The sequence below is a fragment of the Lissotriton vulgaris genome, chromosome 5, assembly GCF_964263255.1.
Source record: "Lissotriton vulgaris chromosome 5, aLisVul1.2, whole genome shotgun sequence".
NCBI lineage: Eukaryota > Metazoa > Chordata > Amphibia > Caudata > Salamandridae > Lissotriton > Lissotriton vulgaris.
In genome coordinates this window covers 2,013,730,690-2,014,801,215 of record NC_141693.1, presented here as the reverse complement: position 1 = coordinate 2,014,801,215, position 1,070,526 = coordinate 2,013,730,690, and the positions used below count along the sequence as shown (strand labels likewise).

General features: G+C 47.2%; 4 protein-coding genes and 1 pseudogene across 4 annotated transcripts; 1 reads left to right on the top strand and 4 right to left on the bottom strand.

Moving 5' to 3' along the window:
• Positions 1-106,168: 106,168 nt before the first annotated feature.
• Positions 106,169-140,137, bottom strand: LOC147718023 (torsin-1A-like). Its single transcript, XM_086924841.1, has 5 exons — positions 139,854-140,137; positions 126,608-126,873; positions 125,771-125,946; positions 112,961-113,088; positions 106,169-108,289 (listed from the first exon to the last, which is right to left on the bottom strand). Exons 1-5 carry the CDS (start codon positions 140,032-140,034, stop codon positions 108,039-108,041), a joined length of 1,002 nt encoding a protein of 333 aa, XP_086780967.1. The 5' UTR covers positions 140,035-140,137; the 3' UTR covers positions 106,169-108,038.
• A 109,259-nt stretch (positions 140,138-249,396) lies between these two features.
• On the bottom strand, positions 249,397-275,481 carry LOC147718022 (torsin-1A-like). The gene is made up of 5 exons (XM_086924838.1): positions 275,216-275,481; positions 269,604-269,869; positions 264,833-265,008; positions 264,614-264,741; positions 249,397-251,212 (listed from the first exon to the last, which is right to left on the bottom strand). The coding sequence occupies exons 1-5, from the start codon at positions 275,397-275,399 to the stop codon at positions 250,968-250,970; spliced, it is 999 nt and encodes a 332-aa protein (XP_086780964.1). The 5' UTR covers positions 275,400-275,481; the 3' UTR covers positions 249,397-250,967.
• Positions 275,482-446,865: 171,384 nt separating this feature from the next.
• C5H9orf78 (chromosome 5 C9orf78 homolog) lies at positions 446,866-512,618 on the bottom strand. The gene is made up of 9 exons (XM_086924839.1): positions 510,771-512,618; positions 489,407-489,466; positions 476,040-476,091; positions 469,102-469,169; positions 468,480-468,557; positions 460,521-460,718; positions 460,159-460,295; positions 459,264-459,362; positions 446,866-447,479 (listed from the first exon to the last, which is right to left on the bottom strand). The coding sequence occupies exons 1-9, from the start codon at positions 510,848-510,850 to the stop codon at positions 447,388-447,390; spliced, it is 864 nt and encodes a 287-aa protein (XP_086780965.1). The 5' UTR covers positions 510,851-512,618; the 3' UTR covers positions 446,866-447,387.
• Positions 512,619-512,967: 349 nt separating this feature from the next.
• Positions 512,968-1,069,877, top strand: USP20 (ubiquitin specific peptidase 20). Its single transcript, XM_086924837.1, has 25 exons — positions 512,968-513,133; positions 599,651-599,745; positions 600,158-600,211; positions 601,753-601,815; positions 602,018-602,140; positions 603,136-603,232; positions 605,807-605,876; positions 627,835-627,948; positions 654,018-654,096; positions 732,572-732,932; positions 760,357-760,494; positions 787,413-787,522; positions 868,548-868,720; positions 880,082-880,176; positions 884,746-884,779; positions 887,377-887,422; positions 956,123-956,303; positions 1,002,366-1,002,492; positions 1,011,188-1,011,357; positions 1,011,480-1,011,561; positions 1,011,957-1,012,065; positions 1,031,262-1,031,364; positions 1,055,143-1,055,214; positions 1,066,815-1,067,015; positions 1,067,100-1,069,877. Exons 2-24 carry the CDS (start codon positions 599,665-599,667, stop codon positions 1,066,973-1,066,975), a joined length of 2,643 nt encoding a protein of 880 aa, XP_086780963.1. The 5' UTR covers positions 512,968-513,133; positions 599,651-599,664; the 3' UTR covers positions 1,066,976-1,067,015; positions 1,067,100-1,069,877.
• LOC147718020 (CD63 antigen pseudogene) lies at positions 709,557-710,525 on the bottom strand (annotated as a pseudogene).
• Positions 1,069,878-1,070,526: the final 649 nt, after the last annotated feature.

Below are 1,070,526 nucleotides of genomic sequence, written 5' to 3'. Positions count from 1 at the left end.
CACTAACAAAGTATGGAGGACAATCGGTTAAATTAGTTCTCTTGGAGTATCTCCTTTAAGTACTGTACATCACAGTGGGGGGTGACAAAAGTAACACTTTGGAAAGAGAGACTGACTTCTCATTGTCTTGTCCAGGAGGGGTGAGGAGCCCTACCCCACCCTGGAAGAGACCAAGATGATACTAGAATACAGTATGCCCACCCCTGTGCCCACCCTGGTGGATCCTGGTCCCCCTCCTGCCTACCCTCCCCCAGTGATGGCTCCTGTCCCTCGCCCCCATCTGTGGAGGATCCAGTCTCTGCCCTGGGTGGCTTCTGTCCCAGTCCAGGAATGGTTCCTGCAGGTCAAAAAGGCTCAGCTCAAAATTAATATGAAAAGGTGGGCGAGTGAGTAAGTGAAGGGATGGGTGGATGGCTGGATGAATTAGTAAAAGGGTGAATGAATGGATGAATGAAAGATTGAATAGATGGATAATAAAAGAGGATGGGTGGATTGATGAGTGAGTGATGGAAGGGAGAAAGGGTAAATAGCTGGATGTATGGGTGGAAGGGTAGCTGGATGGGTAAAAGGGCGGATGGATGAGTGAAAGGATGGATGAGTAAAAAGGTGGATGAGTGAGTGGGTGGGTGAATGGATGAGTGAAAAGATGGATGGATTGATGAATTGTTAAGTGCAAGGGTGAATGGATGGATGGATGAGTGAAAGGGTGGATGTAAGGATGGATGAGTGAGTGAAAGGGATGGTAGATGGACTAAAGGATGAATAGATGAGTGAAGGAGTGAAAGGATAAATGGATGAGAGAAAGGATGGATGAGTGATAGGGTCAATGGATGGATTCATGAGTGGATGAGTAGAAGGATGGGTGGGTGGATGGATGGAAGGAAGGATGGCTAAGTGAAAGGGTCGATGGAGAGAGAAAGGGAGGATGGATGGATGACTGAAAGGGTGGATGGGAGTGAGGATGAGTGACTGAGTGGATGGATGAGTAAGTGAAAGGATGGCTGGATGGGTGAAAGGGTAAATGGCTGGATGGATGAGTGAATGGATGATGGGTAGAAGAGTGGATGAAGGAGTGTACAGATGGATAGGGTGAAAGGGTGAAAGGGTGGATGGATGGATAATGGATAGATGAGTGAAAGGGTGGATGGAGGGATGGATGAGTAGAAGAGTGGATGTATGAGTGTACAGATGGCTAGGGTGAAAGGGTGGATGGACGGATAAAGGTTGGATGAAGGGATGGATGAGTGAAAGGATAGATGGAAGGATACATGATGGATAGGTTTGCAAATGGTTGAATATGTTTGGATATGGCTGGGCTTACTTATATACTATTGCGCGACCTCTGATGTGTCTGTAAAACTTATCCAATTGTCCTGAAGTTTTGTCCTGAATTTTGACCTCCTGTCCTGAATTTGTGTCCTGAATTTTGAACCTTTGTCCTGAATTTTTACACTCACCGTCCTGAATTTGCACCAATGCCAGTTGGTCACCCTAGTCCCGGGTCCCGTTATTATGAGCAGCGGTGTCAGCGCTGCGCCATACAGTCTAGGAGACCCGACAATGGCGACGAGGGCCTAACGAGCCCATGCTGCACTACAGGCGGCGACCTGTCACGCTCCGCCACCGCGGAGTCGCGCACCCTGACCTTCAGAGGACCCACACGTGGCTACCGGTGACGAGGCGGTCGGCCTCAATGTGGAGTGGCGGCGCACACCTGGACACACCGCAGGCAGCCCTCAGAGCGGCATCGGCGTTGCTGTGAGCGATGGCGAAGGGCGCGTGGCTCTGGGGCAGACGGCAGTGCACGCTCACCACAACCCAGGTACCTGCGCAGTGCCATTCGTCAAGGGCACAGGCCGGCCCCGGCAATTCCCTCAACTCTCAGAAGGGCGCGCTCCATGAGCCCACGAGTTGGCCACTACTAGCAAGTACTCGCTCCAACACTCCTCAGCGGCCCGCAGAGTGCATCAGGCAGAGTGGGAGCCACAGGCTTGCGTCATCCACCCCTGCACACCTACAGTGCGGCAGATAGCCACTACCCTCCACCATGGCGACCATCCCGCCCATTGAACCGTTTGTGGTCGATGGGGCCACAGCGTCCTTAGCCCCACGATGGAAGGTTTGGACGGAGAAGCTACAATTTTACTTTGAGGGGGCAGGTACAGCGCAAGAAAGGCGCAGGGCACTCCTTCTACATCTCGGAGGGAAAGACATTCATCGGATCTATAAGACCCTGGTGGAAGCCACCCCTCATACCTATGTCACGCTTCTCAATGCGCTCAACGCACATTTTGAGCCGATGGCCAGTAAGGACTACGAACGCTTCATTTTCAGGCAGGCGCGTCAGAAGCGGAGGAATCCCTTGACGCATTCCATGGTCGTTTGAAGGAATTAGCAAGCACGTGCGGTTTCCGCGACGAGCAGGAAGAGATTCGCGGCCAGATCATCCAAGGCTGCTACTCCTCCAACCTCAGGGTGAAGATCCTCCAGGAAGATGGTAAACCACTGGCGGACATTTTAAAGCTATGCCGGTCAAAAGAACTATCACAAGCGAGGGCGTCGCATATGGAAGCCGCGCTCCACAGACCTATCAAGACAGAGCACGCTAATGTGGCTGAGCAAGTCAAAGCAACGCCCATTTGGGAGAGGAAGACCACCAGAACGTCGAAAGGAATGTGGATACTGCGGCGGCGCACCACATCGAGCACAAGACTGCCCAGCAGGCGCGCGGAAGTGCGGGTCGTGCGGGCGCATGAACCATTTCGCATCAGTGTGCAGATCCTCCAAACCAAAGCCTGAAGCAGCCCATGCAGTAAGGGAGGACCCAGAGAGCGAGGATATGGATGATGATGCCAACAGCTATCCCGTTCACTACGTGTTTGCCATAGACCAGCCACAGAGGAAGAAAAGGCGACTCCCGAAATGCCGCATAATGGTACAACACCAAGAGGTGAGAGCAACCATCAACACGGGGGCCTCAATTGAACTCATGGCGGCAAATGTATACCACCAATTGCGAGAGAAACCAGCGCTGAAAGCGGCCAAGATCAGAGTCTTTGCCTATGGACAAAAGACACCAATACCGTTAATTGGGTGCTTCCACACGGAGATACAACATCAAGACCGAAAGACACCGTCAACTATATACGTCACGAAAGAAGGCAGCGGTATGCTACTCAGCGGCCAGACAGCTGAAAGCCTCCACCTAATCTCTTTCGCGATGGCGGTGTTGAGGGAAGAACTGGACACAATTCTCGAAGAATTTGAAGACACGTTCCAGGGCCTTGGATGTCTCAGAGGAAAAGAAGTATCCCTGCACATTGACCGGTCCGTTCAGCCTGTCGCTCTCCGGCATCGACGAATAGCATTTCACCTAAGGAAAAAGGTGGAACAAGAACTCGAGGCCCTTGAAAAACAAGGCATAATCGAAAAAGTTAGCGGGCCCACCCCATGGGTGTCACCGATTGTGGTAGCGCGAAAACCCAAACAGCCAGGCCAGGTCCGCATCTGTGTTGACATGCGCCTGCCCAACGCAGCGGTGAGGAGAGAACGACATCTAACACCTACCATTGACGATATCCTGGGAGAACTTAATGGAGCAAAGTGGTTTTCAAAGATGGACCTAAGGTCAAGGTATCACCAGCTACCCCTGCACCCGGACTCCCGATACATTACCACTTTCTCCACCCACGTGGGACTCCGGCGCTATCGAAGACTGAATTTTGGAATATCAAGCGCCGCGGAAGTCTTCCAAAACACGATCCGGGAAGTCCTGAGCGGCCTAACAGGAGTCCTGAATGTCAGTGACGACCTACTGATATACGCTAACACTGTGGAGGATCATCACCAGAGGCTCAGAGATGTATTGCAAAGGATCAAGGAGTCGGGCCTTACACTGCATCGAGGAAAGTGTCAATTCCTGCAGAACAAAATAAGCTTCTTCCGATACACGTTTTCCGACAAGGGAGCGGCCCCGGAGAAAGTGAGAGACGTGCAAGCAGCCCCCGCGCCGAACAACACCTCGGAGGTGAGAAGCTTCCTCGGGATGGTAAATTTCTGCGGGAGGTTCATCCCGGATCTATCCAATCTCACCAGGCCACTACGGGAGCTCACCAAGTCCACCACCCCATGGCAGTGGGGAGAAGAGCAGGAGCTAGCATTTCAAAACACCAAGGCGGCTCTCTCAGCCAAAACGACGCTGTCCTATTTCGACCATACTAAGGCAACCAACATAGCCGTGGATGCAAGACCATACGGATTGAGAGCAGTGCTAACACAGAGCCAGGGTGGAGAAGACTGGGAACCCATCGCCTAGGCCAGCAGGTCGCTAACCGAAACCGAGCAACGGTATTCTCAGATATAGAGGGAGGCGATCGCAATCCACTGGGCCTGCAGGCACTTCCATGTATACGTCTATGGACACCCATTCACCGTCTCTACTGATCACAAGCCTCTGCTTCCACTTTTCAGGGGATCCGTGTCCAAACCTCCGCCCAGAATAGAGAAATGGATCCTTCAACTTCAAGAGTATGATTACAAGTTGGAGTTTAAGCCCGGCGCAGCAAATCCGGCAGACTACCTCTCCAGACATCCCAGGGAGGCAACCAACCAGGAGAAAGAAGATGCAGAGGAAACAGAGGAATACGTGAGACTAATCCTGGAGCGCTCACGCCCACTACCCATGAGCATCGACATGATCGTGGAGGCGACTTGTGGTAAATAAATTACCTGGACTATTTTTCCGTATAATTATCATTACAAGACAGCTCATTCAAATGAGAGGCAGAGTCCGTGGTATCTGAGTCTTACGGGGTTTATTGGGAAAAACCTCGAGGCTGGAGATCATGTTCCGTCACCACTAGGGTTCGGGAAGGGACAGTCAACGTTTTATTAACATTACACATTATATATAGTAAAGTAGCATCATTGAATCCAATACAGTAGGCGTAACAGGTGAAAAGGAGAAGATAGGAACACATGTGCGTAATAGGAGGCGTGAAAATAGGCGTACACGAAGGCGTGCACTGTACATGTCAGAGGGACGTCACAAGAATCGTCACATGTGGGTTGGTGCATAGAGAAAGTTGCAGAATCAGCAGATAAGTGCGGATGCGCGCGCAGCTAGCATGACGTGACATAGATGTGGTAACCGGGGAGAACTTTAACACTAGTAGAGGAGACAGAAGTCTGGGATGTCAGAACGACCTGGACCTATAGCATATCTGGTATCTTATGTTTGGAGGATGTATTATCTGGAGTAAAAGGTCTCTCGGGCAGAGGCTATTCTATACTGAATGCTAGTGCGTGCATATGTGTCTACATGTCTACGTGCAGGGCCATGGGCCTACTATGGCAACTGGAACTGTAAATTACTTGCATGGAGGCAGGAAGGCTTGCTCTTTGCTCTGCAGCCAGGGAGATGTTTACCTAAATCACTAGACAGGAATGTATTTTCGAGGAGGCTGAACAGATAACTCGAAAGCAAAATACGGCAGGCAGGCCAAGTTGAGCCAGGCACTGCTTCGCTTGGCAGGAAGTAAGGCAGAGGTCAGGGATACGTGTCCATGCTGCAGCTTTCAGAGGCAGAAGGCAGAAAGGGCTCGGAGACAGAAATCAGGGCCTAGCTCGGCAGAGCCAGGAAAAACGTAAAAGTGTACCATGTAAAGACGTTGGCATGGCATGGTTAGGAACTGAATTATCGATCCATTCATGGTGGATCTGAAATAGGACATGTTAACGTTGGACGCAAATGTATTTGCGTCTTCATATTCGGTCATGGAGGGAAATTACATGCACTTTAAGCGCGTACATGGAGACGTTGGGGTACACGTTAGGGGACATACTTGACCATAAAAATTTCAATTACCTCATTCCCTCCTTGTCCCCTACGGACCCTTCATAATATATCTATTTTCATGAGTCCATCTATCTGTTCATATAACATCATTTGCTCATCATTTTTCATTCGGGCACGAGAACGTGCACTTGGACGGGGAATACATGATGTGGCGCACAGGCCGCAAATCGCTGGCCCACATTGTAGACATAGGCAACAACTGAATACTATGAGTAGGGCTATTCCAAGGAAGGATAGGACTTTCCATCCCCAGGCTGATAACACACTCCAGAGCCAACCGGACCATGTCCAGGTGCCTGGATTCTGGTGTATCTGACTTGCAATCTTGTGGAGCCGAGTTATGGCTCTGTATACTGACGGTGCATTATTTGGAATGAAAACACAACAACTGGATCCGATGACTCTACAAGCCCCGCCCCTATCTGCCAGGATGACGTCAAGGACGAGACGATTTTGAAGAACGACGAGTCTCATAGCAGACTGCTCTTCTGTTAAGTTACCTAGGGCAAAAGTAGTTTTATTCACTACTGCTTCAAGGGTTCTAGTCAATTTACGTATCAGTTTACTGTTTGAGACAGTTCCTAAATAAGGAAAGAATCCTTTATTGAAATCTGTATATTGTTCCCATGTAGTTTCAGTGTAATCGACAATTGGGAGATCTCTCTTGGGTCTGACATGAACGAGATGAGAATTTCTATGGTAATCAGGTGGGGCTAGAAAAACAGGTGGCAATAGGAATGCGATGTAACAAGTACCATCCCAGTCTGGAGGTAAACGTATATAAGCTGTATGGCCACAAATGAAATAGGAATGTCGGGAAGCTTTGAATGTAGACTTGCCTTTATCACTGAATTCAATAACTGTATTACAATCGCTGTGTCCTAAATGTACTGAACCATTCTTTCTAACGCATAGGTCACCCTTCACTGGCAGAACTGATATTGAGAGTGAGTTCGAACTAGTTTCTGACTGGACATTCAAAATCATGAGGTTAAGTGTAAAATTACCTAATCCATATACTTCGTTTTCTAGATCGGTACCTGTCATTTGGGGAAGACCCTCCTTGTCAGGGGAACATGCCTTATTCATAACTGTATTCAGGTCTCCCCATATCCAATTACCTTGGGAAACTTTGGACTTGTTATCTAACGAGGACATTAATGTAAACCATGCACCACATGAGCCGTTATGTGTGAACGGGTAAGGAAAAAGAGGCAGGGTTCCCATCATTTTCTGGTAGGGAGGGAGTCGGCCACATACCCAGCAATTAGTGGCATTGCTGGTCTGATGAGAATGATGTAACATACGGATGAAAGAATTGTTACGCAGTGCAAGTCGGTAAGAAAGTTCGTGCGGGGGCAGATCACTAAAGGTGTGGTCTGCAGTGTCATTGAAAGAAGAGTGTGCTTGTATAGGAAAGTATACATGTAACATATAGCTTAGGCATATAATCGTAAGACTCTGAAAGAACATGATAAGTAAAGTAACAATACATCTACTTCGGAGATTCTTGTAATATTTCTGTTTCTTGATCTCCTGTCTATCTCTCTCACTATGGGGGTCTAGCTTGTACATGTCAGGAACCCGTCTAACCGCTTCACCCAGGGGGGACTTAAACAATTAAACTGTCTGACTTACTAGACCTCAACTTTAATTTGTACTCCTGGGACGGAGTTTTCTCTAACAGGGGGAGTTTGGTATCAGTCTCTGGAATGTGAGAGTCCTGGGAATCAGTCTTTGGCGGAAGTCCATGAAAGCGCTTAACGTGGCTGGAATGGACCCAGCCTTTCCTCCCCTCTAGTTTTACTGCAGTCCTGGTTGTTAACAAAACGATCTTTGGCTCCTTCCAACGGGGCTCCAGAGGGCTTGATCGATCGAAATTCCGGACTACGACGACATCTCCTGGAACCAGTTCATGTGGTTTCACCTCGGTGTTGTCTGGGAAGGCTGCCGCAACCTGTGAACGACATGATTGTAGTGCAGACATCAAGGAAGCAAGGTAATCTGTCAGCATATTACTGTCAACATCAGTTATTTTACGAGGCAGAGGCGTCCCCCACATATTCGGTGGCCTGCCAAAAACCACCTCATACGGGGATAGCCCTGTCCTAGAATGGGCAACCATTCGCATATAGAAGAGGGCAACTGGAAGGGCCACTATCCAGTCTACTCCTTTTTCTTTACATACTTTGGCGAGATGTGTTTTCAGAGTCTGATTGTGTCTCTCGACTAATCCAGCTGCTTCGGGATGCCGAACACAGTGGAACTTCCATTGATAGCCTAATAGAAGTGAAACCTGCTTCATGAGCTCGGACGAGAATGGCTGACCATTATCTGAATACACGACACGAGGCAAACCAAACCTCGGGAAGAATTCACGAACCAATTGCTTAGCAGTGGTCACGGCAGTATAATCTGGGACTGGATATGCTTCTGTCCATCTGGATAGGGCACATACGACTACGAGGACATATTTGAATCCTCGGCATCTTTCCATCTGAATATAATCCATCTGGAGGACTTCAAAAGGATGATCGGGAGGATGAAATCCACCTTGCTCTACGGGAATGCCTTTACCTGGGTTGAACTGACAACAGATCATGCAAGTACGCACTTTCTGTTTTGCTGCTGCTCGTAAATGCTTATTGAACCAAAGGTTTTGAATACTGTCTAACATAGCTTTTTCTCCTAAATGTGCAGGACTATGTGCTGTGTTAATGATAACTTGAACCATAGAGTCGGGGAGAAACCAAGTGGCTTTTCCCTTCGTCATCCATCCTTGTTCTGTCTGGACCCCTCCTAGTTCTGTCCATTTCTTGATTTCGTCTGGGGTAGCATGGGTCTGGATGTCAATTACATCTATTGCGGGATCCCTAACTGTCATGCAATGTGTTGGAACTACTGTTTTTGTCATATCAGTCGTATAAGTATGAGTCTGTGCTGTATGTTTGGCTGTTCGATCTGCCAGGTCGTTACCCTGGGAAATGGTATCTGTGACTTTCGTATGTGCCTTACACTTCATGATGGCTATGGCTGTCGGCAAATGTATTGCTTCTAACAGGGCTTGAATGAGGGGACCGTGCTGTATCTTGGCACCGTGGGAAGTTAAAAAACCTCTCTCTTGCCAAAGGACTCCGAAGTCGTGTACAACTCCGAATGCATAACGGGAATCTGTGTATATGTTAACTTTCTTGTTCTTGGCTCGAATACAGGCTTGGGTTAAAGCGATGAGCTCTGCTGCCTGGGCAGACAGGGTGTCAATACGATGTGTTTCTATGACTTTGGTTTCGGTGGTCACTGCATATGCGGCCACCAACTCTCCTGCACTTGTTCTCATACATGAACCATCCACATAAAGTGTCAGGTCTGGATCTGGTAATGCGATGTCTGTCAGATCTTGTCTAGGTTTCGTCATAACGTTAATGACTTCTACACAGTCATGTGAAAAAGGGTCTGTTGTGCTTAACGGTAAAAGTGTAGCAGGATTTAGTGTATTGCAGCGTCTGATTTCTATGTGTGGCTGAAATAACGTCAATTCATAACCTGTCAGACGTGCTATAGTCAAGTGCTGAGTCTGCGTTCTGTTTAAAAGAACTTCCACGGAATGTGGAACCTGTACTGTCAATTGGTGTCCTAATACTATGGAATCACTTTGTCTGATTGCTAGAGCTGTTGCTGCTACAGATTTCAAGCACGCAGGCAGGGCCTGAGCTACTGGATCTAATGCACCGGAAAAGTAAGCACATGGTTTGTGTGAACCTGCTTGATCTTGGGTGAGGACTGATAATGCAGTACCTTCGCGCTCTGTGACAAAAAGTGAAAAAGGCTTGCTGTAACATGGTGTCGCTAAAACAGGTGCTTGACATAGGGCTTTTTTCAAGTCGTCAAAAGCTTGTGTATGTTCTTGAGTCCAAGGGAGGACAGTCGATGACGCTGCCTCCTGGGTTGTCAACTGTATAAGGGGTTTGGCTAGATATGCGTACTGAGGGATCCATTGTCTACAGTAAGAGGTGAGGCCTATGAAGGCCCGTACCTCCTTTTGTGTCTTGGGCTGTGGCATGTGTACAATTAACTGGATACGGTCAGGTGTAAGCTGTCTCCCCCTCTTGGACAGCAAGTGACCAAGGTAAACAACTTGCTGAACACAGAATTGCAGCTTCGAAGGAGACACTTTGTGTCCCTTGTCGGCCAGGAAATATAGGACTGTCAGAGATGCATGTTCACATTCTTGTTCACTTCGGGCGGTGATCAATAGATCATCGACATACTGAAGTAGGGCAGTGCTAGCAGGCATGTGGATACTGTCAAGTTGTCTTTTCAATGCTTGGCTATAGATACTCGGACTTTCCGTGAACCCTTGAGGTGCATGTGCAAATTTAAAGCTTCGGCCATTTAAACTGAATCCGAAAAGGTACTGGCTTTCTGGATCAATGGGAACACTAAAGAAGGCATTCTTGAGATCAATTACAGTGAAGAACACCGCTTCAGAATCAATGGCAGTCAATAGGGATGAAATATCTGGGACCACTGGGAACTGGGGTATGATACATTTGTTAAGCTCTCTAAGGTCAATCACTAGACAATATACAGGAGGTTCTTTTGGATCAGTACGTTTCTTTTCCTAATACCTGACTATGTACATAAGGACCGTCTTGATCCACAGGAATCTCAATAAGAAGCAAGCCAACCTCCCTCTCTAGGCTGTTTCATGAATACTGCTGATAATCGGGGTACTCTGACTGTGCATACTGATACATCTGTTGTGTAACATGTTGTGTTGCGGCAATGGGTTGGGGCTGTGGTACCGCTACGGTCTGTTGCTGAACATGTGGTGGAGCAGGTTGCGGATTCGGTTGAATATTCTGTTGAACATATTCTGGCCTAGGTGGACGTGGTCTTTCTTTCGTTTTGCCTGTAGCAATATTATGTTTCAGAACGGCACAATCACTAATAAAATGACCTGGCTGTTTACAATAGTTGCAATTCCCTTTAACAGGAGCTGCCGAATGACTGGACTGTGTGTTCTGCGTGTTACCCCTCTTCTGACCATCTGCTGGAACAGACTGGGCAACTAATACTTTCATTTTCGTGTCTTTCATGCGTCTCTGTTCATGATCGTGTTCCTCTCTGATTCTGTTCTGATGATACTGTAACATTTGTAACATTTGGGAAGGCGTATTTGCTTGCCATGTACTTTCGACTTTCAATACTCTGTTCTTAACTTGGGGTAAGGAATTCTCAACTAATTTGGTCACAAAAAGATGTGGAAATGACTCGCTACTTGTTTTTAGGCCACTGTTAATAATAAAACATTTCTCGAATCTAGAATAAAAATCACTAGTATCTTCGTCTGGTTTCTGTTTGCAGGCTGAAATTGCATCCCAATCTTCTTTTTTAACTGTCAATAATCTAGGCAAAACCTGTACTAACAATCCTGGTAATGCTTTAGTTTTATCCCCAAGACCTAAACCTGGGGTACGTCCTTTATCTTCATCTTCTAATTCGGTCCAATTAATCTTTTTATCTCCCACCTCCCAATCCTTCTCTTTCAGTTTTTCGTAGATCCCTGCTGGCAATAATACTTTTAACATTTTAAGAATGTCTGAATATGTGTAATCACCCATAAGTAACATATCTTTCAATTCACGGTGGAATCCTGCAGGGTCTTTATCGTGACAAGGTACTATTTTCTTCATTTCCAATAATTCCATTTTAGTCAAAGGAGTATATACAAATACACGTTCAAGCGTATCATCTGCCTTCCGGATTGGATGTACTTCTCGTAAGGGATTCTGTCTGTCTAAATGATATGATTGTCTGGGGCGGGACGGAAACAAGATGTGGAGTCAGGAAAGTTCTGTATTTGTGACGTTGTTCTAAAATAATGTCAATTAAATCGGTACCTAGACCTCTCCATCTTCTCAGGAGTAAGTCTTGCAATAGATTATATAACGGACCTGGATCAGATGCTTGGTTTTCATACTGGGTAATGAGATGTTGGGTCATGTATATACCAGCTAATCGCTGTTCTTCGGGAGTAAGACTTAAGAATGTTTGCACTACTAAATCATCTTTATATATATTGTCATCCCCGGCCCATTGAACTGCTGACCGGGCTAGTTCCTGATCACGTAAGGTAGTGAGTTCATGATAACCTATTCTTTCTTTCAGGATTTTATCAGTAACTTGGAATATGTGTTCAAGGGAACATTGCTCTGGTATCGGGGAAAGGTATCGTTTCTTGCTTTCTAGACGAATGGGTCTGTCAAAAGGATTACCCAAAGGGTACTGTTTAGGAGGCTTCGCTCTACCTACATACGCTACCATATCTTGAGTTACTGGAGCATTCTCTGGTTCTTCCTCCTCTGAGGAATCTTTATCGTCTGACTCGGCTGTCCTTTCGGCATTTTGTCGGGCATGCATAGCTTCTATTGCTTTACGGATTTTCCTAGACATGGCCCCTATACAATTCTCTCTGTCATGTTTACAATCTGCAATATTCTGACTCCATTTAGTCAATCCATCCATCTCTTCTTGATCATAACCTGGTCGATCTCGTTCTCTTATCAAACAATTAATCAAGAACCGTAATATTAAGGCTTGTGTATCAACTTTCTGATATGCCATGGCTTCACGAACACATTCAGGGCCTTCTCCTGTTTGAATAAAATGATATATCCTATCTAATTGTTCGGGCATTCCTGGTAGTGTGACTAAAAAATCTGCAACACGTCTTAAACGTAACGAGGCTAACATCATGGGTCCTGTCTTGCCAGGTACTGAATCATATCTACAATCTGTAAGGTACTGTTTGAGCTTTTCAGCTGGGGTCGCTTTCGGGGTACGCAGTGTAGCTAATTCTCTCATTGTTAGTCGCTGTATTTGTGGCGGGGTGTGATAGGGACCTCCTGTGGCACCTCCTGAGGTGGATGCATGAGCATAACCTGGCTGTAGCGGGGTGGAACCTTGAGCTACATCTGTCGAAAAAGGATTTGGAGGGGGAACAGTAGGGGAAGTGATACCAGGTGCGGGAAAATGCTGACGTGGAGGGGTCGTAGCTTGTGGTAATCGATCAGCAGGAATAAGCTGTGGCGGATTATTATTAGCAGGTTGTACGGGTACGTTGGTAAATGCGGGAGCTACATCATCTAAATAGGAAGAAAGGAAAATATCTGCTGCGGTCTTATGGTGACGTACTTTAGTCGGAATCAAAGGTGGTGGCAAGTTACTGGATACTTCCGGGTTGGCCTTAGGCAGGCCCTCGGCAACTACTGGATACATGCCTGTAATGAGTGCATTTCTTTTACGGTCTAATTGTTCTGATCTGACCTGTTCTCCTTCTTCTATTAACTCTTTTTCTTTGGCTTTTTCGGATTCTTCTCTACTTCTCTCTGCTTTTCTGAATTCTTTTTCTGTTCTTCTATGCGATTCTTTACGCCACAATTCTATGGCATCTTTCTGAGATTGTCTGGCTTTCTTTTTCCATAATGCTTCTTCTACTCTCATGATGCACTCGGCATCCCATGTCCCTGAGACAGGCCATCTAAACTGCTCTTCTAAATGCTTGGTGTAGTCCACCCACAAATCTAAATACAACACAGCGTCTAAGCCGTGCTTGTGGTACATAAAATATCCTGGAGTGTCCCTAGGCGGGACAGGCACTGCTTCTTCGAGTATCCCTTTCCTAGTTCCTATCTGACGCAATTTCGAAAATAACGGCATCTTTGCTTTGACTCGAATACAATAAACACGGTAATGAAAAGCAAACAGTCATTCATACCACGACATGAAACACATTAAAACATTTCGAATAGATACTGTCTAGTACATAAAACACAATACTTAGAATCACGTGAGAATAATGCTAGAAGGCTTGAATCTTGAATCACTGAATCACTGAATTACTAGATGCACTGCTAAACAGTACAGACCGGTCCCATAAAGAGACACGTCATACCGCGCTCACCTAAGCGAACACGTACGGACCAGAACTGTGTACCCAGACCTGTCTTTACCGGACACAAACTAATGCACCCGTCTAGATGCATCCCTAGCAACGGTACTCACCGGGAGCAATACTTGAACTGGAACTTGAAGGCCTCAGACTGGACTGGTTACTACGCATGCGCCTCGACACATCGGAACAGGTGGGCCTCTGGATACCTCGGACACTGCTGCTCTCGGCTGGGCTCTGGTCGGGATCCTCCGCACTCCTCACCGCCTCGTCTGGATGTCGACCGCAGTCTCCGTCACCTCCGTAGGCCTGAGGGAGATACAGGAAAGCCTGCAGATGCGCATAGGTGTCCGTCACGGCTGTGGCAGGGGGCAAGGCCTGCGACGCATCTCCGGCGCGTGGGGTGGGGGAGGGGTCCCTGTTCGGGCGCCAAATTATGTGGTAAATAAATTACCTGGACTATTTTTCCGTATAATTATCATTACAAGACAGCTCATTCAAATGAGAGGCAGAGTCCGTGGTATCTGAGTCTTACGGGGTTTATTGGGAAAAACCTCGAGGCTGGAGATCATGTTCCGTCACCACTAGGGTTCGGGAAGGGACAGTCAACGTTTTATTAACATTACACATTATATATAGTAAAGTAGCATCATTGAATCCAATACAGTAGGCGTAACAGGTGAAAAGGAGAAGATAGGAACACATGTGCGTAATAGGAGGCGTGAAAATAGGCGTACACGAAGGCGTGCACTGTACATGTCAGAGGGACGTCACAAGAATCGTCACATGTGGGTGGGTGCATAGAGAAAGTTGCAGAATCAGCAGATAAGTGCGGATGCGCGCGCAGCTAGCATGACGTGACATAGATGTGGTAACCGGGGAGAACTTTAACACTAGTAGAGGAGACAGAAGTCTGGGATGTCAGAACGACCTGGACCTATAGCATATCTGGTATCTTATGTTTGGAGGATGTATTATCTGGAGTAAAAGGTCTCTCGGGCAGAGGCTATTCTATACTGAATGCTAGTGCGTGCATATGTGTCTACGTGTCTACGTGCAGGGCCATGGGCCTACTATGGCAACGGGAACTGTAAATTACTTGCATGGAGGCAGGAAGGCTTGCTCTTTGCTCTGCAGCCGGGGAGATGTTTACCTAAATCACTAGACAGGAATGTATTTTCGAGGAGGCTGAACAGATAACTCGAAAGCAAAATACGGCAGGCAGGCCAAGTTGAGCCAGGCACCGCTTCGCTTGGCAGGAAGTAAGGCAGAGGTCAGGGATACGTGTCAATGCTGCAGCTTTCAGAGGCAGAAGGCAGAAAGGGCTCGGAGACAGAAATCAGGGCCTAGCTCGGCAGAGCCAGGAAAAACGTAAAAGTGTACCATATAAAGACGTTGGCATGGCATGGTTAGGAACTGAATTATCGATCCATTCATGGTGGATCTGAAATAGGACATGTTAACGTTGGACGCAAATGTATTTGCGTCTTCATATTCGGTCATGGAGGGAAATTACATGCACTTTAAGCGCGTACATGGAGACGTTGGGGTACACGTTAGGGGACATACTTGACCATAAAAATTTCAATTACCTCAGACTCGTGGTGACGAGGTACTCCAGCTAGTCGCAAATGCCTTACGACAAAATGACTGGAAGACGCTCCAAACATCACTAAGCAAGAGGACGCTCGAGGCCAAGCGGGCTCTCGAAACCATCATCAAGATCAAAGACGTGCTGTCAGTGGACAGTCAAGGATGCCTTCTAAGAGGACCACGACTCGTGATGCCGACAAGTCTGACCCTACAGGCCATTGAACTGGCCCACCACGGCCATCAAGGAATGGTAAAGACAAAAAGTAGACTTCGGGCAAAAGTGTGGTTTCCGGAGATGGATGCACGAGTCGAGCAGATGGTCAAAGGGTGCCGCTGGCGCCAAGCAGCTGGACCACCGGAGTCACCGGCCCCTGTGATCACCGAGAACAACCCAGAAAGGCCTTGGGAACGAGTGAGCACAGACTTTGGACACCTTCCGGATGGCCGCTACATGCTCGTTGTCATCAATGATTTTACTAAATATCCAGAAGTAGAAATAATAGCTTCACTATCAGCAAAAGACGTGGTCGCAAAGTTCGAAAAAATCATCGCCACCCATGGAATCTTTGAGCAGGTAAAGACCGACAATAAGCTGCCTTTCCAAGGGCAAGAGTTTGCGGACTACCTCCAAGAATGGGGAATCAAACACCAGAAAATAACCCAGAGGTGGCCTCAAGCCAACTGAGAGGTAGAGCAGTTTATGCGGACCCTCAATAAAGTCATCCGGATCGCACACGCTGAAGAGGCACCACTGGAGAAAGCCATCTACACGTTCCTAAGAGAATACCGGCTCACACCCCATCGCACGACCACAGCAGCCCCAGGGCCGTCAGCAATGGGGAGAATAGTAAGAGACACAATCCCTCATCACCGTACCTCGACCCCAAATGTGGCAAACTCCCAGCAAACTCTGCTCAATCGGAAGCGTTCAAATGACTACGCCAGTTTCAGGCGCAGAGCCAAGGACTCGTCCATAGGAGAACGGGATCGCGTCTATGCTAGAGACCGGTACCCAGGAAGCAAGTTCCGACTCCCATTTGAACCCAGGCCATGGACAGTCACCCGCCGGTCTGGCACCATGGTCACTGCCCAATGTGACGGAGAAACTGTCACCCGCAACGTGTCCTTTTTCAAGCGAGCATCCACTCCACCTGAAAACTCCTCCAGCCAAGAATCCAGGGGGTCGTCGTCCAGCCCAGCTGGACACAACAGTGAGTCACCTGAAAGCGAGCCTGGCACCCCAGGAGGCCAGTCTGCGGGGACCTCGCCGATTGCTGAAAGCCCTGGTACTGCTAGCCCCCATTTGTCCGGGGATTAGCGGTCACCAACTCTCGCCCAGCCAGATGTCCCGCGGAGAGTTTTGTTTCGGGGAGAAGGCACAGGGTATGGGCTGAGGAGAAACCCCGCTCCATCCTCGCAGCTGGCAGACTTTGCAGTGGGCTAAGAGTACAGAACTGATCACCAGACTGGTAGCCGGCTCTTAGCCGTTTTTCATTATATTTCCTAGTCATGCGGCACTAGGTAAAGTTTTCGAACTGTTATGTGTTGTGTTTTTTTTACTAAAGGTGAAAAGGAATGTAATGTTGTGAAACTGCGGGACCGCAGTCTAGTGGTTGCGCACGTAGCCGTGCACTAGCGTGGGCGTGACACGTCACCCCGCGCTGACTATATAATAAACGGGGCGTGGTCTCGGAGTTAGTCCGGACCCCGCGGAAAAGAGTAACGTGTGTCCCGGGTCCCGTTATTATGCGCAGCGGTGTCAGCGCTGCGCCATACAGTCTAGGAGACCCGACAATGTCCAGAGACCGTTTTCTGAAATAACGCCTTGGCAGTCAACTGTCCCGTTTTTGCTGGGACACTCCCGCCAAGTTGGAGACTGTCCCGGGTAATTTACGAGACCGTCCCAGCCCTGTCAAGTGCGACGCATCTCGCTTTAGCATTTTAATTGACTGTACTACCTTACGCAAGTTGAAGGACTGTTGTGAGAAGTTGGCCTGGTATATGATGTCCACTATTCTAGTGGGCACCCTGCACCAGTCCAAACAACCCTTATGGTGATGGTTGTAAAGTCAACCTTATAGACCAGCTATCCTAGTGGTAGCTGTGGAGAGCAGCCTTCAGGCTAAGACTTCAGAGAGCATGTGAAGCCAGCTGTTTTACCAATATTAATCCCTTAAATGTCAAATGAAAGGACACCACACAAGGTATATATCAAATATATATGTATTTATTACTAACACAACCCCTCTGCACTCTTTATTAGGTCAGAGTTCGAGATACGTTACAAATCACTCATTAAGCATACTATAAGTTGCACAAATACAATTCTGCCCTAGGGGCCTCACAAACCATATACTAAGTAAGTGGTATAAGAACCACTTCAGGAAAGGTGAATAGGCCTAGGGCCTAGGGAATCGCTGGGGCTACACTGAACAACCAAGGGATTGGAAGTAGGAGGCCCACGGGAGGCATGTGCAGTGTCTAAATACACACACGAGTTACCATAGACTTATAATGAGAACGTAAAAGTTACAAAGTAGTAGATTTTGGACACTTGTGGATGGACTACGGCAAAACCCTTTTAAACTAGGACACTTGGATAGTTAATACCCACAGGAGCACCTGAGTACTCGAGTTACCTCACCCAGGGAAGCCGGGTGCATAGCTGTTCTTTCATGTCGGGTTTCGTCGCTGATTCCTATGGAGAGCTGCAAGAAAGTGCTGCAGGCGACCAGAAGAAAAGTGTCCCGGTGGATTCGAGTCGAGAAGAACCTGAAAGCAGAGGGGACAGAGTCTGGGTCACTAGCCAGTGACCAGGAAGGAACCAGGCGATGTCGAGATGCAATCAGGTGAAGAGGTAAAGCTTGTCTCTGCAGCCACAAGGACCAGGAGGCGTCGACGACGACCAAGAGCTGGATTTGAGTTGTCCCACCAAGGATCTAGTTGACTGCGGTGTCGGTATCCCGATTGGACCCAACAAGCCTTGGCAAACGCAATCCACGACAGGGCTCGAAAAATCAAAAAATGGTACTAGTCCTGCAGGACTAGTACCTTAAAAAATGTCCTCGACCTAACTGCAACCTACTTGACCTCCGTCTGTGAAAGCGGAGCAAATGTGACAAGATAACAAGATTTAAAGGCATCTTTAGTGCTCATTAACTTTGTGAGCAATAAAAATGCCTTTAAATCTTGTCATCTTGTCACATTTGCTCTGTTTTCACAGACAGAGTACAAAAGTTGGTTTGTTTTCCAACTCGCCAGAAAGGTCGAGTAGGACCTAAAAACAGCTCAACCTTGTTGAATTTAGCTTGACTATGAGAGCGGTCGAGTGGAATTTTCGAGCCCTACCGCAGGATGGGAAGATTGGCTTCAGTTCAGACCGGCAAGGTCTGGTGAGCTTCTCCTTCACAGGGAAGCTGGAGCAAGCCCGGAGCAACCAGGCAAGCGGTGTAGTTTCACAAAGAAGTCTTGGGAGGGCTAACTAGCCAACGGGCTAGTAACCGGGAAGACGTGTCGAGCTGAAATGCAGGCGCAGGACCCACGTGGAGTGTGGAGGGCTGAGCTTCGGTGCAAATGCTGCTCGGGTTTGGGGCTTCTCAAACCCCAATGCACAACTTCGAGGGTACCTCAGAAGCTGCGCAGGTAGCAAAAAGCAGGTAGTCTAGGGTGTCAGGTCCCACGACTCTCCTGCCCGCCACGGGTCTCATCTTTGCTGTGGATGTGGATCGGAGTCGGAGAAGTCTGGAAGTCCAGTTCCTGAGTCGCTAAGTTTTCGGGTTCCGGCGGGAGCGTCGACAAAGCAAACCGGCAAGTTACTGGTGGTGCCTGTTTGTACAGGGTGGTCACTCCTTGACTACAAGGGAGATGTCTTCAGTCTTCTAGTTGATATGGAACGTCGAAGGTCCAAGAGTTTCGTTTCAGAGTTTCTTTCCAGGATAATCTAATGTCTCTAGACACAGCTCCTATCTTTATACTAAACTAAGGGGCTGGATTACCTTCTAGGTCCCTCCTATGGGTGGAAACTGGGAAGGGGGTGGTTACACCCCTTTCCCTTTATCCAGTTTCGCACCAGAGCTGGGGCTGGAGTGCCCCAGCAACTGGTTTGAACCGGGCTATGCATGGAGCACCTTGTGTGCCCCAGGCAGTGTCTGGAAAAGCATCTTTCCATTGAACCCACCCTGCCCCAATCCACTACAGGCTGTCTGGGGAGGTGGTAGCACCTCCCTCGACAGAAAACCTATTGTCCATGCCTCCCTTGCTGGAGTTTCGTCCAGCTGCAGGAGGTCAGACTCGTGTCTGTGGCAGCACCATCCATTTTGTGATGCTGAGGCTTTGTTTAACTTTAACTTTAACCGGGTAAAGCAGTAACTACATATCTTCTCCTAATCCCGCCACCAGGACTGGCGGGGGGGGGTAGTATTCCAAAGTGTTTGACACCTTACACGACATATTTTTATATAGCCAAACCAAAGTTAGCATTAATATAATGCACTCAAGAGTATATGGTATGGCTATATCATAGAACAGCTATAAGGACATGGTTCCGAAATCAGCAGACGGGCAAAATCTCACATAAAACCAAGCACTCTGCCTTCAGGATAGTCAAGGCCTACCATAGGAGTGACTTATAGATATATATGTGTCTATATATAAGGGTAGATAGATACAGGAATACTATATCTAAGCAAGGGGTGATTGCACCACCTTGTCCAAGCTGAGTGATCAGCCTGTGGTGTCAGTTTTGATGGCCAGCCAGGGGTGGCATAATTCATGCTGCAGCCCCTGGTAGGCCTTGGATGCACCTATGCCCTGGGTACCTATGGTACACTATAAAGGGGCTCACAGGGTGACCCAATCCCCAATTAGGTATGTACCTAATGTACATGGAGTCCATTTTACAGAGAGAGCAGATAGCCTGGGGCCCTGAATAGCAGAATCCCAGGCCAACTAAGTCAAAAACCAGCTAAACACTAGGTATAAAGTTGGGGTAACCATATAGTCAGATATCCACCTTCCTACAACTGTCACTCAAATCAGCTTACTAAAAACTGAGTGGATTACCACCTTTAGTTGTAGAATCCACTGTTGTTCCTAAAGCTACAGTGACGCAAGGCCGGCGATGCACAGCAGCCAACGGATGTTCAGTTAACTTAAATGAGGACTGCTAGTTACTCTGATTGGACTGTTTGTGGTTGCCTTATGCAACCAGGCTACCTGCCTAGGCTGCCTACCTCCCCCTGGCACTATTGGTCAGCATTAGTAGTACCCACGTGCGTGCCACCGGAAGGCCTGCTGCTGCCCACCACAATGTGGGTTACTGCTGCCAGGCAGCCAGCGCAGTGTTAGTGTCCATGAACGAAGTTCAGCAGTCGCTTCATCTGTGAAGTGACAGGCTCCAGTCAGCGCAGGCAGGATCATATTTTTAATTTCAAATTCCTGACGCAGCCAGCAATTGCTGCTGCCGGAACTAAATGAAAGGACAAGGAGTGTCATCCAGGACCTTCTTGACACGTGCTGCCTTGCCCTGCTCTTGGGGGGTCGCGGGGACTCAGCTGTGTCGAGTGTCTAAATGCACAGGATATGGCACTGATGACAGCTTGCCCCCACGCCATGCCCTCCCTTCTTTACCCTGGCTTCAATCTCTAGCTCAGCTGCAGATTAGATGTGATGCTGAAGTGACTCCATAGACTGCAGCTGAGCTACAGCGACCAGGCCGAGCAGGAGGACTGGTCGGCACTGTCAGTAACTCTGTTGGTAAGTCAAAGAGAACATGTTATTTAATGTTCTTGCTGGACTGAGAGAGATCAGAGTTTTGTTTAGTGCAAGTTTTGACTCACCAGTAGCACAGAGGGTTAATTGTGCCTCTTGCAAAGAATGAGTATCAGGCATATCACAGAACCTAATGTTGCTAAAAGGAGTTACTGTGGGTACAAATGCATTCTTATTAGTAAAGCTAACCCCAACCACTGTGGTACATCTATCTATGTGTACCCGAGGTCAGTGTACAAACAGTGTTTCTCTTTTTTTGCTACAGGAAAAAACAAAATATCTTTGTGAAGATAAGGTGAGCTTCAACAAGCGTTGCATATTAGATTTCTTTAAAAAGAGATCTGAGAAAGGGCCTGTAGGGCAAAGACAGGCAAATGTTGCTACGCCACCTGATAGAGCAAGCTCTACAGAGGAAGGTTGCACTCCCCCAGCTGAGAGAGCGCCTGAAGAGTAAGGACATGTAAGTGGCACTCCTCCAGCCGATAGAGCTCCTGAAGAGGAAGGACATGTAAGTGGCACTCCTCCAGCCGGGAGAGCGTGTGACAAGGAAGGACATGCAAGTGGCACTCCTCCAGCCGAGAGAGCGACTGAAGGGGAAGGGTACGCAAGTGGCACTCCTCCAGCCGAGAGACCGCCTGAAAGGGAAGGACATGTAAGTGGCACTCCTCCAGCCGGGAGAGCGTGTGACAAGGAAGGACATGCAAGTGGCACTCCTCCAGCCGAGAGAGCGACTGAAGGGGAAGGGCACGCAAGTGGCACTCCTTCAGCCGAGAGAACTCCTGAAAAGGACACGCAAGTGGTACTCTTCCATTGGAGAGAGCTCCTGAAAAGGAAGGGGAACAAAGTCTGATTCTTCCATTTGAGAAAGAGCCCTGGAGAACTAGGGGAAATGAGCCAGAGTTTGCCACTCAAGATATTAAAGTCAGTGTAAACCCTACCACGTAAAGGGGATAAAAAGTGAAGATGGCCTGCCACTTAAAACAGTTGTCGTAAAGTTAGGACAACCAAGTCTTGCTCTACCAGTTGAGAGAGGGACAGCAGAGAGAAGTCACACTCTGTGATATGAACTCGAAACAGCAGAGGAAATAGAAGATTTACCTATTTCTCTGTCAGACTCAAGTGATACAGAAGAGAGAAGACAAGCAAGTGACATACTTCCAGACAGCGATCAGAGTCAACCCGATGTGGGCCATTCTTTATTAGCTGCCCCCGAAAAAAAGAAAAATGTGCTCAAATAGGGGGATAGCTACCAGTGACATAAGAAAAGTTGAGAGGGCCCCCCTGTAAGGTACATGGTGGGGCCCCCGAGCTTTCAGGCCAGAGTACTGTGCTGAGGGGGTCCCCTACAGCTTGGGGGCCCATCCTGCACCGTGGGGGCCTGTGTTCTGCTCTGATAGCTACCAAAATTAACAAAAGCGTTTATGCAGTTTTTAACTCCAAATGGCCATCCCAATTTCTTTTTCTTAAAGCGCGTAGAATGGGTAGTGCATATGCCTTTTGCGCATACAGTTCTAAAGACATAAGAATTGCACTTGGTGGAATTATTGATATTGGAATGCACATGGGAACCCAGGTCCATATAGAAAAGGCTGCCATGTTTTCTGCAGGAATATCAAACAAAAAAATAAAATGTTGAGCATCAACGCCTGATACAGCTCCAGTATATGACCAGGTCAAGAGAGCGGCACTGCTTTGGACCGGTTATTTGATTGAACATAATATTGCATTCCTGTCCAGTGACCATGCAGCAACACTCTTCAAAGAAATGTTCCCAGGAGATGTTACTTCAAAATCTTTATGTGGGAGAACAAAAGCCACACACCTGTGCAATGGTATTATGGCACCAGAAGCACAAAAGAAAGTGCTAAATCATTGGTGGGCACGATTGAAGGTTGGTTTTCCCTGGCAACAGGCGGCAGCTGTGACAGTCAAGACAAACTATTCCCAGTTTTCCTAAGGCACCATGAAAAAAAATCAATAAATGTCCTCAGTTCTTCACTTGACATGTTTCCTTGTAACAAGGCAACTGGAGAAAACATTTTTAATGGAACAAATTATATGATTTTAAAGAAGGGATTGGATTGGAAAAATTGTGTCGCCTGTAAAAGCGACAATGCAAGCGTTATGGTTGGTAGACACAACAGTGGGCTGAGCAGAGCAAAAGCCAAACAATCTTCAGTGTTTAATGTGGGTTGTTAATGCCACTGAGCCCATTGGTTGAGTCAGCGAGCTGCAACAATGTTGTCAGTGAGTGTTGCAGACCTTATTATTGACACCTACTATCAATAATACTAATTACTATCACTTTGAAAAAGCCTGCTTCAGAAAGAAAGATTAACGAGACATGATTCTCTGCAATACAGATGTAAGGTGTAGTGATGATAGGGCCTTATTTGCGTACATTGCTATGTTAGAATAGGCTTATTAGAAGTTTAAACGCCATTTTACCTTTTGCTGCTTTTGCACACGACACTGCATATAGCTGTTGTTGTAAGTTAGGCTGTGCGAATTACTTCACATGAGAATGGCTTGTTTCCTGCATCCCTAGACTTACATCGGGACCCTAGTCTGCACAGTGAGTGCTAAAGCCTCCAAGGTTATCATAACAAGGTAGCTGTTGTTCGGGCTGATAGGCTCACGTTTTAGACATAACACAAAGGCAGCTGCAACTAACTGAGATTCTGCAGCCTTTGATATTGCACCAAGGGCATGATTTCAGGCACTTGGAGAAAATCCGATTCCCAGAGAGAAAGAGCTGTTGCAGATCCTGATGTGATTTACTCCTGCTGATCTTAGAGGTATGGGGTCCACTATTCAAGCCTAAGAGACCTTCTATATTGTATAAAACATAGTTCCTAGCTAGGGAAGGTGGAATACTAGGCATTATAAAACTTGGTTCCATTATCATAATAATATGATTTCTCCTTTTGTGTTTTATGGAATTGTAACAATGCTGATCATATTATTTCTAATCATATGTCTGCTTGTCTTAGCAAAAGTACTGCAACTTAGAGCACGTCGTTAAAATAAATATTTTAAAACCCCCACAAAATTTAGTTGATGCTATTTTAAAAGCTCCAGCACCAGACTGCAAAGACAAACTTCTTTCTTTTTTAGAGTTGTGCGAATATTACATTAAATTTATCATGGACTTTGCATCTAAAATGGAAGATCTGAGAGAATTAAAAAGGATGAATAAGGAATTTGTTTGGTGAGAGAAACCACAGAAAGCTTTTGACAATATCAAATAAGAAATGATTGCTGCTCCCACCTTAAAACCCTTCATTTTGAACAGAATCTGTATTATCACTGTAGATGCAAGCCTTTATGGATTAGGTTGTGTCTTGTCACAGAATGCTGGTAATGAAGAGTGGAATGTGGCATTTGCATCTCGGACACTTAACATGACAGAGAGACGTTATACTGTCATAGAGAGGGAGTTACTAGCATGTGTGTGGGGAGTTGAACACTTCCGGAATTACATATGGGGTGCGCGTTTTGTTTTGAGAATGGATCACAAACCCCTTGTTTCAATTCTGTCACCTGGTGGAGGACAAAATGCTACAGCTCGCATTGCTAGACTCATGTCTCGGTTGCAGGAATGTAGTTTTTCAGTTGAATATGTACCAGGGAAAATGAATGTCCCTGCAGATTGTCTTTCTTGACTTCCTTGTAAAGTAAGTGAAGAGTGTGATATTGAAGAAGTGGTTGCCAATGTTAATAAAGTACTGTCAGGAAGTTATAGTTCTATATCAGAAAATATGTGGAAAAAGGCAATTCAAGAAGATGTTGTTTTGTCGAAAGTTTTTGAATATACTAATGTAGGATGGCCAGTTAAATCTGAGGTTCCAGTTGAATTAATTCCTTATTGGAATATTTCTGATGAACTTGTGGTTGAAGGTGATTTGATTTTCAGGAAGGGAAAGTGTATTCCTCCTGTGTCTCTACAAAATCATATTATTTTTTATTTTTTCATTTTTTTATTGAATCTTTTATGTTTTTATACAAGCAAGTACAAGAGGCAAAGCAATACACTATGTTACATTATACAATGAGAAAAGAAAACGAAATAATAGAACATTCAGGCATTGGCGGATAAAACAGCCTGTAGAATTCATACATTGATATTATCCGGAATCATAACTAGATATCTAAATATTCTTACTCTTTACACCAATCCATCAAAGGTGTCCATAATTTCAGCCCCATACTCTTTTCCTCCGCCCCTTGGTCCTATATATCGCCAGCTCAAGGTTAAATTTAGCTAGTAAACACGCTCGCCAAGTCTCAAAGGCAGGCGGGGCAGTGCTAATCCATTCTTGCGTAATGCAAGACTAGGTAACTGCCATGCAAATAAATAAGAATGGTTTTCTTTCTGGAGGCATTACTTCGGATGTTACTCCAAACAAAACTAATTCCCCCGTAATGTATACTACAGAATGCAGAACTGTAGTCAAGAATTTTTCAATGGAAGAAAACAGTCCCTTCAGTTTTGAACATAAAAAAAACATATGTATTGCATCTGCAGCAACCTCCCCACATCTGCTACACACTGTTCCCACCGAAGTCTGCAATTTCGATATCTTACTGGGAGTATAATAGAGATCGAAAATTGCCATGTAATGTTGTGCTCTGGAGCGCCCTGTAATTAAGACTTAATTGGCTAATTTGATGGATTCCTCTAGATGGACTAATTCCATTTCCAATTTTACAGCCCATTTTCCTGGAGTTGACTCCAAATCGTCGGGGCAGGTTTCTAACAGCAATTTATAATACACGTCGATTGGTGTTTTCTTGTGTAGGCTGTCCATAATAGGTATTCTATCTAGAGGTGATTTTAGTTTAGTAATATAGCTGTGAATTTGCAGATACTTAAAATAATCAGAGCCAGATCGGATACATTTATCCTGTAGGGCAGTGAAAGATAAAAGAGACCCGGATGGATGAAATGGAACTATGATTGACCCATTAAAAATGATATCACCAAGCCAGCAAATGCCCTTCAGCCGCCATCTAGACATCACATTATCTTGCCAAATCGATGGCAGGATGTGCGAAGCATCAAGAGGAGTATATAGTGTTATATTCGATATCCCGCTTTGACGCTTGATTAGTCTCCATACCTTGTGAGCAGTTCTCAAAACCTTGAATCTCGTCTTTTTAAAATAGCTAGGCTCAATTATTTTTGTTAGAGCTGCTCTGTACTCCTTTCCCAAAGCAAATTCATAAATGGATGGGGAATGACACAGAGCTAATCTAGCTTTATCGACAATCACAAATGGGCCTATATACTGTAGAACAGCAGCCAAATAATAATACAAGAAGTGAGGAATACCCCACCCTCCTCTTTCTTTATGTAGAATCATTCTTTTATACGCTCGTCTATGTCGTCTATAACTCCATAAGAATCTGGTCGACATTCTCTCTAGCTCTTTAAAGCAGCTAGGAGGGAATTCTAAGGGTACAGCTCGAAACATGTATAAAAACTTTGGAAGGGGAGGAGCCACGACGGCGGCCAAAATGGCCGCATAGACGCCTGGCTCCGCCGCTCGCCCTCGCCTCCCGCACCATCCTGGCGTACATCCTGCATCCCGACTGCGGCTTCGTAAAGATGAAGGCGTGTGGAGCCCGGCTGTGTGACTCCGGCGCGAAATCCACCCCTGATGGCCGAGAACCGTCGTCCCAAACTTCCCGGCCCTTAAAGTGAGCGAGCCGGGTCCTCGAGTGGTGCAGCAGCCGGCACAGGATTGAACAACATCGGCTCCGATCGGCCATGTTAGTCCGGTGACCCAGACCGGGACTTGTGATTGCACACGGCCATAGACGGTCGATCGGAGCTTAGCGCTGGAGCCCCCGAGCAGCCCAACAAAGGTTTACGCCGGTGCCTGTGATTGCGTGCAAACTCAGCTGCACCTTTCGACACACGGCCAGGATTTGACCTATCTCGGAGACTGCCGGCGGCCGACCGATCTCCTTGAAATGCTGTTTTCTATGGGAGACTCCGGCTACGGCTGGTAAGTGATTTGCAGCGCGGTGGATGTTCGTGGACCCGAGTTTGCCTGATATGACTCGTCCGTGTGTTACGTGCAGCGATTGACTTCCCGGCTGCTTGTGGGGCTTGCTTCCTCTCCTGCTCGGAGGTTCCCTGGAAGAGGGGTGCGCTGCGTAAATTGGTGAAGGGGCGATGGAACCTACAGTGCAGGACATCCTTCTGGCCCTCACTGATCTGCACTCGGCATTGAAATGTCGATGGATGGTAGTGGACGACCCACCGGCAGCGGCGAGTTGCACAATGATGGGCGGACAAAATGTCGATCGGGAGCCCAGCCTTTCCCAGTTTGCTGATGCTGAGGACTCCCTGGAGTGCGTAGAACTGGAAAGTGGAATCAGTGGGTCATGTGGCCGAGCTTGTGTGTCTGCTGACTTTCCTACCCTCCAGCTGGTTATCTCCTCTCCTGCTTTGCAGCACCCAGTTTTCCCGACGGCTAGGGTAACATGGAGATGCATTATCACATTGACTCTCTTGCTTTTACTTGCAGCCGAATTGGCTCCGACAGGGATTGTGGGCTCACCGAACTTGCCTTTCCATGATGTGCGGCGCTTTACTACCTCAGTTCGGACCGGCCAGGGCTGAACCTGGGCTGTTAATGTACGTGGTGGATGTTCCTGGTGCCGGACTGTAACATGGCTTGTGACGGTGACTTAGGGTGATTGGGATGACTGTACATTGCTGCTTGCCCTCCATCATGGTGGGCTTACATGTTTTCGGGATGGGTGGGGGGGTGGGCCTTCCGCGGCATGCAGGGTGGGGGGTGGGGGACGCGACGTATTTTTGTTTTTTCTTTGTCTCTATGGCCCTACTTTTCTTTCTTCTTTTCTTGTTCTTTCTTGGTACATCTTCCTTTCTTTTATATATTTCTTTTACAGTTGGAGACGGGGGTTCGGGTTCCTTGGGAGGATTATTGCTTGTGTCCTTTAAAGCTACGGTATTTTGTTGTCGTTACTCGCTTTCACGAGTGGGACACTGTGGTTCAGTGTGATCGTTATTGGCTTTATATCCTCCTAATGTTTTCCCAATGGTGCGTTCGATTGAAGGCTAACATCCTGTCATGTGAATTGCTTGGTATGTGATGTCGTATACTTGCCTGATGTCCGATCCTTCAACTTTATTATAAATTGGAATCCTCCTATATCCTGTAATAATGTGGACAATTTTGCTTGTCGATCCTGATTTACTGTGGCTGGTCTGGCCGAGGAACACCGTATTGTTATCCTTTGCTGCGAGTGATTTTGACATCTGGAATGATATTGTTCAGTGGCTCCTCGGCCTATATTTGCTTTGTACACCATGTAATGCTGAGGTTTTCCAAATAAATTTTTTTCCAAAAAAAAAAAAAAACTTTGGAAGGACCACCATTTTTAAGATGTTGGCCCGACCAGTTAATGAAAGATGAAGGTGATCTATTCTTTCCAGCATTAAATTAGTTTTTTTTAAGACTGCCTCAAAATTTGTACGCGGGAAATCAGACAATGGTGTGCCAATTTTGATGCCTAAATAGGTAGCCTCTGAGACCGTTTTGAAAGGCGTAGGAGGCAAAGGATCTTCTGCTAGATATAATATTTGGGTTTTAGAAATGTTCAATTTATAACCATAAAAGGAGCCAAATTGACAAGACAAATTTTCTATAACTGAAGTTGTTTTTTTGAATGTTTGTTGTGATTACTATAATGTCGTCTGCATATGCTAATGCTCTATAATTCATCCTAGAAATTTTAACAGGTTCTATATCTTTAGCGGAATTCAGTTTATTTAAAAAAACATCAATATAAAGGGCAAATAAAAGCGGGGAACATGGGCACCCTTGTCGGGTCCTCTAGATATCGGAAGAGGAACGGATTAATTTCCTGCTATTTTTTTTTTTATAAATCTTTTTATTATTTTAAAAACAAGGAAAAGGAATAGACATATCGGGTGCCATACATTCAAACATAATAATAAGGTGAACAGGTGTAAAAACAGGATAAATGCGGAGAAATAAAGAATAATTGAGACGCCTACGCTAACGTTTGCGAAGCAGGATTTGCAACATTACAATCTGCGACCCACCTTAAGCGCAAGCCCTCGGAGCCTGCCCACCCATAGAATCAAGATAGTAAAAGAAGCATGGTCATCAGATACTGGAATACAGTCAAAATCAGGATATTCCACCAACTATACTTATAAAAGAGAAACTGAAAGAGAGAGAATGAAGAAAAAGAAACCATAAAAACGAAAACCAAGACATAACAATAAACCCATCCCCCCCACCCTGCACCCCTGCGTATGGCTATCGCCTAACCCCAACTAGCAGTGTGCCTGTCGTCCCAACTAACTAAATACTAATAGTAGAAAAGAAGTAGAGGAGGAGAGTTTCATACAGGCTCCCGGTCTCCCTTCCCCACGCCAGAAACAAGCAACCCCTGTGGTAACTAAAAAGCTAACAGGAGTTATAGACAGAACAAAACAGGGGAGGTGTTAAACACCGCCCAACCTCCCGCAAGCATACTGGTAGCAAATCCCGTGTCCTCTAAAGCCCCAATAGTAGACCCAGTCAGTCAATCTCATCCTTGGCCCTTCCGATCTTTCACGCGAACTCCATCCGGTAGAACCGCCGCAGTCACAGGAGAATCAAAGTGCGAAAGGAGTTCATTAAAGTTCAGTCCGAGACAAGTCAAAAACGTTAAATCTTTGCAAACCTCAGCCGCACATAAACTCTCCCTCACCGACATTAAGTCCAGATGTTGTTTCTTCCGTGAACGTGGTAAAATTGCCAGGGAGGGAAAAGATGTTGTTGCCATCCGATAGTCGCCAGTAGAAGTCTCCAGGAGTGGAGAACCGAGTAGATCTGCCTCAATCGGTAGCAGTAGTGGTTGCAACAATCCTTTCGAAGCACCAAGTTCGCAATTATTTGTATGCACAATGACCAAGGGCATCAATACTCCTTCCTGCACGGGGCCCTCATTCTCCGTTATGATGTGCATCGTGGGAAACTCAGTTTGTGCTAGATATTGCAATGGATCAGAGCCCGGACTCAGATGCCTTGTTTCGATTACACCAGCGATTATTTTGTGGACAATGGCTTCCAGAAGGCGGCCAGTACTGTCCTCAACGACAGCTCACACTTCATCCGACCCATCTCCGCTCGCTCGATTTCAAACATGGTCGTTTTCCCCGGAGAGCCGGGTCTCTCCGGGGGAATAGAGAAGAGCAGAGCGGACGGCAACGTTCTGCATTATTAATTAATTGGCAGCAATCTGTATTACGCTACCGCAAGCGAGGACCCCAACCCAGCAGACCCCGGCGGCGGCAAACCAGGTCCTCGGGACGGGGACCCCCACCCACAGCCACAGACGTGTCTTGTCACCACTCCTTCAATATCAACCAGACCAAAGGACCGCCATCAGAATCGGGCGAGGATAACCTCCACTGCAAGAGACCGGACCCTGCCTGAGTAGAAGGCCGATGTTGTTCAACTGTAACCCGGCTGGGCCAGCACTCGAGGCCCCGGCTCACAAGCTGGGTTAGGCCGAAATTCAAACCACGATACAACTCCGTCAATCAAGGCGATAAAATTCTCGGGATTGCACCATCAGACTCAGCAACGGTTTATCCACACGGAGGTCGGGCGTAAAATCAGGATATATGACAGGATCATCTGGCTGAAGATGGAGGTCGGCGGAGCCGGGAGCCTAAGTGGCCATCTTGGTTGCTAGCGTAGCTCCTCCATTTCCTGCAATTTTAATGGAGGCAGTTGGCATAATATATAAAGCTTTCAAAGCCTGCAACATTCTAGGTCCAAAGCCCTTCTGGCTCACCGCATCCCACAAATACGACCATGTTACCCTGTTGAATCCCTTTTCGGCATCCAACAGGGTAATTCCTATGGGCGTCTTTGTCGCCTGAGCCCAGTCCATAACAGCAATAAGACGTCGAATATGGTCGGTGATATCCCTATTAGGGATAAAACATGTTGGAAGTTTGAGACTATAGGAGATATTATCTTGGAGATTCTGGTGGCCAGAATCTTCGAGCAGATCTTGCTATCGGCATTTATTAGAGAAATTGGCCTATAAGAGGACGGTAAGATAGATGGTTTATCTTTTTTCAAGGAGGCCATAATTATTGAATGTCTCCATGACTCTGGTGGTCTGCCATTCTGTTCCTCTATAAAAGTCAAGATTATATCTTCTTTTAGTATATTTCGGAACATCCTATAAAATTCCAAAGGAATTCCATCAGGTCCTGTGGCCTTACCTGATGCCAGAGAGAGAATAGCCGCTTCTGTTTCCTCCCAAGTAATATCTCTTTCTAGGATTGAAGGCTGCTCTGTTGTTAATCTAGTCATAGATCCAGCTTTGTTATAGTCCAAAAAGCATTCTACTGTGTACATGAGATTCTCCTCCATATATAGATCAGAATAGTGTTGTCTAAACACTTCTAGAATCTCTTCTAGTTTTTCCACACTTTGGCCAGAGTGATCCTGAATGCTTTTTATTAAATTATTAGCGTCGTTTTGGCGAATTTTCTTAGCTAAGATTCGTCCAGTATTTTCTCCTACTTCATACATTTTAGCCTGTTTTTTTTTGGTACACCACAATTCACTGAGGTCCTGGGTCTCTGTGCACAGTTTTGTGTCTGAGCAGAATCATTGCAACAAAGGAAAGTACTGAATCACTGCACGACACGGTGGCTAAGCCAAATGGAATGCATTGAAAGAATTCTTTCGAAAAGGGTATGCACTAAAAGGATATTTCTCTACTTACTTTGGTGATCGAGAAAATGGCAGGAAAAGAAGTAAGGGAACTGAGAGAGAAAAACGTTTTGTCTCACTGTATAAAAACAGAATTAAAAGGATTTACCCTTTTTTGTTCATGCAGTTCTCAATAAAGTGGATAACTTTAACATAATGCTGCAATCCAATGACCCCAAAGATCATGTGTTACACAAAGAGGAAATTCAGTTGAACAAATATTTCCTCATCAAGCTTGTAAAACCAGAAGTTTTAGCAAAGAAAACCAGAGCATTGTTGATTTTTGATCTGATGAAAACCAAAAAACAACAATCAAATGTTTATTGGATTTGCTGCTCGACAGACCATGAGGATGATCTGGAGGAAAATGTCATCAAAGTCTTATATGCAGATGTGAGGGAATTTTACTGTGCAGCCCTGGGCTACACGAATAAAAGGTTTCCCATGAAGAATGAAATTTTAAAAGCTGCAAGATTCCTTGATCCAAGAAAACGCTTGTTTGTACCATTTGATGAAATAATGGACATGCTCAGTTACTTTCCTAGTACTATTACAGACAGAGAAGCTGATAGTTTGCAGTGTGAGTACAAACTGTACCAAATATCAACAAACACAGCAATTGGATTGACTGAAGTGCAAGATCAAGGTTCAGTGAGGATTGACAGCATATGGCAGCAGATTTCAAGTCTTACCTATCCATCATCTAGCCAGAAAATGTAGCCTCTTCTTTGCAAACTTTCAAAATACTTACCGCTGATTCCTCACAGTACCATGTATTGTGAAACCATATTTAACATGGTGAGAAAGATACAAACAGAAGTGAGAAATCAGTTGGGAAAAGAGACCAAACAAGCATGGACTTCCTCAAGAGTCTATTCAGATTCTACAGGAATTAGAAACACACTTGTTGGAATTTTGACAGCAAAAGTAAATTTATTTTCATCTGTCGCATGTTATGAATTAAAGCTGAGCATTGAACTTGGTAAGGAAGCACAAAGGATCACATACAAAACTCTAAAACAATGAAGAGAACAACATGCTGATGGGACCGCCTGAAGAGGAAGGCCATGCAGTTTAGAAACCTGAACTGTGAACTTCCAGCAGATTAAACTGAGGACATGGACCTGTTTCTTGCACAGACTGATTTAAGCTATATTTCAGTTTTTGTGGATATTAATATACATAATTGAAACAAGTATTTGTTTTATAGCATAACGCAATGCCTTAACAGTTGAGAATATTGGGGTAGATGTATCAAGCATTATTGAGTTTGCAGAATTCGCAGAATCTGCCCATTTGCGAATGCAAAAATTGCTTTTCTAATGCAGCAAACCTAATTTTGCGATTTGGTAACCTGTTACCGAATCGCAAAATTGGTTTGCGATTCGGTATTAGGAAGGGGCCTGTTTAGGGCGTCCCTTCCTAATACCGAATAGCATCGGTTTGTCTGAATGTTTTGTGACCGTAATTATGAAGATTAGGACTTGAAACAACAGAAATCCTCCCAGGTGGATCGGAAACAGGGTGGTGGTAACCGTTCAAAAACATGTGCAGTGGAGTGGCTTCTAAAGACACCCATTAACAAGAAAATTGGAGTGGTTTGAACAACAAGAGAGAACTATGATCACAATGGAATGGTTTACACAGAATATGCACGCATGAAAATTGTCATGGTTTCAACACACTGAGTTGGCATCAGTGTAGTGATTTGCACATACAGCCTTAAATTGGGATTTTTTGAGTGGTTGGTATACAATGTAATGGAACTAAGAAGTGTAGAGTGGGACTTACACACAGACTGGAACTAAGACCAGTAGAGTGGTTTTTACACATTGTGTGTATACTTTCCTGGAGCTATGTGGTTTGCACAAATTGAATTGGCAATAGAAGAATTGGAGCAGTTAATATAAATTGTGTCTGGAGCTAAAATTTATGGAGTAGTTTTCACATAAACAGCCTGGAACAATGAACAGTGAGGTGGATTGTACACACACAGCCTGTAAATGGGAACAATGAGGTGGATTGTACACACAGTCTGGAAATAGGGACAGTGGACAGGTTGTACACACACAGCCTGGAATTAGGGACAGTTGTTTATGCACACATTACGGAACTAGGAATACTGGATCTGAGACTAAACTAATTCTGCAACTAGATATTAGAAATAATGAGATGGTTTGTACAATCACAGGCTGGCATCAGTAACACTGGAGTGATTTGCACAGAATGGAGTGGTTTGCATACACAAAGTCTGAAACTTGAATCAATATATGAGCAACAGCAGTCTGTTATATACACACACACACACCACACAAATCATTTTGGAATTATTATCACACTAAGAACTTGAAACTAGGTTGAATAATTTGTTCACAGAGTCGGCACCTATATACATCAGAAGTAGTCGAGTGATGTTCACTCGCAGACTCCAGGAACTAGGAGAATCAGAAGCAGTGGAGTGGTGACTGAAGCCTCAATCTGAGACATCCTATGCAACATAATAGGTGTGTTGAATTGGTAGCGTGAAAAGAGGCTGCAGCACATCTGCACCATGTCTTACTATATTTGTAACAATGAAACAACAAAAGAGATGGTTGGGTATTCGATGCGAGTTGTTGATAGTACATTTCACAATATTAGGATGCTCATAGGGATATTGGAGATGCCCATCAAATCTTCAACAAACATGTAGACAAAGTCCACACCATTAAGAACAAAATTGTTGTATCCCAAGCAATGAAGGTCCAGAGGATTAGATAAAATCCCCAAAAATTTTCACAAGTGTTCTTTTTCTTCTTTTTTTATATCTCAAAACAGCTTTCAATTGGATCCTAGCCAACACGTGTTTCGTCTTAAAGCGTAGTGCGCCACAGACTTCTTCAGGGCTAGAATATGTAACATAAAACCCATGTTACTATCTCCACTCGAGACAGTAAAATTATTTTAAAGAGACCGACACCATTTATGTGAAGAATTAAGTGAGAATAAAAGTCCCATTTTCCTCAAAACATGCACAAATATACAAAATTATTTTATAAGCTCAGCACATTGGCAAAAAGGGAGCAAATGCCCACTCTGTAACAAGCAGAAATCACCAAAACGTGATCAAATTATAATGTGGGAAGCAAAATTGAGAGGATTACTCCAAAGAGATCCCAAACTTATTGTAAGTGTAAGAAAATTATAAGAAACTAATTTGATATAGAAACAAGAAGAAACTGATAGAAAAAAGCCAAAGCCAAAACCAACATCCAAAGCACAATACGAGGAATAAACTACAAATATCACACTAATAATAGTTGCTATCTCTTCAAACTCACCAGAGATCTGGATGTGTCTGGGGGTGGTGAAAAAAGTCTATGAAGCAGTACGTTCAGTTAACAGTTGCATGCCGAAGAATAAAGACGTGTATTATAGAGCTCCATGTGTGGCATAGTCATTTACGTGCACTAGAGCTGGGGTAGATGCTACAATGCTCTTTTCTCATATGTGACAGCCCTTAAAGTCTGAATTGACCCAGGGGCACTTTACAAGAGACTCAGATACATCTTTATTTATCACAACAAAGTTAGAGGGCTTGCTCAAAATCACAACATAGTGAGTAGAGGCTAGGATTTGAGGCCTCTTCTACGGTTCTGAAGTAGACAGTTCTGGTCGCTAGGCCACATCTTGTGCTGACTTCTCCTTCTCCCTGTACAGTTCTCCAATTAGGCCCCTCTTTTACTGCAGTTTAGACTGACCCAGTATTTTGCATATATTTAGAAGCGTGGTTGTGTGGTTGGACATCCACATCTGTTTAATACCATAGTTTGAGCATGGGTTGCTTTTGTAGATTAATTAGGCAAGTGTGTGGTTTTGTGTTTCGATCTTCAAATCTCTATAGTTTGCTTGGCTTGGATATGAGTTTCTGTGATATTTCCATGTCGTAATATATCAGCAATCCTATACCTTCTCTTGTACATCAGAGCCATCTTGTGGCCTTTGATAAACAGTACTCTGAGCTTAACTTTTATGGGTTCCAGCAAAGTGAGTAACGGGAACTACATGGTTTTATTGCACTTCAGAACACAGTTCAATGCACAGCTTAATCTGATCAAACCAATACTAAATAGTAGGCCGCGTGGGCTCCTGGGTTACAACTGAATTCCTCTCGCTAACATACAGGTAGTTCAGATGGAAAGATTAATTATGTTTGAAGATTCTACTCCACAACGTGAAGGAGTTACCAACAACTGAATGCAACTTGTACCTGTTGAAATTGTTCAATCTACAAATGAAACACAGATCTCAATTCAGCCTAACACCGACATCTATGTGAATATGTCTCAAACTGAGGCATCTGCCAGTTTCACAAAAACTTGCAGAGCTACCAATGATAGATCGAACAGCTTTTGGATACTTCTTCGATTTTGACAATTTCTCATTGGATCAAAGTGAACCCGAGTTACCGCCACGGCCTGTTTCCCAAAAACAACGAATTCTTGATTTCCACCTTTGGCTGAAAAAGATTACCTTTGTTTTTCCCTGGCTACAGCTCTGGATTGCAATTGATCTACTGTTCCTAGGCCTTTGGATTGGTATAGTGACAGTCTTCTTCCTGCTCCTGAATGGACATTACCTCCCAGAACGCTCTGCAGTACAACATGTGAACTTGGTCCTGGAACCAGATGCATCATCAAACTGTGAACAGAGAGACCTGTCCTTAGTAAACATTACAGCAGTTCCAGTTACCGAAGAAATAGTTTGGGACAGAGTTTCCTATGATGTATATGGTCCTACTGAATTATTAAGAATACCACACTTGTTTAAAATAAATTTCTCTTAGTGATATCATCACCTCTAGTACTCTCTCTGATTGGGACATTGAAACTGTGCATACTATGCTGTCTGATTTAGAACAGTCCGCTGCATTTTCAAATGATGAATTGTATGATGGTACATCTAATTTTGACACCATGTTTTGTTACCAAAACTATGGTCGCCATTTTTTGCACAAAGCAAGCATCCCTCATAATGTTTTCACTTAGTGTTGTGCTTAGCAATGCTTGTTAATATGTTCATGATAGAACCCTTATGCCTGGCGGTGGTGCTCTCGAGCGTGGAGGATTCTAGGAGTGGCAGTTGGTGGCTCTCGATGTGAGAGCAGCAGTGGCTCGAAGAACTTACAATAAACACTTGATTGTGTCAACTTACTGTGTCCTATCTTCAGTATGTGCGAGGACACAACATTGTTTTGGCAACGTCTGGGTGAGCCACTGCAACGTTTCTCGGCGCATCTTTACTGGCGGGGATCCGAAGACAGCTTCAAGCATGGCTTGAACACTACGAAGTTGGAGGTTCCGGTGAAAGTCTGTTGTGGATTCCTTTTCCGAAGTCTACCTCGGCATATTGGTGAGGTGAACCAGTATCTGAGGTGAGTCACCACGCTAAGAGAATCAGCGTAAAATCCTAACTTAAGTCTGTCTTAAGTCTGTCTTAAGTTTGTCTTAAGTCTGTCTTAAGTTTGTCTTAAGACAAACTTAAGACAAAATCCTAACTTCTGTGAATACCAAAAGTAGTAAGTGCATTCTGTGAATGCCAAAAGTACTAAGTGCATTCTGTGAATACCAAAATAGTAGTAAGTTTAGGATTGAGTCTTAAGTTCATTCTGTGAATCGGACCCATTGAGTCTAAAGTCAAAGAGTGTGTCATCTGTTGTGGAGCTGAGAAGGGATACAAAGTTGCCACACCACCTTTACAGCCCATTACATTTCCAGAAAAGCCTTGGCTTTAGTTGGGTATTGATTTAGTGGGTCTCTTTAATTTTCTTCCGCATCACTTACGCTTTGCATTTGTTTTGATGGATTTTCACAGCAAGTGGCCGGAAGTCCATTTTTGTGCTTCTCCTACTGCGATTAGTGCTATTAATTTCTTAAGAGAGATTTTTATGAGAGAGGGCTTCCCTGAAGCGCTTGTTTCCCACAGAAACGCTCAGAGGTCGGGTGCCCACGCCCGCCTTACACCCGGCTTGGCTTTTAAGAACTGTTTGTGACAAACTGTCATGCTGGGTGGACCAAGTTGCATTGGAATCTAGGGTTGAATCAGCACAAGAAAAAATGTGTATTGGGTATGATCACAAGAATTCTGTGAAACCTGTTGTATTGTTCCCTGGTGACATGGTTCATGTCAGGAACACTAATTTTGTTAAAAAAGGAGGTGTGCAGCATTTTGTGATCCTGTGTGTGTTGAGAAAGTGTGTGGTGGTGCTGTTATGGTACGTGGTGGGCATTGGTGGAATGCTAGCAAAGTGGTGAAGGTTTCTGGAGCAACCAATCAAGTCACTGTACCCTCAAACCGTGCCAGGTATGAGGTTGAGGTAACTCCTTCCTCTTCCGGTGAACATGGTTCGAGTGTGGTACCAAGGCGGTCGAGTCGTGTGAGACGTGCACCTTGGAAAATAAGATGATGTACCTACAATGCAATATTGTACTTTCAATGCTATTTGAATTTATGTTTGTACTTCTTGTTTACCTTTTTAAGAGTTCTTCTTTCTGGGGGGCTGGGGGTTTTGCTTTCTTCTTTCTTAGGTTTGTCATTTTGAGTTTTTTAAAACAAAAAGAGGTATTATGTTGTGCTTAGCAATGACTGTTAATATTCTCATGTTAGAACCCCTATGCGTGGCTATGGTGGTCTCGAGCATGGAGGGTTCTAGGAGTGGCAGTTCTCGGTTGATGTGAGAGTAGTAGTGGCTCGGAGAACCTACAATAAACACTTAATTGTGTCAGCTTACCGTGTCCTGTCTTCAGTACGTGCGAGGACACAACACTTACCATCAATGGGAACATTGCCATATACTGTCAAAAGGTAGTTCAGCCACATTTGCACAGACGTTTGCTTATTTTTCTGGGTTTAACACATCAGACTCGACCTTTTATAATGACAGGCCTGCACAAACACCTGAAAAATATGCTCACTAACACTACGCTGGAGAAGTGTGGCTCACCGGTTAGAGGAGGCAGACCCAGAAGCAGAGGTTGGCCCGGGACCAGGGTTCAATTCCCGACGCGGCAGGGTTTGGAGCCCAAATGTCCACGGACCTGATAATTCTCGCTTCGGTGCCTACTTGAATCAGGGGTTCACGCTCTGCAACTCTGGGCAATAGCTTGCTCAATCTCCACTACGGCCCCCGCGGCGGGATGGCTGGCTTTCACCTTGGGGGTGCCCAGCTGGGGGCTATCCCACAGGGAAAAACCAGGACGGGGTCCCAAAGCAAGCGCCGAGATACCCTTTGTGGTGATACGTGCGCTATATAAGAAACTACATTACCATTACGCTGATATGCTCGGCTTCCTTTATTGCCCAGCTGTCTATACGTTTCGACTTTTGGAGGACACTGTAGACACAAAATCTGTCTGCGGGACTAAAGAATGGCAAGTTCAGGGAACTGAGGCCTTATTTAGAGCATGCCTCGTAGCCCATCAGATGATTTTTCCTGAACGAAACAGTGCAGCAGACTTCCTGTTTTGGTCTAGCCAAGATTAAGGACTTGAACACACCACAGATTCCCTCGCTTACACACTTTGAGAGTTAGCAAAATTCCACACAACACAGTGTGGATACCTTAGATGCCATGCTACACAATGGTTTGTACATTTCATCTGACCCAAATTGGAAGGGATGGTTGGTTTGGCATATTAACACAAATAAGTGTCAGGCATGATTCAGGGAAACCACTGAAGGGTTTAGTATCCATTGGCCTAATCAGCACTATGTACAAGAAGAACCGTCGAGGTGGTGACATCTTACAGTGTTGGGAAGGTATGCCTAAAGTGGCTAAAGACCTCAACGCCGTCTCAAGGGAAACAACACTTATCCCTTCTCTCAGATACCATGGATCTTAGGGATTGTTTGTTAGGTCCCCAGAAGCCACGTCGCAAGCGCTTTTTGTATGTTATTTACAATAAGCTATGGAAAATCTCTCAACAGGAGGCTGCTGAGAGACTACGTGAGATTGATAGGGTTAACCTAGAAAAGTTTTTGGGGCGGTTGTTGACAATGATAAGAACACACTTTCATCTGAAATTCATTCACTGGGCAACATTGTGTCTTTTGCTATAGATATAATGGAACAGGATTTGTCTATTCTACAACATGGACAATCATAATTGCGAGCCATTCTATTATTGAGCTGGAGGCTACAATCATTGCGTTCTGGCCACATGCCCTGGCGTTACATCCACAGTATGTCTCTTCTCAATATACAATCTAACGGAAAGACATATGATAATGGCATGAAGAGATGCAAAATATACCATGTTGCACATTGAAAAATTAGACCAATCCCCGGACATTCTGTTTCTTACCGAAACATGGCTGACTCCTGATTCCATTCCAGATATACTGACCGCTCTTCCTACAGATTACTATATACTCCACACTGATCGCTCTCCAGGAAAAGCGGGTGGTGGAGTGGCTGCTATTATTCAGCGTAAACATACTTTTACGACTATTACGCCCCTTAATTTGGTTGCTGCAGACAATGTAGTGATCAAGTTAGATTCTGATCACACCTCTTTGATCTGCATCATTGTCTACAGGCCCCCTCAGCCTATGCCCCTCTTCCCCCTCACCTTGAGCGAGCAGATAGCAAACTTAGCAACTAAATACTCAAATATTTTGCTCATTGGTGATTTTAACTACTGGTATGGCGATCCGTTAGGCGGCCCTCATTCTCTCGAATTCACTAACCTCTTAACAAATTTTAATCTTACACAACATCTCTTAACGCCAACGCATCAGAAAGGCCATATACTGGACCAGATCTGGACGACAAACCCGATTATTTCTGCCCTGAGGGTACTCCCATGCATATGGTCTGACCATTTTTTGGTCACATTCCAACTAATTCTGCCCATAAGAGTCAAGTCCCCCCTAGTTGAGGGTGGCTCAGTGAGATGCTGGAATACTATTGACAAGCCAGAATTTATGAACATTCTAACTAGCTCTATGCCAAGCCCTTTGCAGAACGTGGACATTTACAATTCTCAGATCTCGCTGTGGTTAACAACAGCGAGCGACCACTCTGCACCACTAAAAAAGATCAGGATTAATCGAAAGGCAGACGCTCATAAATGGTTTACCAAGGAATTAAAAGAAATGAAACTGACACTCCGCCAGAGGGAGAGAAAATGGAGAGCACGTTATGAATTTATTTATTTTATTTATTTATTTATTTGAACTTATAATGCGCAACAGCTACCCGCAGTGGGTTTCCCGGCGCAAGGGATAGACTGAAGTAGAAAGTAAGGACTCAACAACAGTTTCATGAACCAGCTAGAACGGCAGATAAATCTATTGAAAGAGTAGAGTTTTCAATTTTTTACGGAAACAAAATAAGTCGGTCTCTGATTTCATGGCGATAGGTAGTGCGTTTCAGGATTTGGGGCCTAGGTGGGAGAAGGACCGACCTCCCATCTTTACAAGTTTGAATCTTGGAACAATAAAATCGCAATTAGCAGAAGATCTTAGTGTGCGAGTAGGCTTGTAGGGTTGGACAAGACTCTGTAGGTATTTTGGGGCCGAGCCCTGCTTAATTTTAAAAAGATAACACAGGGCTTTAAATTTAATACGGCTAGGGACTCTAAGCCAGTGTAGGTCGCGAAGAGCCTGTGAAGCCGATGATCTCCTCGGGATGTTACATAGAAGTCGGGCTGACGAGTTTTGTACAACCTGGAGTTTGTTAATGGTAGCAGCGTCGGCACCGAGATAGAGGACATTTCCATAGTCCAGGTGAGAGGTTATTAGCGCCTGGACAACGGTTCTCCTGGTGGCATGGGGCAGCATCCATAAAATTTTCTGGAACCATCTCAAGGTGGTGAAACAGATGGCGGCCACCTTAGTGGCCTGCTGCCTCATAGAGAGTTTGTCGTCTATGAGAAATCCGAGGTTGCGAACCACGGAGACTGGCTGGGGGAGGTGTCCCGTGTCACTGGGCCAATGTTGCGGGCCCCAAAGATCTTTGTGCTTCCCCAAAATAACGATCTTGGTCTTGTCACCGTTTAACTTGAGGAGATGCCTCTGCATCCACTCAGCTACACGTGACAATCCGGTTTTCAAGATCGATACACTGTTGCACTCACTGCTGGAAAGGGAGAAAACAATTTGGATGTCGTCGGCGTATGAAAATATAGTCAGCCCAGCGTCCTCCACGATGGTAGCCAGGGGTCTGATGTAGATGTTGAATAGTAGGGGGCTGAGTATGGACCCCTGGGGTACACCATGCGCCGATGGACATGTGGCAGATGCGGCTTTCGTAGAGAAAACCTGGAAAGTGCGCTCACTTAAAAAGGAGGCAATAGGGGACAGGATCCTTTATAAACAAGAGCAGGTAAAATATAATAAAGCCATTAAAGCAGCTAAGGTAGAACACTTTTCCTCGAGGATTCTTACCTCCTCCAACAAGTCGAGAGAGATCTTCTCGATTGTGGATGAGCTATCTAACCCGGACAGACTGTCACTTAAACCAACTCCTTCATTGGAGCTATGCGACAAGCTGAACACTTTCTTTCTGGAAAAGATTGCAGCTATTAAAGCTAGCATTGTATGCTCTCCATTAACTGAGCCTCCGACTGATACCATCATGAATACTTCTACAATGGACATCTTCCCTATAATTAATGCTGAATCACTCTCTTCTCTACTGTCTAAAGTAAAATCAGGTTCCCCCGGGACTGTTGTCCACCGCACATACTGAGGGATGTTTTTTCCATCACTCCTCAGCCTGCCTTGTCCTTGCTCAATTCCTCATTAACGCAAGGCTGTGTCCCTAAATCGTTTAAAGATGCCATAGTGGTTCCTCTGTTAAAAAAGGTCGGTGCTGATCATTCGGAACCTTCAAATTATCGCCCCATCTCCTTGCTCCCTTACCTGGCTAAGGTGTTGGAGGCACACGTGGTAAAATGTATGTCAGACTTTATGGAACACACTGGACATCTGGACTCCCACCAAGCCGGCTTCCGGCCAGGTCACTCCACGGAGGTGGTTATCTTGGCAGTCCTGGACGAGCTCCGAAGGAAGGCTGATGCTGGAATCCCCCAAGCACTGGTCCTTTTAGATCTGTTTGCCGCGTTCGACACGGTGGACCACAAGATCTTGGTGGACCGTGTCGGACGGGCAGGCTTTCAGGGCAAGGCCTTGAAATGGATCGCCTCCTTTTTGGAAGATCGTACGCAGGCAGTTCGCCTAGCAAATTTTACTGCTTCTAGGTCGAACACCACATGTGGGGTCCCACAGGGATCTTCTTTGTCCCCACATTTGTTCAATCTCTACCTTCTTCCCCTGATTAAAGCTTTAAAACAGAAGAAAGTATCCACATTTAATTATGCGGACGACTTGCAGCTCTCTTTCACCATAGATAATTCAACTGAGTCTATCACCAATTTTCAGGAAACTATGGTGTTTATCCGTCATTGGATGGATCATAATCAATTGAAGCTCAACCCCGGGAAGACGGAGGTGCTATTGATAGAAGACAGCTGCATCTCCTGGGGCCCGCACTACTGGCCTACAGAATTAAGGCCTTTTCCCAAACCCTCCTCCTCTTTAAAAAGTCTAGGGGTAACTATTGATAGAGATCTCTCTCTGAATACTCAGGTGGGTACAGTAGTATCTAAATGCTTCTTTCAATTGCGAAAGATCCAGAAGATACACCACTTGCTCACCCAGGCAGCACTGATACAAGTTGTGATAGGATTGGTCCTGTCTCACCTAGATTATGCAAATTCAATTTATCTAGGACTCCCTTTGTATCAGATCAAGAGGCTCCAGCTGGTACAGAACCAGGCTGCGAGATTGATCTATCAGCAGCCTAAATGGCAATCAGTAAGACCCCTAATAAACAAGCTACATTGGCTTCCACTGCTCCAACGGTCCATTTTTAAAACAGCTTGCCTAACATTCAAGTCCTTAAATTGTTATAGCCCCATCTTTATTAATAATCTGATATTAAGGCACACTCCCACTCGCGATCTCCGTTCCAAATATCAAAATCTGTTAGTGAGTACCAGGTTCAAACGGAAGCGACATGGCGGCCGTCGCTTCGGGTTCCTGGCACCACAACTCTGGAACATACTTCCATTAGAGATCCGCTCCTGCTCTGAGTTACTCAGATTCAGAAAGCAGCTTAAGACCTGGCTGTTCACACAGGCACATGAGTAAATTAGTCCTGCCCGCATCCTACTCTGAACAGCGCCATGACACCTTGGTCTACATGCGCTTTATAAATGGGTTATAACATAACATAACCTTTCACCGTGGCTAAGTCACCTTCCACAGAATGGTTAATCCATGGCTATATTACACTGCCAGTCACGACATTCCAATTTCAATACTGTCTATAGTATCACCAGGTAGGCAGATCTGACGAGCTGGGAGATGGATACATACATGAGTACTGGGAATTACTGTATAGATTTAGATGCAGGAATGGGGACACTGAAGTTTTTTTCAGCGGTTCAAAAAGTGCTTTAAGTGGATCTTTGGTTTGCAAAGACATTTTGCTTCACAGAGCCAGTAATGCTTCCATTGCCAACTTGTCATGTCATTTGAAGGGTTACCCAGCTGCCTTGATTCATCCAGTGTTCGAGTTGCTTTCAAATGGGAGCTATTTGATGCTGAATGATCAAGGCGGTTGAGGGATGATATCAGGCATCACATATCTAGTTACAGTAAGTTCCAGGGTTACTTGCTGGATGCAAGTATTGTTTCCACCGACCAATACAGTTAGGGAAGCAACGCTATGCTTTCATTGAATGTTTCCTTTACACTGTTTGATTCTCTGAGCAGACTAAAAGCCATTTTATTGCAGAAAGATGTGGCCTTAACCTCAGCCCGAGAGACTTTTGATCTCCATGTTGCAAGGTCTTCATCTGAGATACAGGCACTAACATGTACAAACTTCTCGCTCCATTTCAGGGAAATTGTTCATCGTATCTTTAACATGTCTGATAGGGGGATCATGTGCCTATTTAAAAGCATAGGTTCTGGACTATTGAGCACCTTTCAGACAATCTTCTGAGCTATTCCAACATTTATACACTCCGTATTGGGAATCGGTATTCGAGGGCTTTCGCTGGTCCTACTACTTGTAGTGGGTATCCTGGTTTTACTTTTCCTGCAACACAATGGACGGCCCAGTTCCTCAAGAGACGTAAAAAGCACTGGTGCGACGTTGCAGTGAAGGCAAGGCACTCCATCTGGGCACACCTTGGCTTCGGGAGCTAAGTGCGCATTGGTTCCCATCTCTCAGACCACTCTGGGTTGACTGCATCTTGACTGTGCTCAGCTGCCTATTCTGCGTGTTGGACATATGTCTGACTCTTCCATCGTTTGCACCACCGGACATAGATGTACTACGGAACTTCCTAAAGGCCCACGTGTTACAGTGTCCTCAGCGTATTCCCATGTTGCTGACGGCATTATTAGACCGTCCACGGGATGCTTCAGCTCCTGTTGGAACGGACAACGGCTCTACAACAGGTTCACAGGTATTGAGTGTTTCCTAAGCGGCTGCTGTGGGATCTGAAGACAATCACCTTTGCTCCATTGACCTGATACAGGAGGTGTTACAGGGACCATTGTCTGCGCATGCGAGTGACAGTGATGTTGCGTCTTCACACAGGACACATAAACATTTGGCTCACCGTGTGATGGGAACGAGAAGGTCCTTTTCCCAAAACAAGCCAAATTGGAATGCAAAACATTGCGTTGTCTATTTTTTTCTGTTCGCTCTAAGCACCATGGCTTTGATGTGCTCAGTTGGTCTACAGAATATTGACTATTTAGCGGACTTATAGAGTTTTTTTAACTTTAATACATTTTTTTTTACATATACCGTGTTTTTAGACGTTTTTAGACACTAGTTTTATGATAATGTTTTTATGCTTTTTTAAACAGGCATATTTTAGCATTAGTTGACCTTATCGACCTTCGGATGAGGAGTGGGTGTTATGTACCCCATTCTATGCCTAAGTAGCTACACGACCTTTCACCTACATTTGTCCTACCTTGCTCTGCAAAACGGTTCTAGCACTGAACTTTTACCCAGTTATGTGTTGAATAAATGTCGATCGGTTCCTTGAAACTAGCCTCATTTACTATGCATGTGGATAATTAGAAAAGTCCCCTGCACATGACATACATAGCAGGATTAACATACTCTGTATAAAAGTCATGGTCATCTTCATCCTCGGGAGAAATAACTACTTTGCATAGTTGCAGGTATTGATTTAGGCTCATTTACATAATCGTACTCAACTCATATCGATTGTGTTAGGAACTCAGAGGCTATCTTTATGGTATAAAAGAACCATACCTACACTAGATAGACAGAGGAAAAGCTTCCACGCTGACACAAGACACTGAGATCCCGGCCTGCAGAAGCTACAACACACAGCGGTCTAACATCCCTTGTCGGCTGTCCAACTCGAAACCAAGACAGGGTCCTTTCGTTCTCTCCAATCAGGTAATGGGGTTGGCTCTTTCCTAGGGGATTCTTGGCTTTACACCCACATACATGCTAGGTACACTTAGGTTGGGTTGCATCGTAGGATTACGCTCGATTACTGTCATATTTATATGCCTGCATATATTTACTATTTAGCACCATGGTATAATTCTACCTTTTATTTACTCTGTTGGTGCTTGTAATCTTTTACATTTGCTTCTTTCTAATGATTGTTGCAGCAAACATGTTTCATACTAGAATGACGCTGGTTCAATAAATGCTTATTTAAAATGTCCCCAAAGTGTGTTCTATGTATCTCTCTGATACTAAGTAAGTACGATTGACTGAGCGAAAAGTACTGTAATGTTACCACGATCCCTAAAGGATCAACATTTGTCAAGTTCGATAGTTGCCAGAAACTTTTCACTCCTTGGTAAGGTTAGAGGGCTTATGGTGGCACTGTGAGCTAGCTGGTCTAAAGGCTAATATATCCTTCAGGGATGTCTGGAATCAGTCTAGACACCCTTAGCTTATGTTGTCTAAACGCACAGATCCTATGTATCTTTAGGAACTACGCAACACTAGTATCCTGGCTGGGGTAAATTTCCGCTATATAAAATTAGCATATTGCCAAGACTCCTGTACCTGATCCAGGCCTTGCCCATACTACTGCCCAGCTCTTCTTTACCACTCTAAAGAACGCCTTTTTTTAAATGCATCTGGGGAGGGCTCGAATTGCCCATTGGGTATTATGCAGGCCGAAAAAAGATGTGGGGGGGTTCCCCCCCCATCTATTCATACCTTCCATATTGTTTTTCAACTGCAGATATTAGCAGAGTGGTTACATATGGATAGAGCTGATGCAGGGCCCTCCCATTGGATTTAATTTAGGAGCCCAAAAAAGATAGACCTCCAACAAGTACATAGGCTCTCCTACCTCCAAGAACCTTCATATTTGGGATGATACTAATAACAATCTCCAGTTGACAGCATACCCATCCCCTCACATACCCATCCAACTTAATCTAATATGTCCTTTATGTCAGCATTATATCCAGGATCCATCGATGCCTGGCGTCACAACGACTTTCTGAGAGACCGGGACCTGTACCCTAAGAGCGCTACTAAGACATTTTTTGAATGAAAGAAAGAATTTAAATTGAATGAGCAAGAAAGACTTTACTTTGCTCAATTACACAAATGGGTTTTGCATCAAAGAGGTGGTTATGTGGGATTTGCTCTTGATGAACCAATTAATTAAATATATTACTGGCTCAAAGGCGATGATTTCTTCCCTCTATCCTGTCCTCCTTACTGTAAAACTCCACACCATACTTCCTTAAGAAGAGAAGTGGCACGTGTATTTGTAAAGTGCACTATCATCTGAAAGGGCACCCTGACCAAAAAGGTGTGTGTGCCTAGCTCTGCCTACTGTAGGTTGGTCAATTGAAAATCCAGGTCTTCAGCTTCTTGCGGAGTTCAAGAAGAGAGGAGTAGAGGTTCTAAATTGTAGTGGGAGAATGTTCTATGCTTCTGGGACGATCTAAGAGAATGCCCCTGCTCCTGATCTGGTTCTGTGTATGGGTGGGATGGGTGCAAGTTGAACCCCTGCAGAGTGGAGGTGTCTGGGTGGTTGGTGGAAGGAGATGCAACTTTTCATTTAGGTGGGACCTAAGTGGTGTAGCGCCTTGAATGTATGTGTGAGGAGTTTCAAATGAGCATGTTCGAGTATCGGGAGCCAGTGGAGTTCCCTGAGGTGTGCTGTGAGTTCTCTGGGGGGGTTGAGGATGAGTCTGACTGTTGAGTTCTGGGTGGTCAGTTGTCTTCTAGAGAGAAACTTGGTTATCCCAGCACATAGGGTGTTCCCATGATGCAACTTGTTGGTAACTATGGCATGGGCGAGGTTCCTGGTGTGGGTGAGTCAGAGTTTGGCCAAACACCAGTTGGAGTCCCATGGTAAAGTGTTTTGTCGAAGATCACTACTTCTGTCTTGTCAATGTGGAGCTTGAGACAGTAGGCTTTAATCCAGTTACTGACTTTAGTCATGCAGGTGAACTTGTTTCTTGTGTTGGGGATCTTTTTTGAGAAGGGGAGTATGAATTGTGTGTCTTCTTTGTAGGAGAGGACGTTGATGTTGCAAGCATGGATGACGTTGGACAGAGGGATCATAGGCTGGGTGATGAACCTTGAGGCACACTGCAGATGAGTTTGCAGGCTTCCAAGGAGTGAGGTACCAGACTGACAGCTTGTGGGCATCCTTTAAGAAGGAGCATATCATGCGGGAGCGGGTCTTTGAATGGCATTATCATGTTGGTGCCTGATGAGTAATTGAGTGGCAATGCTGACGGGGTCTGGCTCAGTCGAAGATGCTGTTTATGGGATTGAGTTTGTTACAGAAGAATTCCGAGAGCTTGTTACAAAAGTCTTGTGAGGGGTTGATGTTGCTGGAGGCAGCAGGAGGAACAGTGAAATCTTTCATGCTGGGGATGCAAGCTCATGGGCAAAACCCTTACGGAGCGACTGTAGACCCACATTTGGGGTGCTCCACATAAGACCTCACAAAATAGTCTGGGCACAGAACACGTTATAAAGTCCTGTGTGACTGATTCTGATGCGATTACACAAACTACCATTCAGTCCAACCTCTGTGTTGGCATGAATATGGAAATGTGGTAGATTTGCTACATGGGTGGTGGCATTGCCCAACAATACCTCTTTGGAAAGAGATACTGTGTTGTCTTAAAGCTCTACTAGGCTACCCCATTCCAGAAGATATTTTGCTTATCCTATTTGGAGCTGCAGCAGAGCTCCACCAGAACTACCAAACCATTCTAAAGGAGATATGACTATGGAACTGCTTAGGCACAGCAAACATTCGCCATAGCATCTTATTGTATGTGGGACCCCCCCCCCAGACATTCACCAATGGTACACCCACCTCTGGCATCTTTTGGACATGCAAAAACTGCCCTGGTGCTCAAGTGATGATGCTACAGATTGCGATTATGTGGGGGAACCGCTTTTAAACTTCTCATTGGAGGGAACACCTCCAAGAGCTTGTCCGCCTTAATTGAAGTCTCAGCCTTTTTTGATGTGAAATGATTCTACATGCGCAATGCTCTGTTCAATAGCGATTTTAGCAACTTTAACTTTAGCGATTTTAGCAACTTGAGAAATGATGTTTCTGTGTATCATGCTAAGGCCTTAATCTGCTCTCTTGACTGCATATACAATTGTTGTATCTGAAACTGCATACAAAAGATCGCATCTTTTGTGGCAGGTGGCGAGCTTTGTTGTTTGGAGAAGGAGGGCGATTGGATCTTCTAGCCTATATTCATTTGGAACCCTTCTTTGCCAAGCTTGTTAAGTAATCCTGACTACATTTTGGTATGCAGCTGTAAACTCTTTTTGTTACCATGCTGTATTGCAAATAGGAGTTTAAGACTAAATAAAATTATTGTGTTCAAATAAATTACACTCTTGTCCATAAATTGATCAAATCACTGAATTTATGCACATCCACATTTGGGATATGGTGGGATCCTACCTTTTTCACTCACAAATTATTTGTGTAGTTTTAAAGAATATTGAAGCTTTTCATTGAGTAAGTCTTGTCTCATTGGTTGGTGTTTTTTTCTGTTCGATTTCATGTTCGATGTCAAAGCATTGTCGCGTAATGTAAAAATACATCTATTCAGTGCGAGATATTGAGTTACACATCTTAGATAGATGGACTATATGACCCTTGAACACCTCACCCCTCGAGTGTTTATAATTACTTCCAGATGTAGGTCCCTCCCACTTAAAGCGCTGGTGCAGAAGGCATGGCAGGGAGTGGCTGAGCCAGAGGGGAGGGTTGGAGAGGGTCTGGTTGAGTCTCTGGAGCCAGAAGGGAAAATTGATTACTATAGAGTCGGTGCCTCACGCCCTCACTGAGGGTGTGAGGCACTGAAGTAAACAGAAGACTGATGGTAGGATGCTAGAATGCATCTCATCTATTTGTAACTACTAGGGCAGAGTACCAGTCTATCATTTTTTGGCCACAATACCACCTCAGAGTAGATCCAGGCATATGCAAATCAGCTTTGATCCTACTCCGATAGGAACAGGCCAGCACGAGCTGCAACAGGTCTTCTCTATATACCGAAACACAAGCAACCCAAGACCGGTTTCATCCTAGCAGGGGCTCTTCAGTTGGGTGCAATTGATTCTATTGACTAATTGAGCCGGGGTCCCATCACGCTTAGTGCGTTGCATTGATTTATTTAAAATAATGGAGGACTGGGATGCGGCCCGACTAATGACAAGTGGCTAAAATTAATGAAAGCATTCCATTCTTCGCATACCTAGTTACGCAGCAGCAACATAGGAGCATGCCCTCTAGACAATCCTCCTTTTTAGCATGGTCACCCCAGATTCTTCACCTTTTGCAGGACCCTATATTTTTGTTGACATTAGGACTCTGTGTACTTTACCCCTCTTAACCAGTAGTAACGAGCAGACTTATGTTAGGCTGTTTTGAGCAAAGAAAGTCTCTGCATTGCACTCTTACATCTCATTATCCTCTCTCACATCTCATTACCTCCAACACTCACTCTGTCAAGACTCTGTCTGTTTACAGGTTATTTAATGGATTAAAAAATAATAGATTAATAGTGCTATATATTAAAATGTTTTTTTTTTTTTAATACCTTTATTGATGCATTTGAAGTATTACACGCGCAGGCCTACAACCACACGGGCCGGCCGTAAACTCAGCAAATCAAATTAGAATTTATGCATATATCATCGACCCTGGCAACAGCTGCGAAGAAATTACTGCATATGATAGAATGCGCTACCAGTGCAAAGGATATATCAGAGGTTTCGTTTTTTCTTTTTTTAAAGAGACAGTAGTGGCATTACTATAAGAGGCGTCACACCATACTATAAGAAACAATAAGAGATGAGGGGAGGTACCACGCACTGCATTCAAGAACAGGTGACAAATAATACAGCCCTAGTCACGCAACGTCTGCGATAGACAGACAAGGAGGAAAGGTTGATCCATTAGCAGGCGATCTAGTGCGAGCACCATCCAGTAAAACCCACTCTTAGGAGAAGAAAGTAAAAGCTGGTATAGACGCCCAATAAAGCAAGAAGTGACAGAAGGAGAAACAGCCGACCCTACTGAGAAGAGGAAAGGAAAAGAAAGGGACCATAGAACAAAACAAACTAAAATAACAAACCCCCCCAACACCCGCCACCCTGCACCCCTGTAATGGCTACGGCCTACCCCACTAACAGCGTGCCTGTCGCCCCGGAAATTGCCCTAAAGAAAGGAAAAGAAAGCGGAGGAGGAGAACAACATACACACTCCCGATCTCCTTTACCCCCCGCCAGTAGCGACCTCCCCAAGACCTATTAGCAACTGTTAAAAGCAAGTGAGGACATCAATAGAACCACCCGACTCCCGTTACGATATAAGGTACAATCCCGGCACAGATCACATAACGTAGCAAACCCCAAAAGCCAAAGTCAACCCTGACCAGTACGATTCTTTACGAAAGCCCTTGCCACCCAAGCCACAGTCATCACAAGGAAATCGAAGCGTTCATAACAGTTCAAGTCAATGGAATCGGATCGAAGACAGGATACAAGATGGCGACATCCACAAATCCGGCAAGTAGAGATGAAGAAGAAAGGCAAACCTCTCCGATAGTCACTGAAGAACTGTTTGTGGCAATCAAAACCTTTAGCAACGATGTTTCGCCGAGTAGGGAAAGTCAACGATGATCATAGGTGCACCATCCATGAAGCCAGAGTCCTCAAAATGGGCTAAAACAGGCTTCCGCCCGGGGACCTCAAAATGGTGGACAGAGTACTCCACAGGAACCACAGCTTGCTGATAACATGTCGGAGCATCGTCCTCCGGTCTCAAACAAACATTCTCCGGCGGTACAGACATCCGAGGGTACATGACGGTGATTTGAGAGTGGAGCGCCCCAATGGCGGCCATTACGGACCTCAACGATGGTGTGCCGTCCGTCCCCTCCATCTCCTCTCGCAAAGAGACGAAGCAGGATTCGAACCCCGGACACATCTCCGAGGCACCAGGCACACACAGAGCCGATGACAACAGCGGGCGCTCTCAAAACTGGCAAAATCGACACCTTCGCCACCCGCGGGGGCCAAGCCCGTCAACCCCGTCCCCCCAGCAGGGTCTCCGGGCGTCGGACCCCCGACCGCGGCTACCGATGTTCACTTGCATCACTGTACCGTGTCCTTAGCGTAAGCCGGTCACTGAGCTGCCAATTGGAAATGCAAAGAATGATCCAAGTTCGGGAGACCAGAAGCAACCCTGGTCCCACAGCCGATGTTGTGCACTTCCAACCCGGATGGGTTAGAAATCGAGGTCCCGGCTTCAGCCCTGGAGTAGGCCAAGAATAGAACTCGACATAACTTCGTCACCCGGTAAGCTGGAGAGTCCAGGATTGCACCGCAGGATTCAGGAGCACTTCATGTGCGCGGGAGTCCGGCTGGAGGAAAGGATAGTTAACAGGATATACGAGCTGCCGGCGGAGGTCGGCGGAGCCGGGAGCTTATGCGGCCATCTTGGTTCGTAGCGTAGCTCCTCCCTCTCTAAAATGTTTTAATAAACAATTATAGAGACACAGTTGGGGGTCTCTTACCTACTCCTTACTGAATATTATATGCTAGGGGTGGTAAACCCTACCAACACAATAGTGCCTTGTGAAACCTTTAAAGGTTTGAATTACACCAGATTAGTTTGCAGCCCTGCATTCTAACACACCTGAAATGTGAGGATTTAGGCATGCTTGTCATTGCGTTTCTACGGGCTTTGTCTGGTTACATAAAGGTGGTGCTGCTATGGTGTAGATATTCAGAGCTAGTCAATCAAAATGGAGGGAGTGTATATTCTCAAGAGGGATACCTCAGTTCGCCAATAGTGAATACTTCAAACCAACGGTAGAAGTAACCTCCTAAACAAAAGATCGTCAGAGGGGTGGAGGTGGAGGAGAACCTATTACATTTTAATGGACTCTCACCCACATATTTCTGTGTGGCATGCTTCATCACAGAGTCCTTGCCCTGTAAACTTGACTGCGTACCAGGTGGGCTCACCCCACTTTCGGGGGGCACTTTGATTTGCTGAAGGGATACGTTACTGGGACCCGGAGAGAAAAGAGAGGGTAAAAATGCCTCAGGGTGTCCCCTTTATCAGTCAATTTTTTACCGGGCACCCGGGGACGGATCAAAAAACTGAAGAAAGGATGTATGGATAGAGCCAATTCTTCCTGCATCCATAGTTCAACATGTTTCAGCTGATAGTTATTCCTAAACAGGTCAGTCATCTTTCATCAGGACCTCCCCGGTCCCCAATAGTGCACTCAGATTTCCCACCCGAGCTTCATCACGATCATTCCATGAACTCAATCGTCCATATACAGTACAAGGTATTTTTGCTGTTTTCAGGTATTTCCAATATTTAGCATTTTTTCTTAAGGGTTTCTAGTTAGCCCATGGTAGGTTGCCATTGGGCCAGTCCGTATGTCACACAATCGCTAAGGATCCACCTGGCAGTCAATCTGTTTGGATTTGAGCAACTCCTGATGTTCATAGCTGCCAAGTGTCTCTGTGGCAAATGTCTCACTTTAAGTCAGTCCAAACCTATTAGCACATTGTATCCTGGGACTTGAAATGTTGCTGTTAACACCCCAACTATGGGCTCAAACGCCCAAGTATTAAAATGCAGTTGGGTAAAAAGCAAGGATTAGCTGAAGAAATCACAAGTAACAATTGGACATTTTGCAGCTATGAATTTTCTTAGTAGGTGAAAAGTCTTGTGTGATGTTTTCACCACTAACCCATGTGCATGGTGACAGCACTCTTTTCATATCACAGAAACCAGTCACTATACTTGCACTGAGTGTTTAAAGCCTGGGGTGTTTGGCAGGCGACTTGCTATCAATACTGACTTGTTAGAAAAGAATGCTGATATATCAAATACTGTGTCTATGGGTAAATGTGAAATCTGTAAATCCATATTTGTACAGTGTGAACTTCCCACCCTTACGAGTCTCAAGGCGCTGGAGGGCATTGTGGAAATTAAATGAGCTTTTGCCCAGAGTTACATGCTGCTGAGCTGCCGCTGGAGCCGGAGAAAGAAGTGTGAACCCTCTGCTCCGAAGTCAGCTGTCCTTGCCGCTGCACCACACCTTTCCACCATGATAGTACATATTGGCCAAGATTCAGATGAGCTGGTCATTTCACCAATCAGTGAAAGAATTAAACATGTCAAAGATCAAATATGATGCTGGTATATACAGATTCGCTACAGGGTATAAAATAATCTGTTCAGACTTAAAACATGCTTCTAAACGCTGCACCTTTTATCCAAGCACACACAACTGGAGGAAACACAAAGGAAGAAGAAACCATATTTTAGTGACGTCCCTAAGCAACAAAACTCAAGCAGAATAATCTTAGAACAGTCCTTGTTGCTATCTTGTACAACAAACCTACATAGTATCTGCCCCTTCAGGAAGAAATAAACATGACTTACTCTCTCATATTCCTTTCTTCGAATACCATTTTAGTTTATGGTTGTTCAGGTGTTTATTAGTGTTTATATATTCACACTGATGAGGGCTGTTTCCATCTTGGTGCATTTTTATCAGTTATTATAGGTTTCAGTCTAAAATAGGGTAGCCTAAATATATCCAACAGACATGGTTGGGGACTGAACCAATTAGTCACATAAAGGAAGCAAACTAGATGTCCTCCGAAGCCCACACTGACTCAGAAGCCCTCACTGATTTAATGAAATGGAACAAAGTACTGTTACCACAACTCTGCTGCGCGTGGTACTACAGAGAATAATTCTCCAATGTAACAGGACTGTCCCCTTTGCTCTATCCATCTAGTCTTCAAGGGATTATTTGAACTCTCCCTCCTTTTTTAATAACATTTATTTTATTAGCATTAATGTAACAAATACAAACTTAACAAGAATCCCCTACTCAAGAGGACATTTTACACTCGGAGAGAGTGCCAATAATGGTTAAGAGTGATCATGTGATCCTACATTCTCTCAACCCGCTCCGCCCTTGTTCCCGCCTCCCCCTGTTCCACACGCTACGAAATGCATAATTGTTGCTTTGAACATTGTGTGCTGTCTACTTAGTTTTTTTTTGTATATTCCCTTAATCCTCGACTGGAACCTGCCCATCTCAAGAAAACAGCCCCAGTGCCCTCTACCAAGCAGGAAACAAGGATGTTGGCCATCCCCCCAGGAGAGGTGTGAGCAGTTGTATCCATAGCCCCTTAAATACCATGTGAGTTCCTTCAAGATTGCTGGACAGTTACTCCATTGCCAGTCATGGCTGGATGGGGTTCTTCCAAGCACATGTGATTGCTAGCTTTGCCACCACCAGTCCCTGCAGTACCACATGCCAGTCTGGTTTGGCCATATGTGTGCATCTGTCTGGTCTTACCCCTAGAAGGAAGGTCCTGGGGTCTCACTGGAGTGGGGAGCCCAGAAGTATTTGAAGTGTATGTGTTGTGCCCAAAATATGCCCGGTATCCCCTGTCCATCCACATTCCCGCCAGCAATCATTTCGAGGCCGCTGCATACATTTGGTAAATCTTACCCGAAGGATAATGCCAGTTGTAGACTACCTTTGCAGTGTAGTTCCTTATTTTTTACATTTATTGAGTACTTATGCATGTCTCGCCCAAGGACAACCCAGTCTTTCTCGGTGATATGGGTATTTAGGAGTTTGTCCCGCATCCTTCAGTACGCCCAGTTCTCTGATGAAGTGGGCATTTTCAGTCACTTGTATAGTCGAGGCAATCTGCCCCAAAGTCCTATGAGCCTTCCAGTTGTTTGTTAAAAATGGGGACTTGTGTCTAAAGGCTCGCCCTTTATTTCCGCTGCCATCCCCCGCGTCTAATGTGGGCATAGTGTAATCTCCCCGTTTACTCCAACCCAATCTCAGATCGGCTCTCGTGAAGGACTTCATCGCCCTATCCTGAAAAAGGTTTCTAATCGTGTGACTTGGGTGGGACATGGGAGTGAAATCCAGGTTATGGTGTACGGGAGTTTACCGTGCGGGCGATGTAGTGCGCTTCAACCCCTCTACCACCACGTCCTATAGTGCCAGTGTCCTTTCCAGGTGGGCTGATAAATAAGCATTTGGTGGTAACCAGGTTAACTCTCATAAGGGTCTGGTCACAAAGACATGGTCCATGAACATCCAGATTTTCTCAGTCTCGGATCTGGACCACTCTGCCATGATCCTCAGCTTGTAGGCCCAGTAGTGTGCTGTGAAATCTGGCAGCTCAAGGCGCCCCTTCTCCCTGGTCTGTAGGAGCAGCTTCAGCAGTGCTCAATGCCTGATATCTTTCCAAACAAATGTGTCTACCGCTCTCTGTTCAAAGTAACTGTTTTCCATCTGTCTGGATAGGGCTTCGGATACATTAAGCATTCTTGGGACTTTATTAATTTTAACAGTGTTTATATGGTCAGCCCAAGGGCATTGGGTGCTTTCATTTATTAAGCTCTTTTATTCCCTTTGCTAGCAGGCGTGTCACATTCGCCTCATACAGGTGGCCCACATGCAGGGTGATGTGGATCCATACATACTTGGGTCCCATTTAAATGGGAAGGTATCCTTGAGGGCTTGCACCATTTGTGCTGGGAGGATCAGGCATAATATTTCTGAAAAAGTAAAAGGTTTCCTTCGATTGCGGCAGCTGCCGCACTTCCCAAAGTACCAACCCCTAAGGGTCTCCCAGGGTGAGCAGAACATTGTCCGTGTACATGGAAATTGTAAACTCAGTTTTGATCTTTCCCCTCTTCTTCTCTCGGTCAGTGACTCTATGCTCAGCACAAACTGGAGAGGGGACATCAAGAATCCCTGCCTGGTCCCACTCCTGAGGATACACGCTTCTAGAGGCCAAACAATTCAGAGTTCTCTTGACGGAGATGCTGGTGTACGGTACCATCACCATTTTTATAAATTGGTCTCTGAAGTCCATCCTCTACGTCACGGTCCGCAGAAACAACCAGTCCACTCGATCAAGGGCCTTCTCTGCGTCCACAGACACGACTGGAGTTGGAAATCTCTTTTTTGGATGCCACCCCCCTCCCTCTTTGAAATGTGGCCCAAGGTTTGGTGATAATATTTTCTTAATGTTTGTGGTCTGAGCAATGGCTGCGGATGCTCTTGCAGGGAGGGCTTCTCCTGTTCTTGGCCCATCCATGCCACTCCTGGGGGTGAAAATATAAAAGATTAAAATCAAACTGTTTTCTCCCCCTGCATCAGTGCGCAGGCCTGGCTGTCTCTGCAATTTTACAAATTGAAAACGATGCCATATAAATCATGCAACAAAACACATAAAATATCATAATGTCTTTTCAAATTCAAAAAAAGCCTCTGGGCCTTGGTGTCACTGCGTCTGCTGCCAGCACATCTGCATAGCACTAAATGTTGCACTGTCTTTTAGAGGCACTAGCTCACTGTTTTCATGTACTGTGCATGAGCTGATGATAGTACCCGAGGTCGAGCCACTATTCGTGCTGCAGGTGCAGTGGCACCAGAGCCCATTGAACCGCATAACTGCAGCAAAATTATGTGGAACTATTTAAGAAGTGTAACCAGGCATTTAGCCCCATTTTCTTAGAGCAAAAATGTATCCTTGAGTCCAAAATGGACCTGAAGATGTTTTTTGCGCTAAGAAAAGCGCTAAATGTAACAGAACCATAACAGCAGCGTGAGCCCCCACTCATGCGCGATAAATGTGTGGAGCTAGGATTTTCCTCCAAAAGTACTCTCAGCATATAGATCAAATGGTCTTCTAGCGTAAAATGCCCAAAATGAACAAGAGGATGCATTTTGATTTAAGACAATGCGTTAAATGTAAAAGAATACGAATAACACCACGAGCAGCCACGCGCGCTCTCTAAATTAGCTGTTCCTGAACTCATTTATCCCCTATTTTTTATTTTACGGAATTTTATATGTCGGGAACATGACCCGAAGGTATCGGAGCGCTTTACATAGCACCAGTTGCGTTACATGAGGACACATTCATTTTTCTTAGGCATGGGGAGATTAAGTGGTTGTCCCAGAATCACAGGATGTTCAGCGCCATTGCAGAGACTCGAACCCGGTCCCCCAGAGTCGAGGTCGACCACCCTAGCTGTTAGGCCAACCCTACATTTCTCCCTATTACGTGAGCAGGCATAATTTTCATTAATTCCACTCCCAATGTGGAATTATTGAAATTACTTTTATTTCTCTGACGTGATTAAAATATTGCCAAGACTAGTAAATTGCTGTATTTAATTATCCCAACAGCAGTCAAAGTGGTAATTTTTCTTGCTTGCACCAGGGCCCATGGCCTGCTTACTACACTACTAGCTACTAAACTTTTAATCCTGGGGCTGTATTATGATAAAGGCGCACGTTCCTGTTTCCGCCATGGTGCACCTTCAAACAGTTGCGCTGTGCGCAAACAAGGAAAAGTGCGCCCTATATGTTAAATGTGTTCCCCTCAGGGCAGCCGTAAACACGTACAGGGCAGTGCATTCAAGTGAAATACGGACTGGCAGCTTCAAAGCCGCTCCATGTGTCATAGTACAGGCTGCAAACTGCCTGTAGTGTCAAGAGGGATTAGAGATCCCCTTGTAGGTGGGTGCAGACAGTGACTGCACTCACCTGGAAGGGGATGTCTGGGGTCCTGGGACCCCCTTTAATCCCTTGAGAGGGCTTCTCTCAGGGGGCGCACTGACAGTGCGTAAAAATTTCATGGCACACTTTCAGTGCGCCTCCTGACAGTTTTTTTGCCTTTGCACCCACATCTATAATGCGGCACGGGCACAGAGGCAATAAGATTCTCTGGTACCCACCCTTAGACTGTGTTATCGGCTCAGGCCCACACTCCTGAGCAGGTTTTTGGAGGCCTTGAGAAGACTCTGGTTTTGTCTTTGGATTGGACACAATCTTTCCCTTGGTGGGGTTTTACGACCAATTTCTTTTGCCCCTCCCACCTCAACCCACCACCATGAGTTTTCTTGGTTACCCTTTTCTTGACCCAGTGGTCTGACTTCTTTCCCAACTCTTGAGGAGAAAGTGGACCTAGGTCTACCAGATATTGATGTCATTTCTCAGGGAGACAATTACTCAACAGATGCTCTTTCATAATAAGACTATAAAGCCCATCATAATCTTGCACACTGTCACCTTGCAACGAGCCACCTAGTGTTTTCACTGAAAAGTCTACAAATTTGACCCAGGTCTGACTAAGTTTTTCGAAACTCCTGGAACTTGACCCTGTGTTGCTCAGTGGTGGTCCAATGCCCTCAATCAGGGTATCCTTCATGAGGTCCTAGGACTCAGCATCTGACTCATTCAGTGTCTGGAGCCTAGCCTTACACTTTCCTGAGAACAGCTCCCAGAGAAGAGAGCCCCAATATTTTTGGCTGAGCTTCCTCATTTTACAAGCCTTGATTTGTTCCGCATTCAGTCCATCAATTGTGTGCCTTTTGCTTCTTCTCCAACTTAGCAGGAAAGAGTCTCTCCTTTTAACTCAACGATTCTCCACAAGTCCAGGCTTTCCAACATCTTTAGGATCCAAGCTAAACGCATCCTTTCAAGGCACTATCTGCCCATCGCTCTGACAGTCAGAGTCCTGGTTGTCTGTAAAACCCTCTGCCTTCCAAGGGATCCTCTGAGATAGTTCTGTTTTTACTTCAATTTGTGAGAGCTACACATGAACACTTGCCGGGTTGTTGTCCAGTTCGAAGATGGTGACAAACTGCCAGTCTGCTGTCGGACCAGGCCTGTGACCAGACCAAGCTGCTTCTAAAAATGGTTGGGGGATGCGTGGCCAACCATCATTGCCAAACCAACATAATTCTGATCGGCTCCACTCCAGGCCCAGCCGCATGAGCTTATTTTGAGGCACTTCCATCTCCAGAAGTGGGACGCCCAAGCCACTTGGGCACCCAGATGTGTGTGGACTCCCGGGTTGCTCTGTCCAGGAATGTTGCGATGCGAGCTGCATCGTCGAAATTCTGAGCCGGGAGCCGCACGGAGTGAGACAAGATTGCGGACCTCACCGAGAGGAGGAAAAGGGGTGACCCGATTCCAACTAACGGACGCCTGAGAGGCCCGTGACTGATGCCGGAGGGGGGAGGAGCTCCTATGAAGACACACACAAGACCCCGGGAGCCGGGGATGACGACGGTGGGATTCGCTCTGCTGCCTGGGCGTCCAAGGGAGGAGAGACTCTCCTCTTGACAGAGCCCCCCTGAAAAGTGGAGACCCCTGCAGGACAGGGGCCAGCCCCAGGAAAAGTTGCCTTGCAGATAAGAGATGTGGTGAGGCGGGAGCGGGCTACCCAAACCGTCGAGGGATTGCTGGATAAGCCACGGGTCAGAGTTGCCTGACCACAAAATAGTGTCGGTCAGGCATCTGCAAGCAGCCTCATGAGGTGACGCCACAGAGCAACCAGTTTGCGCTCCCTGGCAACACACCTGAGAAGGTCCCGAACTCAACACTACCCAGGCATAGAAGTATGGTGGGTCTGCTGCCCCATGCAAAGTAGGTGCTAGAGACAGAGGGTGGAGCGGGACCGAAGCGCCATTACGGGAGAACCCCACAAGGCCTAGAAGAGAGGCGCGTCCTTGGTGTGGAGATCTCCGGGTGGGGAGCAGATGCCACATTGGGCGAAGGCTGACCCCAGGGAGACTCACTCCGCATGAGAACACTGAGTAGCTATTTGGAGAGCGACAGGGGGTCCTTTGGAATGTGATGCCAGACTTCAGCGTGGCGACGGCCGGACACCCGAATGCAGCCTAATGATGGATTCCCAGGCTGGAGGTTTCAAGTAGCCACAAAACACCCAACCTGAGCGCCTGGCCTTTACGATAGAGAGGTCTCCAGACCAAGTGAAGCCCTGATATAGGGATATTGACCATCTGCTACACAGCGCAGGGAGGGCCCTTAAGCAAATCTATGGAGCGGATTCGAGGTGCCGGTGGGGCGTCCCAGGGGGCCCCAGACCATTTCTTGCGCAGGGAGGCCCGAGCAAACGGAGGGCACGGGTCCCTATGCCACCTAAAAAGGCGCAGTCTGTAAATGTCTCCAACTTTTTCACCCAAGCTAACAAGGGGACAGAGATTGAGGAGACTGCTCGCCCAGGGGGAACATGGCACTCACACAGGAAGATCTGATGAACTAGCTCAGAGAGTTTAAAAAAGAGCCGAGACAACATCAAGGCCGATATGGGGGCCTCTTTTAATGCATTAAAGGCTGAGATAAGCGGCAGACTGGTGACTCTGCAGGTGGACGTCGAATCGGTTGGGGCTCATGATCTGAACCTCGAAGCACAATACCAGGAGCTGGCTGACTGTGTACAGCCCATGGAGGCCCTATCTAGTGACCTATGTGCTCAGCTGAAAGCCACTGTGCTCAGATGCGAAGACCTTGAGAACCGCTCGCGCTGGGATAATATTCGTGTGAGGGGTGTGTAGGAGGGAAGCGAAGGCCCAGATCTGGAAGCTTTTATGGTGGGACTTTTCTCAACGGTGCGGGGAGTCACAGAACTGGAGGTCCGTCTGGAGAGAGTACACAGGGTTGGGGCACGTGCACCAGGAAGCCTAGAGAAGAGCTGGTGAAATTCAGCTCCTTCAAGACCAAAGAGCTGGTCCTTCAGAAAGCATGGGTCCTTGACAAAGTGTTGTTCCAAAATGTGTCCTGTTTGCGGTTTCAAGGCATGGCTCAAGCTACACTAGCCCGTCGCCAACACTTCAGACCAGCCACAGCAGCTTTGAGAGAACACAAGCTGAAATACCAATGGACCTACCCTTTTGGGCTGGCTTTTTCATTGGACAATATCGATCATTGTACTGAATTAGAAGAGACAACGGCCATTTGGGGATTGACACAGGCGGCAGAAACAAGAGATGGGGCACTGAAGTGGGATCGAAGAATCAGGGTGGGGCTCCCTGGTTGCAGCAGACAAAAGTTGGCAAGAACACAACAGGTTGATGCAGGCACGGTCTGGTTGTATGGACAAAAGTCTGTAAAGCCCGTGTGGTTCAGGGTGGCTCGAAGATGGCAGGAATTTACAAGGACCCGGGGTTCATAAAGGGCAGACGTCAACCAATACGGCTCTCATGATGGGGCTGAGGGGGTTGAGATTGGGTGTGGTAAGCTATCATAGTTGCTTAGAGGTCGATGGCTAATGCAATGTTTGTGCGAAAGTTGATGTTATTTGGACCGTACAGGCGGAATTTGGTGTGCCCCAGGTAAAGCTCAAGATGAGGTTTCCCTCTGCGATAGAGAACCCTAGAGCCCAAAATTATGGTTTATATTTGTTTCTGTTAGACTTGTTGTAGGAAGGGGGAGGCTCTAGTTGGCGCAGTGCAACACTAGTGACAAGCAGGGACTCTCTCTTCCTCGTCAGGGCTGAGGGTTACCTTCCAGACAACCTCTGCTTACCCTCTAGGTAGTGTGGCTTAAGCAGTCGTAGGCTAATCTTTGGGGCACATAGGGTTAAACACTTGCAACAGTACACCTTTACAACCAACCCACCACACAACGAGACCAGACTGTATTCTGTAAAAATATATATCTTTATATAGATTTTAAGCAGGCTTGTGAATACAGTCAATGTACTTTATGAAGACGGTTGCAGGTTACTTAATTCGGGTTACCACAGTTCTTATGCAGTTCTCTTGAGGCCCGTAGGCCGGTGTTACTCAAAGTTCTTGTGGAGCCGGCGGCTTCCAGGGGATCTGTCCCACGTCGCGTTGCCTTCCCGGGGTCGCTGATCGTTGCGGCTCTTCAGCCGAGCAGGTCACTGGTCATCCGGGGCAGCGGTGTTCTGTGGCGGCAGGGTCCTCTCCTTGTCGTCCGCTCCGACCCTGGGGGCGGCGGCTGTGCGGCAGTGGCAAGTGGCAGTACGGTCCCCAAGTGCAGGACGTACCCAGCCAAATGTCGGTGCAGCTGTGGCCTCACAGCTGGGCTGTCGGGCAGGCTACCGACTTTGCGGATTCTCGTAGGGCAACTGTCCGTCTTTGCAGGTGAGTGACTGCTCGCTATGCAGTCCCCTCCAGAGCTCGGACCGGACGGGTCCTCCTTCCCTTTGCTCTCGGGCTCCCGGTGCGGTTGCGGTCACGGTGTTCGGGCCAGCGGCGGCTGGTCCTTACTTTGCTCTCGCTGTTGCTTTGGGCCCCGGTCACGGTGGTCGGGATGACGTTGATGCCTTAGAGGAGATTCCTCTGTCGATACTGCGGCGATGGTCAGCACCCGCAGTCGCTTCCTTCCAAGGGGGTAGCGTCCACTGGTCCTGGGACGCTGGTCAGGGGGCAAGTTCAGTTGCAAGCCCTTGGAGATCTCTTTAGCAGAGTTTGGCACAAGTAGAGCAAAAGTCTTTTCGTAGTCTTTTCTTCTTCCTCTCCTTCAGCAGCAAGGCACCAGACACAGGCAAGAGTCAGCACCCTTCCTCGTCTCTCACGGTCCTTCTCGTAGGGCAGAGTCCTTCTGTGGCCCAAACCGGATCTAATTTTCAAGGAGCAGGGCTCCTTCTTTTATAGGCCAACTCTTTTGTTCTCGCAGGCCAGGGGGGCCTTTGCATAGCCACTCTCAGTTCTGGAGTACCCCGGCGGGTGTACTCCGGCTTCTGCTTTCAGTGTGAGGGGCAGGCGCATCAGACGCCCCACAGGAGGTGGAGCCAGCATTGTCCGGACAGGGGTGGCCAGAGTACCTTGTTGATGGGGGCTTCGCCCTTCCTGGGCCAGGTGCCGGCAGAGTCATCCGCCGCTCCCCAGGAGGGTGGAGCCAGCATTGTGGTGGCCGAGCACAGTGACAGTTCGAGTCAAGAGGCACTCCTACCTCCCACTAAGGTGTAATCTGCGCATTCACCACCTGTTATCCCTCCAGCCCTGTCACTCACACATCCCAGACAGTCAGATACACATACCAGCAGAGTCGGCTGAAATGGTTAAGCAAGCAAATGCTAACTTTCTAAAAGTAGCATTTGCAAACCCAGGATACTAAAATAAACTTGACTACAAGAAATATCTTATCATCCTGAGTTCAGGCATACTAAACATGACTCGCTACCATGCTCCTTGAGCCTGCGGGGATTATAGGGTGTAATAATCCTCGCAGCTCAGTCTGGCCTAATGGAGCAGGTAGCCTTCAATAGTGAAATACGGTCTTCGTTGTAAGTCACTACTAGGACATGCCACGCACATCTGGGCTTGTCCTACCTTACACCTACAACGCACCCTGCCCGCAGGCCTACCATAGGGGTGACTAACATGTAGTCAAGGGAAGGGTCGGTGCTGGCAAGTGGGGACACTTGCCCAGCTAGCGTGACAGTACGAGACCGCACGCGGGTTCTGCGGTCGCAGTTCCCAGACACATCTTTACGGCTGCTTCGGTGGGTGGCGCAACCAGCGCTGCAGGCCCACCAGCAGTATTGGCATCTACAAGCCCCGGCACTCTCTGGTGCACTTTACTAGGGACTAACAGTAAATCCAAAGAACCAATCATGGATACCAATCGCATGTACGATTTACAGTAGGGAGCACTTGCACTGCGGCACGGATCAGCCGTGGCGCAGTGCCCTGAGTATCGGAAAACCAGCAAAACATCGGAGGCACATCAGCAAAAAGTGGAAGGGAGACTCACGCCAAGGTGCCAGGTCTAACATGTGTCCCCTCCAGCTGAAATGTGGGGGGAACTACCCTTCCCCAGGGAGTTCCACATCACTAAGGCGGAAAAATCTGGACAGACCGTCAGCGTTGGCGTGATCGGTGCCAGGGCGGTGTTCCACCGTAAAGTCCATACTCTGTAGAGAAATGGAACACCTCAACAGTTTCGGGTTCTCACCCCTCATTTGCATCAACCATCTGAGGGGCCTGTGGTCCGTCTGAACTCGGAAGTGAGACCCAAACAAGTAGGGTCTTAGCTTCTTCAGTGCCCAGACCGCAGCAAATGCTTCACGCTCTATTGCACTCCACCTACTTTCCCGTGGAAGTAACCTCCGACTTATGAAGGCTACGGGTTGGTCAAAGCCCTCCTCAGTCATCTGTGAAAGAACAGCCCCTACACCATGCTCTGAAGCGTCTGTTTGCAAAATGAACTCCTTGGAGAAATCGTGGGCCAGGAGCACGGGCGCCGTGCACATGGCAGTCTTCAGGGTGTTGAAAGCCTTCTGACAGGTGTCAGTCCAAATCACATTCCTGGGCTGCTTCTTCGAAGTCAGCTCTGTCAAGGGGGTCACGATCGTGCCATAGCCCTTGACAAACCTCCTGTAATACCCAGTGAGCCCCAGGAAGGCTCTCACTGCAGTCTGGGTCTTGGGGGGTTCCCAAGCCAGGATGGTTTCAATCTTGGGCTGCAAGGGGGCTACCTTGCCGCTCCCAACTTGGTGTCCCAAGTACACCACTGAACCCTGCCCAATCTGGCACTTGCTTGCCTTGATTGTGAGGCCTGCTCTGCGCAGGGCCATCAACACTTCCCAGAGGTGTCGCAGGTGTTCGGGCCAGGTGCCGCTGAACACCGCGATGTCATCCAGGTAGGCGGCACTGAACTCGTCCAGTCCAGCCAACACCTGGTTGACCAATCTCTGAAAGGTGGCAGGGGCATTCTTCATTCCAAATGGCATAACCCGGAACTGGAAATGCCCATCTGGTGTAGAGAATGCCGACTTCTCCTTGGCCCCATCGGTCAAGGCGATCTGCCAGTACCCAGACGTTAAATCAAACGTGCTGAGAAACCGGGCAGCCCCTAGCCGATCAATGAGCTCGTCAGCTCTGGGGATGGGGTGCGCGTCAGTCTTCGTGACTGAATTGAGTCCTCTGTAGTCCACACAGAACCGGAGTTCGGGTGTGGCTCCCGGCGCAGCAGCCTTCGGAACCAAGACCACGGGGCTGGACCAAGGACTGCTGGAAGACTCAACCACCCCGAGGGCAAGCATCTTGGAGACCTCCTCCTTGATGCAGGCCCATACCCTGTCAGTTACCCTGTAAGCCTTATGCTTCACCGGTAGGCTGTCTCCAGTGTCCACATCATGGACGCACCAATCCGTGACACTCGGAACCAGGGAGAACAGGTCGGGTAACTGCCCCAGCAACTGGCGGCAGTCCTCCTGTTGTTCGGCGGTCAGGGAGGGTGAGAGGTTAACTCCATCCACTGACCCATCCTTCTCACAGGCCACCAAGAGGTCAGGAAGAGGCTCTGACTCCTCCTCCATTCCGTCATCGGTTGCCAACAACATGCCCACTTCGGACCTTCGCAAGTGGGGCTTGAGGCGGTTGACATGTAGGACCCGCAAATGGTTCCTGGGCGTCTTCATGTCCACCAAGTATGTCACGGGGCTCTTGCGCTCCACAACCTCAAATGGTCCTGTCCACTTATCCTGAAGGGCACAGGGCTCCACTGGGGCCAAGACATACACCTCCTGTCCAGGCTGAAGCTCGACCAGAGTGGCATTCTGATCGTACCACCGCTTCATTTCCTCCTGGCTCACTTCCAGATTTGCCTCGGCAAGTTGTCTGAAGCGTCTGGTTTGGTTTCTGAAGGCCAGCATGTAGCTATATACATTCTGGGGAGGTTTCCTGGGAGATTGCTCCCAGCCTTCCTTTACCAAACTCAGTGGTCCTCTCACGGGGTGGCCGTACAGCAGTTCAAAGGGGCTGAACCCTAGGGACTTCTGTGGTACCTCGCGATATGCAAAAAGCAGGCATGGCAAGAGGACGTCCCACTTACGCCTCATCGGACCTTCCAGGCCCATGATCATGCCTTTGAGGGTTCGGTTGAATCTTTCAACCAACCCGTTACCTTGGGGATGGTAGGGTGTGGTGAACTTGTACGTTACGCCACACTCCTGCCAAAGGGACTTCATATATTTCGATATGAAATTGGTCCCCCTGTCGCTCACCACCTCTAGAGGGAATCCTACTCGTGAGAAAATTCCCATCAGTGCACGCCCCACCACGGGAGCCGTCACTGTCCTCAGAGGGATGGCTTCAGGGTACCGGGTGGCATGGTCCACCAAGCCCAGGATGAACCTGTTGCCCATGGCTGTCTTGGGGTCCAGAGGCCCAACGATGTCAATACCCACTCGCTGGAATGGCGTACCGACCACAGTGAAGGGTTGGAGGGGAGCCTTGTTCTTCCCTCCCGTCTTCCCACTTGCCTGGCAAGTCGGACAGGTTCTGCAATAAGCGTCTGAGCTCTTATGCATTTGGGGCCAGTAAAAGTGGGTGACAAGCCTGTCATAGGTCTTGTCCATCCCCAAATGTCCTGCTAAAGGCACATCATGAGCCAGACCCAGTAGGAAGGCTCTGAACTTCTGGGGTACCACCAGCACACGGGCTGACCCAGGTTCAGCAGCCTTAGGCTCCGAATACAGGAGGTCATTCTCCCAGTACACGTAATGTGTTTTGGCCTGAACACCATTGGCCTGGTCTGCAGCCTGCTGCCGCATACCCACGAGAGAAGGGCATTCTTTCTGCTCCCTGCAGAATTCCTCCCTGGAGGGTCCTCCTTCTTGCTGCCAATGGGTCAGCTCAGGCAGGTCCCCCAGTTCGGCGATCTGTTCCCCTGTAGGCTCCAGGGCATCCCCCTCAAGGTCTGCCTCCTCCTGGACCGTAGGAACCTCAGGGGCCGGCTTCCCGTGCCCCCTGCGCCTTCTCCCTAAGGCCGGTTCCTGGGCCTCTCCATCAGGCCCCAGGACCTCTCGATCACCCCTACTGGCTGCCATCGACCGGGTGGTCACGCACGCCCAGTCAGGCAGACCCACCATCCGCAGGTGAGTCGTTTTCTCCACCTTTTCCCAAGGGGAGTGCTCCAAGTCGTTCCCTAGCAAACAGTCAACAGGCATGGTTTTTCTCACACAGACCTGCAGAGTACCAGAGACCCCCCCCACTCGAAGGGAACTTGAGCCATCGGACACTGACTCTCAGAATTATCAGCGTTGATAACCCTACAGTAGGCATGGGGTACAACCTGCTCCTGAGACACCAGGTGCTGCCTCACTGCAGTCACACTGGCTCCTGTGTCTCTAAGAGCCTCGGCTTCCTTACCATTGATGATCACCACCTGCCCATATTTTTTAGTGTTAGAGGGCAGGTAGTTCGTAGGGATCATCTCGCTGTCTCCTAACGAGACCAGGGTCATGTGAACGGGATCTCCACCCCCCGGGACCATCATTTCTTCTCCCAGGTGAACGCTAGTCACTTGTCGGGGCGGAGCACCAGTGGGTGCGGGTTTTCCAAATAGGCGACACTTGGGGTCACTGGATATGTGCCCAGGCTCGCCACATTTGAAACAATTGAAGGGCCCCTTTGGAACAGGTTTACCTGTCGGGCCCCATTCTGCTTCGGGGGTGGGGGAGGCTGAGAACCCTGCTGCGGATTCCCTTGGGAACTACTTTGGGGGCCTTTTTGGAACCCTTTCTGTTTTCCCCCCTTGTCCCCCCCACTCTTCTGCTGGGGACCCTGCCCACTCTTGGCGGAATCTCCCACGGGACCCTTGTGGACCCTGGTGCTGAGCCAGCGGTCCGCCTCCTCAGCAAGCTTCCTCGGGTTGGACAGCTTGCTATCGATCAGGTGTTGGCGTAACACAGGAAAACAGTGATCAGACAAGTGCTCCCATGCAATTAAATCAAAGAGACCTTGAAAATCATTAACTTTGTTACCTTTCACCCAACCATCCAGTGCTCTGCAAAAGTAAGTCACATACTCCACATACGTATTCCCAGGCCGCTTAGTACATCCCCTAAACTTCTGTCTATACATTTCAGGGGTAAGCCCGTACCTGTTCAATAAAGCTTCTTTCATGTGGGCATAGGATCTCTGATTCTCAACGGGCAAATCTAGCAAGGTATCTCTCCCTTCGCTAAGGAACCTTCCCCACAACCCCGCTCCCCAATCCTTGTCAGGGACCCGGTGGGAGGACATGGCTACCTCGTATGCCCTAAACCACTGTCCTATGTCATCCCCCTTAAAGAACTCCTTAACTACGTCCTTCGGGATGTGCACTCTTGACTCTACCTGCACTGGCGATGCGCTGCCACCAGAGGGAGGACGATCCAAGCCTCTCTCCTTGAGACTTATCTCCCTCATTTTCACTTCATAATCCATCTGGTGCTTTCGCTCTTCTAGCGCCATTCTTTTGGTTTCAAGCTCCAGCTGGATCTTCATTTCTGCCAACTTTCTCTCGTGATTCCGGGTTTCCTTCCTGTCCGCCAGCTCCTCTGGCGACAGGCCTTTACCCAAGCTGTGCTCGCTGTCTTGCCTCTCTAGATCGATCAGATCCCCAAGCGCATTCTGCTCCTCCGTCGTATTCTGCTCGGCGAGGACGTCTTGCTCTTCCGGGGTCTTTCTGGACTCCACCCAGGCTTTCAGGGCCTTGTAGAATTCCGGTTTGTTTTTGCAACCAGCGTGCGGAACCTTGAGTTTCCTACAGAAAAACTTCAGTTCCATCTTCGAGTATTTGTCCAGCTTTGCGGCGTCCCACTCTACCTCCAACACCTCGGAGGTCGTGGACTCCGCTCCATCCAGGCTCTTTGTGCCCGGCATGGTTTCTGCACTCGGAATCTCCTTTCGGCAAAATTCAAAAAGCAAAGTCTGTGGCTAAGTAACTGGACTGTAATCCTTGTGTAGTGGTCAGAAGCTCAGGTATAGATATCGCAAGTGTAAATTCGAAATCCTCACCGCTGCGTCCAATGTAGGAAGGGGGAGGCTCTAGTTGGCGCAGTGCAACACTAGCGACAAGCAGGGACTCTCTCTTCCTCGTCAGGGCTGAGGGTTACCTTCCAGACAACCTCTGCTTACCCTCTAGGTAGTGTGGCTTAAGCAGTCGTAGGCTAATCTTTGGGGCACATAGGGTTAAACACTTGCAACAGTACACCTTTACAACCAACCCACCACACAACGAGACCAGACTGTATTCTGTAAAAATATATATCTTTATATAGATTTTAAGCAGGCTTGTGAATACAGTCAATGTACTTTATGAAGACGGTTGCAGGTTACTTAATTCGGGTTACCACAGTTCTTATGCAGTTCTCTTGAGGCCCGTAGGCCGGTGTTACTCAAAGTTCTTGTGGAGCCGGCGGCTTCCAGGGGATCTGTCCCACGTCGCGTTGCCTTCCCGGGGTCGCTGATCGTTGCGGCTCTTCAGCCGAGCAGGTCACTGGTCATCCGGGGCAGCGGTGTTCTGTGGCGGCAGGGTCCTCTCCTTGTCGTCCGCTCCGACCCTGGGGGCGGCGGCTGTGCGGCGGTGGCAAGTGGCAGTACGGTCCCCAAGTGCAGGACGTACCCAGCCAAATGTCGGTGCAGCTGTGGCCTCACAGCTGGGCTGTCGGGCAGGCTACCGACTTTGCGGATTCTCGTAGGGCAACTGTCCGTCTTTGCAGGTGAGTGACTGCTCGCTATGCAGTCCCCTCGAGAGCTCGGACCGGACGGGTCCTCCTTCCCTTTGCTCTCGGGCTCCCGGTGCGGTTGCGGTCACGGTGTTCGGGCCAGCGGCGGCTGGTCCTTACTTTGCTCTCGCTGTTGCTTTGGGCCCCGGTCACGGTGGTCGGGATGACGTTGATGCCTTAGAGGAGATTCCTCTGTCGATACTGCGGCGATGGTCAGCACCCGCAGTCGCTTCCTTCCAAGGGGGTAGCGTCCACTGGTCCTGGGACGCTGGTCAGGGGGCAAGTTCAGTTGCAAGCCCTTGGAGATCTCTTTAGAAGAGTTTGGCACAAGTAGAGCAAAAGTCTTTTCGTAGTCTTTTCTTCTTCCTCTCCTTCAGCAGCAAGGCACCAGACACAGGCAAGAGTCAGCACCCTTCCTCGTCTCTCACGGTCCTTCTCGTAGGGCAGAGTCCTTCTGTGGCCCAAACCGGATCTAATTTTCAAGGAGCAGGGCTCCTTCTTTTATAGGCCAACTCTTTTGTTCTCGCAGGCCAGGGGGGCCTTTGCATAGCCACTCTCAGTTCTGGAGTACCCCGGCGGGTGTACTCCGGCTTCTGCTTTCAGTGTGAGGGGCAGGCGCATCAGACGCCCCACAGGAGGTGGAGCCAGCATTGTCCGGACAGGGGTGGCCAGAGTACCTTGTTGATGGGGGCTTCGCCCTTCCTGGGCCAGGTGCCGGCAGAGTCATCCGCCGCTCCCCAGGAGGGTGGAGCCAGCATTGTGGTGGCCGAGCACAGTGAAAGTTCGAGTCAAGAGGCACTCCTACCTTCCACTAAGGTGTAATCTGCGCATTCACCCCTGTTATCCCTCCAGCCCTGTCACTCACACATCCCAGACAGTCAGATACACATACCAGCAGAGGCGGCTGAAATGGTTAAGCAAGCAAATGCTAACTTTCTAAAAGTAGCATTTGCAAACCCAGGATACTAAAATAAACTTGACTACAAGAAATATCTTATCATCCTGAGTTCAGGCATACTAAACATGACTCGCTACCATGCTCCTTGAGCCTGCGGGGATTATAGGGTGTAATAATCCTCGCAGCTCAGTCTGGCCTAATGGAGCAGGTAGCCTTCAATAGTGAAATACGGTCTTCGTTGTAAGTCACTACTAGGACATGCCACGCACATCTGGGCTTGTCCTACCTTACACCTACAACGCACCCTGCCCGCAGGCCTACCATAGGGGTGACTAACATGTAGTCAAGGGAAGGGTCGGTGCTGGCAAGTGGGGACACTTGCCCAGCTAGCGTGACAGTACGAGACCGCACGCGGGTTCTGCGGTCGCAGTTCCCAGACACATCTTTACGGCTGCTTCGGTGGGTGGCGCAACCAGCGCTGCAGGCCCACCAGCAGTATTGCCATCTACAAGCCCCGGCACTCTCTGCTGCACTTTACTAGGGACTAACAGTAAATCCAAAGAACCAATCATGGATACCAATCACATGTACAATTTACAGTAGGGAGCACTTGCACTGCGGCACGGATCAGCCGTGGCGCAGTGCCCTGAGTATCGGAAAACCAGCAAAACATCGGAGGCACATCAGCAAAAAGTGGAAGGGAGACTCACGCCAAGGTGCCAGGTCTAACACTTGTGGTATCACAGTTTGTTTTGTGCGAACTCTACAAAGGTTTGATGGGGTGAGGAGAGCATCGATTTCAGGGGTGCAGTTAGAGAGGCAAGCAGACACGTCCTGCGGTAATTGATGGGTGTTAATTGTTTAACGTGAAGGGCCTCAACTCCCCCAACAAGAGGCAACGGATCTGGAAATTCTTGCTAGACCATCAGATTAAAATAGCTGCACTCCAGGAAACACCTTCCACGTAGGGAGGAGCAGCGGCTTAAACATAGGGCATTTCCACAGATCTTTCGCTCCTCGGCACACGCAAAGCACAATGGGGTGGTTCTTCTTTTTCACTCCTCGGTCCCATTTCTCCACCAGGATACGAAAATGGACAAGTAGGGGAGGATCTTAATGATCAGGGGTGAACCACGGGGGAGATTATGCACTATTGCCACGATCTATGCTCCCAACGCATGTTTATTTATTTATTTATTTCAAAGGTTTTATATAGCGCTACTGGACCCGAGAGTATCAGAGCGCTTTACAAGGCAGGTGAAAAACAAACATGAAATAGACTAAAATTTAAGCGAGAACGAGTTACATAATGATGCTGTGCCAGCATGTCTAGAGGGGCAGGGAGAAAGGGGTTCGCAAGAGGCAACATTCTATTACTGAGAGACATCAACTTGGTTTGGGACCCTGCCCTTTACACTTCCAACTCACATAGAGGTACGGGGGATGTTCAGCAAATCAGTTAAGGAAGCACTGCAGGGGCTGGGGCTATTAGATGCTTGGAGGCGTGCTCATCCCGCGACACAGGATTATTCCTTCTTCTCGCACTCACACAAGACATACTCCATGATCGATCACGCATTCATTAGTCAATCCCTTCTCCACACATTATCAGGATGTCAGTTCCACCCGATTTGCCTCTCGGACCACGCCGCTTTAGAACGGGACTGTCCCGCTCCGCGCTCCAAACTGGTCAGGTGGTATTTCCACAACTTTCTCTGCAGAGATCGTCTTCTTCTTAGGGATGAGTTGAGAAAGGCAATCGCAGAGTATTTTGACCTTAACGATCCTGCGCAAACCTCTCTAGCTAATAATTGGGACAAGGCAGTCATTAGAGGGAAAATGCATCGAGCTGGAAGCTATGCTCAAAAAGCAACGCAAGGGGGAACTACTACTTGAATGGGAACTCCGAAATACCTAGAATGACCATAATTCTGACCCCGCAGTCCGATCGCTGAGGAAAGTTACGCAGATTAAGGGAAAGCTAGAGGCCATCAACACTAATGGGGCGGAAAAAAACCCTCCTATGCTTGCAGGCCCATAGCTATGAGGGGGGAAATAAGGTGGGTTCCCTACTGACGCACCAACTGATAGTGAGGCAGGAAAAAGAATACATCATGCACATAGTAGCTATGAAGGGGGTTTCCCAGCAAAACGAAGCAGGGAAAGCAAGTGCCTTTGGGGAATTCTACCGCTCCTTGTATTCTGCGGACCCATTGGAGGGTGAAGTCCAGGAACATTACTTAGAGGCTATGGATCTGCCTCAGGTCCTGGCCTCCACAAACTAAGATTTAAGAAGACCTATATCAACTGAGGAGGTTCAAAAGGCAATAGATGCGATTTAGCTCCAAAACGCGCCTGGCCCTGATGGCCTAAATGTCCACTTCTATTGTACCTTTGCACCAGAACTGGTCCCCGTCTAGTGACGCACTTCAATGATATAGCTTCCACGCAACGGGTGACCCCTTTCATGGGGGAGGTGCTGAACTCAGTTATCACCAAACCACGAAAGGATCCCAAAAGTTGTGCCTCTTATAGGCCTATCGTGCTCCTAAACCTAGACGCCAAGTTATACTCTAAAATTCTGGCCTCGCACCTGGAGCACATCATGCCACTGCTCGTCCAACCGGATCAAGCAGGCTTCATCAAGGGGAGGCAGACACATGACAATCTACGGAGGATGATGCACATTATTGAGAAGGTGCAGAGGAAAGGCATACCAGCTGCCCTTCTCTCGCTTGACACGGAAAAGGCATTTGATCGGGTCGATTGGGACTTTGACACGAACACTAAAGAGGTTTGGATTCAATGAGTTCTTTATTGGCATGATACAGACTAATTATTCCGCTTTGAGATCCCAACTCTTGGTGAATGGAGTAGCCTCGGAACCTTTTGATCTTTCCCAGGGAACTAGGCAGAGGTGCCCACTATCCCCCTTGCTTTTTGCACTCAGCATTGAGCCTCTAGCAGAACGCATCCGGTCCAATACAGGTATGGGGGAGGGGGTTCTATTCAGTACAGACGTGCACAAGATCTCTCTTTTCGCAGATGATGTGCTTCTGCCAATCATGAAACTGCAATCCTCTCTCCCAGACATCCAATCAAAACTTGCCTCATACGAACGGGCCTAGGGATTTAATGTGAACATCTCAAAATCCTATCTCCTTAACTTAACCCTATCTAAGGAGACCATGCGGAGTATTGAAATAGCGTCCCCTTTCCAAAGCACACACAAAAGCATCACATACCTGGGCATCAAACTCACTCCCAAGTTAGAACAGCTCTATGGAGCTAATCATCCTCCCTTGCTGCCCCAGCTTAAAGTAGACCTGGCCAGATAGAGAACAGCTTATATCTGCTGGATAGGGGGGAGTCACCGCCTTCAAAATGAATGTTCGCCCTCGGCTGTTGTATCTTTTCAAGGGTCTGCCGATCCCAGTAGGGGTGTGGGGTGCTAACGGAACTGGTTTGGAGTGAACATAGAACAGGGCCTGCTCATTACTCTTACCATACTTCTGTGCTGGCACTCAGGCTCTGCACTCTTGGAATTAGTGAGTGAGGAGTACTGTGGGATTGTTTTCAGTAGGGTCCCCTCACACAGAAACATTCTTGTCCATAAATTGAAATATGCTGTGACAAAACATTCACAGATGTGAACTAAACTATTTACTAAAGCTGGGAAAGATTCTCATTTTAACTAGGTCTCTACTATCAAGCTAGGTGAGTCTCCAGGTAATCAAAACAGGAGAAAAATATCAGACACGGAAGAAAGCAGGAATTGGAGAGGTATGTTTAAAGGATTAAGGATTATGGTGAGGTGCAGAATTGGGAAGGCTTGAGTGTTGCGTCCAGTGTTCACTTATTCTTTTTTATTTATTGATGTTTTATTATTTTATTCATGAACATAGTTCTTATACATTCTATACCATACAATGCAGTCAAAGAATATATTGATAACAGTATCGAGGTATCGAGTGTACATTGTGGAGGTCAATAGAGGCAAGATAAAGGACTCCAGAAACATACTAACAACATCCTATGGCAAGACATACATCAGTAAAATGAGCAGTGAGACAGGTTGTCGATCATCATATCACAACAGTACATTGGTGTAACACATAGTTAGATGGTGTATTGTATTATGTTAATCTGCTTGTGAGTGTGGTGCAGAGCAGAGGAATTGTAGCAGGGGCTTCCATATGTCTTTGGGGCGAGAGGTGGCAGGTCTTAAGTTTTCCTGACAATATGCTAGGTCTTTGAGCCATGCCTTTGCAGTAGGGCCCATTTTGCTTTCCCAGATCATTGCTACTCTGCGTTTGGCGAGCAAAAGTGCTACCCGAATCAGCCTGCCCGTCAGACCCTTTAAGGATGGCAGTAAGCCCAGTAGGCAGACGTGGGGAGTGCATGGGACCTCAACATGCGTCATTTCGTGTAGCTGATGTGTAACCTCTACCCAGAAAGATGCTACTCTAGCGCACTCCTAGGCTAGGTGCCAAAAGTCGGCCCCACTACGTCAGCAGCATTTAAATATATTGTTGTCTCGGAGACCGTATCAGGCTAGGCTGTGAGGTGTATAGTAGAACTGGTGTAGAAACTTGAAATGTATTTTTCGTAAATTCCCATTAGAGGTGAGTGTACTGGTGAGTTTTACAGTGTTCCTGCGATAGCGGTGGGGTGAGGACACTATTCCACTTCTCAAAGCCCTTGTGGTCGTGAGCCGGCATTGTTTCTTCCACGGCAGCCTTATATAATTTAGTTATTAACTTGTGTCTGGTAGGACTGAGTAGAAGCGTGTGCCGGGACTGTAGTATGTGGGGTTCTGTGGGAAACGTGGGAAAGTGTGCACGCAGTGCATTGCGCAATCTGTGAAAAGTGAAGAACAATGGCGTTTTGTTTTGTATGTAGTTTAGATCAGCTAGCGTTAAGAAGGTACCATTGTTATGTTATGTTACATATTTTTATATAGCGCCCAGCTGCCCCAGCCAAGGGGCATCCCGGCGCTGTCAAACAGCAAGGAGGGCAACTGCCTCTACAAAGCACGGCCGGCCCTAGCACGACAATCCCTAGGATCTAGTCTAAGGGAAAAAGGTAAGTCTCTATGGCTTTCCTGAAAGTCAAAAGATCATTTAAGCCACGCAACTGGGACGGCAAGGCATTCCATAATCTAGCAGCCAGATAGCGGAAGGAGCGACCGCCCATCCGAGACCGTTTCACTCGAGGGACCGCTACCAGGTGCTGGTCTTCTGACTACAAAGATCATCGGGGGACATACGGGGTAAGCATTGGGGAGCGCATCTTGCATCTTATCTATCTCCCAGCCAGAGTTAGAGTGTGCATAGCTCCGGGCTCTTGTTTAATTGATGCAGCGGCATGGTGAGCGAAGGGTAGAAGTGGTGAATAAAGCAGGAGTTTCCCTGCTAAGCGACCAAGTGCCTGCCAGGCTGCTATTGTGACATCTATGGGGTTTATTTCGGCTTTCGGGGTGCCCCTGCGAGTATGCGCGAGTATGGATTTCAGGGGGATGGGGTGTGCGTCTCAGTCTTCCACTGCAACGTGTGGGACGAAGTTATGGCTGCTGTACCAATAGTGAGCGTATTGAGCGATGGCACAGAGATAGTACAGGTATAGATCAGGCACACTGAACCTCCTTTGGCATAGGCCAGCATTGGTGTCTGCAGACCCAACTGGGCCTGTTTCCCACTCCATATCATCCATACAACCATTGAGCGCAGTGTTCTGAAAAACAGCATGGGCAGTGAGATAGGAATGTTGCTGAATAAATATAAGAATTTGGGTAAGACGACTATTTTTATTATGGCTATACGGTCAGCTTGAGAGAGGGGTAGCTTTATCCACCTGTTGTTCCAATTTGGTGACCGCTGTGCCGTAGTTCTCACGGATGACAGTGTCAGGGTCATGGTGAACCCATATTCCGAGATATTTCCCAGGGTCCGTGGTCCACAGCAGGAGGAACTCCAACTCATGTGGGGAAGTACATTCGGTCAATAGTACCACCACCGATTTAGACCAGCTTATGGCAAGGCCAGAGAATAGCCCAAATCAAATGTATTCTCTCAGCACGGGTTCCAGAAAGACATGAGGTTCTCTGACAAACAGCAGCATATCATCTGCATAGAGGAATATGCTCACGGGTCTGTGGACGAATCGCAGCGCAGTTGCCCCATTTCGTTGACGGATAATACATGCCAGCGGTTCGAGCACTACCAAGAACAGTAGCCGGTTTTTCGGTCCTGATGAATGCTGAGCTGACTATTGGCTCATTAGCAGAAACATGTCGATCCTTTTTCTTTATTGATTTATAGGACTTTATGGTTCAAATTAACATAACCATTCACATGTCCGCTATTTTCACTGGTATTAATGGAGTTAGAACTACCCTCTTATTAAAAGAATGTTTCAGTTTGGGGAGTAGTCCACACTCCTTTTAATTCACTTTTTTCACCACACTTTTGATACTATTCTTCGTATAAGGACCCAATGAAGACAACTGGCTACCGACTTTCAGTTGGTGCCTGAGGGTTCTTTTCTTTCCACAAAGCATTCTTACCTTACCTCCCTACTGTCTCTGTACTTGTTTTGGTGGTAGAAACTAAACTACTCCATGACCTTTTTTCTCTTTTAAGTTATATTGTCACTCTTTTGTTGATTGGAATCTAATAAGTGCATTGATCGGCTCCCCAACTCAGGCCATAGAACATGGACATGCTGCCTCTTCTGCAGTGGTACTTTGTTTTCTGGGCTAGCCCAAAAGGAACCCCTTTGCTCATTCGTCATCTGCAGACCCAGTCTGTGAGGTTCCTAGCTTTTGCTTGATCACAGGTGCATTCCAGGTATGCAGACATTCCCACTAAAGCCAACTAGGTGATGTGGCCCTTTCTGCCCTTAAGTCTCAAAATGCAGTCCCTAACCTAGGACAACTTCTGTCCCCAAGGACAACCACCAATAGAGGTGACTAACAGCTGGTGCTGTAGAGAGTCAGGCCCCTGGACATAACTGCCAGGAGGAGGTTCCAGTCTCATCTCCAGCTAGGGGCTGGCTAGGAGTCCATCCCTTGTTCCTGGGGTCTCTCTGGCCTCTTGGGTTTTTAAGAGGAGGGGCTACACCCTCTGGTGGTAGACACCCTCCTTCTACGCCTGCCATCTGAGGGGTGGTATCCTGAGACTGTCTTTTCAACCCAGGGTCTGTACACTTGGACTGAACAGGTGCCAGGACAACTGTCTGTCATGCAGGGTTCTGCCTGGAGAAGGCCTCCAGTCCTACATCTCCGCGACAGCAGAGGCCGCACCTCAAGGTTCAAGGTGGCCTTTCCATGGCCAGTCTTGCTGTGCTCTTCTCGCAGAGCAGGGAACTCCTGACCCACTGGTCATCCCACTGTGGATTGCTTCAACCTCCCATCCTTTACTATCCATACAGGCCTCCCCACTCTGTTTGGAAACAGTGCGCTGTAAAATTTGAGGAGTTGGGGCAGCCTTTCACAGGTGAAAATTCATGCATAAGGAAGAGGTCAATGGACATCTGGGGACTCACAATGACCCCCCTTTGGGTCACTTCTACCCGCTGCCCCATTCCAGAGATACCAGGGCCACAGGTAAGAAAGTCTTGCACAGGGGACTGGGTTACCATACATACCTGCCATGTTAGACACCGCTCTGGGGAAGGGAAAAGGCTACTTACCAGTATGCATCTGTTCTTGGCATGTACAGCTGCAGATTCTCACACTGAGCATTAGATCACCACCTGGTGTTGGGCTCAGATGATTTATTTATTTATTGAACTTGTATGGCGCAACAGCTACCCTGAGGGTTTCCCGGCGCCTTGGATCCGAACTCTACCATGAGGAGATCAAGTCTGTACAACATTATTGGTTAAATAGCCAGGCCTGAATGCCTTTCCGAAATTTCCTGTAGCTTGGTTCCAGTCGCAATTGTAACGGGAGCGAGTTCCACAGAGTCGGAGCCATGTAAGCGAATGAGCGGCCGCCCATTCGCGCGCGTTTGAATCTAGGAACAATGAATCTTGCCTGATTTCAAGAACGAAGGTTACGGGAGGGGATGTATTTTTGAACCAGCTTACATAAGTAGTCTGGGGCTTCCCCCGTGTTTATGCTTTAAATTTAGATCGACTTCTCATTTTAAGCCAATGTAGTTTGTGTAGATGATCAGAGATATGTGCTCGCTTAGGGAGGCGAAGAAGTACTCTGGCTGCCGTATTTTGGATGACCTGTAACCAACGGGTTATCTCTTTGTTGGTGCCTAGATAGAGGATATTTCATTAGTCTAGTCTTGAGCCGATAAGGGCCTGGACCACTGTCTTTTGTGCCAGGGAGCTGCCAAAGAATTTTCCTCAGCCATTTTAAGATGGCAAAGCAGATGGATGCCGTTTTGGCCGCTTGTGGTTGCATAGACAGTTTATCGTCAATTTCAACACCCAGATTGCGGGCAGATTTAGCTGGTAACTGGGTAGGACCAATTTCCGTAGGCCAATGAGCCGGTCCCCAGGGCTCTTTTTGCTCTCCAAAGATAAGCAACTCAGTTTTCTCACCATTCAGCTTCAATTTCTTGGCGAGCATCCATTCCACCATTCTTTGCAGCCCATTGAGAAGGGGAGATGTTTCCAATTTGTCTACTGCCGATAGGGAGAAGATCAGCTGCGTATCATCCGCATAAGAAAATATTGTTAGGCCCGCTTCCTCTGCTATTTTTGCTAGTGGAATTATATAGATATTAAAGAGCAGCGGGCTCAAAATTGAGCCCTGAGGCACTCCATAAGAGGAAGTCATAGTATTGGAGGCGTTTTTGGAAAAAACCTGGAATGATCTGTTAGACAAAAAATGTTCTAACCAATTCAGAGCTGTACTTCTCACACCTATCCCTTCAAGAGTCTGAATCAACGTTTCGTGGGATATGGTGTCGAAGGCGGCACTCAGATCTAATAAAATGAGTGCCACCGTACCACCCCTATCCAGTGCTTGGCGGATGGTTTCAGTCACTCCTAATAAGGTGGATTCGGTGGAGTATCCTGCTCTAAAACCGAACTGAGATGGGTGTAGTAGCCTGTTGGTGTCAACAAATTCTGCTAATGGTCTATTAACATGTTTTTCCATTATTTTAGAGAAGATTGGAAGGAGTGACAGGGCGAAAATTCGAAAAGATCTCTGGATCTCCATTGGCTTTTTTGAGCAGTGGTACAACCATAGCATGTTTCCATGTCTCTGGTACCACTGCTTCACCCAGTCATGCATTTAGAAGCGTTCTAATTTCATTTAGGATCCGTTTGGTCAAGTTGTTTTATTATGTGGGCTGGCATGGGGCCATTAGGTGATCCGGATTTAATGCAGTTTAGAATCTCCGTAAAAGAATATGGATTTAATGGGTTCCACTCAGTAAGCAGGTTCCTAGGTGGAACACCCAGTTCATTGGAATCGCTCGGAGTTGGGGTCATGGTTGAAATCGGATTTAAGTCCTCCGATCCCCTAAGAGCCGAATAAATATTAGCGATTTTCTCATGAAAATAATTTGCAAGGAGGTTACATTGTGTAGTGGACAATGTAGGGGGTACTGGTTGATGTGCTGCACCAGCTAGATTTTTTATTACTTTGAAAAGAGTTCTGGGGTTATTTTGTGCCTCCATGTTTTTCTGTATAAAATCTGCTTTTGCGATCTTGTATGACAAATGATAGGCCTTTATGGCTTGTTTGTAAGCCTCTATACTGGCCAAATCATAATATTTCCTCCACTGTCCCTCCAGTTTTTTGCAATTGCTTTTTTCTGTTTTTAACAGTTCTGAAAACCAAGGGACTGGAGGGTTGCAGGATCTTACTCTTCGTGAGTGGGATAATTGTATCTACGGCTTCAGATAGCCATTTATTAATTATATCATGATCATTGATTCTGAATTCTTTTAGATTAGGCATGGAGTTTATTAAATGAGTGTTGAGACAGTCTATATTCAGTTTTTTCCAATTTCTAAACCAAGTAACCTCCGTCCCATCCAAACTCTTAGCAGTTAACATTCTAATTTCAAAGCTGATCAGATAATAGTCAGACCAGGGTACAGGCAATGCAGGTTCACACGTTAGATTATCAGCATTAGCAAATATTGGATCCAACAAGTGGCCTACTGTGTGCGTGGGTCCAGTATTACGAGTGGCATATTAAGAGCTTCCAAGTCCGCTAGAAGGTTCAGATTCATGGGGCAAATACGATCCTCCAAGTGTATTTTAAAATCTCCTAAAATAGACAAAATGGAGGCTTCCAATAATAATGGGGTGATAAAATCTGGGAGAGCAGCCACCCATTCTCCTGCTGCTCCTGGTGGTCGATAAATCAGTATCCCAGAAAAGGTGGTTTGGGGTGTGAGAGTTAATTTAATAAGACCTGCTTCGCAGTTATCTAATATTAGATCTTCCCATTTGCATTTAAATTCATTTTTAAAAATAATGCCTATACCTCCCCCATGTTGATTTTTCCGGTCTTTTCCAACTATGGTGTAATTGGGCGGTAGGGCTATAGCGATGTCCGGATTGCATGTTGTTGTCGTCTTGGAAGAAGTCTTTGTAGTCACGAGATAGGAGACTACTCCCTTGGACGATAGTGCGCATGGGCATCGACTCCATCCTTAGATTGCTTTTCGGGATGATGGGAAATGGAGTTAGTAGAAAGAAAAAAGGATGTCCATGCGTGCATATCTAAGTAAGATAGAACTGGGACAGATACAGGTCCCGGTGAGGCGGGTGGGGGTGTGAGAATCTGCAACTCAACATGCTAAAAACAGATGCATACTGGTAAGTAGCATTTTCCGATCGAGGCAAGTGAGCTGCAGATCTCACCCTGAGCATCGATTATACAGCAGTGTCTCCCCTAGCAGTGGTCACCTGTATGTGTTGCAGTAGTTTGAAAAAGAGTTTTGAGGACAGCATGGCCTACAGCAGCTGGCTGCTTGGCTTGCACATCAACACAATAGTGGTTAGTGAAGGTATGTGTTGTAGACCATGTTGCTGCCTTGCAGAGGTCTTCTAGGGGAATGTTCCCTGAGAAACCCAAAGAGGCTCCTAGTTTGCGTGTAGAGTGCGCTCTAGGAGGAATTGTTAATGTGCGTTTTGCTTTTTGATAGCATATTTGTATACATTTTACAATCCACCTTGCAATTCCAGCTTTAGAGATGGGGTTGCCTTTACATGGTGGAGAGAAAGCTACAAACAATTGTTTTGTAAAAGAATTTGGTCCAGTCAATGTAATACAGAAGGGCTCTTTTCACGTCTAGGGTGTTTAGAGCTCTTTCTGCTACATAGTCTGGGTTTTGAAAAAACACTGGCAACTCTACTGATTGGTTTAGATGAAATGGAGTAATGACTTTAGGATTTGTTCTTAGGACCAACAATTTTTTTACGGTGCAATTGTAAAAATGGTTCTTGTATAGTGAAAGCTTGAATCTCACTCTCCTAAGAGAGGTAATAGCAACAAGGAAAGCTGTTTTCCATGTGAGGAATTGCAATTCACATTTGTGTAAAGGTTCAAAAGGGGGTCCCATGAGCTTGGTAAGAACAATGTTTAGGTTCCACACTGGAGAAGGTGGTAACCTAGGAGGAATGATTATTTTTAATCCTTCCACAAACGCTTCAATTTCAGGTACTCTAAATAATGACAGATGTTGTCTATTTTGTAAGTACGCAGCAACTGCTGCAAGATGTAGAGGTATAGATGAATATGCTAGATTACATCTTTGTAAGTGGAGAAGATAGCAGATGATATTCTGGATGGAAGCATCCAAGGGATCAATTTGATTGTTGGTGCAGTAAATGGCAAATATTTTCCATTTTGCTGCATTGCAAGCTCTAGTAGTGGGTCTTCTGGCTTCCTTAATGATATTCAAACCGTCTGGTGGCAGGTTAAGGTAACCAAACTCTAAGACTTCAGGAGCCAGATCGCCAGATTCAGTCGACTTGGATCTGGATGTCTGATGTCTCTATGGTTCTGCGTTAGCATGGATTGGGTCAGACACAGTCTTTGGTGTGGAAGTAGAGATAGTTCTATCAGCGTTGTGAACTATGGTTGGTGTGCCCATGTGGGGGCTACTAAGATCAGTTTGAGAGACTGTTGTCTTAGCTTGCGCACTACTAGTGGTATTAGTGGGAGTGGTGGAAAAGCGTATGCAAATCTGCCTGAGCAGTTCATCCATATCGCATTGGCTTTGGACAGAAGATGTGGAAACCTGGCGGCAATGGTTGGGCATTTTGCCTTTGTGTGTGGCAAACAGATCTATGTCTGGATGACCCCACTTGTGAAAGAATGGTAGAAGAACTTGTGGATGTAGTTCCCATTTGTAAATCTGTTGTGTCTGTCGACTTAACAGAACTGCAATCTGATTGTGAACTCCTGGAAGATGTTCGGCTAATAGATATATTTTTTGTGGAATGGCCCATCTCCAAATGGGCTGTGCAAGCTGGGACAGTTGCAGAGAATGTGTGCCTCCTTGTTTTTGTATGTAGTACATGGCTGTCATGTTGTCCGTCCGGATGAGGACAGCTTTGTTTTGTACATGTACTTGGAAGGATTTCAGTGCTAGGAATATTGCTAGCAGCTCTAGGTGATTGATGTGGAGCACTTTTTGTTGAGTGGTCTATCTTCCCGAGTTGTATGGTCTAGGAGATGGGCTCCCCATCCTGTCAGAGATGCGTCTGCTGTAAGCACTATTTGTGGAACAGGTTCGAGGAACGGCCGCCCTCTAGACAAGTTTTTGGTGTTCCACCACTGCAGACAGCGCTGTGTGCAGCTGTCTGTAAGTTGTCCTTGAGCCCGATTCCACTGATGTGCTAGATATTCTTGTAATGGACGCACTGCAGTCTTGCATGTGGTACAATAAAAATGCAAGATGCCTATGAGTTGCATGAACACTCTGGCTGGGAGAAAGTGTTGGTCTTGAAACCTTGTGGCTAAGGCTTGAATGCTCTGTATCTGGACTGGACTGGGATAAGCTAGAGCTGTAGCAGTGTTTATTGCAGCCCCTAGATATTGATGTACATGAGGGCTGGAGATGCGACTTGGTGTAATTGATTGTAAACCCCAAGTTGTGCAATGTTTGAATTGTCTGACATGTGTGTTGGACACACTGATTGAATGACTGGCTTTTATCAGCCAGTCGTCTAGATATGGGAAGACATGGATGTGTTGTCTTCTGAGATGTGCTTCTTCTACTGCTAGGCACTTTGTAAACACTCTTGGTGCAGTAGTGATCCCGAATGGAAGGACTTTGAACTGATAGTGTTGTCCTTCTAGTACAAACCTTGGATACTTCCTGTGAGAAGGATGTTTGGGAATGTGGAAGTAGGCGTCCTTGAGATCTAGTGTAATAAGGAAATCGCCTTGTTGCAGCAGTGGGAGCACTTGTAAAGTGATCATGTGAAAATTATCTGAGTGTACATACAGATTGAGGGGCCTGAGGTCGAGAATTGGTCTTAGTGTCCTGTCCTTTTTGGGTATTAGGAAATACAGCGAGCAAACCTCTGTTCCCTGATGTTGTAATGGAACTATCTCTATTGCGTCTTTTTGAAGCAATGAGAGAACCTCTAGTTTGAGCAGCGTATGATGTTCTGTGGACATTGGACGCTGTCTGTGTAGTATATGTGGAAGGATAGCGGTAAGTTCGAGGCAGTAACCACACTGGATAATCTGTCTTACCCACTTGTCTGTTGTGATGGAATTCCAGACAAGTAGGAACTGTGTTAGTCTCCCCCCTACAGGAGTGAAATGCTGTTGAGGGGCGGAAGGAAGAAGTCACTGTTTTGTGGTGGGAGAGGTTCAATTGTTGTTATTACTTCAACCTCTTCCCTTGTTGTGGTTTCTTCTGTAGCCTCCTCTAAAATATCCTCTATTGGAGGATGTTAGTGTATTGGTTTTAAAGGAAGCAGAATTTTCTGCTCCAGCCTGTTCAGAGCCTCCTCTATAGAAGTAGCACCGAAAGGAGCCTTGTGTTTGTGGGGACTGTAAAGCTCCCATAGATTTGGCAGGGTCAGTGTCCTTTTTCATTTTTTCAAGTGCGGTCTACAACGGGCCCAAAAAGCTGCTGTTGGTTAAATGGCTGATTTAAGATAGTGGTTTGCACTTCTCGCTTAAAGCCTGAAATGCGTAGCCATGCATGGCGTCTAAGGAGGACGCTAGTGTTCATTGCTCTAGATGCAGTGTCTGCTGCATCAAATGCACACTTGATTGATGCATTGGAGATTAGCTTACCCTCTTGGATAAGGTCATTTGCTTGTGCTTTATATTGGTCAGGTAGATGTTGCAAAAATGTTTCTAACTGATCATAATGAGCCCTGTCATATCTTGCTAGGAGGGCTTGTGCGTTACCTATGCGCCATGTATTCCTTGCTTGGGCAGCTATTCTTTTACCTGAAGCGTCTATCATTTTTGATTCTTTATCAGGAGGTGGTGCTTCTGTTATGTTATCGGGAGTTTTATTGAGCGCTCAGCTACTCAAGCAGAGTGTCCCGGCGCTGACAGACGAAAGAGAGATTAGAGACAGAACAGCCACGTTTTTAGCTCTTTCCTGAAAGAGGCTAAGTCCTCGTTCTTTCTCAGAGCGAGTGGCAAAGCATTCCAGGCCCGCGGCGCCAGATATCTAAAGGACCGGCTCCCGGTCCGCGCACGCCTAATTGCCGGGACTGTGGCCAATGACAGGGCAGCCGATCTTAAGGCTCTAGCTAGATGGTGAAAGCAGACTCTCTTCCGCAAATAAATAGCCCCAATGCCATGAAGGGCTTTAAACGCAGTGGTGAGAGCCTTGAACCTAATGCGTTGCCGGATTGGCAGCCTGTGCAAGGATTTCAAAAGAGCAGTGGCATGAGACCTGCGGCCAAGGCCGAAGATTGCACGAGCTGCCAAGTTCTGCACAACCTGTAGGCGAGACAAGAGCTGTTCCGGCAGGCCAAGGTAGAGTACATTTAACAACAAGGGGTGGTGTTGGACAGTTTCTGAATTAAGCAGAATACTCTCACCCAGTCAAGAGATCAGGGCTAGATCCAACACCGTTTTTTAGCTCACTGCACCATCCCAGCTCAGAACCCGGCTATATGCAAATTAGTCTGTTCCTGTCCCAGTGCATGATGGGAACAGGGCAAACCAAACTACCAAGCCAATTCTTTCACTGGGAAGGAAACAAGCTTCCGGGGACCGGTTTCTGGCATTACAGCCGTCATCGGCCCGGCTTGCTTGTATCCTGATGGTGCAATGAGCAAGGGACTCACATCTGAGTATACCCTTCCACGCTTAGGGTGGACAAAATATTTAACAACAAGGGGTGGTGTTGGACAGAGTTTCTGAATTAAGCAGAATACTCTCACCCAGTCAAGAGATCAGGGCTAGATCCAACACCGTTTTTTAGCTCACTGCACCATCCCAGCTCAGAACCCGGCTATATGCAAATTAGTCTGTTCCTGTCCCAGTGCATGATGGGAACAGGGCAAACCAAACTACCAAGCCAATTCTTACACTGGGAAGGAAACAAGCTTCCGGGGACCGGTTTCTGGCATTTCAGCCGTCGTCGGCCCGGCTTGCTTGAATCCTGATGGTGCAATGAGCAAGGGACTCACATCTGAGTATACCCTTCCACGCTTAGGGTGGACAAAATATTTAACAACAAGGGGTGGTGTTGGACAGAGTTTCTGAATTAAGCAGAATACTCTCACCCAGTCAAGAGATCAGGGCTAGATCCAACACCGTTTTTTAGCTCACTGCACCATCCCAGCTCAGAACCAGGCTATATGCAAATTAGTCTGTTCCTGTCCCAGTGCATGTCCCCGGAAGCTTGTCTCCTTTCCGGTGAAGAATTGGCTTGGTAGTTTGGGCTGCCCTGTTCCCATGATGCACTGGGCCAGGGACAGACTGATTTGCATATAGCCAGGTTCTGAGCTGGGATGGTGCAGTGAGCTAAATAACGGTGGTGGATCAAGCCCTGATCTTTGGACTGGGTAAGAGTGGTCTGCTTAATTCAGACACTCTGTTCATCACCACCCCCTTTTTTGAATCGTTTTTGGCCACTATAGGTGTGGCAGGGTATACTCAGACATGAGTCCCTTGCACACTGCACCATCAGGATTCAAGCAAGCTGGGCCGACGACGGCTGAAATGCCAGAAACCGGTCCCCGGAAGCTTGTCTCCTTTCCGGTGAAGAATTGGCTTGGTAGTTTGGTCTGCCCTGTTCCCATGATGCACTGGGCCAGGGACAGACTAATTTGCATATAGCCAGGTTCTGAGCTGGGATGGTGCAGTGAGCTAAATAACGGTAATGGATCAAGCCCTGATCTTTGGACTGGGTAAGAGTGGTCTGCTTAATTCAGACACTCCGTTCATCACCACCCCCTTTTTTGAAGGTAGAGTACATTAGCATAATCCAACCTTGGTCCAACCAGAGCTTGCACCGTTGTTTTCCTATGGGCGATGGAAAGGAGAGGGAGGAATTTCCTTAACATTTTTAGTAGGCCGAAGCACTGCCCAACCAGACCAAGAATTTGTGGTTTCAGTGAGAGACAGTTGTCCAACTTGATTCAAAGATTCTTAGCTACCGTAGAATCAGTGGAGGGGGGATACATCCCCACAGGCCACCAGGCCTTCCAGCCAGGGTCAGGGGGGCACCCAAAGAATAGAAGCTCAGACTTGTCGGAGTAGCATTTCAGCTGATTAAGTTGAAACCAGGCAAATACAGCTTCCAGGCAGTTCTTAATGCTCTCGCCATCAAAGTCCGAGTTTCTACAGCATGTGAAAAGAAGCTGAGTGTCATCGGCGTACGAGACAATCTGGGCGCCGAAAGACTCCGCCAGTGCCGCGAGAGGGGACATATAGATATTAAAGAGTGGGGCTCAGGATCGACCCCTGAGGAACTCCCACCTCCAAAGGCGGCACTACAGCAGAATACGGCGGGCCCAGACTGTCTGTTGTCGGTTGGATAGAAACGACTCAAACCATCTGAACACCGCTCCCCGAACACCGATCTCCAAGAGTCTTGATAGGAGGCAATCATGGGGAACGGTGTCAAATGCCGCCGAAAGATCTAACAACACTAACAGGGCTTTCCCTCCATTGTCAAGAACTTCCTTGATGGCCTCTGACACCTCCAACAGAGCCGATTCAGTGCTCAGATTAGCCCTGAAACCGGACAGGGTATAGTGCAGGATCTCATGGGACTCAACAAAGTTGGACAGGACAGAGTGCACATGTTTCTCAGCCACCTTGGCAAGGACTGGAAGCAACAAGATCGGCCGATAATTGGCATGGATACTGGGGTCCAGGGATGGCTTTTTTAGAAGGGGGAGAACCATCGCCTGTTTCCAAGCCAAAGGCACGATACCTGTTTCCAAAGACAGATTTAAGATTGGATTGACGATCGGGTTAACTACGTGTGCCATTTTGGCTAGAAATTTTGCGGGGCATGGATCGAGTGGGGAACCGGATTTCATTTTAGAGAGCACTTCCAGGGAGGTTTGAAGGTCAATAGGGGGGGAAAGGTCACCAGAGTAGGCTGTCCAATGGCCGCTACAGGAATGCCGGGTCGTGGGTTAAGCATACCCCCAGCCACACCAGCTGAAAAAGTTTCCTGGATGCTCGTGATCTTATTCGCAAAAAATATTGCCAGTTGGAGCACCCAAGGTTCCGAAAAGGAGCATTTAGGTGTGATGGCAGCTTCTCCTGAGGTTTGGGAGTTTGCTCATTTTCTAGCATTGGAAACGACTAGGGAATCTTAGGGTACCTGTCCCTTAATGTAGACAGGCCTATATTTCTTTTCTATTCTGGGGTTTATGATCCTAGCACGTACAGGATCTTTAAACACTTCTGGTGCATGCTTAATGACCCCTTTAATCATAGGTAATATTTGAACTGACTTTTGGGATTGTTAAAAAGTATCTAGTAAAAAATCTTCTGCCTCATCGGAGTGCATTGTGACACCATGATAGATGGCAGCTCTATTGATTAAGTGCCCAAACCCAATATTAGCTTCTGGAGGAGATGATTTGGATGGGTATGGGTGTGGATCCGGGATATCTGGTACATCCTGTGGGATTGGGAACTCCCAGTCAGGTGGATCACTTGGGTAGGTAAAAGGGTCATTTGGGCCGTCCCCTCCCCCCATAATATCATTATGAGGTGTATGTAGTGGTGAGAAATGAGGGGGAGAATTTTGAGGTGAAATAGGTGTAGGAAGTGGAGGTGGGATAGAGAGAGGTATAGGAGAAGAAGGGTGCATAGGTGATGTGGCAGAGTCCTTCACAGGCACTGGAGGTGCTGTGTCTAACTTCCTCTTTCTATCTGGTACTGTAGAAACATGTCCTGTCTTTGGATCAATATAGATCTTTTTCTGTCTAGGATCAGAGTGAAAAAGCTCCTCTTCTGAAGGAAATTCTGTTGGCGCCGATGGTTGTTGTTTGTAATGGCAGAGTCCTTTGGCGTAGGTCTTGGCTCCGAAGATCTTGGCTTTGGAGCCGAAGCTGGTTTCGTCAGAAGCCGACTTGAATTTTCGGAGCAGTTTTCTCTTTCCGAGTCGACGGTTTAGAAGTGAGTTTCGGAACCGGGACTTCTTTCGGTTTTGGTGCCGAGGGAGCTGGTGATATCAGCACGTGCGCTTTGCTCAGCCCCTTGCTACCGGAAGGCTTTTGGATTTTCTTCGGAGTGAAGGACCGGGTTTTTAGAACCCAGTGGCGTCAGGGAGAACGCCTGAAACTTTCGAGTTCCCCGGTCTTGGCAAACAGAGACACGGGATACTTCGTGATTACGTCAAAGACCAAAGTTTATTGGCTGCAACCAGGAACAGAGATCTATGAAGCACACACGGGTGGTTCGACAGACTGCACAAATTCAATAAGCGGAGCATGGTCTTTTATGCCAAATATCGAGCCTCAGGCAACATTTCAAATTAGCATTCGGTGCATACAAACTGACCAATGACAATGTAACATTTTGAAAGTAGCAAATGACAACAATCTCAGACAATCCCATTTTCCGTTGTCCAGCCCACCAGAAATGACCACGCACATTCCCAAGTTTCCTGTTCGATCAGGCCGGACAAACCCATCATAAAGCCTTCAACCCAAATCAATGATTAGGTCGTAAAGGAAAGGCAGAAACAGATTGGAAAGGAGATAGAAAGGTGGGAGCAGTGTACCATAAACTTGGGCACGTCCTGCTCTTTGATCTTTATCAGACTAGCTGCTGAACAAGGAACTGGCTCAGCGAGGTCAGCTTCGGGCAAGGAGTCAGTTCGGCCAGGTCACCCAGAAGTCAGCCAAGGCATACGTGTCTCAAGGACTCATTCGGCCACAGTCATCGGGCCTATGTTAGGGCAACCACACAAAATGGCTGCCATATACAAAATGGAACCCGGAGGTTCAAACTAAATCCTCGAATACAGAGTGTTCTCTTATATCGATTCATACGAAGACACACTACACTCGCCATTTGCGGTCTGCTGACACCAAAATCGTCCATTTCCGACGATCTTTATTGAACGGGTTCGGAACCATCGAACCCAGTTCGCGAACCACGGAACCACAGCCCCTCCTTTTGCCCTTACATAGGCAACAGACCCAAACCCATGTTAATCTGAATCCGGATCTATATTCATCAGATCATCGATATGTTGCTGTAGCATCATCCTATTACTTAGTACCTCTCTCTGGACAGGTCTCCTTGCACACGAAGTAGCACAAAGGCCACAAATAGCAGGAGCACACTGTACACAGAGACAGAACATGAAAAGGATTGCTAAGACCATCCCAATGACCATCAAAATGTTCCAACCCCAAGTGGATATCAATCCCCATAACCATCCCATCAAAGACCAATCTCCTTTGTCCAAATGGACAGAATCGGAGATCTTATGTAGTTTGGAAATGGCCTGGAAGACTGATGGAGCGTTGTCTGGAATGAAAACGCAGCAGCTCGATTGAATCAGCTTACAAACTCCACCTCGATCTCCTAAAATAACATCAAGGGCAACTCTATTTTGGAGTGTCATAAGTCTATCCGACTGGAGCTCAGCAGTCAGGTTACCAAGGGCACCGGCAGTTTCGACTATGGTGGACTCAACCACTCTCGTCAACTAGCGACTATTCCTACTGTTAGCCATAGGTCCCCAAAACGGCAGAAAACCCTTAAAGAAATCTCCCAGTTCTTGTCCTGCAGTGTCTTCTTGACTAAAGACACCTCTAGCAATTCTCGTCTTATGGTAATCTGCCGCAGCTGTAAAAGTGGGAGGTAACAGAAAGGAAACAAAACATGTGCCCGAGAAGTCGGGGGGCAACCATGTATACGCTTTGTCATAGCAAACAAAGTAGGTACCCTTAGCAGCTAGGAACGCTGGGGAAGACGGAGACGCAAATACATAAGTCTCAGCGCAAACACTCTTCCCTAACTGAGCCTTCGGATTCTTACAATTGCCCTGCAAACAATAGTGGCCCTGATGGGGCACTACCCAAATTGGTGGAGAACTTTTCGCTCGCTGGTTAACACTCAGACTAACTCCATATCCAGTAACGTCCCAACCACTATATGGTTGTTTCTCATCTTTCGGAATAGTCTCAACTGCATTAGTCCCTTTAACCATGTCGACTATGCCTCTAGCTAAAGCACTATTCTTCGGATTGTCTTTCGGTGAACGTAGGGGATATACACTATGGGCATAGATAAATATCGTTCTATAAGCCCAAATCGAACCATTAAGGCTAAAGGGCAAAACTAAATAAGGAATACCCTTATCGGTTGTATGAGGCATCAAACCACAGATCCAACAGTTTGTCATGTTCATCACTAACTGGTGTTGATGCAAAAGTTGGATGAAAGAATTGTTAGCAAATTCCAATGACTAACTACTTCGTGCTCAGGCAAAGGATGAAAGGAATGAGAAGAAATAGTAGGTGAAGGTGTAGGTTGCACAGTGGGATTAAACGTCATTTTAAAAGAAAATGTTACATAACCAGCTATAAATATCATAAAACTCAATAGTAAAAATGAACATGGTATCAAAATACTTTTCTTCGATATTATTTTACATATTAGTTTTCTAAAAGTCAGTGTCTGTACAGGTCTCTCCAACTCAAAGAAATCCATCCTAAACGAATGTGCTGCCCGTGGTGGTAGGTTGATTCTGCTCAGGAATGCCTCTGCTAACCCAGGAAGGCTGCCTTGAGCCAATAGAACCCTCGACCTAGTGTCTCAGGCTTGCACTCCCAAGACTGGTGGCAACTGCGACCCTAGCAGCGAGAACCGAATGGCGGTTCAAGAAAAACAAAAATGAGTAGATCCTTGGTGGAGAGTTAACCTGCAAACAGAAAAAAAAAATCAACAAACTTTATTAGTCTTTATTATTTGTCCGTAACTCTCGATCTCAGATTATAGCGATTCTCTGCAGCTAATTCTTGATCAGCGAACAAAAGGTGAGGCTGTGTAGTGTCCAATCGATCTGCAGGAGGTACTGATGCTTGCAAAATCCTGTCGCTCTCTTTCTCTGAGTTTGTTCCAATCAGTCGAGCATCGCTGAACGGTACAAACCGTGGGACAAATTCTGTTTCAAAATCTGCAAGTCCCTCCTGAACCCACTTATCGTATGGCAAGGGCAAAGGTGCCCTTTTGGTATGAGATCCGTGGATCCAGTTTCGCTTGCCTCGCACTCGGACCGCAGATCTTGTTGACAGGAGCACCTGATAGGGTCCTGTCCAACGGGGCTGTTCGTTCTTGGTCCGCTGGAAGTTACGTACAAACACCCATGATCCAGGTTCAATAGAATGTCCTGGATCTTCTGCAGCTTGTGGAAGACTGCCATGCACCTGTTGGCGTAAAACACTCATTTTAGTTGTCAGTTCACGCAAATAGTCAAGCAATACAGGATGCTCGAGGTCACTGAACCTCGTTGGTCTTGGTACGCCCCAAATGTTCGCCGGGCGACCAAACACAACCTCATACGGACACAAACACGTACGTAGGAGGAGCAAAATGACCAGCTGGTGTTGGGAGTTCCCTTACCAGGATTATGTATCAAACACACCATACAATTCTTGACCAAATTCTCTGCACATTTGGGGATTCCCACATTCTGCCAAACCGGGGCCAACAACTTGCAAATCCCTTTCACACTAATATGTGCCATTCCATGAGCCATTGTAACAACTGGAAGCACATATGCGTTAGGCAACAACCATCTCTGATGCTCAGACAAATCAGTCCAACCACCATTCGAATCCAATCTACCCTTGCTTTCTCTCCATTCATTCAACTCTTTCTCTGTGGCCTCACCTTGAATAGATTTCACGCTCTCAATGGTATCTTCACACATACTCTTCTCTGGAACCCATCTCGCTGGACCCGCAACATACATTCGACTCATCACGTTTCTAGCAGTTTCTTTAGCAACCTCATCCGCAAACGCATTACCACGACCAACATCATCCGTAATTTTTTTATGGGCACTGTATTTCACAATCGCTACTTGCAATGGTAACGTACGAGATTCAAGAAGTTCATTCACCAGTTGTCCATGCTGTATCTTCGTCCCATGCGATGTCAAGTATCCACATTCACGCCACAAACGTCCAAAACTATGAGCCACACCAAACGCATACTGACTATCCGTGTACACATTCACTCGTTTTCCTTTCGCCAACACACATGCTCTCGTAAGTGCGATCAATTCAGCTGCTTGTGCTGAGTTATGTGGGATACGTGCAGCTTCAACAATCGTATGTAAAGTCGTCACAGCATATGCTGCAGTCATATCACCATTCGCCAACTTAAAGCACGAACCATCAACCCACAAAGCATCATCACAGTCCGGAAGAGGAGTGTCTCTAAGATCTACTCTCCCTTTCGTCTCTTCTTCGGTTCTTAGAAAACAATCGTGGTGCTCTTCACTATCATCATCTGTCTCAAGCGAAATCGACAACAATGTAGCTGGGTTTAAGGTATTACACCTTTTGATGTGCACATGACTCGCTAACAGTGTAAGCTCATACCCTGACAACCGAGCACTAGTTAAGTGCTGTGTCTTGGTACGATTCAACAAGGTATCCACTGCATGTGGAACCATAACCACTAACGTGTTATCCATAACCAAACCAGCAGATTGTCAAATTGACACAGCCGCTGCAGCTCTCAAGCAACTCGGCAACGCTCTAGCTACTGGATCTAAAGTCGACGAAAAGTACGCACATGGGCGTTGCTTATCGCCAAACTGCTGAGTCAAAACCGACAATGCACATCCCTCTCTCTCATGGACATACAATGTGAAAGGCTTACTGTAGTCGGGAGTACCCAACACAGGAGCCGAACACAACGCATTGCGTAATTCAGAGAAACTTTGCTGACATTCATCAGTCCAAGGAATAGGATTTGGAGTATCCTTAACAGTAAGAGCTATCAAAGGCTTCGCTAGTACAGAAAAATTAGGAATCCACTGTCTACAGCACGACGTAATACCCCAAAACGCACGTACTTCTCTCTGTGTCGTAGGAACACTCATTTTCGCAATAGCCTGAATTCTTTCTGGGGTCATTTTCCTTCCCTCCTTCGATAAGAGGTGACCTAGGTAGGTAACTTCTTGTCGACAGAATTGCAGTTTCGAGAGAGACTTTATGATGACAATCAGATAAGTGACGTAATAATGACAAAGTGGCATCCTTACAAATTTCCTCAGTATCGGCAGCAACTAACAAATCATCAACATACTGGATAAGGGCTGCACCTTCAGGTAAAACCAACAGATTAAGTTGTGTCTTTAAAGCTGGACTGTAAATTGATGGACTCTCGCAATAGCCTTGAGGAGCGCGCTTAATGCGGAAACTTCGTCCTCCTAAGGAGAATCCAAAGATATCGCAATCGGGATGCTGAAGAAAGCATTCTTCAAGTCGATCACCGAAAACCACGTGGCTGAAGCCGGAATCAAAGTCAACAATACAGTAATGTCAGGCACAACAGGAAATTGTGGAACAACAATTTTGTTCACTTCACGAAGATCGATGACAAATCTATATACAGGAGGCAGTGAAGGATCAGTTCTCTTTAGGACCGGCAAAACAGGACTATTGCACACATTACCTCGCGTTTCTCCAATAACATCCTTGTCGATCAGATCATAAATGATCGCCAAAAGTGCACGTTCACCATCACTTGAGATACGATATTGCGGAATGCGCGGTAACTTAGCATTCGCCTTCAGTGTCACAACATATGGGGGAATATCTAACAGGCCCACATCATTCGGACCCGTAGCCCACAATGAATCTGGTAACAAAGACAATTCCGATGGAAGACAATCTTTCGATACATACATCGGAGAGATCACATTCTCACCCAAAGTAAGATGTACTCCTGACGGAGAACAATACAAAGTCGCATACAATCTCTTCAACAAGTCCAATCCCAGCAAATTCTCATTACAACCTGTAGTCAAAAGAAGGGGTGCTTCAAACTTACGAGGACCAACAGAAAGGGGCAATGGAGCAGAAATCGGATTCGTAACGGGGGCGCCAGAAAAACCTACAGAAACATTATTAAAGCCAGACAAAGGTGCGCCAGGGAGTTTAGAGTGCATAATAGAACTCTTCGTAGCACCAGTGTCTAGCAGAAAAGGCTCTGACACACCTGATGCAATCACTTCAACGTAAGGTCCACTCTGATCTACTGGAACTGAAACAACTCCCTCACTTTGTCCATGGCTGTCCTAACAATTACTACCATTTGCTTCATCACCTTCAACATAATAATCATCTACATAGTACTGTGCTGTCCTACCAGACGAACTCTGCTGTTGGTCAAAACTATTCATCGAATTCTGCAGAGGCAAAGGACGCACGTTCTGTCCGCGACCTCTACCTCTAGGCGCTTGCTGAGCACCTCTACCTCTCACACCAGAAGCACCATTCGCTCGTTGTAGCAAAACCGGACAACTATTCTTGTAGTGACCTTCTTCTTTACAATACGCACACTGATTAGGGCCATAAGAAAAACGCTGTTGAGGAGTCTCGTCTTTTTGCGAGTTTCTCGAATACTGTTGAGGTTGCTGATAATCACGCTGATTATTAACACGAGGCGGATAAGCTTGTTGTAGAAGAACTTTAGTCTTCAATTCCTTAGTCTTCTTGTCCGCTTTCTCTAACTCATCCTTACGTCTATTCTCATAGTACTGAGCCGTAGTTAGAATCTGCGCTGACGTAGAAACAGGCCAAGCACTCTCAGAATCCTTCAACTTAGTGCATAACTCGGTAAGAAGATTGTGCACAAATTTGTCAACGAACAATCTCTGGCCACCCTCGGTTGCCATATCCTGCCCACTATGATCGACAAAAGTTTCTTCGAAACGCGTGAAAAAAATCTGACAGTCTCATCTTTCTTCTGCTTACATGCAGACAACTTGTCCCAATTAACACGTACTTCAGGCAGAGTCTTCATAAATGTAATAATCCTACCAGGAAGTTCTGTAATGATATTTTCAGGCTTAGAACCTCCAACTTGTCTCATTCGCAGCAACAAGATTAACCCACGAATCACCCAATTCATTATCATGATCCGTATGTCGAATGACATTCCAGATGGGCTGTGGAACAACATTCCCAAACAACATATCTATGTCCGCCAAATTCATGACACACAAACTCACAGTTTGGTAAGCTCTTTATAATATCCTGCTGGATTTTTCCGCGGATCAGCCAAAGTCTGCTTAAGTGCTAAAACTTCAGCACGCTTCCATGGAACATGTACCCACACTCGCTGAAAGTGCGCAACAACAGGTGGTTGAGCTGTCGCATCAGCAGGTCTCCAAACCGGAGTCCCCCTCTCGCATCGGATACTGACGCGCTTTTCTCCCAACTGACGAATCAGGCTCAAACAGCGGCTCAGAAGAAGCATTATTTCGGAATGACAATAACGTCGACACCGCTCTCACGATGTCAAGAAAACTCACAATCGTTCCCTTCGCAAACTCGGAACGCAATCGAAACAACTCTTCAGGAGGTTTACCCACTTCATTCATCCATTGGTCATGGAGGAACGCACACATAATCTCAAAAACATACCGTTGCTTTGGCGCTTCCCATTGCCGAAAAACATCCATGATACCCTCAAGATCGTAGTGAGACGTGTACGTAACCCATCTACGTGCCATGTGATCCAAAACCACTCGCTCATCAGTATCAGGCAACTGACTACGCAACTGTCTACGCTCACTCACAGGAGACATACCCAATTGTCCCAACCAAGGAGTCCGAAAACCAGAAAAGGCAGCGGTCATCCGCTGTCTAGGAGAAGGAGTAGTCGGAAGAATAAGGGAAGACGAAACAGTGGTAGAAGAACCCAAAGTCAGGACTGAAGAAGTATTAGGAACAGGCATAGGAGTAGCAGTTGCAGAAAAGGGCAAAGTTGGCGGCCCCTGAGGAGGCTGCGCCAAAGGAACAGTAGCCAACGGAAGAGCTGGCTGTAGAGGAATCGCAGGAGGCAAAACAACCGGCAGTTGCACAGCCACGACCAGTGGCGGTGGTGCCGTAGCATTCTGCGCATAGGGTGGTGGCGAATTTAACAGATGCGACATCAAAGGATCTTTCACAAGATCTTTCTTGTCTTTCTGCTCTTTAGGCGGCAAGACTGGATAGCATCTATCTACCGCTAACTTACTCACTCTAAGCATCTGTTCACTTTCTTGTTCTTCTTCATTATCTCTATACGCAATGGCAGCTTGCACCATTGACATACCTCGTTCTCGCTTATTCTTTTTCGTTAATTTCATTTCTTTCTGTTTGGCTTCTTTGCGCCATATGCGGAAAGAGTCCACCATCGCCGGCCGGGCTTTCTTCTTGAAAAACTTCACCTCAAGGTTATCTAGAATTTCAGTTTCAAAACAACCGTAACGGGGCCACTGTAGGACACCGTCACTCTTCGTATATTTTACCCAGATCTCATTATAACTAATAGGGCCCACACCATGTTTCACATACAAATCGTATGTAGGAGTTCCGATCGGAGGAACCGGACAAGAATCCTCTAACCGGGAGTCCTTAGATATACCACAACTAAACAAATGTCTAAAACTGCTAAAACCAGGCATCTTGCTCACTAGTCTAGCTTCAAACAACAAGGGAAATCTTGAAACGATAGTCTCGTGAATACACAAATCCCTTGGCTTTGGGGCCTGCAGGTACCAAATCAAAGCGATTCACTAAAGGATACCAAACAAACTAAGGACTAGGAGACGCTCCGCTTATACTTAACTGAAATGTCGATGGCGTCACCAGAAGACCCATCAATCGTCTCGCTCTACAAACGTCTAAGGCTCCAAAACAGGGCGACAGTCAGGGCAGCAATCCTTCGTAGCCGTCGGAAAGCAGGAAACCTCGCAGCAAAGACTTTCGGACCACGACGACATACAGGGGTCGATGAAGTGGTTGGCCTTCCTCCAGAATTTTCACACGAAGCTTCTCACGAACCTCTGGCTTGGACCGGTACCGCTGAAGTCTCCCCACGTTGGGCGCCAACTGAAGGACCGGATTTTTAGAACCCAGCGGCGTGAGGGAGAACGCCTGAAACCTTCGAGTTCCCCTGTCTTGGCAAACAGAGACACGGGATACTTCTTGATGACGTCAAAGACCAACGTTTATTGGCTGCAACCAGGAACAGATCTACGAAGCACACACAGGTGGTGCGACAGACTGCACAAATTCAATAAGCGGAGCATGGTCTTATGCCAAAAATCAAGCCTCAGGCAACATTTCAAATTAGCATTCGGTGCATACAAACTGACCAATGACAATGTAACATTTTGAAAGTAGCAAATGACGACAATCTCAGACAATCCCATTTTCCGTTGTCCAGCCCACCAGAAATGACCACGCACATTCCCAAGTTTCCTGTTCGATCAGGCCGGACAAACCCATCATAAAGCCTTCAACCCAAATCAATGATTATGTTGTAAAGGAAAGGCAGAAACAGATTGGAAAGGAGATAGAAAGGTGGGAGCAGTGTACCATAAATTCGGGCACGTCCTGCTCTTTGATCTTTATCAGACCAGCTGCTGAACAAGGAACTGGCTCAGCGAGGTCAGCTTCGGGCAAGGAGTCAGTTCGGCCAGGTCACCCAGAAGTCAGCCAAGGCATACGTGTCTCAAGGACTCGTTCGGCCACAGTCATCGGGCCTATGTTAGGGCAACCACACAAAATGGCTGCTGTATACAAAATGGAACCCGGAGGTTCAAACTAAATCCTCGAATACAGAGTGTTCTCCTATATCGATTCATACGAAAACACTCAGACACGCTACCCTCGCCATTTGCGGTCTGCTGACACCAAAATCGTCCATTTCTGACTATCTTTATTGAACGGGTTCGGAACCATCGAACCCAGTTCGCGAACCACGGGAGCCGGGCTCGAAGGAGGGTTTCTGAAGTAGGTTTTCGGTCGTGACTGGGCCCAGGAGGCGGAGTGTTGACCTTTGACTTCGATTTCGGTGTTGGGTTTGGGGTAGGGGCAGTAGTACTCGCGCGTTGACCCAAAGGTATGGAGTCATCGGAGTCGTCTGCCTCAGATAAGAGTGAGATCTTCGGAATCTTCCTCTGGAACATCTGGACCCTCGAAGATGTCCACCGAATCCGGAGCTGATCTCTTCATGATGTGTCGATGGGCCCCCGATCCCGAATGGTCTTCTTGGATCGAAAGGATGCACAGGCTGGACAGCTGGACTCGTCATGTTCCGGTGATGAGCACAGGTCACAAACCTTGTGATGGTCACTTTGCGGGAACTTTGCTCCACACTGGGGGCATTTCTTGAACGGCGTCCTTTCCATGAGCTGTAGGCCTCAAAGTGTGGATAGGCCTATCGGCCCGCGTCGACGACCGGAATCGAGCTGATGAAGTCGAGTCGATTGTTATGGATGTCGAAAGTTGTTTAGAAAAGTTTAAGTACGTTTTTACGTGTCGTACTACTTGGAAAGTAGATTTCAAACCGGAGCGGAACAGTTACATCCGAACCCAGTGGCAGAAAAAAAAAAACAATCTAAGGATGGAGTCGATGCCCATGCGCACTATCGTCCAAGGGAGGAGTCACCTATCTTGTGACTACAAAGACTTCTTCCAAGACGACAACATGCAATCATCCAAGCCCAACAGCAGGTGGCGATCTATTTCTCAGTGTGAGATCTGCAGCTTGTGCCTCGAACCCAGCTTTTCTGCCATCATGGTCTGGCAGGCACAGGTATCCCTAAGAGGAGTGGCAGGACCACATTCACTGTGATCTAGCGAAAGTGATGACTAAACCTCAAGGACCAGCAACTTACCTACTGGATCCACCTCCCAACTAAGGGACACTAGGTCCGCTCCCCATGCTCCCAAGGCTCATGGTATCGTAGCGCTTTCTAGCTCATCACCGCTGCTGATAGTTGGTCTGCGCTTCGCTCGCTTTGCTGGCATTACCATTAGAGCTTTTTGTTATTGTTTGCGATTTCGTAGCACTATAGTGCCTTTACATTGCTCTCATTGCCTGCATTGCCATTTGAAGCTGCCTGGTAGCGGGAACCTAGATTTTATTGCACTGCTCGCATTGCTTTTAAAGTGAATTGTGCCCGATTGTGCCTCTGCCCATATCCTGAGACACCACAGATTGTGCCCCAGTCTCGCCCTGTTTCCCTTTTTTTTTCCTGCCACTTTGTTGTTGTTGTGCCTCATAGCCCGTCTCTCCACCCCGCTCCCGCCTCCCAGCTGCTTCTCCCTCGCCCCACCCCCTCCACTATCCACTTATGACAGATGCCTTTGCGCGCAGCGTTCACGCGCAGCAGGCGCGCCCCATGCGCGCCAAAGGTAAGCCTGTCTGCGCCTGGACCGCGCCCAGCGCCTGGCCCCCGCAAAATCCACTCCACCCGCATAACGTACGACTCCACAACCCTCTCAGCCCTTAACCCCGGGCGACCACCAAACTGCTACCAAGCCGCCCCAGGACACACCCATGGACCCTTCACCTGCCACTCCTGCAAGTGGACTGCATCAGGACCTACACCAAATCCTCAAACTCCAAACATGGCTCCAACACTAACCACTTGAAATGCATCCTGCTCAACACCTGCTCGGTCCACAGACACGCCATTGACCTTTGGAACATACTCGACACTACATCGCCTGACGTCTCCTTCCTTACAGAAACCTGGATGAACGCCTCATCAGCTCCCGACATCGCCATAGCCATCCCGGACGGCTACAAGATCATCCGAAAGGACCGCACCAAACAGGAGGAGGCATCGCCATCGTCCATAAGAACACCATCCGCATCACGACCAGTTCCGACGATAACCTCGCTACCGCCGAACACCTTCACTTCCAGATCCACACCGACCCCAAGACCACACTCAGAGGCACCCTCATCTACAGGCCACCAGGACCCCGCACACAATTCAGCGAAGATATCACTGACTTCATCAGCCCACACGCCCTCTCCTCCGAGGACCACATTCTACTGGGAGACCTCAACTTCCACCTGGAAAAGAAAAACGACAGCAACACCACCACCCTTCTGGACAACCTGGCCAACCTCTGACTCGAACAACTTGTTGATACCCCCACTCACTATGCCAGGCACACGCTCGACCCAATCTTCACTTCCAGCAAGCACATCTCCTTCAACCACACCACAGCTCTCCATTGGACGGACCACAGCTGCGTTCACTTCAACTACAAAAAGACCTCGACCCACAACCAATTCCCCGAAGAAACTGGAAAAAAATTACCACCGACCAGCTCTTCACATCACTTCACCAAAACCCTCCTGCCAAATCATCGGACCCAAACCAAGCAGCCACCAACCTCACACAATGGATCACCAACAGCGCCGACGAACTAGAACCCTTGAAAAACCATCAAATCAAGCAAGGTAGCAAAAAAGCCTCCTGGTTCAACGATGACCTTAAGAAATCCAAGAAGTTCTGTCGCACCCTCGAGAAAGCCTGGAGAAAAAACCCAACCACTAACAACCTGGCCACCTTCAAGAATGCCACCCGCAAACACCATCAACTGATCCGATCCACGGATCGACTCGACAACAACGCCCACAACAGCAAGGAACTTTTCAACATCGCCAAAGAATTTACCAACCCCACCGCCGGCACCAACGACATCACTCCCTCCCAAGACCTCTGCGACTCCCTAGCCTCATTCTTCCACAACAAAATCCCCGACATACATAACAGCTTTGAAAACCAGTCCGGAGACCAGTCCACTCCACCCACCTCCGAACCAAAACCCCCCTCTAACAACCTTTGCGCCTGGAATCCAATCACCACTGAAGACACCATCCGCCTGATGAACTCCATCCACTCAGGATCGTCAACCGACCCATGTCCCCACCACATTTTCAACAAAGCAGACTCCATTATCGTACCCTATCTCCGAGACGTCATCAACTGCTCCCTCAACTCCGCTACCTTCCCGGAAAGATGGAAACATGCCAAACTCAGCGCACTTCTGAAGAAACCCACAGCAGACCCCACTGAACTTAAGAACCACCGCCCCATCTCGCTCCTCCCATTCCCTGCCAAAGTCATTGAGAAAGCCGTCAACAGTCAGCTCGCCGCCTTCCTCGAATCCAACAAATCACTCGACCGCTCACAGTCCGGCTTCCAAGCCAAACAGCACCGAAACCGCCCTCATCGCAGCAACAGACGACATTCGAACACTACTGGACAACGGAGAAACAGCTGCCCTCATCCTACTTGACCTCTCCGCAGCCTTCGACACAGTCTGCCATAGCACCCCTCATACAACGCCTCAGCAACGTCGGAATTCAAGGAAAAGCATTGGACTGGATCATCTTGTTCCTCGCCGGAAGAACCCAGAGAGTCCGCCTCGCCCCTTTTAGATCAGAGGCCACCGAAGTCATCTGCGGCGTACCACAAGGATCATCACCCAGTCCCACCCTCTTCAACGTATACATGAGTCCCCTCGCATCCATCGCGCGCCAACACAACCTCAACATCATCTACGCAGACGACACCCAGCTGATCCTCTCCCTCATCAAAGACCGAAACACCGCCAAAACTAACTTACACGAAGGAATGAAAGTAGCCGAGTGGATGAAGAACAGCCGTTTAAAACTGAACTCGGACAAAACGGAAGTCCTCATCTTAGGTTCATCACCCTCTGCCTGGGACGACTCATGGTGGCCACCAGCCCTGGGAACCGCACCCATACCTACGGACCAAGCACGTAACCTGGGCTTCATCCTGGACTCCTCCCTCTCGATGACCAGACAAGTCAACGCCGTCTCATCATCATGCTTCAACATCCTACGCATGCTCAAAAAAATCTTCCGTTGGATCCCCACCGAAACAAGAAAGACGGTCACCCACGCACTGGTCACAAGCCGACTGGATTACGGAAACACCCTTTACGCCGGAACCACAGCCAAACTACAGAAAAAACTTCAACGCATCCAAAACGCCTCAGCCAGACTCATACTAGGCATCCCCCGCCAAGCTCACATTTCCGGTTACCTAAAAGACCTCCACTGGCTCCCCGTCAACAAGAGAATAACGTTCCGTCTCCTCACCCACGCACACAAAGCTCTCTACGACCTAGGACCCGAATGCCTCAACACGCGCCTGTCCTTTTACACCCCCACCCGCCAACTACGATCGTCCAATCAAGCCCTCGCCGCAATTCCGCGCATCCATAGATCCACCATGCGGGGGGGGGGGGGGGGGGGGGGGGGGGAGAGAGAGATCCTTCTCCTACTTAGCGGCCAAAACCTGGAATTCTCTCCCCACCCACCTCCGCCTTACACAGAACCACCCCTCCTTCAGAAAGCAACTTAAAACTTGGATATTCGATAAGTAAAGTACCCCCCCTCCCTCAAGCGCCTTGAGACCCTCTGGGTGAGTAGTGCGCTATACAAATTTAGAACTTGAACTCTCCTAAAGGGGGCAACCTCCCCCCTCAGCCTACCCCTCCACCCCCCTTCAAGGCCATTATGGCCACCCCTGGGGAGAGCCCACCGGTTGATAGTTTTCTAGGAGCGGCAAAGATCCCCTGCTTGTGCACGTAGGCTTGAAAAAGAGTTCTTTAGGTTTCTGCTCTTCAGAACCTCCACCCTTGTGCGCTGAGGGGTTATGGGAATCCTTTACCTTTAAACTCTTTTGCTGCCCTTTGGCGAACATCAGTATTCTCCTGGACATCCCCCCACTGCCCTTTTGCTAAGAAGGACCTCAACCACCCTTTGTCACTTCACTCCACAGTACCCTTGTGTACAATCTAGCGCAGAACCAGAGTTCTACTTCCTTCCCAAGTTCCCTGGGTATAGTGAGTTTAGAATCAATCAGGTGTTGGTGCTCCTCTGCAATACAATTACTACACATGTGCTCCCTCAGTTTTAAGCTGTAATGCACATCATAGTCATTTGCTTTGATGGCCTCTACCTAACCAGTGCCCTTCTGGAGTAATCCACAACATCAACCAATGACTAGGGGTGCTGCTTCTGGCGACCCCTGACCTTCAGGAGATCGTTTTCTGGGGTTAAATCAAACTTCACAAAATGGGCTTCTTCGATGGGGTCAAACCTCATCCCGTTAGTTTTTCAAGGGCAGATGAGGTATTCTTCCACATACTGGACAGCTTCTTCCAAAGGTTTCAGCCTGCAATCCCCTGACCATCTCCCTGGCTCCCCCCTCTCCTAGACTGCCTGCCCTCCTTCCCCTCTAATGTGTTTTACTGAGGCTTTGACTGGATTATAACTGTTTGGGCTCTGTGGCACCAGCCGATGTGGAATATCAGCAGTGTTGCATGTGTGCTCTGGGCTGCATCAGATGAATTCTGTCTGGCGTAGAGTATTATTTCTTAGTGTAAGGTCCAGTCACTGCACAGCAACATCCACATACCGGTCACAGCTGCATAGTTCTGCACTCATTTATGCAGCCTAGCCCAGTGTGCATCTCCACACTAGTGCCAAGACCTAGGAAACTCAATAACCCTACCCAGGAAGGGATAACAAAATGAGACAACAGGGCTTTAACGCAATGGTAAATCTACAGAGAGGAATCTGCCCCTTGCTCCAGCTGTCATTATCCTAAAGCTTCTCCAAAACACAAGTAAACATTACGGTGTCACTCGGTCCTTCCTGAATCCACTCTTAACCTCTCTAGGCCGTGAGGAGGATATCTGAATGCGATCATCGTGTGTTATTCCATTTGATGTCATTTTCCCCCTTTTTGTTACTGGTATGTAATCAGTCCCAGCAGAGGCAAGACAATGTCTAATGTAAATAAAACATTGAAACAAGTAAACCTTTCTTCTTTGTAAAGGTCAGTCACTAGGATCCATTCTATTGCAACCCCAATCACAACAGTGCACCTGTGATCAGCAGAATCTGTTTATTGTCGACGAGAATTCACATCCAATGCATCATAGGTACAAAATCATTTACTCCTCCTGCAAACCTCATACAAGGCACCCGTTTAATCTACAACTTTAAAATGTAAACTAAAGACGCTTCAGTCCAAAGGACACAAGGCCGCGCCTTCAGAGAGCCCCATTTTAATACTTGCAGCAGTACACAAACCAGACTACTGGTAATGGACCGACACCTGCCCACAGACCAGGCTGTCAACTGACCAGGGGGCACGTTTCACGACCATAAGTCACTGGAGGGTGTGCAAATAATTCTCTGGACTCTGTGGGATGACTGTCTTACAGAACAGATTCAGCAGAATTTCACGATTTGACCAGATGGCCCGAGCTGGTCTGTAGTGATTGATTTGAAGGAAACAAAAACTGTACATTCAATAAGTATTTTCATTCTTTGGCTACCTGTGAACATTCATAAAAGTGTCTAAAATTGTATTTAACAGAAATCCTGGAACCCCCCTCTCCGGGGTCCATCAGAGTGGACGTGAAATGTTCCTGTGCATGTAGAACACACAGAGAACAGAAAAGTAAGTGTTACCCAAGCGCTCATCACAGGCTTGCGCTTCTTAGGCTACAAGGAAGTTTCAGTGAGAAACTGGGATCTAATGCAAAATGTTCAAGTTCAGTGAATAAGTGCCATGTGTCCAACATCTTACTGTAAGTGTCAAATCACCAAATTAAAAGTAAAGGAGCCACCATTCCGAGTGCCAATTGGCAACTGTGCTAGGACATGTGAAAAATGAGTCAGAAGACCACTGTCTGGGGTCAGTTGGATACAAGACAAACGCTGCTATCCCATAAGCCTTGAGAAAGCAGCATCAGACAACCCAGTACCAGGAAGACATTGAGGATGCAATCAGCATTGGGGGGGGGTGAATGTTTCATTTATCAGACTCCATTCACATTGGACAGGAGCAGACTCTTCCAAAATCACACCTGATGAAGGTTTAAGCCCCTTCCCTTAAAGCAATTGAAGGACACGATTTGGCAACATTGTACAACACAAACTAATTTCATACAGCTGTGGCCGTGACACTGTCGCTGATGTCAGTGCACCACACTGGAGTCTGGCCCAATCTGGGGATTCCACATCCACGGTTTGGGATGCCACACGTGGACTAACCCATAGGTACTCGTGCATGCAGCAACCGAGTTTAGGCCCAAATGTGACAGGAGAAGTCCATCTCTGCCCGGTAGCAGTCAATGAAAGAACACCTCACGCCTTATAGGATAGGGTTCACAGTTCTTCATCCAATTAAAAAAATGATATTTAAAATACAGAATTAAAAATAAATGACATCATTTAGTGGGATAGCAGCTTAGACACCTGTAAGCATCCACAAAAAATTCAACCTGTAAAACTCACCCTATAAACTAATCAGGGTCAGGTGCCCGAAGCAACTATCAATGAATCTCATTCCGTGAGTGCAAGTGTTCTTGCGTGAAGGAAGAGAGAAAGTACTCCAATCCACCCAAGACTTCCTTCCGATGGCCCCTTCCGACAGGAACCCTCTACAAGGACCCCTCGCCCACCAGGAGAGATGTCAAGAACATGGACAACACATATCCTCGCCCTATGAGGCAGAAGTCCAATGGTATTAAAAAGTGCTTGTACCACACAGGTTCCTCACTTGGTGAGTCACACGTCTGTACACAAACAAGCCTTCACACAATCTGCATGTAGCCCATTCAACCATAAAAAAAATAAAAATTTGGATTCTTAGAACCTGTAGGAGGACTTAAAACTGGAAGAAAAGTGCTTCAGTTGTTGACCTGTCCCTGCAGGCAGTGCAGCAACAGACGGTGCCGCGGAGCAAGCCGCTTAGAGCTCCATGGACAGATCCAACTTGGCTGAGACAGTCTTGCAACCTTTGTCCGAGTAGATCTTTTCCTCTTTAGGGAAGTACGTCATCTCATCTGCCACTCTGGTGATAAGGTCTTCCTCCAGCTCAAACCCACGAGACTGGATCTCCACAGCCACACACTTCTTAACGTGTTTGTACTCCAGAGGCAGGAAAGGCACAAAGAAGTCAATCAGGTTTTTGTCGATCAAGCTGCTGTGCCACAGGCCACCTAAGGAGATGAAGAGCAGGAGTTGACATCAATGATCCTCGTGGCCAATGTTGACCAAAGCCATGCGCGCCCATTTAATAAATCAAATAAGGTGCTTCAACAAGAGTCATATTGCAGCTGCAGAACTTAAAACCACCCAAAAAAATACCACCTCATTTTTAAAATGGTGTAACTAATGAACGAATAAAGTCCATCAAAATTAAGTTAAAAAATGCCCACCTCCCGACCCAAACCAAACTAGGTAAAGGGTTAATTGGGAAAATCCTACAAACTACATTCAATCTGGCAATTTTATAATCAGGGGAACGGCCATTTCAGATACAGGCCCTTGAGAAGTTTGTGACCTGGGTTTCTTTGAGGACCTTTGCTGAGCTCAGCAGGACACTAATATACTTCAATGTATTCTTCCAGTTCAAACTCAACTTCAGAATATACTTTGTTTTAGTATAAAGTTACTGGAAGGGGATATCAGGCCACCTCTAAGCTTTCGTTGAATAGGCAACTAAATCCCAACCTTCTCAGGGACCTATCCAAAACGCAAAAATAAAAAAGCACTGTACAAACGTGTCGAGTTTGGAAGCATTTAAGACTGAAGGTAAAGAAAAGGAGAGGCAGCAGAAGATAAGTAGAGTACGCACATAAATATAGATGCCTGATTTTACCCAAATAGGCTAGAAAACAAAAACATGCAATGGAAATGCCAATAGGTCTCGACCATGGGCAAGCTATTGGCTTTGGCAACCGGGTGGGGTTGGGTAACTAGAGGATTAAAAAGAGACCTAAAAAGTGTCATGGGGCAGCCAGAACTGGCTACTTTATAGTCTAAGAATGAAGGGATGGGGGAGTGGGGGGGAGGGGTGGAGGAAAGAGTACAAGAGGGAAAAGGGAAAAGGGAAACAAGTCAGTGGCAAGAGCGAGAGAGTAGAAAAGGGGAGGAGAGAAAGAATAAGAGTGGGAGGATGATAGGGGAGAAATGGAGAGACTGGAAGGGCGCGAGGAAGAGGCAGAGAGGAAACGAGAAAGAGTAAAGGGGAGAGTAGGTAGAAATTAGAAGGGAAGCGAAAACCAGAGGAAGACTGACAGATAGTGAGGCACAGAGAAGAAGAGAAAAGCAAACGGGTAATTGGGGGGGGGGGGGGGGGGGGTACGGGGGGGGGGGAACATATTAATGAAGCTAAAGGTCACTGGTGAGGTCAGGTGAAGCGGTTACCACCCACTTGAAGCCATTGCCCTCCTGCATTGCAGCAGTGGAGGCCTGGAGGGTGCAGTCAATCTCTTGCCAGGTGCATCTGGAGCTTAGCACTGCATGGATGAACAGACGGCTGCATAATTAGAACCCGTGCGTGTTTATATGAACTACGCCCTCAGGGCAGCAGTGGGCATGGTGGACACTGGAAGTTCAAAATCCCTATTCTACCACCAGCCCTAGAGTATTTGGAGAAAGAACAACTTGACACCATATATTCCAGTCTTGGAATATTTTTGAAAAACGTTATAAACTCCAAGTATTTTTAGGAATGGTTGAAAAGTAGTACTTTTGAAGAACAAAGACGTTCCCTGAGGGAGCAGCAGAGGTGCGGTGGGGAGCATAGGGGGGTTGATTAGAAATTGCATAATTAGATGCACTTTCCACAAAAGTAGTAAGATAAGAGCGACAAGATGCCGAAACCTAATGGTGATGATGAAAACAGGAAGAGAGCACACTTGCAAAACAAGGATAGAACGAACACTACAATACCTTGTAAAATAATTGAGCTCTGTGGGATAATTCACCGGCTGCTATCACGCGTAGCCACAGGTTTCAGATTGGCAACCCTGAAAGCTTACTAATTGTATTGTAATCTGAGCGCTAACGTACAAAAAAAAAGTAACAAGTTGTTTCGTTATAGCTAACACCTGTACTATAAAACAGTATCCAACAATGGAAGCTTCATATGTTTAAAAAAATAAAGCTTGTGACATGAAGACAGAAAATATTGACAAATGTAATGGTTGCTTGCACCTCCCCCTACAAGATTACTTAGCCATAATGTGTCTACTTTGTAATAGGCAATGGATGCGGTGGGTGGGGGAGGGGAACTGGTATTGAGTTCTGCCCTGCTCCTGGGATCTATACGTGATGTTCAATATGTTTTGAGAAATTAAGGGTAAAAAATAATTGCTTATCTGAACGGTTGGGTTCGCAAGAGCTTGAGAGACTCGCGGTGTGCCAATTTAGAAATGGAGGGGTTCGATTGGCCCAGGGAGTTTAATTTCCCTTAGGTCATATCGCTGCTGCATAGCCAACGCTTTGATAGGAAACCAGAAACATGAGAAAAATGTTGCTGGCAGCCATTAAAAGGACTCTGAGACTTAGCGCCCTGTCCTGAAACTAAAAATAAATAAATAGTATATGGGGCAAGGTAGGGACATTTTGACCACCTAGGATCCATGAGGGTGGGACACACAGAGGCATTTTCGGGGAAAAATAAATGTCAGCAGGGATGCATTTATTATGTTTATGCCCCGGGAGGCCCGCTCACGGGGCCAAAATTAGATTATATGGGATATGGGGGGCAGAGTGGGGGAGGGGAAACTTTAATGACCCTAGGAACCCCATCTAACAGGCTGAAAATGTGTTTGCTCTCGCTTTGCAGGTGCATTTTTAAATGTCTCACTGGCGGCAGGAACCGCCTTACCCGCCTCCAATGGGAGGGAGCTTTGAAAACGCTCCTGCCCACTGGGTGTTGACTTTTGATGTTTCCCTGACTATACAGAATCGGGTAGAAACACAGATCAAAAATGCATGGTCCTCATGTAACAAAACTAGTGCTCACGTAAAGCGCTCCGATACCAGAGGTCTCTGGTCTAGTTCACGCTATATAAAACTCTAAAAATAAGGAGGAGCATTGGGGCTGCTCTCTGCGGGTGGGAGCGATGCTGGCTCCCACTGTATGTGGAAGCCGGCAGGGACCTTGGGGCTCCCTCTGCAGCAACCCCCAAACAAGAGTATGGTGGGTGCTCTGGGTGGGCACCCACCTTTAAGTTTGAGTGCCCTGGTAGAGAACGGGTACCAAAGGCTGAAATCAGCAAGGTGGGTTTCACCTCCCCTAAATATCAAGCCCAAGAGATGGGGTCCTTGAGGCCAATACTCAACTAAAAATTAAAAAAAATTTAAATCACGTCAGGCCCTGGGGGGTGGGGTACCCGGAGCTGCTATCGACCAGGGGAAGAGGGGCAGTGTGGTGGTGCCCCCGTGGCGAACCAGGCCCAGGTGGGAGGCAGCACAGCCCGCCCCTTTTCACTTTGATTTACAATCCTGGGGGGTGTGTCCCCAAGGCCTAAAGAGGCTCGGGGGGAGGGTGGAGAGGCGGGGGGGGGGGGGCATGGTCTCCTCCCCTTTAATAGATAAAACCATTTAAAAGGCCCTGGGGTATGCGGTCCCTTGGTGGTGCTGGAGTGTTTTTTCCTGAGTTGTTGTTTGTCCATCTTGGCTCATGGTTTTTTAAATTTTTTTATTGTGCATTTTGTACTGTTGGTTTTTATTCTTGTGTTCTTAAAAAGGGAGGTGGTCGGAGTCTGCTTTTTCTGTTTTTAAGATTGTGATTTATAATCTGCATGAGTCATTGTGGTGGGGGAGTGGCTGAGGCAAATTGAGCAGACTGCTTTACTGTGCAGGTTGGGGGGGGTCGCAATAAATGAATTCACACTTTGCAGTGTGTGGCCCGGCCCGTCTTCACGGATGGCTGCGAAGTGGTTGACCAGTGACTTTTTTGGCCTGCTTAACATGGATGCAGAAGTAACTACAGTTGAACTTCTAAAACACATTTTTAGGTTTCGCTGTGCTTGAGAAATCTATTGTTTTAATATAAAAGTAAAAGAGACTTACATCCAGCCTCCTCTTTTACCAGGCTTCTCATTGGTTCCTGTGCGTGCTACTAACTTTTCCTCAATTTCTATCGGCTGTAGCATATTTTCCTGCTTTTACCAATGCTGGTTCCTCGTCTGCTTCTCTTATAAGTTTCCTGCAGCCGAAAAACGTAACCGCTTTGGTAGAACTATTTTTCTATAAAGTTTTGCTTATTTTTGCTTTTTATTCTTGCAGCATATTTGTATAACAATTTATCACCTGAGAGATTAAGTGATTACATAGAATCACAGGATGTTGTGCCACCGAGACTCGAACCGGGACCCTCAAATACTGAGTCGGCAGCTTTGGCTGCTGCCCCACATCCTCTCCATCCTGGTTTTATTGGCCAGGGAGCTCTTTCCTTCTCCCGAACGATGATTGATAAATACAGCTTTTTATTCATCAAATAGGTGAAACTAATGCATTGCCAATGCTTGTTTACAGTTTTAACAACGCTCTTTAGGCCCCATATGCCTTGGTAACGTAATGCATACAGCCATTTATGTAGTGGAGGATAGCTTGCAACCCTCATTAACTTACTCAGATTGCATATTAACTTTCAATGAAGAATTTCAAATAATTGTCTTAAAGGCCAGAAAGAGAATGAGGGGCTTACAGAATGTCTTAAATGAAGGTTAGTTAAACCACGACTTTTCAAACAATAGTTATGCCTCCCTATGAGAAGCTGGTGAGCCTTCTAGTCAAGAGTGCACTACAGACTACTGCTGAAGCACCACCCACTTGCCTCCCAAGGACGCCCCTGGATGCCGCTACAGACTCACTGTTTTTATTGTTGAAGACTCCAACTGACAGGATGCTCTCTACGTCCTTCAGCTGCAGCTCTTCCCTCCGCTTTCCTTTTTTCCAAAAATCCAAAGCCACCTTCGTTATCAGGTCCCCACCAGCATTGCTGAAAGAGGAGACAAAACAGTACAGTTGTCAACCACAAAAACTAAGGTTTCAGTGAAGGTCCATTCGAACAATGTGACTTTCACCAGGGAAAGAAAACTGGCATATATCTCTGATCAAAGCAAGACTTATGAGGTCAAAAGAATCTGTGCTGCAGTCAAGGAAACAAATCAATACCCAGAAGCAGGGAAAACAAGCATTGGCATAGCCAATAGGTCTTGCCTTTGGGATCTTATGAGTGTTTAGCCATGCAACAGTTGATGTTGTTGCACCAAGAATATTGTGCAGCATAAGTAAATACTTATAAGATCCCAAAGGCGAGATCTATTGCCTATGCCAATGCTGGTTTTTATTCCGCTGGACCACTGGCAGGTGTTTATATTCCTGTGCATGGCTGGCAGGGGTTGTTTATAGTCCTGCAGAAACGGGGCCTAGCAGTTCGGATTGGCTACTGCCTTTGGGGACAGCGCCATAGCTGATCTGCATATGGCCGCCTCCGCTTTGTAAGGGCACAGTATGCGAAACATGAGGGAATAGCATGCTACCCAGGAGAATGGTGACACTTATAAATAACTCAAGTGTTCCATCGAATCCCTTACGTTGTTTGTTCTTCGTACTAATTCCTGAATGGTGACTGCCACGAATATATCCTGAATGATTTATTATGTGCAAGTATCCTGGCCACAATACTGTCTGTACACGTAAAGGTGATAAAACGGTTCAGAAATGTCGGTTTCATTTCTCTCCGACATCGAGAAGCTTGTCTGTTTATTGGATAGAGATAGTTTATACGGTGAATTATTGGGTTGTTCTGTAGCGCTACTCGCGTATTGCTTAATTCCACATAAAAGTAGTGAGGCCAAAATACTATTCAGATTTGAAACCTTGAAGTGCCAGCAGGTTTTATTACTAAAACAAGAAATGAAATCGAATGCATTCATTGTTGCGCGGGTCTAAACACAATTGCCTTTTTAGGGGAAACCAAAAGTCTTTGATCCTTGCGGCTGGGAGTGGGTGATGGTGCCACAAGAACTGTGCGAGATCATTCTAGATGTGATAGGGATGTGTGAGGGTGTCAAAAGAGCTGTGCGGGTCATATGGCCAAGGGGACAGTTCATGTATATGCTTGAGGGCTGTGAGTGTGTGAGGGTACCACAGGGCTGAGGGCTAGGATAGCAGATTGTAAGGGAGGGTGCTATAGGAACCATGAGGGCAGATACTAGATGGAATTTGAGTGGTGAGGGTACCAGAGTGGCTGTGACGGTGTGAGGGGCTTTTGTCAGGATAACAGATGCAACGTGCTTGTATGAGGAAGCTAGAGGAACTGTGAGTGAGGATGCTAGCGGGCATAGGAGTGGTGAGGGTACCAAGTGGCTACCAGGGTGCCAGGAACTGTCTGTGAAGATACTATATGGGGTGTGTGTCTGAGAATGTAGAGCAGGGGTCTCCAAACCGGTCCTGGAGGGCCGGATCCATGCCGGATTTTTAAAATTAGTACATTTGGGGATATCCAAAAAATCTGGCATGGATCCGGCCCTCCAGGACCGGTTTGGAGAACCCTGATGTAGAGGAAGCATGAGTGAGGATACTAGACGGAATGTGAGTGGGGAGTGTACCGGAGCGGCTGTGAGGACGCCGACGGCGGGGCTTTGTTTGAGGATACCAGATGAGATGAGAGTGCTTGAGGAGCCCCCAGGGGTCCTGGGCCAAAGCTTTGAACGTGTGGAGATAGTGTTGCAGTGCTGTAGGCCTGTAATGGGACTGTGTGTATGACGGGGCAGCACGCGACAAATGCGAGAGTGAAAACAAACAAGCTTTACCTACTGGGTCCTCCCCACCTTCTCCTCGGTGTCGGTCAGCTGCTGTCTAGGGCAGCAGAGCTCACCCGGGGAAAGGAAACAAAGACATTCAGCGAAGACAGGGACTGGTCAACGCCGGCACAGCCGTGTCCAGGGTTTAAAGCCCTGCCTGGTGGTGGCGAGGCTTCAGAGACCAGGAAGAACGGAGGGCAAGCAGCTTCTGGAGCAGAGACGGCCACCAGCGGCGGGGAGCCCCAGGGAGAGGGGAGGAAAAGTACTAAGAGCAGGAGGGGGTGAGGCACTGAGTCACCGCCAACAATACCCCTCACATCTGGGCCCCAGAAATACGGCCCCCAGGGCAAGAGGAGCCTCCGGAGGAGAGGAGCCATTGAGGGAGGGGAGGGCATCCTTCGATCGGGAGGGGGAGCTCTTTGTGCAGGCTGCGCACGCGATACACGCAGAGCGTCATTCTCCGGCAAAAGTGGTCACTGATGCGCATGTGCAAGTGTTTATGGCCTATTAGACAAGCCCTGAGGCTCAATCCATGTATGGCGTTTACCTTGCAGGAGAGAGCGCGATAATTGCAAACAGATGGTACAGCTGCTCACTCCCGCAAGGGAAAAGCCAAACGCGCACGAGGGCCCATAGAGAGCAGTGCAAAACAGGCAGGAGTTTTAACAAAGGTGCTGAGCAATTCCAAGAGGTCCCTCTAAGCAGTGCTTGCACGCTGCGTAGGAGAGACTTAAAAAACTTCACAAGGACTATGCTCACTGCGAAATTAGGTAATTTGTCTGATGAAATTCAAGACAAACACAGTCAAGATGGTTTTACGTCAATGTTACCTTCTCCTTAAGATTAAAGGGCTTTATTGACAATACCCTCTCCAGGTCGACCAGCATACCGTTGGCAAGAGATGGGTACTGCAGAGTTTCTAGCACTCCTCATTGCTATTAGAAATATAATTCTACCCCATTTAACACCTCTCAACTCAACCCCATTCCCGGTCACCAGGAACATTCCATCGTCATGCCCCTGTTTGAGAAAGGTCAACTATGCATATGTACCTTAAGGGTTTATTCAAATTCTCATTCAATTTTTCAAGTAAGTCCTAAAAATGAACAATGAAATGTATTAACACAAGGACAGATTCAGCTATGTTTTTATAGAATGAATTTAAATCAAATCTGCTGCCTAGCAACACTGTCACTACTAAAATTATTACACATTTCGTTTAGTAGTGTGACACCCTCTTGCAAACATAGCTAAGTCACAAACAGGTATTTATCACTCAACACCTTTTCAGACAATTCTATATATGACAAATGTCACGCCGAATCTGACAAATATATGCAAGACGGGTGTATGAAAGTCGACGTTTTGGTCTTTAGTTGGTCAGTCTGATCCATAAGACCATCCTCAGGACACAGCGTTGCTTAGTTTCCAACACTTCTCTCTATATCCAATAATCTTTAAATCCAGTCTGCTCGAACATGTACCGATATCAACAGTAACCACTTCATAGGGTTCGTATTATGAGTAACTTGTCTCTGGAGTTAATCACAACAGCACCTGCTCTCCTCGCGTTCACAATCCCTTTACCAGAAAAACGATCTGCTGATCCAGCCACACTTTCCAACTACAGCCCCATCTTCCTCCTACCATACCCAGCAACGGTTTTAGAGAAACTAATCAGCCAATGCCTCACCACCTAAGCAACCGTCATCTCCTCAATGCCATGCAGTTTAGATTCAGGCCCAACCACAGTACAACCACAGTACAGAAATGGCACTCATCACCACCACAGACAAAATCAGCAGGATATCTTTGACAGAGGAGGAAAGGCAGCGCTTAATCTCCCTGAAACATATGATACTGTCTCTCACCCCATTCTTATCAGGCGCCTGCACAAGATGGATATCCAAAGACCCGCTCTCCACTGGATCCGATCCTTCTTAATGGAGAGAACACAAGCGTCAGCCTGCACCTTCAGAATACCACAAACCCAACTGCAGAGTGCCTCAAGGTTCATCGCTCAGCCCCATCCTCGTCAACACATACATGATCCCTCTGGGCAACGTCATCAACATACTCTCCTACATCGACAACACACAGCTCCTACTCTACTTTTCGGCAAAACCCCCAACACAAGAATCAGGTTCCCCGCCAGCATGATCAAAGTTGTTGACTGGATGAAACTCAACTGTCTCAAGCTCAACACAGACACAACAGAAGTAGCGTTCTTCGGAAAGAACACCTCACCATGGGACTCCAAATGGTTGCCGGCCAAACTCGACCCACAACCGACGCCAGGAATCTCCGAATACTCCCCTACAGCAAACTGGACTTGATTGCAGAAGTAAATGCAGTCAATGCATCCCGCTTCCTCACCCAGAAGCCGTTTAGGCAGCCCTTCAAATAGCTCCCATGCAACACCAGGAAAACGGGCAGTCAAGCACTCAGCAAGATAGACAATGAAATACCCTCTACGGCGGGATCACCAAGCTACTCACTACGACAATTCAAACCACCCAGAACTTGGCAGCCAGACTCATCCTCAACCGCCAACACAGAACTCACAAAAAAACCAACCCTTAAAGAACTCAATTGGCTCCTGCTACAAAAACACTCAATTCAAATTCACAAACTCAAGGCACTACACAACTCACGCTTCTCTTACTGAACACTCACTTCCTTCCACCAACTACACATACCGAACACTCACTTCCTTCCACCAACTACACATACACTTCTACTCCGCAGGACACCTACTTGCACACATCCCACAAATGCACCTAACCAGATCAGGAGAATGAGCATTCTCTTACCTCCCCTCTACAGCGTACAACGACCTCCAACTCCACATAAGAGCCGCCTCCTCTCTTCTTGAATTCCGCAAGAAGCTGAAGACCTGGCTTTACAGCTACCAACCAAACATAAGGAGATGGACGGAGCGCTGAAACTTTCCAGGCACTCTCCCCCAGTCACAGATCTGGGTTGAATCCATCATCGTTCTTTAGCTCACTTCGCCACCCCAGTTCAGACACAGTTATATGCAAATCAGTCTTGACCCTGTGCCTCATGGGAACAATCAAGACGGAACTGCCAAGCCATGTCTTCCCTGGCAGTTCAGGCTGGACCTTTCCCATTGGGCGCATGATCAAGACTGATTTGCATATGGCTGGGTCCAAACTGGAATGGCATTGTGTGCAAAAAAACAATGGATTTAAGCCCAGATCTCTGTACTGGGGTGAATGTATGACATTGTTTTGCATTCTGTCAATCAATTTTTCTTTTTGCATTCGTCACGCAGAGTGTCTGGTAGGCTCCGACCTAAAAAGTACTCTCACCATGGTCTGAATACAAGACGACAAACATCCCTAGAGAGATGGGTTGAAAGTTCCTGGCAGTGGAGTTTTCTACTTTAACACCCAGGATCGCTGGGCTGCTCTGCCGGTAGAGTGCATTTCTAGGAATGGTGATCCTTCAGAGAGGAAAGGTCAGTGCAGTTGCCTGTTATATTTTATTTTTATTCACTGTGGTTAAACAAATATTACAAACAGGGAACACAAAAAAAGTTCTGGAAGCATCAGTTATGTTACTAGGGCATCAACAGGTGTTGCTCTGACACCACCCTGCGTTATCAGCTGCCACACAGCTGAGACTAAGGAGAGTATTTTATTGCTAAGGCGTAGACACCTTCACGGTCAATGCCGCATATTTCACAGGCCCTTCCTGGCTGCCTCCTTATGCCAAGTGTGCTCCGAGATAATAAGTCTGCTGGCTAAGTCTGGAGGAGATCAGGAAAGAGAAAAGAGCACTGTGAATAAACAAGCAAGCCAAAGCAAATACCTCTCGGTGCTGCAAGCGCGATTGGCTTTTTTTATTGGCCATAGTGCTGTGAAGCAGACTAAAAGTTGGGGAAACTTTGCTAGGGCACAGCCAGCAGTGGCATTATCACAGCTCTTTTCTCATGAGCCAGTTAAGGGAAAAACACAGACAACAGGAAGGGGGGTAGGGGGAGGGGACAAAACCAGCAAAACAAAGAAGCAGCAGCAACACAGACCACGAGAAAGAGGCAGCAGCAAACAGACATCTAGATAAAAGATGCAACTTGGACAGAGTAAGAAGAAAGAAAAATAGCTTAATCGAGCACAAACAGAAGGACAGCAATCGAGAGGAAGTAACCAGTGGTTGATCCAGGCTCCAGCCGAAAGAAATTAAGTGATGCTGGAATGCACTGGTCAATTAGGAGGCAGCACATAAGAGTGAGGAATGGTTAACTTAAGCAGCCCTCGCTCAGCAGCACAAAAACCCCTACAGGCTAAGCGGAAAAGACGCGACAACAATGTCCAAAAGGCTGCTACAGGCGTGAAAAAGTTTCATACAAAGCCTGGAGTCTCTGCTCCCATCCAAGCCACCTTAACCAGGGCAGACATTGGGGCAATATTACAGGACGTGTGCAAACATCTGTTTACCAACATGGCATCTCTTCTGAAGGACCTAAAATGAGACATTACCATGCAGATTGAATACCTGTGAGACAGAGTGCAAGCACCTACTGATTTCAGTCACTTCTCTGATCACACTTGTGCAACTAATTTTCATCCTGAGGCTGTATCAGTACATGTATGGAAATAGCCAGACATCTTTAGAACCCGCCAATCCCCCTCACTGACGAACCCATCCCTTACCTAGTAATTAATCCACAGCCCACAAATGCTCCCCAGTGGTTAATAACATTCACTCTCACGAGCAAGCTCGTTTAAAGAGCGACCGGGACAGGAGTGTGGGGACCACCTGCAACTTCCACCCGAGTGCACATTGTACGTCATCATACCTGAAGGCGACCCTCCTATCAACGCAGGCGTGCACCAAGAGTGGTATGGCTAAAGAATGACGTTGTCCATTAGTGTAAATCAAGCTCAGGCCGGCAGTTTGACCTGGTGGATGAAATCCTTATGGTTAGGAAGGTCGGCTGGCTAGGATATTCTCCTAAATCTTCAAGCGGCGATGGGTGGTGGTAAATATTAGAATTCCCCGCTTCATAAGCAAACTACTACATAGATTGATTCCTGTGTAAACAGAATGTGTAAGATTCGAGGCTCCCACTGGGCTTCTTTTAATCGGTCCTTGACGATACTACAGAGGGCTTGCAACATGGCGGACCAGGCCTCAACCCAGTAGCTCAGCCCGCCAGTCCCTTTGTTCACAAAAACCGTTTCGCTCCTCTTTCGTGCATGTCGGATGTGGAAAGACTGGCTGTGCTTGCAGTCAACTCTTCTTCTGATCCCCTAAAGATTCGCTGGGGAGAGACTTTGACCAAACCCACCATCATAGTTGACGCTGCCGGGCCAGACAGTCTTCGTTCTATTCTTGGAACATAGCAGGAATCAAAAGAAACTGGATAATGAGGACTGGCTGAACTTATTAGTAAGCATGACACGATATGCTGCCAAGAGACTCGGGCCCTTGAGGATTTTTATGTGGATGGGTTTCGATCCTTCTGCGTGGCCGCCACGCCATCAACGTCAGGCAGGCAGAAGGGGGAGGGGGTTAGGTGTATTCATTCTTTTTATTTAGAATAAGCAATTTGAAAGTTTTAAAGGTGCTGTGTACCCCCTGTTGCCAAGTTTTGCGAAAATGCCATTTCTTGGATGTTTTATTAATTAACTTGTCATTTCTTTTGTTTATTTCTACAAATAATCCTGTCGATCTGATAAGTGAACTGGACTAATTTTTTTATCTAATTATTGCGAGACTGTAGTATTCTCATGTCATGGTATTTCTCCTATGTTACCCTTTCTCTAGCTGCTCCGCTGTATCCATCAACAGTCCCACCAGGAGCAGCCTGCGAGCTGCTCAGCCACATCCATCCAACTGTCACTCTGCTCCAGTCATCCAAGCATTCCCCACTCAACCCACGCACCAACATTCCACTCAGAACACTCACACAGGCTGAGCAGCTAGGGACAAGTCAACATAAGAAACAGATGGCAATGGGAGATTACTACAGAGAGATACCCAGAAAGGGGGGGGGGGGGGGGGGGGGCAAGTCTCTGGACAGGTGATTTTAATATTTCTACTTGCCCTGTCAGAGGTGATCAGGTTGTGGGGTTATGGATTGGCAAGTGGAAAATGTAATATTTTATTCAAACGCCAAATGGATCTGCACTGAACCAGGTGATAACCAAACCGTCTAATTTTCAGTTCAGATTCTTTTTTTTTTTAAGGAAGGTGATTTTATTCTGCCTACTTATACAAGGTAGCGATCTACAGCAGATTTTGTGTTTTCCCCTTTCCCCATACTTTCAGGATCCTTATATTTTTTCCTCCATAATCAGTGGCCATTATCCTATCGTTGCTAGCTTAAAATGTCCTTTGTTCAAATCTCAAACGTGCAGTCTTGCCCCTGGTCTTCATGGTATTCAACACAGATGGGCAATTGTGGATCATGCAAAATTCTTTGAGAGCTTAATCACACTAAACTTAGAAGAAGTGATGTTCTGTCTATCTGAGGAGGCATTGGTTGGGGAAGTTCTTGAGTTTTAAAGTTCTCTGTAAACACACTTCAAGCATGCTGGTTGCCAGGAAAAAGCAAATGGCAACCCCCTCCCCATTTAAATGGTTTCATGCTTGCGCGGTTGCTTTAAAACAGCTAAAAAAAAAAAAGTTTCCAATGCATCACACAGTAATGTTGAGGTTAGCTATGCTATGGCCGTATATAAATCCACTCTAGATAAGAGGAAACAGGAGGTCGGCATGGGAGGATTTGCAAGCTGTTTCTGAACTTCGGGACTCCAGGGCTTTTGCGCAGTGATGACAATCAGCCAAGAATTTAATGTCATACCCCGAACAAGAGTGGGTTGATCACTTTTCTAAATTATTTGGCCACGACTCTCCACCCCACGTTCCAGGTGAGCACCCCCCCCCCCTCTTCTGTCGAAATTCTAGCACCAAGTAATTCTATTGAAGTTAGCGTAGTAACTAGAGGCCATAACAAAATAATGTGCAGAAAAGGCGCCAGGGCTAGATGGAGTGCCCGTTGATATTTTCAGACAGAAACCTACTTTTTGGGCACCCCTGCTGACCAAGGTTTATCATGCAGTGATAAGAGGTGATATCCCCAATTCCTGGAAGAAATCGATTATCTTCCTAATATATAAAAAAAGGAGGATAGAAATGGTCCAACCTGCTATCGACCAATTTCCCTCCTGGATTCCTCTGTAAAGATCAATGGAAAACTTTAAAAGATTGGGCTGTGGAGAAACATTTCTAAGAGAAACACGGCTTTCGGCAAGGGGTTGGGACAGCTGAGCAAACCCCAAATCTTTTTCTATCTGGGAAAATATCCAAGCAAGGGGAGAAGCACTCTATAGGACCTTTAGGGACCTCTGGGGCGTTCAACCCGATTGACAGAGATGAGTAATGGCTGGAAGTCATCTAGTTCTACATTACGAGGATGCCGCAGTTTTAATTATGTGCAATGCAAATGATTTCAAGCCGGAGAGGGGTTATATTTGAGAATAAACCACCAGAAATTTCATATTATCTATGGACCTCAAACAACCAAAGAAAAACACACACAATCCCGCGCCCCCCCCCCCCCCCCCCCAACCCCTACCCCCACCCCAAGACCTACAGCTTTTGGCAGACTTGACAGAATCATTCAAGTATGTCTGGTAAAAGTTAAAGGTAGTTCAGATTGGAAAACAGCCAAGCACCTGCCCCACAATGGCATCTGTAACATATACATGAATGAAAGAAAAATAAAACTAGTGCACAAATATACACTTTCAGAAAATAAATAACGAACCCCACACTTCACTAGCATCTCACTCAAGTGCCTCACTCAGAGGACTGCAGCCTGAGAAGCACTGCACATATCACAACACAGGTGGAGCAGACAAAGTGAAGAGAGGCTGTCCTTCCTCTGTCAAGGCTCCGTAAACTATGGTGGCCATTATACAATAAGGTCAAAGCTAATGTTACAATACGAGTAAAAATAAGAAACAAAAACAGCTGCAACAATTGATTCATTGTGGTCCAACCAGCAACGCTGATAAAAGTGTAGACACAAAAATAGACAAGGTTTGAGTAGCATGATGGTTCCCTCCCAAAGTATTGCACGATTACTCAGATTTTAAGAGACATCTTAAGGTTATGCTCTCTTCATCTGGCACAAAACAGGAGGTCAGCCATTTGAAAGTCATCTAAACATGCTACCAAACTGCCAAATTTCATTTAAATCTGTACCAAAAAGTGTGAAATGTATAAGCAAATAAAAAATAGAATCCTTCAAACCCAGCCTGAGCTTTTTCAAAGAATAGACTCAAGAATTACTTAACGATTTAAGCCAAATCAAGCAAAGAACCTCCACTGTAAAGTTCTACTTTTATAAAGTTTGCCATAACACTGCTCAGTGTGCTGCTAATGAGAATTAAAATGCAACAAGCTAACTATTCACACCTGTTTTTAGGTTTCGCCTGAGCCAGCGCATGCGCTGCTCTGCGAGACATTTAGTGTGTGGGCTTTAAAAACTCGACCACAGCTTTTTGGCTGCCATAGAGTGTGAGGTTACGCGCACAATGACTAGCAGAGGCGCCATCTGGCTTTCCTCTCTCGTCATGGTGGGCGCACATCGCACACCCCTCGCAGCAGCTTTCACTTTTGTCGCTGTGCGTGTACCACTCATGTGCGTTTTTTAAATTTTCTTTTACTGTGCGCACACAACTCCCGGGCTTATGCTTTGTAAATGTTGAGCAAGAAAGCTCGTGCAATGTTGAACCCTCCATGTACATTGGTTTAGAACTGCTTCTAGCACACCTAGTGCATGCACAAGTCCGTGGTTTTGTAGAACACCTTCTGCAGTCCTGTTTGTAGCCATGCTTCCTTTACGTGTTGGTATGTTTACACACACACAATAGTAAGTCCTGGCATGCAGCGTCCTGCCTTGTACAGGCCTGGACAGGGAAAGGTTCTCTTGGCGCTATAGCATGCTGTACTGTTCAGAACGGCATGCCTCGGTGATTCATTTGAGCCCATCTGTTCCCCGATGCTAAAGCATGCAAATACTGGTTGGACAAACATGCACAGACTGACTGTGTCGTGTATCACAGCAACAGGCATCTATTTTGCGCTTCTTATGCCCCTTGTGAACCTAGTAGCAGCAGAGACCCCTGCAGTTTTCAATGTAAAAGTTTTGTTTTCGTGCATTCATTCATGCCGCAGTTGGACTTATTTCCACTTTCCCATTCATTCTTAAGCGCCTCTCCTCTCTACTCCACCACCCCCTCCTCCTCCTCCTCATTCACATCCCGGCACCCTTCTGCGTAGCCTATTGATGCGTGCCCCCCTCCTGCGCTCTGAGATAGCAGGGCAGCAGCTGATGCTCCCGGCCACTGAACGAGAAACGCCACGGCGGGAGGCTGCTGCTGACAAACTAAGGTGGTGTGCATGTTTTGAGGTAGAAACCCGGGAAGAAGACTCAACCATTCCTCTTTCCGAGCTTAGTGACTTGAGGACTGTACATTTGTTTATAGCGTCCTCTATTATTTATAGCGCTTAGGGACAGTAGAGGTATTTTGCACTAAATAAAAAATTAAGTTACTTGTTTTAGTGATCTTGGTCTTAAAACACAACTTAAGCTATTGGGTCACGCGTGTCCACCTTCATCTTCAGAAATTTAATAGCAAGTGGAACTGAAACCAGCGGTGTGCGCCACCCGCCAGCATATCCTTGTTTCATGCATGAGGCCTAGTGCGAAGGCTGCGTCACCGAAGCTTTTAGACGCCGTTTTGCATTCTTCATGCCCAAGCTCCCTGAGAGTCGTGCCGGTGAAGAATTACTGCTCTCCTCCCAAATTTTGTTTTAGAGCCCAGAGTTCACATTTCTGGAATTCCTCAATTCCCAGAGAGAAAGGGGAGGGGCGGCGGGCCGACCGAGAAGGACGTGGCTAAGTAGTGTAACCCTAAGAAATGCTTTTGTTTGAATTGCTCTTGCGGTGGGCAGTGCATGCAGCAGCTACCTGAGACTAACGTTCAGTTACAAGTGGACCCTTCGAGCTCCAAAGCCAGTAACAGTTTGTTTTATGTAGCGTCTTAGTCCACAAAATCAGGGCTCTGAGCACTTAACAGCAGTATGTGAATTGAGAGCGGCGGCAACATAAGGCATTGGCAAAGCCTGTAGGCCTCGCACCCAACTGAAAGCTCATCCTAATTGTTGAGTTGTTAGTTCATTTTGTGTGACGCAGTGGATGGGCGAATGGGCAAATTCAGTAATGAGCCAGTATGTCCAGGCTCTTGCCACATCTCATCCACTCACTTATCCTCGCTATCATTAGGCTGTTAATCTAACCATTAACTCATTCTTGCATTAATCCAGCGGTCCATCCTCAATAACACAGACTAACTCAGCAGCTGATGAGGCATGGGCAGTTGTAAGGTAGACTTATTGATGCAGTTGTAAGGTAGACTTATTGATGCTATCAATGCTTGTTTTAACAATTGGCATAGCCAATAGGTCTCGCCATTGGGACCTTATAAGTGTTTAGCTATGCAACCGCTGATGTTGCACCAAGGATATTGTGCTGGATAACTAAACACTTATATGGTCCCAAAAGCGAGACCTATTGGCTATGCCAATGCTTGTTTTTGTCTGCCTTCTGAGCTGCTCTATGCGGCATTTATAAACTAACCCAGATTTGTACTTTTTATTTCTAACAGATTTGTCAAAGGGTGCCAAAGTATTAAGCAATCAAAAACCACCTTTTTCATGGAAACTCAGACCTATCCTCAACTACAGAATCCTTACCATCAACTCTGGTATTTATAAATCTTAAGGTCATGGCCCAAAGCTCCCTCCTAGTAGGAGACACCCTCTCCATACCTGAGGAAGATGAAGATGGCTTTACGATAGGACACACCATCGATTTCATCATAGTAATCCAGGAAGGGCTTGATGGCATCAATGAGTCCAGGGTGGAGTTTATCCATCTCATCAAATATGAAAACAGAACGTGGGCAGGCACTGACATTTCCTCGGATCCACATCTGAAGTTGGTCCTGCAGAGAGGGTGGAAGGTCATTCACAGCAACGCATAGAGGGAGCTGTGCGCTTTAGAAATGCTCATTATATTACCATCCCAGATCCAGCTGATGGGCGACTGGAAAAACGTAAACCAACCCAATCCATAGCCTGATGCAGCAAGAACATAAGTGGTATATATATGTTTGTTGCCCAATCAACAGCACAGTGACAAGACCGGGACCACAGAATTGCTAGTTTTCCACCCCAGATGTTATGCTCATTAGAGAACAGGGAGTTAAAAATATGTTTTTGTTACCGGATTGTTCATTTTAATAAAATGAAACATGCAAAGCACGGAATTGTATCTAGGTATATAAAAAGATTGTTATACAACGTATTTCCCTACGGTTTGTAATTTCTGTTGTATGACTCGTTTTCTGCAGAGATGGAGTGGATTGGGAACCACCATGGCTTTGAAGCAATAAGGTGGGCATAGCCCCCAGTTTGAGGCATAAGGATGTGGTGGCAGTAGAGATGGAGTGGGATTGGCATGGCCCTTCATTCAGGAGGAATTGGACTGGCATGACCCATCCTCTGTAGGGATCAAGTTAGCATGGCCTGAAGAGAAAAGTAGATTTACTGTTGCAAAACCTCAACAGAATTAAACCAGATGTGAACTGCTGCACCACTACTTGCCTTGTACTTGGGAACGAGGTTGTCGTGTGGAAAGTGCATGGCGGACACAAATACATGCACAAACTTGCTGTTCAGTCCCTGTGGGTAAATGTGCTCAGCGATGATCTTGCTGACGTAGTTCTTGCCGGTTCCGGTCCAGCCATGCAGAGACAGTGTCAGAGCTTTCTTTGGGTCCTGGTTGTTCATGAAGCCCTTGAGTGCTTGGAGGATCACTTTCTTGGCCAGGTGCTGTCCGAACAGCCGCTGCTCTAAAGCAAGCTGTAGAGCTAGACCAGAACAAAGACAAAATAGGTCAATGACAAGCTTTGCTCTTCTCTGAGTTTATGAATAAAATGTTTTTTTTGTACCAACATTTAGCAGTGAAGACATGGGGTTGCATGGTTTCAAATGAGGAAAATGAAAAGCACTCCTTGTAGCAAATAATATGTGACACAACCGGGTATCTGGGGTACAGGGCAGTGAAGAGTTACTAGCTTCAGTTGCATCAGCTGGAGTGGTTCACCGCTGGCTGTCCTGGTGCCCCAGGAACACAGTTGTCACACTGGTGGGTGAGCGGTGTTGATCACTAGACTTCAGACTCAGTGGGCACCGATACCTGGCAGATAACACTGGAAAGAAAGCTGAACTGCAGGACCAGTCCATGGATGAACTAAAGGAAATGTGTGCTGACAAGAGGTGGAGGGTCACATGGTTAAGGACAGGGAACACTTGGTTAGCCACATAGCAAAATGCTTGGAGGGAGAGGGCAGTGCAGAGTGAAGATAAGGTGGAAAGATTTCAGGAGAGCACTTTAGTGCAAGCTTCCCCTAGACGTGTTTCTCCCCCAATTTCTAGTTAACTTTCCCCCTGCCCTAGGATGCACCTCCATTTAGGGTAGGGTAGGGCGGCGGGGGACTGACCTAGCAGAGACAAACTCCAACTGAAATCCAAGAAGTTAAGGATTATCGGAGAAGGGAATTTGAGTGTGAGTAACAAAGGATGGCCCATCAAGCAGATGAGATGCAGCAAAAGGAAAGACAAGAAGGGTGTGCTTGGAAGGAGAAGGAAAGGGAGAGCGGGAGACAGCATTGGATATGGAACAGATTGCCCTGGAGGAAGAAGCGCAGGTTGGCTGCAGAGAAAGACATCAGCTCTGGTGATATGGAGTCCCCCTCCAAGTCCAGGGCAGCACACTGATTTAAATGTCCAGTATTTGTAAAGCATGAACAATTACCCGAGGGTGTCAAGGCGCTGGGGGCCGTCGGGAAGATTAAGCAAGCTATTGGCCAGAGTCACATGGTGCTGGGCTGATCTAGCACCGGGGATTGAACGGTGAGCCCCCAGGTTCCGGAGTCAGCTGCCCTGGCTGCTGCGCCACACCTCTTCCCTGTACCGGTAGTGCTACATGTATTTTCACATTGTGAGATTGTGGTGACCTTTGACTGAATTAATTTGCACTGACACTATTTTAAATGTACAACATAATTGTTGTGCTCTTTCATGATTTTATACCGTCTCGCAGCTTCAGAGTACGATGTTTTAATTTCTTCTAAGTACAGAGCAAAAGAGCCTTGCTGGAACAGATCGTGTGGGATGTGCATTTGAGACACAGGACATCCCTCTCACACCAAGTCAAAACAGAGTTTTGGCTGGCTTCAGTCTTGGCCTTGGAACAGACCAGTACAGTCAGTCTTGGTTTCGCAATAGATAAAGGGAGGGGGAATTTCTAGAAGTCTCTCTCCACGTTTAGTATAAGGTATTAAAGAAAGAAAATCTTGGCGCTCATACAGAATATCACTCGTGAGGTGGACACACCGTCACGGGGCAAGTTTTTATGTCCCATTGAGACTTCTGGATGACCGAAAGGGCTTCCCGGTCAAGCTGACCGGGATGCTGAGCTGTAAGATCTAGGAGTTTCCTTGCTCTGTGATGCTTTCATGTTGTGCTCTTTGTAACTGATACTTTCATTTGACAGAGTTTATTCCTGCTGCAGTGCTTTTTTTTGCATTGGACGTCTATTATTATTATCTGCTTATGTTTTGCTTCCTTGCATTCGACTTGTGACTGTTCAACTATTTTTTTATTTTTTATTTTTTAAAACCTTTATTGTGCAGAAATAGCGAACAAATACGGGCCCACAACCATCCGGCCAGCCTCGATGACATTGTAAGCACATTTGCGAGGTAGACAAATCCCAGCAGTATCGCAATACAAGTTAACAATCAGTCCGAGTTACACTGAATATCATTGAACTGCCGAGAAACAGGAGGTATGAAGGTTAATTTAAAAAAAAAATTAAATATACTATAGAGAATAGAGACTAAGAAGGATCAGGGACCAAACAACCCATCTAGAACCGGAGCGGGCAACTTCCACCAGCAGGCATTAAACAAGCAAAAACATAGTCGATGTAGCGGCACAAAGCAACATAAGGATAGATCATGACAAATCATGCTGCGTGCCGATCGTCAAACCCCCCCACCTAACCACCCCACCGATCCAAAGAAAGAAATAAGAGAAGATCAGGAGTCAAAAAGGAAGAAAAAATAAGGCCCATAGAACTGAAGACAAAAAGAAGCCCCTCCCCCCACCCCACACGCATGCAGAGGCTACGGCTTACCCCCCCCCCTTGCAGTGTGCCTGTCGCCCAAAAAGAGTACCCGAAATACAGGCAAGAAAGAAAAGGAAGAAAAGAGAAAAAGGAGTCACATAAGAACCGAAAGAAGGGCCAAACATGTGTGCTCCCGGTCTCCCCAGCCACGCATACATCCTCCACCCCATGAAACAGAAGCAAAAGTAGCAAATAACAGTTACGAGTGCAAATGGGGAGAGTCATCACATATTGCGCATCCGAATTAGGTACATAAGCATTCCAACCCTATTCTCCGTCAGCCAGTAAATCACAACTACAAAGGGAACCATCTAGCCCTGGCCTGATTGTGGATGCCTCCCGAAACATGCCCCCTGGGAAAAGCCAGCCCCAACCGATACAAAGGGACAAAATGGCCACGAACGGGAGAGGAGAGGCACGTAAATACAAAATGGACGTCGCCAGTCACCATTAGTTCCGTCTTCCTCAATGAATAGCGCCCCCAGGTTCGCCCGATGGCACAAGTTCTACAGTAGGGAGAACGGAGTCCGCAAAGAGATTGCAGGCGAGGGGGCTAGTAGCTGCATAAGAGGGGCCCGAGTCAATAGTGGTGGTAAAATGGACAAGGACTCATTCCTCGGAGGAGGGAGAAACATTGTAGCACAGTTAGAGCTGGCGGACGGCCATCCGCAGGCGCCAGTACAATCAATCAGAGACAATCCACTCCCCGCTGCGACCATGTGGAAACACTGTAGCCCCTTCAATCACCGGCAAAGGCTAATCCATACGTTGCTGGGAGCAGGCCCGCCGTGTCCGCCCCAGTGCAAACGCGATGTCATCAAACTTCTTACCCAGTACACGGGAGCCATCTTCCAGCGCAGACCGTAGATCACAAAGGGCAGCTAGGACGGCCCCACAGGATAGTACAGACTGCGGTCCCCCCATCTCAGCATCACGAGAGGTCTCATGCAATCCGTCCCACAGCTCAACACCAGTCAGGGTATTGCAGTCCCGGGGCAGGGTTAAGCGATCCTCCCCATTCTGTGAGCCATCGGACATGTCCATCCCGTCGGAAAAGCAATGGGAAAACTGGGGCGAGAGCGGCATGGGCAAGCTGCAGTCTGAGCCACTGATGCTAGCATGGCCCACTGCCAGTAAACGACCCTTACAGAGAGCCATCTCGTCTCCGGCGCAGAGCTGGGGCAAATCCAGGAGTGGTCCGCCGATGTCGGGCAAGATCAATAATGGAGTCTGCACGGCACACCTCCAGCGCTCAACAAAGAAGATGCATGCACAGTGGGCCCCCTCCTCGCAAGCGTGCTGCAATCGCATTGTGCGAGAAACAATGTCGGAGCAACTAAATCCGGTCCCTGTCCCCTTCAGGAGGCAACGCTTCCCAACAGCCGGCACCGCCTGGGCCAATCTGGCCGCTGTTGATCCATCAGAGTCCGGCGGCGCACGGCGGCACAGGTCACGGTTCCAGGGCTGCGGAGGCCGCCAGACGGCTTCGCAAATATCTCCGGTCACCAGGCAGGCAGAGACCTCGGGTGAACGTGAGCGATGTCAGCGCGTCTTCACCGGCTAGTGATCAGGATTTCGGTGCGGGGCTCAAGGGCTGGCGGAGCCGGGAGCCTACGCTTCTGCTCCGGTCGCCATCTTGGCTCCTCCGACTGTTCAATTATTATTTGCGTGTTTTACCATTATTATCTGCTTGTGGTTTATCTCATGCATTTGAATTTATGAGCGTTTCATTATTACATGCTTGAGCACATACATCTATATATATTAGCACGTTGTATTCCTGGTTTCATTTGACATCTGTGAAAGTCTGTTAGAGAATGATGCATTGATAAAACCTCAACCTCTATTTTGAAACTGCATTTTGATTTGCCTCAGTGTTGAGCCTTCTTTACAATGTGCGTTTTCTTCTTTTACCGACTGCCTTTTCTTGGGAGGGCTGAATTTCTTTTACTTAGGAGTGTAAAGCAAAATGTTACCCATCCTCAAGAAAGGAATGAAGTTATGATATGTTATCCGGATTTGTAGAGCGCACAGATGTCCCAGCAAAGGGGCGTCCTGGCGCTAACAGGACAGAAAACCGGACAAAAGCAATACCAGGGACAAACACAACACTAGGAATCCAAAGGAAAGAGAAAGGTTAACAGCCTTCCTGAAAGCCAAGAGTCCGTCAATCGCACGGATATGGACGGGAAGAGAGTTCCATAGTCTAGCAGCAAGCACTCTAAAGGAGCGGCCGCCGGTCCTAGACCTCTTGAAGCGTGGAACTGTAGACAGGTGTAATCCTGAGGACCTCAGAGACCGCGTAGGGGCATATGGAGAGATGAGATGCTCCAGGATCTGAGGAGAAGAGTGTTTCAGGATTTTAAACGAGAGGCAAAGACAATTAAACTTAATTCTCTGAGCAACAGGGAGCCAGTGGAGCTTATGATTCGTTTTTTTGGCCGAGCAGTATCTTGGTAAGCCTACCAGAGCCCTGGCGGCAGTGTTCTGAACGCGTTGAAGTCTAGAGAGTTCAGCCCGAATAGCTCCAAGCAAAAGAGAACTAGCGTAATCCAACCTAGACAAAATCGTAGCTTGTACTATAAGCTGTCTGGTGGGAGCATCAAAGAATTTAAAAATGGATCTGAGCTTGCGAAGAGTCCCGAAACACGTAGCGGCAACTTTTTTAGTATGGGTGACAAAGCTAAGTTTAGAATCAAGCCAGACCCCTAGATTTTTAACCTCAGTAGCAAGGATGGGGATGGGACCGAGCTCAGATGGCTACCAATTGTCACCCCAGAGATGACTGCTTTCCAACAATGAGCACCTCGGTTTTTTTGGCGTTCAATTGAAGGTAGTTGTCCGTCATCCAGCGGACCACTGAGATTAATCCCTCACGGAACTTAGCTGCCTCAAGGTCAGAGGCCCCACTTATTGCAACCGCCAGCTGCGTGTCGTCAGCTTAGGATACCATAGTCAGGTTCCAATGCTTGGCGACAGCAGCTGCACATAGAGGTTGAATAAAGTGGGGCTAAGAGCTGATCCTTGCGGGACTCCCTGGACAATAGGATACGGTTTAGATTCAAAAGGTGGAGTGGCAACCTTGAAAGAACGACCAGATAGAAAAAATCGGAACCATTCAAGTGCCACGTTGTCGACACCTGCCTCAAACAAGCGCTGTAATAAAATAGCGTGGGAGACCGTGTCGAACGCGGCACTGAGATCAAGAAGCACTAGTGCCGCAGTATGACCAGAATCTACCAATGTACGTAGATGTTTAACCATAGAGAGTAACACAGTCTCGGTGCTGTGGCCGGGCCGAAACCCGTTCTGCGAAGGATCTAATATATTGTCAGAATGAAGATGGTATTGACATGGGCCTCGGTCAGTTTAGCTACCTGCGGGAGAAGGGAGATGGGACGGTAATTCTCCAGTTTCAGTGGGTCCAGGGCAGGTTTTTTTAAGATGGGAATCACCTGGGCCTGTTTCCAGGTACCCGGGACCGAGCCTGAGGACAACGATAAATTGATACGGTCACGTAAAGGAGGGAGGCAGAAAGGGGCAGATTCTCTGAATTAGGCAGGTCGTAAAGGATCCATTGGAGAACCTGATTTAACTTTCATTACAAGTTTATAAAATTTCTCCATCGAAAGCTTTGGAAGATAAGTCAAAGACATGGTGGTTTTCGAGGCAGATTCCTGTTTCTCCAATGGCCTGGTAGAACCGGGAAAGGAGCGGTAAATGGCCTCCACCTTTTCAACAAAAAAAGCGGCGAGAGCCTCACAATGAGAGGAGGAACAAATCTCAGCAACTGGGGCTCTACTGACTGAGATCCTTAAGCCCCTTGAATATTAATTTAGTCGGGTTAGAGCTGGTACTAAATTCAAGAGAGAAGTAGGCAGCACGTGCCTTACAAAATCGCTCTATGGTACTTCTTAATCCTAGCAAGGTACTGAGTTTTCCTTTCAGGCTGATATGACTTACGCAGGCTCTTTCAGCTTGTTTTCAAGATTTTTTTAGGAGCCGAAGCGAGTCATCGTACCAGGGGCTGGATTCGGAGCGCCGATGCTTACTCTCAGCAATAGGAATCAACCTGTCAAGGGCTTTAGTCAGCCAATTACAAAAGAGATCGTAACCAGACTCCGCATCAGTAAAAGGGCCCAGAGGATGAAGACTAAGAAGCTGATGGAAATCGGCCAATTTCAGTTTTTTCCAGGGACGTCTGAAAGTGACAGGAATAGGGGCTTTAAGGGGAGAGTCATTAAGCATAAGGTGTAGCTCTATTAAATGATGATCAGTCCAGGACATGGGCCTAGAGGGCAACACCTTAGCCATAGTTAGGTTTGTAAAAATAGGGTCTAGAATAGGACCACCAACATGGGTGTGGTGATTAACTAGCTGGAGAGCCTCCAAGTCGGCGAGAGTACTACTAGCCGCAGGGGAGTGGGGGGAATCAAAGTGGAGATTTAGATCACCCACAATACTAAAATTGGCAGCTCTTAAAGCCAATGAGCTGACAGCATCAGGAAGAGCTGCCCTAAAGGCAGCGTCCGGACCCGGAGGCCAGTAGATAAATAGGCCAGAGAAGGTGAATTTCAAGTCTTTGAAAGGATGCCAGAGAAGGGCAATCTGACATGAGCATTTGAAGGATACGCCCATTAGACTGAAGCCAGCCCAATCCTTAGAGGGTCTGTGAGAATAATAAGGCAGTTAAAATAGCGTGTGCTCAAGCCAGTGTTTGCTCAAAGAGACTTCATCAAATCACATGTTTTTACAAGGCACATTGCCGGAAGAGAATCGTACTTTCCCATTATAAAGGCGCTAGTGTGTAATGTGCAATTAAAACTGAAACCAGCATTTATCCTTTTTCCAGAAAGATGGGGGGGGGGGGGGGGGGGGGGGGGGGGTCTGGAACTCACAGCGCCCTCCCTTCTCCGGGACTTCTGCCCATGAGATGTATCCTGTGCGCTTGGTTCTGTCCTCACGCGGGTATGTACTGGCGTCAAAACTGCGTACGTACATTAAGAAGAAGACGGTGATGGCATGCATTCAGAGGAATCATATATTAGATTTAAAAATCGATGACATGCTTTGAACTAAATTAAAAACAGCGATCGCTGTGTTACATTTAGGGCTAGGTTTGGGGTAATTAATAATAATTCAAAGCGATTTAAAACATAAAATTGAAGAAAAGGTCAGTAAATTAAAAAAGCATGTAACATTCACGGCTTTAAATAAAACAATTGCGTATCAATTAAAAAAGTAAAATAAGTTGAGGTGGGTAAGTGGTTGAGGTAGCGTTAAAAAGTGCCTGGAGGCTCTGGAGATGGTATGATGAAGGGGCTGTCGATACAGCAACTGCTACGGATTTCAAAGGCTGCCTGGCTCCCAGTCGATAGACTGGCTAACTTAAGCATTTGAGTTGAATGTAGGTAAAACAGACCATATTTGTATTGCACTTTTAAAGTGAATTTTATTTGGGACAGTTAATGCTAGGTGCTAATTTAATAAATAATGCTATTTGTTTAATTTACAATGAAAAATTAGGAAATACCGAATGAGCCTTCAGCTTTTGAAGGTGGAAACTTGCAGGTTAAGCTGATAAGTGTGAATCCTTTGACCAATCTCACCAGAATGGTAATGCCTCAGCGCAGACTGCAGCACACAGCGCAGCCTAGAAGAGAGGCAAGCTGCCTGAACTTACTGAATGTGTCCGTACTGGAGGCGCTTTAAGACCCTTGTGCTGTCACTCTCAGTAGCGAGAGGAAGGGGCACTACGGTAGAGGGTAGGCGCTGGCTCAGGCGAGACCTAAAAAGTGACTTAAGCGTTGCTGCCTTAACCCAGTGGTGACCGGGCCCGATCTGGTAAAGGATTTAATGTCACGAGACATAAAAACAGAATCCTTAGAAATGTGCGCTGCCGCTCCCCTACCCCTCCCCCCATCCCCCACCCGGTCGAGTGCGGAGGATCTGACTAGCTAGTCCTGCAGCATACGCAGAAGGAAGCGAACGGGACAGTACCACAAGAATATCCCAGAGTGCTAGTCAAATACTCGAGCAGTGGTCTGGAAAAAAAATAAATAAACATTCCAACTAAAAAGTGCACATGCACAAAATGACGAAGTTTTGTTTTTCTTTTAATTGAGTACATTTTCAAAAATGAACAAGAGGCTATGGGTACGTAAATCAATACTGCTTTCTTCTTCAGTCCACCCCCTCTGCTGACCGGCAGCCCCCTCTGTTAAATAAAGACTGACTGATGCTGACCCCGAGTTGCCTCTTAGCTGCAAAGAGACTTCAGTGCTGACCTGAAGCCACCTGTTTGCTGCGACAATCACTCTACTGACCGCAGTCCCCTCCGCTTCTGCACTGACTGTGCAGACGTCGGTCTCCCCTGAGTTCTTGCATGCTCTAGAATTTCACTGTCTCGGTTAAGACATCTGCTGAGTCAAGGGCTGCGAATAGTTTGTAAATGCTTAATAAAAACTTTCACCAGAGTTGGCATTTTTTCATCCCCGATTACTTTTGCTGCAATAACACGTCTTTTTTACTCACATTTTCATAAATAAACGAATTGTGCTTGATTACTATTTAAGCATTTTAAAGGAGTGCTGAAAGTTGAGGTGTGTTTTTGTGTTCCCTGGTAGTTCAGGAGGGCTGGAACTTTTGACCATATATTTAGTACCCTATTTTAACACACATTTTTCAAGTTTTCTGTGATGTTTATAATATGCCTGCCGACCTGCTTGTTTTTATCTCCCGGTTTTATTGCTGTGGATAACCCCGCCCCCCCATTTGACGCAGTTCGGCTGAAAAACTTCCTGCTATATTGCACAGCAGAACAGGCCCAAATATACAACGCGGGACACAATTACTTGTGTGCATATTGTTTTAATTTCTTATCATTGTATACCATTTAATGCTACCCACGATAAGAAAAAGGACAAAAGTAACGAGCGAGTGGGTGGGGGGTGTTGCTGCCGAGAGCACACGCAGCGTTTCCCTGGCAGGAGCGAGCAGGGGCACCATCTGTCTGCAAGTTAATTACAAACAGATGTTGCCAAAGCACCCTCCCGCAAGGGAATTGCAAAACGTGCACGCGTTGCCATTGAAAGTAATGCAAAGTGTGCATGTTTTTGGTCGAAAAAGGGAATCGATTTCAAGAGGTCTCCTCCTATGCAGCACATGCGCACTGCGTAGGAGAGACCTAACCAACTAATCTCTGAGCATCTTCAACTAGGGGAGCAGGGGGTGATGGAGGCACACAGACGGAGCAAACACTATGAAGTCCCCAGACTTTAGGGCCGCTAGTTGCAAACACTACAGGCCCAAAGGCCACTACTAATGACACCTTAAGTCCTGCTAAGGGTGCTTTTATGTTAAGGGGTGAATGAATCCTTAAAGATATCGGAACCCATGTAAGCAAGAAGAATGTTTCCAGCTGTAGTGGAAACAGAACATCTGGCTTCTGTTAACATGATCAGCCCTCCATAAGATGTGGAGGGTCGTTTAGGCTCCTCTAAGACTGGAGAGGAGCAATTATAAACTAACTAAACGAAAGGAACGCTGCAGCCTCAGCAGCGATGATTAAATAAATGCTAGTCTCCGATTTAGTCTTGCAGGAAGGTTCTGGCTTCTAGATGGTTTCAGTTCAGAGTCATCCTCCTGTTAGACATTCAGTCAGCTAGACCATGTACAAGTCTTCCATTAATCCTTACAGCTCCTTTCTAACAGGACTGTCCAGCTTCTCACTTCCAATGCATCACAACAATAGGAATCAAAGCTGGAATCTAGATCAAGGGAGATCAAGCAACACCTAAAATTCAGCACCTGGTTACGAATCCTTACAACGCTGAAGTGACATGGTTGCAGAAATGGAATGACTGACCAACCAAAGTTCTGCTTTAATGGAACTTATCTCCAAATCTAATGGAAGTGGACCTTTTATTTTAATCAGCAAGAACGAGAAAGAGCCTGGAGAGCTAGGGGAACTGAGAAAGAATTTGCCACTTAAGAGGTTAACATCAGGTGAAATCTACCACCTAAAAGGGAGATGCAGCAAAGATGGCCTGGTCCTGCTCTGCTACTTAAAACAGTTGTCAAAGCGAGGACAACCAAGTCTCACTCTGCCAGTTGAGAGATGGACAGCAGAGAGAAGGTCCACTGAGCGAGGAGAGCAAATACGCACTGTGATACGAAATAGAGACAGCAGACCAAAGAGAATATGTATATTTCTCTGTCCGGCTCAAGTGATAGAGGAGAGAAGATAAGCAAGTACTACTCTCCCAGACACCGATCACAGTCAACCCGATGTCAGGTCATTCTTTATTAGTTGCCCCGGAAAAACAAAAATGTGCTCAAAAGGGGGCATAGCTACCAAAACGAGAAAACTCTAAAATAGCCATACCAACTTCTTTTTATTAAGGCAAGTAGAACGGGTAGTGCATATGCCTTTAGCACATGCTGTGATAAAGACGTGATAATTACACATGGCAGAATTAATGATACACACATAAAGGGGGCGGGGATCTCTCCAGGAGGATAAATCTAAGTTTAAAAAATGGAAAGCATGGCAATCCTGCCCGCCACTCCCAATTCTAGAGGGAAGACTAATTTCAGGGAGTATGTACTGAGCCAAGGCTGTCAAGTTCACTAAGACATATCAGAGGTGAGAAAGCTGTCATGTGCACCATAGACCCAAAAAAATGTTGATGTAGGGAGACTACACTTGTAGATTTGTGTCTCAACGGACCACTTTCTTTTAGTTAACAGACGCCTACAACACACCCCACCCACAACATGATAGGCAAGGGACCCCAGTTAGGGAAGACGACGCAGGGATTTAATGGGGAGTCAATATGCAATTTCAAGCTATAAGTAGCGGTGCAAACGCCTGTACTAACATTTCTGCCACCACCACTCAAGGGGTGATATGGGTTGGTCTGGGAGTCCAATAGGAGACCCAGTGTACGAAGCCAACATAAAAGGTCTATAAATGTAGAAGCTGAAATGCAGCCTGGACTACGTAACCAGCACCTACCTCCCCGACTACTCCCATGACCAATCTCAACACCAAATCAGTTATGATTTTTTGATGTTTGCAAAGCACAATTATACCACCGAACAGCAGCATCAATACGCTGCTCACCCAGACAAACAATTTTTTTACTAAGAGTTCTCAAGTTTTCCCGGTCGATGTACAAGTACAAAATCAAGACCAGTTTTTCCCCATGCATACTGGTAGACGTAGTCCTGAATTATTAACGCTGAAAATAAAACCAGAAGCCCAGGAATGCAAAGTTAAAAACAAGAACGGGTCCTGCCTGGGACTGTAAGACTGAAGAATTCAGGTACCCCAACTTCTAGCCCTTTTAACTTCCAGCCTTACTTGCCAGCCGTGTTCTTCTCCCCCATAGCCATTGCCTTAGTTGCAGCCCTGCCATGTGTTCCATTGAGAGTTAAACTAACGCACTTTAAGGTGCATTTCCGCAGGGTCCGATTTATCCCGCAGGGTCCGATGTATCACGCAAATCAGATGAGCCCCGACAGCAGCTGCCAGAGCGCGCTTTAAATTTGAATCTGCAGAGTCCTTGCTACAGAGGAGGAGCCTGCCTGTCCCCCGCTACATAAGCTGCCTTGCACCAGTTTTGGGGACAGAGCACTTGAGCGTCTGAAGAGGGATGTGAAAATGCACAGTAAAGGGAGAGCCACTGCTGGTTATTTTCGAATGGAGGAGAGAGACGTGATGGGGGAGAGAAGGGTGTGATAAAGAGTAGGAGACGCGTATGAGAGAGACATAACCTATAGTCTCTGCTCGTATTAAAGCGTTACTCAAGTGTCACACTTAAGCATATGGAAAACACACAAATGCCACACAAGCAGCCTGACTGATAGGCACTACTACCACCAGAGGTGCAGCAGGAGCCCCATAGGCAGCACTCCGAACAGGGGTGCAGCACACCACTCCCCCCCCCCATTGGTGCAGCAGGAGCCCCCCAAGGGTGCAGCCCCAGCCCCACAGGCACCACTCCCCTCAGGGGTGCAGCCCCAGCCCCACAGGCACCACTCCCCCCCCCCCCTCCCAGGGGTGCACCACTCCCCCCCCCCACCCCAGGGGTGTAGCACTCCCCCCCCCCCGCCCCGCCCCAAGGGGTGTAGCACTCCCCCCTCCCCCGCCCCGCCCCAAGGGGTGTAGCACTCCCCCCTTCCCCAGGGGTGTAGCACTCCCCTCTCCCCCAAGGGCGCAGCACCAGCCAGCACTCCCCCAATGCAGCAGGAGCCCCACGTGCAGCACTCCCCCAGGGGTGCGCCCCCAGCCCCACAGGCAGCACTCCCCCCTCCCTCTTCGATGGGTGCAGCACTCCGCACTCCCCCCCCCCCCCTCTCCCCCCCCAGGGATGAAGCCCCAGCCCCACAGGCAGCACTCCCCCCAGGTGTGCAGCCCCAGCCCCACCACCACCACCATGGGTGCAGCACTCCCCCCCCCCTCCCCTCCCCCCCAGGGGTGAACCCCAGACCCACAGGCAGCACTCCCCCCAGGTGTGCAGCCCCAACCCCACAGACAGCACTCCCCCCAGGGGTGCAGCACTCCCCCCGGGATGCAGCCCCAGCCCCACAGGCAGCCCTCCCCCCAGGGGTGCAGCACTCCCCCCAGGTGTGCAGCCCCTGTCCCCTCACCGGTGCTGTTCAGCGCCCCCTCCTCGCAGCACTCCGTGAACCGCCCGCAGTAGAAGCGCGGGTAGGACAGGAAGCCGGTCAGGGCGGAGGCGGCGGCAATAGCCAGGCCCATGCTCACGGGCTCCAGGGTCAGGGCCGAGGGCAGCGCGAAGAGCAACACCAGCCACAGCCCTGGAGCCATGGCGAGACAGTTGGGGGACAGCGGACACCGGAAGGCGCTGAGCACTGCTTCCGCCCGGTAGGAAGCGGCTTCTTCCGCCCCGCGCCAGGATCACTTCCGCTGGAACGGGGTCACTTCCGCCTGGCGCTAGGCTTGTACCTAACAGACGCAGTGCGCACGCGCGTCCCGCGGAGCCTTATGCCGAGGAGATGCCTTGCCCACGCTCAAGGTAAAGCATGAAGGACACCGCACAGCCCGAAACAAGCCCCGCCCACAGAACGACAGGGGAAAGGTTTAATAACGGCAGGCATTAGCAATGAAAGAATATGTGTGTGTGTGTGTGCATAGCTGCCAAGGTTTCAGATTGCTATGTGTGACATTTTCATTTTTTCAGTGTAAATATGAGTGACATTTCACCGACTGTGAGTGACAATTCCTTGCGCGCAAAATCAAGCAATGAAAATGAGGGAATCATATAAATATGAGAAAGTACACCTATTTGAGCAATGGGATGGTCTTTAGGATCATGTGTTCAGCCACACGTAGTTAAGCTAAAAGGGTGTGGACCAGACTGGTGACCAAAAACTCTAAAAAATGATAAAACAGGCAATTGACTTTCTCCATGTATGCATGAAGGATCTGGAAAAACATCCCTGTATCCATCAGGACTACCTCAACACTGCTCCCACTGAGGAAAGAGTTGTAGAAGAGCATGACAGCACAATGTAGTAATATTACATGTCTCAGTCTTCACAGAAGCCAGGTACCTCTCCCATCACTCGCTGACTGTACTTGTGCCTTTGACCATGTACAGCACTCCACTTGTCTTTGTTTGTGCTATTAAAATAGCATATACTTAGAATAATCTCCCTTCACTGACATAGAACTTCAGAGTACACTACATGCACACGTACAAGAATGCAAACGTGTTGCTAAGTCATTTATGGTGACTACTAACTAGAATTTAAGAAGAGAAGCAATGTTAAATACAATAATCAAATTTAACAACCTTTTTATTTAAAAAGTAGCACTACAGATCTGGAATAACAATGTTGGAGTTATTTTAAAATAGTAATGTATTGCCAATGCACACTTAAACAAATGAAAAAGGTTTATTTGCTATCATTCTTGTACCGGAACTCAGTTCCAACAGTGCACCTGCCTGGAAACCCTCGCTGCCTGTGTATTTACTTAGCTCTAGCAGTTCCTAGAGGCCCTGGCTGCCTGTGCCGTAGCTCGGGTGTAAATGTCCGACCCCCCTTCCCCCCTGCTGCAGACAGAACACGACTGATACGGTGAAAGGCTTTAGAGCAGCCCTGTCTGCAATTGTGTCTTAAATTAAAGGAACAGATCTTGCTGTGCGTGTGCTCGGCTCAGCGCTGTGTGTGTGACAAGTTACAACAGACACACACACTACAAGTCTGAGGCTGCCTGGCGAATAAGTACTTAAAATACTAATGAACTTTACTTAAGTGCTGCTTTCAGAGGTGGAGGTCGGAGCCCAGTGAAAAACCTAAGGTGTCACGAGACAGAGAGCAGCTCTCCACTGCGGCCTGCAGATCATGAAAGCATTCTCAGATCATTCCTATCTTGCAGATAAACCAGTCAGAAGGATGGGAGTAGCCCTGCCTGCAACTGTGTCTGACAAGTAAGACCACAACTTCCACATACAACAACGTACGTCAGTGGCAGCATTGCACAGGCAGCTGCCTGCCATTACTTACTTCTCTCTCGGAGTCACGTCACTGAGCCGCAGGGGGGTCTCCAGACTCTCGCTCTGCAATATGGAAGATCACAATGCCTGATGCGCGGGCGGCCCATGCTGAGAGTCAGTTATTGACAGGTGTGGGGCACTGCGGTAATAATTACATTTTTATATGAACCGCAAGCTCTAAGGCAGCAGAAGCTCGACTCTTTCTCTCCAGTCCCCCCGCCACTTCTAACGACTTCCTGTGTTCTGGAGGCAGCCGGAATTGAGGTCCCAACATTCGATAATCCCAACCCCCCCCCCCATCTCTGTCGAGCTGAGGGCAGGAAGTCTTCAGTGATTGACAGCCGCGCCGAGGGCCCGGGGTGTGCACGGTCCGTCGCAGCGGCAGATTGCAACATTGTAGCACCTCGGACTCTCGGAGGAGAGACAGATTTAACTATTTAACTATCTGACGGAGCCAGCTGCAGTAGTGAGTCTGCAGCGCCGGAGAGCAGCCGAGCCAGCACATAAGTGAAGCACGAGTTTCAGAGAGTGCCATTATGCGTGACAATGCATTTCAGTGCGGTGATGCGGATCACTGCACTGAAATGCGTTAGAGTCACACCCGTTGCGTGACACTTGACAGGACTGTGTGTGTGTATATATACATATGTATATATATATATATATATATATATATATATATATATATATATATATATATATATATATATATATATATATATATATATATATATATATATATATTCAATGAAAAAACCATTGGTTTTAGGCCATATATAGTTAGAAATTAGCATTTACAAAACCTTATTTTACTCGCATAAAACCATTGAAATTCCATATATAGTTAGAAGCGCTAACTATATATCGCGCACCCGCAATCCACTGCTGATGATGTCACATATTACATCATTCATGACATGGTCAGTGACATCACTGATGACATCACTGATGACAACATCCAGTGACTATGTTTCTGTAAAGTTTAAATATGTTTTACATATTGAAGAATGAGTGGATGTATAAGTGTCTGGATGAAGAATTTAGTAGGTGCATGACTGACTGTATGAAAGAGTGATTAAATGTGTCTCACTGAGTGCATGGGTTAGTGACTAAACTGTCTTAATTTGTGCATCAGTATGTCTGTTGTTGTGTAAGCTGCTGCATGTGTTGATCAGTAGCTATAAGAGTGGCCATATGGGTTATTGATTGGTTGCCCAAGTATTTGAATGGGAGGCTGAGTGTGTGTGTGGGTGGCTGGGAGGTGCGTGACTCTGTGCATAGATGTGTAAGCAGTTGATTCACTAGGAGTATGAGTTCAAGAGTGCATGTGGAAACAGCTATATGGGCGGTTGACTGTGCATGGGTGTGTTGGTGAGTGAATGGATATCTCAGTGCTACATGTGCAAGTAAGTACGTATGTAAAACACAATACATGTGAGAGTTGACATATATAAATAACTGAACATAAGAGCCAGTGAATGTGTGAGTGGCTGTATCGATCACTGTGAGCTTGTATCAGGGATTATATAAGAGAGTAAATATGTGTTATTATATGTTTGAATAAGTAAGATGTGTATAACTGTATAGTTGAGGAAATGGAGGTGTGATTGATTCTTTGCATGACTGACTAGGTGTGTGAGTAACTCCATGGATGAGTGACAGTCTGTGAGTGTCTGTTTATACTGAGTGTATGTAAGGTTATATTAGAGTCTGAAGAGGTTCATTGTATTATCACATGAGTGATGTGATCAGTGATGACAAATGAGATGTCATCAGTGATGTCATTTGAGTTGTCATCAGTGATGTCATCAGTGATGTCATCAGTGATGTCATTTGAGTTGTCATCAGTGATGTCATCAGTGATGTCATTTGAGATGTCATCAGTGATGTCATCAGTGATGTCACTGACCATGTCATGAATGATGTAATATGTGACATCATCAGCAGTGGATTGCGGGTGCGCGATATATAGTTAGCGCTTCTAACTATATATGGAATTTCAATGGTTTTATGCGAGTAAAATAAGGTTTTGTAAATGCTAATTTCTAACTATATATGGCCTAAAACCAATGGTTTTTTCATTGAATTTTCAAGGTTTTGTAAATGCAAATTCCTAACTATATATCCACTATAACCTATGGTTTTTTCTGTGAATTTCATTGGTTTTTTAATAGCAAATATGAAAAGCATTAAAATGTAAAGTACGTGATAGATAAAAACATTTTCGTATTTATGCACGCTGATGTGCTTTGAACGCTGCCCCCCTCCCCTCTTTTCTCTTAGTAGTACTCTCTCTTTGCAGATAGTGAAGAGTAGTTAACGCAGGCCTTTACCCCCGTTGTAATCCGTCCTGCCTGCTTGTCTCTCCATTTGATTGATTATTATCCAAGCATTTACTGTTTTTCAATTGATTCTCTTTGGTTCATTCTCTATTTACAAACAAGCACAAAGTCGCAATACTCTGTTTAGTCTTTGCAGATCGTGAAAAATCGTGTAAAAAAATAAAAGTAATCGAGCAAAATCAGTAGGCCACTAATTGGATCTCTTTTTGACCTCGCTAAAATAGAAATATTATAAACAACCCTTCATGAGAAATACGAAAATAGTGAGATGAACTGAGCTCCACACCATGAGGGCTGCAAGACAGCTCGGCTCCGTCACCCACCCCGCCCAAAATAACGACAAACCCTATGCAAATATTAAAAATATAGACAACACACCAGCAAAGAAACAGGGTAAAACATTTTATTAAATAACTATTTACATAACGTTGGTTTATAAGATGATGTCAGTAGTGGACCGATGTGTGAATAGGTCGGAAGCAGCACAAGGCGCCAAGATCCGGATGGAAAGTCCTGGATATTGGGTGCCATAGTTCAGAGTTCTGAGTTTGAGCCTTTTTCAATGCCTGTGCTTTGTTGTTTCCCCTCCATCAAAAACAAAAAAAAATATATAAAACTGTGCAAAAATACAAAAAAAAAAAAAAAAGTTTACAAAAGCAGTGCTTGTAAGACTGTCTGAAGCTTATTTCCACCTACTGCAGCTTCACTATTCCAAAGTAAGTGAGGGTCGTTTGTGGACCTGACTGCATTTGAAAACAATGTTATATGGTACCTCCCTAAACCGCTTGACGGAGGCCCCCGAGGGGCGGTGTGATGGCCATGGACTCGGAGAAGACGCTTGGCTCCGACACCCTCCCCAAGTCTTATAGCACTGGTGTAGCCTGAGATCGCCCCCGACATAGGCGGCCGGCTCCCGGGGTCCGGCGGAACTTTTTGCCTTTTGATGACTCTTCAATTCTGGACCTTGTCCCACAATCCGTTTGACCTGAAGACAAGCTGTAGTGGGGCGCCCCTTTATCGTTTTAGTTGCCATTCCGCCCGCTTTTGCTACACTGTGCCTCTTCCGCCATTCAGCTGTTTACCGCCCGCTCTTGCGACTACAGCGTCTCGCTCACCATGTAGTTGAGATGCGCCCGCTCTTGCGGTGCAGCGATAGACGGCTGCCACAGGACTCTCAAAATGGCGGCCGGCTCTTCGGTTTTGGGCCTGGTCCACTAAAATGGCCCTGGGACACCTTGGAACTCGGACGCTTGTCTGCTAGGGCTTGGGTCCCATTCTCGAAAAGCGTCCCCTCAGCCGTGAAGATTCTACAAAAGTCTTGGGGGCCTCCGACTCCCGCAGGCTTCTGGTGGGGAGCGACTGCCATGATTGCTCGTGGAATGGCCACGACGGAGCTACGAGATGATAGTGGTCTCATGCTGACGCCAGCTTTAGTCTGAAACATCCAGAAACACTATAGACTACCAATTCGATCAGTTCCGGTAGCGCCCCAACATGAACCGGAAGAGAAGAACTTGCCCTCCCCTCTTTGACTGATGGTTCTTGTTGCCTGTCCCCTCTGTTGTCATTTAACAGAACTTTTTGGACTGCTGAAAGGGGTTGTGTTCTGAACGCTGGTTGGTGGAGACATTTAGACTATATTCTTGACCTACGTTGTCGCGTAATGCGTTTTATGACACGCCGCGTTAGCGCACCCGGAAGTGATCCGAGGCGCGGCGCGCAGCGCGTAACGTAAGCATAACAGGTCATGTGACTTGTTAATAAAACTTTTCATTGGTTCATTTTACTTTTGTTAATTTAATGATGAAAAGCTTGGTCATATGACCTAAAAATTACGCTTTTTATTTTTTTCGAACATTATTTTTTTTTCAAACATATGTTATAATATTCCAGGCTAATGTACTTTCCCGGAAAATTTACAACTGTCCTGCAAGTAAAATATATTCCTTTTTCGACAAAAAGGGCGTTTCTTCGTACCATGACGGAGCCGTTGAGTAAGAGAGGCTCGGCCTGCTGTCTTAGTCGCCGATACGCCTGATTATCAGATTCTTATCGATCACTTTATGTTGCAGAAATGAAAAACACAACTGCCCTTGACCATTTATCTTTACTGCGTTCCTACATATTATACCTTTTATCCGTCATGTAATTGGACTGCTTTATTTCACTTGCCTTTTACTGATTCGAAAACAGTGACTAAAAGTAAAAACTTTACCAATGTAAATACTACTACCGTGTTTTGTTTTAAAAACCTTTATTGTGAAAATATCAGTATACAAATACGGGCCTATAACCACGTGGGCCGGCCACGGAGCAAACTGAAATCGTATATGATGAGGAGACATTTACACTGTAGAGGAACGTAACGAGCGGGCCATTAGGTTGCAAGAACTAAGGTGTCTAACAGTTGCGGAATCGGTGGACGTACATTTTGTAATTAAAATAAGACAGGGCCACTTACAATAACATTTTCTAGATATACATTTGCGGGCAAGGAGTTACGAGTCCCATTTATACCGGCGCCATTTTGGGCGAGGCCGGGCAGGTCCAAGATATAGTCAAAATGTCTTCACCAACAATCGGCCAGACCAGAACCCCTTTCGGCCCTTTATGCTACAAGATGGTGTCTTCCATTCAGAAAATATTGTTGGCAGCATTTTGAAAGGAAAGATAAACAGCCGTTCTCCTAGTGAGTCTCACATTGTTACATTTAGGAAGAATGTTGAAGAGTAATATGTGGAAAATCTGAAGCCATTTTTCTACAAACTCTCAATCAGCCTAAGTCATGGGCGATCTTTGTCCACACCAGGGCAATAGTGAAGCTGCAGCAGGTGCAAAGGAGCTTCAGACAGTCTTACAAGCACTGCTTTTCTAAACATTTTTTTGTATTTTTGCACAGTTTTATATATTTTTTTTTGTTTTTGATGGAGGGGAAACAACAAAAAACAGGCATTGAAAAAAGCTCAACAGTGCAGGGCGCCTTGTGCTGCTTCCGACCTATTCACACATCGGTCCACTACTGACATCACCTCATAGGCCAACGGGGCACCCCACACTGACTTTCGGCGCAGCATTGTAGGATGGCCACACCAGTGCGGCAACTTGCTGGACACCACCTCGGTGCCATCCGGATCTCGGAGCGTTCGAGTCACTGTACCGCAAGAGTGACCGGAACTCAGCTGGTCACACCGTCTTTCGGCGCAGCATTGTAGGATGGCCACACCAGTGCGGCAACTTGCTGGACACAACCTCGGTGCCATCCGGATCTCGGCGCGTTCGACTCACTGTACCGCAAGAGTGACCGGAACTCAGCTGGACACGCCGTCTTTCGGCGCAGCATTGTAGGATGGCCACACCACTGCAGCAATTTGCTGGACACCACCTTGGGCAACAGTGAAACTGCAGCAGGTGCAAATAAGCTTCAGATAGTCTTACAAGCACAGCTCAGAACTCTCAACTATGGCACTCAATATCCAGGACTTGCCATTCGGATCTTGGCGCCTTGTGCTGGTTCCGACCTATTCACACATCGGTCCACTACTGACATCACCTCATAAGCCAACGGGGCACCCCACGCCGACTTTCGGCACAGCATTGTAGGATGGCCACACCAGTGCAGCAACTTGCTGGACACAACCTCGGTGCCATCCGGATCTCGGCGCGTTCGACTCACTGTACCGCAAGAGTGACCGGAACTCAGCTGGACACGCCGTCTTTCGGCGCAGCATTGTAGGATGGCCACACCAGTACGGCAATTTGCTTGACACCACCTCGGTGCCATCCGGATCTCAGCGCGTTGTGCTGCCTTCGGCCTATTCGCACATCGGTCCGCTACTGACGCCGCCTCACGTGCCAACGGATTTTCTACGGTTTTTGTAGCCCTATGCCGCATAACAGGTCATGTGACTTGTTTATAAAACTTTTCATTGGTTCATTTTACTTTTGGTTTCCTAAAGATGGAAGGCTTGGTCATATGACCTAAAAATAACACTTTTCATTGGTTTAGAACATTTTTTTTTCCCAAACGATGAAAGCCCCACCTTGTTTCTGGATCATTCAGACTGAAGCTGGCGTCAGCATGAGAGCACCACCATCTCGTGGCTCCGTCGTGGTCATTCCGCGAGCAATCATGGCAGCCGCTCCCCACCGGAAGCCTGCGGGAGTCGGGGGCCCCCAAGACTTTTATACAATCTTCACGGCTGAGGGGACGCTTTTCGAGAATGGAGCCCAAGCCCTAGCAGGCAAGCGTCCGACTTCCAAAGTGTCCCAGGGCCATTTCAGTGGACCAGGCCTAAAACCGAGGAGCTGTCCGCCATTTTAAGAGCCATGTGGCAGCCGCCTATCGCTGCACTGCAAGAGTGGGAGCAACTCAACAACATGGTGAGCGAGACGCTGTGGCCGCAAGAGCGAGCGCAACTCAGCTAGATGGCCGCCACCTGGGGAGGCCCGTTCACGCCGGCTCCCCCACGCCCCCCCCCCCGGGCCGCCGCACGCCAATTTTCGGAGCAGCATTGTAGGATACCAAAACCAGTGCGGCAGTTTACTGGACATCACCTGGGTGCCTGTCGTACATGTTGTGTCAGCCATGTGACACTGGACACAGACCGCTACTGACGAGGCCTCCCCCCGCACCACCCGGGACGCCCCACGCTGTTTTTCTGTGCTGCATTGTAGGATCCCTAAACCAGTGCGGCACCCAGGCGACATCACCTGGGTGCCGTCCAGAACTCTGCACGTTGTGCTGCCTTGCGACTATTCGCACAACAGACCGCTACTGACGAGGCCTCCCCCCGCCCCACCCGGGACGCCCCACGCCAATTTTCGGAGCAGCATTGTAGGATCCCTAAACCAGTGCGGCACCCAGGCGACATCACCTGGGTGCCGTCCAGAACTCTGCACGTTGTGCTGCCTTGGGACTATTCGCACAAAAGACAGCTTCTAACCATTGTTGCTTTTTGTGTTGAGAAATGTTTAAATGTTTTTAGTTTTTGTTCCGTTCGTTAAAGTTAGTAGTTAATAAAGTTTTATAACCTTACTTTGTTGGAGTGTTATCTATTTTTTTAAAAACGGGTGAATGGGGCCTTGAATCGGGTTATTGTCATGTGTGGGCTTTGGAAGTGTGCTGCTGCAGGATCGGACATTTCAAACTCAAATGCACGTTCTTTTTCTTACCTTTCCGAAGCATGGAGCGCAATAGCAGGCAGAGAAAGGGTGATGCACGTGTTGAACACTACCTGACCTGGCAAGTTGCTGGCAGTGCCCCCCCGCCCGCTCCTGAAAGAGGGCACACACACACCGCCGCCCCGAGTACTTCACAAATCTTTAAAAGACCATGCGCTTGTTCATGAGGCTTAAATGGTTTATCACCTCTTCTAGAACCCCTGCATCGACCCTCTGACGTTTCATGGAAAAATTACCATGTAACACAATACCAAGCCCTGTCAGCTGAAACCCCAAGGAATCGTGGGGCATATTATCAAGGGGGTTTATCTCCGCTTTTTTGGCTTTAAAAGCCATGAAAGCGGAGATAAAATTATTTCCCTATTACCAAGCTGTCGCTAACACCAGTTAGTGACAGCTAAAAGGAGATAGCGACCATCTTGGGCCCCGCTTTGCATGTCAGTGATACTTATCACTAATGACATGCAAAGTGGCGTGCCAAGATGTTAGCGACTGGAAACAGTCCCTAACATCGCTACCTTCTATTACCAACTTTTGGAGATATTCGCGCTAAGCGCGAATATCTCCAAAATCTAACACCTGCCCTGAGCAGTTCTTAGCCATGTTATCCAATGGGAGGTGGATAACATGGCTAAGAGCATTAGGTCGATAATACATGAATATCGCTGACTTTTCTGCGATAATAGCAAGGTTTATCTGCGATAAAAATCGCCGATGTGCGGCGATAATTTTTGTCTCTAAACAAGTTAGAGACAAAAATTATCGCTAGTTGTTCGTAATATGCCCCCGGGTTTTTGCTTGCAGAAATCGGGAGGCGGGAGACTAGCACTGAAATCAGTAGTCACACGCCTGAATCAGGAGGATTGGCATGTCTGAATTCTCTACAGCTGGGGCCATAAACTACATCCGCAGAATTAGGTGATAGCCTGGGACCAGCCTGGCATCTAAAATGGCTGCCGTGCACGACAAAATTGTGGCATTCGAAAAAAGGCAAGATGGCGCAGCCGCTGGAAGAGATGTATCAACATATATCAGCCTCCTCAGCCACCCTCAGGAAACATAAGGGATTAGGATACGTCTCCCGCACCCCCTTATACCTAGTACTTTAATTAACGAAGCACAAAATGGCGAATTCCCGTTTCGCTACCAGTTTGCGGCCCAGTTCGCGGCCCGTGAAGCGCTTCTACCGTGAAAAATCATTTTTTTTTTATTTTCCCCACGGGACCCTTTAATAACCCCAACAACATTCCTAGGGGGTCAAGAGGGGGATACCTTGCCCCCTTTCATTAAATTCCCCCTTAGTTTTTCACCTTTTCTTCTCTCTCGATCCTACCGAGAGACAAGATGGCGGCCGCTCCGGACTGTCACGCAGCAAAAAAAAAAAAAAGCTCACGCACAGCCGCTGGAAGAGATGTATCAACATATATCAGCCTCCTCAGCCACCCTCAGAAAACATAGAGGATTAGGATACGTCTCCCGCACCCACTTATAACTAGTAATTTAATTAACGAAGCACAAAATAGCGAATTCCCGTTTCGCTACCAGTTCGCGGCCGCGCTTCTACCGTGAAAAATCATTTTTTTTTTATTTTCCCCACGGGACCCTTTAATAACCCCAACAACATTCCTAGGGGGTCAAGAGGGGGATACCTTGCCCCCTTTCATTAAATTCCCCTTTCGTTTTCCACCTCTTCTTCTCTCTCGATCCTACCGAGAGACAAGATGGCGTCCGCTCCGGACTGTTTAGAATGTTGACAGACACCGGAGAGCCAATCAGCTTTCTGCGCGCAAAGTTCCGATAAGCGAAAAGTAAGCGGACCGGATCGCTGCCCAGAGCGCTGTTACAGATATATATCTTGGTTTGAACGTTAATTTCTCAAAAACTACTGGAGCACATATATTGAGACCTAGCAAAGGCACATCGGGCTAACAGTCCCTACAATTTTGCCAAGTTTCGTGCAAATCCATTCAGCCGTTCGAGCTAAAAGTGAGTCCAACCGCCCTATGGAAATTAACATGGGAAAAACGCGTTTTGGGACCCCCCTTTTTTCTCGGCCCCCCCTTGACGAACCCCCCCCAAATTTTCAGGGGCTGCTCAGAAACAAAATGTGCCATTTTCCTGAAAATTTCAGCCGATTCCGTCCACAAACGCCAAAGTTATTAGACATAGAATTTTCAAAAGTCCCATAGAGAAAAAATCCTAACTATATATACCTACTGGCGATAGCCAGTAGGTAATATATATATATATATATATATATATATATATATATATATATATATATATATATATATATATATATATATATATATATATATATATATATATAAAATACCCGCCCTTATTCAACCATTTCTTGTCGCAGACACCGAGGAAGACTGACTGCTGAAACACGTCTGTTGCTGTAATATGTATGAAGGTAAGATGTTATTGCACTTTAAAGAATGTTCTATATGCTGATGTTAAGAATGTCCATGATGCTTGTTCTAGAGTTAGAATATTCTGTTAGGGATAGCTGTGTGATTATTCGAAAAAGAAGACTTCATGTAGGAAGTACTGGTCGTGGGTCTTAAGATAAATAAATCTTTAATTGAACATTAAAGTCTCTTTTGGATTACTTCTTCGTGGGATCCTTACTACAGTTGCCCGCTTGAAAATAAAGGTTCTTCAAGCAGGAGTGGGCTGAGATGACGGAAGTCTGAGGTGAGTGTACTCGAGTGATGGTGTGAGAATGAGGTGACTGGGCTCAGGAGGTTTGGGGGGGGTAGGTGCGCAGGTGATGGCCGGGACAGGTGAAGCTGAGGCTGTCAGAACAGAAGGCCAGGTAGTTTGAGGGGAAGTGGGCAAAAAGGGGTGATTGGTAAGAGAGAGAAAGGAGCTGCCCGTGTCCGGGGTGCGCAATGCTGGTGAGTACCTTTCACCTCGCAAAGCCTACCCGGACAACGTCGGGACGGGCTGCTAGTATATATATATATTGGCAGCGTGATCAAGGGCTTCCCGCCCGAAACGCGTCGCTGGTTCTGTTTTAATCTGTAAATAAAAAATACCATCTTTGCTGAATTGCTGGTCCGGTCCTCTTCCTTGTTGGCGCGGAGGCGGTGTCTGCGAGCGCAGAGCAGGCTGGGGAGGAATCTTTCTTCATATATATATATATATATATATATATATATATATATATATATATATTTACATATTTATTTATTTATTTATTTTTTGCAATTTTAGATGCATCTTGGCCCGAACATATCAGAGCTTTACAATAGCATAGGGGCAAGTTTTTTAGTTGCTTATGTGTGACATTCCAGTATGAAGTGCGTTTATGTGTGACATTTCAAGCCTTATGTGTGACACTTTCAGTGACACATTATTGTGAGTGAAGTAAGACAGTTGCATTCATGTCAAGAGATAATATATTTAAAATAACGCCTTAGCTGTGACAGTCCCGCCAAGTTGGCGACTGTCCTGGGTAATTTACAATCACAAGACAGTATTTAACAAAGTGTTGTACTTGTATCTAGGACCCTAATTCGATATTCCCGATTCATGCCCTTATGTGGTTATAATAAATAATATCCTTATAAAGGCATAAGAATCATATCCATATTTAGTAATAGCCCATGCAGTCCAAAGCATGGCAAGGCTACTCCCATAGACTCCTAGAAAGCACAACGCGTTCTTTAAACAAACCAAGCCTCCAGCAGCCCGGGAAACCCCCTGCTCTTGTTTTGATTTGCACAAGAACTCCTGGAGTCCAGAAAGAACTGTTAGTTCTTAGTGACGTCTTATGTCCAACCTTACGTCAAACCCGGCACCTTTCAGGTATAAATATACCAAAGTTGCCTTAAGCAAACACACGGTGGTGGGGAGCAGAGCGACGTTCTACTTGTCCGAGAGCCCAGCTGTTGCCAGAGCCGAAGGAAGCCGCCCCTCCCTTTTTGACGCGCTGGAGAAGCTGCCTTTTCTCACGCCGAGAAATCCAGCTTCGGTGTTCCCAAGTTACCCTCGCGGGTTGCTGGGAGATTGAGGCCTGAGAAGCGAGATACAAGACCTCCTTCATTCTATAACCAAGGTACGTAGCTGATTAAAACCTTAAAGAGAATTCTTGATTCCAATCACTTGGCAAACAACCTAACTTTAACTTAAAACTGCTACTTACTTACTTACTCATTCCCACGTATTAGGCTTAGGTCAGGTACACTGGGGTAGGCGTATCTTAGAAGCACCAGTTGAGTCTGTTACCGACCTGCCACGCAACGGACCAGCTGACCACGGACCATAGCACTCCAGCGGGAGTTTCCAGAGCCTGCTGCTGCCGCTACACCTCGCCGGACCCGCTTCGCGGGTCCCGCTTCGCGGTCAGCAGCGGCCAGCCAAGTTCTGCGAGGGGTGTTGCTGTTGCTGCGAGAAACCAACCGGCAGGGCTGCGAGCTCGTAGCGGGGGACTCCAAGGACCAGGAGCCCCCGCGCGCCCGTCTCCACCTGGGCTGCTCTCCCTGCCGGCCCCACCCCCACCTGAACAGTTTAAAGTAGCGTGGCGCCTTTACTCCTTGGATTGCCTCTCTCACCGACCTGCCACGCAACGGACCAGCTGACCACGGACCATAGCACTCCAGCGGGAGTTTCCAGAGCCTGCTGCTGCCGCTACACCTCGCCGGACCTGCTTCGCGGGTCCCGCTTCGCGGTCAGCAGCGGCCAGCCAAGTTCTGCGAGGGGTGTTGCTGTTGCTGCGAGAAACCAACCGGCAGGGCTGCGAGCTCGTAGCGGGGGACTCCAAGGACCAGGAGCCCCCGCGCGCCCGTCTCCACCTGGGCTGCTCTCCCTGCCGGCCCCACCCCCACCTGAACAGTTTAAAGTAGCGTGGCGCCTTTACTCCTTGGATTGCCTCTCTCACCGACCTGCCACGCAACGGACCAGCTGACCACGGACCATAGCACTCCAGCGGGAGTTTCCAGAGCCTGCTGCTGCCGCTACACCTCGCCGGACCCGCTTCGCGGTCAGCAGCGGCCAGCCAAGTTCTGCGAGGGGTGTTGCTGTTGCTGCGAGAAACCAACCGGCAGGGCTGCGAGCTCGTAGCGGGGGACTCCAAGGACCAGGAGTCCCCGCGCGCCCGTCTCCACCTGGGCTGCTCTCCCTGCCGGCCCCACCCCCTCGGCCGCCAACCATACACCTACAAAAGGAATCCTACGTCCCCGCTGCGCGGGAGGGCGCCGGGAGAAGCCCGGGACAAGGGCGGGACCGTCTGTGGCCGTCCGGGGCCGAAGGAGGCCGGGCTGGGCCCACTCCCTAATATCCCATTTTACGGCATAGCCAAGGTACTGTTTTATGTAAATTAACATTTGTGGACTATCGATATTCTCTGCCCACGAGCACTGTCGCCTGGAGCATTACTGATAGCTTTTCTCCACTCTTCACCTTGTTGCCGGACGGGGGTCGGTGGGGCCTTTATGATCCCCCACTGAACCGCCCAGGTATAAGGCTTAGTAGGGGGGAGTAAACGCTACGTAATAGGAGTAAAATTTAGAATACCTGGTCTTCCCTGGACGTTTTTCCTGTTAACTGATTTTGCCTCATAGGTGGCTCATTAAGACCGTTTGGGATTGACCTTAGGTTACTTCTAAGATTTCCACACATCATAGCCTTGGCATTTTTCGTGATTTTCTGAGGACCCAAGTTTATTTAATTTATAAAGTGTACATGTTGCATGACACCATTTTAAAAAAATTTCCTTTTGTTTTGCAACATTTGTAACCTGTTCTTGTTTACCTAAAGTTTTTACTTGTGTAGTTTACGATCTCTGAACCTATCCCCACGCACCTGTAATTATGTCTAAAAAATCGGCCTCTGCCACCCCAGCACCACTTAAAACCCTTGACTCCTTTTTAGTACAAGTGGTCAAAAAGATAAATAATGACAGAAGGGAATCCCTGGGCTTGAGTCAATCTCCAATCCTGCCCCCACTGAGCCCAGACCCCAGCATACAAATCCCTGATACCCCATTGCCTGACCCTTCAATTCTCATACCTGATGCTAACTTAACTAACTTAATTAATTTGGAAGTAGATGACGGAAACCCTGATTTGTTAGCTGATCAGTCAACAAACGTTGTGTCTGAATCAGAGCAGCAGCAAAATACTGCTGAGGAGATTCCTTCATCTTCTTCCCCGGTTACGCGCCCTGTGAGAAACTGTAGAAAAGCTCAAGCCAAAAGGGGGGGAAAACAGCCAGGAAGGAAAAAAATTAATTCACCCCCTAGACACAAAGGGAAAAACGAGGAGCGTGAAGACGTGGATGAGCTTAGACAAATTATTGATGATGACCTATTTAATAGGATTTCTGACATGATTGACATCGAAATTAAAACCATCATCAAGCCTCTCATCGGGAAGATTGACAAATTAACATCTGAAATAAAAAAGTTGGGAGGGCTCCAAAGTAAGTTGGCGAATGACCTGGAGATCTTGGCCAACGAAGTTTGCAAACCAGTAGCTGACATGGAGGAAGATCAGGGTGTTGCTTCAGGCACTACGGATATCCAACAACAGCCCACCTTGGATGGCCAATTGCTACCATCTGTGCCAACCCACGATGATGTAACTAGAGAAGCCCCCACGTCACAACCTATGGCACCCACCCCATTGCATCTAGGGGATGACCCCCCACAATTTATTCTGGAAGCTTCTCCTTTAGTCCTGGTATTGGCGAACGTCCCCGCTCTATCTCAGGAGCAAAAAGAATCTGCCCAAGGCCTTAAGGACAAAGCTTTATATTGGCTTACCAATAACATGCGTATGGCAGACCAGGGAGCTGGTCAGCTAGCTGGGGAAATTGTTAGGGCAAGGAGGGTACCATGGATTGGGAATAAGATCAAGAAATTCAATGGAGACTGTGTTATATTAAATTTTGCTAGCGCAGAAGTACTCCCTAATATCCTAGCTAATATCCTCCCACCGCAACGTAGAACTGGATCTATAATTCCCCTTACCCTGAAATTCTTTTACACTGAGACCCAGATGGCGACTTCTTCCAATATTCCCAGGCTTAGAAGAAACGATAGAATTGCTCAATGGGGTGGGGAAATTAGGTCCAGATTTAACAACAACCATTCCCGCCCCATGAGTAGCCGTGGGCTAGGGCAACACAACTTCCCGTATGGGTCAACGGCCAGAACACCAGGGCCACTCTGGCCCAATATAAATAGGTGGGGACCACATACTCCAGGTTATGACAACAGAGGCCAGGGCAATGGGTTTATGTTCAGGCAAGGGAATGAACATTTTTCAATGCGACCAAATACCCCCCAGCCTATGTGGAACCCAGCAGCAAACGGTTGGGGTCAGGTACCCAATCCCTTTGATTGGGGATTGGGTATGGGACATAGATACGGGGTTCTGTCGGGCCTAAACGATTGTGACTGACATACAGAGGTCACAAACCAGGGAATAGATATCACGGTCCAACAATCGGATGTGGCATCAGTTCCGTGCCTAGTACCTGAGACTTCCAGAGATTCCTGCAGGCTAATGAGTTGGAATATTGCGGGGTTAAATGGTAAACGTGAGGATAAATCTTGGTCAAGCTTTGTTCTAGGCCACCACATCATTGCCCTTCAGGAAACGTGGGACACTTCTGACAATCTGTGGTGGGACGGGTTTATCAGTTTTACTAAAGCCGCTGTCCACAGTCGCATGGGGAGGGCCAAGGGAGGCCTTTTATTTCTATTTTCCCTAGACTTAGAAGGTAGATGTAGGCAGATCGACACTGACTCCCCCAACATCCTGGTGGTTGAAAGAGTGATCAAAAACACCAGAAGGACTATTTTTGTAAATTTTTATAATTCGGGGAATAGTGATTATAGAGGTCGTAACATTGTTGATTTGGATAGGATTTTAAACACGGTCAGTCAAAATAAAATGCTTGATACAGATTATATTTTATTAGGCGATTTTAATATCCACCCGTGCAACTTAAATTGCAGGGGAAGTAGCCCTGATGGGGACGATGGGCCCGAGGGTCCCCATTTTGAACATTCCACTGAGGGAGAGGAATTGGAGGACTTTCTTGCCAGTTTTGACCTTTATGAACCAGATGGTGACGTTAGACAGTCAACTTTTACTGGTACTTCACATGGCACTATTATTGACTATATATTCGTATCCCTAAGCATCCTTACACGGGTTAATGCCTATTGCACCACACAATCTCACTTTAGTGACCATAACCCTGTAGAGTTAGAAGTGGCTTGGGGAGGCAATACAGGACCATCTCCACTGAAAGTAACCACCCACCCATTAAAGACAACTGGCCAAGGAAGACGCATGAAATGGGCTAAGGTGGTCCCAGAAAAATTTTATGCAGAAAACTTCCCAAAGATTAAGGGGCAGGTTGAGGTCTGCAAAAACCCTAGCGCGCAGGGTCAAGAAATCGTAGAGGCGTTTGAGACCATTTGTGTGCAGGTGTCACAGGACCTCTTGGTAAAAACTAAAAACGTAACTTCAGGAAACAAGCGCTGGTTTGATTCAGCATGTTCTAAAGCCCATAGATCACTACTGGTAGCTCTAAAAGGTATTCCTAGGGCAAATGATGAGATTACCAGACTCAGGAAAACCTACAAACTAGCAATAAAAAAACGAAAGGACACCATTAAACAAGAAGCATGGGAAGACCTCCTTTCGGCAGCAGTCCTGAAGAACAGCAAAAAATTCTGGGAGATTATCAAACAGCCTTTCTTCTCAGATGATGATAATGATATCATGGACTGCGTCATTCCTGATGAAAAATGGTTATGCCATTTTAAAAATGTCTATGGGGACACTGCTGATGCAACCACAGACGCCCTGTCGATAAGATCAGCCACCTGCCCCATTATCTTCAATCAAGATGAAGTGGAGAAAGCCATTTTGTCTACTACAAAGCACAAGGCACCTGGTCCGGACGGTGTGCCTGCTGACTTCTTCATGTATTCCCCAAAATTGTGGGCCGAAGTCTTGACAAATGTGTTTAATGCAGTAAATGACAATCTCGTACCTGCATCATGGAATATCTCCACCATCGTCCCCATCTTTAAAAAAGGCCAGCGGGATGATCCAGGCTGTTATAGGCCTATATCCCTTTTAGACTCTTCGGTAAAAATTTTAGGCAGAGTCCTTTTATCTAGGCTAAGGGAGAATGTCGAGGGCTGTGGTGGATTATCCGAAATCCAATATGGATTTAGGGAAAAAAGGGGCACTATTGAACAATGCATTAATTTACACCTGCTCATTTCCAAATATACTGTAGCTAAGGAGGGGTCTTTGTATCTTGCATTCATGGACCTCTCCTCCGCTTTCGACTTAGTCAATAGGACTAAGTTGTGGTCCATTTTGTTGGAGATTGGCATAGATGAAGCATTGGTTACCTTTATGTCCTCCCTGCACCAAGAGCTCTTTTCGAGTGTACGTGTGACCAACGAGGGCAGGTGCACCGCTCTCTTTAGATCCCTAAGGGGAGTGCGGCAGGGCAGCATTTTGGCACCCTTACTGTTTACCATCTATATCAATGGCCTGGGTGCGCACCTTGAGGGGCAGGAAGCCGACGTCCCGCGTGTAGGAGCAACTAAGATACCGGCACTCCTATACGCGGATGACGCCGTGCTGATCGCCCGTACGGGCGTTGGCCTCCAGCGCCTATTGAATGCTTTTGGCTCGTTTATGGACCAACTAGATCTCAAAACAAACGTAGCCAAGTCACACACTATGGTGGTGGGCCTAGAGTGTCGCAGGAAGAGAACTAAAACATTCACCTGTAGGGGGGATTTGGTCACTAGGGTATCCACATTTCCCTATTTAGGTATTTTGTTCGACCAGAAAGGGACCTGGGGCCCACAGGTTAGAGCTAAGAGACTGGCCGTCACACGCTCAGCCTCAGCAATCTTGACTTTTGCTGGTAGGCTAGGAGCCAGGCCTATGGAAGCCATCCTAAAAATTTATAATAGTAAATCTGTGGCCAAAGCACTATATGGCTCAGCACTGTGGGGATACGTAAACGTGGAGCCAATACAGAGAGCGGAGAATGGATTCATCAGAGCCCTGCTCTCTGTACCTCAGTCCACTCCAACGTATTCCATACATAAAGAAGTTGGCCTGCAATTTCTCTCAGATAAGTTGAGCCTGGCCCCTTTGATCCTATGGTTAAAAATATGGATGAACGAAGAACTCCCATTAAACCATAAGATTCTGATCGATGTCCTGGCCCTTGATAATTCTAACAAAATTCCTTGGCTGGCCTATTTAGCAAAAACTTTCTCTGACTTAGGTCGCCCGGAGCTCTTTACTTCTCCGGAGTCCATCAGGATCCAAGATCTTGATTCAGTAAAAAAGTTTTTTATGGGAAGGAAGGAGACGCACCGTGAAGAGAGTGAACTAGCAAAGTCGGCAGTGAGGGATCATTGCCTGCTGCTCACTTCACCTTCACTTGCACCTTACCTTGGTTATGTTACGCATCCTTTTCACAGGCTTCTTTTAACTAAATTTAGATTTAATTTGTTGCATTATTATTTAGGTTCTTTTAATAACTGGCAGAAACCAGAATTAGCCCCGCCCTGCTGCTGTGACCAGTTTTCAGTGCAGGACTGTAATGGCTGCCCTTCTGCTGGCTCTTTGGAGAGGGAGAATGATGGAGAGTGACTCCAGCCTATCACCCCCATAGCATAGGGGTTAGGACTATAGACAGGGCCCCTGTCTTACATATATTAGGGCATTTGCGTGTCACTTTCCTTAATATAGGGCTTATGAATTTAAGTTAGGGGATAGATATATAAGTATCAGTCATGATTTGCCCATTTGCTAACATGCTAGGATATTTCCCATGGAGTTATGCATATTGTGGGCTCCGTAGGCCTTAAACGAGACAGACTCCATTTTGCTTTCTGCCTGGTAGCTCGAGAAGGCTTTCTAGGTGAGAAGTAATGTTTTAGTTTCAAGCTGTTGTTCGCTTGGAGAGAACCGGTTCAGGCTGACCCTTATCGAAGGAATGTATTTTTCTCCACACCGAAGACACAACTTCAGGCCGGCCGGCTGGGAACGTGTCCTTGGTACGGGGAGGTACAAGAATTTGGTGGGCGGCAGGTTACTGGCCGTAGCTTTCCATGAAAGAACGGGCTTTGATATTAGCGAAGGTGTTAGTCAGTTTTTCAGTTAGTCCGTAGGCGGCATCTAGCCGTTAGCATCTCTGCCATTAATTATCTCATGGCGGACAGTCGCCATCTTTGAAGTCCTAGAAAGATTTAAGACCGAAACTCTCTGAGAAAGACTGAAGGAGAATTAGCGCGGAGCGCACTGATACAGAGAGAGAGAGAGATACGGTAGCTAATAACCAGCAAGGTTCCGGTGCCCTGGAGGGAAGCAGACGAGGTTGAGCCTAGCGGTGCAGACGTGTACTTGTGACGGCTGAGGTGTGACTGCAAGGCGAGCCAGGACACAGAGACGAGAAGGGAACCTAGATGACTGCCGAGCCCAGACTTCATATTAACCAGGTGATGTCCGCCCAGCTCTAATAGAACGTGCACTCTAATCTTTACCTTTTCTTTACAGAAGTTATGTTGCATAGTAATGTGATTCGTGTCTATTGTTAATAAATACCCTAATTCTTATGGAATTATCGTGTGCCTTGTGTTCATGTTCAATAATGGTAAACATATCTCCTAGTTGAAAGTTGTTTATGTGAACGGATGCGAAATCCCGATCAGGTAAATGGTGATCGAACAAAGAGGGAGTGAGTGGACCTTTGATGCCAAGAGCAGAAAGTACACCATATAATTTGGAACTGTGTTCAAAGTCATTATTATAGTTTTATCCCGAGTAGGTAACTGAAATATTATCCTGATGACTGTTCATAGGAATGTGGTCGTCGTTGATATGCGGCGTTAGTGAGAACACTGGGGAGGATTACCAGTGCCGATACCCACAGGATTGTGGCTTGAATAAGTGAGAGCGCTAGGGGGTCGAACTAGCGTGTAGTTTTGCAGGATTGCAAACAGCTTGGAAAAGGGAGCATTGGGTTCTGCAGGCCCGTGTGTAGACGCACCGGATTGTGTGTCATATCTGCCCTAGGGTAGAACGGTCTGGGTCAGGGCGGCCGCGAGACCAACTGGTGTGAATAAGATATTGTAGAAGATCCATATATGTATATTGTCATTCCCCATCCTTAGGTGCGATCTGTATATATATTTGTATATTTATCCATTGTGAATACGATCTGAGGAGGGAAGGTGAGTACGTTTTGGCTGGGTCATAGGGGCCCCTGGGGCTGATCCCATCTGAACAGAAAATCCAGCCATTACATCTGGCGTCACGAACTGTTTACGAAGCCTGTGTGCATTGTATTGTTTTAATCTTGTTGGTTTGCGCTCGGCTTGTACGTATAAAATTTTGTTTATAATTGTGTATATAACTTTGTTGTGTCATTATGTTTGCGAAAAAATCATCGTCGGTTTTCAAGTTACCGATTCAGATTCCCGGCTGGGAATGTACCCCTTACGAGGCATTGGCCCGTGAGTGGGCCGATTCTACTGGTTTGAGTGAAAATTGGTCTTCATGCCTGGAGCAGGCGGAGCCTGCCGATGTGGTGTCGTGCTTGCAGAAAGCGCCAGTAGTGAAGGGTGATGAGCTTCCTATTTTAGGACGCAGAGGTTGGATTGTTCTTAATGCATACAGGATATTGCATGAGAGGTTTGTTCAGCTACAAAAGCAGTTTAAAGATATGGAAGGACAGTGTGTTGAGTTGCAAAATGCACATACTTTGTTGCGTTGTCAAAATAAATTGCTTGCCGACAAACTTGAAACATATCAGACCATTGCCGAAAGAGCTGCGGTCCGTATTGCACGATATAAATATAAACATCGTCGCGGACGTGTGTCTTCACGCAAAGTGCGTATGATTGTAGCAAAAGCGGGAATGGATTGGAACCCCGATGAGTGGGACGGTAATATCTGGGATTCTCATACTTCTGACTCCTCGGCAGAGGAGGGTGACAAGCGCGAGTCTTCTCGCTCCGGACGTGATTGTAAATCTGCTTCATGTACTGATTTAGGTCCTGACAGTGACCGTGCTCGTTCTTCCCGTGCGGATGACGTTGCTTGCCCTGATTGTGCTACTAAATCTAAGATGCGGGCTTCCTCGGAAGCTCTTCCTGCAGTTTCTGCTCACCCTATTTTTCGACGAAAATTACAACAGGCCCCTGGTAATCCGGGTGGTATAGCTCTTGATTGTATTGAAGATTTTACTCAGCAGGAAGTTAGTGACATTTTACAACGATTTCGACAACGGCCTGGTGAGGCCTTGCTTACCTGGATGGTGCGTCTTTATGAACTTGGCGCTGCCGGTATTATGCTCGATGCTGTTGATTGCTTACGATTTTGCTCTTTGAGTTCTGATTCTACGATTCAGGATCATTTTCGAAATTATAATGGTGCTGGTCAAATTTCCTTGCTCCAGCTTGCGTCTGACGGCTGTAATCATAAATATCCAACTGAATCTGATTGGCCCACTGATGAGAAACCGTGGTACACTTTGCGCGATGCGTCGCAACGTTTAAAGGAGGAAGTCATGAAAACTTCTATCTTTCTTAGTACTGCTGACAAGTTATTGGATGGTCTTTTAACATCTTCTGTGCGCAATCGCATTATCCGTTCTTCTCCTGTTGCTTACAAGCAGGTCATGATGACATTATTGATTAACCAAACTGGCAATCCTTTGTCTGTTGTGCTTGAGTCTGTTCGTCAGCTTGGTGAGCTGGGTGAATGGTTTAAACCTGAAAGACAATCTCGACCTGAGGGTCGTACTGGTGGGGACTATAAGTTCTCGAGACGTGACATGTTTCTTGCCCTCATTGCTGATGGTGTCAAAAGGGAAGACATTGATGGTGAGCCTAATAATCGCTTATGGGACATGTTTCGTAAGCGTGGTTTGGATCGGAAAGAGGGTGCCCGTCGTGTGCGAAAGAATGACTATGACCGTGGTTCGGATGACAGTGGTGATGAGAGGCGACGTGTGAATTCTGATCGCCGTGATGATCGGCGTTATGAACGTGATGGATCCCCTCGTCGTAATGATGGGAGGGGGAGAGAGGATGAGCGTGGGAGGGGAAGAGATGATCGTGTTTCCAACAGACGACATGATGAAAGGAGTTATTCCCCTGACATGAGAAAGAGAGAGGATCGTAACAGACTCTCTGATCGTAACTCACAACTTTTTGAACATGATACTAATCCGTTTCGTACTGGAGACGGATATGAACAAGACATTTTAATACCAAAGAAAACTGAAAGCATTTACCCTGATTTGTCTTGGTTGACAGACCGCAGGAAAAATGACTAGGAAATAGGTCAAGCTCCGGTACGCAAGTGGGCTCACAGAGATTACAGACCCTATGTAGATATTGAGATTTTTTGGAAACATCGTAATATCCAAAGGGCCCGAGCATTAGTTGATACTGGGGCGGAGGCCACTTTAATTCATGGTAAGTCGAAAAAATTTCATGGACAGTCTTTTACAATTACTGGTTTGGGTGGTAAAGAGACACCCGCAGTTCAAACTGCACTCGAAATTAAAATTGGTAGAATTCCTCGTAGAGAATACTCTGTGTTGGTTGTGCCACTTTTGGAATTCATAATTGGAATTGACATTTTGAAAGGAATGACTTTGCATCTGGATGATGGTTGTTATCAATTTGGAACTAGACAGTACATTTCGACCAGACCCGTACGGGTTGGCCGTTTACGCATGCCACCTATTAAAATACCTTTAGCCACGAAGGTGGTTTGTCAGAAGCAGTATCGTATCCCAGGTGGTCATGAAGAGATTACTGCTACTATTCAGGATTTGGTTGACGCGGGAGTCATTACTCCGGTCACATCTGCTTGGAATAATCCCGTTTGGCCCGTGCGCAAAAGTGACAATTCTTGGCGCATGACTGTTGATTATCGAGAATTGAATAAAAACACACCTAAATTGACTGTTGCAGTGCCTGATAATGTCACGCTGATTCAAAGAATTCAAAAGCATCCAGGTACATGGTATGCTTCTATTGACATTGCTAATGCATTCTTTTCAATCCCGATTGCTCCCGAATGTCAGGAACAATTCAGTTTTACATGGAATGGACGTCAAATGATGTTCCGGAGTCTTCCTCAGGGCTATGTACATAGTCCTACGATCTGTCACCGGCTGGTGGCGGAGCATTTGTCTGAAGTGCCCACGAATCCACAAGTTCAGGTTTGTCATTATATTGACGACATTTTGATTCAAGGTGAAACGCAAGACCAGGTACAGTCCCATTTAGATCAGATCATTGATTGTTTGCGAGCGAAAGGCTGGGAAATTAATCCCGACAAATTACAAACTCCATCCCAAAATGTGAAATTTTTAGGTATTAATTGGCATGAGGGTCACAGAGAAGTGATCCCACAGGTAAAGCGTAAAATACTTGATTTTGCAGTTCCCAGAAACAGGAAAGAGGCTCAATGCTTTATTGGTTTGTTTGGATTTTGGCGTCAGCATATTCCCCATTTGAGTCAGATTTTGGCTCCACTGTATCGAGTCACCCGTAAAAAGAATGCGTTTGAATGGGGTGAACCTCAACAGACTGCTTTTAATTTGGCTAAAGAAGCTATTCAGTATGCCTTGGATTTGTGGCCCGTGAGTGAAGGTGATGTGGATTTGAATGTGTCCGTGGAAGGCCTGTATGCCAATTGGAGTTTGTGGCAAAAGCAGGGCAGACAAAAAGTGCCATTAGGTTTTTGGACCAAAAAATTACCCGAGGCTGGTGAGCGTTACTCACCTTTTGAAAAACAGTTGCTTGCTTGTTATTGGGCTCTGTTGGATACCGAGCAATTGACCCTAGGCCATGCTGTGATTTTAAGGCCTGAAATTCCCATTATGCAATGGGTTTTGAGTTCACCGAAGTCCCATCGAATTGGACATGCTCAGGAGGCTAGTGTGATTAAATGGAAATGGTACATTCAGGATAGGGCACGTGTGGGTCCTAAAGTTGTGGCATTTTTTCATGAGCGAGTGGCGCAGGCGCCCTCCAATGAGACGGAAAGTGAGTGTTCGGTTCCCGTGGTGCAGGAGTCTCCCGTGAAGTGGGGTAAATCATTTGATGATCTGTCCGTGGAGGATAGAAAACATGTGTGGTTTACGGATGGTTCTGCGAAGTTCATTGGTGACAAGAGACATTGGAAAGCTGTTTCATTCAACCCGATCACGCAGAAATTGTTGAGCACAACTGGAGATGGTAAGAGTAGCCAATATGCTGAACTCTATGCAGTTTACCAAGTTTTGAAACAGGAACTACCTGGCACATGTCATATTTTCACTGATTCCTGGTCCACTGCGAATGGACTGGCGGTATGGTTACCAACATGGCATTCTCATAATTGGGAATTGCATTCCAAAGAATTGTGGGGTAAAGAATTGTGGCAAGAAATTTGGGAGTTGCTCCCGCAGAGTACTGTAACAATCTTTCACGTGGATGCTCACACTCCAATTGACTCCCTTGACAAATTTTTCCATAACATTGCAGATGAAAAGTCTAAAATTGCTGAGGCAGTGGTGGACATGCAGGATTCTGATTTGGCGGGATTGGCGAAGTGGGCCCATCAGAAAGCAGGACATTTTGGAGAGAAAGCCACTAGCAGGTGGGCTGCCGATAGAGGAATTCATATTCCTTTTTCTTTAATAAAAGATGTCATTCTACATTGTCCCATTTGTCAGCATTCTAGGAAAAAAGAGGTGCCTCAGATTGTTCGAGGACACTTACATCGAGGTAAATTGCCCGCCCAAATTTGGCAGATTGACTATATTGGTCCGCTCCCTATGAGCAGAAATTGTCAATATATTTGTACAGTGGTTGACACTTATAGTGGCCTTTTGGTCGCTTTCCCTTGTAAGAACGCTACCCAAGTGAATACCATTAAGACCCTGGAGCTAATTATTTTGTACTATGGTGTCCCATTCCAAATTCAATCTGATAATGCATCCCACTTTCGTGGAAGATTGGTGCAGGAATTCTGTGCGGAAAATAATATTGATTGGGTGTTTCATATTCCATATTACCCACAGGCTTCAGGACTGATTGAGAGGATGAATGGCTTGTTGAAAGAACAGTTGCGCAAGTTGACTGATGACCGTTACAGCCAGTGGAGAGATGTTCTGCTTCAAGCTTTATTAATTCTGAATAATCGCCCTTTGTTACATGCTGAATCTCCTTTAATGCGTTTGTTTCCTCCAAATGTTGATGTGAAACCTAATTCTGTATCGAACACTGTCATGTATTGGGAAATTACCCCCGGTGCTCTAGCTCCATGTAGAGCAACCCCAGGCTCCGCAGGCCTCGACCTGCATGCTTTAAATGATGCTAAATTCCCAGGAAAAGATCGAATAATTGTTGAAACTGGCGTTGGTGTCTGTATACCTGCCGGTAGCTTTGGATTAATTGCCCCTAGATCTGGCCTGGCCCTGAAAGGTGTACAAGTGCTCGGAGGAGTAATTGACAGTGATTATCAGGGAGAGATTAAGGTTCTCCTGCTTAATAGCAGTGAGACGGATTTATTCATAAAGAAGTCTGACCGTGTTGCTCAGTTATTGATTATGCCTGTCTTCAGTGGTGAGATAAAAAAAGGCTCTGCCCCAACGTTGCTAACTGTGCGAGGACAAAAAGGCTTCGGATCGTCTGATCTTCCTGGAGCTAAGATATGGGTGCAATCGCCTAAAAATCCTCCTGAACAGGCTGATATTATTGCGACCGGTCATGACAACACCGTTTTGGTGATGAAGCCAGGGAAAGATGGCTGGGAAGCTGTCCCAGCTGATAAATGTTACTTACAAGAATGATTAAGGCCTGTGTTTGTATTCTTTCAGATCATTCTCTGGACTGCTGCTGCAGGATGCGTCGGCGCTGGACTCCTTTTGGCCTGCTACGCCGGGAGAGGAGAGGATCCACCGACGCCGGTTGATGGGATAATCCGGACTCCGCGGTCTGCGTGGAGTTCTTCCTCCAACTTCTGGATTACACTCGCAAAGCGGGTGACAAACTCTCTGCATTTTTGTCTTACCCCAATGAAATCTGTCACTGACATTTTAGCGACCTGTTTGGTTGCTGTCCCTGCATCTACTGAGACTTTGCGACACATTTTTAATATCTCAAATGCCCGACCTAATGTTATTTTGGGCGACTTTGCGGCCCATGAATTTTGCCCTTCATGTACTGCTCTTCCAGACCTTGATATTCCTATTCATTCCCGAATTACTACCTTTAATATTACCCCTGGAGATCTATGCTTTATGTTGACTTGTGACCCTAAGGCTATTACTGACTGTTTGAAGTTGAAACTTCAGGCCGCTACTTCTTTTTCAGCTCATCAACGATTGCTATGTTTAAAGAGACTTCCGAATTCATGTCTTTCTGTAAAGAACAATATGACTTGTAAACGTTTATTAGTTGCCCCTAGCCATTATCGTTCAATGTTACTGCCAGCTGGATGGCTATTTTCCTGCGGGAATTCATCTTGGCCCTATATTCCTGCGAATATTTCTGGTGGCCCATGTGCCATCACTAGATTGAGTTTGCTAATGTTTTCCTCACATCCTACTTCACATTCCCGTATTGTACGTGATTCAATGTCATTGCATGAAGATTGCGATTCCTCTGTTCATCTCTATTCCAAATCAGAATACCTTGGTTTAGCTTTTTCTATTATTGGAGTGCCCGCATTGGCCGTTTATAATGCCAAGACAATCGGCAAAATGGCCTGCTGGATGGTTAAGTCTATCAATCAGACATCTACTGTTTTGTCTGACCTCTTATTAGATGCCCAAGGTGAACGTAGAGCTATTTTGCAGAATAGAGCTGCTATTGATTATCTTTTGTTAAAACATGGACACGAATGTTCTGATTTTGAAGGTCTGGGCTGTTTTAATTTGTCTGACCATTCTAAAGCTATCCAATCCCATATTGACAAACTCCACGACTTGACTGCAGAAATTAGACAACATATAGATCAGGGTTTCTTTGACTGGCTTTTTAATTGGTTGCCTGACTTGCATTCCTTACGACAGATTTTAGGGGGAGTTATTGTCGCTATTTGTGTCTTGATAGCTATTTGTTGCTTTATTCAGTGCATCCCTTCCTTGCTCCAATTTTTTAGACTTAGCAAGAGACATAGATCAGTTAATTTTGTTTCCTATTATTCTTCTACTGATGTTAGTTCCATTTAGTTTGTGGTTAATAGACTGGAGTCAAGGGGTGTAATGTAATGGCTGCCCTTCTGCTGGCTCTTTGGAGAGGGAGAATGATGGAGAGTGACTCCAGCCTATCACCCCCATAGCATAGGGGTTAGGACTATAGACAGGGCCCCTGTCTTACATATATTAGGGCATTCGCGTTTCACTTTCCTTAATATAGGGCTTATGAATTTAAGTTAGGGGATAGATATATAAGTATTAGTCATGATTTGCCCATTTGCTAACATGCTAGGATATTTCCCATGGAGTTATGCATATTGTGGGCTCCGTAGGCCTTAAACGAGACAGACTCCATTTTGCTTTCTGCCTGGTAGCTCGAGAAGGCTTTCTAGGTGAGGAGTAATGTTTTAGTTTCAAGCTGTTGTTCGCTTGGAGAGAACCGGTTCAGGCTGACCCTTATCGAAGGAATGTATTTTTCTCCACACCGAAGACACAACTTCAGGCCGGCCGGTACGGGGAGGTACAAGAATTTGGTGGGCGGCAGGTTACTGGCCGTAGCTTTCCATGAAGGAACGGGCTTTGATATTAGCGAAGGTGTTAGTCAGTTTTTCAGTTAGTCCGTAGGCGGCATCTAGCCGTTAGCATCTCTGCCATTAATTATCTCATGGCGGACAGTCGCCATCTTTGAAGTCCTAGAAAGATTTAAGACCGAAACTCTCTGAGAAAGACTGAAGGAGAATTAGCGCGGAGCGCACTGATACAGAGAGAGAGAGAGATACGGTAGCTAATAACCAGCAAGGTTCCGGTGCCCTGGAGGGAAGCAGACGAGGTTGAGCCTAGCGGTGCAGACGTGTACTTGTGACGGCTGAGGTGTGACTGCAAGGCGAGCCAGGACACAGAGACGAGAAGGGAACCTAGATGACTGCCGAGCCCAGACTTCATATTAACCAGGTGATGTCCGCCCAGCTCTAATAGAACGTGCACTCTAATCTTTACCTTTTCTTTACAGAAGTTATGTTGCATAGTAATGTGATTCGTGTCTATTGTTAATAAATACCCTAATTCTTATGGAATTATCGTGTGCCTTGTGTTCATGTTCAATAATGGTAAACATATCTCCTAGTTGAAAGTTGTTTATGTGAACGGATGCGAAATCCCGATCAGGTAAATGGTGATCGAACAAAGAGGGAGTGAGTGGACCTTTGATGCCAAGAGCAGAAAGTACACCATATAATTTGGAACTGTGTTCAAAGTCATTATTATAGTTTTATCCCGAGTAGGTAACTGAAATATTATCCTGATGACTGTTCATAGGAATGTGGTCGTCGTTGATATACGGCGTTAGTGAGAACACTGGGGAGGATTACCAGTGCCGATACCCACAGGATTGTGGCTTGAATAAGTGAGAGCGCTAGGGGGTCGAACTAGCGTGTAGTTTTGCAGGATTGCAAACAGCTTGGAAAAGGGATCATTGGGTTCTGCAGGCCCGTGTGTAGACGCACCGGATTGTGTGTCATATCTGCCCTAGGGTAGAACGGTCTGGGTCAGGGCGGCCGCGAGACCAACTGGTGTGAATAAGATATTATAGAAGATCCATATATGTATATTGTCATTCCCCATCCTTAGGTGCGATCTGTATATATATTTGTATATTTATCCATTGTGAATACGATCTGAGGAGGGAAGGTGAGTACGTTTTGGCTGGGTCATAGGGGCCCCTGGGGCTGATCCCATCTGAACAGAAAATCCAGCCATTACAAGGACACAATGCATTTTGTTATGTTTTGTGGTTTGTATTTAGAGCCTAGAAAAAAATTCTTGTTGCCAATCCTCAAGGAGGCCGGCCTCACACAGGTGAGACCGGCCTTGCTCTACTTACAACTATTACCTAACCCTCATATTACTTACTGCGTTGCTAAATTCCTGGTAGCCGCCTCCAGGGCGAAAGCTCCCGGCCAAGATTAGTAATTAACGTTAATCACACCTTTTTCTTAAATTGTTTTTTTTTAAATAAAATTTTAAAACTGTACTAGACTTTTGGATCATGTACATTTTGATAAATTTTGCATGAAATGTATTTTACTGTTCGTTTCTTTGTATGGCTTTTAATGAGCCGAATAAAGATATTTTGACTGACTGACTGACTGAGTCTGTTAGTCAATGTTTTTATGTTTGTATATATTTTACCCATTTTAAAGTATCATATGGCTAAGAAACCATATCAATGCTTTTACAGTATTATTTCATAATACTACTTTTACTGTACGCACTTTACTTTATAATAAGTATTGCAATTGTGGCAATTCATTTCTCTTGCATGAGAAAGAAGACTGCTCAGTAAAATAACACCTTTTTATTGAAAACGCCCGTCTCTCTATTTCTCTGCATTCTGGTGGAACTAAGCATGCATGATTGACTGAGTGAAATAGCTGTCTATTGTTTTCACACGACTCTAGAGATACACTCTTTATTCTGAGGGAGCAAAGTTGTCATGTTTATGCGGTTGTCAGAAACTGAATCCCTTCTTGTCTAATCAGGGAAGTTCACTACTCCCTGTTCATTCGAGAAAGTTTCTAGTGACCTCTGAGCTAGCTGGCAAAACTAATTAAGTCTAACATAGTCAGTAGAGACCTAGATGACCTAAGTCCTACGTCTACACTGCTGTTTATGTTATTCCAATGCACAGAGCCTATTGGGAAAATAGGAACTACACTACATGGCGCCCAACGTTTGGTAAGGCGATAATCTAACGCAAGACACTAGAGTAACTCAGTCGTGCTTTCCACACAGACCCCTTTCTCACGTAAAAACTCCAATAGACGTCTGGAGTGGGTGAAAGGTTAATATCCGCCGGAACTTATTAGGATGAGAATCCTATGTATTAGTTCTTGGTTTAGTCAATGTTGAAGGATACAGTGTTCCAAAATATTGTGCACCTAATCTTTGTTTCCTTGAAACTTGATCTGCAACAAAACGTTCTGTCAGTAAATTGGGGGAAAATGAAGAAAGAGATAGAGAAGCATTAGCAACTCAACTCTTAGAGGAAGACACAAGTCTCCAAGAAAATGACCCGAATGCTATAATCATTCCGGTCAATATAAGAAGAACTATAACTCTTAAACTTATAGAAAATGGACTAACACCAAGAGGTGGTACAGTCATATTCTTGATAGAGGCACATGAATATCGGAAGACAGAGGTATTCTATTCATGGATACATTTTCCAGCAGCACACGCTGTGACAAAAGATTTCCACTATTACAAAATAGAGGAACCTCCGGAAATATACACTCCTTTCGAGGACGTTGAAATCCCACTAACTTACCAAGAGCACCTGCTCTGGTTTAATGGCGCCCTAAAACATCAAAATCACTTCACCAGGCATGGTCCACTAGGTAGACCAGGAGCCACGTGGCCGGTTCTAGCCAGCTACACAACACACCCAGACATTGAAACAATGTCAAGCGAAGAACTCCTAGTTAAACTAAAAGAATTAACAAAGGCATATAGATAATTAGTTCAATTGGCAAAGGACGATATAAAGTACTTCCAGAAATTGAAGGAGACAGATATAACAGACCAACCATTTGAACTTTCCAGAATCATAGAAAAATCCTATGAAGTACTAGGAAGAGATAGTTTGGGTGGGAAACCAATAAAACCCCAACTAATTGAAAATCCTGAAAAAACATTTATTAGAAATAATCTAAACACTCCAAAAAAGAGTTGGGATGGTAATAAACAATCCACTCCCAAGGATAAAAGATTCCAGTCCAGAGGAAGGTCTCCTCAACGGATTGAAAGATCTCCTGGCCGAGGAGGCAAGTCTCCCCAAAGGGAACCCTCTGAAAGAAGATACAATCTTAGAGATAGGGATAAATTGAGAAAACCTGATAGATATCAAGATATTGATACACGTCCCTCTCGCTCTTTTCAGACTTCCTCACAGAAATCGGAAAGAAGAGGACGGTCAGAACACAAGGAAGAGCACGTCAAGTCCAAAGACAAAGAACCTGCTCATCAAAGTAAAAAATCACAATTTCCAAGAAAGAAGGTAGCAAGTATTAAAATTAAACATGCCGAGAATTCTGAGGACACAACTGAAAAACGGAGAGTGGGCTCAGACAATGCTAGACAGCGCAGCAGAAGTGACCATAGCTCGCAAGATCCTGATGAATCTTCTGGAGACAGTGGACACGAATGAATACATTCAGGTGGAAACTGCAGATACACGAGTTAGTGTGCCCCATAATCTATATGAAATAACATTACGTATAGAGGGAGAGAAAACTAGGAAAATAAAAGGTCTCTTTTGGGAGAAACTTTCTAAAGGTTATGACATCCTGTTAGCTGAAAAAGACTGGCCACCAGAGTTTGTCAGGGAGTGCCCTCATGGCGAAGAAATGATTATGCCTGCCTTCTCAAATCATATTCCGATTCATAAAAAATACACATTTGCAAGAAAATGGGCAGTGGCCCAAGCCCCTGCATTATACAAAAATCATGTAGGATGGGATGAGGACTCTCCTCACCACAAAATCCAGTTAAAAAATCAACCGACTGTACAAAGGCAGTACCCAGTTAAACAAGAAGCTAAAAAGCAAGTCAGGGAGATCTTAGATCAACTTGAATACCAAGGGGTGATTGAAACATGCACCTCACAAATATACAATCCTTTGTTTCCTGTCTCCAAGCCAGACGATTCATATCGCCTAGTTTTGGACTACAGACATTTAAACTCCTGCTGCAAAACATTTGCAGTACAAAATTCACACAGTGCAGCACTAATGAACAACATCAAGCGCAAAAAATATAAAACAACATCAGATATCTCTAATGGATTCTTCGGTCAAAACATTGCACCTGAAAGCAAGTATTTGACCGCTTTCTCAATAATGGGGTCGCAAAAACAATTTTGTCGACTCCCACAGGGATTCAAGAATAGCCCAGGATTATTCTCAGCAAGGGTAACAGAGTTACTACAAATATATGACGATGAGGCATTACCATATGTCGATGACATCTATCTTACAGACGATGACCTGGAGACTCATTTAAAAAGAGTGAACACCATAATTCTTGGGTTCGCATCAGAGGGTTACAAATTCAACTTTAAAAAGTCAAGAATTGCCCATCTAACAGTCCTATTTTTAGGATATGAATTATCAAGTGAAGGCAAAAGCCTAGCAGACAACTTCTTAGGGAAGTGTGCAGTACTCCAAGCACCAAAAACGCTGAAAAATTTACAATCATTACTAGGCTTCCTGAATTTCGGAAGAACATACATTCTAAATTATGCGAAGAGGGTTAAACCTCTCTATGAATTAATAAAACCTGATTTCAAACCAATACATTGGACTCAAAAACACACAGAAATTTTGAGATCATTGCAAACAGACATGTTAACTAAAACAAAATTGCAAACTCGCAACAACGTACGCAACCTTGTAATCCGAGTCATCCCAGGAAAATGCGGATTCACATACCTGACCACCAATGAGGGAGAAACGGTACCTATAGCTTATAAATCACACTTGTACACTCAAGCTGAAATGAAATTCAGCTCTACAGAAAAAATTCTGACAGCGGTTCAAACTGCTGTAGCAGGAGAAAGAGCCCTAGCCCAAGGCAAAAGAATAACTGTTTATACAGCAGAATCAGCCCTTGAGGCGTTAACAAGTCCATGCAATCTGAATACAGTGGCATTAGATCCAAAATGGATACAATGGGAAAATTCTCTTGCTAAAGAAGAAGTGAAATACTATTTTGACCCGAAACTGAAAAAACTAGATGATCTAGAATATGAACAAGAATATCCTCTGCCAATCGAAATTCTGCCTCTCGAACAATATACATGTGTGATCTATATGGACAGATTTGCACACCATTACGATGTAGAGAAAAAATCCTACAATGCAGCGTGCACAATTGTTAAAGGTCGCTGGCACTCTGGTAAATTCAAACCAATGATTACCAAACCTGAATCACTCCGAAACTGTTCAGCTCAGCGAGCTGAAATAAGATCTTTAAAGATGGCGCTTGAAAATGCTAATCGCGAATTCTCCACACTAATAGTGTGTGATTCGCATTTCTGCGTCAAGTCAAAGATGACACAGGTGCCACAATAAAACATAAAAAGCTTTGGGAACAAGTAGTTCTTTTACAGAAAGAACTACAAAAGACTCAAGTGATACACGCACTGAGTCATCGACGTGATGGCGATCACGTTGCAGGGAATTCATTGGCTAAAAGAGCCACAACGGCAGCGGTTCAACCGGCTTCCGTAGCCACAAAAAAGCATTCAGAAAAATAAATAGATGGAGAAACCATGCTGGCGGTAAAAGCGTCATTAAAAGGCGATTATGCAGCATTACCTCTCAACTATCCACTCAGTAATACATACATAATCGATGCAAACTCTGTTCCTTTTGCTCAAATCCCTGGAGTGGGGGATAGAGTAATTCCAAACACGAACCGGAGGGTTTTCTTGATTGAAGACGCACACATGGGACTGGGTCCGAGGCACCAACAGATCTTGAAATCTCTAATAGAATTACAATCAGAATACGCGTGGCCGGGGATGAGCTTGCAAATTTACAAATTTGCAATGGATTGTCCAGACTGCAACAGAGATCGCAGTTGTGAACCGGACCAGACTATTGCCAGAACACCTTTATTAGAAAGCATCAGGCGATCTATAACGCAGAAATCCAGCCGGAGAAATGCGTCCACATAATTATTAGGACTTGATTCACTAAAAATGTAGACCCCAGCGCTCGGCTGACGCCAGAACTGTTATAAAAGATTTACGAGTCTTTATCGGCACATACGCAATTGGCATGCTACATTCTGACCAGGGTCCTGCGTTTAGCTCTCAAGCTTACAAAGAGGCCATGACCAGCATGGGCATTGCATTGCGGTACTCTTCTCCCTTCCATCCTGAGGGAAATGCCGTAGTGGAAAGAAAAAAAGTGACATAAAGCAATCTATAACGGCGAGGGTATTAGGTTCGGGTGATGGGTGGGTCAAACATTTAATAAGTATCCAACGTAGTCTTAATAACATGCCAAGAAATTCTCTAGGAGGTATCAGTCCATACGAACTTTTGTTTGGTACTAGAATGATTATCCAGGATCTGGATCGTCAGACTTCAGTGGTAGAAGAAAAAACTTTTGATATCAAAGATCGTTTGGCTGTTTTACAGGACTTGAATGAAACAAGAAAGAGTCTAAGTAACATAAAGAGTAAGCCAACAACCACTTAAGAACCACCTGTCCCAGCAAGACGTGTCTGGATTCCAAAGATTGGGGATCTGGTCAGAGAAAAGATTGCGGTGAAGAAGGAATTTGGGCCTTCTTACAGAAAAGCAGTACCTGTCTTAGCTGTCAGCGGAACATGATCAGTAGTACTACTGCCACTTGCTGGTAAAAAGGAAAACAGAATTGTTTCCATCGACCTGGTGAAACCACAAACATGTGTCCGATAATAAATAGCAGGCCCAGTGGACTACCAAGAAATAGGAGAAGACCAAACTTTGCTACAATCCAAGAGGTTCAAACTGAAAGACTAATCACATTTGATAAACCTGCAGTAAATAAAAAAGGACTATGCAACAAAGCCATGGAAATTGTGCCTCTTGAAACCCAAATTGCAACAATTCGTGATGATACACCAATCTACAATGATGTAGCATCAGAATGTACAAATGTAACAAAAGAAAATGCAAAGATCAATGGAAATCCGGAAGCGATCCCACCAATTGACAGAACTGCATCTGGCTATTTTTTCAACTTGTATGACTTTTCCGATATTCCAAGTGAACATGGAGACAAGCCAGCAACAAAAACTTTCAAAGAAAAAATGACCGAGCTGTTTCACCAACTAAAAGAGACATATCTGATTTCACCATGGATTGAAATTTGGATTGTGTTAGGTGTACTTTTCCTCCTGCTTTGGCTCATCATGGTTTTATGTTTGGGTAGATTCATTGATGGAAAATATAGTACAATGGACACAGCAAGTCAGAAAATCAACTTGGTCCTAAAGTCTCACAGATCCTCTCACATCGAGAAAAGAGAACTATCATCAGTGAACATCACAGCCAACCCAATACCTGGGGGTATTGCATGGGACAGAACTGATTATGATATTTATGGCCCAATTGAGCTCTTGAAGTATCCACACCAGTTTAAAATTTCCTTAAGCGATTTTGTGAAACCAAGATCTTTTTCTGATGATTGGGATTTTGAAAATATTAATAACATGATGTCAGATTTAGTAATGTCAGCCACATTTACATAACATGATTATTTACAGGGTTCATCAAATTATGAAGAATTATACTGTTACAATCACTATGGTCATCACTATTTGCATAAATCTGCACAACCTAGAAATGTTTTTACTTATAATCAATGGGAACATTGTCCAACTCCACCAAAAGGAAGTTCGAAAACATTTTATGAGAAATTTCCATACTTCTCAGGGTTTAATACCAGCGATCCAGAAACGTTTTATTTTAAAATGTTAAATAAGACAGGAATGAAAACAATGTTGACAAATACTAAACTGATTTATTCTGAAAAATGTTATGACAAAATGTCAACATTTGGTTTTGAATTTTGGAAAAACAACATTGAAACAAAAACCATCTGGGGAACAAAAGACTGGCAGGTACAAGGTCTAGAATCATTATTTAGAGCCTGCATGATCCCAGAACAAATAATATTCCTGAATGATACCATTCAACAGACGACTTGTCTTGGTTTAGCTAAGATAAAAGACTTAAATAAACTGTCTATTCCGAAGCCCATACCTGATAGTAATAGCACTACTGATGTGGAAATAGACGTATCCCATATTTTTCACCAAAACAGAACAAATCCTGATCGGAAAAAATGGTTGATCTGGCCCACAGACACAAACAACTGTCAAGACAGATTCCTGAACAAAAAACAGGGGTTCAAAATGACCAGACCAGACCAAAGATATTCCCAGAGACAACATCCAGGGATAGTTACAACATACAGTGTAGGGAAGTTATGACTTCCAGGGTCGTTTGCTGTATGCAAGTATTGTATCCAAACAGCAACCCAGACATGGAGGCGGCAATATGGCCTCATGTGAATATCTCTTCTATTCGAATTGATACTTTAAGCAGAATGAAGTCTATTCTTTTACAGACAACTGTGCCTTTGACCTCATCCAAAGAAACGTATGAACTGCAAGTTGCAAGGACAGCGGCAGAGATACATACCCTTTTATCGACAAATTGCCCCGTACATTTCGCAGAAATGTTAAGCCAAATTTTAAACATGTCTGATACCAGTGTCATCGCACATGTATTTAAGACAATTTTTTCGGGACTGTTAACACCATTTGAAACAGTTCTGGGCATCTTCCCGAATTTTGTCCATTCTGTCTTTGGCAGCCTACCTTTAATTTTGGGACTCGTAGCAGGAATTTTATTTTTGTTCCTTCTGCTCCGATATGGCAAGCCAATCCACAGACAAGACTCCAGCAACGATGGAAGGAACGATCCTAGCAATACGATACCGAGACCGTGTCACTAGGTCCTCGGATTGGCCCGGCTAAGAGATCTGAGTACAACTTGGTTTCTTTCATTTAGACCAATCTGGCAGGATTGCATCTTACCTGTGCTTCGATGTCTACTATGCGGAGAAGAATGTTACACTACCATCAGCAGTACCAATGGATATCGATACTTTGCTTTGTCCTGTAACGACTCATGCAACGTGTTGTCCCCAGCGGCTACCTATTCTGATGACGGCATTCGTTGAGACTTCACCACTTCGAGTAGGTGGCAGTGAAGTATGAGAAGAAAGCAGCACCAAACAGGTACAACCTTCTTTAAGCATTGCTGATCCAAACATCGATGATAGCAATCACGCACAGAACTGCACAGTTTCAGCATTTTCGAACTTGGTCGAACTTTCACCTGATGTTGTAGACCAATTTTTTGCAAGCCTATCTGATATGATGTTCTCCCCTGAACAACGAGAATAACTTTTAAAAACAACATGCACACAGCGTTCCCTGAACTCTGAATTTGGCCTTCAGTTCTGTTAAAGAAAGCAAACTGAAAACATTTGGAACTATTTTTCCCATGAAAACGAAATTATTTTTTCTTTCAAATCAAAAATATTTACCATTTTTTCCGGCACATGGTACTTTGCTTAAAGTAGAACTATTCTTAGAGAACAGAGCTTCTATTTTTAGAGACATTAGAGACAATATTTTACCTCAGCCTCTAGCACATGTGCATTATCGTATAAATAATATGTGAGGAAATGGTCTTGACCTTCTCTTCGGTATACAGAGCCATTTCATGTGTAATTTTCGCAATTCATTCAGCTGATATATATATGCATTTAACTGAATGATAACCCTGCTTGAAAAACGTACAGTACCAATACTCATTTTTGTGTATAAACCATACACCATTTCAAATGCAATTATGTATTTTGGGGTGGGTTGGAAAACACACATGCATTGTATGTTTAATATTGCTTATCTTTTAGTAATGATGGACATTAATAAGTGGAGTGGGTGATGTATTTCTATCTAGAATCCTAATTCGATATTCCCGATTCATGCTCTTATGTGGTTATAATAAATAATATCCTTATAAAGGCATAAGAATCATATCCATATTTAGTAATAGCCCATGCAGTCCAAAGCACGGCAAGGCTACTCCCATAGACTCCTAGAAAGCACAACGCATTCTTTAAACAAACCAAGCCTCCAGCAGCCCGGGAAAACCCCCTGCTCTTGTTTTGATTTGCACAAGAACTCCTGGAGTCCAGAAAGAACTGTTAGCTCTTAGTGACGTCACACGGTGGTGGGGAGCAGAGCGACGGTCTACTTGTCCGAGAGCCCAGCTCCTTATTGACCAATTCCCTGCAGTGACAGACGTGGGTACCTACACCTCAGTCCCTCTATTTAGGCAGCCTAGCTCTTTATCCTTTTGGTCCAATGATATGGCCCGGGACATGGAGGGCTTACGATTGGGGAATATTGACTCAGAGTTATGGAATTATTACACAGGGTGTGATCCAGGAATGAATTTGGGACTGTAGCCGCAACAGTGATACTCGAGACAGTGAAGGGTGTTAGACCGGAGTATGTCTTCTATATTTGCTGGCTACTGCACACCATTACCGGCAATGACATCCTTCCACCACCATCAAGCAAGTGCGCATGAGCGAGGGAATAGTATGCCCAATTGATACACATGTGCGGTGGCGCCACCATGCTGCACATGCGCATAGAGATACAACGCTATAAGGCTTCACCTGAAATCAATACCGCCGCTCACCTGACCCGATCCTTTGATTTAAATGCTGCGTTTTGCCGCTCGTATTTTCTTTCGGCAAACGCCTGGACAGGGGTAGGTGTACAAGAGGCAGCACCCACATACAATTGTAAGTACATTTTAGATACAGGTACTTGGGAACCCCCCCCTTTTTTTATTGGCTACATGGTGCCTTTGTGTTTTATTTCCTGGCCTGTGTCTACTGTTTCCATAGCCCGACTATATGTGGGCATCCTTTAGCTTGACGACCGGACGAGCACTTTTAACGAGTCCTTGGTAAGCTTGTTGATGGTTAACCACCAGCTTTACGTGTAGATAGTGCTGCCGATTTGAGTTTGTCAGATTATTGCTCCACTGTTGCCATCCGCTATACTATACCCTAAACCAAGTCTAGGAACCATATTTCACCACTACAAATGTTAATCCAGTCTAGGGCCCCTATAACCAGCAGCCCCCGCCCCACTTTGGACCGGTCTCGTGTGCCTGCATAATTTTTCTGTTTGAAAGGATGTGTGCACGAAAATGGCACTCTGTGAAGCATCAAGTTGTTACCGATGCTCACGTGTGGTTCACTATGTTTTTCCTTTTCCTAGGTGTCACCCAGGAGCGGCTTCCATGTGGCAGCTGTAACCACATTGAGGGTATACAAATCCGCCCTGGCTGAGTTAAGAGGGTTCTCATTTTAATCTTTACTTATCATATGACGTGCACTTCACTGTTTAATATTGTGGTCCTGAAGAAGCGCCAAATGACCTACGGGCGACAGAGGTGCGAAACATGTTGGCCTTGACTTTTAATACCCAGGCTGAATGGGCCCTTTGGGGTCAGTCATTTTTTATATTATCACGTCTGCACGCATTTTAATTTACCCTCCATTTACCCAATCCCCACACACCCTCATGCAACATCCAACAATCCTCCAAAAAGATCTCCGATAAAGTGACCCTTCGGGGGACCTGTAGGGAATTGCAGTGCCGGCCCTACGAGGAGCAAACGCCCGATGATGAAGCATGACACCCTCCGGGGTGTGTGAGGGCAGCAGAGGATGTTGAATGACTTTCCCTCTCATACTAGGGCATTTTTTACACCTAGGATTACTTTAGTTTACTTCCTTTCCTAATTCTTCTTTGTTTTAATGTATGGGTGACTGTTAGCACCCTGATACATGGGTGACTTTTGCACCCTTACTTGGTGACTGTTTGCACCCTGATACATGGGTGAATTTTGTACCCTAATTTAGGAACTTTGTCCTCCTGTTGATAATTGATCACAAGACAGTCCCAGCAATTGCACGCCCAGGCAAGAGTGACACATCTTGCGTTATAAATCATTTTAATTGACTGTACTGCATTACCGCAAGTAATAGGACTGTCACGCAAATCAGCTTATTAAAAGCTGAGCGGATTACCTCTTTTAATTGTAGAATCCGCTGTTTTTCGTGAAGCTACAGTGACACAAGGCAGGCGATGCACAGCAGCCAATGGATGTTCAGTTAACTTCAATGGGGTCTGCTGGTTACGCTGGTTGGACTGTTTCTGGATGCATTACGCAGCGCAGGCTAGCTGACTACCTCCCCCTGGCCCTACTGGTCAGCATTAGTAGTACGCACCTGCACGTGGCTGTAAGGCCTGCTGCTGCCCACCACAATGAGGGCTCCCTAGAGAAGGCCTGGAAAAAAGACCCAACCACCAGCACCAAGGACGCCTTCAAAAACGCCACCCGCATACACCACCAACTGATCCGAAAGGCCAAGAAAACCGCCTTCAAGGACCGACTAGATAGCAACGCCCACAACAGCAAGGAACTTTTCAACATCGTCAAGGAATTCACCAATCCCACGGCCAACTCCAACGACATCACCCCCTCTCAAGCCCTCTGCGACTCCTTAGCCTCATTCTTCCACAACAAAATTGCAGACATCCACAACAGCTTCGACAACCAACACGGAGACCAACCCACCCAACCATCTGCTGGACCTTCACCCCCTCGAACATCCTTAATGACTGGAACCCAATCTCCACTGAGGACACCATCCGCCTGATGAACTCCATCCACTCAGGATCCCCCACAGACCCATGCCCTCACCACATCTTCAACAAAGCAGACTCCATCATAGCACCGCACCTCCGAGACGTCATCAACTGCTCCCTGAACTCCGCCACCTTCCCGGAAAGCTGGAAACACGCTGAACTCAGCGCCCTTCTGAAAAAACCCACAGCGGACCCCACCGAACTCAAAAACTACCGTCCCATCTCGCTCCTTCCATTCCCGGCCAAAGTCATCGAGAAAGCTGTCAACAACCAGCTCGCCGCCTTCCTCGAAGCCAACAATTCCCTCGACTCCTCACAGTCCGGCTTCCGAGCAAAACACAGCACGGAGACCGCCCTCATCGCAGCAACAGACGACATTCGAACTCTACTGGACAATGGAGACACAGTCGCCCTCATCCTCCTCGACCTCTCCGCAGCCTTCGACACAGTCTGTCACAGCACCCTTCTACAGCGCCTCAGAAACATTGGAATCCAAGGAAAAGCACTAGAATGGATCGCCTCGTTCCTCACCGGAAGAACACAGAGAGTCCGCCTTCCACCATTCAAGTCAGAGGCCACTGAAGTCATCTGCGGCGTGCCACAAGGATCTTCACTCAGCCCCACCCTTTTCAACGTATACATGAGCCCCCTCGCGGCCATCGCACGCCAACACAACCTCAACATCATCTCCTACGCGGATGACACTCAACTGATCCTATCACTCACCAATGACCCCAGCACCGCCAAAACTAACCTACACGAAGGAATGAAAGAAGTAGCCGAATGGATGAAACACAGCCGTCTGAAACTGAACTCAGATAAAACAGAAGTCCTTATCTTAGGTATCTCCCCCTCTGCATGGGACGACTCTTGGTGGCCAGAAGCCCTTGGAAAAGCACCCATCCCGACAAACCATGCACGGAACTTGGGCGTCATCCTGGATTCCTCACTTTCGATGAACAGACAAGTCAACGCCGTCTCTTCATCGTGCTTCAACATTCTTCGCATGCTCAAAAAAACATTTCGTTGGATCCCCACCGAAACTAGGAAAACGGTCACCCACGCCCTGGTCACGAGCTGACTGGACTATGGAAACACCCTCTACGCCGGTACTACCGCTAAACTCCAGAAAAAACTCCAACGAATCCAAAACGCCTCAGCCAGGCTCATATTAGACATCCCGCGTAAAGAACATATCTCTGGTCACCTGAAAAACCTCCACTGGCTTCCCGTCAATAAGAGGATCACTTTCCGGCTCCTAACCCACGCACACAAAGCACTCTACGAAATCGGACCGGAATGCCTCAACACACGACTGTCCTTCTACTCCCCCCCACTCGCCAGCTACGATCTTCCAACCAAGCCCTTGCCACTGTACCTCGCATCAACAAAACCACCATGGGAGGTAGATCCTTCTCCTACCTGGCAGCTAAAACCTGGAACTCACTTCCCACTTACCTTCGCCTTACCCAGAACCACCTAGCATTCAGAAAGCAACTTAAAACGTGGATATTTGACAAGTAATTCCCCACCCCTCCTCAAGCGCCTTGAGACCCTCTGGGTATGTAGCGCGCTATATAAATTCTTTGACTTGACTTGACTTGACTGCTGCCAGGCGGCAAGGGCAGGCTTAGTGCCCAGAAACAAAGTCGCCAGCGCAGGCAGGATCACATTTTTTATTTCAAATTCCTGCCGCAGCCAGCCCGGGCCACCAGCAATTGCTGCTGCTGGAACTAAATGAAAGGACAAGGAGTGTCGTCCGGGATCTCCTTGACACGTGCTGCCTTGCCCTGCTCTTGGGGGGGTCGCCGGGGACTCAGCTGTGTCGAGTGTCTAAATGCACAGGATATGGCACTGATGACAGCTTGCCGCCACGCCATGCCCTCCCTTCTTTACCCTGGCTTCAATCTCTAGCTCAGCTGCAGATTAGATGTGATGCTGAAGTGACTCCATAGACAGCAGCTGAGCTACAGCGACCAGACCGAGCAGGAGGCCTCGTCGCCACTGTCAGTAACTCTGTTGGTAAGTCAAAGAGAACATGTTATTTAATGTTCTTGCTGGACTGAGAGAGATCAGAGTTTTGTCTAGTGCAAGTTTTGACTCACCAGTAGCACAGAGGGTTAATTGTGCCTGCTGCAAAGAATGTGTATCTTGTATATCACAGAACCTAATGTTGTTAAAGGAGTTGGTTTGGGTACAAATGCATTCTTATTAGTAAAGCTAACCCCAACCACTGTGGTACGTTTTCAGGGGTGGATTGGTGCAATGCAGGCATGACACACAACATACAAAAGTAGCGAATGCCCAAGAAAATTCGAAGAATTATGGGGGCCATGGCGAGAATACAGAGATCTTGAGTATTAGCTGAGAATGCCGCAATAGTCTGTTAAAGTCCAATGTCTGTGTACTACTGAGGGTCGGGTGTTGTAGGATGTCAGTTTCAGATGGGTTTTCTATATATTGTTGTTTATGGCATAATGAAAAGAAGTTAAAAAAACGCTGTGACCTTGGGCGGACACTCAGGAAAAAGGTTTATTATGATCTATTGTGGAGGACCAATTCGACCTTCAATTATCACCTTGAGCTGAAATCTCATCCTCTTACCTCTTACCTCTAAACGCATCACCAGCACTTAACTCTAAAAGAGTACTAGAGCCGAATAAGATTTTCATGCACAACCTTCAATCCTTATTAGGGTTGGCGTTAATTTAGAAACCTCTGAAACAGACGTGTCTTTAAGTGTCTTCTGAAGGAGGATTGTTTCATTGCTTGAGATGGGCTGAACTTCCCTGTTTCTAGTGAAAGAGTCTAGCTTCTCACACAGCCTCTACTTCTCAGAAATCGTAAGCTTCAGACGGAGAAGGGTGGCCAGTGAAGGTGGACCTCTCTTGGATAGCTTTGTAAGCTAAACAGCAGATTTTGAATTGAAGCCTGGCTTCGAGCGGGAGTCGGGGCGGATCCTTCAAGACTGCAGTCATGGGATAGAGGTTCTTCTTAGCAATGACAAGTCTGATTGTAGAGTGCAGGATGGCTTTTTGGGGGAATGTCTGCATGCCAAAGCCCATGCCGGAGATGATGAGGGCATGGAGCTCAATTTTCAATTGTGTGGGGGTCAGGAGGGTCCTCAGCTTTTGTAGGGGTTGGAGGTGAAAAATTGCTTCATGTGGAGTGATAATGATAAAGAGCTGTCCAATGTGAAGCCCAGCGAGGCAACTGTCGGAGACAGAATTGGAAAGAGGCCATCAAATTGTTATGTTATGTTATGTTATTTTTATACTTCTATAGCGCACGGCCACTCCACGGAGTATCCCGGCGCTTAATTAAATTAAATTAAATTTAATTCAGTAAAATTAGGTTGACTCGAGTTTGAGGCATCGGGGTGATGACCGTGGACATTTACTAGCAAGAGAGCAGAACAGGGAAAAGGAACTAAATGCACTGGCTGCTAAATGGAGGAAGAATTTGAACAAAGCTGAAAGAATGTTGGTTGACCAAGGTGTCCCGCATGCGCCTCCAGGGAGAGGAAAATACGATCCCGTTCCCGCCTGAGCCAGTAGCCAGATACCAAGGGGACTCTGTGCACCAGAGTACTGCGGGCAGTTACAACGGGTAGGACCCTTTGTAACTTGGACCCTGAAACATGCATTGCATTGTAGCCGACAGTAAGAACATAGTCTCAACTGCACAGCAAGGACTGGAACCAAGCCCCAACTTCCATCAAGACCATCACAAGGCCCACTTGACTAATACCTCCTTGGAAACCTCTCAACAGGCGGAGCCTTCCAGAAGGCACAAGATCTTTGCAGTCCACATGTCCGGTGCCGGCAATGTTCATAGCTTGTACTGCAGACTTGTAGAGTCACTTGTTTCCTATATTTGTGGTGATCCTGCTCCATCGTCAGCCTGTTCCATGATCTTAGGCTGCCCATGTCTGCCTCCACCAGCGACAGAAGATTGGGCAGATATGATACCCGAGTGATTTGGGCTTTGCACCTCTCACTGTAGCTACTCATGCTAACCTTGGAAGCCTTGGCCTGATCATTCCAGCTCGTGCAGCTCTGGGGTCACTGCCTCTGAACTAGGAGCTGCACCCTACCCATGAAGTCGCGCTCCCAGCTGGGACTGATGAGGCCTTTGGAGCGAGTGGGGGCACCCAGACCCATTGGTGTCTTCAGCACTGGAAACGTTTTGAAATATGAGCCCTAAATGTTGGTGGCACTGACGGAGGGCAGTGTAGATACTGACCTATTACTACATCTTCTCCCATTTGAAACCCGATGGACCTCGTAGGTCCTTAACTGGTCTCAACTCCACTGGATCCAGTTTCTGAGCACCTTAATGGGGGTTTATTCCATAATGCACAGCTCTATATCAGGAGCCTCATTCTTTAACAAATGTCGCTCTTACTGAATATTGCGTTAATTGTATGTGACGTATGTGTCATATTATCCGAGCTGCCGGCCTTCTACCACCTCCTGGAGGTCGGCTCGCAATCTCCTTCAGTCTTTTATCTGCAAACACTGGAAGCACTTAGAAACTGGCTCAGCTGAGCAAGTGTCTGCTAAAAAGCATTAACAAGACGCACCACAAGCACAGCCCGCGAGAAGACAGCCTCATACCTGGCAGGTGTTAGCACATCTAGAGGTTTGTCTGTGATCTGCTGCTGGGCGGCTTGAGCCTTTCCGGGCTCCCAGAAACCACGATAGGTGGCCCGGCGTCCACCACTCCCTTCCTGTCTCTCCTGAGGGCCCACCCTTGACATGATCGGCGCATCGCACGATGAAGCAAGGGGTGAAGCACACCCACCAGGAGCCAGGCTGGAGGGGGCCAGGGTGCACCAGGAGTCTGGTGGAGATGGCCCGAGGTCCAGAGCACTGCGGTCAAGATGCCCACCGCCCCTTACAGATCAAGCTCCCCTGGAGGCCAGTGACAGCAGGCCAGGGGAAGCAAGGACTGACTAACAGCCTGTGTCCCGACCTCACAGACAAGTCTAACAGGAAGTAGCTGACCCCTACCACGAAGGGGCCGTTCAGGCCCCACAGGACACTGATTTCACCATGTCTGAGTCCTGACACCCAGACAACTCCCGTGCTCGACACATCGTCAATGTTCAAGTGCATTTCCCTTACCGCAGCTACCAGGCCATAGGGATTCTAGTGTTGTAAGAACTACTTGTGGTCCATTAATAGTTTGGCTGGATGGGGAGTTGGAGCAATACAGACACCGGTGGGACGCGGTAGCGGTGACAGGACCTTTGGCAGTCACCCTGTGGGCACGCGATCAGCTGACGCGTGTGCCATTAAGAGACGGTTGCAGTTATGAGGAATGCACGCAACCAGCTGGTTTGATGTGAAATTTCACATGAAGTTTATATTGGAACCCCAATAGCCCTGAAGAAGTTGCACGATTGTATTGCAACGAAACATGTTGGCTTAAAGAAATTGAGTATGGTTTGATTGAAACTATGTTTAATTTGGAAGGCTTACAGCACTCAATTAAGTTACGCTGAGCTACTTAGCTTTACCAGTTTTTAATGGTGAGAATTATATGTTTGTATTCTCACAGGGGTCCAGTGGGCACTTGGAGTGATACTATGCATGGACAGTTTATCCACACTTAGGTTTCTCTGTTTTTTTTCCTTTACTTTATTGGGTTTGAGATTTTCACAATAGAACACACACATTTTCCTTTTTATAGACTGAGAGAAAGTAACATATGCAACCAATGATGATAAGTGGGTGTGCCGGTTGAGTACCAGCCAGCAACCCCCTTGGTGTTACGAACTTGAGGTGCTTTCTCTCCTTTCTCACACTTTTCTACCTTTGGGTGGGACTATGATGGTCATTTTACTTCCTTGTTGTAAATTGACACACCACAACACTTTTGACTACTGACAGCGAATACGCATAAGTGTCAAAGTTGTAGTACTTGGTGTGTCTTCCAGGTCAGGCCGATTGTTGTTGATAGTGCGTTGAGTGGGGGGCGGCCTGGCTTTCTTTTCCCCTGTAGCTCCTTTTTGTGTTGATGGATGCAAGAAGCAGTGCAGTGGATGGATACTGACCCTCTGCCTTTCAATGGAGGTGAAACAAAAGCCATTGTCTTTGGACCGAACACAGCCCGGGCTTCAGAGTGGGGCTGCCACTCCCTTCACCCCATGCTCAGAATCTAGGCTAATCATTGACAACAAACTGCATTTTTGAGAACCTGTAGAGACCATTTTCACAAAGGGATTCTGGTTGCCGTATAATCAAGAAAATCCTGCCCTTTATTTCACTGTCTGCAAGAAAGGACCAGGTTCAAGCACTGATGATATCCAGGATGGACTACTGTAACCCCCTATTGGTTGGAGCCCCTCAACATCTCTTCCACCATCTTCAGTTGATGCAAAATGCAGCCGCCAGGATGATTTTGGGCCTCAGGAGAGATACACCAATCTTACAACGTCTACAGAATTTGCACTGGCTTCGATGAAAAAGTGGATTATTAGTTAGGGTGGATGGTGGTCCACCACATCTAATAATGGCACTATTCTTGATAGGTCCACTGAAGGTTTCAGTAATTTAAACCGGAGCTCAAGCCCTGATACCTACGGCACAGAGCAGACAGAAATGTGTAAAGCATTTAGAAGTAACTAAACAGTTAATAAATTGAACACACAGCAGAATAAAAATCCCATTCCAATTTATAAAAGCAGAGAATATTTTAATGAACAAAACTACACCAAACAACATAAAATCTAATTAGGGGAACAAGAGAATGGAATTATTAAAGTTTTAAATGGAAATAGAAGCAAAAAGTGTTACACGCCAACCGGGGTCACCTAGTGGTGCTTGACCGGTACCTTGACACAAATTAAGGCCAGCCGCGATGAATCATTGATTAGATACAGAGAGCAGGTTTGTCCACGTGGGAAGTTTTACCTTCTGACTTAGGGCACTATGCATGAACACATTTCCCCATAGACATAGAATGGGCAAAACCCTTTGATGCATCTGGCTCTTGGTCTCCAAAATGGAAGCAAAAATCCTCAGAGGGGTGAGGCAGCAGGCTGTGGGAGGAATGGGCCCTGCAAGGCCAGATACCTTTGCACAGAGTCCCCCTGAAACAGATGTGCTGCTTCTTAAAAGCTCAAAGTGGGAGCACCCTCACTCTTTGGTCCAGCTGCAACACACCTTTGTCGGAATGATTTGTCAGGTTTGTTCCGGTCTTCTGTTATTTTTCGGGGCAAAAAGTCTACAAAGTGTTTCTAAGTCCTATGTTTTAGAGTTAGGCAGGAGGAGTACACGCTGACACCAGCCAAGAGTCCCAAGATCTCGGGAACAGCACTTGGGGATCAGGACTTACTCCAACAGAAGCCACCAGCAGGGTCTACGGCAGGTCTGGTTGGTAATGGTCAATCAATCAATCAATCAATCAGTGACACTTATAGAGCGCGCTACATACCCGTAGGGTCTCAAGGCGCTGGGGGGGGGGGCGCTACTGCTCGAACAGCCAGGTCTTCAGCTTCTTCCTGAAGGAGAGGTGGTCTTGGGTCAGGCGCAGGTCGGTCGGGAGGGAGTTCCAGGTCTTGGCGGCCAGGTAGGAGAAGGACCTTCCTCCTGTAGTCGCTCTTCGGATGCGGGGGACGGCGGCGAGGGCGTGGTTGGCTGATCGGAGGTGGCGTTTGGGAGCGTAGAAGTTGATCCGGCTGTTGAGGTAGCTCGGGCCTTGGTCGTGTAGGGCTTTGTGTGCGTGGGTGAGGAGGCGGAAGGTGATTCTTTTGTTGACGGAGAGCCAGTGAAGGTCTCTCAGATGTCCGGTGATGTGGCTGGTTCGTGGGATGTCGAGGATGAGTCTGGCTGAGGTGTTCTGGATCCGCTCGAGTCTCTTCTGGATCTTGGCGGTGGTACCGGCGTAGAGGGCGTTGCCGTAGTCCAGTCGGCTGGTGACGAGGGCCTGGGTGACGGTCTTCCTGGTCTCGGTGGGGATCCACCAGAAGATCTTCCGTAGCATGCGTAGGATGTTGAAGCACGCCGAGGAGACGTTGTTGACTTGCCTGGTCATGGAGAGGGAGGAGTCCAGGATGAAGCCCAGGTTGCGTGCATGGTCTGTCGGTTTGGGTGCGGTGCCCAGGGCGGGAGGCCACCAGGAGTCGTCCCAGGCGGAGGGTGAAGAGCCCAGGATGAGGACCTCCGTCTTGTCAGAGTTCAGTTTAAGGCGGCTGGTCGTCATCCACTCGGCTACCTCTTTCATCCCTTCGTGCAGGTTGGCTCTGGCGGAGGCGGGGTCGTTGGTCAGGGAGAGGATCAGCTGGGTGTCGTCGGCGTAGGAGATTATGCTGAGGTTGTGTTTGCGTACGATGGCCGCGAGGGGGCTCATGTAGACGTTGAAGAGGGTGGGGCTCAGAGATGATCCTTGAGGGACGCCGCAGATGACTTCGGAGGCCTCTGACTTGTACGGTGGTAGGCGGACTCTCTGTGATCTTCCGTCGAGGAAGGAGATGATCCATTCCAGCGCCTTGTCTTGGATTCCGATGTTGCTGAGGCGCTGTACTAGGGTGCGGTGGCAGACCGTGTCGAATGCCGCGGAGAGGTCTAGGAGGATGAGGGCCGCTGTTTCTCCATTGTCCATCAGGGCTCGGATGTCATCGGTGGCGGCGATGAGGGCGGTTTCGGTGCTGTGATTGGCTCGGAAGCCGGACTGTGAGGGGTTGAGGGATCCGTTCGTCTCGAGGAAGGCGGCCATCTGCTTGTTGACGGTCTTCTCGATGACTTTGGCTGGAAACGGGAGGAGCCAGATGGGGCGGTAGTTCTTGAGTTCGGTGGGGTCCGCTGTTGGTTTGTTGAGTAGAGCGCTGAGTTCGGCGTGTTTCCAGCTCTCCAGGAAGGTGGCGGTGTCGAAGGATGTGTTGATGATGTCTCGCAGGTGGGGTGCGATGACAGCGTCGGCCTTGTTGAAGACGTGGTGAGGGCAGGGGTCGGTCGGTGATCCGGAGTGGATGGAGTTCATCGTGCGGATGGTGTCTTCGGTGCTGATCGGGGTCCAGGCGTGGAGGGTGGTGGTGGGGGGTGGTTGTTCGGTCATGGTGTGCGTTGGTTGGTTGTTGAAGCTGTTGTGTATGTCCGCGATCTTGTTGTGGAAGTATGAAGCGAGGGAGTTGCAGAGGTCTTGCGATGGGGTGATGTCGTTGTTTCCTGCGCTGGGGTTGGAAAGCTCTTTCACGATGTTGAAGAGTTCCTTGCAGTTGTGTGCGTTGTTGTCCAACCGGTCCTTGAATGCTGTTTTCTTGGCGGCGCGGATCAGCTGGTGGTGCTTCCGGGTGGCAAGCTTGAAGGAGATCCTGTTGTCCGGTGTAGGTTCCCTTCTCCAGACTTTCTCGAGGGCTCGGCAGTTCTTCTTGGAGCTCTTGAGTTCGTCGGTGAACCACGGGGCTTTCTTGCTGCCGGGTCTGCTGGGCGGGGTCCTCAGCGGGGCGAGCTCGTCCGCGCAGATGCTGATCCACTTCGTGAGGTTGTCGGCGGCCTGGCTGGGGTTCGCTGAGCTGGCAGGAGGGTGCTGGCTCAGGGAGGTGGCGAGCTGGTCTGCTGTGATCTTGTTCCAGCTTCTGCGGGCGGCCTGTTGCTGGTGGTGGTGGGTCGTCGTTCTCTTGAAGGTGAAGTGGACGCAGCTGTGGTCCGTCCATTGAAGCTCTGTGGCGTGGCTGAAGTCGATGTCTGTGGTGGAAGAGAAGACTGCGTCGAGTGTGTGTCCGGCGAGGTGGGTGAGGGTGGACACCAGCTGCTTGAGTCCAAGATTGGCGAGGTTGTCGAGCAGGGTGCTGGTGTTGCGGTCGTTGTTGTTCTCCAGATGGAAGTTGAGGTCCCCCAGGAGGATGTAGTCAGCGGAGGGGAGGGCATGCGGGCTGACGAAGTCGGCGATGTCCTCGCTGAATTGTGTGCGTGGTCCAGGAGGTCGGTAGATCAGGGTGCCTCTGAGGGTGGTGTTCGGGTTGGTGTGGATCTGGAAATGCAGGTGTTCGGCGCTGGTCAGGGTGTTGTCGGTGCTGGTCGTGAGACGGATGGTGTTCCTGTGGATGATGGCGATGCCTCCTCCCATCTGGTTGGCGTTGCGGTCCCTCCGGACGATCTTGTAGCCCTCTGGGATAGCGATGGCGATGTCGGGAGCTGAAGAGGCGTTCATCCAGGTCTCCGTGAGGAAGGCAACATCAGGGGCTGTGGTGTCTAGAAGGTTCCAGAGTTCGATGGCGTGTCTGTGGACGGAGCGGGTGTTGAGCAGGATGCACTTGAGGTGGGTGCTGCTGGTGTTCGACTTGGCGGGTGCTGGTGCGAGGCAGGTCCGGATGCAGGTGAACTTGCAGGCGTGGCAGCTGAAAGGTCCGTGGGTACGTCGTGGAGTGGCTTGATGGCATTCTGGGAGTCGGGCGGTGTTGAGTGCGATGAGGGTGGCGGCGGTGTACGTCAGGCGGGTCGGTCGGGGTCTTCGGGGGCCAGGGGTCCTGGCGCTGCTCGCGATCAGGTCGTGGACGGGCGCAGACGGGCTTACCTTTGGCGCGCCTTCGGCGCACAATCGGCGCGCCCGCTGCGCGTTCGCACGGTCGCCATTTAAGGCGAAGTGCGCGGGTGGGCGGAGCAGCTGGGAGGCGGGAGCGGGGAGGGTACAGAAGAGAAAAAGGGGCGGGGAAAAGCGGCGGTGGCGGGAAGGGAGAGCGGAGGGCGGCGAGGTAGGCGGACAACCAGGAAGGAAAACGTAAACACAGGTACAGCAAAATTATTAAAAACAGGCACAAATGGGGGCAAAAACAGGGCAAAAGACAACACCTAGCAGCAGTAACAGGGGAGCCGGCAGGCGATCACGGAGCACGCCGGGGGGGCGTGGTCAGCGGCAGCGAGGCAGCAGGGCAAGGGGCACACGCAGCAGCTGGTGGCCGTGCGGCGCGGGGGTGTCCCACAAGTGGGTCACACTCACCTGCGTCGCACGGTCGCCATTTAAGGCGAAGTGCGCGGGTGGGCGGAGCAGCTGGGAGGCGGGAGCGGGGAGGGTACAGAAGAGAAAAAGGGGCGGGGAAAAGCGGCGGTGGCGGGAAGGGAGAGCGGAGGGCGGCGAGGTAGGCGGACAACCAGGAAGGAAAACGTAAACACAGGTACAGCAAAATTATTAAAAACAGGCACAAATGGGGGCAAAAACAGGGCAAAAGACAACACCTAGCAGCAGTAACAGGGGAGCCGGCAGGCGATCACGGAGCACGCCGGGGGGGCGTGGTCAGCGGCAGCGAGGCAGCAGGGCAAGGGGCACACGCAGCAGCTGGTGGCCGTGCGGCGCGGGGGTGTCCCACAAGTGGGTCACACTCACCTGCGTCGCACGGTCGCCATTTAAGGCCAAGTGCGCTGAATTGTTTTGTGCCCGGGTTAGGCCTATGTAGGGAAGCTGCGCATTTTTTACATTGTCCAAATTTTCACAATAACATTTCTGCTGTGACCGTTTGCAAATATTTGCGTGTGCTACAGTGTTGGAAACTACGTCTGTTTACACATCTAGCTTCGAATAACATTTTCACGATGCCTCGAACACCATGTACAAGGCCCTTTATATGCACTATGGGGGCCACATTATGATATCGGTCAGAAAGCCTCCGATCGACAGTCGGATTCCCCTAGACCGTGTCGGAACCCATCAGTCTGACTCGGTCGGAAACAATTCTGACCGACCGATTACAATGCTCGTGGTCGGAAGGAGAATTACGGATCGGTTCCGACCAGTATTAGGAGAATCCGAATCGTACAGCCAACATTTCCGACCGACCAATTACGATGTTGGATTCCAACAGCTTTTCCGACGCGGTCTGTCCGACACGAAAGGCTGTCGAAAACTGACTTTGGGGGCCCTAGCAGGCCCTATTCATCTTCAGTCCTCTGGTTTGGGGTCGAGGAGGTACCCATGGGACCCCCTGTAAAACCATGCACAGTGTGGCAGGCACCATGGGGTGCCTGCGATAGAGTGCAAGGTTTTCAGCAGACACCCATTTTCCCCATAGGGGTCTGTGTTGTCGGTAGGAACACAGGCTCCTATTGAGGTCAATGGGAGGTCTTTCGGACGGTGCTCGGAAGCATCATAATTGGTCGGGCGGAACCACCAACCGTGAGTCAGTCGGAACCGAATCCGACAGGGAGTTGGGAAGTTTAGTTTCCGACCGACATCGTAAAGAGGCCCTATGTACAAATGTCATTCTATCTTCATCCACGGAGCAACAGGGATATCCATAACATCGCTAATCTATACGTACAGCTCAAGGCTGCTTTCTATTATAAATAATGAGCATCCCAAAAGATTAGCAGAGGAGGCACTTCAGCTGACACAGAGGGTCCCTGTGTGCTGAGACCTCACTACGCAGTGGTCTGACATTTCCAGTTCATGACCAAGACGGGCTCCTACATTCTCTCCCGCTAGGTAATGGGGTTGGATCGTCCATTGGGCGGATTCTTGGCTTCACACCTACAAACACTATAAATACAAGCAGAGTAGGGTTTGCATAGTAGGATTGCACCCGATTACTGTCTTGTTTTTATGCCTGCATATATACACTGTTTTAGCACCACGGTAGAACTATATCTACTATTTACGCTTTTGGTGCTTGTAATCACTTTCATCTGCTTCTATCCACAGATTATCGCAGAACATGTATGCTATACCAAAATAAAGTTGGTTCAATAAATATATTGAAAATGTATTCTCTGTCTATTTCTCTGAGCACAAGTAAGCACGAGTGACTGAGCGAGAGGCTCTGATCTGTTTCCACAATTTCTGAGGGGTTAGGGTTGTGATCTTGGACTACATCATTTGTGTCCTAAATTATTAGACTTACAGAGAAAATACCTGCCTAAGCCCCTTCAAAGAAGCAAATATAAGGTCAATCAAAGAGGTGACCAGGTTTTGTTTTATGGTTCATTTATTGTTGCTGGATTTGAGCAAAATTTTGCCAACAATTGAAAGTGTGCAGCAGAAAAAAGCAGTGCAACAAGATTTGAACTATTTCAAAACTCTCACATCCCTATTCCCCTCCCGTCAGGGTACCTCTCACTACCCATGCGAAAATGAAATAGTGTAGTAATCATCAGGTGTATAGTCTTGCTATTTCCCAGACTAAGTAGAGTGCTCTGCCTCGGTTAAGGGTATCAAACTTAAGTATTGGGGGCACAGCAATTTCCTAAATTCCTGGTATAGAAGAGTGATGTAGTATTGCCAGAGGTCCCTGTAGGAGCCACCTTGTGACATTAGGAGCAGAGTGAGTTTCTCCATTCGTAGCATGTGCCTTAGACGGTGAAGCCACCCTAAATGTGTTAATCTCTGCCCGAACATTCAAGAATGGTCTGATGAGCTTCCCCAAACTCCGAGCTGTTGCAGCGGCCAATGCTGGATAGCGGGTAGGTGATTGCATTGGGAAGTTCTAAGATTGTGTAAGCAGCAAACCCGGGCAACTGGGTATTTAAATATGTGTCTATTTCGTTCAAGACAGGGTCTCAACATTGAGCTATATTGGACTTTCTCAAAGTTTGTGAAGTAGAGTTCTGTGACCTGCACAGTATCGCAAACAGTCAGTGCTAGGTTTCCTCTGTGCAAGCGAGAAGGTGTGAGATACCAGCATGTAGCAATCTTGGTGGCTGTCTCTATACCAGCTCTGCTGTGGGCTATGTGATGGGCTCTGTAGTAAACCTACTTGTGGGTCAGTTGTATGCCTAACTCTGTGACCAGGCGTTTGTCTGCAGTTTTGGTTTTCAGTCATTTCTTGAACCATGTTAGGGGCCGTTGTGCCCTGGTCCGTATGGTGGGATGGAGGAGCCAGTGCCTAATCTGTAAGTATGGTAGATAAAGTGAGCAACCCAGTAAACCTTTGGGGGCTTGGGTACAAACGTGATAGGAAGGGTAGAATTGCCTCCAAAGGAGTTTGTTGTGCTAGCTAAGTTATTTTACTTATGTAACTGAATTGAAATAGATAACTTAATTATCCAAAAGGTGAATTTTATCAAAATTGAATCATCAAATATTAATTGCCTACTGTCCTGATGATGGTCTTGCAGAGCTATCCATAAAGACCGAAACGTCGACCTCAACCTTATCCAAAGAAGATTTTCTCATAATCTTTATTTTTGGATAGGCCGCCCACAGGCTTTACAGAGATTTTTTGATTTATTTCATTATATTTATCCTGTATTCCTGTTTTGCTGATTCCTTATGTTTTGTATTTTTCCCTTGATGATTCAATTTTGATAAAATTCACCTTTTGCCTATACACATGTCTATTCGTGTTTGTCTTATGTAAAGTACTGTTTTGTTTAGTTTAGTCTATGAATGCTCATTTAAGCTTGTTTAATTAACTTCACCCAGGATAATTAAGTTATCTGGACTACAATATACATTAATATTGCTAATACCTTCCTCCCCAGCCATTCCTTAGCTTTGGGGACCTGAAATTATCTGAACTGTCGCATTTACATGCAAGAGAGATGGTTAGTAGTCGTTTTGTCAGCGATGACAAGGGCGATGGGTGGTGCAAGCTGCAGTGGCCTCGTGGTCAGAGCCCTGGCACTTAATATTTTACAAATTAAGCACTGGTGTGAAGTTTGCATTGCCAACTATGGGAGTCAGAGGAGACGGAAAGATAGACAGTCCCTTAGTTACTGCCAACCTGTTGCATACTCTCATCACAGATCTGGTAACTGGGGAGAAGAAAAGACCCCAGGCTCATTGTGATCAGAGTAGAAATGATTCCTTCCACAGATGGGTTCCCAGTAAAGTGTGGTCCATGAATACCAAGGGGCATATTATCAAGAACGGCATAAATTATTGCCACTTTAGTGGCAGGAATCTGCCGCTAAAGCGGCAATAATGGGCTTGATAATATGCCCTTGTGAATTCCAATAGAAGCCCAGGTTCACACCAGAACCTGGGCTTCTATGGGAATTCACAAGGGCATATTATCAAGCCCATTATGGCCGCTTTAGCAGCAGTTTCCTGCTGCTAAAGCGGCGATAATTTTAACGCCGTTCTTGATAATATGCCCCCAAATGCTTTTCTGACTCCTCTCAGGACAATTTTACCATATAGCGGAGCTGAACTGCCTGGTAATATTGCAACAGATTCGGAAGTCCCTGTCCCCCTTTCAATAGGAGATCGATAGCTCTGTTCCAAACTCATACGCGGGCGCCCATCTGCACAGACAAAGCTGTGTATCACCGATTGTAAAGATTGAATCATCCCGGCAGGAGGGTCGATCAGAAGTGTCTGAAAATGGAAAAGAATCTTTGGGAGAGCAGCCATGTTTAAAGCAGATACCAGGCCAAGCAATGACCAACAATACGATCTCAATTAGGCCAAGTCTCCTTTAACCAGCCAGAGGAGATCCTGGTGGTCCACGGCCACTGTTCTGGCCACTGTCCATGCTAACTCTATACCTAAATAAGGTATAGAGCTTGATGTCCAGAGGATCGGATATCAAGGGGCCAGTTGGGCCTCCATTTTAGGAGGGACTGAAAGATTAAGGGCCTGTGATTTATGAAAGTTAATCTTGAAACCAGTAGCTTTTCCAAATTCCTCCACCTCCTCTAAAAGAGCTGATAAGGCACCAAGAGGATTATCTAATGCCACACTGACGTCGTCCGCATAGAGGCTGATCTCATGTTCTTCCTTACCAAAACACACTCCGGTGATTCTCGAATTGTCTCGCACTCTCTGAGCGAATGGATTACACATCAGATGCTCCTCACTGTGTACCCTTATCTCAGGGCAAATCACTTGTCCTGAATTAAACTGCCTTATGCTAGCCCTGAGATCTCTGAACTGTTGTTCCCAGAGAGGCATTCTGTTTATCAAGACCAGCCATGTTCAGTAGTATCGATGAGGATTTCTTGAAGGTTCCTAATGCGCAAAGGAAGTTGTGCGACAAGAAAAGTGGAAGAGTGAACCACCAGATGTAGCTGGGGTTTAGGGTGCAAGTGATGGATCAGGAAGGTTCTTGACTTGTAGCCATATTTAAAGACTTTCAGAATAGATACAGCAGAAATAATGTTAGGGTCTGAGGAGTCTAATCAACAATTCTCAATAAAGATAGTATATCCTTTCGCTGATATTCAGCAAGATCCCAATGAGGCGGCTACGGAGGTCTACCACCCTCGTTGGGTGCACTACAAACCCCAACAACAGAGTGTCCCGCTGCCGGATGTGTTGACTTGTGTGAACCTCCACCAATGGAAAGGAAGGACGCTGGCAGGAAAAGAGAGACCACCATGTTCAGGCATGGTGGGCATGACTTGGCACATTCTTCCCTCGTGAAAAAGCGACATGCGAGACATTAAAGACCTTGCATCATTGGTACATTCCTTTTAAACTGATGTTCACTGCACATGGCAAGAGGGTGGTACATAATAAGTTGAAGTGGCCAATTTCTGTGAGAATCTCATAACAAGGTCAAGATTTAAGGCTGTGAAGTGGTTTAACTCAGGGCTCTCTTTCTACATCTGTGAACTAATGCCTTCCTATGCCTTCTGCACATCTGGATTTAGGGAGGTGGCTGCGAGTAGGGTGTTCCGAAGCAAGCCCCTTCCATATTTTAATTTTGAACCTACAGGTGAAGGCATGACTAAGGGATGTATCTTAGAGGTGAAATGTTCCCTGAGTGGAGGGCAGTTTTAATTCTCTTGTTGTAGTCATTACTGTGGATAAGTGTTGTGTAGGAGGGTTGGGCGAGTGCCGTAGTCATTGGGTTGGGGAAAAACAACTTGAAAAAATATTGCAAATGATATCAATCAACCAAGACCTTTGTAAAGCGCGCTACTCACCCGTGAGGGTCTCAAGGAGTTGGGGGGAGGGGGATGTGGGTGCTGCTACTGCTCAAACAGCCAGGTCTTGAGTAGCCTCCTGAAGGTAAGTAGGTCTTCGGTTTGACGTAGAAGGATGGGGAGGGTGTTGCAGGACTTGGCGGTGAGTTAGGAGAATGATCTGCCGCTGGTGGTCGCTCTCCTGATGCGGGGGACGGTGGCGAGGGCGAGGTCGGCGGAGCGGAGCTGGCGGTTCGGGGTGTAGAAGCTGATTCGTTTGTTGAGGTATGCTGGTCCGGTGTTGTGGAGAGCTTTGTGTGCATGGGTGAGGAGCTTGAAGGTGATCCTCTTGTTGACGGGGAGCCAGTACAGGTCTCTCAGGTGGGATGTGATGTGGCTGCGGCGAGGAATGTCGAGGATCAGGCGGATGGAGGCCTTCTGAATGTGTTGCATGACATGGAGAGTGGATTTTGAGTCAAGATTTTTGTGACATGATTATCTGAAAGTATGCCTTTTTTGTCGGAATTTTGAAGGTCCCATTGGTGAGATTGTCAGGAGATGTGTAGTTAATGTTACCTTATTGTTATGCTCACTGTGGCTACAGCTAAAATTGTTTCTTGCACTGTCGAAGATCGGAAGCAGCCCAGTATGAGAACATCTGGCCTTAAGAAACTTGGAGCCATATGTATCATGCAAATTCTCAATCGCAAAGGCCGAAATTCGCAGAATTTCAGCCTTTGCGAATGCGAATTTGCTAAATGGAATGTATGAAGCAAAACTGGTGCAAAATAAGGAATCGCAAAATTTGCGATTCCTTATTTTGCAATTGCATTTAAGGAATCGCAAATTTTGAGATTCCTCAAATGCAATGTATGTAGCAAAAAATATTTGCAAAATGCCCTTAAGGAATCGCAAATTCCTTGAAAAATGCAAATGTTTGCATTTTTCAAAGTGCCATGTGATGCACATACATGCCCTTAGGGCAGGGGTCTTCAAACTGTGGGGCGCGACCCCCAGGGGGGTCGTGGAGCGATGCAAAGGGGGTCGCGCCTTCACAGTGACACTTCTGCCCTGGCCTCCAGGGCTTCAGCCCCCCTCCTCCCCCATCCTGTGTCTCAGCCCGGGCTGCTGCAGTGCAGCTCGCGCTCCTGGGGCCTCGGCTGGGCAGTGTCTGGAGTCTTATCTCCATCCCGAGTTTTTCACAGGTCTTTAAAGACCATTAGCATATTTACATGCCTTTGTTAACTGATTACCAAAGGTTAGTTTTTTTATGGTTCCAGGGCCCAGGGGGTACTGGAACCATAAAAAAACTAAGCTTTGGTAATCAGTTAACAAAGGCATGTAAATATGCTAATGGTCTTTAAAGACCTGCTGAAGCGTTTGAAGAGCAGCGCCTTTCTTTTTTTTAAACACAGAACAGCCACCTTACAAGCAGTGATGGGTGGGGAAGGCATAGCCAGGCGCCGAAGCTAACGCTCACATTAAACTATGCTTTAGGGGAGATGGAGTTAAATTGACCAGCAGGAAGTGGTGGTGAGGGGATGGCTAGGAGCAGACAAAGAAATGCGATTTCGGGGGATAGTTTTTTAAAGAAGAAATGACTGCATGTATTTCTGCATTCTAAATGAAGATCGAGTTTGGGGTGAAACAAAAGTGCACATGATCTAAGTGTGGAAACTCAGGAAGTGATATCACAGTCTGTTTATGTACCACTAATGCTTGTTGATTGAATCCTGCATTGGAGCCATCCACAGCCTGCATGCGTGGGGGCGAAGTGTTAATAAATGAGTGGCACACATTGACTCCAGCTGTGCGGCGACCGCTGTTATCTGAGAGCTGAAAAGTGCCTCACCTGCATTGGGAATTAAGTTATATCATGATCGCTTTTAAGACGGCAGACACTCATTAAATGTGATCCCCCTGGTCCCCCACTCTGCCTATTCCTTACATTTGTATTTTTACACTTACTGCTGTAGTGTGAGAATGCATTTAATGAAAAGAAATATAAAGTTGGGTTGCCAAAAGAAACATCCCTGCTATGTGTTGTTTAAAGATCCTGCAGAGACCTGCTCTTGACACTAAATTGAGTTATAAATAAAAAAGTATGTATTAATTAGTTATGTGACTTTTCTGTCTTTATTCTCTTTAATTATTAGTCATGGATCATTGAGGCATCCCTAGAACACAATTAAAAGTGCTTTCTATTTATATTTGCTGTTCTTAGTATTCACAGATAAGTGAAAAAAATACAGCTGTAGGTGACTGTTTACTTCTGGGCCATCAAAATAATGAGCTGGTAACCCTAATCATTAGACTGGAAGTTTGTTGCAGGATCAGCACATTCTTTATTTCCTCCACCCTTGAACCCTGATTAATGCCATTATAGCAATAGTTTAACTTATATCTGAAACCCTACGCTTCAAGTTTCTGGGAATGCACCCTGCTTTTAGACTACTCACTTCCATTCTCGCCTTCACTTTCACGTTCACCCTGCACTCCCAGCGATCACAATACACTCACACTGATCACAATGCACTCACACTGATCGCCATGCACTCACATCATTCACTCGCTCACCCTGCACTCACACCAATCACCATGCACTCACGCCAATCACCCGCTCACCCTGCTCTCACAGTGATCACTGCACTAAAAATTTGCTTGCATTGTTCACTCTGTACCTCACCCTGCAGTCACACGAGCACACTTCTTACCCTGCACTCATGTGACACTTCACTCACCTGTCCCCCCTTACTGCTCAATCTGTAGCTAACTCAAACAAGGCCATCACTAACCATGCACTAATTTGTCCCACTCTGCACTTACCACTGAACCCAAATTCATATGGTCACCTCACTCACCCTGCAGTCACTCCTTTTACCCTACTCTCACACTGTTGCATTGCTCACCATGCAGTCACATGGGCACTCTTGTCACCCACACAGTGCAGAAGGTTAAAGTGCCTGGTACAAAGAAGATGTACCATGCACATCACAGAACTGAGTGAGAGTAAACTATGAGTAGCGCTATAAAAAAATGAAATGTTTGTCAGACAGGTGCTATAGAGAGATGAGGTGTATTGTTGGTGAGTGGTAGTGAGGGAATTCATGGAGAAGGTGGAAAGACTGTTGCACCGTATGCTAACAGTGCTCGGACAAGCCCTGGCTGGGAGTGTTAAGCCCCCACCCCCCCGAATTTCGGTTCTAGTGGATCCCCTGCTTCTGCTTATTATTTACATTGTAGTGCGCTACTGTTACCAAAAGGTGTCCTGGGGCTAATAACCATCTGCCTGCAATGTGAGAGAGGTATCCGGGGCCGGGAGAGGAGAGAAGAGAGGGATGGAAGGAAGTGGAAGGAAGGGGGTGAGAGGAAAGGGGCATGGGTAAACTGCTTAACTCTGCACAAGACCGGCACGGTTTGAATGCACCCTTGCTGCTCCCGGCCATGGCCCGGTGAGCTTCTAATGTGGCAGCGCGTATTCCTGCGGATTGGGAGGCCCTTCACAGAGGTTGACTAGACATCTTTCTGATGTTAATTGCTGTATTTTGGTTATAAACTGGTACTGGTGGGGTGAAATCTTTCCTCAGTATTACTGTGTTTAAAAAAATTCTAAATAAAGCAATGCTACCCCAAAATATGCAGCATCACAGAACATTATTTACATTTTCTACTCACACAATTTAGTCAAGCCTGTCGCATAATTTGGTCCTCACCATCCTCATAACCTAGACGTTTAGAAATTTTTGTCAGGAGGGGGTCCTTACGCTTGAAAATGTTGACAGGGGGGTCTTGGCATCCAAAAGTTTGAAGACCTCTGCCTTAGGGCATGTAAGTGCTCGACATGTGCACCCATGCATATTTCAGGGGTGCAACAGGGCGTCCTTCGGACACCCCTACACCCTTGAAATTATTCTCAATTTGCGATTAGCAAATTGAGAATCGCAAATTGAGAATAACTTGCCATTCATTCCTATGGGCCTCCTGGCCCATAGAAATAATTGGGAAAGTATTCCTTAATTGTGATTCGCAATTTGCTAATCGCAATTAAGGAATTGTAAGGAATTGCAAAAAAAATAAGATTTTGTACATACATAAATACCCATTTGCGATTCTCAAATAGCGATTTCTTAAAAATCGCTATTTGAGAATCGCAAACAGGTATCTTGATACATATGGCCCTTGGACACCTGGAAACGGACTTTTAAGTGTTACAAAAGGCCCACGTCTGCGTTAAAAGCCAACGATAGCAAAATGACCTTTTAATCTTCTTTTGCATCTAAACTTTGGTCAACCCAAACTTTGACTTTCATAAAAACTTGTCAGAGGCTCTTTCGGGGAGAGCTGTTGGTGTGCAGGGAAAGCCGAAAGAAATCACTGGATTTTAGAAAGGTGCCAAGCCAAATCACTCCGAACTGACCTCAGAGCGGAGGCAGGAGGTGCCTATAAATTGACCTTCATTCCCTACATACACATCATTTTGGCCACTACTTATCCAGCCAAAAAAACGATCATCTCAGGACTGAGAAAACACTGGAGCGAAGGCTCTCGCCATCTTGATGTGAACCCCACCTTTCAAAAGACTCTGAAGCAATCCCTGCCTAGCAGTGCCCCTTCTGACAGCAGGACAATATCCCCCTGTGACCCCAAATAAAAGACCCTCTCTAATTTCCTTATTACAGGTGACTTGTAGCAGAACTAGTCGCCTGCAATGAAGAAATGATGTAGCTGCACAACTGTGATAAGTTATTGCATTTGAGTTTGGACATTGCATTGCCTGACGCCAGAGCCAGCTACAAGGGCGACATGTTTATTTTTTCCACACTGTGGATCATTACAGGAAAGCTAGAGTCCCAAATTTGACTTACTAAAACTGGGCCCAATATTTCTTGGCAAAACTACAGTCTTTTGGCGTGTTACATTTTGCATAATAGGTTCTGCTTTTATTGTTTGTGTCTGTAATGAACATGAAAAAGCAAGGATTCAAGTAGTTTGTTAGAGGGTATGGTGTGACCATAAACTGTTAACAGAACTGCCATCGATAACTATGCAAAGCTTAATTAAGTCAGTGGAAGAAGACGTTTATGTGGGGACCTTCGCCTAAGACCTCCACATGGCTAGTATAAAATAAAATGGTCCCCCTATATGTCCTATAGCAGCACCCCTTCGAAATCACAATCCAATGGATAGCCACGATAGGGTCCTGACAAATATTCTGGAATACTGGTCATTGCAAGTAAAGTTCAGATTGTGCCTTCTAGAGGGGAAAAGAATCTCATAGAAATATTGCAGCCTTGTAATCAATACTCCAGACAGGTTGATGGAGATAAAACAAGCTCGGGAGACAGAGGTTGGCCCCTTTCAAGACTGTCGAGAAGCCAAAATGGTCCACTGTGAACTCGCAAGACTTCTACCCTGAGGCCTAGTCACTCCAAATGATCTAGAAATGATCTAGAAATATTGAGCCTTCATATCCCAGATCCAACGCCGAAGTATCAGTTTTAGACAAAAAGTATAGCAGATTCTAAGCTTTCTAGATATCTTTTGGGGAAATCTTAAAGATTACTGGACTGGACTGGAGTCAGAGTCATCTTTTTGTCCATGAATTCCCCAGGACCGGCATTGAGCCATTTTTTGTGCCCGGGAGCACCGGAGAGGATTTTTGTGATTCATGTTGAAAGGCCTTGAAAGTAATACAGCAACTTCCAAGTGAAAAGATCCTTGTAGAGATTTCTATTGTGGAATTGATCTCGGATAGAAGACCTTTGGGTATAAGACTGTGTTCATATACATTAGGTGTGGTGCGCTGTGCTCCTGTGCGACACTCGGTGGCAGAACAGACCTCCATCATTTGTGTAGCTTGGAAAAACCAATCTACTCAACTCCAGAGGGAGGTCATGGGAGAGGTTAGCGAGGAGGGACCTGGCTCAACCTGGCTACATAAAATTGTGCTGAGAGAACCCACATGGAGTATGCATCAGCGGCTTTGGAGGATGCTTTGCCAATCCCACAATCCCAATGTACAAAGATCACCTGACACGGGAAACTCGTCAGAATATGGTCCAAAGCCTGGGTCAGGTTCAAGGGCACAAGCATGAGGGTTGAAAGAACTCCCTTACCCTGCATTCGTCTCACATGATTTCCTGAACTGTGTGTGTTAGAAATGGCGATTTCCGGTTGGCTAAGGCTTGCGCCAAAGCCAGGCAGAAACCACCATTCTAAGTCAGGGCAAGGAAGTCACCCGCCAAGATAACCCCTGCTCACCCCCTTTGTAGCTTGGCACGAGCAGTCAGGCTTATCCCGGAGGCAATGTGTACAGCATTTGCGCTCGCACCCACCAGCAACAACATCCAAGGCACACCACAAAAGGAACTCCACACAATGTTATACATAAAAATAGCCTTTGTATTATATCAAACACATTAGAATAGTAATCAAATTATGTACACTGTGCCAAATGGCACTGGGCAATATTCACAAGGGATTATGTACACCTGACAGGGCCACATGGACCACTGTCAGGACCATCACAAAGTGAACTTGTTAAAAATTGAACTAAAACATAAAAGTAACAATAGGTCATAGAACGTACAGTCAGCCCTTAGAGAGCGCACTTCACACTGCGCCACAGTGCTAAAGTGCGCAAAGACCAGAAATCACTATAATGATGTAACATTAAAAGGTGAAAAGTTCATGGAAGAACCTGCCAGAAGGGCCGAGTCCAACACAACTCCCTTCCAGTCAAAACGCAGGGCAGACCAATCACCACTGTGATGGACTTCCCTGCTTTAGGCGATAGAACACGGGCGCGGGCCCGCACTGCAGGGACACCCTCTGGTTCTACGCCACGTTGTTCCAAAACAAGCATACATTAAAAAAATTCAGGCCAAACCAGGTTACCCCACCGGTACTCCTTAGTTGTCCACGGCTAGGACCAGGCCCTAGGCCACCCAGATACCACTGGTCCCTGCCAATCCACAGAGTGGGGGGTAGTAACCCCTGGCATACAATAGCCATTCTCCACCCTCCTTCTCAGTGTAGTTCCAAACTACCACTGATCCTTCAACCTAGGGTCCGCACCCTCAGGCTGACCAGAGGTCACGGGCAAGAATGCCCCAACGTACCTCTACTTCGGGGGTTGCACACTCTCCCAGGAGAAGCACCCTCCAGAACACAACTCTCCCACCAGTTCGGGACCTCACTCCCTCAGCAGCAGTGACCGCGGTCAGACCAGCACAAGATGGTGTTACGAGGCGTTGCACGTCGCGGTGCCCTGCCGGTCATGGTGCAGGCAGAGGCTGCGTTGCTCGAGGCGGACGTTGCTCAGTGTGGTGCCTACAGGACACCAGGGTGGTCATGACGGATAGGTCACAGCTCCCTAAACTGGTCTACCACCTGGCATCCAAATTCACCGGCTGCACAAGGGTCAGACTCCCTCTGTACCCCCTTTCAGAGTTCTGCACCCTCCCAACTGGAGTGGTACCCCTAGAAGACAAACCGGCCAGGACACTGGCTACAGTAGCCCAGCTGTCCAGGACAGGCAAACACTTGAACCTGGCTCCCCAACCTAGGGACGGACCCTTTGGTCAGATGCCTGGCGCACCAGGACTTCACAAGTTGAAAATAAAGTCTAAGGCTTTCTCTTCTCCTTCAGCAGCAAGGCAGCCACTGCAGGGCAATCCCCCAGGTCAGGGACAGTAATCCTCCTGCAGCTTACCTAGTTCCTTCTCTTCAGGCAGAAGTTTCTTCTTGTAACTTCAGGACACCTCTTACAGTTGCCCTTACATCCATATCCGGAACCACCGGCTACTGGCTCCCCAACCGAGGGACGTACCCTTTGGCCAGATGCCTGGCGCACCAGGACTTCCTTGAGGGTGACACATAACTAATGTGTCTTGTAACAAGTCTGCCTGTCACTCAGGACAGAAGTGGCATCACCATGGTCACTCCCCGGCCACACAGCTCTTCTGGCTGGCCCCTGACCCACTGGTTCTTCCACTGGGGAGCCTATCCCCCTCGCACCCCTCCATCTGGACTTCTGCACCCTCCCAACTGGAGCGGTACTGCCAGACACCAGAACTACTGGAACCCTGCTTACAGATGTTCCACTTTTCTAGACACCTGGAGATCCTCCTCAAATGACCTATTAGTACAGCCTAGGTCCCGACCTGATGTTCCCTTAGGAAACAATCCAGGCCCTGAGACTGGGTTTCGGGCACCTGGAGACATGCAGTCCCACTCACTCATTCTCCTCTGAGACAGGACGTGAGCCCCTACACCGGGACCTAGCTGGGCTACTCTGAACCTCTTCCACCACGCTGGGCTGGAAGACACCTCAGCCACTCCTTTTGAAATCACTCCCAATCATTCAGCAAAGTCCCTATCTCAGAGAACTCACACCAGTTATTCAGCACAACATGCCATTCATCCACACACACACCCACTCGGACTGGTAAGGCAGTTTCAACCGCCCCTGATTTCTCAACCTGCCCACCACGTGACACAGGTACCATTACTCCGGGAACGGGGAATGGGACGTTCACATTCATCCAGCACATCACACATTCATCCCCAAACCCCTCTCAAGACTGGTAAGACAGTTTCTACCACCCCTGATTTCTCAACCTGACCACCACGTGACACAGGTACCATTACTCCGGGAACGTGACGGGGAACGCATGCACTGGACACACTTCCGCTGCCACCACTGGATCCCACCCTTACTGGCGAACCCAGGGGATGATCTACCCTCCCGAGCTAGGGACACCTAACTCACAGTGCACAAGAAACACATTTTCAAAGAAATGACATTTAGAACAAACTTAGAAACAATAATCCCTTTCCATGTGACTACCTAAAATGCAGAGTTTTGAAGTGAAGCCAGTTGTAGCTGTGGTACTGCGCAAACAAAAGTCCATTTCCCACCGCTGACAACCAATATTAGAAATGGCGATTTCCGGTTGGCGAAGGCTTGCGCCAAAGCCAGTCAGAAACCACCATTGTAAGTCAGGGCAAGGAAGTCACCCGCCAAAGATAACACCTGCTCACCCCCTTGGTAGTTTGGCACGAGCAGTCAGGCTTATCCCGGAGGCAATGTGTAAAGCATTTCCGCACACACCCACCAGCAACATCATCCAAGGCCCCCCACAAAAGGAACTCCTCACAATGTTATACATAAAAATAGCCTTTGTATTATACCAAACACATTAGAATAGTAATCAAATTATTTACACTGTGCCAACTGGCACTGGGCAATATTTACAGGGGATTATGTACACCTGACAGGGCCACGTGGACCACTGTCAGGACCATCACAAAGTGAACTTGGTAAAAGTGAACTAAAACATAAAAGTAACAATAGGTCATAGAACGTACAGTCAGTAAACACTGATAATCACTGCACTTGCAACAGTCTGCGCCATGAAATCCATCATACACAGTATCCCATCAGTCTAACTACAGTAGACCCTCACCACCTAAGTAAAACCTTACACTAGGGGCGTAAATCACACAGGGAAGTATAATCTTCCTAACACCAATCTAAACAGGTAGAACAACCTCCTATGCATAAACCATATCTAGAGGTATCAAAACAGGGTGCCTCGGGGTGTGGCTTGAGCGCCATCGAGTATGGACGCATGAGCTGAGAGCTTCGGGTCGATCTCAATAATTATCCTGACATCGAGACTCCCCTGGCGGTGTTTGCGGCCCAGTGTGGGCACTCCGGAGCTGTGAGACGCTTGTGCACCTACCCAGGGCGAGTGGAGGGTCCCGGCTGCAGCGGGAGGGACAAAAGGCGAAGCTCCGCCTAGAGAGCCGACCATTTTGCTTGCGGCCTGCGGCGGCCCACTCATTCCCGGCCTAGAGTGACAGCGAGGCCATCAGGAAAGAGGAGCACCCGGGAGACGGCGAGGCGCGGAGCGTGAACAGAGCGCGGACGATGCCCACGCTTTGAGTGGACCTATCGGCGGAAGCGGCCCGAGTGGTTTCCCGGCAGCAACAGGAGGGACAAATTATGAGGCTTCATACGGAGGACCTGGCTATTACTACCGTGGCCTGAGGCGGGCCTCGTGCCCCCGGCATGAAGTGGCGGCGCGGCCTTCCGGGGAGAGGAGCATCCTGGTGACAGCCTGACGCCACAGTGGAACGGAGAGCGGGTGTCGCCCACGCATTGAGCGGACTTACCGGCGGGAGCGGGCAGAGCGGTGCGGCCGGCGGCCCCCTGGGGCGGGCTCCTGAAGGAGCCACAGAGCGGTGAGGAGCGCGACGCCCGTCTGGGGGTGCCATACCGGGGGCAGTCGGCCCGGAAGCTGGAAGCAGTCATTACTACATAGCGGGACGAGCTCTGGAGCTGGTGCCCGGCCCGAGGCCTGGCAGACGTGGCTGCGGGGGCCATCCTGGACTACGCAGGCGACCGGACCCGGACTGGCGGTGGTGCTTGGTCGCGAATCAGAGGAGCTTAGCGGAGCGGCTGTGGAGATACCTGGACGGCGTGCACATTGTGGGGGCACTGACCTGGATGTTGTCCTCTCGCACCCTCGCTTATGCCAACCGGCGAGGAGGGGGGACGGAGGCCGTGACAGATCTGCAACGACCGCAGTGACCTCCCACTGCGACCTAGTACTTGTGGACTCAGTGCCCTGCCACACTGCGGAGGTGTGAAGACCCCGGGGGTCAAGACTGCCCCGCCCAGCCTACTGTGACGCTGTGTAGAGGACTGGCTCAACTTTACAGCGCTGAAGAGCCGGGACCTGATTAGCGACGGACACAGGGCCCTGTTTAGAATGGCCACAGCATGCCTGGTGTAGGCCGGGCTGAAGGATGGTGACGCTTGCAGGAGGTGCTCCCTCGCTGATCAGAGGGCAATTGCGGTGCCCAGGGACTCGACGAGGCAGGGGGTTGCTGGCCCTTGGAACATCCTGGGCAGGTGACTGGTGAGGTCACCTTTCTGACCGCCTACCCCCACGGACACAGCGCGCAACTAGAAGTGATGGGCCTTTACTGTCGGTGCTGGAGATCGGTTCTAGGACTGGGACATGGGGAAACCACGGAAGGTGCCGGGGATGGCACCAACCGACCAGGTTGAGGATTCGCCGGAGACCCAGGAACAGAGCTTGACCGGAAGCCCGAACACAGGGCTGCAACAGCAACAGATGGATCAGATCCTCAAGGCCATATCGGACACGAGAGAAGCGCTGCATTACGATATCGCGCAGGTGTCGATAAGCCTGGGATTATTAAGGGCGGATCACGACATGCTAACTGATCGGGTCAAGAGCACGGAGCTGGTGCTGGAAAAGCTGGAGCCGGCCCAGAAGGCGACGGATGCTACGATGGGCGACCTTCTGCGCAGGGTGCAGCAGCTGGAGAAGAGGGATGAGGATGCGGAAGGTCGCAACAGGCGCAATAACATTCGGGTGGTAGGGCTGCCCGAAAAAGTCGAGGGGAGTGATATGGTCTCCTATCTGGAAGTGTGGCTACGTGATGTGGTTGTCCCGGAGGGCATAACACACTTTTACACGAGTGCCGGCCCGACCGCCAGCGCAGGGTCGCCCCCCTCGCCCTGTAGTTGCACGCCTGCTGCATTTTAGGGACCGGGATATCATACTGCGGCAGGCCCGGGCATCTGGCCCGTATAAGGTGAACAATGCCTCCGTCTATTTTTACCCTGACTACTCCCAGGAGGTTCAACTGAACCGCTTTTCCTTCCTAGCGGTCAAGAGAGCCCTCCACGATGAGGGTGTGCAGTCCTCTCTGTTATTTCCAGCCCGCTTGAAAGTGATGGTAGACGGGGCAGCGACCTTTTGTGACACGCCAGAAGACGCCTGGCAATGGCTGGAACGATACCATGCGGGCACGGACGGTGCTGGCAAATGGGATGGGACAGCTGAGGCACAACCAAAACCCCGCAGGAGCCATCGCAACCGGAAACGCACATTGAACAAACAATCCCTGTCTACATCTCAGACAGAGTTGGTGAGACTGGCTGCTTTATAAGCGGTGTCTGTCATTTCCCGAGAGGTGACTGCGGGATCACAACAGGGATCGGATGAGGGGGGGTCAGGGGGCTCTGAGGGAGACCCCGGTGGCTTGCCTCAGGTTACTCCACGAACCGCTCCCTCCCTCAAGCGCCTTGAGACCCTCTGGGTGAGTAGTGCGCTATACAAATTTTGAACTTGAACTTGTTGGACTTCGCATGGTATACAGTAAGGGGGCATGCCCGTATTGCGGCAATAAGACGCCTAGGGCTGTTGTGGAACATTTACTGGAACAGGCGGGAGGCTTGCTCTTCTCCTGGGGCAGGGGAGGCCGGGGGGGGTCTCCTGAGGAGGGGGGCACACATGGGGCAGGGCACTGCCGGGGTGAGAAGGTTTCCATGTACGAGATCTGACCGATACGTTGAGGCAGACTGATCGTGGTCCGACTCAGTTGGTGTAGGGTCACCCCCTCTACCTCACATAACTTGTGAGTCTCTGGTTGCTACCAGAGTATCCCTGTCAGCGGGTTTGGGTTTGGATGGGTAACAACTGTTTGGCGCCTGTTCTGTGGGAGGGTGGGTTGAGGGCTTGTTGGGGTTGTTTTGAGTTGTGGGAGTTTGTCAGTGTGCCCGGTAGGATGTACGGGGTTGAGCTCAGCCGTATACCTGCTTATGGCGACCCGACTTGAACTAAAATGTATCACCTGGAATGTGCGAGGGCTGAACTCTATGAGGAAGTGATATAAAGTGCATGCATATTTAGTCCGCAGGGGGATCCAGGTGGCATTTTTACAGGAAACACACATTAATCAGTCTGAAGGGCAGGCGCTGCAGAGGAGATGGAGGGGACAGCTCTTTTATACCACTTATTCCGCATTTGCCAGAGGGACCTTGATTTGGGTGCGCGCAGGAGTTCCCTTTCAGCCCATGACCACGTTGGTAGACTCGGAAGGGAGATTTGTGGTGGTGTTGCGTCGTCTAGACGGCCGAGATGTTACGCTTTGCAGTGTCTATGCTCCGAATACCGATCAAGCCTCTTACTTTTCGAGGCTTTCTGGGAGGCTAGCGTCCTTCTTGGTAGGCACAGTGTTTATGGAGGGGGGGGGGGGGGGGAGACTTCAATTCTGTTGCGTATGTGGAGTTGGATCGTTCTCATCCCCCGTTGGCCCAATCAGTGGTGCGTAGACTGGCTAAGACGCGGCAGGAGTGGCAGGAGGAGTGGGGCCTCACAGACGCCTGGCGGACGCATCACCCTGCAGATAGGGATTATTCGTTCTATTCCGCGCCACATGACCTCCATGTACGACTTGATAGCATTTTATGTACACCAGGGGCCCAGGAACTCGTGCATCATAGTAAATACCTGTCGAGGACACTCTAGGATCATAACCCTTGTCTGATGACAGTCCTCTGGTCGCGGCAGCGTCAGGCGGTCCCCACGTGGCGACTGAACCCATTGGCGCTGGAAGACCCTGTGTTTTGTGCGGAAGTCAGGGAGGGCATCGAACATTATTTTAGGGAGAATTCGGGGACGGCGACGACTAGAGCCCATTAGTGGGATGCCTTCAAAGTTGTGATGCGGGCGTGTATATCTCGTCCACTGCAGGGGCACGTCAGACCTTAGTACGCGACATAGAACGAGAGGACACTTGCCTGCGCCAGGCAGAGAAAGACAGTCACGCGGACACGGGGGGTCAGGAGAAAGTATTGGCAGTGCGGGAACAGGTGGCCACTCAGGTTGAACGGCTTTGCTGCTTCGACTACAGAGAATACATGGTTCGCGCACATGCTGAGAGGGACAAGGTGGGCACGCTGTTGGCCTGGCTGGCTAATCCTGCTGTCAGGGGCACCCCAATAGTATCACTGGCTACACCAGCTGGGGAGCTGGTATACTCACAGAGAGAGGTCAATGACCAATTTCTGGATTATTATACATCGCTCTATCAGAGTAGGCTGAAGGTGCTACCTGATGGTCTAGACACTTTCCTGGAGGAGGCACAGTTGCTGCGATTGGAACCGGAGCAGGGTGACATGCTGGGCGCTGTTATTTCATTGGGAGAGATCAGGGCGGCGGTTAAGCACATGGCCAGGAAAAAGACACCGGGGCGGACGGCTTGCCGGTGGAGTTTTACGCAACATATATTGATCTCCTCGCGCCACAGTTACACATGGTGTACAGAGAGGCTTGGAAACTGGGCAAGTTGCCGCCATCAGCCAGAGAGGCGATCATAGTGCCGCTGCTGAAGAAGGGCGGAATACCCACTTCCAGGACAGCATACCACCCCTCTCAATGCTCACAGTGGATTATAAGGTGCTGAGCAGGATCTTGGCCACGAGACTCTCAGATCATATGAGTACTCTGGTGCACCTGGATCAGTCGGGCTTCATTCCAGCGCGGAATACTGCGACGTGCATACAGCGGTTGATACGGATCATGGGGGAGAGAGGAGAGGATCCATCGGGAACCGTAGTGCTGTCGGTGGGTATTGAAAAGGCGTTCGATAGTGTGGAGTGGCCGTATCTGTTCCGGGTGCTACGAGGCTTTGGATTGAGGATAATTTTATCCGCTGGACGCAACTGCTGTACAGCTCTGCTACGGCCAGGGTTCGTACGGGACGCTCTATATCGGCGGCGTACCAGGTAGAGAGAGGTACCTGGTCTCCCATCCCAGAAACGGGGTGGGCACCCATTAAGGACACTAATAAGTGGAGTGGGGACCCGCAGTAAAAATAACGATAATCGGGCAATGCAGGGGGGACCTGCCAGGTAATAGCCTAAAATAAGCGGCATGAAAGCGCCGTCGCGGCTCAAGGGCCGGCGGCGGGGATTAGGGCACGAGCCTCCCCAGTTTCTTCATGGCCACGAACTGGGAGGCAGACAGACAGTCAATTAACCCTTTGCTTGCTGCAGGCACCAGTAGGGGAATTAAAGGAAAGGCAGCACAGCGCTCCCATGCTGCACAAAGGTTTGCAAAAGTCCTGGGGGCAAGGAAGTTACAGCCCAAGGGTCCCAGAAGTCTTTCCAGGCATAAAGGGATAGGCAGAAGGGTTCCAAAGAAATCCTCAAGCATCCAGGGGCTGGGCAGGGCCCAGGTAGGCAAGCAGCAGCACACCCCTGGTAGATTCAAATCAGAAAACTAGAACATTTAACATGAGGTCACAGCCTCTTTTTATACACAGAATCCCTTTGTCTCCAGGGTGCAGGGTGGGGGGAAAACCAGGCGCAGCTGGTTTTGGAGCACGCTGTTGTGCTTAGCCCCTCTCCCCATTCACAGGATAGGCTAGGGTCATCAATCGCACCACAGGGGGCGGAGCCAGCATGGTGTAGGGAAAGCTCAGCCCTATTCAGGTCCCAGGTGCACTCCTCCCACCCATCTGGCTGTCAATCTCTCTATTCACCACCGGGGCAGACCATCCTGACTTCTGGAGCCAGGCACACCAGCCAGCTCCAGCCAATCACAAACCAGTCATTTCACCTTTATTACACAGACATGGCAGCTTCTAGAAGTGGCACTTCCACACTAGACACATTAAAGCCGCACACATCATCGCGCAGCATTCATTCTCACAAGTTCACACATACCAGACTCAACCTTGCACTCCCCACGCATCAGGAATTACCATGGACACACATATCCCCCATGCATTTCTATGGGACGGCAGGCCAACCTCACAAACGCACTCAGAGAGCGCACGCACTTTACACTGCGCCACAGTGCTAAAGTGCACAAAGACCAGAAATCACTATAATGATGTAACATTAAAAGACAAAAAGTTCAGGGGTGAACCTGCCAGAGGGGCCAAGTCCAACAGTGAGCTTTGTGCATCTACTGCCTGAAGTGTGCACGTATGCGTCAGGGGCAGCAGCAGCTCCTGCAGTGCCAGGAGAGGTATCACCATGGCACTGGAGGTGCAGGCAGAGTGCAGGAGGATGCATAAAACTGCATGTCAGTGCACCGCGGTGCTCTGAAGTTATTTGTTGTTTGGACGTCAGAGCTGAGATCCTCTTTGTAGTCCAACACAGAAGGTCAAACTGTGGGCAGTCGTCAGAATAAAAAGCTCTGTCAAGTGTCAAAGCTGCTACTGTTCGAGTTTGCAATGTAAAGGTCCGTCAAACTACATAATGCACTGTGCTCCATGACATGCTACGTTTATTGGAATCAATCCACAGCTCTCCTCCAACTTAATAGGAGATGGGGCATGATGAGAAGGGAGGGTTTTCTTTAACATCTCGAGGCCTACACATAGAAAATGCAAATTTGCAAGCGGCGATTCGTCCCCATATTACTTGCATGTACCAAGCAAACCCTAAATGGGGAAGGAATTGACCCAGAGGTGGCTTAAACTGTGGTCTTGGATGCCTTGGTCAGCGAGGTACACCCTGCGTTCAAGTTGTTGTCTCCTTACATGCAGTGGCTCCCAAACCTTTGACTCCTGAGGACCCCCATTGACTCACTACTGGAAGCCGGGGACCCCCAGCAATTTTTACGATTTAAATTCCAAACATTAAAAGAGTAATTTAAAAAAATAAACACACATGTGCGGTGAGTGAGCCTGACCACTACAAAGGGGAACATTTACAATACAATGGTGCATTCTACAACACATTTATCATTATATATTGAATTGTATTATCTTATAAAGAATAGTAAATGATGACCTTACTATGCACCAGGATAGAACAATATCTGTTGGGGTTCTTCAATGATTCCCTTATAATCACCCTTCAACAGGGCCTCTCATCTCTCCATAGCCCCTCTGTCACATGTATTTCATTTGTTTTATAGCACCTCTCATGCCATTGTAGGATTTCAGAGCATTTGACATCACACACATACAGAGACAAAAAATCATACTTATAAATCAGTGTAGAGAAATGTTACATAAGGCAAAGGGGACTACAAGGTGTAGGATTCACACGCATTTTAAAGAGTGCTTGGTCTGGAAAAGCAAAAACTCAGGATTCAGAACATGACACAGGGGTTAGCATTGAATAACAAAAAAAATGTATTTGCACCCAAATAAACCCCTTTAGCAGCATCAGGATAATGAAAGATTGGGGGAAAAATAAGTTACTAACTTGTACCATGCAGTGTGTGAGCAGGTCTTTGATGACAGTTTATAGTCACTGTGCAAGATTATGATTGTCTTTTATGAGCTGGAGAGTAACAAAAGAATCTCTGGGACAAAAGCAGTAACCCACTGACCTATGCACAGAAAATCGTTTTTTAAAATGCATGGCATGCGTTCTTTGCAGCAGGCATATTAACCCTCTGTGCTACATTAGATAAGTCAAAGCTGCCACTGGACAAAACTCATCTCTCTCCAGCAGGTACAGTAATCACTGGTGTCATCTTGACACTTTTATTGTTGCTCGAAAACTGGTAATTCTAGAAGGAACTTTGCAGAGCTTTTAAAATTGCGGCCTGAGGACCCCCTGGGAACGTGTCACGGACCCCTGGGGGTCCATGGACCCCAGTTTGGGAAACACTGCCCCATGGATGCAAAGAAGATAGTGCAGGCTGATGTCTACTGGGCGGCGAAGATTTATGGAGCAAAATGCCACAGCAGTCAGCATGGTCATGGAACAGTGCACATTTTAGAAGCAGCCAAAAACATTGACACTGTAGGTCAATTTATAGCACAATAGTGCATACTGTCTTCAAAGTGTGATTTTTTTTTTACTCAGTGACAGAACTGTGAATAAGTGATCCAAAATTGATACAGTACCAACAAAAAGAAAAGAACCCAGCTTCACCCAGATGCTTGGGGGAGATGGACAAACATTAAAGGACATCTGGACGGGGAGGGGGCGGTGGGGAGGGGGCATGGAAGAGAAGAAAACATTTCCAAGGCATCAGAGGAAAAGATGGAGCTAGAAGCGTTTAGTGAAAAGGAGCAGGCATGGAGATGAGTCCCTTCATGCTGACCCAAGGAATGGTTTTGTCACCGGGAAGGAGTGTCACGAATGTGGGCGGAAGGACGCGGACTGTGTAGGAAGTCACACATTCTTGCGTGATCCCCACCAATTTCCTTTAACTTGAATGGCAATATTTTGCAATTGCAAACTGAGAGAAGACAAACTGCAAGAGTTCCCCTTAAAACACGAAGTAAGTTTGAAAGGGCGAAGACGTATCTGTTAGTGTTTGCACTTCATTTTTCCACCACAGACAAGTTTGCCAGGATTACTGTATTTTATGGTGTCGAAGATCAAAGTATCAGAAGACACTGATGGGCTCTTCAGAAGAAAAAAATCCCTAGGAGGGTGTGTGTAAGGCGTTAAGAAAGAGGGCCTCACAGCAGACAGGGTTTGCTGTACTTTGTGTGAAAGAGATGGCATCGGCCACTCACAACCTTAAAGACGTGTGTGTGCTTCTCAAAATGAATCAGACATTTTTTTTGTGGGGCTGACAGTTGACCAGTTGTTCCTGGGTTTCCACTGGTCTATCTGGAGACTATGTGTTGGAACTTGGTAGTGAGTGACCAAGTCAACTTCTACTCAGTGTGCATTGAAACCCTGGAGGGGAACTTGAAGGGTCCAGAACAGAATTTGTACCTGGCAAGATAGTTGAGAACTGTTCCATCTGTGGATCATGGCAGACACAGAAGGGCCAAAGACCCCACCTCCCTTGGAGACATAAGCCAGAGATATCTCCCAAAGGAACTCTGTGAAACTTGGAAAGTTCAACCCTTGCCTGCCTACACCGGGCGCCCGACTCTTCGACTCCATCTCAAGCCTGGCAGAAAGTAAGAAGCAGCCTGTAGCAGGGAGTCCGGCGGTCCTCCAGGAGTGGAAGAAATCTTTCAGTGCTCACTTGTGAGTGGTGTGCAGGAACTGACTATCTGTGCAGAAGTGAGAAGAATCAAGTGTAACTGTAAATTTGTTACTCTAAATATTACTCTAAACCTTTGAAGAGACTGAGTTGTTGACCTTTTCATATTATTTTAACTGTTAAACACTTTTATATAAAATATGCGTACCTCATACTAACTTGGTCTGGGCGCTATACTGAATGAGGTATTGAGTCAAATGTTGCACCTGAAAGCTGATCACTGCAGTCAGCATCTGGTCTCTAGTAAATTTCAGAGAAACTATATTTACCGAACTAGAGGGGTGGTAGTTCACAGTGGGAGATACGTTATGCCATCAGGGCCACCCAGCTTCCTACAGCCAGGATGTTTAGAAAAGGGGAAGATGAAAGACCGCGAGTGGAGAAGGAAACACAAAATGAAGATGAGGATAGAGCAGTGTGTGAGTGAGCGAAGACAATGCGGGAGGGTAAGCAGAGTCCAAAGACAATATTCTAGATGAATGGGAAGGCGGCGGAACTGGTGGTGGGCTTGGAGGTGGGAAGGTGTAGCTATATCCCCATACCCTGGGTTTGTATGAACAAAATATGGATCACGTTCTTATTACAACGAGACACATTTGCCAGGAGAGTATGAAGGAAATGAGATGAGTATTTTAGAGTCCTGTGGTTATATGTACATTTTAAAGATCACAAAATAAAAGGGAATGTATGGCCAAGGAGCAACCACCAATACTGGGATAGCTTTACTAATATGCTTTGCAAATCATTCCGAATACGAGGACCCCGAATTAGGAATGGGGGGTCAAGGAGCACAAGTGCACTGCGGTGGTACTTGAACGTGAGAGGCTACTCAAAGTGGGCACACGCACAGTCTGTGCTCATGGGATAGCATGGGAAGAGGGGACAGTGCCAGGGGGAAGAGAGTACCAGTCATGCCGAGGAAGGAGGTGCAACCCATGTTTGAACAGATGATCAGGAATGCCATGGGAGAGGGCCGTCTAAGACTCTATGTTGACTTCAGAATATTGAATAATACAACTTCCTGCTGCTCAACATCGATGACTTGGTACTGCTGCGTTGTCAGGTTGACTGCACCTCACCTCAACACAAAAACATCACCCCTTTTCATACCCGGGTAACTGTTCAGTTGGTCTACTCCAGACACATGAAGTCGAACTTGTTCACAACTAATCTCAAGCTTTGTGTCTCAGGATATCTTAGTCAACAGAGACACAGAAAATAAAGCCAGTGAGGTGTGTGTGAGGTGTTTGGATCTGTATGGACTCAGGACTACTGCGAAGAATAGAGAAATGACGATAGGGACATACAGTAGGGGTGGTACACATTCACAGGAAGGGGTCAAAGCGAAAGAGAACATTGTGGGGGATATACCTCCAGTGTCTACATCTAGCAACAATGATCAGGGAAGGACCCCATTTAATGTTAAGTTAGTTGCATAATTGCTAAAACCATTCTAAATAGAATTGAGTCTCCTAAATTGCTATTGAGACTAGGAGGAAATTTGTGCAGGATCAACATCAAGATTTGGAAAAGCTGAAATTTAGAGGTTGGCAATGTACGAAGATTTTGAAGATTTAGAGAGAAAGAACATACTTATCGTGGACGCAAGTGCTCCTGGGCTGGGAGCGGTACTGCAACAGCTTCGAAATAAGGCTCTCTGTTTTCCATTTTTACTGATTTCTACAGACAGAAAAACTTTTATTTTACTCTCTTTATTTATTTTTAAATGTGGATAAAAACTGAAATTAAGTTGTTTTTGAGTGATTCTAAATGCTGCCAGACCAATAGCAGTGTGGTATGACAGGTAAGGGGGGTATAAAGAAATGCATTATGGTGATGATGCCTTTAGAGCACTAGACATGAACAAAGTTGCTACTCAAATCTGCAAGTTTTCATGTAAGTATATTGATTTGCCATCTGTGGCTCTTCATACCACTGGAACCTGTCAGACATTCAAGTGACAATGCACATTTATTGGGTCAGTAGAAGTGGAACAATACCAGTTCTAGCTTCATTTTTTCACAAAACCCAAAATATTTCTGGACAAATACAGATAAAATTAGCAAAAAATAAATTTGAATAAATACAGACAGAAATGTAAAAAAAAAAAAAAAAAATAGCAGAAAGCGCTAACCAGAAATAATCCCGCGCATGCTTTGGCCTCTGCGCCTTGCTCGCTTCATGAGACAAAAAGTTAGTATTGGGTTGCTGAATGGGGTGGTGGAATGACCCAGTAAATTGTAAATTGATACTTGTATAGCGCACTACTCACCTGCAAGGGTCTCAAGGCGCTTGTACGAATACCGCTGTGGAACCCATTCTGGCTTTCCCTGTGAGGCGTCCACTCCTGGGCACCCCCAAGGTGGAGGCCAGGCATCCTTAGCGTTGTGGGGGCCGTTGTGGAGATTAAGCAAGCTATTGCCCAGAGTTGCAGAGTGGGACTCCATGATTGGAATAGGCACCGAGGTGAGAATTATCAGGTCCGTGGAATTTTGAGCCCAAGACCCGCCGATGCGGGGAATTGAACCCTGGTCCCGGGCTAGACCTCTGCATCAGGGTCTGCCGCTCTAATCATTGAGCCACACTTCTCCACTAGTGGCCCAGTGGCTTGCTTATGAGGAGGACTACTAATATGGGAGGACATGGTGGGATGAGGAGAGCCACGGTGCATGTGCTGTGGCCAGAAAGTGAAACGAGTAGGAGGTGGTTATGGAAGAAGGTTTCGGCAGCCCCGGTGGGACATGAAAAACGTTGGTTTAGATTTCATAGAACCTCGGAATTTCTTTGAGACCAAAACGGATTTTCAGATTGTGGTGGTCAGCATGTTTTCAGGGAATGGAAGCATTTTCGTCAATGCAATCATACCAAGTCTACCAGAGAAGTCTAAAGGAAGATGTTTTTGAGAGAGGGTTTCCCTTGCACTTTAGTCGCAGATAGCAGGGTGCAGCTAGGAGGCATTAAATGCAGAATTTCCCACAACATGGAGCAAGGCATAGTAAAGAACATGAATCTCTCAAGTAAGGGCGCCATTCAGGTGGCCTGATCAGGAAACTGGCTAACTAAAGTAGTGAATGCAAGATGCTGTGTGGGCGCACTACACTACCGGCATGGGCTTACGCTTCACGGGTCCAGGACTCCGCCATGAGCAGGGCCTACGTGTTGGGAAGAACTGCGGTGCCTGCTGGCAGAAAAGATTGTGTTGTGGCTAGTCCTTGCAATGTCACTGATCAGGTATTCCACCAGCAATTGGACTGAGATAACAGAGAACAAACTGTGGCCCAACTAGAGCCGCACGGGGACCCAGGTTGGTGGGACTGCTGGTAGCCATCTTGAGGTGGGAGGTAATCCCAAAGAGTGCAGCTGGAGTGGACATCTGCTGCAACAGAAAACGGAGGAGCCTTTTTCTGGTGGGGGTGGTAACCGTAAGAAACTTAAGGAGGAGACCTAATAAACAAAACCAGCTAGAGGTACTGGACCGTCCATTTCCTGGGGCCATAAACAACCGCCAGCCACTTTTTTATGCACTGTCATATGAGCCCCGGACGACTCCGATGCTGAATGAAACACAGATACCCAGGATACTTGGGGGATTTTCTAGAGGAGAGTTGGAAACTGTGGTCCGACCACAGGGATAGTCCCTGATCTAAATACCTGGAAAGAAGCCAGAGTGCCTTGGTAATCAGCAGTACGATTCTCTAATACAGGGGTCTCCAACCTTTTCAATGATGAGAGCTACTTATGTTGAATGAAAATCATCCTGGGCTACTAATATTACTAATCTTTTAATATTTACCAAGTTAGCAACATTACATTAGTGCCATTTGCAAGATACGACCAGTGATCACCTTAAAACATCTGGCATGGTTGTCAGCACTAATGTAAACAAGCATTTGACACGCAATAGGTCTTGCATTAGGAAAGTTTGAGCTATTGGTCTTGTAAATGACACATTTTGTATTTATGTGTTGATTTTGAAAATAGTGAAATTAATAGCTTTGTCATTTACAATGCCAATAGTTATAACTTTCGCAAATGTGACATCTATAGCATTTGTAATGCAATTTGTGTTGTATTTACGTGACTTAGATGTATTGATATTACAAATAACACTGGCTTTAAATGTTTTAAAATAATTAATACTTAAATAAAAGCCATTGTAATGTATATTGGCAATAGCTTAAACTTTTGTAAATAACCTTTGTGAAGATTATGCTCAGCGTATTTTATTGTGACGAAAATACAAGAACAGAAGTGAGTTATTAACATCTTTTTGTGACATTTGTAATAAAGATTGAAACATTGAGAGAACATATTTGAACCAGTTGTTGTTGAATGGTTGCACAAATTGATGCTGTGGTGGTGCGAGGGCGACGGATAGAGGGAGGGCGACGGATAGAGGGAGGGCGACGGATAGAGGGAGGGCGACGGATAGAGGGAGGGCGACGGATAGAGGGAGGGCGACGGATAGAGGGAGGGCGACGGATAGAGGGAGGGCGACGGATAGAGGGAGGGCGACGGATAGAGGGAGGGCGACGGATAGAGGGAGGGCGACGGATAGAGGGAGGGCGACGGATAGAGGGAGGGCGACAGATAGAGGGAGGGCGACAGATAGAGGGAGGGCGACAGATAGAGGGAGGGCGACAGATAGAGGGAGGGCGACAGATAGAGGGAGGGCGACAGATAGAGGGAGGGCGACAGATAGAGGGAGGGCGACAGATAGAGGGAGGGCGACAGATAGAGGGAGGGCGACAGATAGAGGGAGGGCGACAGACAGAGGGAGGGCGACAGACAGAGGGAGGGGGAGGGCGACAGACAGAGGGAGGGCGACAGACAGAGGGAGGGCGACAGACAGAGGGAGGGCGACAGACAGAGGGAGGGCGACAGACAGAGGGAGGGCGACAGACAGAGGGAGGGCGACAGACAGAGGGAGGGCGACAGACAGAGGGAGGGCGACAGACAGAGGGAGGGCGAGAGACAGAGGGAGGGCGACAGACAGAGGGAGGGCGACAGACAGAGGGAGGGCGACAGACAGAGGGAGGGCGACAGACAGAGGGAGGGCGACAGACAGAGGGAGGGCGACAGACAGAGGGAGGGCGACAGACAGAGGGAGGGCGACAGACAGAGGGAGGGCGACAGACAGAGGGAGGGCGACAGACAGAGGGAGGGCGACAGACAGAGGGAGGGCGACAGACAGAGGGAGGGCGACAGACAGAGGGAGGGCGAGAGACAGAGGGAGGGCGACAGACAGAGGGAGGGCGACAGACAGAGGGAGGGCGACAGACAGAGGGAGGGCGACAGACAGAGGGAGGGCGACAGACAGAGGGAGGGCGACAGACAGAGGGAGGGCGACAGACAGAGGGAGGGCGACAGACAGAGGGAGGGCGACAGACAGAGGGAGGGCGACAGACAGAGGGAGGGCGACAGACAGAGGGAGGGCGACAGACAGAGGGAGGGCGACAGACAGAGGGAGGGCGACAGACAGAGGGAGGGCGACAGACAGACAGAGGGAGGGCGACAGACAGACAGAGGGAGGGCGACAGACAGACAGAGGGAGGGCGACAGACAGACAGAGGGAGGGCGACAGACAGACAGAGGGAGGGCGACAGACAGACAGAGGGAGGGCGACAGACAGACAGAGGGAGGGCGACAGACAGACAGAGGGAGGGCGACAGACAGACAGAGGGAGGGCGACAGACAGACAGAGGGAGGGCGACAGACAGACAGAGGGAGGGCGACAGACAGACAGAGGGAGGGCGACAGACAGACAGAGGGAGGGCGACAGACAGACAGAGGGAGGGCGACAGACAGACAGAGGGAGGGCGACAGACAGACAGAGGGAGGGCGACAGACAGACAGAGGGAGGGCGACAGACAGACAGAGGGAGGGCGACAGACAGACAGAGGGAGGGCGACAGACAGACAGAGGGAGGGCGACAGACAGAGGGAGGGCGACAGACAGAGGGAGGGCGACAGACAGAGTGAGGGCGACAGACAGAGTGAGGGCGACAGACAGAGTGAGGGCGACAGACAGAGTGAGGGCGACAGACAGAGTGAGGGCGACAGACAGAGTGAGGGCGACAGACAGAGTGAGGGCGACAGACAGAGTGAGGGCGACAGACAGAGTGAGGGCGACAGACAGAGTGAGGGCGACAGACAGAGTGAGGGCGACAGACAGAGTGAGGGCGACAGACAGAGTGAGGGCGACAGACAGAGTGAGGGCGACAGACAGAGTGAGGGCGACAGACAGAGTGAGGGCGACAGACAGAGTGAGGGCGACAGACAGAGTGAGGGCGACAGACAGAGTAAGGGCGACAGACAGAGTAAGGGCGATAGACAGAGTGAGGGCGACAGATAGACAGAGTGAGGGCGACAGATAGACAGAGTGAGGGCGACAGATAGACAGAGTGAGGGCGACAGATAGACAGAGTGAGGGCGACAGACAGAGTGAGGGCGACAGACAGAGTGAGGGCGACAGATAGACAGAGTGAGGGCGACAGACAGAGGGAGGGCGACAGACAGAGGGAGGGCGACAGACAGAGTGAGGGCGACAGACAGAGTGAGGGCGACAGATAGAGTGAGGGCGACAGATAGATAGAGTGAGGGCGACAGATAGACAGAGTGAGGGCGACAGATAGACAGAGTGAGGGCGACAGATAGAGTGAGGGCGACAGATAGAGTGAGGGCGACAGATAGAGTGAGGGCGACAGATAGAGTGAGGGCGACAGATAGAGTGAGGGCGACAGATAGAGTGAGGGCGACAGATAGAGTGAGGGCGACAGATAGAGTGAGGGCGACAGATAGAGTGAGGGCGACAGATAGAGTGAGGGCGACAGATAGAGTGAGGGCGACAGATAGAGTGAGGGCGACAGATAGAGTGAGGGCGACAGATAGAGTGAGGGCGACAGATAGAGTGAGGGCGACAGATAGAGTGAGGGCGACAGACAGATAGAGTGAGGGCGACAGATAGAGTGAGGGCGACAGATAGAGTGAGGGCGACAGACAGATAGAGTGAGGGCGACAGATAGAGTGAGGGCGACAGATAGAGTGAGGGCGACAGATAGAGTGAGGGCGACAGATAGAGTGAGGGCGACAGATAGAGTGAGGGCGACAGATAGAGTGAGGGCGACAGATAGAGTGAGGGCGACAGATAGAGTGAGGGCGACAGATAGAGTGAGGGCGACAGATAGAGTGAGGGCGACAGACAGACTGAGGGCGACAGACAGAGTGAGGGCGACAGACAGAGTGAGGGCGACAGACAGAGTGAGGGCGACAGACAGAGTGAGGGCGACAGACAGAGTGAGGGCGACAGATAGATAGAGTGAGGGAGGGCGACAGATAGAGTGAGGGCGACAGATAGATAGAGTGAGGGTGACAGATAGAGGGAGGGTGACAGATAGAGGGAGGGTGACAGATAGAGGGAGGGTGACAGATAGAGGGAGGGTGACAGATAGAGGGAGGGTGACAGATAGAGGGAGGGTGACAGATAGAGGAAGGGTGACAGATAGAGGGAGGGTGACAGATAGAGGGAGGGAGACAGATAGAGTGAGGGCGACAGACAGAGTGAGGGCGACAGACAGAGTGAGGGCGACAGACAGAGTGAGGGCGACAGACAGAGTGAGGGCGACAGACAGAGTGAGGGCGACAGACAGAGTGAGGGCGACAGACAGAGTGAGGGCGACAGACAGAGTGAGGGCGACAGACAGAGTGAGGGCGACAGATAGATAGAGTGAGGGCGACAGATAGATAGAGTGAGGGCGACAGATAGATAGAGTGAGGGCGACAGATAGATAGAGTGAGGGCGACAGATAGATAGAGTGAGGGCGACAGATAGACAGAGTGAGGGCGACAGACAGAGTGAGGGCGACAGACAGAGTGAGGGCGACAGACAGATAGAGTGAGGGCGACAGATAGAGTGAGGGCGACAGATAGAGTGAGGGCGACAGATAGAGTGAGGGCGACAGATAGAGTGAGGGCGACAGATAGATAGAGTGAGGGCGACAGATAGATAGAGTGAGGGCGACAGATAGATAGAGTGAGGGCGACAGATAGATAGAGTGAGGGAGGGCGACAGATAGATAGAGTGAGGGTGACAGATAGAGGGAGGGTGACAGATAGAGGGAGGGTGACAGATAGAGTGAGGGCGACAGATAGAGTGAGGGCGACAGATAGAGTGAGGGCGACAGATAGAGTGAGGGTGACAGATAGAGTGAGGGTGACAGATAGAGGGAGGGTGACAGATAGAGTGAGGGTGACAGATAGAGGGAGGGTGACAGATAGAGGGAGGGTGACAGATAGAGGGAGGGTGACAGATAGAGGGAGGGTGACAGATAGAGGGAGGGTGACAGATAGAGGGAGGGTGACAGATAGAGGAAGGGTGACAGATAGAGGGAGGGTGACAGATAGAGGGAGGGAGACAGATAGAGTGAGGGCGACAGACAGAGTGAGGGCGACAGACAGAGTGAGGGCGACAGACAGAGTGAGGGCGACAGACAGAGTGAGGGCGACAGACAGAGTGAGGGCGACAGACAGAGTGAGGGCGACAGACAGAGTGAGGGCGACAGACAGAGTGAGGGCGACAGATAGATAGAGTGAGGGCGACAGATAGATAGAGTGAGGGCGACAGATAGATAGAGTGAGGGCGACAGATAGATAGAGTGAGGGCGACAGATAGATAGAGTGAGGGCGACAGATAGACAGAGTGAGGGCGACAGACAGAGTGAGGGCGACAGACAGAGTGAGGGCGACAGACAGATAGAGTGAGGGCGACAGATAGAGTGAGGGCGACAGATAGAGTGAGGGCGACAGATAGAGTGAGGGCGACAGATAGAGTGAGGGCGACAGATAGATAGAGTGAGGGCGACAGATAGATAGAGTGAGGGCGACAGATAGATAGAGTGAGGGCGACAGATAGATAGAGTGAGGGAGGGCGACAGATAGATAGAGTGAGGGTGACAGATAGAGGGAGGGTGACAGATAGAGGGAGGGTGACAGATAGAGTGAGGGCGACAGATAGAGTGAGGGCGACAGATAGAGTGAGGGTGACAGATAGAGTGAGGGCGACAGATAGAGTGAGGGCGACAGATAGAGTGAGGGCGACAGATAGAGTGAGGGCGACAGATAGAGTGAGGGCGACAGATAGAGTGAGGGCGACAGATAGAGTGAGGGCGACAGATAGAGTGAGGGCGACAGATAGAGTGAGGGCGACAGATAGAGTGAGGGCGACAGATAGAGTGAGGGCGACAGATAGAGTGAGGGCGACAGATAGAGTGAGGGCGACAGATAGAGGGAGGGCGACAGACAGAGGGAGGGCGACAGACAGAGGGAGGGCGACAGACAGAGTGAGGGCGACAGACAGAGTGAGGGCGACAGACAGAGTGAGGGCGACAGACAGAGTGAGGGCGACAGACAGAGTGAGGGCGACAGACAGAGTGAGGGCGACAGACAGAGTGAGGGCGACAGACAGAGTGAGGGCGACAGACAGAGTGAGGGCGACAGACAGAGTGAGGGCGACAGACAGAGTGAGGGCGACAGACAGAGTGAGGGCGACAGACAGAGTGAGGGCGACAGATAGATAGAGTGAGGGCGACAGATAGATAGAGTGAGGGCGACAGATAGATAGAGTGAGGGCGACAGATAGATAGAGTGAGGGCGACAGATAGATAGAGTGAGGGCGACAGATAGACAGAGTGAGGGCGACAGACAGAGTGAGGGCGACAGACAGAGTGAGGGCGACAGACAGATAGAGTGAGGGCGACAGATAGAGTGAGGGCGACAGATAGAGTGAGGGCGACAGATAGAGTGAGGGCGACAGATAGAGTGAGGGCGACAGATAGATAGAGTGAGGGCGACAGATAGATAGAGTGAGGGCGACAGATAGATAGAGTGAGGGCGACAGACAGAGTGAGGGCGACAGACAGAGTGAGGGCGACAGACAGAGTGAGGGCGACAGACAGAGTGAGGGCGACAGACAGAGTGAGGGCGACAGACAGAGTGAGGGCGACAGACAGAGTGAGGGCGACAGACAGAGTGAGGGCGACAGATAGAGTGAGGGCGACAGACAGATAGAGTGAGGGCGACAGATAGAGTGAGGGCGACAGATAGAGTGAGGGCGACAGATAGAGTGAGGGCGACAGATAGAGTGAGGGCGACAGATAGAGTGAGGGCGACAGATAGAGTGAGGGCGACAGATAGAGTGAGGGCGACAGATAGAGTGAGGGCGACAGATAGAGTGAGGGCGACAGATAGAGTGAGGGCGACAGACAGAGTGAGGGCGACAGACAGAGTGAGGGCGACAGACAGAGTGAGGGCGACAGACAGAGTGAGGGCGACAGACAGAGTGAGGGCGACAGACAGAGTGAGGGCGACAGACAGAGTGAGGGCGACAGACAGAGTGAGGGCGACAGACAGAGTGAGGGCGACAGACAGAGTGAGGGCGACAGACAGAGTGAGGGCGACAGACAGAGTGAGGGCGACAGACAGAGTGAGGGCGACAGATAGATAGAGTGAGGGCGACAGATAGATAGAGTGAGGGCGACAGATAGATAGAGTGAGGGCGACAGATAGATAGAGTGAGGGCGACAGATAGATAGAGTGAGGGCGACAGATAGATAGAGTGAGGGCGACAGATAGATAGAGTGAGGGCGACAGATAGATAGAGTGAGGGCGACAGATAGATAGAGTGAGGGCGACAGATAGAGTGAGGGCGACAGATAGATAGAGTGAGGGCGATAGATAGAGTGAGGGCGACAGACAGAGTGAGGGCGACAGACAGAGTGAGGGCGACAGACAGAGTGAGGGCGACAGACAGATAGAGTGAGGGCGACAGATAGAGTGAGGGCGACAGATAGAGTGAGGGCGACAGATAGAGTGAGGGCGACAGATAGAGTGAGGGCGACAGATAGATAGAGTGAGGGCGACAGATAGATAGAGTGAGGGCGACAGATAGATAGAGTGAGGGCGACAGACAGAGTGAGGGCGACAGACAGAGTGAGGGCGACAGACAGAGTGAGGGCGACAGACAGAGTGAGGGCGACAGACAGAGTGAGGGCGACAGACAGAGTGAGGGCGACAGACAGAGTGAGGGCGACAGATAGAGTGAGGGCGACAGACAGATAGAGTGAGGGCGACAGATAGAGTGAGGGCGACAGATAGAGTGAGGGCGACAGATAGAGTGAGGGCGACAGATAGAGTGAGGGCGACAGATAGAGTGAGGGCGACAGATAGAGTGAGGGCGACAGATAGAGTGAGGGCGACAGATAGAGGGAGGGCGACAGATAGAGGGAGGGCGACAGACAGAGTGAGGGCGACAGACAGAGTGAGGGCGACAGACAGAGTGAGGGCGACAGACAGAGTGAGGGCGACAGACAGAGTGAGGGCGACAGACAGAGTGAGGGCGACAGACAGAGTGAGGGCGACAGACAGAGTGAGGGCGACAGACAGAGTGAGGGCGACAGACAGAGTGAGGGCGACAGACAGAGTGAGGGCGACAGACAGAGTGAGGGCGACAGATAGATAGAGTGAGGGTGACAGATAGAGGGAGGGTGACAGATAGAGGGAGGGTGACAGATAGAGGGAGGGTGACAGATAGAGGGAGGACGACAGACAGAGTGAGGGCGACAGATAGATAGAGTGAGGGCGACAGATAGATAGAGTGAGGGCGACAGATAGATAGAGTGAGGGCGACAGATAGATAGAGTGAGGGCGACAGATAGATAGAGTGAGGGCGACAGATAGATAGAGTGAGGGCGACAGACAGATAGAGTGAGGGCGACAGACAGATAGAGTGAGGGCGACAGACAGATAGAGTGAGGGCGACAGATAGAGTGAGGGCGACAGATAGAGTGAGGGCGACAGATAGAGTGAGGGCGACAGATAGAGTGAGGGCGACAGATAGAGTGAGGGCGACAGATAGAGTGAGGGCGACAGATAGAGTGAGGGCGACAGATAGAGTGAGGGCGACAGATAGAGTGAGGGCGACAGATAGAGTGAGGGCGACAGATAGAGTGAGGGCGACAGATAGAGTGAGGGCGACAGATAGAGTGAGGGCGACAGATAGAGTGAGGGCGACAGATAGATAGAGGGAGGGCGACAGATAGATAGAGGGAGGGCGACAGATAGAGGGAGGGCGACAGATAGATAGAGTGAGGGAGGGCGACAGATAGAGGGAGGGCGACAGATAGAGGGAGGGCGACAGATAGATAGAGGGAGGGCGACAGATAGATAGAGTGAGGGCGACAGATAGAGGGAGGGCGACAGACAGAGTGAGGGCGACAGACAGAGTGAGGGCGACAGACAGAGTGAGGGCGACAGACAGAGTGAGGGCGACAGACAGAGTGAGGGCGACAGACAGAGTGAGGGCGACAGACAGAGTGAGGGCGACAGACAGAGTGAGGGCGACAGACAGAGTGAGGGCGACAGACAGAGGGAGGGCGACAGACAGAGGGAGGGCGACAGACAGAGGGAGGGCGACAGACAGAGGGAGGGCGACAGACAGAGGGAGGGCGACAGACAGAGGGAGGGGGAGGGCGACAGACAGAGGGAGGGCGACAGACAGAGGGAGGGCGACAGACAGAGGGAGGGCGACAGACAGAGGGAGGGCGACAGACAGAGGGAGGGCGACAGACAGAGGGAGGGCGACAGACAGAGGGAGGGCGACAGACAGAGGGAGGGCGACAGACAGAGGGAGGGCGAGAGACAGAGGGAGGGCGACAGACAGAGGGAGGGCGACAGATAGATAGAGTGAGGGTGACAGATAGAGGGAGGGTGACAGATAGAGGGAGGGTGACAGATAGAGGGAGGGTGACAGATAGAGGGAGGGTGACAGATAGAGGGAGGGTGACAGATAGAGGGAGGGTGACAGATAGAGGGAGGGTGACAGATAGAGGGAGGGTGACAGATAGAGGGAGGGTGACAGATAGAGGAAGGGTGACAGATAGAGGGAGGGTGACAGATAGAGGGAGGGAGACAGATAGAGGCAGGGCGACAGACAGAGGGAGGGCGACAGACAGAGGGAGGGCGACAGACAGAGGGAGGGCGACAGACAGAGTGAGGGCGACAGATAGAGTGAGGGCGACAGATAGAGTGAGGGCGACAGATAGAGTGAGGGCGACAGATAGAGTGAGGGCGACAGATAGAGTGAGGGCGACAGATAGACAGAGTGAGGGCGACAGATAGACAGAGTGAGGGCGACAGATAGACAGAGTGAGGGCGATAGATAGAGGGAGGGCGATAGATAGAGGGAGGGCGACAGATAGAGGGAGGGCGACAGATAGAGGGAGGGCGACAGACAGAGGGAGGGCGACAGACAGAGGGAGGGCGACAGACAGAGTGAGGGCGACAGACAGAGTGAGGGCGACAGATAGATAGAGTGAGGGAGGGCGACAGATAGAGTGAGGGCGACAGATAGATAGAGTGAGGGTGACAGATAGAGGGAGGGTGACAGATAGAGGGAGGGTGACAGATAGAGGGAGGGTGACAGATAGAGGGAGGGTGACAGATAGAGGGAGGGTGACAGATAGAGGGAGGGTGACAGATAGAGGAAGGGTGACAGATAGAGGGAGGGTGACAGATAGAGGGAGGGAGACAGATAGAGGCAGGGCGACAGACAGAGGGAGGGCGACAGACAGAGGGAGGGCGACAGACAGAGGGAGGGCGACAGACAGAGGGAGGGCGACAGACAGAGTGAGGGCGACAGACAGAGTGAGGGCGACAGACAGAGTGAGGGCGACAGACAGAGTGAGGGCGACAGACAGAGTAAGGGCGACAGACAGAGTGAGGGCGACAGACAGAGTGAGGGCGACAGACAGAGTGAGGGCGACAGATAGATAGAGTGAGGGCGACAGACAGAGTGAGGGCGACAGATAGATAGAGTGAGGGCGACAGATAGACAGAGTGAGGGCGACAGATAGACAGAGTGAGGGCGACAGATAGAGTGAGGGCGACAGATAGAGTGAGGGCGACAGATAGAGTGAGGGCGACAGATAGAGTGAGGGCGACAGATAGAGTGAGGGCGACAGATAGACAGAGTGAGGGCGACAGATAGACAGAGTGAGGGCGACAGATAGACAGAGTGAGGGCGATAGATAGAGGGAGGGCGATAGATAGAGGGAGGGCGACAGATAGAGGGAGGGCGACAGACAGAGTGAGGGCGACAGACAGAGTGAGGGCGACAGATAGATAGAGTGAGGGAGGGCGACAGATAGAGTGAGGGCGACAGATAGATAGAGTGAGGGTGACAGATAGAGGGAGGGTGACAGATAGAGGGAGGGTGACAGATAGAGGGAGGGTGACAGATAGAGGGAGGGTGACAGATAGATAGAGTGAGGGAGGGCGACAGATAGAGGGAGGGCGACAGATAGAGGGAGGGCGACAGATAGATAGAGGGAGGGCGACAGATAGATAGAGTGAGGGCGACAGATAGAGGGAGGGCGACAGATAGAGGGAGGGCGACAGACAGAGGGAGGGAGACAGAGGGAGGGAGACAGATAGAGGCAGGGCGACAGATAGAGGGAGGGCGACAGACAGAGTGAGGGCGACAGACAGAGTGAGGGCGACAGACAGAGGGAGGGCGACAGACAGAGGGAGGGAGACAGAGGGAGGGAGACAGATAGAGGCAGGGCGACAGATAGAGGGAGGGCGACAGATAGAGGGAGGGCGACAGACAGAGGGAGGGCGACAGACAGAGGGAGGGCGACAGACAGAGGGAGGGCGACAGACAGAGGGAGGGCGACAGACAGAGGGAGGGCGACAGACAGAGGGAGGGAGACAGAGGGAGGGCGACAGATAGAGGGAGGGCGACAGACAGAGGGAGGGCGACAGACAGAGGGAGGGCGACAGACAGAGGGAGGGCGACAGACAGAGGGAGGGCGACAGACAGAGGGAGGGCGACAGACAGAGGGAGGGCGACAGACAGAGGGAGGGCGACAGACAGAGGGAGGGCGACAGACAGAGGGAGGGCGACAGACAGAGGGAGGGCGACAGACAGAGGGAGGGCGACAGACAGAGGGAGGGCGACAGACAGAGGGAGGGCGACAGACAGAGGGAGGGCGACAGATAGAGGGAGGGCGACAGATAGAGGGAGGGCGACAGATAGAGGGAGGGCAACAGATACATAGAGTGAGGGCGACAGATACATAGAGTGAGGGCGACAGATACATAGAGTGAGGGCGACAGATACATAGAGTGAGGGCGACAGATACATAGATTGAGGGCGACAGATACATAGATTGAGGGCGATAGATAGAGTGAGGGCAATAGATAGTGAGGTGGCCTCGTGGTGGTGGTGGATGTGGTGGTTGTGGTGGTGGACGTGGTGGTGGAGGACGTGGTGGTGGTGGTGGTGGACGTGGTGGTGGTGGACGTGGTGGTGGTGGACGTGGTGGTGGGTGTGGTGGACGTGGTGGTGGGTGTGGGGGACGTGGTGGTGGTTGTGGACGTGGTGGTGGTGGTTGTGGACGTTGTGGTAGTGGTGGGTGTGGTGGTGGTGGACGTGGTGGTAGTGGTGGGTGTGGTGGTGGACGTAGTGGTGGTGTGTGTTTTCTCTGTGGTATAATGGTCTCCTTGTGCCAATGAACCGTGTCCAAGTGTGAACGAAGTCAAGGATGTGCTGGCAATTCCGAAGACACCATAATAAGAGCTCAGAAAGCTGCGTCTTGCATGGAAGGAAGAAGAACCATAATAAGCCAAGTTTGAGTGATACGAGGGCAAATCACACAATGAGAAAACGTGCAGTGTCACATAAGTATGGGAGCGGAAACCAGGTGCAAATATGGGCAACAGCGATATAAATTGGACAATAGGATTCCAAACCCATGGTTCGGATGTTGAGTGTAAGAATAATACATGGGGCCCCAGCCTGTTGGTAAAAACCGTATGGTGTGTGGGCCGCCGTGCGGGGAGAAGTGAATGACCCGAGGGTAATTAGAGGCCGGGCAATGGGAGAAAGGATGAAGAGACGCACACCAGAACAAATATTAAAGAGTGAGGTTCTCAATGGATCAGCGGGAAAAGCCCGGATGAGGTCCCCAACGTGGAAGGTCAGGAACCCATCGGTGACAAATTTGAGCAGAGTAAAACGGGATTTGGGGCCAGGCAGGCAAACGTCACAATGGTGTGAGCAGTATTACAGATCCCCAAAGTGAAGAGGGAACGTTAGGTTGTGGTGACCCTCTGGAAAAGAATATATAAAGGGCAAAGCGCAAGAAAGTAAAAAGCGGCAGGGCTAGAGAACACAAACAGATGTGGTGGATATATAAACGGCAAAGAGCAAGAAAGTAAAACAAGCTCTCTGCATTGCTGTGGCGGGTTACATGAGGTAAAAGTGACAATTGTGAGCAAACAAAATACAAGAGGTAGCAAACGGGGCCAGGAGCGCATTCCATTGAAGTCTGAAGCGGGGGCGGGGAATCAGAGCGGCCGCGGTCACTTTGATGTTCTTGTCTTTTTTTTTGCTTTGTGGGCGGGGTAGGGGGAGCGAATTGCTGTGCACGAGCCTGGCTCACATGAACTTTACGCGGTCCTTAGCTAGGTAGACTTTTCGGACCGCTTACTATAATCTCGCCTATCATCCCTTCGGGATGTAATAGGCGAGACCTAAAAAGGCTTTGTCAACGTGAAATGCCTCTATTTATTTTATTTATTTATTTTGTAAGCTTGTATGGCGCAACAGCTACCCAAAAAGGGTTTCCCGGCGCCTGAGAACACAGCCTCAAGGATGGACGAGTATAGCTGGCACATTCAGGCTACTGATCGAACAACCAGGTTTTTATCGCTTTACGGAACTTGGAGAGGCTACCCTCCTTGCGTATGTGCAATGGAAGTGAGTTCCATATAGTGGGGCCCAAGTGGGAAAAGGATCTTCCTCCCATCCTGGAGAGCTTGAATCTTGGCACGCAGAACTTTTCTGCTAATAGGGACCGTAGGTTTTTTGTAGGGACATAGGGAAGTGCAAGTGCCTGAAGATATTTCGGGGCGGTACCTGATTTAATTTTGAACATGTAGTTTAAGGCTTTAAATCTGATGCGATTTTCTACCTTCAACCAATGTAATTCCCGTAAGTAAGGAGACACGTTAGTATTTTTGGGGATGTGGCAGAGAAGTCGGGCAGCCGTGTTTTGAACAAGTTGTAGTCTTTTTATGACTGCTTTATTAGCCCCCAAATACAAGATGTTCCCATAGTCAAGCCGGGATGTAATAAGGGCATTGACTACTGTTTTTTGCATGGGGACTGGCAGCATCCATAGAATTTTCTTGAGCCATTTGATAATGGTGAAGCAGAGACCCACTACCTTGCTTGCCTGTTGCTTCATGGACAGGGAGTTGTCTAGAATTACTCCCAGGTTTCTTGCATGGGTCACTGGCGTAGGAAGATCACCCATCTGTGTAGGCCAGTGTGTTGTATTCCAGAGCTCTGGCTGTTTGCCCAAGAGGAGGATCTCCGTCTTGTCTCCATTTAATTTTAACTGGTTAGTTGACATCCAGTTAAAGATGTTCAGAAGACCGTTTTTGAGAGAAGACGACGAAGAAGATTGGGGTTTGGATAGTGAAAAGACGATTTGTGAGTCGTCTGCATACGTCATAAAAGTGAGTCCAGCTTTCTCCACTAAGTCTGCCAGGGGTCTCAGATATAAATTGAAAAAGAGCGGACTAAGAATGGAGCCCTGTGGAACCCCATGAGGGGAGTTGAAGTTTCCCGAGCTTGCGGTGGCAGATGTAATTTGATATGTACGTTGGCTCAGGAAGGATCTGATCCACTGCAGTGCCATTCCACCAATTCCATTCTTTTCCAGTGTGGTAAGTAGCCTATTGTGTGACACAGTGTCAAAGGCTGCGCTTAAGTCAAGTAAAATAAGCGCAACCGTTTGACCGTCATCAAGGAGTTTTTTAATGGTTTCAGAAATTCCTAACAGAGCCGTTTCCGTGGAGAAACCTGCTCGAAAACCAGATTGGGTGGAGTGAAGGAGGGCATTTTCGTCAGAAAAACGGGTGAGGGCTGTGTGTACATGTCTTTCCAGACATTTAGAAAACGCAGGAAGGAGTGATATGGGTCTGTAATTGGCTAATTGTTCTGGGTCAGCAGTAGGTTTTTTCAATAGTGGGGTCACTATGGCGTGCTTCCATAGGGGAGGAACTGTGGCTAACTCTAGAGATGAATTTAAGGTATCTGCAATAATATTAAGTGCAGGAGTTTCAAGAAGTTTTATTATATTGACAGGGATAGGGTCACGTGGGGAACCAGATTTGATTGATTTCAGGAGAGAGGTAAGGGTATCGGTTGTAATGGGCGGCCAATTTAGTAGAGTTTGATTTATAGTGGGGTTGTATTCCCAATTTTCCGTCGAGGTGGTGTTGCAGTTGTTTTTGTCATTCTCAGCGATTAGTTTGTCGATTTTGTCTGAGAAGAATTGGGCTAAATCTTGACGTTACTGCCCCATCACGCCCTCTCAGTGAGAAGCAATCTGCCCACCTGCCAGGTCTATGACTGTATTAAACAAAGTTTTTGCTTTGTTTGCGGCTCCTGTTATGGTTTCAGCCACGTATGAAGCACGTGCTTTCCTACATGCAGTGTGATAGAGGTTCCTCGCAATATTATACCTAGTTTTTTTGTCAGGGTCAAAATCCTTACGCCACGCTCTTTCAAGGGCTTTACATTTAGTTTTTTCCCCTTTCAGAGCGTCATTGAACCATGGGGCAGGGGAGCGATGTACTTTGCTCTTGTGTTTAGGAGTGGGTATGCAGGATTCTACCGCATTGGTAAGCCATAATTGAGTAGCATAAGCAATGCTCTCCATGGAGGTGTTCTTTTTAGGTGGATTTAAGACAAGTGCAGAGTTGAGTTTAGAAATATCTAAGGATTTCCAATTTATTTTGGGCTGAGTCGGTACAATCTTATGGTCAAAGGAGGAAGTAGGTGGTATAAGAGTGAACTTAATTAAAAAATGGTCAGACCAACATACCGGAGTGGAGTCTTTCCAAGTGAGTTGTGGGATGTTTGTGAGAATTGGATCTAACAAATGTCCTGCCTTGTGCGTAGGTCCTGAGTTTAGGAGATGGATGTTTAGTGCGCTAAGATCTTCTAACAGATTTGCACTAGTTGTATTAGATTTATCCTCTTAGTGAATATTTAGATCTCCAAGAATGGAGAAATTCTTGGTTGCCAAGAGAAAAGGGGTGATGTAATTGGCCAACTCGGCGGCCCATTTAGTGCAGCTTTCAGGTGGCCGGTACAAAAGGATGCCTGATAATGTGAAGTTGGGATTCAGGCAGAGTTTGAAAAGGGCAGCTTCGCATTCAGGGATTATTAATGGCTCGAGGGTACATGTATGTTTTTTCTCGTAAATAATGGCGATTCCACCCCCTGTTTTTCGGGATCGATCCATCCTCACGATCGCGTAGTTGGGGGGAAGGGCTGTCGCTATGTCGGGGTCAGAGCCTGCATGCAGCCAGGTCTCCGTAAGAAATAACGCATTAGGTTTTTCATCCACTAAGAGGTCAAAAATGTCCAGTCTGTGCAGGGGCAGGGAACGGCAGTTAATACTGTAAAATAAACAATTGTCATTAGTGGGGGGCAATTGTATGTGTAGTTTGCTCCGTCTGATTCTGCGAGGGGGATATGGTTGGAATGATGTGATGGTGTAACTACAGTGAGAACAAGCAGCTGTTCCCAAATGTGGAATAGCAAGTACAGTACCGTTAGAGTCTGGTACAGGGCGCAGAGCAAGTATCTGTGCTGGAGACAGTACCTGTATAGGGTAGACTTTAGGAGCATGGCCCTCTGCCCCGTGCCCCGTCCTGGCCTGGACGGGCACAGACGGGCTCGTCTTTGGTGCGGATTCAGCGTGGGTGCTGCGCGTCATCGCTGCGCGTCTTAGGCTTTGTCATTATTTTGAAGGCTCCGTGCTAGTGATCAGCACCGCCTCCCATACACACTCCACCAATCAATGGCCGGCCCCGGGGAGAACCCGGAAGAAGGTAACGCCCTGCACCCTCCACAACAAACAAGCCTAAGGCTTGCGGTGGACCGGGGTAGCAGGGGCGACAAGAAGCGCCAGAGAAGGTTTGTGGACAGTGAGCAAATTAAAAGGCAACAAGAAAATTAAAATGAGATCGAGTGCTATAATTAAAATACTATGCTCGCGCTACATGAGTTATTCATTCAATTTCACATAGCGCTAATCAGCTTACAAGCGTTTCAGACGTGCTCTCAGCGTCAATTAAAGCGTGTGTACATGGATAATACAGACCAGCGACCACTGCAATGGCCCTGGCACCAATGTAATAATATCAGTAATAGGTCTCCTGAATGCCAAATGAGTTTTCACTCAAATATCAGCTTTACATATATATATTTTTAATTCAACCACTTTTCTCCAAACACAGATTTTGAGGTTTGGAAAAGCATAAATTTTCGGCTCAAATACATGATTTCAATTATTACCCATACATTTATTCAACAAAGCAAAAGTCTAAGCATTAGTAGGCTAGGTTGCACCCAGGGGAGCTACTTACCGGGAATCACTGACAGAATATCGAAGAGCAAAATATCGACCTACAAAAATATCGGTGAAAAAATATCGACTACCAGAATATCGAATTCCTATCTACAAACAGGTAAGTACAAAAATATTGAATCCAAAATATTGTTGTAAATAATATAGTTTGTTTAAATATCAAATGTATTAAATGTCTTACAAGGAATGTTAAATGAATGAAATAATAAATATAATTAAGTAAAACATACTTAAAAATACTTAAATACCCTTAAACTTAATAATTAATATAAGTAAAAAATAAACATGCATTTTTATTTTTTAATACATATATATTAACTTAATAATGTTATGTTATGTTAAAAAAATTTGTACCGCGCACGTACACCGAGACGGTTTCTTGGCGCTCATAACAGACATAACAAACTGAGGCAGGGAGCATTACTCAACGGCCTGCTTAATAATAAATTGAATATGTTTAGGATGGGATAGCGGAAGGGTAACATTTACTATTCCCAATCCAGTGAGTGCAACAGTAGGGAAAGCGTTGGATAGGGTAGGGGTAAAAATTACTACTCCCACTCCAGTGAGTGCAACAGTAGGGAAAGCGTTGGATAGCAGGAAGGTAAAAATTACTATTCCCACTCCAGTGAGTGCAACAGTAGGGAAAGCGTTGGATAGGGTAGGGGTAAAAATTACTATTCCCACTCCAGTGAGTGGAACAGTAGAGAAAGCGTTGGATAGCGGGAGGGTAAAAATTACTATTCCCACTCCAGTGAGTGCAACAGTAGAGAAAGCATTGGATAGCGTAGGGGTAAAAATTACTATTCCCACTCCAGAGAGTGCAACAGTAGGGAAACGTGTTGGATAGCGTAGGGGTAAAAATTACTATTTCCAATCCAGTGAGTGCAACAGTAAGGAAATTAATGATTTAATAATTAAAAATTATTAAATTAATCATCAATACCAATAAAATATTAATTAAAATAAATTACACATCACAAAATATCTAATAAATAATTATAAATACCATTAAATATCATCTATTAATTACCCATTAATAATTAATTTACACGTTAATTTCCAATACCAACAATTAATAAGTAATAAAAAAAAATGAACAGTAAATTAATTATTAGTTAACAATATAATTTCAGAGGAGGAGCCTAGCCTGCAACCATGATGGCCGCCTGACTCCTCGGCTCCGCCGACCTGCCCGCTTTCCTTCCGAAACGCCGTTCATCCTGATGCCAATCCTGATAAAGCGTCGGCGTTTCGGACTCGGGTGGCGATCCTGATTCCGGTGGTGTACTTCCCGCTGAATATTTTGCGGCAGAACTGTCGATGCGTCCCTGCCTTCGTTCCAGCGTGGCGCGCTGGTGACCGGGTCTTTGTTCCCGGAGACTGCTGTTCCAGGACTTGACGACTGCGGATGCCTGCAGCGGAGGGACGGGCGACTGGCGTGCTACTGTAGCAATTCCTTTCTGGCTACATAGTATCACCCGGCCCTGCGCGCTACTACGCTTGCTACATTGCAATTGTGGCCGAAGCCTGCTTGTACTTCCAAATTGCCCTGGGGCTGACACTGGGAGCCATATTGTCCTTTAGCGCTACGGTGGGTGCCTTCTTCACCGAGCGCCCGATATTTGGAACGGCCGACCCCGGAGGACTGAGCGGATAGCCCATCGAGGTGCATGCAACATTGTAGCCGGGTTTTGGTGACCAGGGCCAGACTCGCTGTTGTTAACCCCGTGGCTGCGGTGCTTCGTGGATCTACCACTGGCGCTTTGTAATGGCGATGGGCACCGGTGGACCTTCTCGAAGACGACAATATGGCGGCGCCCTCCGGGTGCATGAAACTGATGCAGAGGATCCTCCTGGGATTGCCCTATCCTGTGCCCGACGGAGGCGGCCATTCTACCCAGACGTATGACATGACACTGGACGCCCAGGAACTAGTGGCCGCCGCGCTGTCCATTCAGGATGTGAAGAAACTGCTGACTCTCGACCCTATCCATCGGCTGGGGGCATTTTTTTGGTCGCCATGTATAGGGCTTACTCTATGGCCCCTCAGTGGATCCCTTTGTCTCATCGTGGGGTTGCTGCTATGGCCCGGGCCGGTCAACTTTCAGGTATGGCTGCCGTGTTTCCACCGTTACTGGGTAGCTCTGCTCAGTTCGGCTTCGCGTTGGACAGACCACTGTGGATGGTGTTATGCTCGGTCATGGTCCTCACATTTGCGATTTCTATCTAAGATGGCTGCTGCTCTACTGGACTTTATTGACTGGCTGGAACGACAGGGACAAGGCTGAAGCTGTTTTCTCTTTCTCTTCTTGGTTCTGCTGCGGACAAGGCTGGTGTTTGCATTGAACAGCTGGGGAGGTGAACGTTGGTGCGGTGTCCAGGTGGGGCCTGGGGAGGGGCGGCCGAGGTGCAAATCCATTGATTGCTTATTTGTTTTCTCTGGCCCTCCTCCGGTCTTCCTTCTTCTCCGGGGGTTGTCTTTCCCCCCGTCTTTCCCTTATGTGGGTACTCTTGGGGCGACAGGCACGTTAGTAGGGGGGGGTGGGCCATAGCCTCTTCGACGTGCAGGGTGGGGGGGTTGGGGCTTTCTTCCTTTCTCTTTTCGTTTCTATGGCCTTCTTTTTATCTTTATTCTTATTTCTCCTTTTCTTCTTATATATCTTGGGTCAGACGGGAGGTTGGGTTTGGTTCTTTATGAAACGTCTATTTTCTCTGTGTTTTGCGTCCACGTCCTTAACATATGGTTCATTGATTCTATGATTTAGATATCGATTTTCATACATAGTCATTGAATGATTACAGAACTTGCTCTTCCTTCCTTTTTCCACTATCGATTGAGGGCGCATATCCTGTTACGAATCTTAACATGTAATGACTGTTCTTTTTATACGTCATTGGATCCTTTATTACTGCTATATAATTATCCCTTCTATATCCTGTCATACCGTAGGCAAGCTAGATGTAATTCCTGATGTATACATTGATTGGGCGGGCGCTAATTGGGGCGACATCTACCTCTGTGATTGTATATCCTTATTGTGAATGATTTACGCTAGTATTTCAATAGAGATGAATCACTGTTGGACATCCTTCATGTGGCTCGCCCACTCAGCTACCCTGTCTGACTTTAGGACGATTCGTCAAAATTATAAAATGAAACCCTCGTTATCCTTTTCCTTGGGCCCCTTGCAAATCCATTGTTGTGTTCTTATTTTTATCTGCTGCATTGCAAGGTACCTCGGAATGGTTGTATATTGTCATAGCGGCCGGCCCGCAGAGGTTGTAGGCTGACGCTGTGTACTATGTTTCCGGAAAATAAAGGTTTTAAAAAAAAAAATAAAAAAATAAAAAATAATTTCAATAATTACAATTATATTATTTCCCATCCTATACCCCTATAAACCCACAACCTGCTCCGAATAAATTAATACAATTATCAATTAATCAATTAATAAAAATTACCATTTAATAATTAGCAATACATTCATTATTTATACGCAAAAAAAATCAATAATTACTTAAATACAATTAAATTATGTCCCCCTCTATTCCCCAATAAACCCACAACCCGCTCTGAATAATAAATTAATACAATTAATATAATTCTCAATTAATAATTAACAATAAATTAATTATCAATACAAATAAATAAAAATAAATAATTACTTAATTACAATTAAATTACTTCCCACCCTATTCCCCTATAAACCCACAACCCGCTACAGAATTACATTACGCAAAAATTAAATAACATACAATTCATTACTTTAAAAAAATTCAAACATACATTACAAAAATAAAAACATACTTTTAACATATACTAACACTTAAAACACTAAAAAAATCGATTTTTAACAACTATATTATGACTGACGATATTACTAACTTCGATATTATAAAAATCGATATTTCTTGCCTGAATTTCGATATTCTGCACCGCTATATTTTTGCAATGTGATATTCTGTCCATTCTATATAAAAAGTCGATATTCTGTCCAGTCGATATATTTTCTTTTCGATATTTGGACTGTTCACCACTTACCGGTTGCTGGAGAGCGAACACAAGCTCATGAGCTACCTGTTGGAGAAGCCTGCTCTAATACCTCTTTCCTACATACCCATCTCACTTGCATGGGGATTAACCTGGGATTTTACTGAGAGGATCAGTAGATGTTTGAGGAGCACCTGACGTGTCCTGCATCACTTGGATAACTGACCAAAAGGAGCCCAGTCCTGGTGAAACTCTTTCGAGAATAGTCAGTTGAGCGCTTTGGACAAAGAGGGATTAAGAACAAAACATCACGTCACAGCAGCATAACAGACTATAGACATATGCTTTAGTGAGTGCTCTCACGGATCAAGTGTCACAGGAACACTGTGGGCTGGGACTGTGGTGGTCCGTGACATCAAGGCCACAACCGAGTGATAGGCTGATGGACCCAAGTCAATCCCTGGAGTCACAAACCATGCAGCAAGTTGATACTGGAGAGGATGGGGCAGACATGTCTCAGAAACAGTGGCCTATCCTGCGGGCGAAGAGCCCCATGTCGAATTGTCAAATTGACTCTGACCTGGTGAAACCAGGCGAAGGTAAGCAGCCATCAAGGACGGTAGAGAGCACAGACGACCGCCAAACTATAATAGCCTAGTGAGAGAAGGGTAATGAATGTGGGGAGCACACTGGGTGGTATACATGTTTCTATGATCCTGCTGAATGGATGTTTGGGGATTTATGATTGGGGTCTGGAGTGGATGGTCATCTGAGAGGTTTAGTTCAGAGCCTCAACAAGATGGAACACTAGCAAAGTGATACATTTAGTGCAGGGCCGGCTCTAGGGTGGAGCGACCGGTGCCACCGCACCGGGTGCTGACTGCGTGGGGGCGACTGTTTGCTAGTTCATATTGTTTTTAAAAGCATCTGCTGCAGTTACTGGCTTCCAGCAATTTTCAGCTAACAATAAAAATGTCAAGATAACTCCAGTGATTGATGTTCCATCCTGGAGGGTGAACGAAGTTTTGTCTAGTGAAAGTTTTGACTGGGAGAAGTTTTTGATTCATCCTAAGGTAGTGCAGTGGGTTAATATGCCTGCTGCAAAGAATGTGTACCATGCAAATCACAAAATCAACATAATGTAAATAGGTCAGGGGGTTACTGCTTAAGTCAGAGACTTCCTTTTGTTACTTGCAGTTTATAAGTTAAAATCCTAATAAAAAACAGTGAGCTATTAACTACGCGTGGGCAAAAAGCGAAACACAGAATATCATACATATAGAACCACAAAAATGTAGACACCATAATCGCAAGGAGTAGATAAAGCTTGGTCAGTATGGGCGGACATATACATTACAGTCTCTGCAGTTCCGATGCCTGGGGATTGATTTACTGTTGCTTTAGTGTACTTTACCCAACTCCGATATCAGCACCTTCTCACCCTTTGAATTGTTATAAAAGGGTATCATGAGGCCCCTGACTGACCTGCAACTGCCAGGGATGTGATGTGATATGATAAAAGAATTTGTACAGCGCACGTTCACCAACGGCGTCTTGGCGCTTTGGACAGACAGAGGAGAAGCCTGCAAGATGGAAACATGAATCAATCAATAATCAATCAAAAGCTTGAGAGAACAACCAAGTCTTCAAAGCCTTCCTAAAGGAGTGATAAGAAGAGATAAAACGGAGGTCAGAGGGCAAGGAGTTCCAGAAAAGGGGAGCTTGAGAAGCGGATCTTAATCCCCCGAGCCTTTTCCGCTTGAAGGGGCACATGAGCAGCAAGTTGGAGCTCGAAGAGCGGAGAACTCAGGAAGGGATATATCGATGAAGGCGAGAGGATATTATTATTATTATATAAAACTTATACCGCGCTCAGTCACCCAGGGGCATCCCGGCGCTATAGAAACAAGAAGGAAAGCTCAACTCAGTCACTACACCGGAAACAGATAGGTCTTCAAGAGTTTCCTAAAGTGCAAGATATTGGGCTCTGAACGAATCTTAAAGGGCATGGAGTTCCACAGTGCAGCCACTTGCACTGAAAAACGCCGGCCCCCAGAGTGAGCTCTTTTTACTCTAGCTGACTGAAGAAGATGTCTTTGGTCCGAACGCAGTGGGCGTGTGGGCTTATAGGGGCGTGCCATAATGGACAGGATAGAGGGGCCCTTACCATGCAAGATCTTATGGGCTGTGCATAACGCTTTGAATTTCACCCGCTCCTTGACGGGGAGCCAGTGAAGCGTTTTCAGGGCCGGGGCAGCTGAGTGTCTTCTCGGAACCTCCATCAGCACTCTAGCGGCTGCATTCTGCACCTGTTGAAGGGTTTTAAACGTCGCTTCGGGAGCACCGAGAAACAGCGCATTCCCGTAGTCAAGCCTCGACAAGATTAAACCACGGATCAAGAGCTTCTTAGATGGATTAGGGAGCAGTGGTAGCACCTTGCGAGCTGACCGCAACAGACCGAAACACACCCCCGCGGTCTTCCTGGCGTGGGTCCTAAAGGACAGATCTTCCTCCAACCAAACTCCCAGGGTCCTGATCTCCTTCTTGGGAGATGGTGGGTCACTCAGAGACCGAGGCCAGCAACTAGCAATGAGAGTGGGACTGGATTTGCCCATCAGCATCAGCTCGGTTTTCTCACCGTTGAGCTTAAGGGCAGAATGGGACATCCAACGATGGACATTCGCGAGGCAGTCATGAAGGACTTCGGGTTGTTCCACCAGCTGGGTAAGGCCTACCACGAGCTGAGTATCATCAGCATAGCTGATGATCCTCACTCCTGAGGGGGAGACCACTCTTTCAAGAGGAGTCATATAAATATTAAATAAGGTAGGGCTCAAAGATGAGCCCTGCGGGACTCCACATTGAAGAGGGAACAAGGTCGACTGCTCTGCCCCTTCCCAGACTTGATAGAAACGGTTGGAGAGGAAGGATTCAAGCCATTTCAAGGCTGTCCCTGTCACACCCACCCCCGACAGACGTTGGAGGAGCATCTGGTGACTTACGGTGTCGAAGGCAGCACTCAAGTCCAGGAGGATCACTGCCACTGACCCCCCTGAATCAAGAATGCTCCTTGCTTCCTCCACCACTGCCAATAAGGCTGTGTCTGTCCCCTGACCAGGGCGAAAGCCCGTCTGGGAGTCTCCCAGCAGGTGGTGGGACTCTAGATGATAAGAGAGCTGGCGGTTAACCATCTTTTCTGCGACTTTTGAAAAGCCGGGCAGAAGTGAAATAGGCCTGAAATTGGCCAAATTTGAAGAGTCTAATCCTGGTTTTTTCAATAATGCTTTGACAACAATATGAAGGCCGGGTCCTAATGGGCAAGGGAGTTGTACGACGATCCGTCGATGTCCATGTCATCGTGGCACTTCAAATCGCGGGCATTACATCGCATCGGCCGTCTCACCGTCCATTATGTCATCGCAAGCAGTTGCGCCGCAAATGCGGCAATTTAATTGGATCGCGTGTCACATCGCCGATTTAACATCGCGCAACATGACAGCACGACGTTTGAGGCCACACAGTAAAAAAAAAAATTCGGCCAATGGGTTTGTGGGGGGGGGGTGGGGGTATATATTGTATTTCCCACCGCGTCAAGGTCTGAACCTCATTACTACCAGCAATGCCCAATGTACCAATGTGTATCACATGCATCCATCAACCCATCCATCCATACACCCATCCATCCACCCACGCATCCACCCATCCATGCATCCATCCATACACCCATCCATGCATCCACCCACCCACCCATGCATCCATCTATCCGCCATACATGCATCCACCTACCCATCCATGCATCCATTCTTACAGGCATCCATGCATCCATCCATGCATCCACCATGTATTCATCCACCTATCCATGCATCCTTCCATACACCCATCCATGCATCCATCCATCCAGTAATACAGTAATAAAAAGGTAATGTCGCGCTGTACTTTTAATTCCTGCATCCATCCGTAATACATTAATAAAAATGTAATTTAACGCTGCCCATTTAATGTCTCCGAGTTGATAGGAGGCTTGAACCCTTGTTGACCACACCTAAGTCGGCACACCTACCCGCTAGGCCACATCCTCTCACTGTCATCGATGCTGCCATTCTAAGCTATATTTGTTAGTCCGTTTTTCGCAAAATGATCTATTATTCTGTCCACATTTTTGCAATAGCTTTCTAACTGTCCATTTTTACGTCCATTGTAGCAGTGTAACTGTTTCCGTAGTCCATTTTAACGTCCAACTTTAGCTTTGACTAATTCCGTTTTTGTCTAAAATCAATTATAAAGTTCATTTCCCATTTTAAATACCATCTTCCGTTCCCAATTTTTATAAGTACATTGTAATGTTTTCCGTTTTAATTAAATCCGACGAAAATCCATTATAAAGTTAATTTCCCATTTTAAAGTACATTTTCCATTCCCAATTATTATTCAGTTCCTTTTTTTATGCGTAGTAATGGCATTTTAACATTGCATGCGATGTTAATGCCATCAGTCCGTTGTAGCATGCGCAGTAAAATGCTGCGATGCCAACGACAATGCGATGTAAACGTTGCGGTGCAATAGCACCGCGATGTATTTCCATCGATGTTATTGGTGTTTCCCGGGCAAGGGCCTGGTAGGTCAAACAGCCCACCTTGAAAAGGCTGCGCTGGATCACAGGGAGCCAGTGCAGGCTCCTCAAGAGAGGCTTGGCTGAACTTGTCCTAGGCTGCCGAAAGACCAGTCTAGCCGCTTGATTCTGGATAAGCTGAAGTTGATGAGACTGGTAAAGGGGAATACCAACATACAATGCGTTCCCATAACCGATGTGGGAAATAACCAGACCAAGCGTAACTTGAACTACGGCCTCATGAGTGAGGAATCTGCTTATCTTTCTGATGCGGCAAAGATGAAAATAACACGCCGACATCACAGATTTAATTTGGGGTTTCATAGTCAGATCCTCACTGATGGTGACTCCAAGACTCATGACCGAGCTCACCGGGCAGGGGGCACTTCCCAGCGAGTGTTGCCAGAAGCCGGAGATCCAGGGGTTGCCCGGAGGTCCAGTGAGCACGAGCTCGGTCTTTCCTGGATTAAGCTCGAGTTGGTTCGCATTCATCCAATTGCTGATGTATGACATAGTAGACTGAAAGTTCTCAATAGAGGCAAGAGAGGAATCAATGTTGAAAATGAGCTGGAGGTTATCCGCATAATTGAGGATGACCCCTGGTCTCTCACGTAGCCTGGAAATGAGGGGGAAATATAAAGGTTGAATAATAACGGGGAGAGGGAAGAACCCTGAGGGACCCCACAAGTAAGGACTTTGGCTTCAGACGTGAGGGGAAGATGTGTAAAGCTATTTTTTAGGTCTCGTGGGCGTGGCAGAGCAAAGCACTGCTCCGCCTCTTCGAGAGATATTGTATATGTAAGATTTCTAAAAGGGACTCTAAGCCCGCCCCTCTTTTCCATTGGGTAGCATCAGCATTTATGGTAAACGCTGGCTTCCCAATGGAAATGAGTGTTTTTGGGTGCCACCCTGTGCGATTTTCGGACTGCCCCTCCGGACACCATGGCCTGGTGTGCGGCTGTCATGAAGTCTTTTCTTATCTGCTTGTTTATTTGAACAAGCAGATAAGAAAACTCTTCAGTAGAGCCCTGAAGCAGGCACGGAGCAGAAAGGCGCACAGGGAGGACAGGGGGATCCCAGCAGACTGTTTTACACGGGCAGCCTCTCCTCACTTGAGTCCACCCACCCCCCTCGGAGCACACATCCGCTCAGGGAGCCTCTCCTCGCCCCCCACCCCGACCCTGCTCAGGCACACAAGCTGCTGGCCCTTGTTTTATTACTTACTACTACTTTTCCTTGCTTGCAGTAGGCCCATCAGAACTTGTTGTTAGCTTATTGTTTTGGATGATAATGTGTGGCTGCGTGAAGCTTTAAAATGTGTTATTATTAAACCCGATAGAACTCAAACATTGATCTCTAAGTATGAAGGCCTGAACCAGCCCCACTTTGATGTGAACCGGTCACCTGCGGGCAGTGATTGATCCAGCCTTAAAATACATTATGTATTTAAGAAAGGCGCTTGTATTTAATTTACAGTGTTGAGTTTCCGACGCCAGGCACCTCTGCCCTCTAGCGCAATTACCCCATAGACCTTCTGGTGTACTATAAATGTCAATCTCCAGGATAGTTTTGTAGTGTGGTGGCACTACCCATGTCGCACACGGCACTCTCTAACGGCAGACACTTCAGTAGCAGGTAAACTTACAAGGGCGGCATCTGTAAATGCTTGACAAGCAACCGAAGCGCTCGCTGAAACCACTCGGCTCCGTGAACTGGGTGTGTTGGTCGCCCAGCCTGACAGAGCTCAAGTGAGAGGGACCTGTGCTGGGGCAGCTGCCCGCTAATCACCTCTCCCTCCGAACCTGTAACATCAGAGTGACAGAGTTAAAACATTGTTCGAGGCGGATGGACCGTAACTGTGGGTACACGGGGTGCGGAGGCTTGTTATGTGTGGCACAGTTAAAACCACCTACCGGCTAGTCTCCAATGTAGCTCTGGAGACGCGGGTCGAGCTTCATGCCAAAAATACAATTAATTTGCCTGGATAGTAGAGACACTGCCAGTAACCACTCTTGTGAGACGTATTTAGTGACAGAGATCGAGAAGGGTAACATCTCTCCAAGCCAATCACACAAACTCATGACTTATCAAGCATTCACCAGCTGTTTAAAGAAATTTCTTTGCACATATCACACTCCTCAAGGTGGCAGGTCAGTCACCACCCTGAGCCCTTTTAAGAATCATCCATAGGGTCGAAACTTATAGTCATGCAAGTTGGGGGGCGTACGCAAATAAACGGTGAATCGACCTGGAGGCATATGCAATAGGAAAGAATGTAAAGCCCACGAGTGCCTGTTTTACATGACCCCAGATTCAATCATTAACAGGAAACTCCAAAGAATTACACGGTCTGTTCCCCAATGCGACTGTAAAATGGACTGACCAGGTTTCATCTAATCCTTTCGATTAGGATGTTGCATATGTTGTTGTGGTTATATGTGTACGATGTTATGTGCATTACTATTTGACCACGGGTGGAGGCACTTTTTTCACACAGCACTTTAAATGACTAGCACCTACCATTACATGATAGGCTAGACCATAACACAGCAACTTGATTCAAATCTGGTCCCTTCAGCCTCTTTTACTTTAGGTGATACAGTCTAATAATCTCTTAACTATCTTTGATTTATTAAAGAACAAAACAATAATTGTTGTAAGGATGGTTGTTATGACAGATCAATGAGAAATGTGTTTCCTTTGTAATATGATGTTAGCTTCCAACAGATGCCCCGAAGCCAACAAAAACACATACAGGTCTTCACCGTACAGGTCTTCACCGTGACAGCTTATTTCTGGACAGCTCAGTTACATTTCACACTTCATATAAAGAAAACTGAAAGTTGTCAAGACCATAGGAAAAAGGTCACAGAAATACACATTTTATTCAGAAGGGTTCATGGTCGTATAACTTGGATGAAATGAACCATAAAAACTTGATTAAGTGAACTCCGATTTTATAGACGACACAAACATGGCATTCTCACCTGATTGAGTCTGTGTCGCTGGAACTAGCACAGATCGCGCCATGCTTAGCGGATGCAGTGAGGCGGACTGTAATAGTCTTTTAGCAGTTTTGAAGTGGCCAGTTACCTGCAAAGTGAACAATCCAGAGTAGTACAGCCCCAAAGTAGGAGTTCAGAGATCTGTTGTTTCCTTCACTTCAATTAAGCAGCATTTTAGACAGCGAACGGGGGGGGGGGTCAAAAGAATACTTCAATATGTTGTGAAACACAAGTGGTCTGCAATAGAACCAGGCGTTTACTTCTAAAAGGGACAGTTTCTGCTCATTAGGTTCACTGGTAAATCCACGCAACAAGGTAGGGCTCGATCAGGGCTCCAAAGTGGGTCATAGTTAGCGCTGCACTACCTTCTGAATTCTTTTTTTTCAAATGTTCAGCTGTATCGTGCCAGGCTACACACGCGCCACAGGCTGTATAAGGGAGATCGTCACACGCGTCCATGGACAGAATGTCGATGCACAGTCAGATTCAGGAATGCATTTACTCCCTCTTGCACCTCACAACACAGCCCTACAGTATTCTTGGGGCCAGCTTTCTCTCCCTTGTAGGTCACAGGATGAGGCTAAAACAAATTACCCATGAATAGCCTGGTTCTCCTCACAGAGGATTCAGGTCCGAAGCTCTGTCTTGCCACAGGCTGTGTCAACATTCCATCCCCCTCCCCCACACATGAACACGGTTTAACCGGAAGCACAAAATATAATCCTACAATGATTCACGCGAAGACTTTTCCCTTGTTACTTTCGGCAGAATTGTGCAAATAGCAAGTTGAAATCCTTGCTGTGGAAAGCAAGGATTCGTCAGCAGCCAAACCAGTGACATTCTGCCTCCACTCTACAAGCTTCTTCGACACCTTCAAGGAGCACCTATACTCAAACTTGAAAACAAAGATACATCTGGCTCAAATAAAATATAACAAAAAAATTAAAAATGTTCTGTTTGTATCTCCGTCTAGCACATTCACATGAAAGCTTGCATCCATAAATGCTATGTGGACCGAGGTCATGTGACCGCTTCAGGCAGTTCAGGCTCTTTTAACCTAAAACACTTTCCCCTGACTTGTAGGCAAAGACCTCGACTGACAAAGGAAAGCAGAGTCACAAAATACCAAAGAGAATTCAAAAGTCAGGACTTGCTGAAGTGGGCACTTGGCAGATACCCATATAGACCAGGCACTTAATCAACTCCTGGTTTTCCTGGAGCAAATACATTTCTTTTCACAAACCACATGATTGGGAATACCTGGAGAAAGCTTTGATTTACACCTAGAATGTACAGATATTTACAAAAGTCTATTAAAACGTTGTTTCTTTAAAAAGGTATTTCTGAATCATTACAACTGCCTGGAGCATACCGATACTCTTCTCCCTTTTCACTTTGTGCTGTCCCAGATTTTCTCTTTGAACCTATCAGGTGTAAAAGTCTATTTTACGCGCCACTGTCTTGCAGCCTTTGTCTGAATAGATCTTCTCCTCCCGAGGAAAGTAAGTCATCTCATCCGCAACGGTGGTGACAATGTTCTCATCCGGTTCATACCCGCGTAACTGCAGCTCCACCTCAATGCACATCTTCACGTGCTTATACTCCAGCGGCAGGAATGGTACAAAAAAGTCAATAAGGTTTTTGTCAATCAGGTTACTGTGCCAAAGGCCACCTAAGGAGATACACAGACAGAAAAAGCAAGTTCAGTGCCAGGTTGTTAATTAGCATTACACACCATGCAAGCAATTCTCAAGCTTCCTGTAACACCATGTTGCTTAAAAAAAATAGAAATGGTGGAACACCACCTCTAGAACTAGACAACAGCCATACACCTCACTGAGAACAAGATCAAGAAGACTACAGCCATATACAGACATCAGACCCTGGCACCCTTCAAAGCAAATGATTTAAGTAGCTCACAGGAAGACCCATGCCCAGTTGAAACATATAATGACTGCCAACACACTAGCAAGGACCCAAATCAACAATCATCTTTCATTAGGCACCTACAACACCAACTAAAACATCTAAACAATAATAAACCAATCACGAAGAAGCTAAGATCCAGCAGACCATGTCCACAACTGACCAATCTCTAACTGTAAAAGGGTGAAGGTGCCTTCAAGGGACTTTATTTGGTCTATATTTATTGGTTCAAGTTATTTTAAAAAGGACCAATCGATCGTCCTTAGAGTGAGCTAATCAAAAATCTATTATCTTAACACAAAAACAATAAATAGTTCGTATTGTCAACATATAACATATAAACAAAGACACAAGGTGTATACGAAAAAATATTTTTATCAAATAGTTCATTAAAGGAAAACAGCTTCATATACAGATAAGTAAACAAATAAGATTTAGGACTGTGGGTACACACATAAGTAAATTACTAAGTGACTCAACAGAACCTAAAAAACACCTATCCCAAAATACATTGAATCAAACAAAGAAAGGGATAAGATGTGCTGTCGACGTTTCGGTTTCTTAGGAATTAATTGCTGAAACCATCCTCAGGACTGTTATCAATTGTGATCTGTATAGAGATATTGTAATCTGAAAATCAAAAGATATTAACAGTTACAATACTACACTGACTATATTCGTTACACCCTGGTGACAAAACAAAGAAACTTCACAATGATGACAAAAGACAATGCCATAATATGTACAACATAAACACAATATGAACATGGGGTTCATTTACCTAAAAACAGTGTGAACATGGAATTCATTTACCTAAAAACAGAAAACATTCCAGTAATTCCTACAACCTTGTCTAAAACAAACAAATTGTTTATGATATTATCTACACAGTTTATCCAAACGGATTCAGGACCATATTCTTTTGGTTCAATAGGAAAAAACAAATAGGATTATTTAACCGTTAAGAAAGATAGCCTCCATTTCATCAAGGTCCATCACTACATATCAGATAACTCAATTAAGTCGGATGTGATTGTTTCATCAACATTTATGGTATCAGTCTTATAGGTGCATAACATAAATCATGGGTGAAGGTTTACCTCCCATGCATGATGACTCCATGATTCTTCATATATATTTAGAACATAGTTATTTAATTATTCAGTTAATGGTGTTGTACAACGGATGTTATATGAAACCATGTTTAGCCCAATGCAGTTTTGTGCATTTCAATCTATATTATCAGGAAAATCTAAATACCTGTTTGCAAAAGTACTGCCACTTCATCACATAAAGGATTCGTTTGTAGATCGGGGTGTCTTTATAACATGACTAAAACATAAAAAGTCAGGCATGTTGGGTCTGCGTTTTAAGGTGGACAGAGGAAGACCTATTTAGTTATTAAAGAACATACCTATTAGTTGTTAGAAAACGGACTTCATATTTTAATCAAAGGCGGACGTGAAGTCGAATCTTCACTCATAGAGCACAGGTACTTTGCAAAGCAGAGATCATCTGAAAAAATAATAAATATTCTCTAGATCTTGTCTATATTTTGATAGAATAGCCACATAGTGCTGAAGGATTAATCTTACCCGGTGTGAATGGGGTAGAATCTTGTCAATCACCAGGATCAATATGGAGCAATTAGAGCCAGTTTAAGTTGAATTAAGCAGAATAGCGAGCAGTCATCAGTCCTGCACCGCCTATCCAAAAGTTAAAAAGAGAGAGAAATGTGCACGCGTTAGATACACGAGTGTCTAAACGCTTCCGAAGTTACTAGCGTTATGACAGTTCGTAAGGCATGCAACAGTGACAGCATTGTCCTGAGCGCATACACGAGTGTCTAAACGCTTCCGAAGTTACTAGCGTTATGACGGTTCGCAAGGCATGCAACAGTGACAGTATTGTCCTAAGTGCATGTGGATTTAAAGTTCGGTTCCAATGTTCTTATTAAATTATCTGAACAAGAGATGGCAGTTCTTTCAAATGGTCTTAGTTTCGTACCAACTTACAAAAACGACCTCTTCCAAACAAAATTGGAACTGTATCGTTTCTTTCGAACAGTCAGACTAAAGAACTTTTTTGCAAATAACACATCTGACCCCAAACTAGGCTATGCAGGACTTAGAAATCCTTCCACCTTCTATCCCCCCAATGCTATGGTTAACAAAGACATTATCACTTTTGAGAATGCAACACTGTTGGAGATAGAAAACCTTTTTAAAACTCCACGTAAGTTTAAATCCAACTTACCAAAAGAACAACAGACAGCCCTACAAAACCTTCAGAGGCTACCAGATGCATTACTCAAGCCAGCTGATAAGGGCGGTGGAATAGTTCTATGGCAGAAATCAAAATATGACGATGAAATGCTTAAACAACTTTCTATCTCGGCCCACTACAAAAAACTGACCTGCAACCCGACTAAAAGATTAACTACGGAAATCATAAACCTAAGCCAAAAAGGTTTAGAGGGAGGTTGGCTTAACGAAAAAGAGGCGTCTTTCCTGGTCAATAAAACACCTACCATACCTGTAATTTATATGCTCCCGAAGGTGCACAAGGACCTAAATAATCCCCCAGGCCGCCCGATCGTCTCGGGTTGTAATTCAGTCCTCAAACCATTGGCACAATATGCAGATTTTTTTGTTAGACCTTTTGCTGTTGAACGCTCTACATACATTAGAGACACTACAGCAGTAATAAATGAAGTCGAGAAATTCCACTTTGATTCAACAACCAGTATACTTGCTTCTATGGACATAGAAAGTTTGTATACTAACATTCCACAAAGTGAAGTCCTAGATTTACTCTACAAACTTCTGGAATCTAGACCAAGACCACACTCTGTCCCTACTGACTTCATTATAGAGTGCATAAGACTGCCTCTTTGTGAAAACTTTTTCCTATACCAGAACACGTTCTACCAACAACAGAAAGGGTTAGCCATGGGTGCAGTTTTTGCCCCAGACATAGCAAACATTTATGTTGCACATTTTGAGGATGAGCATATCTGGCACTCCTCCAATCCATTTTCCTCAAGAATTCTAAAATGGCTACGTTATATAGATGACGTGTTTCTGATATGGGATGGTACGGTGGACCAATTGAAAGAATTTCACACATGGTTAAACTCCAGAAATACTAACCTCCAATTTACTCTTGAATATAACAATACTGAAATGCCATTTCTTGACATCAATATTAAGGTGGATATGAATAATCAGCTCTTCACCACCTTATTTACCAAAAAATCTGCAAGGAATACACTTCTGAAATATACCAGTCATCACCCGCAGGCGTTGAAAGATGGTCTACCCTTTGGACAATTTCTTAGTCTTCGACGAAATTGTACGTATAAAGATGACTACTTCCAGGAAGCTAGAACACTAAAAGACAAATTATTTTCTCGTGGTTACCCAGGTAAATTACTGAGGAAATCAATGAAAAGGGCCTGGTATCATGATCGGGATGCTCTGCTAACAGTAAAAGAACGACCAAATGAGACCAACATAGTTTGTGTAACTACCTTTGGTACGCATTCAAATGCGATAAAAAAATTATATCAAAACAATGGAACCTACTTCATTCCTTTCCTGAATTCAGGCAGAAACCACTGTTTGCCTTCAAAAGAGGCACCAACTTGCAAGACAGGTTAATTCATGCGTATGAGAACCCCTCTGCAGATAATATTGTAGACAATATGAGGCAAATCAGCTCTGTAGTAGGCCACTTTAAATGTAACAACTGTGCAGCCTGTGCTACTACCACGACAGTTAAAGCTTGCACAATCAATAACATTCAGTTCACAAATAAAAGCTTCTCGAATTGTAATACCACCAATGTGGTTTATTGCATTCAATGCCCCTGTTCGCTACACTATTTGGGAAAAACAATCCAACCCATAAAAAAGCGCATCTTACAACATCAGTCGCGCATTTGCTGCAAAAAGGAAACAGCTCCCTTAGTAGAGCATTTCCTACGTCTAGGACACAAGGAAACTGAGATGACGTGGTGGGTCTTAGAAGTAATAAAACCCAACAAAAGGCAAAACAATATTGATAAGGTATTAACAATGCGAGAAGGTAAACTGATATTCCTCACTGATACTGTGAAGCGGGGAATGAATTCAGCAACAGAATGGCATGCTCTCGCATGTCTCTCGTGAACCACTTAACTGTCTACGATGTCCCTCTCTTAGAAGACCTATATCAAATAAGTAAACACTTTGATCTATACAAAGTGATATGCTTCTCAATAATACATATCTAACACTGAAATAATAACTACATATATCGATATGTGTTTGCAATGATATATCTCTTATTTATGAATGTTACAATAATTAAATGTTGTGTATAATTTTCTGCTACTTTGTTGAATTAACAACTGTAATAGCGGATGCTCTATGATTAAATCCATAAAATTCCCCTATTCCATTTGGATATAACATGTTTTTCCACTAAACATGATTCGATCTGTATATCAATGGCATAATTGCCTGCTATATTCGGCAATCCGCTGACTAGTCCAATATGGCTGCCAAGTGCCGTCTCATTTCGATTTCCAAACACTGCCTTTAAAACGAGAGAGCGGTCAGTAACAACCTGTGGCTCCGTACTGACGAGACGCTCTTTGACTCCACTTTGCCGTGATATTAGGTAAGAACATTGGAACCGAACTTTAAATCCACATGCGCTTAGGACAATACTGTCACTGTTGCATGCCTTGCGAACCGTCATAACGCTAGTAACTTCGGAAGCGTTTAGACACTCGTGTATGCGCTCAGGACAATGCTGTCACTGTTGCATGCCTTACGAACTGTCATAACGCTAGTAACTTCGGAAGCGTTTAGACACTCGTGTATCTAACGCGTGCACATTTCTCTCTCTTTTTAACTTTTGGATAGGCGGTGCAGGACTGATGACTGCTCGCTATTCTGCTTAATTCAACTTAAACTGGCTCTAATTGCTCCATATTGATCCCGGTGATTGACAAGATTCTACCCCATTCACACCGGGTAAGATTAATCCTTCAGCACTATGTGGCTATTCTATCAAAATATAGACAAGATCTAGAGAATATTTATTATTTTTTCAGATGATCTCTGCTTTGCAAAGTACCTGTGCTCTATGAGTGAAGATTCGACTTCACGTCCGGCTTTGATTAAAATATGAAGTCCGTTTTCTAACAACTAATAGGTATGTTCTTTAATAACTAAATAGGTCTTCCTCTGTCCACCTTAAAACGCAGACCCAACATGCCTGACTTTTTATGTTTTAGTCATGTTATAAAGACACCCCGATCTACAAACGAATCCTTTATGTGATGAAGTGGCAGTACTTTTGCAAACAGGTATTTAGATTTTCCTGATAATATAGATTGAAATGCACAAAACTGCATTGGGCTAAACATGGTTTCATATAACATCCGTTGTACAACACCATTAACTGAATAATTAAATAACTATGTTCTAAATATATATGAAGAATCATGGAGTCATCATGCATGGGAGGTAAACCTTCACCCATGATTTATGTTATGCACCTATAAGACTGATACTATAAATGTTGATGAAACAATCACATCTGACTTAATTGAGTTATCTGATGTGTAGTGATGGACCTTGATGAAATGGAGGCTATCTTTCTTAACGGTTAAATAATCCTATTTGTTTTTTCCTATTGAACCAAAAGAATATGGTCCTGAATCCGTTTGGATAAACTGTGTAGATAATATCATAAACAATTTGTTTGTTTTAGACAAGGTTGTAGGAATTACTGGAATGTTTTCTGTTTTTAGGTAAATGAATTCCATGTTCACACTGTTTTTAGGTAAATGAACCCCATGTTCATATTGTGTTTATGTTGTACATATTATGGCATTGTCTTTTGTCATCATTGTGAAGTTTCTTTGTTTTGTCACCAGGGTGTAACGAATATAGTCAGTGTAGTATTGTAACTGTTAATATCTTTTGATTTTCAGATTACAATATCTCTATACAGATCACAATTGATAACAGTCCTGAGGATGGTTTCAGCAATTAATTCCTAAGAAACCGAAACGTCGACAGCACATCTTCTCCCTTTCTTTGTTTGATTCAATGTATTTTGGGATAGGTGTTTTTTAGGTTCTGTTGAGTCACTTAGTAATTTACTTATGTGTGTACCCACAGTCCTAAATCTTATTTGTTTACTTATCTGTATATGAAGCTGTTTTCCTTTAATGAACTATTTGATAAAAATATTTTTTCGTATACACCTTGTGTCTTTGTTTATATGTTATATGTTGACAATACAAACTATTTATTGTTTTTGTGTTAAGATAATAGATTTTTGATTAGCTCACTCTAAGGACGATCGATTGGTCCTTTTTAAAATAACTTGAACCAATAAATATAGACCAAATAAAGTCCCTTGAAGGCACCTTCACCCTTTTACTTTCATTACCCAAGCCCTCAAGGGTATTCCGGGTCGCTCACTTCCTCGATAATCAATCTCTAACTGACCATTCATAAGAATTCTCTTTGAAAGATCCGTCTTCACTCTGTAACTTTGTTGGAAAAAAACAACCCACTTGCAGACCATTAAAGACAGAAAACTCTGCTTTTCACAGAGTAATTAACAGCAGGTATGTGTTTTATTATTAATTACTCAATAGTCGGAGGGGTTTTATTTAAGGAATTAAGTTACATCTCAGAATGTTCTTGCACTTCTCCCTTCCTGCTTACCTGCGGTTATTTTAATTTTATTAACAGGAGTCTTTCGGTCTTGTTTTTCCTTTCACTCTGGGTAATCCTCTGGCTCCCCTGTACCCTAAAAAACATTTTCCTTTTTTTTTTAAAGACAAACCTCCCCATTAACCTACACCTTTCCCCTAGTATTACCATTACCCCCTTTTTCTTACCAACAGCCTTTTTCTTTTTCACAATTATTTTATCTTTCACAATTCATTTCCGATTAAATTTGTTTAGCCCCATATAGTTAAACTGAGAGAATGACCAATCGCCCAAGCAGGGGTTGCGCCACCACTCATGCTACTGGGGCTTTAAGAACTTGACCTCAAAAGAACCAAACACTTCCTGTTAACACTTGGAGTAGTCCAGGACCATCTCCCTGCTGCCAGTTACATCACTTCTTATCGGAACTGATGATGACTTAATGCAAAGTTTCATCGTCTCACCTATCGTCTTCAACGTCTACTTCAGCCTCCCAGCGGATTGCATCAAGTCCTTCACTCTAGCCTGCTGCAACTATGCCAATAACACTCAGATCATCTTAAAGGCGGAACCAGACGGACCTAAGACATCTCTGGATGAAATTTCTCCTCCGAACCACCAACCTATGGAGGCTGAGAAATCACCTAAAACTTAGCATGTCCACAACAGAGATCCAAATATGCAGAAAATGGTAGAACTACCAAGCTAAGACCATCTGGCCCCAGAAACTACGAATACGCCCAGAAGCACGGACAAAATAAAGTAAACTGTAGGAGACAATGGTCAACAACCCAGTCTCCCAAATCATCAGAGTCACACGAAGCACTTTCTACTCCTTTCAAACTTTTCAATGATAGGTTTCCAACAGAAGCACCAGATTACCATTGCACTGGACATGTCTTGTCTACACAATGCAATCAGACTATACCTACCCTGCTCGTACTGCTTAAAACACTGAAAGATTCCAAAATCAAACTATAGAACATTACCTACAACTTCACATGCCTGATCACATCTCACCCGCCCTCCGACCAGAATACCTGAGCATCTGCATACACTTTCACCAACCCACCAGACACCTACGATCTGTCTCACTCGCAAAAGTAACAAGCATTTGCAATGCAATAGGTCTCGCATTAGGAAAGTTTGAGCTATTGGTATTGTAAATGACAACATTTGTATTTATGTGTTGGTTTTGAAAATAGCGAAATTATTAGCTTTGTCATTTACAATGCCAATAGTTTTAACTTTCGCAAATGTGACATCAATAGCATTTGTAACGCAATATGTGTTGTATTTACATGACTTAGAAGTATTGATATTACAAATAACAATAGCTTTTAATTTTTTTAATAATTAATACTTAAATAAAAGTTATTGTAATTTATAATGGCAATAGCTTAAACTTTTGTGAATAACTTTTGGGAAGATGATGTTCATTGAATTTTATTGTGATGAAAATCCAAGAACAGAAGTGAAATATTAACACTTTTTGGTGACATTTGTAATAAAGATTGAAACACTGAGAGAACATATTTGAACCAGTTGTTGTTGAATTGAATGGTTGCACAGAGTGATGCTGTGGCGTTCAGTGGTGCTGAGCGATGCTGTGGCGTTCAGTGGTGCTGAGCGATGCTGTGGCGTTCAGTGGTGCCGAGTGATGCTATGGCGTTCAGTGGTGCCGAGTGATGCTATGGCATTCAGTGGTGCCGAGTGATGCTATGGCGTTCAGTGGTGCCGAGTGGTGCTGTGGCGTTGAGCGGTGCTGTGGCGTTGAGCGGTGCTGTGGCGTTGAGCGGTGCTGTGGCGTTGAGCGGTGCTGTGGCGTTCTCTCCCTCTCTCGGCCCTTTGATGCTTGTTATCTTACTCTTGCGGAGCGGCTCCCATTGTACTGAGGCCGATTTCAGCCACTACAGCAGACTGCTGTAGTGGCTGAAATCGGCCTCAGTACAATGGGAGCCGCTCCGCAAGAGTAAGATAACAAGCATCAAAGGGCCGAGAGCACCAGCACATGCCAAACACTGAAGTACAAGGGGTCGCAGGAAATAAACCGCCTGGTTGCACTGAAGCTGCATGAGAGGTTTCCTAACAGAGCAGTCACAGGAAGCGGGCACTGCTGCAGAGATCTGTAGGAAACCTGCAAGCTCAAACCCTAGAAGCAGACAGGGCTGCAAGTGCCGCAATGGGGATTTGAGTCAGACGCCCAGACAGCACGAGTTTAAGAAAAAGAGAGAAGGAAAAAAAGAGGAAGTGAAGGAGTAAAAGGGAAGCGAGAAAGGATGAGACAAGGACGGAAACAAGGGAGCAGTCAGGAAAAGCACAACGTGCAGTAGGAAAACAAGTCGGATGGGGGTGGGGGCGGGGGAGCAGGGGACTGAGCAAGTGGGAGGGAAGCGCTGGCGAAGCGTTGCGCTTCAAGAGTCTTGTGGGGAGCCGGGGGGCGGGTGAGCCAGCGAGTGGGATAGGAAGATAGGAAGGAGGTCGTAGGGATTCATATGATAAAGTGAGATTATATGTCAGGTGAAAGGGCAACCCGTGTTTAGTTCAAATAAAGGTAAAGCGATTCATGATTGGAAATTAAATACATCGGAGAAATAGCGATAGAATCATGTAATAGATTGACAAATATCGGGACAAGTTTTTTAAGTCAGAGAAGCAGGACAATGTGGGATAGTCAGGTCATCAAATATCAAAACAAGGTTTACGTTTAGTGCCGCAGATTGATAGTAAATGAATCGCACAGTTTTTTGTAAAAAAGGTTGAACCTTGCATTATTGAAAAGGAGGTCGAGATGGCCGAATGAAGTCATTGTGCGCCACCAGTGAAATAAAAACATTGTGCAAAGGGGGCGCATTCCTTTGAAGTGAGAATGAGCTAGAGCACGGCCTCGCGGCCGTGAAAGCGAAACAGCAGGGGTGAATTAGGGGGGAGGAGAGGTGAGGCCGAGCGCGGGCTGGGGTGAATGCCTGAGGCCAAGCGCACGCTGGGGAAGCTTCAGATGCCTGTGGGAGGGAGGCTGATGGCTTTGATGTGGACTCACGTTCCGCACCAGTGCACCACTTGAACTGGACGAAATCTGCGATGGTTTCAGACCTTGGTTTGCCCACTATACTCTCATCTATTATCCCTTGCAGGATTAATAGGCGAGACCTAAAAATGGAGGTTGCACATTCTCCTATATCGCACCCAAGACATGGAACGACCACACAACACATCAGAGTCTCCTCCTTACTTCTTGAATTCTGCCAGAAACTGAAGACCTGGCTCTTCATATAAGCACCTTGGGGACCACAAACTTACACACCTACCCAAGCACATGGATACCCTCACGGGTTATTAGTGCGCTATACAAATCAATACACCATAACAATTTACTTATTTATTTATTTTGCATCTTGTACCGCGCAAACTAAAACCCGAAGGGGTCAAGGCGCCTAACAAAAAGATCAGAAAGCGGGCAGTCATGCACTTACATGTACGCTTGAGCAAAGAGGCGTGTTTTAAGGGCAGCTCTGAAGGTTTGGAGGGAGGGGAGGGACCTCAGTTCTAATGGAAGATCGTTCCACCATTTAGGGGCCAAGAGGGAAAAAGCCTTACCACCCCATCTGGCTTTCCGAATGCGGGGGATGTGGAGGAAAGAGTGATTGGAGGAGCGGAGGCTCCTGCCAGGGTTGTAATAGGTCAAGATGGCTCTAATTCCTGTGGGGCTGCTTTTGGCCAAGGCCTTATAGACCATACACATAGATTTGAAAACAATCCGCTCCTTAATCGGAAGCCAATGCAACTGCTTCCTGGCCAGCATAGCCGAAAAGCGACGAGGAAGATCGAGGACAAATCTAGCTGCCGCATTCTGGACTACCTGCAAGCGCTGCATCTGACTCTTATTCAGTCCAGCATACAGCGCATTGCAGTAGTCCAGACGCGATCCCAAAAGGGCGACAGCAAGTTGCCTTCTTGCCGGCTGGGAAAGGTAGTTCCTTATTTTCCTGAGAACATGAATTATGCCCCAACAGGTCGATACCGTCCTGTTGACTTGCTGGCGCATGTCCAGGGTAGGGTCAATCATTACCCCAAGATTTTTAGCCGAAGAAGTAGGTTTGGGGCAAAGACCGAGCGAGTCAGGCCACCACTCCATGGACCAGATATCTTCCCTTCCGCCTAACACCATCACCTCGGTCTTCTCCCCATTCAATTTGAGTGAGTTGTATATCATCCACTGGCCGACGGCCTCCATACAGGATCTAAATCTGGAGGCGGTCAGCTCAATCGACTGGGAGAGAGCCACGAGGATCTGCGTGTCGTCCGCGTAGGAAACTACCTCCATCCCAAAAGATCTAATAAGTCTGGCAAGGGGGGTCACATAGATGTTAAAAAGGGTGGGACTAAGCGCCGACCCTTGAGGGACCCCACATTGCACAGACAGGGATGGAGATAGAAATTTTCCCAACATTACCCTCTGCTCCCTATGGTCGAGAAAGGAAGAGAGCAAACCCAAGGCTGCCCCCCGGACCCCAATCTCACCCAGTCGAGATGTTAAGACCTGGGGAGATAGGGTATCGAAGGCAGCTGTAAGATCCAGAAGGATCAGGAGGGATGTCCGGCCCTCATCCACACTCATGCGGATGGAGTCGAGAACCAGGGTGAGGGCGGACTCGGTGCTATGTTCCCTCCTGAAACCATGCTGGGAAGGGTCAAGGCAGCCTGAATTCTCCACAAAGGCAGCTAGATGCTCGTTAAGATGGGACTCGAGCATCTTTGCAGGGGCCGGAAGCAGTGAGATGGGGCGAAAGTTTTTTAAAACCCCAGGATCTAGGGAGGGTTTCTTAAGAAGAGGTTTGACCACAGCATTTTTCCACTGCTGTGGGAAGACACCCTCCCTCATGGCCCCATTCATGATCTCAAGTAGGGGGGGTAGAAGAGATCCCCTGCGCTGCTTCAAGATCTTAAGAGGGCAAGCATCTAGTGGAGACCCTGACTTGGTTTTATCAAGCCGCGTGTCGAGATCTTGTAGGGAGAGCAGGGGGAAGGATTCCAGATAACCGGCCAAGGGAGGCTCTGCCGATGAAACATCCGGGACTACAATAACTGATGGCTCAGCCGTAGAAAGCCTCTGAGACTCCAGAGCAGTGTAAATGTCCGCTATTTTGGACTGGAAGAAGCGAGCGATGTCATTACAGAGCTCCTGAGATGGAACAACTGGATCGGGGACCTGAAGAGATGTGAGAGAGTCCACGATCCTGAAGAGCTCTTTGGGAGATGAAAGAGAGGAAGTCAGGGCCACAAAGTAGTCTTGCTTGGTCCTGATAACTTCCGACTTATATCTCTTGAGCAGGGTTTTATGAGCTTCCCTGTCTTTGAGATCCCAACTGGCATGCCATCGACGCTCCTGTCTCCTTACTTCCTGCCTAAGGAGTCTGAGTTGTTCGGAGAACCAAGGGGCTGATGGTCTTTTCCTTGCTGAATAGCAGGACCGAGCTGGCGCCAGTTCGTCCAAGGCCTCTTTAAGAATGTTATCATAATGCGGCACCGCTGAGGAGGGATCCATCTCCCGGATAGAAGACAGACTGGAAGTCCAAGGGTCAAAAGAGTGTTCACCGATGTTTTTAAAATTCCTGCGTACTTCAAAGGTACTCGGGACTTTCCTGACACTTTCCTGACTAGGGAAGGCCAACAGTGGTGGGCATGGACAGCACAGATCTCAAGATCATGCCTTCCTTAGAACTGGAAACAAATCTTTGACAAAGATGGCAGACACTATTACAGGCGTATCTATCTTTAACTCTCTTTTGCACAGATTGAGACATAATCGCAACTAAATGCTTCAACAAGTTATGAGCACATGCCAACACCCATCAATCAAGCACAATGTACCTTATAAGCTGAAGAATCCTATCGCTCATTCCTTTTGCTCTGCTACAAATTGAAGCACAGTGACACTATAAGAGCATACCTCTGGTCAATATGAGACACCACTAATGCACAACCTATAAAGCATTGTGCTATCCGTCCTCGTAGTGATTCAGCGCCACATCAGGTGTATGAAGCACTATGTAAATGCAAGTAAAGTCAAACCCACACTACCGTTTAGCAGCATTTTCTCAAGCAGAGGCTGAGAAAGACAATGCACATCCCCGAGCTTAGAGCCTCTTGCAGTATGCAGTGCCACTCATCCATTATCACACGAGACACTTACAAGACAAAGACCTTCTCAGCTCCTCCACCCAGAGTCACCTAGAGCATCTCACACAGCGTCATCTGAGACACGTACAATACAGAGCACATCAGACATCACTCCACATCTACCCTGCCCATCTGCAGTGTCACAAAGTACATCACCAGAGTCATGAATAGACAGCGCACATCTTTCTGCCGCCACCCATTGAGACAGTTAACATCCCAGAGTCTTCTTGCAGATCAGCCACTCACTTTCCTTGTTGTTGAAGATGGACAGGGACAACGCATTGTCCAAATCTTTCAGCTGCATTTCCTCCCTTTTCCTGCCACTCTTCCAGAAGTCCAGGGTCACCTCATTGATAAGTCTGCCGCCAGCATTGCTGCAGGAAGAAATGTGGACACTGGTATGATACACATAAGGAGCAAAGAACCGTAAGTTACTGAGGAAGGGCAAAGACCTAGACTGCATACCTGAGGAAGATGAAGATGGCTTTGCGGTACGATACGCCCTCAATGTAATCATAGTAGTCCAAAAAAGGCTTAATGGCATCGATGAGGCCCGGCAGCATTTTGTCCATTTCATCAAATATGAAAATAGAGCGTTCACAGTTGGTGACATTGCCCCGGATCCACGACTGCAGCTGGTCCTAGGATTATGGAAAGGAATCGCATTATATGGTTTAAGTATTAACTGCACTGAGGATGTCAGACCATGAAAGAACAAGCTTTTACAATGCAACGGTTTCGCCTTTGTAAAAGTTTGAGCTATTGGCATTGTAAATGACAAATTTTGTATTTATGTGTTGAAATGAAATGAAAGATTTTTATTGTTTCAGTTAATTAAAACCACAACAATACATTTTAAAGGAATCGACTAATGTGTTTAAAATTTCTTAACATATATGTACAATCACTGTTAATATATTCTATAACACTCTCCGTCTAAAACCGAGTTTGTTATTTAAAATCGAATAAAGTGTAATAAAAATGCAGTCTGTCTAGCTTAGTTCTGAAGTTCTTGATTTTTTCCTCTTTTATGTTCCGGAGAGCTCTCTGCCCGAGCTACCACAGTTGTGTTATCCTTTTGTTGACAGGGTGCCGTGGTGTGTTTTAGCGCTTGGGAGTGGGCTGCAAGGAACTTTAGTAATAGGCAGTTCAATCGCGTGTCTGCTGGGTTCAAGGTTGCCATAATTGCAGATCTGCACGTTCTTATACCCCGCTCGTTCATAGACTTTTTTAACAGAGAGCTTCGAGCTTGAGCTAGATTCGGGCAGATGCAGACAAGATGTATTTATGTGTTGGTTTTGAAAGCAGATAAATGAATGGCATTGTCATTTACAATGCCAATAGCTTAATCTCTCTGGCTACAGGGCCCGCATTCACCAACATTGTGTGCATTATTACTGCAGATGTTTTAACGTATCCAGATTATTGGAGATTAAGGGAAACTACTCACTTAAGTAACAGCCAACATGGGGAACTAGCTTATTTAGTTAAGCATGTGTAGAAATAACATCCTCTTAACGATGTTGCCAACGAAACAGGGGCACAAAGTAAACTACTCCGCATTCATCCAACCAAGGGGCTTCCAGGTTGATAAACCTGGATATCTTAATACTCCACACACTTGTTGGCAGGGTATACCCGAAGTGGGTCCCTTGCTCACTTTGCCACTGGATTCAAGCTAGCCTTGCTGATTAGGGGTGTTAACCAAAAGCGCCCCCAGGATGCTTGTGTCCGGTTCAGGGAAGACCTGGATTGGCAATTTGGGCTGGACTGTTCCCATGAGGCACGGGGTCAAGACTGATTTGCATATAGCTGGGTCTGAACTGAGGTGGCAAAGTGAACTAAAGAACCATGATTGATTCAACCCAGATCTGAGACTTGGGTCATGTGTCTAAAAAGTTTCAGCAATTCATCTCCTTGCGTTTGCCATTTAATACTCTAGTCTACACTTAACTCTAAAATCTATCCATGTCTGTGGATAAACTGGCTGACATTCAGAATCTCATTGCTCACTAGTCAAGTGGTGTTCTTACTACAGTTATGTGACAAAATAACCATTTCCCTTGACATCCAGACGCTCGTGCAATCATCTGCAGGATAAGAGCAGCAGATATCAAAAGCACTTGTGGTACACAAAACACTCCAATCCTTAAAGCATGATGTGACCTACTATGGTCTTCATAAGGTTGGATAGCCCCATTGATGTTAAAAAATAACTGACAGAGCCAACCCTCCTCTGCAATCTCCACTTTAGCCACAGGGACGTGTCAGACATGCTGCAAGGGACCAGGAGTTGAAGTGACTAAACATGCCTTCTTGCCATTGTGCCGGCATGTGTGAAAAAAAACAGAAAAGTGTGGGCAACCTCGAAAAAGTGTGCTTGGAAGCAGTCATTGGGATTAGTTGATGGAATGGCTTGAAGCTTCCCAACAACATGTATTTTTTTCCCTCGTGGGCAGAGAGCCTCCCGATGACGCTCCAGTGTAATCTGTTTGCAACATCATCGCTGTTCCTGCTGGAGCTGCACCCTCACCTGTCAGCGGCCACAGAGCAGGTTGGGACTAATGCAGAAGGAGGAAGAAACGTGCGGGCACTACCCTCACCACGGGCAACCTTGGGGTAACCAGTGCCCTGAATAATACATACTTCCTTTTAAAGGGCGGGCGTGGGCACTCTGTATTTAAAGCACAAAACTACATTCATAAAAAAACACAACAGCTGACGTAAAAAAAAAAGCCACAAACATCTGAATAAAAACACAAATCACATGGCTGTTACGCAGAAAAGTAGCGCACCGCCCTGTTGCTAGGCACCACGCGTGGATTTTGAAAAAAACAAACGCTTTATTATTTTTTAGATGCTTCCATTCAAAATATGTTTAAGAAAATAACCTGGAGAGAGATGTCAGAATTAGCGGTTTGAAATCGAGAGGGGACACGGGGCGTGAGAGGATGACAATTTCCTATTTTAATCCGAGTTGCTAGGTAAGGGAAAGGGAGGGGAGTCAATCAGTTTCTGTATAAAGCCGCTGGGTACTGGGTGATGGAGCTGTAGCCCCAGAGGGAGAGTCCATGTGTTTGTGAGAACCCCTCCTCTCATGGTTACCGCCACGCCCATGCTAACGTTACCAGCTCAGCACAGCAGCGAGGACCCGGCATCGCGGATCATCATAAAACAGGAGAGAAGCAGTTTTGCACCAGCCAGCCACCTACCTCTAGTCCACGCCGTCTCTGGTAGCTCCTGGGTAGGATAACAACCAGCATCAAGCCCCAAGAGCTGCCGCATACGAACCGGGAAAACAAGGCTGCACAGACGGAGAGAAAGCTCTGGCAGAGGGGACCCCAGCGAGGAGAAAGAAGCAGCAGCAGGGATTAGAGGAAGAGGACGGCATCAGCCAACACCCAAGCCCCGCCTCAAATCCCTCCTCCCAGCCCGGTCGCGGAGGAGAGAAAGCGATTGAAAATGCGCATGGGCTCATGCTCTCCCAGCGGGCCAGGGCGAAGGATGGTCTCACTGGTCCATTTCCAGTGTAAACAAAGCATTTATGAAATAGGATGAAGCCACGGAGACGACAATCGCACAGCACACCCCTGCAAAAGACACGTCCAAAATGGCAAAAACATGCTGAGAAAAGAAAAAAAAAACATCCGCCCACGGCAGCAATGACGTTCTAAAAGGGCCGGAGAGCGAGAAAAAAAAAACGCCGGAACGCCCACGAATCTGCTCCGACAATGACGGACAGATCTCTCTTCCAATGGCTAGCCTCCACTTATGGAGCTAGCCAATGGAAGAGAGAGGCGGGACAAAGCCCTGTACTGTTCTAACATAACATTTCACCTGCGCGAGCACTGCTGCGCAGTGCTACGCCAGGGGAAACCTAAAAAGGGGCCTGTGTCACAATTCATTAAAGTGAGGCAATGAGCTTCCAATATTGTGGAATAGCTGACCTGTAATACCACCCACCGCATATCACAATAGAAAATGGATACTAGGACGGAGTATTTGAAGTAAAGGTAGAAAATGTCAGATTTCACGTTTTAAAAGACGGAGCAATCTTATCAAGAGCCCCAGTTCAATGAGATGACTGAGTAGCTGGAGAAACAAACAACTACGGACCTCTTCATTCACCCCAGAGAGGAAAAGGAATTACACACAGATCCTTATTTAGAGCATCAGGAAACCCTGAAGTCATAAACTGAAATTGTAGGGCACGGTTTTCCTATGGATTTAGTCTGTGATGCTTTGGAGCGATCCGGGTAGAAAAGAGACCTATGATTTAGTTGGAAAATTCAGAGCAGGAATCCCATCAGCTAAGGACATCAACGCACCAGGATAAAAACCATAGGGCATAGGTCTGCGTCACACCCTCCCAAACGCCACAAACAATTTACGCTTTGGCAAATCCAAGGCAGAGATGCAGTGTAATCCCAGACACACAGGGGGTTTCAAGCCTCATCTCATACATTCAGAACTAGGCTGAGACTCCGTTAGATATTGAATATGATAATTACTCAGGACCCAACAGAACTCCTTGCATCATGTAGATAGTATAAGACTGCGACCCCCATACACTCCGAGAGCCACCCAGGTGGATTTCCAATAGTGCCATTAGGACAGAGATCCCTCAGAATCTATTGTGGAGAGCAATGACCCTGATGTATGCTGATCAGTCCTCTCACACGTGGGGCTTTGCCTTCAATTTACTCCAGGTAACAGATCAGAAACAAGCTGCATAAGTCCAAAGGGAGGGCATCCCATATTTGCACACCCGCTCGCTCCCTTGGTATGATAGGGTACTGCGAATAGGTACAGGGGGACAGCTTTGCACTTTATGTCGTCCATGAATCTATGAAGTCTCTCTACTATGGGACACAGGCATGTTATAACTTGCATCCCGCTGGTCAACAGAAATGAATGGTGCTATAGGGGGGGCTCTCTCCTACAGTGTGCAAAGAATATGTGCAAATAATCCCTTCCAGAGGGAATGCTCATCTTTATTGTGCAAACTAAGATTCCCTCCCAGAGGGAGCTCTCATCTATACCGTGCAAACTAAGAATCCCTCCTAGAGGGAGCTCTCGTCTATACGGAGCAAATTAAGAATCCCTCCAAGAGGGAGCTCTTGTCTACCCCAAGCAAACTAAGAATCCCTCCAAGACGGAGCTCTCATCTATATCGTGCAAACTAACAATCCTTCCCAGAGAAAGTTGTGCACTTTGCTGAAGAGGGCCACCTTACCTTGTAATTGTTGATCTCCTGGGCATGTTTGAAGTGCAGCGTGGAGACAAATTGATGGACATACTGGCTCTGCAGCCCTTCCTTGTAAATGTTCCTTGCAATGATCTGGCTAACCAAGTTCTTGCCGGTGCCAGTCCAGCCATGTAGCGAGAGGGTGAGAGGTTTCCTGGTGTTCTTGTTCCTCATAAAACCAGTCACTGCTTTCAAGATGACTTTGTTCACCAGGTGCTGCCCAAAGAGCTGCTCGTCGAGATCCTCCTGTAGAGCTGAGGACAAGATATCAAAAACAGTACTTGTCACTGATAAAACAACGCAAGGGAGCGGAAAAGCCCTATATGAGAGTTGATTCAGCTTGCCAATAAGAAAACAAAAGGGAGGCAACCCATTAACTCTGAAAATAAAAACTCCTCCTCAAAGCAACATCTTCCAGATCACATATCTTGGAACAACGCCATCCCGTCTAAATCGTGAGCTGATCTACTTCTGTTACTAAAACACAGAAAAGCAAGGACATTTCTTCAAAAAGCACCATCCGGTATACATCCTCAAAGTTGATCTACTTCTGTTACTGGGACACGGGGTTCCTAGAGCTTTGAGCCCCGGTGTCACTGCACCTGTTGCGCCATTGAAATCATGACCCTAGTGACTGCAAGGACGCCAATTATAGGAGGTCAAATGGCGCTCAATATCTGGACAGACTACCTGGGCCTGGCAAAAGTTGAAGAGACAATGAGAAAAGAGCACCTGCAACGTGCGCAGCCCCTCACAAAAAGAACATCATTGTGTGGCTTAGACACCGCACCACCCTCAAGGCCAGAAAGATGGGAGAAGAGCCAGGCGCTCCAACACTGGTCCGAGGTGGAGCGCTCAGACCCTGTATTCACAAAGAGAGAAAGGCAGCTGGAGGTTGCCCCACGGTCCTCACCCTTATGTGAACAAAGTGGCTCGAGCATTGAACACTCATGGGGGTCAGAGAGATTTGACCAGCTACCCCCACACATGTCTGAGCCATGTGGCTTCGATACTGTGGGGCTGGTGTCTGGGCCAGAGGTAGAACATGCAAAGTAAAGTACTATATGACCACGAGCAGGGCAAATTGACCCCAGCCGATCCACTGCTGCTGCTCTTCCGCGCACCATAAGATGTTGATCGGAGCGGCCAGGTAGACTACCTCATGTCCTTTCCTCCCTCCTCCTCCTAATGTGCCCCTCTGGGGATCTGCAGATGAGAAAGCACCTTCGATACACGAAGAACGACCGGTGGCTGACCGGACGGCGCTCACCGAATGCCACCCAAAAGAGCCTCAAATAACAAGGTCTTGCAATTCTTTGCTGCAACCGTCACTAGGTAGAGAATGTGCCTGGGACCGGAGCGCCTGTTGGGACCCTGGGGCAGAGTAAACAGACCAAAGAGGCAACAATGGAGCAGAGGTGGACGAGGGGTGGAACCGACCACCTAATCAACGCACAATGACAATCTCTGAGCATACTCCTGATCTCCATCCTGACAGCGGAGTCCGAGCTGTATGTCCGACACCCGGTGGAGCTGCTCTGTTCAGCTATTGAGAAGAACAGCCTTGGTTCATCCCCTGACCGTCACCTACCCAGCCGGACTTTGAGCACATGCCGTCTCTTTCTCTTTCCCTCCTCCATTCTCTGTCTACTACCACTGCTTCTACATCCCAGAATATCTCCCCTTGCCTGCTTTTTCCCTATACCTTTTATTTGTCTCAACCTTACTTGTCACTATGTAGCCATGCTCTAATAACTGTGTAACCTTTGTATAGATGTAACCTGCAATTATTGTCTGATACTCATGTAAAGCGCTCTGATGCCTCCGGGTGTAGCCAGCGCTATATAGAACCTTTAAATAAATCACTAGATGGAAAACCAAGCATAGCAATTATAAATAAACTGCTGCACAGCCAGGAAGGCCCCTGTCCTCTGCTTTCAAGTAATGAAAACACATATCTCTTCCAAAACTTTGGACAATGAGAAAAACAAACCTTTTAAGAGAAACCTCTGTAGACCTCTCCCCTTCTTAACAATGACAATGTCTAGGAACTCACGGTCAGACAATCGCCCCTCTAGGCACCGACAGATGCTGCCCTGTAGGGATTATTGAGCATGGTTCGTGTTTAAATGAACTATTCTTACCCTATCATGAAGCAGCAGAGACGGATCACAATTCTACAAAAAGGCACATCATTCAAGCGACAAAATATTTGCAATAATCTTTTTTTTTAACTAACAAGAAATTCGACTTTGCAGTTAGACATATTACATGACTGAGACGACAGTTGCAACATCGCATTGCAGAGTACATTTCACCAGGACATCATAGTCACTAACTTTATGGTGTTAGCGGTTCATCAACGGGGAAGGGGTGGGGGCGGGCACATACATTCCTCATATGTGCATTCCATTTGTCCCATACAGCAGTCCATTTTTTGGGGCAGCCACGTGCAATAATACCATTTTCTCTCTGATCATTCACCAGTCTATATTTGCTTTCCAGGTCGCAATTTTCGGCAACACCTCTGCCCCCAACAGTTGTGCAATATTTCTTTTTGCCACCATTAACCCCAGGTTGACCCATAATTTATCTTTGCTGGTAAAATCTGTAGGTTTCCACGCGTTCAGAAAACAGTTTTATTACTGGCCTAATCACAGTGTCTAATATCTCTCCCATACTGTCAAGAATCTTCTTCCAATAGTGCTGCACCCTCCTACATTCCCATATTATGTGAATAAAGGTGCCTATCATGCCGCACTGTCTCCTGCACTGTCCATACGCCACCCTACCCATATGTACTAGCCGTGGCCCTGAAACATAGACTCTGTGTAGGATTTTGAGTTGGACTATGCGCAGTGTTGAGGAGATGGCTACTTCCTTTGAGGAGGCAACCGCGCCCTGCCACTCATCTAGCTCTAGTCCGTCCCTCTCCCAGCGCTCTCGTATTGGTCCTAGGGGATCTGCCATGATATTTATTAAATTTTTTAGGTCAGGGAAATTTCTTTTTCTGGGAGATAGCTGTCGAGCAACCGGTCTTCTAGTGGAGAACATTCCGGGGAATATTCCAGGTTTGACTTTAGTGTGTGTCGTATCTGGAGCTACCTGAAGTACTCAGTACCAGCTAGTTCGTGTTCACACTGGAGTGAGGCAAAGGTCACATCTCACTTTTAACCCATAAATGCCAGATTTTTGATATCCCGATCATGTCCCATTTGTCGAACCCTCTTGAACTTCCAATGTTGCCCAGCCGCTCCGAGTCCCATGAGGGAGTGGCTAAATTTGCAATAATCTGGATTCCTCAATGGAGGACTCATTTTTTCTGTTCAAGCACTGAACACCACTGTCACCTACTGGTGGCACTGAGTACAAGACCTCAGCAGTATACTCCAAGTGCACCATCTGGAGTCCTGGTGGATAGCATCCAGTTTCAGCATCAGGTCACTGCTTTACGCAGATACATCACCTCCCTATTGCAGCCATTTAATACTACTCCACCTTCCCCTCTCGCTCCTCGTGAATGTCATTTATCTGCCCCAGTTCTTCGCTCACAGTATTACTGAACAACCTGTTGATCTTTCCTCTCTTCCTCTGTGCCATTTCTCTCTGGTGTCTGCACCACACATGAGCCCCTGCTGAAAGATTTCAGGCATCAACCTCATCGTACACCAATGGCTTGGAAAGCCACTAGAAGCATGAACTTCCCCCACTAGCTTCACCCAATCAGTGACAGCTCCCAGCCAACACACTGACCAGTGGCACTGAACATGCCACAAGCTTCCCTTGCCAGGGAGTCCACCATAAGCAAGACAGTGACCCATCAGCAGACAGTCCCAGGTATCTGAACAGAAGAGACCCATCTGAGAAGCATCGCACCCTGATTAAATGGTAGTATGATAAACATGATATGTACACAAGACAAAGAACCAAGGGCTATCCCACTTTAGGTGTGTGCACTAAGAAAAGCCTATATACATTGCACTAATATCTAATATAAACATAACAGGAGCTTCAAGTGTGTAGCAAGAAAAGGAAGCACCACGTTGATCCTCAAACACAACACTAAATGTCATACCACAATCACGCACACTATCAACCGTGCACGCAAGCCCTGGCTTTCAATGAAGCAAAGAAGGGCAGTATCCGAACCGACCCCTCACTAGAAGCACAGAGCATCCACCTTACCCTAAGCTAATCTCAGCTCTTGGGCGCAGTAGCAATAAGATACACAACCAGTGTCAACATCCAGCTCACACCCTCATTGGTGGCATTGACTCTTTCCCTAATGAATGACAACTGCTACCCACACCCTTAGGCTTGGCAATGACCACTTTTTTCCCCACACCCTCAATGGTGGCACTGGGCTGCCCACACCCAATGACAACTACCAACTCACGCCATCATCAGTGGCTCTGTGCAAGCCGAATCAGTGACAGCTCATGGCCCCCACCCTGACTGGTAGCATTGTCCCCAAGTGAAGGTAAGCCCTCGACCATACTCTCACCACTGACAATGAGCCCAGCCAGACACAACGTGTAGCTAAGGGCAAAAAGAACTTGTTTGTATAGTACAAGTAAACTATTTAACCCATAATTTGCAGCAACACAAAACACATTCAATAATACAAGCCAACGGCCCGGATTCCGGCGGGAGAGCCCCGAAATTATTTAAGCCAAACGTGTTTATTTTATTTAGCTGTCAATGGGTAGACTACATTTCCCCCAATGAGATTTTCAAAATCTCCCACTTGACAGGTTAAACATGTTGGCATGTATGCCTATTGCCCATTCACCAAGTGGGAAGATCAAACTGGCGCCCGCTGCTGCAAAGGCAAGACCAAGTGCACGATCTGTTCAAGATCAAATCGAAGATTAATTAATGCAAATGATTTCTTGTTAGGAGGAGTGCTGCGTGGTTAGATAATAAGCTCCAATATCAAACTGCATTACTGAGTAAGAAGTTCAAACGTTAAAATGCACAACACACTTGATAAATATAACTATTTGTGGTCCCTGCCAATACTCCTTTGATACTCTATGTGTGCAGAAAATGCAGTACTACTGAACATACAGCAGGGATCTGTCACTTCACAACTTGGGTCCTAAAAATCCAATTGGCTCTGCCAGTGTCTAGATGAAAAACTAAAAGCAGAAAGACTTATACTAAAAAAAGTACATTATAGCTGGGCCACCTCTGCTATTGTTGGCATCTGATCTGTGCAGAGGTGAAAAACAGAGAACTTTCTGCTATACGTTTACTAAGCAAAGTGATGCTGTTGAACACCTTTATAACAATGATTAAGGCTTCCCTGCATGCCTTGAAATCTCGCAGTATCCAGGAGGTGGTGAATGAGGCATTGAGGGAAATAGGTGGCCCTGACCCCCACCACCCCCACCCCTCACCCCTCACAGGTGGCCCTGACCCCCCCCTCCCCCCCAGGTGGCACTGATCCCCCCCCTCACAGGTGGCCCTGATCCCCCCCCCCCCCCAGGTGGCACTGATCCCCCTGCTGCCCAGGTGGCCCTGACCCGATCCCGCCCCCCTCACAGGTGATCATGAGCCTCCTCCCCTCACCGGTGGCGCTGACCCCCCCCCCTCACCGGTGGTGTTCAGCCCCCCATCGCAGCACTCCCGGAAGTAGCAGTAGAGCCCCGGGTAGGTGGAGATGAAGCCGGTCAATGCCGAGGCGGCCCCGAAGACGGCGAGGCCCATGCTGACGGGCTCCATGGCGCGCGCGAGGAGCGGCAGCAGCAGGAGCAGCAGGGACGGCCGTTGCAGCTCCATGCCGGGACAGGCGGAGTGCAGAACAGCGACGGAGGGGTGTATGTGGAACACTTCCGCCCCTCGGTGCGTACCGCCGCCATGTTTGTGAGGGGCAACGTACTACGCATGCGTAGACGACAGGAACACTGACGTATGCTTCTGAAACACCGGACTGCGCTTGCGTACGAGACGTATGCGTCTGAAACACCGGACTGCGCTTGCGCACGAGCGAGGGCCACAGATTTAGCGCGCGTTTAAAACACAACCCCACGCATGCGCAGGAGCGAGGGTTTTTGACCAGAGCAGCAAAAATCCATTCCATTTAGCTAGTGGTTTAGATTACGCAGACTACTGATTTTTTAATACTCATTAGGTATCATTAAATAGTTTCATCCCTAACAAGCATAACAGTATCGCATCATGTATAGCAGGAGAAGCACAGCGGCCTCCTTTTCTGTACTCCAGGTTTTCACTTCTATGTTTAGTATTTTATTTATTTATTTTTATTTATGCGATTTTATATAGCGCGAACTTTACCCGAAGGTGTGTTACGACCGGGTTCTCGAACCAGATGGGATCAGCTCCTTGGAGCACCTCCAACCCAGCCGGAACGTAACCACCTCCCTCCTCAGGACCCATCTATCCAGGCACCTGGGTACCTACCTGAGGATGGGGAACTCGCAATATACAAGCTCATATCATCAGAAACACCACTAAATCTATAGGGATTACTAGGAATACTCACTGATTACTAAGGACGTCCATGCCCTACACCACACTCATACCTCATAGTCTCGCGACCACATGGGTCCAGACTAATCTACCCTGGGGCAGTTCTGATTATTTACCATTACACACTGATCACTATCAGTGCTCACTCGACACGCTATTCGGCGTGTCTACACACTAGGCTGCAGCCCTAGTGCTCTCTTCCTTCCAATCCGGTCCACAATCCGGCGGACCTACACATCAGGCTTCCACCTGATGCTCTCACTAACGCCACTTTCCCTAGAGGCGATCTCATTACACACCGTATCCCCCCGGTGCTCTCTCAAGCCACAATCTTGCGGGTATACACACTGACCACAATCAGTGCTCTCACTAACGCCACTACACAACGACGATCACTTTCCTATGAATACCTTCAGCTCTCTCTCTCTCTCTATGTTGGGAAGTCTCTCTCACTATTCACTAAGGGTTCGCTACTACAATAATATTATGGGATGGCCGAATCACTTAGTATCTATCTATTTTCTTAGCTCATGGGCTCCTCTCTCTCCCTAATTATTCAGTGGTTACTTACCAGATCAGGGGCAGCATCTGTTCTGGCTGTAACACCTGACTAGAAGGAAAGGTTACCTGTGCTTTAAGAACAAGAGACACACACTGTATGCAAGAGTTATTTAAACGCTCTCTATCATAAGAACCACACATGCACACTGGTTCACTAAGAACTGGGGTATCTTTATTACAATAACAATAGAAAAGGATTCATACACAGATCTGCGGGGTCTCTGTAACTAACAGGAACTGTAACACACCACTGAAAGGAAAGGGATTAGACATACAGTATAAGGACAAGGTTATCTGCAGGGGGTCTGTGACTAACAGGAACTGTAACACACCGCTGAAAGAAAAGGGATTAGACATACAGTTTAAGGACAAGGTTATCTGCGGGGTCTCTGTGACTAACAGGAACTGTAACACACCGCTGAAAGAAAAGGGATTAGACATACAGTATAAGGACAAGGTTAATATTTGAAAAGTAAGGAACCATATCACCTAAGGAGTATGAAGTCTTGCTCTAGCTGTCATCTGGGCTTCTCTCTCGTCTGTGCCTTAGCTCGTCTTAGATCCTCTCCTGCACTCTTGGACACACATCTGCGCTGATCACTCTGCACTGGACTCCTCTCCCCCACGGACTCTCTCCACCTTCCAACTTCAGTCTAATGGTTTCTGCCGCTCTGATAATCGTTCGCTCCACTAGCTTCTTCACTCTATCTGATTGTCTCCATGCCAATGTCCAATTCACTCCAGCTGCTCCCACAGATTAATCCACGATATAACTTCCCTTCCCTGCCTGGGAGGACAAAAAGCAGGATCATAAATCCGCGCAGCGGGACGCGTGCGGGACTAAGCGCGGGGCTAAGCCCGGGCAAAGGGCGGGCCCTCTGAGGCCCTCAGAGGCCAGAAGAGCCTGCCCTGGGCCTCCCACGCTGCCTGTTGGCTATTAGCTCCTGGGACCACGGACCCTTAAATAACTGTAAGTTTGGCTACTGTTAACGTTTCCATATTACACGGGACTGACCTACCAGATTGACTTTTGCGCTCAACCAGCATAACTGTTAAAACCTACCACTGTTATCTTTTTAGGGTCTATTATGAACTGTCGAGAGACCAGAAGTATGGCAGTTGCTGGAGCAAAAAAACTCACTGGCACTCTTGATGATTTTATTGTTCGGACTCATGCACTAATAGACGAAGGGATTATTCTAATGGACAGAAGGGTGTCCCAAGACTTGGCTATGGCCAAGCGATCCTCTTTAGGCCTTATAGCCCAAGCCCGTACCCCACACGCTGCAACAGGCCCAAATGCTCTTGTCACTGTACATAGTGAGGGGGGAAATGACGTCTTGAGTTCTCAAGACGGTTTGGAGGCCACCCCTAATCTCACCTTGTTTGCAGACAGTGGCCTAGCTGAAAATGAGCCTGAAAATCTCCCTATGGCCAATGAATTACATCAAAGGGGCATGAAAGAGGGGGCAATTCCAAAACAAAAGACTAAGAAGCCTGTTAGTCGCAAAGGTAAAAAAGCACACATTACCCAAAATCAAGATTTACCCACCCCAGATTCGGCGCCGATAAATATGAGTAGTAATTTGGTTGCTCACATTGCTGATACGGGGGAAGTACACCAAGTTAATGTTGGCCTATCCTTAAGTCTACCAGATGACACTGTTATAGACAGTAGTTTAGAGGAAATTTTGGAATTAAGTGGGGCGGTAGATAATCATGTCGGAGCCAGTGAGGACAGAATGAGCCTAGGTATGGTAAACCATAATGTTTTTGAAATGTTGAAAATTCTCTTGGAACCCATCGAAGTTAGGCTACGCTGTTTAGAAACAATTTTAAAAAATATTCATAAAGATATAAGTGCCCCTAGTTTTAATTTGAATAATAAGGTGCCACATGTAAAAACTGTAACGAACAAGCCAACTGTGACTGATAAAAGTGTCCCCACTACCAAAAAAAATGTACCCAGTAATCCTGGTAACACCGTCAATCCAGTAAGTACCACATTAAAGACCCCCAACCCTAACCAAATTTTAAACTCAGCTAAACCCAAGGCTACCCCACAAGTTAAATTTAAAGACCCTACACCTCCGACCCCTAAATCTGACCAGGCTGAAAAAGATAAGAGAGAGTTTCGGAGAAACGTCCACCTTCCCCCGGATGCATGTTCGTATGTTGTGATCCTAACTGGGGTTACTGAACTTGCATCAACTGAAGTAGAATCTTACCAGGCATTAAAAAATAAAGTATGTCACTGGTTGTCAAAAAACCACCCATTACCACCTGGCATGCCTAGTAACATCTTAATGATTGAGAGAACCCCTTGGGTTGGTGGCAATAGGAAAAACCTAAAAGGTGACTGCATTGTGGTTACCTTTGAGAACCCACAGGTGGTCAATTACATCTTTGCCGGCGCTCCGCGCTACCAGGCAAGCACGGTTACTGCCAGGCCACTTTCCTACTTCTATGCACAGGGGAACCAGTTAGACAAAAGATGGAGTTGGTTAAGGGGACCACAGGACTATAAAAACAGACAGAGGTTTAACCCCCCATGGGAGGTGCACCCCCGTGGCTGGGAGGAGGGTGGCGATGATGGATGGAACCTAGTCAGGAGAAGAAGGGCTAGACCTTCCCAGGGAGGGTTTGCTCCAGGGCCCCAAAATAGCTACCCACATTATGACCACCATTTTGGGAAAGGGCAAGAAAATTACTTCAATGTTCCAACGTTCAACCATTACGAGTGCCCATCATTCATGGAGTGGGTAGATTGACAAGAATCGGGCTCACTCACCAAACAGCTGCAAAATATCCCTTCCACCTCCCTGCAGGGCAGTCAGCCCGCACAAGAACTAAACATTGAGACAAATTCTGACTCTGTGTTATTTGTAGGTCAGGGTACTGAGGGTAGAATAGCATCCTGTGTGAAAGATGAAAGTGAAAAGGGCAGGGGGGGGATCACATTGGCTACATGGAACATTGCGGGTCTTAGGAGCAAAATTGATGACCCTTATTGGAGAGACCTTATAGGCACCACAGACATAATAGCCATGCAGGAAACATGGGCCACTGACAATACACTTACTGTGGATGGCTTTACTACTTTTTTTCTTCCAGCAGTAAATTCAAAACGAGGGCGGGCCAAAGGCGGCTTGGTTACATTAATATCCGCCAAGATCCCGGGCACCTACAAAGAAATTCCCACTGGTAGCCCTTACTGCCTCGCAGTCTCAATAACACATAGGGGTTCTAATACGGTATTGTTAGTGAATTTCTATAACTCTTTTGATAGGGAACACCCAGTTGACAACCTGCTGAGGTTAAACTCTTTTTTAGTTAACTTCAAGGAGTCTATAGAGACTGAATGTACCGTTATCTTATTGGGAGACTTCAATGTTCATGGTTGCCTGGACAAATGCCCCCCCAATGTTTTATTTGGCCCTCCAGAAGAAGAGAATATCCACTTCGAACATTCAGAGCAGGGAATGTTTTTAGAATCCCTGTTGGCTGAAAATGGGTTGATGTTGCCGAATGGGGGGGGGGAGGATACCCCTACTTTCACGGGTCATGGATGTGGGTCCACAATTGATTACATTTTTTTGAGTAGCAGTTATGGGAGTCAAATTATCAATTACTATGTTGTAAGGTCGCATCATAGTGACCACAATCTGGTTGTATTAAAAGTCAAGAATGTATTTGACATTAAGGAAAGTAGCTTGAGTTTAGTGGATAAAAGTGATATTCGATCAACCGACCAGGCACGCAGAATCAAATGGTGTAAGATAATTCCTGAGGACTTTTTTAGTAACCTGTGTATCAGTAGTCAGGAGGCCATAAAACTCTGTTTGGATGATCAGGCGGAGGATAATGAGGTAATAGAGGCGTATAAAAGGGTCTGCGCCGATATTCTGTCCAACCTGACGCGACAGGGTAAAAGGAAAACTCAAGGCAAGGAAGGCTGGTTTGATAACAAATGTTCTGCTGCTAATCACAAGTTAAAAGTAGCACTTAAATCCAAACCAGTAGATAGAACGCTTGTGGCCACCCTTAGGAAAGAATATAAGTCCACCATTGAAAATAGGCGCCGGGAGATCAGAGAGGACGCTTGGGCCGACCTGACCTCAATTGATGTTTTAAAAAGCAGCGCCAAATTTTGGGCCTTGGTCAACCAACCTTTTTTCTCGGATTCAAGCAACAACGACCTGGATTGCGGTATCCAAGAAGAAAAATGGCACTTGCACTTTAGATCTGTTTATGAACAGGAAACCTCTGGAGTTGAAGATACGATTAGTTTCTCTCAACTCCCTTATAGCTTAACGGTAGATGAGGAAGAGGTGGCCGTGGCCATTGGGAAAATGACCAGTAATAAAGCTCCTGGGCCAGATGGGGTTCCCGCTGATCTTTTTAAAACTGATATTTTATTTTGGTCCAAAATCTTAGCAAGAGTATTCAACAGAATTTTTAAAGTAGGAATCCCAGAATCATGGACCCAATCAGTGATTGTCCCCATATACAAAAAAGGGGACAGGGGGGACCCTGGAAACTATCGCCCTATATCCCTAATAGATTCTGCGGTTAAGGTCCTAGGGAGAGTGGTTCTTAGCAAACTGACTGAATGGTTAGAGGAGACTAACACCCTCTCCCCCCTTCAGTATGGTTTTAGAAAGGGGCGCAGCACTATTGACCAAAGTCTAAACTTACAATTGCTAATAGGGAAATATACACAAGCAAAGCAAGGATCCCTGTATATTGCATTTATGGATCTGTCCTCGGCATTCGACCGAGTTAACAGATCCAAGTTGTGGGGACAGCTCCTTAGTATTGGAATTGACCCAAATGTTGTGTATTTTCTAGCTGACCTCCATAGGGAACTTACTGCTACGGTCCGCTATGACAGAAAAGGGAATTGTACAGGGAAAATTAGTATCACCAATGGTGTAAGGCAGGGTTGCATTCTTGCTCCCCTGCTTTTCACACTATATATCAATGATTTGGGTGGAATACTGAATACAGCTTGTAAGGATATACCCAGGGCAGGGAAATACCTACTGCCAGCATTATTGTATGCGGACGATGCTGCTCTCATAGCTAGAACCACAGTGGGTTTACAAAGTCTGTTGAACTCTTTTTATACTTTTATGATAAAACTGGATTTAAGTATCAATTTCGGCAAATCTCATGTTATGGTGGTAGGCCACAATGCAAAGGCCAAAAAGAATGTCATGACACTGCACTGTAACGGCCACAAGTTATCAAGAGTTTCAAGATTCCCGTATTTGGGGGTCGTGTTTGATGACCGTTCTACATGGCACCCCCAAATGTTGGAGAAAAAAAAGGTTTTGGCACGATCTGTTTCGGCGGTATTGGGTTTCTCTCGTAAACTTGGGGTGAAGCCCATAGAGGCAGTTTTAAAAGTGTATGCTGCCAAATGCATTGCTATCGCCATGTATGGCGCAGATTTGTGGGGCTTTAGGCCTATTAAATTCCTTCAAGTGATTGAAGATAATTTTTTAAAATCAGTACTCTCCTTGCCAAGATCCACTGCCAGCTTCATTGTCCATCAGGAATGCGGGGTGGATTTCTTGGAGGATCGAGTCTCTATGGCCCCCCTTTTAAAATGGATATCGGTGTGGCTTAACTTAGAGCTGGAAGTCAATCATGAAATCCTGAAGGACTGTTTAAAACTAGATCATTGGAATAAGATCCCCTGGCTAAAATATGTTGAACAGATATGTGTAAAGTTGGGACGGCCTGATATGTTTCATAATCATTCCGCCCTTGTGAAAGCTGATCTGAAGTGGGCAAAGAGCAGTTTCTTGCAGTATAGTGGGATGGACAGAGAAAGCAGGGAGCTGAAAAAGCCCTCTGTTCGGTCCCACCAATTGATTGTCTCTTCAGACTATGAACCGGAACTTTATCTGAAGGTTGTTAATAATTCCAACCACAGGTATCTTCTTACCAAGTTCCGCTTGAACAAAGTCCATCTGGTAATCTCTGGCCGTCCTGGCTGGACCAGGGATTTGGATCTGAACCTATGTAACTGTGATGGTCACTCAATCATGGATACTGCCCACTACTTATTTTTCTGTGCCCATTTTAATGATATCAGGAAAAAATTCATTATACCCCTATTAAAGGGGAGAGGTTTCAGGCAGGTCAAACCAGCTTTATTGTATCTTCAACTGTTAACAAACATTTGGGAAATCTATAATGTGGCCAAATTTTTAACCATTGCAGTGAGATTGGGAAAAAAGATTAACTGGACATAGATTACCCACCATAACTGTGCCTTCTGTAACTTGAATCAAGTTTTTTTACTCTGCGAAATCTTAACTGTTGTACATTTTCTTTTTAACTGTAGAATGATATTTTTTTTAATGCTGTATTGTGATCTTTGGACCATTTTCTATGTATGTCTTGTACTTTTATGGTTTTTGAATATTGAACCGAATAAAGTATTTCTTGACTTTAACTTCAGTCTCTTCTAAAAGGCATTACTTCAGACTCCAGCTATTCACAACTCCTCCTGATAAGTAACTGCTTCTGACTGCTTCCTTCAGTTCCAGCTCACTGACTGTCTGTCTGTCTTCTCTCTGTTCCAAGCATCTTCTGTCTCTTCTCCTCCTGCAACTCCACTCCTCTCCTCTGCTTCAATTCAACATAAACTCTTTCTGATTCTCCACTCCTTCTGCAACTCCACTCCTCTCCTCTGCTTCAATCCAACTCAACTGCTTTCAGCTCAAACTCTTTCCGCTCCTCCAACTCAACTAACTGACTCCGCCTCTGCACTTCACTATTATGGAATGCTGTTTCCTCATGGAAAGTTCCAGCCATCAGTCCGCCGCCCATCAGATCCCTGCACCACTCCGCGTCAAGGACACACACCCAGCCGGCCGGCCTTTTGTGGTGTCTTCCACACAGAGAATAATACAGCCTACCGATAAGGGCTGGCCCAGACCGTTTCTCTCCAAGTGGATAACAGCTTTAACTATAAACATTACCTTTACCCTTCAAGCATCTCAGCTCTGCAGGGATAGAAAGCAAAATGGAGTCTCTCTAGTTCTGGGCCTTGTAGGCCTGAGAAGGATGAAATAACCCTTAGCTCTGTCAGAGTACCTACACAAACCATACCAATGTGTAATATAAAGTCAGGACCACAGGATCCACCCTCTACTATAGGCAGGATAATGAAAGGACACATAATTATGTCAAAGCCAATAGGCAATAGATGGATTAGAGCAGAGGTCTTCAAACTTTTGTAGGCTGAGCCCCCCCAGCTGATTTATTTTAGATATCGGGCCCCCCCGCCACCTGACATAAATTTCTGGAATCTCGTACACCACCTAACCGACCGCCACCTTTATATCCCGGGCCATATCCGCCAAATAATGTCCAACACAATAAGTGTGTTAGGCTAACTGCAGGTTTGCGAGTGGGTGTGGTTAAATGACAGAGGCTTATTACACAGCTCAAAACTCAATCTTCCAGCAGGTACATTAGTCACCAGTCCCTGGTGAACCACACCTGAATATGTGATGCCGCTTTTATTGTTGCCTAAAGAATGCTGGATATACAAGGAACTTTGCAGTATCAGACCCCAGTAATAAACCCGCCCCCACCTTTCCAGCCTCTCAGAGAAACGCCTGATACACAGTGCGGCCAGTCCGCCTTGCTACCACTCTCCAATGATGCCCCTCATCGTCGCATAGACCGTCCCTCATGTGTATTTGATTTCTTTTATAGTGCTACTCATCCCAAGTATGTACGGCAGGGTGTTGGAGTGCTTTACATCACACACATATTATATAAAGATAATGTCTCAAATAAATGTGAAAGTCAATGTTTTGAAGATAATGGGGATACAAGGTGTAATCATTCTTTCATCCATCATTCAGACTTTCACCATTCATTCATTTCACCATATCCTTCCATCTGTGTGCCCATCCATGGCCACACATTTTTAACCATTTGCAAACCTATCCACCATATATCCTTCAATCCATCGTTTCACTCATCCATCCCTCCATCCACCCTTTCACCCTATCCATCTGTATACTCTTTCACTTACTCATCCATCCATCCAGTCACTCACCCTTCCACCCATTCACCCTTTTAGTCATCCATCCATCCTCCCTTTCTCTCTCCATCCCCCTTTCTCTTAGGCATCATCCAGCCTTCCATCCACCCACCCAACCATCTACTCATCCACTCATGAATCCATCCATTGACCCTATCACTCATCCATCCACCCTTTCAGTCCTTCACTCATCTACCCTCCCTTTCACTCACTCATCCATCCTTACGTCCACCCTTTCATCCATCCATCCACCCTTTCACTTATCAATCCATCCATCATTTCACTCATCCATCCACCCATACATCCATTTATTTATCTTTTCTCTCATCCATCCATCCTCCCATTCACCCATCCATCCATTCTCTCATTATCCATCCATTCACCCTTTCACTAAACCACTCTGACATCCACCCATCCCTTCACTCACTCACTCACTCACTCACCCACCATCGAAAACTGGGCTGCACTAAATGGCCAGCAGTATATTAGGGTGCAATTCCATTACAAAAGCCCACTCCACTTACCTGTTGGTGATCTTCCAAGGCGTCAAGAGACCAGCAAACTACTTCACTGCGTGAAATGAAGTGCTTTTTGCCAAAATAAAGAAGTTCCAACGAAGCAGGCTTGAATATAATTTGATGATTTATTTAAGTATAATGAAGTCACCACTGGAGTGCGTCATTCCTCCTTGAAGTCCAAACGGAATCTGTAACTTGAGACCGTTCATACTTCAAGGAGTAGGTTGGAAGCACGAGAATGCTTTTTCAACACTTGCTTGTTTAAATAATATTTACACCGCATGTGCGTATAACAACTATTGCGCACATGCCAATAACAGAATGAACACACATGGGAGCTTATGAAGATAAGGCAAGCTTAAACAATAACTAAGTACAGAAAGTGTGTACAATATAAATTACACTGCGCTGCGGTAAAACCACGAAGCAAACAGCAGGAATGAAAAAACAAGTTGGTGTATGCAGCAGTTACTTGCAAGCACATTTCACGGCACTTCCTGCCATCTATGCTGCTGCAGCCTCATTGGTGGAATGTCAGTGGTGACGTTCCTATGTGTTGATTGGGCTGCTGTTCCGGAGCTGACCAATCTAAAATCCCATTTTGAAATGGGTAAAGAAATACCGGAAAGAAATCGACTTGCGACGTGGGAAACAATGGTAATAGTTTAGGATGGCGTCGCGCCCCCCCTGGGATCGCTTCGCGCCCCCCAGGGGGGCACGCCCCACACTTTGAAGAACACTGGATTAGAGTCAAGAATAAGGGATCTATCATCATATTAAGCAGCTATCCTCTTCTAGGTCTGGAAAAAGGGCTTAAAAGGGCCAACACAAGGTAAGAATACAGATCCTAGATGTGAGCAAGCTTAAAGTCTTTATCACTCCGAAATAGAGCCAAAAAACCCGCCAAGACAAGGTGTCAGAGCGCTTTACATAAGAACCAGTTGAAAAACATAAGGATTTAGGATTACATGCGTTACATAAAGGATACAAACAGAAACAAATTGCAAATGTACAAGATGTAAAGTCACACAAGGAGGAGATACAAATGGATATACTCTATCAATCAATCAATCAGGAGTTTGTTAAAGTGCAACTACTCACCCGTAAGGGTCTCAAGGCGCTTGGGGTGGGGGGTGCGGGGGGTGCAGGTTCCTTTCCCTCAAGGAGGGGGTCTGTCGAAGAGCCAGGTTTTGAGGTTTCTTGCGAAGATGGGGAGCGATGTTGTCTGTCTGAGGTGGAGCGGAAGGGCGTTCCATGCTTTGGCCGCGAGGAAGGAGAAGAAGCGGCCTCCGGATCTGGTCTTTCTGGTGCGGGGGACCTCGGCGTAGGAGAGCTGGGCTGATCGTAGGGTCCTTTGGGGTGCGTGGAACTTGAGCCGGCTGTTCAGGTATTGCGGTCCGGTGCCGTGGAGGGCCTTGTGTGCGTGGGTGACCATCTTAAAGGTGATTCTCGCCTCGACAGGGAGCCAGTGGAGTGTGCGCAGGTGCTGGGAGATGTGGCAGTGTTTTGGCAGGTTGAGGACCAGTCTTGCAGCAGCGTTCTGGATGTTCTGTAGCTTGCGGATGAGGTTTTTGTTTATTCCGGCGTAGAGTGCGTTGCTGTAGTCGAGTCTGCTGGTGACCAGGGCGTGACTGACTGTATTTCGGTGTTCAAGGGGGATCCATTTGAAGGTCTTACGAAGGAGGCGGAGGGTGTGGAAGCAGGAAGATGAGACAGAGTTGATCTGGCGGTCCATTTTGAGCTCGGAGTCCAAGATGATTCCCAGGTTGCGTGCGTGGTCTGTGGGGGTTGGCGGGTTTCCGAGGGCGGTGGCCCACCAGGTGTCGCTCCAGGCGTCGGGGTTTGGGCCCATGATGAGTACTTCTGTTTTGTTGGTGTTTAGTTGTAGGCAGCTGTTTTTCATCCATTTGGCGACGGCTTCCATGCCTTCTCGAAAGTTGCGTCTGGCGGTGTTGGGCTCGTTGGATAGGGAGAGGATGAGCTGGGTGTCGTCTGCATAAGACACGATGTTCAGTCCATAGGTTCTGACGATGGGGGCAAGTGGAGCCATCTAGACGTTGAAGAGCGTCAGGCTGAGGCAGGAGCCCTGGGGGACTCCGCAGGTGGTAGGTGTGAGGTCTGAGAGCAAAAGGGGGGAGTCTGACCCGTTGCATCCTGCCGGAGAGGAAGGAGCAGATCCAGTCGAGGGCCTTGTCCTGGATTCCTGCGTCGTAGAGTCTGCGTATTAGGGTGCGGTGGGAGACTGTGTCGAACGCCGCTGATAGGTCTAGGAGGATGAGGGCTACTGTTTCTCCTTTGTCCAGTAGGGTGCGGATGTCGTCTGTTGCGGCGAGGTGACTCTAAGAGTCACATAGGAATGGTAGATAGTACAAAGGTCTACTGCATATACTAGTGATTAGAGTTATCTCTAAATACATAGGGAAGGGATACAAATGGATATACTCTAAGAGTCACATAGGAATGGTAGAGAGCAGAACGGTCTACTGCATATACTAGTGATTAGAGTTATCTCTATATACATAGGGAGGGGATATGACTGGATATACTCTAAGAGTCACATAGGAATGGTAGATAGTACAAAGGTCTACTGCACATACTAGTGATTAGAGTTATCTCTACATACATAGGGAAGGGATACAAATGGATATACTCTAAGGGCCAGATGTAGGTAAATCCGATTTACCGACTTTTAAATACCGAGTCATACCGAATCGGTATTTAAAAGTCGGTAAATTGGAAGGAGGCAGATGTAGGTAAAAAATTACCGAATCTGTAAGAGTCGGTATTTACTGATTCTGTAAATACCGAATCTTTATTTCCCATTGATTCCTATGGGCCTTGAAGGCCATAGGAATCAATGTGAAATACAGATTCGGTATTTACAGAATCGGTAAATACCGAATCCTGCAAGGGTGCAGGGGGTGTCACTTTGACACCCTCTAGCACCCCAATTCTGGACTTGTGTGCAATGTGGCAAACAGACATGCCCTAAGGGCATGTCTGTGTGTCACATTGCACAGGTGTGCATGCACAGATGTGCATGCACACCTGAATTCGGTATTTTACCACCCAATAGGATTGGGTGGTAAAATACCGATTTTTAAGGGCCGGTGGCACTCTTAGGAGTGCCACCTACATGTGGTTTTTCCGAATCGGTAAATATACCGATTCGGTATTTTACTGATTCTGTAAATTTACCGATTCGGTAACTTTACAGAATCGGTAAAATATAGGCCCCCTACATCTGGAAACCCTAATACCGGTCGGTAACGGCCGAATTCGGCCATTACCGACCGGTATTAGGGCTCCTACATCTGGCCCTTAGAGTCACAGGAATGGTGGAGAGTGTGGGATTGTGAGCGGTCTAGTAGTTGGGTGGGCGGAGTTAGTGGGCTGGGGGAAGAGGAGGATCCAGGGGATGGGCTAGGCAGTTAGAGTAGGGACGGGGACCTGAGAGCACCTGTTGAATAAAGCTCTTAGATAAATGAAGAAGTAGTCTGTCGTTATTACAAGGAAGACACGACAGAGAGCACAACGGTCTACTGCATATACTAGTGATTAGAGTTATCTCTATATACATAGGGAAGGGATATGACTGGATATACTCTAAGAGTTACATAGGAATGGTAGAGAGCACAGCGGTCTACTGCATATACTAATGATTAGAGTTATCTCTATATACATAGGGAAGGGATATGACTGGATATACTCTGAGTCACATAGGAATGGTAGATGGTACAAAAATCTACTGCCTATACTAGTGATTAGAGTTATCCTTATATACACATATATACATACATAGTAGATTTCCTCAGGCAGAGTTCCATTAAGTGGGGTCGGAGGGGGGACGTAGTCACAACACCAAGGGAGGGTGGGAGGGATTTGAGGGTATGGAGAAAAGGCAAAACAGAGAGGGGAAGAAACATTTGAGGATCCTCAAGAGGGAAAAGGGTAAAAGACGAGGGAATGGACAAGATGACGGGTCGGGGACAAGAGAAAAAAACATCCGAGAACAGCAGCAAAATGGCGGGCAGGACAAAAGGAAAAGTAAAGATGTCCATGAGAGACTGTGGTCCAAAATTGCAGTGCCTCACGTGTTTCCCGTACCGGGAGCTGTAATTATGGTCATACAATTCTCCAAAGCGTCTTATAGGAGTGCCCCTAGTCAAAATAAGGTGCCCTGTCCGGCCTGATGCCTGCTTGTAAAGGTGCACTCTGGTGCTACATGGAATCGAGCTCATCATGTGTGGTTTCGGCCATCTTGGAAGCAGGCAGACCTCGTGTCATCTGCCTTTGAGCCTCCGGTGTCCCCCCTTGCAGTGCTATGTCAATCCTCAGGGTGACCACCGGAGCGGATTCCCTGGATGCTCCGTGCTGTGCGTGGCCTCCACTTCAATCAGTATTCAGCCCAACGGTGCCTTTGTTGCGATGTCAGCCACCGCCCGCCATCTTAAAGTCAGGCACTGTGTGGGGGCACTACTCCGGTGCCCCGGTCCGCACCGCAACTGCCCTCCAAGTCTGGCTCACCGCTACAGCTGGTGTGCGCTCCGTTCCAGCACCCGACGGGCGTTCTCTTCCCAGATTGCATCCGCGGAGGATCGCCGTAATCCGCCGGTACGCTCCCTGTGCACGTGCGTCGGGACACACACCGCTCTGCTGACTATGCCCTCCTGACGACCCTCAGAGGTCAGGGTCCCTCTGGTGCTCCGGTTATTTTATGGCGAGGGCTGCTTGTTACGCCGATTACCTCAGGCGCGGTCCGTTGCGGCCATTCCCTGCCATTGCTGCCAAGATGGCGGTCTTTGTCCACGGCGTCCACAGATATCACCCTCCGATACAGTCATCACTGCTCCACTTGCCCTGAAACTTGAGCCAGACATGCAGAAGTCCCCTCTATGGCGCAGTCTGACGTGTGCAAGTTTCAGGTGGGACACTGAGGCCTGGAGGCTTTGGATTATGCTTCTCTTTCTTTACTGAAGCACTACAGCAGCCAATAAAACTTTAAACTACATAACCCAGAAGGCGTAGACCCACCTTTTCTCCAGCCCTGCTAATTATCACGCATCGGGTGTTAGACTAACGCATTTCAGTGTGGTGATCCGCATCACCGAACTGAAATGCATTGTCACGCATAATGCATAGTCTCAGCTGTCACAGAAGCACTACAAAATAGTGTGTCTGTGTGTTAGAAGTCGGCCTCAGGGGAGGGCAGGAAGTGTACCTGACCACCCTGGGACCCACCTCCCTAGGTACGAAGACGAGCACTGGAGGAAGACTTCTCAGGGGGAGAGTCTCGAATCTAGGATCGTACACACCACACAAGCACCACACGACAAAGGGACACCACACCGTAGCTTCTTAAGAACGCTTCTTTATCTCGTGATTCAAGGGATCTTTATGATCAGAGGAAGCTGGTAGTTACAAGTGGAGCAAGAGCTCAAGATTCTCGGTCAGGGTAGGGGTAGCGGGACAGTCTTATAGGATCAGTGTCAATGTCGTTGCGTATCCGGCGCACAGCTCTCAATCCTCGAGCCGGGGGATACGGGGCGATCTTTCAGGGTCCAGCCGGACCAGAAGAGTCAGGGAGCCCCGAGTCACTCGGCAGGGCTCCAGCAGGATGTCAGAGGTCTTTACGATCTTCAGGGGAGCCCCGAGTCACTCAGCAGGGCTCAGATGTTCCAAAGTTGCAGGGGAGCCGCGAGTCACTCAGCAGGGCTTCGGGAGGAGTCCCAGACACACAGCAGGCGTGGAGCCAGTCCTCGGGGGCCGAAACCCACTTCTCGAGGAGATGTCGGAGGTGTGAAGGATCCTGCTCCTCCCTCTCTCACTCGTGGGGAGCGCTCTGTCCTCCCGCCAGGGTGACGCCTCTCGGCCTAGGCCGCTCTGGCTTGGGCGGCCATCTTAGGTGCCGGAAAGTGAGCACACAGGGCCTACGGGCCGGGAAGATGGAGGCACGGGCTGGAAAGTCCGGTAATGGTCCGGCCTAACATGGAGGGAAGTGTTGGCTGGGTCGGAGGACTCAGCGGTCTGTCGTGGTGTAAGCTGGGAAGGGGGTTGCTACGGGTCAGGGAGGACCACGCCACGAGGCCGGGTCTAACATGCATCCCCCCCAGCTGAAAGTCGGGGAGAACTACCCATCCTCTTGGGGGTTCTCTTCGCTGAGGCCGAAAAACCTGGAGAGGCCGTCAGCGTTGGCGTGGTTGGTACTAGGGCGATGCTCTACAGTGAAATCCATCCTCTGGAGGGAGATCGACCATCGCAGCAGCTTGGGGTTCTCGCCCCGCATATGCATCAGCCACCGCAAGGGTCAATGATCCGTCTGGACTCGAAAATGGGTTCCGAACAAGTAGGGCCGTAACTTCTTTAGGGCCCAGACGGCGGCGAACGCTTCTCGTTCGATGGTGCTCCACCTCTGTTCTCTGGGGAGTAGCCTCCGGCTAAAGAAGGCTACGGGCCGGTCTAGACCTTTCTCATTCAGTTGGGATAGTACGGCCCCAATGCCGTGTTCCGAGGCATCAGTCTGTACCACAAACTCCTTGGAGTAGTCAGGGGCTTGTAGCACAGGGCTCTCTTGAGGGCGTTGAACGCCTCCTGGCAGGCAGAGGTCCACTGCACTTTCTGGGGCTGCTTTTTGGACGTTAGCTCTGTGAGGGGACCTACGAGGATGCCGTACCCTCGGATGAACCTCGGGTAGTAACCGGTGAGGCCCAGGAAGGCCCGAACCTCTGTTTGGGTGGTGGGGGGTACCCAGACTTGGATAGTGTCGATTTTTGGCTGCAGAGGGGCGACATGCCCACTTCCGACCTGGTGCCCCAGGTAGACCACCGATCCTTGCCCGATCTGATATTTGCTAGCTTTCACTGTGAGGCCTGCCTGGCGCAGGGCCATCAACACTCTCCGGAGGTGCTCACTCCATTCCGAACTGAAAACCGCGATATCGTCCAGATATGCGGCACTGAACTCTTCCAGGCCGGCCAGGACTTTGTTTACCAGTCTTTGAAAAGTGGCTGGGGCGTTTCTCATCCCGAAGGGCATCACGCGAAAGCGATAATGTCCGTCCGGGGTGGAGAAGGCGGACCGCTCCTTGGCTCCCTCTGTGAGCGCAATTTGCCAGTATCCGCAGGTCAAATCGAAGGTCAATAAGCTCATCTGCGCGGGGAATGGGGTGAGCGTTTGCTCGGGTGACTGCATTGAGCCCCTGGTAGTCCACACAGAACCACAGTTCAGGAGCGACACCAGGGGCAGCGGCTTTCGGGACTAGCACCACTGGGCTGGTCCAGGGGCTATCTGAGGGTTCGACCACCCCCAAGGACAACATTTTCGAGACCTCGGCCTGGATGCAGGACCGGACTCGATCGGGTACCCTGTAGGCTCTGTGTCGCACCGGCGGGCTGTCTCCTGTGTCCACGTCGTGGACACACCAGTCGGTGACCTTTGGGACGAGAGAGAACAGGTCTGAGAACTGCCCCAAGAGCTGGCGGCAGTCTTCGCGTTGCTGTGGAGTGAGGGAGGAAGAGAGGTTCACTCCTTCCACGGAGCCTTCTTTTTCTTTGGTGCACAGGAGGTCAGGGAGAGGCTCCGTTTCCTCTTCCGCCCCGTCATCTGTGGCCAGTAGCAGGCTCAACTCCGTCCACACAAAGTGAGGCTTGAGGATGTTTACGTGCAGGACCCGCAGGGGATTGCGGGGGGACTGGACGTCCACCAAGTATGTGACTTGGCTTTTCCACTCGATCACCTTGAAGGGCCCGGTCCACTTATCCTGAAGGGCGCACGGTTTTACTGGGGCCATGACCCATACCTGCTGACCCGGCTGGAACTCGACCAGAGTGGCATTCTGGTCATACCAGCGCTTCATTTCCTCCTGGCTCGCCTCCAGGTTGGCTTCGGCCAGTTCTCGGAACTTCCGAGTCTGATTTCGGAGGGTCAGAATGTATCGGAACACCTCCTGAGGAGGGTCTCGGGGGACCGTCTCCCAACCCTCTCGGACCAGGCTGAGGGGCCCCCGGACAGGGTGTCCGTACAGTAATTCGAACGGGCTAAACACCAAGGATTTCTGGGGAACTTTCCGGTAGGCGAACAAGAGGCAGGGGAGCAGGACGTCCCACTTACGCCGGAGGGGCTCCTATAGGCCCATGATCATCCCCTTTAGCGTCCGGTTGAACCGCTCTACTAGGCCATTTCCTTGGGGGTGGTACGGAGTGGTGAACCGATAGGACACTCCACATTGCTGCCAAAGGGATGTCATGTACCAGGAGATAAAGTTCGTCCCGCGGTCGCTCACGACTTCTCGGGGAAATCCTACACGGGAAAAGATTCCCATCAGCGCCCGGCCCCTCCACGGGGGCCGTGACGGTGCGTAGGGGGATGGCTTCCGGGTATCGAGTGGCATGGTCCACTAGGACGAGGATGAAGCGGTGACCTTGAGATGTCTTGGGGTCCAGTGGCCCCACAATGTCAATTCCGACCTGCTCAAAGGGGGTACTGACGACAGGGAATGGTTGGAGGGGAGCCTTGCGCTTTCCTCCGCTTTTTCCACTAACCTGGCATGTGGGACAGGACTTGCAGTGGGCCTCTACATCTGTTTTCATCTTGGGCCAATAGAAGTGCATAACCAGGCGGCTATACGTTTTGTCTTGGCCCAAGTGGCCCGCCAGGGGTACATCGTGGGCCAAACCCAGGAGGAAGTTGCGGAAGCGAAGGGGTACCACCAGCACCCGGGCTGACCCTAGCTCCGCCGACTTCTGCTCGCTGTACAGGAGGTCATTCTCCCAGTACAGCCAGTGGGTTCCAGATTGGTCGCCCGCCGCCTGGGCTGCGGCCTGTTGCCGGGGTCCAACCAGGGAAGGACAGGTAGCTTGTTCCCGGCAGAACTCCTCTCGGGAGGGCCACTGCGCCAATTCGGGCAGATCACCCAGCTCGGTGATCTGTGCGGGGTCTGGGTGTATGGCTTCGTCGTTGGTGACCTCCTCTCCTTGTGGGGAGAGATCGTAAGTCTCGGCTGGATCGGTCCGGTTGCCATCCACAGGGGGAAGGCTGGTGGGGTCGTCCTCGATTTCTCTGTCGGGGGGCAGTCGGGCTGCCATAGATCGGGTGGTGGCGCACACCCACTCGGGAAGACCCATCATCCCGAGGTGAGTGCGGCGCTCGACCTGCTTCCATGGAGAACTTTCCAGGTCGTTCCCCAGGAGGCAGTCAACAGGTTGTGAGGTCCGGACTGGTACTTTTAATTTACCTGCTACTCCTTCCCATTCAAATGGTATCAGGGCTACCTTACACAAGCTCTCCGTATTATCTGCTGAAATTACAGGGCACAGGACATTGGGGAGGATCTGGTCTTCTCGCACTAAATGGCTAAGGACACCTGTGATGCTGGCTCGGGTGTCACGGAGGGCCTCCACTCGGTGGCCATTCACGATGACGGACTGGTGGTACTTCTCAGTGTTAGGGGGCAGGGTGTTCCCGGGGACCATCTCCCTATCTACCAGGGATACTAAGGCCATGGCAGCAGGTTCCCATTCCTCTGTGTCCTCAAACTCTTCCCCTAGGTCTACATTCGCTATCTGCCTAGCCGGGGGAGTGGTGGTAGGGATACGTGGGGCCATGGGGCACAGGGGATCACTGGCGTAGGGGCCGGGCTTCTGACATCTAAAACATGTGATGCTTACCTTGTGGGGCCTACCTGGGGGACCGGTAGTGGCGGGTGGAGGTGCGGGGAAATTAGGTGGTGAGTTTCTCGGGGGGCTACGCTGGGGACCAGACTGGGCGTCCCTGGTTCCTCCTTGGTTTCCTCCTCCCCTATGGCGGGGTGGTCCTTGATTGGTGCGGGGAGAATCCCCTATGGGGCCCATGAAGACCCGGGTGTTCACCCAGCGATCCGCCTCAACATCCAGCTTCCTCGGATCTGCGAGCTTGCTGTCGAGCAGATGCTGGCGGAGCTCCACAAAGCAATTCGTGGATAAATGTTCCCATAGCATGAGGTCAGTTAGTTCTTCCATGGTGGTCACTTTGCTGCCCTTGACCCACCGGTTGAAGGCTGTGCTAAAAAAGTTCACATACTCGACCCAGGTGGTGCCAGGAATCTTTTTGCAGTCCAGGAACCGCTGGCGGTACATTTCTGGGGTGAGGCCGTACCTCGTCAGGAGGGCCTCCTTCATGTGGCTGTAGGAAGTTTGCTCGGAGGACGGGAGATCGAGCAGGGTGTCTCTTCCCTCGCTCAGGAATCGACCCCACAATCCGGCCCCCCAATCCTTCTGTGGGACCCGGTGGGAGGTCATGACAACTTCGTAGGCCTTGAACCATTGCTGGATGTCGTCATTTTTGTAATACTCTTTGACCACATCTTTGGGGATGTGGACCTTCGGCTCGGCCGGGGGAACGGTCTCTCGGTTCCCCAGGGGCCGGTTTTCTTCGGTCCTCGCCTTGAGTTCGAGCTCCTTCAAGCTTCTCTCGTGTTCCAGCTGAAGTTTCCTCCCTTCATGCTCCTGCTGGAGTTTCTTCTCTTCTAGTTCTCCTTGCACCTTCATTTGCTTGACCGCAAGTTTCTTTTCTGCTAATTTTAGTTCGCCTTCGATCTTTAGTTTTGCCAGCTCGAGCTCATGGTAGCGACTTCTTTCTCGATCTGCGAGCACTTCCGGGGATAGGCCCCCGTCTGGTACAGTGCTTCGTACCGGGCTGCTGCCGTTTTCTGTCTGGGGGAGTCCCGGTCTGTCGGGCTGCGCCTCCGCTCCTTCTGTGCGGGGGACTCCGGACTCCACCCAAGCTTTTAATGCTTTCTGCATGTCTTCTTTTGTGTTGAGGCCAGTGGTAGCGATTCCTAGTTCTTTGCAGAATTCTTTTAGTTCTTTGTGTGTGTAGTCCTTTAGTTGTTCTACACGAAATGCCGTACTTGCGTCAGCTTCAATGATACTCATGGTGGTTTCTTCTGTTGTCTTTGCTTGGTAGTGCATTGGTCGTGTACTGTACGATCTCTAGATTGCGGCTCGTATCCCGTCGCTTGCCACCAATGTTAGAAGTCGGCCTCAGGGGAGGGCAGGAAGTGTACCGGACCACCCTGGGACCCACCTCCCTAGGTACGAAGACGAGCACTGGAGGGAGACTTCTCAGGGAGAGAGTCTCGAATCTAGGATCGTACACACCACACAAGCACCACACGACAAAGGGACACCACACCGTATCATCTTAAGAACGTTTCTTTATCTCGTGATTCAAGGGATCTTTATGATCAGAGGAAGCTGGTAGTTACAAGTGGAGCAAGAGCTCAAGAGTCTCGGTCAGGGTAGGGGTAGCGGGACAGTCTTATAGGATCAGTGTCAATGTCGTTGCGTATCCGGCGCACAGCTCTCAATCCTCGAGCCGGGGGAAACGGGGCGATCTTTCAGGGTCCAGCCGAACCAGAAGAGTCAGGGTGCCGCGAGTCACTCGGCAAGGCTCCAGCAAGATGTCAGAGGTCTTTACGATTTTCAGGGGAGCCGCGAGTCACTCAGCAGGGCTCAGATGTTCCAAAGTTGCAGGGGAGCCGCGAGTCACTCAGCAGGGCTCAGCACGATGTCGGAGGTCTTACGATCTTCAAGGGAGCCGCGAGTCACTCAGCAGGGCTCAGATGTTCCAAGGTTGCAGGGGAGCCGCAAGTCACTCAGCAGGGCTCAGGTGGTTCCAGAAGAAGTCCTTCTCTGCCAATCGAGCCGCGAACACGTCAGCAGAGCTCTCGTTGTTCCAGAATCGAATCTGCCGATAGTCCCCGGAGCAACCCCAGTTATTGGACTGCTCCTATTTGATCTCCGGAGTTCTGGTCTGCAGGGGGCTTGGCACCTGGGGGCCGCTTGTTGGGGTTTCTTGCCACGCGGCCCTTTGATCCATTCAGCTTGATTTCGGGAGGAGTCCCAGACACACAGCAGGCCTGGAGCCAGCCCTCTGGGGGCCAGAGGGCGATCGAAACCCACTTCTCGAGGAGATGTCGGAGGTGTGAAGGATCCTGCTCCTTCCTCTCTCACTCGTGGGGAGCGCTCTGTCCTCCCGCCAGGGTGGCGCCTCTCGGCCTGGGCCGCGCTGGCTCGGGCGGCCATCTTAGGTGCCGGAAAGTGGGCACACAGGGCTTACGGGCCGGGAAGATGGAGGCACGGGCTGGAAAGTCCGGGAATGGTCCGGCCTAACATGGAGGAAAGGGTTGGCTGGGTCGGAGGACTCAGGGGTCTGTCATGGTGTAATCTGGGAAGGGGGTTGCTACGGGTCAGGGAGGACCACGCCACGAGGCCGGGTCTAACACTGTGGCAGCTGGCAGCGCGCGCCTGTGGCCTGCGCAGGCTTGGGGTGCTCCCAGCATCTAAGCAGGCTCACAGTGCTGCTACATGTATATTTTAGATTCCGGCAGTGCCGGGGGACCATGTGGGCACGTCCTGCTGCCAGGGTGCGGGGAGTTACATTTTGTAAGGAACTTGGAGGTAGAGGCTGACTGCACGGCCTACTGGTTTGCGGGCGGCACCGGAATCACGGTGCTCGACTGCCTGGCAGCACTACTGATCGCACCAGTGCAGCTGGGCCGCCTGTTGCTGTGGGGCTAAATTATCTATGGCTGCCCCCTGCCAGCAAATTATTATTTCCAAGCCGGAGCCCAGGCCGACCGAGGGAGTGATGCTGGTGCCTGTGATGGGAGTGGAAGGTACAGGCAGAGTGAGGCTGCTTCTCTTCGCAGCTGTCCAGCTCTCTGCAGGACTAATGGGCCTTTTTCTGTCATGATCGAACACAGACTCGAGCCTTAAAAAAACTGAGTAAAGTGGAGACAACAGCCTCACAGGGAAAAAGAGCAGGAGTCCGATGAGCTGGGTGAGTCTGCCCCCTCCCCGCCTCCACTCACAGAGCTACCAGCAGCTTGTGTGCTGACCGCATTATATCCCCTTTAGTTGGTAGATATGATTATTTTTTAGGAAAATGCCTATTTGTTTAACAAAAACCACTTCAGATTGCCGGCTCAGGCCTCCTTCTGCATTTTCACGCACGTGCTACTGTGGAGCTTCTCCTATTAGGGGTTAGATTTAACGGCGTCTTGTTTCTTCTGCAGAAAACCGTATAATTAACACTAATTCACACTTCCCAGCGAGGAGAGATGACGCTGCCAGTGATTCTCTGTCCATTTGGACCAGAGTGAGACTGGGACAGACATTAGGCCAAGGAACCAAAGTAAAAGTGCCCAACTAAGTGACCAGACCCATGCTTCCAAATTGTGCCAGGTTTTACTCATACACGCCATACAAGTGTTTTGCAAGGAATAGAAAACGTAATGAATTTGAGCATTGCTATCTTTGTTTTAATAACAGGCAAATCAGCAGGAAAAACTGGCACAGCAGACCACAAAACAGGCCACAAACAGAGAAAAAAAACAGCATACACACTGACCTGGCAGGCCAGGCCTTCAGCACTGTCTAACTGCCCCTATAGGCCAGTCCGACCTTGGCTCAGACACATCTTTCCATTCCTGCATGCTTCTACAGCCCGTGACCCTCCTTCCCAGCCTGGCCAAAGTACACACAGCTCAAGAAAAATAAATGAGAAAAGTATTCTTTTACATTAATCTAATAACATTTTTGATTGCTTAATACAATCTCTAAATGTTGTCTTTTTCGGCGCAGTGGTGGATAGTGACCTCTGTATTCGACTGCTCCAATGTTCCATCTGCGACTCCGAGCACTAGAATATGCACATTGCAAGTCTGACTCCGGTACAAATTGGAGCCTTGCAGGGTCTGAGACAGAGGTGTGCGTGGTTGAGAGGGGCAAGTGCGGAGGAAATTTTTGCGTCTTTATAGCTCGATTTTGCTCGTGAGAAAGTTTCACTCATAGTCATTGAATGTCACTCATAATTACACTGAAATTATAAAAATGTCAGCTATAGCCCAGCGGTTCCTTCTCAAATGTACATGATTTATCGTGATCAACCATTCAATGGTTCATACAAATGGTCTGGAACATTTTTTATTACAACAAAAATGGATTTTCCAAGAATAGAAGGCAAACAGGTACCCTTATTGTCCTATGTGGACGATACAGTATTGATGACTTTTAACAGCAAACAGCATACAAAATGTCTGAATGCATTTAAAGAGTTCATGTTACGATTGGATCTGAAGGTTAATTTTAGCAAATCTTTTAATATGGTTTGTGGTCCAAATAAAACTAAAACACGTAAGTACACTGTCAATGACATAGTCATTGACAAAGTGTCAAATTTGACCTATTTGGGGAATCTTTTTAATAATAAGTTGAGCTGGGATCACTTGATTACAACACAGTTACAGCAAACTAGCAGAACCATAGAGGGGCTCTTTCGCTTTTCCAGTAAACTTGGTCATAAGCCGATAGCTGAACTGAAAACACTGTGTAAATCTAAATGTCTGCCAGTAGCCACCTATGGGGCAGGGGTATGGGGATACCATAAAAGTGTCCAGATCCAAATATTGGAGAACACATTTTTAAAACGCCTCCTATTTATCCCCAATAGTACTTCTACTTTATTCTGTCATTCTGAGGTGGGTTTAGATTATGTAGAAAATTGGTGTGGGAGCACACTGCTTCACCTCCCAGCAGGGTCGCCCCTAAGCATCATGGTAGATGCAGTTCGGTTCGTCAAGCGAGTACACTTGCAAAGTCTTTATAGTGTTTCACCAGGTGGGTGCAGATTAGTGCTGGCCATCTCTGGACACGTATTTCTAGATTATTATCTGTCATAAGCAGAGATTAGGCATTATTTGGGGTTGCTGAGCAGGCTGCCGTATATTTGGAACGTAGTATCTCTCCAGGCTGTCATGCCCCGAATTCCCTACACACTGCACCTTTAATTGAGACAGCTATTTAAGTCACCAAGACTCTCGGAGCGACGCTTTACGTTCTTGCATCTAGCTCCATTTGTTCTGGTGTTCCGTCCTGTTCCTGGTTGCCTGACTTCCTGTTTTGCTATTCCGGCTCCGTTACTCTGTGGGAGTGTTTCCGGCCCTAGCGCTCGTGTGCGGGCTCCGGCTTCCCTTACCCCCACAGAGACTTAGTGTTTAGCGGACGTCTCTGTCCCTGACGTCCGCTTGTGTCTCGTTACTGTTTGTTCGGTAACTTGAACGCTACCCATTTCCTGGAGTCCCGCCCGGCAGCCGGGTTCGTCCCCGCGATCCGGCTGGGCACAGCCTTTTGTCCATGTTTATCTTTGTTGCTTCGCCCGGCGGCCGGGCTTGGTCTCCGCCGCCCGGCTGGGCTCCTATGCAATCTTTCCCCCTTACCTGAGTTGCTTCGCCCGGCGGCCGGGCTTGTTCTCTGCCATCCGGCTGGGCACTTATTCCCTCCATAATCCATTCCTCACTCTATGCTGAATTCCCTATTGGGCATATCTTCGTTTTTACCTATTCCTTGGCAAGCCTCACATGTGTTCTGGGATTCTTGCGTGGACCAGAGTGGGGTGCATAATTCAGCCTTCACGACTTAGAATCACGGTAACAGCGCTATGCGCTGCATACATATCTGTTGGCTAATGTTATGATCCTAATAGAAACCTGAGTGTATGTTTTGTTTCATAGATTTCCATGCAACAATCAGTGGTGTTGGCATCAGCTCATTGTCATGTCCATCAGAATAGTGGATGTTGTCCAGTAGTCTGCTACAACATACAGAGTGAGAATTTAACAAGTTCGATATTTGACACTTATGTGTACAAGATCAGAAGACAAGGTTTACTGTTATTTTTTTATTATCTTTGTAACAGCTCAAGACTAATTCCTACAATTATCCCACATATCAGTTCTGCGACATAGACAAAACAAATGTGGTATGTAGTAGTCATATACATAATATAAACAGGGTGTATTTGTGTATTATGTTTAACTTAGATAGATTGTATATTCACCTTTCTTTACAGCCCACCTGTCGCCAAGAGTCCATTCTGAGTTGCCACGCATCCACTTTGAAGACCACCATCAAGCTCTTATTTTTTCCCCCAACCTTTCCTTGTTTTGTCTCCCTGTTTTCCCCTGGCGAGCCTTTCGTTACTCTAGTGTTTGATAGAGTCAGAAGGCCGTAGGGGAAGGCTGTGGAATATTCTTCGTATTCCTGACGCTCCTGCAGAACCTGCTTGGAAATCATTATAGAACGTAAAGCCCACGTGGTGTGTTCTGCCCGAGCGTCATGGATCTTGAAGCTGTTTCCCTATCAGATTTAGCAGGCATGTTAGGGAATTTGCAGGTTGAAACCCAGGCATTAATTACTAGGGTAGACACTTTGCAAAGACAACAAGCAGCAGGGGCTACGGGGGAGGCACATCGGTTGTGCAGGTCACTACACCTCCTTCCATACCTCTAGCACCCCCTGAAAGGTATGCCGGTGACGCAGCGAGATGCGCCGCCTTCCTTATTCAATGTCAATTACATTTTTCCTGTAAAGCTAATTGTTTTCCCTCTGATGAGGCAAAGATGGCCTTTGTAATATCATATCTCAGTGGTGCTGCTGCAGATTGGGCCATACCTTTAGTCGACCGAGACGACCCACTCTTACATAGTTACACCGCATTCAGGAGGGAGTTCCGTAAACTATTTGACAGACATGTGTATAACCATTCTTCTGATACTGAATTATTGAGTCTTAAACAGGGTAATCAAGATCTCGTTGCCTATATAACTTCGTTTCGCAGGCTGGTAGTCGAATCTAACTGGCCTGAAGAGAAACGCAGCACCATGTTTTACAAGGGCTTAAGAGGCGATTTAAAGGATGCTCTCTCACAGATAGTAGATCTTCCGACATCCTGTCCAGATCTCATTGACTTGGTAGTGAAAATCGATCACCGAATCCAAGAAAGAAAGAAAGAGAGAGGAAAGCACGAATCACGATATGTTCCTATCAGAGAGAAGAAGAGTACTATAGAGAAGACCAGTGATGATAGTGAACCCATGCAGATAGGCATAGTGAGAGGACCTCTGACGCCAGAACAAAGACAGAGAAGAAGAACACTTAGACTTTGTTTGTATTGTGGGAAGGCAGGTCACTTTCTAAAGGAATGCCCTGTTAAACCTACCCAATCAAAGTATTCGGGAAACTAGGAAGCCTGGGATCTTGTGAGACGAGGATCCCAGGTAGGTCTGGCCTTACAGTCTCTTCCTCTGATTATACCACCACCCCCAAAAATCATCTGTATGTGTCGGCATATCTGACTCAGGGAATGAATGGATTACATGTGTTAGTCATGATAGATTCCGGGGCATCAGGGAACTATATGAATGTAGAGTGGGCAAAAGAAAATATGATACCATGCATTAAAAAAGAGATAGCAAGTAATGTCACCACTATAGATGGCAGCTCCCTAATATCTGGTCCTGTAACACACCGTACTACATCATTACACATGACAATGGAACCTGATCATCATGAAGATATAATGTTTGATCTAATTTGTTCTCCACAATTCCTAGTGCTCCTGGGTATTCCTTGGTTGAGAGCTCAAAACCCTGATATAAATCGGGAAACTTCTACGGTAACTTTTCCCTCTGGTACCTGTTCGCAATTAGTAGGGGCAGCTACTGACGAGGCACCCATTAGTCTTGTAAGCAGTGAGATCAACTCTGACTTGCCATCTTGCTATCAGGATCTTCAGTCGGTCTTTAATGCTAAGAAAGCTGAGATCCTCCCTCCACATAGGGTCTATGATTGCCGTATTGATCCTGAAATAGGGGCAAGAATTCCATGCAGCAGAGTATATGCACTCACAGAAAAAGAGAATGTGTATTTGCGAGAATACTTAGACACCATGCTTGAGAAGGGTTTCATCCGCCCTTCCTGTTCCCCTGCTTCATCACCCCTTTTTTTTATTCCGAAGAGGTAAGGGGGTCTTCGATGTTGTATCGACTACAGGAAGCTAAATGATGTTACAATAAAGAATCGTTATCCTTTGCCTCCCTCCTTGACAGAATCTGCAAGGCCCAATTCTTTACCAAGTTGGACTTGCGTGGTGCATATCATCTTGTGCGGGTCAAGGAGGGGGACGAATGGAAGACCGCCTTCTGCACCAAATTTGGTCTTTTTGAGTATCTTGTGATGGCCTTTGGGCTCTGTATGCCCCTGCGGCATTTCAATTTTTCATAAAGGAAGTGTTGAAAGACATGTAAGACATATATGTAATTGCATATATAGATGACCTTCTGATATTTTCTCCTTCTATGACGGAACATGTACAGCATGTACGCAACGTGTTAGAACGTTTACTGGAGAATCGCTTGTATTGCAAGTTAGAAAAATGCTCCTTTCACACCCAAGAAGTCCCCTTTTTGGGGTACATTGTGTCTCCTTGGGGTCTCCGCATGGATTCCACCAAAGTGGAAGCTGTTCTGGCATGGCCAGCTCCTTGCACTGTAAAAGAAATTCAAAGTTTTCTGGGACTGGCTAATTTTTACAGGCGGTTCATTCGGAACTTTTCAGCCCTTGTGTCACCTATCACGGCTTTGTTGAAGAAAGGGGTCCCTTTTTTATGGTCTCCTGTTGCCGATAGTTCTTTTCGGTTACTTAAGGAGGGCTTTACTAGCGCACCTGTCTTGCGACACCCTGATCCAGCCCTACCCTTTGTGGTGGAGGTAGACGCTTCCCAAGTGGCAGTAGGAGGGGTTCTGTCTCAAGCGGATTCGGTGTCAGGCGAGTGTCATCCAGTAGCCTATTACTCACATAAGTTCACCCCTGTTGAATATAACTACGCCGTGGGAGATAAGGAACTCCTAGCTATTAAGAAGGCATTTGAAGAGTGGAGACAATACCTACTGGGTGCCAGATATCCTGCTGTTGTGTATACAGATCACCGTAACCTGCAATATATTAAGTCAGCCAAAGCGCTTTCTATGAGACAATTGCGTTGGTCCCAATTCTTTAGTGAGTACGACTTCACCGTCCAATACAGACCAGGGAGAAGAAACGGCAAGGCAGATGCCCTATCACGATTGGGGTTTGAATCCCCTACAAATGTAGTAGAACAGAGGTGCTCGTGGTGGGGGTGGACCCATCTGTTTGGTCGTCGGCGTGGTGGCCCCCATGCCTAGGTGAGGTTCTAACACCTCGTCAGGAAGTTAGGAACCTTGGAGTCTGGCTTGACACCGATCTGTCCTTTGGACCCCAGTTGGGACGTGTGGCAGGTGTCTGTTTCAGCGTCCTAAAAAGCCTACGGAAGGTTCTAGAACTCCTTCCTACGTCTGCCCGTAGGACGCTGGTACATGCCCTCGTGACATCGCGCCTAGACAATGGCAATCTGTTGTATCTGGGAGCAACCTGTGAAGCAATAAATCGCCTCCAGGTGTTACAGAATGCGGCAGCTCGCCTCATTTTAAAATCTCCCAAAAGATCGGCCTCTAAAGCTGCCCTTCAGACCCTCCACTAGCTGTCTATAAGGAGCAGAGTTGAATTCAAAGCCCTCTGTACTTGTCATCGAATCCTCGCTGGGAAAGCGCCAGCACCACTCCAGAATCTAGTCACCAGGTATGTACCATCACGCGCCCTGCGCTCCTCACATGGAGGACTATTAAAGGTCCCCAGGATAAGGAAGGCCCGCATGGGAGGAAGATCATTTCGCTACCTAGTGGTGAAGAGCTGGAACGCCCTACCTCTTAACCTCCGCCTGGAGTCATCTGAATCCAGCTTTCGGAAGAAGTTAAAAACATACCTATTTTCACGATAATCGGGCTTACTCCTCACTTCTGTTTTTGAGTTCTTCGGTTTCAGCGCGGGGACACGCTTCCGAGCGTAACCAGGCGCTTTATAAAAATCCCTTATTATTATTATTATTATTTATCATTCCCAGAACAAATATCATAGGAGGTATACTGACGGAGGAGGATTTCCTGACACAGGTTAAGAACAGTCAGGCCTCGGTGGACATGACGACTCTAGTGGGTTCACATGAGACCTCCACACGGGGAGAATTTGTTTGTGTGCAGGGGGGAGTGGTGTTACCCTCTAGAGAATTACAAGAACAGGTAATGAGATGGTACCATTCTCATCCAGTAGCAGGCCATCCAGGTATCAAGAAAACTACGAAAGCTGTGAGAGACCGTTTTTGGTGGCCTAATATGCTTAAAGACATATAATCCTTTATTAAGACATGTCATGTATGCGCTCATGCCGTTGGCTTCCCCTCCTGGCCCTTGGCATACTGTGTCTCTTGATTTTATAGTGGAGTTACCACTCACTAAGATGAAGAATAATACCTTGTTAGTGGTGGTGGATTTATTCACGAAGATGGCCCATTTCGTGCCTTTGAGAGGGTTGCCCACAGCAGTTGAATTGGCTTCTATATTCATGCAACAGATAGTCTGACTCCATGGTTTCCCTTCCGTCCTGGTTTCTGATAGAGGTGCCCAATTTGTGTCACGATTCTGGAAATGTTTATGTTCCTTGCTCCAGATAGAGGTCCGATTGTCGTCTAGTCACCACCGGCAGACAGATGGACAGACGGAGAGGGTTAACCAGTGTTTTGAACAATACATAAGAAATCAAGTTTTGCAATCCCTAATGGACTGGGATGAGCTGGTATGGTTAGCTGAGCTCTCATACAATAACAGTCCACACTCATCTATCAATACTACTCCATTTTTCTGTTCTTATGGTTATCACCCTAAGTTGTTGCCTTCAGGAAATTCCACTGATTGTCCAACTCCTGCCGCTGCTGACAGACTAGAGAGACTACAACAAGTACATAAGAATGCATTAGACAGTCTTGAGATGGCAAAAGTGAGATACACAGAAGGGGCGAATTTACACAGGAGATTAGAACCTATTTACACACCAGGAGATGAGGTTTGGCTCTCCACAAAATTTATAACTCTGGGAGGTCCACGCAAGTTCAACCCCAAATACATAGGCCCCTATAAGGTGGTAAAAATGATCAATCCTGTGGCCATGAAACTGGAACTTCCCCCTTCATTTAAGATTGACCCGGTATTCCATGTTTCGCTGTTAAAACCGGTTGAACCAGGAACTAGATTGCCTAAGAAACCTGCTCCTATAACTCTTCAAGACTTGGAAGAGTATGAGGTCGATGCCATACTAGATTCCCGTAGAGTGGGGAAGAACCTTCAGTACTTGATCCATTGGAAAGGTTATGGAGTCGAAGAGCGTACCTGGGAACCTGCTTCAAACATTTATGCACCTCGACTGTTACGTGTCTATCATCAGAAATATCCTGACAAACCCAAACCCGGAGGGGGACGTTGTGGGGGGAGTGTGCTGTCATGCCCCGAATTCCCTACACACTGCACCTTTAATTGAGACAGCTATTTAAGTCACCAAGACTCTCGGAGCGACGCTTCACGTTCTTGCGTCTAGCTCCGTTTGTTCTGGTGTTCCGTCCTGTTCCTGGTTGCCTGACTTCCTGTTTTGCTATTCCAGCTCCATTACTCTGTGGGAGTGTTTCCGGCCCTCGCGCTCGTGTGCGGGCTCCGGCTTCCCTTACCCCCACAGAGTCTTAGTGTTTAGCGGACGTCTCTGTCCCTGACGTCCGCTTGTGTCTCGTTACTGTTTGTTCGGTAACTTGAACGCTACCCATTTCCTGGAGTCCCGCCCGGCGGCCGGGTTCTTCCCCACCATCCGGCTGGGCTCAGCCTTTTGTCCTTGTTTATCTTTGTTGCTTCGCCCGGCGGCCGGGCTTGGTCTCCGCCGCCCGGCTGGGCTCCTACGCAATCTTTCCCTTTTACCTGAGTTGCTTCGCCCGGCGGCCGGGCTTGGTCTCCGCCGTCCGGCTGGGCAATACTTGGGCCCCCTAGTTAGTTAGGTTACTTCCCTGCTCCGTTTTATTTCTCTTTACTTCTGGTGCTCCGCCCGGCGGCCGGGCTTGTTCACCGCCTTCCGGCTGGGCACTTAATTCCTCCATAATCGATTCCTCACTCTATGCTGAATTCCCTATTGGGCATATCTTCGTTTTTATCTATTCCTTGGCAAGCCTCACATGTGTTCTGGGATTCTTGCGTGGACCAGAGTGTGGTGCAGCATTCAGCCTTCACGACTTAGAATCACGGTAACAGCGCTATGCGCTGCATACATATCTGTTGGCTAATGTTATGATCCTAATAGAAACCTGAGTGTATGTCTTGTTTCATAGATTTCCATGCAACGATCAGTGGTGTTGGCATCAGCTCATTGTCATGTCCATCAGAATAGTGGATGTTGTCCAGTAGTCTGCTACAACATACAGAGTGAGAATTTAACAAGTCCGATATTTGACACTTATGTGTACAAGATCAGAAGATAGTGTTTACTGTTATTTTTTATTATCTTTGTAACAGCTCAAGACGAAGGCTGCCGTATCCTTGGAACGTAGCATATCTCCAGGCGTGCAGGTGCCACTCCACAAGCTCGTCAGCCCACAGCGGTTTGAGGGAGCCTTCAAGGCAACCCCAAATAATGCCTAATTTCTGCTGATGACAGATAATAATCTAGAAACATGTGTCCAGAGATGGCCAGCACTAATCTGCACCCACCTGGTGAAACACTCTAAAGACTTTGAAAGTGTACTCGCTTGTCAGACTGCATCTACCATGATGCTTAGGGGCGACCCTGCTGGGAGGTGAAGCAGTGTGCTCCCACACCAATTTTCGGTTTAGATTATGTGATTGACAGAAATCATGTTTCCCCATTGCTTTTTTGGGGGAAAATTTGGACCTCAGAAGAGCTGTTATTTTCAAGAGGTATTTTAAGAGACTGCATGAACCTTCACAATGCAATGGCGGTACCATGGTTACGCTATGTCAAGGAAACTTTTTATAAGATAGGCCTTGTAAATTTTTATGAAAACCTGGAGTCTATTCAATCTAATATGAAGACGTCATCAAGAATGCATATCATACTGTTTTAAGTTTGTTTAATCAGGATAGTAACACATTGGCATATGTATCTTTAAAACAGCAACAATTCTACTTGTCTTTTACTACTCAAGCTCATTCGCACTTTTTAATGACAAGATTTCGTTTAAATACACTGCATTTTCTTGTGGCTTTCCCGAAACAGAGGGGATGGTGCGAGAGACTTCCCCCTTGTCCATGTAATAATGCAGCCCATCAGAGCACAATGCATCTTCTTCTTTTTTGTTTAGTTTATAAAGATCCAAGAGCCCGTTTCATTAAGCCCATTCTAAGGGATATTCGTCTCTGTACTTATCTAGAAAATTTTGATTTGATTACCTGAGGTCATTATCAACCATTACCATTTGTAGCTCTGTGCTCAGTTTTATCAGAATTGTTCTTATAATTAGAAAATGTTATGAATCATGAACAAATTTTATTGATTTTATGTAGCTTAATATACATTTTTGTGTATATTTTGCTAAAATCTGGGCTAAAATCTGCCTGGGTTAAATCTTGAGACGCAACGGGATCAGCTTGAGCCATCTTACCTCAGGCAGATTGAATTGCATGGGCTTGTTTTTCTGTCTAGGTCCACTTACCTGAATCCTAGGCTCTTCGGGAGAAAAGACAATCCTCCCAATTGCCTGTTGAGTAACCCTTAATGCTCTTGAGGTTTACCACAATTGTCCTCGGTTGATCCCCAGGGGAAAGGGGGTTAGGGATGAGAGAGGGTGGAGCTTTTGCAGCGCTTGTTTGTTCAGGTTTGTCTGCACTCAGGGATGGCTTCTGTGACTAGTTACATGCTACACAGATTGGTGTCTCTGACATACACAGTTTGGACCACACAAAAAGTTGCCACAATTCAGCAGACGCTGTGTTCCTGGAATAGTTCATGTTGAATGAAACTCAAGTATCAAAGGTCCAAATAAAAGTGGTTCTTGTTAAAAACAACTCAAAATATAAAAAGTCAAATCATAGGTTCAAATTTAGTTTAAGGGAATGTGTTGTTTATTTTTACTAGGCACAATGCACTGACTTCACAATTCTTTTTTTATTTTTTACAGGAGCTGAAGTTTGCGGATGAGCCGAGAGCATGTAGCCTTGAAGATGGGAGCCGTCGCTGATGTCAGTAACCGCAAGTAAGGGGAAAAGCTTGGTGCAGGGGGCTCGGGGTTCTCACAAGGGATCCTTTCTCTTAAAGAGTCTGAAAGCCAAGCAGACTTTGGCAATATGGGTACGGTATATATAGACCATGCTCATTCAAGATAGCTGCCAATCTTGTGAGTGACATGAGATCTCGCTATTGCAGGGATTAAGCGCAGGAAAAGAACTATGCTTGGAACCATAGAACATTAGTAAGTAGGGACTGAGTCATCATACTACCTCAGTATCTATGAGCCCGAGTCTGACTAGCTATAGGGCCCCACTTACTCTCCTCTCCTACCCTTACCAGAGAGACAAGTGATTTAGTACCCCAAAACGCAACACTCTTGGCCCTCTCAGGGAACGCGGTAGCAGTTCAAACCCTTTTGTTCTCTTACTCATACATGTCCACAATAAAATAGAAAAGAGACATGAAGGAAGCTCACAATATTTTATTGAAACTATTGGGCTCTATTAGCCCCTTCGCAACGGGGTAATTGCCCCGGTGTGCTGGGGGGCGCGCACAGTGCCCCCGTGCTCATGACACGCTCAGCTCATCATGAGGCACAGTGCTCGTGTGCTCATGACGAGCTGAGCTCGTCATGACCACATCCGTTCCTGTGGAACGTTCAGCACAGCAGGGGAATTATCCCCGCGTGTGAGCGTTCCACAGGTCATGACGAGCTCAGCTCATCATGAGCACTGGAGCACCGTGCCTCATGACGAACTGAGCTCGTCATGAGCACTGAAAAGGTTAAGCAGTAACTGTGCCACAATTAGAAAACATATGCATGTCAGCAAGGTCATTAGCATGATTAAAAGTTCATAGGAGACACGGCATCACTTACCAACGGCGGCCGGTGATGAAAGGAGGCAACTTGAAGGCAATCCTTTTGAATGCTAGATCTATGAAAAAACATGAGTTGGAACTATATGGTCTCCTTAATGATACAAAGCCCGATATAATGTACATCACTGAAACTTGGCTCCATGAGGGATTGTAGTAACTGAGTCCAGAAGTGTAGAGGATCTTTAGATGTTTATTTGTAGATAGTTAAAAGTCACCCAGTTAAATCCAATACAATACCCCACCAGGAGCAGCCAGGATGCAGCTCAGCCCTTCTCAACTGACATCTCTGGCTCCCAACATTCTGAAACACATCATTGGATGAACATTACACTGGCAGAGCAAGAGATACATGAATATCATCAAAGCCAGGATATAACATATCCCCTTTCCTTCCATATAAAAACAATAAAGAGATAGAGGAAAGACAAAGAGTAAAACAGAAACATCGCAAACATCACAAAACAATGAGAGAAAAGAGCAACCACAGATCAGGGGTATGAAAATCACTGTGGTCATGAAGTGCGGATATTAAGAATCCGAAGGGCCTCTGGGGCTTTTGGCAAACGGCACAGGAGGCACAAGTCGTAGCACACTGGTCCATCAGATCTCGTCTTTCATTCAACATCAACCTACCCCTCTTACCCAACTTAATTAAATTATTCACCCCCGCCTGTTAAAACTAGACAGATGACATGCAAATCATAAAAAAATGGATGGGAGGGGGGCGTGGCCAAGATGGCGGCGGAGTGAGACGTCTTTTCGGGTCCCTCCGGCGCCAAACCCAGCTTAGCTTTGTTTTAGCTTGAAAGCGGCCTGCCTCTTGACCATCTGGGCGCTGCTGTGACCCCTGGTGCTGAGGAGCCCGGCCCGGAGTCACGAGGACGGCCAGCAGAGGCCCGCAGAAGGACCTGGTCACGGAGGCGGTCTGCGGCCTTCCAATCCCCGGCCTGGATTACCGGAGAGGGCCGAACTTCCGGTCCGCGGCGTTGCGGAGTGAGCATCGACGGAGGAGAGACAGGGGCGTCGCTTCTGTCCACCGCCGCTGCAAAGACCCTGCTTCCCACCGGTGAGCAACTGTGAGCGGGGGAGCACTGGTGGGGAGGATTGGTGGACTTTGGTGGAGCGGCGATCTCGTGGCTTCTCCTCCCCCCACCCCCCGCTCCACCCGGCTGAACGGAGCGGCCTCCTGGCCGAGTTCTCCCCGCCCGCATCTCCCACCGTGGTAGCCCCGAGGCGGAGAGTGGAACCGGCGGACCGCGCTGCCCGGGAGGGTACCTGGTTGAGGGCTCCGGAGCTTCTGGGACTGTGGTTTGGTGCTCCCTGGCCCTAGGAACCTGACGAGCTCGGGCCCCGCACTTGGTAGGCGGGAGAGCGAACCGCCGAGGAAGGCCCGCAGCGGGGGGGGGGGCCCCTGGACTCTGTGCTTACGCCTGCACCCCGACAACTTGAGGAGCAGCTTCGGGCACCGGAGTGGTGTTGTAGTGCATCGCGCTGGGGGTGTCGGCGCAGTAGAGGGGGACCAGCTGCAGGAGGGGCCCCAGCAGCGACACTATCGCTTCCCCGCAACGCACCAGAAAGGATCAGGAGGTAGAGGAGCCCCTGCCGAAGTGCGGCCCCCTGAGAATTCAGCACCTGGGGGGGACCCCTGGAGGGGTTTGGCCGTTCCCCTGCTTGCACTGCGCATCTGCACCCGAGGAGCGGATCTGTCGTGGAGGGGGCCCTTCCTTGGAGACCCGGCTAGAAATCTCGGCGACTAGGCAGAGGGGAAACGTGCGCTAGACAGCGAAGTTTGGCTACGTGACCCCTCGGAAGCGGAGTACCAGCGACGGCCACCTGCGGGACGGAGTTGGGCCTGGCTCTGAGGAGGCCCTGACTGCGGGGGGCTCGGTGCGGAGGCTGCTTTCCCGGCACTGGTGCAGCGAGGATCTTGGGATTGCCGGAGGAGGAACTGCTGCCTTACCCGGGGGTGCAGAGATGACCTCCACGTTGTGCAAGGGGAAGCCTGGGAAAGATGGCGCGGCTAAGAATTCTCAACAACCTCCGTCCCCTGGACCCAGCGTCTCGCCCAAGAAATCGGACGACGAGGCTCCTGCAACCAAGGCCTTTATGACGGAGCTCTTTGCCTCCATTAAGGAGGACATCTCGGAACTCCGCGCCCAACTAGCATCGGACCTCCGTGAGGTGCGGAGAGACGTGGACGGCATTGGGGAACGGGTGGCCACCTTGGAGGACCATGACCTAAGCGTAGCAAATGATGTCCACCAGCTCCAGCAAGATATCATTAGGCTCACGGAGCAGAACTTGGACCTCCAGTCCCACACGGAAGATTTGGAGAACCGTTGCCGCCGGAACAACATCCGCATTCGGGCGGTGCCGTGGGACAGAGAAGGAGGTGACCTGCGGGGTTATGTCCAGGATCTTTTCTTACAGGTTCTGGGTGACAATGATGTTCAGGAAATCAGAATGGACAGAGTGCACAGAGTTGGTCTCCCTAGGAGGGGAGGGGGGCCGCCCCCGGACATCCTGGTCTGTGTCAACGATTTTCAGCTAAAAGAGCATATCCTACGGAAGGCGCGGACCATCCCTTCCTTGCAATTCAGAGAGCATCGTCCCCAGCTGTACCAGGACTTAGCGGCATCGACCCTCCAGAAGAGGCGGGAGTTGTATGCATGTATAGGCATTTATATAGCGCACTACTTACCCGGAGGGTCCCAAGGCGCTTCGACCGCTGCGAAACCCTTCCTGGCTTCCCTGAGAGATGGTCCCTTAATGGGTATCTCCAGGGTGAGACCAGGCATCCCCGGCGGTCTGGTGGGGCCGTTAGTGAAGATGAGGCAAGCTAATGCCCAGAGTTGCAGAGTGTGAACGCTGATCAGAGTGGGCACCGAGGCGAGAGAATTATCGAGTCCGCTGACCCTGGTCCAGAAACCTGCCGCGCCGGGAATCGAACCCTGGTCCCGGGCCGTCCTCTGCTCTCGGGTCTGCCGCCTCTAACCAGTGAGCCACACTACTTCACGCCCGGTGACCGACATCTCCTACTCATGGGGTCATCCTTTCCGCATCATCTTTAGGTGGGAAAACAGACTGGCACAGATTCAGTCTCTCCAGGTGGCGAAGGACTTGTTGGGTCTGGACGACAGGACTCCCTCACAGGAGGCTGGAGGTACACCGGCAAGGAGACACAGGCGTTCTTCCTCATGGCAGAGGGTGGGCCAGGATACAAACCGAGGACGGCCTGACCGTACAGCTAGTCTACAAGAGAGAGGAAATGCAGTGGCTTCAGTGGCTTCAGCGACTTTGGCATCTTCCCAGCAGAGCTCTGGGGCCGCTTGATCTTGAGCCGCCGGCTGGTTGGTGCCGGAGGGGCACGTGTCACCAGGTATCATGGGTTTACTTGTACTTTTGGAGAAGACACCCCGTACTGTGGCCTTTAGGGTCCCCTCATGGGTACCCCGTCCCCAGCCCTGGAGGGGATCTACGATCTGTTCTCCGTTGGGACTACTGAGTACACTGTTTTGGTTTTGGTTGGGATTCTTGGGGGGGGAGGAGTGGGGGTGCTATGGGGGCCAATTGAGGAGGGGGTTGTTGGAAACAGGGGGGGTTCAGGGGGGGGAGTGGTGGCGTCCGGAATGAGTGCGTAGTTTGCTTGTTTCCTCGTCTTGGTGGCATACTTGAGAAGTTGCATCTCTGTCCTTCGGGCGGGACTACCTCTTGGATTGGGGTTACACATAGGGCTGGTCCTGGGTGCCACATCGGGACGATTTCACAGATGGGGTTGCTAATAGTTCCCCATATCGCTTAGTATAGGAACGTGAAATGTGAAGGACCTCAATTCCCCTCAGAAACGCCAGAAAATTTGGAAATATATCACTGACCATCACTTAGATATTGTGGGGCTCCAGGAGACACACCTGGCACGTAAAGATGAGCTACGCCTAAGACATAGGCATTTTCCACTCATTTATAGGGCATCTGCATCTACTAAACATCGGGGGTGGCACTTCTATTCCGGGCCTCCCTGCACTTCCAGCCTATGAGGATCAGTAGTGACAAGGAGGGATGTTGGTTGATGGTCAAGGGGACACTTTATGGCAGACTCTGTACGTTTGTGGTGGTGTATGTTCCCAACTCTGGGCAGAATGCTTTTCTTCGAGGTCTCCTGGAGAGGATGGGGGACTTTGTGGAGGGACACGTGGTCTTCATGGGGGATTTCAACATGGTTTGGGACAAGGATTTGGATAGCTCCCGGGTACTGGGGTTTTCTCTACGGAAACGCAGCGTATGGTAGGGGAGCTTGGGCTGGTTGATACCTGGCGATTCCTGCACCCACAAGCGCAAGACTATACCTTCTATTCCCATGTTCATCATACCTATTCCCGTCTAGATCATATCTTTGTAAGCCAGGCCCTCAGGGGAGATGTCCGTGATTCTGCTGTCTTCCCGCTCTCCGTGTCAGATCATAGCCTGCTGGTTCTCGGGCTCCGCTGGTCAGCAGGGGGGGATGGGGTGAAGAAGTGGTACTTCCCACCGGCGCTTGTTCGAGATGATACCTCGTGCAAGGAACTACGTAAAGCTATAGGGGAATTTTTGGCCCTCAACCCAGTAGCGGATACCTCGCTTTTCAATACATGGGATGCATGTAAGGCATTGCTGCGGGGTACGTGCCTGAGCCTCAATGCTAACCTCAATAGGTTACGGAGGAAGGAACGGGAAGACCTGGAGTCAGAACTGACAACCCTAGAACAGGCGCATAAAGCGAACCCGTCCAGACTGATCTTCGGCCCTTGATGGCCATGCGGAGTAAATTGAAAGCCCACTACACCAACCGTGCAGAGTTTACTCTCCTGCGGCTTAGGCGTGTCTTCTATTCCCAGGGGAATAAGGTGGGCAGGCACTTAGCCCGGCAGCTGCGAGACAAGAGGGAGAGAGACTATATTGGTGGTATTCTGGACTCATGTGGTTCCCTGCACCATGGTGATGTGTGGACTATGGAAACACCCTCTACGCCGGGACTACCGCTAAACTCCAGAAAATACTCCAACGAATCCAAAACGCCTCAGCCAGGCTCATATTAGACATCCTGCGTAAAGAACATATCTCTGGTCACCTGAAAAACCTCCACTGGCTTCCCGTCAATAAGAGGATCACTTTCCGGCTCCTAACCCACGCACACAAAGCACTCTACGAAATCGGACCAGAATGCCTCAACACACGACTGTCCTTCTACACCCCCTCCCGCCAGCTTCGTTCTTCCAACCAAGCCCTTGCCACTGTACCTCGCATCAACAAGACCACCATGGGAGGTAGATCCTTCTCCTACCTGGCAGCTAAAACCTGGAACTCACTTCCCACTTACCTTCGCCTTACCCAGAACCACCTAGCATTCAGAAAGCAACTTAAAACGTGGATATTTGACAAGTAATTCCCCACCCCTCCTTAAGCGCCTTGAGACCCTCTGGGTATGTAGTGCGCTATATAAATCCTTTGACTTGACTTGACTTGAGGCGCTCTATAAGGGTGACTCCCTGGATCAGGCGGCGCAGGACCGTTTCTTGACGGATCTCCCCATCCCACAAGTGTCTAAGGAATGGAACGACCTCTTGGCCGCCCCAATCTCTAGATCAGAAGTGTTGGACGCCATCAGAGATCTGAAACTTCACAAGGCGCCGGGCCCTGATGGCTACACGGCACTGTTCTACAAGTCCTTTGTGGCAGAGCTGTGTGATTTTTTGGTGTCCCTTTTCAATGAAATGGCGGTCACTGGGACGACCACGGGCACCATGGCCGAGGCCGTGATCACCGTGATCCCCAAGCCGGAGAAAGATCCTTCCAAACGTTCATCGTACCGCCCGATAGCACTTCTTAATGTGGACGCTAAACTGTATTCTACTATCATAGCGCGCCAACTCCAAGACTTAATGCCGGCCATCATCCATCCGGATCAATCCGGGTTTATTAAAGGCCGCCAGACACATGACAACTTGCGGAGGGTCATACATCTCATAGAAAAGGCGAATCGGTTCCGTATCACTTGGTGGATCTGCGAGAGGCTCACCTTAAAACCATGTTTGATTGGTACCTCTACCCATCAAAACTGCATCGCATATTCCCAGTGTCCTCGGACCAGTGTTGGAGGGGCTGTGGACTATTGGGAGACTTCCGCTACATCTGGTGGGACTGCCCGATCATCCGGCCGTTTTGGGCCGAAATCTTGTCCCATATCAAGGACATATTAGGATATCCCGTCCCGGATACTTTGTCCTATGTCATCCTGGGCCTTCGAGATCCGCTGTTAGAACACCAGACAAAGGCGGATAAACAAATCTTGTGGCTCTGCCTTGGAGCGGCTAAACTTACGCTGGCCGCAGCCTGGAAGGAACCAGCGGCCCCGGCTCTCTCATTGTGGCACGCGAGACTGTGGAGATTATTGAGCATGGAGAGAATGGCGGACATCTTCCGGGGCAACTTTAAGAACTTTATATTCCGATGGGGACCCTTGGTTCGCTTTCTATCGAAGGGCTTGCCCTCAGCGGTATGCCCGTCTTCTCTGCGCGCCCTTCACCTCTTCCAGATTTAACTTGAACGTATGTGTAAGGGATTGAGATTGTATGCATGTATGGGAGCCACCACTACGGTGGGGGGGTTCGGGGGGTTGGGGGGGGGGAGTTTGGGGGAGGGGGTTGTTCATGACCTGTTCCGCACCGCATAACTGAGGGGGACTTTTGATTGCCCGGGAACTTTTGCAATATTCCGACTGTAAGGGAAGTGACCATCTCCATGATGTGGACTGCTGCTGTGCCGTGAAGCGGCTGCCTTTGATTCCTTACTGCTCGCGGGCTAGCACTGCCCTTAAGCATTGCCGGATCTGATGTCGTTTGTTATCCTATGTGCCTCCATGTAAGCTTTTTCTAATCCCTTTATTGGGAGTTGCCGCAGTTTTGCCACCTGTTTCCCTATTTCTTTCCTTTCTTCCTTTCTCATTTTGTATTTGAACTGCAATAAATAAAACTTTTACAAAAAAAAATGGATGGGAGAAGACTCTGCAACTCAAACCTTGACAGCTGCCTTCGCACCATAAACACATGGATGAAAAACAACCACCTAAAGCTTAACACTACAAACACAGGACCATAACCTCTGGACAATGGCACAAAAACAGGTTACTGTCATATGGCCTAAAGAACTCAAGAACCCTTTAACAACATCAAGAGACTTAGCAAACCTAGGAGTAACCATGGATTCTAACCTATCCTTGATCCCACATGTCAACAACATCACAAAGAGCACCTTCTACACTATGGGCCATATGTATCAACACATTTCCCCATAGACACAGAATGGGCAAAACCCTTTGATACATCTGGCCCTATGTCACATCTTCCCATACCTTGGATACCAACAAAAACTACAAGCTACCCTTACACTCGTTACCTCCAAGTTTGAAATGTCAACAGTCAATGTACCCTGGTGCACACAGAATTATCGTATGCAAAATACAACTAAGCCAAAATGCTGGCGCAGGACTCCTTGTCCTCCTTCACCGAAGAGAATGAATGACTCCAGTCCTACAATAATACCATTAGCTACCTATAACTAGAAGGGAGACATTCAAGGCACTCTGCATTGAACACAGAGCTTCCAAAAGATAAGGATCATTATACTTACAAGTTAAATTCAAGCAAAACAAACTAAACAGGACATTGTGCTTCATGCTTGCTCCACAGATCATCATTCCACCTTACCATAAGAAATCCTTGTAAGGCACTGCCTTGTCAGTACAAACTCTGTAACTCACTACCACTACGATTCAAAGCATTTAGGGCCAGAAGACAGCTAAGATGGCTATTTCCAAAATAACAGAGAAATGTAGCTGCTCCCACTCCCGGGAGGTAGGCTCAATGCGCACAATCAGGTAGTCAAGAGTGTCTTAAACAATTCCAAAATCAAATTACCAGACGGTAGAACAATTTCTTTAAAAACAAAATCTCTTTACAAGAGTTTTGTTGTTGTCAGTGTCTAGATTCGTTGGTATAAGTTCAGGGACCCGAAACGCCAAGTGTGTGATGTTGTGGCAAAAGTCAATCCAATGAGGTGCCACACTGTAATTCTTTTTGTTTATTCCGGATACTGTTTTTGTGATACGTTATTCTGACCTTGATTTTACGTTCAGTCTACCCTATGCATAGTATACCACAGGGACATTTCAAGACGGATATGCAGCATTTGGAATCACAGCTTGCCAAGTGATTAGGGCTATTTTGCGTCCTTTGTGTGTGTGTGTGTATCACAGTATTGCAACACAAAAAGATGATGGAGGGAATGCTGAACATAGTCAGACATTCACCCCCAGTCACAGATTTAGTTTAAATCCATTGTTTTTCTGCTCAGCATGCCACCTCAGTTTGGATCCAACCATATGCAAATCAGTCTTGAACTTGCTTCTCATGGGAACAGTCCAGACCAAACTGCTGAGCCAGGTCCTCCCTGGACCAGAAACAAGCATCCTGGGATCGGTTTTGGGGTATGACCCCTCTTCAGCCAAGCTAGCTTGAATGCAGTGGCATAGAGAGCACGGGACCCACGTCTAGGCATACTCCTCCCACTTAGGACGACTATGGCAACACAAAAAGATGGTGGATGGAATGCTGATCATTTTCACACATTCAGTCCTAGTCACAGATCTGGACTGCATCCATTATGTTTTACTCACTTCGCCACCCCAGGTTAGACACAGTTATATGCAAATCAGTCTGACCCTGTGCCTCATGGGAATAGTCCAGCCCGAACTGCCAAGCCATGTCCTCCCTGGACCAGAAACAAGCATCCTGGGACCGGTTTCGGGGCAACACCCCTCATTAGCCAGGATAGCTTGAATCCAGTGGCACCTGGAGTAAGGGGTCCACATCTGGGCATACCTGCCAACGTAGGGTGAACAAAGCAAACACAAGGAGATGATGGACAGAGCGCTAAAACTTTTCAGACACTCACCCCCAGTCACAAATCTGTGTTGAGTTCATCATCGTTCTTTAGCTCACTTCACCGACCCAGCCATATGCAAATCAGTCTTGACTCTGCTCTTCATGGAAACAGTCCAGCCTGAACTCCTGGGCCAGGTCCTTCCTGGGCTAGAACACAAGAATCCTGGGCCCGGTTTCGGGGTATCACCCCTCATCAGCCAGGTAGCTTGAGCCCCGTGGTATAGAGAGCATGTGACCCATGTTTGGGCATACCCTTTTGTGTTGCTGAATCACAGTATCACCTACAATGACATATACAGAGTGGGCACAGTTGGCGCATCGAACTGTTCCTTTGAAATTCTTCCCAGACACATTTTTTTTTTTAATCGCAAAGATTTCCCTGATGTTATGTGAACACATTTAGAGTGAAACTCAGGAACTTTCTTTCTTATTTACAAGATAACTACATCATCCTTCAACCCCGGGATGAAACCCGAACAGATAATCACATCTTCAATACAATCAACAGTTTACAGCCAATAGATATGACAGAAGCCAACAAGCACACTTTCTATACCAGTTAAGCACACAAGAGCTGACCTCTGAGTAGCCTGACAATTATATCATAATGCCAATTCATATGTAATCCTTCCGACTCACACTAATACCACAACACTCAGTAGTCCGCAGTCAACGGTAGCTTAATCCTCTTAGACTCAGATGCGGCATATCTGCTATGGGCCGTGTTCATCACACAGTACTGGACCAGCCCATAAACCAGACATCATCAACTGACCAGGCATGGAAAGCCAGAAGAGATCCCTCACATGGTGCTGGCTGATCGGAGGCACCAAAGTGAGTCCACCACTGTAGGTGTCAACTAGCAGTATGGGAAGACCGACTACCCACAGCTCACAATGACATTCAGATATGGGAAGACCGTAACCAAGTCCATCCCAGCAGAGCTCGACCACCATGTCTCTCTTCAAGCAAGCCAGCTGTGGACCATCAACACTTCAGAACCATAAATATTTTAATAAAACATCAGGTTTGGAGTAACCAGCTAAGTAGCCTATGATCATTAGAAATATCATAAAGAGAGCTTTCTGAAAACCATAAACTGGGTGCCTCTCACACCCCTTCATCTACCACACTGCTACAGATTTATGTTGCGTCCCTGTTTCATTTTTAATGAGTGTGTGTTCTTTTTGTCATTTTTGTGCTCAAGTTTGCTGAGGTATTTGCATTGGCTATTCTTATTGATCCATTTTTTTAGTGTTTGCATTTTGTGCCCTGTGTCGTAGGTTAAATTAGGCTAGGTTAGGTATATATGTCCTTGTTTTCGTGATGTCGTTATCTTTTAATTGATTGATTGTTTACTACCTTTCACATTCTTTGTAACTACTCAGCTACCATTTTTAAAACGCATCTTGCCTAACAATTGTCGATCCCTTTTAATTTAAAATTCCGCATTTTATCAGTGTTTTCCAGGTAAACCGTATTGTGACCAAAAGTAATCTTGACGGCTTTGTTGGAGGCGATAGCAATATTAATGTATGTTTTCTCATCTAAAGCTTCTGATTGTGCTTGAAATTGGTAATATCATCATAGTAATGCTATTGAGCTGCTGGGAGGGTTTAAGGTGTTCCAGATTAGGACGGGCGCACAGCCGTGTGATCGCAGGGTTTTAAGGTGAGTTCAAAGTAACAGTTTCCAGGCAATGGGGTGGGCGGTAATCCCTCGTAACCGCTCAGGGTGGATGAATCCACACAGGTAGGCACAAAAACAGCAAATACCCCTGCTCTAGAAAAATGCAGTAAAGTCACAGTAGTTTCTGGTTGTGGAAACAGTAGTAAGATAAGCACATCAACATATATCAAAGTCAGTAGATGACGGTATATCAGAAGAAAGTTCGATAATGAGTAGAATTCTTTGTTGTGGAAAGCAGTTTATTGTTTCTCTTGTTATGGCCAACACGTGTTTCATCGCAGGGAAACCAGACTGCGAATCTTCAGGGCCTTTTAAAAAACAAAAGCCGGGATTGGTAATGGGACCAACACCCAGAGAAGCGAGTGTATGAAAGGCGCGCTGTACACGCGTGGTAGATTAGCTCCTTATCGGGCTCATCTGGATGACTGAAACCGGGAGGAGAAAATGTTAGAGCTGTAACGCTCGCAAAAGAGGGCAAACAGGCGGGTGCACCTGTTGCCGTTCGTTCCCCCTCCTGTAGTTCCCGGCGCCGTTTGTCGAAGACCGTCTGGGTGTTGGTCCCATTACCAATCCCGGCTTTTGTTTTTTAAAAGGCCCTGAAGATTCGCAGTCTGGTTTCCCTGCGATGAAACACGTGTTGGCCATAACAAGAGAAACAATAAACTGCTTTCCACAACAAAGAATTCTACTCATTATCGAACTTTCTTCTGATATACCGTCATCTACTGACTTTGATATATGTTGATGTGCTTATCTTACTACTGTTTCCACAACCAGAAACTACTGTGACTTTACTGCATTTTTCTAGAGCAGGGGTATTTGCTGTTTTTGTATCATCATAGTAATGACCCATCAGGGCTGTACTTCAGCAAATTGAGATACTTCTTAATTAGCCAATTCTCATTTGTCTGACACTCACCTCAGATACACATTGTTGCTTTTGCATTGTTTGTTAGCAAAACAAGCAGCATTTCATATTCTAATTGAACACTTAATGAAGACAAAACTTTTGAGGCGTAATAAAGTTTCCGCAGTGTGGAAACATTTGTTACACTTGTGTCCCCAGCACAAATAAGTTGTAAACTGTTTCCAGGTTATCACTTTCTTCTTCTGTTTGGTTGAAAGTGTCCATGATAAACTCTTGCAAGCCTTGCTATTCTTGACTTTGGTATTGTTCTTTTTGACATGTTCTTTACTAAATCTGCCTGGAGCTTGTTGTGTTGTAGTGTACACGCTTTCCTTTCCTAAGGTTCTCATTGTATTTTCAGTTGTTGAGTGAGAGGTCCTTCTTTGTGTTCTTTTGCGATCTCTGAATTTTTCCCAAGAAAGAAGTACATTAATTGTCACATTTGCCTAACACTTAACTCCACTTTTGTTTGAAAATCAAAGTCCTGTGTTCCTGATTTATTGTGTTTTACACAGTTTTCTTTCATCTTTGGTGGTTTTACTTTGCTGCTTTCTTTGCTCTTTCCAATCTAGACTTGTTGTTTATGTATTTTCGGTAGAATGGTTGTTCAAGATATGGGCATATTCTTTCCTATGTTTGTTGTACTCTAAGGAAGCCTTTATCTTCAGTAACTTTGGTCTCAACAAAATCTAGAAGGTATAATACGTAGAGTTCTTTCACTGTTGACAAAGCGATGTAGGCTCTTAGACCCAATGTCCACTATTGTAAAAATTGGTGCAAATCCATAGTCAGAGTACTGAAGGAATTGTCTCTTGTCTAGGTACAGAAATGTCTCCCTTTGTAAGTGAAGGTCTATGGTTTTGATAGTAGTCTGGCCGCCTTACTACTGTTTCGCAGACCTCTGGAATTTGCAAAGAACAAGATTCTAAGTTCTTGAAGCCAAGCTGACAAACGCAGTGAATCTGGGATGAGGTGAAGAATGTTGCCTGATTTAACAGCGGCGTCGGGCTGGTCTTGGATGGAATTGGGCTGCCCCCTGATCGGTCTCAACGCTCCATGAACCAGTGCTGACTGGGCCATGCCGGGGCTATTAGAGTCATCAGACACAGCTCTCTCCTCATCTTGCACAGTAGTCTGGGTACCACTGGGATTGCTGGAAAGGCATAAAGGAATTTTCTTCTCCAGTTCATTCGTAAAGCTTTGCTCTGTGAGCCCAGTCAACAGTTTTTTGGTGTGGTGACTTGCAAATACATGCCATATTGGTTACCGTCACTGATTAAATTCCACCTTTATCTGATGCTCATGCAACTCACCATGGAATTTGTTGGTGTGCAATCTTTTGAGCATCTCCACGAACCCATTGTGCACGCCTGGTATGTTTCCCCATGTTACCCATTTTCTACTGTATGGAGAAAACCACAGTTTCCCTGCTTCTTGGGTTGGTAGAAGTCATCTTGATGCGCTTTGTTTCCTTACGTATTACATACTCGCTGTACTGTCTGTGCCGATTACCATTTGCTCATCTCCTACTTGGGGTGAAAGGCGTTTAGAGTAACCCTTACCGCAGCTTTATATGGAGGCGCTAGGTTTTGAACTCCATAAGTCACTGGCATGTAGTCATTGAACATTCACTTCCCATCCTGTGTGTGGTGCATCTGGGAAGCTACAAGAAGCAGTGAGTGTCCTGTCAATACACAGGGTCTCCTTGTCCCACCCAGTGGAGGTGTCTTTGATTGCTCTGTTACTAACACTGACCTTGCGCTTGCACCGTATATATGTTGAATCTCTTGAACTGGCCTCCAGTGCGTCCTGCAGTGTGGCATTGCACCGGAAGCATGAAGACCCCAATGTTATTCCCCACTCTCTGCCATATAAGAGCTGCAGGCTGAGACTTGGATGAACTCAAACCTACCCATGGGGGGAGGACCGGGGAGGGAGAAATAAGGAGTAGAAGAGAAACACTTTAGAGGTTTGTCTCCCAGAATTCAGGATTGCACTCGGCTCTCTCTCTCTCCTTTTTAGTTACGGGGCATAGAACAGCGGTAGAAACGCACATGCCAGAGGAACAGCGAGCTTGGATAGAATAAGCACACAAGGTTTGAGGATGGAAAGCTTACTATATATATATATATAAATAAATAGAAATAATATATATATATATATATATATATATATATATATATATATATATATATATATATATATATATATATATATATATATATATATATATATTTTCAACAGGTTTCCCCAGCAAGGGGCAGGTGGAGTCGCAGAAAGGAACAGGCTGCAGACGTTCTCAAGTGTTCGAATTAATTTAATGCATTAATCCTTTGGGGGTTGTAAAACAATATAGAAACCAACGCGTTTCGACAGCGTCCGCTGTCTTGCTCACGGTCAGTATACTGTGCATCGCTCAACAGTTTTAAGCAACCAACAAACAAACAACAAGATTGCCCCGCCTCCATGTGTCACATGTTCCCTGACACATATGTTTAGGGATTCTGGGACTTGTAGTCTAGCCCTTTGTTATGATTTACTGTGTATGTTAGTGATTACATGTGAGGGGTTAATTGTGTATTAATGGGGCATAGTGGCTAACTATGTGTTGGGGTGAATTAGATGTTACTAATCCTCCTAAAGCCATTGTTGGTACTGTAACCGCTTTAAACTAGGGGAGTGTGGCCCTCCAGTGGGTACAGTTAGCCATTGGACATTTTGAAACATCACTGAATAACCCTGGTATGGCCCTCCAGTGGGCATTTCACATGTGTGTTGGATTAGTGATTCAACATTATAATTAATTAATTAATTAATCAGTAGTTTAAATATAGCCCTCCAGTGGGCTTGGTATGTCATAATTCATGGCTTAATCTGTGAGTACTCGCCCAAGTGAGCTCAAAACAAAGGTGAAAACTGGTGGGGGGGTGAGAAAATTATAATTGGGGGACTAAAAATGGAATTAATAGTTCATGGCAGGCGGAAATTGTGACGGAAGTCAATTAAGTTCATTTAGAGGTGTATGTAAAGTTCCTCCGATTGATTTAACCCTAATGGGGTCATAGTTCTGAAACCAAGGATATGTTTCGATTCCTTGCGGCGTAGTGTTTTTTCATTATGTCCTCCTCTGGGCGATGGGTTCAATGTTTCAATACCCCAGAAACGCAATTGCTTCCAGTCCCCATTGTGCTCTGACTCCATGTGTTTTGCAACTGCGTTGCTTCTATCTCTATGCACAGTTGCGCGAACATGTTCGAGGATCCGTTTTTTAAGTTCACAAATTGTGCTACCAATGTACCTTAGTTTGCACGGGCATTCAATCATGTACACAGTGTATCTGCTGTTACAAGTTATGCATTGATTGATTTTCCAGTTTTTTTTGTCCGGCATGGTTATTTCCTGGGTTGGTTTTGCGATTTCACAGGCCTTACAATGGTAGCACTTCACGAATCCTTTTGTTTGTAGCCAATTTTTTCTTTTTGTTGGTGGCTGGAAATGGCTGTGAACCAATTGGTCCTGCAGATTTTTCGCCCTTTTGTAGGTTACGGTTGGATGATTGCCCATCCTTTTTCCTATGATTGGGTCCAACTGTAGAATCTTCCAATTCTTTTTTAAGATTTGGTTTAGTTGTTTTGTTTCTCTACTATATGTTGTGATCAACCTGATCGGCTCATCTTCTGTTTGAGTAGGGACTGCTTTGGATTTCAGGCTGTCCGATCTTGTGGTCTTGTTTGCTCTTTCCCAACAAGTTTTTACTGTTTGGTGATTGTATTGTCTCTTTTGGAAGCGCATTGCCGAAGTTTGGCTCTGTTTTTGCCATTCGTTTTCTTCACTACAGATTCTCCTGAGCCGAAGAAATTCCCCATAGGGGATGCTTGATATCAGGGATCGTTGATGGAAGCTGGTGGCTTCAAGTGTTGCGTTAGTGGCTGTACTTTTCCGATGCAAGGTGGTTTCCATTCTGTTGTTTTTGATATAGACTTCGGTGTCCAGGAAGATAGCTTTGCTAGCACTGATGTTGTGAGTGAATTTTATACCTGGTGAGCTCGAATTCAATATTTCAAAGTATTCAAGGAATTTTTCTTTTCCACCGTTCCATATCAAGAACAGATCATCGATAAATCTTTTCCAGATTATGATGTGCTTTGTGAACTGGTTTAGTTTGGTATTCCATGCCACTGTTTCTTCCCACCAGCCCATGGCGGTGCAGGCATAGTTTGGGCTAAAGGAGAAGCCCATAGCTGCTCCATTCTTTTGCCTGTATATTGAGTCCCCAAATAAGAAGATGTTGTTGTTCAATAGATATTGTGTCATATCCATCAGCATGTTGTTGTGGTTGGCGTAATGTATATTGCGTTCCTGAAAGACATGTTTGCAGGCATTTAGACCCATCTCATTGTCGATGTTCGTGTATAATGAAATCACATCCATTGTGATCATTATAAATTCCGGCTGCCATGTGATGAGCTTTAGGTTGCATAGAAAATCCGTCGTATCCCTGATGTATGATTTGAGTTGTTTCACGTGAGGATTTAGAAAAAAGTCTATGAAGTTAGATAGAGGTTCAAGCAGGGAACCATTTGACGACACTATAGGTCTCCCTGGTGGCTTCGTGGCATTTTTGTGGATCTTAGGAAGGAAATATATCGTCGCTGTTTTCGGGAAATCTACCGTTAGGTATTTGGTCTCATCAGAGTCTAATAATGATGCATTTTCCCATTGCTTTATTTTTCCGTCCAGGATCCTCTTGTTGTCATAAGTCGGATTAATGTCTAATTTTTCATAATAGTTTGAGTTATTCAATTGATTCATGGCTTCCTCAATGTATAGTTGGTGATCCCATAGGACGATATTCCCGCCCTTGTCGGCCATTTTTATTTCAAAATTTGATTTGGTTTTGAGTGATGCCAGAGCTTGCCTTTCATTTTTGGAGAGGTTGTCATTATTGTTGTTTTTCGGTTTTATGTTGTATAGGTCATGAATGACCGCTTCCTGGAATAAGTCGATTTTGTTCCCTGGGGCTAATTGGGGGTAGAATTTGGATTTTGCTTTGAAACCGCTAGTTCCTGCTCCCAACTGTGTTATTGCTGATTCCAGATTGATATCCATATCCTCTTCCGCATTTAAGTTTAATAATGTTAAGTACGCTTCAGATTCTTTTGCCAATAATGTTGATATTGGTTTGGGTTGAGTTTTCGGTATTTTGGGTTTATTTTCCCTCTCAGTGAAGAATTTAGCTAACTTGATTTTGCGGATATACAGGTATAGGTCAATCCTTGTTTGGGCTATGTCTATATGTGCCGATGGGCAAAAGTTTATTCCTTTTTTAAGTAAAGAGGTTTCTGCCTCAGAAATTTCCGTTCCTGATAAGTTGATTATCTGTAGTTCCTCATTTACTTCCCCCTCTTTTGTTTCATCAATCTGGTTTCCGTGCCGATTTTTTCGTTTGTAACTGTTTCTCCTGTAGCCCCTCCTGGTGTGGGTTTTGTGAATCTTGGTTGCCATGCTCTTCCTCTCCCCCTGGCCCTGCCGCGTGTATTTCTTTGCGCCCCGTGGCTGTATTCCCATTGTCGTTGTGACAAGACTAGGCGCATATCCCCTAAAAAAATCTTTTGTTGGGGATCCAGGTTGGCTTCTTCCTCACTGAGGTCTGCTGACGTTAGTGACGCCATGCTGGACGATGAGCTTGCCGGGTTTGATCTTGGCGGTCTGAAGGGGTCATATTTTCTGGCGTACGTGAATATGCGCCCTTGGGCATAGTCATTAGCGTCCCTTTCGAATTTAGTTTGTTTTCTGATTCTCACTTCCTCTTCATGTTTTTCAATTTGTTTATTTAGGTCCTCTTTAAATTTGGTCATTTCAGTATTGAGTTTTAATGCATCCAATTCCATTTCCAGTGCTCTTAGTTCTTCTTTTACTTTATCAAGCGCTATCTCAATATGCTTTACCAATATTTTAATCAGACCTAATGATGAATTTATGGTATGCTCTCCCCACTCCTGAAGTAGGTCATTGGTTACATCCTGTTGACTCGGCATTATCAGTATGCGCAGACCACGGGGCACTCTTTCCACTTCCAGGTATTTTTGTAAGGAGATAAGTTCCCATGATTTGTTTATCTCCTTTTTATTTAATTTCTCCCAAAGGCGCAGTTTTTCCTTTGTGTCGTTTTTTCCTTGGTCTCTGTTGCTTTCCATAGGTTTACTGGAGTTGCTTTTGTCAAACATTGTGACAATTAATTCCTTCCTTTTAGCTTCCCGCCTGTCCATGTTTTCCTTCTCCTTTGTTCCCAACCCCCTGTAGTGGATATACAATTATTCAGATATATTTTCTGAAAGAACGAACCTGTTCCTGCTCTCGTATTTCCTGTTGGTTACTGTTGCCAAAGTTATGTTCATTAATTGTTTGTTAGCGTTCAGTAACAGTTTCCACGTTATCTGGCAATTCAGTATGCAGGTTAAATATTCGAGCCCCAGATAGCCTAACAGAGGGAAAGTGAGCCGCTTTGCGAGAATATATATATATATATATATGTTAGGAATTAATCACCTTGACATGCGAGATTGCTGAGCTGTGGTCTTTTTCCCAGGTCCCTAACACCAAACAGCTAGTTAATTTTGAGACGCTCCCTTACTTGAGAAAAGAGGCACGGCAGAACGTAGCCTTTGCTTGGCTTACTGTTCCGGTACCAAGCCCCCTCTTCACTTCCTGGTTCCTGCCTCGAGGTCTCCATGGCGTTCTTTGGATTTCTCCGAGTCTCCTTGGACCCTTCCCCCTTTTGTTGCCTTCATTCCCTGTCCCTGCCTCAGCTGGATGGTCGTTTACTGAGTGAGTGTATCTTTGCCGAGCTTCGGCGTTTCTTGATTTCTTACGCGAGAAGTTTATCGCGTCTGCCCTTACTTTTCTCACGCATTTAGCGGGCGTTAGTTCGCTCGATTCTTTTTTCTTGCTTCTGTTGTATGATTGAGAAATACCTGGCGAGTTATTTGTTCTCTTATCCCTCCTGTGAGAGTGAGCGCTCCGCCCTTGTCTCCTTTGAGGGCCGGGTGTCTCTCCTCGTGTGTGTGTGTACTGCTCCGCTGTTTCCGCCCACAACAGCCGGCCGGTGCTCCTCACATCCCCCATATTTTGTTTTCGTTTGTCTGGTGTGAATGTCCCTCGAGAGTTCTACTCCTCCTACCCCGATACTGAGAATTCAGCCTACCTTTTTTGAACTCTTCGATAAAGCCTGCCTAATCTACAGTTGGGGTAAGCACACCTGCAGAATCATGCATGTCAATGTCTCCTGCATGCAGGTTAGTGAAGTTATGTTATGTTATGTTATGTTATTATGGGTCTTCTATAGTGCACGGCTACTCCAAAGGAGTGTCCCGGCGCTTTGTGCTCCAGACCCAGGGAAGGAGACAAGTAAAACATAACAGAGACAAAAAGAAAGGCAGGACCAAAGGATGAAACTAAAAAACTCTAGCCGGTAAAAAGCCAGGTCTTTAAACCCTTCCGAAAAGCGAGTAAGTTGGATGTGGACCGCAAAGACAAAGGTAATGAGTTCCACAACTGAGGGGCCAGCAGCCTGAAAGACCGTCCTCCAATACGGGCTTTCTTTATTCGGGGGACTACTGCGAGTGCCAATGACTCCGATCTTAAAGATCGTGCCGGCAGGTAAAAAGCCAGCCTCTTTTGTAGGTATTGGGCACCCGTGGCATGTAAGGCTTTGTGAGCTAGTGTCATAGCTTTGAATATTATCCTCTTCCGGATGGGGAGCCAATGTAAAATTTGCAGCAAATTCAAGGCACTGGCTCGATGATGCAGGCCGAAGATGGCTCGTGCAGCTGCATTCTGAGCCACCTGCACACGCTGTAAGAGGTACTCCGGAAGACCCAGATACAGGATATTAGCGTAATCCAGTCTGGATCCAATGAGGGCCTGAACGGTTATTCTCCGGTGTTCCGCTGAGAGCAGCGGAAAGAACTTTCAGAGCATCCTGAGGATACCGAAACATGTTCCTGTGAGGGTCAGCACCTGGGATTTGAGCGTAAGGCCGTTGTCAATTTTAATTCCCAGGTTCTTAGCCGACTCAGAGGAATGAGCTGGAGGGAACATGTCGGCAGGCCACCAACCATGCCAGTCCGGTTCCGATGGGCATCCAAAGAAAAGTATCTCGGATTTATCCGAGTTACACTTGAGGCTGTTCAGTTGGAACCAGTTAAAAACAGCCCCAAGGCACTCACGGATACTTTCACCATCGAATTCTTCGCTCTTCCGGCAGGTGAAGAGAAGCTGGGTGTCGTCAGCATAGGAAACGATCTGGGCCCCGTAGTACTCCACCAATGCCGCCAGAGGGGTCATAAAGATGGTAAATAGAGTGGGGCTCAGTACTGAGCCCTGAGGAACTCTGACTCCCAAAGGCGACATTTCGGCAGATCCAGGGGAGGCCCAGACCGTTTGTCGACGGTTGGCTAGAAAGAACGAAACCAACTGAGCACCGTCCCCCTCAGACCGATGTCATGCAGTCTTATGAGGAGATCCTCATGGGGGACGGTGTCAAAAGCCGCCGACAGGTCTAACATAACTAACATCACCCTGCCTCCGGCATCCAGCGACTCCGTAACAATCTCTGAAACCTCCAAGAGCGCTGTCTCAGTGCTTAGGTTAGGTCGAAAACCCGATTGAGACGCGTGCAGAAGCTCATTGGACTCCAAGAAGTTGGAGAGCACGCTGTGAACATGTTTCTCCAAGATTTTAGTGAGTGCTGGAAGGAGCGAGATAGGTCTATAATTGGCCGGGAATTCAGGGGCAAGGCTAGGCTTTTTAAGAAGAGGGATAACCATGGCCTGTTTCCAGGAATGTGGTAGGGCTCCCTGATTCAAGGAGAGATTCAAAATGGGGTTGGCTAGGGGGTTAACAACGTCTGCCATTTTAGCTAAAAATTTGGCCGGGCAAGGGTCACGTGGCGAACCAGTTTTAAGATTCCTCATAAGTGCTAGTGATGAAGATACCGTGAGAGGCGGAAAGTCCGCCAGGACAGGGCCAGAGGTGGGCAGATGGGCTAACCCTTCCGGCAGGGTCGAAAGGTCGACTATCGGTCTCGGGGGAAAAGAATCCTGTATCTGCCTAATTTTGGTGGTAAAGAAATTGGCAATAGTGTCAGCCCAGGTCTCAGCCGGTACTTCCTGTGCTGAGTTCGATCGCAGGGTAGTGAATTCCCTTACGATCGAAAAAATCTCCTTACAGGAATTTGCTGCTTCCTCGATTCTTTTAGAGAAAGTAGCATTTCTTTCCCTGTAGGACTAGTCTATGATAGGATTTAATCATAGATCTATAAGTCAGTTTTGCCTCGGCATCATATTGGGCTCTCCATGTCCGTTCGGCGACTTTACATTGTCTGCGAGAGTGGGCCAACTCCGCAGTAAACCAAGGAGCCGAGACCCGTTTGATAACGGATTGGGGGGGCTGTGGAGGGGCAAGCTCATTCAATCTGGCTAAGAGCCAGGTCTGCAGGGTTTTGAGGTCATTGTCCAGATCACCAGTGTAGGACACGGGATGGTTCGCCAGGGCCTGGGCTAACAGATCTGGGGTCACCCGATGATAAGCCCTGAAATTGCTTCCCTGCTGTCTCATAGCAGTAGTTGCTAGTTTCTCAGTGCCAAATATTTGGAAGTGAGCTAGTCGATGATCGGACCATAGTACCGGCAGCAGTGCAGTGACCTCAATTGGTGAAGTGGAGAAGACCTGGTCTAAGGTGTGACCTTTGTCGTGGGTCGGGCCAGAGAGATAGGGGAGCAACATCAAGCATCTTAATAGTATCCTGATCATGACAATCTTCCATATGGAAGTTGAAGTCTCCCGCCAGTAAACACCGCTCAGATCTCAAGACTAATGCAGACATGACTTGCTGGAGTTCCTCAAAGAAGGACCCCGCAGGTCCCGGAGGTCTGTATACTAGAAGCCCCTTGACAGATTGTTGATGTGATAGGGAAAGGGAGAAGGCAAGGGATTCGGCGCCCGTGATGGTCTCCGTGTGAATGACCGAACACGTGAATGTTTTTTTCACCACGAGGGCCACTCCTCCCCCTCTACCCTTATCTCTATCTTGTCTAAAGATGTTATACTCAGGAGGGATGGCAGCAACAATGTCAGGGTGAGAAGAGTCATTGAGCCATGTCTCAGTAAGCATAAGACAGGTAGGTTTGTCCGTGGAAAGGAGATCAAAAATCTCCTGGGCATGTCTATGCATTGACCTGGTGTTGAGGAGTAAACAAAGATGTTTAATGCTTCGCTCCTTCGTGTGGAATGTGGGGGGAGGTACGCCAGTAAGATGCCAATTACAACCTGGGCATTTATGCTTACGCTTATGGCGACCAGGAAAAACTGAGTGACAGGACACCGCAACAGTGCGCAAGGAGTGGAGCTCCTGGGATGAGTAAGATAACATGTTGATACAGGGGTATAAGAGATCCTGCCACGCCGTACGCCTCCGGGACGCTGACGGGCGCAGACGGCCAGGACTCTGGCACGACTCCGGCGCAGATCCGGTGCGTCCGCTACGCGGAGGAAGAGGTGAGCTTTTTATAGCGCTACTAGAGCGCGAGGGCGGCGAGTCCTACCCCCAAGATGGCGGCCAAAGTCAGATCCCAGCCCTCAGCGTCAATACTCGTCCGAGGGCGGTCTGAAAACCCAGGCAAGGCGAAGGGAGCAGACAAAGCGCCTAAGAGCGCTGGGAAGTCTCTAACAGGCAGCAAACGCTTCTTAGTCAAGCGCGAAGCGCGAACCTGCACTGCACACAATTAAAATGACTGAACAAGCAAGTCAACACACACAAATAAAAATGTGCAAAGAAAAGAAGGGAGACCTCCCGGCTTCCGCCTCAGGAGGGAAAAGGTTGGTAGCAGATGGTAAGGATATATTATGTGTATTGCTTATTTTGTTTTCTAGCCTGGACATCCATCTAAGACTCCTGCTGTACCCTGCATACCCCCTCGTATGAGGAGAGTGGTGGACACTCCTAGGGTAAATTTCCTCATACTTTTAGGAAACAGTAGACAGGAGTGTGTGTCTATTTGCATTCTTGCTCCTGTGTCCTGGAGGTGTAGGGATCCTTCTTCGCTCCTGTGGAAACTTGGTTACTAACCTGACAGAAAGCCAAGCTCACGAAACTTATTTCCCCTGAGCGAAGATGGAGCCTGACCCCTCGTTAAGTCCTCTAGACCTCCAGGCTCATTCAATAGAAGAAATTACTGCCGCCTTAGTAGCCCTTCAGTCAGAAGTGGGTAGATTAGGGGTCGAGAATCAAAGACTTTTAGCTGAGGTACATCAGTTAAGAACAGGCGAGCGAGACACAGGCACCATACTCAAGACCAGAAAAAACTACATACAACCCGCTAGGTTCACTTTACCTCCCCCTGAAACAGACCAAGGGGCCGCGGAGATTCCCTCAGCTCACCTGTTCAAGTCACGGTTAATACCCCTACTCCTGTTCCCCTAGCCATGCCTGAACGATTTACCGGGGATAGCAACAAATACAATGTATTCATGAACCAATGCCAACTTCACTTTTTGTGTAAGACTGCATCTTTTCCTGATGACTCAGCCAAGGTTGCTTTCATAATTTCCTATCTTGCAGGGAATGCCGCAGAATGGGCAGTTCCCTTAGTCCAGAACAATGATCCAGCGCTATATGATTTAGATCTCTTTAAGGAAAAGATGAGAAGCCTCTTTGCCAAACATTCATACATGCAAGCAAGTGATACAGAACTGCTCAATCTAAAGCAAGGCTCCAAAGATCTTTTATCGTACATTACCAGTTTCAATCGTTTGGAGGCGGAAACACATGGGCCAGATGACAAGCGAACTTCATTGTTTTATCGTGGGTTGGGAGATGACTTAAAAGACTCACTCTCTCAAATAGTGAACCCCTCTGAAGATTGCGCCTCTTTTATTGATCTAGTGGTCAAACTGGATCATCGCTTGCATGAAAGAAAAGGGGAAAGAACGCGAAATATTGTGCCTAGGTTTATTTTACCTAAGATTGGGAAACCAGTACAAAAAGATGCCCCTGAACCCATGCAAATTGGGGGCATACGCGGTCCTTTATCCACAGAGGAAAAAGACAAGCGGCGAAAATTAAACCTGTGCTTGTACTGTGGAAAGGGTGGCCACTATGCAAAAGACTGCCCAGTCCGTCCTAAGACACCCAGACTATCAGCCAGCAGTCTTTCTAGTTCGGAAAACTGGCAAGCTTGAGGAATAGAGAGGTCACTTCCTCAAGCTACATCCCTCATCAGATCTCTACCAACAAAATACACGTAGTCAAACATTTCACCTTACCCATTACACTCACTTACAGCGGAAAACAGCAATTCTCTATGTCTGTCCTCCTTGATTCAGGAGCAACTGGAAACTTCTTTGATATTAAACTTGCTAAACAGTTGGGGCTGTCTTTTGTTGCAAAACCCCAGCCCGAATACATATGGGCAGTAGATGGGTCCGAATTGTCTTCAGGGATGATCAGCTATCAAACTCCGCCTGTGATTATTGTGTTTAAGAATGGGCATTCAGAAAGTATTGTTTTTGATCTTATAGACGCTCCTAATTTCGGTGTTATTTTAGGAGTACCTTGGTTACAAGTACACAATCCCGTTATAGACTGGGTTAAAAGAACCGTAACCTTGATGTCCCCGTATTGTAAAGCCCAGTGTTATTTAGAAGCCCGAGAACCTGAACTCCCCTTATACTGCGCTGTCCAAACAGGACTAGATCTGAAATTACCTGAGCAATATACAGACTTTGAAGAGGTGTTCAATGAACAAGAAGCAACTAAATTACCTCCTCACAGGAGTTACGACTGCAGAATTGACTTAATTCCCGGCGCAGATTTGCCCTTTAGTCGAATTTATGCTTTAACACCCGCAGAAAATGACTATCTAAAAACCTATCTGGACGACATGCTATCGAAAGGTTTTATCCGACATTCTACTTCACCCGTGTCTTCTCCTTTGTTTTTTATAGATAAAAGGGAAGGCGGACTCAGGGCATGCCTCGATTATAGAGCCTTAAATAAGATTACAATTAAAAACAAGTACCCTCTGCCTCTGATTCCAGTCCTGTTGGAACAGATAAAAGGAGCAAAAATCTTTACCAAGATAGATCTCAGAGGTGCTTACCATTTAATACGCGTCAAACAGGGCGATGAATGGAAGACCGCATTCCGCACCAACTATGGGCTCTATGAGTATTGTGTAATGCCATTCGGTCTGTGCAACTCACCAGCTGCGTTCCAGTACTTTAATAACGACATCGTGCGTGAATATATTGACATCTTTGTGTAATCGTCTATATAGACAATATCCTTATATTCTCGCAGAATGAGAAAGACCACGTGGAACATGTAAGAAAGATCCTTACCAAGTTAAAAGAAAATCAGTTGTTCGCCAAATTGGACAAGAGTATGTTTCACACTACGGAAGTAGATTTCTTGGGCTTTACTATCAAACCTAATGGCCTGCAGATGGATCCCAAGAAGATTGAGGCCTTGGTGAACTGGAAAAGTCCTACTTCAGTGAAGGAAATACAATCGTTCCTGGGATTCGCTTATTTTTATCGGCGGTTTATTGATCACTTCTCTGATACTATAGCACCAATAACCAGACTCCTGAAAAAAGGAATACCCTTTCAATGGTCAAATGAAGCAGAAAGAGCATTTTGTGACTTAAAAACCCAGTTCACTTCTGCGCCTATACTTCATCACGCCGATAATACTCAACCTTTTTTTTGTAGAGGCGGATGCTTCTCAATACGCGGTGGGAGGCATACTTTCTCAGAGAGACCCTGAGACAGGACACATGCACCCTATAGCGTATTTCTCCAAAACCCTATTACCAGCAGAGAGAAATTACACTATAGGTGAGAGAGAATTGTTAGCGATTAAATTGTCCTTCCAGGAGTGGAGACATCATTTACTAGGATCCCCACATGTTGTCACCATATATTCGGACCACAAGAATCTTCAGTTTTTTAAATCAGCTAAAGCTCTTACTCCCAGGCAAATGCGGTGGTTACTATTCTTTAGTGAATATGACTTTATAATCACCTACCGCCCAGGGACACAGCAAGGAAAAGCTGATGCCATGTCAAGGCTAGGTCATGACCAATATGTGGAACAAGAACAACCCCGTCCTATAATACCTGAAAACAAAATACTGGGTGTGGGGGATGAAGAGCAGGACCTCCTTGAACAAATCAATCATCTTCTCTTAGATGTATCACAGGAAGACTGGTTGACGGATCCACTACACACCATTAGAGAAGGACTATTCTATCATGACAACAAATTGTTTGTCCCTGCTTCAGAGTTGAGACAGACAATCATAGAATGGTGTCATAGTAGCACCTTGGCTGGTCATCCAGGCATTAAAAAAAACCATGACTTATGTAGCAGGTGGTTCTGGTGGGAATCCATGTTCAAAGATGTAACAGCATATGTACAAGCTTGTGCCACTTGCGCTCGCCACAAGGCATCGCATTATGCTCCCACAGGGCTTTTAAAAAACATAACCATTCCACCTCATCCCTGGCACACGATTAGCATGGATTTTATGACGGATTTGCCCTCCTGTCAAGGTTTAACTCGATCTATGTGGTGGTTGATTTACTGTCCAAAATGGGACACTCCATACCTCTGAAACAAGTGCCTTCCTCCAAAGAATTAGCATCTGTTTTTCTGAGAGACATTGTCAAGTTACATGGGTTACCCACTGTCATAATCTCAGACCGAGGTCCACAGTTCGTCTCAAAGTTCTGGAGGGGGTTGTGTTCTATACTAGGGATAGACCATCGATTATCCACTTATCACCCCCAAACTGATGGGCAAACAGAAAGGACCAACCAAACCCTAGAACAATTTTTGCGGTGTTTATTGACTTCCCTTCCATCCACCTGGGTCCAAGCCTTACCTTTGGCCGAATTCGCCTACACTAATTCTATCCATTCTGCTACACACACCTCCCCTTTTTTCTTTGTGCAGGCACAACATCCTAGGATGATCCCTATTACCATCCCTCCCAAGGACTCCTCTGTACATTCCCTTGATGAACACCATGCCTAAATCAAGCTAGTATGGGAAAAAGCAAAGACAGAGTTAAGTAAAGCTAAAGAAGCAATGAAAAAACAAGCAGATAAACACCGTAGGCCTGAACCCATGTACACAATAGGAGAGAAAGTTTGGTTGTCCACCAGAAATCTAAAGATGGAAGGATCGAAAAAACTCCAGCCCAGGTTCATAGGTCCCTTCCCCATTGAAAAAGTCATATCCCCTGTTACCCTGAAGTTGCAACTTCCCCCTTGCATGAAAATACATCCTGTTTTCCACAGCTCCTTGGTAAAGAAATATATCCCGTCAATTGTTCCTGAAATCCCTCTTCCACCGATACAAATTGATGGAGAAGCGGAATACGAAGTAAGAAAGATTGTAGATTCCCGGAAAACTAGAGGCAAACTCCAGTACCTCATCGATTGGGTAGGAAACCCCCCAGAGGATAGGCCATGGGAACCTGCAGAAAGCATACATGCAGCGAGATTGATTCAACAATTCCACAGACTTCATCCTGCTAAGCCTGGTCCTCTGAAGAGACCTTTGAGGAGGGGTACTGTTAGGAATTAATCACCTTGACATGCGAGATTGCTGAGCTGTGGTCTTTTTCCCAGGTCCCTAAAACCAAACAGCTAGTTAATTTTGAGACGCTCCATTACTTGAGAAAAGAGGCACAGCAGAACGTAGCCTTTGCTTGGCTTACTGTTCCGGTACCACGCCCCCTCTTCACTTCCTGCCTCGAGGTCTCCGTGGCATTCTTTGGATTTCTCCGAGTCTCCTTGGACCCTTCCCCCTTTTGTTGCCTTCATTCCCTGACCCTGCCTCAGCTGGATGGTCGTTTACTGTGTGAGTGTATCTTTGCCGAGCTTCGGCGTTTCTTGATTTCTTACGCGAGAAGTTTATCGCGTCTGCCCTTACTTTTCTCACGCATTTAGCGGGCGTTAGTTCGCTCGATTCTTTTTTCTTGCTTCTGTTGTATGATTGAGAAATACCTGGCGAGTTATTTGTTCTCTTATCCCTCCTGTGAGAGTGAGCGCTCCGCCCTTGTCTCCTTTGAGGGCCGGGTGTCTCTCCTCGTGTGTGTGTACTGCTCCGCTGTTTCCGCCCACAACAGCCGGCCGGTGCTCCTCACATCCCCAATATTATGTTTTCGTTTGTCTGGTGTGAAAGTCCATCGAGAGTTCTACTCCTCCTACCCCGATACTGATTATTCAGCCTACCTTTTTTGAATTCTTCGATAAAGCCTGCCTAATCTACAGTTGGGGTAAGCGCACCTGCAGAATCACGCATGTCAATGTCTCCTGCATGCAGGCCAGTGAAGTAAGGATATATTATGTGTATTGCTTATTTTGTTTTCTAGCCTGGACATCCATCTAAGACTCCTGCTGTACCCTGCATACCCCCTCGTATGAGGAGAGTGGTGGACACTCCTAGGGTAAATTCCCTCATACTTTTAGGAGACAGTAGACAGGAGTGTGTGTCTATTCGCATTCTTGCTCCTGTGTCCTGGAGGTGTAGGGATCCTTCTTCGCTCCCGTGGAAACTTGGTTACTAACCTGACAATATATATATATATATATATATATATATATATATATATATATATAGTAACAATCTCAGCATTCTCTCATCAGGAGCCCGATTTCTGGATACCAGCGGCGCAGAAGAAGAGAGGAAGACCCAAAGTGCAGGTGAGCAGTGATTTTATTTAGTAGCGTGGAAGGCCCACCTCAGCAAAATATATATATATATATAAATATTCACCCAAAAAAAACATAGGTTTCAGCCACGTTATAGTTAGGAATTAGCATTTAAAAAACCTTGCAAATTCACTGAAAAAACCATAGATTTCACACATGTTATAGTTAGCTGGACATTTCACTCCAAAACCATTGAAATTCCCCCGTTATAGTTAGTTCAGCTAACTATAACTCGCGCGCCCACAATGCACTGCTGATGACGTCACATATTACATCACTCATGACATGGTCAGTGACATCACTCATGATATCACTGATGACATCTCAAATGACATCTCAAATGACATCACTGATGACATCACTGATGACATCATCCTTGTGAAAGAGTGGCAGACCTTCTCTCACTCTAATATAACCTTTGATACACACATTCAAAAATAGAACCTAAAATTTTCAAAAAAATTGAGATACCAATACCAGTTAGAACAACCTATTCAGTAATTCCAAAATCTACATACACATCCACTCATTCACCAATAGTTCTATATAGTCACTCATACATGTACTCACTCACCTATACATCCTGTTACACATGCAAATCAAACATCCATTTACTTGCATATACAGCTACACACACACCACTACACTTTCTTCTACAGAAACGTCCACATACTTACTCTCTTAAACTATTACTTATAGAAACACAAACTTATTTATACAGGAATTCTCACATATACTCACTTATATACATCAATACTCACATATACTAGTTTAAAACATATGTAGTTCTCATAAAGATACTATTGAGACAGTCATTCACTCACTAACACACCCATACACACACTTATCCACCCATACAGTCCTGCATACATGCTGTCTTCAAAACACATACAAACAGTGAGTCAGTCATTCATACATCTGTGCGCTAAGTAATACCCCCACCAAACCATACAGACACTTATTCTGATACTCAAAAATCCAACTAATAATCCATATAGACACTCATGTAGCTACTCACCAACCCATGCAGCCACTTATACACAAAGTGAGACACTGATAAAGATATTAACATATTTAAACATTACTCGCTAATACATGTATTCACTAAGATATACTTAATAAGTGAGTTATACAATCAATTTTGCAAAAAAAACATTTAGACACTTATTTACCCATTTATTCTTCCATCAACCTTTAGATATACATATATAAAAAATATTTGTTTTTCAGAAAGACACACATTCACTGGATGATGTCATCAGTGATGTCATTTGAGATGTCATTAGTGATGTCACTGACCATGTCCTGAGTGATGTAATATGTGACGTCATCAGCAGTGCATTGCAGGCGCGCAAGATATAGTTAGCTGAACTAACTATAACGGGGGAATTTCAATGGTTTTGTATGAGTGAAATGTCCAGCTAACTATAACATGTGTGAAACCTATGTTTTTTTTAGTGAATTTGCAAGTTTTTTAAATGCTAATTCCTAACTATAACGTGGCTGAAACCTATGGTTTTTTCAGTGAATTTGCAAGGTTTTTTAAATGCTAATTCCTAACTATAACGTGTGTGAAACCTATGGTTTTTTCAGCGAATTTCAAAGGTTTTGTAAATAATAATTCTTAAATGCATTATTATATTTCTTTCTTTTTATACTAATTTACTACATTTTTATTATAAATATTGATACTTATTTCATTTTTTAAATAACATTTCATATTCTTGATGTAAAATAATAAAACTAAATTCAAAAATATTTTTTTATTAATTAATTTTTTTTCTTCAATATATTACAATTAAATTCTATATAATTCCTTTTTCATTGTTTTTTCTCTCCATATTTGTACCGTACGCGTACAATGATCGCACCGTCCATTTTACATTAAATCGTCCTCTGCGCGTACGCGCGCACACATTACGGATACGCTTTGACGTTACACTCTCCTTGCTGAACTGTAATCATTCAGCCACTACCTAAGTACTCATGGAGAAAGTGTGTCTTAGGGCATTAACTGCTTCAAACACCCACACACTATGCATCCAGTGTTCTATCCACCGACAAACTTCTCTTTTATACCTTCAATTCCCCAATCTGTATTCTTACCCTTCAAGTAAACACTATCATACTTCTGTTTCAGTATTGTAGTGATCATACAGCACTATGTGTTTATCTATACACTTTTGTAAAAGAATCCATTTACTACATTAAAACACTAATCAGCAGCTGTACAATAAGTGCTATATCCCCAGAGATATGCTACTTATTGTATACTGTGACATCACCTCCTAGTAGCGCAGGGCTTTATAATGTGATGCAATTTCCAAATGGTCACATTGTAAATACCACATATCATGGCACATCTTTTACACCACCAGTGCGTCACACAAGTGACGCAACGCCTTTGTAAGAGACACAAGGGAGTTGTAAATCCACGCCTAACACATACAAATTCATCCAGGCAGTTTCACCAGCAGTGCAAATTGAAGCAGACACTTCGAGAGCCGGCATTGCTTTGTCAGAGAGAGCAGTTATATGCTGCTCTCTAACGAAAAGCAATCTACTTTCCTACTTGAAAGACACAGCAGCTTAACTTGCTCTCTTTCAAATAGGAAACCGGTTTGCTGTGCTAAAGAGTGAACCACGACGCTCCCACCCTACCATACCAAACAGCAGTGTCCCGGAGGTAGACACCCCGGGACACTGCAGGAGTCGGCCCTGAGACATAGTGCACCCCAGAACAATCAAGAGTTCCAGGACGGAGGCCGCGCGACCCCCTCCCAACATTAAAAAGCCCCGAAAAGTGGTAATCTCTGAGGCTGGGAACTCCGTGCCGTCACAGACCCCCAATCCTATTTTAAATATTACTACCCCAGTAAGGTGGCGGTCCCTGGCGCATGTACGAGAGTCATGAGCCCCCCACATACTTCAAAATAAAAGATGGCTGCCAACACTTCCTAGTTTAAAGCGTTGCCAGCCAACCAGCATGCACCTCCTTATTGTACATATTGTACAGATTTCCGTACGCGTACGCCGCAATTTTTCCATTCTTTAAAATAAAAAAATATATAGCCTAAAAATCCATGAACGACCCCCTGACCAAGCCTAGAGGATCACAATGTTTCTACCCTACTCCCTTTCCTTATTTCCCAACTTTCTTTTACAGTTTTCTTGTGGCTCGGTTCTAGCGACCAACAACACGGCTGCCAACACTTCCTGGTTTGGGGTGTTGACAAACAGTTGACAGCCAACTAGCATGAAGCTCGTGCTCGGAATTATACAAATTTCCATACGCGTACCCCGCGATTTTTCTATTTAAAAAACAAAAAAAATAGCCTAAAAATTCATAACCGAACCCCTGAGCAAGCCTAGACGGTCAGGATTCTTCCACCCTGCCCCCTTTCCTTATTTCTCAACTTTGTTTTACTGTTTTCTTGTGACTCAGTACTAGCGATGAACAAGATGGCTGCCAACACTTCCTGGTTTGGAGTGTTGACAGACAAGTGACAGCCAATCAGCATGCAGCTCGTGCTCGTAATTGTGCGAATTTTTCTATTTATAAAAAAACAAAAAAAATAGCCTAAAAATTCATAACCGAACCCCTGAGCAAGCCTACACGGTCAGGATTCTTCTACCCTGCCCCCCTTCCTTATTTCTCAACTTTGTTTTACTGTTTTCTTGTGACTCGGTTCTAGCGACGAACAAGATGGCTGCCAACACTTCCTGGTTTGGAGTGTTGACAGACAGGTGACAGCCAATCAGCATGTAGCTCGTGCTCGTAATTGTGCGAATTTCCGTACGCGTGCAGAACTCCGTCTCTAGATATCGCTATGATTTTACTTCTAATTTTCTCAAAAACTACTGAACGGAATCACACCATTTAACAAAAAGCACAATCTGCAAACAGAACTCTACCTCTCTGCCAAATTTGCTGTAATTCCATTCAGCCGTTCGGGCTGTAGCCCTGGCTAAAGGTCCCTATGGAAAATTGCATGGGGAATACACGTTTTGGGACCCCCCTTTTTTCTCGACCCCACTTGACAAATCACCCCCAAACTTTCAGGGAAGGAGCAGAACCGAGCAGGCCATTTTCTTGGAGAAATTCACGAAGATTCGTCCACAGACGCCAAAGTTATTCCAAATAGAATGTTGTGGATTTCCTATGGAAACTAGGTCCTAACTATAACTACCTAATGGCGACCGCCAGTAGGATATTAGGATATATAAAAGCGGCTTGCCAGGAGGAAATGCCGCAGGTATAAAGCAACCAAATGTGAACCAAGCAGCAAGGGGTCGTTGGAACAAGTCAAATCGGAAGCCAACCCCAAGTTAAACAAACCATTGATTATCAACATCACTGACATTACCCTTTCCGCCAATGATGAGATGATCCTAGGCTTAGGGTTAGGGTTATCATATTGTGCGCCATCGGACTTCAATTACGTGGATGCGCGAATGGATACATATCGCTTTGTAAAAAATCTAAAACTCAATAAATTCTTTCTCCTGCAACCGAAAAAGAAAAAACCGACAGGGATGCCAAAGAGTCCCTGTTGGAAGTCGGAGATCGTATGGATTTTGATAAAATCTGGAGTTTACAACAGGAAGGGCGGTTGACAAGTGATTTACCGTTAACAACTTCAACGGAAGATCAAGCAATGAGTCATGCCCAGTGGTAGAAGTGGGCGGGGACGGAAGGGCACGGCGTGCCCCTACTTCTAAAAAATATTTCAGTCCGTTCCCCTACTTCTTTCTGTCAAAATATCGTCCCGGGACGGCAAAAGAAAAACTTTCCTTTCAGCTTTCAGGGGCTGCTCGCACTTCTCTGTTGTGCTCCAGAGGCTGCAGCAGCCCCTCCCTGAGCGCGCACAGACGGTGGCCAGGCCCATTGTCATTCTGATTGAGGTCGATTATCTCCTTTCGAATGACAATGCGCCTGGGAGATGCCTTTCTAGGAAGCCCTTGGGCCAGCGGGGAGTGTGGTTAAAGGGTGGCAGAGCCCTGAAGCTACACTGTGCTTTGTTGTGTGCTTCTAAAGCAGTGACAGATACAGAGATATCTTCAGTGCACGGAGAGTTTACACATCAGTGGAGACTTTACACATCAGCAGGGAGTTTACAGTGAAATGGCAAAGTCAGCTTTTCCGCCATTAGCAGAGCCCTGGGGTTTTCCTTGTAAAATGAAACGACTCTGGCACAATATCCAAGTCAAGTCAAGTCAGTCAAGTCATAAAATTTGTATAGCGCACTACATACCCAGAGGGTTTCAAGGCGCTTAGGAAGGGGAGGGGGATTATTTGTCAAATATCCACGTTTTAAGCTGCTTTCTGAACGCTAGGTGATTCTGGGTGAGGCGAAGGTAGGCGGGGAGTGAGTTCCATGTTTTGGCCGCCAGGTATGAAAAGGATCTGCCTCCCATGGTGGTCTTGTTGATGCGAGGTACAGTGGCAAAGGCTTGGCTGGAAGAGCGAAGTTGGCGGGAGGGGGTGTAGAAGGACAGTCGAGAGTTGAGGCAATCTGGTCCGATGTCGTAGAGTGATTTGTGTGCGTGGGTAAGCAGTCGGAAAGTGATCCTCTTATTGACGGGTAGCCAGTGGAGGTCTTTAAGGTGACCAGAGATGTGTTCGTTGCGTGGGATGTCTAATATGAGTCTGGCTGAGGCGTTTTGGATTCGTTGTAGTTTCTTCTGGAGTTTAGCGGTGGTGCCTGCGTAGAGGGTGTTTCCGTAGTCCAGTCGGCTCGTGACTAGAGCGTGGGTGACTGTTTTCCTTGTTTCGGAGGGGATCCAGCGAAATGTTTTTCTGAGCATGCGAAGAATGTTAAAGCAGGAAGAGGATACGGCGCTGACTTGTCTGTTCATTGAGAGTGAAGAGTCCAGGATGACGCCAAGGTTCCGTGCGTGGTTTGTCGGGATGGGTGCTTTTCCAAGGGCTTCCGGCCACCAGGAGTCGTCCCATGCAGAGGGGGATGTGCCTAAGATGAGGACTTCTGTTTTATCTGAGTTCAGTTTCAGACGGCTTTGTTTCATCCATTCGGCGACTTCTTTCATTCCTTCGTGTAGGTTAGTTTTGGCGGTGCTGGGGTCCTTGGTGAGAGAGAGGATCAGTTGAGTGTCGTCCGCGTAAGAGATGATGTTGAGGTTGTGTTGGCGGGCGATGGCCGCAAGGGGGCTCATATATACGTTGAAGAGGGTGGGACTAAGAGAGGATCCTTGTGGTACGCCGCAGATGATTTCAGAGGCCTCAGACTTGTATGGTGGGAGGCGGACTCTCTGGGTTACCTGCTCAAGAACAGCTGGCTCCGAGAATGCTGCCGCCCTGACAAGGCACATTTGCGATGAATGCATTGAGTCACTGATCTGCTGACTGCCAACTAAATAACTGAGTGAAACATAAGTAAACAAGGTGGTACTTCCAGGAGCCTATGGGCAGCTCAGTAGGGCTGCGCGCTATTCTCTGGTCTACGTGCAATTATATCAGACACACAGTATGCAGGCCCGAAATCCTAATCTTCCAAAGAATCCCCAGATATAACATCCTCGCTACAGTGAGGCAAAATAAATATTGTGAATGGGAACAGACAGCTTTTAGGCTGCACAGCACTTGGGAACATATGCTTCAGATGCGGGACAGGAGAGGTGACAGGAAAGGAGAGGTGATGGGACAGGAGAAGTGATGGGGCAGGGGAAGAGAAGGGGCAGGAGCGGTGATGGGGCAGTGGAAGTGAAGGGGCAGAAGCGGTGATAAGGAATGGGCAGGAGCGGTACCGGCAAGAGCAGTGAACTGATAGGGGCAGTGAACGGATAAGAGCAGTGAACGGGGCAGGAGAAGTGATGGGACAGGAGAAGTGATGGGGTAGGAAATGTGACAAGGCAGGAAAAGTTACGGGCCAGGAGCAGTGACAGAGCAGGAGAGGCAACATGAAAAAGAGATGACTGGGTAGGAGAGGTAACTGGGCAGGAGAGGTAACCGGGCAGGAGAGGTACCTGGGCAGGAGAGGTGACCGGGCAGGAGAGGTGACCGGGCAGGAGAAGTGGCGGGGCAGGAGAAGTGGCGGGGCAGGAGAAGTGACAGAGCAGGAGAGATGACAGGGCAGGAGAGGTGATGGGACTGGGGAGGTGACGGACAGGAGTGGTGATGGGGCAGGAGAGGTGACGGGGCATGAGATAGAGCGGTGAATGGGTCAGGAGCGGTGAACGGGGCAGGAGCGGTGAACGGGGCAGGAGCGGTGAACGGGGCAGGAGCGGTGAACGGGGCAGGAGCAGTGACGGGGCAGGAGCAGTGACGGGGCAGGAGCAGTGAACGGGGCGGGAGCAGTGAACGTTGGTGATCAATGTACCTGCTGGAGAGAGATGGGAGCATGTTTTGTCTAGTGGCTGTTTTACTCATCTAAGGTAGCGCAATGGGGTAATATGCCTGCTGCAAAGAACGTGTACCATGCATATCAAAGAGCAATATGTTCTGTGCATAGTTCTGTGGGTAATGCTTTGTGTTCACTTCCCGAATGAAAGGACTCTTAAATACATATGGCCTGGCAGTTTGGGCTGGACTGTTCCCGTTGGGCGCAGCATCAAGACTGATTTACGTATGGCTGGGTCCAAACTGGAATGGCATGGTGAGCAAAAAAAACAATGGATTTAGGCCTAGATCTCTGTACTGAGGTGAATGTGTGACATTGTTCTGCATTCTGTCCATCAATTGTTCTTTTTAGGTCTCGTGATCTATCGATGTGCGCAAGCGCATCGAGCGGAGCGAGAATTCATGTCGGCAAAACACAAGTCAAACCAAGGGCTTTCAGCCCTGCGGTTTTCTTGCAGTTCCCGTGTACATGCACGCGCATCGCATGCAAGCCCAGCCTCTCGCATTCCCAGGCTCTCCCGCCCCATCCGGCATCAGGCTTCTCCTCCCCTAGCAGCACTCCTCCCACACCAGCAACTCCCCCCTCCCACACCAGCACCTCCCCTCTCTCTCACCGCAAACACAGCCTTGCCCTAGCAGCACTCCTCCCACACCAGCACCTCCCCCCTCCCACACCAGCACCTCCCCTCTCTCTCCCCGCAAACACAGCCTTGCCCTAACAGCACTCCTCCCACACCAGCACCTCCCCCCTCCCACACCAGCACCTCCCCCCTCCCACACCAGCACCTCCCCTCTCTCTCCCCGCAAACACAGCCTGTGGTGACCGGAAGTGACAGATAAAAAAGGTGCAAGTTTGTAGGGACATAAGTGAAATATGTATCACATGACAATAAATAAAGTGCGTTGCGAACGTGGAGCAAGGCTTCCTTCAAACTGACAATGAAACGCCCAGGGCTTTCAGGTGGTGAGGCAGAGAGGGAGGGGCGCCATTATGACACAAACATGACTGGGAAGAACAAAATGCCGTACGTTGTGCTGAGTGGTTCCTGATGCAACATGTCCGGCGCGCTACCACTTTACTACACGCATACTTCATGGGCCCATTCAGACACAACACTGGGATGTGCTGTCTGTTTGCTTTTCAAACCTTCACTGAATGGGAGAGGCCCGAGGCTTCCGTCTTGCAAAACAACTTCCTACAAAAGACAATTTCTCATTGAACCTAGTCTTACAGATAAATGCTGGAACGCAAATTCATTCTCATACGTCCTCCAAGACCATTGAAGGCAAACGTATTCAATATGGCGTTTTAGCTTTTTTGTTTTTACACTTAAGTCAAAACGGGTTCTTATCTATGTGACGATTCCTACTCTGGGTCAGGCAGTTACTGCATGTACCAATGTAGCAGGCGGCTGGGGAAGCTTGTTCCAATAAATCCGATGACCCACAAGGTTGCAGATGCACCCCAAAGTCCAAAGTGACAGAAGGCACTTCAGTAGCAAGCCAGGACTTTAGGAGGGCAGCCATGCGGGTGTTCTGCCAGACAGAGAATGTGAATAACTGCAGCCTGAATGAGTCAATATTAAAAGCCCGGTTCAAGAAAACTGAAGCGATTCATGCACAGCCTGCACCAGCCAACGACATGTCCGAGTTATCCACCTCAGACGCAGTGGACTGCGGAGACAGAGGTAGGTCGCTCTCCAAATGAAGCCAGCCTTTTCAGCAACTGTTGCCTCCCCATAAAATGCAGTGTAACATTCCGGGCTCGATGCAGGGGCGGGATATTTATCTATTTCAAAGAGAAGAGGCACGTATCAGAGTTTATACAGTGATGGGTGCTACGGGGGTGACAGGAACTCTTTCTTGCAAATGGGATTGCATGTTTACCAATGCTGGTTTATAAAGCCTTCTATTTTACATCGCCTGGGTCAATTGGTTGTCTCACGAACGGCGCTCACGACTTACATTTTCTGCAAGCGCCTGGCTAGTGGATCTTTCTAAAGTTAGGGGGTTGTGGTAGAAAACAAAGGATAAATGTGTTATGAAAACTGACACACAAAAGGGAGAACAGCCACCTGATGTAAAAGTGTTCGACATTCATTTCACTTCATATCAGCTTCTCCCACTCGCTCGCACATCAAAGGCTGCTCACTCAAACACCATATGCCTGCTCCCCACCACCGCCCCCCACCAGACTTCATTGGAATGTGCTACGTGCATTCTCCCCTCCCTTTCAGCCCTTTTAGCCTCTTTCCCAGCTCCCAGCCGGACCCTCCTTTCGTCTATCTCGTTATCTTCTCCACTCTCACCTCATTTTTTCTTTATTTTCTCTCCCGGCCTTGTAAATATGGCCCCATGCACTAAATCGCACTTTTCTTTTGATCCACATACTTGAGTCACTTACGCGCTGCCCTGCTCACATATTCAGCCATGATTCTGGGGAGCAATCCTGCAGGTACCTTCTCTTGCACAATCACTCCCAAATGACATCACCTCACACGGTCATGTCGGTGGAAAGCAGCACGTCTGGCTAACCCTCTGCTACTCTCGACTGAACTTTTCCTGTGGTGACCGGAAGTGACAGATAAAAAAGGTGCAAGTTTGTAGGGACATAAGTGAAATATGTATCACATGCCAATAAATAAAGTGCATTGCGAACGTGGAGCAAAGCTTCCTTCAAACTGACAATGAAACGCCCAGGGCTTTCAGGTGGTGAGGCAGAGAGGGAGGGGCGCCATTATGACACAAGCATGACTGGGAAGAACAAAATGCCGTAGGTTGTGCTGAGTGGTTCCTGATGCAACATGTCCGGCGCGCTACCACTTTACTACACGCATACTTCATGGGCCCATTCAGACACAACACTGGGATGTGCTGTCTGTTTGCTTTTCAAACCTTCACTGAATGGGAGAGGCCCGAGGCTTCCGTCTTGCAAAACAACTTCCTACAAAAGACAATTTCTCATTGAACCTAGTCTTACAGATAAATGCTGGAACGCAAATTCATTCTCATACGTCCTCCAAGACCATTGAAGGCAAACGTATTCAATATGGCGTTTTAGCTTTTTAGGTCTCGCCTGTCGATGCGCATGCGCATCGAGCTTGCGAGACTATGGGGGCTTATCCACTCTTTATCCAACTTTCAAGGAATCGTGGCGATTCCTTGCAGTGCACGAGACATTTTAGCTCAATGCGCATGCGCAAACAGCTTAAAAGCGCGTGCACAAGCCTGCATTGCCTTCTCTCTCTCTGACAGCCTCCCCCAGCTCCGCCTCTTCACTTTTTGATTGCACGGATGTTAGGCCGTGCCTCCCCTACTCTACTCCCCCCTCCTTCTCCACTCCCCCTCACGACGCACCTCCGGATCCGCCCCCTCCCCATTTTGTCTACCACCGTGAAACTGTTTGGCAGACGAAAGTCTTACCATTACCACGACATATTTCCTTTCAGCTCTAACTTCGGCAAATGTATTTTAGTGGACAATGAAACATACTTATTTGTTACCAAACATTTGTACAGCCTTCCACATGTCTTCCACAACCCACTAACGCCCGAACCACCCCCCTCTGTCCCCGTACACAACCATGCTCGCATTTCAACTCCCCCTCACGACGCACCTCCGGATCCGCCCCCTCCCCATTTTGTGTACCCCCGTCAAACTGTTTGGCACACGAAAGTATTACCATTATCACGACTTTTTTATTCCTTTCACAAAACATTTCCCTCTTCAACTCTAACTTCGGCAAATGTATTTTAGTGGACAATGAAACATACTTATTTGTTACCAAACATTTGTACATCCTTCCACATGTCTTCCACAACGCACTAACGCCCGAACCACCCCCCTCTGTCCCCGTACACAGCCATGCTCGCATTTCAACTCCCCCTCTCCAGACGCACCTCTGGATCCGCCCCCTCCCCATTTTGTCTCCCCACGTGAAACTGTTTGGCACACGACCTCACGACGCACCTCCGGATCCGCCCCCTCCCCATTTTGTGTACCCCCGTCAAACTGTTTGGCACACGAAAGTATTACCATTATCACGACTTTTTTATTCCTTTCACAAAACATTTCCCTCTTCAACTCTAACTTCGGCAAATGTATTTTAGTGGACAATGAAACATACTTATTTGTTACCAAACATTTGTACATCCTTCCACATGTCTTCCACAACGCACTAACGCCCGAACCACCCCCCTCTGTCCCCGTACACAGCCATGCTCGCATTTCAACTCCCCCTCTCCAGACGCACCTCTGGATCCGCCCCCTCCCCATTTTGTCTCCCCACGTGAAACTGTTTGGCACACGAAAGTATGACCATGATCACGACGTTTTTTTTCCTTTCAGAAAACATTTCCCTCTTCAACTCTAACTTCTGCAAATGTATTTTAGTGGACAATGAATACTTATTTGTTACCAAACATTTGTACAGCCTTCCACATGTCTTCCACAACCCACTAACGGCCGAACCACCCCCCTCTGTCCCCGTACACAGCCATGCTCGCATTTCAACTCCCCCTCTCCAGACGCACCTCCGGATCCACCCCCTCCCCATTTTGTCTCCCCACGTGAAACTGTTTGGCACACGAAAGTATGACCATTATCACGACGTATTTCCTTTCAGAAAACATTTCCCTCTTCAACTCTAACTTCGGCAAATGTATTTTAGTGGACAATGAAACATACTTATTTGTTACCAAACATTTGTACAGCCTTCCACATGTCTTCCACAACCCACTAACGCCCGAACCACCCCCCTCTGTCCCCGTACACAGCCATGCTCGCATTTCAACTCCCCCTCTCCAGACGCCAGGACCTCCCCTCTGTGTTTTCCTGCACCCATCCAGTGTCTCCGAACACCAAAAAAGACTTTAAACTCAAATGGTCGACAAAAAGAAATCATGAGACGCATTACAAGCTACATCGTAGCATTGCACCTAAAAAAGTTAAGCTTACAATCCACAAACGCCCGAACGTCCCCCCTCTGGTCCCGTACACAGCCAGGCTGCCAAATCAACTCCCCCTCTCCAGACGCCAGGACCTCCCGCCTCTGTCCCTGCAGCCATCTATGCTCTCCGAATACAAAAGACTTTAAACAGAAATCGTCTACACCACGAGATAATGACATACGCTATAAAAGTTACATCGGCTTGTACATTGCCTAATCTGCAGGACTACCACTGAAATCGTCTACACCACGAAATAAAGCGTGCTACGTTAAAAATACCGATTGTATCTCTAGCATTGCACCTAAAATAAAAAATTTTAGTCCGATTTACATGAACACAAAGTCAGGCCACAGACTGCAAGGCTTTCGTCACGAAAACTACAGGATGCTAGACTACTTTAAGCGCCGTCGCCAAGATTGTAATCACTTGTGAAGTTCCTTTGGGGATGTGCTAATTTAGAACAGCAGGATGCGACGCGGGTGTTAGCTCGATAACAACACCAACCCCCCCCCCACCCCCCCATAAAAAAACCGACTGAAAGGAAATACTTACACTAGAAACGTGAAACTTTTTGGCGAAACGTAAGCAATGTCACTGTACGCAAATATTAACACTAGAAACGTGTAGTTATTTTAACAATACTTATTTACTTTACATAACCATGATTATTATTTGACAAGTTTCCTCGACTGCGTGGTATGTAAATTCGTCTTATTCTACGTTTACGCTTTTACAGACTAAATTTTTTTATGTTGCCTCACTGAAACATTTCCGATTTTGCCTTCTTTTGTATAATCACCACTGTATTTGAACGTTCCCACACACACATTAATGTTGGCATGATATAACAAAAAACAACACAACTTTGATGGCAAATACAGCAGCTCAAAACATTTCGCCACACTTGTCTCTAGATTTATTTATTGCCATAAACAATATGTACCATCTTCTAAATTCCCCACTCTATTTTAACGTTCCCACACACACATCAACCACTCACCCTCAACCACTCACCCTCAACCACTCACCCTCAACCACTCACCCTCAACCACTCACCCTCAACCACTCACCCTCAACCACTCACCCTCAACCACTCACCCTCAACCAATCACCCTCACCCTCAACCCTCACCTACCCTCACCCTCACCCTCAACACTCACCTACCCTCACCCACCCGCAACCCCTCACCCTCACTCAACACCTCAGCCTCGCCCTCACTCGCCCTAACCCTCAACGTCTCATGCTATTTTTAATGGTAACTTGGCGCTGACAGTTCCAGTCGAATGACAGTAAGGTAGAAAAATGCTATAGTCACTCACCCTCAACGCCTCACCCAACATCTCACCTTGACTCACCATCAACATCTCACCCTCACTCACCCTGAAAACATCAGCCTCAATTCCTCACCTCAACCCCTCACCCTCAAGCATTCACCCTCACTCACCCTCCCTCACCCTCACTCACCCTCCCTCACCCACAACCCCTCACCCACCCTCAACCCCTCACCCTCACTCAACACCTCAGCCTTGCCCTCACTCGCCCTCACCCTCAACCCCTCACCCTCAACCACTCACCCTCAACCACTCACCCTCAACCACTCACCCTCAACCACTCACCCTCAACCACTCACCCTCAACCACTCACCCTCAACCACTCACCCTCAACCACTCACCCTCAACCACTCACCCTCAACCACTCACCCTCAACCACTCACCCTCAACCAGTCACCCTCAAACAGTCACCCTCAACCACTCACCCTCAACCACTCACCCTCAAACAGTCACCCTCAAACAGTCACCCTCAAACACTCACCCTCAACCACTCACCCTCAACCACTCACCCTCAACAACTCACCCTCACCCACTCACCCGCACCCAGTCGCCCTCACCATCAACCCCTCATGCTATTTTTAAGGTTAACTTACAGACTAAAGATTTTCTATGTTGCCTCACTGAAACATTTGCGATTTTGCATTTTTTGGATAATCACCACTGTATTTTAACGTTCCCACACACACATTAATGTAGGCATGCTATAACAAAAAAAAAACCCAACTTTAATGGCAAGTACATCAGCTCAAAACATTTCGCCACACCTGTCTCTAGATTTATTTATTGCCATAAGAAAAATATGTACCATCTTATAAATCCCCCACTCTATTTTAACGGTACCACACACACATCAACCACTCACCCTCAACCATTCACCCTCAACCATTCACCCTCAACCACTCACCCTCAACCACTCACCCTCAACCACTCACCCTCAACCACTCACCCTCAACCACTCACCCTCAACCACTCACCCTCAACCACTCACCCTCAACCATTCACCCTCACTCACCCTCCCTCACCCTCACTCACCCTCCCTCACCCTCAACCCCTCACCCACCCTCAACCCCTCACCTTCTCTCAACACCTCAGCCTCGCCCTCACTCGCCCTAACCTTCAACGTCTCATGCTATTTTTAATGGTAACTTGGCGCTGACAGTTCCAGTCGAATGACAGTAAGGTAGAAAAATGCTATAGTCACTCACCCTCAACGCCTCACCCAACATCTCACCTTGACTCACCATCAACATCTCACCCTCACTCACCCTGAAAACATCAGCCTCAATTCCTCACCTCAACCCCTCACCCTCAAGCATTCACCCTCACTCACCCTCCCTCACCCTCACTCACCCTCCCTCACCCACAACCCCTCACCCACCCTCAACCCCTCACCCTCACTCAACACCTCAGCCTTGCCCTCACTCGCCCTCACCCTCAACCCCTCACCCTCAACCACTCACCCTCATTCACTCACCCTCAACCACTCACCCTCAACCACTCACCCTCAACCACTCACCCTCAACCACTCACCCTCAACCACTCACCCGCAACCACTCACCCTCAACCACTCACCCTCAACCACTCACCCTCACCCACTCACCCGCACCCACTCGCCCTCACCCTCAACCCCTCATGCTATTTTTAAGGGTAACTTACAGACTAAAGATTTTCTATGTTGCCTCACTGAAACATTTCCCATTTTGCATTTTTGGGATAATCAGCACTGTATTTTAACGTTCCCACACACACATTAATGTAGGCATGCTAGAACAAAAAAAAACCCAACTTTAATGGCAAATACATCAGCTCAAAACATTTCGCCACACCTGTCTCTAGATTTATTTATTGGCATACGAAAAATATGTACCATCTTCTAAATCCCCCACTATATTTTAACGGTACCAAACACACATCAACCACTCACCCTCAACCATTCACCCTCAACCATTCACCCTCAACCACTCACCCTCAACCACTCACCCTCAACCACTCACCCTCAACCACTCACCCTCAACCACTCACCCTCAACCACTCACCCTCAACCAGTCACCTTCAACCACTCATCCTCAACCACTCACCCACAGCCACTCACCCTCAGCCACTCACCCTCAGCCACTCACCCTCACCCACTCACCCTCACCCACTCACCCTCACCCTCACCCACTCACCCTCAACCACTCACCCTCAACCACTCCCCCTCAACCACTCCCCCTCAACCACTCACCCTCAACCACTCACCCTCAACCACTCACCCTCAACCACTCACCCTCAACCACTCACCCTCAACCACTCACCCTCAACCACTCACCCTCAACCACTCACCCTCAACCAATCACCCTCACCCTCAACCCTCACCTACCCTCACCCTCAACACTCACCTACCCTCACCCACCCTCAACCCCTTACCCTCACTCAACACCTCAGCATCGCCCTCACTCCCCCTCACCCTCAACGTCTCATGCTATTTTTAAGGGTAACTTGGCGCTGACAGTTCAAGTCGAATGACAGTAAGGTAGAAAAATTCTATAGTCACTCACCCTCAACGCCTCACCCAACATCTCACCTTGACTCACCATCAACATCTCACCCTCACTCACCCTCAAAACATCAGCCTCAATTCCTCACCTCAACCCCTCACCCTCAACGATTCACCCTCACTCACCCTCCCTCACCCTCACTCACCCTCCCTCACCCTCAACCCCTCACCCACACCCTCAACACTTCACCCTACACACCTCACCCTCAGTAACTCTCAATCCCTCTATCACCCTTCCCCTCACTCACCCTCAATACCTCACCCTCACTAACACTCAACCCCTCTCTTACTTTCACTTACACTCAAGACCTCAGCCTCACCCTCACTCATCCTCACCCTCAACCCCTCATGCCATTTTTAAGTGTAACTTTGAGTACACAGTTCAAGTCGATTTAGATTAAAGTAGAAAATGGTCTCTGGAAACGTTAACAAAACTCCTATAGTGTACATACTATGCCGTACACACACACCAACATAATTCCTAGCATTTAAAATTAACAACAGACACATTCAAGGGCCGCATCCTCAGCAATGCTCACGATTTTTATACTACAAATAACAACACAACTTTGATGGCAAATAAATCAGCTCTAAACATTTAGCCACACCTATCGCTACATTTATCTATTGCCAAACAAAATCATCGACCAACTTTCTCAGTCTCTTACTGTACTTCTATGCTGACACTCACACATTAATGGAGGCATCTGCAGCAATGTCCTGTCTTTTCATACTAAACATAAACGCCACAACTTTGATCCTGTATATTACAAGACTTACATTAAGGGACGCACCCGCAGCCAAATTCTGTATTTACAACACGTACACACACAGCCAAAATTATCCTAGCATTTAAAAATACCCACAGACACATCTTTCTCATTCGCCGACTGGACGGCTCCACAGCAATGTTCAGTATTTGCATACTAAACATAAACGCCACAACTTCGGCATATCTTTCACCCTGTATATTACAAGCGTTCTATGTTTCTAAATGAAACTTTGTATACTTTACAAGATTTAGATATTCCACTTTTTAAGGGTTACTTCGAGCAAAAAAAGTTGAACTTCAATGACACAAACGTTAAATAAAACAAACGACAAAAAAAAAATTTTACTTTGTCAGTTCCGAGCTAACTCTTATGTGCGCTTAAGTGAGTTGGCCAGGGAAGTCTACTGGCGCCCCAATGTCGAAACTCCATTTGCATACACATTCAAACATTCACACTTCTAATTCGCGCACATCAGCTAGTGTGACTTTTCCTTGGGGCAAGGGAAGGACTGCAAGGCGGGTGTTAGCTCGAGAACAACAACAGACATCCCCCCCCACCCCAAAATCAAGTAGAAACGTGAAGTTTTTTCGCTAAACTTAAACAATCCCACTGAACGTAAATACGAACATTAGAAACGTTATTTGTTTTAACAAAACTTATTTAGTTTACATAACCAGGCCTAGTATTTCACAATTTTGTGGTACAACGTAGTATGTAACATCGGCCTATTCTACTTCGACGCTTGTACAGACTACAGATTTTCAATGTTGCCTTCAGTGGAAAAATTACGATGTTGCCTTCGTTTGGATAACCACCATATTTCTGATACACACACATTAAGGGACGCATCCGCAGCAGACTCACTCTCACTCACCCGCTTTTTTTTTCTATTTAGTTAAGGGTAACTTTCAGCCAACCTCTCTTGCTATTTTGTTAAGGGTCACTTGCAGCACACATTTCAAGACGAATTACAGTAAGGAAGAAAATGGCGTCTGGAAACGTTTTTTTTTTAACATCATAACTCTTATACTTTAAATACAATCTACCACTGTATTTTAACATTTCGCCACACCTACTCACCACCAACCTCTCTTTCTATTTTCTTAAGGGTAACTTGCAGCCAACCTCGATTCCTACTTTGTTGACTATGGCGCTTTTACAGACTAAAGATTTTCGATGTTGCCTCACTCAAACATTCCCGATTTTGCCTTCTTTTGGATAATCACCACTGTATTTTAACGTTAACACACACACATTAATGTAGGCATGCTATCACAATAAAAAACAAAAATTTGATGGCAAATACATCAGCTCAAAACATTTCGCCACACCTGTCTCAAGATTTATTGCCAGAAAAAATTATGTACCATCTTCTAAATCCCCCACTCTATTTTACCGTTCCCACACACACATCAACCACTCACCCTCAACCACTCACCCTCAACCACTCACCCTCAACCACTCACCCTCACCCACTCACCCTCACCCACTCACCGTCAACCACTCACTGTCAACCACTCACTGTCAACCACTTACCCTCACCCACTCACCCTCACCCACTCACCCTCACCCACTCACCCTCACCCACTCACCCTCACCCACTCACCCTCACCCACTCACCCTCACCCACTCACCCACTCACCCTCACCCACTCACCCTCACCCACTTACTCTCAACCACTCGCCCTCAACCACTCTCCCTCAAACACTCGCCCTCAACCACTCGCCCTCAACCACTCACCCTCAACCAATCACCCTCAACCACTCATCCTCAACCACTCACCCTCAACCGCTCACCCTCAACTGCTCACCCTCAACCACTCACCCTCAACCACTCACCCTCAACCACTCACCCTCAACCACTTACCCTCAACAACTCAACCAACACATCACTCTCACTCACCATCAACATCTCACTCTCAAACATCTCACCCTCAACACCTCACCCTCAACGACTCACCCTCAACACTTAAAATGGCGTCTGGAAACGTTTTTTTTTTTAACATCATAACTCTTATACTTTAAATACAATCTACCACTGTATTTTCACATTTCGCCACACCTACTCACCACCAACCTCTCTTTCTATTTTCTTAAGGGTAACTTGCAGCCAACCTCGATTCCTACTTTGTTGACTATGGCGCTTTTACAGACTAAAGATTTTCGATGTTGCCTCACTCAAACATTCCCGATTTTGCCTTCTTTTGGATAATCACCACTATATTTTAACGTTAACACACACACATTAATGTAGGCATGCTATCACAATAAAAAACAAAAATTTGATGGCAAATACATCAGCTCAAAACATTTCGCCACACCTGTCTCAAGATTTAGTGCCAGAAAAATTTATGTACCATCTTCTAAATCCCCCACTCTATTTTACCGTTCCCACACACACAGCAACCACTCACCCTCAACCACTCACCCTCAACCACTCACCCTCAACCACTCACCCTCACCCACTCACCCTCACCCACTCACCGTCAACCACTCACCGTCAACCACTCACCGTCAACCACTCACCCTCACCCACTCACCCTCACCCACTCACCCTCACCCACTTACCCTCACCCACTCACCCTCACCCACTCACCCTCACCCACTCACCCTCACCCACTCACCCTCACCCACTCACCCACTCACCCTCACCCACTCACCCTCACCCACTTACTCTCAACCACTCGCCCTCAACCACTCTCCCTCAAACACTCGCCCTCAACCACTCGCCCTCAACCACTCACCCTCAAACAATCACCCTCAACCACTCATCCTCAACCACTCACCCTCAACCGCTCACCCTCAACTGCTCACCCTCAACCACTCACCCTCAACCACTCACCCTCAACCACTCACCCTCAACCACTCACCCTCAACAACTCAACCAACACATCACTCTCACTCACCATCAACATCTCACTCTCAAACATCTCACCCTCAACACCTCACCCTCAACGACTCACCCTCAACACTTAAAATGGCGTCTGGAAACGTTTCTTTTTTAACATCATAACTCTTATACTTTAAATACAATCTACCACTGTATTTTCACATTTCGCCACACCTACTCACCACCAACCTCTCTTTCTATTTTCTTAAGGGTAACTTGCAGCCAACATCGATTCCTACTTTGTTGACTATGGCGCTTTTACAGACTAAAGCTTTTCGATGTTGCCTCACTCAAACATTCCCAATTTTGCCTTCTTTTGGATAATCACCACTGTATTTTAACGTTAACACACACACATTAATGTAGGCATGCTATCACAATAAAAAAACAAAAGTTTGATGGCAAATACATCAGCTCAAAACATTTCGCCACACCTGTCTCAAGATTTATTGCCACAAAAAATTATGTACCATCTTCTAAATCCCCCACTCTATTTTACCGTTCCCACACACACATCAACCACTCACCCTCAACCACTCACCCTCAACCACTCACCCTCAACAACTCACCCTCACCCACTCACCCTCACCCACTCACCGTCAACCACTCACCGTCAACCACTCACCCTCACCCACTCACCCTCACCCACTCACCCTCACCCACTCACCCTCACCCACTCACCCTCACCCACTCACCCTCACCCACTCACCCACTCACCCTCACCCACTCACCCTCACCCACTTACTCTCAACCACTCGCCCTCAACCACTCAACCACTCACCCTCAACAACTCAACAAACACATCACTCTCACTCACCATCAACATCTCACTCTCAAACATCTCACCCTCAACACCTCACCCTCAACGACTCACCCTCAACACTTCACCCTCAACACCTCACCCTCAACACCTCACCCTCAACACCTCACCCTCAACCACTCACCCTCAACCACTCACCCTCAACCACTCACCCTCAACCACTCACCCTCAACCACTCACCCTCAACCACTCACCCTCAACCACTCACCCTCAACCACTCACCCTCAACCACTCACCCTCAACCACTCACCCTCAACCATTCACCCTCAACCACTCACCCTCAACCACTCTCCCTCAACCACTCACCCTCAACCACTCACCCTCAACCACTCACCCTCAACCACTCACCCTCAACCACTCACCCTCAACCACTCAACCTCAACCAATCACCCTCACCCTCAACCCTCACCTACCCTCACCCTCACCCTCAACACTCACCTACCCTCACCCACCCTCAACCCCTCACCCTCACTCAACACCTCAGCCTCACCCTCACTCGCCCTCACCCTCAACGTCTCATGCTATTTTTAAGGGTAACTTGGCGCAGACAGTTCAAGTCGAATGACAGTAAGGTAGAAAAATTCTATAGTCACTCACCCTCAACGCCTCACCCAACATCTCACCTTCACTCACCATCAACATCTCACACTCATTCACCCTCAAAACATCAGCCTCAATTCCTCACCTCAACCCCTCACCATCAACCATTCACCCTCACTCACCCTCCCTCACCCTCAACCCCTCACCCACACTCTCAACACTTCACCCTACACACCTCACCCTCAGTAACTCTCAATACCTCAATCACCCTTCCCCTCACTCACCCTCAATACCTCACCCTCACTAACACTCAACCCCTCACTCACCCTCACTCTTACTTTCAGTTACACTCAAGACCTCAGCCTCACCCTCTCTCATCCTCACCCTCAACCCCTCATGCCATTTTTAAGTGTACCTTTGAGTAGACAGTTCAAGTTGATTTACATTAAAGGATAAAATGGTGTCTGGAAACGTTAACAAAACTACTATAGTTTACATACCATGCCGTACACACACACCAACATAATTCCTAGCATTTAAAATTAACCACAAACACATTCAAGGGCCGCATCCTTAGCAATGCTCACTATTTTTATACAACAAATAACAACACAACTTTGATGGCAAATAAATCAGCTCCGAACATTTCGCCACACCTATCGCTACATTTATCTATTGGCAAACAAAATCATCGGCCATCTTTTTCATTCTCACACTGTATTTCTATGGTGACACTCACACATTAATGGAGGCATCTGCAGCAATGTCCTGTCTTTTCATACTAAACATAAACGCCACAACTTTGAGCCTGTATATTACAAGACTTACATTAAGGGACGCACCCGCAGCGAAATTCTGTATTTACAACACGTACACACACAGCCAAAATTCCCCTAGCATTTAAAAATACACACAGACACATGTAAGGGCCACTTACGCAGCAATGTTCACTATTTTCATACTGAAACGAAAAACACAACTTTTATGGCAAATATTGCATCCGGCCTTTGACCCGTTCAGCACCACACCTGTCTTTCCATTTATTTTTTGCCAAACAAAATTATCCACCATCTTTCTCATTCACCCACTTTTTTTTCACGTTGCCACACACACATTAATGGACGCATCCGCGGCAATTTTCAGTATTTTCATACTAAACCTAAACGGCACAACTTAGAGCCACTATATTACAAGAGTTGTATGTTTTTAAGTGAAACTTTGTATACTTTTGATGCTTTATATATGCCATTTTTAAGTGTAACTTCGAGCAGACAGTTGAAGTCCAATTACACTAACGTAAAAAAAAATCTTATATGGCCTTAAGGGAGTTGCCCAGTGAAGTCTACTGGCGCGCCTATGTCGAAACTCCATCTGCATACACATTCAAACATTCACACTTCCAAGTCGCGCACATCAGCTAGTGTGACTTTTCCTTGGGGCAAGGGAAGGACTAAAAGCTTTGATCCTTTCTTAAACACAAAAAGAAAAAAAAGATTCTTGCATCGTTACCCCCTATTTAAGCAGAGGGACGGGTCACTTTAAGTCATACTCTCTTTTTACCAGCGAGGACAGAACTTCGACTTACAGAACGGCGCTGAACTTGCTGCTATCGACCAACAGCCACTGAAAAATTACGGCATTCAATCTTAGAACGTAAGTGCATGCAAGTGTTATTTCTATACATCTAAGGGACAGTATTGATATTTTTACTTGCGTTTATTAGAACTGTTACTATATCAACATTGCACCTGTGTTAAATTATTCTGCGACATGTGTGTTTGCAAATCTTCATTTTCTATGGTAATACTTAGCAAAAGACTACGTAATTTCTAAAACAGGTCATACCTTGGTTTAAAACAACAGATACATATTGTTTTTTTTTTGTTATCTCTTGTAGGTTATTGGTACGCTTTCAACATTTCCTTGATAGGGGGAAAGAAACTGCGCACCAACATATATCATGTAAGTACAGCCAACTGTTCACTCTTCTACACAATTTTTACTTCCGTTCCTAACACTCCGACGTGGGGGCAGGGTCAGTGGTTAAGGGTCGGGTCGACAGCAACAACATAAAACTGACCATGAGGTTATTCACAGTACCCTGCAGGCGAAGGGTTTGTGCACTGAGCCCTCCCGGCATACACATAATTTTGTCGCTCTCTTTCTCTCTTCGTCTCCCTCACTCTCTATAGCACACTAATCACACACACCCTGTCACATTAGGCAAAACACTGCATCTTACACTAATCACACACAGCCTGTCACATTAGGCAAAACAATGACTGCCACCCTTATACAACACGTGCAACTCCTACGCAATGTAACATCATGTCACTTCGCCACTACAGCACCAAACTTTCAGTCAGAACTTCTAATTGCACAGTAATTTGCACGTAAACAGGCAACACTTTACAACATTTACGCACAATGCATTAATTCGTTGCTTTACTTGCAGTTAGTAATCCAAGTTACAAGCTGACACACAGAAACAGCCACTCGTACAACTACTAGTATTACATTTTCACAAGCACACATCCAATAACACATTAGCCTGGATTAGCTGCCTACCCAAAAAAAAAATTGACCTTACACTTACTACACTATTCACAGGCACATTGGAACATTAGGGGGAATAGTACAGTCATAATCCGTTCTCAACACTTCGCCACACCACAACAAACTTTTCATACACACAATACACTATCAAGGGGAATTTCGCCAACACCCTCTATTACCTGGGTACTCACAATCTTTCAAGCAGGTGAAAAATGTACTGTTTACTTTGTGTACAAGGACCGCATTGGTGGGGGCAATGTTAGTTGTCAAGGGTCGTGGCGACAGCAACAACATTAAAATGACCATGAGGTTAAGCACAGGACCCTGCAGCCGAAGGCTTCGTGCACTGAGCCCTCCCGGCATACACATAATTTTATCGCTCTCTTTCTCTTTCGGTCTCCCTACATCTCTATAGCTCTCTCTCCCTCTCTATAGCTCCCCCTCCCTCTCTCCTGTCTTCCTCTGTTTCACTCTAACTGTGTTCCTCCCTCTGTCTCACTCCCCCTCTTTTCTTACACCTCTCTCCCTCCCTCTCCGTCTCCCTCCCTATCACCCTTCATCTCACTCCCTTTCTCTTCCTCTCCCTCCATTTCCCTTCCTTTCCCTAACTTTCCCTTCCTCTCTGTCTTTGTACATAACTCTCCATTTGTCTCCCATTTACTCCCTCTCTATCTTTCTACATTACTTGCACATTAACTGGTTACACCAACACTTTGCCACACCACAACAAAATTTTCATACACACATTCCACGAACAAGGACACTTTCACACACACACTCTATTACATGCCTAGTCACAATCTTTCTCTCAGGGGCAAAATTTAATGTTTACTTAGTGTCCAATGACCGCATCGGTGGGGGCAGGGTCAGTTGTTAAGGCTCGGGGCGACAGCAACAACATAAAACTGACCATGATGTTATTCACAGTACCCTGCAGCCGAAGGCTTCGTGCACTGAGCCCTCCCGGCATAGACATAATTTTTCGCTCTCTTTCTCTCTTCGTCTCCCTACCTCTCTATAGCACACTAATCACACACACCCTGTCACATTAGGCAAAACACTCCATCTTACACTAATCACACACAGCCTGTCACATTAGGCAAAACACTGACTGCCACCCTTATACAACACGTGCAACTCCTACGCAATGTAACATCATAGCACTTCGCCACTACAGCACCAAACTTTCAGTCAAAAGTTCTAATTGAACATTAATTTGCACGTAAACAGGCAACACTTTACAAGATTTACGCACAATGCATTCATTCGTTGCTTTACTTGCACAGTTAGTAATCCAAGTTACAAGCTGACACACAGAAACAGCCACTCGTACAACTACTAGTATTACATTTTCACAAGCACACATCCAATAACATATTACCCAGGATTAGCTGCCTACCCCAAAAAAAAATGCACCTTACACTTACTACACTATTCACAGGCACATTGGAACATTAGGGGGAATAGTACAGTCAGAATCCGTTCTCAACACTTCGCCACACCACAACAAAGTTTTCATACACTCAATCCACTATCAAGGGGACTTTCGCCCACCCCCTCTATTACATGGCTACTCACAATCTTTCAAGCAGGTGAAAAATGTACTGTTTACTTTGTGTACAAGGACCCCATCGGTGGGGGCAATGTTAGTTGTCAAGGATCGGGGCGACAGCAACAACATTAAACTGACCATGAGCTTAATCACAGGACCCTGCAGCCTAAGGCTTCGTGCACTGAGCCCTCCCGGCATACACAAAACTTTCTCGCTCTCTTTCTCTTTCGGTCTCCCTACATCTCTATAGCTCTCTCTCCCTCTCTATAGCTCCCCCTCCCTCTCTCCTATCTTCCTCTGTTTCACTCTAACTGTGTTCCTCCCTCTGTCTCACTCCCCCTTTTTTCTTCCTCCTCTCTCCCTCCCTCTCCGTCTCCGTCCCTATCACCCTGCATCTCACTCCCTTTCTCTTCCTCTCCCTCCATTTCCCTTCCTTTCCCTAACTTTCCCTTCCTCTCTGTCTTTGTACATAACTCTCCATTTGTCTACCATTTACTCCCTCTCTATCTTTCTACATTACTTGCACACTAACTGTGTACACTTTCAATATTACACGCACACCGCATTCATTTCATTTTCATATTCAATGCAATATAGGAAGTAATCTAAGTTACACGATGACACACACACACATTTTTCGGTACGTCTCGCACTATTAACTCTTCACGCACACACTCACTCCCTCTCCATCCCCAACAACAATTCCAAGCCAGAATTAGCTGCCTACCCAAAAAAAAATTGCCCATACACTTACTACACTAGTCACAGGCACATTGCAACATTAGGGGGAATAGTACAGTCATAATCCGTTCGCAACACTTCGCCACACCACAACAAATTTTTCATACACACAATCCACTATCAAGGGGACTTTTGCTAACAACCTCTATTACATGGCTAATCACAATCTTTCAAGCTGGTGAAAAATGTACCGTTTACTTTGTGTCCAAGGACCGCATCGGTGGGGGCAGGGTTAGTTGTTAAGGGTCGGGGCGACAGCAACAACATTAAACTGACCATGAGGTTAATCACAGGACCCTGCAGCCTAAGGCTTCGTGCACTGAGCCCTCCCGGCATACACATAACTTTCTCGCTCTCTTTCTCTTTCGGACTACCTACATCTCTATAGCTCTCTCTCCCTCTCTATAGCTCCCCCTCCCTCTCTCCCATCTTCCTCTGTTTCACTCTAACTGTGTTCCTCCCTCTGTCTCACTCCCCCTTTTTTCTTCCTCCTCTCTCCCTCCCTCTCAGTCTCCGCCCTATCACCCTGCATCTCACTCCCTTTCTCTTCCTCTCCCTCCATTTCCCTTCCTTTCCCTAACTTTCCCTTCCTTTCTGTCTTTGTACATAACTCTCCATTTGTCTCCCATTTACTCCCTCTCTATCTTTCTACATTACTTGCACAGTAACTGGGTACACCAACACTTCGCCACACCACAACAAAATTTTCATACACACATTCCACGAACAAGGACACTTTCACACACACACTCTATTACATGCCTACTCACAATCTTTCTCTCAGGGGCAAAATTTAATGTTTACTTAGTGTCCAATGACCGCATCGGTGGGGGCAGGGTCAGTGGTTAAGGCTCGGGGTGACATCAACAACATAAAACTGAGCATCACTAGCCCTCAACACCTCACACACACACCCTCAACACTTCTCCTTCAACTCCTCACTCACCCTCACTCTCACTGAACACTTCAACACCTCAGCCTCAGCCTCACTCACCCTCAACACCTCACTCACCCACAACACCTCATTCCCACTCACCCACACTCAGCCTCATCCTTACTCACCCTCATCTTCTCACCATCACTCACCCTCAATCTCTAAGCCTAACCTACCTTCACTCACCCTCAACCCCTCACCCTCACTCACACCATCCTCACTCACACCATCCTCACTCACCCTCATGCTCACTCACCCTCATGCTCACTCACCCTCATGCTCACTCACCCTCATGCTCACTTACCCTCAACATGTCATCCTCACTCACCCTCACCATTACTCACCATCAAACCGTCACCCTCACTCACCCTCACCCTCACTCACCCTCAATACCACTCCCCCTCACTCACCCTCATCCCCTCCCCCTCACTCACCCTCACCCTCACCCTCACCACCTCACCTCAACAACAATCAACACCTCACCCTCACACTCACACCCTCAACATTTCATCCTCATTCACCCTCAACCCCTCACCCACACTCACCCTCTCTCTCCTTCTCTAGCTCCCCCTCCCTCTCTCTTGCCTTCCTCTTTCTCACTCTAACTTTGTTAATCCCTCTGTCTCCCTCTCCCTCTCTCTCCCTCCCTCCATCCCCGTCTCCCTTCCTATCACTCTCCCTCTCACTCCCTTTACCTTCCTCACACCTCATCCATTCTCTGATTCAATGCAACACATAACACACACACACATTTTTTAACGTCTCTCAGTATTAACTTTTCACGCACTCACTCACTCTCTCTCTGTCCCCCTTTTCCTCCCACTCCCTCTCTCTCCCTCTATCATCTCACCCTGCCTGTGTGCCAGCCGTGGCACATACACTCACAGCAGCACTAGAGCTCTTAACAGGTCTTTAAAAGACTATTTACATGCTAATGTGTCTTTTATGGCAAAAATTCGGAGAAATATATTCTAAACAATATGTTTTTTTTCTACTTTCAGATTATTTAAACAACAACAAAAGAAACAGAAGTTAAGGTAAATACTACTTTGCCACTTCGTTTAAAATTTGTTAAAAGTTCATACCTTACAGTCCCCTAAAAAATTTGTTAGTTCACAAACCTTCTCAATTTACATTTGTTGATAACAACATTTCAGTATAACTTTGAAGATGCAGAAATGCTTAAAAGCAAGTTACCATCAAGGGAATAGCAAATTTAATAGCAAATCACAAGGTAAGCAATGCTTACCAAATAGTGCTTTTGCTGTCTTGCACAATTTATGCAAGCCAGTAACTACTTGGAACTCTAATGATCTGCATTATATAATGGACCGTGGGGACGCTTTATATCTCCAAATGCATTCTATTAACAAAGAAACACTTATGCATCCAGATGACCTGCCAAGGTATATAGACCACAATCAAGAGATATATTCACTTTTGCTACGGAATGCTTACTACGGTGATGTCCTTAAACGTTTTGATAAAGCCTACCCAGATATTAGCACAGCATTAAATGTTACTATTAAGAAGTACTGTGGTGTTCTACTTTGTATGAATGTTTATGTAATAGCTATTTTCAAACATATGCAATCATACTTTGTATTTGATTCACATAGTAGGGACCATGAAGGCATGCCTCATTCAAACGGAACATGTGTTACAATTGCATTTAATTCGTTTGAAGGGCTAATTCAATATGTTATGAAACTAGCATATAACTTAAAACATCAGGCTGAGCAATGTGTCCAATTTGAATTAACACCAATAGATATAAAAGTCATTCAAAGAAAATCCTTTACAAAAGCACTTACTGTGCACAAAAAAAATAGTCACCTGCCGCAAGAAAGAAAAATTTGGGTACATACTACTGAATGTACTCCTAATCAGACGATAACATCAACATCAATGTCTTCTGATCATTTACAGAATACAAGTAAGGGAGGGAATAGCAATAGCAATCATTTACCACAATTACCAGGTAATAGTAAAGCTATCCAGGGAACAAATAAACAGTCTCGGAAAAGAAAAAGGGATTCAAGTACATGTCCAACTACAGTTGTACAAAGAAAAAAAATTAATACAGCTGAAGAAGACATTACCAACAGTCAACTAAGTGCTACTGATAATAACATACCCATCTTCACGCAGGGCCAAAGACAGAAACGAGGTAAACAAATCCATACAATCATTCGCAAATTCCACCGGGAAATATTGCATGGGCCAGAGTACATTTGTACTCTTTGCAATCAACTGTGGCATAAACAAACGTTGCTAAATATACGCAGTGTTAGCCAATCCGAATTTTTCAACAAGTGTAACATTAGTAACAAGAAAACAAATTTTATTTGTAAGACTTGCTATTATTACATTCGCAAAAACAAAATACCACCATGCTCAATTGTAAATGGCATGGGCTTCCCAAATGTACCAGTTGAATTAGAATTATATGATTTAGAAGAAAGATTAGTTTCACCTAGGATACCATTCTTACAAATTCGGAGTCTGCCACGCGGTTTTCAAAAATCATTATCAGGTGCAGTAGTTAATGTACCTGCAGATGTTATGACAACTGTTACAATTTTACCAAGGCAAATTAATGACGCCATGACAATCCCAGTGAAATTAAAAAGGAAATTAATCTATAAATCATATACACATTATGAGAATATTAGACCAAATACTGTAAAAAAGGCAGCTACATGGCTAGCTAAAAATAGTCGAATGTTTAATGAATATGGTGTTACCATTAACCCTGACTGGGAGTATATACCTCCAGAAATAGAATCTCACAATGAGACTTCTGAAACAAACAATTCATCTGATAGTTCTGACAACATAGAAGCTGGAAATTTGGATACTATGTTAACAAATGAAACTATTACTAGTAATTCGCTGAATGTGTTAAGTTTCGCTCCAGCTGAACATAACACGCCAAGAGGTTTATATGAGGATAAAGATTCAGAGTTTTTGGCTTTCCCTACTATTTTTTGTGGTGAACGAAGACCTAACAATAAGGAAAGACACACGGTACATTATAGTACTATTTGCCAAGCAGAGTTAAGGAGTTATGATAGAAGAGTCGCTAAATCTATTACTAATGTCTTTTTTAAACTGAAGAAATTACATATTAAGCAGATCCATGGTAAAATCAACATTTCCATCAGAAAACATTTTACAGATGGGAATAAAATAACTGCTAAAGACATTAAATGTAATATTGCCAATGTTTTACAGTTCAATGAGGGGTACAAAGTATTAAAAACTATACGCAGTTCACCTCCATATTGGGAAGGTTGCAAAAAAGATATTTTTGCTATGATAAGGCAACTTGGCATTCCCACTTTCTTTTTGACATTATCTGCTGCAGAAACAAAATGGCACCATTTAATAAATATACTATTGAGAGTTAGAAACTTACAGGAATGTACAGAGGAAGAATTCTTAAACATGTCTTGGGAAACTAAAAGTAAATTAATACAAGAAGATCCAATAACATGTGCAAGACAGTTTGACTATCAAGTTAGGAAATTCTTTAATTGTGTTTTGCTGAATGGCACTAATCCAATTGGGGAAATAGTAGACTACTTTTACAGAGTCGAATTCCAACAGAGAGGTTCTCCACATATACATGCATTACTCTGGGTAAACAAAGCACCATTGTATGGTGTTTCACCAGTGGAAGAAGTCAATAGCTTTATTGACAAATATATCACTTGTCATAAGTCTGAAAACCCTGTTTTACAACCGTTAATAAATCTACAAAGGCATGGTCACACCAAAAATTGCAGACGTAAACAGCAACGGACATGCAAATATCAATATCCCAAATATCCAATGTCAAGAACGCTCATATTAGAGCCATTAACACTGGAGGAGACAAATAACCAATGGCAAGATAATATGAAAATAATACATGAATCTATGAATAATACTACTTTTAATACACTTTCTTTTGAGGAATTTTTGGACTTCATTAAAATGGATGATAAAGAATATATTACTTCTATACAAACTAGCTTACAAAAAACAACTATTTTTTTAAAAAGAACACCAGCCGAATGCTTCATCAATAACTACAATAGTACTCTTTTAGAAGCTTGGCGAGCAAATATAGACTTGCAGTTTATACTAGACCCTTATGCTTGTGCAGTCTATATTATCTCATATATCAGTAAATCGCAAAGAGGAATTAGCAAACTTCTAGCGCAAGCTGCTAAAGAGGTAACAAGCAATAGTAATATCAAAGATCAACTTAAACACATAGGGAACAAATTCCTCAACTGCACAGAAATTAGTGCTCAAGAAGCAGCATATCTAATTCTTCAAATACCATTACGGAAAAGCTCACGATCATTTGTATTTATTAATACTAGCCGTCCAGAGAAAAGAACTTATTTAATGCGTGATATCGAAACTATTAATAACTTGCCCGAAAATTCAACTGACATTCAATGTGAAAATATTATTATTAAGTACTGCAAACGGCCACAATCATTAGAGATGTGCACGTTAGCAGACTATGCGGCTAATTTCAACTATGTGAAGAAAAAAACACATGGGAAAGAAATAAATGATTGCGAAGATTTACTTGCAGAACAAAACTTTTACAGCTCAGATGAGGAAGAATTAGAAATAGAATGTAGTGACGGAAATAAACAACAACAGAAACATAATTATGATTATGCTTTAAATAAGCGCAGACAAGGGAAAATAATACGCTTTTGCAGATTTAGCAAAAATAATGAACCGGAAGAGTATTATAGAGAAATATTAATGTTGCACTATCCATGGAGGGAAGAAGAAAAAATACTAATCAACAAGGAAACTTACTATGATAGGTATCTGGAAGTTAAAACATTTGTTGACACACAACTAAAAATCTATAACAAACAGCATGGTGAACTTACAAACATTATTCATGAACAGTCTCATGAAAATGTCATTTCACCTCCTCTATCACCAACTGTGAATATACAGACAGAAGACCAAAATCCAGAACATAATAATAGATATGATTTGGCTCTAGATTTAGGAATTAGAACTACAACTGAAGAACAAAGATCAACTAACGTTCTTTTACCCAATGAAAAATACCAACAACTTATGCAAAACTTAACGGAAGAACAACTTAACTTTGTTTACCATCACTTGCATTGGTTTAAAACTACTAGCACTCCATGCTATACTTTTTGCACTGGAGGGGCTGGTGTTGGGAAAAGTTTTGTAATATCTGCACTTTATCAAACTTTACTACGCTACTATAACACTAAGGCCGGTGAAAATCCGGATAATGTTTATATCTTACTTACTGCTCCAACAGGAAAGGCTGCCCATAATATTAATGGCAAAACACTGCATAGCACTTTCAAAATACCTGTGTCGCAAAGTTTGTCTTATAAACAACTGAGTCATGAACATAGAACTGCTCTACAAATGGAAATGATGCATGTTAGAGTTGTTATTATTGATGAAATTTCAATGGTAGGGCACAATATGTTGAATTTTATACATAACAGGCTTCAAGAAATTAAATCATCTAATGAACCATTTGGAGGAATTTCTATTTTAGCCATTGGTGACTTTTACCAATTAAAACCTGTATTTGACAGATACATTTTTCAGGATTCGACACAAATGTATGGTCCTTTAAGTGCTAACTTATGGAAAGAACATTTTAAAATTTTTGAATTAACAAAAATTATGCGCCAAAAAGAAGATCTACAATTTGCTGAATTACTAAACAGATTGAGAGAAGGCAAGCATACTGAAGAAGATATTTCACAAATTAAGCTAAGGGAAATACAACCTGATGAGACTTTATTAGAAACAATTCCATATATCATGTCAACTAATCTAGAAGTTAATGAAATTAACAAAAAGGTTTTAGAACAACATTGCAAAGATTATCCTGTCTACATAACAGTAGCAAGCGATACTGTTAGTTCTGATTTGTCTGAAAGTGTGAAAAAAACCATTCTTAAGCAACTGCCCAAAGATCCACAGAAAACAATGGGCCTTTCACATACATTACACATTGCCTTACAACTTCGTTATGATTTAAGTTGCAATGTGGATGTCAATGATGGTTTAACAAATGGCGCAACTGGTGTTGTACAATTAGTAGAATTGATTAACAATACACCTATTATTGTTTGGTTGTTATTTGACAATCCCACTATAGGAGAAACAACCAGACAACAATATAAACACTTATTTCATTCACAAACACAAAATACATGGACACCAATACATGCTATAGCTAGACATTTCCAATACACTAAGAAATTTATTACCATTATACGGAAGCAATTTCCTTTACGCCAAGCATCAGCACGCACTATACATCGCACACAAGGTGCAACTCTTGAACCACTTTATATACACTTTAATAACAGCAAGATTCATCATTTGCATTATGTTGCTATTAGCAGGGCAAAATCAATACAAAATGTCTATGTACACAATTTTGATGAACGTAAAATTGTAGTACATCCACAAGTTAATGAGGAAATGCACAGATTAAGGACAGAAATGCCACTTGAAATACATATCCCACAGTTACATACATACAGTGCACATTTCAATATCATTGCACACAATATAAGATCACTACAGAAAAATTTTTCATCTATGGTAGCGGATAGGAATATATTACAAGCAGACATTATTTGCTTAACTGAGATCAACACTACAAGAAATGCTACAGCTAATGATTTCAGTATAGAACAATATCATCACATTATATTTGATAAATTTCATACATACAACACAAACCATGGAATGATTATGTACTACAAAAAAGATTTATTTATATTGCCTATTTATGAGACACTTGAAGGGATAGACATTTTACATTTTACTCTACAGATTGATAACACAGATTACCTTATTATTATTTTATACAAACCACCCCTAAAAAGTATAACTTCTCTTTTTGATTTCATCACTAATATTACGGATTTTTACCCCATGCACAAATTGATTATTATAGGGGATTTCAATGTGGATGTATCTCAAACAAATGCAAACAGCAAGCAATTACTTGGATTCTTTGAAACAAAATTACAATGTCAACAACTCATTAACAGTTACACAACTAACTACCAATCCATTTTAGATCATATATATACAAATGACCAACTACACAACTATGGTACTTTAGAATGCTATTACAGTGATCATAAACCAATATGGGTTTGTATTTAACATGTTATATCACATTTTCTATTTCAGATGATGTCTATTGAAGAAATAATGAACATTAATACTGATGACAACAAACCATACCAGAAACCAATAAGAGTTAATGTCATCAGCTGCTCAGGGAAAACTACGTACAAAAATGCTAAACAAGAGCAGAAAATTTTATTCCATTTGGCTTTAGCAGATAAAACTGGAACAATTAAATGTACTTGTTACCAAGAAAATTTATATGAGCAAACGAAAATAAACTGTGGACTACTGATACGAAACTTTATTCTCAAAAACAAAACAATTTTAATTACAAAACAAACTAAAGTAACCAAATTTCCCGCAATGACAATCGAGGAGGGCCTGATCCAACAAGCAAACAACATTTTGCATCCGCCTGCACCATCGGCTTCTCCCATCAAGGAAATAAAACGGGCAAGTCTAAAAAGCCTGATGACCGTTTCAGGGACAATAATTGCCGTAAGTATGAACACAAACATGTTATCATGTCAACTAAAAAAAATATTGTCTTGCAGTGGAACAGTTGGACTTATTAGGATTGTAAATGACATATCTTATGTATTTGTGCTTTTTCGAAATTGCAAGTATAAATAGTCTGATGACTGTTTCAGGGACAATATGTGCCAGATGTATCAACACAAACATGTCATCATGTCTAGTACAAAAATGCATAGTTGGCTTACACACAAATTACACATTTAGGGGCCCGATGTAGGTAGCCCTTTAGCGATCCCAATCGGCCAAAAAAAAAAGATTTTGGCCCGTTTCAGATCGGTAAAGGGCTATTGAGATGTAGGGGCACATTTTAGGTAACTTTAGCAAATCTGTTTATTTACCGAAACGGTACATTTACAGATTCAATAAAATTAACTGAAATGTAATGTAGGTAGGCAATGTACCTTCTGTACATGGCTTACACAATCGGTATTTTACCATGGAATACAAATCCAGGGTAAAATACCTATGGCATGTGACAGGCAGACCTGCCCTTAGAGCAGGTATGCTTGCCACATGGCACCTGTGCCTTTTTTGGCGGTGCCAGAGGGTGTCAAAGTGACACCACCTGCACCCTTCATAATTCTTTAATTACAGATTCTGTAAATACCGATTCGGTAATGCCTAATCATTCCTATGTGCTTCAAAACCCATAAGAATTAATGCGCATTACCTATTCGCTATTTACCGATTTGGTAATTAAAGATTTGTTAAGGATTCTGTAATGAATGCAGATGTTGGTACCTACATACAACAAGCATTAGAAATGCAATAGGTCTCGCAGCATTAGAGTTAGTGCTTTTAGAATTGTTAATAGGTTTTTTGTTGTAAATCTTTTGCATTTTATTTTTTTGTAGGCAATGCAAAAGAATTACAAATCAAAAAAGCAATAAGCAAATGTAAAAGCTTTAACTAAAAATCCTGCGAGACCTATTGCACTGTGTGAGGGTGAGGGGTTGAGGGTGAGTGAGGGTGGGGTGAGTGAGGAGTTGAGTTTGAGTGAGGTGTTGAGGGTGAGTGTGAGTGAGAGTGAGTGAGGGTGAGGGTGAGAGTGTTATTGTGAGTTAGGGTGAGGGGTTGAGGGTGGATGAGGGTGAGGGTGAGGTGTTGAGGATGAGTGAGGGTGAGTGTGGGGTCGAGGGTGAGTGAGGGTGAGTGAGGGTGAGTGAGTGTGAGTTATTGTGAGTGAGGATGAGTGAGGGTGAGTGAGGGTGAGTCAGAGTGAGTGAGGGTGAGGTGTTGTGGGTGAGGTGTTGAGGGTTAGGTGTTGAGGGTGAGGTGTTGAGGGTGAGGTGTTGAGGGTGAGGTGTTGAGGGTGAGGTGTTGAGGGTGAGGTGTTGAGGGTGAGGTGTTGAGGGTGAGGTGTTGAGGGTGAGGTGTTGAGGGTGAGGTGTTGAGGGTGAGGTGTTGAGGGTGAGGTGTTGAGGGTGAGGTGTTGAGGGTGAGGTGTTGAGTGTTATTGAGTGTGAGTGAGTGAGGGTGAGGTGTTGAGGGTGAGTGAGTGAGGGTGAGGTGTTGAGAGTGAGTGAGGTTGAGGTGTTGAGGGTGAGGATTTGAGGGTGAGGGTGTGAGGTGTTGAGGGTGAGTGTTTGAGGGTGAGGGCGAGTGATGTTGAGGGGGTGAGGTGTTGAGGGGGTGAGGGTGAGGTCTTGAGGGTGTATCATTGAGCGTGAGGCTGAGGTGTAGAGTGTGAGTGAGAGTAAGAGTGAGGGTGATTGAGTGTTTTAGTGTTAGTGAGGGTGAGGTATTGAGGGTGAGTGAGGGGAAGGGTGATTGTGGGATTGAGAGTTAGTGAGGGTGAGGTGTTGAGTGTTAGTGATGGTGAGGTGTTGAGGGTGAGTGAGGGTGAGTGAGGGGGAGGGGGAGGCGTTGAGGATGAGTGAGGTGTTTAGGGTGAAGTGTTGAGGGTGTGGGTGAGGAATTGAGGGTGAGGGAGGGTGAGTATGGGTGAATGTTTGAGGGTGAGTGATTGAGGGTGAGGTGTTGAGGCTGATGTTTTGTGGGTGAGTGAGGGTGAGATGTTGATGGTGATTGAAGGTGAGGTGTTGGGTGAGGCGTTGAGGGTGAGTGAAGTTGAGGGTTGTTGAGTGAGGATGAGTGAGAGTGAGGGTGAGTGAGTAGTTGCGGGTGAGGTGTTGAGGGTGAGTGAGTGAGGGTGAGATGTTAAGGGTGAGTGAGTGTGTGGTGTTGAGGCTGAGTGAGGATGAGTGAGAGTGAGGGTGAGTGAGCATTTGAGGGTGAGGCGTTGAGTGTGAGGCGTTGCGGTTGAGTGAAGGTGAGAGTGATTGAGTGTGAGTGAGTGTCAGTGAGGGTGAGGTGTTGAGTGTGAGTGAGGATGAGTGTGAGTGATGGTGAGTCAGGTGTTGAGGGTGAGTCAGGTGTTGAGGGTGAGTGAGGTGTTGAGGGTGAGTGAGGAGTTGAGGGTGATTGATGTTCAGGGTAACTGAGGGTGAGGGTGGATGAGGTGTTGAGGGTGAGGTGTTGAGTGTGAGTGAGGGGTTGAGGGTGACTGAGGGTGAGTGAGGGTGTGCAGTTGGTTGAATAAGTAAGAGAGCCTGGTAGTAATGCAGGTTATGGCTTCCGGTAAGCTGGAAGCTTTGAGTAACTCTGCGGGTCCCTCTTTGGTATTTCGCTTCCACATTGGTCCTAGGCAGGCACATGTTGGAGGGAGAGAGGTGGGAGTGGCCAGCCTTGTTGACGTTTGGTGTCCAGGTCTGCGTTCAAGTGAAGAGAGTTTATCTGCGCTCCAAATCAGCCACATTCAGCACCAAGCAACAGCGCGCGCCGCCTCCGACGACAACACTCAACACGTCTCTGAACAATAAAAGCAACAACCATCCTGTGCAGGAAGAGGTTTCCAGGGCAGACCGGCTGCGCCCGAGCACGGCCAGCGCCGACATGTTATCTACGGCTGCTCCCAATGTGGTTCCAATCAGGGCTTGAATGAATCACGCCAGTGTGGGAAACCGGACCCGGGGGCTGTTTCTTTCATTCACAGGGAGTCCGGCCCTGCTGCCGCCTGGACAAAGACACCCCGCCCACCAGACCCCCGGAGCAGGACCACTGGGCGGCAGGGAGGGAGCCAGGAGCAGCACGAGGGAGCGTCTGCAGTAAGGGAAGGAATGGGACGCCCTTTGTGTTCACTGGGGGCTGAAAAGCATTAGACAGCTCCCCCCCCCGGAACATAACCGGGGAGCGGTGTAAGCAACAATCACAGGCAAAGTGTGGTTATGGAAAAAAATGCATGTTTATTATACACAAATCCCAGGATGGGAGGGGGGGGGTGGATTTCAGTGAACACAAATACACGTGAAATTGTGCCGTCTATGGGCTCATACATAATTGAGGCTCAAGTATAAAAAGAATTCCATAGCGCGTCGCCCCTCTGTTACAGTTCTGTCTCTAGCGCCATGAGGCAACTGAGGCATCTTGCTCCGCTAGATATGACTGAACTAATTCAATAACCTTGACGAGTTCGTCTCACATGCGGCGATAGTTTTAATATAGAGGTAAAGAAGACTATTGCAGAGCATGCGATTCGATGTGTCCTCGAGGGAATGAAGCGCTAAACACTGATGCAAAGCAGACCTACGAAAATGACGGCGTGACATGCGATTCGATGTGTCCTCGAGGGAATGAAGCGCTAAACACTGATGCAAAGCAGACCTACGAAAATGACGGCGTGACTTTACGACAACTGACAGGATAAAAACAAGAAAGGGTGGAGGGGGCAGGGGAGGAGGGGTCCGGGGAGGAGGGAAGGGCCAGAGGGACTTGATGGGAGTGTGAATCACGCCAGTGTGGGAAACAGGACCCGGGGGCTGTTTCTTTAATTCACAGGGAGTCCGGCCCTGCTGCCGCCTGGACAAAGACACCCCGCCCACCAGACCCCCGGAGCAGGACCACTGGGCGGCAGGGAGGGAGCCAGGAGCAGCACGAGGGAGCGTCTGCAGTAAGGGAAGGAATGGGACGCCCTTTGTGTTCACTGGGGGCTGAAAAGCATTAGACAGCTCCCCCCCCCCGGAACATAACCGGGGAGCGGTGTAAGCAACAATCACAGGCAAAGTGTGGTTATGGAAAAAAATGCATGTTTATTATACACAAATCCCAGTATGGGAGGGGGGGGGGGTTGATTTCAGTGAACACAAATACACGTGAAATTGTGCCGTCTATGGGCTCATACATAATTGAGGCTCAAGTATAAAAAGAATTCCATAGCGCGTCGCCCCTCTGTTACAGTTCTGTCTCTAGCGCCATGAGGCAACTGAGGCATCTTGCTCCGCTAGATATGACTGAACTAATTCAATAACCTTGACGAGTTCGTCTCACATGCGGCGATAGTTTTAATATAGAGGTAAAGAAGACTATTGCAGAGCATGCGATTCGATGTGTCCTCGAGGGAATGAAGCGCTAAACACTGATGCAAAGCAGACCTACGAAAATGACGGCGTGACTTTACGACAACTGACAGGATAAAAACAAGAAAGGGTGGAGGGGGCAGGGGAGGAGGGGTCCGGGGAGGAGGGAAGGGCCAGAGGGACTTGATGGGAGTCTCAGAAGTGGTTTGATACCTTGAATTACCAAGTTTGGTAGTCCCATTCAGAAGTTACCACAGCTGAGGTGTTCAGCGTGTAACTCTGTACTCGCTTATGGGGCTAAAAATCTCCCAGTAAAAACGACAATTGCAGACTTTTAATGCTAGAATATGTTAAACATGTTCGACTATACTAATATGCTGCACCCTGACATAAGACTCTATAGGCTTAATACATAAGACTGCTGTGGGGGTGAGTTACACACATTAGAAGGGGAGTTTGGTCTTTGCCATTGCTTAGAATAACAAGGTCGAGTTAGCAGTTTAAAACACCCCTTCCAGTATGCAGTGGCAGACTGGGAGTCACGTTTTACCTTATCCCACTCAGGGTGGTACAACAAGAGCTGCAGCCCCCGAGGGTACACTTTAACTTACAGGCCCTAGGTACTTCCTGGTACCATATAATAGGAACATACAAGGAAATTTGGCTTTTCCAATTTTGTTTAAGCCAATCAACCATACACTATTTTAAGGGTCAGACCATATGCACTAAATCTTGATTAAAGCATTTCAGGCCCAGTAGAAAAAATGGGGGAAATAGTGGGGGTGAAACCTGCAAAAGCCTGATTCCTCACAAAGCAAAACTGAAATGATGGTAATTAGGTTTTGAAAATGTTGACTGGTGGTATTTGTGTTGGACATTTGAGGTATATAAGTCAGTTATGTTGCAGTTTCTATGTAGCATACGTTCAATTACTTGGCTTCTTATGTATCTCACATAGGCTTGTAAACCACTAGTGTTGCATTGTGGTCTCTTTTGAGTGACGTTAATCGTGGCTGGGTAAATTATAGAGTTGTACAACAGTAAATTAAGGCATACAGGGGGGCGGAACTTTCTCGGGAACGCAATGGCCACCTAGACCCGGAGCTCCGCCGAATTCATGCACATATCCGATTAATTATCATGCCGCTGAGGTGCATGTGCGATAGAAAATAGCCGCAGGACTGCCGGAGATATTTTGGTGACCCTGGGGAGTGCTGGTCCCGCGGTAAAGTGCTAAATTGCAGCGGGAGGAGACGGACTAGGCCGCGAATCCCCGGCCCACTGTTGTTCAAGGGGCTGGGCGGCGTGACGCGATGTGCGGTGGCTGGGGAGGCCCTGTCCCGGTATGTGTGAGGTGGCGGAGGCTTGGCGCTGGCGTTCGCTGCTTCCGTTCGGCCAGAGACGGGAGGATATTGTGACCAAGGCGGCTGGAGAGCGGGGACGCAGCGTGAAGCCTAGGTGGTGGCCTGCACCCCGTGAAGAGATATCGTGTGTGACCCGGGAGCGGTGGTGAAGACATAGGAGCCTAAGGAGGCGAGCGCTGTCCTGGTCTGATCCTGTATTGCTCACAGTCCAGCCCCAGGCTTTGAGGAGAGATTGCTGTGTATATCTTGCATGGCCTCAACTGTTCATAGACGTGCCCTGGATATTTAAGAGACCACACTCGATAACCATTGACAAGTGCAGGGAAGGAAGTGCCGGGAGCGCTTGTGGTCAAGTGTACCCCTCCGGTCTGCTGTCGCTGGCGCACTCTGTGCCTACACTCGCTTGGCTGGCGGTGGACCTACCCCTAGACAGTGAGGCATTGTTGGTTCCTTATTTGACTGGCCCCTTTGAAAATCGGAGTCCTTAAGTAGTGGCAATGGAGGACGGAGCAGTGTCTGGTGATGTGAGCACCTGCGTAGTGATATGGGCTTATTGACGCGGCCTTGTTCCGTTTCTGTTGCGGGCGCATGAAGAGGTGGACCCCGCAACTAAGTGTGGCGACGGCCCTGTAGCGTGACGGAGCCAGGCTGGAGTTTCACAGACCGGCGGAGGCAGTATAGCCGGGGTGGCTGGGTCTATTAACGGTCCGTTCCTCTTTCAAAGAACTTGCTGGCTGGACACTTGCCTCAACTCTGCTGGTCTTGCGTCACGGGTCTCCAGAGACTCTCCATTACCCCAGACATGGGCAAGGAAGACAACTGACAGGATAAAAACAAGAAAGGGTGGAGGGGGCAGGGGAGGAGGGGTCCGGGGAGGAGGGAAGGGCCAGAGGGACTTGATGGGAGTGGTGGGGAGGAGGGGGAGGGTATAGAGAGAGAGAGGAGGAGAGACAGGACAGGGGGAAGCAGCAGAGACACGGCGGGTAAAATAAACAAACAAGCCTTAGGGAAGAGAGGGGAGGGGGGAGGAGAAATGCGACACGGCGGGAAGGGGAGGGGGCGGAACGGGGGCGGAGAGGGGAGAGAGAGAGTAGGCAAGGGTAAACAAACACGGACGTGCACGCGCCCGTGACTTTTAAGGTCAATGCGCATGCGCATAAGCTTAATGCGCATGCGCATTGACCTTAAAAGTCACGGGCACTGCAAGGAATCGCCACGATTCCTTGCAGTGCAGATAAAGTGTGGATAACTCGCAATACTCTCGCCTTGCTCGATGCGCATGCGCATCGACAGGCGAGACCTAAAAATGGGATTTACCTACATCGGGCCCTTAGGAACTTCACGGACAACATCAAAAAAGCTTGCATTAGACACTCTTTCACACTCTTTCACACTATGTATAAAGGAATAGTTTTGAGATATACAATATGTCAGTGCTTTGGGGTATAGTACAAATTCAAGTACTCTCCATAATGACAATTTTTACTAAAAAAAAATTGCACTATGGTAGAAAGTATGTTCATTTGGGTCGTGAAATATAATACATTATATTACCAGTGATACAATGCACTACTACTATGTTTTTTTACTGTCACTATTTTGTAGAATTGTTCTTTTTGGGTTTTCCAAAAGTACGCAAATACTGTCTTTACATCAATGCCTCACCCTCAGTCAACATCACTCACCCTCAACACCCAACTCTCACTCTCACTCAACACCTCACCCTCAACAATTCAATTTTAATGCCTCACTCACCCTCAATCTCACTCAGCCGAGATCACCCTCAACACCTCCTCCTCACTCACCCTCAATCACCCTCACTAGCCCTCAACACCTCCCACTCTAAAACTCTACCCTTCTCCCTCAAATACTCACTCACTCTCACTCAACACCTCAACACCTCAGCCTCACAATCAACATCAATGACTCACCCTCACTTAGCATCATCCTTACTCACCCTCAACTTCTCACCCTCAATAACTCTCAACACCTCACCCTCATTCACACACAACACCTCACCCTCAACAATTCACCCTTAATGCCTCACTCAGCCTTAATCTCAATCACCCTCAATCACCCTCAACACCTCTCACTCAATCACCCTCACTCACCCTCACTCGCCCTCAACACCTCCCCCTCAAAAAGTCAACACTTCTCACTCAACTCCTCAGTCACCCTCACTCTCACTCAACACCTAAACACCTCACCCTCAACATCAACACCTCACCCTCACTCAATTAATCACCCTCACTCACCCACACTCACACTCATCCTTACTCACCTTCAACTTCTCACACTCAATCTTTCACCCTCAACACTCCCTCACTCTCACTCACCCTCAACCCCTCACCCTAACTCTGCCTCACTCACACTCACCCTCACGTAACACCTCGTCCTCACTCACCCTCAACCCCACCCTCACTCACCCTAACCCTCAACACCTCACCCTCAATAACTCACCCTCACCCACACCCTCACTCATGCCATCAGGTCTACTAAAAAAATGCATACTTGCCTTACTCAGCCTCACTCACACTCACGCTCATCGTTACTCACCCTCAACTTCTCACCCTCACTCACCTTCAAACTCTCACCCTCACCCTCTCACCCTCACCCTCACTCACCCTCATTTACATTCAACCTCACCCTCACGTAACACCTCATCCTCACTCACCCTCACTCCCCATCAACTCCTCACACTCAACACCTCACACTCAATAAATCACCATCACCCTCACTCATGTCATCATGTCTACTTAAAAAATGCATAGTTCACTTACACACACATTACACCTTTAGTAACTTCAATAACTAACTGGAAAAATTTTGGATTATACACTCTTCACACATAGTAGCAAGTACTACTTTTGAAAAATATAAGATGCCAGTGCTTTGGTGTATACTACAAAAAAAAGTACTATGTACAAGGCCATTTTTTACAATCAACATTTCAATCTTTTAGAAAGGAGGTTCATTTGGGTCGTTAAATATGATACATTATATAGCCTTTCAGACAATGCACTAGTAATATCTGTTTTTACAATCACTATTTAATAGAATGCTTTCTTTTTGTGTAGGAAGAGGACTCAAAAACGGTGTTTATCAATGGGCAAGATACCCCACTCAAATCCATTACAATAAAAGATGCAACTGATGATATAAAAGTGACACTGTGGAGAGAAGCGTCACTATTTAAAATACAGCTTGGGAAATATGTGACCCTGACTCATGTCACTGTACATGAATTCAATTGCCAAAAAATATTGAATACAACGCGCCATAGCAAAATGGAGGTAAGCACAACGAACAAACAAAGTTTTGCAATTATCTCTTTTCAGCCACTCTTGGAATTGCACCCAGTCTTGCCCTTTCACCCACTCTGCCCCTTCAACCCACTCTGGACATTTTACCCACTCTGGACATTTCAGCCACTTGGGACCTTTCGCCCACTCGGGAGCTTTCACCCACTCGGGAGCTTTCACCCACTCGGGACCTTTCAACAACTCTGGCTCTTTCACACACTCTAGGCCTATCACCCAATCTAGACTTATCACCCACTCTAGACTTATCACCCACTCTCATACTCACTCACCCTCAACAACTCACCATCAACACCTCACCCTCATACTCACTCACCCTCAACTCCTCACGCTCATTCACCCTCACTCACCGTCAACACACTATCACACTACAACAACAAACAAATACTTACCACCACAGCAACACTTAACTCACCCTCAACACCTCACCCTTAACTCCTCACTCACCCTCAATCTCAATCATCATCAATCACCTTCAACATCTCACACTCAACACCACTCTCATACTCACTCACCCTCACAACATCACCCTCATTTACCCTCACTTACCCTCAACACACTATCACACTACAAATACAAAAAAACACTTACCACCACAACAACACTTCACTCACCCTAAACACCTCACCCTTAACTCCTCACTCTCACTCATCCTCAATCACCCTCAACACCTCACCCTCACTCACCCTCAACGCCTCAGCCACACTCACCCTGACACTCAGCTTCTCACCCTCAGCCTCAACACCTCACTCTCACTCACCCTCAACGCCTCACCCTCAGTCAATCTCAACACATCACTCAACATCACTCTCACTCATCCTCAATCACACTCAACACCTCACTCTCAACACCTCACTCACCCTCAGCCCCTCACCCTCACTCACCCTCAACTCCTCACCCTCACTCATCCTCACTCACCCTCAACACCTCCCCCTCATTCTCACTCACTCTCACTCTCACTCACCCTCATACTCACTCACCCTCAACACACTATCACACTACAACCACACCAAAACTTAGCACCACAACACCACTTCAATCACGCTCAAAACCTCCCCATCAGCCCCTTACTTACCCTCACTCTCACTCATCCTCAAACACTGACTCACCCTCAATCTCACTCACCCTCAACGCCTCACCCTCACTCACCCTCAACATCTCACCCTCACTCACCCTCAACACACTATGACACTACAACCACACAAAAAAATTATTACCACCACCTATCACCCACTCTCGACCTATCACCCACTCAAACTCTATCAACAACTGGGACCCTTTCACCTACTCAGTCCATTTCACCCAATGTGTCCCTTTCAACAACTCTGTCCCTCTCAACCACTATAGGCCTTACACAAAAAATAAAGTATACACATTTTAAAAATAATTATTGCTTTTCTTTTCTCTCAACAGGTAACAGCCCCACCAGAGGAAAAGATGGACATTCTAATTTATGGTGTTGAAAGCTCTACTGAGCAAACAAGTATCATCACAATAAAAGTGACAAACACAGACGAATTGCAATCGATGCCCATCGAAAACGAGATCTTAATTAAATGGTTTATGTTAGATGAGGAAGTTGAGAACATCGGAGATGCCCTTGTCCATTTTTTGCCACAAAATTTTGAAGTTGTCTTTTGTAATGGGCAAATCATAAAGATTCTTAAAGAAAAAGACGATGAAATATGTTCTGATTAAATTTTGCATGTTGCCAGGATATCTTTTTTTTGTACAAAGTTAAACAATAAATATTTGTGTTTTTTTAAAAAAAATAAACAAGTGTGTAATACAAATTTTACAACTTCTATGGTGATTTTTTCAATTCGAAAGGCAAATTATAACTAAGACACTCCATTTATACAACATAGTCACACCCACATACAACATTTAGCCAATCCATTTGACATTAGAAAAACATATACAAAATACACATACTTTGTAGCTTACACGCACTACAGTACTATGTATGAATTAGACTGTTGAGCTAAAGACGCCTGTGCTGGTGCTGAGTTATGCTGTGTTGTTGAGCAATGTTACTGTGGGGGGCCGAATGTTAAGGTGGTATTGATGCGTGTTCCATTGGTGGACATCACAAATTAGGTTGTTGGGAGAAGTGCAACTGTTGTTGGGATGAGTTATGCTGTGGTGGTAATAGTTGAACACTAACACAGCACAACTCATCATCAACACTTCACAACTACAGCATTAGGAAGCACCTCACTAACAACACTCAGCAACACACCAACATCACTCTACACCACCGCAACAGCATCATTCTACAACAACAACATACACAAATACAAACACACTTTACAATAACGAGTCACACATGCAAAACACTCACATTTGACAATAACACCCTCTCTCACACTCACTCACCCTCAACTCATCACCCACCCTGAATTACACTCACTCACCCTCAACACCTCACACTCACTCTCCCTCAACACCTCATCCTCACTCACCCTCAACACATCACCATCACCCTCACCCACCTTCACTCACCATCAACACCTCACCCTCACTCACCCTCCACCCTGCACCCTCAAACACTCAATCACCCTCGCTCTCAACACCTCTCCCTCAACGCCTCACCCTTAACCCCTCACTCACCCTCAACGCCTCACCAACACTCACCCTCAGCCCCTCACCCTCACCTACAACACGTCACTCTCACTCACCCTCAACACCTCACCCTCAACAACTCATCATCAACACATCACTCACCCTCACTCTCACTCATCCTCAATACTCTCAACACCTCAACCTCAATACCTCACTCACCCTCAGTACCTCACCCTCACTCACCCTCAACTCCTCACCCTCAACACCTCACCCACACTCATCCTCACTCACCCTCAAAAACTCACCATCAACACCTCACCCTCATACTCACTCACCCTCAACACCTCACCCTCATTTACCCTCACTCACCGTCAACACACTATCACACTACAACAACAAACAAATACTTACCAACACAGCAACACTTCACTCACCCTCACTTCACTCACCCTCAACACCTCACCCTTAACTCCTCACTCACCCTCAATCTCAATCATCATCAATCACCCTCTACACCTCACACTCAACAAATCACTCTCATACTCACTCACCCTAACTCACACTCAAAACATCACCCTCATTCACCCTCACTCATCGTCAACACACTATCACACTACAACTATAAACAAACACTTACCACCACAGCAACACTTCACTCACCCTAAACACCTCACCCTTTACTCCTCACTCACACTCATCAAACAATCACCCTCAACACCTCACCCTCACTCAGCCTCAACGCCTCACCCACACTCACACCCTCACCCTCAGAACCTCACTCTCTATCATCCTCAATGCCTCACCCTCAACGCCTCACCCACTCACCCTCAGCTCCTCACCCTCAGCCTCAACACCTCACCCTCACTCACCCTCAATGCCTCACCCTCAGTCAACATCAACACATCACGCACCCTCACTATCACTCATCCTCAATCACACTCAACACCTCACCCTCAACACCTCACTCACCCTCAGCCTCTCACCCTCACTCACCCTCAATTCCTCACCCTCACTCATCCTCACTCACCATCAACAACTCCCCCTCATTCTCACTCACTCTCACCCTCACTCACCCTCATACTCACTCACCCTCAACACACTATCACACTACAAACACACACAATGCCTCACCCTCAACGCCTCACCCACACTCACCCTCAGCCTCAACACCTCACCCTCACTCACCCTCAACGCCTCACCCTAAGTCAATCTCAACACATCACTCACCCACACTATCACTCATCCTCAATCACACTCAACACCTCACCCTCAACACCTCACTCACCCTCATCCTCTCACCCTCACTCACCCTCAACTCCTCACCCTCACTCACCATCAACACCTCACCCTCAGTCTCACTCACTCTCACCCTCACTCACCCTCATACTCACTCACCCTCAACACACTATCACACTACAACAACACACAAACACTTACCACCACAACACCACTTCAATCACGCACAACACCTCCCCATCAACACCTTCCTTGCTCTCACTCTCACTCATCCTCAATCACCCTCAACACCTCACCCTCACTCACCCTCAACGCCTCACTCACCCTCATAGCCTCACCCACCCTCAACACCTCACACTAACTCACCCTCAATCTCACTCACCCTCAACGCCTCACCCTCACTCAGCCTCAACACCTCACCCTCACTCACCCTCAACACACTATCACACTACAACCACACAAAAAAACAATTACCACAACAACACCACTCATCACCACTGCAGCAAACTAAGCTCATACAATCAAAACATGTACCCTTTTAACAGTCACACACACAACATCTATCAATGGCCACTTTCAACAAGCATACACACACAACAGTCATCGGTACTGCACTACTATGTCTAAATGAGACTGTTGGTGTGCAAAATACGGATGTGGAAGTGCAGAGTAATGCAGTGTCGTTGCTCAATGGTAATGTGGGGCTGCAGAAAGATAAAGTGGTATTGCTGCATGTTGCATTCGGGGACATCAGTGATGCCATTGTTGCGAGAAGTGCAACTGTTGTGGTGCAAAGTTATGCTGTGGTGGTAATTATTAAACATCAACACAGCACCACTCACCACTAGCACAGAACAACACATCACAACTACAGCATTAATAAGCACCACACACTCACATGCCCACACACTCACACACCACCACCCTCACACACATCCACACTCACACACTATCACACATCCTCGCACACCCACTCACATTCTCAATAAGCCTCATAGCCTCACGCTCGCCAGCAATCACTCACCCTCACACCGTCACCCTCACACCATCATCCTCTCACCCTGAACACCTCACCCTCACTCACCATCAACACACTATCACACTACAACTACACACAAACACTTACAACAACAGCACCACTCATTACCACTACAGCATTACACATCAGACAAACTACATACAATCCAAACATGTGCGCTTTTAACAGGCACACACACTATTAGCTAGCAATGGACACTTTCACAAGCCGTACACACACAACAGTCATCAGTGCATCCTTTCACCATGCATACACCCACACAAACAGCCATCAAGCCACGCTTTCAACAGTCACACACACCAACTGCCCAAAGTGCACGCTGTACAAGAACTTTTGGTACGTTGCACACACAATCACAGCAATACAAGCATGCTTTGGTGCTGTACAGTACTGCTGTTCTATATCTAAATGAGACTGGGGGAGTTCTAAATACAGCTCTACTGCCAAAGACTGATGATCTCTTGTTGCTCAATTGTAGTGTGGGGGTGCCGAATGTTAATAATGTGCTATTGCTGGCGAAATGGACATAAGGGAGGCCGTGCAAGAGGAAATTACTACACACAAGGCAAGTGCGACCGCAAAACACGTACGGGAAAACGAAACTCGATCCATGTCAAAGAATAAAACGAAATAGCAGCCATTGTTAACATACAAAACACACTCAAATGAGAGGAGCCAGACAGGAAATACGTGCTAGCAAAGCAAGACCGAAAAGAATCATTACAGTAACATCACGAAAAGGAAATGCATCAACAAATGTATAAAAACTCACAAAGGCACTCTTTCATAATAAAGCAATAAAATTGTCATTACCTGTCGATCGTAGCAGCTCATTCCCTGAAATGAAGAAATTATAAAAGAAACACAGAAACAAATAAAACATACACAGTGCATACATAATACTTTTAAGTACAAAAGGCAACAAACAAAATAAATGAATACCGGCGAAACAAGTCACAGACCGGTACAAATGACACAAGAAAAAGCTAAGTCAGAGGCAAAAATTAACATCACAGTCCCACCTCTGGCGAAACGAAACGCCGGAAAATACATTCCAGGAAGACACTAGCAAAGATTACTCAATGCATCCCGAACTATCAACTTAAACACGAGCCAACATTCGCATAAAGATCTAGAAATATTGCAAAACACAAGGAAAGTCAGCGCGAAATCACAACGGACGCAATGTCAAAGACATAATACATACAAAAATAAACATTGCTTTATGTAACTTTTAGAAAAAAATTTTTTTAACAAACATATATCTTTTACAACAGTACTAAAGAATATTGTAACTCGAAAATGGATAATACACAAGGCGAAATACAAATAAAACACTCATACATCATAATAAAACATTATGAATAACACGTATATACACACAAGTATTAATACATTCAAATTCATGTACTCAATGTTAATAAATGTACATCTTACCAGTCCAACGACGCACCAACAACGACGGAGGAATAACACACCTTTACCGCTCGAACATTCACACCAATGTACAAAACGCCCCGTTCACGCACGGCAAATGCAACGCTACGTCACACAACGTAGAGCTGCGATTGACTAAAAATAACGTAGCGCTCAACATTACATCACCATCAAATAAAAGATAGAACGCTAACATCCCTTACGTAACAAACGTAAAGGGAATACATTGCGTAATACCCTTTACTACAACAGAAATAAAACACATTTTAAGTACATACACTAAAAAATTTTAAAAACGTATACACATACGAAAATAGTTTTTTTTACATTAGAATCAACATTAACACATGGGCGAGAATCACATATGCCAATCACACCCTCAGTCACCCTCACTCCCATTCACTCAAGCTCAATCACCCTCAGGACCTCACCCTCACTCACCCTTAACAACTCACCCTCACTCACCCTCAAAATACACCCTCACTCACCCTCAATACCTCACCCTCACTCACCCACAATACCTCCCCCTCACTCACACTCACCAACTCACTCGCACTCAGCCCCTCTTCCTCAACTCTTACTCACCCGCACTCACACTCAACACCTCACCCTCACCTTTACTCACCTTCACCCTCATTCACCCTCAACACCTCACACTCAACTACGTAATCACTCACTCACACTCATTCTCACTCACCCTCAAGACCTCACACTCACTGACCCTCAACACCTCACCCTCATTCACCCTCAGCCCCTCACCCTCAACACCTCACCCTTACTCACCCTCAACACCTCAAAACAATCACTATCCCTCACTCGCACTCAGCCCCTCACCCTCAACAACTCAATCCTCACTCACCCTCACCCTCAAAACCTCAACACAATAACTAGCCCTCACTCACACTCAGCCCCTCACCCTCAACAACCCACCCTCAGTGACACAATCAACCTCACTCACAACACATCACCCTCACTCAACTTCAACACATCACCCTCAACAAGTCAATCACCCTCACTCACTAACGCTCAACAAGTCTCACCATCACTCAGCCTCAACACATCACACTCACTGACCCTCTACGCTTCACCCTCAATCTAACTCACGCACCCTCACCCACCCCCACACTCACACACATTCACACCCTCAACATAACAAATCCTCATTCACCCTCACACACCCTCACTCAACATCATGACTTCAACACCCTCACATGCCCCCACCCTCACACACCCCCCAACATTACACACAACCACACTCACACACTATCACACATCCTCACACACCCACACACATTCGCAATAAGACACACCCTCACCTTCACCCACAATCACTCACCCTCACCCTCACACCGTTACCCTCACACCATCATCCAATCCCCCTCAACGTCATTCGCCATCAATCACCCACACTCACCCACAAAATATCACCCTCAACTTCACTCACACTCATTCACCCTCAACACCTCACCCTCATTCACCTTCTGCCCCTCACCATCAACACCTCACCCTTAATCACCCACACCCTCAAAACCACACTCACAACCAGCCTCCCTCACTCACCCTCAAGCACTCACCCTCATCACCTCACCCTCACTCACCCTCACCCTCACTCAGACTCAACTATTCACCATGACTCACCCACAACACATCACCCTCACTCAACATCAACACCTAACCCTCAACAACTCAATCACCCTCACTCACTACAAATCCTCACTCACCCTCAAACACCCTCACTCTACATCATGAATTCAACCACACCCTCACATGCCCCAACATCACAAATCACCCACCCTTACACACGCACACTCACACACTCACACATCCACATACACCCACACACATTCTGAATAAGACTCACACCCTCACCCTAACACACAATCACTCACCCTCATCCTCACACAATCATCCACTCACCCTCAATCACCCTCAACGTCATTCACCATCACTCACCCGCACTCACCCACAAAACATCACCCTCAAATTCACTCACCCTCATACTCATTCACCCTCAACACCTCACCCTCATTCAGCCTCAGCCCATCACCCTCAACACCTCACCCTTACTCACCCACAGCCTCAAAAAGTCAACCACAATCAGACTCCCTCACTCACCCTCAGGCCCTCACCCTCATCACCTCACCCTCACTCACCCTCATCCTCACTGACCCTCAACTACTCACCCTGACTCAACCACAACACATCACCCTCACTCAACAACAACACATCACCCTCATCAACTCAATCACCCTCGCTCACTAACGCTCACCCACCCTCACCCTTAGTGAGCCTCAACACCTCACCCTCACTCACCCTCAACGCTTTACCCTCAATTACACTCAGGCATCCTCAACAAGCCCCACCTTCACACACCTTCACATCCTCAACATCACACATCCTCACTCACCCTCACACACTCACACACCCTCAATCAACTTCATCACCTCTACCACACACTCACATGCCCACACGCTCACACACCCCCACCCTCACACACATCCACACTCACACACTCACACAATCTAACACATCCTCGCACACCCACTCACATTCTCAATAAGACTCAGAGCCTCACCCTCGCCAACAATCACTCACCCTCACCCTCACACAGTCACCATCACACCATCATCCCCTCACCCTCAACACCTCACCCACACTCACCATCAACACACTATCACACTACAACGACACAAAAACTTACCACCACAGCACCACTAATCACCACCACAGCATGACTCAGCAGACAAAGGTCATACAATAAAAACTTGAACGCTTTTAACAGTCACACACAACAACAGCTATCAATGGGAACTTTCACCAGGCATACACACATAACAGTCATCAGTACTGCTGTAGTAGGTATAAATGACACTGTTAAAAGCGCACATGTTGAACAACACATGTGGTAGTGCAGGGTGATGCGGAGTTGTTGCTCAATGGTACTGTGGGGGTGCAGAAAGATAAAGTGGTATTGCTGCGCGTTGCATTCGTGGACATCAGTGATGGCGTTGTTGGGAGAAGTGCAACTGTAGGGGTGATGAGTTATGCTGTACTGGTAATTATTAAACACCAACACAGCACCACTCATCACTAGCACAGAAAAACACTTCACAACAACAGCATTACTAAGCACCACACTAACATCACTCAGCAACACACCAACATCACTCTAGACCAACAAAACAGTATCATTCAACAAAAAAACACTATCACACTACAACCACACACAAACATTTAACACCAAAGCACCACTCATTACCACTACAGCATTACTCAACAGCCAAATGTCATACAATAAAAACATGTGCTCTTTTAACAGGCACATACACCAATAGATAGCAATGGCCACTTTCTCCAGGCGTACACACACATCAGTCAGCAGTGCATCCTTTCAACATGCATACATGCACACAAACAGGCATCAGTCCACGCTTACAACAGTCACACACACCACCAGCAAGAAGTGCACGCTTTAGTACATTTTTTTTTACCTTCAACACACAATTACAGCAAAAGAAGCATGCTTTGCAGATGTACAGTACTGCAGTACTATATCTAAATGAGACTAGGGGTGTACTAAATACGGCTGTAGTGGGCAAAAGTGATAATGTGATGTTGCGCAATGGTACTGTGGGGGTGCCAAATGTTAATAATGTGCTATTGCTGGGTGCTGCAGAAATGGACTTCAGGGATACCTTGGACGAGAAAAATACTACATACAAGCTAAGAGCGAACAAAAAACACGTACGGCAAAACCTAACTCAATCCATGGCAACAAATAAACCGAAATGGCAGACATTATGAAAATGCACAAAAAGACTCTAATGCAAGAACAAAGTCAGAAAGTAAATGCGAGCACAAAGACCTAAAACTATAATTACATTCGATTTACAATAAGAAAATGCATACAAACAAGTATCAAAGTCACAAAGACACTCTTTCATAATTTGCAAATTTAATTGTCATTACCTGTCGATCGGAGAAGCTCATTGCCTGAAATAAAGAAAATATAAAAAAAGAAAACACACAAATACAACATAAAATTTGCATACATAAGAAATTTCACTACAACAAGACACACACACAATAAAATGCATCACGGTGAAATAATTCACATACTGTTTAAAAAACACACAACTAAGCAAAGTCAGACGAATATAAAACATCATAGTGCGAACTCACTACATCACCCTCACTCACCCTCAAAACCTCACCCTCATTGACCCTCATACCCTCACCCTCAACAAATCACCCTCACTAACTTCACCCTCAACACCTCACCCACAATTCCACACCCTCACTCACCCTCACCATCACTCACCCTCACTCAACATTAAGCCCTCACCCTCAGTCACACACACTCACCCTCACAATCTCACCCGCAATCACGCTCCACTTCAATCAACGTCAACAACTCACCCTCAATAACACTCAACACCTCACCCTCACTAACCCACAACACCTTACCCTCACCCTCACTCACCATCAACACTTCACACACATCTACACTCACTAACACCCTCAAATTCACTCACGCTCACTCACCCTTAACACCTCACCCTCTTTCACACTCACCCACACTCACCTGAATGACCACTAAAAAAAACCTGCACATGCTCCAACACTCACACACCACCACCCTCACACACACACGGCCTCACAAAGAATTACACTTCCTCACACACCCACACACATTCTCTAAAAGTCTCACTAACTCACACTCGCACACCATCATTCACCCTCACCATCACACCATCATCCCGTAACACTAACTCACCCTCAACATCAACACCTCATCCACAACTACTCATTCAACACTCATCCTCAATCACCCTCAACTCCTCACCCATCTGCAGCATTCACCCACTCTGCAGCATTCACCCACTCTGCTGCATTCACCCACGCAAAATTTTACGAATGTTACCCCTTTTTCTTATACATAACGAAATTTCAGAACGGAAAACAATGGGGTCGAACGAGTACTGCTGCAGATACGTTAGACACAAACAAAACAAAACATAATTGACCTAAAAGGATGCAAGGATGTTAATAAGTCTTCGGGCCAAAAATTATATCTAATTCGTACGATATTACAACTATAATACACAAAGGAAACAATTATAAATATGTGTCAGTAAGGGAGGACGAGGATGTACAAAGACACCAGTGAAACAGGCAACTTTTTCGCCGGACAATAAACAATCACTATTCATCCGGAGAATGGGACGGATTATAGACATTAGTCAACATTTACACCAACAAAAACCGGACGCATACAACAATAGCACTTCTTCACACGGAATTCCATGTAAGAAAAATAAAATATGACGACAAAAAAACACATTCCGAAACAGTCAAATTTTTTGCAGGGAAACAAACAAGAAAGAATCAGCCGGAAAATGGGACACATTCAATACAATAGTCTACAGTTACACAAAAATAGATACGCATATCACAAAAGCATTTATCCTGACAGAATTTGGTCGAATAGAAGAAAAATATTACGAACATAGAACTATTTAGTCGCAAAAAGCAAACGAATAACACATTGCTTCACTGTACATGACGTTCATACATTGCTAAAAATACGACAGTCAGCAAATACACAAACTTTCAATTCATACTTCAACTACGTCACTAACAAATTATCCGGCTACTTCAGCATCACATACATACATAATGCAAAAAGAACTTACATCAATATATTAAAACACTTTTAGCACTTCCAATTAAACAAACACCTTTTGAACGTCAAATTACCAAATAAGCCAAAAAAATACATTCCATTACTGTTTAACAAAACATATCAAATAAATAATGCAAACACAACTTACATCAATATATTATCAAACACATTTAGCACGTGAAAAGTAAACAACATATTACGAACATAGAACTATTTAGTCGCAAAAAGCAAACGAATAACACATTGCTTCACTGTACATGTCGTTCATACATTGCTAAAAATACGACAGTCAGCAAATACACAAACTTTCAATTCATACTTCAACTACGTCACTAACAAATTATCCGGCTACTTCAGCATCACATACATAGATAATGCAAAAACAACTTACATCAATATATTAAAACACATTTAGCACTTCCAATTAAACAAACACCTTTTGAACGTCAAATTACCAAATAAGGCAAAAAAATACATTCCATTACTGTTTAACAAAACATATCAAATAAATAATGCAAACACAACTTACATCAATATATTATCAAACACATTTAGCACGTGAAAATTAAACAAACACCTTTTGTACGTCTAATTACCGCAAAAAACAAATTAATACTTTACATTACAGTTTAACAATACATATGCTTTACATATCGCCAATAAAAAACAGAAGTTTACGTTACATTACAAACATTTTCTAATATTACGAGCGAAATAAATACATTTCGCAAGTAATTAACTTTAACATACTATATATACTACTGTACATTACATTTAAAAAAAATTAGAAATACATTCTTACCTGTCAAACGACGCAGCAACACCACAGGAACAAGAACACGCCTTCCGCGCACCAACATTCTCGATCTATGGGGAATTCCACAGTTGACGTATGCAAATCGGAACGCTACGTCAAAAACGTCGCGCTCCGATTGGCTAAAAAAAAACGTAAACACACAACACACACAAGTCCAAAAAAAACTAGACCGCTAAACAGAGCAGACGTCGACGTGACGCAATACGTCGGCCATTTTAACATAAAAATAAAAAAGGGACTCCACATACACGTTAACACAAAATAACACACTTACTACAATACATACACACGTACATTACATACTACTATACACATTAGACAGAAGTCATACAAAGGGGACATGTGACACCTTTTATTACTAAACAGCACATTACTTTGTTACGATTAACATAGACACACACTCATAACATCACCCTCACACAAAAAAAATCACACTCTTTCACACCCCCGCAATAACGCTAACACAACATCTCCCTCATACACCCTCACACACCTTCAGCCTCACACACACTTACTCACACTCACACTCACACACACTCACACCCCCTCACCCTCACACCCCATCACCCTCACACACCCACTCAATCCCAATGACTGAAATTCACACTCACACAACCTCACCCTCACACACCGTCAAACACCTTCAGACACACTCTAAAAAACAACTCCACACACACCCACAATAACGCTCACACACACACACCCCCTCAGCCTCAAAAAATTTACCCTCACACAAACACACTCCCCTAAAAAAAAGCACAACACTATCACACTCACAACACTTGAAACACTATCACGATAACAACTTCACTCATCCACACCCCCTCACACCCCTTAACACTCACCCCCTCACACTCATCCCCTCTACATCAGCACTCACACACTAAAACTCACTCCCTCAACACCCCACCCTCACCCCCCACACACCCCCTCATTCACCCTCATTCACCCTAACACACACTCACATTCTCACACACACTCTCACACACCCCTCACACACCCCATCACTCACGCTCTCACACAACACCTCACACACTCCCTCACTCACATTCTCAAACACTCCCTCACTCACCCGCTCACCCCGCTCAGTCTCACCCTCACTCTCCCTTACACTCCCTTACCCCCTCAACATCACTCACTATGCCTACCCTCCCATCACACTCACCCTCACCCCCTCAACCTCAAATCCCTCATACTAACAGCCCTCATACACAACACCCTTAACACTCACACCACTCACACACACACTCTCACACACCCCCCTCACCCACCCGAAACATCTCACCCTCACTAAGACTCAAACACTCACCATCACTCACCCTCCAACTCTCACCCTCATCCTCACCCACACTCATCCTCACACTTATCTCCCTATCACTCACCCTCACCCTCACTCACCCTCACTCACCCTCAACACATCACCCTCACTCACCCTCACCCTCACTCACCCTCTACGCCTCGCCCTCAACACCTCACCTTCAACACCTCACCCTCAACACCTCACTCACAATCACTCTCGAACATCCACACTCAACAACTATCAACAACACTCACCCTCAACAGCTCACCCTCAACACCTCACCATCAACACCTCACCCTCAACACCTCACTCACACTCACTCTCAATAATCCGCACTCAACAACTAGCAGCAACACTCACCCTCAACAGCTCAACCTCAACACCTCACCCTCAACACCTCACCGTCAACACACCACCCTCACTCACTCACGCTCAATGCCTCACACTCAAAAACTCAACCTCATTCACCCACCCTCAACACCTCAACATCACTCACTCACCCTCAACACCTTACCCTCACTCACTCACCCTCACTCAGCTTCAACGCCTCCCCTTCAACTGCACACCCTCACTCACACTCAGTCACCCTCAACCCCTCACTCACACTCAACACCTCACCCTCAACACCTCAGCCACCCTCACCCTGAGTTACCCTCAACACCTCACCCGCAACTACTCACTCACCCTCACTCTCACTCATCCTCACTCAACAACACACAACTTCACTCACCCTCAACGCCTCAACAAACACCTCAAATTCAATGACCATCAACATCTCACCCTCCCTCACTCACCCACAAAACATCTGCCTCAACACCTCACACTCAATCACTCACCCTCAAACATTCACCCACAATCACACTCCCTCACCCTCAATTCCTCACCCACACCCTCAACACTTCACCCTAAACACCTCACTCATCCTCAATGCCTCACCGTCCCCCTCACTCACCCTCACCCTCACTCACCCTCAACACCTCACCATCTATAACACTCAACACATCACCCTCACTAACTCTCAATACCACAATCACCCTTCCCCTCACTCACCCTCAACACCTCACACCCTCAGCCTCAAATCCTCACCCTCAACACCTCTACCTCACTCACTCTCAACACCTCACCGTCACTCACTCACCCTCAACACCTCACCCTCACTCACTCACACTCAATAACACGCAAGACCTCACCCTCAACACCTCATCCTCAACACCTCACCATCAACACCTCACCCTCAACACCTCACCCACAACACCTCACCCTCACTCACTATGACTCACCCTCACCCTCACTCACCCTCACTCATCCTCACTCACAATAACTCACACTCAGTCACCCTCACTCACCCTCACTCACCCTCGACCCTACACTCACCCTCACTCATTCTCACTCATCCTCAACACCTCACCCTCACCCTCATCCACACTCAACACCTCACCCTAAATCACAATAACACTCTCTCATCCTCACCCGCACTCACTCTCACTCACACTCACCCTCAACACCTCACTCACCCTCAACACCTCACTCACACTCAACTCCTCACTCACCCCCACCCTCACTCACCCTCAACCCCTCACCCTCACACAGTGCTATAGGTCTCGCAGGATTTTTAGTTAAAGCTTTTACATTTGCTTATTGCTTTTTTGATTTGGAATTCTTTTACATTGCCTAAAAGAAAACAAAAAGCAAAAGATTTACAACAAAAAAACTATTAACAATTCTAAAAGCACTAACTCTAATGCTGCGAGACCTATTGCATTTCTAATGCTTGTTTGTTTTTACACTTAAGTCAAAACTGGTTCTTATCTATGTGACGATTCCTACTCTGGGTCAGGCAGTTACAGCATGTAACAATGTAGCAGGCGGATGGGGAAGCTTGTGCCAATAAATCCGATGACCCACAAGGTTGCAGATGCACCCCAAAGTCCAAAGTGACAGAAGGCACTTCAGTAGCAAGCCAGGACTTTAGGAGGGCAGCCATGCGGGTGTTCTGCCACACAACTGCTGCAACTTTGATTACTGTTTTGTCAGGCTGACTTTCCAATTGACTGAGCCAACGTCCACAGACTTCTATGCGCCTGGGGTTTCCCTGTCTCTTGACTCCCCATATCACCAGTTTTACACCACCCCATGTAAATCTATGGCCTTACGCCTGCCCGACTGTAGAAGTGTGTATGCATCACAAAGTGCACCAGGGCTACGATTCACTGCCGAAGGAGTAGACATTGGATGAAACAAGCACTGGCGTTGCCAATAGGTTTCGCATTTGGAAAGTTAGAGCTATTGGTTTTGTAAATGACATTTGATATTTGTATATTGTTATTGACAATGCAAATAACGATATATAAATATCAAATGCCATTTACAAAACCAATAGCTCCAACTTTCCTACTGCGAGACCTATTGGCAACGCCAGTGCTTGTTGCATTTGTCACCCCGAGTGAGACAGGTATGCTCAGACATGAGTCCCGTGCTCTTCATGCTACTGAAATCAAGCTATCCTGGCTGATGAGGGCTGAAAGCCCGAAACCGGTCTAGGATGCTTGTTTCTATTCCAGGGAGGACCTGGCCTGGCAGTTCAGGCTGGACTGTTCCCATTGGGTGCAGGATCAAAACTGATTTGCATATGGCTGCCTCCAAACTGGAATGGCATGGTGAGCAAAATAACAATGGATTTAGGCCCAGATCTCTGTACTGGGGTGAATGTATGACATTGTTCTGCATTCTGTCCACCAGTTGTTCTTTTTACTATATTATGAGTGAGCGGCTAGCTGGCTGACATGAATATGAGGGAGCCTTTGTGGGTTTCCGTGAGTCTAGATTCTCCTGAAGAGTCCCTACAAGACAAAAAATAATCATGGATTTCTGAACAATGAGAGTAAAAGGATTAAGGTAACATGTTGTTCCTGCTTACATTTCACACGCTTTACATAAACCTGTATTCCCTATGAGTGTTTGCTTTTCCTAAATTAAACCTCAAATAAACATGTTTATCCATTGTTTTAAATAAATAATGTTATAAGCTGTAACTGGTCAGTGAAATGCTAAACGTGCAAAAAATTGGTATGTTTTGCTATTTCTAGCCACACCCCTGACTCCGCCCACTGATTCAATATTCGGTTATTCCCGCCCCCTGATTTTCCACCCACAGTTCCCCTACTTTTTCTTTCCCACTTCGACCACTGGTCATACCCCATTCAAACCCAGATCAACTTTCCAACCCATTCTAACCCACGACAATCTGGAGGTTTATCATGAATTAGTCGTCAAGGATTTAAAGCAACTATATGCCTACTAACAAGAAACATGAAGCCATTAACACGAAAAATCAATGTTACCATAATCTAATTAAAAAATTGGAATGTGATCAAAACGTGATCGTCCGCCAAGCAGACAAGGACGGAAACATTGTTTTATGGCCGAGAGACATGTATGTTGCAGAGGCGGAAAGTCAATTATTGGACTCATGTTATAAGAAAAGTAACTTGACAGCATTAAAAACGGCCTAGCAAGAACAAAATTTGAAACTAATGGCATGGAGAAGTGCCAAATTACTGTCTAATGATGAATATAATTTCATGAAAAAAGACCATCCGGTGATACCGACTTTCTATTTGATACCGAAAGTACATAAAAACATCAATGTGCCACCCGGAAGACCGATTATTTCGGCCATAAATAGCTCGACCGAAAATATTTCCCGATACATAGACTTTTTCCTTCAAGAGTGGGTGAAAGGTTTAAAATCATATGTACAGGACACCTCTGATTTTATCAGAAAGTTGGATAATGTTGTCTGGAACACTGACTATTTGCTAATCACACTAGATGTGACTTCATTGTACACGTCTATCAAACATTCTGACGGTATAAAAGCAGTGGAATTTTATTTAAACAAAAGGTCTATGAATTTCTCAGCGCATAATAAAATGTTATTATCTATGATCCAGATCTGTCTTGAACAGAATTATTTCCTGTTTAATAATCAAATGTACAAACAGGTTAGGGGTGTTGCAATGGGGGCCTGCTTCTCGCCGAGTCTGGCTTGTCTCCATATGGGACTATGGGAGGAGCGGGTCCTCGGCAACACCCTTAGCCATATTACTCAGGAACATATACCTATATATCTAAGGTATATTGATGACCTATTTATGGTCTGGAAAGGATCATTGGAACAAGCACAAGAGTTTATCAGAGAGATTAATAATAACGACCTGAATTTAAAATTCACCTCACATATAGATGCCAGGTCTGTGGTTTTTTTGGACACAGAAGTATATATAACAGGTGCTGGAATAGCCACCAGATTACATAGGAAACCAACCGCAGGAAATACGTTACTACATGACTCCAGTCAGCATCCTTACCACTTGATCAGCAGCATTCCCTTTGGGGAAATGTTGCGGATCAAGTGTATAAGCAGTACAGATGCAGAATGTACTGAAGCACAGGAAGAAAGTAAGGCACGTTTCCTTTCCCGGGTCTCCTTTATCAAAACTATCCAAAGAGCCATTAACCGTTCAGCGTCTATAACTAGACAAGAGGCCTTAGCAACTAAAGAAAAACCCAGTGTTCAGGTAGCAAAGGAAAACACAATAAAAACTAGGGTCATTATTACATACAGCAGACAGCACAAGGAGATTCGGCGAATTTTCTATAAAAATTGGAACCTAATTTCAGGGGATCCTGTGATTGGGAAATTGGTATTGAACAAACCTAACATCACTTTTAGAAAATCTACTTCGATGGGAGATAAATTAATGAGAAACTTCTTCGAACGGCCGGTTTCTGATACATGGGGTGCACTCGGAGGAGGGTTCAAAAAATGCACTGTCTGCAAGGCATGCAAGAATGGATGTAATAAGACCCAATACACGGTGCCTTTTAAAATCAAGCCTGTATTGATTAAAAAACGCATGTCTTGCAGAACAGAATTTGCGGTATATGTCTTGCAGTGCCCATGTGATCTCCGGTATGTGGGCAGTACCCGCCTGCCGGTACTCAAACGGGTACTGCAACACATCAGGGCCATTGTGGGGAAAGACCGAACTTACCCGGTGGCCCGTCACTTTGAAAGTCTGCACAACAGTGACCCTTCTGTCCTGTCATATTATGCCATTGACTGTATATTGCCACTTAAGAGAGGAGGAGACAGAGATGCACAGCTTCGATTATTGGAGACCAGGTATATAATTGAACTTGACAGCAAGGCCCCGCGGGGTCTTAATGCAAGTGAAGATTTATACACATGTCTATAGATGTCCAACAATATATACCTGAGTCCAGATAATTGTTTCAGATACTACAGAGTCTATACCTCCTTGATAACTTGAGTTTTTAGTATTAATGAATGTGTCTTCTAGTGGGAATAAGCATCTTAACCATGTGAGGATACACAAGAATATACAATAACCCCCTCCCACATTTTTCCCTTCTTTCCATGATTTTTTTAAATACATAGATGAATAAGAATTACCAATTAGATAATTACACTTTTTTGCACATAGGGTTTAGGGAAATTATTGATGAGTAAATTCTTGGTATTGATTTGGAGTTTACATGAAATATTGCGAAGATTGTCTTCCTTACAATGAGATGCAACTAGATCATTTTCTTTCAGAAACTAAAATGTGCCTCTTGGTTGTAGATAGATATGGTTCATTTATTGGTCGTGTAATTTTTGTACAAATTTTATTGAAGTTTTACAGGACGCAATTTTATGGGAAAAAACATAGGGACACTTTGTCTTTTATTGTAAATAATGTATATACTACAATGATAATGAATTGTTTTTTATACATGTATATATATACAATATATTTTTCTATGTCTTTTATAATGTACAGTTTTGTATATATTGAGATATATTATAAGTTGCATGTCTTTGCACAGCAGATATATTTTGCACAATCTCACGACCAAGAAATGTCATCAAAACTAGGGCACTATGCCCTTTATTTTTACGACCAAGCGTGGTCGGTTGTAACATGAATAAGAAAATGACCAGTAATGGGTTAACCGCAGGCAGGTCAGGACTATACAGTGCCGCCCACTTTCTGCACTCCTTAAATACCCTCATCTATGTCAAGCAATGTATCATGTGATCAAGCCTCTGGCTAGAGGCGAAACGCGTCATGCTGGCTTGCTGGGTTTTATTTTGTAATATGGATTAAAATCACTGCACCTAATCCTGGGTCTGGCTTATTCGTTTGGTGAACAGTCTGGAATCAACTGTGTGATGCTGCGTGAGTGGTGTCGAACGGAGTGAAAGCAAATATATATATATATATATATATATATATATATATATATATATATATATATATATATATAAACCAATCCCCACATGGGTCATTTGATGCTCTGATAGGTAGTGCAGGTAACAAACCCAGGAAGTGCCCGGAGACTTTCGCTGATCTTGGGAGCACCAGGAGACATCAGTGACAGTGAGTTTTGATACAGTTCAGGTGTAAAAGGCCCAAAAACAACAGGAACTTTCTTCATGGTAGCTGCAGCTAAGCAGAAAGACACAAAAAGGCAAGGCAGGTACACAGTACAAAGGTGCAGGTAATCAAAGGTGGTGACCAACTGAACACAGGAGTTATAGAGACAAGCAGCTGTGAGGCAACTTGCTTCTGTATACTGTTGCTTAAAGTGTCCCAGATGCTGTCCTTCCATTGTCCTGATAGGTATTTATTCTCTCAGAGACTTGGAAGTTCCCGGCCTGTGCATCTCGGCCCCAGCCGCCACTGTTGAATCTCCCAGTCTCCAGGTCTCTGATCTCCATCTTTTCTTGTGTATCCAGTTTTGTTCTTATTTCTTATCTGGTCCTATGTTTTGTGCTACTTCCTGACACTTGTCGAGTCATGACAGTACCCGCCCTCTTCTGGGATGGTTTATTGGCAAATCTCTTATGAAAATCTCTAGTTATTTGGAGTTCATGCTTGAAAGAAGCGGCTCCCATGGCATTCATGAAGCATGAAAACCTTTCCCTGCTATGAGGTAATGTCAAAGTCCTATTCTGATTCTAGAGCTGTGAACTGCCTGCACTTCCAATGTTTGATGTCTGGTGTGTTGATCGCCCTGTGTAGATTTTACAATAGAAACACGAAACATGGGGTGAATCTTCTAACTTCCAGGAAGTTTGTCAAACTGTAGCAGGACCTACCAGTTCAAAGCGAGGGTCAAATGTCAGATATGAAACAGGGTAAGTGAATGGTCTGTTGATAACAAGACGTGTTGCTCTTCTGAATAGTTTGGTCCTGGAATTATATTTTGATCCCCAGATCTTTTACATGATGTTTTGGCCTTTAATAGAAGGCAGACACTTGGTTAATGTACTGCTGAGAGAGATTATACCAACAGTGGCACAGTACAGATAAAAAGCTGGTGAAGATAATGGAGGGAACCCCATAGAGCTATGCAGAGTGCTGTTGTATTCAAACTCCTCTGGAAGTATTCAAGAGACCCAGTCTTCCTGATGCTCCGCAACAAAGCACCACTGTAGGAAGCTGGCTCTCAATATAGTGAACCAAAACAAGGTCCACTGTGCAGAGGGTCAAGGCGACCATCGTTGGTTTACAGGGGCTCAAGTAATAATCCCAAATGCTCTCTTTTGTGTTAGTGGGGGCGACCAGTTAGGCTTATCAGAGGGTAGTGCTGAGCATTTGTTGTACTCACAGAGGCAGTAAATGAGACACAATCAAGAATGAAGCCGAGACCAATTTAGAAAAAATAACACATATTTTTATATACATTTCAACATCAAGGACTTCGTGATCAAGTAAGTACTTTTTGATTTATCAATTTTTATAGGCAAATAAAATGGTGACTTAAATGCGTCTTCATGCAGTAATGCTCTCCTATGGGTTAAACAGCATAACTGCATAGTTACTTGCAATAGGTTTGCGGGCGGTCCTCTTCAGGACTTAAGGTGGTAGTGGGCCAAGAACCAACGAACAACCAGCAGTTAGTCATTACCTGCCATGGAGCATCTGGGTGCAGAAGCGTTGGTAGCTTTGAGTGCTACACCAAAGGAGAAGGGAAGGGCATTTAGAAACAGGGTGCAGTGGGTGACTTGAGAGCAAGCCTGGGAGCTCCCAACGGGAGGCACAGTTTGTGAGAGCCCTAGGAGCAAGGAAGCACATTAGGCTGGGTCTTCTGGTCCAGACTGGTTAGGGCGGCTAGGCTTGTGCATCACAGGCCCCCACGTTGCTGATGTCCCTCAACAGCTGCTCGGTCTGGGAGTCCATATTAGACTTTGCTGCAAGGGGTCCGGTACCCCGGGTATTGGTGCTGTGCAGCACCGGTTGGTCCTTGTGTCTTCTCACTTGGTGAGGAGATGGAGACAACCATCTGGAGCATGTCTACCTCTCCCTGGGTGTCTGCTGCATCCTTCATGGCAGATGCATAGCGGCAGGACGAGGCAGTTTGTCAGGACAGGACAGGCAGGTTTGGTGCCAAAAAATCTGCAGTTCTTAAGTTCTCACTTCTTCGCTCTTCTTTGTCCTCTTCTTGTGTCAAACGAATCCAAGTTCCTGGTGTCAGGGGTGTCACCTAAATACTCAATTAAGTGGTGTTAAGGGGAGTGTAAGATAGTAGCCAATGGGCTACCTACCTTTGAGGTGCCTACACCTCCTACATGACTACTTCCTGTAGGGCATGGGCATAACCCTGACCCGATGTATGTAAGTTCACCAAAAACCAAGATGGTGGATTTCTACTTTTTGTGTTCACTTCTGGTAGACCACCTCAGGGATGTAACTAGCCTGATACGGAACACACCTCCTGACTAGCTAATTTTCCCACCTGCACCGGTGCCAAATGAGCCCTGGGCAGGGCGGTGGCATTTCCCCTGTCTGGGGAAGCCGGGATCGCATATCAAAGATGGCAGAGTCCTTTGTAGCCTCCAGCCTTGATATGCTGATTACTAGCCATTCTGCTTGGAGGAGACAATACCTCTGGCCAGAGCAGGCATTGTTTCTGCCCTCAGAGAGCGCAAGCTCTAATCTGCAGGTGGTCAGAAACTGGTCTGTGGTGGCGGACTGGTCTACACCAATCAGCCAGCACACTAGAGGCTGGTAGTATTTCAGGGGGCACCTCTAACTTGCCCTCTCGGTGCATGTCTCAATAAATCCACTACTGGCTTCAGTATAGACTTAAGACAAGATGTTTGATACCAAACACCATAGGTTTCAATGAAGCCATCATCTAGATGGGCAACTCGTAATGACCAGTGGCCAGTACATATACTTAAGAAGGCTTCCCTGTTTAATTGTACTATCTAGTAACTGAACTAGGCCGTAAGGAAAATGCTACTTACCAGTATGCATCTGTTCTTGGCATGTAGAGCTGCAGAGTTGTACACTTGGGCTCGGATGATTGCAGGTTGTTGTTGTCTTGGAAGAAGTCTTTGTAGTCACGAGATAGGAGACTCCTCCCTTGGACGATACTGCAGTCATCGACTCCATCCTCAGATTGTTTTTCGGCATGATGGGAAATGATGGTGTTAGTAAAGATACAGTAAGAAAAAAGGGATGTCCATGCCTGTGCATCTAAGCAAGATAAGAACTGGAATGGATACAGGTCCGGGGAGGCGGGAGGGCGTGTACGACTCTGCAGCTCTACATGCCAAGAACAGATGCATACTGGTAAGTAGCATTTTCCGTTCAAGGCATATGAGCTGCAGATTGTGCACTTAGCATTGATTGTACAGCAGTGCCTCCCTTAGCGGTGGTTGCTTGTATCCGTTGCAGTGGTTGAACGACAGTTTTAAGGACAGCCTGGCCTACTACAGCTTGCTGCTTGGCTTGCACATCAACACAATAGAGTTTAGTGAAGGTGTGTGGTGTATGTGAGAAGTTGGCCTGATATGTAGTGCTCACTATTCTAGTGATCACTGTGTATCATTCCAAACGACCCTTATTGATGATTGGTTGTAAGTCAACCGTTAGACCAGCTATCCTAGTAGCATGGACAAGAGCAGTCTTTAGGCTAAACTCTAGAGGGCGTGTTAAGCCAGCTGTTATACCATCACATATACCCCTGGAACACCAAGTGAAAGGACACCACACAAGTTGTTATGAAAATAAAGTATATTTATTTAGAACACAACAGCCCTGGACTCTTTATGAGGACAGGGCGCTAAGCACAATACAAAGCTCTTATGAAAATACTGAAAGTCGCACAATTTACACAAATGCCCGAGGGGCACGAAAAACCATATACTCTAAAAGTGGAATACAAAATTACTAGCAGGTAAGGACTACTCTAATAGGCTTTAGGATCGCTAGGACTTGACTACTGAACCTTCAGATTACTAGCAGGAGGCCTAGGGAGATCGGGTGCAGAGTGTGCACTCTCACGCGGGATGCGGGACAAAGTCTATGGATGCTAGATTTCGTAAAGTTAGTGTTATCGGACGAATCCGACTAGGTAGAGCTGAAACGAAAAAGGATCTGGACCTTTGGATAGTTAAGCTATGCTGGAGCACCAAAGTGCTGAGTTTACCTAGCCCAGGGGCTGCGGATGCATAGGTCTGAAAAGACGTCGGGAATCCTCGTTGCAGTCTATGGAGCCTGAAAGAAGAAGTTGCTGGCAGGCGACCAGTGATGAATTTCGAAGTGATCCAAGCCTGGATCGAAGATGGAAGACACCTGTAAGCAGAGGGGACCAAGTTCTGAATCACTAGCCAGTGATTAGATGGGCACCAGGATGGCACCGGATGGAGTCACCTCGACCAGGTGAGTGGGCGACGCTGGGCTCTGCAGTCTCTAGGACCAGGAGGTGTTGTCGGCGACCAGGATGGAGGTGCGAACTGTCCCACGATGATATCTGCTGTCGACGTCACTGGACCCAGGATTGGGGCAACAAGTTGTGGCAAATGCAAGCCCACGCGGTGGACTTAAAATGGCGTCTGGAGTGGACCAGGAGGGTCCGGGGTGCTCCTCTGTTGGAGGGGAGCAAGGGCCAGTCTGGAGCAACCAGACCAGCGTTGGAAATGTCGTCGTTCGTCGTCAGGAAGGCCACAAGCCAGCAGGCAGGTAGCCAGACAACGCGGTGAGCAGCAAAGAGCAGAAGGGCCCCACGCAGATCTCGTGGATGCTGGGGGGCTAGACTTCAGTGCTGGAGCTGCTCAGGGTTAGGGCTTCTCACACCCCAAAGCACTCACTCGAGGATCCCTCGGCGGTCGTGCTGGGCAAGCGTCGTGCAGTCCTGAAGATGGCCAGTCCCTCGAGGTCTCGTCACACCCACGAATCTCAGCTGGGCTGATGATGCAGGTAGAGGTCAGAGGTGCCAGGGAAGCTGGTTCTCATCGAGCTGGGCAGTCTTGATCCGGAGGAGAGACTTACAGCAAACCGCGATGCTTGGATTTTGCCTGCGGGTGCAGGGTGGCTACTCCTTAGCCACAAGGGAAAGTCTTCTGAAAGGTTCAAGAGTTCTTTCGGGGAAAGTCATCAAGATTCAGAATTATCTAATTTGGAAGGGGTCCCCGCTCCCACCTCTATACTAAAGAAAGGGCCTGGTACGGGACTAGGTCCTGCCCATGGGTGGGACCAGGGAGGGGGGTGGTTACACCCCTCTCCCATGCCGGACTTTCCCCAGCTCAGGGGCTGGTGTGCCCCTGGAACCGGTTCAGACTGGCAGATGCATAGTGAGCACCGGGGTGCCACTTGCAGTCACCTTCCTATTCAGCCCTGCCTACCTAGGATACACAAAACCCTGTCTGGGTCGGTGCTAGCACTGCCCCGGACAGGAAACCCTTTGTCCAAGCTCTCCTCGCTGGAAGGACTCCCAGCAGCAGGAGGTCAGACTTGTGTCTGTGGTGGCAGCATCCATTTTGTGATGCTGAGGCTCGAGTTAACTTTAACGGGGTTCACAGTTACATACATGTCGTGCCCCTCTAGAAGGGTGGAATGCTAACCCCGTCGCCAGAATTGGCGAGGGGTTAGTATTCCAATTCGTAGGACACCTTACTCGACATGTTTTGATAAAGCGATACCAAAGATAGCAAATAACCGCGAGGATTATAATGCACTTAAGAGTATATGGTACGCGTTATCATAGAACAGCTATTAGGACTTGGTTTCGCAAGCTGCAGACGGGCTCAGCTCATGCCAGTGCACCATCTCACATAATTCCAAGCACTCTGCCTTCAGGATTGTTAAGGCCTGCCATAGGAGTGACTGATAGGAATACATGTGTCCATTTTAGGGTTAGATATAGGTATACTATATCTAAAGCAAAGGGTGATTACACCACCTTGCCCCAGCTGTCGTGCAGCCAGTTGTGTCAGATTTAGATGGTCAGCCAGGGGTGGCATAATACATGCTGCAGCCCCTGGTAGGCCCTGGGTACACCTATGCCCTGAGTTACAGGGTCTGATAAGGTGACCCAGTACCAATTGGTAAATGCACCTAAGGTACATGGAGTCCATTTTACAGAGAGAGCAGTAGGCCTGGGGCCCTGGTTAGCAGGGTCCCAGGTCAACTAAGTCAAAAAACCAGCAAAACACCAGGCAAAAAGTTGGGGGTAACCATAGTCAGGTATCCACCTTCCTACAGTGTAGACCAAGTTGCTGCCTTGCATATGTCCTCTAGTGGTATGTTTCCTAAGAAAGACATAGAGTGGAGTGCGCTCTAGGAGGAACTGTTAATGTACGTTTAGCTTTTAGATAGCATATTTGTATACACTTTACAATCCACCTTGCGATCCCACCTTTAGAGATGGGGTTGCCTTTGTGTGGAGGAGAGAAAGATACACACAGTTGTTTCGTTTTCCTAAAAGATTTAGTTCTATCTATATAGTATAGAAGAGCTCTTTTAGAGTGTGTAAAGACCTTTCCGCTACAGAGTCTGGGTTTTGGAAAACACAGGTAACTCTACGGATTGATTTAAGTGAAAAGGAGCGATGACCTTTGGAAGAAATTTTGGATTAGATCTAAGAACCACTTTGTTAGGATGTATTTGAAAAAATGGTTCTTGTATAGTGAAAGCTTGTATCTCACTTACTCTTCTAAGAGAGGTAATAGCAACAAGGAAAGCTGTTTTCCATGTTAGGAATTGCAGTTCACATTTATGTAGAGGCTCGAAAGGGGGTCCCATGAGTCTTGTAAGGACAATGCTCAGGTTCCACACCCGAGAAGGTGGCAACCTGGGTGGGATTATTCTTTTTAATCCTTCAATGAACGCTTTGATTGCAGGCACTCTGAAGAGAGACAGATGTTGTCAGTTTTGTAAATACGCTGCAATTGCTGCAAGGTGCAGGCGTATGGAAGAATATGCTAAATTAGACCTTTGTAGATGTAAAAGGTAACAAATGATATTCTGGATGGAAGCATCCAGGGGATCAATTTGATTATTTCTGCAATATATTGCGAATCTTTTCCATTTAGCGGCATAACACGCTCTGGTAGTAGGTTTCCTAGCCTCTTTAATGATGTTCATACAGTCTGGTGGTAGTTTTAGATAACCAAACTCTAATACTTCAGGAGCCAGATCGCTAAATTCAGTTGTTTTGGGTCTGGGTGTCTGATTTCTCCATGGTTCTGTGTTAACAGGGAGAGTGTGAGCTGTAACTTTTGATGTGGAAACAGAGAGAGATCCAGCAGTGTGGTGAACCATGGTTGGCGTGCCCATGTGGGAGCTACCAGGATTAGTTTGAGAGACTGTTGTCTGAGCTTGCGCACTACTAATGGAATCAGTGGGAGAGGTGGAAAAGCGTATGCAAATATGCCTGACCAGTTCATCCATATCGCATTGCCCTTGGACAATGGGTGTGGAAACCTGGCGGCGAAGGTTGGGCATTTCGCATTTTCGTGGGTGGCAAACAGATCTATGTGTGGATGACCCCACCTCTGGAAGAAGGGCTGAAGAACTTGTGGATGTAGTTCCCATTCGTGAATCTGTTGTGACTGCCGACTTAACAGATCTGCTATCTGATTGTGAACTCCTGGAAGGTGTTCTGCCAACAGATGTATATTTTGAGAAATGGCCCATCTCCAAATGTTCTGTGCAAGCTGGGACAGTTGCAGAGAGTGTGCCCCCCAGCCCCCTGTTTCTGTATATAGTACATGGCTGTCATATTGTCCGTCCGGATTAAGACAGCTTTGTTTTGTACTTGTAGTTGAAAAGTCTTGAGTGCTAAGAATATGGCTAGCAGCTCTAGATGGTTGATATGGAGCATTTTTTGTTGATGGTTCATTGACCTTGAGTTGTATGATATAAGAGATGGGCTCCCCATCCTGCGAGAGATGCGTCTGTTGTGAGCACTAACTGTGGAACAGGTTTCAGGAACGGCCGCCCCTTTGTCAAGTTTTTGGTGTTCCACCATTGCAGAGAGCGATGCGTGCGGCTGTCCACCAACACCAGGTCTGTTAGTTGACCTTGAGCCTGGTTCCACTGTTATGCTGGGCACTCTTGTAACGGGCGCATTTGCAATCTTGTGTGTGGTACGATGAAGATGCAAGACGCCATCATGCCTATTAGTCTCATGAACACTCTGGCTTGCAGAGATTGTTGTTGTTGGAAGGCTGTACCTAAGGTCTGAATGCTCTGTATCCTTGCTGGACTGGGATACGCTAGAGCTGTAGATGTGTCTATTGTAGCCCCTAGATACTGGTGTAGATGAGAAGGCTGCAGGTGCGACTTGGTGTAGTTGATTGTGAACCCCAAGTAGTGCAACGTTTGAATTGTTTGATGTGTGTGTTGGACACATTGTTTGAACGCCTTGGCTTTTATGAGCCAATCATCTAGATAAGGGAAGACATGTATCTGCTGCCTTCTGAGATGTGCTGCTACTACTGCTAGGCACTTTGTGAACACTTGTGGTGCTGTTGTTACCCCAAATGGAAGGAATTTGAACTGATAGTGTTGTCCTTGTATTACAAACCTTAGGTACTTCCTGTGAGCAGGGTGTATAGGAATGTGAAAGTAAGCGTCCTTTAGGTCTAGTGTTGAAAGGAAATCGCCTTGTTGCAGCAGTGGGAGCACTTGTTGCAGAGTGATCATATGAAAATGATCTGATTGTATGTACTGATTGAGGGGCCTGAGGTTGAGAATTGGTCTTAGTGTCCCGTCCTTTTTGGGAATTAGAAAATACAGCGAATAAATTCCTGTTCCCTGTTCTTCTAAAGGAACTAATTGAATGGCATCCTTTAGTTAAAGTGACAGAACTTCTTGTTGGAGCAGAGTCAGGTGGTCTGCAGACATTGGTCGCTGCTTGGGAGGTATGTGTGGAGGGGTTGCTGTAAGTTCTAGGCAGTAGCCATGTTGGATAATCTGTCTCACCCACTTGTCTGTTGTAATGGAGTTTCAAACAGGCAGGAACTGTGTTAATCTGCCCCCTACAGGAGTGGAATGCTGTTGGGGGAGCAGAGGTAAGTCACTGTTTTGTGGCGGAAGAGGGTCGGTTGCTGTTGTTACCGCGACCTCTTCCTTTGTTGTTGTTCCCTCTATATCCTCCTCTAAAAAATCCCTTGTTAGAGGATGTTTGTGTGTGAGATTTGAAAGATGTTGTTGTGTCTGCTCCAGTTTGTTTGGAGCCCCCTCTGTAGAAGGAGTGACAAAAGGAACCTCTAGCTGGTATGGACTGTAAAGCCCCCATAGACTTAGCGGTGTCCGTATCTTTCTTCATCTTTTCGAGTGCAGTGTCCACTTCTGGTCCAAATAATTGGTTCTGATTAAATGGTTGGTTTAAAATGGTAGTTTGCACTTCCTGTTTAAACCCGGAAATGCGTAGCCACGCATGTCTCCTAAGTATGACACTGGTATTCACAGCCCTAAATGCGGTGTCTACCGCATCTAGTGCACATTTTATTGAGGCATTTGAAATTAACTTGCCTTCCTGTATGAGGTCAGTTGCCTGAGCTTTATATTGATCTGGTAGGTGTTCAAGTAGTTTTTCTAATTGATCATAATGAGCCCTATTGTAAGAGAGAGGAGGGCTTGTGTATGAGCTATACGCCATATGTTAGTGGCTTGTGCAGGTATTCTTTTACCTGACGCATCAATTACTTTGGATTCTTTGTCAGGTGGGGGTGCTTCGCCAGAAGTTTGAGAATTTGCCCTGTTCCTAGCATTGGACACAACTAAAGAATCTAATGGTAGGTGTCCTTTAATGTAGACTTGGCCTGTGGGTGCAGGCCTATATTTTTTCTCAATTCTGGGGTTCAAAACTCTAGTGCGTACAGGGTCTTTAAATACCTCTGGAGCATGTTTGATGACCCCTTTAATCATGGGAAGAATTTGAACAGACCGTTGAGACTGTTCAAAGGTATCTAAGAGAAAATCCTCCTCAGTCTCATCAGAATGCATAGTGACTTTATGGTAATCATCAGCTCTGTTTAACAAATGACCAAAACCAATGTTATCCTCTGGAGGGAAAGGTTTTGAAGGGTATTACTGCGGGTCAGGAATATCAGGCGCATTTTGTGGGTTTGGCAAGTCCCATATAACGTCATCCACAGGGTATGAGAAAGGCTCATCTATATCATACCCTCCACCCAGACTATATTCATCATCATCATGTTGAGGTGAATGTGATGATAAAAGTGAAGAATGTGCAGGAGAGATTTGAGGTGATATGTGAAGAGGAACAGGAGAAGGAGGAGGAGGTATAGGAAAGGAAAAGTGCATGGGGGTGTAGCACAGTCCTTTTTCTTTGCAGGAACCACAGGTGTGGGCGGTGCATCTGCTGGTCTCTTTTTGTGAGGTGTAGCTTCTACATGACCTGTTTTGGGGTCGATGTAGATCTTCTTTTGTCGATGATCTGGCAAGAAAAGTTCCTCCTCATGTACAACCTTCTTTGGCGTCGATTTTCTCGGTTCCATCAGAGGTTGTTTTGCGTGTTTAGCCTTGGGAGGTGCTATAACATCCTTTGGCGTAGTTTTTGGTGCCGAAGGGGTTGTTTTCGGCTTGGTAGGCAGGTCCAAGGGCTCGGGCACATCGGAATGAGGCCTTGTGGGCTTCGACACTGAAGAAGGTGTTTTCGGTGTGGGAGCTGGTGTCGTCGGCTTCGAGGCGTCGGACGATGGCTTCACACTTTTAGGTTTAGGAGTGGACGGCTTCGGAGCCGGTACTTCTTTCGGTTTCGGGGCCGATTTAGGCTTCAGTGCCGAGAGATCTTTCTGTGTCGGTGCCGAGCCATCCTTTGGTTTCGGTGCCGATGGAAGAGGTGGAATCGGCACGTGCGGCTTGCTTGGTGCTGAGGCACTAGAAGGCTTAGTTGTTTTCTTCGGAGCCGGGCTCGAAAGCGGGGCTTTCGAAGCGGGTGTTCGGTCTCGAGTGGGCGGAGTGCTGACCTTTGCCTTTGGTTTGGGAACTGTATGTGGTGCAGGGGCAGTAGTACTCACGCGCTGACCCGATGGAACGGAGTCATCTGAGTCGTCTGCCTCTGATACGATCTGGAGATCAGGTGAATCTTCTTCAGGAACGAGCGGAACCTCTTCATCGAAGATATCTGCCGGTTCCGGAACTGATCTCCTCATTTCGTGTCGACGGGCCCTCCGATCCCGGATGATTTTCTTTGATCGGAAGGATGCACAGGCTGTGCAGGTTGATTCGTCGTGTTCTGGTGATAGTCAGAGGTTGCAGACCTCGTGGTGATCGCTATGTGGAAACTTTGCTCGACATACCGGGCATCTTTGAACGGAGTTCTGACCCGCGTGGATGACCAGAATCGAACTAATGGCGTCTAAAACTATTGTAGTCGATGTCGAAGGTAGTTTTTAGAAGTTTGAGGAAGTTTTTGCGCTTTGAGGTGCTTGAAAAGTGTTTTTTTAACCGGAGCAGAGAAACTTTCATCTGAACCCAGTGGCGGAAAAAAACATCTAAGGATGGAGCCGATGCCCATGCGCAGTATTGTCCAAAGGGAGGAGTCATCTATCTCATGACTACAAAGACTTCTTCCAAGACAACAACAACCTGCAATCATCCGAGCCCAACACCAGGTGGCGATCTAATGCGAAGTGTACAATCTGCAGCACATACGCCTCGAACAGGGGCATATCTGCTCGTGCAAATATCACCACACATGTAATATTGTGCACCCTGATTTAGGGCTGTAAGGCCTGCTGTAGGGCTGACTTAAATATAGTGCATGCAGTGTCTAGGGGTATGGTACACCGGATGTGTGCTTTGTCGTGTATTCACTTTTTTCTGCACCATTTCACGCAGCTTGCAATGACAGTTTGCACGAGTTAGGTGGTGGGTTCCTTAGGGCGGCACAATGCATGCTGTAGCCCTTAGGGACCCTGATTAGTACCCATGCTGTAGCTATCAGGGGTACAATTTAGTAGGTACTTACAAATATGCGAAATGTCTTGCCAATTGTGGAGTAATTGCACTCTTACCTTATTTTTGGGAAATAACATTGGCACTGAGGACCTGGTTAGCAGAAACCCAGTGCACCTCAGGTAAAGATGCATCACAATCCAGGCAAAAAATCTGGGTGACCATGTCAATAATGGACCCTTTCTTACAACCACAAATATTTCTCTTTGATCTGATGGAGTCTCTGTTCATTGGTTTAAGGATGGTAACAGATTGATTTACGGTTAATTGTACTCACCTATTTTAATTAAGAATTCTAAAAGGAGCAACATGAACTGGTTTACCCTTTCTGTTATAATCATCTTGGGTAAGTCGAGGCCTGACTACCTCTTTAAAGAAATACCTGGCCAATTGAGCTGCTGTGGGTAATTTGTAAAGTGGGACTTAATGTGCTAATTTCAACAAATAGTTAACTACTACCCAAAGTACTGTACACCCTTGGGAAATAGGACGTTCTAACAGAAAGGGCCATGGTAATGCAATTCCAAAGGTTTCTGCAGTAGGGGAAGTGGTTGCATCAGAGCCATAGTTTATCTTGAGGCTACTTTATTTTGTGCACAGTTTCACATACGCCTTTACAGTCCTCTTTAAATTAGGCCACTTATATCCCTGCTTAGCTCTCTACCAACAGTCCAAGGTCAATCCAAAAGAGAAGCGCAAACCTTTATATCCTTCAAAGACTTCTTCATGAATAACCTGAGGCTTGATTTCACCTCTGGCCCTGTCAAAATTGTTCCAGATGCTAACACCCTTCTAAAAGCATCAACAATGTTTTGAAAAAATATGTCAACATCCAACTAAAACACGCAAGTGCAAGCCAAAAACTTTGGCACCCTTGTACTCCAATTACCTCACTGATAAAAAATACTCCATTCTCTGACACAAACGAAAACGGAGGAAAGACAGAATTCCTGATATTGAAGTACCCTCGCACAACACGCAGACAAGATTATCATAGCAGACAAAGCAAAGTACTGCATCAACACCATCAATGAAGCCACCAACAGAAGCAGAATGCTCAAGACAATCAAATGCTCCATTAACCCCATGCCGGACCTTCCCACCGTACATGCCACAGACAAGTACAATAACATCACCCGCTTCTTCAGTTCAAAAATACAAAAGATCCCACAGCAAAATCCACAACACCAAATTTGCTTCTCCTTTTACACCCAACACTTCTTGTAGAATCCGGTAATGGCCAACCTACAAAGCAGTATCTCTCACAGATCTCAGTGACAATCAAGTCGCTCACAGTCACTTCCCATGAAGATTGTGCTTTACCTTAGTTTTCATCAATGCTCTCTCCAGGGGATGGTCTCTCACCCCAACTACCATTGTCAAATCCTCCCTCACTCAGCATCTTCCCAGAAGTCCTCAAGATATGGCAGATATTTCAACTCCTACATAATCCTACGCTTGACCCGGATGACCTTGCCAACTGCTGGCCTGTCACTTGTCAGCAAGGTCACTGAAAAAAAAACCTCTACGCTCAACTTGATCACATTGATGCAAACCACTTCCTGCACAACTACCAATCTGCCTTCAGCTGCAGCATGGGGACCGCTACCATACACATCACAGTAGATGACCTCCTGACTACAGATGAATATGACCATTGCCTCCTGAGGCTGCTGGCCCACTCAGTTGCCTTTGACACAGTTGACCATGATGTCTTTATCCAAACCCTGGAATCTTGAATGGGATTTACTGGCAATGTCCTTTACTGGCTCTCCTCCTAACATTCCAACCAACACCAGCTCACTTACCTGGTCACCACCTGATCCTAAAAGATCCATATCAGCTTCAATCCTCCAGGCTTCTATATTGTCCACTGTGCTCTTCAGCCTCTACATCGAGCCCCTTAAAATGTATGTACAGATAACAGTGTCAAAATTGACCAATATGCCTATGAAGCACAACTCACATTGAAAGTCTCCTCTGCTCCAAACAACCAAAATACCTCCACTACTGCTTGCACCTCCTCCAGTCCTTGATGTCTAGTGTCTACCTGAAGCTATAAGCCACCAACACAGAGTCCTTGCTATTTACCAAGAGTAATAAGCAGGAAATAGTACAAACCTGGCTCAATGACTTGAATCTTGATGGCTTCTGTGAGAAGTTGGCCCGATATGCAGCGTTCGCTATTCTAGCGACCGCTATGTATCGTTCCAAACGACCCTTATGATGATTGGTTGTAAGTCAACCTATAGACCAGCTATCCTAGTAGCGTGGATACGAGCAGTCTAAGGCTAAAGACTCGAGAGGGCGTGTTAAGCCAGCTGTTTACCACACATGTATCCCTTGAACACCCAGTGAAAGGACACCACACAAGTGTTATGAAAATAAACGGTATATTTATTTAAGGATCACAACAGCCCTGTACTCTTTATGAGGACAGGGTACTAAGCACAAACCAAATCTCTTAGGAAAATACTTCAAGTGCACAATTAAAACAAGTGTCCGAAGACACGGGAAGTTTAGTGGTCTCGGGCGGACCCGATAAGGCAAGTCGGAAGCGAGGGACTCAGGACCCTAGAGTAAGGAGGCTATGCAGGCACCGAAATGCCGAAGTTACCTAGCCACGAGGGCTGCGGCTGCACAAGTCTTACAGGCGTCGGGGGTCTTCGCTGACGAGCCAGGAGCCGGAAGAAAAGGAGTTGCTGGCCGGCGACCAGTGATGAATAGTTCGTAGAGATCCAAGCCTGGATCAGAGATCGTTGATACCTGAAAGCAGAGGGGACCAAGTTCGTACTACTAGCCAGTAGTCAGAGGGTACCAGGAGGGCACCGGTTGGCCGTCACCTCGACCAGGTGAGTGGGCGACGCTAGGCTCTGCAGTCTCACGGACCAGGAGGCGTTGTCGGCGACCAGGATGGAGGTGCGAGCTGTCCCACGAAGGATGATGCTGTCGGCGTCGCTGGGCCCAGGATTGGGGCAACAAGCCTTGGCAGATCTCAGGGCCACGTGGTAGGCCAAAGATGACGTCTTGAATGGACCAGGAGGGTCCGGGGTGCTCCACTCGGAAAAGGGAGCAAGGGCCGATCTGGAGCAACCAGACCAGCAGAGTTGTTTGTCGGTCGTCGTCAAGGAAGGGCACAAGCCAGCGGCTAGTGACCAGACAACGTGCTGAGCAGCGAGCAGAAGGGCCCCACGCAGATCGTGGAGATGCTGGGAGACTGCACTTCGGTGCTGGAGCGGCTCAGGGTCGGGGCTTCTCGGACCCCAGAGCACTCACCAGAGAATTGCTTCGATGGTCGTGCTGGTTAAGAGCGTGCAGGTTCTGATGATGGCCGGTCCCTCGAGGTCTCGTCGCACCCACAGATCACAGCTGAGCTGATGACGTGGGTAGAGGTCAGAGGTGCCAGGGAAGCCGGTTCTCGTCGAGCTGGGCCGTCGGATTCCTTGAGGAAGGACTTACAGCAAACCGCAGAGTTCTTAGATGGTGCCCGCTGATGCAGGGTGACTACTCCTTAGTCACAAGGGAGAAATCTTGAGAAGAGTCTCGAATGTCCTTTCGTAGAAAGTAGTTCTTGATTCAAAGATGATCTAATTTGGAAGGGTCCCCGCTCCGGCCTTTATTCTAAAGAAAGGGGTGGGTACATGACTAGGTCCTGCCCTAAGGGTGGGACCAGGAAGGGGGGTAGTTACACCCCTCTCCCCTGCCGGACTTTCCCCAGGCCAGGGCTGGTGCCCCTGGAACTGGTTCTAACCGGCAGATGCGTAGTGAGCACCGGGGTGCCACTCCGCAGTCACCTTCTCGCAAAAGCCCTACCTACCCAGAATACACAAACCCTGTCTGGGACGGTGCGAACACCGCCCTCGACAGGAAACCCTTTGTCCAAGCTCTCCTCGCTGGAAGGACTCCCAGCAGCAGGAGGTCAGACTCGTGTCTGTGGTGGCAGCATCCATTTTGTGGAGCTGAGGCTTTAGTTAACTTTAACCGGGGTTCACAGTTACGTACATGTCGTGTCCCTCTAGAAGGGCGGAATGCTAACCTCGTCGCCAGAATTGGTGAGGGGGCAGCATCCCGATTCGTATGACACCTTACTCGACATGCCTTGATAACGCGACACCGAAGTTACCGATGTGGTACGCGTTATCATGGAACAGCCATTGGGTCTTGATTCCGCAAGCTGCAACCGGGCTCGGCTCGGGCCAGAACCTAGTTCACACGAGCCCACGCACTCTGCCTTCAGGATTGTCAAGGCCTGCCATAGGAGTGACTGATAGGAACTCGGGTGTCCATTGTATGGTTAGATATAGAGCTACTATACCTAAAGCAAAGGGTGATTACACGACTTTGCCCCAGCTGTCATGCAGCCAGTTGTGTCAAATTTAGGAGGCCAGCCAGGGGTGGCATAATACATGCTGCAGCCCCTGGCGGCCCTGGGTACACCTATGCCCTGCGTTACGGGGTCTGATAAGGTGGCCCAGTACCAATTGGTAACTGCACCTAGGGTACATATCGTAATTTAGAAAGAGAACAGCCAGGCTGTGGGTCTGATTGGCAGGCCCACAGCCAGAGAAAGTCGTAAACCAGTGAAACAAAAGCAAAAAATCTGGGTGATCATAGGATTGCAGACCCTACCCTCCTACATGACCCCCCCCCCAAACGTCGGAACAATAAGCTAACCTTGACCAGGTGAGTCTTCTTGTTCTAAGTGGAAATATCTGGAGAGCCCATCGGCATTGCCATGATCAGTACCAGGTCTATGTTCCACTGTAAAGTCCATCCCCTGTAGGGAAATGGACCACCTAAGCAGTTTGGGGTTTTCACCCTTCATCTGATTTAGCCATAAGAGGGGCTTATGGTCGGTCTGAATCTTGAAGTGAGTGCCAAACAAGTATGGCCTCAGCTTCTTCAGGGCCCAAACCACAGCAAAGGCCTCCCTCTCAATAGCTGACCAATTCTTCTCTCTAGGGGTCAGCCTTCTGCTTATAAAAGCAATGGGCTGGTCTTGACCATCAAAATTCAGTTGAGAAAGAACAGCTCCCACACCCAACTCAGAAGCATCTGTTTGGACAATGAATGGTTTTGAGTAGTCCGGACTCTTAAGGATAGGCGCCGTGCACATGGCCTGCTTTAGGTCATCGAATGCTTTTTGACAGCTCGCTGTCCACTGAACCTTCTTTGGCATTTTCTTGCTTGTCAGTTCGTTTAATGGTGTCACGATGGACCCATAGTTCCTGACAAACTTCCGGTAGTATCCAGTCAGGCCCAAGAAAGCTCGAACCTGAGTCTGGGTGGTTGGAGGAGCCCAGTCCCTGATTGACTGTATTTTGCTCTCCAGTGGCTGAACCTGGCCTCCACCTACAAGGTGGCCCAGGTATACAACCTGTGTCTGCCCTATCTGGCACTTGGTGGCCTTGATAGTGAGGCCTGCTGCTTGCAGAGCCTCTAACGCTTTCCGCAGGTGGACCAGGTGATCCTCCCAGGTGGAGCTAAAGACAGCAATATCGTCTAGATACGCCGCACAGAAGTCATCCAGCCCAGTAAGGACTTGATTCACCAACCTTTGGAAGGTGGCAGGTGCATTTTTCAGACCAAAGGGCATCACCACGAACTGATAATGCCCACCAGGGGTAGAAAATGCGGTCTTAGGCTTGGCGTCCTCAGCTAACCTGATTTGCCAATACCCAGCTGTCAGGTCAAACGTACTTAGGTAGTTGGCCGAAGCCAATCTATCGATAAGCTCGTCTGCCCTTGGTATTGGGTGGGCGTCAGTCTTAGTGACTGCATTGAGACCCCTGTAGTCTACGCAGAACCTCATCTCTTTCTTACCGCCCTGGGTGTGAGGTTTCGGCACTAGAACTACGGGACTAGCCCAAGGGCTATCCGAGGGTTCAATGACTCCCAGCTCCAACATTTTCTGCACTTCACTCTTGATGCAGTCTCTAACGTGATCAGGCTGCCGGTAGATTTTACTCTTGACGGGCAAGCTGTCACCAGTGTCAACCTCATGGGTGCACCAATCGGTCTGACTGGGTGTTAGAGAGAACATATGTCTGAAAGACTGAAGAACCTGTTTACAGTCTTTCTGTTGATGTTCGGAGAGGCTGCCACAAAAGACAACACCATCGACCGATCCATCGTCAGGATTCTGAGTGAGCAGGTCGGGGAGAGGGTCACTCTCCTCTTCCTGTCCCTCATCTAGGGCCATGAGCAAACTCATGTCCTTCCTGTCGACATATGCCTTGAGCCTGTTGACATGAAGCACCCTGTGGGGGCTCCGGGGAGTTCCCAGGTCGACCAGGTAGGTGACCTCTCCCTTTTTCTCCAGGATGGTGTAGGGCCCGGACCATTTGTCCTTGAGTGCTGCTGGGGCCACTGGCTCCAACACCCACACCTTCTGTCCGGGCTGGTAAACAGTCAAGACAGCCTTTTGGTCATGCCAAGCTTTTTGGAGTTCTTGGCTGGCCTTAAGGTTTTCAGATGCCTTCTCCATGTATTCAGCCATCCGCGAGCGGAGGCCAAGCACATAGTTCACTATGTTGGCTGCAGGCTTTTTGAGAGGTCTCTCCCATCCTTCCTTCACCAAACATAGGGGTCCTCTCACAGGATGCCCGTACAAAAGTTCAAAAGGGCTGTAGCCAACCCCCTTCTGTGGGACTTCTCTGTAAGCGAATAAAAGGCAGGGGATCAGGACGTCCCATCTACGCCGAAGCTTTTCAGGTAGTCCATGAATCATCCCTTTGAGGGTCCTGTTGAATCTCTCAACAAGCCCATTGCATTGTGGATGATAGGGTGTAGTGAACTTGTAGTTGACACCACATTCCTTCCACATATCAGTTAAGTAGCTCGACATAAAGTTTGCACCTCTGTCGGAGACGACCTCCTTAGGGAAGCCCACTCTGGAGAATACTCCAACTAGGGCTCTTGCCACAACAGGTGCTGTAGTGGTCCTAAGGGGAATAGCTTCAGGATACCTGGTGGCATGATCCACTACCACCAGTATAAACTTGTGCCCTGATGCTGTTGGTGGTTCCATGGGACCGACGATGTCGATCCCCACCCGTTCAAAGGGCACCCCCACCACAGGCATTGGTATAAGGGGGGCCTTTGTCGTGCCACCTGACTTACCACTGGCTTGGCAAGTGACACAGGAGCGGCAAAACTCCTTTGTATCTTCGTTCATATGAGGCCAGTGAAAGTGTGAGACAAGCCTGTCCCACGTTTTCGTCTGGCCTAAGTGACCTGCTAAGGGAATCTCGTGGGCCAAGGTAAGTAGGAAACCACGCTGAGACAAGGGTACAACCAGCCTCCTGGTCATGCCAGGCTTGGGGTCTCTTGACTCAGTGTACAGGAGTCCATCTTCCCAGTATACCTTGTGGGTACCTGTGGCGTTCCCAGCAGCCTCAGCAGCAGCCTGCTGTCTGAGGGGTTCAAGAGAAGGGCAGTCTAACTGGTCCTTCCCCAGGTCTTCCCTTGAGGGTCCCCCTGAACCCAAGAATTCAACTTGATCAAGTTCGAACTCCCTAGGCTCAGTTTCCCTCAATTCCTGTAGGTCAGCCTCCTCTGAGACTTGATCCACGACCTGGGGCAAGGGTGAAGGCGCAGCCTTAACCCTACCGCTCTTTTTCTTGGGAGGTGTCTGGTCCGTTGTTCCAGGATCCAGCACCTGTTCAGTGGGGCATTTCCTGACCTGTGACCTGGTCACAGCGAACACATGTGCTGGCAAGCCTAACATTTCCATGTGAGTCCGGTGCTCCACTTCTGACCATTGTGATGACTCCAAATCATTGCCCAACAAACAATCCACTGGGAGGTCTGAACTAACTACAACCTTCTTTTGGCCAGTTACCCCTCCCCAGGAGAAAGCTACAATTGCCATACTGTGATTGGTAGTGACATTGCTTGCATTGGTCACCAGGAATTCTGTACCTGGCATGATCTGTCCGGGGTCCACAAAGTTAGGTGTCACCATGGTGACACTGGCACAAGTGTCCCTATAGGCCTGAGCCATTTTTCCGTTTATGAAAGGCGTCTGTCTGTATTTGCCCAAAGTATTGGGACTTACGTCAGGGGACATATCCACATCCCCTGTACTGACAAGGACAGCCTGAGTGAGTGTGCCAACTAAGTTGTCACGCCCCTCAGAACCCAGGGTTAACCCTACTAAACCCTTGGGAGGTGCACTACCACTGCTGGCTGTACTAAGGGGCACAGGTGCCTTTGGGGCTGCAGTGGCAGGAGTCTGCCCTCCTCCTTTCTTGGTGCACTCACTAAACCAGTGAGATTTACTTTTGCAGTACTGGCACCATCTTTTGGATTGGCCTTCTTTCTTCTTTTGGGGAGCCTGACCCCCACCCTCTTTGGGTTGTTGGGGACCTGTCGAAGACTTCTGGTCATTTTGTTCCCCCTTAGAATCTTTACCCTTCTGGTCTGCTTTCTTCTGACCACCTTGATTCTGGCCCTGGTTCTGTTTAACTCTTGTACGAACCCATCTGTCTGCCTTCTTTCCCAATTCTTGGGGAGAGGTCAGATCCGAGTCGACAAGATGCTGATGCAACAACTGGTTCTGACAATTGTTTAAAATTTGCTCTCTCATCATCAAATTATACAATCCTTCGTAATCAGTAACCTTACTGCCCAGCAACCAGCCTTCAAAAGCCTTAGTGGCACAATCGACAAAGTCAGACCAATCTTGAGACTGCGTTTTCTGGGTATCCCGGAACAGCACCCTGTACTGCTCCGTGGTTAGGCCAAACCCTTCGACGAGTGTATTCTTCAAGACGTGGTAATTATTAGCATCCTCTACCCTTGTGGTGAGGAGCTTGTCTCTTCCTTTACCTTCAAAGGAGAGCCACAAGATAGCTGCCCACTGACTCTGGGGAACACCTTGCACAGTGCAGGCCCTCTCCAAAGCAGTAATCCATTTGTGGATGTCGTCCCCTTGTTTAAAGGGGGGCACTATCTTACCAAGGTGTTTCGTATCAAAACTCCTTTCCCTATTGCTAGGTATAATGCTGCCACCAGTGGGGACTGCCCCACTTAACTGTTGCTCTCTAGCAAAGGCAAGCCTCTCTTTGGCCAGGGCAAGTTCTTCCCTTTCAATCCTCAGATTAGCTGCCCTTTCTTTAGCTTCGTACACTCTCCTCTGAGGGGACGTCATCCCTCTTTGAGAAGAGTTGTGAGAGCCATTGGTTTGAAGGGATCTGCCAGAGTCTCTTGACAGAGATCGGGCTCGTCCATTCCCAATGTTAAGCTGACCTGATAGTGGCCCCGGGGGTCCCCCAGTACCACTGTCATGCTTGCTTAAGTTGGACCTGCTTAGTCTGACGACTTCTACCTGTCCCTTATCTGCCTCATCCCCAGAGGGATCCTCATCCTCATCATCCTCCACATCTTCGTTCTCAGTTGCGAGGTGGATGAGGTCAGGATCGTCTCTGGTTCCCTCGAGGGGAGGCATGTCTCCTTCTGGATTAGAAGAGCTGGGAAGGGTCTCAGCTTTTCTGGCATCATAAGTCTCCAAGAGACCAATCAGAAAGGACGTTGTGGGGTTAGACCCCTGCTTGATCTTCCTGGAGTGACACACTTGTCTTAACTCCTTGAAGCTCAGCACAGTATATCTTGAAGGGATGACCTGTGGAGGGTCAACTGACACAAGGGGAGACTCAGAGTTTCCTCCTTTGTCCGACATACTGTTTCTAGTGTGGTGTAAGTGATGCACCTACCTACACTATGTGTTTACCTACTGATCCCTTGCTAAGAGTTGCAGCCAAGGTGTGCTAGGCCTTGAGGAGCTGCAACAGCTGGTTCAGTAGAACTCAGAGTATTCTAAGCTTAGTTATATGTACTGACAGTACTTATGTGATCTTTCAACAAGATATTCTTAGGATACGTGTGGTAAAACAACAGCAAGCTCAAATCCCAACCGCTGCTCACCAATGTGAGAAGTTGGCCCGATATGCAGCGTTCGCTATTCTAGCGACCGCTATGTATCGTTCCAAACGACCCTTATGATGATTGGTTGTAAGTCAACCTATAGACCAGCTATCCTAGTAGCGTGGATACGAGCAGTCTAAGGCTAAAGACTCGAGAGGGCGTGTTAAGCCAGCTGTTTACCACACATGTATCCCTTGAACACCCAGTGAAAGGACACCACACAAGTGTTATGAAAATAAACGGTATATTTATTTAAGGATCACAACAGCCCTGTACTCTTTATGAGGACAGGGTACTAAGCACAAACCAAATCTCTTAGGAAAATACTTCAAGTGCACAATTAAAACAAGTGTCCGAAGACACGGGAAGTTTAGTGGTCTCGGGCGGACCCGATAAGGCAAGTCGGAAGCGAGGGACTCAGGACCCTAGAGTAAGGAGGCTATGCAGGCACCGAAATGCTGAAGTTACCTAGCCACGAGGGCTGCGGCTGCACAAGTCTTACAGGCGTCATGGGTCTTCGCTGACGAGCCAGAAGAAAAGGAGTTGCTGGCCGGCGACCAGTGATGAATAGTTCGTAGAGATCCAAGCCTGGATCAGAGATCGTTGATACCTGAAAGCAGAGGGGACCAAGTTCGTACTACTAGCCAGTAGTCAGAGGGTACCAGGAGGGCACCGGTTGGCCGTCACCTCGACCAGGTGAGTGGGCGACGCTAGGCTCTGCAGTCTCACGGACCAGGAGGCGTTGTCGGCGACCAGGATGGAGGTGCGAGCTGTCCCACGAAGGATGATGCTGTCGGCGTCGCTGGGCTCAGGATTGGGGCAACAAGCCTTGGCAGATCTCAGGGCCACGTGGTAGGCCTAAGATGGCGTCTTGAATGGACCAGGAGGGTCCGGGGTGCTCCTCTCGGAAAAGGGAGCAAGGGCCGATCTGGAGCAACCAGACCAGCAGAGTTGTTTGTCGGTCGTCGTCAAGGAAGGGCACAAGCCAGCGGCTAGTGACCAGACAACGTGCTGAGCAGCGAGCAGAAGGGCCCCACGCAGATCGTGGAGATGCTGGGAGACTGCACTTCGGTGCTGGAGCGGCTCAGGGTCGGGGCTTCTCGGACCCCAGAGCACTCACCAGAGAATTGCTTCGATGGTCGTGCTGGTTAAGAGCGTGCAGGTTCTGATGATGGCCGGTCCCTCGAGGTCTCGTCGCACCCACAGATCACAGCTGAGCTGATGACGTGGGTAGAGGTCAGAGGTGCCAGGGAAGCCGGTTCTCGTCGAGCTGGGCCGTCGGATTCCTTGAGGAAGGACTTACAGCAAACCGCAGAGTTCTTAGATGGTGCCCGCTGATGCAGGGTGACTACTCCTTAGTCACAAGGGAGAAATCTTGAGAAGAGTCTCGAATGTCCTTTCGTAGAAAGTAGTTCTTGATTCAAAGATGATCTAATTTGGAAGGGTCCCCGCTCCGGCCTTTATTCTAAAGAAAGGGGTGGGTACATGACTAGGTCCTGCCCTAAGGGTGGGACCAGGAAGGGGGGTAGTTACACCCCTCTCCCCTGCCGGACTTTCCCCAGGCCAGGGCTGGTGCCCCTGGAACTGGTTCTAACCGGCAGATGCGTAGTGAGCACCGGGGTGCCACTCCGCAGTCACCTTCTCGCAAAAGCCCTACCTACCCAGAATACACAAACCCTGTCTGGGACGGTGCGAACACCGCCCTCGACAGGAAACCCTTTGTCCAAGCTCTCCTCGCTGGAAGGACTCCCAGCAGCAGGAGGTCAGACTCGTGTCTGTGGTGGCAGCATCCATTTTGTGGAGCTGAGGCTTTAGTTAACTTTAACCGGGGTTCACAGTTACGTACATGTCGTGTCCCTCTAGAAGGGCGGAATGCTAACCTCGTCGCCAGAATTGGTGAGGGGGCAGCATCCCGATTCGTATGACACCTTACTCGACATGCCTTGATAACGCGACACCGAAGTTACCGATGTGGTACGCGTTATCATGGAACAGCCATTGGGTCTTGATTCCGCAAGCTGCAACCGGGCTCGGCTCGGGCCAGAACCTAGTTCACACGAGCCCACGCACTCTGCCTTCAGGATTGTCAAGGCCTGCCATAGGAGTGACTGATAGGAACTCGGGTGTCCATTGTATGGTTAGATATAGAGCTACTATACCTAAAGCAAAGGGTGATTACACGACTTTGCCCCAGCTGTCATGCAGCCAGTTGTGTCAAATTTAGGAGGCCAGCCAGGGGTGGCATAATACATGCTGCAGCCCCTGGCGGCCCTGGGTACACCTATGCCCTGCGTTACGGGGTCTGATAAGGTGGCCCAGTACCAATTGGTAACTGCACCTAGGGTACATATCGTAATTTAGAAAGAGAACAGCCAGGCTGTGGGTCTGATTGGCAGGCCCACAGCCAGAGAAAGTCGTAAACCAGTGAAACAAAAGCAAAAAATCTGGGTGATCATAGGATTGCAGACCCTACTCTCCTACAGCTTCAAACCCTCAACTTTCACCGAATGCCAAGTCATTTAGATTCACCCTGGACATCAACCTCGACCACGAAGAACACCAAGTAAACAAAGAGGGTTTGGTACTATCTCTCCCTTCTAAAAGAAAGCAAATCAGTTTGTTCCAGAAAGTGACTGCAGAGCAACTGTCCATGCCCTTCAACTCTGGCCTCTGGATGAAAGTAATGCCCTGCTCCATGGACTCACAGTCTCCACATTGACCCACCTCTAAAGGCTTCCTACCTGCTGCAGTCCGTCTCAACCAGGGAGAGAAGGCTCGGCATTGGAGTGGGCTGATCGACAACGCCACGAACATGGAGTACCAAGGCTCTCTGGCTCAGGAGGGTGCCACTAGGATAAGGATCATGCATCATTTTTCTGCTCGTGTATGGAACAAGCAGGAGAGAAGGAAAAGTGTAAGCAAGTATCCGGGACCAGTTCATCTATCGTGCATGGACTGTGGGTGTGAGTACTTGAGGGTGCTGCTTTGGCTTTTGAGTTTGACAGTTTGTTCCTAGCGCCGGGACGCCTCTTTGCTGGGGCAGCTGTTTGCGCTTTACCAAACCATAACATAACATAACAGTGGTGAACAAGCCGATAGTCTGAATTCCCTACTGACAGAAGTATCTGTGGAAGGCTTGTGGCTTGAATTCCAATGTGTGGACTTGTTGATGCGTCCTGCTTGGCAAATCTGAAAAATCATTGTCTACCCGCGGCAAGTGTTTCGCTAACAAAATAAAGAAATGTACCTTGTTCAGAATTGCCCAATGCTAAATCTTTGTCAAGAGGAGAAAACAGTTCTTTCAAAGACAGACAACATGATCGCCTAATACTAAATACAGAAGCAGGGGGACACCCGCTGTCTGAGTTACTAAAGGTCAAATTGGAATAGAAAGCCGCAGAAACTTGCGTCGACCTGTTTGCATTTTATGCTGACTTGATATAGACTCAGTGCTGAGAGAGCTGCGAGTTGTCAGGGAACAGCTGCTTCTATTGGTGAAATGAGAGAATATGGGTGTATAAGGTTCAGGAGATATTATGACAATGAATGTGGTAAATTACATTTTGATATCCAACAATGAGAATTATTTATCATGTAATGCATTAAAGCTAGAACGAGCTTTGCTATACATAGGTTAATAATAATAAACGTGAAGAATGGATATGCTGCAGTGATAGGTCAGAGATTGAGTGACACTGTTCAATTATTGAAGTAGCAGAGGTTGAACAGGAGTACCTACTTTCAGGTTTGTGCTACATAACCCCACTTCCATAACCTAAAAGTATAATTTAGGGATACCCTTTCTGTATCAGCTCAATGAGACCCTTGGTGAGGAACATGTGCACATCTTCCCTGAGCAGCTGAAGGGAATGCAAGGGTGGAGTATGTGGTGTCATGGAATGGAATTCAAGGCAGCACTCACTGTGTATAACAGAGTATACAATGGTGTGAGCTAATTTCCTCCCACTGGGGAAGGAAGAACCTCAGACATCTACCACCCACCAACGTGTGACTGGGGAAAGAAAAGCGGAGTCTGTTTTGTGGCCGAGGTGCCCAAATTGAAGCAGCCATCTCGGCCTTTGCCATGCTTGTTGATCCTGTAATCACATCTGTGTGAAGGCCTCAGCCTGCAGTGTGCCCTGAAAGGACTGTTACTGCTGCTGGTAGCATTACCTCTGGCCTGTAGCAGCAGCTTCGGCCTCTCCATTGGCTGCTTCTCTTAAATGGCAGATATAGGGTTAGGAGACTTGAAGCACACATGGACTTCAGAATGTCCACACCTTTTCTGATATTTTCAAGGGTCTCTGACCTGGGGGAAAAAGAAATGCTTTTAATCACAAGGTACGTTAAGGAGGTGCTCTTGGAATCCGGAATTCCAGGGCCAAGTGGCTGGCATAGCAGGATGGAGGTCCTGTTATCCAAGGCGACAGTATCGGCCACTTCCAGAGCACACCTTATATTAGCATGGGTAAGAACCTCGCCCTCTGCTACTAATTCCTGTAGCCTCTGTCTGTGGGTCTCCAGGAAGTGCTTCATGAAGCTCCTCCATCTCCTTCCAGTGATGGCTATCGTAGCAGGAGAGGATGCCTCTTAGACCTGTCTGCCTCTGGGAGTATCCTACCAATTATTATTTATTTTTGTCCCCCTTGGCTTCCTAGTGTTTCCTTTTTTTTTTGGGTCTACCAGGATTCTTTTTTAATGTTGACAGGGGGCTGGGTGTTCCTTGGCTATGATGTTTTTCTTTTCTTACCTCTGAGGCCTAGTCAGCCTCTTGGAAATCTAGGGCAACCTAAAATGGTGCCCAGTAACTGCCACAACTGTCACCGCGTGAGGTCACCCCATTGGACTTCATGCGGAAAGTTCTGGAACCTCCTAGTAGGTTCTGATGGTCAGAGGCTAGCTTATAAAAGGCTGGTGACAGAGCAGCCATTTTGTGTAACAACAGTAGTGACCAGTGAGGAGGGAGGCATCTACAGGAGGAGGGCTGTGCACTGGTGGGGAAGAGATCGACCCGTGGGCCGGCTGTGAACCTGCTTGGATGTGACCACTCTTGAGCTGACCAAACCCCACTGAGGCAGAGATCCATTTGTGCACCAGAAATCTACTTAAACACCTTAAAAGCACTGAAAAACCTAACGGTGTGAAACCAGAGAGCAGCGGGGGGTTCGCACACCTCAGGAACCCCCCCCCCCCCGACCAAAAGTGAACTCATTCTACCCCATTGGTGGCGCGCTGCAGGAGAAAGGACCAAGCGAGCTGTGAGCGCAGCCTGGTGAGACCAACTCACTGTGGGAAGAGCGGCGGAGACTGCGGCGTCTAACCTGACATAAGTTGGCCATCGCACTTTGTCGTCCCTGAAGCGGCATTGATGAAGCCGAGGCCCAGCTGTTCCGCGGTAACGTCGTGAGAGGAGGCGGATCAGCGTTGGAGGAGGCCGGGTGAGAGGAGGAGCGTCCGTCCGGAGGTATCGTCAGCGACAGGGAAGAAGGCGGGCCCACGTCGGAAGAGGCCGGGCGTAGGCGGGTCTTCCTGTGGTGATCCCCGCGTCTGAGGTGAGAGCAGCGGGCGCTGTGCCGCGCCTCCTCAGCATCGAGGGAGAAGACAGCTGATCCGAGCGAGCCGGCGACGGGGAGCCCAGACCACTCCCATCCGCTTCCCCGGTGCAGCAGCAGATCGAGACTTCAGCAGAGTTAAAGTAAGCTGGGTCTTGTGCGGGCAGAGGGCGGAGGCAGCACCAAGGGAAGCCAAACTTTGGAGGGTGTCAGGCGTGTCCGGAGCTCATTTTCCAGACCATTGATGACTTTAAAGTGCCTAATGACATACGAATAAACAACCTTCACAATGGAACTGAGTAACTATTGAACTGCCAAATAAACGGAAGGGAAAGCTAAACGTGGGGAGTAGCGAACCACAATTAGTGAACAGTTTGGTAGAGGCAAGAGAGAACCAGGCTGTAGTGGAAGTTCAGGGTGGCATGAAGAAGAGAACAAACCAGGCATTAGCGTGATACTAGAGCTGTCCAAATCTTACTCTAGAAGGAGGGGAATTTAAGTAGGGTTAAAGGAAGTGAATTTCTAACCTACTTATTCTTTTCTAGTGGTGTAGCTGTGAAAAGTACTGTCAGAGTTAATGATCTTTAAGCCTGTGTGTCCCTGCACGCCTGGGGTAATGTATTGACCAACTATCTTGAAGGAAGCCTCAAATTAAATAACCCTTTTGCATTAAATATTGTTCTACTCTCATTAGGCAGGGGGAAAGTCAAGTTACCTTGTATTGTGACAGGGAAATGTTCGAGATGGTGTTGTAAGAATATGAAATGTGATCATACTGTACCAAATTGTAAGGGGTTGTACTTATGTGAAGCAATTATCCTGAACCACAAAGAAAACAGATGCAATTTTGATAAAGTACGAACCGTATTTTTCTAAGAACTGGTGTGGAGTCTTTATTTTAGTGTTGAGTCATTGAGTTACTTGGAGTGGTTGTTAAGCATTTACGCCAGCCTTGGGGGTTTAGCGACTCCCCGCTCTGTGCCAGGCTACCCTATGTAGTCTAGGTTTCCTAGGTCTAACAAGGCCTATAATGTTGGGAATGCATCAGTGGGTGGCAGCCCCACCACCACCACCACACGCCATCAGCGTCTATGTGCTTGCTTTACTTTTCAGGTGGTGTTGCGTCCCTGTTAGCACAGAGGCCTGTTTGGTGTGCACTACAAGGGAACCAATGGCTAGTGTCTGCAGATGTAGATTGGGGTTGGCGTGCACTTTTTCTATTCGTTGGGGGTAAAAATATTAGCTTTTACCAGGTCCTAAAAATGGTCAGCGGCTGTTCTTAGTATGCCTCATATCTTGGGGAGACATTGTACCGTCATTTTTGGTTTAGACAGCGCTTTCACCAAGAAATCGTCTCCTTGCACCATATGTATTTTTACATTATGGTGCTGGGCTGCTCTTTGTATTATCGCATGATAGGCGGTGGCGTCATCAGGTGGGGTGGCTTTGGAAGAGTAGGTGTTGAGATCCGTATTATCAGGAGGATCCACCTGGAAGTCTCCCAAGGCTGGTCCCCATATCCAGGTACAAATGGCTCATCATGGTGGTCCTGCAGGTAGAATGGTCGGTCTGCATCAGACTGCACAGAATGCTGTAGGGAGTGTGACGACTGTGGACGTGTATTGAGGAGAAGGAGGGTGTGCTGGTGGTGGGGTAGAGTATATCGGAACAGGAGATAGTGATGATGGACTCTTCCTTTTGGAGTAGCAGGGGTGGTGAGCTTGAAGGGCACCTTCTCCTCAAAAGCTAGTCTACACTTTTTGGGAAAGCAAACGGGAGTATCTGTAGGCTCTGAAGGCTTGGCAAAAATATTCCCCAAAGCAGGATAGGTGAAACATTTCTCCTGCCTCGAGTGGAGGACTTGGGGCAGCTGCAGGACGATGGATGCTTCTGTATGGTCTCACCTTGGTGTTGAGGGTGCTTCTGGCACCAGGCTTGAAGCAGGCTGGAGTGTCGATAGCCCGGTGTCAAGGAGGCATTAATGGTTGGTGCTACTTCTGACCGTTCAGCAGAGGCTCATCAGCATCGAGGAGCTAGAGTCAACAGGGTGCTCGAGGCTGGGCTGAACCCGCTGTTGGTGCCAGATCCAAGGGCCCGTGCTCCTTTAGGCTCGAATCAGAGGACTACTACAGGAGCAATGTTCTGCCACAGGCTTGGGACAATTTTGATGGCAAGATCGCATTTGACCAGTTAAAGCTTGAAATCCCCCTAGGTCCATGGGGGTTGTCCTTGTTTGTGGCCTTGAGGGCTTAGGGAGTGGTTGCTCCAGGTCTTCTTCCTAGTAAGATGCCTCAGGGCTCTCCACCCTCTGAGAGGCTGTCATTTCAGATGGGCATGCCTATTCTTCATCGATCCCAATAAGGTCATCTGGTCTGATAATATTGAGGGTCTCCTAAGACACACGGTGCCGCATTTTATTGATGGGTCAAGCACCACTCCCTTTCGAACTAGTGGTTTTTGCAGTGAAAAGTATGGTAAGTGTTACAGGATGTCTCCTGTGCTTGGGTGACAGACAAAGATTGCTTAAGTCTGCAGGTCGGACTATAGTTCCATGGTGTTGCATGTTGGACAAAATTGCATGCTGGACAGACGTTGTAGCATTATTTGAGGACAGATGCTGATGTTCAGGATTTCCCTTTACCACACTCTCCTGGGCAAATCCAGGGCCACTAGGGGGTCGTGCTTGGTGGTTCTGGATCTTTTTCAGAACACAGGCAAGAAATAGTGGCGGGAGGGCGTGCAACAGTTCCTTGGTTCAGTCCAGCTAGAATCTGGCTCCACCTGTGTGCTTTTGCAGAAATTTAAATGCGGATAAGTGTTGACTTTGTGCATTCGTGACAGTGGCAAAAAAATGTAGACAGGGCTCTCCCCACCTGAGTAAGATGTCTTGTACAACCTTGGAACATAGATGCCTCTCGTAATCTGCCAGATATCGTCTGCTCAGTTGGCATTCAGGGACCCTGACAGGTAGTTTGAGACCAGGAAAATTTCCTGGTGCTCTAGCTACCTCCGGAGACAAACACCCCCGTAGTATAGGATCAGGACCCCACACTGCCCTGCTTCTTGCAGTAGCACAGTGCAGTAGTATTGCCTATGAGAACCTGCACCTGCCTACTGCTTGATGGATGACTGGAAAGTGTTCAGGGCCAGGTGATTGGCCCGTAGGTCCAAAACGATGTGGAGTCGGCCTTCCACTGAAGTCTAGAGGCCTCTTATCTCCACCTTCCCCATATAACCCTCACCACCCTCAACCCAGAAGCGGTGTATCTGTCACCACTGTTACTTCAGAATAAGAAAGGGAGAGTGCCCGCTGCAGGAGAGATTGTGTCCGGTCAGCCACCCCCGCAGATTGGGGGTCTTCTTCTCTGAGATCTGGATAGTTCTAGAAAGGCAGCAGTGATGCTGCGCCCACTGGAACTTAAGTTCCACTGCTGGGCTTGCATGTGCAGCTTGGAGTAGTTGACAAGGATGCAAGAGGCCAAGAAACCTCAGAGCCACCCTCACCTGAATTCTGAAGAACCCTGGGACGTCAGGATCATAGTCCGAATGTCTCAGACTCATTGATGCGGAGCAAAAGAACTCCATGTCCAGAATTGCCCCAATGAATGAATGCCTCTGAAGGAATAAAGGAGGGGGGACACCTAACTTTGTTGGGGGTTTACCATAAACAAGTTGGAGTTCTGTTGTTTTTGGGAGGAGGTCGACGACTTGGTATGGTGTGACCGCCTTCAGCAGACAATCATCAAAGTATGAGAATACAGACCTCATCTCCGAAGATGGGCAGTGACCATACCATAACATTTGCGAACACAGGTGGGGCACTGGTGAGGCTGAACGGGAGAACTGCAAACTAGAAATGCTTCTGGACTACCTGGGATTGCAGGAATCACCTGTGCGACGGCTGGACAGGTATGTGAAAACATGTGCTAAGCACGTCCATGGGCACCACACACGTCCAGAGCTGAAAGTATCTGAGCCAATGTGAGCATTTCGAAATTGTCCTACCGCAGGAAGCCTTTCAAGGGTTGCAGGTCCAAGATAGGTCTGAGGCTGCTACCCTTTTTCTATCCTTTTAGAATCCCTCTCCAAAGGATCGGTCAGAGCTAGAGATCCCCTTACAGGTCAAGGCTGCTACAATAAGACTCTGGAGTAGGGTGCTTGGGAAGGAAATCTGGAACACAATGCGCCAGGCAATGACATCTGGCCACCCGCTGACTAACACGCAGCAGAGAGCATGGTTTCGAATAGGAAACCATCAGAGTATCTATCAGGGAAGAATTGATGGGAGCAAAGGCTCAGATGTTACTGGCCCAGCCTCCAGGATTTCTGTCAAAACATTAGTGTGAGTCTCAACGGAGGGCAGCAGTACGTCTCGCCCCTCGGTTGCCCTCTAAATCAGCACTACAAAGTAGGCACTTTCTTTCATTGCAGCCCATGTGGCGAGTCAAGCACTGTCTTGGGCGATATCAAGCCCACTGGCATTCTATAAATCAAAGTAGAAGGCATCATCAGTAAAATGAGGGGGAAATCACCCTCCTCCTCATCATCTTGGGGTGCACCAGGCTGTGGCACGGGATCAGCGCCACAACCAATTCGATACTGGAGCCTCTGCTGATATCTGCAACGTGCTGGAAGAACTGGGTTAGAGTCAGGTTGCATGACAACTGCTTGAGCTTTAGCAGTTTTGTAACACAACATCTCGTTCGAGCTAATCTTGGTTCGAAATATGACGCGTGTTGGCACCGGTTCATCCACCAGCACCTGTGGCATCAGCACAGACTATGAGAACAGGTGTGGATCTGTGCCTGGAGCATAAGCCTGTACCAGAATCAGTCCAGGCTCTGAAATGAGTCTTAAGGGGACAGAGAGTGCTCTTTGTGGTTAGAGTAGCAGGATGGAGTGGAGTCCTGCTTCACTTTCCTATGTTTGTAGTTGGAGGATTTCAAGTGGGAAATGGAAGTCATGGGAACAGTCCTATGACCATAACTGCAGCTTGGATCAGGAGTGGGATCTGCGCAACAACCGTGACTTAGTGTGTTCACTGAAATAAAGCTACACCTCCCTGTAGGAGAGTAGGGTCTGCAATCTTTTGGTCACCCCCGATTTTTGCTTTTTGCTTCACTGGTTTACGACTTTCCCTGGCTGTGGGCCTGCTAATCAGACCCACAGCCTAGCTGTTCTCTCTCTAAATTGACACACATGTACCTTAGGTGCATTTACCAATTGGTATTGGGTCACTCTTGTAAGTCCTTGTACAGCATACCTTAGGAATCCAGGGCATAGGTGTACCCAGGGCCTACCAGGGGCTGAATCATGTATTATGCCACCCCTGGCTGGCCATCTAAACAGACACAACTGGCTGCACGACAGCTGGGGCAAGGTGGTGTAATCACACTTTGCTTTAGATATAGTTCCCTATATCTAAACCTAAAATGGACACATATATTCCTATCAGTCACTCCTATGGAAGGCCTTATCAATCCTGAAGGCCGAGTGCTTGGAATTATGTGAGATGGTGCTCTGGCATGAGCTGAGCCCGTTTTCAGCTTGCGGAACCAAGTCCTAATAGCTGTTCCATGATAACACTATACCATATACTCTTAAGTGCATTATAATCCTCGCGGTTAAATGCTAACTTTGGTATAGCCTTATCAAAACATGTCGAGTAAGGTGTCATACGAATTGGAATACTACCCCCTCGCCAATTCTGGCGACGGGGGTAGCATTCCACCCTTCTAGAGGGACACAACATGTATGTAACTGTGAACCCCGGTTAAAGTTAACTCGAACCTCAGCATCACAAAATGGATGCTGCCACCACAGACACAAGTCTGACCTCCTGCTGCTGGTAGTCCTTCCAGCGAGGGAGGCTTGGACAAAGGGTTTCCTGTCTTGGGAGGTGCTAGCACCACCCCAGACAGGATTTTGTGTATTAGGTAGGACAGGGATGAAAGGAATGAGACAAGCCTGGGGCACACAAGGTGTCCCTGTGCATACACCGGTCTAAACCAGTTCCTGGGGCACCCCAGCCCCGGAGCTGGCGCATGACCGGACAAAGGAAAGGGGGTGTAACCACCCCCCTTCCTGGTCCCACCCAGAGGAGAGACCTAGTCGTAGTGCAGCCCCCCTTTAGCCGGATAAAGGTAGGAGCTGGTCCCATTCCAAATTAGATTATCCTGATCAACTTTACCCGAAGAAACTCTGGACTTCGACGTTCTGCTCCACAGAAGACTGAAGAAATCTCCCTTGTGGGCAAGGAGTGTCCACCCTGCACAAGCAGGCACCATCAGCGTACAACGGCTTCCCTTTGTCGTCTTCCTGCAAGGATCCGGACTTCAGAGCCCGACGAGACCCGAATTCCCAGACCTCTCCGACCTCTACCCACATCTGCAGCACAGCTGAGACCCGTGGGTGCGACGAGACACGTGGGACCGGCCATCTTGAAAAAAGCAGCACTTCGCTCCAGCACGACTTCAGAGGCATCCTCGTCCAAGTGCTTTGGGGACTGAGAAGCCCCGACCCCGAGCAGCTCCTGCACCGAAGACCAGTCCTCCAGCATCCACGATATCTGCGTGGGGCCCTTCTGCCTGTTTGCTGCTCGACGCGTTGTCTGGTCACTTGCGGCTGGCTGGTGACCTCCTAGACGACGAACTCCGACAACTTCACTGCTGGTCTGGTTGCTCCAGACTGGCCCTTGTTCCCTTCCAAAAGAGGAGCACCCCGGACCCTCCTGGTCCACTCCAGACGCCGTTTCCACTCACCGCGTGGGTTGCCTTTGCCAAGGCCTGTTGAATCCGGAGACGACACCGCTGACAGCGAGAGCCTGCGTGGGACAGCTCGTGCCTCCATCCTGGTCGTCGAAGACACCACCTGGTCCACGTGGCTGCAGAGACAAGCGTCCACCTTCACCTGATCGCGACGACGACATCTGGTTCCACTCCTGGTTCCACTCCAGTCACTGGCTAGTGACTTTGAACATTGTCCCCTCTGCTTTCAGGTTCTTCTCTTGACTGATTCACCCTTGGATCACACCGGACATCTTCCTCCTGATCGCCTGCAGCATCTTTTCCTCCAGGCTCCATAGACTTCAACGCCGGAACCCGACACGACTTCGCATCTATGCACCCACAGCCTGTGGGTGAGGTAACACGAGCATTTCGGTGCTCAAGGGTAGCTTGACTCTCCTAGTGTCCAGTTCCACAGTCGTTTTTGTCCTATCTAGTCAGGGATGTCCGTACTCCGCTTTTCTTAAAACTGTACTGTCCATAGACGTTTGTACGCATCTCGCGTGTGAGTTCACACTCTGCACACGCGTTCCGTGGGCCTCCTAGTACTTACCTCAAGTTAGTATAGCGTGGTCCCAGCGATCCTACAACCTCTGGACAGCTCCATTCCTTTGATTGACTTTCACATTCCACTTACTTAGTATATGGTTTGTCGTGCCCCTAGGGCACCATTGTAAATCATGCAACTTAAACATATTTTTCCTAAGAGTTTGTCATGTGCTTAGCCCTCTGACCTCATAAAGAGTTCAGATGTGTATGTTAGTTAATAAATACTTGTTTATTTTCATAACAACCTGTGTGGTGTCCTTTCACTTGGTATTCAAGGGGTTATATGTGGTAAAACAGCTGGCTTCACATGCCAAAAGAGTTTAGCCTACAGACTGCTTTTGTCCATGATACCATTAGGATAGATGGTCTATAAGGTTGACTTACAACCAATCACCATAAGGGTTGTTTGGACTGATACAAGGTGATCACTAGAACTAGTGAGCATCATATATCAGGCCAACTTCTCACACTCCCGGTCTCTAATCACCTTTGGATGCATTAGAGCACATTTGTCACACCACATAGAGTTGTGTGCAGATTCCAGGCACCAAAGGCATCCCTCATGCAGGTCCATGACTGGCATCTGCGTCTTGCAGTCATGGCTCAGCTTACATCCTTCATTTCTGGTAGCAACAGGGTTCCCTAGCACACCCTGGTAACGATTTTATAGCTATCGGAAGACCCACAAAGTCAGAAACAGTGCTCCAGATCAACATCCGAAGGCAGGAATAAAAAAATAAAGATACTGATGACAGCGCACAGGGGATTTGTTTCTCACTTCCTGGGTGGTATGGAGTAATAACAGAGCAGCAAAACGCTACCTTTCTGTTGCACAGGAGCAGGGCTATGAACTCTCTCTGGTTTGGCACCCAAGGGTTATTGTAAGGTGAGGAATCTGCAGTCAGAAGTATCCATCAGAAACGTGTATGTTTTATCTTTCAAAGTGCTACAGACAACAGGTGTAAAAATGAGTCAATAAATATTGTGAAGTCTTGCTACGGATGTATGACGGTACAACGCGTACCGTTACAACCCGTCCCTTTACGACGCAGTTTTAACAACGCAAGTCGTTACAACGACTTGCGTTGGGGGGGGGGGCGCTGATAGTGAATAGTTTAATTTACTATTCCAACACCAGTCCCCGTGGATAGTAGGGAAGGTGTTGGATAGTAAATTAAACTATCCCCTATCCTAGAGCGCCCTCCAGCGAAAGTCGTTGTAATGACTTTCGTTGTTAAAGCTGCGTCGTAACAGTACCGCGTTGTACCAGTTACGTTGTAAAGGATGTTTCCCCTTGCTACACTCCCATTAAAACTATGCCAGCCCTGCAGCAGTGGACAGGTGCGTTCCCTTTTGAAGCATCACCGACCTGCAGAGAGGTACCAGTGCGGTCCTATTACAAGTACTACAGTATCCTAACCGGTACCAGTACAGTCCTATTACAAGTACTACAGAATCCTAAGCGGTACCGGTACCAGTGCAGTCCTATTACAAGTACTTCAGTATCCTGAGCGGTACCAGTGCAGTCCTATTACAAGTACTACCGTATCCTAAGTGGTACCAGTGCAGTCCTATTACAAGAACTACAGTGTCCTAAGCGGTACCAGTGCAGTCCTATTACAAGTACTACAGTATCCTGAGCAGTACCAGTGCAGTCCTATTACAAGTACTACAGTATCCTAAGTGGTACCAGTGCAGTCCTATTACAAGTACTACAGTATCCTAAGTGGTACCAGTGCGGTCCTATTACAAGTACTACAGTATCCTAAGCGGTACCCGTGCAGTCCTATTACAAGTACTACAGTATCCTAAGCGGTACCAGTGCGGTCCTATTACAAGTACTACAGTATCCTAAGCGGTGCCGGTACCAGTGCAGTCCTATTACAAGTACTACAGTATCCTAAGCGGTATCAGTGCGGTCCTATTACAAGTACTACAGTATCCTGAGCGGTACCGGTACCAGTGCAGTCCTATTACAAGTACTACAGTTTTTAAGACGTACCAGTGCAGTCCTATTACAAGGACTACAGTATCCTAAGCGGTACCAGTGCAGTCCTATTACAAGTACTACAGTATCCTAAGCGGTACCAGTGCAGTCCTATTACAAGTACTACAGTATCCTTAGTGGTACCAGTACAGTCCTATTACAAGTACTACAGTATCCTAAGCGGTACCGGTACCAGTGCAGTCCTATTACAAGTACTATAGTATCCTAAGCGGTACCAGTGCAGTCCTATTACAAGTACTACAGTATCCTAAGCGGTATCAGTGCAGTCCTATTACAAGTACTACAGTATCCTAAGCGGTACCAGTGCAGTCCTATTACAAGTACTACAGTATCCTAAGCAGTACCAGTGTAGTCCTATTATAAGTACTACAGTATCCTAAGCAGTACCAGTGCAGTCCTATTACAAGTACTACAGTATCCTAAGCGGTACGAGTGCAGTCCTATTACAAGTCGAATATGCTACTTACCAGTATGCATCTGTTCTTGGCATGTAGGGCTGCTGACATTCATATCTGTGCATAGATCGCCGCCTAGTGTTGGGTCCGGATGATTGCACATTGTTGTCCTGGAAGAGTCTTCGAAGTATCAAGAGATAGGTGGCTCCTCCCCTGGACTACAGTGCGCATGGGCATCGACTCCATCTTCAGATTGTTTTTCGCCATTGTGGCAGAGATAGAGATAGTAAAGTAAGAGATGGCCATGCAAAAGATAATGCTGCAGCTGCAACAGGCACCGGGGAGGAGGGCGGGCGATATGAATGTCAGCAGCCCTACATGCCAAGAACAGATGCATTCTGGTAAGTAGCATATTCGGTTCGAGGCATGTGGGCTGCTGAATTCATATCTGTGCATAGAATACATAGCAGTCCCTCCATTAACGGCGGCCGCCCGTGCCAGCTGCAGCAGTTTGGAAAAGTGTTTTTAGAACAGCCTGCCCTACAGCTGCCTGCTGTTTGGAGTGCACATCAACACAATAATGCTTTGTAAATGTGTGCGTGGTAGACCATGTGGCTGCTCTACATATGTCTTCCAAAGGAATATTTCCAAGGAAAGCCATGGAGGCCCCCAACTTTCTGGTGGAGTGGGCCCTTGGTGGAATGGTGAGAGTACGTTTGGCTTTCAGATAGCAGATCTGAATACATTTAACGATCCACCTAGCTATACCAGCTTTGGAAATGGGGTTACCTTTGTGTTGTGGCGCAAAGGCAACAAAGAGTTGTTTAGTTTTCCTAAAATCCTTGGTCCTATTAATGTAATACATCAGGGCCCTTTTGACGTCAAGGGTGTGGAGCATTCTCTCCGCCAATGACTCAGGATTTTGGAAGAAAACAGGCAACTCAATAGTCTGGTTAATATGGAATTGAGACACTACCTTAGGAAGGAATTTAGGGTTAGTGCGAAGCACCACCCTGTTGGAATGAATTTGAATAAATGGCTCTTGGATAGTTAGTGCTTGGAGCTCACTAACTCGTCGCAGCGATGTAATCGCTATAAGGAAAGCCACTTTCCATGTCAAGAATTGAATCTCGCAGGAATGCAGTGGTTCAAAGGGAGGACCCATCAGCCGAGTGAGAACTACATTGAGGTTCCACTCCGGAGCTGGTGGAGTCCGCGGAGGAATGACCCGTTTGAGTCCTTCTAGAAAGGCTTTAATGGCAGGCACCCTGAAAAGTGAGAGGTGCTGCCTGTTCTGGAGATAAGCGGCCATTGCGGATAGATGTATGCGAATGGAAGCATAGGCCAGATTACATTTGTACAAATGGAAAAGGTAACAGATGATATTCTGAATAGAAGCATCTAGCGGGTTAATGTTGTGGTCTGCACAATAAATGACAAACCGCTTCCACTTTGCCGCATAGCATGCTCTTGTGGTGGGCTTCCTCGCCTCCGTGATGATGTCCATTCAGTCAGGAGGTAAGTTGTGGTAGCCAAACTCTAAGACCTCAGGAGTCAGATCGCCAGGTTGAGCTGTTGCGGATCTGGATGCTGAATGTCGCCATGGCTCTGCGTCAGAAGGCTGGGTGTGAGGCGTAGCCTTTGATGCGGTACCACGGACAGTTCTAGAAACATGGTGTACCATGGTTGGCGAGCCCACGTTGGAGCAACCAGGATGAGAGTCATCGAGTGCTGCCTGAGCTTGCGTGCCACCAGCGGTATCAGAGGTGCTGGGGGAAAAGCATACGCAAATTTGCCTGACCAGTTCATCCATATCGCATTGCCCTGCGACTGTGGGTGTGGGAACCTGGCGGCAAAGCTTTGGCATTTTGCGTTCTACCTTGTGGCGAACAGGTCTATCTCTGGATGACCCCACCTTTGGAAGTACGGTTGGAGTACCGATGGATGTATCTCCCACTCGTGCATTTGGTGGCTGTACCTGATGAGCAGGTCCGCCATCTGATTGTCCTTGCCTGGAACGTGTTCTGCCAGGAGGAAGATGTTCCTCTGAATGGCCCACTTCCACATGCTCTGAGCCAGATGAGACAGCTGTGGAGAGTGTGTCCCTCCCTGCTTTTGAATGTAGTACATGGCCGTCATGTTGTCCGTCCGGATCAACACGACCTTGTTGCACAGATGTACTTTGAAGGCTTTTAGTGCCATGAAGATCGCCATCAGTTCCAGAACATTGATGTGCATCTTCCTCTGCTGTGGTGTCCGCTTCAGGAGTGCTTAGCACGTCAGTGGACTCAGGCTCACGGGCAGTTGAAAGACCTAGTGTTGGTGAGCGGTGGGGCATACAACTCTCTGCATTGGTGGAATCCACGAAACCTTTGCAAGGGACGACCGTTCCAAGAGCCTGTGCCACAGATCATCCTGACGACGGACGCTTCTCTCCAAGTCAAGTCAAGTCATAAAATCTTGAAACCCTCTGGGTATGTAGTGCGCTATACAAATTTTATGACTTGACTTGACTTGGAGAGAAGCGTCCGTCGTCAGGATGATCTGTGGCACAGGCTCTTGGAACGGTCGTCCCTTGCAAAGGTTTCGTGGATTCCACCAATGCAGAGAGTTGTATGCCCCACCGCTCACCAACACTAGGTCTTTCAACTGCCCGTGAGCCTGAGTCCACTGACGTGCTAAGCACTCCTGAAGCGGACGCATATGTAGTCTCGCGTGCGGGACTATGGAGATGCAGGAGGCCATCATGCCTATCAACTGCATAAACACTCTTGCTGGAAGCGAGTGTTGAGGTCTGAACTTCTGTATCAGCGATTGAATGCTGCGGACCCTCACTGAATTTGGTTGTGCTGTGGCTGCCAGAGTGTTTATGGTCGCACCCAGATACTGCTGTATGTGGGCGGGTTGGAGGTGGGATTTTGGGTAATTCAGTGAGAATCCCAGATCGTGAAGGAGGTGAATGGTGCAGGACATGTGGGCGGCACACTGCTGGGCTGACTTCGCCTGGATGAGCCAGTCGTCTAGATAAGGGTAGACAAGGATGTTCTGTCTCCTTAGGTGCGCCGCCACTGTCGCTAGGCACTTTGTGAACACCCTGAGTGCCGTGGTGACTCCGAAAGGCAAAACCTTGAACTGGTAGTGCTGGTTTTGGATGGTGAACCGGAGGTACTTCCTGTGTGAAGGGTGCAGTGGAATGTGAAAGTACACATCCTTTAGGTCTAAAGTTGCGAGAAAATCCCCCTGACTGAGCAACGGGAGCACTTGCTGCAGGGTCAGCATATGGAAGTGCTCCGACAGGATGTAGTGGTTGAGTGGCCTGAGGTCCAGGATGGGCCTGAGGGACCCGTCCTTTTTTGGTATTAAGAAGTACAGGGAGTAGACCCCTGTGCCTCTTTCCTGCACAGGCACGAGCTCTATTGCTCCTTTTTGCAGCACAACTTTGACCTCCTGCTGCAATAAGTGCAAATGCTCGGCAGACATAGGACGGTGTCTTGGGGGTATTTTGGGTGGAGTGGATGTTAACTCCAGACAATAACCGTATTGTATAAGCTTTCTGACCCACCTGTCTGTGGTGATGGTTTTCCAGACTGGCAGGAACTGCTGAACTCTCCCCCCGACCGGTGTTGTGTGGTCGGGGGGCAGTGACAAGGCGTCACTGTTTGTTGGTGGCAGAGGATCTGGAGTTGTTGTTTCCACGACCTCTGCCCATGGCGCGGTTACCACGATATCCACCTCGACTCTTGTTGGTGTAAGTGGACTGAGTGTTGCCTTTGTAGTACTGCATGGTTTGTGAGAGCTGGCCTCTGGAAACGCCTCTAGTGCTTGAGCAACGAAAAGACCCACCCCGAAACTGCTGGGACTGTAAGGCACCCATGGATTTAGCAGTTTCAGTGTCCTTTTTAATTTATTCTAAGGTGGTGTCAACCTCCGGGCCAAACAGGTGATCTGGATTCACTGTTTGATTAAGGATGGTGGTTTGGATTTCCGGCTTAAATCCAGAGATTCTCAGCCAGGCGTGTCGGCGTAGCATAACACTAGTGTTGACAGCCCTGGCTGCGGTGTCAGCCGCGTCCAGAGCGCACTTAATCGAAGCATTAGAGATCAGCTTTCCTTCCTGAATAAGCATCTTAGCTGCCTCCTTGTATTCATCAGGCAGGTGCTGCAACAGGGTCTCCAGCGTGTCATAGTGTGCCCTGTCATACCTCGCCAGAAGCGCTTGTGTATTTGAAATGCGCCACATGTTGGCTGCCTGTGCAGCTACCCTCTTCCCCGATGCCTCAAAGACCTTAGATTCTTTGTCTGGGGGAGGAGCATCACCCGTAGTCTGAGAATTAGCCCTCTTCCGGGCATTCGAGACGACAAGGGAGTCCAGAGGCAACTGTCCTTTGATGTAGGTAGGATCAGTAGGCCCCGACTTATATTTCTTTTCAATCCTAGGGTTTATCACCCTCGCCCTGGTGGGCTCTTTAAAGATCTCGCCAGCATGTTTCAAAACACCTTTCAGCATAGGCAGAGTCTTGACAGTTCTCTCTGAGACTGAGAAGGTATCAAAAAGGAAGTCGACATCAACAGGGTCAGCATGAGCTGGACGTTGTGATTGTTAGCCGCCCGTTCAATGAGGGCATTGAAAGCTGCAGAGTCTTCTGTAGGAGACGTTTTTGCAGAAAAGAGTTGAGGGTCTTGTCCTGATTGAGGATCACCTGGGTCAGCACCAGCGGCCCAGGGTTCGTTGGTATCCTCAGGGTCTGTATAGACAGAATAACTATACTCATCCTCATCATCGCCCTCCCCAGCGTCCACATCAGAGTAAGTGGGCGAAACATTATGAGTCTGTGGAGAAAGTGGTTCCACCAAGACGGGAGTGAAAGCAGAATCCTTCTTTTTCTTGAGAGGAATCTTGTAGGACTCCATTGGACGTTCCGGGACAATTTTCCGCTTGTGGAGGGAAAGCCTGCCCGTTTCGGCATCAATGAAGTGTTCTTGATACTCCTCCACTGAAGGTCGTCGAGGCTGTGGGCCGGGGACCACCGTTGACGACTTCGGCGCCGAGGAAACCTTCTTGGGGACGCTGGCGACCGCCTAGGAGCGAAAGCCTTCGGCGCCGTCTTCGGCGGCAACGTAAAATGAATGGGCGTGGACGCCTTATGAGGTTTCTAAACCGGCTTCGGAGGCGGAGGATATTAGACTAAAGACCTTTTGGTCTTAAGAAGGTTTTTTACCGATTCCGACAAGAGGGAATTCAAAGACATCCGAACCCAATGGCGGAAAAAAACAATCCGAGGATGGAGTCGATGCCCATGCGTACTGTAGTCCAGGAGAGGAGCCACCTATCTCGTGATACTTCGAAGACTCTTCCAGGACAACAATGTGCAATCATCTGGACCAAACAGTAGGCGGCGATCTATGCACAGATATAAATTCAGCAGCCCACATGCCTCGAACACTACAGTATCCTAAGCAGTACCAGTGCAGTCCTATTACAAGTACTACAGTATCCTAAGCTGTACCAGTGCAGTCCTATTACAAGTACTACAGTATCGTAAGTGGTACCAGTGCAGTCCTATTACAAGTACTACAGTATCCTAAGTGGTACCAGTACTACAGTATCCTAAGACGTACCAGTGCAGTCCTATTACAAGGACTACAGTATCCTAAGCGGTACAGTGCAGTCCTATTACAAGTACTACAGTATCCTAAGCGGTACAGTGCAGTCCTATTACAAGTACTACAGTATCCTAAGCGGTACCAGTGCGGTCCTATTACAAGTACTACAGTATCCTAAGCGGTACCGGTACCAGTGCAATCCTATTACAAGTACTACAGTATCCTAAGCGGTACAGTGCAGTCCTATTACAAGTACTACAGTATCCTAAGCGGTACAGTGCAGTCCTATTACAAGTACTACAGTATCCTAAGCGGTACAGTGCAGTCCTATTACAAGTACTACAGTATCCTAAGCGGTACCAGTGCAGTCCTATTACAAGTACTACAGTATCCTAAGCGGTACCAGTGCAGTCCTATTACAAGTACTACAGTATTCTAAGCGGTACCAGTGCAGTCCTATTACAAGTACTACAGTATCCTAAGCGGTACCAGTGCAGTCCTATTACAAGTACTACAGTATCCTGAGCGGTACCAGTGCAGTCCTATTACAAGTACTACAGTATCCTAAGCGGTACCAGTGCAGCCCTATTACAAGTACTACAGTATCCTAAGACGTACCAGTGCAGTCCTATTACAAGTACTACAGTATCCTAAGCGGTACCAGTACTACAGTATCCTAAGACTTACCAGTGCAGTCCTATTACAAGGACTACAGTATCCTAAGCGGTACCAGTGTGGTCCGATTACAAGTACTACAGTATCCTAAGCGGTAGCGGTAGCAGTGCGGTCCTATTACAAGTACTACAGTATCCTAAGCGGTACCAGTGCAGTCCTATTACAAGTACTACAGTATCCTAAGCGGTACCAGTACTACAGTATCCTAAGCGGTACCAGTGCAGTCCTATTACAAGTACTACAGTATCCTAAGCGGTACCAGTGCGGTCCTATTACAAGTACTACAGTATCCTAAGCGGTAGCGGTACCAGTGCAGTCCTATTACAAGTACTACAGTATCCTAAGCGGTACCAGTGCAGTCCTATTACAAGTACTACAGTATCCTAAGCGGTACCAGTGCGGTCCTATTACAAGTACTACAGTATCCTGAGCGGTACCAGTGCAGTCCTATTACAAGTACTACAGTATCCTGCATTACTTTGTTCCTGTGTCCCCGGAATCGTTTTTACCAAGGTAGACTCCTAGCTGGCCTTACTTAAGCTCTATTAGCGCCCTATTTCATAGCTCCATCCTACACCTGCACAATTAATATTTCTTAGAGCACGTTTTGCATTTCCAACACTGCACACAATGAATTTAAAGGATAAGAGAATTGAACAGGTTGACATCACTAAGAGAAAGAATTCTGGATAAGAGGTAACCATTTGTCATAAAAACAATATACAATTGATTTTAAAATCATTTGTAAATGAAGAAAATATGATTTGGAAAGATGGTCTAACTAGCTGTTTTTACAGAATGTCTCAGCCATGCACAAATAAAGCATACTTTACTAGAATTTATTTATACAGCAACACATACCATATTAGCTTGCTTTCTTCTCATTTTTCCCACATTTGTTTAAAAACCTTTTCGTGTATAATTTGTACTTGTTTACTTTCTATGGTACACAAACTCTTAAACAAAGTCTGCTACACACTGAGCACAGGAACCATGAAAAACAAAAGAGTAAAACAAAGCAGGTCTACTGAAGCCCTACAATGATCCTTCGATCCTGAACACTGGACATAAACGAAATCTCTCAAACAGTGGTTTCTACTCTCACAAGCCAGAACATCCATCTGAAAAGAGGAGTTTGTAAAAGAGCAGCAGCCTCCTACGAAGATCATAAGCACAGGCAGGATTCCACCAGTCAGACGCTGGAGAAGAGAGGAGGGGAGGGGTATGCTGATAGTTCGAGGATAAAAACTCCTCCATGAGAAAGCTATTTACAAGTGTTCCTGAGACACATAACCCCACTATGGCGAATGCCAGATGCTCTCTCCACACCAAGGCTAGCCTCAGTACCGCCGGTTCATCTTCTTGAACTTCTCATAGTGATAGTCATCTGTTGCCTTTTCATTGGCTGGACGTTTCCGGTTTGGTGGGGACCCTGACAGAAAGAAAGATAAAATATTTTAGTGAACAGGACAAGGTAGCGCAGAGGTGTTGGTTACATTGGGCAAGAAGAAACAGTTTAAGTAATAAGGTGCTTTTGTAATGAGTTTTGTGTCTCTCCACAATCGAAATGTAGTTAAATGATAGTATTACTACTCTTACTGAAAGATTAGTACATTTCAATGAACATATGCAACAAACGTAGGATTTATGGAGTACAACTTTTAACATCTTTTCAGTAGGCCATGGGTATAATATACTAGGGACTTACAAGTAAGTTAAATATGCCAATCAGAAGTCCACCAATGTTACCTACCATACTGAAAGGAGGAGCACAAGCACTTTACCTCTGGTTCTAAAGCCAGCAAAAACAGGGTTCAACAAAAGGCATACAAAAATTGGGGTGACATTTCCAACACAGAACATAGGTGTTTGCAAGAGGGAATAACACTGTTCTAGACAGACAAGTTTAGATTTTGTCTTCTGTATAAATGTAATGCAATTTGGTGTTTTAGGAACATCTAAGCCCTCTATTTAAAAACAAAATAGAAGGACTAATATATAGGTGCAATACAGTTAATATATACGAGAGATACATTTGAATGATTCCTCTGAGAAGATGTTTTGTTGTTATGAACTACTGATTTCACACAAAGCTATGTATAGCAAACTCAGTTTGCTCAGTAGACTGGAGCAGGATATTAGATGTTACAAGGGGAGTCTTTATCCACTTGGAATTACGAAGCATTGACCTTTAATACACGTTGTAATACCACCTAGGGCTTGCCTTTATCCCGCATTGCATGTTGTAAATTTTGATATTCATTTAAATTTGTGTCTGCATGCATGCATATACATACACACATCACTGAAAAAAACAAAGGTTACAGGGACATTCTAGTTAGGCTCAGATTTCACTCTTAGACCATCATACAAAATTCAGCTGTTATAGTTAACTGAGCTAACTAAAACTTACACCCCTGCAATGAACTGATTGTGACCTCACATATTACATTATTGATGACCTAGTCAGTGACATCACTGAAGACATCTAGAATGACATCACTGTGTAAGTTTTTTTTAGGAGTTTATAGGTGCTAAACATATATACTAACCTACTACAAAAGTTAGAATAGTATAATAGCACTATGAATGAGTGATACTATCTCTAAGATGTATGATCTGAGTGGGTGTGTGACTGTCTGTGTTGGTGTGTGAGTGGCTTTATAGGTGTGTGAGTGCATGCATGAGGTACTGTATGGGTAAGTGAGGGGCTTTCTGACTAGGTCTGTAGGTGTGGGAGTGGTTCTGTCAGTGATTGTATGGGTGTGAGTGGGTATCTGAGGGGCAGTATGGGTGTGTGAGCGAGTGTGAGTGGTTGTGTCTGCGTCTGTATGGGTGTAAATAGATGTGTGGATGAGTGGGTGTGTGAGTGACTGTTGCTGAGTGAGTGGGTGTGTCAGTGGCTGAGGGGGTGTGTCAGTGGCTGTGTGGGTATGTCTGGCTGTATGGGTGAATGAGAGTCTGGATGTCTGTGGGTGACTGGGTGTGTCAGTGGCTGTATGGGTGGATGAGTGAGTGGGTGTGTGAGTGAGTGTTTGGTTAAGTTTATGCGAGTGAGTGTGGATGGTTGCACTGGAGAGTGAGTGTGTGTGAATGACTATGGGTGAGTGAGCAGATATGGGAGTGCTTGTATGATTGTGTGAATGGGTAGGTCAGTGGTTGTGTGGGTGAGTGTGTGCACGTGTGTGTGCGCTTGTATGGTTGAGTGAGTGGCTGTGTTGAGAGGCTATATGGGTGTGTGAGTGGCTGTATAGGTGAATAAGTCAGTAAGAGTAGCTGCATGGGTGAATATATGACTGAGTGGGTGAGTGTCTGGTTGCATGAATGGCAGTATGGGTGAGTGAATGGTTGTGTAAGTGGTTGTATGAGGGAGTGGGTGTGTGAGTGGATCTATGTATGAGTAAGTAGATGTATGCATGAGAAAGTAGATGTATGTATGAGTACTGGTACGAGTACTTGTATTGGTCTGTGAATGGGTATGTGACTAGTTGGCTGGGTGTCTGAGTGGGAGTACGAGGGGTTGTATGGGGGTGTGAGTGGTTCTGTAGATGATGTCATCAGTGATGTCATTTGAGATGTAATATGTGAGGTCACGAGCAGTGCATTGCAGGGGTGCAAGTTATAGTTCGCTCAGGTAACTATAACTACTGAATTTCTATGGTTTTGTGCAAGTGAAATCTAAGCCTAACTATAACATCCCTGTAACCTTTGTTTTTTACAGTGAATTTCTATGGTTTTCTACGTTCTATTTCCTAACAATAACAATGAGGTATTTGCTGGACCATAGAGAGAACCTCTCGCCCCCAGGCACCATAGAGACACGGAAGGTTGGCGCTCTAGGTGACGGACTGACACATACATTTATGGCAGCATGGCTGCAGGGGTTACTCATAAGGGGAGCGCTTCTGGTGCGCCAAAGGCAAGCCTGTCCGTGTCCGACCAAGACCAACGGCCAGGAACCTTAAATAATCCCCCCTATACACCCATAGCCACCTCAGGTACAACGCGGAAGTGTTACTGCAGCTCAGGCCGCCTCTGGAACCTCAGTGTGCCCAGACAGACTAAAAGGAAACAAAGAGGTTTGCGTCAAGTGCAACTTCTCCCTAAAAAGTAACACAAATAACAACAAAATTGCCCAGTAACCCCAAAGGAAGAAAGAACAATGTACAATATGGATAATTAACTGCAGGTCTTTTCCAGGGAATGAAATTGAAATTGGGCTGTTGGTAGAGGAAGAAGAATTAGATGCACTGTTCCTCACAACCTGGCTCAAAGAGAGCTCGGGCGCCGATATCATAATGGCCCTTCCTCCGGGTTTCTGAACAGGACCCGGCAGGCAAAACAGGAGGCGGCATCGCCCTTTTACATAAAGAAGAATTTAGATGCATCACTACACCCCTCACAATGACATATTGTGACAGCTTGCAATTCAAAATTACACTTTCCACTACATGCTCATTTTCCGGAATCCTTATCTACAGGCCACCAGGACCTTGAAGCACTTTCCTAGAGGCCTACCCAGACTCTTTAGTCAGCCTGATTGTGGGAAAAGGATTTATTTCCTCACTTCGCGATTTTAACATATATATATATAGATGAAACCAATGACCCATCTGTCAAGCAACTTCTACAAGACCTAGAGGCTATGCAACTTATCCAACTAGTTGAAACCGCTACCCATGAGAAAGGGCATATCCCATTTTCTCCAATGACCCAAAGATTTAGGTGAACACACCCATGGTCAGATCATCATTTTATCCCTTTCTCATTTACAAAAACACCCACACGAGCATCATCACAGTCTACTTCAAAATCGGGCAAGAGCTGGTCCAAGCTCACACTTGAAGTGTGGGCCAAGACCTTAGAGGCCTCTACTCCAATCCTAACAGACAATCCAGACGAGAACCACACGCTATGGGAACGTTGGATTGATCAATCGTTAGACCAATGTATTCAGATTCAGGCCAAGGTTTCAATCTAACATCAAAAGAACTAGTCACCTAGGCTCCTTGAAAAAAGACTGTAAAAAACTAGAAAGGACTTGAAGGAAGTCCTACGCCTCGGACCTAAAAACTCATTACAAGAGTGCCATCAGACACTATCACAATGAAATTAAACAAGCCCAGGCAAAGCACTACGAGGAGAAGATCAACATGGTCGCCAATTCCTTCAGGGAGCTAATTAAAAGATAGTAAAATCCCTGACAATGGTCGAGCAGAGTAATGTCCCTCAGCAAACCACTAAGGAGATGCCACGAGATGGCTGCATTTTTCAAACATAAAGTATATGACATATATGAATCTCTTTAGGGGAATAACGAATCATGTTACGAATCATGGCAGGGTTATGACCCCGATCCAGACCAGAATCTAGTAGCTGAATGCACAGTGATCGCAGCTCCACTCCCCCCTGTATTATATCCCATCTCAGCCTTGAATAAGGAAAGTACTATGCATCTCCTGGGCAAAATCAAATCAGGATCCCCCCTAAGATCCAGCACCCCCTATATTTTACTTAAGGGTGGGGACTCGGTACTCTCCACCACAGAAGAGCTTCTCACACTTTCACTCAAAACCAGAAGGGTCCCAAAGAAGGGGAAGCATGTAATTGTGAGGCCCTTGTTGAAGAAGCCCCACCTAGATCCAGCGATATTAGGGAATTTTAATCCTATCTCGCTACTACCCATCCTAGGAAACTTACTGGAGAAACATGTTAACTATACCCTATCCCAGTTTTTGGAAGAGAATAACTATTTGCGCAATACACAGCTCTGCTAGTGGTCACTGAGGAGCTCAGAAGTATATCGGATCAGAGGCTCAGCTGCAATCGTGCTTCTGGATTCAAGTGCAGCTTTTTTCACCGTAGTCCACTCAATCTTGGTACAAAGGCGGAGGGAAATTGGCATCTCGGGCAAAGCCCTCCAATGGCTCACCTCATTCCTGAGCGAAAGAACATTTCAGATCTCGGAATCCACCTGCCTTTCTGATACAATGCCAGTCTCATGCGGAGTCCCACAGGTCTTGCCTCTCAGCCCCACACTGTTTAACTTTTATATGCACCTGTTGACAAAAATCGTTAAAGAGTTTGGGCTGTCTATTCTGTCCTATGCGGACAACACACAGCTGGTGGTATCGGTGGCTGAGGGGGCGAACTCATATCACCATGAATTAGTACCCTGTTTGTAAAAAGTGGTGAATAGGATGGCCAACTGTTGGCTAAAATTAAATGGCGACAAAACCGATCTGATGATCCTGGAAAATAATAACTGTCCCAGGTCTATGATTAGCTGGCCAGATGATTGGGGAAACATCCCATCCCCAAACTCTCAATAAAGAATATGGGCATGTGGCTAGGTAATACACTATCGATGGAGATCCAAGCTCAAAAACTAGCAGCAACCTGATTTGGTCTACTCCGAATTATCCGGAAGATCATTGGGCTTATCCCAGAACAGGCACAAAAACGATGATTCAGGTCTTTGTGGTTTCTCGTCTGGACTACGGCAACTCCCTGCATCTAGGCTCACCAAAATAAGTCATTAACAGACTACAGGTGGTGCAGAATGCGGCGGCAAGGCTACTCTTGAAAATTCGAAGACTGGAATCAGTATAGACCTCCCTGAAACAGCTTTACTGGCTGCCCATCTAAGCCAGGATTAAATTCAAACATCTCTGCCTGGCCCACAAAGCAATGAATGGCTGGGGCCCAGCCATACTCGGAGAACTCAGCTCACCATATAGACCAAAAAGGCACCTCAGGTCATCAGACTGCCTCAGAGACGCTGAGTGTCAAGAGATCAGGATGGAGAGGCAGATCATTCGCACTCCTGGTCCCGAAGTTGTGGAATTCCATGTCCAGGGAACTGAGATTGCTAAAAGAAGAACCAAGCTTCAGGAAAAAACTCGAGGCATGGTTGTTCCCATGATGATTAAAACATTCAGCGCTGCGAAGCCCTAGGGTAGGCTTGCGCTCTATAAAACTGCCCTACAAACATAACATTCCTGTAACCTTTGTTTTTCAAACTTAATCTTTTTAATTAGTAGTTGCGTTTGCAGAATGGTGGAGAAAGAGGGTGGGGCCTCCAATCAGCTCTCAGCAATCCCGCTGTATGGGACTTAATGGAGGTAACAGGAGGTGGCTCGGCCCCCAAGGACTACCAGCATCCAAGAGGAATTCATTCCCAAACCAGTAGTGTGCCAGGAGGCGCGTTTGCTGAGTGGTGGAGAAAGAAGGAGGGGCGTCCAACGACTTCTCCCGGGACGGTTTCTCCCCCCCCCCCCCATTTTTTGTTTTATTAGGAACCCCCATCTACACATGCCAATTTCAGCCCTGGAGCCAGGCCTTTTTGGAATGGGGGGCATGTGGCCCCCTCTTCGGGCTGGTTTTGACCACAGGGATCACATCCAACAGGGCCAGGTATTTTTGTAATAAAGGAGGGGGCCGCCTGGCACCCTTTACCAAGCAGATTTCGGCCCTGGGGACCTTACCCCCCAGGGCCTGGCCATGTCTGCTTTGTGACGCCAGGGCAACCAGTCTCTACTGGGGGAGGGGAGGGAGCCTGAAGGCCCCCACGGTCCCTCCGAGCTCCCTGCCTCCTGCGGGAGCCGATATTGCTTTTAGACATAGGGAGCTGCTGAACATGCAGCTCCCTCTCTCTGAAAGCTATTCTGCTCAGCTTCCAGCAAGCAAGAGCATTTTCAATGTTCTCGCTTGCTGGAAGAGGAGCATTTGCCAGGGTACCCACCTAACACTACTTTGATTAAGAGGAGGGGGCATGTGGCCCAGGGACCCCATCCCCATGGCCAAATTAACTTCAAAGGGGAGGGGGCCCTGGGGCAGCCACCCCAAGCATAATTAGGCCCGGGTACCCCATCCTCGGGTCAAATTCAACAAAAATTGTGAGGGGGCCCTATCATATTTAAAAGTGAAAGTGGGTGCCCCTCCCCGAGCCTCCTCAGGACCATGGTTTTCTTCATTAGAGGTGTGTGCCTGGCACTCACCAAGAAAGCCCCAGCTGGCTTGCTGCACAGTGCAGAAGCTGGCATGCTCCTGTCTGGAGGAAGCAGCTATTTATGCTTGCTCTCTCTGGGAGGGAGCAATGTGTGTTATGATTCCCTCCCCACAGGAGAGTGGGTACGGACACAGAACCGAAATCTGCTCCCAGCCAGCGGTAGCCTGTTTCAATCTCCCGCCGGGTGGGAGCAGACTTGCATGTTTGCCCTCCCCTGATGGGAGATTTAAAAATGCTCTAGTTAGATGGGAGCAAACATATGTTCCCTGCCCAAGCTGGTGCAGGCAGGGAAAACGATTGTGTCTGAGGAGAGGGCAAACCAGGACCCAGTCACTGAGCCATCCTGGGGGATGGAGCCCTCTAGCCCTTTAAAGGGTCACGGAGTAGGGCCACGTGGCCCCCTCATTTTTAATAACAGTGAAGGCCCTAGGGGTGGGGACAGCTTCCATTTTATTTATATTTCGGCCTTCATTAGGCTGAGAGAGGGGGGCCGTGCTGCACCCTCCCCTTTTAATGCACTTTGGCCCGAGGGATGGGGTCCCCGGGGCCTAAATCGACTTGGGAGATGAGGCAGCGCACCTTCGCCCTTCTTTTGTACCTTGACCTTGGGGGAATGGGGTCCCTTGGGCCACTCGGAGGCTCAGAGAGGGGGACAATGTGTACCTGTTGCTCAAAATAAAAACAAGTGTCATCTCCCCGCAACATATACATTATCCTATGCTTAACCTTCTGGCAGCTTGGTACAATAGCATTCAGGCGCTTAACTTAGAGGTTTGTGTTAAATATTTATGCAGCAAACACAGTAAAAGCGAAAACATAACACAAGAAAAATCTCAAACCAATATTGAAAACATGTATAAATGTTAATTAATAAAATGAGACCAAAACAACAAAAAATCCATTCAGAACTAGAGATGAGCAATTTAAAAGGTTTGAGTAAAAATAGCGACAATAAGCAGAAAGTGGAAACTGTGGGTATCTGGTAATGCTAGACCAGGACAAAGACACAAGGTTAAACCGACTGCGATGGAGTGCGCGCCGCATAAGGAGATCAGGTTAGTCCCACTGAAAAAGTCACCTTCTCCAAAACTTCAGGGTTTTACAGGAGGAGCTCATCTGATGCCAGCCAAGGGTTTAGGACCTGGGGAAGCACCTCTTGTGGATCAGGAACTCACTGCAGCAGAGGCTAGCAGGGCTCAGATAGGTCCAGTGGCAGTTCCAGGCAGGGCCAGTTGCAGCAGGTCAGCTGGGCAATTGCAGGGAGGCCTCTGGAGCTGGTGGTGTCCCTGTAGCTCAGAACAGGAGGTCAGCCAACGGATCATTGCAGTCACTCAAGTTTGCTGGAAATGAAGGAAGTAGGTCCAGTCTTCCTGTTCAGAGAACAGAGCAAGCCTCAAGCAGCAGGGCAGTCCTCTGGCAGCAGAAGGGCAGTCCTCTGAAGAACAAGGCAGATATCACGCAGCAAGGGCAGACCTCCGGAGCATAAGGCAGGCCTCAAGCAGCAGGGCAGTCCTCTGAGGTAGTCATTCTGTAATGTCCACAGGTCCAGGAGTGTACTGATGAGTGGATGAGGAGGTCCAATAGTTATACCTGGTGCCACTCTTTAAAGTCGGGGAAACTTCTAGTCCACCCCCACATCTGTTTCTGGAAAGTTCCTGCCTTCCCCTGCCATGGCTCCAAGTGGTGTAGGGTGACAATAGACTGGTGTCAAGTTCCTGAGTATGCTGGAGGCAGCCCTTTGAAATGTAAGTGGGGTAGGAAACAGCTCTGCCCCTCACATCCTGGCAAGATGGCCGGCTCCCAGCTACATCCAGGTCCTACTGTTCACTGTCTTGGGCCAATAAGGATTCCTGATGGGGGAGCCATTAACAGTTCTAGGCAGCTGGAAACTACAAGAAGGCTTTAAAAAAGTCTGAGCAGGAAAATGGCAACTTTCTAAAAGTCGCATTTCTAAATTGTATTCTAAAATCCGACTCAAAATTACAATTCATTTGAGTCCATGCATGACCTTTCTACCTGCTCCCTATCAAAAGTTAAAAATTTGTTAAATATAATAGGGTAATCCAATGTTATCCTATGGAATAGGTAGGTCTTACAGTAGTGAAAACAAATTCAGGAGTTTTACATTTCCAGGACAGGTGAGATTTAAAAGCACATGCTCTACTTTTTAAATACAATGCAACCTGTCCTATGAGTTGTTTAGGGCCCATACTGGCTTATACTCAGGGCCACTGGAATTATGCAACATGAGAGGGTCAAATTATGCAGCAGAGTTGAGTAAATTATGCAGCAAGAAAAGGCAAATTATGCGGCACATTTTGTGATAGTATTACTTCATTATTTAGTCACTTTTTAAGCTGGTTAACACTGCCTGAGCATTAGGTGTACCTCATTAGTACCAGTTTACCAATCAAATATAGAAATAAGGTACAAAAAGTGGACCAGCCAACCTTTGCAAAGGTCTTTCCACTGTGCGGCAACACGTGTTACTGCGTTTTTACTAACTATTGAACAGTTTGAGCAAGAAACAATTTTTTTTAGTAAAATCAGCATATTATGCAGTAGTTGATAGATTATGTGGCAAGTGTGGCAAATGAGAAAATTGCCGCTGCTGCACAATCGCATAATTCCAGTGGCCCTACTTATGTGCATTAAAAAGGAAGGCTTTGCCTTGAAAAATGTTTTATTTGTCAGGTTGAACTGGCTATTTTATAACTGCACTACAGGCTGCAATGACAGGCCTGAGACAAGTTTGAAAAGGCTAGTTTTAGCAGGTGGCACTATGAGTGCTGCTGCCCAATAGCAGCATTTAATTTACAGGCCCTGGATACTTGTGGTACCATACAAGAGGCACTTAAAAGTAATTTAAAGTATTAATCAGGTGTAAGCCAAATGTACCTTGTTTTAGGGGGAAAGCCCAAGCACTTTAGCAGTGGTAAAATGAAGAGGCAACAAATAATGGATAAGAAACCATGAGTAGTGAAGGCAAAAAAGGTTTAGGAGTGACCCTGCAGAAAGGACCATGACTATATAACCATATCTATCTATCAATCTATCTATCGTATAGTGGGAAGAAAAGTTTGGTAAATGTAAAAATGTATTATATGTACGTACCTACATTATACTTACCTGCGGAGTAAAGGTAACATACCGTGTAGCCATGTGCCTGATTAACAAAAACACATGCTCAGCCGAACCATGTGCTACCACACTTAGTTGATGCATGCACTTGTGAGACAGCACTGAAGGTAAAGACAGAGCAGCGGTTAAACCACTACTTGATGTTTGTATCTGACCTAAGAAGCCCCATGATGGCAGCTACAGACACACAATTCAACCAGGACCTACTGGATGTATGGTGTGCAAGCAGAGATAATGTGGTCTTAGTCAGTGTCTCTGTTGGTGAACTGTGGAGTGGAGGGTGCCCTGTCGTGTTCATATCTAGGACCCTAATTCGATATTCCAGATTTAGGCCCTTGTGAGGTTATAATCAATAATTTCCTCATAAAGGCATAAGAATCAGATTCATATCCAGTAATAGCCCATGCAATCCAAAGCCCAGCACGGCTATTCCCATCGACTCCTAGAAAGCACAACGCGTTCTTTAAACAAACCAAGCCTCCAGCAGCCCGGGAAACCCCCCTGCTTTTGTTTTGATTTGAACAAGAACTCCTGAAGTTCAGCAAGAACTGTTAGTTCTTGGTGACGTCTTATGTCCAACCTTACGTCAAACCCGGCAACTTTCAGGTATAAAATACCAACAGTTGCCTTAAGCAAACACACAGTGGTTTGGAGCAGAGCGGCCATCTACTTGCCCGAGAGCCCAGCTGATGCGAGTGCCCACGGAAGCCGCCCCTCCTGTTTGACGCACTGAGAGAGACGCTGTCTTTTTCTCCAGCCGAGAAAATCCAGCTCCGGTGTTTCCAGCCTACCCTTGCGGGTTGCTGGGATATCAAGTCCTGAGGAAAGAGATACCAGACCTCCCACATTCTATTACCAAGGTACGGAGCTGACTAAACCCTTAAGAGAATTCTTGATGCAGATTCTTGGCAAAATTATCTTAACTAACTTAACTTAAAACTGCTACTTACTCATCCCTTTCCAAGTATTAGGCTTAGGTCAGGTACACCGGGGTAGGCTTAATTAGAAGCACCAGTTGAGTATTTTAGTCAATGTATTTATGTATGTATATATTTTATCCATTTTAAAGTATCATATGGCTAAGAAACCGTATCAATGCTTTTACAGTATTATTTCATATTACTACTCTTACTGTACGCACTTTACTTTACTTTAAGTATTGCAATTGTGGCAATTCATTTCTCTTGCATGAGAAAGAAGACTGCTCAATAAATAACACCTTTTTATTGAAAACGCCCGTCTCTCTATTTCTCTGCACTCTGGTGAAACTAAGTATGCACTGCTGACTGAGTGAAATAGCTGTCTATTGTTTTCACACGACTCTAGAGATATACTCTTGATCTAAGGGAGCAAAGTTGTCATGTTTATGCGGTTGTCGGAAGCTGAATCCCTTCTTGTATGAGCCAGGGAGTTCATCCCTCCCTATTCATTCAAGAAAGTTTCCAGTGACCTCTGAGCTAGCTGGCGCAAACCTAAATTTAGTTTAACATAGTCAGTAGAGACCTAGATGACCTCAGTCCAATGTCTACACTGCTGTTTATGTTATTCCAATGCCCATAGCCTATTGGGAAAATAGGAACTACACTACACCCCCATGCAGAATTTGGAAATAGGCTGTAAGTCAGGGACTTCTCACACAATTCATGGACTTGGTGTGCCTTGCATCGTCCAGCATTTCTCACAGTTATATCTCCACCGCCATTGATTGCACTTTGCGTTGGCATGCTCTTTGACAAATCAGAGACCTGGTCTTTTGTTTTAAACATGTGAGGACTTAAAGGATATTTTCTATAGAAAGCAATAGAAGGAAAAACAACTTCTATTACAATGGTTCCAGACTTTTATTCCTGAAGAACAAATGGTCGAACTGTAGATGGCATATTAATCTCCTCTACCATGTCGATCTTAGATGCTATATGAACACAGTCACTAAGAGGATGGTACCTTTCTTTTGAACTCCTCCAACCCACACACAAAAGCTTCCCAGGATGCCACATTCAGCCAGAGGCAAGAGCTCACACATGGTGGCCAATGCGAAAACATGAAAACTACACTCCAACTTACGTTCAGGTTCTGGCTTCTCTGTGTCACCAACCCTCAGAGGCCGAGCCTTCGGTTCCTCTTTGTGCCGTTTGAGAGGTGTGTTAAGATCCTCACGGTAAACTAAAAGGAGAGGAATAGCAATTTAAGGTCATAGCATGGAGCTTAGAAGGAAGCAGAACGTGTATATCAGACATTGAGACGAATTAAGCAGAGCCTGCAAACCACAGAGCCCTGCACCAGCTGTTCATCACACCTACAGCATCTGCAGAGAACACAAGCCTGTAACATACTTACTCTAAGTCATATTTCCATCAGCTTGCCACCAATCCAATACCCACTGCTTGCCATGCTGTCACCAGGTGCAAGGGACACAAACAGGCTGTGAACCACAGTGACCTGCTGCAGGTACATTCCTACAAATCAATTGGCTGCAGGATACACTTTTACTGGGGGAGTGAGCCACACCCACAACAGCTGCATAAGTGGCAACCAAACCTATGGGGAGCATACATCATCTGCTGGGAGGCACACCTGACGCCTTCTGCTAGGCGCTGTGAGGCACACTCACTCCTGTTGTCAGGCACACTCACAACTCCCGCAGGGGCGTGCCAAAAATTACAGCACAACTTACACCAGCCACGAGGAACATCCACAGAGTACAGGCCTCACAGACTGCAAGGTATAGAACACTCTGATTTGCAAGAACACCAGTCAGTTGTTGGTTTTGCGCCATCTCAATATTAGCACAAGACAAACATGCTGCAAAGTATACTTTTACTGGCACTGAAGTACCCTTAACACAGTTGCACTCAAACACAACAGACATATTAACACAAACTGCATAACACTGTTCAGGTGATCCAAGGAACGTTTACAAAAGTTATGCACTGCGCTTACAATCGCGAGGCACACTTACATCGGTTGTGCTGCACATAATTTACAGCAATGTTGGTGGGAACAAAAGACGTTTCGCTGTCTTTCTTCTTATTCTGTTGCTCTTGCAACAGTCTGGCTTTGGCTTCTTCTGTAGAAATTATATTCTTTATTTTTGCGCTGAGAAGTAAAAAAATATGTTTAGGAAATTTTTGGTTGGACAACATACAGATGCATAACGCTAATTTCTTATTTTCTCCTATCCAGGTTTAGTCAACGTGCATTCCACTCCCACTTAGAAGGTTGGGGGAACCTGCTCAACTTCTTTAGGGCACTTGAGCACCCACTGTGGCCTTAACAACTCCACACAGACACCCATAAAAAGCTGGAGCTGGCTGTACGTACTCTATGCCCAGATCCACCTCCGGAATGCCGCTGAGCATCTGGTTGGACAACATCTCCTCAGTCCTCTTCGCAGATGAGACATTGATGCTATCGGGCAGCTCGTACAGGCAGTCCTCTGCGTTCTTCAGCTTCACCTTCTTCTCCTCGTTCTCCACAATACCCTTCCTCTTCTTCAGCTCTGTTTCGATGTACTTCATCCTGCCGCCACAACCAAAAAACAATAATTACTCATCTTAGACAACTGGACAATTGTTCCTGGTAAATGTGTTTTAGTCTCACTCGCTGCCTGAAAAAAACTATGCAACGGAAGCGACAGAAAAGAAAGGAGTAGCACACAATAATACTCCTGAACAAACAGACTGCTGTTCACTCCAACAGTCACTCACAGTCATGCATTCAGTCACTCCAACAGTCACAGATACGGTCACTCCAACAACCACTCGCAGTCAAGCATACAGCCACTCCAACAGTCACTCACAGTGACGCATACAGTCCCTTCAACAATCACTCAGTCATGCTGACAGTCACTCCAACAGTTACTCACAGTCAAGCATACATCCACTCCAATAGTCAGCTGCAGTGACTCATACCGTCCCTTCAACAGTCACTAACAGTGATGAATACAACCACTTCCACAGTCACTCAGTCGCGCATACAGTCACTCCAACAGTCACTCACAGTCACACTTACAGCAGCTTATAGCATCAATATCAACTCATGAAGCAAACTTACACAGGCAATTCAACTAGCAACTACAGTCTGGAACAGCAAAGCACCCACACAGGTCTCAAAGTACAACCACATTAGGTGTCCGGACCAGGCATGCTTGTAGCAGGGCACACATAGGCCTGCAGCAAGGCAGTCCCATGCCGGCTGAGAGCCACACCAGATGCAGGGCACTCTCACAATGGCTGCAAGACACACCAAAATGAATAGTTTCTTACAGGTCGGTGTGTTTTTGCAGCTTGAAGATCTTTCTGGATATACTATGCTGTGCATATTCCGCAATCTGGTGGTTGGGTCCGGAATCGTAGTCTTTTTTTCTCCTTTTTTTTCCGTAGCCCAGGTGGGCGTCGACGTCCCTCCATTTGGTGTACCTTCGGTGACGTCGGCATGCTTCCGGCGGAAGCTCCCTCCCTTGGGCGCCATCTTCAGATTCTTTTTTCTGTCTCTTTTTTCTTTTCTGTGTTTGTAGTGAATCCATGGCTATGCTTGTTAATCTTTTTTTCAACGTAATTCTTTTCACGTATCTTGTAAGCTTCAACTTGCTTTCTTTTCTATGTGTTTCCACCTTCTTCTCCAGCCTCATCTTTCTGGCGGAGGCAGGTGGGTTCGCTGGAGAATCCAGAAAGATCTTCAAGATGCAAAACTCCACCGACAGGTATGAAACTATTTGTGTTGCAGCGTGATTCTTTCTGGATTCACTATGCTGTGCATAGATTTTGTAGCCGTTTTGTTACTTTTGTGGCGGCTGGGTGGAAGATGAGCGTTGGTTGTTGAATATATGTTGAAGCACTCTTTGTCCTACTTGTGCTTCCTTGTTCATCTGTACATCCACACAATAGTGCTTAGTGAACGTGTGCACTGAAGCCCATGTTGCCGCCAGGCATATGTCCTGAATTGGTGTGTTGGCCAGAAAGGCAATTGTTGCTCCTTTCTTCCTGGTCGAGTGGGCCTGTGCCCCTCCTGTTAGCTCCTGCCCCGCTTGCTTGTGGCAGAATTTTATCGTTTGTGCGATCCATCGAGCTATGGTGTTCTTAGTCACTGGTCTAACCATGTAACTGTTTGCGAAGGATACGAAGAACTGTTTAGTCTTCCTGTGTTCCTTCGTCCTTTCAATGTAGTGCATCACTGCCCTTCTTGCGTCTAGAGTGTGGAGCGCCCTCTCAGCGCTTGTCGTGGGGTTCTGGAAGAAGCTAGGAATCTGAATACTCTGATTTATGTGGAACCTTGACACCATCTTTGGCATGAAGTGCGGGTCTGTTCTCATCACGACCCTGTCACTGTGTATCTGGATGTAGGGTTCTTGCAGTGTTAGTGCCTGTAGTTCGCTCACCCTACGTAGCGAGGTGATTGCTACCAGAAAGGCCGCTTTCATTGTCAGCATTTGTAGTGATGCCTTGTGGATGGGTTCGAAAGGTGCTTTCATGAGCTCTGTCAGTACCACATTCAGGTTCCAAGCTGGCGGCGCATCCTTTTTGGGGACGCTATTCTCTTAGCCCCTTCCAGGAATCTTTTTACTACTTGAGATGTAAAGAAGCTTCTCCCTGTTTCTCCTTTGTGTATGCCACAATCGCTGCCAGGTGTACCCTCAGCGAGGATGAGCTTAGCTTGGCTCTTATTAGGTGCGTGAGGTATCTTAGCACCGTTGATTCCTTGGTCAGCTTTCTCTGGAGATTTTTCTTGCAGCACCATTGAGTGAATCTTTTCCATTTTTCCCCTTAGCACTTGCGTGTGCTGGGCCTCCTTGACTCTCGCACCACCCGTAGGGTGCTCTCTGGTAGTTTCAGATGTGCGAACTCTAAGTCCTCAGGAGCCAAGCTGATAGGCTGAGGCCCTCCGGCTCTGGGTGTAGAACTTCTCCCTTTTCCATGGAGAGTAGGTCTTTTCTTTTTGGGAACTTGTGGGGTGGATCCTGTGCCATCTCCATTATCTGCGAGTACCAGGTCTGCCTGGCCCATTGTGGTGCCACCAGGATGAGCGTCATGTTGCTCGTCATGCATTTGTTGAGAACCCTGGGAATCAGTGGGATCGGGGGAAAAGCGTAGGCAAATGTTTTTGACCAGCTTATCCATAGGGCATTCCCTTGGGATAGTGCCTCTGGTTGTCTGGATGCAAAGTACTGGCATTTTGCATTCTGGCGTGTTGCAAACAGGTCTATTGTTGGAGTGCCCCACCTCCTGAATAGTCTCTCTGTTTCCTGTATGTTGAGTTCCCACTCATGGGATGCTGAAGTCTGCCTGCTGAGCCAATCTGCTTCTACATTGTCCTTCCCTGGCAGGTGTATGACTAGCAGGTCTATTTTGAGTGGTATTGCCCATCTCCAGATCTCCTGAGCCAAGCTTGACAGAGGGAATGATTGTGTTCCCCCCTGCTTGTTGATGTAAAACATCGTTGTGGTGTTGTCTGTCTGTATCAGCACCTTCTGGTTGTACAGTTGTTTCTGAAAGGCCTTGAGGGCCAGCAACACTGTTTTCAGCTCCAGGTAATTGATGTGTTTGACGGCATCCCCATGGCTTCATAGACCCCTCACTCTGAGCTTGTTCATGTATGCGCCCCATCCCTTCTGGGATGAGTCTGTGGTGATGGTCACTGTTGGGCCCGGTGGCGTTCGAGGCTTCCCTATTGTTATCCTTTCTTTGGTTCACCACTTTATTTCTTCCTGCACTTTGTGCGTTACAACCACTAGATCCTCCCAACTTCCGTAGCTTGTGACCATTGTTGCTGCAGCCACTCCTGGAATGGTCTCATCTGCAGGCATACATTGGGGACCAGGTGTATGCATGACGCCATCATTCCCAAGATCTTGCTCACTGTCCTCACTGTCAGAGCTCGCCCCTTCTGGTAGTGACGTTTCTCCCTCAGTAGGCTGAGTGTCCTCTTCTCGCTGGGTAACACCCTGCATTGGACTGTGTTGATTTGAGCTCCCAGGAAGATCTTTCCCCAGTGTATGGAGAATCCCAGGCTTGCTAGCGCTCTTGTGACCTGTTCTGCATGATCTTTGCTTGTCCTGTAAGAGCTTGCCTTTACGAGCCAGTCGTCGAGGTAGGGTTACACGTGTATCCCCTCTCTTCGCAGATGTGCAGCAACTGCTGCGAGGCACTTGGTGAATACCCTTGGTGCGGACTTTAGACCAAATGCCAGGGTTGTGAATTGGTAGTGATCCTTGTTTACTGTGAATCTTAGCATGTGCTTGTGCTGCCTGTTCATGGGGATGTGCAGGTACGCATCTTTGAGGTCTATGGTGGACAAGAAGTCCCCGACCTTTATCTGTGGGATGACCTCTTGTAGGGACGTCAGCTTGAATTTTTGAGTCTTTACATATTTGTTTAGGAACCGTAGATCCAGGATGGGTCTTAGGCTTTCGTCCACTTTTGACACCAGGAAGTAGTTTGAGTACACTCCCCTGTTCCGTTCTTTGAATGGGATCGGTTCGATGGCCTCTTTGAGGAAGAGTTCTTGAGCTTCCACTTGGAGCAATTGTAACTCCCTTCCAGAGTGCTCTCTTTTCTTTGGCTTTCTGTTTGGTGGTCTCTTTTCCAACTCTATGCAGTATCAGAACTGTATGATGTTGAGTATCCACATGTCTGTGGTTGTTTTTCTCCACTCTCAGAGGAAAAATCTCAGCCTGCCTCCTACTGGTGTTACATGTTCTTTTGTGTCTTGCCCGTGTAGCCCTCTCCTCTTTGCTTTTCCGTGCTCTTCCATCGGAGGGTTTGAGTGGGTGAGCACCTTTTCCTGTGTGAAGTCACTTAGAGGGGGGTTGTTCACCGCCTCTCCTTCTCTGGCCCTGTCAGTTTCCTCTCCCGCGAAAGGACTGGCCCCTGTTCTGGTAGTTCCAGTTTTGCTTCTGCTGGCCCTGGTGACTTTGGTTGTCACTCTGTTGACCCTGGTGGAACGCCTGGTGTGGTTGTCCTTGCTGGTTTCCACCCCTTCCTTCCGTTCGGCCTCCGCGTAGGAGTGCCTCTTCTCATCCCCCTGAATTGCTGGGCCCCCATGGACCTTGCAGTCTCGTTGTCTTTCTTCAGTTGGGTGAGTTTTTCATCTACTGGGGCTCCGAACAGTGTTTCTCCATTGAAAGGGGTGTTCAGGATGTTGTTTTGAACCTCCGTCTTGAAGCCTGAGATCCTGAGCCAGGCTTGCCTTCTCTCTGTGATTCCTATAGCCATCAGCCTGCTGGATGTTTCTGCCTCGTCCAAGGCTGTCTTCAGGCACGAGTTTGCGATGCTTTTCCCCTCTTCCACGAGGTGAGCGGCTCTCTGCTGGTGTTCCTCTGGGAGGTGCTTGAGCAATTGGTTCATCTCGTCCCAATGCTGGTACTGGTGCCTGTTGAGAAGGGTGTTGGAGTTTGCCATCCTCCAGTGCATTGCTGCGTTTCTCTCAATTTTTCTGCCTGTTAGGTCCATCCTCCTGCTTTCCTTGTCAGGTGGTGGCCCAGATGTTGTTGGGACGTTGGCCCTTCTTCTGGCCGTTGCGGCTATAATTGAGTCTGCTGAAACTGTCCCCTGGATGTAAGGGGGTCCTGGGAGGAGAACTTGTCCTTTTTCTCCGTCCTTGGCGTGACTGACCTGCAGGTAGCTGGTTCTCTGAACGTCTCTTTGCCCTGTCCCATGATACTCTTCAGCATGGGCAGGAAGTGGCTTTTTGTCTGTGCGGGGAGCAAGGTTTCCAGCAGGAAATCTGCCTTAGCCTTCTCCTCCTCCAATTTGACTCCATAAGCTGCTGCAGCCTTCTTGACGACCTCATAGTAGGCCCCAATGTCATCTGGCGGCAAAGGCCTCGAGGGGTATGTCTCCACAGCCTCCACCGGGTTTTCGGCCTCGATGTCCGGCCAATCCTGGTCCTGAGCCGTCGAGGATCCCGAGCCGTGGCTCGAACGCGGGTCCCCATAATCACCCTCTGTGTAATAGAGGTCCTCCTCTTCTCCCTGCTACGAGGGCTCCGGAGTTCTCAGCGTCTCTTCAGCGTCGAACTCCTCGTGTTCTTCTATCTCTTCGAGGACCGTCGTGGGCTTCGAGGGGATCCTAAAGCTTTTCATTTTGTCTTGCAAGTCCTTCTTCCTCTGGATGATGTTTTCCATCTCGGCCTCGAGCCTTCTTTTCTTTCTCTCCATCTGTGCGGCCTGCTCGTCGTCGAGCGTTTCGGCCGTCCTCTTCGACGGCCCCGTCGACGTCGGAGCAGCTCTCGGCTCCTTCTCCTTTGAAGTCGAGGATCCATTTTCGGGAGCTTGCTTCGACGACCTATGTTTTTCGCTGGTCTTTGCCGCCTGAGAGTCCTTCACGAAGGATCCGCTGTGCTGTTTTTCGGGGACCGCAGCTTCGGTCGTCGAAGATTTTGACGCCGGTGCTCCCTTCGAGGTTCTAGACTCTGATTTTCGAGAGTCAGACTCAGGTTTTCGAGGCCCTGTCGAGGGTTTCGGGGTCGTAGACTCTCCTACCTTGTCTGACGATTTCTTATCGGTCTCTGCGACCGTGGAGACATCTGGACCTTCGGCGATGTAGTCCTCGTCGTCGGTGGAGAGGCCCAGGTCGTACAGCGACGGAGCCTTGCCCTTGCCCTGCATCGTGTGGTGAGCTATCCTCTATTTGTCCCAAATCCTTGTGAAGACTGAGCAGGCGTTGCAGTCCTTGCTCCGGTGGTCGATAGGCAGACAGAGGTTGCAGACCAGGTGCTGGTCTCTCTGCGCGTACTTGTGGTGGCAAATACGGCAGAATTTAAATGGTGTGTTGTTCATTACTGCGCTCAGGGGGCCCCCTGTGTGAGCATTCTTCGTCGTCCCGGCTCTGATGATCTTCTTCTCCTGGTCTTCTCGAGTTTTTTCCTGAAGAAATTCGCTTATTTTTCTCCTTTTCTCCTCCAAAACTTCTGGAGCTTCACACGACGATTCAGACCCAACGGTGGAAAAAAGAATCTGAAGATGGCGCCCAAGGGTGGGAGCTTCCGCTGGCAGCATGCCGACGTCACCGAAGGTACAACAAATGGTGGGACGTCGACGCCCACCTGGGCTACGAAAAAAAAAAAAAAGAGAGAGAAAAAAAAAGACTACGATTCCGGACCCAACCACCAGATTGCGGAATATGCACAGCATAGTGAATCCAGAAAGATTCACGCTGCAAAACTCATGCTGTTAAGAAGCCTCTATCGCTAAGGTTTTTCCCCTCTTTCAGCTGTAAATATAAACCGCTCTATTTAAGTGTTCCCAAAATGTCTATAGTTTTGCAACCAACTGTAGTCTTGGATATGTGTGAACCATGGCAAAGTATTGTTCATGGTACACCCATGATTAAGCCGGAATCAAATATGGATACCAGCACTGGATTTCAGTGAGTTTAATAGCAATGTTGGAATGTTTAATTCAAGCATTAACAGTTGCAGGCTGTAGTATTCTGCGATACTCAGCTGTGCAATCCATGCCACCACAGCCTTGAGGTTTGATGCTGGTCTTTGCTGCAGCTCAAGATCTGTGCGCTCAGTCTCTGAGGGTTGGTCCACCCTCCACATGGAAGGAATGCCACCAAATGAAAACACTTAGATAATGCCAGTGGACAGTGCCATAGCAGGTAAACACACTATCACAGAGCGAGTATGCGGCACACATTCTGATTTTTGCACTTATAGACTGTAGGCTGCTTTGAATGTAGCACTTCTACTTCAGGTAATGAGACTGCAATGCTATGGGTGTGCATGCGTGCTCGTCCAACCTACCACTTCATGTATGGTCTTTGGGCTAAATGGGAGCTTTTAGTCCTGGGGCCTATTTAAACTGACCCTGTAGATAGGAACGAGGACACACATTGATTTTCACATCTCAGTAACCAATCTCTCCCACTCTGGCCAAAACACCAAATTAGAATGATTTACTGATGTCTAGGAAGAGTCTTGGCTCAATGTGTCCTCTGGACACAGACTTCTCCAAGACAAAGTTCACACGTTGGGACAAGACCATCAAACTGAAGTACATCGACCAACCCTTTCTGTAGCCCATCAGAAGGCCATGGTCTGATTGACATGCAATCAATGAAGCTCAAGTGCCTGTATGTAACTCTGTGCAAGATTTAAACACCCATACTGAGGCTCTGCTGGCAAGTATGCACCCAAAGTCAAAAGTTAGAGGTGTCAACAGTACGATAGGCTCTGCTTCAAGAAAAAGGCCAATATTCTCCAACAATCTTCCACCCACCCCCACACAACCCCCCTCTGAATATCAAAGCCCCCTCCCAAATGTCCCCCAAAGCATACATGTCAGCATCTTCATCTCGTCTGTTGGTTTCTGCTGAGAAGGAGGTTCCCAGATTCAAATCATCCTCTTCAGTAATCCTAAAATGAAAAACAAGAAAATATAAAATTAACAGATGTTCTTAACAAACAGGAGCTGGCACAAGCTCTTCGAATGATAGAGCCCCCTGGGGACACTGCAGCTGCTAATGCCCAAAAGCTTATACTGGCACTTATGCAGAGACAAGAAATGTCATAATCTGAAACTACAAACATGCTCCTACTCAGGGGGTTCTGAGGACGTTACATGATTTACTGTAAGAGCCATCCAATGTCTATAGTTGGTCAGTAAGCCTGAGTGTTGGTCTTGTTCTCTGGCCAAGGTCTCACGTGTTTCACACGAGAGACTCTTTAGAGGCTCCTAAAAGAGCCCAGGAGCAAAGCCTGCGACCCGACCACAGTCTGTGGAGTCTATTCCCATGCAGGTGCCTTGAAAAAACGGACTGGCGCTGCACTAAATCTAGTGCTTGGTCGGACAACCTTTAGCATGCAGGGCTAAAAACTACCCCCATGCTCCATGCAGCATGGAAGCAGAAAAGCCCGTCTTCAGTTGAAGTCCGGGCTCTGCGGTCCACTCCACACTCACTTCTCCTTGCAGTCCTTCAGCTTCTTCATGTCGATCATTCCTCCGGTTTTAATCTTGAAGGGATCATCCTGCAAACACAAAGAAGTCCGATTGCAGCAAACTTCCAACCATCACAAAAAGGATCACTTAGGATTTGCAGCTCCAGCCCTCTTTCCCTTGAGGCCCGCAGGGCGGCATACAGTTTAACCATCTATCGAGCGACTATCATTCATAGAAATGTCACACATGCATAAAAACCCACTTCAGAACCTGCTTAAGATGGAAACATAAACCTAAGGATAGTTGTGCATTCATGCCCGCGTTTAAAGGGCAGATCAGATAAGGCCCAGGGCTAAAGCTTCAGTACTGTGTCATTTACAAAATGTAGCCTGAAAGCCATACTTAAATGGGAGGTTCAGTTGTACACGTACACACACACACACATACAAGCTGTGTGTTACGATCCGGGCTCCCTAGATCTTCGAACTACATGTCCCAGAGTGCCTGCTGCTTTGTCTGTTGTTTATGTCTAGTACCCTCTGACTCTGTCTACTTCCTATATCTGCTCCTCTCTCCCTTTGCCCGGTGCTTGTCACCTGGAATCAACCACAGTTTTTGTCCGGAGTGGATTTCGACTTGTCGATTCTACAGATTCCTTGGAGAGCCCTGGGGGATTTGAGACTATTTCCAAGTTCGTGTGTAACAGATACGATGTATCAGACCGTTGTGGAGCCTCTCAGTTACTCGCGCAACGCGCTGTGCGTTTCCGTGTCCATGTCAGTTCCCTTATTCTGTGTATAAGGAGATGTAGTGAGGGTTGCCCCTCAGTGCCAGGCCCTCATAGGTCCGTCCCATCCGAGCATGAGCCGCCAGAGGCTCAATGGCCGGCGCGAAGAGCAATGGGGATAGGGAACAGCCCTGACGCGTCCCCCGACCAACCGCATACGCCGCCGATATCGTAGCTCCCGTCTTCACTCTAGCCGTGGCCGCATTATACAGTAAAGCCGTTCATTTCACGAATCGTTCTCCTAGCCCAAACACCTCCAAGACCTGGAACATGTATGGCCACTCCACACTGTCAAAGGCTTTTTCGATGTCAATCGAAACCACAGCGGCCCTCGGGAGCCCTCCGAAATCACCACCCATGACCCATAATAGGCGGCGCACACAATTGGCCGTGGTGCACTGGGGAATGAAGCCCGCCTGGTCCGGGTGGACCAATGTGCACATATGGGCAAGCAGCCGCGTCGTGAGGACCCTGCTCAGGATTTTGTAATCAGTCGTGAGCATAGATAGGGGGCGGTAGGACAGACAAGAGCCGGCCTCTCCCCCTCGCTTCAAGAGGGGTATTATGATGGCCTCCCGGGAGGTTGCGTGAAGAACGCCAGCGTACCATGCCTCCCTATAAACAGCGTGCAGCCGCGGGGCCAAGACGTCAATGTAAGCCGCATAGAACTCAATCGGTAGGCCATCTGCGCCAGGGGTCTTGAGGCGAGCCATGTGTTTGATGGCCGTGCGTATTTCCCCCACAGAGATCTCGTCGCCTAGCTTGTCCCCATGCTCCGGTTCAAGGCGCGGCAGCTGTGCGGTGGCCAGGAAGTCATCCAGTCCCTCCGGTGCACTGGGCATCGTGCTCTGATACAGTCGCGCATAGTACTAAAAAAACTGACCATTGATGTCGGTTTGGGTGTAGACCAAGCGCCCCTCCGCCGTGGCTAAAGCCAAGATCGGGGTGCCACGGGCCGCAGGATTGGCCAGCCAAGCCAACAAGGAGCCCACCTTATCCTTATCGCGTTCAGCGTGCGCCCTAACAAGATACTCCTTATGATCGAAGCAGCGGAGTCGCTCCATCTGCACTGCGACCTCCTCGCGGGCGGATGAGACAGCCTCGTGAGCCTCGGGGTCGTCGTGGCCAGCTCACTCCGCCGCACGCAACCGATCTTCGCCATGCGAGAGGTCTTGCAGGAGGGTCTTGCGGGCCCCCGCCGTGGCCGAAATACAGGCACCTCTAATCACCACCTTGAAGGCGTCCCATTCAAGGGCCCTGCTCGACGAGGTACCCTCATTCGCCGCAAAATAGCCCTCCACGCTGTCTTGCACCGAGGCCTTAAAGGCCGAGTCCTCCAACGCCAATGGGTTCAACCGCCACGTGGTAATAGCCTGGCGCTGCCTGAACCACCGGACCATCACCAAGCAAGGGTTATGGTCAGAAATTGTTTTCGCCAAATACTCGCTGTGGTGGATCAGACCCTGGACATCCGGTGAACAGAGGACCCTATCAAGCCGGACATGGAGATCGTGCGGGGAGGAATAGAAGGAATAATCCCTCTCGGCGGGGTGCTGCGTCCGCCAGGCATCGACCAATCCCCACATAGATTGCCACTTCCGTCTCCCTTTCGCCATCCTATGAACCGCCGACTGCGCAAGCGGTGGGTGCGATCTGTCCAACTCCACATCTGTTATCGAATTGAAATCCCCTCCAAGGAGGACCGTGCCCGCTAGGACTGTCGCCAATTTCCCTAATAATCGCGCAAAGAAAGCTGCTTGCTCCACATTCGGGTCATACACACACTGCACAGCGTCAAATCCCTCCCGTCAAGCCTACCCTGTACAGCCACATATCTCCCATCAGGATCCACTAACGTCTCTAGGGGCTGGAATGGGACCCCCGCTCTCCCCCAGATTAAAACTCCCCGTGCAAAAGCCGAGTAAGTAGTATAAAACAGCTGGCCCCGCCACCTGCACGGTTTGGTCAATATGCGTCTCCTGCAGAAAAGCTACTTGGATCCCTCTGCGGACTAGGTAGGCATGCACCTTGTGTTGTTTCAGCATGGAATTCAGCCCCGTACATTCCAAGTTACACATTTCACTTCAGGTAGGGTCCCCATTCAAAAGTTTATAGACATTACAAACCATTAGTAGAATCCCAGGCGCACTGACAGTTCCCTTGAATCCCCAACGCAGCCCGATCTCACACATCCTAGTGGGCACGTTGATAGACCCCCTCCAGCCCAGAACAACCCCAACAAACCCTCAGCCCACCCTCCCCCAGAACAGGTGCCAAACCAATGTTACCCATCCAAACCCAAACCCCCGCTAACGGGGCACTCTGGTAGCTACCAGAGACTCACAAGGTACGTGAGGTAGAGGGGGTGACCCTGCACCAACCGATCTGGACAGCAAGTGGCCCGCCCCCGCTCCACAGCCCAATCTCACAAATTACCAACTTCCTCACCCCAGCAGAGCCCCGCTCCACCCGGGCTCCCCTCGGGTTCCTTCCCACCCAGCCCACCCCACATCAGGAGAAAAGCAAACCCCCCATCAGGTCCAGCAAATGTCCCCACAGCCACCCCAGGCGTCTCCATGCCACAGTTCCAGCGTGCCCCCTTACTGTTCAGTACGCAGCATCCCAGCAGGTCACTCGTCTATCAGGTCATCAGCAGTCCGGGGGGTGACCTGAGGTAGTTAACTGGGAGCCTCCTCCGAGCCCCCGGATTCCCCCTCGTACGATCCCTGCTGGGAACCCGAATCCGCAAGGGAGGCCGTCGCAGTTGCTCCGGAGATGACAGACACCGACTGGAGGGCCGCCGACCGCTCCAGATCAGTTTGCGATGCCAATGGGAATCGTTAGGCGACGTGCGTTTCCGGTTGCGCCGGCTCCTGCGGGGCTGCGGGCGTGCTTCAGGTGGCACATCTCATTTGCCAGCGCCGTCCGTGCCCGCTCCAACCACTGCCAGGCGTCCTCCAGCGTGTCACAGAAAGTCGCCGCACCATCCACCATCACCTTCAGGCGTGCCGGGAACAACAGTGAATACCGCACCCCCTCATGTGTTGTATTTGTACAGCGCGAACAGTAACCCGTAAGCATCCCGGCGCTTGTACCCCTACCACAAGGGAACCCCTCCTGGCTTTTCCTTGTGAGGTGTCCACTCCTGGGCATCCCATGGTGAAACCAGGCATCCCTTGTGTATCGGGGGCCGTTGTGGAGACTAAGCAAGCTATTGCCCAGAGTTGCAGCGTGGGGCCTATGCTTAGATTCGGCACTGAGGCGAGAATATCCGGTCAGAGGAATTTAAGCCCGATCTCGCCGAGGCGGGAATCGAACCCTGGTCCCTGGCCAGCGCTCTGCATCAAGGTCTGCCGCTCTAACCATTGAGCCACACTTCTCATCCCGGAGGGCCTTCTTGACCGCCAGGAAGGAGAAGCAGTTTTGCTGCACCTCCTGAGAGTAATCAGGATAAAGAGAGACGGATGCATTGTCCACCTTATATGGGCCAGACGCTCGGGCCTGTCGCAAGATGATATCTCGGTCTTTAAAATGCAGCAGGCGCGCTACCACAGGACGAGGGGGGGCGGCCCAGCGCCGGCGGGCGGGCCGGTATTCAATGCGCCCTTTCCAGGGTATAAAAGTGTGCCAGGCCCTCAGGGGCAACCACATCCCTCAGCCACGCTTCCAGATAGGCGAACATGTCAGTCCCCTCGATTTTTTCAGGCAGCCCGACCACCCGAATGTTGTTGCGCTTATTGCACCCTTCCGCGTCCTCAGCCCTCTTCTCCAGGTGTTGCACTCGCCGCAGTAGGTCGCTCATCGTCATATACGTCGCCTTCTGAGCCGGCTCCAATCGTTCCAGCACCAGCTCGGTGCTTTTGACACGATCCTTCAACTTGTCGTGGTCCCCACCTGCGCGATATCTTGATGTAGCGCGGTTCCTGTATCCGATATGGCCTTAAGGATCTGGTCCATCTGCTGTTGCAGCCCTGCGGTCTGGCTTCCGGGCAAGCCCTGCTCCAGGGGGTCCTGGGAGTCTTCAACCTGGTCGACCGGCGCCGACCCCGGCACTTTCCGCGGTTTCCCCATTTCGCAGTCCCCGGGCCGACTGCCCGGTGCAATATCAAAGCCCCGGCACTTCCAAACGCCCGTCTCAGGGACAGGAGGTGGTCACTCGTCACCCTCGGCAAGGTCGTGGGATGGGCGAGCCGAGAGGCCACCCTGCCAGCCTCCTATGTAGGTCGTCCCGAGCTGTAGGAACCCCCCCGTCGCGACAGGTCCGCAAGTCCTGTAACCGTCCTCAGTGGGAGAGCACCACACGCGAACTCCACCTTCGCCCGGAGAGGCCCGTATCAGGCACACAAGAGCTAATCCGATTGAGCTTCGCAACAGTTCCCAACTTAGACCTGGTTCTTTCCCGCCAGTCGGCTACGACATAGAAACATCCAACGTCGTCGCGGCGTAGGTAGGCCAATCCCCTCCCTTTGGGCTTTGTACCCCCCCGCCATGCGCCCGGGCGCCAAGTCCCCAGCTCCAAGCCGCAGCTGGAAGGCGCTACCTTCTATACACTCTCGCTGCAAGTTCATGTCTCCCTTTGCGCCTGGTGGCTTGAGCCGGAGTAAGCAGTACTGCGTCCTAGGCAGGGCCACCGCGACGCACCGTCCACCCGGGCAGCCTCACAGCCGCATCGCCAGGCCCCTCCAGAGCACCATCAATCGCCACCACCAGTTCAGGTCAGGACACCTGCCAGGTACCAATCGCCGTCTGCAGCCAAGGGGGTAGCCTCTGCGCTCAGTGCGCCACACCGTGAGGCCAGCGTCGTAGTCCGCACCGACCTGGAAAGGTCCCCAGGAGCGTTATGGGCCTAGGCGCGCCTCCCAGGTGCGCAATCCTCAGTGGGCCAAGCTGTGGTATCAGCAGGAGAGGGACGAAGCAGTCCCAAGGACGTTAGCAACAGATGGTGGCCAGAATGCGGCGAGCACGCTTACCGAGCACTGCTCTCTCCTGCACGCCCTTCCACTCAAGCCCCCAGGACGGCAGCACTCTCCACGTGCATCCGGGTCATCAACAGGAGTCCACCCCCCGCGGGGACCGCCACAATCCGCTCACCGTGATCGGCCCGTCCGCCTGATGCGTGGGTGGCGCCTGGGCTCCAGCCGGTACAGCCACAGATCTGCCCCAGGGGTGGTGGTGGTGGTGGGGGGGAGCTGGCACAGTCCGTTGCCAGCTGCCGAATGGGTGGTCCGGTCCACCGTGGCGAGTCACTCCTGATCGCCGCCGCCACTCAGGCCGCTCTCTCCGGGAAGAAGCCCCAGGCGCCTCCCGAACGCCGCTCCCGGCTGTCGGCTGCAGACACACTGGAGGATGGGATGAGCGGCCCGATGCAGACCCGATCAAGATGGCCGGGGTCCCCTGGGAGGCCTTTGCTCTTGGCCCCTCCGATGTCAGTCACAACCCTCCACCGGCTCCAGGTATGCACTCGGGTGGTTCACTGCTGCAGGGAGCACACAAGGGTCCACGAGCACCACCGGGGGAGTCTCTCAGGCAGGATAAATGGCGAGATCGGACCGTAGCTCGCAGCTCAGGCGTCCACTCTAGTCTGCGTTCAAGCCAGGCCCCGGGGGCAGATCCATACGAGGACTGCTGGGCTCTGTATAGGTTCCCTTAAGATTCAGCTGTACGGGCAAAGCTGCTGAGCTCAACTCATTTACCCTCACCCGAGCACTTGGGTGCTAAAGTGCTCCAAGTGGAGGCTTCAACTCTGGCTGGACAACCAATCTTAATGCGTGTTCCCAGTGAGTGGTCTCCCCTGCACAACTACCCACTTCTACATGTGCTCAATTGGAGGCTTTGAATCTGGCAGGACTGGACAGCTCTACAAAGTCATTTTCCCAGTGGATTAATCTGCTCTTCAGAGACCTACCTCCCTTCCCCCCTTCTCTACCTCGTAACAATCATTGACTCGTTCACTGACAAGATGCTGCTTCAGCTTCTTGGACGGCACACATTTATTCTAAACAATACTTATTGTACCTCAAATCAAAAACAGCAACATATCTGTATGGGATGGTTCTAATTGTCAAGGACGTCATTGAAAAACTTCTATACCACGGAAATTAACCTCAATACTCAACAAAGCTGTCGCCATCCGAGAAACCCACATCTACGAAATCTCATCTGAGAAACTTACATCAACAACATCATCCTCTGGTGCCTTCTCCCCCACCAACAGTGCTGCAGCACTAGGAAACAAAAGTAGGACACCATTAGGGAAAAGGCAAAAGAGGAACACACTTGCTTGTTTGTTTCATAGATACTTTAGGAAAGTCGCTGCCATGTGCAGTTCATAAATGCATAAAAAAAGGCGTCTTCAGTTTATTAATCAGTGGAGTGGATCAAATTTAAAGAGAGAAACATTTAAGAAACTATTTGGTGTCAGTGTAACAGCGATTTGCTTCCCTAGCTTAAATTTGTTGGAAAAACTGCTATTTGTATGAAGGCAATTGAAGTAAAAATGTGAGCACTCGTCATAACAAAAATCTAAGTGAAAGGCAATTGTTGCATATGCAGGAAAAAGAAGGAAAGAATCCCAGACACACAAAACCCAGGGTTCAACAGAAAATGAAAAGTGGCTCAAACATCACGGGAACAGAATGAACCCCAAATCAGACAACAAGCATCAGTCCAAGAAGTTACTGAAAAAAAGGCTGCGTCATCAGACCAAGGGGGTTAGTGAACAAGAGGACCCGTCATCAGACCAAGAGGACGCATCATCAGACAAAGGGGATACTGAACAAGAGGACGTGTCTTCAGGCCAAGGGATTACTGAACGAGAGGACACATCAACAGACCAAGGGGGTACTGACCGAGGGGATGAGTCATCAGACCGAGGGGGTTAGTCAACAAGAGAACGCATCATCAGTCCAAGGGGTTTCTGAACAAGGATGCATCTTCAGACCAAGGGGATACTGAACAAGAGGACATGTCTTCAGGCCAAGGGATTACTGAACGAGAAGATGTGTCATTAGACCAAGGGGTTACTGAACGAGAGGATGCATTATCAGACCAAGGTGTTACTGAACGAGAGGACGCGTCTTCAGACCAAGGGAGTTAGTCAACAAGAGGACGCATCATCAGACCAACTGGTTACTGAACAAGAGGACGCATCATTAGTCCAAGGGGTTTCTGAACAAGGAGGCACCTTCAGACCAAGGGGATACTGAAGAAGAGGACGTGTCTTCAGGCCAAGGGATTACTGAAGGAGAGGACGCGTTATCAGGCCAAGGGGTTACTGAACGAGAGGATGAGTCATCAGACTAAGGGGGTACTGAACGAGGGGACGCGTCACCAGACCAAGGGGGTACTGAATGAGGGAACGTGTCATCAGACCAAGGGGGTTCTGAACGAGAGGACACGTCATCAGACCAAGGGGGTACTGAACGAGGGGACACGTCATCAGACCAAGGGGGTACCAAACGAGGGAACGCATCATCAGACCAAGGGATTCCTGAACATGAGGACATCATCAGACCAAGGGGGAACTGAACGAGGGGAAGAGTCATCAGACCAAGGGGTTACTGAACTAGAGGACGCATCATCAGACCAAAGGGTTACTGAACAAGAGGACGCGTCATCAGACCAAGTGGTTACTGAACAAGAGGACGCGTCATCAGACCAAGGGGTTACTGAACAAGAGAATGTGTCATAAGACCAAAGGGTTACTGAACAAGAGGACGTTTCAACAGACCAAGGGGTTACTGAACGAGGGGACGCGTCATCAGACCAAGGGTGTACTGAACAAGGGGACACGTCATTAGGCCAGGGGGTTACTGAACAAGGGGACACTTCTTCCGACCAAGGGGGCACTGAACGAGGACACATCATAAGATCAAGGGGGTATTGAAGGAGGAGACGCATCATCAGACCAACGGGGTACTGAATGAGGGGATGAGTCATCAGACCAAGGGGGTACTGAACGAAAGGCCGCATCATCAGACCAAAGGGGTTAGTGAACAAGAGGACCCATCATCAGAACAAGTGGTTACTGAACAAGAGGACCTATCATCAGTCCAAGGGGTTTCTGAACAAGGACGCATCTTCAGACCAAGGGGATACTGAACAAAATGACGTGTCTTCAGGCCAAGGGATTACTGAACAAGAGGGCGCATCATTAGGCCAAGGGGTTACTGAACGAGAAGACTCGTCATCTGGCCTAGGGGTTACTGAACAAGAGGACGCGTCATCAGACTAAAGGGTTACTGAACAATAGAATGCGTCATCAGACCAAGGGGTTACTGAACAAGAGGATGCGTAATCAGACCAAGGGGTTACTGAACAAGAGAAGGAGTCATCAGATCAAGGGGTTACTGAACAAGAGGACACGTCATCAGACCAAAGGGTTACTGAACAAGAGGACGGTTCATCAGTCCAAGGGATTACTGAACAAGAGGACACATCAGACCAATGGGTTACTGAACACTAAGATGCATCATTAGACCAAGGGATTCCTGAACAAGAGGACGCATCATCGTACCAAAGGGCTACTGAACAAGAGTGTAGTATGGCCGTTAGGGTCATTGTTGACATTGCTAAGTTAGCATGAGCTCTGCTGCCATGATGCTGCTTTTGCGCACATTACTACATGACTTTATTATGCACAACTCTGTTTGTGCCTTTCACATGAGAACTGTCTGCTTTCTGCGTTCTCTGCATGTTCTTGGAGTTTAGTCTGAACACTGAGTACAAGGTCGATAAACAATGCCCCTTGTTATTCTGTTCTGGTCAGTCTCTAGCACTTAGACAAAACAGGCTACACAACTGCAGATGCTGGAAACTCGTGCGTTGATATTATGGGGTTGCATGCTCGTTTAATACACACTTGGAGAGGGATCGTTCCAGGGACAAGAACTATGCAGTTCCTATGATGTAAAACTATGATCTAGGCACTAAAGTATAGTGTCTGCTGACAAAGCCCAGAGATCTTCCTTTATATAATAAAACTTCTTATAGTAAGGGGGAGGGTGGTTAGGCCTTATAGTCTTTTATCCACTGTCTGTAAACAATGATTTCCCCTTTTATAGTCTATGGACTTGCTACAATGCTAACTGTTTTTGGTTTATGCATTTTGCAACTGGTCGTGGCTCGTATACTGCATTATAGAGCACTATAGTTAAAAATAAACATTTTAAACTATAACAGTAACTCTGTATATTCTTATTGTGGACAAGTACGAGTGAGTGAGCAAAAGGGTAAATCTTGCTACCGCGATTCCCGAGAGAGTGTTGTGTTCTGGGTTGTCTAATAATTTGTAGTTTCATGATTATGTAGGAGAATGAATGAGACACTATAGATAGTCGGTTCTGGGATTTTGGGTACTGAGGTGGTAGGAAGGCTTAGCCCCTACACAACAAGGTCCTGTTTTCCTGCACATAGTTCTTTACATGTGCAGAATCCCTGCAACTTGGTGCTGCTAACGTTTGTTCTGGTACTTATCTGCGAGATGCCGGAGTAGTGCTTGTGCTTGACCACAAACCCCTCACTTCTGTTTCCGGAGACAGTTGTGACGGTGTAGCCTCCAATATTGTATACTTTTATAGGTTTTTCAAGCTTGAATTTTAAAAGGTCTTTCTATTTATTTTTACCTGTATTACGCTGCCATACATAGGTTGTTATTCTCTGCTATTGATTATGGCGGTTGTCATACCTCCTCCTAAAAGCGCTCCAGTCACAGCTTATTTGACACAATATTGCGTCCCTAATGCTGGTGTTACTCTTATCTTTGTTGTTGACGCAGATGCAGCACACCGCTTCGAGGTATTTTACTCTTAGGTCACTTTTCCGGCAGTGGATGGAACTGACAATTTATTTCACGAATATACTGCAACTGCGGTTCCGCAGAATTATTGACCCTATACATCTCTTGAAGTCCCGTTAACGGCTTGGCAACACACTTATATGGTTTAATGGCACCCTTCCTGCGGTCTGTTTAGGCCCCTTGTCAATTGATGGGGCCACATCGCCTGTTTTGCCTGGGTATACCCCACATCCAAATTACCTTAATGTTCAAATCGAAGAGCTTCACATATTACATACATCATTAATACGTGTACATAGAGCTGTTCTACAGTTCATGTTGCGCAACTTGCAGGAGGGACCATCTGGCGTTACTGCACAACCACCGGGACCCGGTGGTGTGGTGATCAGTCCAGTCATGGTTAATTCAGTGATGGGCAAGCGTTCACTAAATAAGGACGAGCTGACTTATTGGCTAGCTGAAATATTTGGCCAACTCGAAGCGGTCTTTCCAAATACCACACCTGTGGAAAAACATAGGATGCAGATGAAGAGTTTACCTAAAGGCCTTGTTCCTGAGTTAGCAGATTGTAACACTTGGGGTAGAGTGTTTGCAACAGTATATTCGATGTGTTTTGGCACCATCTCAATGACCGTTCTCCCTTCTGTGATTAAACGTGTTCAAGATGAACATGGGGCCGAAGCGGCCCTGGAGTTGGGAATGAGACTGGTGGGAGTGTTCGATACTGTGTGCGATATGATGCTTGCTAATGTTAAGGGTGATGCAGTAAGCTTGCAGGTGGCGCAATGCTTGGAAGCTGTTGCAGACGCAAATAAACAGCGCGAATTGCCAAAGATTATTGCTAAAGCTTACAAAACCTTAGGGCGCAATAGTCTGGGAATTAAGCCTTTTACTCAACCACAAACTCAGAATCAATCTCAGCCAAAAGCCTAAACTGAAAAGGGTGCTGCGCCCCTTCTTTCCTAAAAAGAACTGGAAAAACAAAAAACGGGCAGCAACAACAGAAGCAGGGTTTGCGTGCTGGTTCACCGACACTCGAAACTTCCTGAGTGTACTTATGATTTGTGCGACTGCGCAAAACTTAAGACTCCTGACCGATTTCAGGTCCCTGATCAGCGCTCTCCTCATTCTTCACAGGACTCAAAGGAGTCGGTGGAGGGAAGCGTCAGGATCGCAGCAAAGGCGCGACGCCCCAACAGGGACGAGATCAACTTCGCCAGTTTGACATAAAGGCCAAACAAGAGGGACTGCCTCGTTTTGGACCCCTATATCAAAAGAAAAAAGTTGCCGCTTTACAGCGAAATATGCCTTAGACGGGGAGGGCTCTACTCATGGTTTGCCGATGGGCAGTGACTCTGGTAGCCACGCAGCGGAGGTTACCATAGTGCTGGAGGAACTGCCTCCCTGTCTAGAGGCGAGAGCAACTGATACGCTTATTACGGTGGAAACAGCAGATACTCGAGTTGCTCCCCCGGAAAGACTGTATGAAATAGTACTCCAAATTGAGGGTGATATACAGCGTACAATTACGGCGGTCTTCTAGGAAAATCTCACTTCTTATGACATTCTGTTAGCGGAGGGCAGCAAAGAAGGTTCGGCTTGGACCACTCTAATATACCAAACAAAAAAGGTAGCCAATCAGGCATTGCTTGATTCAAATTTGATACCACTCAGCCCACAAGCACTGAGCCCTCAGAATTTTATTTTAGTTTTTTATGTTCTTGAATTTTTATATTTACTTTTTGTGTATCATAGAAAAAGACAGTTTGTCAAACAATAAAGAATGCATTCAGAAAACAATGTGCGCAATATATACATGTGTTCAATATGTACATCACAATACTAAATTTCAAACACACCAAAAATACATCACAAGAAATAAATGAATTACATTGATACAATGCCTAACATTCAATTTTTAAAGTAGGCACCAGTCCTTCAAACTTCGAACAGAAGACGGGCGGACAACACAGTTCAAAAAGACTGCGTGCCAGTCTTACTGAGCCAGAGATTGGATATTTGTATGGATGTACTGCTAGGGACAGGGAGCGTGGTATTGTTTGTATCCCTAGTAGCACCTTTCCTCTTTATCCCTGGCTCGGGGTCAATGCGTTTCGAACCACAAGGCGATTCAGGGTTCTCCTCAGGACGTGGACTGGATGAAGCCGTAACTGAGTGTAGAATTCATGGTCGCGGTGAATAGGGGCAGCCACCTCACTAAGCACACATTATCTGACTTTATGTAGCAGTTATGGCGTATTATTGGGAAGAGAAGCCTCGCATGGAACGGGAATTCTGTTCTTCAAGCGGGTCGCCGCAATGAGAATTATTGTGGCCGTGGGGTCCAGCTGTTAGGGTTCTATTGGAACTAATCGTGCGGCGAGCTTCCTTCTCCTTAATCAATCATCCGCCACTTGCCGAAAGATGGGAGGAGAAGAAACAGAAAGTAACAACATGTGGAAGGGAGGGAGGGAGGGAGGAAACAGAAAGGAAGGAAAGGTGGAAGGAAGTGAGGAAACAAGCAACGAAAGGTGGAAGGAATGGGAGGAAACAGAAAGGAATGCAAGGTGGAACGAAGGGAGGGAGGAAAGAGAAAGGAAGGAGGCGTAGTTACATAATTTAAGTGACACTGCTATCAGGGGATTTACTTACCTTGTGGCAGGATACCGCAAGGACAGGCTTCTGGGAGCCCCACCGTGCCTGCAGTCTACCGGCACATGCTGCACGCACAGATGGTGGGGTCGGGATGAATGGCTGTGCGCACATCCCTGTGTGTTTCCCTATATGTGCTTTCATACTGTTGTGTGTGTGTGTGTGAGTCAATGAGTTGGTACCTTCGGATTTGCTTCCAATTGCCTCTTGGCATGGTGTGGTAGTATTTAACATGCACGTCCCTACGCTACCTGTTTTTTTGTGTTAGTATGTTGTGTTGTTAGCATGTCGTGTGTTTGTGTTAGCAAGGCGGCACACTTTTTCGTTTTTGCTCATTCATGTTTGTTTGATCCACACATTTCTTTGACTGTTTTTGAGCATGCTTGTGACTATATTTTTTATGTCAGGTACTATATTTCTTTCACTTGCCCGGATGCATTGGCCTCTGTATGTGTGTCTGTGATAGTGTGTTTTTTGTATGCGCATCTGCCCATGTGCGTGCACTGATTGTGTATTTTTACTCTCTCTGTGCATGTACCTCTGTTCTGTGTAGGGGTATTTGGTCGTGTTTCTTTTTGTGTTCTTGTTTCTTATCAGAGTTTGTCTGCGTGTGTGTGCACCGGTGTGTACTGTGTGCTCCTGGGTCCATGTCTGTTTACATTCATGTTTAGGCTTTCCAGCCTGCATTTATTTGCCTTCCTGTTTTTTTTGTTTCTGAACCTTTTTCTTTGTGTAGGAGTTGTTGAGTGTGTTTGTCTGCTTGCGATGGTTTCTGCATTTGCTTTGCGTATTTTTTTCACAGCTGTGTGCAAGTTTAAAGCCAGTTGTATTTGAAACATCTCGCTGGTCAGATATGGTTTCAGTTACTTGAGGGTGTACTGCCAAAAGTGCAGGTGCTTCCGTTTTTGTTTTGGGGTGCTCCCGGAGAGTTTGTCTAGTTTCAGCATTGTGTGTTTGTTAGTCAATTGCCCTTCGTGTCTAGGAGAGTGCAAGCTTTTGTGTATGCGAGTGTCTGAGAATTTGCGTTCATCATGCCGGCGCTTCTTTGAGTCCTCTCTGTGTGTGTGAGTGTGTGTATATGTGTGGGAGAGCGTGTGCTCGAGTCTGGAAATGTCACATATTTCTTTGCATGTGATTGTTTTTGAACATGTCGGTCATCCTTTGTTTATTTATGCATGTTTGTGGCAGAGTATGAGGGGGAGGCATGGGAGACATTTACATACTCCAGCACTATAAGCAGAGTATGAGGGGGAGGTATGAGAGACACGTTTACATAACCCAGATACCCGCTTCTGTGGTACGGTGTGCATTAAAATAATTCATATGCGCTACAGGTGAAACATGTTTTCTAAGATTGACTTTTTCATCTTTAATGTTTATTTTATTATAGCGATACTAAGGGCGCAGGTGGCAATCGGCCACCAGTTCCGCAATAGATCAGCAGCACGGACGTTATTATGCATGAACAATGGTTGTGGGCATGTGTCCATGTGTGCATGATTATATTCTTGTTTCAGGCACAAACTTAACCTTGCTTACACCCAGTTTTGCGAGTCACTCTCTTTGTTAGAAGAGATTCACAATTGCTTTATTAGCCATCCTGCTTTCTCAAATTTGCTTAAAAATGCACCATTTGCCCACTATGTTTTCAAAATTTTCTCAGGGGGGAGAACCCCCTCACCCCCCCAAACCTTCCTAAGGTGGTATGGGCTCGCGCACTGCACACGCGTTAGCGTGTCACACAATCAAGATTGTCTAAAAGGTGTGTCACTCACATGAAAAGTTTGGAAAGCTATGCATTACGGTCCATGCCGCAGCCACAACCGCAATATCCAATCAGACGGGAAGCTAAAGCTCTTGTTTGTGATATTCTGACTCAATTAGAGTATCAAGGTGTAATTGAATCCTGGGAATCACAGATGAATAATCAGCTTTTTCCGGTATTGAAACCGGAGGGTTCATATCGCATTGTGTTAGATTATCAAAGTTTGAATAGTCATTGTCTTATATTTGCGGTACAGAACACTCACAGCTCTGCGCTTGTTAACAGCACTGTTCGTAAAAAATACAAAACTATCCTTGATATTTCCAATGGTTTCTCCAGTCACAATTTGGCTCCCGAGAGCCGTTACTTGACAGCATTTACCGCTGTTGGAAATCAGAAAGTTTATACGTTTGCCTATGGGGTATAAGAATAGCCCTGGGGCTTTCACTGCACGTGTTATGTCTTTGTTGCACAGCATTAACTCAGATGCATTCTCGTAAGTTGATGATATTTACCCGACAGACGACGACCTGATGACGCATCTAGGCCGAGTTGACTGAATTATACTATTGTTTGACGACTATGGATGCAAATGTACTTTTGCAAAATCACACATCGCTTATCTTGTGGTGCTCTTCTTGGGCTACGAGGTCAATAATGAAGGTAGGAGGTTGGCCCTCCACTTGCTGGAGAAATGTGCACAATTGCACCCTCCTTCTACACTGAAGACACTTGAGTCTTTGCTGGGATTTTTTAATTTTGGGAGGACATAAGCTCCTGATTATGCCCAGCGTATCAAATCGCTTTATGCGTCGATACAACCTACATTTACTTCCGCCAGCTGGTTACTGGAACAAACCTCTATTCTATGATCTTTGCAGTCTGACCTGCTGGAGACTAACTTCTTGTTGATACCTGACTTAGATCCACTCAGAGACTCACAGACCCACTTTGAGACTTGCACACCCACTCACTCATGCACCCACACACAGGCACTCCTACATCCACTTACACAGCCAAGTACACCCCCATACAGCCATATACACACCCATAGTCACTCACACACCCATACAGCCACCAACAAATCCACTCACACATCCACTCAGCAGTGCCGGCTCCACCACTAAGGTGGAGCAGTGTCGCCAACACTGCTTTTGAAGCAGTATAAAATACAAAAATAAAATAATAATAGAAGTTATTTCTGATATCATTTTATTTCTAGTGTCAGCAAAGTTGGGCAGAGTGGGGCTGCACTCCCATGACGTCCGGAAGGAGAAGTGGTTGCTGCACTCCAAAGTGTGCATGACTGCTTGGATCTCTCGGGCCGACCAAACAGACCTGCGTACTTTGCATATTACCCATCCGGCTGCAGAACATAGCCTGGTGGGGAACATGCCCAGCACGACGAGGGACAACTGAGGAGAGAAATGCGGTGAGGATGTAAGTGGTTCTTTTTTTTTGGTATTTTGTATGCCCGTCTCGCCACTCTTGTTCCCTGCGAGCCGCTACTGCCACTCCGAGACCCGTATATCCACTCACACACACACACACACACACTCACCTACCTTTATAGCCACTCACACACCCCGGGTTACTATCAGAAAAAACAAAGGTTACAGGGACGTTACATTTATCCTTAGATTTTACTGGCAATTAGTTTCTATAGTTCTATAGTCTGGCAAGCCATCTTTTTGCTGGCTGTGCCAGTGTCAACTTAGGGAAGGCAGTCCAGAAAGGGACCATTTCATGATTGATTGCCATCTATATCAAAATGTATTACACTTTGACCGTTGGGCTCATACTACTAGCCACTGTGGGCCTGCCCAGAAGCGTTCCTGCATCAAAATATCTGCAAGATGGGTATGTTGGTGTCCATCTACACTTTTTCCGGGAATTACTGCCTTGACTCTCAGGTCTGTAGACAGGAGCATTTTGCACTTGCGGTTTTTCTGAGGGGTCCTGCTGTAAAATATACTACTCAAACCCTCTGCCTTTTGGCAGGAACTACTTGTGTATCCATTCACAAGTGAGGCATCTGCTGTTAGAAAAAGCCATCAGAAGAACAAGTTACTTTCCTTCAGTAAAGCTCTGTATGGTGGACAGTATCTATTGGCAGATTCTTTACTGCCCACCCTTCTCCCTGTTCTGTGGAGTGGACATTTAGGGTGCTAAGAAAGGCCCTCAGTTAGATTTAGCACACTATATATCCTAATGTGCAAGTTGCTCAGCATCTAATGGCGTCAAAGATATAGTGACAAACTGACATCAGCATGCATGGGTAGCTCCTATATGGGGCTCTGTGTCCATGTTAAGAGGTGGTGCCAAGCCAACATGCATTCAAATGCAGTCACCTAGTGGTGCACAAGCGCTAGTGTAAGTTTTTGGATCTAGTCTGGCGCTCTAGAGGTTTCACAAGGTGAATAATCTGCAGTTAGATAGGGTACCCACCAGAAAGAGGGTTACTGAAGGAAAGTAACTTGCACTTTTCAATAATGCATTTTTGAAGGCTACTCTTTCAATTTGAGGAAGAAACTGTATTATGACAGGGACTCACTGATTTATCAGTTGTTTTTTTACTTTACTCACACTACGGTTCATTCAGGAGTTTCGCACAACAGTCCATTTGAGATTTAAAAATTAATCTAAACATTAAGATTATCATACCATAAAACAAGCAATTTTAGTCACCAACTTTTAGTCTGTTATGACATCTTATACTTTACAACTATTCACAGACTATGCATTGTTTGTTTTGCTTCATACCACCTGGAGTTGAAGGCGTGGCGCACCCCCTGACAGTCAACCGGGATTGAAATACATTGAGTCAGCAATATGGCAAGAACACGCATTTAGGTTCACTCACAATAAAGTGATGTGGGTGGGAGGAGCTGTACGGCGAGGCACAACAATAATAGACATGACGGCTGAAGTGGTGCACTAATATAATGATCTAGAGCTGAGAGGAAGGGTAAATGTAGAGATTTAGTCCCCCCCCCCCTGTTATACCAATGTTAAGCTGAAAAACGTTGAAGATTTGACCACCAAGACATCGCACCTGATGTTAACGCACTGGACACGACTCTGACACTAACAGTTGAGACGTATTATGCAGCAAATATACTCAGAACAGTTTGAATGTATAAATTGCACTGTGTTGCAGTTGTATGAAGTGCTGTGGACAACTTTTCTCCATTTAATAAAACAAATGTGAACAAATAAATAATGTCAGTTTCTCACACTTCATTTTAGAGCAGTCTACTCGCAATACCCACCAGCTCAGCAATAATTCCTTGCACTGCCCACTAGTACTAACTACTCATGCTGCACACTCCTTCTGCTTAAAGTCCATGCTTCTTACTATGCAAATCAGCGCCATCTACTATCACTGCCACCCAATGCTAGCTCCTCAAACGTCAACATTTCTTGCAGTGTCCATAGAACAGCTTACACTGTCCCAAATGCACCATCCTCTCACACACTACTACACCAAGCCACAGCACCTGCAGTTCTAGAAAACATCAAACACTATTTGGGATGTGTACTGGATCCTGGCCTCCACCTCAATTCTCACAAGTGGAAAGCATTATCAAGGAAAGAACCCTTGGATCTGTGAAAGCTACCAGGGCCTGCAGGCAAGTTGTCATTCTTTTATGAGGAAGAAGGGACAACAAATTACCTGGAGTCAACTTTCATTTACAGAAAAAGGCTGCTTGCAGAAACAAGCAACATTCCCATCACTGCAGCCAGTCCCTCTTTAACAAATGCTAATTAACGACCAAGCCAGTGCACACAATGTAAAAGAATATTAACGCCCTGAGGGTGGATTTTAGTGCAGCTGTACAGTGGAAGTGCAGGCCCAAACATTGCAACAGTGAGTACATTGACTTTTTTTCTAATTATGACTTGAGCATCTCATTTGACAATACAACAGGCTTCTCGGGTGGTATATATAACTGAATACCTGACTGCAATAAGCAACTTAAACCCGATAAATGTATGGCTGCTAGGGACACACCTGGCTTGAAGCTTTTGTAAGGTGTTTTCTCCATCAGAGTTAGGAGCTGTTCCGCAAGTCACTCTGGGACCCATTATGAACACTAAAAGGGTCATCGGTACCAAGAAGGTGGAACCTTGAGTGGGTTTCAAAGGCTACCTTGGATCTCTTCATTTTTCGTGAGTGTGCGTGACGAGTGATTGTTGTGGATGTCTGGGTTTAGGGCAAGGGCTTATGATAATGAAATAGTTGAACATTATAAATACAATGTGCATTTCTTATCAATTGTGTAAAAAAACATTATGCTGGTGTTTTTGCTATAAAAAATAAAGGTTGGTTTGAGAAATTTGGTGTCATACAGCATTGTTAGATGATTTTTCAATTCAGACGAAATATAGGTTGAGCGGGAAGTTTTGAGATATTTATGTAGCCATTTTAAAGGGAATCACTACCAGAACAACAATAACAGCTAACTACAGAAGTCTTGGCCATCATCATGAAGGGCCTCATGTATCAAAAAAGCATTTTGCGATTACCAAATAGAAATTTTTACTGAATCGCTATTTGGTAATCGCAAAATGCTATGTATGTAAGGAATCGCCAAAGATTTAGCAATCCTTAATCGCTATTAGGTAAAACTACTCCATTCGTTTCTATGGGCCTAAAGGCACATAGGTGCAAATGGTTTTGCATTAGCTAATTTGTGATTACCTAATTGGTAATCGCAAATTAGTTAATGCTAATCCAAGGGTGCCCGGGACCCATGTAGCGCACACATGCCAGTTTGAAAAATGCATTTTTTCAAAATATTTGCCCATGGTTAGCATCGATGGTAATAGCATTTTCCTAAATGCACAGTTTACATTTAGAAAATGCTTGGTACATGTGCTAAGGAAATCGGAAATTGAGATTTGCTATTTCTGGTCAAATTGCTATTTGATGATTACCTAACCTTGAGACTACAAAACCTTTCATACTTCTTGAAAGGTTATTTTGCATTCGCTAATGGCCAAAATTACCAATTCGCACCATTTGCAAATGTAAAATTGTTTAATACATTTGCCCTTAAATAAGGTGGTGCTTCATAAAATAGATCTTTTAGATCCTGACTTCTAGGGTACATAGCTGGATTTATCCCATGTGCCCATAGCACAATTATTGCACTCATTCTTATTCCTCCCCCCTCGCTCCCCCATTCAGTTTGTCGATGATCAGAACGTAGTGCGCTGCAGCATCTAGTCATGGTCTACATAGTAGCTGTGTCTACACTTCCCAATTTAGAGGAAGTGCGAACATAAAATCCCTTTATTTTGAATACAGATGAACACTTACCTAACTCCATTTGGCCTCCGCCTGAGACTCTGAACTTCTTTTGCTTCCTCTAGTTTTGATCTATTGAAGAAACAAAATGTAATTCAATTTTCAAAGAGCAAAGTTTTTCGCTGACGAGACAGTCTTCTCTGCATGAAAGCGTCATGAAACGAAGCAAAGCCAGCCAAAGTTCCAAGACAGGATGAAATAAAAATGAAAAAAAAAACAAAAAAAAAAACAGTTGTACGTAAGCCAAGATACTACAGCAGTCCAAAGGATTCCTCTGCATTAGTACCTGTCAAAATAATTCCTCTGTATGCATCATCCATCCACCAAGCCGTATTCCTCATAACCAGGCTGCTGAGCGCAACAGCTCATGGTTTTCGCCATTGCTAGGGCTAAAGTCTGACATCAGGCACAACAGCTAAAAGTGGCCCCAACCAACAGTAGAGCGAAGCTACACATATTTACAGGCCAATAGGTGAACCCTATATAGCTTACAACTTTACTGTGTTAAGCGGAGGTTTTACAATAGTATTTCGACTCAGACGCAATGTAACAAGAGCCACTGTCACCCAATTCAATCGTATTCAATTTTTTCAAATTTTTATTTGAAGCTCTAGGTTGCCAACATATCTTCATCATAGGAACATCAGCCGAATGAGAGGTCTTACTGGCTGTGGATGGTGTTGAAGTGTACCAGATTGTGAGATCGCTCTATGGAGGGAGCCTTAGCTCACTGAGCGAAGTGTGATGTAGCTAATCTCAGCATCCACTGAGGCAAGGAGCGGAATGTTGCGTAGCGAGGTAGAATGTAAAAACACACATAGGAAGGCTGTAAAATGAAATTCTGTACGGAGCTGAATTCTGCACAGAGGAATGCTTAACGGGGGAAACGCTGCCCAGAGAACCGTACATGTAGCAAACAGCTATGGGGAGTAAGTGTTGATGTAAAGTAGTGAGGAATGTTATGGAATATTGATGGAATGTGTAATGTTAGAATGAGAGAAATGTTACACAGAGATATATGCTACATGGAGGGTGATTTTGATGAATGATACATGGGCACCCGGCGATAGGAATTCCACACCCCTGTGTACTCGTGCCTAAAGTAGACATTTCGTGACTTCAAGTAAATTATAAAACTTCTTAAATAAACAACATTTCTATTCAAAGATGGATTTTACTTTAATCTAGTGCTTAGGTTTTTTCCAAAAACAAAATAAACAATTATTGTGAAAGATGGATCTTAAAGTGAAGGTTGGAGTAAGTAATGCTGGCTGCCTTGAATGAGACTTTTCAGGCTAAAGGAAGCCAAAGCAAAGCATGCCGTGCAGAGGTGATGCGGTTTTGTAACTAGATGTGGGAAAGCAGCCCATAAAATTCTGGATCAGTTGGAGTCTGAGCACCTGGTATATAGGACTGAGCTGGGTTTAAATTACACTGGCATAATCTTGGTAATTTGGGACTATTGTGTTATGTGGACTATGTGAAATTCCTGAAATTATGCCACTTCACGTAATCAACTAAACTTAGGGGTTTGCGATCCTAAAGTCAGTAAGGCTGAGCCACCATAAAGTTATACCAAAAAAATAATGGCAAAACTGACTGATCCTTTTCAATTCAAATTATTTTGTGGCCTCTTTAATCAATAACAGAAGTCACCATTAATTTTTTGTATTTTGTAAAGACATCATACAAAATACTTTTTTTGTCACACACAAAAGATAAAATGCTAAATGTAATCACAAACATTCTTCCCTTCCTCAGACAGAATAATGAAGCAAAAACAATACAAAATGTCAGTTCATATTTTTTGAAGACCAAAACAAGAGGTCAGGAATAGTCACAGTGCACCCCTGAAAAAGCATAGCTTCTAAACCGAGGTTATAGTTTTTAAACAAACTGTTAAAAATAAATAATTCCCTGGATTACAGTGTCACTCTTATTTAAAAATAATTTTTAACACAGTAGGCGCACGAATGATGGTCAACGCGTTTCAAACCTACTGAATCAACTTTAATGGGGTTCTCAAATGTTTATTCCCACTTTGGTCTGCAAAGAATCACCTTCCAAACTGTCTCTAGATCTCTTCAGTGATTGCTCATTCAATATGAGTGACTACACACTCACACGTTAAAAGTTCTCAATGGATGATAGTCACTTGCAACCAGTTCTCTACGTAAACTTCTCATTTTTTAAGCAACTGACACAAGGATACAGTTTTTGCTGCAGAAGGATGTACATATTTATGCTAAAACCGAGCATGCCCCTGGAATGAGCTCTTATGATCCCTTGTTGGTGGCACTGGGTGAACCTTTGAAAGCTCACATTAGATCATCCTTTACTAGACACAATAGCATTTATGATGCAATCCATTCACAGAGAATCTGCATTTTTCCCTCCTAAGCGTGATTCCATTAAACATTCCCTCAAATGTTGTTTTTAGGTCTCGACTCGGCAGCGCATGAGCGCTGTCTCTTCGAGACATGCTGTATCTGCAATATGGTATCTAGTTGGACCGGGATGTATCTTTCTCGTGGGGTTAGAAACAACAAGCAGCAAGTATCTGATGTACAACTAATACACAAACAATCAATGAATTCAGCAACTATATTCGCAATTATAACAACATCTACTACTGATATAGGGTGACAGTAATGTAAACTGATACAAATAACTTTTGGTAAAAAAATATACGAGTTTATTCTAATTTCATACAAACTGAGTCATTTCGTAATGTTAAAAACAACAATAAAAGCAAACATATAGGTAATCATTCAACATAATATTGTACAGTGCATTCTACTTAAAATCGGGTACATCCCAACAAGAATCACAGGATAAGTCGACGCGGCGTTTCAGTTTTTCTTATAAGACACCTTCTTCAGGACTGATTCTTTTACACAAATCTTTATTTTTAAGTCCACTTAAATTTTAGTGGTATATGGTGCCCCAGTCTTGTACGATCTGTTGGCATCTGCTGGATTCTAGTCTGAGAATATCTTTGATAGTTAAATATCTTGCCTTCCACACTGTGCGAGGGAGCCACCGTGGTGTATTGGGTGTAGAGCTTCCTATTCTCGTGAGGGCAAGCCGCTGCAGTCGATGGGGTCTAGATCGAGATTGGCGCAAAAAAGTTCAGGGGGTGCTCTCCTGTTCTGCTTCTTTTTGCCCACTGCACTCTTTGTAAATGATTACGGCCTCCCTGCTCCTACTCGTCACAGCGTCGCCAAGACTACCAAGAACCTCAACTCCACCTACTTAACTTGCAGCTTGCAATACAGCATATTATCGCCTCTTCAGACCCATCGTCACTCCCAACCTTTACTAAGGAATTAACATGCAGCGTATCTCCAATTTGCCCTACACCCAGCAGCGCGTCCTTTTTAGGTCTTGCCTAGCGTTGCAGCGCGCATGCGCTGCTTGCTCTGCAAGACATATTGTGGTAGAGGAGATTTCAAAAGGGGACTTGAAGCCCCGCCCATCATTTTCATTGGCTGGCGTCATCGTTTATGCTAAACAGTGGCCTCCAATTGAAAATGAGGCTTCTTTGTTCCTGCCATGTCTCCTTTTAGGACGGCTATTCCGGACTGGATCGTTTGCCTGATGGCTGTCGTGAGGGTATTTCTTATCTTAAGGAGGTGTATAGTGACGGATCATGTTTCCGAAGGGTTGTTTTTTCAACTTGGTTGACATTTGCGCAATGGCGACAGCTTGTTGAGTGTTTCGGGTTCACGGTGCTGCAACCTATACTGGACTTCATCTGATTACGAAGAAAGCTTGCACCACGGTAGACGAGTGAAACCAATGCTGTGTGCTACTGCCACTGTCCTGCGTCTCGAGAGGAAGCCTGCACTGCCGGCACTGTCTGTCGGCCATGAGATAAATGCTTGATTCATTTGCTTTGGGAAAAGCAGCGGTGTGTTCATTTTTGCATCGCAATTTCACTTAAAGTGAAAGCACGATGCAAATATAAACGAGCGGCTGCCTTTGTCACTGGGCTTTAGCAATCACAGCTGAGTGTTTATTTTTGCCTCGCACTTTGAAGCGCCGAGAGTCCTCACGTCCCACTGATGTGCAGTGGTCACGGGAGGCGTACGGGGCGCACCCAGCCTCGATGTATTAGTCGGGCTTATCGCCCCACTCTCAGGAGCCCAAAATATTTGGTGAAGTCATTGCGGATCGTCAAAAAAAAGTATGTATAATTCACAACCCGCTCAAGAGGTGAGTGCTGGGCGGCCCTGGCCGAGGGTATGCACTGGAGAAAAACAAAGAGCTGAAGAGGGAGCCCCCTGCAGATATGTGCTGGGCGAGCACTGCACGGGGGCCGTGGCCTATCTTCCTTTAGGTCTCCGGGCTCAGAGCAGTCATTGTGTGCGTGGCGGGGTCTTTGGGGGGTCTCTGTATCCGCACCTAGACTCTGCTTCTCAGCGTCCCGCGCCCCTCCCCCTACATTACTTTGTTTTCAAGATGTTCAACTCGGTCCTTGCACCCGGCATGGGGTGCCCTCTAGTTCCTGCAGCTGCGCATCCCGTCCGTGCACTAATGCACACCGGCTCTCTACTTCTCAGCATTCTCCTACACCCCTCACTACTCTGCTTTCGAGCTTCAATTCGCGCTCCCCGTTTTCAATGCGTTCTGCTCGGTCCTTGCTCAGTGCATGTGGTGCTCAGTGGTTCCTGCAGCACTGCACTCTTGCCCTTTGCATCCACGCCCTCTAGACAGGTCTGCTTCCCCTCCCTTGTTTTCAAGGTGTTCTTATCCCTGTATAAGGTGGCCACTCATTCCTGCAGCATTCAATCCCTGCCCTCTGTTCTGCGCCAACACCTCTTGCGTCCTCTACCACCCGACCCCCACCCTTCTTGTTTCCACTTCTCACTCCCCATTTACAGTGTTCTGCTAGTTCCTTGCTCCCTGCATACAGTGCCCTTGGGTTCCTGCAACAGTGCCTTCTGCACCCACTTCTCCAGCTCTTTTCTGCTCTCCCTCCCTTGTTTTCGAGGGGTCCTGCTCGCCCGCCTCCACCTGTGCTTCCGGAGGGGCTCAGTCCACCCCTCCCCCTCGGCCAGTTGGCCGGTGCCCCAAGGCTGGCTTGGCTGCACACAGAGGGGGTGGGGCGGTGTGTGTCTTCCCAGCGCCCTCCCGATCCCTGGACTACGGGTCTCACTCACATGCTGTTTGTCTCCGGGGAGGGGGTGGATCCCTAAGAACGGGGGCCAAGGGGTGTGTCTGGTGCGGTTTACTTGAGCATGTACGCTCGCTCAGTGGAGAATTTGATGTTGTCCTTCGTATTCGGATGTATGACGTTAGAACGTGATCATTTAGATTGCGGTACATTGCATCGCTGTTTTTACAACGCAAGTCGTTACAACGACTTGCGCTGTAGGGCGCTGGATTTAGGAATAGTATGATTTACTATTCCAACTCCAGCCTACATACATTAGGGAAGGTGTTGGAATAGTAAATCACACTATTCCTTAGTCTAGAGCGCCCTCCAGTGCAAGTCGTGGTAACGACTTGCATTGTAAAAGCAGCGATGTAAATGTATTGCGGTTTTTTGACTGCGTTGTTAAAGTCGTTTCCCTTCGTATTCTGACGTTATGTTAACAGTCCGTTTTTTTATGATATATCAAAATGCTGGGCTCGTTGCTGGGCACGTTATACGAAAAGCGCCTCTTGTTTAGGGATCTAGGTGGTGTCCAGTTTAAGGATAATAGATCATTGTGCAGGAATTACGCGTGGTCCAACAAGGAAGTGTGCATGGTACGGTAAAGCTTAGAGCCCAGGACTCCCTCGCTTCCCCCTCATACCCCTCCATCAACCGCTATTGTCTCACCCAAAAACCCTTCGCTCCTGCGTCCAACCACCAATACCCACCAACCAAGCCAAGAATCCCTCAGCAGCCCCTCCCCTCGCACCCACCCTCCCCTCGTGTCCTTGTCCAACCCTCAATCCAACTGCGCATCGAAACCCTCCTCCCAACCCTCCATTCGTCACCACAGGCCAAACACCCAGTATGGGGCACTCCAAGAACACCAAGGATCACAATACTTACCAAACTTATACAATACCAATAGCTCAAACTCGTCTAAATGCAAAGCAACAGGTCTGGCATTTCCAAAAGTTTAAGCTATTGCAGAGTAAATGCCAATGCCTTTTATTTATGTTTATTTTTTAAACATTGTCATTTACAATGTCAAAAGCTCAAAATAATGTAAATGCGAGACCTACTGCATTGCAAATGCTGGTTTATTACACTTGTAATACATCAGAGACCCTGCTGGAAAACATTCAGAAGTTACTGCATTCTTTCAACTCCTAAAACACAGTTCAAAAAAGAGCATTCCGACTTTTTTTATACAAACATTTTGTTGAATTCTGTGGGGTACTGCTCAGTGTAACAGAGAAAATGAAATACATACACATTGTAAGGAAAAAAAACAGTAAAATCGAAGGTGATAGTCGAAATTGTTGACATTTTTAATCAGGGAACACCCTTTTCAATCTTTGTGCATTGTCCTAGTCCCTAATTTTACTGTATCCTTTTGTTACAGTGCGCATCACCTTAACAGTTACCCTTGCAGTAAACTGACAGGTTTGAAGCATTTCACAACAGCATGTGCTAAGTTGAAATCATCTATTGACAACAGTTTGTCTTCCAACTTTTTGAGGTTATTCTTTTCTATTGATAGATGCCTGATCACTGTGCCTTTAAATTATCTGTAGCTGTAGGAGGCATCCAATGATCTGGAAGCTCCCATATGGGCATCAGTGAGCTCTAAAGGCATCTGCGCACCTCTATAAATATGTCCTACTATTACAGGACTTCTTTTGGGGTTAAATATCTTATCAAACATTTTGGCTTTAAATTATTTATTAAAAGTTTTGAATAAAGAAATGTTAAAATACATTACAGGAAATCCTCTATGAAGTATCATAGGAGTTAGAAATCCCACTTTCTCCTTAGAGCAGAAGACTTCAAACTGGAGGTGGTGGGCCCCCGAGGGGAGCCTCAAGTGATCCCAGGGGTGCACCAGGCTCTTGCCAAAAGAAGCATTATGCTGATAGCAGTGCTTTGTTTTAAGTGGGGGAAAATAGCGTCAGGAAGCCACTCTGTAATGGGTCATCACTAACTTCATTTGTCATTTATATCCTAGCTGGGAGTATGTGTCTAAAGCGAAGGGACTCCAAATATTCTTCAAAATCCCCACCCCCATTTATAATAATCACACTGTGGATACTTTTACACGTTAGGAAGGCTTGCTTGATCAAAATAATATGTTTGGCAATCATGTCATTATGATGAATTTTTAAAACTGTAACAGAATTAAGCTGCAATGTTTAAATGTGTGGGGACATATTTAGACACTGCCAACGTATTACAATAATTTTGGAAAACCAGAGGGGGCCCAATGAATTGTATTTCTTTACTGGGGGCTCAGCATTCTAAAAGTTGACGACCAGTGCCTTAGAGTAACTATCACTGTAATCACACCAACAACGTTTATATTACTAACACGCTCATATAGCTGTACCTCAAAAGGTAAACACCAGTGAAGGAAGGGTAGAGAGCTTCACAAGAGAGAATGGATAGTATTGGAATGGAATATGGGACAAAAGAGGATATAAAGTAAACCTAAGTCAGCTAAATGTCTATCTCCGAATTAACAATAGCGTTCAATTGGCTGCGAGGAACACTGATCCCCTGGTGCTGTCCACAAAGCTTACATGGAGTGAAACACTAACCACCACTGCTGTGCTCAAAGCTGATCTGGGATGGAACAATGATGCAATGGAACGGTTCTCAAAGCTTACATGGAATGAAACACTGATACTGTCTTCAACGCTTAAGTGGAGTGACTGGTGCAGTCTTCAAAGCTGACAATGGAGTGAAACAATGATCTACTGGCACTGTCCTTAAAGCTGACAAACTGTACACTACAGAAACACTATTAGAGGGACTGCAAATACTAGATGATACACACAAAATAAGGAGGAGTCTGATTATTTTTCACTGTGTATTTGTAGACCAGAGGCAGTATCAGGGAAAAGGCACACCGCCCTGTTTTTGACACGGCACGCTTTTAAACAGAAGTGCCAGGCACAAACAGGGACAGTGCTCCCTATTGCAAAGAATGCACTGCCACAGGGCATCAGCGAACTTGTGCTGCCCTGAGGGCAGCGCATTCAGTGAAATACAGAGCGCTGCTTCAAAAGCTGCTCTGTGTGTCTCTGTGCAGGTGGAAACCCGTCTGCACTTTAAGGAAGGGAGAGATCCCCTGCAGGCAGATGCAGTGAAAGACTGCATCTGACTGCAGCAGATGTCAGGGGGGGTCCATGAAACCCCTTTCTCCCAACCAGAGGGCTGCCTTCAGGAGGCGCACTGACAGTGTACCACCTTTTTGTGGAGCACTGTGGATGCACCTCCTAAGGGCCTGTATGCATGTGCACCCTGAATGGTAATACTGGATGGACGCAGAGGCAAAGAGATTCCCTCATGTGCAAGGGACGACATCCCCATCCAAATGAAGTGAAAATTTTTATTGTTTCAGTTAATTAAAACCACAACAATACATTTTAAAAGAGTCGACTAATATGTTTAAAAATTTCTTGATATATAAGTGCGATCTCTGTTGGTATATTCTAGAGCATTCTCAATCTAATACCAAGTTTGTTATTTAAAATAGAATAACGTGTAATTGAAATACAGTCTATCTAACTTAGTGCAGAAATTCTTGGTTTTTTTGTCTTTCAATGTTCCAGAGAGCTCTCTCTCCGAGCTACCACAGTTATGTTATCCTGAGGAAAATTAAATTTTGGTCATGATGTGTTCCCTAGCGCGTACCCCACCGACTCCATGTACCAGCTTAAAGTGCATGTAACTTCCCTCCTGTGCCAGCTATGAAGACGCAAATACATTTGCGTCCACCGTCAACTTGTCCTCTTTCAGATCCACCATGAATGGATTATATAGTCCGTTCCTAAGTATGCTATGCCACCGTCTTTTTGTAGTACACTTTTCACTTTTTCCTGCTCTAGCCAGAGTAGGCCTTGAATTCCTGCCATCTGAACCTCTTTTGTGGCTCCTGGCTCTGCCCAGGCTACTTCTGTACTCGTGAACTCTGTCCTACTTTCAGCGCGGCCCCTCGCGCTCAGCTCAAGCCTGCTTTCTGCCAAGACTGACTATAACCTTCGAGTTATCTGTTCCGCCCTCCGAGAATACATTCCTGCCTACTAGATCCTGTAAACATCCTCTCCAGCTGCAGAGCCAAAGGGCCGACCCGTCTTAATGCAAGTAATTCATAGCCTCCGTTGCCATGCTTCCAAGGAAGGCCCCGTGCCCCCACGCTCTACATGTAGACACTCAGGCGCTCATACACGCATCCACAGTTAGCATAGAATAGCTTCTGCCCTAGAGACCTTTTCCGCCCAGATAGTATAGTTCCTAAACATCAGATATCAGATATGATAGAAGTACAAGTTGATCTGACATGCCAGACTTCTGTCTCTTTCCGTCAGTGTAAATGTCAAGTCCCCTGCACCCCGTCAATCACACGTCATGCAGCTGCGCGCTCATCTATCCCTTCTGACACCCCTGTGGTGGTCAGAACATGATATCCTGATTCCTTTATGAGGAATAAAACCCTTAGAAACTCTAACACCACGGACTCTGTTTTCTTTCCTTCTGATTGAGTTATTATTGATTAAGTACTTACCTGCATAGAAATTAAGAGAGTAAATTAATTATTTACGTCATTTTGGCGCCCGAACAGGGACCCCTCCCCCACCTCACGCGCCGGTTGGTGCGTTGCATACTGTGTCCCCTGCCATCAGTTAGACGGACTACACGTGTACTGGCAGGATTTCCTGCATCCCCCTCTGACCCACGGAGGTGACGAAGACTGCGATCAGTGCCCAGACGAGGCGGTGAGGAGTGCGGAGGATCCCGACCAGAGCCCAGCCGAAAGAAGCAAGGTCCGAGGTGTGAAGAGGCCCACCAGTTTTCCGAAGTTTTCCGAAGCTTTCCGAAGTTCCGAGTCGAGTCCAGTCGAATTTTCCGAGGCCTTCTGTTTTCCGTGCTTCCCGGTGAGTACCATTGCTGGGTCGTATCTAGACGGGTTTGGGTACGCAAGTCCGGTCTGCACTGTTTTTAGGCAGTGTATCTGTACTGTTTAGCAGTATATCAAGTATTCCGAATTTCTGCACTGTTACAGCAGTGTATCCGTACTGTTGAGCAGTACATCTAGTATAGGGGGATAGTCATCTATGTCTACAATGTGTTATGTGATTAATGTTGTGGTATGAATGTGACTGTTCAAACGTGTATTATTGTGTTTCTCGTATAATCTAGCTGTCAAGAGTATTAAGGAATAAAGATTTAATGTTCAGTAATAAGTAAGCAAGATGCCGTTCTTTAACAAGTTAAAACAGATAGGAACCAGGAAAGGGTTACTGGAGGAAGAAATTCCTATCCCCCCTAGGGACACTCCAGGCAATTTCATGTATCAAAAACACGGCATAGATGCCATACTATATCTAGATTTATGGGCCGATTATACCAAACACCTAGACGAAAGACACAGATGGCCTGTCACTGGAACGTGGGATGCCGAGTGCATCATGAGGGTAGAAGAAGCATTATGGAAAAAGAAAGCCAGACAATCTCAGAAGGACGCCATAGAGTTTTGGCGTAAGGAATCACGTAAGCGTGCTGACAAAGCACTACGTAGAGAAGACAGACTTAAAGAATCAGATAAAGAGCAAGAAAACGAATTAGTTACTGAAGGGATCCGAGTAAAAACAGAACAAATAGACCGTGCCCGAAATAATCTTGTAAACGGTATGTATCTTGCAGCAGATGGCACATCTGAAACTGAATCAGAAATACCGAAAAACTTACCGACACCATTAGTCCCAACTAAAGTAATGCATAAAACTACTAAAGACATATTCCTAAATTCATATCTAGAGGATGTAGTACCAGCTTATACCAATCTGCCTGTTCGTGCCCTGCCTACTGACAGGGATGGGGGTGGCACTGCGCCCCCAGATAATGTTCCGCCGGTACCGCGACAGACCTCCCCTGTTCCGCCAGCTCCGCCACTTCCCCCACTCAAAACGGACCTACCGAAACCAGTCCTACCTGATCTTACTAAACGACAAATTCAAGTCCAAATCCAGACTCCGCGAAGAGATAATGCCCAAGCATCCGCCTCAGGAGGTGCGACAGCGGGTCTACAGACCCCGCCACCGACACACAGATTGCATTTAAGGGACACGCAGAATCCTTTCCAGTCTCCCTACTCATCCCGGCTTGACGCATTCAAAGATAGGATGTCAGTTTGTAGATATGATCCGGTACCCGGAAAAGACGATTTGATGGTATTAGCATCACTCCGATTGAGATCTGCCACCGATAACTTGCTATGCTATGTAGGAATGCAGGAAATTCTCGACAGACTATATAAGTTCATACTGACAGGGAAAGACCCCGAAAGTGTTAAAGCTGCCATGCATAAACAGAAAGTCGACATTCAAGCACAGATATTACGATTTTTCATAAATTGTGTGATAAGAGAACGAGACAGGCCTGGGACAGATCAAAGTGAATTAGACGCATTGAACAAGTGGGGTCAAAATATAGCAGACGCAAAGCATGATAAAGGGACTTGCATAGCCAGTATGTCCCAGAAAATAAGAAAGGCAGTATTGACAGCACACCAGGAAGAGAATGATAAAACTTCCTCAGAGGAGGAAGAGGAACATGAAACATCAGGAAAAGCATCAGGAAAATCCACAGATACTATAGCATATGTAGGTAGGGGAGCCTACCTTAGGAAGGGTGTCCGTCCAGAAAGCAAGAGAGTCTTTCTCTCTGAGTTAACAAATCCGAATTCTTCTGAACATCAGTTCCAGGAAACTGATAAAAGGCTTCGAGACCGAATGGGGTACCATGTACTGAACTCTATGGACGAACAGGAATTAGCTCGGTCAGCTGTATTATGGGCCGAAAATCCAGACATGTATAATGATGATACGTTAGTGCAGACATTCTTGAACCTTTCCCCGGAAGAGCAGAAAATAGCAGGTGTATACATGATTCAGCACCTCCTCATCAAATTCAGAAATCATCATTCTGATCCAGGTCCCTTACACGAGACATTAGAAGCACTACTCATGGATAGATGGAGAGGTTTTAGTACCAAATTAATACAGATAATTCTAGAGCAACGACGTAAGTATCACAACTTCCTAAGCTCTGAATATGTTCCCGCCCCGCCCCCAGAAAGAAAAACGTACCACATGCAATGCGGTGGTGGCATTGAAAGTCAGAATCCCTTACGAGAAGTACACCCAGTTATGGGTACGGACCAACGCTTGAAGCGTGTGTATGTTCACACACCACTGACTAAGTTAGAACTATTAGAAATGAAGAAATTAGTTCCGTGCCATGATAAAGATCCTGCAGGTTTTCACAGAGAGCTCAAGGACATGTTACTGATGGGAGATTACACGTATGACGATATTACGAAAATGTTGAAAGTACTGTTGCCCACGGGCATTTACGAGAAATTAAAGGAGAAGGATTGGGAGGTGGGAGAGTCAAAGATAGCATGGGCGGAAATAGAGGACGAAGAAAGCAAACGAGTCCCAGGGTTAGGCCTTGGGGATCTGACTAAAGCACTACCAGGTTTAATAGTACAGGTTTTGCCAAGATTATTGACAACTAGAAAGGAAGATTGGGACGCAATCTCGTCCTGTAAACAGAAACAAGATGAAGATACTAGTGACTTTTATTCACGATTCGAGAAATGTTTCATCATAAATAGTGGTCTAAAAACTAGTAGCGAGTCATATCCACACCTTTTTGTAACAAAATTAGTAGAGAACGCCCTACCACTAGTTAAAAATAGAGTGTACAAGGTTGAAAGTACTTGGCAGGCAAATACGCCATCACAGATGTTACAAATGTTACAATATCACCAGAACAGAATTAGGGAAGAACAAGATCAGGAACAGAAACGTATGAAAGACACGAAAATGAAAATGTTAGTAGCTCAGACAATTCCAGCCGAGGGTCATAGAAAAGGTGGGGCCCAGACCAATCATTCTGCCGCTCCCGTTAAAGGGACATGTAATTATTGCAAGCAGCCAGGTCACTACGTACATGAATGTCCAGTCCTGAAACATAACATCGAGACAGGTAAAACTAAAGAAAGACCGCGTCCGCCTAGACATGAACAGGGTCATCAACAGACCTCACAGAACGAACAGCCAATGCAGAATACACAGCCTATGCATGATCAGTCCCATACAGTACCAGTACCACAGCCACAGCATGCTCAGACACAGCCCGCTGCCGCAACCCGGCAAGTTTCACAACAGATGTACCAGTATGCCCAGTCGGCATATCCAGATTATCAGCGATATACATGAAACAGCCTAGAGAGGGAAGGTGATTTGCCTCTTATTGAAATTCCTGTAGATCAAGAAGGTCCTTATGTACATAGTCACGTATTAGGAAAAGACAGAAAGTTTTTAATTGACACAGGGGCAAGTCGCACTACTATAAGTCATAATGAAGTTCCAGGGGCACCCCTCTCAGGCTCACAGAATGTTTCCCTTGGTTTTTCAGGACAGCCTATTGTAAATGAAGTGTCAGAACCAGTACCACTAGCTGTGGGTCCATTATCTCGAGTTACAGATTTGTTACTTACGAAATCATGTCCAGAAAATCTGTTAGGAATTAAAACACTGAAGGCTCTAGGAGCTATCATATGCTGTTCCCCGGAAGGAGTCAGACTCTTTCTACGGGATTTCAAGGGTCATTACGTTTTACGTGACTTTGATGTAAGATTGAAAAATGTACCAGATCACTTATGGGCAAAAGGCCCAGCTGATGTAGGTTGTATGCATATCACTCCATATCGTGTTACACTCAAGACAGGAGTTGTTCTACCCAGAATCAGACAATACAAGTTACCACCCGATGCTGTAGTGGCTTTACTGAAAATTATTGAAGAGCTTATTGCCCAGGGAGTGGTCGTAGAGACCGACTCCAATATCTGTAATTCACCCATCATTCCAATTCTTAAACGTACAGACCGCAATGCACCGCCAGTATATCGGCTGGTGATTGACCTTCGAGAACTGAACAAATGTATTGTGCCACAGTACCCTGTGGTCCCTGATATCTCCTCCCTATTGACGGCTATTGATTCAGAAGCAACGTTCTTTACTGTAATCGATCTCAAGAACGCCTTCTTCAGTGTACCTATTGACCCGGAGAGCCAATATCTCTTCGGATTCAGTTTAAATGGACGAAGTTTCAAATTTTCCCGCGCACCTCAAGGATTTACAGAAAGCCCCAGCATCTATAGCCAAGCACTGAAAAGACAACTAGATTGTATTCAAATGCCAGTTAATACCGCCTTACTACAGTACGTCGATGATCTACTGATCACCGCACGAAGTGAGCCCGAATGTGAACAAGCATCACTAACAGTTTTGCATTTCCTGGCCGACAAGGGACACAAGGTGTCGCCTTCAAAGCTCCAATTCTGTGTTCAGCAAGTTGTGTACCTGGGTCACTTGCTGTCCAAAGTGGGGAGACAGCTCACTCCCGATCGCATTCAATTAATTGTAAACATGCCACAACCCCAGACACAAAAGGAAGTGCGGGCCTTCATAGGCCTCACCTCGTACTGCAGACAATGGATTCCTCAATATGCCTTTCTAGCTAAACCACTCATTCAGTTAACGACACAGGAGGCAGCGACTTCGACTGCCCTCCCTTGGACTCAGGAACACACACAAGCCTTTGAGGAATTAAAGAAAGCTTTATGCCAAGCACCAGTTTTAGCGACACCATGTTACAGCAAACCGTTTACACTTTTTGTTACAGAACGTGACGGTACAGCGTTGTCTGTCCTCACTCAAGATCAAGCAGGTTCACATAAGCCTTGTGCTTATTTTTCAAGTACATTGGATTCAGTAGCCCAGGCACTCCCTGCATGTTTAAAGTCAGTAGCAGCAACAGCATTAGCAATCAGACAAAGCGACTCAATTGTTTTAGGTCATCAGTTAACAGTACAAGTTCCACATTCTGTAGAGGTTCTGTTAAACAGAACCCAGACTCAACACTTGACTATAGCACGACTTACGGGTTACGAATTGACACTATTCCAGCCACACATAGAAATCAGACGCTGCAGTATCTTGAACCCAGCGACATTGTTACCTACAGCTATGACAGATCCAGCTCCACATGATTGTATAGAAATCGTTAATGCAGTAACAAAACCCAGACGAGATTTAACAGATGTTCCCTTGACAAATCCAGACCTGATACTCTATGTGGATGGTTCATGCATGAGAACAAGTACAGGAGAGTTAGTGGCCGCATATGCAGTGACCACTGAAACTGAAGTTAAAGAAACACATCGTATTGATACACTGTCTGCTCAAGCGGCAGAGCTCATCGCTCTGACCCGAGCCTGTATTATAGCCAAGAACAGAAATGTTAACATATACACTGATTCCCGTTATGCGTTCGGAGTCGTACATGACTTCGGCATGCTCTGGCAGGAACGAGGTTTTCTGACCTCTCATGGTACAAAGATACAACATGGTCCACTCATTCAAGCACTGTTAGAAGCAATACATCTGCCTTCAGGCATATCCGTCATGAAGTGTAAAGCACATACTAAAGTCACAGATTCTGTTTCCCAGGGTAACGACCTGGCAGATCAGACAGCAAAACATACAGCACTGACTCACACTCAGACAACTGATACGATAAAGACAACAGATCCGACAAACTGTATGACAGTCAGGGATCCCACACTAGATGTTATTGACATTCAGACACATGCTACTTCAGATGAAATAAAGACATGGATCGAACTAGGAGGGATCCAGACAGATCAAGGTTGGATGACGAAGGGAAAATCTACATGGTTTCTCCCTGACTCTATGGTTCAAGTCATGATAAATACAGCACATAGTCCTGCCCACCTAGGAGAGAAAGCAATGCTAGACAGTTTGCAAAATCTCTGGAACAATAAACACTTACGAGCAGCCGCAAAACAGAAAGTGCGTACTTGCATGATCTGTTGTCAGTTCAATCCAGGTAAAAGCGTCCCTGTAGAGCAAGGTGGATTCCATCCTCCCGATCACCCTTTTGAAGTCCTCCAGATGGATTATATCCAGATGGACCGTTGTCGAGGATTTAAATATGTTCTCGTAATTGTCTGTGCTCTGTCCCGCTGGACCGAAGCATACCCAGTCCCAGATTACACTGCTCCGACCACTGCCAAACAGTTGGTTCGTGAATTTTTCCCACGGTACGGCTTGCCTCGTGTCGTGTACTCAGATAACGGTCAGCCATTCTCGTCTGCCCTAATGAAAGAAGTTTCCTTGTTATTGGGATACCAGTGGAAGTTCCATTGTGTCCGACATCCAGAAGCAGCAGGCCTTGTAGAAAGGCATAATCAGACATTAAAGATCCGCCTTGCCAAGATATGTCAGGAAAAAGGGGTCGACTGGATAGTCGCCCTGCCGGTGGCACTATTCTATATGAGAATGGTCGCCCATTCGAGATCAGGGCTATCTCCGTACGAAGTGGTCTTTGGCAGACCACCGAATATGTGGGGGACGCCCATTCCTAAAAAGATAACCGATGTTGATTCTAATATGTTGACAGATTACCTTGCCTCCTTGATGTCTGCACTCCAATCATGTCGTTCACAGGTTGCCGCAGCCTTCCCTGACAACACCGATGTGAAGCCGCATGACGTCCGCCCCGGGGACGTTGTCCTCGTCCGTAACTTCGACAGGAAAAGTCCATTGGAGCCCCGCTGGAAGTCTCCGAAGACCGTTCTTCTTACTACAAAGACCGCAGTCAAGTTGGAAGGCAGAAAGGGGTGGGTCCACCTAAGCCATATCAAAACATTCCCAGGACTGAAACCGGAACAAGACACACCCACCCCCACCAAAGACTGTGATAACAAAGACTTTACCGAAGTTAAAAGAGAAAAGACTCCTCAAGAACAATACCGCATGAAATTACGATCTAGCAAGTCAGACAGTTTAATTGTTTAAGTCCTCCCCTAGGTGAATCGGTTAAATAGCTTCTGACATGTATCCCCTAGATCGAGTTAGAGAGAGAGAAGAAAAGAAAAGAACATATTGCAAATCACTTCGTAGCCACTGCATAGTGACATTAATAATTATGTTTATTCTCAGTATATTAATCATTGTTGCTAGCATCTTGTTACCTATCTACTATCCTATTTTCAGGCGTGAACAATCTGCTTACAATGTCTCTGCTGAACACACTTTTAGTGAGTTACCTCCTCATGAGCTTTCCTACAGACTCGCGCTGCGCAACAATACATTCATTAGTATGTTACATCATTCTCATCAAACTAACAATGCTACAAATTGCTGGATATGTGGCCGACTCCCTCCCTACCAGAATTACAAGGGAGCCCTGCCTCTCTTTCCGTATCCGTTCACTCACAATGGCTCCTGCGGAGCATGGTTTAAGATAATTAATTCTTTTGATCCCGACATTGCTGTTTTCAATGGGGGTTGGGTTTGGGGAAACCTGAACTTGGTCCTACTAGACGTCTGTTACCCAGATAAGGAGGGACTTCCCACTAGAATAGGAACTGATCTAGAAAATGAAGTATATGGATTAGGTAATTATACAATTAGCCTTATGATTCTTACAGTCGAATCCGAAGCCACACCAGTTCTACCCATTATGTCAGTGCTGCCAGTCACTGGCGAATTATGTATCAAGAAGAAAGGTTCAGTACACTTAGGTCATAGTAAATGCACTACTGTGGTCGAATTCAGTGATGATGGAAAATCATCTTTCAAAGCTATCAGTCATTCTTACTTTGTGTGTGGTCATACCGCATACATTCGTCTACCTCCAGATTGGGATGGTACATGTTACATTGCATTCCTCTTGCCACCTGTTTTCCTAGCTCCTCCTGATTATCACAGAAATAGCAATCTAGTAAAGAACAGACCCAGAAGAGACATCCCACTTGTCGACTACACAGAAACGGCATGGGAACAGTACACTGACTTTAATAAAGGATTCTTTTTCTTTTTAGGCCCTGTCCAGAATAGTAAATTAATACGCAGATTAACTAGAACACTTGAAGCCGTAGTAAATGAAACTACCTCCGCCCTAGGTAACTTAACAGAAGAGCAGTCCACTATACGGGTTGTTGTCCTTCAGAATCGTCTTGTAATTGACGTCATCTTGGCAGATAGAGGCGGAGCCTGTAAGGTCATCGGGTCAAGCTGCTGTGTTTTCATCCCACAAAATGCACCCTCTGTATATCAAGCTATCACCCGTCTCCATAAGATTGCAAATCAGATACATCAGATTCCAGGCACCTGGACTTGGTCCGGTTGGTTCTGGACAACGTTAACAGCTTGGGGATGGAAGATCCTATCCTTCCTAGGCATTGGCCTAGTTCTAGTATTCAGTTGCTGCCTGTGCCTGCAGTGTGGGCCAGCGATTTGTGGACTGTGTGCCACCTCTTGCATTGAACATTCCAGTTTTCATTCAAAACGTAACCGAAAGAAAGAAGAACAAATGATGTTACAAGAACAGACTGATCGATTCATGAGGATCGATATTTCATGAAGGGTCCGTAGGGAACAAGGAGGGAATGAGGAAAATTAAATTTTGGTCATGATGTGTTCCCTAGCGCGTACCCCACCGACTCCATGTACCAGCTTAAAGTGCATGTAACTTCCCTCCTGTGCCAGCTATGAAGACGCAAATACATTTGCGTCCACCGTCAACTTGTCCTCTTTCAGATCCACCATGAATGGATTATATAGTCCGTTCCTAAGTATGCTATGCCACCGTCTTTTTGTAGTACACTTTTCACTTTTTCCTGCTCTAGCCAGAGTAGGCCTTGAATTCCTGCCATCTGAACCTCTTTTGTGGCTCCTGGCTCTGCCCAGGCTACTTCTGTACTCGTGAACTCTGTCCTACTTTCAGCGCGGCCCCTCGCGCTCAGCTCAAGCCTGCTTTCTGCCAAGACTGACTATAACCTTCGAGTTATCTGTTCCGCCCTCCGAGAATACATTCCTGCCTACTAGATCCTGTAAACATCCTCTCCAGCTGCAGAGCCAAAGGGCCGACCCGTCTTAATGCAAGTAATTCATAGCCTCCGTTGCCATGCTTCCAAGGAAGGCCCCGTGCCCCCACGCTCTACATGTAGACACTCAGGCGCTCATACACGCATCCACAGTTAGCATAGAATAGCTTCTGCCCTAGAGACCTTTTCCGCCCAGATAGTATAGTTCCTAAACATCAGATATCAGATATGATAGAAGTACAAGTTGATCTGACATGCCAGACTTCTGTCTCTTTCCGTCAGTGTAAATGTCAAGTCCCCTGCACCCCGTCAATCACACGTCATGCAGCTGCGCGCTCATCTATCCCTTCTGACACCCCTGTGGTGGTCAGAACATGATATCCTGATTCCTTTATGAGGAATAAAACCCTTAGAAACTCTAACACCACGGACTCTGTTTTCTTTCCTTCTGATTGAGTTATTATTGATTAAGTACTTACCTGCATAGAAATTAAGAGAGTAAATTAATTATTTACGTCAATCCTTTTGTGGACAGGGTGCCCGGGTGTGCTTTAGCGCTTGGGTGTGGGCTGCAAGGAACTTTAGTAGTAGGCAGTTCAATCGTGTGTCTTCTGGGTTCAAGGTTGCCATAATTGCAGATCTGCACGTTCTTATGCCCCGCTCGTTCATTGACTTTTTTAAAAGAGAGCTTTGAGCTTGAGCTAGATTCGGGCAGATACAAACAAGATGAATGAAGTCCTCATTACTCCTCCCGCATAGTCTACAGATTTTGGGTCCGTCATACACCCAGATTGGTTGGTCCATAGTTGATGGAAATTTCCCCAGACGGAGTCCCATCAATTTCTGTTTTCTATGAGCTGGAAATGTGATTGTTAGATAGGGGGCTGCCACAAGTGTTTTATAGTTTGATATGACCATCCATCCAAATGATGGAATGTCCTCTGAAGATAGTACCGGCACATTTGTAGCACCAGCGCTATCAGTAGTACAGAGTGGGCCGCACAAGCACTTTTACCTCAAAACACCTCTTAGGGACACTGTAGAAAACAAACGAATAATAGAAGACACAGAGCTCACCACCGCTTACATGAGTAGGTCAATGTTTTGAGTACTTTCTCCTGCTCCTAACGTGCTGCTGTATTTCACCACATAGTCAATGCTGATGGGTCATCACACCTCAAAAAGGCACATGGCGGACACTCTGAGGTTGCCTGATGAAATGTATTTTGCACATTGGGTAACAAAAAGGTGCTGACTGAACACAAACGTATCAGATCCACTGGTTTGCCAAACCTAGAGCCTTGCACGTACATAGTTCCAGTGAATTCCACCAGGAATCAGAGTGTACACATATTCTATTAACTAGGACCCAACAAATACATCAAGAGGGACATGGACTTTATGCAGCACTGCAATACATTGAAAAGCTGTAACAAGTAATGAGCCAGATGCCTAGTTATCTCCTGCTACACACCTAGCATCTGTAATTCCACCCTATCCAAATCTGGCATGACAGCTCCCTTCTCCAGTTGCAGAAAAAGCTGGAACCCAACTCTGCAAGGACCACCTCGTCACTTTATAGTCCCTTGTACCATTAACTCTGAAATGCCCTTCTTTGGCCCCCCTTTTGGTGTCCCTACCACAGGCTCTAGCGGTGGCCGCCCTGTAATGTCAAGCAAGCCCCCATTTACTTACAACTGCCCACCTCCCACTTGTAATGTAAAACATTCTCCTGTAGCGAACTCGGTTGCTTTCTAGTCGGGTTTGTACTTTGAAAGTCTAACACAAACCTACCGTAGCGGCAACAGATGGATACTGACGACGTTGGGGTCTTTATAAATCGTCTTTATTTTCAGTCAAGTAGTTGTGGCAGCCACTAGGCCAACACCACATAGCACCTGCCCCACAGCCGGATGCAAACGCTCAAATAAAACACAGAATCATTCTACACTCTAACCTGGGCATGGCTGGCTCAGCTACATATATATCACTTACACTGTCCAGACCTGGAGACCCAATCAGCTTCTGTGTTTCTCGAGCATCTACGTTATTCCCCCCTTCACTGGGACTGCTCGAGTTATCCTTATTTTCCATTCTTCTTCTTCCAGTGTAGTTTTCCTTTCTCTTCCCCATCATCTATCGTCCTCCCCTGCACTATATTCCCGTAGAAATGCACATTGTTCCCCCCCTCCCCCAATGTCCTTCGTGGTGACCCTCTTCCCCCTTTCTTTGCCCAGGAGTCTCACCTCACCACCTCCGTCACCTGGTCTTCTTCCTCGTCTGAGGACTCTGCTTTGCGGCGCCTGAAGTTCTTCCCTGCAGGCATCCTTAGCTGTTGCCCCTCTGGCGCGCAGAATGGTCTCTCCCCTTGCTGTAGTATGTGCTCGTTCTTCTCTGTGGCCCCTCTCTCCTCTGGTCTCTGGGGAGACTCTTAGCAGTATCCAGGCTTCTCTCCTGTCTGTGTTACGGTCTCCCACGGCCCTGTCACTCTCCTCGTCTCTCGGTCTCACTCCTCTCTGGAGGGTGTCACTTCCCTCGCTCTAGTCTCTTCCCACTCTGTGAGATCTTGCAGTCTCCCTGGTAAGATGGTCCACCTCCCCAGCACTATTCTCAGTGGAGTCTGTACCTCTCGTCTGGCATATGGTCTCTCACTCCCCTCTCTTTGGTTTCAGTCCCTCTCTTCTCTGGAGACTGTCTCTCTTGTGTGTAATAGGGTCTCTCGCCCCCTGTCACTTTCCTCTCTGTGGTCTGTCTCTTTTCCGTTGAGTCCACTTCTCCCGTCTCTCTCTCCTCTCTTTGGTCTGGAGTCAGTCTCTCTGGTGTGTACTCTGGCTTCTCTCCTGTAACTCTTCTTTGGTGTCTACTCTCCCCTGGCACTCTCCTCTCTTAGGTATCACTCTCTTTTCTGTAGTCTGTCTCTCTAGTGTGTAATATGGTCTGACTCCTTTAACTCCCAGTCTCTGTGATCTCTCGCTTCTGTGGTGTCTACTCTTCCCTGGCACTCTCCTCTCTTTGGTCTCTCTCTATTTTCTCTGGAGACCGTCTCTCTGGTGTGCCCTATGGGCTCTCTCCTCTCTGTCTTCTGTGAAGTCTACTCTCCTCTCATTGGTTTCACTCTCTTTGCCCTGGAGTCTGTCTCTCTGGTGTGTAATTGGGTCTCTCGCCCCCTGTCACTTTCCTCTCTGTGGCCTGTCTCTTTTCCGTTGAGTCCACTTCTCCCGTCTCTCTCTCCTCTCTTTGGTCTGGAGTCAGTCTCTCTGGTGTGTACTCTGGCTTATCTCCTGTAACTCCCTCTGTGATCTCTTCTGTGGTGTCTACTCTCCCCTGGCACTCTCCTCTCTTAGGTATCACTCTATTTTCTGTAGTCTGTCTCTCTAGTGTGTAATATGGTCTGACTCCTTTAACTCCCAGTCTCTGTGATCTCTCTCTCTCTCTCTTCTGTGGTGTCTACTCTTCCCTGGCACTCTCCTCTCTTTGGTATCTCTCTATTTTCTCTGGAGACCGTCTCTCTGGTGTGCCCTATGGGCTCTCTCCTCTCTGTCTTCTGTGAAGTCTACTCTCCTCTCATTGGTTTCACTCTCTTTGCCCTGGAGTCTGTCTCTCTGGTGTGTACTATGGCCTCTCTCCTCACTCTGTGACCTCTCTCTGTGATCTCTCTCTCTCCCTCCTGTGAAGTCTTCTCTCCTCTCTATGGTATCACTCTCTTTTCTCTGGAGTCTCTCTCTCTCTGTTGTGTAGTTTGGCCTCTCTCCTGTCAGTCCTTTTCTGTGATCTCTCTCTCTTCTGTGAGGTCTACTCTCCTCTCTATGGTCTCACTCTCTTTGCCCTGGAGTCTGTCTCTCTGGTGTGTACTGTGACCTCTCTCTGTGATCTCTCTCTCTCCTTCCTGTGAAGTCTGCTCTCCTCTCTATGGTATCACTCTCTTCTGTGGACTCTCTCCGGCTCCTCCTCCTCCTCCGTGTGCCCTCCCTGGCAGCCCTCCGTCTGTCCCCGGTCTCCCCCGGTGAAGAATCTCGGTCTAGCTCCTTTAACAGACGTCTCCTATCCTATATCTGCGACTATCCGGTCGGTCTACGTCATCAGGGTTTCACACCCAATCAGATTAGAGATACCATAATGAAATAGAGACGACAAACGTGTGGGGGCCCATGACTCGTTGCAGAAAATCCTGTGGGAGGAGTGATCAGAAAGAGCTCGGCATAGGATTGGCTGGTTGAACTCTCCTCGAGCGCTCTAACTTGTCTGTGTACTATGTCAACACCTGCAGTGGTTGGGGGAGCTCGAAGATTGTTTATTGGTTGGGAGGCCTCGGGGACTGCGCAGTGAGCCCGGATTGGTCGTTTATAGTCTGTAATAGCTCATTGGCTCATGTTATGGGACAAGCGCGCAGGAGGACCTGCCTTCCGTTAGTGGGCGGGGCCCACGTTCGCCCCGCCTTCCGTTGGTGGGCGGGGCATCCGTTAGTGGGCGGATCCATCAGTAACAGAGAGATGCTCGCTGTCTCCGGGACTGACAGCTGTCAGTGAACCGGCGGCCGGGGTCGGACCCGTGCCCGAGAGAGGCCGAAGGGCAGCGCGCCCCTCCGCGGACTCCAGAGCCGGCACCGCGGGTGAGTAAGCGCATCACTGAGGCGGCCTCAGCCGGGCCACACAGTGCCTGGCGCGCGCCGCTGGGAGCCTCCCGGGCCGTAGGACTGTCATGGCACGTCATTGGCTCCGCCCCTCGGCTCCGCTCTCTGGGCCCCTGCTCCGCCCCCATAGGTGCTGCTGGGGCCCCGCGAGGTGCTGCTGGGGCCCCGCGCCCCTGACTGGGAGGACTGGCCGCGGCTGACGGTGGGTCTCAGTCCCGCTGACAAGAGACGCTTCACCCGCGGCTCCCTGAGCTCGCGCGCGTACCTGCTGCGCCCATTCCGCGTTATGAGTGACCCTCACGCCTGTAGCCGCGCACCTCCCGCATCATGCGTGACACGCATACCACAGCCATGCATTCACCAACAATAGGGACAAGCACTGCAGCCATCTGCATTTCAGGCATTCAGCAACAGGTGGGACACTCCAGCTCTACTGCAGCATGCTTTCAGCATCATGCTGGACAGTCGCATCACAGCAGCGCATGTTCAGGATGTTGCTGAACTCTCGCTGGCAGTTGGGAGCCTCACTTGTTCAGGAACGTGTGGAACATTGACATACAGACACCAACCGCTACTGTTCACATTCTGCAGCTCAGGACAGTCACACGTTGTATACCTTCCTTAGCATGAGATGCACATTAGACTTAGCTGTGCGCTGGTGCGAAAAGGCGCGTCTTCCATCAATGCAATGCACCCTCATTCCGCTGCGCATGCTCAACCATAGCATTCCACTAAAGTGCCACACTTGTATTCCACAGGCAGTTTCACTCATGCACCATACACCTTAAAATGCTGCAACACATCTCATTCAAGGTTTTGAGAAATATAATTTTATCACCTCAACTAAGATGGAAGTCCATTGGTTTGCCCTGCTGGCCTCCAGATCTTCAAAATCAACTGTATCACATTTACAAAGCCATCATCGCCTGCACTCCTGCCTGTCTTGCAGATAAGGTTACCATCTGTGCTGGCTCTTGACACTTCTGCAGCCAGGACATTATCAGACTGCAAACTAAGTGTATAAATGAAAAATCAAGGCAGCAGTCATTTTCCATCTATGAACCCAGGAACCGGAACAGCTTCCTCGTATCCATGAGGACCGCCCCACTGCTGCTCTAATTTAGGAAAGAGTTGAGGATGCACTCAAACATGGTATAGTAGTGTAGTAAGTAACAATCCAGTAACAAGCTCTCTCTCTCTGGTCACCTGTTTACTGGATTCTTGCCTTTTAACCTGTGCAGTGCTCCACTTCCTTTTCAGCTATGTTCGTGCTATACCCATGACACTTAAATAAATACATACATATTGCAAAACAGGATAATTCTTTCGATACCTCTACCTTTTCAAATTATGCCTCATTACCTAAATCTCTTGAGTCACTATTTTTTCTTCTCCATTGATTTGTTACAGCACTCCGCATACTTAGTTTTTACTGGCTGTAAAGATCACTTGAATTCTATGATGTTAGCCTTTGTTTTCTCAGCTGTTTCAAAATACCTCCAGATCTCATGTCTCAAATTCCTGGGGTTTCTGCCTCCTCTTCGTCCTATATCTGTTCTTCTGAACATGGTCTTTATCAAGAGCAGCAGCTCATTCCAACTTAAAGCATATAATCTTCAGTTTGTTGTATATCTTCCCTGTCTCTTCACTAAGTGACATTCTAATGTGGCTTCTCTATGCCGACACAGATATATCTTCTAACCCATATGCTGTCAGTATTGTAGTTCTCTCAGTAATTTATTTTCATACACAAATTGTGTATGACGACCCATACTCTGCCTTGACAGTCACGCCTAAACTATTAGCATGTACTTTACTTATTTTGGGTATTTACCCATTTTTTTTAACAGTGAGAAGAACTGTGCACTATTTTTTTCCTCCTCCATGTTTCTGTTCATAGGTTAGTTATTTAGCCTCAACTCCCAATTTGCGGGGAGACACGCTGGAAGCCTACATCCTCTCTTTGCATACATTTCATTGATTGTTTTTTGTCCACATATCATTGTTCTTCTTTTTATGCTGGTTCCCCATGCGACTGCTGCTTCTTGGCTCAGTCAGTCAGTCAAACAAAACTTTATTTGATTTGTTAAAACTTTAAAAGTACATTCCACGTTCCGTGATAGGAGAAAGGACCGCAGCAAAACATGGCAATATTCAACAAGAGAAAGAGCAGCCGCATAACATGATAATATTAAAACCACAATTACACCTCAAGATGCATGTAATTTAACTTCTCTTGTTCCTTTTAAAACGGAGTATTAGAACATTTATTTATTAAAATCCCTAAAATTTCCCTATATATAACTTCTTCAGAATGCAATTTTTACTACTGTTGTCCCTTAGTATCTCTATCTTGGCTCAGTCATATCCCTATAAATCTTCAGTTCTGCTAGTGTTACTTCTTTTAGGGCTAGTACAAATCATCCTTCATTTGCACAAGCTCTGTGTTTTTATGCACTATGCATACACCGGAGGGCCCCCCCAGTATCCTCTAGTGCTGCATGTACACCTGCGTAGCCTCCATTCCCTGACCATCTTGCACCCTAGGGCCAGGTGTTTAAGGCACACACCTGCGCTGCACCCATCTCTCTCTGTAAGGTGGGTAGGGAGAATTGTCCGCATATAGTATAGGAATTAGTGTAGCTGCTAGATTAACTAGATCTTGTTAGAAATGGGATTTTCGGTTGGCTAAGGCTTGCGCCAAAGCCAGGCAGAAACCACAACTCTAGTCAGGGCAAGGGAGGTACACCCCAAGATAACCCCTGCTCACCCCTTTGGTAGCTTGACACGAGCAGTCAGGCTTATCCCGGAGAGCAATGTGTAAAGCGTTTGCGCAACACACACTCACAGCAGCAAAAGGAACTCCACACAAGGTTATATATAAAAATAGCGTTTGTATTACCTTAAACACATTAGATCATAATCACACAGATACTCTATGCAAACTGGCACTGGGCAATATTTACAGGGGGTTATATACACAGGACAGGGCCACATGGGCCACCGTCCGAATTAGCACTTAGTAGAAATAGCACTTAGTAGAAATGTAGCACAAAATGACACTTGTAGAACACAACCAGTAACCACTGGTAAAGGGTAGGAATACACTGCGCAGTACTAATCACCATAGGCATAGATCAGGCAGGAAAACATGAACTCACTAGTATAAACTAGACATGGCAAAACAACCTCCTAAGCATAAAAATACAGTTAGAGGTATCACAGGCATAAATGCATTGCACATTACGCATAAATCACCTTAGGCAATTATTATCACAAACACAGTAGGCAATCACCTTTCGCAAGAATCACATTAGGCATAGACACAGTGCGCCCCAGGCCAACTGGCTTCTCAAAGGGCACCAACGCCCTATGTCCCAAAAGTCAGGGCTGGCTGCACAGGCAGCAAACAGAAGGGTGCGTAAGATGGGCCTAAATGTAGCAGCTGCCCACTACTTGCCGGGCAGCTGTGAAATCCCAAAGAACATGTCCCCTAAGAAAAGAAGAACCTAAACGGTGCAGCTGCCCACTACCTGCTGGGCAGCTGGAAATCACTCAACTGGGGCAGGGCTCTCACTGGCCCTCAGACCTAATTGTGCCCAACGCTGGAGCCACACGGGGCTCTGAAGACAAATAGGGGCCTTGGAGCACTCTGGCTCCCGAAATCAACTGTGCCCCAGGAGCACCTTGGCTCCTTAAATAACCAACTATGGCCCCAGGACGTTGGAGCCCAGAGGCTCTTAAACATGTATGCCCCCCAGGCACGGTGGGGCAAAACACGGGGCGAAATCACAGGGCGAAATCACGGGCCCCTCTGGCTGGTGAGCCCCACTCGGGGGACTCCTAAACAAACTGTGCCCCAACGTTGGATTCCCACTCTGGAGACTGGGTAAACAATGGCCCAAGCCCCTCACAGGGATTTTAAAACGAATGGCCCCCAATAGAAATGCGGCAGCTGCCCCCTGTCATGTGGGGCAGCTGGGAAGATCAGCCCGGGCACCACCGGCTGGTGAGCCCCACTCGGACGACTCAACACCAAACAATGCCCCAAATAGAGCCACGCAAGGCTCTATGACTACTGCCAACCGTTGGAGCGGCCCGCTGCTAAACGGGGCCGCTCTTGTCTGGGGCTTCAATCCGACACCACGAACAGGCCCGGAGCTCCCCAGAGCCCATGTACACTCACCGGGCTGCTCCTCGGTCTCGGTGCCATCTCCTCTCTGCGGCGGGGTTTGGGAGAGCCTCCCAGACTCCGTCGGGGCTCTCCTGTCTCTTCGCTTCTGCCGCTGGTCCCACGGGGCTCTCCCTCCCTCTTGGGAGCCCAGATGGGCTTCCTTTCTGTGGTGCAGGAGCACGAGGTAGACTCCCTTCTGCTTCCTGCTTTGCTTCTCCGGTGGCAGCCAATGGCAGCACGTCCCTGGGCGTCGAGCCTCTGGCTCAGGGACGCCTTCACCAATGGCAATGCGGCCCTCACCACGAGCCTCCAGGCTCAAGGGGCGCGACAGCCTATCACAGCGCGGCCCTCGTAAGGAAGACCCTGGGCCGGCGGCGGTGATTTTCTTTCAGATCTGGGCAAAGTCGCGGGGTTGGCACCCGCGCAAGTATAAAACTTCAAGAAGGGTAGGCTCCCTCTAATGACAATGTCCCTGGTGGGGTGGGCACCCGCTAGGGCATATAAAAGGGCAGATATGCGGCAGGCAAGGCGGGGTGGCCTCCCACGCCGCAAATAAGCAGAGGTGCGGGGTTATCTCCATGCTGGGGATTCCTTCACAAAAACGATCGCAGCTCCGGCCTGCAGTTGAGTGTAAGTACAAAAAGAGGGGTGGTCCTGAAGTATTCGGGGTTCCCAAGGCCTACACGCTCCAGAGATTACCCACTTACACACAAGAACTGTTGGCACGGAAACTGTAAAAGGCAAAGAACAAGTTTATTAAGACCCCATGGGGTGGTGGTACACTCAAACAGCACCCTTCGGTAATGCTAGAGGTATCACACCGAACACCGGTGTGACCTCGTTTATATACAATTTCGGGGCAATAAAAGATAGGCGGCACAAGTAAAGACACAGTTTTAAGGACATATATGGACATGTTTTGGAATACTGCCAGCTCATTGGAGGGTTTCAAACCCACTGGTCAGTTAGCGGCACATTCCTGAAGGTTTACGGGTCAGTGGGAAATGCGCATGTGTGGTTTGACCAGTACTAAAAATAGCCTGTTGCTGGGCAGATGAGAGTGGTCAGTGGAATGGACGAAGGACTAAAGGGCACGTCGGCCACGAGGCCGCTCATGGTCTAAGATGGCCGCTGCAACATTCAAAATGGCGTTTATCGTATATAGCCAAATTACGAAGGACAACGTGTAGGTTCAGCTAATCGCTAATGCGAGCGAGCCAATTACGACAGACGACCCTTTTAGCGTTTAGCTGAATCTACCTCATAATGAACATAGTCTGGATGTTCGTCCTCGATGTCTATTAACATAATTTGTGTCACCTCTTTGTGTAGCATCATTTTGTCATGGGCAAGAGCTCGCCTCGATGGTAAGCAAGCTGATAGACACATTGAACATAAGGCAGGGCCACATTGAATACACAGGCATATAAAGAACATTGCTCCCACAAGTATACAGAGAATTGTCAACAGTTTCCAGCCCCAAGTTGCAATCATGGACCAGAACCATCCAGAAAGTGTCCAAGTTCCATTGTCCGGGTGTATTTCGGCAGCTATTTTATGCAGCTTGGAAATAGCATCATACACAGATGGGGAATTGTCCGGAACGTAAATACAGCAGCTGCTTCCGATAATTCTACATGCCCCCCCACGATCAGCCAAAACTACGTCTAATACCATTCTGTTCTGGAGGGTGACAATTCTGGAAATCTGTAGTTCCTCGGTGATATTCCCCAGGGCAATGGCAGTGTCATTCGCAACAGCCTCAACAACGCGTGTCAGTCGTCTTATTTTCCGGCTGTTCAATGCAGCCCCCACAAAGGAGAATAGTCCCAGATTAAAATCCACATACTGTTGTAATGCAGTGTCCGTTTGATCAATGTCCTCTAGTGCAACAGTTCGTTTAACCCTGTTCAAAACGAAATCGTGGTACAAGGTGTAATCATTGTGGTACATCGGAGGGGCAATGAATACAGGGGGTAACACAAACGATACGTAGCACGTGCCCAACCATCCCACTGGAAGCTGATGGTACCCCTTCGTTCCACAGATAAAGTAGGTGTTTCGAGATGCGACAAATGAAATGCCATTCGGGCTATCAAACGTGAGAGTAATATTACATTCGCTTTTCCCCACTGCAATCGTACCCTTGTTTCTAATGCATAAATCGGCTTTTGTGGCAATGACATTTATGACATGAGCACTGGATACATTCACATTTCGCTGATTGCTATATATACGTGGAGCAGATACATTATCAGGCCTGTACTCTTCCCATTCGAAACGTGTGCCCTCAGCCCGGGGAAACCCATCCTTGTCATGGGAACATACTTTATTCAAACGGAAAAGCACCCCCCCTTTTGTTGGCCATCTCAAAGTAAAGAGGAGGGTGTACCAGGCATTGCATTACCCATTGTGCGAAAACGGAAGTGGAATAAGTGGGGTGCCCCCTCTCTTCTGATGCCCAGGCAACATTCCACACACCCAACAGTTAGAGGTATTGGTCATATTATGCGTGTGGTGAAGAATCTGAATGAAGCTGTTATTTAAATACGTTTGGCGATGGCGCTCTTCATGGAAAGGCAATGTAAAATGAAAATGTTCAGACGGCGCCGGGGTAGTCGGCAGCAAATGTTCACGTACAGGCACCACAAGTTCGACTACCCAGGCTATAACAGCTATCACCACAATAGTTAGAACAAAGAGAAAGGCACCCAATATTTTCTTATCACGGGATGCCGTTGATGCCATAGTTCAAGAAAGTTCGTGCAAAGTCTCAAGTGGCACAAATTGTTCACAAAATTGTTCACAGATTGTCTCAGATACACGTACGTGTATACCTAAAAAAAGAAAAATGCGGTGCTGAACTCCGAGGTAGCCGTTGTTTTCTTCTCCGGGCCAAGACGGGTGTCGCTACTCTGGCAGAACTGATCCCCCCCCCTTGGAAATCCCGGTTTCCGTTTCACAAACCTGGAGCGGTAACCAACCAGTCATTAAAAAAAAAGAGAACAAAAATCTTCTTTATCGTAGACGCAGATTGTAGCGCTCTCTCCCGGTAGCAGATTGGTCCGGGAAGGCTCCCTCCACTTCGGCCGACGTCACAGCTGGGCTCTTTTCTTTCTCCAAGATCTCCTTGTAATCAGTCAACACAGCAGGAGTCACCAGATCCGGAGAGACACGGCGACAATGTGTCGAATGCACCCACCGCTTCCTGTTCGTCACTCGTACTGCGGTGCGGGTTGCCAGGAGGACCTGCTCAGGGCCCTTCCACCTGGGCTCCAAACTGCTTGCTCTTTCAAACGAACGGACCATTACATGGTCCCCAGGACGAAGATCGTGGCCCTCTCCAGTGGAGTTATCAGGGAGCGCTTCTCGAACCTGTTGATGAATAGAGAGCAAATCATTTGTTAATCGTGCCAAATAATCATTCATCATAACACAAGGCACATCATGTATTAATCGCGGCTTGGGCACCCCCAGATATTCATAGGGCGGCCAAACACCACCTCATAGGGCGTAAGGCCGGTTCGTGAGTGGGGTACTGATCTGAGAGATAGTAGTGCTAGCGGCAACGCATCTGGCCACTTCAACGATGTAGACGCCACAATTTTGGCCAGCTTAAGCTTCAACGTGGCATTGTACCGCTCGACCAAACCTGCTGACTGAGGGTGGAATACAGCGTGAAACTTTTGCTGAATCCCTAACCCCTTCAGTACATATTCCACAATCTTTCCAACAAAATGGGGCCCATTATCGCTCCACAAAAACTTGCAAACTCCAAAGCGAGGAAAGAATTCCTTAAGCAACACCTTAGCTGTTGTCAAAGCCGTATTGTCTTTCGTGGGGTAGGCCTCAACCCATTTGCTAAAAGCACACACCACCACTAAGACATACTTCAGGTTATTGCAGCGCTCGAGTTGGATGTAATCCATTTGAAGCACTTCAAACGGTGCAGAAGGTGGAACGAACCCTCCTTTCGGAGTATGGGTCCCCTTCCCAGGATTGTGTTGCAAACACACCAGGCAGGTCTGCACTACTCTCTTTGCAGTATTTGCAATCTCAGGATGTTCCCAAACTCGTGTTAAAAGACGAGCGATTGCAAGAGCTCCGACATGTGCCAGTCCATGCGTCATCTGGACCATCGCCTGTAAGTAAGCCGCAGGCAGTTTCCACTTCTCCATGTCTTTGCTTCTCCAACAACCTTCGTCATCTAGCACCCCATCTGCTGCCCAAGCCGCAAGTTCAGATTCTGTAGCTGATTTTTGAATATCCCGTATCTCTGCTCTAGCGTCACTCCATCTCTCTGCCTGTGATTGTACCACGTACATAGGGGAGCTGGTTCGGGACATAGCCGTCTGCCTTGCTATGCTGTCTGCAAAGGCATTTCCTTGACCCACTTTATCCGTGATCTTTTTATGGGCACTGCACTTCACTATCGCTACTTTTTTAGGACTGAGCAACGCATTCAGGAGATCACGCACTAGCTCTCCGTGCATAATGTGCTCCCCGTGTGACGTCAGGAACCCGCGTTCCCTCCAGAGAAGCCCGAAGTCATGGGCCACTCCAAAGGCATACCGGCTGTCTGTGTATATGTTCACACATAGGCCAGCACTCAATTCGCAGGCTCTTGTTAAAGCTATCAGCTCTGCTGCTTGAGCCGATTTTTGTGGTATTCTAGCTGTTTCGACCACCGTCTTAAGAGTCGTGATCGCATATGCTGCGGAAGTCGTACCATCTGGCAGCCTCAAACACGATCCATCAACCCACAGTTCCCCATCCACATCAGGAAGTGGCACATCCTGTAAGTCGACACGACCCTTTGTCTGTTCCTCGGTCAGGAAAACACAGTCATGATGTTTTTCTTCCTGACCCTCCTCGACCGGATAGGGCAATAAAGTGGCTGGGTTCAAAGTAGCGCATCTTTTCAGTGTTATGTGTGGCGCTAAGAGTGTCAACTCGTATCCTGTAAGTCGTGCACTCGTAAGGTATTGGGTCTTTGTTTGGTTTAACAGGGCATCTACTGCATGAGGAACTAACACCAACAATTTGTGTGATAACACTATGCCCTCACTCTGTCGTATGGCTACTGCTGTTGCCGCTACTGCTCGAAAACACCCAGGCAGCCCTCGCGCTACAGGATCCAAAATGGCAGAGAAGTATGCACATGGTCTCTGCTTATCCCCGTGTAACTGCACTAACACTGACAACGCACACCCATCATTTTCGTGCACGTATAATGTGAAAAGTTTCGTGTAGTCTGGTGTTCCTAACACGGGTGCGGAACAAAGGGCCTGTCTCAACTGCTCAAAGGCTTTCTGACATTCGTCTGTCCACTCAAGAGGCATCGGTGTAGTTTTGGACAATAATGCTAGCAAAGGTTTTATGATATGTGAAAAACCCATGATCCATTGTCTACAAAAGGATGTCAACCCTATAAAGGCACGCACATCTCTCTGCGTGCGGGGGACTGGTGTGTCTAAAATTGCTTGAATTCGGTCAGATGTTAATGCCCGCCCCTCCTTAGACAACAGATGACCGAGGTAGGTCACCTGGGGTCTACAGTATTGAAGCTTCTTCTTAGAAACCTTGTGATTGTGTTGTGCCAAAAAGGAAAGTAATGCAAGTGTACTCTGTTCACATTGTGCATAGGAGTCGGCGGCAAGCAAAAGGTCATCGACGTACTGGATGAGCGCAACGCCAGACTGCAATTTAAAGGAATCTAGTTGTCGTTTCAAAGCCTGGCTGTAGATGCTAGGGCTTTCAGTATATCCTTGGGGAACACGACAAAATCTATACGATTTATTATTGAGCGTAAAACCAAACAGATATCTACTATCTGGGTGAACAGGGATAGAAAAGAACGCATTCTTCAAGTCAATAACACTAAAAGTGGTGGCCGTCGGTGGAACCAAAGTAAGCAAAGTCGTGATATCGGACACCACTGGGTATTGGGGAATGACAATTTTGTTTATTTCACGCAAATCAATAATAAATCGGTAGATCTTGCCATCTGAGTCTCTCTTAAGAATCGGTAGAATAGGGCTGTTACAGACATTATAAGGGACCTCCTCCACTACCCCTGCAGAAATCAAATCCTGAACAATATTTGTCAGTGCAATTTCACCTTCCTTCGAAATCTTATACTGTGGCACTCGTGGTAGAGGGGCCCCCTCCTTAACCGTAATGTGTATTGGTGGAATGCGCATCTCACCCACATCCGTATCTGATGTCGCCCACAACGTGTGCGGCAGAGAGGCCAAAGCAGGGATGTCTAAAATGGCATAAAATCTGTCAGGGTCAGGGCAATCCTCAGGGTCAGGGTAGTTGTCATTCAGGATAACCCGCACTCCCTCTGGAGCGCAGCGTATTGTCGCTCGGAAATATTTAAGCAAATCAATGCCCAGGATATTGTCTGGGGTATGGGGTGATAACAAAAATTGCCCAAAACTAAAGTATTTGTCAATGCATAGTGCAAGGGGCTTGGACAATGGGCTGGGGGAGGGTGTGCCATCAAACCCTACACACGTAATCATTTCGCCAGACAGGGGAGCCCTCGGAACCAAGTTTTTCGACAGCGCGCTACGAGTAGCTCCTGTGTCGACTAGAAATTGATCAGTAGAACCCAAAATACCCGCTGTTACATATGGACCTTGCTGATCTACTGGCACTTCAACTGATTCCTTACCCCATCCTACGCAATCCTATGCATGCACATAATCCTGATGTTCCACATTCTCTCCTTCCAAAATCTGATATTGATTCTGTCTATCAAACGTATTCCGTTCGTCCTGGCCACGGCCCCTCTCCTCAACCTGTCTGCGATCACCTCCGCCACCTCTCGTTCCAGTATAACCTCCTCTTGACCTTCCACTGCCTCGACCACGCTGACTACGCTGCTCACGAAGTACCGGACAATCTTCGGCCCAATGCCCAAACTCCTTACAATAAGCACACTGATCCTCCGCAATGTCCGTACGACCATACGATGCATTTCCGCCACCTCGTCTACCTCTATCATTCCCTCTACCCTGTGTTCCCCGAACCTGCGCCAACATCACCTTCGTTTTCAATTCCTTTGTCTTTTTCTCTACTCTTTCTTTAGCCTCCACTTCCTGCCGCTCATAATACTGAGCCATAGTTAACAAGGACGCAGGGGTCGCCGTGGCCCAGGAACTCTCACTCGACTTCAATCGCTTTGCAATCTCTGGTAGGAGATTAGCCACATACTTATCTACAAACAAATGCCGACCCGTATCGTCTGTTAAAGATTGACCTCTGTAATCATGAAAGGCCTCCTCGAAGCGCGTAAAGAAATCTGAAACCGTTTCATCGGGTTTCTGTTTGCACGACGTTAACATGGTCCAATCAATCTTTTTGGACGGAACAAGCGTTTTTAATTTATGCAGGATAGCTGCCGGGAGATCTAGAATTAGCTGACAAGGCTTACATGCTGGTTCCCTATCTAAATCTGCTCTACTTATTTCTTTCCATGTCCCCCCCAAAATCGTTTCGTCATTAGTTTTACGAATTTGCCTCCACATATCGGGTGGTAAGATTAGCCCAAAAAACAAATCTATATCTACAAGAGTCATTACACAAGACGATATAGCCCCTTCCACCCCTTCATAAAATGCCGCTGGATTCTTCCGAAGATCAGGTAAAGAATTTTTCAATGCCATGACATCTGCTCTATTCCATGGCGTATATACCCAATTATACACAAAATACCCTTTCGCATCCTTTGACAACTTATCATCATCCGTACCTTCCCCTTTTGGTGGGACATACAAAGGCGCAGCTTCACGCATAGGCATAACATGCAACGCAGAACTCTTATCTGAACCACGGAGAGAACACTCTTTAGCCTGCCCATTATTCTCCAATTCGGACTCCTTTTGCCTCCTTTTCCGTTCCTGTCGCAACTGGGTTGTCTCATCCCGCAGCTTGATCAATTGCTTGAACAGGTCATCAACATCTGAAAGATCAAAATCACCTTTAGCTAAATTCTCACGATACACCGACAACACTTTAGGCTCAAGCGTATCAGAAAGTTCACAATATGCACTTACAACCTCATCCGCCAGACTAGATAGAAAATACATTAATTCAAGATCCGACCACCCTTTCTTTTCCGTTAACAACTGCTCCTGAGTAACACAATGCTTATTCACTTTACGAGCCCAACTGCGTAAATGAGCGGACCTATCCGCAGTAAACCTGAGAGCCGATACCCCCTTCTGACTCGACGGATCCTGTCCATCATCCTCAAGATCCACAGCCGGAGCCGTCGGCAGAACGTACGGAGGCGGTGACCGATCTAACAAAGAAAAATCATCAATTTCATTATTAAGGACAGGATAGAGCGGTCGGCGAATAGGAAATTGACCAGTCGTTTGCAAATTACGTTCCCGTTCCTCCCTGTCTTTCTTTTCCTGAGCCTCCTTTTCCTCAAGCTGTAAAGCCTTATCCCGAGCAGCCTTGCGCTGCTCTTTGTCCGCCAAGGCAACCTCACGCTTCATTCGCTCACGCGCCGCTTTCTCCCACATTCGCACGCAATCAAACATGTTTTGTCTAGACCTACGTTGAAACATACATTGCTCTACAAATTGGATTTTACTCAAATCGTACGACCCGTGTAGGGGCCATTGCAATTCGGGATCGGCCTTGGTGTACTTATGCCATAATTTACTGTACATAATAGGGGGAAGGCCAAGTTTTATGTACATTTCCCTATTCGGAGTTCCCTCTGGGGGAGCCGGCTGTGATTCCGCTAGCCTAATTGAGGTACCTTCTCCAAGACAACACATTCCTCGGAGTGTGCTGAAAACAGGCATGTTCAAAAAGTATCACAAAAGCGTGACACCAGACAAAAATGGCACTTACAATTCTTCTCACGATTGTGCCGCTCGAAGGAAAAAACAAAGTTAGAGAAACATCTCTACATGCCTGCCTATGTGAAGTGCACTACACATATAAGTTCAAAGATCACAAATTCACAATGTTAGCTAACTCAAATCAAAGTTCCCAGAACTCGGCAAGCGTCCGAAGACTACCTCACCGATCACAAAACACAGATTTTCAGTAAGCGTCCAAAGACTACCTTACCGAACACAAATCGTAGAGACTTCAGTAAGCGTCCGAAGACTACCTTACCTAACACAAAGCTTACCAAATACTCAAATGTCCAGGTTCCAACTGCCAAGGTCTTGTAAGCCAAATCAGCCAAACGGCACTTTCTCAGCGATGCAGACACTTCGAAAACTCAGTCGGAGACCGGCGCCACCTGGAAGGTCAGATCGGAAGGAGAGGAAAAAACACAGTGGCAGCCAAGACTCGGGTCACTCGTGGCAGCGCGCGCCCATGGCGGATTTCCAAGCCTTCGTCACGACCTCTCCTTCGGGCATCCGAGTCGCCGATGAGTCCCTTCGTGGTCGCCAATTGAAGTATTCGGGGTTCCCAAGGCCTACACGCTCCAGAGATTACCCACTTACACACAAGAACTGTTGGCACGGAAACTGTAAAAGGCAAAGAACAAGTTTATTAAGACCCCATGGGGTGGTGGTACACTCAAACAGCACCCTTCGGTAATGCTAGAGGTATCACACCGAACACCGGTGTGACCTCGTTTATATACAATTTCGGGGCAATAAAAGATAGGCGGCACAAGTAAAGACACAGTTTTAAGGACATATATGGACATGTTTTGGAATACTGCCAGCTCATTGGAGGGTTTCAAACCCACTGGTCAGTTAGCGGCACATTCCTGAAGGTTTACGGGTCAGTGGGAAATGCGCATGTGTGGTTTGACCAGTACTAAAAATAGCCTGTTGCTGGGCAGATGAGAGTGGTCAGTGGAATGGACGAAGGACTAAAGGGCACGTCGGCCACGAGGCCGCTCATGGTCTAAGATGGCCGCTGCAACATTCAAAATGGCGTTTATCGTATATAGCCAAATTACGAAGGACAACGTGTAGGTTCAGCTAATCGCTAATGCGAGCGAGCCAATTACGACAGTCCGAGTTGGTCGAATATACTTTGCAATTATTTCATGTTGATACATATGTACAATCACCACAATTGTATTTCACTGTGGGTGAGCTTAGTGTATTAAGAGTAGCGTATGCAGTATTCACAAGTAAATTGTATTTATTCCACGTAGAGCAGAATTCATTATACTTGTTACTGCATGTATTTATTTCGAAACCATCAACATATTATCAATGTAATTGTAAAATGATTACAAAAATTGTGCTCTCCGTGAGACGGGGAAAGGGAGTGAGGAGTATGTGAGGGACGAGGTAAAGGTGGTGTGACAATGGTACATCACATTCAAATCAAAACGCCTTTATAATCAAGGTAATAGAAGTGTTCTCAAAGTACATCACACATAGGTAAAATTGATTCGTTCTTTTGTTCCTATGGTGTGTAGGGTATGGCGTAGTCTACGTTTCGACCCAGAGTACGTTAAAGGGTTAGTCTTGCCTCATGTTGGGGTCTTCATCAGGACATAGAGGAGAGCCTGGAAAACATGGTATTACCTAGTATAAGTTGGCTATGTGGTGAGATGACACTTTAATATAAGCTAAATGTAGGGGTTACCTACATAGAGAATGACGGACGGCGAATCTTGCGTCATGTCTAGGGCTTGAGCGTGCTCCTTTTCTGTTTCTGAAATAAAGTACAATGGGGGAGGGGTTTTAGCGGGAATGCTAACGGCTAATTAGCCAACTTGCAAGGGAGATGCCATTGCACGTAAACTTACTGCGATTTGACTTCTTTAGAATGGAGAGGGGGTATCGTTAATTCTTCATATGGTAGGTTTCTCTGTACACCGCGCACGTTTCTGGAGGGGTCAAGAGAAAAATCGAGGTCAGGGTTGATGATTTGAAAGAATTGTTTAACACATTAAATGGTACAATGTTAGAGACTTTAAAACAGCAGTGAGGCATGGCAAATACTGAAGCAGTATTGCTGGGCGGCATGTAATGTGGCGAACATATTAGCATGACCACTTTTATATTACACGTGCTTACTGGGAATTAGCTAGGAAAAGTTGCCAAGGGAAGCTAAGTTGGAGGCGACTTGATACGGGGCAATCTCATACATTGTACAGCACGTGGGCTGCAGTAGTCAGCGCATGTTGCTTCCTCCGTGGTTGTGGGGATGCTCGCAGTGCTGCCACTAGATGCTAAGAGCTGAGGGGCTCGGCTCGGGCGGCCAATCAGCGGCTTCCGGGCTTCCGGGCGAGTATACCGTGACGCCACTCAGATAATGGTCAGGGGACCGTATGGAAAGAGTGTTTTGACTTTCCCAGGGATTGGATCAAAGAGTGTTTTATTTTAGGGGGCAAAGTTACTGAGTAGCTTCGTGTTTGTACAATATCCACCACGTACCCGTACCCAGATATTATCATCTTGTCATAAAATCTTAACAAATGCCAATCAATACATAATTCCGACAACAGTACGGTGACCTTTGTCATTGTGGCATTTAGAAACATTTGTTTGATTGAATATACAGGTACATATTTATAAGACCAAAGATGCATATTTTAAAAGAATGACAACATTTACAATTCACCAATAAAGTCCAGACAGTATTGCATTCAGGATTGCCTTTTGAATAACATAATCATGTGTTATGTAGATGAAAAGGTGTCTGCTGAGAAATTATGTGTCTACTGTCAGTACTGGGAGTTAGTACCTTTAAGCTAAGGTTGGGGACTAAGGTGGAGTTTATTGCTTGGAAAGGGATATATTGATCATGTGCCCAGAATGCTTTAGGATGGTTCTGGGTCAAGTCCTGCCATTTGAGCAAAGTTAGCATCCAGTTCATTCAGACCTTTGTGTATGGTATTGAATTTGTGCATCCATTTGCACTCCCTAATATTAAGGATGGAATTCAGATTCCCTCCTCCTTCAAGGGGATTTTTCAAGTATGACCCATTTCATGGATTCAATAGTGTGATTCCTTTCCATGTAGTGTTCTACCAGGGATGCCCCTGCTGTTTTGCAGCGGATCCTGCTGCAATGCTGGAAGATTCGATTTTTGATCTTTTGTTTAGTTTGTCCTATGTACATAAGATCACATGGACAGATGATAGCGTAAATTACTCCACTCAAGTTGCAATTTGTGAAAGATCTGAGGTCTACCGTTAGGTTGTTGTTGGTAACTTGTTTGGTCCAACATGTAGGGCAGGCTTTGCATGACGTACACCGAAAATGGCTTACCACTTCTGGTAGATTCCAGAGTCCTTGGATGGTTGGTGCCTGCGGTGTGTCCAGAAGGGAACGGACAACATATTCTTTTATGCTTCTTGCCTTTCTAAAGGCATGCATTGGTGGTTCTGGGCTTTCTATGATGTCTGCAACCAAACCCCAGTGTTTATTAATTATTCTCTTTATTTCATTGCTTTTGGTGCAGTATGTCGTGACACATATCATTCGTTCCTGAGATGACTGACGTTCTTTTGGCATCAATAAAGTGGTTCTGTCCTGGAACCAGGCTCTTTTTCTGGATCTTTTCACCAACCTCTTGGGGTAGCCCCTTTCGATCAGACGAAGAATTAGGTCATCCGATTCTCTAAAATAGTCCTCCTTCAAAAAGCAATTCCTCCTGATGCGGAGAAATTGCCCGAAGGGCAGGTTGTCCCGTAGCCCTCTAGTATGGTGGCTCGTGTATCTTGGCAAGGTGTTTCTTTCTGCTGGTTTTCTGTATAGGGTGGTGTATAGTTTGCCTTCCATTTCTTTTATATTAATGTCGAGGAAGTCAATTGAGTCTTTGCTCATGTGCATTGTGAATTTTATGTCGTCTGACTGATTATTGAGCCATTCAAAGAAGTTATGCAGGTCCAACGCGTCACCAGTCCAGATCATGAAGACATAGTCTATATATCTGTACCATACCGAGATCCTCGTCTGGTATGGGTTGTGTTGCGATAGAATACAATGTTGTTCATATTCGGACATGAACAAGATGGCCAGATCTGGGGCGAAGGCAGCGCCCATGGCCACTCCTTTGCTCTGGATATAGAACCTGTTTTGAAAGAAGATGTTATTTGTCATAGCGATTTCTAGTAGATCGATAATGAACTCCGTGGGGACCCCGGCTGGCTGTTCCCTATTTTGTAGAACTCTTCTCATGGATTCCAAGGCAGGTCTTTGCGGAATGCTGGTGTAAAGGAAGACAATGTCCATTGTCACCAAAATGTGGCTTTCTTTATTGAAGATTGTCTGGTCGACCAAGTTAATCACTTGCATCGTGTCCCTGAGATATGTAGGCATGGTTTCTGCTAGTGGTTTCAGGAACGCATCTACATATTTGCAAAGGGGTTCAAGGAGGGAGCCGCAGCCCGATATAATAGGACGTCCCGGAGGTTTGATTGGGTTTTTATGCACTTTGGGTAGTATGTATATCGTGGGCACTCTGGGTTGGTCCACGTTCAAGTATTCAAATTTCTTCTTGGAAAGGAAACCGACTTCTAATGCTTTTTTGGTGATGGCTTGGATCTCCTTTCTGATCTCCTTTGTAGGGTCCAGTGGTACAGATCTGTAGCTGACTCCATCCATAAGTTGGGAATGAATCTTGGCCTTATAGTCTTCTACATCCAGCATCACAATGGAACCCCCTTTGTCAGCTGGTTTTATCACAACTGATTTATTGTTTTTAACGTATCCAGCACTTTTCTTTCTCCAGCTGTGATGTTATGCTTCACATAAGATCTTCTTTTACATGTCTTTAGGACATCCCTCATTACTACACTCTCATAGGTCAGAATCCTATGGGATTCTGATGCCATACTTGGCATAAATGTTGAAGGAGGTCGTACATTTGTGAAGGCTGTCATGGCAGTGGATGGTCGATTTCTGAAAAAGTTTTTTAATCATATCTTACGAAAAAAATCGGGTGAGTTCAGCTTGAATGTTGTATCTATTGACGTGTGATGTGGGTACAAAGGATAATCCTTTGGAGATACACTGGTTTCATCGGTTGTGGGTGTGTAACTTGATAGGTTGATTATGGGACTGGTTCTAATTGCAGTTGCGGTGGTGCTTCTGGGGACCCCCCCGGCTACCATCTGTAGGTCTTCCTCGTGGTGCTCCTCTCTCCGTGGTCCTCTGGTTGGAAACGCACCTGTTTCGTGTTCTGAGCCTGTTGTCTTCCTCGGTCCCAATTCTGTTGGTTCTGACCCCTGAGGGGCGGTTGTTCCAAGAACCTCCTCTGCCTCTCGGCGGCCTCCATTGTGTTTCTGCCAAAAAAGGCGATTGGGGAGCACTCATGTGTCCCTGAGGGGGCTGGTACCATTGGTCCACCTGCAGTTGAGTGTAGGCGAGCTGCTCCTTAGGAAAATAATTCTCAAGGAAGTGAGCGACCCGGAATACCCTTGAGGGCTTGGGTAATGAAAGTAGAAGGGTAAAGGTGCCTTCAAGGGACTTTATTTAATCTATATTTACTGATTCAAGTTATTTTAAAAAGGACCAATCGATCGTCCTTAGAGTGAGTTAATCAAAAATCTAATATCTTAACAAACAACAATAATCAATTCGTATTGTCAACATAGAACATATAAACAAAGACACAAGGTGTATACGAAAAATTGTTTTTATCAAATAGTTAATTAAAGGAAATCAGCTTCATATACAGATGAATAAACAAATAAGATTTAGGACTGTGGGTACACAAATAAGTAAATTACTAGGTGACTCAACAGAACCTAAAAAACACCTATCCCAAAATACATTGAATAAAACAAAGAAGGGGATAAGATGTACTGTCGACGTTTCGGTTTCTTAGGAGTTAATTGTTGAAACCATCCTCAGGACTGTTATCAATTGTGATCTGTATAGAGATATTGTAGTCTGTTTACAGAGTATTGTCACTGCATCACATGAGGGATTCGTTTGTGGATCGCAGTGTCTTTATAACCTATTAGTTGTAGAGCAACTGACTTCATGTATTAATCGGAACTGGATGTGAAGTCAAATCTTCACTCATGAAGCTCAGGTATTTGGCAAGGCAGAGATTGTCCGGTGTGAATAAAATGGAGTCTTGTCCACCACAGGGAACAATATGGAGCAGTTACGACCAGTTTTAGTTGAATTAGACTAACCAGTGAGCAGTCATGAGTCCTGCACCGCCTAATATTAGGGCGAAGTGGAATCAAAAGAGCGTCTCGTCCGTATGAAGTCACGCCGCACAGCATCACCTGTGTGTCCGTGCCCTTGAGCCCTTGAGCCAGCTGCCGCCGCTGACTAGTGTTCGAGCCTCTCCTCCACCCGCAGGCTACCACCTGCACATAATCCCTGGTGGCCAGTGGTAGGCCGTAGTTTTGCTTAGTGTAATTGTATTGCATTTTGTTGTATTTGTTTATTTTGTTTTTGTTTTCATTCCTCCTTTTCCCTCTTGTGCTATTTCTGTGCCCTTTTTTGCCTTCTTGCCGTTCCTCCCTTGGTTTTTTCCCACCGCTGCGGCCCCACCCCCCACCCCGCTCGCTACCCCTCGCGTTAGTGTAATTGTATTGAATTTTGTTGTATTTGTTTATTCGTTTTCATTCCTCCTTTTTCCCTCGTGTGCTATTTCTGTGCCCTGTACCCTTTTTTGCCTTCAGTATCCTTCCCGTTACTCCCCCCGTTTTTCCTGCTGCTGTGTCCTCGCCCCCGCTCGCCCATTGTCCGCTCCCACCTCCCAGCTGCTCCTCCCTCCCACCTCCCCTTCTTATGGTGGCCGCTGCGCGGGCGCGCATAAGGCAAGCTCGTTTGCGCCCATCCGCGCCGGACCGCGCCCAGCGCCAGAACCCCTTGCCCCGCGAACGCCACAACGTCCATCTCCGGTACGATGCACCTGCTTCCTGGCTGCCCGAAGCGGACCCAGGGACCCATCTCCTACTGGAGCTGCAGCTTTACCAGCCTCCAAGCCACCAAACCACCCACTGAGAAGCCTATCTCTAATTCCCCCTCTGGCGATATTTGAGCTCTCTGTTTACCATCTTCAGCGCCTTGATGCCTACGGGTTTAGTTGCGCTCTCTGTATAAATTTCCATTAATAATAATAATAATAAGATGCATTCTACTCAACACCTGCTCCACCAGTAAACACTCCATCGAACTCTGGGACCTACTTGACTCCACCTCCTTAGACGTCGCCTTCCTGACATAGACCTGGTTGAACCCGTCCTCGCCCCTGACGGCTACAAGATCACCCGCAGAGACAGCACCAACATAACAGGAGGAGGAATAGCCATCGTCCACTGGAACACCCTCAGAATCTCAACCAACACCGACGGACCGCCGAACATCTGCACTTCCAGATCCACACTGATCCCAACACTACCGTCGGTGGAACCCTCATCTACAGGCCCCCCGGACCACGGCCACAGTTCAGCGACGCCATCGCCGACTTCGTCAGTACACACGCCCTTGCCTCCACAGACTACATCCTCCTCCGGGACCTGAACTTCCAACTCGAGGACAATACCAACACCAACACCAACTCCACAACTCTGACAGTCTCAGACATCTCGTTAGAACACCCACACACTCTGCCGGCCACACGATTGATCCCATCTTCTCCCCAAGCCCCCACGTCTCCTTTAGCCACACCACCAAATTCCACTGGACCGACCATTGCTGCATCCACTTCACCTTCGGGGAACCCACCAAGCACCACTGCACCCAACAGATCCTACGCCGAAGCTGGAAAAAATCCCTGAAGACCAGCTGAACATCGCCCGAAGCCCGAAGCCCACCCCACCGACCCCGACACTGCCGCTCGCAACCTTAGACAGTGGATCGATGACTGCGCCAACACCCTCGCCAACACCCTCGCCCCGCTCAAGAAACCCTCCAACAGACAAACCAACAAGACCTCAAGGCTTCCAAGCACACCTGCCGACAACTAGATAAAAAATGGCGCCGCGAACAGACACCGGACAGCTACGCAGCCCACAAGAGCGCCATCCGCAGACACCATCACCTCATCAGATCCGCCAAAAGAGCCTCCTTCAAAGACCGCCTAGACACCAACGCACACAACAGCAAAAAGCTCTTCAACATCGTGAAGGAGCTCTCCATCCCCAGTTCCAAAACCAATGACATCACACCTTCGCAAGACCTGTGCAACACCCTTGCCACCTTCTTCCATCACAAGATCGCAGACATTGAAGACCGCTTCAACACCCTGACCACCTGACAATCATCGAGACCTCTAACCTCACGACCACTATCCTCACCGACCCCCTGCTCAACTGGCCCAACATAAATGACGGCAACACCATCAAAATCATGAACGCCATCCACTCCGGCTCTCCATCAGACCCATGCCCACACAACAACTTTTAAAAAAGCCAGCTCCACCATCGCACCCCATCTCCGCAAGGCCATCAACATCTCCTTCGAGACCGTGACATTCCCGGAAAGCTGGAAGCATGCCGAAATCAACGCCTTACTCAAAAAACCCAAGGCGGGCCCCAAATACCTCAAGAACGTCCGACCCATCTCCATGCACCCGTTCCCAGCGAAGGTCATCGAGAAGACCGTCAACAGACAACTAACCCGCTACCTCGAGGAGAACTGCACCCTGGATCCATCCCAGTCCGGGTTCCACAGAAACTACCCTTGTCGCTGCCACAGATGACATCAGGATCCTACTAGACAACGGCGAAACCGCTGCCCTTATCCTCCTGGACCTGTCAGTCACCTTCGACACTGTCTGCCACCGCACCATAAGCACACGCCTCCACAACGCTGGAATCCGAGACTAAGCACTCGACTGGACCACCTCCTTTCTCTCCGGCAGAACCGAGAGCGTCAGCCTTCCCTCTTTTCGTTCCGAAGCCACCGAGATCATCTGCGGCGCACCCCAAGGCTCTTCCCTCAGCCCGACATTGTTCAACATCTACATGGCACCACTCGTTCACGTCGCCCGACTGCACAACCTCAACATCATCTCCTACGCCGATGACACCCAGCTGAACCTGTCCCTCACCAAGGCCCCTCACCGCCAAAACCAACCTTCATGAAGGAATGAGAGCCGTCGCAGAGTGGATGAAGATCAGCTGCCTAAAGCTGAACTCAGACAAGACGGAAGTCCTCACCCTCGGCTCCACCCCCTCGGCGTGGGACGACTCCTGGTGGCCGACCACAGTGGGAGCAGCACCAACACCCACCGACCACACACGCAACCTAGGTTTCATCCTCGACTCAACACTCTCCATGACCGAGCAGGTCAAAGCCATTTCGTCCTCCTGCTTCAGCACCCTCCACATGCTCCACAAGATCTACAGGTGGAGCCCCACCGACACAAGAACGGTCACCTAGGCCCTCGTCAGCAGCAGGCTAGACTATGGCAACACCCTCTACGTAGGAGCCTCGGCAAAACTCCTGAACCAACTACAACGCAAACAGAATGCCTCTGCACGCTTGATCCTCGACATCCCTTGCCGCAGCCACTTCACACCCCTCCTAAAAGACCTGCACTGGCTTCCCGTCAACAAGAGGATCACCTTCAAACTCTTCACCCATGCACACAAAGCACTCCACAACACCGGACCGATATACCTCAACAGCGACTCACCTTCTACACCTAGAACCGCCAGCTCCCCTCCTCCGACCCTGCCACCGTACCCCTCATCCGAAGAACGAACACTGGCGACCTCGCCGCCAAAACCTGGAACTCCCTCCCCATCCTTCTACGGTAGACCCAGGAACTACTCGCCTTCAGGAGACTATTCAAGACCTGGCTTTTCGAGCAGTAGCAGCACCTCTCCCTTCAGCGCCTTGAGACCCTCATGGATGAGTAGTGCGCTTTACAAATGATTGATTGATTATTGTATGCATGTACTTCAAGCAGTGCTTAGCATCTCCTATCCTTTAGTGTATGGGCGTAGTTCAATCAGTGCTTAGCATCTTCTGTCCTTTAGTGTATGCATGTACTTCAAGCAGTGCTTAGCATCTTCTATCCTTTAGTGTATGGACGTACTTGAAGAAGTGCTTAGCACCTTCTATCCCTTAGTGTATCAACGTATTTCAAGCAGTGCTGAGCATCTTCTGTCATTTAGTGTATGCACCTACTCCAAGCAGTGCTTAGCATCTTCTATCCTTTAGTGTGTGAACGTACTTCAATGAGGGGTTTGTGCGTACACCATCTTTTAGTGCAGAAAGTACTTTAAGGATTGCTTAGCACTTTTTTTTTTTTACACAGTTTTATATAGCGCTAACTTCACCCGAATCGGGTATCAGAGCGCTTTACATAGCACCAGTTGCATTACAAGAGGACACATTTTTATTTTTTGTTAGGCACGGAGAGATTAAGTGATTTGCCCAGAATCACAGGATGTTCAGTCATTGCCGAGACTCGAACCCAGTTCCCCAGATTCAAGGTCTACCGCCCTAGCCGTTAGCCCAGCTCCTCTCTCCACATAATTGATAGAATATGATTGTGCTTCATGGAGCACTAAGAGCATGTGTTTTGTTTTGTATTTGAGCGTAGTTCATGGAGCGGTTAGTTCTTATTTTATCTCTTAGTGCTGAAAGCATTTTAAGGATTGTCTAGCACTTCTATCGTTAAGCGCGTGAATGTGCTTCAAGGAGTGCTTAGCACAAGTTTATTTTAGCGTATGAGAATACTTTTAACCACATAGAGTGGTTAGCACAGATTGTTTGTTTTAATGTATGAACCTGCTTCAAAGAGTGGGTAGTACACATTCTATTGTTTGGTGTTGAACCTATCTCAAAGAGTGCCTGGTACTTTTATTATTTACTGTATGAATTGTTTAACCAAATGTACCTATTCTCTGCCCAGCACCAAGGAGTCCAGTTTAATCGTATTTCAAACATACATTTGAACATGATCATACTATAATCATACTTTTGGAACAACGTAAATGGCATGATGAAGGTTGTATTAAAATGTAAATGTTGCAATGCCACAACTTTAGTTGTTGCTAAGCAAACATGCCAGTCACTGATTGTTTTAAGCTGGTTTCGGATCTCAAAGACTATGTATAGAGAGAAGTTGAAATTCTTGAGATTTATTGTTGTCTCTGGCCCAAAGAATTATTCTGAACAGATAAATGTAGTGGTACTGTATCATACCATTATTTGCAGGGAAGAATCTGGTTCCAGGCATGTGTGTTTATTACTGAAATTTGGAAAATGTAGTCCTTTGACAGTCTGGTATTTAGATTGTATGAGAGTTCCTTGGCCTCTGGGATGGTTAAGGTTGGGAAAGGGTTAGGATTGAATGTAGTTTATTCATTGCGGAATTTGCAGTGAATATACAGAAACTATGAACATCCGTCTCTATACAGACCAATTTGGAAGCAAAATATTTTTTTATTGAATTTGGTTAGTTTGAGGGAGAATTACTTTTTTGTTTCTAAATATTGCCAATTATATCATTTAGAGGTAATAGTCTTTAAAATATACAAATGTTCCCTTTTTCAAACAAAGCAACAATTATTAAAGGTCGTAGGTCCAAACATAATTTGATAACCTCTCTTTAAACCATCAAAGCTGAACTTCTACACCGTGGTGGCGCTCCAATGGTAATTGAGTGTCGATAATTTTGAGTAATTGATGGAATTAGTATCTATGTATTTTGGGCCTTGCCCGTTTATATATTTTTTGTTTAATATTCTTATTGTATGTAAATTACGTTTCATTTGAGGGTTGGCATGGGAGCAATTAGAAGATGGACTTATTATTTGTCTATATTCTGTCCTCTTTTCTTTAAACACACCATTCAGCTTTTTTCGCTGTTGGCCACCATTCACAACATAGTATCTTATCCAGTATGTTTTTTGACAGATTCACCAGGCAGTTATTTAATACCTTTCATTTGGAAACCAAGACTAACAGGTTTCCACTTGCCTGCTGCATTTAAGTGGCCATGAGAATCACAGTGTTGAAAAAGCCTTATTCATCAAATGTGTCCAGAAAGGCCCTGTGAGACGGGAGAGGAATGCATCCAATATAAAGTAAATTCAAAAGTGACTTCTCAGAGTCTTTTGCTCAGTTCCAGTGTGACAATATCTAATAGTATAAGAGAGCTGTTGCCTCAACCTCCATTTTTGTATTTTTTTTTAAAGCACTTTTGACATCCTTATGGCCGTCACGGGGTACAAGAAAAGTTTTCCTACCGTTTGAGATCCACAGTGAGAGTTATGATGATCACATGCTGCGTTGTACCAGTCAGTGCCTTCGCGATGTGACATTAAACTGGCTAACCCCCAGGGGTCCTCTGTCCTAGAATGTCATGCATTTGATGTCCTAGCTTGCAGCTTTGAAACCTCATCAAATGGTTTCAAAGCTCTTTAGGTTGTTCAGGCTTATGGGGAGGATAACATTGCAAAGAGCAGCTACTTGCTCTGACCCAGTTTGAAAGATTTATTGTATTTATTTATTTGCTGTAACAGTGTGCCTTGGCTCGAAAGTTGACTTACATAGTCAATAAGGAATTCTGAAGTTTATGATGTCTAAGAGGACAGCTATAACCATTTTGTCAGTGATTTCATTTCAGTTACACTGGTTGTGAATACAGAACACGCATTGGCATAGCCAATAGGTCTCGCCTTCGGGACCGTATACGTGTTTAGCCATGCAAGAGTTTTTTTTTTTTTTTGTATTCAAACTGCTTTATTGCATAATAAGGAAAGTACACTGCTGTGCTCGCCTACAACCCGGAGGCTGGCAGCGTCATGTCCATAGTGATATGAAACGAAAGCAAGCAAAGATAAACACAGCCTTGTTACCGGCATCCCGGAGGCCCGGTGGCGACAAACCATATCGATAAGGGAGCGCCTGGTGGTGAGCACAATAAGAGGAAGGGAGTAGAAAAGAAGGAGAGGAAAGCAAAGGGGCGGGTAGGAGTGGGGGGGGGGAATAAAACAGAAAAAAAGGAGGAGAAAGGGGGGAGGGGAGGGAGAAGGGGAGGAGGAGTATGTACATTGCAGGAGCAGAACAGGTTTTACATTTTTCCCCCCCGCCCCCCCACCCCAATTCTTATCAACCCGCAACAATAAACAATAAAAAAGAAGGTCTTATACACACGTCTGAATGAGGAAGAGATTCCAGTTCTATGCGCTTGCTCATGGAATAAAGATCATAGGTTGCTACATGGCATTGTGGTAGTGGTCGTGGCATCGGTTGGGCCTGCATAGAAATAGGGTAGTGGACTTATGCTGTGTCCCCAGGAAGTGTTAGTAGAAGGAAATGTGGGGATATGATGCGTATCGGATGGTGGAATAGCAGCCGCTCGCGTTAAGCGTCATGTCTATGTTAGTAGCGTGGTCAGTAGGGGTCATGAGTCAGGTCGGAAGCACAGTATATGCATGCGCCAGGAACCAGCGCTTCTTAGTCTCCAGGGCCGGTAGCCTGATCAGTCCTACTCCCGCTGATGTTCCGAGGCCGCGTCATCGTCCTCCTGAGCCAGCAGGTAGGAAACCAGTGACTCCCAGATGTCTTTAGGCCTGTTTGAGAGCGGCAACAATTCGGAATAAGTGATGTGTTGGGCCTGACAGTAAGTCAAATCCGAGAGCCAGTCCTTAAATTTTGGTGCCCTGCCTCGTCCCCAGCGACATGCCACACGCCGTTTAGCCAAGAGCAGGGCAGTATCAATGAATTTCCTGCTGGTTTTTGGAATATGCGGTGTGTGTCCCAGAAGTGTGATACGCGGCTCCGCCTCAATTGGTCATGGCTGTGAGAGCATCGGTCACCTGTTGCCAGTACATCCGAACGGCCGGGCATTCCCAGGCAAGGTGTAAGAAGCCCGCATGGTCGGCTCGGCAGCGCTCGCATTTGTCGGTATCAGCCAGAGGGAACCTGAATTTTTTGACCGGGGTGTAATATAGACGTTGAAGGAACTTATAGTGGATCATCTTGAGCCTGCTACTGGCCGATATCCTAGCTGTGAGGGTGCAGCAATACTGCCATTGTTCATCAGTGAGCGCGGAGGATAGATCTGCACTCCAGGATGCCCTAGCGCCAGTCACAAGAGGGTCGATGTCTGAACGAAGGCGGCGGTACAGGCCAGAGACCAAGTGGGCCCCATCTTGCGAGCTGAGCAGAAAGTGCAATGGGCATAGGAGTTCTGGTTCATTAGGATAATCAGGTAGGATATCTTTCATCCCCTGTCGGAGGCGAAGGTAATAGAATACATCGAGTGGGGAACGGTCATAAGTGGCAAAGAGTACTTCCATGGATTTGAAAACTTTGTTTACGAACAGATCCCCCCAGGTGACAATATGCAACCGGTCGCAAAGCAGCCGAAATCCCCGTTCCTGCAATAGTGCGAGTGAGGGGTGGTATGTCAGGGGGAGAAGGGGGGAGTAAGGGAAGGAGCAAGAGAGCCTCCTAGCTAGGCGGCGCCATGCATCCAAGGTGCAAGAAACAGACGTGTTCGAAGTCTGGATTACCGACTCCGGACAGTGAATTAAGCCATTGAGCGGTATAGGGTGTACTATCCAGTCTTCCACAGCGAGCTGCGGCATGAATGGCGTGGGAGCCATCCAATGGAATGCATAGTGGGCCTGCGCGCAAAGATAGTAGGCTTCAAGGTCGGGGACGTCGAAGCCTCCAGCTTCGTAAGGCAATATGAGTGTGGACCATTTCAGTCGTGGGGCCTTGCCCCCCCAGAACAGGCGACAGAGCTCCGACTTCAGAGTTTTAAAAAAAAAGGTACCCGGGTAATACGGGATGTTGAGAAAGAGGTAGAGGAAGCGGGGCAACACTACCATCTTAATAAGGGAAGCTCTACCAGCCATGGAAAGCGGTAATGCAATCCAGCGGTCAACCATGGCTGTAAGGGTTGTGATTGCTACCCCGTAATTGGAGCGAATTGGCTCCTCCCGATCCCGCGAGATTTGTATGCCTAGGTATCGGAGATCTGAGCGACACCATTCTAGTGGGTAGTCAAGGGGAAAGTCGATTACTGAGTCAGTGAGGGGAAAGAACTGCGACTTGGACCAATTTATGTGTATCCCCGACATACCCCCGAAGGCCACAAATTCTCTCAATAAAGGGTTGAGGTGAAGGTGGGGGTGCTTGACATAAAGCGTAATGTCGTCCGCGTAGAGAGAGACATCTATTTGGCGTTGCAGGCACTGTATGGCACCCTCCCGGTGCAGTTGACGGAGCCGACAAGCCAGAGGCTCGACCGCAATCGCAAAAAGGAGGGGGGACAGAGGACACCCCTGGCGTGTACCTCGCGTGATAGCAACTGAGTGAGATAGGCGACCATTGATGATGACCTTCGCCGTAGGCTGTGCATAGAGGAGCTGTATCCAGGAAAGAAAAAGGTTGGGGAAACCCATGCTTGACAGCACTGAAAACAAGTAGGGCCATTCGACCGAGTCGAAAGCTTTAGTAGCGTCCAAAAATACCGCAGCCACCGGAAGGTCAGGATGAACCGCGCGGAGGAGTGAAAATAAGGTGCGTAGGTTATGAGAGGTGGAGCGACCAGGGACAAACCCCGACTGGTCAGGTAGCACAATCCTGGTCATGAGTAGGGACAGCCTAGTAGCTAGAACCTTGGCTAGTATTTTCACGTCACAATTCAGGAGGGAAAGAGGACGATAAGACCCACAGGAGCGAGGGTCTTTACCGGGTTTAAGGAGGGAGGTGATAACTACCTCGCGCATAGAGCCTGGGAGGATGCCATCAGCAAGAGATTCCTCATAGACTTCGCAAAGGACTGGGGCCATAATGTCTATATATGTTTTATAGAATTCAGCCGGTAGACCGTCCAGCCCGGGCGCTTTGCCATTCTTAAGGGACATAATGGCTTCACGAATCTCGTCCAATTCAAACGGAGCCGCCAGGAAGGCCCTGTCCCCATCGCTGAGCCAACAGAGTGACACATCACCTAGGTAATCGGCATAGGGTACATCTGCTGAAGCGGTGGAGGTGTACAGAGTGTGGTAATGTGAGGTGAAGGTGGCAAGCAGTGCCTCCGAATCCCTGACCGCGTGTCCCTGGTCATCGGTGAGTTCTAGGATAGAGTTACGATCACGCGGGGCCCGCGTCAGCACTGCTAGAGCCCTTCCCGGGCGATCCCCCTCACAATATCTCTGAGCCTGCCAGTGTTTACCCTTGAACTTCGCCTCCCTGTCAGCTTCCTCTTCATATTTGGACAATGTGACCCTAAACTCTGCATGTAAGGCAGGGTTATCCTCTGTAACCATTCGAGTCTCCAATGCTCGTAGCTCCCCATATAGTCTATGGATAGTGGCCTGTATGTCCCGAAGGACCCCGCAACTTTTAGCTATACAATATCCCCTGACAGTGACCTTGAATGCTTCCCAGATATGTTCCACCGATTCCACTGACCCCTTGTTCCTCGGGAAAAAATCAGCAATTTCCTCCCCCAGTTCAGACCGGAACAAGGTATCCAATAAAGCTGCCGGCTGTAGTCGCCAATGGGGCCTAGGGCAGTCCCACCCAGGTATTCGAGTATGCATAAGAACAGGGCTATGATCTGAGTATGTCCTCGGTAGGTGTGTGACCTTCAGTACTCCCGGTGCAATTCCAGGGGTGACAAGGAAATAGTCTAGTCGTGCCCATGTGCCCGTTTGTGAAGTGAAGTGAGTCCCTTCCTGCCTGGCCGGCTGTAGGCACCGCCATATGTCTACTAGGGCACCCTCAGCGACAATGCCCTCGAGGGCCTCCCTAGCCTTGGGTTTGTAATGGTTAGCCCCATCTGCTCTATCAATGCTGGGTACCAATGCTAAATTGAAGTCCCCACCCCAGATGATGTGACGGGATCCCACGTCCAGGATTTTACCCCAAAGTGTAGTGAAGAAGGAAGGCGTGTCTATGTTAGGTGCATAGCAGTTCACAAAGGTGATAGTGTCGTGGCCCATGCGTCCCCATAGTATGGCGTAGCGGCCTCCCCCATCCGTCAGTTCCCCGCATTTCTGAAACGGGACAGTACCCCGAAGAAGGATGGCAACCCCCCTGGCATACGTGGAAAAGGATGAGAAAGTGCGAGTGCTAGCCCACTTACACGCAAAGGTGGTCTGCACCTGTGGTGACAGGTGTGTTTCCTGGAGCATGGCAACATGTACATTGTGTCTGGTAAGGTATGCAAGAACATCACGACATTTCCTGGCATTATTAAGCCCACGGACATTCCATGACATGCAGTGTAGTTGTACATCAGACCCTAGGACCGCCATTGCAAAAAGATCAGTGAAATATCATCCTTTGAGCAGGACAAAGCAGTCAGTCTCATAACACTCAGATCCATTGTAGCAACACAGTGTGACATAGACCAAAACAACATTCGGCGTGTAGACCTCACCCCCCCAACAGACCCCCCCCCACCCACTACAGCATCCCAATCATGTCTGCAGCAATCCAATCCCGCCCGCAGTCCCTCCCCCCCACCCCCACCCTCAACACCCGATTCTAACAAACTAACAGTGAGCATGGGGTACACCCGATAGGGTAACAGCATCAAGGGCGCACAGCCACTTTACCCGCCAATGGCCTCCAATACTGTACCGCCCTCGGTGGAGGCCAGGGCTAGGTAAGCGGATCTTGGTATACATTACCACAGAAGCGACCAGACACAGCCATATCACATCGAAGTGGCAGCTTCTTCGGAGTCCATAGGTCAAGCTGGGAGTGCGCCAGATAGTTAAAGGTGTAGTTCAGTTAAGAGCGCATAGTCAGTGTTCATTCTCCGCAGCAGACGGATCATCATCCCCCAGGTCAGCTGCAGCAGCGCGATCTCCTCCTCTGGCCCGGCGTAGTGATTTCAAATAGTCTTCGGCTTTTTGGGGGTTCGTGAAAAAGCGTTGCTTCCCCTGATGAGTAATCCGTAGTTTCGCTGGGTAGAGTAGGGCATAGTCTAGTTGAGCTTCGCGCAGTTTCTTCTTCACAGGGATGAATTTACGCCGCTCCTCCTGCACCATCGGGGTGAAATCCGGATAGATGGAAAAGGTGATGCCATCATACTGAAGGGATCGTTGAGAGCGGGCAGCTCTCAGCGCAACATCACGGTCGCGATAGTTCAACAGTTTGGCGATAATTGGTCTAGGCGGCAGACCGGGTTTAGGGACAGGAGCTAATGATCGGTGTGCTCGCTCAATGATGAATTGTGGAGAGAAGGCGTCCTCGCCTATGGACCCCTTGAGGAGCTTCTCAACATACAGTTCCATCCTGCCCGTGTTGGTGGACTCCGGAATGCCCGTGACGCGGATGTTGTTGCGTCGACTACGGGCTTCCAAATCCTCGTTTTTCGCCGCTATAATCCTGAGTAAATTGTCCATACGGGCCAATTGAGTAGTATGAGTGGAAGCGACATCATCTGCGTCAGAGATACGCTGCTCCGTGGCCGTGAGTCGTTCCTCGTGTCGGTCCACCCTGTGGGCCAAAGCGTCTAGTCTGGCTGTCACGCCGTCCACTTTTTCCACCACAGTGGCAAACCCCTGTCGCATTTCTTGAAACAAGTGGTGCAAGTCGAGTTCCTTGGCAGGGGAGGAAACAGTGGAAGTGGAAGCGGCACCGGGACCACGGTCAACAGGGACCACCTTTGTAGATTTCTTGGCACCGTCGAAGCTGATTTTAGTTTGACGGTTCTCAGGACGCACCATCTTGGCCTCCCCGTCCGGCACTGCCGCCCGTCCAGGCCTCACTGGCGTAGCTCCGATCGGGCCCAGTCAGCTATTGGGTCGAAGCGTGCAATGTGGGGAACACTTTTACACAGAGGTGTCCAATCTCAGTCCAGGAAGGCAATGCAGCTCATGTGTGCCACGGTGGTGACAAGCAGGTGGGGGCACCGCCGCCCGTCCAGACCTCACTGGCGTAGCTCCGATCGGGCCCAGTCAGCTATTGGGTCGAAGCGTGCAATGTGGGGAACACTTTTACACAGAGGTGTCCAATCTCAGTCCAGGAAGGCAATGCAGCTCATGTGTGCCACGGTGGTGACAAGCAGGTGGGGGCACCGCCGCCCGTCCAGGCCTCACTGGCGTAGCTCCGATCGGGCCCAGTCAGCTATTGGGTCGAAGCGTGCAATGTGGGGAACACTTTTACACAGAGGTGTCCAATCTCAGTCCAGGAAGGCAATGCAGCTCATGTGTGCCACGGTGGTGACAAGCAGGTGGGGGCACCGCCGCCCGTCCAGACCTCACTGGCGTAGCTCCGATCGGGCCCAGTCAGCTATTGGGTCAAAGCGTGCAATGTGGGGAACACTTTTACACAGAGGTGTCCAATCTCAGTCCAGGAAGGCAATGCAGCTCATGTGTGCCACGGTGGTGACAAGCAGGTGGGGACACCGCCGCCCGTCCAGGCCTCACTGGCGTAGCTCCGATCGGGCACAGTCAGCTATTGGGTCGAAGCGTGCAATGTGAGGAACACTTTTACACAGAGGTGTCCAATCTCAGTCCAGGAAGGCAATGCAGCTCATGTGTGCCACGATGGTGACAAGCAGGCGGGGGCACCGCCGCCCGTCCAGGCCTCACTGGCGTAGCTCCGATCGGGCCCAGTCAGCTATTAGGTCGAAGCGTGCAATGTGAGGAACACTTTTACACAGAGGTGTCCAATCTCAGTCCAGGAAGGCAATGCAGCTCATGTGTGCCACGATGGTGACAAGCAGGTGGGGGCACCGCCGCCCGTCCAGGCCTCACTGGCGTAGCTCCGATCGGGCCCAGTCAGCTATTGGGTCAAAGCGTGCAATGTGAGGAACACTTTTACACAGAGGTGTCCAATCTCAGTCCAGGAAGGCTATGCAGCTCATGTGTGCCACGATGGTGACAAGCAGGTGGGGGCACCGCCGCCCGTCCAGGCCTCACTGGCGCAGCTCCGATCGGGCCCAGTCAGCTATTAGGTCGAAGCGTGCAATGTGAGGAACACTTTTACACAGGGGTGTCCAATCTCAGTCCAGGAAGGCTACGCAGCTCATGTGTGCCACGATGGTGACAAGCAGGTGGGTCAGGCCGACAGTCCCAGCAGGCCGCCACACAGTCAAGGCGGAGCGGAGATGCCAGCAGACGCAGGCAGGGCCGCTATGGCGTAGGGGGCTCCACAGGTAAGTATGTCCAATGCCGGCTCCGCATGCAGGAAAGAAAGCGCAGCTCGTAGGACTGCTGCAGGAATGAGGACAACCCAGGCAGGTGAGGCAGAAGTGACAGTAGTGGCAGTGGCAGACGCCGAGCAGCAGAGCGGCCACAGGCCCCCAGGGATAATCGTCGGCACCTGGAGGCGATCAGTCGGGCAGGCAAGCTCCGGGGATAACACCGACCGGTGCAGCAATGGAGCGGGGGGGGCCCAGGAACTACTACAGCCGCAGGTGCAGGCAGAGCGAGGGGCAGCCCCAGAGTAGCCACCAGCAGTGAATCGCCACCCCGCCCCGTCTCACCGCTCACCGGCGTGCACAACGATCAGGCAGGCAAATGTGGGCACTCCAAGCACCAGCAAGCAGCAGGGGCAGCCGGTCAGGAAGGAGACTCCAAGGCTGCTCAGCGATCGGGAGTCCGGGTGGGCTCTGCACAAAATCCGTGGACTCCGGAGCAGGCAGGGCCTGTCACCGCATGGCAGGCACCGACCTTGCGTGGCGTCTCACAGCCGGCCCCTCCGCTCGGCAACCTCCAGGGCCACAGCCAGCCCAGCTTCTCCAGGCCAGATCTCCGCAGCTGACGCCACCAGCGGGCCAGACTTCTGGACGAGTGCGGGGGACAGTGGTAGGTTTCAGATGGCAGGTGTAGCAGCGTTGCCGGTAGTCTATGGTACAGGATAACAGAAGGATTAGTGGCCAAGGTGCGGGAGCTGCGACGTTAGGCAGCCATTCCGCGTGTGCGCCCTCTAGCGCCCCCTAGCCATGCAAGAGTTGATGTTGTTGCACCAAGGATATTGTGCTGCACAACTAAATACGTATAAGGTCCCAAAAGCGAGACCTATTGGCTATGCCAATGCTTGTTGTGTTTATGGTTACAGTGTAAAAAGCAAAATTGTAAGTAACTAAATGCAATGGCTTTTTTTTTTTTTTATTTAATTTTTGGAGGACCTTTATTTAGAAAAGGGTGCATACAGCTATTCAGCCAAACATCCCGGAGGCATGGCAGCAAAAAATAGAAAATCGGACTGTTTCGGCACACCCAGGAGATAATCTCAGGATTAGAGAGGTCAATTTTTAAAAATAAAACAGGATATACATGGTAAATACGTATTACAGTTCCATATGTTAACGAGATGGAAAGAGAGAAAAGAGAACAGGAGGGGGCCGGCTACGGGATCCAAAGTATATACAATCACCGGGTGGGCAGGGAAGCATGTCCAACTGCAGAGAGGACAACATTTTGAAGCGAACAATATAAGCAAGCATACATTTCTGAAAACTCCCGACTAATGCCCCACCCGATGAATCCAATGACAGGAGAGACTGAGCGGCCACAGTCCCAGCACCGCCCAAAAAGTCCCGATAAACGGACCCCCAACCCAGGGAGAGAGAAAAAAGGAAGTCCAGTCAAACTAAAAGAAGAGAAAAAGGCCATAGAAACAGAACGGAAAGACAGAAATACCCCCCACCCTGCACCCCTGCAGATGGCTACGGCCTACCCCCCCAGCAGCGTGCCTATCGCCCAGCGACCAAAAACCCGAAATATAGTAGAAAAGAGATTTATAAAGGAAGGAAACACAGAAAAAGAAAGAAAAGAAAAGTTAAGGGAGGAGGAGAACCACGCATCCCCGGTCGCACTACCCCCCTCCTGCGACGTACAGTCCTGGTCAGTAAACAATCAGCAGCAAAGCAAAGTAAATTTGGTAGAACCCAGGAAAGACGTCCTATACCGCCCCGCCCCCTGATACAAGTAAATGGCGGATCCCGGGTCCCTCACAAACCCCTAGCATCCGAGTCGAACACCAGTCTCACCCTTGACCTCTACGAGTGTTCACCATGAGTTCCGCACACCGCACCCGCATATTCACAGGATAAATCAAAAGTTCAGCCAGTCCACGAATCTGTACGGCGAGTCCAACGGATATCCACCGTCCACCACAATCCTCAGCCGCCATGACACTCGCCACGGTACGACCAGATCCCTACCGTTCCATACTCCACCACACTGCACAGCTCACACGATCGACAGATGTTCGCTGTTTCCGTCGGGTCACAGTTTCAATAAAGTCATAGGGGGTCGAGCACGTGAACACGACCACAGGTGGGCTCGCCCGCATGGGCGGGCGATACACCATGGCGGCGGGTTCAGCCGCACACAGCGGTACAGACATTGCTATCCAGGCTTCGACACTGGATGGGCCTCGAGTCGTAGATTCCGGGACCAAAGTGGGGGAAACGGGTCGCTTAGGGGGTCCAGACAGATCAGAGTCCTTATGCGATCGGGCAGTTTCGGTGTCATCCACGATCGACTTATGTGAAAGAGCAACCATGTAGGAGCACAGACCCTTAATGGCGGCTGTTGGACCTGGGCCTCTTGGCAGGGTCATCCCTAAACTTTTTGCCTTCCTCCAATACTCTCTCTGACCTATTTTGTTTGGTTTAATGACTCTGGGCACTTTACCACTGCTGACCAGTGCTAAAGTGCATATGCTCTCCCTACTGAAAAGTGTACATGTGATTGATGTCCATGATTGGTTCATTGGATTTACTGTTAGTCCCTAGTAAAGTGCACCAGGAGTGCCAGGGCTTGTAAATGCCAATACTGCTAGTGGGCCTGCAGCGCTGGTTGCGCCACCCACAGAAGCAGCCTTTTAAAATGTGTCTAGGGTCTGCCACTGCAGAACCTGCGTGCAGTCTGGTACTGTCATGCTGGCTGGGCAAGTGCACACACTTGCCAGCCCTAAACCTTCCCTTAACTTCATATTAGTCACCCCTATGGTAGGCCTGAGGGCAGGGTGCATTGTAAGTGTAAGGTAGGACAAGCCCTGATGTGTGTGGCATGTCCTAGTAGTGAATTACAACCAAATTCGTTTTTCACTATTGTAAGGCTACCTGCTCCCTTTAGGCCAGAATGGGCTGCTGGAATTATTACACTCTATAATCCCAGCAGGCTCAGGGAACATGGTAGAGAGTCATGTTTAGTATGCCTGAACTCAGAATAATAAAATACTTCTTTTAGTAAAGTTTATTTTAATATCCTGGGTTTGCAAATGCTACTTTTAGAAAGCTAGCATTTGCTTGTCTAACCATTTCAGCCCGCCTCTGCTCTTGTGTGTATCTGACTGTCTGAGTGTGTGAGTGACAGGGCTGGGAGTTGACAGGTTGTGAATAGCAAGATGACACCTTAGTGGGTGGTGGGAGTTTCCCCTGAATGATGCATCAGGCTGTGCTCTGCCTCCACAATGCTGGCTCCGCCCTCCTGGGGAGCGACTGATGACTCAGCCTGCACCAGGAAGGACCGAAGCTTGTCAACAAAGTGCTCAAGCTGCCCCTGTCTTCACAATGCCGGCTCCGCCCCCCTGGGGAGCGGCTGATGTGCCTGCCCTCACACTGAATGCAGAAGCAGAAGTACCCACCACAAGTGCTCAGGGACTGAGAACAGTTATGCAAAGGCACCCCTGGCCTGTAAGAACAAAAGAAACTGGGTATAAAAGAAGGAGCCCTGCTCCTTGTAAATTAGATCCAGTTTGCGCAAAGAAGAAGCTCTGCCTGAAGAGAAGGACCCTGGAAGCTGCAAGGAGAAGTACTGACTCTGACCCCAAGAGACTGGCCTGTGGTGGGTGCCTTGCTGCTGAAGGAGAGCAGGAGAAGAAAGACTGAAAGACTTTGCTTTTATCCACCTTGTGCCAAACTTTTACCAAGATCTCCAAGGGCTTGCTGTGAACTTGCCCCCTGACCAGCGCCCCAGGAACAGTGGGCGCTACCCTGTCCCCCTGGAAGAAGGAGCTGCTGTGAGCCACCAATCCGATCGACACAGCTGCTGAAGGAAAGAGGAGCGCGCCGTGAAAGAATCCCTGCGCCCCTCCTAAGAGGCCCTTGGCACCCCGTCCCGCCGAGCACCGCATCTGCTAACTGGCCGGCACCAGGTGACACCGTAAGGCCCAGCCTCGCTGGCCTAATCACCGTCCCTACCGCCTGCCTAACTGCGAAGCATCGCAAGAACGGACTTGGCCAAGTATCTGCTGTGACCTGAGAGGCTTGTGTGCGCCTCACGCTGCTACCCGGGGCTCTGCCCCCCTTTTCCAGGACCTGAGGTGTGTCGCCGTCTGCCCGACCCGCGCCGCAACGCCAACCTCCGAGCCAGAGCCGAGCCGCCGCTCGCTCCAACCTCGGGAGGAAGACACCGCGACGTGGACCGCCGAGCCGGCCTGCACCCGACCCCTTCAAAAAAAGACAAAGGTACTGTTTCCCGTCCCGCGGTGCGAGCCCCTGTCCCGCCTCGCTCGCACCGCCATCTGCCTCAGCCAAGCCCCCGGAGCCGCGCAGTGAGCGCTCCCCGGGCCCCCGCTCTCTCCCCTGACAGCCGTGCAGCGCGCTCGTCAGGCTGACAGTGACTCCCCGGCCGCCGATCCCGCTAGAAGTGTGGGATTGGGCAGACCGGGTCCGATCGTGGGCGCAGAGAGGCCCTGGCTGAGTGAAATTCTTGCTGGAGGAACGTACCAGGACTAGGGAAGAGTCCGCAACCCTTTTTTTTTATTCAAAGCACAAGAACAATTCTTTTAACGCTGATATAAAGACCTGTGACATAATCAGAGAATAACTGGAACCACTTTTAGAAAGTAAAAAGACTGTATTTACAAGGCACTGCTGGAAGAGTATATATGGTCTATTGAGAGTTGCTGGAACCATTTTCTTAAACTACGCAAAGATTGTATTTACAAGCCTGATCTAAAGATATATATAAAGAAGATATTTTTACAGAAATACAGTCTAGTGTCATTGTGTGGTGGGTTGATGGTGTTTGGTGTGATACTGCAAATGTTTAACCCTATGTGCCCCAGAGATTAGCCTAGACTGCTTGTGCCACACTACCTAGAGGGTAAGCAGAGGTTGTTCTTGAAGGTAACCCTCAGCCCTGACGAGGAAGAGAGAGTCCCTGCTTGTCGCCAGTGCTGCACTGCGCCAACTAGAGACTCCCCCTTCCTACATTGGACGCAGCGGTGAGGATCGCGAATTTACATTTGCAGTGTTTTACCTTAGCTACTGACCATTGCATAGTGATTACAGTCCAGTAACTTAGCCACAGACTTTTTTTTGATTTATGTTTTACTGAGAGAATCCCCATTTGTTGTGAAGTCATGCCTGGATCAGTCAGAATGGAAATTGAACCAGCAAGAAGCATCATGAATTTTGGTAGAGCCCTGTCGCCAGAGGAGTTGACGGACAGGAAGGAGGCCAGAATACATGAAATGAAGTTGGCGGAGCTGAAATTGAATTGCCAACTGGAGCTAGAATCTAGGAAGTTAGCCCTGGAAGAAATAAAAATGGAGCTTGCGCATGACTTAAGAATAAGGAAACTTGACTTGGAGCTCGAGGGGCTTGAGGCCAGGAGGGCTTCAGCCCAGCAACAAGAAATATGTGTAGCTCAGAGATTGAGCTTTGCTGAGTTGGAGGTGGAGTCCAGCTCAGATGGTGGCAGCAACATTAAGGTATCTAGTGCTGACAGCATAGTGCGCGCACCTAGAGATATGGCACCTGACTTGGAGGGGGTTAACTTACATCAGGAGGTTCAAGGGCATGAGGTAGCTCCAGTAGTGCGCAGCGTCCCTGAAGGGAATAGGGTAGCTGGCGTAGGAGTTCATGGTCCTAGTGGTGGGAGGGATTCCCCCATGGTTGAGGTCCTGGTGGGTGAGTGTAAAGACCGCCCAGAAGAGTGTGGGTTGTGTGACAGAGACAGTCTGCTACTGTCTGGCCAGTCTCAGAAGGATGGTGTGGAGTATGTGTGTGAGGCGCTGGATGGAGAGGTGAAGGATAGTTTGGTTAACCCTGCTAGGGGGCTGTGTAATCCAATTGTGGGAGAGCATACTTTAAGTCCCAGTTTTCCAGAGCTATGCCAACACCTGTTTGAGAGTGAGTTCTCTGACCCCAGGGAGCTCACATTGGAGGCAGACCTTGTGGTGGATTCCAGAGGGTCTGGAGAGGCATTGGGGTGTGATCCTGTGGGGAGTGGCTCAGGTATCTTCCAGCCCAGAGTGGTGGGAGTGGCGCAGAGTAGCCCAGCTAGGTCCTGTAGTAGTGAGAGGGGTGTAGGGCCTCACGTCCTGTCCTTGAGGGGAAGGAGTGAGAATGGGTTTTGTCCCGGTAGTGCCCAACCTCAGTCTCAGAGCCTGGATGGTTCTTTAAGGGAACACCAGGTGGGGAGCCTAGGCTGTCCAGATGAGTCACCCGCGGAGGGGGATCCCCCAGTGGCTAGAGAACGTGGAGGCTCTGTAAACAGAGCTCCAGTAGTTCTGGTGTCTGGCAGTACCACTCCAGTTGGGAGGGTGCAGAAGTCCAGAAGGAGGGGCGAGAGGGGGAAAGAGTCCCCAGTGGAACAACCAGTGGGTCAGGGGCCAGCCAGCAGGGCTGCGTCCCCAGTGAAAGACCATGGGGACACCACTTCTGTCCTGGGGGATCTTCCCGCACTGTCAGATGGACAGGGGTTGGGAGATCTGCGCCAGGCAGACTGTCGCATGGCACATGAGCTATGTGCCACCCTCAGGGGGGGCATGCGTGCTCCCCGGGAAGTCCTGGTGCGCCAGGCAAGAGTTCAACTGCAGGGTTGGGTCCCTGAGTTGGAGAGCCAGGTTCAGGTGTTGTCTGACCTGGAGGGCAGGACCACTGTAATCAGTGTCCTGGCCCATTTCACTTCTAGGGGTACCACTCCAGTTGGGAGTGGGCAGTACTCTGGAAGGGGGTGCAGAGGGAGGAAGTCCTCGCCTCTGACCCCGGTTCAACTAGAGGGTGTAGACCCTAGGTTTAAGGGCCAGGTGCAGGGTGTCCCCCCTGACCTGGTGCCCCAGTTGCAGGATAGCACCCCTGAACTGGTGGGCGAATTGTGCAGGTCACCTGCCACAGGTGCCCTGACAATTCTGGAAGGGGGTACCACTCCAGGTGGGAGGGTACAGAGCCCCAAGGAGGAGGACCGGGTGTGGGGGAGGCTACCCCGGTCTTGGGTCCAGCTGCCAGGTAGAGGCCTGGAGCTGGTGGGTCAGTACCAGGATGACATACCTGACCTGACAGGAGGGAGATTGGACAAAGGGTGCCAAGCACCTGGGGCTACTGCCCCCCACTCTCTGAGGCCACAGAGGTTTGGGAGCCCTGAGAGGCATGAGGCCTGGGTCTCAGCCCTGACTACTGTCAGTGGCCACTGGGATTTGATGACTGTCTGTTGGGACACACCTGTGAGCAAGTTAAGGTTAGAGGCTGCACAGGTGGTGTCCACAGAGGAAGAGAAGGGTGCCCCATGGAGTAGCTGGGTGGACCCTGAGAGTATGTACAGAGGATTTAAAATAGGTTCTGATTGGTGTAGAACTGGAATGTGCCCCTGCTGTTGCGGGCCAGGTCCATGTTCTATCGCCCTAAGCAGGGAAGCCCATCACAGTGGTGATTGGTCTACCCTGCGTTTTGGCTGGAAGGGGGTTGTGTTGGACCTGGGCCTCTTGGCAGGGTCATCCCTAAACTTTTTGCCTTCCTCCAATACTCTCTCTGACCTATTTTGTTTGGTTTAATGACTCTGGGCACTTTACCACTGCTGACCAGTGCTAAAGTGCATATGCTCTCCCTACTGAAAAGTGTACATGTGATTGATGTCCATGATTGGTTCATTGGATTTACTGTTAGTCCCTAGTAAAGTGCACCAGGAGTGCCAGGGCTTGTAAATGCCAATACTGCTAGTGGGCCTGCAGCGCTGGTTGCGCCACCCACAGAAGCAGCCTTTTAAAATGTGTCTAGGGTCTGCCACTGCAGAACCTGCGTGCAGTCTGGTACTGTCATGCTGGCTGGGCAAGTGCACACACTTGCCAGCCCTAAACCTTCCCTTAACTTCATATTAGTCACCCCTATGGTAGGCCTGAGGGCAGGGTGCATTGTAAGTGTAAGGTAGGACAAGCCCTGATGTGTGTGGCATGTCCTAGTAGTGAATTACAACCAAATTCGTTTTTCACTATTGTAAGGCTACCTGCTCCCTTTAGGCCAGAATGGGCTGCTGGAATTATTACACTCTATAATCCCAGCAGGCTCAGGGAACATGGTAGAGAGTCATGTTTAGTATGCCTGAACTCAGAATAATAAAATACTTCTTTTAGTAAAGTTTATTTTAATATCCTGGGTTTGCAAATGCTACTTTTAGAAAGCTAGCATTTGCTTGTCTAACCATTTCAGCCCGCCTCTGCTCTTGTGTGTATCTGACTGTCTGAGTGTGTGAGTGACAGGGCTGGGAGTTGACAGGTTGTGAATAGCAAGATGACACCTTAGTGGGTGGTGGGAGTTTCCCCTGAATGATGCATCAGGCTGTGCTCTGCCTCCACAATGCTGGCTCCGCCCTCCTGGGGAGCGACTGATGACTCAGCCTGCACCTGGACCAGGAAGGACCGAAGCTTGTCAACAAAGTGCTCAAGCTGCCCCTGTCTTCACAATGCCGGCTCCGCCCCCCTGGGGAGCGGCTGATGTGCCTGCCCTCACACTGAATGCAGAAGCAGAAGTACCCACCACAAGTGCTCAGGGACTGAGAACAGTTATGCAAAGGCACCCCTGGCCTGTAAGAACAAAAGAAACTGGGTATAAAAGAAGGAGCCCTGCTCCTTGTAAATTAGATCCAGTTTGCGCAAAGAAGAAGCTCTGCCTGAAGAGAAGGACCCTGGAAGCTGCAAGGAGAAGTACTGACTCTGACCCCAAGAGACTGGCCTGTGGTGGGTGCCTTGCTGCTGAAGGAGAGCAGGAGAAGAAAGACTGAAAGACTTTGCTTTTATCCACCTTGTGCCAAACTTTTACCAAGATCTCCAAGGGCTTGCTGTGAACTTGCCCCCTGACCAGCGCCCCAGGAACAGTGGGCGCTACCCTGTCCCCCTGGAAGAAGGAGCTGCTGTGAGCCACCAATCCGATCGACACAGCTGCTGAAGGAAAGAGGAGCGCGCCGTGAAAGAATCCCTGCGCCCCTCCTAAGAGGCCCTTGGCACCCCGTCCCGCCGAGCACCGCATCTGCTAACTGGCCGGCACCAGGTGACACCGTAAGGCCCAGCCTCGCTGGCCTAATCACCGTCCCTACCGCCTGCCTAACTGCGAAGCATCGCAAGAACGGACTTGGCCAAGTATCTGCTGTGACCTGAGAGGCTTGTGTGCGCCTCACGCTGCTACCCGGGGCTCTGCCCCCCTTTTCCAGGACCTGAGGTGTGTCGCCGTCTGCCCGACCCGCGCCGCAACGCCAACCTCCGAGCCAGAGCCGAGCCGCCGCTCGCTCCAACCCCGGGAGGAAGACACCGCGACGTGGACCGCCGAGCCGGCCTGCACCCGACCCCTTCAAAAAAAGACAGAGGTACTGTTTCCCGTCCCGCGGTGCGAGCCCCTGTCCCGCCTCGCTCGCACCGCCATCTGCCTCAGCCAAGCCCCCGGAGCCGCGCAGTGAGCGCTCCCCGGGCCCCCGCTCTCTCCCCTGACAGCCGTGCAGCGCGCTCGTCAGGCTGACAGTGACTCCCCGGCCGCCGATCCCGCTAGAAGTGTGGGATTGGGCAGACCGGGTCCGATCGTGGGCGCAGAGAGGCCCTGGCTGAGTGAAATTCTTGCTGGAGGAACGTACCAGGACTAGGGAAGAGTCCGCAACCCTTTTTTTTTATTCAAAGCACAAGAACAATTCTTTTAACGCTGATATAAAGACCTGTGACATAATCAGAGAATAACTGGAACCACTTTTAGAAAGTAAAAAGACTGTATTTACAAGGCACTGCTGGAAGAGTATATATGGTCTATTGAGAGTTGCTGGAACCATTTTCTTAAACTACGCAAAGATTGTATTTACAAGCCTGATCTAAAGATATATATAAAGAAGATATTTTTACAGAAATACAGTCTAGTGTCATTGTGTGGTGGGTTGATGGTGTTTGGTGTGATACTGCAAATGTTTAACCCTATGTGCCCCAGAGATTAGCCTAGACTGCTTGTGCCACACTACCTAGAGGGTAAGCAGAGGTTGTTCTTGAAGGTAACCCTCAGCCCTGACGAGGAAGAGAGAGTCCCTGCTTGTCGCCAGTGCTGCACTGCGCCAACTAGAGACTCCCCCTTCCTACAGCGGCCATCACGGTTCGCAATGATGGCTCTTCTTCACCCCGCACCGCCGCGAACGGATCGACTCCAGACATCAATGCGCCCTTCGGGTCACCCGATTTCCCCCAGGGACCGAAGTGCGATGAGGGCAGGAGGCACACAGTCCAGCAACGATAGGGCCTCTCGGAAGGGGGCCCCACCCCGGCGGGAAGGGAACGCCGAGAAGGGGACCCCCGACCTCTCAGCCACTCACAGGATCATTACACCTCCTCCACAATGCGGGTAGAACCGCAGGCTCTCCACCAATCCAGGGGCAGGTTGCTCTCCACTGCTATCGACCGGACCGTGTCTGGATCCGCCGGCCGCCGATGTTGCACTGTAACCCGGCAGGGTCAGTACTCGAGGTCCCGGCTCCCGGTCAGCGTTAGGCCAAGAACTTCCACTCGATGTAACTCCGGCAATCCGGGCCGTAAGTTTCCCGGGACCACACCGCCAGTATCAGCAACGGGTCACCCACACAGGGGTGAGGCGAAAAAGCAGGATTTGTAGCAGGATATTCAAGCAGCAGGAGGAGGTCGACAGAGCCGAGAGCTTATGCGGCCATCTTCGTTCGTCGCTAGGCTCCTCCGCAATGGCTTGTTTTTAATACATTTTTTTATAAAAAATCTAAAAACAAAGACAAAATGTAATGGCTTGCTTCAGTTCAGATAAGCTTTATTCGGTTTAAAAATAAACCATAAAAGCATACATACAATTACAAACAAGTTAAAGGGAAATAATCCCCATAGCAAACTGTGCAAACACACAAAAGTGCAACTATTCATCAAAATCAATAATAATATAATTCAGGGTGTAGACATTAATCCATTCATAAAACAAACACATCCCTAAAATAATTTTCATTACACTGTAGCAATTCATCATTGCCATTAAAATAAAAGGAAGCTTAAACAAGACTTAACCATCTAAATAAAATAAGAAGACTTTAAAACCCCTTTGAGCCAACCCCCCTGTCAGACAATGCATACAACTGGTAGTCCTTACTAACAAGGTAGACTGTATTCTTCCTGGCTTTGACCACAGAAGAAATTCATTTGCACATTGTAGCACATATTTGGTTAAATCTGAAACTACTGCAAATACATTTAGTCTTCTTTACACTGCCTAATATACATTCAAAGACCTTAAAAGTGTAATTAAGATCCAATTACTCTGCTCTTGATACAGCCCACAAAAACACAACAAACGCAGTTGAGATTGGGGTGTAATAAAATCACACAGGCCTGTGATCAAGACTTTTACAATATACACATTAGAGGGGTAAGCCACCAAAACCATTACAGAAAATATCTGCAATGTCGAGGAACCCTTAGGAGATACAGGTCAATATTAAGGGACATGCGTCGGGGGGAAATATGACACCAGCATTCAATGGCTTACCCAATACAATGTTTACAAATAAAATGTAACCAGCACGAGCAGAAATGACGGGCAAGCACCGGCTTAACCAAAAAAAAAAACATTGCCGATATGAGCAACGCGTGTGTATATAGTATCCCGAGAGATAGCGCTGCTGTCTCAGTCATTGTACATCACTTGTGGTATTTGGAGGGATAGCGCTGCTGTCTGTGTCTTTACAGAGCACTATGTGTATATTAAGGCTAAAACATTTTGCACTATATTAACATAACTTATTATTATAACGCAATTGGCTCAAAAACAACACAGCATGATAAAATAGAAATTTAACAACAACAGTCAAAAAGAAGGTACAAGCTGTGGAAAAGACAACAAAACAAACATTGTCCATTTACGCACTACGTATATATAACATAGCACGAGTGATAGCACTGCTGTTTTAGTCCTCGCACATCAGTTGTGCTAGGTTGAGGGATAGTGCTGCTGTCTCTATACTTGCACATTACTTTATGTGTATCTTGAGGTATCACGAGTGATAGCCCTGCTGTATTAGTCCACGCACATCAGTTGTGGTATCTCAAAACATAGCGCTGCTGTCTCATTGGTGAGACTGTTAAGGAGGAAGATAAAATATCGGCAACTGGCATACACGAGTAGAGGCTTCAGGAAACAATAACTGTAGTAAACAGGAGCTGCTGCAGCAAAGTGTCCGTGAGGCGCTCAGGGAGGACGCAGACACACAGCGGCCACCAATAAATCCGTTACCACGGAGCAACAATGATGAGGCAGTCAGGGAGAAGGATACAATGCCGGCGACTGGCAGAGACCAGTAGAGGCTCTGGGAAACAATAAGCGTAGTAAGCTGGAGCTGCTGCAGCAAAGTGGCTGTGAGCCGACCACGCGATCAAACCAGCCTGTGTCAAAGTAAAAAAAAAAAAACATGGAGCAGTGGTCTTCAAAGCAGGAGGTGTTGGGGGAAGGCATGGGGAGATTAAGGGAACTGGGACTGGCGGCAGCACCGTACACCCATGAGTGGCGAGGAAATATCGGAAAGAACAAGCCATTGCCCAAAGAAACGAGTGGTGTGTGTGCGCACACAATCTGTTTTCTATTACCGCGCCCGTGTCTGGGCACAGTAATTCGAAACAGATGTTGCCCATGCGGGTAACCGCAAGCAATAGGCTGTGGGTGGAGCAAAGGCGGGACATGCACTCGCTTTTGCCCAATTGCGTGCTGTCTTTCGTAGAAAGATGCGCGCAAAGCCCAATAGCCTGAGAGAAAAACAAAAACACACGCACAAGCGTTTGGTGAGCTTTCTGAAGCTCCCTTACTAAAAGTCTCGCAAGCAGTGCATGCGTGCTGCTCTAGGCTTGACCTAAAAACCTGTAGAGAGTTTCAAAGTTTGGCAGCTTCAGCAGAGGCATCTCTGCCTCCCAAGATGAAAAACTTGGGGACACTTGCTGTGGAAAGGGCAATTCAGATGTTAAACTTTGTCTTGAAAAGTAGTGGGTAAAGCTCTCAGGAAGCGGATCTTTGTGCTTGCGATAGACGGACAAATGCATTTAGCACACCAATTTAAAGCTGAAGAAATGGGGTCCAACCCTTTTAGGTTTAAAGTATTTTATTAAGGCATAAAAAACAAACACGGGGAGGGGATCAGGAAGTCAGGTAAACATACAGTACAAAAAGCAAATTATTGCAACGAGTCAGAAGAAAAAGAGGGAGGCAGGATGCCCCAGAGGGTAACAAGGCAAAGACATAAGGCGATAAGGCATTATGAACGACCCCCCTGTAGGCCCCCACTCCCTAAGCAAGGCCAAGCCAGAATAGGACTCCGCGACACAGTAAAAGAGAAGCATACCGCTCCACCAGCCCCTTGACCCCAGAAAAGAAGGAGAAAGAAAAGCAAAGAAGGAGAGGAAAGAAAACAACACCCCAACATCCCCGTCCGAAAGTCAGCATTAAAAGCATATAACTCCACTTCCCACCCCCGATCCTCGGCCCCCAATCCGCACATTCACTCCGCCGCTGGCGCCGGCGGTGTCAGCCTAAGGAGGCGCAAGTACCGTGGACACGTAAGCTCGCGAAATTCCGTGGACAGCAGTGCCAAAAAGGGATGCCAGAGCTCCTCAAACTGGTCAACATTCCCAGCCACCGTCAGCGACATCTTCTCCATGCCCAGTACCTGCCAGAGCCTATGCAACCAACCAGTGACAGAGGGGGCAGTGGGGGTGCGCCAAAGTACAAGTATGTTCTGAACGGCGGAGCCTAGCGCAATCGCAATCTGCCTGCCTCTGCGGGATTTCAACGGGTACATCAGGTCATTGGGGAGGCCAAGCAAGACATACGCGGGGAAGCGCGGAAGCTCGATCTCAAAATGCCTATCCACCTCATCTAAGACTTCCTTCCAGTAGGCCGACAGCACCGGGCACTCCCAGAGAATGTGCGTGAGGGTGCCCTCCTGTCCGCAGCCGCGCCAGCAACCCTTATCGCCTATTTTGCGCATCTCGTAGAGCCGCTCCGGGGTGTAGTACCAATAGGTGGATACTTTAGTGAAGGTTTCCGTCAGCCCAGTGTGGTACGCAGAGTGCCTCGCCCGATATGCAATCTTGTCCCACTCCTTGTGGCTCAGGGTCCTGCCCAGTTCCCTGTGCCAGCGCTCCCAGGAGTGAAGTCCGGGTTGCCAGCAATGGGAGTGAACGGCGATGGAAAAGTGGTGAGCTCCCGAAGCTCACACACCGCGTCCCACACTCTTAGCGGGACCCGGGTGATAAAGGAGGCATAGAGATTAGGCGGGCGATGAATGCGCCGCAGGAACGGGACCTCCTGGAGGGTACGGCCTGCAACTGCCTGGTCTTGAAAGAGCCAGTGTTTGTCCGATTCCCACCGGCTCCACTCCACCAGGTACCGGAGCTGCGCCGCCTGAAAGTACTTCCGGAGGTCCGGGACTCCGAGACCTCCCGCCTCCGGGGCAAGCGTGGAGAGGACCCGCTTCATCCGAGGCTTACGGCCCTGCCACACAAAGCGGGAGATGTCTGCCTGCGTCTGCCGTATCCAACCCACAGGGGGCTGAAGAGGTAGAGCGCGAAAAAGATACAGGATCTGGGGCAGTATCGTCATCTTCACCGCTGCGATACGGCCCAGCCACGAGAGTAGGCCCTTGTTCCATCGGCCGAGTTCCTCTTTGATCTTTTTGCCCAGAGAGGAATAGTTAGCTGCAACCATGGCAGGCAGGGAGGGAGCAAGCAAAATGCCCAGGTAAGGCACCGTGGAGGAGGACCACTGTAAAGGGAAGAGACTTTGAAGGTCCCGCCTGGCGTCGGCAGAGAGCGACACATCCAGTGCAGCCGACTTAGCCATGTTCATTTTAAAGCCCGCGACGCGGGCAAAAGCGTTCAGTTCCTGGACGCAGGCAGGGAGTGACCGCCTGGGGTCATCTAGGGTCAGCAAGACATCGTCCGCATATAAGCTGACAGTATGTGTGTATTGCCCCATCTTCACCCCGATAGCGTCCGGGTTGTCGCGGATCCTCTGCGCAAACGGCTCCATATAAAGGGCAAAGAGGAGCGGCGAGAGGGGGCAACCCTGTCTCGTGCCGCGCTCAATGGCGAAGCTGCTGGAGCTGTGTCCATTGACACGCACTGACGCCGACGGTCTCCTATAGCAGTTAAAGACCATAGTGCAGAACTTCTCGCCGATCCCCAGTTTCCCAAGAACCAGCTCGAGGTAGGGCCAATGAACCCTATCAAAGGCCTTCTCCGCGTCGACCGACAGCAGCATCCGCTCCCCCGGGACGCGTGAGGCCTTTTCCAGCACGTGCGTCACCCTCTTCGTGTTGTCGACCGTCTGCCTACCGGGTACAAAACCGGCCTGATCCGCCTCCACCAAACCCGGTAGATGTAGACCCAGTCTGGCCGCCAAGATTCCGGTGTAAAGCTTGAGGTCCACATTTAGGAGCGAAATGGGCCGGTACGAGCCGCACAAGGTCCGGTCCTTCCCCGGCTTGGGAATAACCGACACAGTCGCCGAGAGGAGGTCCGGTGGGATGGCACCCGGTTCGGAGAAGGAGTTAAACAAGCGAGCCAGGAGAGGAGCGACAGTGGGACAGAAGGTCTTGTAGAACAAGGCCGTGTAGCCATCCGGGCCCGGGGCTTTACCATGCTTCAGCCGTGCGATCGCGGAGATGACCTCCTCCACGTGAATGTCCCTCTCAAGGTGGTCCGCCTGGGAGGGGTCCAAGGCCGGGAGGGTCACGGATTCCAAATAGGCCTCAGCCTCTCCCGGTGGGGAAGGTTCTGAAGCGTACAGTGCCTCGTAAAAGGAGCGAAAGGTATCTGCCACCTCCGCGAAACCGGGATCCCGTCCACTCCCACCAGCTCCTTCACCACATTGCGTTGCTGCGCAGCCCTGAGCCTATGGGCCAGGAGCTTACCGCACCTGTCTCCGCCGGTGTAAAAGGCGTGTTTCAGGCGCAGCGCCGCGTACTCCGCCCGATCTAGATCCAACGCAGAGAGGAGTTTCCGTGCCGCCTTCAGTTGCTTCCAAACACGAGGAGCCCCCGTTCTGCGGTGGACCTGCTCAAGCTCCCTAACCTGCGCCGTCAGCTCCTCCCTCTTGCGCTGGCGTTCCTTGTTTTCCGCCGAGGAAATGGAGATAAACTCTCCCCTGACGACTGTTTTCAAAGCCGCCCACTGCGTAGCCAGGGACATGTCAGAGTTGTTATTGTGGGTCAGGTAGTCCTGGATGACTTCCTCCACTCGCTTCACTACCGATTTCTTATGGAGAAGCGTGTCCCGAAGCCGCCACATCCCTCTGGAGGGGGGGGCCGCCGGCCAAGCAAAGACCCCTGAAACCGGCGCATGATCGGACAGGGACAAGACCCCTATGTCCGCCGCCGTGGCGGCCGAGCGGAGCGGGCCGCTCACCAAAAGATAATCCAACCGCGAATAAGTGCGGTGTGCGTGGGAAAAATAAGAGTAGTCTCTAACGGTGGGATGCATAGTGCGCCAGAGGTCATGCAGGTCCATCTCCGCAATCCGGTCCTGTACCGCCTTAGAAAGCTCCCCCGTCTGCGGAAAGCGCTGGGCAGACCTATCTAGAGTGGAGTCGAAGACCATATTCAGGTCTCCCCCCAAGATAATATGGCGATCGGGCGAGGCAGTAACGTCCACCAACACTGATTCCAGGAAACGATCCTGGTGGTCGTTGGGGCTGTAAACCGAACCAACCGTAAAGGCAACACCTCCGAAGCGCATGCGATACACCAAAAGCCTCCCCTTCTGCTCAGCGTGTTTATACAACACCTCCCCCCTAAAGGAGCTGGCTAAAAGAATGGCCACCCCAGCGGTCTTAGTCGCAGCAGAGGAAAAGAGTTGCGTGGGGAACTTGGCAGAGCGCAACCTATGGCAATCTCTGGGAAGCAAATGGGTCTCCTGCAGGAGGCAGATATCCGCCTGCGACCCCTCCAACAGGGAGAGGATCGCCCTACGCTTCACGGGGTTATTCAGACCCTTAACATTAAGGGTCACTACTTTCAGGGGCGGCATCGCCTCCAGGGAAACAACGCGCTATGCAGCAGGCGGGGGATCAGCGGAGGGGGCGCGCGGGGCAGGGGCACAGGGAAGGCCAGAAGCGGCATCGCACACGTTCGGACAGTTTCGGACGGGACCCCCCCCACAACAAACCAACAGTGAAACCCCCCCAAAACCCACTCATGGCAACCAGCCAAAACAAAAAGCAGAAAACAGCACCCCATAGTCTCAGTCTAGCCCAAATGGGCGAGTCTGCAGACAACAGTCAAGTGGACGTCCAGCCACACACCCCCCCCCCCTCGGCCCCCCAGCCCCAGCCCAGCATCGTTAAAGCTGAGAGCCTCTCCCCCCGGAGAAAAGTTAGGCCGTCAAGGCCACACCAGTAGATTCAGGCAAGTTCCTGGCTGCAGTCCTCAGGGCCTCCGCCATTTCAGCTCTGATGGTGGGCGAGTCTGGGCGACTCGTTGGCGCTGACGATGGGCGCCTTCTCGACCTCCGTCGGCCCCGCCGCTCGGGACGCCGCCATGCGGGTGTAGCCCCTTCCTCCTCCGTAGCAGTAAGGCCCAGCACTCCGCAGACATCTTGTAAGGAGCGCAGCTGATGCAGCACCCCATTCCATCGAAAGATAAGACGGAAGGGGTGACCCCAGGAATAGGCTGTCTCGTGCTCCCGCAGAAAGTCCGTAGCGATGCGGAAAGACCTGCGCTTCTGCAGTGTGATAGCGGACAGGTCCTGATAGAGCGCCACAGGTCTTTCTCGGAAGGTCAGTGGTTGCTTCCTGCGGGCCTCCGTCATGATGCGCTCCTTTAAGGGGAAATCCGGCAAGAATGCCAGGATATCAGGCGGGGGTGCCGATGACTGGCATTGGCGGCCCACCCTGTGTGCTCTGTCAATGCGGATTTGGAATTCCGCTCCTTCCTCCAAGATGTCGCGGAACAGGTCCTGCAGATAAGCCACTAGGTCCGCACCTTCATCCGCGGATGGAACACCCCGCACCCGGATGTTCCGCCTGGACCTGTTCTCGAGGTCCTCCGAGTGGGCCTGGAGCTCGACACATTGCTCCCGGAGGCGGAGGACGTCCTGCTGGAGATGGGTTATCTCCTCATCGCGACGTTGAGCCGCCGTCTCCACAGCATCGACCCGCTCGCCCAGGCCCTCGACCTCCCTGCGCACCTCCCGGACCTCTCCAGCCACTTCGGTCTTAAGAGTTTGAAATTCCTCCTTGAGGGAGCTGAATAAGTCCTCCATGAAGGACCGCGTGACTGGCGGCTCGCCCACAGTTGCGTCCGTTGATGCCCGGGAGGCCCCCGGGGACGGTTGCGTCCTGTCGCGTAGTTGCTGGGTCCTGCCGAGCATTTCCGGCAAAGTGCGATCTCCTTGTGCCGCGCCACGTCTTCCAGTCATCTTGGGGCCCGGCAAAGCCCAGGGTCAGTTGCTGGGGGCGAGCGCCGCCGCTCGCGGGCACCAGATGTGAGGCCCTCGCCGAGGACAAGGGTAGTGCGTCACAGGCGACAAGATGGCGGTCTGAGCCTGGGCAAGACGGCCCCCGGGCCAGTAGGGCAGGCAGCAACGTCCGAAGTGTAGGCCTCCCGCCTCACGCTCCCAGGGAGGGCAGCAGATGAGTTGGTGCCAGGACCAGCCGAGGCGCCCGTGTGAGAAGGGCGCGGGTCGGGGTCACTGGGCTCAGCCACACAAAGACAAGATGGCGGGAGGGTGGGACCCAAGAAGGCAGCCCGGGCCAGCAAGTCCGTGGGCGACTCTCAAATGGTAACGAGTCCGGAAAGTAGAAAACCGATGCCTCCCTCCACCTCCAGTGGATTCGCCCAGCTCGGGCACTGCTCGAACTCCGCCATCCAGTGCCTCCAGGCGCGGAGTTCGCAAGTCGTCACCCTTCGAGACCCCGGGAGGGGGGAGACCGCCGGTGCAGGGCTAAGGTCCGTCGCCCAGCAATGGTGCCCGTCACCAGGGCACCGGCCAGGAAGCCACCTCACTCCGCGGAGTCCGTCCAGTCCGCTCCCTCGGGATCTCCGGCTTTCCGCTTTTCAGCACTCGGGCCAGCCGAGGCGCGCGGACAGCGCCGCACTACGCTCCGCCTCCAGGCTCTTCTCCTCGGGGCGACCCGGGCTCTATTCCTCAGAGCGATCTCTGAATAAACTTTTCGGGAACTTCCCCCGGGGCCACAGAAATCAAAGTGGCACCAAAATGTGCCCCTCGAGCTCCGGCACAGTCCCCTCACCCGCGGTGCAGCCGCGGGGGGAGAGAAGCGCAGAAATCAGGGCTCAGGCCGAGCTGGGCCGGAGGAGCTACGGGAGGAAGCGTCCGCTCACCCCGCCATCTTGGCCACGCCCTTCCCAACCCTTTTAAATTGAAGATGAGTCTTATTGCTGAATTATGTACAAGATGGAGTTTATGCTAGGATTGTGCGGGTAGATTCTGATGAGCAGCATTACAATGGTCCCGTATAGCTGCAATGAAAGTGCTTAAGATTTGGACTTTGTGGACATGGGTTAGTAAGTATAAAATCCTCCTCAAGGTGCAAAGTTGGAGAAAAATAGGGGCTTAAAAAGGATTGTTGCTCGAAAATGAACTTACCTTAAATGTAAGAAAAGACAATAGGCGTTGGTTAAAACAGGAACAAGTTGGTTTAACCCCTTCGGCGCTGCGCACATTTTCGCCCTGTGCGGGCGATTTTAAATAGTGGGCGGGATTCGGACGGCCCCCGGCTGTCCTCTGCACATGCCCAGCGTGACGCATGACGGCTGGGGGACGTCATGCGCACCAAAGGGGTTAATTAAACAAAGCTGCCAGGAGAGCATCAACATATGCGCGTCTGAATAAAGTATCGGATCAGGTTGGAACTGATAACAAGCATTGGCATAGCCAATAGGTCTCGCCTTTGGGACCTTAGCCATGCAACACTTGATGTTGTTGCACCAAGGATATTGTGCTGGATAACTAAACACTTATAAGGTCTCAAAGGCGAGACCTATTGGCTATGCCAATGCTTGTTTGGATTTGTAACTTGTAAGTTGAAGAAACATTATTTTTTATTATTAAAGATGTAATTCAAAATTAGGTTCACAGTTTTGTCAGTTTTATTTCTGTCATCCATTTAAAATTAATACATAAACCTAATGTACACTCATATTTAAAATAAAAATATTTGTACTTTTTTTTTTTTAAAGAAACTTTTTTTTTGTACTTTTCTCTGTACTTGACCGTAGGGAGACTCCACAGTCGGGTTGTTGATTTCCCTGTGGTAAAGTACAGGGAACATTCTTGCTTTTTTCGGTTGACCCTTTCTTTACCTTTTCATTTTGTCGATTCTCACTGTGTTGTTCTTTATAATGGGGCAGCATACTTAACAAGGTAGTTACAACAAAACACATTGACGCCCCAGGGTTCCATTCTGTTGCATCTCGGGGCACTTTGTAAAACCGTTTCCTGTCTCTATTTTACTGAATTAATTGTTGAAAAGACTAACGGCTCTGGAAGGAGGAAAAGGTGAATTTCCCGAATTGATATCTTGATGTCAGAATTGATCAAGCCCCTGTCCGAATTTATGCAAAATAGTGCTGTAGCTAGTCAAAAAAATAATAATTGACAAAGCCACTAGGTCTGGCGTTGGCTCCCAGCCTTAAAGATGTGTCTTTTCTTATTTTTTGTTTTTGTCATGGGGTTTGTAAAATATTATTGCTGGGTGAGCTGACAGTCCTTGCTATTATTATTATTATTATTATTATTATTATTATTATTATTATTTTTGAATTTATATGGTGCAACAGCTACCCGGAGGTTTTCCAGCGCCTACAGACCCACGAAGGAAAAAAGAGAGAAGTGATTCCAAGCTAGAGGTTGAATAACCACGTTTTGATGCCTTTTTGAAATTTGGTATAGTTATTTTCAAAACTAAGCGCAAGTGGGAGTGAGTTCCAAAGAGACGGGCCATGTAGGCTAAAGACCGACCGCCCATACGGGTAAGTTTGAACCTAGGAACCATGAACCTTGCCTGCTTGGATGATCTGAGAAGTCGAGAAGGGGTGTACTAAAGTGCCAAGATGGGAAGGAGCAGTGCCAGCGTTGATTCTGTGCTTATAGCAGAGGGCTTTGAATTTGGAGCGCTTTTTGATCCTAAACCAGTGTAAGTCCCGAAGGGTCCCTGTGATGGAGGCCATTCGAGGTAGTGGACAAAGAAATCTGGCTGCTGAGTTTTGGACCACTTGCAGCCTCCGGGTTACCTCCTTGTTAGCACCTAGATATAAAACATTACCGTAGTCCAGTCTGGACACGATGAGGGCTTGAACCACAGTTTTTTGAGTCGTAGGTGGCAGCATCCATAAGATTTTGTTTTAGCCATTTCAAAATGACAAAGCAGACTGAAGCAAAGTTGACCACTTATTGACGCATAGACAGAAGATCGTCTATGATACAGCCAAGGTTGTGGACAGATTGTGAAGGTTGGGGAAGAGCACCCATTTTCAGAGGCCAATGTTGCGGGCCCAAAACAGCTTTGTTTCCACCAAGAATTAGGAGTTCTGTCTTACCTCCATTTTACTTAACTATTAAAAAAAAATAGAATAGAATATCTTTATTCGATTGTTTTCATGAGACAATCATAAAAGAGAATTTCTTAACTATTAACATTTGCTAGAATATAACTGTTAGAACTGGCTATTTCTGGTAGGCTAAGGCTGACGCCAAAGCCAGGCAGAAACCACCATTCTAGTCAGGGCAAGGAAGTCACACGCCAAGATAACCTCTGCTCACCCCCTTGGTAGCTTGGCACAAGCAGTAAGGCTAAACTCGGAGGCAATGTGTAAAGCATTTGCGCCAGCGCACAACAGCAACAACATACTAGGCACACCACAGAAGAGACTCCACACAAGGTTATTATAAAAATAACTTTTGTATTGTAAAAACACATCAGATAAAATCACACATATACATGGTGCCAACTGGCACGGGCAATATTCACAGGGATTATGTACACAAGATAGGGCCACATGGGCGCCTGTCAAAATCAGATATAGAACTTCTAGATAAAGTGTAGAATATAAAATCACTTCTAGAATGAAGACTAAATGTAACATAAAATTATAATCAAAGATAACAACCAGTAACCACTGGTAACAGGAACCAGGACCTTACTAGGACCACCTGTACTAAGAAAGAAGAACCACCTAAGTATCACACAACATTAGGGGTCTAAAAAAAAATACATTACTCGTGATGCAATAAACCTACATTCAGAGGAGTAGGATAGACAACCACCTAAGTATCACTCAGCGTTTAGGGGTCTAAGAAAGAATACCTTACTCATGATGCAATAACCTACATTCAGAGGAGTAATTAGGAGAAACACATGATGCCATAAAATACATTCAGCGGTGTTTAGAATAGAGCACATGATGCAATAAAATACATTCAGGGGTGCAGCGCAAGAAGACACATGATGACTAAAACATTCAGAGTTGCAGCGCATGGGAAGAAAGACACATGATGACTAACCATTCAGAGGTGCAGCGCAGGAAAAGAAGACACATAATGCATAAACATTCAGAGGTGCCATAACATAAGTCAATAGCGCAAAAACACACAGTAGGCAATTACTATTAAAAGCATAGAAATCACATTGCACCTAACTTACATAAGCCACCACCTGTGGCAGTCCCTAGGCCAACTGGCCTTGTGGGGCAAAGATGCCCTGAGTCCAAAGTCAGGGTGCGCTGCCATGCAGCGCCAGTCACAGGTCCAAAAAGCCTAAACGTGGCAGCTGCCCACAAAGTGCTGGGCAACTGGAGAACAACAAAACTGCGCCAGGGCCCTCACTGGCCCTTAGGCGCCAACTGCGCCACTGCTGGAGCCACACAGGCTCTAAAACAAAACAATTATAGGCTCCTCGAGGCTCTTAACCAATCCCTCGCAGGCAGGAGGGGGGCGGGCACCGGCAATATGCCCCGAGGCCCCCTCTTAACTAAAATGGCCCCCAAGAGCCTCTCCTGGCTCTTAATAACTATGGGCCCCCTAGAGCCTCCGTGGCTCTAAACACAACTGGTCCCTCTGGGGACGGGCAACGACAATCTGCCCCGATATGCCCCCTTCGTTGGAGCCTTGCAGGGCTCAACTCAACCAAATGCCCTCACGAGCCTCGCAGGCTCGTAAATCAAAATTGCGGGCATGGAGCCTCTCAGGGCTCTTCACCAATAATGCTCTCTTCGGTGGGGCGGCCCGCTGCCATCTGGGGCCGCCCTACATGTTAGCAGCCCACGGGGGGGCGGGCACCGGTAATGTGCCCCGACACCACAAAACTCCATCTGCCCCCTCACGGAGCAGCAACAGCACTGCCCCGTCTCACCCGGTCCACACGGAGCCCCCCAGCCCTTCAACTCACCGGGCTCTCCTGGGCGGGGCTCCTCCGGGCCGCTTCTTCTTCTTCTGGCCTGCGCGGGGCTCCTCTTCCACCACGGAGCCCCGCCTGCAAGTTCAGCTGCACTCGAGGCTCTCCCTCCATTCGGGGAGCCTCGCGGTGGGGGCAGGCACCGGCAATGTGCCTCGCGCCCCCTCCGCTCGTGTCTGCAGGCCGCTCCTCTCGCTGCAGGGCTCCCTCCGCTCACGGGAGCCCTGCAGACCAGCCGCCATCACTTGTCCTTCTTCTTCTCCCCCGGGCAGCTTCTCTCCTCTCGGGCTGCGGGGGCGGGACTTCCGGCCGGCCGCGACCGGATTGGTCGGCCGGCCAAGCGCTTCCGGGTCGCCGCGGGCAGCGCGGCGGCCCCTCTCTAGCTAGGCAGGCGGGGAGGCATTTAAAATATCGGCAATACCGAAATGAAATTAAAGTACAAATAAGCGAGGTGGGCACTCGCAATGTAAATAAAGCGCTCCCAGCGCTACATGACGACCCACAGCGCTCCCAGGAGCAGGAATAAAGCGCTCTTAAGCGCCAAAGGAAATCCAAAGCGCTCCCTGCGCCAAGAAAGACGAATCCAGCGCTCCCAAGCGCTATAGCCAAGAAAAAGCACTTCAAGGTGCTTGGGGGGCAGAAAGTTCAGCAAAGTCCCCCCCTCAGCCCAGGCAAGGCAGAGGGGTCCCCCCAGAAGTCCTCCAGGCATCCAGGGGCTGGGCAGCGCCCGCCCCTGGTAGATTCAAGTCAGAAACAAGAACATTTTAGAAGGGGGCACAGCCCCTTCTTATACACAGAAAATTCTTTGAAGTAGGCAGTGTGAGAACCAGCTGGACTGGTTTAGAGGGAAGTCCCTTTCAGTATCAGGGACAGAGGTGCCAGTCGCCCAGCGGGAGGTGGAGCCAGCTTTGTAGTCACACAGGAACAGCCCTTCACTATCAGGTGCTAATCTCCTCCCACTTCCCTGGCAGCAGATGCTGCCTTTCCTCCATGGGCTGACTCAAGACAACCTCCTGGGCTCTCCAGACCCTGTAATCCTCAAACCAGACTGTCAATCCACAAGCAGGCCCAGGCACTCTGGGCCAGGCTCACAAGCCAATCACACGCTAGGACCAACTTACACAAATATGCCAACTTCCAAAAGTAGTACTTCCAGACTAGACACAGTCTTGCCGCATACATCATTTTGCAGCATTCATTCTCACGAGTTCGCTCATACCAAACTCGCCCCTGCACTCCCCACACATCAGGAACTACCATGGGCATACATATTCCCCATTCATTCCTATGGGAGGGCAGGTCACTCACCACTCATTCACAGAGAGCTCAAGCACTTTACACTACCACAGTGAAAAAGTGCGCAGAGGCCTAAAATCACCAACACCAGGTTCCAGAAACAGGCTAGGAAAAAGCAAAAAGTCTAGGGGTGAACCTGCCTAATGGGCCGGGTCCAACAATAACGTGCAGACAAAACAAATTGTGTTGAACTTATATTAGCACTAAAAGTATCAATGATATCGGATTACAGGGAACCCAGCGGGTCAATAGAGAACCAAAATTAAGTTTGGGAGGTTCAGGCTCTGGGGCTCCATGATTCTGAAGGGGTGGGAGGAGATCAAATGGCTCACCTCAGTGTGGGATCCAGTTACTTGAACCGCATCGGTCAGGCAAAACGAGGGGCCAGGAGCCCATCACCGTTCACTATTATAAATATGCGCATCTCGGGGAAATCCAAGCCGGCGGGGGAGTATCAGAAGTCATGACGTGTCTCTGAAGGATATAGGCATTATACTTTAGCATTAGACAACCCCAATGATCAATCGGTCAGCGCCTACAAGAGCAACCAATCATCTAGACATGGCGGAGCCTTGGTAACCATCAATGGAGCAGAGGCATTAGGCGGAGTTCTCAGGTATGAGGCGGGAGTCTGGACAACCACTGGAGCTAATCCTGCCTAGGAAGATGTAACTAGGGCACTTGCGCGAGGGCAAGTCTGCTACACCAAGGAAAAAACTAGACCGCTGGAGGCAGAAGCGTTTATAGAGTGTCATGGCAGAGTGAGAAGTACAGCGTGACATAGGCAGCATATAAGGACAAGCATTGGCCGGGCCGCGGCATTAGGCAGAGTTCTCAGGTATGAGACAACCACGGGAGCAAATGCTGCCTGGGAAGATGTAACTAGGGTGCTTGCGCAAGGGCAACATTGCTTCACCAAGGACACGCATTGGCATAGCAAATAGGTCTAGCTTTTGGGACCTTACAAGTATTTAGTTATGCAGCACAAGATCCTTGGTGCAACAACATCCACTGTTGCATGGGTAAACACTTATAAGGTCCCAAAAGCAAGACCTATTGGCTATGCCAATGCTTGTTGTATAGATGTTGCTTAGAATTGTAAAAGAAAAATTAGCCTGCAAAATGCCTGTTATAAACTCACACGTCGGTCACATTAAAATTTAAAGGAAAATGGTGTTTAAATTATCTGTTTAAGAATTATTCAAGGTTATCGGGGAAATACTTTCTACAGAGCTGGCTGTATCAGGGGGTCCCCTAAAATGCTAGGGCACACTTTGCCCATGCATTATAACGTCTCTGCCACAGCACCAGAAAGTAGAGGCCATTTGACAGAGACCAATGCAAGTGTGCACACAGACACAAGAAAGTGTGCACAGACATTTCAACTAACTCAAATGTGCACACTAACATAGACAGGGCAACAGCTGCAAACACACAACCGTACAGATGCAAGTGTGCACACACGGTGACCGCTGCAGAATCTGCCAACCTTTCAACTTTCTTGAGTCTCAAAAGTGGAGAAAATACACTTTTCAGTCCTTCAGAATGCCGCCCTAGTATACAGAGGCCCAGAGTACATTATAATCATACAAAACACATGAGGGGAATGATACCGAACTCCGGGAGTGTTAATCAAGCACGTTTGCAGGTTTGATAACATCTGCAACAGGAAGATATTGAGAAATCTTCACAGTGCGATATGAAAGGCAAACCCGATCGTGCAGTGTAGAAATAAAGGCGCGTGTCAAAGCGCTGTGCTAGCTCCGTAAATTTAACGTTAAAGTGCTACATTTTATAAATCAAGAAACGCGCTGAAAATCATGAACAATTACCAACAGACGCTTCGGAAGAGGCAAGCAGGAGGTATTGGGGGAAGGCATGGGATAATTAGGGGAACTGAGTCTGGAGGGAGCGCCCTGCACCCACGATTGGCGAGGCGGCGGCACAAAGAACAAGAATGTAAACAAGCTGGCACCATTGCCCGAATCAAGAAAAAAAAGTGGAGAAAATACACTTTTCAGTCCTTCAGAATGGCGCCAGAGTGTACCGGCGCCCAGAGCATATTGTAATCACGCCAAACACATGAGGGGATGATACTGAACTCCGGGAGTTTTAATCACGCACAGTTGCAGGTTTGACGACATCTGCAATGAAAAGATATTGAGAAATCTTCACAGTGCACTGCTGGGGAGAGGCGTCCCCCCGTAGATCAAGGTGTCATTTAAAACAAAACGCTCTAAAAGGAAAGAAAAGAAGCAGCACAGCCGCGAAACACGCTCTGTGGTGGGGGAGGGGCAGACAAGCGGGAGGAAACCCAGTTGGCGCCTGTTCGGGTGCTGAACCTGGCTACTGCGCGCGCAACCCAAGCACTAGGCCAGCAAAAGTGCGTGGTAGCACTTTTAAAAGTCCAGTTACTAAATGTCTCGCAGAGTAGCGCATGCGCATGCGCAGGCTCAGGCGAGATCTAAAAATGATAACCCTGAGCTCGGCCATATTGCTATCAGGGAAGAACTGAGAGCTGTATGCCTCATGTTGATGCAACATCAGTATGTGTTGAACTTGACCGCAGTGGAGGGAGGGGTGTGTGCCAAGTTCGGTGCTTCCTGTTGTCCGTGTCATTTCCAGGGGTAAAAGTACAACAGGTGTAGTGCCAGAGGGACTCCCATGTATTGGGACCACGTGATGACCTTTGACTACCAATGTACAAAAAAGATTTTCCTGCATGTGCAAGTTTCCTAGATTATTTGTGTAATTTTGTAGTTTTAGAGTGGGAGAGCTTTCACAGAGTAGAACAGCCTTGCCAGGAACAGAACTTTGCAATGTGCATTTGAAAGCAGTGTCTGATACTGTCTTTAGACGTATACATTTTTTGAGTACAATAAAACACTTTGACGTTCTTTGAAGAGCATCATAGTCATAAATAACAAGTTCAACCATCTGATAACGGGGACAGGTATGGCTCTATACCCCAGGGAGAGCATGAGATGTCTGTGCTGAAGTTCGACCCCCTTCCACAGGACTCATTTCCCCTAGCGTTATCGAGGTGGATGGCCTTATACTAGAATTCAATACCGGAGATCCATTTGTCATTCAAAAAGGATGCCCCAAATACGTTAAGAGCCATCCCGGAACCACAGACCGAAGCAGGGGTGGACTCGTTTGCACACTAGAGTGATGGATTTGCTACCTCTAAGAACTTCTTCTCTACAAAGTCTTGGGGCCAAACACTGTCACCCTCTACAGTGCCCCATCTGTGCAACTCTGAATGTAGCTAGGTTCAGTAAAAAGGTACAGTGTTGTGGGATTGGCCTCGTATCAGCAGATGTTTACTACTGCTTTATGTGGTTCTATTCTACTGGGTTTTATCTTTGCCCTAATCCTGCAGAGATACAGGTGGATGACGCGTTTGGCTTTCTCAAGGGCTGTCTTTCGGGGTAAGTAAAGTCTGTCTGCACCTACAGCATGGGGTATCAGTGAGCATATGTAACATGACCTGTTTGTGTTCCCACAGTGGTTATGTGTTGATACCATGTGTTGTGTAGGAACTTGCAGTGTAATGTGTGTGGGATACTAGCTTTAGGTTCAGTGTATGTGAGGTGTTCGAGTCTCTGCATGTGTTGCTGGAATGGTAAAGTGGGTTTCATTGGACTAGGCATATTTTTGGGATTGACAGGGCACGTGAGGACCCCAGCTAAGAGTGTGTACAAAAATACACAGCTACATAACTTTAAAAAAACATTTGTAGACTGTAAGATGGTATTCGGGGGAGATGTCTGTCGTCTTGGTTCTCTTAGGTGCCTTGTCTTGCTAAAGAGAAAAAAAGAGAGAAATGGCTGTAAAGTGAATTTGTAGTCCTGCTCTTGTGCGGTTAGCTATGATGTCCTTTTGTAGGTCGTGATTGAAATTTCTTTTGGAGGCTTCGGCTGAAGAGGTGGCAGCTGCTGCAATGATGGTGCACGTGTGGTTAGTTCTCTGACCTGTAGCATAAGAGCTGTAGGTTGTTTGTTAGCTTGGAGAAAGCACATCATTAGACTTTTTTTAAAGCAATTCCTGGTTTCCTTTATACGGGTATATTCTATGGCTTTACTGAAGCGTGAAGTGACCTAGCAGGGTGCTAAATGGTGATTGTCATTTTAGGGAATGGTGAGTTCTAAGTTTGCTTTGTTTTTATTTGTACTTTTGCTCCCCCGTCTGCTTGCTACAGTAGAGCCCGTATCTTCCTCTGTGGGCTGTTCCATAAAAGATGTTTTGTTTTAATCGGGGTGCGGCATCCTTTTGACCTGCATGGGCTGCGTGTAGTTTTGAGACGCAGAGGAGTCTTGACAGTTTGGTAATTTGTCAGGGAGGTGCTCCTTAGCTCAGCGCTTTGGCTGTACTACGGAGAGGTGGACCAAGGCTTCTCTCTCCCTTCCACCTTGATGTCAGCCTACTCGGTAGGACCCTTCAAACTTGGGCTGCTTTCAATTCTGCCCCAAGTTGCGGATTTAGACTGCTTACCTTGGCTGAGGTGTTAAATAGGGCAATTTGGTATTTGACCTTTGAGTGCTTCAGTGGTGTACCTGGTTGGTCAAGAACTTGGCAGTCCTCATCAGTTCGGAGATGTACATGCGTAACTCCTCCCCCAATAGATGCGATGCTGCTTCGGGTTGTTGGGATGGGTGTCCCGTTCAGCCTGCCTGTCACAATCTGGTGAGGTGATGGTCGATGCTTGGTGTGTTTCGTAATGTAAAGAGGGCTAAGGGAGGCAGTGGAGTCACTTTTTACTGAGACTGGCACAAACATACACATTTTGTTCTTGAGAAGATTGCTGGGTCTTTTAACTATGACATTACTTTCAGGGGGTATACTGAGACCAACTTATGAGTGATACCTAGTAGATACCCTATCTTGGTATCGCTTCCCTCACAAGGAATGCTGCCACTGCCTTGGCATCGCAATGTAATCAAGGGCTGGCCTCGATCCACCCTTAGTAAGGGCAGACAGCAACTATCCGGTATCGATAATTAGGTAATCGCTCTATCATATCGATTAAATAGATATGTATGGCTTTGAACGACCCTGTAGGTCGGGGAATGGCCAGTGTGACTACCTTTAGTGTGGATTTGGGAGACACAGTGCATTTGCTAAGATGCATGGTGATTATCTCGACAATGTTGGGGATGACCAGTCCGCTTGAAGTCAGATACCATGTTATTTTTGGCCATGTGTGTGGGTAGGTGTAATTGACCTAAGACTAGGTCAACTAGACTGCAGGGCATAATGGGGTTCCCAGAGGGTGTGTGGCGATATAAGGGCATGTGATATCTGTGTGCAGCCCTTGGCCTGCTATCGTTTTTTTTGTTTCAGTTGGGGCCGTCTCCTGTAGTTTCCTTAGATACAAACTTGCAGTCTCTGTGTATGATTTGTAGTGTAATAGTCTGGTCTCCTCATTCTGGTCCAAGGGCAATATGTGAGCCTCTCAAAACTTTCCATATGCTGCTTTTTTCGCCATCTGGTCTGCTAACGCACTTCCCCGTGATATGAAGTCTTTGCCCTTGGTATGGGCGGTACACTTTTCCATGGCTACGCACTTGGGTAGAGTTAGCATGTCTAACTCATGGAAGTCCCGGTGCACGACAGGGGGCTGTCAGATTTTTAGGAATCCTCATTTCCTCCACCTTCCTATGCTTGAGTGCACAGTGGTGGTGACATATGCGAAGTCGGAGTAGATGGTTACTGTCCTCCATGAGCTCTAGGTGAGGGCTTCAGTTAATGCGGTTAGCTCTGCATCATCGCTGAGAGGTGGGGGAGAATCAGCTGTGCGGTGACCCGTAGTCATTCTGAGGCTTTGTGTCCAGGAGACATCACTACAGCTGCCCACGTATGCCCACAATAAACCAAGAGACGTACGTCTCTTGGTTTATTGTGGAGGACCCATCAATAAACAGCACCTCACTATTGGGGATGGGCTCTTCAGCCTGGCTGATCCAGCCGAGGGTGTGAGTCGCACAGTCGTGGGTCTCCTCACCCTCCTTGACCTCGTGCGCTAGGAAGGTGATAGGATTTACAGATGGCACACAACTTTTTTGGGCATGGTCTAGAGAGCATGCGTTCGTACCCCCAACACCAGTTGTGTCGTCAGCGTGCTCTTTTTTGTATGACAGCAAACACTGAATGCTCTGCATACAGTTGTGCCTCCGTCATGATGAAGGTGCTCTTGTCCGCACCAAAGACAGCATCAGCCAAGGCCTGTTCTCATGGAAAATAGCCCTGCATGACTGAATTCAAGAGCCTGCTGTAATACGCAAGCATCTTGTGTCCCAGGGGATGCTTTTGGGTTAGGATGGCTGTTATGACTCGTCTGTCACTGTGGCTGAATAGGAAGAACTCCTTCCTGTAATCGAGCGTTCCTAACACGGGGTAGTTAGATATTTCGTTTTTCGTTTGTCTAAGGTGTCAAGACCAGCTTGTCACTGCCTATTTTGGCCTCATTCATTGCCATAACCAATGGGAGTGTGCTATAATTGAAGACCTATTGTCAGACATATTTGCACAGCCCTAAAAGCATTTGCATCCCCTTTATTGTCCTTGGTGGGGGCAAGGCCAGGTAGGAGTCTGCCCGCTCCGATGTAATCTGCCAGTCAGCTGCTGAGATGAATTGATCTAGATAGCTAACCTGTTGCACATATTGCACTTTTCCCTTTTCCACCTTGTATCCCCTTGTGGCAAGTGTGTTTAGGAGGGCTATCATCTGGTGACATAGATCCTCGGAGGGTCTGCAGACCAAGATGTCATCAGCCTTCTGTATGAGGGTGCTGCACAGCTGAAAGTTGTTGAGATTCCTTCACAGCATTCTGTTGAAAATACTGGGGGATTCAGAGCACCCTTGTGGTAGTCTCCGGATCTCCGGAATAGCAGCTGGACCCTGTGGAAGGTAAATGTTGTAATATACTGGCTGTCAGGGTGCAGCAGGATGCTGAAGAAAACATTCTTTAGGTCTATCACAGTGAAGTAGTGGGCATCTGCTGGTATGCTAGTTAGGATGACAGAGGGATCTGGCACCACTGGGAATGTTGGGACCACACTGTCATTGAGGGGATGCACTTACTGAACTAGGTGCCAAGTTCAAACCTGGCTCTTCTTAAGCGGGAAGATCAGAGTATTGCAGGGGGAGACTCCTTTGTGGAGGACGCATTGGTCTACTAGTGCCTGGACTGTTGGATCTATACCCTCATCTCCCTCTTTGGTGAGTGGGTACAGAGCCACACGTGGCAGAAGGGCCCCCTCTGTCAATGTTATTCTCACTGGGTCTGCTGTGTTCATGAGCCCTACATTGTAGAGCCCCTTGGCCCACAGTTGTGGTACAGTGGCCCAGTCTTGCTCCTGACAACTTGCGAGCACGGCCAGGTGCAATAGGGCCTCGCTCTGTACTTCTACCCTTAGATGGATGGGGTTAGTGAAGATGATCTCAGAGGCCCCTGGATATTCGCCGAACAAATGGCAATCAGTTATCTCCGATATAGTGAAACCAGGCACGGTGAAGATGACTCCTGCCCACATTGCACCTGCCCGGTCTGTTGCCAGTAGTACACCGTACCTGGGCCATATTTTTGACAGCCTCCAAGCAGAGCAGGGCTTCCCGTGAGGGTTCCACACCATAGTGGCCCTCTCGGCGGAATACAGATGCACGTGGCAGTGGCAACTTCTGTCCCAGCAGCTCAAGGGTGTTAGCAACAAAGGTGAAAATGGCACCTGTAAAGGCTGACCGATCGGTGGTTATTGCTCTCGCCTGGGCGTATCAGGAATATGAGTCTGGTCGGGGTGACCTCCGGGGTTGAGCACGTCATTGGACGGTCATGTTTAATTTAACCATCAAATCTCTGCACAGGAGTTTAGTCGGCCCGAGGGATGATACAGTAGCCGCCCCTTGACCTTGCTCCCTCCCCCTTCTAACTCTGTGTTTCGTGACAGGACCCTTACGACTGAGCCCGAGAATCCCTGTGTGTCCATACATACCCTGGGCAGGGATACAATCCCTTCCTTTAAACAGGACTTTGTTTCACCGGTGTCATTTAAGAAACTGTAGGGTGTTTTGTCTATCTGGATTGTCACGGTAGACTCTTTGTTGGATTGCCATATTAAGGATTGTACGGGACACGTGAGAGTCGGAGCGTCTCCTTCACCCAATGGGCGTGGGGGTTTACGTTGGATTGCGAGAATTGAGGAGTGGTGGCTTGGTCCCGGCTTGGGGTTTCTCTGTACAACGTCCTCGACTCTATAACTTCCTCGGCCCTTGTGACTACATGCTGTATTCTGCTTGAACCTTTACTGCGGTGCCTCCAGAACAGCTGTAGCTGCGATGGCACAGAAGGTGACTGTGCCATCGCAGCTACAGCTGTTCTGACCTGTGCTGCCTTTTTCCTGGACAGAGTTTCAGCAGCGGCTATGTCCTGTTCCACTGCCTTCCTATTTACACTTGTTTCCTTTCTTTTTTCTAACTGCTTCCTTTCCCACTATGAGGCATTGCAGCATGTAGGGTTAATCCCAGTCTGCGTTTCCTTTTCCATATCTGACGCAATCCTCCATGATCGTCCTGCCCTCTGACTCAAATGATCCCCCTTAAGGCCAGGACTGGTTGAACGGGCTCCCTTCCTTTATCCATTTGCTAGTAGGTCGCAAAAGGGGCAAGCAAACCTTTCCTCATCCTCTCTTGCTATAATTTCTCTTGGAGTCAGTTGCCACTCTTCTTGTCCCTGGGGCCTGTAGAAGCTTTCCTGGCGGCTGGCCTGCTTCCTTCCTATGAGTCTGGTCTGGGTGTGCTCTGGGATGTGGGTATCGAATGTTCCCCCCCCCCCACCCCCCCCCCAAGGCCAGGGAAATGTGTATGCTTTGGTACGGTTGTGCCACTTTCGGCAATGGTAGCTTGCACATGGTCTAGCGGGGTCTCCATGATGGATTAGGGAACTCATTTTTAGGAATTTACAAACTTTTGATTGTCTCAAGATTTTAAATTATTACAAATTCTACTCTCATTGTGGGGGGAAGATGTGTACATTGGGCTGCACCATAAGCAATCTACTGGTTACGAGCGCCAAAAAACAGATGCACCAAAAATACATTTAACAATTTCACAATTGCAAATTCAATGAAATAACAACCTACAACTAAGTGTAATGGTTAGTTCAGAAATTATGAGTTGACTTTTAGCAGTGAAAGAGCAAATATGGAATTCTGATTTATGGAAAAAATAGTTATTACTTCATGAAACTCAGAATTAGTAACATGACACAACATTTAACAATTTGCAAAATTTTAACAGCACCACATCAATAAAATAGAAAAATCTGAAAGAGACTAGAAGAGAAAAGATTTTACAGAAAAAATTGTTACTTTGTCCCAAAAAAACATAGGGCCAGATGTAGGAGGCCATTTACCGACCGGTAACGGCCGATTTCGGCCGTTACCGACCAGTAAGTGGGTATTTGTGATGTAGGTGGCGAATTTTACAGATTCTGTAAATTTACCGAATCGGTAAAATACAGAATTGGTATTTTTACCGATTCGGTAAATGCCAGATGTAGGTGGGACTCTTCTGAGTCCCAAAGGCCTTACAGATTCGGTATTTCACCACCCAATCCAATTGGGTGGTAAAACACTGAATCCAGGTGTGCATGCACATGTGTGCATGCACACCTATGCCATGTGACAGACAGACATGCCCTTAGGGCATGTCTGTGTGCCACATGGCACACATGCCTGTATTTGGGGTGCTAGAGGGTGTCAAAGTGACACCCCCTGCACCCTTGCAGGATTCGGTATTTACCGAATCGGTAAATACCGATTCGGTAATGCCCATTGATTCCTATGGGCCTTGAAGCCCCCGATTCAGTAAATACCGATTTTTACAGATTCGGTAATTCAATTACCGAATTGACCTAAATCTCCCTCCTTCAATTTTACCGATTCATAAATACCGAATCGGTAAAATTCGGTATTTATGAGTCGGTAATAATAATAATAATAATAAGGTATTTATAGAGCGCCTGGCTGCACAGAATGTGTATCCCCGCGCTAACTGCTAACCCAAACTAACAGAGGGAGAGGGACGGAAGAGGAGCAAAAATATATTATTGGGGGAAGAGGTGAGTTTTTAATTTGGCTCTTAATAAAGTCTCTGAGGGTTCCATTCGCAGATGAACAGGGAGGGCATTCCAGTGTTTCACTCCAAGGTAGCGAAAGGATCTGCCCCCCATTTTTGCTCTGAGAATACGGGGAAGTTTGAATTGTGTCATTCCCGAAGATCTAAGGTCTCTGATCGGGCGATGGATAGTTAAGAGGTTTCTCAAATAGGTAGGTCCTTTATTGTGGGCAATCTTATGGGCGTAACAAAGGCTTTTAAATCTTATTCTTTCCAGTGAAGTTTGGACAAGGCCGCTTTGGAAGATGTTCTTCTAGGAAGGCCCAGTACCATGCGGGCGGCTGCATTTTGAATGCATTGTAGCTGGTGTAATTGCTTTTGGTTCAGACCTAATAGGAGAACGTTTCCGTAGTCCAAATGAGGTGTTATGAGCGCGTGTACAATGGTTTTTCTGGCTTCAGTAGGGATGAGATCAATGATTTTTCGCAGGATTTTTAACGTGCCAAAGCACTTGGCTGTTATTTTGCTGACTTGGGATTTTCCTGAAAAATCCGAGTCAATCATGACCCCTAGATTTCTTCTCTACGGGGCGGGGGAAATCACCCAGAGCCGTAGGCCACCATGCTTGGGACCAAATTGAAGTTTTGTTCCCAACCACCAACACCTCCGTTTTGTCACCATTTAAACGGAGGCAATTGTTGTCCATCCAGGTGGCGACAGCAGCCATGCAGCCAGAGAAATTGGTGGCAGATTTCTCGCTATCTGGGGTAAGCTTGAACATAAGCTGGGTGTCGTCGGCGTAGCTAACAATGCCCACCCCAAAATTCTCTACGACGCGAGCCAGGGGTTCCATATAGATGTTGAATAAGGTAGGGCTCAGACTAGAGCCCTGTGGAACCCCGTAGCTCACGTCACGAGAAGATGATTTAAAGGGTGGGCAGTGTATCTGGAACGATCTTTTGGTGAGGAAAGACTTGAACCAGGCCAGTGCAAGGTCCTTCACTCCTATATCCGAAAGTCGGGACAGCAGCGTGGCATGGAGCACAGTATCAAAAGCTGCGCTTAAATCTAACATGACCAACGCTGCTGTCTCTCCCTCGTCCACCATCTTGCGAATGCATTCTGTGGAATATAGAACAGCTGATTCCGTGGAATAGCCAGGTCTAAAACCCGATTGTGTGGGGTGGAGTACCTTTTCCTTTTCTAAAAAAGCCATAAGTTGTTTATTGACTATTTTTTCGATTATCTTGGCACATTGTGGCAAGAGGGAGATGGGCCTGAGGTTTTGGAATTGGGTGACAGGGATATTGGTTTTTTTTTTTAGAGGAATGATTTGTGCTGTTTTCCAAGCCTCTGGTACGTGGCATTCTTGAAAGGAAAGGGTTATCATGTTTCTTATATGATCAATAAGAACATTTTCCATGATGTCTTTACTTTTTACAAGTGGGCACACATCGTTAGGGGAACCTGAATGAATACTGTTGATAATGTTGATCAGGTCTTTTTTGTCAGGTGTGGTAAATTGGGTGAAGGTGGACTTTTGAGTAGGGGAGGTTTTGGTCTTAGTCTCCTTTCCTAATATAGAGGGCTTGGGAAAAGTAGCGTGAATTTTCTCAACCTTTTCGATGAAGAAGTCAGCTATTTGTTCACATATGTCATTAGAATATGTGTCCTGCGTATCTAAACATGTTGTATCTGTTAGTTCTTTATAGATGCGGAATAGTTCTTTCGTGGGGTTGGTTGCTTCTTCTATTCTGATTTGATAAAAGGCACTTTTTTCCTCTCTTATCATTTTCTGGTATAATTTTAGTTCCAATTTATAGATTTCCTTAAGTTCAGGAGAGTAGTTTTTTCTCCACTTGCGTTCTGTCACTTTACAGTGGGTCTTAGCGATTTTTAGTTTTTCCGAGTACCAAGGTTCTGACTTGGTTCTCCTGACGGGGGGCTTCGAAGTCCACGGGGCGATTTTATCTAATGCCTTACCCAGCCATAGTTCGTAATTATTCCATGTGTCTTGTAAGGACTGACCTGTGGGCGGGGGGTGCTTCTCTAATTCGCTGATCAGGCGTTCAGGGGTATAGTTTTTCCAGTTTCGGCGTTTTGTAGACAGTGGTTTGTTGGGAACATTATTAGTAATATTAATAGGGATGTTGAAGGTAATAATATAATGGTCAGACCAGATTATAGGGACCGGGGGGGGGCATTTCAATTCCTTCCCAAGTGGCAAAGACAGGGTTGAGAAGGTGGCCATGCTGATGCGTGGGGTAGGTGGATAGCAGTTTAATTCCCAGCGCGTGTAATGCTGTCTTGAGTATTTGAGCCTCTTTAGCATTATTATCTTCAAGGTGAAGATTAAGGTCACCTAAAATTATAAAGTTGTTATGCCTTATAGCTAGCTGAGTGGCTGTTTCTATAAGTTGGTTGCAAAAAGGGTTTGCATTGCCAGGAGGGCGATATATAAGGAGACCAGTGACGGTCGTCGACGGAGTCAGTTTTATCGAGAATGTACCGCATTCACTATTTGTGATGGCCTTATTAGTGAGAGTACATTCCAATTCCTTTTTGCAAATCAGTGCAAGTCCTCCACCGCGTTGTTTAGGCCTATCGATTCTTAGTAGACTGTAATTCAGAGGTACTGTCTCTAAGATATCGGGGGACGAGGATTCCTCTAACCATGTTTCAGTAAGAAACAATACGTCGAAGTCACGTTTCTGCAGTAGATCTTGTATTTCCGTTTTATGTTTTATCATGGATCTGCAGTTAAGCAACATCATTTTTAATTTGGGCGCGGGGGCGTCATAATTCTGAGGAGTGGGAAGTGATTTGTTACATGTATTACAGTATGACGGTAACATATTAGGGTCAATGGTATGTCGGCAGGGTTTATTAGAAATCTTACCCAGTTCTAGTAGGGTTGTGCTTGAATAGTGGAATCTTTGCTGATCAAGCACCCTGTCAGTCACCAGATATATGTCTGTGGGGGCATGGAGTCCTGTCCCGTGTCCCGGTCGATCGCGGACGGGCGCAGACGGGCAGGACTCTGGCTTGACTCCGGCGCGCGATCAGCGCGCCCGCAATGCGCGTCCGCTGCGCGGAGCCATAGACGTATGGTTTTATGCCCTCGGTAGCACGACGTAGGTCCTCACTAAGATGGCCGCTGCCGAACTCAAGTACTTGCTTAGTCCCCACTGATGACGGTCATAGGTTCGACCACACCCCCAGGGCAAGTGAGTATAATGTCTCCCAACTCAAGAATCAGATTATTTAAAAAACAATCGCCTTTGCTTAGTTAGGCGCTAAGGTGGCTAAGGTGGCAGTCAATGCGCGTTCAGCTCAATGCTGGGGGGGAGGGAAAGGACACACAGGGAAAAGATGATAACACACTTAAAATCCAATAGTGCTGTAATTTAAAAAGCAAATCCTCCCGGTTCAAGCCTCAGGAGTTAAGTGAAAGCAGTCTGTAAAATATACTTACCTACATCTGGCCCTAAAGCCCCTCCCAGAACCTACAGCCTGAGGAGAGGGATGCTCTGTGTAACACAAGGAGCTAGGGGAGTTCAATAGTGTGTCAAGTACGGCTCGGTGGACAAAAATAGAAAAATTTGTGCAGAGAAAAAAGGAACAGCTGACTACTATCAGCCCTCTCCGGCCAGACACAAGCTATACATTATTCACCAGTCAGAATTTATTTTTTCCCCTAACACCCTATGTCGCACCCAGAGGTTGTGCGTACCGACTGCCTGATGCTCAGCAGTCCAAGCAAAAAAGTCTGCCCTTCACTTCTTTCAAGGACTGTCAGTGTTAAGCAACTGACATTTCCTAAGATAGCCCCCTTTAACTGAAAAATAAGATTTAGGTGCTGACTATATAACACACCAAGGTGTACTTGTTGTGCATTGCTCAATGGGTTCAAGCAAAAAAAACTAGCTGCCTTCTCTATCCTTCTGACTAGGGGAAGAGCAAAAGTGATCTACACGCTTGTCCTAGTTTACCATGCCACATGCTGAGACTAAGTATGAGGTGTAGCCTCTTACCCTGTGGTTGCTGTCTCCAGATAGACCTCGGCCCGTAGATTTAGCAGAACTTCTAATCAATTATGGCATCTGCTCACTGATCTTGCAGCACAGATGTGTATCCGTTCACGCAGGGGTCCTTCCTTTGACAGCAGTCGGGCTCGATGTAGCAATCTCTCCTATCTGTCTCGCCAAAATGTTGCTTGAATATGAATTTACCTAAATGAAAAGACGAGAGGCATTTGGCAAAACAGGAACAAGTTGAAGACCGCCTCGGAGTACAGAGGTTTTGGTTGCACATATATACATTTTGTGAGTAAAATAAAACACTTCAACATTCTTTGAAAAGCATCATCGTCCTAAATAACAAGCATACGCATTTGATAAGGGGGACCCAAATGGCTCCTCTGCCTTGGAGAGAGCTAGTGTGGGCCAGTATGTGCTTGTCCAGATGTCCGGTGTGGTGAGCGCTTGATCACCTCATGCAGTGTATATGCTGTGTCCTGATTGGCTGAGTGTTCCTAACTGCATCTGGCATCTTACTTTGTGGTATTTTGGGAATGTGCGCCTTTGGCCAAACGTGTTTTATTGGGGCCAATCTCCTCGGTCCTGTTTGCGGTTTGACTAGTTATCTGTGGGATCGATCGGGGTTTTCTCTCCGTGCACGTTTCTTTGGACTTAGTGTAACCCCACCTGTGACCTGTCAGTCGGTAGCCTGGGGTTTGGGTTGCAAGGCCTGTCTGACCACGTGCTGCTGACTCGGAGTTGTTGGGTAGGTCATCTCCGATTAATCCAACAGCATTGATATAAGTTTCTGAGTGTGGGCACATGTAACATGTTGGTCATGGATATTATATTTACGGATATTCTTATTATACGGACAGTTGTAACATCGTACATCAACATTTCATTCACTGAGGTTGACGTCATTACACATGCATACATTACGGTTTACTTCAACATTGGATGTACTGGTATTGACATCAATGTGTGTGCATAGATTACAGCGTACATCAATATTGCATTTATCGGTACTTGCTCTACTTTGCTTGCATACATCAAGGTGCACATTGCTATCATTTCTATTGATTTCAACAGACTTATTTGATTTGACATAGTTAGAGTTCATTTTTAAATCATGAATTTTATACAATTCACAGACGCAGGTCTCTCTCCAAGGCTTAAAGGCCAAAAAGGAGCTTCCAAATTAGAGACAGTTTGGGAAAGGACAAGATTTCTGTTTTGCCTCCATTTATTAGAATTGGTCTCTGCCTTCATTGACTCAACCTGACGTAAACAGTTGTGTAAAATTTCAGCCTTCTACTTAGGTTTACCCTCAATCTTAAAAAGTAATAGGAGTATCATCTGCATACATGAACAGGGATAGAACGAATGGTAGGGTGAGAAAATGCTGTTGGTACCATGTAAAGGTTGAATAAAATCATTGGCAGCACCGAGCCTTTCAGAACCACCACTCATCAAAGATTTAGGTACAGATATTTATTTATTTATTTATTTATTTATTTATTTATAGTGTTTTGTATAGCGCGGACAAGACCCGTGGGTATCAGAGCGCTTAACAGGAAGGAATTGCATATAAAGATAATAAAGCATATAAAGATAATAAAGCAATAATAACAACAAGAGAATAGTGAGGTAGAAAGGCAATATACTGAATGGACGCGATTAGATATATATATTCATAATGATTGTGCAATTGTCATTATATGGAGAGCAAGGCTTGGCTTGTGTCATAGTAACAAACCATGCTCGGTGAGGTAGGGTTATAAGGCGATTCAGTGTATATCAAGGATAATAGGTATAAAATAAATCAGGTGAGGTAGAAGTTGTATATAGTGGTTGAGACAAATAGTTAAAGATCCACATATATGTATAAATAAATCAAGTGAGAAAGAAGTTAAATAGTATGACTGTGAGATATAGTTCAAATTCAAATTCACACATGTATACGAGGTAGCTGTGAGGTGTCAAGCCTCGGCTTGCACACGGTATCAGTTCATTGTTCGATGATGATCTTTCCATTATCCATGGAGAGGGCAGCACTCCGTAGCGTCATTGATCATCTCAGTGATCCTTAAGTTACTCTAAGTAGGGTATTTACTCATCAAGTGGCTCTTCAATTCTCGTTTGAATGTTACTGTATTTTGAATCTTCCTGATGTTTGGAGGGAGTGAGTTCCAGATTCTAGGGGCAGCTCCGGAGAATGCTCTGTTGTAGGTCTTTTTCTTGTGGAAAAAGGCTGGACGTAATAGCAAATCTTTTGCGCTTCTCGTTGTTCTGTTACCTCCTGAGATCTTAAGTTTCTTGGCTAGGTATCTCGGTGTGTTGTAGTGAACCGCTTTGTGCGTGATACAGGCCATCTTCATTTGAATTCTGGCTTCATAAGGTAGCCAGTGTAGTGCTTTCAGGTGAGGAGAAATGTGATCGAATTTCTTCGTTCCCGTAATGAGTCTCGCCGCTGCGTTGAGGCAGGCTTTTAGTGGTGCTGTGGATGTTTTTGGCAGGCCCGCCAATGTGGTGCAGCCATATTCGATCCTCGAGATGACTAGTGATTGTATAGCCAATTTTAGATCTGTCTCAGTGATAAAGGGTTTCAGTTTTCTTAAATAGTTCAGGTGGAAGCGGGCGCTCTTGGCCATTGCGTTAATATGGTTTTTCATGTCGAGGTTCTTATCTAGTGTAATTCCTAGTGATTTGGCTGAGTTAACTAGGGTCGGGGTGCATTCTAGTGCAGTCACCAGTTTAGTCCACTCTATAACTTCAGATTGGCTCCTTGTCGGTGAGATTAGCAGGAATTCTGTTTTCTGGGCGTTTAGTTTCAGATGGTTCATTGTTAGCCATCGCAGAGCACTCTTTAATGTCTTGTTCATTAGGTCGATGTCCTCAAGGGAGGCGATCTTTATGTATAATTGCGTGTCGTCCGCATACATGTGATAGGATACCTGTGATTTTTGAAGGATCTCCGTAAGAGGTTCTACGTATAGGTTGAATAGATCTGGGGATAGCGTAGAGCCTTGCGGGACCCCTATTGTGTTGGGGCTCGGGGAAGAGATTGCTTGGTTAACCAGGAATCGCTGAGTCCTGTTCTGTAGGAAAGAATTAAACCATTTCAGCACGTTTCCAGACAAACCCATCCTGTTTTGTAGTCTGGTCAAAAGCACTTCGTGTTTTACCGTATCAAATGCTGATGATAGGTCAAGGAGGATCAGTAGGCAAGATTGATTTCGGTCTAGGGCTTGTAAGGCGTCATCGACAATGTGCAGGATCGCAGTTTCGGTACTGTGCCCTGTTCTGAAACCTGATTGGCAATCATCCAGTAGCGAGAAATTAGCGATGTGTTGACTTAGTTGGCCCTGCACGCATTTCTCAATGAGTTTAGCCAGTAGAGGGATGTTGGTCACTGGTCGATAGTTGTTCGGGTCTGTGGCAGCAGCTGTCGGTTTTTTAAGGATGGGCATCACCTGCCCTGTTTTTAGACAGTCGGGGAGAGTTCCTTGTGCAAGTGAGGCGTTTATTATCTCAGTCCAGATCGGAACTAGCGTGTGGCTGATTTCTCTTACACACTTTCCTGGTAATGGGTCTTGAAAGTGGTTGTTCGGTCTAAGTGCCGCCAACGTTCTGGCGATTTTTTCCTGGTCGTATAGGTCAAATGTGTCCCATTTTGCCTTATTTTTAGTTTGTAGGCATTCTGGAGAGAAATTGGACTCATCATTGGATTGAGGTAGTGCCTTAAGGTTAGTTACTGCAATTGTGAGGTCATCTTCAAGCAATTTAGATTTTTCGGTGAAAAATGCGGAGAATTCCTCGCAGCTTATGGGCGTTTTTGTATTCTCTAAAACCGTTTTGGCTAGTTTATTTGACTGTTGTTTTAAGATCTCGAAGAGTTTTCGTGGTCTGTTTATGGCACTGTCCAATTCATCTCTGAAAAATTCTTTTTTGGAATTGATTATTTTTTTGTTGTATTCTTTTCTAGTTTTTCTGAGCGCTATCAGCTCCGGGGAGGAGGGATGTTGTCTCCACCTCCTTTCGGCCATTCTCAGTTTGCGCCGGTCCTCATTCAATGATTCATTAAACCAAGGATTTCTTGGTTTCTCTGATACTTTTTTCGTTTTTAGAGGCATGGTGTCATTGACGATATTACCAATTGAGGTTATGTAATGATCGGTCAGCTCATTGACATTTTGCTTGTTGTTGAGTGGCTTCAAGTCTCTCTCACACCTTTTAACCAGTAATTCAGTGTTAGCCTCCTTTGTGTCTCGGATCAGTTTCTCAAGCTTGCGTGGTTGCACGGTCCTGCCCTTTGTCAATGTAGGTATCGTGAATGATATAATGTGATGGTCAGACCAGTCACATGGGTCTATAGCAAGGATAGAGGTCTCATCCTTTTTTGAGATGATCCAGTCTAAGGTCGCTCCTAGTGAGTGGGTGGGTTGGTTGCAGGCTTGTACAAGTTTTAGCTCATTGAGGAAGTCTTTAAGCGCGTTGACCAATTTATCACCGCCGTCATTCCAATGGAGGTTAAAGTCGCCTAGGAATATATTATTGGCGTCCGAGTTAGAGTTGGTCGTTATGATCTCCATCAGTTGTTCTGTGAACTTAGCGTTCTCCCCTGGTGGGTGGTAGAATGCATGCAGTTTGCAGCTTTGATTCTTTGGTGTTCTCACATTAATGCCAAGGTATTCACAGGATTCTAAGGGGTCAGATTGGAAATGACAAACCTCGATCTCAGACCGGTGAATGCAAGCTATGCCTCCTCCCACATTCCTTGGTCTGTCTAGCCTGACGATGTTATATTGTGGTGGTACTAAGAGATCCATGGTAGGAGATGAGGATTCATTGAGCCATGTTTCTGTGAGGATGGCCAGGTCAATTTCTTTATTGATGATGAGGGCGGCTATATCTGCTGCATGTTTAGTTGCCGAACGACAATTAAGTAGAAGACAGTTCAAGGGTTTCTGAGGTTTTACGAGTTTTCCATTATCCGTTTCAGATGCGATAAGCTGAATATGTTGAAGATTTTGGTGGACTGCTTTCCTGTCATTCTTTCTGGTCGTTCTGTTAGAGTCAATAGGTACAGTTTTGATATTCTCCTCCTTCCTGCGGGCATGTTGCTCATAGGACCTGAGTAAGGCTCGAGTTTCTTCAATCGACAAGGGCTTTGTCCTGTTAGGTCTGTTGTGTCTAAATACCAGATTCTGGATGTGTGAGACCTTGGTGTGCGTGCTTATCATCATCTCCCAGATTTTTCCAATTGTCTGTGAGACTTTCATTGAGTTTTGCGCTAGATTCCCTACAAGTTTTTGGAGCTCCTTGATTTCTTTCTGAGTTCGGGATGAGTTCTTGTGTGAGGTAGACCTGGCTGGATGAGCAATGTAGTTTGCTCTTCTCTGCAACTGATCAGATCTCATTCCCACAAATCTTTTCTTGGTAAGGGGTGTTTTAGTGGATCTGAGGGATTCTGGTCTTGAATTCGCGGAAGGAAAGTAGGGGTCGATCTCATCTACTTTGTTCATTACGTTGGCTTCATAGAGGGGTTCGCTTGGAGCTGGGATGCATTCTTCCAGCGCAGTGGCCTTGTGCGTTCGCGGCACCGGCTCTATCCTTGGGACCTTATTCTTCATTTTGTTTCCAAGGTTGGTGGCCATCGTTATCCTTTCTCTCTCAGTCTCTGGTGTTGCCATCGCATTTACGGTTAAATCATCAGTGTTATCGGCTTGGTTGTTCTGGCCAACTGTTAGATTGGTGTCTCTGGTGTTGGAGTCGAAGTTATCGCGAGTGATATCTGGTAGTGACCCGTTTTGTAGAAGGTTTGGTCCTTCTGAGTCAACCTCTAAGTTTTGGAGAGTTAACTCAGAGCTCTCAAGTTCTCTGTTGGTTACTTGCATCGGTTCTTCCTTGTGGGTCAGGCTATGCACTTCATTAGCCGGATTGGAAGACCTCCCTGTTCTGTCCGTACTAGTCTCTAAGGTTACCTTCTCAGTTTCCGTTATGTCTCCACGGCTGGGGGTTTGCGAGTTGTGGCCCCCTGGTTGGTTGATGTCCCCAGTTGAATTGACACTGTTGTCCCGCATGATTTCATGCTGGGTCATGGGTGGTTGGTGTCTTCGTCTCTCCAAAGATTCTTTTACAATTAGGAAAGTCTTTTCAAATTCCTCAAGGTCCTTATTGGCTGCTTGTATCAGCACTATTCCCGTTTTATATAACGTGATGCATAGTTCAGCATTGCAACTTCTTGATGGGGAAGTTATTAATTTTGTGCCATGAGGGATGTTTTTCAAATCTACTATGATCAGCATTTCTGTGAGTGCATTGCGCCATTTCGCTGTCTTATTTGTGTGAAAAATCAAGTCATTCATAATGGTGCCTTTGACCATATCAAAGTATGGGTCGGCGAACAATGTGTCCGGGTTTTTTCTCAGTGTGTTATGTTTGAACTTTTTGGCCGCATTTTTAGATAGATTAGAAGGGTAATTTATACTCTGTGTTTTAGGGCCTATCATCATTCGGCCTCTTACATCCATATTCCGTTGCTGTTATCAGGCTGTTTAAATTGAACAGAGTTGTTCCCTTGTCAGTGAACAGTGGTAATCTCCTTCTAAGTTCCAGTATTGGCAGATGGATCACGTACCAAAATTTCACAAATTACGTGAAGGGTGTAGTTCCTCTGCTGAACTCCAAATGCACCTTTTTAATTCCGTTACCGTGTCGTAGGAATTAGTTTCACTATCCCTTAAAGAGTTAAGAGAAGACTTGTGTAGGACTAGCCATTCCAAGATGTCCGTCTTTCATAGTCTATTGTTGTTCTGGGGGAGAGGGGGGGGGGGGGGGGTGGGGGGGAGGGCAATAATCAATAATCAAGGTTTCCGCTTCAATAGTAAGTCCGTTTTCATTTAGTGATATCTTCAGCCCCCTTTCATAAATGGATTAATCTATCAGATGTTCTGTTAAATATGTAGCAGATGTTGATGTTTTATGTTTTATTTGTGATGGGTACACAGACCACTTTCAGTTTCAATGCTCCTGAGTTGGTGGCGATGGGTACACAGTCCCTTTTCAATGTCTATGCCCCAAAGTTGTTGATCTTGGCTGGCGATGCGTCGATATTTTATAATGATTGTTCCTCGCATATGCCCTAATGTCAGACCCTTTTCGCTGTTCCATCAAGGCTCCATCCAGGCTGTGTCTTTTGCCCAAAGAATTCTATGCAGTAACTGGAGGATCGAGTGATCGAGTGAGAGAATGTCATAAGCGGCCGCCATTTTAGAGTCAGGCGTGCCGCTTTCTCACTCTCCTCCTATTTCCCCCGTGTTATTCCACGACTGTGTTAAGGGGGGGGGGGGGGGGGCGCGATCTGGTGCACCTCGTCCGTCGTCCGCCGAGCACCGATCCGCTCCCTCTCAGTGCCGCGGCCAGACTCTGCTCGTAGTCCTCGGAGGCGCAGACTCACATACCTCTGTACTCCAGCGTCGGGGGCACAGTCGCGGAAGCCTCCTCCCCACCAGCACCGAGCGGCTCCGGTTGGCGTCGGAATGGCTCCCAGTGTCGGCCGCTCCTCCTCCGAGGGTCCAATCCGCAGGGCTCGTCCTCCGAGGTCCGTCGTCCGTGGCGACCGGTAAGTAGGATCAGTCTTGTTGAGTACTGGCCACGTCTGTTGTCTCCCGCTATTTTACTGCTATATGCTCCCGCGATTTTGCTTCATTACGTTAATTATGCCCACTGCCCTGTACTTGCAATGTACGTTTGGGGATTCTGGGTCGCCCCGGGGTTACACAGGGATTTGTTCCGTTTTGGAGATCCCTAACCCCAGAGCTCTTCCCTAGGGCTCTTGTCCGGCGGCCATCTTGAGCAATGGCTCTGAACAAGCCAAATAAACTGTTTGCATCAATTCTCAAGGGCGTTTGAAGAATGCAGAAGACTGTATGTCCTTAAAGACTAACAATGTTTTTCCTGGGATGTAATTTAAAATCTTAAATAATTCAAAACAAAAGAATGTATCTCAGTTCACTAGTGCACAAATCTCAATTGTCGTAATTCCCTTGAGGTTTTCCTCTGCTGTCTGTGGAATCCAGGAAGATGTCACATCAGAAACCAGCATTTACAATGCAATAGGTCTCGCATTATTAAAGCTAGATCTATTGGCATTGTAAATGGCAATGCTTTTTATTTATGTTATTGCTTTTAAACATAAATAAAAGGCATTGTCATTTACAATGCTAATAGCTTAAACTCTCGCAAAAGTGAGACCTATTGCATTGCAAATACGGGACGGGCAGCTATAAGTCTCCAGCTGGACGCATCCTTCGGATGCAGTACCAGGTGGACCTAAAAGGAGTGAGGGATAGGTCTCTATCTAGGGTACAGTGCCTTTCTCTAGCTGTGGTTAAGTGCCAGTCTCTAGCTGTGGTAAAGTGCATGTGTCTGGCTGTGGTGCAGTGCCTGTCTCTGGTGCAGTGCCTGTCTCTGGCTGTGTTGCAGTGCCTGTCTCTGGTGCAGTGCCTGTCTCTGGCTGTGGTACAGTGCCTGTCTCTGGCTGTAGTGCAGTGCCTGTCTCTGGCTGTGGTACAGTGCCTGTCTCTGGCTGTGGTACAGTGCCTGTCTCTGGCTGTGGTACAGTGCCTGTCTCTGGCTGTGGTACAGTGCCTGTCTCTGGCTGTGGTAAAGTGCCAGTCTCTGGCTGGGGTACAGTGCCTGGCTGTGGTACAGTGCCTGTCTCTGGCTCTGGTGCAGTGCCTGTCTCTATCCAGGGTACAGTGCCGGTCTCTATCTAGGATACAATGCCTGTCTCTGGCTGTGCTACAGAGCCTGTGGTCCTGCCCCCACCCCCAGAGGCCTGGAGGCCGCGCTCCCACTCGTGCTTTCGGCCGCGCTCAGACAGAACATCTTATCACTCGCGCTCCGAGGCTCCAGGATGCGTGAACCAGGATAGGAAAGGCTGAGAGGGGGGGGGGGGGGGGGGGGGGAGATGGGGCACTGCAGGGAGCGGAGGGAAGGAAGGAAAGAGCCAGGGAGGGAAGAAGCAAGAGGCGGAGATCGGGAGAGGCACCCATGGAAAGTACCACGAAGGAGGGAAGAAAGTGGAGGGAGGAAGAAAGCGGATGAAGAGGAAGAGGGAAGGGGGGAGAGAAAGTACGAATCCTCGGAGAGAAAAACAAGCTTGTAGCCTGAGACATCAGGAGTTAGATCTACATGACCAGCAGTCCAGAAACGGCTTGGCTATTAAGGCTGAGAGACTCCTGCACCCCTTGTGGCAAAGTAAATGCATCTTAATCTTGCTGTGGCAAACCCGCCCATGTAATCCTTCAGGACAAATACAATTAGCATAACCGAACGGCATTATTATTGACACCCATATTCATGCAAGGCTTAGTTCACGTTCTTCAGCTGGTGGAGAAACAGTGCGAGTATTCCATGTGACACAATGGTTACAGGTACTTCACATGATAAAATGCATTCAGTATCTAGGCAGTCACACAATGTTGTCGTACCACTGAAGTATAGAGATTTTGTTCTCTAGTAGTAGTTTCAGTTTAAGGTTTTTTTTATTTATAAGGGGAAAAGCAGAAGTAATGATAAGTACATTGTATTAGTCTCTGCTTTATTTTCCTTACTGAACATGCATGTGCTCGAGAATTGTTATGCTTTAACTGTACTTACAATGCATGTTGTGAACATGTTGTTATTTGAGATGTGGCCCGGGACTGCTCACTCACTCTGTGGCTTCCGAATGCCACTGTTGGCCAGTGGCTGGCGGAAAGCATAGGACGATGGCGTAGCACCGTAGGCACCTGCATGTTCCAGCAATAAACTTAAAATACGAACTTCACTTGCATCGTTTTACTTTTCTTTCCGTATTACAGTGAGCCTGTCACGTCCTGCAGGTAAAATGCCCCCCAAATTAAAGAGGGAGTTTAGAGCGCGTGATTGCATGAGCACCTGGGCGCCATGCCCCTTCTTTGAAAAGTGTTCCTCAAAAAGAAGTTGAGAAGACCGGACAGTTGCCCAATTGAAAACATTGACATTTACCGTACTGTGAAGAACTCATGAGGGACACACATGGAAAACTACGGTATCCAGAATAGGACACATTAGGCTATACGTCAGCGTACCGCAAAAGAGTGCGTTTTACTTCGGCCTATAAACCAGGCCAAAGGTCATCGCCATGGCCACCGCATCTCGTGCTCACGGAAGCATACTGAAAGCGTCGCTTCCGGGAATAAATTATCCTCCGGCTCTCCGCCTCCTATTCATCACACTTGAACGCCTCATGTCTTGCAAGCCCAGTTTCCTCTCCCTTCCCTCGAGTGCTGTGATATGATTCATCGGGAAGTCATGTCCCCGATCCCAAGTTTTCACCCGAAAGACAGAAACAACTTTATACTAGAGGCGAACTCAGCCCCACAACACCGTTTGGTAGTGCTGAATTCTAAGCTCTACCCAACTCTCGCTTTTCTGGATTCAGCCGCGGACAGGAAAAAACACTCCAAGCACACATGGCACCACCCCCTGGTAGACGCGCGCGATGTTAGCATGTCGGAGGTACACGCGAGGGCTGCATGTAATCGCACCCAAACAATACCACACATACAAACGTATGTCTGCGGTGGGCAGTGGACTACCACCCTCGCCATGCCAGGGACGGTAGTGTTAAAAAGGAGGTGCTTCCGAGATCCTGAATGAAAAACATCTTTTTGCGTCGGCGGGCATTGTTTACCTGCTTCCCACGGTAGAAGAGCCTCTGCAGGTCCGGGTTTACGTTGAAGGTCTCCTGGATCTTAAGCAGACTCTCGATCTTGGTGAGACGGGACAAATCGTCTATAGTATGCGTCTCTTTGCCGTCAATGGTTCGGACCTGTATCCACATCCTGCAAATATTCCAGTTTTTGTTGCCTTTTGTGAATCCAGAATTCAAAACGTCCTCCTCCCTTTGTATGTGCGACAAACGGTGCCACTCGCTCTCGGGCTGCAATCAGACGAACGCCTTGTAGAGGCCGGGCATGGCCGTCGATGATCGTCCAAAGAAATCTGCAGGGCGGGAAGCAAAGGGATGCCAGCCCGCTTCGCCGCCTCTTACAACCGGGAAGCCATGGCTGAGCTGCAGGGAGTGTTTACTAGGAGCTGCTCTCACATGGGGGTCACGGCGCCAAGCAAGTCTCGCGAAATGTACAGCCAGCAGAGGGTTGGGTCTCGCTCGGATTAAAGAGCCTGCGGGGGAGGAGGGGGGCGCGCTGTGCACTGCCTCCTTCCTCTCCTCCCACTTAAAGCTGCAGCCTGATTTGTAGGTCAGTCCAGAAGGAATGGCACGCATGAACATTTATGAATAACCTAAAAGATACAATTGTCGCGCGCTATATCTGACCAGCATGATCACGCAATAAACAACATCCCTCAAACAGTAGCTGTGACTGGAAGCCTTTAACCGAGTTACGAAAACGAAACTTGTGAGTGAAAATTAGTTCAGTTAGTTGAGGTCAGGCTACAGTTGATCTCAAAAGTTCCTTTGGGCGGGACTACCGTCTTCGGAAGTCCCGCGCACGCGCCCACAGAGTCCCATGCCCGAGGGAGAGCCCCGGCAACAGAAGTCCCGAATGGCGGTAAGTGGGGCTTAATTCTAGGGGGGAGGAGGGTGCGCTTGTGTGTGTGTGTGTGTATGTGTGCGATGGCGGTGGCGGGGGGAGGGGGGTCTTTGTATATTTGCGTTCGTGCGTGAGTGTAGGTGCCCTGGTGTGTGTGGGGGGGGTCTCTGTGTGTGCGTGTAGGTAGCGCTAGTGTGTGTGTTGGTGCGGCGGCGACGGGGGTGTGGGTGTGTGTGTTTGTGCCTGTGTATGCGTGTGGCTGTGCGCATGCGTGAATGTGGGTGCGCGTGCACGCAGTGAAATCCAAAAGAGAAGCGCGTGGCACTTTCTTGTCCTTCATTCCCCCGAGTCAACTAGCTAGAAGTCTCCAGCCTGGACGCATCCTTCGGATGCTAATTCCAGGCGAGACCTAAAAAGGCCACTTTTATCAATTACTCAGCAGTCCACCATTATTTAGGACCACAGGATAAAAAGATATGTCCTCTCTTTTAACCTTTTCACAATTTTTCTCTTAAGCACTCCCCTGCTAATTACAAAATATCAGAAAACCTGCCCCTCGTTCCTTAAGGAGGTGTGGTGTTTCAGGATCACTATTAAAGATTTGCTCCAGGTACATCTACATCTTTGTTTTAAAAAAAAGATTGGGGCTTAAGGCCTAATTTTGACCTTTACGATATGATCCAGTTTCCTCTGCTGAATACATTGCAAATTGTATTGCAGCACTTATATAGTGCTTGCAAGTCTCAGGTGGGGTGTTGTAGCTGTTGCCTATATGCGTAGTATGCTACACCATAATGTGTGTGGTTGGGAGAATGTTCTTTCGGTTTTGCGATGAACACCGAGGTGCGGGTATTGTGTTATGGGAAACAGTATGTTGGATGATGAAGTGTGAGAGACAGACACACAGTTTTATGGTTTCGGCATGCTGGTAGCTTTGAACAGGTTTGCAGGTGCGTTTGTGGTATTTCATTTGATATAGTGTGTTTTCTGGTTACTACACCGGGTTGTCCAATCTGAGATTTTGTGTATAGTTGCGGTCCTGAGCTGGCATGGTTTGAGGGAGAGAAGTGGAGTGAAATGTTGGGATGGACAGCCCAAATCTGTGTGTCTGTGAGAAATTTAAAGAAGTGGTCAGATTGTATAGATATTCAGGACCTGCAGTGAATCGACTATATTAAAGTCCTCCGAAAGTGTACAGTGTTGTGTGAGAGATCTCTAAAGTTATTCCATGCCTGTTCATTTGATGATGTTTGGCTGTACAGTGCTGATGCTGGAGAACTCTCATACCAGACGTCTTATGTGAGTTCAAAAGATAATTTACACTTTTTTTGCTGACTGCTGAGTATAATGTGTTCGTATTATCGTGGGCCATTACTTTTTTACTTGGAAGTACATTACAAGACAATGCCACGGTGAATCATAGGTCTGCCCTTTTCCGCTTACCTGTATAATGAAAGTAGTTTGCTAGTTCATGTGTGTACATTTCATGGATTGAAAGCTGAAGATTGGGCTTGAGTGTGCGACTGTGTCCTGGACTCTGTAGAAGGGATGCGTGTGAGGCATTTATCTAGAAAACAGCCAGTTTTCAACCGTCTGTGGAAGTGTATATGCTCCTGGGTGATTTTAGTTCTGACTGGTAACGATTTCCAGAGCTTGGTGGTTTGTACTGAGAAATCCTGGTTTCCTACGGTAAAGTGGTATAATAAGTGGTGCAAGCCTGGAGGGCCAGTTTGGGTTGCATTGCTTGTGGTTGTTCTGGCTCAAACTTTGTAAGTTGCACCTGGAACTGACTTTCATCTCTACACCTTCAAAATGCAATGACCTTTATAGCTGTCTCGCCAACAGAATAATAGAATGTAAAAGGAAATAGTATTCAATCCTGTCCACGGGGTATTCTTATATGAACATCTGCATTTCATGACGTTCTAAACCCATTAGAAATTGAGCAGTATGCAAAGCAAACAAAATGGTGCAATCCCTTCATTGCACCAATCTATAGCAGAAATGTATTTATAAAGCTAAAACCACACGGCCAAATGTAAAGTTAATTAAATGCAAAATGTTGCAGGAAGGAAATTGATAAACATTGCAATTGAAGCACACAAAATAACAAATACAATATAAAAGGAGTTCTCCCAGCAGTAACCAGGGGACTTCCGTACTGAGTCGTTCAAACCTTTAAAACATATAAGTGTAAAATATATGCTGTCTGCGGTATCACCAAATCTAAACAATAGGTCAGAAGGTGTTACAAAGGAAATCTTTCACAATTCCTCCTCCATTCCGAATGCAAGCTTTCACATGAGACCTTTTCCAGCAGTGAACGGGGGATCAGTAGTATATGGACACACTGCATGGAAACTGTGCAGCCATTTCTGTTATCAGCAAAGGACGACTACTGATTCAAATTGCTTCCTTCCAACAGCTGCTCCAGTCCCCACATTAGTGGCAGGCTGTAATGACAAACCTCTCTCTGCTGAGATACTTGCTTAGACAACCTTCAAATACAGAGGAGTTGTATCATAATTTGAAGGTAAGAGCAGGCCTCCTTCTTTTGCAATACTTTATTCCTGCAGTGACAAGTTGTGTTAATTATAACAGACAACACAACACTTTTGTGCCTTATTGAGAGTGTCTTCTGTGTTTAAGAGTTGATTACCTGGGAATACCATTGTGATTCAGGTTTATTTGTTGGTTATTCTGATTTAGGTGTGGGATCTCAGCCTTGTTCATTTGTTGAATGCAGTTCCTAAAAGAACACAGGGCCATGTGTTAGTAGGTTAGATTAGGTCTTTTTTTGTACTCTGATGGTTTTATATTCACCCACAGGTCACTTTGAAACGATGGGCGAGTTCATAGATTCTTGCCCTCACCTGGATTCTCTGGGGGAAGTCACCAAGGACGAACTGCTCTTCAAGTCGAAGGTAGGAGCTGCTTGAGGATCAGCATAAGTGGGCGGAGGGGTAAAGGTGTGGGAGTGTTGTAAACATGGGTGCATACATAAAACTTGTCAGTGTGTTTCCTTGGGTGATCTTGAGGTTTTTTGTTTTTTTTGTCATTAGGTGCTAACTGGGGTAATTGTTTGTCTTAGTCGGTACTATTTTTCTACAGGAAATGTATGTTTTGTGTGGTTACTTCTTTGCAGTTTGTATTGTATACTTTTGGTTGCTTATACACTGTGATGTATTCTTCATCAAGGAGGTATCTTCGAGTTCCACTTCGACATTGCCAGCCTTTTGTCACCGTCTCCTCTTTGCATCGCCCTCGCTGTGCTATAAATTGTCACCAGCAATGGTGCTCTTCATTCTAACCGCCTTTTGCTTTTTCTCCCTTAAGGGTACCTGTCAGTCTTGTGGAGCTGGAGGACCGAACCTTTGGGCCTGTCTACAGGTAACCTCTGTGCTTTCTTTAAAGGATTGCCGTCCATGCCTGTTGATCAATAAGCTTCACAGGTCTGCACTGTTTGTAGCTTTCCCCTGCACATAAACTTTGAAACCCGGGGAATCAGATCTGTTTTGAAGCTCCTAAGATGGCATATTGTCAAACTACACTGTTACTATAAATATACTTGTGTAATTATTACTTGGCTGGTTAGTGCAAATCCTTCTCTAGATGCAAGGGTCCCTCCACTTCCTGATAGGTTAAAATTACAGGATGTCCTTACCTTGTGAAGCCTCTTCCATGGTCAAAGGAATTTACCTCCCATGTCTAAACAGGAACCATGCTTTCCCCAAAAAGATGGAATATAGTTCTCAGTCAATGCATATATCTAGCACTGTGCTAGTCTCTATCCTGTTGTTCCAAGTGAGTTCTTTATTTGCTCATTTCTAGCCCAGAGCATTCTCTTTTCATGAATAAGACCCCATCTTGTAATCCCCAGAGAGCTTAGCATTGTTTTACTGTAGCCAGCAGGATGACCTATAAAAAGGAATGCCCCCAGTTCCTATCTAGTGAGTGGCCTCCCGCATCCCAGAGAACTCTTGCAGAGTAGACTGGGATAATTATGGTCCCCTGAGACCTTGCTGTGCTCGGCCCTAGGCCAGCCATTGGTCCTAAAGTTTCCAACTTAGTTATGAGGGCGAGGGAGGTGCGGTCTTGCCATCAAGGGACAGAGGCCTGGATTTCTTTGTTGAAATGATTCACTGGTTGTCCTTAATATTCTTTGGATAAAACGGAAATCCTAGTTATTCCAGTAGTGTGTAGTGCTTTGCGGGTTTATCCTGGGTGCCTGGCTGTAAAATATGAGCTGTCCACAGGCAGGTATATTTGAATGTAAAGCCCCTACGGTTATTCTACTGTACAGTGCTCTGACACTCATCCCATGCCAGTGATGTTCTCCTGCATTGCAACTTGTCAATGGATCACCCCAACACGGTCATTTTGAAGACTGTGCATCTCCAAGGTATGCTGAAATATAGATGTTGTAAATCTGTCCTGGTACCCCAAGAGATATGTAGCTTGCAGATTAGAAAACAATAGTATGCATGGCTGGTGACAGCAGCTCTCCACCACCCTTACGTGCGTTCTGTAGGTAACTCTTAGGTAGTAGTGTGTGAATTATCCACTGATAATCTGTCAGTTCTCTCCCATGCCATTTCCAGTGACTTTTTCCAGTAAGCCTTATTCTTTAAAATGAACACCTTTGAAGAATCGGTCTAAAAAGTCAGGCAGAATACATTTCTTCAACAGTGATCTGGCACAAGGTCGTAAGTGACGATGAGAGTAGGATTTTGCAGCGTGGAAGAGGCTGGCTGAGATCCATTACGCAGCTAGCAGGGTCCGTCCTATTGTCCGTCATCAGAAGGTGTAGAAAGCTCACTGCAGGGAGAAGTCTGTTCTAGGAAGTGTAGGAGATCGGTCTTAAGAGTGTTCCCATGGAATCCATTGCTGTTTGTCCCTCTTCGATACAGGCTGTCTCTTCTTTCTCCTAGGATGGCTGTGATTACGTGGGCTGCGGTGAATCGTATGCTGACCACAGCACACTTCATGCACAGGTAAGCTGCATTCTAACACTTTATTGTTGTGGTCTGAAGATGATCATTGCTGGGTTGTATTTTCCTTTCATGCAATTTCGCATCTCATTTTTTGGGTCTCTCGCATGACTTCCTTTGGCCTTTTCCTAAACTCAGTAGTTGATATCATTCCAAACCTAATGCTCCTTTCATCCTTCTTTATGTTGTTAATTTGTGGTGGTAGGTCAAGAAGCACAATCTGACGTTAAACCTTACCACGTTCCGGGTGTGGTGTTATTCGTGTGAAAAGGAGGTATTCCTGGAGCCCCGGCCGCCCTTGCACACCCAAGGGCCGTCCCCAAAGCAGGTGTGTCTTGCACGGTACCTAATCTGGGACAGGGATCCATGCTGCTGTGCTGCTCGCTCTGTGTTTAAATGGCAGTGTGAGTGAGTTGATTTCACGAGCTTAGCAGGTAAAAGAGCCATTGATTACTTTATTTTGTGTGTTAGAATGAATGCATCAGTGGCAGTAGATTGCGTACTGGCCCACTTGGTTTATTGTTTTCGATTAGTTCATGGTGTTGGTTTAGATCACACTGTTTTTAGGGTGGTGTCTGTGAGGATTATTTGTTGGTAGCTTATGTTAATTACAGTTGTATTTGGTCGGCAGTTACTTTGGGTTAAGGTGTGAGTAGTGTTGGTTGATGGAATGGTGGCTGCTTGCAAGTTTGTCAGCAGTGGTTGTTGGGTTAGCATGAGGACTAGTTGTGGGATACAAAGACTAGTTTGTGTGGGCACCAGTAATTGGGTTGGTGTGATGTCACTTTCGCTGAGTGCGACTGATGGGGTTGGGCATGTTTAATTATTGCAATTGGGCTTAATGAGGGTAATCATGGACGAATGAGGTGATAGTAGGTTTCGACTATTCGGTTTCATTAATGGTGTTGATTGGTTGCTGGGTATGAATTAATACCTTTTTAGTTTGCTTTAACAGCCAAAGCTTACAATTGTCAAAGATGAGCCTCCTGAACGTGGTGGATGCATTGATTATGATGGTTGTCCCGATGTTCTACTGACGGTGGTGGTTGGCCAGTGGGTGCAGTAATTTAGGGTAGAATGATGACCGTGGTTATTGACAGGTAGTTGTGCCCTTTGTATCCCTCATGAATTTTGGCAGTGTTTTGCTCTGGGTGGTGCGCAGGTGGTAGTGGTATGCTGGTTACTTTGAATTGTTGAAGGTCACTTGCCTCTGTGGGTATATATCCATGTTTTATGAGCATATTGTACGTGGTTTTCCATTTCGGTAGTCAATATTTTTAGTTTCAACCTTCTTTTAAGTTTGACTGCAGTTTATTATTTCAGGACTTGCCATCGCCTACTCACCATCTGAAGTCTGTTCCGATTGCTGTCGCCGATGATGGAGAGTCTGAATCAGAGGGCGATGACATGAAACCTAGAGGTAATGGGGAAGTAGCAGTAGCAGTAATTCAGTAAGAGACAACCTTTGCCCTCTCCCTGAGGACAGCTACCTAACTAATACCATAAGGCACAACTTGTGCTCTGGCCTTTCTGCTGGTTGGAGAGATCCTCAAGAAATGACCTGGACCTCAGCCTCCCTTGCAAATACAGATGGTGTAAGAGAAGGTTTGTGATCTGGACCTCTTTCTCTTTTCAGAGCTACCTTAAGTGATAAGCTGCCCCCTGGCTTTTTCAACATTTAGAGATGTCACAAGAAACTTACAGTCCCTAATATCCAAACATATCACCATAATACCCCAAGCTGGTCTGTGTTCTGGCCTCCTCTTACTTGCATAGATAATGTGTAATGGCCTGTGTCCCAAACTTCAGGCCAGTAACCGTAATGCCTAAAGAGACCTTTGTTCCCTAGTCTTCCTGCCGGTATCCATGATGCATAAGAGAAAAGCTTCTCCTCAGTACCAGGAACTGCAATGTTCAGGGGAAATCTTGTACCACAGTCTTGAGGCCAGTAACAATAATCCTGTTCGCATGTTCCTGGGCCTTCTTTCTGCTGACGGTGATGCCGTGAGCCACATCCTGTGCTTTAGGACTCTGCATGAACAATTCTATAGCAAGAGGCATGCTGGTCCCTGGTTTCCTGACAATAAAGCTGATAGTTTAGGGGAAGAATGGTCCTTCCCACCAGAGATCTTGTCCGAGACACCAAGTGTCCTGGCTTTACTGTTAGTAACAGTGATATAGTAAAAGAGCGACTATCGTCCATCCCTCTTATAGCAGAAATACGCCAAAAAGCTGGCCCGTGCCAAGGGCTTGACTGTAATAGAGGTCCCGTTAGAGGTGACCTGTGCCCTAGCCTTCCCATTGGTTGCAGAACTACTGTAAGAGGGACCCAATGCCTCACCCTTGATCCAGTAAGAAACAAGTTGACCTTTGTATGCATTCTGGTGCAGTCACACATGAGCTGCTCTTCCTTAGGCTCACCCTCTTTTTATTTTTTTAAAATTTTTTTTAAACCTGTTGAGATAACTTCTCGAGAGTCTTCTTCCACTTGAAGAAACTCAAGGGATTCTAATAATTTGGTTCGTGCATTAGGTGCTCCTTCTTCCAAGATAAAGATGGTAATGAATCCAACTTGTAGCTCAACTTTATCTATATTTATGGTTCTCTTTCAAGGAATCTCTCTTGGCAATCATAAGCACTGAATAGTTCCTCCCACATGCACGATTTCAGAGTACATAAAAAAAGTACAGTTTTCAATAGGAAAAGCCAATTTTTTGTATTTAAAAATGAGTTTTGACTGTATATTGAGGGCTATGCTGGCCAAATTTCGATTGTTCCTTTAAAAAAGCAGCCAATTCAAAGTTAACAGGTCACTAAATAAATAAAGAATAGTACCCTGAAAAAAACACATTTTTACCAACAATTTTTTAAATGAAAAGTGAGAAAAAAGGAGGGCACTGTAGCTGGATCGGCTGTAGCCTAAAGCGTCTGGAAAAATGTCAATGCTTCTTCATGGAGGCGCATATCACCAATATCTCATCATGCTCCTTCATTGACTGATGCCCCAGTTCTGTGCTTGTGACAGGAGCCTACATCGGAGACGTCTGCCTTTTTTGCCTTTCTTTGTGTGAAAAAATCGGTCTAAGCCTTCGCGTAAAGCGTTTCATTCAATGTTTTATAGAGGTCTCAGGTCAAGAGTATTTATGTTCTGTTTCCTGATGGAAAATAATTTCAGGTTTCTTTGAGGAATCTTTCTTCTTGGATATCATTAGTATTTTCTTCCTTCCACTGTCTGATGTGGGGTAGGCTTGCAGTTCTGTGTAGACGAGTTAACGATTTTCAGTGGTGAGCCCCCTGAAGGAGACGGATATTTTGATTACCTGTACATCTGTTTCTCCTGAATCGAAAGTCTCTGAGCAAATAGAACTGAAGCAATGTCACTAGCAGGGTAAGATGGGATTCTGGCGGTATTTGCTTCCTTAAAGGTGCAGTTTTTTCCCAGCCCCCTTAGATTCTACTTACTGAGCTACACTGCCCTTCCTATTTTCTCTTTTAGAGAGAAAAAAAAGTTTGTATACAAGTTTTTCTCGTCACTAGTCTTTAGTGATCTTTTAACATTTGAATTAGTTGCCCTTTTAAAGGTAATTAAACAAAAAATTGTCAATGTAGATTTTAATAGGCTGTCAAAACGGTTCTAGTTTTGAAAATAAAACATTTACTTTTCTAGAGAAAATCATATTTTTGTTTTCAAAAGTGTTCCGGGATCTGCCCCTGGGTGGGAATACTTATTGCTTGTGATTTCAGTGGAAATGCCCCTGAAGGAAACTACATTTACTGGTAATCAAAGTTTCCTTTTTTGCACTTGTGTGCCCGTTTTTAAAGCAGGCAGCTGTGCAGGGGCAGTTGTTGATAAATGCTTATTTGAATGACTGAAAAAGTGTTTTGATATAGAACAATGAAATAGTCTGATTTGTTTTCAATTTTCCACATCCCTTGCCTAACTTCTCATTTTTCCTTCTTGCACTGCTGTTTGTCGCTCTGACTGCCATGACAGGTCTGACAGGGATGAAGAATATGGGGAACTCCTGCTACATGAATGCAGCACTGCAGGCCTTGTCCAACTGGTAGGCCCAAAGTCATGAATGCATATGAGTACTTGAAAGACATTATGGCAGCAATCAAAAGACCAAGGTCCCCATACTGGGATATCTTAAGTATTTATAAACGTGACATGCCTCCACCTTTTTTCTAGATCTAGAACTCGTAAATATAAGTATGCATCTTCTTTTGGTCTCTGAAGACTTTGTTAGAAAATGTTCCAATATACCGATGTTTTGAAGAGATGGGAGACATTAGTGTGACAGGTATTGTAAAATCGAAATGTTATGTCACAGAGACTTTTATAGCGCTTTATTGTCATTACTACAGTCTTGTGCTGTCCAATTTTGGGTACCTTCACCCCCTTAATTTGAGGGTCCATCTCAATCTGAAGTCTCTCTCTGAATGCTTGACAGGGTTCATCAGTATTGTGGAGGCTAATCATATGCTGCATTTTTGTGAATATGTCTGAGAGTGCTGCAGTATTAGTGTTTGGGGGTAGGAAGGTATTTTTCTATTCACATATGTCATCTGGAGAACTGGAATGTGCAGTTCCTCTCTTGGGATCAAAGTCTTTTGTGCCCATGACCTGGGTGGCCAGCACTCTATTTAACCAAGATATTATAGCAAACATTGTCCGGTACATTGCACCACAGAACAGTGGCCAAGATCAAGAGCTATGCTGCCAGATGGCAAGGCCAGGCCAGGCGACCGGGTGACTAGAAGGTGATTCCGACCGACAATCCAGATGGCAGATGATTCTAGAGTCCGAGAGGCTTATATATCCTGGGTGTCCATGAAGTCATGAGTGCTCCATTAGCTGGACAATTGAGGTTGTGAGGCCCCATGGAGTAAAATTAGACCCATGGGTTCAAGACATACCAGGTCACAAAAAGAGGCCGTACCCTGTTAGCAGTAAAATATACGCAGTGGGTGACGAAGGAATGAACGCATCCATAAGTGGTGTTACCGAACCATGGCAGTGTCGTCACTGGCTCGGGAACATTCCAATTATCCTGGACTTCCTCTGGTAGTCCAGGATGTCCTGGATGCTTCTATGTGTCACTAAAGGGTTTGCAAAACTATGGTTTGGGCTCAATGCAATTGTGTTGGCTGTAGAGGAAGCCAACATTTTCCTGCTTTGCTTTAAGAATGTTTCAGATGGAGTAACTTGGTAGAGAAATAGGGCTTGCTTCAGTCAAGCCATTAGCTGACCTTTTGTTTCTCAATATTTTTTCCGAACTGCATTGTAAGTCGCTCAGGCTTATTTGTATATGTAGAGTTTTTTGTCTCTCCATCTTGATGTTTGAGATGTTCCTCTCACTCGGGGTTTTTCCTTATTCCTAAATTTCCTAAACGTTTTTGCGTTTTAGTTCTCCTTTCCTGATCTCCATATCCCATTTCTCCTTCTTTCATATTCTCTTATTTCAGTGGCATTCAGCTTGTCTCCTATTTATAAAAAAAAATTTTTCTCCTATCTTTCCTTTTATTTAGACTGGATTTTTTTTTTTTTAACTGATTTTATTTGGCAAATGACACATAGAGAGCAGGGCTCTGTACCCCAGAGGCGTCTGCACAATCAAAGCAATTTATACTGACTTTGGCATTTTCATCTTGAAACACAGAAAAATGATGAGCAATGCAAATTAAATCTCACCCCCCACTGCTCCAAACCCCTCCCCCCGGATTGCACTGAACACCCGCGTCAAACAAAACCATTTTGGCAGTAGGATAAGGCTATCCACCAGAGTTCCCAACCACACCGCACCCCCTGGACCCCCCCCAATAGAAATGATCGCTATAGATGGGGTTCCCGTGCCACTGAGACCGGCTCTAACAGCCATCCCGATAGTCTGCCCACCTTTTCCATATTTTAAAGTGTTTATGCGGGCACCCCCTGGCAATGAAGATGGGTTTCTCCAGGCCCATGCAAAAATCTAGACCATTCTTCCACGCAGCCACTGAAGGGGGCCTTGGTGCCTTCTTCGCCCTTTTCGCCAAGATAAGACCCAACTGCAATAGGTGTCCTTTTTAGATGTTGCCTCCTATCCCCTCCATGTCATGTAACCGGGCAAGTTTCGGCGATCGGGGGAGATCCCAACCCAGTACCTCTGATAAACCGGTGTGAACCCCCGCCAGAATCGATCTTAGAAGAGACACTGCCAAACCGTGTGTATTAGCGTACCCTTCTCCCGATTACATCTAAGGCACACAGGGGAGACATTCAACCCCGCTCGCCACAAGCATACCTGTGTATAGTAAGCCCTATGCAAATACTTAAACTGGACGGGCGCAACTGCACCGCTATGGCCGCCCCCCACGGAGCAGCCAGGGCCTTTGTCCAGTCCTCTTCATCTAAGAGACCCACATCGCCCTCCCAATCTCCCCCGGAGTTTCTGTAGTATGGAGGAGCAGTGGATAATCAGGGATTGATAGATCTTGGCGATCTTGCGATCCTGAAGATCTCCCATAAAAGCGTTCACCTCGAGGGGGCTGAACTCAGCCAAGGACTCCAAGCCCTCTAGGTAGGAGACAGAGCATGTCGAAATTGAAGGTACTTATAGAATTAGGATTTCGGCATGCAAAATTCTTTCCGGACGTCCTGGAAGGATTTCAAAGCTATACCCCTCATGACTTGTCCCAAGACAGAGATACCTACATGATCCCACCCCCGGAATCCCTCAAGGCCGCCAGTTGCGGCAAGCGTCCACTATTCCAGAGGGGAGTCTCCCGTGTCAGTGTGTTCCACCGTCCCATCCTCCGCAGCGCCTGTCTCCAGACCTGAAACACAACCTTTGTTGCCGATGGCAGCCAGCCTCGCAGCGGTGACGAGTACATTATCGTATGCAGCGAGTGATCACCCATAAGCCGCCGCTCGACAGCGTAGTCCGGATTCTCGCTATTGCCATACCACCATTCGTTCAAGACGAGCTGGTGTTGAAGCCTGATAATATTAACCCCTTCCATGCTCATAACGAGCTCAGCTTGTCATGAGGTAGCCTGGAGCTGTGCTCATGACGAGCTGAGCTCGTCATGACACCAGCAAAATGGCAATTCCCAGCACAGATGGGGAATTGCCTTAGCAGCCATAGTGTTAATAAATGTCTGAAGACGTTAGCCCCCCGCAATAGGTAGATAAAAAGCACATCTGCAGGGCCACATGCACGTTGCCCCCCTCCCACAGGAGCTGCCCGGGAGCTGCTTTGACTTGCCAGAACCATCTAGGAGGAATCTGGTCGGGTGGTTCTGCAGCTGGTATAGGAGACTGGAGAGCGCAACCATCTTAAATATAGCCGATCTGCCATATATGGACAGGGGCATACAGGACCAGGTCTTTTGATCATCACGCACACGCTCCCACACCAGAACCAGGTTTTGCTCCCAGGAGACAGCAGGCAAGTCCGATATAAACATATCAAGATATTTCAGTCTCCCTGTCGCCAACTGGACCGACGATACCTACGTGCCCATTCCCGCCGGATCTCCAAGAATTTACAACATAGATTTGCGGGGGTTAATATACAGTCCAGATGTCTCCCCAAAGATTTGCATAATGCGCAGGAGCCACGGCCCCGTTCTGTCCACATTCATAAGGAAGAATAGGACGCCGTCCGCGTATAATGCTATCCTATCCAACAGTACCTGCTCCCATTCAAAGCCCTGCAACTGCGCATCTATTCGCAGCCAGAGGCTCCATTGTGAGGGAAAATAAGTAAGTGGACAGGGGGCAACCCTGTCTCGTGCCCTGTCCGATAGAGAACGTGGAGGAGGCTGTGCGGGCCACCCGCACCAACACAGTTAGGTCGGTGTATTGGAGGGTCAAGTAGGATAAGAATCTCGGTCCAAAGTTTAGCCTATGTAATAATGCAAATAGGTACACTCAGCTAAGTGAGTCAAATGCCCTATCCATATCTGCTAATAATAGCGCAGCCGGTTCACCCAGTTGCTGGATGGCCAATACTGCTACATGCGCCCGCCTGATGTTATGTCTGGTCACCCTATGAGGCCTACATCCAGGCTGGTCTGGATGTACCAGAGTAGTGATATGAGGCAATAGATGATTTGGCAGAGCTTTGGCCAGAATTTTGGCCTCTACGTTCTGGTGAGAGATGGGACGATATGCTGCATGCTGATCCGGGGGCCTACCCGGTTTGTGAAGGACAACCACCTCCTCATGCTTCCAATCTATGGGAAGAGAGACATGTTTTCGTGCCTCCTCCACCACTGAGCGGTAGTGAGGTCCCAACTGCAAAAAGTATTGTTTAAAAAAATTCACTGGGAAACCCATTAGGTCCCAGGGCCTTCCCGGAATTAAGATCTCCCAGCGCTGTGCCCAACTCCTCATCTGTCAGGGGGAGCTCCAGCTCTTCCCTCACCTCATCCGACGATCTATTGCGGCGGCTGGCAAACATTCTCTGGGGGCGTATAGGTCTGCATAATATGTGGCAAAGCTCTCAGCAAGGGCCAGCGGGTCCGTGAGCAGCTCACCTGCCGAGCCCCATATGCCAGGAAGGGTCTGGAAATGAAACGCCCTGGCAGAGCCGGTGGAGCATCTTCCTGGATTTATCCCCCCGCTGATGAGGGCCTCGTCTAGGTGTAGCGCAGCATAATCCTGTTGAGCCATCAGCAATTGCCGTCGGACCTGGCTGCCTCCAGCCTCCCGACCTCAGCGTTCAAGATCTTCAATACCCGCTTCCGCCTGTAGTAGCGCCTCCTAACGCGCTCTACGAGCCGCTGCCTCTGGAGAAGTGTGGCTCAATGGTTAGAGTGGCAGACCCTGATACAGAGGTCTGGCCCGGGACCAGAGTTCAATTCCCCGCCTCGGCGGGTCTTGGGCTCAAAATTCCACGGACCTGATAATTCTCGCCTCGGTGCCTATTCCAATCATGGAGTCCCACTCTGCAACTCTGGGCAATAGCTTGCTTAATCTCCACAACGGCCCCCACAACGCTAAGGATGCCTGGCCTCCACCTTGGGGGTGCCCAGGAGTGGACGTCTCACAGGGAAAGCCAGGATGGGTTCCACAGCGGTATTCGTACAAGCGCCTTGAGACCCTTGCGGGTGATTAGTGCGCTATACAAGTATCAATTTAAATTACATTTACATTTGCTGCATACCAGGAAATGTCCACCCCCCTCAAAGTAGGCTTCATCGCGGCCCACAATGAATCGGCCCTGGAGACTGACCCCACATTGACTGTCAAGTACTGATGTGTATGGCGTTGCTCATGTGTTCTCTATAGTCATCATTTTGTAAGTGCCACACCGAGAGGCGCCACCGAAACGGCTGCCTCATCTGCCCTATTTATAAGGTATGGACCGCCGGGGAGTGATCTGACAGGCCCCTTGAAAGAATCTCCGCCGCCACCACTCTACTCACTGTTTCTCGGGGGGCAAAGAGGTAATCAATTCTGGATTAGGAGTCATGGACCGCCGAGACATACGTAAACTCCCGATCATCTTTCCGGTCAAGCCCGACACTAAGAAGTACAGCCTCGTAGTGCGACTACCCTCTGGACCCCCCCCCCACCCTTCCCTCTAGCGATCCATGGCCATATCCATAACATCATTCCAGTCCCCGCCCCCCATGGCATGTCCGCCCAGAGAGTCATGAGGCGCTCCACCAGGTTCCATGCAGCGGAGGGGGAGCGTACACACTGCCCAACACCAGGGAATCCTCCCCCACCTTGCCCTGCATGAATAAGTACTGCCCCCGAGTGTCTGTCCACTGCTTGACATGTGTGTAGGGGACTCGGCGGTGAATCAATATTGCTACCCCCGTGATCCCCTCACAAAGCCGGAGTGAAACACATGTTGATACCCATATCGTTGAAAGCAGAGGGCCCTCGATCCCATGAGATGAGTCTCCTGCAGCATAAGGACATCTGCCCGGCCCGTTTGGCCTGCTGGAGTATAACCCCGCATTTGATCTTATCAAGGGCTCCCCTCACCTTCCAACTAATGATGCAAAGTGTGCCCGGGGACACCCGTTCCCTATGGGATATGTCTGCCATCTGGGGCTGTGTTTGCGAATGTCAGGATAGGGAATGCGATCTGGTGCATGTGTGAATGTCTACTGTCTGTGAGAGAAAGTGCAATCAGAAAACAAAAATAACACCCACCCAACAAACCCCCCCACCCTATACCTCAAAAACGATGAAGCATCTGTCACGGCTGGAGTTGCCCGCGACCCCCAACGGCAGGACATGGCCCACCCCGACCAATGGATCCCCAACTTACAGCCCATTTATCATAGGCACACTCTCTGCTAGCAAAAGCCCAACAGAGATCCCGGCCCATAAATGAGCCCCTCCGATCAGAGCATCATAGTCAACTTCGCCTCCACCCCTCGTGGACTTGCAGGTCAGGCTGCCGATTACTGTTGTCCAGAGGCCGAGCCAGCCTGGGACGATGCACCACAGATGCAGGCAGGGCACACACTCGATGGGATTTTTACTTCCAACAAGTACATTCGGGCTCTTGAGATTTTACCAGTACCTTGGTCCGATCACAAGGCAATAATAGTTGCATTGGACGTAGGGAAAGATTCAGAGACACCTGCGCCCTGCCACAAACAAATTACCTACCTTAATTGGTCAAAAATAAATGCGTCACAACTGAAAGAACATCTAATGGAATCTACCCCTGAGCTTTACAAAGAATGCAATACAGCCACAAACCAAATCTCGAATTGGATACATGTAGCCACGAAAGTAGCCGTTCCTCAAAAAAATAAATCATCTAGGAGTAAAACCCCATCCCAACCTTGGTTTTCGAACTCACTAAAATTACAAAAACAGCATTGCAGAAAGCTTGAAAAAAGATGGAGGTCAACATAAAAGCAAGGACCAAAAGAGGAATACAAAACCTCACTGGCCATCTATAAAAAAACTAATACGGACAGAAAAAAGCAAATATTACACGCAAAAAATAGAAGAGGCAAAAAACTCCAGCAAAGAACTCTTTTCCACAGTCAAAAAATTAACTAGAACAAATAGCTCTACTCCCATAGAAATGAGTTCAGATTTTTGCAACGTTCTGGTCCAGTTCTTTGTAGATACATTTTCTGTAGTTTACGAATTTTTCAAGGGATCAGTCGATCTCACACATCAGTGGACCAATATACAAATACAGGATGAGATTTCACCTCACACTCAGGACCACTCTTTCCACTTTCAGCCTCTGTCTATCGAAAAGATTCTCCAGGTGGTTAGGTCAACGAAATCTGGGGGCACATCGGACACCTGCCCACCTAAGGTGATGCACCTTTTCGCTGACCTACTGAGTGAGCAACTATGCGTGCTTTTCCTTGAAATAATCAAATCCAATCACTTTCCTGACCCATGGAAAACGGCTTCAGTACTGCCTCTACTTAAGAAACCCAATTCAGACCCTCAAGAACCAGGAAATTTTAGATCTATCGCAAGAATTCCATTCGCTGCAAAAGTTCTTGAGAAGCTTCTGAACAGACAGCTGTCTCAATTCCTCACGGAAGCAAATGTACTAGATAATTCACAATTCGGCTTCCGTGAAGGGCACGGAACAGAAACAGCATTATTGATGGCGACGGAGGAGCTTAGGAGTGTACTGGTCGCCGGGGGAAAGGCCGCCTTGATTTTGTTAGATCTCTCGGCGGCCTTCGACATGGTAAACCACGACACTCTCCTCGTCCGTCTCGCAGAGTCGGGAGTCCACAAGACAGCTTGGTCTCTGTTAGCGTCATTTATCTAACAGGACCTTCACGGTTGAACTGGGAGAGGCCAAATCCAAATCCTTTAGATCCCCTTGCGGGGTTGCCCAGGGGTCGTCATTAAGCCCCACTCTATTCAATCTACACGTGGCACCCCTGGCAGCTATAATTAGGAACTGTGGCTTCCTCCCAGTTTCGTACACAGATGACTTTCAAATAGTGGTTTCAATTTCAAACAATGCGAAAGAGACAGCTATCAGGTTTAAACACTGTATGGTACAGATCAATTACTGGATGCAGACGAACTGCCTAAAATTGAACGGAGACAAAAGTGAAGTTATGCTGTTAGGTTCAGACTTGCAAACCTGGTCCCAGGATTGGTGGCCAAACAGCCTAGGATACTGCCCATCACCAGTGCACAAGGTAAAAAACGTGGGTATGCTCCTGGACAATAAACTGTCTTATGGAGCACAAGCTAATAAGTTGTCATCATCAATTTGGTACATCCTGAAAATGATCAGGAAACTTCTACCTTTCATTCCTCTGGCATCCTGCAAAACAGTGGTCATAATGCTGGCTTTATCAAGATTGGACTACGGAAACGAGCTATATGCGGGAATCCAGGACCAGCATTTGGCAAAACTCCAGCGCCTACAAAATGCAGCAGCACGATTGGTGCTAGACATCCCCAGGCATGAGCCAATAGCTCATAGATTGAGCTCTCTGCACTGGCTCCCTATCAAAAATAGAATAACATTTAAATCCTTGTGCCTTTTCTATAAAGCCCTCCATGGGATAGGCTCACAGTTCCTAAAAAACCACCTGAAGTTATCAGCCAACCAGGTCCTTGAGATCTAGCAATCTAAAACTGATCCAGGTCCCAAGATATATGTAATGATTGAAAGCAGCGCAAGAACACGCAAGCGCCACTAACCTGTCTCCAATGCCCAGCAGAGACGAAGGGATGACAGTCCTCGCTACCTCCCTCTGCACAACACCCAATAATGGGACAATCACCGCTATTGGAGCGAGCACAGTCGGAGGCCGCAAGGTGAAATGACTGAGGGGGTACTTCAGATATCTTCAGTTTGAGATTAGGCTCAGCGGAGTACTGGTAAGACCTCCCTGGAGGTGGGTGAGAAGACAGAGAGAAATAAGGTAGATCCGTACTGCCTAGAATAGTCCCCCTTCCCCTGTGTTCCGGGACTTACCACTTTCTCGAAGATGGACTCCGTGAATGACGTCTAAACAATATATTGATGGAGGTAGAGTCTTCCCAAAGGTGTCGAAAAGTTAACTCACTCCTCGAACATGATCCGGAAAGGATATTCAGGTAAGTATAGTACTCCACGATGAGTATTCCAGGTAAGGTAATGATTCTAGGAAGACCCAAAATAATCCTTTTGGGTATGAATAGCCGTAGGCTAACTGCAGGCTAAAGCAGGAATGATGTAAAAGGATTTCAAAGAGATTACTAATAAAGGAAAGTGCGACCTGCACAAAATAAGAACGTTACTCCAAACAACCGAAAAGAAAATGTAGCGGAAGAGAGCGAGCCCGCTCTCCTCGTGGATTCCAACCCAACGCGTTTCTGTTTACTCACAGGAACTCCGCGGTTGGCTGAAACTCTGGCCACGCAGGCACTTCGTCGTCGCGGCGGGTGTTTGATCTCTGGCCACGCAGGCACTTAGTCGTCGCGGCGGGTGTCTTGGACCTTGACAAAGCAGGATAGTCACGGATTCTCCAAAGCAGGACTCCAAACGAACAAACATACGGAGGACAAACCAGGAACAGGATTGACAAGCCCCGTTTTGATCCTGGGGTGGAGCTTAAGTAAGATCCTCCCATTGTGCCAGATCCCAGCGCCGCTTGGCCTTCTGGGACTGGTAGTTTTTCCATAGGTGACATGAAACATGATGTCTGCTGCAACTTGCTCCCCTGCCAAGGGTGATCGCTACAGAACCCCCTCTCGAGGACCGTCGTCCCGGCGGTCGTCCTGGCTTACCAGGATTATGTTCATGAAAAAGGTCAACCAAATCAGGACAATGCAAATGATCAACAGGTTCCCATGTTCGGTCTTCGGGGCCGTAGCCCTTCCACTCGACTAGATACTGGACCCGGCCCCGTACTGTACGGGAATCCAAGATAGACCCTACTTCATACTCTTCCTGCCCTTCCACTTCCACAGGGCCAGGGCGCACTGGCAACCGGACACCAGGTAGGCAAGCCCGCAGAAGCGACACGTGAAACACAGGATGTATGGACCATGACACAGGCAAGGAGAGTTTCATGGCCACAGTATTTATCACTTCGCAGATACCATAAAGACCGATATATTTAGGTTTCAGTCTGTTCACTCCTTTCAAGTGCAAATTGCGTGTGGACAGCCAGACTTTATCGCCTACCTTATATTCGGGTTCCTGGGACCTTCTTTTGTCAGCGAATGTTTTCTGGGCGTCTTGAGCCTTTTTCAAATTGTTCCGCGCCTCAATCAGGATCGCCCGGAGATGAGCGTGGTGTTCATGGATGGCAGGAACTAGGGAGTGACCAGGCCACTCAAAGGGAAGCATGTTTGGGTGGAATCCGTACAAACAGAAGAAAGGAGAACATCCCAGAGTGGTGTGCACCGCGTTATTGTACGCAAATTCTGCCAACCACAAAAGGGTGGTCCAGTCGGTGGCGTTTTGTAATGTGAAACAGCGAAGGTATTGTTCTAGGGTTTGGTTCAACCGTTCTGTCTTACCATCCGTTTGCGGATGGTAGCTGGACGATAGGCGAGCCTCGATCTGTAAGATGGTACATAGAGCCTTCCAGAATCGAGAGGTGAATTGCGTACCCCGATCTGTTATCACCACACTTGGTATCCCATGCAAACGCACAATATTTTGTAGGAATACTTTCGCTAATTCTCCAGAGGTAGGCAACCCCGGTAGAGATATAAAGTGTCCCATCTTGGTGAGATGATCTACCACCACCAATATGACTGTTTGTTTCTCACAGGGAGGCATTTCCACGATAAAATCCATGGACAAGGTATGCCAGGGTTTAGACGGAATAGGTAAAGGGTGTAACAATCCTGCTGGTTTAGCATGACTAGACTTCCCTTGCGCACAAATCGCACAGTTTTTTACGTACTCTTTCACATCAGCCCGGACACTGGGCCACCAAAAGGACCGTTCCACAGTGGCGATAGTTTTGTAGATACCCATGTGTCCCCCCAGTACGGAATCATGGGCCCATTCCAACACTTTGTTTTGCAACTCGATTCGGGGGATGTATAATGCCTGGTTATGATACGCTAACTGATCCTTTTCATAGCGATGATCGGGCTCTTCAAGAACCCATGCGGGTAGATCAAAGTCAGTGAGGGCAATTTTGACGTCCTCGAGAAAGTCGTCCGAGGTGATCAATGCGATAGAGGCCTCGGAGTTCTCGATGCCCTGAAGTATAGAAGGGTTTTCAACAGGCCTCAATGTCTCATCCTCCCCCAACCGAGAGAGAGCATCTGCCTTACTATTCCGAGTTCCAGGTCTGTATTTGATAACAAAGTCGAAGTCGGAGAAGAAAAGGGTCCACCTCAACTGACGAGGCGTCAAGGCCTTGGCTGTCTTCAAAAACAATAGATTGCGATGATCCGTAATGATCTCCACAGTATGCACGGCCCCGAGGAGGTAATGTCTCCACTCTTCACATGCTCTTTTTATGGCCAGGAGTTCCTTGTCCGTAATAGTGTAGTTGATTTCACAAGGAGTGAGCTTTTTTGAATAAAACGCCACTGGATGAAGTTGCCCGGTGGTAGGGTGACGCTGTGACAGTATTCCACCAAGAGCATATTGGGAGGCATCCGTTTCAAGAATGAAAGGCAGCTGTGGGTCTGGATGCCGAAGAATAGGGGCTTGAGTGAACCTCTCCTTGAGGGTTTGAAATGCCTTTTCTGCTTCTTCCCCCCATTTGAACAAAACGTTTTTTCTCAAGAGGGACGTGATGGGATGGATTATCTTGGAAAAATCCCGAACAAAGCGCCGATAGTAATTGGCAAAGCCAAGAAAGCTCTGAACGGATTTGACGGTCTGCGGTGTTTTCCAAGTAAGAATGGCCTTGACCTTTCTCATGTCCATCCTAAAACCTTGTGCATCGATCACATAGCCCAGAAAAGCCACCTGTTGGACATGGAAAAGGCATTTTTCAAGTTTGGCATACAAAGAATTTTGTTGAAGCCTCTCCAATACTTTCTTCACATGTGTGATGTGTTCTGGGAGAGTGGCAGAATAAATCAGAATGTCGTCAATGTAGACGATACAAAAGGACTCCAAACACCCCCGCAACACCTCATCCATGAAAAACTGGAAGGCGGCAGGGGCGTTACACAGGCCAAATGGCATTACTCGATATTCGTAGAGGCCGAATTTGGTTCTGAATGCAGTCTTCCACTCATCCCCGGTTTTTACTCTCACAAGATGGTATGCCCCTCGAAGGTCGAGTTTGGTGAAGTAATGTGCTCCCTTGAGTTGGTCCATTAAAACGGGAATCAATGGCAGAGGATAACGGTTTTTAATAGTCACTCTGTTGATGGCTCTGTAGTCTATACATGGTCGCAACTCCTCACATTCCTTCTTGGGAATGAAAAACATGGGTGAGGACACAGGGGAAGTGGAGTGTCTTATAAACCCGGTAGCCAAATTGTCGTCGATATAGGTTTTCAGATACTGTGTCTCCTTTTCAGTCAAGGCATACACTCTGCTGCAGGGGAGATCCGCACCCGGAACAAGGTCCACGCGGCAATCATATGCCCTATGTGGAGGCAGATGAGTAGCTTTTTTCTTATCGAACAAGGAAGCAAATTCATGGTACTCCGCCGGTAAGACCGTGGCACAACAGAATCTGTCGACTGCGCAAGCCCCTGCCAAGTAAGAGGCAGGTGAAGGTTCAGGGGAACTGTGGAGAATCGCCTCGTTCTGACAATGTTCCTGGCAATATTTGGATGTCATCCTTACCGTGCGGGTTGACCAGCACACTGAAGGGTCATGCAAGGTAAGCCAAGGCATACCTAGGATGAGACGGAATTGAGGGGCATCTATGAGATCGAACTGAATGTATTCATAGTGATTTGCTCCGTATTCCATTAACAATGCAAGGGTGTGCTGAACCACAGGGCCTGATGACAGGACTGTGCCATCCACTGCCTTGACTGTTTCGGGCGTTGTTTTCTTATCGCAGGGGATACCCATTTTGAATGCATAAGCTTGATCTATATAGTTCCCTGTGGCCCCCGAATCCAATAGGGCGTCAACCTGGAAGGGTTTCTGATTCATCACTTGTAGAGACACGTTGATATTCATGTGTGCAACTGCAGGGTGTAGAGTGTTAGCTACATAAGGGGAGACCGGAGTGGACGGGAGTCTTGAAGCAGAGGTCTCTTTCTGATCCAAGACCTTCAGTTTTCCGACGGCTCCTCCATTCTCACGGTGGCCTGTGCTCTGGGAAAGGTGCTCTTTCCTGAAGTAGATGTCCGAGCTCTACAGTCGTTAATAAAATGTCTGCTTTTACCACAATACATACATAATTTGAGTCTTCGTCTCCGGTCCCTTTCTTCCTTGGTAAGGGGGCCCCGAATTCCTCCAATCTGCATAGGTTCTGGCCCTTCTTGGGCCTTGGTTTTCTCTTCACCCATTTGCCGGGGTCTGACCAGGGGATAGGAGTATTTAGCGTCCCCTCTGCTCCTGTCCCCTCTCCGTTCCAACAACCTGTGGTCCAGTTGTACTGTCAAATCAATAAGTTCTTCACAGGTAGAAGGCAACTGCACCACCTGTGCTAACACGTCCTTCAATAATCCCCGAAGGCCCTGATAGAACAGAGAGATCCGTTTTTGAGCCGGCCAGTCCGTTTCTACTATGAGTCGATTGAAGGTGGTAATATATGATAACAGATCCTGTGATCCTTGGCGTAATGTCATCAACTCCCGGTCTAAGGACAACATGTGGGACTTTCTGTCGAAGAGTTTTCTCAATTCAAGACAAAAGTCGGAAAAATTATGTAGCACGGGATCATTCCGTTCCAACAAGGGAATGGTCCAGCTGGATGCGTTTCCTCCCATATGACATTACGAAGGCTGTCTTAGATGATTCATCTTGAAAGATTTGAGGCTTACAGAGGAAGTGAAGGCGACATTGATTCAGGAACGTCTCAAACTTTCTGGGGTCTCCGTAAAACCGTTCGGGAGGAGCTAGTGGTATACCATGGGTTTGCAGTATGTGTACCGTGGGAGCTGCGTCTGTTGACGTGGAAGGGGCTGCAAACGACCCCCCAGGTTGGAATGAAGGAGGCGGGGGCAAGGTAGCAGGCCGAATCAAAGGTTTGACACTCGGCTCCTTATGGGCAAGATCGGACATCTCTCTACGCAAGTCCGACACCTCCTTGTATAAGGCTTGATTCTCGGCACGAGATGTCTGGACCTCGTTTTGTAATTCTGTGAAACTTTCCAATAAGGAGGTGAGGATGGTATTGGTATCCATCGTCCGGGCTGGGTAATGTTCTTGGGCTTGTCAATCTGTAATGATTGAAAGCAGCGCAAGAACACGCAAGCACCACTAACCTGTCTCCAATGCCCAGCAGAGACGAAGGGATGACAGTCCTCGCTACCTCCCTCTGCACAATACCCAATAATGGGACAATCACCGCTATTGGAGCGAGCACAGTCGGAGGCCGCAAGGTGAAATGACGGAGGGGGTACTTCAGATATCTTCAGTTTGAGATTAGGCTCAGCGTAGTACTGGTAAGACCTCCCTGGAGGTGGGTGAGAAGACAGAGAGAAATAAGGTAGATCCGTACTGCCTAGAATAGTCCCCCTTCCCCTGTGTTCCGGGACTTACCACTTTCTCGAAGATGGACTCCGTGAATGACGTCTAAACAATATATTGATGGAGGTATAGTCTTCCCAAAGGTGTCAAAAAGTTAACTCACTCCTCGAACATGATCCGGAAAGGATATTCAGGTAAGTATAGTACTCCACGATGAGTATTCCAGGTAAGGTAATGATTCTAGGAAGACCCAAAATAATCCTTTTGGGTATGAATAGCCGTAGGCTAACTGCAGGCTAAAGCAGGAATGATGTAAAAGGATTTCAAAGAGATTACTAATAAAGGAAAGTGCGACCTGCACAAAATAAGAACGTTACTCCAAACAACCGAAAAGAAAATGTAGCGGAAGAGAGCGAGCCCGCTCTCCTTGTGGATTCCAACCCAACGCGTTTCTGTTTACTCACAGGAACTCCGCGGTTGGCTGAAACTCTGGCCACGCAGGCACTTCGTCGTCGCGGCGGGTGTTTGATCTCTGGCCACGCAGGCACTTCGTCGTCGCGGCGGGTGTTTGATCTCTGGCCACGCAGGCACTTCGTCGTCGCGGCGGGTGTCTTGGACCTTGACAAAGCAGGCTAGTCACGGATTCTCCAAAGCAGGACTCCAAACGAACAAACATACGGAGGACAAACCAGGAACAGGATTGACAAGCCCCGTTTTGATCCTGGGGTGGAGCTTAAGTAAGATCCTCCCATTGTGCCAGATCCCAGCGCCGCTTGGCCTTCTGGGACTGGTAGTTTTTCCATAGGTGACATGAAACATGATGTCTGCTGCAACTTGCTCCCCTGCCAAGGGTGATCGCTACATATAAACAGGTCAGGTGGGGGGGAAAGCTTCCTGTTGTATGCAGCAAAGGCATGGAATCTGCTCCCAACTGCAATTTAAAACAGCCCCTCGCTGCTCTCCTTCCGGAAGGAGATAAAGACATGGCTATTTACCTCTGGCTAGTACACTAAATGTTTAGCAGCTTCGGTCCCCTACTTCACCCAGCGCCAAGACGCCCATGGGCATTCGTGCGCTTTATAAATCATCAAATCAAATCAATCAAATTAAATCGCAGTACTGGGAACAGTGGCTGGATCCTGATCTTCTGGTGCCCCTTGGCTTCAGCAGGTGCACCCACCGAACTGCCTCCATCGATGAGGAATCAGACTCCCTTCCAGGCGGTGTGTGTGCACGCACAAGCACCATCTCATCAGTCCATTTGAACACCTTCTTCTGGCAAGTCTAAGAAATGGGTGCAGGAGCGGTATACCACTCTCAGGCGGGCAGGATATAATAGTGCATATGGGAGCTTAAGGTCTCTCAGATGGGCCTTGGCTGCCAGGAACGACTGCCACTGTTGCTGGACCAGTCTTGTGTAATCCGGGAAAATTAGGATGCAAGCCTTTTCTTAAAGCAAGGGTTCCTTGATCCGGGCCTGCTTCCGGATCGCGTCATGATTATGATAGTTTAAGAGCTTCGCGATCACTGGCCTCAGGCGGGCTTCTGCATGAACGCTCGGTGGGCCCTCTCCACCAAGAAACATCGGGACATAGACTCCGGAGGGAGCCAACTCTCCAGCCACTGCCTGAGGAACCGTTCCATATTACCCCCTTCACAGCCCTCCGGGAACCCAACGAAGCGAAGATTATTGCGCCTGGCCCTCCCCTCAGCGTCTTCCACCCGCAGCGCAAGGCCACGCTGAGTGGTCTCCCTGGCGGTCACCCACCCATTTCTTCAGCAGAGTAACATCGTCCTCCACCCCTGATATGCGGGTCTCAGCCTCAGCACTACGTGATACAGCATTTTGCAGGTCCTGCCGAAGGAGCATGACATCTGAGCCGACTCCCCTGATTTTAGCGTCTAACGTCCCTAGACTGTATGATGGCGGCAATGAGTGCTGTGTTATCTGGCATAGCCCCTTGTGGTCCCCCAGAGGCCCCTGCTGCGACACCGGGGCTGGCGAACTTGTCAATCGGGTCCTGTTTGGACAAGCCTCCAGCCCCCCTCGTCTCTCGCCATGGCTGTCTCCTGTTCTCTTGACACTGGCCGAGTAGGCATCTTAGGGCTCGGGGGGGGGGGGTGGGCGGAGGGAGGTCGACCAGGTCGGAACGGAGAGGTGAGTGAAGGAAGTCCCCATGCTAGATTCCTGCAATGCGACCTAGCCGCCCAACGGGTGTGTAGTCTCGGGAGGTGGGGAAAAAAGAAGGAAAGCTCGGGACCTCAACACGTGTATCCCAGTCAAACACAGGCTGTTTCCACTATCTTGCCACTACGGGCCCACCAAGGAGCACCAGAGATCTGAATACACTCCAAGAAGCGCAAAGGCCCAGGACCATTGCCAAGAGCCCTGGAGGTGGTTGGCACGGCCCGATTGACCGCCGATGTAGCCTCTCCTTGAATGGGGGAACGAGAACGGAACACAGGACCTGCCCCTCGTAACAGGACATGGCAAGGGGCGCGACCAACGGCCCCCAGTGAAGCGCGCACACCTTACAGCACCCCCAGTAGGGACACCCCGCGGCCTGATTAGACTGCCGACTGATGCAGGGTGGGGGGGGGAAGAGGGGCCGCAGCGCCAGACTGGATGGATGGGCAACTGCCCGGGTCCGGTCTCCAAACCCCACTCATTGTTCTTGCGTGGCCCGTTTCAGCTGCCGAAGCGAGAATACTCCCAGGACCAAGAAGGGCACGTGCACGCCGCCCCCCACCGGGATCACCGCCTCCACCAACCACACACCCAGCGCAGCACACTGTTGTAATTTATGGTGAGGTAGTAAGCAGGCACTGCTGATGATCAGGCGCAACTTGTCCCCCGCGGGATTTACCTCCGCGGCCCGACTGACCGCCGATTTACTCTCCCTGGGGATCAGGGGGAGGGAAGAAGGCACAGCGATCAACACCTGTCCAGCAAAGACTCATGCGGGCCATCTCCCCCCTCAAGGCGCATCCATTGCACACCCCCGTGGCCCGATAAGGCCGCCGAAAACCTCTCTTATGTGTGTGGAGGGTGGTAAATGGAGAAGTGCCGGAATGAGTGCCGTCAGACAGCGGTCCCCCACTCCCGGCAGCCGCCGGGACAAGGAGGGCGTCCGATGGATAGGGAACACCCCCATCCACCAAAGTCTGGCCAGACCATCAACGCCGACGCGGCTAGGAAAGCGGCCTGGACCCTCGCCGTGGCCCGACATGGACGCCGAGCTCCTCGCCACTCCCTGCCAGAGTCTGCAATCAAGGAGGGACAGACAACCCCCGGGGCGAGACACCCAATCTGGGGGCACTCACCAGAACTCCAGCCGCCTCAGCCATGCAGCGCAACAACTCCACCGCAGCAGCAATGTCACTCCAGGTCGGCAGAGGACCCAGGCGACGCCCCGGCCTCATACGAGGCCGCTCCTTCAGTAGGCCCTGTCCTCTCTCCACCGCCTGACAGCCGCCACCGGCCACTCCACATAGCCGGCGGCTCAGGTAAGGGACACCAGTCGCCAAAGTCAACGGGGCAGCTTTGGGGCACAGGATTGGAACGGAGAGGGAGGATAATTAAGGATCTATATTGGGCAGGACGGCGCTCTCTCAGCACACGTCCGCCATGTTGGCCTACCAATCCACTCCCCCTTAGACTGGATTTTAAACAATTGTCATTATATTTATGATGCTCTGCACTCACTGGTTAATTGTCGATTCCACGTAAGAGGTTAACCTTACCAACTTGTTACTCCGTTCTACAATGCGCTGACACCTTCTTGGTTGAGTTACATTAAGTAAATAAATAAAATATTCATGTGTTCTGAATATAACTGGAGATTCTGTATGGGAAAAGAAAAATGTTCAGATCTGTAAACCAAGCTACTTATTTGTAGCCACAGTTCTGCATCATCGTTCTCTTCAGTTTAGAAGCAACCTTCACTAAACGGAGAGATCTCCTGTTACTAAGCTGCAGTTTGGGGATGTGGAGGTCCTTGGCTCCCATGAGATGATTGTGCAGTGTTTCCTCTAGGTGAACCATGTTTAGGAAAAGTGTTGCTCTGTGTCCCTTTAAACCGAGTTTTAGTTTTTCAGTGTTTTTGTTTTATTTGTCTGTGTATTTGTTTTTTTGCTATATAGTAGTTGATTGCAGTTTGACTTTTTGTATTTCTCAAATTACTTATGTTTTTTCAGGTTCTTGCTGGGAGTTACTGTAACCTCCATCCATCGCACTAACCTCACCACTTATCCCATTCCTATTCCTATCACTAAAACTCTTGTATTCACCGCCTTCGACCCTTATCCATAACATTAAGCCGAGTTCTAACTCACGGCTTCACCCTCCTGCTATCTGTAACCCGGTCTGCAACCCTTCCACCTACCCACACCCCTAATGCTAATCTAGCTTAAGTCATTTAGTATTTTCATACTTTTTCAGATTGCATTTTTTTCTCAACATTTTGATTTCAAGCTTTTGTTTTTTTTAACTATTTGATTCTGACTTTACATGTAATGCAATGAAGTGTAATTCAGTGTTTATCCATTTTTAGTGAGGCTATGTATAGTGGGAGAACGTGTAAGTTATAGTCGCTCTTACTCCTTCTTTACCTCCATGCAAAGAAATAGGAAGTTCTTCTTTAGAATGGTACCTGAGCAGGCCGCTAATACCAGTGGGCTGCTGCTTCCTGATGATCTATGTTGCACCATCAAATAATCCACGGCCCAACAGCAACGCGAACTTGGATCTCCCTGTTAAATGTAATTGAGTTTTTATGCATCCCTTATGCTCGCCACCTCTCTGACATGGTCCTCTTTGTGGGACTCCATAGGGGTATGAAAGTGGGGCTAGGCTAGTGAATTGCTGCTTACTAGTTGACCTTTTTCTCTACAAAGCCTGCTCCTGGACTTTTGTGGTGGTACTAATGTAAGCAGTCAGCACTTAGTGATTGAAATTGGTTTTCCATCTTTCGTTTTCATTTTGGGCAGCTACAGTCTGTGGAAATGGATCCACTTCTTTGTAACCGCTTCTGCTCTACCCTGGGTTTAGGTAAATGTTCCCTCTTATCCCAAATGAGGCTGGTGTTTGGACGTATTGCTGCTTTGTTACTTTGTGATCGAATGACCATTTTCTTTATCCATTTCCTGAAAAGAAGTTACGCATGTTCTTTAAGTACAATGAATAATCAAAACTGTAAGATTACTAACTTTGAAACTGCATATCTGATGAGTTGTTTATAACAACATGCGAAAAAAGTTAAAGTAATTTTTAAAACCGGGCAAATTAAGCCTCAAAACACAAATTGAGCTTTAAAACACTAAAATGTTTAAAAATTAGCAGTTGAAATGGATTAAAGAAGGCTACAGAATTGCAATTTACGTGAGATCTAGTCAAACGGGAAATGATGAAAGGCAAAATGCAACAATTCTAGTCCAAAGACCACTGAAATAGATAACATGTTTTATTATTTTATATGACATGGGATTCTCTAATCCCTGTATAAATGGATCTCACTAATTTCTTTATAATCAGTGACTTGTGACATACCAAGTCGCCAATTATAAAGAACAGATGTTAGAGCTCGCCTATTATAAGGTTATGACAGTCTAGTTCTTAGTGCTCCCGCGTAGTCGTAGGTAGTAGCACGCCGCATCCCGTAGAGGGGTGCGAGGACCCCTATCATGAAGCATGACACCAAGGGCCCTTTTGGTGTGTGAGGGGTATTTAAAAGCACACAATGCTCCCCAGCATTGTAGGGACCACTCCAACCTACTTGTGGATTCCACTTTGTTTTGACAGTCTAGTTCTGATGTCACAATGTCTGCTATCAAGCCAGCAGCCAAGGTGAAAGGTTAATCAGGTCGACAGAGAATAATTAAAGCATCTGTTTAAACAACAAACAGAATGTTTCTTTTCTTTCTGCTCCATTTCACTAGCTTACAATAACAAGCAAAGAGTATATCTATTTTTTGCACTCCTTAGAGGGAAGCTAGAATCTTTCGCAATTTGCGATTCCTTAAATGCGATGCATGTACTATTACCAAAATGCAACTTTGCATTTAGGAATCGCAAATTACCATCACCTTCAATTTTATGGTAATTTACGAATCCTTTGAAAAATGCACAAAAGTGCATTTTTTAAGTGCCATGTGGCACATATACATGCCCTTACATGTGCACACTTACCTTTTTTGGGGGTGCATCAGGGGAGCCTCAGGCCCCCCAGCACCCTTGCAATTGCATTAACAATTTCGTAATCGCAAATTGCGAATGCATTCTCAATCATTCCTATGGGGCTATAGGCCCATGGGATTGAATGGGACTGCTTTCCCTAATAGCGAATCGCAAGTTGCGATTCGCCATTAAAGAATGTTGAGGATTTGCAAAAATATTTGCCTATCCTTCATGCATAGGCATTTGCGATTACCAAATAACGAATCCTTAAAACTCTCTATTTGGTAATCGCAAATGATTACCTTGATGCATGTGCCCCTATAATCCTAACTTTTTTTAAATGAATTGGCAGTTTACAAGTCCAAATTTTGGAGCTTAATATAACAAATAATTAAAATTTTACACATTGTTATTCAACGATGGCCTCTCAACATAGGGTAGACCGGACCGATTCATCTGCTTTGAAACTAAAGCTGATAATATTTTGATCCCTTTAAGAATGGTCAATTTATTTGCTGGGAGTTTTTTTAGCATTAGATTTTAGAGAATACTTTGATAGATGGTTTGTTATGTTAATAAAAGACAGATCTCCAAGAGCAGATGTAATGCATGTCGGCTCTGCCAGTAGAGCCATAACATCTGGCTTGCAGGAGCCAGCAGAGTGCCCAGAGGCCAGAACCTGGTTCGAGGATAGAGCCTCCCCTCTCTGGCTGGAGCAATTTAGTTTTCCGAAATATTATAGCTGAAGTGCTTTGGCTCATGATATTCTGTGCTGTCCCAATCCTAGCACCAGTGATGATACAGTAGTAGTAGTAGTACTACTACTACTAACTGTAGTAGTAACAGTATTGTAATAGGAGTACTTTATGTATCCAAAATAATGAGTTGTAGACGTGATAGGAATATTGCATATAGTAGTGACATAGAGCATGCTTTAGAACAATTTGTTGTAGTACAGTTGGTAGCAACCACAGTAATAAAAGTAATGCTACAACCAGTCTGTGATGGGGTCCAATTTATATAACAGTGCCACACTTTAAAGGTAGCGTGGTCACCACTGTTGGTTACTGTGATGAAGCGCTTGACACTGGTCGAGGAATGTAGTTATTTAGCATACTCTTTTTTTTAAAACCACTGTTTTGCTTGTGCTGCTCTTAGTGCATAGGTTCAGCTTGTTTGAGTTGTGAATTTGGACTTGTGGGATGTCTTGACTGGCAATGTCGAAGTGATGGGCTCTTGTGACGTTTGTCTGCTAAACGTTTTGGCACAAGAGTTTCTTGATGTAATGTGAACACCACCCCTTTTCTCTCTGTTCCCTTTCAGTCCTCCCCTGACACAGTTTTTCTTGGAGTGCAGTGGGTTGGTGCGCACTGACAAGAAGCCGGCCTTGTGCAAGAGCTACCAAAAACTTGTGTCGGATCTGTGGCACAAAAGAAGGTGAGTGATCCAAACACAGCCCTTTACTGTCTGCTTACTGTTGAAAAGAAAGGTTAGGGTATTAGATGAGGTGTGGCAGTGTACAGCACTGTTGTGGTGGTTAGAACACAACCATTCTGCTCTCCTGTGAGTTGTTAGTGAAAGAGGAACTAAAACAACTGCCAGCATTGCCATTTCTGAGCGATCCAATATTATTTATTTACATATATCACCTCAAATTCATGTGTGATTTCATTAAGTGCTCTGGGATGTAACCTATCAATGAAATACCTGTGTTCGAGGCATATGGGCTGTAGATGGTACATTTATGAATAGATCGCCATCTGGTGTTGGGCTCGGATGATTGCACTTGTTTTTCTCTTGGAGAAGTCTTCTGTCGTCACAAGGCTGATGACTCCTCCTTTGGTTGCTGGTGCGCATGGGCATCGGCTCCATCCTTAGATTGTTTTTTTCCACCATCGGGTTCGGATGAGGATCGAAGCGCTGGGGATCGACTTCGGGGGAAAAAAAGTGATATTTTGGCGCATATTTCCTTTCCAATTCGACGGTATTGTTATCGAACGCGAGTTTACTTCCATCTCGACGCGTTTCGACGTCAAACAACAAAAGTTACAACTTCTACGTCGACGATACCAGGGGGCCTATCTCGACGTAGTCCAGCCCAGAGTCCATTGAAAGGACTCCATTCAAAAAAATGTCCAACATGTGGTGCTAAGTTCCCACACAAGGACTTACACAAGGTGTGTAACCTGTGCCTATCACCTGAACACGAATCCAGGGACTGTGAAGCCTGCACAGCATTCCTCCAAGTCGACTATTAGAAAACGTCGAGCCCGAAGACACAAAGTGCCGAGAATGCAGTCAGAGGCAATCCCGGAGCTGTTCGAGGCCCAGCACCCCGAAGAAGAAGAAGAAGAAGAAGAAGAAGAAGAAGAAGAAGAAGAAGATGAGGAGGAGTCGGGGTCGGAAGTGGACGAGTCTGATGTCGAAGAAATCGACGATCATCAAACCGTGAGTGACGATGTCCTTTTACCGAAAAACCGACCCTGTTTGGTGTCGACCCGCCTTCGAGCCCGGTCAGACTACCGAAAAAAGTTTCCGACGCCCCGCCTTCGGACCCGGCAACGAAACCGAAACGGAAACACTCGGCCTCCCACTATGTCGGATCCGAGAAGCAATCGACATCGACACCGAAGCTCCATAAAAAGGAAGGCTCGCAGTCGAAACATTCCATGTTGAAACCGAAACATGCTTCGACGCCGAAGACTTACTCGACACCGAAAAAATCGGAATCGAGCAAATTCTCGGTAGCGAGAAAACAGAACAGAACACTGACGGTCAGAAGCAAAGGCACCTTTCGGAACCAAAAATTTCGGTACCGACACAGGAGCATCAGACAGATTCAAAACAAAAGACTTTGTTTATCGATCCGCAAACTCGCAAGGTGGTGACAAAACTACCTAAAAAGAGGAAGAATGAACAGTTGGACGACAACGCTCCTCCTCCTCCTAAAAAGAGAACAATGGGGACAAATACAACTCCTTCCCTTTTCTCCTCAACCTACAGACACACCATCTTCTCCTCTTCCTCACACTCTGCCAGCTATTCCTCCACCTTCTACACCAAGGCCATCTACACTTCAGACAGATGTAGAAAGTGATACAGGGGAGGGAGAACTTCATGGGGAGGACGACACTGCCCCAGATGAAGCAGACCCATGGGAGGATTATAATGCAGGGTCAGATAACGATAACGACCCCAAACTATATCCCTCAAAACCCTCACCACCTGATGATAATACAGGTTTTGTACAGCTAATTAATAGGGCAGCAAAATACCACAAGGTAGATTTACACAAGGAACCTCAAATAGAGGATTTCCTTTTAGAAACACTGCCTGCTGCACAAAGAACATCAGGAACACTACCTATGCTTAAGGGTCTTCTCAATCACACAGCTGACATATTCAAAGATCCTGTGAGGGCTAGGGTATTAAACCCAAGAATTGATAAAAAATATAAGGCAGCCCCAAAGGACCCAATATTTATCAGGGGACAGGTACCTCTCGACTCGCTAGTAGTCACAAACGCTCGTAAGAGAGCAAACTCATTAACTACAGGAGAAGCTCCTCCTCCTGATAACAAGTCCAAGTTAATAGATGCCTCTGGCAAAAGAGTAGCATCCCAAGCAGCAAACCGCTGGCGCTTAGCTAATACACAAGCGCTATTTGCACGCTATGATAGAGCTCATTATGATGAGTTAGAAAAACTCATTACACATCTCCCTAAGGAACATCAAAAAAGGGCAGACCAGCTTATACAGGAAGGAAAGATAATAAGTAACACTTCCATTAAATGTGCTTTAGACGCAGCAGACACTGCAGCAAGATCCATCAACACCAGTATCATGTTAAGAAGACATGCATAGCTCAGAGTCTCAGGGTTCAAACAAGAAGTACAAACATCATTATTGAACCAGCCTTTTGATGAAAAAACACTTTTTGGCTCACGTACAGACGAGACGTTAGAAAAAATGAAAAAGGATAGGGAAACGGCTAAATCAATGGGAGCATTGCAACAGCCAAGTCAAAGGGGTTCCTTTCGTAGGTCCACCTATAGAGGCGGGTCAAAGAATACAGGCACAAGCCAGAAATCTACCTCTTTTACACCAACATCACCCAGAGGTAATTCAAGAGGCAGTTACAGAGGTAACAACAACAAGGGTAGAGGTCGCGGAAATTATTATTATTATTATTATTATTTATTTTGTAGAGCGCGTAGTCACCCGGAGGTATCCCAGCGCTAAAAGATCCTATCTCCTAAGTTCAGTGGGACAAGGGAGAAAAAGAGGGAGAAAGAAGAGGAAGGGGAGGGGGGCAAAGAAGATCAGGGTTAAGGACAAGCATGATTCACTGAGGAAAGAGGTGGGTTTTGAGCGGTTTCCTGAAGCGGAGATATTGTAGTTCGAGTCGCAGGACGCCGGGGAGTGAGTTCCAAAGTCGTGCAGTATGGACTGAGAAACGTCTTCCTCCTGACCGGGCTTTCTTGAATCTGGGGATAGCGATGAAGTTTTCCGTGTCCGAGCGGAGGGGTCTTGAGGATTTGTAGGATGTGATGAGTTTCTTAAGAACAGGGGGGCCTTGATTTTGTAGTAGTTTGTGAGCTAGGCACAGGGCCTTGAATTTGACCCGCTCCCTTATGGGAAGCCAGTGGAGGAGTTTTAGGGCCGGTTTGGCCGAAGCTCTGGCAGGGGTCTTTGTGAGAATCCGGGCCGCGGTGTTCTGAATTCTCTGAAGTTTGTTCAGCGTCGCTTCGGGGGCGCCCAGGTAGATCACATTGCTATAATCAAGCCTCGAGAGTATTAGGCCTTGAATTAGCAACTTTTGGGAGTTGGTGGGCAGGAGGGGCAGGACTTTCCTTAACGATTTCAGGAGCCCGAAACAAGTCCCGGCTACTTTCTTTGCCTGCACGGTAAACGAGAGGTCGGTGTCGAGCCACACACCCAGACTTTTTACTTCTTCTTTAGGTTCAGGGGGAGGGCCCAGACAGGCTGGCCAGATGTTCGGGGAGAGTGTGGGTCCTTTCGGGCCGAGGAGCAGAACCTCCGTTTTCGACCCATTTAATTTTAGGGCTGAGGTGTTCATCCAGCGATGGACCTGCGCAAGGCAGTTAAATAAGTCTGCTGGTTGTTGTCTGGGGTGAGATAGTGATACAACTAATTGTGTGTCGTCGGCGTAACTGACGACGCTCACTCCGAATGGGATGATGACCTCCTCCAATGTGGACATATAGATATTAAATAATGTGGGGCTCCGGGAGGAGCCCTGAGGCACGCCACATTGGAGGGGAATTTCGGAGGAGCGGGCGTTATTCTCCCAGATCTGATAGGTTTGTTGAGCCAGAAAGGATGAAAGCCAGGCTAGAGCAGAGCCCTCTACACCAGCTCCCTTGAGTCTTTTGATGAGAAGTTGGTGGTTGACGGTATCGAAGGCCGCACTTAGGTCGAGGAGGATCACTGCCACTGATCCTCCTCTGTCCAATAGCGCTCTGGCCTCCTCTACCGCTGCCAGGAGGGCGATGTCCGTGCCCTGCCCTGGGCGAAAGCCCGTCTGGGAACTTTTTAGCATGTTGTTGACCTCCAGGAACTGGGAGAGTTTTTTATTAACCAGTTTTTCAGCAATCTTGCTGATTCCTGGGAGTAGGGAAATGGGCCTATAGTTAGCCAGGTTTTCGGGATCGAGGGAGGGTTTCTTTAACAGAGCTTTCACAACTGCCGCCTTCCAGCTCGGGGGTACAACTCCCTGTTGGAGTGAGGTGTTGATCAGATGAGTCACGGGGGGAATAATCGTGGGGGCTACCTCCTTAAGGATTCGAAGCGGAGCAGAATCCCTGGGAGAGCCGCTTTTTATGGATTTTAACGTGTTTCCCACTTCTTCGGTCGTAACTTGACCCCAAGAGGAGAGACAACTGGGTGTTGGGGGGTGCGGGAGATCGTTTTCGTCGCATGGAATCGCGGGGGGAATTGAATCGAGAATTTTTTGAATTTTTCCATGAAAAAAATCCGCCAATTGTTGGCATTTTATCTGGTCCGCTTTGGGGTCTGTGGAGTGTCTCGGTCCAGGTACTGGGGTTTTCAGAAGATCTTTTAAGATGGCGTAGGATTCCTTGCTGGAGCATACTGCTTTCTCTATTCTTTCCTGGAAGAAAGCGCTTTTAGTTTTTCGGATGGCAGTTTTGTAATTTAAGAGAGAGGTAGAATAAACATCTTTGTTTATTTCCGATTTGTCTTTCCGCCAGGAGCGTTCCGTTCTCTTGCACTCTTGGCGCAGGGCTTTAAGCTCTGGAGTATACCATAGAGCCGAGGCTACTCTTTTAGAATGTTTGAAGGAGGAAGTTTTGGGGATGAGTGCATCTAGAGAAGAGGTGATCCATTCATTAAACTGCTTGTCGGCTGTGGCAGGATCGGTGGAGAGCTCAGGGGTGGACTCTGCAAGGGCGGCGGCCCATTCCCCAGGTGCGAGTTTGTGCCACCGTCTGTCAGTGACCTGAATTTTAGTTGTTTGGGGGTAACAACCGCAACTCCCCAACCCCAAAAAAGTGACTTCATACAACTCCCCCCCACCCCCGCAGACCATATAACACCGGTCGGGGGACGTCTATTACAGTCCCTACCTGTCTGGGAAAATATCACATCAGACAGATGGGTGAGACAATTTATCCAACATGGTTATTGCCTAGAACTCACAGCTACCCCACCAAATATCCCCCCCCCCAAACAGCGTCCAAAAAGTCAAGATCATCTAACATTGTTAAAACAGGAAGTACTATCACTGCTACAAAAGCATGCCATAGAGAAGGTTCCACAACATCAACAAGGAACAGGCGTATAGTCTCTATACTTCCTAATTCCCGAAAAAGACGGGTCTCTAAGGCCAATCTTAGACCTCAGACCTCTCAATGCATACATAAATTCGGAACATTTCCACATGGTCACGCTCCAACAAGTACTTCAGTTACTGAAGAAAGGGGACTTTCTTTCTACACTGGATCTAAAAGACGCTTACTTTCACATCCCAATTCACAAAGCCCACAGAAAATATCTCAGGTTTGTTGTGGAAGGACAACATTATCAGTTCAAAGTCCTTCCGTTTGGAGTCACAACCGCACCAAGGGTGTTCACAAAATGCCTAGCAGTGGTTGCAGCGCACCTAAGAAGACAACAAATACATGTCTTCCCTTACTTGGACGATTGGCTAATAAAAGCCAAATCACAAGAAGAATGTCTTCAAAACACACAAAAGACCATTCAGTTGCTGCACCAGCTAGGGTTTACGGTGAACTACACAAAATCCCACCTGCAACCAAACAAAATTCAACAATATCTAGGGGCTACTATAGACACAGAAAGAGCCAAAGTATACCCCAATCCAATCAGGATACAAAGAGTGCTCACGTTGATCCAAAGATTTCAACCGCAGCATTCCATAACAGCCCGAGTGTTCATGCAGCTGTTAGGGATGATGTCCTCCTGCATACTGCTAATACCATATGCCAGACTACAAATGCGTCCGCTGAAAGAATGTTTAGCAACACAGTGGAATCAGGCTCAAGGTCAGATTACAGATCTGGTGTTGGTAGACGATCGCACACATCGCTCTCTGAAGTGGTGGAACACAACAAACATTTCCAAGGGGCGGTCGTTCCTAGAACCGATTCAACAAGTGATACTAACAGCGGATGCATCGCTCGCCGGATGGGGAGCGCATATGGACAAATATACAGTGCAGGGAAGATGGAGTGTACAGCAAAAAAGGCTGCACATCAATTATCTAGAACTACTAGCAGTGTTTCTAGCATTAAAAGCTTTTCAAATGCACATTCTCAACAAAGCAGTCCTGGTCAGAACAGACAACATGACAGTGATGTATTATATTCAAAAACTAGGGGGGGGGGCACACTCTCTCCAACTATCCAGACTAGCACAGGACATTTGGAGATGGGCCATTCCTCAAAAGATCTATCTGTTAGCCGAACACCTACCAGGAGTTCACATTCAGATAGCAGACATCTTAAGCAGAGAGTCAGAACAAATACATGAATGGTAACTGCACGACCAAATACTGCAGCCATTCTTCCAAAGATGGGGACAACCAGAAATAGATCTATTTGCCACCTATCAGAACGCAAAATGCCAAAACTTCGCATCCAGGTACCCACACCACCTGTCGCAGGGCAATGCGTTATGGATAAATTGGTCCAACAAATTTGCATACGCTTTTCCCCCTCTCCCACTAATTCCAATAGTGGTTCGAAAACTGCAACAACATTCAATGACAATGATACTAGTAGCACCCACGTGGGCACGACAGCCGGGGTTCACCACACTACTGCAACTCTCACAGGTGCCACATCAAAAGTTAGAAATATTACCCATGCACTTTACACAGAACCATGGAGAAATAATGGACCCAGATCCCAAACAATTGAACCTAGCGATCTGGCTCCTGAGGTCATAGAATTTGGATACTTAAATTTATCTCCAAACTGTATGGAAATCATTAAGCAAGCAAGACGTCCTACCACCAGAGCATGCTATGCAGCAAAGTGGAAGAGGTTTGCTGTATACTGTAACAGTAACAACATCAACCCTCTGGACGCATCCACTAAAGACATTATTTGCTATTTACTACACTTACAGCAATGTAACCTTGCTTACACATCTATTAGAGTACATCTTGCAGCTATAGCAGCGTACCTACAAAACAGGCAACATCTATCCCTGTTTAAAGTGCCTGCAATAAAAGCTTTCATGGAAGGCCTCAAAAGAGTCATTCCACCAAGACTACCGCCTTTCCCGGTCTGGAATCTCAACATAGTACTCACCAGACTAATGGGACCGCCTTTCGAACCTATGCATAGGTGTGAAATACAATTCCTTACATGGAAGGTAGCCTTTCTTATAGCCATTAATTCACTCAGAAGAGTAAGCGAAATATAGGCATTTACAATACAAGAACCATTCCTACAGTTACACCAAAATAAAGTGGTTCTTAGAACAAACCCAAAATTCTTGCCTAAAGTAATTTCAGCATTCCACATCAATCAACCAGTGGAACTACCGGTCTTCTTTCCAAAACCACAGACGGTAGCAGAAAGGGCCCTACATACATTAGATGTCAAAAGGGCAATATTGTACTACATAGAAAGAACACAAACTTTCAGAAAAACCAAACAACTATTTGTAGTGTTTTCTCCAACATATAAGGGCAATCCTATCTCTAAAGCAGGCATTGCCAGGTGGATTGTAAAATGTATACAAATATGTTACATAAAAGCAAAAAGGACTTTAACTGTTCCTCCTAGAGCTCACTCTACACGTAAACTAGGGGCATCTATGGCATTCTTAGGAAACATTCCTCTAGATGACATATGCAAAGCAGCAACCTGGGTTACACCGCATACCTTCACAAAACACTACTGTGTAGATGTGCAGGCGACACAACAGGCTAGAGTGGGCCAAGCTGTACTAAAAACTTTATTTCAAACTGTTGCAACAGACACTGGTGACCACCGCTAGGGAGGTAACTGCTGGATAGTCTATTCATAAATGTACCATCTGCAGCCCATATGCCTCGAACGGAATATGCTACGTACCAGTATGCATCTGTTCTTGGCATAGAGGGCTGCAGAGTGGTACATGCCCTCCCAGCCTCCCCGGAAACCTGTAAAATTCCAAAAGACCAAGGCAGCAGACCAGGTCAAGCACTATGGATCCTATCGTTCTAAAATCTGGATGGTGCAAACTTCTTCCTACACCTGCTACCAATAGGTGTATAAATCAGAGATACACAAACATGAGATGGAAGGTGCACACAATTAGAGTCCAAAAGAAAGTGATGTATTTTATATCTTCTTCTTTATTTATCAGTATTCATCAGATATAAGCACAGCCGCAGAAAACAAGATTACTGAACCCGAGCACCCGACTACAGGTGCTCGGTGGTTATTGCCACGAACACCGTGCCACACTGCAGACCGGTGTCTTCTACGCCTTCACTATACGCCCTTTCCGGAGAACAAAATTACGAGGACAATAGAACATTTCCCCTGGGAACCACTAGGTCATATGACTCTGACCAACAATTGTCATCTGCTGTTTGATCCACACGGTTCTGTCGGATAAGGATGACAGCTTCAAATTGAACTGATTCGCCCTGACGAAGTTCCGTAAGGCAAATGGAACGAAAAGCGTTGGCTGTGCTTATATCTGATGAATACTGATAAATAAAGAAGAAGATATAAAATACATCACTTTCTTTTGGACTCTAATTGTGTGCACCTTCCATCTCATGTTTGTGTATCTTCCCGGAAACCTGTGTCTGTTCCAACACTATCTTATTTAGATACACTTACATGGGCATTTCTATCTGTATTCTATCATACTTCTCCATCTAACCCTACTATGGCAAAACAATCTAAGGATGGAGCCGATGCCCATGCGCACTAGCAACCAAAGGAGGAGTCATCAGTCTCGTGACGACAAAAGACTTCTTCAAGAGAAAAACAAGTGCAATCATCTGAGCCCAACTCCAGATGGCGATCTATTCATAAATGTACCACTCTGCAGCCCTCTATGCCAAGAACAGATGCATACTGGTAAGTAGCATATTCCTTTCTGTCACTTCTGTCTTTCTGTATCACACTATTAATTATATTAGACATTAAAAGTGTGAGACTGCATTATTTTTAATTTTTGTTTTTAGATGGGAGAAGCTTGCATCTTCTCAGCAATTAGCCGCAAAGGAGCAATTATATTTGGGTGCTTCTTTTCATTCTATCAGAGCAGACCTAGAGACATATTTTCTGTCCTCATGACGTTTAATGTTTCTAGAATTCATCAATTCTTTGGGCTTTCGTTATTTTTCATTTATTTATCAACTTTTTTGTGAGTAGAAGCTATGTTGACATGGTTTTTGTAGTCTGTTTCACCTCTCAGGAATGGGTTTCTCAGAGTACTGCTTCCAGCATGAACATGTACTACCTGTTCATAATCCTTGACATTTTCGTCTGTGGGCAGTGTATGAAAATAAAAAATATGCTTCCCATAAGTCAGTCATATATCACTCAACCCTGTTCCTAGAAGAGACCTTCAGCTATGAAACTAAATCTAGAGTGTACTATCATTCAGGAAAGTCTGTAGGAAGAACCCTACAGCTTAAACCTTGTGCAAGGCCTTTACACAGCAGCGCTTTCTTCCAGCGACTGCTGCCATGTTCCCACCCAGGGGCTTTCATCTGTGGAGAGGCTTCATTGTTGGAGAATTCCTCACAGTTTTCAGTGCTCGATACTTCATCTTTGTCAAATGCCACAGAGAGAAGGGTTTGGTACATCCATGTGGAGATACTCTAAACCAAGAGGAACAAATAAGGGTTGTTTCTTTTGCATGGCTTTACATTGGAGGTCATTACATTATGGTAAGCACATTAAGAGAATCGTGGGAGTGTTTACACTGGCCAACCTTTATTTCATTAAAGGTAACTTTATTTTAGTTATATTTTTAAACGTACATATGTCTATATTCAGGTGATGAGAACTAGCACCAAGCCCATTTTCTTTCTAAAGGAAATGACAGTAGTACATGTGATCACCAGAGGAAGATGGGTAATGACAGAGGAAGAGGTAACCAGAAACACGACACAAGGCCGATCAAAACGAAGCTTGCAGCTCTGAAATAGCACAATTAATTGGAAAGGGTATTGATTTGTTAGTAGTCCCCCAAGATGTTCACTATTAATGAAAAATATTGGAATGGTGGCTCACGTTCTACCCATTCACAAATGCAGATTATCTAAAAATGAGGATTGACATATAGGTTTGCTAAAAAATAATAACAATTCAGACATATTTTGCCCTACATCCACAAAATAGAAAACCTGATGAGCACAAATTTTCCTCCAGCCTACCGGGCAATGTTATTTCTAATTTACCAGATTTGGACCCCTAAATAATGGAGCTTGAGTATCTCCGGGAACCACCCAAAGAGAGATCTTAGTTGAATTTCTGTAAAGAAATGGTATTTGAGATTGACATACTGTGCAGAAGTGGCTGCAAGACAAAGCGCAATTTCTGCACTCAACTACCACCTGGCAGTAAAATAGACATGTGCTACAAAATGTTGATAGAAGGTATCAATAAAATGAAGAGTTATCCTATGAAAAAGATAGATAACAATATGAAATAGAGTGAATGTCAGGAACTTAACAAACTTAGCCAGGACACTTGATTTATTATCAAAACATGATAAAGGAGGAAATATAGTGATACTTGATAAATCAGCAATAATGAAGGTAGCCATTATTCAGTGGGGCATTTTGAAACCCTATGGTAAAAATTCCTCAACTCCAAAGACCATGATAACCGAGGAATACAATCAGACAGTACAAGAATGGAGAGAACCTTTTTTTTTTTTCCCCAGTTCCAATGATTACGAAGCCATGTCATACTCCTTTTCGCTTGCTCATGTTTGTCCTTCATAATTAAGGTCAATTGTGATACAGGCAGTGGTGTAATCTGGCTAATGGCAAGTTCCGTTTTAAGATTACTTAAGGGTCTGTGACTAAGGGTGAAACCGACTCGGCTGTAGGGTCTTGGCACTCCTCCATAACGATTGACCCCCACCAGTCCTGTACTGAGACAGCACGTCGGTTTTCTCCAGGTCACACTTTATTTTTCAAGCCCACGGTACTGATGGGCCAGCCATGGTTGAGATGAGGAACAAAAAAAAAAAAGAATGGAGAGAACCTGGACGGCCTGGTTCAGAAGGAAATATTTATATAAGAAATGAGCATCCTGTAACACCAACTATGTACTTTCTGCTAAGCCTCACAAGAAGAGTGATTGTGAGTTTCATACGGTCACTATTGGAAAATCTGTTCAGATATTCGAATTGGTTTCTCTTTGATCATGGCACCACATTGTATCTGCTATTTTATTAATCAAAATTAACAACTTTACCCTGAAGCATACTTGCATAATGGCAACCTTCTATGTACTGTCATTGTACACATCCATTCAGCACCTTCTTGGCATAAGAGCATTTCAGTATTTTCTCAGCACACACACGTTGTTAACCATGCTGGAGTACTGTCTCAGATGTAAGGCCTCTTTTCAGTAGTTCGTGCTAATAAGGCACAGCAGTAGGCACTTCATTTGCCCCGACCTATGTGAATCTGTTCATGGGATGTTGGGTTAAGGAGATGGCATGGACAGAAGAAAACCAAGCTGTGGATCATGTAGTGCTATGGACAAGGATCATCAAGTTTTCTGATTTGGGTTGGTGAGAACAGTTTCCTCTTTACACTTCAGTACAATATTCACCTGGCCAGTCATATTTGCCATGAAGGACTAGATTTTCTTGATGTCGACAAACTCCATAATGAGTGGAGAAATCTGCACCCAAATATGTAGAAAAGTGACAGCAACTAATGGCATTCTCCACACCACCAGTGGTCATGCTAAAGCTGAGCCTCCTCTAAGGTTCAATATTATTTCCGAACCAGGGGGTACCAGAGACACGGTGCGCATAGCTCGCTTCATGAAAAGATGGAACTTTCTGCTCTGCGCCAGAAAGAGGAGACGTCCTCCAATAACTGAATTTAAGAGCTCATAATTAGTTTAAAAGAATCCTACAAAAACTAGAAATTGCTCCTGAAAGATGAACATCTGAAGGAACATCTAGACCTTTATTCGCTATAGTAAAAGGGTCTCACTGGGAATCATCTTGACCTGAAGCTTTATGACTCTTGAAAGAGAAGCCAAGTAATCAAAATGGATAAAGGCACAGAAGGAAGGATTCTGGATGTGTGAAAAATTCGAAGCCTATGCCTTTGGGATAAACAACACAGATTACATGACATTCGGGTGAAATCAAAGTATATAGAATGGATAACCTGCGAGACAGGCTATGTGATATATGTACTGTATTGCACATGTGGAATGAAATATGTGGGAAGTACGACCACCGAACTGAAAGGATTTTACATAACTTGCGAGCAATAAGAAGTAATAATCTAACCTATTCCATAGCAAAACATTTCTGGGCCAAACACAAAGAAGATCCTAAGAATTTATCATACAGGGATTAGACATGTACAAACTCGCCCCAAAGGGCATTCTCCAGGATGAGTCCAAACTCATTACTTGCATTATCAGTTCTGTGGGGGCCATAACCTATACAGCGAGCGGCATGTGCGTTTATAAAGAGAACGATGGATGAAAACTAACTGCCTCAAGTTCTACACAGACAAGGCAGAAGTAGTAATATTTGTTGAAGACACCTCACCTCTAGGTTAAATTTGGCTCATCATCTCACATTATGACACAAAAGATGTTTTAATTGTGAGTATCTTTCGATGAGCATGGTTTAATAAAGGTTTTTTAATATTCTCTATTTTTAAACAAAGAAAATTGCCCATCATTTTGTATCTTCTTTTCTTCTGTGAGCGTTGCCAGACAGATTACATACTGTGCCCACGTGATAACCTCTCATATGAAAGCACATTGCACCTTATTATGTTTTGTAAGTGATTCCCAGGAGAAGATATTCATTATTGATACTCTGTCTCTTTCCTTTCTTGCAAACCCTTCCATATAAAATTATTTTAGCCATTGTAAATTTTGTAAAGTGCGATTTATATTAGGAAAAGGCTTTTAATTTAGGTTGTATCTTATGACATTGGATAATCAATTTTTTCAATGTTATATTCTGTTTCATATGTTAACTTTTTATGGATGTTTTTATTGCTTGTCCATGAAACTTTATTACGCCAAATAAAGAATATTGATTGAAATACACCCATTCTAAACCATAGTTTATTCATAAAAAAATATATAGTTGAACGTTTAAAAGTAATTATAATGCTTTAGAAAAATATATTATAATCCTAATAAATGACTTGGACTGAACATGGCAATCAAATGGGGTAATCCTGTTACTTAGTGGCAGTAGTCTAGTCTGTTTTATCTGGAATTGACGAAGGACTATTTCAAATGGTGGTTTCATACTGTTTAGCTCAATAGAAGGCCGCTGATGCAGAAAAGCTTGGCCAGTTTGTGGGTGTAATAGATTAATAAACTATGCAAATAAAGTAAAAGAGGTTCAGCACTGGCGTGTAGAGTGCTGTTCATTCTTCCATATTGAGAGAAACGTGTTCTTATATATTTGTATGTATTGCACAGTGGCCATCGCCACTGTGTAGTCCTAGTTCAGAAGTGTTTCCATTAAAAGGCATTTTTTGATTTGGGAATAACATTTGACCCAGTGAACGGTTTTGCATGAAACCTTTGCAGTGCTTCCTCAGCCAGCTAAGTTTTGGCATGGCAAATTTCATTAAGATCCATCCACAGGAAAATAGTTAAGAGACATAGGGAGTGAAAAAAGTTTTGGTGCCCATAGAAATGTTTGCTCACATCTAGACCTGAAAAGCTTTGCACCAAAGTTTACATAAAATTCGAACTTTACTCATAAAGCAATCTTGTTTGGCTTGGTGTAAATGCGTTCCGTAGTTTTTCAGATAGAAGGGTTTTTATGAGCTTTACACTTTTCTCCGTTTTTATCTCGCAAGTCATGACTCGCGAATCCGGTCAGTCACATTTTGAATTTTTAACAAAATGTGACTGGACTGGGGATAAAAAAAAAAAAAATCTGTCATCCTAAAACTCATGAGTAGGCACAGACTGACCAGTATTTCACAGTCGAAAAAAAATGTCAGCAGACTTTGGGCCAATCCTAAAGGTGACTGACCCCAGCGTTTTGGTGAGATGCGTGGAAAATATCAAGCGGTATGGACAAAAAAAGAGCAGAAACAGCATGGGAGTCGGGCTGCGATCAACTGTCAATTTGTATTTTGTTCCTGACACATTAGCTTTAGGCAGTGTTTATATATTAAAAAATTAAATTTAAAAAAAAAGGAAAGCCATACTTTCTATGAGTGTATCTAGCTTTGCATGGACACCGGATGGAAGGGTACCCAACTTCCTCTGTGCAGCGCCAGGGTGGTCAGGCCCTGCCGCCATGCATGCCCGTGGCAGTGCCTGACCTCAGGAACCCCTCATGAAGACAGTCAGTGAAAGGCTCAGATTAGCACTCCAGTGGAGACAAAGGTAGAGTGATGCAGTCCGTGTCCATTAAAAATACACTTCCACTCCCTCAGACACCCACCCAGGGCAACATGCTTGGATTTAAAGATTTCAGTGGGGCAAAGGTATAGTGACTTGAAGTCCAACACTGGTACACATCTTTACACACCACCACTCACTCTGACACACCCTCGGGGATCTCAAAACCCCAATGGAAACAAATGTACATGACGCAGTGTGCTTTCAACATGGGTACAAATGTTTGCATACAGTACACGCAATCATGGGGTAGACTTGTTGATTTGAACTCTAATGGAACTAAAGGTACAGTGATGGAGTCGGTGCCCAACAAAAGTGCAAGTTTTCTGAGATCACCACTCTTGCCGGCCCTCTCTGGGATCGCAGCACTCCGGAAAAGGCGAGCTGAGGTCCTGTACATGCACACTGTTAGTGGCATCGTGACACACCAGTGGTGGAAAAGGTCAAAATGACACACTGGCATATGTGCCTGCACACCAGCATTTATCAAGACATGCACACTGTCTCAGACATGGTGACACATCCGTGTAGAATAACTCAGTGTAATGTCCTCAGAATGACATATAGAAAATAGTTCCTGCATGCTGTCGCTCCTCCAGGCAGACCCAGAGCGGCCCAGCCTAGGACCTGAACATGCACACTGCCATCAGCTATTCAAGAAGAGCACAGCTACGTTGTATAGTCATGCACTGGATATGGGCTTGCATACCGCCAGTCACCTAGCCATGCAGAATCAAGGTTACATTCTGGGGCCTCAACATGCACAGTGTCACCCGATTGGTGGCCCATGAATTGAGGAAGTGGCACAGTGATTACGTCTGAGTCAGACTGGAATATGCGCCTGAACTCTTCTGCTCACCAAACACATTCTAAGGGAAACAGAGATCAGAAATATCTTTATTTCATTATAGCAATATAATGTCAAAAGTTAAAAACAACGTAATAGTAATTAGAAATATAAGAAAATTGCACTGATTAAGAATGTTAAAACATAGAATTATGATGACGCACAGTAGATTTCTAAAAAGACTCCTACACCAGTACAAACTGTGACACTCAACAACATCTGTAAGAAACATACAGCCTGCCTTATGGAGCACTTGGAATACAAACTGTCTAGAATCCGGCAGATAATTTTAACAAAAAAATATGAAATGCAGCAGTGTGTGCAGAAGCTTGGTCATAAGGGAAGACACATACTAAATCAGTGTGATATTGGACCAGCAGAAAAGATTACACGCTTCTCATAGTGCCCAGCCTAAATATAGTCAAAAGACCTCTCTTCCATGCCAAATAAAAGATTCAGTTCAATTTTCCATGTAGTCTGAATATTAGCTTATTGAGAGCAAGAAGAACTGGCTTACACTCTTTTTTTATTTTTTTTTATTTTAAATTTTTGAAAACCTTTATTGAAATCAGAACACACAGCTATTCAGCCTGACATCCCGGAGGCAAGGCAGCAGGAATAACAGGAGAGAAATCGTGTCAAACACTTAGGACATAGTCGTCGAAGGTTGATTTTATATTAAGATGAATACAACAACAAGGCGCCCGCGGGCGCGAAAGTGGCAGTGTGAATAGTGTGACGCTGGGTGTCGGGGACGGGTAGGGGAAAAAGGCAGGGAAACGTGCATCGAGGATAGATTGCAGAATGGGAAGGAGGAGGGAGGGGGAAGGTAACAGGAGAATACAGTACAATAGAGCTCAGTTGGCGTCACAGGCTAGGGAGACACATTATCATGCTGGCTGATTGATTCAGGCGGTAAGCACACATCTCCCCTGTACTCATTCCATGCTCCCCAAATTTTAGTCCAAGTTCGAGGTCTCCCCCTGGCCACATAGACTGTCTTCTCCCTGAACATGCACCAGTCCATATTAGCCTTCCACTGTACCAGCAGGGGGGCCTCGGCCGCACCCCACCTCTGGGCTATGTCCCTCTTAGCTACCATGTTCCCAAGGGTAACCCACCTAGTCTGCGCAACGTTGTGATCGGAAGGCTCCCATACGTTCAGAAGGCATCGACGGGCCTCAGCGTGAGCAGCCACGCCAGTCACCTCCTCCATAACGCGGTGCACTCTTCTCCAGTAGGAGGCGATCAACGGGCAGTCCCAAAGGATGTGTAAGAAAGTGGCAAGAGCTCCACAGCCCCTACGACAGAGACCGTCAGGCGAGAAACCCATGTGCATCAATCGGGGTCCTGTCATATACACCCGGTGCAGGATCTTAAATTGCACGAGGCGAAGACGGGAAGAAATGGCAACCTCCTTAGGGGAGGAAACTGCGCTCTGCCAATCCTCATCGTCCAATTCAAGGCCATCCGCCACCCACTGGTCTCTCAAACTAAGGAGGAGGTCGGTGCGCACATTGATTAATTTTTTATAGGAGAGGGAGATTGCGCTGTCCGGCATGTGCCCATCCAGTATCCTGTCTTCCAGAGGGGAACTCTCGGGAATGACGCCGTCCGTCGGAGAGGCCGAGAGCAGCGCGTGTCGCAGCTGGGCGTAGCGAAAAAACTCCATCGCGCCCAGCTGGTATTCGGTTTGTAACTGGGGGAAGGTCTTAATTGAGCCCTTGGAGAGCATATCATCAACCCTGCTGATGCCGATAAGGTCCCACCTATCAAAGCCCTTGGTGTGCCATAGTCTACCCAGGATGTCGGAATCAAAGAGGGGAGTGAACCTCGTGAGTCTGCCCTGCCACCCTTGTGCCTTATTAACCGCCCGCCAAGTGCGGACCGCCGTACGGGTGGGGCCCGTCAACCGTCGGTCAAAAGACTTCGAGTATAGGGCCCGATAGTAGTTACCATCGCCCATCAGCCATCTATCCATGGCATAGCCGGGGCTCCCCACTGGGCCATAGAAGCCGTGGTTGAGGGCAGCTAGTTGCGAAGACCAATAATAACGGCGCACATCTGGGAGGGCGATGCCCCCGTCGTACCAGGGGAGTGTGAGTTTGTGAAAGGCAACGCGGGGCCGACCCTCCCAGAGGAGGGTCCGGAGAAGGCCTTCCAAGATCACGAAAGTAGCGCGCCGGGACCGGGTCCTGAGCGTTTTGGAGCGCGTATAGGAACCTGGGCAGGGCCATCATCTTGAATAGAGCGGCACGGCCAAGAAGGGAGAGCGGCAGTTTACGCCAGCTGTCCACATCACGCCGTAACCGCTGAAGAGGAGGGAGTAGATTGTTGTCATGCCTCAACTTGGGATTACCAGAGATGTAGATGCTCAGGTACTTGAAGCCGCGCGTGGCAATCTGAATCCTGCAGCCTCTGGGGAGACGTGGAGTATCCCCCTTGAGGACATATAGGGAGGACTTGGCCCAGTTGATAATCAGGCCAGAGTACCGCCCGAAAAGTCTGATCACATCACAGGCCACAATGAGGGACCTGCAGGGGGAAGTCAGATAAAGCAGGATATCATCGGCGTACAGGGAGACCCTGTCTTCGAAGCCAGGGGCCCATGTAATGCCTCGCAGGTCAGGATGCGCACGCAGTAAAGCTGCAAGAGGTTCAAGGGCCAAGGCAAACAGAAGGGGCGACAGGGGGCAACCCTGTCTAGTACCCCGACGTAGGGGGAATGGCGCCGACAGGCGACCGTTGACCGTAACATTAGCCATCGGGTCCGCATACAAAAGCTTCACCCAGCGCACAAAGACAGGCCCGAACCCGAGTTTGGTCAGCACCGCCCAGAGGTATGGCCATTCGAGCGAGTCGAAGGCCATAGTGGCGTCGAGAGACGCCAGGACAGCCGGCTCTTCGAGAGTATGGACCCTGGCCATGACACCATGGAGGCGACGCAAATTGAGGGCAGTGTTTCGGTGGGGGATGAATCCCGACTGGTCGGGGTGCACGAGGTCGCTAATGACGCCAATCAAACGGTTGGCGAGCAGCTTGGCGAGGGCCTTGGGCTCCACGTTAAGGAGAGAGATAGGACGGTACGATCGACAGACGTCCCGTGGCTTACCCTCCTTGTGAATGACCACGATGGTAGCTAGTCGTTGATCCAGGGGGAGACGGCCTCTCTCAAAGGACTCCAAGAACATTTTACGGAGGTGCGGGGAGATCGCGTCCGAGCGGATTTTATACAGTTCCACCGGTATGCCGTTAGGCCCGGAGGCCTTTCCGGTCCGTAGGGAGCGGATCGCAAGGTCAATCTCGTCAGCGGTGATGTCTCTATCCAGGTCTGCTCTCTCTTCCTCGGAAAGGCAGGGTAGGTCAATATCCGAGAGGAAGGCCGAGGAGTCCGCCTCCGAAAAGTCCGAGGCAGACCCATAGACTCCCTGAAAGTAGCCAGCGAATGAGTCAACGATAGCACTAGGATCTGTAAGGACCACACCGTCATCCCCGAGGAGTTCGGGTACCACACGGCTGGCCATCTCCCTTCTGTCTAACCAAGCCAGCAACTTCCCGGCCTTATCGCCCACGTCGTAGATGCGGCCTCGCTGTTCCTTGGCCAGGGCGAGGGCGGCGTTAGTGGCCAAGGCATGGTACTCCGCTTGTTTCAGCGAGAGGGTATGGAGGACAGAGGGGTCCGGCTCGGGCCCCAGCTGGGCCTCGAGTCGCAGTACTTCCTGCTCAACAACCAGCATGTCAGAATCCCTAGTCCGGCGGGTCTCAGCGATGAGCGCCTGGGCCTCGCCACGGAGCACCGTCTTGAAGGCTTCCCAGAGTGTAACGGCCGACCTCACCGAGCCTACGTTCTCGGAGAAGTAAAGATCAATGGCTTTAGCCAGGAGGGAGCGGGTTTTGAAATTCCGGAAATACCACGGATTGACCGCCGCCGGTCGTTCAGACAGGACCACCCCAAAGTCAAAGGAGACCCATAACGGGGAGTGATCAGAAATACCCCGCGCCAGAAAGCGGGCTTCGGAAACGGCCAGTGCGTCCGAAGCCAATGTGAGGACATAGTCGATACGAGAAAAACTCCCGTGTGCACCCGATAGGAAGGAAAATTGACGGAGCGTGGGATGCAGAAGTCGCCACCCGTCCACCAGCCCCATGGACTCGAGAAAGGATGGCAGCCACATCTGCGGGCCACGTAGGTCGCGGGGCGGTTGGCGATCAAGCAGACCAGAGCAAACTGAATTAAAGTCGCCCCCCACTATCAAACGGCCAGCCGGCATAGACAAGATGGCACCACCAAGGTCCTGAAAGGTACTAAATTGGAGCCCCGGGGGGACATACACAGAAAACAACGTGAGGGAACGCCCTTCCCATCTACCAGCCACGGCGGCGTACCGCCCCCTGTCATCAATCAAGGTGGTCTCTATCTCCAAGGGAAGGGACGCGCGCACGAGGATGCCCGCCCCCCGGGAGCCGGAAGAGAACCCCGAGTGTGCCACCATTTTGTAACCCTTACGATTCAGAGCTTTACAAGCGTTGCCCACCAAGTGCGTCTCCTGAAGAAGGACAATATCTGGCATGTGCCGTTTAATCAGTTGTATCACCACCCCTCTCTTGATTCGGTCACCCAACCCGTTAACATTCCAACTGAGAATCCTTAACATCCTACCCCCAATCCCCCCACTGCCCGCCCCACCCAAAGCCCAAAGACACCCGCATCAAAAACAGTTCAGGAGCACCAATGTCCCATTGCCACACAAAAGAAAGAAAGGAAAAAACAACACACAGAATAACTGTACCCAACAAACCCCCCACCCTGCACCCCTGCAATAGACTAAAAAGCCCCCCAACCAGCAGTGTGCCTGTCGCCCCATTAACTACTCTACGAAAGACCCAGAGGAGTAAGGAATCCCCGCGAAATCGTCCCGCCACCCACCATGTAAATGAAGGAGAGATCATTAAGTAACAAAACACCAGTCCGGCGGTCATTCGAGGCGGGGGTAGCATCAGCTCCTAGTTCAGTCTTGCCGCTCCGCTCCGCCCGAGGCGCCTCCAACTTCATCCTCATGCTCGTCACGCGCAGGCGAAACAGTGTCCAGCCATTCACTGACATTTTCAGGATAGTCAAAAAAGAGGGCACGTCCCTTGTGTTCCACACGGAGTTTCGCAGGGAACATCATGGAGTACTTGAGACCCAAGTCTCTGAGGCGTCTCTTCACCCCCGCGTAGCTCAGGCGCTGACGCTGCACCATCCTGGTGAAGTCCGGATAAAAGTGCACCTCTGCATTTTGGTAGTGAAGTGGTCCATGCGATCTGGATGCTTGGAGGATCGCGTCTCGGTCTCTGAAGTTGAGGAGGCGCGCCACAATCGGTCGCGGCGACGCTCCCGTTTTCGGCGGGCCCCCCGGTACACGGTGGGCACGCTCCACTGAGAAAAAATTACTCAGTCCCGAGGGCGCCAAATGAGTCTTAACAAGTCCTCCACAAATAGGTCAGCTGCGTCATTCTCGGATCCCTCCGGTACCCCTACTATGCGGACGTTCTGCCGCCTGGCTCGCCCCTCAAAGTCCTCCAGCCGCCTTGAGAATAGATCAGCGGTCGTCCGCAGGTTGCGGACCTCAGTCTGTAGCTCGGAAACGTCCGAGGTTAGGCTGGCGGTCTTGATGTCGAGAGCCTTCACACGCTCGTTGGTCTTGCCCAAGTCGGCCCTACTAAGGGTGATATCAACAGCCATGGAGTCCACTTTATGAGTCAGGGTCTCGTGCTGCTGCTGCATGTCGGCACGGAGGCTAGTAATGGCACCCATGATGTCCACGAGGGTGGGGTCCGATCCATCCGGCGGGCTAGTCGACGGGGTCCCTTTAGAGACGGCCCCAGATGTAGGTGGCGACTTGAGATTCACATATCGCTCCATGCGATTGTTCTGTGTTTGCGACTTGCCCCGACCACCTTTATTCGATGCCCTGTCCGGATCACCTCTGCCCGCCATGATGGGTACGTGAGAACAAAGGCGAGGTGGCAACAGATCTGGGTCCACAGCCGAGAGGCAGACGGATCAAGAAGGCAAGACCAGGGTGCCGAAGGCTCAAGCAGGAGCGCAGTTACTTCACCAACGAAGGCGGGCACTACGCAGTCCGATCGTGCGAAGTGACGAAGTCCGGAGGGACAATGGCACCGTCACGGAGCAGAGTTCAGCTCGACGTAACTCTGCTCAGGATTCACCGATTCGGAAGCCGATTGCAGTCCCCACCTCAGTAGGCCACCAGCATTACAATTCCACCAACGTGGACCAGGATTTCAGGCAGGATAGGTGCGGTGGATCGGACAGTCCACGGAGCTCCGAGCTTACGCGGCCATCTTGGTCGCCCGCGAAGCTCCTCCTCCTGGCTTACACTCTTGAAGCTTGTTGTTTATGTGGGGGGAAACCAATCGGTTTTATTGAAAACCCTCACCCACCAACCTAGTTGGTGGCATGCTTCATCATCTGGTCCTACCCACGGTGCCGAGTGCACCTCAGGTGCGATACGATGCCTGAATTACAGCGGAGCAGGAATTTTGTGTGTGCAAAGTGATGTGATAAAGGTGATGTAAAAAACTGTCTATAGGGTCCCTTGTAGATTAATTTTGGATGATGGGCCCTATGGCAGGGTTAAAAATGAACAGGCGGGTGTGTAGAGTTTACTGTTATGACTCTGGTATCCTGGGGATAGGACTACATGTTTCAGCCATACTCCAAAGTGTGCTGGCTTTCTTCAGGACTTGTGTGATAGTGTGTGATATAGAACATGGTGGTCAAGTGTGATTTACTTACCCATAAATAGTGAAAAGTGCAGCACGTGCTAAGGTGCGGAAAAGGAAGGAAATCGTTTCTTCCTAGTGCTGCTGTAAAACCTGAAAAGGAATAAGGCAGACAAGAAACAAGCAGACAAACATGGAAAATAAATTGCTTCAGGATGAGAACATTTGGTTCTCTTGGTGTAGCACACGTGGTGCCATATTTGATCGTGTTTCGGGTCAAATGGCCATGAAAAAGTGTCACCCGTGCGTGTGTTACGTTTGCTACCAGGATATATGCGCTATTGTGCTTAACAGCCATAGCAGTTTATAGTGGTGGGGTTTTTAGAGAAAAGGTGTTTTGTGACTTACTATTGTTAAATTGCCATGTACATCATGAATCCCACACGGGGGCAGGACCTGTAGTCACACGCTGAGGACATAAAGGAAAAATGTTAAACTTAGCTGAAGGGAATCTATTTCAGAGGGTACCCTTAGTTTTGATCCAGAGTTGTGGGCCCAGGGGCCCTACTTACTTCGTCAAGGTTCTCTGCCCTCTGCTCATACCTGTTGTGGCCTGCGAATCGGAATTCCGTTGGCGTCAGATGTTGTCCGGGGATCCGCTTTATATATGTGATCACCTGCCACCTCTTCCGTAATTGAGAGTGCCCGTGTCATCACGCGGAGGCAGGGTCACGCCTCATGTAGGCGTGGGTAAGTCACTCGGGGTGTGGCAGGGGTTTAGAGGGTAGAGAGTGGGAAAGGACTCTGCCTTGTAGTGGTAGAGGATTGTTTGAACAATTATTTTTAGCGTAATGTGTTCCGTGAAATTTGAGAAAAAAGATATAACATAATGATTATATTTCTGAGCTGGTAATTACCCCGTGGGAGAACTATGGGTGATTTTGACAGGTACTAGTCAGTTACCCGCACAGATTTAGGATCCTGCATCTGCACAGGTTAGGAAGAGTGGATGAGATCTGTTGTTACGGCAGACTGGTAGTTGATCTATTCCGTTGCTGGGGGTGTGAGGTTGCCCCTAGAGATGGTGATATAACCTTGTTCTGTCCCATTTGTCAATATTTACTGGTAGTGGGTAAATAGTTAGCGGTTTTTTAGCGCATTCCATGGGATATTATCATTCAGCCTGGTTTTATGGGTTGACGGGCGGTAAATCCAACGTTGTTTCTTCTCTAGTAGTAGATTGTCCTCTGTGCCGGCTCTCACTTCTATTACTACCAATTTTAGGTCGTTGGGGGTATGCCCAGTTGCAATGTAGTGGTCTGTCATTCTGGTAGTGTTTCTTTTGCACAGTATTCCTGTGTTCTCCAATTCTGGTCTAACCCTCTCATGAATTTTCAACCAGGTTGGGGTAGCCAGAGGCTCCCCAAGTATAGTCACCCATTTTGCTTGGATGGGTAGGTGCTCCCCCGGGTCATCATCCCAGAGCACATGGAACAGGTGTGAGATCAAGTGCTGGCCCCTTACCCTAATTAGCATAATTTGAAGAACATTGGTACAAGGGGTTCTGCAGGAATGGATGGCCAAAGCTTGCGTGCAACTCTCAAAATTTCCCCATATTGCATGAATTGGTCTGTCTCTAAGTCAAAGGCAGCTTCGACCTCCACCCTTGTAAGAAATTGTCCATTGTCATAAAGGTCCCCCATGTGGCGAAATCACTCCTCTTGCCATCTCTGCACCGACATTGAGTCCTCTATCTGTCGGAATGGTTTCACCACCAATATCGGTATATCCAAGGCATAGGGTGCCCACCTCACTTACCCATATCCTGACAACAGGTTGCACAATCTGGGGGACATCCACAGGCACGCTGGACCCGAGCATCAAAAGCTTTGCCAGGAGTCTGTCTCCATACGTACCCCTCAGGGGTTGCTTTTCCCAGTTCTCAGCATCATCCAGCCAGTGAACGGCACGTTACAATTGGGATGCCATATAATAAAGCTCAAAGCGGGGCATCTCCAGTCCGCCTCCAGCCCACTCCCTCTGTAATGTCTGAACCTTAGCCGTTTACATTTGAATCCCCATAAAAGGTCACCATCCGCCCATCTAACATACAAAAGTAGTGAGTGGGGATTTTCTAAAGGGAACTATGCATTGTATAGAGACAATCTGGAAGGATAATCATTTCACAATTGCAATCTTTCCCACTAGGGACAGAGGCAAGTCCCTCCAGAATTCTATAGAGCCACGTAGACCCTCCAGGACTGTCCTTATGTTTAGACTTCAAGTAAGAGGAGGACGCATTTGCTAATTTGATCCCTAGATATGTTATCCCTTCAGTCACCCAGGGCAGTCCTACCTCGGGCAACTCCTCACTTGGCCCCATCGCTAGTCTTCCCATTGGGACCAATTTAGATTTATTTAGGTTTATGTGAAGCCCCGATCCCCAATTCTTTGTTTCTAAAAATGAGAGAATGCGATGACAGAACCTGTTCTTCTGATTCTGCAGGTTCTTGGTGTCAGTGTAGCCCCAAATCCCACACCATAACACTCAGTGGGAACACTTTGCATCATATAGATCTCTAAACGTGGTGCAATGGGGTTACCATGAATATTAGATGCGTGCCAATAGACTGAGTACATTTTTGTTGTATACCAGACAGGCAGTGCTTCCATGAGGTATCTGATCGAAAATGACACCAAGATGAGGGAATTGCTGCAGTTGACTTGGTGACACAGCAGCGGCTCAAAAGGCACAGTGATGTCTGGGTCACACACAGGAATGTGTCCCTGCACAAACGCACAAACCCAGACACAAACTTAGGAGCACACTGGAGTACCTCCATGTGCACACCACCCCTAACATCAAGGCACACCAGTGAGGGAAAAGGCGCAATTATATCTGGGTCGCACTCAGGAATATCTCCTTGCACACAAGCACTAACCCAGAGACAAACCTAGGGCACACTGGGGGACCTAAATGTACACACCACCCCTGCCATCAAGGCGCACCAGTGAAGGAAATGGCACAGTGAGTTTGGAGAGTCATGCATTGGGATACATGCCTGCTCACCTCCATGTGCCCAGACAAACGCTCAGTGTGCACTCCTGGGCCCTGTACATGTACTTGGTAAGTCTTGACGGAAGGATACAGTGATGTTGTTACCGGGATATGTCTGCACATCACCACTGATCTAGCCACATTCTAAGGAGTACATTTGGGGGCCTAAACATGCATATTGTTACAAATTTGCAAAGAAGAAACATCCAGGGTAATGTGCTCAGTCACACATAGGGATCAATTCCTACACACCTGCTGACTGATTAGCAGACACATCCTCAGAGGCGTACTCTGGGACCTGAGCCTGCGCAGTGCCAGTGACTTGATGATGCACAGTGATGTCATCAGTGTTAGACTAGGGTGTGTGCCCACACACCTTCATTCACCCTGAAATATCCCCAGCTGATATAATCTGCGCTCACATTGACAGCAAGAGTAAATGCAGCATGCACTTGAATTCCCCAAACAAATACTGAAGAGGTGGAAATTGTTTTTATAAAAGTTTTAATTGTTTTTTATTGACTTCTTAGTTTTTCCAAGTTTTATTTTAGAACCTTAATTCGAGAGCTCTTTTCCAGACCACTATTGTTTTCTCTTTTTAAGCCGTCTGTATAGGAAGTCGCATGCCTTGCTGCAGGACCCCTTTAAATGTTTAGTGACTGTACCCGTTGAGTTCAGCTGATGATTGCTTGGAGTAGGCTGAGTACAGTGACCTTCTATATAACCAACCTATTCAACTCTTGAATCACTTTCTCTTGCAGGCCCAGTTATGTGGTACCTACGAGTCTCTCGCACGGGATCAAGCTGGTCAACCCCATGTTCCGAGGCTATTCACAGCAGGTAGATGGCTGGAGTGGGGATGTTCCTTTCTCTTCTAAAGATCCGTACTTCTTCTTTCCATCCCCACTTTACATATTGTCCAGTGCCACTTTGTTATACCTTTGCACTTCATATAGCCTTGCTTTGTTAAAAATGCGGTCAAGGCACAGTGTTCATCCATGTGAGCCTGGCTTAAGGGAATGCTTTTATGATTCTGTGAAATTTCTTTGAGGAGTGTGAGGGCCAAGTAAAGGTACACTGGAGTCTATTTGAAGTACTTGGATGTTGAGGTTGTGGTGATAAAGATTATCATTACAACCAACCACATGTTTATTGTTTGTTTTATCCTCTTAACTGCTTGGTTGTTTGTGCACTCCTATACCAGACTCTTTTGACATTTTTTTTCTAAATTCTTGTACAAACATTGGAGTGTGCTTTGCTTCCCTTCTCATATGTGCCTTATGCCCATGTCATACCTATATCACAAAAGCACACTGGAGACTGGCATTGATGTCATACACATATATCTCCATAGGGTAGTTTAAATGTTCCATCCTACATGATTTGTATCTTTCAATTAAATATAATTATTGTAGTGGTTGTGATTCATACAATAAGGATCCTTAAATTGAAGTGTGCCCTCTTGGAGCGGAAGCTAGTGCCTCCTGGATGCCAGGACTGAAGACGGGGGTCCCTTATATTAGTCATATCTTTGTCAAAGATAAAAGTGCACTGGGGCAAGGGGGCATGAAGTGCAGTAGAAGCCGTTGTCCAGTTCTAGGGGTTTTCACAGCCATTCAGACCGCTTGTGTTCTTGTTCCTCTTGAGTCTCTTTCCCCTTCTACTCATGGCCTACTAATTTTCTGCCCGCTCTCTGCTACTCATGTCCTACCGGCTTTCTGCCCGCTCTTTGCTACTCGTGTCCAACTGGCTTCTCCCCCATTCCCCCTGCTACTCATGTCCTACCGGCTTTCTGCTCGCTCTCTGCTACTCATGTCCTTCTGTCTTCCCTCCCTCCCCTGCTACTCATGTCCTTCTGTCTTCCCTCCCTCCCCTGCCATTCATGTCCTTCTGGCTTCTCATCCTCCCCCTGCTGCTCATGTGCTTCTGTCGTCCCTCCCTCTCCCTGCTACTCATGTCTTTCTGGCTTCCAGCCCTGCGCCTTGTGCTCATGTGCTTCTGTCTTCCCTCCCTCCCCCTGCTGCTTGTTTCCTTCTGGCTTCCCGTCCTCTTCCTGCTACTCGTGTCCTTCTGGCTTTCTGCCCTCCCCCGCTACTCGTATCCTTCTGGCTTCCCGCCCACTCTCTGCTACTCATGTCTTTCTGGGTTCCCGCCCTCCCCTGATACTTGTGTCCTTCTGGCTTCCAGCCCTGCGCCTGCTACTCTTGTCTTGATGGTGCATGGAGTCTCATTTTCTATGCTAGCATTAGGGCACAGGGCACCATTGCCACAAAGAAGGGGGCAACATTTGAGGGCTCTTTTTTTCCTGAATGGGACAGTCTGTTTCATGGGTTTCTTTGGTCTTTAGGTACTAGAAAGGTATTCCTAGCCGTCCTCGCCGTAAACACTGCACTTCCATCACATGCACAGACTAGATCTGTGCGCCTCACAGAGTGGGAGGTGGGGGGTAGAGGTAAGATTGTACCATTGGACCTGTCGTCTGACTCAAATGACTGTGCTTTTTCAGCCAGAGACTTATCATAATGACTTAATCATAGAAATTGAGCGTCCCCCTTCTATATTCGAGTTATTGTTAGGAAGAAAGGCGCTGGATTTAATGCTATGCGAAATTGAACGCAGATTTTACAAGAAGGCGAGGTATAAGATTGACGGTGTCTGGCGAGTTTGGAAGGCCTGTGGAAAGTTCTGGAACATCCCCAAAATCAATCCATATTTAAATATTTATAACTCGAGCCTCCTCTCAGCAATAGAAGCAGCTAGGACTTTCAAAGTATGGGGAGGGTTGGGCATTAAAACGTTGTGGCAATAAATGGATGGAGAAGGGATAGTAAGATTTGATGCTCTACAAAATAGTTTTGGAATCCCAGATAACCATTGGTTTGTTTAAACCCAACTGGCACGCTCATTGAAGGCTCAGAAACCAAAACCGCCACCTCCCGTTATTAGCCCCCTATTGGATGCACTGACTAGAGGGTGTAAAAAATTAGGATCCTGTATAACATCCTTATCTCAGAGATCCAAGACGATGTGAATAAGACCGAGGTAGCTTGGGCTAGAAAATTGGGAAATCCAGATATAGATGTTGACCAGGCCCTATTGTTGAATAAAAAGATTTTTAGAGCCACAAACTTAAGGGCCCAGCATTACAAAACGGTATTTAATCTGTACTATACCCCAGCGAAATTATTTGCATGGGGGGTCAGGGCTGACGACACGTGTCCAAGGTGTGGGGATGGTCAAGCAGACCTATTGCATATGTTTTTTTAACTGTAAACCTTAAACCCCAGTTAAGAACGAGATTGAAAAATTTTGGGAGGGGCTGCTAGGTCATAAGATCGATCTATCCCCTACTCTAATGATCTTGGGCACGGATTCTAATTTAAAACTGGGGAAAGTGGAAGAAGCATTGACTTTTATATCTGTGGCTGTGCTCAGGCTGCTAATCTTGGCAGGATGGAAGGATGTTGCGGCTCCGTCCTGCCAAATGTGGCTCTCTAGGTTGCTTGGAATTCATAATATTGAGTCCTGCCTGTATGAACAAAAGGGATTAAAAACACAGGACTTTGGAAGAAGGTTCTGGGCCCCTGTCACTGACTGGAGGCAGTCTAAGTTGTAACAGTCTAGACGAAATTGTTCTTTTTATGGGCTTTTATCTCCAGGCAAATCTTTTTAAGATCCTACTATTCTGAATTGTAAATAAGATGAATTTGGTCCTGTTTTATTTGCTGTCTGAGTATTTATGTATAGCTGTATTATCTATTGACTGTATATCTGTATTGAGCCTGACATCTAAGAATTGTTGTTTTTATGTCCGGATTAATTCAATAATGTTTTCTATTCTTGTAACTGCACCTATATTCCCAATAAAAAAAAAAGAAAAAAGGGACAGTCTGTTTCAAGAGTGATGGCCAGGTATGGTGGGGAAGGGGTAAAGGAGGTAGAGGAGACAGCCTGCTACTTAGGGCTGCAGCTATCATGAGGAGTAGTGTTTTTTTTGGTCAGTTTCTGTTTTTGGTCTACATATTTGCTCTTTTATATAAAAATCACTTTTAGTGTGAATTGTGAGCTAAAGAATAGGTTCATATGAAATTATTGCATACCTCCTACGCTCCGCTCTTCCTTGCTCACTTACCATCACAATTTGGAGGGTGGTGTGGTTTTGAAGCATTTTGCTTTGGGGGCTCAGAGCAAACATGTTTATAATCCTCTGGCGTAAGTGTACATACAAAGATTTATTCCTAAATTCTATGGATGTCTTTTAGTAAGACTTGAACAGAAAGGACTGGTGAGAGGGAAACCCAGGTGGCCAAATGTACAGGTGGTAGCTTGAGGAACAGAAAAATGGAGAATCTTTAGGGTACTCTCCATTTTTCCAGGGTGTTATCAGAAAATTCTGCAAAAGGAATCCTTTTTACCCCCTATTATGTATGGTGCATCAGGAAACATCTTAACTTTTTTTTGAGTCTGATTCAATTACTCAATCTGCTCATCTATCTGAGGATGATAACTTGTAGACAGAAAGTGCAATACCCTAAACTGTTTAATTCGTGATCTCCAAACCTGGCGATAATCTGCGACCCCATGTTCATAATGATGAGGTGAGGCAGTCCTTGTAACCTGACAACTTCTTTAATGAACATTGCTGCCAGCATGGGAGCTGCAGGAATCTTGGCTATCAGGTTGAAGTGTGTGGTCTTATTAATAACATCTTTAACCATTAACAATGCTGTCATTCCCACTGGGAGTGGTACATCTGATGTCCTGGCACTGGAGAAGAATCTTGCATGTCATGACAAATTCTTGTGATTCGAGCTGGTTGGCCACCCAGCTGTAAAAAGTATATGGAATACCCCTCCATTAATGGAACTAGAGTAGAAGCCCTGAGGGATACAGGTGCCCGTATCACTATGGTGAAGGAAATGCTGGTTTCCCCAGAGCAATACTTGTTTGGGAAAACTTACCCCGACACCATTGCTGACAGCATTACCACCCAACGCCCTATGGCTATGGTGACATTAGGTTGGGGGGAAGTTACTGTCCTGAAACTGGTAGTGGTCTCCTCACAATTGCCACCTGACTGTCTGCTTGGAAATGATCTGGAAACCTCACCCTGGGCTGAGGTTGAGCAAGTAACCCATGCAGCCATGCTGGGTATCCCTAGACTGGTGTTTGTGCAAACCAGAGCACAGAGCAAAAAGAGGGGTGAACAAGTTGGTGTGGAGCCTGAAAGTATGGCCCAACCAACCAAGAGAAAAAGCAAGAGGACTGGGGGACCAGCTTCTCACAGCAAGCTTCTCAGGACCCTTCTCCTCAGGGAGAGGACTTGGAAACCCTAGAGGGAACTGAGCCCATGGAGAATGATCCTTACCAGGTTGGACTCCTGGACCTAGGGGCAACCACAAGGGAAGAGCTGTGCCAGGGTCAGCGAGACTGCCCCCCTCTTGAAAGCCTGAGGCAGCAAGCTGTTTCAGAAGCACAGGGAGATGTCAGTGGTACCCACAGAGCTTATTGGGAAGAGGGATTACTGTATGCTGAGGCTAGAAACCCCAAGCCTGGAGCTACCAGGAGGGTGGTAGTGCCACAGAAGTACAGGGAGATACTCCTAACTTTAGCTCATGACATCCCCCTAGCTGGACATCTGGGGCAGACCAAAACGTGGGAAAGGCTAGTTAGCTACTTCTACTGGCCCCAGATGAACCAAAAGGTGAAGGAGCCTGTGAGCTCCTGTGTTACCAGTCAGGCCAGTGACAAGACAGGTGGCAAACCAAAGGCCCCCCTGATACCACGGACAGGGGTGGGGGTACCCTTTGAAAGGGTAGGTGTGGACATTGTGGGTCCACTTGAACCGCCTCGGGGAACAAGTTTATTCTAGTAGTAGTGGATCATGCTACTAGGTACCCCGAAGCAATTCCCATTGGGGTTACTACATCTCCTGCAGTTGCCAAAGGCCCTCCGGGTTGTGTTCATCAGGGTAGGGTTTCCTAAGGAGGTGGTTTCAGACAGCGGTTCCAACTTCATGTCTGCTTACCCGAAATACGTGTGGAAGGAGTGTGGGGTGCAGTACAAGTTCACTACCCCATACCACCCACAAACCAATGGTCTTGTTGAGAGGTTCAACAAGACATTGAAAGGTATGATCATTGGACTTCCTGAAAAACTCAAAAGGAGATGGGATGTCCTGTTGCCATGCCTGCTTTTCGCTTATAGGGAGGTGCCTCAGAAGGGAGTGGGGTTTTCCCTCTTTGAGGTTCTGTTTGGCCACCCTGTAAGGGGACCACTTTGTCTTGTGAAAGAGGGTTGGGAGAGGCCTCTCCAAGAACCCAAACAAGACATTGTGGACTGTGTGCTTGGTCTAAGGTCCAGAATGGCTGAGTATATGGACAAGGCATCCAAGAATCTTGAGGCCATCCAGGAGCTGCAGAAGCACTGGTATGACCAAAAAGCTGCCATGGTCTTCCACAACACCCTGCACCCGGATAACCTGCTCGTGTGGCGCCCTGAGAACGAGGAAACGCACCTGTCTGTGCAGCGGCCGGGCTTGGCTCCGCCATTCTGTTTGAACTACCGACCGGCCGGGCTTGGCTCCGCCGGTTGGACTCCACCTCCCAGCAGCCTCCAGGGGGAGGCGTCGACGACCTCCACCAGCGCGCCAGGTGGCGCATAAAACTCCGGCAGGGGCTGAGTTCCCTGTCTTCCACAACACCCTGCACCCGGATAACCTGCTTGTGTGGCGCCCTGAGAACGAGGAAACGCACCTGTCTGTGCAGCGGCCGGGCTTGGCTCCGCCATTCTGTTCGAACTACCGACCGGCCGGGCTTGGCTCCGCCGGTTGGACTCCACCTCCCAGCAGCCTCCAGGGGGAGGCGTCGACGACATCCACCAGCGCGCCAGGCGGCGCATAAAGCTCCGGCAGGGGCCGAGTCCCCTGTCTTCCACAACACCCTGCACCCGGATAACCTGCTCGTGTGGCGCCCTGAGAACGAGGAAACGCACCTGTCTGTGCAGCGGCCGGGCTTGGCTCCGCCATTCTGTTTGAACTACCGACCGGCCGGGCTTGGCTCCGCCGGTTGGACTCCACCTCCCAGCAGCTTTCAGGGGGAGGCGTCGACGACATCCACCAGCGCGCCAGGCGGCGCATAAAGCTCCGGCAGGGGCCGAGTCCCCTGTCTTCCACAACACCCTGCACCCGGATACCCTGCTCGTGTGGCGCCCTGAGAACGAGGAAACGCACCTGTGTGTGCAGCGGCCGGGCTTGGCTCCGCCATTCTGTTTGAACTACCGACCGGCCGGGCTTGGCTCTGCCAGTTGGACTCCACCTCCCAGCAGCCTCCAGGGGGAGGCGTCGACGACATCCACCAGCGCGCCAGGCGGCACATAAAGCTCCAGCAGGGGCCGAGTTCCCTGTCTTCCACAACACCCTGCACCCGGATAACCTGCTCGTGTGGCGCCCTGAGAACGAGGAAACGCACCTGTGTGTGCAGCGGCCGGGCTTGGCTCCGCCATTCTGTTTGAACTACCGACCGGCCGGGCTTGGCTCCGCCGGTTGGACTCCACCTCCCAGCAGCCTCCAGGGGGAGGCGTCGCCGACATCCACCAGCGCGCCAGGCGGCGCATAAAGCTCCGGCAGGGGCCGAGTCCCCTGTCTTCCACAACACCCTGCACCCTGATAACCTGCTCGTGTGGCGCCCTGAGAACGAGGAAACGCACCTGTCTGTGCAGCGCCTGGGCTTGGCTCCGCCATTCTGTTTGAACTACCGACCGGCCGGGCTTGGCTCCGCCGGTTGGACTCCACCTCCCAGCAGCCTCCAGGGGGAGGCGTCGACGACATCCACCAGCGCGCCAGGCGGCGCATAAAGCTCCGGCAGGGGCCGAGTCCCCTGTCTTCCACAACACCCTGCACCCGGATAACCTGCTCGTGTGGCGCCCTGAGAACGAGGAAACGCACCTGTCTGTGCAGCGGCCGGGCATGGCTCCGCCATTCTGTTTGAACTACCGACCGGCCGGGCTTGGCTCCGCCGGTTGGACTCCACCTCCCAGCACCCTCCAGGGGGAGGCGTCGACGACATCCACCAGCGCGCCAGGCGGCGCATAAAGCTCCGGCAGGTCCCTCGTCCAGCGAGGACGCGCGCGGGACGCGCCGGGCTAAGCCCGGGCAAAGGGCGAGCCCTCTACGGCCCTCATTGGCAGGAAGAGACAGGGACTGGGCCCTGACCTCTGACCAAATCCTTCAAGTAAGTCATTATCTCCCAAAAATAACTGTAAGTGGCTGTGATACCTCCCAGCGTTTAACATTACACGGATTTATATAGACGCTAATCGAAAAAGTTGCCTTCCAACATGTCTAAAGCAAAATCGATTGCCCCCCTCAATACCATAGACAATTATATGGTCCAGAAAGTTGCCAAAATCAATAACGACAGGAGATCATCATTGGGGCTGAGCCTCTCACCTGAATTGCCTTTTGACAATACACCTTTACCTACTCCTGCTCTTGATATTAGTAATGAGGTGTTCCAGACCCCGGAGAACAATTCACTGACCCAGCTTTTAGTAGCCATTACCGACTCAGTTCCCGAGAGTACACTTGACGAAGAAATAATACTCCTAGAAGAGGAGGGCCCTGCACCGGTCCCAGCACCAAGAGTAGTGAAAGGAGGGGAGAAGAGCATATCTAAACGGGGCGGTCTCAGATCATGCAAAAAGCGTCCTGATGCATCCCCCCTGGAAAATAGTGGAGATGATACAAGGGGAACTACTGGAGGGAAGGTACACTTGGATGAAGATCAATTCAAGAAGTTGTTAAATGCCTTAGATAACAAGATCAAAACTATAACCAAGCCGCTCCTAAGTAAAATAGACCAGCTCACGGAAGAGGTGAATAGGCTGGGGGGTCTTCTGCAAAAATCAATAGAAGAAAAAGCGAATATTCCAACGCCGAAAACACTTATAGTTGAATTGAAAAATACCCAAACTGCCCCCAGGTTAGAACTACTTGAAAATACTCCCCTGATCTCCATGGAGAGCACTGATCTAGGGAGGGGGGGCCCGAGGGATCTAGATATCAACAAAGGGGATTATGAAGGGCTGAGTCAAAGGGACAGAAGGGTAGATTTTAATTTAGAGAAGGGGCCTGTAGAATTAATTGTAGAGGCATCTCCCTTAATATTGGTCTTGGCAAATGTCCCCCAGTTGGAACCAGGGCAAGTTGAGAACATCCCTTCCCTGATAAATAAATCACTCCATTGGTTATCAAGGAATATGGCTTTTACCCCGGGAGGCAGGGACCAGTTGGCACAAGAAGTAGTTAAAGCTAGAAGAGTTGAATGGATCGGGGGTGGCACTAAAAAATTTAAGGGGGATTGTGTGGTGTTACACCTTTCTGATCCAGAAGTGTTGCCAAACATTCTAGCGAATATATACCCCCCCAGCGTAGATCAACTGAAATAGTGCCACGAACACTGGATTTCTTTTACATGAAAAAAGGGAACACTCTAAACCCAACAATGTTGAAAACTAAATGGAACCCTGTACTAAAAAAAGCCAAAACCCTTGATATAAGGAATAATTGGGGAATCCCGATAGAAAATAGATTCTCGGCCCTTTCTGGTCTTAATGAGTGTGATTGACTGGAAGTGCGGATGAGCATAGAAAAGAATAATGTTGCAGAGCTTCAAGAAAGTGGAAACGATGTCTCTATAAAGCTCTTAGAAACAAATTATAGTGATGGTAAGACATTTGGTCCCAGGGAAGATTCCCCTAGTATAGTAGAGCATTTGCCACCAAATACCCACACCACTGTATGTAATGGGGAAAGTAGTCCTTCATTCCCCTTGTTCCATCTTAAGCAGGGTGCATCATTACAAGAGCGGACTACTCAGACGAAAGCTAGTCTTAAACTTATTTCCTGGAATTTGGCGGGAATCCACCATAAACTAGAAACCCCCGAATGGTGTGAGTTTATTGATTGCCATGATGTTATTATGCTGCAGGAAACTTGGGCAGTGGCACCTGTTTTTCGGCAGGGCTTCTTAAATTTCTTTGTCCCTGCGAAAAAGAATACTAAAGGGCGGCCCTCGCGGGGTCTAACTATTTGGGTACGACAATCCATACAATGTACCATCAAGCAGAGGCTTGTTTGCAACTGTGACCTACTCCCAATTGTGTTCACCTGGGCCGATGGCCATAACACGGTCTTATATAACATTTATGCCAGGGGAACTCAAGGGGGCAAAGCCTCGGATGTGATAGTCAAGTCAAGTCAAGTCATAAAATTTATATAGCGCACTACATACCCAGAGGGTTTCAAGGCGCTTAGGAAGGGGGGGATGATTATTTGTCAAATATCCACGTTTTAAGCTGCTTTCTGAACGCTAGGTGATTCTGGGTGAGGCGAAGGTAAGCGGGGAGTGAGTTCCAGGTTTTGGCAGCCAGGTAAGAGAAGGATCTGCCTCCCATGGTGGTCTTGTTGATGCGAGGTACAGTGGCGAAGGCTTGGCTGGAAGAGCGGAGTTGGCGGGAGGGGTTGTAGAAGGACAGTCGAGAGTTGAGGCAGTCTGGTCCGATGTCGTAGAGTGATTTGTGTGCGTGGGTGAGCAGTCGGAAAGTAATCCTCTTATTGACGGGTAGCCAGTGGAGATCTTTAAGGTGACCAGAGATGTGTTCGTTGCGTGGGATGTCTAATATGAGCCTGGCTCAGGCGTTTTGGATTCGTTGTAGTTTATTCTGGAGTTTAGCGGTGGTACCTGCGTAGAGGGTGTTTCCGTAGTCCAGTCGGCTCGTGACCAGAGCATGGGTGACTGTTTTCCTTGTTTCGGTGGGGATCCAGCGAAATGTTTTTCTGAGCATGCGAAGAATGTTAAAGCAGGAAGACGATACGGCGCTGACTTGTCTGTTCATTGAGAGTGAAGAATCCAGGATGACGCCAAGGTTCCGTGCGTGGTCTGTCGGGGTGGGTGCATTTCCGAAGGCTTCTGGCCACCAGGAGTTGTCCCATGCAGAGGGGGAATTACCTAGGATGAGGACCTCTGTTTTGTCTGAGTTCAGTTTCAGTCGGCTTTGTTTCATCCATTCGGCGACTTCTTTCATTCCTTCGTGAAGGTTAGTTTTGGCGGTGCTGGGGTCCTTGGTGAGAGATAGGATCAGTTGAGTGTCATCTGCGTAAGAGATGATGTTGAGGTTGTGTTGGCGGGCGATGGCCGCGAGGGGGCTCATGTATACGTTGAAGAGGGTGGGACTGAGTGAGGATCCTTGTGGTACGCCGCAGATGATTTCAGAGGCCTTGGACTTGAATGGTGGGAGGCGGACTCTCTGGGTTCTTCCGGTGACAAACGAGGTGATCCATTCCAGTGCCTTTCCTTGGATTCCGATGTTTCTGAGGCGTTGTAAAAGGGTGCTGTGGCAGACAGTGTCGAAGGCTGCAGAAAGGTCGAGGAGGATGAGGGCGACTGTGTCTCCATTGTCCAGTAGAGTTCGAATGTCGTCTGTTGCTGCGATGAGGGCGGTCTCAGTGCTGTGTTTGGCTCGGAAGCCAGATTGTGAGGGGTCGAGTGATTTGTTGGCTTCGAGGAAGGCGGCGAGCTGGTTGTTGACAGCTTTCTCGATGACTTTGGCCGGGAATGGAAGAAGCGAGATGGGGCGGTAGTTTTTGAGTTCGGTGGGGTCAGCTGTTGGTTTTTTCAGAAGGGCGGTGAGTTCAGCGTGTTTCCAATGTTCTGGGAAGGTAGCGGAGTTGAAGGAGCAGTTGATGACGTCTCGGAGGTGCGGAGCTATGACGGAGTCTGCTTTGTTGAAGATGTGGTGAGGGCAAGGGTCTGTGGGGGATCCAGAGTGGATGGAATTCATCAGGCGGATGGTGTCCTCAGTGGAGATAGGGTTCCAGGCGTTAAGGGTGTTAATGGGGGGAAGATGGACAGCTGATGGTAGGGTGGGTTGGTTTCCGGGTTGGTTGTCAAAGCTGTTGTGGATGTCCGCAATCTTGTTGTGGAAAAAAGAGGCTAGGGAATCGCAGAGGGTTTGAGAGGGGGTGATGTCGTTGGAGTTGGCCGAGGGGTTGGAAAATTCCTTGACGATGTTGAAAAGTTCCTTACTGTTGTTGGCGTTGTTGTCAAGTCGATCCTTGAATGCTGTTTTCTTGGCTTTACGGATCAGTTGGTGGTGAGTACGGATGGCGCTTTTGAAGGCGTCTTTGTTGCTGGTGGATGGGTCTTTTTTCCAGGCTTTTTCAAGGGAGCGGCACAGTTTCTTGGACTTCTTAAGATCATCGTTGAACCATGATGCCTTTTTGCTGCCAGGTTTGCTTTGACGTTTCTTCAGTGGTGCTAAGGTGTCGGCGGTGTTGGATAGCCAAAGGGTGAGGTTGGAGGCGGCTTCGTTGGCGTTGGAAGAGAGGGCTGGGGAGGTTTGAAGGAGCGATGTGGAGATCTGCTCCGTGGTGATTTTGTTCCAGTTTCTTTGTAGGGTTGGTTGGAGGTGGTTGGTGGGTTTCGGCTTGTTGTAGGTGAAGTGAACGCAGCTGTGGTCAGTCCAGAGGAGATCCGTAGTGTGGTTGAAGGAGACATGGTTGCTGGAGGTGAAGATGGGGTCGAGTGTGTGACCTGCGATGTGGGTGGGGGAAGTGACCAGTTGTTTAAGTCCGAGGTTGGCGAGGTTGTCTAAGAGGGTGGTGGTGTTGCGGTCGTTGATCTTTTCAAGGTGGAAGTTGAGGTCTCCCAGAAGGATGTAGTCTTTGGAGGGGAGCGCGTGTGGGGTGATGAAGTCCGTGATGTCTTCACTGAATTTTGCGCGGGGTCCTGGTGGTCTGTAGAGGAGGGTGCCTCTGAGTGTGGTCTTGGGGTCGATGTGGATCTGGAAGTGGAGGTGTTCGGAGTTCACGAGGTTGGCGTCAGAGCTGGTTGAGATGCGGATTGATTTCTTATGGACGATAGCGATTCCTCCTCCTGTATGGTCGGTGCGGTCCTTGCGTGTGATCTTATAGTCATCGGGGATGGCAATGGCGATGTCAGGGGCGGAGGAAGCGTTCATCCATGTTTCCGTTAGGAAGGCGACGTCAGGAGAGATGGTGTCAAGTAGGTTCCAAAGGTCAATGGCGTGCCTGTGGACCGAGCGGGTGTTGAGAAGGATGCATTCTAGGTGGTTGGGGTTGGGAGTCTGTGTTGTGGTCGTAGCGGGGATGTTGGCGGTGCAGATGAAATTGCAGGAGATGCAGGAGAACGGTCCATGGGTGCGTCCAGGAGCGGCTTGGACGCAGTTGGGGGAGCGACCGGGGTTAAGGGTTAGGAGGGTGGTTAGGAGGACTCTTGCTACACATTACTCTATCCTAGTGGGGGGAGACCTGAACACAACATTTGAACCATTAGGACTCGAGGATAACGAACTGGCCCTAGAGGAAGATACCAAATGGGGAGTTCCCCAACTGGATCTACCGATGGTAAAGAAGTGGACAGAAGTGGCAATACAGGTGAAGAGTTTGTGCTTGGCTAGGGGGCTCAGGGCAGTAAATGGCCGCACCCCCTCAGACCTGCAGGGTATGCATACCTTCGATAATTCGAGGTCAAGTAGTCGGATAGACTACATCCTTATAGATGTTAGAGACTGGCACAAAGTGGTAGATATGAAAGTGACATCGAGATTGGAGAGTGATCACAATCCGTTGTGCCTGGTCTTTCATCTGGATCAAGGTGAAAGTTCATCTAACCAGGAAAGGGGTGTTACGACATTAGAAATTATCCCAACTAATAATCTCCGTCACATTAAATGGGCAACTTTGGTAGATAAGCCTGGGGATATGCAGGACTTATTGGAGGTAGTTGGCAAAGAGGTTAGCAGATTACAGATCCACTGTAATGAATTAAATGTTAACCAACTTATTGAAGAGTCACAGCCAATGTTTTTTGCTAACTTACAGAGGTTTTTCTTAAAAAAAAACACAGCAGAGGAAGGGTACTGGTCCTCCTGTGGTAAATTTAAATTACCTATACTTAATTTATGCGGTAAAGTTCAATAAGAATAACTCAGTCAAAAATAAGAGGCAGAGTCCGTGGCATCTGAGTTTTATGAAGGTTTTATTCCTTAAAAAGGAATTGGTTCGAACCAGGTATCATGTTCCATCACCACAAGGGTTCAGGAAGGGAATGGACATGGACATGTACAATGCTTTATTAACAGAACATCATATATATAGTCAATGCATTTCAGTAGTGATAGATGCAGAAGGCGTAACAGCTGAGAGAAACGAGATAAGAACACATGTACGTAACAGAAGGCGTGCATGAGGGCGTACACGGAGGTGTGTGCTAGACAACGTCACTTGAAACGTATCACAGGAGGGTGGATCCATAGAAGAATCCTGGAGTGTCAGCAGAAATACATGGCAGAGATGCGCGCGCAGCAGCATGACGTGTGATTGACGTGGAACTGGAGGGTGAAGGGGACTTGACATTTAGCCCTACATGAGGAGACGAAAGTCTGGGGTGTCAGAACAACCTAATCCCAAATCATATCTAATATCTTGTGTTTGAGGAACTGTATTATCTAGAAGGAAAGGTCTCTCGGGCAGAGGCTATTCTATACTAACTGCTAGTGCGTGCATACGCGACTACGTGTCTACATGAGATGCGAGGGGCCATGGGCCTACCATGGTAACGGGAGCTATGAATTACTTGCATGGAGACAGTGAGGCCAGGCCCTTTGCTCTGCAGCTGGGAAGGATGTTTTCCTAAACTACTAGACAGGAATGTATTTTCGAGGAGCGGAGCAGATAACTTGAAGGCTGAATACAGTCTTGGCAGGCAAGCAGGCCGAGCCAGGCACCGCTCGCCGCACAGGGAGTAAGGCAGAGGTCAGGAAGCAGCAGACTGTAGTTTTCAGAAACAGAAGGCAGAAAGGGCTCGATGGCAGGAATCAGGGCCTAACTCGCCAGAGCGAGTAAAACATGAAAGTGCACCATGTAAAGACGTTGGCAAGGCACACTTAGGAACCGAATATCCGACCCATTCATGGTGGATCTGAAAGAGGACATGTTAACGTTGGACGCTAATGTATTTGCGTCTTCATAGCTGGTTGTGGAGGGAACATACATGTACTTGAAGCACGTACATGGAGCCGTTGGGGTCTACGATAGGGGACACAATTGACCATGAAAATTCATATTACCTCATTCCCTCCTTGTCCCCTACGGACCCTTCATGATATATCAATCCTCATTAATCTATCAATCTGTTCATGTAACATCATTTGCTCTTCTTTCTTCTTACGGTGTTTTGAATGTGGACTTGAATGAGGAATACATGATGTGGCGCACAAGCCGCAAATCGCTGGCCCACATTGTAGACATAGACAGCAACTGAATACTATGAGAAGGGCAATACCTAGGAAGGATAGGACCTTCCATCCCCAGGCTGACAACACGCTCCAGAACCAACCGGACCAAGTCCAGGTGCCTGGATTCTGGTGTATCTGACTTGCAATTTTGTGAAGACGGGTTATGGCTCTGTATACTGATGGCGCGTTTTCTGGAATGAAAACACAGCAGCTCGATCCGATGACTCTACAAGCTCCGCCCCTATCGGCCAGGATGACGTCAAGGACAAGACGATTTTGAAGAACAACAATCCGCATAGCAGACTGCTCCTCTGTTAAGTTACCTAGGGCGGAAGTAGTTTCATTCACTACTGCTTCAAGGGTTCTGGTTAATTTTCGTATCAGTTTACTATTAAAGACAGCACCTAAGTAGGGGAAGAAACCTTTATTGAAGTCTGTGTATTGTTCCCATGCCGTTTCAGTGTAGTCGACAATCTGGAGATCTCTCTGTGGTCTATTGTGTACTAGATGGGTGTCCCTATGGTAATCAGGAGGGGCTAGGAAAACAGGTGGCAGAAGGAATGCAATGTAGCAGGTGCCATCCCAATCTAGAGGTAAGCGTATATATGCGGTATGACCACAAATGAAGTAGGAATGACGGGAAGCTTTAAATGTAGACTTGCCTTTATCACTGAATTCGATCACAGTAGTACATTTACTATGACCCAGGTGTACTGAACCATTCTTTCTGACACATAATTCACCTTTGACTGGTAGTACGGACATAGCGGGCAAGACTGGTTCAGTTTCGGATTCAACATTTAGAATCATGAGGTTAAGTGTAAAGTTACCTAATCCATATACTTCATTTTCTAGATCAGTCCCTGTCCTTTTTGGTTGACCCTCCTTGTCAGGGAAACATACTTTATGCAGAACTGTGTTCAGATTTCCCCATACCCAGTTGCCCTGGTAACTACGGAATCAGAATCTAAGGAATTAATTAAACTAAACCATGCACCACAGGAACCATTGTGTGTGAACGGGTACGGAAAGAGGGGCAGAACTCACTTGTATTTCTGATAGGGAGGGAGTCGGCCACATATCCAACAATTGGTAGCATTGCTGGTCTGATGGGAATGATGTAACATACTAATGAATGTGTTGTTGCGCAGCGCAAGTCGGTAAGATAACTCATGCGGGGGCAGTTCACTGAAAGAGTGCTCGGCAGTGACATTGAAGGGAGAATGTGCACACTTGAAAATAGGATAGTATATATGTAACAGTATACTTGCAGCAATAATCAAAAGACTCAGAAAAAACATAATCAATAGTGTCACAATACAGTGACTGCGAAGTGATTTACAATATTCACGTTTCTTGAGCTGTTTCTGTCTATCTCTCTCTCTGTTGGGGTCTAGGGGATACATGTCAGAAACTCGTCTAACCGATTCACCTAGGGGAGGACTTAAACAATTAAACTGTCTGACTTGCTAGACCTCAATTTTAATTTATATTCTTGAGAAGAAGTTTTCTCGACCAGGGGGAGTTTTGAGTCAGTCTGTGGAGGAGGGTAGGGCTGGGAGTCTAGATCTTGGCGGTAGTCCATGGTATTTCTTAATATGACTCGAGTGAAGCCAGCCCTTGCGGCCCTCGACTTTAATCGCGGTCCTTGTGGTTAAAAGTACTAGCTTCGGTGCTTGCCAACGGGGCTCCAGCGGACTTCTCCTGTCAAAGTTCCTTATGAAGACGAGGTCCCCCGGAACAACCTCATGCGGCTTCACCTCGGTGTTGTCGGGAAAGGCTGCAGCAACCTGTGAACGACATGATTGTAGTGCAGACATCAAAGAAGCAAGGTAATCTGTCAGCATGTTACAGTCAACATCAGTGATTTTGCGAGGCAGAGGCGTCCCCCACATATTCGGTGGCCTACCAAAGACCACCTCGTACGGGGATAGCCCTGTTCTGGAATGTGCGACCATTCTCATATAAAAGAGTGCGACTGGCAAAGCTACTATCCAGTCGACACCTTTCTCTCTACAGATCTTGGCAAGACGAATTTTCAGAGTCTGATTATGACGTTCCACGAGGCCTGCTGCCTCGGGATGTCGGACACAGTGGAATTTCCATTGATAGCCGAGCAGGAGAGATACCTGCTTCATAAGCTCGGACGAGAATGGCTGACCGTTATCGGAGTATACGATGCGGGGCAAACCATATCTGGGGAAGAATTCACGAACCAGCTGCTTGGCAGTGGTCGGAGCAGTGTAATCTGGGACTGGATATGCTTCTGTCCAACGGGAGAGTGCACATACAACTACGAGGACATATTTGAATCCTCGACAACGTTCCATCTGGATATAATCCATCTGGAGGACTTCAAAAGGGTGATCGGGAGGATGAAATCCACCTTGCTCTACGGGAATGCTTTTACCTGGGTTGAACTGACAACAAATCATGCAAGTACGCACTTTCTGTTTGGCTGCTGCTCGTAAATGTTTATTGAACCAGAGGTTTTGAATACTGTCTAACATGGCTTTTTCTCCTAAATGTGCAGGACTGTGTACTGTGTTAATGATTACTTGGACCATAGAGTCAGGGAGAAACCATGTAGATTTTCCCTTCGTCATCCATCCCTGTTCTGTCTGGACCCCTCCTAGTTCAATCCATTTCTTGATTTCGTCTGGTGTAGCATGTGTCTGTATGTCAATTACATCTAGGGCGGGATCCTTAACTGTCATACAATGTGTCGGTGTCTGGACTATTGTCTTTGTCAGATCAGTTGCGTGAGTCTGAGTCTGAGCTGTATGCTTTGCTGTTCGGTCTGCCAGGTCGTTACCCTGGGAAATTGTATCTGTGACTTTCGTATGTGCTTTGCACTTCATGATGGATATTGCTGTAGGCAGATGTATTGCATCTAACAGAGTTTGAATGAGGGGACCGTGTTGAATTTTGGCTCCGTGAGAGGTCAAGAAACCTCTCTCTCGCCACAGTACACCGAAGTCGTGTACGACTCCGAATGCATAACGTGAATCTGTGTATATGTTAACTCTTTTGTTCTTGGCTTGAATACAGGCTTGAGTCAGAGCGATGAGCTCTGCTGCTTGAGCCGACAGGGTGTCAATACAATTCGTTTCTATGACTTCGGTTTCTGTCGTGACTGCGTAGGCGGCCACTAATTCTCCTGTACTTGTTCTCATGCATGAACCATCCACATAAAGTGTCAGGTCTGGATCTGGTAATGCGGTGTCTGTCAAGTCTTGTCTGGGTTTCGTCGTAATGGTAATGACTTCAATACAATCATGTGCCAATGGGTCTGTCTCACTTAATGGCAAAAGTGTAGCAGGGTTCAATGTGTTGCAACGTCTGATTTCTATGTGTGGCTGAAACAATGTCAATTCATAACCTGTCAGTCGCGCTATGGTCAAGTGCTGGGTCTGTGTTCGGTTTAAAAGAACTTCCACGGAGTGTGGAACTTGTACTGTCAATTGGTGTCCTAACACTATAGAATCACTTTGTCTGATTGCTAGAGCTGTTGCTGCTACTGATTTCAAGCACGCAGGCAGAGCCTGGGCTACTGGATCCAATGTACTAGAAAAATAAGCACACGGTTTGTGTGAACCTGCTTGATCCTGAGTGAGTACTGACAATGCGGTACCTTCACGTTCTGTGACGAAAAGTGTAAAAGGCTTGCTGTAACATGGTGTCGCTAAAACTGGTGCTTGACATAAGGCTTTCTTTAAGTCGTCAAAAGCTTGTGTGTGTTCCTGAGTCCAAGGGAGGGCAGTCGATGTCGCTGCCTCCTGGGTTGTCAACTGTATGAGTGGTTTCGCTAGAAATGCATACTGAGGGATCCATTGTCTACAGTAAGAAGTGAGGCCTATAAAGGCTCGTACCTCCTTTTGTGTCTTGGGCTGTAACATGTTTACAATTAACTGAATGCGGTCAGGTGTTAGCTGTCTCCCCCCTTTGGACAGCAAGTGCCCAAGGTAAACCACTTGCTGAACACAGAATTGCAGCTTCGAAGGAGACACCTTGTGTCCCTTGTCAGCCAGGAAATGCAAAACCGTCAGTGATGCTTGCTCACATTCAGGTTCGCTGCGGGCGGTGATCAGTAGATCATCGACATACTGTAACAGGGCAGTGTTGTCAGGCAAGTGTATACTGTCTAGTTGTCTTTTCAGTGCTTGGCTATAGATGCTGGGGCTTTCTGTGAATCCTTGAGGTGCGCGTGCAAATTTGAAGCTTCGACCATTTAAACAGAATCCGAAAAGGTATTGGCTTTCTGGATCAATTGGGACACTAAAGAAGGTGTTCTTCAGATCAATTACAGTAAAGAACGTTGCTTCGGAATCAATGGCAGTCAATAGAGATGAGATGTCTGGGACCACGGGATACTGTGGCCCGATGCATTTATTCAATTCGCGCAAATCGATAACTAATCGATAAACTGGGGGTGCATTTGGATCAGTACGTTTAAGAATTGGAATGATGGGGGAGTTACATAGATTCGAGTCGGTTTCTACAACCACTCCTTGTGCAATGAGCTCGTCAATGATTTTCAGTAAAGCCGCTACAGCATCTGGAGGTAACTTGTATTGTCGGATTCGTGGTAAGACTACTCCTGGCCTGAGTGTGACTCGATATGGTGTAATGTGCATACAACCTACATCAGTGGGGCCTTGTGCCCATAAATGTGCAGGAACATTCTGTAATCTGGGATCAATATCTCTCAACACATAGTGACCCTTAAAGTCACGTAAGAACAATCTTACTCCTTCCGGAGAACAGCAAATAACAGCTCCTAGAGCTTTCAGTGTCTTGATACCTAACAAGTTTTCTGGACATGATTTCGTTAATAACAAATCTGTAGTGCGAGACAACGGACCAACTAAAAGAGGTACTGGTTTTGATACTTCATTTACAATAGGTTTGCCTGAAAATCCAAGGGAAACATTCTGGGAGCCTGAGAGGGGTGCCCCTGGAACCTCGTCATGACTTATCGTTGTTCTGCTTGCCCCTGTATCAATCAAAAACTTTCTATCTTTTCCTAACACTTGGCTATGTACGTAAGGACCCTCTTGATCTACAGGAACCTCAATAAGAGGCAAGCCAACTTCCCTCTCTAGGCTGTTTCATGTGTATCGCTGATAATCGGGATAATCTGTTTGTGCATACTGGTACATCTGTTGCGTTGCATGTTGTGTTGCGGCAATGGGCTGTGGCTGTGGTACTGCTACGGTCTGTACTGTCTGTTGTGAAGCTTGCATAGGCTGGATATTCTGTGATACTTGTTGTTGGACCTGGTCCTGTCTAGGAGGACGCGGTCTTTCTTTAGTTTTACCTGTAGCTATATTGTGTTTCAATACTGCACAATCGTTTATATAGTGACCTGGCTGTTTACAATAGTTGCATATCCCTTTAACAGGAGCTGCTGAATTACTGGACTGTGTCATGCCCTTTTTCTGACCGTCAGCTGGAACTGACTGAGCAACTAACATTTTCATTTTCGTGTCTTTCATACGTCTTTGTTCGTGATCATGTTCTTCTCTAATTCTGTTCTGGTGATACTGTAACATTTGTAACATTTGTGAAGGCGTGTTTGCTTGCCATGTGCTCTCGACTTTCAGAACACGATTCTTAACTTGGGGCAGAGAATTTTCGACCAATTTGGATACAAAAAGATGTGGATATGACTCACTACTTGCTTTCAAGCCACTATTAATAATAAAACATTTCTCAAATCGGGAATAAAAATCACTAGTGTCTTCATCGGGTTTCTGTTTGCAGGCTGAGATTGCATCCCAGTCCTCCTTTTTCGTTGCTAACAAACGTGGCAAAACCTGTACTAACAATCCTGGTAATGCTTTAGTTTTGTCCCCAAGCCCTAGGCCTGGGGTTCGAGTATTTTCTTCGTTCTCTAATGCAGCCCAATCAATCTTTTGCTCTCCCACCGCCCATTCTTTTTCTTTCAGTTTCTCGTAAATACCGGCAGGCAATAATACTTTTAATATTTTCATAATGTCGGGATAGGTATAATCACCCATGAGTAACATGTCTTTTATTTCACGGTGAAAACCTGCAGGGTCTTTATCGTGACTAGGCACTAGTTTCTTCATTTCCAATAATTCCATTTTAGTTATGGGCGTGTACACAAACACACGTCTAAAGGTATTATCATCATTCCTAACTGGATGCACTTCTCGCGAGGGATTCTGTCTGTCTAGGTAATACATTTTTCTTTCTACGGGTGGAGCTGGAACAAACTGTGTATTCAGAAAAGCACTATACCTGTGTCGATGTTCTAGAATTACTTTAATTAAGTCAGTACCTAGACCTCTCCATCTATTCGAGAGTAGCTCTATTAAAATATCAGGTAGGGGACCTGGATCAGAATGTTGGCCTTTGAACAACGTAATGAGATGCTGAATCATGTATATTCCAGCTAATTTCTGTTCATCAGGGGAAAGGTTCAAAAAGGTCTGCGCTAAGGCGTCATCACTATATTTATCAGAATTGTCAGCCCATTGTACTGCTGACCTGGCCAATTCTTGTTCATCCATGGAATCGAGTACATGGTACCCCATTCGTTCTTGAAGTATTTTATCGGTAGCCTGAAACATATGTTCAGGAGATTTCGGATTTGATATAGCAGTGTGAAAAAGTCTCTTACTTTCTGGACGTATTCTTTTCTTAAGGTATTTTCCCTTACCTACATATGCTATTGTCCCTTTGTCTGACTGTTGCGAAGTTTCTGCTAGATCCTCTGTTTCCTCCTCCTCTTGCGAGGAGGTTGGATCGTCTAATTCAAGATCTTCGTCAGGTGCTCGCTGGGCATGTATTTCTATTATTTCTTTACGGACTTTTCTAACCATATGATGTACTTGGTTTTCCTTATCATGTTTACCCTCCGACATATTCTGGCTCCATCTAATCAGTCTATCCATCTCACTTTGCGGAAAACCTGCCTGATCGTGTTCTCTTATTAAGCAATTAACCAAAAATCGCATTAACAAACCTTTAGTCTCAACTTTCTGACGTGACATGGCTTCAGCAACAGACTCCGGCCCTTCTCCTGTTCTAATAAAATCGTACAATTTGTCTAGATGTTCTGGCATTCCTGGTAGTAACATTAAATAGTCTGTAACGCGTCTCAAACGTAGGGACGCTAGTAACATGGGGCCTGACGTACCAGGCACTGGGTCATATCTGCAGTCTGTGAGCTCTCTTCTAAGTAGTTCGGCCGGAACGCCTTTCGGTGTCCGTGCCTTTGCTAAATCTCTCATCGTAATTCGGTGTATCTGTGGGGGTGTTTGATAACCTCCCGTAGCACCTCCTGAACCGGAGGCTTGAGCATAACCTGACTGTACTTGCTGTAGCTGGGTTGGGTCCTGGGCTACGCCAGTCCCAAAAGGATTTGATGGATGCAGTTGTTGAATACCGGGGGGAACAACGGGAGCAGGTGCGGGCAGCGGACCTGGAGGAATCTGCAGTTGCGGGCCTGGGAGCTGATGCTGTAGGGGTAGGGAGATGTCAGCAGGAGCAGGTGGTACGGGTACATGAGCAGGTGCAGAAGTATATGAGGGAGCTACATCGTCTAGATAGGAAGAAAGGAAAAGGTCTTTTGTGGTCTTGTGACGTACTTTAGTCGGGAGCAATGGAGGGGGCAGATCCTTCGGTATTTCCGGAGTGGCCTTAGGTAAACCCTCGGCCAGAAGAGGATACATACCATTCACAAGAGTGTTTCGTTGTCGGTCTACTTGTTCTGCTTTTACTCGTATCCCCTCTTCAACTAATACGTTTTCTCGGGCTTTGTCTGAATCCTCTCTATGTTTTTCTGCTTTTCTGAATTCTTTCTCTGTACGTCTGTGTGATTCTTTACGCCATAATTCAATGGCATCTTTCTGTGACTGTCTGGCTTTCTTTTTCCATAATGCTTCTTCTACTCTCATGATGCACTCGGCATCCCATGTCCCAGTAGCGGGCCATCTCTGATTCTCTGCTAAATCTTTGGTGTAATCCACCCACAAATCGAGATATAATACAGCATCTAGGCCGTGTTTGTGGTACATAAAATACCCTGGAGTGTCCCTGGGTGGAATGGGAACAGCTTCCTCTAGTATCCCTTTTCAAGTTCCTATCTGTCTTAGTTTAGAGAACAGCGGCATGTTTCAGCCGTACTACTTGGTACTTGATACTTACTCGGACTTGGGCACAACTAATACAATATACACGATAATGTAGATCGAACAATCACTCATACCACGACATTAAAACACATTTAAACATTTTGAAAAACGAACAACAATAACTAGAATAAAACTAGCTACCTGCATACTCGATATACTGCTAAACAGTACAGATACACCGCTAAACAGTGCAGACCGGGTCTGTGTACCCAAACCCGTCTTGACCGGGCACAAATTAATGCACCCGTCTAGATGCGTCCCGAGCAACGGTACTCACCGGGAAGCACGGAACGGAAGGCCTCGGAAACTCGGCACTGGACTTGACTGGACTGGACTCGACTCGACTCGTGACGTAGGCACTTCGGAACTTCGGAACTGGTGGGCCTCTGAATACCTCGGACTTTGCTCTCTCAGCTAGGCTCTGGTCGGGATCCTCCGCACTCCTCACCGCCTCGTCTGGGTGTCGATCGCAGCCTCAGTCACCTCCGTTGGCCTGAGGGAGATACAGGAAATCCTGCGGGTACGCGTAGTTGTCCTACCGGCTGTGGCAGGGGGCTAGGCCTGCAACGCACCGCCGGCGCGTAAGGTGGGGGAGGGGTCCCTAATCGGGCGCCAATTTTGTGGTAAATTTAAGTTACCTATACTTAATTTATGCGGTAAAGTTCAATAAGAATAACTCAGTCAAAAATAAGAGGCAGAGTCCGTGGCATCTGAGTTTTATGAAGGTTTTATTCCTTAAAAAGGAATTGGTTCGAACCAGGTATCATGTTCCATCACCACAAGGGTTCAGGAAGGGAATGGACATGGACATGTACAATGCTTTATTAACAGAACATCATATATATAGTCAATGCATTACAGTAGTGATAGATGCAGAAGGCGTAACAGCTGAGAGAAACGAGATAAGAACACATGTACGTAACAGAAGGCGTGCATGAGGGCGTACACGGAGGTGTGTGCTAGACAACGTCACTTGAAACGTATCACAGGAGGGTGGATCCATAGAAGAATCCTGCAGTGTCAGCAGAAATACATGGCAGAGATGCGCGCGCAGCAGCATGACGTGTGATTGACGTGGAACTGGAGGGTGAAGGGGACTTGACATTTAGCCCTACATGAGGAGACGAAAGTCTGGGGTGTCAGAACAACCTAATCCCAAATCATATCTAATATCTTGTGTTTGAGGAACTGTATTATCTAGAAGGAAAGGTCTCTCGGGCAGAGGCTATTCTATACTAACTGCTAGTGCGTGCATACGCGACTACGTGTCTACATGAGATGCGAGGGGCCATGGGCCTACCATGGTAACGGGAGCTATGAATTACTTGCATGGAGACAGTGAGGCCAGGCCCTTTGCTCTGCAGCTGGGAAGGATGTTTTCCTAAACTACTAGACAGGAAAGTATTTTCGAGGAGCGGAGCAGATAACTTGAAGGCTGAATACAGTCTTGGCAGGCAAGCAGGCCGAGCCAGGCACCGCTCGCCGCACAGGGAGTAAGGCAGAGGTCAGGAAGCAGCAGACTGTAGTTTTCAGAAACAGAAGGCAGAAAGGGCTCGATGGCAGGAATCAGGGCCTAACTCGCCAGAGCGAGTAAAACATGAAAGTGCACCATGTAAAGACGTTGGCAAGGCACACTTAGGAACCGAATATCCGACCCATTCATGGTGGATCTGAAAGAGGACATGTTAACGTTGGACGCAAATGTATTTGCGTCTTCATAGCTGGTTGTGGAGGGAACATACATGTACTTGAAGCACGTACATGGAGCCGTTGGGGTCTACGATAGGGGACACAATTGACCATGAAAATTCATATTACCTCACTCCGAGAAAAAGAGGGTGGTATGACCACTCTTGCAGAAAGGCGCGACAGAACCTCAGTTTAGCATTGAGGACTAAAGTAGGAGTACTAAAGGCCAGGGATGATTACAGGAAAGCCCAAATTAGGGCAAAAAGACTGTGGGATGAGAATCTATGGTTAGATCTTATGAAGGCATGTGTAGCCAAACGGAAGGAGTTTTGGGCCATCTTAAAGTGGGGCAGTGGGGGAATAGCAGACTGCCCGAAAAATCATGTAGCAAAGGAAGCATGGGTGGACTTTTTTAAACCACAATACGCTGACAATCTGCCCCCACCAACCGAATTGCCACCAGAAAGGGTATTCTATACTCATGGAATATTCTCACTGAAAGATGTAAACGAGGCAATGGACGGGGTAACTAGAGGAAGGGCGCCAGGAATTGATGGAATACCGGCGGATGTGTTTTTATCTGACAGGGCCAACTGGTGTAAATATTTTGTATGGCTTGCGAACTCTATCGCACAAGGAGCAATGATTCCAGCAACATGGAAGGGTGCGGAGATTATACCAGTTTTCAAAAAAGGGGATAAGGCTTTACCAGGTAACTACAGGCCCATTAGCCTTATCGACTCGGCACAAAAACTGATGGGCAGGATGGTACAAAACAAAATACAAGCCTGGATAGACGATAAGGATATCCTTTCCCTGTATCAAGCTGGTTTCCGTCCATTAACTAGCTCTGTTGACCAGGTATTCCATTTTTTAACCTTGTTTTGGAAAAATGTAACCTTGACAAATGGTCCATTATATGCTGTTTTCGTTGACTTGAAGTCAGCGTTTGATCTAGTACCCCGACAAAAACTTTGGATTGTTTTGCGCGATCTCGGAATAAGCCCCGAACTGCTGACTTTGCTTGTGCGTATGCACGAAAACAACTATGCCAGGATTAGGTGGGGAGCACAGGGAGACGTCACCTTACCTTTCCCCGTGGAACGTGGGGTAAGGCAGGGTTGCGTCCTGGCCCCCACCCTATTCTCTCTTTACATCAACGGCATAGTAGATTTTCTAAAGCAATTTCCGACAGATGCCCCGATATTAGATGGGGAGCGGGTCCCAGTATTAATGTTTGCTGATGACACTTTACTGGTCTCGCGGACCCCCAGTGGTTTACAAAAGACAATCAACGCTTTTGGTGATTTCTGTCGGATTCGGGGCTTGGAACTAAATACGACAAAGACTACGTTTATGAACCTGAATCCCGCTAAGCAATTCAAGGGAAAAATGCATTTTAATGGGTCTTTTTTGGAGGAAGTGAACGCTTTCACCTATCTAGGTATTCCTCTACAGGCCAACATGAACTGGAAATCCCATATGGACTCTGTGGTGCTAAAGTTCAATCAACTGGCCGGGGCTATAGCATAAAAACATAAATCTTCATTTACAAAACCCATTCAGCCAACAATGGAGATTTATAGTATGAAGGTGCTGGGCGCCTGCCTTTACGGATCAGAGATATGGGGTTTCACCAACTTGAGTACACTGGTCATTGCAGAAAACAAATTTCTCCGCCGAATGGTAGGTGTCCCACAGAGCATTCCATCGATCCCGCTCCAATATGATCTTGGGAGGAAAAAGATCGAGGACATGGCCAGATTGCGTCCTCTTTTATATTGGAGGCGCATAAAGACTACTCCTGAATTGGGCCATTACACATCTGCTCTTATGGACCTTATTAGCTCTGATCGGTTTCATAAAATACCCTGGCTTAAAGAAATTAGGAACTTGCTCCAAAAATTGCACTTAGATCACCTGTGGACTACAGTAGACCCCCATGCCTTCCCATCTAAGGCATCATTGAAAAAAATGTATTGGGACATGATATATAATACTGTTTTGACTTCCAATCAACCTTCCATGTTGGCATCCCAGTTCTTGGATTCTAAAATAACCCCTAAATGCGAACAGTACTGGGACTTGATTACTAAACCCCTAGATAGGAAGCTCTATTTTCAGTTTAGAATTGGCTCCCTACCCCTTAATGCTTTTACTGTCAAATGGTCCCCAGGCAATGTAAACACATGCTGCTATTGTAAAGTACACGTTGAGGACATCCCACACTTCCTGTTTGCCTGCCCATTAAATGCTGCCCCGAAAAGTAAATGGCTAAAACCGGTTTGTAGGAATCTGGGGATAAGGAAATATCCAGAGGCACTAAGAATATTAAGATCAAATTGTGCCCCCAATCTTGCTATCGCCGTAGCCAGATACCTGGGGTGGGCCTGGATAATACGCATGCACACTTTAAACTGTAATTAATTATGTAAAATGGAAAATGTAATTATAAGGATAATCTCAATCGTCAAGGACTTTGTACTGTGACTCGGATTTTATAACGTATGAATTTTATAAATTGAAGTATTCGCCAGCACTTTGTAATTTGATGGTATTTAATATGTATTTTATGTTGATCTTAAAATTCTAGCGTAGTATTTATTCTGTTTAGCTTAGGGAAACATGCTTTTATGACAATGCTGTTGAATAAAGTATTGAAACTTGAACTTGAATTTCAACCTGGACAAAAGGTGTGGGGTTTGGAGCCAGTGGCACCAAGGGCTCTCCAAGACAGATGGAGTGGCCCTTACCCTATCCTGGAGAAAAAGAGTGAGGTCACTTACTTACTGGACCTGGGCACCAGCAGGACACCCAAAAGGGTTATCCATGTGAATGAACTGCCTGAAACTCTACAATGACAAGGCTGACCTCTGTTGAGGAATAGGAAGCAGAGACTGAACCTCTCCCTGATCTCCTCTCCTCCAGCCCAAAAGATGGGTCAGTGGATGGAGTAGTCTTTTCATACACCCTCACTCCCCAACAGCGGACTGACTGCAAGCAAGTCTTGCAACAGTTTGCTAGTCTCTTCTCCTTGACCCCTAGTCTGACCACCTGGTGTACCCATGATGTGGACACTGGTGACAGTAACCCTGTCAAAAACAAAATCTATCGACAATCAGACCAAGTCAAGGAAAGCATCAAAGCTAAAATCAGCAAGATGCTGGAGCTAGGGGTGATTGAACCCTCTGAGAGCCCCCGGGCTAGCCCAGTATTGCTAGTCCCCAAACCTCATCAACAGGGTGGAAATAGAGAGATGAGGGTCTGTATGGACTATAGAGGACTCAACTCAGTCAACAAGACAGATGCCCACCCCCATTCCAAGAGCAGATGAGTTGATAGACAAGCTAGGGGCAGCCAAATTCCTAAGTACCTTTGACTTAACTGCAGGGTACTGGCAGATTGGCATGGCCCCATGAGCCAAAGAGAAACAGCATTCTCCACCCCTGATGGGCACTATCAGTTAACTGTGATGCCTTTTGGGTTAAAGAGTGCCCCTGCCACCTTCCAGAGGTTGGTGAACCAAGCCCTGACTGGATTGGAGTCCTTTAGTGCAGCATATCGTGATGATATTGCGGTCTTTAGCTCCACCTGGCAGGATCACCTAATCCACCTTGGGAAGGTTTTAGCAGCCCTGCAATCTGTAGGACTGACTATCAAGGCATCCAAATGTCAGATAGGGCAGGGCACTGTGGTGTACCTGGGCCACCTTGTTGGTGGAGGTCACGTCCTGCCCCTACAGCCCAAGATCCAGAGCATCCTGGACTGGGCAGCTCCAACCACCCAGACCCAAGTCAGGGCATTCCTTGGCTTGACTGGATACTACAGGAAGTTTGTGAAGGGATATGGGTCCATTGTGACTCCCCTCACAGAACTCACATGCAATAAAATGTCCAAGAAAGTAAACTGGACTGTTAGCTGCCAAAAGGCTTTTGACACCCTGAAAGAAGCAATGTGCTCATCACCCATTATAAAAGCACCAGACTACACCAAGCAGTTCATAGTGCAGACTGATGCCTCTGAGCTGGGGATAGGAGCAATCCTCTCCCAGATCAACGAGGAAGGCCAAGACCAACCTGTTGCTTTTATAAGCAGGAGGCTACTCCCCCGGGAGCAGCATTGGAGTGCCATTGAGAGGGAGGCTGCGGTTTGGTCCCTAAAGAAGTTGAGGTCCTACTTGTTTCGAACTCACTTCCTGGTTGAAGCTGACCACAGACCTCTCAGATGGCTAATGAAGATGAAAGGGGAAAATCCAAAACTATTGAGATGGTCCATCTCCCTACAGGGAATGGACTTTGAAGTGGAATACCGACCAGGGACTGCCCATGCCAATGCAGATGGACTTTCCAGGTTCTTCCACTTAGACAATGAAGACTCCCTAAGCCAAGGTTAGTCTCATCACCTTTCGCTAGGGGGGGGGGGGGTTCGCTTGTAGGGGGGGGCGGTGAGGGTGAGAAAGTGCCATCTTTCTTGCATTGGTATACCCCCACTTTTTTCTGAACTGCTGATGTGCTTTGACTGAGTGTGCCCTGGGCTCCTGCCAACCAGGTGCCCAGGGCCTGTGTTCCTTCCCTAAAGCTGTGTTGAAACAAAACCCAATTGGCATCTCTGGCCACCTGTCAGCCCCTAGTAAATGGTACCCTAGGTACCCAGGGCATGGTGACCAGAGAAGACCCCTGAGAGCTGCAGCACTTATTGTGCCACCTTCAGGGGCCCTGTACCCTGACACCCACACTGCCCTTGCAGGCTGAGTGTCTAATTACAGAACCAAACAGAGTCAACATGGCACACATCACTGTGTTCCATGCCCACAGAACCCACTGCCCTGGCATACTTCAGTCACCCCTCTAGCTGAGTGCCCTATGCCAGAGGTGTGGGCACAAGTGCATGAGCCCTGTGCCCCTACAGTACCCAGGGCCATTCCTGGGCACTGTAAGTGCAGTGATGCCATTAAGAGTATATGGTGCTGGGAGGTTGTCATTAGGAACTCCACAGCACCATAAGGCCTGCACTGAAGACTGACAAGTTTGGTGCCAAACTTCTCAGCACATTAAACCCGCACTGATGCCTGTGTGGGATTTAATGTAAAATGCACCAGAGGGCATCTTCGAGATGCCCCCTGAAAATCTATCCTACAATCCACGTCTGGGCTGAGTGGCTGCAGAGGCTGCCACACAGCAGACATGTTGCGGGACCCCTGGCAGGAGAGCCCCCGCTCTCCTGGGCCCGCAACAATGCACATCCTGGGCGAGGTGCTAGGTCTCCTCCTCAAGGATGGGCAGGGGGAAGCTTCAAAGGCATGCCGCCTCTGTGAGCTTCTCCAGACCATTTGTTGTACCCAGCAACCAGCCTTCACCAGTCCTGACCCCCACTCTGGCGGGAAGACTGGTGGGAAAAACTATGTCAGGAAGGGGGGTGTGCCAGCCTGTGCCAACCCCACCCCTCAGGTGGGGGAGACGAGGTGAAGCACAACCCCGGGTTCCGGCCATCTTGAAGATGGGGAGCCCTGCCCAATCACAGCTAGGCTCCTGCCCCCCTCCCACAGGAGAGGAGCAGGCTAGGGGGTGTACCCACCCCAGGACAGGGACATATTGGTCCCTGTCCTTGCCCTACCTGTAACGCCCCTAAATTCAGTATTTAGGGGTTCCCTGAACCTTCCTTCCTCAGATCCCGATAAGAAAAGAAGAAAGAAGATCAAGAAGAAGACCCGCCGTGCAGCTGTTAATAACAGGACGACAACAACTGACGTGGCCCCTGCCCTAATAGCCTGTCAATCCTGGAACCTGCTCCTGCCTAATCCCGGCGACTCCTGCGGACAGCAAACTTGGGACACCCAGAGGACCTGCCTGCTTTGACCCTCTTAAAGATTAGGAGTCCCATCAGCAGAGGCTCTTCTGCAACAACCTCCAGGGTGCCAGCCAGGAAGCTCCGGACCAGCCCACTCTGCACCTGCCGAGCCTGGCCATGTCCAAGTGAACCAAGACCACACTTGGGCGACTGGGACCCGAAGTCCAGTGCCCAAAGACCCTCCTCGACGAACCAGACGACGCCTGCAGACTCAGAACCAGGGGCCACCCCAACCCGGACCAGCTGAGGGTAAGCTTTTCCGACACTCAGACACCCCTGCACCCGGCGCCCTACAGCCCCCTGTGCCTCCCTTTGGGGTACCTACCTGTGCTCCACGATCCCAACTTACCACTCGAAGTGCTGGTCGCCCCTGGAGAGTCTCCGTCCCCGAGTCTGCAGCCTTTGTTCCCTTTTGACCTTTCCCCTTGGATAACATTGAGCGCCTGACGGCTCAAAAGCACCCAGCCGCCCGAGTGCCCCTGGCTGTGCCACCTTTGCCCTATCCTACTTCCCCCTTTGCCCTGAGCAAGTGACCAGGAGCCCAGCTCCCCCAGCCAGGTGGCCTGCTAGCCAGCAGCCACCAACCGGAGGCCCCCTTTCCCTCATTGGATAACATTGGGCCTAACTACCTCTGCACCCGGCTGCCGCTGTGCCGCTGAGGGTGAACCAACTGTACTCACCTGACACTGGGGGACCCCTGAGTCCATGCCCAGAACCCTGACTTCACCACCCAAGTACTCACCTGGAAACCGGGAACTCCCTTACCTGCCATTGGATAACATTGACTGGTTTGACTCGAAAAATCTTCTAAGTTTGAAGTTTTGGAAACTAAAAATGTTCATATTAAATCACCGGAATTCGGAAGTACTCACCTATTATCAGGGGAGAAGCCAGTACTGTACCTTGTAGCCCAGTACTGAATCGCTAAAGTACTCCCTGTCGGGTTTACTAGTAATCTGTATTTTCTCCATAGGAATCCATTTCCATTATTTAGTGGAGAAGTGTGGCTCACTGGTTAGAAGTGGCAGACCCTGAAGCAGAGGTCGGCCCGGGACCAGGGTTCAATTCCCGACGCGGCAGGGTCTTGGGTCAAGGTCCGTTGACTTGATAATTCTCGCCTAGGTGCCTACGCTAACCATGGGTCCCACTCTGCAACTCTGGGCAATAGCTTGCTTAATCTCCACAACGGCCCCAGCAGCGCCGGGGATGCCTGGCTTCACCTTGGGGGTGCCCTCTCACAGGGAAAGCCAGGACGGGTTCCCCAGCGGTATACAGCGCCAGGATGCCACGTGATGGGGTAACAGTGCGCTTTACAAGTATACATACATTTACATTTACATTTGTCTGCTTTTTTATTAAATTTCTTCTAAGTGTCTACTTTTGAAAACTTGAAATAAAATTTAAAAATTATACGAAAGACTGAAACGCAAATACTTACCTGTTTTACGTTGAGACCCCAGTGCTGGCCCTAGGAGCCCATTACTGGATTACACAAGTAACAAGATCATACTTTCTCTTCCAGGGGATCCTCATCAATAGTCATAAGCATTAGAATATTCCCGCCCATGTGTGGGACCCCGGAAACATTATATTATATGTGTGTGTATATATATATATATATATATATATTGCGTTGTGTTCGAAATAGCACAGCACAGCGCAGCAGTAACACGCCGTGCAGCAGGAACGAAAGTTGAGTAAAGCCACAGACTCTGTGCTCTTGTTACCAGTGAATTTTATTCGTGATAGAATAACAGCTCACCAGTCGTCATGACGCGTTTCACCTCAGCCGAGGCTTGATCACATGTCATGTTTAGGAAGGAGAAAGTAACTTAAATAGCATCATTAGTCACATGGTTAGTAGTACCTCCCATTTATGTTTTAAAGGGGTATACTCCACAAAACTATATACAGGGCACAGTGCCCGTTTACCATCTGTAGTCATATGTCCAACATAATTTTGCAGTTGACATCTATTTACAATACACCAAAGAATTAAAGAATTAAATTAAGGGTATCAAAAAAGCGGCCACCAATTCATATGTTATAAATCAAATTTCTAAGACCATCCCTTGTAGAAAAATAAATAACTGTATATACAAATAAATACTATTCATTTTTAAATTCATATATTTACATAATGTACAATAAATATATCTCAGGAAATTTATACAAGCCTCATTGGTCCTGCCACATATATTTCATTTTAGCAAGTACAATGATTATAAAAGATACCCAATGTTCTCAACAGTTACGGTATATTGTGTCGCAAAATAGTGATAAGTGAATATTCAAAAAAACAACAATAATACCCAAGTGGGTGTTGGAGGTAAACCAGACATTAAGTAACCGATTATCACGTGTATTTAGCTCGTTACTTTCCTTAGGGTTGCATATGTAAATCAAAATTAAAGTGAATGTGCAATTTGAAAAATTAAAAAGTAAAATATTCATTTTACTTATTTGATAAAATTTTCCAGGTTACCAAACATGATCTCAAAATATTGAAGAAGTTTCATCTAAGTCAAACAAATCAGAAAAAGGAAAATGCTGACAATCATCTACCAATTATAGGCAGGTATATAGATCTTCCGTGCTGTTAAGCCCCCCAGGGTGTTTACTATTAAACTCGAGGATGTATCGGGTCTCAAGCAGGCGTAATTTTCTGTCCCTGTCTCCTCCCCTCCTCAATGGTAGGACAGAATCCACCAAATAGTATTTTAACAACTCTGGGTTGCTTTTGTGACAGTTTTCGAAGTGCCTCGCTACCGGATAAGCTTGGTCCTTCCCAGATATAGCTCTCAGATGCTGTAGGATGCGTTTGTGGGCAGGGAGACGTGTACTTCCTATGTATTGTAGTCCACATGGACATACCAATACATATACCACACATTCCGTCTTACACCCCAGTTTCTGTTTGATTGCTATAGGCTTTTCATGGAAAGGACTTGTGTAATGGGTCTTATTGATTGCATGCTTGCAGGCTTTGCAGATTTGGCATTTTTTGAAGCCCGCAATCCGTTCCCACCACTTCTTTGGGACGTCCAGGGTGTTGCTCACAATTACATTACCTACAGACATGGACTTTCTAAAAGTGATCTCGGGTCTGTTCTGTACTAGATCCCCTATGATCGGATCTCCTTGTACGAGATTCCAATTTTTACTGAAAATCCTGCGTATCTCAGCATGCTGCTGACTGTACGTAACAATGGCCCTACATGGTACTTTTTCTATTGGTGTGGTCACTGTTTCTTTTGTAACCATAGGGACAGGGCAAGTTCCTAATAGTTGTTCCCTTCTTGTTTTCATTGTTTTTCTCATGGCATCGTCTATCATTTTGTTACTGTACCCTCTTTCAAGAAAGCGGGTCTTACACTGTAGTTGGGCAATGTTACATTCTTCTTCAGAACTACAAATGCGCTTTATCCGTAGCATCTCCCCATAAGGGATGCTACGAATCAAATGGTGAGGATGGCTACTAGAAGCATGCAATACCGTGTTCCCAGCGGTAACCTTTCTATGCAACTTGGTTTCTATTTTATCATTGGCAACATATACCTCAACATCTAGAAAATTGACAGAGACATTGCTGATCGTTGAAGTAAATTGCAGATTTAGATTATTCATATTTAAACCATCAACGAAATTAGCGGCACTCTCTTTGGATCCCCTCCAGATAAAAAACAGATCATCAATATATCTGAGGTACAATATTGCATGTTGTTCCATAGCCGCCCTATGCTGTCCCATCAGGGTTTGCTCCTCCCACAGCCCCATGTGTAGACACGCGAAGCTGGGGGAGAAGCAAGAACCCATGGCCACCCCTCTTAGTTGTTGATAGGCCTGGCCTCCAAATGTGAAGAAGTTCTGTTGCAGGCATATATTTAACATTCCCATAAGCATTTTGTTATGCTCCATGTAATACATGGGACGTTTATTTAGAAAGAATTGTGCTGCTTTTAGGCCATCTACATGTCTGATAGACGTGTACAATGAATTGATGTCCAATGTCATCAGCAAGTAATCTTCAGACCAGCTTTGCTTAGATAGTTTATACAAGAAATCAGTTGTGTCTCGTATATATGAGTTCAATCCCTTTACCCATTCTTGTAAAAAAAAGTCAATGTACCTGGATAGGTTTTCTGTTGCACTGTCAATTGCCGAGATTATCGGTCTCCCTGGTGGAACTAGTGGATCCTTATGAATCTTCGGCAGAAGATAAAATGTGGGAATTACAGGAAATTCTTTTTTCAAGTATTTGAATTCATCCATTGAAATCAGTCCACAACTGCGCCATCCCATAAGTTTGGCATTGATTTCATTCCAAGCCATTTTGATTGCCGTGATGTTTGTCTTACGATAGCATGCAGTATCACTGAGTTGTTTTTCAGCCTCGGCTATGTATTTATCACGTGCCCATAGGACGATGTTGCCCCCTTTATCTGCTTGCTTCACCACTAAATTTTCATTGGATTTCAATTTCTTGGTCAACAGATTAAAACTCTGATTCTGTCGTGCAATGGCTTGTCGTTTCTTGTTGGTATCAGTGTATAGTTTTTTGAGATCAGCTGTCATCAGATCCTGATAGATGTCCAAATTATCATGGGCTGAAATTGGGTTGAAAGTCGACTTTGGCTTAAATGGTGTAACTGCCTTCTCCATGTTGACGCTAGGCAGATTAGTTCCAAGCCCTGTATTCGAATTTACTGTGTTTTGTTCGGTCTGTAATTCCCAAATTTCTTCAAATGAGGGGGCATCTTCCACTGTTAGCATGTTGGGGCTCAAAGATATTGCCTCAATGTTCTCTTTATTTTTTGGCCGCAGACGGTGGAACTTAGTGAGTTTAAGTTTTCTCACAAACCTGTATGCGTCCATGCGTGTTCCAGCATAATCAAAGGTTTGGGGTGGGCAATATGAGAGTCCCAAGCCAAGTATTTTCGTCTCTTTAGGGCTTAGAACTATGTTGGTCAGGTTAATTATTGAGGGGCTCCCTGTTGATTGCCCCGTTTCTTGTTCGACCATCTCCCTTGGTTTCTCTTTTTGGCTGTTCCACTTTTCTTTGTGGCGCTTGCGTCGCTCTGCTCGTTTGCGGTTGACACTTTTTCTGTTTGCGCAAACGTCACTCTTGATCTGAGGGTTTCTCGTCTGGCCTCGCACAATCGGCTTACTTCTTGTGCAGGTGTTGGCGCGGTAAACCCCAATGGTACACTCTGTAATTCACCTCCCATATCGCTTCCTTCTGTGGAGCTCAGGCTGATTGAAGAGGCAGAACTGGTGTTTCCTTTTGTGAGGTTGGTTCGATTATTGCCTCTCAATTGTGCTTTATTTTTTTCTTCTTTCTCAAATCTTTTAGCAAAGGTGAATATGCGCCCATGAAGGTAGTCTAACCTGTCCCTTTCAAATTTGAACGCTTTGCGCTTTTTGATAATTTCTTCTTCTTTCTGCAGCCGGAAATCCATTTCCTCCCTCATTTTTTTCAAACTGGCCTCATCCTCTCCCAGCTTCTCCAGCTCCGCTTCCACGGACTCGATTTCACTTTGTAGTTTTAAACGGTCACTCTCGGCATAATGAATTAAAATTTTCATGAGTTTGGCCGAGGACTCTAAGTTTGTTGCAGCCCATTCCTCGAGCATGCGGGGATCCGGAGTCTCATAGCTGGGAGCTAGGGTAATCCGGAGGCCCCGTGGCACACGGCCAACATCCAGGTACATCGACAATGATTTATTCTCCCACCATTTGGAAGTTTCCTTTTTCATTAGCTTTTCCAATTTACGAAACAGATCACGCGCTGTTGGATTTATAGCGCTTGCAGCATTTTCTACTGATGTAGACGTTATTGCCCCCCCAGCCGGGCGGACAAAAACCAGTTCGGCAGCCTGCTCCCTACTCCTTAACACGGCTTCCGACATGGTGATTTATGGCTTAGTTATATCAATTCTGGCAACAAAACGAATTCGGCAAAGGGAGATATTCTCCGAAACCAAATGCGTGCACACTCCTCACCGCGTTGTATTGGACCTCCGTACCTTGGCTCGGTATGTCGAGATATCCCAGTAACGTTTAGATATTCGGCTCCTTTAGTCAAAGTTCAGTGTGTGTCCATTCCGCAGGGGCTTCTTGCGGCTTCCTCCTCACTGTATATATACAGGCAGAACACGACAACTGCGATCTGGAGCCCCAGAAACAGAAGGCGACACGAGTATGTATGTGTATATATATATATATATATATATATTTTTCAAACAAAGTCCAAGCATTTTGAGAGGCTTAAATGAACTATCGCTTGGAACCCACTAATGGCTAGCACTAATCCTCTAGGGACCACAAGTCCCAGCGTGCACTCTCTTCACACGGCACACCAGGTGCAATTAATAAATCACGCACGCAGATAAGAGACCTTCAAGGATGGAAAGTAAAGCTGCCTGCCCCTGATGAGAGGCAAAACGGCCTCGAAACGCGTAGGGCGACCAAATATGCTGCAACATGGAGGGAAAAGGGGAAGCTGTTGTGTGCCTCTCAAAATGCTTGGACTTTGTTTGAAAACTAATTAACACGTCCGTCCTGACGTGTGAGAGAGCACCATCGGTAAATTTACGAGGCGGAAAGTCGGAACTGTGTCCAACTTGAATAGCACAGCGGAGCCCAGCATCCACGAAGGAGCACCTCTTGATTGCATACCTACTATGGATTAATATGCTTAAATGAACTATCGCTTGGAACCCACTAATGGCTAACACTAATCCTCTAGGGACCACAAGTCCCAGCGTGCACTCTCTTCACACGGCACACCAGGTGCAATTAATAAATCACGCACGCAGATAAGAGACCTTCAAGGATGGAAAGTAAAGCTGCCTGCCCCTGATGAGAGGCAAAACGGCCTCGAAACGCGTAGGGCGACCAAATATGCTGCAACATGGAGGGAAAAGGGGAAGCTGTCGTGTGCCTCTCAAAATGCTTGGACTTTGTTTGAAAAATATATATATATATATATCTCTCGCGTGCTTCAAGAAACACACTGCACTGGCGGGATGATTTCAGATGGATTTATTATCGAGGACGCGTTTCGGCTTTGTTGCCTTCTTCCAGCTCGTAAATCCCAACCAATTCACAACGAGGGTGCTTTTAAATCCCAAGATGGAATCTTGTTAGCCACACGTAAAACCAGGACTGGATTGGGTAGGTTTGTGTGATATCCCGTTTCTGGATGTACTTGCTCACGGGTGAATAGTCCTTTTCCGTGTTCCCGTGCTATGCAGACTTTTCCCTCTGTGTGGCTGCTGCACATCCCTCGTCATGCCAGGGGGCCTCGTGTTTCACGGAGCGGGGGGCGGTATGAATCCGAATCCCTGACTCCGATATCCCTAATACCTTGCACTGGTGGTGCCAAGCGTTAGTAGTTGAAGTACTCTGCTCCATTTCCACCAGGACGCAGCACTCTTCTGGACGGGTGCTGTTATCAGGGAAAGCCAGGACGAGTTCCCCAGCGGTATATATATATATTCTGCCACAAAGGAAGAATCAGGAACCCAAGGGGGGCGGGTGGAAAAGGCTTTATTATTGCAGGTTCCGCTCTGGTGGCGGCGAATGCATTTCGGAAAATGTTCCTTCTTCAGCGCCCTGCAACGGACCCAAATGCCTCCGAGTGAGTCTTGCTGCTTAATGAACCAAAATCCCATCTGGTCCGCTCCTCCCCCTTGCCGATGAAGTTCACCTGCTGCAGTTTTTTCCAATCTTCAAACTACAGCAACCATAATGCCATGTGGTAGCACTATCGGTAGGTGAAAATAACGGGGAGGGACGGGATGACTTATCTGTTGCGGCACCCAGTAGTTCACAGGTTCGATGACACCATCCGCTGATCCTTGCATAATAAAGTCTTCCCTAAAGTCCCCTTTATTGCCACTTCCACCAATGTCAGGAGTCAATGAAACACGGGCTCGAATGCAAGAAGCAAATGGCCCTAAAAGAGGCGAATACCTCTATTGCTTGCTTTCCTCTTTCCATCAGGGCGGGTACCAGGCTTATTCCGTTTTTGCGAAATTGTCTTTAGCCGTGAGGCGTGCCAGTTGTTCCCTGGACCCAAAGCGTGGCACGGGTGTCCTGTACTGCGCAGCTGGCCAACGCAGATAACATGGGAGGAATTTCTGCCACAAAGGAAGAATCAGGAACCCAAGGGGGGCGGGTGGAAAAGGCTTTATTATTGCAGGTTCTGCTCCATATATATATATATATTTGCAGCCTAATAAACACCAGAGCTGAATTATGCTGTAAAGAATTTCCATCATCCATGAACAAACATGCATTATAAATGTAGGAGAGTAGGGTATGCAATCCTATGGTCACCCCAGATTTTTGCTTTTTGCTTCACTGGTTTACGACTTTCCCTGGCTGTGGGCCTGCTAATCAGACCCACAGCCTAGCTGTTCTCTCTCTAAATTGACATCCATGTACCTTTAGGTGCATTTACCATTTGGTATTGGGTCACTCTTGTAAGTCCTTGTACAGTGTACCTTAGGTACCAAGGGCATAAGGGCACCCAAGGCCTACCAGGGGCTGCAGCATGTATAATGCCACCCCTGGCTGGCCATCCAAAACTGACACAACTGGCTGGTAACCCAGCTGGGGCAAGGTGGTGTAATCACCCTTTGCTATAGATGTAGTATACCTATATCTAACCCTAAAATGGACACATATACTCCTATAAGTCACTTCTATGGCAGGCCTTAACAATCCTGAAGGCAGAGTGCTTGGAATTATGTGAGATGGTGCTCTAGCATGAGCTGAGCCTGTCTTCAGCTTTCGTTACCAAGTCCTTTAGCTGTTTCCATGATAACGCTATACCATATACTCTTAAGTGCATTATAATCCTCGTGGTTATTGCTAACTTTGGCATAGCATTATCAAAACATGTCGAGTAAGGTGTCATACAAATTGGAATACTACCCCCTCGCCAATTCTGGCGACGGGGGTAGCATTCCACTCTTTTAGAGGGACACGACATGTATGTAACTGTGAACCCCGGTTAAAGTTAACTCGAGTCTCAGCATCACAAAATGGATGCTGCCACCACAGACACAAGTCTGACCTCCTGCTGCTGGGAGTCCTTCCAGCGAGGGATGCTTGGAGAAAGGGTTTCCTGCCGTGGGAGGTGCTAGCACCACCCCAGACAGGATTTTGTGTATTGAGGTAGGACAGGCTGAAAGGAATGAGACATGCCTGGGGCACACAAGGTGTCCCTGTGCATACCCCGGTTCAAACCAGTTGCTGGGGCACTCCAGCCCCAGCTCTGGCACGAAACCGGACAAAGGATAGGGGGTGTAACCACCCCCCCCTTCCTGGTCCCACCCATAGGAGGGACCTAGTCATAGTACAGCCCCCTTTAGGAGAATAAAGGTAGGAGCTGGTCCCATTCCAAATTAGATTAATCCTGATTTGAAACTACAAAGAAGAAACTCTCTACTTCGACGTTCTGCTCCACAGAAGACTGGAGAAATCTCCCTTGTGGCCAAGGAGTGACCACCCTGCATCAGCAGGCACCATCAAGCGTCCTAGCGGTTCACTTTGTCGTCCTTCCTGCCGGAACCAGACTTCAGAGCCCGACGAGACCCGGACTTCCAGACCTCTCCGACCTCTACCTACATCTGCAGCACAGCTGAGATCCGTGGGTGCGACGAGACACGTGGGACCGGCCATCTTGGAGAAACTGCACTACGCTTTCAGCACGACTTCAGAGGCATCCTCGAGAAAGTGCTTTGGGGATTGAGAAGCCCCAGCCCGAGCAGCTCCTGCACAGAAGATCAGCCCTCCAGCATCCACGAGATCTGCGTGGGGCCCTTTTGCTTGATTGCTGCTCGACGCGTTGTCTGGTCACTTGCCGGCTGGCTAGTGGCCTCCTAGACGACGATTCACGAAATCTACACCGCTGGTCTGATTCTCCAGACAGGCCCTTGCTTCCCTGCAAAGGAGAAGCACCACGGACCCTCCTGGTCCGCACCAGACGCCTTTTCCACTCACCGCGTGGTTTGCCTTTGCCAAGGCCTGTTGACGCCGAATCCTGCGTGGGACAGCTCGTGCCTCCATCCTGGTTGTCGAAGACACCACCTGGTCAACGTGGCTGCAGAGTCAAGTGTCCACTCTTCACCTGATCGTGACGACAGCATCTGGTTCCTTCCTGGTTCCACTCCGGTCACTGGCTAGTGACTTTGAACATTGTCCCCTCTGCTTTCAGGTCTTCTTCATCTTCCTCGATCCACCCTTGGATCGCTCCGGACAGCTTCCTCCTGATCGCCTGCAGCATCTATCTTCAAGACTCCATATACTTCAACGCGGAAACCCGACACACTTTCACACCTATGCACCCGCAGCCCGTGGGTGAGGTAACGAGAGCATTTGGGTGCTCAAGGGTAGATTGACTCTCCTAGTGTCCAGGTATCCAGTTGTTTTAGTCCTAGCTAGTCGGAACTGTCTTTTACTTACCTTTTCGTGATTTGTACTGTCCATTGACTTTGTCCCGCATCTCGCATGTGCGTTCACACTCTGCACACGCGTCCCGTGGGACTCCTGCTACTTACCTAAAGTTACGGTAGTGTAGTCCCAGCGATCCTACAGCCCCTGGACAGCTCCATTCCTTCTATCGATTTCCTTATACCATTTACTTAGTATATGGTTTGTCGTGCCCCTAGGACACCATTGTAATTGTGCAACTTAACGTATTTTTCTTAAGAGTCTTATCATGTGCTTAGCCCTCTGATCTCATAAAGAGTTCAGAAGTGTTTGTTAGTAATAAATATATTGTTTATTTTCATAACAACCTGTGTGGTGTCCTTTCATCTGGTTTTCAATGGGTTATATGTGGTAAAACAGCTGGCTTCACATGCCAAAAAGTTTAGCCTAAGACTGCTTTGTCCATGCTACCATTAGGATAGCTGGTCTACAAGTTTGACTTACAACCAATCACCATAAGGGTTGTTTGGACTGATACGAACTAGTGAGCATCATATATCAGGCCAACTTCTCACAATAAACATGAGACAACCACAGCTTTGTTTTAGAACTGTTTTAATGCTCAGAAAGCAGTGGAAATTCTCATGAAACACTGACAGCATAGGAAGCTCCCAGGCTTCATTGCAAAACTATAGTCTAAAAAGACTGAAAAGCTAACCTGCATCAACATGCAGTAAAACTGACACAGTGCCTTTAAGGCACCCATGGCCCCCAGCTTCCCATCATTCCTCAGGGGTGACAGTTAGGTCAGTAGTTCTTTCCGGCTCCTTCAGGAAGGACCCTGGTAACACAGCTCCACTCTTTTCTGACTTTCTGTCAGAAATTTCCTTCATTATTCAGATTTTATTTGCTTACTTTGACATTTTACATCAAGTCAAGTAAGAATCTGTCTTTTATTGACAGTTTTTTAGGCATTTTTCCTCAATATGCCCTCACTCTTTGATAACTGCCCTTCTTGTGGCAACAAGAAGGCTAAAACAGACAGTCATGATGTCTGTATACTCTGTTTGCCTGATCATCATGTCCCAAAGACCTGTCCTCACTGCGAGCGCCTGTCAGAAAGACCTCTTAAGGACAGGGAGAGGAATCGCATTTATGGCCTAGCCCAAAGGTCATCCAGAGGAAGATCTCAGGTAAAGAAGGGCTCCAAGAGGGCTAGATCAACTTCAAAGGACAAGTCTTCACGTCCTTCAGCTTCAGCGTCGGGCTTGACGCTGAAGAAACAGCTACTGGTGGGTCATTTATTGAAAAAACCACCGTCGACGGCGGGCTCGCCGTCAAAAAGAAGATCAGGTTAGTCGCCGACGTCAAGGATTCCAGCTCCATTGTCGAAATCCCCTCCGCCGTCGTCAACCAGGCGACGATCGGTGTCGAGGGAGGTTACACCTCCGCCATCGTCAACAGGGCGACGATCGGCGTCGAGAAAGGTGACTCCTCCGCCGTCGTCAACCAGGCGACGATCGGCGTCGAGGACCATCACCCCTCCGCCATCGTCAACTCGGCGATGATCGTCGTCGAGGACCAAGACCTCTCCGACGTCGTCAACCCGGCGACGATCGGCGTCGAGGGGCGCTACACCTCCGCCGTTGTCAACAAGGCGACGATCGGCGTCGAGGCCCAGGATCCCTCCGCCGTCGACAAGACGTCGATCGGGGTCGAGGAGGCGATCGTCGGCGTCTCGTCGACGTTCGGCGTCGAGGGTGGCCAATACCTCTGCGCCGTCATCGCATAGACATTCGACGTTGAGAGAAGAAGCTCCGTCGTCGGCTTGTCATCGCCATTCGGCGTCAAGAGACCATCATTCCTCGCATCGCTCACAGTCAATACATTCGACGCCGAGATTGCTTGCTCCCTCGACACCCCAGAGGTTTTCGACTTTGAGAGAGAGGGTTCCATCGTCGGCAGTGCAGCGCTGTTCAACGCCAAGAGACCAACGTTCGTCACCGTCGAGGCATTTGACGTCAGAACACCCGACGTCGAGGCCTCATGAAAGGGCTGATTCGACGGCAAGGGACTCTGTGATTCTGGTGACTGAATCAGCTTCGCGCCACTCCTCTTCACACTCTTCTGGTTCCTCAAGATCACCCTCAAGGTCCAGAAGTCCTGTCAATAGATCTCCTTTATGGCGGACAGATCTTTCTTCGGAGGCGGTGAGGTTGTCCCCTAGATGGTACCAACTGTTGGATCGTTGGCGAGATTCAGAGGCTGCCAAGCGGATGCAGGAGTACGCCAGTCCTGAGCGCAGGTCTCCACTCCAAAGATTGGTGGCAGAGGTGGACAGACGCAGCCCTCCCAGGCGCCAAGCAGAAAGATCGCCTGTGAGGAGACCATCCAGATCTCGTTCTCCCAGAAGGGAAGAGCCGGTCAGGTCTCGTTCTCCCAGAAGGGAAGATCCGGCCAGATCTCGCTCTCCCAGAAGGGAGGAGCATCCAAGAAGGTCACGTGAAAGGAGGCACGGTGCTCATCGCAGGAGTCAAAGAAGTCCTTCTTCTTCTTCTTCTTCTTCTTCCTCCTCAACCCGATCTTCCAGGAGAAATTATTCTCCCACGCTTACAGATAGCCCCATCTCCAGAGTTTCTCCAGTGGACGACATCAACACTTATCTGGATGTCCTGCAGAGAGGGGCTAAGAAACTGAACATTGAAATGTCTGTTCCCCAAGTGGCTACAACAGTGATTTTTGAAACGCCACATCAAAAATCTGTTTCGCGTCCATTACTGCCCTTGGTCCCGGGAATTATGGATCCTGTCAAAGGCATTATCCTAACTCCAGCGGCTATTAAGGCGGTGCCGGCTCGCATCCAGAAAAAATACAAGCCAGCTGAATCCGACCCAGTTTTTGTAAAAGCTGACCCTCCAGCAGACTCTGTGATTGTAGCAGCAGCACTGAAAACACATGCAGTTGCTGCCTCCTCCTCAGTTCCACCAGATAAAGACAGCAAATCAAAGGACTCGTGGAGTCGAAAGGTATGCAATTCTGCCGCTACTACTCTGAAGATCTCCAGTGCGACCGCTCTATTAGGTAGATATGATAGAGCTCTACGGGATTCCATGGATCGGTTCAAGTCCAAACTGCCAAAAGAGGACCAGAAAGACTTTGAGGAGACACTAATAGAAGGCTGCCTAGTGTGTAACCAAATAATTAGCACAGCGGCGGACGGCGCAGTGCTAGCGGCTCATTCTTATTCCCATGGAGTTTCTGCCAGGAGGTCTTCTTGGCTGCGCCTCACAGGCCTCAAGCCCGATGCACAACAACGCATCTTAAACCTTCCTTTTTCTGGTTCCTCTGTCTTCGGTGAACACACTGACGAGGAGATGAGTCGAATGAAGACCGAGCTGGACACTGTGAAATCGGTCGGTCTAGAGAAGAAAAAGGAGTTCAAGCGCCGCTTTAAAACCAACCAGGGCAAAGGGGCTCAACAGAGGGTTCAAACCCCTCAGTGGTCCCAAAACAAGAGTCAAGGCAAGACCCAATTTCGAGGGGGCAAATCAGGCAAAAGTAGAGGAGGTCACCAGCAGTCCTCTAACACGGCGAGGGGAGGAAAGGCTTGAGCATTGGCTTCCTCTGGCGCCGTTGCCCACTCCCGTGGGAGGAAGTGGGAGGAAGTCCTTCACAACATCTGGCAGAGTGGGTCAGCATCACAAAAGATCGTTTGGTGCTGAATATACTGCGCAATGGATACACGCTACGTTTCCGTGCGCTCCCAAAGAACATTCCTCCGAAGAAATCTCTTCCCCATCAACTGGACCGTCTCCGGAGAGAGGTGAAAATTCTTCTGCAAAAAAGAGCTATAGAAGAAGTACCTCCCTCTCAAAGGGGAAAAGGAGTCTACTCCAGATATTTTCTTGTTCCCAAAAGAGATCAGGAGGACAAGTTCAGACCCATCCTAGACCTTCGTCTTCTAAACAAAGTCATAGTCAAGGAAAAGTTCCGCATGCTAGCTCTTCACCAAATATGTCCACATCTGCAAGTCGGGGATTGGATGTGTTCGGTGGATCTGCAAGATGCATACTTTCATATCCCGATTGCACTGCGTCACCGAAAGTACTTCAGGTTTGTAATCGGCAAAAAACATTACCAGTACAAAGTGCTGCCCTTCGGGCTCAAGTCCGCACCACGAGTCTTCACCAAATGCATGGCAGTGGTGGCGGCATTCCTTCACAATAAGGGGCTTTTCATCTATCCGTACCTGGACGACTGGCTCCTAAAAGGTCCATCTCCTTTACAGGTAGCAAACGATTTCCAGCTTTGCTGCACCAGTTGCACAAACTCGGGCTCCACGTCAACATGGAGAAGTCAGTCGAGCGGCCAACACAGTTCATCCACTACCTAGGCTCCGTTCTGGACACAAAATTGGGAAAAGCGTTTCCTTCGGAGGAGAGACTTTTTTCTATGCGGCAGAAATGCAGAGTTCTGCTCGAGTCTCGAAACCCAACAGTCCGCCATGTCGCCTCCCTGCTGGGTTCCATGGCGTCCTGCATCTTTCTCATACTGAACACCAGGTTGAGAATGCGGCCTTTACAACAGGCCCTGGAGGACCAATGGGACCAAGCGACAGGGCGTTGGGAGGACCGGATCAGTCTACCCCAAGCAGCGAAGACTTCCATCAAATGGTGGATTTGACCGCAGAATGTTCTGGTGGGAGTACCTTTTCACCAACCTCTCCCAACGCAGTCCATAGTGACAGACGCTTCTCTACAAGGCTGGGGGGCACACATGGGGTGCCTTCAGATTCAAGGTCTGTGGTCGGCTCAAGAGCAGACCTACCATATAAACATGCTGGAGCTCCGAGCGGTGCATCTTGCTTTCAAAGCTTTTCTTCCAGCGGTCAAGACCAACTCAGTCCTGGTTCAGACAGACAATACAACCACCATGTTCTATCTGAACAAACAAGGAGGCACTCGGTCACGCCCTCTCTCCCTGGAGTCACAAGCATTCTGGCACTGGCTTCTCGCTCGGAATCTCTCAGTGGTAGCAGTGCACCTTCCAGGCGAGTTAAACATCAAGGCAGACGCACTGAGCAGGCACTTCGAAGATCAGCCAGACTGGGTGCTAAACGACGAGGTAGTAGACAAGCTTTTTCGTTATTGGGGTCGTCCAACTATAGACTTGTTTGCAGACGACGAAAACAAGAAATGCCACGCCTTCGCGTCCAGGTTCCACCGGCCAGGGACGCAGGGGAATGCTCTCTTGATGGATTTGTGAGGGACATTTGCTTACGCATTTCCTCCCCTATCGCTGATCCCAAAGGTGGTTTCCAAGCTCCTCAGGTCGAACATGGAGATGATTCTAATAGCTCCGGACTGGCCGAGGCAGTGGTGGTACCCGGACCTTCTTCATCTGTCTGCGTGTCCACACAAACGACTGCCTTGCAGACCAGACCTGTTGAGCAAGATGAACGGGAGGATTCTGCACCCCAACCTCCCGTCACTGAACCTGACAGCATGGCTCCTGAGGTCCTGCAGTACGGACATCTGAACCTGCCTCCTGAATGTATGCACATTTTAAGAGAAGCAAAAGGCCTTCCACAAGAGCTTCTTATGCGTTAAAGTGGAAGAGGTTTTATATGTGGTGCAGGGAGCGTCATCTTCACCCTACTACAGGGCAGGAGGAGGTTGTTCTACCATACCTCCTTTCCTTAGCAACATCTGGGTTGAAGTATGCTTCCATTAGAGTACATCTGTCAGCCATTGTAGCGAATAGGAAATCACCAAGCCAAACTACTTTCTTTCAGGTTCCAGTGGTCAAAGATTTCCTCCAGGGGTTGAAGAAAGTCTGTCCCCCTGTGCGAAATCCTTCTCCTCCTTGGGAGTTGAACCTGGTTCAATCCAAGTTGATGGGACCTCCTTTTTAGCCCATCCACAAGGCCTCGTTGCAACACGTCTCTTGGAAGGTTGCGTTCTTGGTGGCAATTGCATCAGCGCGAAGAGTAAGTGAGATACAAGCGCTGTGTACAAAAATACCCTACACTGTTTTCCACCACAACAGAGTAGTCTTAAGAGCACATCCATCCTTTTTACCTAAAGTAGTCTCTGATTTTCATATTAATCAGTCCATTTCTCTTCCATCCTTTTTTCCAAACCCTACGACTCCAGCTGAGCGGTCTCTGCACTCTTTGGATCTCAAAAGCGTGCTTAAGTTTTATTTGGAAAATACCAAAAGTATTAGGAAGACGGATCAGCTCTTTATCAACTATGGTTCAATGAGAACAGGCTTTCCAGCTGCCAAAAGATCCATCTCCAGATGGATTGTTTCCGGTATTAAATTGGCTTATCAGCTGGCACGCAAGCCCTTACTTTTGTCACCTAAAGCGCACTCTACTAGGGGGAAAGCGGCCACAGTAGCTTTCTTACATGATGTCCCTATGTCTGAGATTTGCAAGGCTGCAACCTGGAGATCAGTTCATACCTTTACAAGGCATTACTGTCTAGAATCTGATTCCAGGACTGATACTCAAGTAGGACAAGCCTCTTTGAGGAATCTATTTGGGTAACCTGCGGCCTGTACAAGCTTAGTCTGTTTCTAGGCTTGGTATTGATATACTGTTTCGTTACTCCTTTGCCCACAGGAAGATGAGGTGAGGCTCGCTATTCTATTCTAATGCTTATGACTATTGATGAGGATCCCCTGGAAGAGAAGGATTAGTTACTTACCTATAATCCTAGTTCTCTTCCAGGGGTATCCTCCTCAAAGTCATAAGCAACGCTCCCGCCTCCCTGGGCAAAGGATTATTTTAAGTTGGAGATATGGTGAACCTAAATATTTCATGGTTTTTTCAGTCTCCGCAAAGAACAACTGACCTAACTGTCACCCCTGAGGCATGATGGGAAGCTGGGGGTCATGGGTGCCTTAAAGGCACAGTGTCAGTTTTACTGCATGTTGATGCAGATTAGCTTTTCAGTCTTTTTAGACTGTAGTTTTGCAATGCAGCCTGGGAGCTTCCTATGCTTTCAGTGTTTCATGAGAATTTCCACTGCTTTCTGAGTATTAAAACAGTTCTAAAACAAAGCTGTTGTTGCCTCTCCTGTTTATAATGCATGTTTGTTCATGGATGATGGAAATTCTTTACAGCATAATTCAGCTCTGGTGTTTATTAGGCGGCAATTGTTTATTTATATATATATATATATGGGGCACATATAATATAATGTTTCTGGGGTCCCGCGCATGGGCGGGAATATTCTAATGCTTATGACTTTGATGAGGATACCCCTGGAAGAGAACTAGAATAACATTGCCAGATTTCCTTTTTTTTTTCTTTTTACCTTTTTTTCTTTTTTTCTTTTTTAAACTTTTTATTGGGGGTACCAAACACATAAACCAAACATATTTAATTAACAATCAGTAAAAATTCAAGAACTGTGGTTAATACCCCAAACGATTTTCCGAAATTTTTCTCCCCCCCACCCCAGCGGATCCAACCCCTAACAAACCAACTCTTCAGAAAAAGAAAGGAATTAGTGAACACAAGAGAAAAAGAAAATATATATATGTCATGTCTACCAAGTAGTCATAGGAAGCCAGAGCTTCTCTCCTCTCTCTCTGGCACGTCTTCCTATCCTCTTCACCACCGCCATCTCCCAATTATATATAGATAGAAATTTGTTGAGCCAGACATATTCGGTCGGAGGAGCTGCATCAAGCCATACTGTAGCTATACATAAGCGATAAACAGCCATAGCCACAAACACTAGTTTCCGATGATTTTAATCCATTGCTTGTTTGGAAATTCCCAGCATTATTGTCAACAGGGTGAGTGTCGAAATGAAACCCAGAATTGCCCTCAACCTGTGTTCTATTTTAAGTAATAATTGGGAGAGTTCCGGACAAGTCGCAAACATATGGGTGCTATCCGCAGCCACCACCCCACAACGCGGGCAGCAAATCCCAGTGGTGCCCCCCCATCTGTGAATGCGAGCGGGGGTTACATACAAATTACACCAGGTTTTAAAGCACTGTACTTCTAAATTTGCAGATATGCATGATGTTTGGCTAAAGTATAGAGAATCCTCACAGTCCCCCCGCCCGGCCTGTACCTGTGTTTGCCACCTGTCAAAATGTTTGATCAAATCATCCCTTATTTTATCCATAATGGCTTTGTGGATGGCAGCGGTTTGTGGTAGCGTATTTTTAAACATTTCTAAAAATGGAATTCGTCTCTGGTTCTGACATTTCTTCTCCAGGAAATCCAGAATATGTAGAAATTTATAGAAATCCATATTCCCTATACCAAATCGTTCTTTAAGGGCATCAAAAGAAAGTAGACAGTCACCAGACTGAAGATCCCTGATACAATAAATCCCTCTATCCCCCGAACTACGAAAATTGACATCATTAAAAATTTCCGAACATAAGATAGCATTATTACCAAGGGGGAATACCTATGCACCCTAGGAACTCCAACCTTTTTCCTGACTGCGGTCCACACTTATACACTCCTATGAGAACCTGAACTTGACCCTCTTATAGTAGGCAAAATCAATATGTCGTAATAAGTGATCCCTAGCTTCTACCCCACAGATAAGTTAAAAAATTGAAATTTTCAGAATTGTCCTGGTTTAGTCCGTTAATCAATTCGGCTGAATACTTCAAAGTGGTGACCCAGTAATAAGTCTGGAAAGTAGGAACACACCATCCACCCCCGATCCCTCGGTGATGTCATATACCTTAATGCCCGTCTTGGGCGCAGCCCCACCCATAAAAACCAAGAAATGACCTGGTAAAATTTCCGGAACCATACCTTATTGAATTCAAGAGGAATAGCCCCAAAATAATAAAGAATCTTGGGTAGAAAGATCGTTTTAATGACGTTGCTTCGACCCATAAGCGTCAAGTAAAGATTACTCATTCTTTTAGTATCGGCTTTCATTTAACCTAAAAGTGGCGCAAGATTTAGATCTACTATAGTAGTTGGGGTAGAGCTTATCTCGGCCCCAAGATACCTTGCAATCGCTGCAATCCGTGAGTCGACAATGTCTACCTTCTCATTGATAACTATTTGGGTTTTGCTTTCATTCATGTGATAACCAGACACTCTACCAAATCGAGATGTTAGCACCCCAAGCTCAAATAAGGTCTCCTGCGGAGCTGGTGTAACTATTGCTAAATCGTCAGCATACCCTAGAATTTTTACCTCCCCTTCTTGAGCACGTACTGGTTGAATTGCCTGGCTCTCTTGTATTAGTCTGATTAGAGGGTCAATATAAATTGCAAATAGCAAAGAATTCTCCTGGAAAAAAATCAAGCCCTGCAGCTTTGCCCGATGGGACTGTTTCTAGTGCATTACTAACTTCAGCTAACGTTATCTGTGCTTCCAACATTTCCAAGTCTGCGAAAGGCAGTGGTTCTATTGTAACCCGGTCCAGGAATCCCGCTGTCTCATCCTGTAGTGTTGAAATTTTCGTCTTTTCCTCAGAGTGCAATTTTTCAAAAGCTACAAGGATAGCATCAGGGTCCTTTACAAACCCAATGTCTGGATCATTAACTCCCATAATGCGAGCTTGAACATCCTTTTCCCTGAAGCGTACAGCAAGAATAAACCCTGTCTTCTCATTGCTTTCATAAATTTTCGTGCGCCAGGCAAAATACCTGGCAGCAGATTTGCTAGCTGAGATCTCACTTATAGCAGCTCTAGTAGTTGCAATCTTTGTTTGTGCCGTCTCAATATCCCCCTTTACCGAAATTACCTGAATCAGGTTTAGCTCTGCATTGCGCAATTCAGCATATAGATTGTTAATCTTTTTTTTTTCTTGCTTATGAGCCCGCCATCCGAGCTGTGTGGTCTCCCCTCTGACCCCAGCTTTTAATGCATCCCAAACATTCTGGGGGCTGGTGCTCCCCCGGTTCTCCTAGTGATCCAGACACCCACATGTTCAACATATTGATTCATATTGAGCCCTATTAAAAGTCCAACTAGAACTATTCTTTGGACACTTAAGACATACTTCCAGAACCAAAGGATTATGGTCTGACATAACCTTGGGGTATTTCTGAATTTTACAGCCCAACACTAAACTATGAGAGCTGAAGAAATAATCTAATCTAGAATGTGATTGATGTGGGCCTGGGTAGTATGTAACCCATCTTCCCCACTTCTAACTGCTGCCCAGACATCCACTAGCCCATGAAGCTCTCTCAGCTGACATAAGGACCTAAGACTTTCGGTTTTCACCCCTGATAACCCACTTCAGGTAGATTCGATGCAGCCCAACCCAAGTTTATATTAAAATCTCCACAAATGATCAATGGGAGCGGCCAGCCCACCAATTCCGTATTCAGCCAATCATATACCTCCTGAACGAAGGGTAAATATTTTATTTTCGATAACACACTGAGTTATGGCCCATCTGCCGTATTTGTCTGAGATTGAGCGTGGAAAATTTGCCAAGCCACGTCGGGCAAATATAGCAACCCCCCTAGTCTTGACCTCCTGTTTGGAGCATATAACCAACTGGAAGCCATCTAATTCCATAATTTTGCTTCTGTTAGCTTAAATGTGAGTCTCCTGGAGACAGATAATGTCAGCCCTGAGAATGCGAATATCTTATTTGATCCTACCCCTCTTAGCTGAGTCATTCAGACCACATGTATTAATTGTGGCTATTCTGACTCCCCCCATTGATTATATGTGCTATGCCAGAGGTAAACCAAACGGAACGCTTTGGCCTAACCCGAACCAAAATCCCAGATCCCTATACCCATGTAGCCCCCCCCCCCCCAATAAGCCATACTGTGAATGCAGGAAAAAAAACAAAAGAAAAGAAACATAAAGAGAAAAACAGCCACCGGCAAGGTCAAATAGTCAAAAAATATAAAAAATCATGAGACCTGGAAGGAGAGACTGGAGGGGAAAAACACCTAAGCCCGGTAGCCTTGTTTCCCTCTATTCAACTATCAACTATCCCCCCCTATACCCTCTTACTGGTGTTGATCATATAACCTTTCCTATTCACCCGATAACTCTTTTAAGTAATCCCCAGCTTGAATCTCAGACATAAACACCCTTGTCCGGCCCTGATAAATCACTTTCAGACGAGCAGGGTTCATCAGATAGACTTTACAGCCAAGTTTTTGAAATTATGGAATCATCTGTCTCGAGCTCCACCACCTCTCCACCGTAGTGTGGCAGAAGTCCAGCTGCACAAAGAAAGTTTGCCCTTCCGCTGATTTCTTGGCATCAGGTCGAGCCTTTTCAAAGACTGCCTGTCGCAGAAGAAAGTTTCCGAAAAAAATAAGAATAGCTCGTGGCCTTTGGTCTTGCCCGGAATTTTTCTTTACCATTAGGGGGAATCGATGAACGTGCTGGATATCAGCTTCCCAGTTTCAAGATGAAAGCTCTGGGAAGGCGGACTTGAAAAGCTTAATTACAAAGCTGTGTATGTCCCCCCTTTGGCATTTTCTTCAATACCCAGCAGACGCAGGTTGTTTCGTCGCTGTCAGTTTTCCGACTCCTCGAGCTTCCACAAAACATCCATCATTCTGGCGTCATTAGCAGAAGTCTTCTGTTCTCCAAACCAGCCTCAAGACCAACCACCCGCTCCTCCAGCGCCGTTGTACGAGCCATAACTTCAGTGCAGGCTTTTGTAGTCTTCCGGATCGCACCCTGGATTTTTTTTGTCGCTAGTTGGGCCCTTTTATGTTATTGACGGGCCTCCATTTGCATTGCTTTAAGTGTTGCATATATGAGAGACATTGAGGGTGTCTTTGGTGCCGGATGCCTGGGGATTCTCTTGAAACCTAAGCCCTTCTTCTTCCCCGTCACGACCAGGATTAGTGTTGGAATAGTCCCACTGGAGATGTGAGTCCGAGTCGGATTGGGTATGAGTGCTTTGACTCTGTGGGCCGTTGCGCTCCCCCACCCCGGCCCCCCCCCCACCGCCTGGGATGGGTACCAGCGTGTCTAAGTGTATCAGCAGTATTAGGTGCTCTGTCTGTGTCATTGGCATCAGCCGACCCCTCCCCCTCAGATGTCTCTAGTTGTATTTCGCTTCCCGCAGCCAAGTCTGATTCCTCTGCCATGGAGAAAAAGTTGTCTCCATCCGTAGTACCAGGTATTATACTCCCTCCATTCTGCGCCTCCGAAAGAGAGTTCCACTCAGGATCTAGACCTCTTGAATCAGAGATAGTATTATCCTCCCTTTGATTTGGGTCTTGAGTAGATGGTACAGGAATAACAGGGATAGTACTCTCCAATCCTGCTGTATCATTTAACCCAGATGTAGCTATGGCTGAAAGCGCCCCCTTTGACATAAATTGGACATCATTGCAGGAAAAAATAGAACTGCCAGGGGTTAAAGAGGCGCTCAATACAGGAGTAGAATCAGAGCCAGGAGTTTCAGTCACATTCATAATTTCAGCAGCACCTAATGCCCCTGGCGCAGGCACATTGCAACTATTTTATTGCTCCTCAGCTGAATAGGCGTACGTTGAGAGGGACCCTTACACTGCAATACGGGTTTGCGGCTTACCGGCTTTCCTGAAAACATACCGGGGACCGTCATAGTCTTCCTCTTGTTTCCTGGATCTGAAGGGGTATGATCCGTGCAAGGCTTTCAAGTACCCTCTATACGGGCGTCTTTACTACTGGGAGCCCCATCCTTGGCAACTCGTGGGGGGGCCATCTGCTGTCTGCAATAGCTCCTGGGCGAAACAGCCACACTCTACCGCCGCCCTGCTCCGCGAGGACTGCAAAGCCCGTAGGCAGAGTTCTGCAAACTGCAGTCTGAACGCCAGCAGGAGAATCATCCACCATCGAGAGCCGTCCGGAGGCAGACGCAGCGTTGCAGAATCACAGAGCTGCAGGACCTGAATGTCCCAGAGACACGGCATCCCCGGTATAGGCTGCGGATAAGTATTTCAAAATCGGGTAGAGTGGCTTGCCGAAAAGCTCCACTGGGTAAGTCTAGGCGTTGTACACCGGCCAGGTAAAGGAGCAAACCCTCGCGCAGCTTCACGCGGCCGCCATCTTGCCCGCAGCCACTAACATTACCAGATTTCCATTGAAAAGTTTCTAAGTGTGAACTTTTAAAACAGCTTTATATTCCTGAAAATTCACTACAGTAACTCAAGCGTTTTTACTAAATTGGTTTTAGCTTAGACCCCAGGACCGAATCTAGGATTTAGTCCTGGAACTACTAAAGTAATCTACAAAGTAATCAACTGTACTTATATGATGAAAACCCATTGAGTTCAATGCTTTAGTGTGTTTAGAATTGTGTTGCCTACTGCAACCCCTGTATCTATTGTGTTCACAAAGTTTATTGCCTCTTTGCAAAGTAATTACATGAGAGTACTCTTATCGAGAAAAGTATATTTTTATGCCTGTTGGTTCTAAAAATAAAACAACTATATCTTTTGATATAAAAACAATTGGCCTGGAGTTCAGTCCTTGAGTGTGTGAAATCCTTTGCTGATTGAGTGTGTACAACAAATGCTTTACACTGTCCTCTGGTACTGCCTTACTGCTCGACCAAGCTACCACTTTTCAGAGTAAGGTCAGTCCTGACTTTAACCTCTGTTATACCTCTGGGGTTTGTGGACTCTATACACACTGTACCTTATTCCGGTCCAGTATATATAGAGCCACTTTCTTACACAGTCGTGCTTCTGCGTTATGAAATGACTGAAGCTAACGTACTGTCCCTTTGTTTGCACCTAAATAAAGGGCATTACAGTAGTCAATCTTTGATAGCACAAGGGTCACGGTTACAGTTTTCCTTGGATCCATCGGAATAAACTGTAGAATTTTTCTTTTTTTATGTCGTAATCCTTTATTGAGAAATTAAAGGTACATAAAAGTATAATACATCATAATAGACCCAAAATAGTCTAGTGATTTAACATATACTGTATAATATAAAGAAGAGAAAACTTGCAGGTAAGAGAGGAAAGAGGAGGAAATAGGGGAAATGAAATAAAAGACAAACTTAAGAAAAGAAAAGGAGAATATTGGACATTGTGTGCTAGCAAATCTAATTCAGGCTAGGTATAATCATGGGAAACAGAGTAAATTATGAGATGGGCAAATATCATTTAGAATTAGTAAAATATATTGTGTATATAATGTGAAGTATGATATATTATATATGTATGGGTAATGGAAGATCATGAAGGGTTCAACATAACTAAATAAAGTAGATAAATGAATACATGGATACATTAATTAATAAATAAATACATATTTGAGAGAATAGATATGTAATTAAGTGAATAAGAAAATGGAAGAATGGATAGATAAAGAAATGGGAAGAGAGAGAGAGAAAAAACAAAACATAAAAAAACCAGGAGAGATACTTCCTTACCCGGAAAGAAAAAGAAGACAAGAATGGGACCCGAGGAGGAAAAGGGAAAGAGGAAGGGGAGAGAATCAATAAAAAGGAATCTTTTTTTTTTTTGCCTGTTGGGGCGTTGGTTTTTATTTCAGTTCAAATTTACACGTAATGCCATTACAGTAGAAGCAAATACAAAAAAGGGGCAGATTTATACAAAACGAGGTGTGTGTAATGCGTACAGTAATCATTCCTGCCCCAACCACACATTTTTTTTTGACCAGGGCAGCTCAGAAAGCAAGGCACCAAACCAGCCTAGGGCAAGTGCTGGGGCTCCCGGCACAACCCAGCCAAAAATATATATATTCCTATAACGTTTTAAACATTTAAAATTAGAATAGGTCTTTTTACATGGGGCATACGAGGGGTGCAGGAAGAGGGTCCCAAAAAGCAGAGTCACTAAGGAAAGCTTTACTGAGTGATTGGTCTCGGAGGGCTGGGGCGGGGCAAAGGAGCACTTCCAACAGGACGGTGTGACACAGGACATCCGAGATTCCCAGAAGCACAGGGTGGCAGGAGTGCAAGAAAGGCAGTTTGGGGTCCATCTCCTCACGGTCCACAGAGTCAGCAGGCACTACATGACTTCATATCCACTGCGGATGCCCTTCAACAGGCAACAGGCGAAGATGATGCAGAGGAGCTCAAAGGCTGCTATGCCGATGGCCACACCAGCAATCACCTTCAGGTTCTTCTCAAGCCAGACCTTTATCCCAGCCACACAGTCATCTGTAAATTTATCGGACTTCGGAACCGTCCCACCATGTAAGGTTTCTTTAACACAGCAGGAATCCGGCAGGCTATCGTTTTCGAACGGTTTATAGTTGTTCCAGTCGGTGATCGCATTGGCTCCACAGCATTTGAAATCTTGCTGGATTGTGTCCAGGGCGAGCCGCGTGTCGTTGTTGCTGCTGTAATCTGCCATGCTTTTGCGGAAGCCCTCATCAATGACCGCTTTAAACTTATCTTTGAAGATGTATCCAGCAATGGCAGCAGCGACCTCCACCAGGAAGATCAGAGTCAGTATGACTGCAAACGTTGTCACCATGCAGTAGTTCTCCTTCCAGGCACCGCAGCAGCCGAAGAATGACACCACGAAGATAACTGCACCAACAATGATGAGGACGATGGGTGCACCGGGCGAAGACGCATTCTCGATGACGATTGTCTTGTTGAGTGCTACCTGTACATATATCCCCAGGCCGATGAGGGCAATGCCAGCGATCCAAAACAAGAAGTTAAAGATGAACACCAAGTATTTGACGCACTTCATGCCCCCGGAAACGGCCATTTTCGGTCCTTCTTTCGTCCCCTGTCCTCCTCGCACCTCTCTCTCTGTCAGGCCTCTCCTCGGGTTGAGACTGCGAACTCGGCTCCGTCTGGCTCAGTGTGAACTGAACTTGCTGCTGCTCTCTGCCCCTCCCTCGTGTGCCCGCCGCAAAGGAATTATTTAGGGCATTCGGAGAAAAGGAGGCCATACTTGTTGAAATATTTCTTTTTGGTCTTGTAATTTGTATGTTATATGCTCATGTGATGCTGTCTGTATAATCGCAGCCATCCAGTCCTCATTAGATTGAGTACTAGGTGAATGCCACAATCTTAAAATATAAACATTGGCTGTGGAAAGTGCAGTCTGTAAGAGTCGGCGCAGAGGACGTCTGATATCATATGAACTTCCAAATGTATGCAATAAGATAGTGGAGGATGTAAGAGGGAGTTTAAGAGGAATAGTTTGTTTTATTGTGTCTCCTATTTCTGTCTAGAAATGTTGTATAGAGAGACATTTGCAAATTATATGGAGGAGGTCACAATTAACTCCAGAACATCTCCAACATTTAGAGTGTGGTAATAATCCTGCTCGTTGCAATGTTGATGGCGACCAGTACCAGTCCTGTAATGTTTTAAAAAGGCAGAATTTTAAGAGTGCTTCACGAGTGCCCTTGTCCAGGTCTTCCAAAATGCACCGCCATACATGTTCGTCTGTAGAGATATGTAAACGTTTTTTATATTTCATTAACAAGCTTTAAGAAGTGGTTGGGAGTATAGGTGGTTAGTTAGAGTACAATATAACCCTCACATTACCCCTTTATGTTTACCCCATATGTGAAGATAGTCCAATATCGGCGATTGCTCTAATGTCCAGGGAGAAGGACCAAAACATCTCATTAGACAGTGCTGTAGTTGTAAATGTAAGCATGATGTAAAGGAAGATCAAATTCTTCACAAAGAAGATCAAAGGATTTCAGTTCGCCATTTATTATAATCTGATCTAGTGTCTGGATTCTTATCGAACTCTAGCACTTGTTCCACTAATTCGAGTACTTTCATTATCCAGTATTGGGGTATCTTTAATAGATTCACATGCCTGAATCATTCCCCGTCGGCGAGGCGGGAATCCCAAGGTAATACAATATACAAAAGCTGTACCTTAGTAAAAACTGTAGTAGGCTGACAAGACTATAGGCCCAAAAAGGCCCAAATCTTACTAGCCTATCTACCCCCTTATGTAAAAAGAACTGAAAATAGTTCCAACCAATCAGAAGTCAGCACCCTTAAGAACCTTCCCTGCAGTTCTCCTCAGATTTTCACCGCACGTCCTGTGGAAGGGAGTCTCCCTGAGTGCCTACTCAGTTTTTTCCTTTTCTCTTCAGAATGTCTGAGAAGAAAGCTCTCTTCAAGGCCTGCAGGACCTGTGACAAGAAGAGGGTCCATGTAGATGATCAGCATAAGGACTGCATCTACTGCCTAGATCCCAATCACATTGTCAAGGATTGTAGTATTTGCCGAACCTTCCCTGCCAAAACAATCAGGGACAGGGAGGCAAGGGTTCTTTTGTGGCTCAAATCGTCTTCTACAGATGATGAGGACAGGGCTTCTAAATCCAGTAAAAGAGCCAGATCTAGAGACAGCTCTTCTCCTGAGGGGTGGAACCACCATAAATCCTCTCATAGAGCATCTGAACCTTCAAGGAGGTCGTCTTCTCCTCCTTCTGGATCACCCGTATCTCCAACTACAGGATCATCCAAATCGTCCGCTACAAAGATAGTGAGTAAAGCCCAGATCAAGACTCTTTCTCTGGTGTCTTCTCACACAGTTTCTGTCACCTCTTCCACTTCAAGTACTTCATCTGCAGTATCTACTGCTGCTATAACCTCTCCTATAGTGTCCTAAAAAATTTCTACTTCTAAAAAGTCTTCTGGACCTAAAGAAGCATCTTCTGTCACTCCTTCATCGAAATCACCGTTGACGGCACCGTCCGCGTCAGTTCCGTCGATGAGGTTTCCTTCATCTTCAAAGTCATCGTCGACGAAGAGTCCATCGACAGCAACACCATCGAAGAAGAGCCCGTCGACGATGGCCTCGACGACGACAGCACCGTCGTCGACGAAAGTACAGTCGACGACAGCACCGTCGACAAAGAGCCCATTGACGGCAGCACTGTCGACGACAATTCCAACGACGGGGTAAAAGCATGCGTTATAATGTCATACATCCGTGGTTTCTTTAAGAACTCTAGTGTGCCCTCTTTGAACAAGGTCGAGGACCCACTGATCCCACGTGATGTTTCACCATTGGTGGAAAAAGGCTGAAATATTTGCGCCCACAGGGAGGGGAGAAGGAGTGACTGGCGTCCGGCAAAACTCATTGTCTCTTATTTGAGACACGGCCTTGGTTGTTGGAGCGTCGTCTTCCGCCCTGACGAGAGAAATTGCCCGAAGACGACTGTCTGTAAGAGGACTGGTAATATGGTTGTTTATATTGAGACTGGTATTGTCTGTTCTGTTGATTGTGGTAATTTCCTCTCGAGGAAAAAACGCGACCTCTTGGTCCTCTAAAAGATCTTCTCTTATACTGCAAGGTGCCAAGAGATTTAGCAGTATCATCTGTTTTGATGGTTAACAAGGCATTGTCAATGTGCTTACCAAAAAGAGAGTCACCATCGTAAGCCAGATCTAGTATTTTAGTCTGTACTTCAGGCCAGACCTCTGCTTCAGGGTCTGCCGCTCTAATCGGTGAGCCACACTTCTCCACTATATCCATATTCACCCTACACATCGCAAATACCTAAGGTTCACGGTAGCTGGTGTCCACTTTCAATTCAAGGTGCTCCCATTCGGACTGAAATCGGCACCAAGAATATTCACAAAATGCCTGGCTCCAGTCTCTGTAACTCTAAGGTCTCGAGGTATTCAAGTCTTCCCATACCTCGACACGTGGTTGCTCAAAGGTCCATCGAAACTGGCTACGAAACAGGCAGTCAAAAGTTGCCTTCATCTATTCTCAAGACTGGGACTCACTCTCAATACAAACAAGTCACAGTTGCAACCCCTACAGGTTCTAACATTTCTGGGAGCAACATTGGACACCAAACGATGCAAAGCGTTCTTTTTTTGGTTTTTTGTTTTTGGAAGATTTTTATTGTGCACAGCATTGTTGTCATACAGTGTACATTCCGTGGCATGCAAGGGCCGGTCAGGCCATATATAGTCAATTGGATCCTTAATTGAATGACACAGCCATTTAGCCGGTAACCCGGGGGTCCGGCAGCGATATCCATAGACATGTATGTACAACATTCTGGTAGTCAGTTGTATAAATGATAGGTCTGCATTTTATCTTTTATTATTAACATAAACATTGCAGATTTAGTCAAGCATTAGTACTGTTGTGCTCAGCGCTCAGGTCCCCACTGAGGATCTAGGAATCAGCTGTGGTTAGGCAATAGTGGGAGAGCTGTCGATAGGTGGTGGTTCAGAAGTGTGTGCAGAATGCCGACGCGGGTGTGGGAAAACGTGTGCTGGTATAGCTCACTGAGGCATACGAGCAAACGGTTAAGCTTGACGTGGCTTGCTTGCAGCCATTGTGTATGGAGACCAGGATATCCGGTAGTGTGGTGTATATGCGTCTCTCCAGTGTTGGGAGTAGGAGGTCGCAAAATGAAAGACGGGGGGTGATGATAGGTGTACGGCGTAACCTGGTCATGGCCTAATGTGGGTGGGGTTTCGGTGCGAGCCCGCATCTTACTGCAGTCCTAGGGCGCTGTCGCAGCTCAGCAGTCGGCAGGCGTCATGAGTTTTGTAAGGGGGTCGTTGCTTGCTAGCTGTACGATGCATAGGTTATGTTCATCTGCAATAAGGGAGGGGGTCTGGTCGAGAAACATGACCAGTGAGCTAACTGTCCCCCATGTCTATACAACGGTGGGAAGGGGAAACCTCTGTAAGTGGGGAGGCAAGTGGGGTCAGGGGAGGGGGGGCGGAGATCAGTATGGGTTCCAGTTGGGGGTCAGCTGGTGTGAGGCGAAGTGCAGCAGAGTGTTCCTTATTGCGAAGCAATGGGCACGGGGGGAAGAGGGTATAGAGCTATGGTCACTGTGGTCGTTGGTTGGCGTCGTAGTGGCGTCAGGGCTTGTTGCTCCAAGTTATCCCTTGCTCCTGGCAGGTGCGCTGGAATGTCTTAAGGAGGTCATCCCAGAGCTGAGCGATGGGGAATTTTCGAAAGTCCTGCAGTTTCCTCCCGAAGGAGGACCGTGCTTTCCGCCCGCGCCCAGTTGGTAAAGGAGGTGTACCAGTGTCGAATGTGTGGGGGGGCCGTGGCTTTCCAGTGTTTAGTAAGTAGGCATTTCGCCGTTAAGAGACCCATATCCCAGAAGCGCGCCTGTACTTTGTTAAGTTTCGTGCGTTTGTACAATCCCAGGATGCACGCCTCCCATGTGTGGGGCATCTGTCCGTCAGTGTTGTGTGTGAGCAGTGCTGTGACGCCGTCCCAGTATGTTCGTATGTCAGGGCAGTGCCATAGCATGTGCAAGAGGTCTTCCCCATGCAGGGAGCAGCGTTGACAAGCAGCAGTCGTGATTGCGAAGTACCTGTTAATTTTGTCGGGCGTGAGATAAGCTCGGTGTAAAATGTAGAATTGAATGATTTTAAAGCGGGGGTTGCGTGGAATGTACGTCGGCCCGGCTAAGATAATCTCCCATTCCTTTTCAGTCCAGTCCCGTCCCCTGTCCGCTTCCCATTTTTCCCGTAGCGGCATCGTTGACGGTTGCGAATGTGGCTGTAGGGCTTGCGCTAGCCAGTGTATGATGTGTGAGCCGTTGCCCATAACATGCAAATATTGCATAAAGGTGTGCATTGGTGGTTCCACTGTCATGTCGCCCCAGGAGGTGGTAAGCGTACGCAAGAGGGATGCGTGTAACAGGAACTGGCCAGCTGGGAGGCCTGTGTCAGCCGCTAGATTCGCAAAAGGGAGCAGCTCTCCATCCGCATACAGATCACTGAGCGGGTCTACACCTGCTTGCGTCCAGGCGGTCAGGCGTGTCTCAGTCAGCGCACCTGTCGGGCCGGGAGTGCCCAGCAGGGGCAATATTGGGGCATATGGTGTCTTTGCCTGGGTGAGTCGCAGACATCTCAGGAAGCACTTGCGTGCTACTGCGAGGTGCAATTGTGAGGGGCAGGTGGCCCTGGTTAGCGGATGGAACAGTGTGCAAAGTTGGGTTTGCGTCCAGGCAGCGGTGTCCGAGGTAGATGGTTGCCGCTTAGCCACCCCGTCACCCATTGCAGTTGTGCCGAGAGGTAATACAGCTCCATGTTGGGAACCGCTAGGCCTCCCGAATCAGTGGGCATATACAGCTTGGTCAGTGCTACTCGGGGGCGGCCCGCATTCCAGATGAGGCTGCACAGCAGGACCTCCAGGTCTCTGAATATCCTGTTGGGCACATACGTGGGGATATAGGCGAAATAGTACAGCAACCTTGGCAGCACAATCATTTTGGTCAGTGCTATTCGGCTAGGAACATTGAGGAGCAAGGTTTTCCAGAAGCTTTTTTGTGCCCTAATTGAGGCGATCGTCCGCAGGAGATTCCCCTCCATGACGTCTATTGGGTCCCGATAAATTCGTATCCCTAGATACCGAAAGGTGGTAGGGTACCATTGTAATCTCCCTCCGCCCAGGCGGATGTCGCACTCAGGTGTGTCCGGGCTGAAGGGATAGGCCCCCGATTTAGCCCAGTTGACTCGCAGACCCGACATCTCCTCAAATGTCTGGAAGGCGTCAGTTAGGGAGGCAGGTACATCAGTTATGTCTCTAACGTACAGCAGTAAGTCGTCTGCATAGAGTGACACTGCATGTAGGCCGTCCGCTAGTGGTATCCCCCATTCAGGTCCCTGGGTCCTGAGAGTTGTGGCTAGGGGTTCCATAGCCAGTGAAAACAGTATGGGTGATAAGGGGCAGCCTTGTCTAGTGCCTCGCCGCACTCTGATCACGTCAGAGAGCAGTGCGCCCGTGCGGACCAGAACTGTTGGTTTGTCATATAGGAGGCCCACCATAGCTGTGTAGTCATCCCCCAGCTGGCACTTCTCAGTAACCGCTCTCAGGTATGGCCACTCAACCGAGTCAAAGGCCTTTTCCATGTCTAATATCAAGCATCCTGCTCTGGGCCTTTGCTGGACAGCATACTTCTGTATCCGGAAGAGGCGGCGGATATTGTGGGAGGTGTGTCGTGTCGGTACAAAACCGTTCTGGTCCTGGTGAACCAGTCGGGGTATGTGAGGGGCCAGTCTGCGGGTCAATGTGGATCCATGCAAAGTGTTCTTATCAGGAGATCAGCAGAACAAGTTGCAAAGCCTGGAACAGTCAATTTCAAGAAGGTCAGTTTCTGTCCGAACATTCGCTTCTATTCTGGGGATGTGCTCTTTGGCAATCAGCTTGGTCCCTCTAGCAAGGCTCAGGATGAGACCTCTACAGGAAGAGCTGCACCGGTAATGGCAACAGGCCAAAGGGTCATTCGACGATTCCATAAAGGTGACCGCACAAATAAATCATGCTCTTCGCTGGTGGTCGAAGAGAAGCAACCTGTCTCCAGGTCTCATTTTTCTGACCACTTCCCCGGAGTTTGTTCTGACCACGGACGCATCCATGGAAAGTTGGGGAGGACATCTCTAGGACCGACAAATCCAAGGTCGATGGTCTCGACAATTTCAACAGAAGCACATCAACAGTCTCGAATTAAGAGCCATCTTCCTCTCTCTGCAAGCATTCCTTCCGAGGATCAAGAACTCCTCAGTGCTAGTGCGTATGGACAATACCACCAGCATGTATTACGTCAACAAACGGGGGGGAACTAGGTCTCTCTCCCTATCACAAGAAGCCCAGGAAATGTGGGAGTGGCTTATAAAGCATGGCATATCCCTCAGAGCAGAGCATGTCAAGGGGGTTCAAAATTCCTTGGCCGACAACCTCAGCAGGTCTCTCACAGGTTGCCACGAGTGGGCATTGGAACACAAACAAGTGCAGATGATCTTCCGGATGTGGGGCACACCGACTCTGGATCTGTTTGCTACACAACAGAACAGCAAATGCCTTTATTAAGCCAGCAGATTTCCTCAACCGGGATCAAGGGGGAATGCCGGGTCGATGCCATGGTCAGGGATTTATGTGTACGCTTTTCCCCCCCGATACCAATGATACCGAGGGTTCTGCAAAAGATGAAGAGGGAACATTGCAGTCTCATCCTAATTGCGCCTTTCTGGCCGAGACAGTACTGGTTTCAGGAATTACTCCTGTTGTCACAGCAACGTCCAGTGTGTCTGAAACCAACACTCTCAATGCTAACAAGAGAGAGGTAAGATTCTGCATCCGGATCCACATTCGCTTCACTTGCACGCCTGGCTCCTTACTTCTTAGAATTCAAGGATCTTAAAATTTCCCAGGACTGTAGGGATATTCTATCTAGAGCCCGTGCTCAAAGTACTGTTAAGACTTATCTCTTTAAATGGAAGTGCTTTTGTCACTGGTGTGAAGCAAATAATGTTCATCCGCTCCAGGCTCCACCTGAGGATATACTTCCATCTTACTATCACTGGCTAAAGCAGGGGTAGTATTTTCATCTATCAAAGTCCATCTTGCGGCGATTTCTAGATTCAGAAAGAGTTCTACCAGACCATCTGTTCTTCATCACTTGTAAAGCAATTCTTGAAGGGGCTTTTCAGGACTTTTCCTCCAATTAGACCTCCACCTCCGGAATGGGATCTCAATACAGTTTTATCTCAATTGATGAGAAGACCATTTGAGCCAATTCACAAAGCCGAGCTAAAATTTTTAACCTGGAAGGTAGCGCTTTTATTAGCTCTCACTTCAGCTCGAAGGTCAGTGAAATCCAGGCTTTCACAATTTCTGAACCTTTCCTGCATTTCTCGAAGGATTATGTCACACTGCGAACAAATCCAAAATTAATTCCTAAAGTACCGTCTCAATTCCACCTTAACCAACCTGTAAAGTTGAAGACCTTTTTCCCGGACCCTGTTACACCGGCAGAAAAAGCTTTGCATTCTCTTGATGTAAAACGTTGCTTGAAGTTTTACCTACAAAAGACTAAGGACATCAGAATATCTAATCAGTTGCTGGTTGCTTATGGTCAAGCCACGCTAGGACAAGCCGTGACAAAAGCAACGGTAGCCAGATGGCTATCTTCTACCATACAATTTTGCCATGACAAAGCCAACAGGCCTTTGCACAGAAGGGTCAAAGCACATTCCACCAGAACTATGTCGGCTTCTACAGCCTTATTTGCTGGGGTCACGTTAAACCAGATAAAACCGAGGTGCTCATCATCACTACGCAAGATAGCCCCTGGTGTGAGCTTTTCTGGCCCCCCGAATTAGGGGAGGTGCCAACTCCAGGAAGATTAGTAAAAAGTTTAGGTCAAAAAATGGATGCAGATCTGTCCATGGCCCCTCAAGTTTCCGCGGTGGTGGGCTCTTGTATAGGCCTACTCAGGCAACTCAGGAAACTTGTTCCTATTCTCTCTGTTCCGACATAGCAATCCATTGTGTCCGCCACAGTCATCTCGCGGCTGGACTATGGTAACGCTCTTTATTTGGGTCTTCCGCGGAAGCTCCTTAGGAAATTGCAGGTGGTTCAGAATGATGCGGCCAGGCTGATCTTCTTCCTACCGAGGAGAACACGAGCGATGCCCCTTCTACAGAAGTTGCACTGGCTGAACATCGAACATCAAGTGCAGTTCAAGTGTCTCTGTATAGCCCATAAAGCCATCTATGGAGAAGCCCCTAAATATATTAAAGTCTGTCTGAGAAAGTACATCCCGGGCAGAGCCTTGCGCTCCTCCAAAGCCTGTAAACTAACCCCACGGAGATTTAACCTTAAATCAAAGGGTGGTAGAGCTCTGTCGGTCCTCCTTCCTCAAATCTGGAACGAGTTACCTGCAACCCTGCAAGGGGAGCCAGTGCTATTGTCCTTCAGAAAGGCGTTAAAGACCCACTTGTTTAAAAAGATAACATCTATACTTTAAATTGTCAGTGTGGTCGCGGGCGCTCTACCGGTGGCTATTTGTTGTGTTCTTTTTTCTTTAAAAGCGCTTAGAGACCAGTCGTGATTTGCGCTATATAAAACTATAGTAACATAACATAACATAACGTTGGAGAACCTTTGTCGCGGTGCGACATGGAAGACTGTTCACACGTTCTCGTAGCACTACTGCTTACAATTTGCGTCGCAAGACGATGCAGCAGTGGGACAATCTGTTCTTCGACATCTTCTTCATTAAGGTTAGACTTTTGAATGTCTCTCATATTGCATTTCTAATGTTTCTGGTTGTCAAATACTGTTCATAAGTATGAAGTATGTTAAGTGACTATAATTATTTAATTTCAGAAGGTTTCTGCATTTATATGTATGTACATATTCTAGTGCTCTATAACCTTCCGGAGGAGTGGGGGATATGTAGATTCACGCTTTGTCTCCCACCTTCCGCAAACGACATTTTTAGGCTTACTGCTTGCTACTCGGATTCAGGCATGTGAATCCATGAAAGATACCCCAACACTGGATAAGAAAACAAGTTACTTACCTGTAACTGCAGTTATCCAGTATTGGTATCTTTCATAGATTCACATGCACCCACCCTCCTCCCCGGGCAGGACAGTTCTCTAATGGGGATACTTACTCACTTGTGCGAAGAAAATCTGAGGAGAACCGCCTCTGCAGGGAAGATTCTAGAGGGTGCTGACTTCTGATTGGTTGGAACTATTTTCAGTTCTTTTTACATAAGGAGGTAGCTAGGCTACTAAGATTTGGGCCTTTTTGGGCCTATAGTCTTGCCAACCTACTACAGTTTTTACTAAGGCACTGCTTTTGTATATTGTATTACCGTGGGACTCCCGCCTTCGCGACAGGGAATGATTCAGGCATGTGAATCTATGAAAGATACCAATACTGGATAACTATTGTTACAGGTAAGTAACTTGTTTTCTTACCCCCTAGTGGAGCTTTAGAGTGTAAACGAGGGGCGACTCTTAAAAGGCGATGTACTCTTTGCCATGCTTGGTATGTAGCATGAAGCACAGAATGTGGAGGGGAGGTTCAAGGTTTACCAGTACTGTATAAAAATTTTAGCCCATTATTGCAATTAAGTATTAGGTGTTCTGTTGTAACCCATTGTGGAGGATCAATAACACCAGATAAGCCAATTGTGAGAGATGTAGCGGCCAAGGAATAATGTTCCAATAATGGTAAATCTAAGCCCCCATAGGAACGATGTGCCAATAATTTAGCAGCTGCTAAACAAAGATGTATTGTTCCCCAGACAAATGACCGTACACAGGAATCCATACAGCGGAGTAAATTCAAAGGTATTACAACTGTAAGCATTCCTAGGATATAAGTAAAGCCGGGTAGAGTTATCATTCTAACCGCCTGAACTCTCCCCCACACGGAGAAGCCCAAAAGTGACCATTTGGGCAAAATCTGTTTCCATTTGTTTTATAAGAATTGAAAGATTATCCGTAACCATTCCCTGAAGTCCACAATTAATCAAAATTCCTAGATATTTTAAGTGGGACGATTTCCAGCAGAACAGGTATCTATCAATTGAAGCTTTTGTGTTGCCAGAAGAGAGTGGAATAGCTTCACTTTTGTCTCAATTCACCTTATAACCAGAGATGATTGAGAAATCATTGATAATGTCAAGTAAAGTTGCTAGGGAAAGTGAGGGATCTTGAAGTGTGAGAAGAATATCATCAGCATATAAGTATAGCTTCGATACTCCTCCCATAATAGACATACCTCGAATCTGCGATGAGCGATAAATGAGTGTGGCAAGGGGTTCCATCGCTAATGAGAATAAAGGGGGGGATAGTGGACAACCTTGACGGGTACCTCTTCGAATTGGAAAGGATTCAGAAAGAAACCCTCCACAATTGACCTGTGCTATGGGGTTATCATATAATAAACGAACCGTGGAGATAAATTGATCCCCTAGGCCAAAGCGTTTCATGGTGGCAAAAAGATAAGTCCAATCATTACAGTCAAACACTTTTTAAGCGTCCAAGGAAAGAGCAATCGCATCCTCCGTCATTTCTCTTGCAGACCATAAAGTATGAGCTAAAGATCGGAGATGGTTTCTAGAGGAACGACCTGGGACAAAGCCAACCTGTGAATGATGTATTAGAGAAGGAATAACTTTACGTAATCGTGACGCTAAAATGCTTGCTAAAATTTTAACTTCACCGTTTATCAAGGATATGGGGTGGTAGCTACCACATATGAGTGGCTCCCTGCCCGGCTTGGGGATGACTGTAATCAATGCTTTATTAGAAATAGGACCAAGAGAAAATGTCTGAACCGCTTCATGAAAGGCAGAATGAAGAGTATTAATTGCTTCTTCCCCATACCATTTAGAATATTCAGCAGGGAACCCATCTTCCTCTGGGGATTTGTGATAAGGTAGTTTAGAGATAGCTATAGTTCTTCATCTTTAGTAATTTCGCCACCAAGTAAATCTCAAACTCTCATCTGTGAGACATAGAAGATCAATTTTTGCCAGAAATGCAGCTATTTGATCTACAGCTGCAGGGTTCTCGGGAGTGTAAAGTGTTTTATAAAAGGATGCAAAAGTATTTACTATTTCTTGTGTTTTGGTGAGAATCTCACCAGATTCTGTTTGTTTTGCAGATATAGCCATGGAAGCTTCACATTGTTTAGCTGTGCTGCAAGCAAACGGCCTGCTTTTTCCCCTTGTTCATGGTGTCTACCTTTTAAACGTTGAAGAGCATACTCTGCTTTTGAAGTATAGAGATTATTAAGTGCCATTTTAGCTATCTCTACACTTTTGCAATTGGTCACAGGACGAGAAAATACACACGAGTAAGAGAAACAATTTGAGCTTCGAGTTCAGTACAACGTAAGGATGCTGATTTATTGGCTACAGCTGCATCTCTCATTAATTATCTGCGAATAGTTGCTTTCGCAGCTGCCCAAATGGTTCTACAAGAGATAACTGAGGATTTGTCATTGATTAGATATTCAGAAAGGTTAGAATGTAGTTGAGTCTTACAATGAGGCGAACAGTATTTTTTAATGTTCATACGCCATGGTTTTTGACCTAGAGAGATTAGACCTACTTCCAGAGCATGGAGAATAATCAGAAATAGCTGCTTCTAGAATGTTGGATTCATTAGTAATTGCAACTACTGAATGAGAAATAAGAAAATAGTCTATTCTAGATTGTGTGCCATGGACAAAGAAAGGTATACTCTTGATCTGATGGATGACAAAGGCGCCAGTGATCTACTAAACTATAGTCCGGTGTGATATATCGCCCAGTAAGGCTCGGTCACCAACATTACATCTGTCTAAGGGTCTTGTTCTATCTGAAATCGCATCACAGGCCAGATTCAAATCCCCACCAATGATTCTAATCTCCACGAGCAGGCGGTTAAAGTTGAGAAAATACGAGCGTTTAGCACCTGTTGGTGCGTATACTGAACCAATACAGAAGATCCTGTCTAAAATGTTAAACTTGGCAAAGACATACCTTCCTTCTGGGTCAATCCAAGTTTTGACAGTTGATGTAGGTAGGGATTTGTATAAAAGAATGGACACGCAACATTTTCGTGGTTGGTTCTTGTCAAAAGATGATTTTGTTGTTAATCCGCAATGAATAACTTTACCCACACAGATACACTGTAATTTGGATAGATCCAGAGCATCTAAATGGGTCTGTTGTAAAAGAGCAATATCAGTTTTTTTTAAGATAAGAGAGTACTTTTGTTTTTGGAAAGAGCTATGAAAGAGTCAGTTATATGTTATATAGGGAAATAAGCAAAAGTAGGAAAAATTGAGTGAAAATATAAAGTGAAAAAATAAGGGAAGGGATGGTAAATAGACTGTGCAGGGATAGCACAGCACAAATGGAATGGAACTGTTTACTGCGGGTCTAAGCTTTCGGGCTTTTCGCGCCAGAGGAGCTTCATCCAGCGACCAAGTTAATGATAAGAAATATATGCGTACAATAACCATATTAAAACACTAATATAGAGTTTGTAGTTAGAGTAGGAGGAAGAAGGAAGAGCCAAGCATCTTAAGAATATAGCAATAGAAGGGTTGGGTAGAAAGAGATGCATGAATGAGAAGAGAGAAGTTAATATAATATGAAACTGTCAAATATATAACACTATTGAATAAACTCTACATATTATACTAATGGTAATATTTATAATTAAAATTAGATCTTAAATGTTAGCAAAAAAAATTGGTTTCATATTTAAGTATAATCCTGTCTAAATAATAGCACTATTTGATTAAATAATGTCATAGTCTGTTATTAAGACAGGTTAATAATTCAGTTTATCATATACAAATAATATAATAATATAATAGATATTGAACAGATAACGGAAGAAGGAGAAAAGTATATGAAAAGGGAATTACTAGTATATAGCATAACAGTACTTATAATTTATAGTAGATGCATGACCGATTCATAACACGTTTATAACAATAAGGCTATCATTCATGTATATAGTTAGTTATCCTAATGCCTATAAGAATGTATTTTTTACAATACCTAATGGAAAGGAATAACATAGAAAAGCAAGTTAAAAAGAAAATAAAGTAAACTATAATTATAAAAAATATATTGACGTAATATATAAAGATTATAGTCATGCAAGCGTTACATAAAATGGTAACGATAGCAATAAATAGTAAAAGCTTTTTAAGTGGTTATTGTAAAAATAATGTATTTCTAATCCTACATTCTAGCATAGTATAAGTAGATTAGGAGAGGAGGAGAGAGAATGTGAAGGAAAGGATTAAAAAAAAGCATAGTAATGCTGTAGTCTATAAGAAATTAATAACAATTTAAATATCAAATGGATGGGAATTCATGTTTGTAGTCCATAATCTACATTATTTATCATATTACATTTAGCAAATAAGTTATGAAAGTAAATAGGTTATAAAAGAAAATAGGCTATAAAAGAAAACTCTGAGGTCATAGGAATATTAAGATATACATGGCTAGGGAAATGTTAAAAGAGAGGATAGAATAAAAGAAGGAAAGATGGAATAAATTATGAAGAAAAGACAAAAAATCAAATAGTCATCTGATACTCATCTGAGCATCTTCTGGAGTAAATTTCTAGTGGATGGATTTCCATCCTCTGGTAGATGCAAAGAATCAATCCATTGACTATAGTTCAGGATATATTTTCTTCAGTGAAGTAGGTTTTAAGGGAAGAGCGAGATTTGTCTCTGTCTCTATCCTTTATAAGGGCAGCTACTGCTTGGTGGGTCTGTGCTTGATCTTTTAAGGAACGTATGGGTCAGTCTAAGTCTTGCCCTCTGCTTTGGGAACGATCTGAGTTACCTTAGGTTTCAGTAGAAGATATCATAGGTTTCGAGGATAGAGGATGGGAGATATGATCTGGAATGAATTCTGCACACTCCATATTTTGAGGAGAAATATTGTCTAGGAAATGACAAAGGTCTCCTGGATCAAAGAAGTCCTTGGTAATGCCAGCTTTGGTGATCCGCAGGCGTACAGCTCGAAGAGGCCATATTTGATGTCAAGCTGGCGAAGACGAGGTCTAAGAGAAAGAAAAGCTTTGCGATGTTCATTGGTTTCTTTTGAGAAATCTGCAGCTATTTTAATCTAGTGACCTTGAAATATGTATGGTCCTTGAGTCCGAGCTGAAGTGATCAGTTGACGGGCCTGCTCATGTCGAAGGAAGCAGGCGATGAGCGGACGTGGTAGAGTATTTTTGCCCCATGTTGGGCGGTCCAATACGATGGGCTCTCTGCATTTCCAATGATGGTTCGAAAGTGAGGCCTGTGATCTTTGGAAGAATTTCTCTGGGAAAGGATTTGGTATCCGACCCTTCTATTTTATCAGGAAATCTAAAGAAACTGACATTATCTCGACGGCTTCTGTCTTCTAAGTCTACTATTTTGCTTCTGAGAAAGAGAAGTTCTTGGCCTCGGTCTGGAATAGCATCAAGGTGATTCCCTACTGTTACTATTCGTGCTGTCTGACCATCCATTCAGCTTTGGAATCCGCAACATTTGCTCGAATAGATTTTGTTTCAGTCATAAGAGTTTATATGGACATTTCCATGCCTTCCAGACGCCGAGTACAGCAGATATTTCTTGAAGTATGCGTTCCATAGTTGAATCAGATGATCAGGTGGTAGAGTGAGGGTGATGTGGTGTCGAGGAAGTAGAACCTCTTGCATCTGAAGTAGAGCAACCTTCGTTTAAGGCTTCAGAGAAGAGGATTTGTTTTGCACACTTTCCATTTGTTTTACCTGCAGGCATCTTCAAATTTAACTGCGTTGTTTCTTGGTATGAGACAGATTTATTCTGTATGTGTCTACTGTGCATCAATTAGTAGGTATAAATGTGTATGGAGTGAGCCAGAAGGATTGTTGAAAAGCACAATTGAAAAAAACACAGTAAAGCAACAAATGAGCGAGAGCTTAAGGTTATATTTTGTGTCGGTTTTGCGTTTGTTGTCGCTCTGTATATCTTCCAGTATAATTGGCATACAATAACTTCCCAAAATATCCACATCAAATTGCGCAATTTTCCGAAGTAAGCACACCGATTATATTTACATAATGTCAGTGAACACCATTTCAGGAAGTCCTGTCCAGACGAGGTTCAAGACTTAAGAATCTATCCTACTGACAGGGTAGCAACCGGATTTGAAAAAGTTTCATACTGCCTGTTGAAGCCGGGGAAGCCTGAGGACGAAATTGATTCTTACAGGCCACTTTCCTTAACAAATATAGATGTGAAAATGTTGGCAAAATTGGTCGCAAAACGTCTGCAGCCTCTGCTTCCATTGATCGCTCGCCTGGATCAATCAGGCTTTATTCCAGGGCGCTTTACATCATACAATCTGAGGACTTTTTTGACAGTAGTCCATTACTTACATCCTGACTCGCACACTATTGCAGTGTTTGTGGGCGCTATGAAATGACATGCTAGAGTGGCCATATCTTTTTGCAGTTCTTGAGAGAATGGGGTTTAGCCCTTTGTTTTAAAGCCTGGTGCAATTGTTATATACAAGGCCCTCTGCAAGGATCCGTGTGAATGGCATGCTGTCGGAGCCGTTTGCTATAACGTGGGGTACGAGCAGGGGTGTCCACTGTCCCCTTTGCTCCTCGCGATAGCAATGGAGTCATTGGCAGCACGTATTAGGCAGCATCATATGCTAGGGGATTAGGTTTCAGCACGAGGGCCATCCTCATTTCATTATACGTAGATGGCGCGTGAGCTTGTACAAAAATGACCCAGCAATTAATCTGGCCCCAATACTTCGTGAATTCATACAATTTGGGAGTTTATCTGGGGTCTCTATTAACTGGAACAAATCCACTATATTTCCATTGACAGATGCCAGTACTCCTTTTCAAACTGAGTTTCCACTTAAATGGGCCTATGGTACGGTGAAATACCTTGGCATGTGGCTCAGCAGAAACATGCAGAATCTGTGGCAGATGAATTATGGGTGCACTGTTGCATGGCTGGATGGGAAAAGTACCGCGTGGGCTGGACTCCGCTTGTCCCGGGCTGGGAGAATTGCAATAGCTAAGAATGGTAGTCTTGCTGAAGTTGGTGTACCTATTTGTGAATATCCCGACTCCCCTCACGCAGGCCTTTTTCAAATCTATTCCCTCTTCACTTATCTCCATGGTCTGGGCGGGTAAGCAGGCACGGATTTCATGGGAACTCTTGACCCTTCCTTTACATCAGGGTGGCCTGGGCGCCCCGGACATTCAACTGTATTGACTGAGTGCACAGGCTCAGTTCTTGCGTTGCTGGGTGCACCCAACCCCTTATCAGCCACATGCAACTGTGGAGATGGACGTTGCGGCGCCGGTTCCTCTACAGGTAGCCCTATATCAGTCTTACAAGCGCCCCGTTTGGCATTGATACAGTAAAGACTCTACAATGGGTGTGGGATAAACTTAGGGAAAGGGCTCAGCTAAAGATTCTATATGCCCCGTCAATTCCTCTGGCACACAATCCCATGCTACCTACCATGGGGAAGGGTTCAAGCAGAGCATTAGCACAGAAGATGGGCCTGCGCACGCTTGCAGATCTCTACCCTGGGAAGACATTCAGGGCCCCTCCTGAACTCATAAAGGAACGTGCTGTGTCGTACCCTTCTCTGAACTATTTTTATACTATAACCACTTGCAGAACTCTGCATGGCTCATTCCCTAACCCTCCCCCCACATTACTTGCCTTAGAGAGTGTGTTAAAGTCAGACTCTGCTCGTCTACTCATCACACACATTTACAGTGACATGAGAAACTCTGGTCCCCTGCTGCAGCCAAAGGCACCTCAGGCGTGGAATGTTGAATTGCCAACCCCAGCTACGGAGGTTCAGTGGGCCTATTGTTGCTCTCAATTGACGGCTCTGTCCCCCAATTACAAGCTGTGCCCGATTCATTTTAAATTTCTTCACAGATTCTATAGGACGTCCTCCCAACTAGATCACATGGGGATCAGGGAGGACGACAGGTGCTGGAGATGTGGCCTAGCCCCAGCTACCTACCTGCACATGGCGGGAAGTTGCTCACGGCTGACTCCATTTTGGTCCGGCATACTCACCACAATCCATGATATAATGGATACGGTAGACGATCCGGACCCCCTTGCTGGGATATATCAAAGACACGCTAGCTGCAACTTGTAAACTACACGCTATGCTTTTACTCTTTGCGAAGCGCCGGGTGGCCATGTATTGCGGGCAGAGGGGAGTACCTTTTCTGAAATAGAGGCTCCAGGATTTAATGTTTGGTCACACGGAATTAACCACCTTTTGGGAGCTGATGACGACTACATGCAGGCCTAAGGACATATGGGGGCCATTTTCGGAGTGGGCACATGCACGACAAGGTGAAGGGGGGTTCCCAAGGTCGCTTGGTAATTTGTAGATATGTTTTTGTTGGTTTGGAGGCGGGAGGTGTGTTATATTAGGACACACAAGCTACACATCTTTATAGGCAGGTTCAGCAGGTCCATTATGGAGATGGTGGGAGTAATGGAATGGGGGTTGCAATTCTATGGTCTCCTGCGATACTGTTAGTTTGTTCGTCATTTCTGTCTCTATATTCACAGGTGGCACTGCATATTTGATTTTTTTGCAAGTAAATTATTGATGCACTCAAGTGATTGGTTATGATGTGACTGTTGGCCACTGGCTTGTAGTTTGTAATGCTTGTTGTCTTATGCAAAATGCCAATTAAGACATTTAAAAAAAAACAAGTTTCATGCTGGAATAGTTCAAACTTTCATGTATAATGTTGCAGACGATTTATAAATACCACAGATATTCCTTAGAATTATTGAAAACTAAAACTGTCTGCAGTAGTATGAAGTATACGTCGTTTCTTTACAATTTTACTTCCGTAAATGACTGAAGGTTGTCTAAGGACCAAAGCTATTGAACCGGAAGTCAAATGTTCTGGATAGTTCACACAAATAACCTCAGAAGCATAGTTCCCGCATTTTATGAGGCACTATTTATTCAATATATGAGCCCATTTATTCTGCAACTGTAGCCTTCAACCATTATTTGGAATAAAGGAGGCTGTCACTTCACTCTGGAGTCTCAACTGGCAATAGATTATATTAGAAGCTGTCAGAGAGCGCCTGTAATCGTACAAGGCTCCTCATTGCACAGAGGTGCAGGTACAAGCCTTCTTATACAATGTTGCAGTTTTTTCATAAACTCCACAGAATTTCCTCAGAGCTGAAGGAAACACTTAAGCTGTATAAATCAGGCTGTCAATTCCCACGCTTCATGAGGCGACTTAGCATATGGACTGCAAAATTCTTAAATACAATTCAGCTGGAACCGCCCTTCATAATTAAAGAGGAGCCGTCGTCTCACTTCAGCCTTTCCGCTCTTTAGTGCCACCCCTGCAGTCCGTGAGGTGGTTGTACTGTCAGTATGGGAGCCATTTTTATTCACTAAACCACAAATGCGCAGCGGGAGCCGTAGTTCGAGACAAAACAGCACTGTCTCATCCTCAGTCTCTCCGCTACCAGGGAAGCAGTTTTGAAGCCGCTTCTGTACTGCCGGAGGACCGCTGCCGTCGTCCGGGGCTCCCCACATCGCAGAGCTCAGGATCTAAGCGGCCATCTTCTCGTGCGGCCAGACCACACCCCGGTAGGATTTTTGTTATAGTCTTCTGGGTGTATTAACAGGAAGTCCTGGTTCAATAAGGATAATTGATCATCAAGAAGGACACCTAAACTTTTTACTTTCCTTACGGGGATGGGCAGGATCCTGCCCCTTCCGGCCACCAAGCTGTGTTCCAGAGGGCAGTGTTTTTTCCAAAAAGTAGCACCTCAGTTTTATTGGTGTTCAGTTTCAAGCAGTTGTCAGATATCCAACTGATTATGTGGACCATACAGTTGTTAAATGTTTTTGCCACGTCACCAGGGTTTGATGATAAAGACAGCACTTATTGTGTGTCATCTGCATAATAGACAGCAATGAATCTGTGGGAGCGGATGAGTTTAGCAAGCAGGGCAACATAGACATTGAACAGGGTTGGCGATAACTAAGATCCCTGGGGCATGCAGCATGGCATAAGGATGTGATTTGTGCCCTCCCATCGCAACAGTTTGTTCTCTGATTGCTAAAAATGATTTTAATATCTTGTAATACCTGTGATCCCCATTTCGGATAGGATCCTTTATTCAGATCTTTAGAAAATAGGGACCCTTGTGCATGACAAGGATTTATACAGTTTATGTACTTCAGTAGCCTACGTTTTTGTGATCTGTTAAAAAATGTGATGGTGAGCTCCCCCCAAATAGTGTCTCGAATGAGCTAGAAACTCTTCGATCACCAAAAGTTTTCTATCATAAATGGTATTGTTGATCTCAGATGATGATAATGATAAAGTTTGTAAAAAAAAAATGCACAAGTCTCTTGATCTTTCTGGTAAATAATGGTTCCAATGATCTAGGAAGAAACATTAGCCTCAACAGTGAAAGACATTTCACTCATTAGGTGTTTTAAAATGGGAGCAGTTGTGATCGTGACGGACCTTTTCAGTCATTGAAATGCCTGCTCATCCTCTGTACCGCATTAATAAGGAGTGCCTTTTTGTATAAGTTTCAACATAGATCGAGTAGTGTCCAAGAACTCCTGTACAAAGCATCTATAAAATTAGGCAGAGGCCCCAAAAAGTTGAGTTTCTTTCACGGTTTTAGGAGCTGGCCATTCCTGTACAAACTTTACTTTTCTTTGCCAACTTGTAGTATGTCCGTGAAGTTGTTCTTGGGTCTGTGTTGTCGGTGTCATGTCTGTACCTTTGAGAGTGTTCTCCAATGGTGCGTGGTTCGATAGTCTCAGGCTTTGGATGTAATAAGTGCCAGATAATGACAAGCCATAAATGTAGTAGTTGTTCTTTGGTATCCTGCGAAGTTTACCTTGTTCCCAGGAGCGGACTTCCCTCTCTGTGCTCTTCCCTTGAATTTCCCCTAGACACCCAGGATTCATTGCCCTTTTTCACTAGTGACTCCTTAATAGCCACTCCTCAGGAATTTGTCAACAGCATTGCTACCTAACATTTTTTGTTTGCATCAGTTATGTATATGGATGGTATAGTGCTTATTTTTAAATCTCCTAGCATCTCCCCCCCCCCCTTTTTATTTTTATAGATGTCTCTTGTTGCAGTACCATCTCTGTCTTTCCTCCTCTTACTTGGTGTACACTTATGACATTTTTCCTGGGGGAAGTTAGGTTGTCCCACGACTGCCCCACATCTTCCTTTTAAGTGATCTGTTATCTTGATCTACTTTGCCCTGCAATCAACCACAACATCCTCGCTCCCACAACAATAAACCTCTTTTGAACAAATTCTTTTTCAGATTTACACAAACCATTACCTAAATAAGAAGATGAAAAATAGAATAAGAGTATCTCCTTGGTTAGCAGCTAAATTCCACTTTTGGAAGTGCTAGCTATCTTAAATCGGTGTCTGTTACCTTTCTGCCCCCTTACTACATATAGATTGTAATTCAAAACATCTTGAGTATGCTTTTGCCATCCACTCAGTTCTCCCTTTTTGAGCTCGATGCAAAGAGTTTTTTACCCCTCTTAATTGTATCTGATCCCAACTGCCTCTGTTATAACGATATCTGATATCTCCAGAGGGTCTAGCTTTAATGAATGCCTCCCTGAGGACCTCTCTTGCCTCCTTGACACGTGCCTCTGCCACTCGCTCGTCTTGTACCTGGTGTAGATTGTGATTTCTGGCTTGGCCGGTGTGCATCATCCTGGTCATCCCAGTTTGTCAGACCCTTCCCAATATCGCCCCCTTTACAAATGTGATATGAATATACTCTTCCCTGAAATGGACAAAGCATGTGCTATGTGAATAGCTTGAGAAATCTAACTAAATTGTTTGTTTAACTAGGTGTTTTTTATGAAGGTGATTGATTTAAATAACTGCTTGTTTGGGATTGGGGTTGATACTTTTCCAACCAAGCTATTTCAATGTTTATTGTTACTTGTTTTTTTAAAACATGGTTGAATATTTTTCTTCCTCTGGAAATTATATTTGTATGGAAATATATAACAGGCACTCAACTGGACTGTAGAAGAAGGGCCTCATTGTCACAATAATCATTATCCAAGAAAGGGAAACTTTGGGGACAGTCTAGCTTTAAAAATCTCCTAAAGATTGTTTTCTTCTACAGACCTTTCTACTAGACCTAAATCTGCATGATTCTCTCAGCCTTTCAAAATAGTGGTGCATCTTTGGGTAGGACCATACCTGTGCTGGCTGCGCTCAGAGGCCACCTTTTAAGATGTATGAAGCACATGATCATATAAAATGGCAAACACATGTGAGTCAAAAATTATCTCATTGAGCTTACAGGGTTGCAGTGTTTTGAGATCATAAAAAAGAGCAGGAGAGGTGTTTGTCTGGAAATAGTGTATGTCCTTGATGTATCCAAAGATAGCAATGTGGATTGTGGCTATAGATTTTTTTAAAACAAACCTTAGAGGCGCAGTCCCTTGTAGCGGCGAGGGGTGTATGTGTGTCTCTTTCCTCCGTATGCAATATTCATCTACGGGAAGGTAAGCAAGCTGCCTGAGTCTCAAGCTCCCTCTATACTAACCATTCATTGTCTCTCTAGGACACTCAGGAGTTCCTCCGTTGCTTAATGGACCAACTTCACGAAGAGCTGAAGGAGCCGGTAGTGTCTGAGGCCAGAGACTCTGACTCAAGTGACACAGAGGAAAGAAGGGAGGGTGACCGCTGTCCATCGGAAGATGAGTTCCTCTCCTGTGACTCCAGCAGTGACCGAGGGGAGACAGATGGGGTCCTGGCCAGGGGAGGCTCCCTGGCCGAGATGGAGCTGCTGATCCATGACGAAGCGGGTAGAGGTATCTCTGAGAAGGAAAGGCAAAAGGACAGAAAGTTTGCATGTGGCCACAGACGAACCAGCTCCGAGCAGGTGGATGAGGATGCAGATGTTGACACAGCCATGTCTCCAGGTAATCAATTGACTTTCTGAGGCTCAACCTTTCGGGCAGCCTAGGTGCCCCACTTTCATTGTTTAATCCCCTCGTATTCGAGGTTTGGGCCTTTCTTAATGCTAAGTCTTTTATTCCTCTAATTGGTTTTTTTTTTTAAAAGCTTGTCTTAGAATTTGAATTTTCCAATATTAAGAAAATGTATTTAATTTGGGTACACATACTGGTAGGATTGTTCAAATGTTAGAAATTGCACTGCTTTTTCTATTATTTAATGTCTAGTGAATGACAAAGATTTTCTTTGATTTAGAAATGACACTGAATCCTAATACACTGAATATTCCAATAATTCAAACTCAAGTTGTATTTTTTTTGAGTTTTATATATTTTTCTTTTGGAAAAAAATATCTTTTACTAATTCTCAAGTTAGGGAACCTTCTCTAATTCATTAGCATGGAAAACACAGCTCCACATTTAATAGAGGTCATAAATAAGAAGTGCATGGTTCTGTCTTAAAGATTGTAAAATATGGACACTTCAGCATGTTGGCTAAATGTGCTGCTTGGGTGATTCTGAATGATCTCCCTGTGCCTAAGAAATGGGTATTATTTATTATGTTAGTATTATGTTCAATAGCGACCACATCAATCAAAAAGGATAGGTGCTTTGAATTTTCTTTCCAAATTGAACAGGGCACATTTTAGCTTAGAATGCTCAACAAAGCAGGTATTTTATCTCTGTACCTTTTTTTCTGACTCTTTCCAAACAGAACCCCATTGTTTCTTCTTTTAAAGGGGTTTTTCACCTACACCTTGTGTTTTGGACACCATAAACACTGCTCTGTGCATTGGTGAGGCAAATCTGCATACATTGCTTTCCTGAAGGTAAGTTTATCAAGTGCTGTATTTGTAAACAATAAGGGTCAGATGTACAAAGCATTTTTCTGGTTGCAAATGTCCCGATTCGCAAAATTGGGCCTTTTGTTGCTGCCAGAATAATGCTTTTTCAAATGTGCAAAATGAGATTTGGTAACTTGGTACCAAATCACATTTGACATGTGCAATTCCGTGGCATAAGGGCGTCTTAAGGGCGTCTTTTCCAAATACCAAATCGGTATAGTATGTATTAGTGTTTTGCAACAGAATTCTAGTTGCAAAACAGTAATACTTTGCCACCAGTTGAAAACTAGCGGTAAACCATTCGCAAAGGGGAAGAGATCCTCTAGAATGTGAATAATATTTTTTAAGCGCAGGCAGTGGTCCCACAGACTATTGACTACTCTTAAAAATTGAAACTTCAAGGTTTCATTTTTTTCTTTTTAAACTCATCCGGTTTTGCTTTAGGAAACACTGAGCGTATTTAAAAAAAAAAAAAACTTTTTACTCAAAAGCTATCCCAGACATAGTGCAGGTCACCATCCCTGTGACTGCTAATGGGTCGCAAACTGTGCCCTACCTCATTAGTATTCATTAGGTAGGTAGATTTGCGACCCAAAAGGAATCCTTAAATGAAACTCAATAAGTTTCAGTATTAGGAATACTGATTTCCCACTTGCGATTCGAAAAGAGTCAAAATTAGGACATCTGTATTGCTAATCGTTGTACATCTGGCCCTAAGTGTTGGGGCTCAAAGTTTGGCCTGTGCCACGAATAGTGGAGATGCCGAATACTAAGGCTGTGTGGTCTTGATTCCACCTTATGCCTCTTTTATCCACCACCAGACACACTCTGCTCCTATTATCTCACTCTTGTAAGTACATTTACATCACTGCTTTCTCCCAAGCCATTGTTTTTTCTGTCTTCAGTTTCTTTCCCCCTTTTGTGCCTTTGAATTGAATTTAATTTAATTGAATATCACATTTATAAAGCGCATGGCTACCAAAGGCCTCCCAGTGCTAAGACAATGCCCAAAACTCATGAATAGAAGGGATCAGGAAAACAAGAAGGTTTTAAGATGCTTACAGAAGAGATGATTAGCCTCAAGACGAACAACATCAGGCAGCTGATTCCAGCTTTTTGCCGTGATGACCGAAAAAAGACTGTCCCCCCTCCGGACACGGTTGAATTTGGGGACCATGGCGAGATGCTTCGACTCAGAGCGGTGGGATCTTCTGGGGATAAACGGGGAGATGATCGATTGAATAATCGGAGGAGTGCTGGCCTTAAATTGAATTCTTTTAACAACTGGCAGCCAGTGTAGTGCCTTAATGTGCGGTTTAGCGGATTCCCTATTGTGCTCCTGCAGTAGTAGTTGCGCCGCGCAATTTTTAACCGTTTGGATTTTTTTTATCATTGAACAAGGGGAGCCCAGATAAAGCAAATTGGCATAGTCAAGCCTAGATAAGATCAGTGCTTATACCAACATTGGCATTGAAAGGCAAGAGGGGCAGAATCCTTCTGATCATTTTAAGAATGCCGTAGCAAGTGCCTGCTACTCTGGAAGCCTGCGTCTTAAAATTCAGATTATGGCCCAACCAGACACCAAGGCTTTTTACTTGGTCTTTAGGGGCAGGCATGTCTCCCATGCATTTAGGCAGAGAGTGCCGATCTCCAGATTATTAGTCTTTCCCAGGAAAATGACAATCTTGACCTTGAATTGCTCGACAATCTCTGCCAACGGACGCATGTAGACATTAAGAAGTGTGGGGCTCCGAGAGGAGCCCTGAGGCACCCCACACTGCAATGGAATCCGATTAGAGACCGCAGTGTTCTCAAACACTGAAAAGAAGCGGTCTGAGAGGAAGGACTCAAGCCAGTTGAGTAACATACCAGCCACCCCACTCTCTCTGAGTCTTGCTAGCAGAAGTTGATGGTTGACCGTGTCGAAGGCCGCGCTGAGATAGAGTAAAATAATAGCAGCGGAGCCTCTGACATCAATACGTTTTCTGGCCTCCTCTGTAACTGCTAGCAGGGCAGTTTCAGTGCCCTGCTGAGGCCTAAATCCCATTTGAGAGGGATGTAGGCATGGATTTTCTTCCAAAAAAGCAGAAAGAGCAAAATTAACGTGCTTTTCGCATATTTTGGCAATCCCAGGTAGTAATGAAATTGGTCGATAATTAGCAAGAACTTCGGGGTCCAAGGTAGGTTTCTTTACCAGGGCTCTAACCCTAGCCCGTTTCCAGAGAGAAGGAATAATCCCAGAAGAGAAAGAGCTTATGACTAGCTCAAGAATAGCAGGAGCGGAGGACAGTCGGAGATGGGGGACAAGATGGCTGCTTAGGCTCCTGGCTCCGCCGACCTCCGTAACCCGCCATGATATCCTGTACATTATCCTGACTTTACGCCTAGTCTCTGTGTGCATGAACTGTTCCGCACTCCGATGGTGAAATCCGGAAACTTTTATCGGCTTGTTTGACGAAGTTCCATCGAGTTGAAGTTTGCGGCCTACTCCAGCGGTGAAACCGGGGCCTGGAGTACTTTCACAGCCGGGCTGTAGTGCACCAACATCGGCCAGGAGAATCAGGCTGGGTCCGGTCAACCGGAGTGGAGGCTTTGTTTAAGCCCGAATTTGGCGGCAATCGTTTTTATTGCTCAGCATCGACGGAGGAGTGATTCTGCTTGCTGCTGGCTGCGGGTGGGGGCCCCCGTCCCTCGGACCCGGTATTGCGCCCGCCGGGGTTCGGTGGTTTGGGGGTCTCTGGCCTGCTGCCTTAACCGGGTAGACCGTAGATGCGAACAAAGACTGGTCACCCTCCGCATTTACACGTTCGTGATCCTGTTTGTCCCCCCCCGAGGATGCCAGATTCACCCGGGGAGGTGATTGTGATTGATATCGGGCATGAGAATATGGATCGAACGGTGCATGAGCCGTCGCTGAGGTCAATACTGGCAGAACTTTGGGCATTTCGCTCACATGTGGATACTTTGTTGAGCAAATTGGACACACGCCTATCTGAGATGCTCCTGGTGGAACCGGACCCAGCCTTACTGTTGGAACAGGAATCTGCAGCCATTCAAACCGCAGCCATTTTGACTCCGTGCGAGAACCCCGTGAGGAAACAAGTATTGGAACCATTGGATGGTGCCCTGGGAGACGGTGTTCCGAAGGATGTCATGGTATTGTTGAACCTTCCACCACTACCGGCTTTGGAGATATCACCAGGCGTTCCCCTCCCGGAGACTTTTGTTTGTGACTTTCCATTCATTTTGTGGTCGTCTTCTCCTTTCTTGGTGTCGCTACGACTCCTGTGCAGGATACATTCGGACAGTTCATCTAGGAGAGAGAGTTCTTCTGCGTCTACAGTTCCTGTGGACTCACTGCCTGCGAGTAGCCATGGACTGATTTCTGATGACTCTCTTCACCTTTATTGCTTCTTTGTGTGCCTTTGGGTCTCGCTGGGGGGGGGGGGGGGGGGGGTCGTGTTCTTGTTCGGAAGGGCCAAGGTTAAGATCGACTAGGTCGGGAAGGGTTGGGGTGGCTTTCACAAGTGTTGGACCTGCAACTGTTTGCTCTAAGAGGCTGGCCGGTGTCTCACGGTACCCTCTAATTTCTTCTATAGTGTTGCCATAAGTTTGTCTTTTAGTGATAGGGGGTGGCTGTTTCGGGCGGGGGGACTGAAGGGGCTGGGAGCCCACATGGATATGCCCTACTCCGTTCTTTTTCCTACCTTTGGGGCTTTAGTTATTAGGGGCGACAGGCACGCTGCTAGTGGGGTCAGGCTGTAGCCATTTGCAGGGGTGCACGGTGGGGGGTTGGACGGGGTTTATTTTTTTTATTTTGCCCTTTTTATTTTCTATGGCCTTTCTTTTCCCTCTCTCTCTTTCTTAAAGGATCAGTATAGCTATGAATCATTCGGATTCTTATCGTGTGCTTGTATTTAGTGCTTATGCTTTTATGATATCCTGATTTCTGGGTGGGCAGGCCTCGAGAACTGGCGCAACATGGAATGTGTATTGTGTGTTCTTTTGTACCGATCTATATGCTCTGGCGCCAATTCTCCATTATAGTGGTTATTACATGCATATCCTGTCCCCCGTATTCTTCTGTTTGATTGTATGGCATCCTGGAACCCAGTTGTGCATTCTAATACAAGTTTTATCCTGAATCGCTGTCGGACCTCTGGGTTGTTGGCTGATGAGCTGTGTCGTACTGTGATATCGGCGATTTTAATTTGTCTAGCGGCCAGCCCCCGCGGTTGTAGGCCCATGCTTGTATTTTTATTGAATGCAAAAATAAAGGTTTAAAAAAAAGAATAGCAGGAGCGACTGAATCAAATACCTGATTCAGGATATGGGTGGGGTGCCGGATCCATGGGGGAACCAGATTTCAGGCGCTCCAAGTGCAGTTTTAAAATTTCCATATCCATAGGTGGAATGTAGTCCATAGAGGGGTTAAGAGGGAATTTCTGTCTCTTGCTCTGGATCAAAGTCTGTTGAGGCAAAGTAAGTCAAATCAAATGGGGGTAACTGTTCCTCAAAGCCAAAGTAAGAGCAAGGGGAGAGCTAGCTAGGATTTTGACAAGATATTAAGTGCAGTCACCTGGACTGTCTATTTTTGCCCGAACACACCCCTTGGGGTGTCATGCGTTATCATCGGGCTGGTGCTCCTCGTCAAGCTAGTGCTTCAGTGCTCTAGAGGACCCCTGAATGGTCACTTAGAAGGGATTTTTTGGTTTTAACACTGAATGCAAGGGTGTCCATGTGGGTGGTTTGTGATTTGTTCGAGGAAGTGAGTTAAAACGGACTACAGGATGTTAAAAAAAAACCTTTAATACATAGACTCCCCTCTCAAGTTAAAAACGCTGAAGGCAGCATCCCCCACGTCGCTGTCCCCAAACAATGCAACAGAAGATTTCAAACCATCCAGAACGCAGCAACCAGACTCATTCTAATGTCCCCCGCAGAGCTCTCGTCACACCATTCCTCAGGGAGCTCCACTGGCTCCCGATTCACAAACAGTCACAGAGCAAACTCCTCACCCACACATTCAAGGCACCACACAGCATAGGCTCCGCCCAGTCCACTGAACAGTCGTTCGTCCTTCCAACAAGCACCTAGACCCATGTGCTTTGCTAGACATCTACTCGGACACATCCCATACATACACAGAAACTGCTGGAGAGGTTGAGTCATATATTGCTCGTGAAGCATGTACTGACCTCCCACTACACATTAGATGCTCCTACTCACTTCCTGACTTCCTGAGTTCTGCAAGAAGCAGACTAGTTGGCTTTTTTACTAACTTCTCCGATATAGGCACAGCCAGGCAATAACACCAGCTCAGCGCTAGGGTGCGATTTACAAATACATAGCTTTGGATGCTGCGGTCTTTTGCCGGGGTTTATCCTACTATGGCTCTCAAACTGGACCAAGTGCAATTGTCATATGTCCCGGGCACGCTCATTATTGTTTTCCCTATGTTAGCATGAGCACGTTGCAGACTGTCCTCTGCTTAGCGCACTTTACTATACAAACGTATTTTACTTTGTGCCACACTGTAATTTCACACAGAACCTGCTGTTGTTTTTGCATTCTGTACTTTCCTGGGATTTAGTCTGAACACTGTAGACCAGGTAAAACGACAATGTCTCTTGTTATTTTCTTCTGGTCAGGTCCTACCACCTGCACAACACACTCCAATGCAGCTGTTATTTGGGAACACGTACTTTTGTCCTATAAGTATGCACAAATAGGTAACACACACTTGGAGATGGATCTTTCCAGGGAAGATATGGTGCCAGCACTTGATATGTAGAACTGTCATCTGTGCATGCTAAGGTACAGGGTTTGCTGCCAAACCCCAGAAATCTTCTGATATATAATCATTTTTACTTCGGTAGAAGGGGAGGGAGGTTCGGTTATTCTGTCTTGTACTATGACAGCTCCTTTCATGATTTTTGAACTGCTTACTATGCTGACCGTATTTGTGTTTGGCATTTTCTTAGTTATTGTGACACGTATACTAGAGCACGATGGTTAAAATAAATGTTTTAAACTTTTCTCGTATCTCTGTCAGAACTTATTATGGACTAGTAGGAGTGGGAGAGTGAAAGGGTGTGTCCTGCAGCCGCGATTCCTGAGAGGGTCGCGAGTGTTGTGTTCTAGGGTGCCTAATCACTTCTGCCTTTGTGAGTAGGAGGGCGAGTGAGACACTATAGCTAATCGGTCCCGGGCTCATGGGTACTCAGGTGGTGGGATGACTCAGTCCCTCCCTACTAAGGCTCGATGCTCCCATGCATAGTTCTGTGACTCCATAGAATCCCTGCAACACAAACTGTTTAGCAGTAAACTGTTTGTCAGTGATAGTGCTAATGAGCAGTCACAGGCTTATCAGGGATGTAAGTTTGGGGGCACATATGCTCTGCATTCAACATCTCACCCAGCAGCTCAATAATATCATTGTCCAGCCCAGTATTTCTCTTTTGAAAAAGACAAGTACTTCATTTTACACAGACACACCACTGCATGCTATGACAGAGCGTTAAATAAATGATGCTCAAGTGCTAGTCCCATGTGCTTCAAGGTGAGAGCCTAGCTAAGTGTTCAACCCAGCCCTCTCATCTTCTCCCTCCACTCAGTGGGCTTTGGGCTGTGGTGGCGAAGTCTCTATATCTGGTGGAACACTCCCTCCTCTCTCTTAGCACACAAACATGAACAGGTGTCATGTGGATTCTGGCTTCAGCCTGCCCTACCGACCAGGCAAACTTTCACACGTGCAATGGGGGCAGAGACTGGGATGACTTGGTAGGCTGCTTGGGCATGCTTGGGAAGTACAGAGGTTTCTCGAAAGCTCTCTGGAACTTGCCAGCAACTTTGATCACTCCATTCATGCAGTCTGAATCTCTGATGGACGGACCCCTCCACAAGGATCAACTGATTCTAGCCCCTTTCACCAGTCCACTTCCTAATGCAAAGTTGGCTGGCTCTTTCCATCTCGTTAATGCAGGGCTCGTTAGGTTCACATGACAAGCTAGGCAGTTTGTTCTCCAGGTCAGACTCCAGGTGATGTCCTGTCACAACGGAAAAGCTGGCTGTTAGACAGAAAGCAGACCTGGTTGCATAGTAGTCCTCCTGGTACTGTGTGAAATGCCCCCTTTGTGCTCAGGGACAACTTGATCCAGGAGCAACAAATGGGTCTGCAGCACCCGCTTGTATACATAGCTGGTAGAGGGGATGTGTTGCCATCCACTAAATGTCAGTCTCTGGAAGACTAATCTGCATCCCTCTGTATCAGTAACAACCTCATCAGAGTTTCAAAGGGAAGTCTGTCTTCTCTTTCCCCACTTTGGTTTGTCTGTTTTCCTCCTTTCAGTTCAAGGAATCCGTCCACTCAGGATCATCCATGGACCCCTGTCTCCATCACATGTTCAGCCTCAGAAACTGGACCACTAGCAATGTACTCACCACCATCTTCAACACATACATGTCCTCAGCCACCTTTCCTAATGAATAGAAACATGCCTAAGTCAAACCCCTTCTCAAGAAATTGTCTGCAGACCCCAGCGAGCTCAAGAACTGCTGACCCATCTCTCTGATCACCTTTCCCACCAAATTCCTCAGAAAGGCCATTAACCAGCAACTCATGGAATACATGGATCACAACGGCCTTTAGAACCCATCCCAATCTGGATACTGTATGAACCACACACCGAAACCGCTCCTCTCCCTGAAGGCGCCGTGACTCGCTCCTCTCTCACGGGCTGAGTGGTCGCTCCCAGTGTCCCTTGCAGACATCTGGTATCGTAGCGCTGCATTGCTTTGAAAATTGCCATATCATTTCGCCTGCTGTGTGCTTGATTACCGCTTTGCTTCATTTGCGCTTTGTTTATTTCATACTGCTGTTTTAGACTTTGTTAGCGCGTTTGCCTCTAGCGCTCCGATGTGCTCCCCCCTCCGCCTCCATTTTGTTTGTTGTTGTCGTCCTCGTGTGCCCGCCCCGCCTCCCAGCTGAGCCGCACCCGCCCCTCCCCCTCCACTATCCATATATGACCGTTCTTCCCGCGCGCAGCGTTCACGCGCAGCGACCGCGCCCAATCCGCGCCGAAGGTGCGCCAAAGGTAAGCCCGTCTACGCCCGTCCGCGCCTGGACCGCGCCCAGCGCCATACCCCCTGGCCCTCGCTTTGCCCAGCCCTCCCGCATTACCTACGATGCCACCACCCTCCTAGCCCTCAACCCCGGCCGCTCCACCAACTGCGTCCAAGCCGCTCCTGGACACACCCATGGACCTTTCTCATGCTACTCCTGCAAATTCATCGGTACCGTCACCAACTCCGCTACGCTCACACCTCAGATTCCCGACCCTAACCGCCTACAATGCATCCTTCTCAACACCCGATCGGTCCACAGGCACGCCATTGACCTATGGAATCTACTAGACACCACCTCTCCAGACGTCGCCTTCCTAACAGAAACATGGATGAACGCTTCCTCCGCCCCAGACATCACCATTGCCATCCCTGAAGACTATAAGATCACACGCAAGGACCGTACCGGCCACACAGGAGGAGGAATCGCTATCGTCCATAAAAAATCAATCCACATCTCAACCAGCTCTGACGTCAATCTCGCCAACTCTGAACACCTTCACTTGCAGATCCACATCGACCCCAAGACCACACTCAGAGGCACCCTCCTATACAGACCACCAGGACCCCGCGCACAATTCAGTGAAGACATCACGGACTTCATCACTCCACACGCGCTCCCCTCCAAAGATTACATCCTTCTGGGAGACCTCAACTTTCACCTTGAAAAGAACAACGACCGCAACACCACCACCCTCTTGGACAACCTCGCCAACCTCGGACTTAAACAACTGGTCACTTCCCCCACCCACATCGCAGGTCATACTCTCGACCCTATCTTCACCTCCAGCAATCACGTCTCCTTCAGCCACACTACGGCTCTCCTTTGGACTGACCACAGCTGCGTTCACTTTACCTACAACAAGCCTAAACCCATCAACCACCCCCAACCAACTCTGCAAAGAAACTGGAACAAAATCACCATCGACCAGATCTCCTCATCGCTCCTTCTAAACCCCCCAGCCCACTCTTCTAACCCAGACCAAGCCGCCACCAACTTCACCCTATGGTTATCCAACAGCGCCGACATCCTAGCACCACTGAAAAAACGTCAAAGCAAACCTGGCAGCAAGAAGGCCTCATGGTTCAACGATGATCTTAAGAAGTCCAAGAAACTCTGCGGCTCCCTTGAAAAGGCCTGGAAAAAAGACCCAACCACTAGCACCAAGGACGCCTTCAAAAACGCCACCCGCATACACCACCAACTAATCCGAAAGGCCAAGAAAACAGCATTCAAGGATCGACTAGATAACAACGCCCACAACAGCAAGGAACTTTTCAACATCGTCAAGGAATTTACCAATCCCTCGGCCAACTCCAACGACATCACCCCCTCTCAAGCCCTCTGCGACTCCCTAGCTTCATTCTTCCACAACAAAATTGCAGACATCCACAACAGCTTTGACAACCAACCCGGAGACCAGCCCACCCAACCATATGCTGAACATTCACCCCCCTTGAACACCCTTAACGACTGGAACCCTATCTCCACTGAGGACACCATCCGCCTGATGAACTCCATCCACTCAGGATCCCCCACAGACCCATGTCCTCACCACATCTTCAACAAAGCAGACTCCGTCATAGCACCGCACCTCCGAGACGTCATCAACTGCTCCTTCAACTCCGCCACCTTCCCGGAAAGCTGGAAACACGCTGAACTCAGCGCCCTTCTGAAAAAACCCACAGCGGACCCCACCGAACTCAAAAATTACCGCCCCATCTCGCTCCTTCCATTCCCGGCCAAAGTCATCGAGAAAGCTGTCAACAACCAGCTCGCCGCTTTCCTCGAAGCCAACAAATCCCTCGACTCCTCACAGTCTGGCTTCCGAGCAAAACACAGCACTGAGACCGCCCTCATCGCAGCAACAGACGACATTCGAACTCTACTGGAGAATGGAGACACAGTCGCCCTCATCCTCCTCGACCTCTTTGCAGCCTTCGACAGTCTGCCACAGCACCCTTTTACAACGCCTCAGAAACATCGGAATACAAGGAAAAGCACTTGAATGGATCACCTCGTTCCTCACCGGAAGAACCCAGAGAGTCCGCCTTCCACCATTCAAGTTCGAGGCCACTGAAGTCATCTGTGGCGTACCACAAGGATCCTCACTCAGTCCCACCCTCTTCAACGTATGCATGAGCCCCCTCGCGGCCATCGCCCGCCAACACAACCTCAACATCATCTCCTACGCGGATGACACTCAACTGATCCGTTCACTCACCAATGACCCTAGCACCGCCAAAACTAACCTACACGAAGGAATGAAAGAAGTTGCCGAATGGATGAAACACAGCCGTCTGAAACTGAACTCAGATAAAACAGAAGTCCTCATCTTAGGTACATCCCCCTCTGCATGGGACGACTCTTGGTGGCTGGAAGCCCTTGGAAAAGCACCCATCCTGACAGACCACGCACGGAACCTAGGCGTTATCCTGGATTCTTCACTTTCATTGAACAGACAAGTCAGCGCCGTCTCCTCATCCTGCTTCAACATTCTTCGCATGCTCAAAAAAACATTTCGCTGGATCCCCACCGAAACCAGGAAAACAGTCACCCACGCTCTGGTCACGAGCCGACTGGACTACGGAAACACCCTCTACGCAGGTACTACCGCTAAACTCCAGAAAAAACTCCAACGAATCCAAAACGCCTCAGCCAGGATCATATTAGACATCCCGCGTAACGAACACATCTCTGGCCACCTGAAAAACCTCCACTGGCTACCCGTCAATAAGAGGATCACTTTCCGACTCCTAACCCACGCACACAAAGCACTCTACGAAATTGGACCAGAATGCCTCAACTCACGACTGTCCTTCTACACCCCCTCCCGCCAACTACGATCTTCCAGCCAAGCCCTCGCCACTGTACCTCGCATCAACAAGACCACCATGGGAGGTAGATCCTTCTCATACCTGGCAGCTAAAACATGGAACTCACTTCCCACTTACCTTCGCCTTACCCAGAACCACCTAGCATTCAGAAAGCAACTTAAAACGTGGATATTTGGCAAGTAATCCTCCTCCCCTCCCTAAGCGCCTTGAGACCCTCTGGGTATGTAGTGCGCTATATAAATTTTATGACTTGACTTGTTCACAGCCACCAACAACATCGGAACCTTCCATGACCGAGAAGAAACAACCACCCTGATCCTCCTCGACCTCTCAGCAGCCTTCGACACTGAGTCCCATCACTCTGATCAAGAGGCTCCATTAGATCAGGATCCAAGAAGACAACCTCAAATTGATCGCATCCTATCTCACCGGAAGAACCCAGAGAATCTACCTACCTCCTTTCACCTTTATATTGTCAGAAACCATGGACAGAACTGCATACTGTACAGAGGCGACACCCAGCTCATCCTCTCTCTATCAGAAGAAACATCCACCTTGAGGGTCTACTTCTGCTTGGGCTTGACCAGCATCGCCAACTGGATGCATAACAACTGCCTCCAGCTCAGCACAGATAAAACAGAAGTCCTTTTCTTTGGGAACAACACCCCTTCGTTGAATGACTCTAGGTGGCCTGTTTACCTCAGACCCTCACTCACTCCCACAGACCACTCCTGAAACCTCGGCATCATCCTGGACAGCAAACGCCCCATGAAAAACCAGATCAACTCCGTCTCCTTTGCCTGCTTCCTCACTCTTCATATCCCCCGAAAGAGCTTCAAATGGCTCCCAGTCAACACCAGACGTACCATCACTGAAGCCTTTGTCACTACCAGCCTGGACTATTGCAACTCTCTCTACGTAGGAATTACCTCCTGAAGAGTCTGCAGACTATGCAGAACTCTGCAGCCAGGCTCATTGTCGACCTTCTCAAACGGACCCACATCACCCCTCTCCGCAACAAACTCCACTGGTCCCTGTCCACAAAAGATGCCAATTTAAGATGCTGACCCGCGCCTGCATAATCAAGGACCAGAGTACATCAAACACCGCCTGAGCTTCCACCAGCCCTCCAGACACCTGCTCTCTGCCGTCCTTGTGCACACCCCCTGCATCTGCCGAAGCAAGTGTGGAGGATGCTCCTTCTCCAATCTTACAAGGAAGTCCTGGAATAGCCTCCGCACCTCATCCTCTCTTCCGGAAGTCAGAAAGGGACCCATGACCTGGTTGTTCAACTAATTCCTCCCAAGCAGTCCTCTCTCAGCCCCTGGGGAACCTCACGGGTCATTAGTAGTGCTCTACAAATCCTGTTTGATTGATTTAGCCTGTGAAAGATACCAAGGCTGAAGATCCCTCATTTACAAATATTCATTTATTTATTTAGCATTAGCTAGAGTCAAGGGTATCAGAGTGCTTTACATATAATGCAAGATCGTTTGATTTAAGTACAGACATATATAGATACAAAGAAAATCAATAGGCAGTCAAAGTAGTTGCAATATGCTGACGAGAACAGCATACGTTAATGGAGTAAATGACATAGTAGACAGCTGGGGAAACCAATCGACCACCGCAAAAGGTCTAGTCCGTTTGGGTGTGAGTTTTGGGAAAATAGCTTGGTTTATGTGCGTGTTAAAGTCTTTGTTGAGCAGTAGGTATTTAAGGTCCCGTTTGAAGTAGGAAAAGGAGTTTGCAGCGGAGACGTCTAGGATCCTAGGTGCCTTTCCAGAGAATGGGCTTGTCTGGATTTCTCTTTTAGTGTGAGAGTTATTAGAAGAAGTGAGTTGGAGCTTCTAAAAGTCCTGGCACCTCCTGCTTTCAAAAGTTTGGTATCCGGATAGTTGGGATTATGTGTATGAAGGGCTTTGTGGGTAATTCAAGCAGTCTTGTCCTTTGATGGGAAGCCAATTGAGGTTCTTGAGGGCTGGTTAGATGCGCTCAAACCGTTTAAAGCCTGTTAGGAGTCGGGCAGCCTTGTTGAGAACCGGTCTTAGGGTGGCAATGTGCTTTTTTTCAGAGTGCCTGTGAAGATGGCGGTGCCATAATCCAGTTCTGAGAGGACTAGAGATTGCACTGCCATTTTAAAATCTTTAGGAGGAATGAGTAGTTAGATTTTCTTGATGGTTTAGTGTGTAATGCGCTCCTTTGGCTGAGTTGTTGATGTGGTCCTTCAGTGACATGTTTTTGTCCATGGTGATGCCCAAGGACTTTACGGAGTTGGATAGTGTGAGAGAACAATTTAGGCCGTCCATATTCTTGAGCCGTTCTTGGGAAGGTAGAGGGCTGTTTTTAGGAGAGAAAAGTAGTAGTTCAGTTTTGTTGGGTTTCAACTTTCAGTGGTTGGTGTCAAGCCCAGTTTGTGTCTTGATTAGTGTGGCGTTCATATGTAGGATGTCACTGGGTGATTCAATTTTGTAGCAGAGTTGGGGATCATCGGCATATAGGTGATATTTGAACCCTGTATGTTTCAGGCTAACAGAAAGGGGTTCCACGAAGGGATTGAAACAGGATGAGGAGAGAATTGAGCCTTGGAGTTCACCATTTGGAACAAGCATAGGTTTCTAGAGGCAATTATTGATTTTTACTTGTTGCGAGCGATGTTGCAGGTAAGATGTGAACCATCATAGGGCTGTGTCCTTGATACCAGTGTGGTTTTAGAGTGTCTCAAGTAATGCTGGTGTTTTACTATATGAAACGCCACAGATAAATCAAGTATCAAGGCATGCATTGCCTTCATCTAAGGATCTGTGAATGTCATCCGAGGAATTGTGCATAGCAGTCTCTGTGCTACAGCCGTTCCTGAATCCTTATTGTAAGGTGTCCTGGAGGTTGAACTCGTCTATATGTTGGTTGAGTTGTAAAAGGACACACTTCTCCATTGTTTTGGTGAGGAACGTGAGGTTGGTGATAGTTGTGAGGTTATTGAGGTCATTGATGGTGATTTGGCCTAGTTTGAGGTAGTCGAGTGAGAGGAGCACTGTAGAGGGCGTTCTGTCTCCATATCCTTTCTGACTGTCTTGGTTGTTAAAATCTGAGGAAAACCAGCATTTCAATTGGATTTTCTATATTGTTTTAGTTTAAGCGGTGCCACTTGGTCAAGAACATCAGTCATCGCTATATGATAGTAGGCAGCGAAGTCATAAACTGTGCCAGTGAGAGGTTGATACTGTAGTTGGGCACAGAACCTAAATTCCAGATCCCTTCTTGGGATTTATGTCTAGCTCAGTGTGTAGTTTTGTTGGATGAGGCTGGGTGGGACCTGAGGGGGGTCTTGATATTAAACAGTATGAGATGATAGTCTGACAAGTCGATGGGTGTGATGGATCGAAGTTATGATCAAAGCTATGGGTGTGATCGTTTTTAATGAGCATCGCATCTAGAGTGGAGGCTCAATTATGGGTAGGTTTGTTGCAGAGTTGTTCGAGCTAGTTTATTTCAAGAAATAATTTTTTCCCTTGTCTTTTTCATAAATTCACATGCTTGAATCATTATTATCAAAGCTTTATAACAAACAGCGGAAGGCCAAAATGAGGCCAGGTTGAAGGTTTATTTCTGGTCTGCATTTGAAGTGTAGTAATTCTTAGTGAAACTATGTGTGGTTTTCCATGTCAAGGCTTTGTATATTTCTGTGTGTGAAGATCCAGCAGAGAGAACCACTGTTGCTCTGTTTGGCATACTTCTCATTAAATGAGCCTTAATAGTTCAAGGGAATGGCCTGTTCATAGTGCCACAAGCCAGTGTGATGCATGAGACTACCATCTATTAAAGGTCTAACCTTATTTGATGGACTGTAAAATACATAGCTGTTCCAAATGACGAAACTCCATGGTGTTTTGCAAAAGACTGCAGTTGTAGGATTTGGGAATGAGGTGCTAAGGCGATCATCTGATTCAAATGACATATTGGAAATTTAGAAATCAATCTTGGATTTGTTGATAAAAATACCTTATCCTTAATGAATTGTAAGTGTGGTTTCTTATAAGAGTGCTTGCAATTCACTTACCATTATAGCAGAAGTAATTCCTAATGAAGTCCGTTTTCCATGAAAGCTTTCATGAAGCTCTGTAAATAGACGCAAAAGACTCTTTTTAAGATGGCGGCAGCCTTGTCTTTGGAGTGAAAGTTCTACATAAATATTTCACGAGTTCTTTAATCAACCTTTCAGAAATTAAAGAAGTCTTGTCTGGTTTTCTGAAATATCTCAAATTTCTGCCAATGGACTTTAGTATTGGCATAACTAAAACAAGCATGGCACAGCCAATATGTCTCATCTACGCAAGAGCTATGGACTTTATCAATGTGTTTTAGTCATGTTGTACACCAGCATAGTTGCTGTTTGGCATGGCTAAAAGTTAGTGGCGTAGGAAGAGTAGTGTGGAGTGTCATAGATTGGAGTGGATTAGAGTGTTGTAGTGGAGGAGCAATGAGTCTCATGTATTGGAGTGGCAGAGAGTGGCGTACAGTGGACAGGTGTTGAGTGTATTGGTGTAGAGTGTTGCAGAGTATAGTGGCGTGGAGTGCATCAGGATAGAATTCAGCGGCGTACAATGCTGCATTGTAGACTGCAGTGGCATAGTGTCGATTGTTGCATAGTAGAGTGGAGTCGTGCAGAGTGAAGTTTGTTCAGAGTACAGTGGCACTGAGTGCATAGATTGCAGTGAGTTAGAGTTGAAAAGGTTGAGTAAAGTGGCGCAGAGTGCAGTGGTGTAGCGTGGAGTGGACTGATGTAGAGTTCGTTGGCTTAGTGTTGCAGAGTATAGTGGCATAGAATTCAGCTGTGTGCAATGCAGTGTTGCAGAATGCTGTGGGGCAGAGTAGAGTGGTGCATAGTAGAGTAAAGTGGTGTAGAGTGGCATAGAGTGCTGTGGCGTAGAATGCAGTGGCATAAAGTGCAGTGGTTTAGAGTACAGTGGAGTGGCACAGATTGGTGGAGTGTGCAGTGGTATAGAGTGCTGAGGCCTTCAGTAGATAGTTCAGAGTAGAGTAATGTAATGTAAAATACATTTCTATAGCGCTACTACCACTCCAAGGAGCATCTTGGCGCTTAATACCAGCCCAGATGGAATAGGTTGGTTAGCTGAAGAATTTCGAAGTGAAGTGGAGTGGAGTGGAGTGGAGTGAAGTGAAGTGGCGTAGAGTAGAGTGGCATAAAGTGGTATAGATTGCAGTGGAGTACAGAGAATTGGCTTAGAGAGCCGGGGTATAGAGTGGAGTATGACAGAGTAAAGGGCACTGGTGTGGACTGTATTTGCATAGAGTGCAGTGGTGTACAGTGTGTTACAAGGTGACACAGACTGGAGTAGTGTAGAGTGTAGTGGCAAAGAGTAAAGTGGTGCAGGTTAGAGTACAGTCGGTGAGCTGTGCAAAGTGTAACAGAGTGCAGAGGTGTAAAGTTGAGTGGTCGCAGAGTAGAGTGCATGGGCGTGGAGTAGCATAGAGTGCATGGGCGTGGAGTAGCATAGAGTGCATGGGCGTGGAGTAGCATAGAGTGCATGGACGTGGAGTAGCATAGAGTGCATGGGCGTGGAGTAGCATAGAGTGCATGGACGTGGAGTAGCATAGAGTGCATGGACGTGGAGTAGCATAGAGTGCATGGGCGTGGAGTAGCATAGAGTGCATGGACGTGGAGTAGCATAGAGTGCATGGACGTGGAGTAGCATAGAGTGCATGGGCGTGGAGTAGCATAGAGTGCATGGGCGTGGAGTAGCATAGAGTGCATGGACGTGGAGTAGCATAGAGTGCATGGGCGTGGAGTAGCATAGAGTGCATGGGCGTGGAGTAGCATAGAGTGCATGGGCGTGGAGTAGCATAGAGTGCATGGACGTGGAGTAGCATAGAGTGCATGGGCGTGGAGTAGCATAGAGTGCATGGACGTGGAGTAGCATAGAGTGCATGGACGTGGAGTAGCATAGAGTGCATGGGCGTGGAGTAGCATAGAGTGCATGGACGTGGAGTAGCATAGAGTGCATGGGCGTGGAGTAGCATAGAGTGCATGGACGTGGAGTAGCATAGAGTGCATGGACGTGGAGTAGCATAGAGTGCATGGGCGTGGAGTAGCATAGAGTGCATGGGCGTGGAGTAGCATAGAGTGCATGGACGTGGAGTAGCATAGAGTGCATGGGCGTGGAGTAGCATAGAGTGCATGGGCGTGGAGTAGCATAGAGTGCATGGGCGTGGAGTAGCATAGAGTGCATGGACGTGGAGTAGCATAGAGTGCATGGGCGTGGAGTAGCATAGAGTGCATGGACGTGGAGTAGCATAGAGTGCATGGACGTGGAGTAGCATAGAGTGCATGGGCGTGGAGTAGCATAGAGTGCATGGGCGTGGAGTAGCATAGAGTGCATGGGCGTGGAGTAGCATAGAGTGCATGGGCGTGGAGTAGCATAGAGTGCATGGGCGTGGAGTAGCATAGAGTGCATGGGCGTGGAGTAGCATAGAGTGCATGGGCGTGGAGTAGCATAGAGTGCATGGACGTGGAGTAGCATAGAGTGCATGGACGTGGAGTAGCATAGAGTGCATGGGCGTGGAGTAGCATAGAGTGCATGGGCGTGGAGTAGCATAGAGTGCATGGGCGTGGAGTAGCATAGAGTGCATGGGCGTGGAGTAGCATAGAGTGCATGGGCGTGGAGTAGCATAGAGTGCATGGGCGTGGAGTAGCATAGAGTGCATGGGCGTGGAGTAGCATAGAGTGCATGGGCGTGGAGTAGCATAGAGTGCATGGGCGTGGAGTAGCATAGAGTGCATGGGCGTGGAGTAGCATAGAGTGCATGGGCGTGGAGTAGCATAGAGTGCATGGGCGTGGAGTAGCATAGAGTGCATGGACGTGGAGTAGCATAGAGTGCATGGGCGTGGAGTAGCATAGAGTGCATGGGCGTGGAGTAGCATAGAGTGCATGGACGTGGAGTAGCATAGAGTGCATGGGCGTGGAGTAGCATAGAGTGCATGGGCGTGGAGTAGCATAGAGTGCATGGACGTGGAGTAGCATAGAGTGCATGGACGTGGAGTAGCATAGAGTGCATGGGCGTGGAGTAGCATAGAGTGCATGGACGTGGAGTAGCATAGAGTGCATGGGCGTGGAGTAGCATAGAGTGCATGGGCGTGGAGTAGCATAGAGTGCATGGGCGTGGAGTAGCATAGAGTGCATGGGCGTGGAGTAGCATAGAGTGCATGGGCGTGGAGTAGCATAGAGTGCATGGGCGTGGAGTAGCATAGAGTGCATGGGCGTGGAGTAGCATAGAGTGCATGGGCGTGGAGTAGCATAGAGTGCATGGGCGTGGAGTAGCATAGAGTGCATGGGCGTGGAGTAGCATAGAGTGCATGGGCGTGGAGTAGCATAGAGTGCATGGGCGTGGAGTAGCATAGAGTGCATGGGCGTGGAGTAGCATAGAGTGCATGGACGTGGAGTAGCATAGAGTGCATGGGCGTGGAGTAGCATAGAGTGCATGGGCGTGGAGTAGCATAGAGTGCATGGACGTGGAGTAGCATAGAGTGCATGGGCGTGGAGTAGCATAGAGTGCATGGGCGTGGAGTAGCATAGAGTGCATGGGCGTGGAGTAGCATAGAGTGCATGGGCGTGGAGTAGCATAGAGTGCATGGGCGTGGAGTAGCATAGAGTGCATGGGCGTGGAGTAGCATAGAGTGCATGGGCGTGGAGTAGCATAGAGTGCATGGGCGTGGAGTAGCATAGAGTGCATGGGCGTGGAGTAGCATAGAGTGCATGGGCGTGGAGTAGCATAGAGTGCATGGGCGTGGAGTAGCATAGAGTGCATGGGCGTGGAGTAGCATAGAGTGCATGGGCGTGGAGTAGCATAGAGTGCATGGGCGTGGAGTAGCATAGAGTGCATGGGCGTGGAGTAGCATAGAGTGCATGGGCGTGGAGTAGCATAGAGTGCATGGACGTGGAGTAGCATAGAGTGCATGGACGTGGAGTAGCATAGAGTGCATGGGCGTGGAGTAGCATAGAGTGCATGGACGTGGAGTAGCATAGAGTGCATGGACGTGGAGTAGCATAGAGTGCATGGGCGTGGAGTAGCATAGAGTGCATGGGCGTGGAGTAGCATAGAGTGCATGGACGTGGAGTAGCATAGAGTGCATGGGCGTGGAGTAGCATAGAGTGCATGGGCGTGGAGTAGCATAGAGTGCATGGGCGTGGAGTAGCATAGAGTGCATGGTGTGACAGCAAACTTTCAATTGAAATGACCATTATATTTGCACAGATTTGATCATAATGAAATATTTGTTTCCAAAACACTTCAAAATAAAAAAACGTGCTTCATTGGTGAGTTCCAAATTCTAAATGACATTGTGTGCTAGAAAAATAACCTTTCCTATCCCCAGTATCCAGCAAGGTTGTCGCATAAATCCTCTCACTTCGAAGTCAGAGAAAGAAAAGTAAAACACCAAACTCTGTGGGAAGACAGAGTCTTTGAATGCACAGGAAATGTGATGAGGCAAGAACAAGATTGACATGTCTGTATACAGAATGGACACTGGTGGAAAAAATACAAGGGGATTTGGAGTGAAAAGGCTTTGCTCCTTGGGAAGGACAAACTTACCCTGGACATCCTAAAACAAAGAAAGGCTGCAAAGAGAAAGCCAGAAAATGTGAATTACAAAGCCAATGGTAAGCAACGGGCGAAATGCACTGTCATTAGTATGGCTGGTGCAAGATTCTGCGGCATCAGGATGTTAGTTGCTTTCCTTGCTATCAGCCAACAATCCTCTTGAAAGTGCAAATAACCAAACTGTGGACGTTGGTGAGCCAGGCTGTCCGATTGTAATTTTTCATGTAGTATTTGTCTTCTCTTACTCCTGGACAGCTGGTGCACATCTGGTTTGAATTGAAGTGTTGTCTGGATTGACGTGTTCCTCAATTCCTTGTCAGTTAAGTATGTTTAAGAATTGCGCGCTGACATGGTTAGTTTACTTAAAATGTCACACTTCATCTTCCTCCACTGCCAAGTATTTAATTTTGGGGCAAATGCAATATTATAATGCTCCAATCTCCGCTTACTCGCTGCCATTGAAAGTTAAGTTGCTGTTGGGTCATTCCCAACATTGAGATAGCAGTAGTAGACATGAAGACAGAATACTCATAAGAACATTGATAGTTCTGATTGTTTTTCGACGTTGAGATGAGAAGAGAAGATAACTACTTCAACCTGTAGCCTCTTTCCAGAGATGGAAACACCTTCCTTTCTTTGATGTAAATTTTGTCTCCCAGAGCTAAAACTTTGGTTGGACATTGTACTGACTTGGTATATTGATTGTTACACCCAATTTTTTTAATGTTCCCACTGTTCAATTGAACATCTGAGGCTTCAAGAGTAGGTGCCCTGATCAGCCATTTGTCTAGTTAAAGGTTAGAGCAGAGGTCTTCAAACTTTTTGATGCCGAGACCCCCTTGTAAAAACTTTTTAGGCGTAAGGACCCCCTTCCGACAAAAGTTTCTAGAAACTGGTACTCCTCATCATCAACTTTTGACAACCATAAATGCGCCTGTTAGACCGCATCACATCCATCCATCATTCATCCACTCACACTTTCACACATCCATCCATCCTTTCATCCTTCCTTTCATCCTTCCATCCATCCTTCCATCCCTACATCCATCCTTCAGCCTTCCATCCTTTCATCCTACCATCCATACATCCATCCTTTACCCATCCACCCTTCCATCCATCCACCCATCATTCATCCACCCACCTTTTCACACATCCATCCATCATTCATCCATGCAACCTTTTATCCATCCATACATCCATCCACCCTTTCATCCATCCATCCTTCATCCTTCCTCCATCCACCCTTTCATCCATACATCCATCCACCCACCCTTTCATCCAGCCATCCACCCATCATTCACCCCCCACCTTTTCACACATCCATCCATTCATCATTCATCCATCCATGCAACCTTTTATCCATCCATACATCCATCCATTCTTTCTTCCATCCATCCATCCTTCATCTGTCCACCTTTTCATCCTTCCATCCATCCACCTTTTCATCCATTCATCCACCCTTTCATCGATCCATCCACCCTTTCATCCATCCATCCTTCATCCATCCACCCTTTCATCCTTACATCCATACATCTATCCTTCATCCATCTATCCTTCACCCATCCACCCTTTCATCCTTCCATCCATACATGCATCCTTCATCCATCCACCCTTGCATCCTTCCATCCATACATCCATCCTTTACCCATCCACCCTTCCATCCATCCACCCATCATTCATCCACCCTTTTCACACATCCATCCATCATTCATCCATGCAACCTTTTATCCATCCATACATCCATCCACCCTTTCATCCTCCCATCCATACATCTATCCTTCATCCATCCACCCTTTCATCCATCCACCCACCCTTTCATCCATCTATCCACCCATCATTCATCCCCCCACCTTTTCACACATCCATCCATGCATCATTCATCCATGCAACCTTTTATCCATCCATACATCCATCCTTTATCCACCCTTTCATCCTTCCATCCATCCATCCTTTAGCCGTCCACCTTTTCATCCATCCACCCATCATTCATCCCCCCACCTTTTCACACATTCATCCATGCATCATTCATCCATACAACCTTTTATCCATCCATACATCCATCCACCCTTTCATCCATCCATCCTTCATACGTCCACCCTTTCATCCTTCCATACATCTACCCTTTCACCATTCATCCATCCTTCATCCATCCACCCTTTCATCCTTACATCCATACATCTATCCTTCATCCCTCTATCCTTCACCCATTCACCCTTTCATCCTTCCATCCATACATCCATCCTTCATCCATCCACCCTTTCATCCATCCATTCACCCATCATTCATCCACCCATCTTTTTACACATCCATCCATCCATCATTCATCCATGCAACCTTTTATCCATCCATACATCCTTCATTCATCTACCCTTCCATCCTTCCACCCTTTCATCCATCCACCCTTTCATCCTTCCATCCATCCACCCTTTCATCCTTCCATCCATCCACCCTTCCACCCTTTCATCCATCTATCTATCCACCCTTTCATCCATCTATCCACCCTTTCATCCATCCACCCACCCACCCTTTCATCCATCCACCCACCCACCCTTTCATCCATACACCCACCCTTTCATCCATCCATCCACCCATCATTCATCCACCCATCGTTTCACATATCCATCCATCCTTCATCCTTACATCCATCCATCCACCCATCATTCATCCACCCACCTTTTCTGTGCCTCTCTCATGGGGGGGTGGGGGGGTCAGTATCTCAGCTTCGTCTTCCTTCTTTCCCTGGAAGGGCATCTCTGTGCCTCCCTGCTGGGGGCGGGAGGGGGGACGTGTCACGGGATCCACAGCTCCAGGCGCGCAACATCCATTATACTCAAAGGGCTACACTACAGCCTGCTCCCCCAGACCCCACCCCCACCCACAGAGTAACCGTCCTCGTATAATTTCTACTGTAAGATGCCCCCCATACATTTCTACCTGTGATGCTGCAATAACAACTCAACTTTCCCCAACTGTAACCCTCCTCCACCCACCTTGCAACCCACTAGATAGGTCCTGCATTCCCCAGTTTCCCCACCTGCAGAGTGCCTGTCACTCAAACAGTAACATGCAATAACTAGAATAGGTGGTGTCTCAGCACCGCCGAGATAACTAGTAAAGAAAGGTACTTGGAATATGCCCCTGTGTTAAACAATCACATTCTGAAATGCCCAATTGCCATAAGTTCTATAGTATAGGAGATGTATCGATAGTCTCTGCTCACAGTTCCTTCTCTTAATTTTTTCTATTTTTTTATTGAGTTTTACAATGCAAGACTTAGTCAACTAGTGAGTGCCCAATTTGCTCAGACATTGAGACTTGTACAGCGTTTAGATCACAGTAACACATTGAAACATTTAGCTTCCATTGTATTACACATGGTTATGGACTGCAACAACAGAGTAACAAAACTTTGCATCTCGTTCCTGTAAAGTTTTTATTCGTTTGGATGTGGGGGGCTTTCGTCTGGTGGGGATAGCTCACACTATGTGCCAACGTCTTCCATAGGTCTTGGTCTTTCTCCAGTTTGTCATCAGTTCTGGTTAATGTCATTTTGGTTTCTTGTGTGTGAGTCCCTGAAATGGTTTCAGCCAGGCTCACACACCCACTTCAACCCCCTCCGCCTCCCCCCCCCCCCCCTCGATCCCCCTCCCCCAGCTCGTGTGTGTGTGTGTGAGCCTGGCTGAAACCGTTTCAGGGACACACACACAGCCACACCCGAGTAATTGACATGTCTTTAAAATACCTTCTATTTGTTAATGAGCCTCTGATGTTTTTCACACCTCGGTGTGAATTAGGCCTCTGACATGAGCACCCTCGATCACCCTCGATCAGCCCAACGCCAGGAATTGCATGCCCCTGACAGAATCTGCGACCCCCCTCCAAGGACTCTACGACCCCCCTGGGGGTCGCGCCCCACAGATTGAAGACCTCTGGGTTAGAGTATACTCAATCAGTCAATTCGTAGGCTTCACATCCATACCTAGGCAAAAGTCTGATATACCAGAGATTGGGAGCTTACAGAGTATTTTCCTTCAGTAATTGGGGTTAGGCTAGGCTGTGTCCTTGCTTCTTTCCTTTTCCTTCTTTATATCCATGGTCTTGGACGTTCTCTATCGTACAGGGAAAGATTCACCAAAAATCGGACTGCTTCAGGTTCCGGTTCCACTCTAAGCCAATAGCGCAGTCCTCATAGCCAGAACAGCCAACGGACTCCAATCTTTGTTGGATGCCTATAACATCGTCATGACCAATCTGGGCATCAAGACAAATAGGAAAAGACTTTTATAATGAAGTGTTACCTTTCAATGTCGTTTTTAACTGGAAAGTTTCATTTTAGCGTTAGAGCCGTACAATTTCAAAGGTCCATTGATGCAGTTTTTAGGTTTTGTAAAAGATTGGGAAATAAACCCACGAAAGAGCTTTTATGCTTTTTTAAGAGTATGTTTCTCTCTGGCACCAAATTTGGGGCTGGTGTTTGGGGTATTCCCACTGTAATTGTCTACAGGCTATAGAAAATACTTTCTTGAAAAGGCTTCTTTCAGTTCCATAATCAACATCTACAAGCTTCTGTCTCAAAGAAGTTAATCTAGGATTTATAAAAGACCATATTCGATTCAGCTTTGCTACTCTGGCTTAGAGTAGGAAACAACCCAGAGCCCATTTTTGTAGATTCGTGTTGGTCAATTGTTTATCCCTCAATAGGGTTTTAGATATTTCATTGCTCAAATACATGACAGATGCCTTTGCATGGTTAGGCATTTCAGAATACTTTCACCTGGCAGATACCCTTACTGTTAGTCATACCCAAAGTTAAATAGCTCTAATCCCAATACATTGATACTATCTGTTCAACAAGCAGGGTAATCAGGATAGTAGAGATTCTACTACAAGAACCCTTAGATGCCAAACCACATATTGCACAGTATCTCCCAATCTCACAAGAGTGATACAAATTTTTACTGACAAGATTCTGTTTTAATACCATACGTTTCCTGGCAGCATTCCTGATCCAGGGTACTTGATTTTCCTCTCTCCCCCACTGCCCCTGTGATGAGCTTATACCTCAAGCACAGTGCACTTTATTCTTCTTTGTTCTCTCTATACAACACGAAAGAGGCAGTTTCTTCGCCCAGTTTTGAAATTATCAGGAATCGGAACCCACAATGTAGCTTTTGATTACCTGCATGACTTGGAACTGAAAATGTCATTGACGCAGTGCTGAACTTAATTTTGAGTGCCCTTTGGGTTCGTGGGAATTACTGACTGAGAGTTAAATTATTGGTTTTATCAGGCCTGTCTCGCTTTTAAGAATACTTGTTTCAGGGCTTCACAGTACCCGTCTGTAGCTTAGACCTTTTACATGGCATATTAGACCCTTTGTAGCCCAAATGTTAGGGCTTTCTAAGGTTTTTGCTGTTTTGTAGTCTTTGTAATTAGTAGGAAATGTATTAAATATTTGTTTTTTGTTTTTTAATGTATAGCTTTTTATGATCTTTTTCTTAATATTTGGGCTGCATACTATTGTGGCTCATTTGAACCAAAATAGTTATTTATTGACGGATTGATTGATGGATTGATTGTAAGGGTATACTCTACACATGCAACCCCTTCTCCAAGTGCTAGTCGCTACCTGTGCTATACATATTGTGAAAACTGTTGGTGGCGGTGTTAGCACAAAAGGTAGCGCTTTCAATGAAAAATGACAATCTGCCACATTAGTACAAAGCTCTGTGATGTTTGTGGATCGAGATATTGTCATAATCCTTCTTCAGAAAAAATGCTGCAACACAGTCTCCATTGTTGAGGCAAGAAAGGGTCTCCTGCAGCTGATCATGTGAAGGCGTTGTTTTTGAAATATTTGTTGATGCATCTCAGATCGACAGCCAGTCTCCAGATTACTTTAGTATGATAAAGAATCTTGAATGGCGTGCTTTCCCCTTTTCTGAAGCTGCAACTTCCTATATAGCTCCTTTCTGAAGCAACTTGATCCTATCCATGTTCAGCTCCTTTAGAAGTACCCTAGGGCAGTACTCCTAGTATTTCCGCAAGATATGAAACTGTCTCAGGTTGATCTTCTGTCTCATTGTTTCGATCTGGAGGCAGGAAATGACTCCCAAGAGGGGGTTAGTCATCTCTAAGAAATAGAAGTGGTTAGATAATCTAGTGATTTCCAGTTTCTTATCTGTGAATACCTGCTTTGGAGCCTATTGTAACAGTTATTCATTTGGGAAGGATGCCTTGCTGGAGTAGGGAATGTTACATACCTGTAACCATAGTTGTCCAGTGACACAAAACTCCCCAGATTTATAACAATCACCCCTCATAAGAGGTTAGTTGAATCTCAGTCAAACAACAAGAACTGAGGTAAATGGCTTCTGGGGCAGAGTTGTCTAGGCATTAGTGTACCCAATTCACTCTGGAAAGAAAATTCAAAGTAGTTGCCATTTTTTTCTGAGCGCTGCTGTTTTTTTCGTATGTTTGCTGTGTGTAAATGAGGTTTCTAAAAAGTCATATGAGAAAATAAAAACTGGAAACCATTTTAGGAAGTAAAAATGTGTATTCCCTGGTGTCCCGTGGGTTATGGGACACTGCTTTGCTGTTTGGTATTCCACTCGTTAGTGGTTAGGACAGAAAATGCACCCTTAAACCCAGACCTTTATCAAATAATATGAGTTTAGAGAGAAAACCTTACCACAGGGCTACGGTTACAGATCAATAAATATTATGTGTTGTGCTCCATGAGCCATTGTGGTCTCTGTATCAAGTGGTTATTTCACTAGGAAGTTGGTGGTTCTTGAGTTTGTGTTACCAGCTTTCATTATTGGGAGTAGTACAGAACCCAATTATTGTGTCACCAAAAGTTGCATTTGATTTTTTTTGTTTGTTTGTCATAGAAAGCTGTGTCAATCTAAGTTTTTATTTATATATGCTTAACATTTTTTTGTTTTTCTTTTCTACCTTCAGAGCCAGATAATGAGGCATACATGCGATGCTCCTCGCGTCCTTGCAGTCCAGTGCACCAGGATCATCACCCCAAGCTGTCAAGCAGCCCTCCTCGTTCCAGTCCACTGAGAACAGGCCCCTCCTATGTCTTAAAGAAAGGTGCACAGAGCAGAGGGGCTTAAGGGTTGGAAAGTGCAGGTGTTTATTTTGCAGATGGAACTTTTAGGTGTATGCTCTGCTGCATGCGGGGAATAAAAGATGAGTTAGTGGCTGTGTAATATACGTGATTTAATGAATGTAATGTTTGAGTTGGTATGCAACCTATACATATGCGTAAGGGTGTTTAGCATATTTGTGTATCAGTGATCATTGTCTCTGTTTAGGTTTGTATGTACTGGCATGTTTGATTTGGTTTATGTGCTCTTTTGTTGGGTCAGGCTCCCTTAATATGTGAGCGTTAGATTGTGCTCTGTACAGTTAAAGTTGTGTTTATCACTTAACTAAATCACAATGCTGACGTGAATCTCTTGCTAAAGTTTCTTGGCACTACATCCCAGTCCTTTTTTATTTAGCAGATTATTATGTTCCAGACAAGAAACACTTGTATACCAACCAGTTTTAGTCCTGGTCCGACAGGGATAGTCTTGCCTAGAATGCTCGGCCAGGTCCCATCGAGAAGAAAATACAAGCAACCATAGTCTGGTTTTGGCCTCATCTGCGAAGTACAGCGTCAGTACCGTGGCACGGTGAACACAAGACCCACATCTGGGCATACCTGTCACACTGAGGCATGCCGCAAAAATCAAAATTCATTTTGTGATGCTTGTGTTTCAGTTTGAGATGCAATATCTAGAGTTGATGCTGGACCTGAAAGGCTGATGCCCCTCAATGTTGAGGCTCTATGTACAACAACCTCCCTCAGAGAAGTGTTGTGCAGACCTTGGAAGAACTCCACCGTTCAAGTGATTAGCCTTAGAACACTCTTGTTAGTGCAAGTTTTGCACAACCCATTATAAAACTATCAAAAATAATTTAAAGTATAAAGAAGACTACTTCCTATAAGTGGAGCTTACCTTCACATATATTTTGTTTGTCCTATGTCTAGCAAACGCCTATGTACTTCAGACTGAGAGCAAGACTGTGTACTCCAAAGTCTTACCCAATTAAACATAACATACAACTGAAAGTGGGCTATTGATATTCCTATCATCTCGACAGGCAGCTAACAAGGGGTTTTCAACTTCTCTGAATGGTTCGTCGGGCATCACACTCTTGCTTTTGCAGAGTCTAAAACCATAGGCAGCTAGTCATTTCGGGACTTATCAATATGAAAGATGCACTGCTTTACAGCGAAGTCCCTGCAAACCAACCATACATGAATTCACTCATTAGTTTCAAAAGCAGTCCAATAAAAATCTGATTCTATTTTGCCAATTTCTCTGTATACTCAGATAGTGATCTGCATTTATTCATTCAATCCCAAGCAGTCTCAAATTATCATTGCTCTTGATTTATTCAGTGAACCGTATTTTGCAACAATGTATTGTTCAAATTATTTTAATTAAACAAATATTGTTTTTTATAACCAAGTTTATTGAATTTTTGTCATGGGAAAACAGAGCGCCTCACCCATCTCAATCCATTGGGGCCAGGCATATAATCCCAGAGGACCATAAGACAGAACAGATCCATTATGGTTCATAACACCAATCATAGAGTCCTGCACCCTCCAATAACCTCGAATAGTCCCACCAGATCGGGCGTGTTTGCGTTGGCATCCCCTCACTCTGTAGGTCAGCTCCTCCATCGTGGTGCACCAGTCCCTCTCCCTCCGCCACTCAAGACTGTGGGCGGTTGTTTATGTGACCAGTGGCAGGTACTGTCTTATGTGGGTAGTCCTACTAGAGAGCGCTTTGCTTGTGTGGTCCCCATATCATCCAGGATCCCCAAAATAGCCACCCTGGGGGTCAAATCAAGAGGGGCACCTCTCCAGTCTGCATTATCCAGGGCACCCACCCCTCCCACTTGAGTTTAAGGCGGGAAAACCTGTCTGATGAGTTAAGGATCAAATATTTGTAAATTTGGGAGAGCTCATCTTTCCCCAGTCAGCCCAGCAGGAGATTTGTCTCTAATGAGTTGGAGTCCGGAAGATATTGTAAAAGGGGTAAGTGAACGACCAGGGCATGCCGCAGTTTGAGGTATTCATTGAATTGTGTGTTGGATAACAACAACATTGATTACAGATCCTGGAATGATTTTATCGTCAAATCTTGCCGAACCTTCCCCAACCGCGATATCCCAATCTGGCCCCATTTGGCAAACCATTGCAGCCGCGTGGCCTGACAGAGCCATGTGATTCTCCAGTGCGGCTTCAGGCGGGTGGAATTCCCTGCCAACCACCCGAGATGACCTCCTCCATGTCCGGAGGACTACTCTGGTTGGAGGGGTAGGTCCTTTGGGATTGGTACCCCAAACATCAAATACAAGATGCTCTCTAATCCCAAGAATGAGGTCTGCACTCTTAGACTGTGTCTCCCCACCCCCTTTAAGCCAGTCATAATCACTAATAGTTGTGTGGCCCAATAGTATAACTTAATATCGGCCATGTCCCGCTCCCCGTCGTAGGTGGACTGCTAGCATTTATCAAATGCTATGCGGGGGCGACTATTCGCCCACAGAAACACCTGTATGGTTGTGGTCAAGCTGTGGAACCAGGAGAGTGGAACAAGAAGCAGGGACGATGTTCGCAACCAGCCAAAGCATCCCTAATGGAAGGGTTGCCCAATGTTGAAAGACCTTTTTCATACGCCCAACCAATGGGTTCAGGGTTAGATTCCAAGATAGAGTGAGCTCGGCACTTCTAAAAACTCCCATATAGCGGAACCTGAGTTACTTTGCATGGATGATGGTCTGCCTAGACTCCACCTCCGCGCCCTCATCTCTAGGGTTCACAAGGGATTTGGACCAGTTGGTTCAGAGGCTAAAAACATCTCCAAATAAGTCCAGCACCGGACTCTTGGGGGTGAGTAAGGTAGAGGAGGATGCCGTCCGCATATAAAGTGATCCACTTTTCACACCCCATCCCCAGTCCTCCAGCCCCATAGCTAAGCATCACAGTGGACCAGGCAGACCAGAGGCTCAATTGCCATGGCATGAGAAGGGGAGACTGGACAGACCAGAGGTTCAATGGCCAGGGCAAAAAGGAGGGGAGACAAGGCAGCCCTATCTCATTCCGCTTTGAACAGGAAAAGGTTCTGGCAGCCCCCCATTTACGAAGACCTGGGCGGCTGGAGAGGATTACAGTAGTCCTCTAAAGCGTCAAAAACGCAGGGCAAAGCCATTTTTAGCAGCACTGCATCTAGACCTGTCCGGTGAACCATGTCTAATGCTCTCGCAAAGTTGACCAACAGCAACGCCCCTATACCGGAAAGTTTGTTTGAGGGCCAAAGACAGGTGTAGACCCTGGATACAGTGTTGGGTCCTACTAGACAGCATGTAGACACACTGGTCCGGGTGGACCAGGGTTGCGAGTACTGTGAGAAGTTGACTGGCAAGGATTTTAGCGTATAGTATAATTTTTTTTAATTTTTATTCTGTTTATTATTTTGTCAATACAGAACAGAGAAAATAAACATACAGAGTTTATACATGTCCTCCACTTCACAAGTTTCATACAATAATTATAAACAATAATTGTATATATCCTTCCAGCGATAATGAAGACGTTTTTTAGGCAGCAATGTAATAAAGAAAATAAGTCCACAGTGATATACATTACAGTCTACAGTGTAATCTAGCTCAGCACTACGTGTGTTAAAAATCATGTGAGTATAGATCAGTCGTATCCGCCAGCATGTTACAATAGGTCCATAAAGTGCTGCCCATCCTTTCATGCGCTACCCCACCCATAGATCTCAGCACAGTACCCGGTTCCAGGTGGCACTACAGCCATAAAAGTTCATCAATTTAACATTTTATAAAAGGGTGTTTGGGAGCGCGTCTTATGTTTGGTTAACAGCTATGTGCTTATGATAAGATTACTTCTTGTGGGTGCTTTAATAGGTAACATGTCAGAGGTGCCCAGATGTCTCTGGGCCTGGAAGTGCTAGGTAATAATTCCGCTTACGTAGTGAGCTGTTCCTGGCAATGCACACGGTCATTAATCCATGCCTTAAATTTAGGTGCCCTACCCCTACCCCACCTGCACGCCACTTGTCTTTTGGCCATTAGCAATGCGAGTGCTACATATTTGCGATGTGCCGGTTATAGTGGCTTCACATATCCCAGCAGGGCCAGCAGTGGTGTGGGCTCAATGTGTATGTTCACCATTAAGTCTAAAGCCACAAAAATCGACTTCCAATATTCGTGTATCACGGGACATTCCCATGCTAAATGCAGGAAATCTGTCCCCACCGAGCCACATCTGTCGCATCTATCTGTGTCCCTGAGCTTATAACGGTACAATCGAGCAGGAGTGTAATATAATCTATGTAAAAATTTATAGTGGATAATGCGAAGCCGGCTACTAGCCGAAACTTGCTCTGTCTGTAGTGAGCAAAATTTCCATTGATCGTCTGACAGTACGAAGCTCAGCTCTGAGTCCCAGCGCTCCCTAGCCAACACCCGTGACTCCTCTCTGCGTGTGCACCATGTGATATATTGATGAGACAAGGCATTTTGCCGAGGTGTTCTGAAGGATTAGTTGCAATGGTGTAAGGACTTCAGGCTCAGTCGGAAAGTCTGGAATGAGCGCCCTGATTCCCTGTCGTAAGAGAATATATAGGAAAACGTCAAGTGGTGTTTGGGGTATGTCGTGAAAAATATGCTCCAATTTCCAGAATTGTCCGTCATGAAACAGGTCCCCCCAAGTCTTGATATGCGTTCGCTCCAGAAAATTATGAAATACAGCCTCTTGGAGCAATGGCATAGTGGGGTGATATACTAGTGGGAGGAGCGACGAGTACAACAGCGGGGCGCCCAGTGACCGACTGATATAGGCCCATGCCTTAATAGTACAAGTGATCGTAGTCAGTGTTTCTTCTCTCACTACTGGTGTGTCATACAGTGCCCCCTCTATAGGAATTGGATGTGCCAGCCAATGTTCCGCAGCTACCTGTGGCATATGGTGTATCCAAAAGTAGGCATAATGGGCCTGCGCACTATAAGAATACAATTCGAAGTCAGGGACTCGGAAGCCCCCTTTGAAATAAGGTTGTATGAGGACATTTCACTGCTACCTTAGTTGCTTGCCTCCCCATACCAAACGTAGCAATTCAGATCGAAGTGTTTTAAAAAAATATGACGCTGGATGAAAAGGGATATTCATGAATAAATAAAGCAATTGTGGTAGTATCACCATTTTGATGAGGGATGCCCGCCTGCCATAGAGAGTGGAAGCGTGATCCATCGGGACACGTTCTCCGTTATGCGCATCATTGCCGTGCCGTAGTTCAATCGCATTAGCTCATTCCTATCTTTCGTGACGCCAAATCCAAAATATTTCAGCTCATCCTCGCACCACTCCAGTGGATACTCCAAGGGAAAGCGAGATGTTGCGGTCGTCAATGGAAAAACACAAGACTTGCCCTATTGATTTGAACGCCAGACAGCTTCCCAAACACGATAAATTCCCTAAGGATTGGATTGAGATTGTGGAGCGGATCTCGGACATATAGCGTAATATCATCCGCATATAAAGAGATCAGTATCTGCCTCATATTGCATCGCAATGCTCTGTCTCGGTGGTGCTGCCGCAGCTTGGCCGCTAGTGGTTCAACTGCCAGTGCAAAAAGTAAAGGTGATAAAGGACACCCTTGCCGAGTGCCCCTTGATCCCGGAAAAGCCTGGGACACTTTGCCATTAACAAGCACCTTGGCTACCGGCGACCCATATAGGAGCTGGATCCAGGAGATGAAAATAGGGGGGAATCCCATCCGCCGCATCACCCCGAAAATATAGTCCCCATTCGACTGAGTCGAATGCTTTTGTGGCGTCTAAAAAACAGCCGCCATTGGCAACTCCGGAGAGACATTGTTTAACACAGTAAAGAGCGTTCACAAATTGTGAGACCTGGCCCTTCCCGGGACAAAGCCGGATTGATCTGGCAGAATTAAATTCTCCATTAACAAGCTGAGCCTAGTAGCAATGATCTTGGCCAGTATCTTTACATCACTATTAAGGAGGGATAGAGGTCTATAGGAGTCGCAGTTTTGGGGTGACTTCAAGGGTTTCAGAAGCGAGGTAATGAGGGGCTCTCTCATAGAGTACGGGAGGCGACCAGTATCTAGACCATCTTCATAGACCTCACGCAATATTGGGGCCATCTGGTCTATGTAGGTTTTGTAAAATTCAATGGGGATGCCATCCGTTCCAGTGGCTTTCCCAGATTGCATATGCATGATTGCATCCCTCACTTCATCCAGCTCAAACGGGGCAGATAAAAACTGTCGCTGTAAATCGCTCAGCCATCCCAGCGTTACACCCCCCCAATAAGCATCCAGGTCCAGCGTATCCACTCGTTGTGTAGTGTATAGTGTCGCGTAGTGTGCAGCAAATGTATTGAGTATGTTCGCAGTATCTCTGTAAAGCACTTCTCCCGGACCTTCAATCTCCAGTACATAGTTCGTGTACCGTGGTCGTCTGTATCTGCGAGAGCCTTGCCCAGCCTCTCCCTCTCCCCCTCCCCGTATCTCCGGGCCGTCCAGTAACGTCCTCTATACCGCGATTCTCTATGAGCTGCATCCATGTACAACATGAGCGTCTCCCTGAATTTTGTTTGTGGTTTTTTTTGGACGTCAGGGTGCGAGGCGAGAGAAGTCTCCAATGCCTTGAGCTCTCTTTCAAGGGTATGTAGTGTGTTCATAATATCTCTTAGCACCCCCGCTCCATTTGATATGCAATATCCCCTAAGTGTAACCTTAAAAGCCTCCCATATGGTCTCCACACTATCTACTGAGTCTCTGTTCCGTACAAAAAAATCTCCTATCTTCTCTCTCAATTCTTCCTGGAATACAGTATCTAACAAAATATTGGGTTGTAATCTCCAACTATTACGTGGTGGTCCGAATTTCGCGGAGGACCGCGTAAGTTGGACAGGCGCATGATCCGAATATGTACGAGCCAAGTGTTGGACTGGAGAGATGGCCGGGCATAATCCCCTGGATAAAAAGAAATAGTCCAGTCGTGCCCACGATGCTGCCTGTGCCGTGTAATGTGTACCTTCCAACTTATGGGGGTGTATGTGTCGCCAGGCATCCATCAAGTCATACTCGACTAGTGTATCATGTAGGACAGTGCGCGCTTTAGTATAGTGATGGGGGCAGAGTGAGACCTGTCCACGTCTGGAGCACGTGCAATGTTAAAGTCCCCTCCCCAAATGATATGGTTGGAGTCTATGCTAATTATTTTTGCCCATAGCCCAGTGTAGAAATCCGGGTCATCAACATTCGGCCCATAACAGCAGGCCAATGTCACCGAATCAGAGCCCAGCCTACCACATGCAAGGCAATACCTCCCCTGTGTATGCCAGGTGGTCCCGGCTAGCATGAAGGGTGTGCCCTTCTTAACAAGAATGGCTGTACCCCTCGCATACGTGGAGTAAGAGGAGAAGACCCTGTGCTCAGCCCATCTACTGGCAAAGGTGTTTACACCTCGGGGGCCAAAATGCGTCTCCTGCAACACCGCTATGTGCACCTGGTGTCTGTCTAAATAAGTCAATATTTGGCGTTTTTTTCGCGGGTCACCCAACCCTCTGACATTCCATGTGAGTATATTCAGTGTTTCCGGGTTAGTGTCTGCCATAAATCAGCGTGTTAGTCCTGTAAGTGGTTCTCAACCTAAGGAAAGTGGTCTGGATAAGAGTATGCCAGTAGTGCATTGCTAGCGAGTGCAGTAGTAAAGCAACAACATAATCGTCTGCGGTCAAAGCTAAGCCATACAGAATACTGTCCTGTTCTATGAGGTCCATGTACAAACTCCAATATCCCTCCCCAACACCTCCCTCCACCCACTGAAGCAGCCCCAACTTGCCAGAAATATTCAAAAAAGCGCAACAAAGAAACCTAAGTAAAGAGATAGCAATAGCCTAGATCTTTTGTAAAATCAATATAAACTCATCTCTCCTCCCTCGCCTCTCTCCCGTGAAGTGAGTTCCGAGTGGAATGTAGCAGAGTCTCATTCTCCCACCCCTCCCACTTCCCCAATCCAACCCAAAGCCAGCAACCACTGTATAAAAACAAAAAACAATACAAAACCAACTATCGTCATGCATTGTACTTTCCCGGGGGAGCACCCATTGGGGGACATTCCTAGGTGGCAGCCAAAGACCCTTTCCCCATGAATTCCTCCCGAAATATGCCCATCAGGCTGCAAAAGAGGGGGCTGGGGGTACCCGGTACACTACAGATACATCTTGCTAGTCTCATCAAGGTGTTACACCATACAATCTCTGAAGCCTAGTTAAACTTCCATTCCCAACATTTCAGACAATAACAGATAATACTTAAGTAGCTCTGATGCGTATCATTGCGAGTCATCTTCAGCGCCCGTTGATGCAGACTGCTGGGAGGCCGACACCTCCCCGCCAGCCCGATGTGTCTGTTGCGTTAGTTTGAGGAACTCTTCAACTTGATGTGGGCTGTTAAAGAATTTCTGTTTGCCCTGATGGGTAACTCTTAGCCGCGCTGGATACAACAACGCATAGTCAATTTGCGCCTTTCTCAGTTTACTCTTGACATCCAGAAATTTGCGCCTCTCCTCCTGTACCTTGGGAGTGAAGTCTGGGTAGATTGAAAAATTGTTTCCGTCATAGGTCAGGGCCTGCTTGCTCCTTGCTGCATGTAGGGCTACGTCCTGGGCTCTATAGTTCAGGAGCCTTGCTATTATAGGCCTTGGATGAGCTCCCGGGGGTGGTCGTGGCCCAAGCGACCTGTGAGCTTGCTCCATGATGAATTGGTTCGAGAATGATTCCGCCCCTATCGCCGACAGAAGCATCTTTCTACATAGTCTTCCATTCGCCCGATGTTTGTGGACTCAGGAATTCCAATTATGCCTATGTTATTGCGACTACTGCGCGCTTCCAAATCCTCATTCATGGAAGCTATGACTCGTAGTAGGTTATCCATTCGGGCGAGTTGCGTGCTATGCCGGGATGTTGTGTCTTCCGAATCTGAAATGCGCCTTTCCACTTCCTTAATTCTGTCCTCGTGGCCCTCTAATTTATGTGCAATAGCGTCCATGCGGGAGGACATGCAGTCAAATTTGTCCACTATGGTAGCGAAGCCCTGTCGGACCTCCCGCAGTATGCTTTGCACGTCGTTAGCTTCCACCGCCTTCGCATTCTGTGCCTCGCCCTCCATCCCAAGCTCACGCTCCTCGGGCGCTCCACGTGTGTTGCGCTTTGCTTCAAAGTTCAATTTGGGTTGCCTGGTGTCTGGCTTCCCCATGTTGGCACACCGATGGGTAATATCGCTAAGTTATATTTGGCACCTTTCAGGTCACGACCTTGAGCAGCCCCTACTAGCTTACGTTGTCGTCGGCCTAGAACACCTCCACAGCAGTGTAGCAACTCCCCGGGAATAGAGGACAGTCCGTTAACCAATCCTGTAGGGCTAGCGACGCACTGCTAGGCCCCACTCATATATCTCCATCAGAGCCAGGTATTATAATCCATGAAAAGCTGCCCATAAGAACCTCAGTGTTCAGGATCAGTAGTCGGACCCAGTGGCGTCACTAGGGGGGTGCGGGGGGTGCGGACCTCACCGGGTGACACCCTCACATGGGGGTGACACCATGCTGCTCCCCGGCGCTGCAGACTTACTACAGCAGCTGGCTCCGTCAGATAGTCACAGTTAAATCTGTCTCTCCTATGAGACTCTATGAGATGCTACAATGTTGCAATCTGCCGCTGTGACGGACCCTGCGCACCCCGGGCCCTCGGCGCGGTTGTCAATCACTGAAGACTTCCTGCCCTTAGCTCAACAGAGCAGAGGCGAGGGGGGGATTATCGGATGTTGGAACCTCAATTCCGGCTGCCTCCAGAACACAGGAAAGAAGTCATTAGAAGTGGCGGGGAACTGGAGAGAGGCATAGAGTCAAGCTTCTGCTGCCTCGGGGCCTAGGGTGCGTTTAAAAATGTAATAATTACCGCGGCGCCCCACACATGTCCATGACTGACTCTGAGCATGGGCCGCCCGCGCATCAGGCAGTGTAAACATCCATATTGCAGCAGTGGGAGAGTCTGGAGACCCCCCTGCAGCTCAGTGACGTGATTCCGAGACGAGCGATAGAGAGATAGAAGTAAGTAATGGCCAGGCAGCTGCCTGTGCATGTGCAATGCTGCCACTGACGTACGTTGTATGTGTGAAGTTGTGGTCTTTTTGTCAGACACAGTTGCAGGCAGGGCTGCTCTCATCCTTCTGCCTGGCTTATCTGCAAGATAGGAATGATCTGAGAAGAATGTTTTTTAATGAGACAATAATCTGCAGGCCGCAGTGGAGGGCTGCTCTCTGTCTCGTGACACGGACCGTAGGTTTTTCACTGGGCTTGGCTCCGACCTCCACCTCTGAAAGCAGCACTTAACGTTTATTAGTATTTTAAGTACTTATTGGCCAGGCAGCCTGCTGCCACTCAGACTTGAAGTGTGTGTGTCTGTTGTAACTTGTCACACACACAGCGCTGAGCCGAGCGCACGCACTGCAAGATCTGTTCCTTTAATTTCAGACACAATTGCAGGCAGGGCTGCTCTAAAGCCTTTCACCGTATCAGCCGTGTTCTGTCTGCAGAGCAGAGGGGGATTTTCGGACATTTACACCCGAGCCACGGCACAGGCAGCCAGGGCCTCTAGGAACTGCTGGAGCTAAGTAAGTACACAGGCAGCGAGGGCTTCCAGGCAGGTGCACTGTTGGGACCGTGTTCGGGTGCAAGAATGATAGCAAATAAACATTTTTCATTTGTTTAAGCGTTCATTGGCCATACATTACTATTTTAAAATAACTCCAACATTGTTATTCCAGATCTGTAGTGCTACTTTTTAAATAAAAGGGTTGTTTTATTTGATTATTGTATTTAACATCGCTTCTCTTCTAACATTCTAGTTATTAGTCACCATAAATGACTTAGCAACACGTTTGCATTCTTGTACCTGTGCATGCAGTGTACTCAGAAGTTCCATGTCAGTGAAGGGAGATTATTCTAAGTATATGCTATTTTAATAGCACAAACCAAGACAAGTGGAGTGATGCACAGGGTCATAGGCACAAGTACAGTCAGCGAGTGATGGGAGAAGTACCTGGGTTCTGTGAGGACTGAGGAGACATGTAATATTACTACATTGTGCTGTCATGCTCTTCTACAACTCTTTCCTCAGTTTGAGCAGTGCTGAGGTAGTCCTGATGGTTACAGGAATGTTTGTCCAGATCATTCATGCATAGATGGAGAAAGTCAATTGCCTGTTTATAATTTTTTTTAGTTTTTGGTCACCAGTCTGGTCCACACCCTTTAAGCTTAACTACGTGTGGCTGAACACATGATCCTAAAGACCATCATCCCATTGCTCAAATAGGTGTACTTTCTCATATTTATATGTTTACCTCATTTTCATTGCTTGATTTTGCGCCCAAGGAATTGTTACTCAGTCAGTGAAATGTCACTCATATTTACACTGAAAAAATGAAAATGTCACACAGCAATCTGAAACCTTAGCAGCTATGACCATTATGCGTGACAATGCATTTCAGTGCGGTGATGCGGATCACCGCACTGAAATGCGTTAGAGTCACACCCGATGCGTGATACTTGGCAGGACTGGGTGGGAGCAACCATCACTGACCCCATCTTGTGACGAGTTGTGAGAGAGGGTGGGGTTAGAGGATGGAGGCGGCAAACTCAACCCAGGAATCGGGACCCTGGCTCTGTTTATTTTCAACAGATGCGTGTGAATTCATTGCTTGTTATCAGAACGATCTCTCTGAATGCAGAGCGACTTCTGCAGCACCGATGAGCCTTTCTAGTAAGTGAGCTTCCTTTCCAAATGAGCTTGATCGATATTTTGCAGTAAGTCACAGGATGCTGCTGTGGCACAATTGTACCGGCGGCAACTCCTTGCACTTACACTGAGTGTGCTGGTGCCCACATGTGCGCATTTAATTACGTGTTACCAAACAGATTTCACAATCACAACAGCCACAATGTCTGTTTTCCATCTCTGACTCCATGGTGCTTCTGTACGATAACATTTATTCTAGACTTCCCGATGGCCGCAGATAATGATGCCACTCTAAAACCATTACATATTTTCAGAACATTTGTTTTCTACACAGCAGGCATTAAAATTGTATCCGCATTGGCTGTGGTTGCACTGGTGAATACTATGCACGTACTAACTATACCGGGTTCATTTCCTCTCTATTCCAGACCCATCATATTCAGAAAAGCAAAAGCAAGTAGAGAGATTTTGTCCTCGAAAGAGACCAGTGCTTGACAATTTGATCTTTCACTTAATGTGCACACCCTCGAAGGCCATTTTTAGGTTCAATCGCCTGCTCACTTTTTCCCCACTGACTGCGTGCCTACTTTCCATTTTTGCACCCATATCTTTCCTATACGATCACATTAATGACCTCCCAACCTGTCCGCTTTCATATCTCATTGTGCACTGTGCCACTGCTGCGATGAAGCGCGGCGCAGCGGTAGTGTCCGGGGGTCAATCGGGCCCAATCCACACTGAATGAATGATTTCACAATGAGCACTGGACCAGGCGTATTCAGCCTCTCTCTGACTGTCACACCCCTTCCTTACTTACTGCATCCCACTATTCGCCCAAGAATCTCATCCATAGACCCATGGCCCACACATCCATTCATTCACCCATGAGCACATTTGCCCAATCAACCATCCATCCTTTTCAAACATATTTATTCACTTCCACACCCATCCTTCCACATCACCAATTATCCATACATACATACCTGCATGCATGCATGCATCCACCCATCCACAACTGGGAAAGTACTGATTTCTGAACAATGAATGTATAAAACATTAAGGTATTCCATGTCAGTGATATGGTTTTTGTTTATGTTTCACATGTTTTAATTAATCTTGCATTCCTTAAGAGTGCCCACTATTTCCAGGATGCTGTATTTTGTTGTGTAGCATATTTCTTGTACAGTGCATACTTTGAACTGAGCCTCGTTCAGTCATATTTAACGGGCCACCATTGAGAACTTTAGAGCAAAGGCTGAAGGCTGTGTCAGTTTCTCACAGTGCCTGTCAGTGGGTCTATAAGGTGTTCAGAAAACTTGGCCATCCAACCCCTGGCTTCTCTGCTGAACAATCAAAGCAAAGGTCACTTATTTAAGTTGCAATTGTGATTCTGTGCAACTGTGTGTGATGGAGGTACACAGTTGCCAAAATATTGAGAAGGCAATTGTAAACGAAAATATAGTGCTTACCGGTGAGTCAGTGTGTTGTGTTTTTGGGGGTTGTAAAGTTAAGTTCTCTGATTATACTGAACAAGCGGCTACCAACGTCATTATCATATGAAATCTCTACTATTGATGTCATAAAACTTTCGCATTTGCTTTATCAACCTTCCTGCTTCCTCAAATTTGCTTGAAAATGCTCCACTTATCCACTCTTTTTCAAAAATTTCTTGGGGGAGATCCCCCCAACCCACTGTAGGTTGTTCAGGCTTGCTCACTACACTCACTCGCCTCAGTGCGGTACCACGATAACTTACCGGCCCACCAATTTCAAACCTCACCAGCCGCCACTGCTCGCCTCTGCTATGTGTCTATTTAAACTTATCCTCAGCGGCGCGCGCACAAATTCAAAGCGTATTTCATGTGTTTATTTCAACCACTTTGAGAAAAGCCACGAACTGTGAGGGAGAAACCATGGGGGGGTGGAGAAGGCGACGAGGAAAGGGTTAAAAGAGGAGCAGGCGGAGGAGGGGGTGCAGGCGGAGGGGAAGGGATGGTGCAGGCTGAGGGGGAGATGGTTCAGGCTGAGGGTGAGATGGTGCAGGCGGAGGGGAGATGGTGCAGGCAGAGGGGAGATGGTGCAGGCGGAGGGAGATGGTGCAGGCAGAGAGAGAGAGATGGTGCAAGCGGAGGGGAGATGGTACAGGCAGAGGGTGAAAGGATGCAGGCGGAGGGGAGATGGTGCAGGCAAAGGGAGAGATGGTGCAGGCGGAGGGGAGATGGTGCAGGCAGAGGGAGAGGTGGTGCAGGCAGAGGGAGAGGTGGTGCAGGCAGAGGGGAGATGGTGCAGGCGGAGGGGAGATGGTGCAGGCAGAGGGGAGATGGTGCAGGCAGAGGGGGAGATGGTGCAGGCGGAGGGGGAGATGGTGCAGGCAGAGGGTGAAAGGATGCAGGCGGAGGGGAGATGGTGTGGATAGAGGGAGAGATGGGGCAGGCAGAGGGGACATGGTGCAGGCAGAGAGTGAGTTGGTCCAACCTGTAAATTGAGAGGGGGTGACACCATGAGTTACCCGCACCGGGTGACACCAACCCTAGTGACGCCACTGGTCGGACCCTCCAAGGACAATGGCAGTGCGTGTGCCTGTTCAATAAATGGCGCCCCAGGGCAGCCTCAGACTGATCTCCGTTCAGCACGGTGGGGGGGGGGGGGGGGGAGCACCGCTCTCAGCCTCTGTCCCCCCGCTTTTCTTTGGCGCTGATATATCGCACTGGGGGGGGGGGGGGGGGGGCGAGCCACAGCCGATCACTGCAGCCGCTGCACAGACACACGTAACTCAAGGCCCCGTGCTTCCGTCCTGTTCCGCCGAGGCAGTTCTCACTGCGTGCTCCGTAGTGCCAATATGCCTCATAAGTGTGCACGGGCCTCGGGTACGGCCCCCACCTCTCAGCAGTCCGCCCCGCTGCTCAAAGCCGCTTCCAGTCACCTTCCGTAGTTATCATCCAGGGAGGTCGCCGCCATCAAGTCCCGGATCACTCAACAGCAGAACGCCGCATGCAGAGCCGCCACTCTCGATCGTCCCGCCTGCTTCTTCACCCGGGGCCCAGTCAGCCACAGAGCAGCCTCGCACCTCGTGGATATTGCGTCCCCTGCCGCAGCACCTCCGAGATTGCCCCTCGCCTCGGACAGACCTCTCTTAGGTCACCACGGGGTCAGGGCAGCATCAATTTGGCTCAAGCTATCAGCGAGTCTAGTTGGGAGGTTCCTCCACCATTAATCCCCAGGGGTGTAGGGGGAAGGTAATGGGTAAGGCTGCCCCCCACTCAGTCACAATTAATCACAATATACCCCTACCTCATCCAACAACCATCCAACTACTAGACCAATATAAGGGGTAAAAGATCTCGTTATCAGTCTCTATACCCTGGATGTGTATAATAACACTATTCCTCAGGTCAGGATGTCTAGGTTAATAAACACAAAGACTAACAATGTAAAAACACAGGCCAACACTTACTGAAAACAGAAAAGTGTAGAGAGAGTGCCTCACGGTTGTAACACCCGAGGGGGTTGCCGGCTAGCAATGCCCGGTATACCCACTTCTCATCATTGGTCACTCTCTCTATGTGAAGAAAAGGAAGTGCACAAAGACATGTAGAAGTGCACAGGTGAGAATAGTGATGAGAAAAACAGTGAGTGAATCTAGACAGTATTGTAAAATCATGTGTACATACAAAAACCCCAAGACAACCAAACAAACAAATAAACAAAACCTGGCGAGGTCTTGCTGACTTTTTCTCTTTTTTCTGGTGCTGCAAAACCTCCTGTTTAAAAATGGTTAATTATATACCATACTTCTTTATTTTCAAGCCGACATGTTTCGTTGCTCTAGTTTCAGCAGCTTCATCAGGGCGTGAAATGGGTTCTCTATTCTCAGTCTTCACATAATACTGATTAGACAAGGACCTGCGTAAATATAAAACCAGAGCACTGCAATGATTGTACTGATCGTCCTGCACCCTTTCAGCAAGAGGGTTTAATCAAAGACGTCGCATGTGCCACACACTACCAATACCAGTGGTTCTTATTTACCTTATGGTTGCCCAGTCATTGCGTACCAGCAACCATCCAGTGGACCCTGTGTCACATGATCACGTGTCCGCCAGTGACTCGTCCTGGTTTAAGCCACCTGCATTAAAATAAATAAAAAATAAATAAAACGAAATGGCCAGGAGGGTGTCATATGACTCTCAGGGTGTTGAAAATGCATGCCAATCATTCTACCAACCGGAGAATTGGGCGTTTGTCATACTACCCATAACCCGGTCCGTCACCAAGAATGCCACATACACCTCCACCAGTCTGTGCATTTTAGGCGTCTGACAGGACTAGAAGAAGGATAAATAACCGGATAATTGTTCCGGGCTACAGGAGCCTCACACTAGTGCGGCCATGCTGCTAGTGCGCCACCTAGCGCCCCACTGCATATAGTATTATTTTGGTATTGATTAATGAAATGGGTCTATAAACAGAGCTTCAATCACAATGCCTCCCCGGTTTCTGAATTAGGACTATTGTGGCTTGGTCCATCTCTGATGGGAACCCGCCCAGCTCAGCACGTACGAGTATAGGCTGTGGAACTGGGGAGACAGCCCATGGCAAAACATTTGGTAGAATTCTACGGAGAACCTGTCTGGGTCCGATGTTTTTCCAGTAAAGGTCTCAGGGTGTCACTGACCTTGTCATGGGTCAGTGGAGCATCCAACTCAGCCTGCTGAGCCCCGGCAATCCTAGATAAGGGCATGTCAGAAAGGATCGGATTTAATCGCTCCGCATGTGGTCTAGGGACGCTGGCATATAAGAAGCGATAGTGATAAGCAAAAGTCTCTGGGATATTTACCGCCAAGGTCTGTCGCTGTCCTACATCATTCACTATTTCCGGAGTAATCCTGGATGGCAACTCTGAGCTGGCCAGCCTGACAATAAGTTTACCTGATTTGTCCCGGTGTTCATACACCTGTTGGGTAGTTGCCTTTCAACATTGCCGTGCCTCTTCTAGCACCAGTTGACTTAGGGAGCTTTTGTGCAGCTCCAGTTGGCGAAACGCTTTTGGGACGGGCCAGGGGCTCTTGTGCATTAAGTTTTGCATCTCGAGCTGGAGAGTCTGGCCCTGTAGCGCTTGTCCTTAACATCAGACTTGGGCTTTCGCTGAGCCCCTAACAGTTACTTTCTCAGCCTGCCACAGTGTCACAGTTAAAGCCACTGTGCCTAAGGTATGTCTGTAGTAGGCCTTTTGTGCCAAAACTAATAAATCCATGCATTCGGGCGCCAGATTGGCCATCAGGCCGCGTATGGTGACCCTAGGCAAATGTGGCCAGGAGAGTGGTCAGAAATAGCTCAAGGAAGGATATTTACACTTGTGATGCACAGGGTGTTTGGGCCGGTAGGAGGTAAAGATCAATACACATGAGGGTCTTGTAGGTAGCAGAGGTGTCGGTGTATTCGCTAACACAGGGTGCCAAATCCTCTGTACATCAGAGGCCCAGCGTCTCGGTCCAAGACTGGAACAATTTTGTTGGTTGCAATCTTTGGGGTGTTGGTTCTGTCTTTGTATTTAAGTGCATTACAGGAACCACATTGAAATCCCTGTCAATGATCGTAATTCTCTGGGGGAACTTCGCCAGTATCGTGCTTAACGCCTCCATTGCACTTTGAGGCACCTGTGGCGTCACATAAAGACTGAGAAAGTTAAGTTGTGTTCCCTCCAGCTATCCTTCCAAGCCCACATATCTACCCAGCGGGGCTAGGTAAGTTTTGGTGATCACCAAGTTGAGGTTCTTTCTTAGGAGGATGGCTACTTAATTCGAGCCTCGTGCTATAGTGGCCAAGAATGACCAGTGGGTTCCCGGGAGGTGAGTCTCTTGGAGCATAAATCAAATCAAGGAACATTTATTTAGCGCACACATCACCCGAAGGTCTCATGGCGCTGGCGGACGGCCCTTGGGTTGTCAGCATAAGAGAGACATAGCTAATGGTCAAACAACCATGTTTTTAGATTCTGGCGGAAATGGTTATGGTCAGAGGTGATAGGTAGATGTAAAGGCAGTTTGTTCCACAAAGTGGGGGCAAAAAAAGAAAAAGCCAGACCCCCGTTTCTGACAGTACGTACTCTGTGTCAGGGCCCGCTCCACAGGATCCGATCGATGAATAAAGGGGTCCACCTCCTGATCTTACCAACACCCTGAAATGGAACACAGGGGGTTTGAACCATCAGGTGAGGGATATATAATGAAAAGAGACCGGGGAAGGGTAGGGGTCAGCAGGGACAAGGGATCTGAAATGACAGAGCATAAGAATTATAACACCAATCAAACTTACTGCTACTCTCAATAAGTCTCGCTAGAACTCAGAATACCTTAAGAGGCTGTACACATTCCTCCAACATGCATAAAAGAATATCAGTCCAGCTTCCTGCAATGAAACACACTGGTTATCACAATAATCGCCAAACAGTCTTATGAACTGAGAAAAAACCCTTAAGGATACACACCATATAATGTGGAGATGGACCTTATAAAGGACCCCTAACTTAATGACCAGTTTCTCTAAATTAATCTTTGAGTATTTCACTTGTCATTAGTTCAAAAAACCTTAAAAGAGTTTGTAGAGTAAATGCTCTATTGGCACTCGATCAGGCAATGTTCCTTTCACAGTAATTAATAGGAATTTGTATCCGCTCAAAACGGAGAAGAAAAACGTTGGTGTACACTTTAACTTTAGATTCTTGCAAACTATGTAACGGTAACGTGTGGTTGCGACCATACGATCCGCTACCTCAATACAGTAAAATACAATTCCTTTAGCCGGCAATAGGTAGTTGAGACCACCAGGCTACTCCGGTCTTTGCAGTAATAAAGAACAACTGCCGGGGGTCATTCCTACTCCCCGCAATACTCTACTTCTCCCAGTTCTCTGTAGGAAAATGGTTCTAACACAACAAAGCCATGAACGGCAACTAGCAGCAGCCTCCGCGTAGTTCCACGGAAATTGAAACCCAGCTCAGCTGATCTCGGTAATGGCACGCATCAGCCGATGCGTATCCTCCAAACCAAGGACTTCAAAAACAAAGCAAGAAAGCGCGCGAGTATGAATGCTCCCAGCGGCTTTCTATTTCACAGTACCTCATTAACAGCGGGCGAGCCAGTCTTAGAGAGTTCCCAACAGCAAGCAGCAGCACGACGCTAAACAGCCCGGTCTTCACACAACACAAAGCAAAACTAAAAACGGACTCAGAATTACGTGCAACTTCCTTCCTGTCACCACCACCCTTATACTTCCCACAACAAAGGTTCATGGGAGTTGTAGTACCTAACAGTTAGGTAGGCGCGGTGATGCAGAATCCTGACACTCTGAGTGGAGTGAGGAGGGATTTGTTACCGGATCTTAAGGGCAGACTTGGCTGGTACCAGCCGAGTTTTTTTTCCAGTAGCCTGGACCCCTATAATACATGTTTTTATGTGTTAGGCATAAGATCATTTTCTCTTCTTCACAGGTAACCAGTGGAGATGCCTAAGACTAGGCGCTGAGGGGGTTCCTGATGGAAGATTCAGCACCAGCCTGACTGCTGTAATTTGCAGGACCTGAAGTATAGAAAGGAGGTCTACATTTATTTCTGACAGCAGAGCGTTGCCGTAGTCCATGCGGCTGACAATCAGTCCCTGTACCAGTGGTTTCCTGGCTTCTAGCGGGATCCACTTAAACACTTTGCGCAAATTGCGCATAATTCCAAAACAGGAACCAATTATATGGTTGACCTGTTTTTTCATTGATAATTGATTATCAATTTGAATTCCTAAATTCCACACTCTGCTTTAGGGGTGGGCAAGGACCCAGGTTTGGGGCCATCAGTCATATGGCCAAAGCTCATGAGCTTTACCAAAAAGTACAATCTCGGTCTTGCTTCTGTTTAATTGTAGGTGGTTGATGTTCATCCTTTTATTTATGTGAGACATACCGTTCTTAAAACAGGTTTTTGTCTCCATAGGGTCAGGACCAAGGGTGATCAGAATCTGAGTGTCATTGGCATATTACACTGCGTCAAAGCCGTGTGATCTGATCACCGTGGCTAGGGGGGTCATATAAAGATTTAATAGCGTAGGGCGCAAAATTGAACCCTGTGGCACTCCCATCTTAACAGGCCTACTACAAGAAACTAAATCGCCAATTTGTACTGCTGTGACTTGATCACTTAGATAACTTTTTAGCCACTTCAGGGCCTTCCCCCCCGACACCAATATCCCAGAGCCGTTGTTCTAGAATGCTATGGGATATGGTGTCAAAAGCTGATGATAGGTCCAGAAGGATGAGAATGGATGACTGCCCTCTATCCAAATCAAGTCGGATGTTGTCGGTGACTTCTACCAGCGCCGTTTCAGTGCTATGTGCGGTCCTCAAACTGGACTGTGAAGGATCGAGTAAGCCATGATTCTCAATATGGTCTACGAGCTGCCTGTTAACCAGCGACTCGAGTACCTTCCCAAAGTATGGGAGATTGGGTGATAGTAGGGTAAGAGTTTTAGGTCTACAGTAGGTTTTTTTAGAATTGGTCTGACTTGCTGCTTTCCAGATCTTTGGGACCACTGATGTTGATAGTGACCAATTGAATAGAGTTGTGATATTATCCAGAAGCTCCGGAAGAATTTTAGACAGGAAACGAGGTGACACAAGATCAATTGGCGAGCCTGATTACATTTTTTCCATAGCCTTGGCCACTTCCTCAGAGTTATATTGGAAGAATTCCTCTAAGAGGGGGAGGGGTCAGCGGGGGAGGTATGGTATTTAAATATTCTTTCAAAGGAAAGGAACTGTGCATGGTAATAATTTTTTCTTAGAAAAATTCGGAAAGAGAGTCTGCCCAATCCTGTGAGACAGGGATATCTGGCACCACTGGTGCCTCACATTTGGCATTCAAGAGAACTGCAGGCTGCTTAATGCAGTCCAGGAGTCCATTGACATTCCAGGAGAGGAATGTAATGTCACTCATAGGGTAGGACTGAGGACTCAGCCTCTAAGGGCTGGACCGAATGCTGTAGGCTTGTACGGCTTGCACGGAGAGTGCTTCAGTGAACTGGGAAAAGCATGCGAGTGATATTGGTGAGTTGTGAATGCATATGCCGCAGAGAAAGAACAATAACCGAAACAAAAAATTAAACCTCCGAAATAAAACCCCTGTGCTCCCAAACTCCCCTTCCCCGGAAGCATCTGTCGCCCCAGTAAATTTTCAGTCAACTGAAAAAACACATCATAACAGATAGGAGTGTGTTCAGTGGCCTCACAGACTAGTCGAGAAGGATGGGCTGTGGGGACCCAGGTCAACAAAGAAGATCTGCACAGATCCTGGGGTCGGCCCCAGCGAATATCACCCTGTACTCATCAGAAACTTAAAACGTAGGAAGGTGGACGATAGGTCACCCAATCTCTCCAAACCCGGCCTGGTTACCCTCGCCGATATGACCTGGTAGGGTGGGGCAGCAAGGCAAGCCCTTGTAATAGATTAGGGCAGGCAATGGTGTTGGTGGCCACCAGTAGAGAGTATGCCGGCCCGCTTGCCTCCTAAGTTGCCCAGACATCATTAAAGTGTGAAAAAGGAAGCCTGGATTTCCTTTTTAAAATCTACTTTGAGATGTAGAGGTCTTGCACCCTTTTAACATTGCTTCTAACGTGCCGTCAAATTGCACTGTACGGCACACACACTTTCTGTTTACGCACACTCTCGTTTGTTTTGAGATGTTGAGGTTTTACACTTTCAAAAAAATGGAAATACGTTGTGTTTTTGATGTATGTATTGTCTGCACATGTCCTTTTATTATTATTATAATAATAATCAAATAATTGAAGATTTGAGTGATTTAAGCTGCTGCAGAGAATTCATTTCTGCTGTATGTAAGTTGGGCTTAGTGCTTATACTACATTCTGGATGAAGCATTTGTATGTGAGGAAGGGTGAGTTCATTTGCAATGCTCTAACGTTTTGACAGAGCCTCCACAGCCCAGGTGAGCAGATAGTTTCAGTAATTGAGTCATCGTTAGAGTGTGAGAAAGTTTCATAGCCAAACTGAAAGGGTCTGGTCCCTTCATGCTTCTGCTCGAAGAGCCAGGTCTTGAGATGTCTCCTGAAGGAGAGGTGGTCTTGGGTCAGCCTTAGGTCGGTGGGGAGGGAGTTCCACGTCTTGGCAGCCAGGTAGGAGAAGGATCTTCATCCGGTGGTGGTTCTGCGAATTTGTGGGACGGTGGCGAGGGCGAGGCTAGTGGAGCGGAGTTGTTTGGTGGGTGTGTAGAACCTGAGGCGGTTGTTGAGGTATTCGGGGCCCATGTCGGGGAGAGCTTTGTTAGCTTGGGTGCGGAGCCTGAACGTGATCCTTTTTCTGACGGGGAGCCAGTGCAGGTCTCTCAGGTGGGCAGAGATGGGGCTGTGTCGGGGTATGTCCAGGATGAGTCGTGCGGAAGCGTTCTGTATGCGTTGGAGTCTTTTCTGCAGTTTGGCTGTGGTTCCGGCATAGAGGGAGTTCCTGTAGTAACGAGGGCCTGGGTGACCGTCTTTCTGGTGTTGGTGGGGATCCACCAGAAGATCTTTCGGAGCATGCGCAGGGTGTTGAAGCATGATGATGAGACGGTGTTGACTTGTTTGGTCATCGTGAGAGAGGAGTCCAGGATGAAGCCTAGATTGCGTGCATGGTCCGTGGGCTTGGGGGCGGTGCCCAGTGCAGGGGGCCACCAGGAGTCGTCCCAGGCAGAGGGGGATGGTCCCAGGATGAGGACTTCCGTCTTGTCTGAGTTCAGTTTCAGCCGGCTGAGCTTCATCCATTCTGCGACGTCTTTTATTCCTTCCTGGAGGTTGGCTCTGGTAGTGGCGGGGTCGTTGGTGAGGGAGAGGATCAGCTGGGTGTCGTCGGCGTAGGAGATGATGTTTAGGTTGTGTTGGCGTGCGATGGCTGCGAGGGGGGTCATGTAGATGTTGAAGAGGGTGGGGCTGAGCGAGGAGCCTTGAGGTACGCCGCAGATGATCTTGGTGGACGTTGAGTGGAAGGGAGGGAGGCGGACTCGCTGAGTTCTGTCGGAGAGGAAGGAGGTGATCCATTCCAGGGCCCTTCCTTGGATTCCGTCGTGGTAGAGGCGGCTTGTTAGGGTGCGGTGGCAGACTGTGTCAAATGCGGCCAAGGAGGATGAGGGCAGTAGTTTCCCCGTTGTCGAGCAGGGACCTGATGTCGTTGGTGGCTGCGATGTGGGCGGTCTCGGTGCTGTGGTTTGCTCGAAATCCGGACTGTGAAGGGTCGAGGGATCCGTTCGTCTCGAGGTAGGAGGTTAGCTGTTTGTTGACGGTCTTCTCGATGACTTTAGCGGGGAACGGGAGGAGCGAGATGGGGCGGGAGTTCTTGAGGTCCGTGGGGTCCGCGGTGGGTTTCTTCAGGAGGGCGCTGATCTCCGCATGTTTCCAGCTCTCCGGAAAGGTGGCGGATGTAAAGGAGTTGTTAATGATGTACCGGATTTGGGGTGCGATAATGGAGGCGGCTTTGTTAAATATGTGGTGTGGACAGGGGTCGGTAGGGGAGCCGGAGTGGATGGTGTTCATCATGAGGGTGGTGTCTTCGGTGCTGACAGGGGTCCAGGCGTTGAGGATGGTGGTGGGGGGCGTTGGTTCGGTGGTTGGGTGTGTTGTCTGGGCACTGAAGCTGTTGTGTATGTTGGCGATCTTGAGGTGGAAGAATAAGGCGAGTGCGTCGCAGATGTCTTGCGAGGGCGTGATGTCGTTGTTGCTGGCGCTGGGGTTGGAGAGCTCTTTAACGATGTTGATGATTTCCTTGCTGTTGTGGGAGTTGTTGTCCAATCGTTCTCTGAATGCTGTCCTTTTGGTGGTGCGGATCAGCTAGTGGTGTTTGCGGATGGCGCTCTTGAGGGCTGACATGTTTTGGGTCGACTGGTCATGGCGCCAGGCTTTCTCGAGGGTACGGCAGGATTTTTTGGAGTCTTTGAGGTCGTTGGTGAACCACAAGGTATTCTTGCTGCCGGGTCTGCTGGGAGGATTCTACAGCGGTGCAAGGGCATCGGCGCAGTCGGTGAGCCACTGTGTGAGGTTACGGGCAGCTTTGTTGTGGTTTGTAGCGTTGGTGGTGGGGTTTTGGCTCAGGGCGGTGGTGAGCTGGTCAGCGGTGATCTTGCTCCAGCTTCTTCGGGTAGCCTGCTGCGGGTGGTGGGTTGTAGTTTTCCTGAAGTTGAAGTGGACGCAGCTGTGGCCCGTCCAGTGTAGTCCGGTGGAGTGGCTGAAGGCGATGTGGTTGCTGGAGGAGAAGACTGGGTCAAGCGTGTGGCCGGCATAGTGGGTGTTCACCAGTTGCTTGAGTCCGAGGTTGTCCAGCAGGGTAGTGGTGGTGTTGTTGTCATTGTTTTCCAGGTGGAAGTTGAGGTCTCCCAGGAGGATGTAGTCTGAGGAGGTGAGGGCGTGCGGGCTGATGAAGTCTGCGATGGCTTCGCTGAACTGTGTGCGTGGTCCTGTGGGGCTGTAGATGAGAGTGCCTCGGAGGGTGGTCTTGGGGTCGGTGTTTATCTGGAAGTGAAGGTGCTCGGCTGCAGTGAGGTTGTCTTCGGAGTTGGTTGTGATGTGGATGGTGTTTCTGTGGACGATGGCGATGCCCCCTCCGGTTTGGTTGATGTGGTCCCTCCTGTGATCTTGTAGCCATCTGGGATGGGAATGGCAATGGCGATGTCGGGGGCTGAGGAGGCGTTCATCCAGGTTTCTGTGAGGAAGACGATGTCTGGTGATGTTGTGTCGAGGAGGTTCCAGAGTTCGACTGCGTGCCTGTGGATGGAGCGGGTGTTGAGCAGGATGCACTTGAGGTGACTGTTGCTGGTGTCTGGTCTGGCGGGTGCGGTGCAGGTCCGGAGGCAGGTGAATTTGCAGGCTTGGCAGGTGAAGGGTCCGTGGGTGCGTTTCGGGGTGGCTCGGTGACAGGCGAGGTTCCGGCCGGTGTTGAGTGCGTGGAGGGTGGCGTCGTCGTAGTTCAGTCGGGTGGGTTGGTGTCGCTGAGGGCCAAGGGTCCTGGCGCTGAGCGCGGTCCAGGCGCAGACGGGCGTAGACTGGCTTGCCTTTGGCGCGCCTTCGGCGCGCAATCGGCGCGTTCGCTGCGTGTTCACGCGAACTCCGCCATTAATGGCGAAGTGGGAGGGAGGAGCAGCTGGGAGGCCGGGAGCGGGGCGGCGAATGGGAAGGGAGGAGAGGATACAGAAAATAAAAGGGGGCGGGCCGCAGAGGAGCAGCGGCGGGGATCGGGGAGCGGGGAGCGGGGTGGGTGCACAGGCGGGAAAAGCGGTCTCAAGGGGCGGCGAGAGTGAGGAAAAAACACAATCACGGTAACAGTGGCAAAAATAGCAGTCACGGGGCAACAACAAAATTACAGGGCACAAAATACACGAAGCACAAAATACTGGTTAGCAGAGGACGCGAACTCGCGGCAGCAGCGGTGATAGCCTGAGCGCACTCACGAGGAGCCGTGCGGTGCGTGGAGCGACCGGCCCTTTAACAGGGTCATAGGTCACATCTGGCTACCGCGCAGACTCCGCAATAAATGGCCAAGTGGGAGGGAGAAGCAGCTGGGGGGCGGGAGCGGGGCGGCGAATGGGAAGGGAGGAGAGGATACAGAAAATAAAAGGGGGCGGGCCGCAGGAGAGCAGCGGCGGGGATCGGGGTGCGGGGGGGTGCACATGCGGGAAAAACGGTCTCAAGGGGCGGCGAGGGTGAGGAAAAACACAATCACGGTAACAGTGGCAAAAATAGCAGTCACGGGACAACAACACAATTACAGGCCCAAAATACACGAAGCACAAAATACTGGTTAGCAGAGGACGCGAACTCGCGGCAGCAGCGGTGATAGCCTGAGCGCACTCACGAGGAGCTGTGCGGTGCGTGGAGCGACCGGCCCTTTAACAGGGTCATAGGTCACAGCTGGCTACCGCGCAGACTCCGCAATAAATGGCCAAGTGGGAGGGAGAAGCAGCTGGGGGGCGGGAGCGGGGAGGCGAATGGGAAGGGAGGAGAGGATACAGAAAATAAAAGGGGGCTGGGCCGCAGGAGAGCAGCAGCGGGGATCGGGCAGCGGGGGGGGGGTGCACAGGTGGGAAAAGCGGTCTCAAGGGGCGGCGAGGGTGAGGAAAAAACACAATAACAGTAATAGTGGCAAAAATAACAGTCACGGGGCAACAACACAATTACAGGGCACAAAATACTCGAAGCACAAAATACTAGCAGAGGATGCAAACTCGCGGCAGCAGCGGTGATAGCCTGAGGTCACTCACGAGGAGCTGTGCGGTGCGTGGAGCGACCGGCCCTTCAACAGTTATGAGATCTTTCTCTTTACAGAGGCTTGTTTTCAAAGCTTTTTGAGAAATGTTAAGGTAGAGTTTCAAGGGGCAAGGGTTTGCCGCATTTGTGTTTATTTTTTTGTGCGTTTTTTTTAACCCCCATGTACTTTTTTCTTGTATTTGGGAAAGTCCTTATTTTGGGATACAGTGTGTCAGCAGGTCAGAGTGAGTTAGGCTCTGGTGCAAGTGATTTAGACTGCTAGGAGGAATGCTGTGTGCGTGAAAGCCTCATTGCTGGTTGAGTTCTCCATGTGTGAGTTAAAGTGTGTCCTGTTTGCAAATGTAGCTCAGGACTGTGTAAGTTGAAATGAATTTGTCGGGTGGTGTGCTGCATTATTTGCTTTATACTGCATGTGGGATTGTGGGTGCTGGTATGTGTGAGCCTGTGTACATACTTCCAGTATGCCATAGGCTGCATGTCTGGTCTTCCTAGTGTTGTCATATTCCCCCAGCACGGCTGCCTTTCCCTGAAAGTCCATGTGTTTCTTGTATTAAGTGGAGCGTGCAGGGATACTGTGAGGTGTTTTAGTGCCTTGCTAGAGAATGGGACTCTGCTTGTTTCAGTTTGACTAAGACTGGTAGTTTTGGTCTCGGGATATATTTGTAACTTGTGAGTAGTGTGCAACTTTGGGATGAGTTAGGGATGATGATGTTGCATGTACTGAAGCAATTCTTACTTTATCGGTAATGTGGCAATGTTTAATTTAATGCATTTATGTTCTGATGGTGTTTGACTTTGGTTTCAGGTCAGATGCAGTCTAGAGGGAAGAAAAAGGAGCTTCGCTACCGCAGTGTGATCTCTGACATCTTTGATGGCTCTATCCTCAGCCTGGTGCAGTGTCTGACATGCGACAGAGTAAGTGTGTGCATAATCCATTCTGACTGTGTGTGACCTAAAGTGATGGCACATGATAAAATGTATAGTCTTGTACCATCCTGATGATGGTACCATGAGCCACCTGAGCCACATGCACATCATTTTGCAATTCTTGTACTTTGACTGGCTCTGTGTCTTGCAATCAGCTGATCCAAAGATAAACGCAGTATGACATCCATGACCAGGAGCACTGTGTACACATCCCTTCTAAGAATATTGTAGTAAATCACCTTTGGCTTGACGTGGCTCATGCATGCAGCCCATCCTGACTGTGCGTCTCCCGTGATGTGCCATAATGATTATGTACTGCCTCGCCTGCTCAATGCTTTTCCAATGGCATAACATCCTATAGGATTTATTAGGGTGGAAATGCACTGAAGATCTGCTCCTGCGCCTCAACTCCTGCTATAGACTTGTGTGCGAGGCAGGTTTATGAGACCTGTTGTAGAGCATTGCTGCACCAGTGCCTCACACAGGAAGAGCCACCATACTGAACATTGCAGGGCAACAAGAGGTACCATTGAGGGGCTGAACAGTGGGGTGGGGAGGGGAGTGGACAGGTTGTTGATTGTCTAGTAGCAAACACTCCTAAAAGTCGAACTCCTTTTTAATACATTTTGGCAGCGGGCTGTTTTGGATGGCTACTTTACTTTTCTTTCTTTTTTTATCGGCTTTATTTATTCGATTTTCGTCCCAGCTGAAGTAACGATTTCATTACGTCTCATATAAGGATGTATTGGTTAGAAGAGTTGGACATCAATACTCTGTTTTCCCGGGTGGCAAACAGTCTGGTTGGATAATAATAAGGGATGGGAATTTGTAAACCAATTGAGATCCAAAGAGTTGCGGTGAAAGGGTTTTGCCTTTGACAGTGACAGTGATTGAAAGTATTAAGATACATTTGCTCTCCTTTACCCCTTTTTCTAATGATATCCTCTCCAACATTTCCTGGAGCTCCTGAACACTGCTGCTAGTACAGCTGATGTGAGATACCGCAGCATCAGGATTTTAGTTGCTTTCCTTGTTTTGGCGAGATATGGCATACGTAGGGCGCCTTCTCCATTTGTGTCCATCGCCTGATATTTCCTTCTTGAGCTCTGCCTCCTTTTTAATGAGATACTTCTCTTTATAATTTATAAATTGTGTTGTAATATTGCTAATATCTTAGAGCTTACAGCTTTTTTCTGAGTTTTATTTATCTTGAATTCGGCTCGAAGGCATTGGAGCGCTTTATATGAGCACCAGTTGCATTACATAAGGACACATTCATTTTTGTTAGCCACAGGGAGATCAAGTGATTTGCCCAGGATCACACGATGTTGAGTGTTGTTGCTGAGACTCGAGCCTGGTTTCCCAGATTTGAGGTCGACCGCCCTAGCAATTTAATTTGATTCTCGTCGATTGCCATTTAAAATTTGACTAGGTGTATTTTCATGTTTTGGACAACGCCTGTTTTATCAAGCAGAGGGTTCAAGAATGACCATTTAAGTCTGTTAAATACCTTTTCCGTATTTAAAGACAAAGTATCATGTATTACTGATCTCTGCTATGTCTTGTGGTGAACAGTCAGGCAGATTTTTGCACAAGTTTGTCTTCCATTAACGAATTCTGACTGATAACATTGATTAAAGAGAAGGCCTAAAAAGGCTAACACCTGTGACCAAAGTTCTTGTTCATATTTTAAGATTATGTAGTGAGGCCATAGAGTTTCTAGGAGCTTTTATTCTCTGGGATTGTAGCAGCAGTGTCAAAATGGACTTCATCTTTGTTTCTGTCAGCTATTTGGTGTATAAAAAGGAATTGTAAACCTTCATCAGAGGGCAGAGCAAGAGATGCTGGTAAGATTTGTACTATGTTTCGGTAAACCAATTTGGTCCCAGAGATATGTTATGGAGTAGATTTTGTATTGCTGCTCTAAAATCTGATTTGATTATGGGAGTCTCTAGTTGGGCTTGAATGTCTTTATCTGCCTGAAAGAAAAGAAAATTTCAGAAGTATGATTTAATAAGGGTGGATTCCAATCGCTAAGAAGTATATAAAGACTTGAAATAGACTTGAAACTTTTTGCTTATATCTGTTGTTGCCTTTTGCGGAAGGACCCTATCGTCATGAAGAATATTAATGTAATATTTGCATTTGTAGTTTTTAGGTCTCGCCTGGCGTTACCAGCGCGCATGCGCTGCTCTTGCCATGCGAGAGCCTTTTGGAATCAATACGGATTCCAGATGTGCACGCGGACGGACAGAAGATGTGCACACAGGGACTGGATGCTTTACCGGCGGCGTGACACTCAGGACTTTTTTGGCTCGGCAAACTGTGGCTCGACAAACTGTATTTTTAAATATTTGATGCTTTTAATAAGCAGCGCTGCATGCTGCCCTGCTTACTAAAAGCATCAAACATGTTAAACATGTTTACATTTTAATTTTAAGTTTTAATGTTTATCTTGTTAGCTGTCAAGACGAGTAAGGGTTGCATCTGAATGTTATCATTCAGCATGAGTGGAGAAAGGGCTACCTCTCATGAAATCTAACAAAATAGACAAAATAAATCTATTTCAAGACATTCATGTTCGCCCTCCGCTCTGATGTTGTCAGGGTTGACCCGGTGTGACCACGTTAGTGCAGTGTGCTGACCCGCTGCCTGACCCCCGGTGCTCTGGGATGTGTCGGCACATTGCAAGGGCAGCACAATGACACGCTGTCTTCTTACACATCTTTCATAGTGTTATTCCAACGCCTTGCTTTGCATGTCTATCGCATGCAGCAGAGAAAAACACTTTGATAGAAAGGAGATATTCATTAGACAGTAATGATGTATTTCAGCATAAGTTGTTGGGCTAATAATTCCTTTGTTTTTTAAGAAACTCGTCTGAAGTTTATATCAGTTGCCTCTGCCTTTGTGCTAGTCTGGAGTAAAATGGCAGTGTCTCAGATAGGAGACATCAGACAAAGGTTTTGTGGCTGCGCAGTCTGTACAGCATGCTTGTACCGATGATTGCTGATCTGGTGTTCAGGAATTTCTGGTGCTCAGGAGTTGTTACTGGAACCAGAGAGGCAAATAGTGGTGGGCACTGTGGCGTCAAAAGGCACCATGGGCCCTTCTGTAAGCAAGGGGATTCCCTATATCTCCAGGATTAAAAATATTAAACAAGCATTTGCAATGCAATAGGTCTCGCATTTGCGAGAGTTTAAGCTATTGGAATCGTAAATGGCGATGCCTTTTATATATGTTTGAAAAACCAATACGTAAATAAAAAGGCATCGTCATTTACAATGCCAATTGCTCAAATTCTTGCAAATGCGAGACCTATTGCATTGCAAATGCTTGTTTGAACATGTGAGTCATAATACTATTGTTTAGTGAATAATATTTTACGCGCTTCCTTGCTATTGAGGAGGTATTCAAGCTTGTTCTGGATTCTCTGAGGACACTTCGTCTTTCAGGGGCAATCTAGTTTGTGTTGTCATTACAGTTTCTAAATTGAAGTTTCTAAATCATGTTCCTTTTGTTGTATTTGTTGTAAGTGTGTTGCAGTTAAAGATGATGGACTCTCAGTACATCTAGTACTTTTAGATCGCTCAATTGCACTGTCAAGAATTTGTGGCGGCAGGGCCGGCTCTAGGCATGTGCAAGCTGTGCACCTGCACAGGGCCACCAAACCCCAGGGGCCACCACGCCAATATATATCCTTAATATATTAATCCTCTGAGGATGGATACATATTTGCGTGGTGGACCCTGGCAGGGTTTTGGCGGCCTCTGGCTCTGTTCCACTTCTAAACTCCCTGACCCCCTCCCCTCTTTACTGGCCTGCGCGCTCCGCCCCGCCCAGACCCCCTCATCCGGGCCCCCTACCTACGCTCCCTGCCCAGGGCCACCATGAGCCTAGAGCCGGCCCTGGTGGTGGCATGCGCGATGTGACCTATTGATGAACAATCAATCTCCTCAGTTAAGACAATCACCTGTCAAAACATTTCCTTTAGCAAATCCTTAAATTGTGAGAAAAATATTGATATAGAACTGTTATTTATTATTAGAGTTGTACCTGAAGACTAGAGTTATCTTTTTATCTGCTAAGCCTCTTCAGAGCTTCAGAACTTTCCTGTCTAGATCTCAGTGGATCACTTTGAGACTGAACTGCCAGCCGCCAAATAAAAAGGATAGTGAGTCCTTTTGTCTAATTTAAGCCATTGCTATTGTAGTGTAGTTCCTAGTTTCCCACTAGGCCCTGCGCATTGGAATAACATAAACAGTAGTATCGACGTAGAAGTGCGGATCTTCCAGGCCTCCACTGACTATGCTAAACTTAATTGGGTTTGTTACCAACTAGCTCAGAGGTCACTGGAAACTTTCTTCTCTGCATAGGAAGGGATCAGCTTCCCTGGCACAGACAAGAAGGGATTCAGCTTTCCAACAACCGTGCAACATGACAACTTTGCTCCTCAGATCAAGAGTCAATCTCTAGGGTCGTGTGAAACAATAGACATGTATTTCACTCAGTCAGGTTAGTGCATTTTACTTTCACGATATGTAGAGAATAGAGAGACGGGCGTTTGTCAATAAAGGGTTAACATTTATTGAACAGTCTTTCTTCTCGTACAAGAGAAATGTATTGCCACAATTGCAAGACTTGTTATTATAAAAAGTACCTACAGTAAGATAAGTATTGCAAGATAATACTGTAAAAGCATTGATATGGTTTCTTAGCCATACAATGGTTTAAAAGTAATAAAACATATATACAGTCATATATACATTAGGCTAAAATACTCAACTGGTGCTTCTAACTAAGCCTACCCCGGTGTGCCTGACCTAAGCCTAACACGTGGAAGGGGAGTAAGTAAGTAGCTTTAAGTTAAGTTGGTTTTGCCAAGGTTTGCTTCAAGAATTCTCATCTAAGGGTTTAGTCAACACCATACCTCTGAATAGAATGATGGAGGTCTGGTATCTCCTTCAGGAGGCACTCGGTATCCCAGTCACCCGCGAGGGCAGACTAGAAACGCTGGAGCTGGATTTCTCAGCAGAAGAAAGGCAGCGTCTCTCTTCAGCGCGTCGAGGAGGAGGGGGGACAGCGTCCGCGGGCAGCTTGGCATCTGCTGGGCTCTTCGCAGAGGGATGGCTGTTCAGCTCCTAAGCTCACCACACCATCGTTCGCGCTTTAGCAGCGATAATGGTATCAGTAGCTTCACCACCAAAGGGACAGCAGCAGCATCAGCGTACTGCATACAGCATACAACAGCAATGGGACACCAGCAATTGCTTAAGGCAACGTTGGTAGTATTTATACCTGACAGGTGCCTGGTTTGATGCAAGTTTGCTGGACATAAGACGTCAATTAAAGATGTCACTAGGAAGTGATAGCTATCAGTTGCTCATTAGAGTTCCATTACTAATCAAAACACAGCAAGCGGGGATTTCCAGGTTTGCTGAGTTTTTATCTTGTTGAAGAACTCGGAGTGTTAATCTAGGAATATCAGATAGTGACTTCTGCTCTGTCATTGCACTAATTGGTTGCAAAGGAAGTGGCAGAGAACTATTCTGGAATGTGGCTCTGTTCGTGTGATGCCAGAGATGACTTTCTGAATATCGCACTTGAACGGTTATGCCAATATAGGGAATAAATGGATTTATAGCCGAATAGGGGCATAAGGTCACAGTATCGATCAGGAACTTAGATAAACACGCAACACCCACTCCACGTTTTCATGTCCATCAAATTACTAAAACTAGAGCAATTAGATGCATGTGTAACATTGCCCACCCCAAAATACATAAATGCATTCGAAATAGGCGTATATTGTAATACGTGAAATTTAGGTACTGTACATTTTTGAAGCATAGAAATCATTCAAAAAATATTGCATATGAAATCAATGAACGATTATGCAAAAAGAATTACACATGAAATATCTCTGAAACAGAAGAAGGGCGAGATAAATCATCACATATAAATGCATTGCAATAAATGTGCTAGAGGCTGATGTAAGTTTATGTCTCTAGATGTGTTTAGAAATAGAAGTGTGAAGCTTCTGTTCTCTAAGAATAGTTTTTACCTTAAGCAAAGAATTGTTCGTGCCAAAAAAGGTCAATATTAAAAAATGTCCAATTCAAAAGAATTAATGCTTGAACGGGGAAATAGAGTTCCAACGCTTTTAGCAGTTTTTGTTTTTCAAAACTGAAGGCCGAATTCAGAGTTCATGGGAACTCTGTGTGTCGGAAAGCTTCTCCAAAGTTATTGTTTCTGTACGGGTGAGAACATCGTATCAGACAGGCTCTCAAAGAATTGGTCTACAAAATCAGGTGACAGTTCAACCAAATTCGATAGCGCTGTAACTTGGCAGGTGTGAGAAAGATTGCTGTCATCATAGTCAGGATCTGCAAAGCTCACAGAAGGTCGTACCTGGGTGATGTTGCTTTTGTCACTCGCTCCACTGTTACCACCTAGTCGTAGTACAGGAGTCTCAACGAATGCCGTCATCAGGATTGGTAGCCGCTGGGGACAACACAATGCGTGAGCCGTTATTTGACTGAGCAAAGTATCGACGTCCATTGGTACTGCTGATGGAAGTGAGAGACAGATGTCCAACACGCACTCATCTCCGCATAGCATACATCGAAGTACCGGTAAGATACAGTTCTGCCATATAGGTCTGAATGAAAGGAACCAGGTCATGTTTAGATCTCTCAGCCTGGCCAATCCGAGGACGTTAGTTATCCTGTCCCGGTAGCGCATTGCTAGGATTGTCTCTTCCATTCCCATGGGAGCTATGTCTGAGCTTTGGCTTGCCATAACGAAGCAGGACAATCAAAAATAAAATCCCTGCTACAAGTCCCAAAAATAATGGTATGCCGCCAAAAACAGAGTGTACAATATTAGGAACGATTCCCAAAATTGCTTGCAAAGGTGTTAGCAGTCCCGTAAAAATCGTCTTAAATATGCCTGGGATGCTTGTGGCACTAGACATGTTAAGGAGTTGGCTGAGCATTTCTACGAAATGCACGGGGCAATTTGTTGATAAAAGTTCATGAACTTCAGTAGCTGTCCTTGCAACTAGAAGATCATACGTCTCTTTTGATGACGTTATAGGCACTGTTGTCTGCAAAAGCACAGACTTCAATTTGCTTAAAGTATCAATTCGTATACAATAGAGATTCAGACGAGGCCAGATTGGAGTCACTGTGTCTGCAGGCCCACTCGGGAACAATGCCTGCATACAGCATTTGACCATGGATGTTACGCTTACTAGATAACTTTTCCCTGGCACAAGGCCACAACATCTGTGATCCGTTCTAAGAATGTAACTCCCGTTTGCAAGTTGCATAAAGAAGGGCTCTATCTGAGTTGCAGGTGTGACTAGCTGGTGGCATGAAAGGTTGTTAGAATTTCCATCACATGCTCTGTGTAAATTAATACCCTGACACAAAAGTATACCTCTTAGTGAATGTTTACAATTTTCACCACTAAGAAATACATTTTTGTCGCTGTCACTATAGCAAGAATGTGTGTATGGTAATTTCCATTCAGATTTTACATATCCTTTACCCAATTGTTCATACTGGCCAGTAGGTATGTATTCAAGGCACTTTTTAAATCGGAAAGTTGTTATCGGAATGGTGATAATTCCGTGTATTATCCATTCAATGACAGGACTCTCTGACATTGTCAATGATAATCTCTCAAGTTTTTCGATGCTCAAAATTGTATAGTCTGCTCCTTTCTGTGTCAAACTGATCTGTTTATCAGTAAGGTTAAAAATGGAAAATAATGACGTTGTGTTGATTAAACGCCAAGGCACATAGCCTGAACGAAGATTTTGCAGTGTCCAGCCCAATTGTATAATAGAACGTAATTGAGATTGGCCATGTTGTAACATTAGCAAGTCTCTATCTATCACATCAAAGGCAGAGGATACAATATTGTCCAACGAATATATTCTTGTAAGCAGCATAGATACTGGTCTCTATGAAGCGCTTTTGACGCTGTTTGCGTGGTCCAAGAATGAAATCGCGCAAATCAGCACGATCTTTTAGTAAAGACAAGTGTTGCTTAATTTCAGCCAGTGTGGAGGATGTTAGCCATTCAAGGCAGAGTTTCCATACACTGTATGTTGTTATTATCCCTGGATGTTGTCTCTGGGAGTATCTCGGGTCTAGTCTGGTCATTTTTAACCCCTGTGTTTTATTCAGGAATCTATCTTGACAGCTGTTTGTGTCAGTAGGCCAGATTAACCACTTTTTCCAATCAGGATGTGTTCTGTTAAAATGTAAAATTTGTGACACATCTAACTCAATATCTGCAGTTGTATTTTCAGGTATTGGCTTTGGTATAGACGGTGTTTTAAGGTCTTTGATCTTAGCTAGGCCAAGACAGGATGTTTGGTGTATTGTGTCATTTAAAAACATTTGTTCTGGTATCATGCAGGTTCTAAATAGTGCTTCAATGCCTTGTACCTGCCAATCTTTTGTACCCCAAATTGTTTTCGTTTCAATGTTATTTTTCCAATAATCAAAACCGAATGTCATCATTTTGTCATAAAATGCTTCTGAATATATCAATTTAGAATTTGTCAGCATTGTTTTCATTCCTGTTTTATCTAACAGTTTGTAATAAAACGTTTCTGCATTACTGGTGTTAAACCCTGAGAAGTATTTGAATTTCTCAAAAAATGCTTTAGAACTGCTTTTAGGTGGTGTAGCACAATGTTCCCATTGATTATACATAAAAACATTTCTAGGCTGTGCAGATTTATGCAAGTAATGATCACCATAGTGTGTGTAGCAGAATAACTGCTCATAACTAGATGAACCTTGTAAATAATCATGATGTGTGAATCTAGCTGACATTACTAAATCAGACATCATGTCATTAATACTGTTAAAGTCCCAATCATCAGAGAATGTACTAGGTGTTACAAAGTCACTTAAGGAAACCTTCAGTTGATGAGGATACTTCAGGATTACGACCGGACCATATATTTCATAGTCTGTTTTCTCCCATACTACCCCACCAGGTATTGGAATTGCTGTGACATTTACTGTTGACAGTTCTCTTTTCTTCACATGGGATGATCTGTGTGGTTTCAGGACTAGGTTGATGTTCTGACTTGCTCTGTCCATTGTAATATATTTTCCCTCAATGAATTTTCCCAAACAAAGTACCATGATGAGCCAAAGCAGGAGGAAAAACACACCTAGACCAAACCAGAACTATAACCAAGGGGAAACAAGGTAGATCTCCTTTAGTTGATGAAAGAGTTCCGTTGCTTTTTCTTTAAAAGTCTTTTTTGTTTCTGTCATCACTTCGGGGTCGTTTTGATCTTCAGAGAAGTTGTCGAAGTCGATGAAATAACCAGAGGCAGTTCTGTCAATTGATGGGATTGTTCTTTCAATCTGTCTCTCGGTAGCACTTTCTGATGCCACATTAGTGTAGACTGGTGTTTCTTGACGAACTGTTTCAATCTGTGTCTCAAGAGGCACGAGTTCCATGGCATTATTGCATAGTCCTTCACTGTGCACTGCAGGCTGATCGAATGTGATTAGTCTTTCAGTTTGAACCTCTTGGATTGTTGCAAGTTTGGGTATTCTGTTGTTTCTTGGGAGTCCACTGGGCCTACAGTTGATTATAGGCCACATGCTTGTGGTTTTACCAGGTCGATGGACACGACTCTGTTCTCCTTTTTACCAGCAAGGGGCGGTAGTACAACTGATCTTGTTCCGGTGACTGCCAAGACAGGTACTGCTTTTCTGTAAGAAGGCCCAAATTCCTTCTTCACCGCGATTTTTTCTCTGACTAGATCCCCAATCTTTGGAATCCAGACAGGCCTTGCTGGGGCTGTTGCTTGTGGTGCCTCGTCAGTGGTAGATGGCTGTTGCTTTAACTTTATGTTGCTTAAGGATTTTCTTGTTTCATTCAGTTCCTGTAAAACAGCCAAATGATCTTTGATGTCAAAGTCTGTTGTTCTTTCTTGTACCACTGACATCTGACTATCGAGGTCCTGAATGTTCATTCTAATTCCGAACAATAGTTCGTATGGGCTGAAACCTTTTAGAGAATTTCTTGGCAAGTTATTAAGACTAGTCTGGACACTTATTTGATGTTTGACCCACCCAGCGCCTGAACCTAATACCTTCGCTGTTATAGATCGCTTTATGTCTCGGTTTTTTCTTTCTACCACACTATTCCCTTCGGGGTGCGACGGACAAGAATACCGCAACCCAATTCCCATGCTGGCCATGGCCTCCTTATAGGCTCGAGAGCTGAAAGCAGGACCCTGGTCAGAATGGAACGTGGTAATTGCGTATGTGCCGATAAAGACTCGCAAACCTTTTATAACCGTTCTAGCGTCAGCCGAGCGCTGGGGCCACATCCATATGAACCTCGTACAGGAATCCACTGCTACCATGATATATCTATAGTTGCCGTCCCTTTGTAGGGGACCACAGTGGTCCAGGTAAACACATGCAAATGGTTTATCCGAGATAAGAAGGGGTGTCTGCGCTGGTCGTTTTACTGTTGATATTTTTATCCTTTGGCATATATCGCATTCTAATACATACTTTTTAGTCTGTATTCCCAAGCGAGGCCACCAATATCTCTGTTTTAATAGTGATATTGTTGCGGAAACGCCAGCGTGTGCAGAGGCAAGCCCTTCGTGTGCCGCTTTGATTAGTCCTAACCTGTGTTCCCTGTTTGGAATTACCCTATCCCCCACTCCAGGGATTCGAGCAAAAGGAACATTATTCGTATCTGTTAAATATAAGTACTTTTCTGGAAAGCCTTTTGGGAGTGTTTTCTTATCATTATTTACTGACGCACTGACAGCTTGTAGAATATCGCTGTCTATTTTTGTTTGTGACAGAGTTATCGCAGCTACGGAAGCCGTTTGCACAGCTGCCTTCGCGGCTTCATCAGCCAATGAATTCCCTGCAACGTGAACGCCATCACGTTGATGACTCAGAGTGTGTATCACGTGAGTCTTTTGTAGTTCTTTTTGCAAAAGAACTACCTGTTCCCAAAGCATTTTATGCTTTATTGTGCCACCTTTTGCATCTTTGAAACCGTTTTCCACCCAATTCTGCAAGTTTTCATTAGAAGATTGTACGCAATAAAAAGAATCGCACACTATTAGTGTGGGGAATTCGCGATCGGTATTTTCTAGCGCCATCTTAAATGCTACTAATTCAGCTCGTTGAGCCGAGCAATCTCCTAGAGATTGTGTTTTGGTGACCATTGGTCTAAATTTACCTTTGTGCCAGCGACCTTTAACAATCGCGCACGCAGCACTGTAAGCTTGCTTACCCCCAACTGCGGGTTGTGCTGATCCGTCAGTATATATAATACCTCCGTATTCTTCGAGAGGCAGGATTTCAATTGGCAGAGGACATTCATATTCATATTGTAAAAATTCCTGTGTTTTTAAGTTAGGATCAAATTCGTAAACTACGTCTGTTGCAGCAAGAGAATTAACCCACTGAATCCATCTTGGATGCAAAGCTTTAGCATTAGGAATGCTTGCTTTAGTTACCGCTTCTAAAGCTGGTATAGGTGTTACGATTATTATTCGTTTACCTTGTGCTAGGGGCCTTTCTTTTGCTACAGCAGTCTGAACCTCAGTTAGAATTTTCTCTGTTGAACTGAATTTTATTTCAGCCTTTGTGTACAAATGTGATTTGTAAGCTATTGGTACCTTTTCTCCCTCATTAGAGGTCAGGTATGTGAACCCGCATCTTCCTGGGATGACTCGGATTACAAGATCACGTGTATTGTCACGTGTATCTAATTTTGTTTTTGCTAACATGTCTGTTTGCAGTGATCTCAAAATTTCTGTGTGTTTTTGAGTCCAATTGATTTGTTTAAAATCAGGTTTAATTAGTTCGTATAGAGGTTTAACCCTCTCTGCGTAATTTAGAATGTATGTTCTTCCGAAATTCAGAAAACCTAGAATGGGTTGTAAATTCTTCAGCGTTTTTGGAGCTTGGAGTACAGCGCACTTCTCTAAGAAGTTGTCCGCTAGGTTTTCCCTTCACTTGATAATTCGTACCCTAAAAATAGTACTGTCAGATGGGCAATTCGGGACTTTTTAAAGTTGAATTTGTAACCCTCTGCTGCGAACCCAAGTATAATGGTGTTCACTCTTTTCAAGTGAGTATCCAAGTCGTCGTCTGTGAGATAGATATCATCTACGTAAGACAATGCCTCATCATCATATATTTGTAGTAACTCTGTTACCCTAGCTGAGAATAGTCCTGGGCTGTTCTTGAACCCCTGTGGGAGTCGACAGAATTTTTTCTGCGACCCAAATGCTGAGAAAGCGGTCAAGTATCTACTTTCCGGTGCAATGTTTTGACAAAAGAAGCAATTAGATATGTCTAATGTCGTTTTATATTTTTTCCTAACTATGTTATTCCTTAGGGCTGCACTATGCGAGTTTTGTACTGCAAAAGTTTTGCAACATGTATTAAGATGTCTGTAGTCCAAAACTAGACGATATGAATTGTCTGGCTTGGAGACAGGAAACAAAGGATTGTTCATTTGAGAGGTGCATGTTTCAATCACCCCCTGGTATTCAAGTTGATCTAAAATCTCCCTGACTTGTTTTTTAGCTTCTTGTTTAATGGGATACTGCCGTTGGGCAGTTGGTTCACTTTTTAATTGGATTTTGTGAGGAGTTGAGTCCTCATCCCATCCTACATGATTTTTATATAATGCAGGTGCCTGGGCCACTGCCAATTTCCTTGCATATGTATTTTTTTTGTGAATCGGAATGTGATTCGAGAAGGCAGGCATAATCACTTCTTCGCCACGAGGGCACTCCCTGACAAACTCCGGGGGCCAATCTTTTTCAGCTAACAGAATATCATAGCCTTTTGAGAGCTTATCCCAAAATAGACCTCTTATTTTCCTAGTCTTATCACCCTCTATACGCAATGTTATTTCGTATATTTTATGGGGCTCGCTAAGTCTGGTGTCGGCAGTTTTAACCTGAATGTATTCATTCGTGTCCACTGTCTCCAGATGACTCATCAAGATCTTGCGCGCTATACTGATTTCTGCTGCACTGTCCAACATTGTCAATGCCCACTCCCCGTTTTTCAACTGTGTCCTCAGTATTCTCGGCATGGTTGATTACTCTAATACTGGCTACCTTCTTTTTCTGAAATTGAGATTTTTTTACTCTGAGCAGGTTCCTTGTCTTTGGACTTAGTGTGCTCTCCTGGGTCTGACCGTCCTCTTCTTTCCGAATTCTGTGGAAAAGATCGAGAGGGACGTGTATCAATACTTTGATATCTATCAGGTTTTTTCAGATTATCCCTATTTCTAAGGTTATATCTTTTCTCAGAGGGCTCCCTCTGGGGAGACTGGCGTTCTCGAGTTGGAGTTCTTTCCCTCCGTCGAGGAGACCTTCCTCTGGACTGGAAAACTTTTTCCTTGGGAGTGGATTGTTTATTTCCATCCCAGCTCTTTTTAGGAGTGTTTAAATTATTTTTAATAAATAATTTTTCAGGATTTTCGAGCAGTTGGGGCTTTACTGGTTTCCCACCCAAGCTGTCTCTACCTAATTCTTCATAGCATTTTTCTATGATTTTGGCAAGCTCAACTGGCTGATCTTTTATATCTGTTTCCTTCAACTTCTCGCGGATCGCCACAGATGCTGCTTCTCCTTTTATATTGGCTAATAATATAGCCGAGACCTGCTTGAAGTCTTTCAGTAATTTCATACCAAGATTTAAAGCGGGCTCTGGACCGTATTCATTTTGAATCTGTTTTAGCACTTCTGTTATTACCGCCATAGACGGAACACCGTGTGTTTTTGTGTAAATGGAAGCAAAGACTGTACCCCAAGTGTCGCAGTCTTCCACGTGTGGTGCGATTCCCATAGGAAGGCAGATTGTCAAGATTCTGTGTTTCTCTATAGGGGTAGTATCAGGAAATACTGCCTCTATTTGAGTGATTTTCTGTGCTAACCAGAAAGGAATTTGTTCCCGTTTTACGGGTGTTTTACCAAGACATGACTGTATGTACTGTGGTGTAATTTTATTAGTGTTCCCCTGATGAGGGGTCAGCTGTGGTACATGAACAGCTGGCTGGACTGTTGCAGTCCGCATTACATATTGGACTAATTGCCTATGTATTTTTATTAGTGTTTTTAGCTGTACTAACAGCTCTTCCTTTGACATTTTTACAATGTCAGGATGTGGTGTGTAGCTGGCTAGAACCGGCCACGTTGCTCCTGGTCTACCTAGTGGACCGAGCCTGGTAATGTGATCATTATGTTTTAGGGCGCCATTGAACCAGAGCAGGTGCTCTTGGAATTTAAGTGGAATTTCAATCTCCTCGAAAGGAGCGTACTCTTCCGGAGGTTCCTCGATTTTGTAATAGTGAAACTCTTTTGTTGTAGCGTTTGCCACTGGAAAGTTTATCCATTAATAGAATACCTCTGTCTGCCGATATTCGTGAGCCTCTATCACGAAAATTACTGTACCACCTTGAGGTGTCAGTCCGTTTTCTATAAGTTTTAAAGTTATAGATTTTCTTAAGTGGACCGGGATGATAATTGCACCCGGTACCGTATCGTCTCGATCCTGCTGAGTCGCATTTACTGCACCCCCAGTGGTTCCGTTTTCTCCTGGCATTGTTAAAATGCAAGGTTTGCAGAGTTGGTCTCCAAGGACACAAAGATTAGGTGCACAATATTTTGGAACACTGTATCCTTCAACGTTGAATAAACCAGAGCTTTACATAGGAATCTCTTCCTACTAAGGTCGGGCGGATTTTAACCTTTCATCCACTCCAGACGTCTATTGGAGTATTTACGGGAGAAAGAGGTCTGTGTGAAATATGCACGACTGAGTTACTCTAACGTCTTGCGTTAGTTTATCGCCTTACCAAACGTTTGGGCGCCATGTAGTGTAGTTCCTAGTTTCCCACTAGGCCCTGCGCATTGGAATAACATAAACAGTAGTATCGACGTAGAAGTGCGGATCTTCCAGGCCTCCACTGACTATGCTAAACTTAATTGGGTTTGTTACCAACTAGCTCAGAGGTCACTGGAAACTTTCTTCTCTGCATAGGAAGTGATCAGCTTCCCTGGCACAGACAAGAAGGGATTCAGCTTTCCAACAACCGTGCAACATGACAACTTTGCTCCTCAGATCAAGAGTCAATCTCTAGGGTCGTGTGAAACAATATACATGTATTTCACTCAGTCAGGTTAGTGCAGTTTACTTTCACGATATGTAGAGAATAGAGAGACGGGCGTTTGTCAATAAAGGGTTAACATTTATTGAACAGTCTTTCTTCTCGTACAAGAGAAATGTATTGCCACAATTGCAAGACTTGTTATTATAAAAAGTACCTACAGTAAGATAAGTATTGCAAGATAATACTGTAAAAGCATTGATATGGTTTCTTAGCCATACAATGGTTTAACCACTTGGCTGCTAAGGTACAATTACTCTTGTGCTGTAATTTCCATTGAAATCAATGGAAAGTCCATGACGAGTTACCCTTGTCATTAGCGGCAAAGAGGTTAAAAGTAATAAAACATATATACAGTCATATATACATTAGGCTAAAATACTCAACTGGTGCTTCTAACTAAGCCTACCCCGGTGTGCCTGACCTAAGCCTAACACGTGGAAGGGGAGTAAGTAAGTAGCTTTAAGTTAAGTTGGTTTTGCCAAGGTTTGCTTCAAGAATTTTCATCTAAGGGTTTAGTCAACACCATACCTCTGAATAGAATGATGGAGGTCTGGTATCTCCTTCAGGAGGCACTCGGTATCCCAGTCACCCGCGAGGGCAGACTAGAAATGCTGGAGCTGGATTTCTCTGCAGAAGAAAGGCAGCGTCTCTCTTCAGCGCGTCGAGGAGGAGGGGGGACAGCGTCCGCGGGCAGCTTGGCATCTGCTGGGCTCTTCGCAGAGGGACGGCTGTTCAGCTCCTAAGCTCACCACACCATTGTTCGCGCTTTAGCAGCGATAATGGTATCAGTAGCTTCACCACCAAAGGGACAGCAGCAGCATCAGCGTACTGCATACAGCATACAACAGCAATGGGATACCAGCAATTGCTTAAGGCAACGTTGGTAGTATTTATACCTGACAGGTGCCTGGTTTGACGCAAGTTTGCTGGACATAAGACGTCAATTAAAGATGTCACTAGGAAGTGATAGCTATCAGTTGCTCATTAGAGTTCCATTACTAATCAAAACACAGCAAGCGGGGATTTCCAGGTTTGCTGAGTTTTTATCTTGTTGAAGAACTCGGAGTGTTAATCTAGGAATATCAGATAGTGACTTCTGCTCTGTCATTGCACTAATTGGTTGCAAAGGAAGTGGCAGAGAACTATTCTGGAATGTGGCTCTGTTCGTGTGAGGCCAGAGATGACTTTCTGAATATCGCACTTGAACGGTTATGCCAATATAGGGAATAAATGGATTTATAGCCGAATAGGGGCATAAGGTCACAGTATCGATCAGGAACCTAGATAAACACGCAACACTATCAAATTGAGATGGAAACTAACACAATTAAAATGGGGTCTCTTGTCGCATCACCACATCCTGTGAATAAAGACTTGTATGTTTAAAGTGGTGACTTAATTCTGACTGATCATGAGATGATATTGGATGTACCCACTATCCTGAAAAATATTTAGGAACCCTCTTGAGTTTACTGCTTTGGCTAGAATTACTATGTCACATCTAAAATCTCTTCCCACTCTCACAGTAAGGGATTTGTGGTCCTTTGTTGCCAATTTGTAAGTTCTTCACTGCTATATGCCTTTTTAGGTCTCGCCCTGGCGATTACAGCGCAAAGCGTTGTCTCGCCGCAAAACCTTTAGTTAACGCCTGTGCTTCACAGGAGACAAGAGATGGGCACGCGCAGCATGCCGGAATCGGATCAGGTTGCGCGCGTGAACTTGTGCTCAGATTCCGGCATGCTGTTCTGTCACAATGGATCAGGACGCGCGCATGCACGCACACACACACACACACACACACACGCCCACCCACGCACACACACACACACAGACAGACACAGACAGACACACGCACACACAGACACACTCGGGCACACACAGACACGCGCACAAACATACACACACACACATCTACCCCACCACTCACCGGGCTTTTTCCGTGTGTCCCTCTCTCCCTCGGCAGCGGGCCAGACTCGGCAACAGGCGGGGCTCTCCACGAGCACGGGCGCCCCGCTAGCTCACACGCTCTCTTCCGGCTGGCTTCACGAGCACAGGAGCCCAGGGTAGGCTCCCGTCTGCTTCCTGTCTTTTTGCTGCCCTGCCCCCGTCCCAACACAAATTGCCTGGCTTCTTGTCAAACAAGGTGATGACGCGTTGTTTTCTATTTCGTGGCACAGTGATTTGATTTACTGGAGCCGTTGAAAGAATGCTCCGCCCGTTGGAAGGCAAAAGGAATTTCATTTTCACTCTGACAGCTCCATGTCTCTGGTCTGCCGTGGCGTGGAGCCGTTAGTGTTTGAAAAGCAGGGAAAGGTGGTTAACGAAACATTTATGTGACCTAATGAGTGTTTTGCTTTTCCATGACATTGCCAGGGAGACTGTGTTTAACGGCAGATACCATGGAGACAAAACGGAAAATATGTCCGGATTAGGTTGACCAGGGGTCCCGGATTTACAGGGACAGCTACTGTCGCGGCTTATTTGGCCCATGTCCCAATTATTAGAGAGGGTCTACTGAATGCAGTTTTTTTAAAGTGTTCTAAAGCAGGTCTGGTTAGAAGCTAGAAGCTGTTATAAGTAAGCACTTTTATTAACGGTTGCGGTGCGGATTTCTAAAAGTACATCTTATTTATTTGATTAGTGCGGTGCCCCTTCTGCGTTTCTATGTTGATGAGGGCTGTTATTCTTTGCCACTTCGCTGTTGTAAAATTGTAGTCTTTCCTCTAGTTTTGAGAAATGTCCCGTTTTTTTGGGGTCACAAGATCTGGTCACCCTAGTTAGGCTAAAACCTTGCCTTTGTTACTGCGTCAGCGGACATGCAGGCTGTTGTCGCGTTTCGCAAGGCAGCTCTTCGACTATCTTCATTGGGGGAGGGGTGTTTCCTGTCAGCCTCTCCATTACTTGATGGGGTTCTGTTTTGTGATCTTATAACCCAGAGCACTTAGTCGGCAGAGAGGAGTAAGACTGCCACTTCTGCCGTTGAAGCCCTGAGAGATGTGACCACAATTCTAGTTACAGTTTACGTCAGCCTTCTTTTGGGCAACGTCGAGTATGCCTGTTCGTTGGTTCTCTGCATTCATGGGAAATTGTGGCTGTATTATGATGAGTTGGCGTGTATGAGGTTCGCAGTTACAGCCTCCTGAATTAAGATTCTATATCAGTAACACAGAGGTCATGACTTCATCTGCTATTTCCCGAGAATCCTTCTCGTGCACATTCTTGGCAGCTTGCTTATGTTAAGAGTCAATACATTAATACTCTTACTCTGTTCAATGAAATAGAGCAAAGGAAGCCACGTTTACAGGTGTTCAATAAATGGCAAATAGGAAGCAAGCATCTCGTGTTTCCTCAGCTGTACTTTGTCTTCTGCATCTTGTTACTCCTGCTGCCACAGCTTTAATCCCATTCAGTGTCTATGCAGCAGCATTAGGCCTGAAATTTACAGCAAAAGTCCAGTAACTGTTTCCATTCCCTTAGCATCAAGCCCTCCCCTCACAGTTTTCATAGTTTTTATTGCCTTAGTTTAAAACGGTGTAAGATCTCAGACCCTGTATTTCATTCACGTGGTACCTATGGTGAATGTTCTAATATATAAACTGTTTAAAATTAGTAAATTGATGCTTTACTTGAATGAATGAACACATTTTATTGTTTAAGTTTTCTTTAAAACAATATGCAATGAATATCAATACACAACATATCTAAAATCATAATACTGTAATCTGCATTCTATGTATTACCATTTCTAAAATATATGTATTGGTATAACAGCTCTTTATGCAGCAAAAGCCTCCTCGCATGTCCAGACCCACTTTAAAAAGCTCTAGGTTGTATTCCCCCATAACATAGTCACCAGGTATAACATTTTTTTAAACGGTTTAATATCTTGGACCATGAATTTAATTCACATGGTCAGGGGTGTAACACAAGCCCCGCGGGGGTCCGGGTGTGGGAGGGGTACACCTTTAGGGGACTCCAAACCCTTTAGGACCCTCCTAATTCCCCCAAGATCAATGAACATCTGTCTGGCATATATCCATACTTTACTTACAATATTACTTACAGTATACTGAGTGTGTGTTGAATGCTCAGCACTGTGCCCTTTTTGCCTGCACACATTAGGGGGTATTAGTGACCTATTGTCACGCACACCGCTCTATGTGGTTGGTTGACACTGGCCTTCGTCCAGATCTGCCAACGCTTATGTACACTCATCAGTTCTTATAGATACATCTGCCAGTGGATTCCTCACCTTGTGAATATCCCCCATGCATTAGCAACGTTCAGAAAATTCTTTGTAGCACGCCGGCGTGGACGACGTCATAGGAGCACTGCATCGCACGCGACTCAGTCTGACGTCACCGACCTCATATTAGGCCTACGTCGGCGTGATGACCTCAGTTCCCTTTTTTCCGCGTCGCCGACGCTAACGGTTTCTGGGATCTTCTGTCGAAGATGTCGTCGAAGAAGACTGGGTTTAAGCAGTGCGGCTCGTGTGCCCGGATGATGTCTATGACAGATCCTCACGACGATTGTTTGTGGTGTCTGGGTTCAGACTATGATGTCAAAGGCTGTCGATCCTGCTTTAAGATGAACCCTAAGGCTCTACGAGAACGAGAGGCAAAACTTCTGCTGGCAAAGGTGAAAGGTAAAGAAGCCAAGTGATCTTCGAGATCAAGGTCTAGGCATTCGAGATCGAAGCAGAAGTCTCGATCGAAGTCGAGGTCGAGGGCCAGGTCGGAGTCGGCTTCGGGACATGCTTCGGGTTCCTCGAAGAAAAAGCACAAGAGGAGGAAGCATAGTTCAAGGCATCATTCTGGGTCATCGGATTTGAAGAGGAAGTCTTCTTTTCGAAGACATAAAAAGGATTTTGTGTCTCCATCTCCTTTTTGTGAGCCTGAAGGTGGTGCTTCGCCTGCACGATCTCAAGAGAAATCTCCGGATCTGGAGCTGGAAACGAATCCGGATTCGTGTCAGTCTTCGGAACATGAAGAAGACGTGGAGATCCCTCGGGCACCAACTCCGGTGGATAACCCAGAGGGTCAAGAGGAGCTGAATCCGGAGCAGCCTCCTTCGGAGCAGCCATTGGGTTCGTACCCTCTCTTTCCTGGTCCTGGTCAGGACCCTTTGCATTTTCTTAATGCCATGTTTGGCGTATATGCGAGGGTAATGTACCCCTTTAGAGCACCTGCGGGTCCCATGGGTCCTTTGTCGTTTAACTTGGGTGTCCCTCAGGCATATGCTCTGGCGCCTTTTCTGCCGTTTATGCCGACGCCATATCCACCTTGGCTCGGTACGGCGCCGCCGAGGTCATCGACTCCGCACACGGCTTCGCCGTCTCCGGAGCAACCTCGGGATTTGGATCGGGGTTGGGCGCCGGTTCCGGCTTCCCATCCTCCAACTGTTCCGGTTCCTCGTTCGACGCCGGCTCCGACTCTGTCGGAGTCATTACTGGATCCAACGACTTCGGTTTGTATGGAGTGTTCGAGGCGGAGAACCCAATGTCTCCTGGAGGAGAAGGAATATGAGGACCCTGGTGTGGAGGAAGGAGAACTTGAGGAGCAGGAGGATTTTTTTGTTGATCTCCATAGTGCAGGTGATCCAGAACTTTCTCCAGAATGGGGGTTGCCTGCAGTTTCGGATGCAACCTCCAAGGATGTGGCGCCATACCATGTGGTTATTAAAAAGGCTGCTGAGCTGCTAAATTTGACTTTACCTTCAGTGGAGTTCAAATCAAATATCCTCACGGAGGTATTACATTCGCCTTCTTCAGTTGTTGAGCCGACTCTGCCATTCACAGAGGCTCTGACAGAACCAATTTTGGAAGTCTGGAAAAAAACATTATCTGCTCCTGCGGTGTCCAGATCAGTAGCGAGGCGATATAGGGTAGCACCTGGTGACCCTGAGTTCTTGACTCCCCATCCTTTGCCAGAGAGTCTGGTGGTGGAAGCCGCTTGTTCGAACAGGTCAGCAGGCTCTTTTCCCCAGGTACCTGGAGATAAAGACTCAAAAAAATTGGATCAAACTGCAAAAAAGGTTTTCTCATCAGGTAGCATGGCTCTGAAGTCTACGAATGCTACTTGCCTGCTAGGCAGATACATGCATACCTTAATGGATTCGGTAAAGCAATTGTCAACTAAGCTTCCGGAGGAAGATAGAAAGAACTTTAATGAGGTTGTCTCTGACACTCAGGCTGCAGCCCGCAAGGTTATTCAAAGTGGCATGGACATGGCGGACTCTGTGGCCAGGATAATGGGTTCTTCAGTGGCCACCAGAAGAACCGCTTGGCTAAAATCTTCTGAGTTTTCAGCTGACGTTCAGGCTACTCTTATGGATTTGCCTTTTGATGGCACTGGCCTCTTTGGAAAGAAACAGATGCGGCATTGCAGAGGTTCAAAGACAGCTGGGCGACGGCTAGATCTTTGGGCCTGCAAACTAGAGGCTCTTGCACCAGGAAGTACAGAGGCTTTGGGAGGTCCACTTTTCGTCCCTATAAACAAAGCCAACAACAGAACCCTTTGTATAAGTCATACAGAGGTAGACAAAAGGGTCGTGCCCGTGGACATCAGGCCTCCTCCTCCTCTACTTCCTCCTTTAATACCCACCCCCCACCTACATCAGCTAAGCAGCCCTAGATCCACCATTCCGGATCATGCGGGTCCGGTAGGGGGTCGGCTTACTCATTTTCTACGGGATTGGGAATCGGTTACATCAGTGCATACACATTTTCGTAGAAAATGGGTATGCACTTCCTTTTCAGGAGTTCCCTCCCAATTAGCCTCCTTGCCAAGGTTATTGTTCGGAGGACCACCTGATTCTCCTGCAGTAAGAAGTCCTGGCACTGTTCAGAAAGGGTGCGATAGAGGTGGTTCCAGAGCAGGAGAGGGGTCAGGGGTACTACTCCCGGTATTTCCTGATCCCCAAAAAGGATGGCAGACTTCGACCAATCCTGGATCTTGGGATCTTGAACTTGTATCTGAAACAAGAAAAGTTCAAGATGCTCACTCTTGCGCAGGTTCTTTAAGCGCTGTTGAAAGAAGACTTTATGGTGTCGATCGACTAGCAGGATGCTTATTTCCACATCCCCATCCTGAAGTCGCACAGGAAGTATCTCCGTTTTACGGTGGGGTCGCAACACTACAAGTTTGCGGTCTTTCCGTTTCGACTTACTACTGGGCCTCGAGTTTGCACCAAGGTGATGGCAGTGGTGGCAGCACATCTCATGAGGTCGGGGATACCTGTATTCCCGTATCTGGACGACTGGCTGATCAAAGCAGAGTCGCATAGAAGGTGCTCCGTCATCTGCAAGAGACAACTCAGTTGTTGCACAGGTTGGGTCTTTCGATAAATGCACCCAAATCTCACCTGGTCCCCTCCCAACGCAACCTGTTTATAGGTGCCGTACTGAACACAACTGTATGTCGTGCATTCCCCCCTCCTCAAAGGATTCGCGACATACAGGAAATGATTCCTTTATTCTACAATGGAGCGGTTGTTCCAGTCCTGAAGGTCCTTCGTCTGCTCGGTCTGATGGCTTCTTGCATTCTGTTGGTCAACCATGCACGCTGGCACATGAGGGCACTCCAGTGGTGCCTCCGCAGGCAGTGGTATCAGCACAACGGAGATCTCAGGGAGTCAGTGAGGATCTCCAGAGAAACTGCAGCGGATTTGACTTGGTGGGGCGTGGAAGGCAATATGTCTCAGGGAAAGCCTTTTCAACTGCCTCCACCAGTGGCCACAGTGATAACGGATGCATCCACTCTAGGGTGGGGTGCTCATCTGGGGCATCTGGAGGTCAAAGGGCCTTGTTCTCCAGAGGAAAGGTTGCTTCACATCAACCTTTTAGAGTTGCGGGCGATACGTCTGGCGCTCAAGGCCTTCCTCCATTCCCTTCTCGGTCAGTCGGTTCAAGTCCTGACGGACAACACGACCGCGATGTGGTATGTCAACAAGCAGGGAGGAGTAGGGTCGCAGTGTCTCTGCAGAGAGGCTCTGCGTCTCTGGTCCTGGGTTCACAACCACCAGATTTGTTTGATGGCAAATCATCTGGCCGGAGTTCTGAACGTACGTGCAGACATTCTCAGTCGGCAGTTCTCTGCCGACCACGAGTGGAGACTCCATCCGGAGGTTGTTCACGACATCTTTCAGATGAGGGGAACTCCTTGGGTGGACCTGTTCGCCACTCGCGAGAATGCTCACTGCCTGTCATTCTGCTGTCTCCAGTATCCGATGCAAGGTCCTGGGTTCAGGACCACCAGATTTGTCTGATGGCAAATCATCTGGCCAGAGTTCTGAACGTACGTGCAGACCTTCTCAGTCGGCAGTTCTCTGCCGACCACGAGTGGAGACTCCATCCGGAGGTTGTTCACGACATCTTTCAGATGTGGGGAACTCCTCGGGTGGACCTGTTCGCCACTCGCGAGAATGCTCACTGCCTGTCATTCGGCAGTCTCCAGTATCCGATGCAAGGAGCTTTGGGGGACGCGTTTCAGTTGAGTTGGGGAAGTCAACTCCTTTACGCGTTTCCTCCCATACCCTTGATTCCTCGGGTTCTGAGGAAGATTCGCCAGGACCGGGCCCAAGTCATATTGGTCGCCCCGGATTGGCCAAGAAGGGTGTGGTAAACAGATCTACTCCACCTCTCCTCTCACCCGCCGCTCCGTCTCCCTTTCAGGGCAGATCTCCTCTCTCAGATGGAGGGGAAGGTTCTACACTCTCACCTCCAGACATTACACCTTCATGCCTGGAGATTGAACGGGGCAACCTGAATTTCTTTTCTCTCCCTCACGATGTGGTGGATGTCATTCTTTTGGCCAGGCATGATTCCACCAAGTCCATCTATTCGTATAGGTGGTCTAAATTTGTTGTTTGGTGTAGGGAGAAGGCTATTGACCCTTTGAGGGCTCACTTGTCCGATATTTTGCAGTTTGCTCTGTCTTTGGCGCAGCAAGGATTTGCTGTCGCCACAGTCAAAGGTTACCTTTCGGCATTGTCGGCATTTCTCTGTTTGCCGGATCAGCTGTCTTTTTAAATCTCCAGTGGTTTTTAAGTATACATAATAAGTTCCCTCCTTCTCCATTTATCATGCCTCAATGGTACTTAAATCTTGTCTTAACATTCTTGATGGCTTCTCCCTTCGAACCCTTACACAAGTGTCCCATGAGGCTTTTGCCTTTTAAGACGGTCTTCCTAGTTGCGATCACCTCAGCAAGGAGGGTAAGTGAGCTTCAAGCTCTTAGTTTTAAGCCCCCATTCCTGACCATTCATGCTGATCGAATGGTTCTTAGGACCAGGGCTGCTTTTCTGCCTAAGGTGATAACTCCCTTCCATCTAGGACAGTCCATTACCCTTCCTACCTTCTATCCTCCCCCTCACCCTTCCAAGGAGGAAGAGAGACTGCACCGCCTGGACCCTAAGAGGGCGGTGTCCTTTTATCTTGATAGAACAAGAGACTTTCGGGTGGATGATCAGCTGTTTGTTGGTTTTGCTGGCTGCCGGACGGGTAGAGCGGTGCACAACCGCACACTTTCCAGGTGGATAATTCTGTGCATCAAGATCTGCTACTCCCTGGCGGGTAAGGACCCTCGTGAGGGTATAAGAGCTCACTCTACTAGAGCAAGGTCTGCTACTTCTGCTTTATCTAGGGGTGTACCTGTTGAGGATATTTGCAGAGCCGCGACTTGGGCCTCCCTCCACACTTTCGCAAAGCATTACTGCTTGGATGCCGAGGTGAGGAGGGACGGCCACTTTGCGCGTTCTGTCTTCCAGGATTTTCTGGTATAGTAGAGTGGACACCCTCCTCCGGCAGTGGGACTGCTGTGGGACTCTATTCACAAGGTGAGGAATCCACTGGCAGATGTATCTATCAGAAGAACAAGTTACTTACCTTCGATAACGCTTTTTCTGGTAGATACAGTATCTGCCTGTGGATTCCTCACTGACCCATCCGCCTCCCCGTTGTCCACTCTGCTTTACCTATGCTTATGTACATTTTTGTATATTTATGTATATGTTTGAAATGGGTTTTCTTACCTTTGCTACACACTATGTGTGTATAATTTTGAAATGTATGTACTGTGTACAATGTATTTGTATATATCTACTGTCATTGATCCGTCCGGGTGCCTCGAAGGCACGGAAAAAAGGGCGGAACTGATGTCATCACGCCGACGTAGGCCTAATATGGGGTCAGTGCGCGTGTGCCGTGCTCCTATGACGTCGTCCACGCCGGCGTGCTACAAAGAATTTTCCGAACGTTGCTGACGCAAGGGGGATATTCACAAGGTGAGGAATCCACAGGCAGATACTGTATCTACCAGAAAAAGCGTTACCGAAGGTAAGAAACTTGTTCTTTAGGAATATAAAGGAATATTTCTGTGCAACTAGCGAGTGCCTTGAAATTCTCATAAATCCAGGGAAGGACAGTTCACCCGATTTGTAGGGCTCACTCTTCCTCTCTTGTCATCAGAGCAGAGTTGATGAAGGCAAAGACTAGGGTAAATTTTAAGGCAAGTGCTGCCTTTCTACTTCTCTGAGTGTTGATCCAGCTTCCTGTCAAGGCAGCTTACGACCATATGTAGTTGTGGCAGTGTGAAGCATGCCAATGCTTTCAGCCGTGCTTGAGCCCCCTGCATAGCTTGACCCGCCGCATAACTGTAAGCCCATTCGAAAGTGAATGTACAGCCATGCTGTTTCTTGCAGCAAGTCTCATATAACCAGTGCATCACATTTCAAGAAGGAAAACCTCTAGCTCTCACTGGGCTCAAGATTTCAGTTGTGATTAACAAAGGTCTAGCGTATTGTCTGGAAATCCCAGTCCTCCCCTTCTCTACGCATCTTTTACTATTGATAGAGTTGCTCTGGGCTTTGCCCAAATGAACTTGTTTAGTGCGTTATAAATGTTTGCTCCTACATTCACTGTGATTCTTTGAAAGAAGTGTAATAGTTGGGCACGGTTGCCGACATTTGACAACAAGCATTTACAATGCAATAGGTCTCGTATTATTAAAGTTTGAGCTATTGGCATTGTAAATGACAATACCTTTTAATAATTTGTTTTTAAAACCTGCAATAGGACGCACTTAGAACGTATAGTCCTTGCTTACGATGAGCAAGGCTGGCAGTAAAAGAGACTGCCAGCCTTGCTTCTCATAAGCATGGACTATAAGTACAAAGTGCTTGTTTACGCACCGATGCAAATGAATAAAAGGCATTGTCGTTTACAATGCCAATAGCTCAAACTTTAATAATGCGAGACCTATTGCATTGTAAATGCTTGTTTAACAATAGAAGTCACTGTAGAAAGAATAACTTTGGTTACCAAGTGTCTTGGCAATTCTAACCCTAGTTGCTTATTGTAGGAAAGATAAAAGCTAAGAACATAAGATGATATTGGTGGTTGGACTGTCGCCAGGAACTGTTGAGATTCCACATGGTATAAATCTGTGTCACTTTTTAGAATCAAACAATTTTTATTCAGCAGACATATAGCAGTGAACACAGCTAGGCTGCCTACATCCACTGGCCGGCAGAGCGTGGAAGAATAGCACAAAAACACAGCCATAAGGTCTACAACCCGGAGGGCGACCCGGCGATGATGGGCTAACAGCCAGGCGGTGCAACCATGTAGGGAGTCGATGCTACTTTTTATCAAACCAGAGAAGAGAAAAACAGTCTAAAGGAAACCAAAGCCCTCCCGCCCCACCCAACACCCAACCGTCCCTGACCCCCTCCCAACCACCCCTCCACCCTCTCCTCATCAGCATAGTTCAGGCAGCCAACTAAGTCTGAATGTCCAGGGATCCCTCCACCCTCCGCGAGCAAGTCAAGAACACTCAGGCTGTCGCCCCTGGCGGTTCCAATGGAATGAGTTGCAATATCTGTAGGAATTTGGGGCATGTGACCTCTCGTAAGTCCCGAGATAGCAAGTGTATAAAGGGTGCCCAAAGCTTTGCATACGTGTCCCCTTTACCATCCACACACAGGGAGAGCCGCTCCATGCCCAGCAGCAGCCAAAGTCGCCTAATCCAGTCCCTTGGGTCAGGGGCGTCTGGCGAGCGCCACCGTGAGAGAATCACCTGGCGTGCCGCCAGAAGTGCCAGAGCAATCTGTCTACCCCGTGGGGAGCGCAAGGGAAACGCCTTAGGGTGAGGCAGGCCCAGCAACACATGCTCCGGGGCCCTGGGGAAGGTGATACCAAAAGCGTTGTCTGTCGTCTAGGACTTCCCGCCAGTAACGCACCAATTTGGGACAATGCCAGAGCAGATGGGTTAGAGTGCATGTCGCGCCGCAGCCCCTCCAGCAAAGACTCGAGCACTTGGGGTCCCACCCATGGAGCCTCGCCGGCGTGTGGTACCAGTAAGTAACAATTTTAAAGGCCGCTTCAGCTCCCGCCACATTGGCTGCAGTGTGGTGCGCACGATAGTGTATCTTGCCCCATTCCTTACTCGTCAGGGGGCGACCCAACTCTGTCTCCCATCTAACCTGCGCTCTGGAGCGCTGCGGGTGTTGGCGCTTCATAATGAAGGCATAGAGTTTGGAGATAAGTCTGCGATCATCCTTCTTGAAGGCCACCCAGCGCTCCAAGGGCGTCATCGGACGGGACATGTCAGCTATATTGTCAGGAAGTGTCACCCAGTGAGCGACCTGCGAGTAGTGGAAGGCGTCGGCAGCGGTCAGCTCAAAGTACTCCCGGCGGAGAGTGGAAAACGGTATCAACCCCTCCGGTTAGAAGAGGTGACCCACCCTCTTACAGCCTAGCTCCCTCCAGCGCTGGAAGACCGGCGAGGCGCATCCCGGGAGAAGTCCGGATTGTCAACTATAGGCGTCAGTGGAGATGGGAAAGTGGTCCAGCCGCGCCTGTACGCCAGACGGTCCCACACCGCTAGCGTCGGCGAGGTCACCGGGGAAGAATAAAGGCCCCAGGACCTGTGTTTACGCGGGAGCCAGAGCTCACGCCAGATGTTACGCCCCGCCACCGACTGATCCATGAAGATCCAGTGCTTGCTGGACATGGGCCTGTTCCATTCCAGGATGAAGCGCAGGCACGCGGCCTGGTAGTACGCCTCCACGCACGGGAAGTTTAGCCCGCCCTCATCATGCGGTGCCATGAGTCGTTCGATAGCGACTCGGGGCGCTTGTGGTTCCACAAGAAAGTGGTCAGCAACCGCTGGAGCTTTCGCAAGGACCCCGGGGGGGGACGCAAGGGTAGCATCTGGAAAAGATAAAGGATGCGAGGGAGGATTGTCATCTTTATCGCAGCTAGGCGGCCAAACCAGGCCAGCTGCAGCCGGGACCAGTCCGAGACAGACTTAGCTGTTTGGTCAAGGAGGAGCCTGTAGTTGAGAGCAACCGTTTGGGTGAGAGTGGGCGCCAACTGGATCCCCAGGTACGGGATGGCCGTCTGGACCCATTGGAACGCGAAATCAGCCCTGAGGTCTCGGACCTCCTCCTCCGGCACCGAGAGATTCAGGATTTGGGACTTTGCGTAGTTGACCTTGAAGCCGGCCACCATTCCGAATTCCTCCAACTCCCGGGAGAGATGTCTCAGAGAGGAGCGCGGATGTGTGAGGGACAGAATGACATCGTCCGCGTAAAGGCTCACCTTGGGCTCCTCCACCCCAAAGCGTACCCCCTGCACGTCCGCGTTGTCCCGGAGGCGCTGCGCAAAAGGCTCCATATAGAGCGCAAATAACAGGGGCGAGAGAGGGCAACCCTGCCGAGTCCCCCGCGAGATCGGAAAGTATGCAGACCTACAACCGTTCACTCGGACAGTGGCCCGAGGGGAGGCGTAGAGGCAGCGGACCCAGTTGACAAACGCGTCTCCCAGACCGAACTTACGTAAGACCGCGAACATATACGACCAAACGACCCGGTCGAATGCCTTCTCGGCATCGATGGAGAGAAAGCACGCCTGCGTACGCGACCGATGTACTGAGTCCATCAGGTGCATGAGCCTCTTGGTGTTCTCGCCACCCTGTCGCGTCGGCACGAAGCCCACCTGGTCAGGTTCGATGATGCCGTCCATAAACGGGCTGAGGCGGGCAGTCAGGATGCCAGAAAACAACTTCATATCAATATTAAGAAGTGAAATGGGGCGGTATGAGCCGCACTCTTTGGCGTCCTTGCCTGCTTTGTGAATAACAGTGACCACAGCCTCGGCCATGGACGGAGTCACGTTCCCCGAGTCCCGAAAAGAGTTAGAGACGCGTCAGGAAGGGGGCCAGGGCACCACAGAACTTCTTGTAGAAGGCGGCTGTGAAGCCATCAGGGCCCGGTGATTTAGCCACCTTCAGGCGCGCAATCGCCGAGATGACCTCTTCAACGCGTATCTCTGCATCGAGAGACGCTGCCGAACTCTGGGAAAAGGGAGTAATGTCACAAGATGCCAGGTATGCCTGGACCCAGTCCGGCTCCGGGGGGTCAGAGGAATAAAGTGCACGATAGAAACGTTGGAAGCTGTCCGCGATGTGCGCGTCGGCCGCCTGGTCTACCCCGTGTTCGTCCCTGATGGCCGAGACCATCGTTTGTTGTGTCTGGGCTCTCAGACGATGCGCTAGCATCTTGCCCCCTTTATCGCCACTAAGATAAAATTTGTGGCGCAGGCGTAAGAGCGCGTATTCAGCCCTATCAAGGTCTAAGTGTTTTAGCATGCGCCTCTTTGTCTCCAGCTCCCTCCAGACCCTCTGCGCCCCAGTCCGTTTGTGTATCGCCTCTAGCCCGCGAACGTCGCGCTCGAGTTCCTCGCTTTTCTCCTTGCGCATCTTTGCCAAAGAAGCAGAGATCGCGATACATTCGCCCTGTACGACCAGCTTAAGCGCCTCCCACACCGAGCTAAGGGGCATACCGTCGGTATCGTTGGTGGTAAAGTACTGCTTAATTGTGCCCTGCAAGCGGTTTACAACAGAGGCAGAGTTGAGCAATGCATCGCGCAAGCCCAAGCCCCCGCGCGTCTGCCCTCCCGACAACACAACCGAAATGAGCGCGTGATCAGAGAGGGAGCGCGGCGCAATCTCCGCAGAGGAAAGCTGGGGAAGCAGGGAGGTGGAGGCGAGGAAGTGATCTAGGCGCGCGTAGGACTTGTGCGCTGCAGAGTAGTAGGTAAAATCGCGCTCTACCGGGTGCAAGTGGCGCCACACATCATGAAGTCCCCCCTCCTGTAGCCAAAGCAGGCCCCCCTTGGAGATAGCGCCAGACGAGTGGGAGCGCACTTCGGACCTGTCAAGCGCCGGGTCCATCACCATGTTCAGATCACCCCCCACCAAGACCCAGGGATCAGGAGAGGCCAACACATCCGCAAGCGCTGAGGTCAAAAAGGGTTCTTGCTGCACATTGGGGGCATAAAGGGAGCCTACCGTGAAGTGGGCGTCGCCCCATTGAATCCTAACCGCCAGAAAACGACCCTTGACGTCAACCACCTGGGACAGCACCTTACAATGCGCCTTCGCGCTAATCAGTATCGCCACCCCCTGCCTCTTCTTGCCACAGGAAGACCATAGCTGGGTGGGGAAGCGCCTGCCCTTCATCCGTCTCGTGTCTTTGGCGAGGAGATGTGTCTCCTGTAGGAGACACATGTCGCTATCCAATCCCTCCAGTAGGGAATGGATCGCTGCTCCCTTGACAGGGCTGTTGAGGCCTCGAACATTCAAGCGAACAATTTTCAAATCCTTCCCCATCAAGAGGGCAAGACAAGTACCCCGCTAAGGGAAACCAGTGGCTGATGCGGAGCGCCCTCCCCCCCCCCCCCCCCCTTCCCCAACTGTCCCCTGAGCCCCCCCCCCCGGCCCAACCCCCCACAAACCAACCCCACAACAACAACAATATCCTGACAAGGCTCCCCCATGAAAGGAACATCAGGGGGAAACAAGAGTCCGTCAGTGGAGTCCCAAGGGCTGGGGGCATGGACTTACTCCCACCAGCCACCCAGATCCTGATACAGGACAATATACACGGGGAACGTGTCAGTACATTACCCATCAGCGTCCTGTGGACGGGTCCCTCCACCGCCAGCCAGTAACTTGCAGAGGGAAAATGTTCGGTCACCCCGCTCAGGACCCTCCGGGTGCCTCTGTAACCTTCGCCACTGAGGCCACCGCTGCATCCCGTTCCTGTAGGCTGACGGACAGGTCTGGGCCCGAGGGTTTCGATGGTTTGCCCACGGTGTGCCATTCCTCGGAGCGACAACGAGACCTCGAAGAAGGCGATGAGGGCTCAGCAGCAGGGTCCGCGCTCTCCATTCCCAACAGCTCACGGGCGACCTCCACAGAACGCACCTGGACCAGCTTCCCCTTCCATCGAAAGACCAGCCCGAAGGGGTGCCCCCAGGAGTAGGGGACACCCTGCTCCCTCAGGAAAGCAGTGACTGGTTGGAAGCCCCGCCGCTTGGCCAAGGTGGAGGCTGCCAAGTCCTGGTAGAGCACTGGGCGATGCTCACGGAACATGAGGGGATTGTGCTCATGGGCTTTATTCAAGATCCTTTCTTTGAGCTGAAAGTCGTGTACGCACACCAGGATATCGGGGGGAGCGCGTTGGCTCCACGTGGCCGGCCGACCCTGTGGACCCTGTCCAATTGAATCTCGCTGAGATCTTCGTCCTGCAGGACGTGGCGAAACAGGCCGTCAACATACTCGCGCAGGTCCGACCCCTCGCCTTTCCAAGGGACCGCGCGAATACGAATGTTATTGCGCCTGGATCTGTTCTCTAAATCCTCAGCGTGAGTCTGCAGGTCGAGATTTTGCTCAGTAAGGCGGAGCACATCCTGCTGGAGCCTGTGGATGTCCCTGGCCGTCTCCAAGTCGTGGTCCTCGAGGGTTGCCACCCTATCCCCAATGGCGTCGACGTCTCTGCGGACCTCTTTGAGATCCGAGGCTAGTTGCGTCCGGAGCTCTTGAATGTCCTCCTTAATGGCTGCAAAAAGTTCACGCATAAAGGCCTTGGTGGCCGGGGCCTCACTCTCCTCAGGCGCCGCCGCCTTGTCTGTCGCCGCAGGCGTCCGCAGCGGCGAGCCTCTCTGCGCGCCCTCCTTCAGGGCCTTCTCCTTCTCCTTGTCTTTCTTAGTCCTGTTGGCTGTCATGGCGGCGTTGTCTCCCCCTCACACCAAAGCCCGCCCTTTCTCTTAAACTGTGGGGCCAAGAGGGCCGCGGTCGCAGGATACCCGGTGCTCCTCGCCACGGGGCAGTTGCCAGGGGTAAGGATCGCTAGCTTCGCTGCCCAGGGCAAGGGCTCACCACTAGAAGGCCCCGGCCAGGTTCATCCCGGTAGCCACTCCGCAGGTTGAAGGTGCAGGGGGGAGGGAGTGTCGTCTCCGGTCTCCCGCCCCCGCACGCTGCTTTCGCGCTCCTACCACCGCCGGCCCAGATGGGTGGGGGGAGGGGGTGCAGGATGGCGCTGCGCGGTCCTCTTCACGGAGCAACACCGGCCAGGACGCGGGACCTCAAGGGCACTTCCAGCCCGACCTCTGCCTCACCAGTCCTCAGTGCTGGGATGGCTCCGTCCACCAGCGCATGCACCCAGGCCTGAGCGCGAAGCCGATGGTCTCCGGCGGCACCTGGGAGGCGCGGGGGCCGAGACCGCAACCGACAGCCACACGCCGCCGGGCACCTCTGTCGGGCACTAGGGCCGCCTTCCCCGGCCGCCGACTGCGGGCGGTCCTCTGCCGCGAAGCGGCGCAACAGCAATGGCGCCCGGCGCGAAACACCGCCAGGGTAGGCCTCCGAGCCGGGACCCACAGTGGACGCCCGCCGGCGACGCGCACCACGCACTCCGGGCGCTGCGCCGGTCCAACTGCCACGAGGCGTCGCGCCCGTTTCCACGGGACTTGGGAGCTGGAAACTGCACCGGCGGTCGCTTGACTGCCTCCGGATGACCTGCGGCGATTTCTGGGCGAAAGCAGGGCCCTCTGCAAGGCTAAGACAACGCGGTAGGGAAACGGCGGCGGAGGGACCGAGAAAGACGTCTCACTCTACCGCCATCTTGGCCACGCCCCCCTGTGTCACTTTTTAAAGTGATGTGAGCAGGAAGGTCAGTCTGTTTGGATTTCATGGGTCACTTATCGTTCTCCACCCTCCTTTTTGATTTCAAGTACTGTGTTGTTCTTATTTCTTTATTTGATCCTGCTACTCTCTAAGGTTTAGTCTCTGCCTTTTGGGGAAAATATTGTTTCAAGCAGAGCATTGTGATGAGGGTCCTGTAATCCCTGTGCATCGCAGGCTTCTTCAGTGGGCTTCGCTATTAGTCTTTGGTGTTCAATGTAAATATGAGGTAAAGGGGGACCCAATCTGTATGGGATCTGCTGCTTTCTGAGGAATGCCATCATATAAGAGTGCTGATATAGCCTCTCTGATTATGCCAGGGTTCATACCATAGTAGTGTTTGAATACTAACAATTCCCCTAGGCTGCTATGTTTCTGCAGGTCTACATACTGGGGCTGAAGGTAGTGGTAAGCAATAGTTCCAGGGTTGGAATGCACTTTTTAGTCTGTGCAAACCTACTAGCGTGCATGTTTTAAGGGTTTTCACAAATTCTTCTCTAATCATTTCCCATACTGAGAACGGTTGGAAATTTACTACTGACCGTGGCAGACTTAACAATTCTTCCAGGGTTGGGAAAAAAGTGGTTGGAGGAAAAGAGAACTTGAAAACATTCAGATTTTCACATAAGCAAATCTAGACCTGCTTATTTGCTCATGCTAAAATGCAGTTCACAAATATTTTCTGGGAGTACTATTTCTTGGCCTACTTCTGTAAATTCTTGTGACTTCATGGTAACTGTACACATGCACTTACTGCAAGGATATATACCATGGATGCACTTTTGAGACTTTCTTTAATAATTGGGCCTCTAATTTGTCTAGGCTTTAACCATGACCTTTTGTTTTGTTTTTTATTCTGTCTCTCTCCGTCTGTCTATCAGCTGGCGTCCCTGTAAGTGACAGTATTTTGCTCTTTTAGAAGAAGCATATTGGCACACAAAGTAGTTTTGTTCAGTGCCCAGAACCACTGTGGCAATGTGTGCTGAGACTTTTGCCAATGCTTGTTAGAATGGTGAGGACCCAGCAGCTCCCACAGTTAAGGTTTTACAAAACCAATGCCTAAACAAGTCACGCCTTGACAAAACCAAAGGGCTGACCACCAATTTCAGACCCACTAGCTTTGCCAATGCTTGTTTGTTCTTGTTTTACATATTCGTGTTTAAACTGGTTACACTGATATTCCATTCTGAATATTTTTGGGAAATACTAACATACATCAACATGTTACTAAATGATGCTGCAAAGATACGGTACCTAAAATCTTACAGTAGTTTAGCTTAAAGTTTCCTTTTCTTATATGCATTTTTTTGTGAACGTTTTATTGTGAAAGCAAAGAATCATCACTCTTGCTTTCAAGCTTCTGCAAATATTTGCATATAATCAGAGATCATTCTGGGTGCATTATACAGAGCCTCCTATTATTAAACTTTGAAAATGTGCGTACACTTTTATACTGGAACTACCGTCAGTAGTGCAGGCTGAGCTTAAAACATTTACTTTTAGTGCTCACCCTAATAATAAAGGCTTTGCGTTAATGAACCTTATATACAAGTTTGAACAGCATTAACACACATATTACATATAAACACACACTTTACCTTAATTGTAGAGAATGCTCTTCCCTGAGCCACAATGTGGTACAGTAAACTGGCAGCAAAAGGGTTTGTGCTGCAGGGGGTTGGGCCTACTTGTCCCAAAGACAAAATACACATTAAAACTGGTTGCCCTTGACCCCAAACAATATGTCCCGGGCGTCGGGCTATAGGAATTCCCCATCCCTGGCCATGGCTCCTCTTCCAGATAGCCTAGCAAGCGTAACCACTGAAATCATGGAACAGAGTAACACTGTCCACTTTATATAAGAATTCTTCTTGTTGTCTGGTGGATGATAGGAAGCTTTCTTTGATTTCAAAATGGTGGACCCTGGTCAACACATCTGTGAATAGTTTCTTCCTGGTCTGAAATTCAGAGAAATCTGTGTTTTCTGTCTAGGATCATGTCGCTGACTTGCAAGATATGTCAGAGCAGACCCTGGACAGTGCCAGACTCCACTTCACTGATCTCTCTAATGCATATGTTTTTATGCTGACTGCAATGTTCTCCACCTTACAGTCTGTTCAACAAGTTTGTTACTCTTCCAGCCAAGTCTTTGAGTATTTGTAACCAGTCACCCTGGTTCACTTCTACATGGTCAAGGAAGTCTTCTGTATGGAGTGCTCCAAAACACCAGTTACTTTGGTGAAGACTTGTCTTAAACCTCAAAGGTCTTTTTTCAAACGTCTGCTGCAGTTGTTGGTGTGGCCTTCATTGACTGTGATTGGAGCTCATTGGACACAGTAAGCTTGTCAGGACTAGGCTTTGTAGCCGTATCTGGAACTATTGTTTCTTTCCTGTCGATCTTTTATGTTACCAGAATATCTTTTCTCGTGGGTGCTTTTTAGAGATTTTGTTTTATTGTCCTGATGAAATTAAGGTAGATGCAATTGGGTATTTAATTGGATGTTATTCTTTTGGTAGGAATGTCTCTGTAGGTTATTGCTATGTTTGTAATATGGGGAGTTATACGTTCTCATTGCTTTCCCTGTGTTGGAATGATAAGGATCTGAACGCGAAGTCACACACTGCCCTTTGTGACTGTTCAGTGTGGGGCCCCACCTGCTTACTATGCATGGACCTTGCTCCTGTTTGCATGGACCTTGCTCCTGTGTGCGTGGACCTCTGCTCTTGTGTGGCTTTCTCACCTACTGGTACGATGCCTTATTTCGCCTGTCTTAGTCAGTTAAAAAAACGGGTGCTCTAACGTGGCCTTCACACCCGTTGGGCACCGCTATCTTGAATGTTGTTTTTGTTGTTGGCCGGCAGCTTGGTGGCAGCCGGAATCAATGGGATTGAGCTGTGGCCTAATCTGATCATCCATAATACGCAGGGCAAGCTTTGCTTTCGTTTCTGCTTCCTATATTCAGATCTGTTCTTATTTTCTACTGGCCCCCATTAGTAAAAGAATGTTTAACCTTGTTGGGCCATTGGATCTCAAAGCTCCGTAGCGTCGCTTGTTGTTGGGCTACCAACTTCAGCCACGCCCCATGTCTCCTTTACTAAAATGCTGTTTGTTTTCAATCTTTGGAATTTTTGTCAAAGTTAACATTTTGTACATCCCTTTCAAGAAATAACTTTACTTACCAAAAAAAACTTTGTTCCTCAAAAATAAGAAACTATTGAAATGCAAGGAGATAAGCAGCCTAGCTTTCTAGGGAGAGAAACGGTCCAGCCACTTTAAGCCAACCAATCTATTTTAGTAAAGGAAATTATTTGTGTAAACATTTCTTCTACATACCACCTTGGTTTCGCTTGTCATGATGTGCCTATCCTGTGGGCAGACAAGCTTTATAAGAAGTACTCTAAAAAGCTTTAATGGTCGCATATCTGACCGGTGACGAGTGTTCTGGACAGTTGTTAAATGAAAGATCAGGACTCCATCTTCGCAAGAAGAGAAGACTCAGAAGTTAATTCTTATTGCTGTCTGCTGTGGATTAGCAACCCCATCAGAAGCCTTGCTGAGCTTCACCCACCTTCCTGCGCTATCCAAGACCCACCATTTCCAGTTGAGTTCTAAAAACAAAAGTTATACTATTATTGTCTGTAACATTTCAGGTTGACATCAAAGGATTGAATATCTAAAGATCCGCCTGGTTTGAAAGCTACGTAAGACATGCCACCTGTGTGTGCTGACAAAACAGAATGGCAATGATGCTGTTGATGGGAAGGAGCTCAACATAGCCCTTCAAGACTATGCATCAGAGGGGAGGGACATTGGGGGTGAACTTCTTATTGGGCATGGGGTGGAGGGCATTTTGAAAGGTTCAAGAGAAAGCTAAGGCGAGGAAGGTGTTGCAGCATCACCCCAAATTTTGTAGGGGGGCGCCAGACTATTGCAAAGCAAACTGACGGCAGGCATGCAGTGCTTAATTTGAGACTGTGGTTTCTGGTGTTCGGCACCGTCACTTTAATTGTCAACACGGGCACTTTTCACAATATGCCAAATGGTGGCGCTGTTTGTGTAATTTAGAGATGAGCAGAACAGTGGTGTCTTTATTCAATACACATTAAAAACAACTAATACCTGCCATCCAAGCAATTCTTATAGCTGTGAGGGCCTAAAATAGTCTGACTTGTCACACTTGTAGGAGTGTGATGGTTTGTAGTTGTGTAGGTACTGCCTTTGCAGTGCTGGCAGGAGCAATGGATGGTGCAAGCTACAGTGGCCTCCTAATGAGGGCCCTGGCATTTATTAGTTTACAAATTCGGGTAGTTGGAGCAGCTCTTAACTTTAGAACCTCGCCAGCAGAATTTGACCGCCATACACCGTAGCGGTTAGAGGAGGCAGACCCGGACGCAGAGGTCAGACCCGGGACCAGGGTTCAATTCCTGACGCGGCAGGGTATTGAGCTCAAAATGTCCACGGACTTGATAATTCTCGCCTAGGTGCCTACTTGAATCATGGGTTCACACTCTGCAACTCTGGGCAATAGCTTGCTTAATCTCCTCTATGGCCCCACCGCGATGGGATGCCTGGCTTTCATCTTGGGGATGCCCAGTAGGGGTTATCTCGCAGGGTAAAGCCAGGACGGGTTCCCAAAGCAAGCGCCTTGAGACCTTACTGTGAAAGGCGCTATATAAGAACGTATGATTTACGATATAGATTTAAGCATCATTTGCACAAAATGGGTTCGGGAAATTATTTCTCAAGTAGGGTGGTACTTTGTGCCTAAAAAGCAACCTCTTAATCGTTACATCTACATTAGCAAGTTCAAAATGACAGTTCTACAGAACATAATTCAGCTTCTCCAAGTATGTGACGATCGGCCTGAACGATGCTACGTCCAGACTCTTCAGCTTCCACCAGAAAATAACTTTGTCTTTTGGTAAAGGCGAAACATCAATTCTTGGTTGATGCATTTGGATTAGTCTCTGCTGCAAGTAGATTTCAGAAGTGCTCGTGGTGGGCTTACACTTCAGGTGCAAAGCCATACATGTGTCTATGCCCGGATGATTCATGGTGAGAGGTGACTCACTTGAGCATAAACAAGGACAGTCTGGTATTCTACCCGTTGGGCTTTGCAGCTCACCTTCAGAAGTGGTCATTGCACCACACTTCACTTCAGTGAGTGACAACTCGGATGTTGGACTTTCAGAGTACTATTGCAATATATCCATATTTGATATCGAGAGCAGTCATAACATATTTGGGTATTATGGCCTCCTCGTATATTCTACTGCTTCCTCATGTGCCTTCATGTCATTGACTCCATGAGTGGAAGATACCACAGCAGTGTTTCTAGGGGATCACACAAGTTGCGGTCTGCTCCTTTTCCCACCCAGAGAGGTACAGATAATTTGACTTTGTGCAGAACTGTGTTCACTTGATCACCCACGAAAGACTCACGCGGTAGAGTGAGCGGAGCTTCACGAATTGGAGCTTGCACAGCATTGCCATGTGACACAGTTGGTACACAACACTTGCTTACATTTTTATCGTATTAGTATTATTATTTATTTATTTTTTACATATGTGCTCATAAAAATTACACTAATGGGAGGCTCATGTCCCAACTCTCTGAAATTGGCATACTTGAACCAGTGGAGCAAATGAACTCCAAGGCCGTTCACGGAATGAAGATTGGAAACTTAAAGCCTCCTCTGTATGAACTTGGCTGCCAGTGAAGGTACAAGTTCAGAACCTCATTTCTCCAAATCAAAACTGACGCAAAAGAAACCTAAACGCTGGAGGTCCGTCTCCTCCTTTCACCCTGAAAACAGAAGATGGTCCTGGAGGTTTTCGGACTCCTCTTTGGCGACAGTTCTGAATATGGAAACATGCACCACATATGGTATTTCCTTCAGCTTGAACCTGAATACGTTCAGTGTTTCCATCAGGCCATCATTTTTCCTCCGAATCCAGGTCCTCCAGCTGCACTCTCTAGAGCTACATAGTTTCCTGGATGCCTGTGACACCACTTGACTCCTGGTATGGCACTGAGGGTTCTGGTATTGCTCTAGGTTCTAAAAGGGAATGGAAGCAGATGTGAGCAGCATCTTCGCCAGTCCCAGCTCTATCTGTGCCGCTGTAGTTAAGTCTCATAACAGATCCTTAAGCCTTCAAAGAAACACACACATCACTTCCTAAAAGAGAGAGCAATACCAAGCTTTCACAAGAGTACCAAACAACAGGCCTTCGTAGAAAGCCATAACCCTTCTGACGTGAGCTCAGATGCCCTGGTATCCTCTGAACCTCATCAAGAGAGAGAGAGAGAGAGAGGCAAGAAGGTGATAGTGAAGATGGAAATGTGCTTTATCTTGAACACAGTGATGCAGGTGTGTTCCTTGACCTGCAAAATGCAAGTGGCCTAGACCCATCTCCTGAGGGGAACATTACAAACCTGTAGTGGCACGCTAGGGCAGAACAAACACGTTTCATAATTGAATAGTTGTAGTTGTGACAGAGCTGTTAACTTTAGCCTTTCTATGTCATGTCAGCATAAATCTTAACATACTTATGAGAGCCAAACACACTAGCAGGCCAGGGATTCCCTTTGCTTGTGGTTGAAGTGCACAGACACACATACATGTTACATGAGAAAAAATCCTACCCATACCAGCTATTTTTAGACATGCAGTAGGGAGCACCCACCAGGACCAAAATGGCCTTCTTTCCCCTCATGTGATACTTCAGAGGGCCCTTACTGGTGTGAGCTTATTCAGTGAAGTTGAATCGAAGTACTTTGGCCTCCGCTCAGCCCCATAGGGAGTCAAAACACCTGGATACTTGACCAAGGAAGGCTGTTTGTGGTGCAGTGTAGGACTCAGACCTTGCAATGCAGCCTGCCTCCTGGCAGTATGTTCTTAGGCCTTGTGGGAGATGGCACTTGTAGCTCTGAACAGCCCGTACCATGTTGGGCCTTTTCAGGAGATGTGCAGGCACAGTTCCGAGCTGCAGCATGTGTTGAAAACCCATTCTTCTGGGAAAAAGAATTCCCTCATTTAATTTGAACAAAACTGAGCCTGGCAATCAAGGACATTTAGAGCTGTAGCCACCATTACAGTAGATCGTGGAAAGATCCCAACCGCCAGCTCAGCACTACTTTTGTGCTACATTGTGAGATGTGCTGGGATGAGCCATCAGTCGTTATCTTTGTGTTCTTCCAAATAAGTGTCTCCAAAACTGCTCTTTGATTCAGCTCGAGGCTTGAAAGGAGGGGTTAGGACAGGTGAGGACCTTCTATACAAGTTGGAAGAGAATATCTTCAGTCGTTTAGATGTGACATATGAATACTCGCTCCCATTTTTGGGAAGGCCTCAGACTGTTCCTACCAGATCCGCCCCCCTCTGGCTTGCATTCACACATCTTGATAAGAGATCATGTTTTTACCTAAGAAATAGGCTTTAGTTGAAATTCTAATGTGGCAGGAGGATTATGCCTGATTTTTAACTTCTTATTTCAGAACAAACATCTGAAGAGAAAAAGATTAAAGAAGGTGACATTTCAGCAGATTCTACATTAGTTGTAGGATCCGGTAGGTTTAGTATACCTGGATCTGGCGGGTGCTTAGTTTCACATTCCCACCACAACTTGCCACAGAAGGTTATTCAGGTTTGTGGTTTTAATTTTTACCTTTTTGGATTTTATTCAGCGCAAAGAGCCTTCACTATGTCGATGATGGCGATTGCCGCTCACTTTCCTTATTCAGAGTGTCTATTCTTACTAGGATAACTGGCTTCTCAAGGCTGCCTTGCTAAAACTTGCATTCACAAACTCTACATTTTGTGCAATGTGGAGTAATTTTAAGTCCGCATAGCAAATATCCTTCATCCGTGCCCACCGGCTACAGTAATTAGGGAGAATCCTCTGCTTCAAGAAACAACAAGCCTTGTAATTTGTCAGGTAGCTTTCCACAGCAGAAAATATTCCGATAGTTCTGCTGTTGTGAGGTCGGATGACGTACTGTATCTTCTTGATCCCTTCCACGCAGCTTAGAATCCATTACAATGCAGCTTACTTAATTATTGAGTGTAACCAGTTCTACAGGGATATCTTGGAGAAGAACATGATGCCACTGGATTTAGTAACAAAGTTGCATTGAGATGGCTGTCTAAAGGAGAACCCTTCTTACCTCTTTGGCCTCAGGTCACTTCGGTAAATGGCACATCTCTTCTAGGATGGGGAGTGTATTTGAAGCACCCATCCTTTAAAGATAATGGATTTCTCAAAAACAGAGTCTGCAAATAAACCTCCTGAAACCCAGAGCAGTGAGGTTAGCTATTACTACATTTCTTCCAAGACTATACAGAAAAAAGGTAAAAGTGTTAACTAACACCACAACAACTTTATTTTACGTCCGCAAGAAAGATGAGTGGGTTTGAGAGTCCTTGGAGTGGAGGGAGTAGTCATTTGGTTATAGGCCAGCAGCTCTCCTAGCTTGAGGGACTCTTGAGTGGACTATCTGAACAGGCTGTGCCGAACAAACAACCATTGGTAGCTGCTTCCAAAGATGTAACATAGCTAATCCCCAAATCCAGCAAGACCGTCAACCACGCACTCATAACAAGCAGACTGGACTACCGAAACGCCCTCTGTGCCGGAATCAACAAATCCCTGCTACGCAAACTCCAGACCATCCAGAACACCGCAGCCAGACTCGCCCTCTGCATCCCACGACATACACATCACCCGACACCTGTGAGACCTCCACTGGCTCCCCGTCGAGAAGAGTGTAACCTTCAAGCTACTCACCCACGCCTACAAATGCCTCCACAACACCGGACCCAAATATCTCAACGAAAGAGTCTCCTCCCACGTACCCAAGAGAAACCTCTGCTCTGCCGACCTTGCCCTCACCGAAACCCTGCGCTTCCGCAGAGCAGGGGGAAGAGCCTTCTCGTAGATAGTGGCAAAGACCTGGAATGAGCTCCCGATCAACATCAGACGCTCCCACACTCTACACACCTTCAGGAAGAGCCTAAAAGACCTGGCTCTTCAGTTGACTTGGAGCAGCACCCCCCCCCCCCCCCCCACCCCCCCCGCCACGCACCTTAGGTTTCTTTAGTCGGCACGCATATGATCAATAGCTGTGTTATAACTGGTATTCTTACTCCTTGACTAACATTGAATTGAAGCTTTTGAGACGGGTGCCGTAGCAGGTGATATTGACATTGATAATGGTAGATTTTAAAATAATTCTCTGCTGCATGTCTGACACGGAACACTTCTTGCCACTACATATGTCCATAAGTCAGTAGAATGGGGTTAGGGGTCCAACATCTCTATATGTTGTTGAACACCCTTCAAAAGACTAGCAGAGACCAGATTTTCTGAATTTTAGATTGTAATACCTAAAACCCCCTTTTTCAAGGTACATTGCAGCACCTATACTTTAACTGCTGCAATGTCGAGGAATGAGGAAAAGTGAAGTCTGATAGGCTTGCACACTAAAAGTGATACAAGCATTGCCAATCCAATTGGTCCAGCTTTGATGTGCTGCACCCTGCACAAAATCATGCAGTTCACTCTGCTTTCAGGTTGGCACATCTCTCACCTTGCAGTCATACAGGCACAACTCTCACCCATCACTTATACACTTCTCACCCAGCACTCACACTGCCGTCATTTCATTGCCACACACCACATACCCCTTCTCCCTCTTCATTAGTCACCCCTGTGGAGGGAAGCAGTCTAGCATCTTCAAGAGTGGCACACAATAATAACCGACAGATGAAATGAAATGAAATGGAATTAAATGAAAGGGTTCTTGTAAAGCGCATGGCTACCTGGGAGTGTCCCAGCACTGATCAATCATAAGGAAAGAAACAAAAGATTAATTGAAGAGACAAGTCTTCAGTTGCTTTCGGAAAATAAGATGGTTGGGTTCTCTACGATGGTGCAATGGAAGAGAATTCCAAAGCTTGGGAGCATTGTGCGAAAAAAGCCTGTCTCCACTAGTCGCTTTTCTGATTCTGGGGTCTACAGCTAGGGGATGCGAGTCTGAACGAAGGTTTCTGGAGGCTTTATGCGGACGAATCAGAGCCTTAATGATGGGAGGACCATTCCCTTCTAGGGGTTTATGGGCAATACATAAAGGCTTGAAGTGTACTTTTTCCTGAACCGGGAGTCAGTGCAGGGCGCGAATAGCAGGTTTTGCGGAGCAGCTGTGACTGGTGCCAATCAGCAATCTTGCCGCTGCATTCTGGACAATCTGAAGCCTCTTAATCACCGCATTAGATGACGCCAGATGAAGGGCACTGCCAGTATCAATCCTAGAAAGGATCAGGGCCTGGACCAGTATCTTTTTCGCTGGAAACGGGAGCATAGGAAGTACTTTCCGAATCCTTTTCAGCAAACCGTAACAGGAAGCCACCGTTTTTTTGGCTTGAGTTTTGAAAGAAAGGTCTTGATCTAACCATATTCCGAGACTTTTTATTTCTGGTTTAGGGACTGGAGAAGGCCCATGCAAACTGGCCAAAGCGAGTTAATGTTAGAACTACGATGATTACCCAGCATCATAAACTCAGATTTGTCGCCATTGAGCTTCAGATGGGAAAGGCTCATCCATTTGGCCACTTCTTCTAAACAGGAGTGGAGATCAGTGGGCGACTGGTTAGGTTGATTCAGTGCTACGACCAGTTGCGTATCGTCGGCATGTGACACAATATGAACCCCGAAGGGGGCGACAGTGTCCCCTAAGGGAGACATATAAACGTTGAAAAGAGTGGGGCTCAGGGAGGAGCCCTGAAGAACACAGCAATGGAACAGGGTCCGAGGTGACATCCTCTTCAAACCCTTGATAAGATCTTCCTTCCAGAAAAGATTGCAGCCAGTTAAGTGCGCGGCCTGACACACCAACGTTCGAAAGACGTTGGATCAAGATTTGATGGTTCACCGTGTCAATGGCCGCGCTAAGGTCAAGGAGAATGATGGCAGATGTGCCTCCTTGGTCCAGGATCTTTCTTGATTCCTTCACTACCGCCATTTGAGCGGTTTCGGTTCCTTGTCTAGGACAGAAACCAGTTTGAGATGGATGGAGCAGATTATGGAATTCAAGAAATGTAGAGGGGTGCCGTTGATATGTTTTTCTGCGATTTTACTTACTCCAGAAAGGAGCGAGATGGGCGGGAATTATTTAAATCAGTGGGATCCAAATGAGGTTTTTTAATAAGTGCTCTGACCATCGCTTTTTTCCATTCAGGGGGAACCAGACCAGAGAAGAGAGAGACATCGATTATGGTGAGGATGGTAGGGTCAATGGAAGATGTTACCATTTTCAAAATGTTAAGTGGGGCCGGATCGAGAGGCGATCCAGTTTTTACAGAGGCAAGGATAGGTAAGAGTGAATTCAATGTAAGGGGCGTAAAAAACTCCAGACGGGGGGCATTCTCGGCTATGCACATTTATTCCACCGAGGAAGGAAGGCTGAGGTCTTTCACAGGAAATAGATTGAGGATATTCTGGACTTTGAAAGAGAAGAATTGTGCCAGATTATTGCATTGACGTCCTGAAGAATCGGGAATCGTGGGTGGGTCTGGGATTTTTAATTTTTTTTTTTTTTGCAATCTTGAAGATTTCCCTAGGAGCATTGGCTGCCAGGGAGATCTTTCTCTAAAAAATATGAGGCCTGAGTTTTCTTTGTTTCCGCCTTATATATGCGTAAAGAGGTTCTATATTCCATTTTTTTGCTATGGGAGAATTCTTCCCTCCATTGTCTCTCCAACTTTTTACATTGTCTTTTAAGTTGGTGAAGTTCTGAGGAAAACAATGCTGATTTATGATATCTTTTTCTTTTCCCAGTGAGTTTTTTGGTAACATTGAATTGAGAGAGTCTTCAATCCAGGAATTAAAGTGATCGTACGCTACCACCGGGTTGGGGTTCGGCATGGGTACAGACCTGCCGATTTCCAGGGACCACTTGAGTGGGAGTTTCGACCAGGGACTGCTAAGAGTACGTGAAATGTGAGAATGTGGGACTATAGAAAAAGGGGACCAAGTAAAAGGGACTAGAAAATGGTCTGACCATGGAAGGGGAATGGGAGGATCTCCAACCAGTTCATCCAGGCTAGAAAAAATAGGGTCTATAAGGTGACATTTAATATGCGTAGAGTGAAGGGCCTTCTGTTGTAGATGGTAGGATAGCAGGTCTTGGGTGAGCTCAGTTGCAGCTGTCGCAGACGGATCGTCAAAGTGGAGATTAAGGTCACCAAGAAGAGTAAAATTGGTTTTTGTGTTAGCTAGGTCATTAACTGATTCCAAGAGTGAATTGAAGAATTGACCTGTGGCTCCGGGAGGGCGGTAAATGAGGATCCCTGAAAGTGTGAGTGTTGGGGTGAATTCTATGGAGAAACGTATGTTCTCACAGTCTGAAATTGTGCTCCCAAGTAGACGGCACGTCTTATCATTTTTATATATAATAGCCATCCCGCCCCCTTTACCGGTCATTCTATCTGCCCTTTGGATGGAGTAGCCCGCAGACAGGGCTCTGACAATATCGGGATTAGCGTTAGCGGTAAGCCAAGTCTGTCTAGAAAAGTACTTCTGGGTCAAATTCCGTTACCAACAGAGAGATTTCCATTGAGTGTTTTGGGAGTGATCTACAGTTGAGTAACAGTAACTTGAAGTGAGAACACTTCTGTGCGGGAATTGAAATAGGTTTGTTTATCGATGGTTTGTATTGACAATGTACGCACTTGTCCTCTGGCGTAATAGATTGAGTGCATTGAGGGTTTTGAATTTTAATCATTTGTTTTAGTTATTTATTTATTTATTATTTAAAATATTTATAAAGCGCGACTGTCACCTGGCAGGTATCCTGGCGCTGATAGCTACTCCTGTGGTTTATTGACGGGGGGGAGCTGAAAAAGGCCGGTTATTTGTTTTATCGGGGCAGGGGAAAGAGCCAAGTTTTGATACGTTTCCTGAATGGGAGGAGGTGAGGGATATGGCGAATTTCGGCAGGTAGACTGTTCCATAGCTTGGCTGCAGCTACTCTGAACGATCTTCCTCCCATCCTGGCCTTCTTACATCTAGGCACTCTCGCGAGGCAAGCAGTAGTGGACCTAAGTGTTCTGGTGGGGGTATACCAGGAGAATAGACGTTGGAGAGGTCTGGGTCCTGTTCCATGCAGTGCCTTGAAGACCAAACAAAGGGCCTTGAAGGCAATGCGTTGCCTCAAAGGTAGCCAATGTAACTCGGCCAGTGCGGCAGTGGCCGAGGATCTCCTGGTCCATCCCAGAGCCAGTTTGGCTGCTGCTGACTGGACTCGTTGGAGTCTGTCCAGTAGTGTCGCCGGAGATCCAAGCAGCAGGGCGTTGCAGTAGTCAAGGCGACTAAGAATAGTACACCTGACTACTAGTGCTCTGGCGGAGGATGGAAGCAGAGGCAAGACTTTGCGCAGTGAGCGCATAAGGCCGGTGCAGGTTGCGACTGTTCTTGAGACCTGAGTCTCCATGCTCAATTGATGGTTGAGCATGACGCCCAGGTTGCGGACGGTGGTAACTGGTGGGGGGTTGTTGGAGTTCTCCGGGGGCCAGAACTCAGCGGGCAGAGGGCGGGGTATGCGACTCGCAGGGCAGTACATCACCTCAGTCTTTGAGGAGTTGAACTGAAGTGAGTTCTGGTGCAGCCAGCGTGCCGTGTCTCGTAGGCAGTCGTGGAAGGCTTGTAAGGAGATGGAGTCTTCGCCTTCCCACGAGAGAAGGAGCTGTGTGTCGTCCGCGTAGTTTACTGTGGTCATGTTGTGTGACTTGATTAACGTGACCAGAGGTTTTAAGTAAACGTTAAAAAGAATCGGACTGATAGAGGAACCTTGGGGGACACCGTGTGGGACCGGGGAGAAGACCGATTGAAAAGGGGGAAGGGAGACAGCTTGTTTTCTGTCGCTGAGGTAGGAGTGGAACCAGATAAGGATGTTGGATGCTGGTGTACCTGAGAGGCACTGGGGAAAAAGATGTAGGGATCCTGGCCCCTGGGCCCGGTCGAGTACAGTCGGGCTTGCCTTTGGCGCGCCCGCTGCACGCATCCGCTGCACTTTCACGCCATCTCTCCCTTTTTATTCTCTCGTCTTTGTGGAGCTGAAAAAGAACTAGACCGCTTTGTTTACAAAATGGCAGTTCTTAGTGTCCTTAGCAAGAAGTGAGTCACCCCTGTTGGTTAGGCCGGTATCTCCCTCCACACAAACAGCCCGCTAATGACTGTGGTGGACCGGGGAGATTGCGGGCGTAAGAGTTGCTGTTCCACTATTCGGTAAGGTGCCAAGTGATTTTAAGAAGGAGCAAGTGACATTATTTTAAAAATACCAAGCAATGCAATTTTTTATTAAAAAAGAGCAATACAATTTTTTTAAAAAGCAACCTACGTGTCTTGCAGACCGCTAAAATGCCAAACAATAGTTTAACCTATGCGGATGTAATCTTTCATCTAATTGATCTCCCTTTTTATTCTCTCGTCTCGTGTGGAGCTGAAATAAAACTAGACCGCTCTGTGTACAAAATGGCGTTTTCTGAGTCCGTGTTTGGAGGCGGTAAGAGGTGTCTGGCGACTCCTTTGATTCTCCAGAATCGTGAGTAATCTGCTTACGTTGGGGTGTGTGGCGTTGGTAGCTTCGATCCCAACAACACACCCACAACCCGGTCTATTGGCCAAGAGTGGCACTCAGTGCAGTTTTACTCAGAGGCTCAGTGTTTGAGAGTGCAGTTACAAACTGTGGTGGCTGCACGCTTGCTCTCAGGGAAACGGACCTGATTATAGAGCAGAACTGAACTGTATCTTCCTTGGTGTATTATAGTTGTATATAGTGTAATTACTTGCAAGCTTGCACAGTGGCGATAGGACTCACCTGGTGCTTTATTGAGCCTCGCCTTCTCAAGCCCTCACAAAGTGCTATCTAACAGAACTTCCTAGGGCGCAAGCTTTGACGACCCATCACAGAGTGAGAATTAACTCTGAGTACCACGAGGGAAGTGTTTTACGGAAGTGATTCTGTGGAGTACAGTGTTCATTATAATTTGCTTATCTCGTTCTAACAGGAGACAGGAGGGGTATTGGAAAGGTCAAACAAGGGAACTGTGTGGCTGCCCATTGATAGAGACATACGCATTTACATTGGGGTATGTGTAGTGATCTATGTTTTGAACAACAACCAACAATCCAGTACTTGGAGTATTGGGAGTGAATCATGTTTGTTTTGTATTCACAGTTGGGCCCAGTTCTTCACACCACAACAAACTCCTGTCTCCAATGGATTTGAGCTTTGTGTATTTTTCTTTACAGGTATTGACTGGTGACAAGTGGGGGGAGGCGTTGGGTTAAGAGATTATAGAGCACATTGTTGTAGTATAGGGAGATAGGGTGCTTTAATATCTTGTTCTTTGTCGTTACAGATCTCCCTCCCCGCTGTCCCCTTCCTTTCCCGCGACCTGCTGCACTCTCTTAGTAGTTCTGTGTTTACACCATTGAACTCTGAGGTCGTTCGGTAGGGCCGGGATTGGACTCTCATCACAGCCCCGAGGAAGTTGGGAGCCGAGCCTGATAGAATTATCGGCCCAAGGATTTTGCCTCCTCTTGGCTGTGTTGAGAGTTCGTCATGACCACCTTAGAGGATGTCATGGCTGCTTTGGCCTTAGTGCAGGTGGAGCTAACATCTGCTAATAGGGAGGTAGCGGCTTCCAGGGCTGAGAACGCACAGTTGCGTGCCAGATTGGATAGAATGCCCACTCCTACTACCACGACCGGGGCATCCAGTAGCACTTCCCCTACCACTTCTGTGGTGGTGGAAATGCCAGCACAGATCCCATTAGCACCACCAGAACGATACTATGGAGACATAAAAAAGATTCAAGTATTCATGACACAGGTCCAGATGCACTTTATGTGCAAACCCAAGATGTTTTCCACACACCAAGCGAGGGTAGCTTTCCTGATCTCATACTTAGGGGGGGAAGCTGCACAGTGGGCGGTTCCAATAGTCAAAAGGGATGACCCACTCCTATATCACTGGGATAATTTCAGAGAGGAGTTTGAAAAAACATTTGACAGGAGGGCAGAGACCCTCACGGCAGACAGAGAGTTGTTACAATTGAAACAAGGGGACAATGACCTTGTCACTTATCTCAACAATTTCAGGAGACTCGTGGCCGAAACAGATTGGCCGGAAGCAAAAAGAACAGCCTTGTTCTATCAAGGCCTCCACGAAGACATGAAGGACGTCTTAGCTCAGATAGACCCTCAGCCCGTACATGTTCTGCTTTAATAGACCTAACATTGCGATTAGATCATCGCATGAAGGAAAGAAAAGGAGAGCATAAGAAGAAGGACAAAGCCGTGATGCCTTATGAACAACCTGGTAACAGTGACAAATCGGCTCCTTCTCCCGAGGGCCATGGAGATAGGGGCGGTGCGAGCCTCCTTGACCACCAGCGAAAGAGAATACAGACGCAAACAAGGATTGTGTCTCTATTGCGGGAAGAAGGGCCATTTCGTAAGGGAGTGCCCAGTAAAGCCAAAAAGCAACAGGGGGCGGGGAGGCCCGAGTGTAGCAGGAGTTTCCGCAAAGGAGGCAGGAAACTACACGGCTTGATGGTGAATGAAGGGAAACCCTCAAGCATACACATCATCCCTTCAATCACCCCGGATTCCGTGGATATGAGAAACCACCTATTTGTGAATATGTCCATAACCATCAACAAAAAAGAACACGAGGTGCATGTAATGGTTGATTCAGGGGCTACAGGGTGTTTTATGGATTATGCTATGGCTCGTCGATTGGGAGTGACTCTAATTCCCAAAGAAAGACCCGAAACAGTCTACGCTGTGGATGGACATGAACTCCAAGCAGGTCCGATTACTTATCATACGAGCGAGTATGAAATGGTATGTTCTAATTCCCACCATGAACTTCTGATCTTCAACATCATTGAAGCCCCGCAATATGGGATCATCCTAGGTCTCCCTTGGCTACAAACACATGATCCGGATATACGGTGGGCTAGCAAAACTATTCAGTTCCTTTCCCCCTATTGTCGAGAACACTGTTTTCCCACGAATAAGAAGCATGCACAAAACGTAGAGTCTATGCATTCAATAGCCACAGCAGCGGAAAAAGATGTAACCCTGCCCTCGTGTTACGCTGAGTTTGGACCAGTGTTCAGCGACAAAGAGGCTGAGGTGCTTCCACCTCACCGCACGTATGATTGCCGCATTGACCTCATCCCTGGCTCCGAGATCCCCAATGGAAGGATTTACGCTCTTACTCTACCCGAAACAGAGACGCTGCGAGAATATCTGGATAAATACTTGGCCTTAGGATATATCCGACCCTCTAGATCACCTGCAGCATCCCCCTTGTTCTTCATACCAAAGGCTAATGGTGAAAAAAGATGCTGCATAGACTATAGAGCATTAAACGCCATCACCGTGAAGAATCAATATCCGCTACCTTTGATCCCGGTGCTGCTGGAACAGGTCAGGGCAGCACACATATATACGAAGTTGGATTTGCGTGGGGCCTATCACCTCGTTCGCATCAGACGGGGTGACGAGTGGAAAACGGCCTTTAAAACACGGTACGGATTATATGAGTATTTGGTGATGCCCTTTGGGCTCTGCAATGCCCCGGCCGCATTTCAATTTTTTCTGAACGAGGTCCTTCGTGAATTCCTGGATCTGTATGCGGTCGTTTATATAGACGACATTCTCATTTATTCCAACTCAACAGAAGAACACATCACCCATGTAAAATCAGTACTGCGAGCACTCCAGAAACATCATCTCTTCTGCAAAATCACCAAGTGTGAATTTCACGTCACAACGGTGGAATTTCTGGGTGTAATGCTTACTCCGTCAGGGCAAGTGATGGCCGAGAGAAAAGTCCAAGCGATTGTGGATTGGCCACGTCCCAACAACGTTAAAGACATCCAGAGCCTGTTGGGGTTTGCCAACTTCTACAGGCGATTCATAGCAGGTTTCTCAGGAATGGTGTCACCCTTACGCAGCTTACGAAGAAAAACATCCCGTTTGTATGATCCGGATGAGCTCAAGGTAGCCTTCTCCTCAGCACCGGTGTTAACACACGCCAATCCGGACTTACCATTCATAGTCGAGGCAGATGCCTCAGAAATAGCCCTGGGGGCTGTGTTGTCTCAAAAGGAGGAATCAACAGGCACCCTTCACCCGATTGCCTACATGTCCAGAAAGCTCAGTCCCTGAGAAGTAAACTACACCATCGCCGAACAGGAGCTACTCGCCATACGGGAGGCCTTTATGGAATGGCGACACTGGTTAATGGGGGCTCGTCACCAGATCACAGTTTATACAGACCATCGAAATCTACAGTTTCTAAGGGCTGCGAGACACCTTTCCCCCAGGCAATTAAGGTGGATGATGTTCTTCGAAGAGTTCCGATTTGTGGTTACCTTTAGGCCGGGTACCTACAACAGGAAGGCGGATGCACTTACCAGGAGAGAGACTCTCTTAATACCAGCGGAGAAACCGGTTCGGTCAATCATTGAACCTGCAAACGTCATAGGGGTAACTCATACCGACGACTTTTTGTTTCGAGTCAGGGGGAGGAGTACAAACCTGTGTGTGGCGCACATGGCTCAGACATCATCCGGAATGGAAACCAAAACACGGTGTTCCAATGAGAGGAAAACAGGTGTTGGTGCCCTCAGAAGTCTTACGCCGAATTGTGTTCTCGTGGTGCCACAAAGTTTCATGTGCTGGTCACATGGGTTTTGTCAAGACCTTGGAAAAGATCCAGAGGCAGTTTTGGTGGCCTTCCATCAGACCTGATGTGCTTCGTTGGGTGGCGGAGTGTGTCACATGCAGTCAAATGAAAACGGACAGACAAAGACCTCAAGGAATGTTACTACCTTTGCCCACTCCGGAGAATCCGTGGGAGAGGTTCTCAGTCGACTTCATTGTGGGGCTTCCAAAAGACCAAGGCAAAACCGCCATAATCGTGGTAGTGAACTTTTTGACCAAAATGGGTCACTTCATTCCTTGTGCACAAGTACCCACAGCAGGACAATTAGCTCAGCTACTTCTGGTGAACATTGTTAGACTACATGGCCTTCCCCGAGACATAGTGTCCGATCGAGGGGCACAATTCACTGCGAGATTTTGGAAAACCTGGTGTAAGGCGTTACACATAACTTCGTCTGTGTCCACCAGTTTCCATCCGCAGACAGATGGACAGACGGAGAGACTGAACCAATCCCTAAAGCAGTATCTAAGATGCTACGTACAAGAAAGCAGCGAGTCATGGGTTGATTGGTTATGGGTGGCAGAAATAGCCTATAATAGCACTCAACATGCATCCACTCAATACACGCCTTTCTTTTGCTCCTATGGTCACCATCCCAGGTTCACACCTATGCTATTGCCGTCTGATACGGTCAAGCTGCCTGAGGTGAGGGACAGGTTGTTGAGGGTGCACAAAACTCTTTTGAGCACACGCAAAAACCTTGAGAAGGTCAAAGCCAGTTATAAACTCCAAGCCGACAAGCACCGGAGACCCAATCCAGTGTATAGAAAGGGTGATTTAGTATGGTTGTCCACCAAGCATATTAAATTCAAGAAGCACAACGTGTTTAATCCTAGGTTCATAGGTCCTTACCGGGTGGTGGGTCATGTGAACCCGGTAGCTGTGCGTCTACGTTTGCCGGCGCAGCTTCGCATACATCCTGTGTTCCACGTTTCCCTCTTGAAACCCTCTAGAAGTACGATTCGTAAGTCCCCGGTGCCTATCTGGGTGATGCAGGATCAGGAATACGAGGTGAGGTGCATTCGGGACTCTAGATGGGTGAAGGGTCGTTTGCAATACCTGCTCTCCTGGAAGGGGTTTGGTCCGGAGGAGGATTCTTGGGAACCAGTGAACGCTGTTCGGGCTCCCCGGCTGGTGGCCCGGTTTCACCGTTTGTTTCCTGGAAAACCGGGGGGTGGTGGGGCCCCTTTGTGAAGGGGGGTGTACTGTCAAGTTCCGAGCCGCAGAACGCTCATGGGCCGCCAAAAGGATCAGGAACTACAATTCCCGGCATGCCGCGCTGACGTCGCGTTCCAAACGCGAGCTGCGCACGCATGCCAGGAAATAAAGGAGGTGTTCAAACGGCGGTGAAACGCCGATAATTCCGTTTGCGGTGGCGTTTTCTGAGTCCGTGTTTGGAGGCGGTAAGAGGTGTCTGGCGACTCCTTTGATTCTCCAGAATCGTGAGTAATCTGCTTACGTTGGGGTGTGTGGCGTTGGTAGCTTCGATCCCAACAACACACCCACAACCCGGTCTATTGGCCAAGAGTAGCACTCAGTGCAGTGTTACTCAGAGGCTCAGTGTTTGAGAGTGCAGTTACAAACTGTGGTGGCTGCACGCTTGCTCTCAGGGAAACGGACCTGATTATAGAGCAGAACTGAACTGTATCTTCCTTGGTGTATTATAGTTGTATATAGTGTAATTATTTGCAAGCTTGCACAGTGGCGATAGGACTCACTTGGTGCTTTATTGAGCCTCGCCTTCTCAAGCCCTCACAGAGTGCTATCTAACAGAACTTCCTAGGGCGCAAGCTTTGACGACCCATCACAGAGTGAGAATTAACTCTGAGTACCACGAGGGAAGTGTTTTACGGAAGTGATTCTGTGGAGTACAGTGTTCATTATAATTTGCTTATCTCGTTCTAACAGGAGACAGGAGGGGTATTGGAAAGGTCAAACAAGGGAACTGTGTGGCTGCCCATTGATAGAGACATACGCATTTACATTGGGGTATGTGTAGGGATCTATGTTTTGAACAACAACCAACAATCCAGTACTTGGAGTATTGGGAGTGAATCGTGTTTGTTTTGTATTCACAGTTGGGCCCAGTTCTTCACACCACAACAAACTCCTGTCTCCAATGGATTTGAGCTTTGTGTATTTTTCTTTACAGGTATTGACTGGTGACAAGTGGGGGGAGGCGTTGGGTTAAGAGATTATAAGGGCACATTGTTGTAGTATAGGGAGATAGGGTGCTTTAATATCTTGTTCTTTGTCGTTACAGATCTCCCTCCCCGCTGTCCCCTTCCTTTCCCGCGACCTGCTGCACTCTCTTAGTAGTTCTGTGTTTACACCATTGAACTCTGAGGTCGTTCGGTAGGGCCGGGATTGGACTCTCATCACAGCCCAGAGGAAGTTGGGAGCCGAGCCTGATAACGTCCTTGGCTTGGAGCTGCCATAGGTGCAGGTCAAGACTAACCTATTGACCGAAGTGCTTCAGCCTTGGGTCTTCCTCATCTGAACCCCCTTTGCCCTTCAATGAAACACTAACTGATGTCCTTTTAGGCTCGAGGACCAAGCCTAGCACAGGGGCTCCTGTGAAGAGGATTATTTCACGCAGCCATCGCTCTACCCCGGGTGATCCAGTTTTCCTCAGCCAAAATCCTACCCCTGAGAGCTTGGTGGCCCAGGCCACCACCTCCCATGACGTATTCCCTTCCGCTCCCCTAGGCAGGGAATCCAAGAGGCTGGACGCATGTGGGAAGATGTTTTTTTCCGCCAGCCTAGCATTGCTATCAGTGAACACTGCATGCCTTTTAGGGCGTTTCTTAAATACCTTATGGGAAATGATTGCGAATGTGATGCTACAGGTTCTGAAGGAGGACTGGGCTGTGTTCTCTCAAGCAGTGAAAGATGGGAGGGATGCAGCAAAGTTCACCATTCGGTGTAGTCTGGATATGACTGACTTGCTGGGTAGAGTGGTTTCTTTGAAGGTGGCCTTGCAGTGCAACGCCTGGCTAAGAACATCAGGCTTTTCAGGGTATATCCAGGCTAATCTCATTGATGTGTCCTTCAATGGGACTCGTCTCTTCGGAAAGAAAGCAGACTGCGCTGGAGCACTTTAAGGACTTGCGGCCTATGGCTAAGTCCTTGTGCCTCTCAGTGACACCTTGCACCCAGACTGCCTTTCAATCCATTTGTAAATATGGAAGGGGTTTTCAGCTGCATCAGCAATATCCTAGCCACCGCCCTGCACAGACTTCCCAAGTTGTGCGAGGACATGGACGCGGTGCATTCTGACCTCGGGGGAGGTGCAGCCAGAAGTCATCCGCCACCTAGCCCCCAGCAGCTGCAGCCTCTAAGTCTCCTAGTTTGGTTTTGCAGGGCCATGGCTGTCCAGTTGGAGGGAGAATTCAACATCATCTCCTCCGCTTGTGGTCTATAACGTTGGACCAATGGGTCTTGCAGCTCATTCGGGATGGCTACTCCCTCCCTTTTCTATCTTTTCCCCCTCCCTTACAGCCATCTCAAGAATGGCTGGCGTGGATCATCTCCTCTCCTCTTATCTAGATAAGAGAGAAAGTTACAGCTCTCCTGGCCAAGGGTGCTATAGAGAGGGATCTGATATCAGAAGTAGGCCGTAGTTGTTATCCCGCAGCTTTCTGATACCCAAAGAGCAAAGGTCTTCGTCCTATTATAGACCTTTGAACAGTCAAGCTCTTCCTCAAAAAAGAGAAATTCATGATGCTCACTTTGGCTCAGGTCTTGTCTGCAGTAGACCAAGACGGCTGGCTGGTAACTTTGGACTTGCAAGATGCGTATTTTCACATTCACATCCTGCCTGCCCTCCGGCGTTACTTGCAGTCAAGGTAGGGCACAAGGACTTCAAAATCCCTGTGCTTACCTTTGGCCTTAACAGCGCCCCTCAAGTGTTCACTAAGCAGATGGCGGTGGTCTCCGCTCACCTGCACAAGTTTGGTGTTCCAGTCTTTTCCTACCTTGATGACTGGCTGTTGAAGGCGTTCACACCCCAGACTGTCGTTGTTCACCTTCAGACTACAGCGGACCTCTTGGATTCGCTGGGGCTCAATATAAACGTGTCAAAGTAACACCTGACTACTTCTCAGATGCTCTTTTTCATTCAGACCTGTTCTGGACACAGTGCTGTTTTGGACTTATTTTCCCGAGAAGTGAGTATAGGATATTCAGGCTATGATACCGCTCAGCCTCTTTCCTGGATTTCGGTGAGAATGACTCTCAGGTTGATGGGCCTTATCACCTCCCTCTTCTTGTTGGTAAATCATCCAGATCTGCAATGGGACTCTCCAACATGTTCCAGATTTCAGAGGTAGCTGCAAAGGACCTGCTGTGGTGACTAACGGACCGCTATTCGGTCAGAGGCAAACCCTTCTCCCTTCCCCAACCAGATCTCACAGTGGTGACAGATGCATTACTCCTAGAATGGGGCAGTCATTTGGGAGAGGTGGAGATCAGAAGAATCTGGTTGCTTGTGTAGACAGGGCTCACATCAACTTGTTGGCGCTCTGACCAACCCGGTTGCCATTAAAAGCATTTCTTCCCTCCACCATGTGGTACTGGAACAATCAGGGTGGGGGGTTGATCCTTTATCAAGAGGCACTGCGACTTTGGATTTGGCTGGAACAGCAAGGCATATCCCTAGTGATTCAACACCTGGCTGGTTATCTGAATGCCAGAGCATACAAACTCAGCTGTTGATGCCAAGCAAATCACGAAAGGCGTCTCCAGCTGGAGGAGGCGCAAGGTGTCTTTCAATGGTGGAGAGAGCCTTTGTTGGATCTGTTCGCCTCCCAAGAGAACGTGCTGTGTCAGCATTAGTGCATGCTGAAGTTTCCAAATTGGATCTCGCTCTGTGACTCTTTTTGTCTCAAGTGGAGTGCAGGCCAGGATGCATGCATTTGGTATCTATTCAAAGATTAATTACTTTCGATAACACATTATCTGGTAGAGACAGAATATAGCTGCAGATTCCTTACAGACCCACCCATGCCTCCCCACTCTCCCCACTCTCCGGTTGCTCCCTTTTCAGGGCCCTAGTTTGGATACACACTGGTCTGTCCATTTCATGGCTAAGCGCTTCTAGCAGGGAAAGCGTGAAAAGTAACTGATGTCCGTGCGCCTGGGTGGTGCTTGTATAGTCAACGCCACGCGGAACCGAACTGAGCCACCCAACAGTGCTCAGGGGTACTGTTTGCTCAGAAAATTTCCGGATCTGGTCTGACACCTGGGAAATTCAAAGGGAAGGTATCTGCAGCTAGATATTGTCTCTACCAGCTAATGCGTTACCGAAGGTAATTAATTTGTTCACCAAGTACATAAGGAGAGACAAAGTAAGGATGCTGGCATCACACCAATTTACCCTTGGAAACATCAAGGGAAGTGTGCTATATGCTTTCAGAATGCCTAATTTCTATTTTATTCCTAATTAATAAAAAGGATACATTACCTGGGTGTGATCTTGGTTACACAGGTCACAAAACTGTGTCCTTCAGAGGCCAGACCATCAGCTTTTTATCAGAAGATTATCAATCTGTTACAACCACCTCATCTGACAATTCAGCAGATAGCATCCCTCCTAGAATTGATGGTTTCTTGCATTTTTCTGATCCTTCATGCCAGACTTCATGTGAGGCTCCTACAGCAGTGCCTGTGTAATACGCAGTGTAATAAGATCTCAGGCAGCTGGGAGAGCAAGCTGAAGCTGTCACAATTGTTTACATTGTGGTGCCAATTAAACATTTATTTGAGGGAATCCCATTGAATCAGGACCTTCCAACTCATCTTTTCTAGTGCCATCAAGTTCTTTGATTGAAGTTTTTTGTGTGGCTAGTTCGTCCTCAACCACAGAAATACGGGTCCCAGTCTCTTGTACTCTCAAATTTATGTCAGTACTGGACTTAGCCAGCCGGCGAACAGCATTCTGAAGCTTACGCACCGCTCCTTGAGTGCGAAGTCCCTCTGCCTTGGTTTCCTCTCTATGAGTCACAATCATTCTATACATGGAAGTCTGTAACTGATATATTGATTTCAGAGTTACCTCGTCATCTCCCTCCAATAATTCAGGGGAATCAGGATCATTTCCAGCATTCGAATCTGCTCTTTCCCATTGCGGTTGGGTTATGGGACCTGAATTTTCAGCCGATTTAGCTTCTATGACCCTGCGGACAGTGCTTGGAGCTCCTTCATTCAATAAAAAGTCTGATCCGAGTACATCTTCAGAGACTAGATTGCAGTCATCAGCCCAATTCTCAACAGGAAGTCCGCCCTCAATAGGCAGTTCGTCATCCAGGTCCCCTTCCGACGTGATTGAAACATCAGACATTGAAAAGAATTGACCCCCAGATTCAATCGAGTCTGCATCGTGTTGTTCGTTTGATTCATTTGGTCTAGGTGAGACTCTGACTCCTTCAACGGCTTGACATAATTCAGATAATGCATCATCCGCCGCTCCTGATCCTGCCCCACCTCCTTCCCCTATCTCTTCAACTATCACTGCTGCATGTACAGAGGTTAAAGGGGGGTCAGCTGGCTGAGTTACGATTGATTTTTTGGAAGTAGCACCGGATGAAACTTTAGAAGGAGTCTGCTCACTATTACTAGTTTTAGAAAAATTGGCTGTGTTCTTTTTTTAAATAGCTCCGGTATTACAGGCTCTTTAGTGCTTCCATTTACAATCACTGTCGCTGAAGCTGCCGTTTTCTCCATAGTAGAGTTGGAATTAATTAAGGTGGGAGCATTTTTTTTAGCACCTCTTCCCTTAGGGGCCATGACTGAGCCTTCAATTGTTGCAGTTTTGTTAATAAGTGCCTTTAACACAGCAAGTTATGCCCCTTAGAGAGTTTTTCAGTAGTAGTGTGTGTTCGTTTTCAATTATAGGTAACTTGCAAAAGTCTGCTGCACTCGCTTTCTCTCTTTGTCTCAATGTAAGTTTTTTTCCCCCCTTTTTTTTTTTTCAAGAGTCAAAAGTCACTCGGGACAAGCACTAGAGAAAACTCACAAACTCTTGAGTTCCAGACATGTAATTCGGTAGTTGGCAGACCTTACCGCTGGTGTTACCCCTGCCGCTGCTGATACAATGTTGCTGCAGTGAAAGCAAATACAAAGACGGGCAGGAAAGCTCACGTCTCACAGTCTCTCAGGCTTTCCAAGTCAGCCCAGCTCTCCTATGCAATCCTCGATCCTTCTCCGCAGCTCTCAGCCTCTCCTCGGTCCCATCAGCGCCCTCCGCCTTTCCAGCAAGACTCCGCAGATCGCGTCACTGCTGCTGTCGGTCTAGGTCAACGCCCTGCCCCGAGGGAACCGCGGCTCCTGATTCTGACTCGCCACGGGGAAATATAGCAGCGCTCCACGCCTGACGAAATAGATTAATCCGAAAAGCTGCCAGGAGCATTACTACGTGCAACAAGCTGAAGACGGCTGGGAACAAACGCCGTATAGCGCCAGGTCGGCCGGGTCCTCAGGCGGAAACGCCGCAGCTCCTCACACGGCTACAGTAGCAGCCGCCATCTAACTGATTTGGAAAACCGCGCTCGGCGCAATAACCTCCGTATACTGGGAGTGGCAGAAAAGGCAGAGGGAAAAGACACTCGACGATTTGTAGTAGAGATGCTCTCAGATGCCTTTCCGGACCTTACTGGATGGGATTGGGACAAAGAAATTATAAGAGCTCATCGCTTTCCTTTCAATCCAAAACAAGATCAGGAGTCAGGAAATAAAAACCCAAGAGCTATTCTTATAAACTTTTTTACTTCGTGAGATTCTATATGATCTGGCAAGACCATCTAAGACTAGAAAGGGTTTGGGGCATGAATTCTTTGTTCGACCAGACTTCTGCTCTACAACAGTGCAACAACGCTGGAGACTCAAACAGCTAATGACACCAATACAATCTAAAGGGGGACAAGCTTTCCTTCTAAATCCTGCTGAGCTTAAGGTTGTGTATAAGGGGAGAACGATTTTTTTTGTTTCTGAAATCAAGGCACAACAGTTTTTAGAAACTATGCAATAACGATTTATAACGATTTATAGGATCAATGATGAAGACCAGTACTACACGTAGATTGATCGGTTGTCCTTATAGTTGTGCCTTATCCTGATATCTTTTTTTTTTTTCTCTCTCTCTCTTCTCTTTCTGGTAGAGATTTTTTATTTCTCAGGTCGGGCTGGCTCAGGCGGAACTCACAGCCCATACTCACTTTCCATCGATGAGGGCAATAGCCCATACGCTTCTGGTGAGGGGGATTGGTGGTGTGGGTGGGTTTGGGGGGGTGTGCTGGGTGGGTTGGGGGAGGGCAAACATTTTTTGCTTTGGGGTGCAAGGTCATACAGCTGGAAGATGTTGTCAATGCAAACTTATGATCCATATAGGGCAGGTGCCGAATTTTGGAATATTTTGCTATTTTTGTTATTATTTGTCCAATGTGTTTAATGTTTCTAAATCACTAAAATCAAATAATGGTTAAACTGAACATATGTTCCATCAATGTGTGTGGTCTAAATGATAAAAGAAAAAGGGGTATAATGGCTCAGATACTTAAAACTATGCGGTTGGATATTGTTTGTGTACAGGAGACCCATATTGCCTGGTCTAATAGAAAGTGGCTAAGAGATCTTGGATTGGAAGTGGTAGGTTGTTCTCGCCAAAGCTCTACAATAAGAGGAGTGTCAATTCTAAAGCGATTTGGATTGGGGGAAATTAAAAAATTTAAAGAAGACTTACTAGGACGATGGGTCATTGTTGAAATCAAAATTGGAGGATTAATCCCTACTATTTGTTCAATTTATGCATCGGTATTGGACGACCCTACCATCTTTAATCTTCTAAACGTGGAGTTAGCTCAATGGTCATCTAATATCATATTATGTGGAGATTTTAATCTACACCTAGACGGAACCTATGATATCAATGGCAGCATTCCATATGAAGGTAGGAAGAGGAAAGTCTTTGGTGCACTTAAAGAGATGATTCAGGACTTCAGAATGCTAGATGTGGGGTTTGTGAAAAGGGATGCGAAGTCTGGCTATACCTTCTTTTCTGCCCCGCATCCGAAATTTTTTAAATTAGACTATTTTTTTATCTCCAAATGCTTATATAACGAGCTTACCCAAGTGGAATATGGGATGTCTCCGAAAATCATTTCAGACCATAATCCTATTATTTTTAAGTTTGAATTAAATACTCCTATCACTCCCCGATCATGGTCCTTTGATCGCAAATTACTATATGACTTATCTTATGTTGAATATATGAACAATTGGATCCCGGAATTTTTCTTACACAACAGAGGCACTGCGTCTGCAGAAATAGTGTGGGATGCTTTTAAATGTGGGGTTCGGGGAGAAACACTGAGTTATTCAATAAGAAAACAAAAAGAGGTTATAAGGCGAGAAGCTGCAGAAATGAAAAATTTAAGAACATTAGAGATCCAACTTATGCAGGCGTATAACAAAGGATTAGCTACTGAAACCATTTTAAAGGAGTTAACGATCCTCAAAGTTAAGATTCATCAAGGATTTGCCACAAAATTTGCTCAACAAATCTCTGCCTTTAGGGCAGAGGTTTATGAAGTGGGAGAAAATACCGGTAAACACCTGGCTAAGAGAGCCAAACAGAAAGCGACGTTTGCCAATATTGATAAAATAAATAATCTGACAGGAACAACAGTTAATAAAACAGAAGACATTCTTGGAGTATTTAAGGATTTTTATTCTAAATTGTATACAGAAGATGTTAGGGTATTCTGTTCAGATCTGATCACTCCGTTTGCTGATTCAGCTCTGGACATCAAGCTATCTAGTGAGGAAACGGAGAAATTAGATTCACCACTTACCTGGGAAGAAATTGAACTCTCTCTAATGTCCTTAGCATCAGGAAAAGCAGCGGGTCCAGACGCTATCCCTCTAGAGTTTTTCAAACAGTTTAGATCTATCCTTAAAACAGAGTTAATGGACCTGTGTTTAAGAGCTCAACAGGGAAATGCCCCTAAATCATGGCATGATTCCATAATCACTGTGTTTCTAAAAAAAAGGCAAACCTCCACTATTACCTTCATCTTTTCGCCCAATATCGCTCATAAATGCAGACAGTAAAAAAAATTCTAAAATCCTAGCCATACGACTGTCTAACATTATTTCTCCTTTAGTCTCTATTTACCAACATGGCTTTATCCCCACTAGAGAAACTGCTGATCATATTCGGAGAGTGATCTCATTTTTGGACTGGTCTCAAGCAACTCGGTCTAATGTAGGACTTGTATTTTTAGACGCTGAAAAAGCTTTTGACCGCGTTGCTTGGGACTATCTGTGGAATGTTTTATCTAGGAAGGGATTAGGCTCCTGTATAATAAGAGCTCTAAAAACGTTGTATGCTGCTCCTAAAGCGCATATTCGAATTAATGGGAAGATCTCCACGCCTTTTATGATCACTAGAGGCACCCGACAAGGATGTCCCTGTTCCCCTTTACTTTTTGCTTTCTACATTGATCCGTTAATTAATCGTTTTCTTTTGGAGCAGAAAATTAAACCTATTGTCCTAGCTAATGTTAATTACCGAGTTTTAGCTTATGCTGACGAAATAGTGATAACTACCACCGACGTACAATCAGCTCTACCGGTGATTGATAATATTGCCAGGCAATTTGGATCTTTCTCGGGGTACAAGCTCAATCTTGAGAAGACTCAAATTCTTTGCTCCGGAGATAAACCACCATCTAATATTTCCACTTCCTCAGAGGTTACTTATTTAGGAATTAAGATCTCCCTCCCCATAGAGAAGATACCAGAACGCAATATAAATCCCATAATTACACAGATTAATGCTTCATTACAGCGCCTAGACCACCTACATTTATCACTTTATGGCAGACTTAATATCTTAAAAATGTTGGTCCTACCGAAAATGCTGTATTTGTACCGTACAATACCACTAGAATTCCAACCGTTCTGTTTTAAAAATTTAGAAAGAACTACCTTTCGGTTTTTATGGGGGTATAAACGCCATAGGAAATCATAGAAGAAAATGATACTGAGCAATGAATGTGGTGGATGGAATGTTCCTTATTTTCTTCTGTATTATTTATCTGCCGCACTGCAATATATAAGACCCTTGATTTTGGGAGATAGAGTGGAGATGGAGAGACATCAAGCCCTGTCAATCTATGAAATGATCCTAGGTGAAAAAGTTAAGGGTAGCTTTCTGAAGATTGTAGAACCCAGTTATCATAAAAAACAAAATGTAAGATATTGAAGGCTGCCTTTGGAGTTTATTTACAACAAGGGGTGGTGAGGGACAGAGTCTCTGAATTAAGCAGAAAGCTCTCACCCAGTCAAGAGATCAGGGCTAGATCCAACACCGTTTTTTAGCTCACTGCACCATCCCAGTTTCAGAACCTGGCTGTATGCAAATTAGTCTGTTCCTGTCCCGGTGCATGATGGGAACAGGGCAAACCAAACTACAAAAGCCAATTCTTACACTGGGAAGGAAACAAGCTCCCGGGGACCGGTTTCTGGCATTACAGCCGTCTTCGGCCCGGTTTGCTTGAATCCTGATGGTGCAATGAGCAAGGGTCTCACATCTGAGAATACCCTTCCACGCTTAGGGTGGACAAAAATATTTACAACAAGGGGTGGTGAGGGACAGAGTCTCTGAATTAAGCAGAAAGCTCTCACCCAGTCAAGAGATCAGGGCTAGATCCAACACCGTTTTTTAGCTCACTGCACCATCCCAGTTTCAGAACCTGGCTGTATGCAAATTAGTCTGTTCCTGTCCCAGTGCATGATGGGAACAGGGCAAACCAAACTACAAAAGCCAATTCTTACACTGGGAAGGAAACAAGCTCCCGGGGACCGGTTTCTGGCATTACAGCCGTCTTCGGCCCGGTTTGCTTGAATCCTGATGGTGCAATGAGCAAGGGTCTCACATCTGAGAATACCCTTCCACGCTTAGGGTGGACAAAAATATTTACAACAAGGGGTGGTGAGGGACAGAGTCTCTGAATTAAGCAGAAAGCTCTCACCCAGTCAAGAGATCAGGGCTAGATCCAACACCGTTTTTTAGCTCACTGCACCATCCCAGTTTCAGAACCTGGCTGTATGCAAATTAGTCTGTTCCTGTCCCAGTGCATGATGGGAACAGGGCAAACCAAACTACAAAAGCCAATTCTTACACTGGGAAGGAAACAAGCTCCCGGGGACCGGTTTCTGGCATTACAGCCGTCTTCGGCCAGGATTCAAGCAAGCTGGGCCGAAGACGGCTGAAATGCCAGAAACCGGTCCCCGGTAGCTTGTCTCCTTTCTGGTGAAGAATTGGCTTGGTAGTTTAGTCTGCCCTGTTCCCATGATGCACTGGGCCAGGGACAGACTGATTTGCATATAGCCAGGTTCTGAGCTGGGATGGGGCAGTGAGATAAATAACGGTGATGGATCAGGCCCTGATCTTTGGACTGGGTAAGAGTGGTCTGCTTGATTCAGACACTCTGTTCATCACCACCCCCTTTTCTAAATCGTTTTTGGCCACTATAGGTGTGGCAGGGTATACTCAGACATGAGTCCCTTTCTCACTGCTCCATCAGGATTCAAGCAAGCTGGGCCGAAGACGGCTGAAATGCCAGAAACCGGTCCCCGGTAGCTTGTCTCCTTTCTGGTGAAGAATTGGCTTGGTAGTTTAGTCTGCCCTGTTCCCATGATGCACTGGGCCAGGGACAGACTGATTTGCATATAGCCAGGTTCTGAGCTGGGATGGGGCAGTGAGATAAATAACGGTGATGGATCAGGCCCTGATCTTTGGACTGGGTAAGAGTGGTCTGCTTGATTCAGACACTCTGTTCATCACCACCCCCTTTTCTAAATAGTTTTTGGCCACTATAGGTGTGGCAGGGTATACTCAGACATGAGTCCCTTTCTCACTGCTCCATCAGGATTCAAGCAAGCTGGGCCGAAGACGGCTGAAATGCCAGAAACCGGTCCCCGGTAGCTTGTCTCCTTTCTGGTGAAGAATTGGCTTGGTAGTTTAGTCTGCCCTGTTCCCATGATGCACTGGGCCAGGGACAGACTGATTTGCATATAGCCAGGTTCTGAGCTGGGATGGGGCAGTGAGATAAATAACGGTGATGGATCAGGCCCTGATCTTTGGACTGGGTAAGAGTGGTCTGCTTGATTCAGACACTCTGTTCATCACCACCCCCTTTTCTAAATCGTTTTTGGCCACTATAGGTGTGGCAGGGTATACTCAGACATGAGTCCCTTTCTCACTGCTCCATCAGGATTCAAGCAAGCTGGGCCGAAGACGGCTGAAATGCCAGAAACCGGTCCCCGGTAGCTTGTCTCCTTTCTGGTGAAGAATTGGCTTGGTAGTTTAGTCTGCCCTGTTCCCATGATGCACTGGGCCAGGGACAGACTGATTTGCATATAGCCAGGTTCTGAGCTGGGATGGGGCAGTGAGATAAATAACGGTGATGGATCAGGCCCTGATCTTTGGACTGGGTAAGAGTGGTCTGCTTGATTCAGACACTCTGTTCATCACCACCCCCTTTTCTAAATCGCCTTTGGAGTTTGGCAAAAAGTGCGAAAACATTTGAAATTATGTAAATTGAACTTTTATACCCCCCTCATATCAAAAGGTCTGCTACCAGAAATGTTTTGTGATTTAACTATGTATAGATGGCAACAGAGAGGAATATGCTATTTGGGAGACTTGTTTAGCAATGATCAAATGTTGTCATTTCAGGAGCTTATGAACACATTTGCGGTGGGAAGAAAAGATTTCTTTAAATTCCTTCAATTACGAAGTTACTTGCTTAATTATCCTTTTACTCCCCCATCCAAAGTTTCACTGTTAGAACTCTTGCAAAAAAAACCCGCATAGGAGCAATCTATACAAGTTTAATTCAGGAATATGGTACTGATCTAGGACATTGTCAGCAGAAATGGGCTAATACTTTAGGTATACCGGAAGTTGATATCTTGTTATCAATTAAAATGGCATCAGAGTGTTTAATAACGGGGATGATGAAATCACAACACTTTATGTGTATTCATAATCTGCACTACAATCCCAGTAAAGTTGCTAAGTGGAGCACCACGACCGGTACGAACTGCAGCCGATGTGGTCTATTTTCAGCTGATGCTTTACATATGTTTTTCTCGTGTCCTAAACTCTCTAATTTGTTCCTACACATTGAAATTTTTTTATTTCTTATTCTTAAACATGAGGTTAAGATCACAGCAGAGTTGCTTTTATTAGGTATTGATCACGTAGTTATTAGGCCAAGACCAACTTCATATTTTCTATTCATTTGCATGGCTGCAGCCAGGTCTTGCATTACCAAAGAATGAATTAGTTTAGCTCCGCCGTCTTTCTCTATGTGGCGTGAAAAGTTATTATTTATGTATAATATTCAATCCGCCATATATAAGTTGAAGGGGGTAAAAAAAAGAGCTCTGGGGGAGAACATTTGGGCACCAATTGTTCTGTTTTAAAAATTTAGAAAGAACTACCTTTCGGTTTTTATGGGGGTATAAACGCCATAGGAAATCATAGAAGAAAATGATACTGAGCAATGAATGTGGTGGATGGAATGTTCCTTATTTTCTTCTGTATTATTTATCTGCCGCACTCAAATAACAATTAGAGATGCATCTCTCCAAGGATGCAGAGCTCACCTGGGTCACCTAAAGGCTTAAGGCACGTGGCTAGAGAAGAAGACCTATCATATCAACATGCTTGAAACTATGAGCAGTCCATCTGGCGCGGACATAATTGCTTTCCTCCTTTTCAACAAGCTCCCTTATTCAGATGACAACGCAACAATGATGCATTATCTGATTAAGCAAGGAAAGACTCGTTCCAGATCTTACACTCATTCCCATGGAAGCACAAGCAGCCTGGAGATGGTTAATAGCAAGAGGCTTGTGCATCACTGCTGTTCACTTGCCATGTATTCAAAATACAGAAGAGAAAGCACTCTGTCGTTTCAAGTAAACCACAGGTGGGTTCTCAACAACGACATTCTGCAAAACATTTTCAAGACCGATGCTACCCCTAAATAGACTCCTTCGCAGATGAAGGAAACCGGAATGCCCAGATGATGCCTCCTGATAATACAAACCAGGGTCCATAAGGAATACCGTTTTGATAGATTGGTCGAAGAAATTTCTTTATGCGTTTTCCTCCAATTCCACTGGTGACCAGTCTTCTGATCATCTCTATCACTCCAAGGCTAATATAGTCCGGCCAGGATGACTGCGGCATTTATGATTTAGTGGGCTACTACATTTATGTGAGCGACCACCCAGGGGGCGGCCATGCAGACTGGATCTCCTCTACATAAACTAGGGCCAAGGTCTGCATCCCAGCCTTCTCTTGTTGTACTTGACACCCTGGCTTCTGAATTCTTACAGTATGGATATCGCAACTTGCTGCTAGAGGCCAAACTTCTTTCCACCAGAATTATCTTCCATCTTCAGGTCGTAGAGATTCTGCTTTTCTTCCAGGGGATTCTCATCAGTAGTCATGAGCACTGAACTGGCCCACTCTTGTGCAGGATCCCAAAGCATTTTGCCAAATATTTCTAAATATGTACATCTGTGCAAATATCTTCTGTAGAAAAGTGTTTGAATAGAAAAGCTTGTTTTGCAGCCTAGTAAAGGCTACAGAATAGCCAAATTACTTATTTTTCATTTAAAAACAGTCTCTATTCAAAATTAATATTCACTAACTTAAGAAAAGAGATCAGAATACATCTTACACACACCATTTTAGTAGGAAAATGTTTGCTAGGTTGCACCAAACAATAAGCAAACAACTTTGATGTCATAAGCCTCCCTACAGTGATCCGTCATGCCCCAGAGATGATAGTTAGGTCAATTCTTTTTTTCCTGCCCTAGCAACAGAATCCTGGAACACTGAGCACAGCCTTTTTTTCCTTTCTCAGGTGGAAACCTTTCAAAACCTGCTGAAATCTGTTTTACTCAGTGTCCCTTAGGACTAGGAGTATTTGTCATTATTTTGTGGCAGGATTCTTTTTATTTTCCAAGTAGAATCTTTTCGCTATTTGTGAAGTGTCCTATCTGTGGAAAGAAAAAATGTCAGACAGATCCCTGTGATTTCTGTACAGTCTGTCTCTGTAACACTGCGCTTCCTGCCAGAAGATGTCCAGGAGGACCCTAAGAGGCAGACAGAAGATCAGCCAGCCCGGTCTGCAGGAGAGTTTCCAGGTGGTGGCTTCGTGGCCCTCCGAGGGTGAGGAGGGAGAATGTCCTCTGCCACCTCCTCATACTCTAAGGACGCAGAGGCCTGATCGAACGCCTAAATCTGCCAAGACCTTTAGGGCCTGGAATAAAATAGATGGGACAGTATTGGATGACCTCCTGACTTCATCCATAGAGGTACTTCCGGTGGAGGTGGCGGCACTGGCCTATACAAAATGGATTGAAAAGGCCTGCGCCACTCTTGCCCCTCCCAACTCTGCCTTCCCACCAGGTCGCGGCCCTCAGCTCCTTGGTTTTTGGATGAACTTAGAAAGCAGAAACTAGGCTGTAAAAGACTGGAAAGGGGATGGTGCAAAGAGTACAAAGAAACTGATAAAAGGCTTTTTAAAGAAAGCCTGCTAGTTTATAAAAAAATGTTGATAGCGGCGAAACAAGGTTTCTTCACCAACCGCATCAACTTACCTAAAAATTCGGCAAAAGAACTGTTTAAAACGGTTTCCTGTCTAGCCTCCCCCAAACCCGCTGCTAAGCCCCCTAGCCTTGAGCTGTGCGAGGAGTTAGCAAAATTGTTTTCGGACAAGGTAGAGATCATCTTTAAGGCCTTTTCTGGTCTGGACATGTTGAACCACCCGCCGACCAGAGTGGAAAACACTACTGAATATCCCCTGGGGGCAAACTTGGAGTGTTTCACTCCAGTGAATGTTGAGGGGATAAAGGGATTGCTTCAAGTGATAAAATCAGGCTCCCCTTTAGATCCATGCCCAGCAGCTGTGATTAAGTTGGCTCCAACCCCGATAGCCACTTCGTTCGCAGCCTTGTTCAATAACATGTTTGCGACCGGAGACTTTACGTCTTGCTGGAAACAAGCATTAATTTTGCCTCTATTAAAAAAAACAAATCTGGATATTATGGACACCAACAACTACCACCCCATAGCGAGACTCCCCTTCCCAGCTAAAATCCTAGAAAAGGTGATGAATGTCCAACTTAGCGCGTTCTTAACGGCCACCCAGGCGTTAGACCCATCACAACACGGCTTCAGAGCCAGCCATAGCACTGAATCAGCGCTAATTAAAGCTACTGAGGAAATCAGAGCAGTAACCGATGCTGGTGGCAGAGCAGCGCTGGTCCTTTTGGACCTATCTGCGGCCTTAGATACAGTCCACCATGTGATATTGTTGGACCGTTAGAAGGCATGTGGGGTACAAGGGAAAGTGTGGCACTCGGTGAACATGATTCTAAACCTTTCGTTTTACCTTGTGGGGTGCCGCAGGGTTTGTCCCTGAGCCCCACTCTGTTCAATATATACGTTTTATTTTTTTTACATTTTTAAGAAATATTTATAAAGCGCTCGAATGCCGCGGCATCTTGGCGCTGTAGTGACAGAGAGAACGGTGAGAGCAGGTCTTAATGGGGAGAGAAGAGCCACGTTTTTAATGCCTTTCTAAAGCATATTTTAGATTTTTGTGAGCGCAGTGTAGGGGGCAGGGAATTCCATAGTCTGAAAGCTTGGTACGAAAAGGATTTGCCGCCCCATCGCATTCTTCTTATTCTTGGCTGACATATTAGATCATGATTGGCTGATCTCAAGGTACGCGATGGCACATATCGAGAAAGTAGTTTGGTGAAGTTGTCTGGTCCCCTACCATACAAGGACTTGTGGACCAGACAAAGGGCCTTAAACTGTATTCTGTACCTAATTGGGAGCCAATGAAGTTCCCTGATTACTTTGGACGTTGAGTGGCAAGAGGGTAGATTCAACAGAACCCTGGCTGCTGCATTTTGATTCGCCTGCAATTTGTTCAGTTGTTTTTCTCCTGTGCCCATGTAGAGTGAGTTGCAGTAATCCACTCGGGACATTGCCAGGGCACCCATCACAGTTTTTTTTAATGTAGGCGGGATGTATGGTAGCACTTTTCTAAGAACCTTGACGGTATAGAAGCAGGTGGAAGTTACCTGGTTAAATTGCGCATTGCAGGAGAGATCTTTATCCACCAGGAAGCCAAGATTCCCAACCTTGTCTGCAGGACTGGGACAGGAACCCGCCTCAGGAGGCCACCATAGGTTGCTCCAGACGGACGGTTTCTGGCCGAACTCAATTATCTCGGTCTTATCCGTATTTAGTTTTAGAAAATTACAGCTCATTTTTACACCGAGAAGGCATTTGTTAAAACGCTCTGCTGTGGCTTCGATAGACTGGGATACTGACACTACAATTTGAGTGTCGAATTAGGGCAGCTAAAGGAGTGACATATAGGTTAAACAAAGTGGGCGATAGCGCCGAGCCCTGAGGGACCCCACCTGGGAGGGAGAATTCGTCGGATTGAAAACCTTCCCAGTGCACTTGATGAATTCGGGACTCCAAAAAAGATGTTAAAAGGGTTAGAGCAGTACCGGTAAAGCCTAAGGTTCTTAATCTGTTTAACAAGATCGAATGGCTCACAGTGTCGAACGCCGCTGTAAGATCTAATAAGATCACGGCCGTTCTTCCACCCTCGTCCATTGCCCATCGAATGTTTTCAGTTGCCATGATCAAGGCAGACTCTGTTGAGTGGGAGGGGCGAAAACCATGTTGGGAGGGGTCTAAGAGCTTGTTATGGTCAACATACCTCATCATTTCTTGATTTATGGCTTTCTCCAGAATCTTGGCTGGTAGGGTCAGGCAGGATATTGGCTGGTAATGCTTAAGTTCAGTAGGATCCAGCATGTCCTTCTTAAGGATGGGTCGAATGCAGGCTTTCTTCCAGCTACTAGGGAAATCACCAGAGGTGATCATGTTGTTGAACAGGGGGGTCAGGACAGCTGCCACAGTCTGTGGAATCATGTGCAGTACACACGTTACCTCAGTAGCCCCAGTAATTCGAGGATTTGGCTTTGAACTTGCCTCTTACGCCGATGACACCCAGATAGTGGTGTCACAGTTACCGGGCAAAGAGGAAGGAGTAGCCAAAAGAATTCAGAATTGTATGTTGGCAGTGGGAAACTGGATGGCTGGTAATTGCCTTAAATTGAACTTGGCAAAAACGGAAGTTATAGTGTTTGTTACAAACGCTAACTTCTGGAGTCCTAACTGGTGGCCTGAAGGCATGGGCAATGTCCCTACCCCTGTGCCCAAGGTTAAGAACCTGGGGTACTGATTGATGACCAGCTTACCTTTGGACCCCAGGTCAATGCGTTGGTTTCCTCCATCTTTTTCCTGCTCAAGACAATCTGTAAAATCCTCCCCTTCCTTCCAGAAAGCTGTAAGAAAACAGTTGTCACTACGTTGGTTCTATCGCGTCTGGACTACTGTAACAGCTTGTTTCTTAATGCACAACAGGGCATTTTGAACAAAATGCAGGTTCTGCAAAATGCCGCAGCACGCCTTATTAATGGCATTCCTAAGTACACTTCTGTTACCCAGGAGCTAGTTAAACTTCACTGGCTCCCGGTGCGAAAGCGGATCTCGTTTAAAGCTCTTTGTTTGGTATTTAAGGCCTTGCGAGGTCTAGGTCCGCCTTTTCTCCAACAGTATTTTCGTTGGTATCATCCTGCAAAACACCTTAGATCCTCTGATGCAGGGCTGATTGCGGTACCTCGAATTAGGAAAGCACGGTGGGGGGGGCAGAAGATTTGTGCTGGGAGCAGCCAAGGACTGGAACGCCTTGCCCCTGGCTCTGAGAAAGGTGACCGATTTGTTGGCCTTTAGGAGAGGCCTTAAGACCTGGCTATTTACTCTCTGATCTCTACATGGCCTTGCTTTGGAGCATTACTTAGCGCCAGGATACCTACGGGTAACAGTGCACTGTATAAATTTAAAAAATAAAAAAATAAGGGCGCCCGGGGGGAGATACAAAGATAGGTGCAGGCAGGATAAAAGAAGATGTTCTCTTTTGACATAAAGACCATTGATGTCAAGGACATGTACTGTACCAACCTGCTCGCTACCAAGACAAGTGTCCTTCGACGTTGAGACACTCGTCTTTGAGAACACATGTGCGGCCTGCATCGATACCTTCTTCAATGTCACCAGCTAAAGGAAAAGTTCCATTGATGGCAAGACTACCTCCAAGTGGGCAAGCATCTTTTTCGATGTTAAGGTGCAGAGAACCTTCGCTGCGGGTTGGCCTATCTCAGTCTAAGTGTAAAATATCAAGGAGCTATTTCATCATCTCAAGAAGAAAAGGATGCTAAGATCATCTACTCAAAGTACTAGAGAATATAGCCCCTTACCGTAGAAATCACCCTGGAGGTCAGTCTGTCATCTGTTTCGTCTTGCCAGAGATAAGCCTCACCACTCTTCTCTTGAGCGCCACCTGCAGCACCCAAACCATTGGCATCTCCATCTAAAGTTACCAGTGGTGCACCAAACAGCACCTCCACCACTCGCGCCACCTCAGCCTGAGACTGCGCACAGGAGTAGAAGTAGTGGATTGAATCTAGATCTCTTAGGCCGTCTCAGTCTCAATCAATATGCTCCTGACATCCCAATATAAACTCCTCTTGCCTTAGTTCTCTGGCCTTACTATACCAGCAATGCAGCTGTTCTGACTCGAGCCTCTATGGAGTCTGCTCCAGCCAGCCTGCAGAAGAAGTACAAGTCCCTTGCTCAAGATCTACTTTCCCTAAGGATTGAACCACCATCATATGCTCTCATAGTTTTGGCGGCAAGGAAGTTTCATGCTGTTGCACATTCCTCTAATGTTCCTCATGATAAGGAGAATAAACAGATACTCATTTGCAAGGAAGATGTGTGGCACTGCAGCTATGGGTATGAAGATGGCAAGTGCTACACCGTTATTCGGTCCCTATGACAGGTCCCTCTGGGATTAGTTACAGAGGTACACCAAAAAACATTGCAGACCAAGGACAGGTAAGATTTTTAGAAGATACCACAAAATGTAACAAATGGAATGCTGTTGAGACGGTGATGGAGCTCACTAGTTGGACTGGCGAAGAGCATGGTTGATAGAACCTACCTGAGTAGCAGTGTCCCCACCTCTTAGGGGCCCGTCCTGCGAGGGCACCGCCTGATGATGCCACTTCAGTGGGTGAGGGAATGTCTTGAAATTGATTGTGATTAAACTTCAAAAAGTGCTTGAATGCCAATGCCGTTTTGGCGCTGCTATCAAAACACTGTCTGAGTAGTTCTGGATAGAGGTTTGCTAAGTAAACTCATCATGATGGGCCTAAAAATAACCATGTTTTAAGCTCCGTCCTTGAGTGCTTTTTAGCTCAAACACCGTTCATGAGGCCTTTATAACAGTTTCTTGAATACCAATGGAACCAGGCTTCAGGCAGCTGGGTGAACAACTTGATGCTAATTGAAAATACATAGCATCTCAGTCATTCTCATGCTGGTGTCGATAAACCAATGTACTGAAGTGAATCCCTTTCATCAGGACATCCATAGTAAAAGATTCTTCTGCCTAGGCTGGGGCGTACACATGGGCAATCTGCAGATACAAAGGACATGTTCAGCGAAGGAAATTTCATATCAGTCTGTTGGAGCTATGAACTTCCCATCTGACACCTAAGTTATTCCTTTCATCATTCAGATGAAAAACCCTTTTTTGTTTAGTCCGTCAATACAATCAATCCATCAATCAGCGTACTTGTAATGTGCGCTACTTAACCATAAGGGTCCCAAGGCGCTGAGGGCAGGGGCGGGGGATGCTGCTACTGCTCGAAGAGCAAGGTCTTGAGGAGCCTTCTGAAGGCGAGAAAGTCTTGGGTATGCTGTATGTGGGTAGGGAGGATGTTCCAGGCCTTCGTGGCGAGGTAGGAGAAGGATCTGCCGCCGGAGGTCGTTTGTTGGATGCGGGGGACAGCTGCGAGGGCATGGCTGGCGTAGCGCAGCTGGCAGGAGGGGGTGTGGAAGCTGAGTCTGCTGTTCAGGTATGCTGGTCCGGTGTTGTGGAGTGCTTTGTGTGCGTGGGTAAGGAGCTTGAAGGTGATCCTCTTGTTGACTGGGAGCCAGTGTAGGTCTCTCAGGTGGGGGGGTGATGTGGCTGCGGCGGGGGACGTTGACGATCAGTCGGGCAGAGGCGTTTTGGTGTTGTAGTCATCGAAGGTGTTTGGCTGTGATTCCTGCGTAGAGTGCGTTGCCATAGTCCAGTCTGCTGCTGACGAGGGCCTGCGTCACCATTCTTCTTGTTTCGGTGGGGATCCACTTGTAGATCCTGCGGAGCATGCGTAGGGTGTTGTAGCAGGAGGAGGAGATGGTGTTGACTTGCTTCGACATGGAGAGGGAGGAGTCGAGGATGAATCCTAGGTTGCGTGTATGGTCGGTGGGTGTTGGTGCTGTTCCCAGTGTGGTCTGCTACCAGGAGTTGTCCCAGGCTGAGGGGGTGGGTCCGAGGATGAGGACCTCCGTCTTGTCCAAGTTCAGCTTCAGACGGCTACTCCTCATCCAGTCGGCGACAGCCTTCATTCCCTTGTGGAGGTTGGTTTTGGCGGTGTGTGGGTCCTTGGTGAGGGATAGGATGAGCTGGGTGTCGTCGGCGTAGCAGATGATGTTGAGGTCGTGATGGCAGGCCACTTGTGCGAGGGGGGCCATGTAGACGTTAAACAGCGTCGGGCTGAGGGAAGAGCCCTGGGGGACGCCGCAGATGATGTCGGTGGCTTCGGATCGGAAGGGTGGGAGGCCGACGCTCTGGGTTCTTCCGGAGAGGAAGGATGTGGTCCAGTCAAGAGCCTTCTCTTGGATTCCGGCTTCTAAGAGGCGTGTCTTGAGAGTGCGATGGCAGGCCGTGTCGAAGGCGGCTGACAGGTCTAGGAGGATGAGGGCAACCACAGTGTACAATGTTTTATCTGTCAACCAGCGGGAACCCTCTCTAGGCCACTGTCCCTGGAAGCTCAAACCATTTGGAAATGGTTGTTTGCGAGGGTTCTATGCATCAAAGTAGTTCATTTATCTGGGATCCAGAATGGACAGCAGACTTGCTCAGTCAATCAAGACAGGAGACCATGATTGCAGAACCTCTTGCTTGAGAACACAAAGTGTCTTTGAAGATTTGGACAATTCTTAAATAGATGTATGCAGATGCAGACATGAAAATACAACTAAGCTTTGCCTCGTTGCCAGCAGTCACCACATAACCAAACAGGTTATGTGGTGAATGCTGTTTTGATAGACTGATCAGGGAAGATTTTCTACGCTTTATCCCCAAACCCTTGATATCAACGGTGCTGACCATACTGCTCCAGTGCAAGGTGAGAATGATATGAATGGCCCTCAAATGGCCACTCCAGGAGTGGTACACATGCCTCCTATACCTGTCCGAGGGACCACTCAGAAGCCGGCTTTGCAGACCGGATCTCCTTTACACGTTCTGGGGCCAGTTCATGCACCTCAACCTAACATCATTGAACTTAGCAGTCTGGCTCCTGAATTCTTTTAATACAATCATCCAAATCTTCCTGAAGACTGTATGTAGAGTCTGAATGAGGCAAAATGCCTCTCCACGAGGACATCATATGCATTGAAGTACTTCCAGAATAACTCCAATCCACCCTGATGCCAAGCTGATGTGGTTATTCCATACCTCGTACACCTTGCAAGATCAGGACTTCGTTTTACACCAATAAAAATGCACCTTGTGTCAACCACTGCATCCAGGAAATCTCGTTCACAAACCTCTAATTTTAGAATGCCCTTAGTGAAAGATTTCTTAGAGGGTATTAAGAAGGCATTTCCTCCCACTGAAATCCCTTCTCCACCCTTGTTTTTGATTATTGTTCTTTCAAAATTAGTGGGCTAACCTTTGGAGCTGATACACAAGGCTGCCCTGGAACATTTAACATGAAATGCAGCTTTCTTGATAGCTATCACTTGTATTTGCCGAGTAAATGACAGGTTCTCGGTTTATAAAAACGTATGTGGTTTTCATAGGAACATGGTGGTAATGAGAAAGTGATATTTGATATCCATTTAAATCAAATAGTTTCTTTACCAATTTTCTCTCCAAACAATGAGAGAGGACTCTTCGTCCTTTAGATATAAAAAGAGTTCAAATTTCAATGTGGACATGACAAAAGGTAGTATACTATTTGGCCATTTATTTGTAAACTATGGTCTGGTGAGAACTGGCTTGTCTACAACAAACCAATCCATTTCTAGATGGATAGTATCTCGCAATAAATTATGCTACCAGCTGGCAAATAAAACTCTCCCCGGCAGGCCTAATGTATGCTCAACTAGTGGAAAAACAGCTGCTACAGCGACTTAAGAAATGTTATATATATATAATTTCTAGTTGAGAAATCTGTTCAGCTGAAGACAAATGCTGCTTTTTCTTCATGCCTGCGTTTTTTAAAGGGGTGGGCTTGCTAGTCTATTCAGTGCTTTTGAATATTGACGAGAATCCCCTGGAAGCGAAGGAAAAGTTACTTACCCGTAATCCTAGTTATTTTACATGAAAATTCTCACCAAAGTCCTAGCAACCCTCCTTCTTCCCAGACAAGACAGAGCAAGTGTTTTTTCCTACATCCAGATTTCTATTAAATCTGTAAAAATAAATTGACCTGTTTGTCACCTATGAGGCATGAAGGGACCCTGGAAGGCGGCCGCTGTTTGCCTGGTGCAGCCTGTCTGCTAACTTTGTCCTTCATTCCCTTTTTAGGTCTCGTGGCGGTTACCGCGCGAAAGCGCGGTCTCGCCAGAGACCTATTGCCACCGGGTCAGCTTCCCAGGAGACAAGAGATGGCCACGCGCATAATCGGATCGGAGGGGGCCCCGCGCTCGTGTGCACATCTCCTGTCTCCTGGGAAGCTCTAACACACACAGCCACACCTCCCCCTGTTACGAATGCGCACACACAGAGACACACACAAGAGCGCACATACACGCACGCACACATACAGAGACACCTCCCCCGCACACATACACACACGCGCGCACACACACACGAGCGCACCAAGACCTCCTCCCCCCCCCCCCCGCCGCCCCTCCTCCCCCCTACAACTAAGCCCCACTCAAAAACCCTGGTTTGACTTTTGCTTTGCTGCTTCGATAGATGGAGTTTTCTGGTTTACTTCTGTCATACCATGCGATTCGTTTAACGCTAAAAGAGCGTCTTTTTTTCAGGATACCTAGGAAAAGAAAAAATAATGCCAATCCGAGGTGCATTGTATGCAAATGCACTTTATGCATATTCATTTTTGGGACATTCTGCTAACTGGATGGCAGCCCATGCGGATGACTAATGCGAGGCGCTGCCCGGGAGCTTTCCCTTAAAGGTCAAAAGGGAAGAACATGATTCGGTGGCCTGCTCCTTTCCAAAGTGCTGCACTATATGACACAGACTGAGCATTCCCGGCCAGCCTCGCACCCAACCATTCACGGCCGCCACAGTATTGGCTTATTGAGTTGTTTCCCGTTCCTTGTGACCCTGTTTTCACCGGCACATCCTCTTCCCCAGTTAGCAGAGTTAACCCTTTGTACTTTCTCATTTCCAAGCACTATCCAATCTCAACATACCACCGGGGTGTAGTTTTCTCGTGACAGGAAGGACCTGCGAGTGCAACAGGGAAGGCGTTAAACAGATACACGATAGGAAAAAAAACTGTTTTTTAATGCCCTTTCCTTCCCTTCCACTGGCTTTCTGCTCAAGAATATTCTGCTTATGACAACATTTTGCAAATCCGGTCCTAAGGGTGTCCTTATTAGAATAATGGGATCATGGCGAACGAATTATGCAGCCACCACGGTGTCAGTCCTTTCATGTGATGCAGAAGTGCAGACGTAACGGCGAGGCTGACAACTTTCTACGCGTCCCCTACCAGCCAGTCACGAGGGTGCCTCATCACGTGGCATTCCTGAGGGGAGGTGTGCGGGGCAATGCTTCGGGGAGGACTAATAAGCGATTGGGGAGGAGCGACGAAGGACAGTTGAGCTGTAGGACTGATGTGCAGACAGGAAACCACATGAACCGTTATAGACTGTACATATAGTGCACGCGCTGATACTCACACGCATACTTCATCCCCACAGGGAAGCATCGATTCCCCGTGCTTTCGCTAACCCTCTCCAAGGCAAACAGCACATTAGCCGATGCTTGTTTTTTCCTGTCCATGTTTTGCTGCGTTCTTTGAGTTTGCTGATCGAAGTACTCATGAGAATTTGAAAGACTGCTTCCATGAAGTGAAGCTTGCACGCTGTTATGTACTTCTGCGATTGCCTTCATGTTATGTTGTGTCATAGGGTCTTATAGAGCAATTTTTTAGGTCTCGTGGCGATTACAGCGCGAAAGCGCGGTCTCGCCAGAGACCTATAGTCACCGGCTCAGCTTCCCAGGAGACAAGAGATGGCCACTCGCATAATCGGATCGGAGCGGGCAGTGCGCGCGTGTGCACATCTCCTGTCTCCTGGGAAGCTCTAACACACACAGCCACACCTCCCCCTGCTTACGCATGCGCACACACAGAGACACGCACATGAGCGCACATACACGCACACATACAGAGACACCCCCCCGCCGCCGCACACATACACACATGCGCGCACACACACGAGTGCACTGAGACCCCCCTTCTACCCCTTACAACTAAGCCCCACTCACCGCCACTCCGAACTTCTTCAGCCTCCGCTGGGCTCTCCCTCAGGCATGGGATCCCCGCGTCTCCACTGCTTCTCTGGCCAGGCACTCCGTGGACGCGGGCTTCTGGCAAAAGACGGAAGTCCCGCTCCACCACAGGTTTCGTTTTTGCCAGTGCGCGCACACGTCTTGTGATTTCTATGGACTCCGACAGAGAAATTTGGAACAGTAACAAGCATTTTTCTGAAGATGTGAAGTAATACTGTTGGTGGGACTTTGAGTAAATGGTTCAACAAGGCTCATTAGTGTCCAAACAAGTCATTAGTGCAACCACAGACTCAGTGGAAATGGCATCTCTGGGATACTGCCTTGTAGGTACAAGGAAGTGTTCTTTTTGGCTGCGCCTCAATAAATTGAAGCCTGACACACAAAATGGAATTCCTGAACTTTCCATTTTCAGGCTCTTTTTTTTTTGTTTGGACAGCATACAGAAAGAGAGCTGGTTGGGATGAAAAATTCCCGAATACAAGCATAGAGACCGTTGTTACGACTCTCGGAGGGTTCAGCTCCCTTGCTGGCCATACCAGTATCAACAGTAGCAGGGTCCGAAATATCCCTATAGGCTAGGAGGCTCTATAAACAACACAGCTCAGTCACACCCTTCCAACACTTCAGCTGCCAACCCTCCAACAGTTGCCATTGTTGCCTTAATGGCACCCTCTCTTTTCACCACTCAAGTGGGGTAGCAGTATTTTTACACTTGGAAGTGTGGGAGAAGATAACAAAAGACCAGTGGGTCTTGACTATTGTAAAGCATGTGTGCTCTCTGTGCTTCAAGGCAATACCAATGCCTGCTCCACCGAAGCTAGCCTTGAAGTTCCAATTTGTCACCCTAAGAAAAGAAACCTTCATACTGCTGAAGAAGCATGCAATCAAACCAGTCCCTGTCTTACCCATTGGAAATGGAGAGTCTATTCAAGATGTTTTCTAGTTTAGGGAATAGATCCAAAAAAGGGGAGTTACGATAAATATTAGGTCTATGGAGAGCCAACAAGTGGATCAAAAGGTAAACCTTTTGCGTGCAAGCACTCCATCAGATTTTCCTATGACAAGGTGATAGGATGTGCTTTATAGTAGGTCTACAAGATGCCTGCTTCCACATTCTAATATCAAGAAAGCACAGGATATATCCGGGGTGTATAGTTAGAGCATCATTCTAAAAGAACACTGTGCTTCCTTGTGATCTGGACCCTGCTCCTTGAACTTCTCAAAATGCATGCCAGAAGCCTGCCTTCGACATCAAGGACTATTCACTTACCCTTAACTAGGCCTTAAAGGCAGAAAGTGAAACAGGACATTTGAACTACAAAGTCTCTGTTCCTCAGTCTAAGTCTACAGAAGATGATCACATTAATATCTTATTTGAGAGCAATGCTAGACACTGTGCAAAGACATGACTTTCCTTTGGAAAATAGGGCCATCAATCTGGCTGAAATGCCATCTTCTTTTGCTCAAAGCTGCAGTCATTGTTCCTGTCCTAGTGCTGCATTTTATATTTCTTTATTTAAAAATAATAATTTCAGAAGTGAAAGATTAGATAACTTTCGGCATGATGTAGAGTATGCGTGATTCTGTCACAAACACGACTGATCTCCTGTCTGCCTTATTACATGTGGGTTGTTATCGGGCCCTTTTACTTTTGAAAGAAATTTGTCAATGAAAGTTATTATATCCAATTATCTCCCTGGTAGCTGATAAATATTTAAAAGTTCAGAATCTGAGTAGGATACTTGTGCTGAATTATTATTTCAGTAAGTAACTTTTCATTTTCAATGAAGATTCCTGAACAACCCTGTGAACCACTAGTATTAGTTAGAGGTTTTCTTCAAATGGGAAGAGTATCTTCTAGGACACACATGGTTATAGGTTTCAGGGGTAAGTGTTGGGAGTAGTGAGGAGTGATGTGTTAATTAGAAATATAGGTTTTCTAAATCGGGCAGAAGGTGCATGTGGTTTGAATAATATGCTTTGGGTATGTGCACATTAAAGTCAACACCTATTGGTAATTTTGCCATTTTTTTATTAGCAGATAATATCAGGAAAACAATGCTACTTACAACTACACATGGGCAGAACCAAATGTGTCAACAGCCAGTGAGATGAGATGGCATAAAATATCCTGTGAGAGACATGCTGTCTGATAGTTCATTCTTGTCACCCATAATAGGTGTCTACCACTGTGGAGACTTTTCAAGACCTCTCGTTACCAATCCCCGGAAAAGAAGATCTTGCAAAGCTGCACTCCACCATTCACCAAAACATGCCTGCCAAAACCGGTTCATATGGGGACAGCTACGCCACCCAAGGCTGGATCTCCTTCCTCGTGGACTACATAAGAAGGTGAGTGACCTTACCTCATCTGAGCAGAGCTGCATGTGCTTATCACTCTGCTCCAGTGCACAATCACTCAGGCATGTACACTTCTATGGAACCGTATCATGTGACCTATTGTCACTTCCCTTGACTGCATTTTGTGTGGAAAAATCCTGTTCAGTCTCTTTCTACTTGTGCTTGCTCTCTCAAGGCTTTGTGTATCCCAGCATACACTTCTCCGGTTCACCTAGGATTTAAGCTAAAACAGGTGTAGAGAAGGGAACTGGGTCTCCTCCACTTCTAACCACTACCGTTGCTCCTGCAGCCAGTCATCAGACCTTCCTACTGATGTACATTGAACTCTCTGGCATGCTTCCAAAGGAGAGGCTGCAGCAGGAGATGCTTCTGCATAATAAGTTGCTCCAGATGTCATCTACAAGGCTTGGAAAGGATTGGTATGAGCCCCAATGTACCCCAGTATACACAAAGGTAGCTACATGACCTTTTACCTACATTTGTCCTACCTTGCCCTACTTAACGGTTCTGATAGATACATATGCCAGTGGATTCCTCACCTTGTAAATATACCCTTGCGTCAGCAACATTCGGAAATTCTTTTTGTAGCTCCGCGCCGACGTGGACGACGTCATAGAGGCACGGCATCACGCGCGACTCCCCTGACTTCACCGACACCATAATAGGCCCACGCCGGCGTGATGACATCAGTTCCCTTTTTTCCGCGTTGTTGACGCTAACTGTTTTCAAGGGATCGTCTGTAGCTTTTACAGTAACTTTGTTACTCTGTGATTTTCTCTGTGTTCTATTTGTCTTCTGTCGAGATGTCTTCGAAGAAGACCGGATTTAAAGCTTGTGGGGAATGTGGCAAGACCATGTCAATCACTGATCCGCATGTAAATGTAAATTGATACTTGATAGTAGCGCACTGCTCACCCGGGTCTCAAGGCGCTTGTACGAATAACACTGTGGAACTCATCCTGGCTTTCCCTGTGAGGCGTCCACTCCTGGGCACCCCCAAGGTGGAGGCCAGGCATCCTTAGCATTGTGGGGGCCGTTGTGGAGATTAAGCAAGCTATTGCCCAGAGTTGCAGAGTGGGACTCCATGATTGGAATAGGCGCCGAGGCGAGAATTATCAGGTCCGTGGAATTTTGGAGCCTAAGACCCTGCTGAGGCGGGGAAATGAACCCTGGTCCCGGGCCAGACCTCTGCATCAGGGTCTGCCTCTCTAACCATTGAGCCACACTTCTCCACATGAGTGCTGCGTCTGGTGTCTGAGCTCCGACCATGACGTCGAGGATTGCCCTTCTTGCAAGAAGATTACACCGAAGGCCCTTCGAGAGAGGGAGATGAAGCTCCTCGTTGCAAAACTTAAAAGCAAGAAAGATAAGAAGACTTCGAAGTCACAAACTCGGGGTTCGAGGTCGAGGACTCTTTCGAGGTCGCGCTCTGAGTCGTCTTCTGCTCATGCTTTGAGGTCTTCGAGGAAGAAACCCAAGAAGAGGAGCAATATGTCTCAACATCACTCAGGCAAGGACTCGAGTTCGAGGCCGAAGTCGCAAGTGAAGCTACTTCATAAAGAAGCGGTGGCTTCGGCTTCGGAAGCCCAGGACTCAGAGTGTGAGGCTTCGCGTGCGAATTCGCCTGAGTCACCGAAGCAGCTAGCAAACCCTTCTCCGGACCCGTCCCATCCTTCTAGTCAGGAGGATGAAGGTGAGGTGGAGGAAGTTGGTGAAGTCGAGGTTCCGTTGCCTGCGGGTCCGTCGACTCCGGTGCACCAGCCTGAAGAGAAGGTCGACGTCGTGACGACACTGCTCCCTCGGGAGCAGCCTGGAGGCTCATATCCTGCCTTTCCGGCCCCAGGTCAGGATCCGACGCAATTCCTCATTGCCATGTTTGGTGTCTACTCCAGGACAATGTACCCGTCTGGTGCAACTGTTGGTCCCATGGGTCCTATGGCGTTTAGTCTGGGTGTTTCCTAGGCTTATGCTCCTGTGCCCTTTCTGCCTTTCATGCCGGCTCCAGCACCGCTTTGGCATTTTCCGACGCCGGCGAAGCCTTCGACGCCGAAGTCGTCGACGCCAAAGCCGTCGACGCCGAATCCATCGACGCCGATTCCTTCGACGCCGGTACCCTCGACTCCGATGCCGGATCCGGTTCGACCTCGAGTTAAGCTGCCTCACTCCAGCGGAGTAGGTCGTGGATCCGTCTGCTTCGTTTGTTAAGGAGAGGTCGAGGCGTGAGGCACAGAGGCTTTTGGAGGAACAGAGGTATCGGGATGAAGAAGTGGAGGAAGGTGAGCTTCAGGAGTCTGAGGATCCTTTTGATGACTTGAGGGAGGCTAGTGGCCTGAGTGGGATTTGGCCTCTACATCTGACTCCTTACCATGTGGTGATAAAGAAAGCGGCAGACTTGTTAAACATCGCTCTGCCTACTGCTGAGTACAAGTCAAATATTCTGACGGAGGTCCTCCATTCACCTTCCTCTGTAATTGAACTAATGCTGCCATTCAATGACGCTTTGGCTGAACCAATCTGAGGTGTGGAAGAAACCTCTGTCAGCCCCTGCCGTTTCAAGGGCGGTTGCGAGGAGATATAGGGTGGCTCCTAATGATCCTGACTTCAACACACCCCCTGCCTGAAAGTTTAGTTGTACAGGCTGCCTGTTCTAAGAAGTCTGCGGGAGCTTTTCCGCAGGTTCCTGGGGAAAAAGAGTCGAGAAAGCAGGATCAGGCTGCTAAGAAAGTCTTCTATTCAGCCAGCATGGCATTAAAATCTACTAATGCGACTTGCCTGATGGGACGTTACTTCCATCCCCTAATGGATTCTGTAAAACAGTTGGTGCCCAAGATTCCTGAAGGGGATAGAAAGGACTTTCAGGAGGTTATATCGGACACTCAGGCTGCAGCAAGGCAGGTAATCCAGAGTGGGCTGGACACAGCAGATTTGGTGGCGAGAGTCATGGGCTCTTCGGTGGCCACTAGGAGAGCTGCGTCTCTAAAGTCATCAGAGTTCTCAACAGTAGTGCAGTCTGCCTTGATGGATTTGCCCTTTGATGGGTCTGGATTGTTTGGGAAGAAGGCTGACACTGCTTTAGAGCGTTTTAAAGACAGCAGAGCGACGGCGAAGTTGTTGGGCCTTCAGACAAGAGGCACATTTGGGAAGCGCTTCAGAGGATTTGACAGGTCTTCCTTTCGAGCCTTCAAACAATCTCAGCAACAGCCACAGCAGCAGCAAAATATGCTGTACAAGTCTTGTAGGGGCAGACAAAGAGCTCGTCCCAGAGGTCGTCAAGCCTCCTCTTCGCCTTCCCAGCCCCCTGCCAACGCAGCAAAGCAGCCCTAGATTCGCCATTCCGGATCATGTGGGCCCAGTGGGGGGTCGGCTTAACCATTTCCTACGAGATTGGGAATTGATTACATCAGTCTTTGGGTTCTCAATCTCGTGGAGAATGGGTATGCTCTTCCTTTTCAGGAGTTTCCCCCAAATTACCCTCCTTGCCAAGGTTTTTGTTCGGAGGACCACCTGCTACTCCTGCAGGAAGAAGTCCTGGCACTATTCTGAAAAGGTGCGATAGAGGTGATTCCGGAGCAGGAGAGGGGTCAGGGATGCTACTCCCGGTATTTCCTGATCCCCAAGAAGGATGACAGGCTTCGTCCAATCCTGGACCTCAGGATCTTGAATCTTTACCTGAAGCAGGAGAAGTTCAAGATGCTCCCCATTGCACAGGTTCTTCAAGCGCTGCTGGAAGAAGACTGGATGGTGTCGATCGATTTACAGGATGCGTATTTTCATATTCCCATCCTGAAGTCGCACAGGAAGTATCCCCGTTTCACGGTTGGGTCGCAGCACTTTCAGTTTGCGGTCCTTCCGTTTGGTCTTACTACTGCGCCTCGAGTCTTCACCAAGGTGATGGCTGTGGTGGCTGCGCATCCCAGAAGATCGGGGGTACCGGTATTCCCTTATCTGGATGATTGGCTGATCAAAGCAGAATCTTCAGAGATAGTGCTCCATCATCTGCAAGAGACAACTCAGTTGTTGCACAGGTTGGGTTTTTCGATAAATGTACCCAAATCTCACCTGGTGCCCTCCCAGCGCAACCTGTTCATAGGTGCGGTACTGGACACAACTGTGTGTCGTGCATTCCCTCCTCTTCAAAGGATTTGCGACATACTGGAAATGAATCCTTTATTTTACAATGAGCGGTCGCTCCAGTCCTGAAGGTCCTTCGTCTGCTCGGTCTGATGGCTTCTTGCATCCTGTTGGTCAACCATGCACGCTGACACATGAGGGCACTCCAGTGGTGCCTCCGCAGGCAGTGGTATCAGCACAGCGGAGATCTCAGGGAGTCAGTCAGGATCTTGAGAGAAACTGCAGCGGATCTGTCTTGGTGGGGCGTGGAAGGCAATCTGTCTCAGGGAAAGCCTTTTCAACTGCCTCCATCGGTGGCCACAGTGATAACGGAGGCAAGAGGGTGGGGTGCTCATCTGGGGGATCTGGAGGTCAAGGGTCTTTGGTCTCCAGAGGAAAGGTTGCTTCACATCAACCTTCTAGAGTTGCGAGCCATACGTTTAGCGCTCAAGGCCTTCCTCCCTTCCCTTCGCGGTCAGTCAGTTCAAGTCCTGACGGACAACACGACCGCAATGTGGTATATCAACAAGCAGGGAGGAGTAGGGTCGCAGTGTCTCTGCAGAGAGGCTCTGCGTCTCTGGTCCTGGGTACAGGACCATTAGATATCTCTGATGGCAAATCATCTGGCCGGGGTTCTGAACGTATGTGCAGACAGTCTCAGTGGGCTGTTCTCGGCCAACCACGAGTAGAGGCTTCACCCGGAGGTGGTTGGTCACGTCTTCCGGACGTGGGGAACTCCTCGGGTAGACCTGTTCGCCACTCACGAGAATGCTCACTGCCCGTCATTCTGCAGTCTCCAGTTTCCGATGCAAGGAGCACTGGGGGGACGCGTTTCAGTTGAGTTGAGACTCACAGCTCCTTTACGTGTTTCCTCCCATACCCTTGATTCCTCGGGTTCTGAGGAAGATTCGCCAAGACCGGGCCCAAGTTATATTGATCGCCCCGGATAGGCCAAGAAGGGTGTAGTACACGGGTCTTCTCCACCTCTCCTCGTGCCCTCCGCTCCGTCTCCCTCATAGGGCAGATCTCCTCTCCCAGATGGAGGGGCAGGTTCTACACCCCCACCTCCAGACCTTACACCTTCATGCCTGGAGATTGAGCGGGGCAACCTGAATTTCTTTTCTCTCCCACATGATGTGGTGGATGTTATCGGCCAGGCGTGACTCCACCAAGTCCATTTATTCTTATAGATGGTCTAAATTTGTTACTTGGTGTGGGGAGAAGTCTATAGACCCTTTAAGGGCTTGTTTGTTCAATATACTTCAATTTGCACTTTCTTTGGCCCAGGAGGGTTTTACGGTGGCAACTATCAAAGGTTAATTATCAGCCTTATCGGCTTTCCTTTGTTTGCCGGACCAGCCCTCTTTATTTAAATCTCCTATCGTATTACAATTTATCAAGGGCCTTACCAATAAATTTCCTCCAACACCTTTTATTGTTCCTCAATGGGATTTGAACCTTGTGCTTACGTTTTTGATGGGTTCGCCTTTCGAACCTTTGCACAAGTGTCCCTTGAGACTTTTGACTTTCAAGACTGTTTTTCTGGTGGCCATTACCTCGGCAAGGAGGATAAGAGACCTTCAAGCTCTTAGTTCAAAGCCCCCGTTTTTATTCATTCATGCTGAACGAATGGTTCTCAGGACCAGGGCTGGGTTTCTGCCGAAGGTGATAACTCCATTTCATCTGGGGCAGTCCGTTACCCTCCCTACTTTCTATCCACCCCCTCACCCTTCCAAGGAGGAGAAAAGGCTTCCCCGCTTGGACCCTAGGAGGGCGGTGAGTTTCTACCTGGACATGACGAGAGAGTTCAGGTTGGATTACCAGCTGTTTGTTTGGTTTTGCTGGCTGCAAGAAGGGGAAGGCGGTGCACAAGCGCACGCTCTCGAGAAGATGGATTGTTTTATGCATCAAGATCTGCTACTCCCTGGCGGGTAAAGAACCTCCAGAGGGTATAAGAGCTCATTCTACTAGAGCTAAGTCTTCAACATCTGCTCTTTCCAGAGGTGTACCTGTTGAGGATATTTGTAGAGTCGCGACTTGGGCCTCCCTCCACACTTTCGCGAAGCATTACTGCTTGGATACCGAGGTGAGGAGGGATGGCCACTTTGCGCGCTCTGTCCTCCAGGATTTTCTGGTATAGGAGAGTGGACACCCTCCTCCGGGAGTGGGGACTGCTGTGGGACTCTATTCACAAGGTGAGGAATCCACTGGTAGATGTATCTATCAGAAGAACAAGTTACTTACCTTCGGTAACGCTTTTTCTGGTAGATACAGTATCTACCTGTAGATCCCTCACTGACCAATCCACCTCCCCGTTTTCCACTCTTCTATACCTGAGTTTATTGTCAAGGAATTGTTTTATTTTAATTGCATTCCTGCAATTGCTTCACACTGTGTTTGTTATCTTGACATTTGTGTACTGTGTATACTGTGTATATATCTATTGTCATCGGTCCGTCCGTGTGCCTCGAAGGCACGGAAAAAAGGGCGGAACTGATGTCATCATGCCGGCGTGGGTCTATTATGGTGTCGGTGATGTCAGCGGAGTCTCGCGCGATGCCGTGCTTTGATGATGTCGTCCACTTCGGCGCGAAGCTACAAAAAGAATATCCGAATGTTGCTGACGCAAGGGGATATTCACAAGGTGAGGAATCCACAGGCAGATACTGTATCTACCAGAAAAAGCGTTACCGAAGGTAAGTAACTTGTTCTTCTGGTGCTGACCTTTTACCTACTTATGTGCCGAATATATGTTGTGTGGTTTTCTTTGTAAACTAGCCTAATTTATTATGCAAGAAGATTCTTAGTATCATCCCCTGCCTAGGACACGCAAAGCAGGATTACCATCTTCTGTATAATAACTCTGCACAAAAGTCACTGCTATCGTCATCCTTGAATGACAGACCCCCAGTACCATTACACATCTAGGTAGAGCCCCTGAGGGTACCTTTCAGGTATAAAAGAACCAAATCTACGCTGGGCAACCAGCGGAGAAGCTTCCATGCTGACATGATGCTGAGATTCCTGAATGCAGAAACTCCAGCACGCAGTGGTCCGACATCCCTTGCGGGGTGTACAGCTTGAGAACAAGACAGGGTCCTTCGTTCTCTCCGATCAGGTAATGGGGTTGGCTCCCTCCCAGGGGATTCTTGGCTTTACACCCTACATACATGGTAGGTACATTTAGGTACACTCCGATTGGGTTAGTATTTTAGGAGTAAGCGTGATTATTGCCATGTATCTATATGCCTGTATATATTCACTGTTTTAGCAACATGCTAGAATTCTACCTTTTATTTACTCTGTTGGTGCTTGCAATCTTATATATCTGTTTCTGTCTGATGGTTGTCGCAGCATACGTATTTTATACTAGAATCACTCTGGTTCAATAAATGCTTATTGAAAACATATGCGTCTAGTATTCTGTGTATTTCTCTGAGACCAAGCGAGCACGAGTGACTGATCGAAAAGTAGTACACTGTTGCCATGATCCCTGAAGGATCAAGCGTGGTCATGTTTGATAGTTACCAGAGACTATTCGCTCCTTTGTAAAGTTAAGGGGCTTATGGTGGCACTGTGAGCTAGCTGGTGTAAAGGCTTACATATCCTTTGAGTGTGTTTGAAATCAGACTAGACTGATCCCAAAAATATTTAAAGGAACTACATGACATGGCGCCCAACGTAGGTTTGGTTCTTATTTAACGGTCAAATCTGAGTAGTTCAGGCATGCTTTCTCAGAGACCCCTACTTCCATATATCCAGAGACGTCTGGAGTGGGGAGGGCAAATCCGCCACAGCTGATTAGGTATATCCTCTGTATTGGTTGTAGGTTTGTCCAAGCTTGAAGGATTATAGAGCCCCACATTTTGCAGAACCTTATCTCTTTTTCTTTATACTTCCTCCCATAATGTCTAACAACGGGGATGCTGGTACAAGTGGTGCTAGTATAGAGGAAGCTGAGCAGGAAGGTGCTCTTAACATTTCAGAAAATTGCATACATGCGCTTTCTATGTAATTATTAGATTATGGTTTCCCATTATTGAGTGGGACCGTTACCTTGGTGGTTGCGACACACAAGACATTCAGAACAGAGGTATTCTATTCTTTGGTTAAATTACCACCTGCAAATGTTAACACACATTTGTTTCATACTTGTATACCAGATGAACCACTTGAAGAATATTCTCCATACGAGGACATACGAGTCCCGTTAATTTACCAAGTGCATATAAATTGGTTTAAAGGCACCCTCCCCCATACCACAGATAAAGGGAGACTCAATCCGCTCAGCAGAGACGGAACAACTTGCCCTGTACTAGCTGCTTACACACTGCATCCGGAGATTGATACATTGCCAGCAGCAGACTTGCGTCCACTTCACAAAGAAATAATAAAACTATACAGAAATCTCACACAGTTCGTAATACGAACACTTACAATTCAACCTACAAGGGTCAGTCAAGCTAGTCAACTACAAGGAACTGCAGCCAAAATCACTCCCCAAACACTTAATGAAATTATGGGAAGAATGCCCACTAAACGTGAGCAAATGCCATTCTGGATAGCACGGAAAATAGCACGGCTTAAGGCCATTTTTTTTACACCCAGGCCTACAAGAAAAACACAGAATACTGACAATTTTTACCGATTGGGATATCTCCCCCAATAGAGGATTGTACCACTTGGGGTACAGTTTTTGCTGCCGTTTAAACCAGAATGCGCCGGGATGCCCCCGGGTAAGCTGAGCGCATTACAAATTTCATATAATAATAATAATAATAATAATAATAATGCCCGGTACCCCCTCAATAGCAGTCATACCAGAAGCATAAAAATAAATTCAGAAAGAGTAGGGGGCAGAACCTGCCCTGGACTTGAGGATGAAATTGGTAGGCAATTCTGTTCAGGTATCAACAATTATGTTAGCCAACATAAAAGGGGAGGCAGCTGAAGGACTGGGTTTTTCTAAGACCCAGCGGTGCCAGGGATAACACCTGAAACCTTCGTGGGTTACCTGTTCCGGCGTACAAATGACAGAGACACGGGACACTTCCTTCGGCGTCAAAGATTCGAGGTTTATTTACTGCAGGGAACACAGAAGTCACGAGAAGTACATAGCATGTAGGTTCACGGAGCCTGATTCGAATTGTATCTGTGGATCGCTCCTTTTATACAGTTTTTCGTCATAAGATAACATGACAGACAAAAGGTTACAACCCGGTTCCCACAGTAAATTTCATAGGGGGTCGCTTTCATGTATTCAGGGCCCGGAACATAATTACAGTAGCATTTGGCGGTTCCCAACTGTAAAAGTACATCTTCCCACCATTAGTGCATTCCATTCGGCTGTAAACGAATCAAGGAAGAGACAGAAACAGGTGCAGAGGAAGACGAGGATAGCGAACAGATCGAAGAGAGTGTAAAAGGGGGTGGTATCAGGAAACACGATTGCAGGGATCAAAGGAGACATGCCTAATGAATGCACAACTGAGACAATAGACCGGCACGGCAAGATGAGCCTCGAGCGGAGCCATCTGCCTTACAGTGTCATCCCCCTCATCATAGAGACACCCTCAAAGGAACACGTGTCTTCCGCAAGAGTTTGGGAATCCCAGGGTCACGAAGCGGACAGCGTCCGTTCGCTGGCTACTTGAGGGCAAGAAACAAAATGGATGCCACATCTAAAGTATATTTTTATTAATTCACAAAGTGCAATGTTATATAAAAGTGATTATAATAAAGAGTTTAATAAAGTTTTATTGTTTAAAAAAATGTTAGAAAAAAGTTTTTCGAGTTACAAAGTGGAGCCATAGAATAACCACAGGGGACTCTGCAGTCCAGCTGAAGAGCCTAGAGCTCAAGCCAGGAGTACTTGAACTACTTGGATGCTGGTGTATTTCCCCCGCAGTGCGGGAGAAATAAACCGCGGGCGGGATTCAGATGGCTCCTAGCCGTCGTGTGCACACGCCCACTGTGACGCATGACGGCCGGGAGCCGTCATGAGCATACAAGGGGTTAAAACGATATGGTAAACTTTCCTGGGGCCATGGATTTAATCACTGAGGAGACTTCCTGGTTTTTTATTGTGTGCCCCCCCCTTCCACCCACACCAACATTGAAAATAAAATGCTTTGTGGTACCTCTGTCTGTTCAAGGGGCACCACTAGGATCTAAAAAATGCAATCAAGAAGCCGTGGCAGGGCATTATTGTCTGATTCGTCCTGAGGGGTGAATAATAAAGGATATATACAACCCCTGTTTAAGAGCAATAATGTGTGTGCATGTATGGGTTGCATATATTTCAACACATACATGATGTTTTTAATACCCAGTGCCCTTTACCGTTGTGTAATTATAGCTAGAGTTTTTTTTGTTTGGCAGTGTTTGACAAATATACAGAAAACTTTCCAGAACAAAGGTTCATCCACTTTGGCTCCTTCATGGAAAGGTTTATCACGATCTGGGAAAGTGGGGAGTGGGAAGGGGAGGTTTATCAAGCAAATGGGGTGATCTCAAAACTTCAATATTCCATGTGTATTCACATACAGAAGTTTGCTCTCTGATCCAGAACAAACGGCTGAGATCCGAGTTAAACTAAATTTGACAAAAAGTTAGGCCTTTACTTAAAGCGTGTTTTTTGTTATTTTGTGTAAATCTGTTCAGCCGTTTTGAAGAAATTAATGTTTGAAAAGGTTTCTGGGTGGCATGAAGAGGCTATGGCTGGTATAAAGGTAGCGATATCTGGACCGTTCAGCTCTGACTGGCCTGTTCAAAGTGGATGGGAAGGATCTTGTTTGGCTGTCCTCAACATGGCGAATAGGTTTACAGGACTCTGGATTCAGTCCAGGGGTTTGGCGCTTGCTGGGTTTTGGGCCCAGAGTTTGATATCATTTAACATGCCATGAATTATGTAATATGTGAGGTCATAAGCAGTGCATTACGGGGACTCAAGTTGCATTTAGTTCACTTATCTATCACTGGTGAATTTCAGTGATTTATAAGATTCCAAACTTGAGTTATAATCTCATTTCAGCTCTATACCGTCACTTTAACCTTATTTTTTTTTCAATCTTGATTTGTCTGTCTATCTATAGTAGAGATTTAAATCTATTGTTTTTGGCAGTTCTATCCTCATTAGCTCCTCCCTGCCCCTGCTCTCCAGAACTGCTCAAAGGTACTTCTGCCTTCCACCTGATGTATTCTTCTCTCTCTTCTTCTTATAATGCTGTGCACATTTTTCAGGTTTGTTGTATCCTGCATCCCCAGCTGGTTCTGGGGTCCAATGGTGACACTAGAGGACTGTCTTGCTGCCTTTTTTGCTGCTGATGAGTTAAAAGGTAAGGCTGAATGCCTGATGCCTTTCTGAATGTGTGGATGTGGAACGGGCACTTTGATTTCTTTGCACATACAAAGTCCTAACTCCTCACTCGTTGGTAAAAGCAATTGGCCTATATCATTTATTTATTTATTTGAAAAGTTTCATATAGCGCGAACATGACCCTTATGGATATCGGAGCACTGTACAGAGTGGCGAAAGCCAGAAAAAAAAACACACAATGAAACAAATACGGTTGTAAAATAATGAAATGAATGAATGAAATGAAAATTAGGTTTATATAGCGCTGCAGTTGCCCTGAGGCGTCCAGGCGCTGGAGCTAAACCTAACAAACCTGGCCACTAAGGCTGTTAGTTGTTGAACAGAAGGGTTTTAAGCTGTTTCCTGAAGCTGGTGAGATTTGTGTTGTTTCGCATCTGCAGCGGGAGAGTATTCCACAGTTTGGCAATATTGTATGAGAATGAGCGTCCTCCTGCTCTGGATCTAAATATTCGAGGAATTGTGGCAAGAGTAGCAGTTGAGGAGCGTAAAGTTTTATTGGGTTGGTAAGGGGAAATCAGGGAAGAGTTTATTTCTGGGCCCATTCTCCAGAACGTCTGGTGGGCAATGCAGAGAGCCTTAAACTTCACTCTATCCCTGACAGGCAGCCAGTGCAAAGTTTTTAGGCCGGATTTTATAGAGGTCCTCCGAGGGATTCCCAGTAGTGCCCGGGCAGCACAGTTTTGAGTGCGCTGAAGTTTTTGTAGAGTATAGTCCGGGGCTCCAAGATACAGGGCATTGTTAAAATCCAGCCGTGATTGGATCAGGCCCTGTATGACAATTTGTCTGGCCTCGAATGGAAGGAGGGGAAGGATTTTTTTGATTACCCTGAGAAGGCCAATACAAGTGGCTGACACTTTGGTGGCTTGAGTGTTTAGGCTCAGTGATTTGTCAAGCCATACTCCCAGACTTTTGATATTATCTTTGGGAAGGGGGGGGGGACCCATGCTTGAGGGCCAAATTAAGTCCATGGTGGAAGGAGTTGCTGGGCCAAGGAGCATAAGCTCCGTTTTATCATCATTGAGTTTCAAGCATGAGCTTGACATCCACCTTTTTACGTCCTCCAGAAAGGCAGCCAGGTTAGGTGGAGTCTGAAGACCACTCATCTGTGCAAGGGAGACCACCAGCTGGGTGTCGTCCGCATAGGAGATGATATTAACACCATGCGGACGAACAATCCCAGCCAGCGGCCTCATGTACACATTGAAGAGCGTGGGGCTTAAGGAAGAGCCCTGCGGCACTCCGCACCCCAGTGGCCTACTGGAGGATACAGCTGTACCGTCGAAGACCTGGAAGGTTCTGTCTGACAGGAAGGATTCCAGCCACGACAGGGCATCTCCGGATACTCCCAGGTCAGCAAGACGGTTCAACAAGATCTTGTGATGTACTGTGTCGAACGCGGCGCTTAGATCGAGGAGGATCACTGCCACTGATCCCCCTCGATCCAAGATCCGTCTTGCATCCTCGGTTACAGCTATAAGGGCGGTCTCTGTCCCGTGTTTTGGGCGAAAACCCGTCTGGGAAGCGTCAAGGAGGTGGTTGTCCTCGAGAAATGTCGTCAGAGTGGTATTGACGTGTTTCTCTAGGATTTTTGACGCCCACGGGAGCAAAGAGATAGGACGATAGTTACCCGCATTAGCTGGATCCAGGGAGGGTTTCTTTAGGAGGGCCCGCACCATTGCGTGCTTCCAGGTTACGGGTACTGTCTTGCTCAGTATAGAAGAATTCAGCAGCTCCAGCAGGGTGGGGAAGATGATATCACTGGCTAAACCTAGTGGGCCTGGAGGGGCCGGATCGCGAGGAGACCCTGTTTTTATTTGTAGGGCTAGTTTCTTCAAAGTTTCCATGGATATCAAGGGAAACGATTTCAGCTCAGTATCCCTGTCAGGGGCAAGGTCCAGGTAGTGCCAGGACTGATCGGTGGGTGAGTTGGGGAAAGAGGAGTAAATTTTATTTACTTTCTGAAAAAAGAATTCAGCCAGGTCGTTGCATTTGGACACTGAGTTGTTATTGTCTGAAGCGGGCGCGGGTGGTTTTATCAGAGAGTTTATTATGTGGTATATTTCTTTCGGTTTTGATTTTGCCGCAGTAATTTTATGAGTATAGTGGGCTGCTTGGGCATTTTTTATGGCCATTTTATACTCCCTAATCATTTCCCTGTAAATAGTTTTTGCAGCTTGGTCGTAGGATATACGCCACTTCCTCTCTTGTCTCTTACATAGACGTTTCTGGTTTCTCAGGTCTTCTGAGTACCATGGGGCTGACTTGCTATGTCTTTTAGATCTAGATGGATATAAAGGGAGACTTATGTCCAAAGAGGTAGTTAGCCAGTCTTCATATTTGACGTTATTGTCTGTAGGGTTGTGAGACAAGCGGGGTCTGGTGTTGCTGAGAGTCTTCGTCCAGTTGTCAAGAGGAAGTTTAGACCAGTTTCGGGTTTTCTTAGATGTAAACAGTGAGGGAGGTGGTTTACTTGTAGTCCAGGTAAATGCTATCAGGAAGTGATCGGTCCATGGGAGCATATTAATCAGGCCTACTTTGAGCTGGTCACTATTACTAAAGATAGGATCCAGAAGATGCCCCTTTTCATGTGTGGCCGAGGGAACTAGTTGCTCTAATTGAATGGAGGCTAGGTTAGATTGTATCTCTGATGCTGTGGGATCTAGCAAGTTGTCAAAATGAAAATTAAAATCTCCCAAGATGGTAAAATTGGAGGGAGCGACAACCAGCTGTGAGGCCACTGACATAAGAGAAGTATTGAATTGTCCGGTAGGACCCGGAGGACGATAAATGAGAATGCCAGAGAAACTGGAGTTGGGGGAGAACTCGATAGAAAAGGAAAGGTTTTCACAGTCCTCGATGTCGTCCGCTAGACAGCGGCAGACATAATTCTCTTTACATATAATCGCGAGGCCACCACCTCTGCCTAGTGGTCGATCAACCCGTGCTATCTGGTATCCAGGGATTATAGCCTGTGCTAGGTCTGGCTGAGAATCTTGGTTCAGCCATGTTTCCGTTAGGAACATAGCATCAGGAGAGTGTTCATCTAATAACAAGGATATTTCTGTGCAGTGTTTGACTAATGACCTGCAATTAAGTAGAAACATGGAATATTCCTGTGCCTCCGCTCTGATTTGGGCGGTTTTAGGGGTAAGTTCAAACTTACAGTGAGTGCAGCGGCGGGGCATCTCCAAAGGGTGTCCTGGAATTCCACAGCTAGGAGATATTGGAGGACGTACCTGATGTAGGGCACTCGAGCTGTAGATGTATCTACTAGCCCCTGAAGGGCCAGGGGTCAGGGCCGCAGGGCCCGGTCGGGCGCGGACGAGCGCAGACGAGCTTGCTTTAAGCGCGCCTTCGGCGCGCTAACGGCGCGCCCGCTGCGCTCGTCCGCTGCGCTTCCTTGGGAGGCACATGCTTATAGGCTGCTGAGAGGGTCGGCGGTGGGCGTGGCCTCCGAAGGGGGCGTGGCCTGTCGAACGACCGAGCCTGTGTCAGGCGATTAGCACGCCGGTTTCTGGGCAGCGGAGGGGCCGCTTGCAATAGGAGAGGCTTGGGTGAGTGAAAGAAAAGTTTTAAAACACAGCAGGAATTCACAATATAATTTTTAAAAAAACGGAGCGCTCTCCCGGCTTTCCGCCTCAGGAGCAGCGTTTGTAGGTGGAGAGGCTGGTGAGCAGCGTCTCTTTTAAAGCTCTAGGTCGGTGGGCGTGGCCTCCGAAGGGGGCGTGGCCTGTCGATCGACCGAGCCTGTGTCAGGCGATTAGCACGCCGGTTTCTGGGCAGCGGAGGGGCCGGGGGGGGGGGGGGGGGGGGGGGGGGGGCAGGCAATCAGGTTAATGGGAAGGAGAGTAAGCCTGATCAGAGGGGCCAGTAAAGTTTCAGCAGGACCATAGAACGAGATAACAAGTAAAAAGAAAGCAAAAGTTCAAACAACACAGTATAACAGTAGTATCAAACATTGGTAAAGAGGGGTCAGGGGAAGGTAAATCCAGTTAATGCTGTTGATGTTCACTCAAGATTAGCCATTTGACCTAAGCTGAATATTGCGCTAAATACGTGCGCATAAACAAGGACACTGCCCTGTGTAGGGGGATGTGCTCTCCTCTTTTTTTTCTCGTCGGACAGACACAGACAAGCACACACACTTGCTCTCTCCGGCAAGGGGCCTCCTTTTGTCATTGCCACAAATCAAGACGATAGACCTAGCACTGGGGAATTTCTGCCTTAACAAACTGCAAACATCATGGCCCTGAAAGAGGCAGTGCCCTGACCTCTGCCTCTCCATGTCCCTAGCTCACCCTATGCAGGACAGAGCCCTGATCTTGTACACAAATGGAACCAATTGGGGCAGGGGGGGCTCCTTTAAATAGACCTTCTGAACACTCAGGTTGCTGTTTTCCTCATAGAATTCAAAGGTCTGTGCTTTAATTTCCTATTTTTCCCCTGAAGGTTAAGTGGAAATACCTTATGATGTGGGTCACACGTGTGTTTATGATCTCCATCTCATCACTTCTTTCTCTGCTTGCAGGAGATAACATGTACAGCTGTGAACGCTGTAAAAAGTAAGTGGACCTCCTGTTTCAGTAGTTTACTCTCTGATGTATGTGGTACCTATTCTTGTCTACATATGCAATGTGAACAGTTTCTTTTCCCTAACACCTCGCTGTCAGACATGATTAATATCCATATTCTGAGTTCTAATAGATGTGTGCTCAGTAGGATGGACGCCTCTCTGCTGGTCATAAATAATGCTCTTTCCAGTCCTGGACATTTATGTCATAGCCTAATGCATCCTGGTGCTGTAGTCTGGTTTACTTCCATTGAACTAATTAGACTAACACCTGAAATCGATGATTTATAGGTGAAAGGTTCAGGACAATAGACAGTGTCCATATTGACCTGAAATGAGGTTATCACACTAGAGATCTCCCACCTTAAGCTGGGCACTAACTTTTTAGGTCGAGCAGACCTGCATTCAATGCGTAAGCATTGATGCTGTCTGCTTCAGACCTATTGTCAGCCGTATTTAGGAATGAAGACACGACTCAGAGGCGCGCTTTTGTAGTCTCAGTTTTGACCGCGGTAGCACGCTTCTGAGCCGCGCTTGTGCAGACTAACTCGCTTCCCTCGCATGCATTAACGGCGCAAACACAGACACAGCCAGCCCCCACCCCTCTGCATGCACGCACACACACACACAGGCGCGCGCACACATAGACACGCTACCGCCCCCCACCCCCCTGCACACACACAGACACGCACGCATACACACGCCGCCGCAGCCCTCTACCACCCTCCCCCACACACACACACGGTCGTTTGGTGTCACGGGCAGCTGCGCTCAGCCAGGCTCAAAATGAGCGAGAGGGAGGGGCTTTGCCGATCCTTACCGGGGCGCTTCAGATTGTAGCGGGCTTCCATGGCTGCGGCTGCGGGTGCTGCTCTCATGGATGCTCGTGGTGTGCCGGGTTCATGTCGGTGTTCCGCCGCCCCAGGTTTAGCCCTGACGTGGCACCAAGTTTGTGGCCCTGCCCCGGTGCTCACACTAACGCTGCAAGCTGCGGCGCCCGGGGATGTGACGTCAGATCCAGCCGCTGACTGTGTCCTTCAGTGCAGCGCCGACATAGAAAAGGGACTCGTGCGGCTGAGAAAGTGCAAGCGAAACTGCAGGAAGGGTAGGCGACGCAGTAATGCTCCATTATTCAAAATGTGAATGAAAAAACTAAAATGTGCGAACACCAGATTAACACACATTTCTCTGTTACTACATCACCCTAATTCAAAGTGGCAATACGATACACAGTAGCAACTCCATTTGTTACCTGGAGGGCAATGGTAGGATACATTCCAGGAGCGAAAGAGACTAGTAGGGCACATCAAGCTATACCTTCCAATTATATACAGCTCTTAAAAGCACACTAGCTGGGCCATGGTGTTTCTCCCTCCCTAAAACTCATAATAAGCTTCTGAATGCGAGTCTGTTATATGGATAAACACATCTCATTCAGCTTCCAGAGGTGTTCAATGAGTCGGGTGAGATCACCGTGAACCACATCAAACAAACACACTTCAATCTGTATTTAACTCTTTCAAAAAAGATGTGCTTAAATAGCAATAGCATCAGATTTAACAAATATGCCAGCAGTAGTCCACAGAAAACGGTGACATTTTAGGTTGCACAATTTAGGAGAGGGATGTCTGTCTTTTAACAAGATCGCGGCCAAATTCCTTTCAAATGGGTTCAGACTGAGGCTGACGGAAAAAAAATTGATTATGACCGCATTCAGCCCCGCCCACCCTTTAGAACGCTGGCACCATGCAACCATTCAAAAACAACTGGTTCAAATATGTTCTCTCAATGTTTCAAGCTTTATTACAAATGTCACAAAAAGATGTTAATATTTCACTTCTGTTATTCGATTTTCGGCACAATAAAATACACTGAACATAATCTTCACAAAAGTTATTTACAAAAGTGTAAGCTATTGCCATTATAAATTACAATAACTTTTATTAAAGTATTAATTATTTAAAAAAATTAAAAGCCATTGTTATTTGTAATATCAATACATCTAAGTCACATAAATACAACACATATTGCATTACAAATGCTATAAGTGTCACATTTGCGAAAGTTATAACCATTGGCATTGTAAATAACAAAGCAATTAATTTCGCTATTTTCAAAACCAACACATAAATAACAAATTTGTCATTTACAATATCAATAGCTCAAACTTTCCTAATGCGAGACCTATTGCATTGCAAATGCTTGTTATAGATGGCTGTCACCTTTTGTCCTCTTGTGAGTGGGTGCAGTAGCTTTCTTTCTGTTGCACAGGTCAGTTAAGATGGCTGTCACCTCACACCCTCTTATCTTTTGGGAGGCTAACCTTTCATTTCTCCTCTGATGTGAGATATTGATAAATATGTGTTGTCTCCTTCCTTGGTTGTGACTGCTTATGGGTGGGTTTCCTCTGTCACCTGGAAGCCGAGTTCTGATTTGTGATGGTGGGGTCCTGCCTCACTCTCTATTAAGCTCTGAGAGGTGAGGATGGGGCCTCCTCTCCCAAAGCTGGGTGCGTAGCTCTGTTTGCTGAGAAGGTTACCTCTTGTGCTCTGCTGAATGCTGAGCTCTAATGTCTGCCTTTGCTTACAGGTTGCGGAATGGAGTGAAGTACTGTAAAGTTCTCAGGTTGCCTGAGGTATGTAACCTTTTCCTTAACAGTCCCCTTTTTGTCCACCTTTTTCATTGGTTTGACTATAGTTGTTCATTAGACTATGAGAGCATATCAGCCAAATAGGCACACTGCTTGTTTTCACTGACTGGCGTCCTCCCTTTGAGAGAGTGAGGTGGAGCTAGGGGTGAAGAGATCTTTGGGGGTTGTAAGGTGTAGCTTTTGTTGTAATTGGCCTCTTGTACTCTTTCCGTTTTGTTCACATATGTGCATCTGTGTACGCATCTTACTCGTACAAATGTATCATTCACATTTGTCAGTTCCATGGCTGTGCTTTGGCAGTGAGCTGCAAGTCTCTAGCATCAACAGCACCTGTCATGTATTTAATTTTGTTGCTGTTTCATCCACTGAGTTAGTACCAAATATTTTTCATTGCGACCACTGCAGAACACTCATATATGATAGTTGCATAGTGTGGTGGATTATTCTGTTCTGTGGGGTAGGAATTCCTGTACTCAGACATGCCTTTTATTTGTGTGTATTCTTCTTGTTTCACTGGATGTCTAAAGACATCTGTCAGCGAGTTTTTTTCTCTGAAGTTACAGAGTTTGTTCTATTCTACAACGCAGACATGCAGAATTCCTGTTCACGGTTGCAGGAAAATTGATTTTTCATCCAAAATTTTAACGCGAGAGGCTAACACCTTCCTTAACATCACCAAGCAGAGTCCAGTCCTTGTTACCAACACATCCCCTAGATGATACAGATTATTCTGATTAGGACAGCCTCTTGGAGCAGCACAAAGTCTGTCAGAGCTCAATGTAAAGTACCAAGAGGACACTGATGAACAGCAGTACTATGTTCAGCTATCCTATTATTCTGACAAACGCCATCAGCAGCAACCCCAACAAGACATGGTATCCCTTCCTTCCACCCTTGTTACAGATCTGCAAATCATGCTAGCGGATTGTAGAAAGAGATTTCTTCCAACAACGCAGTCTAGTGCACCAGCACCACCACCACTTTCTATGGTACGAAGTCAACCGACACCTTCTCCTCAGTCACAAGTGCCTGTACAACAACTATCATATTTTCATAAAGAGCAGGAAGAACAGGAGGAAGGGGAATACAAGATCAACAGCAACAACATGACAAGTGGGATGATTATATGTTAGAAATGGGAATTTCCGGTTGGCAGAGGCTTGCGCCAAAGTCAGGCAGAAACCACCATTCTACGTCAGGGCAAGGAAGTCGCCCGCCAAGATAACCCCTGCTCACCCCCTTGGTAGCTTGGCACGAGCAGTCAGGCTCATCTCAGAGGCGATGTGTAAAGCGTTTGCGCGCGCACCCAGCAACAACACCCAAGGCCCACCACAAAGGATAGGGTTAAAGGTCAGAAGAACGTCCCTGGCAGGGTGGGCACCCGTCAGGGGTTAAACAAAGTATAAATGCGCGGGGTGGCACCCGCGCCAAAATCGGCTCACAATGCGGGCAAAATGCAGGGTGGGCACCTGCTTCCTTAAAGGGCAAGTGGCCAGTCAAACAGCGCTCCTCTGGGGGAAACCAAGCGCTAAAAATAAATAAAAGCAAAGCGCTCCCAGGCGCTTTAGAGGCAAGGTCCAGGGACGCTTTTAGGAAGGTGGGGGGTGCAAAGTCTGGGCCCAGGGGCCAGCTCACAGGGCCCTCCAGGCAGGGAGGCAGTCCCCAGTGGCGGTCCTCCTGGCGCTCAGCAGCAGCAGGCCCCCTCTAAGGTTGGATCAGCAAGAGAACCTTTTGTATGGGGTCACAGCCCCTTTTTATACACAGAAACCCTTTGTCTGTGTCTGCAGGGTGGGGGGTAAAGCAGTCGCAGCTGGTTTTGGAGCACTCTGGTGTGCTCAGCCCCTCTCACCATTCACTAGTCAGGCTAGGGTCATCAGTCGCACCACAGGGGGCAGAGCCAGCATTGTGTGGGGGAAAGCCCAGCCCTATTCAGGTCCCAGGTGCACTCCTCCCTCACATCAATCATGCAGATCTCTACACTCACCACTGGGGCAGACCCATCCTGACTCCTGGAGCCAGGCGTACCAGCCGGCTCCAGCCAATCACAAGCCAGACAGCCAATTCACATAAATTACACAGACATGCCAACTTCTAGAAGTGGCACTTCCACACTAGACACATTTATGCCGCACACATCATCGCGCAGCATTTAATCACACGAGTCCGCACATACCAAACTCGCACCTGCACTCCCCACCTCCTCTTCAGACTCTTCAGGGCTCCCCTCAGACCCACCACCCTCATGGCATGATGCCCGGGCCCTCTCCTCACTGCGCTCACGTTCCCAGTCATCCTTCTGCCATTGGACTAGGTTATCCCTAAGTTGGGACTGGGTGTCTGACTCATTCACTGCGATGTCTCTCTCTTCACAAAACTCTACCATACGAGTCCGCACATACCGTTGGGCGGGTAGTGTGGTAAATTAATTTTACCGTATCATTTTTCCATATAATTATCAATAAAAGACAGCTCATTCAAATGAGAGGCAGAGTCCGTGGGATCTGAGTCATACGGGCTTTAATGAAAGATCCTCGAGAATCGGATATCATGTTCCATCACCACTAAGGTTCAGGAAGGGACATTCAACGTTTTATTAGCATTACACATTATATATAGTAAAATGGTACAATTGAAACCAATACAGTAGGCGTAACAGGTGAAAGAAGAGAGATAAGAACACATGTGCGTAACAGGAGGCGTGTAAAAAGGCGTACACATGGGCGTGCACTGGACATGTCAGAGAAACGTCATAAGAAACGTCACATGTGGGTGGATGCATAGAGAAAGTTGCAGGATCAGCAGAAACCTATGACCTGAATGCGCGCGCAACTGAGCATGACGTGGAACTGGGGAGAACTGGGGGCTTTGACTTTAGCACTAGGAGAGGAGACTGGTGTACCTATAACATATCTGGTATCTCATGTTTGGAGGATGTAGTGTCTGAAGTAAAAGGTCTCTCGGGCAGAGGCCGTTCAATACCGAATGCTAGTGTGTGCATACGTGTCTTGGTGCAACGTGCGGAGCCATGGGCCTACCATGGTAACTGGTTCAGTAAATCACTTGCAAGGAGGACAGGAAGGCCGGGCCCTTTGCTCTGCAGCCGGGAAGATGTTTACCTATTTCACTAGACTGGAATGTGTTTTCGAGGAGGCTGAGCAGATAACTGTAGGCAAAATACGCTTTTGGCAGGCAAGCAGGCCGAGCCGGGCACCGCTTCGCTGGCAGGAAGTAAGGCAGGGGTCAGGGATGCATACAGCTTTCGGAGACAGGAGAGATGAGACTCGGGGCCTCGTTTAAGGGCCTAGCTCGACTGGGCCAGGAAACATGGAGAAAACATGTGCGAGATTCAAAAGTGCACCATGTAAAGACGTTGGCACCATAGGCCTAGAAGCCTAATTAACGGGATTTTCTTGCAGGACTGGATAGCTGACATGTTAAGGATGGACGCAAATGCATATGCGTCTTTCTAGCATGTACGGAACAGAAGTTACACGACATACAAGGAACATGGGTGCATGGATAGGGTGCGAGTGGGGGACACATTAGCTACCTGAAAATTTCTATTAGCTCATTCCCTCCTTGGACCCTACTACACCCTTTAGGATATATCTATATTCATGAGACCATCTATCTGTTCGTAAAGCATCATTTGTTCTTCTTTCTTTATTCGGGAACGTGTACTTGGACGGGGAATACAAGCTGTGGCGCACAAGCCGCAAATCGCTGGCCCACATTGCAGACAGAGACAACAACTGAATACTATGACCAATATTATTCCTAGGAATGATAACAATTTCCATCCCCAGGCGGATATTACACTCCAGAGCCAACCGGACCAAGTCCAGGAGCCTGGATTCTGGTGTATCAGGTGAGCAATTTCATGAAGCCGAGTTATGGCCTTATACACGGATGGCGCGTTATTAGGAATAAACACGCAACAACTGGATCCGATGACTCTACAAGCCCCGCCCCTATCTGCCAGGATGACGTCAAGGACAAGGCGATTTTGAAGAACAACAAGTCTCATCGCAGACTGTTCCTCGGTCAGGTTACCTAAAGCAAAAGTAGTCTCGTTCACTACTGCTTCCAAAGTTCTGGTCAATCTTCGAATTATCTTACTATTTTGGACAGGACCTACAAACCAAAAATATCTTTTAATATAATCTTTGTACTGATCCCATGATGATTCAGAATAATCGATAACGGGAGGAAGGTCTCTCTTATGTCTCACATGTACAAGGTTTGGATTCCGATGATAATCAGGCGGAGCTAGGAAGACAGGTGGCAATAGGAACGCAATATAACACGTCCCATCCCAATCTAATGGCAGACGTACATAGGCTGTTTGACCACATATAAAATAAGAATGGCGGGAAGCTTTGAAAGTAGACTTTCCTTTATCACTGAATTCGACCACAGTATTACAATCACTGTGTCCTAGATGTACTGAACCATTCTTCCTGACGCATAATTCACCTTTCACTGGCAAAACTGTAATAAACGGCAAGTCCGAATTAGTCTCAGACTGCACATTCAGGATCATGAGGTTAAGTGTAAAATTACCTAATCCATACACTTCGTTTTCTAGATCGGTCCCTGTCCTTTGGGGAAGACTTTCTTGGTCTGGGAAACATATTTTATTCATAACTGTATTCAGGTTCCCCCAAATCTAATTGCCTTGGGAAACCTTGGACTTACTATCTAGGGAAGACATTAAAGTAAACCATGCACCACACGAACCATTATGTGTGAACGGATAAGAATGATGTAACATACGGATGAATGTATTGTTGCTCATTGCTAAACGATAGGATAATTCGTGAGGAGGCAGGTCACTAAAAGTGTGCTCTACAGTGTCATTAGAGGAAACCTGTACATGAGAATCAAGAGGAAAGAAAACATGTAGCATTAAACTTATGCATATAATCGTAAGACTCAGAAGAAACATAGAAATTAATGCGATAATGCATCTGCTGTGCAAAACTTTACAGTATTGTTTTCTCTTTTCGCTACGCCTATCTCTCTGACTACTTGGGTCTATCTTATACATGTCAGAAACCTGTCTAACCGCTTCACCTGAGGGGGACTTAAACAATTAAACGCTGTCTGACTTACTAGACCTCAACTTGGAACGATACTCCTGTTGGGGAGTTTTTTCTAGCAGAGGGAGTTTAGAGTCAGTATCTAGAAGTGGGCAGTCCTTAATCGGAATCTCTGGACACAGTCCTTGAAATTTCTTAATGTGGCTGGAGTGTAGCCATCCCTTGCGACCTTCCAGCTTAACTGCGGTCCTGGTTGACATCAACACCAACTTGGGCTGCTTCCATCTGGGTTCCAGCGGACTTTTCCTGTCGAAGTTCCTCACGTAGACATACTCGCCGGGGACGACTTCATGCGGTTTTACTTGGGTGTTGTCCGGGAAGGCAGCCGCGACCTGTGAACGACAAGATTGTAGTGCAGACATCAAGGAGGCCAAGTAATCTGTCAGCATAGTACTTTCAACATCTGTAATTCGTTTGGGCATAGGCGTACCCCACATATTCGGAGGACGACCAAAAACAATTTCGTACGGAGACAATCCTGTTCTAGAATGGGCTACCATTCGCATGTAAAAGAGTGCAACTGGCAGGGCAACTATCCAATCTACACCTTTTTCTGCACAGATTTTTGCTAGGCGTGTTTTCAGGGTTTGATTATGTCTCTCTACGAGACCTGCGGCTTCGGGATGTCGGACGCAGTGGAACTTCCACTGGTAACCTAACAGGAGTGAGACCTGTTTCATAAGCTCGGACGAGAATGGCTGTCCATTATCAGAGTACACGACACGGGGCAAACCATATCGTGGGAAAAACTCACGGACCAGCTGTTTGGCAGTGGTTGCAGCAGTGTAATCGGGGACTGGATATGCTTCTGTCCATCGGGAAAGAGCACATACGACTACGAGGACATACTTGAATCCTCGGCATCTGTCCATCTGGATATAATCCATCTGGAGGACTTCAAAAGGATGGTCAGGAGGATGAAATCCACCTTGTTCCACGGGAACACCTTTTCCTGGATTAAACTGACAACAGATCATGCAAGTACGCACTTTCTGTTTTACGGCTGCTCGTAAATGTTTGTTGAACCAAAGATTCTGTAAACTGTCTAACATGGCTTTCTCTCCTAAGTGTGCTGGACTATGTGCTGTGTTAATGATGATTTGAACCATAGAGTCGGGGAGGAACCATGTGGCTCTTCCCTTCGTCATCCATCCCTGATCTGTATGGATCCCTCCTTGTTCAGTCCATTTCTTGATTTCGTCTGGGGTTGCATGTGTCTGTATGTCGAGTACATCTAGAGTGGGATCCTTAACTGTCAGGCAATGTGTCAGTGAAGTTACTTCAGTCTTTGTCATGTCAGTCGGTATGTCTGTCTGAGCTGTGAGTTTGGCTGTTCGATCTGCCAGGTCGTTACCCTGGGAAATAGTGTCGGTGACTTTAGTATGTGCTTTGCACTTCATAATGGCTATGGCTGTAGGCAAGTGTATTGCTTCTAACAGGGCTTGAATGAGGGGACCATGCTGGATCTTGGTACCGTGAGAAGTTAAAAAACCTCTCTCTTCCCAAAGAACACCGAAGTCGTGTACGACTCCGAATGCATACTGTGAATCTGTGTATATGTTTACTTTCTTGTTCTTGGCTAGTATACAGGCTTGGGTCAGAGCAATGAGCTCTGCAGCTTGAGCAGATAGTCTGTCAATACGATGTGTTTCTATGACTTCAGTTTCAGTGGTCACTGCATATGCGGCCACTAACTCTCCTGTGCTTGTTCTCATACATGAACCATCCACGTAAAGTGTCAGGTCGGGGTCGGGCAATGCAATGTCTGTCAAGTCTTGTCGGGGCTTTGTTACTGTATTAATGACTTCTACACAGTCATGTGGTGCTGGATCAATTGTACTCGAGGGTAACAATGTGGCAGGGTTGAGTATGTTGCAGCGTCTGATTTCTATGTGTGGCTGGAACAGTGTCAGCTCATAACCTGTCAGTCGTGCTATGGTCAAGTGTTGAGTCTGGGTTCGGTTCAGAAGAACTTCCACAGAGTGTGGAACCTGTACTGTCAAGGGATGTCCTAACACTATTGAATCGCTTTGTCTGATAGCTAGAGCTGTTGCTGCAACTGATTTTAGGCACGCAGGCAGAGCCTGGGCTACTGGATCCAATGTACTAGAAAAATAAGCACAAGGCTTATGGTGTCCTGCTTGATCTTGTGTGAGAACAGATAATGCTGTGCCATCGCGTTCTGTGACAAAAAGTGTAAAAGGTTTGCTGTAACATGGTGTCGCTAAATCTGGTTCTTGACATAAAGCTTTCTTCAAGTCATTAAAAGCTTGTGTATGTTCCTGAGTCCAAGGGAGGACAGTCGAAGTCGCTGCCTCCTGTGTTGTCAACTGTATGAGTGGCTTGGCTAGATATGCATACTGGGGAATCCATTGTCTGCAGTACGAAGTGAGGCCAATGAAAGCCCGTACTTCCTTTTGTGTCTTGGGTTGTGGCAGATGTGCAATTAACTGGATACGATCTGGAGTCAACTGTCTACCCCTCTTGGACAGCAAGTGTCCAAGGTATACCACTTGCTGGGCACAGAATTGGAGCTTCGAAGGGGACACTTTATGCCCCTTTTCGGCCAGAAAATACAAGACCGTCAGTGACGCGCGCTCGCAGTCACGTTCGGTCCGTGCTGTGATTAACAAGTCGTCGACATATTGCAGTAGAGCAGTGTCAGTAGGCATGTGAATACTGTCTAGTTGTCGTTTCAGAGCTTGACTGTAAATGCTAGGACTTTCCGTGAACCCTTGAGGTGCACGTGCAAATTTGAAGCTTCGGCCATTTAAACAGAACCCGAAAAGGTATTGGCTTTCGGGGTGAATGGGCACACTAAAGAAGGCGTTCTTGAGATCGATTACAGTAAAGAACGCAGCTTCGGAATCAATGGCAGTCAATAGTGACGAAATATCTGGGACTACTGGGTACTGTGGTATAATACATTTATTGAGTTCTCGAAGATCGATCACCAATCTGTAGACCGGAGGTGCATTTGGGTCAGTTCGTTTAAGAATCGGAATGATTGGAGAATTACATACATTGGAGTCAGTTTCTACGACTACTCCTTGGGCAATGAGCTCCTCAATAATTTTGAGTAAGGCTGCTACAGCCTCGGGTGGCAATTTGTATTGTCGGATTCGGGGTAGTACAACACCTTGCTTGAGTGTGACACGATAGGGTGTAATGTGCATACAACCTACATCAGTTGGACCTTGCGCCCATAAATGCTGTGGAACATCTTTCAATCTTGCATCAAAATCTCTCAACACATAATGACCCTTAAAGTCACGTAAAAATAATCTCACTCCTTCCGGAGAACAACATATTACTGCTCCTAGAGCTTTCAGCGTTTTGATACCAAGCAAGTTTTCGGGACATGATTTCGTAAGTAATAAATCAGTAGTTCGGGACAATGGACCAACTGCAAGGGGAACTGGCTTTGATACTTCGTTAACAATAGGCTTTCCTGAAAATCCAAGGGAAACATTCTGTGAGCCTGAGAGGGGTGCCCCTGGAACCTCGTCATGACTAATGGTAGTTCTGCTCGCCCCTGTGTCAATCAAAAATTTTCTGTCTTTCCCTAATACCTGACTATGTACTTAGGGACCCTCTTTTTTTTTTTTTTTTTTTTTTTAATTTTTAAAACCTTTATTGTAGTAAAGCACACAGCTATTCAGCCTAACATCCCGGAGGCAAGGCAGCAAATCTCAGAATGGTCATAGTGCCAAGCGATTCATGTCAGAACAATGCAGGTTGTTTTTTATTTTATTTACAAAACAGAAACGTGAACAGAAGCGCCCGAGGGCGCGGAAAAGGCAATGGAAGGAGAAATGACTATGAGTCAGTAGGAGGCGTCAGAGGCTAGAGAAGATTCAGAAAGAACTTAAGTAGGATGTAGAAGAAAGGGGGGGGGGAGAAGGAAGAACAGGAGAATCCGGACGTGAGTAGCATAGCCGTTGTCAACGTCTACGGTGATAGGCGTTCATCGCGGGGCATCCGTTCAGGTGGCAAACACAAATCACCTCTGTAGGCATTCCAAGCACCCCACACCTTATTCCATGTCTGAGGCCGCCCCCTGGCAGTGTACACAGTCTTTTCACGCAACATACACCAATCCATGTTGGCCTTCCATTGTATCACCAGGGGGGCCACGTTGGATCCCCATTTCTGCGCTATGTCCCGTTTAGCGACCATGTTGCCCAGTGTAGCCCACCGGGTCTGTGCCGTGTTATAATCATTCGGCTCCCAGACATTGAGGAGGCACCTACGCGCCTCCGGAACCAACCCCACTCCAGTCACCTCTCTCATCACTCGATGTACCCTCTCCCAGTAAGGGGCAATAACGGGACACTCCCACAATATATGCAGAAAAGTAGCAGGGGCTCCGCAGCCACGACGACAAAGGCCATCCGGCGAGAAGCCCATACGCACAAGCCGGGGGCCGGTAATGTACACCCGGTGAAGGATTTTGAACTGGACTAGCCGCAGACGCGAGGAGATGGCGACCTCCTTAGGGGAGGACACAGCACTCTGCCAGTCCTCGTCGTCCAGTTCCAGCCCATCGGCCACCAACTGCTCCCGCAAGCGCTGGAGGAGGTCGACCTGAACATTAATCAGCTTCTTGTAGGACAGAGAGATGGCGCTATCCGGCATATGCCCGTCCAGTACTCTGTCCTCCAAGGGGGAGCTCTCGGGGATGTCACCCTCCTCCGGTCTGGCGGCGGCTATTGCGTGCTTAAGTTGGGCATACCGGAAGAACTCCGTTCCACTCAGTTGGTATTCAGCCTGCAGCTGCGGGAAAGACTTAACTTCCCCCCTGGCCAGCATGTCTTCAACCCTTGAAATCCCTATGAGGTCCCACTTGTCAAAGCCCTTGGTATGCCAGAGCTTGCCTAAAATGTCGGAATCGAATAGAGGGGTGAATTTCGTCAGTCTGCCCTGCCAACCCTGTATCTTATTAACCGTTCGCCACGTGTGGACCGCCGCCTTGGTCGGACCCGTGAGGCTCCGATCAAAGGATCTAGAATAGAGAGCGCGGTAGTAATTCCCACCTTGCAAGAGCCATCGATCCATAGCATAGCCCGGGCTGTCAACAGGACCGTAAAAACCATGGTTGATAGCGGTGAGTTGAGAGGCCCAGTAGTACCTCCGTACGTCCGGTAGCGCAATGCCCCCGTCGTACCATGGCATGGTGAGCTTCTGGACAGCGACACGAGGCCGACCATCCCAAAGCAGGGCACGCTGCAGGCTCTCAACCTCCCTGAAGTAGCGGGCCGGAACAAGGTCCTGAGTATTCTGCAAGGCGTACAGGAACCTGGGCAGGGACATCATTTTAAATAATGCCGCCCGGCCCAGGAGAGAGAGAGGGAGCTTACGCCAACTCTCCACATCCCTCCGCAACCGATGGAGCGGGGGGAGTAAGTTGTGGTCATACCTCGCCTTAGGGCTGTTCGAAATGTAAATCCCCAAGTACTTGAAGCCTTGCCCGGCCAGTTGTATGTTGCAACCTCTGGGGAGGCGCGGCGTGTCACCCTTGAGGATGTAAAGGGAGGATTTGGCCCAGTTAATAATCAGGCCTGAGTAGCGCCCAAACAACCTGAGCACATCACACGCCACGATAAGCGACTTGCAAGGGGAGGTGAGGTAGAGCAGGATGTCGTCTGCGTACAGGGAAACCCTGTCCTCAAAGCCCGGGGACCAGGAGATCCCATGCAAGTCAGGGTGCGAGCGTAGCAGAGCCGCGAGAGGCTCCAGAGCCAGCGCAAACAGGAGCGGAGACAAGGGGCAGCCCTGTCTGGTGCCGCATTGGAGCGCAAAGGGAGCAGACATGCGGCCGTTAACCGTGACAGCAGCCAGTGGGCTAGCATAAAGAAGTTGCACCCAGCCCAGGAAACCCGGTCCGAACCCGAGTCTCGTCAGCACCGCCCATAGATAGTTCCATTCCAAGGAATCAAAGGCCATCGTAGCATCGAGGGAGGCCAGTACCGCTGGTTCCGTAAGGGTGTGAGCTCTGGCCATGACCCCGTGCAGGCGTCTCAGGTTGAGGGCAGTATTGCGGCGAGGAATAAAACCAGACTGGTCCGGGTGCACCAAGTCGCTTATAACCCCGACCAACCGGTTGGCCAGCAGTTTGGACAGGATCTTGGGCTCAACGTTGAGGAGAGAAATGGGGCGATAGGACCTGCAAACGTCCCGCGGCTTGCCTTCTTTATGGATAACTACTATGGTGGCCAGTCGCTGGTCCAAGGGAAGGACACCCTCTTCACGGGCACGGAGGAACATATCTCTCAAATAAGGGGAGATCACATCCGGCCGAATCTTGTATAGTTCAACCGGTATGCCATTGGGTCCGGTTGCCTTGCCCGCACGCAGAGCGCGGATCGCCAGAGCAATCTCATCCGCAGTGATGTCTCGGTCCATGTCTGCACTGTCTTCCTCCGAGAGGCAAGGAAGGTCTATCGCCGAAAGAAATTCAGACGAGTCGGCCTCGGAGCGGTCCGAGCCGGAAGTATAGACACCCCGAAAATAGTCCGCAAAAGACTCAGCAATGGCACTCGGATCAGTGACCACCACACCGTCATCGCCCAGGACCTCCGGGACCACCCGGCTTGCCATCTCTCGCCTGTCTAACCAGGCCAGCAGTTTACCCGCCTTATCTCCTACATGATAGATGCGGCCCTGCTGCTCCTTCGCCAAGACCAGGGCTGCGTTCGTGGCGAGATCGTGATACTCCGATTGTTTCAGAGAGAGTTCGTGCAGGAGAGAAGGGTCGGGCTCAGGCCCCAAACGGGACTCGAGATCCAAGACCTCCTCCTCCACATGCAGAAGATCAGCATCACGAGCTCGTTTAGCCGCTGCGATGAGAGCTAAGGCTTCACCTCGCAACACTGTCTTGAATGCTTCCCACAGGGTGACCGCAGAGCCCACGGATCCCGTATTTTCAGTAAAGTATAGGCCGATGGCCTTGGCTAGGAGTGCTTGCGTGTTATGATTGCGGAAATACCAGGGATTCACCGCAGCCGGGCGGCTGGACAGAAGGACACCGAAATCAAAGGAGATCCACAACGGCGAGTGGTCGGATACGCCCCTCGCCAAAAAACGTGCCTCAGAGATGGCAGGCGACTGCGCCGCCAGGGTGAAGACATAATCTAAGCGGGACAGGCTCCCATGAGCCCCAGAGAGGAACGAAAACTGGCGGAGCGTAGGATGTAATAACCGCCAACAATCCACCAGACCCATAGAGTCAAGGAAGGCCGGCAGCCACGTTTGGGAACCCAGGAGGTCTCTCGGTGGCTGGCGATCAAGAGTGCCAGAGCAGACTGAGTTGAAATCGCCCCCCAGGATCAGTAAGCCCGAAGGCAGGGACAAGATGGCGCTACCAAGGTCCTGGAAGGTGCTAGATTGGAGGCCAGGGGGAACATAAACCGAAAGCAGGGCCAAGGAACGCCCCTCCCATCTACCCGCCACAGCTGCGTAGCGTCCTCTATCATCAAGTAGTGTGACGTCTATTTCAAGAGGAAGGGACGCACGCACAAGGATGCCCGCCCCCCGGGAGCCCGAGGAGAACCCAGAGTGGGCAACCATTTTGTAACCCTTACGATTCAGGGCCCTACAGGAGTTCCCCACTAAGTGCGTTTCTTGCAACAGTACTACGTCAGGCATGTGTCTCTTTATCAGCTGGATCACCACCCCTCTCTTTACTCGGTCACCTAATCCATTGACATTCCAGCTAAGCACTTTCAATTTCCTACCCCCCATCCCCGAACAACCCGCCCCACCCGACGCCATCGAACTCAAACGTCAATTGCACATTAAAACACACAGTCCATTGCCTCAAGGAAGAAAAAGAGATAGAACAAACAAACAGTAAAACTTGCATAGTTGCACCCCCCACCCTGCACCCCTGCATGTGACTAAAAAGCCCCCCCAACCAGCAGTGTGCCTGTCGCCCCATAACTACTTCTACAAAAAGACACCCAGAGGAGTGAGGAACCTCCGCGAACACCTCCCGCCACCCTCCATGTACTAACAGGAAAGATAGTACGGCATCTCAAAGCTACATTCGATAGACCACTGAGGCAAGCAAGATAATCAAGGAATCACCCACTATAGAACCAAGTCTCATAGGTCCGAGCCGCCAGCCGCGCCACCCTCATGGTCTTCCTGTGCTTCTCGGCGCGGCGGTAGAGTGTCCAGCCAGTCCCTAACGTTCTCAGCGAAGTCGAAGAAAAGGGCACGACCTTCGTGTTCGATCCGGAGCTTAGCAGGGAACATCATGGAGTACTTGAAACCCAGGTCCCGTAGTCTTCGCTTCACCCCTGCATAGCTCTGGCGCTGTCGCTGAACTGTCCTGGTGAAATCTGGGTAGAAATGGACATCGGCGTTTTGGAATTTAAGCGGCCCATGTCGTCTGGAGGCCTGCAGGACAGCATCCCTGTCACGGAAATTGAGCAGCCGGGCCACGATGGGTCTAGGTGCCACGCCCGACTTCGGCGGGCCACCCGGTACTCGGTGGGCACGCTCCACCGAGAAAAAGTTGCTGAGGCCAGGCGGGGCCAGATGAGTCCTGATCAGGTCTTCAACGAGGAGGTCCGTCGCCGCCTCCTCCGAACCCTCCGGTACACCAACAATGCGGACGTTCTGCCGCCTGGCCCGGCTTTCAAAATCATCCAGCCGCCTCGCGAATTGCTCCGCTGTCCTCTGTAGGTTCCGGACTTCAGTTTGCAAGTCCGAGACATCTCCCGTGAGACTGGTCGTCTTGATGTCCAAATTCTTGACCCTATCATTAGTTTTGCCTAAGTCGGCTCTAATGAGGGACAGATCAACGGCCATGCCGTCCACCTTGTGCGTGAGGACTTCATGCTGTTGCTGCATGTCCGCCCGGAAGTTTGTGATGGCTCCCATAATGTCGCTCAAAGTGGGTTCAGAGTCGTCCGGCGAGCCCGAGTGCGGGTTGCTCTTGGCAGAGGGTCCAGTAACAGGCGGTGTCTTCGGTTGGGTATAGCGCTCAATCCTATTCTGCTGCTGTTGCGATTTACCGCGCACTCCTCTGTTAGACGAATTGTCGAGGTCCCTTTTGCCCGCCATGTTAGATCCAAAAGAACAAAGGGCTATGCCAGGCAAGTCCAAGCCCAGAGAGTCGGAGATTCGTCCGGGAGGACACTAGAACCGTCCCAGGTTCACTCCGCTGTCCGAATAGCGCCGCTGTCCAGTACACTTCGCCGCTGGTGCGGGCAGGCAGGCACTCCGCAGATCGGCAGTGCGTAGCAGCGGAATCCGCAGAGACAATGGCACTGAGCTGGCACGGAGTCCCACTCGACGTAGCTCAGCGTAGGAGACACCGATTCGAGATCTGAAAACGGTTCTCGCCTCAGTGGGCCCTCAACAACGAGTATCCACCCTCGTGGATCAGGATTTCGGGCAGGATAGTTGCGGAGGATCGGAAGGTCCGCGGAGCTCCGAGCTTACGCGGCCATCTTGGTTGCCCGCGAAGCTCCTCCCCACATAGGGACCCTCTTGATCTACAGGAACCTCGATAAGGGGCAAGCCAACCTCCCTCTCTAGGCTGTTTCATGTATACTGCTGATAATCGGGGTAATCTGACTGTGCATACTGGTACATTTGCTGTGTGACATGTTGTGTTGCGGCAATGGGTTGGGGTTGGGGTACAGCTACTGTCTGTTGCTGTGCATTCTGTGGAGGTTGCGTATTCGGTGGAATATTCTGTGGAACGTGTTCTGGTCTAGGCGGACGCGGTCTCTCTTTCGTTTTGCCTGTAGCAATATTGTGTCTTAGGACGGCACATTCATTTATGAAGTGACCTGGCTGTTTACAATAATTGCAATTCCCTTTAACAGGAGCTGCAGAATGACTAGTCTGTGTGTTCTGCGTGTTACCCCTCTTCTGACCATCTGCTGGAACGGACTGGGCAACTAGTACTTTCATTTTCGTGTCTTTCATACGTCTCTGTTCATGATCGTGTTCCTCTCTAATTCTGTTCTGGTGGTACTGTAACATTTGTAACATTTGGGAAGGCGTATTTGCTTGCCATGTGCTTTCGACTTTCAATACTCTGTTCTTCACCTGGGGTAAGGAATTCTCGACTAATTTGGTCACAAAAAGATGTGGATATGACTCGCTACTTGTTTTCAGGCCACTATTAATAATGAAACATTTCTCGAATCTGGAATAAAAATCACTAGTGTCTTCGTCTTGTTTCTGTTTGCAGGCTGAGATTGCATCCCAGTCTTCCTTTTTAACCGACAATAGTCTAGGCAAAACCTGTACTAATAATCCTGGTAATGCTTTAGTTTTGGTCCCGAGACCTGTTCCTGGAATACGTGTATTTTCTTCGTCCTCTAATTCAGTCCAGATAATCTTTTTATCTCCCACCTCCCATTCTTTCTCTTTCAATTTTTCATAAATACCTGCTGGCAACAATACTTTTAACATTTTAAGAATGTCGGGATACGTATAGTCTCCCATGAGTAACATGTCCTTTAATTCACGGTGGAACCCTGCAGGATCTTTATCGTGACAAGGCACTATTTTCTTCATTTCCAATAATTCCATTTTGGTCAAAGGAGTGTATACGAATACGCGTTGAAGCGCACCCCCTGGAATCTGGACGGGATGAACTTCTCGTAAGGGATTCTGTCTGTCTAGGTGAAAAGGCTGTCGTACCGGGGGTGGAACAGAAACAAAATGTGGAGTCAGGAAAGTTCTGTATTTGTGACGTTGTTCTAGAATGATATTAATTAAATCGGTACCTAGGCCTCTCCATCTTTTTAGGAGTAATTCTTCCAATATATTATATAGTGGTCCTGGATCAGAGTGCTGACTTTCATATAGTGTAATGAGATGTTGGATCATATACATACCAGCTAGTCGCTGGTCGTCTGGGGAAAGGCTCAAAAACGTTTGCGCTACTGAATCATCTTTATATATACTATCATTCCCAGCCCATTGGACTGCTGACCGTGCTAGTTCCTGATCACGCATGGTACTAAGTTCATGGTAACCTATTCTTTCTTTCAGGATTTTATCAGTGTCTTGAAATACATGTTCAAGAGAACATTGTTCTGGTATGGGGGAAAGGAAACGCTTCTTGTTTTCTAGACGAATGGGTCTGTCAAAAGGTCTGTCAAAAGAATACTGTTTAGGAAGCTTCACTCTACCTACGTATGCTATCGTGCCTTGATTTTCTACTGGATTATCTATTTCTTCCTCCTCTGAGGATTCATTCTTGTCGGACTCGGCTTCCCTTTCAGCCTTCTGTCTGTCATGCATTATTACGATTTCTTTACGGATCTTTCTGTACATGGCATCTATGCAATTTTGTTTATCATGTTTACAATCTGCTATATTATTACTCCATTTCATCAGTGCATCCATCTCTTCTTTTACAGCACCTGGCCGGTCTCGTTCCCTTATCAAACAATTAATCAGGAATCGTAAGATCATACTTTGTGTCTCAACCTTCTGATGTGCCATGGCCTCGCGTATACATTCTGGTCTCTCCCCTGTTCTAATAAAGTGATATATATTGTCTAGATGGTTAGTCATTTCTGGTAATAGCATCAAATAATTTGCAACGCGACGCAAACGTAACGAGATTAACATCATGTCTCCCTCGCTACCAGGTACTGGATCATACCTGCAATCTGTAATGTACTGTCTAAGGTTCGCGAAAGTCGCAGCTTTCGGTGTGCGTTGTAATGCTGCTTCTCTGTATGTCATTCGTTTTACTTGAGGCGGGGTGATTACTTGAGGCGGACCTCCTACGGCGCCTCCTGAAGCGGAAGCGTAACTATCAACTAACTGTGTCGTTGCTGTTGGTGTCATAAATTGAAAAGTAGGTGCAAGTAAAGTAGGCTGACTCTGGGTTGTCGATACAGCAAAAGGATTGTGAGGACTGGTAGTAGGAAGAACAGCAGTAGTAGTAGTAGTGACAGGAATAGTTGTAACAGGGACTGTGGTGACAGGATGGGAAGTGGCAACGGATGAGGAAGTAGAGTCTTGAACGGACTGAACGTGCTGAGTAGGCTGTTGTACATTATTAACAGGTGGTACGGGTATATTAGTATATGCTGGAGCTACGTCATCTAAATAGGAAGAAAGAAAAATGTCTGCTGCGGTCTGTTTGTGACGGAGTTTAGTCGGAACCAATGGTGGTGGCAAGTTACGGGGTACTTCCGGGGTCGCCTTGGGCAGGCCCTCGCCAAGAACTGGATACATGCCTGTAATGAGTGCATTTCTTTGACGGTCTAATTGTTCTAATCTGACTTGTTCGCCTTCTTCTAGTAACTCTTTTTCTCTAGCTTTTTCAGATTCTTCTCTACTTTTCTCTGCTTTTCTGATTTCTTTCTCTGTCCTTCTATGCGATTCTTTACGCCACAATTCTATGGCATCTTTCTGAGATTGTCTGGCTTTCTTTTTCCATAATGCTTCTTCTACTCTCATGATGCATTCAGCATCCCATGTCCCTGAGACAGGCCATCTATACTTCTCTTCCAGGTCTTTGGTGTAGTCCACCCATAAATCTAGATACAGCACAGCATCTAAGCCATGCTTGTGGTACATAAAATATCCTGGAGTGTCCCTAGGCGGGACGGGAACTGCTTCTTCGAGTATCCCTTTCCTAGTTCCTATCTGACGTAATTTCGAGAACAGTGGCATGATTGGAGTGACTCGGACGCGAACACAATAAACACAGTAATGAATAGCAAACAATCATTCACACCACGACATTAAAACACATTAAAACATTTCAGACTGAAATTACCTGGTACACAGAAAACACATATTCTGAAAATCTCGAGATAATACTGAATAACTAGATGCACTGCTAAAACAGTACAGACAATACCGGTCCCATAAAGAGACACGTCGGACCGTATCCACCTAAGTGGACACGTCTGGACCAGGCCTGTGTACCCAGACCTGTCTTGACCGGGCACAAATTAATGAACCCGTCTAGATGCGTTCCCAACAACGGTACTCACCGGGAAGCAAGAAACTGAAGGCCTCGGAAACTGGACTGGACTGGACTGGACTGGACTGGACTGGACTGCTACGACATCTGGCTGCTACGCATCACGCTACCACGCATGCGCTTCGAAACAGGTGGGCCTCTGGACACCTCGGACCTTGCTCTCTCGACTAGGGCTCTGGTCGGGATCCTCCGCATTCCTCACCGCCTCGTCTGGATGCCGGACCGCAGTCTCCGTCTCCCCCGTGGGCCCGAGGGAAGATAGCAGGAAAACCCGCAAACGTGCACGGTTTCCGTCGCGGCTGTAGAAGGTGTCAAAGCCTGCGTAACATCGCCGGCGAGTGGGGAAGGGGGGGTCCCTGTTCGGGCGCCAAATTATGTGGTAAATTAATTTTACCGTATCATTTTTCCATATAATTATCAATAAAAGACAGCTCATTCAAATGAGAGGCAGAGTCCGTGGGATCTGAGTCATACGGGCTTTAATGAAAGATCCTCGAGAATCGGATATCATGTTCCATCACCACTAAGGTTCAGGAAGGGACATTCAACGTTTTATTAGCATTACACATTATATATAGTAAAATGGTACAATTGAAACCAATACAGTAGGCGTAACAGGTGAAAGAAGAGAGATAAGAACACATGTGCGTAACAGGAGGCGTGTAAAAAGGCGTACATATGGGCGTGCACTGGACATGTCAGAGAAACGTCATAAGAAACGTCACATGTGGGTGGATGCATAGAGAAAGTTGCAGGATCAGCAGAAACCTATGACCTGAATGCGCGCGCAACTGAGCATGACGTGGAACTGGGGAGAACTGGGGGCTTTGACTTTAGCACTAGTAGAGGAGACTGGTGTCTGGAATGTCAGGGCAACCTGTACCTATAACATATCTGGTATCTCATGTTTGGAGGATGTAATGTCTGAAGTAAAAGGTCTCTCGGGCAGAGGCCGTTCAATACCGAATGCTAGTGTGTGCATACGTGTCTTGGTGCAACGTGCGGAGCCATGGGCCTACCATGGTAACGGGTTCAGTAAATCACTTGCAAGGAGGACAGGAAGGCCGGGCCCTTTGCTCTGCAGCCGGGAAGATGTTTACCTATTTCACTAGACTGGAATGTGTTTTCAAGGAGGCTGAGCAGATAACTGTAGGCAAAATACGCTTTTGGCAGGCAAGCAAGCCGAGCCGGGCACCGCTTCGCTGGCAGGAAGTAAGGCAGGGGTCAGGGATGCATACAGCTTTCGGAGACAGGAGAGATGAGACTCGGGGCCTCGTTTAAGGGCCTAGCTCGACTGGGCCAGGAAACATGGAGAAAACGTGTGCGAGATTCAAAAGTGCACCATGTAAAGACGTTGGCACCATAGGCCTAGAAGCCTAATTAACGGGATTTTCTTGCAGGACTGGATAGCTGACATGTTAAGGATGGACGCAAATGCATATGCGTCTTTCTAGCATGTACGGAACAGAAGTTACACGACATACAAGGAACATGGGTGCATGGATAGGGTGCGAGTGGGGGACACATTAGCTACCTGAAAATTTCTATTACCTCAGTAGAACGCTCCTGGAGGCGCGACTACTGTCCAATACTTAGAAAACAGTACATGACTCTTTTGGCCCAGTATAAAAAATCTATTTTGGTGACCAAGAATACCTACTTTTCTTCCAAAATTTTAGCTGTTGACAATCAGTCCAGAGAAATTTTCACCATTGTGCACGATCTTGCTTATTCGGATAGGGCCTCCCTCAAACCCTCCCCCTCCCAGCATCTCTGCCACTCCCTTAATACTTTTTTCCTTGATAAAATTTCTACCATTAAAGCTAATATTCCCCCTTCTTCCCCTTCCTTTGTCAACCCCCAACACAGCTCATCTCGACTCTTTTCCCCTCCTTACAGAAGAATCCTTTCTTTCTCTTTTACCGATGGTCAAGTCCGGTTCCCCTCTTGATCCCTGCCCTGCATCCATTTTGAAACAGATTTATTCGGCCTGCGCCTTGCCCCCTCTCACTCTTCTCAATAGCTCGCTATCACAGGGCATTGTTATCCCACCTCTCAAAACGTCCGTCAGCCTTCCCATCTTAAATAAACCTGGAGCGGACCCCTCAGTACTTGTCAACTATCGCCCCATTTCTCTCCTGCCCTTTCTGGCGAAAGTTCTGGAGCGCCACGTAACCAGGACGCTCTGCACTTTCGTGGAGGAGAATATGGTATTAGCCCCTCGGCAGGCTGGGTTCCGCCCTTCACACTCCACGTAGTCCATGGTACTATCTGTCCTTGACAACCTCAGAGATGGTATGGACACTAACCATCCCCAGGCCCTAGTCCTCCTCGATCTCTCCGCCGCTTTTGACACGGTTGATCACTCCATCTTACTGTCCCGTGTCAGAGCGGCGGGAATCGGGGGATCTGCCCTGGTCTGGCTGTCCTCCTTTCTGAGTGGCCGCTCCCAAGCTGTGCGCTTGGGAGATTTTTCAGCGGACTTCCAGCCGGTTAAATGTGGGGTCCCCCAGGGCTCATCCCTGTCCCCGTTGTTATTCAACTTGTACATTGCTCCCCTTATTTTTGCCCTTCAACAGCTGGAGGTCTCAGTCTATAATTATGTGGACGACCTCCAGCTTATTTTTTCCCTATCTTCTTCCCCTGAGTCTATTTCTAATTTTCAATCTGTCATGACCTTCATCCGGGACTGGCTGAACCACAACCACCTGAAGCTCAACCCCGACAAAACGGAGTTGGTACTGACAGGTGGTTGCTCCAGTCCCTGGTCCCCCTCCTTCTGGCCCCCCTCTTTTGGTTCTCCCCCAACCCCTTCTTCTTCTGTAAAAACCCTTGGGTTCAAACTGGATCACCAACTCTCACTTCATTCCCAAGTCAGTTCTGTGGTGTCCTCGTCCTTCCTTTCCCTTCGCACTATTCGTAAAGTCTCTCGGTTTTTCTCTTTTCCGGCCCTTAAACTTATAGTCCTAGCAATGGTGATCTCCCGCCTGGACTACGGCAATGCCCTTTATTGTGGCATGCCCGCGTACAGCCTGCGATGCCTCCAGCTAGTCCAGAACCAGGCGGCCTGCCTGGTCTTCAATTTATCCAAGTCTCATCACGTCACTCCCCTCCTCAAGACCCTACGTTGGCTCCCCATTCGTGAACGAGCCCAGTTTAAACTAGGATGCATCATTTTCAACGCCCGCTTAGGTTCAGCCCCTGCCTTTATCATTTCTGAAATTCACTCTTATGCTCCCCCCAGGGAGCTGCGTTCCTCCACCCAACAATTGCTCCTAATCCCCCGAATCAAACGCAAAAAGTGGGGTGGTTCCAAATTTTCCACACTCGCCCCTACCTTTTGGAACTCCCTTCCGGTTCATCTGAGATCCTGTCCCCAGTATACTCTCTTTCGCAAGGCACTGAAAACTTTTCTTTTCACACAAGCCTTTTCCTTTTAAACCCCCCTCCATCCTCCTACTTCTGACGCCTCAGGGGTTCAGTACAATACAGCGCCATGAAACCGCAAGGTGTATGTGCGCTTAAGAAATATTTTCAACTCAAAATTAAAAGCAAAAAGTTTAGGGGTGAAACTGTCAGAAGGGCCAAGTCCAACATTATATTATCCCACCACCAGCGTCTCCAGCTTTGCCACAAACTGATTCACCTCCAGAAGACATAGGAAGTTTCGACAATCTCTTAGAGAAAACAGCCAGGTGTTTTGAACTTCCAATGCCTGTGCATCAACAGGATTGCTTCCTTTATGACTTCAAGGAGCCTTTCAGGAAAGCATTCAGGTCAATGCCCATTATTGACTATATCTGGGATCAAGGAGTAAAAATAATGCGGAATCCAGTGACTGTGCAGACAGTCTTACCAAGACGTGATACAAAATATAAGGCTTCTGATGATGCACCTGCTTTTCTCACAGGTCATCCAAGACCTGATTCAGTGATATCTCAAGCGACGCACGCAGATCAAAGAACCCTTCAGCACCATTATGGGCATCCCCAGACAAGGAGGGTAGAAGACTGGACAACATTGGCTAATGTTTTTTAACTATCTCCGGTTTAACGGTCAGGACATGTAATTCCCCGGCTGTATTAGGTTGTTACGACAGACAATTGTGGTTGGATATTGCTTCTTATATCCACAATCTCCAATCAGATGGCAAAGATGAGGCAAAGAAAATACTGCTGGAGAGCGAGTGCTCCACCTGTGGGATAATCGATTGTGCGATGGACATCGCTTCCATTGTGCGATTGACATTGCTTCCACTGGCTTACACCGACTGGCCGAGGCTGCAGTTTTAAGACGCCAGGGATGGCTGAGGGCCACAACACTCGAATCAGAGGTTCAAACTAAAATTGTTGATATGCCCTATGACAGAGAGGAGCTTTTTGGGAAGCATATAAATTAAGCTTTATTAGGGCTAAAGAAAGATACATATCCTGCTAAAGCTCTTGGCACTCTCCAGTATAAAAAGATGCCCTTTTGTGGTGTTAGGAGGAGGGCTCCGACCAGGATGACGACATCCTGCATGGACAACGTACTGTAAGTACAGTCCCCTCTTCGCCCTGACTCCCAAGCCAACCTGCTAAAAAGAAGGCTCCGGACCAACATCCTGCATGGACAACGTACTGTAAGTACAGTCCCCTCTACGCCCTGACTCCCAAGCCAACCTGCTAAAAAGTAGGCTCTGGACCAACCCACGCCCTCGGGCCCCGGTCGGCACCGAGACCATGCTTCCGACGCCCCGCCTTCTGGCTCGGCACAGAAGCCAATGCAAAAGCCCTCCAGCTCCGAAAAACCCCATTCCAAGTTGGGCACCGAGCCAAAGCCTTCTGAATCAAAGACCAAGTCCGGCTCCATTCATCACCACTCAGCACCGAAAACCAAATCTGGTCTGAAAACACCAGCCCCAAAACCATTGGCAGCGAAAATTATGGTGCCGAAACAGACTGGTACACCAAAGTCTTGGTGATCTGCGCGAAAAACCGGACCCAAAGCACAAGATTTTGGTCATACATGCAAAAACTGGGCACATTACTACCAAAGTGACTTTAAAAAGAGGGGCTACTACTGAAGAGGAATTCCTTATTCCATTAAAGAAGAGAACTTTTGGGACAAATCCTTTCCCCCTCCTCTTCCTTCTCCACCTGTACTTCAGCCTCTGTGTGTGCTCACTTCACCTGAGAACTCACCACCATATATACCTGATGATCAGGGTGATGGGGACGGGGATGATAATAATGATGACAATCAACCTGCACCTATAGATGAGTGAGATGACTATAACACTGACCCAACCACAGACCATGACCCTGACCTATACCCTACCAGGCCCTCTCCACCAGATGCCAGTGTAGGATATATTGAATTGCTAGGCAGGGCTGCTAATTATTATTGGGTCCAGCTGCATAAAGAATCCCTTGAAGAGGATTCCTCTTTGAAACATTAAACAACACCCAAAAATCCACACATATGTTGCCCATGCTTAAAGGAATGACCAGACATGTAGACGATATATTTAAGGATCCCATCAGGGCACGTATCCTTACCCACAGGGTGGATAGCAAATACAAACCTGAACCATCTGATCCAGTCTACATAAGAAGACCATTACCCCTAGACTTATTAGTTGTTTCTAATGCACGCAAGAGGAAAAACTCCCAGACTACTGGAAACGCACCACCCCCAGATAAAGAGTCAAAGCTCCAGGACGCTTCAGGGAAGATAATAGCCTCCAAGGCAGATAACGTCTGGCGCATATCTAACACACAGGTGCTGCTAGCCAGATATGACCGTGCTCATTGGGACGAAATGGAACAACTTATCCAATTGTTACCCCAAGAACATAAACCTAAATCGCAAGACCTGGTACGTTAGGGGAAACTAATTTCTAACAATCAAATTCGGTGCTTCCTGGATGCAGCTGATACATCGGCCAGAGTGGTAAACACTAGTGTCCTTTTAAGAAGGCACACCTGGCTACGTATATCGGGATTTAAACAGGAGGTTCAAACCTCCATATTAAACACACAATTCGATAAAGAACACCTATTTGAGCCTGCTTTAGATTCTTCACTGGAGAAGATGAAGAAAGATCCAGAAGTGGTTAAATTAATGGGAGCTCTTCAGTCTCAACAAGGTGGGGGTTCCTTTTGATGCTCATTTTATCGAGCAGGGTCCAAAACCATTTCCTCGGACACCGCATCCACATATAAGGGCAATAACTAACCCTCAAGTTCCAAGACTTACTTCAGGGGTGGTTATAGAGGAAACAACGGCAAGGGCAGAGGTAGAGGTTCCAGCTCATGCACCTTCCCCTCTAATACAAAACAGTGACTTGCCCACAGTTCCCCCCTGACCACTTAACACCTGTTGGGGAAAGACTGGCACAATTTCTACCAAAGTGGCAGTCCATAACAACAGACAAGTGGCTTCTCCAAATTATCCATTCTGGTTACTGTCTGGAGTTCATCAACACTCCTCCAAACATTCCTCCGAAGTCACACAAACTTTCACCGGATCATCTACACCTCCTCAAACAAGAGGTACAATCCCTTCTAGGAAAAGGAGCCATAAAGCCTGTACCACCAAAACATCAAGGGTCGGGCGTGTATTACTATTACTTCCTAATTCCCAAAAAGGACAGCTCTCTCAGACCAATATTAGATCTCGGTGAACTAAATGTTTGCATACAATCAGACCATTTCCACATGGTGACACTTCAACAGGTGCTACCTCTTTTGCAAAAAGACGACTTTCTATCAACTCTAGACTTAAAGTACACATACTTTCATATTCCAATCCACCCAGCTCACCGCAAATTTCTCAGGTTTGTGGTAGCAGGTCAACATTACCAATTCAAGGTACTCACATTCGGAGTCACCACTGCCGCCAGAGTCTTCACAAAGTGTCTGGTAGTAGTAGCTGCTCATCTAAGAAGATCAAGCATTCAAGACTTCCCATACCTGGAAGATTAGTTCATCAAAGCCGGCAAATTTCAACAATACCACAAGCACGGGGCGTGGCCGAGCACTGATGGAGATGGGAGCCTGAGCTTGCGCTGCCACTGGTGATTCACCCTTCTAGCGCCATCCTGATAGCTAAAACGGGGCCCCACAGCTAAGAGACGGACCCTCCAGTCCCGGTGCCACTGGGGGACCCGCAGGGAACGTTATAAGCTGCGGGGAGACGGAGAAAGCAGCAAATTCCCGTCTTGAGGACAGCTACGAGGCAACGCAAAATGGCGGCCGCGACGGGACTAATTGAGGGTCGATGCGGATACGCCTGAGGCTCGAAAGTGGCAGCGTTACCTGTACCTGAAGCCCAGCGGCGAACCAGGCAGCGACCAGGGGGATACCGGTGACCAATAAGTAGGCTGGGAGAAGTCGCTAGGGAGACTGCCTCAGAACAGAGGAGAATGCTCGGCAGAGACCTGGTGTGCAGGCGTGATCGGCGCTGATGCTGGGAAGCCGCGGATGCGGTACAAAAGGGGGTGGTGAAAAGGGGGTGGTGATGGACGGAGCATCTGAATCAATCAAATACTCACATCCAGTCAAAGGATCTGGGTTTAATCCATCACCGTTTTTTAGCCCACTCTGCCACCCCAGTTCAGACATGGCTATATGCAAATCAGTCTGACCCTGTGCCTCATGGGAACAGTCCAGCCCGAACTGCCAAGCCATGTCTTCCCTGGACCGGAAACAAGCTTCCGAGGACCGGTTTCTGGCATTCCAGCCTTCTTCAGCCCGGCTTGCTTGAATCCAGTGGCAAAGTGAGCAAGGGACTCACGTCTGAGCATACCCTGCCACACTTATGGCGGCCAAAAGTGGTACAAAAGGGGGTGGTGATGGACGGAGCATCTGAATCAATCAAACACTCACACCTAGTCAAAAGATCTGGGTTTAATCCATCACCGTTCTTTAGCCCACTCTACCACCCCAGTTCAGACATGGCTATATGCAAATCAGTCTGACCCTGTGCCTCATGGGAACAGTCCAGCCCGAACTGCCAAGCCATGTCTTCCCTGGACTGGAAACAAGCTTCCGAGGACCGGTTTCTGACGGCCTGAGACCCGGGAGAGGGCGCAATATTCATCGGGACCTCAGGGGAGCTGCAATCATCCAGATTCAGGCCCAGGGGCTGAGGTTCCCTGCAATAAGGAGCCGGAGGGGTAGACGGGATGGGCCGCGTAGTTGTGGGGAGAGTGGTCTCGGTTCGTGTCGGGCCTGCGTTGGGCCTACAGGACTTTGCTGACAATTGGGAGCAGCCACCCAAGTGAATCGCCACTGCTGTGGCAGTGCACCAGAGGTGCTGCGGGGTCTACCTAACAGAGGCAGCGGGGCTACGTATTTGGGCTGCTACGGGAGTGTACCGGCACTGCCCGCCTCCCCCCCGAGACAGGAGCTGTTGCTGCCACGAGGCATCTGAGGAGACGTGGGCACAGAGGGACTTACCAAACAGCTTAGCTCCTGTGATAAGTCGTGCTGAATGCAGAGCAGGGGTGGCCGGGTGATAGCACGAGACCCGTGCAGGCCCACTGAAGCAGGGGAAAGGTGAGCGCGGATACCACTCTAGAGGGTGGACATGACGGGGAATCGACATTGCCAATAGCTACAGACCTGTGCAACCTTGCCGCATGCCCACAGGACCCCACAGACAACCAAGGGTACACAGAAACAGCTGAGGGGGCACAGAGTACACAGACAATAACAGAATGAGGGGCATGCAGTCATTGAAATGCCGCTGGTGTTGCCACCCCTGCCTCTCACAGTATAAGGTCGACACCTCTGCGGCTGGGCATTGGCGAGCGCCCCAAGCACGCCTTGGGGCGAGGTCACAGGCGGCGTGAAGTAGAGCAACAGGAGTCAGCGGGGGAGGACAATGGAGATGAGCGTGCACACGTGGGGACCCGAACGGAAAAGGTTACTCCCCATGGTGAGTTATCACTCCACGACATACAGCGGTGGAACTGAAGATAGGCACACTCTGGGAATATTTGGGCCTGCTGAGAGCGGACCACAGACAATTGGCAGATCGGGTCACGACAGTGGAGGAAGATGTCGAAGACATGAAGCCACTAATATCCATGTCCACATGGAAAGTCACGGATATCGAAAAACGAGTCCAGATCCTGGAGCAGCGCGCCGAAGATGCGGAAAATAGGGCGTGTCGAAACAACATTAGGGTCACGGGGCTGCCCGAAAAAGTGGAAGGCAACAACATGGTGGCATACTTCGAGAACTGGCTCCGAACTGAGGTAGCGGAGGAGGGTCTCTCGTCTTTTTGCGCCTTGGAGAGGGCGCATAGAGTCCCGGCCAGGGTGCTGCTACCTGGAAGACCACTGAGAAGGTGGTGGCTCGCCTCCTATTTTATAAGGACAGGGACCACATACTGAGTCAGGCACGACTTAAGGAACAACTCAAGATAGACAACAGTGTGGTCAAGATTTTCCCCGATTTTTCCAGAGAGGTGCAGCAGCAGCGAGGTTCGTTTCTCCCGGCCAAACGGAAGCTGCGCCAAATGGGGGTGACCTAGTCCATGGTGTTCCCCGCAAAACTCCGTATAGTGCATGCAGTTGAGACTACATTCTTCACTGCGCCTCAAGATGGCTGGGACTGGATAGAGGAACAGGACCCGCGCGACTGAAGGCGAAACGGAACAGCCTCACCGGGACGGGGATACCCACGATCGCCTGGAGGAGAGACACAACCCAAGGGCCACCCAACCCCTGCAGAGGGTTCACAGAGACAGAGAAAACGCAGGGGGGGGGGGCGAGGCTTACATGAGTGTTGTTAGTTCGCAAGACGCCCCCTCGCCTCCTGGTGAGGAAAGGAAAGACTCTGACTCAGAGGCCTGCTCGAGTACACTGGGAGACGTTAGCCAGGTCTTCCCAGATGTAACCCCCCGATCGGCAGATGACCTGATGTGAGACAGTCTCCGCACGCAAATACCAATCAGACATTTTTTGCACGGGAGGGGGGCATGGCCTACCACTGCAATGAGAACTATAACGTGGGGCACCCACACAGTAGCATAGGAGTTAAATTCTGGATGGGGGGGGATTTCGAGGGGCGGGAATGGAGGGCTTCCCTCCAAGACGGTGTTGGTCTATCCACCGATGTCGGATACTGACTGTTTTGGCACAAGAGTGCAAGTTTTGGATGAGGGAGGGGTTCTCACTTGTCCTGGGGAGGGGCAGTTGGGATGTTTCCTTAGTTTTAGACGAATCATGGGGGGCGCTGCTGTCAAAGAGGGTAAAACACGCTGGTCTGGGTATGAGAGCCCTATTGAGAGAAGCGGCAAGCAACACCACAGTTGCCGCAGGTTACATATAACATAATATCTTGGAATGTCAGGGGCATGCACTCCATGCACAAAAGGTATCAAATATTCTCCCAACTGAATCGAGGGGGGGTGCACATAGCTATGTTCCAGGAGACCCATACCTTAGCGACCGAGGGGGCAGCATTGCAGAGGCGATGGAGAGGACAGACCTTTTACACTTCATACTCGGCTAATGCCAGGGGGGTGTTACTCTGGATACGGGCGGGGGTCCCTTTCCAGCCGCTCGGGCACAAAGTGGACCCAGAGGGACGGTATGTAATTGTGTGCGGGCAAATGGATGGTCAGGACGTTACACTTATTATGGTCCAAATGTAGACCACGCTCATTTTCTGGACCAGATGTCTTGAGTACTAGCACCGTACATGGCGGGACGGGTCCTAATAGGGGGAGATTTTAACTGTTTTGCTGATCCCAATTGGATAGATCACACCCTCCACTTCGAGATTCCACAGAACATAATGTAGCCAGGACCTTCAGGGAATGACAAACCCATTGGGGATTGGTGGCTACATGGCGCTGTACACACCCACTTCAAAGGGAATATTCACACCTCTCCCACACCCATGACTTTCATGTCCGCTTGGACACCTTCCTGAGCTCACCCAATATACATACCACGCTGAGAGGGGCAGAATATCTGACTAGGACGGTCTCTGACCATAATCCATTCCTGATTAGACTACAAGGGGGGATGCAACCACAGCCCATCCCTACATGGCACCTCAAACCAGAGACATTAGAAGATCACGCCTTCCGACATGAACTTAATAGCTTATTGAGCAATATTTTGCTGACAATGCCGGCTCCACGGACTCCAGGGCCACAGAGTGGGAGGCCTTTAAGGCCGTTATTAGAGGCAGGTGCATGGCCACATCGATTGGAGTGCGCAAAACACTCACCACAGACGTAGAAAAGGCAGACAAGATACTTAGGGATTTAGAAATACGACGCCCCGGACACCCAGAGTTAAGGCAAGAACTTTTAGACGGTAAGGAGGCAGTAGCGGTGCAGAAGGAGCGATTACTATGTTTCGATTATCAGGCGTACACTGATAGGACGCATGCAGAGCGGGATAAGGCGGAGCGTTTGTTGGCGTGGCTTGCCAATCCTTCAAGGCGGGGTAATAGTATTGTGGCAATTCATGATCAGATGGGGAGGCCCCTACATACCTAAGTAGAAATCAATACCCAAAAACCCCGGGCACAGATGGACTCCCTCAGGACTTCTATACTGTCTATCTGCCGGAGTTAGTCCCTAGATTAGTGGACATATTTGCTGAGGTCTGAGGGAGTGGGATTTTACCGAGCACTGCTCGAGAAGCAGTGGTGGTCCTCTTACTCAAACCCAATAAACCCCCAACGGAATGCACGGCGTACAGGCCCTTATCAATGCTAAATTTTGATTTTAAAATACTAAGAAAGATATTGGCCACCAGACTGCTGCCGAACATGACATCCATCAGGATCAGGCGGGATTCATCCCCAGCAGAAATACAACACTTAACATTAGGCGGCTTTTCACCATTTTAGAACACTGGGGAGAGGCGGCCCCAGGAGGAGCAATATTCGCTATCGATATAGAAAAAGCTTTTGATGGCCTCGAGTGGGAGTATGCCATGATGATGCGAATGGGGATCGGACAGGGGTTCGTCGGATGGGTGAAAGTTCTCTACGAAGACCCGCTGGCGAGAGTCCTCACGGGCCACACTATTTCCTCACAATATCGGATGGAGAATGGTACACAGCAGGGATGTCCCCTCTCCCCTCTTTTATTTGCCTTGGCTGCAGAACCACTGGCCTGTAAGGCACGCATGGGGACCGAATATGAGGGGATGGCACCTAACAGGTCAGCCGCATAATATAGCGCTATATGCGGACGACCTCTTACTATTTTTGAAGGACCCAACAGTTGCCCTGAGAGGAGCCAGAATCATGATGGACGAGTTTGGGGCCCTATCGGGGCTGCACGTCAACTGGCAGAAATCCCAACTATTCCCAATAAAAGGAGATACCCCACCTCCGGCGGACCTACATGTCTGATATGGGAGTCCTGCTGCTTTAGATACTTAGGAGTAGAGGTATACCACACCCTGACGGATGTCCAAGAAGGAAATGTGGGGGGAGCCCTACGTGCATTGAGGGGCAGTATGGCCTTCTGGGGGAGCCTGCCCCTATCAGTAGCAGGGTGGATCTCCCACGTGGGGGGCAATGGAGGGGACTCGAGGAATGGATGCAAGCCGGGGTAACCAAAATAGGCGATTTTTATAGGGATGGAGAGCTGCTTCCATTTGAGGAATTTAGCACGATTTGGAACATCCCCCAGGGACACTTCTAACTCTATGGGGGCGTCACGGGGACCATGCGCAGACAAAGGAGGCGGGGAACAACAGAGCCACCCACACACTCCATTTACGAATACATTAGTCTAGCGGGTGGGGTGATTAAAGCGGTCTTGTGTCTCTACCGAGCCTTAGACTGGATTCCACGAAGCCGCTGGAGGGGCTGAGAGCCAAATGGAAAACAAATTTTGGAAACCCTCTGGAAGATAAGGAATGGGAGAATGCACTTCAGAGGACCACTAAGGTATCCCACAACGAGCGGTTTCGACAGTTTTTATACCGTACACTGTGCTTACCTCACCCCAGATAGAATTAATCAATACTTTCATAGAGATGATGTAGGCTGCCCACGTTGTGGCGAACGAACTGCTAACTACATACACATGATGTGGAGTTTCCCACACTTATACATGTATTGGCAGGAAGTGACTCGAGAAACAGCACGTATCACAGGCAGGGTAGTCCCATGCACGCCAAGCCATGTGTTGCTCAGCCTGTTCCCCCACTCATCTAAGTTCAAAGTAACTTCGAGGTTTCAAGACTTAGCCTTTATACTGACGAAGCGAGAATTGACCAGCAAGTGGAAGGCCCCAGCGGGCCCTAGAGTGGCTAGGTGGAAGTGCGAATTAGCAAAATGGGCAGGCTGTGAACACAGAGTATTGCTTAGAAATGCAGGACGAGGAATAGGGAGGCTGGAGAGGGCACAGGCATGGGGAACATTATTCGATGACTTAAGGTATGAGGACCAGGAATCTGCACCTAGCACGCATCCGCGAGAGTGCCGACCCGTGTTTCCGGCCCAGGTAGACCCCGGGGGGAGACAGCATGAGGGCCACGGAACGCAATGACATGCCGAACCAGCAGCCCCGGAGAGGGGACCATGGCCCAACACACCTGGCCACAGTAGAGGTCGACCCAGACCATGCACAACATATCAGAGACTCATAGGTTTCGTACTTGACAGCAGCACGGGGGTGGGAGAGGGGAGTTAATTGGGAGTGAGGGGGAGTCAGTTTTCAAACAGAAGTAGAGTAGATAACAGTATCAGGAATGGGTTCCTTAGAAATGCCTAATGCTAAGAAAGCGGCTAACAGCAATCTGAACCACTGTAACATAAGTACTAATCATGTTATGGAATCAATATGGTTTTCTCAACTGATGGTTGAGTATGTATATATGGACCAATGGTGAAAAAGGAAAATGCCAATAAAATCTGTCTAAAAAACAATGCCACAAGCACATTTCCATAACCATTCAGTGACTTCACCAGCTGTGGTTTACAGTCAATGTGTTAAAATCACATCTTCAGCCAGCCAAAACTCAGAACAACCTAGAGCCACCTTAGATACTCAAAGGGCTCTGGTGTTTCCTAAAGCAGACAGAATTCGAAACATGTAGTCGTTGATTCTCCAGTTTCAAGCTAATCAGTCACTTCCAGCTCCAGTATTTTTGCAACTGTTGGGAATGATGGTGTCTTGCATCATGATCGTTCCCCATGCCAGGATGCACTAGCATCCATTTCAAGAATTTGGGGTACAGCTAAACCACGCCTTGCCCTGGCCAAATTGAAGGCCCATCAGTTACACGGGGGTTTAGGACTTCCCTCCATTGAGCACTATTCACTCGCCCTTCATATTTCCCAACTCACATTTTTCCTGCCCAAATCTAAACACATTCCTCAATGGGTTCCACTTGAACGTCACCTTTTGGCTCCTGGTTTAGGTCTATCCCTTTTATACGGTACAGGAACTAGTTCTTCCGATCCTAAAAACCCTATTTTATCTGCAATGCATAAATCTTGGCAGAGAGGTCATCGTATACTAAAATCTAATTCACGAATTCATGTTAAAGCTCCTTTATGGCTTAATTCAGCTATTCGTATAGGTGGTCGCACCTTGTCCTGGCCTTTATGGCAAGAGGCTGGCATTACTTCTATAGATCAACTTTTTCATGATGGAACCTTTAAACCCTTTTCCCAAATTTGCGAGGAATTTCACTTACCTCCTACACAATCTCATAAATATACTCAACTTAAACAAAGTATCACAAAACATTTAGGTTCTCCACCTGAACTACTTTCAGTATCTCCCATATTGTCTTATTTGCTGTTATGGGGAAATCTTAAAGGTTTGACTTCTGGTCTTTATAAGACGTTTCTACATCCTCTATTTTCACAGCCTCTCTCACAAGCTCTTCAGATGAAATGGCAATCCCGTTTATCAGTTGCATATTCCACTATTCAATGGGATCAAATTTTAGAAGGATTAAATAAAGGTGTACGGGAAGCTCGTCTTAAATTCTGTATTTTCAAAATTCTCCATGAATGGCATTGGTCTCCTGTTAAATTGCACCAAGCTAAGTTGATATCACACACGTCCTGCTGGAGATGTTCTGCTTCTGGATGTGATATTACACATATCATTTGCGAATGTCCTCGGACTAGATCCTTCTGGCTTTTTGTGAGGAAGACATTGGCTTCTACAATGTCATTACCCTTATCTTTTACACCTGCCACTATTATTTTACATGATTTTCGTGGTTTTTCGAAACTCTCCAAACCACAAATTCGTCTCCTTCACACTGCTTTGGCCACGGCCAAAATTTGTATACTGCGTCATTGGAAATCCCCCTCACCTCCCTCTCAGGAAGAGTGGTTGGTGGCAATGATACAAACGGCTTTACATGAACGCACAATTTATAATTTACAAGATCAGGCTTCCATTTTTCTCCAAATTTGGTCCCCTTTCTTGGAGACTACTGTGGATGATGACTCTACATCCATTCCTTCCTCTTCTACACATACTGTTTCGGCTTAATTCTATTCCTTCTCTATCACTTTACTGTGGGTACCCTTCCCCCTTCCTTTCTTCCAGTTTATTCCCTCTCTGTTTCTGTTGCTCTTGTACTCTTCTCTTTTCTTTTCTTTCTGTCTTCCTTTCTCTTTTCCTTTTCTTGTCTTTTCCTCTCCTCTCCTTTTATATTATAATTTACCTATTATTCTTTCTTATTTTATCTTATATTGGAATATGGAATATGTTATTCTTTATTTCCTCATATTTGCTATATCTTATGTAAGTTTCATTATCACTTATATTTTCATCTGTTTATCATTATATCATTTTACTTTGTCAACACATTTGTATTTCTATCTGCAATTTTCAATAAAAAATTTCAACACAAAAAAAAAAAAAGAATGCTTACCCAGCCAGTGGAACCAGTCAAACGGTCAATTAACCGATTTAGTATTGGTAAGCGGCCATACTCGGCGCTCTCTGCAGAGGTGGAACACACAAATTTGTCAAAAGGACGCCCGATCATAGACCCGGTTCCACAGACAATAATAACAAAGGTCACGTCCCTAACTGGCTGGGGAGTCATCTCCAACAACACACAGTGCAGGATCTGTGGACCCAACAGCAAAGGTTGCTCCACTTCAATCATTTGGAGCTAATGGCAATCTTTCTACCTCAAAAAGTCATTAAAGATCACCTGTCTGACAAAACTGTCTTGGTTCGAGCCGACAACATGACACCTATGTTTTACATACAGAAACGGGGGGGGGGGGACACACTCTCTCCAACTGTCCTGTTTAGCACCACACATCTGAAAGTGGGCTATTCACCACAATATCTATCACCTAGCAGAACACTTCACAGGAGTCAACAACCAGATTGCGTAAATTTGTATATGTAAATAAGTAGTGGACATATAAGTTCTATAATGTCCCACAATCCTCCACACGCCTTGATTTGCGTTGGTGGCCCAAAATGTTGGTCCAAATCCTCTACATCCAAAAAAACGCAATAACGCAATGTTCAAGATTTCTCTGTAGCCTGTATTGCTGGTGGCCAATGTGGCAGCCAATAATCCTGGTCACCGTTAACGCCAGAAACAAGGGTGCCGCATCCGGACTTATCAACGTGAATCAAGGCGTGTGGAGGATTGTGGGACATTATAGAACTTATATGTCCACTAATCAAGGTGTGTGGAGGATTGTGGAACATTATAGAACTTAAATGTCCACTACTTATTTTACTAGCGATTTTGGGATTGTTTTTATCTGGTTGGATCTCTGGTCACATTGATTTATGTACACAGACCTCGGACCAGGATTGAATTAACTAAGCCCTGACGAAGTTCCAGCTGTGGAACGAACCGTGTTGGCTGATGTCCAATGTTTTAACTTCAAGCACAATAAAGGATATTTTGAATATATTTGGAGCTGTCTGACTTTATTCTGGTGCACCTTCCCACATATACAAATTTACTTATCTGGTTTCCAGTGGAGTGAAAGTGCGGCGAACTCAGGAAGCTGTTGCACAGTCTCTCTATTCATTTCCATTTAGGAACTGAAGTGCTGAACCCTGGTCAGCAGCATTCTGTCCTTTTTTTGTAACAACCAGATTGCGGACCACCTCAGCAGGCAGAGGTATCAATACACAAATGGGAACTTAACCCTCATGTTATCCACCCTTACTTTCAAGCTTGGGCAGTCCCTCACATAGACCTGTTTGTAACACCCCAAAACGCTAAATGCCAAAACTTTGTCTCCAGGTATTTACACCCGTTATCCAAAGGCAATGCTCTATGGATGAACTGGTCAGGGATATTTGCTTATGCTTTTCCGCCTCTCCCACTCATTCCATCAGTAGTTCGGAAACTCGGGCAAACATCCCTCACACTAATCCTAGCACTATCACCGAAAGGAGGAGTCACCTACCTGGTGACTACAAAGACTTCTTCGAAAAAAAACAAAGTGCAAACATCCAGGCACCAACACTAGACGGCGATCTATGCACAAGCATGAGTTTCTACAGCTCTACATGCCAAGAACAGATGCATACTGTGTAAGTAGCATTTTCCTTCTGGGGGCCACCCTGGACACTACTTTAAACTGGGCTTATTCCACATTGGAAAGACCACACAAGCTTCTAACTTTAGTGGGCCGCATACAAAGAAGAAAGTTTCTTTCCGTACACCTTTACAAATCTCTCCTGGGCATGATGTCCTCTAGTATTCTTCTAATCCCACACTGCTGTCTGCACATGCGTCCTCTTCAGGAAGCTCTGAACATCCAATGGGTACAGGTCAGCGGAACATTTGACTACTTAATTCAAGTAACTCCTCCAATGACCACCTCACTATTTTGGTGGACACAGTCTCGTCATCTGTCACAAGGATTACCATTCCTGCAGCAAGCTTCTCCCCTAGTGGTAACAACGGTCGCTTCTCTGGAGGGTTGGGGAATCTTTCCAACAAGAACTTCGTGTCAGCGGCAAGTGGCCGTCCCCTCAATTGAACCTACATATAAATCTCCTAAAACTAAGAGCGATGTTCCTTGCTCTACAAGCCTTCCTGCCCAGAATAAAGAATTCCTCTGTGCTTGTCAGGACAGACAATACTACAGCAATACATAACTTAAACAATCAAGGAGGAACACAATCTCTTTCTCTGTCTCAAGAAGATCAATTGATTTGACACTGGGCAATTCGGCACAAAGTCTCTGAAAGCGGAGTACGTACCAGGAAAGCAGAACACCATAGCGGACTCACTAATGAGATTGCAAACAACCTGCCACGAGTGGGAATTGGATTAAAACACTCTCAATCAAATTTTCTCCCACTGGGGCTGTAGTGTAGTTACATATTCCCAATAGGCTCTGCGCATTGGAATAACATATACTATAGTTTAGACGTAGGGCTGTGGTCGTCTAGGTCTCTTATCATATATTAAACTTAATTGTGAGTGCCAGCTACCTCAGAGGTCACTAGAAACTTTCCTGAATAATCAAGAAGGGATTAGTTTCTGACAACCACATAAACATGACAACTTTGTTTCCCAAGAATAAGAAATCAATCCCTAGAGTCGTGGAAACAATAGATAGCTATTTTACTCAGTCAATCGTGCATGCTTCGTTTCACGTCAAGTCAAGTCATGTCAAGTCAAAGAATTTATATAGCGCACTACATACCCAGAGGGTCTCAAGGCGCTTAGGGAGGGGAGGAGGGTTACTTGTCAAATATCCATGTTTTAAGTTGCTTTCTGAATGATAGGTGGTTCTGGGTAAGGCGAAGGTAGGTGGGGAGTGAGTTCCATGTTTTAGCTGCCAGGTATGAGAAGGATCTTCCTCCCATAGTGGTCTTGTTGATGCGGGGTACAGTGGCGAGGGCTTGGCTGGAAGAGCGTAGTTGGCGGGAGGGGGTGTAGAAGGACAGTCGTGAGTTGAGGCATTCTGGTCCGATGTCGTAGAGTGATTTGTGTGCGTGGGTCAGCAGTCGGAAAGTGATCCTCTTATCGACGGGCAGCCAGTGGAGGTCTTTCGGGTGGCCAGAGATGTGTTCGTTACGCGGGATGTCTAATATGATCCTGGCTGAGGTGTTTTGGATTCGTTGGAGTCTCTTCTGGATTTTAGCGATAGTACCTGCGTAGAGGGTGTTTCCGTAGTCCAGTCGGCTCGTGACCAGAGCATGGGTGACTGTTTTTCTGGTTTCGGTGGGGATCCAGCGAAATGTTTTTTTGAGCATGCGAAGAATGTTGAAGCAGGATGAGGATACGGCGCTGACTTGTCTGTTCATTGAGAGTGACGAGTCCAGGATAACGCCTAGGTTCCGTGCGTGGTCTGTCGGGATGGGTGCTTTTCCAAGGGCTTCTGGCCACCAAGAGTCGTCCCATGCAGAGGGGGATGTACCTAAGATGAGGACTTCTGTTTTATCTGAGTTCAGTTTCAGACGGCTGTGTTTCATCCATTCGGCAACTTCTTTCATTCCTTCGTGTAGGTTGGTTTTGGCGGTGCTGGGGTCATTGGTGAGAGAAAGGATCAGTTGAGTGTCATCCGCGTAGGAGATGATGTTGAGATTGTGTTGGCGAGCGATGGCCGCAAGGGGGCTCATGTATACGTTGAAGAGGGTGGGACTGAGTGAGGATCCTTGTGGTACGCCACAGATGACTTCAGTGGCCTCGGACTTGAATGGTGGAAGGCGGACTCTCTGGGTTCTTCCGGTGAGGAACGAGGTGATCCATTCAAGTGCTTTTCCTTGTATTCCGATTTTTCTGAGGCGTTGTAAAAGGGTGCTGTGGCAGACTGTGTCGAAGGCTGCAGAGAGGTCGAGGAGGATGAGGGCGACTGTGTCTCCATTGTCCAGTAGAGTTCGAATGTCGTCTGTTGCTGCGATGAGGGCGGTCTCAGTGCTGTGTTTTGCTCGGAAGCCAGATTGTGAGGAGTCGAGGGATTTGTTGGCTTCGAGGAAAGCGGCCAGTTGGTTGTTGACAGCTTTCTCAATGACTTTGGCCGGGAAAGGAAGGAGCGATATGGGGCGGTAATTTTTGAGTTCGGTGGGGTCCGCTGTGGGTTTTTTCAGAAGGGCGGTGAGTTCAGCGTGTTTCCAGCTTTCCGGGAAGGTGGCGGAGCTGAAGCAGCAGTTGATGACGTCTCGGAGGTGCGGTGCTATGACGGAGTTAGCTTTGTTGAAGATGTGGTGAGGACATGGGTCTGTGGGGGATCCTGAGTGGATGGAGTTCATCAGGCGGATGGTGTCCTCGGTGGAGATTGGGTTCCAGTCGTTGAGGGTGTTCAAGGGGGGAGAATGTTCAGCATATGGTTGGGTGGGTTGGTTGTCGAAGCTGTTGTGGATGTCTGCAATTTTGTTGTGGAAGAATAAAGCCAGGGAGTCGCAGAGGGCTTGAGAGGGGGTGATGTCGTTGGAGTTGGCCGAGGGGTTGGTAAATTCCTTGACGATGTTGAAAAGTTCCTTGCTGTTGTGGGCGTTGTTGTCTAGTCGATCCTTGAATGCTGTTTTCTTGGCCTTTCGGATTAGTTGGTGGTGTGTGCGGGTGGCGTTTTTGAAGGCGTCCTTGGTGCTGGTGGTTGGGTCTTTTTTCCAGGCCTTTTCAAGGGAGCGGCAGAGTTTCTTGGACTTCTTAAGATCATCGTTGAACCATGAGGCCTTCTTGCTGCCAGGTTTGCTTTGATGTTTTTTCAGTGGTGCTAGGATGTCGGCGGTGTTGGATAACCATAGGGTGAAGTTGGCGGCGGCTTGGCTGGGTTAGAAGAGTGGGCTGGGGTGTTTAGAAGGAGCGATGAGGAGATCTGGTCGATGGTGATTTTGTTCCAGTTTCTTTGCAGAGTTGGTTGGAGGTGGTTGGTGGGTTTCGGCTTGTTGTAGGTGAAGTGAACGCAGCTGTGGTCAGTCCAGAGGAGATCCGTAGTGTGGCTGAAGGAGATATGGTTGCTGGAGGTGAAGATGGGGTCGAGTGTGTGACCTGCGATGTGGGTGGGGGAGGTGACCAGTTGTTTAAGTCCGAGGTTGGCGAGGTTGTCCAAGAGGGTGGTGGTGTTGCGGTCGTTGTTCTTTTCAAGGTGAAAGTTGAGGTCTCCCAGAAGGATGTAATCTTTGGAGGGGAGCGCGTGTGGAGTGATGAAGTCTGTGATGTCTTCACAGAATTTTGCGCGGGGTCCTGGTGGTCTGTAGAGGAGGGTGCCTCTGAGAGTGGTCTTGGGGTCGATGTGGATCTGGAAGTGAAGGTGTTCAGAGTTGGCGAGGTTGACGTCAGAGCTGGTAGAGATGTGGATTGATTTTTTATGGACGATAGCGATTCCTCCTCCTGTGTGGCCGGTACGGTCCTTGCGTGTGATCTTATAATCTTCAGGGATGGCAATGGTGATGTCTGGGGCGGAGGAAGCGTTCATCCATGTTTCTGTTAGGAAGGCGACGTCTGGAGAGATGGTGTCTAGTAGATTCCATAGGTCAATGGCGTGTCTGTGGACCGATCGGGTGTTGAGAAGGATGCATTGTAGGTGGTTAGGGTCGAGAATCTGTGGTGTGGTCGTAGCGGAGATGTTGTCGGTGCCGCTGAATTTGCAGGAGTAGCAGGAGAAAGGTCCATGGGTGTGTCCAGGAGCGGCTTGGACGCAGGTGGGGGTGCGACCGGGGTTAAGGGCTAGGAGGGTGGCGGCATCGTAGGTAATGCGGGAGGGCTGGGAAGCGCGAGGGGCAGGGGGTCTGGCGCTGGGCGCGGTCCAGGCGCGGACGGGCGTAGACCGGCTTACCTTTGGCGCACCTTCGGCGCGGATTGGGCGCGGTCGCTGCGCGCGGGAGGAGCTGTCATATAAGGATAGTGGAGGGGGAGGGGCGAGGGCGTCTCAGCTGGGAGGCGGGGCGGGCTTCAGACGACGACAACAACAAACAAAATGGAGGCGGGAGGGGGGAGCACAGCAAACGCGCAAAGCAGAGTGAAATAAACTTTAAATAGTTAAATAAAATGCAAGTACGATCAGGCAGGCAGCAGGCACAAATAAAGTAGCAGTTGTGGAAGTCAAAGCGGCACAACGCGCAAACAGGCTCGAGTCAGCTAAATAAATAATTAACAGTGCAAGTGAGCTCAGCGGCGATCAGGCAGGCAGCAGGCACAAATAAAGTAGCAGTTATGGAAAGCAAAGCGGCACAACGATACCAGATACCACAGAGGGACACTGGGGAGCGACCACTCAGCTCGGGGGAGAGGAGCGAGTCACGGCGTCTTCAGGTAGGGAGGCGCTGTTCTAGTAAGTGGGAGGGCGTCTCAGCTGGGAGGCGGGGCGGGTTTCAGACGACGACAACAACAAACAAAATGGAGGCGGGAGGGGGGAGCACAGCAAACGCGCAAAGCAGAGTGAAATAAACTTTAAATAGTTAAATAAAATGCAAGTAAGCTCAGCGACGATCAGGCAGGCAGCAGGCACAAATAAAGTAGCAGTTGTGGAAGTCAAAGCGGCACAACGCGCAAACAGGCTAGAGTCAGCTAAATAAATAATTAACAGTGCAAGTGAGCTCAGCGGCGATCAGGCAGGCAGCAGGCACAAATAAAGTAGCAGTTATGGAAAGCAAAGCGGCACAACGATACCAGATACCACAGAGGGACACTGGGGAGCGACCACTCAGCTCGGGGGAGAGGAGCGAGTCACGGCGTCTTCAGGTAGGGAGGCGCTGTTCTAGTAAGTGGGAGGGCGTCTCAGCTGGGAGGCGGGGCGGGCTTCAGACGACGACAACAACAAACAAAATGGAGGCGGGAGGGGGGAGCACAGCAAACGCGCAAAGCAGAGTGAAATAAACTTTAAATAGTTAAATAAAATGCAAGTAAGCTCAGCGACGATCAGGCAGGCAGCAGGCACAAATAAAGTAGCAGTTGTGGAAGTCAAAGCGGCACAACGCGCAAACAGGCTCGAGTCAGCTAAATAAATAATTAACAGTGCAAGTGAGCTCAGCGGCGATCAGGCAGGCAGCAGGCACAAATAAAGTAGCAGTTATGGAAAGCAAAGCGGCACAACGATACCAGATACCACAGAGGGACACTGGGGAGCGACCACTCAGCTCGGGGGAGAGGAGCGAGTCACGGCGTCTTCAGGTAGGGAGGCGCTGTTCTAGTAAGTGGGAGGGCGTCTCAGCTGGGAGGCGGGGCGGGCTTCAGACGACGACAACAACAAACAAAATGGAGGCGGGAGGGGGGAGCACAGCAAACGCGCAAAGCAGAGTGAAATAAACTTTAAATAGTTAAATAAAATGCAAGTAAGCTCAGCGACGATCAGGCAGGCAGCAGGCACAAATAAAGTAGCAGTTGTGGAAGTCAAAGCGGCACAACGCGCAAACAGGCTCGAGTCAGCTAAATAAATAATTAACAGTGCAAGTGAGCTCAGCGGCGATCAAGCAGGCAGCAGGCACAAATAAAGTAGCAGTTATGGAAAGCAAAGCGGCACAACGATATCAGATACCACAGAGGGACACTGGGGAGCGACCACTCAGCTCGGGGGAGAGCTAAAGAGAAAATAGAGAGACTGCGTTTTCAATAAAAAGCATTTATTGAACAGTCTTCTTTCTCAAGCATAAGAAATGTACTGCTACAATCGTAATACTGGTTATAAAGTACAGAGTATATAATACGAGCAGTATTATAAAGAAGTACTGTAAAAGCATGATATGGTTTCTAAGCCATAAATTGCTTAACACATATCAAATACATACAGTGATAAAATAATGACTAAAAGTACTCAACTGGTGCTTCTAAAATATGCCTAGCCCAGTGTACCTGACCAAAGCCTAGCACAAGGGAAGCAGTAAGTGAGGAGTAGCTTTAGTTTAGTATTTTTCTGCCAAGAATCTATCCAAGAATTCACTAAGGGTCAAATCAGCTCTGTACCTTGGTTTAGAATGAAGGTCTTGTATCTCTCTCTTAGGACTCTATTTCCCAGCAACCCGCAAGGGTAGGCTGGAAACACTGGAGCTGGATTTCTCGGCTGGAGAAAAGGCAGTGTCTCTCAGTGCGTCAGCTAGAGGGTCGGCTTCCTTCGACACTTGCTGCAGCAGGGCGTCGGGCAAGTAGTAAGTCGATCTACTCCAAACCACCGTGTGTTTGTCTAGGCAAATGTAGGCATATTTATACTTTGAAAGTGCTGAGTTTGACGTGTGATTGGACTTAATAACGTCATCAAAGACTCAGTTCTTCGAAAACTCCATGATTTCCTAGATAAATTAGAATTCAGGCAGGGGGATGTCCCTAGCTGCTGAAGGCGGGTTTCTCTAAGAAATCGTTGTTGATTCTTGGAACTTAGTGGAAGTAGCCATGCCGTATTTGGGCTGCATAGGCTCAGTCTAAATATGGTAATGATTGCTATGCCTATATAAGGATTGGATAATGATTACCTATATAAGGGCATAATTTGGGAAAAGTTACACTAGGGTCCTAGATTCGTTTACAACACCCACTCCACAATTTTAAGATCAATAAAACTAAACGTATAAGCACTGAATATATCTAAAGCAAGTGTTTACAATACCACCCTAAATACAAAATACAAATTGCATTTGAAAAGGTTTGTTAAAATGTAACCAGTGAAGACTTGTATGAACAAACAGCTCTTTATAAACATGAAGCATAGTGAGGGAGCATACATTCTATTATTCATCAAATATCAAATTCCAATCATGAAATGTCTCTGAAGTTTACATAAAAAAAGTTTTTTCGGACCATCCCATAGCATAATATTTTGTTAAGATGATTAGGCCAAATATTGTCTTTTAGGAAGTTTTCAAAAGAAATCTTGTTCTCTAAGAATAGTTCTACTTTAAGCAGATTACTCTGTGCCAAAAGTTCACATTTTTATCGCCGGAAAGTTCTCAAGTTAGATGTTTTTTTATTTTAATTTTTAAAATGAAGGCCGAATTTCAGAGTTCAGGGAACGCTGTGTGCATGAATCAAGTTATTCTTGGTGTCAGGAGAAAACATCAGATCATCTAGGCTGGCAAAGAAACCGTCCACCTTAGTAGGTGAAAATGGAACCACTTCAGTTAACAAGTCAAATGTGCATAGATGAGGATCATTGCCGTCAGCGTTTGATGCATTAGCAATGTCTGCAGTAGGCGGTACCTGTGTGCCTGTAGTGTCTTGTATCTCACCCTCAGTTAGACTTGCCGGTGAGACCTCAATGAATGCCGTCATCAGAATTGGCAGCCGTTGGGGGGCAACACGATGCATGAGTCGTTACCGGACCTAGCAAGGCGTCCACATCTGATGGCAGGACTGATGGAAGTGTAAGACAAATGTCCAACACGCATTCTTCTCCGCAAAGCATGCAACGTAAAACAGGTAAGATGCAATCTTGCCAGATTGATCTCAACAATAGAAACTAGGTTGTGTTCAGATCTCTTAAACAAGTCAAGCCAAGAATCTGTGTAATTCTCTCACGATACCTCATGGCAAGGAGAGTCCCTTCCATGGTAGTCTGGGTATCGTCAGTGACTGGACTTGCCATATCGGAGCAGAAGTAATAAAAATAGAATTCCTGCTACAAATTCCAAGATGAGAGGCAGGCCGCCGAACACAGAGTGCACGAAATTTGGAAAAATGCCGAGGACTGCTTTGAATGGTGTTAACAGTCCCGAAAAAATCGTCCCAAAATACATGTGCGATGCCGCTGGTATCAGACATGTTTAAGATTTGACTTAACATTTCTGCGAAATGTACTGGGCAGTTTGTTGATAATAATGCATGTATATCTGAAGAAGTCCTTGCAACTTGCAGATCATACGTGTCTCTAGACGAGGTCAGTGGCACAGTTTTTTGCAAAAGAATGACTTTCATTCTGCTTAAAGTATCAATCTGTATAGAAGAGATATTCAGTGAAGGCCATAATTCCGTCTCCCTCTCTGTCTTGCTCTTTAGATACAATACTTGCATACAACAAGTGACCCTGGATGACACACTAACGAGATAACGTTTTCCTGGCAACATGCCACAACAGCTGTGGTCATTGAGCATAACGTTGCTGCCATTGGATAGCTGCCTGAAAATTGGTTCTATCACTGTGGAGGGTGTACCGTGCAGGTGGCAAGAGAGGTTATGTGCAGAACCGTCGCAGGCTCCGTGTAAAGTTATACCTTGGCACAGAAGTGTACCACTTAGTGAGTTCTTACAATTTCTACCACTAAGCAATACCTCCTTTCCCTTATTCCAACATTTGTGTCTGTAAGGTAAAGTCCAGGTCGACTAAATGTATTCTTTACCCAACCTTTCATACAGGCCCGCTGGTATATGCTGTAGACAATACTGAAATTGGAAAATCGTCACTGGTATCGTAATGGTGCCATGTATTATCCATTCAATGACAGGCTTCTCAGAAACTGTCAATGGTAATCTTTCCAGTTTTTCAATGTTCAGCACCGTATAGTCTGCTCCTTTTTGTGCCAAAGAGATTTGTTTATCTGTAAGGTTAAAGACAGAAAATAATGACGTTGTGTTAATTAGACGCCATGGCACGTAGCCTGAACGAAGATTTTGCAACGTCCAGCCTAACTGCATTATAGAACGTAATTGAGACTGGCCATGTTGTAACATTAGCAAGTCCTGCTCTATTATGTCAATTGCAGAGGATACAATGCTGTCCAAAGAATATATTCTGGAGGACAGAGTCGTTAACCCATTGTCCACTACAGAGAGTGCTTTCTCCAAATTAATACAATCAATTTCTCGTATTCTTTCTGCAGTTTCTAATTGCGTCATTTTCCAAGCTTCGTTGTACGCAGCGTATATACCGGCGTATATGAAAAGTTTCTGCCGTGGTTTGCGAGGCCCCATCAAGAAATCTCTCAAATTATTGCTTTCTTTAAGTAAAGATAAGTGTTGTTTGATTTCTGGAAGTGTGGATGTCTGTAGCCACTCAAGGCATAGTTTTCCTACACTGTATGTTGTTACTATCCCTGGATGTTGTCTCTGGGAATATCTTGGATCTGGCCTGTTTCTTTTGAACCCCTGTGTTTTGTTCAGGAATCTATCATGACAGTTATTAGTGTATGTGGGCCAGATTAACCATTTTCTCCAGTCAGGATTAGTTCTGTTCTGTTGTAATATATAAGGTACGTCTACCTCCTCTTCTGTAGTATCGTTTCTTCCAGATGTGGGTTTAGGTATAGACAGTTTATTTAAATCTTTTATCTTAGCCAGGCCAAGACAAGAGGTTTGTTGAACAGTGTCATTTAAAAACATTATTTGTTCTGGTATAATGCAGGCTCTGAACAGGGCTTCTAAACTTTGCATCTGCCAGTCTTTCGTGCCCCAGACAGTTTTTGTCTCAATGTTGTCTTTCCAAAAGGCAAAACCTAATGTAGACAGCTGAGCATAAAAGTTTGCAGAATAAATTTGTTCAGTATTGGTCAACATTGTTTTCATTCCTGTCTTATTTACATTTTTGAAATAAAACGTTTCTGAATTTGTCACATTAAACCCTGAGAAGTATGGAAACTTTTCATAAAATGTTTTTGAGCTGCCCTTGTGGTGGCGTTAGACAATGGTCCCATTGATTATATGTAAAAACATTCATAGGGCTTGCAGATTTATGCAAATAATGGTGACCATAATGATTAAAACAATACATTTGTTCATAATCTGATGAACCTTCTAAGTAATCATGTTCTGTAAATTTTGCAGACATTTATAAATCTGTCATCATATTATTAATAGTCTCAAAGTCCCAATCATCAGAAAATGTGCTGGTTGATACAAAGTCACTTAAAGAAACCTTGAACTGATGTGGAATCTTCAGCAGCTCCACCGGGCCATAGATATCATAATCTGTCCCATGCTATACTACCAGGTATAGGAACGACTGTGATGTTTACTGATGACAGGTCTCTTCTTTCACGGTGGGATGATTTGTGAGGTTTCAGGACCAAGTTGATTTTCTGACTTGCTTTGTCCATTGTACTGTATTTTCCATCTATCATTTTTCCCAAGCTTAAAACCAGAATGAGCCAGAGCAGGAGGGAAAGTACACCTAACACAATCCAAAATTCAATCCATGATGAAACCAGATATATTTTTTCAAATTGATGTGTTCTGTTATTTTTTCTTTGAAAGTTTTATTTGCTGGCTTATCTTCAGGTTCACTGGGATCCTCAGAAAATGTATTGAAGTTGATAAAATAGCCAGAGGCAGTTCTGTCAATTGTTGGAATTGCATCAGGATTGTTATTAATCTTTGGAGTTGCTTCTTCCTTTGTCATATTGGTATAGTCAGAGGCTACGTCATTGTTGGAAGGTGTTTCTTGACGAACTGTTATTTGGGTCTCTAGAGGCACTCGTTCCATGGCTTTGTTACATAGTCCTTCTTTTCTTACTGCAGGTTTATCAAAGGTGATAAGTCTTTCAGTTTGAACCTCTTGGATAGTAGCAAGATTTGGTCTTCTGCTACATCTGGGAGTCCACTGGGCCTAATACTTATTATTGGCCACATGTTGTCGTTTGACCAGGTCGATAGATACAACTCTGTTCTCCCTTTTACCAGCAAGGGGCGGTAGTACTACTGATCTTGTTCCTTGGATTGCCAAAACAGGTACTGCTTTTCTGTAAGAAGGCCCAAATTCCTTCTTTACTGCGATTTTTTTTTCTCCCAGACAAGATCCCCAATCTTTGGAATCCAGACAGGCCTTGCTGAGACAGGTGTTTTTTCTTCAGTGGACCTTGGCTTCTGAATCGTGTTACTCAGACTTCTTCTTGTTTCATTTAAGTCCTGTAAATCAGCCAAACGATCTTTGACATCAGAGGGTTTTTGTTCCACAACTGAAGTTTGACAATCCAGGTCTTCGATTATCATTCAAGTACCAAATAGTAATTCATGAGGAGTGATTCCACCCAGAGAATTTCTTGGCAGATTATTAAGACTACGTTGGACACTTATTAGATGTTTGACCCACCCATCACCCGAACCTAATACCTTAGCTGTTATGGATTGCTTTATGTCACGGTTTTTTCTTTCCACTACCGCATTACCCTCAGGATAGAAGGGACTAGAATACCACAAGCCAGCCATGGCCTCCTTGTAAGCTCGAGAGCTAAACGCAGGACCCTGGTCTGAATGTAGCGTGCCGATTGCATATGTGCCGATGAAGCCTCGCAAATTCATTATAACAGTTCTGGCGTCAGCCGAGCGCTGGGTCTGCATCCAAATAAATCTTGTCCTAGTAGTTGTTGGACCGCATATGTTCTTGGTGACTTCTGCGTGCAGATAGCCTAATGCTGTCTAGCAATATTATCTGAACTGGGCTGGCTACACTGTAGTCTGGTATCTGGTGGTCTTCAAAGCTGTGATCTATGTAACAGACATCGCAATTAATTCCAAATTCGTAAACTTGAACACTTATTCCTGGCCACCAGTACATCTCTTCTAATTCTGTTAGAGATTCTATCCCGTGATGTCTCAGACCCTCTCCCATATGTGCTTCTTGAACCAAGTAAGCTCTCCGCTTCCTGTTTGGAATGACTCTGTCCCCCACTCCAGGGATTCGAGCAAAAGGAACGGAGTTTGCATCAATTATGTATGTATACGTGAGTGGATAGTTTAGAGGTAACGCTGCATGATTGCCTTCCATTGAGGCTTTTACTGCTAATAACGTTTCACCGTCCATTACTTTTTTTGAGCGTTTGATTGTAGCTACGGAAGCCGTTTGCACAGCAGCCTTTGCGGCTTCATCAGCCAATGAATTCCCTGCAACGTAAACGCCATCACGCTGATGACTCCGTGTATGAATGACGTGAGTCTTTTGTAGTTCTTTCTGTAAAAGAACTACTTGTTCCCAAAGCTTCTTGTGCTTGATTGTATCTCCTTTTGAATTTTTAAAACCATTTCGAACCCATTTCTGCAAATGTTCGTTGTAAGATTCAACTCAGAAATACGAATCGCACACTATTAGTGTGGGGAATTCGCAATCGGTATTTTCAAGCGACATCTTGAAAGCCTGTAGTTCAGCTCGCTGAGCTGTACAGTCTCCGAGTGATTGAGTCTTAGTGACCATAGGTCGAAATCGACCTTTAACAATCGCGCATGCAGCACTATAGGCTTGTTTACCCCCAATTGCGGGCTGTGCTGATCCGTCTGTATAGATTATACAGCCGTAATGTTCTTGGGGCAGAATCTCGGTCGGCAGAGGACATTCGTATTCGTATTGTAGGAATTCGTGTGTCTTCAGATAGGGTTCAAAGACGTATTCAACGTCTGTTGCAGCAAGAGAGTTAACCCATTGTATCCATCTCGGATGTAAAGCTTTAGCATTGGGAATGCTTGCTTTTGTCACTGCTTCTAAAGCAGGTACAGTTGTAACGATTATTAGGCTGAATGACCTGGCCCCTGTTCTGCCCCCCCGCCCGACACCTAAGCGGGTCTCGGCCCCTTGGTTCACCACTGCTCTGTGGGCTACGCGGCAGCAGTGCAAGGTAGCCGAAAGGGCCTGGCGGGCACATTATGACAGTAAGGACAGGTCTGCCTACAAGGCTGTGGTTAAAGCTTACCACCGAGACATCCGCCTCGAAAAGAAAGCCTATCTTGCGGGGAGAATCGAAGCAGCTTCGAACTCCAGTAAGGAGATTTTTACTATTGTTCGAGAATTCATCTCACCTCGGACTACCGCCTCGGAAGAGGGCCCCGTAGAATCCTGGGCGGCGGATCTTGCGTGTTTTTTCACAGGCAAGATCAAACTCATCCAGGACTCCTTTCTATCGAGTGGACCGGTCACTTTGCCGATGCCTGAGGCGGGTACGCTTCCCCCAGTTATGCAGGGCGCCATATTGGCTGAGTTTCCATCTCTGCCAGCCTCCGCTTCCCTAGCGCTTATGGGCAATTTAAAATCTGGGTCTCCGCTTGACCCCTGCCCAGCTAAGCTCCTGGGTAAATTGGCGGAGGTGGTTAATCCGCTGGCTCACCCTCTTCTCAACCTTTCGTTGAGTTTGGGAGAGGTGCCGCCAGCATGGAAGCAGGCAATGGTCATCCCGTTGCTTAAAAAGCCGGGACTTGACCCGAAAGCCCCAGCCAATTATAGGCCAATTTCGCTGCTGCCGGCTCTTGTAAAAATTTTGGAGAAGCACGTTCAGTCGGTGCTCTCCAATTTTTTGGAGTCCCATGAGATCTTACATGACTCCCAGTCGGGCTTCCGTTCAAATCGCAGCACCGAGACCGCGCTCCTGGAGGTTTCGGAAACCATTAGGGATACCGGGGGCAAAGTCATGCTGGTGTTGGACTTGTCGGCGGCTTTTGACACCGTCCCCCATGAGGGCCTGCTCGCAAGACTCTTTGAGATTGGCCTGCGGGGGACGGTGCTCAAATGGTTTTCTTCCTTCTTGGCCGGCCGCCGGCAAACGATCTGGACATCATCTGACACCGCTGTAATGCCGCCTCTGGGAGTCGGGGTCCCTCAGGGCTCAATATTGAGCCCGACCCTTTTTAATATCTATATGACCCCTTTGGCGGCGGAGTCATTTGGTGCCCGGATCGTGTCGTATGCCGACGACACCCAGCTCCTCTTCTCTTGTGAGAGGGGGGCTGACTTTGACGGGGAGAGTATCCAGAATTGCCTTGGGGCTGTGTTCGCATGGTTCCAACTGCACAGCCTCAAGTGCAATTCCGACAAATCGGAGGTACTCTTCTTCGGGTGCGATACGGAGCCCAGCTGGCAGGCCTGGTGGCCCATCGACATGTTCCCTCCGTCCGGCTCTTCTCCCATGGCTAAAAACTTGGGGGTTAAGATGGACAAGGGGCTGACGATGAAAGCCCAGATCCTGGGGGTAACCGGCACCTGCTTCGGCCTTTTAAAAATGTTGCGGAAGTTTCTGCCTCTCTTGTCCGAGGAGCACAAGAGGCTGACGGTGCAGGCCCTGATAGGCTCCAGGTTGGATTATGCCAACATTCTTTACCTGGGCCTGCCAGAGTATCTGCTGCAGAGGCTTCAAGTTGTACAGAACGTGGCGGCCAGGGCCATCTTTGGCCTAAGTAGACGCACCAGCGTCTCTGGGTTGTTGGTGACGCTACACTGGCTACCCATCCGCAAACGGATTGCCTTTAAGGCTTTGACCTTGGCCTATAAAGCGCTCCATGCTGTGGGAGCTAAACATCTCCAAAAGAGACTGACCTTTTACCACCCCACCCGCTCGTTGAGGTCGGAATCTCTACTTTTGGCGGCTGTCCCGCGCGTGAAGAGGGTTCGCCTAGGGGGCCGCTCCTTCAGTCTTCTGGCTCCACAGATGTGGAATTCATTACCGCTCCCTTTGCGGGGGGCGACTACCCTCCTTGATTTTAGAAGCGGTCTCAAAACCTGGCTGTTTTCTCAATAGGTCTGCCAGTAGCTCCGTTTTTTTCTGTTGACTCCTTAACCTCTTTTATCTGTGTTGTGTTATTCTGAAATCTGTCCGCCTTACCTAAAGCGCCGGGACACTCTTTTTGAGTAACCGTTGCGCTATACAAAAAAATAAATAACATAACATAACATAACCCTGTGCGAGGGCTCTCTCCTTTGCTACTGCAGTTTGAACCGCCGTCAGAATTTTTTCTGTAGAAGTGAATTTTATTTCAGCTTGTGTGTACAAGTGTGATTTGTAAGCAATTGGTACCTTTTCACCTTCATTAAAGGTCAGGTATGTGAATCCGCATCTCCCTGGGATGATTCAGATCATAAGGTTGCGTACATTGTCGCGTGTTTCTAATTGTTTTTTTGCTAACATGTCTGTTTGCACTGAACTAAATTTCTGTGTGGTTCTGAGTCCAATTAGTTGGTTTGAAATCAGGTTTGATTAGTTTGTAGAGAGGTTTACCCTTTGTGTAATTTAGTACAGAAGTTCTTCCAAAATTCAGGAAACCTAGAATTGATTGTAAGTTTTTCAGCGTCTTTGGAGGTTGGAGCAGCGCACATTTCTCTAGGAAGTTGGCTGCCAGGCTTTTGCCTTCACTTGATAACTCGTAGCCTAGAAATAGGACGTTGAGGTGGGCAATTCGTGAGTACTTAAAATTGAATTTAAAATTGAATTTATACCCTTCAGAAGCGAACCCAAGTATTATGGTGTTCACCCTTTTCAAGTGCCTGTCCAAGTCATCATCTGTAAGATAGATGTCATCGACATAGGATAATGCCTCATCGTCGTACATTTGTAGTAACTCCGTTACTCTGGCTGAAAATAACCCTAGACTGTTCTTGAATCTTTGGGGGAGACGGCAAAATTGTCGCTGTGTTCCTATAATTGAGAAAGCTGTCAAATGCCTGCTTTCAGGTGCAATATTTTGACAGAAAAACCTGTGTCTCCCCTCTCTTGCTTTGAAGCACGGTATGGAGCTCCGAAGATCTGAATCTTACAAAGGAAATTTTGCAAGACTGTATTAAGCTTGATTATCCTGCGAAGATCCCATGGCTATCATATGTCGGGGATACTTTTCGCAAGATAGGTTTGGAAGACATTTACTTAAATCCTGAAGCAGTTGGTAAAGAGACCAAATTAATAATAAAAGAGGCCTATCGTACCAGATTGGGTATGTTGCGAAATAGTGAGAGTGCGATATATGAAGGGGGTAGGATGCAACAACAACCTTACCTATCATACATTATGCATACCCAATGGCGTTTTTATTTGACCAGGTTTCGTTTGGAGACATTGCATTTTCTTTTTGCTTTTCCTAAGCAGGCGGGGTGGTGTGAGAGACTACCTCCTTGCCCCTGTAATAACATAGTCTCACATAATACTCTGCATCTTATCCTTTTTTGTAATTTGTACAAAGATCCAAGAAACCGATTTATTAAGCCTGTCTTGTTAACCCTTGGATCTCGCTGTTAACAGGATGGATTTGAATATTTAATATCCTTATCAACTCCAGCTATATGTAGTGCCGTGCTCAGTTTTACCAGACTGGCGCTCAAAATTAGAAATCGATATTGATCAGCATTATGTACATTTATGGATTATTTTTTGACTTATATTTAACAGAACAGTGTATAGACTGGTTTTACTATGTGATTCTATTTTTTAAAATACCCTGAATGTACTGAAATTTTAACCTGGATAGAGAACATGTTTACGGATGCTAAAATATTTGTACTGTCCCCCTCTATCCGGTGTGTTATTTCATATAACTTGTGGGGTACACTAACCCTGGTGTCTGCAGTTTCAACTTAAAAATGCTTTCATTCAAGTTCACTGTCCCAGATGATCCATCAGGATCTTGCGAACTATGGTGACTTCTGCTGCGCTGTCTAGCATTGTCTGAGCCCACTCCCCGTTCTTGAGTTGTGTTCTCAAGATCCTCGACATGTCTGATCTTTACGCTTGCTACCATCTTCTTGGTGAATTTTGTTTTCTTATTTTTTTGAACTTGCTGTTCTTCTTTGGACTTCACGCGTTCCTCTTTCTGTTCTGATCGTCCTCTCCTCTCTGATTTCTGCGAGGAAGTCTGAAAGGTATGAGAGGAACGAGTATCAGTATCTTGATATCTATAAGGTTTTCTGAAAGTATCCCTATTTCTAAGGTTATACCTTTTTTCATAGGGCTCCCGTTGGGGAGACCTACCTCCCCTTTTGGGAGATCTTCCTCTGGACGGAGAACGTTTCTCTTTAGGAAGTGTCTGTTTACTGTTTTCCCACTTCTTTTTAGGAGTAGTGAGATTATTTTTAATAAACACTTTTTCAGGATTTTCTGTTAATTCGTGTTTTACTGGTTTCCCACCCAAACTATCTCTTCCTAGTTCTTCATATGATTTTTCAGTAATTCTTGCAAGCTCATATGGTTGGTCTGTTATATCTGTTTCCTTTAACTTTTGGCGGATTGCCACGGATGCTGCTTCACCTTTAATGTTAGCTAATAATATAGCTGAGACCTGTTTGAAATCTTTCAGTAATTTCATACCTAAATTTAAGGCCGGTTCTGGACCCTATTCATTATGAATCTGGTATTACCGCCATGAACGGTACACCATGTGTTTTTGTGTAGATTGAAGCAATGACTGTGCCCCAAGTGTCACAGTCCTCCACAAATTGTGCTATCCCCATTGGTAAACAGATTGTCAGAATTCTGTGTTTCTCATGAGGTGTACTATCAGGGAATACTGCCTCTATTTGAATAATTTTTTGTGCTAACCAAAACGGAATTGTTCCCTTTTGGCAGGCAATCTACCAATGACTGATTGTATAGTCTGTGGTATGATTTTGTTTGTGTTACCCTGGTGAGGGGTGTGCTGTGGAATCCTTACAGTAGGTTGTACTGTTCCCATGAGGCACAGGGTCAAGGCTGATTTGCATATAGCCATTGTCTGACCTAGGGTGGTGTGGAGTGCAAACAAACGATGGAATTAGGCCCAGATCTTTGTACTGGGGTGAATGTAAGACATTATTCTGCATTCTGTCCATCAACTGTGTTTTTTGCAATTTTCACCCCAAGTGGGCTGGGTATGCTCAGACGTGAGTCCCAGGCTCTCCACATCACTGGAGTAAAGCTATCCAGGCTGAAGAAGGCTGATAACCAGAAACCGGTCCTTGGATGCTTGATTCCGGTCTAGGAAAGACATGGATTGGTAGTTCGGGCTGGACTGTTCCCATGAGGCACAGGGTCAAAGCTGATTTGCATATAGCCATTGTCTGACCTAGGGTGGTGTGGAGTGCAAAAAAACGATGGATTTAGGCCCAAATCTTTGTACTGTGGTGAATGTAAGACATTGTTCTGCATTCTGTCAATCAACTGTGTTTTTGTACTGTTAAGGTCCTCATGACATATTGAACCAATTGTCTATGTATTTTAATTAACTTCAGCTGGGCTAACAGTTCTCGACCTGTCATATTTTCTATGTCAGGATGTGGTGTATAGCTGGCTAGTACCAGCCATGTAGCTCCTGGTCTACCTAGTGGACCAAGCCTGGTAATGTGATTTTCATGTTTTAGGGCGCCTTTTAACCAGAGTTGATGCTCTTGGTAAGTTAATGGAATTTCTTTATCCTCATAAGGACCATATTCCTCTGGAGGTTCCTCTACTTTGTAGTAGTGGAACTCGTGTGTTCCTCCGTCTGCCGGAGGAAAGTGAATCCATGAATAGAATACCTCTTTACCACCTCTCGCTGATGCTCCATTATTTATCAGTTTGTTGGTTATAGTAAAATGTACCGGGATGTTTATAGCATCCGGGTCATTTTCTGGCCTATGTCTGTCATCTAAGACTGCTTGAGCTGCAGCTGCATTTAATTCTTCGTCTGAAAGCATTATTTAACCGACTGAAGAGTTTGCAGAATAGGTTCAAGGAAACAAAGATTAGGAGCACAATATTTTGGAACACTGTATCCTTCAACGTTGAAAAAACCAAAAACGAATACATAGGATTTTCGTCCTACTCAGTTTTGGCGGATTTTAACCTTTTAGCCACTCCAGACGTCTATTCAAGTATTTTACGGGAAAAAGGGGTCTGTGTGAAAAGCACGACTGAGTTACTCTAGGTATCTAGCATTAAAATATCGCCTTACCAAACGTTGGGCGCCATGTAGTGTAGTTCCTATATTCCCAATAGGCTCTGCGCATTGGAATAACATATACTATAGTTTAGACGTAGGACTGAGGTCGACTAGGTCTCTATCGTATATATTAACTTAATTGTGAGTGCCAGCTAGCTCAGAGGTCACTAAAACTTTCTTGAATAATCAAGAAGGGATTAGTTTCTGACAACCGCATAAACATAACAACTTTGTTTCCCAAGAATAAGAAATCAATCTCTAGAGTCGCGGAAACAATAGATAGCTATTTTACTCAGTCAATCGTGCATCCTTCGTTTCACCAGAGGTGCTGAGAAAATAGAGAGAAGGGCGTTTTAAATAAAAAGCATTTATTGAACAGTCTTCTTTCTCAAGCATAAGAAATGTACTGCTACAATCGTAATACTGGTTATAAAGTACAGAGTATATAATAGGCCTCAGGCCGATTCCGTCCCTCTTAACCATGTATCGGGAACAAGTTAGACATCCAGACACAGGATCTCTGAGATTATCCGCTCTGCTGCTGAGTCCCAGGAGTTTGGAGACCTGAACATCCCACAAGAATGCAGAGAGGTCCTGTCTCGGGTCAGAGGGCACAGTACCAGGGCCAGCCCAAGGCATGTGCAAACGACCGACCGAGCCGAGGATCGGATTCGGATCTATCACTGGCGGCCCCCTGGCAGGATTTCCAACTCCAAAATAACTTCCTGGTGTATTGTGCTGGGCTTTATTCAGGGGCGAAACAGTCACAGGCCCCCGCAGCCCACGCATTGCGGGGGGGCCCCGTGCTCCGGGGGCGGGGGGGGGCCTCAGTCAGCTTGGCAGGTGGCTGCTTGATTTATTTCAAGAGGAGGCCGTGCACCATTTGATTTAGAAAGAGGCTTGCTTGCTCCAACCAAGCCTCTTTCATAAATTAAAGGATGCACGGCTCCTCTTGAATTAAATGGTGTGCCCCAGTGCCAGAGTATTTCGTCAGAAAAGGTGATTGATTCCTGGCGCCCGCGCCGCTGACGTCACATCCTGCTTCCGTTTGTTTGAGGCTGGCTAGAGCTATTTGCGCAAAAGTATGGCGCTCGCAGCAGAGCTGCCTGCTTGCACCGTCCCGCCGCATCCTGTTCAGCTATCAGAAGAGCTGCAATTAAAATCAAACAGCCACCCTCCCCCTTGCCCCTCTCGTGCCACGGAAAACTAATTTGCAGAGAGACCGTCCTCGCCACAGAGAGGCCAGTAATCTTCATTCCTCAATCGCCTGAACAAGTTGGTTCTACTACCCGATTCATGCCATGTCTGTTCCAGTGTGAAAGACAATGATCTGTCTCCTACGCTTAAAGACAATGAGGTAACGTGTGTTAATTTTTTTCAGTGTAATAGGGTTGATTTACACTTTTTGGGGTATCTGCAATGTCCTTAAAACGTTAATATTAGAGAAACACTTTAGAAAAGAGTGATCAGTGGTCCATTGCAGGTCTCAGGTTTGTTCCCCTCGCTCACTGCTGAAAATATAGTGTTAAGAGGCGTGCTTTTCTGAATTGACTTGGAATGAAATGCGATCCAGACCGTGGACATTTAAAAATATTTTATTTCAGCAATACTGAAAGCGGGAACGGGATTACCTGTATTTACTGGCAGCCAGGTGCTTTTCGAACAGATTAAAAGTACTAAGGCTGCTGGTGTCAGATATATGTAAATACAGCTGGATATTAATTTCAAATAAATGTGTGCCTAGGGGTAATTATAAAGCGCTCTGATACCCCATAGGGTCTTGTTCGCGCTATACAAAATGGCAAAGTAAAATAAAAGTATACTTGGAGACTGAACCTCACGATGCTAAACTTAAGCACCACAAGGCCTGTTTCGCTAGATAGCCAGAGGCCTGCTGAGCAGCAAAAGCCTTAAACTGGAGCGAACAGTCAGAGACAGGGGTCTTGTGCACACAGAGTCAGAGCCATGGGTCTGGATGATAAATTTGAGGGGTGCTGCACAGAGTTTGGGGCCTGGGCGCACTGTATGCAGTCTGAAGCTTGCTGTACACAGACATCCTGTCGCATGTAGGCAGAGTCTGAGAGATGCGGCCTGAGCTCTAAGGTCTGCTGCACCCAGTTATACAGTACACACAGACGCAAGCCTCCTGCACCCATACATCACAGCACACAGTTCACTGTGCACACAGACGCAAGCCTCCTGCATGCACAGAGCAACATGCACAGCTACACGGTGCACATAAACGCAAGCCTCTTGCACCCATACAGCATAGCGCACAGTTCACTGTGCACACAGACGCAAGCCTCCTGCATGCACATAGCACAGTGCACAGCTAGAGTGTGTACACAGACGCAAGCCTCCTGCACCCATAAACCATAGCGCACAGCTACACTGTGCACACAGACGCTAGCCTACTGCATCTATACAGTATAGTGCAGAGCTACACTGGGCACACAGTTGCAAGCCTCCTGCATGCACATAGCATTGTGCACAGCTACACTGTGCACACAGATGCAAGCCACCTTCACTCAAACAGCCTCACACAGCTGTACACTCTATGGTTCCCACTGCTACACACAGAATTAACCTGCAGTCTATTACACATAGAAAGTAAGACCTGCAGCCAAAAGGGGTAGTGCAATAAATGCTGGACGGTTTGAGGCCTTCTGCTCATGGGGCCAAGACCTGATGCGTGCAGTGCTCCGAGTCATACAGAGATCCGAGGGCACACCAAACTCAGCAGTCATTAGTCTGTCTGCAAAGTTGCGCCACTCATTTAATTTACTTTATTAGGCGCACGTGGATTCTGATATTTGTTTCCCTTGCCTTCATTGCGTGATTTTGCCTGCGAGAAAGTGTCACTCATAGTTGTTGAATGTCACTCATAATTACACTGAAATTATGAAAATGTCACACACGGCAATCTGAAATCTTGGCAGCTCAACAGATGTTTCCTTGTCTGTGCGTCTTCTGGGTGGGGCATAGGGTGGGACTGGTGACCAATGCCATACAGTCATGCGCATTGCGCAGCAGCACAATTAAAAGAGCGCGTGAGGTGAGGCATCCCAGAACCCAGCCAGACTACTGAGAAAGGTCGTCACCGTGCCGCGCACCAGCCATAATTTAATTATTACTAGCCCCTGCCTTTGTCCTCTTCTGCTGCCCGCTTGCGCCTGCCACTGAAGCTGTAGGCCAGGCCTCCGGTGAGTCTGTCCGAGCCCGATCAGGGGTGGTCCGTGGTGCCGAGAAGCCTCAGTGGGTGGGTGGGTAGGGTGGGAATTAAACCATCCGCAGCTTCTTCCTCTTGAGCCCCTGCACGCCTATTCTTTCTACCCCTTTAAATCCCTATCTCCTTAAACCCTTTATCCCTGTAGCCCCTCTCGCTTTAAACATTTTTTCACCCCCTTAATTCCTCCATTCCCTGGGTAGTCTCTGCAGCCCCACCTTCACCTCTTACAATGATGGCCTTAGATCAGGGTGTAACACACTGTTGCCACATACCTAGGAAGTAGATACTTTGGTGGTGAATGAGGAGGAGGTGGGGTGTGTGCAGTGCAAGTCCTCACTTGTACAGTACCTCCGAACAACTAAACTAGAACTTGGAGTTTTAGTCCTCCAGGAACTGAAGAACGCTTCCACTGCACCCGTGCCTCTCCCCTTCTCCCCCACCATGGATGCTAAAGCAAAGTGCTAAACACTCATGTATTGAGGGAGGTACAGGGCGCTCCCACAGGGACAAACACATTGGGGCGATCACCCAGAGCTTCGGATATGGTCAGGGGTCACATAGAGAAACAAGCGCTCCCACAAAACCCTAAAAGGTCTTCCAAACACCCTGCCTTCAGATTAGTTAAATCAGCCCATAACCTGAACTCCCCTGGTGGTTTCTCTCACCAGGTATCTAGGCCACTCCGTATGCGAATCCCTGTGGGGTCCTTACCACTAGGGGGACTACCCGCGAGGAGAATGGGGAATCCTCACATTGGCAGCCAGTGCAGGCATGTGTATCATGATGAAGGAAGCTCTGCCTTCTGTGCCTTCATAAGATGGCGGATCTAGGGAATGGGCTACCTGTTATGCCTACTTCTAGGATACCAGTGCCGGTGTTGCCGGGAGTTATTGCAACCACCCCAGAGAAGGGCACTGTGTTGACCTAGTGCTTTGCCCACCACCAGTTTTGGAGCAGTGCTTAATTTGCATAAAAAATAAATGCCAGGGCTGTCATCAGGTGGACACTGCACATTGCCCCTGCCAACTGCAGCCAGTGATAGTGACAGCACAAGTACTAACATTCACACTCTTACAAGAGTGACAGTTCGGACTGTTTCAGGCCCCAAAACAATAAGAATTTCTTGGGTGGCAGGAAATATTCGATTTTAATGTATATTGAGTTAATAATTAACTGTTGCTAGGGTCATCTCTAAATTAGCCAGACTGTATGGTATATCTGAGCTACGTGCTAAATAAGCTCAACCCAGTGAACGCTATTACATGTCTGCATGTGGTGTACATTATTGAAAAGTGTTTTTGGGTGCTACAGTGCACCACAACAGTCAGCTGTATGCTCTGTGAGGTGCACATTCAACATACATTTGTAAACTGCTTACAGAGGCTTAGTTTTTTTCTTCTTCCAGTACCCCCTGGGCCCCCACTCTGCCTATTCCTTGCATTTGAAATTTACATTTAATACTGTAGTGTGAGAATGCTTTTCATGAAAAGGAATATAAAGTAGGCTTGCTAAAAGAAAAATGCCAGCTATGTGTTTAAAGAGCCTGGAATGACCTCGTCTTGGCACTAAATAGGGTTATACATAAAGTATGTATTCATTTGTAATGTGACTTTTGTGTCTTTGTTCCCTTTAATTATCAGTCATGGATCTAATCATTCAGACAGCCCTAGAACACAATTAAAGTGCATTCTATTTATATTTGCTGTTCGGAGTACGCATCGATAAGTGCTCAAAATACGGCTTTAGGTGACGGCTTATTTTTGTAGGTGGGGCAAAGTAGTAGGTGGTGCGTCGGGCACTGGGGGGCTCCCTCATTGTGCTTTGCAGGGGGGCCCCCTCACGTTTCGTTACGCCACTGGCTTTATTAATGTCTATTCCGACCTCGCTCCAGCCTGTCTCTGTCTGGCTCACTTTGTACCTCTCAGCCCCACCCTTTGCCTTCACACGTCTTCCTGTTCCGCTGCTCCCCGCATGGCTGAGCCTTTCACCTTCTAAACCCCGCCTCTTCCGGGGGCCCCCACCTTCGCTCCCTGCACAGGGCCACCATGAGCCTAGAGCCGGCCCTAACAGTACCAACAAAACATACGTTTCAAAGTGGAAAAGATTCTGTATTTGCAGTAGATCAGCTAGTGTGCACCCTCTACGGTCCTCTCCAGAGGAGTTTTTGCGATATCTCCTCCACCTGGCACAGACCGGTTTGGCTCATGCTACGATAAAATTGCTCTTAGCGGCTATCTCCCATTTCCGGAAATCACATGAGAGCCCATCTTTATGTACTAGCAGACTGATAAAGCAATTCATTAAAGAACTCTTCAGAATCTTTCCGCCTGTGAGAATTCCTCGTCCAACATAGCAGCTCAACACAATGCTTGCACATCTAATGAAGCACCCTTTTGAACCTATACATAGAGCTGATACTACGTTCTTCTCCTGGAAAATCACTGTCCTCCTGGCCCTTACTTCTGCAAGGAGGATTGGTGAACTCCAAGCTTTCCCTATCCAATAACCATTTTTACAGTTTATACATTATAGAGTATTTCTACTGACCAATCGTAAGTTAATTCCTGAAGTTCCTTCGGACTTTCATCTTAATGAACCATTTTGTGCTAAAGTCTTTTTTCCCAAATCCTCAGACAGCAGCTGAGCGTGCCTTGCACTCTTTGGATATATAACGCTGCCTAAAGTTCTATCTACTGCAAAAACAACAATTGATGGACAGAATGCAGAACAATTTCTTACATTCACCCCAGTACAGAGATCTGGGCCTAAATCCATCGTTTTTTTGCACTCCACACCACCACAGTTCAGACATGGCCATAAGCGAATCAGCCTTGACCCGTGTGCCTAATGGGAACAGTCCAGCCAAACTGCCAAGCCATGTCTTTCCTGGACCGGAATCAAGCATCCTAGGGCCGGTTTCTGGCTATCGGCCGTCTTCAGCCAGGATAGCTTGACTCCAGTGGTGTGGAGAGCATGGGATTCACGTCTGAGCATATCAGCTTTTGTATCGCTAAAGTTCTATCTAGACAGAACCAAATCCTTCCGCAAGTCCAATCAATTGTTCGTAGCTTATAATGCACCTAGGTAGGGTTTCCCTCTGATGAAGCAGTGCATCTCTAGGTGGATATATGGTGTAATCCTATTCTGCCGTCAACAAGCAGGCCAGCTGTTGCCCTCCAAGGTACTAGCTCATTCTACTAGAGGAATGTCTACATCTATGTCTGTTTGCAGGTGTGTTCCTCACAAACATCTGTAGGGCAGCCACCTGGAAAACGCGACACATTCACTAAGCATTAATGCTTGGACTCTTAACCACATGCGCGCTCCTCTTATTCTGCTGCTGTGCTTGCTTTTTAAAAATCCCATTATTCATGACGAGCTGGGCTCGTCATCAGTGTTTGAGGAGGCTACACCATGACGAGCCCAGCTCGTCATCAGCCTCGAAGGGGTTAAGTCATGAAAGACGCTGCAGTGGAATATGTGGTGCTGAGACATCAGTTTCAGTGAAGGTGAGCCTTTCCTTACTCACCACCATCATTTTTGATGCACATTTGCTTTTCCTGTTTAAGGTGTTGTCATTTACTATTATATATACGCAAAACATTGTTACATACTATTTGCCTATATATATATATATATATATATAAGCACAAAGTTCCCCCTCTTCCAGATCTGCGTTCGTAGCCACAGCCTCCACGCCATCAACAAAAGGGATACGGACCACCAAGTCAGCAATGATCTTGTTTATTTCAAATCCACAGAGCCAAATTAGCGACGCGTTTCGAGCACGAGTGCCCTTGTTCACGCTGTAGTAAAAATGAAACAATCACAAGCCTTTTTTAATGATATGCTTACACTCTGTTACCACCCCCTGGTGGTAACCTCCCGTGTCACGTGGGTAACAACAGTGAAAAAAGACTTTTGCTGCATAAATCATATGTAAACAGCACATTTGAAATGACAGTCTTAGGTTAAATCCAAGAACAAAGAGTAAAGGAATTAACGCACATAAAGTTACAAATGACTGGTTAAATCCAGGATGACTTTTTAAAGTGCATGTATTTCCTACAACATGAAACATGAAGATCTATTTTACCCATTACTTTGGATAACCATCACAAATGTAGGGATGGTATGCATAATATAACATTTCCAAGCAAAAAAGCTAATATGTAGGGAAATGTAAACAATTGACTGTCATGTGCAAACTGGCGAGATTAAATAGCAGCAAAAAGCGCGTTTAAAGTGCATAAATAGATAAAGTGCAAAAAAGAGTGATTGTGACGAAAAAAGTGTCAAAGTGCAATGTAAGCCGCATTATTACCGGACAAGAGATACCATATGAGATATAGTTGAACACAAAAATTCAGGTCCCTGAATAGAAATGATCAATAAATATAATAAATAATGGCACTCAAAATCACAATTGGTAAAAACTGGTATCAAAATTAGTGTATCAAAAAAGTTTAAAAACGGGTATATATATAAAGAACACTATATCCCATATATTTACAAGACAAAATATCAAATACAAAATTCATAGAAAACAGGCACATGTGTATACTATAGTATGAATAAAGTACGGTGGAGTACAAAGACAAATTAATTCATCTACATTGCATATAATGATCCATAAAACACTAAGTGTTAGTAGTATAGTGGGCAAACAATCATGCGTATCACAAACAGGGAACCTGACTTGTGATATGTATACCCCTGCTGGAAATAGGGCCGTGGGAATGGAAAACAGACAGCAAAATTGCATATAAATAGAGTCAGAATTAAAGAGATGGTGAATTATTCTAGGAAGTGGTGCATTTCTTCGATGTTGTTGAGCCCGTTGGGCCAACGACTATCTAGCTCTAGAATAAAACGAGATTCCAACTTTCTTAATAAAAGTTCTCTGTTGCCTCCCTTCCTCGGCAAGGGAACGGACCCAATCACAAAGTAAGTGAGGCAAGATAGATCCCTATTATGGACCTGATTAAAATGCCTAGCGACCGGATAGGCGGGGTCGTTGTGTAGTATGGCTCTTAGGTGCTGTAATATCCGCACCTGCACCTGGAGCTTGGTACTGCCAACGTACCTAAGCCCACAGGTGCATGTTAGGACATAGACAGCATGGTCCGTTTTGCAGGAGTAATTGCCCAGAATAGATTTGGCTACAGTGCTGAAGGGAGTCATATAATGTGAGGTAGTGATGCCAAATTTGCATGCCCGGCAGCTAGTGCATTTAAAGATTTAAAGAAACCCTTGGTCGGTCGTAACCAGGGTGTTTTGGTTTTCAGTTCAGGAGCTACGGTGTCTAAATGGTTACCCATAGTTTTCGCTCTTCTGAAGGTGACAAGGGGAGCTGAGGGTAATATGGTGTTGAGAACATGATCACTTAGTACTATCGGCCAGTTCTTGTTAAGGATGGCCTTGATTTTCCTTTCCTCCTTACTGAAAGTGGTGATCATGCGAGGACCAGATATAGGGGACTCACTAGCTGCAGGAATCGCTGTTTCAGAAGTGTCAGTCGGAAACAGACTCTCTCTCGTCCGAGATAGAGATTTATCATAGGCGTTTTTCAATACTGAATCAGAGTACCCCCTGGCTCTAAGGCGTGTTGTTAAATTGTTAAGGCATATTTCATAGTCAGATGGAGAACTACAGATTCTTTAAAGTCTTAATATTTCGCCATAGGGAATACCAGTAGTTGTATGCCTAGGGTGCATGCTAGTGGCATGCAATGTGGCATTTCCAGCAGTCTTTTTCCTATGTAGAGTAGTGTTGATTTTATTGTCTTTAATATACACTTCCACATCGAGGAATTGGATTCTTTCTTTCTCGACGTGAGCAGTGAAGTTGAGGTTGAGGTTGTTATTATTAATCTCATCAATGAATTCAAATGCCTCTATCCTGGTACCTCTCCAGGCAATAAAAATTTCATCAGTATACCTCAAAAAACAAGAGACATGGTTGTCCATCCATGCTTTGTGGCGTACCATGAGGACCTGCTCCTCCCACCAGCCTACGTGTAAACACGCATAGCTGGGAGAGAAGCAGGCCCCCATCGCCACACCCCTGAGCTGTCTGAAGATCTCTTTGCCAAATGAAAAGAAATTGTTGTGGAGACACCACTCCATAAGGCTGATAATGACCCTATTATGTTCATAAAATGTGATGGAGCGCTTGGACAGAAAATGTGTGACTGCAAAGATCCCTTGTTCATGATCTATACTAGTGTAAAGCGCTTCAACATCGAGGGAAATAAGCCACGTGTCAGTATCCCATGCAATATTTTCAATTTTACTGATAAAATCGCTGGTGTCTCTCACAAAACTAGGCAACTCCTTAACAACATCTTGGAGAAAGAAATCAATATATTCTCCTACTTTTTCTCCCACACTTCCAATGGCAGATACAATGGGCCTGCCAGGTATGGGTACAACAGCTTTGTGTATCTTTGGTATCAGGTAAAGGGAAGGTAACACAGGGAAATTGATGCACATAAATTTGAATTCTTCAAAAGAAATGAGGCCCTCCCGCTTCCATTGGCCTAACATTTTGTGCAGTTTGTTCTTGGCAATTTCGTATTCTTTCTGTGAGCTTTTCATATAACAGCTGGGATCATCAAGTTGTCGCTTGGCCTCAGTAATATAATCCACTTTAGGCCAAATTACGAAGTTTCCCCCTTTGTCCGATTTTTTGATGACAATTTCATGATTATTGCTCAACTTTATCATTAGTTCATCAAATGCTCGTTTTCTATGTATTTCTTTTTTTCGAAATGTATTGTTAGATTTTGAATATAGTTTTTTTATGTCATTGATAACGCAATCATGGAACACATCCACTGCATCCCTAGGCATTAGAGGAATATATTTAGACTTGCTGCGAAATGGGCTTAGAACAGCTCCCGTTTGTTGAATGGATATTCTGCGCAATCTATTTTGGGTAGCTTCGTCGGGATCTAATTCTGTTACATTGGTACCATCCAATAATTCATTAGCGTCCAAGAAAGTGTGGGTATCAGCTGCACTTAAGAGGGCTATGTCACTGGTAGTGGTCACAAAATTAGAAATGTTAGAATCGCGTGTATCCTTGGTGGGTTTAGAAGCAAAATGTTTTTTTAGCTTCAGTTTTCTGATAAAACAAAATAAATCCACCCTGGTCATGGCGTCATAGAGACACGGCATTGCACGCTGCTCCGCTGACGTCACGGGCGCCCATAATAGGCCCACGCCGGCGTGATGACATCAGTTCCCATCGACATCGTCGACGCTAACGGTTTCGGGAATCTCAGTAGCCAACTGGTGACTTTGTTGCCTTTATATTTGCTTTTTGCTTCATTGTTTCTTGTCTCTTTGCGATGTCGACAAAGAAAACCGGCTTCAAGCCCTGCAGGGAGTGCGGGAACATGATGTCTATAACGGATCCGCACGATGACTGCATCTGGTGTTTGAGCTCTGATCACGATGTGGATGGATGTTCATCTTGTCGGAAGATGAACTCGAAGGCCCTAAGAGAAGGAGAGACCAAACTCCTGGTAGCGAAGCTGAAGGCTGGCAAGGAAAAATCTTCGAGGTCTCCTTCTCATAGGGCGAGGTAGAAGTCTAGATCCAGATCTCGAGAGGAGTCGACTTCGAAGTCACCTTCAGACCATGCATCGAAGTCGAGGAGGAGACATAAGAAGAAGAGGCATGAGTCCAGACATCATTCTGGTAAGGAGTTGGGGTCGAGGTCGCCGAAGAAAATACGTTCGAAGGTGGTCACGCTTGAAGTCTCTGATCATGAAGGTGAGGCCTCACCTGCGGCGTCGCGGGTTCAGTCGCCGGCTCGGACTTCGAATCCGGGAAGAGGAAGAAGTTCAAGTGGATGCGGATTCTGCGCCTGTCGAAGAGCCGACTCCGAACCTTCCACAAGATCAGCCTGAGGGTTTTCAGCCACCCTTCCCAACCCCAGGCCAGGACCCATGCCACTGAATCAAGCTATCCTGGCTGATGATGGATGAAACCCTGAAACCGGTCCTAGGATGCTTGGTTCCAGTCCAGGGAGGATCTGGCCTGGCAGTTCGGGCTGGACTGTTCCCATTGGGCGCAGGGTCAAGACTGATTTGCATATGACTGGGTTCAAACTGGAATGGCATGGGGAGCAAAAAAAAACAATGGGTTTAGGCCCGATCTCGGTTCTGTATGATATTGTTCTGGATTCTGTCCATCAATTGTTCTTTTTGAATTTGTCACCCTGAGTGGGACTGGTATGCTTCATACCTGGGTCCTATGCTCTCCTTGCCACTGGAGGCAAGCTATGCTGGCTGATGAGGGGTTAAACCCCGAAACAAGTCCTAAGATGCTGGTTTTCAGTCCAGGAAGAACCTGGCCTGGCAGTTCGGGCTGGACTGTTCCCATTGGGCGCAGGGTCAAGACTGATTTGCATATGGCTGAGTTCAAACTGGAATGACATGTTGAGCAAAATAAACGATGGGTTTAGGACCAGAACTCTGTACTGGGGTGAATGTATGACATTGTTCTGCATTCTTTCCATCAATTGTTCTCTTTGCATTGCTCCCGGAGACGGGGCATCTTTGCTGCGCGGTGTTCAGACAGTGATTTCGACCCTTTACGGGCCAAGCTGTTGCAGATTTTGATAAATGTGCTTTCCCTTGCTCAGAGGATTTATGCAATTGGCACTGTGAAGGGTATTTGGCTGCTTTGTTTGCATTCTTGTGTCGGCCGGACAAGCGCTCTCTCTTCAAGTCCCTCATTGTTATAGGTTTCCTCGAAGGTTTACCAAACATGTATTGTGGTTCCCTAGTGGAACTTGAATTTGGTTCTTACCTTTTAGATGGGGATTCTGTTTGAGCTCCTTCATAGTTCTACTCTAAGAATGTTATTTTCAAAAAATGTGTTTTGCGCTTATGCTAGAAGGATTTGTGAGCTGGAAGCCCTTAGCTGTCACCCTCTTTTCCCTTCTTTTTTTCCTGATACGTTGGTGTGGTGAACCAAAGCTGCTTTCCTTCCTATGCTGGTGACCCCTTTCAAAATTAATCCGTTCATAACCTCTTGTAGCCTTCTCCTGTCCCCTCAACCTCTCTCCCCCAATACTATGAAAGAGGAGGAACTGTTTTATCGGTTGGGTCATAGTTTGGCTGGTAATTACTACCTGGACTGCAGCAAGGATTTTCACTAGGACAATCAGCTCTTTGTATGGTACTGTGGTGCCAGAATAGGGTAGACAGTGCAATAGAGGACTCTCTTACGAAGGATCATCCTCGGCATGAAGACCTACTTCGCCGTTGCCAAGAAAGAAGCTCCAGATGGGATCTGAGCCCCCTCCATTAGGGCTAAGTCCACCACTTCTGCACGCTGAACCATTTATCAACTCTCTGCCTTGGTAGGGTATTTCTAGGAAATCTGTTCTCCTGGTGAGGACTCTACAGGTAGAAGGATCCATCAGAAAAAAAAGTTACTTACCTGTTGTAACGATCTTTCTGGTAAATACTGTACTTACCTGCAGATTCCTCATCTACCCTCCTGCATCCGCGTTTGGTAGAGGAGTTATAGGGTAAGGTAAAAAGACCCCAAATCATATCTTTTGGTAATTTTTGTCCAGATAAAGGTCAAACTGCTCTCTCGCCTTGAAGGCTTGAAAAAAGCTGCTGGAAATCAACATTGTTGCTCCGGGGCGGGCACCTTATGACCTCAGTGATGCTGTCTGACGTCACTCTTTACTTCCGGCAATAACCGAGAGCAGCTCTTGCGCTGGCTGGTTGAGAGCTTTGCAGTTTTTCCAGATCCAGTCTGGTGCCTGGGATTGGTCAACAGGTGAAGAATCTGCAGGTTGATAGGCTGCACTAGAAAGATCTTTACCAAAGGTAAGTCACTTTTTATTTTGCTCTCAATTTATTTTCCATAATTTTCCTATTGCTTATATTCTGGAGAAATTCTAGCCTCCTGGATTGCTCGTATTGTACCGTTCTAAAATTCACTCAGTTTTGTATGTGTGAAGGTAACTTGGCATTAGCAGTAAAACTTTCTTGAATTTATCTGAAGGGAAAATATTGTGTAAACTGTGATCATTGTATGTCTTGAAAGCTTCAAAAGGCAAATTAATTTGGAAGTTGACCTGAATAATGCTTATTTGGTAAATTTGGCAGCATGTATACGCTGGGGTTGTCCGGTTGATCCTCTGTGACAAAAACTCTTTGAGGGAACTACTACAAATAGAAATGTATGATCTGAAGCACATGGATAGCATATTTGGAAAAAATCTGTCACATTCTATAGAGCGCTTTCGTGTATTGCAGACCCTACTTGAGTATTTGACAGTGGCTCAGCTGAAGTCCCAATTAAAGATACTCTCTCCCAATTTGAAATCAGATACTGAATTTTGTTCACTAATTGGTAAATACATATTTATTACCTCTTCTGCTCTTTAAAAAAAAAAGTTTTTGGACATTGAATTTAGATCCCTGGGTCAGTCATATGTTTTTAATGCCAAGAGTGAATGCTTTAGCATGGAGACCGATTACTGGTGCGTGGGATCGATTCTGTTAACTAATAATGATGTACAAGATCTTTATTGCTATATGCCCAGCCTTGTATTTTATGCGTTGATAACTTCTGAAACCACTTTCCTAAATGTATTATATCTTCAGTAGAAAAGGCTTGATAATTTATCATTTCCCCTCAAAATGAAATAAGTTTTAATATATTTTACTTTTTTTAACGTTTTTCATCTTTATGTTGAATTTGTTCTTGTGATTATATTGATGTAATTATCCTCTGTATTTTATTATTTTTGGATATCTGCCAAGTTCCAAATCAAGTAAACCTTTAAACAACCGATTAGGATAGTGACCCTCAAACAATAGATGCTTGACTGCATCTTTTTAAAGAAAGATTTTCTGGAACTGTCTGCAGGGTAACAAGTGTTGTCTCCTTCACCTCCTCAGATCCTGTGTGTTCACCTGAAGCGCTTCCGCCATGAGGTGATGTACTCTTTCAAGATCAGCAGTCATGTGGCATTCCCTCTGGAAGGACTTGAACTCCAACCATTCTTGGCCAAGGAGTGTGTGTCCCATGTCACCACCTACGACCTCCTTGCTGTCATCTGCCACCACGGGACGGCTGGAAGTAAGTGCGCTCCCAATGGCGTCTCTTGTCAACCATTCTCCTAGAGCTAAAATTAGAATGGAAGGCTTGTAGCCAAGGAGCACTAGACTCCTACATATGTTTCAGTTTCACTGCAGCCTGATTCCTGAACGCCCACCCAGTATCCTCATTCCCTGCAGTAAGGGCCTTCAACTATCCAGCCTGCTTTTTCCTGACCATACCTACCCTCAGCCAACCAGTCTAATTATTCACATGTAGTGACCTCACAGTGTCAGCGGAGTGCTTCTCTGCCTAAACAAGGAAGTGATTCTGTTAGTGAACATTATCCCTTGAACTGAATATTCAGGGTGTAGTGATTTCGTGCCTACGAAGTAGAAATGTAAGCAATATCGAGAATGTTATTGTGCACTATCTGATAGAGACTACTAGCCTCAGATTCTTTAACGTAGAATTATCCCCAGGCGTAGGACTGGATCCGGAAAATGTTCTTTGCCACAGCATCTCTGCACGCCGGGGGGGGGGGGCCGGAGTCCTATGTGACTTCGCCCTGACGTCCGCGGGCGTGACGTCAGAAAGGTCACATACACCCCACCCCGGCGCGCCAATGTCAGTTTTTTCCGGCGACCCCTGACCCTCCTGGTAGGTCGCTCCCCCTCCACGCAGTTCCGACTGTGTGCCCCTGCTGCCGCTGCCACTGGTAAGTGTCCTCCGTTTTTTTTGCTTTCTGTGCCACTGTCTCCCCCTCTTGTGCCTCGTTTTCTGCCCTCTGTGCCACTCGTTTTTCCCTCATTTTCGTGCCTTTCTGCCCTCTGTTCCACTCATTTTCCCTCGTTTTTTGTGCCTTTCTGCCCTCTGATCCACTCGTTTTTCCCTCGTTTTTTGTGCCCTTCTGCCCTCTCTTCCACTACTTTTTCCGTCGTTTTTTGTGCCCTTCTGCCCACTGTTCCACTCGTTTTTCCCTCGTTTTTTGTGCCCTTCTGCCCTCTGTTCCACTTGTTTTTTGTGCCCCTCTGCCCTCAGTGCCACTCGTTTTTACCTCCTTTTTTGTGCCTTTCTGCCCTCTGTGCCGCTCGTTTTTCCCTTGTGTTTTGTGCCTTTTTGCCCTCTGTTCCACTAGTTTTTCCCTCGTTTTTTATGCCCTTCTGCTCCACTTTTTTTTGTGCCCTTCTGCCCTCTGTCAAATACACAAATACAAATGGAACACATTCATGCCCCAGCCAAATGCACAGCATTACGCCGCCCTTGCGGCAATCAAAACTTTAACCATTGTCCTCTAAATCTTCATATTTAACCATTGCCTATTTCTCTACTTTTACAAAATTCTTCATGCTCCATATTTTAGAAATCCACGTCTGGAATGTTTTTGGCTTTTTGTCAAGTTTCTTATATTCATTCATTCAGTGCCCATTCGGACCTCTTCAATAAATACGATTAATGCCAGGCTCATCTTAGGCAGTGTTTATTTCATAAAAACCCAATGCATTTCGGGGGACACAGCGCCCTTCTTCGGGGGTCACTAAAAAATGATGAAACATTTACCAATTAGTCATCCATTCACGGAAGTGCATTTTACATCAAGTGAAATCAACACACTAGTTTCTGCAGAAATATAGCCTAATAATCATCTGTTGTTTCTACACTTGTGGCTCGTGGTACTCTTACCTGAAACTCTTGGAGCGTTATCAATTTAATTCATAAATCACCCCTCCCAATATTGTTCCGACCTGAGCACTGACAAACTGCGACACTTCCCGACCAGGGAGCGACGCTCTTCTGAACATCGGAGAGGGGCGTGGACGACAACGGCCACTTCTGAAGCCATCTGCAGAGGAAGATGGAGGGGAGGAAGCCGACCTTGAGAGACGCGCTGAGAGTAGTTTCATCCGCGCGATTTCGGCTTCAACTGTTGGCACACCTCACAATTAGTGGTGCCGTGATCTTCGCCCAAACACCACATACAAATGAGGTGAGGGTCCGTCGCAGACATAAGACGCCCACATGACGTGCAAGTCTTGAATCTTGAAGGCATTCGCACACTGTTCCACAAAAAATAGTCACAATAAGTAAGGAAAAAAGGGGCCTAAGGCAGGCCCGAGCAAGACCAGATCCGTGTTGCACGCGGAAAAGGAAAACACTGACGTAGGCGCGCCGGGGTGGGACTTATGTGACTTCGCTGACGTCACGTACGCGGACGATGCCTGGGCGGAGTCGCGTGATGCCGTCCCCCCGGCGTGGAGGGATGCTGTAGCAAAAAGTTTCCGGATCCAGTCTTAAACCAGGGGATAAGTCGATGTTAAGGAATCGGCGGCTAGAAGTGTCTCTACCAGATACATCATTACCGAAGATAAGTAACTCGTACATTTTAACGAAAGAAGTTTGTGATGGAGATTTTCCATAGGCTGTTTTAGCCGCAAGATGCACTTTAATAGAAGAAAACTGTAAACCACACCTTGCCAAATGAAGGTAGGGGATAACCGCTTCGTCTTGATGTAAGATTGGAATGTGTCTGGTCTGAACCCACCATAAGTAAAATCTCTTCACTTAAAGACATACGATTTTCTCGTGGAAGGGCTTTTAGCCTCTATTAAAATGCCCATGCAGTTTTGTGGATGGCTAATTTACCATACTGGAGGACTTCAGGAACCAAGCTGTCAAGTTCGGTGATGGAAGGTTGGGGTGAAGTATCTGTCCTACAAACTTATACAGGAGATCCATTCTGCACGGCAATCTCTCTTGTGGTCGTTCTGACGGGTCGAGAAGATTTGTGAACCACCACTGATAAGGCCATTCTGGTGCTATTGTTATCATCCTGGTCCTGAACCTGTAGAGTTTGATGATTACTGTCGGTATGAGAGGAATGAAGAATTTACTTACCTTCGGTAATGCTTTTTCTGGTGGATACAGTATCTGCCTGTGGATTCCTCACCTTTTGAATAACCCCATGTGCAGCATTCTACAGAAACGTTTCTCTTCAGCTCTCCTACGTCGATGAGGACGTCACAATGGAATGGCTCCGCACGCCACTCCACGTGACGTCATCGAAGCAATAAGAAGATTTGTCCGTGTGCTGACGTCAATTCCCTGTTTTCTGCACCATCGACGTGTAATGGTTTTTTCCCAGGGCTCTCCATTTCTGGGATTTTCTTTGTTGCAAGTTTTCGGGTCTTTGTAGCAGCGACTATGGCTACTCTGAGGAAATCCAGATTCAAGCCATGCAGGGAAGGTGGGGGTCGGATGTAAATGTAAATGTGTAAATGTAAATGTACAGGAATTTATATAGCGCAAATCACCACTGGTTTCTAAGCGCTTGCTTAGGGAACCCGTCCGGGTATTCCCCTGTGAGATAACCCCGCAAGGAGAAAGCCAGGCATCCCGCCGCGAGGGGCCATTGTGGAGATTAAGCAAGCTATTGCCCAGAGTCGCAGAGTGTGAAGCCGTGAGTCGAGTAGGCACCGGAGCGAGAATTGTCGAGTCCATGGACATTTTAGGACTCAAGACCCCGCCGAGCCGGCAATTGAACCCTGGTCCCGGGCTGACCTCTGCTTCCAGGTCTGCCTCCTCTAACCAGTGAGCCACACTTCTCCACATGTCTATCACTGATCCCCATGAAGACTGTATGTGGTGTCTCTCATTGGCCTACGACGTCGGGTAGTGTTAATCATGCAGGCGCATGAAACCCAAGGCACTAAAGGAGAGGGAGGCTAAATTGTTCATGGTCAAAGCCAAGAAACAAAATAAGGGTCGAAGAAGGTTGAGGTCCTGATCCAAGTCAGCGACTCCTCATACCTTGAAGTCATCGAAGGAAGCTTAAGAAGAAACGGCACCATGGGTTTCGGTGGCGTTCGCAGAAAGATGAGACACTGAATTCAGTGTCCTCGGAATGATGAAGTTTCTCCTTTACTTGAGGTGATTCCGGCCTTGTCTCCAGCTCCGAGAGAGGTGACTCACCCGACGCCAAGAGAAGCAACAGCTCCACTGTTGCCGACCACTCCACCTCTGGCTGCAGGGTCTCCGGTGCCACAACCGGAGCCGAATGTGCTGCCTCATCGAGCAGTTTCAGAGCCTCTGTCCCGGATGCAGAGTATCCTGCCTTCCCAACTCCGGGTACAGATCCGTCGCATTTTCTGAATGTGATGTTCGTCTTGTTCTCCAGAGCGACAAACCCTACTGGTGCGCCTGTTGGCCTCATGGGTCCGCTGGCATACTCCCTGGGAGGTTTGCCACCTCATTTCCCTCAGGCACCTCTCATGCAGATGGCTCCAGGGAGTTGTTCTTTCCTGACACCGAGATTTTTGACTCCGGTACAATCTCTGGAGGGGCGAATGCCAATGGATGGATCTTTCCAGGCGCCATCTGATTCCGAACCGGCGCCGCCTCGACCTGCGTCGACTACTGTCCCGGTAAACCTCCCTTTCAAACTGATCTTCACTGGCACCTCTGACACAGGTTCCAAGGATGAGGTCTAGAAGAGAGGCACAGAGGTTAATGGAAGAGGAGTAGTGCCAGGAAAACCATTAGGAGGGGGAGATTGTGCACCCTGATCAGGTTTTCGAAGGTCTGCAGGAAGCTAGTGGCCTGGATACTTCTCCTAAATGGGAACTCTCGCCTCCCAACGCAGGAGGTGACTTCTTATTACTCTATGATAAGGAAGGCAGCGAATCTGCTGGAGTTGCCTCCTTCAACAGCAGAATTGAAATCTAATATATTGACAGAGGTGCTCCATTCACCTTCTTCTATCCCGGAGCCTTTGTTCCCTTTCAACAAGGCTTTGAATGAGCCCATCCTTGATGTGTGGTACAAAAGGGGGTGGTGATGGACGGAGCATCTGAATCAATCAAACACTCACACCCAGTCAAAAGATCTGGGTTTAATCCATCACCGTTCTTTAGCCCACTCTGCCACCCCAGTTCAGACATGGCTATATGCAAATCAGTCTGAACCTGTGCCTCATGGGAACAGTCCAGCCCGAACTGCCACGCCATGTCTTCCCTGGACCAGAAACAAGCTTCCGAGGACCGGTTTCTGGCATTCCAGCCGTCGTCAGCCCGGCTTGCTTGAATCCAGTGGCAAAGTGAGCACGGGACTCACGTCTGCGAATACCCTGCCACACTTATGGTGGCCAAAAGCGGTACAAAAGGGGGTGGTGATGGACGGAGCATCTGAATCAATCAAACACTCCACCCAGTCAAAAGATCTTGGTTTAGTCCATCACCGTTCTTTAGCCCACTCTGCCACCCCAGTTCAGACATGGCTATATGCAAATCAGTCTGACCCTGGGCCTCATGGGAACAGTCCAGCCCGAACTGCCAAGCCATGTAACTTGACCGGAAACAAGCTTCCGAGGACCGGTTTCTTTCATTCCAGCCGTCTTCAGCCCGGCTTGCTTGAATCCAGTGGCAAAGTGAGCAAGGGACTCACGTCTGAGCATAGGCTGCCACACTTATGGCGGCCAAAAGCGGTACAAAAGAGGGTGGTGATGGACGGAGCATCTGAATCAATCAAACACTCACACCCAGTCAGAAGATCTGGGTTTAATCCATCACTGTTCTTTAGCCCACTCTGCCACCCCAGTTCAGACATGGCTATATGCAAATCAGTCTGACCCTGTGCCTCATGGGAACAGTCCAGCCCGAACTGCCAAGCCATGTCTTCCCTGGACCGGAAACAAGCTTCCGAGGACCGGTTTCTGGCATTCCAGCCGTCTTCAGCCCGGCTTGCTTGAATCCAGTGGCAAAGTGAGCAAGGGAATCACGTCTGAGCATACCCTGCCACACTTGTAGCGGCCAAAAGCAGTACAAAAGGGGGTGGTGATAGACGGAGCATCTGAATCAATCAAACACTCACACCCACGGCCTTGTCTCCAGCTCCGAGAGCGGTGACTCACCCGACGCCAAGAGAAGCAACACCTCCACTGTTGCCGACCACTCCTCCTCTGGATGCAGGGTCTCCGGCGCCACAACCGGAGCCGAATGTGCTGCCTCATCGAGCAGTTTCAGAGCCTCTGTCCCGGATCCAGAGTATCCTGCCTTCCCAAATCCGGGTACAGATCCGTCGCATTTTCTGAATGTGATGTTCGGCTTGTTCTCCAGAGCGACAAACCATACTGGTGCGCCTGTTGGCCTCATGGGTCCGCTGGCATACTCCCTGGGAGGTTTGCCACCTCATTTCCCTCAGGCACCTCTCATAAAGATGGCTCCAGGGAGTTGTACTATCCTGGCTTGTCATATGGTTACTACGTTTCTATATATTGTGTTAAGTTAGCATGTGCTTATTAAATAATTAAACGCCATATTTTCTTTCTGCTTCGGTTTGCACACAACACCTAATTGTTATTGTAGCTTTTAACCTAGACGAAAGATGTGATTTATTTGAGAATAATATGTTATTGCCTTGGTATCAGTCGTGCTTGGTACACTTGGTACAACTGTCTGCACACTGAGAACTGCACACTCTAAGGATAACCTAACACAAGGTTGCTGAAGGCCTGATCCTCGCACCACGTTAGACATAACACAAATAATGTTGCTGCCAACATTGGGCTCTACGCGGGTTTAAGATATAGTTACAGGGAATGAATCAACACACTTGATGCTTCACATGCTGAGAGCTGGTAGCGGTTGATGTGATCTCCTCCTACTGAGAATTAGAGGTATGGGTCCGCCCTGCTAAGAACCCAGATGAGACCTTCTTAGATATAATATAATATGCTAATTAGGGTGCGCGAAATATAGGTGATACATAATTCTATAGATTTTTGCATCATAACATGCTATCACCTTTTGCTTATTATGGATTAGTGACTATGCTGCTAACTCTGATTTTTATAATATGTATGTTGATATTATACAAGATACTGCGTTTGAGAATGTTGCATTGAAAAATAAACATTTCAAACTTGCACGTGTGTTCTCTGCCTCCCAGTTTCGGTTTGTAATGATTATATAACGAAAGAGTGTTCATGTGTTCCACGATACCTGAGGTATTCTAAGTTCATGTTCTGGATTGTCTAAGTCATTGGTAAGTTATTACTACCGATGAGACACTGAAGCTAGCTTGGTAAGGGGATTTCTGAAACCAAGGTGAGTTTTGGGTCACCCTAACTCACCCAGGTTCTAGATCTCTGTGCACAGTTCTGTGGGAGAACGGAAACCCTGCTACATGGCGCCCATACGTTGGTTGGCCTTATATCATGACACTCGAGTAGTATATCATTCATTCCTTAACGCCTTCATTCCCATTTCCGGAAAACAGCAGTGTCGGAAAAACCTACCTATTTTTGAAATAGGTCTTTTTCAAGCTTGAATCTATCTATAAACGGTTTCTTTGAATTACTACCCAGTTGTGCTACAAAGTAATCTTTGTATTTTCACTTTCCTGTGCTGACATGGCACAAGCCGTGGACATCCCGCAGCATAGTCGCATTGCGGTGCGTGACCATTTGCGGATGTATGATGTTCCTGTGGAAGGCTTGGCTGTCGTTCTGGTAGTGAGTGCGGAACATGCTTACCCATACGAACTGTTTTATTCGTGGGTGACATTTCCGGCGGTGGACGCTAATTCTGGAGTGTTCCATTCATACACTGCTTCAGCTGTACCGGTTGCGTATGCTCCATACAGAGCACTGGAGGTTCCTATTGATGCTTGGCAGCATGGAGTTTGGTTTGGTGGCGCCCTACCACACTCTTTATCCGCTTCGAGGTTAGGTCCTTTGTCCATTCCGGGCACACCTTGGCCCGCTTTGGCTGGGTTCACTCCTCACCCTCAACGCGCCACTTGTAACGTGGCTGATCTGCGGCGGCTTCATGAAGTCGCGGTGGCAGTGATTAGAGCGCTTGTTCATTACACTAGCCGTAATGTTCAGGACGCGGCCCCACGGGGCACACAGCTTCGTGCAGAACATGCTGGTCTGAAAATCAATCCGGTCATGGTAATTTCCGTGATGGGTAAAAAGCCCCAGGAAAAGGATGATTTTCCGTTCTGGCTCGCTGAGAAATTCGGACAGCTGGAAGCTGTGTTTCCCAACACGAGTCCGGGGGATAAACACCGGATTCTTACACTAAGTTTACCGAAAGATTCGGCTCCTGAACTTGTTGACTGTGAGACCTGGGGCAAGACTTTTGCAGCGGTCTATTCGAGGTGCTATGGCTCCCCGTCTGTGACCAATCTAGGTGGGGTCCTTAAACGTGTTCAAGACGAACACGGACCGGAGTCGGCTGTTGAATTGGGTATGCGCCTGTGTGGCTCCTTTGATGTGGTTTGCGATCTGATCCTTGCGAATGTCAAGGGGGATGCAGTGAACTTTCAGGTTGCTAACGCATTGGCGTTGGTTCCCGAGGCCGAACGACCCCGACGGTTAGCAAGGATAATTGTAGCCGCTTACAAAATGGTTGGCCGCAATGCGAAGGGGGTTAAAGCTTTTCCTGATAAGGAGAAGAAACAGCCCCAGGGTCAGACATCGGAAACTAGTGGTCAACAAATGTCCAAGAAGCAAAATTGGCCTAAAAAGCAGAATCAGGGTAAGCAACAACAACAACAAACACAGGTTTCTGCTCCTGCGTCTCCTTTGCCTGCGCAGTCAGAGCGTGTTTATGATTTGCGCGACCGCGCGATGATTAAATCGCCTGAGAGGTTTCAGGCTTCTGACCAACGCTCTCCTCGTTCCTTTCAGGACTCATCGGCTCCGTCAACCGGTGGTGGAGGGGGCGGCAGGGGCCGGGTTGGCCAGCAAGGACGTGGTCAGCCTCGCCCGCGAAACAGTGGAGAGCAGCAGGAGGGCTCTACGCCCAAGAGACCACAGTTTGCCACGAAGAAAGTCGCCGCCCTGACAGCGCATCGTTATGCCCCAGATAGTGAGAACGCGGCTTCGGAATCTGACGTGGGCTCTGACCTTGCTGGACAGCGCAGCAGAGATTACCATAGTGAGAGAGGCCCTCCGTCCACTGTTGAAGGTGACAGCGACTGATACTTATGTTGTGATTGAAACTGCTGACACGCATGTTGCTCCCCCTGAACGTCTTTTTGAAATTGTCCTGTTAATTGAAGGTGACATGCAGCGAACTGTAAAAGGGGTATTTTGGGAAAATCTCACGTCTACGTATGACATTTTGCTTTCGGAGGCTGACTGGCCCCCACCTTTTGTTCTCGCAGCTCCGCGAGGGGAGGAGGTAATCCTACCCAGTTTCGCGCACACTGTGCCGAGAATGGAAGCGCTGCATTTTGCAGAAGAGTGGGCTCTGGCGCTTGCGCCGGCTGTGTACCGCAATCAGTGTGGCTGGGATAAATTGTCACCAAGCCACGAGATTCCTTTACGGTCTCAGCCACAGCCTCAACCTCAATATCCCATACGGCGTGAAGCCAAAGCTTCAGTCGCGGCTATCCTTGAACAATTGGAATATCAAGGTGTAATTGAAACGTGTGTGTCACCAATGAATAACCCCCTTTTTACTGTAAACAAGCCGGACGGCTCATATCGTTTGGTTTTGGATTATAGGCATTTGAACTCGCATTGCCGTAACTACGCGGTACAGAATACTCATGGCTCTGCGTTAGTGAATAGTCTTGAGCGTAAACGGTTCAAAACCACGCTCGACATTTCCAATGGTTTTTATGCCCATAGATTAGACGGTCTAAGTTCCCAATGGACCAGTTTTACATGCGGCGGTGTGCAAAAAATGTTTCGGCGACTCCCAATGGGCTACAAGAATAGTCCTGGAGTATTCTCCGCACGCATTGTCTCTCTTCTGGAGAGCTTCGACCCAGTTGCTTGTTCGTATGTGGATGATATTTATCTCACAGACGACGATCTTTGGGAACATCTGTGTCGAGTAAATAGCATCATTTGTAACTTTGCTGACATAGGTTACAAGTTTGACTTTGCAAAGTCGCACATTGCAGAGTACACGGTGTTGTTTCTCGGTTACGAGCTTAACAACGAAGGGAAGGGTTTAGCACCCCACTTCCTGGAGAAATGCGCACAGTTGCGTTCTCCGACAACACTGAAAAAATTACAATCTTTACTGGATTTTTGAATTTCGGGAGGACTTACATTCCGGAATATGCCCAGCGTATCAAGCCTTTGTATGCTTTGATACAACCATCTTTTTCCAAATCATGCTGGCTGCCTGAGCATTCAGCCATTCTACAATCTTTGCAGGCTGATTTGCTCGCTTCTGAATACTTACAGACTCGTGATAACCAAACCAACCTAGTGATAAGAATTATCCCTGGGGCGGTGGGTTTCACGTACCTGACTTTTAATGAGGGAGATACAGTACCTATTGCTTACAAGTCACACTTGTACACTTCGGCTGAATTGCGTTTTTCCACTGTGGAGAAAGTTTTAACAGCTGTGCAGATGGCGATTCTTAAGGAACGTGCCCTGTCACAAGGGAAGCGCATGTTGGTTGTTACCCCGTGTCCTGCCTTGGAGGCAGTTACGAAGGCCAGTGTACCTAATTCCAAAGCTTTGCATCCTCGGTGGATTCAATGGGCTGCATCCTTGACGTCACAAGATGTCACGTTTATTTTTGACGCCACTTTACGGTCGCAGGAGTATTTACAGTATGAATTTGTTCATCCTGCTCCTTTAGCAATGCGGCCGTTGGAGGATTTCCATTGCATCATTTACACTGATGGTTCGGCGCAGGTTGCGCATGGCTCTAAACACGCCTACGTTTCCGCTTGCGCCATTGTGGTCGGTGCCATGGTGAACGATGAGTTCAAGTCCAGTGTCGTGCACACGCAGACACTTGGGGACTGCACTGCGCAATTGGCAGAGCTCCGTGCTCTGATGCTTGCATTGGAGTACGCAGATGCTAGTGTGACGACTTTGATCGTAAGTGACTCATACTACTGTGTCCAGTCTTACAATGAAAACTTGTTCTTTTGGATTCAGAATGAATTTCGTGATTCCAAAGGTAGCACAATAAAACATAAAATGATCTGGGTCCGAGTGGCGGAACTTAAAGAGAAGTTGCCACTCGTGTTTGTGATTCATACTCTCGGTCATCAGCGCGTGGGGGTCCACGCTGTTGGCAATTCGCTTGCTGATGAAGCAGCGAAGTCAGCGGTATCAAAATACTTAGTTGCAGCAGTCACGAGGTCCAAAAGCAAAATAGATGATGACATCTTGGCAGCAGTTGCTGCAACAGAGAAGGGAATTAAATATCCTGCGGGGTTCCCTTCTAAATACACATACCACTTAAGTCCCGATAAGGTTCCTTATGTGAAAATCCCTGATGTTGGCGAACGTCTAGTTCCCAACTCGGATCGCAGGGCTGTTTTGATTGCAGCGGCTCATGAAGGTGTGGCATCTGCGCATGCGGGCGTCTCAGCCACTGTAACTCAGCTACAACAAAGGTTCTGGTGGCGGGGGCTGTACAAACAGACGCGCAAATATGTTCTTCAATGTGACATTTGCCAGCAGATTAAGCCTTCAACTGCTGCGCGTCCGCCTCAGACACAGTTGTACATCTCGAATAAACCACTTGGATGCGTTTATTTGGATCACTGCGGTCCATTTTCTTCTGATACTGCATACAAGTACATCTTAGTAGCGGTAGATTCATGCACACGCTTTGTGTGGGTATGGCCACATCGGAGCGCTGATTCACGTACTGTCATTAAGGATTTGCGTGTCTTTGTGGGAATTTTTGCCTGTGGTACCTTCCATTCGGATCAGGGTCCGGCTTTTGCCTCTAAGGCATATAAGGATGCTATGGTTTCGATGGGGGTCCAAGTCAAGTTTTCGAGTCCCTACAGACCCGAGGGTAACAGTGTAGTTGAACGAATGAACCGCGACTTAAAGCAATCTTTGACAGCTCGAGTTATAGGCACTGGCAGAAACTGGTTAGCCCACCTTATAGGCGTGCAGCGTGCGCTTAATAATCTCCCTAGAAGGTCTCTGGGTGGGCGGACCCCATACGAAATGCTCTTTGGTATCAAGATGTATGTCCCTGACCTCGATGGGCTGGACTGCAAGGCCCAGGCCACGGCCTTTGACGTAGATGAACATTGCAATGTTTTACAGAATCTACAAAAGACCAGAGACAGTCTTGCGAAGGAACATTTGCCCTCCACATCGGATGATGCACTGCAGATCCCGGTAGTTGGCTGGCTACCCCAAGTTGGAGAACTGGTTCGGGAGAAGATCAATAACAAGAAAGAGTTTGGTCCCTCATATCGAGCACCGGTTCGAGTTCTTGGAGTGAAGGGCACAAGAACAGTCATTTTACCACCACTTCCAGGTCGTAAGGAAAACAGATTTATTTCTATTGACAATGTCAAGACACACAGGGTGGCCGATTCTTCATAGCATGGCACCGGCTGTATCCTGTCCTTCCATGGTGAGGCACTCTGTGCTGGCTATTACATCTGGTGCAGAACAGGAGGTGTCCCTCGAGATGCCTGCCATATCCAGTCCTTTATTAAATACTATTCCTGATACTAACATTGATGAGCTGAACTACACTTATCCTGCTGATTTATCGATGCCTGATTTACAGACCCGTTTGGCAGACCAATCCAGATTCTCTTTTGACTCTGTTTCGGAACTTTCAAAGAAACCCTCAAACATTTCAAAATATACCAAGTTATTTAAAAAACATTTTTTGATTCCTCCGTGGACATACATTTGGTTGATCCTATTTTCATTTTACCTTTTTATGTCAATTGGTTTTGTGTTTTATTTTTTCCGCCTGATCGATGGTCACTACGTTAAAGAAAGAACAGGAATTCGGTACCTTAATGGAACATTGGCCCCTCTTTCCTCTTCACATTCAGCACACAGACTGAAACGAAACTTAAATACAGTTAACATTACTGCTTGGCCTGTCCTTGATGGGATTGTGTGGGATGCGGTTAGGTTTCAGATACATGGGCCCACTGAAGTGATTAATGTTCCAAATGTGCTTAGAGTAAACATGGGAGATGTAATTAAACAGAATATACGTTCTGATGATTGGGATATTCAGTCCGTAGAAGCATTATTCTCTGATTTAAAGTATTATGCTGCCTTCGATGCTGAGGATCTGTACACAGATTCTATTAATTATGGTGATTTGTTTTGTTTTCAACACTATGGTAATCATTTTTTACATAAGACAAATTCCAGGAGGTTTGCTGTAAATTATACACAATGGGAACATTGCCCTGCACCATTCGGTGGCAGTTCCAATACGTTTCTGAAAAAATACACCTATTTTACAGACTTTAATCAATCTAATCCCTGGTCATTTTATTTTAAAATGACACAAAAGTCAATGTCCAAAGTTAAACTTACCGATACAAAATTGCTGTATTCAAAGTCCTTTCTAGACAACTTGGCTGTAGATGGCTACGAGTTTTGGAAAGGAACAATTGACCTTAAATCGGTTTGGGGTACCAAAGATTGGCAGGTACAAGGCACTGAGGCTTTGCACCGTGCATGTCTCATCCCGAATCACATGTTGTTTTTAAATTCAACCATTTTCCAAACAACATGCTTTGGATTGGCTACTTCTAAAAAATTAAATACACCGACCATCCCAGATTTAAAGGAATATACAGGTTGGGGTAATTTTACTGATTTGTCCATTCATGAGTTGCAAGCTCTTTTGCACAATTCATCCTTTAACATTTCCATTTTGGATTCCAAGGGTTGGCTGATATGGCAGAAGAGTGCTGATTCTTGCCAACGCCGTTTTCTAGGTTTGGCTAAAGGGTTCACAGAAGTCAGGCCCGATCCCCGTTTTGAAGAAGACTATACTGTCACAACTTATTCTGTGGGGAAGCTGTGTCAAAATTGGTTACAACATTCCACATTAGCTGCAGTTAAACTACATCTATCTCAATTAAATGATAATGTGGATTTGAACGATTTTATAAAAGGCCCGGCTAAAGGTAGATCTAAACGATGGCTGTATGCGATTTACAATGAAATTTGGAAAGTTACCCAGGTTGAGGCTGCTAAACGCCTAAGAGCTATTGATCAAGCAAATTTAGAAAAGGTGCTTGCAGTTGTTGATAACAGTATTAACACGCTTTCTTCCCGAATTTACACGTTAAACAATATTGTGTCTTCTGTTGTTGACATTGTACATGATGAAGTGTCCATGTTATATCATGGTCAGAATCAATTACGTTCTGTGATGCAGTTTGCTTGGACACTACAGACTCTTAAGTCTGGTCGAGTGCCTTGGAATTTTATGAACGTCTCATCACTATTTGCCCCATTTAATCTGACTGAAAAACAGCGCATGCTATCAATGAGAGATGCGACATTTTCTATGTTACACATTGAAAAATTAGAATCCTTGCCCTTTTCTGTGGCTGAGGTGACCGCTGCTACATGGCTTATCCATGGTGTTATTACCTTACCTTTTGCTTTGTATAAATTTACAAATTGTATGAAATATATAGCCATTGGGCGATATGAACCATTAGGCAGTGCTTTCCTCCATGAGACATGGTCTTTACCATACACTTACAGAGGCCTAAAAGAGGGAAATGAAGTGAATCTGAATGGTGAAGAATGTACACAGTCACCTGACCGCTCACTAATATGCAGACACATCCAGTTGCATGGTTCTTGTAATCAGGACAAACCTAATTTGGCCTGTGTTTTGAAAGGGACACCAGTTCCTGCAATAGTTCCCACGTTCACTTTGTTGTCCAACTGTAGTTATTTACTTTTGAATAACGAATTTTGTTGTGGGTTAGAGGCCGGTATCGCTTATGTGGTTACCATGTCAGAAAGGGTGGTTTGCTGCAAGAATGTGTTATATCCACCCACGCATGGGAATTCAGATGTTTTAATTTGGCCAAGAATACCAACCTTGAGAGCTGAGTTCAATGGTTTAGGCCGTATAAGAGCCCTATTGTCTCAAAAGCAGGTGGCCCTGAGCTCTGCCCGCGAAACTTATGTCCTTCACATAGCAAACACACGCACAGAAGTACAGGCACTTTTAAGTACTGATTTGCCGTTTCATTTCTGCGAGCTGGTTCATCAAATCTTCAATGCCTCCTCCACAACGAGCCTGGCTCAATTTTTTAAAATGGTTAGCAGTGGTCTCGTGACTACATTTGGAAAAGTATTTGGTATTATCCCTGCGTTCTTTCATTCTATATTCGCTAGCTTGTTTGGCGGATTTCCTGTTTTGCTGGCTTTGGCTGCAGGCGTTCTGGTGATATTTTACTTTATAAAACATGGATGCCCATCCTGCGCAAGGAAACGCTCAGCCCCTACTGATGTAGTTTCGCAACCGGATGCTTGATTACTATGGCTCCTTGCCGCTTGCGACTTTAAGCACGGCTTTTGGATTATCCTTCAGATTTTCCTATTTCACATGTGTCCAGCCCGTGTTTCATTGCCTGAGCTGTGATTTCGACTGGGCCATTGATTTGTGTCTCTGTTTACCGACTTCTCCTGACGTCAACTTTGATCAGCTGATGAACCCCGTAGTGGCTCACGAGCTGGTCTGTTCTGGCGAAAGGGTTATGGCTGTGGCAGCGATGCATGGACTAATGGGTCAGTGGGACATATTTGCAGCGGCGCATGACTTTCTGGCACAGAGCGTTCTCGAGAACCCACTGAGTTGTCCTCTGATGTTGCTAGAGGAATCGGTGTTGGAGGGGCACGTATGTTCTTTCCCATTGCTTAATTGGATGGCTGTAGTAATTTCAACAGTGGTTCTTTCGGGTATCTAACCAATTGCTTTAAATCATATGCCTACCTTCGGCATTCAAAAATATGCTACATTAGTCATCTTTGAGGTGCAAAACCAAACACAAAAAGAAGGGTCAGAGTGTATTTTAATCAAACAGTTATTTTTTCTTTTTCTTTTTAGTTGTCAACTGACACCTTCCGTAAGAACATAAAAAACAATTTTTTACTTTTTCACAAAATACAAATTGCGGCGCAACAATTCAAATCAATGTGAGAAGTGACTGAGTGTGAAATATCGTGACATTGTGACATATATCCGTGAAAATCTATATACAAGTGAATAAGTGATTATGAGGAAGGGGGGAGAGGTTTATAAAAAGGCCAGTTTCTATCTCGTTAATACTCGGGACCAACACGCTATTTCAATTAGCCATGATGCGTTGGACTCGGTAAATAGGTCCTTTGATGGTTATGTCGACGTTTCGACCCTGTGGACCCCTTATTTGTGGGTCACTGGCGGGTCTTCTTCAGGACGAGGAATGGGAAGGGTTATTGCGCCTGTTGGTTTAAAAGAGGATAAAACCATCAGGTTTGGGTTTTGCACGAGAAATTATTAATAGAAGACGTTGTTATGACTTATTACCGGGTCTTCAACGAGCAGACATCCTTATATTCTATTTTATGCAGGTGTCTTCATCAATCTTGAATCTAAATAATCAAACACTGAGTATTAGTGAACTAATTACTCAATATTGGCCATGTGGCCAATCGGATCAGGCCTCACTGATGTATTACACTCACCTATTTTGTGTATCATGTGGCCATATTCAAAGATATTCCTAATTGGGGGGTGACTGTTCTCTCTGAACACCACGATCGTTGTGCATCACTCTCAACGATCTGCAAATTAATATCGTTTGCAAAGTATTAGTGTTTTAAATTATTAAAAAATATGGAAGTGTCCAATCATAATTGGTCTCCCCGTAAATCTAACTTAACAGCACTCACCAATTGTATATGTTGGTATACATATTTCAGTCTTTCATCAATTATGCCCTCTCACAATCAATGTGGAAATACTAAAAAGTAGAAACGGAAAAGTCCGTCAGATAAAAACAAACACACAGACCGAATTGAAATCTGTGTTGGCTCTATCGTTATGCAGCGCTTACTTTAGATACGTGGTCTCCTTCGTCAAGCTGTAATCATGGAATCATCCGCTCGGCTAAGCGGTGCCGACTAGCTGAATGCAAGTCCCGGGCGGCGGTAGTTATAAACTTCCGCATTTGCCTCGAGGACGTCGGCGTTGGAGTTGCCTAGCAACATCGCGTGAGACACGGCGCGCGTCAGGGTGACGTCAGCCCGTCTAGGGTTGGAATTTGCCGGGTCGGTTTACAATACGCCTCTCGTTGCTAGGGGATCGTTCCGAAGGCTAAATAAACACTGGGTAAAATGAGCAATGGTTTAGGAAACACTAGGCTCATTCAGGAATCCATTCTGGACAGATCAAACGAGTAAGAACACAGAGGAATATTCACAAATCATAATGGCAAAGTCAGAACAATTGCAAATAACGTTGACATAATCTGCGCATGTTATATTTAAAAACAAAGCAAAGTCGACGTGATGCATGCACATTGTATTTGAAAAACATAGCCATAAATAACATTCACATGAATCATGCATATTATATTTACAAAACAAACGATGTTGACGTGATCCATGTACATTGTATTCGAGAGACATACAGTGTTAGAAGTTGTTACCGCTAGTGAAAACAGTGTGATGTTTTTAGGCTGTGTTGTTTGGAGATGTTTGGTCAGAAATAGGGCAACAGATATAATCATAGTTAAATATTCACAGCTGTCCCATTTGTCTCGCTGTTTCTTCTCTCTCATTAAGCCCCTGTGAGACACTGTTCAAGGAATGTATCCATCTACACTCCTTATAGCTCATTGTCTTAGCTGTGGATCCACCCCTTGGGCCTACAGTTACCTTTTCCACAATTCTCCACTTAATCTCATCAGGCTTATGTTTATAGGTGTTATAATGCTCAACTAGTGGGGCCCCAATAGTGTTGCATCTAATTCGGCTCATGTGCTGCAAAATTCTTATTTTGACTTTTTGTGTAGTTTGTCCTACGTAAAGCAACCCACATGGACAAGTGATGGCGTATATCACATGCGTGCTGTTGCAATTCGTAAATTGTGCCAGTTTGTATGTTCTGGAGTTGTGCGTGAAGCTGGATCCTTCCTGGCATAGGTCGCACACCTTGCAACTACCACATTTGTGGTTGCCAACCAACGGAGGCAAATTCAACATACTTCTCAAGTCTTGCTGCTTGGGTGGATTAAGGAAGGCACTAACCACTACATCCTTGATGTTCCGTCCACGTTTAAATGCGAATAATGGCTGCTCCTCAGTCTGTAAGTCACTCGCCACAAGGTTCCAGTACTTCTTTATGGTTTTTTTAATATCCGCACTTTTTGTATTATATGTGGTCACACATACCAACTTCTTCATGTCATCTGTCTTCTCCTTTGGTTCCAGCAATTGTTCACGTGGTTGATACCATGCGCGTTTTCTCGCTTTTTTTAGCAGGCTCGATGGATATCCACGGCTCTTCAGTCGCAATGTCAGATCTTCCGCAGCCTGGAAGAAGTCCTGGCGTCTATAACAGTTTCTTCTTACCCTCAGATACTGTCCATAGGGTAAATTGTCTCTTAAGTTCCTGGGATGATGTGATCTATACATCAAAAGTGTATTTCTTCCCATCGGTTTGCGGAACAAGTCAGTGTACAGTTGACCATTCTCAACCTTAAATGTAAGGTCTAGGAAGTCAATAGATTCTGAGTTGCTAGTCATCGTAAATTGGATATCATTATTCCTGGTATTTATCCATGTATAGAAGTCTTTCAGTTCCATTTCAGTACCAGACCAGATCATGAGCACATCATCAATGTATCGTTTCCATACATCGATGTTGTGCAGGTAGGGGTTGTTGGGGTCATAGAGATGCTCCTCCTCATAATGGTCCATAAAGATGTTAGCCAGACTAGGAGCATAAGTAGCCCCCATGGCTACTCCTTTACATTGATAGTAGAATTGATTTCCAAACACAAAGAAATTCTTCTTCATCGCAATCTCAAGGAGGTTCATCAAGAATTCTGTCGGTATCCAGTGGGGTCTCTCTCTTCTGTCTAGCGTTTTCGTGATGACTTCTATTGCAGTGGTCTGGGGAATAGAGGTGTACAAAGATGACACATCTAGCGTCACCATCAACTGTTTCTTGTTGTCAAATGGTTGGCCCTCAAGGAGCTGTATAATGTGCATGCTATCACGTACATAAGATTTGGTATGTATGACCCAAGGTTGCAGAAAATGGTCAATAAATCTGTTGAGAGGCTCCAAAATCGAGCCACAACCCGATACTATGGGTCTACCAGGAGGTTTCTCAAGTCCCTTATGCACCTTGGGAAGTGTGTATATTGTAGGAATTCGCGGTTCACGTTGATTGAGGAAATCATACTCATTCTGGCTTATAAAGCCCATCTCAATTCCGTTTTTGGTTACAGTCTCAATCAGTGCCTTAATCTCAGAAGTCGGATCTCCTCTGATCTTACTGTAACTGTCCTGTATTTGGAGTTGTCCATTAACCTCATCAATGTAGTCTTGTGTATTTTGTACCACAATGGCACCCCCCTTGTCCGCTGCTTTTATTACTATGGCTTCATTGCGTGACAGTTCATAAAGTGCATCCTTTTCTTCTTTACTTGTGTTGTATTGTATATATCTTCGTTCTTCCAGTGATTGCATGACCTCCTCTAAGACCACTTTTTCAAAGGCCAATATTCTTTCACTCATGGTGAATGAGGCTGGTGTAAACGTAGAGACTGGTCTAAACATCGTTGCCGTTCTTGTGGGTGAAGAGTCATTTTTAGTAAAGAAGTATTTAAGTCGGATTTTTCTAAAAAATCTCTGCAGTTCTAACTTCACTTGGAATGAGTCAGGAATAGTTGTAGGCACAAATGAAAGCCCTCTGGATAGAACATTTCTTTCTGCATCCGTTAGGGAATAATTGGATAGGTTGATCACTGGATCTGGATTCTGTGTAGGGATATTAGTATCTTGATTTGGGAGAGCTATAGTCAGCAGGCGGTTAGCGTCCAGAGTGACTACAGTTTGTATCTCAGGATTAGGGCCCCTTGTAGTTTCAATTGGTAGCAGTGACATGTGTTCCGGGATTGGATGTGATGGTGCTATGCTCACTTTGGAACTATGTTGACCTCCATTGTCACCTAGTACCTCTGTAACAACTGAATTTAAATGGTTTGTGACCCCTGATGTACTTGGAATCTCATTATCATGGAGCCTCACCAGCGATATGTCTGCCTCCTTGTAGAGATCTCCCCATGTGTATCCGGTTGATAAAACCTGACCCGGGATGTGCCCTGTGCTGACCTCCCCCGCCCCCATCTCTTTGGGCGATCCCAACTCTGTTGTCTCCCCCCGCCTCTGTTTCCTCTGGAGGGACCTTCCCCTAAAAAAGGATCCTGTGCCTGATAGTTTGAGTTACTAGTAGAGGGTTGGTTGATGTCTGAGTCAGAGCCACTCCCTGCGGAAGAGTTAGAGAATGTGTGGAACCTACGTGGTCCCTGTCTTCCCCTGTTTGTAAAGAAGCCCTGGGTGTCCTGCTGGTAATAGTTATCGGCTAGGTATGGATATGTAACCTTTTTATCATAGTTCTTGACGTCTTTTGCTAGTTTGTCAAGCTTTCTACCTAACGTGATCGTATTAAATTCAGCCAATGTTTTCTCAGCACGGTCCAACGCCTCTTTCGCGTTGGTCAGGGCTGAGTCACCCAAGATCTCAGTTTTGAGGTCAGCTATTTCCTGTATTAATTTCCTCACGTACTCAATGGCCGTCTCTACTCCAAGCACCATCCAGTGCCTGGAGCAGTTGTTGGCTACGTGGCTAAAACCTTCCCGAAACGTAGGAACGTCTATAAATATACCTGGCTCATTCCGGACTTGTAAGCCCAGTGGAATTATATTGGCTTCCAGGTATTTGGTCAAAACATGACCATGCAGTCGTGACCTGATCAACTTTTTCTCCAATCGCTCAAGTTTGGCTAATTTCTCATTCAATCCGGCATCTACTGATAACCTCTCGCTCCCTAAAAGGAAACTAGAGGTACCTTGATCCCGAATCAATTTTGCTATATAATCTTCGGTGTATGAAAGAATCTCCTTATCTGACATAGTAGAGTATATAGGATATTGGTTAGAAAGAGTTTTCACAATAATAACGTACAATACAATACAACATTCAATGAGAGACATATTCGCAGCGGCGCATGACTTTCTGGCACAGAGCGTTCTCGAGAACCCACTGAGTTGTCCTCTGATGTTGCTAGAGGAATCGGTGTTGGAGGGGCACGTATGTTCTTTCCCATTGCTTAATTGGATGGCTGAACTGTTTTCGGATGATGACAGTGATTTCATGTTGGAAGCTGTAGCTACCTATTTTGCATATTCATTCAACCATGAGTGACTTTGAAGACTTCCATCACTATGGCACGTGACTTTTTAGTAATTCTGAATGGTGCCTTTTTTCAATACGAACATTCGATGTTTCATATGTTCTAGGCCTATTGACTAAGAGTAGGCATTAAGTTCGACTTTTTATATTTTGTGTGGCCACTATAGGCATTCATACATAAATTTTGTTTTTGAATTTTACATACATTTGCATACATTTAGCTTGGCTCAATATCATTGAACTCTGCTTTCATGTCTTGCCTCTCATAGAGTATTGGCTTATAATTTTTCTTTTTTAACCGTCCTCGGATCATTGGGGGGGTGTCATATGGTTACTATGTTTCTATATATTGTGTTAAGTTAGCATGTGCTTATTAAATAATTAAACGCCATATTTTCTTTCTGCTTCGGTTTGCACACTACACCTAATTGTTATTGTAGCTTTTAACCTAGACGAAAGATGTGATTTATTTGAGAATAATATGTTATTGCCTTGGTATCAGTCGTGCTTGGTACACTTGGTACAACTGTCTGCACACTGAGAACTGCACACTCTAAGGATAACCTAACACAAGGTTGCTGAAGGCCTGATCCTCGCACCACGTTAGACATAACACTAATGATGTTGCTGCCAACATTGGGCTCTATGCGGGTTTAAGATACAGTTACAGGGAATGAATCAACACACTTGATGCTTCGCATGCTGAGAGCTGGTAGCGGTTGATGTGATCTCCTCCTACTGAGAATTAGAGGTATGGGTCCGCCCTGCTAAGAACCCAGATGAGACCTTCTTAGATGTAATATAATATGCTAATTAGGGTGCGCGAAATATAGGTGATACATAATTCTATAGATTTTTGCATCATAACATGCTATCACCTTTTGCTTATTATGGATTAGTGACTATGCTGCTAACTCTGATTTTTATAATATGTATGTTGATATTATACAAGATACTGCGTTTGAGAATGTTGCATTGAAAAATAAACATTTCAAACTTGCACGTGTGTTCTCTGCCTCCCAGTTTCGGTTTGTAATGATTATATAACGAAAGAGTGTTCATGTGTTCCACGATACCTGAGGTATTCTAAGTTCATGTTCTGGATTGTCTAAGTCATTGGTAAGTTATTACTACCGATGAGACACTGAAGCGAGCTTGGTAAGGGGATTTCTGAAACCAAGGTGAGTTTTGGGTCACCCTAACTCACCCAGGTTCTAGATCTCTGTGCACAGTTCTGTGGGAGAACGGAAACCCTGCTACAGGCTCTGAGATTTTTTACTCCGGTACAATCTCTGGAGGGGCGAATGCCAATGGATAAATCTTCCCCGGCGCCATCTGATTCCGAATCGGTGTCGCCTCGACCTGCGTCGACTACTGTCCCGGTAAACCTCCCTTTCACACTGATCTTCACTGGCACCTCTGACACAGGTTCCAAGGATGAGGTCTAGAAGAGAGGCACAGAGGTTAATGGAAGAGGAGTACTGCCAGGAACAACATGAGGAGGGGGAAATTGTGCATCCTGATCAGGTTTTCGAAGGTCTGCAGGAAGCTAGTGGCCTGGATACTTCTCTTAAATGGGAACTCTCGTCTCCCAACGCAGGAGGTGACTTCTTATTACTCTGTGATAAGGAAGGCAGCGAATCTGCTGGAGTTGCCTCTTTCAACAGCAGAATTGAAATCTAATATATTGACAGAGGTGCTCCATTCACCTTCTTCTATCCCGGAGCCTTTGTTCCCTTTCAACAAGGCTTTGAATGAGCCCATCCTTGATGAGTGGCAGAAGCCGATGACTGCTCCTGCGGTGTCCAGGTCTGTGGCGAGGAGGTATAAGGTCGCTCCAGGGGATCCTGCTTTCCTGCTTTCCTGTCCACTCATCCATCTTCGGAAAGTTTGGTCATCCAGGCTCGTGCTCCTCGAAGAAGTCTGCAGGGTCATTCCCATATACACCTGCAGATAGGGAGTCTAAGCGCTTGGAGCAATCTGCGAAGAAGGTATTCTCTTCAGGCAGTATGGCTCTCAAATCAACAAATGCTACATGCCTTTTGGATAGCTTTATCCATGCCCTTATGGACTCTGCAAGGGAATTTTTCCCAAAACTACAGCAGGACGTTCAGGGTAATTTTTCAGAGGTTCTTGTGTATGTTCAAGCTGCTGCCTGTCAGGTCATACTGTCTGGTCTGGACACTGCTGATTCGGTTGCCAGGTCGATGTGCTTGGTTGCAGGGTGCGGGGTTCTCCCCTGATGTCCAAGCTACCCTTTTAAACCTGTCTTTCGACTTATCTCGCCTATTTGGGGCCAAAGCGGACTCGGCGCTGCAGCGCTTTAAAGACAGTAAAGCCACAGCAAGATCTTTGGGTCTTCAGTCTCAGTCCAGGGGCTTTGGATATCTCAAATTTCGTGGTTTTGGCAAGACCATATCCTTTCGTGCCAGGCAGCAGTCGAAACAGCGGGCAAACCACTTGTACAGATCATACAGGGGAAAGGGCAGAGGTCGTCTGCGGGGTAAAGCACAGCAGCAAGTCTCCTCCTCTTGTACCCCTCTAGCTGGTGAAGAAGGCAAGCTCTAGCTCCACCATCCTAGAGCATGGTTTTCCTGTGGGAGGACCGGTTTTCCATGTTATATAACATTGGAGGTCTGTTACTACAGATCCCTGGGTGTTGGAACATTGTAGAGAATGGGTACTCCCTACCCTTCCGGGAGTGTCTCCCTCCTTAGCCTCCCCATCAGGGTTTGTGATCAGAAGAGCACCTCCTGCTTCTCCAGTAGGGAGTTCTGTCTTTACTGCAAAAAGGTGTGATCAAGGTGGTTCCAGGCAAAGGGTCAGGGATGCTACTCGGTACTTCCTGATTCTCAAAAAGGACGGTCGATTGAGGCCGATCCTAGACCTCAGGGCCTTGAACTTTTCCCTGAAACAGGAGAAATTCAAGATGTTGACCCTGGCTCAGGTTCTTCTTGTGCTACAAAGGATGACTGGATGGTGTCGATCGATTTGCAGGATGCGTATTTTCTCATTCCCATCCTGAAGTCGCATCTGAAGTATCTTTGTTTTACATTGGGGTCTCAACACTACTAGTTTGCGGTCCTTTCGTTCTGTCTTACTTCCGCACCTCGGGTCTCCACACAGGGGATGGTAATGGTAGCAGCACATCTCAGAAGATTGGGGATCTTTGTTTTCCCCTATCTGGACAACTGGCTGCTCAAAGCGAAGTCGCCAGAGATGGTGTTGCATCATTTGCAAGTAACAACACAACTGTTGTTCAACTTGGGGTTTTCGATAAATGTACCCAAATCTCACCTGATGCCTTCTCAGCACAATTTGTTCATATGGGCAGTGCTGGACACTACTGTGAGTCGTGCCTTCCCGCCTCTGCAGAGGATTCAAGACATCCAGGCTATGATTCCACTTTTTCAGAATGGAGCGGCTGTTCCAGTTCTGAAGGTCTTGCGCTTGCTTGGTCTGTTCGCTTCCTGCATATTGTTGGTCAACCATGCACGCTGGTACACGAGGGCACTCTAGTGGTGCCTCCACAGGCCGTGGTCTCAACACAACGGAGTTCTCGAAGAGGTGGCCAGGATCTCCGGAGACACTGCAGCAGAGCTGTCATAGTGGAGTGTTCCAGACAACCTGTATCAAGGGAAGCTGTTTCAACCTTCTTCTCCGGTCGCCCCAGTGATAACGGATGCCTCCACTCTAGGGTGGGGTGCTCATCTGGGGGATTCTGAGGTCAAAGGCCTTACGGTCTCCCGAGGAAAGATTGTTTCAGATCAGTCTTCTGGAATTGCGGGCGATACGTTTTGCTCTCAGACTTACCACTACTACCGCACTGTGGTACATAAAAAAAACAGGGAGAAGTAGGGTCATATTTTCTTTGCAGAGAAGCTTTGCGACTCGACTTGACTTGACTTGACTTGACTTTTCACCTTGAAAAGAACAACGACCGCAACTCCACCACCCTGCTGGACAACCTCGCCAACCTCGGACTTAAACAACTGGTCACTTCCCCCACCCACATCGCAGGTCACACTCTCGACCCTATCTTCACCTCCAGCAATCATGTCTCCTTCAGCCACACCACGAATCTCCTTTGGACTGACCACAGCTGCGTTCACTTTACCTACAACAAGCCCAAACCCAACAACCACCCCCAACCAACTCTACAAAGAAACTGGAACAAAATCACCATTGACCAGATCTCCTCATCGCTTCTTCTAAACCCCCCAGCCCACTCCTCAAACCCTGACCAAGCCGCCACCAACCTCACCCTATGGCTATCCAACAGCGCCGACATCCTAGCACCACTGAAAAAACGACAAAGCAAACTTGGCAGCAAGAAGGCCTCATGGTTCAACGATGATCTTAAGAAATCCAAGAAACTCTGCCGCTCCCTTGAGAAGGCATGGAAAAAAGACCCAGCCACCAGCACCAAGGACGCCTTCAAAAACGCCACCCGCATACACCATCAACTGATCCGAAAGGCCAAGAAAACCGCCTTCAAGGAACGACTAGATAACAACGCCCACAACAGCAAGGAACTTTTCAACATCGTCAAGGAATTTACCAATCCCTCGGCCAACTCTAACGACATCACCCCCTCTCAAGCCCTCTGCGACTCCCTAGCCTCATTCTTCCACAACAAAATTGCAGACATCCACAACAGCTTCGACAACCAACCCGGAGACCAACCCACCCAACCATCTGCTGGACCTTCACCCCCCTCTAACATCCTTAATGACTGGAACACAATCTCCACTGAGGACACCATCCGCCTGATGAACTCCATCCACTCAGGATCCCCCACAGACCCATGCCCTCACCACATCTTCAACAAAGCAGACTCCATCATAGCACCGCACCTCCGAGACGTCATCAACTGCTCCTTCAAATCCGCCACCTTCCCGGAAAGCTGGAAACACGCTGAACTCTGCGCCCTTCTGAAAAAACCCACAGCGGACCCCACCGAACTCAAAGATTACCGCCCCATCTCGCTCCTTCCATTCCCGGCCAAAGTCATCGAGAAAGCTGTCAACAACCAGCTCGCCGTCTTCCTCGAAGCCAACAAATCCCTTGACTCCTCACAGTCCGGCTTCCGAGCAAAACACAGCACTGAGACCGCCCTCATCGCAGCAACAGACGACATTCGAACTCTACTGGACAATGGAGACACAGTCGCCCTCATCCTCCTCGACCTCTCCGCAGCCTTTGACACAGTCTGCCATAGCACCCTTCTACAGCGCCTCAGAAACATCGGCATCCAAGGAAAAGCACTAGAATGGATCACCTCGTTCCTCACCGGAAGAACCCAGAAAGTCCGCCTCCCACCATTCAAGTCAGAGGCCACTGAAGTCATCTGCGGCGTACCACAAGGATCTTCACTCAGCCCCACACTTTTCAACGTATACATGAGCCCCCTCGCGGCCATCGCCCGTCGACACAACCTCAACATCATCTCCTACGCGGATGACACTCAACTGATCCTATCACTCACCAATGACCCTAGCACCGCCAAAACTAACCTACACGAAGGAATGAAAGAAGTAGCCGAATGGATGAAACACAGCCGTCTGAAACTGAACTCTGATAAAACAGAAGTCTTCATCTTAGGTACCTCCCCCTCCGCATGGGACGACTCTTGGTGGCCAGAAGCCCTTGGAAAAGCACCCATCCCGACAGACCACGCACGGAACCTGGGCGTCATCCTGGATTCCTCACTTTCAATGATCAGACAAGTCAACGCCGTCTCCTCATCCTGCTTCAACATTCTTCGCATGCTCAAAAAAACATTTCGTTGAATCCCCACCGAAACTAGGAAAACGGTCACCCACGCTCTGATCACGAGCCGACTGGACTATGGAAACACCCTCTACGCCGGGACTACCACTAAACTCCAGAAAAAACTCCAACGAATCCAAAACGCCTCAGCCAGGCTCATATTAGACATCCCGCGTAAAGAACATATCTCTGGTCACCTGAAAAACCTCCACTGGCTTCCCGTCAATAAGAGGATCACTTTCCGGCTCCTAACCCACGCACACAAAGCACTCTACGAAATCGGACCAGAATGCCTCAACACACGACTGTCCTTCTACACCCCCTCCCGCCAGCTTCGATCTTCCAACCAAGCCCTTGCCACTGTACCTCGCATCAACAAGACCACCATGGGAGGTAGATCCTTCTCCTACCTTGCAGCTATAACCTGGAACGCACTTCCCACTTACCTTCGCCTTACCCAGAACCACCTAGCATTCAGAAAGCAACTTAAAACGTGGATATTTGACAAGTAACTCCCCACCCCTCCTTAAGCGCCTTGAGACCCTCTGGGTATGTAGTGCGCTATATAAATCCTTTGACTTGACTTGACTTGACTTGGTCCTGGGCTCAGGACCATCAGATTTGCATGATCACAAATCTGGACGGAGAACTGAATGTGCATGCCAATAATCTGTCTGCAGTTTTTGGCCGATCACGAGTGGCGTCTCCATCCAGAGGTGGTCTTTCACATTTTTTAGGATGTGGAGGTTTCCTCGGTTGGACCGGTTTGCCACTCCCTACAGCATGCACTGCCTGTCGTTCTGCAGTCTCCAGTATCCGATGCGGGGAGCGTTGGGGGACGTGTTGAAGTTAGATTGGGGCGTTTCCTCCCATAGCCTTGATTCCTAGAGTTCTGAGGAAGATTCCCCAAAACCAGCCCAAGTCATATTGATCGCTCCGGACTGGCCACGAAGGGTGTGGCACACAGACCTCCTTTACCTCTCATTACACCCTCCGGACCGTCTCCCTCTCAGGGCAGACCTCCTCCCGCAGTCGCTGAGGCAGGTTCCACACCACCACCGCCAGAGCCTGCACCTTAATGCCTGGAGATTGAATGGGGCAACCTGAGCTCTTTCTCTCTCCCACCGGATGTGGTGGATGTTATTTTATCGGCCAGGACACATTCCACCACATCTGTCTATTCTGGCAGGTGGGCCAAGTTTGTTTAAATGGTGTCGAGAGAGATCAATTCATCCTTTGCAGGCCCATTTGTCTGATATTCTGAGTTTGTCTCTTTCCCTAGCATGACAGACTGGTGCAGTAGCTTCTGTTAAGGGCTACTTGTCTGTCTTGTCGGCTTTTCTCTCTTTACCAGATCAACCCTCGTTGTTTAAATCTCTCATAGTTGAGATTCATTAAAGGTCTTGCACATAGGTTTCTTCCCACTCCTTTTATCATGCCTCAGTGGGATTTGAATTTGGTTCTCACTTTCTTGATAGGGTTTCCCTGTGAACCTTTACATAGCTGTCACCTAAGGCTCTAAGGGTTTAAGATGGTACCAGAGCTGCTTTCCTGCCTAAGGTGGTCACTCCTTTCCACATAGGGCACTCCATCACTTTACCCACTTTCTACCCTCCCCGTCATCCTTCTAAGGTGGAGGAGAGACTTCATCACCTTGACCCTAAGAGGGCTGTCACCTTCTACCTGGACCAAGGACTTCAGGCTGGACGACCAACTCTTCATCGGATATGCTGGCAAGATAAAGCTCCTGCTGAAGGTATTTGAGCTCATTCTACCAGAGCTAAGACGTCTTCTTCTGCTTTAGCTAGAGGTGTCCCTGTGGTAGAAATCTGTAAGCAGGAACTTGGGCCTCCCTCCACACTTTGGGGAAACACTATTGCTTAGATTCGGAATTGAGGAGGGACGGCCATTTTGCGCGTTCTGTGCTGCAGGATTGTTTGGTGCAGGTAGGCAGGCACCCTCCGCCAGGAGCGGGACTGCTCAGAGATTCAATTCAAAAGGTGAGGAATCCACAGATGTATTCATCAGAAGAAAAAGTTAGTTACCTTCAGTAACATTGTTTCTGGTGGATACAATATCTGCCTGTGGATTCCTCACTGATCCACCGCCTACAATCAATGTATATTTATGCGATTTATTGTTTAAATCATTTGATGCTTGACTCTAGGCAATGTCTATGATTAGTCTTTTCCGTTTTTGGCTATGTTTGTATACTGTGTATACTTGTGTAGTGTGTCGGTTACCCATTCGCCTCAAAGGCACAGGAAAAATGGGTGGAATTGACATCTGCACACGGACAAGGTCTTATCATGGCTTCGATGACGTCACGTGGAGTAGCGCGCGGAGCCATTCCGTTGTGACGTCCTCATCGACGTGGGAGAGCTGAAGAGAAACGTTTCTGTAAAATGCTGCGCATGGGGTAGTTCAAAAGGTGAGGAATCCACAAGCAGATACTGTATACACTAGAAAAAGCATTACCAAAGGTAAGTAAATACTTCATTCCTCTCATACCGACAGTAATCATCAAACTCTACAGGTTCAAGACCAGGATGATAATAATGGCACCAAAATGGCCTTATCAGTGGTGGCTCACTTCTCCACCCATCAGAACGACCACAAGAGAGATTGCTGTGCAGATAGGATCTCCTGTATAAGTTTATGGGACAGATACTTCACCCCAACCTTCCATCACCGAACTTGACAGCTTGGCTCCTGAACTCCTCCAGTATGGTAATTTAGCCTTCCAAAAGACTGCATGGGCATTTTAATAGCGGCTAAAAGTCCATCCACGAGAAAATCGTATGTCTTTAAGTGAAAAGGTTTTACTTATGGTGCGTTCAGACCAGACACAATCCAATCTTACATCAAGACGAAGCGGTTATCCCCTACCTTCTTCATTTGGCAAGGTGTGGTTTACAGTTTTCTTCTATTAAAGTGCATCTTGCGGCTAAAACAGCCTATGGAAATCTCCATCACTAACTTCTTTCGTTACAATACCTGTAATTAAAGACGTCTTAGAATGGCTTAAACAAGTATTCCCTTCGCTCAAGTCACCATCTCCTCCTTGAGAACTTAACTTTTTTCTCTCCCTTTTAATGGATCCCCCATTTGAACCCATTCATAAAACCTCTTTACAGCATCTTACATGGAAAGCGGCTTTCCGAGCCGCCATCACATCAGCACTTAGAGTGAGTGAAATTCATGCATTATGCTCTGTAGAACCATACACAGTTTTTCAGAGGTTCTTACCTATTTATTTTTATTTATTTATTTTATTAAGAAGCTTATAAAGCGCACGGCTACCCCCGTCGGGGGTGTCCCGGCACTACAGACTGCAAGCTAGAGAAAAAAGAGCTGCTTATGAGATGGTGAACAGCCAAGTTTTCAGTTTGCTTCGGAACACGGGCTCCGAGTCAATGAACCTAAGATCTAGTGGGAGGCTGTTCCAAAGTTTAGCTGTTACTACTCCGAACGCTCTACCCCCACTCCTGGCACGCCGGAATCTGGGTACCACCAGGAGGCGAAGGCTGTTCGATCTCAGAGATCTGACAGTTTGGGACAGTTTAAGTCTCTTTCTCAAACATCCAGGGCCTGACCTGTTAAGGGCACGGAAGGCAAGAATCAAAACTTTGAACTGGATGCGACAGGCAATGGGAAGCCAGTGCAGCTTCTTCCGGTATGGAGCCACCGAGTGGCGGAAAGGAATATTGCCAATCAGTCTCGCAGCGGCATTTTGAACTATTTGCAGACGTTCAATTTGGTACAGGGGGGCGCCCGCATAGAGACTGTTGGCATAATCTAAATGCGATGTAATCAGGGCATGAACAATGGTTTTGCGGGAGTCCAAAGGGAGGTAAGGGAAGATCTTCCTGATCATACGTAGTTTGCCGAAGCGGGCTGCTGTGACCTTGTTGATTTGAGCTTTGCAGGACAGGGCATTATCAAATTGAAAGCCCAAGTTTCGAGCTGTCTGGACTGGGACAGGAGGAGGATTCAGTACAGTTGGCCACCAGTGAATAGCAGGCAGCGCGGTTTTCTGATTAAAAAATAGAACCTCCGTTTTATCGGTATTCAGTTTAAGGTGGTTAGATGTCATCCAGGACCAGATATTGCTGAGGCAGTGGCGAAAATTGATGAAATTGGTGTCAGAGTGATCTCTAAATGAAAAAAAGCTGAGTATCATCAGCGTAGGAGATCACTCTGACCCCCCAAGATTCCACCACATTCGCCAGAGGCGCCAGATAGACATTAAAAAATAGAGGACTCAAAGCAGAGCCCTGAGGCACTCCGCAGAAGATAGGTTTACCCTCTGATTCAAAAGGTCGGAGAAAGACCTTCTGAGTCCGACCTGTAAGAAAAGATCTGATCCAATTGAGCACAGTACCTCCGATTCCCGACTGCCCCAGCCGGTCCAACAGTATCTCGTGAGATACTGTATCGAAAGCGGCGGATAGGTCGAGGAGGACCAACATGGCCTCCTCGCCCCTATCCACACACTCACGAATAGTCTACGATACCTCTAAGAGAGCGGTTTCGGTACTAAAGCCAGTTCTAAATCCAGACTGCGAGTCATGTAGCAATTGGTTGGATTCTAGATAGTCTGCCAATTGTTTCTGGGCAGCCTTTTCCAGGATTTTTGCTGGCTTTGGGAGGAGAGAAATCGGACGGTAGTTGCAGAATTGTGAGGGATCCGCATCCGTTTTCTTCAAAATCGGGACTAACATAGCCTGTTTCCATGCCATGGGGAATTGACCCGAACGTAACGAGGAATTCCAAATGGAGAGGAGAGGGCTGATCAGTACAGGGGCAAGCATGCCCAGCACCTTTGCAGGAGCCGGATCAAGCGGCGACCCCGATTTGCATTGGACAAGTAGATTCATGGCAGCATCAAAAGTGAGCTCTTTAAAAGAATTCAGCGAGGCTTTCTGAGTGTCCGGATCATCAGTCGGAGGGGAGGCCAAAACCGGATTGAATGAAGAAGTTAACTTAATGATTTTATCCTGGAAATAGTTCGATAGCCCATTGCAAAGTGCCTGACGTGGGGAACTCTGAAACATCAAGGCGGGAGGGTTTACGAAGTCCTTCACAATTTTAAAAAGAACTTTAGTGGAGTTTTCTGCATTCTTAATTTGCTGGGTATAAAAATCTCTCATGGTGGTCCGTTTTAATTTTTGAAATTTGTTCAGGGCAGTCTTGTAAATCACTTTAGACTCGGAATCCTATGTCTGCCGCCATTTGCGTTCCAATTGTTTACATCGGCTCTTTTCCTCTCGCAAGGCGGGGGAGAACCAGGGTGCAGAGGGCCTAGATCTAGTGGAAGTGATAGGTTTCAATGGGGAAATGTCGTCAATAGCAGCTAAAAGAGCGGAATTGTATTTCGCCACTTCCTCATTAAGGTCCTTAGAGAGAGGATCAAAGTGAAAAAAGAAGCGAGGATCAACGGCATCACATGTGACTTTATGCCATTTTCTCCCTATTTCCCCATTAAGAGTAGAGGGGATGTGTAGCGACCTAGTAGACCTAAAGCACATTCCACTAGGGGGAAGCATGCAACTGCAGCTCTTCTTAGAAAAAATCCAATTTCACAAATATGTAAAGCGCTACATGGAGATTTGTACATACCTTTACTACACATTGTTGTCTAGATCCAGACGCTAAAGCAGATGCTCAAGTAGGACAGGCTTCTTTGCGGAACCTTTTCGGATGATTGTTAGAGCCATTTGTTTCATTTCATGTCCACATTTTGTAGGTTGGGCTTGCTATTCTATTCAGGGCTGATGACTAATGATGAGGATCTCCTAGAAGAGTAGAAAAGGATGCTTACCTGTAATCCTAGTTTCTTCCAGGAGAATCCTCATCAAACTCATAAGAAACTCTCTCACTTCCCCAGACAGAAACTATTACAGCTATCAACTGTTACATTAAGGAGGATTCCTAATCGCCGTAAAAATGACCTTCCCTGTCACCTTTGAGGGATGATGGGATACTGGGGGTACTGTGAGATTCTTAATAATAATAAAAATAATAATAATGAAATTTATGGAGAGCATAGCTACTTCAATGAAGTGTCCCCACACCTAAAGGCATAGTGCCAGTTTTCTCTACTGTTCTTTGAAAGGCAGCCTATTGACTAACATTGTATCATATTCTCTTTCCTATTCCTGTAAAAAAAAAGGTTTGTGAAATAATTTCTATAGTTATTTTTTATTAATGACATATTTCTATGTAATTGGATTGTTTTTAAAATTCAATATAATCTGGCCATTTTTAGCCTTTCTTTAGGCTACAGCAATATGAAAGTAAGATACTGTACAAAGTTTATAATATACATATAAATCATTTTTAAGACTGCTGGGAATTCCCCACACGGGGACAGAACTATTCAGTCCTTATGACTTTTATGAGGATTTCCCTGGAAGAGAACTAGGATTATACATAAGCAACTTTTCCTTATTCGTTCAAGTGGGCGCAAATACAGCTTTAGTTCTTGTTATTTGAGAAGCCGGAGGTGCCAGTAGTGAGAACGATGAACACTAAAGAGCTAAAGCACAATAATGAGGAAAACCGGTCTCAGGTAGAATAATCATCTGCAAATACACCTGCTTCCGCTGAGCACGTGCTTTGTAAATAAATGAACCGTTGCTTGCGGTCTGCAGTGGAGATGTGAAAGGGAGCACAACCACCAAAGTCAGTTAATCCGCATCCAGAGGCAAGCATGATCACTTAATAGTTGGCAAAGTATAAAAAAGTACCACTATTGGGGAACAACGAAATAATTTATCTTTGGATATAATCTGTTGGTGGTGCCTTATGCTACGTTGAAGGGTCTTGTTTCATTTGTTAGTTTTTATTTTACTGAACCTATTTATTCAAGCATCAAACCCTAGGGACTGTGGATAACTAAGGTGTCGAAATAAATCTGCATTAGCGCGGCATAGCCGTACTAACGGAACTTCTAGGGCATATTTGTGTTAGCCCCATGCTGAAAGCCATGAAGCAGCTCGTTCACCCCCGAATACAAGGGTCAGTGTGGTATAGAGGGGATATTGTTATTTTCGATCATTTGGGGCCAGATGTACGACGCGCAAAATAGCGCTTTGCAAAATGCTAGTTGTTTGCAACTTGAAATTAGCGAGGCGCTATTATGCAAGTACAACAGTGTTATTACACTGTTTTGCTATTCCCAATGGAGTCTCAAATAGAGAGGCTCATGAATATAAATTAGCTTCGCGCAATTTGTGACCCCATTGGGACACCCTCCCAGGTATGGTGGCCTACTGGGCTCAGCAGACCACCATGTCTGGGACTGCTTTTAAATAAAGCAGTTTCTTTTCCAATGCAGCCCGTTTTCCTTAAAGGAAAAAGGGATTCATTTAAAAAAGAAACGTTTTCGTTTCATTTTTTAAAGACAGGCAGTGGCAGCGAAGGGGTTAAGTATGCCAGCGGGGACCTCAATGATTTTCTTTTATTGTAGACAGCCATTTGGTATTTTTATTTTAGGAGAGAAAAGAAGCCTTAAACTATGGTGTGCCATCAGCCAGTGCCAGGTGTATCTAATAGATCTTCCTGGGTCTGGTATCTCCTGTGGTCCTTCAGTGCGACTGCATTGGTGTGAGTGGTGATGTGTCCTCTTTCTTCACTGCCGAATGTGGCAGATTTGCAGAGCTGTGGTCCCAGTAGTAGGCAGATCCTCCTTGTTTAATGAAGTAGTAAAGTTCAAAGTCTGGGGCTGACAGTCCACTCTTGTCATAGGGGAGGGTAAGAATATTCCATCATTCGTATCCTGGGCTGAGAAGTTTGATCATAAAATATTTTATCAATTTAAATACTAATCTAGTGGGAACAATTGGGATAATGGGTAATAAATTCCCCATTTTAGGGAGAACTATCATCATTATCTCCGCAATCCCCTGAGTCAGAGATAGTGGGAGTGTAAGCCATCTATCAACCTTATTTTTAAGTAACGTTAGTGCTACCCTAAAATTATCCTGCTTTGTTACAGCAATGTCCCTGAGAGTTTTTATTCCCAAATATTGAACAGAATCTTCTGTCCATTGTAGAGGAAACTCAGGAGTGCACCATCCCATGTTATGTGGGAGACAAAATACTGTTGATTTGTTCCAATTATTATTTAATCCGGAACCCCCTCCCCCCAACCCTTCATACATAATTAGTCAAAAGTTTGTCAGTGGGTCTCCAGCAGATATAAGGATATCATCCTCACCTGTAGATATTATTATCAGTTTCTTCCGAGAGAATCTCAACTCTTTGTGTAGTATTCTTGTAATACACCAGCCTTTGGCTCCGATCTTTATGCATTTAGCAGTGATGACAAAGGGCACCTTAGTCTTATCCCAATCTGTATGGTAGATACTCCTCCATTAACCCTGATCCTAGCTGAGGGTGCTGTGTAGAGTAATGATATCCACGTAAATCATGTGTCTCATAATTTACCTACCTAGCACTGTCTTCATGTGAGTCTATTCTACTGAATGAACCCTTTTTGGCATCTAGAAAGACAGCCGCTTCCCTCTGCCCTGGTCTCCGCTGTGAGACCATACCAAAGAAATTACATAGATTGATTGTTGTAGATATATATGCTGGGAATAAAACTAGATTGCTTCGGAGGATAAGCCTCAGCATACAAGTAAGAGGTTGACTAGTTTTTGGCCAATATTTTTTTTCCATATTTAAGACATACAGCTCTTCTCTGAAAGTGGACAGGAGCTATCTCCAGTGAAGAGGTTCTTCAAATCTATCTGGGATAATGGTTCCAGTATTTCTTTATATCCTTTGTCGAAGTTTTCTGTCAAGACATCTGCACTAAGGACTTAACCATTCAGCATTTGATTTATTGCGTTTCTACAGAGAAATGATCCATAAGCACCTCTCTCTCGCTGTTTAGCAATCAAGCCATTGTCAGTCTATCAAACAAAAATATATATATTGTCTATTGAGGTCATGCCTTGTGATTCTTAAAGCTTTTTTTAGTATCCTCTAAAACCTTCCACTCTGCTTGGAGTGTCCCATACTTTCAACCTTTTGGTTTTCTATATATTTGTAAAGTTTCCAGGTGCCCATTTGTGTTTTCGTATCCTGGTAAGACGACCATCCCTGCGTTCTCCTTCTCCATAGTGTTGGGCAATCACATGTTGCCCAGGTACTTGATCTCTCTTCCGACTGCTTTGAATTCTTTTATTTTCAAGTGAATATCATTTGGTAATTTGACATCGCCAGACGATGCATGAGTAGCTTCTAATCTATCTATTCATATTCCGTCCTACTCAAACTGCCCTGCATCGATTTTAGTACGCTAAATTATCGTATATTGTACCCTGGGACTCCACCGAGCTCTTGTTGTTTTGGAATTCTTCTGTGATAGCATTGCCTCTTTCGGTTTCACACACTATGTCCAGAAGTGCTTTGGAGAGGAATCTCCATGCACACTGTCTGTCAGTATTTCCATTTGTAAATGCACAGGGGCAGGATCTAAATATGTGCGGGCTGGGTGTTCTTTAGTCCATGTAATTTCATCTCTAGTGAGAAGTAGGTAGTCTATGATGCAGTGCATGTCATGTACTATGTAATAGTATGTGTCTTCCTGCGTCTTCATATGTCCTTCAGGAATCTTGACTCATGATGTAATCAATGTGATCGGTTGTGGCAACAGTCTCCTAAGGGTTTCTTGAGTCTTGTCCAAGTTCATGTTTAGACTACGGTTAAAATCTGTGGGTCAAGGTCTCTGTATTTCTGGAATATGTCTGTATAAAACTGCAGATATTAGATGTTGGGGCCACGTACATTCATGCATGTTACGGCCACTCCCATTTCACAAAGTAGTTTGACATATTTGTGGTTTGGGTCCTTTATAGGTCTGAAAATCCTCATAGGAAATGCTCTTTTTATCCATATCAACACTTCACTATCATGTCTCTGTATGAGGTGCACATGCAAAGACCTCCCAACATGCATGTGCAAGTCTTTCCATTTTGTAGTGTGTGATGTGTTTCTTCTTTAGAGGTGTTTTCTGATGGATATTTCTTAGGAAGATTCGTCACATTCTGAATATGTTCAGATACCAGACGGGATTCTGAGAATTTTTTCAGCAATACCATCGCTCGGCAGTCGTGGCGTTGTGCGGTTCCACATAGACTCCGTCCTGGAAATGATGAAGGAATCGCAAAAAATTGCCAACCCTGTGCGCTGACATTAATTTCGTTCTTTTCACGCCTTCCGACGCAGATCAAGAGCGCTTGACCTCACTCTTTTGTCTTGGTGTTAAAACTTCCTCTGCGAAATTTCAACAATGTGCAAGGGAGAGGTCATCCTAAAAAATACAAAGGGTTTAAACCATGTAGGGATTGTTACAAGAAAATGTCTGTGACTGTCAAACGGTAGGTCTCCGGTGACTCAGGTCCTTGCACGACTCCCAGTCTTGAGGGAACAGTTCCTGGATGAATCTGAAGGCGGTCCGAAAACGCAAAGCCAAACTCTACGCCATGGAACATCTTTGGAAATCAAGGAAAGATCACTCCCAGTCGAAGTCAAAGGCGCAGACCCACTCCTGTTCTTGTGGTCTTTTCCACTCCAAGTTTTCAGGTAAATCTAAATCCAAAAAGTAGCATAAAAACTCTAGGCAGGTCTCTGCCGTGTCGCGCCTCTCGTTCTGAGAAGTTGTGTGGACACCCAGGTGCCATTTGGTCTCTGTCAGTGAATTGTGCTGAGAAACTGATCACCCAATTCATTCTGAGTTTCCGGTGCCATCAGCGATTCTGCGACATTTTGAAGCCTTAAAGGAAGCCATGTAACACATTTTCATCACCTTGCCAGTTCTCTCTAGTGCATCTTCGGACCCTACAGAGCTGAGGAGATCTCTGGTCAGATTAACACAGGGGGATCCGAACCGGATTCCATCTATGCCTCTCCACCCCACAGCGTGGCCCTGCCCAACTCCATGGCCGACACCTGTCCCGGCTCCAGTTCCGGTGCCACAAGCCATTCTGGTTAAATCCCCCACACCCCCACGTCAACACCGGCCCCAACAACTCTGGTAGAGGAAACCATAGTGATATCAGACTCTGACCTGAATCCAACATTACCATAGCTGAGGTTGCATACACCCCCAACTGACAGCGCAACCCCCCTCAGGCTCTTGCCATTCCCCAGATTGGCAGTCTGCTCAGCATCTCTTTGGCTTGGATTATGGCCTCAATGGCAATCAGGATGATATGGATGAACATCACCTTCAGAATGACATCACTCTTTATATGAAACTTCAGGAGGTCAGTGGGCTAGATACTTCATCATACATCCGGTTTATATTTCCTCCTAGCCCCTTTACTGACCGGCCTCGAAAAATCTACTCGCCCACTCGCAATGGCGAGTCCGATTTGATCAGGTTAAACCATTTTCTACACCTACCGGTCCGTTCTGGCCAGTGAACATAATCTGGAAAGAAGCAGGTGTTCTGTTCATTCAGGAAGTGAATGAGCACTAAAGATGCCTTTAAGTTTTGTTTCATCTTGACACATTTGCGGTCTGTTCAAGGAAAGAGGTCAAGGGCCAGTTTGTCTTTTTACTGATTGCTGCTTAAATAATGGAGTTTATTTTTCTTTCTTTTACTACAGTCGGAGGTATTTGATAATCGTGAAGCAAAAGGCTGGAAGGTGTTAGTTTTTTTCTAACCCATAACATTTCAATAGCTTGTAAATGAATAGTACAAATATTTCAAAATATATCCGGAATTACGAAAGCACATTTTTGTAATTGAGAAGTGTGATCCAAACAAACTTTTAAAAAAGAGCAAAACAAATCAGGACACTTAACTTGGTGATGTGAAAATGACAAATATTTACAGAAACTACTTTTCCAAAAATGTTTGTTTGTAGGCTTTATAGTTTTTTCAGTAAAACCGCATGTCAGTGGGACATTTTGTGGCCATTTCAATGTACAATCTGCTGATTGCAAATGATCGTGTGCTACCACTTAATGCTTGAGTTATGCATTTATTAAAAGTGATTGGTTTTAAACATGATTTGAGAAACATGCCTGCCCTGCCCTGATGACAATGCGGTTTGGGAACTAAGAGGCAAGTCGAGGATCATGTGCATCCTATATGTGGCTAGATGAGTATTATATATGGAGCAAAGGTTTAGTCCATTAAATCAAACAAACCTGTTTTTAGGGCTCGCCTGCTGATGCGCTTCTGCGCATCGCTGGCGAAGCTCTAATGTGGCTTATCCAGTGTTTAACGACCACTGGCGATTCCACTGGCGATTTCTTGAAGTGCATGTGCTTTTTAGGTCATTGCGCAAGCGCAAGCCCTAAAAAGCGCGTGCACAATGCCACCAGCCGCCTGCCTGCCTGCCTCGCATTACCACATCAAAGGCAGCCCGCCCCCCTCCCACAGCTTCTCTAATTATTCACTGCCAGCCGGCCGGCCGTACTTTACATCACGCCTGTTAGACCTGTTACTTCACATAACGAGTGCGGCTGAAATCCACATGCACGGACACTAAACATATTTGTATTACAAATAAATCGATCACAGTGAATAGTGAATCAAGGCTTCCAAAAATATCAGCAACGCTTCTATACAGATAATGCATGGATAAGTTACATTATTTCGCATTTGAGGAGGATCACAATTATTTTTTATACTCATCAGCATTCTTTTGATTGGATTCTTCAGGATTGCAGGGTGCAGTACCTTATGTGGCTAATACAGGTCTAGAGAAACACCTAGCAACAGCCTGTAGTACCACACCCTATCCCCGCTTTGTGGATTTTCTTTTATTGCTTTCGCTACGGCTTGAAGTCTGCCACTCCCTTGAGTCCAGCACAGTAGGACGGTTAGAAAACTATACAACCACTCTTTTCAGAATTTTCCGTTTTTTGCTGTAGCATGCATTTTCTAAATGATCCCCCCCACTGCAAAAAATAAACAAGCTCCACCGAGGCAACCACATACACAGCTCCACCGAGGCACCTACCACACAGCTCCACTGATGCACCCACCACACAGCTCCACCTATGCACCCACCACACAGCTCCACCGAGGCACCCCCACACAGCTCTACAGATGCACCCACCACACAGCTCCACCTACACAGCTCCACCGATGCACACAGCTCCACCGATGCACCCAGCACACAGCTCCACCGATGCACCAACCGCACAGCTCCACCGATGCACCAACCACACAGCTCCACCGATGCACCAACCACACAGCTCCACACATGCAGCCACCACACAGCTCCACCGACACAGCTCCCCGATGCACCCACCGATGCACCCACCACACAGCTCCACCGATGCACCCACCACACAGCTCCACCTATGCACCAACCGCACAGCTCCACCGATGCACCAACCACACAGCTCCACCGATGCACCAACCACACAGCTCCACACATGCAGCCACCACACAGCTCCACCGACACAGCTCCCCGATGCACCCACCGATGCACCCACCACACAGCTCCACCGATGCACCCACCACACAGCTCCACCGATGCACCAACCGCACAGCTCCACCGATGCACCAACCACACAGCTCCACCGATGCACCAACCACACAGCTCCACACATGTAGCCACCACACAGCTCCACCGACACAGCTCCCCGATGCACCCACCAATGCACCCACCACACAGCTCCACCGATGCACCCACCACACAGCTCCACCGACACAGCTCCCCGATGCACCCACCAATGCACCCACCACACAGCTCCACCGATGCACCCACCACACAGCTCCACCTGCACAGCTCCACCGATGCACCCACCACACAGCTCCACCGATGCACCCACCACACAGCTCCACCGATGCACCCACCACACAGCTCCACCGATGCACCCACCACACAACTCCACCGATGCACCCACCACACAGCTCCACCGATGCAGCCACAGATGCAGCCACCACACAGCTGCACCAATGCACACAGCTCCACCAATGCACCCACCACACAGCTCCACCGATGCACCCACCACACAGCTCCACCTACACAGCTCCACCGATGCACCCACCACACAGCTCCACCGAGGCACCCACCACACAGCTCCACCGAGGCACCCACCACACAGCTCCACCGAGGCACCCACCACACAGCTACACTGATGCACCCACCACACAGCTCCACCGATGCACCCACCACACAGCTCCACCGATGCAGCCACCACACAGCTCCACCGACATAGCTCCACCGATGCACCCAGGTCCACCGATGCACCCACCACACAGCTCCACCGATGCACCCACCACACAGCTCCACCGATACACCCACCACACAGCTCCACCTACACAGCTCCACCGATGCAACCAGCTCCACCAATGCACCCACCACACAGCTCCACCGATGCACCCACCACACAGCTCCACCTACACAGCTCCACCGATGCACCCACCACACAGCTCCACCGAGGCACCCACCACACAGCTCCACCGAGGCACCCACCACACAGCTCCACCGAGGCACCCACCACACAGCTCCACCGATGCACCCACCACACCGCTCCACCGATGCACCCACCACACAGCTCCACCGATACAGCCACCACACAGCTCCACCGACATAGCTCCACCGATGCACCCAGCTCCACCGATGCAACCACCACACAGCACCAACTGCACAGCTCCACCGATGCACCCACCACATAGCTCCATTGATGCACCCACCACACAGCTCCACACATGCAGCCACCACACAGCTCCACCTACACATCTCCACCTACACAGCTCCACCTACACAGCTCCACCGATGCACCCACCACACAGCTCCACCGATGCACCCACCTACACAGCTCCACCGATGCACCCACCACACAGGTCCACCGATGCACCCACCACACAGCTCCACCGATGCACCCACCACACAGCTACACCGATGCACCCACCACACAGCTCCACCGATGCACCCACCACACAGCTCCACAGATGCACCCACCATACAGCTCCACTGAGGCACCCACCATACAGCTCCACCGAGGCACCCACCACACAGCTCCACCGAGGCACCCACTACACAGCTCCACCGATGCAGCCACCACACAGCTCCACCGATGCACCCAGCTCCACCAATGCACCCACCACACAGCTCCACCGATGCACCTACCACACAGCTCCACCTACACAGCTCCATTGATGCACCCACCACACAGCTACACTGATGCACCCACCACACAGCTCCACCGATGCACCCACCACACAGCTCCACCGATGCACCCACCACACAGCTCCACCGATGCACCCACCACACAGCTCCACAGATGCACCCACCACACAGCTCCACAGATGCACCCACCACACAGCTCCACAGATGCACCCACCACACAGCTCCACAGATGCACCCACCACACAGCTCCACCGATGCACCCACCACACAGCTCCACCGATGCACCCAGCTCCACCAATGCACCAACCACACAGCTCCACCTATGCACCCACTACACAGCTCCACCGATGCACCCACCACACAGCTCCACCGATGCACCCAGCTCCACCAATGCATCCACCACACAGCTCTGCCGAGGCACCCACCACACAGCTCCACAGATGCACCCACCACACAGCTCCACAGATGCACCCACCACACAGCTCCACCGATGCACCCACCACACAGCTCCACAGATGCACCCACCACACAGCTCCACCAATGCACCCACCACACAGCTCCACCGATGCACCCACTACACAGCTCCACCGATGCACCCACCACACAGCTCCACCGATGCAGCCACCATACAGCTCCACCAAGGCACCCACCACACAGCTCCACCGATGCACCCACCACACAGCTCCACCGATGCACCCACCAAACAGCTCCACCGATGCACCCACCAAACAGCTCCACCGATGCACCCACCACACAGCTCCACCGATGCAGCCACAGATGCAGCCACCACACAGCTCCACCGAGGCACCCCCACACAGCTCTACAGATGCACCCACCACACAGCTCCACCTACACAGCTCCACCTATGCACCCACTACACAGCTCCACCGATGCACCCACCACACAGCTCCACCGATGCACCCAGCTCCACCAATGCACCCACCACACAGCTCTGCCGAGGCACCCACCACACAGCTCCACCAAACGACCCACCACACAGCTCCACCGATGCACCCCCACACAGCTCTACAGATGCACCAACCACACAGCTCCACCTACACAGCTCCACCTATGCACCCACTACACAGCTCCACCGATGCACCCACCACACAGCTCCACCGATGCACCCAGCTCCACCAATGCACCCACCACACAGCTCTGCCAAGGCACCCACCACACAGCTCCACCAAACGACCCACCACACAGCTCCACCGATGCACCCAGCTCCACCAATGCACCCACCACACAGCGCAACCACAGCATCACTCAGCGCAACCACAGCATCACTCAGCGCAACCACAGCATCACTCTGCGCAACCACAGCATCACTCTGCGCAACCACAGCATCACTCTGCGCAACCACAGCATCACTCAGCGCAACCACAGCATCACTCAGCGCAACCACAGCATCACTCAGCCCAACCACAGCATCACTCAGCCCAACCACAGCATCACTCAGCCCAACCACAGCATCACTCAGCCCAACCCCAGTATCACTCAGCCCAACCCCAGTATCACTCAGCCCAACCACAGCATCACTCAGCCCAACCACAGCATCACTCAGCCCAACCACAGCATCACTCAGCCCAACCACAGCATCACTCAGCCCAACCACAGCATCACTGGTTCAAATGTGTTCTTTCAATGTTTCAAGCTGTTTTCAAGCTTTCATGCTTTATTACAAATCACAAAAAGATGTTAATATTTCACTTCTGTTCTTGGATTTTCGTCACAATATAAAACACTGAACATAATCTTGACAAAAGTTATTTACAAAAGTTTAAGCTATTGCCATTACAAATTAAATAACGTATTTAAGTATTAATTATTTAAACAAATTAAAAGCCATTGTTATTTGTAATATCAATACATCTAAGTCACGTAAATACAAAACATGTTGCATTACAAATGCTATAGGTGTTTGCGAAAGTTATAACTATTGGCATTGTAAATGACAAAGCTATTAATTTAGCTAGTTTAAAAAATAACACATAAATAAAAAAAATTCATTTATAAGACCAATAGCGCAAACTTTCCTAATGCGAGCCCTATTGCATTTCCAATGCTTGTTTTGTACAGCAGACATGCTGAACTTTCATATTTGAAGGTGCTCTCATATGTGATAATGAAGAAAATGTCTCTGCGAATTAAAATATTTGCCCAGGATCAGATCAGTTGAAACTAGTTTATCGGTCAAAAGCATTACAATGAGGTTGGGTAGATTATTGAAGTCACTAGACCTACAGGTCTAGTGACATTTTATGATAGTTTGAGGCCTGTTCTTTCACAGCGGTCATTCGAGGTGCTGCAGAAGTCCTTGATCTTCAATGGCTCACAGACGTCCTGTAGCCTGGTCAGACTTCTTCAAAACCACTCTTTCCGCTCAGTGAATTATCAATAGACACATCCCTCTTCTTGCCCACGGTAAATAGGCAAGGAGCCAAAAGACTCACCCCAGGAGCCCCAGTCTTCCTGGACCAACATCCTATGCTGGAAAGCTTGGTGGTCCAAGTGCCCACCAGCAGCCTTTACCCAAATGCATTTCCGTGTACACCACCAGAAAGGGAGTCTAAACCTATGGAAGGTTTTCAGAAATTAATGTTCTTCTGTGCCAGCCTAGCCTTTTTTTTTGCAGTTTTAGATAGTGCAAACTTGACCCGAAGGTATCAGAGTGCTTTACATAAGCACCAGGTGCATTAGATGGATTAAAGAGTTGAGGAATCTGCGGTTAGAACAAGTTACTTACCTTCAGTATTGCTCTTTGTGATGGATACTTTACTAACTGCAAATTCCTCATCACCTGCCCAACTCCCTGTTGTGTGGAGTGGCCTTTTGGTTGCTTACTAAAGTTCTGAGTTAGCTGGTCCTCAGATGTCACTCACTCTCCACTTGAGGACGTGGAATGTTTGAAAGTGAAAGCTAGTTTAAGCCCGCAGGCTTACACTAGCTTTCAAGACAGTGTGGAGGAGATAAATTAATTGATGGCGCCATCTGTCGGCACGGAAGCCGTTGGAGACCTTTCTGGATCCAGTCTGGCACCTGGGAGGATTTAAGAGATGAAGAATCTGCAATATCCAGCAAAAAGAGCTTTACTAAAGATAAATAACACACTCAATTCCCCTTCAATAGAACAGTGCACCTGCCAACCAGCTTCTCATATTGTTTGTATGCAAAATGTCACCACAGTGGCTACTAATATCATGTCACCAGATGGATTGCCCCCTCAAAACCTACTGCTGTGCTGTGCATATTGCGACATGTCCGCCCATCCAGTTTCTGAGTTCACTCTAGTATAGCTAAGGTGGCATTCTGCAGACATCTACTAATCACACATGTCTGCCAGCTACATGGGCTGCTTCATTCAAGTTCTGCAGACAGTACTCTTTCTCCCACATTATAGGTACATTTTCTTTCTAGCCGGTTTTCTTTGGCGTAATGCTACCTTCTTCTTTTCCCTGTTTCATACTCATTTGCTCTAAGATCTACTCACAAAGTTGAGAATGAAAAAGACCCTTTATGTACAAGTAGCCTACCGTTCCCTCTAGTGTGAGTCTGTTACTCTTACTCTGTATACCCTTTCCCCGTGCGGAGGCCCTCTCTCCAACACCTATCCCATTGCCCTTAAACACAAAGTGATTGGTTCTTGTGCAGAGATAGGGTCGGGTGTTCTATATGAGGCATGCATGTGTGAATGGCACAATTATGCTATGCAAATTTATCTATGCTCATGGTAGTAATGGGTTAGATAAATGAACAAAGAGTGATTGTCATAATAAAGGAAACGTTATTTCTAATGCTTGGGTTCAAGTTCTGTTTTGTACTTAAAAAGTCCTGGTAATTTTGGCTAAAACATACCTCTGCTACTTCTAAGCCGTTAAACATGTCCATGGTCTTTGCATGATCCTGGTTTTTGCTTTACCTGACTGGCACACTTGATATACCCATGCTTGGCAATACTTGTCGACACGCCCGCTCATTGTCTGAAGAACTCCTCTCACCTTTATCTTCCAGGTGGCCATTACATTGCCTACTGTCAGAATGTAATTAATGGGCAGTGGTACGAATTTGATGACCAGTATGTCACAGAGGTGCACGAGACTGTAGTGCAGAATGCAGAGGCATACGTTCTTTTCTACAGGTAAGCAGATTCAATGTTCACTGGTGGTCCACAAACTAGTTTAAGGTCTTAGGGTGTGAGGTCTGCTACTTGCTTGTTTGTTTATTTATTTATTTCTTGTCTGGAGCCTGTGTTTAACCATTTGGTATAGATTGAGTGTCTCCATCTTCTTTCAATCTTTGAAGTCGGTGAAATAAGTACAGTGAACTTCGGTCACATATTTTATTTGGTACAAACATGCTTTTATCATAGAACAAGATGTTTGCAAAATGGATGGTCAAGTTATGGGTTTTATGTACAGGTATTTGTAGAGTGCAATCCTAGCTAGAGAGAAACCTTGCCATGGACAGGGCAGGTACCTTGAGTTATGATTAAAGATCATTTACTGTGAAGCAGGATCTTTTTGGGTGGTTAACCCTTCGTACGGCATTTCATTTTTCTCTGAAGTGGCAGATCTTCAGCTCTTTTCTGAATTATAAACTACTTTTGATAGTTATGATGGTGGTGGGGATTTTGTTCCAGATCCTGGGGTCATAGCTGGCGAGGGTCTGTCTTCTGGTGGTTTTCTGTCTTTTTTTGTTTGTTTTCTGTCTGGCAATGTCCCTATTTTTGGTGTGACCCTCATTGCCAGCTGGAGATGGGCTAAGCCAGTTTCATTTTGAAGAGCCAGGCTTGAATGTTTGGTTGTCTGTTAGGTTGGGGAATTGTAGAAATTTTGTCTGTCGGTCGAGATTCAGGTAGATACTTGGCATTCAATTCTGAATTAAACTGAGGCTGAATTAAACTGAGGCTAGTTCTATTTCTTCAAAGAAGTTGCATTGAATTTTCAACACATCACCAGTAATGCACAATCCACTTCTGTATATGGGCACTGTGCACTGTTATTGATATTTAACAAATTCGAATGACAGCAAGAAGACCCTCTACCCTCGTTCCCCTCCATAGGTTTGGCCCATGCCACCCAACGTTTACAATAAAGCTTGTGCCCACATTTCTGTGTAATTATTGTAGATGCATATGTGGACTTGATCCTTCTCTCCCTACCCTTTAATCTCACCATTTATTCTGTCACCTCTTTTAAAAGCCAGTCATCTCTGTTGAGCCAGTGCTTAGAGAGTCCTAGGGTAGGGAAATGATAGGTTTTGCATTTTCAAATAGTTCATTTACGTCTCTCGTTTTGCGCCTCATATGTAAGCATCTTAATGGCCATAATTGATCAGTCTCCTACACCAGTCATGCTCGGATTGTGAGTGAGGAGCTGGTCACTACGCTCCTTCTTAAGTTTGGTACTAGGATGGAATGCCAAATAAATTATACATTCACCCCCAGTCAAAAGTACTGGTTTAAATCCATTTTTCTTCTGGTCTCTACGCCACCCCAGTTTGGACCCAGCTATATGCAAATCAGTCTTGACCCTGTGCCTCATGGGAACAGTCCAGCCCGAACTGCCAAGCCAGGTCCTCCCTGGACCGAAAACAAGCATCCAAGGACCGGTTTCTTGGTATTACCCTTCATCAGCCAGGCTAGCTTGAATCCAATGGCAAAGTGAGCAAGGGACCCACGTCTGGGCATACACATCCTACTTAGGGCGAAAAGTGATACGCAAAAATATGATGGACGAAATGCTGAATAAATCATACATCCACCCCCAGTCAAAAGATCTGGGTTAAATCCATTGTTCTTCTGCTCACTCCGCCAACCCAGTTTGGTCCCAGAGCTGGCACAGAAAAATAAAAGGATATTAATACAATAATATCATTTTATATTTCTGTGACAGGCTCTGGCTGACCGGGGCCGGGCCATGACAGGCAGGCATGGTGGGCACTTAGAAGTGCGCATGTTAGTTTGGCCGGCTGTCTTAGTCCTGCCAAATAGACATGTGCACTTCTATTTCTACAACTCTGCTGTGTACACAGCTGGGTTGGAGAAAAGCAGAAGGCTCCCAGGCAGATCAGGCCGCTCAGACCAATCCTGGCGCTGCTCTGATAGCATGAGAGCGGCGACTGGATTGGGTGGGGAGCCTATGCCTTCTCAGAGATTGCCGGGAGTGAAGCAATGAGGCAGCCATTGGCATCGGGACAGCAAGAGGTAAGTTTTTGTTTCTATATTATTTTTACCCTAAATCATCCACCCACCCCCTTTCGTGGTGCGGCAGCCACCACTGGAAATGTCACCTCCCAAAACAATGGATTTTAAATCCTGTAAATACTGTGGCAAGCAGATATCTGTGACAGACCCTTATCAGGTTTGCTCTAATGCCTGCTTTGAGAGCGCATCAATGAACCCAAAGGCCATATGGGACCGCATGATGAAACTCTGTCACTGAACCTTGCTCTGCCCCCTCCCCCCCCAGTAAATCGCCGAACACCAGTGACATGCCATGGATGACCCAACAGGTTTGTCACCTGAGAGCTTAGTGGTGCAGGCTTCTACCAGTCAGATAAACCAAAAATACTTTTCTAACTACTTCCCCCGATAGGGAGTCCAAAGGAGTGGAGCCTTTTGGGAAAAAGATTTTCATCTACTAGCTTGACCTTCAAGTCTGACAATGCCAGTTCCCTGCTAGGCCAGTATTCCCGCGCTCTTTGGGATTCAGTGGCTGAAGGCCCTTCCATGTGTCCCGGAGACCTCCGATCGGCCCTCACCTATTTTTGACAGGCTTACTACATCGGTTTCCTCCCTCTTTTCTCTTGCCATGCCACAGTGGAACTTCAACGTGGTCCTGAAGTACTTGATGTTGACTCTTTTTAAATCACTTTACGTCTGTTACTGTGGCGTCTCACCCTCAAGATAGTGTTCCTCTTTGCCATAATATCAGTGCGACAGTTCAGTGAGCTTCAAGCTCTCTGTGTTATCCGCCAAACACCACCTTCTTCCCAGACAAACTGGTCCTGTGGACGCTGGCATCCTTCCTTCCATAAACTTTGACGTCATCAAACCATTACCATACCAGCGTTTTAAGCTTGGCTTCACCTCCTAAGGAGTATTTAGAGACTCCTTCGCTTGAACTCCAAAAGAGCACTGAGCTTTTACATCGATCATGCCAGAGAACACTGGGTGGATGACGATCTCTTTGTGAGGATTGCTGGAGTGAAAAACATGCTTAAGGTCATACAGAAAAGGACCATTTCTCTCTGGATAGTGCTCTTCATGAAGATCTGCTATGCATTGACCAAGTAGCAGCCTCCCGGAGGACTGCATGCTCATTCCACCAGGGCCAAAGATGCTACCACTGTGTTGGCACACAGAGTCCCTGTCCTGGACATCTTCCAGGCAGCTCTGTGGGCGTCACTCCACAAGTTTAGGAAGTGCTACTGTCTGGGAAGCCGGTTTCACTGAGCAGTACATTTCGCTTGCTCGCTCACTCCTAAAAGGCCTTTCTGGTTTGGGTGCATTCACAGACCCACCCTCATATAAGTACTGCTGTGACCTCTATTTAAAAGGTGAGGAATCTGCCGTTATGGGTCTCCTATCAGAAGACTAAGTTACTTACCTTCAATAATGCTCTTTTTCGAAGAGATTCTGTCTAACCATAGATTCCTCACCAACCTTCCCATCCTCCCTGTTCTTGGATTTGGACTCTATCCATTAATAATATCCCAAGTCTAGGAATCTGCACACTGGTCACAACCAATTTGCTCTTGGGCCTCTGCATCTGGGGGGCGCCGACAGCTTCAAAAACAACTGGCGACCATGCAGGGGAGTGACTCCTGTATAGGCTTCACACATCCTTTCTGTGGCAGTACAGCATCTGTGCGGAGACGCATGGCTCCATCTACCAGCATGCCGAGGTACTCCTGCAAAATGCTTCTGGATTCAGTCTGACACCTGGCGACTTTTCAAAAGCTGAGGAACCTTCAGATAGATAGGCTATCTACCACAAAGAGTGGTACAGTAGGTAAGTAACATGATCTTCCGGTCTCTCTCAAAATGAAGTCTTTTTTTGTAATCTTCAAATGTCTCAGCTTTGTCCTGGCAAAAAAACCCTCTCTGTTTGGCAGTATCCCTCTGTCCTTTGAAATAATGACTCGATTTAAATCTGTATTTTCTGCCTACAGATTCCCTACCTGTTGAATACTCTCAGGTGTGACACTGGATTCTCAAACTTTCATAGCTCTCCAGCACTGGGAGAGCATACTAGCTCCATCTCCTCATCGTAAGCAATGCCACGTTGACATCACTAAAGCGATAAACAGCACATCCCGGTGCTCCAGCATCCGTTTCCTTTTCCCACTGTCCTTGATGTTGCTCCAGAGCTCTTTCTCCTTCTAGCTTCTTTGTGAGTTTGTCCAAATTTAGAGTACAGTGCTTGGAATGTCTACACCTTGAAAGTCTGTTATCAAACCCTGTAGGCATTGTAATAAATATAAGCCCATTTTGGACTCTATTGTAGTGTGACTCTGCTATTTGGCGCTGCGGTACAACTCCACGTCGCACTACAAGAGTGCCTCATAAACCCTAAAGCCATTAAGGAATATGAGGCCAAGCTTATCATGGCCCCGCATGTGACAAGTGCAGGTGCTGGTGCTGCTCCCGTTACAGGTCTCTTCCTCTGCTAAGTTGTTGAGGGAAAAACTCTGCAAACACAAGAAGAAGGGTCATGGGGATTCTTTCCTAAAGAGGCTATCTGCATCCAAAGGGATGTTCCCTCAATGCTCTCTGCCTCCTGCGGTGCAGTCATCTGAGCCAGAGCTGGTTGAAATTCCTCCCAAGGAGGACGGACTAGCCTCTCCCAGCAGAGCTCCTGGCACCAGCACTGACACCAGGACCCATCCTGACCCCTCAGCCCCCGGAGCCTTTCTCAGTGCCACCTGCGTCCTTCTCTGAGCTTCTGGCTGCAGGCGCTGACCCAGATTTATGCACTCAGGGAAGGAGGTCTATAGGCGTGGAGCCTTCCCCTTGGCCCCATGGAACATTTTGGGGCTCTTTCCTGACTCCCACTAGTGGGTTCACACTCTGCACTATTCTTCCCCCTCTGCTCCATTTGGAATGTTGCCAACACCACCCGGGAGCTTCCAGGCCCTAAATCTTCACAGGTGGTCTCTTCTGTGCTGCAGACTCGGATCTCGTCATCCACAACACTGCCTCTGCTAACCCCTGCTGACCCCAAGGCTAAGGCTCAGGCCCTCCATCCGAAATCTAGGCGAGAGGTTCAACGAATAGTTGAGGAAGAGAGGTTCAGAGAGCAGCAAGGTAACCGCTCATGTCACTGTTAGTGGCAGAGATGCATGAGATCTTTGGATCTGACTCTGTACCACTAGTGATGCCTGACCTAGTCCAGCAAATACCTAGGTGGAATATTTTTCCACTTAATGTTATAGAAGGTTGCGGATATCCTAGAGCTGACTCTCCCGTTGGTGGAAACAAAATCCAGAATCCTCACAGAGGTCCTCAAACCATCTACTATCACCTTTGAGCCTTTCTACCTTACAAGGTGGGCATTTTTGGATCTGGTGACATTGGCATGGGAGAAGCCCAAGTCGACCCGGCAGTAATCTGGCTTATTGCCAGGTGCTATAGACATATATCCTTCCCTAGAGAGCTTAGCTGTATAAAGGTTCCTTCCCACTGGTCTTCTGGATAGAGGGGCAACAAATTTGGAGGCACTTGGGAAATAGGCCCTTTCATTCAGCAGCCTGACTCTTTGCTTTATAGGCATGGCCTGTTTGCTGCTAGATATACACATGCCTCTGGGACATAGCACAGTTGGCGGTTCCAAATGTGTCCAAACTCCTGAAGGTGTGGAAATAAAGGGAATGGCCCGACTATCAGGGTACCAGAATATGTCAAAGAATAAAATATCCCTTGGGTAAGACAATCAAACTCCTAGTCATGCATACTGAACTCGCACATTCATGCCTCACCCTTTACGTATCACTTATATCATACATATACTCAAAGATCCTACAAGTAATGCCACCCCTCAATTATGATTATGCACAAGCCTGAACAATTCAACATCACAGTGTGTATATTTATTAGTATCAAATATCAATAAAAAACATTCAAAACAATACAGCAAAAATATTGTTTCATCAGCATTTAAACACATTATACAGTTCTAAAAATCAGGAAAGAGACTCGAAATCCGTGATGTCATGTACAATCATCGATATGTCAATTCATAGGAATCAGAATAGCAAACACCAGAATCAACTACATCCGTTCTGGCTCATTGTTCCTTGAATTTAACTTGCAACAGATGCGTCAACGCGTTTCGGTGTGTTGCTTAATGTGCACCACCTTTATCAAGACTAAATGTTCTTTCTGTCTCTTTCGTACCCACAATTTGATTGAACAAATTTTATCTAAACAGAAAATAAAAAGGATGAAAACAAAATTACACATCGGCTATTTATAATTGTTCAGGCTGTGTTATTATACAATGACTCTACAGGGCTATTCAGGCTGTGTTCATAAGTGTTTTAACATTATATTTTAACAAACCCATTGTTAGTTGCCCTTGTCATTACAGATGGATTCATTTATCTTTTACCCAAGCTACTATTACATAATTACATATTCAACCAGAGATAATTCCTGTTCCCCAGGGCAGTTTCACCCTACATTTTGTTCACATTATATAAAAAAAAAACAACTCTGCCCAGCATACCTATTTATCAATATGGCCCAATTGTAAACATTTTTGGAAACTATCAAAGATCTGCATACAATTTTTTCCAATAAATATATATACAAAAAACATTTGATACCCTATACTAAAAAAGATTTATTACATCGTATTATTCATATTCTCCCCCATTTAGATTTACTATTGTGAATCGCATTCCTAGAGGATCATAATTCTTCATGCATCCAATACCGAACTTCCGTCATTCTCTATTTCTGATACACTCCAGCTCTACATGCATTCACATACCATAAATCTCGTGAAGTGCCGGGTGCCAGTCACTCCATGGGAAGGTTCCTCAGTGTTTATTACTTCCACAACCCCACAGGAGCTATTGGATACATCAAGATTATAATTAGATTCTGCTTTCAGGTCCTATTTATATTAAGTACCTGATCTATAGGGCAATTGTTTTTACCTCAATACGATCACACCCAGTAGATCGCTGCTTACACTCTCCTGATTTCGTGCTATGCTCCGTGTGGTCTATTCTGCAAATATGCACAAGAAAAACCTTTTTAGTCTTATATTTATTTGGGATTTCCCAAAAAATCACCCCGGGTTCCACTTAGTATCATACCTGAAAATGGTGTCCCGCAGCGCGTGGTTAATCACTGATAATTTTTCTTTTGGCTTCAGGGCCTATTATAAAGACTGTTTGTGCCTCTAGATAAACAATCTCAGGTCCCCATGTACGGCGGATCCTGTGGTAAAAGCATATAACATTGACTCATGAGGCTTCTGTTTTTTAACCTACTACCTCGGGGCAAAATTTCATACCCATGTCTGAGGTCTGTTGGGCAGTAATATGGCTTCGCTTCACACTTTCACCAAATATTACTGTTTGCAATTAGAAGTGAATACAGATTGCCATTTTGCTCATTTGGTGCTCCAAGATTTCTTTATCTGACCATTCTTTCAGACCCAGCACCTTGAGACATAATTCTTTGGAATCTGTTCACTAGATGAGGAATCTACAGGTAGAAGCAACTAGGAAAAAGTTGGTACCGCTGGTAACCATCTCTCCGCAGCATATTCGTGTCTACATACCTCCTCTTTTGAAGGAAGATCATAGGACGAATGAAAAAAGCTCTACCTAATTTAGATTGCTGCACCGCACTTTGCAAATCATTGAGAGTCCTCGTCTTTAACTCGATGTGTAGAGTAAAAGTGGGTGGTAAAATGACATTGTTGCGCCGAGCTGGGTGCTACTATTGACTCGCTTTCGGCTCTTAGATCAAGCCAGCACTCCTTAACAGAGCATGAGAGCTATGAAAGTTTCTGGATCCAGTGGCACTCCAGCTGATTTTCAATAGCTGATCAATCTGCCTGTAAATAGAGTATCTACCAGAAAGATTGGTAATGAAACTCTTCCAGCATGTACAGTTGCGAAGAGCTGATGGAGACCATTCACCAGCATCTTTGATTTATCAAGGTTTATCTTGAATACTGTAATCGCTCCGTAGCACTGCTGGAATCAACAATTCTGTGCTGCTTAGTTTTCATAAGATGTCTGAGAATAGGTGGAGTTCATGTGTCACACCCCCAGCAGGTATCCCATCAACCCCCACAGTCCGTCAGATCTTTTGCCTTAGTAGTTCTGTCAAGAGAACAAAAGAGCAGTGGGGAAGGGGACAGCCCTGACTTGTATACCTGTTAAGATTAAAGAGCGCATTTATTTTCTCGCCATTTATTATTACTTTAGGGACTTGACTTGCATAACTAGCCCAGATATACCCCTGCATCATGGGTCCTATACCAGATCTCCCTAAGGTACTCCCAGGCAACTTTTAAGTCAAATGATGCTGTGGACATTGAGATTTTCAGGCAGAGGTGGGCCGTCTTATGAGTGAAGGTTGTGCTGGCACTGGCCTTTTCTGTTGAATATGAGCAGTCACCTTGCCCACTGCTCAAGGATAGGTCTATGTGGCGTACATTAAAGTGAATGATGTGTTGATACAAAACTGGGGAGTCTTGTGCATGCCGTGGTGTGACGGCTTACCTGGTGAGCTGGCTCAAAATGGATGTCTGAGTGCTAAGTGGTGGAATGGGCGAATACATTCACCGACATCTCTTTCTACACAGGAAAAGCAGCGAGGAGGCCATGCGGGAGCGGCAGAATGTTGTGTCTCTGGCTGCCATGAAAGAGTCCAGCTTGCTCCAATTCTACATTTCCCGCGAGTGGCTCAACAAGTTCAACACGTTCACAGAGCCAGGGCCTATTACTAATCGCTCATTCCTGTGCTCCCATGGAGGTGAGGGGTGGGCCATGAGGGAGAATGCAGTCGAAAGGTGTGAATATTTGAAGAGTTGGGTGGGGAGAGATTGCATATTTATCAAGGCTGATATTGCATTTCAAATGTTTCTTTTGTTTCAGGAATACCACCTAATAAATATCACTACATTGATGATCTTGTGGTGATTCTACCACAAAATGTGTGGGAATATCTCTACAACAGGTAGGACCTTCCCGCTCACCGGTCATCAGAGAATATCTGTACAATAAGTTGGACTCCACCACTCCCATTCACATCAACCCTCAGTGCATCGTCACTTCTCCATAATTAATATCCTGTATGCTAGGTCTAAAACTGTTCACTTATTTTCACAGTCTCTTCTTCAATATTCTTTTCTTCTTTTCCTTCGCCTACCACTATTGGGTCTTTTTTTCCCAATTCTTTTCCTCTCCTGGCTCTGTCTTCCATTTCCTTCCAACCCCTCTTTTCATACCTTCCAATTACTTGCCTTTCATAGACTACCTCCTTTTCCCGAACATTCGCCTTTTCTGATGAGTGCATCTACATTTATTTCCCTCTGTGAATAGCTTTATATTTCTTTCTGCCTTCCACCCTAGGTTTGGAGGAGGCCCAGCTGTGAACCACCTGTACGTTTGCTCCATTTGCCAGGTAGAAATCGAGGCCCTGGCAAAGCGAAGAAAGTTAGAGATCGACACCTTCATCAAGGTGAGTTTGAGCTACATGTGAAAGGCACGAACACCTGCTTCTGATGATTGCAATGTGTTGCAAACGTCTTAACATTTTCATCCAAACGCACTCTCTCAATCTTAGAAATGCACCATACAAGTGAACATTGACCCATTCCTTCATATGCACACCGACCTATACACACACATATTCCCAGAATGTCTAATGATTAGAGCGGCAGACCCTGATGCAGAGGTCTAGCCTGGAACCAGTGTTCAATTCCCCGCCTCGGCGGGTCTTGTGCTCAAAATTCCACAGACCTGATAATTCTCGCCTCGGTGCCTATTCCAATCATGGAGTCCCACTCTGCAACTCTGGGCAATAGCTTGCTTAATCTCCACGACGACCCCCACAACGCTAAGGATGCCTGGCCTCCACCTTGGGGGTGCCCAGGAGTGGACGCCTCACAGGGAAAGCCAGGATGGGTTCCACAGCGGTATTCGTACAAGCGCCTTGAGACCCTTGCGGGTGAGTAGTGCGCTATACAAGTATCAATTTTATGTTCCCATGAACTCCTGGTGAACACATGCAGGTCACACCTTGAAATGCTCACTTAAGGCTCTAGAAGGAGCTCTTTCTCAGCCTCCACATTCCTTTCCTCCAGTAGTACCCAGTTGTATCATACACCATGTGTGCTTGCAGCACTTGTTCCACTCTTAAGGTACATTTGGTGACCGTGCTGCCCAGAGCTGAAAATTGCAAATGTAGGAGTGTTTTTTGGATATTTTGAGGCTCCTGATATATCTAATGAGGGAACACTTTTTACATATCTAGAACCACTTACAGCCTCTTATCCAGTATCAGAAAGAGAATTGCGCAGTGAGGCGATCATTACTCAGCTTTGGTATTAATTGGCGTTTCATAAGTCAGCAATTACGTGCGCTTCCATATCAGCCATTGTCCACTTCACCAAAACCTCCAAGTAGTTGTCATGAATTTAATCTTTTCTACGACTTTTTCATGAGGCATAGCCCTGGTTATATCTACATTTCTGATACACTGACCATCACACATGTTAGAATAATGTAGCAAGCTGTTTATATCCACCAGAAAGTTGCCATTAGGCATCGGAAAGAAACCAAAAGATATCAAGTTTGAATGCAAGAAGCATACTCTAAAAACATAGTTTCTCTGTTTAAAGAGATTTATCAGGGATTCTTGACCCATTCTAGCATCTGCCTGCATCTAAGCACTAGCCGCTTGGGAATGCATGACTAGACTTCCATTTTCCTACCTTGCAGATGTCAATAATTTGTTTATTTCTACTCAAAGCTGTGGTAGCTGCTTTCTGCCCTCTGGTTGAGTGAACCTTGGGCTTCCCTGGAAGGGGTTTGTTTGCTAGTTGATATCTTTATGATGCAATCTACTACACAATCTTGCAGTAGATTGTTTGGATGTTTTGTCAAGATAAAAACAAACAACGCTTTGAATATCTAGTCAATGGAAGGCATGTTCTGATGTCGTGGATGAATTTGGAAAGAAAATGAGCAGAGAAATAGTTTGATTAATGGGAAAGTCAGAAATTACTTTTGGAAGGAATAAAGAATGTGTTATCATTATCTCCCTATTCTCGTGGAAAACAGTGCAAGGCAGTACTGCCAATAAAGCTTTCACCTTACAGGCGTGATGGCAATTGGGAAAGCTGCTTTCCAGGAGAGATGCTGCAATGCAGCTTTGTGTACTGACTCCAAGGAAGAGTCAATCACGTTTGGCAGAAGGATGTTCAACTCCTACGAAGGAGGAGATCTGATGGGAGGAAACTTTCTTAAGAACTCCAAAAAGCATTTAACAATGGAGATTTAAAACATGGCTCTTGCTTTGACAACTTTCTATAGGCTGTAATATTGTCCAAATTAACTTTTATTGATGTGAATTGAAGCGTGCCTTGGGCTAAATGAAGCAGGTCATGTAAAACAGCATCCTCCTAACGTGATTGGGTTATGTCCATTATTCTGACACCATTTACTGAGTCTTTTCCATTTCATGGAGTAATATATTTTAGTAAAGGGATGTTTAACGTAATCTTAAATCTGATAGGCGATGTAAAGGACCATACTGTCTGAATTCAGGAGCCATGCTGTTAAGTTCACTTATATAAAAGTCAGCAGATCTGACTTGCACAGCAGTCTCCTGTGTGGTTTCCTGGACATCTGTAAAAGGTCTGGGTAACACGACGGCCATGGCCAATGATTGTTTGCTGCCGATCTCCACAGTTTCAGTATTACTGAATGAACAAGTGCAATCGACAGAAAAGGTTAAAGAAATGTTCGAGGCATGTGGGCTGCTGAATTCATATCCTTGCATAGATCGCCGCCTAGTGTTGGGTCCGGATGATTGCACTCCTTCGAAGTATCACGAGATAGGTGACTCCTCCCCTGGACTACAGTGCGCATGGGCATCTTCTCCATCCTCAGATTGTTTTTTTCCGCCATTGGGTTCGGATGCTAACTCCTATACTCCAACTTCGGAATCGAAAACAAAACTTTTCTAAAGGCCTTCGACTTCGACGGTATTGTTCTCGTTCGGTACCTCTCTACTCACAGCCTTCCATCTCGAATCGGTCGTCGACGCCAGCCGTTGGGCCTTTTTGACGCCACGTGAGCCGACCATCGATGGAAAGAAGCCCGTTTAAAAGGTGTCCACAATGCCACTCCAAGTTCCCACATACTGATAAACACTCAGTATGCAACAAGTGCCTTTCCCCAGACCATAGGGAATAAACCTGCCCAGCCTACACCCAGTTTCGATCAAAGAATACTATACGAAACCGACGGGCCGCTAGGCAAGAAATGCAGCGACATGCACCTGAACCGGGCAACATCTTCGATGATGACCAGGATCTACTGGAAGCACCAGACTCGGACCTAGAAATCGTCACCGGCGAGGACTACTCTGACTCCGATGACGAGATCCCACCGGGGCAAACCATGAGTACCATGCCCCCGACACCAATTAGCCCGTTACCAAAGGCTCCGGTTGAGGCACCGCCAAAAGGCCTTAGCCAAGATCATAAAAAGGTTTCGCCAGCCCCGCCATCCGGCTTGGCTCCGAAACCGAAACCTTCGGAGACCCCAGGGCCCAGTACCATCGTCCCGAAGAAGGTTCCAGAGCCAAAGAAGGTCGTCGACCCGAAGGGTGTCGATCCAAAAAAGGCCGTACTGCCAAAGAGCGTCGAGCAAAAGAAGACTGGGGACCCCAAAAAGGCAGTTCAGCCAAAAACTGTCGACCCCAAAAAAGAAGTCGAACCGAACAAAGGCACACAGCCGAAAGGCGCCGAACCGAAGAAGGTCGCCGAACCGAACAAGCCTACTGTTCCAAAATCCGTCGACCCGGCAAACTGTGCCGTACCGAAGCCCGTAGCAATGCCGAAAAAACCTGTCAACCCAAAGATAACTGCTCCAAAGACACCAGTCGATCCAAAAAAGAACATAGACTCAGAAAAGGACACTCATCCAAAGAAGCCTACGGAGCACAAAAAACGTGTCGAACCGAAAGTTCCGGTCGACCCGAAGACATTCGTCGACCCGAAAAAAGGGCCCGAGCCGAAAAAATCCAACAAAACACCAAAAGTCGTCGAAAAAACAGGTGTTACCGACCCAAAGAAGTCTAACACTCAACCCACGACTGTAGAGGAAGAACTATTCCACCTAGATCCATCAGACGACCAGGCAAAGATATATATTAATCCAGAGACTGGTAAAGTTACCATCCTGCATAGGAAAAAGAGGCCTTTGGACTTTGAACCTCATTCCCCTATTCCATTGAAGAAAAAGGACGTTGGGACTTCTCCCTCTAGACCCTTCATCCCTTTTGAGCCTAGCATGCCTACTACACCTTTTGCTCCTTACTCTCCTTCTCACCACTGGGCCAATGAGGGGAACACAGGGGATGAGCCACATCCTCTATATGATTTCCCACAGGATCCTGAATCACAAGAGGAACCTTGGGATGAGCCAACAGACCCTTACAACACCCATCCCATACCTGATGTACCCACTTATCCTACTAAGCCGTCACCTACTGATGACACCGTAGTTTTCAATCAACTCATAGACAGGGCAGCACAATTCCACAATGTGGACATGCATAATGACCCTGTGGAGGAAGACTTCTTATTTGACACATTCCATACTGTAGAAAAAAGTGTCAGAACACTTCCTATGATAAAGGGAGTTCTAAAACACGCACCTGAGATATTTAAGGATACAGCCAGGGCACTGGTAATCAATCCCAGATTAGAAAAAAGTATAGAGCAGCTCCTACAGACCCTACTTACATCAAAGGGCAGTTGCCACTAGACTCACTGGTAGTGGCTAATGCATGTAAAAGAGCCAACTCCCAGACAACAGGGGAAGCACCTCCCCCTGACAAAGAGTCAAAAATGATTTATTTATTTATTTATTTATTTTGTGTACTTGTAGAGCGCAGACCTGTCACCCAGAGGGCATCCTGGCGCTTTGAACTTCGGGACGGTTGCACTTCTCACTGCTCAGGCAATTTTCGGAAAGAGATTCGTTTTCAACGCTTTCCTAAACGGCAGGTAGTCCTTCTGGCTTCTCAGAGACAAAGGCAGGGAGTTCCAGAGTTTGGCCGCTGCAACACTAAATGAGCGGCCACCCATCCTAACTCTCTGAAACCTCGGGACCACCAGCAGTTGTGCTGAAGAGGAACGAAGGGTCCGCGAGGCAGCGTACCAGGCAAACATATTACGCAATGGTATTGGGCCCTGTTGGTGTACTGCCTTGAACACCAAGCACGCGGCTTTATACAAAACTCGCAGCTGTACCGGAAGCCAGTGTAAGTCTCTTAGAGCAAGAGTGGAAGAGCTGGACCTGGACGAGAAAGAGCCAACTTGGCGGCCATGTTCTGCACCCGTTGTAACTTCCCCAGAAGATTTTTTGGGGCCTCCAGAAGTAGCGCATTGCAATAGTCTAATCGACTTAGAATGGTACCGCGAACTACCTCCGGCCTGGCCTGGGCGGGGAGAAGGGGCAGAACTTTACGCAACATAAATACTGGAGGCATCAGGGAAAAGGGTAGCAGCACAAGCCTCCAACTCATGGAGGATAGCTAATACTCAAGCCCTACTGGCTTGTTACGACAGGGCGCACTATGATCAGCTCAAAAGCCTAATGCAACACCTACCTGAGCCTTTTAAAGCACAAGCTGATGATCTCATACTAGAGGGAAAATTCATAACAAACGCCTCCATCAAATGTGCGCTTGACGCAGCAGACACCGCAGCTAAGTCAATTAACACTAGCGTCTTACTACGCAGACATGCATGGCTGCGTCTTTCCGGTTTTAAGAATGAGGTGCAGTCCACCATTCTTAACCAACCTGTCAATCAGGACTTTCTATTTGGCCCTGCTGTCGACACCATTTTGGATAAAATGAAAAAAGACACAGTAACCGCAAAATCAATGGGTGCATTGCAATTTCTGCAACATAGGGGATCCTTTCGACGCTCCTCATACAGAGCAAATACACGAGGAAATACCTCGCAAACATCTGCCTCATACAAAAGTAACACACAAGGTTCCTTCAACAAGAACACAACCAGAGGAGGTTACAGAGGTAACAATAATAAGGGAAGAGGACGTGGAGGCTATAACACCAGAGCCTCCACTGCCACAAAACAGTGACTTCAATACGCTACCTCCAGACCACTTAACACCGGTCGGAGGCAGACTACGACAGTTCCTTCCTGTCTGGCACGCAATTAACACGGACAGGTGGGTGAGAAAAATTATCCAGTCTGGTTATTGCCTAGAACTGACTTCTACACCACCAAACATACCACCCAGACATCGTCATATGTCCACGGAACACATCACCCTGCTACAACAAGAGGTGAAATGCATGATGGAAAAGGGGGCCATAGAGCAAGTCCCTTTCCACCAACAAGGGACAGGAGTATACTCCCTATACTTCCTTATTCCAAAAAAGAACAGTTCCCTCAGACCAATATTGGACCTCAGACCCCTAAATCAATATATACTATCGGAGCACTTCCATATGATCACACTACAACAAGTGCTCCCGTTGCTACAACAAGGAGATTTCCTAGCAACATTGGTCCTCAAAGATGCATATTTTCACATACCCATCCATCCAGGCCACAGAAAATACCTCCGGTTCACAATAGAAGGTCAACACTACCAATTCAAGGTTTTGCCCTTCGGGGTTACCACGGCTCCAAGAGTGTTTACAAAATGCTTAGCGACAGTGGCAGCACATCTCAGGAGGCAACACGTCCATGTCTACCGTTACCTGGACGATTGGCTAATACAAGCAAAATCGTACCAAGAGTGTGCAGCACACACGTCTCAAACAATTCGGTTGCTACACAGCCTAGGCTTTTCAATCAACTACACAAAATCGCATCTGCAACCATCCCACGTACAGCAATACCTGGGAACCACTATAAACACCTCAGTGGCGAAGGCATATCCAAACTCAGCAAGGATAGCCAGTATGCAGACACTCATTCGCAAATTGCTGCCACAACACTCTCTGCCAGCTCGAGGCTTTATGCAGCTCATAGGCATGATGGCCTCCTGTATATTCATTGTCCCCCATGCCATACTTCAAATGCGCCCATTACAGGAATGCCTAGCACGGCAATGGAACCAGGCTCAAGGACAACTAAAAGACCTAGTGTTGGTCAATCAATTAATCCATCATCGCATTTATATAGCGCACTACTCACCCAGAGGGTCTCAAGGCGCTGGGGGAGGGGGGTCCGCTACTGCTCGAACAGCCAGGTCTTGAGTTGCTTCCTGAAGGCGAAACCTGTGGTGGCTCTTCGGATGCGGGAGACGGCGGCGAGGGCGTGGCCGGTCGATCGAAGCTGGCGTTTGGGAGCGTAGAAGTTGAGGCGGCTGTTGAGGTATCGTGGGCCTTGGTTGTGTAGGGCTTTGTGTGCGTGGGTGAGGAGTCGAAAGGTGATTCTCTTGTTGACCGGGAGCCAGTGCAGGTCTCTCAGGTGTCCGGAGATGTGGCTGCGACGGGGGATGTCCAGGATGAGTCGTGCTGAGGCGTTCTGGATCCGCTGGAGTCTCTTCTGGAGTTTGGCGGTGGTTCCGGCGTTGAGGGAGTTGCCGTAGTCCAGACGGCTGGTGACGAGGGCCTGGGTGACCGTCTTCCTGGTCTCAGCGGGGATCCACCGGAAGATCTTACGTAGCATGCGCAGGATGTTGAAGCACGAGGAGGAGACGGCGTTGACTTGTCTGGTCATGGAGAGGGAGGAGTCCAGGTTGCGTGCGTGGTCTGTTGGTTTGGGTGCGCTGCCTAGGGCAGGGGGCCACCAGGAGTCGTCCCAAGCGGCGGGTGAGGATCCCAGGATGAGGTCTTCCGTCTTGTCCGAGTTCAGTTTCAGGCGGCTGTTCTTCATCCATTCGGCTACCTCTTTCATCCCTTCGTGAATGTTGGCTCTGGCGGTGGCGGGGTCGTTGGTGAGGGAGAGGATCAGCTGGGTGTCGTCAGCGTAGGAGATGATGTTGAGGTTGTGCTGGCGTGCGATGTCTGCGAGGGGGCTCATGTAGACGTTGAAGAGGGTTGGACTGAGCGAGGAGCCTTGAGGAACGCTGCAGATGACTTCGGTGGCTTCAGATCTGAACGGAGGGAGGCGGACTCTCTGTGTCCTTCCGGCGAGGAAGGAGATGATCCACTCCAGTGCCTTCTCCTGGACTCCGACGTTGCTGAGGCGTTGTACTAGGGTACGGTGGCAGACAGTGTCGAAGGCCGCGGAGAGGTCGAGGAGGATGAGGGCCGCTGTTTCTCCGTTGTCGAGCAGCGCTCGGATGTCATCGGTGGCTGCGATCAGGGCGGTCTCGGTGCTGTGGTTGGCCCGGAAGCCAGAGTGCGAGGGGTCGAGGGATCCGTTCGTCTCGAGGAAGGCGGTCAGCTGCTTGTTGACGGTCTTCTCGATGACTTTTGTGGGAAACGGGAGCAGCGAGATGGGGCGGTAGTTCTTGAGGTCGGTGGGGTCGGCCGAAGGCTTCTTGAGTAGGGCGCTGAGTTAGGCGTGCTTCCAGCTCTCCGGGAAGGTAGCGGTGACGAAGGAGGTGTTGATGATGTCCCGCAGGTGGGGTGCGATGACAGCGTCGGCCTTGTTGAAGACGTGGTGAGGGCAGGGGTCGGTCGGAGATCCAGAGTGGATGGAGTTCATCGTGCGGACGGTGTCTTCGGTGCTGATTGGGGTCCAGGCGCGGAGGGTGGTGGTGAGGGGCGGTGGTTCGGTCGTGGCGTGCGTCGGTTGAGTGCTGAAGCTGTTGTGTATGTCCGCGATCTTGTTGTGGAAGTAGGAGGCGAGGGAGTTGCAGAGGTCTTGCGAAGGGATGATGTCGTTGTTTCTGGCGTTGGGGTTGGAGAGCTCTTTGACGATGTTGAAGAGTTCCTTGCTGTTGTGTGCGTTGTTGTCCAGTCGTTCCTTGAATGCAGTTTTCTTGGTGGCGTGGATGAGTTGGTGGTGTTTTCGGGTGGCGAGCTTGAGGGCAGTCATGTTGTCCGGTGTTGGGTCTCTGCACCAGGTTCTCTCGAGAGCTCGGCAGTCTTCTTGGAGCTCTTGAGTTCGTCGGTGAACCATGGGGCTTTCTTGCTACCGAGTCTGCTAGGCGGGGTCCTCAGGGGGGCGAGCTCGTCTGCGCAGTCGCTGATCCACTTCGTGAGGTTGGTGGCCGCCTGGCTTGGGTTCGTTGTGCTGGTGGGAGGGTTCATGCTCAGGGAGGTCGCGAGCTGGTCGGCTGTGATCTTGTTCCAGCTCCTGCGTGCAACCTGTTGCTGGTGGTGGTGGATCGTGGTCCTTCCGAAGCTGAAGTGGACGCAGCTGTGGTCCGTCCAGTGGAGTCCGGTGGCGTGGCTGAAGGTGATGTCCTTGCTGAATGAGAAGACGGGGTCGAGTGTGTGTCCGGTGTAGTGGGTGGGGGTGGTCACCAGCTGCTTGAGTCCCAGGTTGGCGAGGTTGTCCAGCAGGGTGGTGGTGTTGCGGTCGTGGTTATTCTCCAGGTGGAAGTTGAGGTCCCCTAGGAGGATGTAGCCAGCGGAGCAGAGGGCGTGCGGGCTGATGAAGTCGGCGATGTCTTCGCTGAATTGTGTGCGTTGTCCCGGGGGTCTGTAGATGAGGGTGCCTCTGAGGGTGGTCTTGGGGTTGATGTGGACCTGAAAGTGCAGGTGCTCGGCGGTTGCGAGGGTGTCGTCGGTGTTGGTCGTGATGCGGATGGTGTTCCTGTGGACGATGGCGATGCCTCCTCCGGTGTGGTTGATGCGGTCCCTTCGGATGATCTTGTAGCCGTCTGGGATGGCGGTGGCGATGTCGGGCGCTGAGGAGGCGTTCATCCAGGTTTCCGTGAAGAAGGCGACGTCTGGGGCTGTGGTGTCGAGCAGGTTCCAGATCTCGATGGCGTGCCTGTGGACGGAGCGGGTGTTGAGCAGGATGCATTTCAGGTGGCTGCTGCTGTTGCTCGTCTTGGTCTTGGTAGGTGCTGGAGTAGTGCAGTGCCGGATGCAGGTGAACTTGCAGGAGTTGCAGCAGAAGGGTCCGTGGGTGCGTCTTGGGGTGGCTCGGTAGCAGCCCGGGACTCGGCCGGCGTTGAGTGCGTTGAGGGTGGCGGCGTCGTACGTCCGGCGGGCGGGCTGGTGTCTGCGGGGGCCAGGGGTCCTGGCACTGGGCGCAGACGGTCTTAACTTTGGCTCACCTTCGGCGCGCTTAGGGCGCGCCCGCTGCGCGTAGGCCACTCTGCCATATGTGGAGAGTGGGGGGGCGGAGCGAGGGAGGGGCAGCTGGGAGGCGGGGAGCGGGGCGGCGAATGGGAGGGCTGCAGAGGTGAGGGGCGGGGAGGTGGCGGGAAGCGCGGCAGGGGACGGGGGCGCCAAAATCACAGGGGTACAATATTAAACAAAACGGGGATACAAAAATTAAACAGGGGCCTGCAAATACACTGGGAGATACAACAAACGGAGTCACAGAGGTACAGCGTTACACGGAGCAGAGAGCAGAGAACACAGGGGGGAGACAAATGCAAACGCAAAATCAACGCAGCGCAGGCGGGGCAGGAGCAGCAATCAGCGGTGTCACAGGGTCACAGCTGCGGGCAGCGGCGGCGGCAGTAGGCGGGAACAAGGGGCAGCCTGGTCGCACTCACGAGGAGTGTGCGTGGGGGTGACCGGCCCAGAGGGACAGAGGTCACTGCTCACCACCTCGCTCACCTCGTCCTATATGGCCCAGTGGGAGGGAGGGGCAGCTGGGAGGCGGTAGCGGGGCGGCGAATGTGAGGGCTGCAGAGGTGAGTGGCGGGGAGCGGGGAGGTGGCGGGAAGCGCGGCAGGGGCCGGGGGCGCCAAAATCACAGGGGTACAATATTAAACAAAACGGGGATACAAAAATTAAACAGGGGCCTGCAAATACACTGGGGGATACAACAAATGGAGTCACAGAGGTACAGCGTTACACGGAGAGAGAGCAGAGAACACAGGGGGGAGACAAATGCAAACGCAAAATCAACGCGGGGCAGGAGCAGCAATCAGCGGTGTCACAGGGTCACAGCTGCGGGCAGTGGTGGCGGCAGTAGGCGGGAACAAGGGGCAGCCTGGTCGCACTCACGAGGAGTGTGCGAGGTGCGTGGGGGTGACCGGCCAGAGGGACAGAGGTCACAACAGTCGCGCTCACAACTCTCTGCAGTGGTGGAACCCACAAAACCTTTCCAAGAGGCGACTGTTCCAAGAGCCGGTTCCACAACTAGTACTAACAACGGATGCATCACTGACAGGCTGGGGAGCCCATCTCCTTCAATACACAGTACAAGGGCTCTGGACAACCAAACTGAAAAAGCTGCATATCAACCAACTAGAATTGCTAGCAATATTCCTAGCCCTAAAAGCATTTCAGAAATACTTGTACAGGAAAACGGTGTTGATCCGGACGGACAACAACACCGCAATGTACTATATCAAGAAACAGGGAGGAACGCACTCTCCACAGCTGTCCCATCTGGCACAAAGCATATGGAAGTGGGCGATTCCAAAAAACATTTTTCTCCTAGCAAAACACCTTCCAGGGAAGGACAATCAGATTGCCGACCTGCTCAGCAGGCACAGCCAACAACTACACGAATGGGAGATTCACCCCCAGGTTCTCCAGCCATTCTTCAAAGAGTGGGGTCACCCAGAAATAGACCTGGTTGCCACAAAAGAAAACTCCAAATGCCAGTACTTTGCCGCCAGATTCCCACACCCGTTGTCACAGGGCAATGCGATATGGATGAAGTGGTCAGGCAGATTTGCGTACGCTTTTCCCCCAGCACCGCTAATCCCGCTGGTGGCACGCAAACTGCGGCAACACTCGCTCACGCTGATCCTAGTTGCTCCCACATGGGCGAGACAACCGTGGTACACCACGTTCCTAGAACTTTCAGTAGTTCCTCATCAAAGACTCTGCCTTGCACCCCATCTTTTAACTCAGAACCATGGAGAAATCAGACACCCAGATCCCAATCCGATGAACTTAGCGATCTGGCTCCTGAGGTCTTAGAGTTTGGATACCTTAACTTGCCCCCAGATTGCATGAACATCATTAGGGAGGCAAGACAACCAACCACACGAGCGTGCTATGTAGCTAAATGGAAGAGATTTGTTATTTACTGCAACAATAACCAAATCAACCCTTTAGACAGTTCCATACAAAACATTATATGTTACCTGCTGCATCTACAAAGATGTAACTTAGCATACTCTTCTATACGACTACACCTCGCTGCTATAGCAGCATACCTTCAAAACAGGCAACACCTTTCACTGTTTAGAGTACCAGCAATCAAAGCCTTCATGGAGGGTTTATAAAGGGTGATCCCTCCAAGGCACCCCCCTTCCCCAGTCTGGAATCTAAATATAGTACTGACTAGACTAATGGGCCCTCCTTTCGAACCTCTACACTCATGCGAACTACAATTCTTAACGTGGATGGTTGCATTCTTGGTTGCCATTACCTCACTCAGAAGAGTGAGCGAATTACAAGCACTAACAATTCAAGAACCTTTCATGCAGGTACATGCCAACAGGGTGGTTCTTAGAACCAACCCTAAGTTCGTGCCTAAGGTTGTATCCAATTTCCATATCAATCAATCATTAGAACTGCTGGTTTTCTTTCAAAACCCACAGTCAGTAGCTGAAAGAGCCCTACACACATTAGATGTAAAAAGAGCTCTACTTTATTATGTGGACAGGACTAAATCATTTAGGAAAACAAAACAACTATTTGTTGCTTTTGCACCACAACAAAAAAGAAAGCCTATTTCAAAGTCAGGAATAGCCAGATGGATAGTTAAATGCATTCAAATATGTTATCAAAAGGCAAAACACACTTTAACCATCCCTCCAAGAGCACACTCTACAAGGAAAATGGGGGCATCCATGGCTTTCCTAGGAAATATTCCTCTTGAAGACATCTGTAAGGCAGCCACATGGACCACCATACACACTTTCACCAAACACTACTATGTAGACATGCAAGCAAAACAGCAAGCTGCTGTAGGCCAGGCTGTCCTCAAAACTCTTTTTTAAACTGCTGCAGCTGGCACAGGTAGCCACCGCTAGAGGAGATACTGCTATACAGTCTATGCACATATATGAATTCAGCAGCCCACATGCCTCGAACGGAATATTCTACTTACCAGAATGCATCTGTTCTTGGCATGTAGGGCTGCTAACATTCATATCGCCCGCCCTCCTCCCCGGTGCCCGTCGCAGCTGCAACATTATCTCTGGCATGGCCATCTCTTAGTTTACTATCTCCATCTCTGCCACAATGGCGAAAAACAATCTGAGGATGGAGAAGATGCCCATGCGCACTGTAGTCCAGGGAAGGAGTCACCTATCTCATGATACTTCGAAGACTCTTCCAGGACAACAAAGTGCAATCATCCGGACCCAACACTAGGCGGCGATCTATGCACAGATATGAATGTCAGCAGCCCTACATGCCAAGAACAGATGCATACTGGTAAGTAGCATATTCCTATCTTGACCAACTGATCAAAAGGGTAATTCCTCAAATCTTGTTTCTGATAGATTGGATGTGAAGTCTTGGCATTTTTCTAATTTTTGCTGTTGTGAAGAGGTCTATGGACGTTGATACCCTTCTCTTTCATGGTGCGGTTTACGACTTTGTTGTCCAAAACCCACTCATGAGTCTCTTCCTATAGCAACTGAGAAAATCTGCTTGCTGATTCATTGTCCTTGAAATGTGTGCCACTATTAGCGTACGTTTACTGGCCAGGGACCAGCGCCAGATTGTTTCTGCTTCCATTGAAAGATGTCTCAATATGGTGCCTGTTTGCCTATTCGGGTAATGCCTGGTCGTGGTATTGTCTCTTTGAATTTGGATTATTGATATCTTCTGCAGGGATGGCAGAAAAAGCTGGAGGCTAGGTGGACCTCTCTCCGCTCCAGAAAATGTATATGGGTTGAGGCTTGCTTGGCTATCCACTGCATCTGAATGGGCTCCCTGTCCTGAAAGGGAAACATCCACTGCGACTTTCAACGGTAGCTCCTTTTGTAAATGAACTCCTTTGAGTAACTTTTGCCTCTTACACCACCATGCTTGAGATTGTTTCATTGAAAATGTTATGATCAGTTCGCCCTCTCAGTTGTTCTTCTGACCACATTGGTCCTCTAGGCGTTGCGGCATTGAAAATAAAATATATTTTTAGCACTACCTTCTAGTTTGGACAGAGATTAGTGACATAAGGGGTAAGACTTCTAGATTTGAAAGAAGAGTGAGTGAGTGTGTGTGTAACAGACACAGTGGCGAGTGAAGACCTGTATGGGATGGTCTTTACATAAGTCCAGGGGAACCTCCTTGCTTTCCTCTAGGCGTTGCTGCAGGGGTCTCAAATGCAGCCTTGCATTTGGACAGTGTAAACACAGTATGCCAAAGAGCCCAGAAAGGCGGAGATTTGCCTGGCTGATATTCCCCAGCAGTAGCATTTGTCTCGGATAGATGATAAACTCTCCACCACAGGAGGATGTCCATCCTCTTTAGACCAGTGTTTGATGGATGATCTGGAGACCCAGCCTATGCAGCAGCTCCAAAGATTGTACAAAATCCTGGTTAACTTTTGTCTGACTGTGAGCTTTTGTTAGCTATTTGTCCCGAAGGAATAAAAAAAATCCATTTCTCTGCAGGTAAGCTACTACTACCACCACCATACATTTGGAGAACATGCTGGGAGCCGACTTGAGACAGAATGGCAAAACAGTTTTCTTAATCGGATCGATGGTTCTTTCCTTAGGATTGGTATCTGATGATTTTGGATGAACTCTCAGTGGAGTGGACTTGAAACATAAAAGCATCCATGAGATACAGTAATTAGGCCCCTTTTATCTCATGATTGAAGTCCATTTTGCCAGATAATCAGATATCGCTCCCACTAAAGTGGAAAACTGAGGTGAGGGGAGGTGTTATTAGATCATCACTGTCTATTCTCAGAGGAGTGCCTTCCTCTGGAAGTGGAACATTTTGTCAATGTTGACTTGGATTTTCTCTTGCAAAAGTATCTTTGTTCTGATAGAGACTCCTAACAGCAGATGCATCAACATTTGAATATTCCCCAAGCTCCAAACTGGATCTGAAAACTTTCTCAGCAGTACCTCTGCACACAAACTAGTTGGTGGCTCCATGCGGCTCTACACTGACTCTATTGCGCTCCGAGAATGACACGTGGTGCTTATGTAGGCGCCACTCACTTGCGCTGACGTCTGTTCCTTCATGCTTCATATCTCTGGGTAAATTGAGGGACTCCTGCCACTCTAGTAAGTCTAATAAGTTGCAATGGTGTCACCATACCTCTCCATCTCGCTCCAGAAGGCAGTTGACTGCAGAGCATATTCCGCAACATGTCCCCGTACAATCAGAGTATCCGGGCCATCTGCTATGCCAAGGCATACTCAACCGTTTCTCTGGGCCTTGCTCTGACTCTTCGGATCCTTTCCGAGTCCCTCTGGCACGATTGCTGGCCCTGAGGAGCCGATAAGTCTTCCATCTGGGATATTGCTTGTGGGTTTGCCCTCGGTGCCAGTTGGACCCTCTGAAACTACCACTGGGCCTCGCATGGCTCCTGAGCTGACTCTGCCTCCAGCTCCACATCACTTCCCAGAGCATCAACGCTGATGCAGACTCCATCGATACCGGAGGACAAGATGTCTATTGTGCTCTTTGGCTGAGTCGGCACCACTATGACCTCAGCCAAGGCTGTACTCGGTTTCTATTAAACAGCACATTCCACCACTTGATGTCCCACTGTTTTGATTGCGCCTATCAGATAACACAGAACCTTCCACACAGTAGCCCAACACCCGGCGTAGCCATAAACTTTAACACAACACCTTTAGAAAACGGTTTTATTTTACAAAATGCAAGGACTTTCTCTTTAGAATAAGGCTTGGGGTTTTATTTTACACAATGATCTCTAACAGAAAGGCTTTCCCAGATCTCAAATGCACAAGATTCAAACACACAAGCAATAATCTAAATGCATGAATAATACTGATTAATAAACAAGCAGCAAATAATATGAAATTAGACTCAAGCAAATATACTGGACATCCTGCAAGAGATCGGAAAGAGATATATATATATATATATATGTACACACACACGCACATCAGGTGATTACTTTGGATGTGCACCTCAACTCACTCCTAAATCACAAAGAAAAAACCTGAAAGGATCAAAGCCACTGACCAAACATCACAAAGGCAATAACTAAAACTCATTACATCACCTGGTGCAAGAACACTGCATCTCAGACTGGGGCAGTAAACATCCGTGATTGAGAGCCTCAGCAACCAGGGTCCACTCTGAGGTAGACGTGTCCGCCCCCTCTCAGATTCCAAACTCCCGGTTTCCAAGTCCACAACCCTTGATTAAGGAAGTTTGAAAGCTTAACTTGCCCCCTCGTACCTCAGTTTTCATGATCATTATAGGAACTGGGGCCACCAGCTCTCCATGGGGTAGCATGGCTCGAGCAGGAAGGCAGCCAGGGGCTTGCGTGTAAAGCAGCTACCTAACACACTCATCCAATGAGACACACAGTGGGCGCAATAATGGAGACCACACCAGTAGTTGTATTTGAAAATCAAGATCTTTTACATAGACTTTGGATCAAGCAAGTAATGCATTTAACTAATCATTAGTATTTCATTTAAGCATTTCATTAGGCAGTTGCAGTAAGACTTGTCATTAAAATAATAACCAGCTCATCTAAGCAGTGAAACATTAAATAACATAGCCTGCCGCATCATACTCTTTAGCAGGCAAAGAGGGTACTTCCATAAACCTGGAGGATCCTACAAGAAGCGACCATAGCATTGCATTAAAATAACACATTAAACCTCTTATGGACGCCTTCTAAATTACACTTCATAGAAAGTGATAAAACATTTCAGCAAGTACTTCCAGTACAACAGATAACTTCAAAGAACACAGCCACAAGCCTTTCTTCTTGTGAATACTGATCGTTTTGCTACCCAGCATCAGATCATCAGAATACCATTTGAATAAATCAATAAATGTCGCAGTTGGATCCCTTCAGGAAACTGTCGAGCCCACCCCTGCAAGAAATTCAGTACAGGGAAAAGAGCGTCTCCTAAGCAGCCCTGTGTACAGTTAATTAAGCATAAACTAAACCAGTGGCGTAGACTGCCACTAAACATCAACCACCAATGTAGCGTCAGAGTTTACTCCCTCCGGGAATTATTGAAGCCCGCCCCTGCAGAAAGATCAGTACCAGGCACAAATCCCCACAACCATTAGAAGGCATGCATGGTTAATTCGAAGTATGCCTGGCTTCAGCCAGTCCCAGTTATTCTCGAGGCACATAAAGGGGCCAACGGGGCCCAGTCTCAGTTCACCCCGGGGGAGGGGCGACCTCTGGTCTCTCCTGGCCTACTGCCCTCCTCCCTAGGGTTACCTTTTGCTCTTCGGCCTGATCAGGGCCCTTGCGAAGGCTTTGCGCTGGGGAGGGGTCGGCAACCCTCCCTAGGGCCTCCCTCGGCCCGGTGCTGCTTCTGGGCACCAGCGCCGGGGCCGGGGCAAGGCCGATATGTGGGGTTGAAAGGAGGGGGCACTTAGGCTCCACGGCCCCCTCCGCGATGTTTCCGGGCCGTTCCGGGGCTTCCTGCTGCCCGGCGCGGTGCAGGGCGCTGGCTCCGCGCACCGCCGCCGTGGACAAGGACACTCACTGCGGGGCAAGGCGGAGGGGCTTCTAAGGCTCCTGGCCCCTCCGCGAGGAGTCGCAGCCTGCTCGGGGTGCCGGGCCTACTCTACGGGGCTCGGCAGGGTCCACCAATGGCTGAAGGCTGGGGCGGGGGCACGGCCGATGACGCGGCAGCACTCCCGCTCACCTGACCAGGGCCCAGGCAGGCTTCAGGCCTAACGCGGCCTGACGATCTCGGTGCGGCGGCCCTCTCCTGGCACCGGGGGCCGCCGAGGGGGGTGTCAACGTCGGCGCCAATTGCAGCGCGGGGACAGGCGGCCACAGGACAGGCCAGCAGCGCCTCCAAAGCGTCGCGTGGGCGGCGCCGTCGCCGCAGGGGCAAATCTCCTCAAGTGCCTCAAGGCGCTATGGTACAGCGCTAGCGCCGATGCAGAGAAGCGCAAAGGGGGCAGTTTCAGTCAGCGCTCACGCGGGGGCTTCAGCGTGAGGACAGTCAAGCGCTTGAGGGGCATTTTCACAGCCAGACTGGACAGGCAGGCAGTCTCTGACACAGCGCTTGAGGAGGGGAACCGATTACAGAGCTCTTCACATAGTTCAGTCAGGGGGAGACAGGTAGGCCCAGCTGAAGGCAGGAGATGCGCAGGGCAGTACAGTCCAGTATCTGGTCGCTCCCCCAGCAGTCTCTGGTCACTTGAAAGCAGTTTTCTTGGCGCTTGGATGGTTCTGCGCCCTTAGTTACTTGTTTCTTGAAGTTGAAGAGGGGGGTGGGGGGGGGGGTTGAGTTGGAGGCTGGATGAATTTTTCCTCAATCACTGCAAATGGACCCCGGGGTTCCCTACCACTGGGCCAGATCAGGGGGCTAGCTTAGGACACCTCACCCAGCTTAAGAGGCAGCACCTAAATCCTGTCACTCCCAGTAGCATAGGTTCCTCACTAGGCCCTCCCGCCTAAAACTCCTGCGTGGGTTCCCCAGGTCAGTGATGCCCCAACTGACTAGAAAGTTTCCCTCCCTTTACTTATATAGCGTCAGTTGGCAGTTGGCAGTGGCAGTTGGTGTCACCTCCCCTGTCCTGGAAGGTTCCAGGAGCTTCCCTCATTCTAGCTATGGGCAGGCTGGCAGGCTGGTATGGCAACATTTTTTAAGGGTTCCAGCCAGCTCCTGGCTACTAGAGTGCACCTATACAGACCACGCTGCAGTAGCAGGGGTCAGTGGCAGCCATGTTGGGGGAAGAGAGCACCTGCACCCTGGCATTGATTAGCAATGGGAGGGTGCCCAGAGTCCTAAAGCCAACAAAAAGTAGGTGAGATAAAGTGAGTTTTGTTTATGCCTTATTCAGTAGTGTTTGGAACTGCTCTTTATCCTTAATTCAGTCATATGAATTTATGAAAGATCCAGTGATCAAAAAATTTATTTACCTGCTACTTCACTGCTCCTGCGTCGGTATCTTTCATAGATTATTTTGCAACTCTTCCTGCTCCCCTTCCATTGATGCTCGTCACCTGCCTTTATCTTTTTTGTTATGAAAATCTGATCCATGGATGCCTCTTGGGGGAGTGGCGTTCATAGCCTCTTCATCCTATTGACTTACTGTTTGGCCATATAATGAGGTGGATAGGCTACACATCATGCAATGCTAAATTTATGTTTCTTATCACTGTTGTTTTAACATTGTCTGCTGAGGAATAATTCAAGCATGTTAAGCTAAGAATAGCAGAGCTGGAGAAGTATAGTTATGGGTAAGTATCTTTTTTTGTCCTTGGCATCTACTAGTTGTCTGCTATTTTAGTTTATTTTGAAGCTTACTATGTACAATGGTTTTTGACTGGTTGGGCCAGTGCTACGTTTGGTTCACTGATGATTGTGGTTGTCGAGGCAGTTTGTATAACACAGCTATTTGCACATCCTTAACCTCTTGCTGGTAGTATCCCTTTGTGCTGAACTGCCATTTCTTGTTGTTTGCAGTTGAACAAGGCGTTCCAAGCAGAGGAATCTCCCAGTGTCATCTATTGTATCAGCATGCAGTGGTTCAGGGAATGGGAAGCGTTCGTGAAAGGCAAGGATAATGGTGAGTTGGAGATTCAAATTATGGCTTGAAGGACTCTTATCTACACACAGAAGATCCCAGTGGAGGACTGTGACTATTGCACCCTAACTACTCCCATCAAGTTACTGCTCATTATAGTTTGTAAGCCAAACCAGCACTCTAACAAACAACTATTCTGATGGATGCTTCTGACCATGAATTACGCTGCGTTTCGATTCCCCAGGTGCCAATCTGGATCTCAAAATTGTCCTAGTAGTGGGGAGTTTCTTTGCCTGCAAAAGGGACTGGGTGTCCCAGGAGCCAGTGTGTGCCTGAGGGTGCAGAGTCCACTTGCGCTACAATGTCCTGCCTTAAGTTCCACTGTGCGGGACATGCGTGGGTGAAGCTCGGGCCAAGGGCGGGCCTGCATTTACCCATCATCCACTTGAAGAGGCTGGGCGGGCCCCCGCCTCATGTTTGTTTGATTCTATATCTTTCTTAACAGTAAGTGACTGTTCAAGGCATATGAGCTGCAGATTGCACACTATGCATAGATTGCCACCTAGTGTTGGGCTCGGATGTTTGCAGTTTGTTTTGTAGAAAAGTCATTGGAAGTCACGGGATAGGTGACTCCTCCTTTGGATAATACTGCGCATGGTCATCGGCTCCATCCCCAGATTGTTTTTTTCCGCCACCGTGCTCGGATGTGTTTCCAGCGCTCCGTCTTGAAACCGAATTCCTTCGGCGCGCAATCCTCACCAACTTTCAGAAAATAAGTTTTGAATGCTTCTCCACTCAATGCTATTCTTCAACGTCGAATACTTAGATTCCGGTCATCGTCGGCGGCCTTCGGGCCTAACTAGGCCTCAACTCCAGCTCATGGAAAGGACGCCATTCAAAAAGTGTCCTCAATGTGGGTTGAAGTTTCCCCACACTGACCTTCACGAGGTGTGTAACCTCTGCCTTTCTCTGGAGCACGAGGCAAGGGACTGTTCAGCTTGTGCCTCTTTCCGCTCCAAGAAGACTATCCGGGACTGAAGAGCGAGAAGAACGATGGCTCGATCTTCATCCTCCATTCCGGACGACCTCTTTGAGGAAGGCGTCAACGTCCCAGAACAACAGGACGTCCACAGCGATTCCGAACATGAAGAAGATTCGGATGTCGAGGACGTCACTCCAGCGCAACGGGTCGTAAGTAAGACCGTCGACCCCGACCCTTCCTCGACACACCCTAAGTAGGCCCAGGTTACACCCTCGGGCTCGGGTGCACACCGACACTCCACTTCAACTGCCCCACCTTCGGGCCAGGCAAAGAAGCCAATTAAGCCTTCGGCCGACTCGGGCTCGAGTCAGCTTCCCCATGGTGCCGGCACCAACTTACCGGCACTGAAAAAGACATCGACACCGGCTACGCCGACATCCAAACCATCGGCGCCGAAGCCCACTACTCCTTCGGCGTCGGAACCAAGCAAAACTTCGGATTCCAAAAAACCGCCGGAACCGAAAAAAGCATTGGATCCAAAGAAACAACCGGACCCGAACACAGCACCTGACCCGAAAAAACCTTCGGAGCCGAAAAAACATTTGGAGCCGAAAAAACATTCGGAGCCGAAAAAGACCCCTGCTTTCCCGACAAAGGACATTGTCAAGAAACCAAAGCAAGCCGCTTCGGTGCCGAAACCTTCCACAGCACCAAAAGATCCGCCTCCGGCAGAGGACTTATATATTCCAGATCCTGCCCAAAAGACTCTGGCTAAGGACCCAATAACTGGACAGTTGATTTTGGCCTCAAAGAAGCGACCACTGGACAAGCCAGCTCCAGCTCCTCTTGCAAAGAAGAAGGACATGGCTACCTCGCCTTTAAGACCGCCTTCCCCTTCTCCTCCACCGATGCCATCACCACACTCTCCCATACCACAGCATTCACCTACACCCTCTCATACAGATGATAGTTCTGATGATATGGGGGGGTAAAATGCCTGATCCAGACACACCTACAGGATCACCTGACCCATAGGTTGATTACACCACTCCAGATGTCCCAAATGTCCCTCAGGATGACTTATACCCATCACGGCCTTCCCCACCTGAAAACACTGTAGGGTTTAACGAACTAATACACAGGGCTGCACAATATCTCGGGGAAGACATGCATACAGACCCTATAGACGAGGACTTCCTGATGGATACCTTTGATAACGCACAAAGGTCCGCATCCATATTACCAATGCTTAAAGGAGTAATTAAACACGCTGCTGAAGTCTTCAAAGACCCAGTCTGGACTAGAATCATTAATCCTCGTATAGAGAAGAAATATAAAGCCGCCCCTTCAGACCCAGAATACATTAAGGGGCCAGTACCACTAGACTCACTTGTAGTTTCCAACGCACGCAAGAGAGCTAACTCGCTAACATCAGGTGATGCTGCCCCACCAGATAAGGAGTCTAAGTTACTAGACGAATCAGGGAAAAGAACTGCGTCTCAAGCAGCAAACATCTGGTGTATCGCCAACACACAAGCATTGCTAGCCATATATGATAGAGCACATTATGACGAATTAGAGTCAATAATGAGACCCCTCCCTGATAAGTACAGAGATAGGACACATGAACTCATCCAAGAGGGTAAAAACATTACAAATACCTCCATCAGATGTGCCCTTGACGCAACTGATACTGCGTCTAGAGCAGTTAACACCAGCGTCTTGCCACGCAGACACGCCTGGCTGCATATATCAGGATTCAAACCTGAGGTACAAAATGCCATTCTAAATCAACCTTTCGATGAACAACACCTATTTGGACCCAACGTGGATGTATCTCTTGAAAGAAATGAAAAAAGATATAGACACCGCCAAATCTATGGGAGCCCTGCAGTCGCAGGCTCCCAGACGTTCATTTTGTCGCTCATCCTATAGAGGTGCCACCAGAGGATATTCCTCAGACACAGCCCCCACACAATCCACTTACGGCAAGGGCTACCAAAGGGGGGGGGGTACAGGGGTAACAATAACAAAGGCAGAGGTAAAAATAAGAATTCCCGCTCTGCCTCCACCCCTGCCCAACTCCCTTCCCCTTCCCCTTCCCCCGCCCCACTCCACTCCGGTCGGGGGAAGACTTCAACAGTACACATCAGACAGGGGGGTGTAACAAATTATTCAATCAGGTTACTGTCTGGAAATACAATCTACCCCCCCCCCCCCCAAACATACCACCCAGGCAGCGTCCAATGTCACAGGAGCATTTAACATTGCTCAGACAAGAGGTAATATCCCTCCTGCAGAAAAATGCAATAGCGATAGTTCCAGAGCACCAGAAGAACAAAGGAGTATACTCACTATATTTCCTAATACCAAAAAAGGACGGATCCCTAAGACCCATCCTAGACCTCAGACCTCTAAACATTTACATTCAGTCGGATCATTTCCATATGGTCACACTTCAACAGGTCCTTCCACTACTGGGACTAAACGACTTCCTTGCCACTCTAGATCTCAAGGACGCCTACTTCCATATTCCCATCCACGCAGCGCACAGAAAATATCTCAGATTTGTGGTAGACGGGCAGCACTACCAGTTCAAAGTGCTCCCATTCGGAGTCACAACAGCGCCAAGGGTGTTTACCAAATACCTGGCAGTGGTAGCAGCACACTTAAGAAGACAACACATTCATGTCTTCCCATATCTGGACGACTGGCTCATAAAAGCCAGCTCATACAGCCAGTGTGTACAAAACACTGACGCTACCATTCAACTGGTTCACAACTTGGGTTCACAGTAAATCACACCAAGTCGCATCTCAACCCTCACATATACAACAGTATCTCGGTGCTACAATAAACACCCAGTTAACACTAGCGTATCCCTCTCCAGCAAGGATAACAAGTGTGCAGACTCTTCTAACAAAATTCAAGCCGCAACACTCACTACCAGCTCGAGTGTTCATACAGCTCATAGGAATGATGGCATCTTGCGTTCCCCGACTTTAGATTATATTTTTTTGCTTCTTTTTTTATCGGATACGTAGCCTACTGAGAAATGAAAACTCCTTATTTTTTCATCATTTCATGTTAGGGCATGATAGTAAACAATTTTTGGCCTGAACAAATGACCCAAATTATTTCAAACGAGTCAAGTTTAAGTATAAGCATATCGTACGAATTTGGAAGCAAATTATGATTCTTGATAAGACGTCCTTTTTAATGCTGAACTAACGTTATGGGGGAACCCAGGACTTCCTGAAATATTCTCAGGTGGGGAAGGGACAGCTTGGTCTAGCCACGGCATTAAAACTTTGGGAGATCTTTATGGATCTGATGGTTTATTAGGGTTTTCATCACTTAAATTAATATATAATTTGAATGATAGGATGTATTTTAAATACATGCAAATTCAAGACTTTCTAGTTCGGAGAATGAATATTAAAGAAGTCCGACACTCGGATATTCTACAATGCTTATATTCAGATAGGACTAAGTCACTTATCAGTAAAAGCTATTGTCTTTTGAACCAGGCAAAAGGAGACGATTGTGTTAAGTTAGCATCCAAATGGTCCGACCGGCTAGGATTAAGTATAACTCCCAAGCAGATATCTACTTCCTTTATCCAACTCAACCAAGTAGTACAGTCTTCTAGTATGAGATTACAGTCTTACAAAACCATTTGCCAACTATATTACACTCCTCAAAGAATCTCAAGTTGGGTACTAGATAATCGTTCAAATGAACGTACAAGTTGCCCCAAATGTAAATTAGAAGCTGCCGATATTATCCATATGCTTTTCTCATGTCCGGCGTTATCAGAGTTCTGGAAGGGCGTCGTAGGAATATTATAGAAAACATATTATATCATCACACCTTTCAGCTCATCTGATTTTATTAGATCTGCAGGAAACAAATAGTCCAAATAAAGATTTGAATCTATTCTATATGTCTGTGCAAGACTAACTATACCTAGGGCATGGATATCTCCAGATCCACCGCATGTTATGGAGTGGTGGACTCTGGTAAATGAAATACACACTATGGAGATAGCACTAGCAAGACTAAGGGGGCCTAACCCTCTGAGGAAAAAAGAGGGAGTATGGGACATTCTATTCGGGGGAGATTAATTTTACATGATCGTACCTGGCCTCAGATACTAAATTAAGGCTCATTCAGACGTAGATTTGTTATCGTTTATTCTCTCTACCTCTGCGTTTATATTTCTGTTTGTCTTTTTTATGCTTATGTATATTTCTGTCTTCTTTTGTATAATTACGTTATGAATTGTAAAAGTATTTATTTTACTCTGCCTCTTGTAATATCAATAAAAATTGATTAAAAAAAAAGGAATGATGGCATCTTGCATATTCATAGTTCCTCACGCAAGTTTGCAAATGCGTCCACTTCAAGAGTGCCTAGCACGCCAATGGAACCAGGCTCAAGGTCAACTAACAGACCTAGTGTTGGTGGACGGTTGGACTCATCGTTCTCTGCAATGGTGGAACACCAAAAATCTTTCCAAAGGGCGACCGTTTCTAGAGCCAGTTCCTCAAGTAGTCTTAACAGTGGACGCATCACTCTCCGACTGGGGAGCTCCCCTCCTGCATCACACCACGCAAGGCAGGTGGACACCGCTACAAAAGCTACTCCACATCAACCACCTAGAGTTACTAGCTGTGTTTCTAGCCCTAAAAGCATTCCAAACTCAAGTGTCAGGCAAAGCTGTCTTAGTCCGTACAGACAATATGACAGCTATGTACTACATAAACAAACTGGGTGGGGCACACTCACTGCAGCTCTCTCAGCACAGCAGATATGGAGATGGGCTATACCACTAAACATCTTCCTATTAGCCCAACACGTCCCAGGAGTACAAAACACCATGGCAGATCTGCTAAGTCGACAAACTCAGCAAATCCATGAGTGGGAACTTCATCCGCAAGTTCTTCATCCATTCTTTCAAATGTGGGGACAACCTCAGATAGACCTCTTTGGCACCCACGAAAACGCAAAATGCCCAAGCTTTGCCGCCAGATACCCACACCCATTGTCCAAAGGCAATGCGATATGGATGAACTGGTCAAAACTATTTGCGTACACTTTTCCTCCTCTCCCACTAATTCCATTAGTGGTGCGCAAACTACAGCAACATTCCCTAACGCTCATTCTGATCGCTCCAACTTGGGCCAGACAACCGTGGTACACCACGCTGTTGCAAATGTCTATAGTACCAAACCAAAAACTAAACCTATCTCCATGCCTATTAACGCAGAACCGTCGAGAGATCAGGCAGCCGGACCCAGCTCAGCTCAACCTAGCGATCTGGCTCCTGAGGTCATAGTTTGGTTACCTCAACCTTCCCCCAGACTGTATGAACGTTATCAAGGAAGCTAGACGCCCCACCACTAGAGCATGTTACGCTGCTAAGTGGAAAAGATTTGTCATATACTGCCAAAACAACCAGATTGATCCTCTAGATGTGTCTATTCAACACATCATTGGATACTTACTGCACCTTCAAAAGTGTAACTTAGCCTACACGTCTATCAGGTTACACCTTGAAGCTATTGCAGCATACTTGCAAAATAGACAACATCTATCTCTTTTTAGAGTGCCAGCTATTAAAGCTTTCATGGAAGGACTCAAAAGAATAATTCCTCCCAGAACACCACCTTCACCAGTGTGGAATCTAAATGTAGTTCTCACAAGGTTAATGGGACCTCCCTTCGAACCATTACATAAGGGCGAATTGCAATTTCTAACCTGGAAAGTAGCTTTCCTAGTAGCCATCACGTCTCTCAGAAGGGTTAGTGAGCTACAAGAATTTACCATTCAAGAACCCTTTTTGCAAATGCATCATAACAAGGTGGTTCTTCGTACAAATCCAAAATTTCTTCCAAAAGTCATTTCCCCGTTTCATCTTAATCAATCTGTTGAGCTGCCCGTGTTTTTCTCGCAGCCTCAAACAGTCGCAGAAAGAGCTTTACACACTTTAGATGTCAAGAGAGCATTACTGTACTACATTGAAAAAACACAAACCTTTCGAAAGACAAAACAACTTTTTGTGTCTTTCTCACCGCCACATAAAGGCAATCCCATTTCAAAGTCAGGGATCGCTAGGTGGATTGCTAAATGCATACAAATATGTTATCAAAAAGCAAAATGCACATTAACAATCCCACCAAAAGCCCATTCTTCCAGGAAAATCGGGGCTTCAATGGCAATCTTAGGGAACATTCCCCTAGATGACATATGCAGAGCAGCTACATGGCTTACACCGCACACATTCACAAAGCATTACTGTGCAGATGTGCAAACTAAACAACAAGCTACTGTGGGCCAAACTGTACTAAAAACTCAGTTTCAAACCACTGCAACAGATACGGGTGGTTGCCGCTAGGTGTGGGAACTGCTAGTTAATCTATGCATAGTGTGCAATCTGCAGCTCATATGCCTCGAACGGAAAATGCTACTTACCAGTATGCATCTGTTCTTGGCATGTAGAGCTGCAGAGTTGCACACGTCCACCCGCCTCCCCGGCTACCATAATCTGTTCCAGTATTATCTTACTTGGATACATATTACATGGAGATCACTATTTCCTATACAGCTCCATCACTTCCCTAATGACGAAAAACAATCTGGGGTTGGAGCAGATGACCATGCGCAGTATCATCCTAAGGAGGAGTCGCCTACCCAGTGACTTCCAAAGACTTTTCTACAAAACAAACTGTAAACATCCGGGCTCAACACTAGGTGGCCATCTATGCATAGTGTGCAACTCTGCAGCTCTACATGCCAAGAACAGATGCATACTGGTAAGTAGCATTTTCCTTCTCTCGCTCCCTACTGTTTTACTTTCTACTTCAAGAATGACCTGGAAGTCAATCAAGGCCTTGCATATCCCAATCCAGCCAGGATAGCAAGCATGCAAGCCCTTATAACAGAGTTCAAACTGCAACACTCGCTACCAGCTTGAGTATTTATGCAGCTAATAGGGATAATGGCCTCTTGCATATTCATAGTACCTCACGCAAGACTCCAGATGCACCCCTTACAGGAGTGTTTGGCATGTCAGTGGAACCAGGCTCACGGTCAGTTAACAGATCTGGTGTTGGTGGACGGCCGCACACATCGCTCTCTGCAGTGGTGGAACACCCAAAACCTTTCCAGAGGGCGACCGGTGCTACAGATTGTGCTAATAGCAGACACATCGCTCACCGGCTAGGGAGCTCATCTACTACATCACACCATACAGGGCAGGTGGACACCACAGCAAAAGGTACTCCACATTAATCACTTGGAGTTGCTAGCAATATTTCTAGCATTAAAAGCATTCCAGAAACGCATATCAAACAAAGCTGTTTTAGTCCGGACGGACAATATAACAGCGATGTATTACCTACAAAAACAAGGGGGGATGCACTCTCTGAAGCTCTCTCAACTAGCACAGAGCATATGGAGATGGGCAATTCCTCAAAACATATTTCTTCTAGCCCAACATCTTCCAGGAAAGTAAAATCAGATGGCAGATCTGTTAAGTCGTCAGACACAACAGATCCACAAGTGGGAACTTCATCCACAAGTCCTTCAACCGTTTTTCCAAATGTATGGACATCCAGAGATAGACTTTTCACCACACATTTAAACACAAAATGCCCAAATTCGCCATCAGATGTCCACACCCGTTGTCCAAAGGCAATGCGATATATGGATGAATTAGTCACGCAGATTTGCCTACGCTTTTACACCTCTCCAACTCATTCCACTAGTGGTATACAAACTAAAACAACAGTTACTAACACTGATCCTAGTTGCTCCAACATGGGCCAGACAACCCTGGTACACAACCTTGCTGGAACTATTAGTAGTCCCGCACCAAAAACGACATCTCTCCCCACCACTGTTAACACAGAACCATGGAGAGATCAGACACCCAGATCCAGCACAACTCAAGCTCAACCTGGCGATCTGGCTCCTGAAGTCCTAGAATTTGGTTATCTGAATCTTCCACCTGATTGTATGAATATCATCAAAGAAGCTAGACACCCCACCACTAGAGCCTGCTATGTAGCCAAGTGGAAAAGATTTGTAATATATTGTACCAATAACAATCAATCCTCTAGATGCTTCTATTCAAAACATCATATGTTCTCTACTACATCTTCAAAGATGTAATCTAGCATACACATCAATCAAATTACAACTTGGTGCCATAGCAGCATACCTGCAAAATAGACAACACCTGTCCTTATTCAGAGTACCTGCCATTAAAGCATTTATGGAAGGCCTCAAAAAAATATTTCCTCCCAGTGTACCACCCTCTCCAGTGTGGAATCTAAACATTGTCCTCACTAGGTTAATGGGTCCTCCATTTGAACCTCTACACAAATGTGAGCTACAATTTCTTACATGGAAAGTCGCTTTCCTTGTGGCTATCACATCTCTCAGGAGAGTCAGTGAGCTACAGGCACTATCTATTCAAGAACCATTTTTACAACTCCATCATAACAAAGTAGTTCTTAGAACAAATCTCACATTCCTTCCAAAGGTTATTGTGAGAAGTTGGCCTGATATATGATGCTCACTAATACTAGTGATCACCTTGTATCAGTCCAAACAACCCTTATGGTGATTGGTCGTAAGTCAACCTTATAGACCAGCTATCCTAATGGTAGCATGGACAAAGCAGTCTTAGGCTAAACTCTTTTGGCATGTGAAGCCAGCTATTTTACCACATATAACCCCTTGAATACCAAATGAAAAGACACCACACAGGTAGTTATTAAAATAAACAAGATATTTATTAACTAACAAACACCTCTGAACTCCTTATGAGATCAGAGGGCTAAGCACATGAAAAGACTCTTAAGAAAAATACGTTAAGTTGCCCAAGTTACAATGTTGTCCTAGGGGCGCAACAAACCATGTACTAAACAAGTGGTATAAGGAAGTCGATAGAAGGAATGGAGCTGTCCAGAGGCTGTAGGATCGCTGGGACTACACTATCCTAACTTTAGGTAAATAATAGGAGGCCCAAGGAACACGTGTGCAGAGTGCGAACTCACACGCGAAATGCGAAATGTCTATGGACAGTACAGTTCAAGAAAAAGGTGAGTACGGTCAATCCTGACTAGTTAGGACTAAAACGACTGTGAAACTGGACACTAGGAGAGTCAATCTACCCTTGAGCACCGAAATGCTCTTGTTACCTCAACCACGGGCTGTAGGTGCATAGGTGCGAAGTCGTGTCGGGTTTCTGCGTTCAAGTCTATGGAGCCTGAAAGAAAAGATGCTGCCGGCGACCAGGAGGAAGATGTTCGGTGTGATCCAAGGGTTGATCAGAGATGCGGAAGACCTGAAAGCAGAGGGGACAATGTTCAAAGTCACTAGCCAGTGACGGGAGTGGAACCAGGAAGGAACCAGATGCTGTCGTCGCGATCAGGGGAAGAGTGGACGCTTGACTCTGCAGCCACGTGGACCAGGAGGTGTCTTCGACGACCAGGATAGAGGCACGAGCTGTCCCACGCCGGCTCTCGCTGTCGGCGGTGTTGGTTCCGGATTCGGCGTCAACAGGCCTTGGCAAAGGCAACCCACGCGGTGAGTGGAAAAGACGTCTGGTGCGGACCAGGAGGGTCCGAGGTGCTTCTCCTTTGCAGGGAAGCAAGGGCCAGTCTGGAGCAACCAGACCAGCGGTGTTGATGTCGTGGATCATCGTCTAGGTGGCCACTAGCCAGCCGGCAAGTGACCAGACAACGCGTCGAGCAGCAAACGGGCAGAAGGGCCCCACAGCAGATCTCGTGGATGCTGGAGGGCTGGTCTTCAGTGCAGGAGCTTCTCAATCCCCAAAGCACTTCGTCGAGGTTACCTCAGACGTCGTGCTGGAAGCGAAGTGCAGTTTCTCCAAGATGGCCGGTCCCACGTGTCTCGTCGCACCCACGTATCTCAGCTGTGCTGCAGATGTGAGTTGAGGTCGGAGAGGTCTGAGAATCCGGGTCTCGTCGGTCTCTGAAGTCTGGATCCTCGTGCAGGGTGGACACTCCTTGCCCACAAGGGAGATTCTTCAGTCTTCTGTAGCAGAAAGTCGAAGTCCAGAGTTTCTTCTTGTAGAGTTTCAAGTCCGGATTAATCTGATTTGGAATGGGACCAGCTCCTACCTTTATCCTGCTAAAAGGGGCTGTACTATCACTAGGTCCCTCCTATGGGTGGGACCAGGAAGGGGGGGGGTTACACCCCCTATCCTTTGTCCGGTCTCGCGCCAGAGCTAGGGCTGGAGTGCCCCAGCAACTGGTTTGAGCCGGTGTATGCACAGGGCACCTTGTGTGCCCCAGGCATGTCTCATTCCTTTCAACCCTGTCCTATTTAATACACAAAATCCTGTCTGGGGTGGTGCTAGCAACTCCCAAGGCAGGAAACCCTTTGTCCAAGCCTCCCTCGCTGGAAGGACTCCCAGCAGCAGTAGGTCAGACTTGTGTCTGTGGTGGCAGCATCCATTTTGTGATGCTGAGGCTCGAGTTAACTTTAACCGGGGTTCACAGTTAGGTACATGTCGTGTCCCTCTAAAAGGGTGGAATGCTACCCCCTTCGCCAGAATTGGCGAGGGGGTAGTATTCCAATTCGTATGACACCTTACTCGACATGTTTTGATAATGCTATGCCAAAGTTAGCACTAACTGCGAGGTTATAATGCACTTAAGAGTATATGGTATAGCGTTATCATGGAAACAGCTAAAGGACTTGGTTCTGAAAGCTGTAGACAGGCTCAGCTCATGCCAGAGCACTATCTCACATAATTCCAAGCACTCTGCCTCCAGGATTGTTAAGGCCTGCCATAGGAGTGACTTATAGGAGTATATGTGTCCATTCTAGGTTTAGATATAGGTATACTATATCTAAAGCAAAGGGTGATTACACCACCTTGCCCCAGCTGATTGATCAGCCAGTTGTGCCAGATTTGGATGGCCAGCCAGGGGTGGCATAATACATTTTGCAGCCCCTATTAGGCGCTGGGAGCACCTATGCCCTGGGCACCTAAGGTACACTGTACAGGGGCTGATAAGGTGACCCAGTATCCAATTAGATATGTACCTAAGGTACATGGAGTCCATTTTAACAGAGAGAGCAGGAAGCCTGCGGTCCTGAATAGCAGGATCCCAGGCCAACTAAGTCGAAAACCAGCAAAACACTAGGCAAAAAGTTGGGGGCAACCATAGTCAGTTATCCACCTTCCTACAGTTATTACTCCCTTTCATCTCAACCAGTCTGTAGAGTTGCCAGTCTTCTCATCGCAACCATAAACAGTAGTAGAAAGAGCTCTTCATACATTAGATGTAAAAAGAGCTCTTCTTTACTACATTGACAGGACAAAACCGTTACTCAAAACAAAACAACTTTTTGTTTCCTTTTCATCACCACATAAAGGCAATCCTATATCAAAGTCTGGAATTGCACGGTGGATTGTCAAATGTATACAAATTGCATATCACAAAGCAAAACGTACACTTTCTATTGCCCCTAAAACTCATTCCACTCGCAAAATAGGCGCTTCCATGGCATTTTTAGGAAACATTCCCTTAGATGATATCTGCAAAGCAGCTATATGGCCTACAACGCACACATTCACAAAACACTATTGTGTAGATGTGCAAGCAAAACAACAAGCTAGCGTGGGCCAGGCTGTACTCAAAGCACTATTTCAAACTACTGCAACAGATACTGGTGTTACCCCAGTATTGGAACTTTCATAGATTCCCATGCTTTGTATCATTCCCCGTCGTCGGAATGGGAGCCTCGGTAAATAAAAAATATCAGAACCATAGGTACAAAAGAGAAAGTTAGGCCTAGGCCTCATCTCATTTTGTAGCATATCACCCACTTTGTGTAAAAGAGCCCAAATTTCCGCAAGAACCAATCAGAATAGCCTCACCCCATAGAACCTTCCTGAGAGAGCCTCAGAGCCTCAGATTTTCTACCGCACGTTGTGGAAGGGAGTCTCCACTGAGCTCTGCTAAGTTTATTCTTTCTATTCAACTTGATTCTTCAACTTTTTTCTTCAAAATCTAACAATGTCTGATAAGGAGAAGAAGGCTTTATTCAGGGCCTGTGCTACCTGTGCGGAAAAGAGACTTTTTGCGGAGGACAAGCATGAGGGCTGCATTTATTGCTTGTATCCTGACCACAAGGCCACAGATTGCAAAATCTGTAGGACTTTTTGTATTGTGTATTTGTAAAGCGATGACTTCTCCAAGGCGAGTTACACCTTTACCTCCTAATATGCTGCTGGATGACGAGTCTGATGAAGATGGTGACGATATCCATTATGGGGATGCATACAGTCCCTCGGATTTGAATGTGAAATGTCAAGAGACAGATACTGAGGAGTACTACGAACACCAGTATGTTCATCAGGAACAACCTCCTCGAGGCTTGGGTCAGGACATGGTGGCCATGCCAGCCTCTCTGGTTTCGGATTTGCAATTGATGCTACAAGACTATAGAAATAGATTTCCGACTCAACCAGCAGTACAATCGGAACGCCCTCCTTCTCCAACTGTAACTCCGACATCTACAATCATTGTGACAACCGTGGTCCCACGGGCTGTGGAAACTGAACCCAGAGAGGAATCCGGAGAAGTTGTGCATGATGTGTCTTCAGATGATGACGTTCAGGAAGATCCTATTAACGACCCTGACTTGGATAATGATGATAGTGGCCTTCAAGATCCAGATGCCACAGGACAGGACAATGCTACTTCTCCTCCAGCTGGCATTGGGGGTTTCCATAACCTCATGGAAAGGGCATCTAAAAGATTTGGTCTGCCAATCACAACAGTGCAGTCAGAGTGCTTCCTATATGACTTTAAAGAGCCATACAAAAAGTCAGTCAGATCGATTCCTATAATTGAACATGTATGGTCGGAAGGGATCAAGGTTATGCAGGATATGGCCACTGTCATTCCTGTTCCTCCCCGGCTGGAGAAGAAATATAAGGCCCCTGATGACAGTCCAGCGTGCCTACTTGGTCAACCTAAGCCGGATTCGGTGATATCACAAGCAGCACAGAGCAAATAAAAGAATCCTTCCATGCCACTTACTACACCCCCGGACAAGGAAGGGAGGCGCTTGGACAATGTGGGCAAGAGATTCTCCTCTATGGCCTGTCTCCTCGTTCGAGCGGCTAATGCTATGGCCGTATTAGGCAGATACGATCGCCAGATGTGGTGTGATTTGGCCCCGTTTATAGAACAGCTGCCAGATTCATCAAAAGAGGAAGCCAGAAAGGTTCTCGTGGAGGGAGAAAGATCATCGTCAGAGGTCATAGATTGTGCTATGGACATAGCTTCTACGGCCTTTCGTGCTCTGGCTGGTTCAGCTGTCTTACGACAACAGGGCTGGTTGTAGGCGACCTGGTTTCGCCAAGAAGTCCAGAACAAGATCCTGGACCTTCCATTTGATGGAGAAATGCTTTTTGGTAAGCATGTTGATGAGGCCCTCCAAAGTATTAAAAAGGACACAGACAAAGCGAAGCGCTTGGGGTCTTTAAATTACCGTAAGGAAAATGCTACTTACTAGTATGCATTTGTTGTTGGCATGTAGAGCTGCGGATTCACACACGCCCACCCACCTCCCCGGCTACCTTTATCTGTTCCACTATTATCTTATTTAGATACAGCATACATGGGCATCTCTTTCTGTTCTTACAAAACTCCATCATTTCCCTTCTTGGCGAAAAAAAACAATCTGAAGATGGAGTCGATCGACGCCCATGTGCACTATGGTCCACAGGAGGAGTCCCCTATCTTGTGACTTCCAAAGACTTTTCCAAGACAATAACAAACTGCAAACATCTGGGCCCAACACCAGATGGCGATCTATGCATAGTGTGTGAATCTGCAGCTCTAGATGCCAAGAACAGATGCATACTGGTAAGTAGCATTCTTCTTATGCGAATAAAGGCCCAGATAAATAGGTGGAGCATTTTTGTAACATTTATGACCTCATAAATTGTGTGTTTCTGTTCACAGATTATTCCTCTTTATTTCCCTATCAATATTGTTGTCATCTTGGATGAGGTCATTGGAGCTGTCACAAACATTCCTGCCAATAAAGCCCCTGGGCCGGATAGAGTCCTTATGGATCTCTACATGGTTAACCTAGACTTTAGGGCACCCTTACTTGCTAATTTTATAAATCCGCCACGTTCCACCTTGGATCCAGGGAACTGGATGGCGTCCTTGAGGTTGCAGGAAGCTTACGTTCATGTACTCATCCTGCAGTTCCACAGGCGCTTCCGTCGGTTTGTGGTGGGTTCTAGAACACTTCCAGTTTACAGTCCCACCCTTAGGTCTCCTCTCCGCTTCTTAGGTGTATATGAAGGTGATGGCAATGGTTGCAGCCCATCTTCATAGATTGCGATTCATGTGGTCCTGTATCTCAATGACTGGCTGCTAAAGGTGAGCTGGTTGCAGTCTGCCATGCGCCATACGCAGACAGCTATCCGTCTTCTGTCAACCAGGGATTTTTCCATCCGTTAACTTAAACCCCACCTGCAGACTACGCAAAGTATTCCTTTCATATGGGCTATCCTAGTCACCAGCGTTCAAAACCTTTCCACCTCCGCAATGAGCCTGGAACTTTTAGGTTATGTTCGCAATTTCTTGGCCAGTTAGTTTGCAGATTTTCTGCTTGCCATAGCAGACGAGCTCAGCTGACGTCCTCCTATGGGTCACGAATGGTAGCTACATCCAGAAGTGGTTCAGGACCTCTTCCGCTGGGGGTGGGTGTCTTGGCTGGATCTATTCACCACCACCTAGAACTCACAGACTTGATTACTGCATAGTTTCTCCCTCAAAGTTCCCTGGGAGAAGCTGTCCGTCTGTGGTTGAACTCTGAACTCCTGTATGCCTTTCCGCCTCTACCACTCCTGTCCTGAGTTCTAAAGGACAGGCTAAGATCATCCAGATCCCTGGATTGGGCCAAGATGGTGGGCAACTCCAATGTAAAGACCCTGAGCATTTGCCCTCAGTCTGCTTCCTGTCTCAGCAAAAGGACAGGGTCCCGCCCTCAAATCTCCACATTTACTTCCATGCGTGAAGACCGAGCGGAACCAATGGAGTGGGTTTGATCTGCCTACAGAAGTAGTGAACATTTACTCTTGCAGCTATCAGTCCATCAACTAAATCTAGTTATTCTGCTCATTTGGCAAATGTGGTGTCTCAATGTTGCTTGGTGTTGAGATCCAGCAAGGCTTTCCAGTGGGCATAATTAAAGGTTAATTGTCAAGTTTTTTGGCCTTTCTTTGTTTGCCTAACCTTCTTCAAGTCACCAGTTGGGAGGCATTTCTTAACAGCTCTTGCATATATGGGTCCCGCCTGTGTCTTTTATCTTGCTTTAATGTGAACTTAATTTGGTCCTCACATTTGAACCTATTGCAGTGACTTCTGTGCACCGTGTCTGTGCAGTCTCCTTATACCACCTTATTTCTGGACAAATTGGTTCTCCAAAAGCATGCTTCATTTCTGCCAGAGGTGGTGTCACCCGTCCATGTGAGACATTCCTCATTCTCCCTGCCTTTTCTGCTCAACCTCAACCCTGTAAGGAGAAGCAGAGGCTTTACCATCTAGACCCAGAGAGTACTCAGAACCAGCTGCGGCCCCCGCAAGTAGAAGCGGTGGGGCCGGGTTTTAGGGGGGCGGGATTAGACAGACGACCACGAGGAAAAATAAAATAAATAATAAATGTTCCCTGATTGTCATCTATCAAAATCCAACCTCCCCCCAATCCCCACACCCGGCCTCACCACTCTTACCTGCATGGGCCACAGCTTCTCGTAACTATTACCTCGAGTGAGCAAAGGAACACCTGGTCGATGGAAAGCTTTGCTAGTGTTAATAGAGAATAAGCGCTACAGAAGTGAACCGTATCCAGGTGGATTGTCCAGTGTGTAATGACTTGCTACGTCCTGGCTTAAAGGAAGGGAAACATCCTTAACAACGAAGTCAGAACAACGACTAACCGGAACAACGAAGTTTAAACAACGAAGACTCACATTCAACTAAGTGATGTTATAACGAAGGCCTGAACCACGATGCTCGGAACCACGAAAGTCGGAACCATGACTTTTCAGAACAGCAGTATGTGTTGCAAGTCACCCCTCCGCCTACCTTCCCAACATATTCACTTCGATTGGGCATTGCTGGAGTGTTGCGTCACTCAGCTCTGCCCAATTACAATTCAGTCTTTTTTGCCAGCCATACCTTTGGAAAGGAATTTGTGCAATCATATTGGCGGGCAACGTGACATTCTGAGGTAGGACATTCATAAGAAATGGTTTTTTAAAAGCGTTAAAAAAAGTTTAGTCACCCCGGACTGCTGCTAAAGACTAACATTAATCTCTGCCCTCTGGACTTGCTGTTAAGGCACGTCAATGTTCTCAGCCCCCACCCCTGCCGTGGTTCGCCAGAGAGGGTGAGTGTGGCAGCGCCTGTGCCCGCTGGTGTCGCCCTCTGTTGTGCTGGATTTTGAAAGCACCAGCATTCGTTCTGAGGGCGGTGTCGGAAGGCAAGGGTGGAAAATCGCGCTGTAATGATCCTCTGGCGGAGAAGGAAGGAGGTGCTATCGCACACTCACAGAAGCACACACCCTGCCCACCATGGGAACGGATGACACAGCAGCAGTGCCGGGCACCAGCAGGGACCCCTGGTCTGAATATTCTGTGAGCCCAGTTACATCAAGGGGAGACTACGCAGGTTTGTCACAGTTAATCCGTGTCTCAGGGTGCCCTAGAGTTCCATGGAGAACTGATGTTAGCAAGCTGAAGTGGCATCTATATATAGCCGTAAGTGTTGAGGTTGCTGCGGAGTCTGATCGCACACCTTGTAGGTGCACAAGAGCAATTGCTAGAAAAAGCCCCAGATCCAGTCTGCCTCCTGGGGAATTCAATAGGTGTGGAATCTGCAGCTAGATAGTGTATCTACTAGAAACGGTGTTATCTTAAAGAAACATGTCAGTTAGATTCCTTACCTTAGAATATCCCCAGGCGTCAGAGGGATCCGGAAAGTTTTTTCCGCCAGCAGTACGCCTGTGCGTCGGTAGGCGTCGTCTGCGGCTCCGCGTCAGTCGTCGGCGTCGTGATCACCGGGATGACGTTGTCGGAGTACTTAGACGCCGCCCTCGCGCGCTCACCTCAGTTCCTCTTTTTTCCGCGCCAGCAAGCGCAGATCCGGGAAGAGCTAGTACCCTTAGTCACTTTTTAACTAACTTTTTGGTCTATTTTGACTATCTTTTTCGAGTCAACTCGACTCCTGGTGCCGGTAGGGATGCCTGGATTTAAACCGTGCGACGCCTGTCACTGACTGATGTCGGTGACCGACCCCCACCGCCGGTGTCTCTACTGTCTTGGGGCCCACCACGACGACAAGTCGTGCCCCGACTGCCGGGCCTTGACCTCAAAAGCTAGGCGGGAGCGGTCCCGTAAGCTTCTCGAGCTCCGGCAGTCGGCTCTGCGTCGCTCAAGGTCCCGGTCGAGGAGGAAGTCGAGGGATCGGTCGCGGAGCCGCAGCCATCGCCGCTCGTCGAGCCATCACCACTCGTCGGGCTCCAAGTCCTCCGGTAAGTCGAGGCACTCTAAGAAGAAGTCGAAGAGGCAACATCGCTCTTCTGGCTCCCCTCACCGGTCGCAGGACTCGGCCGAGTGTTTGTTTGGCAACACCCACGCGGCTCCGGCAGAGCCGCAGGAGTCGCGCCCGGCCCCACACCCTCCGGTCCCTGGGCTTAACGCGACTCCGGGCGAGATTCGAGATTTTCTTGTGGCCATGAGGACTCTCTTTCCGCCATTGAGACCTGCCGGTGCGCCTTTGGGCCCCGCGGGTCCGACTGGGGGTTCTAGCGTGCCGGCGGTTTCAGCCCCGGCGTCGGTGGCGACTTCGGTCCCGGCACCCCAGGACCCCGTGGGATACAGGTTTGGATCCCGGTCGACCTCACGACTCCTCCACTGGCGCCGACCCCTACGGTGCCACACCTCGTGCCGTCCTCAGATGCCGCCGTCCCCGGTTTCAGCCCCGGTCCGTGTCCAACGTTGGAACGGCACCGTCTCCGGCGTCGATGGGTGAGGCCTTCACCTACGACCCGTCTCCGTCCTTTATGCCTGTCTATCAGGACAGGGATGAAGGGGAGGACTGGGAGGGGTCTGAGGAACCTCTGGCACAACAGTGCCAGTTAAGTCAGGACTGGGCAGATGAGCTGTGAGAGGCCAGTGGTCTTGACACGTCGCCAGACACTGCTCCGTGGCAACGGAGGAGGGTGCTACTTATAGCCTGGTGTTGGGCAAGGCAGCCAAGGCCTTGGCTCTTGAGTTCCCTGCTGCGGCCGTGAGGACTAATCTCCTCACCGAGGTGCTTCAACCGCCAGTAAGCTCTTCGGAGCCAATGCTGTCGTTCAATGAGGCCCTCACCGACGTTTTGATGGGCACTTGGTCCAGCCCCTCCACAGTGCCCCCTGTGGATAGGAACGTAGCCGGACGACTCCTGCTTTCTGTCCACCCACCCCACCCCCAAGAGTCTGGTGATCCAGGCCTCTACGTCCCAGACCGCATTCCCGTCCACTCCCCCGGATCGGGAATCCAAAAGGCTTGATCAGTTTGGGAAGAAACTGTTCTCCTCAGTTAGCTTGGGGTTGCAGTCCATTAATACTGCGTGCCTTTTGGGCCGGTACACCCACTCTCTGTGGGATATGGTGGTGGACGTGCTGCCTCAGTGTCTGGAGGAGGCCCGGACAAAGCTCGCCCAGGCTCTTGCTGAGGGGCGAGATGCGGCACGGTATTCCATCCGATGTGTAATTGATACCATGGACTCCCTGGGCAGAGTGATTTCCACGACGGTGGCGATCCGTCGCCACGCCTGGCTGAGGTCTGCCAATTTTTCGGGAGATGTCCAGAACATGCTCATGGACATGCCCTTCGATGGCCGTCGCCTTATTTGGCGACAAAGCACACAGTGCGCTTGAGTGTTTCAAGGACTCAAGGGCTACGGCCAAGTCCTTGGGCCTGTCGGGCCTGCACCAGCAGACTTCTACTCTTCGCCACTTTCGTGGCCAAGGAAGGGCCCACATGTTCGTCCAGCCACAGGCCGCATAACCAACCTCAACGCGGTTACGGACGTGGTAACCGTCGTGGCGGTGCAGGGGGACAGAGGCCCGCTCAGTTCACATCCACTCCTGCAGCATCCGCCTCAAGGCCTTCCTAGTCCGAGCTTTCAGGCCCATTCAACGTCAGTAGGAGACAGGGTTCGCCATCACCTCCTCCACTGGTGTACCATCACTTCGGACAGGTGGGTGCTGCAAATCGTCCGAAGAGGCTACTCCCTCCCCTCCATCCATGCCACCGCAGTACCACCGTATGTCGGGGAAATCACTTACGACGTCTGCTGGAGGAAGTTACGGCCAAGGGGGCCATCGAGTGGGGTCCTGGGCCAGAAGTAGGACCTGGTTGCTACTCCCACTACTTTCTGGTTCCCAAGAAGAGCAAAGGGGGCCTGAGCCCTATCATGGACCTCAGGAGCATCAACGGCTTTCTCCGGAACGAGAAGTTCAAGATGCTGACTTTAGCTCAGGTCCTGGCTACCCTGGAGACTAGATGGTAGCGTTGGACTTGCAGGATGCATATTTCCACACCCCCGTCCTGCCGGTGCTACCTGCGGTTCACAGTAGGCCACGAGCACTTTCAGTTTACCGTGCTCCCCTTCGGTCTCACCAGTGCCCCTCGCCTGTTCACGAAAGTGATGGCGGTGGTCGCAGCTCATCTGCGCAGATTAGGGGTTCCAGTCTTCCCCTTTCTCGACGACTGGTTGTTGAAGGCGGGCTCGCCCCAGACAGTCGTCTCCCACCTCCAGACTTCGGCCGATCTCCTGCGCTCGCTGGGGTTCTCCATCTCCGTCAATGTACCGAAGTCACACTTGAGTCCCTCTCAGAAGCTCCTCTTTAGTTTCGGGTTTATCTCCCCGAGCAGCGGGTTCGGGATATTCAGGCTCTGATTCCGATCTTAGGCCTTGATCCCGAGTTTCGGTTGGGCTGACGCTGCGGCTCCTGGGGCTGATGGCCTCCTGCATCCTGCCAGGTGGCGGATGCAGGCTTTGCAGTGGGACCTGAAGTTCCAGTGGGGACTGCATCAGGGCAACCTGTCCGACCACATCCTGATCTCGGAGGGCACTGCGAATCAGCTGCAGTGGTGGTTCACGGACCGCAATTGGGTCAGTGGCAGATCCCTCTTGCTTCCCCAACCGGAGCTCACAGTGGTGACGGATGCGTCCCTCCTGGGATGAGGGGGCCACATGGGAGAGGCGGAGATCAGAGCCCTCTGGTCTCCGGCAGAGTCCCAGCTCCATATCAACTTTCTGAAGCTGCGGGCGATCCGGCTTGCACTGAAGGGATTCCTTCCCTCTGTCCGGGGTAGTGTAGTGCAGGTGTTCACGGACAACACCACCGCCATGTGGTACTGCAACAAACAGGGCGGGTGGGGTCGTGGGCCCTTTGTCAGGAGGCTCTGTGCCTCTTGACATGGCTGGAACACCAGGGCGTCACCCTGGTGGTTCAACACCTGGCAGGTTCCCTGAACGCCAGGGCGGACAAACTCAGACGCCGGTGCATGATGGATCACGAATGGCGCCTGAACTCGGACGTGGCGCAAGGTCTCTTTCAGCAGTGGGGAGAGCCTTGGTTAGATCTATTCGCCACTGAAGAGAACGCGCAATGTCCTCAGTTCTGCTTGTTGGAATTTCCAAGGTTGCACTCTCTCGGCAACGCTTTTCATCATGAGTGGAGTTGCGGTCTGTTGTACGCCTTTCCCCCATACCACTTCTGCCCAGAGTGCTGAAGAAGATCAGGCGCGACCGGACCCAAGTCATCTTTGTGACTCCGGACTGGGCACGAAGATACTGGTATCCCGAGCTACTCAGTATTTCAGTCAATCCCCCGATTTGTCTGCCTCTTCAGGAGGACCTTCTGTCGCAGCAACAGGGGACAGTCCTCCACCTGAACCTGTCCAGTCTCCACCTACATGCGTGGAGATTGAACGGTGACAGTTGAGGCCATTTCACTTGCTTCCTGAAGACTGCGATGTCATTCTGGCGTCCCTCCACAAAAACGATATACGCCTGCGGGTGGAACAAATTTGTGGCATGGTGCACAGCAAAGGCTGTGGAGTCACTCTCTGCCCCTCTTTCAGAGGTTCTCCTCTTTCTTTATTCTCTTGCCCAGCAGGGCTCTGCTCTGGGCACTATCAAAGTCTATCTCTCGGCCATTTCAGCCTTCTTGAGGCTTCCTGATCAGCCTTCTCTTTTCAAGTCCCCTGTTGTAAATAGGTTCTTGAAAGGCATCACGCACATGTTCCCTCCTGTTCCTTTTGTGATGCCTCAGTGGGACTTGAACCTGGTTCTTACTTATCTGATGTGCGCTCCCATTGAGCCACTTCATAATTGCCCTCTTCGTCTTCTGACTCTCAAAACTGCTTTCCTGGTTGCCATCACCGCTGCCAGAAGAGTGAGTGAGCTCCAGGCTCTTTCCTCTAAGCCTCCTTTTACTCTCTGTCCATCCGGACAAGGTTGTTCTGAGGACTCGTCCTTCTTTTCTGCCCAAGGTTGTTACTGCCTTTCACATCGGCCAGTCCATTACCTTGCCCACCTTCTTTCCGCCTCCGCATCCCTCGAAAGAGGAAGAGAGGCTCCACCGTCTGGACCCAAAATGTGCGCGCTCCTTTTACCTCAACCGTACACAACAGTTCTGGGTGGACGACCAACTCTTTGTTGGCTACGTGGGCGCTAAGAAGAGACGGACGGTGCACAAGCAGACCATCTCTCGGTGGGTCGTTTTGTGCATCAAGGTCTGCTATTCCTTGGCTGAAAAGGAACCTCCTGTGGGGCTGCGTGCCCATTCCACTCGGGCCAAGGCAGCTTCTACTGCCCTGGGTCGGGGAGTCTTTTTGCAGGACATTTGTCAGGCAGCTATGTGGTCTTCACTGCACACGTTTGCCAAGCACTACTGCCTGGATAGTCAAGTCCGGAGAGATGGCTTTTTTTGGCCCTTCCGTTATCTAGGACTTCCTGGTGTGATCTTGGTTCGCAGGCCCACCACCAGGGTTGGTATTGCTGGGGTATCTATTCTAAGGTAAGGAATATAACTAATGTGTTTCTTTCAGATGAACAAGTTACTTACCTTCGGTAACGATATATCTGTAAGAAAAATTAGTTAGTTAGATTCCTTACTGCCCCACCCATCCTCCCCGTTCAGCGCTTAGAGACCTGCTGGTGATAATGCGCTCAACAAATACCAATTAACAATAACTATAACCGGTATCTAGGGTTAACGTATCTCCCATTGAGGGCCCTAGTTTCATGGCACCAGTGTCGGTTTCTTGCATGGCTCTGCGTTCCTGGCGCAGAAAGCTGTGTACAGAACTGACGTCAGCACGCGAGGGCCGCGTCTAAGTACTCCGACGTCATCCCGGCGATCACGACTCAGACGACGGACGCGGAGCCGCAGACGCCTACCGACGCGCAGGGGTACTTCTGACGGAAAAAACTGTCCGGATCCAGTCTGACTCCTGGGTATATTCTAAGGTAAGGAATCTAACTAACTAATGTTTCTTACTGATATATCGTTACCGAAGGTAAGTAACTTGTTCATCAGGTGCTTAACTTGTTCTTCACACACATTCCACCATGCCCAGTTGTGAAAGTGGCTAAGGAAACCACTGCATGGCTAATAAAATGCAGATCTACGTTACCTAAGCAAAGCGGGTTCTACAAAAGCGGCTATTACTGAGCTTGTCTGTTTTTCTTTGTTTTCAGAACCCCCAGGACCAATTGACAACAGTAAGATTGCTCAGACGAAAGGCGGCAGCCATGTACAGCTAAAGCAGGGTAAGAATCAGCGTTTCCTTCTCTTATCTTGTATGCTGCACCATCCAGGGCACTTAAGCAGGGCTGGAAACCCCTACAAATTATTCTAATATTTTGGGCTTCACTGAAGATTCATACAATGCAGAACCCTGATTACAATCAATTATCAATTTTTCCTTCCCTTCCCTGCCCAAAGAACCTCTGAGAAATGAAGCAGTTCTAGAAGTTGTCTCCTTTTCAAATGGTGCCCTTACCCCCACTATCTTCACGGCTTACTCTTGCTTTCCTACTTCAACTACGGAGAACTGAAGCAGTTCTAGAGATTGACGAAGTTGTGCCCGCCTTCAGCCTCAGGGGACTGCAGCACAGGTGGAAGTTGATTACCTTCTTATCTCTCTCCTAAACCTCTGGAAAGGGATCTTGTGTTGGAAGCTGACCTTAAACCCTCTCCTCACTTTAAACTCAGAGAGAGTTGATAGCTAACACATTTTATCCCTGCCATACTGTTTTTTCTCCCTCCTCCCGCAAACCTCTGGGAGCTGAAATAGAGTGTGAGGCTGACAAGCTATTCCTCAGCAACCACATTTTCCACAACCCCCTTCCCTACATCTTCTCTAGGCACTAAAGCAGCACAAGTGGTAGGCTGTAATTTCTAGCCCAAAACTCTTGAAATGTTGTGTGGAAGTTGTCCTTGTCCCCTCTGTGCACTCAATAACCATTCCTCTTATATCTGACTTAGAAAAAACTGCTTATCTTGAAAATATTATTTCCATGGGAAGATTCCTTTTTCATCAAATGTCCACATGTTAAGGTTGTCCAATGTATACTTTTATCTTGTATTCCCGCAACAATTGTTTTTCTTTATCCACTCTTGGATCTATCATAGATTCATATGGTTGTTTTATTCCTATATTTGAGCCTGGGAATCTTCAGTTGGAATTGGTAAACACTGGGATAACACCGCTTGCTTTAAAACTGCATTCTATGATCTATCCCCTTCGTTATGTGACCCACGTACCAGCCTTTAAGGTGAAGTACAAGTCGGATTCATTGCCACCAGAGGCTTCCAAAGCTCAGATTTTTTTCCTGCATGACAAGTCAAGGGAAATCCTCAAACGCGTTGTTCAAAGAACACTTTTGACACTACGAAAACACTTCTGTGTTATACTCTCTGATATCCATTGGTTGAGACTATCTTTGTGAAAGTGGGGGATCCCAGCAGCACTTTTATAAAGAAAAGTTTTTGAAAAACATGAAATTAAGAAATATATGCCTGTATGACGTAACACTTTCAGTTTTAAACAATATATCTATGAAGCCAAATTGAACAGAGCATACATTTGGCTGAAAGCACAGCCTGTCCTAAAGATATTGAGGTGCTCTCTTGGTGGGGTGTAATCTTGGAAGGATGAACACGGTATATGTTGTATGTGCCTTCTGGACTTTCTCTCCATGAGAAAGTGCAAAATCTGCTTAGAAATGGCATGGAAGACTCAAGGAGAGGAGATGAGTCGTCTCTGCTCAGCGGGGGGAAGTCAGCATCTCACTTGTGGTCCAATAGCTCCATTAGGGCAAAGTACTCCATCTTCCGTGTCTTCTGTCCTGGCTATGACCAGGTCTGGCCCCTCAAATAAGCCCTCTAATCCTTCGTTGTCCATAGTATTCCTAGCACATGTTGAGGCCGCGTGGATATTTCCATCCGACGTCGAGGCATTTTATGTCAAGATGCTCCCTCATGCCACCCCAGTTTAGACCCAGACATATGCAAATCAGTCTTGACCCTCTTCCTAATGGAAATAGTCCTGCCTGAAGTGCCAAGCCAGGTCCTTCCTGGAACGGAAACAAGCATCCTAGGACCAGTTTCGGGGTAACACCCCTGATCAGCCAAGGTTTTCTTGTATCCAGTGACACAGTGACCCCAGGACCCACGTCTGGTCCAGGGAAGACGTGACCTGTCAGTTCTGACTGGACTGTTCCCATGGAGATCAGGGTCAAGACTGATTTGCATATGGCTAAAATAGATTCCCCACAACAAAGATGACAATGAGGAGGTGGACAATTTACTCCACCTGCGTTATACTGATGCAGGCTTCTATCTCAACCTTCAGAAGGCAAGTGGTTTGTTCCCCGGAAACTGAATTGGAGTTACCCTTAGGCCCCTGATAAATAGAGTGGGTCATTTGTGGTGGTTGTCCGCGCGACCCCACAGGTTTTCGATTTACAGTTGCCCACAGTGGATTCTAATGGAGACAGAGGGTGAAATTTTGCAACCCGACTTCTAAGCCCTTACTGCTGATTAGCATATTTGTAACTGAGGCTCGTATAGCAATCTGGTACAAACATTGTTTTGAACCACCTATGAGCTGCCAGATTCATCAGTTCTACAGGGCTGCTCCGGGGGAGCCATCCTTCCTAAAGCAACCCAACTCCAGAGAGTTTTGTCATTCAGGCTTCAGCAAGCTAGGCGAACCTTAATGCTTTGCTTACTGCTCCTCCGAGTAGGGAGTAATAAGATATTGACACCATAGGCAACATTGCTTTTTTCCCTTCTGACTGTTTGGCCCTGTAGTTATTGAACGCTGTATGCTTTCTGGCCTGTGAGGCACGGCGAGTGAGATCTTGCCCATTCTCTGAGGACTTTCAGGCTTCATTTATTCAAACTCTACATGACGGCCACGATCTAGCCAAATACACCTTTGGAGTGGTCTGGACTCTGCACACTGGATGGACACGCCGTTTGAGAGAGTCAGCCTCAGTGTTGCAGAGGCTGATTTGGCTGTGGGATGATATAAGGACAGCCGGACTATGGTCTTCTGCCTCATGGTTACTTTCCCGCACTAACCTGTTCCACGAACAGCACCAGAAATTCCAGGGCTGCCCAAGGGGTCTTGCCTACCGACTGAGGTAGCCTTTCTCAGCTTCCTTTGGGGGCTTCCGCATGAGGAGCGATGGCAGGAGGCCGTGACCACTAGCAGATACAACAGTCCCCACCAGCTACAACTGCTGCCAAGTTCTTTACTTGGTCCTCTGATGGTAATAATGGAACTGTAAAGCCCAGACTTGGATTTTGCTTACCTGGATGACGGACAGTTATGGGTCTTTCAGGTTGTTCAATTTGCCTATGCACACTCTTTTTTATTCACCCCTCGACATTGTCCTCCAGTTTGAGGACAGACATCAGCTGCTCATGGCTGCTTGCCAGGAGTGCGATTGAAATGGTACCTGAGGCATAGAGGGGTACAGGATTGAAGGGGCTGAAGCCGCTGTTCGACCTCTGTCTTCCAACCACCTTCCTCATGATGGAAAAGTTCAAAATGCTGACATTAGCTCATGTTCTAGTGATTTTGTATCCTGTGGACTGGATAATGCCTGTGGACTGGAAGGATGTGTGCCTATTAATTATTACTATTTTTTATTATTATGTAGTAGAAGTAGAAGAATAGTAATATTTATAAAGTGCAGGTGATACATAGAAAGGTGTTCTGGCAACAGCCACATGCAGTGTACTCCTCAGTGGTGAAACGCATTAAAGGATGGAGCTTTCCTGAAGACCAGCAGCTTCCTGCTGGAGCCAAGACAAGGAATTACATTATTCCAAAGATGTGTGTCTTGCACAGGAAAAGCTTTGCCGCCTGCTTCTGCCCTTTAACCCCTTCCAAGCTGATGACGAGCTGGGCTCGTCATGGTGTAGCCTCCTCGTACACTGATGACGAGCCCAGCTCGTCATAAAACAATGAAAAGTAAAATTCCCAGCACAGGAGGGGAATTGCCTTAGCAGCCATGGGGTTAAAACTAAACGATAAGCAGGTTAATGCAGATGAAGCTTCGGTCTAGACTGTTCAAACTTCTGTTAACGAAACCAGGGCCCATCCTGATGAATAGCCTTGTGTATGATGCAGAGGGATTTAAACTTAAACGTTTTAGGCAGGGGCAGCCAGTGCAATGAATCCAACGCATCACATGCAGACGAGAAGCTGGAGCAAGACTTGGTAGGTCTGGCAGCAGCCGCTTCGATTTGATAGACATTTTAGAATGTTTTCAGAGCAACCCAGGAATAATGAGTTAGGGTCAACAAGCCTACTCAAAACAGAAGACTGCACCACAAGGGGACGATTATCAATTTGGAGAAAGGGCAGAATTTTGGATTTCACACGTATTAAAGAGAAACATAAGGGTGACAGTCTATTAGCTGGACTTGAGCAAGACAAATGATTGTCACCATGGAACCCAAGATTACGGACCGAGGAAGAGGCAGATGAAATAGAATCGCCTGACACTGGTCAGAAGTCGACCGAGAGAGTTCTGCTGATGGAAGAACACAGGATTTCAGTCATATCTGTATTGGATTTGAAGGAGTTCCGACCAGCCATAAGGTAATGTCATGCATGCATTTATAAAAGGCCTCACATGCTAAAGAAGTAGCGGGGTCAACTGATAGGATCATCGTAGCACCGTCAGCAAGAGGTCTAAGAAATATTTTATGCAAGGTCGGACTGAAGGAAGATCTTTGAGGTGACCCCTTCGCCAACAACTTTACATTTGGAACGTAAAGGAGAGGAAATTAACAATTTGAGATGTTTCCCAGGCAAGATTTGTTTTCTTCTTGTGTCAATTCTGTAGCCCCACAGACGTTGGCTCTAGTTTGTAGTAGGGTCTGGACACTTCCAGTTCACCGTCCTTCTCTTTGGCTTTACCACGCCTGGGTGTTCACAAAACTGATGTATGTGGTTGTGGCCTATCTTAGCAGATCGAAACTACATGTATTCCTGTACCTAGAGAATTAGCTGCTGAAGGCTACGGGATTGCCTCAGTCCATTTTACAACATTCGGAAACCACATTTTGGTTCATTTTCACCCATGGGTTCTACATCATCAAACTGAAATATTTGGGCAGTGCTGAGCATTTCCTTTATACGGTTCTCTGCAATAAGATCTGCTACGCATTGACCAGGAGGCTTCCTGCAGACGGTCTTAGGGCTTATTTCACTTGGACTAAGGTTGCTACCACTATTTTGGCACTTGAAGGACCTGTTCTTGACAGCTGTCAGGTTGTGACATGGATGTCTGTACATGCGCTCACAAAGTACTACTGTTTGGACAGCCATGTCCGACTGGAAGGGCGTTTCTGATTTGCAGAAGAACAAGTTACTTACCTTTGGTAACATACTGTATGGTAGATAACTATCTCACAACAGATTCGTCGACGCCTTCCCTGTTTTACCATCTAAAAAGTCTCAAATTACAGATCTGCACACTAGTACATCCTATTGTTTAATGCTCTGGGTCCGAGGGTGTGAAAAGTTTCAAGCCAGAAACCGAGTTTGGGGCTCAGGGTTAACGCTTACGTGGCTCCTCTCAGTCACTTCCGGAGGGGATTGAGATCAATGCAAGTAATGCACTGGGGCGCTTTTGGAGAAATGTCTGGATCCACTGTGGTATCTGGGGGATATTCTAAAGGTGAGGGTCTGTTGTTAGGTAGAATATCCATCAGAAAGAGTGTTATCGAAGGTAAGTAACTTGTTGATTGTAGTATGTTGCCCATTCCTGTGTATTGTGCTGTCTCATATAGAATTGATCATGTATTTCTGTACAATGGAATGTTGTATAAAGCGCATTCATTTCCATATTCTCTAAACAGGTGTGCTTATCAGATTTACTTTTCGAGTGGACGGTAGCTCATGAAATTAGTTTGTCTTCTGACTACTGCTTTACTTAAAATAATTCTGTTGGATACTTCTAGCTGCAGGTTCCTCACCTTGTATATATTCCCCAGGCGTCAGACTGGATCCAGAAGCTTGAAACCAATAAGCCTGTGCGCCGGTAAATGGCATTTTGCGACCCCCTCCAACATTGTTCCACTCTTGAAGTGACTAGCTGAGCTGCATATAAGTGCCACCCATGTACCCTTAAGGCTGCTCCTTTCTTTCCACACCTTCGGACACAGAGCCGGAGCTCCTCCTTGTTCTTTCAAGACCCTTTTTACAAATTTGTTCTAGTCTGCAAGTGAAATTGTCACCTCCTAAGATTTCCTGGTTTGAGCCCTGTGTTGGGACAGTCGCAAACAGATGTCTGTGACAAACCCTCAAAAAGAATATCTTTAGTGCCTCGGATCAGCACAATTCCAGGGACAGTGAGGATCGCACATAAATGAATCTGAAGGCCATACGGAGCAGAGAGGCAAAGATATATGCAGCCCATCGTGCTTTCTGACGCTGAGCAGAATCCACCTTGACCGAGGCCGTGCCCTGCTCCCACTGGAGTGCGGCAACCAGCAGCCCTTGGGGCCCAGACTTTGCACAATCTTTCTGGTACTGATTCGGGCAATGATAACTAAATTGTCCCCCAATATGAAGAACTATAAGATGCCAGCGGCCTGGATACTTCTTTAGATACTGGCCTTGTTTCTCATCATGGCCCTGCTCCCGAGAAATGCACCTTCTTTGCTGTCATTATGTGGGGGCAGCAGAAGTACTAGTCCTACAACACTCTACTATGGAGGTGAAGACTAATGTTCCAACAGATGTACTCCAGCCCGGTCAAGTGCCTACAGAACCTCCATTACCACTTCATGAGGTCCACAAGGATGCCCTCTGGGGCACCTGGGCGAAACCATGTTTAGGACCACCAGTTATTAGGTAGGTCACTTAGGTAGGTCAGTTGGCACCATTGCTCAGCACAAGGTGATCACCTAACATCCCACCCCAGAGAGCTCGGTGCTGCAGGCATCCACAGTCAGGGTCCTCCCAGCACGTCTACAAGCACTCCACAGGATCATGTGTCAAAATGCATCGAAACGTTTGGGATGCGTTTATTCTCGTCTGTCAGCTTTGCTCTCCGATCTGTCAATGCCACCTGCCCCTTAGGTCGCAAGTCACATGCCCTTTGGGACACCATGTCCCAAATGTTGTCTGCTGTCCCAGACGAGCTGTGGGCGTCCCTTACTCTGGCGATTCAGGAGGGACATGGCGCAGTAACGTTTATCATTCGATGCGGCTTGACACAACCGGCTCTTTAGGTCGGGTGAGAGTCCTCTGGAGCGCTAACTGAACTGAACCGTAACATCTGTGTCAAAATCTACCAACAACGGCACCTGAAAGATGAGCTCTGATTCTCCTGGGGCCTGGAGTCTCAGCAGGTAGCTGTGAGACCGATTTATGCGGCGAGCTGTGAGGTTTGGGTGGACTGGGGATCGGCGGTACACGTCCCAACTGGGCTGCCTGTGTCTGGGCCAGCCTATCAGGGGTTTAGACTCTCGAAGCGGTGTTGAGACTGGGTGCGCCCCCGAGGATGCCGAGGCTGGGGGCCGGCGAAGGGCGGATGCCATCCCCCAAGGATGTTGAGGCTGGGGGCCGGCAGAGGGCGGATGCGGCCCCCGAGGATGTTGAGGCTGGGGGCCGGCAGAGGGCGGATGCGGCCCCCGAGGATGTTGAGGCTGGGGGCCGGCAGAGGGCGGGTGCGGCCCCCGAGGATGTTGCAGAGGGCGGATGCGGCCCCCGAGAATGTTGCAGAGGGCGGATGCGGTCTCCGAGGATGTTGAGACTGGTGCTCCCAAGGATACTGAGGCTGGGGGCCGGTGGAGGGCAGATGCGTTCTCCAAGGATTCCCTTGGGCTGATAGCCGGATGCATGGTCCCTGCCTGGGATTGAGCGACCAGTGACCGGAGGAGGCCCGGGCCAGGGCTATGGTGGATGCGGGCCCGGCGGCGACACATTGACTGCAAGGTAAGGAGCGGCGGTGTGGAGCGCCGCGCGGAGGAGGGCAGCGGACGGCACAGCGGGTGTGAAGTGGCTGCGAGACTCCCCAATCCTGGAAACGGTGCCTGTAGGAGTTGAGACAGGGCCTCAAGACGAGGAGGCAACATTGGGGACAGGGCATTGAAGAAACGCAACGGCGGCTGAGAGCGCTGATCTGTACGGAGCGGCGAAGATCAGAGGCGTGTCTGCCTGTCTGGGCCCGAGGGGGACACTGGCGCTGGAGGTGAGGTGCCGGATGAGTCGGGGCCCCCGCAATACCAGAGGCAACAGCAGCAGGGGTTGGAGCTCTGTCCTCTGGGCCTCCTCTCCCTCCATCCAAAGCGAGCAGTGGGGAGGAGTCCGCCGTGCAGGCTGGGCACGAGGGGCCGCTGGTTTGGGTCTGCAGTGGGAGCATTGCCCTAAATAGATGGCTCGCCAGACAGCTGCTAACCCACCGCTGTGGGGCCTGCAGGGCTGCTGAGATGGCCCCACACGACTATGGTGAGATCCGTGGAGTGCGTTTCGTTCTGGAGGCCCCTGCCATGACTGGCAGCGCTGTTTGGCTGCAGTGCCCATTAATGTGAAATGGGCACAGTGTATGAAGTATACAGTCGTGCAAAGCAAGCTTTGCCACTGGGATGTTTGCTATCCATCCCGTTGCTCATTTGTTACTTATTACTCGTGGCCATGATGAAACTGAAGGGGCAACTACAGACACAATCTAATAAAATGGATACATTCGCCATAACTCAACTGCCATTGGACAGGGCCTGATTGGGCCTGGAAACATCGGAGTCTGCAGAAGCCTCTCTCGGACTCATTGTTGCAGCAATCTACAACCTTAAGAGAACTCTAGAACCTAAAATCGATGCAGTGAAAGTGGGTGTTAATCTCCTGAGGACAGACTTTAATTTATTTATTTATTTATTTTAAAAATTTATAAAGCGCAGCGTATACCCGTGGGTGTCTTGGCGCTATGACTTTGCTGAAAATCTCAGATTAAGAAAATGTCTGGAAAAATTCACGACGGCGGAGTCGAATGTTCGGATACTGCCAACAAAGTCTCACAAGTTTGAAAGTCAGTTCTGGAACCTCACGAAACAGCAGGAAATAATGGTGGCCAGGGCGGAGCAACCCGGCGTTGAACGATTTCATGAGGATTTGATTCTTAACACCCGCAGCCCCAAGCGTCTATCAAATCTTTTCTCCGTTGAGTGGGAAAATAGGGCGCCATAGCACCTCCAAAGCCGGAGACGCCCCCACAAACAATGATTGCCAGGATTTACAATCACCGTGATCAAGACGCCATACTGTACAGGCTGCCCATACCCCAGGGGATGTGAAATATGAAAATGCTACAATGTGTTTTCCCCAGATGATTTTACACTATAAGTGCAGCACCAACGGCACAGTTTTGTTTAATTTTTTTTAAAACATCCTTTATTGATTTTACAAAGTGCCCCGTCACCCGTGGGCTTGGATATGGTCAATACATAGACAGATCAGCAAATAACGAGTTAGAAGCAGAGTTACATGGTGGTGGCCGTAGCGGACCTTCAGAGATCAGGGGAGCCTGTCTTCCCCTATCTCTACAAATGGCTGTGAAAGACAGACTCATGCCAGGCAGTCGTAGAACACCTCCAGACGGTAGTGAACCTCCAACATCTTTGGAGTTCACTTTTAACATGCCATGGTCACGCCTGACTAGTTCACAAGCTCAAAGTTGATCAGAGCCATTCTAGGTACAGTACGGGTTTCCAAGAAGGCTTTCTATAGGAGACACGTTCCATGTAGAATGGGCCTTGGACGATTTTAAACTACTGCCTTTCCTGCCCCAAGTTCCTAAGAGAATCCGGACCGACCAGGCCCAAGGCAGCCTAGTGGCACTGGAATGGGCAAAGAGAGTGTAGTACCCAGAACTCTTGGGTATGAGCGTCTGTCCCCCGATCAAGGTGCCGCTCTGCAAGGATGTTATGTCTCGGCAGCAGGGAAGCATGCTCCACCCAAGCCTGCACAGGCTGCATCTTCTGGCTTTCAGATTTAATGGTGGTAGTTGAACTCATTTGCCTTTTCTCCTGAGGTCATTGACGTCATCTTGGGGGCGAGGCGTCTATCTACAAAGTCGGTGTAAATCATTCATTGGGACCAATTTGCGGCTTTGTGCAGCACCTGCCAAATTGATCCACTGCAAAACAATTTGTCTGGGTTTTGCTGTTTCTTCTGCCCCTGGCCCAGCAAGGACTTGCTAAGGGCGTTTTTAAGGAAAATTTGTTAGCTCTTTGAAGGTTGCCGAATCTGCCTTCTTTACTTAATTCACCTGTTGTGATGAGATTTGTGTAAAGTTTATCTTAGTCAAAACTCTTTGTGATGCTGCAGTGGGACTTGAATTTAGTTCTCACTTTGATACATTCTCTTTTTTGAGCCACTGTAGAGTTGTCCAATAAGACTTTTGACGTTGAAACTGGTTTTACTCGTTACCATAACATTAACTAGGCATGCAAGCGAGCTGGAATCCCTAAATGTCAACCCACTATATACAACATTCTTCCTAGATACGTTGGTTTTGAAGATCTAATCAAGCATTCTGTCGAAAATGGTTGCTCCGTTTAATGCCAATGAGGCTATCATATATCTGGCATTCTTTACCCCACTTCTTTCCTCTAAGGAGGATGGAGACTCCATTGTTTGTTCACTAAACTTTTACATAGAACGCACCAAAGAATATAAGGTGGACAATAAGCTCTTTGTGGGATTGTCTGAGATGAAGGGCAAAGCAGCATTGCTTTTAACATTAACATCTGCGATGCATTGGCTAAGACACAACTTCAATAAGGGTTACAGGCTTATTCCACCTGTGCGATAGCTGCTACCACGGCTCTGGCACATGGTGTGGCTGTTCTGAATATTTTCAGGGGGCTAGGCGGGTGTCGGTACATACATTCACGAAGCAGTAGTGCCTCAACAGTGAGGTCTGTTGAGAGGGGCATTTGGCCTGTTCGGCACTGCATGGCTTTTTTTTTGTCTTTGCCAGTTCACAGAACCACCCCTCCAGAGGGTGCTATGGTATCTATTCGCAAGGTGAGGAATCTGCGGTTAAGTGTCCATCAGAAGAACAAATATTCCTCTGTAATGAATTTTCTGGTGGATGCTCTAACCTCAGATTCCTCACCGATCTGCCCACTTCCCCGATCTCTGAACTTGACTCTCTTTGATTTAAATGTAGAGATCTGCACACTGGTCATGCCAGTCTGCTGATATGCTCTACGTCTGAGGCATGGATAGCGTAATAAAGCAACTGATGTTAGCGCACATGGGTGGGGCATATATGCGTCTCCCCTTGTCACTACTGGGGCAAAACTACAGCAGCGCAGAGTTGCACAATGCCACCGAATCGTGAACAGAAGTACTGCTTTGGAGTTTCCGGATCCAGTCTGTTGCCTAAGGAATATTCACAAGGTGAGAAATCTGTGGTTAGATATATTGTCCCCTAGAAAGATTGTTACTGAATTTCTTATGTAATTGAAACACAATTACGCAAAAATAAAAGGAAGGAAGAGAAAAAAGCAAATGCTTGCCCCCAAAAATATTGCATGGACTATGATTTTTTGTTGTTGTTCTACTTGTACCCAGAAAGCATTTTTGTAGGGAAGAGTGCTGTTATGATGTTTTGCGACTGAATATTTACTACTAGGATATCATCTCTCATTTCAAAACTGAATATTCAGGCAGGAAAATGATCCCCTCTTTACAGTATCACAGAGATTTATTTATTCTCTTTCAACATTAGCTCATTCCATGTAGAGCATATATCGCTCCAACATCTGTCTGTGGAAAACAGTCTCTCCAGTGCCTCATTTTGAACACTCACAATGTTTTCTGTTTACACAGGAGCTGATTATGGGCAGATTTCAGAGGAGACTTGGACTTACTTGTTCACGCTGTATGGCGGGGGACCAGAGATTGCCATCAGACAAAGTGTCGCCCAAGTGCAGGAGCCGGAGAACCTACATGGAGAGCAGAAGATCGAAGCCGAGACCCGGGCGCTGTGATCTAGTGAGGACCAGCGAGATTGTTGCTTGAAAGGCCAAGGTGCGTGGGCCCGGGAGGGGACATGTGGCGTACAATTGTGCATGGACAGGCTGGTTTTATTAATAATCTCCTCTTAATCCACAGGTCCCTTGGATACGCCTTTGACCAGAGAAGCACTGTTGCACCTCTGACCCTTCTCGACAGCACTTTTGAAGTCCTATGTGTAGAGACTGGACACAACTGTTCCTTGTTTACAGTGGGTAATGTTACACATAGACAGAATATTTATTTGAGATCCACAGCAGCTTTGCTTTACTAAATGGCATCTTCATATAATGAGTAATGTATTTCTTCCTACAAAGGAGGCTTCAGGGAAAGTGCTCTTAAGGTAACAGGTTTGGATCCCGTCACTTCAAGGAGAGAAGTGTCAGTGACGTAGGATCTCAAGTCTTACGGTGATCTGGAACAGATCACCTCTTGATGCGAGTAACGTAAGTCTGACCAGGAAGAATGCAATTGAACAGGATGAAATCTGACACATGTAAATATTCAATCTAAATAAAATGCTTCATGTAGCAACACCCATTGAGCAGGTGGGGCTATCCAAATGCAAAGAGGCTTTTGAACTTGGACTGACTTTGAGCATTTGAACTCTCACCCTGCATCGGCTCCTTACAGTGGGTAGGGCTTTGACCAGCGCCTCTACTGACCTGAGCGGATATGGCCCTCCGCCTTAGGTCAGGAGCTTCATCGCGGATGCGCGCATCAGGGAATCATGTCGCACATGCTGGAGTTGCAGAATTCGTCCTGCAGCTTGCCGCTTCTCCAAATATTGTTCCTGCTAAATTACTGACTCTGTCCCTGCATTGCACACCCAGACTATACACCTCAAAACATCCGTAGTCCCCTGATTGAAACCCTTCAGTATTTAACCCTGGAATGATTTTAAGATGAAATGCACCCTAAGACCTTTTTTGTTTAGGAGCCTTCTAGAAAAATAGAAATATAGAACCAACCATATCTGACCTAATGTTTATCCCCTTTGCAAGGCTTTACATTTACTTTGCTATGCAGTAATTCCTGTGGAATGGGTTATTTTCATGCTTTAAATTAGGAGATCGAACGATACGCCTTGGAAGGCAGTAGTTTTATTGAACTAAATTGCCTCTCCAGCCTTGTAAAGCGGAATAGTGGAGCTTGTTTTGCTGCTTCTATCTTGAACTTCCTAGACTAAGAAGGTTGGGCTACCTTGCTAGAAAGAATGCCTAGGTTCAAGCCTTCTATACTTTGTGGGGCTCAGGCCCCTTCAGAGGTAAGATGCTTCCAGGCATCTGCTGAAAGACATTAGATATACTCCAGACTCACTGGACTGAATGTACACACAATGATATGTTGGCTTGGCCACTACTCATCTCTGAGCAGAGTGTGTAGGTTGTGTTTGGTTTCCCACCCTCTGATGGTATGACCAGACACTGGAAAGTCAGGTTGATTCGTGACGTGGGAAACTGGACCTCGCATAAGATTCGTTCTGCAACGGAGCATGTTGCTTCTCGAGACTCTGGATCAAAACCCCAACTGCAGTGATGGGACATTCCAGATTTGGTTTGTGACCAGTGCCCTTTCCTGTCCTCATTAGTTTAGACTATGAGCCAAGAGACATTCCAAAAAGGCATCTTGTTCTTCTAATGGTCCACCCTGTTCGACTGGTTCTCCTATACCAACTCAAGACTTCCAGCCCTTGTGGCCTCCTGTTCGCAGTCATACAGCCTGTTCGGCCGGTGTCCTGTACTCTCATCCAAGAGTTTTTTCCTACCAGAGTAGTACTTGCAGCCCTTGAGAACACCTATTCTGATACTACACTTGTATCATACCCTCTGATAGACCTTTCCCATCATATCACACAAGTGTTACGAGTGTCCCGAAGATCTACAGATTTTGCACTCATGATACTTTGTTAGACTCTTTCCCTTGCATCAGATTACTTCCCCAAGCCCATTGCTTGGTGTCTGGTGCCATGTCCTAACCGTGGCTGGTGCTGTCATAACCGTGGCTGGTGCTGTGGGAATTGAGAAATGCGACAAAAACAAACCTCGATACAGACTTTTCTCTGTCTAAGGAGAGGGATACCCTCCCCATCATACTGAGTTTTTACAATCTCACAAAAATTAATCTTGAGGGAATTTTCCTATCTTTTGATAGTTTCTCAGATGTGCTATTCTGTTTGAGAATTTCTGTTTTACTGAGCAAATGTCAGAGTCTGGGCTGTACCATTTATTTCTGTGAAATAACAGCACTGTCTGTTTCTTTGTTGAGGCATATCTTTCTGTTGGGTTGCTTTCCTGCATTTGATTCTGTGTTGTGCACCATTGTGTTGGTTACCACAGCACATGGATGCTTGGGAATAAGTAATCTATTAACAATTTACTGTACGAAACGTGACCCGATTTCTCCTAATGGGAAGACCGCGAATGTAGAGTATCTGTACACAAACTCCATCATGAGGTTAATGACCTATGATATGCAGGAGAGCAATGGGGGCACAATCGCACATACCCCTCATTCCGTGGGAGCGAGAGGCACATCACACCAATGCAACATGTGGAATACTACTGTGTAAATACTAGTTAAGAGAGGGAGATCATGTCTTTGACATTAGCAGTAAACACCCCTAACCATGTTTATGGAGAGCCAGAAAGGAACATGCGCCCATGTGCTGAGCGCATCATCTGGGTGTTCGAGGGTTTTACCTGAATACAAGACTTCGGAGCGCTCCTCTGGTGTTGGCCTGCATATGTCGGAACCATACCTAAATTGTATAAACTAATTGTACAGATGCAAAATCTCAATGTTGAAAACTACTACATCCTGTATTAAAATGGTATTTAAATAAATACGTGTACATTAAATGAAAAAGACCACTTTCAATGACTCCACTTGATTTTATTTCACAGCCCTTGTCCAGCGTTTTTTTGTGTGTGTTTGTGTGTATGATTTGTAAAAGGCTGTGGAACCAGCCCGTGAGTGGTAGCTTCCGAACATATTATTTCTTGGTCTAAGTTTGTATTGTTAATTAAGTTGTGCTTGTGAGTGTTCTTGCTTATTGGTATAAATATTGAGCGCAGCTGGGATTGGCTGCAGGGCATCATGGTTATAAACCAAGCAAACCATAACTTTCCTTGAACCTTTGTTGTTTCCCCAGCGACGTTTTGGGTTCTTTGATCATATACAGATTCAGCATGTTCCTGTGGCTGTTCCACAAGAGTTTTCCAGAGTACTCTGCTTATTGCCAGGCCTTGCGCCCAACTGAACTTGGGGAGCCAGTGTACTATGCACATGGGGAGCGGCAGCAGAGCCTGACATTTGTCCAGGGTTTTTGTTTTGTGGGTTCTGGACCCTATTGTAGTGTTTGAAAAACCTCACCATATCGTGTACCTTTGTTTGACCATTCTTGGACCTGGTTTGGGGTTCACAAAACGTCCGGCATATGCACCTGAAGCTTGCAGTGGGTGTCAATCCCTGACCGTGAAGCTTGCTTTGAGTATGCCATCTCTGGCCATGGTTTGCGGATCTC

Bases quoted from the DNA above. Each gene is read 5' to 3' on its own strand.
- LOC147718023 (XM_086924841.1), bottom strand. From the start codon at position 140,034: ATGGCTCCAGGGCTGTGGCTGGTGTTGCTCTTCGCGCTGCCCTCGGCC. The intron at 126,874-139,853 runs GTGAGGGGACAG...GTTCTGGTCTAG, and splicing joins GGGGGCGCTGAACAGCACCG to CTCTACAGCTTGCTTTAGAG. The intron at 108,290-112,960 runs GTGAGTCTGTAG...TCATCTCCTTAG, and splicing joins AGTCTTCAACAATAAAAACA to GTGGCCTGTGGCACAGCAGC.
- LOC147718022 (XM_086924838.1), bottom strand. From the start codon at position 275,399: ATGGAGCTGCAACGGCCGTCCCTGCTGCTCCTGCTGCTGCCGCTCCTC. The intron at 265,009-269,603 runs GTAAGGTGGCCC...CCATAATCCTAG, and splicing joins AGGAGATCAACAATTACAAG to GACCAGCTGCAGTCGTGGAT. The intron at 251,213-264,613 runs GTGAGTGGCTGA...GTATCTCCTTAG, and splicing joins CATCTTCAACAACAAGGAAA to GTGGCCTTTGGCACAGTAAC.
- C5H9orf78 (XM_086924839.1), bottom strand. From the start codon at position 510,850: ATGCCTGCAGGGAAGAACTTCAGGCGCCGCAAAGCAGAGTCCTCAGAC. The intron at 460,719-468,479 runs GTATGCTTTGGG...TTGTGGCGGCAG, and splicing joins CGAGATGAAGATGCTGACAT to GATGAAGTACATCGAAACAG. The intron at 459,363-460,158 runs GTAAGTGTGCCT...CTCTCCTTTTAG, and splicing joins TTATGTGCAGCACAACCGAT to TTTACCGTGAGGATCTTAAC.
- USP20 (XM_086924837.1), top strand. From the start codon at position 599,665: ATGGGCGAGTTCATAGATTCTTGCCCTCACCTGGATTCTCTGGGGGAA. The intron at 654,097-732,571 runs GTAGATGGCTGG...TTGTCTCTCTAG, and splicing joins TCCGAGGCTATTCACAGCAG to GACACTCAGGAGTTCCTCCG. The intron at 760,495-787,412 runs GTGCACAGAGCA...CTTTGGTTTCAG, and splicing joins CTCCTATGTCTTAAAGAAAG to GTCAGATGCAGTCTAGAGGG.